A 1153433-nucleotide genomic window follows, 5' to 3' on the forward strand; every position below is an offset into this window, starting at 1 on the left:
AACATAACTAGAAATACCCCATGTGCCTGCTGTCTTTGAGTTCCAGTCAAACCACTGTTAAGCCTTTGCTCTATTCCCTCAAGAAAGAGCTGGACTAAGTTATCCTGTAGCTTGTTGTCTAGAAATGAAAACCATCTCAAAAGAATTAAAGAGATCATGAGGGAACTAGGATGACTAGAAGTGAAAGGGGAGGAAGCACGTTTGTCCTCGGTCATTGACTTCAGAATTATTTGACCTTTATCCAGTCCACTTGAGGCAGAAACCATTCTTCTTTGCAAGTGATATGAGGACCTCAATAGTTTCTGGTGTCGCATTGCCCCTCAATCTGGGCATTGTCACACCAGTTGCTAATGTAGTTCTCTGAGTACTGTGGTGATGGTGGAATGGGATTGTTGCTGAAGTAATGTTGTTGCATTTGGAATGAGTAAAGTCTGCAGCCTATGAGTGACAGGGAACTGTCCTTGCAAAGGGAAGTATTGGAATAGTTGAGTCCAGAGATGGGTTGCTTTATTGAAATTGGTTTCAGTTGACTGTTTGACTGGAGGAAATATAGAAGCAGTTTAGACTCAGGTAGGTTTCAGGCATGTTTGTACTTCATTTCACAAACAATCCAGAAGGTAAAAGCTGATAATTAAATAGGTCCAGCATCCATCAATTCTTAAGTAGAGGATCAAAGTTCAAAGTAAAATTTATTATCAGAGTGCATACATGTCAGCACATACAACCCTGAGATTCTTCTTCCAGCGGGGATACTTAGCAAATCTATAAAACCTTAACTGTAAACAGGATCAATGAACAACAGACTGTGCATATGCAAATATAAATAAATAGCAATAAATAACGAGAACTTGAAATAACAAGATAAAGAGTCCATAAGGTTGTGGGAGCACCAGAAATAGAATGAGTGTAGTTATCCCCTTTTGTTCAAGAGCTTGATGGTCAAGGGGTAGGAACTGTTCTTAACCTGGTGGTGCAAGTCCTGAGGCCCTTGCACCTTCTACCTGATGGCAGCAGCGAGAAAAGAACATGGCCTGGGTGGTGAGGATCTTTCATGATGGATGCTGCTTTTCATGTAGACTTGCTCAATGTATGCAGAAGAACTTGAAAGATTAGATTGTTTTCTGCATCCTCTCTCCATCTTGATCTGCTGGTCAGGATGGTGCTGAGCTGCAGTCTATGCTGAGGCTGCGGCTCAGGGTCAGTTGGTTTTTAGTTGTTTTATTTAATTCATAGGGATGGTTTTGGGGACAGAGTATGGATTCAGGGTTCGGATTAGGGTTTATCAACAGGGATGTGGGGGAAGCAGAGGGTAGGCCTCTGCTCCACAATCAAAGGACGGTGTTAGGCCTGCAGGCCAGTGAGCATGAGTGCTGGTGACCCCCACTCCCTGTCCCAGGTCTGCAAGTCTTCAGCAGGTTCCAAGATTGGAGTACCACGGAGGCAGGAGAAATGAGCGCCAGTGACCTCCTATGTACACAAATCAGCGAGGCAGGAGTTCGAGGCCTAGTGTTCAGGGTCCCAGTTACTGCAGTGTTCAGTATTCAAGGCCTAGTGTTTGAGGTTTCCTTCCAGGGTATACATTCATCATCATTGGTGAGTCCGGGGGTTGATACTAAAGATCAAAGCCCAAAAAAAAATTGGAATTCTGGGTCAAGGGCAGATAACCAAAACCCTGAGTCCACTGAGGAAGTCGATACTCAATATCTGCGAATCCATGAGTCCACTGGAGGCTGGCGGGTGGAGGATTGCGTTGTGTGTAAGTGAGTGGGTGGAATGGAGGAATGGGGTTTGTTTTGCTTTTGTTGTTTAGTCGCTAGTTTTGTCATGTTCCAGGTTGTTCTACCAAGTGTTGTGGGCATGCTGTGTTGGCATCAGAATGTTTGGCAAAAACGTGTGGGCTGCCTGAGCTCACCTTTCGATTGTGTTGATTGTTAATGCAAATGACACATTTCATTCTATGTTTCAATGTATCTGTGATAAATAAAATAAATCTGAACAATAACTAGATTCAGATTTAGATCTAGTTATTGTGTGGGGAAGGGATCTGGGTAGTTAGCTTCAATTGCCCTTGAGATGGCAAAGGTACTTCCCCAGCCGGTAGGCCAGAAGTTCCAGGATTTATTCCTCTTAATAACAAACAATGGCAAAACATTTCCAAGATAGGGTGGAATTTGATGAAGAGAGGCACATTCTCTAGAAGTCTAAGTGCAGTTGAAGATGGTGCACATTGCAGTTTCAGTGCACTGGCAGTGAAGAGAGTGAATGAATGTTTACTATGATGGGATGGGAGCTGGCAGTCACATATGATCATCACCACTGTAGGTTCCTATCCAAGCTGCAGTGTCTCAACTTACGTTGCCATCAATTCATTATCATGGATCTGAATTCCGAAGCAATGAGCACATTCAACAAGGGGATTGCACTAACTCACGAACAAGGCTCTTGCCACCTTCCTGAGGCGATGAACAATAACTCTGCCCACAGACCTGTAGCAAATGTGAAGAACAGACTCCTCTGTCATGGATGGTGTTCATGCTTGTTGAATGGTGTCGGAGCTGCGTTAAAGCGAGGAATTTTCCATTGCATTCCTGATTTGTGATTAACAGAAGGTGAAAGAGCTCTCGAGAGATAAGTCACTTTCTTTGGCCACCACTATATTTAGGTGGCTAGTCAATTTAGGAGCTTCAGGTCAATGATAATCCCTAGGGTTTTTTTATGGCAGGGAACTTGATAAAGTTAATTCAATTGACTGACAAGGGAAGATGGTTGGAATATTTCATACTGGTGACTGCCATTGTCTAGCACTGGGACTTGGAACTCTGAAACCACAGCTTCACATAGAACAAAGACATCATTATCCCATCATCATGCCTATCCCATTATCATTATGCGCTGTGCCATGTGACATGGGCAAACATGGTCTTGACCATTAACTATTCTTGGCAAATTTTTCTACAGAAGATTATGAAAGAAACAGGCCTAGCACCAGCGAATGCATAACCAGGGCTTGTGATATGTACCAGCTCCTCATAGGACCACCCACCACCTGCTCCCACAGCTTCACATAACCCTGACCAGGAGCTAAGCAGGTGCTACACCTTGCCTAAGGGTGACCTGCAGGCTAGTGGACTGAAGGACCTCCTTTAGATGCATCTCCACCCTGCCACTCAAGTGCCTATCTAAACAACTCTTAAAATTCCCTAATGTATCTGCCTCTACCAGCACCCCCAGTGGCGTATTCCAGGCACCCACTACTTTCTGAGTAAAACACCTGCCTCTCACTTCTCCTTTAAAATTACCCTGCCTCACCCTAAGTGCACGCCCTCTGATATTAGACATTCTACCCTGGGAAAAAGATGACTGTCTACTCTATCTATGCCTCTCATAATCTTATAAACCCCTTTCAGATTTCCCCTAAGCTTCTGACGCTCCAGAAAAAACAACTCAGGTTTGATCACTCTTTCATTGAAGCACATGCCCTTAATCCAGGCAGCATCCTGGTAAACTTCTTTCACCCACTCCCCAAAGCTTTGACATCCTTCCTATGATGCGGTAACTAGTACTGTTGCAATACTCCCGATGCAACCTAACCAGAGTTTTATAAAGCTTCAACATAACTTCCTGACTTGAAACCAATGGCTCGACTAATAAAGGCGAGCATTCCATAAGCCTTCTTAACCACACTATCAACCTGTGTAGCCACTTTAAGCGAGCTATAAACTTTGACCCTACGATTCCTCTGCTCATCAACACCATTAAGGTTCTTGCACTTAACAATACACTCTTTACATTTTACACTTCACATTTGGCCAGGCTAAACTCCATCTGCCATTTCTCTGCCCATCTCTGCAACTGAGCTATATCCCATTGTGTTCTTTACCAGTCATCTACGCTATACACAATTCTAGCAAGTTTCATATCATCTGCAAACTTACTAACCCACCCTTCTACATTTTCTTCCAGGTTATTTATATACATCACAAACAGGGGAGGTCCCAGTACAGACCCCTGGGGAACACCACTAATCACAGACCTCCAGCTAGAATAAGTCCCTTTGATCACCACCTTCTGTCTTCTATGGGCAAGCCAGTTCTGAATCCAATGCCCATTTCACCACTAATCCCCTGCATCTTAATCTCCTGGATGAGCCTCCCATGAGGGACCTTGTCTAATGCCTTATTAAAAACTATGTTGCCAATATCCATAGCTCTATTTTCATCCATCACCTTTGTCACTTTGTCAAAAAACTCAGTCAAAGTAGTAGGACACGATTTGCCCCACACAAAGCCAGGCTGACTCTCCCTAACTAAACCATGGTTTTCCAAATGCTCATAAATCCTATCCCTAAGAATTCTCTCCAGTAACTTCCCTAACACTGCTATGAGATGCAATAATGGGGGTGTAGGCAACTCTAGTTGCCCTGTAGTGAGGAAGGAAGCATAGGCTTAGAAAAGGGTATAGAAACAGCTCAGCACGATTCTGCCTGGAGCAGAGAGTATGAGCTACAAGGAGAGGTTGGACAAACCTGAGTTGTTTTACTTAGAGCATCAGAGATGGAGGAGAGATAGTTTATAAATCTATTAGAGGCATCAATAAGGTAGGCAGTATCTGTTTTCCGGGATAGAATTATGAAGTGGCAGAGGATATGCATTTATGGTGAGAGGGGAAAAATCATGGGTTAAGTACAGGACATTCTCTTTACACAGAGAATAGAAGCTGTCTGCTCTGGGCTGCCAGGATGATGGTGGAAGCAAAGACAATAATGGTGTTTACAAGGTTGTGATAGAGACACATGAATGTGCAGGGAATGAAGGGACAGGCAGAAGATATTTAATTTAAATCATCATTGAGCTGAGCGCAGGCATTGTGAACTGATGGTGTTATAGTCCAGTCCGGAGCCCGTATTCCAGTTCTTTATCCAGTCTGCGGACTCCAAACTCCGGGTCTTGCAGCCGTCCCTTGTTTTGCCCTTGAGCCCAATTAGTCACACCTGTAGATCATCGTGGCTTGTTGGGGCTCAAGGAGACGCACCTGATGCCCATCGGCTGGCGGTGTATTTAAGGGGCTATGGGACTGAGTGGAGTTGGGGGTTTGTTCTGGAGTATTTACTGTAAAGATGAGTTCTGTGAGTCACCCTGGACTGTGCTCCCTTCCTCTCCTTTGCCTCTGTTGGGTAAGTCAGGCTGGACTGCTGTTGCCTGGTGGAGGGATCTGTCCCTTTCTATTCCTTGCCTCTGATGGGTTGTGCCCTGTGACTTGCCCAGGCCCCTGTATTCCTGCCTGGGAGGTCTGGGCCCTGCCCAGAAAACTCTGGGATCCTCCTCTGAACTCCAAGACTCTCTCTCTGAACCCCAGAATCACCTTGAGTACTGTCCCTCATGCATGCTGTGGTCTCCACATCTTGTCTATTGTTTAGTAGTTCCTGTCCTGCCCCTAGTACTTCAGTGCCTGTGTCCTGCACTTGGGTCCAGTCTCATGTCCCCTTATGACAGATGGACCTATTCCTGTGCTGTACTGTTCTAGGTAACTGATAATGTCATTCTGCAATAGAGAACCTGGCCAGGAAATGCAACTGTGCAACTTTGTTTTGGTGCCACTCAACTGAATTTCATCAAAATCTCATCCCCAACCAGGATTGTGTCCTTAATACACCATTAGTGTGCCTGGTCCTCTGTGTGCACAATGCAAATTCACGTGAGGGGCTGTGAGTATATGCAGAGGAAGAGAAATAGTGTGTGGTGGGAGTGTTGAAGTCATGATCAAAATTTGTATGAGCACAAGTGGAGTAGTTCACTTGCATGAAGAAGGGCTCAATAAGGGGACTTTGGCCTTGGTCAGAGGGACTTAACTGTAGCTGTTTTGAATCTTGCAGTTGCATCCTACTCCAAGCAGTTTTTATGGCATTTCCCACTGGCTTCCACTGTTTTCTGTGGTCCTCTGTAGTCTCTTTCCATTCATTGCATCCATCTCTCACTGGTTACCCTTTGTTCTACTCCAGCCTGGGCTACCCTGCCTCTCCTGCATCCAACCCAATCATCTCTGGGCTTCTTGTGGAGAGATCTTTGTACTTCTGGAATGGACAAGCCCTTGAACCTCATGTGCAATACTTTAATGTTCCCTTGAATTTCTGAGCCTGCAAACAGTACATCAGCCTGAGTTTGGTATTTCTGCTGTTGTTCCAGAAACAATTGAAATGCTAAACCTAAATTAAGTCACAAAGCAAATTCTTTAGCAATTAGGGATCTGATTTTTCTTCTCCTGCCTGATATAATTTTATATCAATATTAATTGAATTTAAGTTCTGTAACTGGTAATGAAAGATAGTGAGGGATCACTCATAATTTGGAGAATAATTTAACAATTGTATGTCCATTTTCTTTTTTTAACAAGATGAAAGATCAACTCAATTAAGCATAGGCAAAACCTTTTCTTCAACCTGGACAATCAATATTCAATATTGAAAAATCTCAGCCACAATCACATCTTGAATTGACTGTCACAATGTAATTTATTAGCCCTAAGTGCAAGATGCTTCAATGAGGCTTCACTTGCAAGTGTGAGGAGAATGGAATGCAAAATGTCATGTAGATGATAAGATATATCCTGCAGGCACACTTCTTTAACCCTGGCCTCCCTTATTACACAGAGAGAGGAAGACTGACCTGCATTCCTATTGCACCATCCTCATTCAGGAAGGCACAAAATGCCCTACAGCCTTTGTGGAGCCTTTAGTGTGTAGTCACTATTGTAATGTATGAAGTGCACAACAAGGTTCCGAAAGCAACAAAGCGATAAGGGGAGTTGCAAATCCTGAAATCTTGAGCAACACAAAGTACTGGAAAAACTCAGGAGTCAGGCAGCATCTGTGGAGGGAAATGGAGAGTGGAAATTTAATATTTCCATCCTGGAAAATGACTATCAACCCTATCTATGTCTATCATAATTTTATAAACTTCTACCTGCTCACTCCTCAGTCCAATGGTCCAGAATGAACAAAATCCAGGCTTGTCCAAACTCTCCTGATAATGAATAATCTCTAATCCAGGCAACATCCTGAGTAACAACTTCTTCATCCTCTCCAAAACACCCAAATACCCCCTGTAATATAGTGACAAGAACTACACACAATATTCCATACTGTATGTGATTTAACCAAGGTTTTATGTAGCTGTAATGACTTGATGATTATTCTTGCTCGTTGCCCTGACCAATGAAGGCTACGTGCATTCCTTATCCACTTACCATTAGTATAGACCAGGTTTCCCTCTGTACAGCAATGCTCCTACAGGTCCTGCCATTTCCTGTAGACTTCCTTCCTGTACCTGATGGGTGGTGAGGAAGGCAAATAACATGATAGCATTCATTTTGGGAGGACTAGAATATACTGTAAGAGCAGGGATGTAAAGCTGAAGCTTTATAAAGCACTAGTGAGGCCTCACTCAGAGTATTGTGAGCAGTTTTGGGTCCCTTTTCTAAGAAAGGATGTGCTGACGTTGTGGAAAGTGTTCATAGGAGATTCAGAAAAATATTTCCGGGATGGAAAGGCTAATCAAATGAGGAACATCTGATAGCTTCTGGATTGCACTCACTGGATTTCAGAAGAATGAGGGGGTAAGCTATTATATGTTGACTCAACAGAGTGGATGTGGAGAGAATGTTCCCTATGGTGGAGGAGTCTAAAACCAGAGGACACAGCCTCAGATAGAGGAACGTGAACTTAGAACAGAGATGATGAGGAACTTCTTTCGCCAGAGAGCGGTAAATCTGTGGAATTCATTGTCACGGGTAGCAGTGGAACCTGTCATTGAGTATATTTAAGGTAGAGGATGATAGATTCTTGATTAGTCAGGGCATGAAGGGATATGGGGTGAAAGCAGGAGATTGGGGCTGAGAGGAATATGGATTGGCCATGATGAAACAGCAGAGCAGACTCAATGGGCCAAGGGACCTAATTTTGCTCCTTTAACTTACTGTCTTGTGATTTCCAAAGTGCAATAGGTTACTCTTGTCATTAAGCCCAATCTGCCATTTCTCCACTGATTTATATCCTACTGTAACCTTGACAATTACCTCAATATTCAGATTTCACTACTTTTTCACGTCAACTGCAAACTTAATAATGAGTCTATTTATATTTTTATCCAGGACATTTTCACTTGTCACATGCAGCAGAGGTTCTAGTGCTGGTCAGACTTCTCATCAGAACACTCCTCTTCATCCTCCTCTCTGTCGTTGATGGCCAAACAAGTCACCATGCCTCATCTTCTGAATCAGCTTAGCATGGAGGTCTTGTAAAATGCTTCCTAAACTCCATGTGTAAAACATCCACTGTGCTACCTCATCAGCCATCTTCCTCACCTCCTTACAAAGATCATTTGTTTGTAAATCATAGACCCCACACAAAGCCATGCCAACTACTCCTAATATGTCCATACTTTTCCGGATGTGAGTAAGTCCTATTCCTGAAATTTCCCTACAACTGATTTATGACTCACCAGCCTATAATTTGCTATTGGCCTTCTCAAACAAAGGTAAAATACCTGCCAATTTTCTAAACCCATGAGACCTTGCTTGTGGCTAAAGAGGATACAAAAATTTCTGTCAAAATCCCAGGAATCTTTTTTCTCACCTCTCTTAGAATAGAACCCATCAGACCCTGGGGACCAAGCGCTAAATTGGAGCAGTCTGGGAAGATTAATTAAGGGATTACGTGTGAGGTTAGAACTCTTGTTTGAAAGTGGTAGTAAAAGTTTTAGTTGTAAGTGCTTCTCAAAGCAGAAACTTATTTGCACTGTACTTTTCTTCCAAAATTCAGTTCCATTGACTTCAATCAAACCAGATTTCTGAAATGGTGTACATAAGATCATAAGGCTATAAGATACAGGAGCAGAATTAGGCCATTTGGCCCACTGACTCTGCTAGGCCATTCCTCCATCATGGCTAATTTTGTTTTGCAACCCTATTCTCCCACCTTCTTGCTGTAACCCTAACCTCCTTATCAATCAAGAACCAACCAAGCTCTGCCTTAAATACACCCAATGACTTGGCCCCCATAGCCCTCTGTGGCAAGTAATTCCACGGGTTCCCCACACTCTGACAGACGATATCCCTCCTCATCTCAGTTTTAATGGGACATTCTTTTATTCTAATGCTGTGCCCTTGGATCATAGGCTCTCCTTCTCAATGGGACATCCTCTCCATGTCTACTCTATTCAAGCTTTGGAGTATCCAGTTTCAATGAGATTTCCCTCATCCTTCTGATCTCCACTTAGTAAGGCTCGGAGTGTTGCAATGGGGAGGACTTGACTTGACTTGGACTCCAAACCAGGACTCAGATTGACTAGGAGCCTGGAACTGAGCCAGAGCTCAGAACTTGGACTTGGACTAGGAGCTGGGACTCGGAACTGGAACGCGGAGCCTGGAACTTGGATCACTGAGAAGACAACACAAAACAAAGACAGACGATTCGTATCTTGCTTGGAGGAGTGGCAAACGGCCAGCAATCCCCAGCTAGACACGACGAGACAGAATTCCCAACTCCGAGTAGTGACAAACGGCCGGACCTACTCAGCTGCGAATGAGACGACAAACCAAACAATGGCAGACAATTTGTATCGCGGCTCTGAGCAGCGACAAATGGCTAGCAGTACTCAGCTGATCACAAGATGACTAAAAACAAACAATGACAGTCCATTCGTATCTTGATTCTGGGTAGCACATGAAGCGGCAAGCTCTCGACTCGACCCAGGAACAGTGGACGACAGGCCCTCGACTCGACCCAGGAACAGTGGACGACAGGCTCTCGACTCGACCCAGGAACTGCGGACGTCAGGCCCTCGACTCGACCCAGGAACTGCGGACGTCAGGCCCTCGACTCGACCCAGGAACAGCGGACGACAGGCTCTCGACTCGACCCAGGAACTGCGGACGTCACGCCCTTGACTCGACCCAGAAACAGCGGACGTCAGGCTCTCGACTCGACCCAGGAACAGCGGACGACAGGCTCTCGACTCGACCCAGGAACAGCGGACGACAGGCTCTCGACTCGACCCAGAAACAGTGGACGACAAGCTCTCGACTCGACCCAGGAACAGCGGACGACAGGCCCTCGACTCGACCCAGGAACAGCAGACGTCAGGCTCTCGACTCGACCCAGGAACAGCGGACGTCAGGCCCTCGACTCGACCCAGGAACAGCGGACGAGAGGCCCTCGACTCGACCCAGGAACAGCGGACGACAGACGCTCGACTGGACCCAGGAACAGCGGATGTCAGGCTCTCGACTCGACCCAGGAACTGGGGACGACAGGCCCTCAACTCGACCCAGGAACAGCGGACGTCAGGCTCTCGACTCGACCCAGGAACAGTGGACGAGAGGCTCTCGACTTGACCCAGGAACAGCAGACGACAGGCCCTCGACTCGACCCAGGAACTGCGGACGTCAGGCTCTCGACTCGACCCAGGAACAGCGGACGACAGGCTCTTGACTCGACTCATTCTCGGAAGCCAAGAACGAGCATAGCCACACTGCCGAGGTGACGAGCCAGCAACGAGTAGAAGCAAGCTGGAGTTTTTAAACTACCGATTCAAATGAGGATCAGGTACCCTAATCAAGGAGCCCAGTGGGACATGGGGAAAAGGAAATTAATGGGAAATGAATGATCAACGGACTGCACCATGACACAGTCATCAAATGCTCCTTATAGCTAAGCCTATCATTGCTGGGATCATCTTTGTAAGCTCCTCTGGATCCTCTCCTGGGCCAGAACATTCTCCCTTAGATACGGGGCCCAGAAATGCTCACAATATCTTAAATTGGTCTGATCAATGCTTTATAATGCCATATAAAGGCAGTCACAACCATTTTATGCATTTAGCTGAGAGTGATGGTGAATTACTGTTTCCAGAAGTTTATAATAATGAAGTTATGCTTCCCTCACTGCTGTGTGGAAACAGACTCACAGCAAGCTAATATTTAATCAAGTATATTGGACACAGTGTTATCAATCACATTGAAGACTGTTTGAAATATAGCTAGCAAATAGCCAAACATGCAACATTAGATGGAGAACAACATGATAGAATCTCAATCATTGCTAAAATTACCAAACCTAGTAATGTAATATGTTCCACAAGAACTAAATGTTATCTGATAAGAATTATTAAGATAAACATTATCAGGTCCCACAGATTTAAGTCAAAGAAGGTCATACTTGCTCCATTAAGCCTCGCTAAAGTCACACTCTGGGGTAGGGTTTTGGTTGCAGTAAAACAGGTGATGTCAATGTTGAACAGGCTCCAAAGGAGAGAACTAAAAGGGATAACAAATGGCTATTTTAAACTGTAATAAAACACAAGCATCGTTTCCCTAGTGATAGCAACTGTTATGTTTGTTCTTTAACAAAGGCAAACTTTGTGTGGGTTTAAACTAACACATATTTATTCACTGGGCACTACAGTCATGACTTCTAGCTTCACACTTTAGCTCACATTCCTGGTTCATCAACACCACTTCCTGCATTGCACACTGGGAACTGAAGTTCTGTATCATGTACACACTTAATAAATTAGCAAATGCACTCCTGCCCCTTGACACTCTTGAACTTGCAGCATACTGCTGAGGCTCTTCTACAGTAAAGACTGACGCAAAATACCTACTCAGTTTGTCCGCCATTTTCTTGTCTCCCATTATTATCTCTCCAGTGTCATTTTCCTGTGGTCCAAATTCTACTCTTAGCATATCTGAAAAAACTTTTGCTGTCATTTTTGGTATTATTGTCTAGCTTACCTTCATATTTAATCCCCACCCCCATGGATTTTTTAGTTGTCTTCTTTTGGTTCTTAAAAGCTTCTCAATCCTCTAATTTCCCACTAATTTTTCTTGCCTTGTATGTCCTCTCCTTTACTTTTATGAAGGTTTTTCATTCCCTTGTCAGCCACGGTTACTTCATCCTGACTTTAGAATACTTCTTGTTTGGAATGTATCTATCTTGTGCATTCCAAATTCCTCCAAAAAAACCCGAACCATTGTTTTGCCATCATCACGTCTAGAGTCTCCTTCCAATCAACTTTGGCCTCCTCCTCTCTCATGCCTCTTTAATTCCCTTTACTCCAAAGCAATACTGATACATCTGACATTAACTTCTTCCTCCCAAACTGCAGTGTATATTCTATAATAGTATGATCACTGCCTCCTAAGGATACCTTTATCTTAAGCTCCCTAATTAAATCCAGTTCGTTACACAACACCCAATATAAAGTAGCCTTTCCCCTAGTGAGCTCAATCACAAACTGCTCTAAAAAGACAACTCTTAAGCATTCTACAAATTCTCTGTCTTGGGATCCAGCACCAACTTGATTTACATGTGTATTGAAATCCCTTATGACTATCATAACATTGCCCTTTTGACATTTTCTATCTCCCACTGTAATTTGTAGCCCACATCCTGGATACTGTTTGGAGGCCTAAATATAACTCCCATCAGGGTCCTTTCATCCTTTTCATCCTTTCATTAAGTTTCTTAATGCTACCCACAAGTATTCTACATCTTCTGATCCTATGTCACCTCTTTCTAATGATTTGATTTCAGTTTTTTTAGCATCAGAGCCATCCACCCCCACCTACCTGCCCGTACTTCGATACAATGTACACCCTTGGATGTTAAGACCATTGGAATTTGGATTTCAAATGAGCCACCTGATAGCATGGTGAAAATATATTCAACATTAGCTTTCAGAAGTAAATTGGATGAAGATTTGAGAGAGATTCCAAGGGTTTGGAAAGAGGCAGGAGGAGTAAAAAGAGCTGATGGCTGATTATACTTTTTTTCTTTTTCTCTCTCTCTCTCTCTTTTGTTTCTATAACTTTAAGGCAAAAGAGCAGAGGAGGATATGGGGATGTTTTCATGTTGTATGTCATTGTGATCCACAATCTGCTCCACAAGGTCAGTGCAAGCAGATTCAATTAGGATTTTCAAAAGGGAATTGGATGGAATCTCAAGGAGGAAAACACTGAAGGTTTAAAAGAAAGTAAAGCAAAGTGAAACTGAGATGATAAAAAGCCAGCACAAATTTGCTGATTTGTACAGGCAGATAATTATACTGATCTTCTCAGGGTCAAAACACCTATCAGAAGTAAATTAATCACTATTGACTAATTAAATCAAATTCAAGTTTAATTATCATTCAATTATAACTCAACCATACATGAATACAGCTGAATGAAACAACATTGCTCTGAGCCCAAGGAGCAGAACATGCACAGCACATTCAAAATAGTGAGCAAAAAACAACTTAGTCACGCAAAAAAAACACATATATAGCCAAGACCCTGAGTGACATGTCCTGCACATCGATGGCCCTCAAAAACAAGTATACCACTTTGGATACTTCTGTGGAGGATGACCTCCTAGGAAAATGCCACGGCAACCGAGTGATAGGCACTGAGCACGGGTCTGTGGTGCAGAAGGGAATGCGAGATTAGAAGGGAGTGGTAGTGATAGGGGACTTGATAGTGAGGGGAACAGACAGGAGATTCTGTGGATGTGAACGGGACACAGGGGCGTCTCAGATTACATCCACAACATTTTGTAGAGTGAGGGAAGCAGCCAGATGTCCTGGTACATATTGGTAGGAAGGAAAAGCAAAGAGGTCCTGAAAAGAGAAATTAAGTGAGCTAGGTAGAAAGTTGAGAAGCAGGACCTCCCGGAAAGTAATTTTTGGACTGTGGCCTGTGCCACGTGTCAGTGAAGGTAGAAACAAGATGTTTGGCAGATAAATGCATGGCTGAGAAGCTGGTGCAGGGGACAGGGCTTCAGGTTCTTGGATTATTGGGATCTCTTCTGGGGGAGGTATGACCTGTTCAAAAGTCACCTGTTGCACCTGAGCCCGAGGGGGACCTATATTCTCACAGGCAAGTTTGTTAGAGCTGTTGGGGAGGGTTTAAACTGACTTGGCATGGGGGTGGGAACCAGAGTGAAGGGACTCAGGAAAGGACGGATGGTAAAAAAGTAAAAATAGTGTGCAGTAGGACAAGTTTGCTGATTTGTACTGGAAGAGTGGGTAGGTGTTGGGACTTAGTTGCAGCCAACAGACTGAGTATCAAAACATTAGGGATGCAGAATCAGAAAGGATAGCAAATACGGTATTCAAGGTGTTATATCTAAAGGCGCGTAGTATAAAAAATAAGGTGGATGATCTTGTTACGCTATTACAGATTGCAGGTATGATGTTGTGGCCGTCACTGAATCATGGCTAAAGGATGGTTGTAGTTGGGAGCTGAATGTCCAAGGTTACACGTTATATCAGAGGGATAGAAAGATAGGCAGAGGGGGTGGTGTGGCTCTACTGGTAAAGAATGGCATCAAATCAGTAAAAAGCTGTGACATAGGATCGGAAGATGTTGAATTCTTGTGGGTTGAGATAAGAAACTGCAAGGGTAAAAGGACATTGATGGCAGTTAAATACAGGCCACCCAACAGTGGCTGGGAGGTGGAGCACAGTTTACAACAGGAAATATTGGGAATTGGGAAAATCACGTTAGTAATGGATCTCAAGAGAGTGAGTTTGTTGAATGCCTGAGAAATAGCTTTTTAGAGCAGTTTGTCATTGAGCCTACTAGGAGATCAGCTATACTGGATTGGGTGTTATGTGGTGAACCAAAGGCGATAAGGGAGCTTAAGGTGAAAAAAACCCTTAAGAACCAGTGATTGAGTTCAACTTGAAATATGATAGGGAGAGAGTAAAGTCTGATGTAGCAGTATTTCAGTGGAGTAAAGGAAATTACAGAGGTAACTCAGAATTCAGAAGGCCTTTGACAAGTTGCTACACATGAGGCTGCTTACCAAGTTGAGAGCCCATGGTATTACAGAAAAGTTACTAACATGGTTCGAGCATTGTCTGATTGGTAGGAGCCAGCGGGTGAGAATGAAAGATTGGCTGCCAGTGTCCAGTGGTGTTCCGCAGAGGTCGCTGTTGGGACCACTTCTTTTTATGCTGTATATAAATGATTCACTTGATGACTTTGGTGCCAAGTTTGCAGATGATACCAAGATTGGTGGAGGGGCAGGTAGTGTTGAGGAAACAGGTAAGATGCAGAAGGACTTGGACAGATTAGGAGAATGGGAGAAAGAATTAAATGAAATACCATGTTGGAAAATGCATGATCACGCACTGCGGTAGTAGAAATAAATGTTTCCCATGGAGGTGTCCTGGTAGACAAGAGGGCACAACCTCAGGATAGAGGGATGCCCTTTCAAAGCAGAGATGCAGAGAAATGTCTTTAGCCAAAGGGTGGTGAATTTTTTGAATTTGTTACCACATGCAGCTGTGGAAGCCAGGTTGTTGGGTGTATCTAAGGCAGAGATTGGTGAGTCCTTGATTGGACATGCCATCAAAGGTAATGGGAAGAAGGCCGGGAACTGGGGTTGAGGAGGAGAAAAAAAGATCAGCCATGAATGAAGATGGCCCAATTCTGCTCCTGTGTCATATGGTCTTATGGTGCAGTGCACAACCGCTGTGATCCAGCCTGTCATTACACCGATTGAACACTGGAGGGCAGCACTGACAAGTGGCCAGCCCACAAATGAGCATGGACACCACATTGCAATGCCTCCAATATCCCCTCTTTAGGATTGCAGCAGCGGCCGACTCCTCCAACACCCCGCCAGTTCCACGACACCCTGGCTGGCTCTGCCGGCACCCAGTCCAGCTACTCCAATCAACAAACTGATGGGGTAGACCTGCAGAATCCGAAGTTCTTGGAGTCCAGCATTGTCTTGCGATCACACAAAAAAAATTAACAAATAAAAATACACCTTTGGCTGGCCCCCGAGAGGCAACTGCATCACCACCTTACTGGAAAGTAATATAAGCCAGTTTGTGCTTTCTCCCCCATTTCAATTTTGGTGAATGTGTAACACATTGAACCATTTCCAATTTTCTGTGTATTTAAACCCCGTGGCATAAACAAGTAACTTTCTTTATCATCTTTAATAAAATCAAAATTGCAACAGAACCAGTGTGGCAAGATTACCAAGATATACCAGGGCCATGGAACACAAACAATACCCTACTGAAGTGCTGACAGGTGACGTCTGGCAATGAACATGGGGTCAGTGGGAGGTTAGAGGCAAGTGTAATGACACTGTAATGAGAAAATAATACCAAAAATACAATTTCACCCAGGCTTGCAAGAGTGGAAGCTCTTTCTGAGCACCATCTTTGATTAAAATTTTTGCATACGGTTTTATGTTTGTTTCCTCAAACATGGCTAGAAGACTTCCTTTAAGCTCAACAAAATCATATGTGAATTGTATGTATCAAAATATTTTGAAGATAAATTTGCATGTTGCTGCCAGGGCCAAACACAATGCACACCCAATTCTGTATACTAAAGAGTCACTTTCTCTCCCATCTGTGTGCTGTAGTTACAGTGTGTACCGGAAAAGAAATGCAGTGTGGTTACTTACCAAAGATTCATAGAAAGACTTCACAAAACTGTACACTCCATTGTGCAGAAGAGCAAAGGTTGCAGATGCAAAGAATACAACAGTTGGAAAATGTGTCTCTGTCACTGGGTCTAAGCCCCGGAAGAGTTGTTAGATCTTTGCCATAAAGACCACAACACTTGCACGGCTCTGCATTCAACTGAGGTGTGTGGACGGACTCTTATTCATGGACTTCTGTTCAGAATGCTATTTGCTTTCGTTTATTGTTTGCGTGATTTGTTATTTTTTGTCTGCACATTGGGAGCTTAATAGTCTTTTCTTTTAATGGGTTCTTTTGGGTTTCTTGGTTTTGTGGCTGCCTGTAAGGAGACGAATCTCAAGGTTTTATAATGTAAACATACTTCAGTTAAAAATGTACTTTGAACTGATGCAATAGAGAAGTGTGACTCAGCACCAGCTTCCCAGGAGCAACTAGGGCTAGGGCTTTGCCAGTGACATCACACTCTACAAGATAATAATAATGCTGAGCCAATAGTGTAGAGCCAATAAAGCACTTCTGAAGCATTCACAATCAGAAAATTAATAGTGATTCGGTAATATAGTTACATTAATCAGGATATAATCATTTACTCCATCACTTCTCCTTGTGGTCATAGAATTGTATCTATGATCACCATCAATAACTCACTCTGAGACGTAAGGCAAGATATCGGCTTTTATTGACTGGAAGAAGGAACAAGCTGTGAGTGACCACCATACTACATCCTGGAGACTGAGAGGCCGGGCTCAGGCCTTGATCGCCTTTATACCGGGGTGTGTGGGAGGAGCCACAGGAGCAGTCAGCAGGGGCATGTCCAGAGAGGTATATGTAGTTCACCACAATCTACCATCTGAGAGTATGAACAGAAGTTCAATTTAAAGACTCATGAGGAAGACAGCACACACAGCAGTGCTATATTCTCTCCACACTGCAAGAAAGGGGCAGATTAAAATTCTGTGCTCTAGTTTTTGAAGTAGAACTTAAGAAAGGACTGTCTAACTTAGAGAAATAGTACTGTCTATTCAACCACAGGTAATGAGCACAGTATAAACATGAGAAACAGAAAGAGAAATCGTTATTCATGCTATCAGATTGGAAGCTACCCAGACAGAATATAAGATCTTGCTCCTCCACCTCGAGAGTGGCCTCATTGTGGCACAAGAAGAGGCCATGGACCAACGTGATGGAATGGGAATAGGAATCAAAATTAAAATGCTTGGCCACCAGGAAGTTCTGCTTTTGACTGATGGAGCTAAATAATTAATGCTCGATTAGGTGATTCCCCAATTTACGACGGGTCAGAACAATGTAGAGGAGGCCATGTAATGAGCACTGGACACAATAGACAACCCCAGCAGATTCACAGGTGAAGTGTTGCCTCACCTGGAAGGACTGTTTGGAGCCCTGAATGGAGGAATGGAGGTGAGGGAGGAGGTGAATGGGCAAGTGTAGCACTTCGGCCATTTGCAGTGATCAGTGCGAGGAGGGATGAATGGACAAGTGAATCACGGAGGGAACGATCTCTGTGGAAAGTGGGAGGGGGAGGTAATAAGGTGTTTGGTGATAGGATTCCTTTGGAGATGGCAGAAGATGCAAAACTACACACACACACAAGATGCTGGTGGAAAGCAGCAGGCCAGGCAGCATCTATAGGGAGAAGCACTGTCAACGTTTCAGGTTGAGACCCTTTGTCAGGACTAACTGAAAGAACAGATAGTAAGAGATTTGAAAGTGGGAGGGGGAGGGGATAGGAGAAGCCAGGAGGGGGTGGGATGAAGCTAAGAGCTGGAAAGTTGATTGGCAAAAGGGATACAGAGCTGGAGAAGGGAAAGGATCATGGGACGGGAGGCCTAGGGAGAAAGAAAGGTTGAGGGGAGCACCAGAGGGAACTGGAGAACAGGCAAGGAGTGATGGTGAGAAGGGCAGACAGAGAAAAAAGAGAGGAAAAAAGGGAGTGGGGAGAGAGAATTATAAATAAATAAATAGATAGATAGAGTAAGAAGGGGAGAAGGAGCATTAACGAAAGCTATAGAAATCAACGTTCATGCCATCAAGTTGGAGGCTACCTAGACGGAATATCAGGTGCTGTTCCTCCAATCTGAGTGTGGTTTCATCTTGACAGTAGCGGAGGCCATGGATAGACATATCAGAATGGGAATGGGATGTGGAATTAAAATGTGTGGCCACTGGGAGATCTTTCTTTAAAAAAGGAAGACATCTCCTTCGTCCTGGAATGGAAAGCCTCATCCTGAGAGCAGATGTGGTGGAGATGGAGGAATTGTGAGAAGGGGATGGCACTTTTGCAAGAGACAGGGTGGGAAGAGGAATAGTCCAGGTAGCTGTGAGAATCCATAGGCTTATAGTAGATAACAGTAGATAAGCCGTCTCCAGAGATGGAGACAGAAAGATCAAGAAAGGGGAGGGAGGTGTCGGAAATGGACCAGGTAAATTTGAGGACAGGGTGAAAGTTGGAGGCAAAGTTAATGAAGTCAATGAGCTCAGCATGCGTGCAAGAGGCAGTGCCAATGCAGTTGTCAATGTAGCAAAGGAAAAGAGGGGGACGGATACCAGTATAGGCTTGGAACATGGACTGCTCCACAAAGCCAACAAAAAGGCTGGCATAACTGGGACCCATATGGGTGCCCAAGGCTACACCCTTGGTTTGGAGGAAGTGGGAGGAGCCAAAGGAGAAATTATTAAGAGTGAGGACTAATTCCGCTAGACGGAGGAGAGTGGTGGTAGAGAGGAAATAGTTAGGTCTGGAATCCAAAAAGAAGCGGAGAGCTTTGAGACCTTCCTGGTGGGAGATGGAGGTATATAAGGACTGGACATCCATAGTGAAAATAAGGCGGTGGGGGCCAGGGAACTTAAAATCATTGAAAAAATTCAAAGCGTGAGAAATGTCATGAACATAGGTGGGAAGGGATTGAACAAGGGGGGATAAAGCAGAGTTGAGGTATGTAGAAATGAGTTCAGTGGGGCAGGAGCAAGCTGAGACAATGGGTCTACCTGGACAGGCAGGTTTGTGGATGTTGGGTAGGAGGTAGAAACGGGAAGTTCAGGGTGTGGGAACTATGAGGTTGGTGGCAGTGGATGGGAGATCCCCAGAGCTGATAAGGTTGGTGATGGTGTGGGAGACAATGGCCTAGTGCCCCTTGGTAGGGTCATGATCAAGGGGTAAATAAGAGGAGGTATCAGCAAGTTGTCGCTGTGCCTCGGCCAGGTAGAGGTCAGTATGCCAGAGTACAACAGCGCCCCCCCCTTTTCAGTGGGTTTTATAGTAAGGTTTGGATTGGTGTGGAAGGAATGGAGAGCAGAGCATTCGGAAGGAGTGAGGTTGGAATTGAAACAAGGTGCAGAAGATGTGTTGGATGTGGAGACTGATGGGGTGGTAGATAAGGACAAGAGGAACTCTATCACTGTTAAGGCAACTGGAAGATGGGGTGAGCGCGGATGTATGAGAAATGAAGGAGATGCTGGTGATGGCAGCATCAATAGGACACATCTCTGATGTCCTGGAATGGAAAACCACATCCTGGGAATAGATGCAGAGGTGAAGAAACTGAGAAAGGGGAACAGCATTTTTACAGGAGATAAGGTGGGAAGAGGTACAGTCAAGATTACCGTGTGAATCAGTAGGTGTATAAACGATGTCATTTGACAGTCTGTGTCCAGAGATGGAGACAGAGAGATTGAGAAAGTGAAGAGAGGTGTCAGAAATGGACCAAGCCCAAGCAATGTGCATTTACAAAAGATTACAGATCTTAAGGAAGGCACAGAAAGCATTTTAAGTGAATCCCTTTACATAATATAGTTCCAAGGGAAATTAGGTCAGTAAAAGTTCTATGAATAAGAGTGTTGTTGAGATTTTTAAAAATTGATATATCATAAAGCAGGTGAATTTGGCACATTGCACTGTTGTTGATGGCATTTTGGAGAAATTTATACTGGAAAAAGTTTTCTCACACCAATGAAAATCCCACCAGAATTTTGGGAATTGGATCTTTCTTAGGCACTGGGTACAGAGCATTTGGTGCCAACTTGTTCTGCTCTATGTGAGCCAGTTTTCAGCTGCTCTACACCAAAGATTTGAGAAGAAATTCCTTGGTTTGTGATGCACCGTCAATAACTCTCAGAGACTGGAAGTGAACGATAGGCTTTTATTAGCGGCAAAAAGGGAGTACGACATCTCGGAGACTGAGGGAGGAGCAGTGCCCCAATCGCCTTTATACAGGGGTCTGTGGGAGGAGCCACAGGAGCAGTCAGCAGAGGGGCATGTCCAGACAGGTATACATAATTTACCACAGTTTGCTCTATATGTATATTGAACCTTTGAAGACAACTGCAAATACTCTCTGTCTCAGCATCTGTCTTTCTAACAACCAATGCCATCACATTCCACCTGATCCTTACATCCTATGCATATGTTTTGGGAATACTTAGATCTCTCGGCTAAAAAGTATTACAGACAGGGAGCACTACAGTGCACTGCGGTGTCCTGGCATTGATTGCCCTGTTGAGATCCGATTTAACAAATAGTATAGAGGAAACAGCAAAGGCTCGATGAAGGGCTCCAGACTTGAAACACTTGCACTGGGTTCTGGATAGGTTTGTCCAGGGGAAGTATGGGAAGTTGAAGGAACCATGGTTAACAAGAGATATGGATCATTTAGTCAAGAGGAAAATAAAAGTATACTTAAGGTTTAGGAAGCAAGGATCAGACAGGGCTCTAGAGTTACAAGGCAGATGGGAAGGAAGGGTTAGTAAGTCTAAAGATGCATGACAGTTGGTGTTATTCTGGAGGTTTAGAAGGTTGTTGTAAGTTACATTGGGACATTGATAGGATACGGAGCTGGGCTGAGAAGTGGAAGATGGAATACAGTCACGATCTGTGGGTTGATACACCTTGGAAGATTAAACTTGATGGCAGAGTTCAAAGCTAATGGTCAGATTCTTAGCAGTGTGGAGGTCCATGTCCATATATCCCTCACAGTTGCCATGCTGGTTGATAGCATGGTTAAGAAGGTATATAGTGCCTTCATTCGTTGGGGGATTGAATTCAAGAGGCGCAAGGTCATGATGCAGTTGTATAAAACTGTTCTGGTAACCTCATTATAGGAAGGAAGCAGAATCTTTAGAGAGGGTGCCTAGGAGCTAAACCAGGATGCTGCCTGGAGTAGAGAGCATATCTTATGAGGATAGGTTGAGTGAGCTATGGCTTTTCCCTTTGGAGTGAAGGAGGATGGGAACTGACTTGACAGAGCTCTATAAGATGATAAGAGGCATAGGTAGGTGGAATGGATGGCCAGAGACTTTTTCCCATGGTGGAAATGACTAACACAAGGGGGCATAATTATAAGGGGAAAGTTTAAGGGGGATGTCAGAGGCAGGTTTTCATACAGAGATTAGTTGGTGCATGGAATGCGTTGCCAGGGGTGGTTGTAGAGGTGGACATTAGGAACATTCAAGAAACTATTAGATTGTCACGCAGATGAAAGAAAAATGGTGGACTATGTGGGAAAAAAGGATTAGATTGATCTTAAAAAAGGTTAGAAGGCCAGCACAATATTGCAGGCTGAAGGGTCTATGCTGTACTGTTCATTGTTCTATGGTGTGTTAGTTGATTCCCAGTCCACAGATGCAGTCTGGCATGTTTCCAGTGTTTTGTGATTTTATTTCAGGATTCTTTCACCTACACTTTTGATTTCAAAGTAGAGTTGCCCTAATTATCAAATATATACATTTTAAAATTTTTTACACTGAGTATAGGTGAGGTACAATTCTAGCCTAGACATGATATTTTGCAGAAACTGCAGTACACAGAAGATCATTGAAATTAATGTTAAACTGCCCTCTTCACTTGATGAGTTTTTCCAGTTTTCATTTTAGTTGTTTTTGCTTCACACTCTAAGCATCCCAAACCCTATTCCGTGTCTGATGGCATTTGACTGAGTAAGTGATTCCAGTGACAGAGTGTAGCAACAAATGTAGCAGCATCTTTCACTTATTAAATTTTTCTGTGCAAATCTCACAAACATTCTGTCCTAGTCCAGTTACGCATCCATGCTTGCCTTCATTGGCTGTGGCATTGGGCACAAGGGTTTATTACAGTTGTGCAAAATGTTGGTTAGGTCGCTTTTGGAGTATTATGTGCAGTTCTCCACATTATCAGAAGGATGTAATTAAGCTGGAGGGGGTACTGAAAAATTTGTGAGATATGTTGCCAGGACTGGAGAGCTTAAGTTCTAAGGAGAAATTGGACACACTGGGTTAGTTTTCCCTGGAGCAAAGGAAGTTGAGAGGTAAAATGATAAATTATGAGAGGCAAAGGTAGTGAAGCAGACCCATGGTAGTGGTCTCTAAAACTAGAGGGGGTCTGAGGAGTAAGCATTTCTCACAAAGGGTAGGTGATATCTGGAATGAACTGCTGGAGAAAAGTGGTGGGGACAGGAGCAGTAACAACATTCAAGGGGCAGCTGGACAGGTATTTGAAGGTGCAGAGCATAGAGAGAGATAGAATTAATGCAGGCAAGTGATATTAGTATAGAAAAGGATAATGGTTGCCTAGGTGTGAAGAGCATATCAGTAATTTTTTTGAAAAAGCTGCTTGTCTACCTTGGCTTGATGGGTCCCACTCATCTCTGAGTCAGAAAATTATGAGCTTGATCCTCAGCAGAAATTCTTTCCATAAACCTGAGCTGCTAGTAGTGCTGAGAGAGAGCAATGCAGAAGTGACCCATGTCAAGTGGATTTAAGTGGAGTTACAGAGAGATACAACATGGAGGCAGGCTCTTCACCCTACATGAATCCCAGTTTTTTTTATTATTGTCTCCACAATCTCATCAACTCCCTCCAGATTCTGCCACTGTGAAGAGGTCGACCATTCACCTACCCACGTCACCAATTTTCAATGGCCGATTAATCTACCAAGCAATACGCCTCAGACAAATTGCAGCATCCAGAGGAAATCAATACTGTCTCGCACAGTGTGTAGGTGCTGACATAATGTGCAAACTGAACACAGACAGATTAAACCTGGGTCTCTGGCACTGTGAGACAGTGGCCCGACTCACTGCACCAGTTTGCCACCCTCTGGACAGTGAAATGTCAGAGCACTACTTGGAAGGCAAACAGGAGCACTCAAGTGCATCAATCATACAGCTGAAGGGTTTTTCACCCAAACCATTTACTGTTTCTCACCCCAAAGATGCTGACTGACCTGCTGAGTGTTTCCAACATTTTCTGTTTTCATTTCTGAACTGCAATTCTTGGATTTGACTTTATCATACTCAGCTTGTGGGATCTGGCTCTGCAGAACGTTTGACTGCCACCTTCCATCAGTAACTGTACTTCAACAACGTTTCATTACCCGTGAATTCCTTCCTTTCCTATTTCACAATGGCGCAAAAGTGGCTGTAGTCTTTGACTGCAAGGAAGGAATTCAGCTTCCAATACTTGGCACATGATGTGTCGCACTGAAAGTTAATTTATTTTGTTAAATAATAGCTTGTATAATCAAGTTTTGTTTTCCAGTCAGCAGTTTGTCACAAGAATTAAGTCAAAAAACTGTTTTAAAGATCACCAACAACTAATCTATAATGACCAAGTAACAAAATCAAAAGGATTTATGGGTATTTTTTTTTATAAGTCTCTTTGGCCACACAGACTTCAAGTAAACAACCAATTACATCTCATAGTGAGCTTTAATTGAGTAATCTAATTTTTCTGCACAAGCTGCTCTTTATTTTCCATGCTGAGATGTCGGTTTGATCAAGGAATAGTCCATGGCTTTCACAAGGCATTCCCGGGCCACATTAATAACATTTTGATGCTTGGCATTATCTTCCAGCTTGCCAATCACAGTCAGGATCTCCAGCAATTCACTCTCAATCATCTTTTTGGCAATCTCCTTGTCCGCTTCTATCAGATTTAGAGCGATGACCAGACCGCGATGCTGGATCTCCAAGTTGTCGTGGAGACAGAGTCGCTGCAAGATCTCTAGCCATTGGACCGTCTGTGTTCAGAGGGAGGGAAATAAATCTCATTGGATGGCTTTCAAAATTCCACTTTCCTCTGCAAACTTTATTGAGGCAATATGATTCTAGGATCTATGGAAGAATTCGGGAGAGACAAATTGGAAGCAAGGATTTAAATGGTGGTGGATGTTACAATGCCACTGATTAGTTGAGGAGAAGATTGGATCAATGATGATGTAGCTCCTGAGTGCAGCTAGGCTAGGATGAGGGGAAGGGGAAGAAATGAAGGGGGAAAAAGAAGAGAAGAAAGGGACGTAGCAGGGTGAAGGGAAGTGAAGGGAGTAGGTGAAGGAGAGAGATAATCAGAAGGAAGAGGAAAGCTATAGGAGAGGAGAGGAATGATGAAGGGAGATGGATCCAGTGAGGTGGAGATATTGGACATGTTAAGATCGCTGAAGGGTCAAGGATGATGGTGCAAGGGAGAGGGGAAAATGTTTGAAGAAAGGAGAGAGTGTAAATGTGTGTTTCAACAGCAGATACTCTGAGGTATAGCTGGAATCAAGTGAGATCATAGTCAAGGGAAAAGGTGATTTGTTTGATGACAGGATCATTTACCCCAAAGTTCATCTTTAGGGGAAATATTACATCAAGATTGGGTCAAAGTAGGTCAGTTTTAGAGTTTCCAGGGAGTAGAATGGAGTCAGTGGCCAGGACCCAGTGGTTGTGATGGAGTCTTAAAGGATTTAATTTTCTCAACATTTCTGCTCATCCAGTCCTGTATGTTAGACAGGATGTCTAACAATTGAGAGACAGTATAGATAGTGGTAAGATGGAGTTTGCATTCACCTGAGTCATAATAGAACTTGATGTTATGTTTCCTGGTGCAGGGGCTCGTACATAGATAAAAAAACAGAAGGAACAAGGGCAGAGTCACAGAGAGGGAAGCCACTGAGTAGACTATAATAACGACCTGAGCGATTCCCACCTGGATAACCAACAGGGAAGAAGCACAGGAGGAGGATGGCGTAGGGAGCAATGTCAGGACTGGCAGACAGTGCATGTTATTAAGAGTAGAGTTTGATGCCTTTCACTGGCACAGGTGACAGCACACATCATTCTCTAACGAATGACTGAATGATAACACATCCTACTTGCATTCATTTTAAGATGCTCCATGGATTTTTGGAAGTTGGGCATTATAAATTTAGAAACACACCATCTAATTTATGCAGAGAAAGCTCCCACAAACAGCAAGAGTGAATGGTCTACCATAATAATGATAGTCAAGGATAGCTAATGAGCTCAGGTCACAGAAGGGATTCCACCTCTGTATGTCTGCTATGTGCAAGAGCTTGTATGACTATCAGTGGAATAGACTAGTTGTCTTCACGCTTCGTGTTCCTTTACATTACAGCGGTGACTTGAGATGTACCCAGAGCCTCAGGAGCACATTGAGTGGTGGGAGGTGCTAGATAAAGACTCCTCATTCTCTCATGCACTCCAAGATTGGCAGACCATGCAAAGTTATGAGACATGTCAACTCACGACTGTTGTTAGCTTGTGGCAGAGTTCCTTGCGTTTGGCTGTGAGGGTGGCAAGGGCTCCACTGGCTGCTCGCTGGAGCTTCACATCGTCTTCACCACACAGTAGTATCATTAGCTTCAGTCTGTCATTCCCCTCGTCAATGAAACGCTCTTGGACCTTCGGAAATAAAACCAAGGTTCATTGCAGGAAGGATAAGACTGGAGAGTGTACAGAGAAGATGCACCAAAATATTTCCTGCTTTGAAGTACAGCCACTAAAAGGAGAGAATGGCTGACAGATGTATATAAAAATAAGCGTGCTATAGATCAGGCAGGCAGTAAGAACCTTTTACCCATGGTGGGAGCATCTAAAACGTGACACCATATGCTGAAGGGGAGAGTTAGGAAGTTTACAGAAGATCTAAGGGAGAATTTTTTCACATGGAGAGTTTTTGGGATCTGAAATGTGCTTGTGGTGAAGGAGGGTCTTCTCATAACATTTAAAAAAACATCAATGCAGGTACCTGAGTGATAAAAATTCCCCCCCCCCCCCCCCACATCTCAGCCGGTTAATGGCAGCACTTTAGCTTGAATCGCCAAATGCAGGTAAATTGGATTGATATAGGTAAGTACAATGGTCAGCCTGCACAAGGTGAGCTGAAGGACCTATCTCGGTGCTGACTCTATGTCTCCTTACGACTGCCACCTCCAGGAATGACAGATGTTGCTTCGCTCCCCTGACTCAACGGATTGGCATCATAAAAGACTTGGGCAAGTTTAAACGCCTCCCTCTCTTAAACCCAAAATGCTGCAGCCTGAACGAACTAATGACTTTTATATTTCCATCGGACAATACATTATCCCCTAGACAACGATAGAGTTACGCTTTATTGGTTATGATCATACCTGCGCTTTAGATTTAGTATTGACGACGTATATTATCTGTATGTTTGCATTAATCTTATTTTTGTGCCCCTTTATCAATAAATACTTTTAAAAATAGTACCATCAGACTTCAACGGACCTCTCTATCTTTGCTGGTAAGTGATCCAGTTACGGGAATTCGTAACACAGGAATGAGGGTTTCTTTCCTGAAGAAGCTAAAGAAATTCAGTATGCCCCCAACAGTTTTTACAGATGCATTCTATCTGGACGCATCATGGCTTGGTGTGACAACTACTCTGCTTGAGACCACAAGAAAGTCCAGAGAGTGTGAACACAGCTCTGCATATCACTAAAGCCAGCCTCTCCTCCATGGACTCTGTCTAAACTCCTCACAGCTTCTGTAAAGGACCCAACATAATCAAAGAACCCTCCCAAACCGGGCATTCACTTTTTAAACTCTTCCCATCAGGCAGAAGATGAAAAAGCCTAAGAAAATGTACCACCAGGCTCAAGGACAGCTTCTATCCTGCTGTTGAGGTATGAGTTATTGAAGGTACCCCATGTATAATAAAATGGACTCTTGACTTCACAATCCACTGCACCATCACCTTCCAGTTTATTGTCCACCTGCACTGCACTTTCTCTATAACTGTATCCTACTTCTGCATTCAGTTATTATTTTTCCTTTCTACTATCTCTGATTAGTAATTAGTATGTATGGCATGCAAAATAAAGTTTTCACTGTACATCCATAGAAAAATAATTTATAGTTTAAAGAGAAATTACAACTCTCTGTCACAGTCAAGATGGCGTCTGCGAACAGCACTCCTTTGGTCGATATCTTCTGGGTAGATCATGAAATCATTTTTTTCACTCCTTTTATGTCTTTTACATTTGCTGTTTGGAGATTGTTTGGATGTTTCATCCTCTGCCGTCTCCGAGCAGATTCCAGGAGGCAGAGACAGTGTGCAGGAACCTTGTAGATGGTGGGCTGCAGGATGGGGTGTAAGCCAAGGTTTGGCTCAATTTCATTGATTAAAGCTTACATTGTTTTCCAATTATAGCAAAGGGGGAGATTGAAGCATCAAAGTGAGGGCAGAAGGTGAGTGCTGGCTGCTTGTCTTTTGATTGGTTGCTCTGTACCAGAGCGGGGAGAGCCTGCTGCTACACCCAAAGAGAGCTGTTTAGGCTTTTGTCTGCATTTTGGATGTGGACTTAGCCTAGAGATTCTTTTATCAGTCTTATAGTTTTCATATTCTGTGCTTTTTCAGGAGCATTTGAGGGTCGGTGTGCCTGATCTATTTTCTCTGTTTTTTGTGTGGGAGGAAGGATTTGGGAGGTTGATGTGTCTGATCCATTTTTCTCAGTTTTTGTGCAAAAGGAAGGATTGGGGGTCAATCTGCCTGATCCATTTTGTTCGCTCTTTTAGGCGGGAGGAGGGATTTGGGGGTCAGTGTGCCTGATCCATTTTGCTCGGTTTTTGTGCGGAAGGGGGATTTTGGGGGTTGATGTGCCTGTTCCGTTTGTTTGTTTTTTTGTGTGGGAAGACGGGATTTGGGGGTTGATGATTATGTTGCCTCTCTTTTATTTCGTGCTTTCATGGCTGCCCAGATAATTGAAGAATTTCAGAGTTATATAATTGAACCTTTGAACTTTTGAATAGTTCTCAAGCCTAGAAAGTTGTAGCTCTTTGTTATTCAAGGCGGAGACTGATAGAGTTTTAGGCATTAATGGATTTAAGGGATGCCCAGAATAGGCAAGATGGTGGAGCTGAGGACAAGAATCAGCCAAAATCTTATAAATGTCAGTGCAGTCTTGATGCCTTGTGTGGCCTGTACTGTGCTGCTGCTCCTTCTCATGTTGCACATGACTCAACTATTCAATCAATAACACAACTAATCTGCGAACACTGTAAATCTGGAAGAAGACCCAGCTTAAAATCCTGGCTATGGTTATATTGGGATGGATGGCACTGACCTGTGGCTGAGCCAGAATCTGGAGAATGAAGGCAATATAAGGTTCATCTCCTTTCGTTTCAACAGCAAAATTAGTTAACAGATGGAATGAAGAGCATTCTCACAGTCCTGCAGATAACAAATGGTTAAACTATACCAAGTCACACTTACGTCTTTGCAAATAGCCATGTTGCACATACACTCAGCAGCTGCTCGTCGAATTTGATCATGTTCCTCATACATATAACACTCAATCTCAGGGAGGGCTTTCTCCTTGATTATCTTTTGCCTAAAAACAGAATGAAAGGCAGAATGTAAATAGTATTTTATGATCTCAGGACGTGCAAAGATCGACCACACTCAATGAAAACGGTGATGGTTGAAATGCTGGCACATGCTTAGTGTCAGCAAGCAGAAACAAGTTGTCCAGCTTTAGTTCTTTCTTTAGAGCTGAGTGCCTTTCTGCTTTTAATTTCAGATTTCCAGCTGAATTTCTCTTCCCTCAAATTGTACAAAGTCCAGTATATCTTCAAGTTGCTTTCAACAGGAATGGAATTCAAACTAATTCAACTCGAAACACTAAGGGTCTTTAAGTCTGTTACTGTTTCACCAGGTGCTGCCTGACCTGCTGAGTGATCCCAGTGTTGTTGTTATCTCAGAGTTCCAGCAGCTGCAGTTTTTTTTTATTTTCAGAGAATGAAAATGTCTTTCTGATGTCATCTTTCCCTTTTGGCTATCAGCAAGTGACCCAATGAAACCAAGCTGTATATCTCATATGAAGAACATTTGGTGGCTCTGGGTCTGAACTTGTTGGAATTTAGAAGAATGATGGGGGATCTCATTGAAACCTTCCTGATCTGATCATGGACTCATTTCCACTTGCCTGCCTTTTCCCATATCCTTTAATTTCCCCATCTATGCAAAAATCTATCCAACCTTGTCTTAAATATATTTACTGAGGTAGCCTCCACTGCTCTATTGGACAGAAAATTCCATGGATTCACTATTTTCTGGGAAAAGCAGTTCCTCCTCATCTTTGTCCTAAATCCTCTCCCCAAAGCTTAAGGCTATTCTCCTAGTTCTAGCAGGTGTGGAAAGGATGTTTCCCATGGTGGCAAACACGAGGATTCCCATGGTGGGGAGTCTAGGACAAGAGGGCACAGCCTCAGGATAGAGGGGTGTCCATTTAAAACTGAGAAGTGGAGAAATTTCTTTAGCCAGTGGGTGGTGAACTTGTGGAATCTATTTCCACAGGCAGCTGTGGAGCCCAAGTCATTGGGTGTATTTAAGGCAGAGCTTGACAGTTTAATGGTGGAGCAGACTCGATAGGGCAAATGGCTTAATTCTGCTCCTATATCTTGTGGTTTTATAATCTTATCCCTTGTGATAATATTGGAGTATAAAAGTTGAGATTGTTTGCTGTGTAACCAAAACTATGTAGTCAGCTTTGAAACTTGCTATTTGCTATGCATGTACCCAATTTAGTAGGAGAATGAAATCTTAAGAATGTAGAAGACAATGGTGTGTTAATGAGAGGTAGCTAAGAAAATGTAGAAAATAATGGTGTGTTAATGAGAGGTAGCTTAGAAAATGTAGAAAATAATGGTGTGTTAATGAGAGGTAGCTTAGAGATGTAGATCAGAACATGATTAAGTCAATGGGTAGAAACAATAGTGGCGGATGTATGTGCTATACACAACTATAGATCGATTGCATATGCTAATGCAACTAAACCAGGAGATTGCTATAAAATATGCTATGTCCAAGGATCAGTGGGCAATCAGTGACTAGCTCAATGACTGTCTCAGCTTTGATTTGCAAATTAAAGTTTAACCCTTCTTGAAGAATCTTCTGCGTCTCCTAATCATTTGTGGGGCACGAGAAACTACGACAATAAGAGGTCCTCCGTTGGTCGGGATCAACTACGGATGTCTATGTGATTGATACGCAAGCCAGGGCAATACAACATGGAGAGCAAGCTGTTGACCTAGTGATAAAATCATCTGGTATCTAGGAAGATGCTGTTCACCCGTCAAAACTCATGAACCATTCATTCATTAGTTAACCATAAGTTCTCTCAAATGCAGATAAACATTACTCTTAAAGCCATGTTATTCTTTTAGATTTTAAACAAGAATTTCATTTAAAGAATACCCTTTTGTGGTTTGTTTCATTAGTACATCGTTAGAAAAAGGTCTGATCTAGATTTGAAATCATGCTGAGTAGCAGTCTCACTGCTACACAAAAAAAGATGGAAATAATGAATACTTCACATTTCCAGCCACTTTGAAGCTGAATGGTTGTAACCTTCAGCAAGGTCTTCAAGGTCAGTACTCTAGAAAAGAGAAGACTGTGGGGTGAATTGAATAAAAGTTTTTAAAATTATGGAAGTCTTTAATGGAAAGACATTAACATTTCCATTTGATGCAGCAGCCAAAATTAGCTACTAATGCAAGATAATCACTGATAATTACAATAGTGAATTCAGTAAAACTTCCTTATTCAGACTTATGAAGTGCCTTAGCCTGAAACTTGGACTGTTTATTCATTTTCATTAGATGTTGCCTGACCTGCTGAGTTCCTCCAGCATTTTGTGTGCTTTGCTTTGGCTTTCCAGCATCTGTAGATTGTCTCATATTTGTTGTCCGGAGTATGATAGGAATATGACCCTCCCTCCCACAGCAAGTGGCTGTGATGAATAGATAAGGTGAATTAAAGGGGAAACTGGATAAATACACGATGGAAAAAGTCATAGCAGATCTGATGATGGACTGAGATGCAAAGGAACAGGAGAAGGCTTGTGTAACCGACCACATCACCAACATCAAATGTGGAAGACTAGGTTGGAAAAATGCGGCTGAACCTCTGCCTCTCCTTGAAGGGTTGTTGAGGTCCCAGGATAATAGTGAGGGAGAAGGTGAATAGACCCCGTGGCGTGGGGGAAGAGGGAGGGATGGGTGGGGTGGAATGAGTGGACAAGGCAGTGACAAAGAGAGTGGTCACCGTGCAAAGTGGAGAACAAGGGAAGACGGGACCAGCAAAGGTCCCTTTGGAACTCGCAGAAATGATGAAGGGTGATATGTTGGTTTGGGGACTGGGCAACTTTGCATCAGAAATTAATACATGTTTTGGTAATGTAGGGAGGCTGGGATTGTTCTCCTTAACAGCAGACAAGATTAATGGAAGATTCACTAGTATTGGTCTGAAATTATGATGGTTTTTGTCAGAGGAAATGAGGAAAAACATGACAGAAAAATCAATAGCTAGAGATCAAGAGCTGTTACTTAGCACAAGAAGCAACGGGAGACAAGGATACATATTTATCAGAGTTGCTTTTATCCTGCCTGCATTGCCTGAATAAAAAAGTGGAAACAGATTTATAGAAATTTGCATAATTATTTGAAATTCGGAAAGAAATTTCCAGAATTTGGAGTCAGATGAGAAGAAAGTAGGGGAATATTGGTGGTATCATTCAAAGGGGCAGTGCAGGTGTAACGAGGAACCCTCTAAGATGCATAATTCTAGTAGAACAACACAAGCAAACACCGACAGAAGCAGAGATTTGGCTTTGCAAAGGTAAGCAACTTGCCTCAGCTTCTCACTTTTTGCCGCAAGGTTTGTGAGTCCCAACAAAGCCTCATAGTTCTGCAGGCCGTCTCGGTCAGTGTTCAGGAGGCTGACCAGTGGCCGTACCACTTCATAGATCTGAAGGGGAAGCAGAGAAGAGATCAGGCTCTATTAAACAAGTTAGCAATGAAGATGACAAGAATACACATGACCAAATGACCATTTTTAAATGACCCATTTTCATAGGCAACTCTTTCAACGAATGAGCACAGACACGGAGTCACTGACTTCTGTGCTGTACTGTTTGTCAGGGAGAGAAACGTGCACAACGGAAAAGATTCCAAAGGCGCTAAAAATAAATGTGATTGGGCTACTGAAATAAATCAACATTTTGAGAAGGCTTTTGGAATAAAGTCACTTAATGCAAGAAGTTAGAGTTGTATAGCACAGAAACTCGTTTAATTTATCTTAAAACTCTGTTTTAAGATACCTCTAGCATGGGAGAAAAGATTCTATCTACTCAACTTATGAAGTCTCTCTGTGAAATGATGCTGTTCTGAAGCCCGGAGAGCAATGGAGAAAAACATAATCAACAACTGACTGATTTCCATCTTTAACCTCACATACATGAGCGGAATGTGCTGTCTAGTTCATACTGTGGCTATTGTGAGCCCAATAGCTTCACTGTTATCATTACTACTAAATTGTTTTAATGTTGCAAAATCACACCTGTATTCCAACATTGGAAGTGATCATGATCCAATGACCCACTTACCCACTGCCCTCAATGGACAGAACATTGTCAGTAATAAGTTATTAGAATGAGCCAAGTTTGGAAATCTTTACTTTGGCTCAAGATTGTTTTTTTTCTCTAAATTAAACAGAAAAAGCCATCTAACACTTTGGCGGGTGAAAGGAGAATACCACAAAATCAGTCAATTAATGGCAGTTATGACAGAGTCCATCGTGATTGCTCCAATCTACCTAGATTGAGTTATCGTCTATACGTTTGACCAACCATCAACTGGGATAATGCAGTTCATGAAACTTGCCTTGACCCTGAAGATCAAGAAGCCAAATAAGTTCTTTTTTTGTGTAGTTACAATTTCACGTCCAGTACAAACTGCAAAAAGAGAAGTTTCAGTCCCTTATTTCTGTTCTTCAAGTTTAGAAAACCAGCCCAACCATGGAGAGCAAATAGCAGGGGAAAGAAAGAGCAAGTGAAATAGAGAGATAGTGAGAGAGAACAAGAAAAAGAGAGGCAAGCAGAGAGAGTGAAAAAAACTGCAGCAGGGTAACATTTCCCAACATTTTTAATGCCATGGACCAATACCATTAAGCAAGTGGTCTGTGGACCCCAGGTCAGGAACTTCTACTGGATGACCTTATTGAGTCAGACAGAGGAATAGTTAACATCTTGGGTCAAGACACCTGCATCATGATGCAACAAGGGCTGCAAATCTAGAATCTGGTAAGTAAGGAAAGTGATGTGGAACAAGATAGGGGAACAATGATGGGCAGATGGAACAAGTGGCAGATGAAGAGACAGATGGATACATTGTAAGAATGAGACAGTCAAATAGACAGATGGGGATAGAGAGAATGAGAAAGAGGGAGAGAAAGGGACAGAGGGAGGGAGAAACAAAAGAGACACAAACTTGAAGCACTGTCATACTTCAATTAAATGAGCTCCCACAGTGACATTAGGAGAGAAAGTTGCAGGATATAGACCTAACTCCTTTCAGGTCAGGTCAGTGCCTGAATTGAAGGGAACATGCAGGCAGTGATTCTTTCACGCACCTTCCACCCATGTTTTTCTAGCTTTTAGAGATTAGGGGATTCCTGAAGGGCCTAGGTAAGTTTATCATGTGTCTGACATGTACTGCCACCATGGTTCACCAGAGGAAGTAGTTTCAGCCATGCTGCTGCATGGAACCTTAACTAGAAGCAAACATTTGCTTGAACTGTCCCAGGTTGTCAATCCCTTAAAGTGAAGGCAAGCAATGGAATTGGAAGGTCAACATTGCTCTAGATCGAATATGAGTCAGGTTGGTGCAGCCATTGGAGGGTGAATTTAGAAATCAAATGATATGGCATTGTAGTCCCTCTTCTTTAAACATATCTGAATATCTTGGCAGACTGCCTTTCAGAATATTCTATATTGAACTCATTCCAACTCTAGCCTGGCTTATTTATGAGGCTGGAAACTCGGCTTCTCAGAAATCTACAGCTTATTAAACATACTCTGAGGCTTTGAGTAAATTGCTCTGAATAATGGCAGATAAGTTCCAAATGATGAATGTTAAATTGTCTGTACTAGGCCTCTGACGAAGGGTCATTGGTGAAATATTAAGTGCATTTTCTTAGGCAATGGTATTCTATCTTGCCATATAAAAAGGATCTTACACTGCCTTTCATGGAGTCAGGATGTCCCAAAGTGCTTTGAAGTCGCTGTTCTAATGTTGGACAAACAGAAGCCCATTTACATTCAGCAATATTCTACAAACAGCAACATGATGTTAAGTGCAACATTAGCAGAATTAGTTGGTATGCCTTTAATAATTTTACCATTGAGTTCTATCACACTACTGAATCAGGGCAGAGTGTGCAGTATGTCAGAGGTCTGTCAGTCTGGGCAGAGAGACACAGAAAGAAGAACGTTGTCCCTCATTACAAGTGTTTATTTTAATAAAGTACCTTTGTTGTCATTTGATTGACTGACTAGTTTCTGGCATTTGGGAGAGACTTACTAAGATTACAAGCAGGAAAATGGATCATATTTGTGAGCGGCTGATTGGATACTCGGACCATCCTCTCCGCTTTCATTGAACATTATACATGAGTTATTTTACTTTGGAGGACCAAAAGAAGATTGGTTGGTCATCAGATAACAACACCCTTCTGAACTCAGCACCCTCTCACTGCTGCACTGAACAGTCAGCCTAGGACATGTAGTCAAGGCTCTGAGGTAGATCAGACCACAGCTTTCTGACAGAGGCATGGCTGGGTCCCTTTGATCCACTGTCGAGTGGATTCAGAGCTTTGAGTGATCTTGGGAAACATATTTTGATGATAAAGGCAATGACAAACAAATGGTCCTGAATAACACATACATAATGCTGGAGGAACTCAGCATTTCAAGCAGCATCTATGGAGGATAATAAACAGTCGACATGACTGGAAGTAAAGGAGGTGGATGCCAGAATAAGAAGTTGGGGGGGAGCAGAAGGAGTGCAAGCTGGCTAGTGATAAGTGAGACCAGTGAGGGTGAAGGTGGGGGAAAAGGAATGAAGTGAGAAGCTGGGAGGTAATAGATGGAAGAGGAAAAGGGCTGAAGAAGAGGGAATCTGATCAGGGAGGACAGTGGACCATGGAAGAGAGGGAAGGAGGAAGGGGGAGAAATGACTGGAAGTTGGAGAAATCAGTGTTCATGCCATCAATTTGGAGTCTACCCAGACTCAATATGAGGTGTTACTCCTTTGACTTGAATGTGGCCTCATTGTGGCAGTAAAGGAGGCCATGGACTGACATGTTGGAAAAAGAATGGGAGGTCGAATTGAAAGGGGTGGCTATCAGGAAATCCCACCTTTTGTGAAGGCTGGAGCAAAGGTGCTCAACCAAGTAGTCCTCTGATTTTCATCAGTTCTCACATGTAGAGAAGGGGGCATGAGGAATACCAGATACATTGCCACTCCATTTCCCCTTTCTCCCATGGTCCATGGTCCTTTCTCTCTTCTTAAGCTCTTCATCTCTTCCACCTCTCCCCATCCAGCTCCTTACTTCATTCCCTCTCCTCCACTCACCAATCTTGCCCCTCACCTGGTTTCACCTATCACCTACCAGCTTGTACCTCTTCCTCTCCTCTCACCCTTCTTATTTTGGCTTCTTCCCCCTTCCTTTCCAGTTCCAATGAGAGGTCTTGGCACAAAGCATTGACTCTTTATTCCCTTCCACAGATGCTGCACAACTTACTGAGTTCATCCAGTGTTTTGTGTGTGCTGCTCTGCAGAATCTCTTGTATTTATGAAAATAACTCTCAATATCATGCAATGATTGAACTTAACAGCACCGTGGGGAAAATGAGGACAAGTTTTGTAAAATTCTCTCAGGGAAACCAATCTGAACTGTAGTGTTCTATCAACCAAAATCATTAGTACATTACATGACTTTTTGAATTATCCACTTTATTTCCAACATGTCTGAAAGAGGATAACAATAACTTGCATTTGTATAATGTGTAGTAGAGGTAGCAAAACCTCCCAAGATGACTTAACAATATTCATGTACTGTATGTTTAGAAAAGTGATGAGATCTGTGATTCAAGTTCATATCCACGTTAGCTTTCAAGTTATGTTGAAAGAAAGGTGGATTTGCATTTATAAGGTATTGTTCATGACCTTCTCGGATGCTGCAAATGCATTTAATAGCCACTGGAGACATTGTTCATCCTGTAGGAAATGGGACAGATCATTTTTCTTCAATTAATTCTCATAAACAGTTATCTTATAATAACCAAAACCTGTTCTTTGAGGGTGATATATTGAGTAGGACTTTTTGAATTACACAGCCACTCTTCTTTGTAAAAGAATAATTGAATCCTTTACTCCAGTGAGGACTTGATTTAATATTTCATTTGAAAGACAGCATTTCTGACAGTACAGCACTGGATTATCAACCTAGAATTGTGTGACTCAGGTGAGATTCATAAGCTTGTAACTCGGACATACATGAAACGGATAGAGGCACAGCAGAGTTGGTTAGAAAGTAGCCACAATGCCTGTAAAGTGAGCCCCCATCTCTCTCCATTACCAAAACAACTCTTTTACTGAGTGTCTTTTTCCATTCAGGCATTTCCAGTTGCCTGATAGATTTTCACTCACCCTTTCACCGGGGAAGGCTATTTCTGGGTCGGAACTGGCAGTGATCTTAGCAAGAGCATGGGATGCCTTGATTTTGCCAACATCGGTACCATGGAGGGCAAGTGGTAACAATGACTGAAAATGAAGATAAAGAGGACAAAGAAGGCTTTATCAGAATGCAGACCTTAATATCTAAAATCGCAAGTTTCTGTGTCAGAGCTTGTTATCTGACTCTAAAACTCCTCCCTTTTATTGAAATATTCTACTCAACAAACTCAATATAACATGACAACTTTCTATTTGATTGATACCATCAGTATTTGCATACTTGTACAACTTGCTTTCCCTTAACATCAAAGACAATCATCACAGATCATTAATCAAACACAGCTCAACATGGAGGCACTGAGAGGGATATTAGGATTGGCAGGGCAAAAGACAAATCAGTGGGGTAAAGGTGTAGGGAAAGAACTCTCAGGCTTTGACCGCTGAAGGCATAGCTACCAAAGATGGAGCTATTAGGAATGGAGGTGGCTAAGAGACCAGAATTGGAAGAGTTCAGATAACTAGGAAAGTTATAGGTTAGAGGAGGTTCCAATGAGTTACAGTGTAGGAACTCACAACCGTAATTCCCTTCCCTGCTTCCTTACAACTCTCAGTCCACAAAAGAGACCCATATCAGAATCAGGGTTACCATCACTCAATTGCGTCATGAAATTTGTTTTTTTTTCGTGGCAGCAGTAGAGTACAGTGCAATACATAAAGTTACTACAGCATTGTGCAAATGTCCTAGGCACCCTTACTATATGTATATGGCTAAGGCTTTTGCACAGTAAGGCATAAAATCATACAGGACCTAGGCAATGTGAAGAACAAGGTCTTTTAACTAAAGTGACCAAAAGCCAGGATGGATGATAGTTGGGAGTTGGAGGGAGTCTGGAATCTGATGTTAAGAGTACTTAATAATCAAGAGCTTTATAATCCTCACTGTTCACATTTAAAAATAGCTTTGGTGTGCACTTGGTATGCTGTAACTATTAAACTGAGAAATGGCACTGGATCAAATAGTTCTTCAACAGCCACCATGGACAAATAAGGCCAGGATTATCTTCCTACTCCATGGATATTGACAATTATTTCCCAACTAAAATGTCAGAAAATGTTTATTATTTATTAATGCTCCCAGAATAAAAATATCTATTAAGTGAACAGTCAATAGAAGACTCTACTAAAAAGTATCAACATATATTCTAGTTATCACTGAATTGATTAGTAAAGAATACTTATTCAGTGTCATAGATATAATCCTTGAGCTTCTTCCCTTCCTCCACTCTCTGAGATGGTCACAAACATTCATTACGGACACCATTCATTATTGTTGATATCTTTTCTTCACGACTCCGGAGAATTATATCACAGCCATGCAATGCCATAATGTCACATCAGTAAATGCAAAATTAGCCAATGATACCAGATGAAGGGGATGTTATTAACAGGAGAGGATAAAAGCAGAGTAACATCTTCAACTTGACTGCTAAGGGTTTGTGTTTGAGAGATCAGGAAGATTGTGAAAGTGTTGTGGGAGAGATGCAGAGAAGCTGTTTCTGTTTGGGAAGGAGACAGAACTAGATCCCATCATTTTTGAAACAAACAACAATAAAACTGGAAATGCATTCAGGAGAAACATTTACACAAAGACCACAAGAATGTGGAACCCCGCTTCCACAGAGAGAGGCTGAAATAACTAGGAAAGATGCACTGAAGTGGAGGCCAGATGGAAAAAGAAGTGGGCAGACTAGGGTGATGTGAAGAGGAGGGGGAGGAAGCTTATGTTTAGCACAGACAATGGCACAAACCAGAATACAATTCTGCTGTGCTGCAAGCTCTGTGTTATTCTGTATAAATACCTTTCCACCACCTTGTGCCACAACTTTGCCACGATCTCTGACATCCTCAACCAGAGCAAGGAACACTCTAAATGTCAAGAGGAAAAGGGATTTAGTTGTATATTAAAAATATATGACACACACTTTCTAAGAACTAAAAATGCCGTTCACAAAGCACAGTTAGTTAAGCCATTGCGTCGCTGGACAAAAGGCCCAGTTTCAGTCCTGGTCTCAAGTGATCTCTATGTGGAGTTCGCACATTATCTGCATAGGTTTTCTTCCTGGTCCACCCAAAGCTGTTTGCTAGGTTAATTGTACTTAGTGAGAAGGTGGGTGGTAGAACCTCTGTGGAATTGACAAGGTTGAGGGGAGAATGAAAGATTGGATTAATGTCGGGCTGGTGTAAATAAGTGGTTGACGATCAGTTCAAACTCAGTGGGTTGAATGGCCTGTTCCTCTCTTTCATTCTATAAAGATGCCATTCCTTGCTAACGCTTACTTTGCAACAGCAGTGCTATTAATCACAGAATCCGGGTGGACAACACCAGGTGCACTGTGGGAGCTACCACCTAGAGATCTGATTTCAAATATATTCATTTTTCTGGGATTTGAACTTCACAGTCAAGTCTTATATTGACTATCCCTATTGGCCATTGATCTGGAATCACCTATAGACCAAACTGGCTTATGGTTACAGTATGTTAGTGAACTAGATTGGCTTTACAATATTCAAGTAATTTTGTGGTCTTTATTGATAATGACTTCTTATTCAATTTCACACTACGAGATTGAGACTTTGGTTGTAGGCATCTGTGTTACTGGACACTAATTCAGTCACAGTACCATCTCCCCCACTGAATTCAGATAGGCAAAGTAAAGACCACTTTGGTACTACTTAGAAACTATCCCCCTCCCCCCCCCCACCCTTACTCTGGCAAATATTTATCTCCTAACCAGTACTTTAGCATATCCTAATGTTGCAAAAGGAATTTAACAATTGGAAGACTTAGATAAGAGAATACTTTAGTCACTGTAGGGAATGCTATTTGAATTTTGTTGTGCTGTGTTAACAGCTTTTCTCAGTGGGTTGCATGTGCATCTCTAAATGTGTCACATGACCCACACACAACTCACTCTCTGTGTATTAAATGAACATAAATACCCTCAGACTGCATACAGCACATTGAGAACCAGTGTTTTATAGCTCTTCAGTGTTGCCGATAACGATCTATCTCTGTGTCAGAATGCTGTGCCTCAGCTACAGCTTTAGAGCACATTGTTTAACCTGACACCTACATGACCAGCTCTTCAATACATCCCGAGGGAGATTAAACTGAAGCCCACTTAGCCATGCCAGAGGTCATTCTGAATGCAGTTCTCCTTAAGCCAAACAGAAGATATATCTCACCGTGCCATGAGCTCTTTGGTCTGGTCTGTCAAGATTTCACTGTCTGCCTTCAGCATGACAGCAAGGGTGGAGACAACACCAGCTTTGATCAAACGCTTCACCCTCTGGATCACAAAATCTTTTTTATCCTGTGTGCAACAGCAAGAGTGGTAATGGTCAACAGCCATAATCATCTAATATTCTCAATTCAACACAACACACTGCTTCTTGCTTGTCTGATCCATGCCTCAAATTCACCCGACCCCTACATTCAATTCCATCTCTCTCTCTCTCATGCTCTTTTCAGGAAGTCAAGAGTCGTATTTCAGCCTAGAACTCAGCACTGTTAGCTTATGGGGGCTTTTAGCCGAGATGCTAAAGCAGGGTCTGTGTGTCTTCTCAGTTCAATCTAGCAGATCCCATGTCCACGAATTGAAGAGTTCTTCCACATATCCTGGCCTGTATTTAATCTTCAGCTAAATCACAAAAGCCAAACTGGCTTAGAATTTGATTCGTGGTCATTGACAAGAATGTGCTGAAAAATTAATAGATTTGGATTGTAGGTCATTGTCAAAACTTGTTCTATTAACTGCAAATGGGTAACCAAGCAGACGTTTCTCCTCCAGTATCTCATTACTGTCTGTGGAAATGCATTTGATTGCCAGTTAAAATTACCTACTTAACCACTCCCTCTATCAAGAATGGAACACCTCAATTTATATATTGTCATATTTATATATTACATATTGACCCCCCCCCCCGATTTTAATTGTTCCACCGCTAGTGATCCTGCCTTCATCTGTCAACACCTTAAATACTGCAATTCCTTTCCCAAACTTCCCTCTCTCTCCATCTTTTTTTTTACAGTCCTTAAAACCTGCTTGTCTGACCAAGCCTTTCATTTCCTGTGTTAATACTTATATATATAGCCTCTCTCAATTGATCACTCTCTCACAAAACACCTTGGAAAGCTTTCTGGTTCCAAAAATCCCCTATGAAGTAGTGTTTTAAAATGATTTGGATCAACTTGAAGACCTGAAAGGTGCAATGGAAATGCAAGAGAATATTTTTACCTTGGGATGATCTTCAGGCACATGTTGCTTTGACAACTTTGCCAATTCAACCAGCTCGGGTATCTTCTCTTTTACATCATAGCTGTTCGTGCAGTTTACTAGGACTGATCCCACAGCATAAAGGATCGTCTTGTCAGTGGACTAACAGGGAGGAGGAAATAATATTAGGAAAAGGTGCCATCTCACTTCAAGTCTCCATACTTACATGTGAAGAAGAACACAAAAACTGTTTAATTATGATGGAATTTCATTAACGATCGGAAGTGACAGCATCACCAACACTAATCAATCGTAACTAATTATATTAACTCAGACTACGAGGGGTGATTGATAAGTTCATGGCCTAAGGTAGAAAGAGTCAGTTTTAGAAAACCTAGCACATTTATTTTTCAACATAGTCCCCTCCTACATTTACATACATAGTCCAGCTGTCATGGAGCATACGGATCTTGAAGCTCCAGAAAGTGTCCACAGATGGGTGATTGATAAGTTTGTGGCCTAAGGTAGAAGGAGATGAGTTATGCAGCTCTTGTTACATGCAGGCCAACTCTTTGAGTGATTATGCAGAAAGTTTGAAGTTAATAACATCGCCTTCTACCTTAGGCCACAAAGTTATCAATCACCCCAATGAGTTATTAACTTCAAACTTTCTGCATAATCACTCAAAGTGTTGAACTGCATGTGCATGTAATGAGAGCTGTATAAATCATCTCCCTTTACCTTAGGCCACAAACTTATCAATCACCCATCTGTGGACACTTTCTGGAGGTCCAAGATCTGTATGCTCCACGACCGCTGGACTAAGTGTTCAAATGTAGGAGGGGATTATGTTGAAAAATAAATGTGCTAGGTTTTCTAAAATGGACTCCTTCTACCTTAGGCCACAAACTTATAAATCACCCCTCATATGTTTCTTATTTTTCTCTCTCTCAACTTGCGCTAGCACTAGTATGTTTATTTTGTTTAGTTGTCATCAAAGTATAATTTATGTTATTTTATCTTAATTTTTGTTTACAGTATCATGTTTGTAATATACAGTGCTGCTTCTGCTGTTGCAGGGTTAATTTTCCATGACATTCGTATCCTAGATATATGAACATGACAATAAATTTTAACTTGGACATGATGAACTAGTATGAAAAATTTAATTACTTACTCAGTTGCCATTTTTAACCAAACTCAAAGAATACTGAATTCCATGTAGACATGATAATTATTTGTCAGTTGGTCGTCAGATGACCATTGTCAGCAGTGAGTACACTCCCTGATCTTTACAGGGATAGGAGCTGATGGTATGAGAAAGTATTTGATGAATGTGTGGAGAGCATAGAGCAGACTAGTATGCTGGAGCACGTCAACGTTAAGAAAGCAGATGTGTAACTTCTGAAAAACATTAGGATAGATAAGCTCCCAAGGCCAAGTGCAATATGTAACAGGATACCATGGAAAGCGAGGAAGAGATTGCTTCACATTTGGCGATGATCCTTTTGTCCTCACTGGCCACAGATGTAGTTCCAAAACACTGGAGGGTGGCAAATGTTATTCCTTTGTTCAAGAAACGTAATAGGGATAATTTTGGGAATTATACGCCAGTCAGTCTTACATCAGCGGTGGGCAAATCATTGGAGAGGATTCTTATAGACAGGATTTTTGATCATTTGCTCTTTCAAATGTGATTCTGCTACTGTTGGAGCCTGTAATCTGCATTTTGGTGGCATGTTTTCAGGCTGATTGAGTGATCTGGTGCTTTGCTGTCTTTGAAACGGTTTTGTGAAGTTTCATGCTTTCACTTCTGTGTTCTTTGCTCATTTTTTTGCCATATGCACAATTTGTTTTTTTTTGTGTGGGGGGTGAGTTTGATGTTTTTCTTTGGATGGATTCCATTGTTTTCTTTGTATCATGGCTGTCTGCTGGAAGATTAATTCAAGGCTGGAAACTGCATACATACTTTGTTAATAAGTGCAATCTGAACTTTTGAACTTTGAAGCATAGTTTGATTAGGGATCACAAACACAAGAAAGTCTGCAGATGCTGAAAATCCAAAGCAACACACACAAAATGCTGGAGGAACTCAGCAGGTCAGGCAGCATCTATGGAAAGGAGTAAAAGGTTGACATCTCATGCCAAGACCATTTTGCATCAGGGATAGTCAGTATGGTTTTGTGAGGGACAGGCTATGCATCATGAGCCTGACCAATTTCTTTGAGGAAGTGACAAAAACTGAAGATAGAGCAGTGGATGTGGTGCATGTAGATCTTAGTAAAGTGTACAAGAAGGTTCCCATGGTAGGCTCATTCGAAAGTCTGGAGGAATGGGACCCAGGGATATTTGGTTGCTTGGATTCAGAATTGATTTGCCCACAGAAGGCAGAAGGTGGTAATAGATGAACAGTATTCAGCCTGCAGTCTGTGACCAGTAGTGATCAGAACAGGGACCCCTGCTCTCTGTGATTTCTATAAATAATTTGGATGAGGATGTGAAAGGATGAGTTAGTAAATTTGCAAAGGTTGATGGTATTGTGGATGGTTACAACAGGACATTGATAGAATGCAGAGTTGGGCTGTGAAGTGGCAGGTGGAGTTCAATCTGGAAAAGTGTGAAGTGGTAGTTACACTTAGATCAAATTTGAAGATGGAGTACTAGGTAATGGAGGATTCTGAGCCGTGTGAGAAATAGGGGTATCTTGGGGGCCAAGTCCGTAGATGCCTCAACGTTGCTATGCACATTGATAGGGTGGTCAAGAACGTTTATGGTGTGTTGGCCTTTATTAGTTGTGGGATTGAGTTCAAGAGCCACGACATAATGCTGCAGCTCTATAAATCTCTGGTTAGACCACACTTGGAGTACTGTGGCCAGGTCTGGCTGCGTCATTGTTGGAAGGATGTGGAAGCTTTAGAGAGGATGCAGAGGAGAGTCACCAGGATGCTGGATTAGAAAACATGTCTTATTTTATTTATTTTATTTTAATTAGTGATACAGCAAATTATATTTATTTAGCGGAGGGGATCCCTCCAGCCCTTCATGCCACCCCATGCCAGCAACCTTATGAGGAAAGGTTGAGCAAGCTATGGCTCTAAAGGAGGATGGGAGGTGACTTGATAGAGATGTACAAGGTGATAAGAAGCATAGATAGAATGGACAGCCAGCGCCTTTTTTTTTCCCAGGGCAGATACGGCTAATACAAGAGGGCATGATTGTAAGGTGATTGGAGGACAGTGCAGGTGGGATGTCACAGGTAAGAATTTTTAAACGAAGAGTGGTGAGTGTGTGGAACACACTGCTAGGGTTGGTGGTAGGGATAGATACATTTGGAACATTTAAGATTCTCTTCGATAGGCACACGAACGAAAGAAAAACTGAGGACTATGTGGGAGGAAAGGTTTAAATTTATTTTGGAGTAAGTTAAAAGATTGTCATATCATGGGTTAAAGGGACTGTACTGTACTATGTTCTAAAATCACTATGTTACAGATGCTGAAAATCTGAATTAAAAGCCAAAAATACTAAGAATAGGCTGGAAGTCAGTGAGTATCCATGGAGAAAGAAAAAAATAGAGTCAACATTTCAAATTTGTTAACTTTTGAGAATTTTAAAAAGTTGAAGATGAAAACAGATTATCCTGGAACAACAACTTTATTTCTTTCCTCATGGGTGCTGACTTCCTGCTGAGAATTCCTGTATTTTCTATTTTCATTTACTCATTGAAGAATGCATTTTATGCTCTTTGGAGGGAGTGTAGCTCTCTGTAATGCATGGAACTGGGGCCCATTGAGACCACGTACCTTTGATAAATCAAACATTGCCTGCATTGCTGGCTCATCCTGAACAAAGTCGTCTTTCACGTCAGCGTCTAGAGTCAGGTATGCCATGCCCTCAATTGCCCACTTTCTTGTGCGGGTGTCGATGTTCTGGTTGCATAACCACCTAAAAATGTGTTCAAGTTTGTTTACTTGGCTCAACATTGCATTGCATTCACAGTAATTCAGTGTATTTAGCTTGGCTTGTGAACAGATATCGAGACATCCAATCCAGTCAGGTAGCACAGTGGCACAGCCTCATGGTGCCATTACCCTGGGCCCAGTCCTGACCTCCAATGCTATCTGTGTGGAGTTTTCACATTCTCCCCTCACCAGTGCCCTGGACTCATCTCACATCTGAAAGAATGTGGGACTTTAACTTAGCCCTAGTGTGCAGACAGGAAGGCGGGGGGAAGTTGAGATAACGCTAAACAGCGACTCCTTTGTTTGCATCTTGGGAAACAGCTTTATTTCTATCTTGATTTCTCCTTTCTTTTCTTTTGAGGGTGTGGGGGTGTTCGTTTGAAGTCCCTGACCCAGAGTTACACTCTGACTTTGTGGGAATGGGACCCGCTCTCAGGGCCTCATGACAGGTCACTTTTTGATATCCCAAGCACGTGGCCTGGAAGATGAGCACACCTTCAGGGTTCCAGGAGTTCATGGCTCTGGAGATGTGCTGATTCTAGGCCAGTGCACCTGACTGAAGCGTCGCAAGAGAACACAGAACATCAGGAGCCATGGGTTAGCTGCCGGGGATTGTGTGTCTGGAGAGCTGCACCTCTTTGGTGTCGACTCTCCGGGCACAGAGCTTGGAAAAAGCGACACAATAGACTTTTAACATTATAAATCAGTGAGTTGTTTGTGAAACAGGGACACATCTATTTCCCTTATTGGAGAGAGTGAGAGCATGTGGTATGTCGAATTATTGGGTGTATAAGCAGTTTTAGGGGTACGGCAAGTCTGTGTCTTTATTGTTGCTTTGCTACAAGCTTGAGTGCTTGGTAGAGGGTGCTGTTGCTTTTTTGCTGATGGGGGGTCATTGCTGTGCTGATGCTTGTGTGTGGGAGGGGGAAGGGGAGTTGGGATGGAGGGGTTTGTTTAACTGTCATTCATCCTTTGGGGCACTCCTCTGTTTTTGTGGATGTTTGCGAAGAAAAATAATTTCAGGATACATATTGAGTTCATTTGTATACATTTCTCTGACATTAAATGCACCTACTGACCTATAGATAAAAGGAAGAATCTGGGAGCAGGAGAGGAAGAATAGAATGAGTTAGGAGAGAGGTAATGTAAAGATGGATGGTTGATGGCCAGTGCAGGCTCAGCGGGCTGAAAGGACCTGTTTCCATGCCATATCATTATGACAGTCAGTGGAAAATCAAACATTAATCTCCATGAAGGGAGTTACTGTCGTAGTTATCAAGTTTAGAGTCCTATGCTAAATATCAGAGTTATTCAGATTGCCTTACTCAGGACATCCCAAAAACATTTTACAAAGAACTAAGTGTGTTTACTGCTTTAGTAAAGGAAACGTGCACATAAGCTTCCACAACCTCAAAGAGATAATAACCAAATGATTTTTTGAGCGGATAGTGATTTTTTGGGCAGAAGACTGGGAACTGATGGGACCTCAGTGTAAAATTCCACCTGAAGGACAACACCTCTAACTCTGAGATAGATAGATAGATAGATAGATAGATAGATAGATAGATAGATAGATAGATAGATAGATAGATAGATAGATAGATAGATAGATAGATAGATAGATAGATAGATAGATAGATAGATAGATAGATAGATAGATAGATAGATAGATAGATAGATAGATAGATAGATAGATAGATAGATAGATAGATAGATAGATAGATAGATAGATAGATAGATAGATAGATAGATAGATAGATAGATAGATAGATAGATAGATAGATAGATAGATAGATAGATAGATAGATAGATAGATAGATAGATAGATAGATAGATAGATAGATAGATAGATAGATAGATAGATAGATAGATAGATAGATAGATAGATAGATAGATAGATAGATACTTTATTCATCCCCAAGGGGAAATTCAACATTTTTCCAGTGTCCTATACACTTATTGTAGCAAAACTAATTACATACAGTATTTAACTCAGTATAAATATGATATGCATCTAAAATCACCCTCCCAAAAAGCATTTAATAAATAGCTTTTAAAAAGTTCTTAAATAGTTTACTAAAGTGCATTCCTTCTTTGCTGCTGCACTGGTTAATAGCCAATCGGGAGCTTGACGAGCCCCCTCCCATCCACCCTCTCCAGCCTTCTGACACATGAATGAGGCTAACCTGGCTGAAGCACATTAAATTACTCTGAAGAACTGATATCTATTCAAACTTCATCCTGTACCTTATCAGAATTATATTAAGATATAGATATTAAACTAAAAAAACCTATTTTATCTTTACGTCCCTAATATATATGCTACTCATTTTTTTCTTCTGGTAAAATATTTGGACGATCATTGAAAAGGCAAAACCTTTGGTTGCAAGAAACTTAATATAAAAAATAAAGTGATATTTCAAAATCCCAAGACTATGTTTACAAAGTCCTCTTACCAATCTAAAATCTACAATTTTCACTTGTAAAACTACTATTCACTTGTCTCAGTTCCTCTGTCTCCACTGCATCTGTTCTCAGGATGAGGCTTTCTATTCTGGAACATCTGAAATGTCTTCCTTCTTCAAAGAATAGAGTTTCCCATCTGCTACCATCAATATTGCCCTTAACTCCATCTCCTCCACTTCCAGGACATTTGCCCTCACCCCATCATCCCTCCACCATAACAGGGATAGAGTTCTCTTTGTCCTTAACTACCACCCAATGAGCTTCCACACCCATCAGATCATTCTCTGTCATTTCCACCTTCTTCAACAGGATCCTACCATTAAACACATCTTTCCCTCCCCTCCACTCTCCACTTTTCACAGGGATCGTTCTCTATGTGACTCCCATCCCATGGATCCCTGCAAGCGGGACGAGTGTTACTGCTGCCTCTTCACTTCCTCACTCTCTGTCAGGACTCCAAACAGTTTTCCCACCTGCAAGTCTATCGGGGTCATCTATTGTATCTGGTCATTGTGGTGTGGCCTGCCGTGCATTGGTGAGACCTGACATAGATTGGGGGACCGCCTTGTTAAGCACCTTTGCTCCATCTGTCACAACAGGCAGGATTTACAATTTTCAATTTGTAAAAATGCTATTCTTTTTTTGGCACAGACTAGATGGGCCAAAGGACCTGTTTCTGTGTTGTAGCACTCTATGACTCCATGTTCTTGTGGCCACCCATTTCAATACTGTTTTCCATTCTCATTCTGACGTGTCAGTCCATGGCCTCTTCTGCTGCCACAACGAGGCCATGCTCAAGTTGGAGGAGTAACACCTCATATTCCATCTGGGTAGCCTCCAAACTGATGACACGAACATCGATTTCTCTAACTTATTGTAATCTCTCACCCACTCCCTTTTCTCTCTTTTCCCATTCCCCATATGGGCTCCCATCTTACCCCCTCCTCTTCTCCTCACCTACCCATCACCTCCCCCTGGTGCCTCTCCTGCTCCCCATTCTCCCATGGTCCACTCTCCTCTCCTATCAAACTCTTCCTTCTTCAGCCCTTTTCCGCTTATCACCTCAGCTTCTCACCTTGACCCCTCCCCAACCCAGCCAATTTCCACATCAACAGGCTTCACCTATCACCTGCCAGCTTTCTTTCTTTACCCTCTTCTTACTCTGGCTTCCCCCTTCCTTGCCAGCCATCTTTATTACAGTATTTATTGAGATATGGCACGGAATAGGCCTTTCCAGCCCTTCAAGCCCTATTGCCTAGCAAACCCCATTTTTAAACTTTGCCCAATCATGGGGTTCATCTTTGGACTGTGGGAGGAAACCCACGTGGTCACAGTGAGAACGTACAAACTCCTTGACGAAGGATCTTGGCTGAAACATTGACAGTTTATTCCCTTCCACAGATACTGCCTGCCCTGCTGAGTTCCTTCAGCATATCATGTATGTTGCTTTCCAGTCCTTACTGTTAATAAGTAAGTTGATATTTAGAGCCCAATATATTGTGAAATTCTGGAGTTAGTAGAAAAATAGCCTGGGAAGGTAAGATATGGAAATACTGTATATTTTCCTCACCCAGTTTTTGCAACACTGCAAAATTTAAGCTCTCATCCTTGCTTTCAAGACCTTCAGGTCTTCAACCCTTCCTCCTCAAACGCTTCTGTCCCTACTATCCTCCAACGACCCAGAACACCTCCAATTCTGCTCTCTAAATTATTCCTGAATTTAAGTGCTGCCCCTTGGTGGATGTGCCTACAGCGGCTCAGGCTCCTTCTACACTTCTTTCTTCTCATTGAAGCAGCTCCTGAACAAATTTCCCTCCTGGGCTGAATTTTTGGTTCATTACCATCATCTGAAGTTTCGTTTTCAGCTTCTGTTTGTAAGCAGCATCTGTAATTCGTTCTCGTTCTCGTGCTCAACATACCTACTTCTACATCACTTACACCTGTGGAGTGACTTGTCTTAACTATATATCTGTTATAGAGCTCAAAGTACTTACTTCCTACATTGTTTTGCAAGTTTTTCAGTGGATCCTTCAGAGAATTGCCTCAGTGCATAGTCCGTCCCTCCAGCTGATCCAAGCTTGCATAGGCCCTAGGGGAGTACAGACAGAAGTTTAAACAGTAGTTCTTTATAGTGGCCACTAAAATTTACGTTCCTTTGTTATATCAGCACCAGAAGATATAACAAACTACCATTGGTAACACTTGAAACATCAACCCTGCTTCTGTCACCATAGATTCTGCCTGACCCAACCTTCCTGGATTTTCTGCCTTTTATTTAGTTTAGATGCTTTGCAATGAGGTGGTCAATACTTTTAATTCTATTACAGAACAATCAAGGCAATCACTAAATTACTGTATCTTAACATTTTCAAAAAAGGCGTGTTAAAATGCTTTACCCCATCCTTCAAATGAGATCTGAAAATAAATCAGTTGCCGTAGGTCTCCTTTGATTTGCTTTGTAAGACATTTATGTTTACACAGCAGCTGGAATATTACAAATAAAGTGAAATTCGCCTTTTATCAATGAAGTTAGGAGATGAAAAGACTCATTGAAATATCTTTCTTGATAAATTGGAAATAATTATCCAAATTTGCTACTGAAAAAAATCATATCATAAAGAACCTTCTCTATGATGCCTGATATACAAAAGTATTCAAAAGCCTTTCAACCTTCAAATCAAGCCCAATAATTTTTTTGCTGGTGGTATTGCACCTTTAATGGGGATGTTGAACACATAAGAAATTCCAAATAAATGGAATTTTTTATCATTGGTCTCTTATCTTTTATTCACACATAAAAGGTTATTAGGACAGATTACACGAAGTTGGACTGAAGAGATCCTGTTCTCTGAAGAGTTCCTTAAAGAGGGAGAGAGAGGCTGATTTACTCAGGGTAGGATTTCCAGAGCTTAGGGCCTTGGAAGACAGGCATGCTGACCAAAGGTGAGGTGAAAAGTTAAAGGTGGAGAGCACAGAGTTCTTGAAATGTTGTTGGAATAGGCAAACTAGTCCAATTAGGACATAGTTTTGGTCATCCAAGATCAATAATGTGGGAAATGAGGCTTGTCTACGTACATTCTCAAGGTTTTAGTGTTAGGTGTTGATAGATTTTGTACCAAGAAAACCTGCTGTTGGTAAGATTATCTTCACTTGCTTTGATATTAATGGACTGGGCTTGCATGCTTTCAGATGAGTCAGCAATGCTCTTGTAGATTCATTGCAGTGGCACATCTTACCTTGCATGAGTGAGTGCCTTGGGGAAAGAAATTGCAATCAAGCCACAAAAAAAGGATTATTCCTTGGGAAGAACATGGGGCAGGATGAGGTCATATCTGTCTACGCTGCCATACAACTATACCTATTCTTTCTCCATAAGAAGTGCTCTTCTTTAAAAATGTGTCCAATTTGCTTTTTAAAGTTCCCGTTGGACCTATTTCTACCACGCTCCCAGGCAAGATGTTGCAGATCACAACTCGCTATGGAAAGACGTTCTCCTTATCTCAACTTGTTCTTTAGCTTCATCTGCAATCTGTGTCCCTCTGTCTATTGATCATCCTGTCCCTTACAGGAAAGGATGCTTATATAGATTATAAAGACGAGCATAAAACAGTTGTACCGACTGTCCTGTTTCTGAGATAAAAGCTGAAAATATTGGATACATTCAGGACTCAGGCAGCATCAGTGAAAAGAGAAACAGAGATCAGGTCAAAAAGTCTTTCTCAAAACTGGGAAAGAGCGAAAAGCTATTTTTTTAAGTTGCAGAAAGGTTGAGGAAGGGATGGATGGGACAAGCAAGGGATGGTCAAAATTGCAGTGACCAGGGATTAAAGGCAGAAGTTAAAGTATAAATAAAGACAAAATGACAATAAATTATTACAAAAAGCAAAGGTGTGGAATAAGCCCAGGAGGTCACGCTGTGCTAACAGACTGAGAAAATATGCTTCCCACCAATGGATTACCTACAGCAGAAACAGTCAGCTCTGTTTCAGATAGAGAAAGCATGTTACTGGGATGTTTCATTCAATATTGAATCCAGAAGGTTGGAACATGTGCAAACTGAGGTTAAAGTAGCGTTCCTTAAACATGCCTTGTTATAATGGTGCAAGAGGTCACAGACTGTGCATCAGAGGAGTGGAACGGTGAATTGAAGCAGCAGATGCTTAATGTTGGCTCTATAGATTGAACACATGTGTTCTGCAATGTAGTTATACAACTTACATTTGATTTGTTCAATATAGAAGTAATCATATTGTGAGTATCAAAAGCAGTAAGCTCAGCCGGAAGAAATGCAAGTGAGTTGCTGCTTTGCCTGGAGGGACTGTTTGGTTTTTGGGTCACCGGATGGTTGGAAGGGAAAAGGTGAAAGGGAGATATTACATCACGTGCAGTTATATTGGGAAGGGCCATAATAAGGCTGATTGGTGGTAGGGCCAGAAGGGTTCATCAAGGGGAATATTTCTTTGAAATGCTGAAAGGAGTGGGAGGAGTGTGGAATAATGTGCCTGATGATGGAATCTTGTTGTGACAGGGGGAAATGCAAATACAGAGGCTTGAGCAGTGGAAAATTTCTATTATAAGCCATTTTTTTATTTCTAAGGACCATTTCTTATCCCCATGTTTTATGCATTTTGAAGTGAGCTAAGTGAAACACAGCAGTGCTTTAAATGCTATATGAAGAAGCATGTTCTCCAGACAGCCATTGGAGAGGACGATGAGAATGGCAGGAGTTAGAAGGCTGGCCCTCAAAAGTCATTCAACGTGCCACTGGAATTGCAGTTTTGTGACTTTTTTTTTTAATGATTTTTCAATTATTACTAGAAAAGCTAAGCAGAATAAAAATGTCATGATTAACTTGCAGGCAACATCTTTTATTGCATCTGGGTTGCTGACGTTGTAAAAGAACATTAGTTTGGTCTGTCTCTTAGAGCTCAACAAGAAAAATATAGCCATCACATTCTTCAGTAAGAGGTAGCATCAATATTATTCTATTAATCCGTTGGCAATGGAGAGAATATTTTGGCAGTAGTTTTCATAATCTCTCTGCTGCTGGCAGCCATAACTACACTCCAAACTATCCTCCCCAAACCTCTCTGTTTCCTCACGCTCTTTTCTATTTTCAAAATATCTTAAAAACCATCTCTATTCCAATATCTGCTAATGTGACTTGATGTCAAATTTTGCTGTTAATAATCTTGTTTGATTTAAGACTCTGTGCAATAAAACACTGTTAAAACAAAGTTTGACCTTAAAATAAAACAAACAGCAAATCACTTCTCAACACAAAACAAAACTGGAGAAGAGTTTTCACCCAATTAGTAATCTGGCCCTAAAACACTTCACGTGTTGGTAAAGGTATCATTTATAAAAGGAAATACCATTAGATAATATTCCCTGATATCATTAGGAGGTGAATAGGTGCAACTTGATAAGTGAGCATGAAAATGAGGTTATCACAAAAAAAGTGGCAGTGTTCAATAATGGATCACTCCATGAATAACCCAGTTTTAGATTACTCAAATATGTATGGAACCATCTGTTAAGGAAATCAGATCTCAGTAGTTCATTAATGTAATCAATAGCCTTTAAAATTAACTATTTATGCCCTTGTAAACAAACATACCATAACTTCCTCAAAGTCTTGTATCCAAGTAGGCTAAGCAGAAACTGATTAAATGGATTGGATTCTAGAAGTAATTTTGTAACCGGAGCTGAAGTATAGTTCGATCTCCTAAACTATTGCATGGTACTGCATGAACCTGATTTACCCTGGATGTAACCAATGGTTATAATGTTATCATTTCTGTTATTGTTTGGGCCATTTTCAAACAAACAAGATGAAACGGAAGCTCTATCCAGTAACACTACAAAGAGGTGATTGATTCAGCATTCTGTTATTGTTTTCCCTTGTGCTGATTCAATGCACAGTTGCAATGAAATTATCTATATGATAGTATGCAAAACAAAGACTTTCTTTGAACCTCAGTATATGTGACAATAATAAAACAATTTACCGATTTATCCTATTGTATACATAGTTAGCAAAAACACCTGAAGAGAACTCACCACTAAGGCTCTGATCTTGATTTTCTCATTGGTTGACTTTTTATACATGTCCTTCAGTAAAGTGATTCCATTGGTGATGATGAAACTTGCTCTACTGGCCTTGCTTGCTGCATGGATGATGGCTTCCAATGCCACCAATTGGTCAATCTCTCTGTCCGAACCACATAGTGCGACCATCATCTCCATCACCCCTTGCAAAGCCAGAATGCTGTTACCAACATCAAACGGTCCCTGAAGGAGTGCGGACACGCACTGAATTGCATGCAGGTTTTTCTCCATGTTCTTGGGATCAAACTTGCTCCTGCAGCATGATGATGAAAATATATTTTAAAACATTAAGCATTATTTTCTTCCTTGTTACCACCCAGTAAACTCAAACTCATCCACAATGCTGCTTTTCAAGTTTGAATCCTCTCCAATTAAGCCAGCAGATGATTAATTCTAGAAGTCATACTGTACAGAGACAGTCCTTTCATCCAGTCAAGTCCAACATGACCATCAGGCACTTAGTTACGCAAATCCTAAATTAATCTCGTTTTATTCTTCCCTCCTTCAAATCAAATTCCACAACCCCGCCCCCCCCCCCCCCCCAGCCTCTAACATGAATCTATACACTACCAGCAATTTTATGGCAGTATGTCGACCTACATGTCAGAGCTCCCAGAGGAACGCCAAAAGGTCACAGGTAGAACATGGAATTCTTACACAGATAACACTGGAGGCCAGTATTAAACTGAGGTCATTTAAATTGTGCGGCAGTGGCTCAACACATTGTATTACTGAGCTGCCCAATATTCTCCTTATTTGACAGCTCTCTCCTACTCACAAACATATAGTCAGACAGTCTCATACCCAATTTGAATTTCAGTAACTCTACATTTGATGGATTCTGTAATTTCCTCTCAAAGCCTCTTACCTCCTTTCACTTGGGGCAGACTCATGTTCAGAGTGCCAAATGCTGTTTGTTAATTGCTCCTGCCACATTCTTCAGGAATATTTTAGCATTTGGCACTAAGTTTTTAATGCAAATTATTATTGTTTAGAGATGTTTTATGTAGTTCTTTCAATTGGTTTTAGTTTCCGAGTGTAAATTGAATGAGAGAAGTTAAAAGACAATTTAAATTCAGTTTCCAAGCAAGCCACACTTCCCTTTAAATATTCCATCAGTCGAGGTCTGACACAAATTAATTAGTTCCACTTGAATTTCATAAATGGCATAAATTTGAAAAATTTTGAACCAGAACTTCATAATTTTTTTTTAAATATTTTGCTTTTCACACTCTGGGATAAGAGATTTAGAGGGGATATGCAGAAGAACCAGTAAAGCTATCTGAGGTGCAGGCTACAATTTAGCTTTGCCATTAATAATTGATTTCCAGACGAGGTTTTCAAATGTGGCTCAGGGTCTCCGGATCATGTTTACAGGTCTACATCCACAGCCCAAGCTGAAACCTCGAGCACAAACCACATTAGCATGGCGCTGAGAGAGTGCCACACTGTCAGTGGTGTGGCCTTTTGAATGAGGCTCTAAACTCAAAGCCTGATAAGTTCCTTAACATTGTTTTTAAGTAAATCAAGGCAATTCTTCCTTGTATTAAAGCTAAGGCTTATCAATAATACAAAATCAGAACTTTTGGAACTGGTATCCACTGGATCTTGCTGTGTACTTGTATACTTGCTGTAAACAATTATTGTTCTTAAATTACAAGAATAACTACAGTTCAAAAGTACTCTGTTGCCTGTTTATGTCTTCAGGCTTGACGGAAGTTTATAAAATTATGAGAGGTGTAGACAGAATAGACAGCTGATATCTTTCTCCCAGAGTCGGGTTGTTTCTGGGAGAATTGCTTAATATTTGACATGCATTGAAGTTGAGAAGATCTGCAGGGCAGTTAGTTGTCTTACACAGAGAGTGGTGCATGCCCGCATTGCACTGCCAGGGCTGGTGGTGGAGGATTTTACCAAACTCATAGGCACAGAAAAATGTGGAGAATGAACAGACATGAACCATGTGCAGGCAGAAGTGATTGGTGCTATTAGCTTAATTAATTCGGCATAACACTGTTCTTATCTGTCCAGTTGATCTATGTTGTAAGTTAATTTTTATGTTTGCTAGGAGAGTGAAGGATTTGTTAGGACAAAGAACATGTCTCTGTCCTGTTTAGCATTCACTATAGCTCTACACACTGTAAATTTTAGCATTGTTTGTTTTTTAACAATCTCATATCACTGCTTTTACATGTTTTTAGGATGATTTTCCCTGATTGCCCTCATTAACCTATCAACTATTTTTATTCATCAACAATTTACCCCTTCACCAATCCCGAGCTCACCCTATATTCCCTTGCCCTAACCATCTTTCTATCACTTACACGGCAACTTAAAATTTGCCCTATCTATTCTTTCCTCATTCACGCTGCAGCTTAAAACAAGCTTGTTTGTCCCTTGAGGACAATCCAACCTTGGCCTCAGTGTCATTTATCTCTTCCCTCCCCATACACTTTGACATGACTGAAGCTCAATATCAGTCACTCTTCATCTTGAATATATCCAATGACTACCTTGCACAGGTCCCCAGGGCAGCAAATCCAAAGATTTGCAACCTTCTCAAATGGGCAATCACACAAAAAGTAAGGGATAAGAGATTTAGAGGGGATATGCAGAAGAACCAGTTCACTGAATGGTGGTTGGAATTCAAGTGCTCATCATGATACTTCTTAAACTTTGTAAGTATCTGCCTGTGTAGTCAGTTTAGTCAGGTACTCAAAACATTTAGGAAGTGTATTAATGAGCACATGAATCGCCAAGGCTTTGAAGGCTACAGACTGTTGGTATATGGGATTAGTCTAGACAGACACGTGGGAGTCAGTATAGGCATGCTGAGTTGCAAGGCTTTTTTGTGTGCTTTATCACTCCATGACACTAAGTCCCCAATCCTCATGAAGTACCGTACTTGAAAAACAACTTGGATTTCTATCAAATTTTGCACATCTCAGAGGTTTTTGCAGGCAATAAAGTACTCATCAAAAGTAATCATTATTGTTATGTAGGGAATCTTGCATACAGTAGCTTCCCACAATGGTAGTGTAATAGTGAACAGACAATTTGGTTAGTAATATTACATGAATGGTAAGTATTGACCAGAACACCAGGGAGAATTCCATTTGCTTTGCTTCACAAAAGTCCCTTAGCATCTCTTTAATCCACTGAAATTTAATTCAAACAGAGATACCTGCTTTAGTAAATCAGGTGACACGATAGTGTAGTGGCTTGCACAATGTTTTTTTTTGTAATTTTTTATATTGAAGTTTGTCATCAAACAAACATCTCCATAAGATGTATTTCAGACATAGTCTTTGTATAGTTGCAATGTTTTAAAGTACCAGCAAGCCAGGTTCAGTTCCTGCCGCTGTCTATAAGGAGTCTCTCTGTGACCACGTGGCTTTCCTTCGGGTGCTCCATTTCCCTCCCACAGTCCAAAGGCATACTGGTTGGTAGGTTAATTGGTCATTGTACATTGCCCTGGGATTAGGCTCGGATTAATCAGTGGTTGCTGAGCTCAAAGAGCCAGAAGGGCCTACTCCATGCTGTTTCTAAATAAATAATTAAGTTTGATTGCCAGATCAGCTCTGTGGATTGGAATGTTAACCTATATTTATCAGACTTGAAGATAAACCATCTTGCACAGAATGGAAGCATAAAGGTCAGAGAACTTCAGGGCTGATGTTGTTTGGAATAATGTAAGAACTCTCAATGCTCCCAAACTGGGGAAAGGACATTTGTCAGGCTGCCTGTGAATGCTGAGAACGGGATTGTGCAAGGTCAGTTGGTATGCTGATGTCCACTTGCTTTCTTAGATATATAACCAAACAGTATGACCATGACAGGAACCACATATCAGTCTTAAAACCAAGTGTTTAATCCATATACAAGTGATATAAGGAAAATAATGCTGCCGGGGCTGGCACAGTAGGATTGTGGTGAATGTATCACTTCACATCACCTGCAATCGTTAATCAGGGATCAATTCCCAGTGCTGTCTGTAAGGAGGTTGTACGTTCTCTCCGTGCCTGTATGTGTTTTCGCTGAATGGTCTGGCTTCCTCCCACATTCCAAAGCTGTATGGTTATGGTTAGTTGTGGGTATGCTATGTTGGCTCTGAAAGCGTCTTACACTTGCAGATGACTCATTTCACTGTATGATCGGATGCTTTGAAGTACATATGACAAATAAAGTTAATCTCTTTAAGATAATTACTTTAAATAACAACACATAAGCATATCTCTGCCACAGACAATACAACTAAATCATAAGGTAACAGATAGCTGATCCACTGACAATCAGGAGTAATTTCCACCCCAATATGCCACTTACGTTATATATCCCTCACAGATTTTTCGGAAATTTTCTCTTTCCTGGTCACATCGAAGATCACAGTAAAGGTTGTTGAGTAAGATAGAAGCGGTGAGGCAGGTGTTCTCAGTCAGGGGCAAGCAGTCTGGCAGTTCAGGGAACTGCCCTCCCACTTTCAAGATTTTCTTCAAACCTGAAGGTAAAATATCATTCTTGAATTAAATACAGAGAGAAAATGATTGGTTTATTGATTCCTCAAAGGTTTCTCCTATATAGTACTTCTAAAACCATGTAACTATGGTAAATGAAATTAAAGTATTTTGGAATATGTCAGAAAGCTCCAGTCCTCCATATCCACTCATATGAGTTTCCAGAATTTCCATTGACAGCTGTATTTTAGCTGCCAAGTCCTAAACTCTAAAATTCCCTCCTTAAATCTCTCTCTTCCATTGAAATGCTCTTTAAACCTGGCTATATTAGCAGGCTTTTGTACATTTACAAGGTACATCGATGTGGGTCGGAGACAATTTTTGTTTTGATAATCTGTCTTGTTTACTATCTTAGATAAGCTACGAAAATAAAAATCGCTTTCATAGTTGTTGACTTTTATCCATCCTCTTAAACGGCGCAGCAGGTAATTTGTTCATGGGCAAGTTGGGATAGACAAGCTTTGGCTCATCAGTAATGCCCCTATCTCATTAATATAAATAATAGAAAAAATTAGCTGCTGGAGGAACTCAGTGGGTCAGGCAGCATCCTACGGAGGGAAATAGACTGTAAATGTTTCAGGTCAAGACCCTTCATATGGACTGGGACTATCAGACCAAATTAAGGACCACAACCCAAAACATCAACTGTTTCTTCCACCCCCGCCCCTACACCCACACCCAACCAATGTTGCTCAAGCCAGTGAGATCATCCAGCAGTTTGTTTCTCTTGCTCCGGTGTGTATCTAAAAACAAAACCTTTATCTGGGCTATCGCAGGCAGAAAAGATACTAATCTCAGTACAAGCACAAGGAGAGGAATTTATTTCAGCAATGCTCCAGTGACCCCACATTCTAAGCAATATTACTTCATAATGTATAATTAAGAAGACAAATGATGAAGAGTTGACTAACCTAAATCGATGGTTTCCAAACTTCTGGTGTTGTCTTTAATGTTCAGATTCTTTCGAGGTACATTTCTAATCAGTAGGTTGAGAACCTGATCTCTCCCATGCCCTGTGACACGGGGGTGAACCAGCATTTCCAGGAGGTGTGTGATTATCACCTTCACAACTTTTGATGTATCTGCAGAAAATAAAACAAATTTAAAACCAAGAGGAGGAAGAACTCTTCTTATGTCAATTATGGCAAACCTGTGCAAAGATATAAGCGAACAGGAATCCACTGAAGTCAAGCCAATAAGCTGTATCATATAAAATCAACAGGAACCATCCTCATACATGTTTAACACCTGCAGCCATCTTCTCAGGGCCATAAAAAAACTCTCCAGGTCACCTGTACAATCAAAACTTCAAATATTTTATAGTAACAGATCCAGAGTTTCATTACAATGAAATAACAGGAGATGTTGTGATTATCAATAATGGATTTTGTGTAGCACATTGGACCCGGAGGTTGTCAGTTTAAATCCCACTACAGCTCCAAATCTGGACTGTTCTGTCAGAAATTAATGGCCTCAGAGCTACCTTCTCAAGGGCAATTGTTGATGGACAATAAGTACTGGCCTTGCCAGCAACGTCCATGTTCCATAAATTAAGAATCGTGAACAATGTTCAGAAAGCAGATGGATATGTAATGGAATGGGAAGGATTGGCAGAGTTTTGGTGGAAGTGAGGAGAGTGATTAATTGGTAGGTCATTCAAAGACCTCTAACTATATGATGGAGCCAAATATTGTTGCTTTGCTGCCTGATGATTTTATCTAACAATGGCTGTGTCACATATTAATTCAGCCAAAAAACAGTCTGATTTTTTTATTAAGTGGGCAAAATCAGCAAAATGAACAGAGCAATACAGATTGTGGGAAGAGAAGTATGATCTGGAAATATATTATTTATAGGAAGGAGGTATAACAAAGATACAAGTAGTAAGAAATGACAGTCAAACATAAACACTGTGGAAAACACTGGATAAATGTGGAATAGACAAAGTATTTGTGAGACTATTGAATGGATCTCTTGTATGATAAAGATCAACTCTTGAATGGAAAATCCTACAAAAAGTAATGGATATGGCCCAGTCCATCATGGTTAAAGCCCACCCCACCATTGGGCGCATCAACACGAAGCGTTGTTGACGGAAAGCTATCGGGAACACCCAGCCCCCCTGCCCAATCTAGGACATGCTCTCTTCTCATTGCTGCCATTAGGAAGAAAGTACAGGAGCCTCAGGACCCACACCACCAATTTCACAGTTATTACCCCTCAACCATTAGGCTCTTGAACCAAAAGGGATAACTTTAATCAGCTTCACTTACCCCATCACTTAGAGGTTCCCACAACATATGGATTCACTTTCAGGGACCCTTTTTCTCATGTTCTCAATATTTATTGCTTATTTATGCATTATTATTATTTCTTTCCTTTTGTATTTGCACAGTGGTTGAATGCCCAAGTTGGAGGGATCTATCATTGTTGTGGTGATGGTTATTATTCTATTAAGGATTTGTTGAGTATGCCTGCAAGGAAATGGATCTCAGAGTTGTATATGCTGCCATACATGTACTTGGATAATAAATTTACTTTGAACTTTGAACCCTGTTTCACAGTCCACTTCCACATGGCCCTTGTACCTTTCTGTCTGCCTGCACGTCATTTTCCCTGTAACGGTAATATTATATCCTCCATTCTGTTATTCATTTACCATTGTAGTACCCTGATGCACTTACATATATTTAGAAATTATCTGTCTGGAGAGCATGCAGAACAAAAATTTTCGCAACACAGTATCTCAGTACCTGTGACAATAATAAACTACTTATCAACTACAGGAGAAACAGCAATGAGAAAGGTTGCAAAATACACAAAGTTCACGGATCAGGGTGTATGCATCTGACGGGGGAGAATTACCCAAATGAGAGGGTCAAACAAAGTAAATGGTTAGAAGCACATAAGGAGACTGGAAGTTATTTATTTATATAGAGACACAGCACTGAATAAGACCTTCCCTTCCTGCCCTTCGAGCCACAGCACCGCGATTCACGGGACAATTTACAATGACCAATTAACCTACTAAGCAGTTGGTCTTTGGACTGAGGGAGGAAACTGGAAGACCCAGAGAAAACCCATGCGCTCTTCAGGAAGGACGCACAGATTCCTTGCAGGTGACATTGGAATTGAATTTAGCCCTTAGCTCTGAAAACGTCGCACTAACTACTATGCCAGGAATGACCTTCCAGTCATTTCTGAGGGAATGGAGGGCAATATTCAGCAGGTTAAGCTGCAACAATGCAAAAAGAAGCACAAGTTATTGCTTTGGGTAAACAAATGCTGAAAGGTCAATGAGTTGTTCTCTGTTTCTCCTCCCAAGGTCACTGCCTGATCTGCTGTCAGCATTCTCTCCTTTTAATTTCAGGTTTGCAGCATCTGCTGCATTTTATGCTTGTGGCCATGATTCGGACATTAACATTCCTGTCTGCAAGATCTGTAGGAAGAACAAATTGGCAGTGAAGAAACTGCCAGGGCTTATCTGCAAATCAGCCGCTGCCATTGTCACCAAATGGGATCCGAAACCTTGAAGACAAATGCCTTGGCGCTCAACAAATGTAACCAAATAGTAAATAATCTTTTGCCACATATTAGCATAATGCAAGTAACAACTAAATCATTATCTATTGTTATTATTGCATTTAAAATGATTGCTTAATACATTTTAAGGTAAGTTTTCTCTTTTAGTTAGATCTATAGGTAAATAGTTCTCCAAAAGTGACATTACTGGTAGACAGGATGGTAAAGAAAGCTTTTGGTATGCTGGTTTTCATCAGTCAGGATGCAGAGTCAAGAAGTTAGGATGTTATGTTGCAGGTTTACAAGATGTTGGTGAGGCTGCATTTGGAGCATTGTGTTCAGTGTTGGTCATGCTAGTATTAGAAAAATTCTGAGCAACACATACAAAATGCTGAAGGAACTCAGCAGGTCAGGCAGCATCCATGGGAATGAATGTTTCGGGCCAAAACCCTTCATCAGGACTGAAAAGAAGGAAGAAGATACCAGAATAAGAAGATGGAGGGAGGGGGAGGGGGATGAAGTAAGAAGCGGGGAAGTGATAAGTGGAAAAGGCAAAGGGCCGGACAGAAAGGAATCTGATAGGAGAGGAGAGTGGACCATGAGGGAAAGGGAAGGAGGAGGGGCACTGGGACAGGGGAGAAAAGGCAAGAGGACAGAGTGGAGAAACGAAGACTCTATGATTCTATGACTCTAATAAATTGACAATTCTGTTTGAATTATTTTTAATGTAAACCCAAGAACCACATACATACCAAGCACCAGAGCTTCATCTTTCCCACGATGTTCCTTACTATCTGTGCCTTCAAAGTTATCCATGATGGTCTGGAAGAGACTGGATGTTGCCAAAGTAATCTCTTCATCATATAAGCCCAAGAAACCGCAGATCCTATCCATTTCCACATAATGCAAAACAGCCAATGCCTACAAACATAAAATTGTCATCAGAATTAGTATCCAACCCTCCTAATAAAGAAGACACGCACGTACTGACAGAAGGTGAAATAGGAAGTGGTAATTCAACTCCTCAATCTTTTGCCACTCAACACAGTCATTGCTGATTTAAACATACTTACCTTGACTCTGTGTTCTTAACACATTGATTAGGGCGAAAGTAAAATAGGCTAAGTTGCTTTTAGATTTGTATCAGAATTAGCCAGTTCTACACTATGGTTATCCACCTATAACATGACAGCATTTTCAATCTCTCCATAGATGCTGACTGATCTGCTGGGCATTTCCTACATTCTACATTTGATTTCAGGTCTCAGCAATGCACCTACCTGCATTTCAGCTTTTACAAGTACCTTTATTTGTTTTCTCTTTATCTAACTGCCCTCATTAATAAATCATCCAGAAGGGTGCATTAGCAGTGTATCACCCTGGCAATTTTGACCCCACACTTCGAGAAACATATCCTTAATCTTACCACCTCTACCCCACCCTCTCTGCCAATGTTTTCTCTCTTTCCCAATGAACAATTTTTGATTTGTACTTCAGGGAGCGTGAAACGCAGAAACAAATATCACTGTGGTGATTGTACGCTCTAGTATCAATTGTTTGGTGACAATAAAGTAAAGTAAAACATTCCTCAACCTGAAATATTAACACTGTTTCTACATCCATAGATGTTGCTTGATCTACTGATTGTTTCCAGCATCCTTTTGACTTTTGAAATTTACTTTAAATTATTAATTGAGTGGGAATCTACAGCATTCTGGAGAGAGAATTCCATGCTTCTAGATTTTACAGGAATAGTTGATTTCTCTCCTGAGTAGCCTACCTGCTTTTGTCCTACATTGTCTTAGAACTATTTTGCCTCTGTGGTGAACTATGTGCCTGTCGGGACACGCCCCTGCTGACTGCTCCTGTGGCTCCTCCCACAGGCCCCTGTATAAAGGAGATCTGCGGCCTGACGCTCGGCCTCAGGCTCCAAGACCTTGTATGATAGACACTCACTCCTGGTTCCTTCTTCCAGTCAATAAAAGCCGATATCTCGCCTTACGTCTCAGTGTGAGTTATTGATGGTGCATCAGCCTCTGAGTGGTCTCAGTCAACCCACCACTTAATCTTTCATATTCCAGTGGTAACAGGCCTAATTTCTGTAATTTCTCTCTGTCAACCAGACGGGTGACATTTGGGGAAACTATGCTGCACTTTGTTCAAGGCCCATTCATCTTTCCTATGTTGTGAAGCACAACAGTATGCACAGTTCTCCAGGTGATATCTAACCAGGGCTTTGCGTAGTAAAGCCCCGATTAGATATCATCTGGATAATTTATTATGTTCTAGCCCTTTAATTATATATATAAAAAACATAACTCCGTAGATTTCTTGTTTGTGATTTTATTAAATGAAATTGAGTGGGAGATTTTTACCTAATATTAACACCAGCATGCCACTATTGTAAAAACACACTAGGGCTTTAGTTTGTGCTTTTTAATGATAGTAATCAAAAAAGCATGCCCAGAAATTCTTTTTTAAAAGGTCTGGGATGTTTTAGGCTATTGAAACGTTGTTGGCAACACATCTGAAAAATATTAACCATGTGTTTTGCTTTTAAAATATTACTTACCAAGATGGAGAATTTGACCACTGATCAATCGTATATGATGACGGATGCAAAACAGAACATGCTGGACAATAGTATATGTGTATAACTTGGGAGTTGGCAGTGGCCCAGAATATCAAAAATGCAAGCAGTAATGCATAGCCATAAGGATACAGGTATTTGTTATTATCATTGCCGATTTATTCTGAAAACTGAGAGTTAGTTCAAGATTTTTTTCTGACAGACGTTCTGTTAAATAATGATAAGTCACAGAGTTGTGCAGGAAAGAAACAGGCCCTTCAGCCCACCATCTCCATGCTGACATCTTTGCCCATCGAGACTAATCCCACTTTTCTGTATCAGGACCAACTCCTTGCCTATTTAAATGCCAGGTCTAAAACCCTCTTAAATATAATAATCTAAAATAAAACCCTGTAAAGAACCTTATATGAGAAGGATGTGGAGGCTTTGGAGAGAGTGCCAGAGTTTACCAGGATGGGTTTAAACATCGTGTGCAAAAAGCAAGTTTTCTGGAGCAGCAGAGGCTGAGAAAGACTTGGTAGAACTTTATAAAATTATGAAAATCATAAATAGGATAGATAGCTGTTATCTTTTTTCCCCAAGGTTAAAAAGTCTTAATACTAGAGGGCATGTGTTTAATGTGGAGTTTGGGGTGCCTGAAATATGCTGCCAGGGTGGTGGTGAAAGCAAGTTTGATAAAAGCATTTAAGAGGCTCATTGATGAGCACAGGGGCATACAAAAAATCAAAAGATAGGGACATTGTGTAGGCAAAATAAATTAGTTTATTTAGGTGTTTAATTACTAATTGATTCAGTGGAGTATAATGAACCAAAGGTCCTGTCCTTGTGCTGTTCTTTCTTATGCCAGATGACCTATGAACCAAAAAAAAAGAAAAAATTGAGCCCTCCGTATTCTATCAATTCTGTATGAGTTCATACTCACTCTTGACTTGTGGCGGCTGCACAAGCCCGAAAGTGTTCTGATTGCAGCCAGCATCATTTCTGGCTTCTTGGTTTCAATTAGCTGGATCAACAGACTAAGGCCGTTGTTTCCGAAGATCTTCTCAGCTCCTGCATCTTCCCTCGCAAGTACAATCAAGTTATTTGCAGCCTGGTAGAAGAAACCACATTTAGAGGAGGATTTAGGAGAGCATACAATAGATAGAGATGCAAAGTAAATGATTCATCAAGCACAAAAGGCTACCATGAACTGTTGAAAGCCTTTCTTCCATCTGTGATCTGGAAGGTGAAGAGCCCCCGCCACTTTGCACAAGAACACAGAAATTAGGAGCAGGGGTAGGCCAGGAGACCCTTCTCAACATCCCCGCCAGTTAATATGATCTTGGCAGATCTATGCTGGATCTAGTAAAAATCTCCTATTTTTAATCTCCAATTCCTTAGATAAAGGCCAAGATGACACTTGTCTTCTTAGCGACCTGTCTGCTGGCTTCTTGTGATTCGTGCTTTAGGACGTCTCATCAGAGCCAATGAGATTTCATCTGTGTACTGGAATATAGAACACACAGCTGCCATTGAGTTGCCGGCAAGCTTGCACAAACAGCAATGCATTCAAGTCTTAGCATCTGTGGTTGGGTGTAAATATTACGCTGCGAAATAGACATACTTCCCCCTCCTTCTGCAAAATGGGGGCTACTGGCTGCTCTGTGCAGGCACTACTTCCTCAGGAGGTCAAAAATTGTCACCATGTCCTCACGACTGTCACCAATTTTTATAGATGCTTCACTGAAAGCGCCCTACCCAGATGTGTCATGGCTTGGTGTGGTAACTGCTCGGCCCCAGACCACGTGAAACCGCGTTGTCATGGATGCCGATCAGCACATCACAAAAAACAGCCTCCCCTCTGTTGACTCTGTCTGTGCTTTTCACTACCTCAGTAAAGCAACCAACACAATCAAAGACCCCACCCATGCTGAACGTTCTCTCTCCTACCAAATCCCCACCTTCATTGGGCAGAAGATACAAAAATCTTAAAGCATGTATCACCAGCTCAGGGAGAGTTTTGATCCTACTGTTATTGAACAATCCCTTTGTACGATAAGATGGCCTTGACCTCACAGTCTATCCCATTAAGGCCTTGTACTATATAATCTATCTGCTCTACACTGCTATTGCTTTACTCTTGTACTTCCCCAGTGCACTGGTGTGAAGAAATATTCTGTATAGATCGCATGCAGAATAAAGTTCTTCATTGCACGTTGGCACATGTGGCAATACTAAACTAATTTAGATTTGGATTTTAGATTCAGAGATACAACACAGAATAGGGCCTTCCATCCATTTGAGCAGCATTGCCCACTACCCCGATTTAACCTTAACTTAGTCACAATTTACAATGAATAATTAACCTACCCGGTAAGTATTTGGACTGTGGGTGGAAACAGGAGGACCCAAAGAAAACCCAAGCTTTCCTCAGGGACAATGTACAGAGACTCCCTACAGAGGATACTGGGATTGAACTCTGAACTCCGACACCCCAACCTGTTATAGCATCGTGTGAACTGTGGCACTGATTTACCAGCTTAGCAATTTTTTTTACTATGAACTTTCTTGTACTCATTATTTAGACTATTAAGAGGCCTCTTAATAACCCAATGAATGAAAATCAAAAACTACAGATGGTGAAAGTCAGAACTGAATACAGTAAATGCTGAAAACAGTAAGTCAGGCAGCCTGTACAGAAAGATGTTTAATGTCTCATCTAAAAGACGACAGTATTCCCCACATTGCAGGACAGTGGGAAAAGGTTAACATGAATGACAATACCTTCTTAGAGTGAAAGTAAAATACTTGTATTTTTATATTTCATCTCATGGCCTGAGAAACTCACAATGTTTATAGGCCAGGAAGTCTTTCTGAAGTGTGGGAACGTAAGACCATAAGATGGATGAGTAGAATTCGGCTATTCGATCCACTGATCATGGTAAATTTATTTGCCCTCTCAGCCCCATTCTACTGCCTTCGCCCCATAACCTTTGACACCATTACTAATCACAAACCTATTAACTCCTGCTTTGAATATACCCAATGACTTGGCTTCCACAACCATCTTTGGCAGTGAATTCCAGAGATTCACTGCCCTCTGGCGAAAGAAATTCCTCTTCATTTGTGTTCTGAAGGAACGTCCTGAGGCTGTGCCTTGAATTTAAATAGAGCAAGCCTCCACTAGAAAGCAATGTGAGAGTGACCAAATAATCTAGTTTTTTATGTTCACAAAGAACCATTGAACATTACAGCACAGAAACAGGCTTTTTGTCCCTTCTTGCCTGTGCCAAGCCATTTTTCTGCCTAGTCCCACTGACCTGCACCTGGGCCATATCCCTCCAAACCTCTCTCATCCATATACCTGTCCAAGTTTTTCTTAAATGTCAAAAGTGAGCCCACATTTACCACTTCATCTGGCAGCTCATTCCACACTCCCACCACTCTCTGCGTGAAGAAGCCCCTCCTAATGTTCCCTTTAAAAATTTCCCCCTTCACCCTTAACCCATGACCTCTGGTTTTTTTCTCCCCTAGCCTCAGTGGAAAAAGCCTGCTTGCATTCACTCTATCTATACCCATCATAATTTTATACACCTCTATCAAATCACCCGTCATTCTCCTACGCTCCAGGGAATAAAGTCTTAACCTATTCAACCTTTCTCTGTAACTCAGTTTCTCAAGTCCCGGCAACATCCTTATAAACCTTCTCTGCACTCTTTCAACCTTATTAATATCCTTCCTGGAATTAGGTGACCAAAACTGCATACAATACTCCAAATTCAGTCTCACCAATGTTTTTTTATAACCTCACCATTTCATTCCAGCTCTTATACTCAATACTTTGATTTATAAAGGCCAATGTACCAAAAGCTCTCTTTATGACCCTATCTACTTGTGACACCACTTTTAGGGAATTATGTATCTGTTCTCCCAGATCCCTCTGTTCTACCACACTCCTCGGTGTCCTACCATTTACCTTGTATGTTCTACCTTGGTTTGACTTTCTGAAGTGCAATACCTCACACTTGTCCGCATTAATCTCCATCTGCCATTTTTCAGCCCATTCCTCCAACTGGTCCAAATCCCTCTGCAAGCTTTGAAAACCTTCCTCACTGTCCACTACACCTCCAATCTTTGTATCATCAGCAAATTTGCTGATCCAATTTGCCACATTATCATCCAGATCATTGATATAGATGACAAATAACAATGAACCCAGTGCTGATCCCTGTGGCACACCACTAGTCACGTGAGAGGGATTGGGTTTATTGTCTCCTTCCCCAGCAGATCAGCTTTTATATGACATCTGCAGTGGGCCTTGACCCAATATTCTTACTAAGAGGGGAATATATTTCCAAATTAGTCACAGGCTGATAACTCTGAATTTATTGGAAGTCAATGTGAAGCGACAGTCATAATCCATAGCAATTCAATACTACCAGACAAAGACAAATTTCTCCCCTTGTTTCCCATCTTCAGGTAAAGAAAATCAGTCCAAGATTTAGACAAACCTTTTCCTTCCTTTCTTTATCAATATTCTCATCCAGTAAAACTTCAAACATCCGTTCCACTCTCGAATCTGTGGAGAACTGAATTTTTAGCTGTTGAAAGGGAAAAATACACATTGTCACTTGAAAGAATGTGAATAAAGTAATTAATTTGCTGACTTAGTCAGGCTTCTTTTTACTTTCCCTGTGAGAATGAAAATTCTCCCACAATCTGAGACCATGGACACAGATACTTTTTGATATAGGTTCTCCCCAGGTGAGAACGAGGCATAACAGGAGTTCACAATCTCAGACTGAATCATTGTTGTATACATCAGTCTTACTCCCAACATTCAGTAGACTGATTCAGAGCTTGAGGAATGAAAGATTAATTTATTATTTGAAAAAAGTGCCTCTGTGCTGGTATTTACATTCCCTCTGAGATTTATTCATCCCACCTCATTACCAATCTCTTCTTCTCCATTTCGTACTCTCTGAAACACATCTGTTCTACAGACTGTCACTCAATATCCTCCACATTTCCAGTGCCCTCTGGGTGAGGAAATGTCTCCTGAATTTCCTTTTGGGTTTATTAGTAAGTGTGTATTATCTATGGTCCCATTTTGGGTACCTTTCTCAAAAGAAATTGTTTCATCCGTGTTTGTCCAAAGAACTTGTTTTTTAATGTTAAAAACTTCTCTCAAGACATCTCAATTTCCTCTTTTCTGGAGAAACAATCGCAGCCTTGTCAATCTTTTTGATGGTTATAACTTCTCAGTTCTGGTCTTATTCTTTCCCGGTCTGTCTCTAGGGGTTTGAAATCAAATATAGAGACCAAGCCAGTGCACAGAAGTCCACGTGTAGTGCAGTCAATATTTGATGCATAATTTCATAGCAGCCCTGCTCTTTAATCCTCTCTCTCTGGGAATGAACCCCGTGGTTAGTATTCTCTCAGTGTGAAAAATTATGGATGCTGTAACAATGTTGAAATAGTTACTTTGGTCATAAGCCAATTAGAGCTAATTCTAAGACATAGGACTAATTATATGCTTTCTTTATCTCTTTGCAAATTAAATAATGGTTGCCAACCATGAAACAAACAGAGCAACTTTCCAGCTACATTAAACTGTGACACTGTAAAATATTACATAAAATAAGACTCACATTTCTACTGACTCACATTTTGAGTCAATAACCCAAAGCACTTGACAAACAATTAAGTGTTTTTGAAATGTAGTCACATTGTAACAGAACATAGATCAGTACAGCACAGTAACTGGCCATTCAGCCCTCAATGTTGTGCTGAACCAGCCAAAAAGCAAATCAAAAACACCCACACACTAATAGCTCCGACTTACACAGCTGAAAATGTGGCAGTCAGTCACGTACAGCAAGCGATGTATTATAATAGAATAATGAGGAATGTTTGAAATCTTCACTATTATATTAACCCTCTGGTTTTCATTTTACTTGGAAAAGCAGAACCCATTTTGGTCTGGAGCTCAGGAAGCATGGCAACACTCGTGGCTGCTCCCAGCACTTCCTCGCAATTTGATTTTGTGCAAATGGCACATTTCACTGTAGGTTTTGATGTGCATGTGACAAATACAGTTAATCTTTATCTTTAAATCTTTATATACAAGTATGGTGAGGTACAGCTGCAATGAAAAACTTGCAGCAGCATCACAGGCATATAGGTCCAGACAACACACAGAATGTAAATTATACAAGAGAGTGACGAGAAAAAAGACTATGCCTAAAGAATGCAAAAAAAACCGCATTCAGAGGGAAGCCCATGACAGAGCAGGAGGTGGTTCTGTTGTTGAGGTAGGATTAGGGTTGTGAATTAAGTTGCTTGTTTTTCAGTGGACTTGGATGTGTCCTGGTCCAATATCACAGATTATTTTCACTGAGTTGCAGATGAACTCATTTTCTGATGGACACATTAAAAGCTATTCAACAACAAGTTAGATCGTATTTCATCTGGCACATCACCCATGCTTGTGTCCTGCACTTTTTGCACAGTGCACTTACTTTATGCAGTCCTTTGGGTCTGACTTAGTGTGATCCACCTCTTGCCATCTCACAAGGCCAATTGTGCCTCAGATGGTGGCCACAGGTCACCTTGTCACTCTGCTGCCATTAAAGGCCTTCAACTGCTTTTAAGTATTGATCCAGAGTTTAGAATGTTTAATTTATAAAAAATAAACTTCTAAGAATATGAAGTACATTTTCTAATACTCCACTTAAGTGGGAAAAGTTACTTCAAAACGGCAGTAGTATCTTTTGAGTCAAGGATGACAACCTTGTGCAAAAGAATGTGTTGCAATACAACCGTCAGAAATGCCTGCCATGGAGCTAAGTAGCTAGTTGTGAAGTGGAGAGTCCAACAGCAGAGCTGCAGATCAGATGCACCAACATCTGAGGTTCAGTTTGTTCCTTACATCCACCCTTGCTACTCGCAGGCAGGAAGGTCAAGAATAAGCTGACCCCTACACAGTTCCCAGCTGATGATTCCCTAAGGAGCAGCTCCCAAGGATGAGCACAATTAACACTGCTCTCACTCTCACTCTCACCTTCTCTTGAATATCATGATTCAGACGCCGCAAAGCTTCTTGAAATGTTTTGTTCTTCGGTTCCATTGTTGCACATCTCTGGATGTCTTTAAAAGCTTGGTCCAGTTTCCCCAACTTCTCCAATGCTTGACTACGCCTGAAGAGAGCTTTGATGTCTGATGCGTCCACATCAATAGCTGGTAATAGAAGTAAACTATTGTTTATTCAGGTAAATACCTCAATTTATCACTGAAACCACAATTCCTATTTACAACACAGAAAGCTAAGTAGCCCAAAGTGCTCGTTAGAGCAATCAACAGTAAAATTCAATGATCAGCCAAAAGGGCCGATGAGCAATGATGATCAAAGGCTTAGTATTAGCAATATTTAAGGACAGAGAGGCAAAGAGATTTAAGGAGGACATTCCAGAGTTTAGGGCCTTACCAGCTGAAGGCACAACTGCCAAAAACAATTTAAGTATATTTGAATGTAAGGAAAGGATCTGAATTGAAAAAACAGCAGATGACAATGTAGATGGGGATACAGTAGTACAGTATTTGAGAACTAGGCTGGAAGTTTTAAGAAATTAGATGACAAGAGATCATGAGACTTTACCTTTGGAAGCATCTGATGCAGCAGGCACATAGTTTTCCTTGAAAGAAGCAAAAAAAAAGTCTGGTTATGACCAGTGTTATTTAAATATGTGATGCAAATTGCAACGCATTTCACTCTATTAGACAAGAAGCATGAGCTTAATAAATATTACAGAGTTTTCTGAAAAAATGCCAATCCCATAAATACAAGAATTTGTACAGATGCTGGAAATGTTGAGCAACACACACAAAATGATAGAGGAGCTCAGTAAGTCAGAAGTATCTATGGAGGGAAATGGCCATGTGACATTTTTGACTGAAACCTTTTGTCTGCACTGAAGGACAAAAGGAAAGATAGCCGGTATGAAGAGGTTAGATAAAGGGTAGAAGAAGAGCTGTCGAGCAAATGGATCCAGGTGTGGAGGGCTGATAGATAGATGGAAGAGGGAAGAATAGAAATAGTGAGAGAGGCTGGGAGGTGATCTGCATAAGCAACAAAGCACTGCGGGTGGCCCCCTCTATCTGCCTATTCCACCTCCCTTATTTGGTTCCCTGCTCCACCGAAGTGAAGCAAGAATGCAATTCATCACTACCACCTTGAATGATGGGTGTTAGATGGAGAACCTGTCAGATGCCTCCAATATGATCTCCTATCTTCACAAGAATGAGGGTAATTATTTTAATTTCAATAAGTTTGATGTGGCATCTTTCTGTGTAAATTATTAGTGACCAAGTTTCCTACAGCACAACTGTGCTTCAACAGCATCAGGTGCTTTAAAAGGTTGGAGATGAAAGACAAATAATTTGCAATTCAGGCAGCATTGGTGTCTGTGTGGCTAAGTACAGCTCCAACACCATATACAAGTTTGCTGATGACACCAGTATTGTGCAAGGGTGGTGACGAATCAGCATACAGGAGGGAGGTCGAAAATTTGTCTGAGTGGTATAATAACAACAAATTCATTCAATGTCAATAAGACCAAGGATCTGATTGTTGATTTCAGGAGAAGGAAAGCAGAGGTCCATGAACCAGTAATCATTGGAGGATCAGCAGTGGAGAGAGGGTCAGTAACTTTAAATTCCTGGCTGTCACTAAATCTGAGGACCTGTTCTGGAACCAGTATGTAAATGCAATTGCAAAGAAAGCACAACAGCGCCTCTACTTCCTTGGAAGTCTGTGGAGATCTGGCATGTCATCGGAAACCTTGCCAAACTTCTATATACGTGTGGTGAAAAGTGTGACTGGCTGCATTACAGCCTGGTATGGGAGCACCAATGACTTTGAGTGGAAAATCCTAAAAATGGTAGGCCCAGTACATCAAGGGTAAAGCCCTCCCAACCATTGAGCATATATGAAATGTTGCCATAGAAAAGCAGCATCCATCATCAAAGATCCTCACCACCCAGGCCATGCTCTTTTCTCGCTATTGCCATCAGGTAGAAGGTAAAGGTGCCTCAGGACTCACACCACCAGGTTCAGGAACAGTTACTACCCCTCACCCATCAGGCTCCTGAACAAAAGGGATAACTACACTCATTCTATTTCTGTCATTCCCATAACCAATGGTCTCACTTTAAAGACTCTTTATCTTGTTATTTCATGCTCTCATTATTTATTTCTGTTTATTTATATTTGCATTTGCACAGTCTGTTGTTCACTGATCTGTTTACAGTTACAGTACTGTTCCATAGTTTTGTTAATTATGCCCGCAGGAAAAAGAAACTCAGGGTTGTATGTAGTGACATGTATGTACTCTGATCATAAATTTTACTTTGAACTTTGAACATTTTTATGAGCTATCTGGGCCTCAGTGAATGATGAGATAAGCATTTCCAATCCTTAAATGGGTTTGTGGATTGAGAAGGATACATACAAACACAGAAAAAATGGATAAGTTAGTGTCAAATAAAATATAGAAATCCAAAGAGAGCACAAACTTTAATTTAAATAACAGACTGAAAAGTAAGAAAGATTTTTTTTTGTATTTTAAATGTGTTCAGAATTTTTAAAGAGGGGTTTACTAATGTAAGAACAAGATTGAACAATTACCATTGTTTCTTTTCTCTGCCGAGGACATCATTTAATCCTTAGACTTAATTTCTACACTGAGTTCAAAGTTCAAAGTTTGAACTTTGACCTTGAAAACATTTTATCCCCAGACTTAATTTCAACATTGTTGAGCTGAATGAACAATTAATGACCAACTCTAGAATGTTGAGAATTACATCAGGGAGGATGAGGTTAAGAGGTCACTTAGGTGAAGCATGGTGGAGGATTACAAATACCTGGGGATACCAATGGACAATAAACTGGACTGGTCAAAGAACACTGAGGCTGTCTACAAGAAGGGTCAGAGCCGTCTCCATTTCCTGAGGAGACTAAGGTCCTTTAACATCTGCCGGACGATGCTGAGGATGTTCTACGAATCTGTGGTGGCCAGTGCTATCATGTTTGCTGTTGTGTGCTGGGGCAGCAGGCTGAGGGTAGCAGACACCAATAGAATTAACAAACTCATTTGTAAGGCCACTGAAGTTGTGGGGTGGAACTGGACTCTCTGACGGTGGTGTCTGAAAAGAGGATGCTGTCCAAGTTGCATGCCATCTTGGACAATGACTCCCATCCACTCCATAATGTACTGGTTAGGCACAGGAGTACATTCAGCCAGAGACTCATTCCACCAAGATGTAACACTGAGCATCATAGGAAGTCATTCCTGCCTGTGGCCATCAAACTTTACAACTCCTCCCTCAGGGTGTCAGACACACTGAGCCAATAGGCTGGTCCTGTACTAGATTCCACTGGGCATAACTTACTTATTATTATTTAATTATTTATGGTTTTTTAGTGCTATATTTCTACACTATTCTTGGTTGGTGCAACTGTAATGAAACCCAATTTCCCTCGGGATCAATAAAGTATGTCTGTCTGTCTATTGATGGAGCTGCGCAAGTCAACTGGTAAGTTCAGAGATTGTTAATTCTTTGATGCACCTCTTCAGTTTTACTCTGGTGTTCACTTTGGGGTAGTGAAAGCAAGATCAGTGCAAGAGTGGGAACCATTGAAAACAGCAAGTCTCCTCACATGTGAGTTTCACCTGGCCAATAAAAAGAAGTGAGGTTTTAACAGAGCAGTGATTGTCTGAATGAACAGAGTTAGAGTGGAGAACTGTGAATTTGGCTCAAGAGGCTTCAGCGAGAAGGGTTGGAGGTCAAAGTCCCAGAGACCATTTTGGTTTGCCAATGCATGAGTGGGCAGTGTAGTGGTCTGAGGTCTGAGGCTTTGACTCAAGAGGCTTCAGCAAGGAAGCACAGATGAGTAGCAGTAAGAACAGGTAAGGTCTTTTTTACAGTAGTTAACTAAAAAGGTAGCGAATTAAATAAATTAGGAATGCAGGATCAGGTGCTATGTTGTAGCTGCATGAAGGGGGATCTGGTGCACCCCATTGATTTTATTTGTAACGACATCTACAGCAAGAGTTGGTTGCTTGAAACACTGTGACGCATCAGGAAGAGGATGAATTACTTGGACACTGTCTTTCAGAAGACAGTCATACCCATTAAATCATACACTTCAAATTCTGGGTCGGTGACAAGAGGTTGTGACTGTGAGCGAGGCAGGTACGGGGATCCAAGTGGTGTGCTAGAAGAGTCTCAGCCCTTGAGCTAATTCAACTGGTCTGAAATTGCTGTGCCCTGTGAGGATGAGACAGGGAGCTGTAGGAAGGATGAGCAATTGAACTGTGGCATCCTAGTTCATAAAGCTATTTGGTGGCAGGGGGAGCGGAGACAGGAGAGAAGAGAAATAGATTGCGAAATTGGGGAATAGATGGGGGAATAGTATAGTCAGAGGAATAGAAACAATTTTCTGTTGTTGTGAACCACATGGGTCCCAACAACATAGTAAGAACAAAGAAAGAGATTTTGCTGAAGAACTTGAGTAGCTAGGAACTAAAGTAAAATGCAGGACCATAAAGGTAAAAAAACTCTGGATTCTTACCTGAGTCACAGCAAATTGATACAGGGTTAAAAAGATCAGGGAGCTAAATGCATGGCTCAGAGATTGGTATGGGAGAAATGGTTTTGAATTTGTCAGACATTAGCACCAATATTGGGAAGAAGGGAGCTGTTCTGATGGCCTGGGCTCAATCTGAATTATTTTGGGACTAGGGTCGAGGCAAATTGCGTAATTGTGAATTAGAGGTCTGGATAGGGCTTTAATGTAAATAGTAGGGGGCTGGATTCAGCAGTTTGAAAAAGCATGGTTAAAGTAAAAGGGAAGGTGTGGTGAACTACGTATACTTCTCTGGACACGTTCCCCCCCCCCCCCCCCGCTGACTGCTCCTGTGGCTCCTCCCACAGACCCCGGTATAAAGGCAATTGGAGGCACAGCCCCTTCCTCAGTCTCCAGGATATTGTGTGGTGGTCTCTTGCTGCTGACGGTGCTTTCTTCCAGCCAATAAAAGCCTACCCTAACTCACGTCTCCGAGAGTTATTGATGGTGCATCAGAAGGAGAGTGCAGAAGAGGTTACTGAAGTCTCCAGAATAAAGAATGAGACAAAAAGTTTAGAAAGGGATAAAAATTTAACTTCAGGTAACATGGAGACAAAATTGAGAAGGGTAATGAACACAGGACTGAAGATGTTATATTTGAATGCACACAGTATAGGAAATAATGCTCCTGCAGCACAGATAGAAATTGATGGGTATGATATTATGGGCAGTACTATCACAGAAAGAAGTTCACAGCTGGGAGCTTAAGATCCAAAGATACGCGTCATCTTAAAAGGGCAGACAAGTGAGCAGAGGGGTATGGGGTATCTTAGTTGATAAAGAATGAAATCAAATCCTTAGAAAGAAATGGCATGGGATCAGAAGATGTAGAATTCTTATGGATAGAGTTAAGAAATTGCAAAGTTAAAAAGTCCCTGATGGGAGTTACATACAGGTCTCCAAACAGCAGCCAGGATGTGGGGCACAAATTAGAATGGCAGATCAAAAAGGCATGCAAAAAGAGCAATGTTACGATGGTCACAGGGGATGCCAATACACATGTTGTTTGAGAAAAAGAGGTTGATGCTGGATTCTAACAGAAGGAATTTATGGAATGCCTGCCTACAAGATGGCTTTTTAAAGCAGCTTGTGAGAAAGCCCACAGGGGTAAAGGCAATTCTGGATTGATTGATTCTGAGATTCAGCACAGAGTAGGCCCTTCTTGTCCTTCAAGCCATGCTGCGCCAGCAACCCCCGACAACTCAATTAACCCTAACCTAATCATGGGTCAATTTACAATGACTAGTTAATCTACCCAGTGTGCCTTGGACAATAGGAGGAAACCAAAGGACCCAGAGAAACTCATGCATTTTATGGGAAGGATGCACAGACACTCCTTACAGGTGAACTTCAAACTCCAGAACACATTAGGTGTTGTGAAATGAACCAGATTTGATTAAAGTGCTTAAGATAAACCTTTGGAGGCAGTGATCATAATAGGATAGAAACTAGAGAAAGTCTGCAGATGCTGGAAATCCAAGCAACACACTCGAAATGCTGGAGGAACTCAGCAGGCCAGGCAGCATTCATGGAAAAGAGTATCATTAATGTTTTGGGCCGAGACCCTCCATCAGAACTGGGGTAAAAAAGATCAGGAGTCAGAGTTAGAAGGTGGGGGTAGAAGATATGATAGATAATATGATAAAATTCACTCTCCAGTTTGAGGTGGAGAAATTAAATCAAATGTATTAGTTTAGAGCGGAACTACAGAGGCATGAGAGGAGCTGGCCAAAGTTGCTAGCAGGGCTGACAGGAGAGCAGCAATGACTGGAGTTTCTGGGAATAATACAAAAGTTGCAGGATCAGTTCATTCAAAAGAAGAAGCATTTCAAAGGGAGATTGAGGCAACTGTGGATGACAAAGAAAGTCAAAGGTAGCATAAAAGCAAAAGATTGAGCTCAAAATACTGTGAAAATTTGTAGTAAGCTAGAGGATAGGGAACATAGAACATAGAAATCTACAGCACATTACAGGCCCTTCAGCCCGCAATGTTGTACCGACCATGTAATCTACTCTAGAAACTGCCTAGAGTTTCCCTAGTGCATAGCCCTCTATTTTTCTAAGCTCCAGGTACCTATCTAAGAGGCTCTTATAAGACCCTATTGTATCCGTTTCACTGCCACCAGCAATTTATTCCACACACCCAGGACTCTCTATGTGAAAAACTTAACTCTGACATCCCACTTGTACCTACTTCCAAGCACCTAAAAAAAATGCTCCCTAGTGTTAGCCATTTTGACCCCGGGAAAAAAGCCTCTGGCTATCCACACAATCAATGCCCCTCATGATTTTATACACCAAGGAGAAAAGGCCAAGTTCACTCAACCTATTCTCATAAGGCATGCTCCCCAATCCAGGCAACATCCTTGTAAACCTTTTCTGCACTCTCTCTATAGTATCCACATCCTTCCTGTAATGAAGTGACCAGAACTGAATACAGTATTCCAACTGGGGTCTGACCAAGGTCTTACATAGCTGTAACATTATCTCACAGCTCTTGAACTCAATCCTATGGTTGATGAATTCCAATACACCATTCGCCTTCTTAACAACACTGTCAACCTGCACAGCAGCTTTGAGTGCTCTATGGACATGGACCACAAGATCACTAAGATCCCCCACTCTGCCAAAAGTCATATCATTACTATTATATTCTGTCTTCAAACTTGACCTACCAAAATGAACCACTTCACACTTATCTGGGTTGAAGTCCATCTGCCACATTTCAGCCCAGTTCTACATCCTATTGATGTTCCACTGTAACCTTTGACAACCCTTTGGACTATCCACAACAACCCCAACCTTTGTGTCATCAGCAAAGTTATTAACCCATCCTTCCATTTCCTCATCCAGGTCATTTATAAAAATCACACAGAGGAGGGGTCCTGCAGAACACCACTGGTCACCAACCTCCATGTAGCTTTTAAAGCTTTTAATAACCAACAGAAGGCAGCTAAAAAAGCAATAATAAGAGAAAAGATGAAATATGAATGTAAGCTAGCCAATACTATTAAAGAGAATACCGAACATTGTTTCAGATATATCTAGAGAGTCACAGAGAGGCAAGGGTGGACTTTGAACTGCTGGAAAATGACACTGAGGTAGTAATAGGGAACAAAGAAATGATGGACAAACAGAAGATACCAGAGGCAAGAATGGACATCAGACTGCTGGTAAATGATGCTGGAGGGGATGTAATGGGGAAAAAGAAATAGCGGAGGAACTGAGTGAGTATCCTGTACCAGAATTCACTGTGGAAGACATCAGCAGTATGTCAGAAATTCAAGCCTGTCAGGGCATAGAACTGAGTTTTGTTGCTATACTAAGGTGAGGGTGCTTGTGGAAATTGAAAAGTCTAAGGTAGATAAAATGCCTGAAGAAGATGAACTATATGCCAGGGCTCTGAATGAGATAGGTGAAGAAATTGTGGAGGCATTGGAAGTGATCTTTCAAGAATCATAGATTCTGAAATGGTTTTTAGAAGATTGATTCCAGACTCCTGAAAATTGCAAATGTCGTTCCATTTTTTAAGAAGACAGGGGCACATGACAGGAAATTATAGGCCAGTTAGCTTGGCTTCAGTGGTTGCCAAAATGTCAGACTCCATTATTGATTATTGACTCCATTATAATTGGAGGCACATGATAAAATAGGCAGAAGTCAATATGGTTTCCTTAAAGTGGAAATCTTACCCCTGACAAATCTGTTAGAATTCTTTGAGAAAATAACAAGCAGGTTAGATAAATAAGTATCATTGGATATTGTTTACTGATATTGATTTTCAGAAGGCATTTGATAAGATGCTGCACAATAGACTGGTAAACAAGATAAAAGCCCTTGGTATTACAGGAATGGGCAGAAAACTGCTGGCACGCAGAAGACAAATGTGGATGCCTTTTATGGTTGGCAGCCAGTGACAAATAGTGTTCTGCAGGGGTCAGTGCTGGGTCTGTTACTTTTCATGTTATATGGATGACAGAATTAATGGCTTTGTGCCCAAGTTTGCAAATGATACAAAGACAGATGGATGAGTAGGCAGTGTTGAGAAAGCAGGGAATCTGCAGAATGACTTGGACAGATTAGAAGTATAGGCAAAGAACTGACAGATGAAATACAATATAGACAAGTGTATGGTGATGCACTTCAGTAGAAGGAATAAAGGCATAGACTATTTTCCAAAGGGGGAACAGATTCAAAAATCAGAGATGTAAGAGGTCTTGGGAATCCTTGTGCAGGATTCCCAAAAGATTAACTTGCAGGTTGATAAGGTAGTGAGGAAGGAAAATGCAGTGTTAGCATTCATTCCAAGAGGGCTAGAATACAAGAACAAGGATGTAATACTGAGGCTTTATAAGGCATTAGTTAGACCATATTTAGAATACTGTGAGAAGTTTTGGTACTCATATCTTAAAAATTATGTGCTGCCACTGGAAAGGCTCCAGAGAAGGTATATCAAAATGATCCCGGGAATTAAAGGGTTAACATATGAAGATCATTTGATGGCTCTGGGCCTGTTTCTTCTGGAGTTTAGAAGAATAAGGGGTATCTTATAGAAATCTACGGAATATTGAAAGACCAAGGTAGAGTGTATGTGGTGAGGATGTTTCCTATAGTGGTGGAGTAAAGGATCAGAGGGCACAGCCTCAGAATAAAAGGACATCCCTTTAGAACAGAGATGAGGAAGAATTTATTTAGCAAGAGGGAGGTGAATCTATGGAATCTGTGGCCAAGGCACTGGGTATATTCAAAGTGGAGATTAATGTGTCATTTTGGGGAAAGGATGGGAGAATGAGAGAGAAAATAAATTAGCCATGATCAATGGGCTGAATGGCCTTATTCTGTTCTATGTCTTATGGTGTTCTGGTCCAGTGATAATCATTTATACATTAATAATGATGGACATTTATAGTAGGGGTTTTAATTTCAACAAGATCTGGCCTGGTGTATGCATGAGGCAGACTAATTATCTCCTCAGACTCACTAAGAACAACATAAACTAAATTTATTCACAAGCTTTCATTCACCTCTTGGGAGGTGTTGCACCACTCATTTCTGAATGTCTTTCACCTTAGCCCTCAAAGCGTAGTAATATTCTCATAAGACAATAACCAACAGGTTATCAGGAATCTTTATTTTTAGTGCTTAGTGGGAGACAGATTCCATTAATTTCCACTTGGAATAAATTTGATTTAAATAATATTCCACTTAATCCATCCAGTTGATCGTCAAAATTAGAAATTTTAAACAAAAATACTCCCAGAATCTAGAGGGCGGAGCCCAAGCCTAATAGTAACAGACCAACCATCTCTTCCAAAGTGCAATCAGGTATCCTCTTACCTGATTTTACCTGCTGTACCTGCAGCTCTTTCCTTCAGAATCGGCCCTTTAACGGCTGTAAATGAATCTGTTTCCACCATCCTATCTGGCAAAGGGTTGCAAATCCCAAGGGTTCACTGCAAGTGTTTTCTGCAGCTGCTATATATCACAGATACTGTATACATAGATGCTCTAACCCAAATAAGAAGAAATTTTTGAATGGAAGAAGGACACTAACGTAGCTGACAAGTGAAGTCAGAGCCAAAGTAAAAGCAAACGAGAGGGCATACAAGGAAGCAAAAACTAGTGGGAAGATAGAAGGTTGGGGAACTTTTAAAAACTTGCAGAAGGAAACTAAGAAGGTCATTAGGAAGGAAAAGATGAATTATGAAAGGAAGCTGGTGACTAATATCAAAGAAGTTATGAAAAGTTTTTTTTAAGTATTTAAAGGGTAAAAAAGAGTTAAAGGCAGATTTAGGACCAATAGAAAATGACACTGGAGATATTGTGATGAGAGACACTGAGATGGCAGGGGAACTGAATGCATATTTTGCATTAGTCTTCACGGTGGAAGACATTTACAGTATTCTGGACAATCAGGACTGTCAGGGAAGTGAAGTATGCGCAGTGAAAATTACGACTGAGAAGGTGCTCAGGAAGCTTAATGGTCTGAGGGTGGATAAATCTCCTGGATCTGATGGAATGCACCGTCGGCTTCGAAAGGAAGTAACTGGAGAGATTGCGGAGGCGTTAACAATGATCTTTCAAGAATCGATAGGTTCTGGCATTGTACCAGATGAATGGAAAATTGTAAATGTTACTCTGCTATTTAAGAAGGGTGGTGGACAGAAGAAAGGAAACTATAGACCTGTTAGCCTGACATCAGTGGTAGGGAAGTTGTTGGAATCACTTTTTAGGGATGAGATTATGGAGTACAGTGAGGCACATGACAAGATAGGCCAAAGCCAGCATGGTTTCCTGAAAGGAAAATCATACCCGACTAACCTACTGCAATTTTTTTGAGTATATTACAAGCAGGATAGACAAAGGAGATGCAGTAGATGTGCTATCCTTGGATTTGCAAAAGGCCTTTGACAAGATGCTGAACATGAGGCTGCTTAGCAAGATAAGAGCCCATGGTATTACAAGGGAGTTACTAGCATGGGTGGAGCATTGGCTGATAGGCAGAAAACAGAAAGTGAGAATAAAGAGATCCTATTCTGGCTGGCTGCCGGTTACCAGTGGAGTTTCACAGGGGTCGGTGTTGGGACTGCTGCTTTTTATGATGTATGTCAATGACTTGGACTATGGGATTTATAGATTTGTGACTAAATTTGACAATGATACAAAGATAGGTGGAGGAACGGATAGTATTGAGGAAACAGAGAAACTGCAGAGAGACTTAGATAGTTTAGGGGAATGGGCAAGGAAGTGGCAAATGAAATATAATGTTGGAAAGTGTATGGTCATGCATTTTGGTGGAAGAAATAAACAGGCAGACTATTATTTAGATGGAGAGAGAATTCAAAATGCAGAGATGCAAAGGGACTTGGAAATCCTTGTGCAGGATACCCTAAAGTTTAACCTCCAGGTTGAGTCAGTTGTGAAGAAGGCGAATGCAATGTTGGCATTCATTTCTTGAGGTGTATAATATAGAAGAGCAGGGATGTGATGTTGAGGCTCTATAAGGCCCTTGTGAGACCTCACTTGGAGTATTGTGTGTAGTTTTGGGCTCATTTTAGAAAGGAGCCTCAACATCACATTAGAGAGGGTTCAGAGAAAATTCACGAGAATAACTCCAGGAATGAAAGGGTTACAATATGATGAACATCAGGCAGCTCTTGGGTTGTATTCCCTTGAGTTCAGGAGAATGAGGGGTGGAGTCAGTCCTTACCTTTTTCAAGTGACATGCTGCTCGGTTTCTATAAAGTGTAGCCAAAGCCTTCTTGTCTTTAATCAGTTGAATAGCTTTAGTATAGCAGTCAATGGCTTTGTCATAGTCTTTGTTCTGAAAAAATTCATTGCCATTCTCCTTTAGCTGAATTGGATCTTCCATCTGAAACCAGTGTACAATAAAGGCGAGTGAACCCACAGTGCAGGCTGACGTTCCTAGTGCCATATTGAGGGAGCTCTGTGCTATTGTAAGTGGTAACTTCCCAGATCTGAGCTCCATCTCTGCTTTCAGTTTGATGCAAATGACCCTATGGCCACCATTTTAAAGAAAGATAGAAGAGGTCTTTCTCATTTACCGGTCAATGCCATTTCAACTTGATACTGATATTAAAAATTATTTGCCTTATCATATAAATGTTCATGAAATCGCTTCTGTTTTTCTGAGGCATTGTCTCTGATGTAGTCTAAGAAGCACAGTGAGTAATTGGTGCAGGGCAAGTCTATGTAATCTCCTGCAATGATTTTGATTGTGCAATGATATTGACCCCCATGCAGTAGAGAGGACGTTCCCCCCCCATCCCACTGCCATAATTGTATTCAGCAGAGCAAACCACTGCTTAGCTTTAAAGAGATGTCCCTTAAAAAAGTGATGAGGAGTGTTATTTAGCTAGAGGATGGTGAATCTATGGAATTTGTTGCAGCAGAAGGCTGTGGAGGCTGTCATTGGATGTATACTAAAGGCAGAACCAATTTAGGTTCTTAATTGGTAAGGTGGAAGAATCAAATTTAAAATAGCTCCAATGATTAAATGGACCAAAAGGACTAATCCTGCTCATCTATCTTATAGTGTTTATCATCTCACCCATAGAAATCAACACCAAACCTCAATCTCTTTGGTTATTGCATCCTGCAACAAACGGGATGAGTCTTCCAAAAAAGGAATCATCATGCTCTTTTAATTCTAAAATTATACAGTAGATTGTTTTCATTTAAACAAAGCAAGGTTGCTAGATGTATGGGAATTCCATAGGTAGATGAGTAATCTAAATAAACGGACCTGAAAGCAAAGAACAGATGATTTGATATTGGGGTGAAATGGAGAAGAATGGAAAAAGGCACAAAAATACTAGAGAGATTGTAAAACACAGAACAGGTCCTTTGCCCCATGATGTCTGTGGCAAACATGATGCAATCCAAACTAATTCCACCTGCTGGCATATGGTCCATATCCCTCTGTTCCCTAGATGTTCATGCGCCTGTCCAAAAGCATTTTAAATATTGATATTGTATTTTCTACCACCTCTCCCGCCAGCATATTCCAGACACCTCCCATTCACTGTGTAAAAAATCTTGCCATGTAAATCTTTAAACTTTCCTCCTCTTACCTTAAAGATTATTCATTTCCACTCCAGGAAGAAGATTCTGACTATTTACCCTATATATGCCCTTTTATATATTTCAACCAATTCACCCTGCAGCCTCCACTCTTTGTACGATGGCCAGTTGAGTCTATGCTTCAGCAATACCTTCTGGGATGCAGTCCCTTTTCTCTTTGCTGAATGTAGGAAGTGCTTGCACACAGTCCTGCCATTGTTGTAACTAGAATTTAATATTAGTGTCATTTCTTCCGTAAACTTCAACAGCTGGTATTATGAGCTGATGATACCCTGTTTTCCTTCTTTAAGTTAATATCCTGTAACTCCCTTGGCATAGCACTGCTTCCATGAACACTTTGCTTGTCCACCACTGAAACCACATTGATTCTTCCCATAATAAAAAATTTCCATGTTGTGCGTCCCTATTTTACAAAGGTCAAAATCATCTATCATTTCTAACAGTGTACAAGGAGACTCAATAGATACAAGGTCACACAATATCTGTCCTGCAATTGCCTTCTCCCAATCACCCTCATCACAAGACACCCATCTCAGCCATTACTGATCTCATTCATCAGATTCTTTGTTACCTGATTGGCTGACTCAGTTGAACAACAGATGTCCCTTCTTCTGTATTGAAAATGAAAACAACATTGCAATCCATATTTTCAGTTGTGGTACTGTTCACGAGAGTTTCCAAAAGGATTGTTTGTGATCCCTGCTGACCTAACGCCAATTCTGCAGGGATACCCAACTGCAATATTACCTCACTAGAAATATTCTCCTTCCACCCCTCAAATTGAATAAAAACTGATGTTTTCAGATCACCCATCTAAACAAGTTTCCTAAACTTAAGGAAATTGGTGCCAACATGATTTTCTAACCTAAGTGAGATGATTGTTGGTTCAAGACCCACTCCACAGACTCAAGTATGAAGAACTAGGCCAAGGCTTTGCTGCTCAATTAGAAGAGGCCTGATTTGTTGGGAATGCAGTTTCTCAGAAGAGATATTAAACTGAGACACCACTCTGCCCCTCATAAACCAGTATCTTTTGGATGAAGATTGAAGTTTTCCTGAATGCCTCAAATGAATTATTCATATAATAAACCAAAATAAATCAACTAGTTACTTCAAGGATGTTTGTATAACTGCAAGATATCTTGAAACACCAAACCAATGAATTACTTCTGAAGAGTAGGGAATGCTTGAATTATAGCATCCAAAATGTGCAGAGCAAAATCCAGAGGCAGCAATGAAAAGTGTCCTGATAATTTATTTCAATAAGGCTAAAGATTGATTATGACAGTATGAAGACCTGCCCTGCCCTTGTTCAAAAGCTGCAGCAGGTTATGTTACTTCCACTTGAACAGAGAGGGCCTTAATTTAACTGCCTCATGCAGCGTAACGTTCCTTCGTTGTGGTACCCGGAGTGTTTAAACTGAACCCCATGCTCGCATCACGGGAGGGAAATTAGATGCTCGAGGCAATGGAGCATGGTACTCCAAAGAACACTGGCTTTCTGAAGGATTGTACTGAGCACTCCATCTGACAGATCTCATGTACTCCTACATTACTCTCTTAAACATTACTGGTAGCAGAAATGAGCACTTCTTGCACATTTCTCCTGAAGCTGAGAAAAAAAAGTAATTGTTTGTGGCAGAAGCATGAAACTGGGCTTTCAAAATAGAGAAATGTATCTACAAATCTGGTCAAATAGCTTTCATCTACCAAAGCACTATCTATTTGTACATCATTTTATGAGACCATAAGATATAGGCGCAGAATTAGGTCATTTGGCCCATCCAGTCTACTCCACCATTTTGTCGTGGTTGATCCATTTTGCCTCTCAGCCCTAAATCTCCCGCCTTCTCCCCATATCCCTTCATGCAGTGACCAGTCAAGAACCTATCAAACCTTGCCTTAAATATACATGAAGACTTGGCCTCCACAGCTGCCTGTGGCTAAGAAGTCCACAGATTCGATACTCTCTAGCTAAATAAATTCCTCCTCATCTATTCTGAGGCTGTGTCCTCTGGTCTTAGACTCTCCCACCATAGGAAACATCCTCTCCATATCCACTCCATCAAAGCCTTTCACCATTTGACAGATTTCAATAAGGTCACCACTCATTCTTCTGAGTTCTAGTGAATACAGCCCCAGAGCCATCAAACGCTCTTCATATGACAAGCCATTCAATCTTGGAATCATTTTCACAAACCTCCTTTGAACCTTCTCCAGTTTCAGCACAACCTTTCTAAGATAAGGGTACAAAACTGCTCACAATACTCCAAGTGAGGCTTCACTGGTGCTTTATAAAGTCTCAACATTACATCATTGCTTTTATATTCTAGTCCTCTTGAAATGAATGCCAACAATGTATTTGCCTTCCTCACCACAGACTCAAACTGCAAATTAACTTCTAGGGAATCCTGTACAATAACTCTCAAGTCCCTTTGCACCTCATGTTTTCTCTCCATTTAGAAAATAGTCAGACATTTCATTTCTTCTACCAAAGTGCATAACCATACACTTCCCAACACTATATTTCATCTACCATTTCTTTGCCCATTCTCCTAATCTAAGTACTTATGTAGCCTCTCTACTTCCTCAAAACTACCTGACCCTCCACTTACCTTCATATTGTCTGCAGACTTCGCCAGAAAGCCATCAATTTCATCATTCAAATCATTGACATACACCATAAAAAGAATCGGTCACAACACAAACCCCTGTGGAACCCCATTAATCATCAGCAGCCAACCAGGCTCCCTTTATTCCCATACTTTGCCTCCTGCCAATTGGCCACTGCTTTATCCATGCTAGAATCTTTCCTGTAATACCATGAGCTCATAGCTTGTTAAGCAGCCTCATGTGTGGCACCTTGTCAAAGGCCTTCTGAAAATCTAAGTGCACAACATCAACCAATTCTTCTTTGTCTTGTCTTGCTTGTTGTTTCTTCAAAGAAATCTAACAGATTTTTCAGGCAAGATTTTCCCTTCAGAAAACCATGCTGACTATGGCCTATTTTATCATGTGTCTCCAAGTACCCTGAGACCTCATCCTTAATAATCGACTCCAACATCTTCCCATCCACCAAGGTCAGACTAACTGGATTCTAGTTTCCTTTCTTCTGCCTCTCTCTCTTCTTGAGGAGTGGAGTGACATTTGTTATTTTCTAGTCTTCCTGAACCATTCCAGAATTTAGTGATTCATGAAAGATCATTACCAATATCTCAACAAACTCTTCAGCCACCTCTTTCACAACTCTAGAGTGTACCCCTCTGGTCCAGGTGACTTCTCTACCTTCAGACCTTTCAGTTTCCCAGGGACCTTCTGGCTAGTTATGGTAACTTCACACACTTCATGACTCCTGACACCTCTGGTCCGATATCCATACTTGCCTCTCTCTTATTCTTCATGAATCTGAAAAAACTTTTGGTATCCTCTTTAATATTATTGGCTCGCTTACTTTCATATTGCATCTTTACCTTCTTAATGACTTTTTTAGTTGCCTTCTGTTAGTTTTTAAAAGCTTCCCAATCATCTAACTTCCCACTAATTTTTGCTCTATTAGATGCCCTCCCCTTGACTTTTATGTTGGCTTTGATTTCTCTTGTTAGCTGCAACTGTGTCATCTTTCCTTTAGAATAATTTTTCCTCTTTAGGATGAATGTATCCTGTGCCTTCTGAGTTGCTTCCAGAAATTCTAGCCATTGCTGCTCTGCCATCATCCCTGGCTGTCTTTATTTGCAATCAATTCTGGCCAACTCCTCTCTCATGCCCCTGTGATTCCCTTTACTCCACTGTAATACTGATACATCTGACTTCAGCTTCTCTTCAAATTTCTGGGTGCATTTGATCATATTATAATCACTTCCCCTAATGGTTCTTTTACCTTAAGCTCTCTAATCAATTCATTGCACAACACCCAATCTGAAATAACTGATCCCCTAGTGGGCTCAACCATGAGCTGCTCTAAAAAGCCGTCTCATAGGCACTCAAGAAAGTCCCCCTCCTGGAATCCAGCACCAACCTGATTGTTCCAATCTACCTGCATATTGAAGTCCCACATGACTACCACAAAATTGCCCTTTTGGTGTCCATTTTCTATCTCCCATTGTAATTTGTAGGCCGCATCTTTACTACTGTAGGAAGGTGTGTATACAACTCCCATAAGGGCTTTTTACCTTTGCGGTCCCTTAGTTCTATCCACAATGAATCTTTGATGTTTATAAATTCAGATTTTTTTATAGTTACAGTTCAAGTAGGAAAAAATACTTATCTGCAAAAGATTGGTTGTTGTAACACCAAATTTGTTTCCCTTTTCACAGATGCAGCCTGACTATTTGTAGTATTTTCTGCTTTTATTATAAAAGATGTATCTATCCTTCCTGTCCTCAGATTCAATGGTATATAGCTTGCCAAATCCATCTTCATTTAGCCTTGTTGAGAGCCACCTATAGCAATGGATTTGTCTTCCCACCTTATTGAGTGAATTATAGATTCAAACTCACATGCATCAGCAAAAAGGCTTTGGATTTGTCACAGGACACCACTGCACTTTTCAATTTGCTGGCACCTTGATGAAATGCTTAAGTTCCATTCAACTCAGCAAAAATTATATTATAAATACTCTAGCATCATGGAGGAAACAGTGGGTGTCAAGTCCACTTCTTAACTTCTTCTGAAGTTAATTCATTTCTTAACTTTATCCCCAGGACGTTCATTTCAGGTCACTAGTCGCAAGCTGAGTACAGTGTAAAGTTGGTTATCTTGGAAAATACTTGGCTTCTTTAAAATAGCCCCATGACTATATCATCAGACAGACAGCCCAAGAACATTAAATATTCCTCTCTAGGCCAGATCCTTTTAAACCTATTATTTACATCTCAACAAGACTTTGATCTCGAAGATGGAAGAATAACATTTCCCAAATTGGCGTCATTGAAGGTCAGATAGCTGAGTTTTTCTTCACTACAGACAGAAACACTGCTTTTACAAAGGCTTTTGATTCCATCCCAGTCAGAACAAAATAACTTCAAGAAAGTAGGAGCATCCAACTCAAACCCAGCCAATATAAATACAACAAAAAAAAGCCAAACTAAAGTGGTTTGGAGAATTTCAATCACTGCCCAGATCAGGATCCTGAAGTGGTATCTCAGCTAAAGTTATATACGCCAAAGTTTTAAAAATTCCGTAAAACACATGAGTAATGCTATCTGGCCTGCTACCCTCCCTTATTTGGATAGCATTTACTGAGAACATGTCTTCCTTCTCTAACAGTTGCCCAGCTCATTAGCTTGGCAGTGTAGAATAAAAAGTTAAGCTTATTTTTGCAGCTACAGGTAAGTGGAAATAAAAATAGAACATCATTGAAACATACAAGACTACCGGAATGTAAGGAGTGAATAACATAGGCCACTGTTTCAAGAATAGTTCCAATATTGAACTGATTATGAATCTCTACCCTAATTAATAATATTTCTACCAAATGTGCTCCCACTGATTAAGCTAGTGGATGTTTGAACATTTTCTGTTTTATTTCTGACAAATTGGATTCGACCTCTAGCTTTCAAGACATTTAGTAAATTCTGATCAAGACAATTCAAGGGATTTCATTGCAAAAGTAAATTATTTACACATTATCACTTTGATTCTCTGGAGTTCACTGTGCACAATTTAGCTGCTTTGCCTTTTACTTTTAAGAAACTTTCTAAGTGCTTCACAGGTTATAAAGTACTTTATGTTGATCTAAGGCTGTAACAGATGCGAGAGAAATGCAAAACTTTTTCAAAGTGATTGGAGAATTCACAAAATAACTCAAACTGTTGCAAAAGGTTGCTTACGTACTCTGTTGAAGGTGGTGCACCAACTTGTTCCACGTATTGTGTGCTGTGTCACACTTCTTTGTACACGTTTTACTTGTGCTAACGTGACTTGTTCAGTCTATATATATATATATACATCTCAATGAAATACTCCAAGACAGTGTAATGGCTCTGGTGCTGGTAGGGATGTATTTTGCTCTTCTAAATTACTTACTAATTTAACAAATTCTTTGTGAATGCCATGAGAAGAGACATAGATTTAGGGGAAAAGCATCTTATGATTCTGACCACAGTGCCATTTGGATTAAATTCCCTATCAATGACTTCATTAATGTTTTTCAGACCCCCTCTCAAATCAAGTTAGAACTGTCCACATCTATTTAGAGAACAGAGAGACAGCTGAAGATTGGGAACAAGTGGTGTGATTGACATAACCAAGAGAGACAACTATCAGCAGCTGCTAAAGCCAGAGAGTTCCAGCAACTTCCAGCAGTTTTCTTATTCATTTGTTAAGTTTACCATGTGATATGCTGAATTGATTTTGGCACCTGTAGTGATATTTAAGTGAAACTGGATACAAAATTCTCTGGCCTGGAGAATTGTGGAGGCTGACACAATAGGGGTTGTTAAAGAGAAAGTAGACACATTTATTGAAGATCACAAAATTGAGAGCTAGGGAAAACTGGCAGAAAAGAGGTGATGAGGCCTGCGGCTCATCAACCACAATTGCATTAAATGGCCGGAGAGGCTTGAGGACTGAATGGATTATTCCTGTTCCAATTTTCTTGTTCTTACGTATTAAGTCCATGCTAGCACTCGCAATGCAACTTCTGAGAGCCAGCTACCTTCAAGGAAATTGTCTGCTCACTCTAATGAGATAAGCTACATATCCTGGCACTAATTAACCTAAAATATACAACAGAGAACAGCGCAGGACCTTCAGCCCACAACATCAGTACTGAACACAATGTCAAATTAAGCTATAGCGCTTCAGTCTGTTGATGATTCATATCTCTCCATTCCCTGCATATTCGCATGTCTAACAGCTCTTAAATTCCACTATCACATCTGTTTCCACCATTATCCCCATCAACTTATTTCAGGCATCTAACAATTGTTGTGTAAAACACTTGATCCACACATCTGAAAACTTACATCCTCTCACCTTAAAGACATACCCCCTAATATTTGAAATTTCTACCCTGGGTAATAATATGTTGACTGTCTTCTCAATCTATTCCTCTCACAATGTTTTAAACTTCTGTCTCAGATACCAGAGAAAACAATAAAGTTTGCCCACTATCTCACTACAGCTCATGGAGATGTTGGTGATGGCTCATACACCCTCTAATTCAGGCAACATCATAGTAAACATCTTCTGCGCCTTTTTGAAAGCTTTTCCTGTAACAAGCAACCAGAATTGCATACAATATTCCAGTGCAGCCTAACCAAATTTTATATATCAGTAACATCGCTTCCTTACTCTTATACTGAGTATTGTGACCAATAAGGGCAAGCACACTATACACATTCTTTATCATCCTATCTACTTGCACTAACACTGTAAGAGATCTGCAGACTTGGATCCTGAGATCCATTTGTACAACGAAGTCTTGCCATTAATTGTACACTTTCTCTTTATATTCCCCTCATGTTTGATTGTGTTAAACCCACTCTGGTATTTCTTCTCTCATATCTGTAACTGATGTGTCATTTGATAGCCATCTACACTGTCCATGGCTCTACCAAAATATGTGTTGTCTGAAAACATGCCCACCCATTTATGTTTTCAACCTATTTTATAGATATTTGTGTATATAAAATATATATAGTAAATATGTGAGAGAGAGAGAAATTTTAGCAACACACACAAAATGCTGGTGGAAGGCAGCATGCCAGGCAGCATCAATAGGAAGAAGTGCAGTCAACATCTCGGCCCGAATGTTGCTTGAATTTCCAGCCTCTGTAGATTTCCTTGTGTTTGAGAGAGAAATTTTTTGGGTATTTCAGGTTACAACTCATTGAGCATCAAATGAACTGACTGTCATCAGATTGGCGTTTGTGGGATCTCGTTGTGCTGAGATTGCTGTGCTTCCTTCAGTGGACTGCATTTTGAAAATACTTTTATTGCCAGAAAAGTAGTTTGTCCACCTGTTTCTATTTGGGAGAATCAGGTGCTGTAAAATTAACTAGCCTCATCCCCTGTCTTCAGTTGGCAATTGGTTTACAATTGTCACATATACAGAACTAAAATGAAAGTGGTTTTGAATGGGCCGAATGGCCTTTTCAGCACTGTCCTTCTCTATGGCTCATTAAAAGAGTTGTTTTGCATGTCACCCAGATGGATCATTCCTAAAACAGAGGCAGTACAAAAAGAAAAAGTAATAACAGAATGTATAATAACAGGCTCTGTTACAGAGAGAGTGTAGTGCAAGCTGGGCCATGATGAGATAGACTGAGAGACCACAACTTCGCCCATGTTGTGCAAGAGGTCCATTCACGAGCCTTATAACAGTGGTATAGAATCTGCACTTGAGTCAGGAGGTGCATGTTTTTAAGCTTTTGTATCTTTTGCCTAATGGAAGTGGGAAGAAAATTGATTAGGTGGAGGTGGGGAGAGAAATCTTTAATTATATTGCCTGCTTTTCCAAAGCAGCAGTAGACAGTCCATGGAAGGGAGATGGGTTTTTGAGATATGCTGAGCTTTGTACACAATTCTGTAATTTCTTGCAGTCTTGCCACACCAAGCTGTGATGCACCTGGGTAGGATGCTTTCTGTGGTATACCTGTGGAGATAGATATAGAAACAGCAAGCATCCCATTCTATCCTTTTGGAATGGTGGTCACGCAAGGTGGTCTGGGAATTCCTGGAAAGATTGTAAAAGATACTATTAAAAATGGAAGCCCTTTTGTCTAGTATGAAATGCAAATTTGATTCCCAAAATATCACAAGGGCTACATCTGGGTGATTTTGTTTCACTTAGGAAATACACAACAATCCCTTATCCAAATACGCCAGATAGATGCAAATCAGTGCTGCACAGTAAGGTTACTACAAGGTCAAAAGCTCTATTGTGACTAGGACGCAACAAGCTGCATGATTTATTTGTGTAAACTGAGTGACAAGCAACAAGTAAGCATTGGGAACTATTGATTCACCATGGTGCTTAGGAAGATGGGGGTACAAAAGTCAGCAGATGCTGGAATCTCGAGTTAAAAACAAACCACAGGAGGAAAGCAACAGTTCAAACAGCATCTGCAGAGGAAAGGAACTGACAATGTTCTGACTGAAATCCCTGCAGCCAGTCCCACCAATCAATGTGCTTGCCCTGGACTGGGTTAACTTCCTGAAGTGCATCACTTCCTCATGTCTGAGTTAAACTCTGTGGGTCAGTCCCCTGCTCTCCTTCCCAGTTGATCTACGCCCTGTTGTAACCTCACATCATCTTTCTCATTGTCCACTACACAGTCCATTTTGGTGTTATCCACAAACTTACTAACCAATCAATGAATTGATCTCTCAGTCCTTTTCTAGTATTGGATTCTGCCTGGTTGTCCTACCATGTACGGAGGTATCTATGTACTCAGTGGCCACTTTATTAGGTACACCAGTTCACCTGCTGAAACATTTTTTAAAAAACATCCAGTGGGTGTTTTTGTAGATGAAAACACCTTATTAACGAGAAAATTGGCCAGACTGATTCAAGCTAACAGGAAGGTAACAGTAGTTCAATTAACCACATGTTACAACAGTGGTATGCAGAAGAGCATCTCTGAAAGCACAACCCGTCAAACTTTGAAGTGGATGGGTTACAGCAGAAGGGAACCATCCAGGTGAGGAACACACACAAAATGCTGGTGGAATGCAGCAGGCCAGGCAACATCTATAGGGAGAAGCACTGTCAACGCTTCGGGTCGAGACCCTTCGTCAGGACTAACTGAAAGAAGAGATAGTAAGAGATTTGAAAGTGGGGGGGGGGGAGGGGAAATCCGAAATGATAGGAGAAGACAGGAGAGGGAGGATGAAGCTAAGAGCTGGAAAGTTGATTGGCAAAAGGGATACACAGCTGCAGAGGAAGTGGATCATGGGACGGGAGGCCTAGGGAGAAAGAAAGGGGGAGGGGAGCACCAGAGGAAGATGTTGAGCAAGCAAGGAGTGATTGTGAGAAGTACAGAGAGAGAGAGAAAAAAGGAATACATAAATAAATAAATACATACATACATACATAAAGGATGTGGGTAAGACGGGGAAGAGAGGCATTAACGGAAATTAGAGAAGTCAATGTTCATGCCATCAGGTTGCAGGCTACCCAGACGAAATATAAGGTGTTGTTCCTCCAACCTAAGTGTGGCTTCATTTTGACAATAGAGGAGGCCACGGATAGACATATCAGAATGGGAATGGGACGTGGAATTAGAATGTGTGGCCACTGGGAGATCCTGCTTTCTCTGGCAGACAGAGCGAAACGGTCTCCCAGTCTGCGTCGGGTCTCACAAATATATATAGAAGGCCACACCGGGAGCACCGGCCGCAGTATACCACACCAGCCGACTCACAGGTGAAGTGTTGCCTCACCTGGAAGGACTTTCTGGGGCCCTGAATGGTGGTGAGGGAGGAAGTGTAAGGGCAATGTGTAGCTCTTGTTCCATTTACAAGGATAAGTGCCTGGAGGGAGATCGGTGGGAAGGGATATTGGGGGGGGGGGAACAAATGGACAAGGGAGTCATGTAGGGAGTGATCTCTGCAGAAAGGGCGGGGAGGGAAAGATGTGCTTGGTGGTGGGATCCCGTAGAAGGTGGCGGAAGTTACGGAGAATTATATGTTGGACTTGGAGGCTGGTGGGGTGGTAGCTGAGGACAAGGTGAGCCCTATCCCTAGTAGCAGGAGGATGGGGTGAGGGCAGATGTGCGGGAAATGGGAGAGATGCGTTTGAGAGCAGAGTTGATGGTGGAAGAAGGGAAGCCCCTTTGTTTAAAAAAGGAAGACATCTCCTTCATCCTGGAATGAAAAGCCTCATCCTGGGAGCAGATGCAGCAGAGACGGAGGAATTATGAGAAGAGGATAGCATTTTTGTTAGAGACAGGGTGGAAGAGGAATAGTCTAGGTAGCTGTGAGAGTCCGTAGGCAACATTTCCAGGTGAGGCAAATCTGCCTGCAAATCTGCTGGGGTCATCTATTGTATCCACTGCTCCCAATGCAACCTCCTCAACATTGGTGAGACCCATCTTAAATCGTAAGACCGCCTCATCAAGCACCACTGTTCCATCCACCAAAAGCGGAAATTCCCAGCGGCCCAACAGTTTAATCCCATTCTGAAATGTTGGTCCATAGCCCCCTCTTGTACCACAGTGAGGCAAAGCTCAGGGTAGAGGATCAACAACTTATATTCTGTCTGGGTGGCCTCCAACCTCATGGCAGTAAAAAACTTTCCATCCTCCAGCGCTCTTCTTCTATTCCCTACTCTGGCCATTTACATCTTCTCACCTGCCTATCACCTCCCTCTGTGTCCCCTCATCCCTCCCTTTCTCCTATGGCGCACCCTCCTTTCTTATTAGATTCCTTCTTCTTCATCCCTTAACCTTTCTACCCACCTGGCTTCACCTATCACCTCCTTACCCTCCATCCACTTATTTATTCTGGCATCTTCCACCTTCCTTTCCAGTTCTGAAGAAGCATCTTGGCCTGAAATGTTGACTGTTTATTCATTTCCATGGGCGCTGCCAGACCTGCTGAGCTCCTCCAGCATTCTGTGTGTGTCGCTTTTAGAAATAGCAGAATAAACTTTCTCCAATGCTGTAATGTGTGCTCTGAATACAGAAGAACCTGCTTATTCTGATGAAGAATTGGACTATTTGGCCCATGGGTCCATTCTATCTCCTTGAGAAGCAATCTAATCTATTCTGCCTCCCCTCCTTGATTCCCCTGCAATCAATTCACTCTCATGTGCTAATCAACTTCCTTATTATTCTTTTACTGAAGATTGTTGTTGTTCACTCCCCAGAAGGCATTAATGTCACTGCTTGTTTACCTGGCTTCAGAGCACAGATAGGTTTATATAATAACTAAAATAGTGTTCTTAAGATCTAAAATCATAACCCAACAACAATAAAGATCAATAGAAAGACTGCAGTTGCCAGAAATCTGAAATAAAAACAGAAAATGCTGAAACAATCTGCAGGTCAAATGGCACTGGTCTTCAATCTGAAACATGAACTCTGTCTGTCAGAGGGTTGTTGGCTCAGCCAGTTCCTTCAATGGCCCAATCCTCCCTACCATCAAGAACAATTTTCAAAGGCAGTGCCTCAAGAAAGTGGCATCCATCATTAAGGACCCTCATCATCCAAGACATGCTCTCTTCTCATTACTGCCATCAGGGAGAAAATACAGGAGCTAAAACCCACACTCAGCATTTTAGAAACAATTTCCTAGTTTCTGCCATCAGACATCTGGACAGTCCATGAAATCATGAACACTATTTCACTATTCCCCTTTTGCACTATTCCTTTGTTTTTATTTTCACAACTTATATCAGTGACAATAAACCGGATTCTGATTCTGATTCTAATCCCAAAGATATTATCTGGCCTACTGTATGTTTCCAGCATTTTCTGTTTTTATTAATCAACCATGAATTTCTCACTTTATTTTTCATTGCAATTAGAGCTGGAGTTCTTTTAACTCTATTTTTTTATTTTGGTTTTGGTCCAAATCCAAGTGTGAGGAATGCCCTGATGTTTGGACGATGTAAATGCCGGGCCAGATCGATTGAAAAGGTAGGGTGTCAGGACATGAGGCAGGGGTCAGACAGGTTATGCTTGCTGCTCCATGACGTTTATTCGGCTCTGTGTTGAACTGAGGTTGAGGCTGTGGCCTGCTCCAGCTGCTCCAGGCTTTACATCTATGGACTCACTTTTGTTTTGAATGCTGTTTACATTCTTTTATTGAATGCACAATTTGTGTTTTCTCTCTCTCTCTCTCTCTCTCTCTTCACACTGGGTATTTGACCGTCTTCTTCTTTGTGGATTCTTTTAGAACTTAGATATCTGCAGCATGTTACAGGCCCTTCGGCCCACAATGCCGCGCCGACTATTTAACCTACTCTAGAAACTGCCTAGAATTTCCCTACCACATAGCCCTCTATTTTACTAAACACCATGTACCCGTCTATGAGTGTCTTAAAAGACCCTATTGTGTCCACCTCTAACACCTTCGCTGGCAGTGCATTCCACACACCCACCACTCTCTGTATGAAAAACTTAACTCTGACATATCTCTTGTACCTACTTCCAAGCACCTTAAAACTATGCCCCTTTGTGTTAGCCATTTCAGCCCTGGGAAAAAGCCTCTGACTATCCACACAATCAATGCCTCTCATCATCTTATGCACCTCTATCAGGTCATCTCTCATCCCCCATTGCTCCAAGGAGAAAAGGCCAGGTTCACTCAGTCTATTCTCATAATGCATGCTCTCCAATCCAGGCAACATCCTTGTACATCTCCTCTGCACTCTCTCTGTAGTATCCACATCCTTCCTGTAGTGAGGTGACCAGAACTGAACACAGTACTCAAGTGGTCTTACATAGCTTTAACATTGTCCCATGGCTCTTGAACTCAATCCCTGATTGATGAATGCCAACATACCATATGCCTTTTTAACAACACTGTCAACCTGCGCAGCAGCTTTGAATGTCCTATGGACATGGACCCCAAGATCTCTCAGATTCTCCACACTGCCCAGAGTCTTACCATTAATATTATATTCTATCTTCAGATTTGACCTACCAAAATGAACTACTTCACACTTATCTGGATTGAACTCCATCTGCCATTTCTCAGTATAGCTCTGCATCCTATCAATATCCTGCTGTAACCTCTGACAACTCTCCAGACTATCCACAACACTCACAACTTTTGTGTCATCAGCAAACTTACTAACCCACCCTTCTACTTCCTCATCCAGGTCATTTATAAAATTCACAAAAAGGAGGGGTCCCAGAACAGATCCCTGTGGAACACCACTGGTCACCATCCTCCATGCAGAGTACAAACTATCTACAACCACCCTTTGCTTTCTGTAGTCAAGCCAATTCTGGATCCACAAAGCAAGGTTTCCTTGGATTACTTTCATTACTTTCTGAATGAGACTTGTATGGGGAACCTTAGCTTTTGGGTTTCTTTGTTTTGTGGTGACCCGTAAAGAGGCAAATCTCAAGGTTCTATAATGTATACATACTTTGATAGTAAAAGTACTTTGAACTTTAGATTTTCAATGTGTGTAAAACCAGATATTTTAAATTTTGTCAAATGTAACAGCTTTCAATTTTTACAATAGATTGCAACTAAATTTGAGATGACAAGAAATTATAGTTACACATTCAAATTCATTGTATTTTCCTCCTGGGTTATGTACTCCTATCACTGACAAGTCTGTCCAATTTATTTGCAACATCTTGGAGAAACTGAAATCTGATATATTTGGCTGAAGTTGTTTTTAAATAATTGAAAATATCAGATTTTGCAAAACAACAATAATAGCGAAAGAGATCCCGTTCTCTTGAGAATCAATGTACAGAAGGACATTTATCTGCCACAGGAAGGAACAGTGCACAGCGCCTCAATTGTAACTTGGTCTTTGTTATAAGTGTCCTTGAGTCCATCACATAATGAACTACTTGGCTTAGACCTTCAGCTATCCTTGAACTACAAGAAATCAAAAGAGCCTTGCAGCAGACACTGTCCCTACTCATATTCTCAATCCGATCCTGAGGAACCACTGTTCCAGATTTAACATCAATCCTGCCCCCCTTTTCTGAGAAGAGGAGGGACTTGGCCACTATGGTGATGCCAAAATAGTGACCATCTTCAGAAGAGAAGACAAGTCTGATTCCGGTAAATATAGAGGAGTCTCCCTACTGTCTGCCATACTAGAGGACATGCACTTAACATGAAATGGGAAGAGTTCACAGGAGATGTGCAGGGCAAGTTGCTTTACACACAGAGTGCTGGATGCCTACATACACTGCTAGGGTTGATAGTGGAAGCAAGTCTGATAGAAGCATTTAAGAGGCTTTTGCATAGGTATACGGATGTGTAGAAAATGGTAAGATGGAAATTGTGTCAGCAGAAGAGATTAATTTAGTTAGACATCTAAATACTACTTTAATTAGTTCAGCACTACTTCATGGGCCGAAGGGCCTGTTCCTCTGCCGTACATTCTAGGTTGCTAATCCCACTTGCTGCACGTAGTCCATATCCCTCCATTCCCTGCCTGTTCACATGCCTGCCTAAATGTCCCTTGAATATCGTGTCTGTTTTCACTTCTTCCCCTTGCAGCATGTCCCAAGCACCGGCTACTCCCCGTGGAAAAAAATACCTATCTCATAAATCTCCTTTGAACTTTACCTCTCTCACCTTAAACTTTGCTCACTCATACACAACAATTCCGCACTGGGGAAAAGACTGAATTGCTACCCTATCTAAGCCCTATCTGTCGGAATTTTATAAACTTCTATAAGGTGGCGATTCAGCGAATACAGTCAAAGTTTGCCTAACCTCTCCTTATAGCTATTATCTCAAAAACCAGATGACATCTTGGTGAATCTCTTCTGCACCTTCTCCAAAACCTCCACATACTTCCCGTAATGGGATAACTGGAACTGCAGATGATATTCCAGGAGAGACTTAACCAAAGTTTTATACAGATGCAATGTGACTTGCCGGTTTGTTTACTCAGTACTCTGACAGATAAAGGTAAGCATGCCATTAGCCTTCTTTACCACCCTGTTGACTTGTGCTGCCACTTTCAGTGATTTGCACCTCAAGCTCTCTCTGTACATCAATGTTCCTAAAGGCCCTACCGTTTACTGTATACTTTCCTCTTACATTTGACCTCCAAAAGTTGCAGATTTGGTGGCTAAGCTCCATGTCACAACCATGCAGGCAAAAGGAGCTGGTGGAGGTCAACTGATCTTCAAGCTTGCTCCGATATTTATAACTTCATGAAATAAAATAAAAATAACAAAGTTATTTTCATTAAATAATTTAATAACTTCGTGGCTGATTTTGTACCTCAAGCAATATTTTTCTGCCCTATCTCCATGCACTTTGATTTCCTTATTATAGAATGAACTCCATGACTTCTGAGGTAGAGAATTCCCAAGATTTACCAGCTTGTGAACGAAGAAAACTCTCTTCACTTCAATCCTATATAGCCTATTGCTTAGTTTAAAACTATGTTCCCGAGTTCTTAACTCCTCAGATAAGGGAACTATACTTCTCACATCTTTCATAGAAACATAGAAACCCTACAGCACAATACAGGCCATTCAGCCCACAATGCTGTGCTAAACATGTACTCTCTTTACCTTAGGTTACACATAGTCCTCCATTTTTCTAAGTTCCATGTACCTATCCAGGAGTCTCTGAAACGACCCTATCGTATCCCCCTCCACCACTGTCACTGGCAGCCCATTCCATGCACTCACCACTCTCTGTGTAAAAAACTGACCCCTGACATCTCCTCTGTACCTCCTTCCAAGCACCTTAAAACTGCGCCCTTTCGCATTAGCCATTTCAGCCCTGGGAAAAAGCCTCTGACTATCCACAAGATCAATGCCCCTCATCATCTTATACACCTCTACCAGATCACCTCTCATCCTACATCACTTCAAGGAGAAAAGGCCGAGTTCACTCTACCTATTCTCATAGGGCATGTTCACCAATCCAGGCAACATCCTTGTAAATCTCCTCTGCACCCTTTCTATGGTTTCCACATCCTTCCTGTAGTGAGGTAACCAGAACTGAGCACAGTACTCAAAGTGTGGTCTGACCAGGGTCCTATATAGCTGTAACATTACCTCTTGGCTTTTGAACTCAATCCTACAGTTGATGAAAGCCAATACACTGTATGCCTTCTTAATCACACGATCTATCTGCGCAGCAGCTTTGAGTGTCCTATGGACTCAGACCCCAAAATCCCTCTGATCCTCCACACTGCCAAAGGTCCTACTATATTTTGCTATCTTATTTGACCTACCAGAATGAACCACCTCACACTTATCTGGGTTGAAATCCATCTGCCACTTCTTAGACTACTTTTGCATTCTATTGATGTCCCGCTGTAACCTTTGACAGCCCTCCACACTATCCACAACACCCCCAACCTTTGTATCATCAGCAAATTTACTAACCCATCCCTACACTTCCTCATCCAAGTTATTTATAAAAATCAGGAAGAGAAGGGGTTCCAGAACAGATCCCTGAAGCATACCACTGGTGACCGACCTCAATGCAGAATATAACCCATCTACAACCACTCGTTGCTTTCTGTGTGCAAGCTAATTCTGGATCCACAAAGCAATATCCCTTTGTATCCCGTGTCTCCTTTCTTTCTCAATAAGCCTTACATGGAGCACCTTATCAAATGCCTTGCTGAAATCCATATTCACTACATCTACTACTCTACCTTCATCAATGAGTTTAGTCACACCCTCAAAAAGTTCAATCAGGCTCGTAAGGCACAACCTGCCTTTGACAAAGCCATGCTGATTATTCCTAATCATATTATGCCTCTCCAAATGTTCATAAATCCTGCCTCTCAGGATCTTCTCCATCAACTTACCAACCACTGAAGTAAGACTCACTGGTCTATAATTTTCTGGCCTATCTCTACTCCCTTTCTTCAATAAGGGAACAACATTTGCAATCCTCCATTCCTCTGGAACCTCTCCTGTCCCCATTGATGATGAAAAGATCATCACCAGAGGCTCAGCAATCTCCTCCCTCACCTCCCACAATAGCCTGGGTTATATTTCATCCAGTCCCGGTGACTTATCCAACTTGATGCTTTCCAAAAGCTCCAGCACATCCTCTTTCTTAATAACTACATGCTCAAGCTTTCAGTTCACTGCAAGTCATCCTTACAATCGCCAATGTCCTTTTCCGTAGTGAGTACTGAAGCAAAGTATTCATTAAGAACCTCTCCTATCTCCTCCAGTTCCATACAAGCTTTTCCACTGTCACACTTCATTGGTCCTATTCTCTCATGTCTTATCGTCTTGCTCTGTGCATACTTGTAGAATGCCTTGGAATTTTCTTTAATCCTGCTCACCAAGTCCTTCTCATGGCCCCTTCTGGCTCTCCTAATTTCATTCTTAAGCTCCTTCCTGCTAGCCTTATAATCTTCTAGACCTCTATCATTACCTAGTTTTTTGAGCTTTTCGTAAGCTCTTCTTTTCTTCTTGATTAGATTTTTCAACTGCCTTTGTACACCACTGTTCCCGTACCTTACCATCCTTTCCCTGTCTCATTAGAATGTACAGTACCTTTGCAGAACTCCACGCAAATATCCCCTGAACATTTGCCACATTTCTGCCGTACATTTCCCTGAGAATATCTGTTCCCAATTTATGCTTCAAGTTCCTGCCTGATTTATTTCCCCTTACTCCAATTAAACACCTACCTAACTTGTCTGTTCCTATCTCTCTCCAATGCTATTGTAAAGGAGATAGAATTGTGATCACTATCTCCAAAATGGTCTCCCACTGAGAGATCTGACACCTGATTAGGTTCATTTCCCAAATCAAGCACAGTCTCTCCTCTTGTGGGCTTATCTACCTTTGTATCAGGAAACCTTCCTGAACACCCCTAACAAACTCCACCCCTTCTAATCCCCTCGCTCTAGGGAGATGCCAATCAATATAGGGGAAATTAAAATCCCACATCTCGACAACCCTGTTAATATTGCACTGTTCCAGAATTGGCTCCCTATCGATGTCCCTGTTATTATTGGGTGGTTTATAAAAGAACACCCAGTAGAGTTATTGACCCCTTCCTGTTTCTAACTTCCCCCCACAGAGATTCAGTAGACAATCCCTCCATGACTTCGTCCTTTTCTGTAGCTATAACACTATCTCTCATCAGCTGTGCCACACTCGCACCTCTTTTCCTCCCTCCCTTTCCTCTTGAATCCAACAAGAAGTTGGTACATCAATTACCTCTAGTTCTTCTAAATTCTAGACAGCAGAAGCCTAATCTATCCTCATACAACGGAGTCACCAGTCCAGAAACCAGTCTGATGATTCTTCGCTGCATTCCCGCTACAAGAAGCATTTTCTTTACTGGAACATTAGGGCATAATAGTGCATAATATTCCAATTACGATTTCATCAAGGCCCAATATTAAGATATCAGAATAAAATCTGGTTCATTATTATTACTGACATACCTAATGAAATTTGTTGTTTGTAGCAGCAGTAGAGTGCAATGCATAAAATATTACTACAAGTCATAATAATAAATAAATAAATAAATGATGCGAAACAGGAATAGCAAGTTATTTTCCATGGACCACTCAGAAATCTAAAGATAGATGGGTGGTCCTCAGGCTCCGGTACCTCCCTTCCAATTGAAGTAACAGGAAGGGGGCATGCCCTATATGATGGGAGACTTTAATGATCTTCTTGAAAATGTTCTCGATGATGGGGAAGCTTGTGCCTGAGATGGAGCTGGCTGAGTCTACAACACTCTGCAGTTACTTTTAATCCCGTGCATTAGAGCTTCCATACCAGATGGTGATGCAACTAATCAGAATGTTCTCCATGGTACATCTATAGAAATTTGCTAGAGTCTTTGGTGGCATACCACATCTCTTCAGACTCCTAATAAAGTATAGCCGCTGGCTGTCTCCTTTGTGATTGCATTAATGTATTGGGGCTAGGACAGATCTTTGAGATGTTGATGCTCAGGAACTTGAAACTGCTCACCCTTTCCACCACTGACATCTCAATGAGTATGGATATGTGCTTTTCAGACTCTCCTTGCTGAAATCCATAATCAATTCTTTGTTCTCATTGATGCCGAGTGCAAGGTTGTTGATGTGACACCACTTAACCAGCTGATCTATCTTGCTTCTGTATGCCTCTTCATTACCATCAGACTTTCCGCCAAAACTGTGGTGGCAGATGGCATATGAACTGTGCCTAGCCACACAGTTATGAGTGTAGAGACCAGAGCAGTGGGCTAAGCACTAAAAGAAATACTTATTTTTGTAACAAACAATAAAGGCTAACAAACCATTTTCCTTGGTGTTCCACTGACTTGATCTCACCAACTTGTGAGCAAGCAATACCCACATTTCTGAATCTCCATCTTTTAACGTCTGATTGAGATGCGTGGGAAATCCTTACTCACAAGTTATTTAATAAATTTTATAATTAATTTTCTATTCCTTCTCCTAAAGTGGATGACCTAATATTTCCCCCCTGCAGTGTCCCACATACACAGCTTCTCCATACTTCTTTTATACCTTCACAATCCACCATCCTAACCTTTTTTATGACATAGGCCCCTACCATTAACCTAGTTGTTCCTGAACCCCGGATCTAAACATATTACTCTAATAAAACTTGGAGCAATGATACTTGGTCCCCTTGTCAAAACCATTGATATAGTTTGGGCATATCTGGCTTCCAAGCATCAATCCCTGAGGCACCCCATTTACAGCCTTCCAACCTGAAAGGTATATAAGGTAATAGGCTTTACACTTAATGCCCATGGTACTAAAGTCCTCTACCAACCCAACCTGACCAAAAGGTAAAACATTGCCATTCAATGTCAATCCATGTCAAAAACCTAAAAATTGTGATCCATTTTCAATATCTTTTGAGATATCCATCAGCAAGGGCTGGCTCTATTGATGAAAATAGCCATTGCCTTCCGCAAGCAGCACCTCCTTCAGTTGTTGCTGAAGAAAACTGTGTTTGAAAAGGAAGACCTCAAAACTGGCACAAAGCTCTTTGTCTTGGCAGCAGTGACCATTATGCTGGTGAGACACAGAATACCTGTTACTTTCCAAGTATTGGACCGAGACCATCGATGACGTCTCTGTGGAATATTGCAAAACTTCTGCCAGGATCAGTGAATCAATATCAGCAGTCTCTTCCAGACCAACATCCTCAGCATTGAGGCTCTAATTGTGCTTTGCTGGCTTTGATAAGCAGGCCATGTTGTTTGGATGCCAACACAAGATTTCCAAACTCTGACAAAATCAAGATGGAGATAGGGGGAGGATGAAAAATTCCCTAGGCAAAAACTGGAAAGGAATGGTAAAAAGCTAACTGGTAAAATTAAGTGCCCCCAGTTGGTTCTGATTATGTATTGTAATAAAATATAAAGAATAAAAAGAAGTTAGGCAAGGCAGAACAGCCATTACTTGAGTGGACCGTGTTAGAGTGGGGAACTGAGACTTTGGATCAAGAGGTTTTGGCAAGAAGAGGCGACAGCTAAGGTAATGTTTTAAGGTCTATTTCTTTCTTTATTATTGTACAGGGAGAGCAGTAGGAGTGGAACTTAGGGTAGCGGTGTGCTCCGCTTTCACAATATGAGAAGTCAGAGACAATCCAGTGTCTCTGATGACCTCAGTTCCTTACAGACTGTGCTGGGTAAATGGAGCTGGATCTGGATAAATTGTGGATTATTCAGGAGAGTGAGGACTGAGGAGACAGGAGTTACAGGGAGGTAGACACACCTAAGTTGTAGGAGGCAGGTAGCTGGGTGACTGTCAGGAAAGGGAAAGGAATAGACAGTCAGTGCATGGGATCCCTGTGGCTATTCCCTTCAAAAGCAAGAATATAGCTTTGAACACTGTTCGGGGGGGGGGGGGGGGAGCATACCAAGGGAAATCTGCACAGTTTCAGAAGGGAAGTGGGGAGAAGAGTGTGGTAGTGACAAGGGAATCAATGATTAGAGTAACCAAAATGAGATTCTGTGGAGATAAAAGAGATTCCCAGATGGTATGCTGACTCCCAGGTACCAGGATCAGGGATACCACAGATTGGGTCCAAAGCATTCTTCAGGAGGAAGGTGAGCAGCCGGAATTCATGGTAGCTAGGAAAAGGGATGAGATCCTGAAGAGCCAATACAGGGAGAGTTTGGAAGTTAGGAGCTAGGAATATAGCTACTACAGTAAAACTTGGAGAAATGATACTTGCTCTTTTCATTAAAACCTTTCATATAGATTGGGAAGCCCTGAGGCATTCTATTCACAGCCTGACAACCTGCAAAGCATATGAGCCGATATATAAAATCTCTGTATTGCTGCCTACATGCCTTGTTCCAGAGAGGGTAGAAATAGTATGGTATGGCAGATGAATGTGTGGCTGAAGAGCTGGTGCAGGCGGCAAGGTTTCAGGTTTGTAGATCAGTGCGATCTGTTTTGGGAAAGATGGGGACCTGCCAGAGGACAGGGCAGCAGGTGTAAAGATACTCTGCCGTACTGTTCAAAGTGCTATGTTCAAAATTTGATGAAGTTCTTTCTCATTCTAAGACCTAAACAATGGTTTAGCATGCTCAAAAAATTCTTCTGCACATTAATATATAAGCAAAACCAAGTGAAAAATGTCATTAAGTAGCAAGTGAATTTTTCATCTCCTGAACATTAATTACCAGTTTACAATCTTATAGAGTATGTTTGCATAATTAGGTAGTCAGTTTACTTGGCAGGTCCAGCTGATTAATATCTCGGTTGCTTCAGATTATTTAAAGCATTGAGGAATGAGCATTATAACCTTTAGTGTATGTTGAGATTAGGTGATATAATGAACATAAAGATTAAGTTCATCTTTGTGTTCATCATACCATCTAACCTCAGTGTTCAGTGCCGCCATTAACAACAAGGCTTCATTAGAGATTTAACAGCTTCAACATGTGCAAAAGCTTTCCTAAACATCACAGCTTTTTAAGTAATCCTTTACTCTCAGCACCTAAAGGGTATGTGGTGAACAGGAATGCATCTCAGTAAGATCGGATAAAAAGATTGTGGTTTCTGAATACAAAAACTTGTTACCATCCTCCACAATTTTTCCTGTCTTTTTCTAATTAATTTGCTGTTTGTTTTTGGATTTGGCCAACACAGCCAGAGCTTGACTCTAACAACCCTTGAGGAGACCAGGGGTGAGCTGTTGTCATGAACAGCAGCATCTTTTTGGTGAAGGTTGTCCCATTGAGCTTTTGGGTATGGACTTTCAGGACATGATAATGAAGACCACATTTCCAAATCGGGATGGTGTATGACTTGCAACAGGCCTAGAGTAAAGGTGTTCCCAAGCACATGTCCTTCTTGGTGGATTAGGAAGATGGTGGGTTTGGGATGTGTATTCATTACAATCAGTAGGCATCAATGATGGACCTGCTCCTGTAACTACAGTATTTATGTGGCTGCACCACTTTAGTTCCAGGTCAGATGTGACTTAAGATATTGATCTAGCTTACCTCTTGATGTTGGTGTCAATGAATGTTAAGGGGAAGTGATAACCCTCTTTTTTTTTGTATGTCACCAAAGACTCTAGTAAATTTCTACAGATTACCATTGAGAGCAACACGTACAAACAAGCTGGATGAACTCAGCAGGTTGGGCAGCATCCGTTGAAACGAGCAGTCAACGTGACCATTTGTCTTGGCCCGAAACGTTGACTGCTCGTTTCAACGGATGCTGCCCAACCTGCCGAGTTCATCCAGCTTGTTTGTACCTGTTGATTTGACCACTGCATCTGCAGTGTACTTGGTGTTTACCATTGAGAGCATTCTGACGCATTGCACCATGGAGGAGCCAATGCATATATTCAGAAAAGGCTGCTAAGTGTTGTAGTTTCAGCCAGCTCCATTATGGGCACTAGCAGCCCCCCACCAGCCCCCACCCTTGAGGACATATTCAAAAGATAATGTCCCAGGAAAGAGGCATCCATCATGAAAGACCTTCACTGTTCAGGCAATGCCCTCTTCTCATTATGACCATCTCAGAAGAAATACAGGAGCCTGAAGATACACACTCGATGTCCTAGGAACATCTTCTCCTGCTCTGCCATCAGCTTTCTGAACAATCCATGAACCCATAAACACTACCTCACTATTTTGCTCATGTTTGCACTGTTTATTTATTTTTATATATTCTCATTGTAACTTATCATAATTTTTATGTATCGTACTGTACTCCAGCCTCAAAACAACAAATTTCACAATATACGGTGTATCAGTGATAATAAAGATGATTCTGATTCTCATTGGAAATCAAGAGCAGATTTCAGAATCAGAATCAGATATATTATCATTTATTTACATGACATGAAAATTGTTTTGCAGTTGCGTTTCAGTGCGAATTCATTAAATTACTTCAAATTACAAAAATACATAAACTATGCATAAAAAGGAATTACTAGGTAGAGTTCACAGACCATTCAGGAATCTGATGGTGCAGGAGAAGAAGCTATTTCTGAATTGTTGAGCCTAGGTCTCCATGCTGCTGTAAACTACTTTAGAAAAACAAGGCATAGAGCAGCTATTTGATAACAGTTCTTGAAGCTGGGACAGTGAAAAGCAGGCATGGGACTGCTCCCCAATCACTATCAGGTTTGGAATTCCATTTCTATGAACTACAGACAAGCTTATATCACTAACTAGGTGCCCTAATCCTCTGCAGTCTGAAATAGAGGAAGTCATTTAAACAAATAGATGCTTTTAGTGTTTTCCAACACAATTATCAGCTTAATGGAGATAAGCAATGGGGAGTAGAGTTTCCACTCTTCTCTACCTCTGATGTAAGCATAATGTGGGTGGGAGCATTAAAATCAATGCCAACAACTGTGGAAGGTTTAAGCATGAGTGAATTACAGCCAAATTCACTCAGACTCACTCATCTTGTTGTGTACCTCTGGCATCTCCCCCAGTGCAAAATCCTGCCAATTGCAAATCATGCATCATACAGATGATGCACCATCAATAACTCACACTGAGACGTAAGGCGAGATATCGGCTTTTAGTGACTGGAAGAAGGAACCAGGAGTGAGTGTCCATCATACTATGTCCTAGAGACTGAGGCCGAGCGTCAGGCCTCAGGTCTCCTTTATACAGGGGCCTGTGGGAGGAGCCACAGGAGCAGTCAGCAGGGGGCGTGTCCAGACAGGCACATATTTCACCACAACAGATACAATGGGTAAATGGCCACATGCTTTAGAATTTGTTTCACATCAATAAGAAGCTGATTTGCTAAGAAACTTACTAATGCAAACTGATTAACCATTTAAATGGTTCACTGTAATTTATACTCTAGAAAGCCATTTTCAGTTACCTTAAATTGTGTTACTTGCAGTTAAACAATTAGACACCACTGGAATAATTATTTTGTGCTAATACAGTAAACAAGTTTTTATTCCAATTTCTTTAGCAAGATCAATCAAGGTTTCCTTCGGAACCCAAATTCCTGTGTTTAAGCTGGTTGGTAAAAGAGTCAGGGGAACAGGACTTTCATGTAATGAGTGAGGGGCAAAGCTAGAACGTACTGCCTGAAATAGAGATATGAAAAAGTTTATTGGCAGGCTTCAGAATGGAATTGAATAATAGAAGAAATATTGCTGGAATTTGAGGAAAGAGCAGAGAGTAGCACTATCTGTAAACCATTTGTCTGAATGCACACAGCATGTTAGGGAAACACGCTTGCAAAATAGCCAAGGCTGTCAGTTAAATGTTCCGGGATATTCAGTTTTTAAAAGAGGTTATCAAAATGTAAGAGAAGAAGGGATGGCTGTAATAATAAACAATAAGGCAAAAGAGACAGAAATTTGTACCTTAACTATATCATAAATGTGTTTCTTATATGTAAGAAAGTCAAGAAGTTGAATCAGACTGGATTGAGCTAAGAAATGTAACAACTACCCTGCCAAGCTCCATCAGAAATTTTGTTCATTTTAATGAGACCAACTTAACTCAAATGGAATAAGCCTAGTTTGTTTAATCTCTTGTCACAAGTCTAGCGTAAATGCTGAGTTGAATGAAATTAGCATTATCAAAACAAAAACTGGAGAGATTAATGAGACTGGAATGTGATAAACCCCAGCACCCGATGACATACATACATCCCAAGGGCTTTACAAGGCTTTGGATAGAGGTGGTTATCAACTTCCAAAAATATTACGAATTATGCAGTGTTTCCCACATGTTGGAAGGTGGCAAGTGTGACTCCTAATTAAGAAAAGATGGAGAGAAAAACAAGTCTGAAAGCATTTATCACCAGGCTCAAGAACGGTGCCTATCCTGCTGCTGTAAGATGATTGAACGGTTACCTAGTTTAATAAGGTGAACTTTTGATCTCACAATATACCTTGTTATAGCCTTGCACGTTATTGTCTCCCTACATTGCACTTTCTCTGTAAGTGTAGCATTTACAAGTCTAAGTGTGAGGTGATGGATTTTGGAAGGACAAACCAGAAGGCTGAGTACAGGGTTAATGATCGGTTACTTAAGAGTGCAGATGAACAGACGGACCTTGGGGTTCAAATCCATACATCCCTCAAGGTCGCTGCACAGGTTGATAGGGTAGTTAAGAAGGCCTATGGGACGTTAGGCTTCATTAATAGGGGGATTGAGTTCAAGAGTAGAGAGGTCATGTTGCAACTCTACAAATCTCTGGTGAGACCACACTTGGAGTATTGTGTTCAGTTCTGGTCACCTCATTATAGCAAGGATGTGGAAGCTATGGAGAGGGTGCAGAGGAGATTTACCAGGATGTTGCCTGGATTGGAAAACAAGTCTTATGAGGCAAGGTTAGCAGAGCTGGGGCTTTTCTCTTTGGAGCGTAGAAGAATGAGAGGAGACTTGATAGAGGTCTACAAGATTATGAGAGGCATAGATAGAGTGGATAGCCAGTACCTGTTTCCCAGGACACGAATAGCCAACACCAAAGGGCATATATACAAAGTTAAGGGAGGGAAGTTTAGAGGAGACATCAGGGGTAAGTTTATTACACAGAGGGTTGTGAGTGCCTGGAATTGCTTGCCAGGGATGGTGGTGGAGGCTAAATCATTAGGGGTATTTAAGATCCTCTGGGACAGGCACATACATAGATGAAAGAAAAATAGAGGGTTACGGGGTAGTGTGGGTTTAGTACTGTTTTTAAGGAATATATGGGTTGGCACAACATTGAGGGCTGAGGGGCCTGAATTGTGCTGCAGTATTCTAGTGTTCTGGTGTTCTAATGCTCTTTATTTAAATTCTGTTATTGTTTTCTCTTGCAATGCCTCCGTAAGATATAGGAGCAGAATTAGGCCATTTGTCCCATCAAGTCTGCTCCACCACTTCATCATGGCTAATCCATTTCCCTCTCAACCCCAGTCTCCTGCGTTTTCCTCATATCCCTTCATGTCCTGACTAATCAAGAACCTAACAACCTCTGCCTTAAATATATTCAATGAATTGGCCTCCAATGCTGCTTCTGGCAACAAATTCCACAGATACACCACTTTCTGTCTAAAGAAATTCCTCCTCATCTCTGTTCTAAAAGGATGCCCCTCTATTCTGAGGCTGTGTCCTCTGGTCTTTGATTCCCCCACCACAGGAAACATCCAAGGTTCAAAGGTTCATTTATTACCAAAGTGTGTATGCAATATGCAACTCTGAGATTCATCTTCTCCAGGTAGCCACGAAACAAATAAAACCATAGCAACTGTTCACAAAAAACTTCAACCCCCACCCCTCCACACAGAAAAACTTACAACTTGTGCCAAAATTAAATCACTCAGACAGCAACAAGAAAAAAACAGGTGAAAACACGGAATATAAATAGAAAGGAGTTCAGTCCAATCCATAAACCGCAGAACTTCCCTCCAACAGCCTGGAGAGAGACACTTGAATGCAGAAGAGACAGGCTGTCACACACAGAATTCTTATCCGGCAGCACCGAGTGATAAGCCATCACCCACGACACCTTATCCAGTAACAATAAGTGATAGACACCTTATCCAGCTGCGGTGAGAGGCAGGTGGTCAGCGCTGAACACTCGCTCACCTTCCACTTTTGCCTCACTGTTCCAATCTTCCTCGAGGCTTTAATTAGTGATTAATGGACTCTTTAGTCAGTGAAATGGAGTTGAACATGGGCTCGCGCCCTATCTCTAAACTTTGCCGTGAGGGAGCCTGCGCTCACCTTGTGGAATGTTCTCAGAGAGAGCAGAGTACAAGATCACTCAATCGATCTCCACACTGTAAATTGCAGGTTCTAACAGTCCCAGAAACACACTTAAGATAAAAAGATTTACAAGAAGTAAAATGAACAGTTTTGTAGACGATCAGGAAGATGCTGCCTGGGGAATCATTGTTCAGTGGCATCATCTCCACATCCACTCTACTAAGGACTTTCAACCTTTCAAAATTCGGTAGGTTTCAATGAGGTCACCCCTCATTCTTTTGAATTCCAATGGGTACTGGCCCAAAGCCATCAAATGCTCATCGTATGAAAAGTTTTCAATCCCAAAATCATCTTCATGAACTGCCTTTGAACCTTCTCCAATGTCAGCACATCCTTTCTTAGATAAGGAACCCAAAACTGCTCACAGTACTCCAAATGAGGTCTCACCAGTGTTTTATAAGGCCTCAACATTACATCCTTACTTTTATATTCCAGTCCTCTTGAAATAAATACTAACATCGCATTTGCTTTCTGCACCTCTGACTCAACCTACAAATTAACCTTTAGGGAATCCTGCATGAGGACTCCCAAGTCCCTTTGCACTTTCATCTTTGATAATAAATTTACTTTGAACTTTGAATAAAGAAACTTATCAATTCCCAAATAGCAGAATGCTAAAATCTATAATTAAGGACATAGTATTAAGGCAGTTGGAAAATAATAGGAGGATCAGGCAATCAATGTGGATTTATGAAAATCATGTTTGATAAATCTATTAACATTTTTGAGATTTTAACTCACTATAGAATTGGATCTTCAGGTGACCTTCAATAAGTTACCATACAACTGGTTATTAAATAAAATTATAGTCCCAGGATTAGAGTAATACAGGATTGTGGAAGGTAGACTGATTAATAAACATGAAACAGAGATTTGCAATAAAAAGTTTTTTTTCTGATTGTAGGTTGGTGGCACAGAGGTTGGTTCTGAGGCCCCAGTGATTCACAATTTACGTCAATGATTTGGAAGAAGGGGAGTAAGTGCCATGTATACAAATTTTTCTGATGATAGATTGTAAACGAGGAGGATACAGAGAGGTTTTAAAAGGATGTTGAAAAGCTAAGTGAATGATGATAACCTTGCAGATGGAATGCAATATGGAAAAATGTGACATCATCCTCTTTGGTAGAAAAAATGAAAAAGATGGAGTATTGTTTTGCATGGTCACTGATTGAAATATGGTGTTCAGAGGACGTGATTGTCCCTTTGTATTAGTCATGGAAAGTTAACATATGGGTACAGTAATTGGGAAGGGAATCATTATGTTTACTTACATTACAAGAAAATTGGAGTTCAAGGGGGTGATGATACCTCCCTGAAGTTACGTACAGAGAGAATGCAGAATTTCCTAGTGAGAGTGCATCTAGTCTATTGTGCACAGATGGAGTTATACGGCATGAAAACAGACCCTTCAGCCCAGCTCAACATGCTGACCAAGCTGCCTTCCTGAACTAGTTCCATTTGTCTGCATCTGGCACATATCCTTGCAAACCTCCGGTCTCCATAATGCTGTACCTGTGACAGAGGGTGTGCAATAAAGGTTTACCAAATTAAAAGGGAAATAGGTCTTGTTATTTTTAGAGGACAATTGACTGGAAGTGTGTGGGGGAGGAGGAGGGATAAGAACTAGATGTTTATGTTGTTCAATGGTTCCAATTGGCACCTTCCAACGTTGTATAATCTGGTCGAGGTATTCTGCAGTTTGACTGCTTTTGCACTTCCACACCAGCCACCAGGGGGAGCACTGTTCAGCAGAACTGGGAACTTTCATTCCCGTACTGCGGCGGCGGGTCTTTATCTCTGTCTAGTTCACAGCTAAATGAAACTTACTTCTGGGGTAAGCTGTTCATGCGAATTCCTTTCCAGTTTAAAGTCAGGGTGCAAAGGCAAAGCAAAAATATTCCGGAGAAGTGAAGCGGGCCACATAGCAAGAAACGTGAGTTAAATGAATTGTGACCTATTTAAAATGCACGTTCTTTGAAGGAAATGGAGCTGTGAGTATGGTTGCATAGGCTGGTAATTTTATAATAGGTTTACTGATGCCAAACCTTACTCATTTTGTGGTTTATATACACGATATGATTAGTTGATCATTCAGAGTGTATAATGACGGTTAAAAGTGGATTAACTCATTGCTAAAATCAGGATGTGGTTCTGAGAGGAAGAAAAATGCACCCACAAATAGCTCTGGATTGATATTCGCACTCTTGTGTTAAGGAAGGAAAGGCTGGTGTCGCAGTCCGAAGGTGTATACGCTAGGGAACCTGTTCAGTGGTGTAATTAGTCCGTATTCCCGCGGGATCATAAATGGTAGACGTTATTAAATAAATGGAGCACCCGGCCGGCAGCTGGTGGAGGGTGCAGTACAGCCGTTGCGTTATCGGCGTAAAATGTGTTCATTTTCCACTTTATCAGCTGTGCAGCTGCCCAAGGGCTGGGTTCTTTCTGTGCACTGGCTGGCCGGAGGAAGCAAGTGGAGATTGGACCACACAACAATGGCTCTGCGTGTGTCTCTCTCGCTCGCTCCGCGCGCGTGCACGCGAGGGGCGGCGCGTGCTTGCGCGGGTTGCCGGCGGGTGCGAGCGCGCCGAGAGTGGACCCAGGCGGCGCTCACCTGGAGCACGGGGCAGCAGGTGGGGAGCGGATGCACCGGGCCACCTCGGGTCAAGGCGGAAGGGTAAGAGAAGGGGGCAAGGAGGGAGAGTGACTAGAGGGCAGGGGTGGGCAGTTAAAAGTTGCGGGGTTTGGTGCATGAGAGGGTAGGCGGTTGGAGGTTGCGTGTGTTGGAAGGGGGCTGGAGTGTGTATTTGGAGGAGTTTCGAGAGTGCTGAGGGGGATCGTGTGTAAAGAGACAGTATTGGGGGAGGAGGAGGTGGGGAAAAAAGAGTGGGTCAGGTGCTGTATCTCTCAATACACTTGCGTCCTATGGTTATGGAATGTGCTGCTTTGTAAAATCACAACTGTGCTTCCTCATACTGGAGTACAGAAAGCAATTGTTGGGAATGGTTCTGTAGTCCAACAGTTTTTGTAAAAACAAAATGAGTTCATTAATAAACACTGGAGACTGTGGTCTTGTAAACTTCACTTTCTGTCCAAGAGGATGTCTGACACCCCATCTCCTCCCCACCTTCTTATTTTGTCTTTTGCCCCTATCTTTCTAGCCCTGATAAAGGATCTTAACCCAAAATGTCAACTATGTATTCCCCCTCCATAGATGCTGACTGACTTGCTGAGTTCCTCCAACATTTTGTTCCTGTTGCTCATGATTTACAGCATCTGCAGAATCTCTAGTGTTTTTGTCTTTCTGTAGAAGAATGTTGGCTCGGTGGTGTGACAAGCGCTATAAAGCACTTAAGATTGAATGTATTCTGTTGTTAACTGGCTTTATCTTGTAGTTCAGCTCTCATAACCTGTTCTTGTGTTGGGAAATAACAAGAGTCATTTTGGCTAAGCGAGAAAGCTCCATAACATAAATTAAAATTTTAGTCCAAAGTTAAAGTTTGTATCAAATTCTGTTTGAGAACCTCAGAATTTACTTGACACAGATCAATGGCTCTGCGCACGTGCATGCGAGACTGGTTTGGTTTGAGTTCTCTGCAGTGAAGGTTGACAAGAACTTGGAAAGGGGAAGAAGGGTCATTGATTGAAGAGGGATGCAGGAACATTGTAGATGAGGTGTGGAAAGGGAGAAATAGATACATTTATTACATATAAATATACATGTTTACATATAAATAAAACATGTCAGTTTTCATCATAAACACAAGCTTCTCCAGATGCCAGAAGTCTTGAGGACACACACAAAATGCTGGAGGAGCTCTGAAGTTAGGCAGTATCTATGGAGGGGCATAAACTGTCGACATTTTGGGCTGAGGCCCATTATCAGTTTACATCTAATTTTTTTCAGTGTCATAGTATAAACTGAGTTTGCATATAATTCATTTCAGATTTTTAAAAAAATTTAACTTTTCTACTTTTGATCCTTGTTCCCTCTTGTAATAATAGCAATTTTAAGTTTGAGAAGCAGAGGTTCCCCTTTCTCCTGATTTGGTTTTCACTTAAAAAACAGTTCAGTATAAATTAGTCCTTTAACTTGTTGCAGTAAAGAATGGCAGGCATAATATGTGTGACTATATGGTGATGTCAATGTGCAATTTTCACACACGGATCATCATCTTTATTTAAGTGTGATTTTTGAAATGAAATCTCAGCGATATGACTGTTAGTGTTCAAAAGCTATTCTCCTCGAATCAAGTGGGCTGATCTTTATTTTGGCTGGGTATGTACAGATATCTTATCAATAAACTGGAGTTTGAAACAGAGGTGACTTACGAATAGTTATTTCACATGCCTGCTGGCCAAGTCACTATTAAAAGGCACATTATCATAAATTCCGCCCAGTTAAATAATAATAATTTGTTGCTATTTGACTATATCAATGACAGAGCAAATTAATATGTAAAATAGCCAGTTTGTCAAAGCTATGACCTCTACTATCTAGCAAGACAAGAACAGTAGATGAGAGGAATCGCCACCATGTATAACTTCCCTTCAAAATTCCTTTATCATCACAATTTCAAAATCCATTGGCTGCCCTCCCACTGACTAGAGGAAAGCCTTCACCACTCCATTGCTTTGAGGAGTTATGTCAAGGAACATTAAGAAGGTTGGAATACTAGCCTTGCTGATGATTTCTTCCTTCAGGGAAAATATTACAAAATGTTACACGGGAGTGCAAAATTTCAGCTATCAGGTTTTCAATATGAACTTTTTAAACTAGGTATCTACTTCAATGGAGAACTATCCTGCACCTTATCTGAATTATCATGTACGCTGACCTCAGAGCTAAATTGATATGCATTTTGACATGGGTTTTGTATAATTAAATTTAGTAAAACTGAATTACAAGACATGATTTCCTTTTTTATTGTCTGAGAAGTTTTAAGGTGGGTGCTGCAAAATATGGCAACTCTGATCTCCTCAAAGACTGCATTCATTGCATAGTACTTAAAAGTGTTCCAGGGGCATCGTAAGGCAAAATGTGGTGTTCACCTTTAAAGACATTTCAACATGTGATCAGAGGACTGGTAGCTTTTATTTCTAATTTTTATTTTTTTTATTTAGAGATACAATGTGGTAATGGGCCCTTTTAGCCCAACGAGCCTGTGCTGTCCAACTATACCCATGTGACCAATTAATCTACTAACCCGTACGTCTTTGAAATGTGGGAGGAAGCTAGAGAAACCTGGAGGAAACCTATGAGATCACCCACTCCTTATAGATAGTGGCGGGAATTGAACTTGGGTCACTGGTACTGTAATAGTGTTACACTAATTACTGTGTTACAGTACAGCCCTTTAGGAACATCTTCAAAGAAATGCATTTGTATAGCACACTTTGCTTTTCTTTGATGATATCCTGAAGTTCTTTTACAGCCAATTAATTTTTCAGAAAATGTAGTGGTCAAATTGCATAGAGTAAGAGGAGACGTGGGCGACTGCAGATGCTGGAATCTGGAGGAACTCACTGGGCTGAGCATCATCTACAGTGGATAGTTGATGTTTCAGGTCAAGCCTGTTCATCAGCACTGGAAAGAAAGCAGAGATAGCCAGAATAACATGGAGGGGGAAGGGGTGGAGCAAGAGTTGATAGGTGATTGGTAGATCTAGATAAGGGGGATGATAGAAATTCTTTGCCACTCAAACTTCATCTGTGGAGAGAGAAATGTTGTTAATATTTTGGGTTGGTCAAACTTCATTCATTACAACTGGGAAATGAAACCAGTTTAAAGACAGACAGACATACTTTATTGATCCCGAGGGAAATTGGGTTTTGTTACAGTTGCACCAACCAAGAATAGTGTAGAAATATAGCAATATAAAACCATAAATAATTAAATAATAATAAGTTAATCATGCCCAGTGGAATCTAGTACAGGACCAGCCTATTGGCTCAGGGTGTCTGACACTCTGAGGGAGGAGTTGTAAAGTTTGATGGCCACAGGCAGGAATGACTTCCTATGACGCTCAGTGTTGCATCTCGGTGGAATGAGTCTCTGGCTGAATGTACTCCTGTGCCTAACCAGTACATTATGGAGTGGATGGGAGACGTTGTCCAAGATGGCATGCAACTTCAACTTGGACAGCATCCTGAGTTGCAGAAAGTTGCAGAGAGAATGGGGAAGGGTGGAGAGAACAAATGATAAGTTTGTGGGAGGTGGAAATCAAGAGACATAGAATGACGTTTGTGGCCCTGACACCAGCTGAAATTGTGTGTGATGAAAATTAACAAAAGTTGTGTCTTAGAGTAGTTAAAATAGATGAGTGAGATCTAAGCTATCAGAAAAGGAAAGGGAGAGAAAAGGGGAAAATATACATTGGGAGCTATGAGAGCAAGAAACAATCTCTGGAACAGCTCACTAGGTCAAGCAGCATCTGAAGAGATTGGGAGGGGGAAATGGAAGGAATTGCTGATAACTTGGGTTGTAACCACGCACTGTAACAGTTTCTTTCCCACCTAGATGCTGCTTGACCTGCTGTGTTCCTCCAGCAGATTGTTTGCTGCTTCATATTCCAGCATCTGCAGTCTCTTGTGTCTCCAGGGCATACAAGAAATAGGTGTCCTGATACAGGTTCTCAACCTAAAACATTGACAAATTCTTTCCCGTGACAGATGCAACTTGACCTGCTGAGTTCCTCAGCAGATTTGGTTGCTCTGGATCCCAGCATCTGCAATCTCTTGTCTCCTAGAACAATATACAAGACTGGGAAGTTCAAAGAAACATTGAAAGGATGGATATCTGAATTTTGTGTGGAGTCCTGAAGGCTGTAGTGGGGAGATGAATGGCTTCCTTGATCTTGTGTTGGGCTTCCTTTCAATAGTGTAGCACAAGGGCCGGCAACCTGTGGCTCTTTGATCTCTGTGCTGCGGCTCCCCGTAGTTTGTTAGTTTTTGAAATGTAATTCGAAATTTGAAGATTATGGTGATCTTGTACAATCTAAAACGTTGTGGAGACCCCATTTCCTGGCACATCCGAACCGGCTCACAATTAGCCACCGTTCCGGCTAAGGGAGATAGCCTACGGGGGTTTGTGAGTACGTGTCTTTTGGAGCATCCGCGCCCACGGGGACGGGTTGAGGGAGGCTTTAAATCAAGGCTGTTTAGTTCAAATAAAGTTACCTTTGACTGCAGTGTCTTTATTTTAGCGCTGCGTGTAGCGCTACACCGCTACAACGTGTTTTTTATCGCTATTAATATACATCACCAATGCCAATGCCTAACACCCGCCAGTGTGCGCTTTCTTTTAATTCTTCGATCCAAGGTAGGCTACCTATGGAGTAACCTTCAACCCAACGTCTTTTTTTCGGAGTTCAAAATGTTTTTGTTGCATGCAGAAATGTAATTTCTTTTTCTCTGCAGGAGTTCATCAATTTCATAAATGCAACACATTATAGTTTGTTTATACATAGCATAAAGGCAAAAAAAAAACGTTGTATGCAGTGTTATTTCATTTTAAATGTCAAACGAGTTTTGTGGCTCCCAGTGTTTTCTTTTCTGTGGGAAATGGGTCCATATTGGCTCTTTCAGTGGTAAACATCGCCGACCCCTGGTGTAGCAGGTCAAAGTGAGGTTAGAATGAAGAAGTAAAACAACAGGCAATTGCGATTTTGGGGTCATTCTGGCAGATTGAATGAATACTTTTCAAAGAGTCACCTAAAGTTTCACAATGTCAAATTTCTCCCATGTAGAGGAGTCTGCACATTAACAATCCAATATATTGCTTCAATCGGGAGGACTGTTTAGGTCCCATCACAACAGGGTGGTTGCAAGGGAAGATGCAGGAAGAAGGGCCTAGGACCTGGTGGAGATGAAGGAGAGGGCTTGAGTTCTACAAAGGGGACATTCCTTCAGAATGCTGAAATGGTGGTGGGAGGGGGAGGTGAAGCAAAAGATTGTTTGGCAATGTAATCTTATTGGTGGTATTACAAATTACTCAGGATGATTTATTGAAGATAGAAGCTGGTGAAGTGGGTGGTGAGCACAGAGGCAAATTGGTTTATTATCGGTACGTGTATACAAAGGCAGTTTGAAGATTTGCATGCCATCTAGACAGGTAATTACATACACAAATACATCCAGGTAGCACAAAAGGTGTGTGCTGGAAGTAGAGAATATGTGGAATATACTGTTATGGTTACGGAGGAAGTGCACAAAAGAAGTGTTAAAGCCATGACGAGGGAGATTGTGAGATTAGGAGTCCATCTTTATTTTTTTAAGAGGTCGGTTCAGGAGGTCCAAATTGACAGTGGATAGAACCTGGACTCAAGCATGGTGGTTTGTGCTGAGAGTCTGGGGCATGTGTCAGTCAGAAGTGAGTGAGGTGCTTGTTTATTTTGTCTGATGGGAGGGGGGTAACGAGGTGGGAGAGGTCCTTAATGACATTGTCTGCTTTTCCCACATAAAGAGTCCACAGAGAGGACTCCCCATGTGGCCTCCTGTACATCAGTGAGATCCAACATAGATTAGGAGACCACTTTGCTGATCATCCACTCCAACTGCCAGAAGAAGCAGGATCCCCTAGTGACCACCATTTTTAATTCCACTTCCCATTCGCATTCTGAATTGTCAGTCCATGGCCTCCTCTATACTGTTGTGCTGAGACCACACTTGGGTTGGAGGAACAACATCTTATATTCCATCTGGGTAGCCTCCAAACTGATGGCATGAACATCGATTTCTTGAACTTCTGGTAATGGCCCCCCTCCCTCTCCTTCATTTCCCATCCCCTTTTCCCTCTCTCACCTTATCTCCTTGCCTGCCCATTGCCTCCCTCTGGTGCCCCTCTCCCCTTTCTTCCATGGACTTCTATCAGACTCCCCCCTTCTCCCGCCCTATATCTCTTTCACCAATCAACTTCCCAGTTCTTTACTTCATCCCTCCCCCTCTCCTATCACTTTGTTTCTCTGTCCCATCACCTACTTTTTCAATCTACTCTTTTTCTCCAGTCCTGCCGAGGAGTCTTGACCTGAAAAATGTGGACTGAACTTTTCTGCCTGGCCTGCTGAGTTCCTCCTGTATTTCGTGTGTGTTCGACAGAGGGGAAGTTGGTTTTCATGCATTGGGTGGGAGGAGAGGAAGTGAGAGCAGACATAGGGAATGAAGCAGATGTAGCTGAGAACCATCTCAACCATGGGTAAGGGGGGGGGGGGCTGTATAGCATGAGGACAAGTGTGTCATCAGAATAACCAAAACAGACTGAGAAACTGGGGAATGGAGTATAGTCGGTGCAAAAATCAGGGAGGGAGGAGGTATATTCAGGAGAGTTGTTTGAATTCATGTAGTGAAGGCTTAGTGATAAATGGAGAGAGAGTAGTGTAGAGTCAAAGATGGGTCAGGTGAAAGCATCTGCTAGTTTAAAACTGACAGAAAAGGTGCATATTTGGATTGAGTTGCCAGAAATAGTGATGAGGCAGGCACATTAGCAACATTTAAGACCCATTGAGTTATGTACATGAAAATGAGAGAATTAGAGGACTATGAGCCCAACACAGGTAGGTGAGACTAGCTTGCTGAGCAGCAGTTAGCATGGACTTGTTAGGCTGAATGGCCCATTTCCATGCTCTGATTCTGAGAGCTGAAAGATTTAATAGGGACCTGAGAGGTACTTTCTTTATGCAGAGGGAAGTGTGTGCATGGAACTAGCTGCCAGCAAAAGCAGCTGAGGCAGGTACAGTAACAGTTGGAAGACAGTGGGTAAGTACCTGGATAAATGGGATATGACCCGAATTTGGGCAAATACAAGTAGCCCGATGAGCACAGATTGGTATGGACAGGTTGGGTCGTAGGACCCGTTTCCGTGCTGTGTGACTCTGTTACTCTCTGCAGTGTTGCAGTTCCATATAAGAGAAGGAAGCAGCTCTGATACAGTCACCAGGGGATTGAAAAAGAGAGTAAGGGACGGGAGAATTTGTAGAACAGGTTTAGGGTGGGAATTTAAGAACTAGAATTTTTGCAATGAAGACATGACATGCTTGCCTTCATCAGTCAAAGCACTGAGTACGAGTCCAGAAGTCCTGTTGCAGCTGTATAAAACTTAGATTAGGCCACACTTGGAGTATCATGTGCAATTCTGACCATCCCATTACAGGAGGGATTATCAGGGTGCTGCCTGGTTTTGAGAGTATTTGTTGTAAGGGGATGTTGGGCAAACTTGGGTTGTTTTCTCAGGAGCTGAGGGGAGGCCTGATGGAGATTTTGAGAAGCATAGGATAGATGGTCAAAATCTTTTTGCCATGATAGAAATGTCAAGTACCAGAGCTTTAAGGAGAAAGGAAAGGTTAAAGATGTTTGGGGCAATGTGTTTATTACAGAGTGGTAGGTGGTTGGAAAGCTCTGCCAGGGTAGTGGTGGATATGAGAGTGGTGGTTAAGAGCCTGTTAGATAGGCACATGAATGTGCAGTGAATAGAGGGATATGGATCATGTGCAGAAACAAGTAGTCTAATTTTGCACCATGTCCGGAGCAGACTTTGTGGGCTGAAGGGCCTGTTTGTATGCTACACTGTTCTACGTTCTAAGACATGACTACCAGTGGTGGAGTATTTCAAAGCAGAGGATGGCCCCGAGGCCAAAACTAATACAGAAGAGGGGCACGGTTGAAAGAGGTTGCAGAGATAAAGTAGGGGTAAAGCCTTGGAATTTTGGAGAGACAAGTATTTTAAAATTTAGCCATTGACTTGGGAGAAGTGTTCAGTCAGACTGACAGCAAGCGCTTGGCAATGTTCCTGGGCCTCTTTTAGCCTCCTACTGGTTTATCTGCACCATTCTGAGATGATAATGGGAGCGAACTAGTTAAAGATGAATTTTACATATACAGAATAAACACTGCTTAAATGAGTATGTGCTTTAGTTACTGGTTAATCTCGGTTAATATTTACATGCTCTGCCAATTGTATCATGTGAAGGTGATAGGGTTATATCATGAAGTGTGTATTTTAAAAATCAGAAATAGGTTTTGGCCTTTCCAAGTTGAGTATCATTATGATCAGCTTTCCTTAGATGTTGGACTAATTTAACCATAAACAAACCTCGCCATCATACTGGGTATTTTTATTGTTTAAACTTGAACTGTGAAGAGCTCCTTATGATTTTTACAGTATTAATAATTTAAATTTATTAACTGATCTTAAATCCTCTAGGTGTAGAGGTTTAGTATCCACCTGGTTTTGTATCCATTTTGATTCCCAAGTGTTCACACACAGCCCACTGCATAGTTGTTTGTCTAAATTTGTCACTATGATTTGCATACACATTAGTCAGTTTTGAATTAATTTAAATAGAACCTTTAAAAGTCCAAAGCAATATATCTGGGACCACTTAACTCCATCAATGCCAAAATGGTAAACACTCCAGTTATTTAAAGCTCTCAAGTTCCATTTATTTTTAAATAAAAACCTTTGACTTCTGGGATCTATAATATAATTTCTTGAAAAGTGTACAATTAATGTAGCTAAATTTTCGAGGTTGGATTGGGGAATATTCTGCCAGAAAAAGAGGAATCCATGGTTAATATTCCATTTGCATTATGTTAGTTAAGACAGCTGGAAAATGTGAATTTGTCTTTGGTTTTTTAAGAGATATTTTCTAAATTTGATTTGATGATTAGAAGAGTTTACTTCTAAAACCAGAATTGCACTTTAATAGAAAAGTAAGGTACTGAAGGTTGTAGAAAATTTGAATTTGAAAATGTTGTAAGCAGTTAGGTCGGAGTGAATGTGGAGGGGAGGGCAAAATTAATATTTTAGAGCAATGACTGGATTAAAATGAGGATATTAGATAATGATTTATTCCAAGTTAGACCATAAGATATGGGGAAAAGAATTGGGCCATTTGCCCCATCAGGTCTGCTGTACATTCAATCATAGCCAATTATTTTTCCTAAACCACATTCTCTCATCTTTTCATAACCTTTAACCCCTCCCCCATGCCAATCAAAAACCTAACAATCTTTGCTTTAACTTGCACAATGACTTGGCCTGCATAACCTTTTATGACAACAACATTCCACAGATTTACCACCATCTGAAGAAATTCCTTCTCATCTCAAGATGTCCCTTTTGAGGCTGTGTACTCTTGGGCTAGACTCTCCTACCAATAGAAACATCCTTTCCAAGTCCACTCTGTCCTGAATGTGGACTCCCAAGTCCATTTCTGCCACTTGTTTCTGAATTCTTTCCCTATTTATAAGCTAGTAAATTGCCTTTGGTGCATGTGGATGGTAAAATCTGAAGGAAAATTAGTGACATGCCAAAGAGAAAGTCAATGAGGGAATAGAGGTGTTCTGCGAGCTGGCATAGTTTCATGTTCCACCATCTAATGAAAATGTGGAAAGTGATTGACAGTTGATTATAAACAGATTGGGAGAGTTGATAGATCTGAGATATGTCTGAAGATCTTCTTTCTGACTGTGATAAGACTGCTGAACAGATCCTGACCCGGATCTGGGCCGTACCTTCCAAATGTCTGGACCTAATTTGCACTACCCTACTTTCCCTTTTCTATTTTCTAATTATGATTTATAATTTAATTTTTATTATATTTACTTCGATTTGTACTTCCAGGAGCACGAAGCGCAGAATCAAATATCGCTGTGATGATTGTACGCTCTAGTATCAATTGTTTGGTGACAATAAAGTAAAGTATATATCCTGGAGCTGAGCTGGACTACATCCTGAGTTCATTCATAATTAATATTATGAGTATTTGTTGCACGCCACTATCCCCTGCAAACCAGGGAATTGGAAGATGAGTACAGAAGAATAAAGATTTTGTGCTTTTACTGAGATTTCACATATTGCTTTGAGTAACCTCTGAAGTTCAATCTTCAGGATAATGTTTGACTGTGTGTCTGCTGTGGCTTCATTAGTGATTTTATCTTCCCTCTGAATCAAAAGGTTGCAATCACACTCCAGAGACTTGAGGAAAGAAGTCAAGGCTACTGTTCCACTACAGTACTGAGAGCAAAGGAGAGGCTGGCTATCTGTTGAGTGGGACGATATATTGTGGCCTCACCTATTCTCTAGGGTGGATGCAAAGGATCCAAATGTAACATTTGTAGCACAAACATATCCTTTGTATCCTGATTAATATTTATCCCACAATCAATGTCTCTTGGAGAAACAATCTTGTCATTAATGCAGTTTCCCCACATTCCAAAGCCATGGGTTAGTAGGTTAATTAGCCACTGTAAGTGGCCTCTAGTGTGTCAGTGAGTGGTAGAATCTAGGGAGAGTTGATGAGAATAATTTAGTATTATCATAAATGAATGGTTGGTACGACTTGTTGGGCTGAAGGGCTTGTTTCCATACGGTGGTATTTTTCATAATGGGAGCTTGCTGTATGTAAATTGGCTGGAATCCTTTCTATATTACAACATTCTCATTTATCAACACCAAAGCACTCTATCTACCAGGAGTTGGTTTGAAAGCTGACTGGAGTATTAACATGGAAGGAGAGAAAGAGAGTTTTCTTTCTGGTGTACTATGAGGGAAGAGAAAGGTACCATTGGGATATAAATATGTCTTCATTCATACTGAAAATTCACAGCTGAACACATCAGGAAAATTCATGGCAGCGTACTTTTAATGGAGGCACCACTTCTGCAACAAATTTTCTTGACCATGAGAGAAGGGGATGAACAATGTGTTTGTTGTTACCATCAGATGAAACTGTATTTGGAACAGTTCACATGCCTTGTTTTCTTTGCCTGCAAGTTATCCAAAACTAAATTGAAACAAAATGTTATAAAGAAGTGGGGTTTTGTGTCATTAAAACCTCCTGAACTTTAAGGGGTTCCAGTTGGGTTGTGGGAAATGGTGTGAGGTGTGGATGGAGTAGAAGAATAAATCGTCTCGACAACAATTTGGATCTGTGAAGCATTTCTTTTAAAGGGAATATCCAGAAGACTGGGTTATTGATGCTGGCAAACAGATTGAAATTCCACACTGGCATCCAATAAAACTAAATTAAATACATTTGGAAAGCTGGTGTTGGTAATTTGAAAACTATCAGATCATCAGTCTTGCTCATTCATGCCTTCCACTAGGAAATCTCCTGCCCTTGCCTATCTGAGCAATGTGATTCCAGAACCACTCTCCCTCCCACCTGTACTCTGGTAAGGCACTCAGTTCAGGAAAGGGCAGTAAGTGCTGGCCAAGTCAGTAATGCCTTTCTGACATGCATCTTAAAGGAAAAAGGATAAATCCAAAGCCAGTTCAAATATCATAGTCATATGCTTGGAAGTGGGGCCCTTTGACCCAACTGGTCCATGCCAACAGAGATTCCCATGTCTGCTATTTCCATTTGCCCTGTATTCCTCCAAGCTGTACCTGTCCCAAGTCCTCCTTAAAAATATTATTGTAACTGCCTCAATCACTTCTGGCAGCTCATTCCATAAACTGCACTTTGTAGGTAGATAGAGGTGCTTCCAGGGTTCCTATTAAATCTTTCCCCTCTCACCTTTAACCTGTGCCCTCTCATTCATGACTCCCCAGCCTTGAGAAAAGACTACAAGTTGACCCCATTTATGCCCCTCATAATTTTATTTTACCTCTATAAGATTGCCCCTCGTTCTCCATGCTTCAGTGAATAAAGCACCAAACTCCTTAACCTTTCTCCATGCCTCAATCCATCGAGTCCCAGCAGCGTTCCCATAAATCTGCTCTGATCACCTTCCAGTTTAATGGCAATTCAATGGAATGTTTTGGAGAATAGGCCCAGAGGAGGGAGAGGAGCCCTATACCATTTTAACAACTGCCTTTTTGCATGCAGTGTTTTTAATCCTGTGGCACTGCTGTAAGAATATTTGACAGGTTAGACCCACAGCAGTCAGTCAAGTTGCCAGGCAACGGTATGTGCAACCTTTTGTTTTCTCCCTCATTAGTCATGATACCAGGTAACAGGGGTCAGGAGTGTTGGTTTCTGCAGCCTCGTGCAGTTTAATCACGGGATTTAGTGTTTTGTTTTTCTCAACTCTCCTACTGCAGAGGATATTTTTCTATCCTGTGTTAACCAGCATGAAACAATTGCGATCGATTTTAATACTGGGGATTGGGGGGGCGGGGGAGCAGATATGAGTTAACAATTCCTTACAGCAGTTCCAGCCCAAAGATGTGAAGCACAAAAAAATTTCCTCACCGTGAGTGGATTAGGAGGCCGAAAGGAATGCAAAATCTCAACATGTTGCGGGAGAAGGAATGAAAGGATTTGCATTTTCTCTGTGCCTTTCCCCTACCTGAGGGCATCCAAAAACATTCCAAGTCAATCTTTGGAATGTAAGACACAGGGCAGCTATCTTGCCAACAATCAGTTTCTGCACGCAACAAGCTGATAATGATCAAATAAACTGTCTTGATTGGTTGAATATTAAATTGGAGGTGGAATCCAGTGCCGCCTTCATAAACCTATGCAATGGGAAGTAGATGGGTTTGATCCGGAGTTTCTGGTGATTCCTTCAAGGCACCTGGTGTGAAACATTGGGCCACCTGAATCAAAGCCTCCTTTTCTTCCATAGACTTTGATCTTATAAAACTTCTGGGGAAACAACTGGGATGTTTCACATTGTTCTGCAGTTGTGTTCAAAGTAAATTTATTGTGGAAGTATATACTGTATATATCACCATGTGCTACCGTGAGATTCATTTTCTTGCAGAAATTCACAGTAGACAATAGGTGCAGAAGTAGACCATTCGGCCCCTCGAGTCTGCACCGTAGAATGAAGAAATAAAACAGAATCAGTGGAGAACTACACACAAAGGCTGACAAACAATCAATGGTCAAAAGGAGACAAATCTGTGCAAATACGAGAATATAAATAAGTAAATATATAATACTGAGGACATGAGTTAACATTCTTGAAAATGAATCCATAGGTTGTGGAATCAGTCCAGTGTTGAGTGAAGTTATCCATGCTGGTTCAGGAGCCTGATGGCTCAGAGTAATAACTGTTCCTGAATCTGGTGGTGTGGGACATAAGGCTCCTTTTCCTCCTCCCGAATGGTAGCAGCGCAAAGAGAGCATGGTGTGGACGGTGAGAGTCCTTGATGATGGATGTTGCTTTCTGTGGCAGTTCTCCTTGTTGATATGCTCAGTGGTGAGGAGGGCTATATCCACCACATTTAGTAGGTTTTTCTTCTCTTGCACATTAGTGTTTCCATACCAGACCATGATGCAGTCAGTTAGGATACTCTCCACTGTGCATCAATAGAAGTTTGTCAAGGTTTTAGATGACAAGCTGAATCTATGCAAACCTCTATGAAAGCAGAGATGCTGCCATGCTTTGTAATGCCACTCACATGCTGGACCCAGGATAGGTCCTCCAAAATGATAATGGCAAGTAATTTAAAGTTACTGACCCCCACCCCACACTCCTTGGTCCTTTCATGAGTACTGGCTTTATGGACCTCCAGTTTCCCCCTCCTGTATAATCAGCTATTCGGTTTTGCTGACACTGAGTGAGTAGTTGTTCTTATGGTGTCATTTGACAAGATCTTCAGTTTCCCTCCTATATGCCAGTTCGTCACCACCTTTGATATGGCTAATAAGGTGTTGTTGTTGTCGTGGTTTCTCGTGCCCCACAAACGACCAGGAGACGCAGAAGATTCTTGAAGAAGGGTTAAACTTTAACTTGTAAATCAAAGCTGAGACAGTCATTGAGCTAGTCGCTGATTGCCCACCGATCCTTGTACATAGCATTTTTTATAGCAATCTCCTGGTTTAGTTGTATTAGCATATCCAATCGGTTTGCAGTTGCGTATCACAAGTACATCCGCCACTATTGTTTCTACCCATTGACTTAATCCTGTTCTAATCTACATCTCATTAAAACACCATTGTCTTCTACATTCTTAAGATTTCATTCTGCTAAGTTGGATACATGCATAGCAAATAGCAAGTTCAAAGCTGACTACATAGTTTTGGTTACACTGCAAACAGTGCAAATTTTGGAGCAACTTTTATACTCCAATATTGTCAGCAAACTTAAATATGACGTTGAAGCTGTACTTGGCCCCACAGTCATTAATTTAAAGTATGAAGAGTAGGGCGATAGGCACACCTGTAACTTCAACATAATGTAACCTTACCTCAGCTCTTGAACTCAATCCCCCAAATAATAAGAGCCAACACTTTTATTACCACACCATACATTTTCTTAACCACCCTACCAACTTGCATGGCAACTTTGAAGGATCTATGGATGTAGACCTTAAATCCCTCTGTTTCTCCACAATAAGGATCTTGCCATTAATGTTGTACTCTGCTTTCAAGCTCAATCTTACGAAGTGTATTACTTCGCACTTCTCCAGGTTGAACTCTGTCTGCCAATTTTCAGCTCTACTTTGTATCAATGTCCAGCTGTAACCGGCAGTCATCTCCCAAAAGCATTGAAAGCCAAGTTACAGGCATGGTTTTTCAGTGCATATCCAATGGAGCGACAGATCCTGCTCTTTCTTGTGATCTGAGCTTCCTGTTCATTGTGGAAGTTAGTCAACCCAGATTAAGATGCAACAGAAAAGGTGAAATGACCAAGGCAACTCTTGCCCATGTGACTTGGGACAACTTCAAACAAAGAACAAACCAGTAACAGGGACTTCTACACCATGCAATTTAGCACAGTTTCTCTTTTTTTAAATTATAGAGGTGTTCTGCAGAATGTAATTTGACTCTATGAAATTAATTTGAGAAGGAAGTTACTTCTTGAATAAATTAGGAAAATTAAATAATAGAGTGACATCCATAAATCAAAAGGCATACTGTTACAGAGGAAGATGTTGTATAACAAATCTATTTGCAATATATATACTTTAATAAAGGCAAAATATCCAAGACTTTTCCAAGGAACATAGAGACAGAGGAGCAGCACAGAAAAGGCCCTTCAGCCCACCTAATCGATTCTAACCATCGGATACCCATTTAACTAATCCTGCATTAATCCCCATTGTGTTCTTTCCGCATTTTCAACTCCTCTCTCCAGATTCTGCCTCTCACTTACACACTTGGGGCAATTTACCGAGGACAATTAACCTACCAGCCTGCACTTCTTTGGGTTGTGCTAAAAAACTAGAGGACCCAGATGAAAGCTACACTGTCATGTGAGCTGCACATGAGATTAGGATTGAACACAGCTCTCTCGATTTGAGGTAATGACACTATTTGCTGTGCAATTGTGCTACATTATCAAAATAATTGACACCATATTACATGAGATTATAGGGTAATAGCTTGATAGCTGATTTTTCTGAACATTTTATGGGGAAAAAGACACGCACATTTGCGCACACACACACAGATTTCAGGAAAATGATTGGAACCTTAGCGTCTTAAGACGTAGCTGTGAACAATAGGGTGATTAAAGAGGCTAGAGGTAGAGGTACACGGATCTGGAAGGAGATTGGAAATAGGATAAGGTGGGACCAAGAGCCAATTAGGAATATGAATGCGAATCCTGTAATGCTGCTCAACACCTTGGTTGACCTCCAGAATTAATTTATTCATGTGTCAGGATCCATCCCTAACTGGAAATGATTACTGTGGTCTTACAATTGTGCTGTTGTGCAAGCACTTGGAGGATTTAGACCTGCAGTGATAAAGGTTCAACAATATATTTCTGAGTCAGTTTGGCATTCGATGTAGACTGGTTGAAGTTGAGAATTTTGGGAACTGATGTCGAAATAACGCAGTAAATAACTGTAGTCCATTTTTGTAGAAGATGCACACTGCAGCCGCTGAGTACTTGCTGGCGGTGGATGATGCGTCAGTTCAAGAGTGTTAATTGGTGAGAGTCAGAAAGTTGTTGGAGCTGCATTCATCCAAGGAAGTGGAGAATACACCATGACGCTTCTGACTTGTACCTCCTAGTAGATGGCAAGATGGCAGAAAGAATTTGATGTGTTGGGATATGAACCTTTGACCTTGTCTCTGCATCTATGTAGCTAGGTCTGTTGAATTTCTGTTAATGATAACCCCAAAATGTTGGTTGGGACTTGGTGAGTGTAATACCATGAGTTACACAGGCAAGTGATTAAACACTTGCTGGAGATGTTCATTTCCTGATATTTTTCTGCAGCATGAATATTATCTGCTTGTTCCTAGGACAGACCCAGATATCGTTTGGATCTTGCTGCATATGGGCAAGGATGCTTCTTTGACTGAGTCATTGATCAATTTTCTATTCCATTCACAATCTGCAAACTTCCCCAATTCGGCTCTTGTGGTAGAAGGAATGTCGTAGAAGTAGCTGGAAATAGTTTGGCCTGGGACACTTCCCTGCAGAACTCCTGCAGTGATGTGCTGGATTGAGGCGTTTAACCTCCAGCAACCACAACCTTCTTCCTTTATGCAAAGTACGATTTCAATCACTTCAGTACTTTTTTTCTCCTTTATTTTCTGTTTGACCAGGATTCCACAATTCCACAATCAGCCAAATGCATTCATGATATCAAGGAGAGTCACTCTCACTTTGCAAATGGGATTCTGGTGTTTAGTCTGAGGTGTGACCCAGTCTAGAGCCAAGTAGTGTTGGCAAAAGCCAAAAAATGCAACAGCAGTGGGATGACATTGACAGTTATATTTTATTTTGTTGATGGTTGGGAGTAGATGGACTGTATAAATATAGGGTAGAAGTCCTTTTTTCTTCTTTGAAATCGAGCCTTAGCACCTCTTGCATCCATCGTGGGGAAATTGACACTTTTGACAGTGCAGCACTAAAAAAAGGTACAGCACTTGCACTTCAAAATTTGTGCTTTATTCTCAGAAGTGGGTTTTGTATCCATAGCATCAAAGTTCGACATAGGAAAAGTACTTTGTGGTCAGTGCAGTGGGGAAGATTTACTGTATATGAACCTGGGTGAGTGTTGTTAGATAGTCTGGCAATTGCTAATGGCTACATCATGTTAGGCACAAGAACACAAATGACCACAGGCCCTCTGGGCTGCAAAGTTTCTTATTTGTGAGTCCTTCTCTATCACAGCAAATAGTCACACCAAATAGCATACAAAGCTGTGTGACCCCTTGAGGGAGGCAAAATTTCTGACCGGGAGGTGGACTACTCTTTCCCCTTCCCACCGCTGACAACATCTATAGGAGGCATTGCCTCAAGAAAACAACATCAATCATCAAAGATCTCCACCATAGGAGTCACGTCGTCTTTTCATTTCTATCATTGGGCAGGAGGTACAGGAGTCTGAAGTTCCCCATCACTAGTTTCAGAAACTGCTACTTTCCTGCAACAGGCTGGTTCTTGTATGAACCTCTACAACCCTAACCCTACCTCAGCAATGCAACTTCAGACTTCTTGCATTACCATGGACATGACTCAGATTTTCTTCTGTGATTTGTTTTGCATTTATTTCTTCTTTTGCACAGTATTTTTCTTCAACATCAGGTATCGGGGGTGGTGGGGGGGGGGGGGGAGAAGAGAGGGGAACCAGAATGGAGGAACAGATGTATGGGAGAAGGAAGAAAAAGAAGACAGTAAAGTTCTTTGTACTGTTAGAGATAAACAGAGAGGAGGAGGTGGAGAATTTCTTAAATGCATTTATTTTAATGTTAGGAGCATTGTAAGAAAGGTGGATGAGCTCAGCATGGATTGATACCTGGAAATACAATGTTGTAGCTATTAGTGAAACATGGTTGCAGGAGGGATGTAATTGGCAGTTAAATATTCCTGGATTTCATTGCTTCAGGTGTGATAGAATCGGAGGGTCAAGATGGGGAGGTGTTGTGTTGCTTGTCAGAGAAAATATTACAGCGGCGCTCTGGCAGGGTAGATTAGGGGGCTCGTCTAGGGAGGCTATTTGGGTGGAATTGAGGAATGGGAAAAGTGTAGTAACACTTATAGGGGTGTATTATAGACCATCTAATGGGGAGCAAGAATTGGAGGAGCAAATTTGCAAGGAGATAGCAGATATTTGTAGTAAGCACAAGGTTGTGATTGTGGGAGATTTTAATTTTCCACACATAGACTGGGAAGCCCATTCTGTAAAAGGGATGGATGGTTTGGAGTTTGTAGAATGTGTGCAGGATAGTTTTTTTTGCAGCAATACATAGAGGTACCAACTAGAGAAGGGGCAGTGTTGGATCTTCTGTTAGGGAATGAAATAGGTCAGGTGACAGAGGTATGTGTTGGGGAGCACTTCGGGTCCAGTGATCATAATACCATTAGTTTCAATATAATTATGGAGAAGGATTGGACTGGACCCAGGGTTGAGATTTTAGATTGGAGAAAGGCTAACTTTGAGGAGATGTGAAAGGATTTAGAAGGAGTGGATTGGGACAATTTGTTTTATGGGAAGGATGTAGTAGAGAAATGGAGGTCATTTAAAGGTGAAATTTTGATGGTACAGAATCTTTATGTTCCTGTTAGGTTGAAAGGAAAAGTTAAAAGTTTGAGAGATCCATGGTTTTCAAGGGATATTGGAAACTTGGTTAGGAAAAAGAGAGAGATCGGCAATAAATATAGGCAGCATGGAGTAAATGAGGTGCTCGAGGAATATAAAGAATGTAAGAAGAATCTTAAGAAAGGAATTAGAAAAGCTAAAAGATACGAGGTTGCTTTGGCAAATAAGGTGAAAATAAATCCAAAGGATTTCTACAGTTATATTAATAGCAAAAGGATAGAGAGGGATAAAATTGGTCCCTTAGAGAATCAGAGTGGACAGCTATGTGTGAAGCTGAAAGAGATGGGGGAGATTTTGAAGAATTTCTTTCCTTTGGTATTCACTAAGGAGAAGGATATTGAATTGTGTAAGGTAAGGGATACAAGTAGGGAAGTTATGGAAACTATGACGATTAAAGAGGAGGAAGTACTGGCGCTTTTAAGTAATATAAAAGTGAATAAACCTCCAGGTCCTGACAGGATATTCTCTAGGACCTTGAGGGAGGTTAGTGTAGAAATAGCAGGGGCTCTGACAGAAATATTTCAAATGTCATTAGAAACAGGGATGGTGCCGGAAGATTGGCGTATTGCTCGTGGTTCCATTGTTTAAAAAGGGTTCTAAGAGTAAACCTAGCAATTATAGGCCTGTCAGTTTGACGTCAGTGGTGGGTAAATTAATGGAAAGTATTCTTAGAGATGGTATATATAATTATCTGGATAGACAGGGTCTGATTAGGAACAGTCAGCATGGATTTGTGCGTGGAAGGTCATGTTTGACAAATCTTACTGAATTTTTTGAAGAGGTTACAAGGGAATTTGACGAGGGTAAAGCAGTGGATGTTGTCTATATGGACTTGCCTTTGACAAGGTTCCTCTCAGAAGGTTTAATCGTTAGGTATTAATATTGAAGTGGTAAAATGGATTCAACAGTGGCTGGATGGGAGATGCCAGACAGTAGTGGTGGATAACTGTTTGTCAGGTTGGAGGCCAGTGACTAGTGGTGTGCCTCAGGGATCTGTAATGTTGTTTGTCATATACATTAATGATCTGTCTGTTGGGGCGGTAAATTGGATTAGTAAGTATGCAGATGATACTAAGGTAGGTGGCGTTGTGGATAATGAAGTAGGTTATCAAAGCTTGCAGAGAGATTTAGGCCAGTTAGAAGAGTGGGCTGAACGATGGCAGATGGAGTTTAATGCTGATAAGTGTGAGGTGCTACATTTTGGTAGGAATAATCCAAGTAGGGCATACATCGTAAATGGTAGGGCATTGAAGAATGCAGTAAAACAGAGTGATCTAGGAATAATGGTGCATAGTTCCCTGAAGGTGGAATCTCATGTGGATAGGGTGGTGAAGAAAGCTTTTGGTATGCTGGCCTTTATAAATCAGAGCATTGAGTATAGAAGTTGGGATGTAATGTTAAAATTGTACAAGGCATTGGTAAGACTGAATTTGGAGTATTGTATACAGTTCTGGTCACTGAATTATAGGAAAGATATCAACAAAATAGCTAGAGTACAGAGAAGATTTAACAGAATGTTACCTGGGTTTCAGCACCTAAGTTGCAGGGTAAAGTTGAACAAGTAGGTCTTTACTCTTTGGAGCGTAGAAGGTTGAGGGGGGACTTGATAAAGGTATTTAAAATTATGAGAGGGATCGATAGAGTTGACATGGATAGGTTTTTTCCATTGAGGATAGGGAGATTCAAACAAGAGGACATGAGTTGAGAGTTAGGGGGCAAAAGTTTAAGGGTAACACGAGGGGGAATTTCTTTACTCAAAGTGATAGCTGTGTGGAACGAGCTTCCAGTAGACGTAGAGGCAGGTTCGGTATTGTCATTTAAAGTAAAACTGGATAGGTACATGAACAGGAAAGGATTGGAGGGTTATGGGCTGAGTGCGGGCCAGTGGAACTAGGTGAGATTAAGTGTTCGGCACGGACTGGAGGGGCCAAGATGGCCTGTTTCCATGCTGTAATTGTTATATGGTTATAATTTGTGTATATTTATATGCTGCATGTTGTCTGCCTGTGATGCTGCAGCAAGCAAGTTTTTCATTGTACCTGCACCTCACTGTGCTTGTACATATGGTAATAATAGTAGTTTGGAAATATGTGAGTTGGGCATCCGGGTGACATAATCTATCCATTGGAATTGGTATTGCTTTACCTTATTAGAGATGCTGTACATGTTGACCTTCTCCAGTACACTGGTGTTGGTGGTGTGCCTGTCCTTCCAGCTGATCCTCAAAATCTTTCATAAGAATCTTTGGTGGTACTGTTCCAGGGCCTGAAAGTACTGGCATATGACAATAATGTTGACTTGTATTAAACTATGCAGTCTGTTTTTAGGATAATTTTTTTCAGACATTCAGTTTTGATTTAACTTGTGATCTTTGGCTGTCATTTTCTCTTTGTTGCAGCAGCTCACCCAATGTTTCAGGAATGCTCTGGTCAGTCATTTAGAAGTGCAGTATTTTTAAAAGTTCCATTTTCTCCCCCCTGCTTACCCTGCATCTTGGGTACATCTGTGGTTTAATACACTGGCTCTTTCTCAGCTAGAAAATAGGAAGGCAGTGGTTCAGGTCTCGCTCCAGGAGCCTTAGCACCTCTTTTAACTTACCAACTGGTATGTCTTTGAACTGTGGGAGGAAACTGGAAACCCACGTGGTCACAGGGAGAACTAAATCCTGGAAATCCTTACTGGCAGTGGCAGGAATTGAACCCAGGTCACTGGTACTATAAAGAGTTGTGCTAACCACTGCACTACCATACTCCCATGTTTTCAGTTAATTATAGAAACTACATTGGATCTATAAAATGAACTGGGATATCCTGAGGCTGTGAAAGACACTGATGTGTTACAGCATCCCTGTATTTCTGGCTGGCTGTAGCAGGTACTGATTTCTATCCTTGGTGGAAATCCTAGCAGTAAATACTAGATTGTTGCTGAGCAGGGCATGCAACTTGATTAAGTCAAATATACAATTCTAAAAATCCAAGGTCACTAAGAGCCAAATTGAAGCTACTGAATCATTTGTAATTCCCTGTCTGCACACCAATGTGGTCTAAGGAAACAACTTCACAGCAATGTGAAAAACTGTCAAACCATTCTCATTAATGGACTCTAACTGAACCAGATACATCTATACCATGGCTATAACAACAACCATCTCTTTGGTACAAGTCAAAAGTAAAATTGCTGTCTCTGCCAGGAAGAGCACAGCTCCAACAACTCCCAAGAAACTTGCTGATTGGCCGCCTTCTCCACTTTGCCAAAACATTCTCTTATGCTGTCATGGTTCTGTGGTATGTAACATCTACAAAAGATGTTACAGTGTCTTACTAGGACTTTCTGCCTCCTCCTCCACTAGCATCTTGTGTGTGCTGTTCCAGATTTCCGTCATCTACAGTTTCTCTTGTGAGCCAAGTTTTCACTTGATTAAATGGCAAGTGGTGTTTAGTACCATAACAGTTAATCCAAATCAATTTTAATTAAATCTCCATTGATTTCAAAAATAACAGGAAGCACATAAATTTAATACCAGACTTCCTAAGTTAGGAATACCTGATTTACTGATATCCCTACATATGAACAAGCTCCCACAATATCCTTAAATTCTGAAGTCTGACCTACATGCATCTATCCCTTCCAATGAAGGGTAGAGCTAGTCTCCTCTCTCTCGTTCTTTTTATTAATTCTTCTTTATTAGTCTTGCATACTTTTGATGCCATTCATTACAGTACTGTAGAGGAATGGTTAACCATGTAGAGTATATTTTGAGTATTTTTGTGCATTTTCCAACTTATGAACAAAATTATATTTGCACAGTTTGTTCGTTCATCCTGTTTACAGTTACTGTTCTATAGATTTGCTAAGTATGCCGTCAGAAAAAAGAATGGTGACATGTATGTACTCTGGTAATAAATTTTACTTTGAAAATTATCCTACAGCATCCATAAAACAGAACTTATTCATTATCTTGGGTCGATCTGTAACAAGGAATTTAGTTTGTTTACATTTAACAAATAATAATTTGCACAGAATAGGCTGTGGCTCACAACCAGCTTCTTGAGGCCAGTTAGAGATGAGGAATAATCTCTATTGCTCTTCTAAGTTTTAAGTTCAAATTTAGTTATCATTCAACTATATATGAATATAGTCAAACGAAACAGCATTCCTCTAAAGCCAAGGTGCAAGCATATCACCAACACCAAACAACACATTGCACATAGCGCATAGCATAAATAGTACATATGGTTACAATTTCAGAAAACATCCAGTCAGAAAGAAAATAAATAAATAGCCCTAGTCCCTGAGTGCCCAGCTTGCTTTTGCACCGAACGGGCACCAGAGGCCAGCACCCAACTCATAAACAGATTCCTGCACACCCACAGAGCTTCAGATCTTCTCCCCTGGGTGACTGCAACAGCTGACCCCTTGGCCTAGGGCTAGTCCTCACCACAACCAAGGCAACTTAGCTCCCCTGCCATTGGTCTTGCCAAAGAACCAGTGAATAAGGCTGGCAGTGTTCTACATTACACACAAAAGGGTTCACAATAAAAAAAATCCAAGACAGTTACTCGCACCTATTTTTGGACTGCGCACCATTCAACGGTACATGACAAGTCCAGGCGACAGTACAACGTTAAGTCATAACAATGGTACATAATAAGTCCAGCTCCATCACCATCAAGCAACTCGCTGATAGGATAGTACTGCAGTACTTGATGTTCTTAGTATCCAGCAGCAACTTGTGACCGTACAAAGATGTACAAGATAAACAAATACAGTTTTGATGAGACCTGACGATGCCACTGCATACGAGCACACTGCCATCCTACTGGAAGTGGTCAGCAACACACCCATTCCTTTTAGTAAATAAAATGAACCTTAATACTTTCCTCTAACTTATTTTCAAAGTATAAACAAGCCAAATGCTGTTTTAATAAATAGGAAGCTTTCAATTACTAGTTTTTTTTTTCATTGAGATCAATTTAAAACTAGTACTTTTTAACTTGCAGTGATGCAAAGCCCCTAATTGTAACTTAATTTGGATGAAACTGTAGCTTGGGAAACTAGTTAAGACCAAAATAGTTGTTGTTATGTACTGATGAGTTCTTGTAATGTTCTTGTTTTGGGTCCGTGTTTTGGTAACAACTCACAACTTTTCTATGTTCCTTTGTTTTACATAAGAAGATGAGAGCAAAGGGAGGCTACTCGGTCCTTCAGGCCCATTCCACCATTGAATATGATGATGGCTGGCCTGCCTTAGAGCTTATTTTCCCTTCTGTGCTAGTTCCCATGGCCCTCATTTCTCTAAACTTTCAACAAATTGTCTACCTCATTAAATACCCCAGCAATTCTCATTCGTTATTTGCTCTATTTGCTTGATGGCTCTGTAAACAACATAATTACCTCAGTAACCCTGGCTTTGCCCCATCGATGAATCTCCTTTGCTCCATCTATGACCTAACCTCTCGACAACTTGGGTTTCAGTTTTCCCATTATGATGTAAGGTTTTTAGTCAGAAATGTAAACTCTGTTCACTTTCCATGTATGTTGTTTGAACTGCTCAGTTTTCCAGCATTGCTGGAAATGAATAAATCTTATTGGGATCTGGAAGGCTGATGAAAACCGATTCAGCCTCTGCAACAGAAGGTGAGTCCACCAGTTGTAGGATATCACAAGGTGAAGAATGAAGGTCTAAAAATGGAGGAGCACTGAAATTCTGGGCATCTGGGCTCTAGAATTTAGTGGGATAAAGAAAGGAGGCTCAATAGTGAGATAAATAACATAATGGGAACAAAAGAGGAGAGACAGTTGTGGTAATGATGACTACAGATGTTCTGTCCTTCCGAAGAATAATATTTAATTCATATTCATGTATTAGACACAAGTGTTCTGTGTTAGTGTGAAAAGCAATCATGATGTTTGAAAATTTGATTTTTCTTCTGAATCTAATTCATCTTGGTGTTCAGACCAAATGAATTGAATAACATAATCACCCCAAATGTTCCAAATGCAACATGTAATTATCTCCTGTGCCTCAGTCCATTTGCTATTCCCCTAGTATGGATGTAGACTGGCACTAATTTCCATCAGCAAATCATGATATTGCACAAATAATCTCTGCTCCAAATCATTAAGAAAAAAACAGTTTTCCTTTTCTTTAATTGAAACAACAGAACTTCAGTGGTATGGGCCAAATTGCCAACAGCTTTGAGTATAATTAATGCAAATAAGGTCACAAAATTCAAGCCACAGGGACAATATCTAACCAAAAATAATCACATAATCATTCATAAATGTTTGGCATTGCATTTCATAATTTATTATATGTAAATTTGCAATATATTTCATTTTCTTTTTCCACCTGAATTCAATGCATTTGTCATTGACATTGAATTGCAGGTTGAAGGCGTTAAGCATAGATGGTCCAGTAAACAAGCAGTCATCCTTGATCATTTGAAACTCATTACCTTTTGCAGTGTAACTTTTTTTCCCTTGGCGCCAGGCAATGAACATCAACAAAGGGGAGTACAAATATGTACCTTTGAAATACAGTACAGTGGCATTAATATAATCAATTCTCCAATTGTCAATGATCTGGGAGGCACCATTAATTTTTACTTTCTGCAAGGCAGAAGTCAGGAGTGAGATACAATACTCTCAATTTGCCTGAATAAATGTAGCCTCAACAAAATGAAGCTCATTTAGTAGTTCTCTTCATTGCCATTCCTTTCACCACCCTAAGCATTCTATTTCTCACAAATTCACAAGGCACTATTATAGTGGAATGCATTTGACTTAACCAGTACTTGAGCATCTCAACACCACCTAGGGCAGCAGCTCACTTTATTGCCACCTCAGTGGTCACAATAAATATTCTTGCTATCTCCATCACCTCATGGCTGTTATGTGTACTCACCACAAAGAGTACTGCTATTTACACTCAAGGCTGCTGCTACAACTTTTTGTAGATCTGTGATCACTACCAATTGGAAAAATAAAGGCAAACTTGGCAAAGACACCACACCAAGTTGTACATTATCCTGACTTGAGAATGCTTGTTGATTGTCACTAGATCTAAATTGTTCAACTCTTTACTCAACATGTTGGGAGTACATTTAACATAGAGAGTGCAGTGATTTAAGAAGACTGTCATTACTACTTTTCTGAGAGAGGCAGTAAATTATGGCCTTCTGGTGACACCATAATTCAAAAAAGAATTAAAGAATATTTCCTTTGTATAATGGTTATTCCCCCCCCCCCCTGCATTTCTCCTGCATTCTTCAAAACCAGCAAAACAAATGTGAATTTGAGTATAATATAACATTTTTGATTATCCCAGCATGTAATATTCAAGATATGACATAGGGAAATATATACATTAGGTTGAACATTGCTCTTCGTTGGGCCTCTCCCTAACCAATTCAAACAATATTTACACACAAGGACTGTGATCTTTTCTGGGGCCACTTGTAGCCATTTCTGAGTGTCTCAGTCTGATTTGGAGCTTAAGTACAATTTTAATTCAAAGTTCAAAGTAAATTTATTAACAAAGTACCTAAACTATTTGGCCCATCGAGTCTGCTCAGCCATTTAATCATGGCTGATCCTTTTTTTTCCCTCTTCCTCAACCCCAGTTCCCAGCCTTCTCCCCATAACCTTTGATGCCATGTCCAATCAAGAACCTATCAATCTCTGCCTTAAATACACCCAATGACCTGGCCTCCACAGCTGCACATGGCAACAAATTCCACAATTCACCACCCTCTGGCTAAAGAAATTATTCTGCATCTCTGTTTTGAATGGACACCCCTCTATCCTGAGGCTGTGCCTTCTTGTCCAGACTCTCCCACCATGGAAAACATCCTTTCTACATCTACTCTGTCTAGGCCTTATAACATTAGAAAGGTTTCAATGAGATTCCCCCGCCCCCCCCCCCCCCCCAATCCTTCCAAATTCCAGCAAGTACAGACCCAGAGTCATTAAATGTTCCTCGTATGATAACCCTTTCATTTCTGGAATCATCCTTGTGAACCTCCTCTGGACCCTCTCCAATACCAACACATCTCTTCTAAAATGCGGAGCCCAAAACTGTACACAATACTATTTATTACCCTGAAATTTATTTCTTGCAGGCATACACAGTAAATCAAAGAAACACAATAGAGTCAATGGAAAAACTACACACAAAGATGGACAAACAGTCAATGTGCAAAAGACTACGTATCATGCAAATACAAAAAGAAAATCAATAATAAATAATATTGAGGACATGGTTTGTAGAGTCCTTGAAAGTGAATCCATGTGTTGTGGAATCAGTTCAATGTTTAGGTGAGTGAAGTTATTAACTTTTATTCAGGAGCTTGTTGAGGAGGTAATAACTGTTCCTGAACCTGGTGAGTGTGGGATGCAAGGCATCTGTACTGTCTCCCTGATGGCAGCAGTGAGAAGAGAGCACGACCTGGATGGAAGTGGTACTTGATGATGGATACTGCTTTCCTCCATTAGCACTCCTTGTAGGTGTGCTCAGTGTAGGGAGGGCTTTACGTGTGATGGACTTGACTTCATTCACTACTTTTTGTCAGCTTTTCTGTTCAAGGGCATTGATGTTTCCATACCAGACCATGATGCAACCAGTCAGTATTCTCTCCACCATGCATCTTTACCAAAGAATCTCCTCAAACTCCTAATGGAATATAGCTGTTATCATGCCTTCTTTGTAATTGCATCAATATGTTGGGCCCAAGATAGATCTTCAGAGATGTTGACACCCTAGAAATTGAAACAGGTCACCCTTTACACTGCAGACTGCTCAATGGCATGTGTTCTCTTGACTTTCCGGTCCTGTTGTCCACAGCAAATTCCTTGTTTTTGCTGCCACTGAGTGCAAGGTTATTGTTGTGACACCACTCAACTAGCTGATCTATCTCAATCCTGTACGTTTCCTCATCACCATCTGAAACTCTGCCAGTTGTGTCATCCGCAAATTTATAAATGGCATTTGAGCTGTGCGTAGCCACATAGTCGTGAGTGTAGAGAGAGTAGAGCAGTGAACTTTCAATGCATCCTTGAGGTTCGCCGGTGATGATTGTCAAAGTTCAAAAAAAGGTAAAAATAAAATTTATTATCAGAGTACATCCTGTCCTTGAGGTTCATTTCCTGCAGGCATACTTCCCAAATCTATAGAACAGTAACTCTAAACAGGAGCAAACTGTGCAAATATAGATATAAATAACAAACATGAAATGAGTGTAAGTATCCTGCTTTGTTCAAGAGCCTTTTGTTGAAGGGTAGTAACTGTTCTTGAACCTGGTGGTGTGAGTCCTGAGGCACTTGTATCTTCTACATGATGGCAGTAACAAGAAAAGAGCAGGCCTGAGTGGTGAGGATCTTTGATGATGAATGCAATGTTTCATGTAGAGGTGCTCAGTAGCTGAGAGGGCTTTACCTGTGATGTACTCGGCCAAATCCACTACCTTTTGTAGGATTTTCCACTCAGTCATTGGTGTTCCAATACCAAGCCATAATGCAGCCAGTCAGCACACTCACAGCCTCTTCTATAGAAGTTTGCCAAGGTTCTTGATAATATGCTGAATCCTCGCAGACTCCTGATGAAGTAGAGGCGCAGCGAAGAGGGGTGTCATTTCCAATTAGCACTGACTGGTCTCCCGGTGAGAAAGTCAAGAATCTGGTTGCAGAGGGAGGTACCAAGGCCTAGAATTTAGAGCTTGTTAATTAGAACTGAGGGTATGACAGAACTCAATGCTGAGCTATAATGAATAGATAACTGCTTGATATAGGAAACTTGGAAACAGTCAGAGGAAACTTCCATTCAGCATTCAGGAAGAGGTAGTAAATTGGATTAGACAATGTCTTTGTGAGAGAAGTCAGAGAGTGGTAGTAGATGGTTGCTTCTCTGACTGGAGGTATGTGACTAGTGGTGTGCTGCAGGGATTGGTGCTAAGTCATTTTGTCCTTTTGTCATCTGTATTGATGATCTGGAAAATAATGTGGTTAACTGGATCAGTAAATTTGCGAATGGCATCAAGATTGGGGGTGTAGTGGACAGTGAGGAAGGCTACCATGGCTTGCAAAGGGATTTGTATGAGCTGGAAAAATGGCTGATGGAATTTACTGCAGACAAATGTGAGATTTTGCACTTTGGTGGGACTAACCAGGTTAGGTCTTGCACAGTCAACAGTAGGGCACTAAAGAGTGTGATAGAACATAGGAACCTGAAAATGCAGGTCCATAATTCGTTGAAAGTGGCACCACAGGTAGATGGGATCATAAAGAAATATTTTGGCACAATGACCTCCATAGAAAGTATTGAGTATCAATGTATATAAATGCGAGCTTGATTTCATTGTTTAGGAGAAGTTTGGATAAGTACATGGATAGTAAGGATATGGAAGGCTATGGTTCCAGTGTAGGCTGATGGAAGTAGGCAGTTTAACTGGTTTCAGCATGGACTGGGTGAGCCATACAGCCTGTTTCTGTGCTGTATTTCTCTAAACTCCAACTGCAACAGTGAGAAATTGAAAATGTCATTGAACACTCTTGCCAGTTGTTTTCAGTGCCCTACCAGGTACACCAGGGCCAGATGCCTTGCTGGGGTTCAATCTCTTGGAAAAATGTTCTGGCATTGGCTTCCAAGACAGTGATCGTAGGGTTACAAGGTGCTGCAGGGAAACTCCTCAAAGCTCCTCTGAGTGGTACCACTGAGGAAGTGCCTTCCTCTGGATGAGATTCTTTTCTGCAACAACCCTATCCCTACCTCATCTATGGCATAGTACGGACCACTCTTGCACTGACATGGACTTCTTCCCAAATGTCTTTTCTTGCACAGTCTTTATTTTATTTTCATGCTTTACAGTTATCATCTGTGTGTTGTTTTTATCCAACATGCTGGTAATGCTGCTGCTTGCAAGATATTCACAGTACCTGTATCTATCCATACATGTAAATATGACAAAGTCTGACTTGCTTTGAGACCTTATGACTCTGTCTTCACTCTTGATTTATGTAAAAGACTATTCAGCAATATTTTGAAGTTCTTTGGCATCTTGGTCCAACTGTTCAAACAAATTATGCATTATGTTTTCACTTTGTAACTTTTGGAACTTGCTATGTTACAAGGGGTGCTGTGTTTCTGACATGTCAGTCATGATTTCATTTTGCATGGTTGAACACAAATTGACAGGTCTTGAAATTGTGAAAGACTGCTTAGGAGTGCAAATATCTTGCCAGGTAACCTTAGCCATAGTAGGTGAATCAGAAGGATTATATATCACAAGTGAGTCTCAATCATTCTTAATGAGTTGTGTTCTGCATAATATATTTCCATGGCAGAAAGCTTTGTGTAGTTATGAATCTAGCAATCAAGTTACCAAACTTGTTTTGTGATTATGCTAGCTAATTAGTGTGGAAAGGATCAATTGTTCACTAATACAATAGCAGAATAAGTTCCTGTCAATTGAATTACCTACCTGTATTGAATGGAATTTCATCTAGTTTGTTTATGGTGTGTTTGTTACTGGTAATCCTTGTATCATTAGTAGTGACTTTCCATTTAAATTACAGTATGTTTTAAGCTTCAATGGATATCCTGATTTTTTTCCTTTCCCTTAACATGTCACTTTTTAAATTCTGTTTTTCAAATAGTTTTGTTATACTTCCCTCAATGCCTGTAGCTTCCTTATGTCCTAAAGTACTCAAGATCACTCAGTTCTATTTTGGGCCTTTTGATCATCTTCGGGGTTAATTGCTTCAACTTTGGCAGCCATGCTTTCAACTACAAGACCTTGGGCCCTGTAGCTTTCTCCCTGAAATTCTGTTCTCCTTTTAAGGGTGTCCTGAAAACATTTCTTTTCAGCTAAACATTTTGTTTTTGAGTTCCAGAACCAGCATGCACGCGCTCAACGTCAAATATGTGCAACAGCATTCCTGCAGTGTTTTGAGATCTCTTTGCCAGGTATAGAGGGAAAAAAAGGACTGTTGTTCTCAGTTGGTTGGCTCTTGTTACTGATATCTCTGGTCAATTTTATTATGGTTTCTGATGGTGAATGTGCTTTCAAAGAATCTCTCAAAGTTGGGCTTTTTAAAAAATTTGGATCTGGTTTCTGTTTCTACTAAATGCTGTCATCGTCATTGTCATCAGTGATCACTTGTAGTTGAGTATGATTTTTGTGGTTGATCTGTTCATTTGTGGATCTTGAGATGCCTGAAGAAGCCAATCCATGATCCACATGTCCTATTGCAGTGTTCGCAGGTGTAGGTAATTGAAGTAGTGGTGGACATAGCTGGTTTGGCCTTTCCTAATCTCTCCTTGCACTGAAGCCACTTAATCTTAGTGGCACAGTGGAGGTATTCTTCGAACTGTGAAGATCCCCCTCATAGATAGTCCTTCTGCAGCTTTTCCTATTCTGTGTTAATTTCTCCCATCCATTAAGGTTGATGTGGCACTTTGTCATGTGGGTCTTGAAATTGTCTTTGAAGCACTTTTTCTGCCCTCCAGGAGTGTACTTTGTATCCTTGAGTTGGCTGAACAGTGGTTGTTTTGGGAGGCAGGAGTCAGGCATACTACTAAATGTAAGGCATTTTCAAATGTACCCTAAATTCTTTAGGCATTTTAAAATGCAACATTTGGACAAAAATTGAATTTTTTTAGACCTTTTCCATAAATTTAAACATACTGTTTATAAATATCCTTGTATAAGATAAATTTATAAGAAAATTATGAATGCAGTATCTGAGTTTGACTAGTAATTAGTGAAGTGATCTCCATTTAATATCTAGATGAACATTTCATATTATGTGTGCCTGATATCTATGCATTAATTCTAGAGATTTGCGTAATTCCTGGATTCAAACAACCAAAGTAAATTCTGTTTTCAATGTGAAGGGAAGTACTGTTTATCTCAGTACATGAAACTTTGAAAATAGGAGTAGATGAAGAACATTGTATGATTTAAGGCTACTCTGCCCTTTAGTGTTGATCTTCTGTTTCAGAAACATACGTATTTCATCTCTCTTCCCATATACATTGATGCCTTTTGTATCTAGACATTGGCTTACCTGCTAAGTTTGACCATTGGTGGTAGGGAGTTCCACAGATTCACCATTTCCTATATGGGGAAAAAATCCTCATCTCAGTCCTATTGTCATAAAACATATATTGAAATTGACTCCTAATTCTAATCCTCATCCAGGAGAAATGTCCTCGCTGTCAAGACTTGTCAGATCCATTCTCATTCTTCTTAATGAATACAGGTATAGTTAGCTCAATTCCTCCTAATACAACAGGTCTTCTATTCGTAATTAGTTTGGTGAATCTTTGTTGTTCTCCCTCTGTGACAAGTGTATCCTGTGGTGAGGTGATCAACACAGCACATACTCTGCCCAGTGAGGAATCATCAAGCCCTTTTTATATTTTAACTGTACAATAAGTCCTTAGCCTATTTTCAAAGCCTCTTGCAATGAAGGTCAATGCACCTTTTCCTGTCTTAACTGTCAGCTATTTGTTTGCTTTCAGTCTTTCATTAAAGGACATCCATGTTCTTATATACATGCAATAGTTTTAAATCTTTCTCAATTTGAATAATATTATTTTCTACAGAAGTATATTATATTGCATCTGCCATGTATTTGCCCACTCATCTAAATCACTTTGAAGTCACTAAATCACTTAATCCCACCCAGGTTTGTGCCATTTAGAAATATTACTTTCAGTTCTGTCATCTAGATCATTGATGTATATTGTGAATAGTTGGACCCAAGCAAAGGTCTCCATGGTACCCTGCTAATCAGTGCTTGTCAAAGTTCCATTTAATCCATACCATTTTGTGTCTCAACAGATCTTCTTTTTGTTATCTTGTTTACCCTTAGTTCCACATGCTTTAATTTTGCATACTAACCTCTCTTGTGGGACATTATCAAAGAACTTTTGAAAAATCCACACACACAATATCTACTGTTTGTAGAGGTTGTGGAATAATTATAGAATAATTCACTGTGGGGGGGGGGGGAGAGATCCTTTGGGCCATTGAGTCTATGCCATCCAGCACCCAGTTGCACAAATTCTATTTTATTCATTACATTCACAACAGACTACTCTACACACAGCTATTTGCAATAACTTAATTAGTTTACTAATTCGCACATGTTCAGCACCTATGAATAAACTGAAGTACTGTATCCAGAGAAGGTGCAAATTATACATAGAACACCAGAGTTCAGGATCAGACGTATTGTAGGATGCCGAAAATGGACCAACAAAGGACTGTCACTAATCTACAAAGCAAGGTGGTCTTCCTCCAAATCCTAGACCAAGTTATTGGTCCAAACCATTACAACATGTACTATCTGGTCACTGTTGCATTTCCACTATGTAGGTGCTTGTGTGCACAAATTAGGATTTGCATTCCTTCCTTGTCATGAGATTCCCACATCAAAACCTTCTTACATAGTGGTACTCCAGCAAGTAAAGTCACCGCCTCTCAGCTCCAGTAACTCAGTCTGATCCCATCTATGGAGTTTGTACCTTATCACTGTGGCTACATGGGTTTCCACTGGGTCCTCTGATTTTCTCCCACATCCCACAAGAGTGCTGGTTGGAAGATTAATTAACCACAGTAAATTGCCCTTCATATAGGTGAATGGTGGAATGTGGGATGCACTAATGGGGAATTTATGTAGAATAAATGAGATCAGCACAAGGTTAGTGTGAATCAGTTAGCATCGACTTGACGGGCCAATAGGCCTGTCTCTGTGCTGATTGACTATGATTATATTTACTTGACTTAAATTCAATTTCTCTCTTAATGTAGTCCTGCAACTCTCAATTACCTATTACACATTTTAAATTCCACTGTAATTAGGAACAGGGTGATGAAGATAAACATATTGCAGAAATCACAACCGTTGTCAAATATCCTGAATAATAGATGGCAACCCAAAACATTTGAGCTACTTGAGGTCATGGCTTTAATGCTTGCTTTCTGTAGAAACTTTACAATAGCCTGCAGCATCCTGGCAAGTGGTAATTAATCTCTAAATCATTGTTTGCAGACAGGAGCAGAAGGCAGAGAGGAGAGGGTATGGTGCTGGGAACTCTTGGTTTTGTTACTCAATCAAAAGAGGAGAGGGTATGGTGCTGGGAACCCTTGGTGTTGTTACTCAATCAAAACCTTTCTTCAAAGCTGCTTGGGTTTTAACTACGGCATGACCACATTTGTTTGGAGTAGTATTGCTTTCTATGGTAACCGGTTACTTGATCCCTAATTTGCGTTCAGTCTCAACATACTATTTCAGTTTGCTAATTGGGAGGGGTATTGTTAGCATTTAACTTGCGTCATTTCAGATTGCAAAAATCTTATTTTAGAGCTTGAAAGCAGCCTTTTCCTTGCCCCTATTGAGTGTCCTGCTGAGTGACCTTAAACAATTTTGGCAAAATAGAATGTGCTGAATGTCTTAATCCCTAGAGTCTGTTCTGCCATTCAGTCAAGTCCCCACTGATCTTCATCTGGGCTCCATTTAACAGCTTGGTTTCCATGTCTAATTAACCTAGCCATACAAAATCCTAACAATCTATCTTAAAATTAGTTGTAATTTTACAACTAATGTGAAAACCTTTCATTCACTCCTAAGAAACAGTAATTACTGTTTTAGTTTCTCAATCATATAGGAGTTTGGGTTCTGCTGTTATTTTTTCTTTATGATGGTCTAATGACTTTATATTTGCACTTGTATTCTTTCTCACAATGTGTGTAAGCAACTGGCAGGATCACATGAGCTTGCATGTGAAAGACTGTTTCAGAAATTTTGAAGTGGTGGTTACGTGGAATCTGCAGTGCAAATAGGTCATTCTGCTCAACTGTCCGTGCCAGTGTTTATGTTCCACTTGAGTTGCACATCGTCTCATTCAATCAGCATATCCTTCTTTACCTCCTTCCCTTGTCTGTTGTACTTCATAAATCCTCTAAGAGGTTTCAGATGTTGGAAATCTACAATACAGCAAAATGCTGGGTGCACTGAGAAAACCAGACAAAATCTTCAGGAGAGAAACAAAGGCATTGTCTCAGCTTACTGATCTTTTACATCAATATTGTTTCTCTCTTCACAGGTGCTGCTTGGGTCACTGAGTTTTCCCACCATTTGTTGACTTACTCTGCTTAAATGCCTCTCCACTATTTACCCTAACTACTCCTCTGTGTGTGAGGGAATTCTATATTTCTACATGTGCCTGGGTGAAGCAATTCTTACTAAATGGTCTTTTATTAGTGACAGTCTTCTGGTTTTGAAGCCTCCTTCCACCAGTGTAACTCCTGCAAAAGTGAAATCGCCCCATCTTCACCTGGCCTGTCAACTGTTGTCTTTATCTTTAAATATCTGTTAGTTGATTTTTCTTGGGAGTCCCAGCTTCTGTAATCTTTCCCGATGATAAGATTCTCTCTGTTCTAGTCAAATCCTTGGGAACCTTTGGCGATAACATGGAGATATGCACTGTGTGCATTACTCCTGGGTAATAGTCTTAGTTTTTGTATACATCAACTTGTGCTGGATTTTGGTTAAACAGAAAGGTTCGAGAAGTTCTTTGGTAATGAGAAACGCATGTTCAGCAAGAGAGTCAACACGTTACTTTCAAGGAGATAAAGAAAACTGGAATGTGGAGAAGTGCACAATCACCCTCTAGTAGATTTCATCCATTTTCTCCTATCTTTGTCCATCTCCCTCTCCATCGATCACCTACATGCCACTATCTCCCAACTTCAACCCAACCTGACACAACCTGCCAATCAATTTGCACCCTTGTGAAGTTGGGATATCATGTTGCTGTAATACAAGATGTTGGTGAGGCCATTTTGAGTATTTTGTGCAATTTGGTTATCCTGTTATAGGAGGAAGCTATTAAGCTAGAGAAAGTTCAGAAAATGTTTACCAGAATGTTGCTGAATTTGGGGAATTAAGTTACAATGAGAAGTTGTGTAGAGTAGGACTTAATTCACTAGAACATAGGAGGTTGGGGGGGGGGGGGGGTGTGGGTGGTGACCTGTGAATGGTATACAAGATCATGAAGGGAATAGACACGGTGAAAATACAGTATATAATGTTTTTCTCAGGTGGGGTTGCTAAAATCCAGGAGTGCATAGATTTAAGATCAGAGATGAGAGATTGAAAAGGAACATCAGGGGCAGTTTCTTCACACAAAGGTACTGTGTTTTTGAAATAAGCTGGTAAAAAAAGTCACTGAGATGGGCACATAAGCAACATTTAATACCATTTCGATAAGTGCGTAGATGGAGAAGTTTAAAAGGCTGTAGGCCAAATGTAGGCAGGTGTGACTAGGTTGCTGAGAAACCCAATTAGACAAGTTAGGCTGAAGGGCTTGTTTTCATGCTGTATGTCTCCCCATTTCATCAATACTTATACTCTTCTCCTCCTTGTACTGAAGAATCTCTTCTCTCCACTGTCAGCCTTGATGCAGATTTTTGACCTGAAATATAGGCAGTTCCTTTCCTCCTGTTTAATCTGCTGCATTTCTCCAGCAGTTGTTTGCCCTTTTGTCTGGGAGCATGCTCCTCCCAAATTCTTTTCCCAAAACATTGAGTAACAGAGGAAGCATTATTCTGTCAGTGGTTAGGCATATTGATGGGGGTAATGAAGCCAGGGTTAAAGTGGGGAAGAAGATAAAAGGTTCAGTAATGGTATCCGATTGTCTACAGGGGATTGGGACTGCAGTGTTTTGAGGATTGGTGGTTGTAGGAGTGGGTGAGTGGGTCACAATAAGGGCTGAAGATGGGAAGCCACTGTGAGGGCTAACATTTTATTTCTGAAGGTATACATTATTTGTGAAATTTGCTTTTGTGTTATTCATATATGATCATTCATTGGACAGGGTGTAATATTCCACTTAGAAGATTTGCATTTTAATGATATTATTCTGATTTCTCTTTTGCATGCTTTCCATCAGCAATGAGTCAGATGTTTTCGTGCAGGTTCTCAACCTTTGTGCGCAATGGCGAGGATGACCCTTTGTTGTTGCCTTTTCCTGTTGAGCTTTTGCAGTGACTACACTGAATTTCAATGCATCCCACACCACTTAACACTGGACCTTGGAATTCTGCAGTGTGCAGCATTCAGTTATGGACATCTCCTGGTACTGGAACACCAGTAAGTTGCAGGCACACTGAGTTGAGGTGATGAAGCAGCAGCAGTCGCTGTGTGTTCCTGGGTACAGCTGTAGTGCACCGTTAGTTCCCCATGCTTAACTTTGTGTACCTAACTACAGTCACTTCCCAGCCCTAGATTCTATATGTTGAGGTTTGTTTATAAAAGTGCCTTTTAAGTTTTACCAAGTTGGGCACTGCATTTACAACATCTGCATAAGTGACCAGAGGCAATAAATGGCACCTTGATATGTGTTGCAAACTATTGGGAATTACTTGTGCTATGTAGTAAATTTTTTAAGCCAGCTTGTTTTGCGACGAGAAAATGTGGAGCACTTAGTACCAGTTTCCACATAGCCAGCTGTACTTCCCTTGGAATGTCATGTCATGAAGTTTTCCAAAAAAAGTAGGCTGACGTACAATGTATCAAAAGGATCAAACATCAGCGACGTAAACGTATAGAAAAGGAGCACAATAACCTCAATGATGTCTGTATAAGAAAGGAACATGACCTTGATTACAAAACCACTTTTCACGAGTCATTGCCTTAGTATTTGAAAATTAATGTAGGACATGGGTTGGTTTTATTTAATATTTTGGAAAGAAAATTGCAATTACCTTGTTCCTACATCTGCCTTGCGCTGCTCAGCAGCTACATGCTGTGAAATGTGTATTAAAGTAATTCTAAATATGATTGCAAAAGGCATAATTAAACTCATGGATTGAATACACATACAATTATAGGGATCTCCTCTCTTGGGTTCACTGTAGTAGGATTGTTTCTTCATGTATTCTGTTGATTTTTTAAAAAAATTGGATATGCTCTTGCTCCAGCATTTGTGTATGGAGTTGTTTTTTAAATGCTTTAACTGAATATTGAGTTTGAATTTAAAAATAAATGCCTGGAACAGAACTAGGGTGAGACCATCCAGCCACATAAACACATTATGCCCATTAGATGAGATCATGGCTGATGTATGACCCAAGCTCCACACTTAATCTTTGTTTACTTCTCCACCCCTACTCCTCGGCCACTGTGGAGCTACCACACTCTGGAACCACTAATCCCGTGAATACACTGGGACCACTGTGATGAGGTCAACTGTTATTTTCTATCATTGCTTAACTGGGTCTTTGCACTGAACTCTTCCTACATCTCCCATTAACTCTGACCTTTGGTCTAGGAAGTGTTTCTCAGATGTGAGTACAGTATTCAGCCTTGAATATAATGACCAGGTTTTCCACTAGTGCATTATCTTTCACTGGAGCTGCAATGAGGATCGTCATCCAATCCGCAATATTCTAGATCTTCATTAGAGCAATTTTTCATCATCAAAGACAACTTGATCAATGGCTCTGTTCTAGTCCTTCCCAAGGAATTTGGGAATTTCTTGCATGTATTTTGCTATTTTTCTTGGATTATTAATTTTTTTAACTAAAAGGCTCATATTTGAATATTTAAAAAAGGAAACCTAGCACGTCATTTCATATCTCCTGGCTGTGCATCAATTTGTTCCTATCTGACAATGTGAGCAGCTGCAATGTTGCACCAGACCTTGGTCCCTGTCTGTAAGAGGTTTGTGTGTCTCTCCTGTAACTGCGAGGCTTCTCCTGTTCCTACCTCATCCCAAAGTTTGTTGGGCTAATTAGCTACTAAAAATTGCCCTTATAATATGGAGGAGTGATAGAATCGGGGGGAGTTGATGGGAATGTGGGAAAAGTGAAATAGAATAAGGGTAGGATTAGTAGAAAAAGGGTGCTTGGTGGCCAGTATAGTCTCAATGACCTAAAGTCTGTTTGCATGCTGATTTGAGGCTAGTATTGTATATAGTGATGCTAGAATTAATATGAGTATGGTTTATGTTCACATCTGCTTCCACTCAGCACCAACCCAACAATATCTCAGTCTCTGCACATGTTCTAAACCCTCATTCAGACCTTAGTTCCCTTAAGTATTGAATATACCAGTGCTCTCAGTGTAGTACAGCATACCCTTTCGGTCATTATGTCAACTCTGGCCATCAAGAATCCTATTGTACAAATCAAGTACCCTACTATACAAATACCATTTCAGAATCATGTTTGATGTCACCAGCGTATGGTATGAAATTTGTTTTTGCCCGAGCAGTACAATGCAATACAATAATAGAGAAAAAAAGTAATATTTATATAAATTAAATGAGTAGTGCAAAAATAGAAATTTCTTAAAGTAGTGAGGAAGTGCTCATGGGTTCAATGTTCATTCAGAAATCATGTGGCAGAGGGGAACAAGCTATTCCTGAATCATTGAGTGTGTGCATTGATGCTTCTATATCTCCTTCCTGATGGTTGCAATGAGAACAAGGCATGACCTGGGTGATGGAAGACCTTAGTGATGGATGCTGCCGTTTTTGAGGCATCACTCCATGAAGGTATCTTGGATTCTACAGAGGCTAAGCTTACAACTCTCTGCAGTTTATTTTGATCCCTCCTCCCCAATGCCAGGCGATGATGCAGTCAGTTGGAGAGCTCTATAGCTCTAGAGCTCTATAGAAATTTACCAGCTCTTGATTCAGTCGTCTGTTCCTTGGTAATTTATCTCCTGGCTGTTTCTTTAGGTTCAGAACTTCATTGGATTTTCCACTTTTCTTTCCCATATGCAGTCACTCAGTTTTAAAATTCACAGGCTTGCTTCTAACTCCCTCTTTATATATCCCCCTCCATCCCAAAGAGATCTCTTCAGTTCTCCAAACCTGGCCTATTGCACATCTGATTTCTATCGGTCTGCCAGTATATTGACTGTCCTGTTGTACATACTATATTACAAATTGCTGTAAATTGCACATTTAGATGGAGATGTAACATAAAGATTTTCACAAATGTGCGTGAAGAATGTAAGTAATAAAGTCAATTTAATTCGATTCAACTACTTTGAATCCAGCTGCCAGGGCTCAGAAGACCCACCCTCCAATGTTTTAAAGATTCCACTTGCATCCCCTTTAACCCAACGACTCAAACTAACTTTTATTCACTTTGTCTTGATTTGGTTGTTGATGGCCCCCATGAATTGGTTTTGGACATTTTAATACATTAATTGATGTAATTGCAATTTGCTTAACATTTGCATTGTCATGCTAGTTTGGACATATAGTAGTAGAATTTTGTAGTAAACCTGTTTGCCTAAAATAATAGATGACATGAAAATTAGTTATAAAAGAAATGACTAAGCTATTATGGGAACTTTAAGTTTCAATTTTCTGCATACACTTATTTCAGTTGTTTTCAGTCAGCCTTGATTCTTTGTTTCCCTTTCTTGGCCATTCTATTCCATTTTAGCAAGTAAGCTATCCCCCAAACACATTGACCCCACTAACTCTCACCTTCTCACCTTCCATTTTCCCATTTTCTCTGTTTACTTCATAACTTTTCTGACAATGCTATTGTTTGTTACAGTATTGTACTTTCTGTAGACCCCACTATATTGTGGCCCTTGGAAGCAGGAAAAATGCAGTTGAAAGGACCAAAAACTCTGATCCATTTGCTGTACTTAATACTCAATTTCCCCACAGTACTCCTGAACTTTTCCTTGGAGCCTCACACCACAGTGGCAGCCCTATTTCTGCTTCCTTGGTTCTGTCTAGGGCTCTAAAAATGTTTTTCTATGTGAAATAGAGATTTGTTTTCTTCTAACCAGTGCAGTCACCCAAAACTTAACATTACGTGGAGTGAATTTAATTATCTGATGAGAGGTTTCTGTGATGGTGGGATTCTTAGTAGGAAGCTGGGCTAAATTGTTCAGTGAAAATGATTAAAATATTGCAGCCTCTGTAACGCAGTCTCTCCTGCTTTCCACTCTATCACAGGTATTTCCTACCATTTTCCCTTTCTCGGCATCTTAAAAAAATAACACTCATTTTCCCTCTTCTTTCTGATGGAAGTCACCTGCTTTTCTGTGTCCTGCTGTCTGTTTTCATATTTACCTGTAATGTTGGGTAATGGTTCATTGGTGTTTTGTAACACTCAAGCCCGAGTCTTCAGAAGGTTCTTGTGCTGTGGAAGACGTCCTGCCTCGTCCCTGTACCAAAGCCCCAGTGGCTCCAATGACTACAGACCGGTGGCATTGACCTCCCACATCATGAAGACCCTGGAGAGACTTGTTCTAGAGCAGCTCTGGCCCATGGTTAGGCCACACTTAGACCCCCTCCAGTTCACCTACCAGCCCCAACTAGGAGTTGAGCATGCCATCGTGTACCTGCTGAACCGTGTCTACGCCCACCTGGACAAGCCGGCGAGCACTGTGAGGGTCATTTTTTTTGACTTCTCCAGTGCGTTCAACACCATCCGCCCTGCTCTGCTGGGTGAGAAGCTGACAGTGATGCAGGTGGATGCTTCCCTGGTGTCATGGATTATTGATTACCTGACTGGCAGACCACAGTACGTGCGCTTGCAACACTATGTGTCAGACAGTGGTCAGCAGCACTGGGGCTCCACAAGGGACTGTCCTGTCTCCTTTTCTCTTCACCATCTACAACTCAGACTTCAACTACTGAACAGAGACTTGCCATCTTCAGAAGTTTTCTGATGACTCTGCCATAGTTGGATGCATCAGCAAGGGAGATGAGGTGGAGTACAGGGCGACAGTAGGAAACTTTGTCACATGGTTTGAGCAGAATCATCTGCAGCTTAATGTGAAAAAGACTAAGGAGCTGGTGGTGAACCTGAGGAGGGCTAAGGCCCCTGTTTCCATCCAAGGGGTCAGTGTGGACATGGTGAAGGATTACAAATACCTGGGGATATGAATTGACAGTAAACTGGACTGGTCAAAGAACACTGAGGCTGTCTACAAGAAGGGTCAGAGCTGTCTCTATTTCCTGAGGAGACTGAGGTCCTTTAACATCAGCCGGATGATGCTGAGGATGTTCTACGAGTCTGTGGTGGCCAGTGCTATCATGTTTGCTGTTGTGTGCTGGGGCAGCAGGCTGAGGGTAGCAGACACCAACAGAATCAACAAACTCATTTGTAAGGCCAGTGATGTTGTGGGGGTGGAACTGGACTCTCTGACGATGGTGTCTGAAAAGAGGATGCTGTCCAAGTTGCATGCCATCTTGGACACTGTCTCCCATCCACTCCATAATGTCCTGGTTAGGCACAGGAGTACATTCAGCCAGAGACTCATTCCACCGAGATGCAACACTGAGTGTCATAGGAAGTCATTTCTACCTGTGGCTTTCAAACATTACAACTCCTCCCTCGGAGTGTCAGACACCCTGAGCCAATAGGCTGGTCCTGGACTTATTTCCACTTGGCATAATTTACTTATTATTATTATTTAATTATTTATGGTTTTATATTGCTATATTTCTACACTATTCTCGGTGCAGCTGTAATGAAACCCAATTTCCCTTGGGATCAATAAAGCATGTCTGTCTGTCTGTAACTGTGATGTACATAAAAGGTTTTTAATATTTGATATCATCATAGAGACACATAACTAACTGGTTCTAACACCCCATCATCATATCCATGCTAACCTAGTTGACCATCATCACTGATCCTATTTGCCCACATTAGATCCATGTCCTTCTGTGCCTTGCCCAGTTGTTTGACTAAACGTTTCCTAAGCACAGATATTGTATCTGGTTCCACCCCCACCTCTGACAATGAGCTCCACATATGAATAGCTCACTTTCTAATATTTCTGCAACCTTAAAAGATTCCGTGTGCCTTCGGCAATTTTTTGTTTGAATTGAGTAACAGTGATAATGATCAATATTAGCAATTGGCCTGAAGTATAATGGTGTTTTCTGAAAATTGACTGCCAAATGTAACACAGGAACGTTTTGTGCTAGTGGTTAACTGTGAACATTGGCAGATTTTATAGAGAAGTGTGGTGTTTAGCATCCAGGCAAGAGGTAAATGCTCCTTAATGCTCAGACTCCAAGGTGAGCTGGCTAATTGGATCCAACATTGACTAGGTGACAAGGAAAAGGAAGGGAAGATGTTTTCTGATTGGAAATCTGACTAGGACTGTTGTGGCGATCTTTGCTGTTTGTGATTACATATGAATGACTTGGTTGTGAATGTGGAAGGCACAACTAATAAGTTTTGAAAATAACAGAAAAATTCATCCCAATAAATGCAAGTTGATCCATCTATTGTACGTAAAATAATTGCAGAATATACACCAAGTGGCCGTTTTATAAGGTACAGGAGTTTTATTTGTTTATTTCTATTATTTAGAGATACAGTGTGGAATAGGCCCTCCGCTACTGAGCTGTGCCGCCCAGCAGCCCTTTGATTTTAACCTTAGCCTAATCACAGGGCAATTTGAGATCACGGCCTCTGTCGGTCAGATTTTGACCATGGATATTGCATCTAGCTGTCTAGATGTGCAAGCCTGGGCAGTACAATATGGAAAGCAAGCTGTTGCCCATGTAGCAAGCTCCCCCTCTCCACACATCTGATGAATCTAAAGGAACTGCAGAGACTGATACAGACTGGTACCAGCAGCGTCGCAGGAATTGCCAGTCAGCATTGAACTCAACGTAGGACCACCTTATGGATCCCAGCTCTGGATTTTTCCCTCTGGGTTTAGTACCAAAGCCTTCCCCCGAGTCGCAAGGCAGTGGAGCTGTGAGATCAGAGTTTGTTTTCCCCTAGATGAGCAGCCGACCACAGGTGACAAGCCCCATCTGCCCGAAGCAACTGGTTTTAAAGTGCCAGTAACCCACCTTTTCCTCTTCTCCTGTGAGTAGAAACAGTTCCACCGGGCTTGGTAGCTAAGCCACACATGAAGGCCAGGAGTTAGATGGTTGTCATTGGCTATTTAAGGGACATGCCATTGGGAGCATTTAATAGGTAGTGGGAGCTTGTCCCAATTATCACCCACCAAATATATCAACCTTGAGGAACCACAGAACAATTTACAAAGACCAATTAACCTAATGTGGGTGAAAACCAGGGAACCTGGAGGAAACCCACCTGTACATGGCAAGGGATGTTGAAATTGACCTCTCAACTCTGCTTCGAGTTGTAACGATGTTGTGCTTATTAGGGTAGCAAAAATGGTAGCTACAGGAATGGAACCCAGTGTGGTCTTCAGTTGCTATGGCCCATCCACTTCAAGGTTCAGGGTGTTGTGCGTTCAAAGATGCTCTTCTGCACATCATTGTTGTAACGTGTGGTTATTTGAGTTCCTGTTGTCTTCCTGTAAACTTGAACCATTCTGGCGGTTCACCTCTGACCTCTCTAGTTAACAAGGTGTTTTTGCACACAGAACTGCTGCTCACTGAATATGTTTAGTATTTCACAACGTTCTATACTCAAACCACTATGTCTAGCACCAACAGTTATTCCACGGTCAAAATCACTTTCTTCCCCATTCTGATATTTGGTCTGATCAACAACTGAACTTCTTGACTGTGTCTGCATGCTTTTGTGCATTTGAGTTGCTGCCACGTGATTAGCTGATTAAATATTTGCATTAACGAGCAGGTGTACAGATGTACCCGATAAAGTGGCCACTGAGTGTATACAGTAAATGGTAGGGTGTTAAGGAAGCTTAATGAATAACAAGTCTGAGGCGTTCAAGTCCATAGTTCCACAAAAGTGACAATGCAGGTGGATAGGATGGTGAAAATGGCATATGACATGCTGGCCTTTATAGGCAGGGCAGAGAAAATGAGAATTGGATGTTGCAACTTTACAAAACATTGGTTCTGTTTTTTAAAATTTATTCATGGAATGTGGGTATGGCCATCTTAGCCAGCATTTATTGCTCAGTCTAGAGTACTGTGTGCAGTTCTCATACTACAGGAAGGATGTGATTGGTCTGTGAGGGCATAGAGGAAATTCTCCAAAATTTTGTCTGGATTGGAGGCTTTACTTACGGGGAGAGATTGCATAGGCTGGGCTTGCTTTTCCTGGAGTGAAGGAAGCTGATGGGTGACCTGATAGAAGTATATAAAATTGAGAGTAGTGGATGGTTAAAATCTGTTTCCCACTGTAAAAGTATCAAAAATGAGGACGTAAGCTTAAGGTGAGAGGAAAGAATTTTAAAGGAGATCTGAAAGGCAAGTTTTCCTTTAGACTGAGTGGTTGATATCTGGAAAGTGCTGGTGAGGAGCCGGTGATATTGAATGCAGTTACTGAGTTTAAAACTACTTAAAGACTGAGGTATAGAAGGAACACACAAAATGTTGGTGGAACACAGCAGGCATGGAAAAAAAGTACAGTCGACATTTCAGACCAAGACCCTTCAGCAGGACTGGTGAAAGGTCTCCGCCTGAAATGTCGACTGTAATTTTTTCCATTGATGCTGCCTGGCCTGCTGAGTTCCTCCAGCATTTTTTGTGCGTGTTGCTTGGATTTGCAACATCTGCAGATTTTCTCTTGTTTGAGGGATCGAAGGATACTTTTCTATTGTAGGCAAATGGGAGTAGTGCAGATGTGCAGACAAGCTTAGCATGGGTGTTGTGGCCCAGAAAGACCTATTTCTGTGCTGTATAATACTAATATATTCTTTCTGGGTTCCCAGGTATGTTAATAAATTTAAAACAGATTTGATGCAGCAAGAAGTTTGCATCCATCATTAGGGTCATTCACAATCTAGGACATGCCCTCTTACTAATCCTGACAGAGTTGGTAGAGGAGTCTTTAGACATACACACTAAACATTTTAGGAAACTTCTTTCTTTCAGCTGTCAGGTGTCTGAATGATCCATGAACACTGCCTCATTATTTTGCTAACTTTTTACATTGCTTATTTGCTTTTGAATTTCTGAACTTGTATTATAACCATAACTTGCACTAAATTTTTATGTATGTACTATTGCCGCAGAACAGCAAATTTCACGATGTGTGCCAGAGGTAATAAATTTGATTCTGATTATTACTCTACGCTAAATAAATCATTAGAAATAAATAAAAATCTAGTATTTATGTGGGAAGTGCTGTAATTCTCAACAGGTCAGACAGCACCTGTGAAGAGAGAGAGAATTAAAGTTTCAGATCAATGAGCTTTCATCAGAACTGTGGGGTGAAAAATGTGACGAACTTTGAGAGGTAGAGAAAAAGGAGGGAGAAGAGAGCAAATGGGGAGAGAAGATGATAAGGTAGAAGACAAGAAAGGTTAACTTAACACATTCATTTATGAAGATAAAAAGAGCAAGGGAATTCATCTTGATAACTAGATCAGTGGTAATGATTTTACTTGTCCTGTACATCTATGGTGTTTCCGTGGGATGGTCCCCACCGCTCCCCCCCCCCCCCCCCACGATAGTGCTGGAGTTCTGGTCTTGGGCAAGGTTTAATCAACACGCTCTGTGGATTGGATTCTATAGTTCACATGCTTGCATGTTTCCAGTCACTCCTTTTTTTTTGCTATTGAATAAGGGCGGCCTGCAGATAACAAACACTGAGATGAACTGAATATCTGAATATGCCTGGACTCTTTCAATATTGCGTTTATAGCCTGAATTTATTTGTGTCGGGGGGGGGGGGGTGGGGAACAAGTTTGATGTTTTTCTGTGAACAGGTTCCAGGTTTGTCTTTGTTTCATGGCTGTGGGGAAGCCTAATCTCATGTTGTATACTGCATACATACTTTGATAATAAATGTACTTTGAATCTTTGAAAAGGGTTTTGTGGCTTAATATTTTACCAGGGAAGTCCAATTAAAGATAGAAATGCATCATTTGAATTGAGTGTGCGTCATTAAGCTCCAGATCTGGGAATTGTCATTCTGGAGTTTTGATTTAGCAAGAGCAAGTAATATCAGTGGGAGCTGCGAGAGCCTGCTGAAATCTGGGGCAACAAGCAATGTGCTGGAGGCACTCAGCAGATTGTGGAACATCTGTGGGAGGGAAAGAAAATGTCAGCACTTTGGGTTGAAACCCAAAGTTATATCCTGCTGGTCAGGGTGGTGCCTGTGGTCGATGTCTTCTGGACAGAACACACATTTTTATATATCTTCATCTTCAATGTGATTCTGGAACTGATGGAGCCTGTGATCTGCAGTTTGGAGATTGTTTGGATATTCCAGCGCTTTGCAGTCTCCAAGGGGATTCCAGGAGGCAGAGGCAGCGTGCGCAAACCTAATGGTAGACAGGCTGTGAGTTGATGTTCAACTCCATTTTGCCAATTAGTGTTACAAGGGAGATTGAAACGTATGCTACCTGCCTTTTTTTTGCTGGAGGATCATTCTGCTTACAGAGAGGGGAGACTGCCCTTTTTTGTCACTGATGAGATTACTCTGCTACCGAGAGGGAGAGTTGCCCAGGTTTTCTTTGTTTTGGATGTGGACTTGGACTGTGGACTTTTTTTTTCCCAGTCCTATTGGGGATTTTTTGCTTGATCTTTCTTGTTTTTTTTGGGTGCGGGGATGGGGATTTGTGGGTCGATGAAAGTACTGCCTTTCTTGGTTTCATGGAGAAGGAGAATTTCAGAGTTGTATACTTTGACAATAAATGAAACTTTGAGCCCTGCATCAGGACAGGGTGGAGAGGTGAGATGGCCAGCATTAGGAGAAGTTGAGTGGTGAGAAACGATTCTGAGGTGACTGATGGACTGAGAAGAGGCGAGATATTAGGTCAATAGTGCCAGGTAGAGGAGGTGAGGAGCGGGTGGAGTTGGAAGACTGTGGCAGATGAGCGATGGTTGGAGGCTGATTAGAGAGGGAAATGTGAAGAATCAGAGCAAGGTGAGAGGAGTGGATTGTGAAGATGGGATGCAGCTGTTGGAGCGGTGTATAAAGAAGAGGGCAAAGAGGGGGTATCAGATCTGGCAGGTATGGTTAAGGAAAATCTGGAGAGCTTCCTATAGCTATATTAAAAGTGAGTGAGAGTAGGTTCCTTGAGATCAGCAGGGCCACCTGTATCTTGAGCCACAGAAGGTGGGTGGGATTTTAACAAGTATTTCTCCTCTGTTTATTGAGCAGAAGTCATGGTTGCTCAAGAGATAAGGGAAACAAATAGAGCTGTTTTGAAGAATGGTGATATTAATGTGGAGGAGGTATTTGCAGCCTTAAAGGGCATCAAGGTGGATAAATCCCATTCTTCCCCCCCCCCCCCACCCCCCAAAGACCTGACCAAGTGCATCCTCAGACTTTGAGAAAGCCTAGAGGAGAAAATAGCAGAGGTCCTTGTGATTATATTTGCTTCCGAAGACTGGAAGGTGCCTAAAGTTCTGTTGTTTAAAAAGGATAGCAAGGAAAATGCATGGAATCACAAATCAGTCAGCATGGGGAAGTTACTGGATGGAATTTTGAGGAACATGGCCTACCAGCATTTGAATAGACGAAGTCAGATTAGGAGAAGTCAGCAAGTCTTTGTGTATGGGAAATCATGCTTGAAAAACCTTTTTTTAGAGGTTTTTGAATAAGCTATCAAAAAGGATAGTAGATGTGTTTATTTGGACTTCAGGAAGTCCTTTGACAAGAACCTGTCTGTAGGCTGATCTGGAAGGCTATGCCCCATGGAATCTTGGGAGGACTAGTTAGGTGGATCCAAAACTGGCCAAGAAGTAGGAAGTAGAGGTTGGTGGATGAAGGTTGCTTCTCGGGATGGAAGCCAGTGACAAATGGTGTGGTGGAGCCTTTGTTATTTATTATTTATATAAATTATTTTAATGATAATACACAAGGCGTGATTGGTAAGTTTGTGGATGACACAAAATTCTGAAATGAGAGAACCAAAGAGAATGGCCACACTGGTTCAAGCTGACAGGAATACAGCAGTACTCAAATGACCATGTGCTACAACAGTGGTGTACAGAAGAGCATTACTGAATGGACAACATGTTGAACCTTGAAGTGGATGGGCTTATAGCATCAGAAGGCCACACTGGGTTCCACACCTGTACCTAATAAAGTGACAACTGAGTGTGTGTTGTTTTTGTATCTGTGAATCAATTTGTTTGGAGATCTGTAAAGGTGTGGCCCCTATACAGAAGAATGTTATATCAAGTGTGAGGAACTGCAGATTTAAAAAAAATAAGAAGAAGATTTGGGCTTCTTCCCCCTTTGTTTCCCACCCTGATGAAGGGTCTTGGTCTGAAACAACTGATTATTAGTTTCCATTGCTGCTGCCTGAGCTGATTTCCTCCAGCCGTTTGTGTGTTGCTCTGTTGAGCAGTGTATTTCAGAAGAGACAAAGCACTGAAGTGACCTGATAGGCCTCTGCCAGTGTTTATGCTGATACCGTCATGGTGGAATTGATGATCATATTTGCGCTCATTATCTTGGCCTGGTATCCTGAGAGCTTATTTGGTTCTTGACAGGTTATTTGTTTTTTGACAGCTTGTTTGTTTCTCGACTTATAGTACACACACAGCTTCCTATCAAAGATACTGTCTCAGAATGAGATTCTAAATCAAAACCTGTACAGTGGATGTTGACTATTTCACGGTGCTACTTGGAGAAGCAAGCAATTTCTCCTTGTTGTCCTTGGCAATGCTTATCTAATAAAAAGAAATGTTAGTGTTGCTTGTTAAAGACAAATTGTCTGCAGCATTCCTATAGCACAATAATATCCACCTCAGTGCCATTCACTAATTAAATACATCCAAATGCACTTAACACGGATGTTGTTAAACAAAAATTGGAAAAAAAATATGGGTAGTAAAAATGGCACTGACAAATGACACTGCTGCTGACATTGGAGAAATTATACTAGAATAGTGACCATACTTCAGAAGTACTTTATCGGCTCTAATGTAGTTTGGTAATTTATGAAAGTGTTATGCTTATGCATGTTAATTCTTCTCCCATAGCAGAAACCTGTTATATAAAGCTACCATACTCCGATATACAGGTCCTTCCTTGAGTACACGGCATGTGTACGAGCATGTGTTTGGGAATCCAGCAGGATGGCATCTACTGGGTAGGAGCTCTGTATGCAGCTATATTTCCAACTTGTGAACTGTTTGAGTTACCGCTATAACCTAGGGAGGATTAATAATGGAACTGGTTAATCCATTGCTGCTAAGGCCTTGCCTGCTATCTGCTGCAGAGTGGCATGCAGTGATTTTTGCTTCCTTTACAGATATAAATTGAAATCCATTAGCCAACTTTGAAAGTATTTTCTTCCATTCATATTGCAGTCTCCTTTGCACTTGATGAAGTGCTCCACATATACAGCAGGTATTTACACTTTTCTCAACATCCTGTTTTCGGTTTAAACTCACTGATTTGATGGTTTGAATGGGTCCATTTTCTATGTATGTAAGAGACCTGGGCTCTGTTCATGTTTGACTCCACAGGTTCCGTAAAGTTTATACTTTACCCAGGCTTGTGATCTCCCAAGGGTTTTTTTTGCCAGTTGTTTCTGCTTGAGATGTGAAATGTGCCTTCATGCTGACTGGCAAATGCACTTGTGCCCAATAGTTAATACGGAATTATATTTTCCATGTCAGCCTAGAAAGCAATCTTGTTAAATTAATTTCCAGAGTTAATAGAAATTTAGAGTCGACTATAAACTGTGTCTGCATTGGTCCTCTTCCTCATTGTGCAGTTTTGGACAGAAATGGACAATCACACCCTGTCTAGAGATTTTGAGCATCATAACAGTGCACTGATTATTTTAAATAGGTTTCATCACTGCAATCAATCAAAATGTTAACTCAACCAGGAGTTTGGCCACCACTGACAGGGATTGCCAATATTTCAGAATTGCTGTAAAGTCTCAGAATTAGTAATCAAACTCCAGGATTCTGTAGTAATCCAAAGAAGTAAAGTTTATATTATATGCTTTTACCTTTTGTCTTGCCTTAAGCATAAATTGAAGTAGGTGGATATCTATGTGACAGTCAGCTATGAGGTATTCTAATTGGTTTTGAGAAGCCTGCTCACTTTGCAGCAGAGTTGCAAAAGGCAGATCATCAGAAGGAGAATGTGTTGGGAAGCCAACAACGCTCTGGGTTGGGGTACTTGCAGACAAAGTCAAGTGTGCAATGGAAGCTGGCAACCTGTCTAGTGGATGGGGAAATTAACTTCTACAGTAAGGATTTCATTGATATTCATCTCATAACTGATCCTTTCTTCCCTTGAAGATGCCTCTAAAAGCCAGCATCAGAAAACTCCCAGCAAATCATGCAGTGTCTGTGGAGAGAGGAGCAGAGTTAATATTTCTGGTTGGTGATCTTTCACTAGAAGAGATGAATCAACCTGAAATGCTAACTTTGTTTCTCTCTTTTCAGATACTGCCTAGCCTGCTGCATATTTCCAGCAATTTTGGCTTCTGTTTCAGATTTTCAGCATTTCAGTTTTTAATATAGTCTTTTACTCCTTAAAACCTCCATCTTTCTGTGAGCCTCTTGCCATTTAACCTGTTATCTTCAATATAGTCCCTTGTCAGGTTTGTGTGACAATAACCCAGTGAAACACTGAGACACTGTAATATTTAAAAGATGCTGTAAATCTTCTATAAGATGAGTATCATCCAGTAGCACTTAAATCTACTGTGATGAAGTGTTTTGAGAGGTAGGTAATGAAACGTATCAATTTCTGCCTGAGAAACAGCTTGGATCCACTCCAATTTGTCTACTGTCACAATAGATCAACAGCCGATGTCATTTCATTGGCTCTTCACTCAATGCTGAAGCATCTGGACAGTGTAAATGCATATATCAGGATGTTGTACATTGACTGTAACTAATCAATAAGACCTAGGCCTTGATAACTCCTTGTGCAACTGTATCCTCAATTTCCACACTCGCAGATCCCAGTCAGTTTGGATTTGAACATCTCTTCTGCAATCTTCATCAACACCGGTGTACCACAAGGCTGTGTCTAGCCCCTGTTCTACTCACTTTATACTTATGATTGTGTGGCGAAGTATAGCTCCAGTACTATATTTAAGTTTGCTAATGACACCACTATCATTGGATTGAGGAGTAATAATTGTTCCTGACATGGTGGTGTGTTTCCTGAGGCTCCAGTACTTCCTTCCTGATGGCATCAGTGAGAACAGAGCATGGTTTGGATGGTGGGTGTCCTTGATGATGGAGTCTCCCTTCCTGCAACAGCACTTCATGTGGATGTGCTCAAAGGTGGGGGGGCTTTATCTGTGGTGCATTGGACTGTATCGACTATTTTTTGTAGGCTTTTCCATTCAAGAGCATTGGCATTTCCATACCAGGCCATGATGCAACTAGTCAATAACTCTTCACCTAATAACTATTAGAATCGTCAGGTTCTTGAACCCAAGGGGATAACTTAACTCACTCCGTCACCAAACTGTTCCCACAACGTGTAGACTTATTTTCAAGGACTCTTCATCTCATGTTCTCAATATTTATCATTTATTTATCATTATTTCTTCACTCTTTGTATTTGCACAGGTTAGCTTTTGCAGATTGAGTGTGTGTCCATCTTGTTGGGTATGGTCTTTCATTGATTCTATTGTGTTTATTGTATCTACTCCGAATGCTCACATGAAAATAAACTACTGTGTTGGCTACGATGGCATATATGTACTTAGATAATTAATTTATTTTGAACTTTGAAATAGGTTACGACTTTTTCATTTCCTATGCACTGTTTATTAACTAAAATTACAGACCCCAATATCCGTTTCAATAGTTATTTAATCTCTCTGCCAGGCACTGGTTGAGTGATACAATATGCATTCAGTCCTTAGAATTTGGGGTTGCAATGAGTGATAAGGCACACAACTGCAAAATGATATGCTTACATGTAACAACATACAGGGTTCCTTCCTTAATCGTACAATAACACTTGTAAATAAAGCTATAGCAACCATCACACACAAAATGCTGGTGGAACACAGCAGGTCAAGCAGCATCTATAAGGAGAAGCACTGTCGACGTTTCAGGCCGAGGTCCTTCGTCAAGACTTCCTCGTGTTTGCTATAGCAACCATGCTGTCTTTGTTTTGGTGTCAGATTAACAGGTATAGTATCGTCATACCGAGCTTGCTAAGCTTATGCTTCCATTACACTGTTACTTAAGATAATGCATCTGATGACACTTTATTTTCCTGTTCTGTATTGCAGTGTAAAATCATAACTCTGAAGTTCAAATTATCTTTGTGGTCTATATGGGCTCTTATTACAGATTTGCTTTAGGAGCTGGTGATCAGTTTCCATTGACAGCTTGTTTAAAAAGCTTAGAGAATCTTTCATATCCATATTCAGTCACCATCCCCTGATACCCCTCCTCCTTCCCTTTCTCCTATGGTCCACTCTCCTCTCCACACCTATCAGATTCAGATTCCTTCCTCTCCTGGTTTCACCTGTCACCTTCCAGTTATCCACCTTCCCCTCCCCCACTTTTTTATAATGGCATCATTCCCTTTCCTTTCCAGTCCAGAAGAAAGGCTTCAGCACAAAACATCGACTGTATATTCATTTCCAAGGATGCTGCCTAACCTGCTGAGTACCTCCAGTATTTTGTGTGTTTTATGATCGTTTGCTTTCTTGTTTTTCCAATACATGTTCTTCAAATGCAAGTAGTTCAAGCTCCCCATCTTGTACAAGAGCTGTTTGTCTTCAATGCTATTCACATCATTTTCCAATAGTTCTTTCAGGTTCATTGCATTTTCTGATGTATTTTAGAAATTTAGATACTAAAATCTAAGTTAACACAGAAGTGAATGATGAGGGACTACTCCACCAATAGAAGTGCTGCATTTCATGGAAACCCCCTGTGGCATGTTCTCCAGGTACACTGAGAAATGGGTTCCTTGTGCTTCCTCTGGTTAAATATTTAATGCTTGGTGTGTATAAATTGCCTGTCATGTTTCTGCAGTCATAACAGACTCTACAATTCAAGAGCATTTCCTTGGTTGCAGATACTTTAATAGAATGGACCAGTGCCTCCAGGACACTTAGTAAATTGACTTTGGTTTCCCCCATTTTTATCCTTAATCCTTCAATAGCGTGTGTATGTTAACCATAATAGTGGTACACTTGACCAATAAAGTGATGTGCTGATCAAGTGTCTACCACGTTGAACACTTCTGAGACACACAACAGAGAAAGTGAATATTAATTTTCAGTGAGTGTTGAATTGCATAGTATTTACAGAGTAGAAATGGACCATTCTGCCTAATCAGTCCCTATTGGTGTTTACACACAGGTCTCCTCCCATCCCTCTTCATCTCATCCTTTCAGCAAATGCTTCTATTTTTTGTGCTTTGTATATTTACCCCAACCCCACTGCCTGTCATTCCCTTGGCTGGTCTTGGATTGCCATTCTCAACAAGACGCTGTCTGGCATCAGAGAAATGGTTAATCATTTCAAATGAGTCCTGATATTGTGGTCCAATTGCTGGAACTTTGTGAAGTCAAACACATTGGAATCAGGTTTATTCTCACTAGCTTGTGTCGTGAAATTTGTTAACTTAGCAGCAGCAGTTCAACGTAAGTCTACCAAAGACTTACCAGTCTACCAAAGCAAGCACTGAAAACCAGAAGGAATAATAATATTGGTTTATTACTGTCACATGTACCCAGCTGCAATGAAAACATTTTACTTGCTATCCAAACCGATCGTTTCATCACATCAGTACCTTGAGGTAGTACAAAGGGGAAAACAATAACAGAATGCAGAAAATCATGTTACACCTGTACACCAAGTGTAGTGCAAGCAGTCAATAAGGTGCAAGGTCAAGAGAAGGTAGATTGTGAGGTAGGGAGTCCTTTTATTCATACAAGAGGCCCATTCACATCTCAAAAGAGTGGGGTAGAACCTAACCATGAGCCTGGTGATTACTTATTTTGGGTAAGATGGGGCAATCGGGCTCAGTGGCCACTCCAGATCCAATCAAAAGTTTATTTGTCTTGTACATCTTTTTTATGATTGCGTTACTGCTGGATACTAAGAACATCACATACTGCAGGACTATCCCATCAGCGAGTTGCTTGATGGTGATGGAGCTGGGTTTACTGCATACCATTGTTGTTCTGTTACCTGGAATTGTTGGGCGATGTGCAGTACGAGTGATTGCCTTGGGTGATTTTAATACAATCACAAGACCCTGTTGTACATTGGTAACACAGAATACTGCGATTGCTGTTCACTGGTTCATTGACGAGCCCGATGGTGAGGGAGCTGCATTGCTCCGTTTGCAGCCACGGGACGCCTATTGCAGTTGCCTAGGGGAGGAGAGCCCAGGCAGCGTGGAAAAAAGCTGAGGCTCTGGGGGATCCACACCGGTTTGTGGCTCGTCCCACCCACTGGTGCTGCTCTCCAGGGTTTGCTCGGTGGAAGAACAGGTGGGACCAGGATGATCTACAGTTATGTACTCAGGAACTTAGACTATATTACTCTTTTTTTCATTGTGATTGTATTTTTTTTCCCCTGAAATCATAACCCTATGTGCTATTTATGCCATCTGCTGTGTGCTGTTGCTAACGTGTTTTAAACCTTGACCCTGAAGGATTGCTGTTTTATTTGGCTATATTTGTATGTCGTTGAATGATAATTAAATTTGAACATGCTCTCAGGGTTTTGTATCTTCTGCCTGACAGCGGGTAGGGATGGGGTGGTATGAGAGAATGACATGTGGGAGTGATCTTTAATTATTTTAGCTGCTTTATTGAGGCAGCAGGAAGTGCAAAAAGAGGCCATGGCTGGTTTTCAAGATGGACTGGGCTGTGTCCACAACTGTCTGCAGTTTCTCATGGTCCTGGGTAGAGCAGTTGCCACAACAAGATGTGATGCATCCGAATAGGTAGTAAAGTGGGAATAGCATTGGTATAAAGGTAATTGTAAACCATAAAAAGCTAAATCTATCTTGGTGCTTTTCATGTCAACCCCTCCTTTTCACAGCTGCCAGAGGAAGAAAAGTTCAAAGATTCACAACTCTCCTGAATTAAGTAAATTCTTCTAATTGGCCCACCCTACTCTAAAGAAATGGCTTCATAGTTCCAGAGGCTCTAATCAGTAGAAGTGATCTCTCAGCTTCTATCCTGCAGGTTTCATCTAAGACTAGGTGAAATTGCTAGTTTAGTTACCTAAGTGAGGTTTAATTAGAACCAGGAAGCTGAAGGCTAGGTCTGAGAATGAAATAAGTTGCCCAGCAGTGTTAATGCATATAATTGAAACCAACTGCAGAGTTTTTTTTTAAGTTGCCACAAGACATTAAATTGAAATTTCAAATGGAGCAACAATATTTATTAACGTCTTTGCACCATGTCATGTGATAATGTGATCTGTGCCCATTCAGAGCTTTAATTTGCATTGGGTCAATAAGATGACTATGAATTGTATAAATAGCTACACGTGCAGGGCAATAACAATTATTCTGAATCTGTTGCCATTGTTCTACAGAATGAATCATATGGGGACATTTGCTGATTTAGGGAGGGCAATTTTAGCCTCTGTCTGCCCCCAAATCATCATCAGATTGAGTCCAATGCTGTGTTTTGCATCCCATTCATTTCTGCTCTCTTCTGAAACAAATGATGGCCTTGGTTGGGTTGCACTAGTACTGAGTTTGATAACAATTATCCTTGGGTGAGTGGGGACGATGAAAAGAAAGAATGAATTTCCACTTCCATAGCACTTTTGATAACATTGGAATCTCCAATTGCCATTGGAGCATTTTCTAGCAATGTCATTGCAAAAATGTCAGGACAACTTGACTCTATTTTGGTGTTGGGTATTGGGGTATAAGCATTGGACACAAAACCAGGGAAAACTCACTTGCTGTTAAGAACATAGACAACACAGCACAGAAACAAGCTCTTTGGCCCATAATGTTGCAGTGAATTAACTACACTCATTAATGATGTGATCTCACTGGCTGTCTGCTCAGAGTTAGATAATCTGGTCAACAGTAATATCTGCAGTCAGGCTGCAGTTATTAACAACAGCTTAGCATTCAACACAATCATACCTTCAGTTCTAATCAACAAGCTCCAAAACCTGAGCCTTTGTATCTCCCTCTGCAACTGGATCCTTGACTTCCTCACAGGAGACCACAATCTGCAGATTTGAAATAACATCACCACTTCAGTGACGATCAACACTGGTGCACCCCAAGGATCTCTGCTTAGTCCACTGCTCTACTCTCTAACCCATGATTGTGTGGCTATACACAGCTCAAATTGCATCTATAAATTTGCTGACAGCTATTGTTGACAGAATTTCAAATGGTGATGAGGTGTACAGGAACGAGATAGATTGGCTAGTTGGATGGTGTCATAGTAACAGCCTTGCATTCAATGTCAGTAAGACCAAGGAATTAATTGTGGACTTCAGGAAGGGGAAGTCAAGGCAACACAAACCAGTCCTGGCCAAGGGATCAGAAGTGGAAGGAGTGAGCAGTTTAAAGTTCCTGGGTGTCAGCATCTGAGGATCTATTCTAAGGACAACATATTGATGCAATTACAAAGACTCTTGGCAGTGTGGAGGATCAGAGGGATCTTGGGGGTCTAAGTCCATAGGACACTTAAAGCTGCTATGCAGGTTGACTCTGTGGTTAAGAAGGCATATGGTGCATTGGCCTTCCTCAATCACGCAGTTGAGTTTGAGCCGAGTGGTAATGTTGAAGCTATATAGGACCCTGGTCAGACCCCACTTGGAGTACTGTGCTCAGTTCTGGTCACTTCACTACAGGAAGGATGTGGAAGCCATAGAAAGGGTGCAGAGGAGATTTACAAGGATGTTGCCGGGATTGGGGGGCATGACTTATGAGGATAGGTTGAGTGAACTCGGCCTTTTTTCCTTGTAGTGATGGAGGATGCGAGGTGTATAAGATGATGAGAGGCATTGATCGTGTGGATAGTCAGAGGCTTTTTCCCCAGAGCTAAAATGGCTAGCATGAAAGGGCACAGTTTTAAGGTGCTTGGAAGTAGGTACAGAGGAGATGTCAGGGGTAAGTTTTTTACGCAGAGAGTGGTGAGTGATGGAATGGGCTGCTGGCGACGGTGGTGGAGGCGGATACGATAGTGTCTTTTAAGAGACACCTGGACAGGTACATAGACCTTAGAAAAATAGAGGGTTATGCTTAACCCTAGGTAATGTTCGGCACAGCACTGTGGGCCGAAGGGCCTGTATTGTGTTGTAGATTTTCCATGTTTCTAAGGAACAACAGAGACTATATTTCTAGGCGCTTACGGAGAATTGGTATGTCACTAAAGACACTTGCAGATTTCTACAAATGTACCATGAAAAACTTTTTAACTGGATGCATCACCGTTTGATGTGAAGAGGCCACTGCACCGGGTTGGAAACACCTGCAGAAAATTATAAACTCAATCAGCTTTTTCATGGGCACCAGCCTCCCCAGCATCAGGGACTCCCGCAAAATGCGGCATCCATCATTAAGGACTCCATTACCCAGGGCATGCCCTCTTCTTATTGCTACCTTCGAGGAAGGGTACAAGAACCTGAAGACACGCACTCAACATTTCAGGAACAGCTTCCCCTCTGCCATCACATTTCTGCATGGGCAATGAACCCATGAACAGTACCTCAGTAATTTTCTTTCTCTTTTTGCACTAATTTAATTTGATTATGTATGTGTATATTGTTTTATTATGTATTGCTGGCACAAAACAACATATCTCATGACTTATGTCAGTGATACTAAACCTGATCCTGATTCTAATTCTAATGACACCTAATTCCTTCTACTTGCACATCGTCCATTCCCCTCCATTCCCTGCATATTCATGTACCAATCAAAGAACCTCTCAGACTCTTCCAGTGTATCTAACTCCAACACAGCAATTTCCAGGCACCCAGCCCTCTGTGAGGTTACACATATAACATCTCCTTCAGACTTTCTTGCCTCATTTCGAATACATGTCATCTCTTTCTTTCTTTTTAAATCTTTTTATTAATTTTAAACAAACATAAATGAACCATGAATACAAAGTGTTTGAGAGTACATAATTAATAGTTTAAATAGACATTCATATAATAATAAAAATATATAACCTCCCAAACTCATAGCATTGATAAACAAAGAAATAAAAAGAGAAAAAAAAACCCAGAAAAAAAACACTAACCAACATGGGCCATTGAATAATGTTAAGTACATATACAGTAGTGCCAATAACCCCGAACCGCCATCCAAATAATTAAGGATAGTATAAGTAAGGTTTAGGAAAAGACAATTCAACTCATATGAAAATGTTGAATAAATGGTCTCCAAGTTTCTTCAAATTTAACTGTAGGGTCAAAAACAACACTTCTAATTTTTTCTAAGCTCAAACAAGAAATGGTTTGAGAAAACCACTGAAATATAGTTGGAGGATTAATTTCTTTCCAATTCAATAGAATAGATCTTCTAGCCATTAGTGTAACAAATGCAATCATTCGTCGAGATGAAGAGGATAGACAACTATTATCCACCATTGGTAAACCAAATATTGCAGTAAAAGGATGTGGTTGGATATTAATATTCAAAACTCTTGAAATAATACTGAAAATATCTTTCCAGTAATTTTGTAAACAAGGGCAAGACCAAAACATATGGGTTAATGAGGCAACATCAAAATGACATCTGTCACAGGTTGAATTAACATAAGAATAAAATCGAGCAAGTTTATCCTGAGACATATGAGCTCAATGTACAACCTTAAATTGTATTAGAGCATGTTTAGTACAAATGGAGGACGAATTAACTAATAGTAACATTTTTGCCCATTGCTCAGAGGATATAAGACAATGAAGTTCTTCTTCCCATTCCTTCTTAATTTTTTCTGATATCTGGCTGTATATTCATAATCATATTATAAATGACAGCTACTAAACCCTTTTGACAAGGATTCAGAGCTAAAATTCTTTCCGTAATGTCCAATGGATCTAGTTTCGGAAAAGACTGTAACTCGTTATACAAAAAATTTCTAACTTGCAAATATCTAAAAAAATGAGTTTTAGGTAAATTATATTTATTAGATAACTGTTCAAAGGACATAACACTATCATCTAAAAACAAATCACGAAAACATGTTATACCTTTTGTTTTCCATTATAAAAAAGAGTTTGATCCATAAAGGAAGGCCGAAAAAAATAGTTAGATACTATAGAGCATGATAGAATAAACTTATTCAAACCAAAAAATTTACGAAATTGAAACCAGATTCGCAATGTGTATTTGACTATAGGATTAGTTATTTGTTTATTCAATTTAGATAAAGAAAAAGGAAGTGAAGATGCTAAGATTGAAAACAACGAAAAGTCTTGTTCAGATTTACACTCCAAATTTACCCATTGTGGGCAGGCAGCTGTAGTCAATTCTTGTGTCCAAAATATTAAATATTGTATATTAACTGCCCAATAATAAAATCTCAAGTTTGGCAAAGCCAAACCACCTTCCTTCTTAGGCTTCTGTAAATATTTTTTGCCTAGCCTAGGATTTTTATTCTGCCAAAGATGATAAGATATTTTGGAGTCAATAATATCAAAAAAGATTTAGGAATAAAAATTGGTAATGCTTGAAATAAATATAAGAATTTGGGTAATACCATCACTTTAATAGCATTAATTCTACCAACCAATGACAAAGATAGAGACCACCTAGTAGCAAGTTGCTTAATCTGGTCAATTGAAGGTAAAAAGTTAGCTTTAAATAAATCTTTGTGTTTTTTTAGTAATTTTAATACCTAAATAAGTAAAATAATCTGTAACAACCTTAAATGGTAAACATTTATAAATTGAAACTTGCATATTTAATGGAAATAGTTCACTCTTGTTAAAATTCAATTTATAACCAGAAAAGTTACTAAACTGAGCAAACAAAGACAAAATAGCAGGAATAGATCTTTCAGGGTCAGATATGTATAATAACAAATCGTCAGCATATAATGATAACTTATACGTCCCCTCCCCACGAGTAATACCAAAAATATTAGGTGATTCACGAATAGCTATAGCCAAAGGTTCTAGAGCGATGTCAAATAGTAAAGGACTTAAAGGACAACCTTGCCTTGTACCACAGAATAACTGAAAAAAAGCAGATCTTTGATTATTGGTAAAAACCGAAGCCAAGGGTTTATGGTATATTAATTTAATCCATGATATAAATTTTGAACTGAAATTAAAATGCTGCATTGTATTAAATAAATATGGCCATTCAACTCTATCAAATGCTTTTTCAGCATCTAGAGAAATGACACATTCTGGTATTTTGGGTGAGGAAGTATAAATAATATTTATTAATTTCCTAATGTTAAAAGATGAATAACGATTTTTAATAAATCCAGTCTGATCTTCAGAAATGATTCGAGGTAATATATTTTCTAATCTAGTAGCCAAAATTTTACTAAAAATCTTAAAATCCGTGTTCAGCAAGGATATAGGCCGATAGGATGCACACTCAATAGGGTCTTTATCTTTTTTAAGAATTAAAGAAATAGAAGCTTCATAAAAAGATTGTGACAATTTGCCTATAATTAATGCAACTTTAAAAATTTTACAAATCCAGGGAGAAAGTATAGAGAAAAAAGATTTTAAAAATTCTGCAGAATAACCATCTGGACCAGAAGCTTTACCGGAATTCATTGAAAAAATAGCCTTTTTTATTTCAGTTTCCGTGATAGGTGCATCTAAAAATACATTATCCTCTACTGTTAATTTTGGAATATTCAATTTCCTTAAAAATTCATTTATTATAGAAGAATCCTCAGCAAATTCTGATTGATATAAGGAATTATAAAAATCTTGAAAGGCTTTATTTATCTCTTTATGGTCAATCGTTAGAGTACCATCTTGTTTACGAATCCTAGTAATCTGTCGTTTAGCCGAAGCAGTTTTCAATTGATTAGCCAATAATTTATCAGATTTATCTCCATACCCATAAAACTGAGTTCTAGATTTAAATAACTGATTTTCAATCGAAGAGGATAATAATAAAGTATGTTCCATTTGGAGTTCCACTCTTTCTTTATAGAGTTCTTTGCTAGGAGTCACTGAGTAAATCTTATCAATTGCTTTGATTTTATCAACCAATGTTAATATTTTAGAATTAGTTCGTTTCCTAACTCCAGCAAAGTTTGAAATAATCTGCCCACGAATAAAGGCTTTAAAAGTGTCCCATAAAATTCCACTAGAGATCTCTGCTGTAGAATTTGTTGAGAAAAACAAATCAGTTTGTTGTTTGATGAAATTGACAAAGTCTGAGTCCTTCAATAAAATAGAGTTAAACCTCCAAGATTTGACATTAGTAAATGAGTCCATTATCTTAATAGATAACTTCAAAGTTGCATGATCAGAAATGGTAATAGAGTCATATTTACAATCTAACATCTGTAAGCAAACGGTGATCAATGAAAAAGTAATCAATTCTTGAGTAATTGTGATAAACATGAGAAAAGTATGAAAACTCTTTGTCATTGGGGTGTAGAAAACGCCAAATTTCAAAAATTTGCTGAATCAGTCATAAAGGAGTTGATAAGGGAAGCCGATTTATTCAGAAGAACTTGGGTGGGCTTAGATCTATCCATCGAAGGTTACATGTCATCTCATAAGATGTCATAACATCAAAAGCCAGCACCTTTGATAATGCAGCATTTCATTAGTACTACGTATATTGTGAACCTGGATTTATTTGTACCCAACTGTCTGGAATGTGAGCTGTACCCATAAAGCATGTGACTTGGAGAAATCTCTTGGGCAGCCCTTTGGCATCAAAGACAATTAGCTTCCACAAAGTGTGGATGATAACTGTGCATGATGTATTTTAATAGGGGTTAGCCATTGTACATCAGATAATACATGTTCTTGACAGTGATGTCCTTCTTGGTCCAATGGCAAAGAGTACCAAAACAAATGGAAATCGGGCTCTGTTGAAGTGACTTTATTGCTTGCCTACTTGTGCATGTAGACATGCATATATAACATCCACACAGACTCTGATATACAGGATCACAAATACAGTTGCATAATCTTTTCCTTCACTCCCCTCCCTCGTCCCTCATGCCATCCCACTCTGAACTTCCTCATTCTCCCCACTTCTGACCCCTTTCCCCTAATAACTCTGTCAGTCTTCCCAATTCCTTGCTCCCCTTCCCTCTTAGCTGCCTCCCACATTATTCAATTGTTACCCAGAGAGCTCATTTCCCCTCCCTTGAAGCCTACCCTCCTTCTCTGCCACATCCACCCCCCCAACTTCTCCAGTTGCTCACTTTTTCTCAGATGGAGGCTGTGCCCCACCAGCTGTGGTTCGTCTTTCTCAGGGGGTGGGTCATTTTGCAATTTCCAGTTGTTCTCTCCCATCCCAGCCCATGCCCAGTACCAGCAGTCATGCCATCCAAGACTGACAAAGAGCCCCAGGACCTCTGCCAGAAGCTCTCAGGGGAATTGATTTTCCCTCTCGGTGCTACTCTGCGAGAGTAGACTGTGGCTTGCAGTGGACATTGTCGAATGGGGGTAGATTTATTCTGCTGGTGTGAGGTCATATCTCTCAACTGCCATTTCATCCTGCAAAAATGCTGATATCAAGCTCGGAATCTACTTACCACACTCCTTTGAAGCTCCCTGGGCCCTCTTTCACTACCCACTCCTCCAACACCACCCCCCCCCCCCCCCCCACAGCAAGCAAACTGAAGCTGCAGGGATATTGAGGGGAAGGCTGTGTCAGGAAGAGTGAATATTCTTCTACCAGCCAATAGAGACCACGTGTGTTCAGATTTCAGTGGTTGGCAGGGTACTGTATCAGGGTGGGAAGGGCAGTGAACCTTCCAACAATCCATATAACCAGCATTATCAATATTGGTTGTCTTTTAAGGGCCTAAATGCATTTCTGAGATGCAATATATACTGTTTCGTGTGTAAGTTTCACAGGTGCAAGGAGTTCATTGCATTCTGGTGTTATAATATGATAAACTAACCTGAATCTGATGTAATGTAATGTCCGGAAGAAGATGATATCAGTGAGCAACTCAACCAAGGGTGACGCCCTTCGGATGGTTCACGAAACTACTACTTTTACTTTTTCTTTCAAAATGTGGTTCTTCTACTGTTGGAGTCTGTGGTCTCTACTTTGGTGGTGTGTTTTTGGGCTGATTGATCTGCTGCTGTGCTGGCTCAGAGGGTGTTCCATGAGGCGTGCAACCTCGAGGCCAAGAAGTCTGGAGATGGGGCGCAAGACCATGATCGATTCCAACTCTCGTCGATTTAAAGCACCAAGGAAGATTGAAATAATTGAGGCAAGTGCAGAAGGTGAGGGGGCAAGAGTGTTGTTCAACGCTGTCTGCCAGCCTTTCGCTCACTGCCGCTGGATGAAGGTGCCTGTATATGGTGTCTCTCTTGTGCAGTACTTCTGAGTGCTGGGCAAGGGTTAATTGACACGGTTTGCAGATTGGACTCTAATTCGTATTATGTGCCTCTGGTTTCTGCTCTTTTTTTAAAATGCTATTTTGGGCAATTTTTGATCATAGCGGCCTGCAGATAATGAACACTGAGCTGTGTATGTATGGAGTCTTTGATTTCTGTGTTTTACATTTTTCGCTTTTTTATTGTTGTTAGTGCAATTTGTTTTTTGCACGTTGGGATGGGGTTAATGGCTTTTCTTTGAACAGGTTCCATGGTTTTCTTTGTTTCGTGGCTGTCTGTGGGGAAAATAAATCTTAGGGTTGTATACTGCAAACGTACTTTGATAATAAATGTAATTCTCAGCAAAATGCAGGCCAGGCAACATCTATGGAAAAGAGTACAGTCGGCCTTTCGGGCTGAGACCCTTCAGCGAGACTGGAGAAAGGAAGATGAACAGATTTAAAAGTTGGGGGGTGGGGAGGGGAGAGAGAAACAAAAGGTGATAGGTGAAACCAGGAGGGGGAGGGGTGAAGTAAGTAGCTGGGAAGCTGATTGTTGAAAGAGATGCAGGGCTGGAAAAGGGGGGAGTCTGATAGGAGAGGACAGAAGGCCATGGAAGAAAAAAAGTGGGAGGAGCACCAGAAGGAGGTGGTGGGCAGGCCAGGAGATGAGGTGGGAGACAGAAAAGGGGATCGGGAATGGTGGTGGGGGGGCATTACCGGAAGTTTGAGAAATTGATGTACATGCCATCGGGTTGAAGGCTATGCAGAAAGAATATAAGGTGTTGTTCCTCCAATCTGAGTGTGGCCTCATCACGTCAGTAGAGGAGACTAATGGACTGACATGTCAGAATGGGAATGGGAAGTGAAATTAAAATGGGCAGCCACTGGGAGATCCCGATTCTTCTAGCAGATGAAGCGTAGGTGCTTGGCGAATCTACATCCAATCTACATAAGATCTCACCGATATGCAGGAGACCACATCAGGAGCACTGAACGCAGTATATGACCCCAACAGACTCACAAGTGAAATGTCGCCTCATCTGGAAGGACTGTTTGGGGCCCTGAATGTCAGTGAGTGAGGAGGTGTAGGGACAGTGGTTGCACTTGTTCGCTTGCAAGGGTAAGTGCCAGTGGGAGATCAGTGAGGAGGAATGAATGGACAAGGGGGTCGCGTAGGAAGTGATTCCTGCAGAAAGTAGGGAGGGGGAGGGAAAGATGTGATTGGTGGTGGGATCCCATTGGAGATGGTGGGTGTTGTAGAGAATTACGTGCTAGATGCAGAGGCTGGTGGAGTGGTAATAAATGTACTTTGAATCTTTGAGTTTCTTGATTCAGAATCAGAATCCTTTATTATCGCCAAGTATGAGGACACATACAGGCAATTTGATGCCAGTTTCCCTGAGCGCTCTCTCTACAGAATTGAAAGCAAACAAAAACAATAGTGCAAATAGTCATAAACTATATACAATGAGGTCCACCTCATTGAACGTACAGGTGGACTTGATTTATAATAGACTAAAATTCAAGTGTTCATAAGACTGATGGCATACGGAAAGAAACTGTTCTTGTACCTATTTGTCCTGGCATACAGTGATCTAAAGCGCCTACCGGAAGGAAGGAGTTGGAACAGGTGATGTCCAGGGTGTGATGGGTCTACAATAATGCTGCTTGCTCCCTTCCTGACTCTAGATGCATCTAGGTCCTGGATCGAGGGCAGCTTCACACCAATGATGCTTTCCGCAGCCCTGACGGTTCTTTGGAGTCTATTCTTGTCTTGTTTGGTAGCTGATCCAAACCAGACAGTGATGGACGAACAGAGAACAGACTGGATTATTCCTGAATAGAATTGAATCAGCAGCTCCTGAGGCAGGTTGTACTTCCTTAGTTGATGTAGGAAAGGCTCTGCTGAGCCTTTTTGATAAGAGTGTCCGCATTGGGTGTCCACTTCACGTCCTGGGAGATTGTGACACCCAGAAATCTGAAGGTCTCCACAGCAGACACAATACTGTTGAGTATAGTGAGTGGGGTTTTCTACTGCTCAGTTTTTACTGATGTCATATAAAATTGCAATGTCCAGAAAATGATTTGCATTTTTAAAATAATTACAGGTACCGCTAGTGCTTAAATGCACTAGCCAGAGCATAGTAGACTAAGAACCTAATGTGGGTAAATGATATTCATATAGATTGCATGGATAGAGTGGCTTGCTTTTATGTTGTATGATTCTGTTCCTGATGGCTAGTGCTGAGCACAAAAGGAATGAGGAAGAAAAAATAATTTATAGGAAGTCTTGAATTGGGTGTGGAATTTGAATCGTGTAACTAACATACTATCGGGTCTGACTCATTTAGTTACACAGATTGTAAACAATACTGTTCTAGGATCAGGAATTAATGTGAATATTTCAGAGGAGTTGAAAGTATAGGGTTTTTTTTTATAGAATGTATATATCTACAATGCCAAATTTATTACCCAATTTTAACTGCCTTTGAGAAGGTGGTTGTGATCTATCTCCTTGAACTGCTGTCGTCTGATTTGAAGGTTCTTCTGCCTGTGCTGTAATGTAGGAAATTCGCAGGAGTAGCCGACATATTACCAAGTGGGATTAAACGTGAAAGGTAACTTACAAGGGCTGACATTCTATGTACCTGCTGACCTCGTACTTCCAGGAATGTAGGTGAAAGGTTTGGGAGGTTCAGTTGTAATTCACTGACGACAACTAGGGTGGTGATGTAATTCTCATAGTTTGGCTATCTATATTTTTTTATGCCACTTGTACGTTCCTTAAAGATGGTGTATTTTAGTCATCTTAGCTTGTAGCATAACATTACTGGATGTTCCCAGTGCTTGATGGTCTTCCGGCAAAGGAATTTGGGTGAGTTCACATTCATCGTACGGCAGTAATCCACTTCAGTTTGAACTGAAAAGGAATTTGGGTTAGTTCATGTTCACTGTATTACATTAATCCATTTCAGTTTGAACTCGGTTTGCTGGTCTAAATAGATGAGAAGAAATTTCTTCAGCCAGTGAGTGGTGAGTCCTTGGAATTCTTTACCAAAGGGGGGGAGGTGGGATTGACAAGAGTCAAGAGATATTGGGGTGAACCCAGAAAAGTGGCACAGTGCTAAAAGATCTACAGTGAAATGAGTGAAAGGCAGAGCTGGCAAGGAGGCTGAACAGTCCAATCCTGCTTCAGTTTTGTATGTTCTTAATTTAGTTTTGCATCAGAAAATGAGTAAACCAGAAATGATTACGTATATTAACATTGTGCAGTGTGATGAGGCACTTTTTCAAGCACGGATGGAGTCTTGGTGGTCTTTCAGCCTATTGTGCATGTACTGACTCTTCTGAAAGCAATAACATCACTCCCACTCCATTTCCTTTTATTCTGTAGCTCAGTAAATTTTCCCTTTTCAGGTGTTTATCTAATTTTCTTTTAAGAGCTGCTATTGAATGTATTTGCAGTACCTTTTTAACACAGTGTGTTCTAGCTTCTTGATTTTTAAAAAATATATGCTCGGGTGACACTTTGCTTTCCGCAGTCTGGAGGCGACTTTGACTTACACATAGTTAGGCACTGAGCAAGATCCAGTAAAAAGAAGTCGGGTTTAAGCAGAGTGGCCATACTGTAAGTGGGCCAGTGTTGGAGTGGGAAGTTGAGCTTTTGGCTCATCGAAGCATTGGCGAGGAAAGATGTAGGCTACAGGTAGATTTTTTTTGTCATTATTCTTTCTTTCTTTCTTATTCCACATTTGGAGCAGTGGGGATGCCAGACAGGATAGTTTAATGCGCCTCTTGCAGGATGTGGGAAGGTAGGGAGATCTCTAGTGTCCCTGAATGCAAGAAGTGCATCCAGCTGTAGCGTCTAACAGACCACATTAAGGAGTTGAAGCTGGAATTGGATGAACTCTGCTTCATTTGGAAGGCTGAAGGATTGATAGACAGGACATACAGGGAGGTAATTACACCTAACATGAAGAAGATGGGTAACTGGGTGACTGACAGAAGTGAGGTGGGGAGTACAGAGTACAGGGTTTGCATGGTCCTGTCAGCGTAAAAGGCAAGGGTAACAGGTTAGGAATCCTTAGCTTTTGAGATGTATTGAGGCCCTGGTTAAGAAACAGGAGGTGCATAATAGGTATTAGCAGGCAAGAATAAATGAGGTACTTCAGGAGTATAAGAAATAAGGTGCTTAAGAAGGAAATGTGAATTAAAAGACATGAGGTTGCTCTAGCAGATGAGGTGAAGGAAACTGCAAATATAAAAAGAAATAATAAATCAATAATTATTGAGAACATGAAAGATGAAGAGTCGTTGAAAGTGAGTTCATAAGTTGTGGGAACACTTCCATAATGAAACAAGTGAAGTTGAATGAAGTTAACCCCTTTCGTTGAAGAGCCTGATGGTTGTTCCTGAACCTGGTGGTGTGAGCCCTGAGGATCCTATAGCTTCCAGGATGGCAGCAGTGATAAGAGAGCATGACCTGGGTGGTGGGGGTCCCTGATGGTGCTTTGTTGCGACAATGCTCCACATAGGTGTGCTCAACAGTGGGAAGAGCTTTACCCATGATGGAATGGGCTGTAGCCACTACTTTTTGTAGGATTTTCCATCCAACGACATTGGCATTTCCATACCAGGCCGTGATGCAGCCAGTCAATATACTTTCCATCGTACGTCTATAGAAGTTTGTCAAAGTATTAGATGTCTGAATCTTCACAAACTCCAAAGGAAGTAGATGATCCGGTCTTTAACCTGATGTTTCTGGGAGTTTGCTGTGTGGCTGACTCAGGCAGTGCATTCCATGCACCAACCACTCTCTATGAAAAACCTTCCTCTAATATCCCCCTTGAACTTCCCTCCCCCTACCTTAAAGCCATGTCCTCTTGTACTGAGCAGTGGTGCCCTGGGGGAGAGGCGCTGACTGTCTACTCTGTCTATTCCTCTTAATATCTTGTACACCTCTGTCATGTCTCCTATCATCCTCCTTCTCTCCAAAGAGTAAAGCCCTAGCTCCCTTAATCTCTGATCATAATCCATACTCTCTAAACCAGGCAGCATCTTGGTAAATCTCCTCTGTACCCTTTCCAATGCTTCCATATCCTTCCTATAGTGAGGCAACCAGAACTGGACACAGTAACCCAAGTGTGGCCTAACTAGAGTTTTATAGAGCTGTGTCATTACATCGCGTCTCTTAAACTCTATCCCTCGACATATGAAAGCTAACACCCCATAAGCTTTCTTAACTACCCTATCTACCTGGAAAGTAACTTTCAAGGATCTGTGGACATGTTCCCCCAGATCCCTCTGCTCCTCCACACTACCAAGTATCCTGCCATTTACTTTGTACTCTGCCTTGGAGTAGAGGTCCCAGAACTGATCCTTGTAGGGCACCACTAGTCACAACCCTAAAATCTGAATGTACTTCCTCCACCATGACCCTCTGCCTTCTGCAGGCAAGCCAATTCTGAATCCACCTGGCCAAACTTCCCTGGATCCCATGCCTTCTGACCTTCTGAATAAGCCTACCTTGTCAAATACCTTACTAAAATCCATGTAGATCACATTCACTGCACTACCCTCATCTATATGCCTGGTCACCTCATGGTTACTTTCACTCTAAGCAATAAAGCCATGGCCTAACCAACCCTCTCCTTATATAACCCAACACCTTGAGTTCTGGCAATATCCATGTAAATCTTTTCTGCATTCTTGTCATCTTAATGGTATCTTTCTGATAGTAGGTGACCAAAATCGAACACGATATTCCCAATTGGCCCTCGCTAATGTCTTCTATAACTGCAGTCTAACATCCCTGCTTCTGTCAGTGCCCTGACTGATGAAGGCCAGTGTGCCAAATGCTTTCTTCACCACCCTGACTACATGTGATGCCACGTTCAGTAAACCAGGTGCTTGCACTCATTGAATCCTTTGTTTTGCAACACTACCCAGAGCCCTGCTGTTCATATTGGAAGTCCTACCCTGTTTGACCTCCAATATCTTGCACTATTCTGAATTAATCTACATTTTCCATTCCTTGGCTCATTTACCCAGCTGATCAAGATCCCGCTGTAATTTTTGATGCTCTTCGCTGTCTGTGATATTACCTATTTCAGATATTTTGATTTGGTGCCAGGTTTTCTATAAATGCAACCCTGTGGCGACCCATTTCCTGGCACATCTGAACCGACTCACAATTAGATAGCCTACGGGGGTTTGCGAGCACAGAGCTTTGGAGCCTCTGCGCCATGGGGGGCAGGTTGAGGGAGGCTTAAAAGTGAGGCTGAAGATTTCGAATAAAGTTTTTTCCTTCGACTGCAGTTACCGACTCCGTGTCGTAATTTTAGCGCTGCGTGTAGCACACCGCTACAATTGGTGACCCCGACAGTCCAAACGATTTTTGGACCAGAAATGACCAACGCCGCCTCTGTTCATGCAGTTTTGTTGAAACTGCCGGGTTTCTGGACACAGCGCCTGAACCTATGGTTCCAGCAAGCCAAAGCCCAATTCCACGTTCGCCAGATCACCTCAGAAGACTCCCGCTACTACTACGTGGTGAGCTCCCTCGACCAGGACACAGCGGCCCAGGTCGCGGAGTCGTACAGTCGCCCCCGGCAGACGGCAAGTATACAGAATTCAAAGCCCTGCTCCTCAGGACTTTCGGACTCTCACGGCGCGAGCGGGCTGCCCGTTTACTGCACCTGGATGGCTTGGGCGACAGACCTTCATCAGCTTTAATGAATGAGATGTTGTCTCTCGCCGACGAACACACACCCTGCCTCATGTTTGAGCAGGCATTCCTGGAGCAGCTGCCTGAGGACATACGCCTGCTGCTGTCCGACGTGGATTTCAGTGACCCCCGGAAGGTGGCAGCCCGGGCGGACTTGCTGTGGAACGCCAAAAAGGTGAGCGGGGCGTCCATCGCACAGATCTCCCAGCCACGCTCCCGGCAGCAAACCAGTCCAGGCCCGGCCGCAGAGCCCGCCAACCCCCGGCCCAATGAACACTGGTGCTTCTACCACCAGCGGTGGGGCGCAGAAGCCCGCCGTTGTCGCCCGCCCTGCAAGTTCCCGGGAAACGCCAGGGCCAGCCGCCGCTGATGGCTACGGCGGCTGGCCATCGGGATAGCCTCCTGTATGTGTGGGATAGAAGGTAGGGACGCCGGTTTTTGGTCGATACTGGGGCTGAGATCAGCGTTTTACCCCCGATGAGTTACGACACCCGCAGCAGGGCACCGGGTCCCCCTCTGAGGGCCATGAATGACAGCACAGTAAGGACCTATGGCACCCGTCAGGTGCAGCTACAGTTCGGCTCCAGCCAGTTCACGTGGGACTTCACACTGGCCGCCGTAGCCCAACCGCTTCTGGGTGCGGATTTTTTGCGGGCTCACAGCCTACTGGTCGACCTGCCCAGGAAGAGACTGGTCCACGCCGAGACCTTTCAGACGTTCTCCCTGGGTGCAGCCCAGTTGCCAGCCCCTCACCTCGGCTCCATCACACTGTCCGACAACGACTTCACCAGGGTCCTGGCGGATTTCCCATCGGTTCTGGCACCGCAGTTCACAGCGGCCATGCCCAGGCACGGCGTACAGCACCACATCCCGACCCAGGGACCACCCCTCCATGCCTGCGCTCGGCGGCTTCCCCCGGACAAGCTCCGACTGGCGAAGGAGGAGTTCCAGAGGATGGAGGAATTGGGGATCATCCGGCGGTCCGACAGCCCATGGGCCTCCCCCCTGCACATGGTGCCCAAAGCGACGGGGGGCTGGAGACCGTGCGGCGACTACCGCAGGCTGAACGAGGCTACCACACCGGACCGCTACCCTGTGCCGCACATTCAGGACTTTGCAGCAAACCTGCACGGCGCACGGATCTTCTCCAAGGTAGACCTCGTCCGAGGGTACCATCAAATCCCGATGCATCCTGACGACGTCCACAAAACGGCTCTCATCACCCCGTTTGGCCTTTTCGAGTTCCTCCGCATGCCGTTCGGCCTGAAGAATGCCGCACAGACGTTCCAGCGGTTAATGGACGCGGTGGGATGGGACCTGGACTTCGCGTTCATCTATTTGGATGACATCCTCATAGCCAGCAGCAGTCATCAGGAGCATCTGTCCCACCTCTGTCAACTCTGCGCCCGACTGAGTGAGTATGGTCTTACAATCAACCCCGCCAAATGCCAGTTCGGACTCGATACCATTGACTTCCTGGGCCACAGGATTACTAAAGACGGGGCAACCCCTCTGCCCGCTAAGGTAGATGCGGTCCGCCTCTTTCCCCGATCCACCACGATCAAAGGCCTTCAGGAATTTGTAGGTATGGTCAATTTCTACCGCCGCTTCCTCCCTTCAGCTGCCCGGATCATGCGCCCCCTGTTCGCCCTGATGTCGGGTCCGAGCAAGGACATTACCTGGGACGAGGAGTCCGCCGCCGCTTTCGTTCAAACGAAGGAAGCTTTGGCGAACACCGCGATGCTAGTACATCCCAGAATGGACGCCCCTACCGCCCTCACAGTGGACGCATCAAACACGGCAGTCGGTGGCGTGCTGGAGCAACTCATCGCAGGTCGCTGGCAACCCCTGGCGTTTTTCCGCAAACACCTGCGACCACCAGAGCTCAAATACAGTGCTTTCGACCGGGAACTGTTGGCGCTCTACCTGGCAATCCGGCATTTCAGGTACTTCCTAGAAGGTCGGCCCTTCACCGCGTTCACGGACCACAAACCGCTTACCTTTGCGTTTACGAAAGCGTCCGACCCCTGGTCGTCCCGCCAGCAACGCCACCTGTCCTACATCTCTGAATACATGACGGATGTCCGGCACGTCTCGGGTAAGGACAATGTCGTGGCGGATGCGCTCTCTCGCCCTACCATTCATGCCCTTTCCCAAGGGGTAGACTTTGAGGCACTGGCAGAGGCGCAGCAGGCGGATGAGGAGATTCCGAGTTACAGAACCGCAGTCTCCGGTTTGCAGCTCCAGGACCTCCCCGTGGGCCCGGGTGAGAGGACCCTACTCTGTGACGTCGCCACCGGCCAGCCCCGTCCCGTCGTCCCGACAGCCTGGAACGCCGCGTTTTCGACTCCATTCATAACTTGGTGCATCCCTCCATCCGGACAACTGTCCGGATGGTTTCCAGCAGGTTCGTTTGGCACGGACTCCGCAAACAGGTCAGTGAATGGGCCAAAACGTGTATGCACTGCCAGACAGCCAAGGTGCAGCGGCACACCAAAGCCCCACCGCAGCAGTTCCATCCCGCCCACCGGCGTTTCGACCACATTCATGTGGATATTGTGGGCCCCCTGCCAGTGTCGCGCGGAGCGCGGCACCTCCTGAATATTGTGGACCGGTTCACAAGATGGCCAGAGGCGGTCCCGCTCACCGACACCACCTCCGAATCTTGCACCCGAGCCCTGATCGCCACCTGGATATCTCGCTTTGGTGTACCAGCCCACATTACCTCCGACAGAGGGGCCCAGTTCACCTCCAGCCTGTGGTCAGCTATGGCCAGCCTTTTGGGGACTCAGCTGCACCACACCACTGCCTACCACCCACAGTCGAACGGGCTAGTGGAGCGTTTCCACCGTCACCTGAAGTCGGCCCTCATGGCCCGCCTGCGAGGAGCCAACTGGGCGGACGAGCTTCCCTGGGTCCTACTCGGCATCCGCACAGCGCCCAAGGACGACCTGCACGCCTCGTCGGCCGAGTTGGTATACGGCGCGCCCCTGGTCGTCCCCAGGGAGTTCCTACCAGCCCCAAGGGGGCAAGAGGAAGATCCCGCAGCAGTCCTGGGCAGATTACGCGAGAAGCTCGGTAACCTGGCCCCCATACCCACTTCACAGCACGGGCGGCACCCGACCTGCGTACCCAAAGACCTACAGAACTGTAAGTTTGTGTTTGTACGAAGGGGCAGGCATCGGCCACCGCTGCAGCGGCCATACGAGGGGCCGTTTATGGTGCTCCGGAACAACGGGTCCACGTTCGTGCTGGACGTTGGGGGGAAAGAGGAGGTTTTCACAGTGGACCGCCTCAAACCGGTCCATGTGGACCTGGCGCAACCGGCCGAGTTTCCGGCACCTCGGCGCAGAGGGCGACCTCCCAAGCAGGTTCTGGCCCAGACTGTGGACATTGGGGGGTGTATCGCCGGTTCTGGGGGGGGGTTATGTGGCGACCCATTTCCTGGCACATCCGAACCGACTCACAATTAGATAGCCTACGGGGGTTTGCGAGCACAGAGCTTTGGAGCCTCTGCGCCATGGGGGGCAGGTTGAGGGAGGCTTAAAAGTGAGGCTGAAGATTTCGAATAAAGTTTTTTCCTTCGACTGCAGTTACCGACTCCGTGTCGTAATTTTAGCGCTGCGTGTAGCACACCGCTACAACCCCATATTTAATGTAGCTGTATTTCAACAAACCTTCATTCCCTTATTTTAAAATAAAATGATTGAATTTAAAAACTACATATAGAAATGGTTTTCAACCAGCAGTAAGTTGAGAAACTCTGAAGATTTTGTTTTTAAATCTACTTATCAGTCTGTATCTGTAGTTTGACATTTTAAGGAAGTTAACCTTTGTACTTTGTAGCTTATCTTAGGATGAGTACACCATTTTATAATTGATATTTTATGCTGTGATCTTTCATGCTGCCAGTCCTTGTAATTTTCTTTGTGCTTGGATGTTTGTTTTAGCTGCTGTATCAGATGCTTGCCATAGCTGTCTCTCTGTTAGTAATCATTTGAATTATTTTAGAATGCCTTGACTATTGGTTAGGTACAGTAGAGCAGAGACGTTAATGGCCAATGCTGCAAGAGTATTTCAGTGTGTTTTAAAGCATGCTCACTGATGTAACTGCATCATAAGTGTACACACTGTGAAGGCTGGAAATTTATAATATAAATTACTCAGAATGCTTCTCAGTTCAGGAGTGATCTGCAGACAGGACAACAGTATTGGTGCTCTGGGTCTCTGACTGGCAGGGCTATAATTGTATGTGCTGTCAAACTGCAATTGCACTTTTAAATTGTTTAAAATTTTGAATTTTTAGGATGAACATTTTTAATAAGAGCTCTGAGCACCAGTGATCAGAGGTAGTAATGTAACATCAGTCTGATTTTGGGTGACCTTTCTGTCCATAACTTACCATCTCAAAGCGTGTATTAAGTTTGTAAATGCCTCATAGGAGCACAAGAAACAACATATGGCCCATTTTATCTTCTGTCCCATTCACGAACTTTTTCCTTGGTGATACTGTTCTGCAGTATCCTTTATGCCCCAAGATCACCTTAATATCCAAACATCTGTCAGTTGCTTAGTGACCAAGTGCCCATAACCTTCTGGAAAATTCCAATGATTCAAAACTCTCAAAGTAAACACATTCTCCCTACTTCTGTCCTGAATAGCCAACTCCTTACTTTGCGAAGTTGATTCCTTTTTTTTAAGGCAACTCAGCCAGAAAAATTTTGTTTCCTGAATCTGCCCTGTCAAGCTCAATGAGATCACTTCTGAACTCAAACAGGTTGGGACCACTTTAGTGGCTACCGTGTGTCCTTCTAGATCCTGAGATTGCAAAAGATGTGACAGGAATGTGCTGATTTTAAAACAAATACCAATGAATTGGAAGACTCTGTCCTCCAGTTTAAAAGAAAATGTAGTTTGGAAAGGAAATTGTTAAATGTTAGAAGCATGCAAAATCATTTAGAGTCTCATGGCATGCCAGTGAGACCCACCCACAGCAGGTGAATTGGTTTTTCCAACGCTGAAACTATTTGCATCATTGTTTGCCTGCCACATTCTATGTTGCACGCCAGGAAGCAACTGCAGGTTCCTCTTCACTGGTGCGTATGCTCGACAAAAACTGCTGGTGAAGAAATGATTATAAAATACATTCATGAATTTAAAGATTCAAAGGTGAGTGATGACGCAGCCTTTTAAATTTTGTATCGATAGTTTCTGTGTATTTGTATATCTGTTTTGTTCAGTATAGAAATTAGTGTCCAAATCACTGACTAATACACTTGTAATTGTAACCCAGCATGGTAACCAATACTATAATCCTGGTTATTTGTTGTGGCTACCACCAATCCAAAGAATTATTAAAAATATTCACCTGCTTCAGCTGCGTTTTAGGAGAAGGAATTCTGCTGCCTCTGGTGATCTGTGCGTGTGACACAGTGTAGCTGAGGCTGAACTCTCCTTTGAAAGTAAAGGCTGTTTACCTTGTTTGAGCCTGAGGGAACCTGTTTACATGGGCCAAATCTGGTTTAGGTTAAGTGTGTGCAATTAGGAACCACCCAGACTGGTCAGGCAGTAACAGGAGACAAAAGGTAGAGAGAGGTAGATTGAGTGTGTGTGTGTGTGTGTGTGTGTGTGTGAAAGGGGGAGAGTGGAAGGACTGGGGGTTGGGTAAGTAAAGCAGGCATGCGCATTTATTTTTGTCAAGAAAATAAATCAAAGGAGCTCAGGGCTCATTTATTCCTGCTGCACAAGGGTTAGGCCATTTTATATCAAAGCAGACCTATACCAGCGAGCTGATTTGCTGAAGGGGCAATTAGTGCTGGTTTTGCCAAAGATACCCACATCCAGTGAACTGGTGTGTGGTTCTGATCTGATTCCAGCGAGACTGGTATTTTCAAGGTACTGAGTTTAATCTTCACAATCGGTATTTTAACTATGCTCAGTGCATGGTATGCACACACAGCTGCTTTGAAAGGAGCACAGCCTCCTCTTAGACCAGTGTATCGATAGAACATATTGATTACAAGTATCATCACTTTTAAAATGGAATTTAAAATAAAGACTAGAACAGCACGGTAACAGGCTTTTCGCCCACAATGTCTATACAACCATGGTTCCAATCTGAACCAATCTCAGCTTTTTTCTTTTGCTTACCCCTCCCTGCAGGTCTGTTTCAACTGCAGGTCTCTTGTATTTCTTCAATTAATGGTCAAGGTGAACTAATCTTGTGAGGATTATATGTCCAACATATAATTCGCTGTAACTTCTGCCACCTCCAACAGGATCCTACCACCAAGAACATCTTTCCCTCCCCCCCCCTTCTGCTTTCCGCAGAGATCACTCCCTATGCGACTCCCTTGTCCATTCATTTCCCCCCCCCCCCCCCCCCATCCATTCCCACCAATCTCCCTCCCGGCACTTATCCTTGTAAGCGGAACAAGTGCTACACCAGCTCTTACACTTCCTCCCTCACCACCATTCAGGGCCCCAGACAGTCCTTCCAGGTGAGGTGACACTTCACCTGTGTGTCGGCTGGTGTGGTATACTGTGCCGGTGCAGCCTTCTATATATTGGTGAGACCCAACGCAGACTGGGAGACTGTTTCGCTGAACAGCTACACTCTGTCCACCAGAGAAAGCAGGATCTCCCAGTGGCCACACATTTTAACTCCACGTCCCATTCCCAATCTGATATGTCTATCCATGGCCTCCTCTACTGTCAAGATGAAGCCACACTCAGGTTGGAAGAACAACACCTGATATTCCGTCTGGGTAGCCTCCAACCTGATGGCATGAACATTGATTTCTCTAACTTCCGTTAATACCCTTCCTCCCTTTCTTACCCATCCCTTATTTTTTTTATCCCCTCCCCCCCCCCATTTTTTTCTCTTTTTTCTCTCCCTGCTCCTCTCACAATCACTCCTTGCCTGCTCTCCATCTCCCTCTGGTGCTCCCCTCCCCCTTTCTTTCTCCCTAGGCCTCCCGTCCATGATCCTTTCCCTTCTCCAGCTCTGTATCCCTTTTGCCAATCAATTTTCTAGCTCTTAGCTTTATCGCTCCCCCCGTCTTCTATCAATTTGGATCTCCCCCCTCACCAAGACTGATAAACACCTAATGTGCAAAAGAAGACAAACTGCAAATACAGTAAAAAAAAAAGTAAATAAAGTTGTAGAGTCTTTAAAATTGATCCATAGGTTGTGGAATCAGTTTGATGTTGATGCAAGTGAAGTTATCCACACTGATTCAGGAGTCTGATAGTTGAAGGGTAATAACTGTTCCTGAACCTGGTGTGTGGGACCCATAATAAAATGATAGCATGGCCTGGATGGTGCTGGGTCTTTGATGATGAGTGCTGCACTTTAGTGGCAGTGTGCCTGGTAGACATGCTCAATGGAGAGGAGGGCTTGTTCCTGTGATGGATTGGGCTAGATCCACTACCTTTTGTAGGCTTTTTCCATTTGGTTTCCGGTTTGGGAACCATCTCTGGCCAGATGGAGGAAGCCCAGCAGCTACGAACAAAAGTGGAAATTGAGTGCAGTAAAGTTGGACTTCACCTAAACGCTAAAAAGACAGAGTACGTGGCATTCAACTGCGACGAAGCTACTCTCCAGTCTTAGACTCCAGTAAAGTCTTAGACTTAAGTACCTCGGATCAAGAATGATGAGTTTGGAGAAGGACATAAAGATACGGAAAGCGCTGGCGTGGAGGGCTATGAACGACATGAAGGAAATCTGGAGGTCAAACCTGACCAGAGGGCTCAAAAAGAGGATCTTCATAGCAGTCATAGAGTCCATTCTCACGCATGGATGTGAGATGTGGACACTGACCAAGACCATGAACAAGTTACTAGATGGTTGCTATACACGAATGCTCTGGATGGCTCTTGACATGAGTTGGCAACAGCACATGACGAATGTCAAGCTCTATGACAACCTACCGATGCTCACCACTAAAATCGAGGCGAGAAGACTGCAACTAGCAGGGTACTGTCTACGCCACCCTGAGCTACCTGCCAGCCTAGTCATCACATGGGAGGATTGATGCACCATCAATAACTCTCCGAGACGTGAGGCGAGATATTGGCTTTTATTGACTGGAAGAAAGAACAAGCAGTAATTGACCACCATGCTACATCCTGGAGACTGAGGGCAGGGCTCAGGCCTCAATCGCCTTTATACCGTGGTCTGTGGGAGGAGCCACAGGAGCAGTCAGCGGGGGGGGGGGGGGGGGCGTGTCCAGACAGGTATATGTAGTTCACCACAAGGATGAGCCCTGTATGCCCTCCCAAGACTATGGTCAACACGTTCCTAGAAGATAGTGGCACAGCTAATGTAGATGAATTGAACACACTGATGAGGGAGAGGGAGGAGTGGAGAGTCCATCATCATGCCCAACGCTGGCCCCCTAGGCCTGAGTTGACATAGTACCAGTAGTAGTCTGGTTTGGGAATTTGAACCCACAACCTTCTGACTCCAAGGCAACAGTGCCATTTATTGCATCAGGACTGCCAGCTCCAGGTCACTCTGTCAATCCCTCTTAATTTTTTATGCAAGTGTAGTGTCTTCACCAAGTGGCTTACATGACTCAATGACAATAGTTTGCACTGCGCACTGTTACACATCAGCAACTACTTGATTTGACAAGATACTGATGTATTTTGTTTTGGCTACTAATGTAGTGTCTTGAGACATTTCTTGGTGTTAAAGAAGCTGTATGCAAGCAAAATGTTGTAACCATGAATAATAGGCTGCAGTGTGCCAAGTTATATAATTAAAAAAAAGATTGGGGTCATTTGGAATGTTTTCAAATATGACTGAAGCCTTTGTGTTTATCAGGGATGAGAATTAATTAGTCTAGAAAGTATTGTGGGAAGAGTAAGGTATTAATTGTCCCACACTTGATCAAATTACTTTTAATTTGAAGTATTTTGCAGATTAATTTTATGTAAAGCTGCTTAATGTAGTTTTCAATAAATATCCTTTAAAACTTGATGTTCTTAAGATATTATTTCAGATATGTTTTTAACAATGTAAGACGGCAATTTTTTCTCTCTAAAAACCAGATCTTGTAGAGGAATTTCCTTTGTACGACAGGGTTCAATGGATCAGGCTTAGGGGAAAATGTTTCCATTTCTGACCACTGAAGCATTTGTACAACATAGTCATTGATAATTCCAATCGTGAATTCATTAGAGATGAGTTTACCTGGACATTGGTGAGAATGTGGAAATCATTCCCATGGAACAGTGGCTGAGGTGAATAGCAGAAAAGCATTTAAGGGGAAGCTGGAGAAACACAGTACATTTCGAGTGATGCTGTGAGATGGAGGTTGAGTGGAGGTCCTTGTGGAGCTAAAACCTTTGTAAAGGCTTTTTCTCTGCTCTACATTTTAAGATGTGTTCCTTTCTCAAAGACTTTTGAGCGCAAATATAAATAGAATGTAGTTCTCCAAGTTGTGATGCTGCCAGGCCTGCTGAGTTCCTCCAGCATTTTGTGTGTATTGCTTTAGAACATGGGCCTTATTGATAAAACTGCATTATTTTTATTTTGAGTTAGGGATGAGATAGTATATTACTCACAGGAGATATCTTTTTTAACATCTCTTTATACATGGAGGAAATGGACACTACAGCAACCTTTCCCAATAGGAGGAGGTTAATTTCATTAATATGTGTAGAGGATATTGACGTGTAAATTCAATGCAAATAAATCTCATGGCCTACCTTATGGCATGTTGTCAGCAAGCTTGATTGATGGAGTTTTTATCTAAGGAAATGGGATTGGCACAGGAAAATAAAACTTGGAAACTTAGGTAACAGACTGAAAGGCATAGTCCTGCTTCTATGTTATGTTCTTATCTGAATTCTGATTGATAGTCATTATTACTGACTCAACCTAAAATATTCTCTGTTTCAAAGCAACACACACAAAATGCTGGAGGAACTCTGCAGGTCAGGCAGCATCTATGGAACTAAATGAACAGTTGACGTTGCAGGCTGAGGCACTCCTTCAAAGGAAAGGGTCTTGCCCTAAAACATTGACTCTTTTATTTCCATAGTTATTGCCTGGTCTGCTGAGTTCCTCCAGCATTTTGGGTGTGTGTTGCTTTGGATTTCCAGCATCTGCAGAATTTCTCATGTTTATTCTCTATCTTAAGATGTTCTTAACTTTAACTTTTGTATTCCACTAAAACCTTCAAATTGCATTTTATGATTTCAAAGGTCACCTGCTTCTTTTGAGGCAGGGATCAGATACTGTAAGCAAAATTGTATCTGAATTAAAGTTAAAGAAAATAAAATTTTCAAGCTCAGTTCAGTCAGAACTTCTAGCTGTAGAATATTGGGGTCCGGTAAGGAATGGATTGAGCACTGTATGGTTGTTATCAGTGTAGTTATCAAGTTAAAACATTAGGTGGAATAAAAAAATTGAGGGAACTCCAACATATACTTCCTTTCATCCATAACAATGTTATCTGTTCTCACCAGGTCACAATCTCCCATGGTAAGAATATATCAAATAATGACAAGATTAAACCATATGACTCCTCAATACTGCCCTACTGTTAAGTTATATTATTATTGATTCTTATATCTTGTTTTCCCACCTGATTTCCAGCTGCCTTAATTCATTTTATGCAGAAGAATTGGATTATGTCTTGAAGATATGCATCGAGTGAGCAATCTGGCATTGAGGCTTCTGAACACTGACAACCTGCAGGTTGTAGAAATTTTTCCTTGCCCCAACCTAAAAATGGCATCTAATCCTCAAGTTATTCTCCATCATTCTAGACTTGCCATTTGGCCCGTCGAATCTGCTCTGCGATTCCTTCATGGCTGATTTAAAGCGCTCTGAAACCTACTCTTCTGCCTTCTCCCCGTAACCTTTGATGCCCTTTTCTGGTCTGCAGGACCCATTCTGCCACTCACTTCTGTCCCCCGACACTCTCACATTTCTGGCATTCTGCTAATGTCTTCCAAGTTAAAGACTGACACAAAATACTTAATTTTCTCTGCTATTTCTTTGTCCCCCATTATTACCTCTGCAGTGTAATATTCCAGCAATCTGTGTCCAGCCTCGTCTCTTTTACTCCTTGTATATCTGAAAAACTTTTTACATCTCTTTTATATTATTGGCTAGCTTTCCTTCATATTTAATCTTTCCTCTGTTTGTGGCTTTTTTTTTAAAGTAGACTTCTGTTGGTTTTAAAAAGCTTCCCACTAATTTTTACAATATTATATGCCCTCTCTTTTGCTTTTGTGCTGTTTTGAATTCCTTTGCAGTTGTCTCATCCTTCCTTTGGTATACTACTTCATCTTTGAGATGCAATTTTCCAGAGGTTTTCAAATTTCCCATAGAAACAATAGCCATTGCTGTTTTGCCATCATCCCTGCTGGTGCCCCCTTCTGATCAACTTTGGTCAACTCCTCTCTCGTGCCTGTAATTCACATTTCTCCACTGTAATACTGATATGTCTGATTTTAGCTTCTCCTCTAAATGTAGGGTGAATTAAATTACCTAAGGATTCAATTACCTTAAGCTTCCTAATCAAATCTGGTTCATTACACAATACCCAATCCAGAACTGCCATTCCCCTAGTGGGCTCAACTGCAAGTTGTTCTAAAAAGCCATCTTATAGGCATTCTACAAATACCCTCTCTTGGCGTCCAGCACCAATCTGATTTTTCCAATCTACCTGCATTTTGAAATCCCTATGATTATCACAACATTGCACTTTCAACATGCCTTTTCTATCTCCCGTTGTAAATTATAGCCCATATCCTGGCTACTGTTCAGAGGCTATAATTCTCATCAGGTTCTTTTTACCCTTGCAGTTTCTTAACTCTATCCACAAGGATCCTACTTCTTCCGATCCTACATCACTATTTTCTAAGGATTTGATTTCATTTTTTTTTACCAGCACAGCCTCAGACTACCTGCCTGGCCTTCCCATGCAATGTGTATCCTTGCATGTTAAGTTCCCAGCTATATTCTTCCATCCATGATGCCCACAATGTCTTAAATGCCAGTCTCTTAACTTGCTACAAGTTTATCTACTTTATTCCATATACTGCGTGCATTCAAATATAATACCTTCAGTCCTGTATTCGTCACTCTTTTCGATTTTGTCCCCCTTTTGCATTGCACATCATCCCATTGACTGCAATTTTGTCCTATTGTCAACCTGTCCTTTCAATATATTGTGTATCCTTGGATGTTAAGTACCCAACTATGATCTTCTTTCAGCCACAACTCAGAGATACCCCCAACATCATACCTGCTAACCTCTAACTGCACTACAAGATGATCATCTACTTTATTCCATATACTGCGTGCATTCAAATATAACACCTTCAGTTCTGTATTCATCGCCCTTTTTGATTTTGGCCCTGTTACACTTTAACTCATCTTACTGACTGCAATTTTGCCCTGTCATCTATCTGTCTGTCTTTCCTCAGTCTCACTGCATCTATTTGTATGCCAACTGCCCCATCCTCAGCCCTATCACTTCAGTTTCCATTTCCCTGCCAAAATTAGTTTAACCCCTCCCCAAATGCTCTAGCAAACCTACCTGCAAGGGTATTGGTGCAGGATCTGGTGTAACAGGTCATACCTTCCCCAGAAGAGATCCCAGTGATCCAGAAATCTGAAACCCTGTCCCCTGCACCAATTCTTCAGCCACACATTCATCTGCCAATTTATTCTGGCATTCCTACCTTCACTGCCACATGCCACAAGCAGCAATCCAGCAATTACTACCCTAGAGGTCCTGCTTTTCAGCTTTCTGCCTAACTCCCTATATTCTCTCTTCAGGACATTCTCCCTTTTCCTATCTAAAGTGTTAGGACCAATATGTCCCATGACCTCTGCCTGTTCATCCTCTCCCTTTAAAATGCTGTGGAACTGATCTGAGATGTCCCTGACGCTGGCACCTGAGAGGCAAAATACCATCTGGGTATCAATTTCATGTCCACAGAATCTGCTTTTTGCTCCTCTAATTATGGAATCCCCTATCTCTACTGCCCTTCCCTTTTCCCGCTTCTCTTCTGAGGCACAGACACAGAGACCTGGTTGTTACGGCTACCCCCGGTAGGTCGTCCCTTCCAACTGTAACCGAAGATGTATACTTATTATTGAGGGGAGTGGTCACAGGAATACTCTGCACTGGCTGCCTGTTCCCTTTCTTTCTCCCGACAGTCACTCAGGCACCAGCCTCCTGCAATTTAGGGGTGACTACTTCCCTGTAGCTCTTATCAGTTACCTCCTCATTCTCCCCTATGGGCCGCATATAACACAGTTTCTAAGGAGCTGCAGCTCGATTCATTTTGTGTAAATGTAGTTGTTTGGGAGATAGGAGATCTCCCAAATTTCCCATATCTCTCACAAGGATCATTCCACTGCCACCAGATCTATTCTCAGCATACTAGATATGTACTGACAGGAAAAAAAAGAGAAACTTTCTTGCTTACTAACTTAGATCTCTGCCTGTGCTTGTCCAAGTCTGTTCCTGTCCAAGCCTGATGAGCCTAAGCCACGCAAATCCCTCTCATAACCAATGAATATATTTCAATTGAATCTTCAATCTTCAAAACGCCAGAAAGTTAATCCTACTTAATCTTTATATAACAAGCTTCTAAGCTCAGAAAGACTCCAGGGAGCATTGATTCTATTGATATAAGTGTAACATTAGATATGGACATCAAACAACATGGTTCTGTGAATGAAGTTACACCAAGGCCCAATATAATTGGATCGTGAGAAGAGATTCTGCAGATGTTGGAAATCCAAAATAACACACACAATGTGCTGGATGAACTCAGCAGGTCAGATAGCATCTACGAAAAGGCATACAGAATCAATGTTTTGGTCCAAGACTCTTCACCCACTTTCTGGCACTTAATATCAATTATATCTTCTTTCCTTTTCTTTGGTGATTGAGTCTTCATATCTCTATTAAATTATACTGCACAGAATCAAGCCCTTCATCCCAACTATTCCATGCCAACCAAGATACCAGTCTAAGCTAGTCCCATTTGTCTGCTGGGCCCACATCCCTCTAAATCTTCCTATTCATGTACAAGTTCAAATGTTTTTAACTGTTGTTAATGTACCTGCCTCAACCACTTCCTCCAGCAGTTCTCACTATATAGTGACCACTCTCTGTGCAGAAGTAGATCCTCCATTGGTTCCTATTACATCACTACCTTCTCACCATAGACCTGTGCCCTTTAATTATTTATTCTGGAACCATGGAAAAAAGAATGCATTCACCCTATCTAGGCTGCTCATGATTTTAGACACCTCCATAAAGTCACACCCCACCCCCATCCCGTCAGTCTCCTATGCTCCCATAATATAGATTCCTATCCTGCCCAACTTCTCCCTCAAGTCCTAGCAGCATATTTCATAATTTTTTGCATTATTTCCTGCTTAATAACCTTTTTCCAATAACAGGGTCGCCAAAACTGTACACAATATTCCTGGCACTGCCTCATCAACAACTTGTACAACTGGACAATAATGTCCAAGCTCCTGGACTAAATGTCTCTTCTTGAGGGTAGAAAATTCCATAGATTTACCTTCTGAGTAAATATTTTTTTTCTTCGTATCTCTGTCCCATCAGCCCAGTTCTCACTATTTTAAGGCAGTGAACCATTATTCAAAAGGGGGAAACAAAATTAGACAGAGCTACAAAATAAGTATGTGTTAAGGTAATGAAACTGAATCCAAGATTTGAGTTTTATGGAAAGTTTTGAAGGAGGTGTGTATTCTGGAAGTTGACTTCTGCTGAAGGAATGGATGACAAAGATGAAGTAATGAAATTTGGTAATTTTAAGATCCTAAAAATGGAGAAGACTGGATCTTGGAAGATTATAGGACCAGAGTCAGATAGAGACACAAGAAGTGGAGAGACCAGGACTAGTTTGCAAATGCAATAAGCGATTAGGGCAGTCTTGCCTCAACTTTCAGGGAGACTGCACCTGAGGTTGATTATACAATTTTGCTCTTTAAACAGGAATATGCTTCCATTATGGTCATTTCAAAGAAACTGCATTAGATTTATTGAATGAGTTGAGTAATTAGAAGAGATTGAGCAGGTTGGAAGTAGATTTATTGGAGGTGCAAAGGAAGAGATGTGATCTTATTAAAAGCTGTGATATTCTGATTGATCTTTACGGAGTAGATATTGAGAAGATGGTTCATTTCTTGGTGGGATCTACAACTGTAAGGGTAATTTCTGAATAATAAAAGACTATTTAAGTTAGAAATGAGAAGGAATTTCTTTCAGAGAAGTTGTGCTTCTTTAGAGTCCTCTACCACTGAGTGCTGTGGAGGCTGAATTATTGACCATATTTAGTCAAGATGGACAAATTTTTGCTTTGTTACGGAGTTGAGGGTTATCAACTATGAACTCATTGATTGATGGAACAAATTTAAGGTGTAGTATAGCTACGTACTGTTCCTGTTTCATGTGATCTTGTGTTCTTGGTGGTGCCACTGTGCAGTCTGGGACTTCCAACAGCCAACTGGTTCAGTAAAGGCCTACCTTCAAGTAAGAGAAATCATATTGTACCTTCTAGGTAAAAAATAGTTCTTCAGATTGAAAGTAGTGCACTGTGTGAGATGTCCAAGTCATAATGCTTTCAGGTTATTTACAGATCAGCAATGCCAGGCTCAGACTGACTTTTGCTGCCCTTTTTCATGCATTGCACCCTTGACTGCATCCTTAAAGCATTTCAGAGGGGTACTCCCTTTCCCATTACCCAAAAGCCTTTCCCACATCATTTTCCTGAGTAAACACAAGAGCGGGAGCACTGCCCTATTATCAGGTTATTTTTCCTATTGTCCAGTGCCCCACAGAGTCCTTCCAGGTGAACACAAACTTGCACATTCTTTCCACTGATGTACTCATTTGTAATTTAAGATGTAGTCTCCTAAGTTGGGAGGGAGGGAACCAAACAAACTGGGTGACCACTTTACAGACCAGCCAGCCTACAGCCATAATACTGAGCTTCCAATCACCTGTCTCTTTAATTCTTCATCCCATTTGCAGACCACCGTTGACCTTCAACACTCTTTCTCTGAACCTATGTCACAGTTCATCTTTCCATTTGGAGTTCTAAATCACCAGCACGCATTCAGCCAGTTATGTGGTGCAAGTACATGTACAGTACTCACACTGCCCACCTTAAGCAATGTTAGCAGTGGAGTTGAACAGCAAGTTTGCAGTAACCAGCTTAAGTTCGAGAGCTGGTTGTGCCCAAGTATCTTTTTTGAGATGTTTCCTGCTTTTGAAGTGTTTCTTTCCATTGCCCACTGCTCTGTTTAATCCTTTTGACATTGCCAGCTGAGCCTTCCACTGTCTGCAATTCCTCTGAGACATTCCATGAACCCTGACATTTTGACCAAGTTTTTAGCTCTCTGAATGCATATCTTCATGTGTCCAATTTTATGATTTTAAAAATTCCAGTGAAGCACATTGATAGCCTTGTTAACAGTGTTAAATAACTGGAAGCTGTTCTTTTATTGGACAGACCCACCTATCGTTACGGCGTTTGAAATCTCAAAGGTTGTTCCTGTGCTCTTCAAAACATGATGTACTAAAGCAATTAGCCTCATTTGCTCATGTCCATTCCTGTGAGATGCTTTGTCCTGATTTTTATTGAACAGAGAAAATATTTACAGATGGAAAAGGAAATTGAACTATTGAGAATTAAAGAGCTGAACAATTTGTTCTCAAGTTTACCTTCAAGATAGTTATTGATGCAATTTGTATCTTATAATGTCGCACTTTCTTGGGGTGCCTTCTTCAGAAGCTGGTTAATGATTCCATGAATATACAGAGGCACCTTTGTACCTTTTACAGCAAGTTGTTGGAGGGACTGCCATTTGAATCAGTAAATACGTTTCACATTACACAACCTCTGTAACAAACTTGCTCTTCAAGGCTGGACGATACAGACTCAAGTTGGACTGAATGTGCTTCAGTGGCGTGTGAGATAAACTGTATTCAGGGGAGTTGTTGATTTAGAACAATCCGCAGCTTGACTGAGTGTTTGAAAAAAAATCATCTGTTTCCAACAGTCTGAAACTGGATCACAGCTTCAGTATTTGCTGAACGACATTGGTAAGGTATTAGCTCATTATGGAGTGCACTCTCTGAAGTAGATTTTATTCTGTTACAATAACATCTTGGACAGTAAGTTGGAAACTTTAGCATTAATTTTGGTATTGAGTTCACAAATCAATGTTTCACATTGTATAACTTTGAAAAGTGTCTCTGAATGTTGCTGTTGTGTGAAATTGCTGAAGCATAGAATTAGATCTGTAATACTACACTTACACTGTACATACATAGGTGTCAGATTGGATCAGTTGATAGCACTTTCAGTTCTGAGTCATAAGGTTGTGAAAGTCACATTCTGAAACTTTGAACTAGAATCCAAGTGGGTGCTGCCTTTTAGTTGAGATGTAAAAGCAGTGTCCCACCTTCTCTTTTGGGTGGCTGCAAGAGATCTTGTGGCCAGTTTTGCAAAGATGAACTAGTTCTTCCTAAGGTTCCCTCCAATATTTTCCCTCAGCCGTTGTCACCAGAACAGATTGGTCATTATTGGATGCCTGCCGCATTTCCTACATTTCAACCTTGATAGCACTCGAAGTATATTGACTGTAATGAGCTGAAGGAGAGAATATGCTTATAGAAATCTGTTATGGGGTGTGGTTATTTGGGGGGCTTAATTTCCCAAAGGACTTCTGTAATTTAGCTTGTTTATAAACAATTCAAGATTTGAGCATTTTCATCCCTCAGGCCAGTTCCTTTTTAAATTTATAGTATTTTGATGGCTTCACCCTTTATAATGAAGAATTTATTTTCATACAGGCTTTCATTCCTTTTCGGTTTGGACTTTTAGTACCATTCACTAATCCTGTGTCACATCATTGCCCTTTGCTCCTGGACAATCAACCAGGAGTTGGTGAGCTCAATATCTAGTGAGAAACAGGCCATTCAGCCAAAGGTCCATGCTTGCCATCGAGTACTTAACTCAGTAATCCAAATTACCGGTGCTTGGCCCACAGACTTTTATGCATTGGCACATTGAACGCTTATCTAGATGCTGCTTAAATGTTATGAGTGTACCTGCTTCATCCACCCACTGAGTAAAAAAAATCTTAATCGGATCCCCTTTTGATCTCTTACCTGTATTTTGATAGCTCTGGTGTGGGGAAAAGTTTCCCACCGCCTTACAATCCTTTGCCCTAAAAGTAAAATAATCGACATTCCCATGAATCGCTTGAACTGCTGTTTCAGAAGGAAAAACAAACTTTCACATTTGTAATGAGCAAAAATGCGGGAAAAGAGTTGGGTTTCGATGAGCAGTGAGGGATCTAGAAAGCTAAGCAGTTTTTCAGAAGGTTTTCCTGGTGCTTGAACAACTAAAAGACACCCACCAGTACCAGAAAGGCTGCATTGAACATGGAAATGTGTAGCGCAAGAACAGGCAGTTCAACCCACAATGTTGCACTGAACTAATTAAACTAATAATTAAACACCTCACTAAACTGATTACTTCTGCTATACAAGCTCCATACCCTTCCATTCTTTACATATTCACGTGCCTATCTAAGAGCCTCTTAAAGGTCTCATTCAATTCTAAGTAATACCTTTATTTGTCATATGAACATTAATGCATATAGTGAAATACATCTGGGTAGTCTCCAGCCCCTTGACATGAACTTTGAATTCTCCAACTTACGGTAATTCCCTCCCCCTCCCTTCTCCCATCCCACTTTCACTTTGCCTCCTCCTCCAGCTGCTTAACACTTCCCTCATGATTCCACCTCCTTCTACTACCTATAGTGCTTTCCCCTTACATTCCTCTTCCACTATTCCTGCCTATCCCCTCCCTGCTTCCCCTCCCCCACCCCTTGATCCCTGGTTTTTCACCTGGCTCCACCAGCCTTCGCCTTCCCACCTTCTTTACAGGGCCCCTGTCCCCTCCCTCTTCAGTCCTGATGAAGAGTCTCCACCTGAAAGGTTGACTGTTCATTTCCACGGATTCTGCCCGACCTGCTGAGTTCCTCCGGTGTGTTGTACGTAGTGAAATACATTGTTTACATCAAATCGGGGGGAATTGGGCTGGTCAGTCTGCAAGTCTCGCCACACTTCCAATACTTACCATACCATGCCTATAATACTTACCTAACCCTAATCTATGGCTGGCTGGTGGCGCAGTGACATCAGCACCGGACTCCAGCATGGAGGTTCCTGGGTTCGAATCCAGTTGGGCTGTTCCCGAGTACGCTTTCCCTCTGTGCTGGGTTGAGTATTGAGCTCACAACTTAACCTCATGAAATAAAGAAAAATACTGCGAAATGTCTGTGTGAGGAGTGGCGCGCCACACAGTCTTTCGTTCCACGCCGTGTAAGGCATGAAAATGCCCAACGCTGGCCTGTCAGGCCTGAGTCAACATTGTTGTCATCATCGTCATCTAATCTATGTCTTTGGCAGTCCTGGAGAGAACGTACAAACTCCTTGCAGGCAGCAGCGGGAATTGAACCCTGATCATGCAGCTGGTGCTATAATAGCTTTACACTAACAATTATGTTACTGTGTGACCTCAATTAAAATTTGTGCCAGCACATTCTGGCACCCACCACTCGTGTGTGTGTGTGTGTGTGTGTGTGTGTTTGTGTTTAAGCTTGCCTAACATATCTCTTTTGAACTTTGGGGATCTCATCTTCTTTTTGGGTAGTCTCCAAACCGAAGGCATGAATGTTGATTCCTCTAAATTCTGGTATTTTCTCTTCCTCCCCCATTCTCTCTTGTCCCATTTCTCATTCTGGTTACCCACTTACTCCTCTTCTCCTCACCTGCCCATTACCTTCCTCTGGTTACCCTTCTGTTTCACTTTCTTCCATGGGCCATTGTCCTATTAGGTTCCCCCTCCTTCAGCCTTTTACCTCTTCCACATATCTCCTCCCAGCTTCTTGCCTCATCCCCTTCTCGCCCACCTTCCTCCTCAATAGTTTTCCCCACTACCTGCCAGCATGTACTCCATCCTCTCTCTCCACATTTTCCTCTAGCTTTTGTTCCTTCCTTTACAGTCCTGATGAAGGATCTCGGCCCAAAACAGCAACTGTCCACCGTAGATGATGCCTGGCTTGTTGAGTTTCTCCAGCATTTTGTGTGTGTTCCTTTGAACCTGAGCCCTGTCATCTTAAATGCACGCCCTCTGGTATTAGACACTTCTGCCTTGGGGGTGGGGGTGAGACACTTCTTGTCTCTCTATCTGTGCCTCTCATTATCTTATAAATTTAACTACTGTATCAGGTCTCCCCTTAGTCTCCACTGCTGAAGGAGAACAACCCAAGATTGTCCACGCTCTCTGTAGCTCATGCCCTTTAATCTAGGCAGCATCCTGGTTAACCTCTTCTGCACCTTCTCCAAAGGCTCCACATCTGTTTCATAAAGGGGGAATATTACTGGTCACCCCATTATGTGAAGGATGTAGCAATCCATATTTGGCCTAACCAGAGTTTTATAAAGCAGAAAAATGACTAAAAGGCCAGAAGCAGAGGAAGACAGATATCTCAGCTGCAGTGTCAAAGGTAATATCAGAAATGGGGACTGTTGAATCATGGATAAATTCAAGACAAGAAGAATTGAGTCTTGGAGATAACTAAAAAGTAGAAGGACTTCAATTTTGCAGGTTTTATCTCTTGGTGTTACTGATTCTGGCTTCCTCTCATAACATAAACCTTTGGGGGAGGTTTTCTACCATCTGCCCTATACCTTAATGTATGGTGTACACTGTTCAGTTTGAAAGATGTGCATCTATTGTTGGTTAGACCACAGATGATGGGTTTCCTACATACTGACCAAATACTGGACGGTGCTTGAAGTGCAGACATGAGCCCTGCATCTTTGATGGCTTGCAGAACAATGCAACCCCTCTTTATTACAGGAGCACACTTTCCACCCACTATGCCTGTGTGAGTTCTTTGTCAGAGCTCTCCATTCACTCCTACTTTTCTCTTTCCCCATTGTTCCACTGGAATGCATTTCCCTTCATTTGGTTTGACTCCCCTGTTGATGAATCTGTTCCTGCTCTTTTGGGTGACGTAGTCCTGATCGCTATAACACACTGGGTTTATTCTTTCTTGGCTTTGTGATTGAAGAAAAAAAGTATCTCCGACCAATTAAATGCCAATGATCATCAATAATATTTGTGTCAGCAGGAAGATTTTCACCTGTCAGTATATAAGCAAAGACAACCAGTAAGATATAGAAAATACATTTTAAGATTTAAGATACAAATCTCAACATCATTTATAAGATCATAAGGTACAGGAGCAGAAGTAAGCCATTTGGCCTGTCAAGTCTGTGCCACCATTCAATCATGGGCTGATCCAATTCTTCCAGTCATCTCCACTCCCCTGCTTTCACCCCATATCCTTTGATGCCCTGGCTAATCAGGAACCCATCTATCTCTTTAATGAAACCAACGACTTGGCCTCCACAGCTGCTTGTGGCAACAAATTCCATAGATTTACCATTCTCTGGCTAAAGTAATTTCTCTGCATCTCTGTTCTAAATGGATGTCCTTCAATCATAAAGTCATGTGCTCTTCTCCTAGAATTCCCCTACAATGGGAAATAACTTTGCCATATCTAATCTGTTCAGGCCTTTTAACATTCAGAATGTTTCTATGAGATCCCCCTTCATTCTCCTGATCTCCAGGGCTGCTCCAGGGATCCCAAGAGCTGCCAGACATTCCTCATATGGTAACCCTTCCATTCCTGGAATCATTCGCATGAATCTTCTCTGAACCCTCTCCAATGTCAATATATCCTTTCTAAAATAAAGAGCCCAAAACGGCACACAATACTCCAAGGGTGGTCTCACGAGTGCCTTATAGAGCCTCAACATCACATCCCTGCTCTTGTATTCTATACCTCTAGAAATGAATGCCAACATTGCATTCTCCTCCTTCACCATTGACTCAAACTGGAAGTTAACCTTTAGGGGATCCTGCATAAGGACTCCCAAGTCCCTTTGCATCTTTGTGTTTTGAATTCTCTCTCCACCTAAATAATAGTCTGCCCATTTACTACTTACACCAAAGTGCATGACCATACACTTTCCAACATTGTATTTCATCTGCCACTTCTTTGTCCATTCCTGCCATGGATGGTCCCAAGCCTGGCTATAAAAGGAGGTTTGGGCATGGAGCTAGCAGCCCCATCCTGTAAAAACTCAAAGCTACAGGAATGCCTACAGAAGCTCCAAAGATCTCATCCCTGGGAGAAGGAGGATACACCAAGAAGACGGGTGTCATCTGGGACAATTTGAAGGACTGGCCCAGCACCTAAATTTCTAATAAGCTGCTGTCGGCAACCTTTGACCCCATAGGGATGAAGGGCTTGAGAAGAAATATGTGGTGCAAACATTTGGACTTCTTTTATTCCTTTTATTAAGGGAGCTAGGGCTTTACTCTTTGGAGAGACGGAGGATGAGAGGAGACAAGATAGAGGTGTACAAGATATTAAGAGGAATAGACAGAGTAGACAGTCAGCGCCTCTCCCCCAGGGCACCACTGCTCAGTACAAGAGGACATGGCTTTAAGGTAAGGGGAGGGAAGTTCAATGGGGATATTAGAGGAAGGTTTTTCACTCAGAGGGTGGTTGGTGCGTGGAATGCACTGCCTGGGTCAGTGGTGGAGGCAGATACAGTAGTGAAGTTTAAGAGACTACTAGACAGGTATATGGAGGAATTTAAGGTGGGGGTTATATGGGAGGCAGGGTTTGAGGGTTGGCACAACATTGTGGGCAGAAGGGCCTGCAATGTGCTGTACTATTCTATGTTCTATGTTTGTTGACATCCACATACATTATATACTACTTGCGTGACAATTGCAGTAGATTAAACATCAAAGTCCCTGTAAATGCATTTGCTCTCCCTTGATTATGCCAATAATAAATGAATTTCCTCCTTACAAAGAAAGCCTCCATTGTTTAAAATCTAATGCGAAGGATAATATCGAAACCAGCATTATTGAGTCAATAACCAGTAATTAGTACTACTTGCCACCATTGGAATGTTATTTACAACTGTGTCCTTGAATTCTACTGTGGAAATTCTGGGACTCCTTTAGAGAGGCAGTGCACTGGCAGCCATACTCTTAGCAGCTGCTGCCATTTTGCTGGCTTTCAAGGTCACTTCAAATGTTGCAACGTCTGAGGATAAATGACAGTTTCAAATGTGACACGGATTCTTCACGAACTCTTACATTTTCACAGAAAAAGAATGTCAAGTAGGAGGACTAAATTATCAGGGATTGTTTAAACCTGAAAATATGCTCTGCATGGAACTTTTGTATGGTTTTGTTCATTACAGTTGATGCCTTTTTAAAATTTCTATTTTAAACTAATCCAATGTTCTCCTGGCCTGCATCCTATCATTGTCTTACACCAGCTTGTTCAACTGGAACCCAGTTGTTCACATCCTACTGCACATTTCTTTACGCATTGCCTGCATGATCAACCATATTAGTCCTTGACAACATCTCAGTTTTCCTGCATCTCCTCCTTCGTTTTGATTCCGTCCATGAGAGCCAGCTAACTCCCTCCGCCATCAACATTTCAGTTTCTATAACTCTTCTGCTTATTTAACCATCCAAGACACCTCAAATCCTCCAGTTTTGCTATCTTGTACATAGCCCACTTTGACTGTCACTTTATGCATAGCTGGCTCCTATTTACAGCAAGTTGGCTATTATGTTTCTTGCATTGACTACAGGTTATATTTAGAGGGGAAAAATAGTCTTTGTAAAATTTTATAGATCAGGTGCCAACCTGGAGTCCACAGACCATTTGATTAATGATAGAATTCCATGGCATAAAAAAAAGTTGGCAAACCCCTGTTCAAGATTGTACTGAAGGGAAGATGTTATCTTTTTTTTACCATTGTCAGCTATCCTACTGGGATCTAAGCTCTGGAATCCCCTCCCTAAACCACAATCTCTTGTTCTGTCTTCATTACCTTTATCCAAGTATTTAATATCTCCTTACAGGGCAATCTTAATTAGTAAAATGCTACATGAATTAGCCAATTGCAGAAGATCATGTGCCTGTTCTCACACATGTCTATGCTTGATCAACAGGTGCTAATCCTCTGTGTTGTATCAATGAAGAAGCTTGATGCCACGATAAGCTGCAGATGACTTGTAGCCTCATTGCCAAGGAAGGTAACTGACAGACCATGTTAATGTTGAGGTATCTGAATCTGAGAAAATACAACTTCATGATACATTACATATATTTGGTTGCACTTTCCAAACCATATTACTGCAAATCTTTTTATTGACTAAGTTCAAATAGAAATGCTATTTCTGTTTGCTAAAACAAACTGCTGGAGTAGCTCAGTTGGTCACCAGTATTTGCAAAGGGAAATGGATGCTTGGTTAGTGTTTTGAGTCAAGAGCTTCATCTGTATCTGAAACCTCAGCTGCCCACTTTGATCCACTATTCCTGCCTAAATCCACTGAGTTCCTCCAGCAATTTGTTCTTTGTTCTGTCATCTATGGTATCTTGTGTCTCTTGATATTTCTGTTTTCTATTTTGATTTCCTTTTGTTTATTTAATAATGATCCATAAATATCCAACAAGATAAGTAAAAAGACTAGTTTCAGTAATAGTACTTCACCACCCCCCTCCCCCAACTACTGTGTAGACACATCTTTCTGGCATATGTTATTGGATTATCTTCCTCACCAATACTCAATAAGGAAAGCAGTCATCTTAAATTTTGCGGAACTTCCAATGATATATAAAAAGTGAGAATAATATTATAAATATCCTTTATTTCTCCAAACATGAAGAAGAGTGAATTTTACTTTGTCTTAGTGTATGTTAATGGAAAACCAAGCGTACAGGAATAATGGCCTGAAATCTGCTTGCCTGGCAGTGTCCCAGATCCCTTAACTATCATTGTTTCCATTTACTTTTTCCAAATTTGTAAAACGTTTCATTGGTTTGCTTGATATATGTATGTTCCTTTTAAAAAATATATCTGAATGAAAAAGTAAATAAATTCTTAAATTTGTTTACCAGATGAGTTCCACTGCAGAAACCAGAAATACAACTGTTAGACAAAATGGGCACAGTGGTGAAAGTAACTTGCGGGAGAAGATCTACAAGAAGGTAAATGACCAGTAGTTTGGCAGGCTTCTTAACAAACCCGTTTGCATTACATTCATGGAATGCGTTGTTGAAAATAATTTTAATTGAGGACATCTTTCATTGTGCTGTGTGCATAATGCAATAGATTCTGAACAGATCTGGTCATCAGCAGCAGAGCTGTACTTCTCTGTAATTTATAACATATGGGACATCCCTCACTCTTATAAACAAGACAGCAGAGCAACTGTAGTTAATCAGGAAGGTAGACCACTAGGTTAGTAACGATACCTAATGTACCTGAAATGAGTTTCAAGTTGAGTGAGGTTAAAAGATATGCAAACTTCAAAGCAGCCGACTATCTACAGATGTAAGTGGTCCCACAATCATCAGCTCACATCAAAACTCAACAATCTTGTCATAATTTGTTGCAACCTGCTGGTGGACTATTAACAAACTAAAAGGACAAGGAATTTCCAAGGATATCCACAACCTCAGTAATTGCCTTTAGTCAGATACGTGGAAAATAGATGATCCAATCTAGTCTTCTGAACATCTTCAGATAGTTTGATAGTCCAGTAGCATTTGTGGGAGGTATGGAATTATTGATGAGTCGGGTCTAAACCCTGCATTAGGACAGGTTCTCAATCTGCAACATCGACAATTGCTTTGCTCCCACAGATGCTGCTTGGCCCAGTAGATTGTTTGATGAAACCAGACAATATCACATTTCATTACTTACTGAGCTTCTAGTCTATCTATTCCAATACAGCTACAACACTAGTCTGTAAAATACCTGTGACAAAGAAAAAAAACCCAAATTCAATCCAGGTATTAACTATATGGAAACAAAAATAAATGCATTACAAGTCCACAGGTCTGTTGATCATCAGTGAAGTGGCAGATGGTATTAGCAACAGTTTCAAGTGTACTTATTCAATAATGGACTGTTCACTGATGGTTTAATTTTGAGTTTTTCCAGGAACCCTCTGACTAAAGCTTCATTACAACATTAGTTCAACATGTGGATGGTAAGAGATGAGTTCCTGAGGTAAGGTTAGAATGGGAACCCTTGACATTAAGGCATCATTTCACTGAATGTGACAACAAGGAGTCGGAGGAAAGTGAAAATCCCTGGCTGCTGAGGAGAAAATTCTCCACTGGCTGAAGCTGTACCTCACACAAAGGAGGATAGTTGTGGCTTTGGAGGTCAAATTGGTTCCAGGACATTGCTGCAGGAATTTCTCAATATATTGTCCTAGGTCCATCCATAATTATCAGCTTTATCTGTGATCTTCCTTCATAAGGTGACAAATGGGGATGCTTGTTGATACTCTGCTCCATTCAAACTCATACAATGGAGCCATTCATGTCTGTATTAGCAAATCCTGGACAATTTTTGGGTTCGATTGATAAGACACAGTTTACTTTTGTATCAAACTAATATCAGTCTAATAGACATCTCTAACAAGAGGAAGAGTCTAACAATCAGCCTTTGCCAAGTTCCCTGAAGCATCAACATTGTGGGGATTATTGATAAGTGGATTGGATTTTGGTTACAAGACCTAGTCAGAAGAAGACGACTAGAAGGTTAGCTTCTTTTGTCCCGTACATCAAAACGTACAGTGAAATCTGTCTTTGCAATCAAATCAAATCAATGAGGATTGTGCTACTTCCATGCTTCCAGCACCAACATGGCATGCCAACAAATTTACTGAACCAAACTGTATATCTTTGTTATGTGGGAGGAAGCAAGAGCACCCAGAGGAAACTCACACATTGGTGAAGAGAACATGCAGACAACTTGGCCCTGAAAAGCATTTAAGCTAAGTGCTAGGCTACTGTGCTGCCACCTGATGTTTGATATTCTGTGGACTTCCAAAGCCTTTCCAGCATCTCAAAAAGCAGGAATATATGTGAATACCTTCCACTTGCCAGGAGGAAATCACTCCAGCAATTCTTGAAGTTCAAAACTACCCACCTGCTTGCAACCCCTTCATTGTCCCAGATATTCACTTACTCCACCAACAGCCGACCACAGTTGTTATGAGATCTACAAAGTGCATTGAAGCGGCTTGCCAAAGTTTGGGTGGCACAGCTGACCAAGCCCATTTGCTACCAAGTGCATACCATCCCAAGTTGGAAATGTACAAATGTACCACCGATTCTTCATAATTACTTGGTCTAAATCATGCAACTCCCTACCTAACAGCACCTGGGAGTGCTTTTATCAAATGGACAACCGGGTACAAGAAGCTCGTTCAACATTAGTGCTTCAGGCAGCTGTGATCAGGCAAAGAAACCCATTCTTTCCTACATGAAACAAAATGAAATCCCACGCATGCTGCAGTGAGGGATTGGAATCATTATGTTTTGCCACACTGAAATTGGTGTTCATCTTGGAAATAAATGTGATTGAATTTGCAAACCATAAATCAGGAGTTCAAATCCCAACCCAGTTTATAGAACAATTAAATAGTTTCAATAAATCTGGCCATACCGGTACTTTACAAGTAATGGTCATCCCATAGTGCAGAAACTGTGGCCACTTAACCTACCAATCTGCACACCTTGGGTATGTTGGGGGGCTGAATTTGAGGTTGGTGAATAGTTATATTGGAAAGTTAAAGATAGCGTGTCGTTGAAAAAGCCTGTGTACACTTGTAAATTTTTGTATGTACGTGTTTTCATGTGTCTGTTTATAAATACTTTTCTTCACAACTTCTGGGTAGATTTTGCTCTTTTTTTTCCACCTGGCACCAAATAAAACCCCTTGCACTAATGTGCTGTTTGGCTTACCATTTGTTTTTTTTAAAAACTGGTGACCCTCACTGGGCATGCTTACCCACACCTGATAACGAGATGTAACAGACTGTTCTGTAAATGTGGTCAATGAACATCAGGCTTGCAAGCAACACTGTGAGTGTAATTGATATTCACTCACAGTACAGATATGATACAGCAGAGTTGATTTTTCTTGTTTACAAGATGTTTAATCAGTTTGGGCAAAAATGTTCTGTAAAGCTTTTAAGCTTTTCTTTGTACATCTGCATTTTCATGAAGATTGAGGCATGGAAGGAGCATTTTGATTAGGGCATCCAAGTGTGGCATTTGGTCATGGTCAGAGCATTGTTGCTATGCCTGAGTACTCCCCTTTTATCACAACTATATGATCAGAACATTCTGTTTTGTTTTATTGTTGCTGAATAGACTTTGAAATTCTTCTGACTATAAGCAATTTTGTTTTATAAAGCTTTGTATTACACACGAAAACTACCAGTTTCTTTGTGACAGTTTTTAAAATGGCTCAAGACTTATAAAAGAGGTACTATTAAATCAAAAAAACTGCTATTCTGAACCACAGTTCAATGAATGTGGGTGATGAAGGTTGAAAAAGAAATGATTTTGTAGAAGATATCTTAAATGTGGAGAGGGTTAGAATGGAACTCCAATGAGTGGAGTCTTATACACAGAAATCTAAAACTGAAACAATGCAATATTTATATTTTGCTTTTGCTCCAGACTCCATCATCTGCGCTTCAAGCATCTATCCAACTGGGGATAGGTTATGCTGTTGGAAACCTTACCTCCAAACCAGAACGAGATGTGCTCATGCAAGATTTCTATGTTGTTGAAAGTGTCTTTCTACCAAGGTTGGATTTTAACTTTTCTTTTAAGAGACTTAGTTCTACTTTCAAAATAATTCCACTTTAACTCTGACATTCTGGTTAACTATTTTATGGTAGATTTAAAAGAAATTTTGTAAAGTTGTTATGAAATGAAACTACAAGTTATCCTCTGTAGAAAATTCATACATCACAATGAACAGCAATAACATCCATTTACATGACACTTGTAATGTAACAAATATACCCCTAACGAAATTGTAAGTCTTCCGTAGCCTTGAATTGTTCTTTTCAGTTTTCATATTAAACCCTGAGGATCAGAGAAATAGATCTTGCCAAGTTGCATGGACCTTGGCTAAAATCTGTTGGTAGTAAAGGGATCAGAAGGGAAGGATCTGTGAGTTTAATACTTAAATTTAATCCCATACCCCAACTCTTTAAATGATCTTTTAGTCATCATGCGTACATGTCTTTTCTTGCTTTGTCATTCACTTTGGGCTGATTATGCCTCCTAATCTAATATTGGCAATGGGTTAAACAGTCTGTATGTTGGAAGCACCACAAGCAACAATACAATGACCAGCAGATATTCTGTGTTAGCACCCCTTTCCTGTACTGTTGCTGTATCCCTTGATGTGCAGAATTCTGTCGATCTTTTTCTGGCGTATACTCAGCGATGCAAAGGCTTAAGAACGGATCATTCCAAAGATTCACTAGCCTCTGAATGAAGAATTGGCTGAGCCCTCACTTTGTCACTGTGGTGGTTCTAAACCAGGGCTTTCCAACCCCTCTCATGCCATGGACCAACACCATTATGCAATGGGTGCATGGATCCGAGGTTGGGATCTGCTGTTCTATACTTTCCATCTCTTCCTCTACTCTGACAATCCATGAAAGGATATTGTATGTTTCAAAGGGGCTACAGACTATCTAAACTCAGGAAAGCACAAGTCCACTCTCTGTCCTCTCTTGACAGGACAAACTCACTATCTCAGAAACAACCTTGTGTACTGCCTCTATTGTAAATCAATTGTTCCCTTGTAAGAGAGACCAGACTGGAGCAGAAGATTCTAATACAGAGGCCTAAATAAGTGCAGTAAAATGTTTTTATTCTTGTATGCAGATTCCCTTGCATAATTTGCTTTCCAGATAGTTTCATGGCAGCATGCTAATTATAAATAGCGTCACAGATAGACAGTGTGGTGAAGTTGGCCTTCAACAGTCAGGGATTTGAGTATAGAAGTTAGGAAGTTATGTTGTAGTTGTACAAGATGTTGCTGGGGCTACATTTAGAATAATCCCTCTTTTGTTTTAGCCATCTTACTATAGGAAAGATGTAATTAAGATGAAAAGAGTGCATGGAAGATTTGCAAAGATGCTGCCAGAAATCAAGGGACTGAGTTATTAAAATAGGTTAAATGGTTTGGGACTGTTATCACTGAAGCTTAGGAGAATGAGGGGTGATCTTGTGGAGGTGTATGAAATTATGAGGGGTATAGATAAGATCAGTGCACACAAACTTTCTCAATTGGGGAAATTGCACAGTTTGGGAATTGAACTCGTTCCTCTAGAGGGCATAAATTTAATGTGAGAATGGAGAGGTTTCATATGAAACTGGAGGGGCAACATTTTATTCCAAAGAGTGATCAACATTTACAACAAGCAGCCAGAGGAAGCGATTGAGACAGGTACACCAACAACATGTAAAAGTTACTTGGACTCGTACATGGAGAGGAAAATTTTACAGCAGGGATTCTTAATTTTTTATGAAGTGGACCCCTTTGACAGTCTGGTGAACCCTATGGACCCCTTCACAAGCTAATATATTAAATATATAAAAGACAGGAAGACTGCGATCATGTTCAATCTAGCATCTAATAACTACTGTAATTTCAAAGTAGTGATGAGTATGCCGTAAATAATATTTTGAGATGTGTGTAACATCTATAAAATGCTGTGAAAGAATTTGTGATTTCTTTTGGTGACAAAGTCACAGGTACTGCTGACACTACTGTGGTTTGTCGCCTACATTCATAATTGAAGGAAATGCTAAATTTCAGTTGGAGGTTAGTAAATATAAAGCTGTAATTTTTTTCACATTCAAATTCAAGGACCCCTTGGAATATATCCACAAACCCCCAGGGACAATGCTCACCCCAGTTAAGAACCCCTGCTGTAGAGGAATATGGCTCAGAAGTGGGGAAATCGGACCAGTGTAGATGGGAACTTTGGTCAGCATGGACATATTGGGCCAAAGGGCCCATTTCCATGTTATGACTCTGAATTTCTGATTCTGTATGAAGACACATTTCAGTCATTTAAAAAAAAATTCAATTTCTCATTATTTTTGCAATATACTGGATAATTTTGCACTTTTTTTACATTGTGTTTCATCTGCCATCTAATTGGCTGTTCACTTGGCTTGTTTACATCCTCTTGAAACTTCTGCATCCCCTTCATAACTTGTACTACGAACAGACTTTAAAAACAAGTTACACGTAATCCCCTCATACAAATCATTGATATAAATTGTAAACATCTGGAACCACAACATCAGTCCTTGGGAAGTATACAACACCTTAATTCTCACTGAATTTAAGAAGATAACCCATCACTGCCTCCTGATGGACAATTAACAACAAATTCCAACCACTCCAACAATATTGACATCTCATATAATGAATGTTATGTGTTTAAAAATTCCTGATATATGGTGTTTTTAATACACTCGTCAAATCAGTAGATCTATTCTCATTCCTTTTCAGTGAAGGAAGTAATCTTACACCTGCACATCGATACCCTGACTTTAGATTCAAGACGTATGCCCCGTTGGCTTTCCGTTATTTCCGGGAACTTTTCCATATAAAGCCTGATGATTATTTGGTAAGTTCCCTTTGTTGTCGTCTTTGGTCCAATATTCTTAAAGGATTCATGGAAAGGAAAGGGTGCTTAAATTCGTTGCTCTCCAAGGCACTGTGTAGGACATTTTTGCCATGAAGGGCTACATAGATGCAAAATAATGCCAACTATTTACCTTTATACAGTTCCATGAAATAGTAAAACACTCCCAATGTGCATTAATAATGCACCATGTAAAGAGATTGCAGCATAGGTAACTAAAGATTTAATATGAGGTAGACTTTGAAAAGCATCTTACATGAGAGGTAAAACTAGGTTTAGGAAACTAATTCCAGTGCTCAGGATCTCTGATAGCTGAAGGCACAGCAGCCAGTGTAGTGGAGACCAGAATGGGAGAGGGGTTCAAGAATAGAGCTTTAAAATAAGGCTGAGAATTTTAGAAAGCAACTATTTCTGGATTAAATCATGACATTCTTAAAGCATGATTTGAAGGTGATCTGGATGCAGTTAAGAATATTAATTGAATTGACATAATTGACCTGGATAAATTAATTGGGAAAAAGATGGGTTGAGATAGCAGCACATAAATTTCAAAATTACAACTTTAAAGGCCAGAAGAATATAGCATGTTCACTGAAAGGATAAGGCTTTGAAAGAGATGTGAGCAAAGTCAGTAAGTGTTTGTGTATTACTTTAATTTCTCTTTTCAAATAGATGGTAATTATGTAGCTTGTGAAGATTGACACCTGTAGTTATTTAACTTTCTCCCATGGAGTTGATCACACGTCATCTGACCCTGCTTATATTTTATGACTAGAAGCAAACAAGTAAATGCTTTATGTACGGTGTATCTAATGTGTAATCATGCATCAGCTTGGTGAGGATGAGGAACCTGCATTTTGTGCATCTTCACAAATCTCACACAATTAACCCTGCTCAGTTTTTCTACCCTCACATCTTCTACTCCTCCTCAACTACTTCATTAACTTTGAGAGCTTGCTGACCAAACAGAACAAAGTAATAGGACTAGTAATCAGTGACTGGGGCAATCTTTTAATTTGTTAATAAATGTTAATCTAATGCCAATCAACGCTCCCACCCAGCAAGTGAATTACAAAACCACAAAATCTCATTCCAACAAGTATCAAATTGTTGCTCCAGATGTTTCAATATTTTGAATCTTATCCTTCTGATCTTTTTCTATATTGTATAAATGATTTGATACTTCCTTATCTTTTGACTATCATGTTTTGATACTTACAGAAACATAGAAAACCTACAGCACAATACAGGCCCTTCGGCCCACAAAGCTGTGCTGAACATGTCCTTATCTTGGAACTACCTAAGCTTACCCATACCCCTTTATTTCTCTAAGCTCCATGTTCCTTTCCAGGAACCTCTTAAAAGACCCTATTGTTCCCGCCACCACTGCTGCCAGCAGCCCGTTCCACCCACAACTAAAGTGATAAGCTTTTGTCATTTGTTAGAGAATGGAAACAAAATGCTGATAATATTCAGCAGATCAGGAGACATCTGTAAAGTGAGAAACAGATTTAACTCTTCAGCTTGACTTTACAACATTGCTGTTGGACATGTTGATTACTTACATAATGTTATGCTTTTATTTCTGTTTTCTCAGAACTTCTCTATCCTTTCAAAGCAATAATGCTGCATGATTTACTGGCCAGGAAAATTCCATACCAGCTTAAACGCCTTTTTGATTTTGGGTCATTAGTTCATGGGATGGAATATTTAATCCATTGTTCTCATGCACTTGCCTTGTTTATCAGCTTATAGTGACAGCATGAGAAATCTGAGGTGAAGGATGCTGTGAGGTACCTCTGCTCTAGTTGAATGCAGATCTGTCAATCACTGTGTCAGCACCAAATGCCATGGCCATTTACTACACCACGAAGAAGGAACAGATTCAAAATTTATGATGATAGGGAAGCTACAACCTTGATCAGAGTTAATCAGTTTAAAACAATTTACTGTATGTTTCAAATATGCGGTGATCAGCTGCAATGTATTTGGTACAAATGTGGAAAGTGTACATAACTAATACAAATAGTTTCTAAGGCAAACATGAGGAAATCTGCAGATGCTGGAAATTCAAACAACACACATAAAATGTTGGTGGAACGCAGCAGGCCAGGTAGCATCTATAGGGAGAAGCACTGTCGATGTTTCGGGCCGAGACCCTTCATCAGGACTAACTGAAAGGAAAGATGGTAAGAGATTACTATCTCTTACTATCTTTCCTTTCAGTTAGTCCTGACGAAGGGTCTCAGCCTGAAACATCGACAGCGCTTCTCCCTATAGATGTAACCTGGCCTGCTGCCTTCCACCAGCATTTTGTGTGTGTTGCACAGTTTCTAACCAGACTGGAATCTTGTATGCATCCTAATGCCTATATTTTTAATATAAGTTATGCATTTGAATTTGCATAACAAATGTACTTAAAAAGTTGAATTTATCCATGCATTGGATGAAAAAAAAAGACGTGTTCAATATTATTGAATTAGTGACTTAATTTCACCTCGATGGTTGATTGGTTTGCATTAAAGAAATGTTACTACAAATTTTATCCTTTCCTTCCCTTTGGTGAATTAATAGGCTTGCTTCAGGCATTGATAACAAATGAACAAGAATCTTTGTAACTTTGAAAAAATTACAGCGTGAATGTTTTCCAAAATCCTAATATATTTATTCTCTTCCTCCTTGCCAGTATTCCTTATGCAATGAACCACTTATTGAGCTTTCCAATCCTGGTGCAAGCGGGTCCTTATTTTATGTCACAAGTGACGATGAATTCATCATCAAAACTGTGCAGCACAAGGAGGCAGAATTCTTGCAGAAACTGTTACCGGGGTACTATATGGTAAGACAGCAATAAACAAAGGCTTTCTAAGCCTTGTACTGGTATCCCCTTTCATTAATCATTGTATATAGTTGAGTATAGTGGAGAGTATGATCGTTTGATACTTTGGGTTTGAGAGGTGTATAGATTGGGAAAGGGGGAATGAGGCACAAGGTCGGTAGTTAGTAGCGGAGCGGACTTAAAGGGCATGTGACCTAATCCTGCAGTTTCTTACATTCTTTGTTCAATATTCTGTTAAAATGGTTGCATGTACTTTTAACAAGTCATGTAAAATATGATATTGGATTAAGAAATTGTACTCTGTGTGATATTTTATGTTTTTGTGTACACTTGTGGAACAGATTTAATAGTTTCAAAAGAGAAATGCTTAAAGAGATAATCAGATACTCGAAGGATGAGAGAGTTGGTTGTCAATCAGAGGGACAGGATTTCTCTTTGGAAGAGAGTGCTCAGAATGAAGGTTTCAGTAACTTTCTAAACTATTTTGTGGGCCTGTCGAGGTTAAACACAAAGAACTTGTAGCACATTTCTGTATTTTGGCTGATTTATTTCTCCTCGCAACCCCATTACCCTGCCTTCTCCCCATAACCTTTAACACCTTTACTAATTAAGTACCTCTCAACCACTGTTTTAAATATACCCAATAATTTGGCCTCCACAACCATCTGTGGCAATGTTTCACCTGATTCTCCTCCCCCCCCCCCCCATCGGCTAAACATATTCCTGGTCTCCTCTATCCTGATGCTGTGCCTTCTGGTCCTAGGCTCTCCCACTATTGGAAATGCCATCTCAACATCCGCTCTACCCAAGCTTTTAAATATTTTGTAGGTTTCAATGACAGAGACGTCATTCTTCCAAGCTCCAGTGAGTACGGGCCCAGCCATCAAACTTCTCATGGGTTAATCCTTTCATTCTCATAAGCCTCCTCTGGACCTTCTTCAATGCCAGCACACCTTAGATATGGGGCCCAAAACTCCTCACAATACTCCAAATGTGGTTTGAACATACCTTGTAAAACCACAGCAGTACCTCCTTGCATCTATATTCCAGTCCTCTTAAAATGAATGCTAACATTGCATTTGCCTTCCTTACCACCTACTCAACCTACCAGTTTGCCTTAACTCATCTAGCTCTTGTGTTCCTGAGTCCGTTTGTACTTCTGATTGCTAAATTTACATTCCATTTAGAAAATAGTCTATATCCTTATTCATGACCTTTCAGTTGACTTCCTGCTTCCTCAACACTACCTGCTCCTTCGCCTATCTTTGTGTCATCTGTAAACTTGGCCAAACTTCGACATACTTCAACATGACTGTACTTTTTCCCATAGATGCTGCCTGGCCTGCTGAGTTCCTCCAGCATTTTGCGTGTGCTGCAGGCAAATATCATAGCAGAACTGGCAAGTTTGATACAAAGAGAGCAAGTCCATTAAACCATAATACTGAGCGGAATTAGGCCATTTGGCCCATTGAGTCTGCTCAGCTATTTGATCATGGCTGATTTATTGCTGCCCTGGTCCCAATAGGTGATGTAGTCCAGGGTTTGAGGTCCTGTCAGAGTAGCAGGGACTCAGACATCTTCTCGTCCTTACCTTAGCATCTCTTTCAGCACTTTAATGACGCCTTTGCAAGCAATCACAGAGAAGGCAATATCTGTCCTCTCCTTCCCTTTGCTTCTCACCAGGGAGTCTTTCCAGATGAAACAATCATTCACCTGCACTTATTGCAAACTTGTGTGCTCGATTTTTGTGTTTGTGATTCAGCCTCCTATATATTGGTTAAATTAAATGACATTAAGCAATCACTTTAGTGTCAACAGAAGGGATAGGTGTAATTAGGCATCTTTAGTTTCATTGCTTTGGTATAAGATCATGGGCTTGAAGGGTGTGTTCCTGTGCTGTACTGTTCTATATTTATATGGAGTATCAGTGGTTCTGTCAAAGAGCTTCCTCTTGCCTACCCCTCTACTTCACTATTTTACTTCCACTCTGATCTCTCTGAATGTGGCTTATTTCATTGTTATAACAAGGCCCAGCATAAGTTGGAGGAGGAGCAGCTAGGCATGTTGCAGTCTTCCAATATTAATTTCTGGATCCTCTACTAACATTTTGTATCAGAACCGGCCATTTCTTCTGTAACTCTTCCCTTTGTGACATTGCCTCCTGTTGGCACAGCCTGACCTGCTGGCAGGTCCCATAGCTCTGTTCTCCAACAGTTTACATTCTTTTGTCTGTACTATCGCCATTAAACAATTGACCACTATTTATTGCTACAGCAACCCTGGCCTCACCCCTTTTGAGTATTCCTTTTACGGAATCTATCCCTTACTTCAAACCCCCTCCCCCCCTCCCCCCACACTTTCTCTGCCTCTCCTCTTTCCCAATTTTGATGAAGGTAGTTAATCTGAAACATTAACCCTATTTCTCTTTCCACAGATGCTATCTGTATTGAGAGTTTAATCGCTTTCACTTTCATTTCTGATTTCTGATTTGTTAAAGGTCATGAATGAATATATATAATGAAGGTATGTTGAATATATCACCTCGAGGCCAGGTCTACATTCTTCCTGCAGCCCAATAGAAGCCTTTTACTTTGCCACCCAACTTTTACTCGATACAGAATGCCCACAGTTGAAATTAATTATAATAATCGAAGCTGATGCAGTTTGGGAAGATTTCTCTGAAGCACATGCTCAGATTATAGATGCACTAATCTGCCTTTCTGGCTGTGTGACAGAGTGCTTGATTAATTCATGAAAGGAAACACAGTATCTTTGCGTAAACAGAAACAAGTATTTGGGAGGGGGTAGAAATTGGGGGCAGGGTTAGAAAGCTGAAGGTGGAAGTGTGATTGACAACAGCTTCAACCTACTGAGACAAATCCAATTTCACATAATTTTGTGAGAAAACATAAAAGGATTTTGTTGGAATGATAATGTCTTGCTAAATGTCATGATTAATGTATAAGCTGTATTGATTTAATAATGAGTTCAATATCCACTGTTGTCCTACAAGTAGGAATTTACCCAAAAATAGTCACCAAGGCAGATGGTTCAAACTAATGTTTCTTCCATTTCTTTATGATTACTCATAGTGTACAATGAATTTCATGTCAAATTTCCCATCCATAGTTTTGATCAAAATTGACTGCAGGATTCTCATTGATGGGCAGGTGTATGCCATATCTGCCTTTGACCATCATTGCATGGAATTGGGGGATTTAAGTATGGCCAGGCAGCACTTAGAAACTGATGTGCAACAAGTTTAATCTGAGATTTTTTTTTTCTCTTCCTTACAGAATTTAAACCAGAACCCAAGGACACTGTTGCCAAAGTTCTATGGATTATACTGCATGCAATCGGGAGGTACTAACATAAGAATTGTGGTTATGAACAATGTGCTGCCACGTTCTGTGCGGATGCATCAGAAGTATGATCTGAAAGGCTCAACGTATAAACGCAGAGCCTCAAGGAGAGAGAGGGAAAAAGATATACCCACATTCAAAGACTTGGACTTTATACAGGACATGCCAGATGGCCTCTTTTTTGATGCTGAAACCTACAATGCTTTGATAAAAACACTTCAGAGAGATTGCCGGGTAAGTGAAATGTTAATTTAATAATTGCTGTTGAACTTTTGAATAGATCGCAAAGGACATGGGTATACAGTGTTCTTAGCACAGATACTTGAAGCCTTGTTTAGACTTAATCGGATTACTGAGCTGTTCAGGGAAGGATGCATTGGAAACAATACAGCATTGTTACCTGAATCTCACTGGAATATTAAGACTTAAATATGAGGAGGAATCATAGAAATTAGCCTTGTGGACTGCAGAAAACTTCTCCCCATATTAGAGATAAGTCAAACTATAGGAAATAGATTTGGGGTAAAGGGAAAAAGATTTGACGGGGACATAAGGGAGTCCACCTTCACCCAGAGAGTGACGAGAACCCACAGTGTGCTCCCTGAGTGTAGTTGAAGCTGGGCTACTGACACAATTCAAGCAGTGTCCAGATGAGCATTTGCATTGACTAGGCATTGAAGGCAATGGAACAAATGTTGGCAGATGGGATTCACATAAAAAGGTCCTTGTTTGTTGGTGTGAACACGTTGGGCCAAATGGACTGTTTCCATGCTGTTTGATTTCTATCACTATACAATCCCCTGGAGATTTAAAGTCCAAGGAGTATTTTGGCCAAAAAGTGTGGTCTCTATCCTATGTCAGAGGTGGCCCTGTGCATTTGGCAAACTTATTCCTATTACACCAATTTATGAAACAAACCGCATCCCACCCATGCAAGATAAAAGCTCTACAATTTGATCGGAGTTTGGTTATGATATCAGTTTGAAAGATGTGATGGTGGCAAAGCACAGAAGAGGCTTAACATTTAAACACGTCTACAAAAAAGGTCCTTGAAATGCCACTTGTCCTATTGATAGTCTCTTTGAGTAGATACGGGTGTTTGGGTTAGTTTAAAAGGTAGGTGTATTACCATTACAGCATAGGATATGGCTTGCCAGCTCTGGGTGATTGTATTCCAGGAGGTTTCACCAGCCTACTTCTGCTCCTTCGTCTTGTGATCTTATGAGCTCTGGCTTCCATTTTAATAGTCACACTTCTGGCTGGCCATTACACTCATCTTCATGACACCTTGCCTTGCCTCCCTATCCAGTTGGAGATTGAATACTATTTGAATGATTCTCAACAGAGTTCATTTTTCTCTCTAACCCCCTTGCACGCACACACACACACACACACACACACACACACAAGTCTGGGTTATTCTGTTCTGAGATATCAGCATTGAGAGAAAACTAAGAGGGAAGTAAGTCACAAGTAGAAATTCCTGTTCATCATGGGTTCTTGTTTGTATTCCTTCTGTATGTTTGGTTTCATTAACTACGATGAGCAGAGATGAGGACAACAGCAGCAGCTGGAATCAGCATGCACAAATAGCCCTGTCAACCCAAGAGATAGCCCCACGTTATGTTTCAAATGAATTTAATTTACATTGATGCCCTGCAGATTAATCTATAAATTTTAGAGGATCAAAGATAGTTGAGGAAATGGCAGGCTACAGGAAGTAAATGGGGAACTAGGATTGATGGGATATTGCTATAAGCTAGTCTAAGTTCAATAGGGTGAATGATCTCCTGTGTTGTGAAGAGGTATAAAAATAATAATGACAATAATACTTACAGTTTTGATCCAACTTCTGTAATAAAGCAGAGAGGAGATAAAATCTGCTGCTTCAGTCTTTTAATTCAAGCAACTAATTTGTAATGTACACCATGTATCTGAACATTTGATTTGCTCTTATTATTTGCCAGCTTAATTGTGAACAGGTAGATTTTAGTATGTGTAGGATATAGTTTGTGAGCATTTGGAGTAATGGGTTTGACAAAGATAACTTCTATTGAACAACACAAAGGCTGAAATTGTCTAACACTGCAAATAATACGAGAAGGTCCGAGAGGTTCATGAGAATGATCACAGGAAAGAAAGGGTTAATGTTTGAGGAGCATTTGATAGCACTGGGCTTGGACTTGCTGGAGTTTAGAAGAATGAGGGGGTGGTGTCTCATTGAATATTGAAAGGGCCAGATAGAGTGAACATGGAGAGGATGTTTCCTATAGTAGAGAGTCTAGGACCAAAGGGCTAAGCTTTAGAATACAAGGACATCCCTTTAGAACAGATGAGAAGGAATTTCTTTAGCCATAGGGTGATGAATCTGTGGAATTCATTGCCTCAGACATCTGTGGAAGCAGTCATTGAGGATATTTACAGTGAGATTGTTATGTTCTTGCGTAGTTATGGAGAGAAGATAGAGAATGAGGTTGAGAGGGTAGTAAATCAGCCATAATGAAATCATGGAGAAGGCCTCTGGGTGGAATGGCCTAATTTTGCATTGTGTCTTATGGTCTAATAGAATGGTTCAGGTCTTGAATTTTGGGATTGGAGGTGGTGAAAGGGGAAAGCATAATATTTGCTGTCTGTTTTCAAGTAATTGCCTTGAAAAAAATAGCTCAATAATAATCAGGTTGATGGTAAAATGTTTGATCATGGCCTACAAATGGTGGCATACATTTTAAATGTTTAACCAGAACACAGCATGGCTAAAAATTAACCCTCTGTCATAAACAGGCATCGTTTGTGCTTGAACTCCTTATTGTGAAATTTTATTGACTTCATTGGATCTGAGTTTTGGAAACCAGTTTTAATGGAGGGCCATCACTATATTGTAAAGAATTTCTATCTCTTAAACTCCCTAAATAAGATTGTACAGCATTACTTTTGGGCAGCAGTCTCTGCTGAACCTTTAAATATTAAGAAACATGAAATGGAGGAGGAAGAATGGTGATAGGCTGCCCCTATATACAATAAAGATATATTTTTTAAAAATTTTAATTGGAGGTAAGTTTCAAATAAATGCCAAATAAAAATTGCCTATTGATTAGTTTCAACTGTTTGAAAAGATGGAGGAAGGTAAAGGTTTAAACTAGGATCAACAATGGGCTGTCCCCAGGTAAACAAATGGAGTTAGTTTTCTAAAGCCCTTAATTCAATTTTGATCATAAGTTGGTTAATACACAACAATGATTTAAAATGGTAACCACAGTACTGTAATGAATGACAGCAAAAGCACGAGGCTAATGAGAAAGAACAATTTAAAGAGAGAGAGAAAACTAGTTCTGCCACATGTAGAAATGAATTCATGCATGTACATAAGACTTATGAATTTAATAATATTATGGTTGCTTGCTTGTACTGTAGGGGTGTCCATAAGCTGGATATTTGTAACCTGATGCCAGTTTATATATTAAATGGTAGATGATTCTTGTGGAAGATAAGACTGATAACCTTGGGCATGCGTTTGATAAGTTATGAGTAATATTTATGCCTCGTAAGTTTGAGGAAAGTCGCTGACAGAACAAAATCAGGGTGATGTGGTAGCATAACAGTCAATGCAACTCCATTACAGTTCCAGCAACCCAGGTTCAATTCCCGCAGCTGTCTTTAAGGAGTTTATGCATCCTCCCTGTCTCCACATGGGTTTCCTCCAGGTGCTCTGTTTCCTCCCACATTCAAAAGACGTATGGATTAGTAGATTGATTGGTCAGGTGCATATAATTGAACAGTGTAGGCTTGTAGGGCTGGAAGGGTATGTTACTGTGCTGAATCTCAAAATAAAAATAAAAATCTAAACTTCCATTTAATAGTCAAAATAATAACCATTTAGTCTCCTATTATGAATATCCTGGGTGGCCACCCGTCTTTGAAATTTTTATGTTTTATTGTTTTACAACATCAAATCACAATGGAAAAGACTCTTTCATGTTAGTGAAAACTAATCTATACAAATTGGTCTATATTTATTACAATTATTAAACACAAAATAATTGATTGAATAATGACTCGCCCCCTTCAAGTCAGTATTTAGTAGATGTACCTTTGGCAGGAATTACAGCCTTGATCTGTGTGGATAGGTCTGTCTCAGCTTTGCACGTCTGGACACTGCAATTTTTCCTCAATCGTCTTTACAAAACTGCTCAAGCTCTGTCAGATTGCATGGGGATCGTGAGTGTACAGCTCTTTTCAAGTCCATTCACAAATTCTCAATTGGATTGAGGTCTCAATTCTGACTTGGCCACTCCAGGACCTGAACTTTATTGCTTTTAAGCCATTCTTGTTTGGCTTTATGCTTAGGGTCATTGTCTTGCTGGAAAACAAATCTCCCAAGTTGCAGTTCTCTTGCAGACTGCATCAAGTTTTCCTCCAGGATTTCCCTGTATTTTGCAGCATTCATTTTACCCTCAACCTTCACAAGCCTTCCACGATCTGCTGCAGTGAAGCATCCCCACAGCATGATGTAGCCACCACCATGCTTCACGGTAGGGATGCTGTGTTTTTGATGATGTGCAGTGTTTGGCTTACGCTAAACAATGTTTAGTCTCATGGCCAAAAAGCTCAATTTTGGTTTCATTGGACCGTAGAACCTGCTTCCAGTTGACTTCAGCGTCTCCTGCATGCTGTCTAGCAAACTCTAGCCAAAATTTCATGCAAGTTTTTTCCAACAGTGGCTTTTTCTTTGCCACTCTTCCATAAAGTTGTGACTGGTAAAACACCCAGACAACAGTTGGATGTGCAGTCTCTCCCATCTCAGTCACTGAAGCTTGTAACTCCTCCAGGGTTGTCATAGGTCACTTGGTGGCCTCCCTCACTAGTCCCTTTCTTGCACAGTCACCCAGCTCTTGAGAATGGCCTGCTCTAGGCAGATATATAGCTGTGCCATATTCTTCCCACTTCTTGATGATTGACTTAACTGTACCCCAAGCAATATTCAGTGTCTTGGAAATTTTCTTGTATCCATTTCCTGACGTGTTTTTCAATAACCTTTTCGCGGAGCTCTTTGGGTGTTCTTTTGTCTTCAGGGTGTAGTTTTTGCCAGGATACTGACTCAGCTGCAGTTGGACCTTCCAGATACAGGTGTATTTTTACTACAATCAATTGAAGCACCTTGACTGCACACGGTGATCTCCATTTAACTAATTATGTGACTTCTAAAACCAATTGGCTACACCAGTGATGATTTAGTCTGTCATATTAAAGGGAGTGAATACTTATGCAATCAATTATTTTGTGTTTTGTATTTGTAATTAATTTAGATCACTTTGTAGAGATACGTTTTCACTTTGACTTGAAAGAGTCTTTTTCTGTTGATCAATGTCAAAAATGCCAAATTTAATCCACTGTGATACAGTGCTGTAAAAAATAAATAAATAAAACTTGAAAACTTCCAAGGCAGGAAGAATACTTTGTATAGGCACTGTATATATTGTCAGAAGAACAGATCATAGGGCTTGGCGTCCAGGTAAGAGATTCCACAAAGCTCTCCATAGACTACAGTAGAGTCAAGGGTTTCAAAGTACATATGTCACCATGTAGTACCCTGAGATTTATTTTCTTGCAGGCATTCACAGTAGATGCAAAGAAACAGAATAGAATCAATTAAAAAATACACACAAAAGAAACAAATAACCCATCTGCAAAAAAACAACAAATTGTGCAAAAAAGAAAATGGTAAAACAAATAATAAATAATATCGAGAATATGAGTTGTATAGTCCTTGAAAATGAGTCCATAGGTTGTGGAATCAAGTTAGTATTGAGTAGAGTGAAGTTATCCACAGTGATTCAGGAGCCTGATGGTCGAGGGGTAATAACTGTTCCTGAACCTGGTGGTGCAGGTACATCCTTAACACTTAAACATTATTTCATGTAGCATTGCCCATAAATCCAAATAGACCACTCTTGACTCACTTTTGATTCTTTCTGGACTTCAGTATTGAAAATATCAGCACCTGTCCCCAGTGGGTTTAATGCTTAGTAAGCATGCAGGCAATTTCTTATAGTCTTAACTGTAGAAACATAGAAATCTACAGCACATTGCAGGCCCTTCAGCCCACAATGTTGTGCTGACCATGTAACCTATCTAGACCCTATTGTATCCACCTCTACCACCTTCGCTGACAATGCACTCCGCACACCGACCACTCTCTGCATGGAAAAACTTACCTCTGACATCCCCCTTGTACCTACTTCCAAGCACTTAAAAAAAACCCCTCATGTTAGCCATTTCGATCAATGCCTCTCATCAAGTCGTCTTTCATCCACCGTTGCTCCAAGGAGAAAAGGCCAAGTTCGCTCAACCTATTCTCATAAGGCATGTACTCCAATCCAGGTAAAATCCTTGTACATCTCCTCTGTACCCTCTCTATAGTATCCACAACTTTCCTGTAATGACGTGACCAGAACTGAACACATTACTCCCAAGTCGTTTCTAACTAAGATCTTATATAGTTGTAACATTACCTTACGGCTCTTGAACTCAATCCCAAGGTTGATGAAGGCCAACACACCATATGCCTTCTTAACACTGTCAACCTACACAGTAGCTTTGAATGTCCTATGGACAATAGACCCCAAGATCTCGCTGATCCTCCACACTGCCAAGAGTCTCGCTGTTAATATTCTGTTTTCAAATTTGACCTACCAAAATGAACCACTTCACACTAATGTTATTTCACATTTGTCTTATCTTAATTTTATCTTGCTTCACAACTATCTCTATGTCCCATCATTCTTTTATTATGGTTTTGTGCATTTGCTCTCTTGCTTGCTCTTCACCAATTCTGTTTTGAACATTATTGCTTCCTGTTCTCTTTAAAAAATTAAAACGACTGATGCTGGAATTCTGAAACAATGGGGGAATTCTGTAAATAGCACATCATTTGGCATGTATTAAGAGCGTGTAAAAACAAAACATTTTTAGTTCAATGAGTTAGCATTGGAGCTAGCTTGTTGTGATACAAACTGGGAAAACTGGTTATCAGAAATGATAGGACTTAGAGTGAAGTCTTGAGAGTTGCACAGTGAATGGTTGGCAGATAAAATGCTGTTCCTCAGGTTTATGTTAGAACAGTGAAGAAGGCCAAAGATGATATCAGAAAGGGATAGAATTACAGTGATAGGCATCAGAAAGTATCCTTGTGAACTGAACAAAGGTGCTTGGCAAAGTCAGTACCACATGTGTACTTGGTTTCAGTAACATAGTGGAGACCACATCATAAGCATCAAATGCCAGGTTAGAAAAGCTGCAAGTGAACTGCTGCTTCATCTAGAGGATGTTCAGATCCCTGGGTATATAAGATCCCTCTGACCTCCCTGTCTTTGACATCTCTTCCCATTCCACTAAAACCCAAAGTAAACTTGAGAAAGAGCTTCTCGTCCATTAACTTAAACACATAGTTCTTGGGATTCAACATTGAATTCAATAATTTAGATAACTGGTCCTTGCAGTTTCAAACAGGCATTGTTCAAATATAATGCAAGATCATTAACTTGTAATGTTAACTTTTTTTCCTTCCCTCTAGTTCTGTAGCCTACTGGTATTTCCAGTAATTCTAGTTTATTTCAGTTTTCCAGTAACTGCTGTGTTTTGTATGTCACATTCCTATAATTTTTCTCTTTTTGGTCTCTGTTCTCATTTAGTTCTTTCTATTTGTATCCCCTTTAGTCAGATGTGATATAATGAACAAGTCTTCAATGCACTGGGTCTGTCATCACCAATGACATCCTTAGTATTTTATTTCCCTTCAGCTCCACAGATCTTTATTTGTTCTGTTTGTTCCCCTTTTCTCAACATGTTTTGTAATGTTTCCAATCTTGATGAAAGGTCATCAACCTGAAACATCTGTACCTCTCCCATTGTCCTGTCTCTCCCCTAGGCCCTCATCTTTATCCACATGTTTGTTTCCTTATGAGCACTAATTTATTTCATCTTATTCTTGAGTGGAAGTAAACTTGCTCACTTTATGAGCTTATAAATTAGTGTTACTTCCACCTCAACATTGCTCATTTTATTCCCCTACCTGGGCTCCCCTGCTGATTCATTCTTTTGTTTCTCTAGACTCGACATGCTCTTCGCCACCACGCTTGTCCGTAACTTGAGCTAATCCAAAACTCTGTTGTCCGCACCTAACTTGCCCAAGTCGCACTAGTACATCACCCTTCAGATTCCCTTTCTGAAGTTTCCTGACTTCTTTCTCCTTTTATAATGTTTCCTAGAACTTGCCTCTTTGTCCAAATCTTTCATTCTTTGTTCTAATTTCCTGAACAGCTCAATCTTGAATCTTTGTAATCCTTCCGAGAGCTTCTTTTCTATGTTAAAGTAGTTGTTGAAGTTAAAATATTATGTTAGATACCACACTATATGACTGGCTCACCATTGCATCTTGGAGATTTAATGCTATTTTGTTTACAGTATAGGTGGGTTCAAACAAATGATGTCATTAGCTTGTGAGTGAAAATCAAACAAACTACAGATGCTGGAAATCTAAAGTAAAACAGAACTTGTTGGAAATACTCAGCAGGTCAGATGTATCAGTGTGAAAAGAAAGTTAATGTTTTAGGTTGATGGTCCTCTTCTGTTTTTATTTTAGATACCATTAACCTGGTGGTTTGGTATTGAGTGGCTAAATGCCAGTTAATGTGAAAACACTTTTGATTCCTAATATTTGGATGTTAACTGTTAACTTGTCATCAGGTTTTGGAAAGTTTCAAAATTATGGATTATAGCCTGTTGTTGGGAATCCATAACTTGGACATGGCTGACAAAGAGAAAGAAAACGAAGTGGAGAGCCTTCAGACTGCCCAAGATGGGAAGCGAGCAGTAGGACAGAAAGCATGGTATTCCACTGCCCTGGAATCCATACAGGGTGTTACAAAATCAGGAGAATCTGTTGGAACAGATGAAACGTAAGTCAAGTCAAAATTCTCTATTGTGGTTGGTCATTATTTGCTGAATTCAAATTAATTGCTGTGTTTTGAACTGATTTATAGGCTTGTGGTTGATTGTTTTGTTTTCCATTAGAATGCACAGTAATGAGTGCAGTCCTACGATTAATTCATTGGAATAGTAATCTAATAAAATAGCTCACAGCATTTAACAAGTTTCTAAACAAGCAGAATCAGATTTATTACGATTGTCTTGTATGATCTGAAAGCTGTTGTTTGCTGCAGTTGTCCAATACAAAGACATAAAATTGCTATAAATAGTGCAAATAGAATAAGGAGGTATTGTTCATGTGTTCATAGATGGTTCAGAATTCTTATGGTGGAGGGGGAAGCTGTTTTTGAATCACTTAGTGTGGTTCTTGGAGCTCCTTTACCAACTCCTTGATGATAGTAATGAGAAGGCAGGTCCCTGATTATGTGGGGCCTGATGCATTTTGCCACTTGAAGTTTCCTCAAATCACTGAAGTATAGAAGACTAAGGAGAAAGTGCTAGTAAAGATGCATACTTGGTCAGAATGGATGTGGTGGGCCAAAGAGTCTGTGCTTTCGATTGTAGTGTGTCGGAATGGGAGAGCCAATGGCCTTATGAATGATAGCTTTTGTGGAGGTGGACATTGGGTGAATGATGGGGAATGAGAGAGATGAATGCAAAGAAACACCAGTTAGTAACATTGATGCAACATCTTTAACATTCTGTGCTGCATTCCAAGAATGTTGTTAAAGCAAATTTGACAATCATTTACAAAGATGAGGATGAGGAGGGAACTGGAGTGATTGGGCTGAGGAAAGGGATGTTGGTTTACAAGCAGAAGTAGTCTATGGTGAAACTGTCAGGAAAGATGACCAGATGAGAGGGCAAAATTGCAGTCAGTGTGATGGGTTGCAGTGTAAAAGGGGGACAAAATGGTGATAAATACAGGACTGCAGCGGTTATTTGAATGTAAAAATGATGTAGGTGATCTTGTAGTGCAGTTGGAAATTGGCAGGTTTCACAGAGTCATGGCTGAATGACAATTGTAGTTGGGAGCTTATTATCCAAAGATACAAAATCTATCAAAAGGACAGGCAGGTAGGCAGAGGAGGAGGAGTGGCTCTGCTGGTTTAAAAAATGAACTCAAATCCTTAGAAAGAGGAGACATAAGATCAGAACATGTGGAATCCTTTTGAGAAGATTTAGGAAACTGCAAGGGTAAGAAGACACTGATGGGAGTTCTTTACAAGCCTCCAAACAGTATCTAGGATATGGTCTACAAATTACAGCAGGAAATAGAAAAAAATATGTCAAAAAGGTAATGTTACATTAGTCTTGGGAGATTTCAATATGCAGATAAATTAGGAAAATCAAGTTGATGTTGAATCCCAAGAGAGATAATTTGTGGAATGTTTCCGAGGTGGCATTTTGGATCAGCTTGTGGTTGAGCCCACTCAGGAATCAACATTTCTGGATTGGGTCTTGTGTAATTAAATTTGATTTAAGCAGCTAAGGGTAAAGGAACCCTTGAGCAACAGTGATCATAATATGATAGAATTCACCCTGCAATTTGAGAGGGAAAAGCTAAAGTCAGATGTATCAGTATTACAGTGGAGTAAAGGGAATTACGGAGACATGAGAGAGAAGCTGGCCAAAGTTGATTGGAAGGGGACACTAGCAGGGATGACAGCAGATTAGCAATGGCTGGAGTTTCTGGGAGCAATTCAGAAGATGCAGGATAGATATATCTTAAAGAAGAAATAGTATTCTAAAGGCAAGTTGACACAACTATGGTTGACAAGGGAACTCAAAGCCTACATAAAAGCAAAAAAGAGGGCATATAATAGAGCAAAAATTAGGGGGAAGTTAAATGATTGGGGAATTTTTAAAAACCAACAGGAAAGATACTAGCATGATTAGAGTAGTGGCTGATTGCAGAAGTCTAAAGTAGGAACAAAGGGATGTATTTTTGGATTCCCTGCCAATGACAAGTGGTGTTTCACAGGAGTCTGTGTTGGAATCAATTCTTCTTGCCTTGTATGTCAACGATTTAGATGATGAAATTGATGGCATTGTGGGCATGTTTGCAGATGATACGATGATAGGGGGAGGAGCAGGTAGTGCTGAGGAAGCAGAGAGTCTGTAGTAGGACTTAGACAGATTAGGAGAATGGGCAAAGAAATGGCAGATGGAATACAGTGTCAGGAACTGTATGGTCTTGCACTTTGGAAGGAATAAAAGCCTAGATTATTTTCTAAATGGGGAGAAAATTCCAAAATCCAAAGTGCAAAGGCACTTGAGAGTCCTCATGCAGGATTCCCCAAAGGTTAGTTTGCAGGTTGAATCAGTGATGAGGAAATTAAATGCAATATTAGCATTAGTTTCAGGAGGACAAGAATATAAATGCAAGATGCAATGCTGAGGTCTGTATTAGGCACTGGTGAGGCCTCAGTTGGAGTATTGTGATCAGTTTTGGGCCCCTATTTGTAAAAAGGATGTGCTGACGTTGGAGAGGGTTCAGAGGAGGTTCGTGAGGATGATTCCAGAAATGAAAGGGTTATTGTATGAGCAGCGATTGAAGGAGCTGGGCCTGTACTCACTGGAATTTAGTAGAATGAGGGGAGATCTCATTGAAACCTATTGAATGTTGGAAGGCCTAGAGAGAGGGGATATGAAGAGAATGTGTCCTTTGGGTGAGTCTAGGACCAGAGGACACAGGCTCAAAATAGAGGGACGTCCATTTTGAACAGAAATGAGGAGGATTTTCTTTAGCCAGAGTGTAGTGAATCTAGAATAACCACAGGGGGCTGTGAGGGCCAGTCACTGGTTGTATTTAAGGTGATGAGTGATAGGTCCTTGATTAGTCAGGGCATGAAAGGTTATGGGGAGAAAGCAGCAGAATGGGGTTAAGAGGGAAATGATCAGTCATGTTGAAATAGTGGAGAAGCCTAATCTTACTCCCACATATTATGGTCTTTTATTACCATAGGTACCTAAAAGTTTTGTCGTAGTTTGCAGTTTCACGGAACATCTCAAAGAACCAAAGAGAACAAAAGGCTTAGAGAGGGGACACAAACAGCTTGGAGTCCTGATGCAGCTACTGGCATGGCTTTTGTGATTGACCAAACAACACATTTTGCTGTATGTTTCCATGTATATGTAATAAATAAATCTGAATCTTAAAATGGAAAATTAGAATATCAACAGGACAGAAATGGAGGAGTGCTTAACATTTAGAGCATTATAAGACTGGAGCAGATTACTGAGGTAGCATAACCTAGTGTTCACATTTATCCAACCAGAGGAGTTGTATGACCAATACTGCACTAAACATTTACTGTGGAAGATAAAGCTGAGAGCATGGCAGACAATGAAAATGGACAGTATGCATTTGGTGTAATATGGGTATTTCATGACTTGGGGTCAGGCTAGGTCTGTGAGCAAAGTGGTGATGTATGGGTGGGAAATAGTGCAATCTAGCACATGATAAGAGGAGTTTTGAATGAGCTGAAAAGTATAGAGGATAGATCAAGGGAAGCTCTCTAGAATGGTATTATGTTGCCAAGTCTAATGTAAGCAAGAGTATGAATTAAATTATGGACGATCTGAGCATGAAGTAGAAGGAGACTGTGGGGAAGTTGGTGGGTCAAGATAATGAATATTAATTTGTAATGTTAGGATTTCTAAAAAATGTATTGTTGGAAGAAATTAGAATGTTTCTTACGCTGTGCAGTAATTTCTGGAATACTGTCTGTGTTTCGAACATCAATCATCTTCAGAAATAAACTTATCCATATGTTCTGGTATATGTACTGTGAGTCCAAGAATTGCTCAACTGAATTGCTAAGTATAAAATTTGAGTGTGAAAATTTAAATCTAGAATATTTAGTCAGGATTAATTGGGTTGGTCTAAGTGTGGGATTTAATTTCACGTCAGCCAAAGTTGAAAGATGGTGCCACTTTCTGCCAACTCCCCACCCAGCCCCACTTCACCTACAGTCAGTGGCCACTTTATTAGGTACACATAGACACCTGCTCTCATCAGCCAATCATGTGGCAGCAACACAATGCCTAATAGCATGATCAAGAGGTTCAGTTCTTGTTCAGACTAAACCTCAGAATGGGGAAGAAATATAATCTAAGTGACTTTGGCTATGGAATGATTATTGGTGCCAGACAGGGTGGTTTGAGTATCTCAAACTGCTGATCTCATGGGATTTTCATGCACATCAGTCTCTAGAGATTACAGAGAATGGGGTGAAAAACAAAGAACATCCAGTGAGCTGTAGTTCTCTGGGCATAAATGCCTTATTAATGAGAGGTCAGAGGGAAAGGCCAGACTGGTTGAAGCTGACAAGAGGGCATCAGAATCAAGTTTATTATCCCTAGCATGTGACATGAAATTTGCTAACTTAGCAGCAGCAATTCAATGCAATGTATCTACTATAGAAAGAAAAATAAATAACTCAATTACAGTAAGTGTGTGTGTGTGTGTATATATATATATATGCTTTACTTTTCAAACTCCTAATGAAATGTAGTCATTCTCTTGCTTCCTTTATAGCTGCCTTCATAGGTTGGAGCCAGGTTAGATCCTCAGAGATCTCGACACCTCGTAACTCAAATGATCACATATTGCAACAGTAGTTTGCAGAAGGGTATCTCTGAATGCACAGCTCATTGAATTTTGAAGTGGATGGGCTACAACAGCAGAAGATCACACCAAGTGATCCTGTACTTAATAAATTGACTACTGAGTGTACATTTTCTCCTTCCACACGTGAACATTTTTAGCCACTTTTATTTTCTTACATCGTTATTCTTCATTTCTCTTTCCAGAATAGGTGGCATACCCGCCAAGAATAGTAAAGGTGAGCGCGTCCTCCTTTACATGGCGATCATCGATATTCTACAATCTTACAGGTATTGACTGTTTGAGTAGAATTACCTTTAATTTGAGCAAGTGTTCCTTTTTCATACTGGCCCTTCACACTAACTAAAGATTCCAAATGGTGGCAACAGCACCTCTGCCATTGGAGGTTTAGTTTTGCTAGTGAATGCATCTTAAATATCATTCCTCTTTATCCACAATTAGCAGTAAAAATTTTGGACTGCCTTCGATTTTAAAATGTTTACATCCAAGTTCTTAAAATCACACATTGAAAAAGCGTTGGGATTGGGGAATGAAAAGTGCAACTGTGATGACAAAATAAATGGTTCTATTGAATTTACACCACTCACCCTATATTAATTTATTAATAACACCACAACTCAGCTAGTAGAGTTGGAGCCTGATAGAATCAGTCCTGATTTCCATTGCTGTAGGTGTGGAGTTCTCGTATTCTCTCTGTCACCACATGGGTTTCCTCCAAGTATTCCACTTTATTGTCACATCTGAAAGACACTGAGATCAGTGGGTCCGTTAGCTAGTGTACTTTGCTCCTAGTCTGAGTGAATGAATGAGTCTGGAGGGAATTTGATGGGGACATGAGCAGAACAAAATGGGTTTGTGTAAATGTTGCTTGATATTTGGCAAAGACTCAATGGGCTGAATGTCCAGCTTCCATGCTGGAGGACAACAGTTGATCCTGTGAGTATGGAATCAGAATCAGGTTTATTATCACCGGCATGTGACGTTAACTTAGCAGCAGCAATGCAATGCAATATATAATCTAGCAGAGAGAAAGAAATAATAATAATTTAAAAATAATAATAAACAAGTAAATCAATTACGGTATATGTAGATTGAAAAGATTTTCTAAAAGTGTAAAAACAGAAATACTGTATATTTAGAAAAAAGTGAGGTAGTATCCAAGGGTTCAATGTCCATTTAGGAATTTGTTGGCAGAGGGGAAGAAGCTGTTCCTAAATTGCTGAGTGTGTGCCTTCAGGCTTCTGTACCCCCTACCTGGTGGAGGGGTTAAGCAAATGTTTCTCCCTCCATTCAGAAGAACCTCATTGCCAAAGAAAGATGGTGGGATTCTATGTATTAGCTTTCACCAAAAACAAATTTGCTGTCAGTATTGGGGTGAGGTAGAAGATGATGGCGAAGTTGGGAGGATGGAATTGGTTAAGGCATGGGAACTAACAAAGCAGGCAAACTCCAATGTGTGAGCAAATAAAATGAGATTGGTATTGGTATAGGACAGCGATAGGTCAGCTGACAGATGTATGTGTTGGGGAGCAGTTCGGGTCCAGTGATCACAATAACATTAGCTTCAATATAATTATGAAGAAGGACAGGACTGGACCTAGAGTTGAGGTTTTTGATTGGAGAAAGGCTAACCTTGAGGAGATGCGAAGGGATTTAGAGAGAGTGGATTGGGTCAAGTTGTTTTATGGGAAGGATGTAATAGGGAAATGGAGGTCATTTAAGGGTGAAATTATGAGGGTACAGAATCTTTATGTTCCTGTTAGGTTGAAAGGAAAGGTTAAAGGTTTGAAAGCACCATGGTTTTCAAGGGATATTAGAAATTTGGTTCGGGAAAAGAGGGATGTCTACAATAAATATAGGCAACATGGAGTAAAGGAATTGCTCGAGGAATATAAAGAATGTAAAAGGAATCTTAAGAAAGAGATTAGAAAAGCTAAAAGAAGATACGAGGTTGGTTTGGCAAATAAGGTGAAAGTAAATCCGAAAGGTTTCTACAGTTATATTAAAAGCAAGAGGATAGTGAGGGATAAAATTGGCCCCTTAGAGAATCAGAGTGGTCAGCTATATGTGGAGCCGAGGGAGATGGGAGAGATTTTGAATGATTTCTTCTCTTCGGTATTCACTAAGGAGAAGGATATTGAATTGTGTAAGGTGTGGGAAACAAGTAAGGAAGTTATAGAACCTATGACAATTAAAGAGGTGGAAGTACTGGCGCTTTTAAGAAATTTAAAAGTGGATAAATCTCCGGGTCCTGATAGGATATTCCCCAGGACCTTGAGGGAAGTTTGTGTAGAAATAGCAGGAGCCCTGACGGAGATCTTTAAGATGTCATTAGAAACGGGGATTGTGCCGGAGGATTGGCGTATTGCTCATGTGGTTCCATTGTTTAAAAAGGGTTCTAGAAGTAAGCCTAGCAATTATAGACCTGTCAGTTTGACATCAGTGGTGGGTAAATTAATGGAAAGTATTCTTAGAGATAGTATTAATAATTATCCGGATAGACAGGATCTGATTAGGAGTAGCCAGCATGGATTTGTGCGTGGAAGGTCACGTTTGACAAACCTTATTGAATTTTTTGAAGAAGTTACGAGGAATGTTGACGAGGGTAAGGCAGTGGATGTAGTCTATATGGACTTCAGCAAGGCCTTTGACAAAGTTCCACATGGAAGGTTAGTTAAGAAGGTTCAGTCGTTAGGTACTAATGCTGGAGTAATAAAATGGATTCAACAGTGGCTAGATGGGAGATGCCAGAGAGTAGTGGTGGATAATTGTTTATCGGGATAGAGGCTGGTGACTAGCAGGGTGCCTTAGGAATCTGTTTTTGGGCCCAGTGTTGTTTGTAATATACATAAATGATCTGGATGATGGGGTGGTAAATTGGATTAGTAAGTATGCCGATGATACTAAGGTAGGAGGTGTGGATAATGAGGTCGGTTTTCAAAGCTTGCAGGGAGATTTATGCCAGTTAGAAGAATGGGCTGAACATTGGCAGATGGAGTTTAATGCTGAGAAGTGTGAGGTTCTACATTTTGGCAGGAATAATCCAAATAGAACATACAGGGTAAATGGTAGGGCATTGAGGAATGCAGTGGAACAGAGAGATCTAGGAATAACAGTGCATAGTTCCCTGAAGTGGTCTCATGTAGATAGGGTGGTGAAGAAGGCTTTTGGAACGCTGGCCTTTATAAGTCAAAGCATTGAGTACAGAAGTTGGGATGTAATGTTAAAATTGTACAAGGCATTGGTAAGGCCAAATTTGGAATATTGTGTACAGTTCTGGTCACCGAATTATAGGAAAGATATTAATAAATTAGAGTGCAGAGACGATTTACTAGGATGTTACCTGGGTTTCAGCACTTAAGTTACAGAGAAAGGTTGAACAAGTTAGGTTTCTATTCATTGGAGCGTAGAAGGTTGAGGGGGGATTTGATCAAGGTATTTAAAATTTTGAGAGGGATAGAGTTGACGTGAGTAGGCTGTTTCCATTGAGAGTAGGGGAGATTCAAACGAGAGGACATGATTTGAGAGTTAGGGGGCAGAAGTTTAAGGGAAACACGAGGGGGTATTTCTTTACTCAGAGTGATAGCTGTGTGGAATGAGCTTCCTGTAGAAGTAGTAGAGGCCAGTTCAGTTGAGTCATTTAACGTAAATTTGGATAGGTATATGGACAGGAAAGGAGTGGAGGGTTATGGGCTGGGTGCGGGTAGGTGGGACTAGGTGAGATTAAGAGTTCGGCACGGACTAGGAGGGCCGAGATGGCCTGTTTCCGTGCTGTGATTGTTATATGGTTATATATGGTTATAAAATGAGATTGGGGTGCATGGGGGGAGGGATTTAACATTCTATCAAGAGAGGCTTGAGTGAGACTCTATTACTTGGTAGTTTAGGAAAATGAGGAATGACTTTAATCAAGCATTAGGGTGATTGACAGTTTAGATATTTGAGGCATTTCCACCAATAGGAGAATCAGAAACCTGGAGGGATAGCTGCAAAATACAGGGCTGGTCATTTAAAACTGAGTTGTGCTGAATTTTCTTCTCTCAGCATGATGGATTTCTAGAATATTTGGAGGATGATAGTGACTAAATTATTAGAAATATTTCAGGTGGAGGTAGATAAATATTTGAGAGAAGCAGTGGCAGTCAGTGGAGAAATGGACAGCAGAAGTCAGCATAGATGAGCCATGATAGTGTTGATTGATGAGGCAGGCTAGAGACCCTGGTGGTCTACACTTTTTTTATTCTCCTGTGTTATGCTAGCATGGAATTAGAGGGCCAAAGGGCTATGTCTCAACTAAATTGCTGATTATGTGCAGGTTTGAAGTTCTAACTGGCATTTATCTCTCAGCAAAGTAAAATATGAAAAAATTCAAATCTAGATAAATCAGTCAATAGGGAACAGGAACAGCACTACAATGTTTTCAGTAATGTGGCAGGGACTGGTAGGAATCTGTACATCAACCAACCACCACTGCAGATTTAGTAGAAATGCTCCCTCATAGGCTGTTCAGTTAGATATTTTAGCTCTGAAGCTCTGTTGTAGCAAGACAGAGAACGTTCACATGGCTACAGTAGGGAGGGAGGCACTCCTGTGACCTTCAAGCACAGTGTTGACGGCCAAGAAAGGGAATCTTTACTGTAAAGATAGTAAAATGAACTGCTGGAGGAACTCAGCAGGTCAGGCAGCATCCACAGGAAGGAATAAACAGTCAACATTTCAGACTGAGAATCTTCGTCAGGACTAGAAGGGAAGGTGGGTGAAGCCAGAATATGGGATGAGGCCAGATGTCTGGGACAGGGAGGAGATGTGGGTAAGGGCAGACCCTTAACAGGGATCATCCTGTAATCTTAACAGGGATAGAGTTCTTCTCCTTACCTACCACCCATGAGGCTCCGCATCCGGCGCATCTCTGCAACTTCCACCATCTTCAATCGGATCCTACCACCAAACACATCTTTATCTCTTCCCCACCCGACCTCCTTCGCCATCTCAGTTTCCACAGGGATTCTCTCTTCTGTGATTCCCTTGTCCATGCACCTCTCCCAAGTAATTTCCCTCTTGGCACTTATCTCTGCAAGTGTGAAAAGTGCTACACCTGTCCATTCTCCTCCTCCTCCCTCACCTCCATTCAGAGCCCCAGTCCTTCTAGGTGAGGCAACACTTCACCCACAAACCTGATGGGATCATCTGTATCCGGTGCTCCCAATGCAGCTTCCTCTACATTGGTAAGATCTGATGTAGATTGAGAGTTTGTTTTGTAACTTTGCAAAACAACAGGATTTCCCTGTGTCCGTCCACTTTAATTCCAGTCCCATTCCCATTCCTTCGTGACAGCTTCTACTACCATGATGAGGCCACGCTCAGGTTGAATGAGTGACACCTCGTATTTCATCTGGGTAGCCTCCAACCTGATGGCACGAATATCCATTACTCTAACTTCTGGTAATTTTACCACCTCACCCTTCCCTCTTCTTCCATTCCCCATCCTGGCTTCCCACTTCCCTTCTTCGCCTCCTCCTCACCTGCCTATCACCTGGTGCCTCTCCTCCTCCCTTTTCTCCAATGCGTCCCTCTCCTTTCCTCCTTCAACCTTTTTCACCTATCACCTCCCAGCCTCTTGCTTCATTTTCACCCACCCACCTAGCTTCATCTTTCGACTTAGATTGTACTCCTTCCCCTCCCCTCACCTTCTAATCTTTCCTCTTCCTTTCTAGTCTTGGTCCAAAACATCAACTGTTTATTCCCCTCCATAGATACTGACTGATCTGCTGAGTTCCTCCAGCATTTTGTATGTGTTAATCTGGATTTCTAGCTTCTGCAGAATGCCTTGTTTTTATCTTTACTGTGTGGCTAGGTTTGCTGATCATGTCGCCAAGAGCTTTCTTCATGAACTTTGCTAACCTCTTGATCATGAGCACAATAACTATGCATTGCTCATACTAATACATTATACTGTTTCAAAGTTAAATCTTCCCTACAACGTACAACATTTTTCAATGTGCGTCTTCAAATCACAATTGCAGTGTGTTAGCATTTTCAAACACTGATATTTTCCTGCCCCAAAAGGTTCATCAAGAAACTGGAACACTCCTGGAAAGCCCTCGTCTACGATGGGGTAAGTATATATTTAATTTATCTTTGAAAGAATGTGATTACTAAATGTACTTGGAGTAGTGCATGGGAATTGAGAAAGTATCCCAAAATACACAAGTTTTCATTACTCTGTCAAGTTGTCAAGAGATGTAATTCCAAGCAATAGGCCTGCGTATAATTGCATTATGTATAACTTACGGTGCCTACAGGACTGACTGGATCTTCGTTGCCATGAACCTCCTTCCTTTATTACTCAAGGCACTTCACTATATGCTTAGAGTAGTTTCTTACTCTCGTGTGATCATGTGCCACAACCACTTCCTGTCGGAGCAAGTTCAACATTCTTGGAGTTCTTTGGCCGTATAAGTTCCTATTGCCAAAATCCTGTTGTCATTAGTATTTAATTTATCAAGAGCTTGTGTGAAACATTGTTTCAATTTGGTGGTAGTGATGAAGTTGTTCTGGGAAGTCGAGATGTTTAATTTCAAGGTGGGATTATAGTAGGCTTCTTTAAACACTTGTATGTTCTTGCCATTTTTAATTTGCTCTCTTCATGATAGTCACTTCTGAGGATAACAGTCTTGTTATCACTAGGCTATGGCATCCCTAACAAGCATAATAGCTTGTGAAGTTTATGATCAGTTCTTGCTATTTCCACAACCAGGTGGGCCAAGTGGAATAGTATTACATTCAGACGTTGTGTGTCAACTTTGCAAGCTTGAAAATTAGGTGGCCACTGGGAAATTGGACATGAATCTGGGTGCAGATAACTCAAGACCTGTTTATGAAAGATCTCCCAGACCATAATAGTCCCAGGTTTGAATTCTTTCTAGTTAAAACAGAAAAAAGTTATTGCTTATATAAAAAATACATTTGCTGAAGTCAGAGGGGATGGTAAATGAACTTGAGCAATCGGAATTTTCACGTGTTCCAATTTATGACTGGCCCTCTGGGTTGTTCACAATTTACACCACAGGCAATGTGGTCTTCATTGATATTTGGAGCTGATCATCTTGGGTATTATCAGGCGATAAATTGTAGCTAGCATTTTAATCCAACTTCATAACTCAAACAGGGCACATGGAGATCTGGGAATTAGCTCCCACCATCATGTTAAGAGGGAATACATCTTTCTTGGGCCTTGGGGGGGGGGGGGGGTAACAATGTGAAATTGTGCAGATTCTGATTGTCAGTGGGTCAGGCAGCACCTATGGAGAGAGAAACAGAACGAATACCCAATTATTACAATAGGCAATATTTAGATATTTGGGTTTTAAAGGTTATAAGCTGGAAGGGAGGGCAAAGGAAAACATTTGTCATAGGATCAAGAGCAGTGGCAATAAAATGATGCAAAGGGGTGATGGTGCAAACAAAAAGGGGGTGGTAATGGGACAAGGACAGGCGTAGGAGGTCATTCTGGAGGAGGTGTAAATGAAGCAGAATCATTATCTGAGATTGCCAAAATAAAAATTGGAAAAGTGCATTATTTGTAATTGTTATATTCAATATTGAGTTTGAGAGGCTGTTTGGTCAATGGCCAGCTGCTGTTCCTGGAGTATTATTTTGAACATACCTAAACAATGCTGGAGAAAGAGGATGTTGGGATAAAGGGAGCAGAGAATTCAAGTGACAAGCCCTAAGTCCTTTACGTCATTTTTACAATCACAAGACACTGCTGCATATTAAGAACATAAAGTACTGCTGGACTGTCCCATTAGTGAGCTGCTGAATAGTGGAGGGGCTGGACTTGTCATGTGCCACATTGTCACCTGCAACAGGAAGGCTTTGAAGTTGGTACCCGAAGGCAGTGCACAGACTAACAAACAGTGCAAGTGATTGTCTTGGACATTTCTTCTTGCGGCCACAAGACCCTGTTGAACATTGGTAATGTAGAGTACTGCAAGTCCAGTTCATGGCCTCGGTTATTGCGTGGATCAAGCCCTCATGCCATGGGGTCACCTAATGCAGCCGCCCAGGGAAGGAGACGCCAAAGGTGGTGTTGTACAGCTGGCATCCAAGCTGGATTGGGGCTGGCCCCTCCCATCATTGCTGCCCTCCAGAGTTCCCTCGAGGGAAGACCAGCTGGACTGCGTTCATCTGTGGCTGCACCAGTGCATGATGATCGGACTGTTGTGGGCTCGTTCTTGCTGACATCCCATGCACCATCAATCTACAGGGCATGACACTCAGGGACTTGAGCTGTTTTTTTATGTGATTGTATGTTTACTGCTATCGTAATTCTGTGTGCTTTTTGTGCCTTGTGCCGTATATAATTATTGGTACTGTGCTTGGAACCTTGGCCCTGGAAGAACACTGTTTTGTTTGGGTATTCATGTGTAATTGAATGATAATTAAACTTGAACCCACTATATATCATATGATAATGCAATTCATACAGTCGGACAACATATATGATATGATGGACTCTTAGCCTCACCGTCTACATTGTTAAGATCATACACTTTATCGTTTACCTGCACTGCATTTTTTCAGTAGCTTTTACACTTTATTCTGCATTGTTATTGTTTTACTTTATCCTACCTCAATGATTGGATGTGTATGAACAGCAAGCTAGACAAGTTTTTTTCATTGTTTCTTGGTACTTGTGACAATAAACCTCTACCAATACCAATTTATTGATGCAACATAAGGATGTCATTAAAACTATTCCTAGCATTATGTCTCACAAAACTCTTAAAAAATAGTTTTGGGAAATAGGATGGTCATTCAGATATGGACATTCATTGAAGAGGCAACATTTTAGCACAGAATAGTATTTTTTTTAAAAACCACAAAATAACATTTATGTCACACTGTCCAGTGTAGACCACAAGAAAAGGGCCATAAAATATCTCAATCTTGCTCTGCCATTCAGTGAAATCATGGTTGAATTTCCTTCATTTCCCCACAGATTAATTTTTTAATGATCACTTGGTGCCCCAGAATAATAACCTTAATCGTGTCCATCCAGAGCCATTCTGAGATAGCCATTGAAGATTTGCAACTATAAATATTTGAATTATAGGCCTCTACAGGATAGGAACAGGCCACTTAGCCCAATTTGTCCATGCCAACCCAGGTTTCTATCGGGGCTAATCCCAGCTCTTCTCATCTCATCTCATCAAGTGGCTAGCCCCTTGTCCTCTTGTTCTGCACTCTTCAGCCAGAGCAATCACTCTCTCGCCTTCTACCCTGACATCCTACCTGGAATCTTGTATATCTCAGTATGATCACTGATCGTTCCATCAAATTCCATTGTGTGTGAGTCGCTTGCTATCAGTTTCTCCTTGGAGGACAATGTCCTCATCACAGTAGTGAATCTACCCTGTCCTGCTTCAAAGGTACGCATTTTTTAATGTCAGAGAAATGTATACAAAATACATTCTGAAATGCTTTTTCTTCACAAACATCCACGAAAACAGAGAAGTGCCCCAAAGAATGAATTACAGTTAAATGTGAGAACCCCAAAGTCCCCCCTCCTCTCAGTTTTCATTAATAGTGTGACCTCACAAAGGTAAGAAAGCCTTCCACACTCCTGTACTCTAAGAGCTAAAATATTTGCTATCACAAATGATGTATATATGCAAACACAGGTCGTGGTGGGGATAAAAACACTGATAATGTCCCTATGGATTGTTTGTCTTGCACCTTTTGCATTTTTGATTCCTCCTGTAGCAAGGATGATCTGTGGTGTTGAATTTGACTGTAATTGTCATCATGCAAAGCGTTATTCAGCAAAGGATAAGCAAAAAAAGTGACATCAGGGACACTGAGGCTAAAGAAATTTCAGGAAGAGAAGGGGTAAATTACACATCTATTATCTTGTTGCACACTACGTTAACAAGGACAATGAAACTGAATGATAGATATTTGGATCCCTGTATAATTGGGCATGTCCTTTCTTGCAGTGACATTGCTCCTGGGCTTACTCCATCTCTGAGCTTTATGGTGGGACATGAGTTTGTGTTTTACCTTATTTATAGGTCTATTTTTTTTTTAAATCTTTCATTAGGATTCTGTGTCAGTCCATAGGCCGGGATTCTACGCTGATCGCTTTCTGAAGTTTATGAGCAGCAGGGTGTTTAAGAAGACCTTATGTGAGTATCAGGGAATGTTTAATGCTTCACCGTTGTCTGCCATTTTAGAACAACTGATAGAGGCTGACTGTATGGAAAAAGTATCCAAATACAATCGCTTAAACAGCCATTCAGCTCAATGTGTATGTGCTGGCTGTTTAAACGAGTGATCCAGTTGGTCCCATCTTTAGCCTGACCAATTTCATGTTGATATTTACTTTTAAATCTGCCTTCTCTCAGACAAACCACTGCTGATCACAACTTGGTCCAATTTTATCTTTGAAAATATTTCTTTTTGTTTCAATCTTTAAATATGACCACTGGTTACCAGTAGTGGAGATTCTAAAGCACACCATCATTTTCTAAGGAGGAGAATCCCAGTCCCCTACTTTCACTACACTTTTGGTTTTTCCACAATATTCTTCTTGTGCTATTTTGAAGGAAACTACCATTTGATGTTTTTGGCTTCCTGTCCATTGACAGGAGTACAAGTTATTGCAGTGGTGAAAGGTTGACTTTGCTTTGATTCCAAGTTAACTAGCTTTACGATTAGTATCTGTAATGTATAATCACTATCCAAAATTGGATCCCTTTAAAGGCTTCATTTACCCAAGGAAAAAACAAACCTTATCAAAACCCAGTAAATATGCCTTGCATCAGAAATTACTGTACATGTGGTATATTGGATATTGAAAGTTTCCATCATTTTACTATTAAAAAGTAACATAATGAAGCTGATGTAACTCTGAAATAATAGCAGGAGATGAACAGACAGGGAATGAAGGGATACAGACCACATGCAGGCAGATAGGATTACTTTAAATTGTCTTCATATTTGGAACAAACGTTGTGAGTTGAAGTGCTTGATCCTGTGCTGTACTGTTCTACGTAAGATGCTAGAAACATTCACAGGTCAGGCATTACAACTTTAAACTTTAACTCTTGTTACTCTTTCCATGTTAATGATACTGCCTGATCTGCTGAACATACTTTTCATTTCTCTTTCCATTTATTTTTCCTAAAGTTATTGATGCACTCCCACTCAAAGGGGCCATGGATAGTAAAAGGTGGTTCTTTTAGACTGAAGAGAAATGAGCAGTGAATTTTGTAATTGGTTTATTAATATACTGAGATACAGTGGAAAACTTTCTGACATCCAGACAGATCATTCCGTACATAAGTACATCAAGGTAGTATAAAAATAAAACAATAACAGAATGTGGAATATGATGTTACAGCTATAGAGGAAATGCAGTACAGATAGACAAAAAGGTAGAAATAAGTTTTCCAGGAGTCAGTATTAGGACAGTTGTTTTTCTTCTATATTAAATATTTGAACTGAGGCATACAGGATACCATTTCCAAATATGCAGAGTAATATGATCCGTGAAGAGAATAGTAAAATTCTTTAAATATATGATAGATTTGTGGGATAGACAATTAAATGGCAAATTAAATCTATGCTTAGAAATACTGATAAGAAGAAGCTATCTATCTGGGGTTAATAAAGGGGTTAAAGGGAGATCTGGTGTATGTATCATTGAAGTTGATAGGACAGATTCAGAAAATGGTTAAAAAGCATTTGGGTTTATAGGCCTTGTGAATAGAGGTATATATTACAAAATCAAGTCAAGATAAGCACTTACTAAACACTGGTTCTGCTCAGCTGGAGTATTGTATCCATTTCTGGGCACCACTCTTTAGGAAAGATGTAAGGCTTCGGCTAGGGTGCAGGTCAGTTTTCAAAATGTTTTTTTGGATGAATGACTTCAGTTAACTGGATGAAATGAAGAAACTACAATGGTTCTCCTTGAAGTAGGAATTGCAAGAAAATCCAGTAAAGGTATTTAAGAAAAAGATAAATATAGACAATAATTGGAGTTTATTCCATTCAGTGAATGTGGTCAAATTAAAGGGGACATAAGATAATAATGATTAGCAAAAGAATCAGAAGCGACATGAGGAACAATTTTTTTATATACACAGAGTACCTAGGACTTGGAAATCACTGCTGGGGGGGAAGTAGTCAAGGATATTTCAAATATAGCAGTCAGAAGAGAACTGAGTATGTGTTTTAAGTGAGGACTGCAGAGCTCAGAGGTCAGAACAAGTGCAGATCTGACACAGGAAATCTATCGTCATACTAAACACTGAATCAGCTTTGGTTGTATGGCCTTCTGTTTCTTGGGTTCTTATGTTTGTCTTTTGGTATTCTGCAAATGGATTTGGTATCATTGTCCATTTGTTCATTTTCACAGCCTTACGATCGTCTCCTTTGAAGAAATCTCGAAATTCCATTCCGGTTGTTAAATACATAGGGCAGGAAGTTTCAACCTCTGGACTCATACAGGACGTGACTGAGGGGAAGAGTGAGATGCTGTTGGGAACTAGGAGCTATTGTAGTCTTGATGAGGAAGGTACTGCATAGTATTTATGTTTGACTTGATTTAGACATTAACCTTGGATTAAGGCTCATGTGAACAATTAATGTCTTAGTGAGAGGTGCTGTCTGCTAATGCTCTTTGCCTCAATCAGATAGAATTTTGAGTTGAAGTTATTTCTGCTGTGGGTTTGCAGCTTTAGGTGAATAACCATTTGCAGTCATTGGAAATGGGCAATGATATGCAGGTGTCAGACCTGCAGTCCAAACTTAATTAGAACTGTCCCCTGCACAAGGATTTTGTCTACATTTCATTGCAGTGCAACATGATCAGCCAATTCCACATTTCACATATTTTGGAATTAAAGTAACAACTTTATCATTTAAAATCTAATCCATTTCAGAGTTCAATTCCATTAGTACTTGCCTCAAGTACATATGAGACTGATTCTTTGTCCAGTGACAGATTGTCAGCTTCTGAAGAGCAAAGAAGCAAAGCCATACGTCAATAATTCCACTCAAAGCTTAATCCCTGAATTAAGAAATAACGGACACCCTGAAATTAGCTCAAAATAAAGTTCATCAGGTCTTTGGAATTTCTATGCAGTTCCATTTCTTTGTTCCTTTCTGCCTTCAACTGTAAGCTTCTTCCTAGCTTTATCCAAGTCTCTGATACTTACTACTGGTTCATCTTCCATGGCCCTTCCAGGCACAACACTCCAGATCTCAACACTAGTGTTTTTGTTTTAAATTTGTCCTCAAGTTACCTGTGGTGTATTTTCCCATTAACTTATGTCTGTGCTCTTTGGTTAATGGCCCCTCTGTCACTTTAAGTAATTTATTTAAACTTTTCTGGTTTTGAACACTGCTGTTAACTTTTCCTTCAGCAGGGCAGCCTAGTTGTTCTCATCTTTCTATGTAGCATTCTTATAGCAAGCTGATGAATCTTCTCCAGACTCTCCATAAGACCACAATGACCACCCTGAACTCTGGGATCCAGAGTTAGTCACAAATACAAGTGCTGAGGTACAACTAGCATTTAGTAGCAAAACACAAAATGCTGGAAATACTCAACCAGTCAGGCTGCACCTATGGGAGGCAAAACAGAATTAATGTATCTGGTGGAAGCCCCTTTATCTGACACACTTTGTTATTTGAGATTTCCAACATCTCAAGTTTCTTCTTAATGTCCAATTACAGTATACCTATTTTTGTAACTAGGGCTCAGTTTACAATTTGTGCATCTTTTTTTATTTATTTAAAAAACGTGTCCAATATCTTTGCTACCTTCAAAGATTTAACAGCCCAAATCCCTCGATCCTTATTCTTCTATCCCTTTTAGGATTGCAGCATATGGTTTGTAGTGCTTGTAATTTTGTTATCAAAATGGATCATTTCAAATTTCTGTATTAAATATTATATACATCTTACCACTTAGTCTGCCTTCAATACTTCTCTATTGATTGCATGTTTGGTGTCTTCTGAAGAATTTGAAGTTATACACCGTACACACAAAAGAAGGTCTCTGCACTGACCCAGGGAAACACTTCTCTGTATTTCCTCTGAGAAAACAGTGTTCACCACTCTGCTTTCTGTTCCTCAGTCCACTACTTATGCAAGCTGCCACTGTTCCTTTAATCTCATGGTCTATTATGACACTTGGAACATAATATCTTTTAATAATCAAGTTCAAAGGCAGAAACTTAAGCAATGCACTACAACATTGTGAAAAGTGGTAATCATTTTAATTTAAAATATACAGTATCACCAAATTAATGGAAAGAACATTAACATTAGAGTGAGCTGGCAGCAGTTACCTTTCATTTTAAGGGCCAAAAGAGGGCTGAATAATTGACAGTGGGGGTGGGGGGGTGTTTATGGAAGATGCTTCCATCTGTGGGAGAGGCAAGAACTGGGATATTGCACAAGGGTAGGCATCGATAATCCCAGAAGGGATTCAGATTCTACCAAAAAGAAAACCTGCTGGAGAGAGTAGTTAAGGATCAGAGCAGGGATATGTTTAAAAGTAGGCTGGATAAATACCAGAAAAAGGAATGATGTGAAAAGATGTGAGAGTATGAATGATGGCCTGGACCAAATGGACAAAATGGTCTGTTTCTGTGGAATGTGCTCACTTGGAGATGTGCTTCAGTTGAAGCCATGGCTGTTTTGATGAAAAAGGCTATCATTTTTTTTTAAAGTAATCCTTGGGGGAGCTTGTTATTTCAATAAAGTATGAACTCAAATGCTGGGTGGTGGTTATACCTTTCACCCATCTTGCTTTGAGAAAGGTGAACTGAGTGAGGTGCTGATGAAGGACTAATCTGCTACTTGTTCACACCCTTAAACAGAGTTTGAAAACTTGATCCTGAGAATCCACAGGCATCTTGCATTGAATTAGCCCTATTATACAACATGCTATGCACTGTATCTTGTGGCTTTGAGACTAATTGAAAGACTTACACTTGAAAGGTTTAGCTTGCCATACATTTTTGGATCATGTGGAAAACTTTTTTTTTAAAAAAATGGAAATAATCAGCATGTCATTTGAAGAAAGAAACAATCAACACTTCAGGTCTATACCTTTCTTCAGAACTGGGAAGAGCTAGTGAGGGGGGTTTTGAAAGAAGGATGAGGGAGAAGAGAATAAAAGGGAAGGGCAGACATTATCAAATAAAAACAAGGTGGTGTGAAGTGAAAGAAAGGGGACCTGAGAGGGGTACGCAAACAGAAGGTCGGGCTGGTGCTGGATTGAATGTAGGAACTGTAATCATTTTGTGAAGATGGGTAATACAGACTTGAAGAAAAGAAAGCCAGGTTAATTTCACTTCTCACTAAAGAAGCTAATTTTAAGAGGTTTTTTTTTATTAATGAATGGAAATTTGCCAGTTGCCTTGGTGAGATTCGTATTCAAGTCCTCACAGAAAGAACATGTAACAGTAGCAGTAGGCCATGTGGTATGTATGCTCTCTCTCTCAGCGTAATAATGGCTGATTTCTTCCTTAGCACCATCACCATACCTCTTGATGTTCATAACATCGAGACATCCAGCCATCCTTTTGAATGAACACAATGACTGAGCTGCCATAGTCTCCCTGGTCAGAGAAATCCATGTTCACTACCCTCTGAATGTATTTTTTTCCTGAAACTCACCCCCCCCCCCTCCCTTGGGTCCCAAGTAAAGCAAAACTCTTTCCCACATCCAGAATGTCAGATAGTGTAAGAATTTTGTACATTTCAATAAGATTTCCTCCTGTTCTTCTACACTCCAGAGAATACAATCCCTGTCCACTCAATCTTTGCTTGTGTTGCAATCGCACCATCCCTGGAACTCGTTCAAATGATCCTCACTGAACATAGCACAATACAGGGACAAGCCTTTGACCCACAATGCCTGTGCCAAACATGATGTCAAATTAAACTAAATCTCTTCTGCTTGCCCATGAACTAAATCATTTTGTTTCCTGCATATCTCAAGGCCTCTTAGAAGCCGATACTTACAGCACAACCCTGGCAGCCTTTTCCAGACACCTACCACACCCTCTTTTTTTAAAAAAAGAACAAACTAGACCCACATATGTTAAACTTTTCCCCTTTTTGCCTTAAATACATGTCCTCTATTACTTGATATTTCTACCCTGGGAGAACAATTCTGAATAACCTATCCATGTTTCTCATAATTTCATAATTTCTATCAGGTTTCCCCACTCAGCCTCCATGCTCCAGAGAAAATAACCTGAATTTGTCCTGACATTCTCCTCCTTCAAACACCACTATAGATGCTGCCTCACCCACATCTCCTCCATTTCCCAGACATCGACACTCACCCCATCCCGCTGCTTTAACAGGGATAGAATTCCTCTTGTCTTCGCCTACCACCCCATGAGCCTCCGCATCGAACACATCATTCTCCACAACCTCTGCTATCTTCAAAGGGATCCTACCACCAAACACATCTTTACCTCACCCCCCCCCCCCCCCCACTCTCTGCTTTCCATAGGGATTGTACCCTCCATGTTTCCCTTATCCATTCATCCCTCCCCACTAATCTTCCACCTGGCACATAATCTTTCAAGCGACTGAATTGCTACACTTGCCCATTCACCTCCTCCCTTGCCTCCATTCAGGGCCTCACAATCCTTCCAGGTGAGGCAACAGCTGGCTTGCAAAGTGCGGCCAACTATGCGGCCTTCTACATTGGTGAGACCCATTGTAAATTGGGGGACCTCTTTGTTGGGCATCTTCGCTCTATCCACCAAAAGTGGAATTTGCTGGTGACCAATTTCAATTCCGATCCCTATTCCCTTTCAGATATGTCAGTTTATGGCCTTCTCTTTTGTCATGTTGAGCCCACTCTCAGGGTGGAGGATCAATACTTCATATTCCATCTAGGTAGCCTCCAACCTGATGGCATGAATATCGATTTCTCCCTCTGGTAAATTTTCCCCCTCTTCTCCACCCCCCCCCCCCCCCACTTCCCTCTTCTGTTCTCCACTTTGGCCTCTTACCTCCTCTCTTTACCTGCCTATTACCATCCCCTGGTGCCTTTCCCTTTCACCCATGGTCCACTCTCCTCTCCTATCAGTTTCTTTCTTCAGCAGCCATTTACCTTTCCCATCTATCTGACCACCTATCACCTGCAATCTAACCCCCCCCCCTCCCCTGCCCCCCCGCCTATTTATTCTGGTGTCTTCCTCTTCCTTTCCAGTCCTGAAGAAGGCTCTCAGTCCGAAATGTCAACTGTTTATTTGCTTTCATAGATGCTGCCTGACCTGCTGAGTTTCTGCAGCATTTTGTGTGTGTGTTGTTTATGGTTTGCACCCTTTATTTCAAGCACATCATGCTGTAGCTCTTCTGTACCCTGTCCAAAATCTCCGTGTCCTTCCTGTAAAGGGCGGCCAGAATTGTACACATTTGCAGACTGCATCTTCTCTATATGGCAAGTACTTGTACACAATATTCTAGGTGCAGTATCACAAAGCCCTGTATGATTGCAATAAAATTACCCTGCCTCCTAATCAAACTCTCCCACAGAAATGTCGGTATATAAAGTTAACTTTTATAGCGTCTCTAATTTGAGTTGTGCATACTTTGTGAATATAAAGTATATAAAGTGAGAGAGCCTCATCCTATCAGGAGAGGGAGTGAAAGTAGTGATCAGCCTGCCACACCAGTATGTTGAGCTTACACCAAGGCCCCATTGAACATTAACATTTCAAAACATTTGTTATTTAACAAATTCCCTGAGTTTCTGTTATGTTCACCTAAGTTGATGTCACATTTTTCCATATTGTGTTCCATCTGCCGTGCTCTTGCCCATAAGCATGGCTACCGAGAGTAGCTGGTTGTAATTTGCAAATGAAAACAGTTTGTTCCCACCCCATTACTGTGCCTCACAAGCATCTGCGATCCTGTCTGAGACCAGATAATGTGACAGAGCTGGGAACAATCCTGGAACTTTCGTGGTCAATTTTGCTTCATTGTGTATCAGTAATTTTTCAAAGTAGCATGGTGACTCTAGACTAGATACCCTGGGTCTTGAATTATCAAGTCAAATCCCATGACATCTGGCAAATTTCAATTCAATAAAACATCTGGAATGTAAACCTAGAATCAAACAAGGCTTTCAGATTGTAATAATACGTCTCTCCTTCATTAGATGCAAATCTGCCATAGTTAACCGCTCTGGTCGCGGGACACACGGCAATGCTGCTGACTCCTGACTGGAGTGGCTTAACAAGTTATTTTGATCAAACAACAGTTTGGAAAATAAATGGAAGAAATGTAAATTCAAAAGGTTGTTGGACCTATTGGTTGGTTACTTCAAAACAAAATTAAACTACTTTTTCCTTGCTTTGTAGCAATGGGATATCGTAGAGGCAGACCTGATATTTTACCCAGCACCACGTCTTTATTTGAAGCAACCTCCTTGGCAACAACACTTTCTTCCACTTCGTTATTCTTGAATGAACCAACACCATCTGAAGGAACAGCAAACTCTTCAAACAAGTATGAGTCTTTTTACGTTGTAGAGCACCTGGGCTTTTGAAGGTTGTATTTCATAGATTGCAAAGATGTAGAAAGGGTCAGAATTACCTCTTCATGTGCAATATTCAAGTGCTTGGGTATCTATGCAAATGGTTTAGTGTGAAGTCCATTGGTAATGCTGTCATAAATATCAAGAAGGATTCTGCATTGATTTTGTACCTGAATTGGTGTGAAATCCTGCAGCATATAACATTGAAACTGAGGTATTCTTCCTTGCTTGATCAGATTAGTACATTATTCCCTATTTCACTTCCACTACCTTTGCTTGAGATGGTGTTGAAATTGAGCATTGCCAGTGGCAGATAAATGTGAAGCAAGTTTTATTGTTTTGTCAGTGCCTTTGGGGATGTATTGGCTTGTTATTTGCTGTGACATTGTAAGAATTCGAAAATCAATAATGCCAGGTTAATTATTTCATAGAGCAGGAACTTGGCAATTGTGACTTTTCATGTTACTAATACTTTTTCCCCCATTCCCTTCCTTCCTCCCCACTCATGCATATAAAAGGTTCAGTTTGGCATTGGCTTGTATTCTGTGCCTTGAAACATTAAGACTTAATATTGACCAATAATTCTCCCATAAAATACTACATATGATGTTTTACTCTACACTGGAAGCAATGGAGTCCTCTAATCACTTGTATATAGAGCATATACTTTGTTTGCTTTGTCAAATGGTGTTTGTCTTTTTAAAAAGTGGGGGGTTGGGGGAAGCTCACAACTATCCACTATTTATGTTCTGCATCCTAGTAATCAGGTTAATTACGAATATAGCTATAAAAGAAAGTAGATCCTGATCTTTTTCAGTTGCTTTGTACCTCATTAAGCATCACAACACTGGGTGACGCATTTGCACTTTTCCATTCCAGATCTAATTTTGAATATTTACAAACACTGATCGCAGTAACATTTTTATATTCATGCCTGTCTAACCTCCCTAATGGGAATAAACATGAGAGCCTATTGATCGTTGATAGCAAACTTAACTGCCAGCAAGGACACTTCCTTATCTTAAGGGCTTGATATTTATCTCAAATGATAAGACTGAGTTTCTTATTGATAGTATTTAAGCAAAGATGGAAGAATGATCCCAGATTTTTTAGAATCTACTCCAATTAGGATTTTTGATCCTAATACCGGGCAGTAATGTGAACGTTTAATTGACATCTCATTTAAAGGTTGACACTGTGAGAATCCTCCAGGGAAACTTTAGATATTTTGTATTAAGACTTTACCTTGTCAGCTTCAGTCCATGCTGCATGTCCTCTTGAGGACAATTGGATAGTGCACCATGTGCACTGGAGCAATTTAATTGCATCATACTGCAGACTACTTTTTTAAATTTCATTTTGAAACTAATATATTTTGAATACCAATCAAAGCTGGAAGTTTTCTGTCATAGTAATTTGCTTCAATAATTTATTACCATAACCCTTACACTTCACCATTCATGTGAAGAAACTCACAGTGCATAACTAGCTAGTATTTATCAAACAAATTGCTTCAAAACCCACTCACAGCCAGATATTAAACAGTTTTTAAGAAAAATTCAAGTTTTGATTGGCTTGTTGTATACCAGCCAAGCCGATGAAAGTGCATGTGTACAGAATCATCTGTTCAAGAATTGGAGCAACACTTATTTTTCTAAATTTCTCCATAACTGTTTTCTGATTACTCAGTATTTTTATGTTCATTTGAATCTTTTGTTCATGTTGTTGTTTAAAATTTTATATTAAATGAGGCTTTTTTTTTACTAATGCCTGTGTTTTAGTGATTTAATAAAGTCCTTGCTATATTTGCTATCAGGATAATATCCTAGCATCAAAATATGTCTAAGTGGGTGCAAAAGGATTTAAGTAAGATTGATGTCAATAGAAACCAGGTTAAAACTCTTCACCAGGCATAGCTGCAACTCACATAAAAGGAATGTGTTGTTAAGAGACCAAAATGTCAACCCCAGGACATTGCAGCAGGAACTCCTTAATGTAGTGTTCAAGGACTATCATCTCCTGCTACATCATCAGTAACCTTTCTTTCATCATAAGGTCAGAGGTGGGGATTTCTGTTGCTCTTCTGTTCATGTCTGCCCAGACAATGAAGCAGTCCAGGTCTGGATGCTGCAAGACCTGGAAAATATTTAGACATGGGATTTGTGCTCCACAAGTGCCAGATAATGATCATATCCAACAGGATACAGTCAAACAACCTCCACTTAACATGCAGGGCTATTATTTTAAGAATCCCAGTCAATGACATTCTGGGAATTGCCATTGACCAGAAACCTAAGTCTGCATAAATACCATGGGTAAAAGAATAGGTCAAGTTATCTGACTCACCTCTCCACTATCCAAACCCTTTCTACCATTTACCAAGAACAAATCAGTGATTTGATTGCCTGGATGAATAAAGAAGCTCCTCACCAACCATTAGAAAATAGCTAACTTGAATAGCACTCCAGCTGTCAGATTAAACATTCATTGCTTCCAATAGGCATGTCATAGCTGCCTACAATGTACACACCAGCAGCACTCTTTTGGCCTCTTACCACCCTGTAAGTCACAACCAGCATGCTTAAGGGAACATCGCCATTAACAAGTTCTCCAAGTCATACAGCACCTTGTTTTGGAAATGCAGTTCCACTGAGTCTAAATCCTGGAGCTCACTGCATTACCTTCACCATATGCAAAGTATTGTCATCTTCTTAAGCACATTACTGGATGGAGAGCAGATGTTGGCCTTGCCAGAGATACTTACAACCTGTGTAGGAATGAACAAAAATCATATTGTTTCTGCATTAGTTTGGACAGTCATGAAGATGGATAATGGCTTGTACAAAGTCAACCCATTAATGGAATTTGGCAGGAAATATTGGCACAGACTTTGTAGCAACACTAGTGCAGAGACTGCAAAACACCACTAGAGAACTGTGTTCACTTCAACCTTGGTATGGAGTTTCAAAATCTTCCATATGACTGCATGGCTTTCCTCTGAGTGTTCCAGCTTCCTCCCACATCACACTGTGCAAACTGGTAGCATAACTGGCTACTATAAAACTGCTCCTGTTATGCAGGGTTGTGGTAGAACCCAGGATAATGGGGGGGATCTACCTCTAAACCAGGGGTTCCCAAACATGGACCCCATGCTTATTGGTGTTTGTCCATGGCATAAGAAAGATAGGGAGCCCCTGCTCTAAGCTTGAGAATAGAGCAATCAAAAGGCCCTTTTCCAGGCTGCTTGACTCTGACTTGTAGCTGTGAGTCCATCAACACTTAAAATTGAATGCATTTGACAGCAAATTCAAAAACTTACATGGGAATAATTGCATGTGGAAATCTAGAAGTTGATGTGCAAAATAGTCTTTTCCTTCTCGGATTTTTTTTTGTACAAAAGAATTGATTACACCTGAACCCAAGGGGGACTAGTATCCTTGCTGGCAGGTTTGCTCGAGCTATTGCGGAAGGTTTAAACCAGGAGATCCCAGCCTTTTAATGCCATTGACTAATACCATTTAAGCAAGGGCTCTGTGGATCCCAAGTTTGGAACCCCTGGTTTAAACTATGTTGGCGGGGGGGATAGAACCAAAGTGATAGGGCTGAGGATGATGCAGTTGGTATACATATCGTCACAGTGTGTACTAAGACTGAGATGAACAGGTGGATCACAGGGCAAAATTGCAGTCAGTGGGATGAGGTAAAGTGTAGCATGGGGCAAATCAAAAGGTGATGAATACAGGACTGAAGGTATTTGAATGCACTTAGTATACGGAGTAAGGCAGATGATCATGTAGTGCAGTTAGAGATTGGCAGATATAACATTGTGGGCATCACTGAGATTTGACTAAAAGAAGATAATAGTTCAGAGCTTAACATCCAAGGATTTGCCTTGCATTGAAAGGTCAGGCAGGTAGGCAGAGGGGGACTGGAAGTATCCTTGTGAGTAAAGTCAAGAAGTTGCAATGGGAGTTATATACAGGCCCCTGAACAATAACCATGATGTGGGATATAAATTTCAATGGGAACTAGAAAAGGCATGTAAAAATGGTAGTGTTACAATAGTCACGGGGATTTTCAATATGCAGATGGTTGGGAAAATCATATTGGTGCTGGATTCCCAAGAGTGGGAATTTGTAGAATTTCTACAAGATGGCTTTTTAGAGCAGCTTGTTGTTGACCCCATTAGAGAACAGGTAATTCTAGGTTGGGTGTTATGTAATGAACCAGATTGATTGGGGAGCGTAAGGTAATGGAATCTTTAGGAGGTAGCGATCATAATATGATAGAATTCACTCTGCAGTTTGAGAGTAAGAAGCTAAGTAAAGGAAATTACAGAGTCAGGAACAGCTGGCCAAAGATGATTGGAAGGAAACACTGGCAGGAATGATGGCAGAACAATGACTGGAGTTTCTGGGGCAATTCAGAAGGCGTAGGATAGATGCATCCCAAAGATGAAGAAGCGTTCCAGAGGGAGGATGAAACAATCATGAGTGGCGAGGGAAGTCAAAGGCAGCATAAAAGCAAAAAGAAGGCGTATATAATAAAGCAAAAATTTGTGGGAAGTTAAGAGGTTTGGAAAGCTTTTAAAAACCAACAGAAGGCAACTAAAAATAACATGAGGAAAGAAAGGATGAAATAGGAAGGTAAGCTTGCCAAAAATATCAGAGGATACCAAAAGTTTTTTCAGATATAGAAAGAGAATAAGGGAGGTGAAAGTGGATGTTGGAGTGCTGGTAATGGGGGAGGGGGAATAAAGAAATGGCAGATGAACTTAATAAGTATTTTGTTTCAGTCTTCACTATGGAAGGCAATAGCAGTATGCCAGAAATTCAAGAGTTTAGGAAACTGAAAGGTCTGAAGGTAGATAGGTCATCTGGACCACATGGACTGCACCCAAGGGTTTTGAAAGGGGTAGCTGAAGAGATTATGGAGGCATTAGTAATAATCTTTCAAGAATCACTAGATTCTGGCAGGGTTCAGGAGGACTGAAAAATTGCATAATGTCACTCCACTCTTTAAGAAAGGAGATTATAAGCCAGTAGGTCAAACTTCAGTGGTTGGGAAGATGTTGGAGTCTATTATTAAGGATGAGGTTTTGGGGTACTTGGAGGCACATAATAAAATAGGCCAGGGTCAGAATGGTTTCCTTAAGAGGAAATCTCGTCTGACAAATCTGTTGAAATTCTTTGAGGAAATAACAGGCCGGATAGTCAAGAGTCATTGGATGGTGTTTACTTGTATGTTCAGAAGGGCTTTGACAAGCTATCACACATGAGGCTGCTTAACAAGGTAAGAGCCCATGGTGTTACAGAAAAGATACTAGCATGGATAGAAGTTTGGCTAATTGGCAGGAGGCAAAGAGTCACTTTTCCTCCTCTTAAGAGTCTTTTGTTTTCTGCTGAGAGCCACCCAACATCAAGACGACAAAAGAAATGATAATTGACTTCAGGAAGATGAGGTCCAGAAAATTGCCCTACTATTCAGTAATGGTGAAGTAGTGGAAAGAGCTCCAGTTTCAAGCGTTTTGGGGATAAATATCACTGAGGGTCTCTCTTGGTCCGTCAACACAACCTTGATAGTATGGAAGTCACAACAGCAGCGTTAATACCTGAGGTGCTTAAGGAGAGCTAATTGGCCCCATAAATTACTGGCCAACTTTTAATCAATATTCAATAGAGAGCATACTGACATACAGAATAACAGAATGGTACTCTAGCTGCAGCAAGACAGGTCACAAAGCGCTTCAATGGGTGATTAGGATGACTCAGCACATCATTGGGACTCAACTACCAGACCTGGAGACAATCCTCAGTGCCTATGTTGTTAAAGACTTATCTCATTCTGGATACTGTCTGTTCCATCTTCTGCCATTTGGTAGAAGATATAGAAATACCTTAGCCAAGACAGTAAAAGTGAAAATCAGTTTCTACCTGAGGGCTGTTGTGCAACTGAATAATGCTACACCCTTGCTTGCCAATGGCCTTTGAGTGGTACGGACTATCAAAGTCATTTGTTCCATGTATATATGGGAATTTCTTTTTTAATTAAGCTGTACCACATGCATTGTACCTATTCGTTTTGCACAGACTGGAGTAGCACTGCAATCTCCTTGTCTTCAGCAATGGCAATGAGGTTCTATTCTATTCTTTTCAAAAGGGGGCCTACTCTGGTTGGCATGTGGACCACTTCTTTTCATGTTATATCTCATTACAACCTGTGGAATATTGAAAGGTCCAGACAGAGTGGATGTGGAGAACATGTTTCCTATAGTAGATGAGTGTAGGACCAGAGGGCACAGCCTCAGAATAGAGGTCATTTAGAACAGAGATGAGAAGGAATTTCTTTTGCTAGAGGGTGCTGAATCTGTGGAATTCATTGCCACAGATGGTTCTGGAGGCCAAGTCATTGAGTATATTGAAAGCAGGGGTTGATAGGTTCTTAGTTAGTCAGGGCATCCAAGATTACAGAGAGCAGGATCAATGGGCCAAGGGTTCAAATTCTGCTCCTATTTCTCATATATTTACACAAAAAAGCCTATTCCATCTGTATCAGTATAATTTTTTAAGTTGAACCATTTATCATAGAGGCCTACATGTATAGTTCTGTCTCGAAGTAAGATGTCATCAAGGGTGTGGAACTGTTCAATGGCTTTAGTGGAAGTAGTGGTAGGAAGAGGAGCAGTCTAACAAGCAGAGCCGTTGAAAGTTGCCGTTTGTTATCCCCTTGAAAGAGCAGGTGCAGTCAGAGGTTCTCATCTGCCATCCACCCCAAACACTGGGAAAAGACAAACTAAGTAGAAAGGCATAGAAACAGAATCTAAAATCTGTTACAAAGTAAAGAGAAATGAAAGAGGCAGGAGGCCAAGTTTTTTTTCAGTCACTGAAACCCAATATGCATTCGTCTATCCTTCAAATACACTCACACTTCAGTTTGCTGATTGTACTACAGAGCTGTTTTTAATACATTGTATTGAAACAACTAATGTAATGACCATCCTTAATAATTGTGTTCCCTCAATGGCCCTGTTAATTGTGTTAAAATAAGTGAGTTAATATGTGTTGCAGTATATCGTAGCATTTGTCTGATTGATTCTAACTCAGCATCCTGGCTTGGAAGTACGTTGGATTCCAGTTAATTGGTCCATTGGTTAATCAAGACAACCACTTATTTGGGACAATGCTTTAAGAATAAAATCCAATTGCAAAAATAGCTGGGATTCACTTTGTTTATTTAGAACATGATGCTGCTTGATTGGGGCAGGAGACAGTTGTCGTATAATTTCTAACTAGCCTCAGTCACATGAACTTGGTGTGGCCATTAGACACTACACGTGCTTAGAGCAAACAGTTTTTAAATAGCGTCAGTTGTGAGTGTGTTTGTGTTCAAAAAGCAGTGATTTTTGTCAGTTGTTGAGAAATGAGCAGTAAGACAATTTAGAACTGTTCACTGGGGTTTCAAGCATTCGGGCTTGATTGGAGATGCCAGGAATGACCGTGAGTGAAAATGAAATGATTTCATTACTTCAAGTTAGGAACTACGAAGTATTTGGAGATATTGACAATAATCTTCAATATTACAATGAAAATGAAGATTTGGAGGATGCAATCATTGAAAGCATTGTATGAAGGCAGTCCCTTATCTGCACTAGGTGCCTGCACTAATTTTGTTCATCGTATCCAGCGATGACAGTGAAACCTGTGCTGGAGAGTACTTAAAATGGGAAAGCATTGTACTGGGACAGTTTCAGTCTCTCAACCTTGGAAGACAGCTCTAATGGTACAAGTAGACACTGCAAACTGGGGTCTTCCTTGGTTGCAGCGGATAATCGACTACTTGTTGCAGAGTCACCTTCTTGGCTGTTGGATTTCACTGTTGATCTCATCTGCCCAGTCCTTTGGAGGTAATTTCACATACTAGGACAGGCATGTCTCTATTTCACCAGGTTATGAGGCTGGCTGGCAGCCCTCACCTGGTTTAGCCCACCTGTTGAAATGGTGTACCAGAAATGGCTGCTGTTACATACAAATAGTTACTTGTAGCTACAGATGTGAGCTGAGTGTATGGAGGGGGTGAAAAGTGAGTGAGCTACCCCAAAATGAACACAACAAGCCCCTTCACCAGAGGTGTGAACCTTCCCTGGGCACCCCATGCAGCATACACTGGATGAATACCTCCATTGATAATTATTAGGAACTAATGCTCAGTTTTATATTAGTGTCCTAATTAGTTCTGAATTTAATTTAAATAAATAATTTGTCACTCAGTCAAATGGTAGTTTACCTTTGTTATACCTTTATAACTATTTCCATGAAACTTCAGCTAATTGAGATAGCCACTTAGTTGGGCTTAAATGTATTGGCCCCAAAGGGGTCCAATTAACCGGAATCTGCGGCATATGGATTTTTCTTCATAATGATTTTGTTAGAATCCTGGAGCTGTCTGTATGACAGCAACATGGGAATACTTTCCCAAGGGATAGTAAATTATGAGTATGACAGCTGGGAAGTAGCACTATTCAAGAAGGTGGCTCATTGGCACCTTTTGAAAGGCATTGAGGATGGAAAATAAGTAATGGCTTTGCTGGTACCCTCAAGTGTGTATGGAGAAAAGAATATTGATTATGATGGGACTCATTCCTATTGGACATAATTGAGGACCAGTTGTAATATTTTGTTCCATTCTCATTTCGTGAGGTATAAAGTTTTCTGGAACCTTAAGATGATGTTTACAGCCCAGCTGCCTGAAGAATTGGTTTCTGAGAATTCAAAATGGTCTTCAGGAATCGGTCTTTCTCATGAACACCAGAATGATTCTTCACTTAATAAAACAGTCATTTTAAATTAACCAACAAGGGACTGTAATTGCTAAAATGGTGTAATATCCTGTTATTAACCTTTGTGCCAAAACTACTGCAGAATGTTTACATCTTTTAAAGTGGTTCATCTAATATTCCTACACCCAACACTAACTTTTTGAGAGATTTATTATCAGGTACATTTTTTAAAAATTTAATCCATATCCATGCACTTTCCCTCTCCTAATTTAGTTTTTGGATTAAAGTAATTCAGTTCCCGTTTTGCGGAGCTCGTTCCCTATCGTTCCGTTCACTCGTGACTTACGATTACACATCAAAGTTGGCATTGGTTTGGTGCTCTGATACCAAACAGAAATTCCTGATGCTCTGTTGCTGAAGGCAGCTGGTGCTATGATACAAAGAATCATCTGTTGGGCTTCTACTTAGAATAATTAAGTGTTGAGTTTGCAGACATGCCCATTCAACTATAAGATAAAGACGACCAGTCTAGAACAACGTCTTCTGTGCCACCTCATATGAAGAGCTATTCACAGTATTTCAGAACAAAAAAGGGCTTCCTGAAATGGGGAAAGTGATGTGGTTTTAGACTTGTGTGGGGTTTGAATTATTATGCAGATTGAAAGAAGAATTATGTATTGTGTTACCCATACAAGAGTAGAAGGAAGCATTCATTAAAATAGAAAAAAAAGTTGCCAGTCAGGTATGGTTATCTTAAAGCTTATGGACTCAGTGGTGAAGGGAATGCAGCAGCCGCTCGTGACACACCTTCTAAAACATAATCTTGTATCCAACATAGCCAATAATTGAAATGTGTGGAGCCAGAAATTTCTTTTTTTTAAATTAAATAACCTATCTAGTATACCCAAAGTCCATATATAATGATCAGAAATTCTCAGTTGACATTGTTGTGGCAAGATCAAAAGAGATCCGTAAGTCATTTCAGTCCCAGTAATTTGTTGGTTAGGATTATTTAGTTTGAAAGATTTGTTATTGATAAGCCACTGAAGTTTAAATTTTAAGGTATTTTTACACTGTTACATACACTATTAAATTCTACATACCCTACATACACTGTTAAATTCTAACAGAGAACATATGTTAAGGAATATATACTTTGATGGCAGTTCACTAATTGAGTTGCTTAATAGGCCTTTTAATGAACCTTCCTGGTGCACCTCATTCAGACACATCTGTAACTGTAGAAAACATTGGAAGTGCTCAAGATCAGGTCACATTTGTGCAAAGAGAAAAAGATTTTTAAGGTTGAAGATTCTCCAACAGTACTAGGAAAGTCAGGGAAAAGAATAAATTTGTTCTTAAGTTGCAAGAGAGTGAGGAATGAATGACAAGGACAAAGGGAATATCTCTAGTAGGGTGACCAAAGTTCCCTAACCTCAATCCTTGTCCTCATCTTGACATCTGTTTGGAGCTTAAATTCATCAGGGCTGATTCTGGATTTGGGCTGTGCTGTTTACAGAGATGCCAGGTTGTTAGATTAACTGGAGAGAGAAAACAGACAAAGGAATGTGTAAAATGTGTGAAATGTAGGTCAGAGCTATTACTGACACTTGGAGGAGGAAAAGAAAAATACTGGAGTTACAGACAAAATGCTGGAGGGGCTAAGCAGATCAGAAAGTGTCTATGGAGCTGATGTTTCAGGACAAAGCCCTTCATCAGGAAATAGCTAGCTAGCAGGTCTGGCAGAGTCGGTGAAGAGAGAAAAACTGAGTTACTACTATAATTGAATAACCTTTATGCAGGGCTGGCTAATTCTGATAAAAGCAAAAAGAAGAAGTCATGTGAAATTGTTCAATTTGGTGTTAAATGACAAAGGTCTTAAAGAAACAGGAAGGAAGACGAGATGTCGTTCTTCCAGCTTAAGCTTCTGGTTTAATATAATGCTGGTGAAACACAGCAACATCTTACTGACAGCAAACAGAACTATGAACTACTTTATTGAACACACTTTTTCTGTGAAACGATCAGTGCAATCAATAACCTGTAACTTCCCTTCGGTGTTGGACATTTGAACTGCCTGTACAAATGACCTGGCATTTTTGCGGTGGGAACAGAAGCCTTGAAGGTGCAGGGCAGTTGTGGCATGGTGTGTGTACAGGCCGGAAATGAGGTGGTGGGGCTGAGACCAAGCAGCAAGGAACGCGCCAGTGTTTGGCCGTTGCGGGAGTGGGCCCAAAGCCAATCTGAAGTGGCAGATCAGAGGCAAGGCAGAGTTGAGGTGGCAGGACCTGGGCCTGGAGTTGTGAGCGAAGAATAAGGCCGTATTTGACCAGTTTAAGCACTGGATCAGATTGGAAAGGTCAGGATGTCAGCCCCATGGTGAGGGACAGACCAGTGTTCTGCTCGCTGCTCGGAGGTTTATTCATTTCTGTGCTGACCTGAAGCTCTGGCTTGCAACTAACATGGTTGTGAACTCACTCACTTTTGTGAACTTTAGTTCTGAATGTTATTTGCTTGCTTCTGATTACTTGCACAATGTGCTTTTGTTTGCACATTGACAGTCTTTATTAATAGGTTCTTTTGAGTTTCTTTGTTTTAGTGACTACCTGTAAGGAGACTAATCTCAAGGTTATATATGGCATACATACTTTGTACTTTGAACTTTATGGTAGTCCTCACTGGAACAATGCAGGATGCTCCACGCAGGCAGGTCAGAAACTGGATAGGGTGGCGGGCAACTGGAAGTTCACCTATGCAGAGCACCTCAGCCAGTCCATAGGTGTCTTCCTGAGTTCTAGTTTACTGTCACTTTAAATCTCTCTCCTATCCGACGTTAGACTCCTGCAGTTTGTGTAGCTCAACACAAGCTTAAGGGAAAATACCTAGTCTTCCAACTGGATACATTGGAGCCTTCAGGACACAGTATTGAATTGAACAATTTTCTCTAAATGGCTTTTTCTGATTGATTAGTTCTGGTGCAAGGTTATCCATCTGTCACATTAAGTGAGTTTTTCGCTTTCCACAGACACTGCCTGATGTATTTGACGTTTTCACCATTCTTTTGGTTTTAGCAATGACCTGCATTTGACAGCTTGAACATGGCCCTCTTTCTACCTGACTTCATTAATCTGTCAACCAGAAAGCTCCGTAAACAATGTAGACCCTGCAACCACCCTCTTAGAGATATTTCCTTTCTCCTATCCCTCCCTCTCCTAGTCTCCTAGTCTACAACAAGCTTTCCCAGTTCTGGGAAAAAGTCTTTGACCTGAAACATTAACTTTTTTTTCCCATAGCTTGCATAGGGTCAGTGCTCCAGGTCAAAGACCCTTGGCTAACTTTTCTTTTCCTTCATGCAGCCTGACGTGCTATATGTTTCCAGTATTTTTATTTTATGTTTCTAGCATCTGCAGCCTTCAATCTTCAATATCTGAAACTAAGTTCATACATTCCAGGTATTAGCCCAATTTAGCTGTGTCTGGTATTGTAGTACACAGTCGCTTGTCCATCTTGATTTAATGCTTTTGAATTCTTAGATTGTTCTAATCACTGTAGTAATTTTCAATGCAGGAGGAACTGACTTTAGCAACCATGTCCATAAGTAATAACGTTATTGAGATCAACCTTGGTTCCATCCTTTGTAGGTTTTTACATGTTGTATGTTAATCTGGAAAATAATTTTAAAACAGTATGATTTTTTTTTACCTTCAGTACCCTATCAAGAGTGAAGTAGCCATTTGAGAAGTATTTTTTGTTCTTAGACACATCCAGTTCCGTAGGTGAATTCTTTTACATTTTCTTGTAATCACCCAACCTTCAAATCCATGTTCCATTTCAAAAGTTAAAGGAATAATTCCTTCCTACTCACTCCCACTTTATTTCACACACCTCAGCTAAATCCCCCTGCTCTGCCTTGTCTGTTCCAAAGAAAGCAATCTTAGCCTTTTCTAACCACTGCAGGGAGAAAATATTTAACCTCCTTAAAATGATGTCGGGTTAAATTAAACTTCCATCTTCCTCTGAAAAATCTTTGGAAGATGTTCAAAGACTTTGCAATTTCAGATACATTGTTTATTTCCACCTACCTACAAGCCCACATTGATGTTCACGCTATCCAAGGCTATTAAGCTGTGTAGCAACCTTGTTTGTAATATCGGATGCCAAACTTGCAGTCTCTCAAAGGGCAAACACGAGGAATTCTGCAGATGCTGGAAATTCAAACAACACACACAAAATGCTGGTGGAACAGTGATACAGAGCTGGTGAAGGGAAAGGATCATGGGACAGGAGGCCTTGGGAGAAAGAAAGGGGGAGGGGGGAAGCACCAGAGGGAGATGGAGAACAGGCAAACAACTAAATATGTCAGGGATATGGGGTAAGAAGGGGAGGAGGGGCATTAACGGAAGTTAGAGGTCAATGTTCATGCCATCAGGAGGCTACCCAGCCGGTATATAAGTCGGTTGGAGCCTTTCTTTCTCCCGAGGCCTCCCGTCCCATGATCCTTTCCCTTCTCCAGCTCTGTATCACTTTTGCCAATCACCTTTCCAGCTCTTAGCTTCATCCCTCCCCCTCCGGTCTTCTCCTATCATTTCGCATTTCCCCCTCCCCCCACTACTTTCAAATCTCTTGCTATCTTTCCTTTCGGTTAGTCCTGACGAAGGGTCTCAGTCCGAAACATCGACAGTGCTTCTCCTTATAGGTGCTGCCTGGCCTGCTGTGTTCCATCAGCATTTTGTGTGTGTTGTTTTAGTCTCTCAAAGGTCTTGACAAACCTCTATTTTTAATTTTAATGTAATTTCAGAGAAGGAAATCCAACTAGCTCCACTGTGACTTTGGAAGACAGTGCAATCTGCTTAACATTGGAGAAAAGTACACTTGAAATAGAAAATGATGACGATTCCGAATTTGACATTCGTTTGGTAAGTGCAAATGCATGGGAATAGACCGTTCCATAAGAGGACGTTTTTATTTTCTTTATTGTAGCACGTACGTTATTATAAGTGCAAGATTGAATCACAAATACCACATAGCCGCAATATCAATTATTAATGATTTTTCTTTTGTAGTTTAATACTGATAAATGTCTTGTTTATGCCTCCATTTCAATGAGTTTATCATGTGGTCAGATGACATTCAGGAATAAAATATCAATTTGGGTAAATGGCTTAAGGATAGATTTGAAGTTATTTTCTTTATTTTTATGGCTTTCTTAATTATGAAATGTGAACTGAAAGATTAATGGTTCAATTTGAGAAGTATTTTTTGTTCAGAGTGTTTTATTTCACTGACAATTTACCCATTTTGGATTTGTTCCAATGTGGGCACTTAGCAACACTTTCTGCTTCAATGCTTCCTGACCCAATTTACCAAGCAGGTGGTAAATTAGAATAAATGCTTTGAAAATACTGGAACACTAATGAATTGTTTGGCTTAATTAGACTCCTGTGAGCAAGTAGATTAAACAAGTTATATGTACAGTGACAAAATTATTATTAGGACCAGTGAGAGGTAAAAGAAAATTACTTACGATTAAGCACAATTCTAAGTTTTCAAACTTCTACAAACTATTCCTGAGTAAAAATAAAATTAGTTTATAATCAAAGTTGATTTTGAAGTTGTACAATTATCAGATTTCTGTTTTGAAGGCTCCTTAATTTAAAATGATTTCTAGTGTGCATTGCCATGTAAATGACAAGCAGCAACATAATTATAGCATGAAATATTGAGCATGCTGCACAAAATTACTACAAAGACTAGGCTGATAAAAGCTGCTTGTATTGCTACAAGAAAAGCGTGAAGAACATAAAGTCTAAGAACGGGAATGGACTATTCAGCCCTTCAAACATACTCCACCATTCAATGGTGATCTATCCAATTTCCTGACATACCTATCTCCCTGGTTTCCTTTAATATCATCTCTGTTTTGAACACAAAGCTTCTACAGCCCTCCTGAAGTAAAGAATTCTGAAGATTTATTACCCTTAAAGTGAAGAAATCTTTCCTCACCTTAAGGCTGCAGCTCCTAAGTCCACACTCCTTGGGCCAGGAAACTGTCCTTCTCGTATTTGCCCCAACGAGCCCCTAAGAATTTTATGTGAATGATTTAAATATGCAGTTTACCATCTCCTTTCTGCCTGTGAATTCTATAGTGTTCTCTTTGTTCGGAATGAATGGACAGGAGATGCTAAGGACGTTTTTAGTAACAGTACTTTGAGGTTCATCAAGACACACAGACAGGAAGGAAGCTTCTCTTAGTGGTTTACTATCCAGATAGCGAAAGGAGAACCAACTGAAAGAGTCCGTCGTTCTAATGTGGTGGGGGGGGGGGGGGAAGAACGAGCAGGGTACAGTGTGAACAGTCATCCCTCTGTAAAGTTGCACCATTGATATTGTCCCTATGGAGTCTCTTAATGCATGGCAAAAGCAGAGTGGCTTACATTCAATATTTTCAGTTTTGTTGTTTCCTAAAAAGGAAAACAACTTAAGTACTCACTAACCCTTTTCTTTTACACATGACAAATCTCTGCCATTGAGAGGATGAACAGTCAAAATATGTACATTGTTGCCTATTGCTTCCTTTGAAGTTTCAGGGGAAACAAACACATTAATGAGCTGGATCGCAGTCAACACAAACTGAACCTTGTGGCCACCCTTACACGCGCCCCATAGTCTCACCTCCTTTGCACAGCCAGTACCTGCTCAAGTAGCTAACTGGTGTGTAGTGGCATCTGCAGTGGACTTTGAGGCGAGTGACCCAGTGCTCGAGTCTGGACGGCTCCTTTCACGCTTTGCGTCCATGCTACGTTGAGTGTCAAGCTAGCAACTCGGCTCAATAAAAAAACAAAAGTAAAGAAGCGGCAAGGTTGCCACCCTTGCGTTACAAGCACAACAATATCTGCTCAAGTGGCTGCTTCAATTGTGGCGGCAAGATCCCACTGACAAAATGCCTTGACAATTTGCAATGTCAAAGGACGTTTCATAATTACAAAATTCCCTTTGTTTACCAAAGATATTCACTTTCAGTGAAAGAAAAACATTTTAAACAAGAATATTTTAAATTATTAATTTTAAAAGTCACCATTGATGTTTTAAACAGTCATTTAGCATTTTAAAAAAGGTTGTAAATTCCTTTCAAACGAATGGAATTAAATTGATGCTTCAGGCACAGTTGGTCCAATGCTGAGGGAGTGGAGACAAAGTACATCAGACACTCTCGGCTGAGTAATTGAGTCCCAGCAGACCAGATATCAGACATGCCAGGATCACAATTTGCTAGCTAGTATTATTCTAAAGACCTTCCATTTAGTCATTGGCCACCCCTGTATTTTGAGCATGAACTAATTATATACAGCATCTGTATGGGGCAAAAAAATCCAGTGCCTAAATTGCACTCTCTTGTAATTTTTTCCTCTCTATGGAGTTAAATTGGCTTTTAACTTGGGCAAGAATTCAACTAAGTATTCTATTTTTGTAACCTTCCAAACTCACAGCCATTATCCCTATGAAGGCACAATGACATGGAGTAGCTTTAATGTCTTCACCTGTAATTTCAAATGGATTACAAACCGAGATTTATGATTCTGAGACAAGGACAGAAGTTTTAAAAATTGTTCTCTTTTGAGCAAGTAGGGACACTTGAGACCTGAAATTTTGCCCACTGCAGTAAAATCACTAACGTATCCTTTGGTAATGCAATCATTACTTTTTTATCCATTACTTTTTACTCACATCTTATTCTTTTTATCCATGGTAAGACTATGTCATTGTCTCAATTTTTAAAAAAGACTTGATTGCTACAAGTGGTCTATCTGGGTAAGCCAGTAATTGATGAAAGAACTAAAGCCAAGTACTCACAATGACTGTATGTGCCCACAGGAATGAATGGTGTCTGATCAGGTATAGAAACTTTCCTGCTGTTTCTTTGGGGTGGTCTTGTAGCGCCTCATTTCCTAGCGTATCCGAACCGACTCACAATTAGATAGCCTACGGGGGTTTGCGAGCACAGAGCTTTGGAGCCTCTTCGCCATGGGGGGCCGGTTGACAGAGGCTTAAAAGTGAGGCTGAAGTTTTCGAATAAAGTTTTTCCTTCGACTGCAGTTACCGACTCCGTGTCGTAATTTTAGCGCTGCTTGTAGCATACCGCTACAATTGGTGACCCCGACGGTCCAAACGATTTTTGGACCAGAAATGACCGACGCCGCCTCTGTTCATGCGGTTTCGTTGAAACTGCCGGGTTTCTGGACACAGCGCCCGGACCTATGGTTCCAGCAAGCCGAAGCCCAATTCCACGTTCGCCGGATCACCTCAGAAGACACCCGCTACTACTACGTGGTGGGCTCCCTCGACCAGGACACAGCTGCCCAGGTCGCGGAGTTCGTACAGTCGCCCCCGGCAGACGGCAAGTACACGGAATTCAAAGCCCTGCTCCTCAGGACTTTCGGACTCTCACGGCGCGAGCGGGCTGCCCGTTTACTGCACCTGGACGGCTTGGGCGACAGACCTCCATCGGCTTTAATGAATGAGATGTTGTCTCTGGCCGAGGGACACACAGGCCTCATGTTTGAGCAGGCATTCCTGGAGCAGCTGCCCGAGGACATACGCCTGCTGCTGTCCGACGCGGATTTCAGTGACCCCCGGAAGGTGGCAGCCCGGGCGGACTTGCTGTGGAACGCCAAAAAGGTGAGCGGGGCGTCCATCGCACAGATCTCCCAGCCACGCTCCCGGCAGCAAACCAGTCCAGGCCCGGCCGCAGAGCCCACTAACCCCCGGCCCAATGACCACTGGTGCTTCTACCACCAGCGGTGGGGCGCAGAAGCCCGCCGTTGCCGCCCGCCCTGCAAGTTCCCGGGAAACGCCAGGGCCAGCCGCCGCTGATGGCTACGGCGGCTGGCCATCGGGATAGCCTCCTGTATGTGTGGGATAGAAGGTCGGGACGCCGGTTTTTGGTCGATACTGGGGCTGAGATCAGCGTTTTACCTCCGACGAGTTACGACACCCGCAGCAGGGCACCGGGTCCCCCCCTGAGGGCCGCGAATGGCAGCACAGTAAGGACCTATGGCACCCGTCAGGTGCAGCTACTGTTCGGCCCCAGCCAGTTCACGTGGGACTTCACACTGGCCGCCGTAGCCCAACCGCTTCTGGGTGCGGATTTTTTGCGAGCTCACAGCCTGCTGGTTGACCTGCCCAGGAAGAGACTGGTACACGCCGAGACCTTTCAGACGTTCTCCCTGGGCGCGGCCCAGTTGCCAGCCCCTCACCTCGGCTCCATCACGCTGTCCGACAACGACTTCACCAGGGTCCTGGCGGAGTTCCCATCAGTTCTGGCACCGCAGTTCACAGCAGCCATGCCCAGGCACGGCGTACAGCACCACATCCCGACACAGGGACCACCCCTCCATGCCCGTGCTCGGCGGCTTCCCCCGGACAAGCTCCGACTGGCGAAGGAGGAGTTCCAGAGAATGGAGGAATTGGGGATCATCCGGCGGTCCGACAGCCCCTGGGCTTCCCCCCTGCACATGGTGCCCAAAGCGACGGGGGGCTGGAGACCGTGCGGCGACTACCGCAGGCTGAACGAGGCTACCACACCGGACCGCTACCCTGTGCCGCACATTCAGGACTTTGCGGCAAACCTGCACGGCGCCCGGATCTTCTCCAAGGTCGACCTTGTCCGAGGGTACCATCAAATCCCGATGCATCCTGACGACGTCCCCAAAACGGCTCTCATCACCCCGTTTGGCCTCTTCGAGTTCCTCCGCATGCCGTTCGGCCTGAAGAATGCCGCACAGACGTTCCAGCGGTTAATGGACGCGGTGGGACGGGACCTGGACTTCGCGTTCATCTATTTGGATGACATCCTCATAGCCAGCGGCAGTCGTCAGGAGCATCTGTCCCACCTCCGTCAACTCTGCGCCCGACTGAGTGAGTACGGTCTTACAATTAACCCTGCCAAATGCCAGTTCGGACTTGATACCATTGACTTCCTGGGCCACAGGATTACTAAAGACGGGGCAGCCCCTCTGCCCGCTAAGGTAGATGCGGTCCGCCACTTCCCCCGACCCACCACGATCAAAGGCCTTCAGGAATTCGTAGGTATGGTCAATTTCTACCGCCGCTTCCTCCCTTCAGCTGCCCGGATCATGCGCCCCCTGTTCGCCCTGATGTCGGGTCCGAGCAAGGACATTACCTGGGATGAGGAGTCCGCCGCCGCTTTCGTTCAAACGAAGGAAGCTTTGGCTGACGCCGCAATGCTAGTACATCCCAGAATGGACACCCCTACCGCCCTCACAGTGGACGCATCAAACACGGCAGTCGGTGGGGTGCTGGAGCAGCTCATCGCAGGTCGCTGGCAACCCCTGGCGTTTTTCAGCAAACACCTGCGGCCACCCGAGCTCAAGTACAGTGCTTTTGACCGGGAACTGTTGGCGCTCTACCTGGCAATCCGGCATTTCAGGTACTTCCTAGAAGGTCGGCCCTTCACCGCGTTCACGGACCACAAACCGCTTACCTTTGCGTTTACGAAAGCATCCGACCCCTGGTCATCCCGCCAGCAACGCCACCTGTCCTACATCTCTGAATACACAACGGATGTCCGGCACGTCTCGGGTAAGGACAATGTCGTGGCGGATGCGCTCTCTCGCCCTACCGTTCATGCCCTTTCCCAAGGGGTAGACTTTGAGGCACTGGCAGAGGCACAGCAGGTAGATGAGGAGATTCCGAGTTACAGGACTGCAGTCTCTGGTTTGCAGCTCCAGGACCTCCCCGTGGGCCTAGGTGAGAGGACCCTACTCTGTGACGTCGCCACCGACCAGCCCCGTCCAGTCGTCCCCGCAGCCTGGCGGCGACGTGTTTTCGACTCCATTCATAACTTGGCGCATCCCTCCATCCGGACAACTGTCCGGCTGGTTTCCAGCAGGTTCGTTTGGCACGGTCTCCGCAAACAGGTCAGTGAATGGGCCAGAACGTGCATGCACTGCCAGACGGCCAAGGTTCAGCGGCACACCAAAGCCCCACCGCAGCAGTTCCATCCCGCCCACCGGCGTTTCGACCACATTCATGTGGATATCGTGGGCCCCCTGCCAGTGTCGCGCGGAGCGCGTTACCTCCTGACTATCGTGGACCGGTTCACAAGATGGCCAGAGGCGGTCCCGCTCACCGACACCACCTCCGAATCTTGCGCCCGAGCCCTGCTCGCCACCTGGATATCCCGCTTTGGTGTACCAGCCCACATTACCTCCGACAGAGGCGCCCAGTTCACCTCCAGCCTGTGGTCAGCTATGGCCAGCCTTTTGGGGACTCAGCTGCACCACACCACTGCCTACCACCCACAGTCGAACGGGCTAGTGGAGCGTTTCCACCGTCACCTGAAGTCGGCCCTCATGGCCCGCCTGCGAGGAGCCAACTGGGCGGACGAGCTTCCCTGGGTCCTTCTCGGCATCCGCACAGCGCCCAAGGACGACCTGCACGCCTCGTCGGCCGAGTTGGTATACGGCGCGCCCCTGGCCGTCCCCGGGGAGTTCCTACCAGCCCCGAGGGGGCAAGAGGAAGAACCCGCTGCAGTCCTGGGCAGACTTCGCGAGAAGCTCGGTAACCTGGCCCCCATACCCACTTCACAGCATGGGCGGCACCCGACCTGCGTACCCAAAGACCTACGGAACTGTAAGTTTGTGTTTGTACGAAGGGGCGGGCATCGGCCACCGCTGCAGCGGCCATACGAGGGGCCGTTTACGGTGCTCCGGAACAACGGGTCCACGTTCGTGCTGGACGTTGGGGGGAAGGAGGAGGTTTTCACGGTGGACCGCCTCAAGCCGGCCCATGTGGACCTGGCGCAACCGGCCGAGTTTCCGGCGCCTCGGCGCAGAGGCCGACCTCCCAAGCAGGTTCTGGCCCAGGCTGTGGACATTGGGGGGTGTATCGCCGGTTCTGGGGGGGGGTTATGTAGCGCCTCATTTCCTAGCGTATCCGAACCGACTCACAATTAGATAGCCTACGGGGGTTTGCGAGCACAGAGCTTTGGAGCCTCTTCGCCATGGGGGGCCGGTTGACAGAGGCTTAAAAGTGAGGCTGAAGTTTTCGAATAAAGTTTTTCCTTCGACTGCAGTTACCGACTCCGTGTCGAAATTTTAGCGCTGCTTGTAGCATACCGCTACAGTCTCTATACCATGGGGAAATGGGTAGGTCTTAATGAAAACAGTAGTTGTGACTTTTCATTTAACCATCTAAATGACTGTCCAAAATAATACAAATTGTGTCAAATGCTCACTAGGTTAGGTGTGATGATACCTCCATTTCGTTTTATATTGCCATTGCCTCCAAATTATAAAGTTATTCATTGGATGCAAAGCATTTTGAAACACAGACTGGGGAGAAAAGCAATAGGAATGCATATTATTTTATAAACATGAGAAAGTCTGCAGATGCTAGAAATCCAAAGCAACTTGCAAAATGCTAGAGGAACTCGGCAGGCATGGGAAGTCCTGAAGAAGGGTCTCTGCCTGAAACATCAACTGTTTATTCTTTTTCATAGATTCTGCCTGATCTACTGAGTTCTTCCAACATTTTGTATGTATTGCATATCATTTTATTAAATATAAGCTGTCCCCACTCAACAACCCCCATCTCTCCAATCAGATTCTGCAGAAATCTACTGGACATGTGAATGCAGAAACCAGCCTTCAGTGAGTGTGTAAACAATCAATTCCACATAAAGGTTAGCATTCAAATGTGCAAACTTGACACTGACTGCCCTCCCCATCTCAAACAGTTTTCCCCTAGCTAATAATGACCTTAAGATATGGTTTCATTTGGACGTTGTTTATGAAGGTAATTTGGAAGTTTACATGCAATGCCAAGGTCGTTTCCTTATCGAGTCTTTAGTATTTGTGTTTGTCCACGTGAACTGTCTGTAGAAAGATAAAAGGAACTGTAAATATTCAAGTTTTAAGTTACTCCCCTAAATAGTAATGTTTGAACACCTGCACTTAAGCACTTCTTCTAGAAGCATCCTACTCTTCTAGTTACTGTACTGGGAGCAAGAAAATAACTTGTACAGAAATTAAAAAAGAGTGCTGGAAATATTCCACAGAATGGACAGCACCTTTGGAGAGAGAAGCAGAACTGAAGTTTCCAGCCAGTGTCCTGTCCTCCAGTTTTGACCTAATAATCTGTTTTATGTGAACTTAGTTAAGGGATTAATATTACACAAGAAACATGAGGACAAATCCACTGTGCCATTTAAGCTAGAGCTATGGGACCTGAGGTCTTTCGGTGTCTGCCTGAGAAGACAGGCAGAGCCTCTGTTTAATATTTCACCTGAAAGATGGCACCAGTGACAATGCGGCACTCCCTCAATGTAGTAGTGGAATGACAGCCTAGGTTATCTGCACAAGTCTAAGCAGACCTCAAACCAACAATCTTTTGTTTTCCTCTTTACTATTTATTTGCTTTCTGACAGGGAGTGTGGGTGGGTGTTGATAAATCAAATTAGGTTTGTGATTTCATGGTGGGTGTTTAAAGAGAATGAAGCAGATCAAAATTACAGTCACAACAATGTCAGTATCATCAAAATGATCTTTGTGCAATTAACCTATTGTAAGAACATGAGATGCTCTGAAAAGCCACAAGCACCTGAAACGAACACTTCCTGTGAAAAGTTAAAACCAAACAAAGAATCACAATGGTGTGAGTATCCAAAGAGGAATTGTTAAATATTGCACCTTCCATTTAACAGCCCAACAAGTTAGAACATAGCACAATACAACACAGAGATACACCTTCCGGCCCACAATGTTTGACTGAATCAAATGCTCAAGTAAACTAATCTCTGCTCTACACAGTATCCATTCAAACTGCTTCCATTTCCTGCACATAACCTAAAATGGCTGACTCTTGCACAACTAGGACCACGTTATCCAATAAAATCAAGTTTATTGTCATAAGCATAAGTATTTATATACATAGTTGCGATGAGAAAATTTACTTAACAGCACCATCACAGGCCCGTGGCATCATACAAGCAGCATTTACAAGAAAAACATGCATTAAAATAAATTGAACACATTTTTTGCAAGAAGGAATACAAGTAGAACAAAAAATTGTCAATTTTAGTGTAAGTGATCGAAGTGTAAAGTGGTGTTAAACTGCAGTGATTAGGATTGTGATGATTGGTCAAGAACAGAATAGCTGAAGGGGAATAGCTTCTCTTGAACCTGGTGGTGTGGGACTCCAGTTTGAGTTGGTTTTTCATTCAAAGGTGTGAAAACAATACTGAAAAATATACCCAGACAGCCAGTGAACCTAATCTAAGTGTCTCCAGCACGTGCAATCCTATGCTACCAGTGTAAAGGAAATGCGACTTCTCTTCCAACTGTATCTTGCTGCACATTTTTTTTGGGTCAGCTCCAGGAGAGGACTGCCACCTGCTGGGAAAAGGGATATCGCAAAGTCATTGGATCATCAGATCAGTTTAGACAAAATATGCAAGCCTCCATAAAGATTGTGTTATGCATTCTGCACAGAGGGAAACTAAGCTTAAGAGCTTAAGACTAGGTAACCTTGTTTATGAGAAATTACCTTGTTAGAATTATTTGACCTAATGATTTGATATGGAACAGGAAAAACAGAAATTTGACTGCATACTCCAATCATGTGAATGCAAAACATTTGACCTACATCAGACTGCTGTTTATTGATTATAGCTCAGCGTTCAACATCATCACACCCTCAGTACTAATCAACAAGTTCCAAAACCTGGGCCACTGCAACTACCTTATCAGGAGACCACAGTCAGTGCAGGTCAGAAATAACATCTCCTCGTGACTGACAGTCAACACTGGCTCACCTCAAGGATACGTGCAGAGCCCATTGCTCTCCTCTTTCTCTCTACACCCATGGTTGTGTGATTAGGCACAGCTTAAACAGCAGCTATAAATTTGTTGACAGAGTTTCAGATGGTAACAAGGAGGCATGCAGGAGTGATATCGATCAGCTAGTTGAGTGGTGTCACAACCATAACTTTGCACTCACTGTCAGTAAGACCAAGAACTTGACTGAGGACTTCAAGAAGGGGAAATCAAGGGAATACACACCAGATCTCATTGAGGGATTATCAGTGGAAAGAGTGAGAGGTTTCAAGTTCATGGGTGTGAACATTTCTGAAAATCTGTTCTGGACCCAAAATGTTGATGTAATTTGATGCAGCTATTTTTCATTAGGAGTTTGAGGAGACTTGGGATGTCAGCAAAGACGCTTCCAAATTTCTTCAGCTGTACTGTAGAAAGCCTTCTAACTAGTTGCATCACTATCTGGTATGGAGGGGCCACAGCAAAGGATCAAAAAAAGCTACAGAAAGTGCTAAACTCAGCCAGCTTCAACATGGACACTAGCCTCCTTAGCATAGCACTTGTCATTAAGGACCGCACCCCCCTCCCCCCCCCCCCCCCCCCCCCCCCACAAACCAGGAAGGCTGTACAACAGGTAGTCAAAGCTACCCAATGCATCTCAGGCATCAGCCTGCCCGCCATCAAGAACACAGAGTATACTGTATACTGAAAGATGCCGGAAAAAGGCTAGTAACATCATGAAGGATCCCAGCCACCCTGCTCATGGACTGTCCCACTCCATCAGGATGGAGCATCCACACCAGGACCATCAGACTCAAGAACAGCTACTTTCCCCAAGCAGTAAAGCTGATCAACACCTCCATTCACTAACTCACCCTTTTACACCTCCAATCACCACTACCTTATCAATTCCCATCAGTCACCTTATGAACAGCCACTCCTGTGCCGAACATCACTTTATAGACAACAATCAATTTATGTATTTATATATAAATACACACAATATGTTAATGTTATTGTTATTGTGTACTTTATCTTATTGCATTTTGTTTTGTGCTGCATTGGATCCAGACTAATGATTTTTTCATTCTCCTTTACACTTTTTTTTTACTGAGAATGACATTAAACAATCTTGAAAATTTGATTTGAATTGAACCATAAAGGAAGGAGGAACAGGAGTCTGAAGTCACACACTCAATGCTTTAGGAACAGCTTCTTCTCCTCTGCCATCAGATTTCTGAATAGACAATGAACTCATGTACACTACCTCACTTTTTTTCTTTTGCCCTCTTTTTGCACTACTTATCTATTATGATTCTGACCAACCTTACTTCAGATTGATGTGCTCCAGAATGCACTGAAGGACAAGAAAGAATTTTACACAATAGGTGGTACAAAAAAAATCAATTTCCCTGTTGTTAAATACTCCAAATGAAATCAGTCACCTTTGAATTATTTTATTTAGCAGAAATATAAAATGATGACCAAAGTAAGAAAAGTTTGTCCTTGGGTCAGATTGTGAATTTTGGTTCAACTTCATTGTGACTGCAAAAAATTTGTTTAGGAACAAGTGACATGGAGGGGCAGGGGTAGGGGTTGCAAGCGTGACCCCACTATTTCAGAAATGAGAAAGGGGGGCTTATCAGTCTGTTAGCTTATCATCACGCTTGATGGTTAATGCAAACCTGGTGGGATGAACGTCTTGCTTTTGTGTTTTGTGGCTCTAGACGTGGAATATTTTTAAACATCTGGTGTATCAGATCTGAATTGACATTGTTTATTTTTGTCATGTACTGAGGTACAGTGAAAAGCTTGTCTTGCGTACTGTTCATACAGATCAATTCTTTACAGAGTTCATCAAGGTAGTAGAAGGTAAAACAATAACAGCATTCAGAATAAAGTCCAGCAGCTACAGAGAAAGTGCTGTCAGTTAGACAGTAAAGTGCAAGATCTTAGTAAGTTTGTGAGGTCACAAATCCATCACATTGTTCTTAAAAGAGCAAGGTAGAAGCTGTCCTTGAGCTTCTTGGGATATACTTTCATACTTCTGTATCTTCTGCCCAATGGAAGAGGGGAGAAGAGAGGATGTTCGAGGTGGGTAGGCTCTTTGATTATGCAGGCTGCTAACTGAAGCACCAAGAAGTAGGGGCAGAGTCCATGGAGGGAAAGCAGGCTTGTGTGATGGGCTGAGCTGTATCCACAGCTCTACTGTTATGGGCAGAACAGTTGGCGTTCCAAACAATGATGCATCCAGATGGGCTGCGTTCTATGGTGTCTGGGCTAAAAATTAATAAAGCTCAACAGGGAAATGCCAAGTTTCTTTTGCCTCGATGAAAATAGTAAATGATGTCTCCGTGGTTAGGTCAGGACAGGTCATTGGTCTCCTTGTCTAAGAAATGGCATATTTCCCATAGTGGGTGTCCAACAAAGGTTCACTAGACTGGTACAGGGTTAGTTCTGTGAGGAGAGACTGAATGGAGTAGGCCTGCATTCTCTAGAGTTCAATTTTAAGAATGTCATAGGCTGGATGCAAGGAGGATCTATTCACAGGCTGAGGAATCTAGAACCAAAAATTGGATTCTCTAAATAAAGGAAAGTTTGTTAAAGAAAACAAGTTAAAATTTCTTGCACAGAATGGTGAATCTTTGGAATTCTGTTTTCCAGATGATTGTAGAGGGTATTAGTTAAGCAAGCATTTATTTCCCATTCAAGTTTCCTCTAAACCAGGGGTCCCCAACCTGGGGTCCACAGACCCTTTGGTTAATGGTAGGAGTCCATGGTGTAAAATAAAAGGGTGGGGAACTCCTGCTCTATACTGAGGGCAATTGATTGGACCGATTATTGAGGTAAGGATGGCAGATTTCTGTCCCTACATGACAACTGAACCAGGTGGATTTTATGACAGTCTGGTAATTCTGCAGTAGCCATTTTTAATACTACTCGCCTTCCAGATTTACTTAATTGTTGCAGAAGGTTTTGAACTTGTTTCTCAAGAACATTGGATGAGGCTTTGAGATTGCCAGTCGAGTGATTTAATAACTGTACTAACATTTCATGTCAGATCACAATTATGGCTTCACACCAGAAATACCAGCTTCTGTTATTTTGTTTTCCATGAACAAGAGCTCCTAAGTGAGAATTGTCATAGCATAGTAATAGCATTATCTTTTAACTAAGATTATATTATCTCAAGTATTTTAAATAAAATGAAATGTTTGTTATACTTTTTTTAAAGTTGTAATATTACTGTTTGTATAAGCATAGTAAATTATTTCTTAACTATGGGGGTGGTGACTTTTAAAATTCTATTATGGTTAATATTCTATTATTTATTGAGTATGCCCACAAGAAAATGAATCTCAGGGTTGTATATGGTGACATATATGTACTTTGATAATAAATTTACTGTGAATTCTGGTTTCCTGCTGCAGTCCAAAGATGTGCAGTACCAGTCAGTAAGTTAATTGGGCTTTGTAAATTGTTCTGTGATTAGGCCAGGATTAAGTCAGAGTATTGCTGGGTAGCACAGCTCAAAGGGCTGGATGGGCCTATTCCCACTGCATCTCAATAAATAAACTTTGAACTGATCTGATTCACCCACAATATATGACTTATTGACTCTTAAATCCTCCTGAAGGTAAGGAAGCGAAACTGCAACCTGTGAGGTGTTGCCCTGTAGAAATCTTTGCTAAGATTATATAGGGCTCTGTTCATAACATATTTTATGCACTGTGAAGTTCTATTTTAACCCTGAGAGGCTGTTTCCTCTAGTTGGAGAGTCTAGAACTGGGGTACATAGCTTAGAAGAAGTGTCACTCATATTAGGACTTAGACAAAAAAGTCAAATAGATCAGATAGAAACAGAGTTGTTACTTTGGTTCAAAGAACCTTTAGTAGAAGAAGAAGAAATATTTCCCACAGATGCTGCCTGACTACCGAGTGTTTCCTGCAGTCTATTTTTATTAAAGATTTCTACCATCTCCTATTTATTTTTTAAATTTTCATTAGAAATGCTACATTAGGCTTCCCTTACACAACGTGTTATGTAAATACTGGGACTGAAGTATCAAACCCTGCAATACCCATTTGTCACTCATCTGCCACCTTGAAAAAGACCAATTTCTTCTCATGCCTTGCCTGTCAACCAGTTTTCAACCCATCCCGATATGTTGTCTGCAAAAGTTTGCATATTAACCTGTCATGTGAGACCTTATCAAAGGCTTTCTGAAAATCTAATCAAACAGAAACTCCAAGATTGTGAATTGAAATTCTCTGTCTTGGAGGTCTGTGGATACTGAATCATTGAAGATTTTTAAAATGAAATCTATGTTTGGGTACTCAGGGAAATGGAGGATATGGAAATGAGGCAAAAATAGGCAAAGTACGGAATCAGATATGATCTATTGCAATGGGAGAGTGGAGGAAGTGTCCTCAACCCAATTCCCTTTCCATGGTGTCTAAAAATTTTTTCAGTCTTAATCTGGAATATCCACATGTCACTGTGGTGCAGAACTATAAAAATATTCAAGACCTGAAGCAAAAATAATTCTCTTCATTTTTTTGAAATAGTCTGCCCTTATCAAGAGTACAACCCAAGTCATGAGGAACACTTGCCCCATTAATCTCCCAAGACACTTGAATTTCTATATCAAGCCTATATTCCACATATATTGCACTGTAATGTTGAGATTTCATGGTTCTAGGAAATTGAAATGAATTATTTTAAAATATTAATTTCTTTTTTAACTTATACAGAACTGCATCCCGTGAAGGTTATTGCAGCATTAGAAATCTTTAATGCAACTGCCTTCCCTAAGAAGATTTTTGTTTTTAACCTAGTAACTCGATGGGATGAATTTGTTGGATGGATGTCAGCACAGGCAGAGAATAAACCTAGCCTAAACATTCCTTCACTACCTGGAAAGGAAAGATACTCTCTACGCTCCGGCTAATTGAAGAATTAAAACAGAAGTCTCGTTTATTAAACAGAGGATTGTATAAACTCAGATACGTGCCATGGACCTTGTGAACTGACATTGAACAGGCCAGGATTCAAAAAAGAACATTTCACACTTCAGCACCATGTCTTTGTTGTCTGCTGTACAAATAGCTACTTTATTTTTTTCCTCATTTATGTGATCCCTCTTGATCATCTGGGGGGAAGAAAAAAAGTTCAGCATTTTTACTGGTTCTGAAATTCTACCAGATTTATATTTTGTTACTTTGCTGGTTTTGATTGCATACATTTCAGTATCTGGCAATTTTAGAAGTAAAAATTTTTCAGATGCCAAAAACACTTGTGCCTGAAGCGTGGGTGTTAACTTTTCTATTTTGTTAAATTTCCTAAGGAGCAATCTTTTAACCAGCCTATGGATAAAATTGTCTACTTTGTACTTGCATTGAATTGCAATGTTTGCACATGACTACATTAACAGATATTCTAGAAACTCTAGTTTCGCTTACCTGTCAGTTTAAACAAAAGTTTACAGAAATGTATACACATCATCTCAATGTATATTTTAAATATGACAAAGAGTCTATTTTAATGAACTCTTTCTGGGAGATCTTAAAGGTCTCTGTAAATAAATATCTATAAAATTGTAATAAGTTTGCTTGAGATGCTTCCTGCAATGTAACGTTCACTTAACAAAACTCGTGTACAGGAATAATCTGTCAAATTTATGTTCTTCTGAGTTGTATAATAATTGAATGGCCTGCTGAAATTTATGCTGCATTATGTCTGTAAATTGTATAGGACTTGAGTTTTGCTGCCATTCTGAATCACTGTAAATCTTTTTCCAAGCAATCATGTTCAGATTATTTAAATGTTACATTATTGTTGAGCATCTATTTATTGAAATTAGTCTTTCTGCAGCCATTTTTCTGGTAATCAGAGATTCTTGGCATCCCCTAGCAGATGTGGTTTAGCACTGCATAACCTGGAGTGCAAACTAAAGAGCGGTTTAATTGGCCAATGTTTTGAATCAAATAGAAAGCACTTAGAAAGAGACCACCAGCAGAGAATGAATAAAAAAAATGTTTAACTTGAAACTGAAGCATCACTTCGTTTTTTTAAATTTGCAAACTGCCTGGTATTGCTTTCTCTTAAGAGACTTGGGTGTCATTTGTGTGTCCTAAGTAATCTTCAGCATTTTACCTAGAAACTACACGTAACTGATCAGCAGGAAGGATTTCATTCTATCAACCTGGCCAAGGAATCTGTTTATTTTGAATGGCAATATTATTCTGAAATTGAAGCCCTGAATTTGCACTCCTTATTTATGGGTAAAGCATATCTTTGTACCATATTTGATAACTGTCCTAGTATATTGACTGAAGGGACTGAGACAAAACATAATGGATGTAATGCTTTCCAAGGTTTGGAACAACTTGCATCTTTAAAGAATCCATTGCTTTGTAGCATTAAAGTAAACCAGTACATGGAAGGAGGTCCAGAAGTGACCAGCTGTGTTTTAAAGCAAAACAGGGAAGAACCATTGAGTTGGACATGAAGGTAAGACTGTGTAAAATTTACTTTTGAGTGATAGTGATTAACTACTTATGCCACAGTTGTGTGGTGGTAATGTGCGTGTGAGATAAGTTGTTGATTATTTAGAGTCTGGTTGGGCTGAGGTCTGAAAGAGGATTTGTACCCCAGCCTGTCATGTGAACAATAGTTGGTGTTAAATGTATAGAGCATTCACCATATGCACAGCTTACCAGGTAAATGCTATTGATAACTCTGACTTGTATGTTTACACTTAGAATATGATTCTGCGTCATAGTGCAACATTCCATTCATTATATACACATTGCTTTCTTTTATAGCATAAAAATGGAACTGAAAACAAGCTGTTAAAATATTTGTTTTCTGCACTGCATGCTTATATTATCTAACTTTGTGTCTTCAAGTTCACTAAAGAGAAAAAGATTCTAGCCTAGCATTCTTGTCAACATAATCTGGACAGAATGAGTGGATCTTTTCTACCTGCAATGAAGGACCCTTGGGTACCCATTTTTGTGCCTATAAAACATACAGTAAGGCCAAATTGTTCTCTTGAAATTGTATACTAATGGACAAATTTTGTATTTATTTCTTTTAACTTTCATTCATTCCTTGTTTTGACTTGGTTCCACTTAAATGTTTTGCCCATACCAATTGGGGAAATAATAGGAATTATATACTGTACAGGGCTCTGAATGGTAGCAAAGAATTGAGCTACTAATTACAACAGGAGATGGAAAAGGCCTATCAAAAGGGCAATATTATAATATATAGGTAGATTGGGAAAATCAGTTTGGTACTGATCCTAAGAGGGAGAATTTGTAGAACGCCTACAAGATGACTTTTTAGAGCAGCTCGTGGTTGAGCCCAATAGGGGATCAGCTATTCTGGATTGGGTGTTGTGCAATGAACCAGAATTGATTAGAGACCTTAAGATAAAGGAACTATTGGGTAACAGTGATTATAATATAGAATTCACCCTGCAATTTGAGAGGGAGAAGGTAAAATCAGATGTATCAGTATTACAGTGGAGTAAAAGGAATTACAGAGGCATGAGAGAGGAGCTGGCCAAAGTTGATTGGAAGGGGACACTCGCAGGAATGTTAGCAGAACAGCAGTGGCTGGAATCTCTGAGAGCAATTTGAAAGGCACGGAATAGATACATCGCAAAGAAGGACTAGTATTCTATCCGCAAGATGATGCAACAGTGGCTGACAAGGAAGTCAAAGCCAAGATGAAAGCTAAGAAGAGGGCATGTAATGGAGCTAAAATTAATGAGAAGTTAGAGGATTGGAAAGCTTTTAAAAACCAACAGAAGGCAACAAATAAGTCATAAAGAAGGAAAAGATGAAATACAGAAGTAAGCTAGTGAATAATATTAAAGAGGATACTAAAAGTTCCTTCAGATACATAAAGAGTAAAAGAGAGGCAAGAGTAGATATTGGACCACTGGAGAGGTAGTAATGGGGGACAAAGAAATGGCAGACAAACTGAATAATTGTTTTGCTGTGGAAGACACTGGCCGCAAAAGTGTCAGGGAGCAGAAATGAGTGAAGTTGCCATTCCAAGGGAGCAGGTGCTTGGGAAACTGAAAGGTCTGAAAGGAGATAAATCACCTGGACCAGGTGGTCTACACCCCATGTTTCTGAAATAGATGTCTGAAGAGATTGTGGAGGCATTAATAATGATCTTTTAAGAATCAATAGATTCTAGCATGGTTCCAGAGCACTGGAAAATTGCAAATATTACTCCACTCTTTAAGAAGGGAGGGAGGCAGAAGAAAGGAAATTATAGACCAGATAGCCTGACCTCAGTGGTTGGGAAGATATTGGAGATAACTGTTAAGGATCCTGAAGAAGGGTTCTGGTGCAAAAAGTCATCTGTTTATTCATTTTCATACATGCTGCCTGGCATGCAAAGTTCTTCCAGCAGTTTGTGCGTGCTTTGGATTTATAGTATCTGCAGATTTCCCCATGTTTACAAATGCTAAAGAATGTGGTTTTGGAATACTTGAAGGCACATGATAAAGTGGGCTGAAGTCAGCATGGAATCTTGCCTAACTAATCTGTTGAAATTCTTTGAAGAAATAACAAGCAGGATAGACAAAGGAGAATTGGTGGATGTTGTGTATTTGGATTTTCAGGCCTTTGACATGATGTCACATGAGACTGCTTAAAAAGAGCCCATGGTGTTACAGGAAAGATACTCGCATGGAAAGAGCATTGGCTGATTGGCAGGCAAAGCATGGGAATAAAGGGAGCCTTCACAGTTCCACCATGATCTGTGCTGGGACCAACTCTTTTTATGTCAGTGATGTGGATGATAGAATTGATGGCTATGTGGTCAAGTTTGTGGATGATACAAAGATAGATGGAGTGGCAGATGGTGTTGAGGAAGCAGGGAGTCTGCAGAAGGACTTAGATTCAAAGAAGTGACAAATGGAATGCAGTTTCTAGAAATGGTTATGCACTTTGGAAGAAGAAATAAAAGTGTAGCCTATTTATGGAGGTGCAAAGGGACTTGAGAGTCCTTATGGAGGATTACCTAAATATTACTTTGCAGGTAGAGAAGGCAAAAGTAATATCAGCATTCCTTTCGAGAGGACTAGAAGATAAGATCAAGGATATAATGTTGCGGCTTTATAAGGAAGTGGAGAGGCCTCACTTTGTAGTATTGGGAGAAATTTTGGGTCCCTTATCAGGGAAAGGTTGTGCTGACTTCGGAGAGAGTTCAGAGAAGGTTCACAAGAGCTTTTCCAGGAATGAAAGGTTTACCATATGAGGACCGATCCATGGGTCTGGGCCTATACTCACTGGAATTCAGAAGAATGAAGGCAATCAAATGTGGAAAGGCCTCGACAGAGTGGATATGGAGAGGATGTTTCCTATGGTGGGGAAGTCTAAGACCACAGGGCACAACCTCCAAATAAAGAGACTTCCATTTAGAACAGCGAGGAGGAAATTCTTTAGCCAGAGAATGCTGAGTCTGTGGAATTCATTGCCACAGGTGGTGGTGAAGGCCAAGTCATTGGGTATATTTAAGGCAGAGTTTGATTAGCCAGGGAATGAAGGCAAGAGATTGAGGCTGAGAGTGAAATGGATCAGCCATGATAAAATGGTGGAACAGACGTGATGGGCCAATGGCCTGATTTTGCCCCTGTATCTTGTGTTTTTACATGATAGTTACTTGTCATTGTCATTAATGGTATAATGGGCATTAATTTGGAATTCCTGTTGCCCTCTGGAACCTGGAGGATTTCAAAGGGGTGGCATGAGTTCATGGATATTCGTATTATTTTATTACTATGTGCAAGATCTAGTACTAAAAATTCAATAATGTAATGTGTTCAGGGGTTACATCTAGATTTCCTGATACAACAGAATGGTTTATTAGGCCAGCACATTTGAGGGGCTTTAATGGTTGACCATTGTAATGGCCTGGAATCACCCATTAGTCAACTTGAACAAGGTCAGCAGTATTCCTTTTTTAGAATGAGCCAATGAGTTTTAATAACTAAATTGCTTTAAACTTACTTTTAACAAGGTCAGTCTTTTATTTCCTTTATCCAATCTAATTTCTGCTGAAATTTAAATTCTGAAAATGTTCTGATATTATCTGAAGCCATGTTCCCTGAATTACCATATCAGTAACACAATTGTTAATGGCAGGAAATTGTATTCTAGGAAATAACAGTAACACCATTTGTGCAGAATGACTAGAACATAGATTCAAAAGATACTCCACCTAGGTCAATCTTACTTTTCCACAACTCATTATCAGGCAGCACCAGATTAAGGGTGCCTACCCTGAGATGAAGAATGGTGGATACAAATGTTCACAGGCTTGCAGTTTGGGCTTAGATCACATTAAATAACCTGTCAACTTGTTGAGAAAGCAGAATTAAAGATGTGTTAGGGTCCTAAATAAATAATTTTAATCACATTAACTAAAACTGACAACGGTTGTGTCATTGGGTTGGGGGAAAAAAATTGGAGGACACAATTTCAATAGCTGGATATTTAAATTCAGTTTATTAAATCCAATCTAAGTTAAAAGCTAGCACTCATAATCAGTACCATTAAACTACCAAGCTGCCGTGAACTCAGTTCAATAAAGACTAGTAATAGAAGGAACACTGCCATCTTGGGAGAGCCCAGCTTACATGTGACTTTTGTTTCACAGAGATGTGGTCAGCTATTAAAATGTCCTCTGAAGTACTCAATCCAGTACTGGACTTGCCAGTGAAACCCAAACACCATGAAATAGTGATTAATACAAAGAATTGAGGCAATTCAAAGCAAAGCAGGATGTACAGCAAGATTTTTTTTAAATCAGATGAGCAAGGAATACAGGATGAGGAGTACAAAATAAGGCAGCAAAATGTAGTTTGGCTGAAAGTGATCTATAGTCAGGATCAATTACAAATTATGTAACTTCAATTTACTTTAAATGCAGAATTATTTAAATTTCTGAATGCGCACTGTAGAATAAATTATTTAATCACAATCGAGAGAATCTACTGATGCGGGAAATTTAAGCAACCCAACACACACAAAATTTTAGAGAAACTCAGCAGGCCAGGCAGCATCTATTGTGTTTTAGCACCATTATATTTCACAATTGTCAATTAATTATATTCACTTTTTTGTTTTAAATAAAAACATGGATTGCAAATGTGCAGCAGTTTAGGTGGCTACACTAGCATGTCAACAGGTGGCTAGATGGAAAAAATTTCAAATGTATCCTCCATTTAACCATCATTCCAGAAGATATACTTTGATGTTGATAACTTCAAGGGAGAGAGTGAAGAGCATAAAGTTCCTTGGTGTGCACACAGAATTAAATTTAACCTTGACCCACAACACCTCCTTAGTTAATAAGGCACAGTAGTGTCTACATTTTCTGAGGAGATTGAGGTGTGCAAGGCTCTCTGCCCCCATTCTAACAATTTATTACAAGAACACCATTAAGAGTATCCTGTCTGGCTGCATCACTGTGTAGCACAGAACTGCAAGGCATCGTACCATAAGACCCTGCTGAGGATTCAAAAAAAATGCGAAGAGGATTACTCAGGCCACCTCCCACCCACCCCCCCCCCCCAATTTGTGACATACACTGGGAGCTTTGTATACAAAGGGCCCTAAGCATTGTTGAAGATCCCTATTACCCATCCCACAATCTCTCTGACCCACTACCATCAGTAAGGAGAGGGAGGGAGAGCAGCCAGATGCATATTGGTAGCAATGACATAAGAAAGAAAAGTAAGGGGGTCCTGAAAAGAGAATTTAGAGAGCTGGGTAGAAAGCTGAGAAGCAGGAACCCCTGGGTAGTAATTCCTGGATTGCTGCCCTTGCCATGTGCCAGTGAGGGTAGAAACAGGATGATTTGGCAAATTAATGCATGGCTGAGAAGCAGGACAGGGCTTCAGGTTCTTGGACCATTGGGATCTCTTCTGAGGGAGGTATGACCTGTTCAAAAGTGATGGGTTGCACCTGAGCCCAAGGGGAACCAATATTCTCACAGGCAGGTTTGTAAGAGCTGTTGGGGAGGGTTTAAACTAATGTGGTAGGGGGTGGGATCTGGAGTGAAGGGACTCTGGGTAGTACGGGTGGTAGCAAAGCAAAGATGGCGTGCAGTCAGACTGTCAGGTAGGGTGGGCAGATGATAGGACAACATTGGAGCCAGCAGAGTGAGAATCAGTGCAATAGGGATGCAGAATCATAAAGGTCAGCAAGTACAGTACTCCAAGTGTTAAATTTCAATGCACAGAATATCAGAAATAAGGTGGATGATCTTGTTGCACTAATACAGATAGTCAGGTATGAAGTGGCCATCACTGAATCGTGGCTGAAGGATGGTTGCAATTGGGAGCTGAATGCCTAAGGTTACACGTTATATCGGAGGGACAGGAAAGTAGGCAGAGGGGCTGGCATGGCTCTACTGGTAAAGAATGGCATCAAATCAGTAGAAAGATGACGTAGGATCAGGAAATGTTGAATCTTTGTGGGTTGAGTGCAGAAAATGCAAAGGTAAAAAGACCCTGATGGCAGTTACAAAAAGTCCTCCCAACAGTAGCTTGGATGCACACCACAGATTACAATAGGAAATAGAAAAGGCATCTCAAAAATGTTATGATAATCATGAGAGATTTCAACATGCAGGTCAAATGGGAAAATCAGGTTGGAAATCCATCTCAGGAGAGTGAGGCTGGTGAGTGCCTATTGTTGAGCCTACTGGGGATCAGCTATACTGGATTGGGTGTTATGTAATGAACCAGAGGTGATTAGGGAGCTTAAGGTAAAAGAACCCTTAGGAGGCAGTGATCACAATATGATTGAGTTCAACTTGAAATTTGACAGAGAGAAAATAGTCTGACATAGCAGTATTTCAGTGGAGTAAAGGAAGTTACAATGTTAAAAGGGAGGAATTGGCCAACATAAATCGGAAGGAGATGCTGGCAGGGATGACAGCAAAGTAGCAATGGTGCAAGTTTCAGGGAAAAATGAGGAAGGTGCAGAATAGATGTATTACAAAAACAAAGAAATACTCAAATGTCAAAATAGTGCAACCTTGGCTGACAAGGGAAATCAAATCTAATGTAAAAGCAAAAGAGAGGGCATACTACAAAGCAAGAATTAATGAGAAGACAGAGGATTGGGAAGCTTTTAAAACCCTACAGAGAGCAACTGGAAGAATTGTTAAGCCTGGAGAAATAATAATGGAGGACAAGGAGATGGCAGATGAACTAAGTAAGTATTTTGCATCAGTTTTCACAGTGAAAGACTCTAGCAGTGTGCCAGGTGTTGAAGGCTGTGAGGGAAGAGAAGGGAATGCAGTTACTATTACAAAGGAGAAGGTGCTCAAAAAACTGAAAGATCTAATGGTACATAAGTGACCCAAACCAGATGAACTGCATCCTAGGGTTCTGAGATAGTGATAGAGATTATTGAGGCATTAGTGATGATCTTTCAAAAATCACTGCACTCTGGCATGGTGCCAGAAGACTGGAAAAATTGCTAATGTCACTCCACTCTTCTTTTGAAAAAAAGAGGACAGCAGTAAAAAGGAAATTATAGTCCTCTGGGTGGAAAGATGATGGGAGTCAATTATTAAGGATGAGGTTATGGAGTACTTGGAGACACAGGACACGATGGGACTAAATCAGCATGGTTTCCTTCAAGGAAAATCTTGCTTGATAAACCTTTTGAAATTCTTTTGAGATTACAAGTAGGATAGATAAAAGGGATGTAGACGTTGTATATCTAGACTTTCAGAAGGCCTTTAACAAGGTGCCACACATGAGACTGCTTACCAAGTTATGAGCCCATGGTATTACAGAAAAGTTACTGGCATAGTTAGAGCATTGGCTGATTGGTAGGAGACAGCAAGTGGGAATAAAAGGATCTTTGTTTGGCTGCCAGTGACTAGTGGTTCTGCAGGGGTCGGTGTTGGGACCGCTTCTTTTTATGCTGTATATCAATGATTTAGATGATAGAATAGATAGCTTTGTTGCCAAGTTTGCAGATGATACGAAGATTGGTGGAGGGGCATGTAGTGGTGAGGAAATAGGTAGGCTCCAGAAGGACTTAGACCGATTAGGAGAGTGGGCAAGAGAGTGGCAAATGAAATACAATGTTGAAAAATGCATGGTCATGCGCTTTGGTAGAAGAAATAATTGTGCAGACTATTTTCTACATGGGGACAAATTCCAAAAATCTGAGATGCAAAAGGACCTGGGAGTCCTTGTACAGAACAACCTAAAAGTTAACTTACAGATACAGACAGTGGTAAGGAAGGCAAATGTAAAGTTAACATTTATTTCAAGGGTCTAGAACACAAGATCAGGGATGTGATGCTGAGGCTTTATAAGGCACTGGTGAGGCCTCACCTTGAGTATTGTGAATAGTTTTGGGCTCCTCATCTAAGAAGTGTTGGCATTGGAGAGGGTTCAGAGGATCTTCAGAAGGACATTTCTGGGAATGAAAGGGTTATCACATGAGGAATGTTTGATAGCTCTGAGTCTGTACTCCCTGGAATTTATAAGTACGTTGGGGTGGGAGATCTCATTGAAAGGGTGATCATTCAAATGTTGAAAGGCTAGATTTGGAAAAGATGGTTCCCATGATGTGGAAGTCTGGGACAAGAGGGCACTCCCTCAGGATAGAGGGGTGTCCATTTAAAACAGAGATGCAGAGAAATTTCTTTAGCCATAAGGTGGTGAATTTGTGGAATTTATTACTGCAGGCAGCTGTGAAGGCCAGGTCATTGGACATATTTAAGGCAAAGTTTGATAGGACGTGACATCAAAGGTTATGAGGAAAAAGGCCAGGGAGTGGGGCTGAGGAGGGGAAGAAATGATTGAATGGCGGAACTGACTCGATGGGCCAAATGACCTAATTCTGCTCCTATGTTTTACAGTGTTGTCTTATGGTCTAGGAGGTGCAGGAGCGTCTAGCCTAAGACAGCCAGACTAGGTAGCAGCTGCTTCCCTCAGGCTGGCAGGCTGTTGAATACTCTGCCACCACCATGGTCTTGTCCCAAGACAGTGAGCTGTTTACCTGTACTGTGCACTTCATGCACTTCAACTCATAAATGAAATACAGCAGACTGCAGGTAAAACCTCAGAGCAGAATACATACCATTTGCCCCCACGGAACTCGGTCACAAGCCTGCAGATTTCCAGCTTTTTCAAACATACAAAATCATGATCAATTGGCACTGAAAGATCCTGCTGCTGACAAACTACAGTGGCTGTATAGCATCTTTATTTCTGGGCAGACACTGAACCATGTCTGATGTGGAGCTCCAACTTGTAGGAATATCTTGAAGGGGTTCTCATTTTGTCTATTTGCTGTTAGATATACTTCCAGGGATGTAGTGTGAGCTAGACTGTGTTTGAAATGGCCTGTCAATTTTCTACATTTTCAAAGCCACCATCTGAGACACCCAAGGTAATGAATCATTGCAGACTATGAGCAATAGCTGATGTGTTCAAAGGCAAACGGCTAGCTGCACCTTTCACATTTCGTGTACCTTTGATACTAATTATTGAGAAGAAGAATGCCCATAACTCCTGGCGGAAGAATCGGAGCACCAACATGACAAGCATTTTGCACCGATCTTTTTAGTGATTGCTCATCATGTGGCGTTTCAGTAGCAGTCTCCAGTTTATTTTTACGAGGTTGAGTTGCTAGCTCGACGCTCAACCCAGCACAGATGGAAAGTGTGCAAGGGAACCGGTTGGATTCAAACTTGGGACCATTCGCTCCGGAGTCCAGTGCTGGTGCCACTATGCCACCAGCCAGCCACTAATTATTACTTTTTATTTAATATTTCATCTTTTTGTAACATCCAAGAACTATAATGCACACTTTTTATTGATAAAATATATCATTACTTACCATTAAAGCAAATGATTGTCGAGTCTATTTCATCAATCAGGTGTGCTATGACTGCAAGAAAACTGATATTACCTGAGGATGTTCAATAAACTCCAGTCAAAGCAATGGCTACAATCTATACCAATTGTCATGAAATTTGTTGTTTTGTGACAGCAGTGCATTGCAATATATAGTTTTAAAAAAACCCTATAAATAAGTATATTTATATACAAAATTAAATTAAATAAGCAGGGCAAAAAGATGGGAAAAATACTCAGGCAGTGTTCATGTCCTTTTAAAAACTTGGTCAGGAGAAAAAGCTGTGTCTGAAATGTTGACTCCTGTGACACCTCCCTGATGATCGCAATGAAAAGAGGACATGTCCTTGGTGATGGGGGTCCTTAACGATGGATGCTGCCTTTTTGAGGCATTGCCCTTTGAAGCTGTCCTGGATGCTGGGAAGGCTAATGCCCATGATGGAGCCAGCTGAGTTTACACCTTTTTCATGTGCAGTGCAGTGGCCCCTCCATACCAGACAGTGATGCAACAGTTAGAATACTCTGCTTTGTGGCCAGGTTTGTGGATGATATGAAGATAGGTGGAGGGGCAAGTAGTGTTAAGGAAGCAGGGAGACAGCAGAAAGATATAGACAGATTTGGAGAATGGGCAAAGAAAGAATATAGTGTAGGGAAGTATATGATTGTGCACCTTGGTAGAAGGAATAAAGGCATATTCTTGTGCAAGCTTCCTTGAAGGTTAACTTTTAGGTAGGGAAGTCAAATGCAATTCTAATATTCATTTAGAGAGGACTAGAATATAAAACTAAGGATGTAATGGTGAGGCTTTATAATGCATTGGTCAGATCACACTTGGAATATTGTGAGCAGTTTTCGGCCACTTACCTAAGTAAAAATTTGCTAGCTTTGGAGAGGGTCGAAAGGACGTTCACGATAATGATACTGGGAATGAAATGGTTAATGTATGAGAAGTGTTAGATGTCTCTGAATCCTGACTCACTGGAGCTTAAAAGAATGAGGTGCGATTTCATTGAAATTCATCAAGCATTAAAAGGACTGGATAGAGAGGATGTTTCCTATAGTGGGTAAGTGAAGGACTAGGGGGCACAGTCTTTCGCTAGAGGGATGTCCATTTAGAACAGAAATAAGGAGGAATTTCTTGAATCAGATGGTAGTGAACCTGTGGAATTTGTTGCCACATGCATTGAATATATTTAAAGCAGAGGTTGATAAGTTTTCGATTAGTAAGCGATTCAAAGGCTACAGGGAGAAGACAGGAGAATGATGTTGAGAGCTAATATCTCAGATCTAATGGAAAAATGGAGCAGATCCGATGGGCCTCCTATGTCTTTCGGTCTTATGGTCTTTTCTTCTGACACCTGCCTCCAAGACAGAGTTTACAGGGTCACCATTTGCTGTATGGATTTGCAGAGGTGTAGTTATATTCTCCCCTCAAAGCATGCATGAAAGGTGTTCAGTTCATCTAGGAGTGAAGCATACAACCATTCATGATATTAGGTTTTATAAGAAGTAATAGCCTGCAAACCCTGCCGGAGCTGATGTGCATCTGATTCCATCTCAAACCTCAATCAGAATTGTTTCCTCACTCCTAAAACCATAAGTTGTATCTGGAGGTGTTGTATAATTCGAGGTAACTGGTCTTGAATGCCATAAATCTAGCCCCAGCAGAGTACAAAGCTCTTACTTTATCCAGGACATTTGGTTTGGATATGTCTGATATGTTCTTAAAGGCATTACTCATCCACACTGTGGCGTATTCAGACCCTGATGAATCCCTAAATATTGTCCAGTCTACCAACTCGTGTAAGTCTTGTAAGTGCTCCTTCATCTCCCTTGACCATACCTTCTTGGTCCTCACCACTGATGCTGCAGTCTTTAGTCTCTGCCGATATCCTGGAAATAGAAGTACAGCCAGATGATCGGACTTGCCAAAGTGTGGGTATAGGATGGCACGGTAACCATTCTTGATGGTGGCATTACAGTGGTCAAGTGTGTTAGCTCCTCTGGTTCCACAGGTGATACGTTGGTAGTAGTTGTTCAGATTACTGGTTGAAATCTCCCACAATGATAGCAAAGGCATCAGGATGTGCAGTTTTGTGCCTATTGATTATGTTTCTCAACTCCTCCAGTGTTGCCTGATGTTGGCTTAAAGTGGAAAGTACACTGCTACCAGGACGACAGCAAAAAACACCGAGAAGATAAAATGGATGGCATTTGACTTCTTGGTGTTTCAGTTCAGCTGAACAGGACTGGGACAGAACTGATGTGTTTGAACACCACGATGAGTTAATCATACAGCATACTCCACCACCTCTGCCCTTAAAAGACTCAGCTGTCCTGTCTTTGCGGAGAATCGTGAAGCCATTGGAGTAGTGTACTTTTCAGACAACAGCAACTGCATGTGGAGTGGCATGGTGTCAAGAAACAAACATTCTCTTGATGTCAGTAAATATGAGCTGGTCAATAACTTCAAGCAGGCAGAGCAAATACCTGTCTCCATCAATTGTAGAGATGATTGAGAGTTTCAAGTTCTGAGGTATAAGTACCACCAATAACTAGTCTAGCTTCAGCCACGTGGATGCTGTAGCCACAAAACAGTCACCAGCATCTCTACTTCCGAGGAAAGGATAAAGGCTAAGGAAATTTGGCATGTCCCCATGACTAAAAAGCTTTCATTTGATGTACCATAGAAAGGATCTTATTCAGGTACATCACAGATTGACATGGTAACTGCACTGCCAAACTGCTCCACAGACCACAAGAAATTCCAGAGTTGTATGCATAATAAAGTCCATTGCACATATCAGTCTTCTCTCTATTGACCCTGCCTACATTTTCTGCTACCTTGGAAAAACAGCCAACATCAAGACCCGCCCATTCCAGTCATTCTCTTTTCTCCCCTCCTACTGGACAGAAGATAAAAAGATCTTGAGAACAGATGCCACCATCTGGTGTGAAAAGAACTTTGAATATAAAGATTAAATCTTGATCTCTGTCTATCTTGTCATGGCCTTGTCGCTTTATTCATCCACCTGCACTGAACTTCCTTGATAAGTTACTTGTTATTTTTCTTATTTAAGTGTTAAAAGAGCAAAATTCACTGACAGTGACCATACAAAGTTGTGAAGAAGGCATTCTGCATAATGGCCTTCAGCAGTCAAGCCAACAAGCTTAGGAGTCAGGATACTATGGTGGAGTTATACAAGTTGTTATAAGGCTAACCTTGAGTATTATTTACGTAGTTTTGGTCACCTTGGAAAGCATCAAGTTGAATAAGTCGCTGGGACTGGATGAGATGCACCCCAGGCTACTGTGGGAGATGAGGCAGGAGATTGCTGAGCCTCTGGCAATGATCTTTGCATCATCAATGGGGATGGGAGAGGTTCTGGAGGATTGGAGGGTGCAGATGTTGTTCCTTTATTCAGGAAGGGGAGTTGAGATAGCCCAGGAAATTATAGATCAGTGTGTCTTACTTCAGTGGTTGGTAAGTTGGAGAAGATCCTGAGAGGCAGGATTTATAAACACTTGGAGAGATAATAAGATTAGGAATAGTCACCATGGCCTTGTCAAGGGCAGGTTGTGCCTTGCGAGCCTGATTGAATTTTTTGAGGATGTGACTAATCACATTGAAGGAAGAGCAGTACATGTAGAGTATATGGATTTAAGCAAGGCATTTGATGAGGTACCCCATGCAAGGAAGTATTGAGAAAGTAAGGAGGCATGGGATCCAAGGGGATATAATGCTTTGTGGATCCAGAACTGGCTTGCCCACAGAAGGCAAAGAGTGGTTGCAGACAGGTCATATTCTGCATGGAGGTCGGTCACCAGTGGAGTGCCTCAGGGATCTGATCAGGGACCCTTACTCTTCGTGATTTTTATAAATGACCTGGATGAGGAAGCAGAGGGATGGGTTAGTAAATTTGCTGACAAAGGTTGAGGATGTTGTGGATAGTGTGGAGGGCTGTCAGAGGTTACAGCGGGACATTGATGAGATGCAAAACTGGGCTAAGAAGTGGCAGATGGAGTTCAACCCAGCTAAGTGTGAAATGGTTCATTTTGGTAGGTCAAATATGATGGCAGAATATTATATTAATGGTAAGACTCTTGGCAGCGTGGAGGATCAGAGGGATCTTGGGGTCCGAGTCCATAGGACACTCAAAGCAGCTGCGCAGGTTGACCCTGTGGTTAAGAAGGCATAAGCTGTATTGGCCTTCATTAATCAGACTCCACTTGGAAGTAGTGTGCTCAGTTCTGGTAGCCTCGTTACCGGAAGGATGTGGAAACCATAAAGGGTGCAGAGGACATTTACAAGGATGCTGCCTGAGTTATAGGGAGAACTTGGCCACAATGGATCTTTATTTCTTGGCATTTAGGAGAATGAGGGATGACCTGATAGAAATTTATAAAATCCTGAGGGGTATGAATAAGGTGACCGTTCAGTCTTTTTCTGTAGGGAGTCCAAAGCTAGAAGGCACAATACAAAAGGGGAAAGGTGTAAGAAACATGAGAGGTAACTTCTTTACACAGAGGTACCTGAAATTACCTGCCTAAAGAAGTGGTTGAGATGGGTGCAACTGCAACGTCCGAGAGACAATTGGATAGGTGCTTGGAGGGATGTAGGCTGAACCTGGCAGGTGGGACCAGCGGTGTGATTAGCTTCGACCAAAGGGCTTGTTTTAAAGTTCAAAGTTAATTTTATTATCAAAGTACCTATATGTCACTATGCACAACCCTGGGGTCAATGGCTATGACTACATTCTGCATTCTATTTTTCTTTTACTTTAGTATGAGATGTTTATTCTATATAGAATGATCCAACACATGCTAAAGAATCTTTTCGCTGCATGTTGGTACATAGCGGCAATAATAAACCAATTACTTCAAATGCAGAGTGGCGGCAGTTTTCCGGAAGGTTCAGTAGTTTGGAAAGGAGAGCATTCTTGCTGCTCGAGGTAATTCTACTTTAGCGCTGGAAGACACAGCACGTATCGCTTTGTAAATCCGCTTCGGGAGGAACGCGTACACACCCACCGCCATGCCCAGTACAGCGCGCATGCGTACAACCCAGCTTTCACCTACGTATTGAAGTGATCCCGCCCCGTCCAAACGGTACGCATGCGCATTCCTGCCGCTGTCCCTTCCGGTCGGTTTCATGCCAGTCATACCCGAGCCGGGGCGCGACTACCGGACGTTGCATGACAGCGCTAGCCTGCCGGTGACAATGGCAGGCATTCTGAACCGGAGCCGCCTTTGCCTCTGCCCAGTGATCCAACAGTTTGCTCGCTACCCGAGGCCGACAAACATCAGGGGTCTGCGGCACGCAATTAGCCGCTTTCCCACGGTGAGTCCTTGTTCCAGCTCCTGATGTTTTATTATTGTCCTTTTACACCTCCATTCACGTGCTACTGGCTTTTCCGGCCGTTATTTTGCGCCCGCATTTCACCCCCTTGGCTTCAACCGACCGGATATCCCGCCCTCTTCCTGTTTTGCGATGTTATTGGTACACCTTTGCCCCGCGTGCCTTGAATCGTTGACGTCATGCTCGTCTATTTAAGCCAATCCGGAACGCTCTCGGTCAACTCAACACCCGACCTCTCTACCTAGGTCAGGGGTCAGCAACCTTTACCACTGAAAGAGCCACTTGGACCCGTTTCCCACAGAAAAGAAAACACTGGGAGCCGCAAAACCCGTTTGACATTTAAAATGAAATAATTAAATACTGACCAATTATTTCCCAAAGCAACAGACGGGTTGCCGACCCCCGACCTAGGGCAAAACTCAAAATGCTGGGCAAATTCAGCAAATCAGGTAGCATTTATGGAGGGAATTTCTATCTCAGGCTTGCTTATCATTTGTCCCTCCTTAATCAGTACTGTCACTTATCTAAAACACGCCTTCTCTACACTCCGATTTTTGCGGCTCTGTGACATAGCCCGAGGGCAATGGTTGATGGCTCATCAGTCAAATACAATTCGGCAAATGTGAAAGAAGACAAGGCAGAACCATCATCTGGGGAAGAAAACTGATACGAATAAATTTTACTTTCGGTTTATGTCATCACTGCTTTTGGCCATATAATTAGTGTGCCTACTTGCTTCAGAGGGAGTGGAAAGACAACTTACCAGATGGTTCAAGGCATTCAAGATTAAAGATGGTTGAAAATCATTACACACAAATTTTGAGGAGAACGAAATAGTGGTTACTCCGGATCCGAAGCAGCACAAAAGACACACGAGAAGAAAAAGAACACAATCGTTTAAAAAAAACACAATAAATATTAATACATAAGATGGTGGGTTTGTTGTATGCAATAAGCTTGAGACTGCATTTTTCAGTTTAATAGAATGGAGTTTTGGGTGAATCCAATAAAAACTTACATTCTAAAAGGGCTCAAGAAGTTTGGGCGGCACATTCTCCTACTCTTGGACTGGAGTATGGGGATACATTTAAGAATGAATAAGCTGCAAGTGACAGCCTTACTGAAACAGAAAATGAATGGCTAAATAGTGGACAAATGGAGACAATGTAAAGGAAATAGCAGTTCACACAGAAGAAATCAAAAATCCTTCATTAAATATAAAGTGATAACGACAGAACAAATTGAATGGATTATGGTTAGTAGTGGGCCAACAAGATTGCAACTACTGGCCTAGTGAGGTGTATGGGAAAGAGGATAATCATGTTATGGTAGAGTGGACACATAATAGGCAGATGGAATTTTAAACAGTAAAGTATGAAGATTTAAACATTAGCATTATTTGCCATATGTACATCAAAATATGCAGTAAAATGCCTCATTTACAACAATGGCCAACAATCAAGGGTTTGCTGGGGCTGCCTCAATTGTTGCTATACTTCTGGCACCAACATAGCAAGGCTATATCTTATTAGCCCTAACCTGTACACCTTTGAGATATGGGAGTAAACCAGAGCACCTGGAGGAATCACGTAGGGTCGCTGATAGAATGCACAATTTCCTTACAGTTAGTGGCAGGAATTAAACCCCAATCACCGGTGCTGTAAAGCACTGCGCTAATGTCTGCGCTATATGTTAGAAGTGATATTTTGGCAGGAAAAAAATGACATATAGATGAAATGATACACTTCTAAAGGGTATGTAGAAACAGAGGAACCTGAGTGTGGCTGAGCTTATTGAAAGAGAGGCTAGTAATGTATATGAGATGACAGGGATGGGAGCATCGAGTACGAAAGTGGTGAGGTTATGTTGCATGAAACAATGTTTGGGCCACATCTGAACAAATACATCCAATATTGGACGTTTAAGGATATTTAGATCCTGAAAAGGGTGTAGAAAAGATTTACTAATATAGTTCCAGGATGAGGGAATTCAGCCATAAGTTTCAAGTGGGGAAGCTGAGCTGTTCTTGGAGCAAAGAACACTGTGAAGTATAAGGTCATGACTAGTTTAGATAGAATAGCGATTCAAGAGTAAAGGAGTCCAAATTTTTATATAATTCTTTATTATTATAATTGATATTTTAGTGGCGTGCACCAACACACCACAGAAAATACCTAATACATGTATATAGCAATTAAAGTTGAACCTGATTCTTAATCCTCCTTGATCAAATCTGTGGAATGGACCTGAAATCACAGTCTTTTCATTCAAATGTGAGAGAGTTCAACAAATCCGTCTTGTCAATCAAATTTTATTCATTTCTTGATACTTCCTTTTTCATTGTTTCATTGACATTTTTATATGATTGGTTATATGAATTTTATCTGTGGAAAAGTGCCAATCTTAGAGTTATCATTAATTCCTCTTCATTAATCTTATGGTGATACACTTAACGTGTGATGATGTTCAAAGTGGAAACTGATTTTGACATTTTTCTGGCTGTCTTCTGCTGGCTCTTCCTGCTCTGACCCCTGCCTTGATTCTAATGTCAAAAATCAAACCCCATGGGGAGGAAATTTGGATAGGTAGATACTTTATTGAACCCAGAGGAAAGAAATTACAGTCCCATAGAAGCATTACAAGTGCACAGATATACAAATATTAGAAGACAAGTAAGAAAGAATAAAAAAATAAGCCACCTCAAGCAGTCTAACAGGAGAGTGTCATTGCTTACCCGGCTACAGGTTGACTCATTATAGAGCCTAATGGCCGAGGGTAGGAATGACTTCATGTAGTGGTCTTTGGAGCTGCACAGTTGTTACAAATATAATTTTAAACTTCTTAGGAAGATCAGGATACTCACAGCCACAGAGTCAACATAGTTTTGAGCAAGTAGTCAACATCATAAAATTATCACAGAAGGGACCCACTTGTAGCCCAGTTTCTTTTCACCACATAGTTAAACTAGTAATCTGGTTAGTTCCATTCCCATGTTACTTTTTACCTCTCCATTTAAGTTACTGTCCAATTTACTTCTGGAAGTTCTTACTGAATTTATTTCTGCATCCCTATCAGCCCACACATTATACATCATAAAAGCTTTGTAAAGAAAAATCTCATCTCCCTGTTTGATTCTTTTCTGGTTACCTTGTGTTCCCTTGTAACAATTTCTCCTTGTTCCACCAGATGGAGCGTCAGGCTGCATTACTGCATTCCACTACTAGAGGGTGTAAAACGTCACCAAATGTTTGTTACACACTGAAGAACTACAATCGTAATAAGTGCAGGGCTGTGTGAAATCCCTCCCATTGCAAAAGCAACATAACATCATGGAGAAATACAGTGGAAACAGTTTGACCTTCCACACTGAGTTGAAGTCTCCTTTGGAGTGGTGGCTCAGATTATGTTTTTTTAGGTTTGTAGGGATGGTTTTGGGGGCAGCTCAGGAAGATAGGGGACAGGTTAGGGTTTAGGGACAGCAATAAGGTCAGTTAGAGTCAGAGGCAGTAAATAACAATCCAGGACAGTCAGAGTTCAGTCAGAGCGCCCCATAGTAGAAGGCCAGTGATCCCTGTGGATAGATGTCAGGTCGGTTGTCCCCATGGACAAGGGTGGTTGACACCCAGAATGGTGAGTCCTGGGAGCAGAGGTCCATGTGGTCGAATACGGAAAGTTGAAGACCAAAGTAACTGAACCTGAAATGTGGAGGCCTGATGTCTGACAGGAAACAAAGAGTAGCGATTAACGGGTCCCTTTCGGAATGGCAGGCTGTGACCAGTGGGGTACCGCAAGGTTCGGTGCTGGTACTGCAGCTGTTTACAATATACATTAATGACTTAGATGAAGGGATTAAAAGTAACATTAGCAAATTTGCTGATGACACAAAGCTGAGTGGCGGTGTGAAATGTCAGGAGGATGTTATGAGAATGCAGAGTGACTTGGACAGATTGGGTGGGTGGGCAAATGTGTGGCAGATGCAGTTTAATGTGGATAAATGTGAGGTTATCCACTTTGGTGGCAAAAACAGGAAGGCAGATTACTATCTAAATGGAGTCAAGTTAGGAAAAGGGGAAGTACAATGAGATCTAGGTGTTCTTATACATCAGTCAATGAAAGCAAGCATGCAGGTACAGCAGGCAATGAAGAAAGCTAATGGCATGCTGGCCTTTATAACAAGAGGAATTGAGTATAGGAGTAAAGAGATCCTTCTGCAGCTGTACAGGGCCCTGGTGAGACCCCACCTGGAGTATTGTGTGCAGTTTTGGTCTCCAAATTTGAGGAAGGACATTCTTGCTATTGAGGGAGTGCAGCGTAGGTTCACAAGGTTAATTCCTGGAATGGCGGGACTGTCATATGTTGAAAGATTGGAGCGACTGGGCTTGTATACACTGGAATTTAGAAGAATGAGAGGGGATCTGATTGAAACATATAAGATTATTAAGGGATTGGACACGCTGGAGGCAGGAAGCATGTTCCTGCTGATGGGTGGGTCCAGAACTAGAGGCCACAGTTTAAGAATAAGGGATAGGCCATTTAGAACAGAGATGTGGAAAAACTTTTTTACCCAGAGAGTGGTGGATATGTGGAATGCTCTGCCCCGGAAGGCATTGGAGGCCAAGTCTCTGGATGCATTCAAGAGGGAGTTAGATAGAGCTCTTATAGATAGCGGGGTCAAGGGATATGGGGAGAGGGCAGGAACGTGGTACTGATTGTGTATGATCAGCCATGATCACAGTGAATGGCGGTGCTGGCTAGAAGGGCCGAATGGCCTACTCCTGCACATACTGTCTATTGTCTCTGAGTCTGGGCCAGAGATGGACCTCTGCCCCCTCCCCCCCCATCACCCAAGCTGGCAAGTACCAGGGTAAGAAGCTCATGCATTTCTGAGATGTGAGGCCAGGAATTCAAGCCCCATGGGTGGCGAGTCCTGGGTCACTGCCGAAGTTGAAAGCTGAAGACTGAAGTCAGCAAGTCCGAAAGTCAAGGCCCAATGGTCTGGAAGTTAGGACACTGGGAGTTGGAGACGCATCTGTGGGTGGGTGAGAGGGATGGGGAAAAGGGGCTTGTTTTGCCATTGTTGTTCTGCCCCAACATGTTGGCGCTGGAATAGGTAGGGAGACTTGCAGGCTGCCCCTAACACATTACTATAAATACAAACAACATATTTTGCTGTATGTTTTGGTGAATATGTGTTAACAGAATCGGAATCTGATACAGACCTTTCAGTCCAACCTGTTCATGCCCATGCAGCTAGTTTAAGATTCCTGTATTCACCCTACCTCGACATCCCTGTGAGTCCCACCCCTCCACGTACCTATCAGGTACTGTTTAAATAATACTATTATACCTGCTTTTAGCTACCAAGTATGGCTGTTGCACAGGTGTGAACTTCTTGCAGAGAGTGTGATATTACTGGTATGGACATGTGCACAGATCAAAAAATATGAGTGATTCAGTTTCAGATTAGGTCATACACACCGGAGTGGAATGGCGTTCCTTCTTCATGCAAAGCTCACAGAGCAAACCATATTCATGGTAATAATAAACACAAAATGTATACAGCCAGTGCAAAACAATGGAATGGTGCACACAAAATACACTGCGGATGCTGTGGTCAAATCAGCACATACAAACATGCTGGGTGAACTCAACAGGTCGGGCAGCATCCGTTGAAACGAGCAGTCAACGTTTCGGGCTGAGACCCTTCGTCCTGATGAAGGGTCTTGGCCTGAAACATTGACTGCTCGTTTCAGCGGATGCTGCTTGACTTGCTGAGTTCATCCAGCGTGTTTGTAATGGAATGGTGCAGAGTATAGCAGTGTTAACTGAAAGCATGCAAAAGGAAATGCTGCAGTGACAGGAACAGAGGGGGTAGGATTAAGGGGTTGAGAATGTGTCAGTACTACGGAGAAAGAGACGCGAAAGATACTGGTTCAGAAGTCTGATAGCAGTGGGGAAGAGGCTGTCCTAAGATGGGTTGTTCAAGCTTTCAAGCCCTTGTTTCTACTAAAAGATAAAAGAGAGCCAGGAAATGGCCAGGATGGCAGATATCTTTGACTATGCTGTTAGCTTTCCTGAATGCAATACCACGAAGATGGATGGGATGGAAGGAAGTGGGAGACCTGTGATAGACTGAGCAGTGCCTACCACTGTGGCTTCTGTGGGTCCAAAACTGAGCAGTTGTTACATCAGCTCGAGATACTCTCCATTGTATACTTTATACTGTGTGTCTTTAGGAGTTCAAATTTTCATGAACAAGTTGAATCTCATCAAACACCCAAGAAAGTATATACCCTAGTGTGCTTTCTTGATCACCACTTCATTGTGAAAGTTGCTGGTGACATGGATGCCTAGGAATTCGAAGCTATCAACTTTCTTTGCAGAATCTCCATTAGGGTTGTGTTCAAACCCTACAACCCCGCACCCCCCCCCCCCCCCCCCCCGGTCCCTGCTTCCTTAGTGTGACAACAAGCTCCTTCATCTTGCTAACATTTCTGTGCTTTTTTTTGGATAATTCTCACTGCTCTACATTGTATCGAGTTTTGATCTGTGACAATATTTACTGTTTGTGCCATCTGGGTTCTCATAATCCGTATGATAATTCAGAAACCCCAAAAGTTCAGACTGGGCTCACCAGATAATACTTCTGCACAGCATTGTGACTCACTAAGGCCCCAGTTCCATACATCTTTTAAAATTACCAGGTTCACTGAAGTATTCGTTTTCTTTTTTGTTAAGATGTTTAACACCTTTAAAACAAGGTGAATTGCTATTTTTGGAGTGTTAACAGGAAAAACATTGAATGACTTTGAAAATCTGCTCATCTGACACCACCAGAGTCGCAGATAAGATGGATAAACTGAATTTTTGCTAAACATGGAGAATGCATAACATGTAGTGTGCAGAGAACACAAAGAGCTTCAGGAGGTGTGCTTACTTTATTGAAGGTCTGGCACAAGTTATGTCATGCAGTCAAGCAGCAGTTGTGATGGGAGAAATCAATTAACGTTTTGGGTAGATGAGTCAACTGGTAGTACTTAATAAGCCTAGGCATTTGTTTATTTATTTATTGAGAAACAACGCGGAACAAGCCCTTCTGGCCCTTTGAGCTGCACTGCCCAGCAACCCTAGCCTAATCGCGGGACAGTTTACAATGACCTGTTTGCAAGCAGTTTGCCCAAGGCTTGTTCAAGAGGTAGTCCCTGTCTGAAGGGGATGAAAATTTTCTTTGTGCAGATGGTGGTGAATCTTTGGAACTCTGTACCCCAGAGGGCTTTGGAGACTCACTCCTCAAGTTCATTCAAAGTAGAGATTCCTTAGCCAGTCTCTTGAAATCAAGAGACAAATTCCATTTCATTCCTGGATATTCTTAGGAGATATGAAGGAAATCAAGACGTATGGGAATAGTGTTGAATGAGATTACTCATGATCTTGATCAATATTATACAAATTCAAAGGGCAAACTCAGACTTCTACTCCCAATTTTTAATTTTCATACCTTAAACTCCTTTTCAGCCTCATCCCTATTTATCATTATGCATCTCTGTAATATTCTCCAACTTGCTAATCACCAGCTCTCCATTCAAATGAAATTCCTTTAGCCAGAAAATGTGGAACGTACTTCCTTATGGAGTGGTTGAGGTGTACAGCACAAATGCATTTAGGTAAGGACGTGCAGGAATAAGGAATAGAGGATTATGTTGATAGTGACATTAGAAACAATGGGGGTATGTTGGAATGGAATATTAAACTCTACTTTGGGTATGTTTGTGAAATGAGCTGATAGTCAACTGTGTATTGTCTAATTCTGTGCATTTCCTGTCATAACTGCTAATTCATTAGTGAAGATTGAGCTTGCATTTTGGCTGGGGTTTGTGGTTTCTGTGATAGATATATCACAGAGCCTGCCCATTAAGCTTTTGACCATTAGCTGATTGTTCAAAGAACATTTATTATCAAATAATGTATAAGTTATACAGCTTTGAGATTTGTTTGCTCACAGGTAGCCACAAAGCAAGAAACCTGAAAGAGCCCAACTAAAGAAAAAAAGCCTACACCCGATGTGCAGGAGAAAGGAACAAAACACAAATCAAGCAAACAACAACATTCCAAACCAAATTGAGTCATCAGATCCGAACCTCAGAGTAGGCCCGAAGCCTTGCTTATCAGTTCATCATACTAGCAGGCACAGAGCACAGCAGCCGGGGCAGTCTTCATAGCCTCTGTGCCGTGGAGAGAGGAGTGACCATTATGGAGAGCAAGCAAAATCAGCTCTCGCCTTGGATCCTGACACCCTGTCTTTTCTTTCAGTCTGTCTGGGCCACAGTTAAATCTAACCAGACAACAGAAGAGTGAAAGGTTCAAGCGTCCTAGAGAGAGGAGAAAACATCGTGGAGAGTGGTTGAAGTTGTCTCTCGCCTCCGATCTGGACCAGCGATTAAATTGGCTAAACAGCGGATCACACCTTGCACTGGAACCTACTGTGAAGGGTTCCGGGCCTTGATGGCACCACCAGCAACTCACTCTAGGCCCAGCTTTCACCGCCCCACACAAAGCCACTCTCAAGCTCTTCAAATCAGCTTAGCGCCCAAAGCAATCCACCTTCACACCCGGGCTAGTTGTATGGGGATCAGAGCTCCTGATTTCTCTTCTCTGTGCCTAGAGCCATCCAAGCTCGCACCTGGGCCAGTTGTATTGGCGTCAGAGCCCCCGTGCCCCGGTCTTGATTTCTCCTCTTTGTGCCCAATTCAATGCAGCCTCACACACAGGCCAGGTGTATGGGCATTAAATCTCCTCTGCCCTGACTTCTCTCAATGCCCAGAGCGATCCAATCTCGCACCTAGGACAGCTGTATGGATATCAGAGCTCCTCTGCCCTGGTTCCGGACTTCTGCTCTCTGAAGTGCTCACTCCATCTGCATTGATTCTGCAACACACTATCTTGCCTCATCCCCCAAACTCGCCTTGCCATCGCTCGCCCCTTCACTGTTTGTGGTGGTAATTTAACATAATTTACCTCAGAAATGGTCTTTTTAGTGATGTTTTAGTCGGATTTCTTAATACGTGCAAACCTTTTCTTAGCTAAATGATCATTTGAAGGAATTTCACTAAACTAATCCTGTATCATGTTATCTTTTGCAGAATTTCCATTCAGAAAAATGCTTAATGCTCCAAAAAGAGATCCATTCCTCGATTCTAAGAAGAATGGAAAAAACAAGGTATCCTAGAATGACAAAAGGTTTTGTTCATTGGTCTGTGTGCACGGTATCTGTATGTAATATGTGCATGTAGTATGGGTTGTCAGTGCTCACTGCGTGTGTGTGTGTGTGTGTGTCTGTGTCTGTTGGTTGGCTGTGCAGGTGTACACTTGAGCATGCTGTACATGTAACGGCATGTCAGTATAGTCCACAGTATATGCGAAAATGCACGTGTGCATTCTTTACATATTGAATGTGTGTAGTTTCTAACTGCATATATTTTCTAGATGCTTGTAATGTCTCATTTGGTCACAGTTAGTAATTTGTCTTATAAATTAATTTGGGTTTGTGTTGACATATCCTATTACCAACACAACAAAAGCATAATGACGTAAAGACATTTGGAAGAGGAGAGTAACAGAACTTCAGTAATTTGAGGATTTACCATTCATTATGGTATTTCTGATTTGGGGTATCAAATAGAAAGGGTTTGTTCACCTTGACAACAAAAAGTTGTAACAGTTAATTTGTTGACCACAAAATCAACATTTCAATCTCTCTTCCATCTTGTCTCCAAGAATCCCCCTCCTACTGCCTGATTCCTGTAAACTGCTGACCACCTAAAGTTAAAGCCCAATCATCTTCTCCAACATATTTCCTCAATTATTCATTTGATTACTTGAGATTTAGATGTTCAAAAGTGCCATGTGGAGTAGAGAAAGTGGCAGCTAATCTATGCATTTCAAACTTACATGGGACAATGTAGTAATAACTAAACTGTCCAATTGTCGTAACTACAAAGAGGTTTCCCTGCTCTCAACCACATCACCAGGATCCTCCTCAACTGCCTTTGTCTAGTGGCTGTGTGACTTATAATGTAGATTCTGTCCACTAGAGTCACAGTAGATGTAAACTTCACCATGGAACAACTTCAACAGAAAAGCAAGGAACAGCATTAACATAAACAGGAGAGAACCTGCAGATGCTGGAAATCCAAGCAACACACACAGACACAATGCTGGAGGAACACAGCAGGCCAGGCAGCATCTATGGAAAAAAGTACAGTCGATGTTTCAGGCTGACACCCTTCGGCAGGACTAGAGAAAAAAAAAGGAGTAGATTTAAAAGGTGGGGAGGGCATTAACATGGCCTTTTTTGACTTCACTAAAGCATATGACTGCTTCAACTGGGAAGGACTATAGAAGTGTTATCTTACATTTGCATCATGATGATATGTAAGCCCTGATCCTCCTCGCAACAGAACCAATTTCGATGCAGGCCATTCCTGTGACTTGTTTCCAGTCTTACTACAATGCTTTATGTCACTTCCAACAAGCTTCCCATAGAGAGGAAGAAATCCATAGGATTCATAGGAAACAGAACTTGCAAAACTTGTATCATCCCCATTTTCAGAACTAAAGTAAACCTAAACTCCATAGTTAAGCTGCAAGACATAGATCACTCTTGTTCCAAGCCACTACTGATTTACAGACACATCTGAGAGAATTGGCCTAACATTCAACATCTGCAAAACAAAGGTCCTCTACTAAGATGCTCCCAATGTATGAGACTGTATTTAAATAATAACAATTTGTGGCATGATCCGGGAAACCAAGAACTAAATTACATTTTGATGGTGTGTTTCATTAATTTTTGGAAATGGAAAGAGAGTAAATAGTACATTTCTACAACACAAACCGCTAATTCTTTGTTAAGAGGAAGGTTTGTTGCAGTGTTTGGAAGTGGCAGAAAATGTTGAAGCAAGGAAGGACTGAAACTATTTTTCTTCTTTGTAGCTTGCTGGATGAAACCACCTATGAAAGAATTGCAGAGGAAACACTGGGTCTTTTATCTGATTTCTTTGAAGATCTTGCAGATCAGTCTTTTGTTCCAAAAGACTATGATGTAACATATGCGGTAAAATCTGCTTATCTGTATCTTATTGTCCAATTTCATACTTGTGGAACCGTTGTGTTTCCATGATACTATTTACCCTGTGGCCCTGTAAAAGGGACAAACTGCTGTCAATTGACTTACATGGGAAGAAATGCACGAGCATAGCTTGAGAGAAATTACCAAGTGATGATGTACACTTGACCATTGCACTTGCATAGGTCAATGAGTGGAGCCAAATGGCTGTACTAAATGGACGCCATTGTACACCATTTACCATTTCAGTTGTTACTCTCCACTTTGCTTGCTGTCCTCCAAGAGGTCGATAAGTCATCAGGCTAATGGGCTCTTACAATAAAATGGTACAGGTCAGAGCCGAGCAAGGCTTGGACAATCAAGGCAGGGGAAAGTGAAATGATGGTGGCAACAGGAAAAGGACTTGTTTAAAGACTGGAAATGTCTGGATAATGATTGTACAAGTGCTGGACCTGAGAAATGAGTGTCCAGGAATACCTAGATGATTGTGATGGTGGGAAACAACAAATCACCTATATTTATTTTGGTGCCAGGAGAGGGATAGGAAGCAGGAATCCAAAGATGTTCTGGTGGGAAGACAGTTGGAAATTGGGAGACCAGTAGCATAAACCAAAAGAATGCAAATGCTGGAATTTGGATGTAACAACACTAACTGTTGAGATATATTTGGTGGGTCAGGCAACATCTGTGGAAAGAGATACAATTACCATCTCAAGTCCTAGACCTAGTATTTATCAGAAACAACAATGCTAAATGCTAATAGTGAGGAGGAATCCTTTTAGCGTGGATTAGGAGTAACATGTCTTGGACTTAGTTGATGAAAGTGGGTGAGACCTGGCAGCTACCCAATCTAGCACCGCACTCACTTGGTGGACCAGTTCTGTCAAAGGGAGTACCTCAGGGTGATATGGTGTAATTCCAAGGGTCCCTGACACTTGAGGATGTCTTGTTCTGGAGTAAATTTCCAGTGTAGTGCAAAGTGTCCTGAAGATTGTTGTTATTATGTTCTTCAGATAATATTTTTTTCAAATGCATAACATAGAAAAGGAGTATATGTAACTGAATTTACAAACAAATATGTTACCATTATGTTCAGCCACAATTATAACATGGTGAATGGTAAGGCCCTGGGAGTGATGCAGAATAGAGAGACCTAGGGGTACAAGTACATAGTTCCTTAAAAGTATGTGATACAGTTAGATAGACTGGCAAAGAAGGTGAATGGCATTCTTTCTTCATCCAGAGTTGGGATGACACATTACAGTTGTACAAGATGTTGGTGAGACTGCATGGAGTATTGTGTGTAGTATTTGTCATCACACTATAGGAAAGATATGATTAAGCTAGAGGGTGTGAGAAAAGATTCACAAGGCTGTTGCCAGTATTGGAGGGCTTGAGATACAAGGACCAGAAGGCCATAAGACATAGGAGCAGAATGAGGCCATTCAGCCGATTGGGTCTTCACTGCCATTCCACCATGGCTGATTAATTATCCTGCCTTCTTCCAATATGATTTGATGCCCCGATTAATCAAGAACATATCAACCTCTGCCTTAAATATACCCAATGACTTTGCCTGCACAGCTGTTTGTCGCAGTGAATCCCACAGCGTCATCACCCTCTGGCTACAGAAATTTTTCCTCATCTCTGAGCTAAATGGACTTCTCTCAATTCTGAGGCTGTGCCCTCTGGTAGGAAACATCCTGTCTACATTCACTCTATCTAGGTTTTTCAACATTCATTAGGTTTCAATGAGATCCCACCCCCATTCTTCTAAATTCCAGTGAGTACAGGCCCAGATGCATCCAACACTCTTCATATGTTAACCTTTCCATTCCTGAGATCATTTTCGTGAACCTCCTCTGGACCCTCTGCAATGCCAACACATTTTTTTCATCAATAAGGGGCCCTAAACTGCTCACAACACTCCCTTTGCCCCTTTGATTTTTGAATTGACTCCCCATTTAGAAGATAGTCCACACTTTTATTCCTTCTGCCAAAGTGCATGACCATGCACTTCCCTACACTATATTCCATCTGCCACTTCTTTATCCATTCCCACAATCTGTCTTAAGTTTTTCTGCTGACACCCTGCTTTCTCAACGCTACTTGCCCCTCCACCTAACTTGGTTTCATCTGTAAACCTGGCCACAAAGCCAACAATTACTTACATCCAAATCATTGGCATATAACGTGAAAAGAAGCAGTCACAACATTGAGCCCTGCAGCACACCACTAGTCACTGGCAGCCAACCAGAATTGGCCCTTTTTATTCCCACTCTTTGTCTCCTGCCAGTTAGCCAATCTTCTAACCATCTAGTACCTTTTCTGTAATATCTTGGGCTCTTTGAAACAGCTTCATGTGCAGTACCTTGCCAAAGGCCTTCCGAAAATCCAAATTTGTCTATTCTGCTTGTTATTTCCTCACATAATTAGAACTGATCTGTCAGATAAAATTTCCCCTTTAGAACACTGCTGACTTTGGCCTATCCTATTATGTGCCTCCAAGTACTCTGAAAGCCCATCCTTAATAATAGACTCGAACATCTTTCCAACTAGTGAAGTTAGGCCAGCTGGCCTATAATTTCCTTTCTTCTTCCTCCCTTTCTTCTTAAAGAGTAGAGTAACTTGCAATTTTTCAGTCCTCCAGATTCTTGAAAGATCATTACAAATGTCTCCACAGTCTCTTCAGCTAACTCTTTCAGAGGCCTGTATATAACTCCTATCAGGGTCTTTTTACCCTTGCAGCAGTTTCTCAGCAATACTCAGAAGGATTCTATATCTTCCAATCCTATGTCATCTCTTTCTAAGTATTTAACTTCACATTTTACCAACTGAGCCACACCACCCCCTCCGCCTGCTGGCTTATTCTTTCAACACATTGTGTATCCTTGGATGTTAAGCTTCCAACTATGATCTTCTTTCAGCCACAATTCAGAGATACCCTCAACTTCTCACCTGCCGATCATTTAACTGCTCTGCAAGCTCATATACCTTTTTCCATATTCTACCTGCATTCAAATATAACACCTTCAGTCTTGTATTCATCACCCTTTTTCATTTTGCCTCCACATTACACTGCAATGCATCCCACAAACATTCCTCACAATCTTACTACACACTGCATCTAGTTATATAGGAACTGTCCAATCCTCAGCCCTATCACTCCAATTCCCATCCTCCTTTAAAGTCACCCCACAGTTCAAATAAACATGCCCGCAAGGATATGAGTCCACCTTGGGTTCAGGTGTAACTCTTCTTTTTTGTGCAGGGCATACCTTCCTCAGAGAGATCTCAATGATCCAGAAATCTGAAACTCTGCCCTCTGCACCAATTCTTCAGCCACACATCCATTTTCCAGATCATCCTATTCTTACCCTCACTGGCATACAGCCCAGGTAGGAATCCAGAGATTACTACCCTGGAGGTTCTCTTTCTCAGCCTTCTACCTAACTCACTATATTCTCCCTCTGGGTCCTCTTTCTTTTCTTTTCCTTGTCATTGGTATCGATAGGTACCACAACTTCTGGCTGCTCACCCTCCCCCTGTAAGGATGCTTTGGACCTGAACAGAGACATCCTTGACCCTGACTCTTAAGGGGCAATGTACCAATCTGCTTTCGGCTCCTAATAATGGAATTCCCTATCACTACTGCACTCCTTTTCTCCCCTTTCCATTCTGAGCCAGAGTAAGTGCCTGAGACCTGGTCATAGAAGCATAGAAAACCTACAGCACAATACAGGTCCGTCGGCCCACAAAGCTATGCTGAATGTGTCCTTACCTGAGAAATTACCTAGGGATACCCATAGCCCTCTGTTTTTCTGAGCTCCATATACCTGTCCAGGAGTCTCTTAAAAGACCCTATCGTTGTAGATTCCCCCGGTAGGTCCTGCCCCCACCCCAACACTATCCAAAGTGGTATGCCTGCTATTGAGGGGAATGGCACAGGGGTACTCTGCACTGTATTCCGTTTCCCTCTCCTAGCTTCAGCAACTTGGGGGACGACTACCTCCTTAGCGCTCCTATCTATTACCCCTTCATTTTCCTGTAAGAGCCGAAAGTCAACCAGCTGCAACTCCGACTCCTTAAGCTGCAAATCCACTTCTGCAGATATTGTTATCAGGGAGACTGGAGAGTTCCCACATCTCACACAAAGAAAATACATCTCCTCCAGACCCATTCTCAGCACACTAGTCAAGTACTACAGAAAATATCTTACTCAAAACTTACTTACCTTCTTAGAACCTGTACTCTTTTAAGTCAAAGCCAGACCACTCTAACACTGCCCCACTCCAACAATGGCTGTACCACTTACATCTCCCTTCCTTGTATTAGCCTGCACTGATTGGAGCCTGCCAAAAAGAGCCAAAAGCACTGGAGCTCCTTTTAAACCTCACCATGACACCAACAAGAGATGGACCATGGAGAGACTGGATTGCCTGGGACTGCTTTCCCTTGTGTGAAGGAGGCTAAGGGGTGAATTTACAGAGGTTTATAAGACCATCAAGAGCATGGATAAGTTTCCTTTCAGATTAGGGGATTCTAAAACTAGAGGGCATAGGTTTAAGTTAATGGGGGAAAGGTTTTAGGGACCTGTGGGTTTTTCCACACAAAGCGGTGGTTATACAGAACAAACTGCCAGAGAAAATGGAAGCAGTAGGTACAACTGCAATAGTTAAAAAACATTTGGACACTTGGTCTTCATGTACCGAGGTTGGCGACAGTGGATCATGTTCCCGTAAACAAGTTGAGAGTTTACATCCTGTCTGCCAACATATTTCTTGTTGCATTCTCCACTGGTGATCCTGTGCACCACATTGCTTTACTTGTTACTTGTATATGGAGACATGGTCCACTGTCGCTGATCTCAGTACATGAAGACCAAGAAGGACACCACTTTAACTGGGACGTTATGGAGGTTCTGGTGCATGCAAACACGAGACAGGCACGAGAATTCTTAGAAGTGTGATTCTCTACTGATAAGTCCATAAACAAACATTGAAATAGATGCCATCTACAATCCCCTCAGTCGTAGCTAATCAGGACTGAGGCAAGCGAATGGGGGCCTATATAAATGTGAGCACTCCCAGTGAGAAACATTAACAATTGTGCACGAAGGATGTCATCTTGACTGGTGAGTAAATGTTTGCAAGCTATTTGCCAAGCTCAGTGATCACTGGAATATCAAACAAAGCTATATAAGAAGATACTAGTATATTTAAATGGAATGGATAATGAAGTCATAGCTCGGTAATAGTTTATGCTGACTCTCTACCAGAATAAATCTCAATTTGCAGCCTTTCCCTTCATATTTTTTTCTTTCAAATACTGATCCAGTTCCCTTGTGAAAATTACTTTTGAACCTGCTTCCACAACTCCATCAGACTATGCCAGATTCTAGATACAATTTGCTCACTTCAGAAAAAAAAATATGATCTTGTTGCTCCTCCGTCTAGCGGAATTAGTTCTTACTCTCAATAATTTCTCCTTTGGCTCCTCCCACTTCCTCCAGACCAAGGGTGTAGCCTTGGGCACCCGTATGGGTCCCAGTTATGCCAGCCTTTTTTTTTGGCTTTGTGGAACAGTCCATGTTCCAAGCCTATACTGGTATCTGTCCCCCTCTTTTCCTTCACTACATCGACGACTGCATTGGCGCTGCCTCCTGCATGCATGCTGAGCTCGTTGATTTCATTGACTTTACCTCCAACTTTCACCCTACCCTCAAGTTTACCTGGTCCATTTCCGACACCTCCTTCCCCTTTCTTGATCTTTCTGTCTCCAGCTCTGGAGACGGCTTATCTACTGCTACCTACTATAAGCCTACAGATTCTCACAGCTACCTGGACTATTCCTCTTCCCACCCTGTCTCTTGCAAAAGTACTATCTCCTCACAATTCCTCCGTCTCCACCGCACCTGCTCTCAGGATGAGGCTTTTCATTCCAGGATGAAGGAGATGTCTTCCTTTTTTAAACAAAGGGGCTTCCCTTCTTCCACCATCAACTCTGCTCTCAAACGCATCTCTCCCATTTCCCGCACATCTGCCCTCACCCTATCCGCCCACCACCCCACTTGGGATAGTGTTCCCCTTGTCCTCACCTACCACCCCACCAGCCTCCAGGTCCAACATATAATTCTCCGTAACTTCCGCCACCTCCAACGGGATCCCACTACCCAGCACATCTTTCCCTCCCCCCCCCCCTTTCTGCTTTCCGCAGGGATCGCTCCCTACGTGACTCCCTTGACACTCGCCCCCCCCCCCCCCCCCCACCATCCCTTCCCACCGATATCCCTCCTGGCACTTATCCTTGTAACGGAACAAGTGCTACACCTGCCCTACCTGCCCTTACACCTCCTCCCTCACCACCATTCAGGGCCCTAGACAGTCCTTCCAGGTGAGGCGACACTTCACCTGTGAGTCGGCTGGTGTATACTGCGTCCGGTGCTCCCGGTGTGGCCTTTTATATATTGGTGAGACCCGACGCAGACTGGGAGACCGTTTCACTGAACACCTACGCTCGGTCCGCCAGAGAAAGCAGGATCTCCCAGTGGCCACACATTTTAATTCCACGTCCCATTCCCATTCTAATGTGTCTATCCATGGCCTCCTCTACTGTCAAAATGCATCCAAACTCAGGTTGGAGGAACAACACCTTATATACCGGCTGGGTAGCCTCCAACCTGATGGCATGAACATTGACTTCTCTAATTTCTGTTAATGCCCCTCCTCCCCTTCTTACCCCATCCCTGACATATTTGGTTATTTTTTTCTCTCTCTCTCTCTCTGCCCATCACTCTTGCCTATTCTCCATCTCCCTCTGGTGCTCCCCAACCCCTTTTCTTTCTCCCGAGGCCTCCTGTTCCATGATCCTTTCCCTTCTCCAGCTCTGTATCACTTTCGCCAATCACCTTTCCAGCTCTTAGCTTCATCCCACCCCCTCCAGTCTTCTCCTATCATTTCGCATTTCCCCCTCCCCCCACTACTTTCAAATCTCTTAGTATCTCTCCTTTCAGTTAGTCCTGACGAAGGGTCTCGTCCTGAAACGTCGACAGGGCTTCTCCTTATAGATGCTGCCTGGCCTGCTGTGTTCCACCAGCATTTTGTGTGTGTTGTTATAATCTTGTTGCTTTGGTTCATTTTCCAGTTACCTTTTTGTGTTATTAGGTTAGGTACTAAGAAGGTCTTAATTGTTAGGCCAATAACTTTCAAAAGAGATTTTAGACTACGTAAGACAAGGAGCATTAAGGAGTGGATAAAAAATTTCCCAATTTTAGACAGACCTTATTTAAAGAAGCAAGTCAAAATGAAAAACAAAGTATTAATAAAATAAAATGAAAGATGTTGCTTTAAATATTTTTGGAATTGACTAAGTATCCTTGCAGATGGATATTCAAAAGGAAGCACAATGAAAATAGCTCTATGCACCATATCAGTGACACAATTCCAACCAGCCAACAGCCTAAATAGGTTGAACAGGAAGGACCTATTTCCTTTATAACCAAGGGAGGCTGAAGATTAGAGAGGAACTGAGAGAAAAAAATCTTAACAAGGGACGGAGATCTAGAATTCACATCCTGAAAGGGAGATGAAAATAGAAACTTGCATCACATTTAAAAGGAACATGGTTGAGTGCTCGAAGAGCCAAAGATAACAAATAGCCTCCATTTTTGTTGTATATTTTAATGATGTGGGTGTTGTGTGTTTTTTAAAAAAAGTCACTTGGAATGTTTTATATGGATAAAATTCCCAATCTGATGTCAATTGCTTACTACTAAAGTAAGGTCATAAAGGAACTCACAATATTAACAGGCAATTTGTATGTATTGAGATTGAAATTACCTGGTAAGACCCCAGTTTTAAAACGTGCACAATTGTCTTTAAAGCACAGGAATGAATCTTGAGCTTGGGGTTTGAGATGTTTGGCATACCTATGTTGGAAATCTTCCTAGTAGTTAATGTTTTTGCTCTAACCAGATCTGCATTTCATTGTTAATAGTATATTGAGATTATGTTATAGCCAAGACTTTGGGAAGGTGCCAACAAGTTTCACTGAAACCAATATTCATCATATTGTTTTCTGCAACTAGCTTTAGATCAACACATGCATAATCGTTTAACTAGGTAATCAACCAACATTTAATTAATTTGAAGAAATATTGTATGTTTTTGTTATTTAGGAATAAATATTAAATAAATGTATAATTTTACTGAAACAAATATGAGGAAAAAATGTTTTTTAAAATATAGTCAGAGTTAAGTCTATGAGCTCTACCTGTCCAAACCCATAAGCCCAACTCTGGTCTCAAAACTCTAAATCCACAGCAGATAAAAGAATATTTGTAAAACTTTATTTTATTTTCAAGACTATTAATAAAATAAATATTCCAGTAGATTTATTTTTATCCTTTTTATAGACTGGTGTGCTGACAATAAAGTTGGGGGAACCTTTGGGAACTTACGTGATTAACAAACAGACTCCAAACCGACAGATCTGGCTCTCATCTCCAATCAGGTATGCATTGAAAAAAGAGCAAAGCTCCTTTCTTCTGACATAAGACAATGGTGCTTAACAAAAGAGTTTAAAGAGATTAATTTTTATATTTTCTTCACTTTTGCTGTACCCACAGCATCACTTTTCACAATCTTGAACTATGAACAGCATAACACAGTTGGAGGACACCTGGCCCATTATATCTTGTATGGCTCTTGCATCTAGTCTTATTTTGACCCATTCTCTTGTTCTTTTCCTAAATGCTTACAGTTCTTTCTCCTTTAAGTATTTATCCAATTCCTCCTCTGAAGGAGACGGTTAAGTTTGGTCCTTTTGGGCAATATATTCCAAACTGTAACCACATTGATAAAAAGTTTTTCTCTTACCATGTCTGGCTGTTTTGCCATTTACATTAATCTATGTTTTCTGGCTATCAACTCTTAATATGTTGGAAATTATTGAACCTACCAAGCCAGTTTGAGCATTAAATCTCCTATTATTCTTCCTTGGGGTGAACACCTCCCAGTTTCAGCCGTTATAACCCTTAACGTCTGGATTAATTCCAGTAAATCTCATCTGCACACTTTCCAAGACTTTCATATGTTTTCCAAAGTATAGTTTTCAGAGTTTGGCACAACATTTAATATATCTTCCTTACCTTTGTATACTCTTTACATTGATTCCATATGTTATTAATGGTTTTGAAATTTTTCTTGCCACCTTCAAAATCATGTGCACAAAAGCTCTGTCCTTGCTGTTCTTCTACTGATTTCTGGCACATTTAATATCCATGGTCTCTTGCTGTTCCTTTAAAAAAAAAGATCAGCCTAGAAGGTGGGACCTATACAGAAGAGACGGTTTGCACCTAAACTGGAAAGGGACTAATATCCAAGCAGTAACATTTGACGGTATTGCATGGGTAGAGGGTACCAGAGTGGTTGTGGAGACAAATGTTGTTAACACCTCAGACAAAGTCAGGAAGCAAAAGCATAGTGGGACTAATGTTTTGAGCTGTGTATATTTCAATGCAAGAAGTATTGTAGGAAAGGTAAATGAGCTTAGGGCATGGATAAACATGGGGCTATGACCGGTGGTGTAGTGGTATCAGCATTGGACTTAAAGGCAAATGGTCCTGAGTTCAAATACAGCCGGGTCCCAACCTGGGCAGCAGCAGCATCTGCGTGGAAGAAAGGCCTGGCAATCTACTTCCATAATCTTGCCATAGTACAGAGTTTGTATATTTCTGTCAGAATAAAAGGCAAAGATATCAGATTTGGGAACCTTTGTTTTAGAGAGATTGAGGCCCGGGTTAAGAAAAAAAATGAAAGTGTATAGCAGGTGCAAACAGGTAGGAACAAATGAGGTACTTGAGTATAATTCATATAATCAATCTATGTATATAAGCTTTCCAATGTATTTATAGTTATTGTGTTTTTTATTATTCTGTTCTTTGTTTTTTTTTAAGTGCTGCGTCATATCTAGAGTAACAATTATTTTGTCTCCTTTACACTTGTGTACTGGAAATGACATTAAACGATCTTGAACAGGAAATGCACGTAATATATATCAGGTCCCAATTATTATAAAGGCAATCTACATGTTAAGAGGTACAAGAAAAAATCTGCAGATGCTGGAAATCCTAGCCACGCACACAGAATGCTGGAGGAACTCAGCTGGCCAGGAAGTGTTACTCTTCCATAGATGCTGCCTGGCCTGCTGGTGTCAGCCCGAAACATCGACTGTACTCTTTTTCATAGATGCTGCCTGGCCTGCTGGTGTCAGCCCGAAACATCGACTGTACTCTTTTTCATAGATGCTGCCTGGCCTGCTGGTGTCAGCCTGAAACATCGACTGTACTCTTTTTCATAGATTCTGCCTGGCCTGCTGGTGTCAGCCTGAAACATCGACTGTACTCTTTTTCATAGATGCTGCCTTGTCTGCTGAGTTCCTTCAGCATTTTGTGTGTTGTGCCTCGTTATGAAGATGGGGTTACAATCCTAGAAAATGACACATACTGTGATTTTCTGTAAAACAAAGCCACATTATCTGTGCTTGTGTCTAGAAATGTGTTGGAGAAAAAATAATCTTTATGTTCATTTCTTTTATTCATGTAAATTATGTAAGCAAATTTAATTCTACATCTCAAAATTTTGAGTAGTGCTTTATAACTTTTGTAAGGACAAATTGTCATTGTCCAAGTGGTTGTAGTTGGAAGAATATGTTTTTTTTTTAAATTTATTTTCCTTTAAACCTCTTTAAAATAAGATGAAAATGAACAAAAGATCTGAAAAGGATTGTGAATCGTGGTCAAAAATGCAATTTTTTTCTCTTCCTTTACAATGTTCGGAAAATTAAAACCCATTCAGGCTCATTCATTACTGGGCTGTTTGATTAATTTTCTTCATGGGTATTTTTTTGCAAAATTATTGCATGGGTTGGGAATTAATTGGACTCAATGGAGAAAATGTAATGAAAATGCTGATATGTTAATGAAATTATGTTCCTATTTATCGATATTCTGGAGTTTCTTTAATCTTTATTGTAGTAGCTGTCGGTAGCCATTTCTCATTCAGAACTATTAAGGTTTTGCAACTTCTTTCTTCAAAGTTACTCAAGCTTGAATCTGAATTTATGCCATCTGGAAGGGTCTTTCTTTTGGCTCTTCCTTCCCTGATCCTTTATTTTAATGATGGCATCTTAAAACATAGACTAGATGGAGGCAGGCAAGTGATCTTGTTTGACACTTGAGGGCCCCAAGCATCATCAAGTTAGTGACAGGATATTAATTTCACAATGATGCTAAAGGGGTTGAGTGTGATGTATGGCAATCCTGTCCATCTGGAGCATGGAAATAAACTTGTGGTAACGTGTCATCATGAATTTGATAAGTTTGCTTCAATTTGAAAAGCTTATTAGAATTGGCTACCCTGCCTAGGCCTCTCCTTCCTTAATCATACTGCATCCTTTAAATCGCTTCCAAATGACACTGGTAGTGACCTATACTTTGCATCATTTACAGAGGCTCCTTGCAGTCGGATTCCTGCCTCTGCCCACCAGACAAGTCAAAAATCAAATGTCTTGGATCTTTCATCTAAAGGAAATTCTGCTGACAGGATGCCATGTTGTGAGGTTTAAACTGTTCTCATCAGTTTTTTTTCCCCTTCTCTACATTTTTCCTCAGTGGCCCTAAACGATATGATTGGACTGGAAAGAGTTGGATCTATTCCCACGATGGAGTTTGTTTACATAAACTGCTCACTAAAGAGTTTTCCACGATGTTCAAGACCAAAGTGGATGTACTAGCAATCGCTGATATGAGTTATGTGTGACCCTGCAAGAAACTATAAGAAATGATTTTGAAGAAATATTTTGCAGATATTATGTATGGAACCTTGTTCTTTTGATGGGAACTAGAACACTGTGAAGACTGGATTCAGCTTGTATATTCCTGATTAAATTACTGCACTTCTTTCCACTGGAGTCTTGCTCATCACTGAACGATGGGAAACTCTTCCAATATATTTTGTTGTTTTCTTAGTCTGGGTTTTTTTTTAAATTTCATGCATACTTTACATGCTAAATAGCTGATTTGTTTTCTAAATTTAGCTTATGTAATGTATTGGAAAATAATACTGGATTGTTGGCTCATCTGCTTTCTGTTAATTATGACAATTTTCTATAATTTTTTTTGCTGCAGCATGGAATTTGAGCATTAATACCAAACTATGTTTAACCTTGCTATCCTCGATCTTCAAGAAAATCTGTATTTTCTTAGTGGAAATATTATTATATTATCCATTAACAAATGGGTAAACATTCCTTTCTGGGTTCCTGCTGAGGAGCAGAATAGATATTCAAAGCTGCAGTCCTGTAGCCCTATTCATTGCTCAATTTTAGTTCGGGAAAGAGAATTGAGTGAAACTGAGAAAGCAAGAATTATGTAACTTTTTTTGCATTTGTTTTGAAGTGCTATTAACTAGATCATATCTGCCAATCACTGGTATATGTCAGGAAAGAAGATTATTCTTATTTCCGTAATTGCTGAATTTGCCCTTTTTGACCTGGTTGGTAAGGTGGAAGACAGTTCCAAGGTTGCTCATTGTTTGAATTGTAGGTTAATGTTTCAGTTACTTTTCACTCATCAAAAATAGCTTGTATCATCATTTAACAACAAAAGATTATAGTGATACAGGAGGTAACTGGATGAGGAAGCGTATATGTGTTGACACAAACAGATTGAAGGAGGAGGGAGAAACAAGACAGTATACAGAGGACAAACAAGAGAAAATCTGCAGATGCTGGAAATCCAAGCAACACACACAAAATGCTGGAGGAACTCAGCAGGCCAGGCAGCATCTATGAAAAAAAGTAGTTGATGTTTCGGGCCAAGACCCTTTGGTCCTACTCATCTTTATTTCTCCAGTCCTGCTGAAGGGCCTCTGCCCGAAATGTCGAGTATACAGTGGATTCTGATTAATTGCACCATTGTTTAATTGGGGAAGCCGCTTATCTAGAACAACTCTTAAAGAACAGAAACTAATTGAGAAAATAGCCAGGATTTCCATTGTTTCTTTGGGACACTATACTGCTTAATTGGGTCAGGAGGCAGTTGCCGAACAGTCTCTAACTAGAGTCAGACATCTGTACTTACATGGCTGTTAGACACTACACAGTGCTTAGAGTGAACAGTTTTTAAATAGGGTCAGCTCTGTGAGCTTGTATTCAAAAAGCAGTGATTTCTGTCACTGCTACTTAGCAAGAAATAAGCAGCAAGACAATTCAGAACTCACTGTGGTTTCAAGCATTCAGGCTTGGAAATGGCCGGGAATGAAAATGAAATGATTTCACTACTTCAACAAGTTAGGAACTACTGAGTATTTGAAGGTATCAACAAACATCTTGAATGTTACAGTGGAAATGAGGATTTGGAGGGTGCAGTTGTCGATAGCATTGTATAAAAGAAGTCCATTATTTACACTAGGTGTCTGCGCCTATCCTTAACATTTACAATCAAACAAAAGAACGCGGCAGCATACAGGTATACTGAATGAATTTCTCTGTCAGGAACAATTAGGTATTAATACACAATTTTATAGTACTGTAGCCTAGTATTGATAGTGTTCTAATATGTTCTGTATTTCATTTAAGTACCTAATTTGTTACTCAGTTAAATGGAAGTTAGTCCTTTTTACATCTTTATAACTTTCCATGAAACTTAAACAATTTGGGCCAAAGTGTACTAGTACCAATGTGGCCAAATTAACCAGAATCCATTGTATTTGCTTACCACTTCTGTCAACTGGAGTAGATATACAGACTGAAAACCAACCTTAATTACCAATTTTCTCAGTATGTACTCTGCGGTTGCTTTTTATATTTTTATTTCATATAGTTACAGTTAATTATGACAGAAAAGCAGCATTTTGATGTTGTATATTGAGATTTAACAGCCAATTGACAACCACCTGGGCTAAGTGGATTGCTTCAATTCCTCCATGATGTGCAAGGTTGGAATAGGAATTTAGAATATGACTCTTTAATTGTACTTCTCTGCAAAGAGTTTAAATCTATATTGTCACATTTTGGTAAATAATAAACCCACCTTGCATTTCCAAACAAATCTTGCTCAGTCCACTATTGTAGGTGAAATCTCATTAGCTCTCCAAATGCAGTGAATTTACAGAAAGGCGGATCTAAAAGGCTTGAAGATGGACAGAACAGTGTATCTCCTTCACCACTTGAAGCTGAATGAAATTCAACAAGCTTAAGTGAATAAATACTGTCTTTGGATAACCAAATTTCTTCTTCACGTCCTCAGATGATCAAGAATCAGGCAATTGGACTATCCGTGGTGAGTCTGAATAATGACTAGTGAGTCAACTTTAGAACTGAGCTGCAGGGCCATTTTTGACTCTTGTGAGTGGTTAGAAAGAAGTGTTGAGAAAGTAATAGAAGCAGGAGCAGGCAGAAAAGGCCAGCAAAATTAGTATTATTTATTTTTGATTATTTGATTACTGAATATATAAAATACAGGAAATGCAATAATCACTATTTGCTTCAATTGTATTAGAAAAGTAAATATCCTGTATAAATTGGAAGCAACAATTTGTAATTGCACCTTGTTTTCAGTGTAGCAAAGTATTTCTGACCAGAGCACATCAGCAACCAGGAGGAAGTTTAAAGATGCCCGTTAAGTAGGTCAACAAAATGTTCCAGAATGCCCTTGCAGACATAACAAGGAAAGCTGCAACTTCCCCTCTCCTATCATCATTAACCATTATCTCCCAGCTGTGAAAATGTATCTGTCAAAAGACTCAGAGAGCAGAAGATTGTTGAGACAATAAGAACTGAATGGAGCACCTCTTAGTACCCTGAAGCATCTCAAAGTGCTTTGTTGCCAGAATAATACTCTTGAAGCAAAAACCAAACTGTTGGAGAAACCTGGCATCTGTGGAGACAAAGGGATAATTAACATATTAGGTTGAGACCTGCATCACAACTTGGTCAATCATCTCATTGCCTCCATGGGCACTGCCTGACCCACCAAGTTCCTCTAGCAGTTTGCTTGTATTTTTGCAGCAGACCCTTTCATGCCCTTTTTTTTGTTCCACTGTGAAATCTCTTCAAAGTATGCCCATTTTAAATAATTTTTTCTCCAGTCCTGATGCAGGGTTGTAACTTAAAACATCAACTATCCCTTTGCCTTAACATTCAAGATTCAAAAAAAAATTCAAAAACTTTATAAAACTAAAACATACTGTCTGACCCACTGAATCCCTCTGGCAGTTTGTTTGTTCCAGTGCCCAGCACCCACAGTCTCTTATGTCTTCATTGAAATTTGCTCACTGGATAAGACATAGGAGCAGAATTAGACCATTTGACCCATTGGGTCTGCTCCGCCATTCCATCATGGCTGATTTGCCATCTTTCTCAACCAGATTCTTCTGTCCTCACTAATTAAAAATGTATCAACACCCACTTTAATATATACCCAGTGACTTAGTCTCTATAGCCATCTGTGGCAATGAATTCCAGAGATTCACCACCCTCTGGCTAAAGAAATCCTTCCTCACTTCCGCTTTACAGGGATGTCCTCCTGAGGTTGTGCCCTCTAGTCCTAGTCTAGCCCTCTGCAGAAAACATTCTCTCCACGTTTAATTTATCCAGGCCTGTCTAAATTGGATAGAATTTAATGAGTTCCCCCCACATTCTTCTAAGCTCCACTAAGTACAGGTCCAGAGTCATCAAATACTCCTCATACATTGACCCTATCACTCCAAGGGTAAGTACAGCAATGCCTTAGTGCTGCTTTTCCATGTTGATCTGCGTTCAGCTGCAGCAATCAGCAGATGAGATTGGACTCACGGCTGGCATTCTAGATGTGTTCAATCACTTCATTTATTATTTACAAAAGGCTTCTATTTAATAGTGCTTTCAATTTAGTAAAATATTTAAGAATTTTTTGTGTTGAGGGTTATTTAAAAAAGCCAAGTCATATAAAGACCCAATAGGGCAGATAAATAAATGTTAGGTCTAAGAAGAGGGAATACTTTAAAGGTAGAAACAGGTGAAGAGTTTTGGGAAGTCAGTTACTGAGCTTGGCAGCCAATGGATGAATTTTTAAATTCATGGATGCACAAGGCAGCAAAATTAGAGGAGGGCAAATTTCTTCTGGAAGGGAGATTGATGGTGATCAAAGAACCAGATTAAATTACAGAGAAAAAGAGGGTGAGAAGAAGTTGGTGTACATGAATAATTGTTTTAGTTGTGATGCTTCAGATTTCTGCAACACCCAACATCCAGGACAGTAAGGGAGTTGCACCTTTTGTACATCAGTGGTTTTGGCTAGGTTATTGGAGGAGAAGGACAAGCTGCTGGTGTAGTGGCGTTAGCACTGGACTTCAAGGCAGATGGTCCTGAGTTCAAACCCAGCCAGGTCCCAACCTGGGCAGCAGCAGTATCTGCACAGAAGAAAGGCCTGACAATCTACTTCCGTATCTTGCCATGAAAATCGAAGTCATGAAGAGTCAGACTCAACTCAATGACTGAACAACAACAAATTGGAGGAGATGAGACTGTGTGATTGGAAGTATAGGGGAGAAAATAGGTCATTGGAAGTGCATTGGGCCCTGTGTTAATTGTGGGGTTGCTGTGAAATCATGAATGGAATTGAGGAACTTGGGGCATTGGAGATGGTGGGGGGGGGGGAGAGTTTGGTAATGCAGAGTTGGGAGGGGGTGGGAGTAGCTCAAAAGATAGAAGTTAATTGTAGGTGTTGGTGCAGTCCCAGTTCATTACAGCATTTGGAAGACTTAGTTGTCCTAGGAGTTACCAATAACGGATTCTCCCAGACAGCTTGCTTTACAATGCCTTTCAGAAAGGATTTCAGAGGGTGTACATCAGATACACAAACTTAGTGGGTATTCTGCAATGCTGCAAAACAACCTAGAAATGGTCATTAAATGAGCCACTGGAGGAACTCAGCAGATCAGGCAGCATCGGAAGAGGAAAATAGTAGATGTTTCAGGTTGAGACCCTTCATTTCCACTGAAAAGAATAGAGGGTCCAAGTGAAGATTCTTGATCCAAAATGTTGACTATTTCTCTCTACAGTTGTTGCCTGACCTGTGGAGTTCCTACAGCAGTTCATTTTTGTTCTGAATTCCATCATTTCTCTTGGGTCTCTGTAGATAATCAATACAGCGTTTCACTCCATGGTTAGTATATTTTCAATTGAGAAACAGCACAAATTGAACTAATGTCTTGGGATTTTCAGTTTTCCAAGTGAATTGTCTTTGTTGTGCAATTAGTTGTTTGTTTTGTGCCTTATTCTACCCAACCTCCAACTCTTTGGCAATGTTAGTGATGTCAGTAAGTAATATTTTTAACAACTAATAATGATGGGCACAATTAGCACAGTGATATTTTCCATCAATAATTATTTTACTTTTAGATTTTAATGCACCAGGGAAAATAACCTTGATTAATTTACTGGTGTACCATTATCTTTAACCTCTCACTTTGGCAGTCTGAGATACCCATCTGCTTCAAGCAGGCTTTAATTATACCAGTGCCTAAGAAGAATGTAGTAACCTGTCTCAATGACTATCGTCCACCTGCTGGAGTGAACAGGTTTGAGAAGTTGGTGATAAAACATATCAACTCCTGCCTGAGAAGTGACTTGGATCTGCTCTAATTTGCCTACTGGTGCAACAGGATAACAGCAGATATCATTTCATTGGCTCTTTACTCAACACTGGAACACAGCAAAGTTGTATGCACCAGGATGCTCTTTATTAATTACAGCTCGACCTTCAATCCTATCATCCCCTCAAAACTAATAAGCTTCAAGACCTTGACCTCAATACCTCATTGTGCAATTTGATCCTCAATTTCCTCACTTACAGACTCCAGTCAGTTCAGATTGGCAACAACATCTCAACATTCTCCATCAGCACAAATACTCAGGGCTGTGCTCTACTTACTTTATACTTTTGATTATGAGGCTAAGCACAGCTCCAGTACTAAGTTTGCTGATGACACCACTGTCATTGGCTAAATCAAAAGTAGTGATGAATCAGCAAACAGGAGGGAGATTGAAAATCTGGTGGAATGGTGCCACAACAACCATACTCAATATCAACAAACCCAAAGAACTGATTATTGACTTCAGGAGGAGCATGAGCTGGCCCTCATCAGGGAAGTAGAGGTGAAGACTGTCAGCAATGTTAAATTCTTCATTGTACTATATTGGATGATATATCCTGGGTCCAGCATGTAGGTGCATTTACGAAGAAAGCATGGCAACACATGGCAAACTTCTTTAGAAGTTTACGTGGATTCAATGTACCATCTAAAACTTGGACAAACTTCTATAGATGTGTGATGGAGAGTATATTGACTGGTTGCATCATAGCCTGATACGGAAGCACCAATGTCCTTGAGCAGAACATCTCACAAAATGTATATAGCTCAGTCCATCACAGGTAAAGCCGTCCACATCATTGAGCACTGTCCCAGGAAAGCAGCATCCATCATCAGGGTCCTCCACTACCAGGTCTTGCTCTCTTCTCGCTGTTGCCATCAGGAAGAAGGTAGAGAAACTTCAGGGCCCACAACACCATGTTCAGTAACAGTTATCACCCCTCAACCATCAGGCTCTTGAACCAGTGGGGACAACTTAACTCGCCCCCATCACTGAACTGTTTCCACAACCTATAGACTCACTTCAAGAACTTTTCATCTTATGTTCTCAATATTTATTGGATTTTTTTTCTTTTCTACCATATTTGCACAGTTTATTGTCTTTTGCACGATGGTCGTTTGTCCTGTTTGCCCTGCCTGTTGATTGAGTTATGTTTTTTTGGATTTACTGATTATGCCTGCAAGAAAATGAATCTCAGGATTGTATACGGTGACATATATGTACTTTGATAATAAATTTAATGTGAACTTTGAACTTTCTGCATGTTACAGTAGAAAAACAAAGTTAATTTTTATATCTTTTCTTTTCAGCCTGATTTCCCGGTACTAAGCTAATGAGATTAAAGTCTGTCAGAAAGAAATAGTAAATCAAAAGGAATACATCGAATGCCAATCGGGAGGGCCACTATTTCACCTACAGTATTGGTAATGACTTAGCATAAAGGACTAAAGACTGCAGAGCAAATGAGAACGTATGCTGTTGCTACAGACTGACTCTTATTTACCTGTTGGCTGCATTATCTAATGCAACACCCACTAGTTATACAGAGAGGAAGTTGCAGTGAGTCACCTGTATGTCATTTCAGTTTCGATGCTAAACAGGAAGTTGACTATTTCTGCTTATTTGAGGGGCCCCACAACAGAACAACTATAGTGAAGTTAAAGCAGGATCCTGGTGAGAGCTGCTCCTCATGTTCAGTGAAGAGTAAGATTCTTTTTTGTGATTGTGAGCAACGTGTACTTGAGTGCGTGTGTGTGAGAGAAAGTTTCTGGGTAAGATGGGTGTGTTCAATTTCCAAATACAATACTGCTGCAAAAATAAAAAGTAATTGATTCCATTTCTCAATTTTATTTTCCAAATGTAGTTTGCAAGGAAAAAATATTTATGTCAATTAACAAAAAATTAAATTCCTGGTTCAAGCATTCATTGGCTGTGAAGGTGTAAAACAGATCTGTTTCAGTGCAGCTTACCTTGTAGACCTTTTACCTTGCATTCATTAAGTAAAAAATAATTTGAGCACTTTGAAACATGTAATCTGAGTCTATATTGAATGCTGAACTCATGTATAAATCAAGTGGTCTAACTACAACTCAAATGATCTCAAGTTGCTGTTGGGCACACCCATCAAGATCAGCATTATTCGAAGCAAAATTTAAATGAGGTATTTGTTGCTTTCCTTGTCGCCATGTAATGTATTTTAATTCCAATAACTGGGAAGTGATTATACCCATGTGAATTCTTCTTTGCTGTTTTTTGCTGTACTTTGTCTTTTTTTACCTGCCAGCCTTTCTTTGCTACAAGCTGATAAGGAGCAGGCAAATAGCAAAAGGAAAGGTTCAATATTATACAGTGGAGTGATTTTTTAAAAATATGCTATTGCAGATTCAGTGATCTGAACATACCAGGGTAGTTAAAATAGTTTTCTTTGGATGGCAACAGATACTTTACAATTTCGCAATTTTTATGAGTTGTACCCTTGACACCACTGTACATTTTGATTATATGTACACTTTACTGCGATTCCTGTGCTGCCGGTTGGTCAATGGGGTTCAAAGGTCAGATTTCTATTGCCTGCACTGAAACAGTGATTATGGTTGCTTCAACTTTAGAGCAGAGAGAATTTTTGTTCTGTTTTTCTCTTGATTCCCATACCATGTGCTATTAGAAATAGAGCAAGATCGCGTAATCTCTTCAAAGTCATCTTCCAGTGCTCTCTTGGAACCAACTCAGCATGTCTACAATGGCAATGTCCACTAATTGTGTTGCTTTTATATGGTAAAATGCCTACGTATATCAGGGCTACATTGATTTTCAGCTACAGTAGATATATACCCTCCTCAATCTTTCACATCCACAGACTTCACTGCTCCATCATTGGCAGCTGAGCTTTCATCTGCCTGCACCTTAATAGTGCAATTCCTTCTCTAAACCTTTAACTCTTTCCTCCCTTTCAGGATCTTTTAAAGCCTCCGTTTTTGGCCCGGTCATTATTCCTGGTACCCCCTTATGTTGTTCAGTGTTAAATTTTGAATGATTGCATTCCCCCAAAGTACCTGGGAATGCTTTACAACATTAAAGATGCAATATAAATGCAAGTGGTTGTATTTGATAACAAATATTAAACCAGATTTTAAAAAGGTAGTATCATTCATAGCCATTGCCTATACTTTACGGATACCCCAAATGTGAACAAATTATTATTGAATTATTATTAAATTCAATATTTTTATATATGTACATACTGTATTTTCATTCCTATTAACAGCAGAATGAGTTTCCCCTCTTTCCACTTTTAGTAATTGTTCATTCTAAACAGTCTTATGTGCTTTCTATGTTCTATGGACATGGTGTAAGGAGGAGGGATTAGTGTTTGATGTTTTTGATTTGCTTTTTAGCTAGTTCAGCACAACATTGTGGGCTGAAGGGCCTGTTCCTGTGCCGTACTGTTCTATGTTCTATGCATTTGATGCTACCACTACAGTCCCATAGAAGTATGGTTACCACATCAAGAGTTTATTGAGTATTTTCTGACTAATGGACAAAATCAGCATGAGTGTCTATAAAAATGACCTCTTCGTTACCTAGGGATGACCTGTACCAGCACCGTGTATCATGTTCCTTATTTGTTATATGTAGTCTTTGTTTAATTGTTCTGAATTTTGTGCATGACTTCAATTCCACTAGCAATGTTTGCACAAGAAGGTGTGTTAAAATGCTGATTGTACATTAACAGACAATGAGAACTCCATTACCTTCTATGGAAGCCCATCCTGTGGTATAATGAATAACAAGGCAGAACGTCAGCTTTGTATTCCAGCATGTAAATCTAAGATTGGATACTCTTGGATTAAACCTCCTGTTTAATTTCTTGTTTTAGTTCCACAGTTTCTGGCTCAGTTTCTTCCTCATCTTGTTTTTCTTCAATTTTGACATCAGACATTGGTGCCATGTAGTTCTTTTAAAGTCAAAAATAAAGATTTTTTTTTAAATTTCAGTTTTTGCACTGCTTACTTAAATTATTGAATATGCATGAAAGTCAACAGATGTTGGAAATCTGAAGTAACACACACAAAATGCCGGAGGAACTCAGCAGGTCAGTCAGCATCTATGGAAATGAATAAACAGTCAATGTTTCTGGCTGAGACCCTTCTTCAGGACTAGAAAGGAAGGGGGAAGACTCCAGAATTTTTCTTTATCCTGATATCTTGAAGATTTTTTCAGTTTCTACAAATGAAAATAAAAGAATTCATATCAAGAAATCAATTTAATTAGTATGTAAACAATATCAGATCAGGTTTAATATCACCAGCATATATCGTGAAATTTGTTAACTTTGCAGCAGCAGTACAATGCAATACGTGATAACATAGAAAAAACAATTACCATAAGTATATATATGTATATTCAATAGTTTAAATAAGTAGTGCAAAATCAGAAATAAAGAAGTATTGAGGTTGTGTTCATGAGTTCAATGTCCATTCAAAAATCTGATGGCAGGGGGAAGAAGCTGTTTCTGAATTTATACCTCCTTCCAGATGGTAACAATGGAAAGAGGGCATCTCCTGAGTGGTGGGGGTCCTTAATTGATGGACAATGTCTTTTTGAGGCACTGCTCCTTGAATACTAGTCTTGGATGTTACAGAGGCTAATTTCCATTATGTAACTGACTAACTTTACAACTCTCTGCAGCTTACTATGATCCTGTGCAGTACCCACCACCCACACACACACATACACCAGACAGTGACGCAACCAGTCAGTGCTCTCCACAGTACATCTGTAGAAATTTTCAAGTGTTTTAGGTGACATACCAAATCTCATCAAACTCTTAATGAACTATAGCTGCTGTCTTGTCTTCTCTATAGTTGCATAGATATGTTGGAACCAGGTCAGGTCCTCAGAGGTATTAACACCCAGGAACTCGAAATTGCTCACATCTCCACTTCAGGTCCCTCTTTGAGGATTGGTGTGTGTTCCTTCATCTTATCCTTTCTGAAGTCCACAATCAGCTCTTTGGTCTTACTGACATTGAGTGCTAGATTGTTGTTGTGACACCATTCAACTACCTGGTATATCTCACTCTATTTTTCCAGTTCTCCTACTAAGAAAGTTAATGCTGTAGGGAAAATAGCTGGAGTATTGCAATTCAGTCACTGTTTGTTCAGAGTTAGTTACTCTAAATTGGATGGTGTGTTATACTGCCAGTATGAGGAAAGAGGGAAACACCAGTTCAATCAGTTTACCAAAGGAAGGCTTGCATTCCTGTACCACTTTTAACAATGTAAGCCAATGATGTACCTCAGAAGTATAGTCACTGTCATAGTGTAGGAAGCACAGTAGGCAATTTGCACACAACTATGACCCACACACAGCCAAGACCATGGCCAGACGTTCAGTTATTTTATAATGTTGACTATGATAAACAGTTGCCCATGACATCAGAAAGACTCAGCTGTTCTTGGTAACACTGACATGCTTTCTGAGAGAGTGGAGCCTTGATTTGGCATTTGGGTTGAAAGGGGGCATTTCCGACAGTGTAGCAATCCTTCAGCACGAGTGGGACATGAACCTTCAGCCACATACCTCAAGCAGCACCGAGCTAGGATCCACACTTTCTAAGAACCTACTTAATTCATTTGCGTTAAAGGGATTCACTGTAGAAGTTTCACTCATAAAATAACATCAATTATCCTACATGGAAATGAAAACTCAACAGTTTGTGCACCAGTAGAGGGCAGCCATGTTAGCTACTCAGGATCAGAACTGTCTTTTCAGATAGATAGAAAAGATTCCACATCATTAAGTTAAAGCACACCAGGTGAGTTCAGTGTTCATCCTTCTGTAAACACTATCAGCACAGATTATCATAATCTTTAGGAGATTACTGTGAAAACTGGTTGCTGTATTTCATACAAAACAATGACTATACTTCAAAAACACTTTGTAAAATGCCAGGGTTTTTTTTAAACTGGTCCCTGACTCCTCAGGAATTTCCTCCCATCCTTTTCATATTCTACAAGTTCTTTGTCTCTTGTGTGTTTAGCAAGTTTCCATTTCAACATGCACTGTACAGAGAATGTTGTAATTTTCTTTACCTTTTCACCGCACAAAATAATTTCCATTTCTAATTACTAACTTGACATTTAATTTATCCTTACTTATACACCTGCACTATAGTAAATTGCTGATGATATTGTCTGAGACCTGTTGTAGCAAATGCTCAGCGTTGTGGATTCAAAATCATATGGAACCTTCATTTGGGCGAGTTGGATACAAACTAGAAAGAAATACAAGGCTAAGAGGAAATGCTATTGTCCAGCTAAGTAGAGTGCTTTCCTTGAAAATAAAAATGTAAGTTTGACGAACTGAATGACTCTCATGCATTATTGTACTGCCTTTATTGTTGTGTTCAGGTAATCTATTGAGTGGTCTTATAAATTTGAGTTGCAAGTCCTCATTCTACCTTTCTTACACTGGTGCTAAAATCCGCAAGTTCTCAATATTAAAACTTAATGTGTGTTTTTGAATTCCTTCATTGTTGCACACCCTCTCTATCTTCATGATGACTTCCACAGCTATAAACTTTCAAGGTTCCTTTGTTTATCCAGTTCTAATCTTTTAATCTTCTTGAATTTAATCATTAATCCATTGGCAGCCATGTCTTCATTTACAAAGGCCCTAATGTCTGGAACTCCCTTCCTAAATTTCTCTAAGATTTGGTAAAGCCCTACTTTATTGAACAAGCTTGTAGTCACCTACCCTAATACTTCCTTACATATGTAGCTCATTGTTACGTTTTGTTTTGTAACATTGCAGAAATGACTTGGGAAAGATTGCTATGTTCAATAACTTGAATACATATAGCATCTTTAAATTATTTTTACTCATATTAATACCATAGCAAAGTGATCAAACATTGTAACCTCTGTATAAATAACTCAATGGGTAGTTGGCCAAAAATGTGACAAGTCTAAATAACCATCGTAAACAAGTTGCAGCAACACACACAATGTGCTGGAGGAACTCAACAGGTCAGGCGGCATCTATGGAAATTAATAAACAGTCAACGTTTTGGGCTGAGACCCTTCATCAGGATTGAGAAAAAGGGGGGAAGACATCTGAATAAAAAAGTGGGGTGAGGGGAAGCAGGCTAGCTGGAAGGTGAGGGGTGAAGACAGGTGGGTGGGAAAAGTAATGGGCTGGAGAAGCAGGAATCTGATAGAGAGGAGGGTGGACCATAGGAGAAAGGGAAGGAGGAGGGGATTCAGGGGGAAGTGATGGGCAGATGAGAAGGCCAGAGTGGGGAAAAGTAGAAGAGGGGAGGGGGAGGAGAAGCATTTTATTACCGGAAGGTGAAAGGATATTCATAGGGAAAATAAGGTGCAGCTCCTCCTCCAACATGTAGCAGAACCAACATGTCAGAACAGGAATGGAAATCGGAATTAAAATACTTGACCACTGGGGAAATCCGAGGTGCACGGTGCAGCAGTTCTCCAATTTACGACGGGTCTCACCAACATAGATGGAGGCCACATCAGGACAACGGAACACAATAGATGACCCCAGCAGGTGAAGTGTTGCTCACCTGGAAGGACTGCCTGGGGTCTTGAATGGGGGTGAGGGGGAGATGTATGGACTGGTGTTGCACTTAGGTCGCTTGCAGTGATAAGTGCCGGGAGGGACAAATGGACAAGGGAATCACGGAGGGTGTGGGGGGCGGGGAAGGTAAAGATATGTTTAGTGGGAGGATCCCTTTGGAGTTGGCAGAAGTTGTGGAGGACAATATGTTAGATGTAGAGGTCGATAGGGTGGTAGGTAAGGACAAGAATAACTATCACGATTCAGGAAATGGAGGAGATGCAGGTGAGGGCAACATCAACGGTGGAATGAGGGAAACCCTGTTCTTTGAAGAAGGGGGCAATACCTATTGTCATTTCAACTATTTTGATATAATAAAATACATTTAAGAGTTGCACTTAACAGCATTCTAAGCACTTCGCAATTAAGGTCACCTCATAACTGGAAGGATGTGGGAGCCTCAGAGAGGAAGCAATGGAGATTTACCAGGATGCTGCCTGGATTAGACAACATGTCTTCTGAGGAGAGGTTGAGCAAGTTAGGGCTTTTCTCTTGGGAGCAAAAGAGGTTGAGATGCAACTTGATAGAGGTGTATAAGGGACATAGAGTGAAGAGCCAGCAGCTATTTCCCAGGACGGCAATAGCTAATATAGGAGGACCTACTTTTAAGGTCACTGGAGGAAAAATTAGGGGGGAATGTCAGGGGTAGGATTGCACTACTGTGGATGGTGGTAGAGACAGGTATATTAAGGTCGTTTAAGAAACTCTTAGATAGACACACGGATAAAAGAAAATGAAGGGATATTTTAGAAAAATGGGTTAGGTTAATCTTGGAGTAAGAAGGACAGTGGAACATCATGGGCCAAAGGGTCTGTACTGAGCTGTACTGTTCTAAGTTCTTCTGAAGTGTATTGTTATAATTTAGGAATTTTGACACATTAAGTTCCCTCGAAGGGCAGTGACCCAAGAGTTGGTCAGCTTTGCTGGTATTTCCATAAAGAAATGCGGATATTTCCTAGCATAATTACCGGCAGATTTCAGAATTCTGATGTCAATCCAAGTGCCAATATTCTTGGTTTGAATATCACTGGCAAGTTCCTGGTTCTGTTTCTCACATGGCATCCAATGACTAAGCAGGAACTTGCCAAGATTCCCAGGAATATCAATAGAATACAGTGTTACCTGCTTTTATTGCCCATTCCTGATTTTTTTTTAAATTAAGAGCAATCATGAACAATGGCCAGATCAGAAATGCTGTTCAAGTCACCTAATTCCCAAAGAGAACTCTGACAGGCCAATCAGATGGTTCACTGCTGCTCAGCGATAGAACACAAAAAAATTGTATGTACAATTAAGAAACATTAAAAAATAGTAGAAATGCAGGTGTCATGATGATCATGATGAAGTCTGCTGGAGAGGGACATTTATACACATACTGTCCTCCATAATTCAAAGAGGTTGAAGGATAAGGTTGCAGGGTAACAAAATGTGGCAGGAACACTTGTACACTAAAAACTAATCCCTACTGGGAGAAAACAGCACCTGATCTTTCCGCACTGTTCTCCAGCAGTTTAAGGACTAAGTCCAGCTGGAACATAACTCACGAGTGCTCTTGAAAGTCAGGTATTAACCCTACCTACCGACAACCAAGCATTGCCATTGTTGTCCCCTTCATGATAGCTTATGAAGAAGCATGTGACTTCCCTCCCAGAGATGATAGGTGTTTGTGCACTCAACTCTTGAAGGCTTGGACCCCATCGTCGCAGATGTTTCCACCCACAGCATCTGGAAGGCTGTTCCAAATTCTGTTAGCACAGTGAGGGAAGCTTCTATCCAGTGTGTGGGTTCTTGCATCAGGCATAGAATCAGCATGAGCAGGCATAGATAAACTTGATCACGTGGTGTGCCATCTCTCATAAGATGAAGGCAGCATGGTGCGAAGGTTTGCAGGGCTGTGGCGGGTGTGCACTTTGTATAGCAGGGTAGCTGCAGCAACCTGTCGTCTGGTGTAAGCTACTGATGGCTAGCTTCTCAGGAGCTGTGGCTTCATCTACACCTATAATCCTGAGAGCGTTTCTTTGAATGGAATCAAGCCTGCTGAGGACACTCTGTGAGACATTCATCCAGGATAAGCAGGCAAACTCCATGAGACTTCATACCTGGGCTTTGTAAACAGTAGCTCTGCCCTCTTTGTCTAGTTTGGATGCTATTTTCTGCAGAGCTCCACGCCTTTGTCCAGCCTTGTTTGAAATAATGGAAAAGTGTTTATCCCACACCAACTTACTGTCAATATTAACACTGAGAGTTACTAGCTCCTTCTTTAAATCTACCTTGCAGTTCCCAAACTACAGGTCAGGGTTAGATGGATTCCCCTTCCTAGACATCACCGTCGCCTTGCACTTAGTAGGCTCAAAGGTGACATTCCAGTCGTCTGCCCAGGCTTTCATCCTGTCATGATCCTACCTGAAATTTATTATCTCTGACAGTACTGCTCTCCTTCAATACCACATTGCACGATTAATGTAGATTACATGCTCAAGTTTCTGTTAAGAAACTTGAACCAACTAATATTAACTTAAACTCAAGGAAGCTACCCACTCAGTTGCTGTGATTCATACTATAGAAACTGTGATTCAGTCCCAGCTACAACCCTCTGTTTCGAATTAAATACATTGATTTGTCTGAAAGTCTGGCAGCTATTTGATAACACATTGTCTGGCAGTTATCTAGAATAGTAACCTTTAGGCTTTGCTGTATTTCGAAACCAATTTTCAGCTGACAGCGTCTTTCACCAGACCTGTTGCCTCACAACACCAAAGACTGGGTTCAATTCTGACTTTGGATACTGTGTTGTATTGAGTTTGTACATGAAATTCCACCATTCTCCTCCCACATTTCAAGATGCATGTGTTGGGAAATTAATTGACCATTATAATTACCCTTAGTTTGTAGGTAAGTAGATGAATATGGAAGGAGATCTGTGAATAATGTGGAGTTGTTTTTGAATTCATGTAAATTCAATGTTGATGATTCCAATATTTGTATTTATTCTAGATTTTCAGCATCTACAGTGTTTAGCTTTTGAATGAATAAACCTGTTCTTTGGATGTTTGACAATTAACAGTGGATGAAGTTTGATCCACAGTTCCCAGAGTTCCAGGTGCATGAAAGATTGTCTTTTTAGACATTAATCTGAGACTTGTTTTGCTCTTCTGAGGAAGAACAATGCCCTGGATATTTTCCCCCTGCTTTGTCATTTGGCATCATGCAAGGAGTACAGCCAGGAAATCACCACAATTAGTATTACTATCATCAGACTACGTCGTCACTTAGTCAAGTTTTGCAGGATCTTTCAAATTTTCAGCTGAGTTCACTACATGGTTTGAAAGATCTTTCACTATGACAGCTGTAGATCTTTCCTTAGTGATAGAGGTTGTGGGTTTGGGAGGTAGTGTTGAGTAATCTCTGCAACATTCATTGCAAGGGAAGTGTTGTGAATGGTTTTAGGTTCTTTCTGAAAGTCTGCAACCATGGAATGAAATCTGTACTTCCAGGAGTTTACCTCTTTTCCAGGGTTTTGACTGTTCTTCGAGTATTGTAGCAGCTTCACCAATGCTGGGTATTGTGGGGTAAGCATATGCAACACTTGCCCATGAAATTATATCTAGCAGTGACTTAAACACATTTATGCTTTAAATCTCAGGACTTCCATATGGAGTTCAGATGAATTAAATCAATTTCAATGAAATCTGAATACAAAGAGAACTTTGGAGCTTGATAGGGTGAAGGCCGAGTCCAGCTCTTGGGCTTATGGTGCATATAATGGATCAGCCATAGCAGACTACTGCATTGACAATAACACTGTATCTTTAAATCCCCCCAGGGTATGAAAGATAGGCTTCATAGATGCTTTGAGGGGTCCGAGATTTTTCTCCTCAGAGACAGTAAATATCCTGGACTGCTACTGCTCTCAGTTGTTTCTCTGCAATATACACGTTTAGGTCACTGAGATGGGGTTTGTAAATTGATACAGAATTTACAAGAGGCAATGTAAAAATGTAAAGAAAATTATTAAAGAAACAACGTAACTAACAACTGGTGAATTCTGACAATCATACACTTTCTCCTGCCCATAAAATTACAATCTTACTTCTGGCTGCTCTCTGGAACTTTGACAAATTGGTTCATACCATTAACAGCAGGAAATTGTAATGTTACTTGATGATAGAAAGTACAATATCTGGAATTCATCAGAAATCTTAGAATTATCTAGGCATGACCGATTATAATGTAGGATTTCCAATTAGGTCAGATTTGCCTCGAGTAACTGAAAAACTGTGTTGCACTCATTGAGTAGAACTTTAGCTCCTTTTAATAAAAGCTATCACAATGGAGCTGAATGCATATTTTTATGCAGTATTATTTCTCACAAATTGTTTAATGTGTCTATCTTGTTCAAAGGCTTAACTAAGTTTAATATTATTTAGCTGAATATATTGTCTCAAACTGCATTCATCAATTCTGGAAAGTAACTCTGATATAGGGTTTAGCTGATTTCATAACTGTGGATATTATTATTATTTGTGTAAACAAGTCTTATTCAGAGATATTTGACTTAGCCCACATATAACTTGGAAGTCAATTATCCCTGAAGCCCAGGCTCGTCTAGCTATGTTCATGTAAGTTCAGTCAACTATCCTTGGTCAAAGCACACTATTGGTACTGATATCATTGCTTTTGTGGGTTTTTTTTTAAAGTTAAATATCTTCAAGGTTTTGATTAGTCAGTTTCCCTTAAGCAATTATTACAAAGTTTCCCTGATGATGCAATTGCTTGCATTCTTAACTCTTTTTTTAGCTTATGATTCATGATTTATTTAACCATCATTGTCCATGAATTATCAAGTTTTAAAATTCCTTCACAGTGTGGTGTATGGGTTCCTATATTTCAAAGTACAGCTGTTTCTCACAGTCAGCTGGGAGCTAGTTATAGTAGGTTGTTTGTGGAATATATATTGGCCAAAACTCTCTTGTCCTTGATTTATTGACACAGAGCCTCATTTTAATATCTCATCATAAAGGCAATACACACTCCTTCAGTACCGCACTAGCAATGTCAACCTGAATGATTATACTTAGGTTTCTGAAGATAAGACTTCAATCATCAATTGAATATCAACACTAAAGCTTTCTATGTCTGTATCACATTATTAAATCTGGGAGCTCATCCAGATCTAAAGTGGAAGTCAGATGGTGTGTTTAGAAATGTCCGTTCTTCAAACCACTTTATTGACGGCATGACATTTCGTTTCTACCCCAAAAAGAGTACAGAATGTCCTTATGAGCCTTATCCCACCCTTCTGTGCAGTGTCAACAAATTCCTGTATTTCATTGGAGCAGGCTCAGTGGTTGAATGGCTTAATTCTGCTCCTGTATCTTCTAATCTTTCTCTCTCAGGATGATCCAACTGACCCTAAAACACACTTCCACTGTTTGTCTCAGTGCTACATATTCAGCACCCTGCAGCAAATACATTTATCCTAAATTTACTAGTGACTCTTATATTCATAACTCTTTAGCTCTGGACATAATGTCTTTTCAATTCACAGATGCTGACAAATCTATGTCATCACACCTTTTACTTTTTTTTAACCCTTTAACAAGGATTGTGTGCAAGTTTTCTATTGCAACTTCCACAAGCACACCACATCCTTTTTTTGGCATTTGCGGTTCCCATCAGCTTGCACTGACAACCAGCAGCCACTTCCTACTATCAAGCATAACTTTCCTTTTTTAAATGGGACTCTCCCATGCCCTGCCACACTATTTTATTGTGTTTGTCAAAGTAACATTGGATTTCATTTATATGGTATCTTAAGCAAAGCAAACTTGAGATTTTCCAAGCTGTAATTATTTGGCAGAATTTCTCATCAGACCTCTGAAGGAGATGTTAGGACAAGTGACCAGAAGGTTAGTCAAAGGCTGAGTGAAGTCAGAGCCTTGATAATGAAGATGCTGTCCAGGCTTGTCATTCCTCTCCTGTGTCTTGTGGTGCATGGCAACCTTGCCATTTCTTTAGCATTTGTCTGTTTTTTTACGAGTCCAAGTTGCTAGCTCGAGACTCAACTCAGAAGGATGGAAAGCATGCAAGGTGCTGGCCAGGACCGCTCACCTTAAAGTCCAGTGCAGATGCCACTACACCATCAGCCAGCAGTGCTTAGGTGTGGGAGTTGGTTAGGTTATCACGCAAATGGAGAGCTTTGTAGAGATAATACTTTCCCAATTCTTTGTGCCTAATGCAAGTTCTCCTTGTCTCTGAATCACACAACAGGATGGGTATTACTGCTGTTCAGTAGACTACAAATTGATGCAGTGTTTGAAGAACAAGATCACAAGCCCTTACCTCTCCAGTCAGCCAAAGGCCATGCTGGTGCAGTGATGTCACTTTCATTGAGTAGTGAGCTCCTGTGAGATCAAAAGAAAGGTCGTTTATATTGCTCCTTGAAATTAATGCATGGTGAAATTTAAGTCCATTACCTCTTAATTAATTCCAGATGCAATTTGTCAGCCAGTGTAAGGGGCTATTTGAGGAAAAGTTTTCCAATGATTTTCCTTACTCACAGAGCATTGAAACAGGCAGTACAGCCCAACTCATCTAAGCCAAGATATCCATCTAACTTCGTCCCATATCCTCCAAATCTGTTATATCCATATGCCTGTCTTTGTGACAGACTAGGGGAGAAACATCTTTATAATAATTCTGAAATCAAGCTGCCTTCTTTTTTGCAGCAGATCATCACAATGTCTGTGTGATTCCAGGGTATGCTGTTCTGTTCCCAAGCTAGGGAAATGAGGAAATAAATTCAGGGCATAAGTACTTCCTTACCATTGTTATGTGCTTAAAATGGAATTTTGTCCATTCCAGGGAACCTGTTGTTTTTCAGCTATTAGATGGTCTTCATCCGAGAAGCTAAACAAGGCCTCAATCTCATGTTTTACCTGAAGAACATTATCTTTCTCAGCAGTGCAGCAAGAGTCTCTCTGCATTTTTCAGAGTACTGACCACTGGGCAGCTGATGAGGCACAATTCTTTTTCTTGTAAGGTTTAATGGAGGTTTGCAGACCAAATAATGTGCATTACTGCCACCTTCTGAGTTGGAATGTGGAGCAAAATGACAGGAAGTAACCCCCCCCCCCACAACTCAAGTAATATCAAGCTGTCTAATACTTTTCAGAAAACTAACTACACACTTATATACATTACAATGGCAGTGATATCCTAACAAACTTTACAAGTCAAATTGTGCCTATCCCAAAGATCTCAATTTAGCAATTAGGTTTCACTTTGCACTTCATAGGAATTGTATTCAAACAATATAAGCTGCTCCATTTCTTGATGAGTGCACTCCCTACTAATGCCCAAATCACACCTATTAATTCAGAGAAAGGAATTATTTAACCTAGTATGTCCAATACATAAATGTGTAAGTATAACTTCTTTCCCCTTCCCCTTTATACCCATCTCCCACTATCCTTTGAATTTTAGATACTGTAAATGCTGTCCTTTTTTTCTTTATCTGAACTTTGTTGCCACAGTGATCGAATAGACTTTTTAATTATCAGAGATTAAGGGAGCTAGGACTTTACTCTTTGGAGGGAAGGAGGATGAGAGGAGACATGATAGAGGTGTACAAGATAGTAAGAGGAATAGATAGAGTGGACAGCCAGCATCTCTTCCCCAGGGCACCACTGCTCAGTACAAGAGGACATGGCTTTAAGGTAAGGGGAAGGAGGTTCAAGGGGGGTATTAGAGAAAGGTTTTTCACTCAGAGAGTGGTTGGTATGTGTAATGCACTGCCTGAGTCAGTGGTGGAGGCAGATACACTAGTGAAGTTTAAGAGACTACTAGACAGGTATATGGAGGAATTTAAGTTAGGGGGTTATATGGGAGGCAGGGCTGGAGGGTCAGCACAACATTGTGGGCTGAGGGGCCTGTAATGTGCTGTACTATTCTATGTTCTATTATGGCTTTCACCTCCCCTTTATCCAAAGGCACCACTACATTTATGTCCTTAATTTGATGTGATTGCTTGGCTTAAATCCCTGTCTCCTTGTTCCCTTCAACCCCAACAAGGTCAGGGACCCGACCCATAAGAAATATATGCACCAGCAACCTCAACAGATGTTGTCCAATCTCAAGACAAATGTCTGGCTTACAATTCGAAGTACCTGTTTTAGTAGATGTTAAAACAGAACAAATCAGAGCACCAAAATAAATAATCAAGGTGTACTTCTTCGACTCATCCCAGGCTAAAATGATTGCAACCATCTCAGACGTGAATACCGATACTTTGTTCATCTTTTCTTAGTAGTTGCCTGAAACTTTGAAGCATAAACAGAAACACCTGATCAGCGGATCTTTTGAACCATAGGTGTAGATATGTATGAAGTCTAAGAAGCCATAATCTGCCTTGCAAGTATTGTTAAACTATCTGTGCCATTGATACACAATCATTCTTCATCTTGATTTTTTTTTCCTTGAGGCTTGTTAACTACAGCCACTGTGGAAAACCATGGAGCAGCGACAGGAAAAGGTTCTGCAATAAACAACCCAAGATTTTGTGCCCATTCATTTCCCATCCACCCAAAACGTATGAATGCACTGCTCCCAACACTGTGCTAATGTTGCCAATATTGGAAAAGCTGCTTTATGTCCCCTTACATTAACCCAGTAAACCATTGCTAACTGTAACCTGCGTTAAAGCACAATTATGTCAAACTCCTTTAAAGTTTGGATTCTTTCATCCTTTTTGCAAAAAGCACTGAGGCGTTGGCCATATGTGGAGCATGCCATTTTGCACACAGAAGGGAGGCGGGGAAGGGAGTATCACCAATAGGCTATTTGTAAAACAGTCAAATGCAACACTCTGTGTACATCTCTTGATAAACTAATTTCAAGTATTGCAACTATAGATGCAGAGCCCTGCGCTCGAAGTAGCGTAATGTGAGTTCGTTCTTTCTTTGCCTTTCCCACCCGCCCCAAGTCGCAGTGTCCAATCCCGAAGGTTTAATAAGAATGTTGCAACCAGCATTGTTGCGAGTTTCGGGGAAACTCATTCAGTACTCGGAGGTGGTTAGCGTAACTTCACCCAGCTATCAGCTACCTTTTTGTTGTGAGGAAACTTGTTTCTGCAGACCCCAACTCGCATTGATGTGAACGGATATTTAGCCCACTATCGCTTCAACAGGAAAAATGCCCGTCAGAAGAGGAGAGGTGATTGTAATCGCATCTTGTTTTGTAACTGAATTTCTACCGATCTTTTGTTTCTCTGAACCCTTCTCCTCCCACGACAATCTTAACTGTTTTTTTAAACCCGCCCGCATTTTTCTTAAAGTTAAAATTCTAGCTGTAGTTTTAGTTGCGGTAAAAGTATTCTTAAGATAATGTAACTGAAATAGTAATGAAATTTGCGAATACGGTTACAATTTATGTACAGGGAACTGTCATGTAAACAAGACCGAACGAAACCAAAGTGATCATAGAACCGTTCAGCGTTGAAACATTCCCACCAGCCCACCATTTCCATGGTGACAACTGACGTATACTTGACAAAATAAATATGGAGCTCTATAAAGAGAGATTGGGATAACTTAGGTGTTTTTATTTGAGGGGCAAGACGATGTAATGGGCAGAAGGTCCTTTTCTGTAAGACTGGATTTACTAAATGATTGAGATACTGCAACGCGTGTAATGACATATATATGATGAAATATAATGCCTTAATAGTTCCCAAGCAGAGTTCTGGCTCTTAGATGGTAATTCCATCCAGTGTTTATTGATGTAAGTGTTTAAAGGGTTGTTGTGTATACTGTGCACATTTAATCTTTATATAAAAAAAATTTAAATGTGGGCAGATACGGAACTGATATGGAGTTTGAAACAGTTAATATTTTGCTGTCCGTGACCTTCCATCTATGTTTAAGGAAACCATTTAACAGTGGAAGTGCTCATGACACTATTGTTTGGCTTCTTTTAAAAAAGCAATGACTAATTCTACACAGAGAGGGTGGCTGACCCGATGGTGAGATCAGTTGGAAATGATTTACTCAATAATTGTATTACCCTGTTTCCCTAATCTAATATCATGATAATGGAAAACTTCTGCAGTTTACACGATAAAAAAGACTTTTCTTTGCATGTATAAATAGCAAACGTTCAGTTACAAATGCCACAAACGGAAAGACATCTGGCTATGCCACCAGGCATCCATGCTACAAAGGTGGTCAACACAATCTTTATTTTGTTTGGGAAATGAAATCATGAGTATTGAAGGTAAGTTTATATATTTTCATCTTAAATCCCAAAAAAGTTTTTGCCTGGATAGCCTCCAACTTGATGCCATGAATTTTAATTCCTCCAACTTATAGCATTTTTCTTCCCCTCCCCCTTTTCCATTGTCCATTCTGTTTACCCTCTTACCTTTTCATCTCCTCACCTGCCCATCAGCTCCCGCTGGTTGCCCTCCTCCTTCACTTTCTCCCATGATCCACTCTCCTCTCCTATTAGATTCTGTCCCCTTCAACCCTTTACTCCCACATATAAATAAATAACGTAATAACGTTACTAATAAAATAAGTAACCCATAAATAGATCAACAGAACGAAAGCCATCATAGATGACTTCCAAGTATCCTCTTCCAACTTCATTCCCGTCTCCTGGTGTCCTTTATCACCTGCCAGCTTGTACTCCTTCCCTTCCCCCCTTCTTGGTGGGCTCCCTCGCTTTCCAGTCCTGATAAAGGGCCTTGGCCCCTAATACATTGACTGTACATTTCCCATGCTGCCTGACTTGCTGAGTTCCTCCAGTTCCTCCTTGTGTGAGTTGCTTAACAATTCCAGCATTTACCAAAAATCTTGTGTTTAATGTGAGTGTGCACGTGCGCGCGCACCCTTAACTCCTGGTGGAGTCGTCGGGGCACCATCATGACAAGCTTTTTGCATTGATCACTTCATTGTTCGCCATGTTTCCAGGTTTTTTTTTACAAGCTAGCTCGACACTCACCCCAGGCATGGATGGAGAGCGGGCAAAGGAGCTGGCCGGATTCAAACTGGGGATCTCTCACCCTGAAGTCCAGCACTGATGCCACTATGCCACTAGCCGGCTGTTTATTAACCACTGGCTATTGGGATTGCATGTAAACCACTGCTACTCATACCAGTATCATGTTGAGGCAGCCATTTTGAGCCAAGCCAATATGGTTAAATTTACAAAAGAAATGTAGACTTTTTGTAAAATGTTGTTACACAAGGCCATTGCAGCAGATATTAGTTGTAATTAGCAGGAATAGAAGTATTTAATTCTGCAAGAGCTTTCCATAAAATTAAATATCTTATTAAAATACACACATGCAATTTTGACAGTTTTAATTTTGCCATCCAAGCATTTGTAGTTATGTACAGCAGAATTTTTTTAAAAATCACAACACATATATCTTGTCCTTGTGCATTTTGTGATGTGGAGGCCTTGCACTGTAAAGTCCTCTCCCTGCAACATCCCATTCCCATTTGGCATAGGTTTCCCCTCCCGTGAGTACACTGAATTTCACTGTCAAGAAGTATATGATATGTGCTGGTTGGCAGTCCCTACTGGTAGCATGTTGAAGCCAGTCAGATTGGTGGAGCAATACTTCATAGCCTTTTGGTAACCATTCCCTCCTTCTGTTTTTCCTTATCTCTGTTGCCCCACCACCCCTCCTCTTCTCCACCCTTGCTCTCACCATCTGTCTTCACCTTTCTTTTATTCCTGGGTCTATTCTGTCCTATCAGAATCCTCCCCCTTTTGTCCTTTGTCTCTCCCACCTATCAGCTCCCAGTTTATTGCATCATTCCCTTTCTTCACTCCCCCCCCCCCCCCCCCCCCAGGCCTGGATCAAATAATCTCTTGCCAGCTCAAGCCTCTGCCCCTCTCCCTACCCTTTTATTCTTCCTTTCTAGTCTTGATGAGTTGTCTTGGCTGGGAATGTTGCAAGCTTTTGGACCTGTTGAGTTCTTCTATCAGTGTGTGTGTGTGTGTGTATATATATACTGGAGAATAATTCCCATTCTGAAAGAACAGCAGCTTTCAGGCAGGTAGCAGGTCCTCTTGTGCTAAGTTGATGTACTCTGAGCTGCATTCAAATCCATCCGATGCACCTGGAAGCAGATTGTGAGCAGACTCCTCAAACCACTGCTGATGAACCTTATCCAATATTATATCGCTGCCCATATTTCTCATGCAGTGGGGCGTTTCAGCAAGGGAAGGCTGAGATTGTATCCTTGTAGCACCAGGGTTTTCAAGCTGTGGTCCACGGACCCCCTTGTTCAAAGGTATTGGTTCATGGCAAAAAAAAAGAGGTTGGGAACCCCTGCTGTGGCAGCTAGGGAACAGCTTGCTGTGGTGCAGAGGTTCTGGGTGTTTTGAAGAAACGCACAGAGTGAGATCTTTCATGCTATCATCCTGGTCACGTCATTGTACCTGTAAAACCAACCAAGAAAGTGATTGTTGAGTTTGAGCTACCCATTCAAAAGCTCTCTTTGGACTATTATGTACTGTTCTGACCAAGACGTTCTGGTAGTGAAATAGACTGTTTATTGGCATTCTTCAGTACTTGTGTGTAAAGCAGAAAAAAATCATTGTTATTGGGAATCCTATGCAGCCTAAAATGCACTAAGTATAAAGACAATCCTATAAAATACAATGTACATGTAGCTGTTGGTATCCAAGACCATTTGTATGTCATAAAGTGATATTAGGTGATGCGTATGTAATGGTGATAAGGAAGATAAAGAAACAGTAAAGATATATTTGAATTAGATTAAAACTTCCTTTGTAAGGAACCCAAAAATTGGAAGATTTGTAGACTGGTAAATCTTTAAAATATCTCTAATCATTGGTGAATACTAAGGAATAGTTTTCAATGGTCGATACAATGACTTGGATAAATATCAAGGGGTTTAAAAATGTTGAAATGAGGGTTTATTGAATAGGTGGAGAATGCTATACCACAACTGGAGGTGGATATACTGTATTAATATTTTGTAATATTGTGTGTGTTGCTCTTGAAATACTAGTAATCTAGTTTATAAACAAGCACTTGAAACAAGCGTGGAGAATGTTAACAAGATTTGGTTTCTAAGTTGAAAGTAATATGGTTTTATTTTCTCTGGTAAACCAATTACTTGATCAGCAGAATTTTGGGGGATGAAAAGCACCAAGATGTTTATTGAAATAGTCATCAAAATCATACAAGTGGAAATGATGTATGAAAGGAGAATTGTCTTAGATCTCAAGATTGTATGAAAGCAAAATATTAATTTAATGAGGAAACGGGCCCTTTGGGCTACCATCCACAGTAATCTTATGACAATCTCACTTTTATTTTCTCCCATGTATCATTCAACACCTTTCCCATATCTTTTCTCCAAGTTTCTACTTAGAAACAGATGAGTTTCAATTTATAGTGTCCAATTAACCTAACAATTTAAATGTGCGAGGAAATGGGAAGAAATCAACACCCAAGCAGGAAGAATCAATCTTGTTAATTACTTGGGCACAACAGCAGGCAATCAGTGGATAAAAGGTAATTACAATATAGAACATGTCTGTTAGGCTGTATTCTGGACTTAAGGGATATAACAAATATTAATTTCACCAGCAACCAATCTTCAAACATGATTGTGGATTATGGATTGGATTTAAAATGCAGCCTGAACAGTAGTTTTCCTGGAGCTGTGCACTGGAGTTGGTTGCAAACACAGGAACAGGCCCTTTGGCTCACAGTGTGGTGTTAAATTCCTAACCAAACTGGTCTCTTCTGCCTACATAGTATCCTCAATTACCAGAATGCTCGCTGGATTAGAGGGCATGTGCTGTAATGACGGACAAATTTGGATTGTTTTCTCTGGATTCACAGAGACTCTATGGAGACCTGAGAGAAATGTATGAAATTAATGGGCACATAGATAAAAGTAGACAGCCAGGGGTGGTAGTGGAGGTAAATGTGCACCTCCCCTCCACTCTCTGCACATTCGTATACCTATCTACACATCTATCCATGTGCCTCTTAACTACCTTCATCACCACCCCTGGCAGTGCATCTATCACTCTATGTATATGGATGAAAATTGCCCTGTCCATTTCCTTTGAACTTGCCCCGCTCACCTTAAATGCATGCCATTAGACATGTTAACCCTTGGGGAAGAAATACAGGTTTGCCCAACGGTAGAGCATTCCTATGAAATGGTTTGTAAGCCGGAATGATATAAAGCAAAGAAGCAATTTCCATTAATTTATATGGGAAAAATTTGAGCATTCCCAGACCTAAAAAAAATAACCTACCACATCATGCCAAATAACACATAAAACCTAAAATAACACTAACATCTAGTAAAAGCAGGAATGATACGATAAATACACAGTCTATAGAAAGTAGAAATACTTTTCTGCAATCATTGCAGCACTGTCAAGCGTAGCGAAAATCTCACGCAAGTGTTCTGGGTGGAAGCGCTCTCAGTGGAAGCACTCTCTCCAGTAACCTTTAAGCTTTGAAGCTGCCAAGTCATTACCAAATAACACGTAAAAATACACAGCCTATATAAAGTAGAAATAATGTATGTGCAGTGTAGTTTCACTTACCGGAATTGGGAAGACAGCAAGCACACTGATGATGGTGTGTTAGGCTGAGTCGGAGGTTTTTCCAATAAATTGCAGTTTCGTCACAGTTAAACACTTGCTTATACGAATAACCACCTTCTGTAATTATTTTCTTCAGTTCTGCTGGGAACTTTTCGGCAGCTTCAGTATCAGCCAAAGCACTCTCTCCAGTAAACGTTAAACTATGAAGATGCCAAAAAGTTCCCAGCAGACTAAAAGAGACCACTATGTAACAAGCAGAACCAATGGTAACATGGGCAGCTTTCAAGATTCTTGCTCTTTACGTCTAAATAGTGCGAATGGTGGACGCAGGCAAGTTCAATGCATGGATAATGTCCTTACTTTGTTAACCATGATCGAAACACTTAATTATGTCCAGTTTTACGCTAAGTGTAACACCCTTACGAACTCTCTTAGGCTTTTCCTATACCTTAGGACACATCTTGCTAATGGATGCACAAAATAAATCGAGACAAAGCACAGATACTCACTGGCACGTGTTCAAGCAATGGCGTCTAGAATGCAGTTCCGGGGGAGGAGCTTGGCTGCTCGGGGCGTGCGCTGCTGTAACATTGAAAACACCTTCTGTTAGTGAAAACAGGTAACTAATGTAGGTCCTTCATAACAGTGAGGTGTCATAAAGTGAACGTTTGGAAAATGGGCCACCTGTACCCTATCGATGCACCGCACAATTTTGTAAACTACTTTCAAGTCTCCCCAGACTCTCTGCTATCCAGGCAAAACAACCCAAATTTCTCCAACCTGTCATAATAGCATATGCCCTCTAATCCAGGCAGCATCCTGGTAAAACTCTTGTGCATCCTCTCCAAAGCCTCCACATTGTTATTCTGTAGGCTTCAGGCTGCGGTTGGTGGGTGAGACTGGGGATGCCATTTTAATCTGCGGTGGAAGGCAGTCTGTGAATTTAAAATTTGGTCTGAGGGGACCTCAGATGGAGCAATTAAACTGCACTGCAGCTTTTATTCTAATTTTCACTTTGCGTGATAAATTGGTAAATTAATATTGTAATGATTTTGATTTGTAAAGCAGAACCTATTATTAAACAGCTGAATGAACTCAGCAGGTTGGGCAGCATCCGTTGACTGCTCGTTTCAACGGATGCTGCCCGACCTGCTGAGTTCATTCAGCTGTTTTGTACATCTTGATTTGACCACAGCATCTGCAGTGTACTTTGTGTTACCTATTATTAAAGTCAGTGATGCATCAGTAAGTCAGACTATTAGTATATTGCAGAACTGATGAGTTGTAAAATTATTTCAACTAAATAGTAAAAGGACAAGCCTTAATTTCCTGGATTTTAAATGAAGAAAACATGCTTGGATGTTTTTCTTACTTAGGTGGTTTTTATGGTTGAGATGACTCAACCGAACAATTCTCTGGTAGTTAAAAAGATAAGAAATCTGACTAAATAATCACTAAAAATACCTTTTCTGAGGTAATGTGTGAAGTTAAACAGTGGAGGGATGAGCCGCGATGGTGTGTTGCAGAATCATCGCATATGGAGTTCTGGCAGCCGTACGACTGGCCCAGGTGCAAGGATGCATCACTCTGGGTGCCGAGAGGAGAATTTGGGGGCCTGTACCATTGGACCAGGTGTGAGGTTGGATCGCTCTGGGCGCTGAGAGAAGTTGGGGCCCAGGCAGAGGAGATTTGGTGCCCGTACAACTGGCTCTGGTGTGAGGTTGGATCGCTCTGGGCGCTGAGAGAAGTTGGGGCCCAGGCAGAGGAGATTTGGTGCCCGTACAACTGGCTCTGGTGTGAGGTTGGATCGCTCTGAGCACCAAGCAGATCTGAAGAGCTTGAGAGCGGCTTTGGGCTGGGCAGTGAAATCTGGATTTGGAGCGTCTCTGGGTGACATGGTCTAGACACCGGGCCCTTTGCGGTAGCCAGGTCCTAAATGAGATAAAATCCACTGTTATAGACAATTTAAGTGCTGGCCCAGATCAAAGGCGCGAGCCAATTTTGCTCTCCAGGATGTTCAGTCCTCTCTCCAGGGTGCTGGAGCCTTTTGCTGTCCATTGAATGATCAATTTAAAAGCTGGCCTAGATTGTGGACCACCATAGCCTATACCCCATCCTTTATACTCAATATTGTTGTAATGTGAGAGACACTGAAGCAAGGTGATATAAAGGTGGTTTGTTCAACAAAAACAAGCAGCAGGCATCATATTCAGACGCTCAGAGGAAGAGGCCTCCCAGTCCAATATTACATGACAATGTAAACACAAAGTACACTGCAGATGCTGTGGTCAAATCAACACATACAAACAAGCTGGATGGACTCAGCAGGTCAGGCAGCATCCGTTGAAATGAGAGTCAACGTTTTGGGCCGAGACCTGACGAAGAGTCTCAGCCTGAAACGTTGACTGCTCATTTCAACGGATGCTGCCCGACCTGCTGAGTTCATCCAGTGTGTTTACATGACATTTTTATCTGCTAAAGGTCAAAGGTAACAACGAATTCTACAGTTGCAATATATCTACAATGCTTCCTTTGAATTACAGTTAGTTTTCACATACTTTCTTCTTTACACCCACACTTCAGACACCCAAATGAATGTTAATCAGCATTATCAGGTTTGCAATCAACTGCAGTGCATAGCTCCACGAAAACTATTGTTCAGGCCACATTTTAAATCCAATCCAATCCACATTCATGTTTGAAGATTGGTTGCTGGTGAAATTAATATTTTGCATATCCCCTAACTCCAGAATACACCCTAACAGACATAAGGTATTAACACCAGGGTAAACTAATTGACCCAAAGGACCAGGTCCCATGTTGATAATTTATTATTTAGATTACCTGTGCTATCACTTCTCTCTTTGTACATTGGGAACAAAAACACAAATGGGTCCCCTCAGCCCTCTTTCCTTAAACAGCCAATTTGTAGTCTTCTCTAGTGGTTGTACACTCTCTCGACTCCTTTCTCATCCCTTTTTTTGCAGCTCTATATATTTCCTCCTGATTTTGCAGCTCTGGTTAATAGATGGTCGACCAATTCCTCATCCATATCTAGGCTTTTCCAGGATTGCACATCTGTATCAAAAACAGAAGCTGTTTTTATGCAAAAGGAAAGGCCTGTACTGTGCTGTGGTATTCTAGTGTCTAACTTTATCTAATTTTCTGGAGGTCTGTGATGTCATAAAGCATCTTATTGTGAACCTTCTGGTCAGGGAGGGGTCAAGGGTGACATGTAGATGTAATCTATCCTTTCCAAAACTGTAATGGCTGCAACTTGGTGGATAACTTTAGAACAGGTAATCTTGGTGTCTCCTGATGCTCAGTTTGATTACTTTTCAGATTTTCTCATGTGGATAATTGATCTTTTTGCTTCCTACTGTCTCTTGTCTTCCTATTGTCGCTTCTAAATTAGTTTAGGCTTGGTGTTATCTAACTTCATGATGTTTTATCAGCACTGTGTGGACATCGTCTCCACATCATCTTAGCCCCACACCACAAGATTCAGTTCATTTAATTTTTATTTAAGTTCTCTGCCTAATTGGATGTCACAAGTATGTCATTTGCTCAAAAAGCTTCCATTAGGTGGCAGTTTTGGCCTTTTATTCATCCAGTTCAATCACTCCACATTTGGCAGCAGTTCCTTAAGTTATCAAGGCCCTGTATTCTGTAATTCTTTTGCTGAACTATTCTACTTATACTTTTCCTGACTTATAGGATTCTCCTTCAAAACTTTCTCTTTGACACAGCTTTTATTCAGTCCCACTAAAATGATATGTTGTTAGGTATCAAATTTTGTGTGAAATATCTGTTGAGTTTTGAACTAAAGATGATGTATAAATGCCAGTTGTCAGTACATTTTGCCTTACTTTTGGGAAGTAAAGCTACAGTGCTTCTTGCTGTTTATTTCAGTCATGTTCAAAAACACATCCTCATGTTATGGAACACTGTTGAAGCTTTCTACTTTGAACTTGGGGTGGCTTTTATTGCCTATCCCAGAGAGATTTTTACAATAATCCGAGGAGTTTCATAGTCAGCAGTACTCAAACTGCATGATTCTTTTTGATTTGCTTCATTTCTTGATTTTGATCATTCTTACTGTCAGCGTCCAAGCTAGTGTCCAAGGTGAGGTTAAGAAAGAGATAGTGTTGTATTGGGATTGGCAAATCCCCAGGGCCTGATGGGATATAATTCAGATTGCTATGGGAAGTGAAAGAAAAGATTGCTGGGTTGTTGACAATAGTCTTTGTATCCTCTCTAGCCTCAGGGATAGTACTAGAAGATCGGACGATAGCAGATCTTGTTCCTTTGTTCAAGAAAGGTAATGGGGTTAACCCTGGGAATTGTAGATTAGTGATGCTTATGTCAGTGGTAGGCAAACTAATGGAGAGGATTCTTGGGGACAGGATGTATGAGCATTTGGAGAAACACAGCCTTAATAGGAATACTTGGCAAGGCTTTGTAAGGAGTAAGTCATGCCTCACAAGCCTGATTGAAGTTTTTGAGGAAGTGACAAAACAATTGAAGATAGGACACGGGCATTTTAGTAAGACTTTTGACAGTGTTTCCCTGTGTATGGCTCATCCTGGAAAATCATGGAGCATGGAATGCACAGAAACCAGGCATTGTGGACTTGGAATTGGCTGACTCACAGAAGGCTGAGGGCTGAGTAGCAGATGGAGTGTATTCTGCCTCGAGGTTCATGACCAGTGTTGTTCTGGAACCTCTACTCAGTGATTTTTATAATATGACAGGAATGGGGAAGTGGAAGGATTTGTTTGTAAGTTTGCAGATGTCATGAAGGTTGATGTCATGCACAGTATAGGAAGGGGTTTGTCATAGGTTACCATGGGATATAGACGGGATGCAGAGCTGGGCAAATGGAGTTCAGTCCAGAAATGTGTGAAGTGATACTTTGGAACAGAGCTTAAAGACAGAGTTAAAATTTAATGGTAGAATTCTTAGCAGTATGGGAAAACGGAGAAATCTTAAGGTTCAAGAACATTGATCCCTCAAAGCTGCTGCTCTAGGTGTTAGGGTGATTAAGGTGGTGCACAGTGTGTTGGCCTTCGTTAATGGGGGATTGAGTTCAGGAGCGAGTGGTACTGTTGCAGCTCTAGAAAACTCTGGTTAGAGTATTGTATTAATTTCCGGTTGCCTCATTTGTAGGAAGGATGTGGAAGTTTTGGAGAGGGTGCGGAGGGGATTTACCACGATGCTACCTGGATTAGAGTACATGTCTATGAGGAAAGGTTGAGTGAGCTAAGGTTTTTCTCTTTGGAGTGAAGGGGGATGAGAGGTAACTTGACTGATAGAGCTGCCTAATATTTCTAATATTTTGAGAGATATAGATAGAGTGGACAACAAGAACCTTTTTTCACCAGTGTGACAATGGGTGATACCAGGGAACATTCTTTTAAGCTGAGTGGGTGGGGGGGGGGGGGGTGGTAGAAAGAAGTTCAGGGAGGATGTGAAAGATAAGTTATTTTACAGTTGGAAGTTCCTTAAGTGCACTGTTGGGGTTGGTGGCAGAGGTAGCTGCAGTATATTAGGGACGTTTGAGACCCTTAGATAGGCACATGGATGAAAGAAAAATTGAGGGCTATGTGGGAGGGACAGGTTAGGTCATAGGTGTCAAACTCAAGGCCCGCGGGCCATATCCGGCCCGGCGTACAATTATACCCGGCCCGCGAGATGATGTTAGATAGATCTATTATTTTAATTATTAATGGCCCGGCGATATGAAGCCTATGATAAGTTAATACCAATCATAAAAATAATGCTTGCTCAGCAGTCTTCTTCATAAGAAACGGGATTTGTGAAATGAAACACTTTGTAGTTATAGTAGAGACTGAGACACATGAGAACAAGCTGAAAAAACGGAGGCAATGAAAGCTGCGTTCGCACGTGCCCGACTGATCCGGCCCGCATGAAGCTGCATTTTGCCCAATCCGGCCCGTGACCTAAAATGAGTTTGACGCCCCTGGGTTAGATCAATCATGGAGTAGGCACAACATTGTAGGGTGAAGTGTCTGTACTGTTCAGTGTTCTACTTTTGGAACATTTTGTACATTAATTGTACAATCTTCTCTCATTCTTGGGTAGTTATTATTTTTAAAAAAGCTGCATGCCTGTGCAGTGACTTGTTTTCCTCTCTTGAGTTCTACCACATCTAGTCATGTGTTGCTTTCTGTACAATGTTGCCAAAATTTCTGGATTTGCTGATTGTAGAGAAAGAAACTTCCTACACAGAAGGAGGCCACTTTTCAGTGTTGTCAACATAAATCTATACCTGTACCCTACATATATCATCCGGTGTAATTATCTATTGTCTGGCCTAATGCAGGTTGAGTACCCCTTATCTGAAATTCCAAAATCCGAAAAACTGCAAGATCCGAATTATTTTTGAGCGCCGATGTGACGTCACAAATGGAAAATTTCACAAGACGCTGGAAAGATTCCCAGGCAATGCACAGGCAGGTCTCTGTGCACCACAGACAGTTCTGAGGAGTGACCTGGTGTATGTAATGAACAGAAGTTAATGAAGAATAGAAGAACATTGCATAAAGTGAAAAATGAAGATCTCAAGTTGTGTATCGGCAGTGTTGTAGTGAAGATATGCTGCTTAACTCTATGCTGAACATGAAACAAGCAAAGGTCTGTTGCAATGAACTGAAAATTTAAGGTAATTCTGAATATATAGCAGGCTGGTTGCAGAAATTTAAGAAAAGGCACCTGCTGATCACAAAAGTTTAGTACCAGAACAACTCTACAATGCTGTTTTTTTTTTGCCTTACGTAAAACCTGAGAAAAGCAAAATACAAATAGTGTACTGTAACCTTTTAATCAAAACGTGGCTTTGTAAGTGGAGACTGAAAGCATGCCATAGCTTTTTGTTTAACAGCTGGTTCAGGTATTCTCCCAACACTGTTATCGTTACCGTGCACACATTATATTTTCATCATATTAATGATATGTAATCACTTTCACTGTTAAGTGCATGTGTATGCTGAACAAGTGTAAGACAAAGACTGCTTATCGATAGCACATAAATTCAGAGTTAGAAATTATGGCGATGCCAAGCTTTCTCATTATATATTCTAAAATCAGATTTTGGATTTTTTCTGAAACACTTCTGGCAACCCAAGCATTTCGGATAAGAGATTATCAGCCTGTACTAGCTCTAAAGAAACTAGATCAGCACTAATATGCAAGATTTACTCTGTCGCCTTGATGCACCATCAATAACTCACTCTGAGACGTGAAGGCGAGATATCGGCTTTTATTGACTGGAAGAAGGAACAAGCAGTGAGTGACCACCATACTACATCCTGGAGACTGAGAGGCCGGGCTCAGGCCTTGATCGCCTTTATACAGGGGTCTGTGGGAGGAGCCACAGGAGCAGTCAGCAGGGGGCGTGTCCAGACAGGTATATGTCGTTCACCACATTCACCCCCCCTTTGTTTTAAAAAGAATCCCCATGTGGCGAAGTTTCTTACAGGTTAAGTCTATCAGGTGGTCGAATCTGTCGCTGCGATCTACGTAGCACCAGCTGTGACTGCACAGGAGCCGGTGGTGGTGACTGCACAGGAGCCGGTGGTGGTGACTGCACAGGAGCCGGTGGTGGTGACTGCACAGGAGCCGGTGGTGGTGACTGCACAGGAGCCGGTGGTGGTGATTGCACAGGAGCCGGTGGTGGTGATTGCACAGGAGCCGGTGGTGGTGATTGCACAGGAGCCGGTGGTGGTGATTGCATAGGAGCCGGTGGTGCTTGCACCTGAGATGGAGGTTGTGCTGGTTCCGGGCTAACTGGAAGTGTCAGCCCACTAGGCGTCAGAGATCCCTCATGCTTGTGCGGGGCACCTGGTATATACGCGTACGAAACACCCGGTATATGAGTGTCTTGAGGAGTCTGTGTAGGGCCTGGTGTGCGCGGTGTCACCTCGGGTACAGGGCTCATAGTTACTGGAGAGTGTTCAGCGTAGTGGTCTGCTGCTCCTGCGGGCGCCAGGTCGCGGACAGAGATCGTGTCCTCCCGCCCATCAGGTAAGACCACGTAGGAATACTGGGGGTTCGCATGTAGAAGGTGAACCCTCTCGACCAGCGGGGAGTATTTGGTACTCCTCACATCTCCGGAGCAGCACTGGCCCTGGGGACGTCAACCAAACTGGTAGGGTGGTCCCAGTGACAGACTTCCTGGGAAAAGAGAATAGGCGTTCATGAGGGGTGGCATTGGTGGACGTACATAACAGGGAGTGGATAGAGTGGAGTGCCTCAGGGAGGACCTCCTGCCATCGAGAGACCAGCAACCCTTTTGACTTAAGGGCTAAAAGTGTGGCCTTCCACACTGTGGCATTCTCCCTCTCCACCTGTCCATTTCCTCGGGGATTATAACTCGTGGTCCGACTAGTAGCAATGCCCCTAGCCAGCAGGTACCGACGCAGCTCGTCACTCATAAAGGAGGACCCTCTATCACTGTGGATATAGCAGGGATACCCGAACAGAGTGAAGAGCTGGCGCAGGGCTTTTATGACGGACGTGGTAGTGGTGTCGGGGCAGGGGATGGCAAAGGGGAACCGTGAGTACTCGTCAATAACATTGAGAAAATAGACATTGCGGTCGGTGGAGGGAAGGGGGCCCTTAAAGTCAACACTCAGTCGCTCAAAAGGGCGGGTGGCCTTGACAAGTTACGCTGTTTCAGAACGGTAGAAGTGCGGTTTGCACTCAGCACAGACTTGGCAGTCCCTGGTCATCGTCCTGATGTCCTCCAGGGAGTACGGCAGGTTCCGGGCTTTCACGAAATGGTAAAATCGGGTGACCCCCGGGTGGCAAAGATGTGCATGAAGGGCGTATAGCTGGTCAAGCTGTACGCTAGCACACGTTCCCCGGGATAGGGCATCAGGGGGCTCATTGAGTCTGCTAGGCCGGTACAGGATATCATAGTTGTAGGTGGAGCGTTCTATTCTCCACCGCAAAATCTTATCATTTTTGATTTTGCCCCGCTGTTGGTTGTTGAACATGAACGCAACTGAGCGCTGGTCGGTCAGCAAGGTGAACCTTTTGCTGGCGAGATAGTGCCTCCAGTGCCTAATAGCTTCCACTATGGCCTGGGCTTCTTTCTCCACTGCGGAGTGCCGAAGTTCAGAGCCTTGAAAGGTACGAGAAAAGAATGCTATTGGCCTGCCTTCCTGATTAAGTGTAGCAGCCAGTGCGAAGTCAGAGGCATCACCCTCTACTTGGAAGGGAATGGTCTTATCCATTGGAAGGGACTGTACTTCCTCAGAAGGCTGGCGTCATTCAATGTTTGTAGTGAGATGCTGAAGATGTTCTATCGGTCAGTTGTGGAGAGCGCCCTTCTTTGTGGTGGCGTGCTGGGGAGGCAGCATTAAGAAGAGGGACGCCTCACGTCTTAATAAGCTGGTAAGGAAGGCGGGCTCTGTCGTGGGCACAGACCTGGAGAGTATGACATCGGTGGCAGAGCGGGGGGCGCTGAGTAGGCTACGGTCAATCATGGAAAACCCTGAACATCCTCTGCACAGCACCATCCAGAGACAGAGAAGCAGCTTCAGTGGCAGGTTGCTGTCAATGCAATGCTCCTCAGACAGGATGAAGAGATCATTACTCCCCAATGCCATTTGGCTCTACAATTCAACCACCAGGGGCAAGACATGTTAAAGTGCCGGGGTTAGGACTGAACTTAAGTTACCACTCAATGCACTTTAGTAAACTATTTAAGAACTTTTTAAAAGCTATTTATTAATGCTTTTTGGAAGGGTGATTTTAGATGCATGTCATATTTATACTGAGTTAAATACTGTATGTAATTAGTTTTGCGACACTGTATGGGACACTGGAAAAATGTTGAATATCCCCTTGGGGATGAATAAAGTATCTATCTATCTATCTATCTTATCCACCACATGTATCGTTGCTTTGGCAATGACCCCTTTAATGCAGCTGAAGGCCGCGCGGGCCTCAGCAGAGAGGGGAAAAGTGGTAGACTTGACCGGGGGCGTGCCTTGTCTGCGTAATGGGGGACTCATTGGGCATAATAGGAAAAAAAACCCAGGCACCGTCTGAGGGCTTTGAGAGTCGTGGGAAGAGGGAGTTCTAAAAGGGGGCGCATACGGTCGGGATCAGGGCCAATGACCCCATTTTCCACAACATACCCAAAGGATAGTGAGTCGGGTGGTTCTGAACACACACTTGTCCCTGTTATAAGTAAGGTTCAGAGCTGCGGCCACTTGGAGAAATCGTTGGAGGTTGGCGTCGTGATCTGGCCAGTCGTGACCACAGATGGTGATGTTATCCAGATAGGGAAATGTGGCCTGCAGTTGGTACTGGTCCACCATCCGGTCCATTTCCCTCTGGAAGACAGAGACACCATTCGTGACACCAAAGGGGACGCGCAGGAAGTGATAGAGCCTGCCACCCCCCTCGAAGGTGGTGCAGGGGTGGTCCTCTGGGTGGATGGGGAGCTGGTGATAAGCGGATTTCAGATCTATTGTCGAGTACACCTTGTACTGAGCTATCTGGTTGACCATATCCGCGATGCGGGGTAGGGGGTACGCGTCAAGCTGCGTGAACCTATTGATGGTTTGACTATAGTCCACGACCATCCTATCTTTCTGCCCAGTCCGAATAACAACCACCTGGGCCCTCCAAAGACTTGTGTTTGGCTCAATGATCCCCTCCCTGAGCAGCCGCTGCACCTCTGACTGAATGAAGGCCCTGTCCCCCGCGCTGTACCTCCTGCTTTTAGTTGCCACAGGTTTACAGTCGGGGGTCAGGTTGGCGAACAGCGATGGGGGAGGGACCTTGAGGGTGGAGAGACTGCAAGTGCTGTGGGTAGCGCAGCTGTCGGCATGGTGCTGGGTGGGAAGTGTGGTTCGGTGTGTGCGCGGTCAGTAGTGGGGTATATGGCGAAGTCCCACCAAACTGAGGATTCCTGACAGTGAGTGGTGGGAGGGGCCCGTCATATGCCATAGTCACACTTTCGAGGTGGCTCTGGAAGTCCAGCCCCAATAACACAGGCGCGCACAGTTGAGGCATGACCAGTAGCGCAAAGTTCCAATATTCTGTGCCCTGCACCACTAATGTTGCTACACAACCCACCCGGATGTCTGTGGAATGCGACCCAGAAGCCAAAGTGACCCTCTGACTTACCGGCCGTGTCACGAGTTCACAGCGTTGCACTGTGTCCGGGTCAATAAAACTCTCAGTGCTGACCGTGTCAAACAGGCAGCTAGTCCTGTGCCCCTCCACCAGGATGTCCATCATTGACCTTGCAAGCTGGTGTGGGGCACTTTGGTCAAGGGTTACGGTGGCCAGAGTTGAGCCGTCTTGGTGCCCAGTAAACACCGGCGGGTCGGGGGTGGGGCATGCTGACGCCGACAAAGATGGCCGCCCACATCCGGGCATGCAAGATGGCGGCCCCCATGTCTCACCCGCAGCGCTGCATGCCGCTCGTAGTTTAGACTTACAGACCTTGGTGAAATGGCCCCGCTTTCCGCAGCTGGAGCAAGTCGCTTCTCGCGCCGGGCAGCGTTTTCGGGGGTGCTTTACGACTCCGCAGAAATAACACAGCTCGGGCTTTTGACGGGCTGCCGCCGTGGTCGGGTTCGGGGAGTTCATGGAATCGCGACTGGGAGCGGCGTTGGCGAATTCATTCGCGGGAACCGGCGGGGAATCGCGCGACTGGACAGCGTCAGCATTGTGCAGAGCAGCTTCCAGCATGTCGGCTGTCTCGATCGCCGAGCGTAAGGTAAGATCGGCTTTTTCCAGCAACCTCTGACGCAAGTACACCGACCTCAGTCCTGTAACAAAGGCGTCTCTTACCAGGAGCTCTGCATGCTGTTCCACCGTGAGCGTTTTGCAGTCACAAGTTTGGACGAGTGTCTGTAGGGCTCAGAGAAACTCGGCGCTTGGCTCCCCAGGCCGCTGTCGTCGTGTAGCTAAGTGATGTCTTGTGTATACGGTGTTCACCGGCCGCAGATACTGTCTTTTGAGGGCGTCCAGTGCCCCTTCATAGGTCGGCAGGTCCCTGATAAAGGAATAAATTTTTGGGGTGACCCTCGAGAGGAGAATTCTGTGCATAACGGCGGGGTCAGATGCACGAACCTCCTCCAAGTATGATTGGAAGCATGCAAGCCAGAGTTCAAAGGCGAGAGCTGCTTCAGGGTCTTGGGGGTCCAAATCCAATCTTTCCGGACTTAAAACGGTTTCCATGTCTTAAAACTTCCAGTCAATAAAATTGATGCACCATCAATAACTCACTTTGAGACGTAAAGGCGAGATATCGGCTTTTACTGACTGGAAGAAGGAACAAGCAGTGAGTGACCACCATACTACATCCTGGAGACTGAGAGGCCGGGCTCAGGCCTTGATCGCCTTTATACAGGGGTCTGTGGGAGGAGCCACAGGAGCAGTCAGCAGAGGGACGTGTCCAGACAGGTATATGTCGTTCACCACAGGCCTTCCCTGTTTTTGCCGATACAGTTTATTTAAAACCTTTTCCTCTACCACCCTTTTCAGGCAATAAAGTTGCCAGATCACCTTTGCCCCTTTTGTGAGTTGGAGGGAAGAGAACATCCTCAGTTCTCCTCTAACATCCTGTTAGTTACCTTAAATCTGTCTCTCTATGTTAAACAAATTAGTTAATTTGTTTAATTTGATCAACTCTATTTGGGTCTTTCATGACTTTATGAATCTTAATTAAATCACCCTTCATCCTATTCTAGTTAAACCTGACTAAACTTCTCCAGTTCTGACCATCATGATTACCTTATAGACCCACTCATGTGTTATCATATTCTATGATTTCAACAGAGGAGGCTGCTATCCATCTTAATGAAACTGTACCAACTCTATGCAGGAACCGTCTATCTCATCCCAGTCCCCATAACTCTGCAATTTCTTTCTTTCTGTTACTTTGCAGCTCCCCTTGGAGTGGTAAATTTAAATTTGTCTCCAAAAGTTATGCACTGGGAGTGCCTTTTAATGCTAAGCATGTGCTAAGGCATTTTTTTTAGTTGCTTGGGTGAATCTACCATAGTTGGGCCAAATTAAATTAGCTGGCAGCAGCACTGATTCCCCCTCCCCCCCAAGGTAATTGAATAGCTTTTATGAAAAGTGTGTGCATATGAAGAGACAGAGTTTTTATTTCTGTCTCATCATTTTAGTGGCTCATGATATCTTGGTACACTGTAGCCAATACGGTATTTTTTTGAAGATGCATAGGAATTGAGAAGCTAATTTACCTGTATCAAGCCCACTACCTGGTTATTACTAGCTGTTAAAATTATAGTTTATCTTGAAGTTCTTCAGTTAACCTAGATATTTACAATTGCTGGAAAGCACAGAAGTGGAACTCTGGATTGGGATTTGAACCCCATTCTCTCTATCCAAGACAAGAGCCCACTAAGTTGACATCTCAATACATGAACATTACAAGAACTTGAGATAAGATAAATATATATTAGAAGAGATCTATAACTTTAAACCTTCACAACTAATACTATGAAGCTATAACTTAAACCAATGTGGTATATTTGCAGAAACAATCTATATAATTTGAAATATACAATCCAGGTCTTTGTGGTTGGTCCTTGGGATACACAAGTGGTAATGGCTTTCACATCTGGGTGAAATTGGAATCTTGGAAAAAGTTCAAAGGAAAGCTGTAGAACTGAGTTTTGGTCTAAAACAATGTTGTTGCCTATTTAGCTTTAAAAAGTTTGTTCTATCCGTAGTATGTCATCAGGAAGTTTCCACTGTTTCATCTCTGCCAAGAAATTCTGTGGTTTTCATTGGGGATTGAGAGTCTGAATTGCCAGGAGCTCAGTTGTCTCAGACAGGCTAGATTGTCTGGCAGGGCCAACATTTTCACATGCAGCTTATTTGATCAACAGGAAATTTCTCTGGAGCTGCAGTTATTAAAAAATGAAGATGTAATTCATTGCAGTTATTAAAAAAAACAAAGATGTTAATTAATTGCATCATCTTCAGTACTGAATCAGTGTAAATCTTTTATTCTAGGGTCTTGAAAAAGATTAGAAACCACATCTGTATAACTCCAATTTGAGAGTGAGCCACTGAGCCAAAGCTAAGTCATTATCTTGTGCCTCCTGCTTTGTTTAATGCAGTCAGCTAAAATGAAGTTCTAGTTCATGTATTGGAAATGAAAGGGAAGATGATTGGCAGGTTAGTTATTCCTTTAATATCATGACATTTTGTCCTCATTTACGCTGGGAAAACCTGGTAAAGATTTGCCAGAAAGCTTTCATAAAGCAGCCGCTGCCGTGCTACTGATGAAAATTATGAAAAACAGAGGAAAAACAAGCAGTGGGTTAACAAAACTTTTGTTCAGCCTCTACTGCAAGCTGATTTCGGTATGAAAATTATGTACGTTCACTGGGCCATCAGTTAATTGTGCCATTTATTTGGCATAATTCTTAAAGAGCAAAAAGTAAATAGAGAAAATAGCAGGGATTCCCTTTGTTTATTTGGGGCAATATTCCACTCATTTGGGACAGGTGACTGTTGCTGAACAGTTTCAATCTAGCATCAGTCGCATGCATTTGCATGGCTCTTAGACACGACATAGTGCTTAGAGCGATCAGCTTTTAAATAATGTCAGTTGTGTGTGTTTGTGTTGAAAAAGCAGTCATGTTTGTCGCTGATAGTCGGTGAGAAATATGCATTTAGACAATTCAAAACTGTTTTGCTCACTGTGGTTCCAAGCATTCAGGATCAGAGATGCCAGAAACAGCCAAGAGTCAAAATGAAATGATTTCTGTACTTCAAGAAGTTAGGAATTATGAAGCTATTGGCAACCATCTTGAATGTTACAATAAAAATGATTTAGAGGATGTAATCATGTGAACATTGTATGAAGGATATCCATTATCTGGATTAAGGTGCTGAGCTGATTTTGTTCATTGACAGTCAATTGAAAGTACACAGCAGATGAACTTCTCCGTTGGTAACTATTAGGAACTAATGCGCCGATTTATAGTACTGTAGTAGTGTTATAAATTTGTTCTGTGTTTCATTTAAATGCCTAAACAGTTAGTTAAATGGTAGTTCATCTTTTATAAACCTTTGAAATACTTCAATGTATCTTCAGCTGATTAGGGCGGCCACTTAATTGGGCCAAAATGTACTGGTCCTGATGTGGCCCAGTTAACCGGAATCGACTGTAGTAAACTGAAGGCACTGTAAATTGGAAATTCGGTTGGTTTATTGGGATTAGAAAGGTTTATACTTTGCCAGAGTTTTAATGGAACACTTTGTAATAGTATCGATCTGTACTTAGCTGGAGGACAGATTCACTTGTAAAAAGATGCATTTTTCCTTGAGTTTTACCTGTAAGTAACATACTAAGTAACTCCAGTTTGGCGAAAGAATAAAATTGGGGGTCATAAATGTAAGGCATTCCCTGTGGAGTTTATTAGTGACTTGGGGCAAAATGAATTGGAATGTGGGATTTATTCTTGGAGAAAAGGGTATATTTAAGGTAATGCTGGATGAATAGCACAAGGAGGGGATAGAAGTAAAGGTGGCAATACAGGCAAGTGGGGTTAGTGGAAATGAGTGTGGAATGCTCTGTCACAGACTGCGGTGGAGACCAAGTCCATGGGTATATTTAAGGCATAAGTTGATAGTTTCCTGATTGGTCAGGGCATCAAAGGATATGGCGAGAAGGCAGGTGTATGGGGTTGAGTGGGATCCAGGATCAGCCATGATGGAATGATGGAGCAGACTCAATGGGCTGAATGGCCTGTCTTATGTGATGGCAGAAGGGCCTTTTTCTATGGTCTATAACTATGAAATATTGATAGTATTGGGGAGGAGGCCTGATTGGAGCATAAGCAACGAGATCAATCTAAATACTATATATTTTGATTGTTCTGTATATTTACATTACTCTGGGAAACTGAGCTCTCAATTAGAAATCAGCATTCTGCGGTATAAAAATCTGTATGTGGTGAAAACAATGGCATTAGCAATGTAAAGGCACCTAATTTAATTAGGAGATTCCAAAGATGCTGATGATTCAGGTCAATGCACACGAAATGCTGGAAGAACTCATCAGGTGAGGCAGCAAATGGAAATGAATAAACAGTTGACATTTAGGGCTGAGACCTTTCAACAAGACTTTTAGAAAGTTTGTTTGGACACTTAATATGAGTGGAACATGCTAATTTTGAAATTCTATGCAGAGTTTTTTTTCACCATTCCAGCACAAGCCAAGTGATATTGTTTGCTACTTTCTTTTAAATACTGATTATCCAGCTTGTAGTCTTCTGTCTGTTCAACTGGTCTTGATACCTTCAAAGATTCTGTGTATGAATCCTCTCCGGTTTCTTTTTTGGGCTCCCTTCATAATTGTCCTGTTTACTACTGATTTCCTATCCAATTTCCTATGCTGCTCTCTGAATTTGATCAAAGCTTTACTGATGATATCTTAATTCATTCTGCTTGTTTAGCCAACACTCACTTGCCAACTACATAGATTTCTGGTCTTATTGTCGCTTTGTTTTCCCCCTAGTCCTTGTAAATTATTGCACCTTCTCTTCTCTGGAATTGTTCAAATTCTGGTGGGTTGAACATCTCCAATTGACTACAGCATTCGTGGTCCTGCCATCAGCTCCTGTTTTATAATGGAGCTTGAAGTCTATGGCTCCAAGCATAATGTATAAATATATAGCACTTAAAAGAAAATGCTGCTTCAGTGCAAATTGCTGCACTGAATTTCACCATTCTTCCTTCCAAACAATGATGTTTCTTGTGAATCCTTATTTGACCTTGTGATGGAGCATTGCCTTATTCTTTCACAATTGGCCTTGCCATAGCTTTTAGTAAAATTTAGTACAGAGAACAGTGAGTGTGCCATTATTAATTGTACAATATAATAACCCATGTATGATGCATCAGTTGCCAAGAACACAAATTATTCTTTGCATGTCAGTGAATGAGTCTATTCTTTGAAATCAGGATTTTAAAAAATCCTCATCATAGCCATTTGATTGGATTAAAATTTTTAATATTGGAATATGTTCTACTCCACTTTGAAAATTGCTTCATATGCACTTTTTAATGAATACCTTAAAGTTCAATGTAAATGTATTATCTTAAGTACATTTATGTCACCGTACACAACCTTGTGATTCATTTTCTTGTACAGTAAATAAAAGAAACACAATAGAATCAATAAAAGATCACTCCCAACAGGGTGGATTAACAACCAATGTGCAAAAGGTGACAAACTGTGCAAATGTAAAAAATGAAAAAAGTAATCAATAGGAATAAATATTGAGAACATGAGATGAAGAGTCGTTGAAAGTGTACCCTTGAGTTGTGGAGCATATCTGTGTTGGGGTAAATGTTTGTCCCTTCTGGTTGAAGGGTAATAATTATTCCTGAAACTGGTGGTGTGGGTTTTAAGGCTCCTGTAGCACCTCCCTGATGGCAGCAACAAGAAAAGAACATGACTTGAATGGTGGAGATCCTCTGAAGTGACAACACCAAAGACTTTAAAGTTGTCGCCTGTCTACACCTCTGAGGACTGACTCATGGACTTCAGATTTCCTCCTCCTGTGGTCAATAATCAGCTCCTTGCTCATGCTGACATTGAGTGAGAGGTTGTTGTGCCACCACCCTGCCAGATTTTCAGTTTCCTTCCTGTATGCTGATTCATCACCATGTTTGATTTGGCCAACGACAGTGGTGTTGTCAGCAAACTTAAATATGGCATTGGAGCTGTGCTTAGCCTCACAGTCATAAGAATAAGTGAGTAGAGCAGGGAGCTAAGCACACAGCCTTGTGTGCACCTGTGCTGGTGTTGATTGTGGAGGAGATGTTGTTGCCAATCCAAACCTACTGGGGTCTGCAAGCGAGGACTTTGAGGATCTAGTTGCACAAGGAGGCATTGAGGCCAAGGTCTTGAAGCTTATTGATTAGTTTCGAGGGGATGATAGTATGGAATGCTATAATTGATAAAGAGCATCCTGATGTATATGTCTTTGCTGCTGAGATGTTCCAGCACTGAGTGAAGAACCAATGAAATGGTATCTGCTGTGATCCTGTTGTGCCAGTAGGCAAATTGGAGTGGATCCAAGTTGCTTCTCAGGCAGGAGTTGATATGTTTCATCACCATTCTCTGAAAACACTTTATCACAGTGGATGCAAGGGCTACTGGACAATAGTTATTAAGACAAGTTATCATCTTTGGCACCAGTATAAAAGAACCCTGCTTAAAGCAGGTGGGCAAATCGGACGTCGAAGCAGAGGTTATAGATATCAGTGAACACTCCAGCCAGTCGATCTGTAGAGGGCTTTAGTATTTGGGCTTTGCCGTGGGTTCACCTCCTGAAGGATGCTTTGTCATTGGCCTCAGAGACTGAAATCACAGGGTCATTGGGAGCTGTCAGAGGTTTTGAAGGTGCCTCCATATTTTGAAGGACAAAGCAAGTATATAAGGCATTGAGCTCATCTGGGAGCGAAACCTTGTTATCACCTATGTCATCAGCTGGTTTCACTTTGTAGGAGTTGATGGCATTTAACCCTGCCACAGCTGCTGTGCATCCTTCAGTGACTCAAGTTTGTTCCAGAGCTGGCAGTACGCATGTGAGATGGCTTTCCTGCGGTCACCAGACCAGAACACCACTAACCTGACCCTCTGCAGATTGTGCATCTCATGGTTCATCAGCACTCCTGGTTGGGGAAGACTGAATTATCTTGTGGGGATACACTTGTTTATGGTTGTTTCTGTAAAATCTGTGACAACCACTGCATATTCATTCATTCAGATCCTCTGAGTCCTTGAACATGGGTCATTCAACCCACCTGAAGCAACCCTGCCTCTGCCTCCTGCGACCACCTCACTGATGTCCTTACCTCTGGAATCTTGCTCTTTAGCCTCTCCCTGTATGCTGGTAGGAAGAGGACAGCCAGGTGATCAGGATGAAATGGTAGGCATTCCTAGGTGGAGTATAGGGGTGGGCAAGTTGATGGCATCCCTGTGCTGCAGCTGATGTGTTGATAATAATTGGGCAGAGATTTCTTCAAACAAGCCTGACTGAAGTCGCTGGCAGTGATTTGAAAGGCATCAGAGTAGGATGTTTCCTTTTTGCTGCCCGCGGCACTCAGTACTCTGCCAGTGCAGTGTTCCCCTGTGGCTAGTCCCTCAATAATCAGTATACAACTTTGGATACTGTTTGGGAGGATTACCTACCAGGGGGAAGACACAGCGGGCAGGCGTATGACACTGAGTCTGGCTCTGTGGCTCAGAAGGGAAGCTGGGAGAAGGTGTGCAGTAGCAATAGGGGATTCCATAGTTAGGGGGCAGACAGGAGGTTTTATGGATGTGATAAAGACACTCAGATATTATTTTGCCTCCCAGGTGCCAGGGTCAGGAATGTCTCTAATTGGGTCCACAGCATTCTAAGGCAGGCTGGTGAGCAGCCAGAAGAAGTGATACAGATTGATACCAGCATCATAGGTAGTGAAAGGTGAAGGTCCTGAAGAAGGGAGTTAGGCAGAAAGCTAAAAAGCAGGCCCTCCAGGGTTGTAATCTCTGGATTGCTGCCTGTGCCACGTGCCAGAGACAGTAAGAATAGAATGATCTTCCAGATGAATGCATGACTTAGGAATTGGTGCGGGGGCTGGGTTTCAGATTTCTGGACAGTTGGAATCTCTTCTGCGGGAAGTATGACCCATGCAAAAAGGATGGGTTACCCTGAACCCGAGGGGTCCAATATCCTTGTGGGCAAGTTTGCTAGAGCTGCAGGGGAGAATTTAAGATAATTTAGTGGGGCGTTATGCACTGGAATGATAGGGCTGAGGATGGGGCAGTTCATATAAGACCACAAGATACAGGAGCAGAACCAGGCAATTTGGCCCATCAAATCTGTTTCGCCATTGCCTCATGGCCAATGCATTTCCTTCTCAGCCCCCGTCTCCTGCCTACTCCCTGTAACTCTCCATGCCCTGACTAATCAAAAATTTTCAGCTTCTGCCTTAAGTATACCCAATGATCTGGCCTTCACAGCTGCCGGTGGCAATGAATTCCGCAGATTCACAACTCTCTGGCTAAAGAAATTACACCTCATCTTTGTTCTAAATGAATGTTCCTCAATTCTGAGGCTGTGCCCTTTGGTCTTAAACTCCTCCACCATGGGAAACATCCTCTCCACATTCACTCTGTCGAGGCTTTTCAACATTCAATAGGTTTCAATTGGATCCCCCCCCCCCCCCGTCATATAGTCTTCTGAATAACATTGAATACAGACCCAGAGCCTTCAAACTCTCCTCATATGATCAGCCTTTCAATCCCAGAATCATTTTCATGAACCTCCTTTGAAACCTCTCTGTCAGCCCATCCTTTCATAGATAAGGGGCCTAAAACTGCTCTCAATACTCCAAGTGAGGTGTCACCAGTGCCTTATAAAGACTCGACGTTAGATTTATATTCTAGCTCTTTTGAAATGAATGCTAACATTGCATTTGCCTTCCTCACCACTGACTCAATCTGCAAATTAACCTTTAGGGAATTTTCTGTCCATTTAAAAAAAATAGACTACTCTTTTATTTCTTCTACCAATATACATGACCATACAATTCCTGACACTGTATTCCATCTGACACTTCTTAGTCCATTCACCTAAACTGTTTGTCCTTCCGCAGCCTCTCTGCTTCCTTAGCACTACCTGCTCTTCCACCTATCTTCTGCAAACTTGGGCTCAAAGCCATCAATTTAGTCATCCAAATCATTGACATATAACGAATAAAGAAGTGGTCCCAACAGAGACCCCTGTGGAACACCACTAGACATTGGCAGTGAACCAGAAGGTGCTGTCTTTATTCCCACTCTTTGCTTCTGCCAGTTGGCTCTATCCATGCTGGTATCTTTTCTGTAATACCATGGACTCTTGTCAATCAGCCTTGTATGTGGCACCTTGTCAAAAGCCACCTGAAAGTCCAAATACACAACATCCACCAATTTTCCTTTGTCTATTTTGCTTGTTATTTCTTCAAAAGAATTCCAATAGATTTGTCAGGCAAGATTTTCCCTTAAGGAAACCATACTGACTTCAGCCTATTTTATTTCGTACCTCCGAGTACCCTGAAGCCCATCCTTATCAATTGACTCCATAATCTTCCCAACAACTGAGGTCAGACTAACTGGCCTATAATTTCTTTTCTTCTGCTTCTCTCCCTTATTGAAGAGTGGAGAGTTATATTTGTAATTTTCTAGTCCTCCAGAATCTGTTGATTCTTGAAAGATAATTAATAATACCTCCACAATCTCAGCCACTTCTTTCAGAACCCTAGGGCATAGACCATCTGGTTCAGATGATTTATCTACCTTCAGACCTTTCAATTTCCAAAGTACTCCTTCATTACTAAATGGCAGCTTCACTCACTTCTGCCCTCTCAAACTTCTAGCTTACTGTTAGTATCTTACACAGTGAAGACTGATACAAAATGCCTATTCAGTGCATCTCCTACTTCCTTTACCCTATTACTACCCCTCCAGCATTATTTTCCAGTGGTCTGATATCTACTCTTGCCTCTCTTTTACTCTTTATATCTCTGGAGAAACTTTTGGTATCCACTTTAATGTTATTGGCTAGCTTACTTTTGTATTCCATTTGCTTCCTCTTTATGACATTTTTGTTACCTTCTGTTTTTTAATGCTTCCCAATTCTCTCACTTCCCATTAACTTTTGCTCTATTATATGCCCTCTCCTTGGCTTTATGTTGGCTTTGACTTCCCTTGTCAGCCATGTTTGCATCACCCTGCTTTTAGAATACTACCGCTTGAGGGTATTGTTAAGATACTGCAAGGGTAAAAAGACCCTGATGGGAGTTGTATACTGGCTTCCAAATAGTAGTCAGGATGTCGGATACAAGTTACAAGTGGAGGCAGAAAGGGCATGTAAAAGGGGCAATGTTAAGATAGTCATGGGGGATTTCAATATGCAAGTAGATTGGAAAAATCGGGTTAGTGCTAGGGATTTTGTAGAATGCCTAAAAGATGGCTTTTTGGAGTAGCTTGTGATTGAGCCCACTAATGGAAAGGCAATTCTGAATTAGGTGTTGTGAAATGAACCACGTTTGCTTAGGTAGTTTAAAGATAAAAGAGAGGCGAGAGTGGATATTTGACCGCAGGAAAATGATGCTGGAGAGGTAGTATTGAGGGGCCAAGAAATAGTGCATGAACTTAAGTATTTTGTGTCAGTCTTCACTGTGGAAGACACTAGCAGTACACCAAGATTTTGGGAGTGTGGGGGGGGGGGTGGGTTGTAGAAGTGAGTGTTATTCCTATTACCAAGGAGAAGGTGCTTGAGAAGCTGAAAGGTCTTAAGTTGGATAAGTCACCTGGATCAGATGGACTACACCCCAGGACTCTGAAAGAGGTAGTTGAAGAGATTGTGTAGACATTAAGTAAGATCTTTCAAGAATCTTTAGATTCTGAAATGGTTCTGGAGGACTGGAAAATTGCAAGTGTCACTCCACTCTTTAAGAAGGGAGGGAGGCAGAAGAAAGGAAATTATAAGCCAGTTAGCCTGGATTCAATGGTTGGGAAGATGTTGGAATCAATTATTAAGTATGAGGTTTTGGGATACTTGGAGGCACATGACAGAATAGGCCAAATTCAACACAGTTTCCTTAAGGTGAAAGTTTGCCTGAGAAACCTATTGGAATTATTTGAGGAAATAACAGGCAGGATAGACAAGGGAGTCGGTGGATGTTGTCAACTTGAACTTTCAGAAGGCCTTTGACAAGGTGCCACACAAGAGGCTGCTTAGCAAGACCAGAGCCCACAGTATTACAAGAAGTTAAGTAGCAGGGACAGAAGATTGGCTGTCTGGCAGGAGGGAAAGTGTGAGAGGAAAGGGGGCTTTTTCTGGTTGGCTGATGGTGACTAGTGGTGTTCTGCACATGTCTTTGATGGGACTGATTCTTTTCATGTTATGTGACAGTGACATGCCAGAATTGATGACTTTATGGTCGAGTTTGCAGACGATACAAAAATAGGCAGAGAGGCAAGTGGTGTTGAGGAAGTTGGGAATCAGCAGAAGGACTTGGGCAAATTGGGAGAATGGGTAAAGAAGTGGCAATTGGAATATAGCATATGGTCATACACTTTGGTAGAAGGAATAGATGTGTAGACTATTTTCTGAACAGAAATGATTCAAAATTCTGAGGTGTCAAGGGACTTGGAAGTCCTTGTGCAGGATTCCCTAAAGGTTAATTTGCAGATTCAGTTGGTGGTAAGGAAGGCAAATGCAATTTTAGCATTTATTTTGGGAGGACTAGAATATAAAAGCAAGAATGTAATGCTGAGGCTTTGTAATACATTGGTCAGGCTGCACTTAGGAGTACTGTGAGCAGTTTTGGGCCTCCTATCTAAGAAAAGATGTGCTAACATTGGAGAGGACCCAGAGGTGGGTCCTCAGCATGAATTGTTCAGTCTGATGGCCTGGTGGAAGAAGTTGTCCTGGAGCCTGTTGGTCATGGCTTTTATGCTGCGGTACCATTTCCCGGATGGTGGGTTTACAAAAATTATTCTGGGAACGAAAGGGTTAATATTAGGAGCATTTGGTGGGTTTGGTTCTGCATTCACTGGAATTTAAAAGAACGATGGGGGATCTCGTATCCTATCGAATATTGCAAGACTCATATAGAGCGGATGTGTAGAGGATGTTCCTTGCAGTGGGTGAGTCTAGGCCCAGAGGGTTCAGCCTCAGGCTTGGAGTGACATTTCTTTAGAACAGAGGTGAGGAAGAATTTCTTTAGCCAGAGGGTAGTGAATCTGTGGAATTCATTGCCACATATTGCTTATGGAGGCCAAGTCATTGAGAATATTTAAAGTGGAAGTTGATAGTTTCTCGGTTAGTCAGGATATTAAAGTTTGGAATTAAATTGAATTGACTTTATTACTTCTATCCTTCATATACATGAGGAGTAAAAATCTTTGTTATATCTCCGTCTAAATGTGCAATTTATAGTAATTTATAATAAATATTACGTATAACAGGATAGTCAATAGCATATAGAAATATAGTTGCGTCAGCAGGAACTATTCAGTCTGATGGCCTGGTGGGAGAAGCTGTCCTGGAGCCTGTTGGTCCTGGCTTTTATGCTGCAGTACCATTTCCCAGATGGTAGCAGCTGAGCAGTTTGTGGTTGGGGTGACTTGGGACCCCGATGATCCTTTGGGCCCTTTTTACACACCTGTCTTTGTGAATGTCCTGAATCATGGGAAATTCACAACTACAGATGCACTGGGCTGTCCGCACCACTCTCTGCAGAGTCCTACAATTGAGGAAAGTACAGTTCCCATACCAGCAGTGACTCAGCCAGTCAGTATGTTCTCAATTGTGCCCTGACAGAAAGTTCTTAGGATTTGGGGACCCATACCAAACTTCAACTGTCTGTGATGAAAGAGGTGCCGTTGTGCCTTTTTCACCACACAGCCAGTGTGTACAGTCCATGTAGGATCCTCGGTAATGCTTATGCCGAGAAGACGAGAATGGGGTTGGGGGGGGGGGGTAATAAATCAGCCATGATGAATGGCAGAGCAGACTCAATGGTCTAATTCTGCTCCTATGTAATTTGTCTTGTGCAGTGACAGGAAGACACACCCTTTCTCTAGATACACAGTGGCTGCACCGGGCTTCTGTCATTCCTCAGTATGGCATTCTGCACCTTGGAGTGTGCCACCAGGAGGCATTCTGATTCAGACAGGTCCTTGTATGGTTGACTAGTGCATTTGGGGAATATCCGAAAGGTTTCCATTGAGTTGATGGCCTTCCAGCAGCTGCCTGTGTTTATCTCTGTGTGTTTTCCATGGAAGACTCTGTGGAGCACAAAGCTGTGGGCTGTTCTGCAGTCTGGGCTGAACTTTAGCATCTATTCTGGACTGTGCATCCTGAGTATGTGCTCCAGGAGGAGGAGGATGACTACCTTACTTGCACCTGGACGATGTTGAGGACGAACTCTAGCCAATAATGAAGAGTCTTGTAGGGAAGTCATATCACCAGCAGCCAAGCATATGTTGCCATTTGAAATCTGTTGTGAGATGCCGATAAATGACTCCTTGAGAACATTAGACCACATCCACCATTTCCTGATTCTGTTGTGTCTGTCACCTGCAATGCAGATCACAGCCTGATTGGCTTGTTTTGCAGAAGCTTCTGCACGAAGGACAGGTGTGATTGAACTCTTGGAACTTCCTGGGGTAACAAGGTCAGGCCCATCCCTAACGCTGAAGAAGAATTCTCTGCCTGAAGCATCGACTGTTTACTCTTTACCATCGACGCTGCTTAGACTGTTGAATTCCTTCAGCATTTTGTGTATGTCGCCGAGATGTGAAACTCGGCCAAAGATTTTTTTTCAAGAATGTTCGAGAATATCGAAGTCAATATTTTCTCTTGTCATGTTTCTCCAATATGTAACATTAGCGTGACTTCAGTAGTCAGAGATATTTGATAAATTAGGGCAACACCAGTGTTTATTTTCCAAGGCTGGGTATCAGAAGCCAGGCATGGCCTATTTGTGGACTTCCCTGTAAACACTCCTTTAAAAATCCAGATTATCTGTTCAACCCTCTCTCCGGAGTCCTGGAGTTACAGTAGAATTTTCCCTTGTGCTGCACTGCAAGTTCAGAGCTGTTAAAACCCACCCTTCTGTGGATTTAAGTGCTCAAGACACTTTAAGAGCAGGGCAATTTTCCCTCAAAGTTGTGGGGCCAGTATTACCCCGTAACAGCATTAGATCAGATTATCTGGTGTTGGCTGGGTGGAATTGGCTGCTACATTTCTAATATTGTAACAGAGTTAGAAATGGGCAGTAAAGTGCGTTGGGATCTCTTTGGAAAGGAACGGCAAAGGCCCTTAAGAAGTGTTAATCTATCTTTTTACTCTCATTTTCAAATGAAGACTGGGAGAAAGGAAGGGGTGTGGTAACAAAGGAGATGAGAATTCCCACTGGCAGTGAAATACTTGTGAAATTAAATGACATGTTCAGTAAAGTTATAAAAGAAAAATTAAATACTTATTTTTTTAAAGTGCTACCAACATTACAGGTTTTTTTTTAAAAGAGTAAGTGTAAGAGCTCCAGACCCAGGTACTGGGAGGAGAACCAGGTGTCTCCTTCCTGGTTCTTGGGGGGGTGGGGAATGCTGCCTCTTTTTGTGAAACGAGGTTGTGTTGTTCTAACCTGTAGATCTGCAAAATGGCTGTGAGATTCCAGGGTCAGGCAAGTATTGGCTGCATAAAGTGTTTCTGCTAATCCTTGCGCGTCGTTTATTTTGAAGTCTCTGTTTCTTTCTCCGCTGAAACTCGCGCAGTAACGCCAGCTCGAGTTTAGCAGCCTTCAGCTCCCGTATTTTTGGAGCAGTTTGCAACCCGTGGCTCCCCCGCTGTTACAGGAAGCAGCCGGGGCGTGCTGGATGCTCACGTCCCGGTAGGGCTTGCGCTCCTGCTCCTACGGGGCGAATGTGCCTGGTCTTACATTTTCTTCCTTTATCCGTTAATCTTGTATAAATTGCACGATGGCTTAAACTTTACAACGTCCTTGGCGCTAGGTTACTTAATTCGTCGTCTTACGTGAATTTCAGTGCAGAACCAACTCTGTGCCAGATACTCTTGTTAGTCGCTAGTACGTTTATCGTATGTTTTTTTTTGGGGGGGGGGATTTCTTCATGGGAGAAGATTGTGTTTCAAATCTTACTCTGTTCATTAAGAGGCCATAGGGCCCATTGGACCTGAGCACTTTGAAAGAGATAATTCAATCCTCTGCTCTTGTCCCAGATATCCTTAACGTATTTTCAAAGCTTAACCTTCCCAGTGCGGTGCTGGGCTCAGTGCCTTCTTTATCCCGTGCCAACTATTTGAAGGAAAGATGTGTTCAGAAAAAGTGTTCAGGCTGATACTCGGATCTCAGACACAAGTGGGTACGTGAAGAGACAATACAATTGCAGTTTTGATTTTTTTTAAGTGGATAAATTTGGAATATTTGCAAACAAATGTTGATTGGTGGTGATTACTGAACAGGAAATTGTCTTCCAGCAACAATCTTTGTTGCTAATTCAATCAACTTGGTTAAAATTCAAATACTTGGCATGCAGGTACATTCTGTTTTCGGTTTAAAATCAACAAATGTCCTTTTAGAGAAGGTAACATTTAAATGATTTGGACCACAAGTAGAACAGTGATCAGAAGATTGTTAGCTAATTGGACATTGCAAAGTATCCATGGTGTAGGTGTTGTGAGAAGGGAGGTAGGAGAACTGGGATGAGGTGAGAGAGGTTACAGAGAGGGAATGGAGTTGCTCTGAGAGTCAACATATATCTGCTGGGTGAAATGGTTTCCTTCTTTGTAAGAAAAGAAGGTCTAATAGGCACAAAATTCAGGTCTTGGATGCTAAAACATGGTGATTTTTGAAAGGATTTTGTGTGGAGATATACCTTGCAAAAGCAGTGAAACTCGTTTAGTAAGAATTAAATAACATGGTGTAAAATCTATTGTAAGGAGCACTTTTTTGTCAGGGATGTATTTTTGAAGTCCAGAGGCTGTAAGAGAAGAATAGCAACCAGTTTGTGTGTACAACAATCACAAACGAGAAAATCTGCAGAACCTTCTTGGACAGCCTCCCCTGCGGGACCTTGTCAAAGGCCTTACTAAAGTCCATGTAGACATCATCCTCTGCCTTGCCTTCATCCACTTTCCTCAAAACTCTATGAAATTGGTTAGATGTGAGCTACCATGTACAAAGCCAATTGTGACTATCCTTAATCAGTCCATGTCTATCCAAATACTTGTATATCTGGTCTCTAGTAATACCTACCAATAACTTTCTCAACTGATGTCAGACTCATCAGCCTATAATTTCCTACTTTATGCTTGGAGCCTTTTTTTGAAACAGCGGAACAACAACATTGGAGGGAAGGATGTGCTTGCTGGTGGGGTCCTTTTGGAGATGGCAGAAATTGCAGAGTCTCCAAAGAAATCCCACCTGCTTGCAAGCAAAACAAGTGCTGTCCTGTCCTTAAACCTCTTCCCTCACTACTGTACAGGGCTTGCAGGTGAGGTGACACTTGTGAGTCTGTTGGGGTCATCTGCTCCCAGTGTGGCCTCCTGTATATCGGTGAGGCCCGACATAGATTGGGGGACAGCTTTGCCGAGCACCTATGCTCCGTCCAGCATTAAGAGCGGGATCTTCCAGTGGCCATCCATTTTAATTCCACTGCCCATTCCCTTTCTGACATGTCAGTCCATGGCATCGTGATGAGGCCACACACAGGTTGGAGGAGCAACACCTTGTATTCTGTATGGTTAGCCTCCAGCCTGATGGCATGAACAATGATTTCCCAAACTTCTGGTAATGTACCCTCCCCCCCTGCACCATTCCCATTTCCCTCTCTCACCTTATCTTCTTAACTGTCCATCACCTCCCTCTGATGCTCCTCCCCCTTTTCTTTCTACCACTGCCTCCTGTCCTCTCCTATCAGATCCCCCTTCTCCAGCACTATCAACAATCAACTCCCTAGTTTGTACTTCACTCCTTCCCCCTCCTGGTTTCGCATATCACCTTGTGTTTTTTCCTTCCCTCCCCCACCTTCTTATTCAGACTCCTAATCTTAATTCTCTCCAGACCTGAAGAAGGTCTTGGCCTGAAACATCGAATGTATTGTTTTCCATAGATGCTGCCTGGCTTGCTGAATTGCTCTGGCATTTTGTGTGTGTTGCTTGAATGTTTATAACAAGTCATTTCAGATTTTTTTAAAAGGCATTGATTGAGAGATGACTATCTGTTATATGAGCAGCTCTTTATGAAAAGAGAGGAAATTCTGTTTTTATTTTATGCTGCCTAAAGGGAAGTAGTCCCTCAGTACTACAGTGGATGAGTGCCAGCAGATTTCCAAAATGAGCTGTGAACCCAAATCTTCTGGCCATGAATTGTTTGGAAGGAAACAGTTTGAATTCGGGATCAGTTTATTGTCTCTTACTTTTGTCATGAAGTTTGTTTTTTTTTGTATGACAACAGGACAGTGCAATGCATAAAAAATTACTATGTTACAATAGGAAATATTTATTAAGGTAAAAGAGAGCAAAATAGTAATGTAGTGTACGTGAACTGTTCAGGAATCTGCAGGTGGAGGGAAAAAAGTTATCTCGAAGATATTAGGTGGTTCTTCCAGCTCCTGTACCTCCTCCCTGATGTAGTAATACAAAGAGGGCATGTTCAGGATGGTGAACGTCCTTAATGATAGATGCTGCCATCACCTTTTGAAGATGTCCTTAACGATGGGAATGCTGGTGTCCATGTTGGAGCTGGCTGAGTTTGCAGCCCTCTGCAGCTTTTTTTTATGGATCCTGTGCATTGGAGCTTCCTTACCAGGTGGTGATGCAACCAGTCAGAAAGCCCTCCATGTACTTGTGTGGAAATTTGCTAGACAAACTATACCAAATATGTTGGGCCAGGAAAGATCCCCTGAGATGTCGATGCCCAGGAGCTTGAAGCTGCCCACCCTTTCCACTGCTGATCCCTCATTGAGGACTGGTATGTGAACTCCTGACTTCATCCTGAAGTCCACAATCAGGCCCTTCATCTTCCTGACATTGAGTTCAAGGTTGTTGTGACACCACTTAACTAGCCAATCCATCTCATTCCTTCACATTTTCTTGTCATCACGTGAGTTTCTACTAACAAAAGTTGTATCCTTGGTGAACTAGTATATGGTGTGTCAGCTGTGGCCACAGTCCAGAGTGGAGAGAGAGTAGAACAGCGGGCTAAGCTTGTGTTCTTGAGGTGTGCCTTTGTCAATCGTCAGCAAGGAGGAGATGTTATTTCTGAACTTTTGGAGGGGGAGGAGAATAGCAGCGAGTGGTTGGCAAACAGCTGAAGCATGTCTGTTAAGGTAGGGTGAAGGAAGAGCTGGGCAGTGCATTGATTGACTTGGAGCATTTTGGGACACGATATCTCACTGTGTGTACCCATTAGTCTATATTGGAGCCTTGCCACTTCACCTTGATTTCAGTCTTTATTAGCTCTGTTAATGTGGCACAAAGGAATCAGGAGCCTGTCAACAAATAAGCTGTCATCTTTGAGCGTGAATGAACTGAGGCTTGATGGTGGAAGGAAATTGGTCAAATCCGATGGAGAATGGGTAGAGGTTTTAGAGTTGGAAATGGTTAGGGGTAAGTGGGAGAGGAGGACAGAGAGACTAAAGATGGGGAAGAATTCTTAAAATCAAACATCAAAAACAGCTACTACTTGCAGGAATATTGCCCAAATTTAAACTTCTCCCTTTTGGCAGCAGTAATTGTCTGACATGGCTGGATCAAAGAAGCTTACTTTAAAACAAATAACTATATGCGTCTAACATTCATTCCTGACCTGATATTAATTCAAGTGCAAATATCATAATGTGAATCTTTTAAGGGTGAGGTGCCATATATGTAGCTAACGGAGCAGTGGTGGAAAATTTGCCTTTTAATGCAGTGGTTGTCAATTTCCTTTATATCTTTCACTGTAAGATGTTTAGCATTCATTTAGAGAAACAGCATGGAATAGGCTATTCTGGCCCTTCCAGCTGTGCCACCAGCAACTCCAGATTTAACCCTAGCCTAATCACAGGATAATTTACAATGTCTTTGGAATTGTGGAGCACGCAGATTAAACTTGCACTATCATAGGGAAGATGTACAATCTGCATGCCGCCGGCTTTGGAATTGAACCCTGAACTCTGCCCCCAAGCTGAAATAGCGTTGTGCTAATTGACATATCAGATGAGTAAATAGATATACGTGTATCGTTTCACCTGGGAGTGGTGGAATGATACTCAGTTATCGGGGAGCATGTAATGTAGTGCGCACTTGTTCTGAGAGGAAGAAATGAATATCTAGTTTGAAACATAGAAAACCTACAGCACGATACAGGCCCTTCGGCCCACAATGCTGTGCCAAACATGTACTTACTTTAGAAATTACCTAGGGTTACCCATAGCCCTCTATTTTTCCAAGTTCAGTGACGAAGCATTACTCACCTTGAGGCACTGCCTTTTGAAGTTGTCTTCAATGGTGGGGAGGATTGTGCCAGTGTGAGTCCAACACTCTGCGGCCTCTTTTGATCCTGCACACTGGAGCCCCCACACCGCCCGCAGTGATACAGCTAGTGAGTATGCTCTTCACCATACATCTGTAGAAGTTTGTTTGAGTCTTTGGTGATGTACCAGTCTCAAACTCCTAATGACGCATAGTTACTTGTGTACCTTCTTTGTGATGCATCCATTTGTGCATGATTTTGACTTGTACATTTTTCACAATTTTAAAGTATTGGGATAATTTGTCTACTGAGTTTCAGCTACAAACCTGGTTATAATATTGTGAAATTTTGCATAGAGAGCAGAAATGTAATAGTTTAATGGATTCTGTCCTCCCAGTTTAGCGTCTGTTCTCCTGTTTTAGAAATCTGCCCCCCACCTCCGGATTTTTGATTGCCTTTCTGTGTTCTCCTTATTGTATTGGTAGTTACCTATGTTAACCTGGTGAAGTTTAACTGTGAGAGGTCAGAAGCTAAATAGTTGGAATTCCAAAGAGATGAGAGTTTTGCCTTTAATTGGACTGTCACATTCAGTTTGTTCCAAGCCTTTAATTCAATGCTCTCCTTGTATTCTCATTTACTGTTTAAGCCAAAGCCAAAATTGCCTGACAATCACCTTCTTTTCAAATTTCTATCTGCTGAAATCTGTTGTGGGCAGTTGCCTGCCAGGTTTCCAGTACCGAAGCACTTCAAAAGGGAAATATTTTATCGCAAGGCACTCAAGTGCACTGTATAAAGAGAGTCTGTTACTTGACATGGATACTGTCAAAACAGTTGCATTATTCATTAACAAACTCGGGGCCTTGTGTAATCTCACCTCGTTTTAGTAAAAATCATACTGCCTGTGACGTGAGCCACTAAATTTCCTTGAAGTAATCAGTTGAAAATGCAGCAATGAGATTTGTAGCTGTTTTTTTTTGGGAATACTTGAATATATTTTTCAGGCTGACAAGTTGCTCAAACTGCGTAACTTTATTTTCTTTAAAAACTGCGTCTGACAATGAAGTCAATGACCCCAAACAACTTTGGCTTGCTGCCTTGCATTCTGTGACAAAAATGTGAGTCTTCAGAAAGCCAAAGCAATTCAGCCTAGTGGTGATTCATTTGAAAAGCTTTGCTTGAGATCTGAAATGAATTTCTTCTGATGATTCTTTTGTATTTTGTTTTTTTTTGCTGCTTTTTTCCCTCAGGGGTACATGCAGTTTATCTGAAGCAGAATGGTGGGGTGAGGATATTTCCTAGTCTCTGCTGCTTATTGCAGAAATAGAACCAAACCCAGTAAAAAAAAAGAACAATCACAGGCTTGACTCTTTTAAAGTTGTTATTGTTTACCTTAAAGGCCCTGGGTAGATTCTGTTGGAATTCTTTCAACATGTTTCAAAGGACCATTTGTTGCATTTTTTTAAAAAAGGTTACCAAGGTTATTAGATAACACAGCTGACTTTCATCAGGGTTCTTCAGATATTAGAGATTGGTGCTGTTTTTGCACAATAAAATTTTCTGTCCTCCTAGAGTCCTAATTTGAAGTAGTCTCACTGATGGTTACGTGGCTCTTTGTTCCTGGCATGGTGCTTGAAGGGTAGTAACAAATTTGCAATTGTAACATCAAGATGTTTCACCCAAGAATTATCTTCTTGTGTTGCACCTAGTTTTCACTGGTATTAGGTCTAGCGCTCAGTGAAAGATGCAAGTTTTAAGAAGAGAGTGTTAATGAGGTACAGTGCTTTAGAAAGTGAATTTTGCTGAGAATTTTGCACTTTTGCTTCAGGTGCTACAAGCAGGATTTCCCAGCAACCAGCCATTTTAATTCCAGTTCCCATTCTGACGAGTCACAGTCCATGGCACTTTCTGCTGTTGTGATGAGACCATTCTCAGGACCCCATATGCTGTCTGAGTAGCCTCCAACCTGATGGCATGAAGTTTGACTCCCCTCTTACTCCTGTTTACCTGCCCATCACCTCCCTCTGGTGCTGGTCCCCCCCTTCCCTTTTCTCCCTTGGTGAACTGTCCTCTCCTATCAGTTTCCTCCTTCAGTCCTTTAACTTTCCACTTGCTTCTCAGGGAAGGGGAGCAGCGCCTTGCAGCTCTTCTGGTAGTTTTTGTATCTCCATCCCACGTGTCATTACTTGTGTAATAGACAATCATTTGATGATGTAACATTTTCTGTTTGTAAAGAAGGCAGCATTTTACTTGAGGTTAGCAATTGAGGTAGGACATGACATCATACTGGCAAACATCTTTTATCTGTTTCAGCACTGCACATTGCCTGGTGATTTTAATGTGTCAAATCTCATGATTAGTTCACAGGAATCTTTTGTGACCTTTGAAAATAGTGGATACTTTGTCAATAAAAATAATTTCCATAAATAGGTTTATTGATTCATTGTTAACAGAGGAAATGCATTACTGTTAGATGTGTTGCTTTTCGAATGAAGCTCTGAACTGGGTTGCTGACTGCTCCCACAAGATCTTGTACAGAGAGTAGTGTTCTCTGGTGTTCCAGCCATCGTTTGTCTTTAAGTCAGTATGTCTAGAACATTCCATTCTCACGTTTCTGTGTGGGAGCTTTGTGTTCTTATTGTGTCCTTTTTAATGTATTACAATGACAGAAGCAGGTGTCAGGGTGGAGATACACAGGCAGTGGCTTCAATCCCACAACCTGTACCACAGAGGGTAGCAAGGCATATGAAAATACGATCTGCAAACTCCTAAATCACAAACCATTGTGACATGGAAATATATTTGCTGGCCCTTCACCAGTTGCGACACCCTGCCTAACCATGCGACAGGAGGACCCTCAACAGAAGAAGTGCAGCAACTCATCACCACTTTAAGGGTACTTGGCTTGGCAATAAACATTGACCTCATTCATGATTCTGGAAAAATCAATAAATAACCTAGGAAACAAACAAGGCAATTGACGATGCAGGTCCCCAACTAGCCACTTCGGAGGCTGAATGGTCCACCTATTCAAACACAGGTGGCCCCCGTTTTTCAAACGTTCGCTTTACGACAGCTCGCTGTTAGGAAAGACCTACATTAGTACCTGTTTTCGCTAACCAAAGAGGATTTTCACTTTTACGAAAAAAAGACATCCGCTTTATACGTGTCTTTACCCCGAGAAAGACTACCATGACCGTGAAGCCTTGTGCGGGCAGTTGTGTGCACATGCATGTACGTGCATATGGATGTACGTGCGTAGGCTTATACGTACATATGTATGTACATGCGTAGGCGTGTACGTGCTGATTTTTTTCCTCCAAATCGATTTTAGCTCACTGTCTTCCCGAATTTTGATAAGTGAAACTACACCATACATACAACTTTTCTACTTTATATAGGCTGTGTATTTATCATATAATTCCTGCTTTTACTAAATGTTAGTGTTATTTTAGGTTTTACGTGTTATTTGGTATGATTTGGTAGGTTTTTTTTGGGTCTGGGAACGCTGAAAATATTTTCCCATATAAATTAATGGTAATTGCTTCTTCGCTTTATGACATTTCGGCTTACAATCAGTTTCATAGGAACGCTTTACCTTCAGATAGCGGGGGAAACCTGTATAGATTATAAAGCATAATTTAAAGAGCATACGCATGCCGGTCAGGACATTCAGCATAATGTGTTTTGTCCATCACCACAAGCCACCCTTGTATTTCTGCATAAATTACCTATTACCTGCACATGATGAACCAAAAGATGGACCAAAAATATGTAAAAGCACAAAATGCTGGAAGCATTCAGTTGGTCAGAAGCGACAATGGAAGGAGTAACAGTTAATATTTTAAGTCAAAAATTCTCACTGCACTGATACTGCCTGACCAAGTGTTTCCAGCATTTTGTTCTATTTAAATTTCTGGCAACTGCATTTTTAAAAAAAAAATTCACTCCAAAACCACTTCGTAATGAGTCTTGCCAGTTGTATGAAAGATGCAGCAGAACTGCGACAGATTATTCTACAAAATATTTGTTCTTTTTCCACTTTCTGACGGAGTTCTGCTATTGATCACTATCAAGTACAACCTTTCAGAACGGATCACTTGCCACTGTTAGTAATTGTTCACTTTCCAACTCCCTTTTAAATATTACTTAGGATGTTAAAATCTGATTTTTGTGTGTGTGTGTGCGCGTACTTTTACTTATAGATTGGTACTTTCTGCATGGTTTTCATGTTATTTTGATGACTACTGCAGCAGCTTTTAATCCTGGCGAGATTTGAGTTGTTGGGTACTGTGCTAAAACAGCAACCAAGGAAAATTGAAGCAACTTGAATAATTTAGCATGTGATGCAGCTTTTCCAACAGCCATAAGCTCCCTGGTTTGGTAAAAATCTATTTGAGCTGTGCACGTGTTTATTTTTAATTCTGGTTGCTCTTGGTTTTGGAAATGTCAGCCTGATGAGGCACAGCATTTTAATAGGTAACTTGTGCAGAAATACAAGGGTGGCTTGTGGTGATGGACGAAACACAATATGCTGAATACGCTGACTGGCATGCGTATGCTCTTTAAGTTACGCTTTATAATCTATATTTGAATAGGGGGACCATTCAGCCTCCTAAGTGGCTAGTTGGGGACCTGCATCATAACTTGCCTCATTTGTTTCTTAGGTTATTTATTGATTTTTCAGAATCATGAATGAGGTTGATGTTTATTGCATTGCCAAGTATCAATAAAGTGGTGATGAGTTACTGTTGGGAGTATTCCTGCAGCACGGTTAGGCAAGGTGTCGCAAGTGAAGGGCCAGTAAATATATTTCCATGTCACAATGGTTTGTGATTTAGGAGTTTGCAGATCGTGTTTTCATATGCCCTGATACCCTTGCCCTTGGTGGCAGTGGTTGTGGGATTGGAGGCGTTGCCCGTGTAGGCAGGTCTAATAATTGCAGTGCATTTTGCTGGTCATACACGCTGCAGCTTCCGTGGTGGGGGTGGTGTAAAAACGAAGCCAGCTATTTTGTCCCAGATGATGTTGAGTTTCTTGGCTGTGCTCGTCCAAGCATGTGAAATGGATTATGGTCCTGCTTGTGGTAACAGAGAGGTGTTAAAATGCCATGTGCTGATTCTCTCACCACAGGATAGCTAGCCACTTACCTGCTCTTAAAACTGTACTAATTGTGTAGTTGTTTCAGGTGAATTTCTGGTCAGTGATGGCCCTCAATGTTGCTTGTGGGGGTCTTGACAATGATATTGCAGTTGCCTATTGGTTAGGTTTCCTCATGTCAGAAATGGTCATCAGCTGACACTTTTGTGATGCAAATATTACCTGCCAATTAATCAGCCCAGACCTCAGTGTTGTTTTCATACTTGCAGACATGAACTAGTTTCTTTGCCGTGGAATTGCAAACATTTTTAATTGCCTACCTTCTGACTTTTAATGGAAGGGAAGGTCTTTAAAGGAACTAAAGGTGGTTTAGCTCTGGGACACTAATCTGAGGAATTCCAGCAATAATGTCCTGTGGCTGGGATGACTTGACTTCCAACTACAACTGCCTTCCTGTGTATGAGGTATGATTTCAACTTCTGAAGAGTTTTTGTTTGATAAACATTAACTTCATTTTCAGCCATTGTTCCTCAGTATCACTTTCAGCCCAATGCTGAATAGATCTCAAGGGCTGTTGCTCTTGCCTTGTATTCAAAACTAATTTGTTTGGTCCATGTTGATGTCACCACCATAACTACAGAGGAACAGTTTGGGTGGAATGCAGCTAGTTCTGGAGAGCAGGTCTTCATTACTTGGACTTTCTCTGGTGTTATCCATTTCTGGATATCTCCTGGAATGGAACAGTTAGAGATTGGAACATCATGAGAATCAGAAGCAGGCTGATCACCGGCATGTGTTGTGAAATTTGTTAACTTAGCAGTAGTGGTTCAAAGACACACATAATATAGAAGGAAAAATAGTAAGTAAAAAAATTACAGTATACATATATTGAATAGATTTAAAAATATGCAAAAACAAATAATGTATGTTAAAGAAGTGAGGTAGTGTCCAAGAGTTCAATGTCCATTTTGGAATCAGATGATAGAGGAGAAGCAGCTATTTCTGAATCACTTCAGGCTTTTGTACCTCCTACCCTGATGGTAATAATGAGAAAATGGAGAAAGGGGAATGCCCTGGATGCTGGAGGGCCTTAATAATGGACACTGCCTTTCTGAGACACCACTCCCTGAAGATGTCCTGGGTACTTTGTAGGCTAGTACCCAAGATGGAGCTGACTAGATTTACAACCCTCTGCAGCTTCTTTCAGTCCTATGCAGTAGCCCCCCCCCCCCCATCCCATACCAGACAGTGATGTAGCCTGTCAGAATGCTCTCGTATGGTACATGTATAGATGTTTTTGAGTGTATTTGTTGACATGCCACATCTCTTTAAACTCCTAATGAAGTACAGTCGCTGTCTTGCCTTCTTTATAACTGCATCGATATGTTGGGACCAGGTTAGATCCTCAGAGATCTTGACACCCAAGAACTTGAAAGGGGAACTGCTTCATCTATTTGACAGGTCTGGGTGGACATGGTTACATATGTGTCAGACTTTAGCTCTTGGCAGCTGGGTTTTGCCATCATTCTGGATGGGGTATCCTTTGTTTTATGATCTTGACTCCCTTTGGTATACTGAAAATAGTAGGTCAAGCTACACCTGTGGAGAAAGCAGCGACTGATCTTTAAAGTCAGTGATATCAAACCTCTGATTCTATAGATATTGTAAAGCACCCACTGGCTGAAAGTGAGAGTTCCAGCTTTCCATCACCTTCTTTGCATGAAATGCTTCACTGAACATCCTGTGCTGAGCGGCCTCCTGTTGTGTCCCGGTATGTCTTTAATTCTTTAATGAAGCCCCTGAGCTTCCTTGCCTGTAGACTTCAGCTTTGTAGTATTCCTTTGCTCTGAATTTACCCATCTGTTTTTACAGATCCTTTAAACATCTACGCTGAGGACATTGTCTAATCTTAGCGGTAACTTGAATTGATGTTTATATCTGTAGCCCTGTCTGTTTGGTGCTCAGTTTACCCGGGTATACTATGCATGCAAACACTGTGATTTGATCTTTTCATTTAAAGACTTTTTGTGGGAATTGATTCACACACTGGTGTGAAGGGAAAGTATTTTCTTGATTCTACGGATGTGATTTGCCCAAGTGGGCAGCAAATAGTTAACATAACTGGATCATTCCTTTAGTTCCCTCGTTTAATCCATCGTTGCAATAATGTTGAGGTTTAGCCTTTTATAAGTAGTAGATGAAAAAGCGAGTTTAGTTTTAAGTTGAACAACTAGTAGAATACACACCTACACTTTATTTTTTAAGCTTGGATGTGATTAGCTGTTTTATTTGCAGTGATCATGCACCATAGTCCCTATTTGGTGTGTATGGTGTTATAATGCACTGAATTTTAGCGTGGCAGCCAAGGTTCTGTAACTGACATGCATCCTGAATGGGCTGTTGTGCCTCTCCAGTACAATAGAACTGGCTGGATTTGTGGTGCATGTAGGGCAGCAGTGTATTAAGGTTATGTAATCCAGCTTGATAAATTCTGGAAATGGATGTATCCCAGCCGTGAGGCTGACCAGCTCTGGGTGATCGCTATAGTGCAGCATTGCACTTTGGTATGAAGTCCCTACAAGCGCTGCAAAGAAAATGGGCCCATCTGATGCATTCGTTCAGGCTTTACAGGAGATTTGTGAGTTGCTTGCCTCTTCTTTCTGCTTTCAAACTTTTTGTTTGTCTTAATTGGGCTTGTGTACTTTTTCCCTCTCTGTTATAAGGTGATCTGAAGTTTGTTTCTGGTCATTAAAACAGCCTGGTTCTCTACTTCAGTTTAAACAGGTATAATGCTGCCAGTTTTAAAGAGTTTTAATTGTGCTGGCAACAAATTACTTCAAACGTGAAATAGAATCAAACGAATGGTGACAAATATATCAATTAGCAGTAATTGTGTATGCAGCCTCTCTTAAATCATCTTGATTTGTACCTCATGAATTGTAGAATGATACATTGCATCTCTGCGGATTATTTAGAAAGATCATTTTGGTACCATTTGATCTCCTCTGCACTGCTAATGTGTTTTATCAATAGTCCTCCAAGTGTTTGTTTTGGTGAAGTATTTAGTTTGGTTCCCATATTGGAACGTGCACTTTGGGCAGAGCATTCCAGTAATGAAGTTGCTTCTACCTGTTGTCTATGGTGAGGTAAGTAAGTCTTTCCATTAAACCTGAACCTCACATTCTTTTGCATGTTTTGACCGTGGGCAGGCGAATGCGAAGTGGCTCTTTGTGCCTGTGGTATTAATAGGAGTGGTCAATGTTGATTTGGAACCTTTCATTCAATGGCACTCTGCCTCTCAGAGGATTTTGCAGAAAAGAGCCCCTTGACTACCAGTGGCTGGTATAGGAGATCCACGAGCCCTGTGAGAGAAGGAGACAGTGGGTCTGATGGATAGTTCCCATATTGACTATCAGTCATTTAGACAATTGTCCCTGCCTGGACACCGTAGCTTTCAAACGTGCTCAAAGGTTTTGCAAAGTTAGTGGCAAGTAGGACCTCCTTTTTCTCCCCTCCCCACACCCTTCCACCATCCATCAATTTCAAGTCTTTCAGTGACCCACAGCTGGCTATCATGCAGTTTACGGTGTAGTTGAGACAGATGACTATCCTCCAGGAAGATAAGTTTGCCAAGCAGATGCGGGATGGAATGCACTGGTCTTTGTCAGTGTCCCCCTTGCGCTGCGTAGGAAAGGACTCCTCTACAAACTGTTGCCAGGGATGCCCAGTCAGAACAAACATCAGCTGCTACCGGGAGTTTCATAACTTGGGTAGACTCCGGTGCATCACTTGCTAAAACTTCCCAGTCTTGGGATACCAGAAACTGCATAATACAGACAGGTACACACTGAAACACTGAAGACTCTGTGGGAGCAGCCACTATATAACTCATTCTGGTCACTTCAAGCTGAAGAACTAGACTCTACATCTCTTTTTTTTTAATATATAAAGAAGACCTCAGACTTGATGCTCGTGAAATATATACAGAAGTAAATTTAAGGTCATGCTGACATAATCAGCTAGAGTAATGTCTTTCACTATGAACTAACTTGCACTATCTTTCCATGCCTCGAGTGCATTTTGGTAAATCTGATCACTTGGCTATCTTCCTCCTACCTGCATACAGGTAGAGGCTGAAGAGCAAAGCTCCAGAGATGAGGAGATGGTTGAGAGAGTTAGAGGAGCGGCTATGGGATTGTTTTGAGTTGGTGAATTGATCTGTGTTCAAGGACTGATTAGAGGATCTGAGCCAATATTCCACGGTTGTCACGGACGTTACAAAACAGTCGTAGACAAATGTGTCCCCACAATATCATTCAGAGTCTTCCACAGCCAGAAAATCTGGATAAACCATGAGGTGTGCAATCTGCAGAGGATCAGAAAGTGGCGAAAAGGTAAAATACAAGGAGTCCAGGTGTGAGTTCTGGAAAGCCGCCTGACAAGCAAAGTGGGAATTCCCAACCAAACCTGAATCACTGAAGCATGCTTAACTACACTGGCACAACCTAACTGCTATCACCTCCTACCAAGCAATGTAGTTAACAACAGGGCTTCACTCCCAGCTGAGCTCAATGCCTTTTATGCTGGCTTTGACTTTCAAAGTATGGAGGCAATTTCTCGAATTCCCACATCCCCCAAGGACCCTGTGATTTCTGTCCCTGAGGCTGATGTGAGAGCATCCTTCATGAGAGTGAACCTGTGGAAAGCATCCAGCCTGGGTGGGGTACCTTGCAGGACACTAAACGCCTGTGTTGATCAACTGGCTGGAGTGTTCATTCATATCTTTAACTTCTCACTTCAGCAGTCTGAGGTACCCATCTGCTGCAAGCAGACACTTCAATTATACCAGAACGTCATAACCTGCTTCAATGACTATTGCCAGTAGCACTTACATCTACAGTGATGAAGTGTTTTCAGAGATTGGTGTTGAAACATGCCAACTCCTGTCTGAAAAGTGATGTGGATCAACTCCAATTTGCCCACTGGAGTAACAGGTCCACAGCAGATGCCATCTCCTTGGCTCTTCACTCAATCTTGAGATATCTGGACAGTGAAGATGCATGCATCAGGATGCTCTTCATTGGCTACAGCCCAATACTATCATCTGCTCAAAAACTAATCAATAAGCTTCAAGACCTTGGCGTTAATACCTCCTTGTGCAGCTGAATCCTTGATTTCTTCACTTACAGACCCCAGTCAGTTTGGATTGCAGCTGCAATCACCAGCAGCACAGATGCACCGTAAGGCTGTATGCTTAGCCCCCTGCTCTATTCCCTCTACACTTATGACTGTGAGGCTAAGCACAGCTCCAGCACCATATTTAAATGTGCTGTAGTTGGCTGAATCAAAGGTGGCGATGAATCAGTAAATAGAAACGAAATTGAAAACCTGTTGAGTGGTACCACAGCAGCCTCTCACTCAATGTCAGCAAGACCAAGGAGCTGTTTAATGACTGCAGGAGAAAACCAGACATCTGTGAGCCATTTCTCATTGGGGGATCAGAGATGCAGAGGGTTAAAACTTGAAATTCCTCGGTGTTAACATTGCAGAGGACTGGTCCTGGGTCTAGCACACAAGTACCATTATGAAGAGAGCACGGCAGTGCCTCTACTTTCTTAGAAGCTTGTGAAGATTCTGCACGACAACTAAAACTTTTGACAAGTTTAAGTAAAGAATGTTTTTTAATTCTTGGCTGTCCAAAAGATACTTCAATTCAGCACACTCAAGTAACTGTGCTGTGGTATAAGCTGAACCTTGCTGCAGGTACCACAGATTCCAGGGAAAGAGACCTAATTCAGGGCCTGGCTGCTATTGAGAAGGGACTGGAGCCTGCTTTTTTTAAAAAGAAAAAAACACTTCATGCTATTTGCTCTATGAATGTACATAAAGGAAGATTAAGGTCATGGTGATTAAAACTTGAACTAATATCAGGAGCATGAATTCCTGTGTTGTACCTTTGCAAATTCTATCAATAAGGGAATATTTTTGAAATTAAAACCAGATTATTTGGATTTTGCCTCATTGCTGTTGGAGCTTGTGTGCCAGTTGCCTGCTGTGTTGCTGTGTAGTTTATGAAGTCCTTGAAGGAATAGAGATTGAGCCTGAAAGGAATAGGCTTAACACCATGGCAAGATATTTTTACAAGTTGAAATTCTTGAAAATAAAGAAAAGCCATGAACTCTGAGGAACTCAAAGGAAAAGAACCAGCATTTATAGAAAAATCAAGTGGGGAGTTCAGGAGAACAAACTTAATTCCAATCTATCGAATTCAAATTACATTGGGAATACGCAAATGCATGCCAAAAAGGCAATGTTCTAATATTCATGGGGATTTCAATATGCAGGTAGATTGGGAAAATCAGATTGGTACCAGATTCCAAAAGGGGGAATTTGGGGAATGCCTATGAGCTGAGCTCACGAGGGAATCAGCTATTCTGGATTGGGTGTTGTGCAATGAACCAGAATTGATTTTTAAAAGATTAAGGTAAAAGACCCTCTAGGGTGAGTGATCATAACATGATCAAATTTCCCCTGAAATTTGAGAAGGAGAAGCTACAGTGAGATATATCAGTATTCCAGTGGAGTAAAGGGAATTACAGGGGCATGAAAGGAATTTGCCAGAATTGATTGGAAAAGAGCTCTGGCAGGAATATTGGTAGAGCAGCAATGGCTGGAATTTCTGGAAGCAATTTTGAAAGCACAGGACATACACATCCCAAAGAGGAAGAAGTATTCTAAAGGCAAAATGACGCAACAGTGGCTAACAAGAGAAGTCGAAGTCAACATAAAAGTCAAAGAGAGGGTATAAAACAGAGCAAAAATTAGTGGGAAGTTAGAGGTTAACTTAAAAAAAAATCATTAAAAAGGTACAGATGGAATATGAAAGTAAGCTAGCCGATAATATTAAAGAGGATATCAAACATTTCTTCAGATACATAAAGTGTAAAAGAGAGGCGAGAGTGGATATTGGACTGTTGGAAAATGATGCTGCACAGGTAGTAATGGGGGACAACACAATGGCGGATGAACTGGATAAGTATTTTGCATCGGTCTTCACTGTGGAAGACACTAGTAATCTGGTTGAAATTCCCGGTATCAGAGATCATGAAATGCGTGAAGTTACAACAACTAGAGAGAAGGTTCTTGGGAAACTGAAAGGTCTGAAAGTAGGTAAGTCACCTGGAGCAGATGGTGTGTATCCCAGGGTTCTGAAAGAAGTGGCTGAAGAGATTGTGGAGGCATTAGTAATGATCTTTCAAGAATCACTAGATTCTGGAATGATTCCGAAGGACTGGAAAATTGTAACTGTCATTCCACTCTTCAAGAAGACTATAAGCCTGTTTGTCTGGCCTCAGTGGTTGGGAAGATGTTGAGAGTCAATTATTAAATATCTGGTTTTGGGATACTTGGAGGCACATGATAAAATAGGCTGCAGTCAACATGGTTTCCTCAAGGGAAAATCTTGCCTGACAAATCAGTTGGAATTTTTTGAAGAAACAATGAACAGGATAGACAAAGGAGAATTAGTTTTTCAGAAGGCCTTTGACAAGGTGCCACACTTGAGGCTACTTAACAAACTATGAGTTCATGGTATTACAGGAAAGATTCTAGCATGGATAAAGCAGTGACTGATAGGCAGGAAGCAAAGAGTGGGAATAAAGGGAGCCTTTTCTGGTTGGCTGCCAGTGACTAGTGGTGTTCCACAGGGGTCTATGTTGGGACTTATTATTGTTATGTTTATGTCAATGATTTTGATGATGGAATTGATGGCTTTGTTGCAGAGTTTTCAGACGATATGAAGATGTGTAGAGGGAGGTAGTTTTGAGGAAGTAGAAGCTACAGAAAGATCTGGTGGAATGGGCATAGAAATGTCAGATGGAATAGTGTCGGGAAGTGTACAGTCATGCACATGGTAGAAGAAATGAAAGGGTTGACGGTTTTCTAGATGGAGTGAAAATACAAAATTCTGAGCTGCAAAGGGACTTGGAAATCCTTGTGCAGGATTCCCTAAAGGTTAATTTGCAGGTTGAATTTGTGGTGAAGAAGGCAAATGAGATGTTAGCATTCATCTCAAGAAGACTAGAATATAAAAGCAAGGATGTAATGTTGAGATTTTATAAAGCACTGGTGATACCTCACTTGGAGTATTGTAAGCGGTTTTGGACCCTTATTTTAAAAAACATGTGCTGAAACTGGGGAATGCTCAGAGGAGATTCACAAAAATTCTGCTCCTATATCTTATGGTCTTAATGTTCTTATAACCAATAGTGGTATGAATGCAGGCAACGTGCTTAAAGAAACACGCACAAAATGCTGGTGGAACGCAGCAGGCCAGATAGCATCTATAAGGAGAAGCACTGTCGACCACCAGCATTTTCTGTGTGTTGCTTGAATTTCCAGCATCTGCAGATTTCCTCGTGTTTGCTTTCAAACGTGCTTAAAGAGTTGCATTTTAGAGGAAGATGGGCAAGCGCATGAGGGAGGAATGGGTAAGGTGTACGGTGAGTACAAGTTCACATAAAGCATAAATACCAATTCTGGGAGTCTGCTGTACTCAGATATTACTCCCTAAATTTCCTGGAGTTACTGATGGGAGTGTGTGTTCTAACAACTACATTAATTTGCTGTCTTGGGAGTTAAATCAATTCAATTCACATTCCACCTTATCGCATTCTCCAAAAGACTACAATATTCCCATGGGTTTCAAACTGGTTGAAATAGTTGAATTATTGTTGCAGCGTGATAAATTTTGATAGATTTATTTATTTGTAAAGAAGAGCAGAATCTATATTTCTTTAAAACCTTTCATGGCCTCTCAGTTTTAAAAGCTAATCATCGACGCTCTTCTGTGACGTGAGAAATACTTGCAGGAAGCTCCCACAAACAACAATGTGATCTGGAAATCTGGTAGGGGCTTGTTGATTGAGTGTTAAATATTGGTCTGAAAAATTTGTGGACCACCCTTCAGGCAGTTGAAATGGGATTTCTTGCATCTTGATTTCCAGCTCCCTTTGGAATCTCAACCCTACATCTTGGCTACTATTTGGAGGCCTATATATGATTCCTGTATGTTTTGTTTTAAACCTTTGCAGTTTCTTTACTCCACCCACAAAGATTCACCACTCTCTGACCCAATATCACCTCTTTCTCTTCACCATCTACACCTCGGACTTCAACTACTGCACAGAGTCTTGCCATCTTCAGAAGTTTTCTGATGACTCTGCCATAGTAGGATGCATCAGCAAGGGAGATGAGGCTGAGTACAGGGCTACGGTGGGAAACTTTGTCACATGGTGCGAGCAGAATCATCTGCAGCTTAATGTGAAAAAGGCTAATGAGCTGGTGGTGGTCCTGAGGAGGGCTAAGGCACCGGTGACCCCTGTTTCCATCCAAGGGGTCAGTGTGGACATGGTGGAGGATTACAAATACCTGGGGATATGAATGGACAATAAACTGGACTGGTCAAAGAACACTGAGGCTGTCTACAAGAAGGGTCAGAGCCGTCTCTATTTCCTGAGGAGACTGAGGTCCTTTAACATCTGCCGGACGATGCTGAGGATGTTCTACGAGGCTGTGGTGGCCAGTGCTATAATGTTTGCTGTTGTGTGCTGGGGCAGTAGGCTGAGGGTAGCAGACACCAACAGAATCAACATACTCATTCATAAGGCCAGTGATGATGTGGGGGTGGAACTGGACTCTCTGACGGTGGTGTCTGAAAAGAGGATGCTGTCCAAGTTGCATGCCATCTTGGACAATGTCTCCCATCCAATCTATAATGTACTGGTTAGGCACAGGAGTATATTCAGCCAGAGACTCATTCCACCGAGATGTAACACTGAGTGTCATAGGCAGTCATTCCTGCCTGTGGCCATCAAACTTTACAACTCCTCCCTCAGAGTGTCAGACACCCTGAGCCAATAGGCTGGTCCTGGACTTATTTCGACTTGGCATGATTAACTTATTATTATTTAATTATTTATGGTGTTATATTGCTATATTTCTTCACTATTCTTGGTTGGTGCGACTGTAACAAAACCCAGTTTCTCTCAGGATCAATAAAGTATGTCTGTCTGTCTGTAAAAATGTAACTCCATCTCTTACCAACAGAATCACACCAGTGCCTATGCCATACTGCTTGTCCTTTCAATACAAAGTATATCCTTTGATGTAAAGCTCCCAACTATGGTCTTCTCTCAGCCACAACTCAGTGATACCCACAGCATCATACTGAACAATATCTAGTGCGCCACGAGTTCATCAACCTTATTCTGAATGCTGTGCACATTTAAATAGAGCATCTTCAGTCCTGCATTTTTTGTCCTTTTGAATTTTACCTCTGTGGTACAAATGGACTCTTTGTTCTGTCTGCATTTGTACCTAATCATTGGCTTGCCGTTCCTCACATGCATGTTACATCCATCATCTACTTGTAAACTTGCGGCCTCATCCTCAGCTCTATCATACTGGTTCCCATCTGCCTGCCACATTAGTTTAAACCACTCCCAATGACTCTAGTAAACCTACTCACAAGAATATTGGTTCCCCTCGGATTCAAGTGCAATCTATCCCTTTTGAACAGGTCACACCTGCCCTAGAAGAGGTTCCGATTATCCTGAAATCTGAATCTTTGTCCCCCTGCGCCAATCCTTCAGCCACACATTTATCTGCCTCCTCATTCTATTCCTATCCGCACTGTTGCATGGCATAGGCAGCAATCCTAAGATTGCTAGCCTTGAGGTCCTGCTTCTCAGCTTCCTTCCTAACTCCCTGTATTTTTTTTTCAGGGCCTCCTCCCTTTTCTACCTATGTCATTGGTATCAATATGTTCCGCGAGTCCTGGGTGCTCACCCTCCCTTTTCAGGATATCGTGGACACGTTCAGAAACATTGCAGACCCTGCCACCTGGGAGGCAAACTAACATCCGTGGTGTCTTTGTGCCGACAGAATCGCATATCTGTCCCTCTGCCTATAGAATCCTCTAGTACTCTTATTACTGTTCCCTACCCTTCAGAGCCACAGGGCCAGACTCAGTGCCAGAGGCATGGCCGCTGTTACTTACCCCAGGTAAGGTTGCTTCCCCCCCCCCCCCCCCCCCCTCAAAATGGATGATTTATTGTTGAGAGGGACAGCCACAGGGATGCTCCTCACTATCAGGCGTTCTCCCTTCCCTCCTGACAGTTACCCATTTATCTGCCTCTTGTAGCCTTGGGGTGACTACCTCCCTGTAGCTGCTGTCTACCACAGGAGAAGGACATAACAGAAGGGTTTGCTGATGTGGTGAAATAGGAAGGGCAGGTCGAGGCTTATCTAGAGCATAAGTAGGACAAATGTCTATTGTGTTGTAAGAACTGTCATGAGTATTACAAACAGTTGTTGTTTTCCCACAGGCCACAGTCATGGAAGAAGTGATATGGGAGCAGTTCACTGTGACTTTACAAAAAGTAAGTTTCTTTTGGGTAATTAAACACTATATAAATGGATGGTCATGCAAACTCCTGTGTGTGAATGTCTGTCTCATTCATCTATGACTTTTTTAAAAAAATTAACAATTTATATTCTTGGTGTGGCATTGTGTGTGTGTGTCCTCCGTTGATACCCGTGGGGCCCCTCCCCCTTACCCCATCCCTATCTATAATTTTAGTCTGGTTCTCTTTCTCTCTCCTTTCCCCCCTCACTATAATCTCCCCCCAGCCCTACCTTTCTTTCTCTTTTATTTCCCATAATTCTCCACCTTCCCCCTAGACCATTTCTCCCCAGCCTATCACTTCCCAGCTCTCTACTTCATCCCTCCCCCCACCTCTTATCCCCCCCTTGACCATCCCATGTTACTTCACTCCTGATGAAGGGTTTCAGCCTGAAAAGTCGTCACTACCTCCTCCCATAGATGCTGTCTGGCCTGCTGAGTTCTGCCAGCATTTTATGTTTTTTATTTATTTCCAGCATCTGCAGATTCACTCGTGTTGCCTTTTTAATTGGTTTAGTTCTGCAGTTGACAAATATTCTTTTGATAGTCAAAACATTTTCAAATGGTATGTCTGTCCACAGATATTTTGGATAAATCTTCATTTCACTGGATTGATAACATAGTACTTTGAAAGAAGTTTCTTCTAAAAAAAAAACAAAACCAGATGTGGATCAATTAACTTTAATATTGTTTTCTACTAATATGTAAGCCTGTGTTTGTCTTCATCAAATGGAATTGGATTTGTCCCATTCAATGTAGATGGTGTTATTAAACACCTATTCAATTTTCATATAAAGGAAGTTGAGTGATGTTGCTAAGTTTATCCAGACATGAAACTTTGGCCCAATCACGCTGGTCCATTTGAGATACTGCACTGCAGATGGGTTCCAATTCGAAATATCGGCTCTCCATTTCCCTCTGTAGATGCTGCCTGATCTGCTTAGTTCCTCCAGCACTTTGCATCATTTCTGTTCCAGCCACTGCAGTCTCTTGTGTCACTAGTAGTTATAGTGTTGGATATCCATAACAATTAGCATGTGGCTGCTCGGTGGATGAAGCAACTTAAAACAAATTTTTTTAAAATCTGTAAGATTTTTCTTTGAGAGCTGTTCTTGTATTAATTGTTAAAAATTCAATATGAATAAATATCTAACTAAATATGCAAACATTGTTCTTTCACTCTTTCACAGGACTCCAAGCGAGGATTAGGTATAGCAGTCTCAGGTGGAAAAGATAACCCCAACTTTGAGAACGGTGAAACTTCAATCATCATCTCTGATGTGTTGGAAGGGGGCCCAGCAGATGGGTTACTTCAGTGAGTAAAACTACCTGATCGTCAAGACTCTTTCTAGATGAAGTTTTTGCTCTGCAAAACTTTAACTCTCAATTTGACTTGCTCTGTTTGGTTTTAAACATCTTCTGACTCAGTGGGCAAGGTTTTCAGAAATTTGTGTGTTCAAGTTCCAATTCTGAAACAGAATCCCAAAGATCTCTCTTTTACTTGTGAGACATAATCAGATCAGGGAGGAGACACAAAAGCCTGAAACCATATACCACCAAGCTGAAGGCCAGCTGTTATTATCAGGCATCTTGTTCCACAAGGTGGGACTCTTGACTTTTCAAATTGCTGCTTCATGGCTTTGCACCTTATTGTCCGCTTGCACAGCACTTTGTGTGTAACTGTACTTCCTCAATGTACTGGTGATGATGCAATGTTCTGTATGGGTGGCATGCAAAACAAGGCTTCTGGCTCTACCTTGGTACCTGTGACAGTAAATGAGTTTATCTTTGAAATGTTATGCAATCTTAGGAATGAAAGAATCAATGGGATTGTTTGACGAGCAGCAGAGTCTCCCCAGTTTCCTTATAACTCATGTCCTCAAGACCCAGCACCATCCTTGTAAATAAGATTGAAAGAGTACAAAGAAAATTTACATCTTTCCTGTAGGTAGGTGACTAAAACTGCACATACTCCAAACTAGGTCTCACCAGCATCTTATACAACTTCAACATAACACCCCAACTCTTATACTCAGTACTTTGATCTATGAATGCCAATGTGACAAAAGCTTTCTTAATTTACCTGTGACGCCACTTTCAATGAATAATGGACCTGCATTCTACTACCATTATTCTACCACACTGCTTGGTGCTCTACCGCTCACTGTGTGATCTATCCTGATTGGTTCTTTCACAGAGCAATACCTCACACTTGGCTGCATTAAATTACATCAACTCATTTTTTTTCAAGCTTCGATTGTCTGTCTTGATCTTGGTGTCATCTGCAAATTTGCTGATCCAGTTAACCACATTATCATCCAGATTGTTCTTATAGATGACAAACAACAACAGACCCAGCACCGATCCCTGCTGCACTCCACTAATCCCAGGCTTCCAGTCAGAGGCAGCCATCTACTACCACTCTCTAGCTTCTCCCACAGAGCCAACGTATAATCTAATTTACTATCTCATCTTGATTGCCAAGCAGCTGAAGTCCATGTTCACAATATCCACTGCCTTCATCAACTTCCTTGGTAACATCCCCAAAAAACTCCTATCAGGTTGATTAGACACAATCTACCTTGCACAAAGCCATGCTGTCTATCCCTAATCAATCCCTCTCTATTCAAATACTTGTAAATCTGGTCTCTTAGAATACGTTCCAGTAACTTGGTACTACTGATGTCAGGCTCACTGGCCTATCATTCCCTGCCTTATTCTTAGAGCCTTACTTAACCAGTGGAACAACATTAGCTCATCTCCAATCCTCTGGTACCTCACCCTTCACAAAGGATGATTTAAGTATATCTGCTAGGGCCCCTGCAATTTCAGCACTTGCCTCCCACAGGATCCAAGAGGATGCCTTGTCAGGCCCTGGGGATTTATCCACCCTGATTTGTCTCAAGACAGCAAACACTTCCTCCTCCACAAACTCTATAAGGTCCATGAACTTGCTGCTGTATTTCCTCACATCTATAGACTCTGTCTGTCTCTCGGAGTAAATACAGATGCAAAAAAAAATCCTCTTAAGATCTCCACCATCTCTACTAGCTCCACAAATACATTACAGTTCTGATCATCCAGAGGACCAATTCTGTCCCTTGCTCTTGACATGCCTGTAAAAGCCCTTGGATTTCTCATTCAGCTTGATGGCAAGAGCAACCTCGTGCCTTCTCCTGATTTCTTAAGTGTTCTTCTGCATTTCTGTAGTCAAGTACCTTATTTGTTCCTACCTGCCTATACCTACTGTGAATGTCTTTTTTTCCCCTTAACCAGGGCCTTAATATCTCTGGAGAAACAAGGTTCCCCAAACCTGTTATCCATGCCTTTTATTCTGACAGTCACATAGAAAAAGCTTTGTACTCTCAAAATTGCATTTTTGATGGCCTCCCGTTTACCATGTACACCTTTGTCAGAAAAGAGCTTGTCCCAATCCACACTTGCCAGGTCATTTCTGATGCCATCTAAGTTGCCCCTTCTCCAATTTAGAATCTCAACCCAAGGACCAGACCTATCCTTTTCCATAATTACCTTGAAACAAATGGCAATAAGATTCTAAATCTTCTGATCCTCTGTTGCCCCTTTCTAAAGATCTGTTTTAATTTTTTATTAACAGAGCCAGCCCACTCCTTCTGCTCACCTGCCTGTCCTTTTGATACAATGTGTATCCTTGGATGTTAAGCTCCCAAATATGATATTCATTCAGCCACACCTCAGAGATGCCCAGAGCATCATACCTGCAAATTTCTAACTGCACTACAAGATCATCTAGCTTATTCCATATACTACATGCATTCAAATACAACACCTGTAAGCATCATCCTTTTTGATTTTTTTCCTCCCATGTTATTTTTCAGCTCACCCACTGATTGCAATTTTTCTTTATTATTTGTCTGTCCTTCGTCATAGTGTCTCTATACACTGCATCTGCTGGAACACCAGCTGCTCCAGCTATCATTCTGGTAGCCATCCTGCTGACAAATTAGTTTAAACCCTTCCTAACAGCTCTAGCAAACCTGCCAACAGTGATATTGGTCCTCCTCTGGTTCAGGTGTAACCTGTCCTTATTGGACTGGTCATGCCTTCCCCAAAAGAGATCCCAGTGATCCAAAAATCTGAAACCCTGTCCTCTGTACCAGTTCTTCAGCCATGCATTCATCTGCTGGATCATCCTATTTTTACCCTCACTGGTGTTTGGCACAGGTAGCAGTGCAAAGATTACTACCCAGAAGGTTCTGCTTTTCAGCTTTCTACCTAACTCCTGTCATTGGTATAAATATGTACCACAACTTCAGGCTGCTCACTTCTTCCCTCCCCCCCACCTTTTTTTTTTAGAATGCTGTGAACCCAATCCAAGACATTCCTGACCCTGCCACCTGGAAAGTGACATACCAAACGGATATCTCTTTTGCATCCACAGAATCTCCTATCACTACTGCTTCCCCCTTCCCTTCTGAGCCACAGAGCCAGATTTGGCACCAGAGACCTGAATGCTGTGGTTTTCCTCTGCCGGATCATCCTCCCTTCCCCAACAGTATTGAAAGTGGCATATCTAATGTTGTGGGGGAACAGCCACAGTGATGATCTGCACCAGCAGCCCTTCCCCACTTTCCCCCTCCTGTTGGTCACTTAATTACCTGTGTCCCGCACCTTTGGATTAAACTAACTCCCTGCATGTCCTGTCGATCGATCCTTCAGCCTCCGGAATGAATTTGTCCAGTTCCAGCTCCACTTTCTTAACACAGAATGAAAGAAGCTGTAGCTAGGTACACCTGCAAGTATAGTCATCAGAGACACTGGAACTCTCCCTCCCTTCCCACATCCTGCATTCCACTGTCCTGCTTGGCAACCCCACTGCTCTACTGTGCAATAAGAAAGCAAAAATAAGCAAAATAAAATCCCCCTGCAGTTTCAAAGGTACAATTTAATGTCGGAGAAATGTATACAACATACATCCTGAAATGCTTTTTCTTCGCAACCATCCACAAAAACAGAGTGCTCCAAAGAATGAATGACAGTCAGATGTTAGAACCCCAAAGATCCCCCCCCCACCAGCTACCCTCCTCCCGTGCGTAAGTGACAGCAAGCAACAATCCCCCACTGGCCAAAAAAGCATCAGCACCCGCCACCGAGCAGTCAAGCATCAACAAGGCAACAGCAAAGACACAGACTTGCAGTTACCCAAAGTGTGTGTGTGTCTCCCTCTCCCTCTAATAAGGGAGAAAGAGGTGTCTCCATTTTCACAACGAGCAGGGAAACAACAAGCAACTCGCTGGTTTACGATGTTAAAAGTCTGCCACCTCGCGTTTTTTCAAGCTCTGTGCCCAAACATCATGAGTCTGGGCACACAGCCGCAGATATTCCGACTCCCCCCGACAACACATGGGTCTCCTGTCGTGACACCGACTCTCGGTCCGCCCGACTCCGGAGGCCCAGGATCCTAGGCTTCCAAAGCCAAGCCGAATACTTAGGCTGAGTCCTTGGTGTGCCGAATAATGGCCAGTTATGAAACCCCACAAGTGGGTCCCATTCCCGCAAAGAACCGTAGTCAGCAACTTCAGGTCAGGGTCTTCAAAAGAACCCTGAAAGGGAAAAGTAAAGATATTAAAGATGGAAATAGAGCTGTTTCTGAAGATGCAAGTGAAGGAGTTGCCATTTAGCGCCATCATCACTCCAGTCCGCTGCCCTTGCCAAAGCCAAAGCGTCTATGAGCCAAAACCTGATCTCTGCACCCACTCACAATGGCTGCTCCCACAATGACTCAGGAATAATTGAGTTACTGTACTTGTGCTGAAAAAATGGTGAAATGCTTCCAGTGACTGGGATTGCTAAAACAATTTTTAGCCTAGGATTAATGGGCTTTTTTCAACTATTTTACATTTCCCGAAAAGTGTAATCACTTAAGTATTATGACAAATTGTAAGTTTCATTTGTTGCCTTATTATTTCTGAATTTTACTGCAGCCTTTATGACCAAATGCACTTTACAGCCAATGAAATGTAGTGCTGTTTCAATGTTGGAGTTGTGACAGCAATCTCCCGCAGCTGGTTGTCTCATAGTCTGTTTGGTGAAGTTGATCAACGGGTAAATGTTGACCAGGTAACTGAGCAGAAATCTCCCACTATTCAATGAGCATATAATAGTGACCATGAAATTTTATTTGTGTTAATTAGAGATGCATCCACTAGATTTATCATGTCATGAGAATACAATGTGGCACTTCCTCAGTGGTGTTGACCACTTTATTTTGTGCTTCAGCCTCTGAATGTGAATTGAAGTCTTCAGACAGCAGAGCTACCCACTGAGCCACAGCTGAAGCATTTAGTTCATTTAGAAACTAATATTTCTGGAGGCTGATATTGTGCAAACCAAAAGCTATCCAATATTTCAAGTACAGATCAACCGCAACTTAGATTTGTGAATGGTGTTTTAACTGTTCCAGGTGTTAAAGTTAAATCATTGAATATTTCTGAGTCTATTTCAGCTGGCTTTAACAGAACTTTTTTTTATTCCTTCAGTGAAAATGACCGGGTTGTCAGTGTTAACGGCTGTCCAATGGAAAATGTGCTTCATTCCTATGCTGTGCAGCAATTAAGAAAATGTGGGAAAGTAGCCCAAATAGTAAGTGTTGCTGATTCATACTTGCTGTAATTGATGATTCATTCATGTCACATGTGGCTATTGATTTGCAGGTCTAAATGACTGGTGTTGAAATCCCACCTCTGTACCTGTGGATATTTGAGGTCAAATAATTAAATAAAGCATAATGAAAATCTAGATTCTGAAATTAGCTCAAAGACATGGATTGTTTTTTTTAAAAAAAAACACATATGGCTCATTCCTGTCCTTCATTAATTTGAAAGTCCTTTGATGATATTAAACACGGGCTGAGTAACTTCTCATTCTGCAGGGCTTAAAGAATAATTTCTGCTTTTCCTGTCTGTTTTCATCATATTGTGGAAAATCTACCTTCTGTGAACACATAGAATTTCAAACTACATTAGCGCAGGTTTCTGATTGTGATTTTTTTTTAGTAACTGCCAGAATATCAGTTTTTAGTTAATAGTGGTAACGTGTATGGTTTGTTTCTTTGAGTGCTTTTCATCAGCCTGCTTTAAATTGTTCAGATTGACCTTGTGTTTGAGTATGGTAATCCTTTCTAAACAAGTTCTCTTCACTGATCTACTGGAGCATTCCACATAAAAATAATGATTTTATACATATATAAACAACACCATTTTAGTGACTATAATGCAATTATTAGCATTGATTTAGCATATGAGTTAACTGTCAGTAGCAAGTTTAAATTTAATAATGTTCAAAGAAGTAGCTTGTGAGACTACTTTTGTCACATTTCTCAGTGTATGATTATCCTGTGGGTCTGCGTTCCCTTCCCCCGGCATTCTTCATTACTTTATCTCTCCCTGCCACATCTTGTGCATTTCCTGTGTCGTCACAGGCTTGTTGCTGGAGGAAATCAGATGCTGGAAATCCGGTGAACCACAGTTAAGACTGTCCAGTCAGAATCTTGCCCCATTTTGCTTGTCAGTGAATGATGACTTATCGATCTTTCTTTGTAAAAGTCTGCTGGGAAAATGCAGTGGTTGATTGCTTTACATCCTCTTCCGATGCCTTCCTTGTTGTACTTGCTGAGAAATTTGCAGAGTAGGAAAATGCAGTTCTGCCCATTGTGCAATAATATTCCTCTTTCCCCTTGTCTTTTTCAAATAACTATCCTATTTACTATTTAAAGTCAAATAAGGTCAGAGACTGCGTGCTCCCAAATATCTAGTGTCAGCTTGATTAAAAATGTGCTTTGGTATTGAAACATTTTAATGAGTAGAATTAAATACAGTGGGTTCCAGTTAACTGGGTCATCGGTTAATTGGGGCAGTGTTTATTTGGGTCAACTATTGAGGAACAAAAATCTAAATCGAGAAAGGAGCTGGGATTCCCTTCATTTAATTAGAATGATATGCCACTTAGCAGTTTCTACCTAGCGTCAGTCACATGCATTTGCGTGGCTATTAAACACTATATGGTACTTAGAGCAATCGGATCTTAAATAGTGTCAGTTGCGTGTGTTTGTGTTCACAAAAACAGTGAATTTTGTCGCTGATAGTTGCCAAGAAATAAGCAGTAACACAATTCAGAACTGTTTTACTTGCTGTGGTTTCAAGCATTCAGGCTTGGAGATGCCAGGCATGACCATTGTAATTCTTAACGCCAAGTTATGGATTACAAAGGTATAACCAATCATCTTGAATGTCATAATGAAAGTGAAGATTTGGAGGATGAAGTAGTCAAAAGCATTCAATCATGGCAGTGCACTAAGTCTTTGCACTGATTTTGTTCATTGAAAGTCAATCAAAAGAACGTGGCTAATGAATTCTTTTGCCAATAAATATTAGGAACTAATACAGTCGGCCCTCCTTATCCATGGATTCCGCATGCGCGGATTCAACCAACCGTGGATCGGGAAAACCTGAAGTTCTCTCTCTAGCACTCGTTGTTTGAGCATGTACAGACTTTTTTCTTGTCATTATTCCCTAAACAATACAGTATAACAACTATTCACATAGCATTTACATTGTATTAGGTATTATATGTAATCTAGAAATGACTTAAAAGTACAGGCAGTCCCTGGGTTATGAATGAGTTCCATTCCTGAGTCTGTCTATAAGTCCTATTTGAAGTCAGAACAGGTACATCCGGTATTATTTAGCGTCAGTTAGTCAGATGTTTTTCTTAGTATATAGTACATATTTTATCTTTCTTTGCATATAAAACACTTAAACATACATATTTCAATAATTTAGCCACTGCATTGCTTAGTAATAATAGTAGCTTTCATCGGGGCAGGGCCTTTCACATTCTCCATTAAAATTGTTCCGATCGTTGACCAACTGTAGTCTAATGCTTTTCCAGTGACCGATGGCATTTCACCTCTTTCCAATCGCTTTATTACTTCCACCTTATTTTCAATCGCGATCATGATTATTTTCGTGAACAGAAACACTGCGGATTCAGAGCTGCACCGCCCGGTCCTAATGTCCACTGCACGGAGACATGTTAAATAAAGTCCGGGGTTCCTCTGGGTCCTAAACACCACCACACTGAGACAAGTTGAATAAGGGACTTGAGCATCCACGTTTTTTGGTATCTGCGAGGGTCTGGGAACCAATTTCCCCCGTGGATAAGGAGGGCCGACTGTACACAGTTTTACAGTACTGTAGAGGTATTGGTAGTATTCTACTTTGTTCTGTATTTTATTTAAATGCCTAAACTGTTACTCAGTTAAATGGTAGTCTGTTTTAACTATTTCCGTGTAACTTTGGCTAATTGAGACTGTTGCTTAATTGGGTTAAGATGTTCTGGTCGTGATGTGTCCCAGTTAACTGGAATCTAATGTATATTGAAATTGAATACTGCATAGTAGTTCCAGTCATTTAGAGAAAGCTGAATAATGATCATCTGTTTCCTTGCCCTCTGGTGAAATATGGCCATTAAGTGCCATTACTGAGATAGTCAGAAGCCACCTTTTACCATCTAAATGTGGTTCTCGTTAAAGGTTAGCTTAGTTTGTGTTCTTGACTGTTGAACTGGAGCAAGGATAAAATGCATTCTGTCCCCAACTGCAGTGTTCAGTCATCTGGTAAGTAACAATTGATAGGACAGTATTTGACAGCAAGCCAAGTTGGGAAATATTGTGAAATGTTCAGAGAATGATGTTTTGAAGAGGAGGAAAGAGTTAGGTTGGAATTGAAGGGAATGTGGTAACAATAGAATGCATGTGACTGGTAGATTGATAATCATATGGACTGAAGGGCCTGTTTCTGTGCAATATGACTAAAATATCCAAATGATGGAACATATAAAGCTGGGACAATGCCTGTGGAAGTCTTGAGAACCTAGAAAGAAGGATACTGGTCAATTCCTTGATTCTGTTTATTCAAATTATGTCTAATCTATGATTAAATCCATGTGATTAATTGAAAAATCTAGGGATATAAAGTTAGGATTAAAATTGATAAACTAGTAACTATTACAGTTTCTGGAAGAATTCCAAATTTCTGTTACCCTCTTGTTTCCTAACGTCACCCCTGATTACTTAGACTCTGATCTTTAAACTGTACGTTATAGCGGATGATTTTCCTGTCAGTGAAATATATGGTATGTTTTGGACTCCTGTTAGAACACACATTGAGCTTTTCAATGGCACTTGCCCCTTTGGTTTTTCTCCCTGCGGCATGATCTTTCCATTTCTTTAGTTTTTCTCCACTATTTTACAGCTGGTTTGGCAGAATGTTTTTTGTCACCCTAACGTGTTGCCACAAATTTAACCCTTTGCATGACATTTTATCTTTTAAAATAAAAACGCAAGTTAATTGCTGGATGAATTATTAAAACTGTTGTTTAATAGATTTGAAGCCGCTTTGTCATCCATAAATTTTCCATAGGACCACATGCCAGAAAGAAACCATTCAGTTCTTCCAGCCTGTTTTGCCAATCATTTTTCTTTTCCAGCCATGTCTTGGGCTGGTTTCATGTTCTATTTGGTCTCTCATGATGAAGGACCCTCTGTACCCTAGTATATAATGGATTGTAGCTGTGTAGGTGCAGTATAATCAAGATTACAGCACATCTTTTTGGAGGGGTATGTTCCTCACATGACTAATTCAGCATCTGGCTCAAGCTGTAGCTTGATGCTTATTGTAAAACCCTTTACTGATTTTCAATGTTTTTCCGAATGCTCCTTTGCCATTTTTTTTGCAAATATCTATTTTGAACATTACCATCAAGGTGAGCGTTTGTGGCCCATCCTAACTATTCTACTGGAGCAGTTATTCTGAATCAGTGATTACTTGATTCCTTTCCGAGTCTGAGGATTGGATGAAACCTGCGTGTGAGTTCCTTCTGCACACCATCTAACCCATGGACTTTATAGAGTGAGGTTTTGGTTCAGTTGCAAGGAGGTTCCAGACATTTGGGGACAAGGTGCACTCTGATCACGTACATATGGATAAGCATATCCCTGGCCTCCACTACCTCTCATCCCTTCTACTGTACCATCTTCTCTTTCGCTTGCAAGTGTAAGAACTAGGAGCAGGAATAAGTCATCTGGACCTTCACGCTTTCTCCTCCATTTAATAAAATAATGGCTGATGTGGCCATAAACTTAACTCCACTGTGGGCTATCTATCTCTGCTTGAGAATACTTAAAGACTATGCTCCCACCTTTCTTTGTAAGAAGGCTTTTCAAAAATGGACCTTCAGATCAAGAAGATTTGTTTCATTTGTACTTGTGTTCCTTGCTTCCTCAGGCTGTTGCTGTCTCCCCACCTCCTTCATCCCACTTTCAAGTCCCTTTCCTCTTCTTTTCCTTCTCTATTTTCCTCACTTTCTGCTTCTTACCCCCCCCCCCCCCACTGTCCCATTCTTCTCCAGGGTGTTTCTAAGAGCCGTTGAGAGTGGATCATGTTTCTGTGGGTCTCTAAGCTGCTGGGAACTAAAGTTAATGATAACAAACTAATTACTGAGGCCTGGTTTTATTTCAGATTCATTTAATTCACAATTTGCATTCATCAGCTGCTTTGGTGGGACGTCATCTTTTGCATCTGGATTATAAGTGTTAGTAACATTGTGACAACACAACTGTTCCTTTAATTTATCTGACATTGTGACTGACAGTTGTTCAGTTGTGGGGTGGTGCTTTTGATGACTGACTCAAATGGTGATGGCCTTTTTGTTCGTTGTTGTTTTAACAGACAGTGAAAAGGGTTCGGAGAGTCCCAGCTCGGCAGCCCGTGACTGAGCCTGAGAATCGGTCCTTCGATGCGGCTGATGACTACGATCGCAGAAGCGAGCACAGTATCCAGAGCGACAGGAGTGACGGTGGGCCCAGAGGATATGACTACAATCAAGACTATAGCCCAGACAGAAGCTACAGACGAGATAGGGAGCGCAGCAGGAGTTATGAGAGAGACCAGAATAGAGAGCATAGTCGCAGCAGGGATCACAGCAGGGGGAGGATATATGACGACGACAGAGGTCACGAGAGAAACTATGGGCGTGAAGGGCCTGGGCGGGCGAGATTATATGATGAAGACCAGGGACACAATAGAGCTTATGAACATGGTGACCGAATCCGGGGAAGGGCGTACGAAGAGGACCGGGATTATGATGACGCCTACGAGCGAGGTGACAGAGGTCGTAGAAGGAAATATGATGAGGATCGGGGTCGTAATAGAGCCCAAGAGATCCCAGCAAGAGCCTCGAGCCGTGATCGACTCAAATCCAGAAGCCCATCACCAGCATCTCTTTATTCTAATGATCGGGGGCTTCCAAAACCCTACAGAGTTATGCTGGTTAAGAGCAGAGAAAATGAAGGTGAGGAAAAAAGAATTTCCAATTGTTATCTGATATTAATTAGGGAAAAAAAGTGTCTAAAAATGTTCAGGGTGGAGAGTTGTTGAAGAGGGAAGGGTTGTTGAAGCACTGTGCTCTTTTAGAAATATCAGGCTCTTGTCACTGATTGCGATCTGTTAAATTTTAACAGATGCATTCTGAGAACTTTTAAAGTAATTAATAATTGTGGAATTGAAGTAGTTAGATCGGGTTGAGACACAGATCCAGATGCTGAAAAGCATTGCAATATTTTTATGCAGATATTTAATTTGTCATTTGAGTCAGCATTAATTGAACACTTGCCACATACTGTATTTTCTTAGCCCTTTCTAGTCAACTTCAGCAGTGATTTGCATGATGAAGATGGTACAGCTTAAAACTGAAATTCAAAGCCAAAAACTGAGTCAGCAATGCAGAAGTTTAAAACACATTTACTTTACATTTTGAATTAACCAATAAGTTTCCATCCACCCAGCATTTTTTACATACAATACAAGCCCCAAAGGGGCTTCACAGCTGAATTAGGAAATAAACTTTGACTGATATACATTGGCACAAATGTAATGTCCAAAGGTTTGGTCAAAAAGTTAGCATCATAAAACAGATGATTCATGGTGGAATTTTGGATATGAAGTCTGTGAAGGTGGAGCCACAGTAGCCAGTGAGGGACTAATTTATAAACTGAAGGTGGGACATTAAAATTGAGCATTTTGAAGTATACTACATGATGGTTAATTTGTTAGGAAATGATGTGCATGGAAGCCTGGGCTTGACTATTTTGAAGGCATAAAATTCTCTCAGTGTTCTATTGCTGGTGGGCTGTAGAGGCGAAGGTTATCTACTGAGATGGCGGAAATCTGAAAGAATTATGTGATATGGTTAAAAATGCAAAATGATTTCCTCTGGGAAAGTAGGAAAAAGGTTAATTGTAATGAAATGTTCTATCAATGTTGTAGAAATTGCCTCAATGAATCAGAATCAAGTTTATTGTCTGTCTTATATGATATAAAATTTATTTGTAAAGGTGTAAAGTTATTAATTACAAAATAATGGAATAAAAAGTGTAACAAGGCAGTGTTCTTGGACTATTCAGAAATGTGACGGCAGCAGAGGGAAGAAGTTCCAAAATTGTCAGTTGTGGGTCTTCAGGCTCCTATACCTCTTCATTCATGGCAAGAGTGCATGTCTCGGAATGCGAGGGTTGTTAATGATGCATGTTGCCTTTTAAAGATGTACTCAATGGTGGGGAGCTTTGTGACCATGATGGAGCTCTGATGCAACTCATCAGAGGGTTCTCCACCATATGCCTATAGAAATTTGCAGAAGAGTCTTTGTTGGCATAGCAAATCTCCTCAAACCCTTAACAAAGTAGAGATGGTGGTGTGCCATCTTCATGAATACATCAATGAGTTAAGCCCTGGATGGATCCATAGATGTTGACACCCAGGAACTTAAAAGTTTTCACGCTTTTCACTGCTGACCCCTCAATGAAGACTGGTGTGTGCTCCCAGCTTCCCCTTCCTGAACACGAGATTCTGTAGATGCCGGAAATCTTGAGCAACACACACAAATTGCTGGAGGATCTCAGCAGGTTAGGCAGCTTCTGTGGAAATGAATAAGCAGTCAATGTTTTGGGCCATGATCCTTCATAGGGACTGGAAAGGAAGGGCGAAGATGCCAGAATAAAAAGGTGAGGGAGGGGAAGGATGATAGCTTGAAGATTGTAGGTGAAGCCAGTTGGGTAGGAAAGGTAAAGGACTGGAGAGGAAGGAATTTGGTTGGCGAGGAGAATGAACCAGAGAAGAAAGGGAAGAAGGAAGGGACTTGGAGAGGTGATTGGCAGGTGAGAGAGGTAAGGGGCCAGAGTGGGGAATAGAAGAAGAGGAAAAGGGAGGAACATTTTTTTTTCTCTCCCCACACAGTGCTGGACAAGCTCAGCAGTTCAGGTTGCATTTAAGGAGAGAAATGAGCAAATGGCATTTTGGGCCAGAACCTGCCAACATTTTGCGTGTTCCCTTTGTAAAGTCCACAATTAAGCCAATGTCTGCACAACTCTTGGAGACCAAGAGAGGCAGGGTTAAGTAATATAAGAACAAAGTGAAATTGAATTGGTATGCTTTTAACCATTTTAAAGTCTTTGTACATCTTGTCTACTAGAATATGGCCTTCGATTAGGCAGCCAGATCTTCATCAAAGAAATGACTGGAATAGGGTTGGCCGCCAAGGATGGAAACTTACATGAAGGGGATATCGTTCTCAAGGTAAGTTGTTTTTAATTGCCTGTTCTAAAGACAAATGAGATCATAGTTTGCAGAATGTATGTTGGGTCAGAATACTGTAAAACTTTACAGAAGTAATAGATAGTTTGGTGCAACCTGCTTCCAAAGTTGTACTCCATAAACTTTGCTCAGGTGTTTTGGTCAGAGTGGCATCTCTTAAGAGTTCAGGGTTGAAGTTTCTTTATTCTCTCTGGATCTATCTGATACGGAGGAAAACAGTTGCTGAATAATGGAAAAAGTAGGAAATTTTAAAATATGGCATTTTCAAAATCAAGTATTTACTCTAAGCAAGAAGGAGATACACACTCGTTGGAGGTAGATTATATCTAGTTATCAGTGTTAAATATTCACTTTAACTCTCTGTGATGGGAATTAACAAGTACAGTTGACCCTCCTTATCTGTGGGGGATTGGTTCCAGGAGCCCCCCCCCCCCGTGGATACCAAAATTTGCGGATGCTCAAGTCCCTTACTTAACCTGTCTAGTGCGGTGGTGTTTAGGACCCAGTGGAACCCTGAACCTTATTTAACATGTCTTCTTGTGGTGGACATTAGTACCTGGCAGTGCAGCTCTGAATCCGCAGTGTTTCTGTTCACAAAAATAATCACGATCACGATTGAAAATAAGGTGGAAGTAATAAAGCCATCGGAAAGAGGTGAAATGCCATCGGTCACTGGAAAAGCATTAAGCTGCAGTTGGTCAATGATCGGAACAATTTTAGTGGAGAATGTGAAAGGCCCTGCCCCGATGAAAGCTACAATTATTACTAAGCAATGCAGTGGATAAATTATTGAAATACATATGTTTCTTAAGTGTTTTGTATGCATGGAAAGGTAAAATATGTACTATATACTAAGAAAAACGTTTGACTAACTGACGCTAAATAATACCGGATGTACCTGTTCCGACTTCAAATCCGACTTAAAGGCGGATTCAGGAATGGAACTCATTTGTAACCTGGGGACTGCCTGTACTTTTAAGTCATTTCTAGATTACTTATAATACCTAATACAATGTAAATGCTATGTAAATAGTCATTATACTATATTGTTTAGGGAATAATGACAAGAAGAAATAGTCTGTACATGCTCAAACAACGAGTGCTGGAGAGAGAACTTCCGGGTTTTCCCGATCCGCAGTTGGTTGAATCCGCGCATGCGGAATCCACGGATAAGGAGGGCCGACTGTAGTTAAGTACAAGCCTAGCAAGTCAAAGTTGAGTTTGTCATGTGCACAGGTGCAATGAAAAACTTACAGCAGAGTTACAGGCACATAACCTCATACAGGCAGCAGTCACACAAAAAAACTTAAATTTACTGAGAGCTGTACATAATATTTGAGAAATAACCCAATTAAAACAATTAACAGGGAGGCTGACAAAAGGAGAACAGTGTGTATTGACCAGCCTCTGGTGCCAGTTTACTTTGATCTCACTGATTGGTTAATCTGGATGCTTAGTAACTGCACGATAAACGGGTGTTATCGTTCTAGGATTTGGTTTTCGATTGTCAAATTCAACAGAGAATTATAACCTTGGCTTTATTCGCTGACTGTTACTGCCTCTACCCAAACAGATCAATGGGACAGTCACTGAAAACATGTCCCTGGCTGATGCCCGAAAATTAATTGAACGGTCACGAGGGAAGCTCCAGCTTGTTGTGCAAAGAGATGCGAAGCAAACACTGATCAGCATTCCGCCTATGGATGACAGTGAGTCTGATTCAGAAGGTGAGGCAATATAAGCTCTTTTGCTGCTGAACGTGCTAATCTTCGTTTCCAACATCAATAGATCGATTTTAAAGTTTCTGGAAATTTCTCCAGGTCCTTGTTGCCTTCTATCTCTGTAAACTTGTCCAGTTTTATAACATTTAACATTTTTGTACTTCTCCATTTTTGACCTCTTGCTTATTTACTTTTCTTCATTTACTTGAAAGGGAATCACTTCACTATTAGCAGTCTTGGTAATGGCTATTGAGTTCCTCCATCATTAGTTATCAAGTCATAGAAAAGTACAGTGCAGAAACAGGCCCTTCATCCCATCTACTCCATGCTGAAACCATTGAATCTGCCTACTGTTGTTAACCTGCACTGGGACCATACCCCTACTACCAATGTACCTATCCAGCAATTACTTTGCAAAATCTTTTTGTTAAATAATTGCTGCTTCAATGTGATTTGCTTTTTTTAAAAAAAAAATTCATGTAACTTTCAAATGTGTATTTACTCTCAAAGTGAAATGTTTCTGCCATTTACTATATCAAAACTAGTCAGAAGTTTGAACACACAGTTCCCATATCCTCTCTTAATGAATAAAGCTAGTGAGCCTATGATCTACACAACTTTTCTTTATTTTGTCTTTCATAAATCTTGATGTAAGCTCGGGAGGAATAAGAAAGTCTCCAACATCTCTGCTTTTTCTTGATCCACTATCTTGTACAGAAATTTTGGGTATTACACCACCAGATTGAGGAACAGTTACCACCCCTCAGCCAGCAGGCTGTAGAACCAAAGGGGGTAATTTCACTCAACTTCACTTTCCTCATCATTGAAATGTTCCATAACGTATGGACTCACTTTCAAGGCCTCTTCATCTCATGTTCTCAATATTTATTGTTTACTTGCTTTGTTGGGTGGTTTTTCATTGATTTTGTTATGGTTATTATTTTATAGATTTATTGAGTATACCCACAGGAAAATAAATCTCAGGGCTGAAAATGGTGACATGTGCTTGGATAATAAAATTTTCTTTGAACTTTTGTCATCTTCAACTTTTTAAATTTTGATTTGTTTTCTTAAATTATGAGTCACTTTTCCAAGTTTTGCTGTACCTATTTTCCCTCTGTCCTCTGGCTAATACTGTGACTATTAGATGGCAGTGGCAACAGATGCAGGGAAAGCCATTATTTGTATGTTCCCACCCCTTGGAACACTACACCAGCCTGATATAACTTTATCACTGTTGCTCCTTTCACAGTCTAAATTCTGGAACCCTCTGCCCAACAGCTTGGGAGCAGGTTCACCTCAACAACAGTAGTTCAAAAACCCAATTTATCACCAGCACCATTCTGCGAATAATTGGTAATAGACAACAAATGCCTGGGAATAACAAAATAAATTTAGAACTTTCATCTATCTTTGGCTGAAGAAAAAACTGCTTAATAAAGTTTGCCTGTTATGAATCATTCTTAATGTGACCCTGGAGCATTGAAGGGAACTGCTCAGTTTTCAGAATGAGTGTTAACATTTCCTTTAGTTATGAGCAGTGCTTTGATTGCCACCACCACCACACACCATCATCTCTGCAAAATTTAAAAGAAGAATTAAATTTGTTTAAAATTTTGTTTTAAAACTTTACATTTGTGACTTGACAAAGAAAATGTATTCAAGTTACACTTCTGAACTGAAACATGATTTGGGCTCTGGCTGGAGGACATGATCTATAAATATCTTTGTTTTATTTTTGATACTGCGTTCTTTTCTGCTGTATTTCTAATAACTTGTGTGCTTGTTCTAGAAGAGTTGTGTGAGGTCATTGAGTGTAAGCTAAAAATGTGTTCGCATCAATGGCCGACACAGTCTGAAGATGTGCTGGGCATTGCCTGTAAATGTCACTGTTTCCAGCGCCAGTGTAGCACATTCAGGCCTGTATTCTGAAAACGTATGTGGGAGGAAATTGGGGCATCTGGAGGAAACAGTCATAGGGAGAGTATAAAAACTCACGGAGAGTGACAGGAAGTGAACCTGGATTGTTGGCATTGTAATGTGTCGTGCTAATGTTATGCCACCATGCTGCCCTTAAAATATAAAAATGATTTTTTAAAAATTTGTAAAGTTTTTGACTAATAAAAGCCCACTAATCTACTAATAGCCTCCTCGAGTTCCTTGTTCCTTGCTCTCACCATTTTGAGTAAAAGAATTTCTGCTGAATTCTCTTTAAGGCGTATTAGTGGCTGTCTGTCTTGTATTTATGGCCCTGGTTGTGGTCTTGCCCCACAGAATGCTCGTGGAGAATATATCTCCACTTAGCAAAAAAAAATCGCAATAATAAAATAAAATTCTCAAAACAATAGAAAGGTATTCAGTCTAAGCTGTTCAGTCTCCCTGCATTGCCTAACTGATAGAAAAGAAAAATGCAGCTTCACTTCCTGGGTTAGGAGATAGAGTATGATGCTGTTTAAACTTATCTTTCCCACCCACCTGGCTTCACCTATCACCTTTCTAGTTATCCTCCTTCCTCTTCCTCCCCCCCCACACCTTTTTATCCTCGTGTCTTCCTCCTTTTACAGTCCTGAAGAAAGGTCTCTGCCCAAAACATGGGCTGTTTATTCATTTCAATGGATGCTACCTGACTTGCTGAGACCCCCAAGCATCTTGTGTGTGCTGCTCTTTAAAACATGTTGGTTGTTTTTTTATATATTGTTCCTCTATTTCTTTCTGCTCTCTGCTTGTTCTGTTAACCAATTGAGCTGGAGATGGAATGGTCCCAGTTCTCATGCAGCTTGCTGAAGAGGCTCCACTCTGCATTGATTCATTGGAAAATGGAGTGCTTTCACAATTAGTCTTGTTTCCATGGGTTTAGTGATGGCATTGGTAGCAGTTGTAATGACACTTTATAGGTTGTGTTGCGGAGACTTTTCAGCATGCATTTAATCAAGGCACTCGGGCAGAATGCAAAACAGCCAGTTATTTTAGGCGATTCTTGTTTCTCTCATCTCATCAAGTGCAGATTTGAACACTGGGGGAATTTGTTCTTGAAACAATATCTTATTTAATCCAGTACTATATACCAAAAGTTTCAGCCAAGTTCATTGGCATTTATTGTAACATTCACTATATAACACTTAGAGCACAAACATTTAACACTTCCACATGCAAGTGTTTATGCTCCAAGCAAAATTATTTTTTACCTCTGTTCATTGAGTATCAAATTGTTCAGAGTATAGGATTGTTAATAGCATTGTAAGAGGTCATTTCAGTCTGTAGAAGCTCTTGGTAGATAAATTCCATTGGTCCTATTCTCCAATCATTCTCCATAGGCCTACAGATTATTTTTCCTTGAATTCCTATCCAATTTCCTTTAGAATGTGCTGATTGACTATTTTCCTCACTTTCTTCATATCTCACTGGCATGTCCTTTCATTTGTGCACCCTCTGTATTTTCTGCAGCCGTTCCCTATAGAATCACGTCCCTGGTTCTCTGGAGGGAAAATTTCTCCTCAGTTCCCTGTGGATTTTTTTTCGTTGTCTCATGATTTTACATTTGTGCTCAATAGAAACTTCCTGTACAATGGAGGTATTACTTAAGTTCCTTGTTTAAGATCCATTACAGTATTTATGGAAAGTCAACCGTTGTATGAATTCACTTCCCTAGTAGGGAGAGTTCCAGGCAGTTGTACCTGAATAAAATGTTTCTTTGCTTTAGACATTTCCGAAATTGATTCAAACCGCTCGTATTCACCTCCTCCGGAAGAAAGGAAATCACCGCATTCCGATGCTTCTTCACATTCTTCTGGAAGAACTACTGCCAAGAAAAGGTATTTTTCCTCTCTGTCACCCGTCTTTTGTACACATCCTAACTCCACAATTACGATTGCCTTTTTCATTCCCATTTTCACGGAACTGCAGATGAGAAGCTTCATGTAAAAATGATTATAGGAGAGCACTGTCGAGGGAATATGAAGATTGACGTGAAGTGGTATTGGGTTCTGATTCCCAGCATTTTATCGATCAGCTGCCAGTATGGAATATACAGCTCACAATCAGGCTATTCAATCCAACTGGTGCTATTTAACTTCCCTGTGCAACACCTTTTATAGTGACTGATTGTTGCTCCTTAGTAAGACAAGTAACAGGTAAAGTTAGAGTAATGGCAGGGTCTGTTAAGACAATGTATCAAAAGTAATCCTGTCCCAAGTACAACCCTTGGGCATTGATACCGCTGTATTTTTAATCCATCCTCATTTTGCTGCATCTGCGTTTCTGGGCAGCTCGGTGGCACAGCTGGTGGAACTTCAATTGCAGCAACATGGGTTCAGTCCTGGCTCGTGCTGTCTGCATGGAGTTTGAGTGTTCCTCTGTAACCATGTAGGCTTCCTCCCATGTGCGGATTGGTCATTGTAAATTTCTTCCATGGTGTTTAAAGAGGCCATGCTCTTTTCATGCTACCGCCATCGGGTAGAAGGTACAAGAGCCCCAGGACTCACACCACCAAGTTCAAGAACAATTACTACCCCTCAACCATCAGGCTCTTGAACAAAAGAGGATGACTCCACTCATCTATTGAGATGTTCCCACAACCAATGATCTCACTTTAAGGACTCTATCTTGTTATTTCATGCTCTCGTTATTTATTTATATTTGCGTTTGCAGTTTGATGTCTTCTGTGCTCAACTTGATCTTTCATTGCTCCTGTTATAGTTACTATTCTGAGTATGCCCGCAAGAAAAAGAATCCCAGGCTTGTAAGTGGTGACATAAATGTACTTTGATATTAAAATTTTCTTTGAACTTTGAAGCAAGCAGCAGGAAGGATAAGAGATTAACATAGCAGTGCACAAAGGGAGCAAGCATCTCTGTTAAAATGCAGTGAGTTTCTTGCTCATGTGTGTTCACTCTTCAGGACCAAGAGTACTGTTATGAAACAACATTATGTGGGTTAGAGTTAACTGACCTGCCAGCATAATGCACTCTACAATTCACTCCAAACTCAGCACAGCCTGGCAAAAGGAGTTTTCCCTCAATTCTCCTTCAGAGTGGTAAGGTCTTTGAAATAAATCAATTATTTAGGCTGCAGATATCTGGATGATGTTCATTAAACCCTTTGGTTTGTCTGAGCCCTTACCCGTATCCGTATTTTTAAACCTGGATTTGAAGTGTTACTTCAATTGAGTTTTTATTTGTGGGTGACAGTTTTCAGTAACTTCTGCAGAACCTTGGGATGCAGCCTCTGTGTCCCAAGCACTTTACAGGCAGTAAGGTATCATTCAGATATTTTCCCTGGTGTATAAAGTGCATCAGGTAATTTATCCACAGCATGCTCTCGCAAAACAATGGGATAGGTTGCCAGTTTTAATCAATGGGGCAAGCAGTTGAGGAATTATCAGACAGATGCTCTGGATTCATGGAATATTATGATCTCAAATGGGGGGTAAAAAGACACTGGCTGTAACAGACCAATACATCTCACTCGGGCACTGTAGAATCAGCTTTTATGTGATGAAGACATGTGATGAAGTGGTTTGAGATGTTTCATTCCTCGATGAACAGTAGAAAATGTAAAGTATTAGTGACCATCTGCCTAATCCCATGAATTTCCTGGATCCATGCCCTAGTTAAGAGTTAAACAATTATGCCCAAGTTCAGAGGTTGTTCATACCAGTAGAATGCCAGTTTAACCATTACTGGTTACTTTCAATCAGTGCTTGCCACTGAAAATGAACCTGTGTGAACTTTTATTCCTTCTGCTTTTAGTTACTACAAATTGAAAATAATTTCAAGTGACTTCCTTTGAACCTTTTAGCTCCTTCCATCTTTATTGTTTGTTTCCTTCGCCCAGTGTAACTGGTAACACATCCTGGTTTGGACACTGTTTACTAGCTGCTCTGCATTCTTGGCAATGGAAGCATGTAACTATTTGTCCCGTTCACCGGCATTCCAGCTTTCCCAATGATGTCAATGAGATATTTGCATATTCCACTGATAAGTAATCTGGCATCAAAATCAGAGCAAGTTATTTGTGCAATTGTGCAGTGCTGTTTAAATGTCATCTGGCACAATCTGCTCTAGCCTCTATGGGCCCACCCTGTATGGTCATAATTAGTCCTTAGGAAAGCTGTGGACCACATTTTCTCCAGCATCCCATAGTGCCTCTTTGCCTCTGTAGTGCTGGCTACCTTCATTCCTGCTTCAGATCGTCTGTGCTGCAACCTTCACCCAAGCATTTGTTACCTCTAGATGAGACTGTTCTAATGCTCTACTGTGGCTAGCCTCCATCATTCTACTCTTAAACCAAAACTTGTGTCCAAACGCTCATGAAGACTTGTTCATCCTTCGATCCCATCTTGCCAACAGTTCAAGTTCAGAGTTCCCAGCCCTGTTAATATCTGGCCCCTCCATCTTTGCAGTGTGCTCTGACCTGATGACCTTTTTCCCATTCAGGCCTCTTTATTCCTGAATTTAATTACCCTGCCACTGGGTCCATGTCTCTGGCTATCAGAGCCCAAGGTCAGGAATTCTTTGTGATCTTTTCTCCATGATCGTTCTACCTCCCTCTCTTTCTAACACGTTCCATATGGCTTTGATTAGTCATCTATCCTCATATTTCCTTGTATAGTTCCAGATCTCTTCCTTTTGGTTTAATATTTGCTCCTGTAAAGTTTCCTTGATGTCTAGTTACATGTAAGAAGCTACACAGATTTTTGCTGGTGCCTCTGCCTTCTGAAAGTCTTTATTTTCTTGTTTTGTTTTCTGATCATCAATAATCTGAAGGATCTAATATATAAAACAACACACCAGAAAAAAGCTGCAGATATTGAAAAATTGAAATAAAATGGAAGTGCTTAAAGTACTCAGCAGGTTAGCTAGCTTCTGTGAAGCAAGACACAGTTAATGTTTCAGCCCAATGACATTTCATCACAACTGGGTAAAGTTAGAAATCAGATGTATTTTAAGCAGCAAGGAAAAGCAAAATAGGGTGAAGTGAACATCTCAATATATCTTTTAATCGTTCCTTTCCTTCTCTTCACCCATACCCTTTCTTCACAACTTTAAGTATGTCTTTTTTTCTAACCTTTTGTCAGTAACTATTTCTCTGTTCACAAATGCAACCTGACTTGGTGAACATTTCCAGCATTTTCTATTTTGACAACAAGTGCTAAGTGTGTTTTTTTAGCTTCACTGCCTCTCTGCTTTATGGTTTCTTGCTGCATGAAGCAAAGAGATGCTGAACTTTCTCTAGCGCTGCTGAGTAAACATTCTTTTGGCATAGTTGAGAATGAGCCCAAACCACAGCATTTTCTTCTTTTTCTAAAATCATAAGATTCTGTTTTTCTTATCTCTTTCATTCCCTCCTATTTTGTTTTCCTTTGTTTTGATATTTTCTTTCTTCTTGCCTTTCGATCCCGTCTCCCTTAATCATTCCTCCTTAACTTTCTACAGTATCTATTTTTCCTGTTCTATTGCTACACTGCCTGTTTGCTTAGCCATTGCTGATCATAAGTGGAAACTGTTAAGCTCCACTATGCAGGCTTCTGTTCTGCAAATTTCTTGGCTTTTTCTGCCATTCTGTTTAGAAGGATATCTGAAGCTCTTTTGTTGTACACATAATAAAAGCCAAAATCTTTTTCCTTCTTGCACAAACTAGGTTCGGTGGATAATGATGGATGACTTGAGACTCAGTACATTTCTAACAGCCAAGTATTTACCTCTTTTCATCCTTCTTTTCTGCTGGGCCTGCTGGCAATCCAGGGCTGAACTGGCAGCCTTTAACCACCAGGGTTGACAAGTTGTTTGTTTGCAGAAGTTCCAGTCTGCACAGGCTCACTGTTTAGTAGCACACGAAATTCCAGAGGAGCTCAGCAGAGGGAGTAGGTTGCTGGGGGAAGAATAAGACTATTTTGAATCAAGATGGTGTCATTCTGTGGACTATGTACAATACTTCTAAATATGCTTCTTGAATTACCCTCACTCCATTCTGTAGCATGTAATTTCCCTTTGAGAATGTACTTTTAAATCGACTTGATGAACTGCAGACTTCACAATCTCTGAAGGACTTGACTCTTAAGCATACAGCTAGGACACCATAAGTGGATGAGGGTTCATAGCCGTGGCCAGAAGGAAGACTCACATGGGGGGTGGGGTGGGGGGAAGGAATTGGACATCTCCAAGCCAGGCCGAAACACAGAGGAATGAGACCTCCTTTACCCAGCATCTTCGCAAATATACAGTCACTGGAGAACAAAATTGAGGATGTGAGGACAAGATTGCTGAATCAAAGGAAAATGAGAGATTGTTGCATTCTATGTTTGACCGAGACATGGCTTACTCCCAGTATGTCAGGTATGGTGATCAGACCCAAAGGCTTCTCGACTTACAGGATGGACCAAACTGCTGGTTTGAAAAAGGCAGGGATGTGTGATTCATGATAAACTTAGTGATGTTCAAATCTGGTGGTCTTGTTGAACTTGTGTTCACCCCACTTTGAACACCTAACAGTAAAATGCCGTCCATCGTCCATTCTATTTACCTAGGGAGTTCTCATTTATAATCTTCACCGGTGCTCTCAACTAGCATGATGCCACCTCCAAACAAGAATATGTCCATCCTGATGCGTTTCATATCATAGTCGGGGTCTTCAACCAGGCTCGTTTGAAGAAAAATCTGCCCAATTACCATCAGCATATGACATGCTGCTTCAGAGGTCCAGCACACTAAACCAGCCCTTACTAAGATGAGGAATGCCTACTGTTCGATGCCCAAACCACATTTCATATTCTGAATCGTTAGTTGTCTATCTACCTGCATACAGGCAGAGGCTAAAGAGTAAAGCTCCAAAGATTAGAACAACAAAGAGGTGGTCATAAAACAACGACAGGGTTGCTTCAAGTCAGTGGACTGGGTTCAAGGACTCATCTGTGGATCTGAATGAAAATACTGATTGTCAAAAACTTTATATAATAATATAATATAATATAGTATATAATATAGTAATATAATAATATAATATAATTATATATAATAATATAATAATAGTCATGGTCTTGTGAGACCATGGATTTGTGGCAGGAATGGTTTCCAGGGCACAGGCCTGGCCAAGGTTGTATGGAAGACTGGCAGTTACACAAGCTGCAAGTCTCCCCTCTCCACGTCACTGATGTTGTCCAGGGGAAGGGCACTAGGGCCAATACAGCTTGGCACCAGTGTCGTTGCAGAGCAATGTGTGGCTAAGTGCCTTGCTCAAAGACACAACACGCTGCCTCAGCTGAGGCTCGAACTTGCGACCTTCAGATCACTAGACCAAAGCCTTAACCACTTGGCCACATGCCAACACACTTTATAAGAACGGTGTGTCCTCACAAATTCATTTAGATTTTTCCTTAGCCAGAAGCCCTTGATGAACTATGAGATCTGCAAAGTTCTGATGAACAGATCAGAGGTATTTGAGTCTGAAGAAGTAGTAATCTAGTAGGAGAGGACAGTGGATCATTGAACAAAAGGAAGGAAGAGGGGAACCTGAGGGAGGTAATGGGCAGGTGAGTTGAAGAAGAGGGGTGAAATGGTAACCAGTATGGGGAATGGAAAAGTGAGAAGGAGGAAGTAATTATTGCAATTTAGGTGTATCGATGTTCACGCCATCAGATAGAGGGTATCCAGACAAAATATGCGGTGTTGCTCCCTCAACCTGAGTTAGGCCACATGGCAGTAGAGGTGGTAGACAGACATGTTGGTATGGGAATGAGAAGTTGAATTGAAATAGGTAACCAATGGGATATCCTGGCTTTTGTGGTGGACAGGGCGTAAGTGCTTAACTGATATGCCCCTCTTCCCATTTTGTTTGCCCTCTCATTCTCGCTGCCTGCCCCTGACACCCTTGTGGTTCCTCTCTTCTTTCCTTTTCTTTCATGTTCCTCTCTCTAATTAGATTCCCTTATTGTTCAGCCCTTTACCTCTTCAAACTACCCCTCCCATTTTCTTAATACATCCACTCGCCTGGTCTTGCCTATTTGCTGCCAGTTTTTACTCTTGCCCCTCCCCCTCAACTGCCCCCTTTCCAGACTTACAGAAGGTTTCGGCCCAAAGCGTCAATGGTTTATTCTCTTCCATAGATGTTGCCTGGCTTGTAGAGATACTTAAGCATTTTGTGTGTGTACTCAAGTTCCCAGCATCTGCAGAATCTCGTGTTTTAGCTCAGTATTTACACTGACAAATCTCTCTGAATCTCTCCTGTTGGACATTTCAAAGTGTTTAACCTGTTTATTTGAGTGCTGATAAAAGACAAGATGAAGTCTTTTGCAGATAAGCTGACTTGTTATCAGCTTCTTGGCAAATTTGTATAGATAACTTTTTGAGCTCGGGGCATTTGGAAATCTTGGAGGTGGGGGTGTGTGGGAGCTTGACAAATAACAAAGCTGTGGTGGGGTTTCCCATCACTGAAAAGTTTGAGGGTAGGGTTTGATACAGTGCAACACTGTGACCCAATCCGTTTTATTTGAGGTCTTTCGTGGCCTTGTGCTCAGTTCCAGGAACTGTTAAGATTGGCCTTGAGCTATAGTAGGTAAACTTGGATTGTGAGCTATCAGTTGGGCAATAGGCCTCATTTACTAGAATATTGAATCTATAGTGTCAGTTTAGGCCATACACCCTACCTGGTTAACACTATTGTTTATGCTCTGCAAGTCATCTTCCACATCCCCTTGTATGTTCTATTAGGCTGCAGATAAGCTATGAGTTTGTGGTGCAGAGCAATGGGCTTAGTGGTATGAATAGTAATCTCCTATTCCAATGTTCCTGGTTTTCTCAGCATTTCCTTCTGTTCCTTTTTGTGTTTCCAGTTTGCTCTTGAATGCATCTGTGCTATGGGAGTGAGTTTTCACATCCTCCCCACTCTCTGAATAAAGACATTTCTCCTGAATTTACCATTGAATGTATTTGTGATCCCATACATTGTTCTACCTCAGAAAGGAATGCCAATCTCCTACCCTAACAAACTCTTTTCTAATTATAGAGAGTCATATAACACTACACCATAGCAGCAGGCCCTTTGCCTCATCTAGTCCACATTGAACCATTGAACAATCAGTCTAGTCCCATAGACTACAACCAGACCATAGCTCTCACATCCATGTACCTCTTCAGATTTCTCTTGTGTTGAAATCGACCCCACATCCACCATTTGCCTGATCAGCTCTTTCCATGCTTGCACCACCCTCTAAGTGAAGAAGATTCCTCTCATGTTTTCCTTAAACATTTCACCTTTGACCCATGACCTCGAGTTGTAGTCTCATCCAACCTCAGTGGAAAAAGCCTGATTGCATTTACCCTATCTGTACCCTCAATATACCTCTATCAAAATTCCCCTCAGATTTCTACATTTTAGCAAATAAAGTCCTAAGCTACTCAGCCTTTCCCTATAACTGCTGTATAGTTGACCTAGTGAAATGGCTTTAAACCACCTTATTCCAGAGAATAACCCTGTTCTCTTGATTTGGGTGCTCTCAGTTCGCTCTTCTCATACCAATACTTTTTGTCTGTTGGACTTGATTACAAGCTAAGTGCTTCCAGCCTTTGCTAAGTTAATATTTGGAGACTTCTAATATCCATAGTTTTTGTTCCATAGTGCTTTAATTCACTTCCTTTTCCAGGAATTCTTTTCCAACTCAAATAGGATCTTTCCTCTGCCAAGAAAATGTCTTTGCTTCTTTTGTCTCCACTTTAATCTTGTTTTCTGTTATCTACTAATCAACATAATCATAGCAGCTGCGTGTAAAGTAAGTCTCTACCAGCCAAGATAAAGTGGCCATGTGATTGTCAGTCTACAGGCCACCCTTGTCATTCACTCCCTCCATCACCAGTGTACCATGGCATTGGTATGTACATCAGCAAAACACACTGTTCCTCTGAGGTGATCTGTGGTGTGCAACTTCTAAGGAAGCCAAGAGCAGCAAGTGCATGAGAACACCACCACTTGCAGGTTCCCCTTTAAAGCACACTCCATCTTCCTTTTATTCAGGGTCTAAAACCTAGAACTCCTTATCCAATGACACTGAGGAAGCACCTTCCCGAGAAGGACTTGCAGCACTTCTAGAAGACAGTTCACGAGCACTTCTTTGTCTGCATTGGTGCAGATATATTAAATTATTAATCTGCAGCATCCCATTGAAAGATTGAATTAAAACAAGATTGGGGAATAATCGGCTGTGAAGGAATGTTGGTTTGAGAGGTGTGAAGCAAATTCATTTGTTTCTTTCTTGCATGCTCCTACCAAATCTCTCATTTATAATTTAAGGTCGTAATTGGAAACTTTTTTTTTCCACAGTTCCAAACAGGAGCCCTCCAACAGACTGGTGAGAATGGGAGGCATGCCAACTCCATTTGCAACAAGGTCTGACCAACCCACTGTTGTTGACTATGAGAAGGAAGATAGGACAGAGGAGGATTACAGAGGTATATTGATTTCCCTTTTCTTGGAGAGAAACTAGTTGGAAATGCTGTCTGCAATGTTTCTTAAAATAGTTAATTCTTAAAATAATTAGTTTATATTGATTTTTTTTTTTTTGCTTCTTTACTCCAAAATACTGCTAGTGTTTACAAACTTTTGAATTTTCTTTTAAACAATGTAATTCTCTTAAGTGGGAAAGACCAGATAAGATTGAGATCATTCTCCTTGAGTGGGGAGGAATATAATAAGAATTGATCAAATTTAAGAAAACTATTGATAAAAGTCAATGGAAAACTGAGTTGGCAGGAAGTTCCAGCGAATTAAATTTAAGAGGATTAAGCTAAAGAATGTTGAAGAATTGAGAATTTTCAGTGTCTTTTGGATGGGTAGTGGAAGAAGATAAATAACTCTTCAAGAAGGGAATTGATTAAATGTCATCGAAAGGCAGCTTCAGAAGCCAGCACAGGCACTATGGGTTGAATGACATTTTGCATTTGTATTTTGAAAATGTGACAGAGTGATAAAAATGTCTTTTTCTGCATAATACCATGTAAAATGCAAAACAATAAAGATGTTTTCCTTGGATTTTACCTGTTTGCCAACTTTACCTGTCTATCCTGAAATCATAGAGTTATTTCTACCTTTTTTTTTGCTTGTGATGGAGAATCCTATTCACATGCTTTGGTATTTACTTCATTGAGTTTCAGTCTGTGGGTAGTACTCTTACCTTGAAGGCAAAAGATTTCTGATCCAAGTTCCCCTCCAGAGTTTAATCCCATAAAAATCTGGGGGGGGGGGTGTGGCGGGGTGTGTGTGTGTGTGTGTGTGTTTTCTCGATCTGCTTGGCTATAAGAGAATTTCAATTTGCAAAATATTTTTGCTGTATGCTGATATGTTTGCCCCATCTCTCCCTTGTCCATTCTATCCATTATCTTCAAATCCACCCTCCAATACCCACCCTGCACCTTGCTCCTTTTAACAACTTCTAACAAGCTAGATCTCAAAAAAAAGTTATTTCTTAAAGCATGTTGTGAGCTTGCAAGCATTTAAATAGTTTTCTAGTATTTATGTGATGTTAAGTAATGTCTTTAGCGTGTGCGAGCTCTACAACACAGATGATATAGCCTTCAGTCCAACTCAGCTTTGCCCATTTTTTCTCCCTTTTTTTTCTTTTCTACAGCTTCCAAAGTTGAAGAACCAGTAGTAATGGCTCCAAAGAAATTTCTTCAACCAAGTCCAGAAGATCAAGAGATCTTTGGGTAAGTCAGGATACCCAAAAGGGTCAATGTAGAGACGAGAACTGTTTGTTTTTGGCCAGGATAGCTTTAAGAAAAAATAGAGCAGGCATTTCGGTAGTGAATTTCTAACTTGGTTACAGGATGTTGGCATCAGTGGAAAGACAAGTGTTTATTGGTTAGGTTTGGATAATCTAACACCTTGACCTGTTATCGTCCATGTGGTGAAGTAATTTCCACAGGGCTACTGGGTAGAGGGTTCCAGTACTTGATCCAACAACAGTGATGCTGTTCCCATGTCTCATAAGGCTTTATGCATTTGGTGGTGTTCTGATTGCTTGCTATCCTTGTCTTTCTAAGTATTTGAGGTTGTGGCCTGAGAAGTACTATTTGAAGAAGCCAGTGCATCTTGTAAAGGATGCACATTGCAGCGACAGTTTGGAAAGTTAAGGCAAATTGCAGTTGGGTAAGCTAAATTGATAATTGTAATTCTGAGATAATGAGATTACTGTATAGCAAAGGCATACTGGGATTTGGGATTTTAAAAACAATGTATGTAGTTAGGTCACATCAGCTCTGATCTCACTCATTGAACAACAGAATGGGGTTAAAGGACTGAATGTTCTCTGAAGCTGTAATGAAAGGGATAACAACAATTCCCTTTTTAACCTTGACCTGGGTTGACTGATTTGTTGATATTGAACAGAAACTTCAGTTTAAATAGGAATAGAAAGTGTTCCATATCCATGGCTGTATTATTCCTTCAAGTTGAAGGATAACTTTGAGTTTGACAAACATTTGGACATGGAATGGCGGGGGTTATTTAAAATGTTTTTGTTAAATGACATTAGGATAAATATTGCCATACAGGCACATTCCTCAGCAACACCATTGGAAGTTGATTAGTTTAAAGAATCACTTTGAGCAACTGGAGAGTGAAGTGTCATGAAGTCATTCATCATGGAAACTGACCTTTTGGTCCATTGATGCTGTTCCAATTGTTAAGCACCCACTTAAATAAACTTACACTAGCCCCAGCTTATACTGTGTTTGAACACCAGAACCAAATATTACAGTGCAAGAGGCCATTGGGTCCATTCTGACTGCACCAACTCTTTGAAAGAGAGCAGTCTAGTTCAGACTAATGCTTTACCATTGATTCAGTTCCATGTGTATCAATGTAAATGGGGAATTTATGAATATAGATTCTGAAAAAAGCAAGTGTAGGTCATTCAGCCTGTTGAGTCTATTCCATTATTGAATTATGTTAATGCTTTGTCCACTTTATCTTACCGCCTTAGTTCTGGGACATACGTCAAATATTACTTGCAGAACAAAACTTCATTAATCCATTTGTTATTTTAGATAACCAGAGGGAATGATAATCTTTTTTTTCAAAATTCTGGTACAAAATGCATTAAAATTCACATTGCAGGAGCTGAACATTACTTTGATCCAAATATAATTATTCTAATTCCATTCACCGTTTCCCCCACCCCCCATCCCTGTCTGGCTATATTACACCCAGTATAGGATCCCCAATGCCTTTGAGCAGAAAATCCTATGAAAGGTAGTGGATTCAGCCCAGTATATCACAGGTAAAACCATTGAGCATATCTACATGAAATGTTGCCGTAGAAAGGCAGCAGTCATCATCAAAGATTCTCACCGCAAAGGCCTTGCTCTTTTCTCACTGCTTTCATCAGGCAGAAGGTACAACTGTCTCAGGAATTGCACCACCAGGTTCAAGAACAATTACTACCCTGCAACCATCAGGCTATTGAGCAAAAGGGGATAGCTATGCTCATTTAAGGACTCACTTAAGGACTTTGCAGTATTGATGGATGTTATATTGTTACTTCATGTTATTTATTGCTATATATTTATATCTGCATTTTCACAGCTTGTTTACAGTCACTGTTTTATAGATTTGCTAAGTATGCCTACAGAAAAGGAATCTCAGGGTTGTATGTGGTGACATGTATGTACTCGGATAATAAATTTTACTTTGAACTTTGGAAAGCGAGGCTGTTCAGAGTGGAATATGAAATATCTTAATGAATAATACATTCTGTTTTCTACAGCCCAGATACAAAAATGGTGCAGTTCAAGAAAGGTGATAGCGTTGGCCTCCGACTTGCTGGTGGCAACGATGTGGGGATCTTTGTGGCAGGAGTGCAGGAAGGTAGCCCAGCTGAGAATGAAGGGCTTGAGGAAGGAGATCAACTCCTTAAGGTAACTCCTCAAGGCAACTCGCTTATTGACTCGCCTCTGTACAAACTCTGTTTCAGATTTACAAGTGCAGGACTGAGATAGAACAGTTCAAAAAATCTTAAATATGGCATGCTTCCAATCAATATGATATCCTTTCCACATTATATCTACACTGTTTGCCCCATCCAACAAACACTGACTAGGAATTGTTTTGGGTATAGGAGGGAGCAGAGACTGAGTATTAACCTGAAGGTTTCTGTTGCCTTTGGTTTAGTTGAAGTGAAGTTGGATGTACTGACACATCAATGGTGAATGGGTGATTTGATTTGAGATTCACGTGTCACATTGTTTTCAAGTTATCCTTTCCATTTCCATGTAGAACCTGGAAAAGATTCTTCTCAGTATTATTTCATTTTATTCACTGTTCATGTTGTTGCAAGGTCCAGTATGTTATCAAGTTATCAACAGAGTTGAGGAAAAACTTTTTCACCCAGAGAGTTGTGAATCTATGGAATGCTCTGCCTCAGAAGGCAGTGGAGGCCAATTCTCTGGATGCTTTCAAGAAAGAGTTAGATAGAGCTCTTAAAGATAGCAGAGTTAAGGGAAATGGGGAGAAGGCAGGTACGGGGTACTGATTGTGGATGATCAGCCATAATCGCATTGAATGGCGGTGCTGGCTCAAAAGGCCAAATGGCCTACTCCTGCACCTATTGTCTGTTATCAAAGCCATTGACTAATGTCCATTTGTTTTCCCCACAAATAATGGAAGAGCTAATCAGATGTGGATCGAGAAGGACTTGTTTGACATGCCATATCAAACCTTGCTGCCCAGTAACCCCCGATTTAATCCTAGCCTAATCATGGGACAGTTTACAATGGCCAGTTACCCTACCACCTAGTATATCTTTGGACTGTGGAAGGAAACTGGAGAACCTGGAGAAAAGCTATGTAATCACAGGGAGAACATGCAAACTCCTTACAGACAGCGGCAGGAATTGAGACCAGGTCACCAGAACTGTAGAGCATTATGCTAACCACTATGCTACTGTGCATAAACTGTTAGATTACTACTCATTAAGTAGGTTAAATATTTATTTTTATTTTGGTATTTTCCCCCTTCCTTTCCAGTCCTGAAGAAGGATCTTGGCCCAAAACTTTGACTGTTTATTCATTTCCATAGATGCTACCTGACCTGCTGAGTTCCTCAGCATTTTGTGTGTGTTGCTTTGTGTTAAATACTGGTTTGATTTAACTTTGAAAATTGCTTAAGTGTTAGTGTGAGTTTTAAAATTAGAATTGTAGAAGTTGTCTTGGAACCAGCCTTTTGATGATGGTTTTGATTCCATCTTCACATCATAGGAAAGATGAAGCCCCTGAGATGAGGGGCCAGGATGAGTAGCGATTTAAGGAATTGCCTATAGGAGGAGTTGAGAGTGATGTTTCAAATTGTGATCTGGAAAGGTAGTGAAAGCAAGTCCAATAGGAACTTTTGAAAGAATTGGTTAAATACCTGAAAAGTAGATGCTTTTCAAGTTGACTATAAAGAGCAGAGAGATCTTGGAGAGTTTATAGTCTCGCACTTGGCAGAATGGTCTCTTCAGTGCTACTTAATTCCACGAACACCAGAGTGGAAGATGACTAAAGAGTTATTTCTAATTCTTGTTTGATGCAACTTATTTTCTTGAAGACAAATAAAAACGATGCTTCTCTGCAGTGTACTCATCTCTATTTTATGAATGGGTGATAACTAATTTGTTTGTATATCCCACCAGATAAACTACATGGATTTCCGTAGTATTGTGCGTGAAGAAGCTGTTCTATACCTTTTAGAAATTCCGAAGGGCGAAGATGTGACCATCCTTGCTCAGAGCAAGTATGACGGTATGTAATTTAAGCTAAGTCACTAAACACTAAACTGAGTTGATAAAGAAACACTTATTAGATGAATCCACAAGGATTGTGTATTCTACTACAAATGGTTTAGATTGAAGCCAAAAATTGCAATTGTTGCTCATTGTTCTAGGTCAATACCTGGAAATATTGACCGTTTCCCCTCCAGATTTGCTCTCTGACCTGAGTATTTCTGGCATTTTCTATTTTTGTTGGGTCTAGGCTGATTGGCCTCATTCTCTACCAGTCAAAAGGAGTTCAGTAATGAAATCCTTTGGTATGCCTTAAAGATGTGTAAAGTTATTACAAGATGCAACTTTAAGTTCTTCAGCCTAATCTCTCTGCTAATTTTGATTACTTGATAACTGACAACCTGTGACAAGCTGATGAATGACAGCACAGTTACCATAAATACAGATTCTATGAATGTTGCAAATTTTGAGCAACGCATACAAAGTGCTGGAGGAACTCAGCAGGTCAGGCAGCTTCTATGGAAGAGAATAAACAGTCGACGTTTCGGGCCAAGACCCTTCATTGGGGCTGGAAAGGAAGGGGGAAGATGCAAGAATAAAAATAACTATTTAACTTCATCAGAATGTGGCCTTTGCATGTATTAACCTTGTCAGTATTGTAAAATGATTAGAATAATGGTAGTAAATGGATGTACTTCCTCTGTCACTGGAGACTTTTTTCCAATGAAAAGTATGGGTCTTGTGGATATTGTTTCTGGTCCACTCTCCACTGTTTTGGTGTGCTTTTAGAACCAGATATAGTTCAGATTGGATTTATTGTGCGCACAAACTGAATTGCAATTTGGCACTTAATCTAAGAGTAGGGTAGATGTCTGTAAAATGACAGCAAATGCTCAGACTTGTATTCAGTCAGCCAGTCTCTGCATCAAGAGTGTTTCAATGTGATGAAACCGCAGGAGGGGTCACTGTAACTGAAACTCGGTGGGTTTCAGAATCTGATTTGCTGTTGGACATTAACGGGAGTCGTTGGGTTTTAGAATCTGATTTGCTGTTGGACATTAGCTGGAGCCGGTAGACCTTGAAGACCTGATGAAGGGGAGAGGACAGGATTGGCAGTGGGATGGGGTAAGAAGGGAAAGGCTGTTGTGGGTTGAGCTGTTAATGGGGATGGGTTGTGGGAAGTGTATGGTGGTTATAGCAGGGTGATAGGTTGATGGAAGAACTGATTGGGGTGTGGGTCTTGTAGAGAGGGTAAAGGGAGACAACCTTAAAAAAAAGTTTGGTACCTTGTCGATACTAAGCCTCATTAACAATAGAGCAAGAATTGAGCATTGATTCTCCAAAAACCTCCAGCCATCTATAAGGCATATGTTACAGTCTATCCTATTTGCCAGGGAAAGTGTAATTGAGCTAGGTGTAAGAAGTTTAACACTGTCCCAGGACAAAGCATATTATTTAATTAATACAGTGTCCACCGCCCTAACCTTCCTTCCTTTCAGCAACCTCACTTTAGCTGCAGCATGTGCTGTCTACAAAATGCATTGCAGTTAGTTGCCTAGGCTATGTGGCCAACGTACCTCAAACTTGAAACCTCAGCTACCAGTGACGAGGGCAGAAGGTGTGTGATGCAACAGCACCAAAGGTTCTCCTTGTTGGCAGCTCCATCATTCCAACAGAGCATTTTACAGTACTTTTACCTTGAATTCCCATAGGTTCTCTACTTAATGCAACCAGATTTGTCCTATTTATTAAAATTTTAATGTACCAGGTCTTTCAATGGCTTCTGTTCTTCTCAAAGTGGAAATGTATTGCTTGAAAGATGATCCCTAATTAAAATGGGTTTAGAGGGTTGTGTTGTGAAAAACTAGAGGAACTCAGTCTGTAGATGGACCTGGATTATTGATGACTGCCTGTCTGGCAGATAAGCTGGTTTGTACCCATCCTTCATGGAAAATAATGTCAGCTTCTTAGACATTGTGTTCAACTGCTTGTGGAATAGGATAAATAGCCAATAGGATAAGAGACTGTCTTTTGCTGGACCTGATTTTTCAGGAAGTTAAAAGTTGATTGGTAGATTTGTTTATTGTAGTTGCATAATACTGAGGTGAAGTGAAAAATTTAGTTTTGCATGCCATCTATACAGATTGTTTAATCAGATCAGTACATTGACTTAGTACGAGGGCAAATAACTGAATCCAAATAAATTGTTACAGAGAAAGTGCAGACTATAAGGTGCAAAACCCTGAAGCAGTAGATTAAGATCAAGAATCAATCTTAATCATACAGCAGTTATTATCTTGTAGGTAACAATAGTCTTATCACAGCAGGACACAACCTGTCCTTGGTCCTAGCATGTACTTACAACTTCCAGTATCTTCTGCCGATGAGAGGTGGGCTGGGGAGGTGGAGCAATGAGAATGGGGTGGACGGGGGCCTTGATTATGTAGGCTGATTCGAGGCAGTGAAGTTTAGACAGTGTTCATGGAGGGGAGGCTGTGGCATGATAGCATTTGTGTTTCCCAGAGTTTTAATTATAAAATTGAAGCCAGTGGAAATTCTAAAATTAACTCTGGCAGCAGATGAAGTAGAATTTCTGGAAGTATCACGTGTTATCCATATATAAATGTTGTTTAGTTCTCTGCACTCTTGTATTGCAACAGTATAAGTCGGTACTGAAAATTGATGGCCATTAACATTAGTCCCGTCCTAATGTTTTTTTTCCTTCTCTTCACTAGTGTACAAAGATATAATTAACTCTGGCCGTGGCGATTCATTCTTCATTAGGACTCACTTTGAATACGAAAAAGAGACTCCACAGAGTTTGAATTTTACCAGGGGTGAAGTCTTTAAAGTCTTGGACACACTATACAATGGAAAACTGGGAAACTGGTTAGCAGTGAGAATCGGCCCTGACAACATCAGACAACTGGAGAAAGGAATCATTCCAAATAAAAGCAGGTGAATTCTAAAATTCCACAAAGCATTCGTATAGGTAGAAGTAAACCTTAGGAAATGAGTAATCTAGTCCCTAGAATTTGCTTCACCATTTACTAAGGTCATATCCAATATTCTACATCAACAATACAGCACTGTATCTGTAGGGCAGCCAGAAATTTATCAATCTTTGTCTTAAACATTCTCAACTGAGCATTTATATTTCTCACGAGGAAAACATCTTCCCAATCCATGTGTAGGTGATGGAAATTATGGAATCTGGGAAGTGGAGACAGATTAGCTCTGCAATTAAGAATGCCAGCATATCCACATAAAGTACCATGATCCGCACGTCTTGGAGAAAGAGGGATTAAACTTGGATGGCGTTGCCTTAGCTCAAAGCAAGAAGTCCTATTTTCTTTATTCAATGGTTCTGATCATGAGGGTTGGAGGGCATCAGAAGCTGAAGAACAGGAGAGTATTTGTAAAGGGGGCAGAATTAATATACAGTACACACTTATTTGTACACCATAGGAAAAATCAGAATGGAGTCCACCTACAACTGTCAAATATAACCTTTTTGAGATCAAGATAAATTTGGTCAGTTTGAACAAAGGGTTAGTTACATAGTCTGAGTATTTATTTATAAATCTGTACTATAGTAAGCAACACACACAAAATGCTGTGTGTGTTGGTTGGATTTCCAGCATCTGCACATTTTCTCTTGTCTGTAGTAAGCAGCTGTACAAGGTGCTGACACTGATTGATCATCCAGCTTTTCTTGGAAACTAGTCATATAATGCAATTACATGTTCCTCCCTGCTTTCTGTCTGACTTTAATGCAGAGTCTGCAAAGTTTAATAATAGGTGGTTCACTTGGGTTTGGTAATTCAAAGCCCGAGGTGTAGATGACACATTCCATTTTGTGTCAATTTAACGCAGCAGGCGTTTGATGCACTTTGCAGATGCTCTTGTCTTTTTCAACGGCATTCAAATGTTTATGTTAGTTCATTTCCGCTTGTTGCTTGTATGAAATCTCCCTGTAACCTCATCCCTCTAACTCTGGAATCTCTACAGGGCTTGTAGCTGTCGACAGTCTGTGTTTTACCATTTCTGCTAGCTGGTCATACCCCTCCTGCACTGGTGGCTATCTCTTTTAGCTCCCTGAGCCTCTTGGTCTCACATCTTTTGAAGATTCTCCTTAAAACCTACCTAAGAGTCCAAGCTTTTGGTTTCCTCCCCTAATTATCATCTTTTTTCCCCTGGGATTTTTATTATGTTTCTCACAAGTCAGAATTTGACATTTGAACTGCATTGTGAATTACTGAGGCTTGTGAACAAACTTAAATAGAAGGATCAATAGTTCATCATTGGTCATAAGTTTTCTATCTAACCCCACCAGCACTAAAATTAGCCTAATTCTACTGCCCAGCACCAGGCCATGACCATGTATACGTCTAAGTCAGGGGTCAGCAACCTTTACCACTGAAAGAGCCACTTGGACCCGTTTCCCACAGAAAAGAAAACACTGGGAGCCGCAAAACCCGTTTGACATTTAAAATGAAATAACACTGCATACAACGTTTTTTTTGCCTTTATGCTATGTATAAACAAACTATAATGTGTTGCATTTATGAAATTGATGAACTCCTGCAGAGAAAACGAAATTACATTTCTGCATGCAACAAAAACATTTTGAACTCCGAAAAAAAGACGTTGGGTTGAAAGTTACTTTTAAGTAAAATACTCAATGTCTATTTGAGTCCTTCTTGTATTTATGAAAAACGCCGAACTTAAATTTTCCGCCAGCAGCAAACCAAAAATAACATCAGCCAGCTGTCAGCCTGAAAAATAAAAGGACTATTTCACTGAACAATGAAAAAATATGAATATACATAAAATAATAGGCAATTAAAATATTTATCATACTTGGTTAATGGGATTTCTGCTCCTGGACCTCAGCGCACAGCGTCTGCACATCAGGGCTGTATGACGTCACCTTCATCTTTACACAGGATCGCAAGCTGTCATCTGTGAGGCGTCCGCGATGTTTGTTTTTAATAAAGTTCATGTTGGAGAACACCTGCTCACATACATATGTGGATCCAAAGATCGACAGGACTCCAAGCGCATACTTTTTCATGTTTACATAAATGTCGGGCATAGCATTCCATGTTTCGAACACAAGTTTGTCCGGTTTTGGAAGGTTTTCAATATCACTCCATTTGTGATTCTGAGCAAGAACGGCCTTCTGACGGGCAACATCTTCAAGGTCTGCTGTCAAGCGTCTAAACTTGGACACCCATATGTCTTTGTCGGCTATGTCGGCCAGTTCCATCTCAAGATCAGGTTGACTCACACCTGCCAATGCAGTCGTATTCAGTAGGGAAGGATCAATGCTTAAGGGAGTGACCGGGAAGGATAATGTGTTTTTTTCCTCTCTGAACTCACAGAAGCGTTTCCCAAACGATGTTTGCATTGCGATGATTGCAGAATGTAAATACTCCGAAATTATCATGTCGTGACCTTGTTTGAACTCTCTCAAATTGGGGAAGTGAGACAATGTGCCTTTCTGTAAATCTCTGGCAAGCACTGTCAACTTGCGTTCAAATGCCAAAACATCCTCCAACATGTGCAGGGCTGTGCGTCCTTTCCCCTGAAGAGCTGTGTTCAGCGTGTTCAGGTGCGCTGTCATGTCTACCATGAAGTGTAGCTTTTCCAGCCACTCTGGCTGTTCCAGCTCAGGAAAGGTGAGCCCTTTGCTGCCCAGGAAAGTTTTCACTTCTTCCAGACACGCGACAAAGCGTTTCAGCACCTTCCGTCTGGACAGCCAGCGATAAAAACACGTTGTAGCGGTGTCAGTAAACTGCAGTCAAAGATAGCTTTATTCGAACTAAACAGCCTTGCTTTTAAGCCTCCCTCAACCCAGCCCCCATGGACGCAGATGCTGCAAAAGACGCGTACTCACAAACCCCCGTAGGCTATCTCCCTTAGCCGGAATGCTGGCTAATTGTGAGCCGTTTCGGATGTGTCGCCACACTTAGATTGTACAAGATCACCATAATCTTCAAATTTAGAATTACATTTCAAAAGCTAACAAACTAACATAAAATACATTTTAATTAAATACTGACCAATTATTTCCCAAAGCCACAGGGAGCCGCAGCACAGAGGTGAAAGAGCCACAAATGGCTCGGGAGCCGCAGGTTGCCGACCCCCGGTCTAAGTACTATTTAAATGAGGTGAGCATTTCTGCTTGCACCACAGTTAGTTCCAGAACCCCACCAAATGTTGATTCCTCAGAGGGAGGGAGACGCAACTTTTATTATGCAATGGACCCTTACCATTAACTGACAGATTTGTGGACCCCAGGCTGGGAACCCCTTCTGTTAGGGAAATGGATTCTTATTTATTCCATGTAGAACTGCTGCAATGTTATACACCTCTGTTAAGCCTTCTCTAAAGTAAACAACTATTTCCTCATGGTTACAGAACTGAAGAAGTGCTCAAAGATTAGTGTAAGTGTTCCTGTTATTGACGTTCTGATGAGCATTACTCAGTCACTGCACAGTGATACTCCCTCATTCATAATTTGTTCCCAAAGAAACTAGCCGATGTATACTGTTCTACCACAACTTCCCTGCTCTTCCATTCCATGTCATTAACTAATAATAGAGAGCATCCTGTTTATATTTTTAGCCACTTTTGATCCATCCTGCTTCCTACATTTCTCTAGGAACATGTACCTCAAGCTGACCCCGTTCCTCCTCACCTTCCTGGCCCCCTCTCATTGATTGCGTAATCCCATGCTTTGTTGATCCAAAGTGTGTTACCTCGCATTTCACTGGATTGAATTCCATTTGCTATTCTTCTGCCCAAAGATCAAGGGTTTGTTAATGAGTTGGTGACAGAAAGACAATTCCACAGAGTGCTCAGTTACATCTTGTGATGGAGTGAATCAAACCAAGGATATAAGACCATAAGACACAGGAGCAGAATTCGGCCATTTGGTCCATCGAGTCTGCTCCACTAATCAATGATGACTGATAATTTTTTCTCCTCCTCAGCCCCTCTCCCCAGCCTTCTCCCCTTAACCTTTGATGCCATGTCTAGTCGAGAACCTTATCAAGCTTTACCTTACATACAACTACACCCTACACCCAACTACCTGGCCTCCACAGCTGCCTGAGGTAATAAATTCCTCAAATTCACCAGCCTCTGGCTAAAGAAATTTCTTTGCATCTCTGTTTTAAATGGACACCCCTCTATCCTGAGCCTGTGCCCTCTCGTCCGCCAAGACACCACCATGGGAAACATCCTTTCAACATTCGAAAAGTTTCAGTGAGATCCTCCCCCCCCCCCCCCCCCCATCCTTCTAAGGTCCAGTGAGAACAGATCCAGAGCAATCCAAACATTCCTCACATATAACCCTTTCATTCCCAGAAGCATCCTTGTGACCTCCACTGCACCCTCTCTAATGCCAGCACATCTTTTCTTAAATGAAGAGCCCAAAACTGTCCACAATACTCAAGGTGAGGCCTCACTAGTGTCTTATTAAAGCCTCAGTATCATACCTCTCTTCTTGAATACTAACATTGCATTTGCCTTCCTCACCACCAACTCAACCTGCAAGTTAACCTTTAAGTTGTTCTGAACAAGGATGTCCAAGTTCCTTTGCAACTCAGATCTTTGGATTTTCTCCCTGTTTAAAAAATAGTCTGCACGTTCATTTCTACTACCAAAGTGCATGACCATGCATTTTCTAAATGTATGTAGGGGACCAGCACTGAAGGAGTGTAGAGATCACGAGTTATAGACAATAGACAATAGGTGCAGAAGTAGACCATTCGGCCCCTCGAGTCTGCACCACCATTCTGAGATCATGGCTGATCATTCACTAACAATACCCAGTCCCTGCCTTGTCCCCATATCCCTTGATTCCCCTATCCATCAGATATCTATCTAGCTCCTTCTTGAAAGCATCCAGAGAATTGGCCTCCACCGTCTTCCGAGGCAGTGCATTCCACACCTCCACAACTCTCTGGGAGAAGAAGCTCTTCCTCAACTCTGTTTTAAATAACTGACCTCTTATTCTCAATCCATGCCCTCTGGTACTGGACTCTCCCAACATCTGGAACATATTTCCTGCCTCAATCCTATCAAATCCTTTAATTATCTTAAACGTTTCAATCAGATCCCCTCTCAATCTCCTCAATTCCAGCGTGTACAAGCCCAATCTCTCCAATCTCTCTGCGTAAGACAGCCCTGCCATCCCAGGAATCAACCTAGTGAATCTACGCTGCACTTCCTCAACTGCCAGAATGTCCTTCCTTAAACCTGGAGACCAAAACTGTACACAATATTCCAGGTGTGGTCTCACCAGGGCCATATTTCAGCACTGGAAGAGGTTACAGATATGATTGCAAAAAAATAAATCTTTGATTTAAAATCTCTGATCCACTGCCTTGTGTTTAAATTGGAGGCTCGGAGGCTGCATTTTTGCATTGCCACAGAAATTAAATCTCACAGGAAAGGCAACACTTGTAATGAATGTCCAGGCTTTGCTCAATACTGACGGGTTAAGATCAATTCTTGGGTTTAGCATTTTGTGTGTATTGTTTGGTTAATTTTGTTGCCAGTTGAAGAGTGGGCAAATACCACTACTAAATTTACAGTGTTCTATAGCTAATGAATTAATAAATATTTTTCTAGAGCTGAGCAAATGGCCAATGTGCAAAATGTCCAGAAGGCAGCTTCAAGTGACCGAGGGGATTTTTGGAGGTCACGAGGTCAACGGGCAGCAATGAAAAAGAACCTTCGAAAGAGTCGCGAGGACCTCACAGCAGTGCCAGTTACCACCAAGTTCCCAGCGTACGAGAGGGTTGTTCTTCGGGAAGGCAAGAGTTATTTCTCAGATTACTCAGATGCCTTTGCATGTTAAATTCTTGTTGCTGACATATTTGGTTGACTGAATACTTACCCACCTCAACAATTACAGAAATGAGCTATAACAAAACATTTGCTGGAGAAAATCAACATTTAAACAACTTTTGAATTGGCAAAAGTAAAAGTACCTGCTGCTGAAAATGTATACATTGACAATAGACAGTAGGTGCGGGAGTAGGCCCTTCGGCCCTTCTAGCCAGCACCACCATTCACTGTGATCGTGGCTGATCATACACAATCAGTACCCGGTTCCTGCCCTCTCCCCATATCCCTTGACCCTGCTATCTATAAGAGCTCTAGCTAACTCTCTCTTGAATGCATCCAGAGACTTGGCCTCCACTGCCTTCTGGGGCAGAGCATTCCACATATCCACCACTCTCTGGGTGAAAAAGTTTTTCCGCATCTCTGTCTAAATGGCCTACCCCTTATTCTTAAACTGTGGCCTCTAGTTCTGGACTCGCCCATCAGCGGGAACATGCTTCCTGCCTCCAGTGTGTCCAATTCCTTAATAATCTTGTATGTTTCAATCAGATCCCCTCTCATCCTTCTAAATTCCAGTGTATACAAGCCCAGTTACTCCAGTCTTTCAACATATGACAGTCCCACCATTCCGGGAATTAACCTTGTGAACCTACACTGCACTCCCTCAATAGCAAGAATGTCCTTCCTCAAATTTGGAGACCAAACCTGCACACAATACTCAATACATTTTTAACAATGTAATTTAGTAACTTTGTTAGCACCTGAATCTCTTGAGCGACATCCCAAGACCTTTCATGCTGTTGGAGTGGTATTGAACTGCACTCTCTATTGTAATGCAAGGAGACATTTCAGCAGATTTGGGGACGGCAAACTCCAACAAATAACAATAACCAAATAATTTGCTTCTGTGATTTTAATCAAGGGGTAAATGTTGGCCAGGGTACTTTGGGGGGGGGGGGGACGACGACGACAGGGTGGACTAGTCAAGAACTCGTTTGAATAGGGTGCTTTCGGCTGTCTGGACCATAATATCTTGAGGCTTGTTTGGGATGTTCTCTGCTGTTGCAATCAGAAGTTCGTGGGCTCAAAACCAATTTCAGAGACTTGAGCACAAAATCTCAGCTGAGGCTCGAGCAGTACTCTAAATGCTACACAGTGAGTAGGAAGTTAAACAGTTACCCATCTGAAATTGCAGAGTATGCCCTGGACATTATTTTAAAATAGATAGGGAGGGCAAAAGGTGACTTCTTCTTGAATAATTAAAAATTGGGGACAACAAACATTACGAAAATAGATCATGTTATGTTGCTTGTGAGCACAATTTGGCCACCATATTTCTCTGGTTTCTGAATGTCCAAAGTTAATTTTTGTGAAAGCAGATATTTTTATTTTTTATTTAAATTTTCAGGGAAGAGTTTTCGAGCCACACCACCCAACAATCCCCTGATTTAATCTGAGCCTAATCTCGGGACAATTTACAATGACCAATTGACCTACGTCTTTGGTCTGTGAGAGGAAACCAGAGCACCCAGAGGCAACCCACACGGTCACAGGAAGAACATACAGACTTCTCGCAGGCAGTGGCAGGACTTGAACCCAGGTCGCTTGTACCTTAAAGGGTTGTGCTAACCATTACTGGTTCTGATATTTATTCAAAGGTGCTATGGAGATCTAAACCTCTCACTATCGAATTACTGTGGAAGAAATTTTAATTTAAAGCATATTTGTTGTCAGGGACCTTCTACTTTCATGTAGTTCTGCACACTCCAGTACCATACTTGATACTCATTTACCCCTCTTTGCTGTCTTTAGCTGGCTTTAGGCGGCCTGTGGTGCTGTTTGGGCCTATCGCTGATATAGCTACGGAGAAGCTGGCGACAGAGTTACCGGATGCCTACAAAGTTGCCAGTAAGTAAGCTGTGAAACAGAACTGTTCTAACAGAAGACCGTATGAATCTTCAAGTGCTTATGTTAGAAGCTAAAAGCACTCAGCAGTGTATAAATTGTTATTCCAGAAACGGAACCCAGAGATGCAGGCTCCGAAAGGGCATCTGGTGTGGTTCGATTGAACACAGTCAGACAGATCATTGAAGAGGTAAGAATAATTCGGGCAATGACTTAATTTTCAACAATCTGTCAACATTCCAAAATGTCCCAAGGTATTCATCAGGCTAATTGCGAAACAAGTAACAGACACAAAATGCTGGAAGAACTCAACAGGTCAGATAGCATCAATGGAAATGAATAAACAATTGATGTTTCAGGCCAAGACCCTTCTTTAGAACTGTAAATGAAGGAGGAAGGAAGACACCAGAATTAAAAGTGGCGGGGGGGGGGGGGGGAGGCAAGAAAGACAAACTAGAAGGTCACAGGTGAAGCCTGGTGGGTGGGAAAGGTAAAAGGGTTGGAGAAGAAGGAATCTGGGAGAGGAGAGTGGATCATGGGTGGAAGGGAAGAAAGAGGGGCATCAGGTGGAGGTGAGGTAAGAGGGAAGAGTGAAGGGAAAAATTACTGAAGTTGGAGAAATTGATGTTCATGCCATCATGTTGGCGGCTACCTGGGTGGAAAATGTGGCAGGCTCATGGTAAAAGAAGAGGACGTGGACTGACATGTTGGAAGGGGAATGGAGATAGGAATGATAATGGTTGGCCACCAGGGAGTTCCGCTTTTGCCAGATGAAGCAGAGGTGCTCAACAAAGCGATCCCTTTGGGTCTCACCAAAGTAGGCGCCAAACAGAAGTCCTTTAACCTGGCCAGGTAAGGAGGGGTAGAACAGGTGACCTACTGCACAGTCAGGTGTTTGGGTTTGAGGGGATAAAAAAAAGAATTCCAGATCTGCATGACATTGGCAACTGATACCAAGGCAACCAAAGTGGACCAAAGAAAATGGGCACAAATCACAAGGCTAGAGTTTGAGGAGCACAGATGAAAGCTGTATGGCTAGAGGTGGCTGCAGAGACTAGATATAATCTTGGAGGAGTTTGAAAACGAGGATAAGAATTTTAGAAAAAGCTCTTTACTATGCAAACAATTTTTTGTTAAATCATTTTTTGGGAGCACATCAAGACAACATTCAAGGAAATTAAATATTAAGTATCTCTTCTTTTGGGTTAAGAGGCCAGATGGGATCACTGCCTACTGAAGGCCTTGGAAAGGGGATTAATTCTGCTGTTGAGGGGAAGGAACTCTGGTCGTTTTCCAGCAACTCCAGGGGAGAATCTGACTTTTTGATTTTGTCATAGAAGTGAGAACAGGAACCCATAATAGGAGGAATAGGGAAAGGGGAATGATTTGGGCATTTGATTCTTCTGAATTGCGTTTGCCAGTTTCCCCTGAACATTAGATCCTGCTTTTGGGCCGATGTCATGATGTCTGTCCTTGGAATCACAAATTCACATGAGAAACTTCGATTTTAAATGCTCTTCCTGTGGATGGTGGATGCATTTTCAATGGAGAAGAATTGGATTAATGCCTGCAGATGGGGAGAAGGAGAATAAATTTAGATTTCTGTAGCTCATTTCATTCCAAAGGGCTTTACAGTCAATAGAGAATATTAGATGTATGATTTTCTTTTTTGTATGATGTTCTGCAACTAATTTGTACAAAAACAGCAGTGCAATAATCAAATTCTTGCGATGCTTCAGGGTGAATATTAACCAGGACTCGATGGGAATATGCTCCTGCTCTCAAAGGTAGTGTCTAGGTCTTGTGTAACCACTTGAGAGATTTGAGGCCTTAGTTTAGCTTCTGGAGAAGAGGGAAGTAGCTTCTCCACTGCAATTGCACCTCCTCAGTGGTGGACTACAACACTCACCCAGAATTTTGTATTCTTGTAACTGGACTGGGATGTGAGTCAACCACTCAGGACTCAAAAGGCAAGACTGCACCCGCTGAGTCGCATCTGAAATTAGAAATTGTTTTTCTAGCTTGGGGACAAAGAAGGGGGAGGACAATGATTAATTAGATTGTGCTGAGAGGCTGGCCTGTTCTGCAGCCCTGAAGGGGTCTTCAAGTTCTATGTAGTCCAGGGAGGGTTCAGGTCAATACTCTAGACTGATTTAGTGGAACAGTTGTCACCTTGTACTTGCTAGTTCAATTTCTGCTTTAGCTAATGAATAAAAGATATGGACCTAGCTCTAAATTGTAGATTTATGCTGAAAATTTTCACTAGGATACCACACCCACCAGTATAGGCAAGAATTTGCATCCTTTTGCTCCTTAGCATTATTATGTTTAGCACTAAAATAACTAGCTTCTTTGAAAATAATAATAAGAATTCCACAATCTGGACATTGTGCCTGAAGCGAGGTATCAATTGGGAATGTGAAAAACTGAAGTGGTTAACATTTTTGTTAGGCAAAAGATATTAAAGATTATCAAACCCAGGTAGGTAGCATGAGCTCAGATAGAGTGCCTTGAAAAAGTATTCCACCACCACAACTATTGTTACATTTTAGCACATCATTTTCTAAATTTTAGGGTTTTTTGAGCTAATCTACAAAACATCATGTTGAATCAAAAAAAATTCCAAAACCTGTCCACAATTTACTAGAAATTAAAAACCAAATTTATGAGGCTGAAAAAGTATTCATCCCCTTTGAAATTACAATGCTGACTTTCTTCAGGTGTAATATACTGTATAACCTTACCAACTCATCTAATTTGATATAGAAAATTGGAGGATCACCTGAATAAATACCCCCCCCCCCCCCCCATAACGTCCCACAGGTATGGTAGATTTTCAATAGAACAAATCAAAATGAAGACAAGAGGATTCGAGGCAGGTCAGGGAAATGATAATAGGGAAACACAAATCTGGGGAAGGGTACAAGACCAACTCAAAGGCACTAAGCATACTTTAGAGCTCAGTGCGGTCCATCGTGAAAAAAGTGGGGGAAAAAGTATGAAACCAATGCCACACTGCCGAGGTCAGGCTGTCCCTCTAAAGTTAGTCACCAGGGAAGAATAACACTTGTAAGAGAGGTTACTGTGATGCCAACAGACACTGTGAGTGAGCTGCAGAAGTCATTGGCTGCAACCGGAGATGAAGTTCAAGTCTCCACAATTCAGGCCTTGCACAAAATGAGTATTTATTGAAGAGTGGCAAAGAAGAAGCCCTGGCTAAAAAACATATTCTTCCTCATAAAGACTTTGCAAAGCATCACTTAGAAGATACTGTAAAGATGTGGAAGGTGTTGTGGTTGGATGAGACTAAAGTTGAACTTTTTGGCTGAGCACGAAGCGACACATGGCATAAATCTAATACTGCACAGCAGCAGGTAACACCATCCCTACTGTAAAGTATGGTGGAGGTAGCATCATGCTACAGGGATGCTTTTCAGCAGCAGGGACTGGATATCTGGTCAGGATTGATGAGAAGAGGTGTGTTGCTAAACACAGAGAGATCCTGGATAAAAAACTGCTAGCCTCTGTTAGAAAGCTTAGAAAGTTTGTCTTTCAGCAGGACAATGACCCAAAGCACACTGCCAGAGCAACCATGGAGTGGCTTCAAATGGGGAAAATCTGTGTCCTTGCGTGGCCCAGTCAGAGTCCAAACCTTCTTGTTTCTGGCAAGACCTTAAGATTGCTGTCCACCACCACTCCCCAACTAATCTGGCACAGCTTGAGCAATTCTGCAAGGAGGAGTGGGCACATCTTGCTCCATCACATTGTGCAAAGCTCACAGAGGTTTGTCCAGAGAGACTACTAGTTTAACTGTAGTCGTTGAGAGATAGTTCAACTAACTACTGAGCAATGGGAGATGAGTACTTTTGGACTGCTGACGTTCCAGTTTTTGAATTTTTAGTTTTTCATGCTTTACCATTTTCCCTGATTTTTGGCTCTACTGTTGGGGGGTGGGGGAGGGAAGAGCATGTGATTCTCAAATAAAAATTCTCTGTTAAATTGATCAAAATCTTCGTATACTATAAAACAGAGTCTGTTACAATGGTCACCTCTATCTATGTCTTTGGTAGGTCGTATTAATGTTGTTAAAATGTTTGTTCTCCCTAAACTTTTATATTTATTTCAATCAATCCCGATTTTTATTCCTAAATCTTTTTTTGATTCCTTAGACTCTATTATTTTGTCATATCTGTGGAAGAATAAGCGCTCCAGAATTAATAAAGTTTATCTCCAAAAATCTAAAAAAGAGGGTGGCATGGCTTTACCTAACTTTCGTTTATATTATTGGGCAGCTAATATACGTTATGCTACCTTTTGGTCTTTTTTCCATGGCCAACCCAAGTGCCCTAATTGGGAGGCAATGGAGTTGAGCTCCACTAAAGATTTATCTGTCTCTGCACTTCTTGGCTCTGTACTCCCTAGTAGTTTGTCCAGATTAATAGTTAATCCTCTTGTTAGACACACCTTGTGTATATGGGCTCAGTTTAGGAAATTTTATGGTTTCCATGGTTTTTCCTTTTCTAGCCCTATCTTACATAATCACCTTTTTTTACCTACTAGGTATGATTCAGCATTCCATGATTGGTATAGGAAGGGCATTAGACATTTTGTAGATCTTTTTATTGATAATCGCTTCGCTTCTTTTCAACAGCTTTCTGCTAAGTTCAATCTGCTCATTTTTTTTAGATATCTCCAAATTAGACACTTCATTAATCCTTTAATTCCTAACTTCCCTGAAATGCCTGAGAAAAATGTTATGGATTTCTTTCTTTCTATTAATCCACTAGGTAAAGGTTTAATATCATTTATTCGTGATAAATTAGCAGCCTTACGACATGTCCCTGTGGATAAAATTAAAATGGCATGGGAGCCTGATTTAAATACCTCCTTATCTGATGAGACTTGGGACTCGATTCTCAAATCGGTTAATTCAACCTCTCTTTGTGCTCGCCATTGCCTTTTACAGTTTAAGATTGTTCATATGTCTAAATCTAAATTGATCTCGATTTTACCCTAACATTAGTCCGCTTTGTGATAAATGCAAAAGGGACGAGGCCTCTCTCATTCATATGTACTGGTTTTGTCCTAGCTTGGAGAAATTTTGGAAAGATGTCTTCATAACGTTATCGTATATTCTGAATCACCACCTAGAACCTAACCCTTTAATTGCTTTGTTCGGTTTCTGGGGTGAGACAGATTTACGTCTGAGTTCGACTAAGTGTTGAATATTATCTTTTGCTTCTCTCCTGGCTAGACATTTAATCCTCCTTAGATGGAGAGATGTTGCCCCGCCCACGCATGCTCAATAGCTTAACGATATTATGGCCTGCTTAGACCTTGAAAAAATTCATTATTCGGTTCTTAATTCGGATATAAAGTTCCATAAGGTCTGGGGACCTTTTATTGAGTACTTTCATAACCTTCCTCTTAACTAAGGTTTTTTTCCTGGTCCCTTGCTTTCAGCTTTCTTTTGGTAGTAGGCATTAATATCTTCTGTTGCCAAGTGTATTTACAGTTTTGGGGGTTTGATTGTCCTGATTTATATTCTCTATATTGTGTTGTGGTTGGTCTGGAGTTCTCTTTTTTTGTGGCGGGGCTTGGGGAGGATACTAATTTTACATGTCTTCAATTTGGGTGCTTTCTCAATTATCTTTTTTTGTACCATATTATTATTGTATGCTTATTTTTGCACTTTATCAATGTTCTTCATTTTGATCTGGGTTTTTTTTCTGTAGTGATGTAGAAAATGTATAAAAAAAAAACTAATTTTTAAAAATTGATCAAAATCCCTGTTTGTAATACTCGTGTGTCCAAAGTGCCAGGGACTGAATACATTTACAAGGCAATTTATGGATTGGTGATTTAAATGGCAAAACTGACTCTGAGCTGAATGAGTTGCTTTTCTATATTCCTATTAAACTTCTATGTGAAAGAAATTGTTTCTTTGCTAGTTCATGTTAGTCAGTGAATTTTATTATTTCTATTTCTTTAAACAGGACAAGCATGCTTTACTGGATGTTACACCCAAGGCTGTGGATCTGCTGAATTACACTCAATGGTACCCGATCGTTATCTTTTTTAAGCCAGACAACAAGCATGGCGTTAAAACCATGAGGCAAAGACTGAATCCAACATCCACCAAGAGTTCCAAGAAGTTGTATGAACAAGCTGTCAAGCTAAGGAAGAGTTCTTCTCATCTTTTTACAGGTGAGAAGTAATATTATTTTGGTAATGGGTAGAGGAAATGATTACTCAGCCCATTATACCACTGCTGGCTGTTTGATGCCCAATTTGTCCTTTTCCTGTGCATTGTTATTTTTTTCAATGACTAGTTGAGGAATTGAATGAAATTATTACACTTTCTGCAGTGAATTAAATAATTAAACGGTTAAAGGTAACCTGTTAAACACAGGCTCAATGAAGAGAAGGAAAAACTCTCCCTGGTCCCTGGCCAACATTTATTCACATTGTGTCCAATAAACAAAACTGAGATCGTGCCATGTGCTAAATTGTAACAGAACTTAATAATGCGCTGTAGCATATCTTGTGGTTTCATGGAAACATTGAATTCTAAGAAATCGTAGCTTAGGAGTATTCTATGACCATAGTTCATAGAACCAGTCCTGATTGAAGGGTCTTGGCAAGAAATGTCCCCTGTTTATTCCCCTCCATAGATGCTGCCTGACCTGCTGAGTTCCTCCGGCGTTTTGTTTGTGTTGCTCAGAAACTCCAGAGCTTACGTCTTGGGTAGCTGAAGGTACTGTTGCCAGTTGTGAAGTGAAGATTACCAGAGACCAGAATTACTGGAGTGCAGAGAACTTGGAGGTGCATTGGCTATTAGAGAGACAGTTGAGGCAGGGAAAGATTTGAATGCTACAATGCAAATTCTACCTCTGCTCCATCCGCCACAACAGACAGGATCTCTCGGTTGCCACCCACTTCAACTCTGCTTCACATTCCCATTCGGCTATGTCCATACATGACCTCCTCTACTGCCATGATGAGGCCAAACTCAGGTTGGAAGAACAACACCTCATATACCGTCTGGGTAGTCTCCAGCCTGGTGGTATGAACATTGAATTCTCCAACTTCTGGTAATTCCCTCCCCCTCCCTTTCTCCATCCCAGTTTCATTCTGCCTCCTCTTCCAGCTGCCTATCACCTCTCTCATGATTCTGCCTCCTCCTACTACCCATAGTGCTTTCCCCTTACATTCCTTCTTCACCTTTCCTGCCTATCCCCTCCCCCACCCCTTGCTCTTTCTTCTGATTGGTTTTTCACCTGGCACCTACCAGCCTTCTTCCCACCCTCCCCCCCACCTTCTTTATAGGGCCCCTGCCCCTTCCCTCTTCAGTCCTGAGGAAGGGTCTCAGCCCGAAACATTGACTGCTCACTTCCACGGATGCTGTCCAACCTGCTGTGTTCCTCCAGCGTGTTTGTATGTGTTGAAATGCAAATTCTAATCCTGGGTATTTGCCAGCCAGTGTAAATATGAGGGGTGAAGCCAACAGTTAAATGCTAAAGTTACAAAACATCCTCCTAGTGTGGTGTCTGAACCTACAAACTTAATGCAACTAACTATGCCAAGGCGAGTAGCAAATGTCATTTGTTGCCAGATCCACCCAGTGAAAATATCACTGGTCCTGACTGCTGTCTGGGTGATCTGCTACAACTGTCATTGTAAAGAGTATGTATGTCTCTCTGGTTTTGCCTCTTCACAGTCTTCAATAATGATTCTGTGGACCTCTCAGCTTTAACCATGTTTTGCATGATATTACTAGTTTATTTAAGGCCATAATTGAGAATTTGGAGATTTTCTGTCTTTTTAAAGAAACAATTTATAGGAAGCCAGTGTTTTTAAATGAGCAACCATTTCATTCTTGTATTGGTCAGGTAGAGGGGTGCAGAAAGTTAGAAATTCAAAGGTTAAACCTTTAAGCATGCAAAAGGAGACTTCAGAGGTATAATCCTGATTTACCTTTGCAACGTGGGATGAAAAAGTATGGAAGGTGACTTGCCTTGAGCATAGATGTCAGCATAGACCATTTCAGCCAAATGGCCCATTACTATATAGTGAATTGTATGTGTGTTTTGGAAGCATTTAATACAATGCATTCTATAGTATACCTAGTATTGATGTATCACCAAGTTACTACAAGGGCTTTCAGCCATGCGGATAAGGGGCAGATTACTAACGTTTGACTTTAACCTTTAACCTTGCAGAGACGATTGATCTCAATTCCTCTCACGATGGCTGGTACGGATTGGTAAAGGATCTGATTCGAGATCATCAGGCTTCTGCAGTCTGGGTTTCGGAAGGCAAGGTATATATCGGGCAAGTTGACAGTTTCTTGTGCAACACTTCTATGAGGCTAATTTTAAGATGAGTCTGACTTTAAAACAGTATCTGATATTAACACATTATTAATTGATCCTAGTACACACATCGAGGGACTCGCAAGAAAGGCTCACGCCGAGTGTTTTTGTAATGATTTGAAATCATGGGCATCAACTGCAGTTCCAACAGATGGAGTCTTTAGTTAAAGGACTAAATTAGCTATTGAGTCAAAATGCATCTCCATCACACTTGTCAAAGAACTTAAGCTGTGCTAGTCAGTACCTAACACGTTTGTGTTGGAAAAGAATGGCAGCCCTTGAGAAGATATACAGCCTGCTCCTCTTAAGAGAAAATGGGATGAGAGTAAGTTTTGTGCTTGAGTACTTGTTTTTCTGTTCCCAACCCCTCCAACCATTCATTCATCTCCGTCCTTGTAGATGAATTGGGTGCAATTTTCTTGACATTCTGATGCATCCACTGACCCTAGCTGATCTAGCTTTTTTTTTGTCTAGTTAGTCCCATTAACTAGCCATAGTCATGTATTTTGAATAACCCCACCATTACCCAGATACATTAATTTGTGTTTTTTGAAGTAATTATTTCTTTGGTTAGGATTTTCCCAATGGATTATCCAAGTTGGCTGTTGTTTAACCACACCACAATGTAGAGATTACTCAGTTAATAGTTGTTAGTATGATATTGAAATTGGTGGACTTCAGTGCCCATATGTAGATGCTTTAAGCTTGTACATTTTTGGCCTGCAGTTTCTGTTTCAGATTTCAAAGATTTACTTGCAGCTATTTGCAACTGCCTATAGTGCTAGAAATTGGAATTTCTATTGTACAGTGGAGAAATCGATCTTTGAATCTTCGCCTGTTGTTATGGTACATTGATTGGGTTTCCAAATACCATGGCATTAGTACATCAGCAAATCTAGTTACTATTTATTTTGGGATGGGCAATAAATACTGGCCTTAGCAATGAGACCTCGCGTCCTACAAGTGAACTCTGCAAAAATGTAGAAATCAAATTTTGGCAAAGGTTTAGAATGTGTTGGGAAAATCCTGCTTGCTCTTAAGAGGAAATAATAATGCATTAACCTTTTCCCACCCAGAGTGTGGCCATGATGGGTCAGTTTGGCTGTTCTCCAGATGGGACTGGTTCACGAATTGTAACTGGGAAATTGGAGATTTAAGTGATCTCAAATATTCCATCCTTTCCACTTGGGCAGCCATTAGCTGTTGATCTATTCCTGCAAAGATTAGATTTTGAGCTATCTGGGTGGGAAACTGTTTCCTTTGGTGAACACTGGCAATCAGTTTAGTATCCCCCAGCTTGCTCTGTTTCTAATGTAGGCTGATGGACTTGGAGATGAAGATCTTGAGATGCCTGACGATCGCATGTCCTATCTGTCAGCGATGGGAGCTGACTACCTCAGCTGTGACAGCCGATTGATGAGCGACTATGATGACACAGACACCGAGGGTGGTGCCTATACAGACAACGAGCTGGATGAGCCAATAAATGAGCCTCGAGTATCTTCTGTTGCCAGATCATCAGAACCTGTGCATTTTGATGAGGTTTGTGTGCCACATTCAGGCATTTTCTTCATCCATTGACCTTGCATGTGACCATCAAGGAATATGGCCCACCTATATTAAAATCGTCAGTAGTTACACACAGGATTTGTTAGTCATTTATTCTGGTGTCTATGTTCACATGCATCCATTCCCATGGCTCTTTTTCTTGGTCTCTCATTCTATCCATTTCTTTCTCCCTTGAGTGTACCCAGTTCCTTCTTCAGTTTTCCTCTTCATCACTACCACTCCCTGCGGTACTGTTCTTTACATCCAGACTACACTCCACGAAGAAATGTCTTTTGCACAATCTGAAGGATTATCTGTGATGGTCTTCTATCAATGACCTTGTTCTGGTTTACCTGATGTGGAAACATCCCATTGAATTTAGTCAACATTTTTTATTATCAAACATACACATTTTTTAAGAAGTATTAAATAGTGTGTCCATGTCTCCACACAAGGGTGATTATTCAGTTGGATGATAAAAGACAATCTGTTCTTGTAATAGATTTGTGAATTTGTCCATTTTAAAGGTTCAGTTATCAAAGTATACAACTCTGAAATTCTTCTGCAGATAGCCACAAAACCAAGAAAAAAGAACGGGAACACGGTCATCACCTCTTCTCCCCACCCCCCCACCCCCCCCACAAAATCTCCCCACCCCTGCACAAAAAATGAACTAAAACAGTACAGGAACATCAGCCTCCAAATTCACACCCCCCCCCCCCCCTCCCGCACACAGACTAAAGAGAAAGATCAGGCAAAAAAAAAATATTAAAAGAACTACAAAGCTGGGAAAGAAAGTCTTAGTATTGTCTGTATAGTACTGTCGAGTAAAGTGTTTGTCAATGACCCACCTTTATTTTCAGCGGAAGCCAAGTCCAGAACCACCTGTAGCTCGAGGACAGATGAGGAGAGCAGGCAGCAGGGAAGTCCTGAGAGATCCCAGCCCTCCTCCTGACTTCAGACCTGAGCCACCAAAGGTAATGTTTGTCATCAATCGCTTGATGCTATTGCAAGATCTGCTCTTCTTCTTGTTGATGCATTTTATTTCTAACTATTGAAAACACTCTATCCAGATACACACAGCTTGGTATGGCCAGGCTCAAGGACAGCTTGTCATTTATAAGACTCTTTCTTCCTTTTTAAATCTTTTTATTAATTTTAAACAAACATAAATGAAACATGAATACAGAGAGTTTGAAAGTACCTAATTAATAGGTTAAATATACATTCATATAGATGATAATCCATATATAATTTCCCAAACTCATAGAAATTATGAAAAAAGGGAGTAAATAATAAGAAAAAAAATCCCCAAAAAAGAAAGAAAAAGCCTGACCAACATGGGCCATTGCATTATGTCAAATATACACAGTAGCGTCAATAACTCTGCACCTCCATCCAAATAATTAAGGATAATAGAAGCAGGGTTTAGGAAAAGTCAGTTTAACTGATATGAAAATGTTGGATAAATGGTCTCCAAGTTTCTTCAAATTTAACTGAAGAATCATATACAACACTTCTAATTTTTTCTAAGCTCAAACAAGAGATAGTTTGAGAAAACCACTGAAATATAGTTGGAGGATTAATTTCTTTCCAGTTCAATAGGATAGATATATAAGACTCTTGAACAGGCCTCTTGTATGACAAAGATGAACCTGTGAAACAAGCCCTGCGGCCCAATTGGTTCATGCCAACCAAGATTCCCATATAAGCTAGTCCCAAGTCTTCCTTTTAGCCCATATCGCTTTATCATTTTCTAACCACGTACCTAAGTATCTTTTAAATATTATTAATGTACTGTGTCTGCCTCAACCTCTTCCTCTGGCTGCTCATTCATATTTCAGTCACTCTCTGGGTGAAAAATAGCTCCCCTCCATCTCAGATCTTTTAATGTACCTCGTTGTGGCCTTTGTAATTTTTTTCTACCTGCACTGCACTTTCTCTGTAATTGTAACACTATATTGTGACATCCTTTCAAATGATAGGGTAAGAAGAGGTGTTGTTTTAAGTAGCTGTGTGAATCCTTTGGCTAATAGTGAATGTCAGTGGATAGAGCTTGTCAGTTTCATCAACATTGTTTCCAACTTCCAATCTGCCCTCAAATTTACTCGGTCCATCTCTGACATCACTCTCCCCTTTCTCAATCTCTGTCTCCTTCTGGAGACATTGTATCTACTAACATCATTTACAGATCTACTGATACTCACTGTATCTCCCCCAAACCTCTTCCCATATTGTCACTTGTAAAAATGCTATTCTGTTCCCTCTGCTCCTCCATCTCTGCCTCTTCTATGAGACTTTCCATTGTAGAACATGTGAGATGTTCTCTTTTTTTCAATGGACAGGGTTTCCCTTCCACGTTGATGCTTCTGTCACCTAGAATTTCTTCACTTCCCACACATCTTCCCTCAACCGTCCTCCCACTTTCGTAACAGGGAGATGGTTTCCTTGTCCTTGCCTACTGCTCCATGAGCCTCTGTATCCAGCTCTTCATCCTCTATGCCTTCTGTTGATTCCAACAGCATCCTACCACTAAGCTCATCTTTCCCTCCCCTCACAACCCACGTGTTCACTATACGTAAGGATCACTGTTTCCGTGACTCCGTTGTTCATGCATCCTTCCCCACTGATCTCCCTTCAAGTGTAACAACAAGTGCCACACCTGCTCCTATACCACCTCCCTCATCACCATTAAGGGCCTCAAACAATCCTTCCAATCGAGGCAATGCTTCACCTGAGAGCCTGTCATCTGCGGTAAGCAGTGCTTCTGATGTGGTGAGACCAGACCGGGGGACTTGCTTCACTATGTTTGCCTCAAGAGGCACAGTCTCGTGGTGGCCATCCATTTCATTTTGGCTTTCCATTCCTCTTCTGTCCATGGCCTTCTCTGCTACCATGAAGCCAAATTCGGGTTAGAGGAGCAACATTTCAAATTTTGTTTGAGTAGCTCCAAACCTGATTACATTAACATCAGTTTTTTTGTTCTAAAACTTCCATGAATTACTCCCCCTTCTCTTTTTCCACTGCCTGTTCCCATTACTCTCTTACCCCTCTTGTTTCCACACTTGTCCATCACCTCCCTCTGGTGATGAACAGTCTTTGCCTTTCTTCCATGGTCCATTGTCCTCTCCTATTAGATTTCTTCTTTCTAAGCCTTTTGCCTGTAACTTCTACCCCCTACCAGCTTCTTACTTCATCCACCCTTGCCTACCACCTGCCAACTCATAATCCTCCTCCCCCACCTTCTTGTTCTGCCTTCTGCCCCTGACCTTTCCTAATGATGAGACTCAGCCCAAACAGTCAGCTGCACATCAACTTCATAGATGCTGCTTGTCTTAATGAGTTCAACCAGCATTTTATGTGTGTTGCTCAAGATTTTCAGCATCTGCAGAATCTCTTGTGTTTATTATTTCCAGCTCTTTGTATTCTTGCTTATCCCTCTCCCTGCCTCCTGTCTTCACACTCGTTCCCCCCACCTATTGCTTTCCCTCTCTCCATTCACCTGCCACAGTCTTCCAACTGCACCCCACTCAAATCCACTTCCTGCTTGAAACCTCGCACCCCTCTTCAGTTCACCTCTTCTGTAACTCTATCTCACCACTCCAGTTACTCATTACTGGGCATCTCGCCTCTCTGCTCTGGGTCCTGATGCAGGATTTCAACCTGAAATGTTGATAGTTTCGTTCATCCAACGGTTCTGCTGAGTTCCTCCAGGAGATTGTTTGTTGCTTGCATTGGATTGGGTGATGTCAGTTCTGTGTAATTGTACCAAAGTTAATTCTGTGGGATGTGGTAGGGTTGAGAACCTGCAAATAATTGGAAAGGAATGGATAGCACAGGAAGCATTTAAAACATCTGTGTATAGAGTTACCTGCCCTTGGCCAATGGGATCCAATTATGTCTGGGGTATCAGATAAATTTTAAGTGCAAAGGTTAGGTTCAGACTGGCCATGTTTGAGGTGGTTTTAATGTTATGTGTTGCAGGTGACACAATGAGTGCAGCACTGAACGAAATGCTGAAATACCAGAAATATTGTTGGTTGGATTAACCTTAAATTAGAGCCCTCAAGTGTATGCGATATTCTGGGGGTGAGGGAGTGGAAAGGGGGAAGAAGTGGGTGTTCTGGTCAAAGGCTATTGGCCAGAACACCCATCAACATCACTTAAAAAACAGATTTCCCTCTGATTATCACATTGCCCAGGGAGTCTCGTGCCCAAATTTTAAAGTGAAATAACAACTGAGATGTTCTAGCGTTATTACAATCCATTGTATCTGATTTTATTCTCGTACAGGCCAAAGCTGAAATGCATGCACACACGAAAGAGCCCCCGAAGCCACACTACGATTCTCGTTACAGTAGCTCGAGTCCTGGGAGTAGCGAGCACCCCCGCAGTCAGGAGGCCACGATCCCTTCCAAGCCACAGCCCCCTCCGGTGGCTTTGAAACCCTCGTTTGGGGCTAGAACGGCAGTCAAGCCACTGGCTGCAGCCACTATGCCCCCAGGTGAAGAGGGTGAGCAGTACATCGATGAAGAGTTGGGAGATGGGGACCAGCATAAGTCAGTGTTGGGCAAAGTGAAAATATTTGAAAAACTGGATCACAAAGCTCGAGCTCAGAGACTGCAAGAACTACAAGAAGCACAAATGGCAAGAGTAAGTTGCAACACAGTTTTGATAATCAATGTGTTTTCTGGTTTAAATTTACACTTCATCTTCAGCAACAGCAGAATTTTAGCAGTAATATCCTGTTTTTGCTTTCGTAGAAATGTAGATACATACAACAGAGGAAGAGACCACTTAGTCCATGGTGTCAAAAGTCAAGCTGCTTGGCCTATTCCCAGACTCATCTCCCGCTCTGAGGTCCTATTAGTTTTGACATTATTAAGTGCTCATGCAATACACTTAAAATACCTGGAGTGTTTCTGCAGTGACTCCGTCTCGAGTGAATTCCAGACAGCCCCTGCCTGGCTGAAAAGTTTTATCTTCACCTTCCCTCCAATCATCTTTCTTATTACTTGGAATCTTCTGCTAAAGTTCTTGTTGACGAAGCTCTAAGCTCTCAGTTTCTGAAATAAGTTCACTATGGGTCAACGTCTGTCAATGAGTGGCCTGTCATTTCAGAGTGAGATGAGAGAATTTTCCAGCCTGCTTCAACACCCATGGGGCTGTTTGTCCTTCCGTCCCTCCCAGCAAACCACAATTTAACCCTGGCCTAATCCTAATCACAGGACAGTTTACAATGACTAATTAACTTACCAAACTGATATGTGTTTGGAATGTGGGAGGAAACCAGAGCACCCGGAGGAAACCCACGTGGTCATGGGGAGAACGTCCAAACTCCTTACAGGCAACAGCAGGAATTGAATCCCTGTTGCTGATACTGTAAAGTGTTGTGCTAACCACTAAACTACCAATATCAGCTGTAGTCCTAACTCTTAAATTCCTGTTCTCATCCCCCTTCTTAATTCCCCAACTGTCAAAAGAAAACATTTGGATTCTCAAAGAACTTAACAACTAAGCACTTGGGGCCCTTAGAAGATTTCTGATCATTCATAATGTCATTGAGTGTGTTTAAGTCAGAGATCTAAAGATTTTTGGACAGTTAAGAGATTTACATTGGGAGTTGAGGGTGTTAAGGAGCTGTTGAGCTAAATTAGCTGTGAACTTGCGAATGGTGGAGCAAGTTAAAGGTTGTACATCCCTTGCAAGCTTCTGTCCTTAAATTCTCAGGCTCAGCTGCCTTGCCCTGATATTGCCATATAGGAACAACCATACTTAAATTCTTATTGAATCTTTCTCCTTCCTTATCTCTATAAATGAGCTCGAGCCCTGTAACCCTCAGATCTTTGCTCCAGGTTTGTATTCTCAGATACCTGACTCATTTCTCAAGCCTCCGACTTTGACTTGTACCTTTAACTCCCTCTTTCAAACTTTGCTATACCTCCCCCTAAACTCCTCTTGTGCTAAAAGCTACCTCATTAATCACTTTTGCAGTCAAGCTTACAACCTATCCCAGTGTTAAATAAGGTACCCAATCAGTATGTCTTTAATTCAGTCAAATCTAAATGGTGTTGAACAAAAAATCTGCAAAATTGCAGCCATGTGAAAGCTAGCGGAGGTCGTGAAATGCAAGCTCTTAATATTGATGAAGAATTTTTTTATTATAGCATATTTGATTAAATTTACCTCATCAGTGGTTAAGACCCTAATTATTTATTGGCAAAATACTTCACTTTGATTCTCTAATGACATTTGCTAGTTAGCAGTATTATTATCCTTCTCTAACTTTGTCTGTTCTTATTTGGAACATTGACTGTGTGATGAATCATTGCCCTAATCATCTCAGTTGGAGGAAAGCATCCACTGGAAAACCAGAGGAGGTTAATTGGATATTTTTCATGAGGAATCATCTTGACAATGTTTAGGAATACAGAATGGGTTGACCTAGGTTTGACATTCATCACTGAGCACTTGATAACTTGTTAGAGTAGATTTTGTGGCAATTTGGTCAATAGTGTGTTTCAAAGATTATCATACAGGGAGACCTTACAACTATCTCTTCTTTAGGTCATCTGTTGTTCATTTGCGCATTCATAAAAGTATTAGGATACTACTATCAAGGTTGAAATTTCTGTTTAAAGTGAACATGGGATGTTAGGAATTACCATAAAGCTTCCAACTGAGGAAGTTTGTGATAAAGCCTTTACAAAATACCTAGGGAAGTATGTGAGAGCATGCAATGAATGAAAAATGAAATTGAATTTCCTCGGGTCAAGATGGTACCAACAAGCAATGATTCCTTGGTCAACATCTTCCAGATGGCAGATCTTTCCAATTATTTCACCTTTCCGTCTTTTGTCTTGTTGGAAACTGTTGGAGCCTATGACATACAGTTTGGAACTCGATCGAAGGATCCAGTGTGATGCCGTGTCTGGAGAGCTGCCTCATGGAGATCAGAGCCGGGGAGCTGAAAAGGACTGAGAGCACGAGTTGACTTGTGGAAAAGACCAGAGACGGGGTCATGAACAACTCCATCTTGAAGCTGCGAGAAAGATTAAGCTTCGAGGTGAACATGGAGGGGGTCAGATTGGCGCTTGGACCCGGGTCGATGGTCACTCTTTATGGCAGGACTGAGCTCATGCAGCTGCTCTTCTGGCATGCGATGAAAAGTTTCTGATATTCTGAGATTTATGTGATTATTGGACTGTACTTTATATTGGGTTCCTTCAGTTTTTTTGTGTTTTTCTTGTGGATTATTGGCAGGTGGGTGATCTATTAATTTTTTGTATTTAAGGGAGAGGTTGGGGGTTTGGTGCTACTGTCACTGTCTTTTTCTCCAAGTGATGGTCAGGTTATTGTCGCTGGTTTTTTCCTGCAAGAAATGGTGTCTGGGACTGTTACTGTCAATTATTTTGCTGCGGGGAGGGGGGATTTTTGGGGTCTGCGAGTTTTGTTTCTTTTCTTTGCGTGCTGGGGGGTGGAGTTGATGTCTTTCGTCAACATCATGGTTTTTGGGTATTCAATAGCTATCTGGAGAAGACAAATATTAGAGTTGTATTGTACTCTTGACAATAAAATGAACTTTGAAAAGAATAACAGGATTGTGAAGAGTCAACATGGATTTATGAAATAAATTCTGTTTGATCAATATACTGGAGTTGTTGGAGGATATGATCAGTAAAATAGATAATGGGAAGCAAAGCAAATGTAGTGCATTTGGATTTTCTGAAGTGTAGAATGTGGTAGTTGGTTAGCAAGCTAAGAGTGAGAGTAACATACTGATGTGGATTTGAGGGTGGCTCGTTAGTTTCCACTGTTAATCCAATGGATCTATCTTGGGTTGGTGGGCTCTGACTAACCAATGATCCGCACTTGGGCTCCAGCAGTTCATGACCAACATTTCAAAGTTTGCCGACGATACAAAACTAAGAGAGATTGAGAGCAGTGAGGAGGATGAGAAGAGGGGATGTTTTAAGCTGAGTGAATGGCAGATGCAGTATAATCCATTTTGTTGCACAGAGTATTCTTAAATGGTGAGGCAGTGGGCAGTGTTGATCTTCGAAGTGACTTGGGTGACCCTGCACATGCATCACTCACTGAACACCTTTGTGGAGATGACATAAGTGCTTAGCAACGCAAAGAGTGTGCTACCCTTTACTATGAGACAGGAGAAAAGATGTCAATGTTGGGACTTGTAGTGCCTTAAGACCTTATCTAGAGTAGTGTGTACAATTTTGATCTCACCTGAAAGGGATAATAATACAAAAGGAGTGTCTCCGAGAATCATTAGACTCGGCAAGCTTGCCGCCTGGGAAGATATTGAATACACCAGACTTGTATTCTCTAGAATTTAGAAAAACCAAAGGAGATTGAAATTAACAAGATTTTGAGGCCCTCCTTTGGTCGGGGTTGACCATGGGTGCTGTGTCCCAGCTGTCTATGTCATATGCAAGCCAGGGATGTACAATTTGGAGAGCAAGCTGTTGCCCACGTAGCAGGCTCCCCCTCTCCGTGCAGCTGATGAATCCAAAGGAATGGCAGAGACCGATACAGTTTGGCACCAGCAGCATCTCGGGGATTGCCAGTGTTTGTTGAACAATGTAGGACTGCCTTTGGGACTCCAGCTCTGGAGTTTTCCGTGGGGGTTTACTCCCAATCCTTCCCCGTGAGTGGGTGCAGCCACAAGGCAGCGGAGGTTTGAAATCAAAGGTTTCCTTCCAGATGAACTGCCAGCCAAGACTGATGAGGCCTTCTGACCAAAGTGACGAGTTTTAAGGCGCCAGTAACCCACCTTTGCTTCTTCTGTCAGTAGAAACAGTTCCATTGGGCTTAGTAGCTAAGCCACGCATGAAGGTCCGAGCAGGACTTGGTTGTCAGAGGCTACTTGAGACACACACCATTGGTATCATTTAATAAATAGTGGGAGCTTATCCCCACTACCATACTCAGCTATAACAACCTTGTGGAACCTTAACAAGATTACTACAGGCTTAACAGGCTGGATACAGAGATGATATTTTCCTCAGTTGATGATTCTATACATGGGGATCGGAATAAAGGGTAGGCCGTTTAGGACTGGGAAGAGGAGGCATTTCTTTGTGCATCGTGCACTCAGAAAGTGGAACTTTGGTTATGTGAGCAGTTTTTCGCGTGAATGCTTGCAAGGTGTTCAAATTCTTGATGTTTCCATTGAAATATTCAGCTTGGAGGGACACTTGCAGAGTGCCTATGTTTCAGATAACTGGAAAAATGTCACAGGAGGACAGACGGAGGCAGGGCTGTGGGGAAGGAATAAAGAAATGATGGGCGCTGTGGCCAGTAGGTCAGCACTTTCAAGAGTTAGCATAATCGCACTGAACTGAATCTCATAAAATTAAAAAGGGCAACACATTATTCAGTCCTGGCAAATATGTGTTAGAGATTTGTTTGATCTTAGTGCTGTCTTTTGTTAGATATATTTGCATTGTTGATTTAGTAGGAGGTGTGCACATATTTTGATTTTTGTTCGCTGAAATTTACACTGTTCTTTTTAATCTGGGTTTAATGCTGTCTGTTCTTTTTGCAGCTGGAAATTGCACAAAAGAACCCAGATATCTACGCTGTCCCTATGAAACCACCTAAAGTGGAACAACCACAGTCACACAGGTAGGGCAGGTCCCTATCAGAGATTCACTCTCCGAATGTATTGGTATAGGTTTATTTTTGTCAAATGTACCAAGATACAGTGAAAATACTGCATATTGTTCATCCAAATCAAATCATTTCATATGAGCTAGAATAAGGTAGATCAATAACAATACAGAAGAAAGTGTCAAAGATAGTGGAAAAAGTGCAGTGCAGGTAATCAATAAAGTACAAGATCATAACTAGGTGGATTGTGAGGCCGAGTCCACCTTATCATTCAGGAGTCTGATAGCAGTAGGGTAGAAGTTTCCCTTGATATTGGTCGTGTGTGCTTTCAAGCTTTAGTATCCACTGCTCGATGGGAGAGAGGAGAAGAAAGAATATCCGGGGTGAGTAGGGACTTTGGTTATTCCGTCTGTTTTTCTGAGGCAGCAAGAAATAGAACAACAGATTCCATAGAGGGGAGGTTGGTTCCTGTGATGTGCTGAGATGTGTCCACAACTCTCTGCAGTTTCTTGTGGTAACGTGCAGAGCAGTTGCCATACCAAGCTCCAGACAATGCTTTCTATGGAGAATTGATTTTAAGGGTCAATGGGAATGTGCCAAATTTCTTTAACCTCCTGAGAAGTAGAGGCATTGGTGAGGTTTCTTGGCCATAACATCAACATAGTTGGACCAGGGTAGGCTATTGGTAGACTGCCATTTCGTCCTTTGAATCTGTGTGTCATTCAGTCAGATCATGATAGCTCTGTAACATAACTCTGTTGCCCTGCCCATGGCTCTTACCACCTCTTGCCCATCCTCTTCCAGTCTTGGTTTTGCAGTTTTCAATTGAGCTTTGTAACCCTCTTCCCCAAAGAGTATCAAGACCTAAATTATACTCCCTTTAGTGTGAAGATTTACTTCCTAATCTCATGCTTGAATGGCCTGGCTTAACATTTTCAGGTAATGTCATGATGCCCACCCTTCTTCTCCTGCTCAACCATAGGAAATTGATCCTGTCCATCTGTTCTGCCATTGTCTTGAGGTTGAATATGTCATGGTCCCTAATTCCCTTAATTCCCTATCTTGCTCCTAATTTTCTTTGATTATGTGTTAATTTCCCTAATTGCTTCCAATTCTCTTTAATGATGGCACACCTGGTTTCCATCAAAGACTCTGTATAAGAAACTCTATGTCACAACCACTAGTCGCCAGTTCATTGGCCTTCTTTTTTCCTGTGAGTAAACTACATTTCCTGACTGGTTAAAACCGTTTGGTCTAAGTTTAGCTCCAGTCTCAAGGGTTACCTATGAGACTCCGTTTCTCTGAGTCAAGGCTCTGTGTCAAGATCTCTCCTGCTTGCTGTTTGATGTTTATGCCCATGTAAAACATCCAAACTCAATCTCAATACCTGTGTTCATTTCAGTCGCTCATTGCAACAAAATATGCATTTATTTTAAAATAAATTTTTAGGGTAATAAAGGAATTGTTCCCTTTGACAGAAAGTTTATAATATGTTGGCCTTCAGTGCAAGAAGTTTTGATATACAAGGAAGGAAGCCTTGTTATAGTTGTACTGGGCATTGGTGAGTTGGGTGTGGTTTTGGTCTCCTTAATGGAGGACGTACCTGGAAATTAGGACTACAGCAAAGGTTCACCAGACATTCATTGGATGGGAAGAAATTGAGCTGAATAAGTCTCATTTTATCAGAGTTTTGAAGAATGAGAGATCTCATTGAAACATGCAATATTTTCCTTAAGACTGCTGGATGTGGGCAGGATGTTTTCCCGAGATAAAGTATCTAGAACAAGGTTGTCATAGTTTCGGGATAATATGATAAGGCACTAAGGACTGGAAGGAGAATTTTCTTCACTCAAGTTACAGATTTTTAGGAATTCTTTACCACAGAAGGCTGCAGGTGTCAAGCTGCTGAATATATGTTGAGGTCAAGAGAATTGCAGAATCAGAGGTATGGGAGAGAGCAGGAACACAGTACTGAAGTAAGGAATCAGACATGGTTGGACTGACTGCAGGAGCAGGCTTGAAGGCCTAACAGTCAGCATCTGTCTGCTGTTTCTCTGGAAATTCCCTAACTAAGGCAAAGTCAATGATATTTTTTATCCACACGTGCAGGGATTTTCTTCCCTCTTCAGCAGAATATATTAGGCAGTGGTCAGTAGACTATTGTTAGACAGGGTATCTGTGAATGTGACTCACAGGTGGGTAATTGAGTTAGTGGGTAAATGAGTTATGGAGTGGTAGAAGGCCAGGATCTGCTCCTGCCATCTTAACAACAGAAGCATGCGGTGTGACCAGAGATTTGATTGTGACTTCCCCTAACTTGTTCCTCTTTTGGTGAGAAGCCAAAATAAGTTTTTAAGTCCTATCACTTTTTGATCAGTTATCACCTCAGCTGGAAGGTCACAGGTCTTTCCCTGCCTTCTGTTTACTGCAGCAGGCTGTTGTGTCGACATCTACCTTTCTCTTTACATTTTGCTTTCTTTCATGTGCTTTCCCACTGTCTTTGGAGGGCACCATCTAGTGGCCCAGTTGAAAGCCACTGAATCCAGGTTGAATGAGCTTGGTTAAAATCTTCCCTGAAGCTCTCATTAAGATTTTGTACTCTTGTACAGCTGAATTCTTTTTATATTCTACTTTATTTTGAATGTATAGCAGGTGATTGGGCCCAACTGAGTCTGTGGTGATGCATCAGAGGAGCTACCTCTCTGTTCTCCTTTTCCCATTAGTGCCTCTATTCTTCTCATAGGTCAGAAGAAATGGAAACAAGATCTTCAGCCCAGACTTGTTTATGCTGACTAATGTGTCCATTGGAGCTTGTCTGCATTTGTCCTACATCGTTTCTAAATTGTTTCCATCATTGTACTTTTAAACATTATAGTTGTACCCATCTCTACTATCCTCCAGCAGCCCGAAGCTTCTACATTTGTAGCCATCTCGTACAGAACACAATAGGGAGGGTAGGTTGAGACAAGCTGATCATGATGTTTTCATTTTCTATAACCTTCTCTAGCCACCACCACTTTCTACTGGTCCTTCTGAGAGTCCACATCCATTTCACTTTAAGCACCTGAACAGAGATGCAAGAACCTAATGTCAGAGTTTATCAGTAGAATGATTGCTTTCAAAAGCCAGATCTGAGAAGATACCCTGGGAAACAGCAGGAGTTCCACACTGCCAGAGATGACTTCTTTCAGATGGCTCTTTCTGCCCTTTCATAGGACAGAAAAATCAAATAGAAGAAGAAGAAACTGCATGGAGGTTGTCCCTGATCTCCCGATTAGTATTTCTCCTACAGTTGGAGGTCTACAACTTGGGCTTCCATATTGCTAGCTCATGCAATTTTACCAGGCAGGAATATATTGGAATATTCACCATCTGTTGACAAGACCAGCAGAAACTGTCCATCTAAATGTTCCCCAGTACTTCGTTTTTGTTACAGAATGTGTACTATTTATTTTGCATGTTTTGTAAGCCAGAGTGTTGCAGTTTAGCCATATTATCTTCTATAACAGATCCCATTATATTCACAGGTCTCTGAAATTCTTCAGCTGTTCTAAGATCTGTACATATTTTTATGAAGAGCTGTTGTTTTAAATAAATTCCATTTGGGTAAACTATTTGAACCTTTTCTCGCTTGGACAAGTGAATCGTGCTACAATAATTGTTCCCCTGTTAAGCATCCTGGCCTCCATCCAAACTTTCTTCCTCTGGAAATATGTGATTTAGTTAGTTGTCCAGGGCAACTTGAAAGCATTGCTGACTGATGCATCATTGGGGCTGATCTTCCAATGTCCCACTGGCAGTTGGAGGATCTGCACCATAGTTGGAGGTCTCAACCTTCCATTGTGCTGGAGGACAATAATATGTACCTCAGCCATGACACTGAGCTCCCATGAAGTTCAGCATAGCTCTGCCATCTCCTACTATTTAGTCTGGTCCCACCCCAGATTCCAGGCAGGACCAACCTTTGTAAGTAGGCTGGAGAGCAGAAATAACATTGAGACAACATAGAAGTGACAATTAAATTATTTTTTTGAATGCAGTGACTGGATTTTTAGTTCAAACTTAGCTTAGTACCAACCAAATTACTCGGTCATTCTCCTGTCTCTATATTTTATTGCCGGTCACTGGTAGGTTGGAACTTTCTGATCCACACGGAGAACAGGCAGGAATATTTCTCAGTGATGTGAACTAAGAATAGCAATATTTAAATTTCTGTGATATCAATACTCACATTATTAACAAATGAGATCCACCAGGGTTTATTAATTGAAACTATTCAGATTTACTGGGAGATCTATGAGTACAGGAAATCTATGAACTCTTCACAGTTCTAACAATTGGTACTTTTGCAAATGGAGTGATTTGACACTGTATGAAAGAGTGCTTTCTTCATATCAAACCCTGGAATGGTTTGTTTTACACTGGTATGTCTGAAACAGCTTAAATATTGTGAACTACAGGACGTAAGATCAGGTGAGGGATATTTATGAGGGACTGGAGAAGGCCACAATGACCAGAGTGAAGACAATGGAGAATAACCTGAACTTGATGGCAAAACAGTATTTCCTTGTTGTCCAGTGGTCAGATTTACAGTCTGACTGGTGGATGGATATGGACCATGGTAGCAAGCTGCAGCCAGCACCCTTGATGTCAAGCCTGAGAGCCCTCTTCCCCAGGCTTCAACCCTCTTTCCCCCTCCCCTCTGAAGATTTATCGAACTGGGCATACAAAATCATTTTCACAATAAAATTGCTGTGAATATATAAAGCCAGAAAAATGATGCGCGAATCTGCATGTCAAATGATCCTTGCGATCCTCTTCTTTTTACTTTGGGTCTGGGACACAGCTTCAATCTTCATATATAACTCCCTGCAGGGAAGTAAAATTTTATCTTTATGTTGCTAGAGCCAATTCATTATTGATCTCGACTGCCTTGGAGCATATTTGATGACCTACTTGTGCTTCTTACCACAAAACTTGCCCAAAGGCAATGGAAAATATAATATGAAAAGTTTTTTGAGGTGACTTTCATTGTTTACGCAGATGTTAACATTTGAGCTAATAAAAACACAAAATGCTGGCAGAACTCAGCAGACCAGGCAGCATCTGTGGGAGGAGGTAGTGACGACGTTTCGGGCCGAAACCCTTCATCAGGAGTGAAGTAACATGGATGGTCGTGGGGGGAGGGATAAAGTAGAGAGCTAGGAAGTGATAGGCTGGAGGGAAATGGGCTGGGGGGGGAAGGTGGAGAATTATGGGAAACAAAAGAGAAAGAAAGGTAGAGCTGGGGGCAGATTATAGTGAGGGGGGGAAAGGAGAGAGAAAGAGAACCAGACTAAAATAATAGATAAGGATGGGGGTAGGCAAAGGTATCAACGGAGGTCTGTGAGTTGAATGTTCATGCCGGCAAGTAGGAGGCTACCTAGGTGGGAGATAAGGTGTTGCTCCATCGACCTGCGTGTGGCCTCATCTTGACAGTAGAGGAGGCCATGGACAGACATGTCGGAGTGGGAGTGGTCTGTGGAATTAAAGTGTGTGGCCACAGGGAGATCCCACCACTGCTGGAGGATCGAGCGTTGGTGTTCGGCGAAACGGTCTCCCAGTCTGCGGCGGGTCTCCCCAATGTATAAATGGCCACATCAGGAGCACCGGATACAGTATATCACCCCAGTTGACTCACAGGTGAAGTGATGCCTCACCTGAAAGGACTGTCTGGGGCCTGGGATGGTGGTGAGGGAAGAAGTGTGGGGGCAGGTGTAGCACTTCTTCCGTTTGCAGGGATGAGTGCCTGGGGGGAGGGATGGAGGGGATGAATAGACAAGGGAGTCGAGTAGGAGCGATCCCTGCGGAAAGCTGAGAGTGGGGGGGGGGGAGGGGAAGATGTGGCTGGTGGTGGGTTCACGTAAGAGGTGGTGGAAGTTACGGAGGATTATACATTGGATCTGTAGGCTGGTAGGGTGATAGGTGAGGACCGGGGGGCTGGGGTGAGGGCAGAGGTGCGTGAAATATGGGAGACACGGGGTGATATACTGTATCCGGTACCCCAGACAGTCCTTTCAGGTGAGGCACCACTTCACCTGCGAGTCAACTGGGGTGATATACTGTATCCGGTGCTCCCGATGTGGCCGTTTATACATTGGGGAGACCCGCCGCAGACTGGGAGACCGTTTCGCCGAACACCGGCGCTCGGTCCTCCAGCAGTGGCAGGATCTCCCTGTAGCCACACACTTCTATTCCACAGACCACTCCCACTCCGACATGTCTGTCCATGGCCTCCTCTACTGTCAAGATGAGGCCACACGCAGGTCGATGGAGCAATACCTTATCCCCTGCCTAGGTAGCCTCCTTCCTGCCAGCATGAACATTCAACTCACAGACCTCCGTTGATACCCCTGCCCCCCACCCTTACCCCCATCCCTATTATTTTAGTCTGGTTCTCTTTCTCCCCCCCCCTCACTATAATCTCCCCCCAGCCCTACCTTTCTTTCTCTTTTATTTCTCATAATTCTCCACTTTCCCCCCCCAGCCCATTTCCCTCCAGCCTATCATTTCCCAGCTCTCTACTTCATCCCTCCCCCCACTTCTTATCCCCCCCCCCCCCCCGACCATCAAATGTTACTTCACTCCTGATGAAGGGTTTCGGCCCAAAATGTCGTCACTACCTCCAGACACTACTAAATGGTGTCTGGCCTGCTGAGTTCTGCCAGCATTTTGTGTTTTTATTTATTTCCAGCATCTGCAGATTCACTCGTGTTGCCTTAACATTTGAGCTGTTTGATTTTGTGTTTGTTATCACCACCAGCAATGTGGGTCAAACTTCAAATGTGTTAAGACAATTAACAGACTCCTAGAATAACCCCCTCCAAGTGGGTATGGCAGAGGTGTCTTTAAGACTGGCATTGGTACTCCCAAGCTTGGTCATGTAGTCTTCAGCGCATGCAAGTGATGTGTGTACCATACTGTGAACCCATTTTAGATCACTGCTGAACTTCTTTGGGAGTCATATCAATGAGGAGTGAGGGTAATTCTGCATATTACAACTGTAAGTACTGTAATTATAGCTGGTAGCAACCTGTTGAAAGATCTAGCCCATTAAGTTTTCCCTAGAACATCAATTGTTCCCACAGGACACAGGGCTGATGTCTGACATGTTCTGGCTAGTCTTTTCCTGCCAGAGTATCAATGTCTTTTTAACACATGTGATAACTAGAGAGGATGTAACTTGAGTTTTAAGAGAAATTTCATGCCATTTTTGAACATTTAGCCTAAAAAAAAGAGGATTTTGACTGAAATATGGTCACTCAAAGCACATAAATAAGAAGGGAGGGACAAGATTATTGTTGAAAAATTAGTCACAGAAATAAATGGCAGAGATATGTTTCATGTGTAGAAAACACTTTTAGTATTCTTAACTGTGTTTAACAATTCTGTACTTTATAACACCTAATTTTCTCTTGGTATTTTAATAACATTAGCTCTTTTATCCCCCTAACTTCAGACCTCCTGAGCCCCAGAAGCCCGCACCACAATCCTACCTGGACCCCAGCGGATTTGGCTACAGAGTGGAAGATGAGGATGATGAGGAGGAGCAGTATCGCAGACAACTTGCAGACCATTCAAAGAGAGGTTATTACGGTCAGCACGGACCTCATACCACCAAATACAGGGATACTGAACTTTAGAAAAGGGATACTTTATAACCATGGTTTTAATAAAATGAAAAACAAAACAAAAAACAGATGTGCTGGAAATGATCTGCTGGCCCATAAGCTCCTGGACCGTCAGTGACTGGTTAACTTGCAGTTGCTCCCAGCAATAGTAACTTTATTTCAATGGGACTTGTATACTTCGCGAATGCTGTTCTATCTGCCTTTTACTATAGTTTTCACATTAAGCTTTTTTTTACATAATTTCCAATTCACGGACAAATTAAGGTTTTAAAAAGTGGGCAGACATTTGTAACAGAGTTCTGCACAGGAACACAAAAGTGCCTCGTGTTTATTTTTCTTGAACAAAAAGCTTGCTTTTGGAGAAAATGTTATTGGTGAAGGTAATGACACTGGACTTGGTATGAATTTGAGTTATATTTTTTAAATGATAAGCCATTGTGGTGTAAAGATCATTTGGGACCAGAGGAAAGAGTCCTAATTTTGTACTGCATTTGCCATTGACATGTGCAAGAATGTATCTTGCACCCAGAGTGCATTTTTTCTAACTTGTAATGATGGTATTGATTTTAAATTGATCAAATAAAACATTATGTATTTAAGTGCCATTACTTTTTAGCTTGGATATCAAAATGCAGATAAAGTTTTGGTTTTGGGGATTTTTGAAGAACTACTTAATCTTTTAGTGCTTTTTAAATTGTGAATAACAAAAACTTTATATTGTAGAACATTCTCAAGTTATCAGAACCTCTCAATGTGTTATAACCACTGAAATACTTTCAAAAGTTTAATCACTTGAAGGAAATGCCAATTTTCACAATCTTTCAAATGATTCAATGGAATCAGAAATATTAAAATGTTAGAGGTATTTTTGACTTGTTTAGTTCTACAAGGTAAAATGCCACTGGCAGGTTTGGCCTCTGGAAAGCTTGGGAGATGCTGCTTTTAAACTCCAGTCCATGGCTGAAAGTGCTCCCAAGGTTCTGTTAGTAAGGAGCTCCTGGATTTGAACCCAGTGTTGATGAATGAAGAGTTAATGATTTGCAATCAGAAGAGTATATGATGTGGAACAAACTCTGTACTCTTGTGTTCTCACAGATGCACCTTGCCTTTCTAGGTTGTAGCTCTAGGACCAGATGTTTGATGCCTATAACGGACAATCGTGAACTGTGTGAGTGAATCTGAGGCTGAGATCAATGTTGATGTCTGCTTTTACCCCCAAAAGATTGGTTAACTAACGTACAGTAAATTTTAAATAGTCCTCAAATGAACTGTTTCTGGCACTTGTGTAATATATTTTTCCCGAGCCTCAGTCCACTTGTTTATCAATTCCTGGTTCAAAATGAAGTTCAGATGAACGCCAGTCTTATTCATAATTAAATTGACAGCCTGTGTAAATTTATCTCCCCCTGTACCTCATTGTGCCTGACTTAGAAATGGTGATCATAAAGTCACTTTTAATTTTGTATATTTCAACAACTTTTATTTAAACATTTTCAACATCTAGGCATTGCAGCTAAGGCCAACAATTAATTGTCCATGTCTGATTGTTTGATATAAAGATTTTATTGGGCCATTTCAGCAGATATTTGAGTCAACCAGATTACTGCGAGTCTGGGGATGCATATAAATGAGACAGTAAAATGACAGATTTTGTTTCCTGAATGACAATATTGGATTGCTGCAGATGTAATTATCTTATGGTCATATTTGTAATTTAATTTTTTTTTATTGCCTGAATAGTCCTCCAATGTAGGGAAATTTGAACTTTATCACTGAAGCATTCATCCAGGCTCCAGATAACTGGCAACACACAGAAAATGCTGGAGGAACTCAGCAGCCGCTGTGGAAAAGAGTAAATAGTTGACATTTTTGGGCCGAGATCCTTCAGGACCGAGAGGGAAAGAGGGAGATGCTTGAATTAAAAGATAGGGGAAGGGAAAGGGGCTGGCTGGAAGGTGATCGGTGAAGCCAGATGGGTGGGAAAGGGCAGGAATGGAGAAGAAAGAATCTGATAGGAGAGGGTATAATAGGAGAGAGGGAAGGAGGAGGGGACCCAGGTAATAGGCAGGTGAGAAGAAGTAAAATGTCAGAGTGGGGAAGAGAGGAAGTGGGGGGGATGAATTTTGTTCACCGGAAGAAGAAATCCATATTTATACTATCAGGTTGGAGGGTACCCACAGAATATAAGGTGATCCTCTTCCACCCTGCGGGTGGCCTCTTCTTGGTACAAAAGAGGTGGCCATGGATCAACATGTCGGAATGGTAATGGGAATTGAAATTAGAGTGGTTGGCCATTGATAATAGGTCCGGTGAATGCAAGACGGCCCAAGAATCTCGCAGAACTAGAAGCATTTTGCAAAGAAGAATGGGCGAAAATCCCCCAAGCAAGAATTGAAAGACTCTTAGCTGGCTACAGAAAGCATTTACAAGCTGTGATACTTGCCAAAGGGGGTGTTACTAAGTACATACTGACCATGCAGGGTGCCCAAACTTTTGCTTTGGGCCCTTTTCCTTTTTTGTTATTTAGAAACTGTAAAAGAAGTAAATAAAAAAAAAAGTAATCCTGCTTAATATATTACTGTAAAGAAATGTGTCATCTTTAACTTTATGCCTTTTGGAAATCGGGTCATCTTTTACTCGCTTTGCTATTCACAGTAACAGAAATTTTGACCAGGGGTGCCCAAACTTTTGCAAGCCACTGTACACTCTGCCTCCAGATGTATGGAATCTACATTGATTTTAGAAACAGCTCTTCAAATTCTAGGATGAATCTGTTCAAAGAAATCCAGTCAGTGATCTCCCAGTAAAATGAGGGCAGTGAGATTCCTCTAAAGTTACCACAGGTTTCCTTGTCCCCTTTCTTGCAGATGTTCAAGATTCCAACTCCCAGAAGTCTGGTATGGGCCTCCCTCTTCTCAAATTTGGGAGATGAGATTGTGGATTTGTGACTGACCCTCAGCAGCTAAGCTGCAGTATACAGGGGTTTATTGCCCTTGCAGTTCATTCAGAGGTGAAGCTCCAAGCCAGCTTGTTTGCCAAAGCATGCTGCAGCATGGCCATCTCTGCTACCTGGTCTTGCTGTACAACACGGCCTCACAAAATACACAGTGAGGTGCTGGGGAAACAGACCACTTTTCATCCCTTAGAAGCCATTACGTGATGAAATTAACCTTCACTTTTAATGTGCCAGTACAGCCTTTGGTTGATTGAAAAAACAAATACTTTAAGATCAAGGCCTTGGATCTGGCACAGAGACCATGGTTTAGTTGTTCTTCCACACTAGGCAAAATACTTAAGGCCTTGCCATAAGATCCATTGCTCTTTCAGTATATAGCTTGTACTTGGTTTGTTTGTTCATTATTGACATGGCCATGATTGTTCTTGCCTTTTAAGCAGTTTCTCTAAAGACGGTGACCCCAGCCATTACTAATACTCTTCAGAGGTTACCTGACACAGTGGTCGCATAACCAGGTCTTATGATATGCACCAGCTGCTCATATGAACATCCACCGCCTGCTCCATGGCTTCATGTGACCCTGATTGGGGAGGGGAAGATGCTAAGCAGTTGCTGCACCTTGCCCAAGAGTGACCTGCAGGCTAGTGGAGGGAAGGAGCATCTTAAACCATCTTTGGTAGAGATGTACCTCCAGCCTGCCAACCAGGGTTCTATCAGAGTTCAGAATGACAAGCCTGGTGAAATGAATGTGCAGGGGGGAGGGGGAGGTAATAACTCATTAAAAGGTATATTTTTCTTAAATAGTTGAACACATAACTCATCTCTCTCATTAGTTGTCTCCATTGTACCCTCTGTCATGAAAAGTGCACAATTTTTTGAAGATAGGATAATTTTGTAAGGTGGATAGAAATCTGGCTTTAATAGGGAAGCAGTAAGGAAGTTCTGCTAACCTTCATAAACAATTGGATCCCAGCTGGAGTTTTCTGTTTGGTTCTGAGCATTGAACTTTCCATTGGAATTCAAATATGAGGATTGATGTGTTCTACTGGAATGGTTCCAGTGATGAGGGAGTTCAAGAATGTGGGGACACTGGAGAAATTGGGGCTGTTCTTTGAACAGAGAAGATGAAGAACGTGTTAGAAGAGGATTCAAATCACAGTTGGGTTTCACTAAATGAGTAATGTAATCAAGTAATGAAATCAAAAAACAGATTGAAAGTGATTAGCAAGAGAAACAGTAAGAGGAAATTTATTTTTACGTGATTGTGACAGATTATGGTGACAAACCAGGTGCCATCAGAAAGGAATTGGATAGATATTTCAAAAGGAATAGCTGGCAAGGTTATAGGGAAGGGGAAGTGGGTCTTATTGAGCGGCTCTTTCAGTGGTGTGATACTGGCAAAATTGGTGAATATCCACTAGTATTCTATCATCCTCTTATTCTCAGAACAAATGCCTGGCATTCACTGTGGATAGTAACCAGCTGGACAGTACTCATTCATCATCGTTCCAAGTTTCAAATGAGCTATTAAACCAAGATCCCACTCGGCCTGTCAGGTGACGGTAAATGGTCACATGCCATTTTATGAACAAGAACTCCGTATCCAATGTTTGTCCCTCAACACCGCCACGACAGGTCACTGAACTGCAACCTCATAGAGCTTACTCCACACAGACTTCCACAGTAATGCCAATGACCACTGGAACTGCCATTGTCTAATCAAGGGTGAATGGCCGTTCCACAGCTTTGTGCAAAAAGCTGTGGGTATTCCCAAATCACTGTCAAAGGGAGAGATGAAGTAGGAAAAAAAAGTACAGTCGACGTACACATCTTCTATTTTTTTCTCTAGCCCTGCCGAGGGGTGAGACCGTTCGGCAGGGCTAGAGAAAAAAAACTATATGTCTACTTTTTCCACAGATGCCGTCCAGCCTGCTGAGTTCCTCCAGCGTTTTGTGTGTGTTGCTTGGATTTCCAACATCTGCAGATGTATTGTTTGTTGTAAACTATAGTGTTGCCTGTTTGGTATCTCTACCGCTCCTGACTACTCTTCTTCCTTTGCTTCAATTTACAGACGCAAAAAGGGAACAGTTCGTCGACCTGCCAACCGTTTGCCTGCGTTTGGCTCATATCCCTCAAAACCCCTCCTATCCATGAATTTAAACGAAGGTTTTTAACATGTCATTGTACTCGTCCATTGCTGAAACCCTCTTCGATGGCCTAGTCACCTTTGAACGTAACCATCCATCGCATCCCAAGCTGGCCACCCGCCATTACCCTTGGTTTCACACGGAAGCCTCCTGGTGGTATCCTAACGCAGAGTTATGCCTCTCCCACCTTGTGCTCAGAGACCTACACTTAGGTCTGACAATACCTCGATTTTCAACTGGTTATTCTCCATGTTCATTCAGTCTTCTGCAGCCTACTCGCCATTTCTGCAAACATGTAACCGTCTAACCCTCCACCTGCTTATGATTCCGACCACTGATTCCAACACCCCCGCTGCCTGGTTCCTGAGATCCTGAAACTCCTTCGCTTACAGCTTTAACCATATAACTTTATACATTATACAGTAATGATCGATCGACCCAGAACTTTGAAACATATGACTGCATCAGAGGTACCAAATAATTGCATGTTATATGTACTAACCAACGAACAATTTTCCCTCACCAAAGAATGGGGCTGGGACTGGATTATTTTATTTAAACTCCATTCTCAATCACAATGAAAAGTTAATTTGTGTGCTACGTGCGGCAGTTTTATCCCCGTCTGCAGTTTTTTTTGCCGTTAACAAGAGTGTAAGGAGTAAAGATTCGGAGCATCCCACTGAATCATGGATTTGAAGTGAACTGAACCTTACATTTTAGAAGGCACGGAAGACTGTAGATGCTGGGATCTGCAAAACAAAAACAAACTGCTGGAGGAATTCAGCCGGTCAAGCAGCGACTGTGGAGGGAAGTGGGCATGTGCAGGATGGGTTGCATCCGTTACATTTCTGTAGCGCATTTCTTATCCTTTTCAGGACATCCTAAAGATCTTTGCACCAATAGAGTGCGAGCTGTTGGTAGTCAGACTAGTGATGTAGAAAGCACGACAGTCGTTCTGAACACACAAAATCTATCAAGTAGATGACTTAAACGTTTTGTTAAATCTGAGTTTAATCACAGAGTTATACAGCACGAAACAACCTTCGTCCCAAATCGTCCCTGCCGAACCAAACTCTATCCAGGTATCCTGGTTTCGCCCATACCCCACGAAACCTTTCCTACACGTTAATATAAAATAAGGAGCCCTCAAAGGTTAGATAGAGGCGGCGCGGGTCTCGATAAAACTGCAGCATTGCCTGTTTCACAGTTCTGTCACTCATTAAAATTTTTTGTGTGGAAGGAGTTCAGCACCTCTAGAACATTTACGGACTTGTTGGATTTTTCTCCAGAACGCAATTGATTTGAGTGCCCCTGCCAGAACTGGTAACGCAATCCCTATCTCGCCTGCAGTTATTTTAAAACTCCTATACTGAGTCACTTCAGGGACGTGTGGAAGGGAGAGTTTTAGGAAAGGTTTTGATCCCACCCCCTTCCTCCTCCTGCTCCTGGAAGCGTGTAGGGTGGAGAGGGAGGGCGGCGAGTTTTCAACACGGCGTTCTGAAAGAACTTTTAGACTAGCACTGTGCTGGGGTTGTGTGAGTCTTGGGACCTCTCTCCCTCTCCTTGCTGCCTGTCCTTGCTGCTGGATGTCACTGCCGGTAGTCTTGCCCAGTTCTTGCCCCGTGGTTGCCGGTGCAGCCGGCGGAGATCCCTCACTGCGCTGCCGAGGTCGTTGGGCTCCGGGAGCGCTGCCCCAGAATCCTGGGAGCAACCCCGGGCGCCAGGCGGTATCCAGCCCGCTCTACGGCCGCTCCCTCTTCGCCCTGGGACTGCTGCAGATCGCCTTGGGCTTTTCCGTCGTCTCGCTCAGCTTCGGGGCGCTGTCCCTCACCGAATCCCCCAATGTCAGGAACTCGTGTCCTTTCTGGGCAGGCTCTTCGGTGAGTTGACAAACTTTTAAAAGTTTAATTGATGCATCAAGTCTTATGTTGTGCCTTAGTTCTCGATTATGCTCGGCAATTTAACTGTGTAGTGAGACTGCTCTATTTAAGAAGGGTCGTGAATTCTTACACACACTCGTTTGTGAGTGAATTCTTACTAATTACTTTCTTCTAACCCTCTCGTCCTTTTTTTAAGTAACCAGGCTACTGTTTTTTTTTTGAAAACTGTATAAAGTGCAACCACGACAATAACAACATCTTGCATTGGTATGTCTCTTTTAATGTAGGAACACGGTCCAAAGCGTTTCAAGAGAGTAAATTTGTGAGCCGGATTGGCAGCAAGAGCAGATGTGACTTTAGAAAGTTTAGGCAGCATTTTAATTGGGGGGGGGGGGGATTTAAGGAGCAATGTCATTGTTTAATTGGGGGGGGGAAGGGATATAAGGAGCGATGTCATTGTTTAATTGGGGGGGATTTAAGGAGCAATGTCGTTGTTTAATTGGGGGGAGATTTAAGGAGCAATGCCATTGTTTAAGCCACAGGCAGTTGGAGTCACATCATGGAAAATGAGAGCAAGGTTGAGACTACAACAGGAAAAGGATGTTGGCAGGGTTAGTTGCCAAGTTGGGGTCTTCAGAGGTGTTTAAGAACAATTTTCAGATCGATGTGTTGCTGAACAGTGAATCAGTGTAGATGAGGGTGAGTGGGATTTGTTGAGTTAGGGCATAAAGTTTAATCAGGGTGGAAGAGGGAGACTACAAATGTCAAGTATTAACAAAGATGTGAGTGAGTTACAGGAAGGAATGGAGATTTTGGAAAGAGGAAGTTTCCTAGGATGCTGCCTAGATTAGAGAGTATGTGCTATAAGGGAAGCTTGCACAGATTTGTGATGTTTTCTTTCGAGTGTCAGAGGCTGCGGGGAGATTTGAAAGAAGTTTACAAGTTTCTGAGAGGAACAGATTGGGGAGACGGTCATAATATTTTCCCCAGGGTAGGAATGTCAAATATCAGAAGACTTTTAAGGTGAGAAGGGAGAAGTTTAAAGGAGATGTGCAGGAGGTTTTTTTTTACACCGTGGTCTGTGCCTTGGAAGAGGCTGCCAAGGGTAGTGCTGGAAGCAGATACCATGGCGGTGTTTAAAAAGCATTTAGATAATTGAAGGGATATAGATCAAATGCAGGCAGCAATGATTTAATTTGGTCTAGTGTTCAGCTTGATGCCATGACAGGAAGGGCCTATTCCCGTGCCATACTATTCTGTGTTCTAAGATTTTAACAGCAGGTCATCTGAGGTGGGAAAGAAGCCACTTGGCTCAATAGGCATCAGAAGATTTCTCCCAAGGAATCTCTGATCTATTTGTCCCACTTCCTCTTTCATATTACAAATATGTTTTTGGACATCACTGTTCTATTGCTTGAATTCCCTAGCTTCCATGATCACCTCTGTTATAAATGGACTAGAAATATACATTTATGGCCTTGCACATTTCCAATGGCTCCACAAATAGGCAACCACACTGATCCTTAAGAGGATCAATTTTCTTGTAATTGACTCTTTTGTCTTTATATACTTGTAGAGCCTGTTCGGATTCTCTATCTTACCTATTAAGAGTATCTCATATTCCCTTTTTGTCTCCTGATGTCCTTTTTAAGTATACAACTACATCCCCTTCAGAGAACTTACTTGATCTAACTGGTCGTATCTGACATATGCTTCATCCTTTTTCCTGACCACATCCTCAATATACCTTATCAGCCAGGGTTCCCTAATTACTCCACCCTCACCCTTCAATCTAAAGGAAACATGTTGGTTTTGAACATGTTTGTCAAATATGTTCAGGAAAGTTTCTTTAAACAATATACAGAGGTCCCAACTAGAGAGTGCAATATTGAATCTCCTGTTAGAGAACGTGACAGGGCAGGTGAAGAAGTGTGAGGAGGAGAACACTCACAGAAGTGGGAACACTTTGGATCTAGTGGTCATAACTCCATTAGTTTCAAGATAATTATAGAGAAAGGATATGACTGGTTCTCGGGTTGGGATTCTAAATTGGATAGCATCAGAAAGCATCTGGCCAGGATGGACCAGAAAAGGTGTGATTGGTAAGTGGGTGGCCTTCAGAAGAGAAATTTTGTGAGTGTAGAATTTGTTTGTTCCTGTTAGAATAAAAGACAAGGCTACCAGGTTTAAGGAACTTTGGTCTTTGAGGCATATTAAAGCCCTGGTTAAGAAAAAGAAGGAAGTGCAGAGGCGGGCAGGAACAAATGAGGTGCTTAGGAGTAAATGTAAGAGAGAAAGCAGGAGGACTAAGAGAAGGCATGAGGTTGCTCTGGCAGTTGAGCTGAAGGAGAATCCCAAGGACTTCTACAACTATATTAAGAGCAAAAAGAAAGCAAGGAACAAAATTGGTCCACTTGAAGATCAGCATGGTCACTTACACATAGAGCTGAAAAAGATGGGGGAGATCTTAATGTTTTGCATTTGTATTTACTTGGGAGATGGACGCAGAGTCTTTAGAACTGAAGGGAAACAGCAGAGAGGTTATGGAGCATATAAGGATTACAGAGGAAGAGGTATTTGCTGTACTGAGGCAAATTACAATGGAAATGTCCCCTGAGCCTTACAAGGTGACCCCTCAGGCCTGGTGTGAGGCTAGTGCAGAAATTGCAGGTGCCCTGGCAGAGGTATTTAAAATATCCTTAGCCACGGGTAGGGTACTGGAAGACTGGAGGATAGCTAATGTTGGTCCATTGTTCAAGAAGGGCTCTAAGAATAAGTCAGGAAATTATAGGCCAGTGAGTTTGTCATCAGTAGTGGGTAAATTACTGGATGGTATTGTATGTGACAGAATATAGAAGTATTTGGATACATAGGACCTAATTGGGGATAATCGACATTGTTTTGTGTATAGAAGGTCATGTCTAACAAATCTTGAGTTTTTTGAGGAAGTTACCAGGAAAGGTGATGAAGGAAAGTCAGTGGACATTGTCTGTAAGAACTTTACCAAGGTCTTTGACAAAGTTGCACATGGGAGGCTAGTCAAGAAGATCCAGTTGATTAACATTCTTTGTGAGCTAGTAAATTGGATTAAACATTCACAGGAGAGACCAGAAAATGGTAGTAGATGGTTGCCTCTCTGACTGGAGGCTTATAACTAGAGATGTGCTGCAGGGATTGGTGCTGGTTCCATTGTTGTATGACATTTATATTAATGATCTGGATGATAATGTGGTAAGCTGGATCAGCAAATCTGTGGATGAAATCAGGATTGGGGGTGTAGTGGACAGTAAGGAAGGCTATCAAAGTTTGCAGCATGATCTGAATCAACTGAAGAACTGGGCTGAAAAATGGCAGATGGAATTTAACACAGAGAAATAAGAGGTTCTGTACTTCGGAAGGCCAAACCATGCTAGGTCTTGCACCATTAATGGTAGGGCACTGAGAAGTGTGGTAGAACATATAGAGATATGGGAATACAGGTCCATTATTCCTTGAAAGTGGTGTCACAGACGGTAGGGTTATAAAGAGAGCTTTTGGCATATTGACCTTCATAAATCGGAGTATAGTGTACAAGAGTTGGGATGTCATGTTGAAGTTGTATTAGACATTGGTGAGATTAAATTTGGTATGTTATCTGCAGTTCTGGCCACCTTTCTTCAGGAACTATATCAATAAGATTGAAAGCGTACAGAGAAAGTTTACAAGGATGTTGCAGGGACATGAAGACCTGAAAAGGTTGAATAGACTAGGATTCTATTCCCTAAAGTGTAGGAGAATGAGGGGAGATTTGATAGAGGCATACAAAGTCATAGAGGGTATAAATAAGGTTAACACAAGCATGCTTTTTCCACTGAGTTTGAGTTAGACTAGAACTAGAGGTCATGGGTTAAGGGTGAAAGGTGACATATTTAAGGAGAAACTATTGAGAAACTCAGAGCGTTCTATGAGCGTGGAATAAGTGGTGGATGCAGATTTGATTTCAATGTTCAGGAGATGTCTGGGTAAATAAATGAATGGGAGGGGTATTGAAGGCTATGGTCTAGTTGTGAGTTGATGGATGTAGGCAGAGTAACAGTTTGGCACGGACTAGATTAGCTGAAGAGTCGGTTTCTATGCTGTAGTGATCTATGACTCTAAAGAGCTTTCACTGTCTCAGTTTTAAAAGCCTCCCACTTACCAGACATCCCTTTACCTGCCAACAGCCTCTGCCAATCAACCTTTGCAAGTTTCTGTCCAATGCTACAATTTATAAATTTAACTTATGGACTAGTTCCAACTTTTTCCAAGCTATTTTACATTTTTTGAAGTATGGTCACTGGCTCCAAAGTGCTCCCAGGCTAACACATCAGTCACCTACCCAGCCTAATTTCATCGAAGGAGGTCAACCATTACCTTCACTCTAGTACAGCCATCTATTTACTGCTTGAGAAAGCAATACTGAATGCACTTAACAAATTTTCCCCCAGCTAAACCTTTAGGACTATGACATTCCAGGTCAATATTACGGAAGTTAAAATCAACTGCTATTACAATCCTATCCACATCAATATGAGATGTTCACAATATATCTGTTCCTTTAATCCAAACTGTTTATTGGGGAGGCAGCTATTGTACAATTCTATCAAATTTATCACACCCTTCTATCTCCTCTACATTCTCCCCATATAACCTAGGAGTGTCACCATGATACTAATGTTAATTCACATTGCAACACCCCCACCCCCTCTCTTATCGCCACTTCTATTACAATAGTAGCATCTCTACCCTGGTATATTAAGCTGCTGGTCTTGCCCACCTCTGAATCATGTTTTTGAAATAGCTATAATCACAATATCATGTATCTATCCATGCCCTTGGTTCATCTGCCTTACCTGTCAGGCTACTAGCATTAAACTAAATTAACTTTACCCTATCAGACCTACCCCATTCCAAGTCCTGTTCCTGCCTGTACTACCCACTAGACTTGCAGGCTTTAACTTCTATTTGTGCTTCAACTTTCCTATCTGGTACACCACTATTTTGGATCTCACTTCCCTACCAGGTTAGTTTAACCCTCCTGAGTAGATACAGGAAATCCAGGATTTTGATCCCCTTCATCTTCAGGTGCAATCCATCTCTTTTTTCAAATCATCGCTGCCTCAAAAAGATCCCAATGGACCAAGAACCTGAATCTTTCCCTCCTGCACCAGCTCTTTAGCCATGCATTCATCTGCTCATGTTCCTATTCTCAGTAGTTCATGGCACCAGGAGGAATGCAGAGGTTACCTCCCTGCTGTTTAACTTCTACCTAACTCCCTACACTCACTCTGCAGGACTTCTTTCCTCCTTCTATCTATGATTCCAAGTTATACAACAGCCTTTGACTCCTCACTCACCCCATTGAGAATATTCTGCAACTGCTGAGACCTCCTTGACCCTGGCACCCAGGAGAAAACACACCACTTTGAAGCCTCGCTCGCAGACACCTGATCCCTTGTATATTCCCCTGACTATCAGGTCTCCCTTTGTTGCAACTTTCTCTGACTCCTCCCTCCCTGTGCTGTGCATCAGAGCCAGTCACTGTGCCCCAAACCTGGCTGCTGCAGTACTCCTCTAAAATGCTATTGGCCCTCACCAACCAGATGCTATACCGGTTACTAAGGTGAATGGCCATGGGGAAATTCTCACTCCCTATCTACCCCATCTGCCTTTCCTGGTGATCACCCACCTACCTGCTGCCTGAGCCTTTGGCATAACCACCTCACTAAAGCTCCTCATAAAGATGCTTCCAGCATCATGAGTGAGTCCGAATGCCCGGCCACTTGATATGGTCAGTCATGAGCTGCGGTGGAACATACTTCACACGTGTGTAGTCACCAGGGACACTGGAATCTTCCCCAATCTCCTGCGTTCTGCAAGAGGAGCATGTAGCTACCCTTACTAAAGAGGAAATTAAAGATCTTGCCTTATCTTACTTTACCACGAGTCAGCGTCCAAAATGAAGCCTGTTGAATTAAAAACCTCATCTAAGACGTTCCAAAATGCTCATGCCAGTGTTCATAGATAGAATTTGACCCAGAGTCACATAAAAACATATTAGGATTGGAAAAATCTGGTGACCAATCTGTCTTAGAGGCCAATGTCAGAACATCAAGGGGGTGAACCCCTGCAAGGCATCAGGCCCTGATGGTGTACCTGGTAAGACTCTGAAAACCTGTGCCAACCAATTGGTGGGAATGTTCAAGGACATCTTCAATCTCTCACTGCTACAGTCAGAGGTTCGCACCTGCTTCAAAAGGGCATCAATCATCCCAGTGCGCAACAGAGCAGGGTGAGCTACCTCAATATCTGGCGCCCAATTGCACTCATGTCTACAGTGATGAAGTGCTTTGAGAGGTTGGTCGTGGCTAGAATCAACTCCTTCCTAAGCAAGGACTTTGACCTGCTGCAATTTGCCTATCCCCATAGTAAGTCTACAGTTGATACAATCTCACCGGCTCTCCACATGGCCTTGGACCATGTGGACAACAGTGATAGGCTGTTCATTGATTATAGCTCAGCGTTCAGCACCATCATACCCTCAGTACTAATCAGGAAGCTCCAAAACCTGAGCCTCTGTACTTCCCTCTGCAACAGGATCCTCGACTTCCTCATCAGGAGTCCACAGTCAGTGTGGATAGGAAGTGATACCTCCTCCTCACGAATAATCCCCACCAGCGGACGTCAAGAATATGTGCTTAGCCCTCTCCGCCTATGACTGTGTGGCTCGGCACAGCGCAAATACCACCTATAAATATGCTAATGATACCACTTGGCAGAATCTCAGATGATGACAAGGAGACATACAGGAGTGAAGCAGATCAGCTGGTTGAGTGGTGGAGAGACAACTACCTTGCACTTAAAGTCGGTAGACAAAGGAATTGATTGTGGACTGCAAGAAGGGAAGTCCAGGGAACACACACCAGTACACATTGAGGGATCAGAAGTGGAAAGGGTGAGCAGTTTCAAGTTGATGGGTGCCAACATCTGTGAAGATCTACCCTGGACCCAACATATTGATGCAATTACATATGTCAGTGGTTATAGTGAATTTCTGCTGTGGAGAGCATTCTAACCTGTTCCATCACAGTCTGGTATGAAGAGCAATTGCACAGGATTGGAAAAAGCTACAGAAAGTACAAACTCAGCTTGTTCCATCATGGGCTCTAGACTCCCAGCATCAAGAACATCTCCAAAAGGTAATGATGACATCATCATTAAGGACCTCATTACCCTCTTCTCATTGCTACCATCAGGGAAGAGGTACAGGAGCTGAGGACACACACTCAACATTTCAGGAACAGCTTCTTGCCATCAAATTTCTGAATGGTCAATGAACCCATGATCACTGCCTCAGTATTTTTATTGCTCTCAGTTTGCACTACTTATTTAATATATGTACAATTGTAATTTATAGTTTTATAATAAATTTCATGACATATGCCAGTGATATTAAATCTGCTTCTGATTCTGAATTTACAGATGGGATAAAGAGGGAGAAATCCTGATTGCAGCATAAAACCAGTCCAGACCTTGTGGACTGTATGGCCTGTTCCTGTTCTAAGTTAATTAATTTTTGACTTGTAAGCCAATTAAGTATAGTCCTTAAATGACAAATATTCCAAAGGAAATCCAGAGCAGTGCAGCGATTAGCGCGGCATTGTTGCAGCCTGAGGTGTCACAGTTCAATTCCAGTGCCGTCAGTAAGGGAGGTGTTTGCCCTCCCTGTGGAATGTGTGGGTTTTCACCGGGCCCTGCGGTTTCCTCCTACAGTCCAAGTACATACTGAGTCATTGTAAATTGTCCCCGATGAGGTTATGGTTAATCAGAGTTGCTGGGGCCTGCAGGGGCAGTGTGTCTCAAAAGACCATCAGGGTCTACTCCATGCTCTATCACTAACTAAATAAATAAGCAAGTCTACGTGGATGTTGGTTTGAGATTGGTTCATTAAGTCCATTTTACATATTTGGCTGAAAGTTTTAGTCCTCCTGTCTAAGCAGTTCCTGACACATTCTAAAGTTTAGAGCTCTCTGTCCTTAATTAGAAGCCAGGTGTATGGTTACATCATAAGGCGCAGACTCTTGCATCTGTACACATGCAGGTTGCCTTGTTTGTATTGCAACTGTCTCTCCAAATTAGAAGCCAAAATATAAATGGTTTGGTCAGGAGTGATGGTTACGTGGGGGTGACATTGTAAATAATTGGTGCATTAACTTTTACCATTGTTGTGCCTTTTACATGAAACCACAGGCAGAAGAGGTAAAACTGAAATGTATTGCAGCTCAGGGTTTGGGATATTGCCAGTACATAGCACAGAAAGCTGCTGGGGTAAGAGGGTGGGAGGGTTAGGGTTGTTGAAAAGGTTGGTGGTTTTTGTAGAATGGGAGTGGGGAGAGTCGCAGCATTACCCATCCCGAGAAAGAGCTGACTTTGTGACAGTGAAGAATTCTGTCTGGCACGCAGTGTTAGTGCCCCATGCACTTTCGAAGATTATGGGAGTGCTATCCAATGATTGCTTGAATCACACAGTTAACCTTTTTTTCAGTAAAGTCTATGAGGATACTGTGTGAGTTTCTGAAAGTTGCTTTGGGCAAAGAAGCTGCTAATTCCATTTAAGGTGTGGGAAGCTTGGCAGATTCAAACTGTGTACAGAATATTCAATTGACAACCACACCAACAATCTGGGAAGCAAAAAAACAATTGTGTCTGGCTCTGTTTCACCAATAAATCCAGTACAAGACTGAAGTTTGCTGACACGTCCATTTTAAAGAACACTGGAAGCCTCAACCATGTCTTCCTACTGTTGCTTTCAAATAAATTACACCAAGTTGCATGTCTCTTCTTTCAGTGAGTTGCATATTGTCCTTAATGTCATAAATCTCCCAAGATGCTCCACAGAAATTATATGATAAACATGTAACCAACTAAGGACAAGTGATCAATGTTGTTGTTCAGTCGTTAAGTTGAGTCTGACTCTTTGTGCCCGCATGGACCATAAGGTTTACATGGCAAGATACAGAAGTATTGTCTTGTTTATTATTTATTGTAATGCCTGCACAGTTCTGTGTACTTTATGCAGTCCTGGGTAGATCTGTAGTCTAGTGGAGTTTTTGTGTTGGTTTACGTAGTTCAGTGTAGTTTTTGTATTGTTCATGTAGCACCATGGTCCTGAAAAACGTCTCGTTTTTTCTGTGTACTCTACCAGCAGTTATGGTTGGAATGACAATAAAAAGTGACTTGACTTGACTTGACGTAGATTGCCAGATCTTTCTTCTGCGCAGATATTGCTCCTGCCTAGGTTGGGACCCGGCTGGGTTTGAACTCAAGACCAACTGCCTTGAAGTCCAGTGCTGATACCACTAGACCACCAGCCAGCCCCAAGTGATCATAAGTTTTGTCAAAGAAGTGAATTTTGGGGAGAGCATCTTAAAGGAAAGGATTGGGGAGTTACAGAATCCCAGGGGTAGCACCTCCAATGGTGGAGTGACAGAAATTGAGGAGGGCCAAAACAACATGGGCCCAGGGGGAGTTCTGAGGGACGAGGGATGGGGGTGGAGGAGATATTTTTAAGAGGGATTGCATGTGGGAGCTTCTTTCAGATATATTCTCATGAGCCCCCTTGGGATTATTCATGACATTTTGACGGTGCTGTCTAATTGCCAGATGTTGCTATAACTCCATTACCCGGGGCTGAAGTGTATCAGAGGAAGCGTGGCATTGGAATTGGTGGGGAGGTCAAGGAATGGAATCAGCAATACAAAATAAAAGTTCCAAGCAACAGTCAAAGTTAACGGAACTGGCACAACAGAGAAAATGATACCTTGAAAACTCTGAATCCAGTATGAAAGAATCTCTGCTAAATTCTGGGAACAGTTTATACTGTGCTACTGCACTAATGGATGGATTATTAATTCAATTCCAGACAGTTGTGAACACAGACCAGTCAATCATGGAAACCAGCCTGTCCTCCATCAATTCCATCTACACTACCTGTGGCCTTGGGAAGAATAATTAAAGACCCCTCCCACCCTTGTCATTCCCTCTCCCCACACCCACCCACTTCCATCATAATATAAGATACAGAAGCTTGAGGACAACCTAAAGTCAGTGTTTGGCCACTGTTGAATAGTGGCCAAACTCTGAATAATTCTTGAATAGCCCTCTTGAACACTAATAATGATTTTTTTTAATCTCTCAGTCTACCTCGTGCACCTTATTTGTTTGCCTGCACTGTGTTTTGTCTGCAAACATAACGCTGTATTCTGCTTTTTGTTTTTGTACAACCTTGATGTACTTCTAAAGCAACACACCCCAAAATGCTGGAGAAACTCAGCAAGTCAGGCAGCATCTATGGAAATGTATAAACAGTCAACGCTTTGGTCTGAGACCCTTCATCAGGGCTGGAAAGGAAAGGGGAAGGTGCCAGAATGAAAAGGTGGGTGGAATGGAAGAAGGATAGCTAGAAGTTGATAAGTGAAGCCAGCTGAGTAGGAAAGATAAAGGGCTGGAGAGGCAGGAGTATAACAGGAGAGGAGAGTGGATTATAGGAGAAAGGGAAGGAGGAGGGGAACCAGAGGAAATGATACACGGGTGAGAAAATTTAAGAGGCCAGAAGAAGAAGGGTGGGGGGAGAGAAAAACTTTTACCAAAAGGAGAAATCGATATTCATGCCATCGGGTTGGAGGCTACCCAGACGGAATATAAGGTGTTTCTCCTTCACCCTGAGGATGATCTCATTTTTGCCACAAGAGAAGTCTGTGGACCAACATGTCAGAATCTCCGTTTCATCAGTTTCCTTCATCTCCGGAGTGAATCCAGAAATGAAAGTCATCCAGTGCTGGACCAAGGAAACAACGGAGCGTCTACGTGATTGCTTTGAGTCTGTAAACTGGTCTGCATTCAGAGACTTGGCTGCCGGCCTTCATCAGCAAGTGTATTGAGTACTTTGTACTGAAGAGGACAATCCAGGTGTTTCCAAACCAGAAACAGTGGATGAACTGGGAGATCCACTTCCCACTGAAATCTAGGTCTGCAACATTCTAATCAAATGACCCTGACCTTTATAAGAAATCAAGATATGACCTCTGTAAAGCAATCAGAGATGCTACGAGATAGTACCAAAATCAAGTCTGAGTCCAGCCAACAGCTGTGGCAGGGCTTACATGCTATAGTGGGTTAGAAACAAAGAAAGACAGCATCACCAGCATTGCACATCCATTCCTGATTACCTTAGCGTATCATATATTTGTTTTAAACCGAAAGGACCAGACATGTCACCACCCACCCTGGAAGTCTCCGGTGCACCTGAATTGTCACGGACATAAGACCAGCCTTCTGAAGGGTGAACCCGCGGAAAGCATCAGACCCGGTTGATGGTTGTGGCTGTTTTCTTGGATCCTTCATGGATCATCTGGTAGTTAATTGCAGACTTTTTTTAACCTCTCTCCAAAGTTGTGGTTCTCTCCTGCTTTAAAAAGACCACTATCATCCCGGCACTCAAGAAAGCAAGAGAGTGTATTTTAATGACTGCCATCCAGTGACTCTAACACCTGGCATCACAAGAGTACTTTGCAAGGCTGGTCACGGCACACATCAGCTCCTGCTTTCTAGATGGCAGCAACCCACTGCAACTTGCCTTCACTAAAACTGGTCTGTGGTGGACACCTGTCTCCCTGGCCCCCGCTCATCTCTGGAGCATCTGGACCTGAGTCACCTTCATTAGACAATTCTTTGTTGAGTACATCTTTATGAGTTATTATTCCAAACAAACTCATCACCAAACTCTGGATGCTGGGACTTAGTGCCTCCCTCTGCAACTAGATCCTTGACTTTCTGACCAACAAACTCAGTTTGATGAGCAGCACCACCTCTGCCATGATTATTCTAAACTTCGGTGCTCCACAGTTTGTGCCCTCAGCCTTCTACTCTACATGTGATTGTGTGGCCAGATCCTGCTCAAGCTCCATCTACAGTTCTGAAGTTGATACCACTGTAGTGGGTTGCATCTCCAATAATGATGAATTGGAGTACAGGAAGGAGATAGAACTCTTGCTGAAATAATGCAATGACAACAATCTTTCTCTTAACGTCAACAAAAGAGCTAGTTATTGACTTCAGAAAGGGGGACAGTGCAAATGCTCTTGTCTGCATTGACAGTGTTGATGTGGCAGTTGAGAGCTTCCTGTTGCTAGATGTAAATATGACCAAAAGCCTGTCCTTGTCTCACTATGTTGATGTGATGGCCAAGAAAGCTTACGAACACCTCTACTTCCTCAGGAGGCTAAAGAAATTTGGCTTGTCTCTATCAACTCTTTTCCAATTGTTATCAATGCAACATAGAAAGCTTTTTGTCTAATGTATAACAGCTTGGTATGGTAACTGCTCTGCATGTGACTACAAGGAACTGCGGAGAATTGTGAACACATTGCTCAGTACATCACAGGAACCTGTCTCCCCTCTAAGGGTTCTGTCTATACTACTTTCTGCCTCAGTAAAGCCTCAGTATAATCAAATACCCCACCAACTCTGGTTAATTTTTCTTCTTCCCTCTCCTATCAGCCAAAAGATACAAAAGCCTGAAAGCATGTACCAAATGGCTTAAAGACAACTTTTATCTCACTGCTATCAGATGTTTGAAGGGACTTATTGTATATTAAGATAGACTCTTGGCCTCACAATCTACTTTGTTATGATCTTGCACTTTATGATCCTGTTCCACGTTTTTGGTAGCTTTTACAATTTGTAATGAGAAAATATTACAGCGGTGCTCTGGCAGGGTAGATTAGAGGGCCCGTCTAGGGAGGCAATTTGGGTGGAATTGAAGAATGGGAAAGGTGTTGTAACACTTACAGGGGTGTATTATAGACCACCTAGTGGGGAGCGAGAACTGGAGGAGCAAATTTGTAAGGAGATAGCAGATATTTGTAGTAAGCACAAGGTTGTGATTGTGGGAGATTTTAATATTCCACACATAGATTGGGAAGCCCATTCTGTAACAGGGCTTGATGGCTTGGAGTTTGTAAAATGCGTGCAGGATAATTTTTTGCAGCAATACAAAGAGGTACCAACTAGAGAAGGGGCAGTGTTGGATCTCCTGTTAGGGAATGACAGAGGTATGTGTTGGGGAGCACTTTGGGTCCAATGATCACAATGCCATCCATTTCAATATAATTATGGAGAAGGATAGGACTGGACCCAGGGTTGAGATTTTTGATGGGAGAAAGGCTAACTTTGAGGAGATGCGAAAGGATTTAGAAGGAGTGGATTGGGACAATTTGTTTTATGGGAAGGATGTAGTAGAGAAATGGAGGTCATTTAAAGGTGAAATGTTGGGGGTATTGAATCTCTATGTTCCTGTTAGGTTGAAAGGAAAGGTTAAAAGTTTGAGAGAGCCATGGTTTTCAAGGGATATTGGAAACTTGGTTCGGAAAAAGAGATATCTACAATAATTATAGGCAGCATGGAGTAAATGAGGTGCTTCAGGAATAGAAAGAATGTAAAAAGAATCTTAAGAAAGAAATTAGAAAAGCTAAAAGAAAAAATATATACCCTTACCCCCTCCCCTTAGCCCCTCCCCCCTAACATCCCTATAGAAAAAAAGAAAGAAAGAATGCCTGGATATCGGAAGATCCTCACATGCTTCACGGAATTCGTAATAACTTTAGTATATATATTTATTTCTTTCCCCAAATAACCAATTATTTTATCTTCGGAGCACATATATATTTAATCCTGTCTTTTGTAAATAAGGGTGCCAAATTTTCAAAAATGTTTCATATTTATCTCTTAAATTATAAGTAATTTTTTCAAGCAGAATACAGCTGGAAATTTCATTCTTCCAACGATCTATACTTAAGTATGTATCCGATTTCCAAGTAACTGCAATAGCCTTTTTGGCTACTGCCAGTGCAATTTTTATGAATTCTTTCTGATATTTATTCAATTTGGGTTTCGATTTTATCCCTTCAATATTGCCTAATAAAAATAATGTTGGGTTATGTGGAAGTTGTGTTCCAATAAAACTCTTAAATTTGTCCAAAAAAGTTGAATTTTAGAACAAGACCAAGTAGAGTGTAAAAAAGTACCGATTTCTTGTTTACATCGGAAACACTGATCAGATAAATTTAGATTTAATTTATTTATTTTTTGTGGTGTAATATATAATTGATGTAAAAAATTATATTGCACTAATCTTAACTGGACATTTATTGTATTTGTCATACTCTCAAGACATTGTCTTGACCATTTTGTTTCTTCAGTTTTAATATTCAAGTCACTTTCCCATTTTTGTCTTGACTTATGGACTCCTTGTTTAATTGCTTGTTTTTAAATCAAGCTATACATAAAAGAAATAAATTTTTTAGTTTTTCCTTTTTGAATTAAAGTTTCTATTTCATTAGATTTCGGCAATAACATTGTTTGACCTCATTTTTCTCTTAAATAAGCCCTTAATTGGAAGTAACAAAAAAAGAGTGTTGTTTGATACTTTATATTTATTCTTTAATTGATCAAATGACGTTAATATACCTCCTTCCAAACAATCTCCTATATATCTAATCCCTTTTTGAAACCAATTATATAAAAGTTGTAAAAGGAATAAGTCTATTTTGAATTAAAGATCTCTTTGCTAATAAAGATTTCTTTGTCTCATCATCAACATTTATCTTATTCCATAAGTCAATCAAATGTTTTAATATAGGAGATTCTTTTCCCGTATCCATTTAGAATCCCATTTATATATAAAATCTTATGGTGTATTTTCTCCTATTTTATCTAGATCTATTCTAATCCATGCCGGTCTATCTTTCTCAAAAAAAGATGCAATAAATCTTTTTTTTTCTTTCTGTAATTATTTGAAAACTCAATAAAAAAAGTTTTTAAAAAAAAGAAAAGTTAAAAGAAAATATGAGGTTGCTTTGGCAAGTAAGGTGAAAATAAATCCAAAGGGTTTCTACAGTTATATTAATAGCAAAAGGATAGTGAGGGATAAAATTGGTCCCTTAGAGAATCAGAGTGGACAACTATGTGTGGAGCCAAAAGAGATGGGGGAGATTTTGGACAATTTCTTTTCTTTGGTATTCACTAAGGAGAAGGATATTGAATTGTGTAAGGTAAGGGAAACAAGTAGGATAGTTATGGAAACTATGATGATTAAAGAAGAGGGAGTACTGGCGCTTTTAAAGAATATAAAAGTGGATAGGTCTCCAGGTCCTGACAGGATATTCCCTAGGACCTTGAGGGAAGTTAGTATAGAAATAGCAGGGGCTCTGACAGAAATATTTCAAATGTCATTAGAAACGGGGATGGTGCCAGAGGATTGGCGTATTGATCATTGTTTAAAAAGGGTTCTAAGAGTAAACCTGTCAAATATTGGCCTGTAAGTTTGACGTCAGTGGTGGGTAAATTAATGGAAAGTATTCTTAGAGATGGTTTATATAATTATCTGGATAGATGGTCTGATTAGGAACAGTCAACATGGATTTGTGCATAGAAGGTCATGTTTGACAAATCTTAGTGAATTTTTTGAAGAGGTTACTAGGAAAGTTGACGAGGATAAAGCAGTGGATGTTGTCTATATGGACTTCAGTAAGGCCTTTGACAAGGTTCCGCATGGAAAGTTAGTTAGGAAGGTTCAATCGTTAGGTATTAATATTGAAGTAGTAAAATGGATTCAACAGTGGCTGGATGGGAGATGCCAGAGAATAGTGGTGGATAACTGTTTGTCAGGTTGGAGGCTGGTGACTAGTGGTGTGCCTCAGGGATCTGTACTGGGTCCAATGTTGTTTATCATATACATTAATGATCTGGATGATGGGGTGGTAAGTTGGATTGGTAAGTATGCAGATGATACTAAAATAGGTGGTGTTGAGAGATTTAGGCCAGTTAGAAGAGTGGGCTGAATGATGGCAGATGGAGTTTAATGCTGTTAAGTATGAGGTGCTACATTTTGGTAGGACTAATCAAAATAGGACATACATGGTAAATGGTAGGGCATTGAGGAATGCAGTAAAACAGAGTGATATAGGAATAATGGTGCATAGTTCCCTGAAGGTGGAATCTCATGTGGATAGGGTGGTGAAGAGAGCTTTTGGTATGCTGGCCTTTTAAATCAGAGCATTGAGTATAGGAGTTAGGATGTAATGTTAAAATTGTACAAGGCATTGGTGAGGCCAAATTTGGAGTATTGTGTACAGTTCTGTTCACCAAATTATAGGAAGGATGTCAACAAAATAGAGTACAGAGGAGGTTTACTAGAATGTTACCTGGGTTTCAGCACCTAAGTTATAGAGAAAGGTTGAACAAGTTAGGTCTTTATTCTTTGGAGCGTAGAAGGTTGAGGGAGGACTTGATAGACGTATTTAAAATTATGAGTGGGACAGATAGAGTTGATGTGGATAGGCTTTTTCCATTGAGAGTAGGGGAGATGCAAACAAGAGGACATGAATTGAGAGTTGGGGGGCAAAAGGGGTAACACAAGGGGGAACTTCTTTACTCAGAGAGTGGTAGCTGTGTGGAATGAGCTTCCAGTAGAAGTGGTAGAGGCAGGTTCGGTATTGTCATTAAAAAAAAAATTGGATTGGTATATGGACAGGAAAGGAATGGAGGGTTATGGGCTGAGTGCGGGCCAGTGGGACTATGTGAATGTAAGCGTCAGCACGGACTAGAAGGGCCGAGATGGCCTGTTTCCGTGCTGTAATAGTTATATGGTTATTCTGCATTGTTAATGCTTTACCTTAGCTCAATGCACTGTGTAATGATTCGATCTGTGTAACAGTATGCAAGACAAGTATTTCACTCTATCTTAGTACATTTGACAAAAATAAACCAATATCAATACCAAGTCTGCAGAGGAGATTTATGGGACTTGAGGGACAGAGTCATGGAGAGGGTATGAGTAAGTTAAGACTTCTTCATTTAGAGAGTAGGAGAATGAGGGATGATATTATAGAGGTGCATAAAATCATGAGGGGTATGGAGAGGGTGAAAGCATGCAGAATATTTTCCCAGGGTTGTGTAATCAAGAGCTGGAGACATAGGTTTAAAGTGAGAGAGGAGAGATCCCTGATGAGCAACTTTTTCCACATAGAGGGTGGTCATTCATGGAATGAGCTGCCAAAGGAAGTGCTTGAAGCAGGAACATTAGTGACATTTAAAAGATTCTTGGACAGGTGCATGAATAGAAAATGTTGACAAGGGCAATATGCATGCAAATGAGACTACTTTAGCTGGAAATCTTGGCATGGGCCAGCTGGGCAGAAGGAGTTGCTAGTGCTGTATGACTCTAAGAGCAGGAGCTGGCCATAGGACTGAACTGCAGTGATAAGACTTTCTGATCAACTCTGCATTCTTTCTTACCCATCTTGTCCATCTTGCCCTGTGGCAGGAAAACCAACAATAGCCCACTGGACTTCAGACTTCCAGACTCTAAATACACATTGAGAAGTTTCCCTGCATCTTGGTCCAAACATGTGAAGTTTCCCTGCTCCAAACTAGCCACTCCCTTTCAAGCAGAATTTATTATCAGATCTAAGGTTTTTAGGATTATGTGCACAATACCTACCTAGTTGCATGCACATCAAGACATGCATGTGGGTGAGATGATGTGTCCTGATCAACCTTCTGGATAGCGAGAAAATGCAGATTATGGGACACTTTGTATCTGAGTCTTAAAGCGCCACTTTGCAGATTTTTCCTGGAAAACTAAAATCTGTAATAATCTTCAGAATCAAGATGCTCGCTGGATAATTTGGTCAAATGGTGGAATTCAATTGTGTTCCATTGTTAGAACAGATCTATTAGAGCAAGCTGAAGTAATACAAATGTTGTTTAAGGGAAAGCAAGTTTATTCGTACAGCACTTTTCAAATACAAGGCAGTTCAAAGTGCTTTACATAGAACAAGATATAAAAATGAAGCATCCATTTTTGGACAATATAATGAGAATAAAATAACACATAAAAATAAAAATTACAGTGCAGGACATTCTATTTAAAAGCTACAGCGAAAAGTACAGTTTCAGGCCTTGATTTAAAAGAGCTTAAAGTTGAGGCGGACGGAAGATAATCTAGAAGGTTATGGTAACTAGAAACTGCTTCAGCAGGTTTAGTTTTGACCCTGGGGACAGTAAGCAAACTCACCCCAGATGACCAGAGAGCTCGGCAAGGTCCCTAATGCAGCAAGAGATTGGAAATGTATTTTGGTCCCAGACCATTTAGCGCTTTATAAATCAGTAGTAATATTTTAAAGTTAATCCTTGGATGGACAGGAAGCCAGTGTGGAGTGATGTATTTGGCTTTCTTGGTCTTAGTGAGGACTCGAGCAGCAGTCTGAAAGGCACAGTGTTGGTTATTGCAAATTCAAGGACAGTGCATATAGTTTTGGTCTTGATTTACTTTCTTACTGTGATGAGGGGGTTGTTGAGTAATGAAATGCAGGGTCCTTCTCTGAATTCTCATTAGCTATTGTGGGGTCATGTGAGAAGGATGTCCACTCTGTTGGGGAAGTTTTTGAGTAAGGGAAAGTCCATCTGGCTGTGATCAGAAGGGATTACTTCCAAAGATTTTTGAATCTCCTGTATTTTCTGCCCTAGAAGCCTGTGAATGCCTAGTTGCTTTTGGGCTACTGGGGAAACGGAAGTTGAGGGGATCAGACAGGAAAATGTAGCTGAGATCAAAGATCTGATTTGGTATGACCTTAATGAATAACAAAGGATATTTGAGGGAACATGTGGCCTACTTACCCTTGCGTTCTTATTACCACTTCTGTTTTATATAAATGGCAAAGTTGCCAGATGTGACAGGTGGTGGGGGAGGGGGCGACAATGCAATTCAGCAAAGCAGATCAAAAATTAAAATACATTTTAAAATCACCGATGTTGATTACAGAGGATCTTTAGTGTTTTTATTGTTAAAATACTTAGGAAATAAGAGTAAAATATAAGCTTTAGTGCAAGGGATTTGGCTGTAACCAGAAAGAGGAAAAAAATAGCTCTAGGTTTCTTTTTTACAGTCAAAATCCAAACAAAAAGCCCAAAGTATGTACAGCCAATGTAGTATTCCATCTACACATAGTCTATACTTGATATTGCTTTGGTAAAGTAGCCAGAGTAATCAAAGCCCCCCTCCCATCTCAGTCATTCTCCCTTTTTTCCCTTCCCAACAGGCAGAAGATACAAAAGCCTTAAAGCACCTACCCCCAGGCTCAAGAACAGCGTCTGCTCCATTGTTGCAAGACTGTAGAACGGTTGCCTAGTACAATAACATGGACTGTTGGCCCACAATCTATCTCGTTATAGATTTGCACATTATTATCTCCTTTCATTGCACTTTCTCTATAATTGTAACACTTTATTCTGTAGTCTGTTATTGTTTTAACTTGTACTATCTCAATGCACTGCTGTAATGAAATTATCTATATGGATGGCATGCAAAACAAAGATTTTCATTGTACTTTGGTACGTGTGACAATTTACTGGTTATACAGGAGACCTTGTGGCATATTGTGCCTGCATCGGCACTTTGATATGTGTGGGGTGGAGTGAGGGATGCTCTCTGATTACTTTCACTTCTCCTCGTCTTTCACCATGACCCTAGAACTATTTCAAATAGTTATCTATTCCCCCATTGTAAGTTCCTATTGCAACTTTTTCCATTGCCCGGTCAGGCTGTGGATCATAACTTGCATGTAAGAAATAAGAATCTCCTGATTTCTTCTCTGCTGCTTCTGCCCTTCACCTTTCATCTGTATCTCTTAGTTACAAACTCTTGCATATCCTGCAATTTCCTCAATTACAGCCGTTTGGGAATTTGAACACCTATTAACCTTCTCAAGCTCTAACTAACCAGTTAAAATGCAAGTTATAACATTTTAATCCCCATTTACATTACTTGTCCATCTGAACATGAGGACAACTTCACTGACTTGGAGTTTGTTTTTCATTTACAGGTAATTCTTTCAGGCATCCTGGGATTAACTACATGGAAAAGGCCAATGCTGCTTTTGGTAGGCAAGATTTGATTTTCCCTATCTCCCTCAAACCAGTTTGGTACGGTTGAGCTTACAACTGAAGCACAGAAAGAGTTTCTTCAGCCCATTAAGATTGTTTTGGATCTTTATAACATGGATCTATTAATAACCTTTTCCATTTCTCCATCATAAAATTTGCTTGAACTCTTATTTTATCACAAGCATCAGGCCCACTACCTCTGCAAAATCCTCCTTTGAAAGATTTATCTAATTGCCTTTTGAAAATTACTGTTAAGTCTGCTTCCACTGCCTGATCCAGATCACAAATCATCAAGTTAAAAATGTTTGCCTGCTCTTGCCTCACAAGACTATAAGTTTTCTTATCCAATAAATAACGTTACACTGCCTTTCTCTATTCGCATCTGCAATTTCATATCAGAAAAAGCTTTAGTCCCAGAGATTTGAATTCAGTGTCATCTATTATTTGCTACATAATAGAAGGGTTTTGAAGCTTAGTGTACAGAATTTAAATCAAGGATCCATCAATAACCTTTTCCATTTCTCCATCATAAAACTTGTTTGACTGCTCTAAGTATCTGGCATAAAGGCTCCTGTCCTGCACAAAATTGGAGGTGGGCCAGCAGGGTGGACAGATAAATCTTTGCCCAAGGACTACTTCATCCAGCAATGTAGCACAATTCTGAATCATTTCCATGAGGAGTGTAATCAGCAAACAATTTTGTTAATTTGTTTTGGCCTGGCTTGTAAGGCCTCTGCTGCAATTTGTTGTTGCATGTTTTCACCTGCCTGCCCCCAAAGTTCTTGAATTGCCTCCCCAAACTACTCCTCTTCTTGCCTTCAGAAGATACCTGAGAATTTACCTATAGCCAAACTAATAACTACCTGCCATAAAATCAGAAAATACTGAAATGCTCTGGGCAGCACCCACAGAGAAAGAAACAGAGTTGATGTTTCAGCACCTGCCCGTGGATATTACCTGGCTTAGGTTTTCTGCTTGTATTTCAGGTTTCCAGCATCCATAGAGTTTTTGTTTCAAACTGCTGCCCCAACTCTAACATGGCACACCCTTCAGCTATGCAATGTCTGGGAATGTGTTTCCATTACGTTAGGGCAGTGGCTCTTATCGTGGCCCGTATGGCCCTCCAGTGGGTCATGCCAGATTTCACTGGGGCCACAAGTTAAAGAAATGAGAAACTCAGGGCCACAGGAGTTTCTGAATGGACCATGATAAGTTTACTGTTTTAATGAGATATTACTGAAATATATAAGTAAAAAAGAAATGAATATATTTAACTTATTTGGAACCCTGAATGAAATGAATGGGAAAATGTGCTGGATGAAGCAAATGAGGTGCAAAACAGCTTAGTCTGTGTGTGGAAAGGGGGGGGGGGGGCAGGGAGAATGCCGCATCAATTGTTATCTCTGCTCCTGCTTGACCATGCACAGATCACCGTTCACACCAGCAGAGCGGCCCACAGAGTCTCACTTCACTTCCACCCCCAAATCACAATCGGGCTGTCTGCAGCAAGGCCAGTCCTGCTGGAGGCTGCTTCTGTTGGCACTCCACTGACTGGTAGTCGTAAAATATGACAAGAAGGCTACAGTTACTGCAGTGCGCTCATTTGCCAGAAACAGCTAAACTGCAGAGAGGTGAGAATACGTGAAGTCCGCCACTGCATCACTATCTACCACTGCTTCTTCCATTAAATCCCTGATACTTACCGTGTGTTGAAAGGAAGTTCAATTTGCTCTTCTTGGAGAGTACGTGCCCTTTATTACATATTTTGCCCAGTGAGGAAATGCTATTTTCCTGCGAGTTTAAGACAGATACCAAAGTTTCAACAAGTTTAAAGAAGTCAAGAGCTATTTCTTGGAACACAGTATTCTGGTGGAAAATATAATGGTTTCTGCAACTGATGGTGCTGCTTCGATGGTAGGAGATGCAGAGGATTCTTTGCTTGTTTAAAAAATACTGTGCCTGATGTTTTTTGAATGTACTGTGCCATCCACTGTCAGCACTTGGTTGCAAGAACATTGGGGGAACATTTGCACCTCTACTGCTGTAATAATAGCCGTCAACTTCATCAAATCAAATGTACTTCACGATCGTCTTTACTGACAACTTTTGTCAAGAAAACGAAGGACATTTTGAACAGTATGCAGTGGTCCGATGGCTATCAAAAGGTAATTGGACGCCGTTTTCTTGCACTTCAGGATAGTATTGTAGCATTTTAAATGATGAGCACCTTGGAAACAAATTGTCGCTGTTAAGTCTGACATATTTACCTGTTAGATATATTTTAAAAAACTGAATTTAATATGCAAAGAGTTGCAAGGGAAAAACTGCAATCTCATATCCTGCAAGGAGGCTATTACCGAATGTGAATGATGTTGGCCCCATGTTGCAAGAACGTCGGTTTGAGCTGCTGTGATACAACAGCTCATGCAAAGTACAAATGCAGCAAGCAGAATTCCTGGACCAGGAGTGATATTCAAAATAAGTTCCCACAGCTCTGGGAGAAAGCAAAGTTATAGTTAATTGGACTTCCGACCTCTTATCTAGTTGAACGTGGTTTTGGTCAGGCTTTTCATCAGCTATCAAAAACTCGTAACCATCTTGATGTTGTGAAAAGAGGTGACCTTTGATTATCTTCAACTGAGTTGCAACCAAATATTCAAAAAACTTACTAGTTTACATCAGCCACAAGGATCTCATTAAATACCCAAAGTAACAATATTATGCACTTTTCTTGATGGAGCAATGTTATATTGTATATATTATAAATAAAGTATCATTTTCAGAACTTTGAAATAGTTTTATTTTTCATGCACATCATATACCTATAACCTATTAAAACATAAATATTGACTATACACTAGAATAATGAGTACAGTTGACAAAAAAAACTTCAGCGACTAGTAGAGACTATGGAGGGTGGGGGCCACGAAGGAAAGTGAAAGTCACAAGTGGGTCAAAAGCAGGAAAAGGGTGTGGACCGCTGTGGGTGTGTGTGTGTGTGAGGGGGTGCATAAACACTAGCAGTACACAGCTGTGTGATGTTAAAGACTGGAGAAAATTATTGATGAATTGAATGCAATGTATGAAATGAAATAGGATTGTATACCACACAGCAAAAGGTCTCTTTGCTTCCCCCATCCACAACAATTTCCTTAAACAAGTGCATCGAACGTTAGTTAATCCCTGCTTCATCTGAAGATCCTGGAGAATACTTACAGTCCAGGAGATCCTGCAGAGTGACAATAGGACAGTGCTGGCGAAGGTGAAGCTGCAGTGCTGAGGGTTAGTGTTGGCTTCACTTCATGAGAAGTTGTTGCTGTGATCTGCAGATCCCAGTTCCTAAGCAGTGAAAGGCTTGTATTTCTCTGCTGCCTTTTCACAGTCTCTGGGCATTGAGCCCACTTCACAACCATTCACATGTTTTCACTGTTACCTACACAATATTAGTGATTTCTTCTCCTGGACAATAATACTACTGTTGGTTACCTAACTGAAAGGCTTCGGTCACTTTACATGCAAATAAAGTAGGAACCATATACTAAGTTATTTTGGCGATCAAAGTAATTCTTGCAGTCATTTTGACACTCTAATACATGCAAGAAATGTGAGGAAGTATAATTATTGTGAAAGGCAGATTTAGATTACACAATGTTACTAAATTGGAAGACATTGAGGGCAGGGGAATGATAGTAATTTCTGTTGAATACTGTAATGTAACGTTAGTTCCTTACTAGCTTGTACTTGAATTATCCATCTCTACCAGTGATCACATCTGCAAGAACCCGCAGGCATTAGTTTTTACCTCTACTTTACCAGCTTTCGGGATGTTTTGTCTCATAACTTCCTTACTCCAGTTGCCTCTTCCTGGTCAAACAACATTTACATTTTCCCTCAAAATTAGCAGCAGGAGTATTTAAAGAAAATGAAGATTTATATAAAGAAAGTGTTTTGTTGATCTTAATAGGTAACTGTTTAATTCCTGATGATTTAGGATAATTCTGACGTGTTGGGAATGCGACTGTCAATACGCTTTCCTTTGACATTTGGTAACAGCTATGTTTTGGTGGTTAGTGTGCTCACTTCCTTCTGACGAAGGTTATGAGTTCGAGTCCCACTTCAGCAGGGGTTTATTTCAATTTTTTAATGGCAGCATTGGATTTACAACTTATAAAAAGTGATTCTATGTTCTTAATAGATATTGAAGCTTAAAAAAAACTTAAGTTGCGGGGAATCTGAAATAAAAAGAGAAAATGCTAGGAGTTTCAACAGAGCAACATAATGTTGGAGGAGCTCAGCAGGTCATGTGGCATTTATGAAAATTGGGCCAAGAACCTCCTTCAAGACTGGAAATGAAGGGGGAAGACACCAAAATAAAGTGAATAGAGGGGAACATGGACTAGCTAGAAGGTGATAGGTGAAGCTAGTGGGTGGGAAAGGTAAAGGCTGGAGAAGAAGGAATCCGATGGGAGAGATGAGGAAGAGGGGGCACCAGGCAGAGGTGATGTACAGGTCAGGCAGTATCTGTGGAAAGAGAAACAGGTAACAAATTCTTTCAGTGCAATTAAAATGTTCTCCTTGTTATTTCTTTCACAAGTATTGCTAGTATTTCTGTTTTCATTTTGTATGTAGAGAGGATTTAAATGTGATTCCTTCAGATCTCAGGAAGAATGAAATAGCTCTGTGCTACAATTAGGAGGAACATTGTTAATTCTGAAATAGTTTATAATTTCCCTCATGAACTAGACCAATATTTATTACCCATCTCTAATTGCCCTTGAACTGAATGACTTATTCTAGAGGGTAGGTCTACTTGTCCCCTGTAGTAGAAATTGTGGATTCTTTCATTGGCAGTGAGAAAGACAATGTGAGAGAGAAGCTGATGGCCAGCGGGTTCCCACATGGATCAGACTGAGTAAAGGCAACAGGTTTATATCCATAATCAACATTAGTGAATCAGATGAGGTTTTGCATCAAATCCATAATTCTTTTAACTTCTATTTTATTTCAGAATTTATCTAAGTAACAGGACTTAAGTTCCCTGGCTGCAGTGGGAACTTGTATCTCCAGCTCATTTTTCAGTTCTCTGGATTGTAAGTCTAGTGTACATCCCACACTGATGGATGTCAGACTTTTATTTTGGTAGACTCAGTGACCTCGTTATGCTGCCATATTTTTGTTGATATCCACCCTGAGTGACTTTGCTTTGATATATAAGAAGGCGGGATGACTGCAGGCCGAGATGGGTTGAATACCTGAAATGGCATCACATCCAACAGCCACCCCTCCTATTGTCTGCTATTTCGCAGCCTGCCTTCTCCCTTTCATTTAAGTTGTGCTGAACTCTGCATCAGAACTACTGGGCGCAGTTGTGGTTGCCGTGCTCTCGGAAGGATAGAGAGCTGCTGAGGGTTTGTTACTTTGAAGGTGTAAATCCAAGCTGTTTGGGCAAGTTGTCCAAATTTGGAAAACAGTTTGCTTCATAATATAGAACAGTACAGTACAGGAACAACCCCTTTAGTCCATAACATTACACCAAACTAAATAAGATAGTTCTAAATGTCTATATACAATAATCCCATCTCCCTGTATAATAGCATGTCCCTCGATTCTCTACACATCCACTCGTCTTTCTAAGAGCCCTTTAAGTGCCTTTATCATATTTGCCTTCACTATCATCCCACCACTCTCTATAAAAACAATCCTTTGAGCTTTCAATCGCAGTTAAAGGATACTGGCTGTCTGCTCTGTGTTCCACTATCAGCTCTCCCCTCAGCCTCAGCCACTCCAGAGAAAACAACCTGAATTTCTCCAACCTCCTTTTATGGCATGTGCCCTCTAATCTAGATAAACCTCTTCTGCACCTTCTCCAGAGTCTCCACGTCCTGGAGCAACCAGAGTTGTACGCAATACTCCAGGCGAGGCCGAGGCAAAGTCTTATCAAGCTGCAACATAACTTCCAGACTCCTGAACTCAGTGCTTGAAATAATACAGGTAAGTATACTGTAGGCCACCTTTAACACCCCTTCAGCCTGTGCTGCCACATTCACGGACTTGGACCTTGTGCGTCAGAGGAATAGTTAGCAGGAGATAGAGAGGCTTGAGCAGAGGATTTCAGTGCTTGCAGCTTTGGTAATTTAGAAGGCAGATATTACAGACCAAACTCTGACCTATAACCTATCCTTGAGAGAACTGACTGTTTGGAAGCTGGTCACCATTAAATGAAACCCCTGACTTATGGAGTTGCAGAAGATTTGGAAATTATATAATGCCTTATTGATATTTCAAAGCTCTTTACAGCCAAGGAGATACTTTTAAAGCGTTAATGTTACAATGCAGAAAATAGTGTGGCAAATTTGTCCAGAGTAGGCTCTCAAAAACAGGTAATTAATTTTATCATATTCCAATAAGATGCTAACAGCAAAAAGCCATCATTTGTAGTATTCTGTACAGTTTTGGTCACCCTATCTTCTCGTATTTCTCAGCATGCCTTCTCCCTTTCATTTGAGTTGTACTGAAAGAGCACAAAGAGCATTTATGTAATGTTGCCCAGGTTATAGTTTTAGGGCTTGGACTTTATTCCTTGTACTGTGGGAGACAAGGATGACCTTATAAAAGACCCACATGCAGGATTCCCAATAGGTTAACTTGCAGATTGAGTCAGTGATAAGGAAGGCAAATGAAATGTTAGCACCAACCCTTTCCTGCACTTTCTCATCCAGGTCATTTATAAAACTCATGAATAGAAGGGGGTCCCACAACAGATCCCTGAGGCACACCACTGGTCACCAACCTCCCCGCAGGATATGACTTGTCTACAACCACTCTTTTCCTTCTTTAAGCAAACAAATTCTGGATCCACAGAGCAATATCCCCTTGGATCCCATGCCTCCTTACTTTCTCAATAAGATTTGAATGGGGTATCTTATCAAATGCCTTGCTGAAATCCATATACACAACATCTACGGCTCTACCTCCATCAATATGTTTAGTCACAACCTCAAAAAATTCAAATAGGCTCGTGAGGCATGACTTGCCTTTGACAAAGCCATGCTGACTATTCCTAATCATATTATGCCTCTCCAAAGGTTCATAAATCCTGCCTCTCAAGATCTTCTCCATCAACTTACCAACCACTGAAGTAAGACTCACTGGTCTATAATTTCCAGGACTATCTCTACTCCCTTTCTTGAATAAGGGAACAACATCCGCAACCCTCCAATCCTCCAGAACCTCTCCCGTCCCCATTTATGATGTAAAAATCATTGCCAGAGAATCAGCAACCTCCTCCCTCACCTCCCACAGTAGTCTGGGGTATATCTTGTCTGGTCCTGGTGACTTATCATATACCGGCACAGCTTCAGAAAAAGGAGGATGTCTCATTACAATGGAGATAGACAAGTTTCTTCAGCAGAGGGTGGCAAGTCTGTGGACTACAAATATGACCATAAGGCCATAAGATATAGGAGCAAAATTAGGCCATTTGGCCCATCGAGTCTGCTCCACCATTTCATCATGGCTGATCTAATGTTCCTCTCATCCACAATCTCCTCCCTTCATGCCCTGACCAATCAGGAATCTATCAACCTCTGCCTTAAATATACATAAAGACTTGGCATCCACCCAGCTGCCCATGGTGAAGAATTCCACAGATTCACCATTCTTCCTCATCCCCATTCTAAAAGAACATCCCTCTTCTCTGAGGCTGTGTCCTCTGCTCTTAGCCTCTCCCACCATAGGAAGCCTCCTTTCCACATTCAGTCTATCAAGGCCTGTCACCATTCAACAGGTTTCATTGAGGTCATCCCTCATTCTTCTGAATTCTGATGAATATAGCCTAGAGCCATCAACTGCTCTTCATATGACAAGCCACTCAATCCTGGAATCATTTTCGTGAATCTCCTTTGAGCAGTCTCCAACTTCAGCACATCTTTTCTAACATAAGGGACTAAAAACTGCTAACAATACTCCAAGTGAGGCCTCACCTTGCTTTTATATTCTAGTCCTCTTGAAATGAATGCTAACATCACATTTGCCTTCCTTACTCCAAACTCAACATACAAATTAACTTCTAGGGAATCCTGCACAAGGAAGCCCAAATCCCTTTACCCCTCAGATTTTTGTATTTGCTCTCCATTTAGAAATTAGTGAACCCTTTCATTTCCTCTACCAAACTGCATGACCATATACTTCCTGACACTGTAATCTATCTGCCATTTATTTACCCATTCTCCTAATCTATTTAAATCCTTCTGTAGCCTCTCTGCTTCCTCAAAGCTACCTGCCCCTCCACCTATCTTCATATCATCTGCAAACTTTGCAACAAAGCCACCAATTCCTTCATCCAAATCATTGGCATAGCGTAAAAAGAATTGGTTGCAACACACACCCCTGTGGAACACCACCAGTTACCAAAAGCCAACCAGAAAAGGCTCCCTTTATTCCCATTCTCTGCATCCTGCCAAACAGCCACTGCTTTATCCATGCTAGAATCTTTCCTGTAATAACTTGGGTTCATATCTTGATAAGCAGCTTCATGTATGGCACATTGTCAAAGGCCATCTGAAAATTCAAGTACACAACATCAACCGATTCTCCTTTGCCTATCCTGCATGTTTTTTCAAAGAATTCCAACAGATTTGTCAGGCAAGATTTTCTCTTTTACTCTTTATGGTAATAATATTCCTGGCTGTTTGGTTTGCCAAACAAAGATTACTCTAAAATCTCCAGAACTGGAAATTAATCAAGACGCAGGAGACTGCAGATGCTGTTATCATCAGCAGCAGACAATGTGCTGGAGGAACTCAGCTGGCCAGACAGCATTGGTGGAGAGAATTTGACAGTTGATGTTTTGGGTTTGAAACCCTTAATCTGGACTGAAAAATAGAGAATAATAGTCATTAAAATAACCAATAAAGGTGAGGTGAAAGGGCAAGGGAAGAGCTAGTAAGTGAAAGACCATAAGACATAGGAGCAGAATTAGGCTATTCGGCCCATCAAGTGCTCACTGCCATTCCGTAGTGCCTGATTTATTATTCCTTTCAACTCCATTTTCCTGCCTTCTCCTCATAACGTCTGATACCCTTACTGATCAAGAAACTATCGACTTCTGCTTCAAATATACCCAACGTCTTGTCCTTCATAGCATCTGTGACAATGGATTCCACAGATTCACCGCCCTCTGACTAAAGAAGTTCCTCCTCATCTCTGTTCAAAGGGACACCCTTCTATTCTCAGTCAGTGCCCTCTGGTCTTAGACTCACCTACAACAGGAAACACCCTCTCTACTTCCACTCTGTCCAGGGTTTTCAATATTCAGTAACTCTCCGTGAAATCCGGCATTCTTCTAAACTCCAGTGCCATCAAATGCTCAGAGTCCTCAAGCACTTCTCATACATTAACCCTTTCATTCCCACTATCATTCTCGAGAATCTTCTCTGGACCCTCTCCAGCGCCAGCACATTGTTTAGAGAATAAGGGCCCAAAACTGCTCACAGGACACCAAGTGCAGTCTGACCAATGCCTTATGAAGCTTTACATGATTGCTTTTATATTCTAGTTCTCTTGAAACTAATGCTAACATCATATTTGCCTTCCTTACTGCCAACTCAACCCGCAAGTTATCCTTCAGGGAATCCTGCCCAAGGACTCCCAAGTCCCTTCGGATGTTGTTATTTCATTTTGAGTAGTATTTTTAGTTTTAGTAATAATGGGGAGCATAGGATTAGGAGTCATTCTATTGGGTACGGAAACAGAGTTTGATCAGGGAGATTGATTGGTTAGGCAGCTAATAATAGAAGATTGATAGAAGTGACTGATTGGAGGATGGAGGTCATGTGACAAAATCTCCAGGACAATGTCACCAGTTGTGGAGCTAGAGAACATCATCAAAGTTCAAAGTGGATTTATTACAACAGTATACATATGTCACCATTTACAATGGTGAGATTCATTTTCTTGCAGGCATACTCAATAAATGCATAACAGAATAATAGCCATAACAGAATCAATGAAAGACCCCACCAACTGGGCGTGCAATCAGTGTGCAAAAGCAACAAACTGCAAATACAGTTTTCTAAAGGAATAATAATAAATAAATAAGCAATAAATATCAAGAACATGAGATAAAATATCCTTAAGTCCATAGGTTGTGGGAACACTTCAGTGATGAGGCAAGTGACGTTGAGTGCAGTTATCCCCTTTGGTTCACAAGGCTGAGGGGTAACAACTGTCCCTGAACCTGCTGGCAGGACTCCTGAGATCCCTGTACCTTATGATGATACCAATAAGAAGATAGCATACCCTGGGTCCTGGGGGTCCCTAACATTTACTGTTTGGGAACATTTTGGCAGTATACATTTTGGAAATAAAAACGGTTGAATAGATATTCAGAGAGTCTGAATAGATTTACACCCAATGTTTTCAGAACTGTGGTCCCTGTTGTAATGCCAGTGGTCGATTTCTCCATACGAAAATCCCACAAAAAGTTTTGTGATAATGGCCAATAATTAGCCCCCAATTATGCTGAATATTGGATAAAGTTTGGCCAGGACACCTGTGAACTGTTCTTTGAAACTGTTGGTATGGGATCTTTAACATGCCGATGAGGCTGCAGTCTAATGTCTCATCTGAATGCAGCTCTTGTAGGGTAATATATCCAGTCCACAGGTTAGAAGACCTGAGCAGGAGCAAGGCCATCTTTGTAGGATCTAGTTGGTGTCAACTGGGAGACGTTATTTAAAGACAAAGGATCCTCAGGAAAGTGTAAGCATTTTAAAAGGATCATATCAGTCTCGGGGCAGCACGTTCAGACAACCCTGGATGACGAGATGTTGAGGCTGTGGTCAAGTGAAAGAAGAATGCTTGCATTGTGTCTAGGCAGCTCGATAACCATGCTTAATGGATATAAGAAGTTTAAGATCAGGCTTAAGGGGAAAATCTGGATGGGAGAAATAGGGTATAAGATGACAGTTTTAGCAAGCAGAGTAAAAGATGTTCTTCAGTTATATTAACGGTAAGGGAGTGACTAGGGAGAGACATTGACGGACAATGATTGTTTATTAACTTTAGTTCTGCTTTCAATACAATCATTCCCTCAGAAGCTGGTGGGAAAACTGTCCATGTTGGGTCTCAACACTTGCCTCTGTAACAGGATTTTGGGCTTTCTGATGAAGAGAACACAGAGTGTCTGTATAGGCAGCTACATCTCTGGCTCCATCACACTCAGCAGCAGCACCCCTAAGGGCTTCGAGGTCAGCCTACTGCTGTTCACACTGCCAATGCCAAATCCAGTTCTAACCACATCATAAATACAAGAAATTCTGCAGATGCTGGAAATCCAAAGCAACAAACACAAAATGCTGGAGAAACTCAGCAGGTCAGGCAGCATCTTTAGAAATGAACAGTCAACATTTCAGGCTGAGACCTGTCGTCAGGACTGAAAAAGAAGTGGGAAGATGCCAGAATAAAAAGTTGGGGTAGGGAGAGAAGGATAGCTGGAAAGTGTTACGTGAAGCCAGAGTGGTGGGAAAAATACAGGGCTGCAGCTGAAGAAGAGTGGACCAAAAGAGAAAGAGAAGGATGAGGGGCATCGGGGCAGTGATTGGCAGATAGAGAAGAGGTAAGAGGCCAGAGTTGGGAATAGAAAAAGAGGGGAACATGTGGGATTTTTTTTTTACCTGGGGGAGAAATTGATATTCCTGCCACCAGGTTGGAGGCTATTCAGGTGGAATGTAAGGTTTTGCTCCTCCAACATGGCACAAGAGGAGGCCATGGAGTGACATATTGGAACGGGAATGGGAATCGGAGTTAAAATGTTGCATCATCGGCAAGTTATGCTTTTGGCAAATGGAACAGAGGTACTCAAAGAAGTGGTCCCCCGATCTATGACGGGTCTTATCAGTGTAGAGGTGGCCGCATCAGGAACACCGGGTAGAATAGAAGGCCCAGCAGGTTCACAGATGGCATATTGCCTCAGCTGGAAGGATTGTTTGGGATGCTGAATGGAGGTGAGGGAGGTGGTGAATAGACAGGTGTAGTGCTTTGGCCAAATGCAGGGATAAGTGCCGGGAGGGAGATTAATGGGGAAGGACGAATGGACAAGGGAATCATAGAGGGAGAAATCCCTGTGGAAAGCAGAGAGTGGGGGGAGGGGTGGAGGTATAGGTGTGTTTGGTGTTAGGATGCCCTTGAAGCTGGTGGAAGTTAAAGATAATGATGTGTTGGATATGGAGGCTCATTGAGCTAACCACATCATTGGGTTCACTGACAACGCAATGGTGGTTAGTCTCATCTCCAACGAAGATGAAACAGCATTTGCAGAGAGGTAGAGCAGCTTGCAGACTCGTGTAAACACAACAACCCGTGTCTCAATATGTACAAGACTAAAGAGATGATTGTGGACTTCAGGGAGTTGCAGGCCAGCCACTACCTACTGCACATCAATGGCTTCTCCATGGAGAGGGTCAGGATCACCATGTTTATGGGCATGCACGTTACTGATGAACTCACCTTGTCTCTCAACACTATCCTTTTAGCCAAGAGAGCACACTTTCTGGAAACAATCATTCTCATTATATTCTTCAGCAGCACCTTCATGAGTTCCTGACCGGCTGCATCAGCGTCTGCTAGGGGAATTGCAAGTTGCGACGCGTCAGATCACAAGAGCTTGCAACGGATGGTGACGACTCCTGAAAACATGATCTCCCACATTCAGGACATACTGTATATCAGAAGTGCTGCTTATGCATCGTCAAAAATCCACCAATCCTTCCCACAATCGCTTTGACGTCCTGCCGTCACACAGCAGGTATCGCGGCATACGGACCAGAATTGTCAGACTGAGTAACAGCCTTTTTCCCCAGGCTGTTCGATTTCTTAACACCATTGCCCCACCCCTCTGTCTGAATGCCCTGCTGCCTCCTCTTCCCCTCACTCCCCAACTCACAGACACACTCTCGCTCTGCACTGGGCACTTTTTATCTTTCATTGCTGCTGTATCACATTCTTATGTGACTGCTTGTTTTATTATAATAGTGCCAGTGACACTTATACTGCCTTACATAATAATGCAGCTCACTTCTTATGTGAACCTGTCAATCTTCAGGCCATGCCCCTCAGGGACATGTGCTAATATTATATTGTGACTATACTGCTGGATTGTAACTACGTGTGCTGTGTGTGACTGTACTGTACTGCACGTGCTGAGATTTGCACTTTGCTCCCGCAGGAACAATATTTTGTTTACCTGTGTACTTTTGTATGGGTGAATGACAATAAATGTGAACTTGAACTAGGTCCCCTAAAGACCATCAGAGCTACCTATGTCTGGAGTCATAGGAAATGTCTGTGATTTTTAAATGTCAGTTTCTGCTCATGTTTACTTAGGAGAATATGATAGATGGCAAGAAAAATGAGGGTAATAAATAGTAATTGAGCTTATTACGAGGAAGGAGGTAGTAGCAGCCTCGAAGCCCATTAAAGTGTGTGAACCCCTAGGGTTTGATCAAGTGCACTCCTAGACCTCATAGGAGGCCAGGGAAGAGATTGCTGAGGTCCGTGTAGTGATATTTGCTTTGTCATTAGTCACTGGTGAAGTCTCAGAAGACTGGAGAGTGACTGATGTAGTTCCAAGGTTCAAGAAAGGCTTCAAGGACAGGCCTGAGAACTACAGGGCAGTGAGTGTGACTTCAGCTACGGAAAAGTTACGGGCGAGAATTCTGAGGGACAAGTTCCACCATCTCTTGGTAATCAAGGCCTAATCAGGAATTGTCAGCATCGTTTTGTGTCTGATGAATCTTTTGGAGGTTTTTGAAGATATAATCAGGGGCTAGGTAAGGGTAGGGCAGTGGATGTTGTCTAGAGGGACTTTTGCCTAATTTTGTGTGGAATTGGGGGGGCGGGGGGTGTTGTTGGGGTAGATTCAGAATTAGCTCAATAATAGGAAGCAGAGGATGACAGTTGAAGGTTGATTGTCCTGCTGGAGGCCTGTGAGTTGTGGGGTGCCTCAGAGCGCAGTGCTGGGACCCCTGTTTTTCATTATATATGTAGATGAGTTGGATATGAATGTTAATGGTACAATTGGCAAACTTGTTGATACAAAATTAGATCAGTGATAGTGAAGCAGGTTACAATGATTTACAACAAGATCTTGATGTTAGAGAAATGGGCTGCAGAATGGTAAAAGAGTTTCAGCTTAGCTATATGTGAAGTGAGGCATTTTGGGTATTTGAACCAGGGTAGTGAATGGGACGTACTGACGAGTGTTGTGAAGCAGAGGGATCTTGGAATTCAGTTTGCACAGATCACTGAAAGTAGACAGGTGGTGAAGAAGACATTTAGCACGCTGGCATTCAGTCAGGGCATTCAGTTTAGGAGCAGGGACACTATGGTGGACACACTGTTAGAAGAAAGACACTGTCAAGCTGGAGAGGGTGCAGAAAAGATTTACAAGGACGTGACCGAGACCAAAGTGTCTGAGGTAGAGAGAGGTTGGTCACACTGGATTTGTACAGTGATAATAAGAACTTAGAGAATTTTTTGTACAGGTGATGTAGCTCAAAGTGTTTCACAATGAGAAAAAGTGTAAACATGCAAATAAAAGACAAAAACATGTTTGTTAAAAGCATGGTTAAGTAAATAGGTTTTGAGCTGGTATTTAAAAGTGTCAACTGCGTCTGTATCCCTGATAGTCTTGGGTTCAAATTCCGCAGTTTAGGGGCACAGTTCAAAAAAGCTGACCTGTTGTTTACGTTTTGCAGGAGATTGTTTAAATTTAAGAGACCTGCGGTAGATGACCTGGGAGCTCAAGCAGGATTATAAAACAAAAGTGATTCTGTGATGTACTTCAGTCCCAGACCATTGAGAACTTTAAAAATAAGTAAGAGAACATTAGAATTAATTCTAAAAGATACAGATAGCCAAGACGGAGTAGTTTAGCAAAGGCGTTCTTATTGAGTAGAACTTTGTCAATAGATTGCTTTGAAATCAAAAGGGGGGGGGGAGTCTATTTCAGCTAAACTGAAGAGATTGTCTGAGCATTATCAGTTTGGTAATGGGCTTAATGATACACTCGAGGTTGTTTAGTTTGTGGAACCTTACAAGTAAGCTTTCAAAAATGGCTCCTAACTGAAACACTTTACATTTAAAAGAACAGTTGAAATAGCTGTATCAATGGAAATACCAGACAGATGCAATTGAGTTGCAGTCAGGAATGGAAGTGAGCATGAACAGAATTCAAAGTACATGGAGCTTAGAAAAATAAAGGGCTACAGGTAACCCTAGGTAATTTCTAAGGTAAGGACATGTTCAACACAGCTTTGCAGGCTGAAGGGCCTGTATTGTGCTGTAGGTTTTCTATGTTTGTAAAATTACGATGTTTGTCAGAAGCCAACTTGTCAAACAAATTGTGTTACCATTGTGACAGGGGCTCACATACACTAGACCAATGCAAGTTTAAAGGCAAAACTTGCAGAAAATACAACAAAGAGCACGTTGAGCAGGCAAAAATAGATGAACTGTGCAGGGAAAAGAAAAAGATAACAAGTCAAATTGCAATTTCAAAAAGAGCACAAATCTGCATGCTGTTAATAAAAAATCTGATAATGTTGAGAGTGACACAGTACTGGGTAGCCTTGAGATTTAGAATGTGAAAACTAACAAGAGACAAGCAATATGGCTTACACAAGTAGTGAATGGCAAATTAATTCAAATGGAGTTGAAGACTAGTTGCTTCAGAAAAAGAAGAAAGCCCTTAGCTCCCAGTGCAGTCATCAGGATGCTGTCATGATGGTGTGTTTTTAGCAGGCTTTCTTATTTTTACAAGGCCAAGTTGCTAGCTTGACGCTCAACCCAGCACAGATGAAAAGCATGCAAGGGAGCCGGCTGGATTCAAACTCGGGAGCCTTCACTCCAAAGTCCGGTGCTGATGCCACTACACCACCAGCCAGCTCAGCTGTTTCAGTCATTCCACAAAATGAGTTTGAACAGCATTTCAAAAATACGAAACTGAAGCCTGCAGATACGCAGCTAAGAACTTGTACTGGAGAAAAGATCGTTCTTGCAGGAAAAACATTCATAGCACTGAAATACAATGACCAACAAGCCACGTTGGGTGTGTATGTGGTAAAAACAGGAGGGCTAGCATTGTGGTGGTGTGGTTGACTGAAACAACTACAACTTGATTGGAGGTCCATCCCCTATTTGCATGCCATATCCCCTGCAATGGAGTCAGTTGAAAGTGAATTAAGAAAGGTACTGGATGTTGGTTCTAACCTCTGCCTCTGATTGGAAAGCATACTGGACCAAAGGAGTTGTTGCTCAGAAGTATCATGAACGTGATGAAAGCAGTGATCAGATTACAACAGTTTTGTTGGCAACTTATCTGAGAACGCTTCTGATATGTTAATCAGGCACTTGTGAAATGTGGTTTGGTTTTAAGCTGGTTCAAAGAGCTTCACGAAGGTTGCAAGCGTTCGGTTTTTGTGAGAATAAAGAAACAGAATCTACTCTGTGTGCATTAAGGTTACTGCATGAACTTCAAGTGGGAGACAAAAAAGCTGCTTGTAAAAGTAGATACAAAGAAGAAAGCCCAGATGGATGAACGGAAGGCCAAAAAGAAAGGAGGCCTTGGGGAGATAAAAACAAAGGATTCGACACATGATGATGTGAATGAGCACCAAGAGGAGAAGTCTGATCGTAAAGGGAGCAATAGAAGGATTAATAAGAGAATACTCCAGTGAACTGAATGCACCTTCTCGAAATTGAGATGCACATCCTAGAAGAAAAGGCAGAGAGAGATGGCAGGATAAAGAGAGAGAAAGAAAGAAGCTGGGACCAGGAGAGAAGCAAGTAGATTCAGAGAGAAAAGTTAAGGGAGGAGACAAAATGTGTTTAGAGCCATCAGAACCACTTCCTTCGATCTCAGAGTCAACTCCTACAACCACTATGGAGATTGTTTCACAGCCACAAGTCTCTCCTGTCAACAGAATGATTACGGTTGTCAGGAAAGACGTTATTCCGTAAGAGTAAGAAATCCTCTACAACAATTAAATCTTTAGGCCTGAATAGAACAACTTAAAATTTACTATGTTGTAGATGTCTGTACAGTGGTTGCATTATATAGTAGCTTGTGTTTATAGATGAGATGCAGTTGGAGTTTATAGCTAAGCAGGGAGGAGTGTTGTGTATGCAATATTTCAGTAATATATGAGTAATATTGTAAATATATTGTTTGAGTAAGCATTCTTATTCATTTCAATAATTCACTACAGGTTATATGTAAAAGTACATGAATTGCGTACGTCAAGTCACCACCAGGTGATATGTGTGCACCTCACTTAAAGTAAAACCTGAAGTTACACCCACATTCCCAACTCTCTTGTTTTCTTTTGAATTAGTGTAATGCTTTGGAGTTACAAACATACTAGGTACATTTAGTAATTTCTAATGAATCAGAGTTTAGTCACAACCCTGCCGATGGTACTTTCACAGATGGAGGACACTAATGTTGGCTTATTTACCCCTACCATGACCTGTCTCATTGGCTGTTAAGGTGCTCACCAGGCCATAGAGTCGATTCCATCTACCCGGAGGCACAGTAGACACGAAGTCCGCACTCAGATTCTATATTGCCACCTTTTATCAACTCTTGGATTCTCTTCTTTTGCATTCTATAATGCTCCTAATATTCAGACTGGCAGCTATTTGCAGCAACTTAATAATCCTTATCAGTTGATTTTATACCATTTTTAATTTCTCTGGTCAGTATCACTTTCTTCTTTTGCCATGAAGGATTTTTTTCTTGCAACTTGTGGGTTATTTCTTGTACTGCTGACCATTGGCTCCTCATTGTCATACCTTTTAAACTGTTCTACCAGTTATCCACATCAATTCACCTCGGTTTCCTGTGTTTGGACTTAAGATGCTGGTGGAACCACAGCAGGTCAGGCAGCATCTATAGGGAGAAGCACTGTCGACTTTTCGGACCGAGACCCTTCGTGAGGACCCTTCGTGAATCCTCACGAAGGGTCTCGGCCCAAAACGTCGACAGTGCTTCTCCCTATAGATGCTGTCTGGCCTGCTGCATTCCACCAGCATTTTGTGTGTGTTGCTTGAATTTCCAGCATCTGCAGATTTCCTTGTATTTGCTTTGGACTTAAGACCCTACTTCTGCGCTGCACCATCAAATCCAGTACAAATTCCCTATTGGTTACTCTATTCAAGTCATTTGTCCTCCCCACCTCATTGAACAAAATTTAAAGAAGGATTTTAAAGTCTTGAAAGCAGTTCAGTGGTACTGACTAGTACCGAGATTGAGCTGGTTAGGCTTGTATCAACTGAGGTTCAGAAGTGCAAGAGGGGATTTGATTAAAGTATAGGATAATGAGGGATTGTGCCAGGATGGATGTGGAGACTATATTGCCTCTTGTGCAAGAGCCTAGGATGAAGTATCATGGCTTTAATAAAAAGAGTTGCACATTTACAACAGATATTTTGTCTCTTTGTGCATTGTGGTTCTTTGGAACTTTCCACCTCAAAACTTAGTGGAAGGAAACTTTTTGAAAGTTGTTAAGGGTGAGGCAGATGGTCACTAGCTTTGTTAGGAGGCAAAAGATAACTGGTGGTAGGCTTGTGCACGGCGGAGGCCATAATCAGATCAGCCCAGAATTTTATTGAAGGCTGATGCTGCTCCTATTTTGTACATCTTGGGGGAGGGACTGCAGAGAACCTTTGTTAGACTTGGCTCCCTGCATGAATTTGTCTCAATCTTACGTTTATTTCAGAATGGCACAGTGGCACAGCTAGTGGAGTTACTGCCTGGCTGAGACCTTGGCTGCTGCTGATGTGGAGTCTGCAAATTCTCCCTGTGGATGCATTGGATCCTCCCACATCCCAAAGGCAGCTGCTTGTTAATTGGCCACTGTAAACTGCAGAGGAGTGGTGACATTTGAAGAATTTAAGAAATAGGATTAATGCACGATATGAATAAAAGGGTGTTTGAGGGTCAGCGCAGATTTGTTTCTATGCAGTGTGTCTTCATGTCTCGCTCTGATCCTGAGACACACTTCAAAGCAGTAAAAGAGCTTTGTGCAGTGTTGTGCTATCTGTGTTAACATTAAAAAATATCCTGCCCTTGCATTAACTGGCTAAACATTTCACTATCTGTAGAAGCTGAGGCGGTAAAAGAAATGGTTTAAAAGCAAGTTCCATTCTTTCTTTGTCTGAAAGATAAACCAACCGTAACTGAACGAACAGTGACCTGGGTTTCCTCCAGTCTCAGCACAAACACGTGTTGCCATGGTTAATCACTGGATCTTTTATTCTCAAAGGAGTTGAAAGGGAAAGAACTCTGCCTCGTGCTGACCTTTACACGCATGCTTTGTTTTTGTTGGACATGGCGTCCCCAAAATACCATAAGCAATCAGCCATTTAAATCTGCTTTTAAAATTAATCAGATTGCCATGACTTTCAATCTCCAAGTCAATATATTCTACAGAAAATATGATACATTTTTTTATATTCCAGTGTATTCTCTAGAAAATATGAACAACTCTTTGAGGTCTCTGTGTTCCTTCGATTCCAGTTTCTTTTCCAAATTATTCCACCATTGGCGGCCATGCTGTCAGTAGCCCAGGTCCTCAGTTCTGGAATTCGCTCCACAAATCTCTTTGTCCTCTTCCCTATTTTTAAGTGCTCCCTAAAACCCACTTCAGCTGCCCACACTGCTGTTTGCTGTTAAACCTTTGGTCATTTTTCAAGGAGTCAGACAATATCAGATCTAACCAAGTCAGTATGGGAGACGGAGGATGCATCTATACTTGTGTGCCTTTGTGTGAGGTGAGGAGGTGAATGTGTGCAGGTGGGAAGAAAGGGGAGTATGTGCTTGAGTAGGGCAGCAGGGTAGATTGGGTGGGATATATGGGAAGAGGGGGTGGGGTGGCCCTGTTGGTGAGGAATGAGATTCAGTCCTTAGCAAGGGGTGACTTAGGAACAGGGGAGGTAGAGTCTGTGTGGATTGAGCTGAGGAACAGTAAGGGTAAAAAGACCCTAATGGGTGTTGTGTACAGGCCCCCAAACAGTAGCGTGGATATTGGGTACAAGTTGATTAGCGAGTTAACATTGGCATGTGCTAAAGGTAATGCAGTCGTTATGGGAGATTTCAACATGCAGGTGAACTGGGAGAATCAGGTAGGTGCTGGACCCCAGGATAGGGAGTTTGTGGAGTGTCTAAGGGATGTATTTTTGGAACAGCTTGTGCTTGAGCCAACCAGGAACGAGGCTATTTTGGACTTGGTGATGTGTAATGAACAGGAATTGATAAGTGATCTTGAAGTAAAGGAGCCATTAGGAAGTAGTGATCATAACATGATAAGTTTTTATCTACAATTTGAGAGGGATAAGGGCAGATCAGAGGTGTCAGTGTTGCAATTAAATAAAGGAGATTACGGAGCCATGAGGGAAGAGCTGGTCAAAGTTAAATGGGCGGATGCCCTGGCAGGAAAGACAGTGGATCAGCAGTGGCAGATATTCTTGGGGATAATACAAAAGATGCAAAAGCAGTTTATTCCAATGAGAAGGAAGGATTCAAAGAGGGGGAAGGGGCCACAGTGGTTGACAAAGGAAGTCAGAGATTGTATAGCATTAAAGAAAAAGAAGTATGACAGGGCTAAGATGAGTGGGAATACAGGTGATTGGGAAAGTTTTAAGGAACAGCAGATCTTAACTAAAAAAGCAATACGGAGAGAAAAAATCAGGTATGAGCTCAGTCTAGCCAGGAATATAAAAGGGGATAGCAAAAGCTTTTTTTAGCTATGTGAAGAGAAAGAAGATAGTTAAGAACAATGTTGGCCCCTTGAAGAATGAATTGGGAGAAATTGTTATGGGAAACAGGGAAATGGCAACAGAATTTAATGTGTACTTTAGATCTGTCTTCACCAGGGAGGACACAAGCAATCTCCCAGATGTATGGATGGGCCAGGGTCATAAGATATCAGAGGAATTGAGACAGATTGACATTAGGAAAGAAACTGTGATGAGTAGACTGGTAGGACTGAAAGCTAAAAAATCCCTGGGTCCAGATGGTCTGCATCCAAGGGTTCTAAAAGAGGTGGCTCAGAAAATTACGGATGCATTGGTAATCATTTTCCAATGTTCCTTAGATTCAGGATTAGTTCCTGAAGATTGGAGAGTGGCTAATGTTATCCCACTTTTCAAGAAGGGAGGGAAGGAGAAAACGGAGAACTATCGCCCTGTTAGCCTAATGTCAGTCGTGGGGAAGATGCTTGAGTCCATTATTAAGGACGAAATAGTGGCACATCTTGATGGCAGAAATAGGATTAGGCCGAGCCAGCATGGATTTACCAAGGGCAAATCATGCTTGACTAATCTGTTGCAGTTTTTTGAGGGTGTAACAAGGACGTTAGACGAGGATAAGCCAGTGGATGTTGTGTACCTAGATTTTCAGAAGGCATTTGATAAGGTGCCACATAGGAGATTGGTGAGTAAAATCAGAGCTCATGGCATTGGGGGCAGGGTTTCAACATGGATAGAAAACTGGTTGGCAGATAGAAAGCAAAGGGTAGCAGTGAATGGGTGTTTCTCGGACTGGCTGGAGGTGACTAGTGGGGTACCACAGGGCTCTGTATTGGGACCACAGCTCTTTACGATTTATGTCAATGATTTAGATGAGGGCATTTAAAACTATATCAGCAAGTTTGCTGATGATACTAAACTGGGTGGCAGTGTGACATGCGAAGAGGACGTTAGGAGAATACAGGGAGACTTGGATAGGCTGGGTGAGTGGGCAGGTACTTGGCAGATGTCATTCAATGTGAATAAATGTGAAGTTATCCACTTTGGAAGTAGGAACAAGAGGGCAGAGTATTGTCTGAACGGTGTAGAGTTCGGTAAGGGAGAAATGCAAAGAGACCTAGGAGTCCTAGTTCATCAGTCAATGAAGGTGAATGAGCAAGTGCAACAGGCAGTGAAGAGGGCAAATGGAATGTTGGCCTTTATTACAAGGGGAATTGAGTACAAGAGCAAGGATGTCCTTTTGCATTTGTACAGGGCCCTGGTGAGACCACACCTGGAATATTGTGTACAGTTTTGGTCTCCAGGTTTAAGGAAGGACATTCTGGCAATTGAGGAAGTGCAGCATAGATTCACTAGGTTGATTCCTGGGATGGCAGGGCTGTCTTACGCAGAGAGATTGGAGAGATCGGGCTTGTACACACTGGAATTGAGGAGATTGAGAGGGGATCTGATTGAAACGTTTAAGATAATTAAAGGATTTGATAGGATTGAGGCAGGAAATATGTTCCAGATGTTGGGAGAGTCCAGTACCAGAGGGCATGGATTGAGAATAAGAGGTCAGTTATTTAAAACAGAGTTGAGGAAGAACTTCTTCTCCCAGAGAGTTGTGGAGGTGTGGAATGCACTGCCTCGGAAGACGGTGGAGGCCAATTCTCTGGATGCTTTCAAGAAGGAGCTAGATAGATATCTGATGGATAGGGGAATCAAGGGATATGGGGACAAGGCAGGGACTGGGTATTGATAGTGAATGATCAGCCATGATCTCAGAATGGCGGTGCAGACTCAAGGGGCCGAGTGGTCTACTTCTGCACCTATTGTCTATTGTCTATTGTCTATATGGGATATGAGTGGGGGAGGGAATGTGTGTGTAGGGTGGGATCAACAGTCCAATTAAGTATTGTCTGTGAGCACTGATGTCTTTACAGCTCTCCCAATGAATAAATGGCCATACTGCAAAAAAAAGTGACCCTTCGGTCCACTGAATCCATACTAACCAATAAGAACCTGCTTACCATAATCCTACATTAATCCTATTTCATTTCCCCCAATCCATCACTCCACAAATCTCTTTGTCCTCTTCCCTATTTTTAAGTGCTCCCTAAACCCCACTTCAGCTGCCCACTCTGCAGGTTGCAGGGGAAAATTAACTTGCCAACCAAGATGATTCTTTGGAATGTGTGAAGAATCTGGAGAGCCCAGGAAAACACACACGGTCTCAGAGAATGTTCAAACTCCACACGGTCAGCATCAGAATTCAGGATTGAGCCTGTGTTGCTGGATTTATGAGACTCCAGGCTACAGGCTGCAATAAGGTGGTGGCTGGACGGCATTTGGGGTTAGAGGGTTCAGTCCATTCACAGAGCTCCACCTCCATCTGCTCTTAAATGGCTGGAGAGGGAAGACGATGGCCTATTAAGTGAAATGTTTTTTGTGAATTTTTTATTATTATGAATCCTGATATACCACTGGGGTTTAGGGCAGCAATGAAGGTCCTCCATCTCTGGTGCTGTCCAGGGCTTCCTTCATTGTGTCAGTAGCTTCCTCTTGGTTTTCACGACCGTCAGTCACACAAATCCCAGGTGGAGACTCAGGAATACTGTTGCACTCAGCTGTAGAAGGATTTTTCATTGTTGCTTCCATAACAATTTTATTTTACCAGTCAGGGTTGTTAGCCCTGAAATGAATCCCCAAACCTGGAGGACTGGTGGACCACTCTTAGTCTGCCCTCTACCCTTTGACCTACCATGGGCATGGGTGACCCTACCAGGAGTCAGAACATAAGGCCCTGACTCCAGCCAATATAGCTCTCTGGGTCATTGGGGCACATAAGCCTCCAAACCCTAAGACAAGGTTGTGGTCGTCTTGAAGGATTTTGTGAAACGTCTTCTGCTTAATGAGTGTATTCTGCTCGAAGCCTTTGGAATTTTTAGTTTGAAAATCAATGAACAATGCTGATAATTACACTGACTCCATAGCGTGACTTTCCTGACCAGGGATTGACATTGCACATTTGTTTTAATAATTAAAGTTTAATTGAATTTGCAGAGCAGTGGCTAATTTAAAAATATAGTCGCACAGCAGGCCAGGCAGCATCTGTTGAAAAGTATAAAGGTCAACTGTTTGCTCTTTTCCATAGATGCTGTCTGGCCTGCTTTCTTTTGTTTGTGAGTGTGTGTGTGTGTTTTTTTGCATTTCCAGCATCTACACATTTCCTCATATTTGAAAAGTATATGATGTTGCATTTGAGTGTTGACCCGTTCTGTTTACTCACGAGCACTGGCAAGCTTAAAGAGAATTTCAAGCAAAGTGGGTGATCAAATGACACTTATTACAATATCATTCGTTTTGAACCATTGGCTTATGGATTTTGTGCCGTGATGGGTGTCTTCTGAGTGCTCTGGTTTCCTCCTGCATTTCAAAGACGTATGGGTTAGTCAGTTGTGGGCATGATGCTTGTGGGCTGGCCCCAGCACATCCTTGGACTGTGCTGAACATCGGGGAAAACAATGCATTGCATTGTATGTTTCACTGTCTCGATGTACACGTGACAGATAAAGCTAATCTTTATGTTTATCAAAGCAGATACCAGGCTGTTGATGTACTCTAGCATTTGTGTCTTCATTTACAAAGCTAAATATATCCTTGTTGGGCTATTGATGGCTAAATTAAGATGTTCACACAAGTGACTCTTGGATGTGGTTTGCAATGGTGCTCTGCCCCAGCCTATTAAAATACCTGTACACCGTGCCTTGGCCCAAAAGATCTGTATATTGCTGCAACAAACATCTGTATGCTTCATCCCCAAAACCCTTGTTCACCATTACCCTCACAAGTACAAATGTTCTTTGCCCAAAATGTCTACACATTACTGTGTGCCAGACATCTGTGAACTGCTGCCCTTTCCAATATTCCTGTGCATTATTGAACCCATAGTATCTGTGTTGCCCTCAAACATTTGCTTTCCATTACTCACCGCACTGTGTCCAACTGTCTTTCACTCAGAATGACTGCATTGCTGCTCACCAGTAAAACATCCACCTATTACTTCCCCTTTGTGATCTCTGACCATTTTAAGGACCTTATACTCATTTGACTTTGAACCAGGGTGAAATGGGACCCCAGCCCTGTCAGACTTCAGCATCATCTCTTTTGAGTAGCTCTGGATTTTGCAGGTGGTAGCCATGGTTACACTATGCTTAGCCTGTGGAGAAGTGAAGCCTTTGCTGATGGCTGTCCTCTTTTGCTTAGGTCAACCTGTTCATCCTGCTGTCTGTCGTCTGCGTTCTGCTGAACTTGGCCGGATTCGTGCTCGCGTGCCAGAGCGCACAGTTTGTGTCTGGTATTGTGGACTGTAAGCTGGTGAGTGTGTGCGGTATCTTCCTCACTGATTATTTCAATGAATGTGAAGAGGATCTATGGGGAAAAATAGCAAGGAATGAAGAAGGGCGCCATTCATAAGTCTGTGGTTCGTTGGTGGTGCCATAATGCTACAGTATATTTTTATTTGATTATATAAATAGATCATAATCAAAGCGTCTGTATCTAGTAATAGTATCATAAACAGAACTTAACAGTATCTAAGCTTCAGGCCTGGATATTTTATGAAACCAGCAATGTGCAAGTAGTTATTGTGTCCTCTACAAAAAATGTTAATGTTAAGGCCATCGTTCCTATACTAGCTCTTTGAAAAAGCTCACCAATTAGACCCAGTCTTCCTTTTCTTTTGCCACAGCACAACAAAATGTTTTCCTGTCAAAATCTTATTCAATTCTTGTGTGAAACTTAGCAGGTCACAGCTGAGTAAATTTGTATATGTTATTTATCTTCTCTTTTTTTTAAACAAATTATTTTAAATCTCTGGATTGGTCTCTCTTATCCCTGATTTTGAGCAATTTTATTAATAATTTCTCCTTAAAGAGCACAGCACAATTAGAAGCAGCAATTCCCTCATGCCTGAAATGTCACCTTTCATCTCATTCCCTGCACTAACCCTATATCCCTTAATTCCATAATATCTAACAACCTATTACTCTTTGTCTTGAGCACACTTAACAACTGCGTCTGTACTGCCTTCTTGGGTGGAAAATTCCAACGATTCACTAGTCTCTGGATGAAGGAATTTCAGTGCTGAATGGTTGACCCCTCATTTTGAGACTGAGGAATGGCAAATGGAGTTCAGTTCAGATGAGTGCAAAGCATTGCATTTTGGGAAGTCAAAACAGGGCAGGACTTTCCCAGTGGAAGGCATTTCCTGGGGAGTGCTGTAGGACATCAGGACCCGGGGGTACAAAGACACAGTTCCCTAAAAGTGTGTCATAGATAGACAGAGTGACAAAGAAGGCTTTTGGTATGCTGGTCTTCTCCAGTCCTACATCCAGTATCGGAGTTAGGAAGTTGTTCAAGATGTTGATTCAGCTGCACTTAGAGTACTGTGTTTAGTTTTGGTTACCCGGCTATAGAAAAGGCACTATTAAGATGGAAAGAATCCAGGAAATATTTTCAAAGATGCTGCCAGAACTTGAGGGACTGGGTGAAAGGGAGAGGTTGGGCAGGCTAGGGCTTTGTCACGGAGTGTAGGGGACTGAGGGGTATAAATCAGTGAATGCACACACTCTTTTTTCCCATGGAAAGGGAATCAAAAGCCAGCAGGCATAGGTTTAAGGTGAGAGGAGAAAGCTTTAAACAAGCCTGAGGGGAAACTTTTTCACACAGAGGGTGGGACTTGTATGGAATGAGCTGCCAGAGAAAGTGGTTGAGCCAGGTAAAATGAAATAATTACAAATATATTTGGACAGGTGCATAAATAACAAGAAATTCCCTCCCCATCGTTGATAATAACTCCAGAAGGTGATGTCTCAAGAAGGCAGTATCTTTCCTCAAAGATCCCCACCATCTTCTTGCGGCCAGGGCAGAAGTCCCACACCATAGCTGCTTCCCTTCAACTACTTGGTTCTTGAGAACCAAGTTACCGGAGTGGAACACCTTGTAAAGCTGCTGCCTCACAACTCCTGTGACCCAGGTTGAATCCTGACCTGTTGTGCTGTTGGTGTGGAGTTTGCATGTCCACCCTATGGCCTTCCACATCCCAAGACATACAAGTTGATAGGTTATTTAGCTCCTAGTCGGTGGATATCATGGAGTTGAAGTGCAGGTTTGACGTGTATTCACTGCTGTATGTTAGACACACAAAGGCACAGCTAGATCTCATAAACACCAATGCATTATTGCCAAAGATTCAAAGGACATTTATTATCAAAGTATGTATGCAGTATACAATTCGGAGATTAGTCTTCCCCACAGACAGTCACGAAACAAAGAAAACCATGGAACCAACCTGTTCAAAGGAAAGCATCAAACCCATCCCTCTGCCACCACAGGCAAACAGTAACACATGAATTAGTGAGTGGTGGGATTTGGCGGGGGTGATGGGAAGGTGGGGAGGTGTGGTAAACTATGTGTATACCTGTCTGGACATGCCCCTCTGCTGAATGCTCCTGTGGCTCCTCCCACAGACCCCTGTATAAAGGCGATTGGAGGCACTGCTCCTCCCTCAGTCTCCAGGATGTTGTGGTCACGTTTGCAGCTAATAAAAGCCTATCTTTTGCCTCCCGTCTCCGAGAGTTATTGATATTGCATCAAGAGGATAAAATGGGATGAGTGTAAATGGGTGCCTGACAGCTTGCATGGACTAGATGCACTAAAAGGCCTGTTTTCATGCTGTATGACTCTATGACACATTGGTGTTTGTGGGACCTTGACGCCCTGCACAATTTTCTAAGTAACAGTGCAAGTTACACTTCAAATGCGTACTTCACTGTGAAAATGGCTTTGAGATGGCTTGAGAGGAAATTGAAATGTTCTGTAGAAACACAAGCCATTCCTTAGTCCTATTGGCAAGGCTTGTGATGGGTCAGAGAATAATTGCAATAGGATAGAGTTCCCTATTCTGAAAAGCGAGTACTTTGTAGGTATCATTACCACGGTCCTTCTCCATAAGGCACATTTTAAAAAGTTGACAGGTGTGGTGTGCCTGCTATCCCTCCACTGTTTGTCCTGCAGGTGTGTTGATGCACTTTAGTTTGAGCCCAGTGCATTCTCAGCCACCTGGCGGACAGTCTCTGTATTAACTGGGAGTCACCAGAAACTGTACACCAATCTTCAGAGTTGCTCAAGGGAAGAAAGCCAAAAGAGCAGTAAGAATGTAGAGTTTTAATTTGATTCTCCTTGAAGTTTAAAATATTGCAGATGGGATAGAAGGTGGAACTACAGGAAGTAAGAAGTGTGGTTTGCTTGCCAATGAAAATGGACAGAACGGGTGACCAAGGATGGGAGTGCAGGAGCAAAGTGGTTATAGCCAGGAATTGTGTTGTAAACCTTCCAATAATGTGTCTAACCAGGTTTGGAAACAATATTATCCATAGGATGGGATGAAGGTCAGGGGAAGGGTTTAAGGTTTATTATCTGGTACCTAATGTTAGAGGCTTTGATTTAGAAATTACACAGGAGTCAAATGGCTTAGGTGAGACTAAATTTGACCAGCAACAGATCGAAATATGAGCTGGACTTCTGACTCTGGATTTTCAGGCCTCCTACAGATGTAGACATTGGGGCATAATGCCTTGCTCATGAGGGGCCTGCTTCCTCTTTTAGGGCACATATGAGTCTGCTACTAAGGAGCTGGGACACATCTTAGTAAACGGGCATACATAGTACAATTAAAAGATCTACAGATATCATTCTTTATGATGTGGAGCCAGAAGAGGTGGGGATGTGGTTCCCCACTATCATCCCCATCTTTCAGTGCATAAAGTAATAAAGCATGAAAAAGGCTTTTTGACCCAACTCATCTGAGCCAATCATAGTGTGCATCCCGAATAAGCTCACATTTGGTCAAATCCCTCTAAACCCCTCCTATCATGTATTTATCCAAATATCTTTTTAAAACATGCTAGGTGCCATTACTAACAAATGAGTGGAGGCCAAAATTTGACCCTGTTGTTGGATGATTTTATGGTAGCGAGGCAACAGCCATTGTTTGTCCTACCATCACAATCTCCTCTACACCTGCATCTCTGTCCATGCATGTTCCTATTAATGTCATTTTCCCCTACCAAGTTCCTCTTGTACTCAGCCCAGCCCCCCCATCACCCATTCATTCCCCACCTCCTCCCACTCCACCTGCCTGTCACCCACACATTCCTCCCTGTGGGTTCCCTCCCCCTACTCTTCCCATCTGTCCACCTCACCTCCCTCACTTGGTTCCATGCTCTACCCTCCTCTCCTATGAGATTCCACCATTGTCACCTCCACCTACCACCTCCCAGCTTCTGTTGCCAATTCCACGCTCCACTCCGTTCCTAAATCTAGTTATTGCTTGCCAGCTCCTGCTTCCCCCTTCCCCCACTTCATTTATAGTGGCTGTCTCCCCTCAACTCCTGCAGTCCAGGTGAAGGACTGTTCACTTTCCTCCACAGATGCTGCCTGACCTGCTGAGTTCATCCAGCATTTTGCTTGTCATGTTGCAGTCCCATTTGCCAATCAGCACCATGCTCAATGACCTGCGCGGACTGACAGCTAAATAACACCTGAACGATTTAATCTTTGCTTTGAACTCCTGCACAGCTTTCCAACTCTCCTACACTTGTCAAAAGGTCATTATCAAATTACGTAAATGTCACCAAAATCTGCGCTGTGGTTCATTTCCTTGCAGCATTCACAGTAGAAGAAAGAGTTACAATAGAATCAATGAAAAACTACTCACAAAGACTGAAAAACTGTGCTCATACAATAAATAAATAAATAATTGTTCCGCTGAAGTAAGTGGGAGAGTGAAGAGGGAGGGGTTAATGCTTTGTTGCTGCTGGTGCATGGGAGGGGGAGGGGGCTTTGGGGTTCTAATGTTTTACCGTCATTCATTCTTTGGGGGTACTCTTCTGCTTTTCATGGATGCCTTTGAAGAGCAAGAATTTCAGGCTGTATACTGTACACATTAAATGGGACCATTGAAATAAGTAAATAAACAATACCAAGAGCATGAGTTGTAAAGTCCTTGGAAGTGAGTCTACAGATTCTTCCCCTGCTCTGCTTATTGCCCAGCTTCTTCTAACTCTGACCTCTAGACCACCTTGGATATTAATTGATCCACCATTGATATCGACACCATCAGGTGTCTAGGCCCAAAGATCCTCCTCTGAACCCTTGGTTCTCCATACTTAACTCTCTCTCTTACAGAGCTCCTTAAAATCTACTTCTTTAGCTACTGTGCCCTCTGCAGCAGCATGCCTGAGCTTACCCTGGGCCTCCTCACAGTGAAGACACTACACAAATTCAGATTGTGAGAGCAGGCTCCGCTGGGAAACCACAGCTGTAGGATCACCTGTCGTTCTAAAGCGGTTGAGATTGAGAAGATCTTTGGATGAGTCATCTGTTCCATTAGTAAAAGCCGTGAGCTGCCACAGAGCACTCTCTCTGACCAGGCACTTTTAGATTTATGAAGTAATGCGATTTCCAGGGGGTGGGGTTATGACATCTAGTAAATCTAAAAATACATCCAGTTTTTAGCCCTTAGAATAAACAGCACTGGATTGCAGCCTACCTAGAGGCATGAAGAGATTTTAGAGATTTGATGAACAATACCTACAGTTTGCATTGGTATAGCACACATCTAACATCATTTAAAAAAAGATAAATTGCATCCAAGGAGCACTATGCAACCAGAATTTGACACTGTCTGTTACCAAGGTTGGATTTAAGCCAAAGGAGAGAAAAGAGGAGAGGAGGATTAAGGAGGGAATTGCAAAGCTCAGGATCTTGGCAGCTGAAGGAACTGGCTGCCAGTGGGGAAGGGGCAATGGGAAAGGTGCCAAGAAACTGAGGACCACAACAATCTCAGAGATGTGCAGGAACAAGGACAAAGAGTGATTAATAAACAAGGAAAAGTTTAAAATCAAGTCTCAATTCTTAGCTATTTTAAATTGATGATAGATGTGATTTGCTCTTCACTAATGAGCTTTGCAACTTGAACATTCTGGGAAAGCTTGTAATGAAACAGAACGGGAGATACTTAGGGAAATGTTATCCCTTGGGCCCCAGGAACAGGATTGGAGGCTCCCCAGTGAGAGCTGCCATGAAGTGTGTGTGCATTTTGCCGCCGTGGCCAGCCATGCTTTTGCCCGGAGAATGGCCCCGTTACCCTGCTGGGGTTTCGCCCGGCGTCCTGTGCAACCCAATACCCTGCATCGCCACCAGACCACGAAAGTATCATGTTCGTGGACTGCAGCCAGTGAGCAGCTGTCCTCCTGAGTCTCTCAGCCTGCCAGACAAACTCGCCGACAGCAACTGCCCCACAGGAAAACAACAAGAGCAAACTGGGGTAGAAGCCCACAGAGGATGTAAGTCATTGAGTGAGCAGCACTGTGCTTCAGGCTGAAGAAGTTACCTTTCTACCCCTCCTCGGGTTATCCCAAGGACTTACAAACATTGAAGCCTTGTCTCCATTTTAGTGTGGAAAGTTCAAAGGCAACAATCTGGTAATTGAACAGACCACATGTTTTGTGACACTAATTGACAGGGAAATGCTATCCAGGATATCAATGTAACTTCCTTGCTCCTTTTTCAAAATTGGAATCTTTGACATGCACCATTAATTTAATAACAATAAGCCTGGTAGCTGTTTAATATTAGATATTTGCCTGGGTATATTCAAGAACTCCAATCTGGGCAACTTTGGATGCAACGTGTTCATTCAAGACAGATTGGTGGATCTCAGGGCTGGCAAACCAGCCATGATTTTAATGAACAGTGCAGTGGGCACAAAGAACCAAATGGCCTCCTCCTGCCACGATACACTATCAGCCTAACTGTTGAGTGGAATGTGCAATAAGAATCTCGATTGAATATGTCAAAATAAACACAGAATGTTGTAAATATGTTTGGAAGTGAATCCGCATAGGTATGGCTCAGAGAAAGGCTTTTCAGCCCACTCTCTCCACATTGACAATCAGCTGGCCAAAGTATATGTGATGAACTACATATACCTGTCTGGACACGCCTCCCTGCTGACTACTTCTGTGGCTCCTCCCACAGACCCCGGTATAAAGGCGATTGGAGCCACAGACCCTTCCTCAGTCTCCAGGATCTTGTGTGATGGTCACTTGCTGCTTGTGCTTTCTTCCAGCCAATAAAAGCCTACCTTAACCCACATCTCAGAGTTATTGATGGTGCATCAGTATATTAACCCAACTGACAACTTATAACTTGCTTGTAACTACTACCAATATAATGTTGGGGTGCTGGAGACTAATAGAGCTGGCAGAGATCAGAGGTATGATCTCTGCCAGCTCCATTAGCCTCCAGCACCCCAACATTAGATTCTCTCCACAATGTTTCTAAAAGAGAATAGGATAAGCATGTGAAGAATCTGCAGGACTGTGGAGAAAGAGTGGGGAGTGGGGTTGAATAGGAGGCTTTCCAAGGCATTGGAGCTGAATGGCCATGCTCAATGCTGAAGAAGAATATCTGAAGCACATTGGTCCAATTGCCTGCGTGAAAGACCCGTCCATAAATGCCAATTCCTACTGTTCATCCAGTGTAACTGGTGCTGATGCAGGCTTCCACTTTACTGATGGATCAGGTTCTGTGTAATCCTCTTCCCTCTCCTTCCTTTTCCCTTGGACCATTTTGTTTATTTATTTGTTCGTTTATTTGTGTTTTTTTGTTGAGAAACAGGCAGAATAAGCCCTTCCAGCCATTCAATCTGTGCCACCTAGCAATACCCCAATTTAATCCTATTTACAAGGACCAATTAATCCACCAACTGGTGTGTCTTTGGACTGTGGGAGGAAACCGGAGCACCTGGAGGAAACCCACGCAGTCACGGGGAGAACATACAAACTTCCTACAGGTGGCAATGGGAATTGAACCAGGTTGCTGGTACTGTGAGGCGTTGTGCTAACCACTACGCTACCGTGCTGCCCTTTATGCATCATGAAACAGTATTCTCACCCCATGATCTCCTGTCCATAAAATTTAGCGGATGGAAATGTGGGGGCGTGAGTGAGCTGTGCGGAAAATTTTGCCCCTTTTGTTTTTGGAAACTGACCTGCATACAGTTTGGCTTTTTTTTTGCATTCCAGGCAGTAACTTACATCCCCATGGAAAACAACTGAGAGAAGTAAGCCACATACAGCACCATTTTGTCAAGTCATAGAGTTATGGAGCACAGAAACAGGTTCTTTGGCTCAATTTGCCCACATCCAATCAAAGTGCCTTCCTGATCTAGGCATATTCACCAGCATTTGGCCCGTGTCTCTTCAAACATGTCTGTGAACCTCAAATGATATAGTTGTACCTGCCTGTACCACTTCCTTTAGCAGCTCGTTCTATGTACCCTCCATGTGGAAAAGCTTTCTCCTCAAGTCCCATTTAAGTCTTTCTCTTCTCATCTTAAGCCTATGCCCTCTGGTTCCATTCCCCTTCTGCAGGGAAAAGACTGTGACCATCTTATCTGTGTCTCTCATGATTTTGTAAACCTCTATAAGCTCACTGTTCATCCTCCTTTACTCCAGAGCTGATAAAGTCCCAGTCTATCCAGTCTCTTCTTATGAATCGACCCCTTGTCAAAGGCCTTGTTGGAAATGTGTCTTGCAAGCAACAATGTGATGATCCCTTTTAATGTTATTGATAGAGGGAAAGATCTCAGGCAGTGAACACTGAGAGCCCTGCCCTTTGGTGAACTAAATGCCCAGAGACTTTAAATGAAAATCAGGAAAACTACAGGTGCAGAAACTCCTGGAAGAAAATGCTGGAAACACTCGGCAGGTCGGGCAGCGTTTGACAAAGGAAATATCTGTAATAAGATGTGCTGGGTCAGATGGATGAATTGTGACGATGGTAGCTGCACCTGTTTTTGTGTGTTGTGTAGATTACAGTGGAACTGGTCATGGTATATGCCCAACTGGTCAGATTACAGTAAAGGAGAGAGTAAAACTGGTCCATTATGACTTGTAGCAGAAGTGGCCAGTTATGATGTATATGGAGAAAGTGATTTGGCTAAAATTGGAGAACCCAATATGAGTTCCAGAAGGCTACAACATGCCCAGGCAGAAGATGGGGTGCTGTTTTCTTATGATTGTGCTGTGACAGTACAGGTTGGAGAGGGATAGAGAATTAAAGTGGCAGATAGGACGCTTTGTGCTCACCTTTAGCCTTAGTTGGTTTCCTAATCCGAAAGTTGGCTCCTGTTTTGCTGCAGCTCACACTCGTTACTGCACAAGAGCATCAGCTGTGATTTTTGTGCTTGGTCTCAGGAACTCAGAGGAAGTTGTGCTACCCACACTGGACTTGGCTAATGCCTAATCACTGCCAATCACAAAGAGAATTTCTAAACTTAGTTCAGGGGGACAGTTGGAACTGGACAGGGAATGGAGTTCTCATCAAATTGGAAATGTTCAAATAAGCAAAAGTGAGATGTAATTTATAATAGTGGTTTTATTGATCATTGTCATTGCCAATAATTCTGGCCCACTTGAACTTGGCATTCAAAGTTATTCAACTAATTAATGTAATTGTAACCATTGTAATGATGGTTCATTTAATAGTGATTTGTAATTTAATCACTGAATGTTTGAAGAAACTGAGAGTAAGCAAATGCCAGAAATTAATTCATAGAAAGATGTAGCACAGTGAAGCTTTTCAACCCATCTTGCTGATGTTGGCTCCTTAAAAGCTCTTGCTCTGTAGTACTGCGTTATTTTTACTTCAAGCATCTATTTAAATCCTTCATGCATTGACTATTAACTTAACTCTTCCTGCCTTTCCAGGGACGGAACGCTAGATCACATGAATGACCTTAATCGGACAGGCAAACTGTTCCTTGGCACATTGTGTTGGTGGGAGCTTTCTGTGTACAGAAGATTGGATTGGATTTGTTTATTACTGTCACGTGTGCTGAGGTGCTGTGAAAAGCTTTAGTTTGCAAGACATCTCTGCAGATCACGTCATAGTTAAATACATTGAATAGCAGAATGCAGAATGGAGTGGTGCAGTGCAGGTAGATGAATGGAGTGCAAAGGTCACAATGAGGTAGGTTGGGAGATGAAGATTTCATCTTTAGTGAATGAGAGGTCCCTTCAGGAGTCTGATAACAAAGGGACAGAAACTGTTCTTGAGCCTGCTGGTACATGCTCTTCTGCCCATTTGAAGGAGGGAGAAGAGAGAATGACTGGGGCGAGAGGAAGCCTTGATCATGTTGGCCACATTCCTGAGACCATGGGAAGCATAGATGGAGTCAGCAGCCGGGAGGTTGGTCTGCCTGATGGACTGGATTGCACTTAAACTCTCTGCAATTTCTTACAGTTTTAGACAGAGCAATCACCATACCAAGCCTGGATGCATCCGAATATGATGCTTTCTGTGAAGCATCTGTAAAGGTTGGTGAGAGTCATTGGGGACATGCCAAATTTCCTTTACCTTCTGATGTTGTTGTGCTTTCTTGACCATAGTGTTAACCTGACTGGAAAGGATACTTTGTTTAGCAACTACAATTCAGCAATAAGCCTGTTTTAAAAAGCTTCATGCTGAGGTCCTGTGCAGAATCAATAATTTCTGAACTCCTTAATTGCTTTAAGTTTCTGTGTGTTAACATACTGGATGACATATTCCAGGCATAGCACATAGATACAATCTTCAGGAGGGCACGTCAGCACCTTTACCAAGTTAAAGAGGTTTGGTGTGTCATTGAACTCTCTAACAAATTTCTACAGATGCACCATTGAAAGTATTCTGACTGATTGATTCATGGCCTGGTTCAGCAATCCAAATGTACAGAAACATAACTAGATGCAAAGGGTAGTGAACCTTGACCCAATCCAACACAGGCACCATCAGGAATATCTAATGAGGCCTTGCCTCAAGAACTTAGCATCCATCATTAAAGACCCATAGCATGAGCCCATACAATCTTCTAGCAGTTACTGTCAGGCAGGGGGTACAGAAGCTTAAAATCCATCCCATCAAGTTCAGGAACAGCTGCTTCCCTTCAGCCAACCTGCGTAAATCAGAGGAGCTAAACTATGGCCACTTTGCACAGAAATGGACTATATTTTGTTCTAGTTGTGTTATTATTTGTATATATTATTTGTTTGAGTTACAATGTCTTGAAAAGGCATTCAGTCCCCACAACTATTTTCACATTTTACTGTCATGATTTCTATATTAAAATACATTAAAGTAGGATTTTTTTGAGCTTAACTACAAAATGTGCAACATGTCAAATCAAAAGAAAAATTCCAAAACTTGTCAACAATTTAGTAAAAACTAAAGTTGAGAGGTTGTAATTTCTGTGCTGATTTTTCTCAAATGCAATATTGTTTATGACCTAACCGACTCATCTAATCTGTTAATGTGGAAAATTGGTTTAGCTGTTTTTTATGAATTCATAAGAATGAAAACCTCTCTCTCTGTAAGGTCCAACAGTATGGTAGATTTTCAAAGTGAAGACAAAAGAGCATTCAGGACAAGTCAGGGAAATGATAGTGGAGATGCACAGATCTGGGGAAGGGGTAAAGACTATCTCAAAGGCACTGAACTTACCTCAGAGTTCAGTGCAGTTCATCTTGAAAAAGTGGAAAAATATGAAACTGTAGTCACAATGCCTAGATCAGGCTCCCCTTCTAAACTTAGTCACCAGAGAAGAATAACACTTGTAAGAGAGGCTACTGTGATGCCAACAGTCACTCTGAGTGAACTGCAGAAGTCAGTGGCTGCAACTGGAGAGAAGTTCATGGCTCCACGATCTCTAAGACTCTTCACAAAAAGTGTATTTATAGAAGAGTGACAAGCCCTGGCTTTAAAAAAAATCCTTCAAGACTTTGCATAACATCACTTAAAAGATACTGTAAAGATGTGGAAGAAGGTCTTGTGGTCAGATGAGACTAAAGTGGAATTTTTTGTCCTCAACACTAAGCAGTACATGTGGCGTAAATCTGATACTGCACATCAGGCAGGTAAGACTAGCCCTACTGTAAAGTATGGTGGAGTTAGCATCATGTTAATATGATGCTTTTCAGCAGCAGGGACTGAAAATCTGGATAGGATTGATGGCAAGATTAATGCAGCTAAGTAGAGAGAGAGATCTTGGATAAAAACCTGCTAGCCTCTGCCAGAAAGCTTAAGCTGGGGAGGAAGTTTGTCTTTCAACAGGACAACAAACCAAAACACATTGCCAGAGCAGCCAAGGAATGGCTTCAAATGGAGAAGATTTCTATCCTTGAGTGGACCTGTATGAGTCCTCACCTTAACGTGATCAAACATCCTTGACAAGACCTCAAGTTTGCTGTCCACCGCCACTTTGCAACTAACTTGGCTTAGCTTGAGCGATTTTGCAAAGAGGAATAGGCAAAGCTAATAGAGATTTATCTCAAAAAAACTACTGGTTCTAAAAGCTGTGAGAGGTGGTTCAACTAAGTACTGAGCAAAGGGGATGAATACTTTTGAACTGCTGACACTTCAGTTTTTGAATTTTTAGTCTTCCACGCTTTACAATGTCCCCATTTTTTTTTAGCTCTTACTATATAAAAAAGAACATGCGATTCACAAACAAAATTCTCAGTTGAATTGATCAAATTCCCTGGTTTTATCCAGGATCTCTCTCTACTTAGCTCATTTATGTGAACAAAGAGTTGAGGCCTGAATATGTTTGCAAGGCACTGTATGCTTTTGTGATTATTGTGTCTCTAATGCTATGTACCTGTGAGACTATTGCTGCAACTAAGTTTTCCAATGCAGCAAATGACAATAAACTTGACTTGCAGTGCAAATCACTGTAAGCAAGTGCTGTCTTATCTGGAAGTAGGTACAGGTTCTGTGATCACTGTGGAAGGTTGGGACCCATGTGATTTTAACTCGTGTTCCCAGAATAATGCCTGTTGCATTGAATTAGTACAAAACCACGTACTGCTGACATGCTCATTTTCTCACTCTTTTTAACATTCCCTGTCACGTGCACACCCTCCTGACAGCTGGCGTTTTAATTGTGTCAGATCTGTCGAGTCTGCACTCCCTCTGTGCCCGAGTAATCCCCACTGGGCTGAGGGCCCTGTATAAAAGGGGTGGCCAAGTGACTGCTGATCACCACTCCATCTTCGCAGAGCAGACATGTCAGAGATGGCGAGTCAGAGCTCCCCAGTATCCGAGAGGAAGAGCCAACAGCCCAAGAAAGTTGAGGGGTGGATGGGCTCCTACAGGCTGTTCGTCTACGAGCGGGAGAACTTCCAGGGCCGGTGCCAGGAGTTTACTGGCGGGTGCACGAACCTGTGCGACGCCGGGTTTGACCGGGTGGGATCTATCCGTGTCGAGTCCGGGCCCTGGGTGGCCTACGAGCTGTCCAACTTCTGCGGGGAGATGTTCGTCCTGGAGAAGGGGGAGTACCCTCGCTGGGACTCCTGGTCCAACAGCCACCGGAACTATTACATCATGTCCTTCAGGCCTGTGTCCATGGAGTCCGAGCAGCACAAGATCTGCCTGTACGAGATGGCCGAATACAAGGGGCGCAAGATGGAGATCGTGGACAACGACCTTCCCAGCCTCTTCACCTACGGCTTCACGGATCGCGTGGGCAGTGCCACTGTGACCTGCGGCACCTGGGTGGGCTACCAGTACCCGGGCTACCGCGGCTACCAGTACCTGCTGGAGAGGAATGAATACAGGCACTGGAACCAGTGGGGTGGCCGGCAGCCACAGATTCAGTCCATCCGCCGCGTCCGTGATGGACAGTGGCACAAGGCCGGCTGTTTCAACTAGAGTGTCCTTGGCGAAGACCAGAGCCAGCGGGCCCGACCACACGCACAATGAGTGGGCGCAAGGTCTTGTGGTGCAGGGCAGTGAAAGACGGAGCATTTCTTCATGATCAACGCTCACCAGAGAGTTAAAATGTAAGAGACTTATTCAGTGGCAGGATTTGCTCCAGTGTTGAAAGCGCCTTTGTGATCAAAAATAAATTCACTTTAATAGCACTAAAAGAAGTTTCATCTATGTTTTTTGAGTTGTCTTTGTTACTTTCATGTGTAACTGTTCTAATGTACTTTGGACTTTCTCTCTCTCTCTCTCTCTCTCTCTCCTCCCCCCCCCTCTCTCTCTCCTCCCCCCCCCCTCTCTCTCTCTCCTCCCCCTCTCTCTCTCTCTCTCTCTCTCCTCCCCCCCTCTCTCTCTCTCTCCTCCCCCTCTCTCTCTCTCTCCTCCCCCACCCTCTCTCTCCTCTGGGAAACTGGAGCAATCTGAAAGACCCACACCCCTGCACTACCTACGATCTTACTCCAATCCCACTCTCCCTTTGCTCCCTGACCTACACCAGCTCCTGATAAAGTAGGACCTCTTTTTCTTACTCTTTTTCTTACTACATTTTCTTACTCCTGATTTAAAACCCCCTTTCTACCCGAAACACTTTCTCTAGAAATCTCTGAAATCCCTGAAATCTCTGTGTTCCTCCTAATCAAGCCCAAGTTTAAACCAGCTGTAAACTGTCTTCTTTTTTTTCTGACATTCTCCACCTTCAAAATGCTTATCAAAGCTCTCTCTGCTTGACCAAAGTTTTGATTACTGTCCTAACTAGCATGGATAGAGCTTTGGCTGATTAGCAGAAGGCAAAGAGTAGGAATAAAGGTAGATTTTTCTGGTTGACTGACGGTGACTACTGGTGTTGCACAAGGGCCTGTGATGCAACCACTTCTTTTTATGATATATGTCAATGGATGATGGAATTGAGGGCTTTGTGGCCAAGTTTGCAGATGATGCAAAGATAGGTGGAGGGGCAGGTAGTTTTGAGAAAGTATAGAGGGTACAGAAGGAGGTACAGGTTAGGAGAATGGGCAAAGAACTGGTAGATGGAATACAGTGTTGGGAAGCGTATGGTCATGCACTTATGTAGAGGAAATGAAAGTGCAGACAATTTTTTAAATTGAGAGAAAATTCAAAAATCTGAGATGCAAAAGGATTTGGGACTCCTCACGCAGGATTCCCTAAAGGTTAATTTGCAGGGTGAAGGCGTCAAATGCAATGTTAGCATTCATTTCCAAGAGGGCTAGTATATAAAGGCAAGGGTATAATGTTGAGGCTTTATCACTGATGAGGCCTCACATGGAGTATCAAATGCAGTTTTGGGCCCCTCATCTAAAAAAGGATGTGCTGACATTGGAGAGGGTTCAAGGGAGTTTCATGAAAATGATTTGGGATTGAAAGGATTGTCATATGAGGAGCATGTGATGGCTCTGGGCCTGTGCTCAGATAGTTCAATTAATATCAGAGAATGTAGACAGTATACAACCTGAAATTCTTACTCTTCACAGAAATCCACAAAACAGGAAAGCCCAAATCCCATCGCCCCTCCCATTGCACAAGCTGGAATTCAGAAGAATGAGTTGGTGGGGGGGGGGGGTTTCTCATTGAAATCTATCGAATGTTGAAAGGCCTCGATAGAGTGGATGTGAAGATATTTCCTATGGTGGGGGACTCTATGATCAGAGGATACGGCCTCAGAATAGAGGGACATACATTTAGAATGGAGATGAGGTGAAAATTCTTTCGCCAGAGAGTGGTGAATCTGTGGAATTTGTTGCCACAGACAACTGTGGAGGTCAAGTCATCAGGTATATTAAAGACAGGGGTTGATAGATTCTTGATTAGTCCGGGCATGAAAGGATACAGGGAGAAGGCAGAAGATTGGGGTTGAGAGGGAGATGACGGAACATACTCGATGGACTTCTAGGTCTTATGGTCTAATACCTGCTCTGTGCCTTTGTGCTATCTTCTGTTTAGTGACGCCCTGATGAAGGTGCCTTAGAACATTTTCCTACACAAGAGTTGCTAAAGAAATAGGGCTTGTTTTCTCTCCATCACTGTTCTGGATGTTTATAATTTTGCATTATTTAAATAATGATAACATTGTGGTAAAACAGCCCACAGACATAACACGAGGAAATCTGCAGATGCTGGAAATTCAAACAACAACACACACAAAATGCTGCTGGAACACAGCAGGCCAGGCAACATTTTGTGTGTGTTATTGTCCACAGACATAACACTTTGTTAAAGGCACACAAGACCCACTATTGCTTCTAGGTTAGAGCTTTGCTCAAGATGACAGATGAACTTAGTCTTGAATGTTAAAGCTCATTTCTCACTGAGCACTCCTGTGCATGGAATAATAGTTCAAGAAAGACTGGATAGGAGAGACGTGTTTCAATCAGCAGAGAGGGTGTGTATTTGGAACAGTAGAAACATTGGAAGGAGTTGAGGAGAATGCTGTCCTCACACCCAGAGTTGCTGGCAGTCTGGAACTTGCTGCATTAAGTTTTGTGTAGATTGAAACCCTCAGTATATTGAATGAACTCCAGGGTTATGGGCCAAGTGCTGGGAATTAGGACTAGCTTCAAATAGTTCTTATTTTGGTGATATCAATTTGATGTGCTGAATAGCATTCTGTGACTAAGTCCCGTGACAGAGCTTGTAATTCCGGTGGTGGTTTTGACAACCTCAGGCTGAAGTGCTTTACAGCCAATGAAATGATCTCTGTTGTAATAAGGGAACTACAGCACCTATCTGCACACAGGAAGATCCAAAATGCTGACATGATAATGGGCCAATCACCTCTTTTATTAATGTTGATTTCAAGGCTGAGAGTATGAAAGGATAATAAATAATTATCCTGTTCTTCCAAGTAGGGATCTTTTATATCAACCTGACGGCTCTCTGTGTCTGCTTTCACAAGGCATCCAAAAAACAGCAGCTCCAGTCTCTCAGAACTGCGCTGAAAGTGTCAACCTAGAGTTTCATACTCAGATTTGCGTAGAGAGATGAAGCCATTGTCTTTTGACTTGGAGGTAAAATGGTGACTGATTGAGCTACAGATGGTAGAATGAAACTCCTCAGCCACACTTATAAGATGTTGGTTAACAGTTTGAATTTGCCCATTAGAATTAAACCTGAAAACAAAATTAGCCATTTTTACTCTTTGAGAGTGGGGCACACTAAAGCATGTGACTTGCATGACTTGCACTAAAGCATGTGATGCAGGTGACTTAAAAGTACAAACTCTGTGAATGTCAACTGTATTTGAGAATGATTTACTGAAAAAACAGTAACTTGGTCCTTTTCCTAAGACCCATCCATTCATCACAAATTCTGTGAAAATTATTAGCCAAACATATTGGAGAATTCATTTATATGCATGCTTGAAAATGACTTGTAGACATATATGAGAATAGACAGGTTGATATAGCATCTCATCCAATGAGTACCACTTCCAACAGTGTGGCTCTCCCACAGTACTGCATTGCATTGTGGGTCAAGACTTTTGGCCTTACGTTTTGGATTTGAGACTTGAGTTCAGAATCATGTGTTGCAGTGACAAGAATGCCACCTGTCAGGGGAAACTCCCTTGGTCTTCCCAAAATAGAACCCTTTGAATCCTTTATATCGCCTCTGAAGGATCAGCATCAGGAAATGTTGATGCTGTAAGTGAACAACAGACTGAAGTTGGATATGTGTCAAATATTTAGCTGCAAACAGAAATTCTTATTGTCCGATGCATTCATTATTTGTTGAGGCTTGGTATTCAGTGAAGCTAGAACTTCGAACTGATGTATTTTTCTTTTTCTACTTGCAGGTCAAGATTATTGAGGGTAGTAGTTGCTTCTGCTGTGAAGACAGCCAGGCAACGAAATGCAACAGTAAGAAGGAAATATTGATATTATATCCAGTTCTCTCCGTGACATGTGACACTGTTCGCCTTGTGCTTAAGGTATGGTTCACGCATCATCTGCTTGTAAAACTATGGCACGTGGTTGGAAAATCCTTCACTGAGCTCCAGTTTGACCAATTAACAAGTCCCAATCTTCCAGAGCAACTGAATCCAGAAACTGAAAAGCTAAAACACCTGATTGTAGGCATTTCAACCAGGATGACATGGGATGTGATTGACACCTCCCTTGTGGCCTAGACAAGATTGTAAATCTATGGAGGAACTGTGACCCCAGAAACCTCTCAGATGAGTAAAGGACTTGAGTAGCTGGACAAAGAGAATAAAGAGACAAGGCTGGTTTCTTACTTGTCTGATCCAATGACCATAAGCGCAGACCCACCCAGGGCTGTGTTCTTTAACACTGCCTGTTTTCACCTGTACCTCCACAGACAAATTCATTCAAATCCTAATGTTCACAGATGAAATGACTGGTTGGTTTTGTTGTAACTGTGAACTAAGTCAGCAGAGAGACACAGCTGGTAGATATAAAATTATTTATTTGAGACACACACAAGCTGACAGCCTTTGGGGTCACGAAGGAAAGAGAACATTACAGAACATTTTTATATATTAACGAACAAAGGCAACAGGACAGTTTCTATAGTTACAATGCTCTCATAATGCTTCTTTTGACAACTCTGTCTTCCCACCAATGCACACAAAATGAGTGTTAATTACTATAGTCTCTGAGTTGTATTCATGCAATGGAGTGTTGACTGCATTCATGTATCAGTCAATTGGGTATTTTCTGATCTGCAATTTACTGTTCTGAGCTGTATTTAAATTCATTCTACAATCCATATTCAGGTTTGGACATGAAGGTTCGTTGCTGTTGAGGTTAATACTTGATATATACCCTAATTCCAGAATATGTTCCAAAAGTCTCATTTCTAATAATAATGTTATCCTTCTATCAAAGAGAGCGAGACTGCTTGGCAGCATGGTGTGCTCCTAACACAACGGTGTTATAAGGACAGTAGAAATGAAGATTGATTTCTGCCGACGAGCCCCCTACCAGCCCCTCCCCCCCCAGAAATTAATGGTCAGGCTGTGTCTGTGATCAAGTCATTCAAATTCCTAGGGACCACCGTGACTAAGACACTGAACTGGGACAAGCATGTTACGCTCATCTCTAGGAGAGCCCAGCAGAGATTGTTCCTCCTACACCAGCATAGAAAACTTAGCATCTCAGGGTGTATCCTGGTGAGTTTTTACTCAGCCATCATCGTGACCGCTTATAACACTGTTTAGTTTCCTGCCACCTCCTTCCTCTCCAAGTCCAGGTTGTAGCGAGTGGTGAACACAGCAGAGAAAATGATTGGCTGTCTGCTACTGACATTAAAAGAGCTGTCCATTGCCAGAGCAATGAAAAGAGCTGGAAAAATTACTGCTAACTCCTCCCACCCTAGCAGACACCTGTTCACCAAATTGTCATCAGGGAGACTCTACAAGTCCATCACCAGGACTACACGTCATTCCAAAGCTCCTTTCCTGTAGCTATCCAGCTGTTCAACAAAACTCACACAGGTGTCATACCATAACTGTCCCTACAAAACATCCATCAAATGATGTTTCCTGGTCTCCTTGTTCTGTTGATAATTATTGAGTCTGTTCATATGTTCACATTTATTGAAGTTTGATTATTGGCATTTACACATGACCATACTACCAATCGTTGATTGCTCATGGATGTTTATGCTAACGTCTTGTAAATTCTTGTCGTTATTGTGTAGTCTGTTATGGTATTGTCCTGCATTCTATGCTTGGCACCAAATCACAATCCATTCTAGTATGTTTCGTATACTGGCAATGAAGTGATTCTGATTCTGTAACCATGCCATCTGTTGACTGGATGAGGGGATGTGTCAGAATTAGGGCCATGCCATTCAGAAGCAATGTAGGCAAGCATTTTGTAACCCTAAGTAGAGTGGATATCTGGTGCACACTCCTCTAAATAGCTTCTTGAAGCTGGATTGTATGCCCCATGAGGGACAGATTTTCATTTAAATGGAAGCCTGTTATTTATTTTCACAAATCTCATAGAACTGTGCATCTGCAAACTTATTAACTCATGCTTCCATTTCCTAATCTAACTAATTTATAGAAATCACAAAGAGCAGGGGTCCCTGAGAAACACCACAAGGACTTCCAGGCAGAACATACTCCACTTCTACCACTCTCTGCCTTCTGTGGGCAAGCCAATTCTGAATCCAAGCTGCCAAGTTTCTCTGGACCCTTTCTGAAGGGTCTCAACTTTCTGAGTGAGTCTACAAATCCATATGGGCTAGCCAGTTTTGTAATGGCATCAGTACTGGACTTTAACGTGGGTGCTCCTGAGTTTGAATCTGGCCAGATCCTAATCTGGGCAGAGCGGTATCTGTGCAAAAGAAAGGCCTGGCAATCTACTTCCATATCTTACCACGAAAACCTGATAGACAGTTGTCTGCCTTCATCCATTTTTGCCACTTTCTCGAAAAATGTCAATCAGTCTCTTGAGTAATGACAATCTCCTCACAAAGCCATGTTGATTATGCCTAATCAGACCAGGCTTCTCCAAATGCTCATAAATCCTGTCTCTAAGAATCCTCTCCAATAGCTTGCCCACTGCTGATATAGGTCTCATTGGTCTATAATTCCTAGGATTAATCCTATTATCTTCCTTGAACAATGGAAGTAACATTTCCCGTTATACAGTCTTCTAGTATTGCTCTTGTGGCCAATGAGGATGCAAAGATCATTACCAAAGGTGCAGTAATTTCTCTCGCTTCCCATAGTAACCTGGAGTATATCCTAGCAACACACACAAAACGCTGGAGGAACTTAGCAGGCCAGGCAGCACCTATGGAAAAGAGTAAACAGTTGACATTTCAGGCCAAGGCCCGTCAGCAGTACTGATGAAGGGTTTCAGCCCGAAACGTAGACTGTTCACTCTTTTCCACAGATGCTGTCTAGTCTGCTGAGTTCCTTCAGCATTTTGTGTGTGTTGCTTGGATTTTCAGCATCTGCAGATTTTCTCTTGTTTGTGACTGGAGTATATCCTGTCCAGCCCTGGGGTCTTGCCTACCCTAACGTTCTTCAATTCTTTTCAATTCAAGTTTAATTGTCAATCAACCAAACAGGGATACTTATGAAGACAGCCAAATGAGACCGTGTTCCTAAGGTGCTAAAACACGTCACCAACAGTTACACACAAGAACACATTTATGGAATAAAAGAATCACAACCCCGCACACAACACCGCGGCTTAACACCCAGTCCTCACACATACAAGTCAACAAACCCGTATAGAATATCAGTAAGGTACAACAACAGAATATGCATGCATGTAGTCCAGAGCCCCTAGCCTACCAGACCCGATGCCTTACATGTAGAATATTAGTAAAAACACATCGCACAATATGTATGTATATGTAGTCCAGACCTCCCAGCCCACCGAAATTGTCTCTCAACCAGCCCCGGTGCCTGCTGGCGATACCACGGCTTTGAGGCCCATTCCTCGCATATACAGGCACATATAGAATATTAGTAAAAACACAACCAGACAAATATATATGTATGTAGTTCAGACCACTCAGTCCAAATGAAAGCTTCAGTCAAACACAACTGAACTGTGTCACCCCCGGTGGAGCGTGATGGCTCGGACGCCTCTGCCCTGGCAGCTAAACAGCAAGTGACCCGTAGCTTGAGGCCTGAGTCCATCAAGTGCCGCTACAAAATCTGCAGTCGACCACAAAAGAGCTCGTCAACTGCTGAGTGAGACCCTGGGAAGGCAGCGTCAACTCTGTTCTGGACACTGCGCCACATTGCCCCCAGGGGAGTGCCACAGCTTGGTCTCCTCACCACGACAGCTGCAAGCAGGCGACACTATGGTTTCAGGCCTAGTCCTCAGTCTGACTGAGGCTGGGAGGACTCCGCCATCTTCTTCTGCTCTCATCCTATAAATCAGCAAATTGAACTTGCGGCGTGCCAGATTAACAATGCCCAAAGGGGTCTTGTGATCGCAAGATAAGTGACCATGACGGCCACTTGCGATGCCTCCATTGACTCAGGCAGCAACACGTTGCACAGCTCCTTTATTAACTCCACCAGTGAGCAACTTGTGGATGGTGTAGACCTGCAGTACTTTAAGCTTTTAATGAACGCAGGATCTTGCGAATGTTAGAAGTATGTTGAAGTACAATGATAGCACCTTTTGTTGGCTGCATAGAAGGCGCTGTGACCAGTCATGCCACCATCTCACCATCAAAGGTTCTATAAGACCATAAGGTACAGGAGCAGAGTTAGGCCATTTGGCCCATCAAGTTGCTCCGCCATTTCATCCTGGCTGATCCAATGTTCCTCTCAGCCCCAATCTCCTGCATTCTCCCTGTAATCTTTTATGCCCTGACCAATCAAGAATCTATCAAACTCCGTCTTAAATATACATAAAGACTCAGCCTCCACTGCTGCCTGTGGCAAAGAATTCCACAAATTCACCGTTCTTTGGCTAAACAAACTACTTCTCATCTCCGCTCTAAAAGAACATCCCTTTATTTTGAGGCTGTGTCCTCTGGTCTTCGACCCCCCACCATAGGAAACATCTCTGCACATCCACTCTATCAAGGTCTTTCACCATTCGATAGATTTCAATGAGTTCACCCCTCATTCTTCTGAATTCTAGTGAATACAGCCCAGAGCCAACAAATGCTCTTCATATGACAAGCCGTTCAGTCCTGGAATAATTTTCGTGAATCTCCTTGAATTCTCTCCAGTTCAGCACATAGTTTCTTTCTTAACCTCAACATGTTCCAGCACATCAGCCTGTTCTACACTGACCTCAGATTCGTCAAGGTTCCTCACTTTGTTTGTGTTAAATATTCCACTGTTGCTAGTTGTGCCCCATGAAATTCTAGGCTTTAGAATTCGCTCCTGGACCTCTCCATCTCTCTGTGTGCACAGTATTTTCTAATTTCAGATATTTATTGAAATCTTACAATTGTGATGAAACATAAGGTGACTCACTTTAATTCTTCTTTGGAGGTTTGGTTTCAGTCTCTCTTTGGGTTTGTTGTACCTGTATGATATCCTTATTCTATCCTCCTTCCACGTAACAGTCCAGTGGGGGGAGCTGCCTCAAAAGTGAGAGACCCAGCCAGGTTCAATCCTGACCTTGGGTATTGCCTGAGTAGAGTTTTCACATCCTCTCTTCCGGACATTCCACTTCCCTTCCACATGCCAAAAATGTGCAGATTGGCAGACTAACTGGCTGCTGTACATTGTCCCCGGTGTGTGGGTGAGTTATAGACTCTGAGGGAGTCTATGAGAATGAGTAATGGAATTAATGTGAGATTAGAATAAATGGTCAACATGAACTTGATGGGCCAATAGGACCCTTTGTGTGAGGACCCTGGTGAGGTGCATAAAGTGCTGAACTTTAGTCAGAGTAAGCGAGAAGAGCTATGTCCTTAGCAGGAAAGTCAATAACAAGAAGACAAAAAATGTCAAGTTATTCCTGGATTGATTAGAGGATGTTGAGGAAGAAGTTATTGCCCAAAGAACGGGAGGATCTAGAACTCCCTGTCTGAAAGGGTGGAGGAGGTGGAAACTCTCAGTGCACCTAGATGTGTCCTAACCTATGGGGCTATGGACTGTGAGTTCGAATGCACCAGGAAGCTGTCTGGATCAGAGGGGATGAACTATTATGAGAGGTGGGACACACTTGGATTGTTGTCTCTGGCGTAATGGAGGCTGAGGGGAGGCCTTATAAAAGTTTGTAACATTTTGAGAGACATAGACAGGGTAGGAAAAATCTTTTTTACGTCCATTCAGAAATGTCAAAGATGGTTAAGGTGAGAGGAATGATGTTTAAAGGAGATGTGCAGGCAAGTCTTTGACACTGAGAGTGCTGGGTGCTGAGCCATGCTGCCAGGACAAGTGGTGGAAGCAGATACGACAGCAGTGTTTAAGACACTGTAAGATAGGCACATGAATTATGCAGAGATGAAGCGATATGGATCACATGCTGGCAGTTTAACTTGGCATTGTGTTTGGCACAGCCATTGTGAGTCAGTCATACAGCCCATTGCTGTGTTGTACCTTTCTGTGTTCAGAATAGGCTGAAGAGATTATTTATTTGCCCAGTGCAATGCTGTAGGCTCAATGGTCACTTCCTATGCTGTGGAATACCATGTATTATATGATTACACATTCTCATCAGTCCCATTCTGGGAAATGACATTTCTTCTGAAATCCAGGATATATCTCATTGTCAAGGCCACGCAGGAAGAGGCTGATTTATGCCAGGAAGGACTAAATGGGGCGTTTATATAGTAGGAGGCCTGGGTAAAATAGATAAGAAGGGCAGAGTAGAGTACTTAAATCATTTAAGCTGGTAGAGCTTTTAGAAGGGATCTGGGGAGAAATCTTTTCTTCCAAAGTTTCCTTGGGGCCTGAAGATAACTGCCTGAAAAATTTAATGGTGGTAGCCTCATGCTTACATTTACAAAGTGCTTGCATTTGTTGTCATTTACTCAGCCGTGTACAAAGATCCAGGAAATGGGAAGAGGCTGATGTTGATACTGTGGCCCAAAGATCCAGGAAATGGGAAGAGGCTGATGTTGATACTGTGGCCCAAAGATCCAGGAAATGGGAAGAGGCTGATGTTGATACTGTGGCCCAAAGATCCAGGAAATGGGAAGAGGCTGATGTTGATACTGTGGCCCAAGTGGTCCTCCTCAGTGCCTTGAATGTGGAAGATTCTTTCACATCATGTTAACTCTCGGTTGCTGCATTAGAATAGCGGGATAAGCAGACTCACCGCCCTAACAATGTTAGAAACAACTCAGCAGATCGAGCAGCATCCATGGAGGGGAAAAGCAGAATTATCGTTTCAGGGTGGTGACCTTGCACCAATTGTTAACCTGTTTCTCCCTCCACCGATGAGGTGCTGGTTATTCTCAGTAGCTTCTCTTTGGATTTCCAGCATCTGCGGTGTTCTGCCTGGGCTCCCATTAATTATTTCTCCCTTTTTTCTCCCCCCAGGACCTCCTCTTTGCCATTTGTGTGCTCAATGCATTGACCACCACAGTATGTGTTGTAGCTGCAGCTTTACAGTATCTCCAGATCTTCGCAGGCAGGCGACCTCAGGCGGTGAGCTTTACAAAACTTTTGTTTATTTTCAAAATGGCCACTCATCCAAACCTTTTGATGTTGTGCCAGATCAGTGGCACTCTCGTATCTGATTTAGAAGGTTGTGTGCTTTGAGTTCTTTTGCAGAGATGTGAGCGGCCAATCCTCACTGAAACTACCAGTGTGGTACTGAGGGAGTATCCTAATGCAGGAGGAGTCACCTTCCCTGTGGGATGTGCTTTTGGGTGGATTTCAGAGATTGTGAGTGGCTGTAAAGACGATATAGCCTCATTTGCCAGGAAAGCAGGGAGGCTTTTTCCGGTTGCATTGCCAATATTTATCCACCTTTAAAACAAATAGTTGGATTACAACTATCATTGCTTGAGAATACTTGAGAAGTATGTAACTGGGAACTGTTGTGAAAAGCACAATATAAGTAGAGGTCCTTTTCAGTGTGTAGTGTGCGTTAGTCTCCATGGACCATGGATTTGTGCCTTGGAAAGCTTCCAGGGTGCAAGCCTGAGCAATGCTGTATGGAAGACTGGCAGTTACCCATGCTACAAATCTCCCCTCTCCATGCCACCGATGTTTTGATTCATTTCGTCACCAAAGGAAGGGCATTAGGACCCAGATGACTTGGCACCAGTGTCATCGCAGAGCAATGTGTGGTTAAGTGCCTTGCTCAAGGACACACACGCAGCCTCAGCCAAGGCTCGAACTAGTGAACGCCTTAACTACTTGGCCACACACCAACACCCTTTTCAGTACTGCCCCAAGAAATGATGCAATTCTTTGCATGCCCTGCCACTTGTAGGGTATTGACAGGCAATATCTTGCAGCAAGGGATGTTTTAATTTTCTACTCAGTTGTGCTCGTTGTGGGTGAAGGCAGCACTGATTACCCATCCTAACCTCCTTTGAGAAGGTGGCGCTGAACTAGTTACCCCATTTTCACCACACAGTCAGTGTGGTGAAAATTCTCACTGATATGTTGGGATGTAGGTCCAGTGATCATAAAGAAACAGGGACATTTGGTATTTGTCAGACAGACAGACAGACAGACATACTTTATTGATCCTGAGGGGAAATTGGGTTTTGTTACAGCTGCACCAACCAAGAATAGTGTAGAAATATAGCAATATAAAACCACAAATAATTAAATAATAAGTTAATCATGCCAAGTGGAACTAAGTCCAGGACCAGCCTATTGGCTCAGGGTGTCTGACACTCCGAGGGAGGAGTTGTAAAGTTTGATGGCCACAGGTAGAAATGACTTCCTATGACGCTCAGTGTTACATCTCGGTGAAATGAGTCTCTGGCTGAATGTACTCCTGTGCCTAACCAGTACATTATGGAGCAGATGGGAGACATTGTCCAAGATGGCATGCAACTTGGACAGCATCCTCTTTTCAGACACCGCTGTCAGAGAGTCCAGTTCCACCCCCACAACATCACTGGCCTTACGAATGAGTTTGTTGATTCTGTTGGTGTCTGCTACCCTCAGCCTGCTGCCCCAGCACACAACAGCAAACATGATAGCACTGGCCACCACAGCCTCATAGAACATCCTCAGCATCATCCGGCTGATGTTAAAGGACCTCAGTCTCCTCAGGAAATAGAGATGGCTCTGACCCTTCTTGTAGACAGCCTCAGTGTTCTTTGACCAGTCCAGTTAATTGTCAATTCCAAGCAAGGATGGTGTGTACCTTAGAGGGGAGCCCACAGAAGGTGGTGTTCTTTTGTAAGTAAAGGGGATCTGTGTCTCAGTCTCTCTGAGTTGTATGCATATCACATTGTTCTTTTTGTTCAATGTGTTTTGTCAGATTGAAGCCCCAGTACCCCAAGAAGAGTCGGAGGGTACACCCCAGATTCCGGATCTGGATGAATTTGTTCCTCCCATCCCGCCTCCTCCATACTTTTCCACTTTCTGCTCCTACAGTCCCAGGATTAATCCACGGTAAGGAGGGTTGTCCCTTTCCGTCTTTTTAATCCACAGCACTCGGAATGCAACATGTACCAAACAAAACAGTGAAATGCTGAAATCCATGGCGTTCCAGATATTTCTAAAGTGTGATCGTCACAGCTGGTAAAAAAACACAATCGAAAAGGCAAGTATGTTTTGAGACATGCGAAACTGCAGATGCTAAGAATGGTATATCTGGAGCAACAATCTGTTGGAGGAGCTCTTTGGGTTGAGCAGAGTCTATGGGAGGAAAGGAATTGTGAACATTTCAAGTCAAAACCCTGATCGGGACAAATGGAGCAGATGTTTGTTGCTCCAGGAAAGCATGTTATCTTTTATAATTAGAAAGCTCCAAGATCAAAGAGGAGGAGGAGGTCTTGTTACAGATGCATAAACTCCTAGGCTATATCCAGGGTACCGTGTACTGCTTCAGATGACATACTCTAATGAGGATATAAAATCTTATAGATTAATTAGAGCACGATGAGGGGTCTGAGAGATAGATGTTGAGGAATGATGACCAAATCTGGGGCATTGGTCTCTGGATTGTAGGTAGTTAGTTTCTTTATCTTTATATGAGTGACTTGGATTGAAAGACAGAGTGTAACCCATCCAGCTTTGATGATGGTAAATGCCAGGTGAGGAAGAGTTATAAAGGTTGAGCAAAAAGACAAGAATAGAGAACTGTTCGATGAAGAATTAGAAATGTTTGTTTCCAGATATATGAGCTCCAGTAAGAGCACATTTAGAATATCCTTCCTGGGTCTGCTCTTCCATATATCTGCCATGTGGGATTATAGTGACCATGTATCAGATTGATTCCTGGGCTGATGGGTTCGATGCATGGGGAGTATAGGCAATGAGGCTGCCTATTTTCTAGCATTGTAAGAACGAGAAGTGATATCAATGAAATGTATGCAGATTTGCAGGGTGGATGTTGGACCGAGATCACAGTCTCAATAAAAACTGCTGAGAGGAGAAGATATTTCTTCACCTGGACTGTGGTGAATCTTTGTAATTTTTATCCACAAAGGCTGTGGAAGTTCAGTCAGAGTATATCGAAGAGAGAGGTTGGCAGATTTTTCTATACTAAGGAATGAAAGAAGAGTCTGTGTTCAGGAAAGTGCTGAGGCCTCTGCTGGTCAGAGTGGACCATGGATGTTGCATCTTAGCCGTCTAGATACGCAAGCCTGGGCCGTACAATATGAAGAGCAAGATGTTGCTCATGTAGCAAACTGCCCCCTCTCCATGCATCTGATGAACCCAACCGATCGGCAGAGACCAATACAGTTTGGTACCAGCAGCATCGCAGGAGTTGCCAGTCAGCATTCAACTCAACTTAGGACTGCCTTAGGGACTCCAGCTCCAGAGTTTTCCATTGGCGTTTACTCCCTAAGCCTTGCTCATCGAGTGGGTATAGCCGCAAGACAGCAGAGATTGAGATCAAAGTTTTCCTTCTCCTCGAAGAGCTGCCAACCACGGCTGACGAGCCTCCTCTGCCTGAATTTGGGAATGTAGAGTTAAAGAAGCATAGATAGAGTGAATAGCCAGTTCCATTTTCCCAGAGTGGCAATGGCTAAAACAAGAGGGGGTAATTTTCAGATGAGTGGAGGAAAGTGCTGGGTGTATGTCAGAGGTAGGATTTTACACAGAGAGTGGCGCATGTGTGTAACGCACTGCTAGGAGTGGTGGTAGAGGTGGTAGGGAAATTTAAGAGACTCTTGGATAGGCATATGGATGAAAGAAAAATGGAGGACTATGTAGAGGGAAGGGTTAGATCTTTGGAGTAGGTTAAAAGGTCAGCACAACTTTGTGGGCTGAAGGGCTTGTACTGTACTGTGGTGTTCAATGTTTGATCACCAGACTACAGCAAAGTAACAATAATGGCATTCATTCACTGCCATTCACTTGGTTTTAATAAGAGATTGAAATCTAATGGTCAAATCTGTTATCCGGCTGAGTAATGCATAAAGACTGTCTGTTCTATTCTTGTTCCAGGATTCTTAGCAATGATGTAATTCCTTTGACGCATATCTATGCCTCCAGGATGAAAGGGATTGAAGTGTTTTGTCCTGTGGAACCCCCTCCCCCTTATGAAGCAGTTGTGAGGGACCAAAATAGTGAGCAGGTATGTTGGAGAAACAAAATGTGTTGGAAAATACTCAAGGCAAGGATGCATATCCGGGAGTAGAGAGTCATTGTGCAGGTTGAAAAGGCCAGAACAAATACGAGCCAAGCATCTGACTTGCTGAATGTTTCCAGCACATTTTTTTTTATTGGATTAAAAACAGAGAATTTTCTGTTGAACTTTGATTAAACCAAGCAGGTGTAGTTCTGGCTGCCACGACCTGAACCACAGGATCCTTGTATTGTTTATATGAGGCACAAGGCCATTCAACCATGTCATTTTACTACGGCAATCCAGTCGCTCTCCCTCTCCTCTGTTTGTAGCACTATATTCACAGTGCAGTGCCTATCTGATTCCCTATGGAGTCCCTAGTTGACTCTGTTTACAAACTGCTTTCAGAAGGAGGCCAGTCAGCTGACTGGGTACATGCTGGCTTCCAGCAGACCAATGTCATCAGTCCTGTTTCCCCACTAGCTGTTTCCTGCAGCTTGTGCTCTTTCACATGTCCCTCGGCACCACAGTATCTACAGCCTACAGTGAACATACCCGCACACTTTTGGGATGTGCGAAGGAACTGGAGCACCCACAGAAACTTGTGCAGTTGCAGGGGAAGGGTGTAATCCCTTCATGTGTTCTGGATTGAACCTGATTTCCATGGAATGGTGGGATACCCCCACTTGACAGGTAGAGCTGCAGGTGGAAACCACCATGTATATAAAGGTTTATCCTGGACTCCTACTGCCACTCCTTGAACCTTTAGCCATTTCTCCAAATCTTTGTTGTCTTATCCTTAAACCATCTGCTAATAGAAGCACTTTTTCAGTTACCCAAATACTTATCGTTAGGTTTAGGGTCAGTGAGTTGTGGGCATGCTACGCTATGTTGGTGCCAGAAGTGTGGCCAACAGTTGTCCAAGATAACACTCTTTGAAAAGCAGGATGAGAATTACAATCTGTTGAGGAAATGCTCTGCATAAATCCTAATCTTTCCTCAACCATAACTGAGCACAGCTTCAGAATATTTTGCACCTTCCACAGGGGCAGCAGAGTGGCTCATCTGTGAAAGCTGCTACCTCATAGTTCCAGTGACCCGAGTTCAATCCTGATCTCGGGTGCTCTCTGTAAGGAGCTTGCGTGTTCTGCACGTGACTCTGCAGCTTTCCTCCACGTGATCCAGATTCCTCCCGCATCCCACAGACGTGCAGGTTGATCAGTTGTTTGGCCACTGTGAATTACACTTGGAGGTGGCCACACCAGCAGATGGGGTGGCAAAGAGGATGCACAGCATGCTTGCTTTCGTTGCTTGGGGCATTGAGTATAAAAATAAGGAAATCATGTTGCGGTTGTATAGAATTTTGGTTAGGCCACAGCTGGATTATTGTGGTTGTCCTATTGCAGGGAGAATGTGGAGGCTTTGGAAAAAGTGCAGAAGAGGTTTACCAGTATGCTGTGTGGATTAGAGAGTATGAGCTATAAGGAGTGCTTGGACAAACCTGGGTTACTTTCTATGGAGCATCAGACCCTGAGGACAGACCTGATAGAAATTTATAAGATTATGAGAGGCATAGAGTAGAAATGTCAACCACTAGAGGATATGCACTGAAGGTGGACGGAGATGTTGCAGGTACCTGGACAGGCTGTTAGGGCAGTGGTGCAAGTAGATAGAATAGAGGCGTTCAAGAGGCTGGTAGATTGGTGTGTGGATATGGATATGCAGGAATATGGATTTTGTGCAGGCAAAAGAGATTTACTTTAATATGCCATCCTATTCTGCGCAGCCATTCTGGGTCAGAGGGCCTGGTTGTGTGTTGCACTGTTCTTTGTTCTTTGTAGGTGAATGATTGAATTTGGTGAAAGGGTTGATGGGAACGCAGGGAAAACATTGCGACTCTTGTTTCCGCTTCTGTATCCAGTACTGGGTGGAACATACCCAATGCAGCCGATCAAACAAAAAAGAACAGTATGAAATTCCGTTGCTATTTTATCCTAACAAGGAAAAAGTATTCAATCAAGTACTTTGTGAAATGTTGTAATCAAGGAAACATGTCTGTTAATTTCCATACTTCCTACTCCCATAATCAGCAGGCTTTATAAATACTGACTGATTTTGCACGTTTGTCCAAAACACTGGGAAAAATGTAGTTTCTTTGGAACTTTACATCTGGCTGGAACACTGACAGGGCCTCAGTCTAAGGTCCCATCTGTAAGTTGCCTCCTCCTGCAGTGGAGCACTCCATTAGTACTGCACAGACTGGATGGTTGCCCAACCCTGTTTAATGGCTAGATAGATTAATGCTTTTGCCTTGGTTAAATTTACTTTGTCATAGGAAGTGGGTGTTGTTGTTAATACTGGCCTTTATTGTCTATCCCTAAATGCCCCCAAAATGGGAAGGAGTTAGAAGTCAATCATATTAGAGTCATAAATGGGTCAGACCGTGTAAGGGCAGTAGGTATGTTCCTCTAAATAAGGCATCAGTAAACTTGATTTGCTACAACGATCTGGCGTCCTGATCACTGAGATTCATTTTTTTTAAAATGTTCCTGATTGTTTTAATTACATGAATTTAATCTCCCCAGCTGTCATGGAGGGACTCAAACTGTCTCATTGCATCAGATATTTAGACTGCATCAAATCCCTACAATGAATAGAATTAATTTTGGTTTATTATTGTCACATGCCCTGAAATGCCAGTTGGTGGTATAGTGGCATTCACACCGGAACTTCGAGGTGAGAGGTCCTTGGTTCGAATCTAGCCAGCTCCTTGTATGCTTTCCATCCATTCTGGGTTCAGTGTTGAGCTAGCAGCTTGATGTCAGACAAAAACAAATGCTAAAGAAATGGTAGGGTGGCCTCCCAATGTGCCACAAGGCGCAGAGAGGAACAACAACAATACACCAAAATACAATGGAAGACTTCTGTCTGTGTGCTACTCAGGCAGATCATTCCATGCATAAGTGCATAAGTATTAAAAAGAAAAACAGAATGCAAAATCTATAAGGCGTTTGTATGTCCTCCCCATGACCATGTGGATTTCCTCCAGGAGGTCCGGTTTCCTCCCACAGTAAATTGTCCCGTGATTAAGGATAAGGTTGGGGGATTACTGGGCTGTGCAGCTAGAAGGGTCAGAGGGACCCGTGCCACGTTATATCCCAGTAATTAAAAGTAAGTAATGGTGTAGTTACAGAAAAAGTGCAGGGCACGGAGACAAACAAAGTGCAAGGGCCATTATGAGGTAGATTGGGAGATCAAGGGTTTCATCTTTCAGGTTATGACGGTCTGTTCAAGAGCCTACTAACAGTGAGGTAGAAGCTTTCTTTGAGTCTGTTGGTGCATGTTCTCCAGCTTTCGAATCTTGTTTTTGTATTTTGTTTTCTCTGTCCATTGGGAGAGGGGAGAAGCAAGAATGATCACAATAAAGAAGTCCTTGATTGTATTGGCTGCTTTCCTGAAGTAGCAGGAAGCATAGGCAGAATTCATGGGGGGGGAGGGGGAGTGGGAGGGGCTAGCATCTCTGACAGACTGGGCTACATTAACAACTCTGCAGCAGTTTGCAGTCTTTGGTGGAGCAGTTGCCATTACCATGTTGTAATATATCAGTTAGGAAAACCACCTTTCACATGTTCCTGGATGGAGAGAGGCATCCTAGAAGTTCAGTATCTTTCCTCCTCTCAATCTGTTTCTATTTAGATATTTATCCAGTTTATTGTGCGTAATTTGTGTTTATATTAAGAAATGTGAGAGGAAGTTTTCAACAACATAATTTTAAAGATCTGTAAGTAAATTTGAGTATGACAGCAAGTTTTGATCTTTGAATCTGCCTAGCTTTAGAAGGCAAATAAGGGTCTTCTTTAGTCCAGACATTGAGTGCAATGTCATGTTGCTCAGACCAAGTTTGGGATATTGTTCAGGTGGACCAGCGATTGCAAGGATGTCATTAAGCAAGAAAGAGTATCTACAAGATTCAGAAGGATGGTACAAGGACTGGAGGACCTGATTTATATGGAGAGGCTGAATAGGCTTGGACTTTTCCTCTGTAGTATGGAAGGCTGAGGAGAGACTGTATGGAGATATATACAATGATAAGGGGCATAGTTGCATCGAATGGTCAGTTTTTATTCAGGGTTGTTATTCTACCTGGGACCACGCGACTTGAAGTCCTGGAGCACCAGCCAGCATTTTCCTAGAAGTGAGCTTAAAACTAGAGAGCATAGGTTTAAGGCCAAAGGAAAAATTTAAAAGGGGCAACTTTTCACACAGTGGCTGGTGGATACATGGAATTACTGCCAGAGGGAAAGGGAGAGGCAGGTACAATTATGAAGTGCAAAGGTTGTTGAGGAAGGTACATGGATAGGAAAGGTTTAAAGAGATGGAAATAGAACATAGACCAGTACAGCACAGTACAGGCCGTTTGCCCCTCGATGTTGTGGCAACCTTTTAAACTACTCTGACGTCAATCTAACGCTTCCCTCCTACATAACCTTCCATTTTTCTATCATCCATGCGCCTATCCAAGAGTTTCTACCACCAGTGCCATGCACCCACCCCTCACTGCATAAAGAACTTACCTCAGACATCTCCCTATACTATCTTCCAATCACCTTCAAATTATGTTCCCTTGTATTAGCCAATTCTCCCTGGGCAAAAGGTCTCTAGCTATCCACTCCATCAATGCCTCTTATCATCTTCGACAGATCTATCAAGTCATCTCTCATCCTCCTTCGCTCCAAAGAAAGAAACCCTAGCTCACTCAGTCTTTCTTCATAAAACATGCCCTCTAATCTGCCACTTCTCTACCCAGCTCCACAACCTACAACAACCCTCCACAATTTAATCAACCTTTAACGTGGGTCAAATGCAGACAAACGGTGCAGTTTCCATTAAGCAACTTGGTCAGCCTGGACAAGCTGGGCTGTAAGGCCTGTTTCCAAGCTGTGTAACTATGACTCTCAACCGTCCTGTTTATTTTGGAATCGAGATGATATTTGTAGCTGTCACATGGCCGTGACACTGACACTCAGCCTTGTGTTTAGTCTGGTTGCCACAGCTTCAGGCTCAATAGTCACATCACATTGCCTCAGCGAAACAGGCCAGAAGCGAGACTCAGTCCAGAGCACTTCCCTTTCACAAGCTGTTAATCTTTTCTCTTTCTGCTCTAATGCGTTTGTCACTGACGAGCTGGTGAGCAGCCTGTAAATGGGATGGCTTTGATCTTGGAAAGAGGTGCTGGAGGGGGATGGGCTGTCTGTACTGCCCCAGTTTTACAATTGCATCCCGACAATGCGCCATCTCGGCATTTCATGGGATCCGTAGTCAGTGACAGTAGAAAAAGGAAGTCTGTAAACATAAGCAAGGCTGAGAGGCAGCGGTCTCTCCATTCCCTGCAGATTGATGCTTTTGTCTAAAATTGCTTCTTTATTGCTGAAACTTGTTGGCTCCCTGTCTGGCACACCCTTTTAAAGATTTAAAAAATCAGTCTTGTCTTCAGGTCCCTCCGCGATCTCACCATCCTCCTCGCATTGCTATAAAGTATTTAAGTCTTTACATCCTTGGAGCTTCCTGAGCCTCTTCACTTCCAGTTACTTGTACAGCCCTGATCTCAATGGTCCCTACATTGGCGACTCTGCCTTCCCCTATTGATGCACCATCAATAACTCACACTGAGACGTAGGCGAGATATCGGCTTTTATTGACTGGAAGAAGGAACCAGGAGTGAGTGTCTATCATACAAGGTCCTGGAGACTGAGGCCGATCTTCAGGCCGCAGGTCTCCTTTATACAGGGGCCTGTGGGAGGAGCCACAGGAGCAGTCAGCAGGGGCGTGTCCCGACAGGCACATAGTTCACCACATTCACCCCCCCTTCGTTTGAAAAAGTCCTCATGTAGCGAAGGTTCTTACAAGTCAAGCCGATCAGGCGGTCGAATCTGTCGCTGCGATCTACGTAGCACCGGCTGTGACCGCATAGGTGCCGGCAACATTGGCGATTGCACAGGGGACGGGGGTTGCGCGTGTTCTTGCCCACTAGGCGCCGGTGATCCCTCATGCATGTGCGAGGCGCCTGGTATAAATGCGTACGAAACGCCCGGTATACAAGTGTCGTGAGGAGTCTGTGTAGGGCCTGGTGAGTACGGTGTCACCTCTGGTGCAGGGTTCACAGTTACCGGAGAGCCTTCAGGGTAGTGGTCTGCTGCACCTGCGGGTGCCAGGTCGCGGATGGAGACCGTGTCCTCCCGCCCATCAGGTAAGACCACGTAAGCATACTGGGGGTTCGCATGGAGAAGGTGAACCCTCTCCACCAGCGGGGAGTATTTATTGCTCCTCACATGTTTCCGGAGCAGCACTGGCCCCGGGGACCCCTAGCCAAACTGGTAGGGTGGTCCCAGTGACAGACTTCCTGGGAAAAGAGAATAGGCGTTCGTGAGGGGTGGCATTGGTGGACGTACATAACAGAGAGCGGATAGAGTGCAGTGCCTCAGGGAGGACCTCCTGCCATCGAGAGACCGGCAACCCTTTGGACTTAAGGGCTAAAAGTGTGGCCTTCCACACTGTGGCATTCTCCCGCTCTACCTGGCCATTACCCCGGGGATTATAACTCGTGGTCCGACTGGTAGCAATGCCCCTAGCTAGCAAGTACTGGCGCAGCTCCTCACTCATAAAGGAGGACCCTCTATCACTGTGGATATAGCAGGGATACCCGAACAGAGTGAAGAGCTGGCGCAGGGCTTTTATGACGGACGTGGCAGTGGTGTCGGGGCAGGGGATGGCAAAGGGGAACCGTGAGAACTCGTCAATAACACTGAGAAAATAGACATTGCGGTCAGTGGAGGGAAGGGGGCCCTTAAAGTCAACACTCAGGCGTTCAAAAGGGCGGGTGGCCTTGACAAGTTGTGCCGTGTCAGGACAGTAGAAGTGCGGTTTGCACTCGGCACAAATTTGGCAGTCCCTGGTCATCGTCCTGATGTCCTCCAGGGAGTACGGCAGGTTCCGAGCTTTCACAAAATGGTAAAATCGGGTGACCCCCGGATGGCAAAGTTGTGCATGAAGGGCGTACAGCTGGTCGAGCTGTGTGCTAGCACATGTTCCCCGGGATAGGGCATCAGGGGGCTCATTGAGTCTGCCAGGCCGGTACAGGATATCATAGGTGTAGGTGGAGAGTTCTATCCTCCACCGCAAAATCTTATCATTTTTGATCTTGCCCCGCTGTTGGTTGCCGAACAGGAACGCAACCGAGCGCTGGTCGGTCAGCACAGTGAATCTTTTGCCAGCAAGATAGTGCCTCCAGTGCCTAACAGCCTCCACTATGGCCTGGGCTTCTTTCTCCACCGCGGAGTGCCGAATTTCAGAGCCTTGGAGGGTGCGAGAAAAGAATGCTACTGGTCTGCCTTCCTGATTAAGGGTAGCAGCCAGAGCGAAATCGGAGGCATCACACTCCACTTGGAAGGGAGCGGTCTCGTCCACTGCATGCATCGTAGCTTTGGCAATGTCCGCTTTAATGCAGTTGAAGGCCGCGCAGGCCTCAGCAGAGAGGGGAAACGAGGTAGACTTGACCAGGGGGCGAGCCTTGTCTGCATAATGGGGGACCCATTGGGCGTAATAGGAAAAAAACCCCAGGCACCGTCTGAGGGCCTTGAGAGTGGTGGGAAGAGGGAGCTCTAACAGGGGGCGCATACGTTCGGGATCAGGCCCAATAACCCCGTTTTCCACGACATACCCAAGTATAGCAAGGCGGGTGGTACCAAAAACACACTTGTCCCTGTTATAAGTAAGGTTCAGAGCTGCGTCCACTTGGAGAAACCGTTGGAGGTTGGCGTCGTGATCTGGCCTGTCATGACCACAGATGGTGATGTTATCCAGATAGGGAAATGTGGCCTGCAGTTGGTACTGGTCCACCATCCGGTCCATTTCCCTCTGGAAGACAGAGACACCATTCGTGACACCGAAAGGGACGCGCAGGAAGTGATAGAGCCGGCCGCCCGCCTCGAAGGCGGTGTAAGGGCGGTCCTCTGGGCAGATGGGGAGCTGGTGATAAGCGGATTTCAGATCTATTGTCGAGTACACCTTATACTGAGCAATCTGGTTGACCATATCCGCGATGCGGGGTAGGGGGTATGCGTCAAGCTGCATAAACCTATTGATGGTTTGACTATAGTCCACCACCATCCTATCTTTCTGCCCAGTCCGAACAACAACCACCTGGGCCCTCCAAGGGCTTGTGCTCGGCTCAATGATCCCCTCCCTGAGCAGCCGCTGCACCTCCGACTGAATGAAGGCCCGGTCCCCCGCGCTGTACCTCCTGCTTTTGGTTGCCACAGGTTTACAGTCGGGGGTCAGGTTGGCGAACAGCGGTGGGGGAGGGATCTTGAGAGTGGAGAGGCTGCAAGTGTCGGTAGCGCAGCTGTTGGCCTGGTTCTGGATGGGATGTGTGTGTCCGTGGTCAGTAGCGGGGTACGTGAAGAAGTCCCACAAAACTGAGGATTCTTGACAGTGAGTGGTGGGAGGGGCCCGTCGTATACCATAGTCACACTTTCGAGATGGCTCTGGAAGTCCAGCCCCAATAGCACAGGTGCACACAGATTAGGCATGACCAGCAGTTCAAAGTCCCGATATTCTGTGCCTTGCACCACCAAAGTCGCTACACAACCCGCCCGGATGTCTGCGGACTGCGACCCAGAGGCCAAATGGAACCTCCGACTGACCGGCCGCATTGCAAGTCCGCAGCGTTGCACTGTGTCCGGGTGAATAAAACTCCCAGTGCTGCCCGTGTCAAACAGGCATCCAGTCCAATGCCCCTCCACCTGGATGTCCATCATGGATCTTGCAAGCTGGTGTGGGGCGCTTTGGTCGAGAGTCACAGTGGCCAGAGTTGGATCGCCGTCGGGGTACCCGGTCAGCATCGGAGGGTCGGGGGCGGGGCATGCTGACGCCGACAAAGATGGCCGCTCACATCCGGGGTACCCGGTCAGCATCCGAGGATCGGGGGCGGGGCGTGCTGACGTCGACAAAGATGGCCGCCCACATCCCGGCATGCAAGATGGCGGCCCCCACGTTTCACCCGCAGCGCTGCACTCCGCTCGAGGTTGAGACTTACAGACCTTGGCGAAATGGCCCCGCTTTCCGCAGCTGGAGCAGGTCGCTTCTCGCGCTGGACAGCGTTGTCGAGGATGTTTCTTTTGGCCACAGAAATAACAAAGCACGAGTTTCTTACGGGCCATAGCCGTGGTCTGGGTCGGGGAGCTCGTGGAATGGCGACTGGCGGCGGCGTTGGCGAATTCGCTCCCGGGAGCCGGCGGTGGCGGGGTCTGAGGCGTCCACGAAACCGGCGGGGAATCGTGCGACTGGACAGCATCGGCGTTATGCAAAGCAGCTTCTAGAGCGTTGGCCTTCTCTATCGCCGAGCTTAAGGTAAGATCCGAGTTCTCCAGCAGTCGCTGGCGCATGTACACTGACCTCAGTCCCGTCACAAAGGCGTCTCGCACCAGCAGCTCCGCATGCTGTTCTGCCGTGAGCGTCTTGCAGTCACAAGCTCGGACGAGTGTCTGTAGTGCTCGGAGAAACTCAGCGCACGATTCGCCAGGCCGCTGTTGCCGGGTAGCTAAGCGATGTCTTGCGTAGACGGTGTTCACCGGCCGCAGGTACTGTCGTTTGAGGGCGTCCAGTGCCCCTTCGTAGGTCGGCAGGTCCCGGATAAAGGAGTAAACTTTGGAGGAGACCCTCGAGAGTAGGATTCTGTGCATAACGGCGGGTTCAGTCGCACGAAGCTCCGCCAAGTACGATTGGAAGCATGCAAGCCAGTGTTCAAAAGCGAGAGCCACGTCAGGGTCTTGAGGGTCCAAATCCAACCGGTCCGGACGCAAAACGGGTTCCATGTTTTAAAACTTCCAGTCAATAAAATTGATGCACCATCAATAACTCACACTGAGACGTAGGCGAGATATCAGCTTTTATTGACTGGAAGAAGGAACCAGGAGTGAGTGTCTATCATACAAGGTCCTGGAGACTGAGGCCGATCTTCAGGCCGCAGGTCTCCTTTATACAGGGGCCTGTGGGAGGAGCCACAGGAGCAGTCAGCAGGGGCGTGTCCCGACAGGCACATAGTTCACCACACCTACCAAGGTCTTCAGTGTTCCTAAACCTCCCTGACTGTCCTGCTTTTCAAGTCAACTCAAGTCACTTTTTATTGTTATTTTGACCATAAACTGCTGGTACAGTACACAGTAACAATGAGACAACATTCCTCCAGGACCCTGGTGCTACATGAGACAACACAAAACTACATTAGACTATGTGACACAACTCAAGGCTACACTAGACTATATGACACAACTCAAGGCTACACTAGACTATGTAAAACAACTCAAGGCTACACTAGACTATGTAAAACAACACTAAAACTACACTAGACTACAGACCTACACAGGACTACATAAAGTGCACAAAACAGTGCAGGGCAGTAAAATAATTAATAAATACATAAATAATAAACAAGACAACAGACACAGTAGAGGACAACTTTCAATATAATAATAAATTATGTAGATGTCAGTGTCGACTCTGGGTATTAAGGAGTCTGATGGCTTGGGGGAAGAAACTGTTGCGCAGTCTGGTCGTGAGAGCCCGAATGCTTCGGTACTTTTTGCCGGATGACAGGAGGGAGAAGAGATTGTATGAGGGGTGCATGGGGTCCTTCACAATGCTGTTAGGTTTGTGGGTGCAGCGTGTGGTCTAGATGTCTGTATTGGCGTGAAGAGAGACCCCGATGATCTTCTCAGCTCTGACCTCACTATCCACTGCAGGTCTTGCGATCCGAGATGGTGTAATTCTTGAACCAGGCAGTGATGCAGCTGCTCAGGATGCTCTCAATACAACCCCTGTAGAATGTGATGAGGATGGTGGTGGGAGATAGACTTTCCTCAGCCTTCGCAGAAAGTAAAGATGGTGCTGGGCTTTCTTGGCTATGGAGGTGGTGTTGGGGGAATAGGTGAGATTCTCTGCCTGGTGAACACTAAGAAATTTAGTGCTCTTAATGATCTCAACGAAGGAGCCGCCAATGTTCAGCGGAGAGTGGTCACTCCGTGCTCTCCTGAAGTCAACTGCCATCTCTTTTGTTTTGTTCACATTCAGAGACATTCCACATTCGGGGGTGGGGGGGGGGCATGCTCAGTGTGATGGTGCTGGAGATGCTGCTTCGGACTGACCGAGGCCTCCCAGTCAGGAAGTCTAGTATCCAGTTGCAGAGGGAGGTGTTCCGGCCCAGTGGGCTCAGCTTTCCAATCAGTTTCTGAGGGATGGTTGTGTTTAATGCTGAACTGAAGTCTATGAACAGCATTTGAACGTACGTGTCTTTTTTGTCCAGGTGGCGGGTGATAGCAATGGCATCAACTGTTGAGCGGTTGGGACGGTACACGAACTGTAGGGGGTCCAGTGGGGATGGGGTAGCAGGGTCTAGGTATGCCTCATGACGATCCTCTCGAAACACTTCATGATGATGGATGTGAGAGCAACGGGATGGTAGTCGTTGAGACGACACTGAAGACTTCCTCGGCACGGGAACGATGGTGGCGGCCTTGAAGCATGTTGGAATGACGGTGTTGCTCAGGGAGATGTTGAAGATGTCAGTGAGAACATCTGCCAGCTGGTCTGCACACCCTCTGAGCACTCTGCCAGGAATATTGTCTGGTCCAGCAGCCTTCCACGAGCTGACTCTGCATAGAGTTTTCCTCACATCGGCCACGGTAAGACACATCACCTGGTCATTGGGAGGAGGAGTGGTCTTCTTCACCACCACATCATTTCACTGAGGCGTCCCATGAAGCCCAGCTCTGTGACTCAGCATTAACCAATCTGTCCTGAAACCTTTTTGGGTGTGGTGGCGATTTCTTTTGATGACACTGCTGTGACATGTGCGATGTTTCGCAGTAATAATGGTGCTGAATGAATGCAAGGTGGTGTTGCCTGCACTTTATATTTCAACTCTTAAGTCATCAGGGTGACATTTAGTTTTGACACAGGTGTGATCTGCCCTCAGCTTTTGCCACTCCCATTTCTGTGATATACTAACCGTGAGCATGAATCAGCTAATCAAAGATTAATAATAACAATATTTAACTAATGGTCAGATAGTTATTTCTCATATCCACACCTTCAGTGAAAGAATGCAGAAGGCATTTTGGCTCCATGAATGTCAGCGAGCGTTGACTCCAGACAATGTATCAGGAAAGCCAGATGTCTGGACTTGTTGTCTCTGCACGGACAGGCACCTACTTCCTCCCCAGAGGTTTTAAAAGCAGCATGTTGTCTCATTAAGCAAAAATGTTTTTAGAAAAGTTTTGAATCTGTATAATGCATCTTGCAATCTCTGTAGTGTTTGTAAGTGTTTGGGCAGCCAGTTAAAGGTTTCAAAGGTACATTTAATGTCAGAGAAATATATACACTGTACATCCTGAAAAGCTTTTTTTTCGCAAACAGAGGAGTGCCTCAAAGAATGAATGACAGTAAATGTTAGAACTCCAAAGCCCACCCACACTTGCCCCTCCCATATGTAAACAGCAGCAAAGACATGATACCCCCTCCCCACCAGCTAAAAAAAGCATTAGCGCTCTCCACGGAGCACTCAAGAGTGCAGCAAAACATCAATAAAGACACAGACTTGCAGTACCCCAAAGACTGCTCGTTCACCCGGTAATTCGACATACCACTGGCTCTCTCTCTCTCCCTAATAAGGGAAAAAGAGTTGTCTCCATTTCACAGCGAGAGGGGAGACATAACAAACAACTTCCTGACTTACAATGTTAAAAGTCCGTTGTGTCACTTTTTGTGAGCTCTGTTCCCAAAGAATTCAGGTCTCTGGGCACACAGCCAGGGATCTTTCATCTCCCACGGCACAGCGATTTCCTGCAGAAGTACCAGCCTTGAGTCCACCCACATCCAAAGCCACAAAGCCCCGAAAGGTCACCTTCAGTGAGCTAATCTTCTAGGCCGGATCCTCAGTATATCAAATAACAGCCAGTCCTGAGACCCCAAGAGCAAAGAACTGAAGTCAGCGTGTAACTCCATGTCAGGGTCGTCAAAAGAACCCTGAAAGGGAGAAATAGAGATATTAAAGATAGAAATAGAGCTGTTTCCGAAGATGCAAGCAAAGGAAACTCCATTAGTTGCCATTGTCTCCTAAGCTCCTTCAAGTGTTGGTGATGTAGGAAATGCAGCAACAAACTGTGCACAGCAAGTTTCAACAAACAGCAACAAAGACAAATTCACATGCTTTTCAGGAAGTTGGCTGGGAATATAATTGCCAATGCTGTAGAGTTGCCCCAGAATCTCTATGAAGTGAACTAATTTTTAGGGAAGTCCCTAACAGGGGAAGTTCACAAGGTGTATTTTAAAAAGAAACTTATTTCTACTCAACAATTTTACAAATGTACGAGAATGAAAATAGCTGTTTAAGGCAAGATTCAGGAATCATCTGGTTGGTCTTTTGGTTTCCTGATTGTGGGAGGACAGGACTGATGCACCATCAATAACTCTTATTGGCGAATGATAGGCTTTTATTAGCTGCAAGAGACCACGATTAGCAGCAAGAGACCATCATACTACATCCTGGAGACTGAGGGCCGGGCTCAGGCCTCAATCGCCTTTATACCGGGGTCTGTGGGAGGAGCCACAGGAGCAGTCAGCAGAGGGGCGTGTCCAGACAGGTATATGTAGTTCACCACGTGGACAATGAAGATTGACATTTTGGTTAGCCAATAGTAGAATAATAGGATAAAGCGGGTCACGTGATGAAAGGACTATATCCTGCCAGAGATGTTAAACATAACAGAAGCAGGAATAAACCGTCAGATCCCTCAAACCTAGTCCAACATTTAATATGCTCATATCTGCTCTGCCTCACGCCTGAACTCGTCTTTGAGCTAGTTCCCCATAGCCCTCAATTCCCTGATTCAAAAACCTTCCACTCCTATCATTCAGCCTCCATGGTCCTCTTGGGTAGAGAAATCCAGAGCTCCACCAACCTCTGTGAGAAACTGTTTCTACACATCCTAGTTTTAAGTGACTGCTTCTTCATCTTGTAACCATGTTCTCTTGTTCAAGATTCTCCCACTAGTGCAAACATCTCAACACTTGCCTATCAGGCTCCCTAAGAATTCTTCTAAACTCCAAAGAGTATAGGTCTACAAAGAACTTGAAAGCTTTTAATAGATGGCAGTGACAGCCAGTTTAGCACAGTTCATGTTGAATAGGTTGGCCCGTCTTCCAGGTGTAAAGCATGATTGTATCATCAGAAGTCAAGACCATAGTTTCTGCCACACTTACAGAGAAGTTTAAGCAGGACAGTGGTCAGAGTAAGCTCTGAGGAAAGTCCATTGTGAGCTTTAAAGCTGTAATTTAAAGTTGTTGAAACAATTATGTGGATATGACTGATGATCCTTGAGTTAGAGAGCTAAAAATAAAAAATTGCTCCAGTCAGTAACAATAGGCCCAGGGCTGTGCTCCTGCTAAATTAAAACATACAGATGCTACTCTTCCTTTACAGCAAGTCCTCTGAGGACAGGGCCAGATGACAAAATCCACAGGGAACATGGAGCACTGTACAGCAGGGCTTAGTGTGATGTTGGTGGGTAGCATTATTACCTCCTACTCAGAAGGCTGTACCCACCTCTCACTGGGTTCAAGACCAGTCCAATAACTTGATCTTAGAAGGTTTAAGATGACATTCCGAGAGGTACAATGAGATTGACCAATGGTGAGATTATTGGAAATGGGCGAAATAGGAGAGGGGAGATAATTTGAAAGGGCTTTTATCAATCCACTTATTAAATACAGTGAGGAAGTTGGGTATTGATGGACTAGGAATCTCTACTTGCTACTTGTTGAAGGTAAATTTATTATCAAATATGTATACACTCAGTGACTATTTTATTGGGTACACCAGTACACCTACTTGTTAAAATAATTTAATCATCAGCTCGATGCATAAAAGCATGCCGATATGGTCAATAGGTTTAGTTGTTGTTCAGATCAAACATCAGATTAGAGAAGAATTATGATAGATCAAACATCAGATTAGAGAAGAATTATGATCTAAGTGACTTTGATCATGGAATGATTGTCGGTGTCAGACAGTGTGGTTTGAATACCTCAGAAACTGCTGATCTCTTGGGGTTTTCACAGAGTTTACAGAAAATAATGTGAAAAACAAAAGCATTCAGTGAGCGGCAGTTCCATGGGCAAAAACACCTCGTGAATGAGAAAGTTCAGAGGAAAGTGGCCAGACTGGTTCAAGCTGATAGGAAGGAAACAGTAACTCAAATAACCATGCATTATAATAGTGGTGTACAGAAGAACATCTCTGAATACACAAAATGTCAGAACTTGAAGTGGATGGGCTACAGCAGCAGAAGACATGAAGGTACAGTCAGTGGCCACAAGGCACCTACAGGAGGAACCTGATTGGCCGTTGAGCACATGTTACCATATACTACAACCTAGAGATTCATTTGCTTGTTGACAATTACAGGAAAAAGAAGAAATACAATAGAATTTATGAAAAACTGTGCATAAGCAGACAAAAACTAACAATCAACGTGCAAAATAAGACAAACTGCAAACAAAAATAATGCTGAGGACATGAATCATACAGAGTCCTTTACATCGAGCCAGTAAGTCGTTGAATCAGCTTGGAGCAGTGGTGATTGAAGTTATTCGTGCTGGTTCAGAAGCCTGACGGGTTGTAGGGTAATAACTGCTTCTGAACCTGGTGTTTTGTAGACCTAAGGCTCCTGTACCTTATTCCCATTGGTAGTAGTGGGTAAAAAGCTTGGCCTGGATGATGGGGTGAATGCTGCTGTCCTGTAGCAGCACTCCATATAAATGCATTCAGTGGTGGGAGGGCATTGTCTGTGATGGACTTGGCTGTATCCATCATTTCCTGTAGCCATTTCCATTTTTGGGCATTGTATTTCCATACCAGGCCATCAGTCAGACTGCAACTAATCAGGATACTCTCAGTGTGCATCTATAGAAGTTTGTTCAAATGTTTGTGGCATGCCAAGTCTATGCCAACTTGGGCCTTCTTACATGCTGGACCCAGCACAGATCCTCTGGTACGTTAATGCCAAGTAATTTCAAACTAACTGGTGTTAGTATTCTCACGCAAACACTGATCCCTTTGAGGTTGCTAACATCAAAAGTGAGGTTTCCGGAACTGTGTGGTCGGGTCTTCTTGCGTGGTGTTGCGTTGTGTCGGTTTCCATGAACCACTGCGTTGATCGAGTGTAAAATCTCATAGCTGCCATAACTCAGCCTAGCACCTGAGACCTTGGGAGCCTGCCCTCAAAGGGAAATACGTATAATACCAGCAGCACCCTCCAGGTTCCTGTAAAATGATGCTGCTTTGGGAATGGATGTTGCACTGATCAGAGATGAGAGAGTGCCCCAGAGATTTAAGGAATGTGGAGACTTTGAGGAGGGTGCAGAAGAGCTTTACCAGGATGCTGCCTGGATAGAGGGCACGTGGTGTAAAGAGAGATTGGACAACCCTGTAGAGGCAGAGGCTGAGGGGAGACCAGATAAAAGCGTATAAGAACAGCATAATACAAACCTATTTGCCTACAATAAAGCTGACCTTTTCAAGATCAAGTTTATTGTCATCTGACTGTACATATATACAACTAAACGAAACCAAGGTCCTCCAGACCACAGTGCACCCACAAAACATGTATCACACACAGAACATAAACCAAAATAATGTACCATAAATAAATTAATAAAATATAAATAAATTAATAAAATATAGCTCAAATGCATTCAGTGCACAGCACAGGTAAACGGTAAACAGCTTGCAGTCCCAGTGACGAGATCATGGTGGTGGAGGGTATTCATTAGTCTCACAGCCTGAGGGAAGAAGCTGTTGCCCAGTCTGACAGTCTTTGTCCTAATGCCTGTGTACCTCCATACTGAGAGAGATTGTGGGATGGGTGGTAGGGATCCTCAAAAATGCTTTGGACCCTTCGACTGTAATACTCCCAGTAAATAAACCACAAATAGGAGGGAGGGAGACCCCAGTGATATTCCAGAGATTTTTACTCTCCTCTGTGGGGTATTGCAGTCTGATGCTTTGCAGTTTCCATACCACAGAATGATGCAGCCATACAAGGCACACTCAATGGTGCTCCAGTAGGAAGTTGTTGGAATAGGGGCGGGGAGCCCTACACTTCACTGTCTCCTCAGAAAATATAGACACTGTTGTGCTCTCTTGACTAAAGAGGAGGTGTTGTCGGTCCAAATTAGCTCACACATTATGTGCACACCAAGAAACGTGCTCTTCACTCTCTTCATGATAGAGCCATTGATGTGCAATGGAGAGTGGTTGACCTCAAGTTCACAATCATCTTTTTTGTCTTGTCCATGTTGAGACTCATGGACTCGGCCTCCTTGCCTCCTCTCTATTCCAATTCATCAGTCTTGTTGATGAGGCCAACAACTGTTGTATCATCAGAGAACTTGATGATACGGTTTGAGCTGGGTCTGGCAGTGCAGTCGTGAGTCAGCAGTGGGCTGAGCACACAGTGCTGGAGGGCACCAGTGCTCAGATCATTGGAGTTTTTGCTGCTAACTCAGACTTTCTGTCAAAAAGTCCTAGATCCAGTTACAGAGAGGGGTGTTGAGTTCCAATAAGGACGGTTTACCCACCAGCCTCTGAGGGGATGATTGTGTTCAACGCCAATGACCAACATTCTGGTGTATAGTGTATTTTCTAGGTGGGACTGGACAGAGTAGAGAGCCAAGGCTATGACATCATCAGTGGGCCAATTGGGCAGCAGGTGAACTGGAAAGGGTCCGATGTAGCTGGAAAGTGAGATTTTATACGATACTTTATATCGACGACTGCATCGGTGCTGCTTCCTGCACACATGCTGAGCTGGTCGACTTCATTAACTTCACCTCCAACTTTCACCTCACCCTCAAATTCACCTGGTCTATTTCCGACACCTCCCTCCCCTTTCTAGATCTTTCTGTTTCTATCTCTGGAGACACCCTATCCATCGATGTCTGCTACAAACCTACATACTGTCGTCACTACCTCCTCCCATAGATGCTGTCTGGCCTGCTGAGTTCTGCCAGCATTTTGTGATTTTATTTATTTCCAGCATCTGCAGATTCACTCGTGTTGCTTTTATACGATCCAGTGGCTCAAAGCATTTCACGATTGTTGAAGTCAGTGCTATGGAACGGTAATTGTTTAGGCCAGCTATCATCTTGTCCTTGGGCAGTAGAATGATGATGGCTGCCTTGAAACCTGCAGGGTCAGTGGACTGTTGCAAAGAGATGTTGAAGGTGTCCATTAAGATCTCTATTAGCTGGGCTGTACAATCCTTCTGCATCTGGCTAGGTATGGTCTTGGCCCCACAGCTTTGCATTAGTTTACTCTAGCTAGGGAAGATCATACCCAGACTGCAGCCAAAGAGATTGCCTGTTCCTCAGGGGGTGTGGGCCTTTCCTCGATGTCCCACCATTCATTGTGTCAAATTGTGCATACAAGGCATTCAGTCTGATAGAAAGAGAGGTGCTGCTGTCGTTGACATACAGGGTGGACATGTAACTTGGATAATAATTCAGCTATGATGGAATGGGAGAGGAGATTTGATGAGCCAAATGGCCTAGTTCTGCTCCTATGTCTTATGTACTTATGATCTTATTTAAAAAAAACCTCTATCTGCAGTGAGCAGTGGGCTCGTACTACTGCGGTGTTCTTATTGATACAAACACATGAACTTCCTCCGCAGGTCTTACCGGAGGTCTTGGCATTTTTGTCTGCCTCAAAGGCTTTCTAGCTGGTTGCTCGAGTCTGGAGTGTGTCCTGGAGTATGTCCGGATGAGTGTGCAGCAGTCTCTCATCTCCTGCTGGCCCAGAAACAGACACAGGATATCCAGTTTATTTTTTAGTGATTGGACAAAAGGAAGTAGAATTGTCAGGAGTGGGTCTTGCAAGGATTTGGCATGCTTATTACATTTCTGTGTCCTTGCATTCCACTCACTTTTAATGCTGGCTTTTCTGAGTAGCTATGGTAGGCTGCAGTGCAGTGTGAGGTCCCACTCCACATAAACAGGATGAGAAATTTCACCACTGATTGGAACTGGAGTGGCTGCTACAACCGTACCCGTCGCCATCTTATGATGACATAGTGATAAGAGGTCAGGATGGACCCTCATACTGTGAGGCAGTAGCTTCACGGGTTCTCCCTCTGTGCTGTGTGTCTTCTTTGAATCAATAGCCATCTGAGCTTTTCCATCCACTTGAGAGTACATTAGCTGGTTCTGTATAAGATCCCGTGTTAAGTCAATAACTTATACGATGCAGCCCTCCCTCATTACGGCACTGAACCATCAACAAATACTCAAGCTGCTGGAGTGGAATTTGAGTTTACAACCGTTTGACTCAGAGATGAGAGTAATTTAGAGGACAGTGTCCAACACCAATTGTTTCCTGCACTTTCAGTGTGAGAAGGTGCGGTAGAATTTTGAATATCATCTTGAAATTGCATTGGATCTTAAGGACATTTGACTTTAACTTGACAAATATGTGTTTCCAGGTTCCAAGCTTGGTGAATTCGAGGACAACAGGGACAGAACTGGAGAGAACATCATGTGCAGCTTCTGACGGTAAAACAAGAGTACCTACCCTTGTTGGCTGTGTTTGTGGAAGTTTCCTCATATGACCTCCTCTCATACCCATCGACCATTAGTTGGTCAACACATCCATCTTTGTGATGCTCTGCCTATCCGTGGCCAATGTATTCCCTTCATTACTCCCTGACTCCCTGACTGTCCATTGAAGGTTCCTTTCCTTCCACTTCATGACTGGCATTTCTACAATTCTTAAGCAAACTAGTTCAAAAAAGCTTTTTGTCCCCAGCTTTCTTCCTTGGTTTTTAATTTATTTATTATTTAAATTTAATCCTTTTCGCTCCTTATGGAGCATAGGGCCTCAACAAAAGTCCTCCACTTCCTGCGATCTCTAGCAGATGTTTTTGCAGTCTCCCAAGTTTGGCCAGTGGCCTTCAGTTCATCCAAAAGCCTACGCCTCCAGGTTTGCTTTGGTCGACCTCTTCTTCTCTTCCCTTGTGGATTCCATTCGAGTGATTGTCGAGTGACATTCGACTGGCTCTTCCTCAAGGTGTGGCCGACCCATCTCCACTTCCTCCTCCTTATCTGGAATACAATGGGCTCTTGGTTTGTTCTCTTCCACAGGTCTAGGTTTGTCACTCTGTTGTACCACTTGAGGCGAGGATCTGCCAGAGGCATTTGTTGAGAAAGGTCTGGATCTTGTTGCAGTTGGTGTTAGTGATTCTTCATGTTTGGATCCATATAGCAGGATGGCTTTCACATTGGAGCTGAATACACGGAGCTTAGTTTTGACAGAGATGGCCATAGATCTCCAAACAGGTCGCAGGGTTGTGAAGGCATGTTGGGCTTTTCCGATCCTTGCTCTGATGTCCTCATCTGTACCTCCTGATTTACTGATTTTGCTTCCGAGGTAGGTGAATTTGTCTACATCTTCAACTATTTGTCCTTCAATCCGTAATGGCTCCTTTTGTTTGTTATTAATGTGTAGAACTTTGGTCTTCTCCTGACTGATCTTAAGGCCTACTCGCTGTGAGGTCTTTCCCAAGGAATCTACTTTCTTCTGCATATCTTGAAGCCGGTGTGAGAGAAGAGCGAGATCATCTGCAAATGCCAGGTCTTCCAATTTCCCTGTTAACGTCCACTGGATGCCTCTCTCTGAGCCAGCATAGGCTGTTCTTGTAGCCCAGTCGAGTACTACAAGAAAAAGTAGAGGCGACAGCAGGCATCCCTGTCTGACTCCAGTAGTGACCAGGAACTCTTCGGACAGTCTCCCATCATGGATGACCCTGTATGAGAAGCCACCATAAAGCTGCTTGATGATATTCACCATCTCTTCCAGTACACCATAGTGTCGTAAGATGCTCCACATTGACTTTCTGTCCAGGCTGTCAAATGCCTTCTCAAGATCAATAAAACACACATATAGTGGAGTTTGCCATTCTATTGTCTGCTCCACAATGACTCTAAGTGTCACTATCTGGTCAATGCATGATCTCTCTTTCCTGAACCCTGCCTGCTCATCTCTAAGTCTCTGGTTAATGGCGTCTTTCATCCGCTCCAAGATGACCCTGGTGTGAACTTTGCTTGGAATGGACAACAAGGTGATCCCCCTCCACTTGCCACACAGTGAAAGATCTCCAGATTTTGGCAGCTTCACAAGGAGGCCCTTCTTCCAATCTGATGGGATCTCTCCTGTTCTCCATATCAAATTCAGCAGTATATGTAAATGGTCCACCATAAACTCTCCACCCTCTTTCAATGCTTCTGTAGGAATGTTGTCTTCTCCAGCAGCCTTGCTGTTCTTCAGGCTTTTCAGGGCTTTTCTAATTTCTTGCTTGGTGATTTCACCTATATTGATGTTGAGTGGGTCTCCATGCTCCAGGTCAGGTAGGTTCTGTGGTGGTGGTCTATTCAATACTTCCTGGAAGTGTTCCTTCCATCTTGCCAGCTGATCTTCAACCGAAGTGAGCAGATGGCCTGTCTTGTCTCTAACAGCTCTGTTGAATTTGTTTTTCTTCCCTCTCAAAAGTTTAGTTGTCGTGTAGAGTGCCTTGAGGTCCCCTTTACTGGCTGCTGTTTCTGCTTGCTCTGCCATTTCATTGAAGTATGACCTCTTGTCCTTTGAGCTGTTTCTTCACCACTTTGGCCATCACGCTGTACCAGTTGGCGGCGATTTGTTTATGTTGCCGGGTTCTGGCCTGATTCAACACCTGTTTGAGCTTTTTCCTCTCCTCCACCTTCTGCCATGTGTCATCCCTGATCCAAGGTTTACTGTTGACTGGTGGTCTTCCCAGTACTTCTTCATAGGCTCCTACAGTGGCCTGCTTGAAGGTAATCCAGGCATGTTCTGCTGTTCTATCATCTTGTTCCTCTATTTGAAGAGCCCCAAAGCGGTTTTGCAAGGCGATGTGGAAATCTTTTTTGTTCTCTTCCGTCTGTAGTTTTCTAACATCAAACTTTATTCACGTGTTTTCTTGCTTCTTCTTGGCTGACAGCTTCATCTTCAGCTTTGCAACAACCAAATGGTGGTCAGATCCAATATCTGTTCTTCTTTTGGCTCTCACATCTTGTAATGAACTTCTCCAGCACTGGCAGACTATGACGTGATCAATCTGGTTCTCTGTTTGATGGTCAGGCGAGACCCAGGTTATCTTGTAGCATCGTCGGTGGGGAAAGAGGGTACCTCCAATGGTCAGTTAATTGAAGGCACAGAAATCGGTAAGGAGTTCTCCATTTTCATTCATATTCCCCAAACCATTCTGGCCCATCTCTCTTTCCCTGCCAGTGTTATCGCTGCGTACTTTGGCATTCAGATCTCCCATGATGATCAACATATCTTGCTTAGGTACCTTTCCAACTACTGCTTGAAGCTGGGTGTAGAAGAGATCTTTTTCTTCTTCCTCTGCATTGTTAGTTTGGGCGTAGCACAGGGTAATGGATACCTTCTGGAATCTGGACTCGAACCTGGCTGTGATGATACAGTTGGACACTGGTTCCCATTCTATCAAACTTCTGGCTGCTTCTTTGGACAACATCAGGGCCACACCAGCCTCATGTGGGTCTTTCTCTTTTTCTTTGCTGGAATAGAGCAGAGTTTCTCCCGTCTGCAGTTTGGTCTCACCAAAAGTATTCCACCTTGCTTCGCACATGCCCAGGAGTGTGAGGTGGTATCGGTTCATTTCCTTCACTGCTTGTGCGCACCTACCTGTCTCCCAAAACGGTCTCACATTCCATGTTCCGATTAGGGTAGATTTCTTCTGTGAGAGCAGCTTTGGAACCTCCATTATGGTTTTCCTCGGGTGATGGAGGGTTGTCAGCCCTGTAGCTTCCTGACGGGTTTGGTTGCAGCGTGTCATCAGCCTCCTGAATGGGGCCCTGCTTTTCCCGAGATCTGGGTTAGTGGTTGACAATCTGTTGATGGTTTCTGTAACAATTGCTTGTTTTACGTGAACGGGTTGTTAGCCCATTGCACAACCCCCAACCTGGAGGACCAGGGGTTTTCTGTCGGGGTCACCTTCCCCTAGGCGATGGCATTTCCATGCTAACGAGCTCCACCTGCCCGGGTTTGAAATCAGAGTTTACCCTCTCCTAGATAGGCTGCCATCCAAGGCTAATGAGTCCTATCTACCCGGGTTTGGAATCGGAGTTCCTTCTCCTAGACTTCCTTGGTTTAGCTGTTGCTAATGTTACGGAGACCAGACTTACCAACTTTTGAAAGACAGGATCTCTTCAGCATTTGGCTTCACAAATCTACTTGTGCAAAGGTGATGGCCAAGCCTATGGTTTTTGCCTGTATTGCTAAATCTCTACATTCTCCTCAACACCCCACCCCCCAGGGCCTATTTAATAAAAGGTGTGAGATATTGATCAGCTGTAACTTCTCAGATCTTCAAACATCTTTATTTAAATATGCTTGCAGGATATTATTGTATATGAATCTGTAGATGATGTTTCCAAATACACTACCCTCTACATTTATTCTCCACCGCCCCCCCTCACCAATAACCCTACTGCATCACCACCAAGGCCAGTCTTAATACAGGTCCTCTGGTATAAGAATACCTTGAGTTGAAGCCTTTGATGTAGCTGTACGTGGTTGAGAAAGACTTCCCTCTTTCTTAATGACCTCCCCATTTCTTTAAGCTTAACCATAGTTTGATCTCCTAGAACCTCCCCAGTGCTCTGGTGTTGGGAGTTATCTGAAGGCTACTCTAGTTATTTTGCTCCCCAGTTCTCCATTTTGCCATCACCCCTAGTGTGATTTACCCAAACCCCAAATGCCAATGATGCAATTTACTACTTGTGATACCTTTTGTGATGGTTCTTTTCAAGATGTTGGGATGTTCTTAGTGCTTCACTGCTAGTGAGGTGTCGACAGTGTAGGAGAGTAGCAGCCCATTTAACAAGACAATTCCACAAACAGTGTTGCTGATAATCAATATGATAATGAGCATGATGTAGATTGGGGCAATGCTTTGTAGCAGCACAGTAGAGATGCTGCTCCACAACTCTTATGACCCCCAGTTCTGGAATTAGAATTGGTTATTATTGTCACGTACTGAGATACAATGAAAATCTCGTATTGCGTACTGTTTATACAGATCAAATCATTGCATAGTGCATTGAGTTAGAACAAAGTAAAGCTATCACAGAATGCAAAATCAAGTGTAACAGCTACAGAGAAAGTGTAGAGCAGGTAAGCAGTAAGGAGCGAGATCATATCAAAGTCATTTCTGACCTTGGGCATTCCTGTGTGGAGTCTGTATATTCTCATGTTTGGACTCATCAGAAAATCTGAAGGAATGCATCATGGTTGTCACAGATGTTATAGAAGCTGTTGTAGACCAGTGTGTGCCCACAAAATTGTTCAGCATCTCACCCAACCAGAAGCCCAGATAAACCATCAGGTCCGCAACCTGCTGAGGGTTGATCTGTAGGATTCTGGTCTAGTGACCAAGTGAAATACAAGATGTCCAGGTATGACCTCCAGAAAGTCATCTCGTGTGGAATGGCAATTCTGGACAAAACCTGAATCACTGAATAAGGATTGACAGCTGTAGCAGGGCTTGAATGCCATCATCTCCTACAAAGTGAAAGCAAATGACATCAGTAACGAAAGGCTTCACTCCCAGATGAGCTCAGTGCCTTTTATGTTTTTGACTTTGGCAGTCAAAGCATGGAGGAACCTTCATGAACACCCACAGCCCTCAATTTCAGTCTCTAAGGCTGATGTGAGAGCATTCTTCAGGAGGGTTAACCCACAGAATGCATCTGGCCCAGACAGGGTACCTGGCTGAGTGCTAAAGACTTGTGCTGATTAACTGGCTGAAGTATTCACCAATATCTTTAACTTCTTGCTTCAGCAGTCTGAGGTACCCACCTGCTTCAAGAAGGCTTTGATTATACCGGTGCCTAAGAAGAATTGGCAGCCTGCCTTGATGACTATCATCTAGTTGCACTTGCATCCACTGTGATGAAGTGTTTTGAGAGGTTGGTGATGAAGCATATCAACTCCTGCCTGAAAAGCAACTTGGATCCAGCCCATTTTGCCTACCATCACAACAGGTCAACAGCAGATGCCATATCGTTGGCTCTTCACTCAACTGTGGAACATCTAGGCAGCAAAGATGCATACATCAGCATGCTCTTTATTGACTACAGCTCAGCATTCAATACTATTATCCCCTCAAAGCTAATCAATAAGCTGCAAGGCCTGGCCTCAATACCCCCTTGTGCAATTGGCTCCTCAATTTCCTCACTTGCAGACCCCAGTCAGTTCGGATTGGCAACAACATCTCCCCCTCAATCTCCATTAGCGAAGGTGCACACAGGGCTGTGTGCTTAACCCCCGGCTCTACTCTCTTTATCCTTATGACTGAGAGACTAAGCACTGCTCCAATGCCATTTGAGTTTGCTCTCTGTCGTTGATGGAATCAAAGGTAGTGATGAATCAGCAGGTAGGAGGGAGATAGACAATCTGGCTGAGTGGTGCCACAACATCCTCTTGCTCAATGTCATCAAGTCCAAAGAGCTGATAATTAATTTCAGGAGGAGGAAACTGGAGGTCCTCATCAGGGGATCAGAGGTGGAGAGGGTGAGCAGCTTTAAATTCCTCGGTGTTATTATTTCGGAGGATCTGTCCTGGGTCCAGCATGTAAGAGCCGTTACAAAGAAAGCACAGCAGTGCCTCTTCTTTCTGAGAAGATTGCGAAGATTTGGCTTGCCATCCAAAACTCTGACAAACATCTATAGATGTGTGGTGGAGAGTATATTGACTGGATGCATCACGGCCTGGTATGAAAACACCAATATCCTTGAATGGAAAAACCCACAAAAAGCTGTGGATATGACCCAGTCCATTGTGGGTAAAGCCCTCCCCACCACTGAGCACATCTACATGGTGCGCTGTCACAGGAAAGCAGCATCCATCATCTAGGACTCCCACCATCCAGGCCATCAGGAAGGTGGTACAGGAGCCTCAGGCCCCACTCCACCAGGTTCAGGAACAGTTATTACCATCAGGCTCTTGAACCGAGGGGAGGGGGAGGGGTAACTTCACTCTCCTCATCACTGAACTGTCCCTACAACCTATGGACTCTTCACCTCATGTTCTCTATTTATTAATTAATTAATATTTTTTTCTTTCTCTTTGTATTTGCACAACTTGCTGTCTTTTGCACATTGGTTGGTTGTCCATCCTGCTGGGTGTGGTCATTCATTGATTCTATCATGTTTCTTACATTTACTGTGTACGCTTGCAAGAAAATGGATCTCTGGTGACATACAGGTACTTTGATAATAAATCTACTTTGAATTCTGCCTGTGACATTGTGAATTTCCTCCGGGGATATCTGACTTTGTCTTGCATCACAAGGATGCGCAAGGTGGTAGGTTTTTAGCCACTGAAAGTTACCCCTTATATGTAGGTGAGTGATAGAAGTGTAAGGGGGGAGTTGACGGGAATGTGGAGAAAATGAAATAAGATGAGTTAAAATGGCAAATTGATGATCAGTGGGGAATCAGAGCATAGAGCACAGAACAATGCAGCACAGGAACTGGTGCCAAACTCATTATGTTAATGACACCCAATCCCTTCTGCCTGCACACAGTCTATATCCCTCCATTCTCAGCACATTCATATGCCTGTCTAAGACTCTTAAACATCTATTTCATATCTGCCTCTGCTCTTGGCAGCACATTCCAGGCATCCACCACTCTGTGTAAAATCATTTTGCCTTGTACATCGTCTCTGAGCTTTCCCCATCTCACCTCCAATACGTGCCCTCTAGCAGTAGACCTTTCAAACACAGGAGAACGATTTCTAACGATGCCTCTTGTAATATTATAAACTTCTTTTAAGCCTCTCTTTTATTGTTTCTGTGCTCTTTCATTTAACCTGGGAAAGACTACAACTGCTCCTCAAGGTAATGGCCAATGGGATATTTTATATCCAACTGAGAGGGCCTTCATTTAATATCTCCTCCAACAGTGCAGTGTTCCCTCATTCCGGGGATTTTAGTGCTCAAGGCTCTTGGAGCAGTACTTGAACCCATAACCCACTAATTCAGAGGTGAGTGAATCACAGTGGATGAGGATAAGGTGGCCGTGTGTCTGGCACTGTTGTTTAAGTATCAGCTGAGAATTCCTTGCATTGTCTTGCAGACAGCAATGGTCCAAGTTGCTCCCTCAGCGACCCCCTACAGCTGTGCATCGTGCACCCAGCCCGCAGCAGGAATTCTGAAGCAGGATGCAGGAAGTCAAGCAGGTCTGGCATGAGGAGATCAAACAGTGACCCAGTGCTCCAGGAACTAGTAATAGAAGGTAACAAATGTTGTGATGCACCATCAATAACTCACACTGAGACGTAAGGCGAGATATCGGCTTTTATTGACTGGAAGAAGGAACCAGGAGTGAGTGTCCATCATACTATGTCCTGGAGACTGAGGCCGAGCGTCAGGCCTCAGATCTCCTTTATACAGGGGCCTGTGGGAGGAGCCACAGTAGCAGTCAGCAGGGGGCGTGTCCAGACAGGCACATAGTTCACCACATGTTGTGGAGAAGAACAAAACTTTTTAGAGCATTGCTGGATCATACTTTGCTTCTCATCTATTATAAATAGTAAATGGGACACAGGGGAGTTTTCTAACCGTTCTACTGAAATGACATCAGCGTTTACAGCATGTAATTACCAGGGGGCCCTGAGCAAACTAGGACTCCTTTCTTTAAAACTAAAAAGATTATAAGGGGTGATCTGATAAATATTTTTAAATTGGTAATTTATAAAGCTATTTATTTTATTTTTTAAATTTCAAGTTACAGTATTGTGCACAAGTCTCAGGCACATGTAAAAAAAATTCTGTAAAGTGAAGATGCTTTCAAAAATAATGAAATGAAAAGTTTCTAAATATCAAAAAACACTCTAAAGATCAGTAAACAGAAAGAACAAAACCAAAATCAAATCAATATTTGGTGTGACCACCCTTTGCCTTTAAAACAGAACAATTCTCTTAGGTCCACTGTCATGCAGTTTTATAAGAAAATCGGCTGGTAGGTTGTTCCAAGCATCTTGGAGAACTTGCCACAGTTCTACAGACTTTGGCTGCTCACTTGCTTCTGTGTCTGCTGGTAATCCCAGACAGTCTCGATGGTACTGAGTTTGCGGCTTTGTGGAGCCATATCATCTGAAACCATATATGAAAAAAACACAGGGGTGCCCGAGAGCTCTGCACAGGACTGCATCATCTCTTTATAAGGAAGTCTTTTGATTGGTTTGTTCATCTAACCGCAGAGTGTGGAAACATGGAGATTAAGTAATTTAACCAATCATCAGAGTTCTGGACCATTGATCTTAAATACAAGTTTGAAAAATTTTAAATTCGAGGAAGCACTTAGATTTGTGATTTTAAAAAAGGTGATGCTAATAATATCCATGTAAGGTATCAAATTGTCTTAGAATTCCACTTTTTGACTGTTGCTCCTGGGGAATATGTGCTCCTTATTATGTAATTCAGTGCAACTGCTTCCTCAGCTCAGGGTCAGGGTTAGACAATAAACACTCGCACCTTTGATACCATCCATATCTTTCCGATATGTAGCTTGAGTCAACATTTTGTGCGATGATGCTTTTTGGAATGTATTAAATGTTGAAAGTATTAGATGAAGACATTGAATTGACTGATTGCAAATCCTGTGCATTTATTTAACTGGGAAGATAGCTCTCTCCTCATCTGCTATTGTTCTTTACACTTATTTGTCTATTTATTGAGATGCAGCCACACTGCCCAGGAAGCCGCCAGTTTAATCCCAGCCGAATCACAGGATGATTTACAGTGACCAATGACCAAATGGTACATCTTTGAACTGTGGGAGGGAACCAATGACTGAGATATGAGTAGTGATGAGCACTTTCCTGCTCCAATGGGGGTGGGGGAGAGGGAAGCAGTCCAGTGTGCCTTAATGCCTTAAGCCCCTTCATACATAAAGGATTGTAATTTTATTTCCCCACCCACTACCTAGTTGTTTTGCATTCAAGAACAGCTTCTTCCCTTCGACCATTCAGTTCCTAAACTTACTGCCAACAAACCTAATCACTATCTCAGCTTAGCTCAACATGGACTTTCTTTGTGAATGTTGTGTCTCTACTGCTATGTGTCTGTGATTCAAGTAAGATTTCATTGAAAAAATTTACTTGCATGTATATATTTTCCTGTGCATACATGTACTTGTGTATACAGTATATTTGACACTAAACCCCTCCTGGATTCATTGACTTTGCCACTTCTGAGATCTGTAAACACCCACGCTAGAACCCATACCAGTCCACAGCAAATGTGTCTAGATGCCAGGTGTTGTCTAGTTATCACCACAGATGCTGCCTAATCCACTTATTTGCTCTAGTAGTTTTCTTTTTCAGTCCAACTTCCAGCATCTGGTGTCTCAGCCAATGTGTGTCTGTGCTGGTCTGAAGGGTGCCATTAACACCCTGCAACAGGCTGTAGTGATTATCTTATCGCTGTTAGTGGTTGGTGTGATGCTACGGAAGCACCAGCGATCTGCTTTCAGACCTGCCGCTGTCTGTGAGGATGTGTGTTCTCCTAGTTACCTCATGGGTTTTCCTCAGTTTCTCCCCATCTTCCGGTTGGCAGGCTGATCGGTGGCATGGGTCTGTTACCATGCATCATCTCTAAATATAAGTTACAAAAACTACAGGCAACCCAGCGAGCTACTGTAAAGCTGCCTGTAGACAGAAGGGTCTTGAGACCTGACATCTCTTACTTAAGGCTTGCCAACTCTGGTAGAACCTACTCCCGGAGGTTTTCTAGCAGGGCTGCTAGCCCCAAATCCACCCTTCATCTGAAACTGTCTTCATGATGCTCACCTCTCCAGATCCCTAGGGATTGGGAATGCGCATCAACTGTTCATTATACAATTGGATGACTCTTTTTGATGCTGTTGTAGTTTTATCCCCAAGATTGATCCTTCAGTTTTATAAAATCCAGTGCTCTTCATATCTCTCCCCTCCTACAAAATCTAGTTTGTGATGCCGATCTCATGGGATTTTTCCATATTCCGCATTGTCATGAGTTAAGTATGCCTCCTATTGTTTCCCAGCATCTCACAAACATCGCTTATTGTATCTCTCAGAACTGGTCGTGAGCTGTGAGGCCTCAACACAAACCGACGAGAGGGCCGAGGTTCAGCTTGTGACCTTGCGCAGAGGCCACAGGTTGAGAAGCCCCAGGTCAAGGCCAAGGTCACTGGTGGATTACACCAGCTACAGAGACACCAAGTTGTTGGTGGCCAGCTTCTTAAAGCATTCATCATGCAGCATGACTCCTGAGGTGCAGGAACTGGTGGACAGTATTAGGTCAGTGTTACAGTCAGATGAGGAACACATGGAAGAGGCTGTGGCGAGTGCCAATATTCTTGACCAGGTAAGGAGCACTTCTTGTAACTTTGCTTCTCTCTGTGCAGTATTACTATAATCCTCCTTCACCGTGCCATAGACTAACTCAGCACAGGGGTCATTTAGCCACAGCTTCACTTTATTGAACTGGGATGTGACGGCACTAAAAGTAGTTTGATGGAGTGGGAGGGAACTCGTGGAGACAGAGCAGCAGCTCAGACTGTTTGACTCTCCTGCATTTGCATCAACTGCTTCTGAGTGGATCACATCCTAGCTTAGATCAACAAGTTGTGGGTTCAAATCATAGTGCAATTCAGGGAGAATATTCTGGTAACTTGATTTATTATGTACCAAGGTGCAGTGGAAAAAGTTACCTTGCATATAGTTCATACTGATCAATTCATTATGCTGTATATTGAGTTGACAAGGTTAGAACATAGAACAGTATAGACCCTAAAACCCACCACAATCAAGATCATTCTAGCGCTTCTCTCCCACATAGTCATCCGTTTGTCACAAAAATTCAGAATAAAGTGTGACAATTACAGAGAAAGTGCAGTGTTGATAGACAAAGGGTGCAAGGTCAAAACAAGTTAGATTGTGAGGTCAAGAGTCCAGCTTATCATATGACATAGGAGCAGGGTTTAGGCTATTTGGCCTGTTAGTTCTGCTCTGCCAATTGACCATTTGATCATGGCTGACTTAATTTCCTTCTCAACCCCATTCTCCTGCCTTCTTTCTGTAATCTTTTATGCTCTTACTAATCAAGAAGCTATAAATATACCTCAGGACTCGGTCTCCAACTGCTGTCTGTGGCAATGAATTCCACCGATTCACTGCCCCCTGGCTGAAGAAACTTCTCATCCCTGTTCAACAGGGACACTCTTCCATTCTAAGGCTTTGTCTTCAGGTCTTGGATTCTCCATTATTTGAAATGTCCTTTCCACATCCACCCTATCTAGGCCTTTCAATATTCAGTAAGTTTCAATTTATCCACCCCTCATTCCTCTGAATTCCAGCAATTACAGGCCCAGAGTCACCAAGTGTTTCTTGTACATTAATTCTTTTATTCCCGAGATCAGCTGCAGAAAGTTATCAACTCAGTCAGCTCCATCATGGGCACTAGTCTCCCCAGAATCTTGCCTCAAAAATATAGTATCCACCATCGAGGAACTTCATCACCCAGGACATGCCCTCTTCTCAATGTTACAATCAGGGAAGAAATACAGGAGCCTGAAGACACACACTCAATGTTTCAGGAACAGCTTCTTCCCCTCTGCTATCAGATTCCTGAACGGACAATGAATCCATGAAAACTACCTCACTATTCTTCTCCTTTCTTTATGCACTTGTTCATTTTTTAAAAATATATACTTATTGTAACTTATGTTTTTATTACTATGCATTGCAAGGTTTGTAAAAACACAAATTTCACAACAGAGGCCAGAGATATTAAACCTGAATCTGATCCTGAAACTTGGCCACAAAGCCATCAATTCCATCATCCAAATCATTGACAGATAATGTGAATCAACACCAGCAGAACACCACGTCACTGGCAGCCAACCAGAAAATGCCTTTTATTCCCACTCTGTCTTCTGCTAGTCAGCCAATCTTCTATCCATGCTAGATTCTTTTCTGTAATCCCATGTTACCCCATTTGGTTAAGCACCCTTATGTCTGGCACCTTGTAAAGGCCATCTGAAAATCCAAGTAAACAACATCTGCTGACTCGTTTGTCTATCCTGCCTGTTATTTTCTAATATAGACTTGTAACAGTAAGATAGAAGCTGTTTTTGGGCTGAGTGGTACATACATTCAAGGCTTTTATATCTTCCGCTCAAAGGGTAGGGGAGGAGAGATTGTTTGGGAGGTGTGTGATCTTTGCTGGCTACTTTACCAAGTAGTGAGAAGTATAGAGAGTCCATGGAAGGGAGGCTTGATCCCACGATACCCTGAGTTGTATCCACAACTCTCTGTAGTTTCTTGTGCAGAGCAGTTGCCATAACAAGTCATGATGCATCCAGAGGATATTTTCTGTGTTGCATTGATGATTGGTGTAGGTCGAAGGAAACACAAAATTTCTTTCGGCTCCTGAGGAAGAAGTAGAGGCATTCATGAGCTTTTGTTCCTGTGGTTCAACCAGCAAAGAAGATTGGTGATATCACTCCTAGGAACCTGAACCTCTCAACCTCATTGCAAACAGGATCATGTGGCCTACCCTCCTTCCTCAAGTCAATGACCAGCTCTTGGATGAATTGGAAAACCCCATTTCTTCATGGGGTAGGTTCCCAATGTTGTAATTTGAAGATCAGGGGAGTTCCATCACAAAGTTTAGGGGGGGGGGAGAGAGAGAGAGAGGAGTGAAGAGAGAAGAGGAAGAGGAGGGAGAGGAGAGGGAGAAGAGGAAGAGAGAACAAAGAGGGAGAGAAGATGGAGGGAAGAGAAAACGGAGGAGAGGAAGAGAGAGAAGATAGAGGGAGAGGGAGATGAGAAAGAGAGAGAGAAGAGTGAGGAGAGAGGGAAGAGAGAACAGAGAGAAAATGAGAGGAGAGAGAGAGAGAGACCAGGAAGAGAGAAGAAAGAGAGGAGAGGAGGAGGATGAAGAGAGCGAGTGAAAGAGAGGAGAGGAGAGGAGGATGAAGAGAGCGAGTGAAAGAGGAGAGGGAGAGGGAGGGAGGAGAGGGTGAGAGAGAGAAGGTGATGAGAGGGAGAGGAATGAGGAGAGAGTAAAAGAGGAGAGAGAGGGAGAGAGACAGGAGTGAAGAGAGGAGGAGGGAAGAGACAAGAAATGAGGGGGAAGGAGGAAAGTGGGAGAGAGAGATGGAGAGGTGAGAGGGAAGAGAGAACAGAGAGAGATGGAGAAGAGAGAGGAGAGGGAAGGAGGAGAGAGAGAGAAGAGGATGATGTGAGGAGAGAACAGAGAAAAGGAGGAGAGAGGGAGAGGGAAGGAGAGAGGAAGGAGAAGAGAGAAAAAAGGGAGGAGGAGAGGGAGAGAGTTCAGGTGTAACCCATTATTCTTGTATAAGTCATACCTCCTCCAAAATAGATCCCAGTGATCCAAGAATTTGAAGCCCTGCCCCCGCACCAGTTACTTAGCCACACATTCATCTGCTTAATTCTGCTATTCTTACCTTCATTAGCGCATGGCTCAGGCAGTAATCCTGAGATTATTACTCTGGAGGTCCGGCTTTTCAATTTTCTTCCTAGCTCCCAGTAATCTTCCTTCAGGACCTCTTCTCTTTTTCTGTCTATGTCATTGGTACCAACATCTACCAAGACTTCTGGTTGCTCGCCCTCTCTCCTCAGAATACTCTGGACCCCATCTGAGACATCCCGTACCCTGGCACCAGGAGGACAACACCATCTGGGTATCCTTGTCTGGCTCACAGAATCTCTTGTCTGTTCCCCTCTCTATGGAATCCCCTGTAACGACTGCATTTCTCCTTGCTTTATTGATCACGGCACTGGGCAGAGTGTCAGAGTCCCGTTCGCTGTGGTCTTCCTCTGTCAGGTCAACCTCTCCAACAGTGTAGAAAATAATATATTGATTTCTAAAGGGGACTGTCACAGAGGTGCTGTCCACTATCTCCCTACAGGTATTATCAATCATCTCCTCACTTTCCCTAATTAGCTGAAGGTCATCAAGTTGCAGCTCCAGGTCTCTAACACAGTCCTTAAGGATCCTCATCTCAATGCATTTGGTGCAGATGTAATCCTTGGGGAGGCTGGGAGTCTCTCAGGGTCCTCACGTCTGGCTCTCCAAGCACACTAATCCCAGATGCATACCTCTAATGCTACTGTTATTACTAAATAAATAAACCTGTAACTTACCCCTTTACTATAAGACTGCACCCTCTCACTCCGCTGCCCGCTGGATATAGCAGTTTTTTTTTAAGCCTTCCACGCTCTGAGGTAACGCGCCTGAGCAGTTGTGCCTCTTTTATCCCAAGTAGTTAAAAAAAATCTAAATTTTCCCCGTAAAAACGGTGACTTACTCCACTGCCTACTTGCTGTGAATCGAAAAGTAGTCTCCCTTGTTCAAGCATAATACACTAGTTTTCGATCTATTTCATCCTTCATCTGTATGCGAAATTCAATCACACTACGATCACTCTTTCCAAGAGATGCATCACTAGTGGTTTTACTTTGTTCCTTCCCACCACCTGAGGATCAAAACTACCTTCCATTTTCATTTCCTCCAACCTGGTGTACTACATATGGTGCTCACAAGGTGATCCTCTCCACAGAACTGGGTACCAATGTGTGGAGCATTGTTGTTTAAATCCCCATCGATTGCTGAGAACTTCCGGTCACCTGTCACATTAGTTCTCTATCCCACTCTGAACCATGACTCTGGCCAGCCACATGACCAACATAAAGTCAAGCAACATTAAGTCGTCAGCTATGCAGTCTATGTAGCATTTTTGTTTTGTTTTTATTACAACAAATAAACTGACATTTTACTGCATTAATGAAATTCTGGATTTTGTTACTCCAGGATTTTCTTTAAAGATGAAGAAGTTAAAAAGAAAGAAAGATGCAAATACATTTAAGGGTTTAAAAGTTCTCATGTGCATGAATGCATCAAGACTGGATATGATGGGTGTTTCACTTAGAAGGGGATGTGGAGGGGTTTACCAGTGATCTAGGGCTGAGGGACTTCAATTACACAGAGAGGCTGCAGTTTGAAAAACGTGAAAGGTGTTGACAGTGTAAACCAAGGAAAGGTTTCCACTGGTAGGAGAACGTGGACTTACAGTAAACCACATTAAATGTTGCACAGAAATAATTTTCATGCAGCACATCATAAACACAAAAGATCCTGCAGCTGCTGGAAATCTTCAGTAACTCACACAAAACGCTGCATCTACAGACGGAATAAACAGTTGATGTTTTGGGGCAATACCCTTCACCAGAATGGGAAAGGAAAGGGGAAGAAGCTAGAATAATGTAGTGGGGGAAGGGGACAAGCTAGTAGGTAATAGGTGACTCTAGGTTGGGGGAGGTGGGAAATTGATTGCAATAGAGATGAAATTTGAATTTGTATGGATGCAGGAATGTCTTAGCAATATGAAAAGTGCTATACCAGTAGAAACTACTGCTCTCCCATCCACACTACCATTCTCAGCTGCAGTACTTTGCTTTCATGGGCCTATTCTCCAAGTAGGCTTGACACAGTGAATATGGAGAAAATGTATTCTCTTCTGGAAGAATCTAGAGCTAGATTCTGGAAGTAGAGGATCCTGTTGGAAAAAATATATGGGCCACAGGTCATCTGCCAGAGGAACTCAGTGGGATGGGCTGCATCCGTGGGAGGAAAGAAACTATCAAGATTTCTGGTTGCAACTGCCGCAGGACAGTTTTCAGTCCAAAGTGTTGACAATCCCTTTTCTTCCATTGATGCCCTTTGACTCTGTGAGATCCTCCAGCAGATTTTTTTTGCTTCAGATTCCTGCAGTCATTTGTGTCTCTGAAAATAAGGGGTCACCTACTTAACTCAAGAGATGAGGTGAAATATCTTTGAGAATTGTGCCTTTGGGATGTGCTTTCACTACCCTCAAGATAGAGAGATTCTTGATAAGCAAAGATTAGTAGGCACTGATGGAAGTTAAGCAATGATCTTATTGAATGACTGAACCAGCTTGAGGGGCTGAATTTGTATGCACCTGGTAACCTTAAGAATTTTTTTTGGGATAGGCGATCACAGGCAGCTTGCAACACACCGTAATGCGCAGGGAGATGGCCCAGACACAAGGGCGCACACGGCTACTCCATCTACAAAGCTGTGGAGATCTGAGCACGTGTGCTGTTGGCGAGCAGCGGCCGGTAACCCAAGGAAGGGTGGTCAAAGGTCAGCAGGAAAGGCCCCACAGTCTCGCCGGTGTGATACAAGAGACAGTGCTGTAAGCATGCCAAACATTTCTGAGTGCGATTTGAGCCAAAACTCTGTCTGAAAGCTGAAGCAACAAATGCCAGGATGGCTATAACTTCAAGATGATAGTGCAATACGAAGAGGAGAAGCTTAATTAGAGCCATACCTAACATACTGGAAATCAACATGTGACTATAATAAGGTGCAGCACAAACTCCAAGTGCCCTTAACTCAAATGACGAATTAATAAAATTTGCCGTTTATGATGTTGAAATGTTTAGTTGTTCAGATTCCTCAGCTCTTATTGTCATTAAGTTAAATCTCTTGACACTTACTGCCCAGTTTCTATAGAGAAATTGCAGTGACCTACCCTGTTCCTTGCGTCTTGATTTAAAACAGAAATTGAGGAGTTACCCTCCGGAACAGGTAAAAACTGAAATAACTCTGATGATTTCTGTTACTTCTACTGCACTGAATTATCAAAGTACCTCGTTGTCTTCAAAATGGGGTTCTTCTCTGCAGACGCAGAGTGCCGACCACAACAGAAGCAAATAAATTTGACATACAAATGTTGCATTTTATAAACTCTCCAAATGTGTTTTGCTGCTGTTTACACATTTCAGATGCAACAGTTATACCTTCAGCCTTATTCATCTCTTTCTGATTGAAAACTAATTAATGAAATCCTATGAGCTGCTTAGGACAGAAAAGACCCAGTGGTACATTTGTGTGACAAAATCACCTCTGTTGCACTTTACAGCAATTTATAATTTAAAGTTTAGTAAATGTGTGTATGTATATATACACATACGCACACATATATACACGCAAACTGTATAATCATCTTGCTGCATGTTAGGCTACCCACACACTGAGAAATATGTATGAAGAAAATTTACATTTCACTGTTTGGTCTCTACCCAAAACTGGAGACAGGTGTCCTCTGCCACTGTTAACAATATACTACTGTAGAACAGTGGCTCCCCTATGTCAAACTCTTGTCCTGTGTAAACAGATGGAATTGCATTCTGAAGAGGGACTGAGAAACTTCACCTGCCATATTTTGGCTGAAAGTATTGGTTACCACATTTCCTACAACTGCTGCGTTTACCTGTATTCCAGCATCCACGTGACTTCTATCTTGAGAGATTTGTTCCAGCTTGATACTCTCACACCAGAAAAGTCAACAAAGAATAGTTACAGTAAATTTACTTCCATCATTGTAAAAGTCACCATCTTAAATAACTTACAGTAATCTTTTGTTACAAAAGTCAGCAAAAGGTTCTTTGTCAACAGGAAATTAAGATGGTGCACAGTCGTTTCTGATAAGTTTTATTGGTCAAGAATTGTGAGACACATGCCCTGTGCTAACAGTGCCTAAACACTGTAACAGAGGTAAATACATGCAACACACAGCACAGCAGCTACAGAGAGGCAATATGTGGAAACGTCAGTCACAGGACAGACGTGTAGTAAACTGAAACAGGAAGGTCAGCAAGAATCTCGGGGGTATTTGCACGCCCTCCTCCACAGGTACAATCCAATCACACTGTTCGAACATCAGCTCAGGTGAAATCAGTCACGTGCTGCTAGTTTTGTGTTTCAAACTTAGTAAAAAGTAGCAAAGTTACTAACAGGCCCTTTCTCAAGGCACTTTCAGACAAACCAAACCGTACCTCAGATATTATTACACAGTGGCTTAATATATCAAAGGGATGAGTAAATGTACTGAAAATGGACAAGTACTAATGGCAGAAAACCAAAATAAAAAGAGATACTGGAGAATACCTCAGTCAGCTCCTGGGGTGGGTCATCACCCCATGACTTCAGCTGTTTTTCTGTCCCTCTCCTACAGAAGCTGCCTGACCCAGTGTATTTTTCCACTCTGTACATTTCCAGAATGTAGGCCTCCCATTTCCCCACCTATCTGCCCTGAAGATCGGGTGGCCAACAAAGGCTTTATATTAATCCACTAGTATATTGTATGCCATTACCAATGCCAGATTTTTTCACTTAATTAACAAGAGACTGGGATTTCGATTAACATCTCCAATTAATCTCACTTTTTTCTTTAAAAATCACAGAAGGCTATCTGTCTGAAGAGTCCATGCTGGTTCTCAGTTTACATTCATTAGATCCGTTAACCCACACCTCCCTGCAACCTCTCTCTCTCACATGCCCCTCGAGTCCCATCAAGTCTTCTGTCCCTCACCTACTCTAGGGGCAATTTACAGAGTTAGTGAACCTACCAACATGCACATCTTTGGGATGTGGGAGGAAATCCATGGATTCACTAAGAAAACATCGTTACTCCACAAAGAGAGCAGCTAAGGATAGGATGAAACCTGGGCCCCTGTAGCTGGGAGAAAACATTAATTATCTGTGGCACCATTCAGTCACAATGGGCTTGCTAATTACTAATCCAGTCTTAACATTAAGATGGTCAAAGTGTTTTCCAGATGTTTTTATGGATCAGAGTGCCTTTACTCACTGTGGTGTTGCTAACATTTTACTGTGGTTTCTTGTTAGGAAGAGTCACTATCTCACAACACACTTTCAAAATACAAAAGGACCAGGAGGGAATGGATTTCAATTAATCAGTTTCTAATCCCACTTCTATCATTTTTTTCACTATCACACACTAAAATGATGCAATGCCCATAGCATACACTTTCATAACATGCCTTAACACATGGTTTGGATTTCCCTGGATAATGATTTAGGGTTTCACTTAGCACATCCGTCAAACAGTTCTACTCAAACCACTCCAGGCTCCTTATAGCCTGCCAGAATTGGCTTCCTAACAGTTTGTGAGATTGGGAACTGTCTGAACTGTTCTTAGAGGGTTTCACCACAAGGGTTCCTACCCACCTTTTAATCCCACCCAGCGTGATCATCACCTCTTTCTAATTTGATAGCCAATACTATTCAAAGTAAGATTTGTATGGCAGGGGGAGGGAGAGGGGAATTAATTCTTCCCACCACCATCCCCTGGAAGATTTCTTTGTAGGATTTTTGCACAGTGCTGTCCTAGCGGAAGAGGGTCCAGGTAAAGCAGGCCTTTCAAGAAAGCAGCCAAGAAACTATTTAAAAGCAGAAGGTGATAAAAGCCTGGCACACTTCTGCCAATGGCCATTGATGCCAAAACCAATTAGATTTCTGCTAAACAAAGGTACTGAGATACCCAAGATGAGCAGCTACATGGAGTTAATCTCTATACCTGTAGTCCCATGGCACTAAAAGGCCACTTCCTGTTCCTGTAACCTTGGGAGACCCCAGACCTAGCCTTAGAGGACTGAAAGACTTTCAGAAGATCTGAACGCTAGCCAGCCCGTCTAGTTCAGGGAAAAGGTGGCTTTTGATAGGCATGCCAGTGTATGCTGGCTTTCACCAAAGAATGACTGGCAAAAGCAGGGAGATCACATGAAGGTTGCCGCCTTCTTCAGGCATGTGAGAACTGCTGAGGGACAGGATACCCTATGCTATCATCCAGCTCCCTACCCCACCAGCTCAAGCCCTATCTGTCCAACTGGGCAGTTTCATCCAAAGTAGACAAACAGACAAACCCCTCACCCAAGATGAAGGGGGCAAAGGTCCCCTTTGGAGACCCCCAACCTCGGATCAATGATCACTAAGAGGTAAACTCCACCCACCATCTGTCATATGAAAAGTGCACAGTGAACATTGATTTTTTTTGGGGGGTTCTTTTTTGTCTTTGCAGTTCAGCATTTTGAAGAATTAACAAAAGAGATATCTGCTTTTGGCTCCCAGTGCTAAATCTGTGCGAGAATATTGGCCGCCAGATGCAAACACTTCTCCACACCACCACAACTAAGCCCTCATTTACATTCACTCTCTGCGCCACTGACATGCCATGGTCACAATGCGTAACATGAACAAAATGCACTCCAGCTACTCACAAAATCTTTCCTAGCAACACCTCGCAAACACACAGCCTTCACTACCAAGGGCAGAAGGTGAAATGGGAATAACTCCAGCTGAAAATTCCCCTACAATGTGTCAGAATCCTGACTGTAAACTCTAGAAATCTATTCCTAACAACACCGGGGGAGTTCCTTCACCAGAAGAACTGCAGCATGTACGGAACGGCTAGAAATGTTGGCCTCACCAGGAACACCATATCACTTGAAAACAATTTGGTCCTCTTGACTTCAATGCATACAGAAGTGTTTACAGTTGCTGGCTGATACTCTTGCATGGGTTCAGTAGCAGAAACCATGGGTGAAATTCTTTCAGAAACATTAAATTTTTTTTGCAGACTCAACATATTTGAATACTATTTTCCCTCTTTGCAATTGAGAGAAAAAATGTTAAGGAGTACAAATCATTAAATGCATCACTTGCTTTTCCCCTTCCCCGAAAAATAAACCCTTAACAGTAACATAAATAAATAAACATTGTCGCTGTATTACAAACACAAAAGATAATCCTCAAAAAATACTGGATTATGAACTACATTCATAAATGCATTAATCTGATAATTAATAGCTGACACACTTCAAACAACATTACAAAGTGGAACATTATGTTGCTGTGTTATAATCTCCTGATATCTTATATTCTATTGCACCAAAAGACAAAAAAGTATATTCTAGTACTGCATAAAATATTTACATTAAGTTCACATCGGCATGTGTAAGTATTGATTATAGATATTAACAAATGTGTCACAGAATGAAACCCATTAGGTTGTGCCATGTCATTTTAATAACTTCAAGTAATGATGTGACAGAGCTGTGCAGGTTAACACTTTAATCTTGTGTGTAAACATAGGAATTGAGTATTCACCTGGACTAGAGAGAAACTCTGTCATTTTCAGTATATTCACCCTCAAATTACTCTGGTCATCATTAATTTAGCCTTGTGCCTGGAAACAGGAATGCCTCTGATGTTCTAATAAAATTCTGGGAATCTCCTGTTGCTGGAATGTGTAAGGACATTCTGTTCTAACAGTTTAATCATATGGAAGTTAATCCATAAGGTGCGATGATCATAAGTGGAGACTCACTGGCTGGATGAGCAGGGCAGAGCTGAGAAATGGAATTAGGTGTTTCATACCCATCTGTGACAGAAGGTGAAACAACCATCTTCAATGATCACTGCTCACCTAAATACTAACCTCAATGAATCAAGCTCCTGGAAGAGGCATAGTGTCACTACAGTGCAGAATAGTGCTATCACTTGCTCCACATTACATCCTTATTACTTATGGTGGTTAAGGTTCTGCCCTATTAAATGCTCATTCCCAACAGTGACATACAACTGGCTACTATTGACATAACAATCTATTAAGTGGAGACGTGTGTAGAAACATCAAATGGTTTCAAGCTATACAACATAGAACTCAAGCTGATACACTGGCTCAGTATTTGTGTATCTCTGTTGATAGGAGATATAGAGGAACAAGGTGTGCATGTTAAATATCCCAGCACTGAATCAGATTCTGTCTATAATGAAGACTAGGGTCTCAGATCATGTTTAGAAGTATAAAACTTGGCAGGACTCAGCAAATTTGATGCTAACATTTTACTTAATGTAGTTTAAGATCACCTATTGAAACTGTTTTTAACTCATTTCTACCTCAATGCTAGGTCTCTGCATTTAATTTCCAAAACAGAACATTAGTTCAACCAAGAGTTTGTTAATGATTAGTTTTCATGTGACAGATGTTTTCAAGAATGGAACTGCAAAGCACTCCATGCTTTTAACCTTTGCTTTTTACCAACTTGAATTAGAAATTCACAGCCCATAACTTCTTTTTAAAATTGAAAATTGGTGACACAGAAATTATATTAGATCTGCCCTTAACTCAGAGAATGGCTTCAAACTCCGACTTGGATAGGATTGTCAAAATAAATTCTTTACAAACACTCCAGTGCATGTTGGAACATCTCAATGAGGTAAAAGAATAACAGATTAAGAGAATTCTTCAGGAATATTTTAAAATATAATTAGGAAAGATTTAGGAATTTCCAAATCAGACATACTTTTAGATACTTTGTAAATGCTTATCAGTTATTTAAATGTTTTAAATACATTTCCCAATGTCATAATCACTCACCTGCATTGATCTAGTTCTGCATAAGAACCCTCTCTTAAATAACATCAAGCTATATAAGTGCCCAGTTACTAATTCTGTGTTAACTTGGTGAGAATTAATCTGCGAGAATATATTTACATTTATTTCTATATAAACCGCACAAAGTTGCATGTCTGAAAGGCAAAGATTTGATTCTTTTTTTACAGATTTTTTTTTGTCAAACAAAAAATGTTTAAAAAAAAAATTATAGTTTCTGCAGCTGCAGAAATGCAGCAATGGTGAACACAATCAAACCACACAGACACTTCCACTTTGCACACCGGGGCAGGGTTTGTCGTCCGTTCAGATGTAAACAGGCTGTTCTTGAGCCGTCAGCAGTCTATACATGGCTGCAGGCATGGTCTTCATGTGAATCTAAGGGAGAAGGGAGGAAGACTAGGTTGAATTTCAAATCACCGGTGCTGGGGAGAGTAAGTACCTTGTTCAGCATGGCTTTTCATCAGCACCGCGGCAACGTCAAAACAGTTCAAAGTTTAAAGTAAAGATGAGCTAGCATTTGAAAGTGACTACCTTTAAATTGGTCTTAATGCCTTTAATAATACCATTATTAAGCAGGATTAAAGGGCAACAACAAAAGCTCCATCAGAAAAGTTGGCTTTAGGGAGCATCTTAAAAAGAGAACACCATTGTCTGTGGGGATGCACAAGAGGTTAGAATAGCACAGTGGTGTGGTAGTTAGCTTCACACTTTACAGTAAAGGTGACTCGGGTTCAATTACCACTGCTGCCTGTAAAGGATTTGGAGATTTTCCCCATGACTGCATGGGCTTCCTCTGGGTGCTCTGGTTTTCTCCCACAGTCCAAAGGCATACTGGCTGGTATGTTAATTAGTCAATGTCAATTGACCCATAAATAGGCTAGGATTAAACTGGAGGAATGCTGGGTGGTGCAGTTTGAAGGGCCAGAAGGGCCTATTCTGCACTGTATCTCAATCAGTCAATAATCAGGGAGAGGCCACAATCTCAATGGATGCAGCACAGCAGAAGACTACAAAGGTAATGAAGTGTGAAGTTACAAGGGAAATAAAAATAATGAGAATTTTAAAATTGAAGTTCCGCTAGCTGCGAGCCAATTCCAAATACTATTCACACAGGAGCATTAATTATATATATCCCCTATTTACTGTATATACATTTTCCCATCGGTAGAAGAGGGAGAGACCACATGATGGAGGGCAGTCAAATTATGAAGAGATTCATAGACATATATTCTCCCCGTGCATGCACGGGTTCCCTGCCAGTGCTCCAGTTTCCTTACAAAGTCTAAAGACATACCAGTTGATAGGTTCGTTGGTCATTGTAAACTGTCCTGTGATCAGGCTTGGGTTAACTCGAGGGTTGCTGGCCAGCACAGCTCTAAGTGCTGCAAAGGCCTATTTTGTGCCATATTTCAATAAATAAAAATACATACAACATGGAAAACAGCCTTTCCACCCAGTCCTCACTGACCATCCGCCACTCATCCCACATTAATCCTTTTTCTCCCCCCATTATCATCAACCTCCCCCAATTCCACCATTCACTTAGACACATTCAGTACTGCCGCCAAGTTTCCCCATGAACCACACATCTTTGGGATGAGGTTGGACACCCACAGGGCGAACATGCAAACTCGTAAACAAACAGCACCTTTGAACCCAGATCTCCGGCACTGAGAAACAGTGACCCTGCTAACTGCACCACTGGACTAGCCACGATTCAATAAGGTAGTTGCAGAGAAAACACTTAGACAAGGTGATGACCAAAGCAGGACGCTAATTGGAAATGGGCAGAGGCTATAAGAAGAATGAGATGATAATGAAATTGGACTTTGGAATGTGAAACTCACTCTTTCACGGAGTGCTTGGGAGGAAGAGCTGAGACGGAATTATGAGGAAGTTGAAATAAACGCGAGGGAGAAGGGATATGGATATGGTGATGAAGAGAGATGCTGGTATCACATGAATACTAGCAGTGACTGGTTGGGCTAAATGACCTATTCTGACTTTTCTATGCCATTTCTATGCACATTTTCATCCTCTAACATCACATTGCCATTAAGAATACCAACAGTATGGAGAAAATGTAGACCAGTCACAAACAAGAGAAAATCTGCAGATGCTGGAAATCCAAGCAACACTCACAAAATGCTGGAGGAACGCAACAGGCCGGGCAGCATCTATGGAAAAGAGTATTCAGTTGACGTTTCAGGCCGAGACCCTTCATCAGGCCCGAAATACAGACCGGAGAGAACGTAAGTGACCAGTTACACATTGTCAATACAAGAAGCTGATTTTTATTTTAACAGTAAAATTGAATCCTGCTTTCTTATGCAAGTGTAAAGTGAAGATAGCAATAATTATCATTTCAGTTTCAGAGGGGGTGAGTGCCAATAGCATTTTCTGCCCATCTCTATTGACCTTGAACAGAATAAAGCATTTCATTAGGCGGGTAAGGGCCAAGAACATTGCTGCAGATTTGGGATATATGCAGCCAAGAGTGGGCAAGGATATATTTGTTTCCCCAAATATCAGAGCAGGGGTGTTCTTGCCACTATTCCTGTTATTTCTCGATCATCAACAACATAAACTTCCCATTCAAGGTTGAATTAAATTCCGCAGTTGTGAAGGAGGATTTAAGCTCATGTGCCCGCAATGCAGTTCAGGCCTCTGGACTGCTAGCACTCACTGTGTGCCCTTGTTTACAGGTCCGGGAACAGCTGAAAATAGACCAGTTCACTGCCATAAGCAGATATTACAGTTCAGCGAGGTGTCAACTTCATTCACGAAGGGACAAAGTGTTTACTGATATTGTAAGTATCAGATGGACAAATCTTTCAAAGCGGTAACGTTGTTAAAAATTAGAGCTTGCAGTACACCTTTATAAATAGATGCACAGAACAAATGTTAAATCTTTATGGCCCCTGCGGCTACTTCTGGGCACCACACTTTAGGAAGAAGGTAAAGGCCTTGGAGATGGTGCATGGTAGATGTTTTGGCGTACTCTCTGGATTGAGAGAGGTGTTTTTTTTTCTCTCCTTCAAGAAGGATTTGATAGAAAAGCTCAAAGTTGCAAGGGCTTTCAAGACCCATTTCTGCTGGCAGAAATATGCCAGAGACATATTTGTAACAGTGCAAATAATGAGAATATTTTTACTAAACCTGTGTAATCTGGATTGTGTAGCTGGTGGAAAAAGATTAAAAGAGAACTTTTGAAGGGCAGTTGAGTAAGTTCATGGAAAGGAAAAATCAGTGGGCCTTTGGGTAAAGGATCTGATCCCACTGTTCTTTTCTGGAGCCAGGACAGGTATGATCAACTGAGCTGCCTCCTCCAGTGCTGTTCAATGCCATGTCTCCTTGGTATCTGCAGACTTAGAAGACATCCAAACATGCATTTATTTGCAGATTTAAAATGCAAGTATACCATTTCAAAAATAAGATCAAAAAAGAAAAATGGCAAAAACATGACGATGCATTTATGATTTTGATATTTTTAAAAGATTGCTCAGAGCAGAACACCACAGTTGATTACCAGCACAAAATCAGCAGCAGGATACTGACAGTGGACCAGTCACTCCTCCACACTCAGATTGATTTTATGTCAATGGAGCCAGTTGCTGAGGAGATAATGGGCGGCTGTCTTACTTGGTGTCAATGACCACAGTATCCTGGCACGTTTACTTCAGAGGTAAACATCACAGGAACAACAGGGACCAGTTTCAATCTCTGTGAGCATGCAAAGCTTAACATTTGGACCGATTACTGTGGAAGAATCTAACAAAAAGGGATTGCAAAATCTGCAGATTGACTGACACACAGAGATTTGATTTCTTCCCAGGACACAAGTTGAAAACTACTTCAGTCTTCTGGAGCTTATTCTTTACACCAAGGTAATTTCAAGGACACACTAGTGTAACTGAATAAACTGATCATAACATTTGCTAAGAACATGCCAGGGACCTGTGCCAAACTAGTCTGAAATATACTCCATAATGTCACACTATTCAGCTCCAGGTTGAATCCACTGGTGACAAAAACAACTTGGGAAAGGAACCAGATCAGAGCGCATACAATTGGATGCCAAAATCGCCAAGTGAGAGGGACAAGGTTCTAGTATGTCATCTGACATGAACGATGGTAACTCCAACAACACAACACTGCCATCACAGCTTGGGTTTTTAAGGCGCAGGTTTATACAGACTCAAGCTCAGGGGTGAGAATGTTTCACACTGATTTACAAGCCGGCAGGGAACGGAAGTCTCGGCAGTCTGGAACCTCTACCTCCCTTCCAAGTGACAACTTCCCTTTTCTGGAGGTTGGAAACACTGACTGGGTGTTTGCAATCTCTCACCATTTAGATAAAATGCATTCTCTTCCTCTGCCAAAATGGGCTATTTTATTTTTCCACATTATTTGCCAGATTCATTTGACTCACTCATGATGCAGTCCCCTCAGAAACACATATATCCCTTTGGACCCTGTTGCACTGGGGGGGGGGGGGCAGGGGTGGCAGTAGATGACCTACCAGTGCCCAGCAGCAACAGCCAGGTCAGTAACACTGTGGCCGGCTCTGAGGCTCAGCAGGAAAGGGTAAAGTCAAGCACTGCAGTAGGTAGGGACAGACAGGAGGTTTTGTGGCCACGTTGCCTCCCAGGTGGCAGGGTCAAGGATGACCAAGAGCGTCTGCAGAACATTCCCAACTGAGAGGGTGAGTCATGGTACAGATTAGCATCAGAGAAGACGGAAGCAGTGATGTGTAGAGAGTAGAGGGAGTTACGAAAGGAACTGAAAAGCAGAAACTTGAAGGTAGTAATTTCTGAATTACTCCCAGTGCCAGGTACTGGTCAGGGCAGAAATAGATAGAGCAGATGAATGAGTGGTCGAGAAACTAATTCAGGAGGCAGGGTTTCAAGGTTCTTGTTTCATTGGCGCCTTTTCTGGGGCAGGGGTGACCTGTACAAGACAGATAGGTTGCACCTTCACCGGGAGGGAACTGGGAATCTGACCAGGTTTACTGATGGGGGGGAGGGGGTTAAACTAATTTGGCAGGGGAATCCAGTGCACCAGGTCAGAAAATGGAGGATTGAGTCATTATGACTAGTAAGAACAGGCAGCAGCAAAGTAACACACAACTTGCAGTGTCTGTGTTTTAATGCTTTGAGTATTATCAGTAAGGATAATAGAGCATTGATCAGTTCGTGGATGGTGGAGAGCGTGGGGGGAGCGAGAGGGTGGCAGGGGAGTTGCACTATCAGGAACAATACCACAGCTGTACTCAGGGTGACATGAGGGAGGGTTCATCACAACTTACCTACCTGCCTCTGCATCATAAACAGATTTAGCAAACCTACTTTTGGTACGTGATCCAAATCATTAACACAAATAAAAAGTTTAAACCATGGACTGATCCTATTGCAAACAAGAGAAAACCTGTAAATGCCAGAAATCCACACAACACCCAAAATGCTGGAGGAACGTCCAGAAGGCATTTATAAGAACATAAGAGATAGGAGCAGGAGTAGGCCAATTGGCCCCTCAAGCCTGCTCCGCCATTCAACAAGATCATGGCTGATCCAATTTTAACTCTAGTTATCACCGAATCCCACAAGGCAACAGTGCCAATCAACAGGGCACCATGCCGCCCATTTTATTTTATTATTCATCCCGCCCAAACCCATGTGATCACCCGGGGAAAAAAAAACAATTTGCCAATTGAGGAGAAAAAATCTGGAAAATTCCACTCCGACCCATCCCGGCTATCGAAAACTGGCCCAGGAGATCACATGGCTGATCTAAACCTAGCCTCATGTCCACTTACCTGCTCGCTCACCGTATCCCCTAATGCCATTTTTATCCAGGAAAATGTCTATCTCCGTTTTGAATTTATTGAGTGTAGTAGCTTCCACAGCTCTCTGGGGCAGTAAATTCCACAGCCCCACTACCCTCTGAGTGAAGAAATTTCTCCTCATCTCAGTCCTGGAATGGCATCCCCTTATTTTAAGATTATGCCCCCTAGTCCTAGTTTCACCCATCATTGGGAACATTCTCCCCGCATCCACCCGATCAAGCCCCTTCACAATCTTATATGTTTCAATAAGATCGCATCTCATTCTTCGGAACTCCAATGAGTAGAGTCCCAATCTACTCAACCTCTCATCATACATCAACCCACCCATCCCCGGAATTAACCTAGTGAACCTTCTCTGCACTGCCTCGAGAGCCAGTATGTCCTTTCTTAAATATGGACACCAGAACTGCACGCAGTACTCCAGGTGTCGTCTCACCAATACCCGGTACAACTGCAGTAAGACCTCCTTGTTCTTATACTCCATCCCCCTAGCAATAAAAGCCAGCATTCCATTGGCCTTCTTGACCACCTGCTGCACTTGCATACTAACTTTTTGTGTTTCCTGCACCAGGACCCCCAGATCCCTTTGCACAGAAGCACTTTCCAGTTTCTCTCCATTTAGATAATAACTTGCTCTATTATTTTTCCTGCCAAAGTGCAAGACCTCACACTTGTCAGTATTATATTTCATCTGCCAAATGTCTGCCCAATCACTCAGCCTATCTATGCCCCCCTGCAGGGTTTCAATGTCCTCCGCACTCATTACACTCCCTCCCATCTTTGTGTCATCAGCAAACTTCGATACGTTGCACTTAGTCCCTTTCTCCAAATTATTAATATAGATTGTAGAGTTGGGGTCCCAACACCAAACCCTGCGGAACACCACTAGTCACCAACTGCCAGTCTGAGAATAAACCATTTATCCCAACTCTCTGTTTTCTGTTAGAAAGCCAATCCTCCACCCATGCCAGAATATTACCCCCAATCCCATGATTTTTTACTTTAAGTAATAATCTTTGGTGTGGCACCTTGTCAAATGCCTTTTGGAAGTCCAAATACACCACATCCACTGGTTCCCCTTTATCTACCCTATATGTTATGTCCTCAAAGAACTCCAACAAATTTGTCAAACAAATTTGACAAGATCTCTCTTTAAAGATTACTGTTCATGGTGTCAGATGTAACATATTGATGTGGACAGAAGATTTCCAGGACAATGAGAAACAGTAGACATAAGGGGGTTGGCAAGATGTAGCAAAGTGGTATGCAATAGGGTCACACACAAAACGCTGGAGGGACTCAGCAGGCCGGGCAGCTTCTATGGAAAGGAATACAGCCAACTTTTCAGGTCAAGACCCTTCCTCAGGACTGGGAAAAAGAGATGAGAAGCCAGAGTAAGAAGGTGGGGGAACGGGAGGAAGAAGTACTAGATGATAGGTGGAACTGGAAGAGGGGGAGAGATAAAGTAAAGAGTTGGGAAGTTGATAGATAAAAGATAAAGAGCTGATCTTTTATCTAAAAGATCTAAAAGATAAAGGGTGATCTGATAGGAGAGGACAGAAGGCCATGGAAGAAAGGGAAGAGGGAGGAGTAGGTAAGAAGACAAGGTGAAAGAGGGAAATAGGACTGGGGAATGGTGAAGGAGAGGGGAGGGTTATTTACCAGAACTTTGAGAAATCGATGTTCATGTCATCAGGTTGGAGGCTACCCAGACAGAATATCAGGTTTTGCTCCTCTAACTTGAGTGTAGTCTCATGGCAGCAGTGGAGCAGGCCGTGAGCTGGCTTGTCAAAATGGGAATGGGAAGTAAAACTGAAATGGGTGGTAACCAGGTGATCCCACTTTTTCTCACAGAGCAAAGGTGCTCGCGACACAGTCTCCAAATCTACATCCAGTCTCACTGATATAAAGGAAGTCACACTGAGAGCACCAGATAGAGTTGATGACCCCAATAGACTTGCAGGTGATATGTCACCTCACCTGGAAAGACCGGGGCCCTGAATGGTAGTGAGGGAGGAGATGTAGGGGCAGGTGTAGCACCTGTTCTGTTTGCAGGGATAAATAAGTACCAGGAGGGAGATCAGTGAGGAGGGACGAGTGGACAAGGGAGTCGCGTAGGGAGCAATCCCTGTGGAACACAGCAAGTTGTGGGGGGGGGGGGGATGTGGGGGAAATGTGTTTGGTGGTGGGATCCCTTTGGAGATGGTAGAAGTTACAGAGAACTGTGTGTTGGATGCGGAGGCTAGTGGGGTAGTAGGTGAGACCAAGAGGAACCCTATCCCTGGTGTGGCGGCAGGAGGATGGGGTGAGGGCAGATGTGCATGAAATGCAATCTTCCCCTCCTCCTCTTCACCATTGCACATTTCTGTTCCCCTCACCTCATCTCTTACTTGCCCACCACCTCCCTCTGGGGCTCCTCTCGCTTCCTTTTCTACTCTGTCCTCTCTGTCCTACTCTGTGCTCTGTCCTCTCCTATCAGATCTCTCCTTCTTCAGCCCTTTATTGCTTTCACCAATCAACTTCCCAGCTCTTTACTTCAACTCTCCCCCCTCCTGATTCCACCTATCACTTGCCACCTTTTACTTCTTCCTCACCTCCCCCACCCTCTTACTCTGACCTCTCATCTTCTCAGCCTGAAATGTTGACTGTACTCTTTTGCATAGATGCTGCCTGGCATGCTGAGTTCCTCCAGCATTTGTGTGTGTTGCTTTGGCCTGTAATTTCCTGCTTTTTGACTCCCACACTTTTTGAATCAAGCTACATTTGCTACTGTCCAGTCTAAATCTAACCATCCAACATTTCCCAAATCTCGGGAATTTTGTAAGTTAAAACTAATGTATCTACAACCTCATCAGCTACCTCCTGTCAGCCGGAAGCTCCAACAATTTGCTCACGAGCACTTCCATGGTGATTATAATTTCCCAAGTTCCTTCCTCCCTCCAACTTCCCTGTTTACAGCCGTTTCTAGAGATGCAATATACCTATTTAAATCATCTTGTTTTCCTCTGGTAATCCCCCAGACAGACCTTCTATAGAATCTGTGCTCACATTGTTATCCCATTCTTTAAATATCTATAGAAACTGTTTTTATGCTTCTGGCTAGCATTGTCTTCTATTAAAACACTTCCCATCTTAAGCATTTATTCATTTGATTTTTATATTCTGTCCAATGTGCCAACCTATGATTGTAAGCCTGATGTTACTTTAATATTTTTAAAGCTAGAATGGTTGTTACCTGAAGGAATTTTGTCATTGGAACGTATCTGAAAGTAGCTATTAAATGTCTGCTCCTGCATTCACCAATCAATCCTTTAACCTAATATGCCAGCACACTGTAGGTATTCTTGCTTTCACGATCAGTTTTATTTTAAAATACTACTCTTGGACCAATTCCCTCCCGCAAACCAAACATAAAATTCAGTTATCGTTACTGCTACCTATGGCTATCTTTACAATGAGATCAGTAATTAATTCGGTCTTATTGAGCACTGGCAGGACCTGATGTGGGCCCTTCTCCAGTTGGCTCCAGAAACAATGCTAAAAATATGGTGAAAGCTTTATCCAGGCTACCTTTGCCATTTGTTTATACACAAAAACAAATCCCCCATGATTAAAGCCAGATCTTTCTCACAAGCTCCCAGTATTTCTTCCTTTACATTCTGTCTCACTGTGGGGTTACTGTACACCACTCCCACAAGTGAAGTGTCTGGTCTTTATTACTTCTCATCCCCACCCAAACCACTTGTACTGACTGATTTCCTGAACGTGGGCCATCGTCTCGATTATACAATGACCATCATTAATTAGCAGAGCACTCCCTACCTTTTCCAATTTCCCGTCTTTCCCAAGTATCACGTAGCCTTCAAAACTCAGCTCCCAAACTATGTTGCTCTGCTGGAATGGCTATTCAGATCACTCAGTGTTATTTCTATGGAAGTCCTGAGTTCATTAATTTTATTTTGAAATTTAAATGCAGTCAGATATTGAACATTTTAATCCTTAATCTTACCTATTGATACACTCTTAGGTTTCTATTCTTTTCCAGTAATCTATCACTTCCCTGATAAATATCTTTCCCGTTTGACCCTACACCTTGATATATCACACCTTTTTTGATCTTGATCTTCTGTCCCCACATTAATTTAACATTCTCTCTACCTCCTTGGCACACTGGCCCCATCATGGTTCAAGTGTGAGCCAATGGTGCAGTCCACTTTCTCCATGCATGGTGCTAATGTCCCATGAGCTGAAATCTCATCTCCACTGAATGACCCCATTTGCTGCCTTTTTTATTACACTGCTCTCACTTTCACTCCACCAATTCTTCTTGGTTTTCTGCCTCCATCACAATCCGTAGGTAAATGTTCATTGCCAGCTCGTTGGCATTCCTCCTCCCTGTCTGCATGTTGCCTCTGAAATGTTTACCATAAAGGACAGCGCTCTTGCTTGACCACATCTCATCTCTCACATCCTCTCTCTCATCCTGGGGGAGAAGGTGCAAGAGCTGAGGATGGATTACCCCTTGGAATTTCTGCCAGCTCCAATATAATTTCATCACCAGGCACGCAACCTCTTCCCCTTTCAGCATTGTGAACTGATCGCTCCCTCATCCATTAGCGTTGTGGTTAGCACAACACTTTACAGTACAGCTGACCCAGACTCAAATCCTGCCGGTGCCTGTAAGGTGTTCGTACATTTTCACCGTGACCGCGTGGGTTTCCTGCATGTGATCCAGTTTCCTCCCACAGTCAGTTAATTCGTCATTGTAAATTTTCCTGTGATTTGGATAGGGTTGCAGGGTGACATGGCTCAAAGGGCTGGAAAGGCCAATTCTGTGCTGTATCTCAATCAATCAATAAATTGAGTGATACGTGACTAAGATGGCAGCGCGACGCAGTTTGCTGCGGCCACTCTGGAGCTGATATCTGTTATTTGTTAAGCAGGGTGCCGTGCACAATCCTAATCTGATGAAAAACAGACGTGGGAGCATGGAGGAACATCTGGAAATCATCAGGAAGGCCTTCTTCGTTGCTGCTGCTGAGAAGAACAGGCCCCCAGTACTCGGGGTTGCGTTGCCGGTGGCCGTTGGGGGGGGGGGGGGGGGGGGGCGTCGTAGCGTGCTCGGCAGAGGATGGTGCTCAGAGAGGCTGAGCCGGAGGGGATGGTCGGAGGCTCGGAGGTTCGACGGACTCAGAGTCCGCTGTGGTTGGCGCTTTCACTGTGTGTTACGTTTGCGAGGCTGAGTCCGGCGCCATGGAAGTCCATAGCAGGGGGATTCCCTTCTGCCGCCTGCATGGGATGACGAGTCTATCGGGACCCTGAGGACTTGTGGAAACTGTGTGGTGGTTTCTTTCGAACTTATAGTCTTTTAACATCTTTGTGCCCGTGGTCTTTTTTTTAATCAATTATGGTACTGTCTGCACTGTTGTAACTATATGTAACTATGTAGTTTTGTGTAGGTCTTGTAGCTTTAGTTTTTGGTTTGTTGGGTGTTAGAGTTGGTCTCTTGACTTGGTGTGTCTGGGTAGTCTTGTTTTGTCTGGCAGATTTGGAGCTCCTTTCCGGGGAATGCGCTAAGATGGTAGCACAATATTAATATGCAGCAGCCTCTCCGGACTTTGGATTTGGGGATTACCAAGCATTATGTGGATTTTCTGATGTAGTCTGTTTTGTCGTGTGCTTTTGTGCTATCATTCCAGAGAACGTTGACTCATTTTTTAACTGCATTGCATCTGTGGTTTCTAAATGACAATAAACTGAAACTGAACTGAAATTAATAATCTTTGACCCCACCTATCTCCATGTACACACAAGAGATGCACATCTGTCCATTCACCTCTTCTGTTTTCATCATCCAGAGACCCGAACAGTCTTTCTAGGTGAATCAGTGATTTACTTGTGTTTTTCCCCGAATCCAATGCGCTGTATTCAGGTTCACAATGTATTCTCCTTTGCAACGGAGAGCCCAAACACAGACCGAGTAATCGCTTTGCTCAATCTGCAGGAGCAACGTCAACTTGAGTTGTTGCTGCTCTGATTCTCCAACACACTCCTCTCTCACATTAATGAAAATCTCAAGGAAAAGCATCTCATCTGGGCATGATGCAGTCTACTGGACAAAATCCATAACTTTGGCTAACTTGCTTTCTTTCTCTATCACTACTGGCCATTTTTTCCCATCATCACTTTGGCTCAGGTTTTTCCTTTTTATTACCCCTGTCTGGCCTGTGGAGTTCGACCCACAGCCCTGCCACTGGGAAGCACAATTGGCTTCCAAATGTTATCCTCACTCATAGTGCTTCACTCTTTCAGAGACAGACACTTTGTCTAACCCATCCCTCCCTCATCTTCTCTGCAGAAAAGGTGAAATCTAACTTGTTTTCTTTCTTGGTTCTGAAAAAGGGTCTAAGATCTGAAACATGAAATGATTCCCTATCCACAGATGCTGCCTGACAGATGAACATTTCCAGCATTTTCTCTTTTTATTCTAACATGTACCAGTTGGGATGAATATCATGTTTCAATGCTCTCAGTAATCAGAACCAGTTTCTTTTTACTGGGAAAAAAACCTTTTCCAGTGAGAGGCGGACAGACAAGCTACACAGATCATTGAATAATGAATAAACTCTTCTAATTCTTCAGTGACGTACTTAGAGACGGGATGAATGATAGCACTTACTTCACCAACTGCATTGGACAAAACGTGGACTATCTTCTCGTGAGGTGTAGCAACAACACTTTGCCCATTGATTTCTATAATGCGATGGCCAACTCTCACTCCTCCACGCTCTGCAATCCCTCCGCGCATAAGGCTGCAGATCTGAAATGGAATATGAACCGGTCATTGGTTAGTCATCTCAGGTAGAGTTTTCAAGCATAAAATGAACTTTCACTTTGCTCAAAAAGTACAGCCATTGCCCAACTCCTATCATCCCAATGAAAGAGGGATAACTGCATAATTTCTCAAAGAATCCACGTCTATCAATGCCAATAATAAATATATTCAAAACCACTGCACTGGGAATGCAAGGAACACCAAGAATCCTCAGCTATTTTGGATGAAGAATTATCTCTTCATCTCAGTGTGCCAGCACCAATGTGTGCATTATTTCAGAAACGGCAGAAAAAAAGGGAGAATGATGAGTTGACTGTAGATACAATGTGAGAAAGGGGAGAGAGAAAGAGAGTGAGTATAAGATGGGGCATTAGCAAAGGCAAAGGAGGTAGCGAGGGAACAAAAATGAGGGTTGATATAGAAAAAGAAGAAAAAACTGCAGGAAAATGAGAGAGACGCAAGTAAGGTACCGTAAATTCCGGACTACAGAGCGCACCTGATTAAAAGCCGCACGCTCTAATTTTAGAAAGAAAATCAATTTTGTACTTGTACAAGCCGCACCGGATTTTAAGCCGCAGGTGTCCCACGTTGTAATAAGAGATATTTACACAGAAAGATATTACACGTGAGGATTTTTTAACTTTTAAGTAAATCCGTATGGTAACATAAACAAATACATATTGCAAATGCTTTTTTTCGAACAGTGCCTGTAACACAGCTACTTTTAAATATACATATGTATCGGTAACACACAAATTATGTTGCGTATACTTCTTTACTGAACAGTGCACGAACAACATTCCAATATCTCCTAATGACTGGTAAAAAAAATATATACTGCAGCCTATCAGGAAAAGTTATTGATCGCCTTTAACTTAAAAGCTGCATCATATGCTTTTCTTCGAGTGTTTTCCATGTTGATGAGGGTGAGTACAAATGACTGATTTACAATAATTTAATTGTGAAAGTGCGCTTGATTTATCGTACAATTTCATTGGACCTCTGTGAACTACTCATCAATTTTATTGGTCTTGCTATGATCCCAGCCCCCTCCTTTGTGAGAATCGCAAGAGCACCCGTCGAAGGGGGGGGGGGGGTCAGTAGACCCAGTAGGAGAGAGAGAGAGAGAGAAATGTGCCGAATTGCACGTTCCACCCGGGATGCAGAATAAGACGACAGCGACTATTGTCTCATGGAGACCACGTGAAAAGCCCTCGGGCAAGGTGGGCTGGTTGAGAGAGAGATTGCATCATCCCAACCTGATTGACTCCTGCGACCCCGTGAGGAAGTATAAAGGAGAGTCTCAGGGGGACAGCCCCCTCAGACGCACCAAGAAGACACGAGCGAGTGATCCCGCAGCAGCGGGAAGCCATTCTGAAGGAAGCCACGTGCGTTAGATTCCGGGATTGGAATTTGTGGCTGGAATCACAGAAAACCGCTTTTAATTAACATCGGGGAGAGGAAACCAATGCTCCCCCGATTTCACGGAAGATTCATCAAGACTCGGCAAGTTCTTTCTCTTCTCCCCCAATCTCTCTCTCTCGGTCGCCCCACGTGAAACCCAGTGATTTTCAAAGGGCTGAGGCCTGCAGACTTTCTGAGTGACTTTTATATTTCCAACAGACAATCTATTACCCCCTAGACACCAGCAGAGCTCACTTCTTAATGATGATCATTACTATACCCGCGCTTTAGACTGAGTGTTGACGATGTGCACTATCTGAATGTATGTATTAACCCTACTTTTGTGTCCCTTTATAAATAAAACGTTTGAAAATAGTGACATCAGACTTCAATGGACTTCTCTATCTTTGCTGGTAAGTTCTCCAGTTACGGGATTCATAACAGTCTACTGTTACGAGGCAAAATGTTTTTGGCGGCATGAAAAAAAAACATGCATTAGCCGCACCGTAGTATAGGCCGCAGTGTTGCTGCAGTGTTCAAAGCGTGGGAAAAAAGTAGCGGCTTATAGTCCGGAATTTACGGTAGGTAAAGTTACTGAATGTGAGTGAAAGTAGAGATTGAATGAGAAGGACACACACAAAATGCTGGAGGAACTCAGCAGGTCAGGCAGCATTTATGGAAATGAATAAACAGTGGGCATTTCAGGCCAGGTCCTGGCTCATAATGTCGACTGTTTATTCTTTTTCATAGATGCTGCCTGACTGGCTGAGTTCCTCCAGCATTTTGTGTGTGTTGCTCTGGATTTCCAGTGTGTCCATGGGATGAGAGAGAAAGCAGAGGAAAAGGAGAGAGTGGAGGGAGAAGCGAGAGCAAGAGGAGGAGACAGACACAGAGCAACAGTGCAACTGAGAGACAGAAGGCATACAAGTAGATAAAGAATGAGAACAGAATGAGATAAAAGATAAACAGATTTCATACGTCAATGTCTGTAGCCCTGAAGCAACCCAAAGTAATTTATGGTTAATGAAGCATCTTATTTTATACAGGAACACAATAAGCAGCCTGAATATCTCCGGAAGTTGGAATGTCTTTGTACAAGCGCTGGCCGTGTTCACGGTTTGTCACGTGACAAAGTAGTAGTATAAGGAAGCATTAGTTACTTGATTTGGGGGCAAAGGACTCAGGAAGAAGCCACATAACCTCTTGAGATTGCTCCACCATTCAATTAGATCATGGTCTGTTTAACTCCATTCATCAAACTTAATTCTATACCTCTTGATACTCTCACCTTAAAACCAAAATTAATACGCCGTTGAAATTAATAATTTCTTGTTTAATAATTAATAAGTTCTCCCCAAGATCCTAACCAACATTTAATCTTCTATTAATGTTGAAACAAACAAGTGTAAATTTAAAAAAACTACTGAAATAAAAACAAAAAATGCTGTAAAATACACAACAGTTCAAACAGCAGCCGTGGACAGTGAAAACAGCTTCTGTTTCAGGTTGGCCTTTCATATGAACATGGAAAAGTTAGAGATCAAACAGGTTTTAAATTTCAGAAAAGAAGAAGGGCTGCTGAGAATCATGGGAATGTTTATGATGGAGTGGAGACCAAGAGAGACTGAATGATAGAGGTGGAGGTAGTGATGGCTGAGAGAGGGTTGTAAACAGTTGCTCATCACAGCTGATCCGTCCAAAACTGATATAAATAGAAGTGGAAGGAGAACAAACAAATGATGAAACTGAGAGATACTGATCAAACATTTGCTGGAAACTGCAAATAAAAGAGAATGCTGGAATACCCAGAAGAGAACGCTCTGCTTTCAGATCATCTTGCATTATCTCAGAACAAACAACAAAGGAAGAAGCTATTGGGCCCATACTACTATCTTACTCCCTGATCATTCTTTATTGGAAGAGAATCAATTTCTCTTTTGAAAGCTTGTGATAAAAATCACTTGACAACCCTTTCAAGGAGTGCATTTCAACTGATAAGAATTTGCTACAGATTTTCTCCCCAAGTCATCCTCCGGTCTCTTGCCAATAACTTAAGACCTATGCCTTGTGGTTACCAACCCTCCTACGACTGATGCAACCTGCTCAAATGTTTTGAACTAATGTAACCTTCCTTGTATATTACATTATTTATAGTCTCCTCTGCACCAAGGCAAAATCTCTAGTTTACAGGAATATGCTATGTGCAAACTGAAGGCTCACTTACTTCATTACAACTGTAGCCACAGCATATGGCAAAAATATCTTGGCTGATTCTCCAGGGTTGCACTATTATACACATTGCCTTTTGGGTGCCCTCTGTCTACATTAAGGGTGTTGAAATTGACAGGGTTCAGAGCTTCACGTTCCTTGCCCAACCACTCTGAGGTCATGGAAAGCTCACCAATACCTCTACTTGCTCAGGTCCCGGTCAACCCTTACCAATGTTTATCGATGCACCACAGATAACAATTCTATCTGCATGCATAATTGCTTGGTGTGGCAACTGGCCTGTATATGACTGCGAGAAATTGCGGAGTTATCAAGTCAGCTCATGTCAAGAGAAACCTGCCTCCCCTCTACTCTTTGCTGCCTTGATAAAGCAGTCAACATAATCCAGTGCATCACATACCTCAGACATTCTCTCTTCTCCCTCTCTCCCATCAGGCACAGAAGATACAAAAGCCTGAAAGCGCATATACCACCAGGCTCAAGGACAGCTTCTATCCTGCAGCTGTAAGATCAACGAATAGTCCCCCAGCACAATAAGATGGAGTCTAGACCTCATAGCCAACATCATCATGTGAGGGGTTGACTTATTTGCCGGTCAAAAGCCACTTCCACCGTGTCGGTTGCTGCTTGGCCCGTTCATCGGATGCAGCAGCTCTTTCCCATCGGTTTCGTTGTGTGTCACGGCACTGGATTCCAGTTCCAGACCTCTCGGGTACAAGAATAGCAAGTGTGAGAGACTTGCTCTTTCCTTTATCTCCAGGACATGCTTCAGGCTGAAGTCGTGACCAGCACTGAAGGACCACAGGGAAAGAGCATTGCAGACATAAATGGACCCCTACTGTTTACTTGAGTAAGTACTCATTCATAGCCTGCTTAACTCTGTAGTTTTATAACTTAGGGGTATCTAAAGGAATACCCTTTGAGTTGAAAGGTTACTGAATGTTTAGTATTGTGTAGCTTAGGGTAGCTTAGATGAGGACTTGTTTAGCTAGATGCCTAGTTTAGTGTTTCACTGATCAGTTATAAATAAATAATTAATGTGCTCACTTGCAAACTGTGTCTTCTGTTCCACTTACTCAAATCTATTTACACATTACAGGTCTTGCACCTTACTGTCTACCTAGAAGACCCTAACCTGGACTTACACATTGGCTTCAGCTCTTTGCGGGAATGGGACCTGTTCTCGGGGTTTCAAGACTGGCTGTTGTTCTGCACGCCAAGGGTTCGGCCTGAGAGTGCAAGCCTAAGGTCTCAGGGCTCCGGAGATGGGCGGATCGAGGGTTGGTGTCACAGCAGGAGACCAGTGTGTCGTCGGGGAGTCGGGACATCTGCTGTGGGCCCAAAGACTCGGGATGTTTGCAACCTTCAGGCACAGAACTCGGAAAAAAAAGCGACGTAACGGACTTTTAACATCGTAAACCAGCGAGTTGTTTGTCATGTCTCCATTTTCCCAGCGAGCGGGGAGACACCTTTCTCTCCCTTATTAGCGAGAGAATCTGTGGTATGTCGAATGCTGGGTGTAACACAAAGTCTTTGGGTAACTGCAAGTCTTGTGTCTTTGCTGTTGCTTTGTTCATGCTTGAGTGCTCGGTGGGGGGTACAAATGCTTTTTTTGCCCATAGGGGGAGGGGGGATTGTTGCTTGCTGCTGCTTACGCGCAGGGGAGGGATCTTTGGGGTTTTTAACGTTTATCTGTCATTCATTCTTTGGGGCACTCCTCTGTTTTCGTGCATGGTTGTGAAGAAAAAGCATTTCAGGATCTATGTTTTATACATTTCTCTGACGTTAAATTGGAACTTTGGACCTTTGAAACTAAACTGCATTTTCTCTGTAGCTGTTGCATTCTGTCATCACTTTTCAATTGTACTACCTCAATGTGATGACATTATCTGTTAGGATGCTACACAAAAGTTTTTTTTTACTGTACCCCTGTGCAGGTCAAATAATAAACCAAATTTTCAATCCATCATATCAAAAAATGCATTTCCTGCAAAAAGTCAAAACTAACTTCTTGGTTTTAAATGCCTGGGATGTTGGAAGAGAGAAGTGAATAGGAAAAGAGTGAAGATCTGGTATCCTTTCACTTACAATGCCATTCTGTACACTGAAGCCCAGTTGATAGCGCAGATCTGGCCTCCGAATCAACACCGTGGTGACAGGAGGGCACCGCACAATGTTCAGCTTGACTCGAGACTGGTTCTTTAAACCCTGGATTCAAAACATAATATAAAATGAGTTACTTATCAGGAAGCAGACTGAGAGCTGGATTTGTTGCAGAATTAACAACTTACTTCTTGTGTGAGATTCCATGTTTTCTCTTTTTTTGACTAAATTCATAACCATTCTTCAGTGACTTCCTGTTATGAGCCACCACTTGAAAAGTTCAAGTTTCTCCAGTTACTCCCAGCTATCTGGGACATTTCACATGGGCAAGGAACCCAATACTGCAGGAACATGATAGGTCAGAGAGGTATGACCACAAAGCATGTTAGAGGGCTTCCAAAGGTTAGGAGACAGACTGTTCTAGGGACTATATCAGGGGAGGACGTGAAAATAACGAGTGAAGCAAATATTAGTCTCATGTGGACACTGCTACCATTTTTTTTTGCAAAAATTGACCTTATCAATTTTAAAATGTTAGCTCCTGGCTTTTAAAACAGTGAACTGTGGCAAAGTGGTTCAGATACTGCTCTAGTAATGCAGAGTCTTGGCATGATGAGCCAAGTCTTTTTGGTTCCTTTCCCTTGGGTGGCTATGCCAGCATTTATTATCTATTTCCAATTGCTTTTGCAGAGGTGGCGATGAGCCAATCGGTTACGTGGGACCTGAGTTATGGAATGCCCTCCCTTAACCTTTCTGCTTCTGACTCCTCATCGTCTTTGACCCAGTGACGGTGGAGGAGGACAGAGATCTTGTAGAACATTTCGAAGTTACAGAAACATTGGGGATATTGTTGGGTGGGGTGGGGGGTATCTGCTTGGGGCAGGGGGGGGAGATGTCTGGGAGTAGGAGAGATCGACTTGAAAATAAGGAGAAAGATATTGAGTTGTAGGACAGCAGGCACAGGGGCTATGAGTGTAAAGATTGCATAATTTGTTGACCACAAAGGAAACACACTGATGCAGATAGTAAAACCTCTGGAACAGGGGTTCCTAACCTTTCATTATACCAGTGAGCCTCACCATAATCTAAGAGCCTCTGCTCTAGAGATATCTCCTAAGTGAAACCATGAGACATTTAGAGCATTTACATTGGCCATGCTCAAGGAACAAACATACCAAATACTGACTACACTCATTCCCCTTAAATACATCAACTGCACGTTCTGATGGAGTACCTTTATGATGCTCTGACAGGTGGATAATGGAAGTCCCACCAGACTGGTGCCATTGATGGACATAATCTGGTCTCCAATGTTCAGTTTTCCAGATTTCTCTGCAGGCCCTGCATGCATTATGTTTGCGATGATCACTGTTGGAAGTATGGAGCCCCAGCCTGATTCAACGATCACCAAACCCAGTATTTCACCTTTCTGCTTCTCAACGTGAACCTGATGAGGAATAAAAACAAACTCGTTTACTATTTAAACAGAATTTAAGTCACAGACCCAGCAACAAGGCCTCTGATCCCTTCTAGCAGAATCCACCATTCAATCAGGGTGCATCGAAACCATGGGAGCACCAGGACGGGTCACAGGAGTAAATGACCGGATTCAATGAATGAATCCACTGCATGGGGTGTCCAGGGAGGGGTAGCACCTCTGGTGAAAGGACTTGTTATGTCCATTCTGGGGCAGCTCACTCACCTTTGATCCCCACTGGACACTCAGCTCTCACCTGTCGCTCCGAGTAGCTGTGTGCATGTGACAGCAGCCACAGCTGGGTACACAGTTTCGACAGGTGGGCTAAAGAGGGTAGCTCATATATGGTGAAATAGGTAAGCGCCTGTCCTAGCACGTGACGTCAGCTCTGGCACCCTGGGCAGATGAGATCTACAGTGAGAATTGATAGCCAGGAAGGCCGCTCTGCAGCGATTTGTGGAGAGGGAGAGAAATGGCACACAAGAAGTCAAGGCTATCCACCGCTATCGAGGAAGACCCCAGTTTGTGATGACTTCTCCCACCACTGGACCCGGACTTCCTAGACTGAGAGAGTGGACCTATCCGAGGGCAACAGCTTTTCCACTTTAAAAACTCTTCCACACAGCTTTCATTGCCATCATCAGATACGACAGACAACTAACACTAACACGCTGCTGTGTTCCTTTGACTGACAGTAAATGAGCAAAATTAGCTTCGACACCTAGTGTAGATAACTGACTGCTTTCAACGATTGCATCCTCCAGATCTTCATTTTCATCGTAATATTCAAAAGGATTGTTGACACCTTCAGATTCTTCATAGTTCCTAAATTGGTGAAGTAGTGAAATCGTTTCATTTTCACTCCTGGCTGTTTCTGACATCTCCAAGCCTGAATACTCGAAACAGCAGTGAGCAAAACAGTTCCAAATTGTCTTACTGCTCATTTCTCGCCAACTGTCAGCAACAAAAATCACTTTTTGAACACAAAAACATAGAAATAATGCTAATTAAAAACTGTTCACTCTAAGAACAGTGTGGCCACAACTGACTGATGCTATTTAGAAACTGTTCGGCAACAGTCTCTGCCCCAATTAAACAGCATAAAGTCCCAAATAACATATGAATCCTAGCTATTTTCTCAATTAGCTTTTGTTCTTTAAGAGGTGTCCCAAATAAGTGGCTGCCCTGTATCTGATGGACCAATTAACCAGAATCCACTGTACTTGATATTGTACAGTGTTTCAAATGAGAAGATGGTTTCCTTCCTTTCACCTTCTGCACATGGCTCTTAAGACTTTTGATTGAGAAAACTCTTCTCCGGTTCAGATTTAATCAATAACTGACTCAGCAGCCATTGCTACTCACTCCTAAGAACACAGCAGATCCACAGCACTAAACGTCCATGTGCGTGGCTTCCCACATCCTTCTGAACAGCCAGAAAAGGTGGGAGAACCCAAAGGCAGGTTCCATCATCACACAATAAATGCAGAAACGAGCTTCGAAGTAGTTCTTGAACCCAGATGGTGGTGAGAAAGTGGAATTTGCTCCTGCAGGGAACAGTTGAGGCAAGGTGAAGATAGATTTAGGGTGAAGCATGATAAACAAGAGGAAGAAAGGAGTGGAAGAAAATGCTGATGGAGGTGAAGAGGGTCAAGAACAGCAAACTAGCTTGTCATTTAAAAGACACAAGATTCTGCACAGAGTATCTGCTTACAGCCAAGTCATTTACATCTATTAGACTACTCCGGTGTTTATATTCCATACAAACCTTCCCCCATCTTTTAATTAACTTATTTAAATTAGCAGCTTTAAATTCCTGGGCATTAACGTATCAGATGACCTGCCCCAGGTACAACACCTAAATGCAATTACAAGGAAAACAAGCCAGCGGCTTTACTTTTTGTGGAGGTTAAGGAGGTTTGGTTTGTCACTGAACACGAACAAGCTTCTAAAGATGCACTGTTGAATGAAGTCGTATCATAGTCTGGTCCAGCAATTCGAATGTGCAGTAATGTAAGACATTGAAGAGAGAAGTGCAGAGAGATACTGGCACATCCCACCCCACTATCAGTGGTATCTTTAGTCTATATCAGACTAGTCTATATCAAAAATCAGACGTGCAAAGGGACTTGGGAATCTTTGTGCAGGATTCCCTAAAGATAACTTGCAGGGTGAGTTGTTGGTAAGGAAGGCAAATGCAACGTTAGCATTAATTTCAAGAGGACTGGAATACAAGACCAAGGATATGATGCTGAGGCTTTATAAGGCATTAGTCAGACCACACTTTGGAGTATAGTGAGCAGTTTTAGGCCCATTATCTAAGAAAGGATTTGCTGACAAAGGAGGTTAATGAGAATGATTGCAGACATGAAAGGGTTAAGGTATGAACTATCGAATAGAGACATAGTGGATGTGGAAAGGATGTTTCCTGCAGTGGGTGAGCCTAGGACAAAAGGGCAGAGCTCAGAATTGTGGGACATCCATTTAGAACAGAGAAGAGAAGGAATTTCTTTAACCAGAGGGTGGTAATACAAGTCATTGAGTAAATTTAAAGCACAGGCTGATAGAGTCTTGGTTAGTCAGGACATTCAAAACTTACGGGGAGAACGCAGAAGAATGGGGATGAGAGGGACAGTGAATCTGCCATGATGGAAAGGCTGAACAGACTTAATGGGCCGAGTGGCCTAATTCTGCTCGTACATTTTATAATCTAAAATTAGATTAGATTCAACTTTATTGTCATTATGCCAAGTACAGTTACAAAGCCAATGAAAGGCAGTTAGCATCTAACCAGAAACTCAAAGAATAGTGTTATTTACAAAATAACTGCAAATAAAAAGTAAGTGCTACCGCACACAAATATAAAAGTACTGAGTCAGTACAATATGGGTGCAATACTGTTTAGCACTGTGATGTGAGGTTCAGCAGGGTCACAGCCTCAGGGAAGAAGCTCTTCCTGTGCCTGCTGGTGCGGGAGCGGAGGCTCCTGAAGCGCCTACCGGATGGGAGGAGAGTAAAAAGTCCATGGTTAGGGTGAGATGCATCCTTGATAATGCTTTTCACCCTGTCCAGGCAGCATTATTGGTAGATGTTCTCAATGGTGGGCAATTGGGTGCTGATAATCTGCGGGCATGTGTGTTTTCACCACTTGCTGGAGTGTTTTGCGGTCCGATACGGGACAATTGCCATACCACATTGTGATGCAGTTGGTGAGTAGGCTCTCAATCGTACAGCGGTAAAAGTCCATCAGTATCCTGGGACAGGTGAGCTTTCTTGATGCTCTGCAGGAAATAAAGGTGCTGTTGCGCCTTTTTGATCAGGATGGCGGAATTCAGGGACCAGGTGCGATCCTCGGAAACGTATAATTTATGCTTCTGTTCTTTGTGTGAATGCAGTGCACATGATGCTAGTTGCCTGTGATGCTACTGCAAGTATGTTTTTCATTACACCTGTGCCTACATGTACTTGTGCAGATGACAATAAACTCATCCTATTTACTAGCTGCCATGTAGGAAATGGACACTAACTCAGATAGACATCTCGGTTGGCATGGATGAACAGCCATGTTGCATAACTCCATGTTTTCAATACATTCATCGATGTTTGAAATAGCAGGACGTGGGGTGAAAGACAGACTCTTACTTGGACGAATTCCTCTCCCTCATTTATCCATTTGTTAAATAAATGCACTCAAGGGTGCCATCGCAATCGTTCTCTGTCAAATAAACCCAAGTTCATCCCATCCACTGTCAATTGGAGTCTGAGGGGAGTGTGATTGCATCCAGCAGATTTGCATTGACTGCAGAAAGGTGGTGTAAAGGTATCCTAGTTTGAGCCATGGATAAAAGATGTTGACTTTATTGACTCACCCTAACATGTTGCCATGGTTAGGAATTTCAATGTTTAACCAGCTCTGAGCTCCATTGTCAGGACACAAGTCAGAGCCTAGGACAGGATATGGAAGAGTCTTGTGGGAATGGTGTCGGAAGTGATGGAACAGCAATGGCAAGAAGCTACAGTTATTCTCCTTGGATCAGAGACAGGAGGGTGAGCTTTGATGGCTGGGTTCAGAATCATGAAGTATTTCCATTGGCAAAAGAACAGATTCAGATTTAAGTTAGCTGGCAATCAAAGCACTGGTGACATAAGAGGTAAAGATTTAATACAAGTCAGATGTTGTGAAAAGGAGGTAAAAGCAGATTCAATTGTGACTTTCAATGTGATTTGGATAAATTTTTAAAAAGGCAAATTTCAGGACACTGAGGAAAGACCAGTGGGAGTGGGATTAATCAGAGAGGCCTTTCAGCACTGGAATGATTGACCCTGTTTTTGCATTGCTTATTCAACGTACTGAAACAGCGGAAAAGCTAACAGGAAGGTATCCGTGGTTTCTTCACCCAGCACGACATCCAAGTTACTTTATCTATCTTTAAAAAAAATCTTCAAAAAGAGAGATGTGAATAATTGTGATACCTGCGTACCACATCACACAAACAAGAGAAAAATCTGCAGTTGCTAGAAATCCAAGTACCACAATACACATGCATTTACTGATCCATATTATATTCACCTTGAATTCATCTGTCATGAACTATGACCCTTCCACAAAATTAATGCACCACCACCAAGGTTTAATATTAGATTATTAGATCAAATCAGCAGCCTGATACTCCACATAACTTCCCTTTAAGCATTGAGTTCTTGAACCAACTGACACAACACTCATCACTACGTCAGTGTAGCAACACTATGCCCAGTTTGCACTACAGTGGACTTCTTGGTTCTAATTGAGGTTTGTAATGCATGAGCTTGTATAATTTATGTTCACCTTATAAATGCTGTGTTTCTAGTGATGTGTGCCTGTGGTGCTGTTGTGTGGTTTTCTTTGCACTTGTGCATATGACACTATATTTGACTTTGACTTTTGAGATTATGTGTAACCACACTGAGGCCTGGTTCTGCTTTTACAATTTTTGGATGAGAAGGCCACAGATCAGAAGACTTTTCAATTCAGCAATGCTGGTGGTCACTGAACTCTAACGGTGGTATAGTCATCCCAAGACCCTGCCCCTTTAACCTGAACCCATCAATGTCACACCTACTTCTTTGCAGTTTTCTGATTTGGAGAAGTGAATCAAATCATCATTGTACATGTCCTGAGTGTTGAGGAGGTCACTATATTCCTTCTGGCTCAGGTCCTCTGGATTAATCCCATTTGCCCTCAAGAACTCCTGGTAGGCGACACTGAATGCTTGGCCAATGGACTGGGCTATCAACTGAGCCTGCAGAAAAAGATGTAAGAGATTACACAACTAGGAGAATCAAGGCAACCTCCTTGGTACAATTAGGGTTGGAATGAAGTTAACAGAAAACTGAGATCACCACCATGCTTTCTAGTCAATTAGAACATTGCCAGAGTAATTGTTCCCTATTTTTTTTTAATATGGCATGAGGTTGTTCAGCCTACTGTGTCTGTGCCTGCTCTCAGCAGATTCCTATCAAGCCCTTTCCAGGTCTCAGCCCCAAACGTCAACTGTTTACTCTTTTCCACAATGCTGCCTGACCCGCTGAGTTCCTCAAGCATTGTTTGTGTGTGTGTGTGTTTCCCCTCACTGACTTTTCTTTTAATCTATTCTTTCACTCCTGCCTGTTAGCACCTCCCTCATTTTTCCCCACACCAAGGGCAGCACACTGCGGCCCAATTAATCCGACTGTAAATCGGCCCAGTGCAATGGACAAAGAAAGAGGAACAGCACAAGGAAATGCATGTGGCCAGAGGGAGAACGTGCAAACTCTGCCCAAACGGCAGCCCAGGTCAGGATTCAACCTGGCTCACTGGAGTGATGAAACAACTGCGTCAGCTGTGGTGCCACAGAATTAAGATTCTCAAGAAGCCTCTCAAATTGCCAATAACCTCAGCTCCCCCTCGGCCCATGATGTCAGTGCTGTGTGACAAAAGAGAGCTTTTTTTAAACACTTACCTTGAATAATTTCACGTGCCAACTGAGCCCTTTGATTATAATTAGGCTTATGGTTGATTCGAGTGGCTAGATACAGGGTGGGAGTCAGCAAGAGCAGAGCAAAGAAACATGGCAAAAGGACAGAACTATTTAGAGAGGGGAAAAGACAAGTCTGATGCATAGGGATCTTTGCCACCTGACGCACGATGCCACGGTGTTCAGCACCAGTAAGAAATGCTGCACTGGGAACCCAACTGACCCTGAGAGGGTGGGGATTACTCACAGTGGGAGATAAGGGAGGAAGGTAGAGGATGGGGGAGTCTAGGACCAGAGAGCACAGCCTCAGGATACAGGGGCGTCCTTTTCGAATGAAAATGAGGAGTCAGACTAGAGGTGAGTCTGTGTAAATCACTGCCTAGTCATTGGGTATATTGAAGGCAGAGATTAATAGGTTTTTGATTAGTCAGGGTATGAATGAATACGGGGAGACGGCAAGAGATTGGGGCTGAGCAGGAAAATGGATCAGCCATGATGAAATGGCGGAGCAGGCTCGAGGCACCAAATGGCTTAATTCTGCTCCTATATCTTATGGTCTTGCAGTTTAAGAAAATCATCCTACTGGTTAAACTTCAGACAGGGAGAGTTTGGGAGACTAGACAATAGGTTTACTGAAATTAATTCCTGTGTGCATGTTAATGAATGCACTGTGACTTTCAACCAAATGGCAAGGAAAGGTTCTAAGGTATGGGTGATATGGGGCTCAGCTAGTGGAACTACCACCCCACAGCACCAGAGACTTGAGTCCAATCCCAACTTGAGGTACTGTCTGTGTGGAGTTTGCAGATTCTTCCGTGATCATCCGGTTTTCCCCAAACATCCCAAACTAGTTCTGGTTGGTATGTTAAATAGCGACTATCAATTGTCCCTAGAGTGAAGGTGAATAGTAAAATCTGGTGGTGGGGGGAGGGGGAGTAGGGACAAGAGAATGAGCAGACGGTAAACAATTGCCGGCATGGACTCAGTGGGCAAAGGGTCTGGCTCAGTGCTGTGCCTGTGATTCTACGTACCACAAGAGCAATTGCCAAGCCAGAATTGACGCTGAGTCACATATTAGGACTAAAAATTTAGGAAACGTTGTAGGCTTTAATAAGCATTTTAAATTAGAAGTGGGGACGAAAAGGTTTGGGCAAGAATTCCAGAGCTGGAAGAGCTCAGAGATGATGGAGGGTAGGTAATAGAGCTGGTAGAGGTTCACAGAGATATCTAACCCATATTAATGATAGGAACATTGGGCAGTCTTTTTTCCTTGAGCTGTATTTATCCAATTCCCTTTTGTAGGCTTCTACTGAATCTACTTTTGTAGCTTCTAGGCAGTAGGCTCCAAGTTTAAATCACTTGCTGCATAAAAAATATCTCTCTGTAGCTTCTGGTTCCTCTGACAGTCAGGTTCTTGGAGATGATCAGCCTTCATTCACAGGAAGCGCACTTCTTCCTGGTTGCTTCATCTGAAACCACAAATCCTAACACTTTTATCAAACCTCCTCATGACTGAGCTGAAACCTGCAACACAGTAATCCAAAAGCAGGAAATGGGATTAGATCGATGAGACAGGCAGAATGGGCCAAACTGCCTCCTCCTGAGCCTCAAGTATTCTACTTCAACTTGTCTCAGGGAGAATGACCTACAAAATGGGAACAGAAATTGCTCCTATGATCTCTCCATCCTTTTCTGCTCCGAGTCAGATCACAGCTTTCCTAACTGTTGGCCACCTCCCTATTTGATCCTGCAATCTCTTGTAACCTGAAAACCTATCCCCCAGACAGCAGGTGCAAAGATTCACAATCCTCACAGAATTGCTCACCTTAGGTTACATTTTATTCTGAAACTGACCCTCCCACAATCCTCTTTTTGATTTCCAGCAGGATTATGTATTCAATGTCCATCCTGTCATACCCTCTCAGAATGGTGGCATGTCAAGATCTCCTTTAATTCTTCCAGGTCTCAGACCTAATTAATCATTCCTTACTTCTAGGAATCAATTAAACTCCTGTGTATTTCCTCCATGTGAGACATATCCTTCCCTAAATGCCAGAACCGTACACTGTAGAACAAAGTGTGTCAGAATTGCAGAGAGTATTCCATTATTCTGTACGACATCCTCTCTGCAAGGCCAGAATCCTTCTGCTTCCTGCTTACTTAAAAATCAGGGATTTTTTTGGACCTTTCCCATACCCGCAGAATTCCCACTGCACCCTTCCACAAGACCAAAGTACTACGTACGTCTTCAGACTCAAAGACATGGCAGATCATCTTGTACTGCCTCTTCCCGTCCTGCGAAGGGTGAGACGCTTCCACGCTGTCCTGGGAATTAGATCGGGGCATGCGGCGACGCGCCATCAGCACCACGATGTTTCCGATATCCGCAATGTACGAAATGGTCCTCAAGGGATGGTCCATCATAGTTTCCTAAGAAAGAGCAGTGAGAGGGTACAAATATCTTACAGTAGCCGCAAGGTTTAAGAAAAGCTATTCGATATAATCTGAGTCTGAACAGAGGATGCTGTCTGAGTTGCATGCCATCTTGGACAATGTCTCCCATCCACTCCATAATGTACTGGTTAGGCACAGGAGTACGTTCAGCCAGAGACTCATTCCACCAAGATGTAGCACTGAGCGTCATAGGAAGTCATTCCTACCTGTGGCCATCAAACTTTACAACTCCTCCCTCGGAGTGTCAGACACCCTGAGCCAATAGGCTGGTCCTGGACTTATTTCCACTTGAAATAATTTACTTATTATTATTTAATAATTTATGGTTTTATATTGCTATATTTCTACACTATTCTTGATTGGTGTGACTGTAACGAAACCCAATTTCCCTCGGGATCAATAAAGTATGTCTGTCTGTCTGTAAAGAATTTTTGCAGCAATGGGTTATTTTTCTGCTCATTTCCAGCTTGTGGCACTTCTCTACATTTATGCAGACAACAAAATGGATTTCTACTATCCAAATCAGGATCACATCTCTAAACTCTAAACGTGCAATCACATGCCATCATGAAACACATGAAGACATGCCTCAACACATTTCATGCCAACCTGTGCAAATACTTGGATATACCTAAAATACATTTACATGAAGACTCCTGACATAAAATACTCCATTGCACAGAAAGACACCCTAAAGCAGTCCAACATCAACTACATGTGCACTAACAATTTCCAGCACCAAAAGCAAATGCACATATTTACCTTAAGACCAACTTCATAGGTTTGTGCATATTCATACTCTCCCAGACACTCTGCTGACAACTACACAGACATAAACACAGCCCAAAGCCAACTTCAGACACTCAAACACCCCCTCATGCTAACCAAATTCTCACTATGAAACAGACACACAGCAGTCCACCCATCAACAGCCACATCCACCAAAACACCAACTCACACACACCACAAAACAGTACAGCTGAAATAAAGACACAATATCCCTACAGTTACTGACAGAAGCCTCACCTCACCCTGGTCCGTAATGCTTCTCGTGCTCACCAGAGAGCGAAAAGCCGCCACGGACTGCAGCGCAGCCACGATTGTACAGGATGAAGACCGCTAGCTAACATCAAGATGCCACATCCTGTCAATCAATAAGCTCATTCAGTGCACTGGCTCATCTGTCAAACAGCAGAGAGCCAATTAGCCGTCACTCGGCACAGCTATAAATCCCTGCCAGCAGTTCGACGCTGGGCAGTCCAAACAACGAGTTAAGGCTGCATCCTGTCAGATCCATCCAGCACCCCTTAAATGCGAGTAGCAGAACAATCAGCACAACATAAACATCGCTTCCAATTTCAGAACTGCTTGAAGCAGGGACACATTGGCAGTCTCCCCTTAACCCAGCCCTGCTGGTCTTCGTCTGAGTGAAGATCTTCTGCTGAATGTTTACCAGAGATTGAGACAGCCCACCTCTGGAGTAATTTTTCAATGTTTCTCACAACTTTGCAAATATCCCCCTCCAGTTACAAATCTCTTTCCACAGTTGCAAATAAATTTCTTCCATGGGGCAGGAAGTATGGAAACTAACAGGAGAGGGAGTGTTTTTAATAAACAGAGATTTTATTAAAATCACCAGATTTTCAAGCTAACAGTCAGATGGTAAAACAATTACTCTTCCATCCCTTACCTGTGAGTCAGCATTGAGCACTTTAATCCTCTGGGTTGAAATGAAGAGGTCCACTTCCGTCATAGGCTGGGGCTCTCCCTCAGGGGCCTGTGCAAAGAAACAGCAACATGGAAGAGGCCACCACTGTAAACGCACACATAATTAACACTGCCGAAGCAAAACTAGTGAGCTTTCATTTTGTAAAGGGTATCTTGTACTTCATTTTGATCTCCAAAACAGCGAACAACCCAATGTTTCACTCTTCAAGCAGGTCACAGGAGATGTGTAAAGGTGGGTGGGTGGGGGGAAGGAAGGCTTGCGAATCAGTGCAGACTCACTGGGCTCGAAAGCCTGCTTCCATGTTTAATGGCTCTCACTCTAGATGAGCAGGATGGGTCTTCAGTGGCAGGATGCTCGAGAGAAAGCCAGAGAGCTGCTGCCTCACGTGAATCAGGGTCAACCCTAAACTCAGGTGATGTCTGGGTGGAGTTCACATGTCCTCGGTGACTGTATGGGTTCCCTCGGCTGCTCCTTTTTTCCTCCTACCTCTCAAAGGCATCTTTTAATTTGTTTCAGAACTGGCCATTGCCAAGTTGGTGTCCCAGGTAACTGGCAGAACCTTGGAGAGGGATGATGGGAACGTGGGGAGAAAATAAATGAAAACAACACATGCAGATGCTGGAGGGTCAGCAGGTCAGACATTTCTACGGAGGGTCGGCGGCTCAGACATTTCTACGGAGGGTCGGCGGCTCAGACATTTCTACGGAGGGTCGGCGGCTCAGACATTTCAACGGAGGGTCGGCGGCTCAGACATTTCAACGGAGGGTCGGCGGGTCAGACATTTCAACGGAGGGTCGGCGGGTCAGACATTTCAACGGAGGGTCGGCGGCTCAGACATTTCTACGGAGGGTCGGCGGCTCAGACATTTCTACGGAGGGTCGGCGGCTCAGACATTTCTACGGAGGGTCGGCGGCTCAGACATTTCTACGGAGGGTCGGCGGCTCAGACATTTCTACGGAGGGTCGGCGGCTCAGACATTTCTACGGAGGGTCGGCGGCTCAGACATTTCTACGGAGGGTCGGCGGCTCAGACATTTCTACGGAGGGTCGGCGGCTCAGACATTTCAACGGAGGGTCGGCGGCTCAGACATTTCTACGGAGGGTCGGCGGGTCAGACATTTCTACGGAGGGTCGGCGGCTCAGACATTTCAACGGAGGGTCAGTGGGTCGGGCATTTCGATGGAGGGTCAGTGGGTCGGGCATTTCGATGGGCGGTCTACATCTCTACGGAGGAACACAGACTGCCCACATCTCTACGGAGGGTCACGGACAGCCCACATCTCTCTGAACGGCTGTGGACATTTCAGGTTGAGGCCCTTTATCAGAAATCCAGTGAATGTTTTCAATCTGAAGCACTGAATGTTCATTTCCCTCCTAAGATGCTGCCGAGTTCCTTCAGCACCTACAGGCTTTGCTCCACATTTCCAGCATCTGCAGTCTGGGACCTCCAGAATTACATGGGTGAGTGTAAGTAGATGCTCAATGGTTGGTATGGACTTTGCTGTTTCTGGACTGTGAATTAACAGTGCATACGGACAACAATTTGATGGCTTTCTTGCTCTAGATCTGTGCCGTTGCTTGGATAGCACCAACCTTCAGTTGGCATGGCAATTTCTTACTGGTATCCAGTGTCCATACAGAATAGTGAGTGAACAAATTTAACAAGGTTTGCAGGGATAACTTAAATGGACAGTTTGTATTGCTTACACTTCATCATCGAATACAGATTACCGAAAATATATATATATACCCTAGCTGACTCTCTGTCCTCAGCAGGTTTTTGTTGGATCACAGAGATAGAATAGTGATAGGCCTCCAGATTCCCATTTGTCCTTCTGACTCCATCAAGATCTATTTTTAATGTCACACACCCTCGTTCTGGACAGTATCTGTAGCAATTTTACTGCATGGAACCACGACAGCATTCCTAGACTGGCAGTTTGCACTTTCTACAAAATAGCTGCTCTGCAAACTTGGCAGAAATCAACCCTTCATCTGCATAGAGAGAGGGAGATTGAAATCAGTCTGCAATCCAATAAATAGCTTGTGCATTTCAAGCCTGATAATGCCGAATTAATGCACAAAACTTAGAAAACAGAATGCCAGATTCTTAATTTATTTCTAGGAATAAAGAGGAGCGCAGGTAGCTTAAGATGTTGCATATACATGACAATATCTAGGTGCCTTGGTTAGCTTGTAGTACTAGGGGTGTGTGATGTATCCACTGACAGATGGAAGAACTCAGTAAATGAACAACCTTGCAGATTACACAGGGGAGGAGGCTGTGCAGCACAACAATCCACTCCAACAATCAATGAAATTATGGCTAATTTGTGACCTAAATCCATCTACATGCTTGGGTTCATTACAACAAACTTGGCCTGCAACAGTCTATTGGGTATCCTTAAAGATACTAATCATCTACTGCTTTTTATGGGGAAGAGGTCTCTACTTCTCACATGCTTCATAGAAAGTTTTTCCAAACTGCTCCCCTGATTATTCTAATTCTAACTTTAGGGGTTTAATCACTTCTCTGGATTCCTGCACCAGAAGAGAAAATTTCACTGTCCATCTACCTTACTGAACTCCCCCCTAAATCCCAATATCCACGACTAAATTGGTCTGTAACTACCTCAGTTCTAGGAAATGCAAATTTAATGTACATAATTATGCCTTGCTGTTTAACCCATTTGTATTCACTGTGCAGAGGCAAATTTTCTCTCCAGATTTTCTACCAGATGACAATGGGCTGAAGAATAAAACATACACACTGGAGAAGATGCAAAGTAACATTCATTGCGATGAAGGTGCAAGAGACTACAGATGCTGAAATCTGGAGCAACAAACAAGATGCGGGAGGAACTCTGCAGGTCGAGCAGCATCCGTGGAAGGAAAGGAATTGTTGCGCTTTGGGTTGAATCCTGACACTGAATTCCTCCAGCACATTGCTTGTTAATTATGATGATGCTGATGAGATAAATATAATGCTCATGTGGAAGCTGCAGCTGAGGTTTTGCTCCAGAGAGAAAAAAAAAAACGATCCCATCATCTCTTCCCGGCTACAAATCCTTCTTTTCATCCTTTGGACTCAGGACAACCCTGTTGAGGAAGGATGGGTTGGCATCCTTTGGGATTTAGGGAAATGAGTTGTAATCTTACTGTAACACAGAGGATTCTAAGGGGGCATGACATGGGAGGTGTGAGATGTTTTCACTGGTAGGCGAGACTCAAGCAAGGGGCACACAGTTTCAAAGGGCTGGTCGGTAAAACTGAAGCAAGTGAAATATCTTCTCATAGGGTAGCGAACTGAGAAAGAGTTGAGGAGGTTAGTTCATTAGAAGTAGCTGAAGTGGACTTATATCAATATTTGAAAGATCTAGAAACTGACACAGCACAGATCATATTGAATGGTGGGGTCAGCTTGAGGGGCCTGTTGATAAACTACGGCTCCTAATTTTTTGCTTTTCTCGTGTTCCTTCCTCAATCTTATCGATCTTTTGCTTATATAAAGCCTCACTAAATGACACCTGGAGCACTGAATGCTCATCACAGGATAAATTTGTCGGCCTTGGAGGATGTGGACTGTGGATTTACTAGGATGATACCTGGACCCCGAAGGTTACAGATTCAAGATCTAACAAAGCAGTGTGGGCATAAGTTTATGAAGTTTTCAAGATTTTAAGACTGAGTGACAAGGCAGTTACAAACTCTAACCGGAGGAGCAACACACGCAAAATGCAGGTGGAACACAGCAGGCCAGGCAGCATCTATAGGAAGAACCATTGTTGACGTTTCCGGCCGAGATCCTTCGTCATGCTGCCTGGTCTGCTGTGTTCCACCAGCATTTTGTGTGTGTCGCTTGAATTTCTGGCATCTGCAGATTTCCTCATGTTTGCTTTCTAACTGGGGGAGTCTAGGATGAGGGGGTAGAGTCTAAAATTTGAGCCAGGCCTTTCTGAACTAAAGTCTGGAAGCAGTTCTGCACTGAGGTGGTGATGGGGGAGTCAAACTCTCTTCTGCAAGTGAAGCAGGGTCAACCTTAAACCTGGGAGATAGACGTTTGGTTAACCAAAGGCATGAAGGAATAGGGGCTAAGATACACTTGTGAAGATACCGTAGGTCACAAAAGGAATACAGCCTTCTGTTCCTACAGTTCTTTTGAATTATGTATGCTTTTTGCTCAGACCAATCCTGATCATTTCTCACTGCAATACATCGCCACTGCCTTAGGCAGATGTGATGTTATTTTAAAACATTGCATTACAAAAATATTATGTCCATCAAACATGCAGTTTTAATCAAAATTCCATGCCAGATTAGTGTGAAAAACAGACAGTACTATGTTAATTGATAAACCCAACACAAAGCTTTCAATTTTACTGGGGGTTGTGCTGAGAAAATGGGGCAAAGTCAAATAGTTCAGCAATTCATCTCACATGTAGCTGGAAGCTGCCAAGAACAAAAGCAGGAGGGTAATGATTACTTTGCCAAAGCATTAACAAACTCCAAATTAAACTAACTTGCAGCAAAAATACAGCAGAGCTCTGAAAATAAAGGACAAATTTTACATTCTAGAAAGCAACACATAGATTTTCTGCATCCAGCATCCAGCATGTAGAAGAGAAAGCGCCCAAGTTGGGTGGTAAGGGCAAAGTCAATGATCTATGAGCAGATATTGCTTTAAAAAATAGTATGCTTGGCCGAAATGTTGCATCAACTCTAGATGGAACTAATTCCAGTCAGGACACTGTAGTCATCTAAATGGTACCATGCTCCCATCAAAAGTGAAACAGAAATGGTTGGATGTAGGAAAGGAGCATGGGTCTGAACCACTTCATTCCAATCCGACTTGAGAAAGAGCAGTAGCTGATTGTAGGCCTTGCAAGAGAATGCAAAGTCCTAGGATACTTCCTCCAAGGGTTGTACCCAGTAGGCAAACTGAATAGTGGTTGAACAATCACTGGTGGACCTCACCTGATCAGAAGAACTGCGAGAAAAGTCAGGGACAGGGAGGGGATGACCAAGGCCAAGAGGGACTAGACACAGCGGGACTTACTGGATGTAGAAAATCAGACACAAAGAAGTTAGCTGGCAAAGTCTAGTAAGTTAAAAGAAAATGCAACTCGCGAGAAACAGATGAAAGAGGCGCAAAACGTGGGCTACTGCACCTTCTTCCGGTTTTTGGCCATTTTCTGGGCCATCTGTGTGCCATGGAATAGACAAAAGATAGGAGAATAGTTAGCACAAAACTGCAAGAGGCAAATGTTGGAAATAATTCACAAAATACAGCAGTTTGCTTAGCGCACAAGTTGGATGGGACCTGTGAACAAGATCAGTAACAGAAACGCTAGCAAATCATTTGGTAACTCTTCTGGGATAACTGACAGAAGAGAATGATGTTGTTTCCTTTACAGGCATTTTAAAAAATGGGGATATCGACAGGATCAACAGAGAGATAAAAAAAACTTTGATTTATGAAGAAGAAGCCAATCACATGTCACATTTACTGCAACATCAAAAATAATCCCCAAAATTATCTGACATTATATAAGATTACATCTGTCTCAATACGTTGCACTATCAAGAAAAAAGCCATGGAAGAAAATCTGAGTGTATGGAGCATTGTCACAGTGACGGTAAGTGCAATTTACAGAAATAAATCCGCCTTCCAGCCCCAATTCCCCCAGTGTTAATGCTGCACACAAAACTACTCCTACGTCTCATCGCCTTGTTCATCTATTCATTTCTCATGTTTATTCAGCTTCCCCTTAAAAGCATCTCTGCAATCTGTCTCAACCACTCCTTGTGAGACAAGAGTTTCAGATTTGCATGCACCACTCTCTGGAGCAAAGAACTTCTCCTGAATCCCTACTTGATCTTTTGGTGAAAATCTATATTAACAGCTTCTTAAAACTTAATCCCACAGTAAAGTATTTGGTGGGAAAGATATCTATCAGCCTAAACTTTAGCTAAAGAGGAGTGACCTAACTTGTTCAGCCCATTTTGATTAATAAACTTCATATTTCAGAATCAGCCTTGGAAATCATTTTCACTCTGATCCATTCTCTCTGTACATCCTTTTAATAATACCAGAACTGCTCACAGCCCTTTACACATTGTCACAACTGTGGATGTGATGATGAGAGGCTGGAGCAAGGTTGTGTGCACAATCGTCACCAATAAGGAACTGCCCTCACAATGTCAGAAGGTTAAGAATGCTATGGAAAATAGATCAGTCTGTGGTTAAAATAATTCAAATGCAGAAGGAACAATTTCAAGATTGAACATAAAACTCGTCCACATAAAATGGGATCAAATATTGGTTGGAAAAGCTGCAGTTCGGGGCTTTAACAAAGGGATAGACAATAGGTGCAGAAGTAGACCATTCGGCCCCTCGAGTCTGCACCGCCATTCTGAGATCATGGCTGATCATTCACTAACAATACCCAGTCCCTGCCTTGTCTCCATATCCCTTGATTCCCCTATCCATCAGATATCTATCTAGTTTCTTCTTGAAAGCATCCAGAGAATTGGCCTCCACCGTCTTCTGAGGCAGTGCATTCCACACCTCCACAACTCTCTGGGAGAAGAAGCTCTTCCTCAACACTGTTTTAAATAACTGACCTCTTATTCTCAATCCACGCCCTCTGGTACTGGACTCTCCCAACATCTGGAACATATTTCCTGCCTCAATCCTATCAAATCCTTTAATTATCTTAAATGTTTCAATCAGATCCCCTCTCAATCTCCTCAATTCCAGCGTGTACAAGCCCAATCTCTCCAATCTCTCTGCGTAAGACAGCCCTGCCATCCCAGGAATCAACCTAGTGAATCTACGCTGCACTTCCTCAATTGCCAGAATGTCCTTCCTTAAACCTGGAGACCAAAACTGTACACAATATTCCAGGTGTGGTCTCACCAGGGCCCTGTACAAATGCAAAAGGACATCCTTGCTCTTGTACTCAATTACCCTTGTAACAAAGGCCAACATTCCATTTGCCCTCTTCACTGCCTGTTGCACTTGCTCATTCACCTTCATTGACTAGTGAACTAGGACTCCTAGGTCTCTTTGCATTTCTCCCTTACCTAACTCTACACCGTTCAGACAATACTCTGCCCTCTTGTTCCTACTTCCAAAGTGGATAACTTCACATTTATTCACATTGAATGACATCTGCCAAGTACCTGCCCACTCACCCAGCCTATCCAAGTCTCCCTGTATTCTCCTAACGTCCTCTTCGCATGTCACACTGCCACCCCAGTTTAGTATCATCAGCAAACTTGCTGATATAGTTTTAAATGCCCTCATCTAAATCGTTGACATAAATCGTAAAGAGCTGTGGTCCCAATACAGAGCCCTGTGGTACCCCACTAGTCACCTCCAGCCAGTCCGAGAAACACCCATTCACTGCTACCCTTTGCTTTCTATCTGCCAACCAGTTTTCTATCCATGTTGAAACCCTGCCCCCAATGCCATGAGCTCTGATTTTACTCAACAATCGCCTATGTGGCACCTTATCGAATGCCTTCTGAAAATCTAGGTACACAACATCCACTGGCTTACCCTCGTCTAACGTCCTTGTTACACCCTCAAAAAACTGCAACAGATTAGTCAAGCATGATTTGCCCTTGGTAAATCCATGCTGGCTCGACCTAATCCTATTTCTGCCATTAAGATGTGCCACTATTTCGTCCTTAATAATGGACTCAAGCATCTTCCCCACGACTAACGTTAGGCTAACAGGGCGATAGTTCTCCGTTTTCTCCTTCCCTCCCTTCTTGAAAAGTGAGATAACATTAGCCACTCTCCAATCTTCAGGAACTGATCCTGAATCTAAGGAACATTGGAAAATGATTACCAATGCATCCGCAATTTCCTGAGCCACCTCTTTTAGAACCCTCGGATGCAGACCATCTGGACCCGGGGATTTATTAGCCTTCAGTCCTACCAGTCTACTCATCACAGTTTCTTTCCTAATGTTAATCTGTCTCAATTCCTCTGATATCTTATGACCCTGGCCCATCCATACATCTGGGAGATTGCTTGTGTCCTCCCTGGTGAAGACAGATCTAAAGTACGCATTAAATTCTGTTGCCATTTCCCTGTTTCCCATAACAATTTCTCCCAATTCATTCTTCAAGGGACCAACATTGTTCTTAACTATCTTCTTTCTCTTCACATAGCTAAAAAAGCTTTTGCTATCCCCTTTTATATTCCTGGCTAGACTGAGCTCATACCTGATTTTTTCTCTCCGTATTGCTTTTTTAGTTAAGATCTGCTGTTCCTTAAAACTTTCCCAATCATCTGTATTCCCACTCATCTTAGCTCTGTCATACTTCTTTTTCTTTAATGCTATACAATCTCTGACTTCCTTTGTCAACCACTGTGGCCCCTTCCCCCTCATTGAATCCTTCCTTCTCATTGGAATGAACTGCTTTTACATCTTTTGTATTATGCCCAAGAATATCTGCCACTGCTGATCCACTGTCTTTCCTGCCAGGGCATCCGCCCATTTAACTTTGGCCAGCTCTTCCCTCATGGCTCCGTAGTCTCCTTTATTTAATTGCAACACTGACACCTCTGATCTGCCCTTATCCCTCTCAAATTGTAGATAAAAACTTATCATGTTATGATCACTACTTCCTAATGGCTCCTTTACTTCAAGATCACTTATCAATTCCTGTTCATTACACATCACCAAGTCCAAAATAGCCTCGTTCCTGGTTGGCTCAAGCACAAGCTGTTCCAAAAATACATCCCTTAGACACTCCACAAACTCCCTATCCTGGGGTCCAGCACCTACCTGATTCTCCCAGTTCACCTGCATGTTGAAATCTCCCATAACAACTGCATTACCTTTAGCACATGCCAATGTTAACTCCCTAATCAACTTGTACCCAATATCCACGCTACTGTTTGGGGGCCTGTACACAACACCCATTAGGGTCTTTTTACCCTTACTGTTCCTCAGCTCAATCCACACAGACTCTACTTCCCCTGTTCCCAAGTCACCTCTTGCTAAGGACTGAATCTCATTCCTCACCAACAGGGCCACCCCACCCCACCCCCTCTTCCCATATTTCTGTCTCTACGATAGCACGTATACCCTGGTACACTCAATTCCCAGGCCTGATCCCCTTGCAGCCATGTCTCCGTTATCCCAACAATATCGTAGCTCCCCATTTGCATCTGAGCTTCAAGCTCATCTGTCTTATTTCTGACACTACGCACATTCAAGTATAGAATTCTTAGCCCATTCCTCCTCTCTTTGCTTAAAACACTGTCTACTGTACCTAACCCAGCTCCTTGAACTTCCATCGGACTAATTGCACCCTGAATTTTGATGACCTTCTCAAGATCACCCAAACCTTCTACACATTTAACCCCATGCTCCTTCTGACCAACCCTCTGGATCTGGATCCCTGCCCCCTGCACATCTAGTTTAAAACCCCCGAGCAGCACTGGCAAACACTCCTGCAAGAATGTTAGTACCCCTCCCGTTCAGATGTAGACCGTCCCTTCGAAATAGATCCCAATGTCCCTGGAACAAAGACCAATTATCCAAAAACCTGAACCCTTCCTTCCTGCACCATGCTCTCAGCCTCGTATTAATGTGCATAATCATTCTATTCTTCGCCTCACTCGCACGTGGCACAGGTAGAAATCCCGAGATTGTCACCCTGGAGGTCCTGCCTTTCAGCTTCACTCCTAACTCCCTGAACTCTCTAAGCAGGACCCCCTCACTCACCTTACCTACATCGTTGGTCCCTACATGGACCACTACATCTGGGTTCATGCCCTCGTTCTCAAGAATAGCCTGCACCCGATCTGAGATGTCCCGGACCCTGGCACCAGGGAGGCAACATACCATCCGAGACTCCCGACCTGCCCCACAAAATCTCCTATCTGCCCCCCTAACTATAGAATCCCCTAAAACTATCGCTCTCTTCTCTTCCCTCCTCCCCTTTCTAGTTGAGGGTTCAACCTCTGTGCCAGAGGCAGGACCACTACAACTCATTCCTGGTAGGTCATCCCCATCAACAGTATCCAGTACGGTATACTTATTGTTAATGGGAATGGCCGCAGGGGTGCTCTGCTCTCTCTGCCTGCTCCCCCTGCCTCTCTGGACCGTCACCCATCTGCCTACTTATTGGTTTTTTGGTGTGACTACCTCCTGATAACTCCTATCTATCTCTGCCTCTGCCTCCCGAATGATCCGTAGTTCATCCAGCTCCAGCTCCAACTCCCTAACTCGGAAGACTATACAAGGGAAGAATCTGAACAGGACAACCAGACACTTTTAAGGGGATAAACATACCGGAGTGAACAGTACACTGAGAGGCCTGTAGGAAGTGGATGGCTCTACAGGGGCAAAAGGTAGGGCAACTAAATTCAAACAGAGATCAAAGCAAAGCAGGATAAGATGTCAGTAAATGTGAAAACTAGGTAATAGTAGGAAGTTCAGAGGGGAGGAAGAACAGGGAATAAAAGGTAAAGAATATGAGAGGAGATTGGCAGTAAACCAAGGGTCTCTGCTTATGTAGACAGACTGGAGAAAATGGCATGGTTCTCACTGGAAAAGAGGAATCTATTTAAACCCATGTAAAAGTAAAAGGAGGAAGCTATTCCCATTGCTAGAGGGATCAATAACCAGGGACTTAGAAAGAAAGCGACTGGCAAAAAGACCAAAAGCAACTTTTAAAAAATAACTTCTTTAAAAAAACCCAGTGAGTGATTCGGGTCTGGATGGCATTGCAGGAAGTGCTGGAGGCAGATTCAATTGAGATATTGGCAAGGAAATTTAAAAGTTATTGAAAGAAGGAAAAAGTGCAAGTCTCGTGGAAGTGTGCAAAGGAATGGGACTAACTGGAGTGCTTCTGTGTACATCCTGCTCTCTTCCACAGGAAGTACTATAAGCTGTGATTCTGGAGACAGATTTAACAAAACAGAGAAATGCATCATAGCTTATTTTTTATTTTAAGATTTTATTAATCCCTTCAGTTATTTTCAGTAATATGTGGTACCTGAACTCCAAACTCCATTCATTTTTCCATCTTAGACTCTGGTTGTCCAAAGAGAGTGTCTCACACTGACCTAGACCAGAACCCATTTGAGAAAGCTTGGTCATGGGTCCTATCAGGCAAGCAAGCTCCTCAAAACACTTGTCTGCATTACGCACTTTGACCAATGCCTGTGTGAAAATGCCTTTCACATCTATCACCCAGCCCAGAGGTTTCTCCTGAATTCTCTATTAAATTGACTGACAACCATCATATGCTCATGTATATAGGCATGCCTATTAAAAAGCTTTCTTTCAAAACTGGCCGAGACACTTTAAGTTTGTATAAGGTAAAAATAATTTGAGGAATACTTATTAGTTTGGGATTTAAAACGTGAAAATAATTAGGAAATTAAAAAAATCTGTTGGGGAAGACTAACAAAGGATGATTTTGTGACAGCAATCTTAATTGATGAAATTCCATACTGCAAGACAGCAAATCTGAGATGACAATTTAAGGCAGAATACAAGACATATTCACTACTACCTTGTACATTTGATGTAGATAAGCATGGATGGATTTTTGCTTTCTGAAATCTCAGGACTATCAGCATTAAATTGAGATTTTAAAGCATCTTAATGTTTCCAATTTCTGCCATTTTATTTCTTCCTGTATCTTAATCCAATCTTTTTTTCCTATTTCTTTTTCAGTCTGTTCTGATTAATTCACTCACTTTCCCTCTCAGTCTCCAATCGGTTTGCTTCTCAATCCTTGGTTAGGAAACAAAGCCAATACTACAAGCCTCCTTTCCTACATACAGTACATTAAGACAGGCTTCTGCTCCTAGCTCAATACAGGGGAAACACGTATTGACTTGATCAGCTGGGGGGGGGGGGGGTAGAATTAACAATCAGGCAGACGGAGCTGATGCATTTTCCAAAAGCCCAAGTGAAAGATTTGATTGGATACAATGGGCTTGAACATTGTTACACTGAATTATTTAGTCTAATCCTATTGATACAAGCATGCATAACTTACTACAGGTTATCCCTGGGTAATGAAACATTCTGTTCTTGTCCAGAAATCAATTTTGGGCACGAATTGGAAAATACACAAAAATCAGTCACTATACCTTCACAGCATGAACAGCATCAAAAGCATACAAGAGTTTATGAAAAAAGTGGAGAGGGAGAGAATAAATAAGTTCTGCCATTTGCAGGAAGTAATGACATAAATATATTGGATTCTTCCATTCAATATTGTTATGGGAGTTTGTTCGAATGTAGGGGTGTCCACTTATCCAAGGCTTTCATAAGCCAGGGTTGGCCAGTATTGATTCATGGCCTGAAAATTACAAAGGATTTTGAAAGGGGAGACAGAAAGATGAAGAGAAGGATGTTCAACTTGCTGACAAGACAGAAGGATATTCAGCCTTGTCATTCAGTTTCCAGTCACTGAGGAAAAAGTGTGACAGATGGAAAGCACGCCCCATACAGCAGAGCTTGAATCTTTAAAACACCTCAGGGAGAAATGCTGACATTTTAATAAATCCTCATTGAGGTTAAAACCCAAGTTAAACACATACTTGACTTCCCCGTAATTAATGACTTTGGGGATTTAATCTTTCAAGTTTCTGTGAAATATTTGCCAAAACCTGAACCAGATCTCCCTGCATGCTAATGTAAAGTATTTATAGAGAACTTGACTGTGTAGGAGTAATGAGATCTCCCGGGCTATCAACCAGGGAAACAAGGGAGAATTATTTAAAGATTCAGCGACCAAGTAGAGTTATTCTCCAAAGATTATATGACTGGATTTTCAGCAGTTGAATTGGCATGAAATTGCTCACTTACCTCAAACCTGAATGTAAACTTCCTAGAACATCAAAGTCAAAGCATCTAATCACTAGGTGGCATGTATTTGAAGTTAATTGTAAAAAAAAGCATATACCCTTCTGGACAGAGGTGTGTTCCAAATTAAAGTAACTTGTTTTAATTCTCAAGATGAAGACAGAATGCAACAGAGACAATGAATGTGTCCGGGACACTGGATACAACTGAACACAATCTAAGAGAAAGAGAAAGATAGAGAGTGCCCAGGCAAGAGAGCAGAGGGAATGAGAAAGGTCGGGGTGATAGTTTTCAATCAGCCATCCCCACCAGTGGTGAAACAGTCTTGTGAAGGGCAGTGAACGATATCCAGTGGGACCCCAAATGGGATGAGGTCATCACCTTGATTCTGCTGACTGCTTCCTGCGCCTGCATCATCCGTACATTTTTGGACGGGGTTTTGTCAGACAGCAACTGGGTGGAGCCCAGGTAGTTGGCCGCAAAGATGATGCCATCGATTAGATCCTCTGGGTCACAGGGTCCAGGGACTACAGGAGAGAAAACAAACATGTCTGGAGTCTCCGGTAAAAACTGTCACAGGCAAGGAAGTTGACAGGTATCTCAACGATGGGTAGTGGGTTTGCTGTTTTCTGCCATATTCTGGGAACTATCATCAGTATCTCTGCATTGTTTTCAGAGCTTTTCTGACCTATGCTCTATCCCACCCCCCAATTTTATTTTTAATACAACTAGTGAACTGAAGTGCTGTAAGAAATATACATTTGAATTTTAGTTCAGTGCTTCTAATGAAATGCCCATGTCATAGCTGGAAACCATGTGCCTGGAAGTGGCCGGGAGCCGGAAGGCAGCACGGTAGCAAAATGGTTGGTGCTTCCCTTTACAGGTTCGATTCCCACCCTATCTCTAAGGATTTTGCATGTTCTCCCCTAGGACTGTGTGGGTTTCCTTCAGGTGCCTGAGAGTCCTGATGAAGGGTCTCGGCGCAAAACGTTGACTTTACACTCTTTTCCAAGATGCTGCCAAGTTCATCCAGCATTTTGTATGTGTTCCTTCGCATGCTCCAGTTTCCTCTCATGTTCCAAAAACATATGGGTTAATAGGTTAACTACTCACACGGGTTTAAATTTAGTAGCTCGGGCCCATTGGGCTAGAAGGGCTTATGACCATGCTATATCTCTAGAAAAAAAATCTCTGTAACCACTGGCTCATACTTACTCCGCTTCTTCTTCAAGGAATAAAATAAAGCAGGAACAGTTCACTAAAAGCCTCCAATCACCAAAAAAAACACTGCCCACTGGATGACTTGCACAACCAACACTTTTCTTATCTGCTTCCAAGATTCAGCTGTAGTGTCCCTTGTAAATAAATGGCATCAATTCAGCAACACCTTACATTCCGTCTAATGATGACATGAACATTGATTTCTCAAATTTCTACTAACTGCCCCTTCCTCACCATCGACCCTCCCAATTCCTGTTTCCCTCTCACATCTTCTCTTCTGACCTGTCCATCACCTCCCTCTGGTGCACCTCCCCCTTCCATGGCCACCTACCCTCTCCTATCAGATCTCCCATTCTCCAGCCCTTTGTCTCTTTCACTGATCAACTTCTCAGCTCTTTACTTCACCTTTCCCCCTTTTCCAGCTTCACCTATCACCTGCCAACTTGGACTTCTTCCTCCCCTCCCTCCATCTTCTTAGATTTCTCATCATTCATTCCCCCTTGAAGGGTCTCGGCCCAAAACATCGAATGTTTACTCTTTTTCATAGATGCAGCTTAGCCTGCCGAGTTCCTCCAGCATTTTGAGCGTATTGCATCCATTTAGAAGTCTGATAGGGCTTCCCACAGGTAATTTGCCTCTGAAAGTTCCAGAAATGTTGATCTCTAGCACAAAGGAAAAACACTTCTTGTTCTGATTGACGTCTGTGTGTTGTCCAACTGGGAAAGCACAAGCCACAATGATAATCACAACTTGCTTTATACACCTCAATGTTTTCCTGTATAACTCCGACAGCTTCAAGAACAAACAGTTTACGCAGGTCCATTAAATGAAGTGAAATGTTTTTAGGAGATTTGCAGATGCAACTACCCAAATCTGACAACTAGATTTAGGGTGGGTGATCAAATGCTTGATAAACGAGAGAAATTGCAAAGACAGTCTGAAAAGAAGCCAGGCACAGATATGATTTACCTCTGGAGCTGTGCGTGTTACCCGTGCACTGACTGCCTAGCAAACAAAGAGGCCATTCAGCCCTCCTGACCTGTGCTATTATTTATGCACCACACAAGCCCCTCCACCTCCCCCCACCCAACCCCACCCTCAGCTTCTTCTGTTTGTCTCTTCCTTATGCTTATCTAGATTCTTCTTAATCATACTGGAGAGCAGAGATGGTGGTGTTATTCAATAAACCCATCTTGGTCAAAATCAGTCATCTATCAATTTTTGAAAGATGCATTGAAGTGAATTGAATCCAGAGATTATGTGGAAGATGCATAATGACAGCTCTAACAATCAGGTAGTAATAAGCAAGGTTCCAAACCTCTGGGCTGGCAGTTACACCAATGTACAACACACAGGCCAAAACCGGACATTCAGTTTCACCACTGGTGTTCATGCCCCACAAGGCCTCTGCTACCCTATTTCACCCCTTCCCCATATTCTTTCCCTATTTAGTGTTCCTCCAGTTGCTGGTAAATTGCTTGTAATTACTGGAGTGTGATTCTCTCCTAGTTTGACAGACTGATATGTCTGATCTGATCTAGTCACTCAGTCTATGACACACGATTGTTTAGTTTTGTTCCTGTGGTTCTCCCATACACTTTAAAACAAATGCATTCTGGAAATGATGACTGTTGTGGAAAATCTACATGCTTCTTAATGATAGCAACCTTTCCTGAAGTATAATTTCCAACACCTCGCACCAAAACCCAACATTATTTGGACATGGAAGGCAAATTATTTCCAAGGCAACCTCAGAACAGCATGAAACCCCGTCTGTTGTGTTGCTGTGGCCACACAACCGCAAGCTGTGAGTTCATGTGGCACTCCGGTCTGAAACACAGAGGTCCAAGCCAGCAATCCCCTGCACTGCTTTAAAGTGTTGCCCTTTCTGTTCTCTCAGGTAGACCTTTTCAAAGGATATCAAGGATGTCCTCTCCAAAGAGCTGGCTAGTATATTCATCCTTCAATGAATATGTAGACTTTTGCACACTGGTGCTTGTGGGGACTTGCTATATCCCCAGGTGATGTCATTGATCTCCGGGCACACTGAGAGAGGTACAAAGGGCACCACAGAAATGTACATATTACTTCTTTCATTGCAGTGAAAGTAGCGCTTTTGAAGTATGAAATGCAAATCTCAGCAGACAATCTTTGCCCTACAAATAGTTATGTGATGGCTACAAACTAATCTGCTCTTTTCCTTCCAAAACAGTGGCTAGGAAAGCTTTTGTCCATAGCAACTCATTCAAAGCATGGTACCTCCAATGGTGTATTGCACCTTCTGTACTGCAGGAATGAGCTCAATACTTGCATCTCGGGAGTGAGAATCCAACTGCCTTTCAAGATGGAAGGCACTTTTAGACCTCTGCTCAACTCAATCTTCAAGGAGAAAAAGCATCAGAGGTTTGTGAGAGTCATGCTGGGGAAGGGCTGGGGAAAACAATTACAAAGTACATATATTTTGACATTTTGCATTGGACCAGTTAGTTGGATCAACATAGTTCAGAGGACACTCAGCAAAACACTTGCCTGAATCTGCTTGAATAAACCAAGTAATGAATAAACTTAAAAACTATAATTCATTAAATACAGTTACATATGCCACAAAATACAGTTAACAATTTCAATATACTTAAGAATAACAAAATTTCAATTACAATTTCAACAATTTTTCAACTACAAAATAAATGCATTGCTAAAATATAAATGCAGAGAAGACCTTGCTTTGCCGATAAGTAAAACATTACAATTTCAGAACTTGGTTTAAAATGGTTAGAGAGCACCTTACCTTCAACATAAGTGGGAAAGGAGGCCAAAGCTTTTCTTGACTGAAATTAAGACAGACACTGCTTCAGACACCACACAACATGCTCTAGCCTGCCCACCATGTTATTTAACCCGAAGCATTTTAAATCAGACATGCTGACAAGACTTGACATGCAGTATAACAAATCCAATGTTTTTTTTTATTAACTCAAAACTGACAGAATGAGAGGCATCTTGAGAGTCGCACCACCCTGACAACCTGCTTGCAGCTCTCGGGCATTTTTACCCTGCAAATTAATGGGTCAGGGATAATCATGTGGCCTGCAGGTTTATTTCCCCTCTTTAAATATTTATCCAATTCCTCTTTTGAAAGCCGCTAACAAGCCAGTTTCCACCACATACTCGGGCAGCATCCCCTAAATCACAAACAAACCCGTCAGATTTTTAGCCCAGTATCAAAGTTTCGTGTGCTTGTGATCTTTCAAGATGCAAATTCATTGGATCAATGACAGATTTAGGACAGGGTTGAAAAAAAACATGAAAAGAATAACGCTGAACATGGAAATAGCTGCTGTTTAAAAACACAGTTAAAATCATTAACTTTCAAGATGCTTGACAGAAGATTTGGACTCAACAGAGGGACCATTTTCTTTTAACTGATTTTTTGCGATCCGGCAGACATTGCTCGGAGTGGTAGAAGCAGATTCATTAGCAGCTTTCAAAGAGGAATTAAGACAAATACTTGAAGAGGAACATATGCAGGGCTCTTAGGCGGCAGGGGGAAATGGGACTAACTGGAGAGATCTCTCAAAGAGCCAGCACGGATATAACAGGCCAAATCAGTTCCTACTGCATTACACAAATCTCTGATCAGTCAGAAGACTCGCTGAAATAGAAATGTCCCACGTGCCTCTCATGGTGCCAGACAGACCCTTTGAGAGAACCCACCATCAGTTAAACTGGCAAACATTTGTAAGACTTTGAGACAATATCACAATGGTCAGCATCCACAAAAATTCATTTCATAAACTGTAATTATGTTATAAATTAGAAACATATATCAATTCTTAAAATGTTAGATCCTGTTAAGATAAGCAAGATTCAAGCATTTTTGAAATATTTTTGAAACATACTGCAGCATATTAACACCACAATGAAACATGGTTGAATTCCTACTACCAGGACTTAAGACTCCAGAAACAGACTGTCAACACAAAATCAAGTACCTTCAAATTATCCAGTAAGAATACCCCTTTAAAGGTCTAGATATTGAACTGAAACCAACTCAACTCTAACTCAAAGATCTTTGTGAACAGAGTATGTATCCTGCTGACAAGAGCATGTTGGAATTCACACATTGAATAACAGAACATAAAAAGGAAGTAACAGCACTTTGGGAATCTTAGACTACAAGATCTGAGTCTCCTAAATGGTGTGTCTATGACTTAGTTAGCAGCTGAAACATAGAATAGTATTAGTTTGAATGCAGGATCACCAACCTACAACATTGAACTTTGTTTCACACTCCACGGATGCTGTCTGACGTGCTGAGCATTTCTTCTGTTCTTATTTCAGTGTCACCACATGTGGTATTTTGCATCTGAAGATTCTGATAATCTATTCTTTAATATTGTACCTAGTTTTGGCTAAATACTCAGCTATGAAGTAAACTGCTTTCAACCCTCATCTGTTCACAGGGTTTAAACAACCACTGTTCCTCATCCAGGCCTGCCCACCTGGAAAAAGTCCTTAGTAAAAGTACACACATTCAGGATTATGGAAGAAGGGTCTCGGCCCAAAATGTTGACTGTTTATTCATTTCCGTAGATGCTGCCTGACCTGCTGAGCTTCTCCAGTATCTTGTGTTTTGATCAGGATTATTTTTAAGGTTGTGCTCAGCACAGGTAGCATTTTAATATGTTTGTCAACGATTCCATGACTCTGAGCGTGGTGAGAGTGTGGAATGAGTGGCCAGAAGTGCGAGATGCAGACTCAATTTCAACATTTATCAGAATCAGATTTAATATCACCAGCATGTATCATGTAATTTGTTAACTTTGCAGTAGTATAATGAAATACATTATAAAACAGAAAAAACCCTCTGAATTACTGTGTGTATATAAAATAATTCAATTAAATAAGTAGTGCAAAAAATGAAATCAAAATTTATTTTTTTTTAAAGTAGTAAGGTAGTGTTCATGGGTTCAATGTCCATTCAGAAATCTGATAGCAGAGGGGAAGAAGCTGTTCCTGAATCACTGAGTGTGTGCCTTCATGTTCCTGTACCTACTTGCTGATGGTAACAATGCGAAGAGGGCATGTCCTGGGTGAAGAGAAATGTGGATAGGTACATGAGTGGGAAGGGTATGGGCCCAGTTGCACGTCGATGGCACTAGGCAGAATAATAGTTTGGCACAAACTAGATGGGCTAAAGGGCCTGTTTCTGTGCTATAATGTTCTATGACTCTATAACTCAATCACTTTAAAGGGCCAACTTACAATGTCAGAGTTTCTGGTTTGTTCGAAGGTCCCATCATTTCATTATGGAATTCCTCCATCCATTTCTTCTCTACAAGCAATAGAGATGCTTTATCTAGTTTCCCTGAAATACATCTTGGCTATTCATCTCAACCACTCTCCATGGGTGGGAGATTCACATTCTCATCACACTCTAGAAATAAGATTTCTCTTCAATTCCCTATTGAACTTTAGTGACTACCTGATGGTAGAACATTACAGCACCGTACCAACATTAATGGATAGCCTTTACTTCCAGTCTCCCTTGGTGCAACAAATTTCAAGAGGTTTTGCCTCTTACTTATTGACACTGAAATCAACAATGAATAAGGCAACACACTTTGACCTTTTACCATGTTCTTTAAAAAAAGTTACATCTCTAAAACTATTCCAGCTCTGATGAAGTTAACTGACTGAAAATAGTAACTCCGTTTCCCTCACTCCACACAGAGTCTGAGCCCCGAATGGCTCCAACATCACCCTTGGGGAAGTGACTGAAAGAATGGGCTGAGAGGGGAGAAGGGCTGATGATCAGTGGCCGGTAAAAAGGACAGGTCAGCTCTGTTGCAGCAATCTGCTCTTTCTGACAGTTCTCTAACCAGCTTGAATACCATCTCTGCAAATCTTCCACACCAACGTGATATTGTGCTTACATAAAATTATGCACTTGTACAACAACAGGCTATTCAACCCAACCAGTCATGCTACACTTGAATGTCCTCCTGTCTTTCCTCATCTGTCTCTGTGAGTGTAACACCATTCCCTTCGCCCTCATCAGTTTGTTTAACCTCCTCTTAAATGCATCCATAGTAATCATAGCTACCAACTCCTGTAGTAGCAAGTTGCTTATTCTCATTACTGAGTGGACAGGGAAATGTTTTCTTATTCCTGACTGAATTTCCTAGTGACCAACTTGCATGGATAGCTTCTAGTGTTGGTCTTCCACACATTCTTGCTGTATTCCATTCAATCAAAATCTTTTAGTAGAGTTATACAGCAGAGAAATAAGCCCTTTAGCCCAGTTCATCAATTTAAGTATCACCTACCGGCCTCCTTTCCTTCAGAGAAATGAGACCCCATTTGGTTAGTACTGCATTGTATTATACATCTCTGGTCACCTTCATTGTAGATAGTTTCTTCACGTTCTCCAGTACCTCTATATTTTCATCAAGTCTGGTCTAACGGAGGCTCGATACTGGATTAGCACAATTTACCCATTTTTCAATTCACGCCCTTGGTTATAAGCCCTGCTGCTTGGTTAGCCATGTTTATGGCCTTACTAACCTGCACTGCAACCTCTATTGACAGCACTGGAGGAGCTCAGCAGGTCAGGCAGTATCTGTGGAGGGAAATAGACAGTTGAGATGGTTTGAGCCGAGACCCTTCATCTGGTCTGATAGGCACTATAAAGAGGGTGCAGCAAGGGCTGCTGGGTGATAGGCATATCCACGCAAGGAGGTGAGGCTATGGGAAAAAGGCAGGTTAGCGGAGAGGAGTCCATGGCCATATCAGCCATGATCTTATTGAACAGCGGACCATGGGCCAGATGGCCTACTCCTGCTCCTATTTCTTATGTTCTTATGGAATAGGCAAATAGGGGAGGGGAAGGTGTAATTAGCACTGCAAACTAGGAGACAATAGACAGGACTGACAAAAGTAGACAACTTTGTTTTAAATTTAGAGATGCAGTGTGGAACAGGACCTGCGGCCTTTCGATCTGCTCCACCCAGCAATCGCAGATTTAATCCTCCTCACACGAGACACTACAATGAGCAATTAACCTACCAACTGGTACACCTTTGGACTGTGGGAAGGAGTTGGAGGGCCCAGAGAAAACCCATGCATTCCATGGGAAGGACGTACAGACTTCTTACAGGTGACCCCAGAAATGAACCTTGATGCCTTGAGCTGTAATAGTGTTGCACTAAGTGCTACGCTATCGTGGCACCCACGATTCCATCACTCCAAGGGGATAAAAGGAGGGTGCAATGTGGAACAAAGGCAGCAAGGTGGGAAGGCAGAGGGGAGTGCTGGGAAGGGCAACCAGTGGGAGGAATGTGTGCGTGAGAAGGGGGTGCCTTGACCTAAAACACTGACTGTCCGTTTCCCTCCACAGATGCTGCCTGACCCATTGAGCCTGTCCAGATTCCAGCGTCTGTCGTCTCTTGTCTGGAATTTCCATTGGTTGGTGTATTTGTACTCAGATGAGCTGGTTTAATCCTAAACTCGGGAGCGGTCAGTGTATCGTGCATGTCCTGTTTCCTCTCATCTCTCAACGATGTGTCAGTAGATTAATAAACTACTTTGGTGTAGTTAAATGATTAAAGAATTGGAGGAGCTGTAAAACATGCAAGAGTGAATGTGTTGTAAGGATATAGCAAAATAAGATGGGGTAGAGGAAGGGTTCAAAGTACATTTATTATCAAAGTATGTATACAGATACAACTCTGAGATTTGTCTCATCTTCTCCAGACTGCCACAAAACAATAAAAACCATGGAAGCCATTCAAAGAAAAACATCAAACCCACCCATGCACAAAAAAACAAACTGTGCAAATAGCAACAAGAACATCGCCCCTCCACGTGCAATAAACAAATCGCGCAAATAGCCACAAGAAAGACCACGTGAAAAGACAGAATAAAAACACAAGTTGGAAAGAGTCCATTTGAACTACAGTTCCAATCCATAAACCACAGATAAAGAACTTCTGGACCATCGCTGATGATCGGGTGGGGGGAGGGGGAGTGAGAGAGAGAGAGAGAGAGAGAGAGAGAGAGAGAGAGACCATTCGAATGCAGGGACCTTCCCTTGGCAGCAGTGAGTGAGAGGGAGAGAAAGACTGTCACATGGAGACACCTTCTAGCAGCAGCAAGCAAGAGGCTGGAAGTCAGTGCTGAACACTCGCTTGCCTTCCTCAATGCCTTAATCAGTGAGAAATGGAGTCCAATCAAGGATTTCTAAGCTTTTTGCCCTTGAGGCCTCTTGCCTCCTGCTTCCTGAAACTTTCTCAGGGTCAGCAGAGCCAGATCACTCAATTGGCATGAGAACACACCATCAAATTGTAGATCACAGGCTCCAACAGCACCGGAACCACAGTAAAAAGAAAAATAATAGGTGAGAGAAGTGGAAGAAACAGTTTTGTGAGCCATATGAAAGATGTCACCTGAGGTAGTGTTGCTCACTGGCACTGTCTAGACTGGATGAGACTCATGGCGCCAGCAATTGGGACTGATAGCCTCAATGGCATCCTGTTTTGTGATTTATTACTGCCTTGTTTTAGCCTTACCAGTCATCTGCCCATTCTGCCAATGTGTGGCATCAGCTCTCCTCACTAACCAGCTTATGGTAACATTTCCAGTGAGATGGCGGTACACTCATGCAGCTGCTTCTACAGGGTCAAAAGTTACTGTCTTAAATGTATTTTTTTTACAATCACAAGGCCCTGTGGGGCATTAAGAACTTAAAGTACTGAAGGTCTCCCCCGTCAGCAAGTTGCTCATTGGCAGAGAAACTGAAGGAACTGGACGATGCAGATCAGGCTGCTGCCTGCACCAGAGAAGCATGGGAGGAGTTGGTGCACGAAAGCGGTGTGCAGTCTAATAGCGAGTGATCACTTTAGTCACTTCTATTGTGATTGCAAGACACTATTGGACATTGTCAACATGGAATGCTGCAAGTCCGCTTTGCTGGTTTATTAGCAAATGGGGAGTTGTGCAGCCTCGATCGTAGTGAGGACTGCACCTCAAGTCCTGTCTACAGCCGCCCAGGAGAGACGCGGTAAACCGGAGCGCCGGAGGTGTAGTGCAGCGTCCCAGAGTCAGTTCTGCCCCCCACTGTTCACTTGGCAGAAGACAAAGCTGTATTTGTTCCACTGCAGACTGCTGCAACATTCACACACTCAGGGACTTGGACTATTCTTTTTTTGGGCGACTGTATTCTACTGCTACCTCATATGTGCTACACGTGCCTTGTGTCGTGTATGACTGTTGTGACGGCACCTTGGCCTTGGAGTAGAGCTGTTTCGTTTGGCTATATTGATGGATATTTGTGTATAGTTGAATGACAATTAAACTTGAACTTGAATTTAGCCAGAGCATGGTGACTCTCTGCAAACTGCTCTCTCCAGATCCACTCATTACTTCTATTAATTTGATATGATCAGCATTTTTGGGTTACCTTCCCCCAATGAAGATCACTCAATCAAGGTAACTTTGTTTATTATATATACATATACTGAAATACAGTGCAAAACGGTTTTGCCTGCCACCCAGACAGATCCCTTCATCACATCAGCACACTTGTGCATATGAGAATAAACTCAACTTTGACTTTGAGGCAGTACTGTACAGACGGCTGAATAGAGTTATAGTTACAGAAAAAGTGCAGTGCAGACAGACAATGAGGTTCAAGGTCATGACAAGGTAGATTGTGAGGTCTCGTTTTCAATTTATTGTATGAGGGAACTTTCAATAGTCTTGTGACAGCAAATGAGATAAAGCGCTGTTTGAAAGGTGTGAAAGGAGGGTAAAAAAAGAGCTCAGTACAGCATATTCATTACACCGAGCAAGAAGGATCTGCTGGGATTACTGTGGATAAATAAAAAAAAAAGAGGCTGACGGTAATGGCCCTATTTTACCTCAGACCTGAACCCAATATTGTTACAGGCCCTTGGTAGGACTGAGTTTGGCCCAATTCGTGCTCTGAGATGCTGTGAAAAGTCTATGTTTGTATGCCACTTTGCAGACACATCTTTCTAGAGAAAAATACATCAAGGTAGGTCAAACAGGAAAGAGAAACAAAATGCTGAATAATGTGTTTACGGTTACAGAGGAAGTTAGAGCACTGCCGGAAGACAATGAAGTGTAAGGGCCATGAGAACGTAGACTGAGGGATAGACTGTTCCACCATTTGAGGGGGCGGGGTTAGGGAGAATAGAATAGCAAATTGACCTGCGAATGAAGGCCTTACACAGAGTCAGGAGGAGGAGGGAATCAGCAGTCTCACCCAGAATGCCAGCACAATCCACCCAAAGATCAAGCAGCGTTTATCTGGAAATCAGAAACTGAGAGAAAAAAAACCTCTCAGTACACTGAAACCTACAGCTAGACACTAGAATACTACAGCACAGTACAGGCCCTTCAGCCACTGATGTTGTGCTGACCCATATAATCCTTAAAAAAAAAGTACTAAACCCACACTACTCCGTAACATCCACGTGCCTGTCCAAGAGGCTCTTAAATACCCCTAATGTTTTAGCCTCCACCACCATCCCTGGCAAGTCATTCCAGGCACCCACAACCCTGCATAAAAAACTTATCCCTGATGTCTCCCCTAAACTTCCCTCCCTTAATTTTGTACATATGCCCTCTGGTGTTTGCTATTCATGCCTTGGGAAACAGGTACAGGCTATCTACCCTATCTATGCCTCTCATAACCTTGTAGACCTCTATCAATCCCCTATCATCCTTCTACGCTCCAAAGAGAAAAGTCCCAGCTCTGCTAAACTTGCCTCATAAGACTTGTTTTCCAATCCAGGCAACATCCTGGTAAATCTCCTCTGCACCCTCTCCATAGCTTCCACATCCTTCCTATAATGAGGTGACCAGAACTGAACACAATACTCTAAGTGTGTTCTCACCAGAGATTTGTAGAGTTGCAACATGACCTCTCTACACTTGAACTCAATCCCCCTATTAATGAAGCCTAGCATCCCATAGGCCTTCTTAACTACCCTATCAACCTGTGCAGTGACCTTGAGGGATGTATGGATTTGAACCCCAAGGTCCCTCTGTTCATCCACACTCTTAAGTAACCGATCATTAACCCTGTACTCAGCCTTCTGGTTTGTCCTTCCAAAATCCATCACCTCACAATTATCCGGATTGAACTCCAATGGGAGCTGTAAGGGATCTTAATGAAACTATTCCCTTGCTTAGTACGGACAAGATGGGCTAAATGGTCTCCTCCTATACTATAAATTTCTAAGACAGATATGTGTATGCCAAAGATAGGAAAGAAGAGAAAGCAGTTATAAGCAAGTGCATTACTTTGGCAGTAACAAACCCCTGAGGAACAACAGTAGACAAAGGTTTTCTCCAGCTATATTTACTCTACCTTACTCCCAGCACAGATGTAGCTGGCGTGTGTCCATGCACAGAGTCGGTACTGCTGACACGCAGAGCTCCTCATTTCACACAGACAAACTGTTCCTATGACTCAACCACATTGAATAATGGAGTATTACACTCCACCAGCAGGACTGCATCAGATTGCCGACTGTGCTGGGGATCAGTAAGCTGGCCCCTGTTCAGAAGGCCATACAACCATTTCTGATCTGCCACGCACCACATTTCTCAAGAACAAACACAACTGGACTATCCACTCTGGAAAATTATTACACCAACTCATTTCTATTTGAAATTTTAAAAATCTTGATTTCCTTATTGAGATTAATTTGTCCATGATCTATTGCAAGCATATAATTTAGATCTATTAGTAACTGTTAATAGTAGTCTCTTTAAGAGTCACTTAGATAGGCACGTAAACATGCATAGAATGGAGGGCTATGAACCACGTGCAGTCAGAAGGAATTAAGCATCATTAATTTAATTCGGTCAGCACCAACATACTACATGTGTACCATTCTTTTCATCAAAATCTGCCCGAGTGTAGATTCATTTTCAGCAATATGGGCATTGCTGGCAAAGTTGGAATTTCTTACCCAGTCCCATATGATGGGAGTTGTTCTGAAGATAGTGAGTTGCATCAGGAGTGGAAATGAATGTGGCAGCTGAGGGAAGGGAAGTTGATAGAATAAAATGAGATTAGTGTAAATGGATACTATAGCGTTGGGGGATGGAAGGGTCTGCTTCTCTAATGTGGGTTACTTTCAATTTCCAACAACTGTTTTGGACCTGTTTCTGATCTCTGTGACTCGACAACACCCTAGTGCAGGGGTCGGCAACGTTTACCACTGAAAGAGCCAATATGGACCCATTTCCCACAGAAAAGAAAACACTGGGAGCCACAAAATGAAATAACACTGCATACAACGGGTTTTTTTTTGCCTTTATGCTATGTATAAACAAACTATAATGTGTTGCATTTATGAAATTGATGAACTCCTGCAGAGAAAACGAAATTACATTTCTGCATGCAACAAAAACATTTTGAACTCCCGAAAAAAAGACGTTGGGTTGAAGGTTACTCCGTAGGTAGCCTACCTTGGATCGAAGAATTAAAAGAAATCGCGCACTGGCGGCTGTTAGGCATTGGCAGTGGTGATGTATATTAATAGCGATAAAAAAACACGTTGTAGCGGTGTGCTACACGCAGCGCTAAAATAAAGACTGCAGTCAAAGGTAACTTTATTCGAACTAAACAGCCTTGCTTTAAAGCCTCCCTCAACCCGTCCCCGTGGGCGCGGATGCTCCAAAAGACACGTACTCACAAACCCCCGTAGGCTATCTCCCTTAGCCGGAACAGTGGCTAATTGTGAGCCGGTTCGGATGTGCTAGGAAACGGTGTCTCCGCAAAGTTTTCAGATTGTACAAGATCACCATAATCTTCAAATTTCGAATTACATTTCAAAAGCTAACAAACCACGGGGAGCCGCATCACAGAGATCAAAGAGCCGCACGTGGCTCCGGAGCCGCAGGTTGCCGACCTCTGCCCTAGTGTGAGACTAGAGCCACATAAAAAAGACCTAGAAGGCAAGAATACCTCAACTTGTGGGACAACCACAAAGGCTAGACAGGATAATGTTAATTTTAACTAATGTGAAATTAATGTTTATAGGTTCTATTTTCATTATTTTAAGATTTTAACTAGAGCAATGAAGTTTTATGACACTAGTCACAAACCAAAAAATCCTTCATTATTTAATTTCACAGGAAACAAAAACATAAGCGTCAAGTTGTCATGGAGATCCTGGACAAGTGATTTTGCTCAATGGATAAACTGAACTCATGATTGATGGAGGAGAGGCCGACGAGTTTGGGGAGACTGGGGGGGGGGGGGTGCAAGCCAGAGCCACTGAAGATATTGCTACGAATAATGTGTGCTTAAATCTGGACATTGTACAAAGATCAGGATCGGAGATTGATAGGGATCTCAGAGTTGTAGGAGGAGGCTGTAGTTGGGGTGGGGAGGGAGAAGCAAAGAGAGATGAACACAACGATCAAACCAAATTCAAATTAAAGATTCATCTCAGATTCTGGTCAGAATACCCTTGCAAAATACTAAATGTTCAAAAAAAGTTGAAAAATCAACTCAAGGGCCCTTTACAATTACATGAGAAATACTTACTTGGACCTTTAATAGAGAAGGCAATGATTAAAAAAAAAGAAAAAAATACATTAGACTGATGCCATGCTGAAAGAGCAAAGAGCTTCAGGGCAAATACAACCACCGTCTGTCCTACGGCCTTTGTAATAAGGAACATACATCAAGACACACAGTGGTACATTTCCAATCACTTGATTTTCTCACAGAACAAGCAAGCATGCAAGCTATGAAGAAACCAAATTATTAAACTACTGAACTCAAACTCAACAGTAATCTGAACCCACCACCAAACCACTGCAGGCTAGCAACTCACTTGAAGCAAAAATAAATCCCTTTGCTTTTGGACAACACACACTTAAGAGCACCAACACCAAAAACCGCAGACTCTGATATATCATTTCTACATATAACCCAGGCATTGAGTATAAATAAGTGTCTTCAACTAGCTTGTGTGATCATAGCTGGCTTTGAGTAGGATTTTTCCTTTGTTGTGTTTTAACGGTACTGGGAAAAAAAGGGGGAAAAGAAGGGAAGGAATTCCATAGACCATTGTGTGTTTACGGATAGACTTAATGAACTGGCTGGTGTTTCCTAGACACTTAATTTTCTTTGTTCCCTTGCACCATGGGAGGTCTTGGCAATGTTTTAATCATATATTTACTCAAGTGTACTGGTGATATTTGATGGTAATGGTTAGAACCAGTGTCAATGAGTAAATTGACTTTAATAATACAAAGCCAGGGGCAAATACAATGGCTGTGCACTGTTCCCAACTTGAAGCAACTGGGATCAGAAGGATCCCATCTTCATGCTTTTGTGTCCTTCACCAGCTGATTTGAGTAGAGGCTACAAGCACAGGCTGGAAATATTCAAAGAGTACTTGCTTCAGAGAATTGCCCAAGGGCCTCATCTAACTAGAAGAGGGAGAGAGGGAGAGAGGGAGAGAGGGAGAGAGGGAGAGAGGGAGAGAGGGAGAGAGGGAGAGAGGGAGAGAGGGAGAGAGGGAGAGAGGGAGAGAGGGAGAGAGGGAGAGAGGGAGAGAGGGAGAGAGGGAGAGGGAGAGAGGGAGAGGGAGAGGGAGAGGGAGAGGGAGAGAGAGGGAGAGAGAGGGAGAGAGAGAGAGAGAGGGAGAGGGGGAGAGGGGGAGAGGGGGAGAGGGGGAGAGGGAGAGAGGGAGAGTGTGTGTGTGTGTGAGTGTGAGTGTGAGTGTGAGTGTGAGTGTGAGTGTGTGTGAGTGTGAGTGTGAGTGTGAGTGTGTGTGTGTGTGTGTGTGTGTGTGTGTGTGTGTGTGTGTGTGTGTGTGTGTGTGTGTGTGTGTATACACATCTAATGTAATGACCAGGCACTTGACAGCCACTTCTAGAGAATTACTTGCCGTGAAAGTTGACTCCAATAAGGGAGACAGTTCCTTCAGAAGAGGAGCATGGGCAAGTGGATGTAACGAGGAAAACAATCAATTAGTAGAAGTTACTGTCTGTCACCAGTTGTAAATGCTCTGGTAGATAACCTTGCACCAATGCTTTGGCAAATAAAGACCAACTTAAGTACTTCTTAGATTAAATACAATTAAACACAAATATCGATGCACAAGAAAGTAAAACATTTTCATGTGTTTTTCTAAGGGCATCAAGTATTGAAAAAGGTTAACATACATAAACTTTTGAAGTTTATGGGTATGAAATCTTCACAGGATGTATCAGGTTAGCTTGGGAAGAGCAGGACTAGGGGAGGCAGTGAAAGAAGTTATATGCTGCCAGATTCGGGGTGTACCTCTCGATTCGTTGCTGTCTCTGCTGCGTCATGAATGTCTGTTCGATGCTGTGTCATGGATGACTCTGCACCTCGGGGAGATGACGACCCTGGTGAGGATGACTGCTAAAGGCAGGGAGATGGGAGAGAAAGAAACATGTTTTCAAAAGTTTGGTCACAATGCAAACTACTTCTGGAGAAGACAAGAGCCTAAAACAACCGAGGAAGCTACTTTCTCTCTCTTGAAACCCAAAGTGATTTCACTCTTTTATAATCTCCACAGGAGTTAAACCCAAAGGACATAGTTATAACATGCCACACAACAATCTGACAAAATGTATCCAACATGCCCAAAAAAACAAGAAGCTCAATATTATTTGCCTCCTTAATTCTTGAGAAAACTTGTTCCCTTATAGTCTTAATAAGAAGGAATAAACAATTTGATTAGCAGGGAAAAGTAAATGCCGAGTAAACAACTTCTAAAACATACAGTGCTTTTAAGTCAGTGTATTAATTACGACACGAACCTCTTCATCCTGATAATTTACTGGATACATCCAGAAGTTTTCCATTATGATGATTCCAGTTGAAGAGCCTCGCTTCCTACCGTCTTTCACAATCCTGCCTCCTGATATCTCTGCCTTACATTCAGTCAACGTGTGCAGAGCACCAGGGTCGGTACAGAGTTATCCAGCATCACCGAGTGCATAGTGAAGCTCGTAACAAGATATCCTGAACCTATCAGCTTTCATTGGCTTTAACGCCGTGGCAACCTCTCATGCTAACTGATGGAGGCAAAGTGATTCAGAAAAGCAACAACATGCCTCCGTGAGATTTGGAAATTAAAACGGCAAACGCTAGAAACACAGCGTGTAACTGTGGGGAGAGAAACAGAGTGAAATCAGCTACAAGGGCCATTCATCATGAAACTCTGTACCTCTAGCAATGGTTGCTAACTAACCAGTTTAAAACAAGTTGCTTAGACCTCACTTCTTCAGGTCATCCTCAAGGTCCCTTTCAGCAGGCACATTTCTCTTCGCGAAAGAAACCAATTAGCACAAAGCAAGCTCCAATAAACAATAACGGGATCAAAGGATAAAACTAAAACTGACTGAGCAGAATGCCCCTCTTCTCTCCAAGAGGGAGATAGGATTCCTTCCACATCTCACTGCAAGAGAAGACAAGGCCCATGTCTAACAACTCATCAGAACAGCAGTTCAGCAGACACCTTCCAATACTGTGTGTTGTGTCTGGCTGCAGTGAGATGTACAGGCAAGTGTGCTATCCACTGCACATCATTGTAACGCAGTGTAACACAGAGGGGAACACAGTGTTATGCTTCCTTTGACAAATAATACTCCATTGGTTGTAAAGTGCTTCAAGACATTGAGAGGTTGTTGAAGGCACTATAGATATACAAGGTTACTTTTCCCCATAGCCTCCCTTGCTCATTAAGGTTTTCACCCTGTCGTTAAAATACAATCATTTTTGCTGTGACTTTCTTGTAAAAATTGTGTACAACTTAGGTTTAATTTATATTTTTCTTATGAATGCTGTGTGTCTAGGACACTTCAGCAAGTAAGCTCTATAAATGTACTTGCGCATATGACAATAAACTCAAGTTTGACTTTCAGTTTGAAATTCTATTTAATGACACTGCAGTAAATGATTGTGGGAGGCTGTAAGTCTTTAAGAGATGTGGGGGCGGGGGTTGGTATTGCAACTTTAAACAGAGCTGTGCTACATGTAAAGCAGCACACACAGAATGCTGGACGAACTCAGCAGGTCAGACAGCATCTACGGAGAAGAGTCAACAGTGCACATTTCAGGTCCGGATGAGTGGTTTTAGCCCAAAATGTCGACTGTTTTCTCTTTTCAATAGGTCCTGCTTATTTCCTCCAGCATTCTGTGTGTGTTGCTCTGGATTTCCAGCATCTGCAGACCTCCTCTTGTTTGTGATACATGTAAGCCAGCAGATCTAAAAGCTATTCATATCCAGGTGGGTGAAGAGGGACCAACCTTCAAACATAAAGTCAAAGTCTTTGTATGATTATAATTAGCTTCCATATTTACCAAGGCAAGCACAGCACACACAAATGTTTAATTAATAATGTATAGAGGATTGAGCTTGAAAAGCCAGTGTCACTTTCAGAATTTGCCACTCAACTGATCTGAGCACTGCCCACATCATGCCTCATTTTCTCAAACACAATTTAGATATCAAAACACCACAATTCCAACCCACTGGACTGAATTTTTGGTTTCAACAAAGCATTAAAGTTATTCTTTTGCTTCTGTTGCTGGCTTCTCAATTCAATCCCATTCTACCACAACCCATAAACACTTCCTCAATTATTTAAAGTGCAGCTCAGTTGACAGCATCATGAATAAAGGATAGATTGGAAAAAGTGCCGAACAAAGATGACAAACAAATCAGCAATCACTTTAATCATCTGATAAATGCAAATTGTCAAATGTCAAACTCCACTTAATTTCTGAAATGGAACAGTTAGAGCAATGTGTGTCCCTGGGAAAAAAACATTTCTAGAGCTGAGTTTGTTCTTGAAATTGCACTTGGAAGAATCCCCTATCACTAGTTCTCCGGCTGCATTTAATAAAAAGCAAATTTATTCAACCAACAAGGTCCAACCTAGAAGCAAGAATTAATCTTCAAGCATTCTAAGGAGCAGCTTTGAAAGCTACCCAGATTCCAAAGAAGGTGAAGAAACAGCATAAACCGTTAGTTATTACTGCACTCTAAAGGTAAAGATTTTTTTGAGTATTCGGTTTATTTGTCATAAATACATCAAAACATTGAAACGTACAGTGAAGTATGTCGTTTGCATCAAATCAAAGCAGTGAGGATTGTGCTGGGAATGCTTCCGGCTCTAACATAGCATAAACAACTTTTTAATCCAAACCTACGTGTCTTTGGAAAGCGGAGCAGCCGAGGAAAAACCCACTCAATTATGGGGAGAACGTGCAAACTCCTTGCAAGCAGTGGCGGGAATAGAACCCTGATCGCTGATGCTGTGATAGCATTATGCTATCACTACACCACTCCACTGTGCTGCCCTGTGATAGGTCAGTCCCACTGTAGTAGTTACGAAGAATTCTTTAGGAAAAGCTCAGTTGATCAGGGGTTAACAGGAAACGGACTGACAAAATGCACAGAGCACTCACAGGAGAGTTGGTGAGAGCTCTGCCCGAAGGTTCCAAATCACAAAGTTACAAAGTTCCACTCCCACTGTGGGAATCATTATGCGCTGACACCTCGGGCAGTCAAGTGGGAGAAGTGACCAGGCAACACATCGCGTTAGGCCCTGCCAGCTCAGGTGCGAATATCCCAGAGCATAAAAGGGCTGGTTTCTTGGCCATGCTTATTCCTCAGCTAACATCAATGAACAAAATTATCCAGTCAATAGTCTCTTTTTTGAGAGTACTGCTGTACACAAATTAGCTGCCACATTCCCTCATTACACCAAAAATATTTCACTTGGTTGGAACCCACTCTGGAATAGCCTGAGATGCCGAAGGTGTGAATGAGTACTTCACAACTGAGATCGATATCCTTTGGTTCTTCAGGAAAGTCAAAAGATTTGGGGAAGGGCGGGAAAGCAGAGGCGAGACACAAGATCAGCAATGAATGCCGCTGCCTGTTTCTATTCACTGGAGTGCCTCAGTAGACCAGTGTGTTTTGTAGCAGGAAATGAGACCATCCAGCCAAATGCTTGAGTGTCAGTGCTTTGAAAGATATTCAGGAAATCCCACTCCCCCTGTACTAACATCTATGTACCTGTCATGCTGTACTGGACAATTTGAGAACATAAGAAACAGAAACCAGTGGATGAAATCAACCCCTTATGCCTGGCTGATCGTCTACATGGGAACCACCTCCTGCACTAATCCCATGTCCCATAGTATTCAAAAATACATTGAATTGTCCTCAAAATAACCAGCCACTGAGTATCTAAGGCACTCTTAGAAAGGCAATTCCATAGATTCACTAACTTCTAGGTGAAGATATGCATCTCCTAAATTTTCTAAAGGTGTTTTTAGAGGCTCTTAGATAGACATATGGATGTGCAGAGAATGGAAGGATAAGGACCAAGTAAAGAGAGAACAGACTAGGTGTCATTAGCTTCAGTAGTTCGACACAACACTGTGGGCCAAAGAGCCTGTTCCGGTGCTATACTACCCTATGTTCTAAATATTCCTCTCTGGGGCAATACCAATGTACCCTTTAACAAGACATAGGAGCAAAATTAGGCCATTTGGCCCATTGCACCTGCTCCGCCATTTCATCATGGCTTATTTATTATCCCTCTCAGCCCTATTCTCCTGCCTTCTCCCCATAACTTTTGACACCTTGACAAATCAAGAACCTTTATCAAGCCCTGCTTTAAATATGCTCAATGACTCGCCCTCCATAGTCATGCGTGGCAATGAATTCCACAGATTCACCACTCTCTGGCTAAAGAAATTCCTCATCTCTGTTCTAAATGAATGTCCATCTATTCTGAGGCTGGGCCCTCTGGTGCTACACTCAGCCACTATAGGAAACATCTCCTCATGTTCACTCTTGGAGAAACTTGGGTTGTTTTCTCAGGAGTGGCATAGGTTGAGGGGAGACCTGAAAGAGGTTTATAAAATTATGGCGGGCATAGATAGGGCAGACAGTCCTCTCCGCCCCACCTCTGCAGAGTATATATGTGAAATAGTAGAGCAAAAAATTTCAAGGTGAGAAGGGAAAAGTTTAAAGGGGGTATCTAAAGCAAGTTTCTTCAGACAGAGTGCTGGGTGTTTGGAAAGGTTGCCAGATGTGGAAGTCGATGAAGTGTCATTTAAAAAGCTTGTAGACAGACAAATTGACATGTGGGGAACGGAGGGAGATGGATTACAGTTGGCCCTCCTTATCTGTGAGGGATTGGTTCTGGGACCCCTCACGGATACCAAAAAACACGGATGCTCAAGTCCCTTATTCAACCTGTCTCAATGTGGTGGACCTTAGGACCCAGCAGAACCCCAGACCTTATTTAACCTGTCTCAGTGCAGTAAACATTAGGACCTGGCATCAAGAGCTCTGAACCCACAGTGTTTCTGTTCATGAAAATAATCACGATCACTATTGAAAATAAAGTGGAAATAATAAAGCAATTAGAAAGAGGTGAAATGCCATCGGTCATTGTAAAATCATTAGGCGACGTCAGTCAACAATCGGAACAATTTTAAAGGATAAATTGAGAAAGGCCCTGCCCCGATGAAAGCTAAAATTATTACTAAGCAACGCAGTGGTTTAATTATTGGGTTTTGGGGTTTTGAGTCTTTGATTCTCCACATCAACCCAGCACGGTTGAGAGAGCACTCGATAGCGGTCTGTCACCGGATCGAACTCTCGAGCCCCGCGCTGAAACATACGTTCTTAACTGTTTTATATGCATAGAAAGGTAAAATATATACTATATACTAAGACAAACGTTTGACTAACTGACGCTAAATAATACTGGATGCACCTGGTCCGACTTACTTAGTGAGAGAACTTCCGATTTTCTTTGATCCCAATCCATGATAACCCATGTACATCCTCCCGTATACTTTAAATAATCTCTAGATTGTTTATAATACCTAATACAATGTAAATGCTATGTAAAATAGTTGTTATACTGCATTGTTTAGGGAATAATGACAAGAAAAAAAAGTCTGTACATGCTCGAACAACAAGTGCTGGAAGAGCACTTGTTTTCACGACTCACAGTTGGTTGAATTCGCAGATGTGGAGCTCACGGTTAAGGACAGCCAACCATATATGCAGGCAGGAGGGATTTACTTTAATGTGGCGTCATGTTCAGCATAGAATTGAAGGGCCTGTCCTTGTACTGTATTTTTGTTTTCTACGAGTACAAGAGGGAGGGATGAGGACTGGCCAAATAAAGAGGAGAAAAAAACCCAGGTAAATCCTTGAGATTCAGACTTGACCAGGCAGAGTTCATCTGAGTACAGGCAGCCTTATGAGTAACACAGATGGACTTTAAGCGTTGATCACTCATGGCTGAAAGAAGGGCAACTCAAGGAGCTTCAAACAGGAAGCCTCACATTTAGACTGGATGGGTCAGGACTGTTTTCCCCAAAGTGGCAGAGATGCGGGGAGGTTGGACCAGATAGTGGCTTTAGAAGATCATGAGGGGCTTAGATTTAAGGAGGTCGGAGAGGGTCATAGGTGGGGACTCATAGTTCAAAGTACATTTTAGAAAGTATATACTGACATTGGAGAGGATTCAGAGAAAATTCACGAGAATGATTCCAGAAATGAAAGGGTTACTGTATGAGGAACATCTGGCAGCTCTTGGGCTGTATTCCCTGGAGTTCAGCGGAATGAGGGGGGATCTCATAGAAACATTCCGAATGTTAAAAGGCCTGAACAGATTAGATATGGCAGTTATTTCCCATGGTAGGGGAACCCAGGACATGGGGACATGACTTCAGGATTGAAAGACGTCCTTTTAGAACTGAGATGCGGAAAAATTACTTCAGTCAGAGGGTGGTAAATCTGTGGAATTTGTTGCCACAAGCAGCTGTGGAGGCCAAGTCATTGGATGCTTTTAAGGCAGAGATAGATAAGTTCATGATTAGCCAGAGCATCAAAGGGTATGGGGAGAAGGCAGGGGAGTGGGGATAACTGGAGAATTGGATCAGCCCATGATTGAATGGTGGAACAGACTCGATGGGCCAAATGGCCTACTTCTGCTCCTATACCTTAAGGTGTTACATCTTTTATCAAAGTATGTATACAGATTATAACTCTGACCAATGTAACAGGACCACTCTTTGTCAACTCACCCCAGTCCGCATCGACTGCCCCGATGAAACTGCTCAAAAACTGTAACCAGAATCCAGGAACACATGCAACATGAACCTCAAAAATCATCCAAGATGACTCCACTGCCACCAGCCTCACTGATCAATCCTTGCAGTATGAATCCCAGGAGAGGTATGAGGTGTAGCAGGGATCAGAGAGGAGGGTTGCACCTTCAATTGTACCTCCTGAGGGTGTGATGGGGTCAGACACTCCCATAGTGTTACAGAACTATCAGGACCAACGCTGGTTAGTCAGCGTTGTATTGGGATTAGAGAAACTGGAGACAGGACAGGTACCACTGAAATGACGGGCCATCGAGCCTGTTTCCATGTATTAAGACTCCACGCGCTGTCCCATGTGGGTGAAGTGGGCTCCACTTCCGAGTCTAATAATAATCAACGACCGAGGGTCATGGGTTTCACAATGCAAGGGCAGGCCCTTCGTCCCATTGGGCCCATTTCAGACTAGTGTACTTGTGTTTGTTGGGCAGCTTTCCCTTTCTCTTCATTCTGCTACCTCCAGGTTCCCACACAGGGATGCAATGCGTTCCATAGGAGTGGGTGCTGGAACGAAGGGCTGAGGGAATCCCTCAGCTGACCAGGACTGTCCAGTCCCTAGCTTGGGGCAGATGAGGCACTGCTCCATGGCATGAATCTGCCACCCTCGCAGGAGGGGCAGGGCCAAATCAGCTGACCGTTCTCATCGGTCAGTGTGTGTGGGGTGGGGGGGGGGACTGACATCAACACGTCTCAGCTGGCCTGAGATCAGGGAGATTCCCCTCCTGCAGTGAAGAGCCTCTCCCCAGGGTGGAAGGCCAGGTGCTGCAGCAGAACAGCAGAGCAGGCGAAGCTTTGCCACCCTCAGAGCAGGTTAAGGATTTCACCCTGCCAAGGATGGCCTGCTGCTCCAGCAAGCTGGCTGACCAGGTCACTAAGAGTGTTTCTCCTTCACTTGGTCAGCCTGGTGCTCCAGAAGGCTGGAGGAGGGGCTGAATCTTACTCACTCTCAATGCAGACGAGGGGACTTTTCTTGCCCTCCGCGGGGTGGTGAGCCAGCAAGCGAAACCCTTTCCGCAATAAGGGAAGGTGAAAGGCCACTTACCAGTGTGGACAGAGTGGTGGGCCAGGAGGGTGTTGGAGTGGCTGAAACCTTTCCCGCAAGCAGAACAGGAAGGGTTTCAACCGCTCCCCATTTGAATTTTCTCTCCAATTAGAAAACAGTCAACCCTTTCATTTTTTTCTACCAAAGTGCACTACCATACACTTCCTGACAATGTATTCCATCTACCATTTCTTTGCCCATTCTGTAGACATTCTTCTTCCCCAAAACTACCTGCCCCTCCACCTATTTTTGTACCATCCACAAACTTGGCCACAAAGCCATCAATTCTGTCATCCAAATTAGACATATGATGTGGTCTCAACACAGCCTGTGGAACATCACCAGTACCTGGCAGCCAACCAGAAAAGGCTCCTTTTATTCTCACTTTTTGCCTCTTGCCAATCAAACAATGCTCTATCCATGTTAGCATCTCCCTATAATATCATGGGCTCTTATTGTTAAACACTCTTATGTGCAGCACCTTGTCAAAGGACTTCTGAAAGCACAAGTAAACAACATCCACTGACTCTCTGTTGTCTATCGTGCTAGTTATTTCTTCAAGGAATTCCAACAGATTTGTCAGGCAAGTTTTTCCCTTAAGGAAACCATTTTATCATGTGCCTTCAAGTACCCCAAATCCACATCCTTAAAAATCGACTCCAACATCTTCCCAACCACTGAGGTCAGGCTAAATGGCATGTAACTTCCTTTCTTCTGCTTTTCTCTCTTCTTGAACAAGGGAGTGGCATTTGCAATCTTCTAGTCCTCCAGAACCATGCAAGACTCCATTGATTCCTGAAAGATCATTACTAATGTCTCCACACTACAGCCACATTTTTCAGAACCTTGGGGCATACACTATCTGGTCCAGGTGACTTAGCGACCTTCAGACCTTTCAGTTTCCCAAGAAGCTTCTCTCTAGCAATGGTACCTTCACACACTTCATGCTCCTGACACCTGGAACATCCACCATACTGCTCATGTCTTCCACAGTGAATACTGATGCAAAATACTTATTCAGTTTAGCTACCATTTTCTTTTCCCCAATTACTACCTCTTCAGCATCATTTTCCAGCAGTCTGATATCCACTCTTGTCCCACTTTAACAATTTAGATATCCGAAGAAACTTTTCATATCCTCTTTAATATTACTGGCTGGCTTACATTCATTTTCTATCGTCCTTCTTCATGATTTTTTGTTGCCTTCTGTTGGTTTTTAAAAGCTCCTAATCCTCCAACTTCCCACTAATATTATATGCCTCCTCTTTAGCTTTTATGTTAGCTTTGACTTGGTTTGTTAGCCATTGTTGCATCTGCCTCTAGAATGCTACTACCTCTTTGAGATGTATCTATACTGTGCCTTCCAAATTGCTCCTAGAAATTCAAGGCATTGCTGCTCTGCCTACATCCTTGCTAGTGTTCCCTTCTAATCAATTTTGGCCAGTTTCTCTCTCATGCCTCTCTCTCATTCCCTTCACTCCACTCTATCACTATTACAGATCAAATGACTTTAGCTTCTCCTTCTCAAAATGCAAGATGAATTTCCCCCAAGGTTTCCTTTATCTTAAACTCTCTAATAAAGTCTGAATCATTGCATAACACCCTATGCAAAATAGCTGATCCCTTAATGGGATTGCTGATCAAAAGCGCTATAATTTTTCACTCGACCACCCTGTCTGACCTTTGCCCGGTCCAAATGAAACACAAAATGTACTGGGTCTCAAATACTATGCAGGAGGGGTGTGGCAGCTCTTGAGCCTGTTCAGGTATTCAGCGAAGTTCAGAGCCTTCAAGCTCACTGTGCTGTCCACCCGAGGCAGAAGCATGCCATCCTAAAACCCACAGAGACACTCCAGCAAAGGCCTTGCAAATAAGGCCGCGCAGATTGCTCTCTTAGCTGACTGTAGATAGGCCAGCAGCCACTCGCAGGAAGGGGGGGGGGGGGGGAGTTCTCCACACTGCTCTGGGCTAATGGTCATCTCTCAATCCACATGATCTGGCTACTCTTTACACCTCTCTTTGTGAGAGGATGCCAAGCACACGTTGGCTGCCACCTGCAGAAAGTGCCCACATTTAACATGCCTTGAAGTACTTTAGGGTGCCCCAAAGTTGTGAAAAGAGTTCTAAAAATTCACTGCACATAAAACAGCTCAGACTCACTCTATATTATATCACACCCAATTCAAAACTCATCAAACAGAACTTCCTTCCTCCCTTTTTTTCCATCTTACATTCATTTAAAGCCACTAACTGGCATCCTAATATCACTTGATTTCTTGTGCCTCCTGGGTTATATAACCACCACCATTACATTACAGTACTCCCCACTAAATTTGACCCCAAGCTATACAAGGAGATATCAGGTCAGATAACTAAGGTAGATCTTTAAAAAGGAGAAAGGCAGAGGGTTTTAGGGCGGGAATTCCAGTGGTTAGTGTCATGGTGCCAGTGGGGGAGTGAAAGATACATAAGTGTAAAAGAGGCTTGAATTAGAGAATCTCAGGAGTGTAGAAGGGCTAGAGAGACAGGAATAGAGGTGGCCTTGTAGGACGAGAATATGAAATCTCATACTTAGTGAGCCAGAATCCTCTCAGCATGGATCTGGGTGATGGATGAAAGGGACTGCATGACAAGTTCAGAAATGGGTGGAGGAAATTTGGACATGTACAAAGATTTGCAGACTGCAAGGTTCAAAATTTGTCAAAAGAGCATGGGAGATAACCCTGTAAACCCCTCCACTAGAAATAATTACCTAGCCTCCCCAATCTTAAAAAAAGTTGGGATTTCATCAAAAACATTCCTGCTGTCCATTTCTTCCCAAGGTGCCATCTCTTTCTGAAATATATTCACAAGCCCTGGGCACATAAGCATTGATCTCATGAGATTAGATGCAATCCATTTTATTCTGTGGTGGAAATACAATTATGACATATCTCACGCAATCCAGACTGGAGAATTTCAACCTCCCTATGACCTGCTCAAAAGAAGCCAAGGATCATTGGGACTAGAACTAGAGGTCAAAGGTAAAGGGTGAAAGTTGAAATATTTATGGGGATCCTGAGGAGGAATGTCGGAGGGTGCTGGGATAAGTACATAGATGGGAGGGATATGGAGGGCTATGGTCCAGGTGCAGGTCAATGGGACCAGGCAGAATAACAGTTCAGCATGGATTAGATGGGCCAAAGGGCCTGGTCCTGTGCTAAAGTAATCTACGATTATGACTGTTATTAATTCAGCATAACTTGGCTGGATTTAAAACCAAACAACACCCTGACTAAAGTTATCACCAGAGCGGAGCCCTGCTTGTTTTAATAGCAAAGAAAATGACACCTTAAGCAAATGCTCAAAATGATTGTGCACGGGGTCAAGCCCTCCCTGCACAAAGATCCAAACCTGGAATCTACGCGGACACTCTCAGTATAGTCAGACGCATCTTTGTTCAGCTGATAACTATACCAAATTCCCGTGTGATCTCTCAGATGGTGGTACAACATTGCCAAAGCACTATGCCTTTCAGGAGCAGGGGAATCATAAGCCAATATTTATCTCTCAACCAGTGAAAGCTGATAATCATGTGGCTTTTTGCGGGAGGACACACTGCACAAATCTCATTTTGTATATTAATGATGACACAAAAGTATTTCAGTGCATGCAAAAATGATTTTGAGCATGAAGAGAGACGGAGAAACAACATGCTCTTGTTCTTTCAATATCTTCCATTTCTGGTACCGCAGTCCGTGATGTCTGCTTAGTATCTCCTCTCCCAGCTTCAGTAGAGACTGACAGCACTGCTGCATCAATGAGGGCAAAAGCAGCAACAGGCACACAGGAAGGTGGCAGTCTCCAAGTTCCCCTCACATCACACAACAACCTGATAAGGAAGTGGACAACTTCACATATATTTCTCCATTTAACCCCAGAAATGTTGGCAATTTAACTGTGTACTGTAAGCGACCAATGACACTTGTCATTGTTTTTTAACCCTTTTATCCAGGACAATATACCGATCGGGAGACATGCAGTAGTGAGATAGGGCTTCTGTCAAACATAAAACACTAGAAGAGGCCAGTGACACCTAATAGCCAGTTTCTGCAGGAAACAAATATAACTGCAGATGCTGGGATCTGAAACAAAACTGATATATTGGAAGAACTCAGCCAGTCAGGCAGCATCTGAGGAAGGAGAAATCAGTGAATGTTTCGGGTCACTGACTGTTACTCAGAACTGGGGGGGGGGGGGGGAGGCGTGTCACATTTAAAAAAATATTTCTTGCGGAAGGAGTGAGTCATTGTACTCACCCTTCATCCCACACACCCCTCCCCTCACCAGCCCTGTTTTGAAAACTATACCCTCTCTGCTCTTGCCCCCCCAGTTCCAAAAACAGCCCCTGCCCTGAAATGCTGATTAGTTTTTCCTTCTCCAACTGCTTCATGACTGGCTGCATTCATCCAGCATGCTGCGTTTTTTTTTTGCAGCCAGTTTCTGTGCTGGAAAGTTGTGGGCAATTCTCTGCAAAAAGTTATCAGGTGGTGATGCGATGCTGTATTACTGTACTGCCTCCAGCAGCCAATTTCATATCACAACAGCGGGTGAAAGGAGAGACTGCAGTTCCTTTGAGGAACAGCTCATATATTATTAATACTAGCAGATGCCCAGGAGCACGTTAAAATTAGTCATTGAATATCAGCATGCAGGTGACAGCTGGCCAGGACCAAGGTTCACTATGAATGTCTGGAGCAGAATACCTTGAACTCAGAATCATTCTCAAATGACTATTAAAAACTGAACAGGGTGCAGAATGCAACAGTTAGATTGCCAAGTTGCTGAACTGGTACCCCAGAAACCAAAGCTAGTGACCTGGAGACACAAGTTGTTGATTAAAATTTAATTTAATGTATCTTTAGTGCACTCTCCAAATGAATAAATTCTACCTCAGGTTCCCCTTAAACATTTCACCTTTCACCCTAAACTGATAATAATCTAGTTCTAGTCTCAACCAATCTCAGTGGGGAAAAATGCCCGCTTGCACTTACTCTATCTATACCCTTCATAATTTTGTACACCTCTATCAAATTTCCCCTCATTCTCCCATGCTCCAGGGAATAAAATACTAATCTATTCAACCTTTCCTTATAACTCAGATCCCCAAATCCCAGCAACACCTTTGTACTCGTTCAATCTTATTGATATCTTTCCTGTAGGTAGGTGACCAGAACTACACAAATCCTTCAAATTAGGCCTCACCAACATCTTACACAACTTCAAAACCTCCCAACTCCCGTACTTGATACTCTGATAGGTATATGAAGGCCCATGAGCCAAAAGCTCTCTTTACAACCCTATCTACCTCAAACATCAGTCTGGTTTAACATATTACAAAAGAGGGCAAACTGCTCAGGCCTAGTGGTGACATTTCAGCAGCTTCCTGAAATGGTCAGGCGACCCCTAAGTTCCAGGATAATTAGGGGTACTGGATCTAATTATCAAATACCTGCATGCCTCATCATACTAGGAGTCGTAAACTTCTAGGATGATTGGACTAACTTTCTGTTCACTCTGATACCCTCCACAGTCCCTGTGCTCCTCTTGTTCTGGCCTCATGTGCATCCTCAAATTCTAACGCTCAATCTTTAGCTTCCGAGTCCCAAAACTCTAGAAACTCCTCTGTCAACCTCGGCCTTGCTTTCCCCTTAAAAGTTAGTCTTTAAAACCGATCTTCTCAGGCATTCTACCATCACCTATCCTAAAATTATCTTACACACCCGACAACTGCTTTCCTTTAATAGTGATACACCCAAGTTGTTTAGCAAGGTCAGAGGAGCTACACAAATGCCAGTTGTCATTAGGTTGGTAATTACTGATTGACCTGCCTCGCCTATCTTGCCCTCTTGTTTTATACATTTGCCCTTCAAGCACAGCACTCAGAGGAATAGGGGCAAGAATCAGTCACCTGGATACACAGTTCCAGCCATCAGGCATTCACCTGTGTACACGCAACACACAGTAATACACAAAAAATTCAATTACCTGGCCACAATCACTGCATTTGATCACACCAACTTTTAAATCCCTGGTCTTTATCGCCTCATTGCCACCATGGATGTCCCGTCCCTATACACTTCTATCTCCCATCAAGGTGGCCATGAAACTCTCCACCTCTTTCTCAACAACAAACCTGACCAGTTCCCCTCCAGCATCACCCTCCACCGTCTGGTGGAACTGGCCCTCACACTCAGCAATTTCTCAATTTCTCCTCCATACTCAAGAGTGTAGCCCCGAGCACCCGCACTGGCCCCAGCTTGCCCTGCCTTTTCGTTGGCTACGTGGAACAGTCCATGTCCCATGCCTTCCTTGGAAATGCTCCCAACTCTCTTTGTGTCACACTGAACACTGCATTGGTGTTGTTTCATACAGTCATGCTGAGCTTCTCAATTTCATCAACTTCGTCTTCAATTTCTACCCTATACTTCAATTCACAGTCCATTTCTGAGTCCCCTCTCCTCTTTCTCAACCTCTGTCTCCATCTCTAGTGACAAACTGTCTACTGATATCTTCAATAAACCTACCGACTCCTGTGGCTATTTTGACTTTACCTCTTCCCACCATCTCTATAAAATTCCACTCCATTTTCTCAGTTCCTTTGTCTCTGCCGCACCTCTTTCCAAGATGCCGCTTTCCTTTCCAGTCTTCTCCTTCAAAGGTTTCCCATCCCCCACCATTTATGCTGCCCTCATCCGCATCTTCTCCATTTTCCTGACATCTGCACTCACCCCATCTTCCTGCCAGTTTAACAGGGATAGAGTTCCTCTTGACCTCACCTACCACCCCATGAGCCTCTGCATCCAATACATCAATTCCCCTTAAACTCCGAGATCTTTGACAGGACCCTACTACCAAACACATCTTTACCTCCCCCACCCTCACTCTCTGCTTTCCACAGGGATCGCTCCTTCCATGATTCCCTGTCAATTCGTCCCTCCCCCACTAATCTCTGGCCCAGCACTTATTCCTGCAAGCGAAAGGAGTGCTACACTTGTTTATTCAATTCCTCCCTTGCCTGCATTCAGGGCCCAAGCAGTCCTTCCAGGTGAGGCAACACTTCAGCTGAGAATCCGCTGGTGTCATCTACCGTACCCGATGTACCCTCCTTTATGTTAGTGAAACACTAGGTAGATTAGGGGATAGCATTATTGAGCGCCTTCACTCCATCTGCAAAAATACAGGATCTCCCAGTGTCCAACCATTTTAATTGCAAACCCCGTTCCAACATGTTAGTCCATGGTCTCCTCTTTTGCCACATTGACGCCACTCTCAGGTTGGAGGAGCGAAACCTCATATTCCGTCTGGGTAGCCTCCAACCTGACGGTACAAACATTGTTTTCTCCAACTTCTGGTAATTTTTCCCCTACCCCTTCCCTCTTCTTCAATTCTCCCCACTCTGGCCCCCCACTTATCTCTCCTCTTCACCTGCCAATCACCTCCTTTCCTTTCTCCCATGGTCCACTCTCCTTTCCCATCAGTTTCTTGATTCTCCAGGTCTTTAACTTTTCCACCAATCATCTCCATCTTCTTATTTCCTCCCCCCCCCCCCTCCACCTGGCTTCATCTTTTACCCTCTAGTTTCTACTCCTTCCCCTCCTCCCCCCAACCTTCTTATTCCAGCTTGTTCCTCCTTCCCTTCTAGTCCCGAAGAAGGGTCTCAGTCCAAGACGTCGACTGTTTATTCATTTCCACAGATGCTGCCTGACCGGATGAGTTCCTCTAGTGTTTTGTGCTCGTTGTTCAGGACTTCAGTATCTACAGAATCTCGTGTTTTTCATTTACTGTACCATACTGCCATCTTCAGGCAACATCCCCTGACTTGCACAGAAACTTTCATCCACAGCTCCAGGAGCAGACCACTACTGCATCCAGAGGTGCACTGTCAAATGTGAAAGCTCAGGTTTGCTTCCCTCATTTCACAGTGGCACAGCTGTCTCATGGTTTTGGAGACCTGTAATCTGTCCTGACCTCCGATACGTGTGAAATGTTTGTACATCTTCATGTTACTGTGTACATACCCCCAGGTGCTCCGTTTTCCTCACATATCCCCAAGACATACAGATTGGTCGGTTAATTGGCCACTATATATTGCCTCATGTGTAGATGAGTGGTAGAACCTGTAGCGATTAATTAATGAACATGGCTACTTGATGGTTGGCACTGACTTGATGGGCTGAAGGGTCTGTATTGGCACTTTACGATGCAAAGAATTTAGGAACTGTAAGGTACCATGAACTCAACTCAATACCTTGTCTCATACGATACAAGAAAAGAATCTAGCCATTCAGGCCAAATGAGTTTGCTCATTCAATCATTTTTCCCTTCATTCCTATTCTGTTGCACTCTCCCTGTAACCTTTAACCCTCTTACCAATCACAAACTCATCAATTTCTGCCTTAAATAACTCAATGATTTGGTCTCCACAGCTCGCTGTGGCAACAAATTCTACTCACCACCCTCTGGCTGCAGAAATTCTTCCTCATCTCAATTCTACAGGGACGTAGGTTTCAATGAGACTCCCTCCACACCTCTCCAAACTCCATTGAGTACAGGCTCAAAGACATCAAATACTCAGGCTCAAAGTCATGTAATACAAGAGCAGGGATGTGATGCTGAGGCTTTATAAGGCACTGGTGAGGCCTCACCTTGAGTGTTGTGAACAGTTTTGGGCTCCTCATCTTAGAAGAGATGTGCTGGCACTGGAAAGGGTCCAGAGGAGGCTCACAGGGATGATTCCAGGAATGAAAGGGTTATGATACGAGGAACGTTTAATAGCTCTGGGTCTGTACTCACTGGAATTGAGAAGGATGGGGGGGGGGGGATCTCATTGAAAGCTTTCGAATGTTGAAAGGACTAGGCAGAGTAAATGGGAAAAGGATGTTTCCCAAGGTGGGAGAGTCTAGGACAAGAGGGCACAGCCTCAGGTGGCATCAAAGGTTACGGGGCAAAGGCAGGGAAATGAGGTTGAAGAGGGGAAAAACAGATCAGCCATGATGAAATGGCGGAGCAGACCCAAAGAGCCAAATGGCCTAATTCTGCTCCTATGTCTTATGGTCTAAATACTCTTCATTCAATAGGTCGTTTATTCCCAGGATCATTCTCATGAACCTCCTCTGGATGCTCTCCAGGGCCAGTCTATCCTTCCATGGGTACGAAGCTCAGAACTGCGTAGAGTTCCAAATGATGTCTGACCAGCAGCCTATAAAAGATTTAGTAGTACACCTTGTTTTTACATTGAACAATCCGATTCATGCATGAAATCCTCAAATCAGCAGTTCAAGAACAATCAAGAGATATATTCTAATGATGTTGATTGGGGATAAATACAGGCTGCAGGTCTACTCTCTGCAGGGAGGAAGACTCCATAGGGTCTTTCACACCCCAAAGAACGTCCAAATTCAGTTATTCTGACAATGCTGCATTCCATCAGTATTGCACTTCTGCATGAGGCCAGAATTTCATGGTGGGACTTAGCCAGTAAACCAAGAGAAAAATCAACAACTGTTGGAAGAACTCTGAGGAACAAGCAACATTTGTGGAGGCAAAGGGATTTTGCTCTAGTCTCTAGCATCTGCAGCCTCTTGTGTCTCCAAAGCATGAGGGAGTGCTGTAGAGTGAATCACTTGTATCAATACATCTAGTCTTAACACAGACCTTGAAGAGTGACATTCCACTGAGAGACATTCAACAGACATGCTACAAATGCAGAAAATGTCCTTTACGAAGGAGAGAAGATTTCACTTCCACCATCTATAATCATAAGCAGCTAGCTGTAAATGAGGATAGAACCAACAGGCTTGAAGTGGCAGCCCCATCACATCCAAGTTGAACTGGATTAGATTGGGAAATGTAAAAAGTACTGCCAGGCAAAAATTAATACTGGGTTGCACAGGTACGTAACTATAAAACTTTCCAATAGCAAAACACTGGAAACTAAAACAAATACAGGCACCATCTGAGAGACAAGAACATCACTGCAGCTCCCTGAGCTTTCTGATTCTGTACAAACTCCATTACTTACTGTCTGAGATAAATTCTGTTCTCTATGATGCTTTGGTCAATATTTATCCTGACTCAGTATCATTTAAAGAGATCACTATCACATTGCCATTTGTGGGGTGTTGCTGTGTAAAAATAGGGTGCGAGAAACAATGAATAACAGTTCATACTAAACTGGCCAAAAAGATCATTAGGACACATCATCTTTCACAACATGATGATAAAAATATTCATCCTTTAAATTTTACTTGCAAGAGTAAGGAGAACTGAACTGAATATGCCTGGACTCTCACTTTTGCATTTTGTATTCTGTGCTTTTCGCTCTTTTTTTGTTGCCAATTGCACAATTTTTTTTCCTTTTTTTGCGCATGGGGGAGGGTTGGTGTTTCCCTTTGAAAGGTTTCCATGGAGTCTCTTTGTTCTGTGGCTGTCTGTGGGGAAGATGAATCTCAGGGTTTTATACTGCATACATTTTTTGATAATAAATGTACTGTGAGCCTTTGAATATTGATTCTACTCATGAGCCATTTCCAGAGGTTCCTCGAGAAGCAATGTAATCGTAAGTCGTATTCAGGTTTAGTACTGTAGGCTGAGGTAAATGTTGGTCAGGATGCTAGGACGACTTCTGCTGTTCTTCAGAAGACTGTGGGATCTTTTACATCCATTTGAGGAAACAAATGGGACCTTGGTTTAATTTTTCATTCTAAAACGATGGCCCCTTCGATAGTGATGTCCTGGGGTTCTGCTGAAGTCTCTAGAATAGGACTTAACCTCAATCTTCTGACCCAGAGGTGAGTGCACTGCTCACTGCAGCAGGGTGGAGTGACACCGAGACTCAAGCCTTCATGAGCAAATAAGATGGCTTAGGCATGCTGAATGGGGCTATTCCTTTGTTTTCCAAAAAAAATACTTTTCCCTGTTTAGTTAGCTTCAAAAACAAATAGAGGCAAATTTAATTAAGAAAAGGGATCCTGAAATAACACTACATACTCTAGCAAAATATCAGGAATAAGAATGTAAGCAGAAACAGGAATCGACCATCCAAGATTTCATGCCTGCTCCAGCTTTCAAGAAGATTATGACAGATCTTTTATACCACTTCTCTGCACTAAGCCTATATCCCTTGAAATGTTTAACATCCCCATCTTTTTCTGTCCTAAGTACTTTCAACCACTGAGACTCCACTGTCACCTTGGGTAATCAGTTCCAAAGATTCACTACTAATGAAGAAATTATTTTAGTGAAGAAACTTCTCATCTTCATCCTGAACGGATCTCTTTTCTGTGAGACTGTGGCCCCTGGTTCTAGACAACCCAGTCACGGGTAACATTAACTCTAACCCCGTTATATCTATACAATTCAATTAAATCACCACTCACTCTTCTAAACTCAAGACAGTATTGCCCTAGCCTGCTTTACTTCTCCTTACAGGACAAACTCACTCACCCAAGAATCAATCTAGTGAACCTTCATGGCACTCCTGCTGCCAGAAGTATATCCTCTCTTACAATAGCCAGACCCGACCTGTGTACAGTATCTTAGGTACAATCTTACCAGAGCCCTCTATAATCGGGACAAAAATTCTCATTCTTGGCCCCGAATATTTTTGCAGCATATTATTTGCCTTCTTAGTTGCTTTCTGTCCTTGCATTCTAACCTTGTAACTCTCATAAAAGTCCCTCTGAACACTGACATCTTTGAACACATCACTTAAGAAGTAACTTCTTAAATACCCAGTTTTTACCTTTTTCTCCAGGGTATGTGTCTTTGTGTTTGCCACTTTATGTTCTGTTGCATCAATTTTCATTCACTTATTCTGCCTACATCTCATCAAAAGCTTCTCCACATCCTTCTAACAGTCCACAAGGGCACCTAGCTCAGTATCACCAGCAAACTTGGACATATTACACACAAAGTACACTGCAGATGCTGTGGTTAAGTCAACACATACAAAAGCTGGATGAACTCAGCAGTTCAGGCAGCATCCGTTTGACTGCTCATTTCAACAGATGCTGCCTGATCTGTTGAGTTCATCCAGCTTTTGTACGTGTTGATTGGACATATTACATATTACCCTCATTGAAACCATTGTGAAAATCTGGGTCCTCAGTGCCAATCCCTGGCGGTCACACTCTACCAATCTGACACTCTTGCTCCTTGCCACTTACAATCTCAAGAACTTCCAAAGATTTTGTGTACTTACATCTCCATCCATTACCATCTGGATCTCACAATCTGCCGTTGGACTAACATCTTGGCGCATCACCCAGATCGGTTCTGCAGGCTCGTCTGGAGTGTACGGCGATCGAATGGTTCGAGTCTTCACCTCTTCGATTGCTTCCTTAATGTCCTTAATTGCTAACGATATGGCATCCCTTTGTTCTCTGGTGTGCCTCACTACTTCACCTAGACCTGTGGAAGATGCAGAGTGCGAGTTCAGAGCCAAGGTGGGGTCACCGTTCTCTGAGTTCTGTTCGGCCTCAGGCATGTCCTCGGAGACCTGGCCCAGGCTTTGGGAACTCATGCTTTCCTTCACCTCAGCGACAATCTGGTCGATGTCTTCTTCCTGCTCGTAGCTGTCCATGCGTGGGTAGGGCGCAAACTCGGCTTCCTTCTCCGGGCTGTCTGACTCGTTGTCCGAGCGCTCATCGTAATGGTGCAGTCTGGCACCCAGGGCTTCCTTGCGGTAGTTCTCGGCCTCCTCCCTCTCCTGCTGGTACAGCTGCAGGTTCCCTCGTCCATCCGGCTCGGGAGCCTCTGCGATCTCCTCGTAAACGTGCTCCTGGGCCGAGTAGTCATCGTAAGGCTCGGCGTACTGCTCCTCGTCGCTATGGTGGAAGGCCTGGTGGGTGTAGACGTAGCCTGCGTAGGCTGAGCTCACTAGGCCCTCGGGGTCTACCACGCCAAATCGCAGAGCACCTGGGAGGGTGCGGGAGGCAGCCGCCTCTGCATGCTCTGACTCAGCTTGCTCCGTATACTCCTCCGCTTCTGGTCGGCAGTGGACGGCATAGGACCTCTCGTCCTCCTCACTCTCGGCCAGTCTCTCCCGGGAGCCGAAGGGCTCGGCCTGGGCGCAGAGCACATCTCCCTCCGCCCTGTCTGTGTGGTTATGGAAGCCGCTCTCGGTGCTGGCCGACCTGGCCAGTGGAGCCTCCTCATCACCCGCGAGGGCTCCCCGCTTGCCAGCGACACAGCGGTACGGCCTGGCCCCTTCCTCTGCCTCCTCTTCCAGGTGCTGAAGGTCAGCCTCCACTGCCTCATTCAGCTCCCCACTCCCAGGCTCCTCGTCCACCACGTCCCGTGGCTTATCCATCTCTGAACCCCAAAGTGCCGTCCGCCTATGTGAACAACATCCTGTTGGCCGAGGCTGGAACAGAAACACACAAAAAAAGAATGCATCAGTGACAGTTGGCATAAACACAGCTTTTTCACAGAGGAAGCACAAGCACACCCCACCCCCACTTCCCATCATGCAGAGGATGCCAAAGAATGAGAATGTGGACCTCCAGACTGAAGGCAGCCTCTTGCTGACTGTTATCAGACATACCTCTCAGACACTAAACTCCATCTCCAATCTACCTTGTCGTGGCTTTTGTCGAGCACCTCCGCACCATCTGCCCTCCCAGTGGCCAAGCAGTTTAATTCCCATTCCCACTCCTGTTCTGACATGTCGATCTTTGGCCTTCTCTTGTGCCAAGAAGAGGCCACCATCAGAGTGGAGGAGCAACACTTTATATTCCATCTGAGTACCCTCCAACCTGATGGTACAGATATTGATTTCTCCTTCATATGAACAAATCTCCTCCTCTCCCCCACTCTATTTCCCACTGTGACTTTTCACTTAGTCTCACCGGACCATTACGTTCCTCGGGGTCCCCTGCCCCCCTTTTCTCCTATTCTCCACTCTCTTCTCCTTTCAGACTCTTTCCTCTCCAAACCATGACCTTTCTCACACACCTGGCTTCACCTATCACCTTCCAGCCAGCATCTTTCCCCTCCCCCCACATTTTCATTCTGGCGTCCTCCCCCTTCCTTCTCAGCCTGAAGATGGGCCTCGACCCGAAATGCTGACTGTTTATTCATTTCCATGACCCGCTGAATTCCTCCAGCATTTGTATGCGCTGTTGTGGTGTTTGCACTTTTATTTGTCTACCTGAACTGCACTTTCTCTTTTACCGCTATTTCTGCAGTCTTTTTCTTTTTACTCCCCAAGGTAACTACGTAAAATTATGAAGGGGGTAGAGGGTGGAAGTAAGAACCTTGTTCCCTTGGTGAAGATCTCTAAAACAAATGGGTATAAGCATAATGTGAGTGATAGATGGTTCAGAGGGGATTTGAGGGGGAATTTTTACCACCTATGGGGTGGAGGTAGCATCCAGACGAACGTGTGACTTGCCAAGGGAAAGAAGACAACAAATCAAATGTGGGTAAAGGGGCTTGGTACAAACAAGTATAATGGTCTGCATGGACAAGATGGGCCAAATGGCCTGATGCTATAGAACAACTCTGTCATTTCATCCAAAACCAACAATTGGCACCCATAAAATTCTTTTCACCATTTTGGAATGTTTCAAAGTTCAAAATTCCAAGTACATTTATTATCAAAGTATGTATACTTTATACAAATGAAACCACCCTGGTTTCCTTGGCAGCACAAATCTAGAGAAGACAACCTCCGGTCCCTCCAAACTCATGAGGCATACTCGATCTCCACCCCCCCCCCCAAAACCTCCATTTATGTGGATGCTGTCTCAGTTGCTACCCTGTTGCAAATTAATGCCACGAAATAACAAACAGTACACTGCATACGATTAAAAGAAATTATATTTATGAAACTTAACCAAAGGGTTAGTAAAGAGTAACAAAGAAAAGGTCCCATTCTAATTCAAAAATCAAATGTGCACAAGTTGCAGCTCATCTTGAACTTCTCTGTCACTCATGCTCTGCGCCCTTGGTCAACGTGAAAGCACACACCACCTTCCAAATGTTGCTCACAATCCACCTTGAGTAAAACCGGTCTCCCACTGATCATATGCTACGACCGGTTCTCCCCAGCATCTTCCCTCTTCATCTCCTCTTGAACAAAATCTCCAAGCCCAGCCATAGTGTCCCTCATCAGAAAAACCTCCTGTTAATCTGACCATCCTGAGTGGATGGCACACATTTCTCCTTATCTCCTATCTTCAACAGTAACCCAAACAAGCAGCTCTCACAGAACAGCACAAAATTAAATACATATAGCATCATGGTAAAAATATGAACCAGGGCATTACACCACCTTGAGATTCGACTCCTTACAGGCAGCCATGAAACAAAGAAACCCAAAAGAACCCATTAAAAGAAGGCCGTCAAACACCCAATGTGCAGAGAGAAAAAAAGCAAATCATGTAAACTATAAGCACAAGCAAATAACATTCTGAATTGAAGTCCACAAAGGCAGCCCATCCACAAACCCTCGGCTCTGCACAGAGCCAAGTGAACCTCGTGGAGCAAGAAATTGAACAGGCCCATTCCTCTCCTCAGGTCCTGACACCCGGTGCTTAAATCATTGTTCAAACATCAAGATCAGCTGCTTTGATATGCTCTGGGGCCTGGATCCTGATGCCTTTATTCGGCTTGTCCCTGCACTTACCAAATCAGCTCGGAACTTAAATCAATTCAACTCGTGTCTTCCTTGCTCTCAGCAATGGGTCTGCTGCCTCCCCTCGGTTCTGCTGCATCGAATCGCCTCCAAGTGCAAAGGGAAGTTACAGGCCATTGTTTGCAATGATCGTTTACCAGAAAAAGAACAATTTTTTTTTTTGGTTTCACTGGCCACCTGCCAGAAGTCGCTGAGATTCACCAGCGCCATCTTAAATATCAAAGCAAAGCAAGTTTAGAAGCATAATCATTCCTCTATTCTTGGGAATGCTGCAGCTAATTTGCCTAAAGCTAGTTCCTGGGATTAGATGATTAGATGGGATAATCCCCACCCACAATAGAGACTAAGATTTTATAAGAATTAGGGGTAATCTTTTCCGAAATACACAAGATCAATAGACATGACAGGGTAGATGATCAGATGTTTACACTAGATATAAAATCTCAAGCAGTACGACAAAGTTACAGTCATTCAAAATCAAAGTGTGTAGGAACTCCTATCTTTATTTAGAGATACAGCGCGAAACAGGGCCTGCCTGCCCAACAAACTGCACCAGCCAGCAAAACATTTATTTAACCCTAGCCTAATCACAGGACAATTTCCAATGACCAATTAACCCAGCAACAGGTATGTTGTCCAAGGTCTTGGTGAGACTGCACCTAGAATATTGTGTGCAGTTTTGGTCCCCTAATCTGAGGAAAGACACTCTTGCCATAGAGGGAGTACAGAGAAGGTTCACCAGATTGATTCCTGGGATGGCAGGACTTTAATATGAAGAAAGACTGCATCGTCTAGGCTTATACTCACTGGAATTTAGAAGATTGAGGGGAGATCTTATTGAAACGTATAAAATTCTACAGGGATTGGACAGGCTAGATGCAGGAAGATTGTTTCCGATGTTGGGGAAGTCCAGAACGAGGGGTCACAGTTTAAGGATAAAGGGGAAGCCTTTTAGGACTAAGATGAGGAAAAACTTCTTCACACAGAGAGTGGTGAATCTGTGGAATTCTCTGCCACAGGAAACAGTTGAGGCCGGTTCATTGGCTATATTTAAGAGGAAGTTAGATATGGCCCTTGTGGCTAAAGGGATCGGGGGGGTATGGAGAGAAAGCAGGTACAGGGTTCTGAGTTAGATGATCAACCATGATGATACTGAATGGCGGTGCAGGCTCAAAGGGCCAAATGGCCTACTCCTGCACCTATTTTCTATGTTTCTATGTCTTTGGAATGCAGGCAGAAACTGGAGCACCTAGAGGAAAACCACATGCTCACGGGAAGGACATACAAACTTCTTCCAGAGGGTGCCGGATTTGAATTCTGATGCCCCGAGGTGTAAAAGCTTCGTGCTAACCACAATGCCACCGCAGGATCCCAATTATATGCAGTGATGATGAACAGAATAGAATTCTCTACCCTTGAGGCTTGTAGAGGCCAGATCACTGAGGAGCTTTAAACGGGACTTAGATACAGTTTTGAAGGATCAGGGAATTGAGGGCCATAGAGAATTGGCATGGAGGAAATGAGGCTAGGTGCAGATCATCCATGACTACACTGAATGAGGGACAGAGGGGTTTACTCTGGCTCCTGTCATGTTCTGATAAAGCAAGATTCCACAAGACATGTTTGTATGTCCTCAGAAAAACAAGAAGTTTGTATGTCCTCAGATGCTAGACTCTGGAGCAACAAACAAACAATTACTGGAGACACTCAGCAGCTGAGGGAGAATGTCCTGATGCAGCATTTCAATCTTAAACATCCACACTTTCTTCCCTCCCAAATGTGCCGCTTGATCCATTGCATTCTTCCTGCAGACTATCTGTTGCTCTCACCCACTGGAAATTTGACCAGATCACCCATTTTCATGGCACTAATTTGTTTATTTTGGATATGATTTGGAATGTGCTGGGCGGACGTGCAATGGAATTTGGTATAAAGAATCAAACAATCTTTACTTCAGTAAACTGTGCAATAAAAACTTGGGAGAACTCCCTTACTTCCCGTCTTTAAAGAAGGTGATAGCAAGGTGAATATGTTACTGAAAGTCAAAGAGTTTTCACACAGGTACAAAGATTCAAAACTGTTGTCACATCCCAAAATTGTATGAGAAGCTAATATCTGTTATTCCAACCATGCCATTATCCAATGGTAAAAATGAATACCTAACACAGGCCATCTTACCAGCTCTGACCTTCACATGACTCCTGTGCATTAATATGGTTACCTAACGACTAGCAAATTCTCTGGGGCTGTCAGCTTGCTTTCTGGGGATTTGAGAGGTGGGTGCAGAGATAAGGGTGCATTGGCTCTGATCAATAGTGGGTCCAGAGATCCCTGGATTACAGAAGGGTCTTGGGGAGGGAAAACAAGGAATAGACCAAATAGACTAACATCAGTGAAGTGTTGGTGTCCATTATAAATGAGAGTGGTAACAGAATACTGCTAATTACATTATGATTATATTATTATTTTAAGCAGAGTTAACACGAAAGGAAAACAAGATCTAACAAAATGACCAGAATTTGGAGATAAAATAACAATCTATTTCTTTTCATTGGAGGGTTTATTCAACGGTATTAATTTTGAGGTCTGAACCAAGAGTGCATTTGTAAATTTCTCTAAAACTCCAGACTGATACATTGAATGAAACCAATTTCCATCACAGTGGTCTAAAAATACACAGCAAGATATTTTTGCATGCCATCTAATAATATTTTATTGAAAGGCCGACACATTATTACATTGAGGGGTGGTGGGGGGCTAAATATGGACAAAATGTTTCTGGGTCATCTGTGTTCGGCGAATGTCCAGGCATGTGCAGTTACCTCTGATCACCTGTTAACATGGTTTGCCTGAAAATCTTTTGTGCAAGTGTGTCCTGTGTAGAAGACATTCATACACAGGTAGGTTTTAAAGTGATCAACTTGCTTCTAAACAACTTGAAGGAAGCTGCTTGGCAGATTCTAAATTGTGTGTCTTGATGCAGAGTTTCAACCCTATACATCAACAATCCCTCACTCAACTCACAGACACTGCTCACCCGAGTTCCTTCAGCAGATTGTTTCATCATCTGTAGTCTCCTGTGGACTCACAAGCCTGGTCCACCTACACAAGGTTCCCTTAGAGTGCTTTAGTTACCTCTTAGTCCCACACATCCTGCCTCTCCGCTGGTCTCAATCTGGCTTCCCATTATAGGCCAGATAATAACCCCTCCCCCAAAGTTGTTTAGGATGGTGGTGAACAGTGGTAGTTAAAGTTGAGGCATTTGATAGCGTGGTGTTCAAGTTAATTGGACACCACTTTGACTGGGACACTGTGGAGGTTCTGGCGCAGCCAAACACAAAGCAGGCATGAAAATTTCTATAAACTTGTTCTCTTCTGATAAATCAATTAACAAACATATCAAAATAGACACCATCTACGAACCTCTATGACCAAAGAAATGTGAGTGAATAGAATTCAAAGGTTAACTGAAGGGGTGGCAATGAGGACTGAGGCAAGTGAATGGGGGGGGGGGGGGAGAGTCCTTATATAAAAATGCAAGCACTCCCAGAAAGAAGCACTAAACAACTATAATGGTGCTGATTTCCATCATCCTGAACACCTTGATGGGTACCTTCCAAAGGTAGCTGCTGCTCTTGGATAAATTTGAATGTGTTTAACTATCACAAGTCTTTCTGTAGTTTCAGCCATCGGTTGTACCATATGGGCACTCCAACTGACCTGTTAATGCAGAAGTAATCTGGATTGGCAAGAATCTTGTTTGACCTCTTGGGTGATGAATGTAGCATATCGGCCATTTTGGATTCTGTCAGCAGCAGAACCACTCATTTGTGATTTAGGACCTTGCTCTGATTCAGAGACATGGTGAGGTGTTGGAAACGGATTAAGTGCAGTTGAAGGCTCAGCTGTACTGCTGGAGATTCCACAGATTACGAAAAGGAACGATGACACAAAGGCATCTGTGTGGACATCGGAGCAGATACAATGGAGACTGAGGAACTGGAAGAATGAAAAGGAGGAAGAATGGGAGGATAAGAAGAAGTACAATCAAGGTAGCTGTGAGAATCTGGGTTTGAAATGGATATTGCTGGTGAGCATATCCTCTGAGATGAAAATTAATTGATTCAGAAAAGGTAATGTCAGAGAGAGATGGAAGTGGTAGATGCAGGCTTAACTGTAACATTTAAGAGAAGTTTGGATAGGTACACGGACACAATAAGGGTGGTGGGATGTGGTCCAGGATCTGGTAGACGGGACTAGGCATATCAGGTTAGCATGGCCTAGATGGGCAAAAGGGCCTGTTTCTGTGTTGCAGTACTCCATAACCCTCTATAAGTAACTCAAGTACTAGACCTACTCCAACTAGGCCTCTTTCTAACAGCACATACCGACACAAAATCAACACATCACTGGTCTCCTAGCACACAACTGCTGGTAGGCTGCAATGTGATACGAAAGAGTCCCTGCAACCTCGAAGCTAACGAGGCAAAGTAAATCATCTGGTAGCAGTCTTTTTCAGGTGTCTGAATTCTGCAAAGTTTTGCCTCATATACAGCTCACACTCCTTCATCCATGAAGGTTGATTTATGGCAAGTCTCAAAGGATCTCCCAGCAGTGAGCGATGATCACATCATTGAAAAAGTCACCTTGCCATTTATACTCACGTGCAACTTCAAACTTCTCACCTTAATTGCAGCACCACTGCTACTCCAGTCTGTGCATGGGTTACAGCTGCATGTTGAATTGACAAATCTCCATTGATAAACTAAATGTCTGCATTTGTAAACGTCTTTATACAAAGCAGGCCTAAGCATAGGCATGCATTGATGCCCCTGTCTGTGCATGAGCGCATAAGTTCATGTGCACACACGTGCAGAAGCAAAAACATGAAGCAGCAGTGCACCCTTGTGCGAAGGTGTGGAAGTAGAGGTTAAAGTAAGGATAGCCTGTGGTAGTTGTAGTCAAGGGAGACCGTCAGAAACTCCTCTCTTTACTGCAGACAAGATAGGCTAGATTAACTGCAGCGCTGTGTACTCAAACCAGACGAGTGAGGCCTCTGTAGTGAGACTTACCCAGAAAGGTCTTCCTGAAACATAGCATCCCTTTACACAATAAAGTGCTGGAGACAGACAAGATATCAAAAGGATAACTAAGGTTCTATTGTTTTTATTAACTTCAAAATATCGTTGGTTGTCTGCTTGAAGTTTCAATACACTTTCATTTGAATATGGTGATTGAACTTGTAAGGAATTCAAATGTATACAATTCATAATGATCAATATTCATAACTGATAAAATAGCTGTTGTTTGTTGAGGCTTCGCAACAGTGTGGGTGACAGGGGCCCATGCTGTCTTCTTGTGTACAAGAAAATAAAAGGAATGCTTGAATAGTAAGAGTGCGCGTGTTCTGGGCCGTTATCAGCGATGAGAGTTACTTCCACAATGGAAACGCTAAAAACACCCTGAACCAAACTTCACCTTCCAACTTTAGAAGTTTGCTGTCACAAACCCCCACCTCCATGGTGCCGTCTGCCTTCAACCATCTATTACTGACAACTTCATTCAAAGTTGAAAGCAAATTTATTATCAAAATACACATACTTCACCATTTACAACCCTGAGTTTCATGTTCCTGTAGGCATACTCAATAAATCTAACAAATAACGACAGAATTTAAAAAACACTTAACTTAAGAGTACAACTAAACTGCTAAAGATGACAAACTGCAAATACAAAAAGGAAGAAATAATAATAGAAACATAGAAAACCTACAGCACAATACAGGCCCTTCAACCTACAAAGCTGTGCCGAACATGTCCTTACCTGAGAGATTGTCCAGGGTTACCCATAGCCCTCTATTTTTCTGAGCTCCATATACTTGTCCAGGAATCTCTTAAGGATCCCTATCGTATCCGCCTCCACCACTGTTGCCGGCAGCTCATCCCACGCACTCACCACTCTCTGCATAAAAACTTAACCTTGACATCTCCTCTGTACATCTTGACATGCCCTCTTGTACTAGCCATTTCAGACCTGGGAAAAAGCCTCTGACTAGCCACATGATCAATGCCTCTCATCATCTTATACACCTCTATCAGGACACCTCTAATCCTCCGTCGCTTCAAGGAGAAAAGGCTGAGTTCACTCAACCTATTCTCATAAGGCATGCTTCCCAACCCAGACAAAATCCTTGTAAATCTCCTCTGCACCCTTTCTATGGTTTCCGCATCCTTCCTGTAGTGAGGTGACCAGAACTGAGCACAGTACTCCAAATGGGGTCTGACCAGGGTCCTATATAGCTGCAACATTACCTCTCAGCTCTTAAACTCAATCCCACGATTGATGAAGGCCAAATGTACCGTACGCCTTCTTAATCACAGAGTCAACCAGCGTAGCAGCTTTGAGTGTCCTATGGACTCGGACCACAAGATCCCTCTGATCCTCCATACTGCCAAGAATCTTACCATTAATACTATATTCTGCCATCATATTTGACCTACCAAAATGAGCCACTTCACATTTATCTGGGTTGAACTCCATCTGCCACTTCTCAGCCCAGTTTTGCATCCTATCAATGTCCCGCTGTGACCTCTGACAGCTCTCTACACTATCCACAACACCCCAACCTTTGTGTCATCAGCAAATTTACTAACCCATCCCTCCACATCCTCATCCAGGTCATTTATAAAAATCACAAAGAGTAAAGGTCCCAGAACAGATCCCTGAGGCACTCCACTGGTGACCATCCTCCATGCAGAATATGACCCGTCTACAACCACTCTTTGCCTTCTGTGGGCAAGCCAGTTCTGGGTCCACAAAGCAATGTCCTCTTGGATCCCATGCCTCCTTACTTTCTCAATAAGTCTTGTATGGGGTAGCTTATCAAATGCCTTGCTGAAATCCATTTACACTACATCTACTGCTCTTCTGTCATCAATGTGCTTAGTCACAAGCTCAAAAAATAAACAAATAAGTAATAACTATCGAGAAACCAAGATGAAGTGTCCTTGAAAGCAAGTCCACTGGTTGAGGGAACAGCCTAATGATGGAGTCCCCTTTGGTCCAAGAGCCTGATGGTTGAGGGGCAATAACTGCTCCTGGACCTGGTGGTGCGCATCCTGAGGCTTCTGTACCTTCTTGCTGATGGCAGCAGCAAGAAGAGAGCATGCCCTGAGTGGTGAGTCCCTGATGATGGATGCTGCTTTCCTACAACAGCATTTCATGTGCAGTAGATTTGCTCAATAATGGGGAGGGCTTTACCCATTATCGATTAGGGAGCATCCACTACATTTTTTAGGATTTTCCCATCAAAGGCATTGGTGTTTCCATACCAGGCGGTGATGCAGCCAGTCAATATACTCTCCACCACACATTCACAGAGGTTTGCCAGAATTTTAGATGTCATGCTGAAAATCTGCAAACTCTCAAGGAAATACAGGTGCTGCCATACTTTCTTTGTAATTGCACTTGTATGCAGGGCCCAGGGCAGGTCCTCTGAAATAATAACACCAAGGAATTTAAAGTTACTAACGCTCTGCACCCCTGATCCTTCAGTGCTGATTCCTCAATACCACTGATTCAGCCCATAACAATACTGTCGTCAGCAAACTGGAATATGGCATTGTAGCCGTGCTTAACCACACAGTTATCAGTGTAAAGCACAGGGCTAAGCACATAGCCTTTTGGTGCACCCGTACTGATGGAGATTACAGAGGAGGTGCTGCCAATTTGAATTGACTGGTTTCCGTAAGTGATCCAATTGCACAAGGAGGTATTAAGGCCAAGATCTAGGAACTTATTGATTAGTTTTGAGGGAATTATAGCATTGAATGCTGAGCAGCAGTTGATAAAGTGCATTCTGATGTGTGCATCTTTGCTGTCTAGATGTTCCAAGTTGAGCAAAGAGCCAATGAGATGGCACCTGCTGTGGCCCTGGTGCTCCTGTAGGCAAATTGGAGTGGATCCAAGTCACTTCTCAGGCAGGAGTTGATATGTTTCATCATCAGCCTCTCAAAGCATTTCATCACTGCGGATGCAAGTGCAGCTTGGTGATAGTCAATGAGGCAGGTCACCACACTCTTCTTGGGCACTGGTATAATTGAAACCTGCTTGAAGCAGGGTGAGTACCTCACACTGCCCTTAACCACTCCAACTCTCTCGCTGGATTCCATCTGCTTCAGCTCATTTATAAAACCATCCACAGCCCTGCCCCTCCTGACCTCCACAAGCTCCTCAATAGATCTCCGTGCCCTGAAATTGGCTGCCTGCCCATCTCTTCTTTACAATGCAGAGCCTTGCCCTCAGCTGCTGAGTCTCTGGAATTGCCTGTCTGAACCTTTCTAACTCTGCATCCTTCTCTCTCCACTTTAAAACACTTCTTAAACCAAGCACTGGTCATTTATCTTACTATCACCTCCTGAGGCTCAGAGTCAAATTAGAAAGAGAATATCTTGATGGCATTTGGGATATTGGCACTGTTGATACACGACATGCTGCAAGGGAACAAATGCTCCTGTCCTATTAATCAAGTCAGGCCTACTTTCTATAATTGAGTTAGCAGGAGTGGAGATGAAAATAAGAACAGATGGAGCTATATATGAAAATGTGACTGACCTGTTGACTCCAGAATGGGCAGCCTGTGGAATTGCTATAGGGCACAAGTGATAAGTGAACACAGACATTGTTCCAAAGCAATTAACTTCTGCAAAAATGTGGGAAGAGGTGATAGGTTTGTGAACATAAATGGACAGGAGAGGAAATGTAGAGTACAAAGGACCTTGGTGGGGCGGGGATGCAGAGTGGAGGACGAGACACTGATTGAGTGGTTAGATGGAAGGAGAGTTTAGTAATAACTGGATATCGACCAAAGCCAGGCGTCTCATTCCAGTTTGGTCCAGAAGTAACAGTTAAATGCTTGTAAACCAGTCAAGAGGTGCTGATGAAATATAAGAAGCTTTAGACTATATATCTGGTGAATTCTCTGGACATGCTTGAAGAAATACAGACACACACACACAAAGGGACCTCAGATCAAACTGATTATTGCTGAGTGAGGAGAGTGCCTGAATACCCGCAACATTCAGTGTCAACTGCTGAAGCAAGCGAGTGAGAGAGCAACGTCTTGCAGGGCGGTAGCCATTTGAAAACTGAAAGTCTCGATGGGATTCAGTCACTGTTTGAGCCAATAAAATGAAAGAGGAGTATGAGGAAGAGCCACTGTTCGAGCGGTACAGGGTTAGAGTGATCCAGTTTTGGTTCAGCAGGCTTGGTCAGGCACAGATACAGACTCTAAGAAACGTTCCAGTAAGTTATTTTCCTGTTAGTACACTGCTATTGCGCTGAGAATGGGTCCAAGTTAGTGGCGTGTTCCTTGTGTGAGATGTGGGAACTTGGGTGACCTCCAGTCTCCCTGATAACTACATCTGCATGAGGTACACTGTGCTGCAGCTCCTTGGGGACTGTGCTAAGGAACTGGAGGCCTACAGCTCAATGACCTTTGGCTCATATGGGAGATTGGGGTGATATATAGGAGCTACAAGGAGGGATGCACCACAGGCAATTTGACTGTCAAAGGAAAGACCTTGGGGGGGGGGGGGTGGCAACGTACCAGGAGGAAGCCACAGTGAGCAGGTCTCTGACACTGACTCTGGAAAGGCAAGCTGTGGTGATAGATTCATTACTTAAGAGAATGGAGGTTCATTGGACAAGAACGCTATTCCCCACGTGGCTTGTCACTTCCTGGATGCCATGGTCAGAGATATCTTGGATTGAGTCCACAGCACTCTTGAGCGGGAGGGCGTGGTCCACATTGGAAATAATAACTTGGGTAGGATGGGTGAGGAGGTTCAGGGAGTTAGGTGTTTTAGTTAGGACAGTGATCCCAGTTTCTATCTGTGCCACATGCTAGTGAGGCCAGAAATAGGAAGATCATACAGCCATGTGTTCAACTAAGAAGTCTGTGCGGGGGGGGGGGGGGGGGAGGGTTCAGATTTTTGGATCATTGGGCTCTCTTCCAGCGAAGGTGAGACTGGAGAGAAGGGAGAGTTTGCACCTGAACTTGGGGGTGGGAGGGGACTAATATCATAGCAGGAAGATTTATTAGTGCTACACAAGGAAAGGTTCAAAGTTCAAATTAGTTTATTATCAAAGTCAATACATGTCACCATATGCAATTTGAGATTCATTTTCTTGTGGGCATACTCAATAAATCATAATAGAATAATAACCACCCACTTGGGTGTTCAACCAATGAGCACAAGACAACAAACTGTACAAATATAAGTAATAATAAATAAATGAGCTATAAGAATTGAGAACATGAGATGAAGAGTCCTTGAAAGTGAGTCCCTAGGTCGTGGGAACATTTCAGTAATGGGGCAAATGAAGTTGAGGCTAGTTATTCCTAGTTCAAGAGCCTGATGGTTGAGGGATATTAACTGTTCCTGAGCTGGTGGTGTGAGTACCTTCTTCCCAATGGCAGTAGCAAGAAGAGGGCACGACCAGGGTGGTGGATGCTGCTTTCCTATGAAAATGCTTCATGTAAATGTGCTCATTAGAGGGGACGGGATTCACCCATAATGGACTGGGTCTTTTTGTAGGATTTTCTGTTCGATGGCACTGGAGTCTCCATAGCAGGCTGTGATGTAACCACAATATATTCTCCATACATATCTATAGAAATTTGTCACAGTTATAGATGTCTTGCTGAATCTTTGCAGACTCCTGAGGAAGTAGAGGTGCTGCCGTTCTTCGCAATTTCCCTTAAGTGCTGGGTGCAGAACAAGACCACTGTAATGGTAACAGGAGGAATTTAATATTGCTGACCCTCTCCACCTCTGATTCTCCAATGAAGACTGGCTCATGGAATGTTGGCTTCCTCTTCCTTAAGTCAATATTCGGCTCCTTGTCCTGCTGACACTGAGTGAGAGGTTGTTGTTATCACACCACTCGGCCAGATTTTCAATCTCCCTCCTAAATACTGATTCGTCAGCACCTTTGATTCAGCCAAAAGCCGTAGCATCATTACCAAATGCGGTTATGGCACTGAAGCTGTACATAGCCACACAGTCATAAATGTAAAGCAAACCTTGTAGAGCACAATCCTGCAGTGCACCTGTGCTGATGGAGATTGTGGAGATGTTGCTGCCAATCTGAACTGACTGGGGTTTGTAAGTAAGGAAATCGAGGATCCAATTACACAAGGAAGGATTGAGACCAAGGTCTTAAAGCATCGATTAGTTTTGAGGGGATGATGGTATTGAATGCCAAGCTGTAGTTGATAAAGAGCACCCTGATGCATGCATCTTTGCTGGTTTAACTCCAGGTATAAACTAGAGTTGCAGGGGAATGGGAACCACAGCACCTGAACAAATAGTGGAGTGGTGGTGGAGAAAGAAGTTGTTAAAGCTACAAGGTCAGCAATCAAAAGGTCAAGCATGATGGGACTAATGTTCAGTTCTGTGTATATTCCAATGCAAGGAGTATTGTAGGAAAGGCAGATGAGCTCAGGGATCACCACGTGGAGTTATCACACTGTAACCATTAGTGAGACTTGGCTGCATGCAGGAGGGTCAGGAATGGCAGCTCAGTATCCTGAGGTTCCATTGTTTTAGACTTGACAGAGTGGGAGGTATTAGAGGAGGGTAGCATTATTAGTCAGGGAAAATGTCATGGCAATGCTCAGTCAGGGCAGACAGGAGAACTCATCTACTGAGGTGGATAAGTAGAAGTAAGGAATGAGAAAGGCTAACCAACAGTCCATGGGATTTAGAGCAGCAAAGTTTTAGAGATCGCAGACTGTTACAAGAAACCCAAGGTTGTGGCAGTAGTTGATTTTAACTTTCCACACACCGACCGGGACTCCCATACTATAAAGGGATGAGATGGGATAGAGTTTGTCAAATGTGTTCAGGAAAGTTTCCTTCATCAGTACATAGAAGTCCCAACAAGAGAGTGTGCGATACTTTATCTGCAATTAGGGAATGAGACAGGGCAGGTGACAGAAGTTAGTCTAGTGATAATGATGATTTTAGCTTCAAGGTATTTATGGAAAAGAATAGGTCTGGTCCTCAGGTTGCGACTCTAAATTGGAGAAAGGCCAATTTTGATAGCATCAGAAAGGATCTTTCAAGGATGTGTAGGGATAGATTGTTCTTTGGCAAAGGCCTTTAAAAGAGAAGTTTTTGAGAGTACAGAGCTTATGTATTCCTCTCAGAAGAAAAGACAAGGATAACAGATTTATGCAACCTTGGTTTTTAAGAGATATTGAGGTTCTGGTTAAAAAAAAAAGAGCTGCATACAGGTGTTATCAGGCAGGGACAAAGGAGGTACTTGAGTATAAGAAATGCTAGAGAACATTTGGGGAAATCAGAAGATTGTTCTGGCAGACAAGATGAAGAATAATCCTAAGGGCTTTAACAGATATATTAAGAGCAAAAGGATAGCAAGGGACAAAATTCCCTCTGAAAGATCAGAGTGATAATCTGTGCATGGAGCCAAAAGAGGCAGAGGAGATCTCAGATGGGTATTGTGCATCTTTATTTACTCAGGAGACAGACACAGATTCTAGAGGTGAGGAAATGCAGCAGTGAGATCATAGATTGTAGATAGATTTCAGAGGATGAGGTATTTGCTGTCTTCAGTCAAAATAGGGTGGATAAGTCCCCAGGGCCTGACAAGATGTTGCCTTGGACCCTGTGGAAGGTTAGTGTAGAAATTGTAGGGGGCCATGCAGAGATATTTAAAATGTCCTTAGCCATAGCTGAGATGCTGGAGAATTGGAGGATAGCTAATGCTGTTTAAGAACGGCTCTAAGAACAAGCCAGGAAATTATAGGTCAGTGAAAACATTATTGGGAGGTCTTCTAAGGGAGCAGATATACAAGTGTTTGGATAGACAGGGATTGATTGATTGGGGATAGTCAACATGGCTTATGGATGGCAAGTCGTGTTTAACCAAAGTTAAGAGCTTTTTGAAGAAGTTACCAGGGAAGTTGATGAAGGCAAAGCACTAGATGCTGTCTACATGGACTTTAGCAAGACCTTTGACAAGGTCCCACATGGGAGGTTGGTTAAGAAGATGCAATCACTTGGCATTAAACTGGATTAGATATTGGCTTTGTGGGAAAAGCCAGAGAGTGGTAGTAGGTGCTTGACTCTCTGACTGGAAGCCTGGGACTAGTGGCGTGCCGCAGGGATCAATGCTGGGTCTGTTGTTGTTTGTCATCTGTCAACAATCTGCATGATAATGTGGTTAACTGGATCAACAAATTTGCAGATGACACCAAGATTGCAGATGTTCTGGATAGCAAGAAAGACTATCAAAGCTTGCAACAGGATTTGGACCAGTTGGAAAAATGAGCTAAAAAGCAGCAGATGGAATTTAATACAGGCAAGTGTGAGTGTTGCAGTTTGGGAGGGCCAACTAAGGTAGGTCTTGCACAGTAAGTGGTAGGGCACCAAGGAGTGCAGTAGAACAGAGGGATCTGGGACTACAGATCCATAATTCCTTAGAAGTGGTATTGTAGATAGATAGGATCGTAAAGAAAACTTTTGGCACACTGGCCTTCATAAATCAATGTATTGAGTAGTAGAGTTGGGATGCTACGTTGAAATTGTATATCAGTGAGGCCTAATTTGGAGTACTGTGTCCAGCTTTTGTCACCTTCCTACAGGAAATATGTAAACAAGATTGAAAGAGTGCAGAGAAAATTTACAAGGAAATTGCAGGGACGTGAGGACCTGAGCTATAGGGGAAGGTTGAATAGGCTAAGATTTCATTCCTTAGAAAGTTGAAGATTCAGGTATGCAAAATTGTGAGGCATATAGATGGGGTAAATACGAACAAGCTTGTTCTACTTTGGTTGGGTGGGACTACAACTACAATTCATCAGTTAAGGATGAAAGATGAAATATTTAAGGGGAGCGTATGGAAAACTTCTTCACTCAGAGGGTGGTGAGAGCGTGGAATGAACTGCTGGTGCAAGTGGTGGACGTGGACCGATTTCAACAGTCGAGAAATTTCGATAGGTACATGGATGAGAGGGCTATGGTTTTGATGCTGGTTGATGAGACTAGGCAGATGATCTGAAGAGCCTGTTTCTGTGCTGGAGGGTTTTATGACTAACTTATTTTGACAGGTAATGCTTCTTGTGAAGCACCTCATGGTTTTCCTACTCTGATGCACATTGCTGTGCTCAGACTTTCTGTTCCACAGCAAGTCATGCCCACCATAACCCCATAACTATCATAATCTATTCTTGTTGTTCAACTCTCTGGCTTCCAACATCTCAGTCCTGGTGTTTAATCTATTGATGGCATTGGCTTTTACTAGTAGTACAAACCCTTTCAGCCATGCAGTGACCCTCTGCCCACTGAGGAGCTCCCAGTAATGACCATTGCTTCTTGGTGAATGGCAGGTAGCTGATATCATTAGCCACTTCGGCATTATCACTACCCCCCCCCCAACCCCACCCTGACCCCAATCACAAAACTGCATTCAGGAAACCCTCTCCAAACTCTCCTCCTTCCATGCTCCTCCTCAAAACTCATCTTCTTTTAAATCATGCTTTCAGAACAACAGGAGGCCAGTCAGTCTAGAGATTGTCCAACCATCAACAAGATTCTAGAGAGAGCAGAGGGGAGCACGTGGACAATAAATGATCTTCAATTAATGTATGTGGGTGTTGGATGGTCTCCATTGAACTAACAGGCCAAAAAACCCATTTCTGTACTGAATGATGATGTTTCTATGATCAAGACCCATTTTGGCTCCATTTTCCTTCTTGATTCCAATAACACTTCCCTAAAGATGAGACTTCTGTCCATCTCAGCCTCCAGAGCCTTCAGAGGTAGAATTCCAAACTTTATTCTCCAAACCCTGTTCTCCTTTTCTTCATCTTCAACATAGCGGAGCTAGAGGCTGAGAGTGAAGGGGTAAGAAATCTCGGAGAGAAACCATTCTTTTTTCACTGCTTGGGGAAAAGAGGCTGGACTGCGCAGGCGCGTGACATCAGCTAGTAGAGCACAAAGGTTTAAAAAGGCGACCACCATATCCAGCGGGCAGTGGAGTGAGAGGGAGCAGGGAGCTGAGTGGGACAGCTTTGGTTCAACAAGCTTCGGCATGAAACAGCAGAGGCGAGGGTAGGTTCCGGTAACCAAATAACAATATAACAATTACAGCACGGAAACAGGCCACCTCAGACCTTCTAGTCCGTGCCGAACGCTTACTCTCACCTAGTCCCACCTACCTGCACTCAGCCCATAACCCTCCATTCCTTTCCTGTCCATATACCTATCCAATTTTTTAAATGACAAAATCGAACCCACCTCTACCACTTCTACTGAAAGCTCATTCCACACAGCTACTACTCTCTAAGTTCCCCCTTGTGTTACCCCTAAACTTTTGCCCCTTAACTCTCAACTCATGTCCTCGTTTGAATCTCCCCTACTCTCAATGGAAAAAGCCTATCCACGTCAACTCTATCTATCCCCCTCATTATTTTAAATACCTCTATCAAGTCCCCCCTCAACCTTCTATGCTCCAAAGAATAAAGACCTAACTTGTTCAATCTTTCCCTGTAACTTAGGTGCTGAAATCCAGGTAACATTCTAGTAAATCTCCTCTGTACTCTTCTCTATTTTGTTGACATCTTTCCTATAATTCGGTGACTAGAACTGTACACAATACTCCAAATTTGGCCTTACCAATGCCTTTACATCACAACCCAACTCCTATACTCAATGCCCTGATTTATAAAGGCCAGCATATCAAAAGCTTTCTTCACCACCCTATCCACATGAGATTCCACTTTCAGGGAACTATGCACCATTATTCCTATATCACTCTGTTTTACTGCATTCTTCAATGCCCTACCATTTACCATGTATGTCCTATTTTGATTATTTCTACCAAGATGTAGCACCTCACGCTTATCAGCATTAAACTCCATCTGCCATCTTTCAGCCCACTCTTCTAACTGGCCAAAATCTCTCCGCAAGCTTTGAAAACCTACTTCATTATCCACAACGCCACCTATCTTAGTATCATCTGCATACTTACTAATCCAATTTACCACCCCATCATTCAGATCATTAATGTAAATGACAAACAACACTGGACCTATTACAGATCCCCAAGGCACACCACTAGTCACCAGCCTCCAACCTGACAAACAGTTATCCACCACTATTCTCTGGCATCTCCCATCCAGCCACTGTTGAATCCATTTTACTACTTCAATATTAATACCTAACGATTGAACCTTCCTAACTAACCTCCTGTGTGGTAAGTTTTGTTTTATTTGTTTAGAGCAGAGAGAATGCCAGGCAGGATGTTGGAATGCTCCTGCCAGGCAGGATGTGGGAAGTCAGGGAGACCTCTAGTGTCCCTGACAACAACACCTGCAAGAAGTGCATCCAGCTGCAGCACCTAACAAACCACGTTAGGGAACTGGATGACCTCTGGATCATTTGGGAGAATGAGTAATTTATAGATAGTAGCTTCAGGGAGGTAGTTACACCAAAGGAGCAGTGCACAGGTAATTGGGTTACCATCAGGTGAGGAAAGGGGAAAGGGCAGGCAGAGCATTGTGGCCATTGCTCTCAACCACAAGTATAAAGATTTGGATACTATTGGGGAGGGTGGGGAATGACTTACTTGGGACAAGCTGCAGCAGCTGGATCTCTGGCGCTGAGTCTGGTTCTGCAGTGCAGAAGGGAGGGTGGAAGAAGAGGAGAGCGTTAGTGATAGGTGATTCAATAGTTACACATACACAGGAGGTTCTGTGGTCGTGACAGAGACACCCAGATGGTTTGTTGCCTCCCAGGTGCCAGGGTCAGGGATACTTCTGATCACGTGCACAGCATTCTGAAATGGGAGGGAGATCAGCCGGTACCAATGACGTAGGAAGAAAGAGTGAGGAGGTCCTGAAGAGTGAGTGTAGAGAGCTAGGAAGTTAAAAAGCAGCACCTCGAGGGTGGTAATCTCAGGATTGCTACCTGTGCCACGTGCCAGTGAGGGTAAGAGTAGGATGCTCTGGAGGATGAACATGTGGCTGAGGAATTGGTGTAGGGGGCAGGGTTCCAGATTTCAGGATTATTGGGATCTCTTCTGGGGCAGGTGGGGCCTGTACAAGAGAGACAGGTTACACCTGAACTACAAGGGGACCAATATACTTTCAGGGAGGTTTGCTAGTGTTATGGGGGGGGGGGGGGCTTTAAACTAGATTTGCAGGGGGATGGGAACCAGAGTGCCAGAGTAGATAGTGGAACGGGGGTAAAAATAAATGATGTTAAAAGTTCATACAAAGTCATAAATAGAAGGTTTGTGTGTGGTGGTAATAATCTTCTGAGGTGTGTCTACTTCAATGTGAGAAGTATTGTGGGGAAGGCAGATGAACTGAGGGCGTGGATTGACACATGGAATTATGACATTGCAGACATTAGTGAGACTTGGCTACAGGAGGGGCAGGACGGGCAGCTTAATTTTCCAGGGTTCCGATGTTTCAGACGTGATAGAGGCAGAGGGATGAAAGGTGGGAGGGGTGGCATTGCTAGTCAGGGAAAATGTTACAGCAGTGCTCAGGCAGGACAGATTAGAGGGCTTGTCTACCGAGACCATATGGGTGGAACTGAGAAACAGGAAAGGTATGACCACATTAATGTGGTTTTATTATAGACCATCCAACAGTCAGCGAGAATTGGAGGAGCAAATCTGCAGAGAGATAGCAGACAACTGCAGGAAACATCATGTTGTGATAGTCATGACCCCTGCAATTTCAACACTAGTCTCCTTCAAGGTCCGAGAGAATACCTTGTCAGGTCCTGGGGATTCATCTACTCTGATTTAATATAATACTACAGCACATTACAGGAAAGTGGATGAAGGGAAGGCAGTGGATGTTGTATACATGGACTTCAGTAAGGCCTTTGACAAGGTCCTGCATGGGAAGTTAGTTAGGAAGATTCAGTCGCTAGGTATACATGGAGAGGTAGTAAATTGAATTAGACGTTGGCTCTATGGAAGAAGCCAGAGAGTGGTAGTGAAGGATTGCTACTCTGAGTGGAGGCCTGTGACTAGTGGTGTGCCACAGGGATCAGTGCTGGGTCTATTGTTATTTGTCATCTATATCAATGATCTGGATGATAATATGGCAAATTGGATCAGCAAATTTGCTGATGATACAAAGATTGGAGGTGTAGTGGACAGTGAGGAAGATTTTTAAAGCTCGCAGAGGGATCTGGACCAGTTGGAAAAATGGGCTGACAAATGTCAGATGGAGTTTAATGCAGACAAGTGTGAGGTATTGCACTTTGGAAGGACAAACCAAGGTAGAACATAGAAGGTAAATGGTAGGACACTGAGGAGTGCAGTAGAACAGAGGGATCTGAGAGTACAGATACATAATTCCCTAAAAGTGGCATCACAAGCAGATAGGGTTGTAAAGAGAGCTTTTGGTACACTGGCCTTTATAAATCGAAGTATTGAGTATAAGATTTGGAATGTAATGGTGAGGTTGTATAAGACATTGATGAGGCCAAATTTGGAGTACTGTGAGCAGTTTTGGTCACCTAATTACAGGAAGGATATTAATAAGGTAGAAAGAATGCAGAGAAGGTTTACAAGGATGTTGCCGGGACTTGAGAAACTGAGTTACAGAAAAGGTTGAATAGGTTAGGACTTTATTCCCCGGAGCGTAGGAGAATGAGGGGTGATTTGATAGAGGTGTATAAAATTATGATGGGTACTGATAAAGTGAATGCAAGCAGGCTTTTTCCACAGAGGCCAGGGGAGAAAAATACCAGAGGTCATGGGTTAAGGGTAAAGGGGGAAAAGTTTAAAGGGAAAATTGGGGTGGTGGGGGCTTCTTCACACAGTGAGTGGTGGGAGTGTGGAATGAGCTGCCAGATGAAGTGGTAAATGCGGGCTCACTTTTAACATTTAAGAAAAACTTGGACAGGTACATGGATGAGAGGTGTATGGAGGGATATGGTCCAGGTGTAGGTCAGTGGGACTAGGCAGAAAAATGGTTTGGCACAGCCAAGAAGGGCTGAAGGGCCTGTTTCTGTGCTGTAACGTTCGATGGTTCTATGGCATCTATTTCTCTGAGACTTCAAGGAAGTAAATTAAAGACAATGTCTTTAATGTTGGAAAGGCTTCACCACAGAAAATCTGACTGACAATTTGTTTACTTGAATAGTTGACCAGAGAAAGAGCTGGTTTTGGAGCTTCATTGAGGACACAGTGGTAGAGATTTAGAGAGGGAATTCCCACTATTAACCCAGACACCCCTGTCAAATACAAAATGGTTCAATTGAGAAGTATTCAAAAGATCAGAATTGGAGTGTTTGAAAAACAAGGAGGTTTACAATATCTGGAGAAACCCAAAACCATGGAGGAGAATTATAAAATTAATGCCAAATAAAATGTGTCATTGTTGAACAGTAACTGGGTACAAAAACCATGTCAAACAAGAGAAAATCTGCAGATGCTGGAAATCCAAAGCAACACACACAAAATGCAGGAGGAACTCAGCAGACCAGGCAGCATTTATAGAAAAGAGTATAGTCGACATTCTAGGCCGAGACCCTTCATCAGGACTGAAAAAAAACATGAGGAGCCAGAGTTAGAAGGTGGGGAGAGGGAAGGGGAGAAAGAAACACAAGGTTATAGATGAAACAGATAAGTGATGGGGGGGGAGGGTTGAAGTAAAGAGCTGGGAAGTGAATTGGTGAAAGAGATACAGGGCTGGAGAAGGGGAGAATCTGATCTCTAATAGGAGAAGACAGAAGGCCATGGAAAAGGAGGAGCACCAGAGGGAAGTGAAAAGGAGATAAGGAATGATGAATGGTGAAGAGGGGGGCATTACCAGAAGTTAGAGAAAGCAATGTTCATGTCATCAGGTTGGAGGCTACCCAGACGGAATATAAGGTGTTGTTCCTCCAACCTGAGTGCGGTCCCATCGTGAAAATAGAGGTGGCCATGGAATGACATATCAGAATGGGAATGGGAAGTGAAATTAAAATGGGTGGCCACTGGGAGATCCCGCTTTTCTGGTGGATGGAGCTTGCTTGGCAAAGCGATTGTGTCTCACCAATATAAAGGAAGCTACACTAGCAGAACCAGATACAGTAGATGACCCCAACAGACTCACACGTGAAGTATCACCTCCCCTGGTAGGACTGTTTGGGGCCCTGAATGTAGTGAGGGAGGTGGTGTAGGGACACGTGTGCCACTTGTACTGCTTGCAAGGATAAGTGCCAGCAGAGAGATCAGTGGGGAAGTGGGGAGGGACAAATGGACAAGGGAGTCATATAGGCAGCGATCCCTGCGGAAAGCAGGAAGTGGGATGGGGGGGCAAGATGTGCTTGGTACTGGGATCCCATTGGAGAAGGAGAAGTTACAGAGAATTATGTGCTAGATGTGGAGGTTGGAGGGGTGGTAGGTGATGACAAGAGGAACTCTATCCTTGGTGGGGCGGTGGGAGGATGAGGTGAGGGAAGACGTGCACAAAACAGAAGAGATGCAGTTGAGGGCAGCGTTGATGGTGAAGGAAGGAAAGCCCCTTTCTTTGAAGGAGGAGGACATCTCCTTTGTTCTAGAATGAAAAGCCTCATCCTGAGGGCAGCTGTGAAGGAGAGAAGGAGGGGGGAAGGCATTTTAACAAGTAAAAGGGTGGGAAGAAGCATAGTCTCACCCATCAATGTCTTTTCTCCCATTATGGGGGCATCTGTAGAAAACAAACGAAACATTTCTTCAGCATATAACATAAATTTCTGTAGTGCCTTCAGCCAGTCTAAAATGTCAGAACCCATTAGAGACAGACAGCCATAGCTGGAGGAACTCAGCAAGTAAGGCAGCATCTCTGGAATGAGCCAAGACCCACCTTCAAGACTGGAAAGGAAGATGGAAGAAGCCAGAGTAAGGTGGTGGGAGTGGGGAGAAGTACCACCAACAAGATGATAGGAGAAGCCAGGTGGGTGGGGGGGGGGGGGGAGATAAAGTATGAAGTTGGGAGATGATAGGTGGAAAAGGAAAAGGGCTGGACAAATCTTTACTTCCCCCCACACACACACCCCTCTTCACTTTCTGCAGGGATTGCTCCCTCAGTGATTCCCTTGTTCATTCGTCCCTCCCCACTAACCTCCTCCCACTACTTATCCCTGCAAGTGGAAAAAGTGCTACACCTACCCATTCACCTCCCCCCTCAACTCCATTCAGGGCCCCAAACAGTTCTAGGTGAGGCAACACTTCACCTGCTAATCTGTTGGGATCATCCATTGTATCTGGTACTCTCTACATCGATGAGACCAATTGTAGATTGAGAGACCACTTTGTCGAGCATCTTCGCTCCAACTGCAAAATGCAGGATTTCATTGCGGTCAACCATTTTTAACTCCAAACCCTATTCCCATTCCGCTAAGTCAGTCCATGGCCTCCACTGTTCTCTGTTGCCACGACGAGGCCCCTCTCATATTTCGTCTGGCTGGCCTCCTATCTGATGGCATGAACATGGATTTCTCTAACTTCCTTTTATTTTCTCCCCTTCCCCTCTCCCTCTTCAATTCCCCACTCTGGCTCCCTCATTTCTTCTCCTCGCCTGTTTATCACCTCTCGCTGGTGGATCTCCTCCTTCCCTTTCTCCCATGGTCCATAGTCCTATCAGATTCCTTCTCAGCCAGCCTTTAACCTTTTCCAACTATTACCACACAACTTATTTCATCCCCCCCCCCCCCACCCACCTGCGATCACCCATTATTTCTAGCTTGTACTCCTTCACTTCCCCTACCTTTACATTCTGGCATCTTCCCCCTTCCTTTCCAGTCCTGAAGAAGGGCCTCAGTTCAAAACGTCAACTGTTTATTCATTTACACAGATCTGCCTGACCTGCTGAGTTCCTCCAGCATTTTGTGTGTTGCTCTGGATTCCCAGCATTGGCAGAATCGCATGTTTATGAAATACATTCAGTCCTCAGGTTACAGAAGGGTCTGTTCCTGGGAACTGTCCATGTGCCAATATCTCCGTCAGAAACAGTTTTTTTTTTAATTAGCTACCTACATTATATTCTGTATACAGTTGCTATAATTCTTTCATTTCTTGAATAATATCATAAGACATAGGAGCAGAATTAGGCCATCTGGCCCATCGAGTCTGCTCCACCATTCAGTCATGGCTGATCCTTTTTTGTTCCACTCTCCTCTCAATGCCAGTTCCCAGACTTCTCGCCGTAACCTTTGGTGCCATGTCTTATCAAGAACCTAACAATCTCTGCCTTAAATACACCCAACAACCTGGCCTCCACAGCTGCATGTGGCAGCAAATTCCACAAATTCACCACCCTCTGGCTAAAGAAATTTCTCTGCATCTGTTTTGAAAGGGTGCCCCTCTAGCCAGAGGCTGTGCCCACTTGTCCTAGGCTCCCCCACCATGGAAAACATCCTTTCCACATCTACTCTGTCTAGTGAAAAGTTTCAATGAGATTCCCCCCCACCATCTTTCTGAACAGTGAGTACAGACCCAGAACCATCAAATGTTCCTCATATGACAACCCGTTCATTCCCAGAATCATCCCTGTGAACCTCCTCTGGACTGTCTCCAATGCCCTCACAACTTTTCTAAGATGAGGGGCCAAAAACTGTTCACAATACTCAAGGTGAGGCATCACCAGTGCCTTATAAAGCCTCATCATCAAAACCTTGCTCTTGTATTCTGGACCTCTTGAGATGAATGCTAACATGGCATTCATTTCCATAATCACCATAACAATACTCATAATTAAATTAATGGAATATACACTACACCCAATCTTTAATAAATACAACTTTGTTGAATTACTTGAAAAAAATGATTTAACAACATACATGTAAAGGGGGTTTCTTTTTTTTCTTTGTTACTGTTGGGAAAGGGTTTCCTTTTGTTAACTAGCAGGAATGCTAATTTACTGATAACGAGAATGGTATTCCTTTGTAAACCAAATGGGGATTAATGTTCTTTCTTCTGAGTCTGTAAGCTTTTGTTGACGGGCTTTTGGGGAGATCGGCGCGAGGGGGTCGAGAGAGAGGAAACAATGCTCTAAGCTGGGCGAGGATCGGACCCCAAAGGGGGGTCCGAGGCCGGGAGATTCTCTGAGGGGGGGGGGGGGAAATGAAGCTAGATGTGCTTGGTTGACCACTCGGAGGGTCCTGAGCTGTTTGGAGAGTCGAGGAGTTCGGAGGGTCCTGAGCTGCGAGTTGAGGAATTCGGAGGGGATCGAATGGTGGCCAGAAGACTTCAGAAATTGAGCTCCAACGGCTGTGCACGAAGTGGTTTGGACTTTGATAAGTTTGGCGCCTTTTCTTTAATTTTCTCTTCATATATACTGTATCGTTATTAATCACTTAGTTATAGTAACCTTTATAAATTGTACTCATTTAATCGCATATGGTGTACTGTCTGTTTTTGGGCGAGGCGGGGACATCACACAGCATCCACACCAGCTGATTACCCAATTTGGCGGGGCTGAAGGCTGCTCCCCCTAGACAAGAATGAGCTGAGCGAGCCTGAGGCGACCCAGGGAGTTACATATAGATAATTTGAGTAAAGTCAGATTTCCATAAGTCAGGTGTACTGAGAAACCTCTATTTTTGAAAGGTAATCCTAAGCTGTTATACAAGTAAAGCATTTTGAGAATTACAAACTTCAACAAATGAAATGATAACATGTTTACCATTATTTTGGGAGGGGGCACCTGACTTGGTGGTATGGGGTGAGTAGGGCGAGAGAGAAAGAAGATGAAGGATTGATGGGAGAACTCCCATTGTCTTCTACTGGGATTTCAGGTTTCTGTTTTGTATCCATCAGATACAGGGCAGACAGGGTCCAGATAATATCTCATAGAAAACAGTGCATTTTTCAACAAGGAGCAGAAGTATGACAGAAATCGACTCTGATGTTTAGAAAGCTGTTCAAAGAGATGGATGTCTCTGAGAGTTTAAGATGAGGAAATGGCTGGAGAGTAATTCAGAAGAGAATTCTAAAGAATTTATGTTAACCATAAAACTTCTTGATCTCAATTTCAAAGATAGTAGGAGATACATTCAAGGGGAAGTTGAATTAACATATACAAGAAAAAAGGAATAAACTTTGATGAGGAACTGAAGAGGGATAACAGGAGCCTTCTATGGTTGTTAAACACGACTATCAAAGATGCAGACACGAGAGACTGCAGATAATGGAATCTGGGGCAAAAGACAAGAGCCAAGAGAAATGCAGTGGGTCAGATAGAAAAATGGACAGTTGCTATTTCAGATCAAGACCTTTCATGTGGATGGACTTCAGCTCTGTCAATGACTGAAGGTGAAGCCACAAGGAGAAGGGAGAGGCAGTGGGTAGAAGAGGGGCAGCATGGTAGTGTAGTGGTTAGTACAACACTTTGTAGTACAAGCGACCGATGTTCAGTTCCTGCCACTGTTTGGAAAGAGTTTGCATATTCTCCTCATAGGTTTCCTCCAACAAGCCAAAGACGCAACAGTTGTTAGGTTAACTGGATACTGTAAATTGTCTTGTGATTAGGCTAGGGTTAAATCAGGTGACTACTGGGTGGCGCAGTTTAAAGGGCCAGAAGGACCTACTCTGCACTACCGTATATAAATAGTTAATATTCAGGTCACCTAAGAGGCAAGAATCACGGGAACCTTGCTTTGGGGCTTGAAGCAAGAACATGACAGGGCTCTTTAACAGCACGTGGTCCCAACTACATAGCTCACTGGATGTGAGGATTTAATTTTTCAAAAGGTAGGCTCAGGAGATTAAATTTAAATAAAGGTTGTAAATTGATTTTAATTAATGTTATTTACAAGAAAATTTATTGATAATGTTGAATAGTAAAGTTACTAAAAACCATAAGCCAAAGCAATATGAATAAAAATATAAGCTAAGCCACATTTTTATACTCCACTTTGAAAATATATTGTCTAAGTGATACAATCAGGCTCAATACAGCCCTCGCACGTGAAACCTCAGCTTGCTTTCTGCTGCACAAGTACTCAAACTTGAGATAAGCATACATGGATTTCATCTTCAACTGAAATGAGAAGAATTCTATCCTTGCTCTTGTTGCATATTAAACAAGGAAAAGCTTGCTCACATACGTAAGAAGTTGAAAACTGCAGCAAAATGTTCATTGCTTTCCTATGAATGGCAGGATACTCTTCTTTCACAGAAATCCAGAACTTGTCCAGGAGCAGGTCAGTAAATCTCAAGTGCACAATCAGAAAGCAGCTCACTATGTTCTTCCTTTTCTCTCAAAGTCAAGTTCTCAGGCTGAGCAGAAGATTCAGAGAAAGGGTCCCTCACCCAGTCATACACTTGTGTTGAAAGAGAGGAAAAATACTGTTTAATTTCCCTCCAATTTTATACTATACCAGTAGAGTAAGGGAAAGTTGGGGGAGGTAATTTGGGAGGGAGAGGTTGATGTCATGGCCCCAAGTAGGGCGAGTCGATTTAATTCTCAGAAAACGCACTTCATGCTCATCAGCCTATGTCCCCCCCTCCGTGCAATACAGCGCTCACCAATTATCAAAAGCCTCCCCTATCTCGTATCAAAAACTGAGAATGAACTCAACCAAAGAAACATGGTCCTACTGTGCACTGCCATACTGGGCTGAGAGACCACTAACAAAATTGCTAATGGGGCTGCTTGGTCACTGCCTACCACTGCAAGCGCAAGCATCGCATGTTGCACCAAGTTCAAAATAAACAATCTTTTTTTTTATAATTACGATTTTTTGCTGAACAGCTAGCAATCTCTAAAAGAACCCTGGTTGAGAAACCCTGGGAGAGACAGTCAAAATCTCCCCCCCACTCCCCAGGTAGAAATGTCCAGTAGTTGAGGATATGCATTTAAAGTGTGAGGGAGAAAGTTTATAAAGAAGTGGGGAAGTTTTTTTTTGTTAAGTATAAATGCCTGGAATGGATTGTTGGGATGGGATGGTGTTGGGGGAGTGCTAGAACCAAGATAGCCACATTTGAGAGGCTGTTAGGCAGAAGAACATGCAGGGATACAGATAATGTACATGCAGAAAGGAATTAGACATTGTGGGATGAAGAGCCTGTTCTTGAACCATACTGTTATTCATTCCATACCGCTGCCCACTCTGTCATTGTCTCCTTGTCCTCCTGAGCCCACCTCCCGCTGGGGAAAGCTCCACTGAGGACAGGATACAATTATTTCTCTGCCCCAGTAAGAAGAGGGAGGTTTATAACCTGGCCTGGCATCAAATAAAACTAAAATGAACCTTATAATAATCAATGTTTTCAAGACACCTATGGTGTGAAGAGATGAAGTATATTCAGACAGTAATAGAAAACTATTTTTAAATTTTATTTTCTCAGTTCACTTAATTGCAAATTCACAAGATTCTTAATAGCAACTTCCATCAGAGTGGTGTCACATTCAAAGGGAAAAGCACATTGCTGCTCTTGAAGGTTATTTTTAGTTTCTTCGAGGTTGCTTAAAGCCTTTCATTTGCCCCGAACAGTTCACTTTATCCTCTGTCAAGATTTCTCTGCTTCTCAAATTCTTACCAAATTCCAGCCTCCACTGTGTTCCCCAATTCAACTAATCAATCACCGATGGAGATACCTTCAGCTGTCAGAGCCCCGAGCCCTGGAATTCCCTCCCCAAATCTCTCAAAACCCCTCCCTAAATCATGGCCTGACGTGACAATTTGGATGCCCAGGAATGAAGAAGCTCCAGAGGATAGAGCAATCAATTCAATACATTATGGGCACAACCCTCCCCACCATCAGTATGAGGTGCTGTCTCAAGAAAGCATTAGCTATCGTCAAAACCATGACATTTTCTCACAACTTCCATCAGGCCAGAGCTAGAAGTCTGAAGTCCCACATTACCAGGTTCAAGAACACTTACAATGTGCTGGAAGAGCTCAGGCAGCATCTATGGATGGGAATAAACAGTCAATGTTTCAGGCCAGGACTATTCTCAGCCTGAAACTTTGATGGCTTATTCCCATCCATAGATGCTGCCTGACTTGCTGAGCTTCTCCAGCACATTGTGTGTATTGTTCCAGATTTCCATCAGCTGCAGAACCTCTTGTGTCAAAGAACACTTACTTCCCTTCAACCATTCAATTCTGCAAAACCCTAATCACTACTTCAGGACAGTAACACTACACCACTTTGTACTGAAATGGACTGTGTTCTTATGAAAAAGTGTTTAACTTGTGCTCTGTGCCTGCAATGGTGCTGCAAGCAAGTTTTCATTGCACCTCTGCAGACATGTACTTATCCATATGACAATAAACTTGACTTTGACTGCTCTGGATCTTCTTCAAGAGCTCCCTCTCCATCTGTACCTGGGCCATCCTGCAACAAGTTCTAGGGCACCCACCATCAGCAAGTGGGTGCTGTTAGACCATGGCACGGCAATTATGCATGACCACCGCTTGGCTTATCAGCTTAGCAACTAGTGAAATTCAAATTCCACAACTGGTAGAGAAAAAAAAGATCAGGAGCAAAAGCAACCTTCCATTCGAGCAGCATCCACATGGGACTTGTTCTCACTGACAGAACAACACGATGCTCAGAAACATGGTGGATTCCAGTTCATTGGAACCAGAACATTTTGGCCCAATTAAGCTGCTGGCCCAATTAGCTGAAGTTTCATGGAAATAGTTAAAAAGATTTAAAAAGACAAACTACCAATTAACTGAGTAAAAAAATTATACCTTTAAATGAAAAGACAGAACAAATTAGAACACTACCAATACTACTACAGTACTATAAGCATGCGTATTAGTTCCTAATAGATAATGACAAAGGAATTCAATAACAGTAGCATAGCAGTTTGTGCAACACCATTAAAGCTCAGGGCGTTAACCAGTTCAGAGTTCAATTCCAGCATCAACTGTAGGGAGTCTGTACATCCTCCGTGTGGAATGCCTGGGTTTTCTCAGGATGTTCTGATTTTCTCCCACAGTTCAAAGACGTACCAGGTAGGTTAATGGGTCATTTTACATTATCCTGTGATTAGGTTAGGATTGTTGGGGGTTGCTGGGATAGCGCAGCTCAAAGGACCAGAAAAAATAAATTCATCCGGTCTATGCTGCCACGTTCGTTTGGGTTTGGGTATTTGATCCTCCACAATATTCCACGTGGGAATTTAAACTGGAGGTGGCAGTGATTTTTTTTTTTACGAGGTCGAGGACGAGGATGGATGGAGAGTGCTTTCGGGAGCGGTCTGTCACTGGATCGAACTTGGGAACCTCCATTCTCGAGCCTGGCGCTGATCTCACTGCGCCACCAGCTGACCATTTGATTAATTGTAAATGAACAAAATCTGTACAGACAGTGAACTGCCTTTATAAAATATTTCCAACAATTACATTCTCCAAATCTTCATTTTCATTGTAACATTCAATACGATTGTCCATACCTTCAAATTCTTGAAGTAATGTAATAGTTTCATTTTCACTCCTGTCCATTTCTGGCATCTCCAAGCTTGAACGTTGACACCACAGTGAGCAAAACAGTTCTGAATTGTCTTGCTGCTTATTTCTTGCCAACTATCAGTGACAAAAATCACTGCTTTTTGAACATGAACACATGCAACCGATGCTATGTACTTAAAAGCTCTTCGCTGCAAGCACGATGTAGAGTCACATGTGCACGCGACTAACAATAGTTCGAACTGTTCGGCAACAGTCTCCTGTGCCAACTAAGCTGCATTGTGTCCCAAATACACAAAGGAAATACCTGCTATTTTCTTGATTAGTTTTTGTCCTTTAAGAATCCCAAATGAACAGCTGTTCTGATTAACCAATGGCTCAATTAACCAGAATCCACTATCATATAAAATCGAAACTTTGTAGACCTCCATTTCGAAAGCACCTTTCAGTGTCACAGGAAATGAGGATAATTATGTTGGAAACTGGCAGCAACTAAACATCACACTGGGGAAAGAAAGAAGCATCTTTGGCAATACAACGTTCTATCTGAAGAGGAAGTTATTGATCTGAATATTTCGCCATTCAAATATAGCTGGCTGGATGAGACCAAAAAAAATGAGAAAACAGTAGTTCCTTTAACTCTCAATTACATCAGAAGCCTCAAACACCAGGTAACAAAACAATGCAATAACTTTTGGTGCAGCAGACTGCATCAGAACATAGTTTAAAAATAAATTCTACTCTACAGAAATGCACACACACACACACACACACACACACACACACACGGTGCACGGCAGCATAACAAAAGACCCCATCAATGTAAATCCTTGGGATCTAATACACAGGCATTCAGTTTATTATGCCTGTGCCAGCATTTTGATGGAACTCTCCCACTCCCCTTCTCTTTTCCCCCTTAGTTCTGCAATTTTTAAACACATATTAGAGCAATTTCCCTTTTAAAGTATTTGCATTCATTATCCTGTACTGGCAAAGCATTACAGATCTGTTTGCAGGGGGGAGGGGGGGGGGGAAGAACCTCATCTAGCACATGGTTCTTCTGCCAGTTCACTTCAGATTACTCTCAAGGGGTCAGTAACAAAAATTATATTTATATAGCATTTTAAATGAAGGAAAGCATATCACATACCCCACAGGGACATTTGCAAAGAGAAGTTCTTTCTAAGAGATACTTAGCCTGAAGACCAAACACTTCAACGGTCTTGGGGGAAGGAAACAAAATGAGGGATAGGGCCTTAGAAAGCAACTGATTAAATTTGGAGATGATCATGAGGAGACAGAGTTTAAGGAGAGCAGAGATCTAGTAAGATGCTCAGATATAATCAGGCATCACAACTAACATATCAGCTGCCTCACATTGCCAGATACCCAAAGCGGAGTCCTGAATTTTGGTTCTGCGGGGAGTTTGCTCGTTCTCTTTGGGACCGTGTGTGTTTTCTGCCTCATCCCCAGGACCACTGTAAATGGACTCTACAGTACAGTTATGTGCTAGAAACTGCAGGGATTTGATGGTAGCGTGGGTAGCAAAACAACAGCCATGCAAATGGTTCGCCACTGGCTAGCATGTACTCAGCAGACAGAAAGGCCTATTTCCATGGGTCGTGTAACTCTGTATCACTCTGACTTGAGAAATGGAAAATTCTTACGACACGGATCACATACGGCAGAGGGTCACAATCTAAATCACATTCACTGGACAGCACAAGGCCACTAGTAATTAGTTGAAGGACTTATTGCACTTAGGGCAGCAATGAAGATCCTCTATCTCTGTCTGACCTTGGCCATCTTCTCATCATGCCCCAGGTGTGGTTCTGGGTCCTCAGTTGCAGAAAGATATAGAAGTATTCTTCATTACCATTTACTTAACAATTTTTTTGACCAGTCAGTGTTGTTAGCCCTGAGCTGAACCCCTGAACCTGGAGAACAGTGCACCATTCAGTCTGACCTCTAGCCTTTGACCTGTTTGGCATGGGACACTCTACTAAGAGCCACAGAACAAGGCCCTGACTTCAGCCAACATAGCTCTCCAGGTCATTGAGGCATGGAAGCCTCCAAACACCACAAGGTTGAAGGAATTAGTTGGAGATCCGCTCAAAAAAGTTCTCACCTGTGGTCAGTTTTTGGTATTGTCTTCGCGCCAACTTCCTCCACCCATCACCATCTTTGCTTGCCCGATACTCACCAACTGACCAAGCAGAATTTTCTCAGCTCCTTAAGCGCAAATTCCATGCCTTCACCAACTCCATCCTATTCCCTGGCAATTGCCACAGAATCAACCAGACCAGCCTTACAATCTTATTCAGCCCCATTTGCTTGAGATCTGCTACTTCAACCACAGGAGCATCCCCCTACTCTGCTCCAGTTTAAATGCTGCTGAAACCACCAGTCTTACTTCTACTGCTCCAGTTGATCAATTCAATTCACTCCTGACCATTCTTACTCTACAAGCATCTTGCACCTCCTTGATTCCTTCACTCCAGCACAGCCAACCATCCCTTCAGCTGCCAAAACCACAAGCTCTGGAATTCTCCACCAATTCTCCCTTTCCACCCTTTTCTCCTCAAGATCCCACTTTGAGCAATTTCTTATCATCTGCCCTGATACCACCCCCGAAACTTAATGTCACATTCTGTTTGACAACACTGTTCTGAAGTACCATATTATATTATGTTTCATTAAAAATTACATTTCAGCTGTAAGTTACAAAATGGGTCAATCTACACATGACCAAAAGTTAATCCGAAGTTGACACAGTGGCGCAGCTGATATGAGCTGCCGTCTCCCAGGGCCAGAGACGCTGGTTCAGTCCTGATGCTGGGTGCTGACTCTGTGAGGTTTTCATATTCTCCCTGTGATCATCTGGATTTCCTCTGGGTGCTTTGCCTTCCTCCCACATCCTAAAAAGGTAAAGTTACCGTTGTATATTGTCCCTCGTGTATAGGCGAGTGATAGAATCTGAAAGGAGTTAATGACAATGTGGAGAGAATAAAGGTGGAATTGGTGTAAAAACTGTGCAGATTCAGTGGGCCCAGTTTCATGCTATGTCTCTCTATGGATAATCCAAATAAATTCCACTGGTTCTATAATGTTGAGGCAGTAATCCGGCCTTCTGCCTTTGACTGGCAACTTCATTCCCATCACCAATTCAGAGAAGTATCTAAACTGCTAATAACAGGGTTCCTGTAAGCACATTGACAGGCAACAGGAAACAAGTAGATTACTCAGAAATGAAAAAACCATCTATATTACAAACAGGATAGCAAGGCCCCAAATTCTCAGTCACCACTACAGCACAGCCTCATTTCTTTTGCACATAATAACACCGAGTTCAGTAACCCCTCAGCATCAGTGAATCACTGTGTAGCACCATCATCGTTGAATTTCAGCAGCCAATTTACACACAGAAAGCCTCTACACAGCAATATAATCATTATCTTGGTAAATAGAATGCTGTTAGGGAATAGCAGTGAAAACTCTTCTGAGCAGTATAAAGTGCCAGAGTTTTCTGTTGTGCATTGTTCTCTCAGACCTGATGCAGGGTTTAAACTATAAATGTTGACAATCTTTCCCCTTTTGCCCCTCCCCCACCATTGCTGCTGTTTGACCTGCCGAGTTCATACAGCAGATTGTTGCTTCAGATAGTGTTGATGTTGATTCAGACAGTGTCTGCTGTCTGAGTCCCTCCAGCATGTCTCATCACCACTGACACTCCAACCCTTCTCTGATCAACATCACCCTATAAAGATCCATCCACCTCAGCCACGGTAACTGGAATTAAGTCACGTCCGTTCTGAGGCACTCTGATCAGAATTTAAAACCAGCTCCACACTTCAGATATCAGCAACAAGGAAGAATGCTTGAATGAAGGCCTTAAAAGTTGAGGGGGCCGAACATTTCTCAAAAGGGGTGGACAATTGGGTTTGTGCACCCCTTCCCACCACACATGCCTTTGACGTACAACAGAGCCGAATTTAAAAGCATTCACTCTGCAGCTCTGTGCCAAGTCACTGAATTACACATGTAGTGGGTGTTAAGCACCAGGGTGCTGAGAGCTCCTTTAATATATTTAAATTTTATGCTACTTAATTGCATAGACTGAATGCCAGTTAACACGCTCAACCTGCATTACAGTTCAAGATTTCACAAAGCAGCTGGTAAACATGGAAAGGCGTTTGAGGAATAAAGTCACTGGATCAGCCAAACCTCAACTTTCTTCTGCAATTTGTTTTTAACTTTACCATCAAAATGAAACTTTCATCACTTGTACAAAATCCCTTCACCCTACTTCCAAGATCTCTGCTCTCTTGCTCATCCTGAATAAATTGATGCAGGAAGTTATAACTACCTGTGGGGAGAGAAAAGGCAGCTGTCTACAAAACTTAGTATTAAGTGTCAAAGAACATAATGTACCCAGGTGGATGAGATCTGTTCCTCAAAATTACACCGGGCATCAATGGAACAATACAGGGGGAATTGAAGACTGCAGAGGTTCTGTATTCGAGTGTTCAAGACAAACCCAGGGGCTCAATATTGTATTTAACAATTTTGGGCAACTATTTTTATGACCTCTCTCTCTCTCTCTCCCCACAGCTGTGGCTGTAGCTTTTTCTAATTTGATTTCACCCCCACTTTTCTTTTGTCCCCAACTGTCAAAGCAATTGTTACCGTGATAACAAAGGTTACAAATAGTCCTGTGTTCTCTCCACCTTCCCTTCACAACAACTCAAAACACATTTGTCTTTTTACTGGAAATACAAGAGTCTGCAGATGCTGGAACCTACAGCAACATACCAGAGACGCTGTCAGTGGGGCAGGCAGATTCATGGTGTGAAATGAAAAGTCAACATTTTGGGTTGAGATCCTTCACCTGCACTAGACTTCTGGACTCCACTCAACATCTTTACACTGTTCCTAGTCTGAAGAAAGACTTCTGACTGAAACAACAACTCAGTTTCTTTCCTCAGATGCTGCCTCATCTGCTGAGCACTTCTATCACTCCTGTTTTTGTTTCCAGCATCCAGTTTTTTTTTTGCTACAGGAACACGGTAAGAACGGATGCTGCATTCTGAGAGTTGCAGATGCACTGAGTACAATTCACCTATTCAAGTTTTGGTTTTACTCTGTAAAAAGACATAAAACCTGTCAATCAAAGCTGGCATTCAATCATCCTCAGGTATGTGCACTCACTGGGTTGTGGATGAAATGACTTGCAGAAATCCAATTTCAGGGAAGTTCTTCCATGTCAAAGATAAGCTGCCCTTTGGGGGAAAAAAAGAATCATTGCAATCTGAAGACAGCAGCACATTTTCTTCTCCCTACCTAGAAACTGAGTGATTTCTTTTCATATCAATAACCCACAATATCCGCATGCATAGGGATGCTGGAAATGCTGTTAGCTCCACACTACCATGGGAATACTACAATCCTACTAGAAAGTAATTTGATACTTCGACACATCAAGCAACAAGCAAAAACATTCCCACAGGAGTTCTTTAGATCTACTGGAATCAGTAATACAGTCGGCCCTCCTTATCTGCGGGGGATTGGTTCCGAGACCCCCCGCGGATACCAAAAAACATGGATGCTCAAGTCCCTTATTTAACCTGAAATAGTGCAGTGCTCTTTAGGACCCAGCTGAACCTCAGACTTTATTTAACATGTACAGTGTGGTGGACATTAAGACTCGGCGTAGCTCTGAATTTGCAGTGTTTCTGTTCACGAAAATAATCACAATCGCGATTGAAAATAAAGTGGAAATAATAAAGTGATCTCAAAGAGGTGAAACACCATCGGTCATTGGAAAAGTGTTAGGCTACAGTCGGTCAACAATCAGAACAATTTTAATGGAGCATTTGAAAGGCCCTGCCCCGATGAAAGCTACAATTATTACTAAGCAACACAGTGGTTTAATTATTGAAATACGTATGTTTCTTAAGAGTTTTATATGCATAGAAAGGTAAAATATATATGATACACTAAGACAAACGTCTGACTTACTGACGCTAAATAATACTGGATGTACCTGTTCCGACTTCAAATCCGACTTAAAGATGGACTCAGAAATGGAACTCATTCATAACCCGGGGACTGCCTGTACTTTTAAGTCATTTCTAGATTACTTATAATACTTAATACAATGCTATGTAAATAGTTGTTATACTGTAATGTTTAGGGAATAATGACAAGAAAAAATAGTCTGTACATGCTCAAACAACGAGTGCTGGAGAGAGAACTTCTGGGTTTTCCCAATCCACAGTTGGTTGAATCCGCACATGCGGAATCCGCGGATAAGGAGGGCCAACTGTAGTTAATAGTCTAAACTCAGCAATACAATTAGAGAAGATGTTTGACAGAAGATGAATGACAGGCTCCTTATTTTGCAGCTACGTCACCTTGTTCATGGCTCGTTCCCTTGATGGCAACATCTCAACATCCATCCTGTTAAACAACCTTTAGGATCATCCAATGTTTGAATAAGGTAGCCCCTCAAATCTTTTAAACTCCAGGGAACACAAAGCCAATTGTCCAGCCTCTCTTGAAGGACAAAGAACAGGGCCAAGTTGGGCTGAAGGGCCAGTCTCCATATTGTGTAAATCCACAAGAAACACAATAGTAAAACAGTGGAGATAGTGATAGAGACGGAAACCCAAACACATTCTGATACACACCAAAACAAACAGGCACACGCACAAAAACAGAGTTGGATACAGTCTTACAAACTCAGCCCAACAGAAACATTATGAAACTGTTAACTTACTTGAGATGGAAGCTTCTAACACAAACTACAAATTCTATGTTGTGACCACTGAGGAAATGCACAACTGACTTCTAATTCCACAGATCAGCGATCTTGCCTCTCTGAAAGATGATCTCAGTCAAAATGTACACATGGATTAACACTTCACTGATCAGCAACCGTATCGTTCTTCCTTAAATAGACAGTCCCAAGAATGCATTAGACTCGTGTACAGTGCTGAAAAAAACAGGAAAAAGTACAGGGGACAAACCCTCAGCAAATTTAGAAACATTCTTGCCACAAAAATAGATTGCCCAGTTATGTCCACCATGCAATTCAATTTCAATAATAAGTCACACAGAAAAGGGAATGAGAGCCACACGCTCACTGTTGGTTTCTCATTGGACACATGCTCAGCTAAAATGGCCCGCAGGTGGCGCTGGCCAATCACAGCCTTCAAAGAAGTCGAGACCCATCATGTCATTAGGGATGGGGTCATTCCTACCTCCAGTGAGTCCATATCAAGTAACACACCGACACCACTCGCTCATAGCATCTCACATACACCAGCCCTGCACGCCATTCACCAATCTACCAATTGCCCCAACAGACCACCACAGCCTTGGGAAAGCAGACAGCATAATCTAAGGCCCCTCCAACTTCAGTGCTTCTTCTCTTCTCCCTCCCATCTGGCAGAAGATAAAGGCTTAAAAATGCATACCAGCAGCCTCTAGGACAGCTTCAATCCCACTGGTCTGAACCTCCTGAACCTACCTCTCACAGGATAAAGGAGAACTCTTGTTCTGTCAGCAACGCGCACAACTCAGCAGGCCAGGCAGCATCTATGGAAAAGAGTAAACAGTTGATGTTTCGGGCAGAGACCCTTCAGCAGGACTGTATCAGAATGTATTCAGATTTATTGTACCTGTGTATATATGACAATAGTAAACCAATTACTGGTTCCTTACACACCAGGGATACCAGCTGCCACTACCTATTAAATGCTCCCAATGGAGTGTGCCTCAGACAGCCTCTGAAAGCCGAGTCCAGCTCCTGGCCTTCACGTGAGGCTTAGTCACTAGTTGAGCTCAATGCTGACCAGCAACACCCACAACACTGGCAGCATCAAACTGTATCAGTCTCTGATATTCCTTTGGGTTCATCAGATGCATGACGGGAAGGTGCTTGTTGCATGGGCAACAGCTTGCTGTTCATACCGCACTGCCTAGGCTCGTGTATCTAAACAGCTAGTATGCAACATCCTGGCTGACGGAGACTTCACAACCTAATACTCACACTATGGGCCTTTTTGCCAACCCTCCATCCATCCCTCAAACGTTATCACCTACCACCTTGTACTTCTTCCTGCCCTCCACCCCTTCTCGCTCTAATTTCTCAGCTTTTTTCCCCCACCTTGATGAAGGGCCTCACCCAGAAACATCAACTGTTTACTCTTTTCCATAGATGCTGCCTGGCCTGCTGCGTTCCTCCAGCATTTTGTGTGTGTAAGATCACTTGGGCCGAGCTTTGGAGACTGGAGCCTTCCCACATTTCTTTCCTTCTGCGGCCCCTACACCATCACAACTGCACATATGGGGGCTGAGAGAGGACCCTAACTGCAAGCTTTCTGGTCAGTGCGGCTCACTGGCACACAGGATGCAAAACAGCTTTAATACAGGTTGGTATAGGTGGCACCACGACAAGGCCCTGCTGTCCCTTGCTGATATACTGGAGCAGGAGAGGTGAAAAAAAGAGACCAGCTGGCAGAGAAGCAAACAGGGCAGTCATTTTCATCGAGAGGGCCATACCAGTCATATCAAAAAGGCCTAAATCTAATCTGCAAACTGCCAAATCATGGGAGGTGAGGGTCAATGTGGGGATGAAGCTGCAGATCCCGGAGGTGGTGCAAACCACACTTTGACCAGGCATTGTGGAACACCGAAGACGAGAAAATCATCCTGGTGGAGCTCACAGTACCATGGGAGGAATGGTGCGAGAAGGATCACGAGAGGAAGGCCCTGCAGTGCCAGTCCTTAGTCCAGGAATACAGGGACAAAGGATGGCAGACATGGCTATTCCCCGTGGAGATTAGCTGCAGAGGGTTCCCGGCAAGGTCAGCATGGAGGTCGCTGACTGCGCTGGTCCTTGATGAAAAGAGCAAAAACCAAGCAGCTCGCAGGATGGGGAAGGAAGCAGAAGGAGCCTCTTACTGGATATGGAGCAGGCGAGAGGAGTTGAGCTGGAAGTCAGCAGCAGATGTGCAGTGACTTGGCCCCCAATGCTGACCCACCAGCTGGAGTGTCTGGTGGTTAAGGGTCAAAACACTCCATGAAGTTTGGGCACCAAATGATGACATCTGCCCTGGCTAAGGGCTACATTTTCCTCATCAGGTAACTAAAGAGAGTACCCTGGTGTATGATGCCACAAGTGTGTTACTTGGATTTCCAGCATCAGTGGATTTTCTTGTTTCTTGATCTCTCAGTCTCCCTTTGTTCTGGCCTTTAGACTTCGTCTCCACTCTTTCCCTGTAACACTACATTCTGCACTCTGTTTTTGCTTTTCCATTTATACTGCCTGGAATGCTGGAAAGACAGCTTGCAAGAGAGAGCGGTCAATAGCTAGACTGAGGAAGAGACAAATGTCAAAACAGAAATAACAGTGGTTTATTTACATACAATGGTTTTCACGATGGATTGTGTCTACTACGTGCCTCTTGTCCAGCGGCAGCCTGTGTCAACAAGGGTTGTAAGGAGGTGGGCTCAGGATGTTAATGAGGCACCGCAGGAATGCTTTGAGAGGACGGACTGGGACGTGTTACATGAGCCACACAGGGAGGACGTTAACAAAATGACTGATTGTATCACAGACTATGTCTAATTCTGTGAGAACACCATCGTGCCAGCCAGGACTGTACGCTGCTTCCCCAACAACAAGCCCTGGATCACCAGTGACCTGAAAGAACTTGTGAATATGAAGAAGAATGCCTTCAGATCCGGAGATAGAAAAGTACTGAGGTAAAGCAGACTCCTACACCAGGAAGCTGGAGTACAAACTCCTGCAGAATAGGATAAGGGAGGTGCGGTTGGGCATGAAGCAGATCACTGGCTTCAAGGTTAAGGAAAGGAAGATCGAGGGCTGCCTGGATAGGGCCAACAAATTGAACTTGTTTTTCAACAGGTTCAGCACGGGAACTCCTGCTGTGCACTCCCCCACTTACCCAAACCACACAGCCTCCCTGCCCCTGAAGCCTTCTCCCTCCCCTCTGGTGAGTGCTTGTGTTCCAAAAACCCCTCAACTTTGGAGTATCCTGTCTCCATGGGGATGACCACCCTCCCCCACCTCACTGTGACTGCAGGTCAGGTTAAGAGACAGCTGGAGAGACTACATCAAGGCAAGGCTGCTGGACCAGATGGTATCAGCCCCAGGGTACTGAAGGCCTATGCGAGCCAGCTGTCTGATATTTTGCAGCACCTTGACATTCTGAGTCTGAGTCGGGGAAAGATACCGGTGCTATGGAAGACTTCCTGCTTGGTTCCTGCTTGGTTCCTGAACCCAAGAAGGCGACTGCATCTGAACTTAGTGACTACAGACCAATTGCCCTCACACCTCATGATGAAGGTGCTGCAGAGGCAGGTCCTGACTTACCTTGCACCGCAGTTGAGATATTCATTGGACCCTCTACAGTTTGCCTACCGACCTCATGTGGGAGTGGACGATGGCATCATCTACCTGTTGCAGAGAGCTCACTCCCACCTGGCTGGTGCTGGTGGCATTCTGAGAATCACGTTTTTACTTCTCTAGCCACTTCAATACAATCCAGCCACTTCTTCTGAGCAAGAAACTGCAGAGGATGGGCACAGACAAATCCACTATCTCCTGGATTGCTGACTACCAGACAGATAGCCCCCTCTGAAATGGCACTGGAGTACAAGGCATTGTCCCGTCTCCCTTTCTGTACACACTATACACCTCAGACTTTCAGTACAACTCTGAATCTTGCCACTTACAGAAGTTCTCTGATGACTCTGCGGTAGCTGGGTGTATCAGAGATGGGCAGGATTCAGAGTAAAGAGGAGTGGTGGTCAGATTTGTGGAGTGAGGAATCACCTGCTCCTGAATGTGGCCAAAACAGGGAGAAGGTGATTGATTTTGGGAGGAAGAGAGTTCTGGGAGAAGTTGCAGTGGTGGAGGAGCACAAATACTTGGGTGTTCACCTCAACATGTTCCTAAGGTGGTAGTGAAGATAATCTCCCACCACCTATAAAGTGCTCCAAATGGAGTGCATCTCTAACAACCAAGTCAAACTCTTGGCCTTCGCATGTGGCTTAGCTACTAGGCCCAGCAGGACTGCATCTACTGACAAGGGGCAAAGGCAGACCACTGGCTCCTCAAAACCAGCTGCTTCGGGCAGGTGGGGCTCATCAGCCTTGGACAGCAGCCCGCCTAGGAGAAGGAAAGCACTGATTTTAAACATCTGCTGCCTTGTGGCCATGGGAAAGGTTTTGGGAGTAAACCCCAGGGAAGAAATCCGGAGCCAGGGTCCCTAAGACAGTTTGATGTTGTTTACAGCTTCACTCTGGCAACCTCTGCAAAGACACTGGTGCCAAGCTGCATCGACGCTTGCCCTTCCCTTGGGCTACATCAGTGAAGTGGAGAGGGAGAGCCCGTTAAATGGGCAATAGCCGGTTCTTCAAACCTTCCTGCCCAGGCTTTCACCCTGGAGAAGCCACAGACCACCAGAGGTGCAAACCCATGATCCCCTGAGATCGACAGCTGTCTACTACACCTCAACAACAAATTTGACTGGAAAACCAATACCAAAGCCATCTACAAGGAGGAGATGAGCAGACTCCATTTTCTAAGGAAGTTGAGATACTTTAATGTGTGTAGGAGGTTTTTATCAGTCTGTTGTAGCAAGAGCAGTTTTCTTTGCTGCTTTATGTTAGGGGAGCACAGCATTGTACTGGTGGTGCAAAAAGACTAAACAAATTCATCAAAAAGGTTGGATTCGTCCTTGGCTCCAACCTGGGCTCTTTTGAGGTAGTGGAGGAGAGGAGGTCGCTAAACAAACTGTTATCTATTATGGACAATCAGGCACATCCTCTCCATGACCCACTGAATAAGCAGAGAAACACTTTTTCAAACAGACTTATTCAGCTCCGCTGTCACAAGGATCATTACAAAATATCTTTCCTAGCAAATGCAATAAGCATATACAAGAGTTCATCTGTGCGACAGGAGAACACACTTCATTGTACAATAGTCTCTGCTTTATTATTTCATACATTTTGCACATTGGTAAATTATTATTCTGTACTTTATTACTAGTTAAGTCTACACACTGTTAAGTGCGTTTTTAAATGCTGATGTAACAAAAGAATTTCCCATTCAGGATCAATAAAGTACTTAATATTTTTAATATTATTACAACTGAGTAGTTGAGATACTGAATATGTAGGAAGACAGAAACGTCTACTGTTAGGCCTCTGCCTTAACTTTGGCCCTTCCAAAAATAAAGCAGTCGTGGGAGACCACTTCAAGCCCAAATATGACACAGAGTCTATACTCACAATTTCACCCTTCTGGGGACAGAACCAATCAGATATCCTGGGAAAGAGAATGAAAAGCAAATCAAAAACCCAAGAGGCTCCAAAACTTGGCTACAGCACAGCTGCCAATGTCGGCTGAAATTTACTCTTGTAATCTGGGTTTGTTAACCTGTAGCAGCTGCAACAACATCTTGCATTTATATAGAGCTTCAGACATAGCAAATCACATGAAGATGTTCCACAAATAAAACAGCTCCTTCTTCTTCGGTTGTCCATCGAAATCCAATGACAACATCCACTCCTTTAACGGTGAGATCTTTGATGACTATACAGTCCTATCCTGGACCAACAAGCTCTATTCCAGGTGGGACATGTATATGTGGTAGTGGTGGCAACCATGGCTGCATTTCTCCTGGCTCTCTTCTGCTGTCTTCTGGTTGTTCTTTCCTTCTCCAGAATATGAACCCCGTCCCTACACAGCTGTTGCCAAGTGATACAGTCAGCAGCAACATCCTCCAGGTCCGTGGGTCTGATCTTGCACTTCCTTAAAGCATTCTTCATCTGATCCTTATAGCGTTTCTTCTACCCTCCAGCTGACCGTCGACCATGATGCAGCTGGCCGTATAACACTCTGCGGGGCAGCCGACATGGGGGCATCCTCATCTAGCAAGGACAAAAGTCTGGTCAGGTGGCAAATGCTAAGGGATGGAGAGAATGGAGAGCTTCTCTCATATTGCACCGTCACCAAAAGCCCTGTGTCATGAAGCAGACTCATGCTGAAGGCATTGGTTTTTGAAGCAATCTCCCAGGACCACTTCATTTCTGAAAGAGCCAGAGTTAAGACAGAGGCTTAACAGAAGACTTCTTCCACTTACTGAAAATTCAACAAGCACAGAGGATGCATTCTAGGGCTTCATTTCTTGGCAGCTCAAGATACTCGATACCTCCCTGTACAAATGGATTCTTGATTTCTTTATTTGCAGATCCCAGTCAGTTCAGATTGGCAACTACATCTCCTCCACAATTAACATCAACACAGGTGCATCACAAGGCTATGTACTTAGCCCCCCAGCTCTACTCCCTTTATTTTGCTGATGGCAATACTGTTGTTGGCCAAATTAAAGGTGGTAACACATTAGTATATAAGAGGGAGATTGAAAATCCGACTGAATGCTGTCACAACAATAAACTCTCACTCAACATCAGCAGAACCAGAGAGCTGATTATTCACTACAGGAGGAAGAGTCTGGAGGTCTGTGAGCTGGTCCTCATCAGGGGGACAGAGGTGGAGAGGGTCAGTAGCTTTAAATTCCTTGCCATTACCATTATCGGAAGATTAGCCCTAGGATCAGATTACAAGTACTATCACAAAGAAGGCACAGTGGAGACTATCCTGACTGCTTGCATCACAAACTGGTATGGAACCACTAATGCCCAGGAATGGAAAAGTCTGCAAAAAGGACCCCCATCACTCAGGACATGCTCTTTTCTCACTGCTACCATCAAAGTGGTGGTACAGGAGCATTAAGTTTTTTCCCTTCCAACACATTTCTGAATAGTCAAATGAACCCATGTATATTACGTCAGTACTCTTCCCCTCTGTTTGCACACACACACACAGTGACTGTATTATGCTTTGTGACAGCAGTACAGTGCAATTCAAATTTCACAGCCTATGCCAGTGATATTAAATGTGATTCTGCTTTTGAACTGATAGGTACATCACAGGCAAAGCCTCCCACACCACCGAGCACATCTACAAGGAGCACTGACACAAGAAAGCAGCATCCATCATTAAGGACCCATGCTCCAGGCCACACTCTCATCTCATTACCATCATCCGGAAGGCGGGGAAAGCCTTAGATCCCATACCACTTGCATTTCTAACTTTGATGGCTAGAAGATCTATATTGTTGAATTGGAAAGAAATTGATCCTCCCACTGTATTTAATTGGTTCTCTCAAACTATGTTATGTTTAAATTTAGAAAAAATTAGAAGTGGTACTTTTGAGACTTCTATTAAATTTGAAAAGTTATGGAGACCATTTATTCAACATTTTCATATGATGTAATATGACCCTGTGCCAAGTACATTTGATTTCCCAGCTTTTAGCTTATGTATTTTGAGAGGACCGGAAGTGACGGCATTGATGAATACTTATTTTTGTGAGATATTATAAACAGCCCACTTTTTTTTTCCTTCTCTTTTGTTTGTTTTTTTTTCTTTTATATTACTTATTAGCTATAGTTATTAGATTAGATTAGTTAGTTTTGCATTATATAAATTTTTTTTTGTTTTGTTTTCTTTCTTTTTTCTGTTTTTTTTATATTATACATTATGAAATATTTAGATTTACTATGTCCATACATATATCTTATGGCTTATGTCTTGGTAAACTCATTTATATTGTAACTATTATGTATGGTTTTTTTTCATATGTAATAGAATGTGTATGTTGGTAATTTCTTTATCAATATATCATCTGTATTCTGTCCATATTATTATTAATAAAAAGATTTAGAAAGAAAAAAGAAAAAGATCCCATACCACGAGGTTCAGGAACCAGTTATTACCTTTCAAACCATCAGGCTCCTGAACCAGTGTGGATAACGTCTCACCTCAATGCTGAGCTGACTTCACAACCTATAGACTTGCTTTCAAGTCAAGTTCTCAGTATTATTTACAACAACTGATGTTCTCAGAATTATTTATTTCCTTATTGTCACGATTTGTCTACCTTTGCACATTGTCAGTCATTATATATAGCTTATCATAAATTCTAGTGTACTTCATTATTTTCCTTTAAATGCCTGCAAGAAAATGAATCTCAAGGTAATATATGGTGCCATATATGTACTTTGATGACAACTTTACCTTGACTTTGTTCTTGGCTGACACTTTGTGGTAATGCAGCACCCTTTGGATTTTAGTAATGTTGAATGAGATTTTATGGACTACTGGAATACTGGATACATTAATGCCCAATCACATAATTATTTCACTTTTTTTAAAAAACATGTTGCACAGTATAGCAAATTTTCAAAGAAACACAGACCTTTCAGTTAATGGTAAGGGTCCATGGCATCAAAAATGTCGTAAACCCCTGGTTTAAAGGAGGAGGAAATATACAAGCACCCCAGACACTGGTTCTGGCTGCAAACTGACCCACTTTACTGATCCAGGTGGGCTGGGTTCCATTGCGTGGATCCCAGCCCTGACGAAACTCCCAACACCCTGGATCTGGCTTGTACTCTGGACTCCTGGCTCACGTCACAGACTGAGGAGTGGGAACAAATGTCGTAAAATTGGTCGCTAGATTACTGGAACTTTATCGCACTTCGATGTGCTGGGTTGCTTCAGGAGAGTTGCTAAAATGAAACCCTGTCTTTCGCGAGGTATATCAATGCATCTCACAGCCAATATTTTGAAGAACAGGTGTCCTGGACTAATACGCAGCCGTCAAATCACTAAAAAGAACAAATTCTCTTACCTCCTCACAATCCTGGTTTTGGGAGCTTGCTGTGATGCAAGCAATCAAGGCAGCCAATGAGCTTACTGCAAAGTACTTCACGGTACTGGCACGCAATGCACACTTAATACTCATTCACCTTACCTTCGACACACTGGCCAAAGCTTGGAGATGAAGCAGCAAGAATAATTACAAGTCTTCTAACCTTAGTCACGCTAACTAGGAAAATGACAGCGTATTTTTTTTTTCAGTTTCTTTTCCCATATGCCCCCTCTCCCTTGGGAGGGTTACATGTTTACAACTCAGTTCTGTGGTGTGCATACTGGGAGCCTGTGTTCTATGTCAACATGTTGGCTGTGCTCTAGCTCTCTTATTAACACGGCAACAGCATCCTGCACTTATTGGGCCTTTAACATAACGTCACACCAGAACAATCAGTCAAAATTTCACCAAGGAGATATCATACAGGCAACCAAAGTTTTAATCAATGAGGATATTCAGCAGTAACTTGAAGAGAGGAGTGTGGTCCAGGAAGGTTTGGAAAGAAATCTAGTGCCTGAGGCGTTGACAACTAAAGTACACCTAACATTAACGGAGAGGTTATATTCAGTGATGGCCAAGAGGCCAAAAATAGCAAAGTGGAGGAATATGTAGCTTGTAGACCTGGCAGAGGTTACAAAAGAAAGCAGAGAGAGAAGAGCAAGATTTTTTTTAAAAACCCTAATTGTTTCATTATCTGCAGCCAGGCAACTGTTAACATTGAAAATTATAAATGCTGCCTAGCTCTGTTAAAACCATGAACAACCGTAAAGATGTGATGACTGAAATTCTTCTACTTTGGGGAAGAATGTATTGACGGCAGGGCCGTCATTTATTAAACAAACATGCCAGATCTAATGCAAACTGTCAGGTCAGATGACCAAAAGCAGGGCCAGTCATACAGCGATTAAAATTAGGGATTGGAAGAGTCCAGTGTTCTCAGAGACTGTAGACATTTCAAAAGGTTTTAAAGATTGAGGAGTTCGGGTGAAACAACGTAGGGCATTAGAAAAATTACGCAAATAAATAGGCATTAATTCGAGTGAAAACCTGTCTTCAGTTCCAATTTAAATTATTAGTAACAATTTTGAAATTTAAGGGTACATCAGATTATTATTGTCACGTGTATCAAAGTACAGGCGGCCCTCCTTATCCACGGGGGATTGGTTCCGAGACCCTCCGCGGATACCAAAAATCACGGATGCTCAAGTCCCTTATTTAACCTGTCTCAGTGCGGTGGACATTAGGACCCGGCGGTGAAGCTCTGAATCCGCAGTGTTTCTATTCACGAAAATAATCACAATCGCGATTGAAAATAAGGTGGAAGAAATAAAGCAATTGGAAAGAGGTGAGATGCCATCGGTCACTGGAAAAGTGTTAGGCTATGTCAGTCAACGATCGGAACAATTTTAATGGAGCATGTGAAAGGCCCTGCCCTGATGAAAGCTACAATTATTACTAAGCAACGCAGAGGTTTAATGATTGAAATAAGTATGTTTCTTAAGTGTTTTAAATGCATAGAAAGGTAAAATATGTACTATATACTAAGAAAAATGTTTGACTAACTGACTCCAAATAATACCAGATGTACCTGTTCCGACTTAAAGACGGACTCATGAATGGAACTCATTCATGACCCGGGGACTGCCTGTACTTTTAAGTCATTTCTAAATTACTTATACCTAATACAATGTAAATGCTATGTAAATAGTTGTTATACTGTATTGTTTAGGGAATAATGGCAAGAAAAAATAGTCTGTACACGCTCAAACAACGAGTGCTGGAGAGAGAACTTCCGGGTTTTCCCGATCTGCGATTGGTTGAATCCACGCATGCGGAATCTGCGGATAAGGAGGGCCGACTGTACTGCAAAAATAACTCGTTGCCTACCACTCATGCAAATCAACTCATTACAGCGTATTAAGGCAGGACAATAGCAGGGTGCAGATTCAAGTGCTACAGTTAAAGAGAAAGAGCAGTGCAGGCATAATGAGGGGCAATATCATAATGAGGCAAAGAGTAGGGTCAAAAGTCCAACTTACTGCACTAGGGAACAGTTCAATAGTTTTATAACAGAGGGATTGAAGTCTGGTGACACATGCTTTCAGGCTTTTGCATCTTCTAGAGAGGGGAGAGGGGAGAGAGAGGATCTCTAGGACGGGTGAGGTCCTTGACTATGCTGGCTGCTATACTGAACCAGTGAGAGGTACAGGCAGAGTCCATGGATGGAAGATGGTTTCTGTGATGTGCTGAGTGTGTCCACAACTCTGCAGTTTAGTGCCGTCATGGACACAACAGTTGCCATGATGCATCTCGATAAGATGCTTTCTATAGTGCATCAATGAAAATTGGTCAGGGACAAAGGGACATGCCAAATTTCTTTGGCCTCAAGAAGAAGTGCTGGTGAGCTTTCTCAGCCGTAATATCAAACCGATTGGACCAGGGCTGGCTTCTGGCGATGTTCACTCCTGGAAAGCTCTCGAAAGGTCAGCTTGGTAACAGACAGTTCTGTCTACAGGTCACTGGGCCACAGCAGAAGGCCGAATGTTTAAGAGATATCATTTGCCAACTGTTAAGAGCACAAGACATCCTTGTGCATCAGGCAAGTGAAACGAAATGAAGTAGGTTAATCGGCCTATATCAAACCAAGCAACAGACACCAGCTAAGTCACTTTACACCATTGTGTCTGATTTCAAGGAAGTCCCCACTTCTATTTTCACTTAGCACATCAAACATGGGCGCAGGCATATTTATATCTGCTCCATCAATTCAGAAGAACAAGGGGTGACTTCATTGAAAACTACTAAATGTTGAAAGGCCTTGATAGAGTGGATATGGAGAGGATGCTTCCTGTGGTGGGGGAGTCTAAAACCAGATGACACAGCCTCAGAATGAAGATGAGGAGAAATTTCTTTAGCCAGAGTGGTTAATCTGGGAAATTTGGTGCCAATTTAGGTATACTTAAGGCAGAGGCTGATGAGCAGACTCAATGAGCCAAATGGCCTAATTCCGCTCCTATATCTTACGGTCTTCAGAATGAAGGGGATCAGCCCTTGGGTGTCTGGGTTCTCTGTCCTCTGAAGATAAGAGCTGTTTGAACATTCAGAACATTTGCCTTATTCTGTTACACTGTATTCTTACCGGAAATACACAACTCATTGGAACCATTTGCCAGGCACAAAATTTGCATTGAGTCACCTGATGGCATCTTGGTCCGTAACAGTTTAAAAACTTGCTGTATTTTGAATTCAACAGCATCTCCTTAAAATGTCGAACGCCTGCTTGGCGTGATGGATAAAGACCTTTTATACCTATCAGGTTCAGTGTCATCAATCCTCACACTGAGATTTAAGGACAAGGGTGATGTCTTAAAAGGATAATGAGAGTGAGAACTCGTGCAGATTAGTGATCATGGGCTGATCGGTGAGAAATAGAAAAAAAAATTGGGATTTGAGCAGAATTCTGAACGGTAACATGCTTACACGTGAAGCAAGGAAAAGCAGCAGACCACAGAAGAGGATAGTACAGCTGCCCACAAAACCAGAAACAGAATCACTGTTCTATAGCCGAGAACTTCCACCCGATCCCACACACGAATCTCCATGCTCCCTCCCTCTCCCCTTATGGGCTTAACGGCAATGGGAGAAGGAAGAAACAACAGCCCACCCCTGAATGTCAACAGTACTTTTCACATGATCAGACACTCCACACAAGTGCAATCACAGATAAAACCTGATACCAGCTGATTGATTTGAGAGCAGGACTAGAGACTAAATCTTCAACTGAGTATAGTTTAAACTCCCCTGTGCCCCCCCCCACTCAAAACAGTAAATATATGAAATAACTGCCACAGGAAGTGGTAGAGGTAGGTACATTTAAAAGTCATTTGGAAAAGTATATGGGTATGAAACATTTAGAGGGCCTAGCTGAGCTAAGGCACCTTAATCAGCATGGAGGAGTTGGAATGAAAGGCCTGTAGCGGTGTGCTACATGCAGCGCTAAAATTACGACACGGAGTCGGTAACTGCAGTCGAAGGAAAAAACTTTATTCGAAATCTTCAGCCTCACTTTTAAGCCTCTCTCAACCTGCCCCCCGCGGCGCAGAGGCTCCAAAGCTCTGTGCTCGCAAACCCCCGTAGGCTATCTAATTGTGAGTCGGTTCGGATGCGCCAGGAAATGGGTCGCCACAGGCCTATTTTCTAGGCCCTTTAAGTATGGCTCAAGATTAGGGAGCAATTTTCAGAGTTTTCAACCTTGGCCTTTGAAGGTATCCCGCCCATAGCAACCACAGAAAATGGGGTGCTCCGGGGCCAAAATTGGAGGAAGGTGGATACATTAAGAGGATGATGTAGCTGGCTCAAAGGTTAATTTATTATCAAAGCATGTATCTATATACAACTCTGAAATCTGTAATTCTCCGGACAGCCATGAAGCAAAGAACATGAAAGTCACTCAGAGAGTAAGTCTGGTGGAGGTGACAGATACTGGAAGGACATTATCTGATTCCACCCACTAGCCGACCTCTTGGAATCCTTTGGGCCAGTCTGACATCAAAATGCAATGCCATCTCGGCCTGGAATTGCCCTGTAGGGAACAACAGCTCAGCCGTGTGGATTATAACAGGCCCTTTCAGATACTCATAACAGACAAAGCAGCCTCCTCAAAACCCACCCACCCAGCTCAAAATAAAGTGAACGTTGAGAAGTCTGCCTGGGTAAAAAGAAAATAATCATCAAATACAGAGCACAGTGGCATTTCCTCTTGTGGAAGTGACAATTTAGCAGAATTTATGCACGGGCTAATCAAAGCAGAGTGAGCTCCTGAAAGAGCATCACAGCGTCCAGAACAGAGACCAGTAATTATCCTTTCTGGGCTTTGTTCCAACTGGCCTCCTTCAGTAGTGCAAGCGCCTCTTGGAAGAGCTGGAGTTCAGAGATGAAGACAAGCTCTTGGTGTGAGAGAACTCAGAAGAGGAAGGAGGAGTTGCTTGCGAGGAAGAATAGCATCTGAGACGCAAGGAAACTAACTGCTTCTACTTCTGAGGACTCCATACTGAGGTTCCTTGGAAGCAAACTCATTGTTCTCGGTCACTGAGGTTCAAATTCATTGAGAGCTGTGACAGCCGGCAGACCCAAGGAAGGTCGTCACCAGATGTCACTGCCCTCAAGACTGCAGCCTACCAGCTAAAGATTGGTGCGGGGGAGGGGGGGGGGGGAGTGCAACACTCTGTGGATCAGCTGGGAGTCTGCTCCACTTTGTAGAACTGTCCCTGGAATACTCTGCAGGGAACAGGATGGTGTGAGAGCAGGTAATGGAGTTTTGGGTCAGCAGAGAAACATGCCCTTTGGTCCATCTGGACCATGGCGAGCCATTTAAATGGCCTTCTCCCACTGACCTCCACCAGGACCATAGCCTTCCATATCAACATCATCCATGAACCGATACCAACTTCTCAAACAATGAAATCAGCTTTCATTACCCTGGCTGATCCTTCCAAAGTGCAACCCCTCTTAACTTGTCTACATTAAATTCCACCTGCCATTTTTCCAGCTGGTCCAGATCCTGGAGCAAGCCACGAAGGTTTTCCTCACTATCCACTACACCCCCAATATTGGTGTCATCCATAAATTTGCTGATCCAGTTAACCAAACAACAACAGAATCAGCACCGATCTCCATGGCACACTTGCCTATACCTGCAATGGTCTTCCTTTTATTTCTTAACCAGGCCTTCAACATTTCTTAAAAACAGCGGTTCCCTACATGTAAACAGGAGGAAATCTGCAGATGCTGGAAATTCAAGCAACACACGCAAAATGCTGGTGAAGCACAGCAGGCCAGGCAGCATCTATAGGGAGAAGCACTGTCCACGTGTGTTCCCTACGTGTTTTCTTTACCTTTTGGCTCCACAGATGGATTACCATTCTGAGCTTCCAGAAAAATTTTTGTCTCTTGCAATCCTTTTGCTCTTTACATATCTGTAGAATCCCTTAGGATCCTTCTTCACTTTGTCTGCTAAGGGAACATCATGCCTTATTTAGCCCTTCTGATTTCTTTAGTGTTCTCTTGCGTTTCTATAACTCCATTAGCACCTCATTTGTTCTTATCTGCCTATATCTACAATGGCCTTTTTTTAAAATTTAACCAGGGCCTCAATATTTCTTAAAAACCAAGGTTCGCTATTCCTGTTTACTTTACCTTTTGTTTTGACAGGCGGACGCAAGCTCTGTTCTCACAAAATTTGAAGGTCTCCCACCTGCCAAGTACACCTTTGCCAGAAAACAGCCTGTCCCAATCCACACTTGCCAGATCCTTTCTGGTAACATTAAAATTGGCCTTTCTTCAAGTTAGAATCTCAACCCGAGGGCCAGACGTACTTTTTGCATATTTACTTTGAATCTAGTGATCACAATGGCATTAGTTTCAAAGTCTTCACTGCACAAACTTCCATCACCTACCCTGTCTCATTCCCTAGTAGCAGAACAAGTATCATGTACGGGAGTTCTATGTACTGATAAAGGAAAGTTTCTTTTACACATGACAAAATCTATCCCATCTCATCCTTTTACTATATAGGAGTTCCAGTCAATGTGGAAAGTTAAAATTACCTACTTTATAATAACCTTCTGTTTCTTGCAACAGCCTGCAATCTGTTTGTAACTCTGTTCCTCTAAATCCTGAGGATTGTTGGGTGGTCTGAAATATCACCTCATTAAACCCAGACCTTTCCTATTACTCAGTTCCACCCATAATGCCTCACTAGATGAGTTCTCCAGTCTGTCCTGACTGAGTACTGCCGTGACATTTGACTTGACTTGTAATGCCACCCCTCCTCCTACAGTCCCTTCCACACGGTCACATCTAAAGCAACAGAATCCCAGAATAATGAGCTGCCAGTTGCAGTCCCTCCTGCAACCAAGTGTCACTAATGGCTATGATATCCTAATTCCAGGTGTTGATCAATGCCCTGAGCTCGTCTGCCTTTTCTATGATACTTCTTGCATTGAAGTACATGCAGCACAGGACACTAGAGACAGTCTGCTCAATCATTTGATTCCTGACTTTGTCTGAGGTCTTAACTACATCTGTCTCCACAACCTCTCCACGGTGTGTCGTAGCACTCTAGTTCCCATCCCCCTGCAACTCTAAGCTCCCATCCAACCTTGTGCAAACTGCCCAATACTGGGTTGAGAAAACAGACAAACCACAAATACTTATGTAGGAAGCAAGTGATAGTCTATGCTGGAATAGAGATATTGGGCCATTGCTGTGGGGTGGGTAAAGAGTAGAGACAGAGCACTATCAACAGATGGACAACACAAGGCAACCTTGGACTGGCAGAGTGAAGAGATGGGGGAGCAGCAGTACTAAGGGAACATCATACTATTGGACAGGCAGTGTTCAGGAAGCACTGCACTGTCAAAGGAGTAATACTGAGGGGACACAACAGAGTGCCTGACAGATAATAATGTAGAAATCACAAAAGGGAAGCTGCTGCCACAGGTTCGTCGCTCCCACAGGCCAGTCCAGCACAAGTTTGTCTGAAGCCCTGAGGGTTTCCGCCGATGCCCCAGTTCCGTCCTACTTCCCAAGTTTATGCAAATTGCTAGGTTCACTGATCACTAAAAATTACACCTCTACCCACTCCCCCATGTGTATGGGTTGGGGGTAGTTGATGGGAATAGGGAGAGTGTTCGAAAAGTTGAATTTGTGTTAACATGTTGATGGTCAGCATCAAGCTGATGGGCTGAAGAGCCTGATTCCCTGCTCTAAATATCTAACTCCAAGTCTTGATTCCTGCACACGCCATCACCAAAAATAGGAAAGTAAAAAATTCTCAAAGTATATAAAGAGCTATAGAAAAATTCTCACCAGGATCCAACAGTCACTTTGAAGGACCTGATCTTCCTTTAGCTAACTTCACCGAACAAGATAAGAGCTTCACCACTGGGTGTTAAGGGCTGAAGATCCCGCTCACCACCGGCTCTGAGTTCTTCTCACTCACATCAGATGGTTAATAGGAAATCAGGAACAGTGAGACAAAGTGGAAAGGAGAGGGGCTGAGTGTCAAGACAGATTTGAAAGAGCTGTTTAAAAAATATCATGCAAGATGTCACACTCTATAAATAGAGTTGGAAATTATGTAGGACCTCAACAGAACCATGGGTTAGGTCTCAGCTTGTGTATTAAGACCAGTGAACAGTTATCAAGGACTTGGAAAGGATGTGGAGGAGACTTGCCAAACTACTCCCTGTCACAACTAACAGCAAGTGACCAATTACTGAGACTGCTAAATTTGCTGATGACACAAAGGCAAGAGAAGAAAAAGTTGTGAAGAGGAAACAAGGAGGCAAGAGAGGAATACATTTATGTGTGTGTGTTATGCGAGTAGATCAAGATTAATGAAATGGAGAAGATGTGGGGAAATGTAAAACTGTCCATTTTAAATTGAAGCAGCGTGCATCATCAGAACAGTGAGAGATTGCACAGCTTTCAGACACCGAGGGATTAGAGTCTAATTTGTGAAAAGTAAGTAGACAGGTAGACAAAATAAATAGCCAAACAGGTCATAAGGAGTATTGAATACAAAACCAGGGAGGCCATGTCACAATCATATGGGATAATGATGAGGCCACATCTGCAGTACTCTGTACAATATTGATCCCCATTAATTAAGGACAAGGTTATTACATTGGATGCAATTCACAGAAGGGTCATTTAGCTGGTGCCTAGAAAAGACAGGCTGGCTTATTAGGAAAGAAACAAGCTAAGGATGTGTGAGAGGAGACTTGACTGAAGCATAGGTGGTTAGAGCGAGGATGTTCTCTCTGAGGGGGGGAATCTAGAACTAGAGGTTATTGCTTAAAAAATTAAGCTGAACAATAGTAATGAGGTAAAAATTCCCTCAGAACAAGTATTTGAAATTCTTCTCAATAAGGGCAAACTTTAGATTAGGCTCAAGGGGCTGAAAGGCCTATCCCCAGTTCATGATGTCTAGTGGATAACAACATATTGCAGTCATATTGCAAGCAAGAGGCACACACAAGATGCTGGAGGAACTCAGCTGGCCAGGCAGCATCTATGGAAAAAAGTAAAGTCGATGTTTTGGGCCAAGACTCTTCAGCTGGACTGGAGATAAAAAAAAGATGAGTAGATTTAAAAGATGGTGGGGGGGGGGAGCGAAATACAAGGTAATAGGTGAAACTGGGAGGGGATGGATGAAGTAAAAGCTGTTAAGGGCTGAAGGAGGAGGATAGAAGGCCATGGAAGAAAGATGGGGAGGAGGGGAGAAGCAACAGAGGGAGGCAATAGGCAAGCAAGGAGATAAGATGAAAGAGGAATAAGGGGATGGGGGAATGATGAAGGGGGGGGCATTACTGGAAGTTTGAGAAATCAATGTTCATGCCATCAGGTTGGAGGCTACCCAGATGGAATACAAGGTGTTGCTCCTCTAACTGGAATGTGACTTCATTGCAGCAATAGAGGCAGCCGTGGACTGATATATAGGAATGGAAACGGAAAGTGGAATTAAAATGGGTGGCCACTGGGAGATCCCATTTCTTCTGGCGGACAGAGCAATATTGCAATGCTGAAACAACTAGAGCCATCTTCTTTAGGTGCTGAAAGATTTAACAGGAGAAACCAGGAATGGTTTTCAACAAGTCAAAAGCTGTTTCCTCTGACAGAGGAGCCCGTGACCAATGGTCAGACATTTAAGGGTTTTGAGGAAGGAAGCAGAGTGGAGACAAGGACAAATCATTCGTACACAGCGAGATGTGATCAAGAACAAAGTACCTCAAAAGGACAACAGAAACAGATTTAACTACAATTTTAAAAATGGAGCTGGATAAACAAACAAATGTTAAAATACTTACATGGCAAGCAGTAAAACGCAGGAGGAAATGGGACTACTAGAAATTCTTATGAAAAGTCAGAGCACAATGCACCAAGTGGCCTCCTGAATGCCATCACTTTTCAGACCTGCTCCTTCACTCTCCTGGATAGTGTGGTAACTTTCCTTTTGTAGATCATGAACATCAATCCTATCACATTCTAAGTTGTGCCGAGCTTCCTTCTGCAGATCTGCTGAAAACCCCAGTTATAAACATAAGTCGAGGAAGCGAAACTGCAGCCAACTTAACATGAGCAAAAAAAAAATTGCCTTTTTTTCTGAATTTACAGAACATGTACAACAGTAAAACCAGCTCATTACTTAAACCATGCTACAGCTCAGAGGTGATGCCCTTACAAAACAACAGTCCTTCTATCTGATCCCAGTCATGTTTATTCTCCACGTCACCTCCTCCTACCTTTCTTCACCTTCCCCTGTGATTTTCTTACTTTCCTTTATCCCCCATCTGTTTACCTAGCTTCATGCTTAAAACACCTCCACCTCAACTATATTCTACCGGACTGAGTCCCACACTGTCTGGGTAATGTTTCCTGTGAATTTTTTACTATCATGGATCCTACTTTAAAAATCACGTTCATTTTGGTAGGTCAAATATGGTGGCAGAATATAGTATTAATGGTAACACTCATGGCAGTGTGAAGGATCAGAAGGATCTTGGGGTCTAAGTCAATAAGATGCTCAAAGCTGCAGCACAGGTTGATGCTGTGGTTAAGAAAACATACAGTGCATTGGCCTTCATCAATCGTGGGAGTGAGTTTAGGAGCTGAGAGCTAATGTTGCAGCTATATAGGAACCTGGTCAGAACCCACATGGAGTACTGTGCTCAGTTCCGGTCACCTCACTATAGGAAGGGCGTGGAAACCATAGAAAGGGTGCAGAGGAGATTTACAAGGATGTTGCCTGGATTGGTAAGCATGCCTTATGAGAATAAGTTGAGTGAACTCGGCCTTTTCTCCTTGGAGTGACGGAGGACGAGAGGTGACCTGATAGAGGTGTACAAAATGATGAGAGGCATTGATAATGTGAATAGTCAGAGGCTTTTTCCCCAGGGCTGAAATCACTAGCATGAAAGGGCACAATTTTAAGGAGCTTAGAAGGAGGTACAGAGAAGATGTCAGGGGTAAAAAAAATTTTAATGTAGAGAGTGGTGAGTGCATGAAATAGGCTGCTGGCGACAGTGGTGGAAGCGGATACAATAGGGTCTTTTTAAGAGACCCCTGGACAGGTACATGGAGATTAGGAAAATAGAGGGCTATGGGTAACTCTAGGTAATTTCTCAGGTAAGAACATGTTTGGCACAGCTTTGTGGGCCGAAGGGCCTGTATTGTGCTATATGTGAAAGGGCATTCAGAAAATCATCAGGACAACATCATCTGACTGTGCGGATATTGAGGTCAGCCTAGAAGATCATCAGGGTCTCTCTTCCAGCCATTACGGACATTCACACTACATGCTGCATCTGCACAATAACAGCATTATGAAGGACCCCATGCACCCCTCATACAAACTCTTTTCCCTCCTGCCATCTGGGAAAAGGCTCCAAAGCATTCGGGCTCTCACGACCAGACTGTGTAACAGTTTCTTCCCCCAAGCTATCAGACTCCTCAATACCCAGAGACTGGACTGACACCAACTTACTGCCCTCTAGTCTTGTTTTTTTATTTATTGTAATGCCTGCACTGTTTTGTGCACTTTATGCAGTCCTGGGTAGGTCTGTAGTCTAGGGCAGTATTTTTCTGTGTTGTTTTCACGTAGTTCAGTGTAGTTTTTGTACTGTTTCACATAGCACCATGGTTCTGAAAAAAGTTGTCTCGTTTTTACTGTGTACTGTAACAGCAGTTATGGTCGAAATGACAACAAGAAGTGACTTGACTTGACAATGTTTCCAATAGACATCACAAAGCATTGTACCAATAAGAAAAGTCACTGAGCAAACATACAGGCCCTTTGGCTGACAAAGTTATGCTGAACACGTCCCTACCATAGAAATTACTAGGTTTACCTATAGCCCTCTATTTTACTAAGCTCCATGTACCTATCTAATAGTCTCTTAAAAGACCCTATCGTATCTGCCTCCACCACTGTTGCCGGCAGCCCATTCCACGCACTCACCACTCTGAGTATAATACTTACCCCTGACATCTCCTCTGTACCTACTCCCCTGCACCTTAAACCTGTGTCCTCTTGTGGCAACCATTTCAGCCATGGGAAAAAGTCTCTGACTATCCACACAATCAATGCCTCTCATCATCTTGTACACCTCTAACAGGTCACCTCTCATCCTCCTTTGCTCCAAGGAGAAAAGGCCGAGTTCACTCAGCCTATTCTCATAAGGCATGCTCCCCAATCCAGACAACATCCTCGTAAATCTCCTCTGCACCCTTTCTATGGTTTCCACATCCTTCCTATAGTGAGGCGACCAGAACTGAGCACAGTACTCCAAGTGGGTCCTATATAGCTGCAACATTACCTCTCAGCTCCTAAATTCAATTCCATGACTGATGAAGGCCAATACACCGTACGCCTTCTTAACCACAGAATCAACCTGCACAGCTGCTTTGAGCATCCTACAGACTCAGACCCCAAGATCCCTCTGATCCTCCACACTGCCAAAAGTCTTACCATTAACACTATATTCTGCCATTATATTTGACCTACCAAAATAAACCACTTCACACTTATCTGGTTTGAACTCCATCTGCCACTTCTCAGCCCAGTTTTGCATCCTATCAATGTCCCGCTGTAACTTCTGACAGCCCTCCACACTATCCACAACACCTCCAACCTTTGTGTCATCAGCAAATTTACTAACCAATCTCTCCACTTCCTCATCCCGGTCACTTATGCTGACTACTCCTAATCATTTTACATCTCTCCAAATGTTCATAAATCCCGCCTCCCAGGATCTTCTCCATCAACTTACCAACCACTGAGGTAAGACTCACTGGTCTATAATTTCCTGGGCTATCTCTACTCTCTTTCTTGAATAAGGGAACAACATCCACAACCCTCCAATCCTTCGGAACCTCTCCCGTCCCCATTGATGATGCAAAGATCACTGCCAGAGGCTCAGCAATTTCCTCCCTCGCCTCCCACAGTAGCCTGGGGTACATCTCATCCGGTCCCGGCAACTTATCCAATTTGATGCTTTCCAAAAGCTCCAACACATCCTCTTTCTTAACATCTACATGCTCAAGCTTTTCAGACTGCTGCAAGCCATCACTACAATCACTGAGATCATTTTCCATAGTGAATACTGAAGTAAAGTATTCATTAAGTACCTCTGCTATTTCCTCTGGTTCCATACACACTTTCCCACTGTCACACTTGATAGGTTCTATTCTTTCACATCTTATCCTCTTGTTCTTCACATACTTGTAGAATGCCTTGGGGTTTTCCTTAATTCTGCCAGCCCAGGCCTTTTCATGGCCCCTTCTGGCTCTAATTTCCTTCTTAAGCTCCTTCCGAGTAGCCTTATAATTTTCTAGATCTCTAACATTACCTAGCTCTCATTACCACTGTGACATCAAGATTGGAAACAGTGAACTCCCATAAAAATCACTGTGGAAAACAGCGTATCACCTGATTTTAGAGACTTTGAAAGATTGAACAAGTCGGATCTCCACAAGTAAGATGCAACCTTTCAAAATGTATATCACCTCATATGGGGAGAGGGGGAGGGACGTAGGGGGTTTGAAGAACACATCAAACTGGTAAACTACAGTCATACATCAATTGGCTTTTTACTGCTTGAAACTGCCATCTTGGCACTGTTTGAGAGGAGCACAATTAAAGCAAACTATTGCCCTCCCTTTTGCTAAACTGATCCAGCAGTCAGAGCTGAGTGAGCTCAACAGTGTTTTTTTTTAAAACACAGGAATGCTTTTCAGCACTTGTGCTGAGCTGGCCAGTTTGCATTTCCAGGATCCGCAGTACAATAAAGGATGGGATTGATATTCATATCACATAAACACATGCTCGCCTATGCTCTGGTATCAAGCAGTCATCACACATTTCTGTAAAAAGCAAGGTCATTACATGGCACCAGCAGCCTGCTCCTTCCCAGGGCTGTCAGGAAAAAGAGGCCTGCATTTCTATCGAGTATCTGATCACTATAGGTACTCCAGAGGGTGGTCACTGCTCTTACTTAGAGATCATGATCGGTGCACAGCAAGCTCCCACAAATAATGTGATCAGATCAGATCTTCCATCGTTAAGAGGCAGAATGAGGAGTAAATACAGCCTGGGACATTGGGCATAACTCTCTCATACTTTGTCACAAGACGTTCAAAATTGAGCATGTCCACCCAAGAGAGAAACAGCCCCAGTTTAATGCTTTAGTGGATGCTGCAGCCTTCCCACTGTAACCAGGCTCAGGTGGGCACGTTTTATGGATTGTACTCCGTAGCTCACATTATCGTGTGTTTCTGCTTGCTCCTTTTTTGCAATGATATTTTATAGTTTTGATTGGGGTGACTTGCAAATAACGAACAACACAGCACTTGAATGAAATGAACTGAATGTGCCTGGACTACTTCAATGACCTTCTTGCTTGGTGTTCTACACTTTCTTTTTGCCATTTGTGCAGTTTGTTCTCTTTTTCTTCTGTGTGTTGGGGGTTGACGTTTTTCTTTCACCGGATTCCATGGAGTTTCTTTGTTCTGTGGCTGTCTGTGGGAAGATGAATCTCTGGGTTGTATACTGCATATACACTTGAGTAATAAAATTACTCTTAGTTATTCCCAAAAATCAGCTCCAAGGAGAGGTTGGACAAACTTGGATTGCTTTCTCTGGAGCATCAGAAGCTGAGGGAGATTGATCGAGGTTTATAAGATTATGAGGCACGGACAGGGTAGATGATCTTTTTACCAGGTTAGACACGTCAAATGCCAGAGGGCATAGCTTTAAGATAGCAGGGGAAATGTACAAGGACTTGTTTTATCTACACATAATACTGGGTGCCAAGGGTGGTGTGGAAGCAGACATGCCAGTGTTGTCCAAGTGGCATATGAACATGCAGAGGATGGAGGGATAAAGATTAAGTGCAGTTAGATAGGTTTAGTTTAATGTGGCATCCTGTTTGACTGAGTTATCCCTTTATGTTAAAAGATCCCCTTTAAATCCCTTCTCTTTTTGATTCTCCTACCATTTGGAGAAAAGAATCTGACCATCTTATATCCTACTGTCAGATCATCTCTCAACCTCCTTTGCTCGAGGGAGAATTATCTCTGCTTATCCAATCTTTCCCTATACCTAATGCCCTCCAATCCAGGCATGTCTCCGGTGAAACTTCTCTGTGCACTCTCCAGAAAGGCATACGATACCCTGGATCACAGATAATTAGCTAAGAGCAGAGGCCGGGCAAATTTAGATCGTTTTCTCAGGTGTAGCGAAGGCTGCGGGGACACCTGACACAAGTGCAGGCAAGCCCCATGGGGGGGGGGGGGGGGGTGTTTGAGGAGGAAAGAGTTGCATTCCCACAAAACAGGCACTACCATGATTTTCCATAAAGCAAATCTGTATCATCTGCATATCTGTCTACAAACGAGAGCTGGAAACAGCTCTTACGTGGGGACTGCCTGTATCAACAGAGCGGATGGAATGAATTATGTTGCACTTGTGATTACAGGTTTAACAAACGATCGTTCTGTACCATATCACATGACATGGCGAACATCGTAGTCTTACCATGACCAGGACTGTTCTTGGTTCTTGGCAGATTTTATACAAAAGTGATTTGCCATTGCCTTCTCAAGACAGGTGACCCCAGCCATTATCAATACTCTTCAGAGATTGTCTGCTTGGCATCAGTGGTCATGTAATCAGTACTTATGATATACACCAGCTGTTCACCAACTAACCCCATGGCTTTACGTGACTCTGATCGGTGGGGGGGGGGGGGCGATAAGCAGGTGCTACACCTTGTCCAAGTGTGACCTACAGGCTAGCGGAGAGAAGGAGTGCCTTACACCTTCTTTGGTTGAGACACATTTCCACCATGCCATCAAAAGATTTAAGGAGAGGGAGATCATTTAAAAGAAATATGTAAGGCAAGTTTATTTTGAAACTCAGTGGTAGATGCCGTCAGGGGATGTAATGGATGCATGAAATATAGAAACATTTAAGAGCCTTTTAGATAGGCACATGAATGGAGAGGGAATGGAGGAATTATAAACCTCGAGCAGGCAGATGGGATTAGTTTAATCTGCCATCTTGATCAGCAGAAACATGCGGACCAAAGCGCTCCTTCCTGTGCTAGTCTGTTCTACGTTCCAATACTGAATTAAACCATGTGCCTTAACAGCATCTCCCAACAACTAACCAGCCCGGTTAACTCCTCAGTCCCTCGAAACCAAAACTATCCTCAATATTATCAAATTGAAACCACTGCAGCACTGCTGGTCACAGAATGCCTCTTACAATGGGTAGCAAAACTGTGCAACGAACATAGACAGTCCTTGTTAGGCACAACTGTACCCTGAGTCCTGAGCAACTTCTAGGATAGTCAGTGGAATTTTCCAAACTTTACAATACATATGCAATCAAAGAACAGCCTTGTGACTGAAGTGAACAGCACTTTTTCCGATGCTTGTGACATAATAATATAACAACCCTTACAAACTTGAATGATTATAGAGCAGTCCTTGAGATGCTCACGTGATCATGAAGCAGCCTTCATCAAGTTTGGCCTGTTTCATGGATGGTTTTTTCTTGTGCCAAAGTTTAAGTAAAGATCTAATGAAAATATACAATGCAAGAAACACTGGAATTACTTAAAATGTCAAAGATAGCTTTGATATTTGGCGAATCTGTAAGAAAGCATCACAGAGGCAGTTACTGGTTTAAGGGGAAGTTGGTAAATTCTTCAGGTGGCATAATGGTCCAGAAGGCAGTGCTGCTACCACACAATACCAGTTTAAATCTTGATCCTGAGTGCTGTCTGTGCGGAGTCTGCACGTATACTCCAAGAGTTCAACAAGTTTTGAGGGTATGCCACCTTCGAGCTGGAATGTGTGGCGACACTTGTGGGCAGCCCCCAGCATACCCTCGGGTGTGTTGGTCGTTAATGCAAACGACAAATTCCGCTGCATTCCTTGCACACCTGACAAATAAACTCCAATCTTGAATCTGAGTATGTTGATTCCACAGGTGTGTTCCGGTTTCCTCCCACCTTGACAGGACTGCAGGTGGATTAATTGGCTGTTCTTTTATCCCCGGTCAGAGCAGAACGAGAATTAGTGGGGAAATGAGGGACACGAGAGGGGGCACGGGTTTGCAAGGAAGTAAGTGGGGGAATGACACTGAACGGGAATCCTCCTCTTCAGCTGAAAGAAAATATAAAGTTAACAGAATAGGAAAATCTTTAATGATGTGACATTCAGTCAGGGACAGCATTATTAACAAAGATATTGAATAAAGTAAAAATAAAAGTAAAGACTGGCTGCATTTCGGCCTGGTGCGGGAACACCAGTGCAAAAATCCTACAGAAGGTAGTGGATTTGGCCCAATAAACCAGAGGTAAAACCCTCCCAACTATTGAGCACATCTACATGAAATGCCGTAGTAGAAAAGCAACATCCATCATCAAAGATCCTCACCACCCAGGCCTGGCTCTTTTCTCGCTGCTGACATCAGGTAGCAGGTACAGGAGCCTCAGGACGCACACCACCAGGTTCAAGAACAGTCACTACCCCTCAACCATCAGGCTCTTGAACACAAGCGGGCAATTACACTCATCTGTTGAGACAGTCCCACAACCAATGATCTGCCTTTAGGGAATCTTTATCTTGCTATGTCATGCTCTCATTACTTATTGGTACTTATTTATATTTGTATTTGCATAGTTTGTCGCCTTCTATGCTCTTGCTCTTTCATTGATCCAGTTTAGTTACTGCTCTATAGGTTTGCTGAGTATGCCCACAGGAAAAAGAATCCCAGGGTCACACGTGGTGACATGTACTGTCTGTATTCTGATAATAAATTTTACTTTGAACCCTTAAAAAGAATGTACAACTGAGTAGTACATTACATGGGGAAGTACCATCCACACCCCTCCGCCCACCATAGGAATATTATCTACATGAGGTGCTGCCGAAAGAAGGGAACATCCATCAAAGATTCCCATCATCCTGTTCCTGGTATCTTGTTGTGACATTACAAAAGCCTGCAGACCCACACCATCAGGTTCAAGAACAGCTATTTCCCTTCAACCATTCAGCTCTTGAACCAACTAGCAAAAACCTCATTTCCCAGCATCTAGACCAGGGGTGGGCAAACTTTTTGACTTGTGGGCCACAAAGGGTTCTAAAATTTGACAGGGGGGCCGGACCAGGAGCAGATGGACGGAGTGTTTTGGTAATACACCTCATAAGAGAAAATAAAATATCATGGGATATGTAGAAAACATGTGCTTTAATTTCAATTGAAAATGAACAAATGCATTACAACAAAATATCTGTCTTTGAAGTCCCATGGTATTTAGCTATTTATTGAAATGACTTTTGAAACACTGAAAATTAAATGAATAAAATACAGCTTTTTTAATAGTAACAGTTATTATTTTAAAGCACTGAAAATTCTGTTATCCTTCAAGATATTATCATCATCACTCTCCTCCTGACTGTCTTTATTTCAAAAACGGTAGGAGATGCAGGACTACTTGTCCTGCTCCTTCTTATTCAATTGTCCCCTGTGCCAAAACTCAACAACGACCAGCACAAGGACAGAACAGTGAAAGCGCGCCAGTATGCAGAGCGCGTTATTTGATCTGGAGCGCATTTTTTATTTTGAGAACGTACGTGCACCTGCGCACTACTCATGTCCATCACTTAACAGAAATGACATGTAACATGGAAGGCTTATTGAAAAAAATATTTTCAAATGCATTTTTTACATAACACAACGAAGAAACTTATTTTTAATTTCAGTGGGAACAGTGTTGTTGGTCTCCCTTTTTAGCCAGCGCATCAAAGTCTGGATTTAGTTTTGTTGTGGTGATTCTCAGGATGGATCTGAGGTGTTGGTCAGTTAACTTGGATCTGTGGCTGGCTTTGTTGATGTTCATGACGCTGAACGCCTGTTCACACAAATAGGTCGAGCCGAACAAAGAGTAAAGCGCAAATGTGGAGTAATACGCTGCACCTCAACAAAGGTCAATGTATATAGAGTGCGTCATCTATTGGGAAAACGCCAGAATTGCGGGGAAAAAACGTTAAAAAGGTTTATTAATATAATTTCATCAAGTTCTGCGGGCCGGATTAAAAAGCTTAACGGGCCGCATATGGCCCCCGGGCTGTAGTTTGCCCATGCCTGGTCTAGACTGACACCAACATACTGTCCTCTGCTGTGCCTACTGTCTTTTTTGTACTGCCTAGTACTTATTGTATTGCCTGTACTGTTTTGTGTATTTTATGCAGTCCTGTGTAGGTCTGCAGTCTAGTGTAGTTTGCGGTGTTTTACTTAGTTTCAGTATAGTTTTTGTATTGCTTCATGTAGCACCATGGTCCTGAAAAACGCTGTCTCGTTTTTACTGTGTACTGTAACAGCAGTTATGGTCGAAATGACAGTAAAAAGTGACTTGACTAATTACCACCACCGTTTAGCAGTACAGTACTATGACTACTCTGAATATTTTGCATTAAAATTGACTTTGTTCTAATTGTGTTCTTGAAAAAACTGTGCACAATTTGCCCATATTTTTCTTGCATCCTTGCAAGAGATAAGGTGAGGACATCTCTTCTTACACTATCCCTTCTCTCATTTCCATCATCTCCTTCTCATCCACTCTCATGATACGCCTTTCCATTGCAGGACATCCAAGATATCCTCTTTACAACAGGGTTTCCCCTCTACTGCTATCAATGCAAGCCCCACTAGCATCTACTCCATTTCTCACACATCCACCTTCACACTATCTCCCTTTCCCCAGTGTAACTGGGATAGGGTTAACGTATCAGCGAAATGGTTTCAGCTACCACCCCACAAGCATTCATATCCAGTGTATCATTCTCTGCTACTTCCATCATCTCCAATGGGATCCCACGAACAGCGCACATCTTCCCTTCTCCTCTCCACTTTGCACAGGAAGAATTTTCCCTGTGACTCTCTTGTCTGTTTGGACCTCCTCAATCACTCTCTAAGCATTTATCCCTGCAAATATGCTGTGTTATACCTGTCCCATGTCTCCTACCTCACCATCATTCAGGGTCCTAAACAGCCTTTGCAGGTAACCTCAATCCACTGGGATTTTTATTATATCCAATGCTTCTGTTGCGGCCTCCTCTATATACAATAGCTGATAGCTGACGCAGACTGGGGGACCATCTTCATTCTGTCAGCTGTAACAACCAGGATGTCCAGGTGCTCAGCCATTTTAATTCCACTTCCCATTCCCATACTGACATTTGTCCATGGGGTTCCTTGACAATGAATACTGTTCTCCTGCCACAGTCCTTGATACAGATGTGCTCAATGGTGGGGAGGGCTTTGCCTGTGATGGACTGGGATGTATTCACTACTTTTTGTAGGCTTTTCCACTCAAGGGCATTGGTGTTTCCATAGCAGGCCATGATGCAAGCATTCATAATACTCTCCACCACACAACTATGCAAGTCTGTCAAAGTTCTAGATGACATGCTGAATCTTCCCAAAAAGGTGCTGCTATGACTTATTTGTAACATGCTGGACCAAGACAAATCCTCTGAAATAATGCCAAAGAATTTAAAGTTTCTGGCCCTCTCCACTTCTGACTTCCTGATGAGGACTGGCTGAATCAATCTCAGGTTTCCTTCTCCTGAAGTCAATAACCTGCTCCTTAGTCTTGCTGACACTGAGTGAGAGGTTATCACTGTGACACCAATCAGCAACATTTTCTATCTCCCGCTATATGCTGATTAGTCACCACCTTTGATTCGGCCAACAACAGTTGCGTCATCAGCAAACTTAAATATGATATTGGAGCTGTACCTAGCCTCACAGTCATAAGTATAAAGCAAGTCGAATCTTGTGGTGCAGCTGTGGTGATTGTAGAGGAGATGTTCTTGCCAATCAGAACTGACTAGGAGACGCAAGTGAAGAAATCAAGGATCCAGGTGTACAGAGATTATCAAGGCCAAAGTCTATGCTAATGTGGAACTTGAATTCAACCTTTGACAGAGATCAAATGTGATGCAGTGGACACTGAGATTTTGTCCTTACCAAAAGGCTCAAAGAACAGAAGTCCAGGATTGTAGGTTAAATCACAAATATCTTGCTCTATGTCAAATGTGCTTGAATTTTAAATAAAACTTACCATTTTATTCCCAGCACGTTGTTTATGAATTCCCTCCACAGACTTGTATCTCTCTTCATCTGACACAAATGAAGACACAGTTGTCTTCACTGCTCCCTCCAATAGACAGAAGCTCTTTAGACATTCCTCTTGGCAAAAAGCTTCCTCAGATGGTTACGGTAAAAGTACCAAGCAGAACCTCCAACTCTATCTCCTCTTCTTGGGATTTCCCTTGGGGATACAAATGGTTTGTTCACAGTTTCTAAGCTTACCTTTATGAACAGAAACATCCATCTCTACATTTCTGAAAGATGTGCTGATCCACAGCAGTTGCCTTTGGGTTTAACCAACCTGTTTGTACTTAGCCTCACAAAAGTGTACAGTGAGTAGAGTGGGGGCTAAGTGTACAGACGTGTGGTGCACCTGGGAAGATGAACGTGGAGGTTATTGTTGCCAATCCAAACTGACTGAGGTCTGTAAATGAGTAAATCCAGGATCCAGTTGCACAAGGAGGCACTGAAGCCAAGTCTTGAAGATTATTGATTGGTTTTGAGGGGATGATGGTATAGAATACTGTACTGTAGTCAATGAAGGCTATCCTGATGTATACATCTTCACTGTCCAGATCATAACACCAGAAAATATAGGAGCAGATGTAGGCCAGTTGGCCCATTGAGTCTGCTCCACCAATCATGGGCTGATCCAGTCCTTCCAGTCATCCCCACTCCCCTGCCTTCCCTCCATACCCTTTGATGCCCTGGCTAATCAAGAACCTATCTCTGCCTTCAATACACCCAATGACTTGGCCTCCACAGCCGCTCGTGGCAACAAATTCCACAGATTTACCACCATCTGACAAAAATAATTTCTCCGCCTCTCTGTTCAAAATGGACTTCCTTCAATCCTGAAGTTGTGTCCTCTTGTCCTAGACTCGCATACCATGGGAAGTAACATTGCCATATCTAATCTGTACAGGCCTTTTAACATTTGGAATGTTTCTATGAAATCCCCCCTCATTCTCCTGAACTCCAGGGAATACAGCCCAACAATTGCCAGATGTTCTTCATACAGTAACCCTTTCATTCCTGGAATCATTCTCCTCAATCTTCTCTGAACCCTCTCTAATGTCAATATATCCTTTCTAAAATAAAGAGCCCAAAACGGCACACAATACTCCAAGGGTGGTCTCATGAGTGCCTTATAGAGTCTCATCATCATATCCCTGCTCTTATATTCTATACCTTTAGAAATGAATGCCAACATTGCATTCGCCTTCTTCACCACTGATTCAACCTTTAGGGTATCCTGCACAAGGACACCCAAGTTCTTTTACATCTCTGCATTTTGAATTCTCTCCCCATCTAAATAGTACTCTTCCCATTTACCTCTACCACCAAAGTGTATGACCACACACTTTACAACATTGTATTTCATTTGCCACTTCTTTGCCCATTCCCTTAAACTATCTAAGTCTCTCTGCAGGCTCTCACTTTCCTCAACAGAACCTTTTCCTCCACCTATCTTTGTATCATCAGCAAATTTAGCCACAAATCCATTAATCCCATAGTCCAAATCACTGACATATATCTTAAAAAGCAACGGCCCCAACACCGACCCCTGTGGAACTCCACTGGTAACCAGCAGCCAGTCAGAATAGGATAACTTCCCTGTAATTTTATGGGCTCTTATCTTGTTAAGCAGCCTCATGTGCGGCACCTTGTCAAAGGCCTTCTGAAAATCCAAGTACACACGTCTACAGCATCTCCTTTGTCTACCCTGCTTGTAATTTCCTCAAAAAAATGGCAGCAGGTTTTCCTTTCAAGATTTTCCTTTCAAGAAACCATGTTGACTTTGGCCCATCTTGTCATGTGCTTCCAGGTATTCCGTAATCTCATCCCTAACAAGTGATTCCAACAACTTCCCAACCGCTGATGTCAGGCTAACAGGTCTATAGTTTCTATTCTGCTGCCTCCCACCCTTCTTCAATTGTGGAGTAACATTTGCAATTTTCCAGTCAGCCAAAACAATGCCAGAATCATTCGACTCTTGAAAGATCATAATGAGTCCACAATCTCTCCAGCTACTTCCTTTAGCAGCCGAGGGTGCATTCCGTCAGGTCCAAGAGATTTATCCACCCTCAGACCATTAAGCTTCCTGAGCACCTTCTCAGCTGTAATTTTCACTGCACATACTTCACTTCCCTGACACGCCTGAATGTCCGGTACACTGCAGATGTCTTCTACTGTAAAGACTAATACAAAATACGCATTCAGTTCCTGTCATCTCTGTGTCTCTTATTACAATATCTCCAGTGTCATTTTCTATTGGTCCTATATAGTGGGGGAGCAAAGGACCAGAGGACACAGTATCAGAACAGAGGGGCATCCTTTTGGAATAGAGGTAAGGAAGAATTTCTTAAGGAGAGGGAGATGAATCTGTGGAACTCATTGCCACAGACGACTTTGGATGCCAAGTCACTCAGTGTATTTAAACCGGAGATTGATAGGTTCTTCATTAGTAAGGGAGTCAAAGGTTATGGGGAGAAGATGGGAGGATGGGGTTGAGAGGGATAATAGATCAGCTGTAATGGATTGGCAGAGCAGACTCAATAGGCTGAATGGCCTAATTCCAATGTTTTATGGTCTTATATCTCCCCTTGACTCTCTTTTACCCTTTATATACTTAAAAAAAAGCTTTTAGTATCTTCTTTGATATTAGTCACCAGCTTTTTTTCATAATTCATCTTTTCCTTCCTAATGACCTTCTTAATTCCCTTCTGCAAGTTTTTAAAAGCTTCACAATCCTCTATCTTTCCACTAGCTTTGGCTTCCTTGTATGTCTTCTCTTTGGCTTTTACTTTAGCTCTGACTTCACTTGTCAGCCATGGTAGTGTCCTTCCATTACAATATTTCTTAGTTGAAATACCTGTCTTGCACTTCCCTAATTTTTCACAGAAACTCCAGCCATTGCTGCTCTGCTGCCCTTCCTGCTAGTGTCCCTTTCCAGTCAACCTTGGCCAGATCCCCTCTCATGCCATTGTAATTTCCTCAAATAACTGAAATAACAACATACTGGAATTTATTTTTCCTTCTCAAATTTCAAAGTGAACTCGATCATGTTGCGATCACTGTTCCATAAGGGTTCCTTAAGCTGAAGCTCTCTTATCACATCTGGATCATTACAAAACACCCGATCCAGCACAGCCGATCCCCTAGTAAGCTCAACAAAAAGCTGTTCTAAAAAGTCATCCCTTAGACATTCTACAAATTCTCTCTCGAGGTCCAGTACAGGCTTGGTTTTCCCAATCCACTTTCATGTTAAAATCCCCAACGATTATCATGACATCGCGCTTCTGACATGCCTTTTCTATCTCTTGCTGTGATTGGTAATCCACATCCCGGTGAGAATGTGAAGAGGGTAAGGGGTAGGTGTAGAAGGGGGGACGAGGGGTAAGTGTAGCAAAATATGTAGACAGGACCAGGGAGAGGATACGTCATTGGAGAAGTGTAGGAGGACAGGGAACAGGTAACTAAAATAGAATGCCAAGACAGGATATTGCAACCACAAGGAAAGGAGAACCTTGCCACCACAAGACAATGTGTTTGGCAAAGTATCTGAGCTATACACATATTTCGAGTGTTTTGCTTGCGTCTATACTTATTCCAAGTACTTTGCTTCTGTCTATGCTCATTCCGAGTATTTCACGTGCTTAACTATGCGATAGCCAATCAATTGATGAATTTGAATCGGTAACCATATTTGCGAATGTAGTGCCCCGTTTTTGGGTATAAGTATGACCTCTGTGAACCAACAAATTGGGAGTTGGCTACCTTACGCCCGAAGTGCGTCGGGCTGCGAACTCCTCTCTGAATAAAAACCGTTTCAGAGGTAATTTCGTGTCTCTGGTGTTCTTTCCTCAACTGAGCAGGTTAATAATTTCAGATGAACACCGGCTGCTGTTTAGAGGCCTGTATACAACTACCATTAGGGTCCTTTTACCCTTGCCATTTCTTAAACTCAATGCATAGAGACTCTGCGCCTTCCAATCCTGTGTCATCCCTTTCTAATGATTTATTATTTCTTATACACAGGGCCACACCACCCCCTCTGCCTACTAACCTATCTTTCCGATACACTGTATACCCTTGGACATTTAACTCCCAAAGGCAGCCATCCTTTAGCCAAGTTTCAGAAATGGCCACAACGTCATACTAATTTCAAGATCATCCATTTCACTTCTTATGCTGCGTTAATTCAAATACAACCTGTATCCTGGATTTATCCCATGCCCTTCACCTCTTCAATAACTTCCAATTCCCCGGCCCCAACCGCTTCATTTTTACCATGGATGTTCAATCCTTATACACCTCCATCCCCCATCAAGAAGGCCTCAAAGCCCTCCGCTACTTTTTGGATAACAGACCCCACCAGTTTCCCAGCACCACCACACTCCTCCGGTTGGCGGAGCTTGTTCTAACTCTCAGTAACTTCTCCTTTGGTTCTTCCCACTTTCTCCAGATCAAGGGCGTAGCCAAGGGCTCCAGCTATGCCTGCCTCTTTGTGGGTTATGTGGAACAGTCTATGCTCCAAATCTATACTGGCAGCACTCCCCAACTTTTCCTCTGCTACATTGATGACTACATAGGTGCTGCTTCCTGCTGAGCTCGTCAATTTCATCAACTTTGCCTCTAACTTTCACCCACCCTTTAAATTCACTTGGTCCATCTCGGACACTTCTCTCCCCGTGATCTCTCGGTCTCCATCTCTGGAGACAGACTATCCACTGACATCTTCTACAAACCCACTGACTCCCAGAACAATCTTGACTATACCTCTTCCCACCCTGCCCAATGCAAAACTGCTATTCCCTATTCCCAGTTCCTCCGTCTCTGCCGCATCTGCTCCCAGGATGAGGCTTTCCATTCCAGGACTTCTCAAATGTCCTCTTTCTTTCAGGATCATGGTTTCCCTTCTGGCCTCATCAAAGATGCCCTCACCCGCATCTCCTCCACTTCACACAGTTCAGCCCTTAACCCCGTCACAACAGGGACAGGGTTCCCCTTGTCCTCACCTACCGGCCTCCAGATCCAACACATTATTCTCTGCAATTTCCACCACCTTCAACAGGACCCCACCACCAAGCACATCTTTCCCTCCCTACCCCTCTCAGCTTTTCGCAGGGATCGTTCCCTCCGCGACTACCTGGTCCACACGTCCCTCCCCACAGAACTCCCACCTGGCACTTATCCCTGCAAGCGCAAATGCTACACCTGTCCCCACACCTCCCCCCTTACCACCATTCCGGGCCCCAGACAGTCCTTCCAGGTGAGGTAACACTTCACCTGTGAGTCTGCTGGAGCATCTATTGCATCCGGTGCTCCCGGTGTGACCTCCACTACATTGGCGAGACCCGACGCAGATTGGGGGACCGCTTCGTCGAGCACCTACGCTCCATCCGTCACAATAGACAGGACCTCCCGGTTGCCACCCACTTCAAGTCTGCCTCTCATTCCCATCTAGATATGTCCATACATGGCCTCCTCTACTGCCATGATGAGGCCAAACTCAGGTTGGAGGAGCAACACCTCATATACCGTCTGGGTAGCCTTCAGCCTGGTGGTATGAACATTGAATTCTCCAATTTCTGGTAATTCCCTCCCCCTCCCCCTATCCCAGGTCCCTCTCTGCCTCTCTCCCTTTTCAACTTTCTGCTTCTTTATCTCTACAGTTCTTTCATGCTTATCCCCTCCCCCCTTTATCTTTCCTCTGATTGGTTTTCCACCTGGCGCCTCTAGGCCCTACCCCTCCCCTATCTCTATTACTGGGCTCCGGCCCTCTTTCCCCCCCCCCCCCCATTCCTGATGAAGGGTCTCAGCCCAAAACATTGGCTACTCTTTTCTCACGGATGCTGCCTGACCTGCTGAGTTCTTCCAGCAATGTGTACGTATTCTTTCACATCTTATCCTCTTGCTCTTCACATACTTGTAGAATGCCTTGGGGTTTTCCTTAACCCTGCCTGCCAAGGCCTTCTCATGGCTCCTTCTGGCTCTCCTAATTTCCTCCTTCCTGTTAGCCTTATAATCTTCTAGAATCTCTAACATTACCTAGCGCTCTGAACCTTTCGTAAGCTTTTCTTGACTAGATTAACTACAGCCTTTGCACACCACAGTTCCTGTACCCTACCATAACTTCCCTGTCTCATTAGAACATACCTATGCAGAACTCCACACAAATATCCACTGAACATTTGCCACATTTCTTCCATACCTTTCTCTGAGAACATTTGTTCCCAATTTAAGCTTCCAAGTTCCTGCCTGAGAGCCTTATAATTCCCCTTATTCCAATTAAACACTTGTCTAACTTGTCTGTTCCTATCTTTCTCTCTAACGCTATAGTAAAGGAGAAATAATTATGATCACTATCTCCAAAATGCTCTCCCACTGAGAGATCTGACACCTGACCAGGTTCATTTCCCAATATAGTTACGAAACAGGAACAATGGAGGTTATATTTCCTTAGGAGTTTGACGAGATTCGATATGTCACCAAAGGTCTAACAAATTTCTATAGATGTACAATGGAGAGCACTCAAACTGGGTACAACACCCTCTGGTATGAAGGAGCCACTGCACAAAATCAGGAAAAGCTGCAGAGGGTTGCAAACTCAGCGAGCTCCATCATGGGCACTAGGCTCCCTAGCATCGAATACGTCTTCAAAAAGGGAATGCCTCAAAATGGCGATGTCCATCATTAAGGACGCCCCTCACCCAGGGTATGCTCTCTTCTTATTATGCAGTTAGAGAAGAGGTAGAGAAGCCTGAAGACACACACTCAACATTTTAGAAACAGCTTCTCCCCTCTGCCATCAATTTTCTGAACATTGAATTATGAACATTACTTCACTATTTTTGCAGTATAACACACACTGTACATAAACTATAAATTATAAGTATTGCACTATACTTTTGCTGCACAACATGTCACTGATATTAAACCCAATTCCGATTCTGCACCATTGCTACTATTTTCCTGTAGCACTGTCAGCCTTGTAGCAATAAGCCAAATTTAATCTGTTATTAGATGGGAGTTAAGAGCTCATTTCTTTCCTAAATGCCAATGATGATGCAGGACTTGCTAGAATGGCACTCTCCATAAAACTCAGCAACCTTCAGATATCATCAGTGATTCCTTCTAATTATTAATCAATGGCTTGTGAAGGCCACGGGAGCTGGCAGAACAGTTGAGCACAGCAGAGAAGGCCAGCCAAGTGTACCACCTGGGAATGCATTCTCAGCCCCAGAACCTAAAATCTTACACAGAGTCCTACTCGGAGTCAAACCTCTCAAGGCTTTAGCAACCTCTGAATTCCAATCAAACAGAAAGTTAAAAGACTAATGACTGTATAAGCCTTGAGGCAAAACAACAAAGCCAATAAATAAAAAATGGCAAACAAATAGAGTTATTTACACAGCACTTTTCACCAGCTCAAGAAATCTAAATCCACTTTATAGCTAATTAGGCTTCATTTGAAGTGCAGTCACTGTTGTAATGAAAGAATTTTAACAGCCAAGTTATGCACAGCAAGCTCCCATAAACATTAATGTGATCCTAATCAATTATAAACACAAGAAGCTCTGCAGGTGCTGGAAATTCAGAGTAACACATACAAAATGCTGGAGGAACTCAGCAGGTCAGGCAACATCTACAGTTGAGGTTTTGGGCTGAGATCCTTCTTCAGGACTGGAAAGGAAGGGGAAAAACGCCCAAACAAAAGATTGCCAGGGGGAGGGGGAAAGGGGGAGGCAAGAAGAACAAGCTTTAGGGTAGTAAGGTAGCATAGTGGATAACACAACGCCTTACAGTACAAATGACTGGGGTTCAATTCCTGTGACCCTGTGGGTTTCCTCCAGATGCTCCAGTTTCCTCCCACAGTCCAAAGACGTACCGATTAGTAGGTTAATTGGTCTTGTAAATTATCCCTTGATTAGCCTAGGATCAAATGGGATGGCTGAGGGGGAGGGTCAATTCCACACTGTATCTCAATATGAAATAAATAGATGATAGGCAAAGCCAGGTGGTTGGGAAAGGTAAAGGGTCAGAGAGGAGTGTGGATCATGGGAGAAGGGGAAGGAGGAGGAACCCAGGATGGAGGAGATAGGTAGGTGAGAAGAGGCAAGAGGCATCTCTCAAGGGGGAAGGTGAGGGAATTTTTTTTTTTGTTAAACCAGAAGGAAAATCGATGCTCATGCCATCAGGATGGAGGCCAACCACACAGAATGAGGTGTTGCCCCTGCACACTGAGGGTGACCTCATCATGGCACAAGAGGAGGCCATGGACCGACACATTGGAATGGGAATGGGCAGAGAAATTAAATGTTTGGTCACTGGGAAATTCTGCTTTTGGCAAAAGGAGCAAAGGTGCTCCATAAAGTGGTCCCCCAGTTTACGATGGGGGTCAGCAATGTAGAGAAGGCCGTAGCAGGAGCACCAGCTACAATGACTATAAAAAGTATTCACCGCTCCCAACCCCCGGAAGCTTTCATGCTTTATACAAACAATCTGGAGGAACTCAGCAGGACAGGCAGCATCCGTGGAAACGAATAGTCAACGTTTCAGGCCAAGACCCTTCATCAGGACTGAAGGAGGGGGCAGGGGCCCTATAGAGAAGGTGGAGGGAGAGTGGGAAGGAAAAGGCTAGTAGGTGCCAGGTGAAAAACCAGTAGGAGGAAAGATCAAGGAGTGGGGGAGGGGAAGCAGGGAGGGGATAGGTAGGAGAGGTGAGAAGGGATGTAAGGGGAAAGCACTATGGGTAGTAGAAGGAGGCAGAATCATGAGAGAGGTGATAGGTAGCTGGAAGAGGAGGCAGAGTGAAGGTGGGATGGGGGAAGGGAGAGGGAGGGAATTACCGGAAGTTGGAGAATTCGATGTTCATGCCAAGGGGCTGGAGACTATCCAGTCGGTATACGAGGTGTTGCTCCTCCAACCTGAGTTTGGCCTCATCGTGGCAGTAGAGGAGGTCATGTATGGACATATCCGAATGGGAATGTGACAGAGTTGAAGTGGGTGGCAACCGGGAGGTACTGTCTGTTGTGATGGACGGAGCGGAGGTGCTCGACAAAGCGGTCCTCAATCTGCATCGGGTCTCACCGATGTAGAGGAAGACGCACCGGGAGCACCGGATGCAATAGATGACCCCAACAGAATCACAAGTCAAGTGTTGCCTCACCTGGAAGGACTGTCTGGGGCCCTGAATGGTGGACCTGCTGAGTTCCTCCAGCTTGTTTGTATATGTTGATTCTCCTTTCCAACCTCCCCCCCCCCCTCATCTTCTTTACAGGGCCCCTGCCCCCTCCTTCAGTCCTGACAAAGGGTCTCGGCCCGAAACGCTGACTGCTCGTTTCCACGGATGCTGCCTGACCTGCTGAGTTCATTCAGCTTGTTTGTACGTGTTGATTCTCCTTCCCACCCTCCCCTCACCTTCTTTATGGGGCCCCTGACCCCTCCTTCAGTCCTGATGAAGGGTCTCAGCCCGAAACATTGACTGCTCGTTTCCACAGATGCTGCCCGACCTGCTGAGTTCCTCCAGCTTGTTTGTACGTGTTGGCTGACCACAGCATCTGCAGTGTACTTTATGTTTTCATGCTTTATTGTTTTACAACATTGAATCACAGTGAATTTAATTTGTTTTTTTTTACACTGATCAACAGAAAAGACCCTTTCATGTCAAAATGAAAACAAATTTCTACAAATTGGTCTAAATTTATTAGAATTATTAAACACAAAATAATCGATTGCATAATTTTTCACCCCCTTCAAATCAGTATTTAGTAGATCTATCTTTGGCAGCAATTACAGCCTTGAGTCTGTGAGGATAGCTCTATTAGATTTGCACACCTGGACACTGCAATTTTTCCCCATTCTTCGTTATAAAACTGTTCAAGCTCTGTCAGATTGCATGGGAATTGTGAGTGTACAGCTCTTTTCACATCCAGCCACAAAGTCTCAATTAGATTGTGGTCTGGACTCTGACTTGGCCACTTCAGGACATGAGCTTTCCTGTTTTTAAGCCATTCCCCTGTAGCTTTGGCTTTATGCTCGGGGACATTGTCTTGCTGGAAAACAAGTCACAGTTCTCTGGCAGAATGCATCAGGTTTTCGTCCGGGATTTCCCTGTATTTTGCTGCATTCATTCAGAAGCAAACATACTTAGTTTTCTCATCAGGGCTTCATAGGATGAGCTTCCCTCACACAAAAAAAACCCTTCACCAGTGGTTCAGTGAGGATCCAACTTGTGCCCTGTGCCCGATTCCAGGAACCCTCAGGCATATCCTGGCAAGCTGCTAAACCAGCCTCACACAAGGCAGGTACACGTGGCGTTACAACCAGGTCCTGAAGAGTCTGGCCGCAGCAATTGAGACCAAGAGGATAGCAACCAACTCCTTTTCCCCTAGAATGATTAACTCTCTGACACCAGCAGCATTCGTCTAGGAGGCAGGGAAAAGACCAACTTATCTCCCTCCTAAGCCAGAAACAGGACAGATGAACACAGCCCATGACTGGATAATGCCTGTGAATGTCAATAAGCAACTCACCTTTCCACTAGAAACTGCTGTCACCAACCTTAGGCCAGACTTGGTTCTCTGGTCCAATTCATTACAGATCAACTGCCTTCTGGAACTCATAGCCCCATGGGAGGATTCAGTGGCTGAAGCCGAGGAACACAAGACTATGCAGACCTAGCAGCTGAAGCCCAGTGACGCGGCTGGAAAACCAGTTTGTCCTGCGGAAGTGGGATGCAGGGGATTTATAGCCACATCCAGCATCAGATCGCTGAAGGAACTAGGTCAGACTCTACGGCAGAAAGAAGCAGTCGCTGGCTTTGGATCAAGCGAAAAGACCTCTCCTGGGCTCCAAGAGTGGGAAGACACAACGGAGGGTGACTTGGAGGTGCCAGAGTCATCGTTGAGCCCTCCGGAGATGTTGTGTGCTAATTGATGAAACATCGAGGAAGGAGGGTGCCCACTTGAAAACCCCTGTGCCACTCCCAACATCAAGGTCGTTCTCCAGCAAGTGCTCATGGCCCACAGGCACGAGGGATATTAACATCTTATTCTGGATTTTGATTTTTATTTTAACCCTCTACCTTCACAAGCCTTCCAGAGTCTGCTGCGGTGAAGCAGTCCCACAGCATGGTGCAGTCACTACCATGCTTCATGGTAGGAATATGGAGGTGTTTAGGGTGGAGGGGTATATGGGAGGCAGAGTTCAAGGGTCAGCACAACATTGTGGGCCAAATGGCCTGTACTGTGCTGTATTGTTCTTTGTTTGAATGGTTATGCCAAAGCATTTACTCCGATGGCCAAAAAGCTCAATTTTGGTTTAATCAGACCACAAAAGCTTCTTCCAGCTGACTTCAATGTCTCCCATATGCCTCCTGACAAACCCTAGCCGAGATTTCATGTGTTTTTTCCCCCCAACAGTGGCTTTCTCTTTGCCACTCTCCCGTAAAGCTGCCACTGATGCTGGATGCACATCTCCTCCATCTCAGCCACTGAAGCTTGTAACTCCTCCAGAGTTGTCGTAGGTGTCTTGGTGGCCTCTCTCTCTAGCCCCCTTCTTGCACGGTCACTTTGTGAGGACGGCCTGCTCCAGGTAGATTTACAGCTGAGCCATATTCTTTCCATTTCTTGATGATTGACTTAAACTGTACTTCAAAGGATATTCAGTGACTTGGGAATGTTCTTGTATCCATCTCCTGACTTGTGCTTTTCAACAACCTTTTTGTGGGTTGCTTGGAGTGTTCCTTTGTCTTTGTGGTGTAGTTTTTGCCAGGATACTGACTCACCAGCAGCTGGACCTTCCAGACACAATGTATTCTTACTACAATCAACTGAAACACCGTGACTGCACACAGGTGATCTCCATTTAACTAATTACATGACTTCTAAAACCAATTGGCTTCACCAGTTATGATTTGGTTTGTCATAGTAAAAGGGCTGAACACTTGAGCAATCAATTATTCGGTGTTTTGTATTTGTAATTAATTTAGATCACTTTGTAGAGATCTGTTTTCATTTTGATATGAAAGAATCTTTTTCTGTTTTAAAAAAAAGTCAAATTAAATCCACTGTGTTTTAATGTTGGAAAACAATAAAACATGAAAACTTCCAAGTGGGGAGAATATTTTCTATAGGCACTGCACAATAAACAACCCCAACAGATTTGCAGATGAAATGCTGCTGCACCTGGACAGACTTTTTGGAGGTCCTGAATGGAGGTGAGGGAGGAGGTGAATGGGCAGGGATTAGTGCCAGGAGGGAGACGACTGGTGAGAGATGAATATAGACAAGGGAATCATGTGGAGAGCGATCCGTGTGGAAAGAAGAGAGTGGAGGGGGGAGGAGGAGGTAAAGATGTGTTTGGTGGTAGGATCTGTTTGGAGATGGCAGAAGATTCAGAGAATGATACATCGGATGCAGAGGCTCAGGGCTGGTAAATTAGGACAAGAGGAACTCTAGCCCTGTTGAGGTGTCAGGAAGATAGGGTGAGCATAGATATCCAGGAGATGGAGGGGATGTGGATGAATTCAGCATCAGTGGTGAGATGACAGAACTGAAAAAAGGGAATAGTATTTTTACAAGAGACTGAGTGGGAAGAAAACCAATGGATTCAGTGTGAAAGACGTTGGTAGACAGTTTGTCTCCAGAGAAAGAAAAAGAGGAGGAAATTGTCAGAAATGGAGCAAGTGAATTTAAGGGCAAAGTGGAAGCTGAAGGCAAAGTTGACGAAATTGACAAGGGTGCATGAATCAGTACCAATGCTGTTGCCAATGTAGCGGATGAAGAACTGGGGAGCATTACCAAGGAAGGTTTGAAATGTAGACTGTTTTACGTAGCCAATGAAAAGCAGGTAAAGTTGAGGCCCATGCAGGTGTCCATGGCTACCTCGAATCTGGAGAGTGGAGGAGCCGAAAGGGGTAAAAAAAATCAAATTGGTGAGGTCAAGGAACACACTCACAAAATGCTGGAGGAACTCAGCAGGCCAGGCAGCATCTATAGAGAAGAGTACAGTTGATGTTTTGGGCCAAAACCCTTCAGTGGGACTGGAGAAAAACAGATGAGTAAATTTTAAAAGGTGGGGAGAGGGGAAGAAGAAACACAAGGTGATAGGTGCATTTGGGAGAAGGAAGGGTGAAGTAAAGAGCTGGGAATTGATTGATGGAAGATACAAGGCTGGAAGAGAAGAGGACAGAAGGCTGTGGAAGAAACAAAAGGGGGATGAGCACCAGCTGAAGACGATGGGCAGGCAAAGGACGATGGTAAGGGGGATGGGGGGGGGGGGGGGAGATTACTGGAAGTTTGAGAAATCAACATTCATGCCACCAGGTTGGAGGCTACCCAGACGGAATACAAGATGTTGTTCCCCCAACTTCAGTGCGGCCTCAAACACAACAGTAGAGGAGGCCATGGATTGACATATCGGAATGGGAATTGCAAGTGAAATTAAAATGGGTAGCCACTGGGAGATCACGGTTCTGATGAGGGCAAGAAGCAGTTCTGTCAAATGGAGGAGGCTAGTTGGTTGTTTTGTTGAGAAAGTAGAGAGCTTCAAGACCTTCTTGAGGGCGATAGAAATGTATAGGGACTGGACTCCATGATGAAAATGAGGTGGTCATGGCCTGTGAGTTGATTTCAATAGTTTTTGAGAGCATGCTGAGTGTTGCAGATGTAGGTAGGAAGGGACTGAACCAAGGGGGATAGAATGGAGTTGAGATACGAGGACATGAGTTCAGTAAGGCAGAAACAGGCAGAGACAATAGGCCTACTCAGACAGTCAGGTTTCTAGATTTTAGGTAGGAGGTAGGAAGCAGCAGCGCAGGACAAGTGAATTATGGGCTTGACGGCAGTGGATGGGAGTTCTCCAGAGTTGATGAGGTCAGCAATGCTGTCAGAGATCTCTCACTATTTAAATAACATGCTTTTTTACTTTGTCTGCCAATTTCACATTTTCTCACAATATACTCCATTTGCCCGGTCCTTGCCACTCGCTTAAGTTATCTATATCCTTGTATATATTCATTGCAATTTCCTTTTCCGTTCTTCCTTTGTGTCATTAGCAAATTGAGCTTTTACATGTTTGGTGCTTTTATCCAAGATAAATAAATAAATATAAATAAATATAAATAGATAGATAGATAGATATCCATTTAAATAAATTGGGGGGAAAAAAAAGACCCTGGAAACTGCTCCTTGTTAGATGCCCAAACATCCATTCCGATGTTATCATCACATCAGAAACAACAGCCTTCCCTCCACAGACTTGGTCCATATTTCTCACTGCCTCAGTAAAGCAGCCAACATAATCAAAGACCCTCCAACCCCAGTCATTCTCTCTTCTCTTTCCCATCAGGCAGAAGATACAGAAGCTTGAAAGCATGTTCACCAGGCTCAAGGACAATTTCTATCCCGCTGTTATAAGCCTACTGAACAGACGTTTTGTACAAGATGGCCACTTGACCTCAATCTATCTAGTTCTGGTCTTGCACTTTATCGACTACTTGCACTGCACTTTCTCTGTCACTGCAACACCATATTCTGCATATCATTATTGATTTTTCATGTGAATCACATCCCCGGTGACATTCCTCCTCCTCTTTCCCCTACGGTCCACTCCCATCTCTTGTCAGATTCCTCCATCTCCAGCCCTTTACCTTTCTCTCCCAAATGGCTTCACTAATCACCTTCTAGCTCTCCTCCTTCCCCTCCTCTACCATTATACTCTGGCATCTTTCCCCTTCCTTTTGTGCCCTGAAAAGGAATCTCTGCCCAAAATGTTGACTGTTTGTTCATTTCCATGGACACTGCCTAACTTGCTGAGTTCCTCCAGCACTTTGTGTGTGTTTTGAAATGATCTGTCTGGATTGCATGGAAAATATAAAGATTTTCCCTGTACATGTAACAATAATAAACCAATTTTCCTTTTATACCACGAGGTTTAATTTTTCCACAAAGGCCTTGAGTGAGTCACCTTGTCCAATGAAAAGCCAGGAGCAGCACACATTATCAGCAAATATCTTCAAAAAAGTACAATCAATCAAACGTGTCCCATTTTGATTTTGCCTGCTTAGTTTGAATCATTCAAAGTTCTCTGCTATAACACGTTTAATACCTTCCAATATTTTCCCAGTGTGGAGTATGATCTATCTTTCCTGAATGAAGGAGCTGCTTTCACTATTTTCCAATCTAACTGAACTTTCCCCGAATCTAGTGAATTTTGGAAAATTAAAGCAAAGCCATCACACTAGCTACTTGTGTAAAACCTCAGGATATAGCTTGCTAGTATCTGGAGACTTGTCAGCCAAGCTCAACCAATTGACTTGTAATTTCCCTTGACTTGTAAGTTCTTCCTTTCCAACTTCAAGCTTGTTCTGTCAGTTCAAGACTGAAGACTCATAAAAAAAATATCTGTTTAATAAATCTACCATCTCATCTTCCATTAGTAATTCCCCAAACCCATTCAAGGCCTGACATTCAATACCTTACATTCTCTCGCAGGATCTAAAGAGACTTCTAATATCTGTAAAATTGTGCAAAGGCTTGACAAGGTAGACAGAGAAGAAGTCCAAATATCAGCACATGATGGTCATTAATAAATCCAAACAGGAATTCAGAAAGAAAATCATAGGAGTGAGTTTCACACTCTGACCACTATTTTGGGAGTGATTGAGGTGAATGCACTTAAGCAGAAAGATGGAATACTGAAGAGAAAAAGGGTCAAATGAAATGTTTCCTTGGGCTGCACTTCCCCAAAACCATTGGAATTGAGTGCCCTGGTGACCACTTCAGAAGACAAAGTCATACAGATTGGAAACAGGCCTCTTAGCCCATTAGAATCAGTAGAATCTATTCTTCCTGGATTCCATCCCTATTCTCACCTAAACACAGTTGGTAATTTACAATGGGCAATCAACCTTTCTACCCATAAGGCTTTGGTACCTGCAAGGAAAACTAAAGAGCTGATGGCTGACTTCAGGAATGGGTAGGAGTCAACATGTACCAGTGTAATTGGGGGAACAGTGACGGAGAGCCAGCAGCTTTAAATTCCTTAATATTAACACATCAAATGAACTGCCCTGGGCTGTGTCAAAAGAAAATGCCCAATATCTTTACTTTCTTTGCCAGTCAAGGAGGTCTGGCTTGTCAGTGAAAACTCCATCACAAAATTTTACAGATGTACTGTTGAAAGTATTATGACTGTTTGCATTATTCTGGTACTGCAATTCAAATGCACAGGAACACAAGAAGCTGTAGAGACTAATGGATTCAATTCATCACAGGCATATCCTTCCCCATCATCGATAGTAACTACAGTAAGTACTGCCTAAACGATTCAACAGCCAAACATCCCCAGCACTGGAATTGGAATATTATTGTCAAGTTTATTGTCATTTAACTATATACTGTCAAACGAGACAACTTTTCTCTGGACCAGGGTATAAAGCACCTGAATACATATAACACACACTAATTTAGGAAAGTAAGAATTAAATCCACCAATGAATTAGGCATAAACAAAGTAAGGTAGATAAATTAAATATTGTAAAGTACAGAACGAATTATCCTGTGATACTTTGAAAACAATGAGACGGAGTTCTGAAGCCCAGTGGCCTGAGGGAAGAAGCTGTTTCCTCCCGCCGACCATTCTTGACTTATTGCATCAGAGTCTCCCTCCTGATGGTAGCAAATCAAAGAGAATGCTGCATGGATGGGTGGAATGCTTAATACAGTACTACTAAGCACCCTGCGTATGTAACACTCCTGACAAATGTCCGATGGATCCTCTTGGCCATTCTCACAGTCCGCTGTAGGGACTTCTGGTCCGATGCTCTGGTACCCATACCAGATATGGAAATACAGCTTGTCAACATTCTCAATGGTCATAGTACTGAGATACAGTGAAAAACTTAACTTGCACACTGTTCATACAGATCAATTCATTATGCTGTGCATTAAGGTAGTACCAAGTAAAATAACAGGGTGCAGAATGGAGTGTAATAGCCACAGGGAAAGTGCAGTGCAAGCAGACAATAAGGTGCAAGAAGAGAACAAAAGATTGAGAGATCAAGCCCATCTCATCGTTCGAGGGAACTGCCTTAGAACAGCAGGTAGAAGCTTGTCCTTGAACCTGATGGCATGTGTTTTCAGTCTTGTGTATCTTCTGTCCACTGGGAGAGGGGAAAAGAATGTCCAGGGTGGGTGATGTCTTTGACTCTGTTGTGTACTTTACTGAGGCAGTGAGAAGTATAGATAGAGTTCATGGAGGGGAGACTAGTTTCTGTGATGTGCTGAACTGTTTCTTGCAGTCACAGGCAGAGCTGTTGCCAAACCAAATCTTGGTGCATCCAGGTAAGAAACTTCAACAGTGCAAAAATTAGCAAGGGTCAACGGGTTTGTGCCAACGTTCCCTAGCTTAGAGACACTGGTGAGCCTTTTTAGCCATGACATCAATGTGGTTGGACCATCTGGCCAAGCCATCTTTCTGCAGCTACCACAGAGCAGGTCGTCCTGTAACCTGAAGCCCCATGCCATTAAGTTCAAGAGTAGTTACTTCCCTTCACCCATTCAGTTCCTGAACCAACCAGTGACATCCTAATCACAGCAATTTTAGAAACACTATGACCACTTTCATTACCTTACATTAAAATGGATTTTCTTTGCTCTGGTTCTGCTTTCCTTCTTGTAAAAACATTAAGTTTATATTTAATTTTATGTTTTTCTTGTGAATGCCACTTATACGAATCTACGTGTCTATTTTTCATTGAATCTGTGCATTCACATACTTGTGCATATGACAATAAAACTCGAATGACACTGGAGCACTTGGTGAAAACCCACCACATGCAAACTCCACACAGACAGCATCCAAGATCAGGATTGCTCAAATGTGAGGCAGCAAATCAGGTTTATTATTACCAGCATGTACTGTGAAATTTATTAACTCTGCGGCAGCAGTACAATAATGACAAAAACTGAATTACAATAAGATATACATATATATTAAATAGTTCAATAATTAGTGCAAAAACAGAAGTAAAAAGGTGAGGTAGTGTTCATGGGTTCAATGCTCATTCAGAAATTGGATGGCAGAGGGGAAGAAGCAGTTCCTGAATCATTCAGTGTCTCTCTTCAGGCTTCTGTACCTCCTTCCTAATGCTAACAATGAGAGCATGTCATGGGTGGTGGGGGTCATTAATGAAGGCACCACTCCTTGAAAGTATCTGGATACTACAGAGGCTAGTGTCCATGATAGAGCTGACTAATTTTACAAGTTGCTGCAGCTTACTTCAATCCTATGCAGTAACCACCACCCCCTTCTCCCCCCCCCCCCAATCAGTTAGTGATGCAGCCAGTCAGAACGTTCTCTATGGTAAATCTGTAGAAATTTGCGAGTGCTTTATGTGACAAACCAAACCTCCTCAAACTCCTAATGAAATATAGCTGCTGTCTTGCCTTCTTTATAGCCACACTGATATGCTTGGACAAGGTTAGGTTTCAGAGATACTGACACCAAGGAACTTGAAATTGCTCACTCTCTCCACTTTTGATCCCTCTATAAAGACTGTTGTGTGTTCCTTGTCATATGCTTTAAGTCCAGAATCAAAATTCCAGTAGTTTAATGTTCATTGTGACAGAGATCAACTATTCCAAATTTATTTTATCAGCTGAATTTAAATTTCCCAGCTCCCATAGTGATAGGACTTAAACCTATGTTTTCAGATCAATAGTCCAGGCTTCTAGATTCCTGCTGCTATCATTAATGCCCTCATACCCCTTTGCATAAGCAGATGAAGTATTGGGGGGGGGGGAAGCTAATGAAAGGACCCCGGAGAAAGTCACTCTTTGCAAAGAAGACTGGGATGTACAAGCTATCCATTCCAGCCAGCAGGACAGCATGATTAATATCTTCACAAGTCAGGATATCCAGAATAAGCAGAAAGGTGAGAAGCTTGCAAGAGTTTGTTATTTTCATTGCATGTTTACAACCAAAAAATGTACAATGTGGTATCAGCAACTATTAGTCAGCTGGGTGACAGAGACAGGAGAGAGGGAGCTTTGGGAATGTTTGATCTAGTGTTTACTTGAAGGGAACCAGTCAGATCACTGACGTGTGCCATGAAATCTGTTGTTTTGTGGCAGCAGTAAAGTGCAATACATAAAAAAAATGCTACAAGTTACAACAATAAATATAAAAAATAAATAAGTAGTGCAAACAGGGAGCGAAATAATGAGGGAGCATTCGTGGATTGTTCAAAAACCTGACAGCGAAAGGGAAGCAGCTGTTCCTAAAATGTTGAGAATGCACCTTCACGGTCCCGTACCTCCTCCCTGAAGGCAAACAAGGCAGTGGCGAGTGTCTTTAACGAATGCTGCCTTCTTGAGGTGGTGCTTTCTGACGATGTCCCTGATGATGGGGAGGCTGTGCCCATGATGGACCTGCTTGAACCTTTTTGATCCTGTCCACTGGAGTCTTTGTACCAGGCCATGACTTATCAGTCAGAATGCTTTCCTTAGTACATTTGTAGAAATTTACTGGAGTCTTTGCTAGAGGTGAAAGGCCCAGGTGGTGGAATACATTTCCTTTCTCACTTACAAACATGGTTGCCTAATTCCCAGAACCACTTTTCCAGCTCTTGGCCACATTCCTACTTTCCACCTTCCCCCAACCTGTACGTTTTAGGCCTACATTTTCCCCACGGCAAAGACAAGCAACCCAGTCCTCGATCTCACAACTACCCAACCTAACTTGTGAAACATCAAGTTTGCCTTTAGAAAAAGATAGCCGCTTTCAAAAAAAAAGGCTGAAGTTGTACATTAGTATTTGTACTATCATCTATTTCCTTCCCCAATTCCACTGATCTGCTGAGATCCTCATCAGTTCTGGATTCTTGCCGTTCACTGCTCAGCTTCCAAAAACCTTAGCTCACCCAACCATTTTACTTAAGAGCTCCTTCAGCGATCACCTCGCATTTTTAAACACCCTCTGCCTTGTGTTCAAATTTCAAGCTCTTCACCTTTGAATGTTCTTCCTGACATATAGCTCTCCACTCCTCCTCAAAGGGAAGTGTGCAAGTGGAGGCCTGCCTGCTGAGCTCCTCCCGCAGTTTATGTACGTGGAGGCTTCTCTAAAGGTGACGTCATTATGATGGACTGTGGAGTTGAGAAAATACACCAAGGAAACACGAGTCAAGATTAGTTGGATGACAACAACTGATTAAAAAATGAAGAGCAGGAGATCCAAGAGTCTACAGAAACACCAAAAAGAAAAGCACATGAAGATATGTCCTCTTCACTGTAAAACAATTTGCAAATGTACAGCTCATTTAACTAAGTAAAAATTCTCTCTTTCTCCAGAAGATCAACAAGAAAAAAAAATCAACCCACATTGATACCAAGGGATACAAAGAGAATTTAGGGCAAAGAGTTAAAGTTTAGAGGAGGAGAGAGCTGGGGAAGACAACGGGAGAGGTATTGAGACCTGAGACCTTGGCAGCTGAAGGCACGGATACTAAAAGGTCGAGGAATGGGCAATAGGCCCGATTTGGAGAAGTACAGAGATTTTAAGAGTTGAAATGTTGAACAACTTTTTGGAAGATGAACTGAAGGAAAGATTAAAACTAAAGCAATAAATGGACTGCTGGAGGAACTCAGCGAGTCAAGCTGTGGGAACAAAGGAAAGAGGAATTGTTGATGTTTCAGGTTCTGATGCATGGTTTCAACCAAAAATGTTGACAATTCCTAAACAGCCAGAGCAGCCCCATAGCCTTGGCCTCAGCTCATCACACAGTGGGGCAAATCACTGCAAAGCTCGCAGACACGAAGTGTGTAGCAGCTGGAACAGTCTCATTGCCTCAGCACCATGGCGAGAGGTGTAAACATCACGGAAGAGCAAGCAAAATCAGCGTGACCCTCACCTCCGGTCCCGACACCAAGCTTTTTTTTAAGTCTACCTGGGCCAGTGTTTAAATCGTCCAAACAACAGGTTGTCCCCCACACCTGGATCCAGAATACTGACTCCAGATTGTGGCACCTACAATCTCTTGTAACTGAATTAAAACAAGTTCTACCTGAAATGCAGGATGACCTCAGTAAAGGAGGGCAACTACAAATAAACAGGGCTTTTGACCCATGCCAACCATCATGCTCCTACTTGTACATCATATTCTTGTTTCATTTAATTCTCCCCACATTCTCATCAAATTCCCCTTCCCCCCCCCCCCCCCCCAGGGTTCCACCACTACTCACCTACATAGTAGGGGAAGTTTACAAAGGACAATTAGCCCCCTGACCCACAGATCTTTGGAAACTAGAGCACACAGAGGGAACTCACAGGAACAATGTGCAAACTCTAGGTGGACACCACCCAAGATCAGGACTGAATACAAGGCTCTGGTGCTGGGAGGCAGTAGTTCTACTAAATTACACTGTCCTCCAATCTCAAAAGCATTGTAGCTGATGCACAGAGAAGATAGACAAAGATCAAAGAAATCTGCAAACTTCAATGTATTCAACTACACTGTGGGTGTGTGAAAAGGGACATAATTTAAATGAGATTAATACTTCTTAAACGGTTTAGCAGGTACAAAAGGTTTTACCGTCACTGCATTTTCAGATGCCCCTGTTGAGAAGTTGCTGGTGAACTTCACCAGGTTTCAGCCAACACTTCCAGTGATCACCAGAGCAGAACAGCCAGCATTCAGGTCGAGGGGGAGGTTGCACAAGGAGCGGTTGTACAAGACAGTATACTGCACCAACAGCCCAGAAGCGATGTGTGAAAGTCAAAAAAAGTGGCCGAGGGTTTTAGCAGTGTGGTGAACTATGTGCCTGTCTGGACACGCCCCCTGCTGACTGCTCCTGTGGCTCCACCCACAGGCCCCTGTATAAAGGCGATCTGAGGCCTGACGCTCGGCCTCAGTCTCCAGGACATAGTATGATGGACACTCACTCCTGGTTCCTTCTTCCAGTCAATAAAAGCCGATATCTCGCCTTACGTCTCAGTGTGAGTTATTGATGGTGCATCAAGCAGAAGTTAGAATGAACCAGGAACGGAAGCTGCAGAGTTGCAGGGCCTCGTGATGGAGCAGATCTGTCGTAGGAAGTGCAGAATGGGCTCAAACCCTGCTGCTGGCGCAAGACATTTACATGGGAAATTCCTGGGATTGACGCTACCAATCTTAGGGCTTTGCCTGGTCGGTGTCACAGGTTGAACCAGAGCCATCAAGTTCCAATTCCGGCTGTCGTCAAACACCCTCTTATGGAAATGGCAGCCCACCAGGGACTGGAAAAGTCCAACAGCACAAAGGGAGTGCAGGGGGTTAAGAGAGGTAGTCTGGGTCACATAGATGACCTCCTGTCTACGGTATCTAGGAAGAAACTGTTTTTGGTGATCGCTCATTCACTGCATCTATGAAATTCTCATAAGTGCACGTTGCCTATTTAAATTCTCCTTTTCTGATGTGTCTGCTGCGGCTCAATGGATGCACTCTCTCCTCACAGCCACACTGTTGTGAGTTCAAGCCCCACTCCAGTACAAAAACTTTGGCTGACCTCCAATGTGGTATTGCTGGTGTCAGAGCTGCCATCTTTTGGAGATGTCTGCTCAGGGGAACACAAATCCCATGCCACAGGAAAATACGAGAGATTTTCCCGGGTGCCTTGGCTAATATTCACCTCTCAATCAGCAGAACTAATAGAGTTTATTCAGTCAATGCTATTTGTGGGAGCTTGCTGTGCACAAAACGACAATCATAATTCCGACATTACAACAGCAAATGCTCTTAAGGAACATTTAACTCTGAAGCACATTTAGCCTTGACAATGCCAAAGGGATTGTCCTTCTTTGGAATCAAATGCAATCACGTCATTCTTGGAATTAAATGCAATGGTTAACTTGTACTGAAATATGAGGGGGAAAAAAATAAACGCCTCTTAACACTATGCTGGTCATTACATTTTGTAAAAACATCTTCAATTGCCTCTCAGATTATTGCTTTATTCACTGCTGTTGAAGTAGTAGTGCAATTGAGCCAGTTATATTTGGTTTATAAATCATTTTAGCACACTTGCCCATTAAATCAAACGAATTTCTACACCCAGTACATAATGCGGATTGACGGACAGGTTACAGGTTGACGTGGACTAGACCGTGGGTAAAACGTTGCCGATGTTCCACGGTTTCTTCACCCTCTAGGTTGAAGGTTTTATTTCTCCGGGACGTACTTCTACAGACAGAAAAATTACGCACACTCACAGACAAACTGATGATTTTAAGAAGCTTCACCCTTGCAGCCGTAGGCCTGACAATTTAACCTCAGGATTCCACATCAACCTAACAAAGCATTACTGCAGCACTATCTTCAATAAACTGATTCGCCACAATAAGATAAAGCACATTCTGGATGTCCTAATCATTGCACAATTCATAAGAAGCAGTAAACCAGACTGGACGTGCATAAATAATCTTGTCTAACAAGGAGATAAAAACGTAAAGACTGGGCTTTTACAATTTCTTCCAATGCAATGTCAATGTAACAGGATTTTTTGCTTTGCTATAAATGTTTTTGGGAGCAATACAGATTCCAACCCCACATCACCTTTCAGCATCTGTCGCAAACCTATTCTGCAAATGAAAAAAATTAAAGGGCGTTCTGCGAAGATGTGTTAACACAATCTTATCTGCACCTACCTGTGATATCTAAAGCCCCACAAGCTCTGGATTCGATTGCATTGCGTGCAATTTGCACCTTTGCTTGCAATGCTTCAAACCCCGATTCTCCGCCTTATACACAGACACGCACAGATTTTGCACAGTGAATGACGTTCCTTCTCCAGCAGGAAGTCGTCCCGGTGCAGGCAGCCGGCTGGCGAGGAAAGATGCGCGTGCGCTGTGCAGGCGACGGCTGAATTGGATACACGCACGCGCGCTGTGACAACTGCCGGCGGTAAGGTGAGCGACGGCATTGAAGCTAACGCGCAATCGCGACCAGGTTCCAGGCGAGACCTCTGTCCCATGTCAAGGATCAGCCTAGCCCGTGACCCATGTCCAAGTCTTCCCTCCCGTTCCATGGTCAATTCAAACCTAGACCAACCCGAGTTAAAGAAACTCCGTTAATCAATTTAACAGCTTCAGATGGTTAATCAATTTATTGACCCTCTGAGGACAAGAGCTGGAGAGGAAGGAGTCTGATAGGAGTGGAGTGTGGATCATAGTAGAAAGGGAAGGACAAGGAGACCCAGGAACATGACAGACAGGTGAGAAGAGCTAAGAGGCCGGGGCGGGAAATAGAAGAAGTGGGGAATTTTTTTTTAACCTATAGGAGAAACTGATATTCATGCCATCATGTTGGAGGCTACCCATAAGGAATATAAGGTGTTGCTCCTCCACCTTGGTGGTGGCCTCATCTTGGCACAAGAGAGGTGATGGACCAACATAACGGAACAGGAATGGGAACTGGAATTGGAATTAAAATGTTTGGCCACCTGGAAGATCCGCTTCTGGTGGATGGAGCAGAGGTGCTTGACAGAAGTGATCCCCCAATTTACGACAGCTCTCACCAATGCAGAGGGGGCTGCTTCAGGAACACCAGACGCAACAGATGACCCCACCAGCTTCACAGGTGAAGTGTTGCCTCACCTGGAAGAACTGTTTGGGGCCCTGAATGGAGGTAAGGGAGGAGGTGAGTGGGCAGGTGTCACACTTTGGGTGCTTATAGGGATGTGCTGGGAGGGAGATTAGTGGAAAGGGACAAATGGACAAGGGAATCATGGAGGAAAACAGAGAGTGGGAGAGAAAGTGAACATGTGGTAGGGTCCCTTTGGAGGTAGTGGATGTTGTGGAGAATGATGTGTTGGTTACAGAAGCTCATGGGCTGGTAGGTTGGAATTCTATCCCTGTTAAGGTGTCAGGGAGATGGGGTGAGCACATATATTCAGGAAATGGGGGAGATGTGGGTGAGGGCAGCATCAATGGTGGAGGAAGGGAAACCCCGGCCTTTGAAGGACAACTCTAATGACCTGGAGAGGAAAACCGCATTCTGGAAACAGATGCAGTGGAAACAAAGGAACTGAGAAAAGGCAATGGTATTTTTACAGGAGACAGGGTGAAAAGAGGTACAGTCAAGATAACCGTGGGGCAGTAAGTTTACAAAAGATGTTGATCAGCAGTTTGTCTCCAGAGATGGAAACTGTGAGATTGAGAAAGGGGAGGGAGGTGTCAGAAATGGACCAGGAGAACCTAAGGGCAGCATTGAAGTTAGAGGCAAAGTTGATGAAATTGACAAGCTCTGCATTGGTGCATGAAGCAGGACCAATGCGATCATCAATGTGGTGGAGGAAGTGTTAGGGAGCATTACTGCAGAAGGCTTAGAACATGGACTGTTCTACATAGCCAACAACAAGGCAGGAATAGCTGGAGCCCACGCAGGTGCCCAACATTATCCCTTGAGTCAGGAGAATGTGCAAGGAGCTGAAGGAAAAATTGTTGAGGGTGAGGACCAATTCTATCAGTTGGAGAAATGTGGTGGTGGAAGGGAACTGGTTGGTTCTTTTATTGAGAAAGAAGCAGAGAGCTTTAAGGCCTCCTTGATGGGGGTAGAGGTGTATAAGGACTGGACATCCATGGTGAAAATGGGGTTGTCAGGGCAAGGAAACTGAAAGTTACTGAGAAGATTGAGAGTGTGTGAAGTATCATGCATGTAGGTGAGACTGAACCAAGGGGGATAGAATAGAGTCAAGGAATGAGGACACAACACAAGTTAAGTGGGGCAGGAGCAAGCAGAGACAATGGGCCTAACCAGACAGTCAAGCTTGTGGGAAGAGAAATGGTGGAGTTGAGAGAAGGGTTGGGTGTTCAGAGAAGGTGGGGTAGGAGGAAGATGGAGGCTCCGAAGACCCAAGCATGGAGTCTGAGGGACCAGGGGATGGAGAGTGATAGTGGGGGAAGGGGAGCCCAGGAACCCAGCAGCAACAAGGGAAGACTGGCCTAGAAGTGTTGGTGATGGAGGAACAGGCTGAGCTGGAGCTAGAGGTCGTGCAATTTGCAGTCGGAAAACATCCAGGATCATAGGAACCAGTGTTGATGGCAGTGGAATGTGGAGTATGGATCCTCTCAGGGATGTTGGAAACAGGATTGGTCACAATTGTGTCACTGGTCTAGAGACATCCAGTCAGCAGGAACAGAGTTGGAGCTGGCGGGATCCGCAGTCTGGAGATGGGTGATTTTCCAATCCCTTACTGGACACGAGAAAGGTGAAGAACTGCTGGTTGAAGGCATGGATCTAGTGGAGCATGAAATGTCGAAGAGATCCATAACAGGCAGAGGAGAGAGAGGCCTGGAGCTGTGGCAGAGACTGGGACAGGGCCCCCAGGTATAGCGGAGAGGGGGGCACGTGGAATTTGGAGGGAGAAGTGGTCAATTGAACTTCAGTACCTGGAATCCTCAGTGGGTCCAAACTGAAAATGGATCTGGAAGCCATGTGGAACAAGATGGTGGTGAAGACGTTCCCAGGAAGGATACTGAGTAGTAAGTCTGGGTGAGTTCATGGTTGAAGAGTCGGAGGATAGCACAGATCACAGACAGAGAGCAATGAGAGAGGTTTCACTGAACTCCCGTTAAGGAGAAGATTTAAACTCCTTCAGGGTAGGCATCCCTCGAAGAGTGGAGCAGCAAATCATAAACACGAGAAATTCGGCAGATGTTGGAAATCCAACGCAATAGATGCAAAATGAGGGAGGAACTTGGTAACCACTGATGCATCATTAAGGAGTTTATGCTCTTCCTGGACATTCCCAAAAATTAAACTACCCCTAAATCCTAGAGGCCATACAGAGCTAGCAATGCGTCCAATTTGATTCTCGTAGGTGCCAAACGTCTGATCCCACCTAGAAGTAGGTCCATCCAAGACCCTATTCCAGATGAAGATCAATTCCTACAATAGCCAATTCAACTTGATACTTGGGGATCAATCCAAAACCTAATGAAGAGCTTCTCCATTCCCAGTTCCAGGGATCAATTAAAGCACCTTAGGAATCAATACAACATGATCTCCAAAGCCTCAGTACAGATCCTCACTCTAAGGCAAACCCTGAATTAAAGTGGGTTTATCTATCTCTCACCTGCAGAAACTCCTAAGATCACCCTTAGATCAATCAAACACTAATCCAAGATTCTCTGAACAGTTTACCACACCTCTCTGATCTCACTGGATTTAGTCCGGGTTTGCTCTGGAATTAAACTGAGGTCAATCCCAGTGCACTGGATATTCCCACCTCTGAATACATGTTATTAAAATTAATCAAGGGCAGTGCACTGGAGATCAATCCCCTGATGACGTCCCTACGTAGTTTCAACCCCATAGTGATATTATTGGACTCAATACTTAGTAGGTAGCGTAACAAACTATCAGCTGGACAAGTTGATTAGCATCTGTGGAAAGAAAATAATTCTTGACGTTTTGAGTCCTGAGGCAGGATGTCAGGTTGTAACACGGACAATTCCTTTCCTCCCCTGGATGCTGTTTGGCCAACTGAGTTCCTTTGGCTGATTGCTTGTTGCTCCAGGTTCCAGCGTCCGCAGTTTCTTGTGTCTCCAGTCAGTAGCAAATTTGTCTCGAACTCAGAAGGATGAGAATTCAAGTCCAATTCCAAGGTCTGACTTCAAACATCCAATGTAATACTTAAGGGTCTACCGCACTTTTCAGGATGACAGCTTTTGAATGAACTGTTAAACTAATGTCAAAATGATGTACGAGTATTAATGGAAAATCTAGAATACTGGAGAAGAGTGAGGGAGATTTCACTGGGGTCCTGGTATTGTCCTCATCACATATATGTGTGGGAGTCTGCTGTGAGCAAACTGCTGAATTCTGTGGTAAAATGGTGACTATGTTTCATTGGCAAAAAGAAAGACATATGATTCATTTTTCCCCTATGTCCTCAGGATCCTAATCCATTTCAACAATTGGCAACCCATACCTAATTGAGCTTCGCATGACAGTCTGAACCCAGTCATCAACACTGGGAGACAAACAGCAGGCTACCTTACCTCTCTATAATCAACTTAAAGGCACAGAACTAGGATGACTGTTGATTCTTAACCTACAGTGAAATAACAATTTCCTGCACAAGAAACATTTAACAGCAGAGCATGTGAAAACAATGCTCCCTTGTGTGTGCCCCATTGGTCACATCCATCAATATCATAACAGATGGTGACACACAGTGTCCAGCAGGTAGCTGCCTCAAACCTTTAGTAACCAGTACCCAACCCTGACCCCTGGTGCTGCCTGTGTGGAATCTGCAATTTCTCCCCTTGTCTGTGAGGGTCTAACCTGGATATATATACTTTTCCTCTGTTCCTGAGATGTGGTTAGTAAATTACTGTGAATTATGCCAGTGTAGATGGGTGTGGTAGAATGGTGGGGGGGGGGGGGGGGTTCTAAAGTTGATTGGTTTGTGAGAGAGGATATATTACAAGAGAGTAAGAGAGGAAGTCTTCATTGTCAACAGCCATTTCTACTTGTATAGCAGCTTTAATGAAGTTTAATTACACACAATCTGATGCTGGAAGCCAATGTTAATGCTAAAGAAGATGACAGAGATAAAGAGACCCAGGAGGGACTGAAAAACAAGGATAGGAATGCTGAAACGGTTGTACTGCTGCATGGGGGGGGGGGGTGGCGAGGGTGAATGGAGGGGAGGTTTCAGCAAGAGAAGGGGTGATGAGTAAATGGGACCTGGTGCAATGCTGTAGTTTAAATAAATTCACTTATGGTTACAGTTCACATAAGGATATCTAAGCCTTTTACTTTGTGCTGATTAATACTGATTCCTCAAGACCCTTCCTGAATCAATTTTCAACTCCTCAGTATCCCTGATGCTAAGATTGTAACTTTGACAACTGCGTTACTGGAGAGTATTACAATGAGGGACACTTTATGACCGCAGTGAGATATGTGCTTTCATTAAATCTACAAAGATGCTTCTGTCTCTGTCCTCCCCTTCTCAGTTTAGTGGGGAGAGCAAGTTCTAAGGTCACTGAGATATTTCCTCTGGGATAACGCAGAGCCGTCTGTAGATTTGAGAAATCCTATGGGATGCAAGGTTATAGTGAGGGGGGGAGCACAAGAAAAAGATTTTGTTTCTATGGAACAAGGGAGGCCACAGCTGATCACAAAGGAAAGAAAAAAAAGACTTCTGCTTTATTGCACCATCCATGGTTTGAGTGATTTTACAACCACTGAAATCACTCTGCGTGTGAAGGAGATTGGGCATAAAGATCTTAAATGACAGAGTGAATATTTATCATCTGGACAATGTGTATCAAATTTACCACCTCAGTTATAGTGCCCTCAGGTTTTGTTCAGTGAGTAATGTTGCCTACCCTAATAAATCATTTATTTTACACTAATGGACTGCCGTGCTTTGGTTTGCAGTATTATTTTCTTTCGTGCAAAGAATTTCAAATACATTCGGTTTAGCGGTCTGTGGCGGAGGGAACAAGCATCCTCCCACTCCCTTCATTTCCCATATCTTGGTCCCTTACATATTTATCTAACTTCCCTGAAAATATGTTCATGTGGTATTGCATTCCATATTCTGAATTGGGAGGCAAAATGGAGGGGGGGTGTGGTTGGGAATGTTTGTTACAGTACAGTCATGTTATCAGTAATAACTCTGTATAGGTGCACACTGCAATGTGTCTTCATTTCTCCATGCTGCTCCTGTTCAGTAATTCAGTCACTCGATTGCATTTGGGGAACTGCTTTCCATCAGCCCAGTTAGTGTCTGTTTACACCAAGCAACAACTCGGTCATCTGCAACAGCTGCAGCTTCCTCACCTCTGAGCACTACAGCCTGGCCTGACGTCAGGGGCCGAGAGGAGAAAGCACTTCATGGGTCCCAGAGGAATTACTGCTACCCAGTGCCATCAAATAGATGTCAGTTGGTCAGGTTACTGCAATATGTTAATTTTAACCTTTACTGTATTAGAATTGCTTTGCAGCTTGTGATGTGTGCCTTTCAAAAAAAGTGCAATGCTTAAAATGTATTTCCAGCTAAAATTTACTGTGCCAGTATTTTCTGAGACACAAGTCTTCAACTCTCTTGCTTGCTGTCTTACTGTTTGTACCTTAATTTTAATATTTTATTATGATCTTAAAGAAAGCTAGCTCATGCAAATAAAAAATGCATGCATACATCATGTAAATAGGGCAAAGGTACAGTGGCTCAGCTTGTAGAGCCACTGCCTCACAGCTCCCAAGATCATGGGCTCAACAATGATCTTCAGTGCTGGAGTTTACCCCTTTTCTATCTGAATATGTGGGTTTCTCCCGGAAGTCCCAGTCTCTCCCCTCGTCTCAGAGACGTGTTGGTTAGTAGGTCAATTTGCTTCTTGTAAATTGTTCCCAGTGTGTAGGTGATCGAAATTTGAGCAAGTTGTGAATTTGGAGAAGAATGAAACAGCATTAGTGTAGGCACATTTGAAGGCCATTGTGGAGGCTCTGGGCTAAAGGGCGTGTCCATGGTACATGGCACTGGTGAGGGGACATGGTTCTTGCTTTTACAATGACATACTTTCTTTCTTTACCTGGTGGTTATGCCTTCAGTGTTAGGGCTCTGACGTACACCCTCACCTTAAAAACTGTCCTTTCTATCTATTCTCCTTATATTCAACCTACATATTCAACCATGTTTTTGACCAAATATACTAATATCTCTTAATACAAATGAATGCCAAATTTTAACTGTTTAAAATTTTTAACATAAAAAATTACTGTACAAAAGATACATAATATAAATACGAACTTGTAACAAAAACACATTATTCCTAAAACGTGTAAATAAACTCTTGCCAAAACAGTCCACAGGGGTACTATCAACTGCTACCAATTAGTTTTGCAAACGATGACTGCGTTAATAAAGCATTTGGTTAATCTGCAGATGGACATCAAAGTTTAGATTTCAAACTGTGGCAGGCTGCCATTGTATTAATGGGGATTGAGATAGTAAGAAGCAAGCTTCATAGCAAAATCATGCAAACAGATTGAGCTAAAGAATTTATATGGCTTAATCTATAAATCCAAATTCATCTGATCATCTGGCTACTTTACACACAGCAGAATCCTAAGCGATGCCCAATAAATCAGTGTCAAAAATCTCAGTTAATCTGTTACAAATCTGTCCTGCAAATTATAAACTGTATTACAGTCAGGATTCTCCTGATAAATCAAAGAATCACAAATATAATTCAGTCATTAATAAAAGTCAATAGAAATACTTCATCCAGGGAATGGTGAGAATGTGGTAGTCACTCCATCTAGGAGTGGTTAAAGACAGGAGAGATAGGTTTAAAGGGAAGCTGGATAAAAACAGAGGTAGGAATGTAAATTGATCATATTATGGTGAGAGGAAAGGAACACTCGATTAGTAGCACCTGCACAGTACACATTGGAATAAATAGTGTATTTCTGTGCAGTAAATCTTACATAAACACGTTGTGTCAAAATGTCTTTAGTTTTTTGCTTATATAGAGACTTTATGTTTGGAAATATGGTGGTGGCTCAGTTGTTAAAGTACTGAATTAAGAATCCAGTGACCAGAGTTCGAATCCACCACAATACTTCAGGTTTAAATTACAGTACTGTTAATCCGGAATTTAAGAAATAGCTTCTAATCTCAGTAGTGATAACCATGAAACTTGGATTATTTTAACTGCCGGTTTACTGGTGCTATTTAGGTGGGAAATATGCTATCCTCGCCTACCTATGAAACAGCCCAGTGAACGACTATGTTCAAGGGACAAGGAATGTTGGCCTTGCCTCAATGCCCACCTCTCTATTTCCCACAACCCTCCAAGAAATGAATCCCAGTAGAGATTTTCACTGGACTGACTTCAAAGTTCAAAATTCAAAGTAAATTTTATTATCGAAGTACATATATATTGCCAGATACAACCCTGAGATTTATCTTCTTGTGGGCATACTCTGCAAATCTATAAAATAGTAACTATAACAGGATCAGTGAAAGATCAATCAAAGTGCAGAACACAACAAACTGCAAATATAAATAGCAATAAATATTGACAACATGAGATACTGAGATAAAGACTCACTGAAAGTGAGATCTTTGGCTGTGGGAATATTTCAATGATGGGGCAAGTGAAGCTGAGTGTTGTTATCCCCTGTTATTCAAAAGCCTGATGGTTGAGGGGTAGTAACAGTTTTTGAACCTGGTGGTGCAAGTCTTGAGGCTTTTCTACCTTCTTCCTGATGGCAGCAGCAAGAAGAGAGCATGACCTGGGTGGTGGGGATCTCTGATGACAGATGCTGCTTTCCTACAACAGTGTTTCATGTAGATGTGCTCAATAGTTGTGAGGGCTTTGCCAATGATGTACTGGGTTGAATCCACTACTTTTAGGAGGGTTTTCATTCAAAGGCATTGGTGTTTCCATACCAGGCTGTGATTCAGCCTGACAAAATACTCTCCACTGCACATCTACAGAAATTTGTCAGCTTTAGATGTGCTGAACCTCTGCAAACTCCTGAGGAAGTAGAGGCGCAGCTTGAATTCTTCACAATTGCACTTACATGCTGGGTCCAGGACAGATCCTCCGAAGTAGTAACACCCTCTACTGACCCTCTCCACCTCTGAAGAAGATTGGGTCATGGATCTCTTTTCCCTTTCCTGTCATCTTTATTCATTTCCTTGGTCTTGCTAACATTGAGTGAGAGGTTGTTGTTAGGACACCAATCAGCTAGATTTCCAATCTCCCTCCTATATGCCGATTCATCACCACCTTTGATGCGGGCCATGACAGTGGTGTCATCAGCAAACTTGACTATGGCATCAGAGCAGTCCTAAGCCACACAGTCAAAGGGTGTAAAGCGAGTAGAGCGGGGGTGAAGCACACAGCCTAGTGGCACACCTGTACCGATGGAGATTGTGGTGATGTTGTTGCCAATCCACACTGACTGGGGTCTGTAAGTGAGGAAATTCAAGATCTAATTGCACAAGGAGGTATTGAGGTCGAGATCTTAGAGCTTATTGATTAATTTTGAGGGACGATGGTATTGACTGCTGAGCTGTAATCAGTAAAGAGCATCCTGATGTAGTTAGAGTCATAGAAAATTACAGCACAGAAACAGGCCCTTTGGCCCATCTTGTCCATGCCAAACCATTTAAACTGCCTAGTCCTGTTGACCTGCAATGGGACCATAACTCTCCATATCCCTACCATCCATGTACCTATCCAAACTTCCCTTAAACATTGAAATCAAGCTCACACACACCTCTTGTGCTGGCAGCTCTTTCCATGCTCTCACGGCCCCCTGAGTGAAGAAGTTCCCCCCTCATGTTCCCCTTAAACCTTTCACCTTTCACCCTTAAATCCATGACCTGTAGTTGTCATCCCACTCAACTTCAGTGGAAAAAGCCTGCTTGTATTTACCCTATCTATACCCCTCATAATTGTGTATACTGCTATCAGATCTTCTCTCAATCCTCTTATGTTCCAAGTAATAAAGTCCTAACCTATTCAATCTTTCTCTATAACCCAAGTTCTCCACACTTGGCAATAACATCCTTATAAATTTTCTCTGTAGATCTTTCCTGGGTAGGTGACCAAAATGGCCCACAATACTACAAATTAGGCCTCACTTAAGTCTTGCACAACTTTGCATGCATCTTTGCTTTCCGGATGTTCCAGGATTGAGTGAAGAGCCAATTAGGTGACATCTGCTGTGGACTTCTTGTGCTGGTAGACAAATTGGTGTAGATCCAATTCACCTCTCAAGCTGATATGTTTCACCAACCTCTCAAGACACTTCACCTTGAGAGCGTCTTGAGAGGTTGGTGAAACATATCAGCAACAGGGCTTTCCCAGGAATAATTAGCTATCCTGACAGTTATTGGGTTCATCTTTATTTGATAATTGCACAGGCAAAATTGGCCTCACAATCTCAATTTCTGGTACGGTGCTAGGGTCATCCACAGTGAAGGCTGATGCAAAATACTTATTCAGTTCATCCACTATTTCTTTGCTCTTGTGCTAAGTCACAGGTGTAAAGTGATTAGAGCAGGGGCTAACTGCACATCCTGTGGTGTACTTGTGCTGATGGAAATCTTGGAGGAGATGTTTTGCCAGTCAGACTGGGTTCTGCAAGTGAGGAAATAGAGGATCTAATTGCACAAGGAGGCATTGAGGTTTAGAAGCTTATTGATTTTCAGGGGATATAATTTCCTGTATTTTGCCTCCTTCCCTTTTTAAAGAGTGGAATGATATTTGCAATTTTTTCTGTCTTGAGAACCATTCCAGAATCTAGTGATTCTTGAAAGATCACTACTAAAGCCTCTACAATCTCTTCAGAACACTAGGACTAACACAGGTGACTGATCTTCAAGCCTTTTAACTCACTAGTACCTCCTCCTTAGTAAATAGCAACTAAACTCACTTAAGCCTCCCCACAATCTCGATTTCTGATACGGTGCTAGGGTCATCCACAGTGAAGGCTGATGCAAAATACTTATTCAGTTCATCCACTATTTCTTTGCTCCCCATTACTACCTCTCCAGTTTCATTTTTCAGTGGTACAATGCCTACTCTTGCCTCTTTTACTCTAATTATCTGGAAAAAAAATTGGTGTCCTTGTAGTATTGGCTAGCTTACATTCATACTTAAATCTTTTCTCTCACTATTGCATCTTCTAACGTCTCACTAATTTTTGCTGAATTTTAAGCCCTGTTTACTTTTATACTGTCTTTGATTTCCTTTGTCAGCCACAGTTGCCGCATCCTCCCCTTGGTGCACTGCCTCTTCCCTGGGATGAACTGATCCTGCATTCTTCTGAGTTACTCCCAGAAAGTTCAGCTATTGCTGCTCTACCATCATCTCTGCTGGTGTCCTCTTCCAATTACCTTTGACCAGCTCCTCTTTCATGCTTCACTCAACTGTGATGGCAACATGTTCAATTTTAACTTCTCCCTCTCAAACCAGAGGATGTACTCTATCATATTATGATCACTCTCTTAAGAGCCCCTTTACCTTAGGTTCCCTAATCAAATACAATTCATTGCACAACAGCCAATTGAAAATTGACTTTTCTCTTGTGTGCGTAAGCACAAGTCTCTCATAGGCATTCTCCAAATTCCTTCTCTTAGAATCCAGCACCAGACTGATTATTCCCAGTCTACTTGCGTATTGAAACTCCCCTAATAATTGTAACATGGTCCTTTTTACATGCCTTTTTTTATCTTTTGTTGTAATTTATATCCCGCATTCTGGCTACTACTCAGAAGCCTGCATCAGGGTCTTTTTACCCTTGCAGTTTCTCAGCTCTACCCAGGTTTCTGATCCTATATCACCTCTCTTTAAGGAAATGATTTCACTTCTTTACCCACAAAGCTACTCCACCTCCTCTATGCACCTGCCTGTTTTCACGATATGATCTGAATCCCTGGATGTTCAGCTCCCCGCTGTGATCTTTCAGCCATGACTCAGTGATGCCCATGTCGTACCTGACAATTTCTAACTGCGTGACAAAATAATCCATCTTATATCCTATAGCATGTGAATTCAAATATAACACCTTTAGTCCTGTATTCTCCAACCTCCTTCTCAATTTTGCCTCCACGTTGCCTGAAGCTGAATTTTTATCTTTAATAAATTTTGTTTTATCCTTTATACTGGAGATTTCAGTAATTTCTCCTGCACCCGCCTTCCCTTTTACTTTATCCATATAGTATGTTGAACCCACACCCGCACTATTTAGCTTACAGCCCTGTCTATAGCTCCAGCATGTTCTAGGTGCAGCCCTCTCATTGGAACAGCTCCCTTCTTCCCCAATAATGGCGCCAATGCCCCACAAATTCAAAGCCACTTCTCCCACACCAAACTTTGAGCAACACATTTAACTCTGATCTTACTAACCTTATGTCAATTTGCAAATGGCCCATGTAACAATCCAGAGATTACCACCTTTTTGGTTCTGCATTTCAGTCTGTCCCCAGATGCTCGAATTTCCTTGGCAGAACCTTTCCTTGTTCTTCCTACATTATTGGTACTCACATGGACCACGACAACTGATCTTTCCCCCTCACTCCAATTTCCTCTGTAGGTCAGATGAGATGTACCTAACCCAGGCAATATAGCCTTTGGGACACTCAGTCCTTGCATTCACTGTGATTTGTGTCTATTCCTCTGACTGTACATTCTCCAGTAATGATAACATGTATTTTTCTTCCCCTTTTCTTGTGGTTGTCAAGAACTGCAAGGGGGTTCACCAACTCCTACATCACGCACCCACATCACCTGATCTGGCAGCCCCATTTCATGCAATTATCTGTAATTTGGTGTGCTTTTTTGAAAATTTAAGTATTTAAAAATAAACCATACTTGTTCTTACCTGCTTCTCACCTAGCCAAAGGGTCTCAAGCTAATATCTCTCATTTCTACACTGCCTCACTCGCACACTGGCCGCTCCAAAATGGCTGCTCTGCTTCACCATACCTTATTCCTATTGGCCGAGTTACCCCCCCACCCCACACACACACAAAAGCTCTTCCCCTCCGCTCCTCTGACTGCTGCATGGAGAAAAACAACTCGAGAATAGACAAGTATCTTGTTTCTATTGTGCAAATCTTGCATAGTACTGAGGAATACGTAGCCCTCATCAAAACTTTAACCCCCTGTTGTAGAGTGAACATCTATTACCCATTCACACAAAAATAGACATCAAAAGGGATGTTAATGTAATTTTAAATATGATTTGCCTGAATATTTCAGCAGGATTTTAACCAATCAGCAAGAGGAGAGATCCCACTTGCTCTCCACCAATGTACTCATTCATCTGCCTTAACTTGTTCGCACATTGAACAACCGAACAAAAAGGTGGCTCAGTAGCCTAGCATAACATATTACTGCACCAATGACCCGGGTTCGATTCCCGCCACTGTCTGTAAGGGGTTTGTATGTTTTCCCCATGTGCTCTAGTTTCCTCCCACATTCCAAGACATATGGATTAGTAGGTCAATTGGTCACATGGGATGTAAATGGGCAGCACAGACTGGTTGGGCCCAAGGGCCAGCTACTGTGCTGTATCTCTAAATAAATAAAACATTAAAAAAACTACTTTAACTCCACTTTCTTCAGATCAAAGACGTAGTGTTGCAAGGACCCAAGGGTCACCTGCCTTTTCCTTGGATGCTGTTTCATTGTAGAAGAGTGCTTTCAGTTCACATATGGGCCCTGCCCTTCTCTTTCATCAGTTCATGGATAACTGTATTGGTGTTGCCTCATTCATTCACAGAGAACTCAAATTTCATTACTTTTCCTGCCAAATTTCACCATCCCCTTCCTTTCACATGGCTTACAATAACTCTTCCCTTCCTGGATGTTCATCTCAATCCTGAGAGTTATTCAGCAACTGATATCCTTTACATGTCCACAGCCATCCTGCATATGTGTCTTCCCCTCTGCCTCTAGTAACAATGCCAATTCATTTCCCCAATTCCTGTCTCCATCATATCCGAGTTATTAATACACCTTTCCATCTTCCTGCATCATAGGTTCACTCCACCATATTTGACATAACTATTGACACCATTTATTTCCTGTAACTATGCTCATACCTTCTCTGCTGGAGAGAGCAAAAAGAGATGCCCAGTCCTACTTTCTATTCTGCATTTTACAAGTTATGCTTTGCATATTCTGCCACCTTCAAAATTGTTTTCCCCATTCAGCATTGCAAAGGCATGACTTCCTGAGCAACTCCTTGGCTAGCTCTTGCAGCCCCATCAATTACTTGCCCTCTTACAGCACTGTCTTATGCCACTGCAGGACCTGAAGTACCTATCTCAATTCATACCGGGACCCAAAGATTCCTTCCAGGTGAAGCAGCAGTTCATTTGCTGACGTTGGAGGGCCCAGAAGAGGTTCACAAGAGTAATTCCAGAAAGAAAAGGTTTAATGTACAAGGGTTTGATGTCTCTGGGCTTATACTGTACAGCTCAGTAAAATAAGGGATCTCATAGAAACCCACCAAATACTGAAAAGCCCGGACAGAATGGGTATGGAGATGTTTACATTAGGAGACTCGAGGAGCTGAGCCTCGGAAAAAAGGAATTATAAACTTTATAACTGAGGTGGAAGTTCTTCGGCACCTCACCTTCAAGACCCTATCAAATTCTACATCTTCAGGTAACTCATCATGCCTGTATCAGAACTGGTCGATTCTTGCTCCAGATTTTCCTCCATTAACAAAGGCTGACCTGCTTGCCATACACCTCAGCATTTTGCAATTTTTATGTTTGTGCTCACTTGATAGCTGCCCTCATGTCATTATATTTGTGTTTCTTTGTTCAAGATCTTTCCCCTCATGACTGATGAGTCAATCTACTGTTCATCCCAATGAAAACCCTCACCTTATCCATTAAATAATTCCCCCTTTTGTTTATAAATCAATGTCTTCCACAACAAAATATTGTAAGCTCGCTTGGAGACACAAGAGTCGACAGATACTGGAACCTGCAGCATCGAACAATTTCAGAATTTGATTTAATAGCACCAGCATATGTTGTGAAATTCATTCTTTACTGTAGCAGTACACAATAGGGGAAAAAACATGAATTACAGTAAACATATTACAAAGTCAAAATAAGTAATGCAAAAATAAAAAATTTAAAAGTGATGAGGTAGTGTCCATTCAGAAATCGGGTGGCAGAGGGGAAGAAGCTGTTCTTGAGTCATTGAATGTGGTCCTCCTTCCTAATGGTAGCAATGAGAACAGGGCAGGTGATGGGTATGCTTAATAATGGATGCCACCTTTTTAAGGCATTGGTCCTTGAAGATGTCTTTGAAACTACAGAGGCTGGTGCCATGATGGAGCTGACTCAGTTTACAACTCTCTGCAGCTTATTTTGATCTGGTGCAGTAGCGCCCCCCCCCCCCCAAACCCCCAACCCCCATACCAGACAGTGATGCATCCAGTTGGAATGCTCTCCCTGGTACAATCGGAACTTAGTGGGTTGAAGCATCAATGGGGGGAGGTGTTGGGGCAGAGAGTAAATTTATTGTCAATGTTGAGTTGAAACTCTGAGGATCCAAAACATCAACAATTCCTTTCCTCCCATAGAAGCAGCTCAACCCCGAGTTACGCCAGCAGATTTACTGCTGTTAAAAACTTGCTTCCTTGCTTGCCCTGTTTTGGCATGGGGTTTTGAATCTGATGTTAACTGTTTCCCTTTCCACAGACACCTCCTGAGCTGCTGAATTTCCAACATTTTCTGTTTCTAACTCTCATGTTTATTTCCATTAGAAATCCACACATTTAGTCATAGTTTTACATTGGATGGAGTCCATGAGTGGATGAAAATTAAAAAACTGATACAGTCAAAGTTCAAAAGTACATTATCAAAGTATGCATACTTTACACAACCCGAGATTCGTCTCCTTACAGGCAGCCATGAAACAAAGACGCACCAAAAGAACCCATTCAGGAAAAAACCATCAAACACCCAATGTGTAGAGAGAAAAAAATATAATCGCATGAACAATAAAAGTAAGTACATAGCATTTGAAACTAAAGCTTTATGAAAGACACCAATCAGGCATCACTGCAGCTACAACAGGCCACAGCTTCAGTTCAGCGCAGAGCTGATTAAGCGTTATGGACCAGTGAGCAGTGTGCAGAACCAGCCCATCCCTCATCTCTGGTCCTGACACCCTGACATTTTCAATCTGGCCAGGAGTTTCAATTGTCCAAATATCAGGTCAATCCTCCCCCTCGGCCTAGACCCCGCCACTATGATTCGGCCCATCCTGACCTGTCTGATCCTGCCCGGCCCTTAAATTGATCAGACATTGGGCCTTGTCTTGCTCCCCGTCTCACCTCTGCACACATTTCCATTTTTAGCTGTGATTATTAATATAATAAGGTGTTTAGTAGTTTTCTTTGTTTTGTATTTTGCCGCAGATAAATAGTCGCTGGTAATCACCAGCGTCATCTTTACGCCATGATCATAAAGTACAGAAACAGGCCCTTCTTTCTAACTCATCCATGCCAACTGAGTGCCCTCCTTAGCTTGAACCATTTGCTTGCATATAGTAATAATAAGTACATTATTGATCCTGAGTGGAAAATTTTGTCACAGTAGCAACATTTAAAACCACTTAGCAATAATAAATACAGTTGGCCCTCCTTATCAGCGGGCAATTGGTTCTGGGACCCCCCGCAGATACCAAAAAACATGGATGCTCAAGTCCCTTATTTAACCTGTCTCAGTGCGGTGGTCTTTAGGACCCAGCAGAACCCTGGATCTTATTTAACCGGTCTCAGTCCGGTGGACATTAGGACCTGGCGCAGCTCTGAATCCGCAGTGTTTCTGTTCACAAAAATAATCACGATCATGATTCAAAATAAAGTGCAAGTAATAAATTGATCGGAAAGAGGTGAAACTCCATCAGTCATTGGAAAAGCGTTAGGCTACAGTTGGTCAACGATCAGAACAATTTTAATGGAGCACGTGAAAGGTTCTGCCCAGATGAAAGTTACAATTATTACTAAGCAATGCAGTGGTTTAATTACTGAAATACGTACATTTCTTCAGTGTTTTATTTGCATAGAAAGGTAAAATATATACTGTATACAAAGACAAACGTTTGACTAACTGACGCTAAATAATACTGGATGTACCTGTCCGACTTCAAATCCGACTTAAGGACAGACTCAGGAATGGTACTCATTCATAACTCAAGGACTGCCTGTACTTCTAAATCATCTCTAGATTACTTATAATACCTAATACAATGTAAATGCTATGTAAATAGTTGTTATACTGTATTGTTTAGGGAATAATAACAAGAAAAAGTAGTCTGTACATGCTCAAACAACGAGTGCTGGAAAGAGACTTCTGGGTTTTCCCGATCCACTCTTGGTTGAATCCGTGCATGCAGAATCCACAGATAAGGAGGGCAGACTGTATAATATTAACTAAAGCACAGAATATTAATATACACAATAATAATTTACCAATGTGCAAAACTGTGCTTTAATAATGTACAAAATAATAAAACAGAGACCAGTGTACTATGATGTGTGTTCTCCTGTTGCACGGAGATGAACTGTTGCATATGCTTGTTGCATTTGGTAGGAAAGAGTTTCTGTATCAAACCTTGAAACAGCAGAGCTGAAAGACTCTGTTCGAAAGGGTGCCCCACTGCTTATTCAGTCAGTCATCAAGAGGATATGCCCGATTGTCCATAATGGATAACAGTTTGTTTAGTGACCTCCTCTCCACCAACTCAAAAGAACCCAGGTTGTAGCCAAGGACACAACCAGCTTTTTTTGATGAGCTTATTTAGTCTCTAGCATCACCAGCACTGATTCTGCTACCCTAACAAACTTGTCCACCAGTCCTCTGTACTCCGATTCCTGCCCATCTCCAACACACCCAGCCACTGCAGCGTCAGAGAACTTATGCAAGTGAGAAGTCTCAGAGTTGTACTGAAAGTCCAAGATGTACAGTGTGAACAGAAAGGGAGACAGGACAGTCTCCAGTGCCACTCATCACCATCTCAGAGGGGGCTATCTGTCTGGTAGTCAGCAATCCAGGAGATAGTGGATTTGTCTGTGCCCATCCTCTGCAGTTTCTTGCTCAGAAGAAGTGGCTGGATTGTATTGAAGTGGCTAGAGAAGTAAAAATGTGATTCTCAGAATGCCACCAGCACCAGCCAGGTGGGAGTGAGCTCTCTGCAACAGGTAGATGATGGCATCGTCCACTCCCACATGAGGTCGGTAGGCAAACTGTAGAGAGTCCAATGAATATCTCAAGGTAAGTCAGGACCTGCCTCTGCAGCACCTTCATCATGAGGTGTGAGGGCAATTGGTCTGTAGTCACTAAGTTCAGATGCAGTCGCCTTCTTGGGTTCAGGAACCAAGCAGGAACCAAGCAGGAAGTCTTCCATAGCACCGGTATCTTCCCCTGACTCAGACTCAGAATGTCAAGGTGCTGCAAAATATCAGACAGCTGGCTCGCATAGGCCTTCAGTACCCTGGGGCTGATACCATCTGGTCCAGCAGCCTTGCCTTGATGTAGTCTCTCCAGCTGTCTCTTAACCTGACCTGCAGTCACAGTGAGGTGGGGGAGGGTGGTCATCCCCATGGAGACAGGATACTCCAAAGTTGAGGGGTTTTTGGAACACAAGCACTCAGAGGGGAGGGAGAAGGCTTCGGGGCAGGGAGGCTGTGTGGTTTGGGTAAGTGGGGATGGGGACAGTAGGAGGTCCTAAGCTGAACCTGTTGAAAAACAAGTTCAATTAGTTCCACGTCCCTTTAAATTTATCATCTGTGCATGAGCTCGTCCCATTTGCTTGCATCTACCCCATGTCTCTTTATACTTTTCCTATATGTGTATCTGTTCAAATGCCTTTTAGGGATTTTAATTGTGCTCACCTCTGGCAAACTGTTGCAAGTGACAGCTTGTGGTGGTACTTGCAACATCATTTGCAGCTGCCCTGTTGTAGAGCAATTTCTGAATTTCAGGCCTTCAGGGAAATGCCTGTCCTGTCTTGGGAGTGCAACGTGGGCAAGTCCTGTACTCGGATCCAAGCTTAGAGGAGGGGCTGTAATAAATTGGCAGGTTGTTGATAAAGCAGGCAGCCAAGGGTTGAAATATGAAATGATTACACATCACAAGCAGTTTTATGGTTTTAGCATGACCAACAAAATGTAATTACACCTGCTACAAGCAGGATCAATAATCTATTAATGCAGCAGGCTACAGTTCTACAATAGGCAGATACAATGAGGTTAGGGAAAACCATCTCCAAAGCTTTTAGTGAAATACATATTAAAGCACTCCCATCATTGCAATAAAGCCACTACTTACAAGGCAATAAATTGCAGAGTGAATGTTTTTATTAAAAGAATCTCCACTACAGAATAAATAGAAAGTTAATTTACAATCCAGCTTAATAACTACTACAAATTCTAAATGTGGTTCTTAAATCTGTGTATAGGTATAAAACAAGTCTAACAATAAATAACCGATGCCACTATTATATAACAATACCAGTTTGGACAGAGCAGCACTATAGCATTTTGTGCCACTCAATGGCACTGACAAAGATAACTGCAAGGAACTCTCTTGCATAGGATCCCAGTGTTAGAGGCTTCTCGCCAGAATTTCCTACCTTTCCGGTACTGGTACATGGCTACACACAATATTCAAACAGAGGGAGACTGGTTACATTCACAACGAGCATCTTGCTGGCAACTGTAATAAGGAAATATTCCTGGAACCCTGTTCTCTAACAACAGCTGACTTATTTGCTGAACAATTATACTAATTTGTGGTTCAAGAAAATGAAAAACTATCAAAAATTCTTGTTAATTGGAACAGCCTGTGGGGTAAACAGAAGCTACACGGAGCAAACTCTTACAGCCCTGCAGGTGAGTGGGGAACCCTCATTTTGGTTCCCCAAATGACATTATTCACAATCTTTCCAGGACTGAACTAGCTGCACCCCCAACAGGCACTTAATTTCAAAACTCAGATTCATTGTGACTCCAAACTATATTAAAGAGCCTTTCACATTGACAAAAGACGTACAAGTGGACAAGTTCAAACCATGTCCTTTATACTCGTCCCAAATTTCTAGGCCGTGGTCTTTACCACATTGTTGTGAAATGGCCATTACATTAAGACACTATACACTAAGTTAGGCACCTTTCACGCTTCCTAGTTCAACATGACAATCACAGGGACCTCTTACAAATCCCCATTACAGAAGGGTTACAGCACCAAAGTGGGTCATTTCATCTGGAGAGTTTGTACTGACTCCATGCAAAACTGATTCTGCTCGTACCTTGCCCACAGTCCATTACTTTGTAAATTATTTCAGTTCTCCCTTGCACTTCAGTTGAACTACCTCCACATCAACTCCAGCAGTGCTTTCCAAATCCTACCCTACTCACAGCATAAAAATTTCCCTTGGCAAAAGCAGCAAAAGTGGACAACTATGTCTCCTAGTTCTTGACCGTTTGACCATTGGAAAGCTTCTCTCACTACTTTTGCAACTGCCATTTCTGCTTCATCTATTAAGCTTTACATCTCTTCCTTACCCATAACCACCCACATCTGCCTTCATATAAACCTCTCAGAGCTTGGCAAATGCAACCCAATAATCAACGGCAGACCTTTTCTACGAACCCTTTAGCCTGCACTACATTTCACAAATACTCATCCTGATTAAGGTTCTGTTCCTTACCATGGATACTGGTGGATGTGCTGAGCATTTCCATCTCAGTGTCAGATAAAGGCCATCAGCTCCAGCAGCCCAAGGCATTTATTTTCTCCTGCTTCATGCACAGAAGAACCCAGACCTAGGCTCAGTTGTTTCTCTCCTTTGGGCAGCACAGAGTGAAGCAGGCTGTGCAGATGAATATTCACACACTTCCACCAAGCCTTTTCTAAACAGGAGCTGCAATCCTGTGGGTTATTGCATTCACCAAAATGTTAACAGCCAGCTCGAACTAGAATACATAAAACTAAACTTACGCAATGATGCACACCTTGATTAGACTCATAAAACAAGGGGGAAGAAAATAAACAGCTTGGCTTTTTAGTGCCTGGTCTACTATCTAGATGCAAGAGAACATCTACTTTACACATTTGGTTTTAATGAAGTCCATGAAATTTAATACCAGGCCACCTGACCAACATAGACCCCTGACGCAACTAGTACCAGCAACCAAAGATCAACTTCTCCTTCCAAGCAAGTTTTAAGTTGATTCTTTCAATCTAATTAACACTACAGGAAGGAAATAAAAAACACAAGCTCAGTAAAATAAATCTCTTTGGAATTGGTTCTACTATCTTTCTAGCAGTCAATGCAACTGGCTCACCTCTCTCCATCAATAATGCTCACTGTTGATGCGTTATGCATGGCATGCTGTCACAGCTGCCAATAATTCATTTCCTGTTCCTTCACAGTTCTAGTGAGGTTTCACTCAATATCACTTTAAGAACTGCACAAATAAATCTCAATGTGTTGGGAAATTTTACAGAGAATTGCAGCCATTTTCACAGAAGTTTGCAGTCATGTGGAAATTTGATTTTAAAGTTAACACAAGTATTCCTGTGGATCACAAGAGCATTTACACTCGCAAGAGAAGCCCCATGTTGAATTCTGTAGACCCAGTGATTACAGAGATGAGTTCAATTGCCATCAGAGCAGCAGGAGAATTTAAATTCAGCTGAACACATCAATGGAAAGCCCGTAGAAGTAATGGAGCCTACACAAGTACCAGATCCTTGTTTAAAGATACAAGTTCACTGGTGCTCATTAGGGAAGGAAATCTTCCATCATCCTCACCTAGTCTGGACTTTGTAGGGCTGCTCAGTTGCACCTGCTTGTCAAGACTATTTCAGAAGCTTGCTTCTATTGCCTTTAATGGAATCAAACTTCAGATTGGGAGATCAACAGGGAGCTGCCATCACATTCCATGTTCAGCTCAGGATGCCGCACCCACAGGAATGGGGTCAAATTCAAAATGCCCAAGATGGTTTAAGCAAAGCATTTGATATCATTAAAACATATCACCCGCCGTTAACAGGGGCTCTAGAAATTAACTTCTCGTAAGGGGGAATTAGAGACAACGCTCACAGTCAGTTTGCTACATACAAAGCTGTCTCAATTTGCAATTACCTTAAATTAATGGCAACACAATAAATGTAGTTTAAGTACACTTTACAACAGAAATTAGAATTTTTCCATTTATGAATGGTTATTTACATACTGGCATGGGCATGAATCTGCTATTTTGCCTGTACATTCTTCAAGAACAGTGCCACCTCAAACCTGCTGAAACCCCACTTCAGACTCAAGCGACTGTATGCTGGAATCTGGAGCAACAGGAACAGGAATCTGCAGGAACTAGGGGAGTCAAGCTGCATCCGTGCAGGGAACAGGACAGTCACTGTTTCAGGTCAAGACCCTTCATCTGGACCGAACAGACAAAATCCTGATGAAAGGTGCCCACCCAGAACACTGACAACCCACTTCCCTCCATAGATGCTGCCTGACCCAGAGTTCATTCAGCTTTTTGCAAGCTGCTCCCCACCTAAATTAGTCTGCTCTCCTGATGAAGAACACATTTACAACAGACGGAGCAAAACAAAGGTTTACCAGATCAAATAGTGGGATAAGGTTTTATCTTACGAGGAGATATCATGCAAACTGGGCCTATACACACTACAGAATTTGGAAAGAATGAAAGAATATCTCTTGATTCCTGGGAGGGGTGGGGTGGGGTTCTGAGGAGATTAGGTAACGTGGACCCATGTTTATGAGAGTCTGGAAGAATGAAACATGATCGCACCGTGAAGGGGACCAACTGCAGATAATCCTGACTGGACTAACTTTGACAAAGGGGCATAACCACACAATGAAAGGTGGGATGAAAAATCAGATAAGGAGAAATTTCTTAATGTAGAGGGTAGCAAGTCCACTGCACAGAGAGCACTGGATGTTTAGCCACTGGGTACATACAAGGCTGAGCTCCATTTTTCAAGAACACAGGAACTGGGTGGGTAAGTAGGCAATGGAGAGGACTTGTTTGGGAGGTCACAACACAAACTCCTGCTTCTGATTCTGCATTTTTGGACTGTCCAAATTTACCCAACACATTTTACTCTTCAACCCAGAGGAGAACCCTTTAGCTGCAGCATAGGAATTAGTGTTTTATAAACCAAATTCTGCTTTTCTCTAGATGACGGTATTACAACGCACAGTCAGGTAAACCCAGCTGGAAGCTGTTGGGTAAACGTCACAACAGCCTGAGAAACTTGTTAGCTCCAACTGAATTTACCTCATCAGCACGAGAGAGAGCGAGCGGTACAACTTCAGTTATTTACTGCTGCCTCAGTTACTTGGGTTCCATCCCGACTTTGGGTGCTGCATTTGAGAAGTTTGAACATTCTCTCGGTTTCCCCAATGTGCTTCAGTCTCCTCCAAAACACATGCTGAATAAGTTTATTTGACAATACAAATATTAATTCTTTAGTGTAGTTAAATGGCAAACAGAATCAAAGGGGGTTTAAGGATGTGTGGGAATTAGAGGGAATGAAACCAAAGGCATTGTTCTCCTATCAGCTGGCACAACACAGGAGGCCATTCAGTCCAACAAGTCATAACGAGATGCTATGTTGTTTGATAAACCATAACAGGACAATTCTTTTTACTCCTGTCTTATAGACAAGAAGTCAGCAACAGCTCGCCCTCTGAATACAACAGTACCTGTATAGATTGGCGTAAACTAATACTGATACAAAATTAAAAACTACACCTTTTCAAGGTATCAAAAATTCAAGTTCTTTTTTTAAGCTCTCTTCAGAATAAGTTCCCCCCCTTACTTAAACTTACATTAAACAAAACGCTTTACTGAATTCACCAACTAGTACAACATCCTAGACAGCAATGAGCTCATTCTGGATTAACTGTGCAAATATTACTGCTCAAATTGCACCAAAAAAGAGCTGGGGTGATGGGGGGTGGGGGAGGGGAGAAAGAGATGCAGCAAATTTATCCTTTCTTTAAAAAGGTACTCCAGTTGGTGCTACCTGGAAGGGTTCTGAAAGCATACTCATATCTAAATTTTCTCAAAAGCCCCAGAGTCTCTTGCACCAATTGGTTCAGGCAGAATAGACCCAACGAGCTCGAGCTGTGCTGCATCCTTTCTGAGTCATGTATTAAGATTTTATTTGGGGATTGGACAGGGTTCTGGTTAAAAGGATCAGATGGCACCATTCCCTGTTATTTATCTGAAGAAGAGTGTGGAATAACAACAGGGGTAATTTAGTTTATAGTGACGAGAGAACAAAGTCTTACTAGGCTTAGTCCTCCTAGCAAGCAGAGGAGGAAAAATGGGAAGTTCATCCCATTATAAATGTATTTACAAAACAAAAACCTATTCGTGGATAACTCGCTCAAGGAAACAAAAAAATAGATAATGTACGAGTGTACATTTTTCATTTGCAAACTTGTATACCTCTAACACTGAAGTTTAAAAACCAGCTAGAGTTTGTATTATTAGTTTACAAATCTCATCTCTACATAAAGCCTCCACGAACATTGTTTTTATTTTAGGGTCAGTTTCAGTTCAGCCCCATTTTAAAATGGGGCTGGCACAGTACTGAAAATTAACTTTACAAAAAAAGCGCCATGCAACATCGGTGGTCAAAACAGAACTGTGTTGGGAGCTGGATTTAAGACTAACCGCAATATGGCTGAGTATTCTCCAGCTGCTACTGACAAAATACTGTGTCTAACCATTTCCTGTAAGCAGAGGCAAACCTGGCCTGCTCCGAGTTAGTACAGCCTAAAAGGATTGTGTCAACAAAGCGATGCTCGTCCACGAGGCTGTGCAAGTCCAGCGAGGGGCCGCGTTTCAAGCGCTTGGTCTCCTGGGTGTAGCTTTGCTTGGACGAGCCAGCCGCCCCGTCAATGTCCATGCAGTGAGGGGGGTAACTGGAGGCAGCAGCCAGCTGGAAGCTGTTCGCCGTCGCCTCGCTCCTGCTGCAGGGGTCGGCCAAGACCCGAAGGTGATCTCTGTTCCAGCAGTGCCAAAGGTAAAACACCGACCTCCTGCAAGAGAGAAAATAGGAGCAGGGCTGAGTTCCCAGCTGGCTGGGGGTCGGAGCTGGAACGCATGACTGGTCACACTGCTATAGTTCTGAGGCAAAGAGGGTAGTAAAGATTTGAGGTCGTGTGGAACTAAAGTTAATGGGGTTGAGCAGGGTTGGAGTTTTTCACTGGAACATAGAAGAATAAGGGGTGATTGTATACAGGTGTTAAAAAATTATGTGGGTCATAGATAGTCTTCAAAAGGGTGGGGAGTAGGTAAATTGGTTTGTTATCGCCATGTGTATTGAGATACAGTGAATAGGCAATGCAACCAGACAATATGGTCCAAGGCCACCAGGTAGATTAAGAGATCAATTATTGTACTGAGAGTTTTAAGATAGAGGGATTGAAGCTGTTCTTGAGCCTGGTGGTACATGCTTTTAAGTTTTTATATATTTCTCTGTTGGGAGTGAGGGCAGAAAAGAGAAGGCCCAGGGTGAGAGGGGTCTTTGGTTATATCAACTGCTTTACTGAAGCAATGAGAAATGTAGACAGAGTCCCTGGAGGGGAGGCTGAATTCTCAGATGGGCTGGGCTGTGTCCACAGCTCTCTGCGGTTTCTTGTCGCTTTAGGCAGAGCAACTACCGTGCTTATATTTAAGGTCTAAAGGGAGAGATTTAACAGGAACCCGAGGAACAAATACTTCAACCAGAGTGAAAACAAATAGAGCTGCCAGAGAAAGCGGTTTAGGAAGGTACATTTTCAATATTTGAAAAGACACTTGGACAAGTGCAGACTTCAGAGGGAAATGGGCCTTCAGAGGGATATGGGCCAAACACAGGAAATACTTATACCCTGGTCAGCACAGATAGTTGGTCACAGGACCTGTTCACTTGCTCCTTGACATCACAGCAGTAACTAAGGTAGATAAGGTAGCATACAGGAACATAAGTGAAATGGCTATTGGACTAGGAACCAAAAGCCTAGACAAAGGAATTTGTATCTCACAGCAACAAGACAAATTTATATTCAACAATTACAGAGTTTTGGAATGGCATCAGTGATATAAATAGTGAATGGCTAGTGCTATAGTTTCAGTAACTTTCTTCCAGGGGAAGGAAATCAACAATGCACACCTACAACTGCAGGTCAAAGCAACATTTCACTGCACTCTGAAGTGGCTGATCAAAGTAATCCACTTCAGGCACATCTGCAGCTGAACAACATTCTGTGGATAACTTCAGCGCCAGCACAGAATACAAGAGCAGTGAGCTCATGCTAGAATGGGGTGAAGTAATGGTTAGGTTCAAGCTGGAAGACTGTATAGAACACAGGAGGGATGCGATGGCAACAGAGATGATACCAGCACTGGAGAATTGTAATGAAGCTGGCATTCATTTCATTGGAGAGCAGGATGCCAAGAGAAGAGTTATTACAAAAGGCAGGACAGGGTGATCATGAAGAACTTGCTTTAAATGGTAAAAACTAGGGACGGGCCTTAAAAGGTGATTGGTAGAGGAGTGAAGGGGTGAAGGGGAAAGCTGAAGGCACAGATGGACAAGATGAAAACAGCAAATGGGGATACTTGCTCTTATTAACAGAGGCATAGAATACAAGAGACAGGAGGTCTCGTCCATGATGGAATGCATAAACAGGCCTGATGGGCCGAATGGACTTATTTGCTCCTAGGCCTTGTGGTATAACACCAGAGAACATTAGCCAGGCCACATCTGAATACTGTGTGCATTGGTGATTCTCGACAACACTTGCTTGAGACTCAGAATAGACTGGGTTTGTTTCCCTTGAAACAGAGAAAAGAATCCAAATTTATTAGGGGCACACAGATGAAAGGTAGCAAGGAACTCTCCCTCTAGTGTAGACATCTTTAACGGGTTGGGCGGGTGAATAGGAGAGAAAAGTTTTAGGGCAAGGGGCCAAGGAGTAGGAGATTTAAGGGTTTTTTTTAAATCAAGGGTAGTTGAAATCTGGGCCACACTGCCTGAAGGGTTAGGAGGTAGGTACTCTATTGCTGAAAAACAGGATTAATACTGGTAGAAAAAGGCCAGCATGGGAAAAATGGGCCAATGGGCCCATTGATAAATAATTCTACCGCAGGCTGAAGATAACTGGTGATACTACGTCGCCATCTGGTGGCATTAGACAATACTACATCTGACTGGCTTGTGAAACCTCCCAGTAGTTGAATTTGCATTTTTATTGCACCATTCGTGGCCTCGGCAACTAATGTTGCAACTCTGTATTGTGGTCACTGCTGTCATTACCAGATATGCAACAGCCAATTTCCACACAAACTCCCATAAACAATAACACTGAATTCACAATGATGTTATCAAGACTGGAGTGCTTGAGTAAGGAGGAGAGACTCGTTAGGCTGGGACACATCTCCGGAGCACGAAGGTTGAGGAAGATTTATCAAATCCAGAGGGAGTTGATAAGGTGGATGGTCATAGTCCCGCTCAGGCAGGGGAATCCAAAGCTACAGGACATACATTTAAGGTGAGAGGGGGGAAAAATTTAAAAGGGACCTGGGGAAACTTCTTTACACAAATGGTGGGGGGTAACCGGACAAGCTGCCAGAGGAAGCTGTAGAAATGGGTACAATTACAATGTGTAAAAGAAATTTAAACAGGTACATTGATAGGAAAGATGGCCCTCAGAGCAATCTCACCGGAATTTGCCTGTAACCAGCACTCTCACTTTCATCAGTCCTCAGTTATTCATCGTTGTCATTACACTCAGGGTAATTTACTGGAACCAATTAACCTGCCAGCCAACACTGACATGGTCAATCTCCACACAGGCAGCCTGGAGGGTAGGGTTGATTCTGCACTGCTGGAACTCAGAGGTAGCCACACTACCTGCTGCATTTTGGTGCTGCAGCAGGTAAATGAACGTTTGTGATGCCAAGTGAGTGAGAGGCTTCCAGTCAGGACACCAAACAAACTCACTCATACTCTTCCTGAGAAAAGGAGCACTTGTATGCAGTTTATAGGTTCACCCTGTGACAAGATGCTCCAGTTTACCTCCCGGTGTTTAAGTGGCAGATGAATGCGCAGAGGACAGAGGGATATGGACCGTGTGCAGGCAGAGGGAATTAGATGACATTAGCTTGATTAGTTTGGCACAACATCGTGGGCCGTAGGGCCTGTCCTTGTGCCTCTCTGTGTTTTGAATCCCAGAACAGTTGGCTGGTTAACTGGCCACTGCAGGTTTTAGTTGGGTTGCAGGCTCAAATCCCAATAGAGTTTCTGGAATTCAAGCCACACAACCGATATCCTGACTGAAAAGGTCAATCCAAACCAGAATCAACATGGGCACCATGCATTCCCGCCAGCATTTCCACAATCCCCCAGAGAGTAGATATTTTCCATCAGTTTACCTGTGACACCACAGCGCCTCGTGTCCTGGATAAGACTCGATGAGATCGGAGCAAAGCTCCATTTCCTCTTCAATTATGAGGGGCACATCAGCAGTGTACTCTCCCCCAGGTGTGCCCTCCTCCCCTCTGTGTGTGGAAAGGTCAGCGTGGGGGTTTTTGTGCACAGATGTCCTCCCGAGACCCCCAGTGCTTGGAACCACTGTTTTCCTGGAATTGCCCACCACAGATTTCAGCAGGAACTGACGGTAATGAAAGCCACTGTGGTCAGACACATGGGAGGATACCCAGTACTTGGTGTTGGACAACTCATCAAGGAGAATCTGGGAAAGACACAGAGAAAATAATAAACCACTAGAAACTGAGTGAACAGCGTCAGTCAATATCACAGCTTGATACAGCTACTGTCCTGTCCAAGACCTTAACAAACTGCAGAGGGTTGTGGACACAGCTCAGCACTTCATGAAAATCAAACTCTCCTCCATGGACCGTCTCCCACTGCCTTGGAAAAACAGCTAACATGATTAAAGATATCTCCCACCTCCGACATTCCCTTTTCTGTCCCCCTTCAATGGGCAGAGGTTACAAAAAGCTGGAATAAAGCACACCACCAGTTTCTGTTCAATTGGATTGCTAATCTGTGAAGTCTCTTGCAGGGATGCAAGTCCTGACGAAAGATTTCAGCCCAAAACGCCGACTGTACCTGGCCTGCTGAGTTGTTCCAGCAGTTTGTGTGTGTTCACCAGTTTCAAGGACAGCTTCTGTTATATAATGACCAAACGGACCCCTTTTACCATAAGGTGATTCTTAACATCAACCTACCGTCAAGCCCTGTGCCTCATCTTCCACCATCACTGCACTTTCTCTGTATCACTTTATTCTGCATTGTCATAGCTTCTCCTTTGCACACCTCTATGTATTGATGTGGTGAAACTATCAGTATAGGCGGCATGCAAAGATTTTCACTGTACCTTGACACATGTGACATAATAAACCAAGACCTTTGATCCAGCCAAGACCTTGAGGCAAACTGATAAGAGAGCTTCAAAGGGCTTTGATAGGGGAGAAGATAAAACATTCTGCAAGGAGAGTGGGCACACACTAGAAGAGACTGCGAATACAAACTAATGAGCAGGCTCCTGAAGTTGGGCTGAATAGCTTGTGCTCATCACAAATGGGGAAAACAAGATTTAAGGGTCATACCTTGAGATTGCACTTTGCCACATGCTGCAGGATCCAGATCCGGTGGGACCAGGCATTATAATTACTCGGGTACCTCCCAGCAGCTGCAGAGCACACGGCCATCTCATCCTGGATTATTCGATGCATTTGTTCTATTGAGATGACTCCTGAGTTATTCCTTGAATTTGGAAGGCAGAGCTCCTGAATGAACTTCTGAAATACCCAGCGCCTTTTGGGAAATAAAGCAGCAGTTGGGGGGGTCAGGTTGCAGAGGCAGCTTATTAACTTTATGAAAGCCCCGTCCTACAGCCAAGTAGCTACTCGCATTCTCCACTGTAATCATGAGGCGTTACACATTGTTAGGATGAATGAGAGGACAGTTTGGGAACAGAGAGCCTGGGGAAACCAGTGTATAAATCTGTGCACAAAGGTTACATTACATTACAGAAAGCAGCATGCAGAAGAGATTCAGAAAAACGTTACAGGGCTGCAAAAGCTTAGTCAAGTTCTATGGTGGGAATGGTTCCCTAAGAAGTGAGGGTGAATTAACTGAGGTGCATTTAGAATACCAACAGGTGCAAACTGGCCAGACTTAACAGAGCCTGGGAGCATAGAGTGGAATTTCCTTCTTGTTACGCATCCTGAGATGCAACGATAACTTCTGTTTATGTGCCATTCAGTCAGTTCATGCCGTCAGTACAATGAGGTGGTAAAAAGAAACAGAATGCAGGATATAGGGTAGTAATTATGGAGAAGCTGCAGTACAAGTAAACAAATACAGTGAAAGGGTCACAACAGGTAGATAGTGAGATTAAGAATTTATCTTTAGCATACGAGAGGGGACAGGCTTAAGGTGAGAGGGGAAAAATTTAAAGGGGACCCAAAGGTCATCTTCTTCACACAGAGGGTGGAGGATACGTGGAACAAGCTGCCAGAAGTAGTGGAGGCAGATACAATGGAAACATTCAAAAGACATTTGAATGAGCTGACCGGTGTATGAATTGGAAAGACTTGGGAGATACAGTATGAGCTAATGGACTAGCTCAAACAGCACCTTTTTGACATGGACAAGATGGGGCTGTAGAGCCTGACTTGGTTCCTGTAACCATGAAATCTGCAAGAATTGACACTGACAAATTTACTGCTGTCACTATTTACATAAAACACTACACTGTACAGGCCCTTTGACCCAGAAAGTTCTGCTGAGTCTTTAACCTTCTCCATGATTCATCAAATCCTTCCCTCCCACGTAGTCACCCCCCCATTTCTCTTTCATCCTCTTAAATATCTCTAATACATCTCCATCTATCATCACCCTGGCAACACATTCCACATAGCCAACACTCTGTAAAACAAAACTTAACTCTGACATTCTCCTATCACTTTCCTGCAATCACTTTAAAATTACACCCCTTCATATTAGCCGTTTCCACTCTTGGAAAAAAAAAATGTGCTGTCCACTGTATCGAGGCATCTCATCAAGTCACCTCTTATCCTCTTTTACAAAGAGAAAAGCTCCTGTCCATCCTCATAAGACATGTTTTCCAATCCAGGCAGCATCCTGGTAAATCTCCTCCACACCTTCTCCAACCTTCCTATAACAGGACAACCAGAACTGAACACATTATTTCAAGTGCGGTCGGACTATAGCTTTGTAGATCTGCAATATTATCTCATGGCTCTTGAACTTAATCCTTTAATTAATAAAGGCCAATTCACCATATGCCTTGTTAACCATCCTATCAAACTGTACTACAACTCTGAGGGATCTATGAATGTGAACCCCAAGATCCCCTTGTTCCCCCATACTTACTCTGCCTTCAATTCGACCTTCCAAAGTGAATTACTTTACACTTCTCTGGTTTGAACGTCATCTGCAACTTCACCCTTTGTGCTATCTGCAAATTTGCTAACACACCTTTCCACTTTCTCATCCAAATCGTTTGTAACAAATTACAAAGATCAGAGGTCTTGTGAACAGATCGTCATGGAACACCACTGGTCACTGAACTCCAAGCTCCACACCATCTACTGCCACTTCCTGTCTTCCATGGACAAGCCAATTCACTGAATCTCACGCCTCCCGACTTTCTACCGTGGGGAAACTTGTCAAACACCTTACTAAAATCCATGCCCACTGATCTGTGTTCTGCCACTTCTTCAGGCACAACCCATCCTTCACAAAGCCATTTTGACTATTCCTAACCAGGCTACATTTCTCCAAATACTCATAAATAACTCTAAGGATCCTCTCCATAGTTTGCCCACCACTGATGCAAGACTCATTGGTCCATAATTCCCATGGTTAACCTTATTTCTTGAACAAAGGAACAACATTTGCCACCCTCCAATCACTGTGGTCAATGAGGATACAAAGATACAACTACCTCAAAGTTCAAAGTAAAGTCTATTATCCAAGTACATTCATGTCACCACATACAACCGAGATCTTTTCTCCCGCGGGCATACTCAGCAAATCTATAGAATAGCAACTGTAAACAGGATCAATGAAAGAACAAGAGCGTAGAAGACAACAAACTGCAAAAGCAAACAAATAACAAGAGCATGAAATAGCAAGATAAAGAGTCTTTAGAGTGAGATAACTGGTTGTGGGAACATCTCAATAGATGAGTGTCGTCATCCTCTTTTGTTCAGGAGCCTGATGGTTGAGGGGTAGTAACTATTCTTCAACTGGTGGCAAGAGCCTTCTACCTGATGACAGCTGTGAGGAAAGGGCAAGGGCTGGGTGGTGAGGATCTTTGATAATGGATGCTGCTTTCCTATGACAGTGCTTCATGTAGACGTGCTCAATAGTTTGGAGGGCTTTATCCATGATGTACTGGGTCGAGTCCACTACCCTTTTTAGGATATTCTGCTCAAAGGCATTGGGGTTCCCATACCAGGCCGTAACACAGCCAGCCAGCACACTATCCACTATAGAAGTTAGTCAAAGTATTTTGAGATCATGCCAAATTTCCACAGACCCCTAAGGAAGTAGAGGTACTGTTGTGTTTTCTTTGCAATTACATTTATATGATGGGTCCAGGACAAGTCCTCTGGGATAGTGACACTCAGAAATTTAAAGTTACTAACTGTCTCCACCTCAGATCCCTTGATGAGGATTGGCTCATTGACCTCTAGTCTTTCTCTCCTGAAGTCTACTATCAGTCCCTTGGTCATGATGACATTGAGAGAGAGGTTGTTGTTATGACACCACTCAGCCAAATTTGCAGTCTCCTTCCTGCATGTTGAGTCATCACCTTTGATATGGCCCACCATGATGTGGTGTCATCATCAACCCTGAATGTGGTGTTGGAGCTGTGTTTAGACACACAGTCATAGGTGTAAAGCGAGTAGAGCTGGGGACTAAAGACAGCCCTGAGGTGCACATGTGCTGACAGAGATTGTGGAGGAGATGTTTTTGCTAATTGGAACTGGCTGGGGAATACAAGTGAGGAAATCCAGGATCTAATTGCCACATTTGCAGTTGTAGCGTGGGATATATACCATTCAGCCCTAGGGACTATTCTATCCTAGTATTTTTCAAAGGTTCCAGCAAACAGTCTTTCTTAATGTCAAATTTCTATCGACAGCACACCAAGAATAAATGGGAAATGGAAACTAGGCAGGTGAATTACACCAGTCTCTTGTTATTTTACGGAACAACTTCAAGGGTGAAAATGCTTTCCTCATGCTTTACCCAGGGTAGCAGTCATCTTTTTTCCTGGATAAAGAAGGTCTCTACTTATCAAATTGTCTTGGTACATGATATGTCTCATTAGTAATCATTAAAACCATCTCAGTAACTCATCAAAACATTAAGGAAAACTTTGGTGACACGGTCCAAGCAGATTCTGAAAATAGGTTGTACGAAGAGATAATTTACACACCTGTGGATCCAAGTCTCTGGGCTTTTAGGGAACTTTGTTAAGGCCAGTTTTCCAAGGTACAAGTCTTTAATGGGATCCAAGGCTCCAAGCTGTACAAGTTCTTTTCTGGAAATAATATCAGAATCATTCTCTTGATGCAGATTTCAGTTATTAATCAGGCAAAGCAAAGCAGGGACTTTTTTTTTTAAAGATAAATTAAAGAACTCAAATACTAATTAAGCATATGCAAAACAATTTTAATCATAGTCATTATTAATCGTCTCAGCAGGCAGCCTTTCCTGCCACAGCCATAGTTTTAGCTATAAGAGAATCTAGAGAACAAAACTAAATATCTTAAGGTTTGGAGTTTAAATTTCCCCACGGCAACTTGAGAACAAATAGTCTGGAAGAAGAGACCCAGAGGTAACTGGGACTATTGCTAAACCCCAGCTGCTCTTGGGGAAGGAAATTTCCATTGTAGCCTAATCAGCATTCATGATGATACAGGCTAGTAACATGGCAGGGGACTAAACTACTGACTATTTCTTGACTTCCACCATGGGTGCTGAGGAATTTAAATTCCAGTAACTGAATTAAGCCTGGTATAAAAATCTGGGGGTTTGTTATTATCACAAGCAAACATACCCAGGATATAAATGCCATGAAAAATAAGCTATTTCTAGCAACAGAACAGCAGATTACGAACATGACAAACATAAATTACATAACCTTAAATTATCGTAAATTATACACAACTTACATGACACAATCAATAAAAATAACTTAACAACGTTGGTGCAAGTTGAGGGAAACCGTCCAAGGTGGAATTAGGTTCTTTCAACTCAGCTGAAAAACCTGATGGCAGTAGAGGAGTGGCTATAGTTGAACCCTGAGGAGTAGGTTTTTAGACTGCTGTACCTCCCGCCCGATGACAACGATGAGGAAAGGACATGGTTTGGATGACAGTGAACACAAAGCCACAGAAGTTGTGAAACTCTCCTGACTCCACCCACTCCCCCCCCCCAAAAAAATGATATATCCTTAACAGGTCTGACGCCAGCTACTAAATTAGGATGGCATAACTGTGCAATAAATGGAGCTCTGTTCCACAGACCCAGATTTAATCCCAACCCCTGGAGCCAGCTGTGTGGAGTTTGCACGATTCACCATTGGATCCAACTGTTTAATGGTCATTTTCTTTGCAGTTCACCAATCAATTATTTGCTTGTATTTTAAGTAGCCTTTGAATTCACAACAGTTTAATATGCCTCTGGTGGCTTTACAAAGTAATTCTAAAACTCTTGTTGTTTCATTAAGTGGTTACTATTTTCTCATTGGTTGATTTTACAGCAGTATTATTTCCTATCTGTATGGATTCTCTTATCTTTTGGGCATAAAAGTAGCTGTTTTATGTGATCCTCTCTTCTTCAAGCAGTAAGACCCCCTGTTACTCCTCTGTTCCTGTTCCCTTTGTTCTATCAACTGTGCAACAAGAAGTTTTATGCCCTGTTCTTGGCTTCTAAAAGAACCTTGAATTTAAATACCAAGATCTAACTATTTTGATGTAGTCAGAAACAGGATATTCCTGCATTTAAAATTTGTTACAGATGCAGACAAAAGAGGGAATTTTAAGCACGTAATAAAAGGGGCAACATCCTCTGTTCCTCTTGCCTGAGAAAAAAAGTTCTGCCTTTGAACATGGGATGGAATTCAGGATTGCAAAGTGCTGCGATGCTATTTTAAAAGAGAATCCCCCGTGCAAGTATTGGTTGCAACCTATTCTCATTGTACAGCGATCTATTTGGGTACCTGGTGAAAACAGAGGTTGTACGATCTATTTGGCCCTGATTTATTTGCTTTGTTGGATTGACCTTAGTGGTTGCGATCCAATTGTTTGCTGAGATAATCTATTTGCTATTTGGTTACAATCTATTAATATTTTGAGATCTTGGTCAAAGTGATAAATGTATGTACGAATTAAGATCAAATCAAAGCAATGGCCAAAGTCGCAAAACTCAAGAACTCTGATCTGAATAAAACATCAGTTGGATAAAATAAAAATATCAATATTGTTTATTAAAATAAGAGGGAATGAACTAAAATCCAGAATATGGCTGCTACTGATTTAGAGACAAGACTGAGCAGTCAGATTGAAAGCGTTAATTGGGCGAGTCAAGTTTTTCTTACTCATCAAAAGAAATGTGAAATTTGCAATAAACTACAAAAACAGTACAATATATAGCAAGAAGTCTAAAGAGCAAAGCTTTGCATTAACTGAATGTGCAAAAGAATGCAGTCAATCAATGTGCATTGTACGAAGTTTCGAAGTGAACTGAAACAAAGCAATAAAGTGTGGCCGCAACTTCAGGTGGGCGGTCCTACCAATGACACTACTGCTGGTACTCCACCATGGGAAGCACCTGCACCTTTAACGCTCCACCCAAGGGATTACAAATCACATCAATGTCTCCCCGTACAGCACCACCATCTGAACTCCAAAGAACAAGATAACAGAGGGTTATCAAACAGCCCTCTGAGACAGTGTCACCATCTGAGCTCTGAAGAATTACCGGATGGACATGACAGGGAGTCTACAACAGTCCCTAGTGACTCAAGTGAGGATGACAGCGATGAAACAGTAAGACTGACAGCTATGTCACAGCTTGCTCCAATAAAGAATAGAGAGGAAAGACACAGAGGACTGAAGATGAAACTATTGTTAATTAATGTATTGACAAGCTAGTAGCTGATCCATCAACTACTGCTCAACCACTCAACAACCTGCTGAAGGACTGTATGTGGTTTGATGACCCTGTGACTCTTAATGAGGAACTAAAAGCGTTTCATACAAAATATGCAACGTTATGAATTCCTGATGCAGGTAAACCATTTATCCCGTACGTCAACAAGAAACACTATAGCAATTTTAATTCAAGAACAAAGAGTCCGACAGCATCCTGTTGGTCAAAACCCTGCCAAAGATCTGACTCTATACACTGATGTCCCTCAATTACAGAGGGATTCAAGTGGCTGTTTCTGAAATTGAAATGCTGGCATTAGGAAAAATGGCTCCTGGTAACCTATGCAACAGGCAGAACTAAAAGCTTTACATGAAACCAGCAAGCTGGTAGGGGGAAATCACCTAATACCTCCACTGATTCTCAATGCTTTTGGGGTTGTTCATACTTTGGAAACTTGGAGACAAAGAGGATTTCTTATGACTGTAGGAGCTCCAATCAAGAATGGCCAACTCATACAAGGATATATGGATGTCATATGACTGCTGTCAAAAGTTGCTGTATAGTGAAAAAGCCACTCCAAAATGACCACAATGGTAAGTTGTAGAAATGCATTTGAGGATAACATTGCAAAGAGGGCAGCACAGGAAGGAATAAAGGAAATAGAGGTCCCAAGAACATGCAGTGAATCTGACACATGAAGTCATGGAAACAAAGTTGAACTATGAATCACAGACGAAGATATTTGAGAAATCAAGTTGAGAAAAGGGGTTCTGGATGGAGAATGGTGGGAAATGATACAGTGATGGGAAATGGAGATATGGCACAAGTCAGAGTCTAGTAGCCCCAATTATGTTGCTTCCTTATTTAGCACAGCAAATACACTCCCTAGGACACAATGGACTGCAAAAGATGATCAAAAGATCTCCCCAGTGGTGGTCGAAACCAAAGTTCAGGGCACAAGCTTGACTAACATTTGAAAGATACATGACATGCCAAAAATAAATCCTGGAGCAGTGGAAAAGCTACCATAATTAGATGCTCCTGTCTCACCTGGTCCATTTTTACACTTACAAGCAGGCAACATTTCTTTGCCAAAGTGCCAAGGATACTCCAATCTACTCCTAATAGAGGATAAGTTGTCAAGATGGGTGAAAGCTATTCCAGCAAGGAAAGCCACTGCTACACACACAGCAAAAACTCTGATCAAAGGCTGACTATATTCCTAGATTGAGATGGCCATGTCAGATCAACTCTGACCAAGGACCACATTTCACTGGGAGCATTTGCCAGGAATAAAGGCAACTGATGAACACTGAATGGTCTTTTTGTTGTCTATACCACCCAGAGTTATCAGGACTGGTTGAACAAATGAATGGAATTATTAAACAATGATTAGGTATCATGTGGAAGGCATACCATGGCTTCTTGATCAACCCCAAATGATCAAACTGTCCATCTGAGGTGGTAACCAGGTATCCTAGGTCACTGCTAGGACCTCTCGATCTCAGAGAGACTGATATACACGTTATGGCAGACAGTTTAGTTGACTATTGTGTGAAATTAACTCCAGCTGTCCAGTCTGCTTCTTAACAGGTTTCTGCCGCCTGGCAATATCCAACAGGAGGACATACCCTGATCCCTCACGTGGGAGGGCCACTCGCAGCTGGATAGGAAGGTCCTTATCAAGCACTATTATTGACAAACCAAGTAGAAGATAAAGTAAATGGATACTTGCCAGCCACTGCAAGCAAGCTAAACTGGTATCTGACAAGGACAATCAGCAATGTGGTTAATTTTTATTAGTGCTATCTCACATTAGTGTGCATACTAATCTGCCCAATCACAACATAATCTTATGAATACTTTGACGTATTCAACCCTTTGATATTTTATAAAATAATCAAAAGAACTACTTAGGTTATATGTAAAGTAGATACAATTTTTTTCTGCCCCTGAATTTTCAGATGTAATGATTCTAAATGTGTGATTTAGAATCAAGGTAGGGAGGGAAATTGTTGGATTGGCTGTTTAATTTTAATTGTCATTTATTTTGCAGTTTAACAATTAAATATCTGCTTGTATTTTGAGTAGCCTTTATATACATAAGAGTCTAATATGCTTCTAGTGGCTAGACAAAGTACAATTCTAAAAGGCTTCTTGGTTCTTTCATTAAGTGGCTAGTATTCTCTCATTGGTTGACTTTACAGCATATTGAATAAGTATTTTATAACTGTGTTAGTGGTATATATGGAATTTTCTTATCTTTTGGGTAAAAAAGTAGCTGTTTCATGCTAGGCACCATCTTTAGATCCTTTCTTCAAGAAGACCCCCATCACTTCTGTTCTTATCTCTGTTCTATCAACTCTTATTAAATAATCATGAAGCAATTATTTATGCCGCATTCCTGACTTAAATACCACGATCCAACGCCTCTTAACCATGCAGGTTTCCTCTGGGTTCTCTAGTTTCCTCCCACATCAGAAAGAATGTGAGTAGATAGGTCAACTGGCCATCATAGTGACCCTTAGTCTGTAGGTGAAAAAAAAATGGGAATGTGAGAATAAAATGGCTTGGGGTAGGATTAGCATTGAAATAGGTGCTTGATGGTCAATGTAGGCCAGCTGGTTGAAGGACCTGTTTCTGTGCAATTTAACACCAATCCACTCAGTTCAGGGACAATCAGCAATGAACAAAGAACCTTACTTTACCAGCATTGCCCACATTCCTTGAGCAAGCCCCTTATAAAACAAATCTCTCAGCAACATCCATACATCATGCCCAATAAGGTAGCCTCTGAGCTCGTCTGGAGAATTACTCCTTCATGCAAATACATAACTGATTAAACAGTTTTAAAATATCGAACTACTGTGTTGTACTATAGGTGCTAACTCATGCACCATGTGAAGTTTCTGCCACTGAAATAGTGCAGCACTGCAGTACAGCTGACAGAACTGTTACTTCACGGCAAGAGCAACCCCCATTCAATCCTGAGCTTGGATTTATGGTTAGGAGGAGTCTCCAACTTCTCTGTGACCACGTGGGCTTTCCTCCCACATCTGATAAACAGGCGGGTTGATAGGTGCACTGAGCACAGCAAATTGTCCCTACTACGTAGGTGAGCCTAAGGCAGGGGTCCCCAATCTGAGGTCCATGGCCCCTCGGTTAATAGTAGGGGTCCATGGCATAAAAAAGGTTGGAAACTTCTGGTCTAGGGAGAAGCTGATGGGAATATAGGAGGAATAAAATGAAATGAGTGTAAATAGGAACTCAGTGGACAGAAGGGCTTACTGGATTAAAGGGCCTGATTCCAGGCTGTTTGACAAAAATTAAGCCACTTTAATTGAAGATGGCCCATTGGATTTCTTGTAAACTCTCGTGTGCATCTATAGAAATAGTCAGGGCCCAAATGATCGCTAATTTCACTCTTCAAGATTAATCATCAGCTTTACAGAATGGATTGTAACTGGGTAAGTAGTTCAATGCTCTTCATTAGGAAGACTATTTCATCCATTTCATTGATTCAAGAATCACCTGTGGTACCAATGAATAGAAAAGTAGATCGAAGCAGCTTAGAGCAGGCCACTCAACCCATCATACCTGTTCAAGCAGAGCTGTTATTTTAGGATTGTGACAGCCAATTTGAGCATGGCTCCCTCAAACAGTGTGAAAATGTCAAGATTTTCTTCTTGCAAGTATGAGGTTAAAGAGATACGAACATTGGCCAAAAAAAAGCAAAGAGAATGTGATGTCACTCTTCAACAAAGCTCAATCATGTTGTGGAAATCTTTTACCCAAGTGAGCAGACAATACCTGGTATTAACATCTCATTCAAAACACCAATAAGCAAATGTTTATAGGGGGGCAAAAACACTGACAATCCAATTCGGAATGCCAACACCAATCCAAGGTGGGGTTGGCACATCTGAACGGCAAGTTTGGACAGGAACAATTTCCTTCAGTTTATTTGGATTCAGATGGGCCCTAGGAACGAACACACAAACAGTTCTTCCAATTGGCATTGCGACAGAATACAGATTCTGCTACTGGTAGCTATTCTTGCTCATTTGTCATCTATAATTTAAAGAATTTATGAACTTTAATAAAGGGACTTTCTTGCATAATGTTTAGTAAAACACACAGGCATGCATGAAGATAGACTGAAACACAAAGCTATTGAACACACAGAGTCATACAGCATGGGGTATGGAATCTTTTCAATCTAAGTGAGTCTACTACAATCACCATCCTCTCATGGACATTAACCCTTAATCCCTCACCCCCACCATTGTTGTCATCTCAAATTCATTGTCAATCCAACTACACAAATGTACTTCACCAAACAAAACAACGTTCCTCTGGGCCAAGGTGCACAATACTGCATATGACTCACACTGAAAGTGACATCACCACAAATAAATTAACAAATAACAAGGTGCATCACAAATTAAAGTAAACAGTATAACACCACTGGTACTTCTTATGTGAAGAGACCTGGCTGGTGGCAGTGCGTTCAGTAGCTTCACGGCCTGGGGAAAGAAGCTGTTTCCCATTCTAACGGTTCTTGTCCTAATGCTACGTACCTCACACCTGATGTTAAGGGGTCAAAGAGGTTGTTGGATAGATGGGAGGGATTATTAACAAAGCTAAGGACCCTGCATATACAGTGCTCCTGGTAAGTATCTTGGATGGGTGGAAGATCCCCTCAGCAATCCTCAATCTTGTGTAGGATTTTGCAGTCAGATGGCTTGCAATTGCCATACCAGAAATGATGCAGCTGCTCAGAACACTCAGAAGTGCTCCTGTAAAGCAGATTGGAGTGGTGGATGGGAGTGTTGGGTGGGTGGGATGGGAGTGCTCACTCGCCTCAGTCTCCTCAAGAAGTAGAGGCACTGCTGTGCTTTCTTAACTAAAGAATGGTGTTGGGCGACCAGGTGATAGCGACCATTATGAGCACTCCAGAAACTTGATGCTCCTAGCTTTCACAGAATAACCGTGTACGTGCAGTGAGGAGCGGTCAGCCTGCACCTTTCGGAAGTCCTCAATCTCTTTAGTCTTACCCACAAAGACTTAAGTTGCTGTGCTCGCACCATTGTCCCAGCTGCCCCATCTCCTCTCTGTACACGGTTTCATCATCACTGATGAGGTCAACAACTTGATTCTGTTAGAACTGGATCTAGCAGCATGATCATGTGTCATCTCCTCCAGATTCTACCACTCACCTGCTCACTGGAGGTAATTATTAAGTGGCCAATTAACCTACCAATCTACATGTTTCAGGAACGTGGGAGGAAACCAGAGTATACCGAGGAAAACACCATCAGAGGGAGAAAGTGCAAATTCTGCACAGAAATCACACAAGGTCAGGACTGAACCTGGCTCTGTAGAGCTGTGAAACAGTTCAGCTCACTGACCAATTGTGCCATCCTAATTAAGTGGTCAGGTTCTTTCAGGATCCTGGGCTTTCCTCCGGGACTAGAAGGGATTTTCGCAATTTGCTGTAGCTTTGTATTTATCACAAGGTCAGGAAAGTATCCAGGTTTCTGGTGCTGTGGAATTTGGATTTAACCTCAAACTGCTGTCCTTGTCACATATCCCACTTTTCGAGTTCTGATCCTCTCCAGGCACACAACCCTCATTAAACCCAGTAACTCTTCAAATCTCCCTTGCTCATACTAGACAATAGCTTCATCACTAGCAGACTCTCCTCCAGAATCTCATAGCTCTCAAGGCCATTCTGCCCATGGAGTTGATGGTACCAAAGTCAAATAGATATGCTGCATTCTATTCTCTCACATGCTCAGCATCAACTCCCCAAACCCCCCACCATCCACCATCCACCAACACCTACAGTAACCAATTACTCTACCAACCTGATTGTTGTAATATTCTTCATTAATATTCTCTATCCAACTCTCCTGTCTTGTTCTAAAATTTAGTTTTTGTTCCTGTTATACTGTGCCAAAGAAACAACATAAATGCAAGTAGTTGCAGTGATTCACATCATTTCCCCCACCCCCACCCCACAGACCATTTTCACCATCTTCTATCTAGTTATTATTGATTGGATCTTTCAAGTGCTCTTGCATTGTCAAAATGAAAAATAAAATCCTTAATATATTGCCAGCAATCAATATCTTCCCATCATCCATTAACAGGGAGAAAAGCAACACAATCTTATTGCAGGTCAATGCACGGGACTGAAAGTCATTTTGTGGCTGAAGACAGTATTCAGCTCCCAACTCTTTTCACACGACTGAGTATTACAACCAGGGATTTTTAATCAAATTAACTGAGAAAGAATTTTTATTTGTGAATTGCATGCTCCTTTTCTCTCCCTGCCCCCTCCCACAGCAGAGCCCAAAAAAGCAGGGAAAATTGTAAAGCATGAAAAACAAAATTAAAAATCTGAAATCTCAGCAGTTCAAAAGTATTCATCCCCCTTTGCTCAGTACTTAGTTGAACCACCTGTCCCAGCTATTACAGTATTATTGGATAAGTCTCTAATAGCTGCAGCAGTGGACAGCAACCCTGAGGGCTTGCCAGAGAAGTTCGATCTGGTTAAGGTCAGGACTCTGACTGGGCCACTCAATGACATCGATTTTCTTCATTTGAAGTCACTGCATGGTTGCCCTGGCAGTGTGCTTTGGGTCATTGTCCTGCTGAAAACCAAACACCCTCTCCGGTAGGAATCCTGGCAGAAGCTAGCAGGTTTTCTTCAAGAATCTCTCTGGATTTAGCAGCATTATTCTTCCCATCAATCCTGACCAGATTTTCAGTCCCTGATGCTGAAAAACACCCCCATAGCCTGATGTTACCTCCACCATACTTCACAGTAGGGATGGTGTCACCTGGCTGATGTTCAATATTGCAGCTGAGGAAAGTTAGCATAGTATTTACAAAGGGAATGAGTACTTTTTCAGCCTCACAATTTTGGCTTTTAATTTTTTGTAAACTGTTGATAGAGTTTGGAATATTTCTTTAGATTTGACAAGTAAATTAGCTCAAAAAATCCTACTTCAACCTACTGTAAATTTAGAAAATGAGACAGTAAAGTGTAAAAATAGTTGTGGTGGCTGAATACTTTTATAAGGCACTGTAGATGTGTGGTGGAAAGTGTGCTGACTGGCTGCATCATAGCCTGATATGAGAACACCAATGCCTTTGAGTGGAAAACCCCACACAAGGTAGTAGATTTGGCACAGTACATTATGGGTAAAACCCTCCCAACCATTGATCACATCTACATGAAACGTTGCCGTAGAAAAGCAGCATCCAAAGATCCTCACCACCCAGGCCATACTCTTTTTTCACTACTGCCATCAGGTGGAAGATACAGGTACCTCAGGATTCGCATCACTAGATTCAAGAGCAGTGTAGTTATTTTCTTTAGTTGGAGTCTGATGGCCACTACCACTCAACCATCAGACTCTTAAAACTAAAGAAGATAACTACACTCATTTAAGGACTCTACCTTATTTCATGCCCTTTATTGCTATTTATTATTTATTTATTATGTGCATTTGCACAGTTCGTTTACAGTTACTGTTCTACAGATTTGTTAAGTATGCCCAGAGGATAAAAGTAGAATCTCAGGGTTGTATGTGCATACTCTACATACTCTGATAATAAATTTTACTTTGAACTTTGTAGCAGCAAGCAGCACTTTTGTCCAAGTCTGAAGTGCGATTCTGAGCCACTCTGGAAATTCAAGCAGAATAACTAGATTGATACTCCAGGGAAAGAATCCATTCTTGGAGATCCAGCACTGCCCAGGATTTTGCTTACTCCCCAGTTTCTGGACTGTTTAATGTTACTGTTAGTACACTAACAGCTTACTTAATTCAGTTTTAGATGTTTCATTATAGAGGACATTTCCACGTGCACAAGCAGGGTGAGATAAAGGGAAAGCAAACATCTTGCTTGCAGCCACATCACAGACTACACACCACATGTAAACTATACAAGATAATGATAAGAGATTAAAATAAAAACTGTGTAAGTGGAATACCTTAGTGCAACAAAAAAAGACAAAGATAAGTCAGTGGTGGTCTGCAGAGGGAGGGTTAGGGTTATGCATATAGAAACAACAGGCAGCTCATGTTATTACATTTCCTACATTATAATGCCTACACTTTAAACATGCTAATTTGGCTGCAAAGCTCTATGGGACCCAAAGATGATTTTAAAAAATGCTACATGACTGGAACATCCCCCAACATTCAACAGGTAATTGCAGCCATCTGCAATACGAGTAACAAGTAACTGGCTCTTAAGCCCAAGGTGGGCGAGGTAGTGAACCACCTGGATAATGATGTTTGCTCACTGTAACGTACCTGACATTCCAAGCTGTAGTGAAGTCTGGATTTAGCAGCAGTAGAGTACAAGTGAGATCAGTCAGTGCTGAAGGGGAGAGGAGGAATCAAATATTTTAAATTGTCTAGATTAACACCAAATTACATCATTTAAAAGCCACAGAGGAGAAATTCATCCTTGGTTGCATATGTGAGAGTTGGCTGCCACACCAGCATCAGCAGAATCTAGTAGTGTCTGTTCTTATTTAAACTGATTAGACTAGGTGGCCTTGAGGAAGTTTTCACAGGGCTGGATCATGTTTGATCTTCTACTTCAAGTCTACTAGGAATGTGGGGAAGATTTCCCCATTTTCTGATAATCTAGTTTAGATTTAAATGTTTTCACCGACTCAACAGCCTACTGTGGGAAGTCCAAAGATTCAAAACCCTTAAGAATTTATTCCTCACCTTAGTACTACATAGCAGATTCCTTTCCTGGTACTTAGTTTGAACCCACTGCCCAGGGGTAACAACCTTTGTTGCCGGTCTTCTGTCCCATTCAGAATTGTGCGTATTCTTTCAAATTGTAGAGAAATTACATTGTTCCTCAAAAGACAACCCTGTCATCTTCCCTTAGCCCACAGAATGGTTCTACTAAAACTAATGAAGCCAAACATGCAGGAAACAAGTAGAGCTGCTCAATAATGTTCTCACACATTTGGTGCCACTGACAAATTTCTACCCCAATCATCTTTCCAGAAATCAAATGCTTTTACAAAATCCACAGGAACTGCATAATAAACCGGCACAATATTAATTCACAAAAATTCCGGTTTAAAAATCCTTACCGATTCTCTACAATTGTATTAAGACCAGGATGTGTTAAGTCACAAGTACAAAAACAGATTCAGAGTGAGTTACAGCACAAAAATACATTTACATACTCGTAGGATCATTTAGTTATACAGCACAGAAACAGGCTCTTTGGATCAACAATACTAACCAAGGCAGCTCCATTTACCTTTAAACCTTTCCTGACCATTACTCATTTTTAATGCTGTAATTATACCCCCGCTCTACCACTTTGAATAAACTGACAGCTTATTCAAAAAACTCACCATCCTGTGTGAACAACCAATCCCTCAGTCCCCTGTAAAACCTTCCCTCTTACCTTAAACCTATGACACCTTATCTTAGACTCCCATGCCCCAGGAGAAAGACTAACCATTTACTTTATCCAGGCCTCTCAATTTTTTTGTAGACTAAAAGATCACCCCTTAGCTGCTAATGCTCCAGGCAACACAGCTCTTCTTATAATACTCAAGTTCTCTCGTCTCCACATCTTGATGAAACATTTCTGAACCCTTTCCAGCTTAACGACATTCTTCATACAGCTGGCTGGCAGGAACTACACACGTGTGGTCTAAACACTGGTACAGCTGTTACATGACATCCTAAACACCCTCTACACTGATATGTTTATCACTTCAAGGGAACTACGTACTTCCACTTCAAGATCTATTTCTGAACCTGGCCATTTGCAGCACAAGTCCTGCCCTGCTTTAACTACAGATGAATAAGTGAAGGTAGGGTGATCTGTATACCTTGTCTTAACATTGTGCTACCATTCTCAATATAGCTCAGCATTCAAAACAAAGCACCAGTCAACTGAACAAATTGGATATTGAACTACATCACTAAAATGACACCAGCGCACGTCTGGCTGAACTGTCCAGCCCCCAAATTCTGCCAATTTTAGGGAGTCCAAGTGCTGTCCAACTGACTTATGTAGCATCCTGGTTAGGTAATGGTCGAGTTTTAAAATACTCTCCCTTGTGTTGAAATCCATCCAGGATCTTACATTTTAACTCTCCAACTTACTCCAGCCTCCAATAACAAAATCTTTGAATACTTCCCATTCTGGGTCTTTCAGAGGTTTCCTTCATCCAACTCGGACAAACATTCCTTTGGAGATCCAAACTCTGGGATTCTCTCTTCACTTCCATCTCCAACCTTTGTTCAAGCTCTTTACTTTTACTTCTGACCAGGACTCGGTTCATACTGCCCAAATAACCTTGAGGTGATATGGCTCAGAAGAACATATATGGGATACATTACTGGGTTAGCATACGCTGTATAATTATCAGGGGAACAAGAGGGAAAGTTGAAACAAGCTTTAAATCCTTTTGATCATAGAAAAGTACAGCAGAGAAACATCCCTTTGACCTATCATGTTTGCTCCAAACACACCTTAACTAAATTTAACTAATCCCACCTGGCTGCAATTGTTCTGTACATTATTTTCTACCTGTTCATGTGTCCGTCAAAATATCCTGACTATTGCTATTCTATCTGCTTCTACCACCTCACTGGCAGCATGCTTGAGGCCACTGTAAAAATATCTCCTTTATATCTGCCCCCCCCCCCCCCCCACCACACCTTAAATCCAAGCCCTCTGGTATTTGATATTCCCACCCTGGGAAAGAGAAACTATTTCCCTTCCTGAGCCTCTCAATTTTATATACTTCAAGTTGTCCTTTAGCTTCCAGTGATCCAGGGTAAAAAAAATCCAATCTCTCTTTATAGACAATACACTTCAATTCAGACAGCATCCTGAAACAAAAACCTTTTCTGCACCCTCTCCAAAGCCGCCACATTTTTTGTGTAATGAAGAGACAAGAACTGAACACAATACTCCGAAACACAGCAGGAAGCTGCAACACAAATTCCTCATTTTTATACTCAATGCCTGATAGATGACAGCAAGCATGCTGCAGGCCTTCTTTCATGGATTTGCACCCCAAAATTCCTGCCTGTTAATACTCCTAAGGGTCTTGTCATTTTAATGTAATCTCCCCTCTTACACATGGCATTTCACAATGCCTAGATTAGACTCCACCTGCTGTATCTCTGACCCAATTTCCAATCAAAACGGAGGAAAACACAAAGAAATGCTTCTGGTACATCATATGCTCAGACCTCAGTTATTTCCCCATTTAGACATCAAAAGGGTCAATAATCTCCAGAGGGAGGAAGGAATAAAATAACAAATTGAAGCCATCTATAAAACGAAGAGAACTAGGATTATGTGCCTTGAAGATTCAAACACGTTAAGATGATACAGAAGACGACATCTCAGGAGCACTACCTCAATATTAAATTGCATGCATTGTAAGTAACCAAAAAAACAGAGCATACTGTGAGATAATAGACTTCTAGAGAAAAGTACTGAAATTGAGGAACAAATGCTATTATTTATTTTAAATTGGACACAGGAAAAACATTTATTGTCCACCCTTAAATGAGACCAAAATGTGAGGCTTGCTGGAGCATTTCAGACAACAGCTACGAGTTGACACCAATACTGTGGGGTGGGAATTATAGTACATACAGACACAAAGAGTGAGGAAGCTGGAGTCTATCTTCTAAAAGACCGCATGATGATAACCCAGTTGTTCCAATGGTTACTATTATTGAGGCTAGCTAACTTGCCTGGTCTGTTCAGGTTATTTTGGTAATCATGAAGCTTGCATTTATCTTCATGTAATGAGGTTTCTTAACACACAAATTAAATAAAATATAACTTGAATATATTTATCCCATGAATATCATTAGTGTTAATACTATAGCATTTCCTAATAACAAAACTGAAAAATCAGTATGTGGACAAAAAGTACATTTAACATAACAGGTATGTACCTATGCACAATGTACAAATTTACTTGGTATTAAGACTGAAGTGCTTCACGAGACTATATTTCTTTCTTTTGATTCTGGTTTTGAAGTGTATAGATTATCTCCAACTATGGAGCAGCCAATATATAGATGACCATGGAAATTGCAGTAATTTGCAGTAATCCAATTAACTTTTAGGGGCTTTCAAAAGTTTATCAGATAGGATAGCTGGTAACCATGCAAATTTTTTTTCTCCTTAAGGGAATTACCAGTAGCCTCAGTTATATGTGGCAGTAACTTCTGAATTAATACTCTTGCACTGTTGCTTAATATTAGTGAATCCAAATTGTCGAGTAGCATGATTGGAACTCCTTTTAGTTTAAGGTAGTGATAGAGTTTAAAAATTCAATGGAAAACATACAGCTTCACCAATGCCTGTTAATAGAATTATATTGTTTGGGTTGATTGGGAAGCTTCTAAAGGTCATTAATCATGATCACGTGGTTGTTTTTTGGTGCTAAAAGAGGCCTAGTACTGAATCATTGGTAATTCAAATAATATTGAGTGACATTGAGGGGGAAGCTTTTATTAGAACGTGAAGTGATGTAACAATTCAGTCCAAGTTTTTCCAATTTAATCATTCCTGTTCAACTTCCATGTTTAACTGTTCCATTTCAGAATTTGAGTATGTTGTAAGCAGATGGATTGTCTGGATTATGTGCTTGCTTATTGGTTTTCAAGTGTAATCATCCAACATTTTCCCAGAGAGATGAAGGCTTTCATCTGCACGAGTACCTCCAGGAGTTACTATAGCCTTTGACAAAAATTTTCAGCTTGCTTTAACGTCTTACAATTTTTGACATCTTTGAGCCAGCCATTCTACTTTCTTCCTAGATAATGTTTATAGTATTTCAATTTTTTCCCTTTACATTTCTACAACAAAAGTGGTATGTTGGAAGTCTCTACAATTGCCAAATTTAAAGGCTGTTTAAAAGCCAAATGTACAGTATTCCCTAATCACGTACTGAAGCAACGTCTGATGGTATCACAGCCAGAGCAATCATATTCTAGGCCAAAGCAGATTAATAAGCATCCAAAAATATGATTCCTTGGTCGTCGTAGACATCCTCTGCAATTGTATCCAAGGTGTTTCCTTGATATCTTACCAAGCTTAGTTCTTTCTCTGTAATGTATTTGTCTATCTAGTTTAAACCATATCAGAAAATATACACACACACAAAGTTTCAGTTTCTTTATGGTCCCAGTGGACCAAAAGTACCTAGGTCAGATCCACACAAATATTTAATATCTCATAGATAGATCTGAAAAAAATCAATTTTCAGGATTGTTTAATATCATCTCCAGTACACAAGTGTAAATGAGACAAAATTGTTTCTCCAGATCTGAAGCAGCACAAAAATAAAGATAAAAACACAATAATAATTTTAAAACCTCAATAAATGTAGGTACATAAGAACATAAATAAAAGGTGTTGATCAGCCTTACTGCTTGGGGAAAGTAACTGTTTGAGAGTCTAGCGCCGTAGACAGCATCCTAACATCTTAGAGTGACGCGAGTAGAGATTTGTATAGTCCAACTCTCTTCAGCCTCCTCATAAAGTAGAGGCTGAGCTTTCCTAATTGTGTAGACTGTGTTCTGGGGCCATGAGAGGTTGTGTGAGATGTGCACTTCCAGGAGTTTGAACCTGCTCACGGTTTCCACTGCTGTATCACTGATGTAAAGAGTGGTGAGAGTTTTCCTGAAGTCAACAACCAACTGCTTTATCATGTTGACCTTGAGGAAGATGTTATTTGCCTGGCAACAGATAAAATTAAAATCCCTTAGGGCTACAGAGGGCTTCCTAGGGGGAATTTCAAAAAAAAGTAAATCCTAATGTTAAGTGTAAGTTACATGCAAAATTCAGATTTGCATGTTGTTACATTTATAACCTACACAGGACACTCTGCAACATCCTTTTTCAAAAAAAGGTAATGGAAGATATAATGTTTAACCAATGCAAATTTACCCGTTTTCAAAGCAACCTATGCAAAAGAGTATCACAGCGATGTAACCCAAATATATATCTGAAAATCTCAGTAACACACACAAAATGCTGGAGGAACTCAGCAGGCCAAGCAGCATCTGTGGAAAAAAAAGAGTACAGTTGATATTTTGGGCCAAGACCCTTCCGCAGGATTGGAGAAAAAAAGCCGAAGAGTGAATTTAAAAGGTGGAGGGAGGGCAGAGAGAAACACAGGTGACAAGTGAAACTGGAAGGGAGGAAGAAATGAAGTAAAGGGCTGGGAATTTGATTGGTGAAAGAGACAGAAGGCCATGGAAGAAAAAAGGAGGGAAGAGCACCAGAGGGAGGCGATTGGTGGGCAAAGACATAAGGTGAGAGAGAGAGAGAAAAAAAATGGGAAATGCTGAAGGAGAGGGGGTATGGGGGGCATTACCAGAAGTTTGAGAAATCAATGTTCATGCCATCAGGTTGGAGGCTAGCCAAATGGAATACAAGGTGTCATTCCTCTAACCTACCAGGGATATGGTTCCTCTTGCCCTCATCTACCACCCTACCAGCCTCAGCATCCAGCACACAATTCTCCAAAACGTCCGTCACCTCCAATGGATCCCACCACCGAGCACATCTTCCCCCATACCCCCCACATTCTGCTTTCCGCAGGGATTGCTCTTTATGCAACTCCCTTGTCCATTCGTCCCTCCCCACTGATTTCCCTCCTGGCACTTATCCTTGCAAGTGAAACAAGTGCTACACCTCCTCCCTCACTACCATTCAGGGCCCTAAACAGTCCTTTTGGGTGAGGTGACACTTCACCTTTGAGTCTGTTGGGGTCACATACTGTCTGGTACTCCTGGTGTGGCCTCCTGTATATAAGTGAGACCTGACGAAGATCGGGAGATTGCTTCGCCGAGCAACTACGCTCCATCCACCAGAACAAATGGTATCTCCCAGTGGACACCCATTTTAATTCCACTTCCCCTTCCAATATGTCTATCCATTGCCTCCACCACTGTTGTGCTGAGGCCACAGTTAGGTTGGAGGATCAACACCTTATATTCCATTTGGGATTTAAACCCCCTGCCCACCCTTCTCTCCTCCTCCCATCTTTTAAATCTACTCAGCTTTTTTTCTCCAGTCCCACTGAAGGATTTCGGCCTGAAATGTCTACTGTACTTTTCCACAGATGCTGCCTGGCCTGCTGAGTTCCTCCAGCATTTTGAGCGTGTTGTTTGGATTTCCATCATCTGCAGATTTTCTCTTGAAAGTGATCTGAAAATCTCAGTATTCAACAGAGAAAATCAAAATTAGGCTGCCTTTGAACCATGCAGTGTCTTCTACAGGGGTTCCAGAAAAAGTAAAGGTCATGTCCATTCTAATGCTAGGTTGTGTCACTACCGAGCTATGCACTACACACACGACCATTCCATTATCAGTAGAGTACTTTAATGACCAAATGTATATTCTTGACTATTACAGTGCAATTCACACTTATTTCTACATGTCAAAAATACCACTAACCAACATCCACAACACGCTGGAGGAACTCAGCAGGTCGAGCAGCATCCATGGAAACAAACAGTCAATGTTTCGGGCCGAGACCCTTCCTCAGGACTCAGCCCAAAATGTTGACTGTTCATTTCCACGGATGCTGCCCAACTTGCTGAGTTCCTCCAGCGTGTTGCTTTGACCCCAGCATCTGCTGAGTATTTTGTGTTCACTGACCAACATTTTATTTTACTTGATTAATTATCTGGCAAAGACAGCATCTGCTGCCCTTGAAGAAGCCTTCTTGAACTACCGCAATCTGATTGAGTACGGTGATAATGGTAGAACTAGATTGCTTAATCAGCCACAATCAGAGAGCAACAAGACTTAACCGCATGGGGATGGGGTAGTCTGTAGTCACACACAGACCAGATTTCCATCCCTGAAGGACATCTGTGAAAATGACTACATTTTAAATGACAATCTAGTCATTAATGAGGTCCATTCTTTTTTAAAAATCTATCACAAAGTGGAATTTACCACTGTAACCATGGTGGGATTTGAACTCCATAGATTATTAGCCCACAAGTCTGGTAATTTGATTGCAACACCACTGCTGTCCATTGAGACATAGTGCAAAGGTCAGGAAAGAATTTAAACTCACAATTAGAGGTGCAAATTTCTTCCAGATTTTTTTGATCTTAAAGATTTGAATCTGGATAAAACCGTGAATGGTCAATATTACAGTGAAGATTTAATATTACTGGCCTTAAGGCACTCGCCATCACTCCATGGAGAATGGTTTTGCCAACTTATTCAGTTTTTGGTATGGTATTTCTAATGATATCATATGAAAAACTCAATGGAGATGCTATATTCATCCAGATCATTCTTTGTGTAAAGTGCATCAGCTATTATAGTGAAGTAAATAGTGGATTGTACACAGGACAAAGTGCTGTGCTGGCACAGCAGGAATCCTAACGCTTGGATAATTAATGTTTCAGTATACATCAATGTTTGGGAGGAAGAGGAAATTACCCAGCACGGTGACAGTGAAGTTAAGAGAAAACCACTTTCCGCTCATTTGTGAGTTGCCTAGACCAGAGGAGGATCCGTCTGAAAAGAAAATTAGTGCAGATGGACTTTTAAGAGTGTGGTGGCTTCGTGGCCACTCTACTGAGATTCTATTCTTTTAAAAAAAATTAGACATACTTAATTGAGCACTAGAGCAGAGTTATCCGAAGTACAAAATGCAGCATCAAAAGGGAAGATTGTGCTTTTCACAAAAAATGAACTAGAAATGACAATCATGTAACAGTGAAAATGCTGTAACTGATCAGCACATCTGCTTTTTATTACAGTGAGCTTTTTATTTCTAAACTAAACTGTAGGATTAATCTTTTAAAAATTGGAAGAAAGCTCAGACATTGATTAACAATGTTGTTGGTTCTGGTACATTCATCCAAGAAAAGGGACAAAGTCCTGCAGAATGAGTATAGGGAGTTTGGTAAGAAGTTAACAAGTATGTTCAAGGCTAGTAATCACTGGATTACTCCCAGTGCCAGATATAGTTGAGGCAAAGGAGATGGCGCAGGGGCAGGAATCAGTTTCTGGGGTAGTGGCCACCTATCTGAGGGGGACGGGTTACATTTAAACCAGAAGGACTAGTATCCTTGCAGGAAAATCTGGTAATGCTGCACAGGTTTTCAACTAGATTGGCAGGTGGGGGGTATTCTGAGCAGGAGCAAGTCGTGGGACAAAGTGGTAAGCAGCAAGAGCAAGTTTAGCAATCAGGATAGCCAGGGGCACAGCAAAGGGAGAGGAGGGAAGACCTGTTAAATTGCATTTATTTCAATGCTCAGGGTTTAATAGGCAAGGCCAAACTCAAAGCCCAGGTTGGCTCTGAGGACTTGAATGCGACAGCCATAACAGGAACATATCTGAGGGAAGGGCAGGTCTGACGGCTCAGTATTCCAGGATACAGATGCCATAGGTGTGGCAGAGGTGCAGGGGCACTGAAGGGCTTGGCTTTTTGATGAGAGGATAACATCAGTACTTTGAAATGATAATTCTGGGCAGAGCACCTAGTATGGGTAAAAAATGAGAAACAGGGGAAGGATACGCTAGTGGGTTATGAAAATTCGAAGGTTTTGTATAGCTACATTAAAAGTAAAGGACGGCTAGGGAGAGGACAACTCCCTTTAGAAAGTTGCCTACGTCTCAAGCTGAAGGAGATGGGTGGGATTTTTAAATGAATATTTCATCTTAGTGTTACAGAGGAGAAAATTACAACTGCTCAAGAGGTCATGGAAACAAATAGTAATGTTTGTAAGACATTCATATTACCGGGAGGAGGGTTTTACAGCCTTAAAGGCATTAAGATGGACAAATTCCCAGGGACTGACCAAGAGCAAACTAGGAATTTGTGGAAGATGAGAGAAATAATTGCAGTGGCCCTTGTGGAGATATTTACTCCATCGTTATCCACTGACGTTCCCAAAGACTGGAAAGTGGTTCATGGTGTATAATTATTTAAAAAGGACAGTAAAGACAAACCAGGAACTACAGGGCGGTCAGCCTGATATTACAGTGAGGAAGTTACTGGAGGAAGTCCTGAAGAACAGGGTTTGACAGCAATTAGATACAGAGTCCGATTAGGGGTGAGTCAGCGTGGTCTTAGGCTTGATGACCCTTTTAAAGTGTTTTGAAGAGCTAGCCAAAATGGTAGGTGAGGGTAGGGTGTTGGATGTTGACTAGTTAGAAGGCCTTTGACAAAGTCCTGCATGAACTTGATGTCAAAGGTAGACAGCATGGTGAAAAAACTACCTAGAACATTGCCTCATTAGTCAGGGCACTAAGTACAGGAGTTAGGAATGTAGTTGCAATTGTATCAGTCGTTCGTGTGGACACACTGAGTACTGTGGACAGTTTTGATCACTGTCATAGGAAAGACATACTTAAACTAGAAAAAATGCAGAAACACAATTGAGGTTTTTGGCAGGACTAGATGGACTGAGTTAGAGAGGCTGGCCAGCCAGGCATGTCTTTGTAGGGTATGAGAATGAAGTGACTTTATAGCAATGCTTAAAATTATGAGAGCCATAAAGCTATAGTCTTTGGGGTAACCGCAACGTCTGTGCCTTTGCTATCGCTTAGCTGACGCTTGTGCTCAGTAACAGGCGTGTTTTTTTTTGCTGGGTTGAGGGGGTATCGTTACCTTGCTGCTGCTTACACGCGGGAAGGGGGAGCTGGGGGGGCTTTGGGGCGCTCACATTTAACTTTCATTCTTTGGGGTACTTCTTTGTTTTTGTGAATGTTTTGCAAAGAAAAAGCATTTCAGGATATATTTTGTATACATTTCTCTGACATTAAATTGGACCTTTGAATAGGAACAGTCTTTTCCCCAGGGTAAGGAAGTACAAGATAGAATACAGGTGAACAGGGAAATATTTAAAAGGGACATGGGAATTTTTTTTCCATGGAGAGGGTAGGGAGTAAATGGAATGAGCTGCCAGAAGAAGTGGTTGAGGGAGGCGGATGACTGGAAAATTGCAAATGCTACTCCGCTATTTAAGAAAGGTGGGAGGCAGTAGAAAGAAAACTATAGATCTGTTAGCCCGACAGTGGTTGGGAAGTTGTTGGAATCGATTGTTAGGAATAAGATTACAGAATACCTGAAGCACATGACAAGACAGGCCAAAGCCATCATGGTTTCCTGAAAAGAAAATCCTGCCTGACTAACCTACTACAATTTTTTGAGGAAAATACAAGCAGAGTAGACAAAGGAGATGCAGTAGATGTGGTAGTACTTGGATTTTCAGAAGGCCTTTGACAAAGTGCCACACATGAAGCTACTTAACAAGATCAGAGCCCATGGAATTACAGGAGAGTTACTAGCATGGGTGGAGCATTGGCTGTTCAGTAGAAGACAGAGTGGGAATCAAGGGATCCTATTCTGGCCGGCGGCCGGTTACCAGTGGAGTTCCACAGGGGTCGGTCAATGTTTTGGACTATGGGATTAATGGATTTGTGGCTAAATTTGCTGATTATACAAAGATAGGTGGAGGAGTGGGTAATGTTGAGGAAACAAAGAGCCTGCAGAGAGACTTAGATAGTTTAGGGGAATGGGGAAAGAGGTGGCAAATGAAATACAATGTTGGAAAGTGTATGGTCATGCACTTTGGTGGAAAAAATAAACGGACAGACTATTATTTAGATGGGGAGAGAATTCAAACAGCAGAGGTGTAAAGGGATTTGGGAGTCCTTGTGCAAGATGCCCTAAAGGTCAACTTCCAGGTTGAGTCAGTGGTAAAGCTGGTGAATGCAATGTTGGCATTCATTTCTAGAGGTATAGAATACAAGAGCAGGGATGTGATGTTGAGGCTCTGTAAGGCACTCACGAGACCACGAGCTTAGGGTATTGTGTGCAGTTTTGGACTCCTTATTTTAGAAAGGATATACCAACATTGAAGAGGGTTCAAAAGGTTCACAAGAATGATTCCAGGAATGAAAGGGTTACTGTATGAGGAACATCTGGCAGCTCTTGGGCTGTATTCCCTGGAGATCAGGAGAATGATTGGGGGGGGGGGGGGGGAGGAAATCTCATAGAAATATTCTGAATGATAAAAGGCCTGAACAGATTAGATATGGTAAAGTTATTTCCCATTTTAGGGGAGTCTAGGACAAGAGGGCATGACTTCAGGACTGAAGAAGGTTCACTTAGAACTGAGGTGCGGAGACATTACATCAGTCAGAGGGTGATAAATCTGTGGATTTTGTTGCCATGAGTGGCTGTGGAGGCCAAGTCATTGGGTGTATTTAAGGCACAGAGAGAGAGGTTCTTGATTAGCTAGGGCATCAAAAGGTATGGGGAGAAGGCAAGGGAGTGGGGAGGACTGGAAGAATTGGATCAGGCCATGATTGAATGGGAAAGCAGACTCAATGGGCCAAATGGCCTACCTCTGCTCCTATATCTTATGGTCTTATGGATAGGTGCATGGCTTAGAGGGATATTGGCTGAATGCAAGAAATTGGGACTAGCCAGATAGGTAATGAAGAAGTGTTTCAGCCTGAAATGTCGACTTGTTTACTCTTTTCCATGATGCTGCTTGACCTGCTGAGCTCCTCCAGCATTCTGCGTGTTCCTTTGGATGAGTATCATAGTTGGCATAGACTCATTAGGCTAAAGGGTTGTGTGACCCTGACTCCAAAACATTAATCTCATCCCTAAGCACCTTTGGTGGTGCAGCACATCCTCAATACTGTGCTGTATTGCTGCAGTGACTGATGGAGTGGGTGATGGTTTTGGAAATCGAATGAGAAGGAATCACTAAGTAGAGGATTTAGGATTTGAACACAATTTGCAGCTCAGACGTGAGAATATTAATCATTTATGGTGGGAGCGTTTCAAAGCAGGTAGTTCTGCTGCCTCATAGTTCCAGTGATTTAGCTTTAACTGCACTGTGTGTAGAACTTGTACTTCTCATGTGGGCTTTGCCATGCCCTCCCACATTTCAAAGAAACATTGGTTGGTAAGTTAATTGGGTACTGTGAATTATCTAGTGTAGCTGTTTGGCTGATATTGATGTGCTTGAGAAAGACAAAATAGATCACAGGGAAATAAATAGAATGCCTTCAAGATCTGGTGTAGATGCAAATGGGTTGAATTCAGTAAGAGAGTATCGAGAAACACAAGGCATATGTTAATTTATTGCAGGAGGAGGAGGTGAAGTAGAAATTGGTGCAATACTAGGGAGGCGTTTTAATTTAAAAAACACAAACAGGCAGGAGCCATCAGACCACACAATATTCTAGACAATTGCTTGTTCCTTAAAGTCAAGATATTAACTAGAATAAAGAAGCCACCAACAGTATAGCCTCTATCAAATGTTAAGCCAGGAACAAGTCTCACTTATTTAAATGACTCCTGATGACGTCAGAGGCACAAGTGAACATAATTAACACTGGAATCTCTGGCAACTAGACACCTCACAAACAGTAGCTCCTTTCATGATCTTCAGAGAAACGAAAGCTCATTCCATTCAATAAAACTTAATTGTCCTCAAAAGAATTTTGTAAAATTGCTGCTTAATAAACCAGAATAGAAAGTACTTGATATCATCTAACAACGTTTCACAAGAGGCTCCATAAAATTAACTCTTTCCCTTTACAATTGGAGGGATTTGCTAATTTGATAATATAGATAGATATACATACAAACAAAAATATTGTATAAAATACAAATGGGAACATGACTGGCTAAAAGAAATCACTTAAGCAATGACTCAATGGCTTGCCCTCTCACCTACTGAATTTGAAGGTTATAGGTTCAAGTTTCACTCGAGGCTAACATTTCATTGCAATATCAAGGGAGAGAGCACTGCCCGAGGTCCTATCTTTCAGGTGAACCTTTGAGCAGGTTGGTGTTTAATCAGATGAATTAAACTCTTTCAAAAAAAAAACTTATTTTGAAAGAGTCCAAAAGATTATGTAGTATCCTGACCAACATTATTCCTCAATGGTCATTACTAAAACAAATAATCTGCTCATTACCTTGCCACTTTGTGGGAACTTTCTCTGTGTGAACTGGCTACCACGTTCCTACATTATAACCAGCACATTACAAAGAAACGACAGTCCACCTTTTCATTAGGTTTCCCCAAGGTCTTAATACCAACACGTTCAGAAGTACTACTGTTACCACAAATGCTGAACAAACCACTATTTTCCTCAAGAGAAACAGAAAATCTGAAGGGTGATTTTGCCCACATGAAAAACCATGAATCTCATGGGTTTGGAACAGTAGTCCCAACCTGGGGTCCATGGACCCCCCCCCCCCCCTTGCTTAACTGTATTGGTCCAAGGCATGAAAAATGTAAGGAACTCCTTCTCTGGAATGACAGTGATGATTATATGAAACTTGATGAAAAGGAAAGCACAATAACAGTCAGGAAAAAGAATGAGGGTAAAGAGTCACTGTAGATTATCCAAAAGCTTGGAAAACGTAATAAAACTGACCTATTCAAGTATAGACAGTAGAACTAACAGCCCAAGATAAATGATAGCGACACACACCATCTATTGCTGGGCAGTCAATCACCTCTATGCTAACCTGTGCTCCCAGACCTGGAGAGAATGCTGACCCAGGAATATCAGGGAAAATTTCAATCTTTTCTCCTCTCTCTGTAACTGCCCATAAAATTAGAAATCTTTGCTGTTCCAATTATGGTCACCTCAGCACAAGTTTTCATAACTAAAACAGCAGAGGCATTTGAAGTTTAAGTGAAACTCTAACAGCGCCTTTACTGTCAGCCAAACGCAGGGCACAAGGTATGGTTAAAAACTTTCCATCATCGTGTCAGACCAGCCTCAAAGTAAACCCCAACTCAATGTCCGTGGTTGCGAATATTTCCGCCCATTCATTGTTGAAAATCACAATACTCTTTGTTCATTCCAGGACTTGTCAGCTGTTTCATCTTTGGGAGGTATCAACCTTAGATAGCCAAAATCTCATTCTTAGGGGGTGTGTATTTAAGCATTTAAGGTGAAGCCACTGCATTTTAAAAAGAGGACCCGAGGAGCAGAATATCAGATTTTATTTTTAAAAACAGTCATTTATTTCTGGTACACAACGCCCAAAGGGGTGGAGGCAAACAATTATTATTTTGAAGCATTGAGAGACACACAAATAGGCATAGAAAGATGCACTCCTAATGTAGGCAAATAGATTAGTATACATGGGCAAAAGGTCAGCGTAGACACAATGAGCCAAAGGATTCGTTTCTGTGCTGTACAACACTATGACATCACTAATTCCCCCCCTAACTTTTGGAATTCCTTCCAAAAATCCCTCCTCTCACCCCTCCCTTACGCCTTCCATATCAACTGCACTTTGCCATCTATCCTCTGGTTATACATTTTGTTTGACAGTGCACTTGTGAATGATCTTGCCCAGTTATACTATATTAAAAGGGATCATACTACCTCAAACAGTTGCTATCCTACACTACACAAATTAAATTACGTAGTTCAAAAAAAATGTTTTACTCTTTGATGGTCACATCTAGTTCAACACTTAGTACAAAATATTGGACACTTACCATCCCTGTCCAACCACAGTTTTCTCTGTCGGTAGAGAACAAGTTTACTATGAATGAAGGGCAAGAGTAGTTTAACGCACCAGCTTTCTAGACCAAGTTTATTTTCCACCAGCACTACTGGACTCCGGTTGCACCTGGCTTCAAGACATGGAATCAATCCGATCTCATCACTGAAAAAGAAAACACAGGAGAAAGCAAGTTACACCACCTTCACACTGGAACCAATCTTTTGCATGCATTTCCCCATTGGAGATTTTGGTCTTTTGCAAGTATTTACACGCACTGTAAATTAAGATACCACAGTATCAGTAATGAATCAAAACGCCAACAGAAGTAAATATCAGCAGTAGGCCAACCAGCACACACAACATACATCTGTAACCTCCAATTTGCAGGAATGCAGCCGCTATAATGATAGCTTAAATCTCAACTGCAGCAAAGCCGCAGAATTCCTCAACATAAATGAAATGAGACGGACACCAGTATAACAAGAGATCATTGTCTCATATCCATGGCCTCACAAGCAAGCCGGTTCGTACACGGACGAGCTGCGACCGTCTTTAAACCGATAATTAAATACAATTTTTGAAATCCCTCCCCCCCCCCCAACCCCGCGCTCGGTATTAACAGATTAAATTCTTTCAAACTGCCCAACTTCTCAATTTCTTCTCCTAAATGCATGCTCCGCCCTTATCCTCTTTAGATTAACCTCCAACTCTTCCTTCCAACAACAGTCTCTACCACCCCCCCCCCCCCCTAAATTCCCATCCTTTAATTTGCGGCGCTGAATCGGCCGGTTCTGGGCGGTGCCTGGCCTGGCCTGGTCGGGTATGCGGGAATAGGCTGTGGCTACCTCTGCTGTTCCTTACATGTTGGGGTTCCTCCTAAAAGCGTTGGCAATGTCTTTGACAACCCTTTGAACCAAAAACTTCACCTCCTCTTCCGACTCTGCCATCTTCCTCACTCCCCTCGCCGACTGCACTACTTCCGGGGCAAGCCAGGGAGGGGAAAATACACGTTACTTTCTAAAAGGACACCCGCCCGGGGGCCGGGAGCAGGCGGGGGAAAGCACGGGGCAGCGGGGGCAACAGCGAGGCGGCCCCCTCAAACGCGCCCAATCTAGTCTGTCCAAAACGTGCAGCACTTTTAAAAAGCTCTTTTGCTTATCAGCTCCCTACGCTCCGCAACACTATTCCTGAAAAAGGGTGCACAATATTAGCTGCCTGATTATTTATGCGCGCGTGCAATACCACAGCCACTTTAAAAAAAAGAGAGGGTAAGGATTTTATTAGTGCTCTTCAGCCTATCTAGCGGTACCTTTTGCCAAAAGCTGTTTGTAATTTCACTGGAAGGGGGTAGATATGCAACTAATTAGATTGATTCCCTCCCCACCCCGAAACTAGAGGTGTATTTATTATCTGCTTCATTTACGGTAGTGTGGATGATAACAAATCTAGAGTCATTTGGAAGGGGCCCTTAATCATCTTTATTATAAAGTCCACTCCCCAGAATACAAGAAATAGAGCAATTATAGGTCATTCAGCTCCCTGCCCTTTCTATGGAATTTATGGCAGATCTGTTACCTCCTGCACTGTCCTCATATCCAATTATTCCATATTTAGACATCTATTGATCACAAATTTTGATATGGGTAGTGACTGAATCCCTCCACAGCCCTCTTGGACGAAAAACTCAGGTGTTACTTTTACTTTTATTGTTACCAAACAATTGATACTAGAGCGTACAATCATCACAGCGATATCTGATTATGCGCTTCGAGCTCCCTGAAGTACAAATCGAAGTAGATATAATAAAAATTTAAATTATAAATCATAATTAGAAAATAGAAAAGGGAAAGTGCAAGTCAGGTCCAGATATTTGAAGATACGGCCCAGATCTGGGTCAAGATCTGTTCAGCAGTCTTATCACAGTTGGAAAGAAGCTGTTCCCAAATCTGGCCGTACAAGTTTTCAAGCTCTTGAACCTTCTCCCAGAGGGAAGAGGGACAAAAAGTCTGTTGGCTGGTGGGGGTCGTGTCCTTGATTATCCTGGCAGCACTGCTCCGACAGCGTGCGGTGTAAAGTGAGTCCAAGGATGGAAGATTGGTTTGTGTGATGTGCTGGGCTATGTCCACGATCTTCTGCAGCTTCTTTCGTATGGACAGGACAACTTCCATACCAGGTTGTGATGCACCCTAGAAGAATGCTTTCTACGGTGCACCTATAAAAATTAGTGAGGGTTTTAGGGGACAGGCCAAATTTCTTCAGCTTTCTCAGGAAGTAAAGGCGCTGGTGGGCCTTCTTGGCAGTGGACGCTGCTTGGTTAGACCAAGTCAGGTCATTCGTGATATACACCCTGAGGAACTTAAAGCTTTTGACCTGTCCGCCTGCGCACCACCGATGTAGATCGGGTCGTGCGGTCCGCTACTCCTTCTGCAGTCAACAACCAATTCCTTTGTCTTGCTGACGTTGAGGGATAGGTTACTGTCTTTGCACCATGCCACCAGGTTCTTAATTTCCTCTCTGTACTCAGACTCATCTTTACCCAAGATACTGCCTACAATGGTGGTGTCATCAGCAAACTAGAGTGTGGGAATGCATCAAATTCAATTTTATCCATTTCAATGAGCTCAACTCTTATTCTTCTAAATTAAGAGGGTACCCAGCTAGTCTGTTTAATCATTCCTCAAACAACCAATTCACCATCCCAGGAATTAATCTCATAAACTGTCATTGCAGTCCTCTAGTGAACGTAGACTTTTGTACATGGGAGACTAGCATTATGTATACTATTGCAGATAAGGCATCGCCAACTTTCTAAATCATTGGAGAAAGAGATATTTACTCTTATACTGAAACTCTCTTGCAATAAAAATCAACATGCCATTTGTCTTAATTGCTCACTGAACCTCCTTGCAGTGACTGATGCAAAAGTTGAACTCATAGTATTCACAACACATGAACAGACCCTTCAGCCTACAATATCAGTGCTGATCATCCATTCTCTTCATGTTTATGTGTCTGTCAAATTCCTCTTAAAGGCCACTATAGTGTTTGCTCCTACCACCACCAGTGGTTTTGAGGCTGTGGTGAACTACATATACCTGTCTGGACACGCCCCCCCCCCCCCCCCCCCCCCGCTGACTGCTCCTGTGGCTCCTCCCACAGACCCCGGTATAAAGACGATTGGCACCTGAGCCCTGCCCTCAGCCTCCAGGATGTAGTATGGTGGTCAGTTGCTGCTTGTTCTTTCTTCCAGTCAATAAAAGCCTATATCTCACCTCACGTCTTGGAGAGTTATTGATGGTGCATCAGAGGCACCCACCACTCTCTGTGGAAAAAGGGTGCCCTGCACATTTCCCTTCAGATTTGCACCTCTCATCTTTAAGTTATACTCTCTTGATTCTGACATTGCTACCCTGGGAAAGGGAGTGATTATCTGCCCTTGCTGTGCCTATATTGTTATAAACATCTATTAGATCCCTCCAAAGTTTAATATAAACGCCTTTCATGTTCTCAACTATATAAAAGATGCACTCCTTTTTCTAATTCTCCTAACAAAATAGATGGCGTCACATTTTTTCCACATTATATTCCATCTGCCTTGTGTTCACCTGTTCACTAAACCTGTCTATACCCTGTGAAGCCTGTAACAGTCCATAATGCCACTTGGTATTGTATTGTCCTCAAAGGTGTACGTATATGTTGCACTTGGCATGATTATATGGATTTAGAATATGAACAGTTAGCCCCCGGAACCTGGGTACAGTGGGGACACAAGAGACTACAGATGCTGGAATACGGTGCAAACAACAGACTACTGCATGAACTCAGCAGATCAGACAGCATGCTCTTTGAATCTTTAAATGTATAGAGTTGATGTTTCAAGTCAAGATCCTTGACCTGCACTGGTCACTCCAAAACCAATCCACCATGCATTCCCAACCTGTACAGAACACTTTTATTCCTACTCTCTGTTTTCTATCAGCCACAATCTGCATGAGTATTTTACCCCCAATATCATGCACTTCAGACTTGTTTAATAATCTCCTGGTCCTTTATCAAAAGCCCCTCTGAAAGACTAAGTTTACCCAGACAGTTCTGCTAGTTACCATTTCAAATATTCAGACCGATTTGTGAAATTCCCTTTTACATTTACTTTCTTCATTACAATAAAATTGACCGTTCAGCCCAAAGGAGCTTTCCTATCAGTCCCATTCCCAAAACAGCAAATCCATTGGTGCCATGCCCTCACTCCCATTTCCCTAAGGTCTGCTACTTACTCTTCCTCACATGTCAATCAAACATCCTTTGGCCCTTTTGCCACTTATCTACAAAAAATGATAACTTACAGCACACAATTAGTCCACCAGCAAAAATTCAGGATGTGGGATGTGGGATGTGTGGAGCATCCAGTGGAACTCCACATTGCCATGGAGACAATATGCAATCTCCACATAGATAGCACTGATGATGAATGTTATTCGAACCTACTGTCATTTTCCAAATGTCTTATATAATTCTTTTAACCAAGAGCTCCGGCATCTTAATTACTATTGATGTCAGACTTACTGGTTTGTAGTGCTTATGTTGTACATAGAAACACAGAAACATAGTAAACCTACAGCATAATATAGGCCCTTCGCCCCACAATCCTGTGCCAAACATGTACTTACTTTAGAAATTACCTAGGATTACCCATAGCCCTTTATTTTTCTAAGCTCTATGTATGTATCCAGGAGTCTCTTAAAAGACCCTGTCGTATTTACCTCCACCACCATTGCTGGCAGCCCATTCCACACACTCACCACTCTCTGCGTAAAAAAACTTACCCTGACATTTCCTCTTGTACCTACTTCCAAGCACCTTAAAACTGTGCCTTCTCATGTTAGCCATTACAGCACTGGGAAAAAGCCTCTGACTATCCACGTGATCAATGCCTCTCATCATCTTATACACCTCTATCAGGTCACCTCTCATCCTCCGATGCTCCAACGAGAAAAGTCCAAGTTCACTCAATCTAGTCTCATAAGGTGAGAGCCCATTGATGATGCAAAGATCATTGCCAAAGCATCATTGATGCTTGCCAAAGGTAGCTATCCTGTGTAATTGCAATTATGAAGAAAGCACGGCTGTGCTTCTACTTCCTTAGATGTTGATAAAGATTCAGCACGTCAACCTAAATGTTGATAAACTTCTATAGATGTGTGGTGGGAAGTATATTGACTGGCTGCATCACAGCCTAGTTTGGAAATACCAATGTTCTTGAACAGAAAATCCCACAAAAAGTAGTGAATGTGGCCCCCTCCACCATTGAGCACATCTACACAGAGCACTGTTACAGGAAAGCAGCAACAATCAACAAAGACCCCCACCACCCAGGCCATGCTTCTCACTGTCCATTAGGAAGCAGGTACAGGAGCTTTAGGACTCACACTGTGATGCACCATCAATAACTCTCTGAGACGTGAGGCGAGATATCAGCTTTTATTGACTGGAAGAAAGAACAAGCAGCAATTGACCACCATGCTACGTCCTGGAGACCGAGAGGCAGGGCTCAGGCCCCAATCGCCTTTATACAGGGGTCTGTGGGAGGAGCCACAGGAGCAGTCAGCGGGGGGGGGGGGGGGCGTGTCCAGACAGGTATATATAGTTCACCACACACCGCCGGGTTCAGGAACAGTTATTAGCTCTCAACTATCAGGTTCTTGAACTAAAGGAGCTAACTTCACCCAATTTCATTTGCCCCATCACTGAATGGTTCCCCACAGCCTATAGATGCACTTTCAAGGACTCTTCATCTCATGTTGTCAATATTTATTATTATTTTTTTCTCTTTAGTATTTGCATGGTTTGTTGTTTGAAGTATTGTGGAATATCGGTAGCTCAGGTTAGCTATTTGGAAATTTGGTTGATTGCTGAGCTTGGCAAAATGTTGGCAGATGTTTTGGCTCCAAACGGGAAGCCACCATCATTGTGTAGATGCAGGATTCTCTCTTCAGAATGCCAGCTTATATACTTCTCTGGGGTCCCAATGGATATTGATTAGATGTTGTGATCTGGTTGGCTGGTTCAAAACACTGTGAACAGTTTAGCTGTGGAAGATTCTGATTGACTGGCTTCACGGGAGGTTCATTGGAAGTATTTGGTTCACTGTCCAGATCTTGAAGTTACTGGTGATTCGTTGATTGTTGACATCATTGTTTCTCTTTTCTCCATAAGGATTTATATACTGGATCTATGTTGATGTGTTTGTTGATGGATTCTCCTGTACAGAACCACGCTTCGAGAAATTCTCATTCTTTTCTTGTTCTTGTTTGAGTCAAGACTTTTGCTGTCATCCATTGAAATGGTGTCCTTCTTTGTCTTCATGAATTGATACAAATACATCAACATAGAACAGTGAAGTTACATAAGGACTTTGTAAAACAGAGGGAAGGTTAATAATTAATGAGAAAAGAATAATAATCAAAAATCCAAATTATATTTGAAGTAGTCTCTAAGGAGTGGGCATTGATACATACAAACACACTCAGAGGTTTCATTTCCTGGAATTACTGAATGATAAAGCATAGAAGGTGGGCATTCATCCACTGTATTTGCACTTGTACTTCGAAAGAGCAAATACAGTGGAAGAATGCCCACCTTCTATGATTTGCCCTTACTGGCCTGTATTCTGCCCCTCATGAAGAAAGTGTTGAACGTTCCCAGTTCTTACAGAGTCAAATGGAAATTAAGATACATTTGTATTTTATCTTTATCATAGATTTTATACTTTTTTCAGTTCGCCCCAGAATGCTTTACATCCGATGATTTTTCTGTTGTGTCTTCACCATGTAATATCTGAATTACAGCAATTACTTTGCACATAGCATGCTCCGACAATTAAGAGCTAATAACCAATCAGAACTTAAAATAGAACCAAATTCACCTCCCTCTAGTGCTCGTCCCCCCTTTTTTAATTCCATGGCTTTCTGTAATCTCCTATTAGATTCCTCCTTCTCCTACCCTGTATCTCTCTCAGTAATCAATTTCCTAGCTCTTTACTTCACCCCTCCCACACCCGGTTAAACCTTCTGTTTCTCCCTGCCCTCCCTCCACCTTTTAACTCTACTCCTCATCCAGTCCTGATTAAGAGTCTCAGCCCAAAACGTTGTCTGTACACTTTTCTATAGATGCTGCCTGGCCAACCGAGTTCCACCAGCATTTTGTGTGTTCTATACTTTTACTTTACTCCAGCATCAGTAGATTTTCTCTTGTTTGTAATAACCAAATAGATGTTGATTGAGGGATAATTATTGGCTGGGTCTACTTTTCCTCGAATTGGGTCCCATGGGATCTCTAATGTTTGTATGAAGAAGCAGAGGGAGCGTTAGAGAAGCAGTGTTATTTCCAAATCACGCATTCCCTCAGTATAACACTGGAGTGTCAGGCTATCTTCTGGACTGCAACTTGAAGGAATCTTCACATTTGCAGTTTGGTGGGGGGGGGGCGGATGTGCAAAATTTAAAATTTGATTACTTTTTCTCTGCAGCTTTGCTATTTTTTTGGAGGAAGAAGGTGGGTGAAAGAAGCAAAAAAAAAGACAGAAATCAAATAGTGCTTTCGAGTGCAAAATCCACAGACCCAGTATAACACACTGAAGGCTGGTCTTCCAAAAACTACCTAATTCCATGAAGGGAATAGATGGGTGAATTAAACCGGCTGCAGGAATTTTCCTCTGTGATATCAGTCCACCCTGGGTTAACAAACAGTTCTGCATTTGACCTCTACAGAAAAACAATGTGAGGGTGTCAAGGGCGCCAGAGGTGCGGCAACATTTGCAGGCTACCCCCAGCGCACTCTCAGACCATGTTGGTCATTGACGCAACAACAACACATTTCGCTGTATTTTTGATGTACATGTGATAAGTAACGGTCACCTTTAAAATAATAAATTTCTGGAATTTAATTTTCAGAATTCTGGAAAGGTTTTATAAAATCCAAGCAGCTCCTTGCGGAGTAACATTAATCATTTCAGGTGTCCTTTCGTTCCTGGCAATAGTAATGGAAGGAAATTGATTTATCTACCCTTAGTTTTAAGTAGATGTGGCACATTTAGTCAATGAGTCAATGCATTTAATTACACAGAAGCTGAATGCACAAGCAGGCTACTTAACACAGCCGGTGTTTAGCCTCTTCTCCCATTGTTCTAATACAACCCAAGTGCATAACCTACTCTTTCTCTCCCTTAGTTACACCTCTGATGAAACCTCCTGCCCAGCCTTCTTGTTTATAGAGTGGGAGTGGTAACTGTGAAATTCAGTCCAGACCCTGGGCATGATGCAGAGAAAAGGGAGGAGGATGAATAGCAGGTCTCTTTGATTTCTCTGTGTTTGGGAACACAACACATTAAGTGAGGAGAAATTGGAGAGCTATAATTTTTCAGATCATGAGAATGACCTAACTGTGGGTATGCACTCTTGCAAGAGGAGCTGAGGAGGGTATGATTGAAGATTGTGTTGATTCACTGTGCCACCTCACTTTGGGAGACCTATTAATTGTTCAATGGTTACATTACTCATAATGTTAAATTCTTTATCACAATCACAAGAAAGTCTGCAGATGCTGGAAACCAAAGCAACACACTTGAGGAGTTCAGCAGGTCGGGCAGCATCTATAGAAATGAGTAAAACAGTTGTTTTGACTGAGACCCTTCATCAGGATTGAGAAGAATGGGGAAGATACCAGAATAAAAAGATGGGAGGGGGGAGACGTTAGCTAGAAGGTGATAGGTGAAGCCAGGTGCATGGGAAAGGTCAAGACAAGATAATTGTTAGGAGAGGACCTTCACACCATCCACCACGAGTGGGATTTCCTGGTGGCCAAACATTTTAACTCCCATTCCCATTTCCATTCCTATAAGGTGTTGTTGGAGGACCAACATTTGGGTCTAGGTACCCTCCAACCTGATGGCATGTACTTTGATTTCTCTAATTTCCAGTGAACAAATTCCACCCTCTCCCCCTCCCACTTCCTCTATTCCACACTCTGACCTCACACTGCTTTTGACCTGCCCATTACTTTCCCCTGGGTCACTTCCTTCTTCCCTTTCTCCTATCGTCCACTCTCCTCTCCTCTCAGATTCCTTCTTCTCCAGCCCTTGACTTATCCCACCCATGGGAATTGGTAGGTTTATAAAAGATTTCAGATGACAGTTTGTCTCTAGAGATGGAGACAGAAAGGGGGGAGGTGTGGACCAAGTGAATTTTAGTGCAAGGTGGAAGTTAGAGGCAAAGTTGATGAAATTGACACATTGACTCCTGCCTGAGGAGTAATTTGGATCCACTCTATTTGCCTACCGGCCCTTCACTCAATTGTGGAACATCTGGACAATGAAGATGCATACGCCAGGATCCCCTTCATCGACCACAGCCCAGCATTAAACTCTATCATCCCCTCAAAACTCATCACTAAACTCCAAGACTTGGGACTTGATACCTTCCTGTAGAACTGGATCCTCAATTTCCTCACTTGCAGACCCCAGTCAGTTTGGATTTTCAATAACATCTCCTCCACAACCACCACCAGAACAGGTGCACCACTAGGCTGTGTGCTGAGTCCCCTGCTCTATTTGCTTTATACCTATGACTGTGAGGCTAAGCATCACTCCAAGGCCATACTTAAATTTGCTGACAACACCACGGCTCTTGGACCGTGGATCAAAGACCGTGGGCTCTTGGATCAAAGGTGGTGATGTATCAGCATATAGGAAGATAATTGAAAATCTGGTCGAATGACAACAACAATTCAACGTTGCCAGAGCTCCATGAGCTCACTGATCACTCGTTGTTGCTCCTGATTCCAGCATTTGCAGTCTTTTGTCTCTTCATATTATGCATTTGAAATAAGTGAGCAGTCCGTTCCACCAATTATCAACATTGCTCTTCCTTTATTTTCAATCACAGGGCAGGGCATGTCCTAGTAGGGACTTGATTTTTTAAATTAAACTTCTGTAGAGGTGTCCCAGAGCCACTTTCTTAAACCATTGCAGTCAGCTTCGGGATGTATTCATTACATTATATAGCTTTGAGGTGCATTGTTAATATGGGCTATTTTTAACGGGGAGAACATTATCTTTCTGCAAACCATAAAAATGTTACATTATATACATACCAATTGGAAAATATCATTTAAGGGTAGTTGGTCATTGGTTGAACACTAACATATTTATTATTACTGTATTTAACATATTTGAATATATTTGGTATGATTCAACATTTATTGTGGGAACATTACTTTTCGAGGCAGTAACAAAATTGATAGAATTTTCAACTGGATGATACTGTTCATTGTCAGTATTAGCTATTGGATGTAAATATTTATTGTGGGAAAACATTGTTTTTCTGGATGTATCAAAAACCCAATGTTAAGTAATTTTAATTTGAAAAGGTCACTTTAGGAAGATACTGGAATAAAATGATTTGCTGTTAATATATTACAGTTAAATATATTTGATTAAATAAGACGATGAACATTAAGTTTAATATTTATCTGTACAGAGAAAAGTCTGAGTTTTGGTTTTATATACTATCTGGAGCGTTAAGCTCGCAGCTAACTTCCTTTGGGAAAATAGGCCGACTGCTAGTTTGCGGAAGGATTCCGGGAACGCATCACACCCGCGCCCCTAGCAACGGGTTTAAAAGTTAAAGGCAATTAGCACAGGGTTTTGCTTTATGGACGCAGCTTGAGCCTTTGTTTCGTGACGTTTTCTCCTTGTGATAAAACTCTCTCCTCGCGCTGTCGTCACTATGACGGAAAAAGGTGAGAGTAAACTTCGGGGATACAGGAGTCCGCTGTTGTGGGGTGAACTGAGGGAGACGGAGATAGGGAGAACGAACTAGGAGTGAGGGAGAAGATAATAGTCACAAAAATTAACTGGGAGTGAAGGAGATAGAGAAAAGAGGCATCCGAGAGATAAGGGAGGTTTAAGGAGCAACTGAGACATAAAAATTATCTGGGCGAGGCGCAAAGGAACTAAGAAATAAGAAGGAGCCGAGAGAAATAAGAAATAAGACTACTGAGAGAATTGGGAGTGAGACAAAATTGAGAGTGGACTGAAAGAGGAATAAGTAAGAAAATTGAGCGTGAGAAAGCAGAAGGATCTGAGAGGCAACCAATAACGAGGGAGAAGGGAACAGAGAAATAAGAGGGACAGAAAGAGAAGCGGTCTATTGGGAGAATTAAGATTGAGACAGAAAAGGGGTAATAGTAAGATCAGAGTAAAAGGTAAAACTTCTATAAAGATAGAAGAGAAAGGTGAGAGAGAATAAAGCTCACAATTCATAGAGACTCAATATTTGACTCAGCTGAGTAAAGTAGAAAACTGAACGTCAGTGAGGAGAGAAAGGACAACTACACTAGAATACAAGAAAACTGAGATAGGAGATAAGTGAGAAATAAGAAAGAGGAAGTTTTAACTGGGGAGATAGGTGATACCTCAGGATAAGACCAGAAATCTAAGAAAAGTGACAGAGCTGAAAGCTAATTGAGTGAAATAAAAAAAAAGCTGAGACAAGAAAGAAGTGGGAGAGAAAGGAGGCACCCAGGGGAGCTAGAAACTGGTGAGAGACATAGGAGACAACTGTGAGAAAGCTAGGGATAAAAGGGAAAGGAAACAGAGAGGAGAGGCAACAGACACAAGGAAACACTGAGATAAAGGAGAACTGAGAGACAAGAGGAGACTGAGAAACAGAAGTCCGAGAAATAATTATGTAACCTGAGACAGAAATAGAGAAGTGAGAACTAAAAGACACACATCATATTGAGGGATAGGGAGGAGAAAACTGAGTGGGAGAGCTTTGGAAGCAAGATAGAAATGAACAAAGAGAGAGGTAGTTGAGGTTAGAGAAAACGAAGAGAGAATAGGAAACAATTGAGATACAACAGAGTATAAATAGAAAAGAAAGACTACTGAGAGAATTATGAAGATAATTGGATTGAATATCAGAGACAGAGAACTAACTGAGCACGAGATAGGAAAAGGAGGCAACTGAGAAAACAAGTACCAAAAATCGACAGAAGTGAATAGATACATCTGTGAAATATTGAGATAATTCAAAAAAAGAGCACAACAGAAAGTAATATCAAACAGATGTGAACTGAGGTTCAAAATGAAAATAAGTGAAAATTGAGAGAAATAGAAGTATTTGTTGAGAACGGGCAGGGAACAAATTACAGACACAGACAGCAAGATATAGCTAAGGCTTTGTGCTAGAGAAAGTATCGAACAACCAGAAACAGCACGAGGAGTGAAAAGAAATGTAGTGGGAAAGAAGCTTTGAGAGGAATCAGAAGCTGGGAAAGGGGGAAGGATTACGTGAGATAGACAAGAGTATACTGTGAGGAGCAGATTGATCAAGTACACTAAGAGACTGATCAAGTGCTAGTGGTATTTGAGTGTGAGCACACTGGGTGGATAAAAGGGAGAAGAATCAAAAGGGAGGAGACAGGAAAATGAATTTTGGAAACAAATTTGAGGATCGTAAAGGATCTCTTGCTCTCCGCTCAACTCAAAAGACATATGCCAGACCTGTGTTGGTCTGCAACTGGTATGTAATTAAATCTGAAGAAAATCTTATTAAGCCTTGAATGTGTTCAAATGTAAAGCTGCTAAGAATTAATCAATTGTTCTACTAAATCAACTTTGAATGATGTAGAATATGATGGTTCTGGCCTGCTGGGGCTGAAGGGGCTGACGTGGAGGGCGAGGGGGGGAGAGTAGGGGAGGGAGACATATTAGTTGCCTATAGTTAAACTATAAAACAAAATGTAGAAGATGTGTTAGAGAGATATATCAACTAGAGTGAGAGAAAAAATAAGAGTTAATGATGTTTATCTATAAATAGGATTTTCACTGTTAGCCAATAACAAGGATGATGCTAATGATGCTTGTGTGTACATGGTCCAGTGAAGCTGTCAAGGATTTATATGAATAGTTAATAGAACATTCAAAGATGACAGTTTGAGATACACATCCATTATCTTTACAGAGGTACCATCTTGCTAATTGCAAGATTGATATATTTGTGCAGAGGATATTAAACCACAGAAAGTTATCCACTCTAGTCTAAGTACTCTTTTTAAAAATTAGCAATGCTCACCCTCTCTGGCATTGACATTAACTCTTAATTTTTAAAAATGTTCAATTTAAAATAAAAGCATTTTACTTCTCACTTTGGTGCCATCTCCATTTCTGAGAGAAGGAACTCCTCACATTAGTCTTGTGATATCAGCTCATAATTCTGAAACTACTTTCCCTAGTTTTGGGAAACATGGGGAGACATAATATCTGAGTTAAGTCTTCCTCATTTACATGGGCTTCCATGTGCCTCCAGTCCAACACCATTAAGACTGACTTGTAAATGCAATATTATGATTGACATTCATAAACCAAGCTCATCACCTGCTTCACATTAATTCATCGAAGGCAATAAATACTAACTTTGCAATCAACACTCACATTTTGAAAATAAATATACAAGAGGGTTATTTGTTATTGGTCTGTATCCTCTATTCCAGGCCATGATGCACTGCATCAAAACAATCTGGATATTGTCACTTACGACATCATAAGAGATTCCCAAGGCTCTTTCTTAGAACCTTTTGTGATTGTCCACTTTGTTACCACTTATAAATTTACCTCAGAAGAAGCGGACAGGGAACCATGTTTGACATTTCTAAAACATCCGCTCCCAGTGTCATGCTCAACTTGCAACTCCACCTCTGGGATTGCAGGAGCACTGCATGTATAAAAATGATGAAGGAATTCAGAGGGAGAGTTGATGAACATTCCTTTGGTGCTTCTGATGTAGTTCAGCTGATTCCTGCACTGCAGAGGAAGCTGCCTGCACAAGCGAGGTCTTAAGACAAACCATGAAGCACCTCTTTACAAAATGTGCATTGTGGTATTTAAGAAAGTTATAACAGGAGTGTGCATCAATCATTCGGCTTCTAGAGACTGCTCTAGGCATTAATAAGATTAATTCTGGTCCTCAACGTCTTTGTGGCACATTTCTAGCCATCATCACCTCCCTTACCCCATCCTGGACTATGTGTCCGGAGGGTTGACTATTCTGTGGAAGGAAGGCATTTGGATGTCACTGATGTAGAACGTGTCATGAAACTTGCACATAGCAAGATTCCACACAGAATAGTCTTAAATGAGGAGATGGCCTGTCTCTGGAAAGGTTGGACGAGGAGCTAATGTTGGCCCAGGCACTTGGGCAGAATCTCCTGCTCCTCAAAATAGAACAGAAACTGCCCTAATGACTATCTTAATATCTTTTTTTGTGTAGGTACCAGTACAGGGAAGGGGAGCCTAAAGATTATGATATAGATGCAGTACCACGGGGAGAGAAGAAAAACTTGTTCCGCTCAGCGTATAAACGCCTTTCAAACCTTGGTGATGAAGTAAGTAATCAAGCAGAAGTAACAAATCAGCAAGTGGACCCATGTTTGAATTTATACTTGTGCTAGAATGTCCAAGAGCCAAGACATGAATTCAGTTGCATTTATTTGATGCTTTAGGCAAAAGCTTCAATTGTGTTTTAAATGCCTGCAGCAAATATCTGGGTATAACTCTGCATATATAAGCTGATTGTTAATGATTTCTCTTGTTTGTGATGGTAAATGATTTTCCTTTTTAAGAAGCTTTCAAGCTATAATGAATCTCATTGTTGTGTTTTGATTAGTAGTAAGGAAACAGTTGAAATGGAAATGGTGATCGCTGCTTTTCATACTGATGGATCAACAGATAGGTTTGTGGGTTCACACCCTATTCCACTACTTCCCTTCACCATCCAAAGCACACCCCTCATCATTGCCTCTGTAGCAACTGTGACTAATTTGCACTGCAGCAGAGTTTTTTATTCGAATTGTGTTCTTTACTGTATAATTTGTGCATAATTTATGTTTTTTTTCTTGTGAATTTGTCTATTTGGTGCTGCTGCAGCTAAGTTTTTCATTGAATGTGCATTTACACGTCCCTGTGCGTATGACAATAAACTCTGACTTTGACTGAAGGTTTTGCTGTGTTGTTGTATGTGCCATCTAAATTTGTAAAGTGGTTTACTATTGTCACACGTACCGAGATACAGTGAACAACTTGTCCTGAATATAGATCAGTTCATTCCAACAGTGCATTGATGTAATTAGTACAAGGTAAAACAGTAGCAGAATAAAATGAGAGGGGTGAAAAGAGAATGTCTCTGGTGGGTGGGATATTTGATTATGTTGTCTGCTTTACCTAGTGCAGACTGAGCCCATGACGGGAGGCTGGTTTCCGTGATGTGCTGAGCTCCCTGCAGACCAGCTACCTTACCAGGGCACGGTGTATCTAGATAGGGTGCTTTCTATTGTACGTCAGTTAACAATTGGTAAGCCTTCTGAAGAAGTGGGAGCTGCTGAGTTTTCTTGACTGTAGCTTCAAAGTAGTTGCACTAGGACAGGCTTTTGGCAAGATTCACTCCAAGGAGCTTGAAACTCTCAACCCTTTCAACTTCAGCACCATTGATATGAACAGGACACATGCACAGTCCCCTTTCCTGAAGTCAATGACCAGTTTTGTTTTGCTGACTCTTTGAGGTGTCTCCCTTCCTCTCAGGAGGATGCAGGGTAGAGATCTCTAATAATCAGAATAGCAAGAGCCCATTTAGTACTTGGAACCTGTTTTCTCCAATCAGTAAATGTGACTGATCTGTAGGTTAACCAAAAGAGTCTTCATGCACAATGGTGCAGCAAGTAGAGCTGCTAACTCACAGCTTCAGAACCCAGGGTCATTCCAGACATTGGGTGCTGCTTAAGTGTGGAGTTTGCATGTCCCCTCTGTGACTTGTTGGGTTTCCTCTGGGTGTTCCAATTTCTGACCATATCAGTCAGTTTGACTGGCCATTGCAAATTGTCCTGACAAGGGTCTGAACTAGTGGGTGAGGCCCATTTTGTGTCGCTGTTTGCTAGTTGTCGCGACTACTTCCTCATAACAGGCAGCCCATGGGCATGGGGGTGTAACCTGTTCTCACTTCATGAGAGGTTGGCGAAAGTTGGACAAACGTGGGTTGTTTTCTCTTGAGTGGATGAAGTTGAGGAGAGATCTGACTGAGGTTTTTAAGATTGAGAGGCGTAGATAGAGTCGACAGACAATATCATTCTCCCAGGGTTGAAGGGTCTAATATCAGCGGGCATGCATTTAAGGTGAGAGGGGGTAATTTCAAAAGAGATGTGCAGGGGGACTTTTTTACACAGGGCATGGTGGGTGCTTGGAGTATGGTGCCTTTGGTGGCAGAGGCAGATAAATTAGAGACTTTTAAGAGATGTTGGATAGACACATGAGTGTGAGGAAAATGGAAGGATATGGATATTGTGTAGGAAAAGGGGATTACTTAGGTTGCCCATTTGATTACTAATTTAATTGGGTCAGCACAACATTGTGGGCTGAAGGGCCTGTTCCTATGCTGTACTGTTCTATGCCCTAAGGGCAGGGGTGGTGAGCTGATGGGAATGTGAGGAGAATTAAATAGTTTAGGGTAGGTACAGTATAAAAATTACTACTTGATGGTCTGCTTGGACTCGAGCAGCTGCAGGACCTGTTTCCATGCAGTATCTCTCTGAGTCCAGGACTCTGTGACATATCCTTCAGTCAACAAAAAATATCAGCCTCAGATTTAATTTATGTGATTGGCTTGGCAGTGTTTGTCACTGGGGTTAAATCTGATCTGATATTGCCTATGAAGCTGCTTCTCAGTGCTACTGAAATGCAGTTGTTGTTCATGTACTGTACGGAATTACCGTGGTCAGGTCCTTTGTAATTCATTCATTCTGCTGTGAGTCAGGAAGCAATGAGTTCAAAACGTTTATGAGGCTAAATCACAAAAATATCTCTGTTGTCCCTCCATAACTGAGGGTATATTACAGTGCTAGAGGAGAAGGCTTTCAGGATTTCAGGAGTTTCAGAACCAACGTGGAATGATAAAAGTAAGGTCCATTTCAGCCATTATCAAATTAGCCTGAGGCTGTCCTTATCATCTAAGAGATGGAAGCTTCCTTTTCCTACAATTTTGCCATCAGGAGTATCATTGCTGTTTCTTTTCAGCACATTTACTGACAAAGCGAGATTAGGTTTCTTGTCTCAGGAACATCAAGGTATACAGTGAAACACGTCATTCGGACCAAAACAAATCTCTGCGTATTGTGCTGGGTGCAGCCCACAAGTGTTGCCAAATTTCCGGCATCAATATAGCACTCTCACAACTCCCTAATCCCAGTCAGGTGTTTTTGGAATGTGGGAGGAAACCAGAGAACCTGGAGGAAATACACAAAGGCACGGGGAGAGCATGTAATGGTAGGAATTGAATCCTGATCTTCCAGCTGGCGCTGTAATATGCTAACTGCTATGCTACTACTTTCCTACCTGACTGCCACCTCATAAATGCAGTTGTGAAGAGAGCATGGCAGCACACCTACTTCCTGAGGGGTCTGCAGAGATTTGACATGACATCAAAAATTTTGGCAAACTTCTATATTTGTGTAGTGGAGTTGACTGGCTGCATCACAGCCTGGTATGGAAACACCAATGCCTTTGAAAGGAAAATTCCACAAAAGGAAATGGATTCAGCTCATACATCACGGGTATTACCCTCCCAACCATTGAGCACGTCCACATGAAACGCTGTCATAGGAAAGCAGCATGCATCATCAGAGATCTTCACCGCCCAGGTGATGCTCCTTTCTCACTGCTGCCTTCAGGTAGAAAGTACAAGTGCCTCAGGACTTGCAGCACCAGGTCCAAGAACAGTTACTGTCCCTCGATCATCAGGGATAACTGCACTCGCTCGCCATTGGGTTGTTCCCACAAACAATTACCTCACCTTAAGGACTCTTTATCCTGTTATGTTCTCAGTATTTATTGTTATTTATTCACATTTGCATTTGCACAGTTTGTTGTCTTCTACGCTCTATTTGACCTTCCATTAATCCTTCTATAGTTACTATTCTATAGATTTGTTGAGTATGCCTGCAGGAAAATGTATATGTGGCATGTACGTACTCTGATAATAATGTTTACTTTGACTTTGATGCAGAATTCAGCTATTCATTGTCAGATTGAACATCCACATCCTTTGAATGAGGGTCGTCCAGAGATACACAACCCTTTGAGGGGGAAAAAACATTCTTTTCAGCTTTTTCAGAATGGCTGAAACCTTATCCAGGGACTGTGTTCCTTTGGCAGTATGCCTTCCAGCCTGAGATAACAATTTCTCAACAATCTCCTGGTCAGCCCCTCTCAAAATCTGTTTTAATGAGACCACTTTTCATTCTTTTAAACCCCACTCTGTAGTAGTCAATCTTTCTCATTCTCTCCTCATGATTGACATTCTTGATAGAGTAAATTCACATTGTTCCAGCTCTAAAATGCAGATTGTAATTAACTGAAATTAAAGGGATTAATAGAATTATGTTGATACCCCAGTATTAAGAGGCGTCACTAACAGGTTCTCATTTTGTGTTAAAGGATTGGACTACCACTACAGAGTTGTTTATGTCACAAATTAATTTAAAGGATGATTATCGACTGAGGGAAAGAAAGTCATTAATGGACATGAAGGATACCATGACGGAGTTTTTTGGGAGGTGCGTTTTGAAAGGAGTTAAAAAAAAATTCACTTTTAGTAAATGTAATTCTTGAGTATTTTGATTGTGAACAATGGCTCAATGGCTAATTGGTTTATTATTGTGACATGTACCAAGATAAAGTGTAGCAAGACCATTTCATACATAAGTACATCAAGATAGAACAAAAGGGCAAATAACAAAATCTAATGTGCCTTTAAACTATCTCAATTTTTTCTCCTATTAAAAAAGTAATATATAAATAATAGGTCTTATTGTGTACAGAGAAACGTATTGATTTGCTTACTCTTGAATTCCACTGCTAAATCAATTTCCCCATCTCTCCCCCCCTCCCCCCCTCCCCATTGTTCTTGAGGTTGTTTTGATTACAAAGAGTTTGCAGGCTGTGATTTCTGTTATTGTGATCAAGTGTTAAATTGTGTTTGGTCCTGCTCCTGAGGATCACCTTAAGATGTCTGGTGACTTCATTGTCTTCATTGCTCAATGGGCTCTTGCCTCTGAGTCACTATAAGATCAAGGTCCACTCTAATGGTAAACACTAAAATCCAAGTTCATCCTCAAATGATAAAGTTCTAGGAAAGTATTCGGAAAGCTCCTTTGGAGTTTGGGTCTGATCTTTTAGATTATTGTAAAGGACCCTATTTTAAGAAAAGAGTAGGAAATTACCCCAGTCTCTTTGCCAGTATTTATCTTTCCAATTGCAAAGGTTTTTTTTTGGTCATTGTCACACTGCTTTTAGTGGGAGCTTGCTGTGCACTTTAGGCTTGCTATGTTTCAAAAAGAACATTCTCAGCAAAGAAGGAATTTTGGGATGTACCCATACAGTGGTTCTACATACTGTAAATTTGTGCCTTTCTTCTATTCTTCCAATCATGTCTGTAGGTGGTGCTGTAGTTAGGAATTTCGATTCTTGTTCAAACATTGGCTCAGCTTGCTACAGGCAGGCATTGAAATAGTAATTAATTCTCTTAACATAGTGTTCATACACCACCTTCAGGCTTTGTGGTAGAAACTGAAAGCCTGCTCCTTTCCATTGGTAGGAGGCCACATTCTGCATCTCACTTACTTAAATATGGCTGCGATACTTTACTTCTGGGGAAAAAAGGTAAAATTGCCTTTCAGCTATGATTTCGTGAATTGCCCGTAACTGTCTCAGTAATAAAAATAACTCTTCTAGTTTTGCTGTGGTTATATTGTAATGTACACACACATCTGTGCAATGAACCGTCCAATTATAATTACTTTATACCCCAAGGAACTTTATTAGATCATAACAGAACATTTTGTTATCCTTTAAATTGAACCTCTAGTTTTTTGTTAAAGTAGGCAATTCCATGAAACTCATTTAAGGGGAACTTCCAAACCCATGATATTTTTTCCCAGCTGGGAGGGTAGTAGACCCATGGGAATGTCATCATCTGCAAGTTCTCCTCCAAAACACATACCATGTTGAATGCATCATTGTCCTTAATGACTTCTGGGTCTAAATCCAGGCATGGCCGACCTTACAGCATTGTGGGGTATCTTCATGAGAACTGCTGCTGTGTTGTGATTATGTCACCTAGAAAGGAAACCTCCCTCAGTATGAACATCAGTTTCACACTACTAGAAGCCCTCAGCATAGAAAGTATTTGCATAAAGAGAAGCAGTTAAAAGAGAAACGGGTCAAAAAGACCCCTTATTGAAAACTGAGATTTTCTGCTTTCCTGTGAAGTTGTGATCAGAAAGGAGGAGGAAGTATTTGGCATCAAGTGAGTTACTTGAAGTTTATAGGAGATACAGGAGAGAGCGAAATAGAAGTTGGGAGCACAAAGAGGACATGGACTGATCTTGGAGATCTGGATGAAGGAGAATCTCAACAACTTTTCTAAGTGCATAGCTTGGGGAAAAAAAGCAAGTCCCTTTGGGGACCATGAGAGATATCTATGTGCTGAGCCAGGGGATTATGAGCTGGATTCTAAACATATACTTCTTTTCAGTAGAAGGATGTGGAGGATGGAGAGTTAGGAGAGTAGTATGCTGATGTTCCCAAGAAGTGTTAGAGATAATGACATATTAAGGTGAAATTAAGGTGAAACCAGCCTGATGAAATCCATCCCAAGATACAATGAGGGAAAAAGGGAGGAGATTTCTAGGACTGTGGAGATTTAAAAGTTTTTATTAGCCATGGTACTCAAAGACTGGTGAATAACTGATGTTATTCCTTAATTCACAAAGAGCATAAACATTAAGCCAAGAAGCTACAGGTCATTGAGTTTTACATCAATGAAATTATTGAGGAAAGGAAATCTAAGGAGCAGGATTTATGTTCACTTGGAAAGGCATTGCTGATTAGGAGTCAAAGTGGTTTTTTGCAGGAGAAATCTGACAGTCTTGCATTTTTTTTAAAGTAAGTCAAAAAACTGACAAAGTCAAGTCCATAGATGAGGTTTACATGAACTTTAAGCAACCGTTTATCAATGTCTTGCATGGTAGGCTGGTCAAGAAAGTTAGACCACTTGTGATTCAGTGTACATTGGCAAACCACATCCAAAATTTCCTTGCTGATAGGAGGCAGAAGGTAGTGGGCAAGGGGTGTTTGACTGATTGGAAATCTGAAACCAGTGGTGTACTGCAAGGGTTGCTGCTGGGATAATTGTTGATAATTGATGAGAATATTGATGGACTGATTATTTCTGATGACACAAAAATTGATGCAATTATTAGATATTGAATAAATAGATGTAAAGTTGGACAGGGCAGTGGGAAACCAAATTTAATCCAAAAAAATGTGAGGTTATGAATTCCTGGTCATCAACTACTAAGAGAAGCAAATGGCAGAGACATTGGGGCGTAAATTTAAAGTTCATAGGTGGATAGGGATAATAAGGTATTTAGAACTCTTGCCTTCATAGGCTGAAGGATTGAGTAGAAGAATTTTGATAATCCACTTGGAGTGTTGTGTATAGTTCCAGTTGTCACACTACGGGAAGGACTTTGTAGCCATAGAGAGAATACAGATGGTTCACCAAGGTATTGCCTGGGAAGGAGGGCTGTGATTGTAAGAAGAGTTGGGGAGGCTGTTTTTCCCCTCTGGAGTCTGAGTGGTGACCTTATAGAGGTTTATAAAATTGAGGGATATAAATAGGGTAGATGATAGAATCTTTTACTTCGAGTGAGAAGTCTAAAGCTAGAAGGAATAGGTAGAAAGTAAGATGAGGGAAATTTAAAGGAGATCTAAAGGACAACTATACAGAAGGAGTTGTTAGAGGAAGTAGTGGAATCAGTTACAATTTTAATGTTTCAAAGTCATTTGGAGGTGTACTTAGACAGGAAGAGAATAGAGGGATATAGACCTAAGGCTTGCAAATGAGATTAGTATAGATAGACATCAAGGTCAGTATGAATCAGTTGGGCTGAAGGACACATTCTGGTGTTGTAAAACTGTAACTCTATTCCAGATTTCCAGAATCTGTAATGCTTTAAAAAAAATTAGTTCCTGCAGATGGCACTTCGTGTTTCTTTTTACAAAGTTCATTAAAGTTCCTACCTTTCTGTAATGACCTATCTCTGCCTCTGCAGCAGCTGGTTCTTTCCCAAAGAAAGACTACCATCTGTTTTGGTCCTTTTGTCAACAAGTACATCAAGAGTCCAACTCAGTCTTTGTGACACTTTTTGGGTGAAGTGCTGGTGCTAAAAGCATGCTTGGACATAATATCTCCCCAAAGATGTGTGGAAAGTCACTGGAAAGAAACACCTAGTGTGGAACTTTACCTGTTAAGGTTTAGTCTCGATATTGAGCGCACTGAGGATTCTTATTCGGAGTTTCTTCACTTACCTGAACCGGATAATGACTCCTTTTCAGTACCTTATTCAGATTATATGGATCCAAAAGCACCCTTAGCTTATTCGGTTTTATCACACAGTCCTCGTCTCCATTGAAGGGGGATGAAACCTGATTCGTGTTTTTTTTTGTTATGGCTGTCATAGCCATAGAGTCACAGAGCTCGAAATAGGCTTTTCAGCCCATTTACCTTTCTACCAATTACCCTGAATCTTTGTACCCCAATTATTGATCCCTCTAATGATGGGAATAGATCTTCCTGTTCATTTTATATAAGCCTTTGAACTCTACACCTCAATGAAACCTCCACTTAACCTCTTCTATTCCAAAGGAGGTCTCCTGTCTTAACACCGTCCCCATAATTCCTACCTTTTCACTAACATGGTGACACATTTGAACATACAAGTGTCCAATACAATTAAATGTAATGACTCTATCCTTGCATACACCATGTTGGCCAATAAAAACCTTAGACTTCCTGCTTTCTTAATGATGCACCATCAATAACTCTCGGAGACGTGAGGTGAGAGATAGGCTTTTATTAGCTGGAAGAGAGAGCACTATCAGCAGCAAGAGACCACCACACAACATCCTGGAGACTGAGGGAGGAGCAGTGCCTCCAATCGCCTTTATACAGGGGTCTGTGGGAGGAGCCACAGGAGCAGTCAGCGGGGGGGGGGGGGGGGGCGTGTCCAGACAGGTATATGTAGTTCACCACACTTAACCACCTATCTTACCACTTAACCACCTTAACCATCTATCTGTCTTCACACACACGCCAAGATCCCTGTTCTGCCCTCGCTCAATTGTTTTCCCTGTTTTCTTAAGTGAGACAGATAGATAACTCCAGGTCAGGTGGTTTCATCATTCACCAAGGTGTCACAGTGCGCAAGGAACTAGTGCAAAAGGACTATATTTTTGGTGTTATAATGAAGAGCAGATTTAAATATTGCTTGAGATTCCTTCAACTTCTAGCAAGCGCTTCTAACGAATGAATATACAAGCGATTATATAATAGCTGACCTGATGGCAAAAGCTAATTGCTGAACAACAAAAGCTAATTGCTGATAAATAAGTAATCAACAATAGCTGTGAACTTACAAGTAGTGAGATCTCGTAATTAGAGATAAACAAACCAAATCAGGAAAGACAAAACAACCCCAATGTTCCTCTGCAGTTCTCAGTATCCTACTGTTTATTACAGATTCCCTTAGCTGCCTTTGTCCTCCCAAAGTTAATATTCCACAACCCACCAGAGCAATTTCCAGTCATCATTTTTCTTCCCACTTCCCCTTCCTGCAGTTCACTGTTTTCCTTATCACGATCAATCAGATTGCTATTTTTGTATTGCTTGCAAACATTTTCATAACATCGCCTATGCTTAAATTCACATCATTGATAAATACCATGCTATAATATCATTGAATCAACTCCTTACTGCATAACAATATTGGTTCAGAATTAGTTTGTGTGGATTACCAATAGTAAGAAGCCTGGTTAACAATTTAGCAATGGGGCAGATTGTTTCTGGAAATGATGTCAGACTTGGTGAGTAAGCCACACAACCTTGAGGCCTTGAAACAGCTGTGAATATTTGACAACTGATTGTTGTATGGCAATGGTGTGAATAATGATTTGGGTGAGTTTTGTTTTTAAGGTTCTTTAAAAAATTTCAAATTTCCTTTTCTAATTTTAGAACTTCTGGCTGCCCTGAGGCAAACCATTGCAATGCTCTACCAAGACATCATCCAGACCACTTCAAGATGTGAGTACCTTTATTCCAGCTCATTACTCGTGCAAATCACTTGGCAAAGGGAATGATCGGTCACAACAATTTAAGGTGCAAAATTCAAAGAAAGTTTGTCATCAATGTACATATATAACGCTGAGGTTCATGTTCTTGCGGGCATTCACAGTAAATACAAAGAAACACATTAGAATCAATGAAAAACCACATGCAACAAGATGGACAAACAAGCAATGTGCAAAAGGTAACAGACTGTGCAAATACAAAAACAAACAAACAAACAATAATAAACAAAACGTAACAAATGTTGAGGATATGAGATGAAAAGTCTTTGAAAGTGATCCATAAGTTGTGGGAATAGTTCAACGTTGGGGTGAAAGAAGCTATCTCCACTGGTTCAAGTTATAACTGTTCCTGGATGTGGTGATGTGGGTTCTCAGGCTACTGTACTACCTCCCTGATAATGGCTGCGGTGAGAGGAGAACATGGCCTGGATGGTAGGGTTCCCTGGATGATATGCCCAATGGTGGTGAGAATTTTACCTGTGACGGACTGGGCTGACCTATTACCTTTTGTAGCCTCTGTTTAAGGGCATTGCTGTTTTCATACAAGGCCATGATGTAACTAGTCGGAATTCTCTCCACTGCACACCTTTTGAAATTTGTCTAACTTTAGATAAGATGCCGAATCTTTGTAAACTTCTAAGAAAGTAGGAGTGCTGCTGTGCTTTCTTTGTAAAGGCATTTACATGCTGGACCCAAGACATATCCTCTGCAATGATACTAAAGAATTTAACAGAAAAGGTATCTTTTAATTTCAAAGGTAAATGGATATTAAGCCTTCTACGGATGTGGTAGTTAAGGAATAGGTATCTTAATTTCCTTTTGTATATAGGTATCTTAACATCTCAATGTGATGTGAAATACTACATTGCAGATAAGGAGAGTAGAAATACAAGGTCCAACCTGAATTAAATATAGAAAGGAGCAAGCCTGATAAGTAGGCTACTAGAAATCTGTAAAAGTTTGGAGCAATGCAGTGACTTGGTTATTGAGAAGCTGTTTCCACTTTTGAGCCATATGTACACAACAACCAGTAAATGTTCAAAAGGGTGATGAGAAGAGGAAAGGGGGAAGTAATGGCTCATGTGGAAAATAAGTACTAGAAGAATTGTTTCTGCACAATAAATCGTAGGAATGTTCATTGATGCAAAATAACAGCAAAATATCACTTCACTGCATTGACCAATACATGAACATAGGACATGGAATATACAGCACAGTACAGACCATTTGGCCCATAGTGTTATGCCAACCTTTTAATCTGCTCCAATATCAATCTAACCCTTTCTCCCATACAGCCCTATATTTTTTAACCCATATAACTATCTCAGGGCCTCTCAAATGTCCCTAATGTATCTGCCTTTTCTACCACCCCTAGCAGCAGGCTACTCGCACACATCACCCTCTCTGTGGGGGGGGGGGGGTGATCTATCACTTAATTTCCCCCCTATAATTCCTTCCAATCACCTTATGCCCTCTCATATTTGTCATTTCCACCCTTGGAAAATGGTGTTGGCTGTCCACTGTCATTTCCTCTTAGCTTATTTGCCTCTGTCAAGTCACATTTCATCATCTTTTGCTCCAAATAGGAGAAACCCTAGGTCGTTTAACCTTTCCCCATTAGACATGCTCCTTAATTCAGGCAGCATCCCGGTAAATCTCCTCTGCACCCTTTCTGAAGCTGTTTCATTATCCTTCCTATAATGAGAGGACCAGAACTGAATACAGTACTCCAAGAGTGGCCTAACCAGAGTTTCATAGTACTGCAATATTGAATTTAATCCCCCTACAAATGAAGACCAACATATATGTACATTCTTAACCACCCTATCAACTTTAAGGGATCTGTGGGTGCGGACTGCAAGATACTTCTGTTCCTCCACACTGTTCAAGAATCCTTCCATTCACCTGTTACTCTGCCTTCAAGTTTGGCCTTCCAAAGTGTACCACTTCACACTTTTCTGGATTAAACTCTATCTGCCTCTTCTCAGTCCAGTTCCGCATCCTATCAATGTCCCATTGTAACCTACAACAACCTTCCACAACACTACCATCTGCAGACTTACTAACTCATCCTTTCACTTCATCCAAGTCATTTATAAAGAGTAGGGGTCCCAGAACAGATCTTGGTCACTGGCCTCCAGTTCGGAATTCTACATAGCCAAGTTTCCTTGGATCCCATACCTCCCAACTTTCTGGATAAGTCTACCATGCGGTAGATATATTTAAAAATGAATCTCAGGGTTGTATATGGTGACATAAATGTACTTTTTACTTTTGAACTTCTTGAACTTGTTTTGGGGAACCTTGTCGAATGCCTTACTAAAATACATTGACACCACCTGCACTGCTATATTTTCATTAATATATTTTGTCACATCATCAAATAATTCATTCAGGCATGAGAGGCACAACCTGCCCCTCATAAAGCCGTACTGACTATCCCTATTCAGACCATGTAAGACCATAAGATAAGATATAGGAGCAAAAGTAGGCCATCCAGCCCATTGAGTCTGCTCCACCATTCAATCATGGGCTGGTCCAATTCTTCTTTTATCCCCACTCCCCTGCCTTCTCCCCATACCCTTTTATGCCCTGGCTAATCATGAAGCCATCTATCTCTGCCTTAAATACACCCAATGACGGCCTTCACAGCTGCTTGTGGCAACAAATTCCACAGATTTACCACCCTCTGACTAAAGTAATTTCTCTACAAATGTTCTAAGTGGATGTCCTTCAAGCCTGAAGTCATGCCCTCTTGTCCCAGCCTCCCCTACCATGGGAAATAATGGTAAGAATTCTCTCCAATATCTTGCCTACCACTGATATTAGACTAATTGGTCTATAATTACCTGAGTTAATCCTATTACCTTTCTTGAACAAAGGAATAACATTTTCTGATATTACTTCTGTGGCCAGTAAGGACAGAGAGATCATCACCAAAGGCACAGTAATCTCTTCCTTTACCTCCTGCAGTAACCTGGGGTATATCTCATCTGGCCCTGAGGTCTTATCTATCCTAATCTGAAAATGGCAGTGCAGGCTTGAAGGGCCAAATGATCTACTTCTGCACCTATTGCCTATTGTTTTCTCAAAGTCCCAGCATATCTTCTGTAGAACAGTCCCTTCAGCCCACATGTTGTGCTGAACCAGTTAAAATAATAATCAAATGGCTAACTAAACTAATCTCTTCTACCTACGCAATTTTACCTACATATACTTTCATTTTCCTCACATTATGTGCTTATGTAAATGTCTCTCAAAAGTCTTGAATGTTTCTGCCTCTACCACCATCCCAGGCTGTGAATTCCAGGCACCCACCACCCTTTGTGTGTAAACAAACAAACAAACTTGCCCCTTAGAAATTAGACCCTATCACCTTAACTGTATTAGACAGGTATTAGGCATTTCAGCTCTGGGAAAAAGGTACTGCCCATCTGCTCTATCGATGCCTCTCATAATCTTAAGTCTTTATCAGATCACCCCTCAGCCTCCGCTATTCCAGAGAAAACAACCTATGTTTGTCCAACCTCTTGTTATAGCACATACCCTCTAATCCAGGCAGCATCCTGGTAAACCTCTTCTGCAGCCTCTTCAAAGCCTTGACATTCTTCCTTTAGTGGGGCAACCAGAACTGTATGCTATACTCTAGATGCAGCGTAACTCAAGTTTTATAAAGCTGCAATATAACTTGCTGACTTTGGAACTCAATGCCTGGACTAGTAAAGCCAAGCATACAATATGCCTTCTTAACTACCCTATTGACCTGTGTAGCCACTTTTATGGAGTTATGAATGTTACCCTCAAGATCCCTCTGCTTGTCAACACTATTAAGAGTCTTAAATGAGAGATCTATCACCTGACAGGTTCATTGCAAGTACTAGATCCAGTTTGGCCTCTTCTGTCGTCGGTCTGTCCATGTATTGTGTCAAGAATCCTTCCTAGATGCACCCATCTAACTCTTTTGCACTAAGGATGTGCTAATCAGTATTGGGGAAGTTGAAGATACCCATGACAACAACCCTTTTATTTTTGTACCTGTTGTGTCTGTTGCTATTGGGGTGGGGTCTACAGAATACTCCCAACAGAGTGATTGTCCTTCCCGGTTTCTGACTACCACCTACGCTGACTCAATAGACCATCCCTCCACACTGTCTTCCCTGTAAATCTGTAAGTGCCAGGACAGATTAAACCAAAACCATGTGTGAAAATCATAAAATTAGATATTGATTTAAGATTAATATTACACTTCAATACTACAACTCGTAAAGTATTGATCTTTGGGTTTAATTTGTAATTTCTTTTTGATGCTTCTCTGGTTTTTTGAGATGGTGAGCAGATGGTCTCTCTTCAGCTCCTGGCTCAAGTGCTGTATTTAATTTCCTCTGACCCTTTTTAAATCCATTTCTGTTATTTCCTTCTGACAGAGAATTATATTGACATTTTTAGTGCATTTAACTAAAATTGGTTCTACTAAGCTATTTGTACTCCACACAATCTTCTTCTCACCCTCCTTCATCTTTGACAGTGTGGAGGATGACAGGTTATTCAGAATGATAAAGTGGTACCTTCAGCATCTTTTAAACCATTCTTTGTGGCCTTGTTATGCACCCAGCCTCATTGAGATGAAGGCCGTGAGACCCACTAGGAATCGAGTGAGCTTGGTAATTAAATGTAGCTTCGCAAATTCTTCTGTCATTGTTGCTTAAAACCAGTGGGTTGAGAGGGGGAAATGTTGACTGGTAAATCAACAAGTTTTTTCCCTCAGCAACCCTGTCTATAAAGCACAGCGGTCACTGTGAGTACAATGTTATCTGTTGCTGTTGTGTGGAGAGAGCCACACAGCATGCAGATAATGGCCTGGATTTGACACAAAATACCTGTAAAATCATCAGTGTTCATTAACATTACATAGTGGCGTCAAACTAACTTTATGGGTTCTCTGCATATTGGAAAAAAAATTTCAAAAATAAACCTCATACTTGCAAGAGATACAAAGGCACTACAGGGCTTTCTGTACATTCGTAGTGTCGTGAGGTGCATATGTCATTAAGCTAATACATTCTCTGTGCCAAGCATGTGGCCTCTTTAGACAATGCACACCTGAAGAATTTGTGGGAGTAGTACACAGTGTCCACTCCCTCAATGTCATCAGGCAGCAGGACCTCAGGTTGCAATCCTTCCCAACAAGCACTTTGTGTTGACTACACCAAACTTCTGTGTGTCCCTCAGAACATGCCAGATAGCAGTTTTCCCTTAAACATCTCATTATACAGAAAGACTAATAAGTTTTGGGCAGACCAAAGGGAACTTTTCAGCAAGTTAGTGCATAAAGTTGTCCCACAGTTGCCATTGGCTGCTGGTATTTCTTGTCGCAGTTGCTTTCTGAGAATGAAGTCTGATGTTATAGCAATCCCTAACGTTTAGTGGAGAATCTGCACTGACAAACAGCACTCGCATATATCTCCATCCATGAACTGCGTTTCCACTGGTTTCAATAGAGAGAAACACTGGTCAGATAAGTAATAGTTCATTTAAACGTTTTAATTTTTTAAAAATACTGAAATAATTTGGGTTATAGCAGTTGGAATGTATTTTCCTGGTCTTTAATATCAGCATAATGGTGAAGCAGGTAGTGCTGATAACTCACAGCTCCTTGATTCTGATTTAGTCCTAAATCTCCGGTGCTAATATAGGGAATTTGTGCATTCTCCAAGATTGCTTGAGTTCTTCCCAGGTGCTCCATTTTCCTCCCTCATCCCAAAGGTAGGCTGGTCGGTGGGTTAATTGGCCACTATAAAGTACCCCTGGTGGAGATGGGTGGTAGGAGAATCAGAAGGGAGAAAGAAAAGGCATCTGGATGAGAATAGGTTTGCAGTGGACTGGGATTGCTATGAGTGCTGTTATTGACCCATTGGGCTGAATAGCCTCTTTATATATTGTAAGGAATTATGAAAAATAGATTCACCATAATGCAAACTCTGGCATGGATTGCCTACAGAAATGTTGAGAAATTGGCTACAAGTAGATTTAAAAGGCATGCTACTTATACACAGAATTGTGCATGAAAATGTGTGTATCCAGTTGGGAACTGGATGAAGGACTCACCACGTGCCTTGTGTTTGCTGTGATGGAACTCTACTCATGCCAGCAGTAGCCCGGCTGCATATAATACTGCTACTGGGGTGAGATAGGCGGGAGGGGAGGGTGCATAGTGATCTTGTGTGTGTGGAAAGGACTCTCTCCTTTTAAGCTCCAACTGATGTGCGTGACTTCATGCCACGCTGATTTGCTGGAGATCAGAACCTACACTTTCATATAGTGTATATTAAAAGGCTGCTAGCAGTGGCAAAGCAACCAGCAAGGATATTTATATAATCCTGAGCTTTCTACATTTTCAGAATTTATCTTGGCTGCACCTCCGGGGAGATGGTTTTCCACTATAAAGTACCCCTGGGCACAGCTGCTTCTACAGGGCCAACCAAAGGTGTTGTTGTTTTTTCACATGTATTTGTTGTGATTGCAAGACCCTGCCGGACATTAAGGACTTGAAGTACCACAGGTTGACCCCATCAGTGAGTTGCTGATTGGTGGAGAAACTGAAGAAGGTGGATGGGTGCAGATCATGCTGCTGCCTGCTGCGGGGAGATGTCAGTGCACAGAGGCGGTGTGAGGTCTAACAGCGAGTGATCATCTTAATTGCTTTTCTTGTGATTGCAAGTTCCTGTTGCACTTTGGTAATGTGGAATGCTGCAAGCCTGATTCATTGGTGAATAGCAGGGGAGCTGCATAGCCTCAGTCATAGTGAGGGCCAGGCCTCTACCGTGGTGTCACCTGTTTACTGCTGCCCAGTTAGTGCTGGAGGTGGTGTGGTGCGACATCCATACGGGAATTGGTGCTGCTCTCCAGTGTTGGCTCGGCAGAAGACAAGATGTATTGTGTTCGACGGCAGCAGCTGCAACATTTATGGACTCAGAGACTTGAACTACATTCTTTTATTGTGACTGTGTGTGTGCTGTGTGCTTTGTGCTGTGAATGACTGTTGGTACTGTGTTTTGCACCTTGGCCCCAGAGTAACATTGTTTCATTTGCCTGTATTCATGTATGGTTGAATGACAATTAAAGTTGAACATGAACTTATTTCCCAATCCGAATTGCCTTTGAGAGCATGATGACGTGGTCCTTCTATTGAAGGTATATGTACTGTGTTGTTGGGTAGTGAGCTCTAAGAAGCAAACCTAGTGACAATGAAGGACTGGAGATGTCCAAACCAGCATGGTAAACCTGCAAATGCTGGTATCCATGTTGGATTAGCCTAGGCAGGGAACTGTATTGTATTTTGCAGATTATACATGTGGCGGCCACTGTGGGTCGTGGTGCAGGGAATTGGTGTTTAAACTAGCAAATACAGTGCCATCTATGTGGGACAGTTTGTCGTGGATGCCGCTGAAGGTCTTGAGAGTTGTTGGAACTGCACTCATCCGGCCAAATAGTGAGTATTACATTATACTCTCAACTTGTATTGAGCATGTTGGCATGTTCAGATAGCCACTGTATTAATGCATCAAGACTAGTTTCAATGTACTGATGGTTACTTTAGGATATTGCTGCTGGTATTACCTCCATTGTGTTGGTCTACTGCCCTGGCAGTGCGACTGTTCAAATCTAGGCAGGGAGTTAAACACCTTCTCAAAACTCAGATGAGTCAGAAACATCCTTCAAGGTTTAAATGAAATTTTACTTGTGAAAAGATACTGCTATTTCAAGGGCAAATAAAGAGGGGATGAAGATGGATATCTTTCTACCATGTGATTCAAGTTGAATCTGATTTAATCCACATATGAGATGATATAAAAAACTGTTTACATACAAAATGATCTGTGCCTTTTGCAGCCTGACCACTCCTGCCTGGCATCCATAGGTTGTCAGCTTAACTACTGAAACTAAAAGCCAAATGATCATTTTATTAAGTTTTGGCAAAAGGACAGCTTCAGAGTCTGGTCTTGAAAACAGTCTTACTACACAGTTTTTACCCATTCTCTTTTCGAAAATGTCAGTCTTGATGACACACTTGCTGATGGTGATGAGAAGCAGAGTGGTGGCACAGTACTCACCCAGAACGACAATTGGGTGAGGAACTGTATCTCTGAAGTGAGTTGTGCCCTCTTAATATCTCCCCCAACTTGCAGTAGTTCCTCAGAGTCAAGGAAGGAACAGAATTCAATAAGGTAACTTTGGATTGGGAGAGGTTCCTGTTTTGTGAGACACGTACCTGCACGTACCTGGCTTTGAACAGCAAGAAGGATTCTAACGTTTACCCAATTCAGTTGCTCTGCACTGAGGGGTCGCTTATAAATGTGCCAATCACTGCAAAAGTCTCCTACAATTTTCTCTTCATACAGATATTGTCTCACAGGGTCTGAAATGGTTTGGGTGCCCATTCTCCAGCACTGCTGAGGCAGATTTCATCCACTATGACCCAACTGTGGTCCAGTCATTGGGCATAAGGTGCATCGTGCTGACTCTGTGCTGGTCATGTGCTTTATTTGTATGGATGGTGTCTCTGACAAGCAGTAGGAGAATCCCAGCAAAAGAATCTTGTCAGCTGTGTCCTCAATGATGTGAATGACAGTGTGCAGCTTCAGGGGTTGAGATTTTATCCCTGTTGTTGGGAACATGGCTGCACTCAGTGAGAGTTAGTGAGGGTAAGCAGATCTCCTCTCCCATTGACTCCACAACAAATCCACTGATACTTCCAGTAACTTCTGATGTTCCACAACATGTCTTTAGAGCAGGGTTTCCTAACCTGGGGGTCCATGGACCCCTCAGTTAATAGTGGGGGCTCCATGGAATTAAAAAAAGTTTGGGGAACCATGCTTTAGTGTCTGGGGAAGTAGTCTCATCAGATGGATGCTCTGCTGGGAGTGTGCTAGAATCGGTAGTAGCCCAAGGTGCTGGCCCTGAATTTACAGTTCTATCTGGGTCCTATTCTTCTGAAGAGTCAATAGATTCTTGGCTCAGTTTCCTGGAGACCATTGGTCTATCTGTGTTCTGCAATGTGTTGTTACTGCTTCTCCAGTTCTCCTTGCTACCCTCCCCAGATTCTCCACTACTGTCCATATTGACCATATTGTCCACATTCGGACTGACTCTGCCCCAGGGCTTCTCTGGCCAGTCACAGCATCTCAAATGATTGTCCAGTGGTGCAGTGAGTGAGGGCTGTGCAGTTGGTTCTGTGATAACTTCAGTTCAAAGGTGAGCCACTGATGCACTTGGTGCACTGTTGAGCCCTTATCTGCTCTTATTAAGTGGAAAAACACTCATGAGTTTAAGTTGTGTGACCTTGGGCACATTCTCACTTTCTACCTCAAATGAGGATTCACCTTCTTTGGGTTTGAATCTGAAGCAAAGGATACAAATTCTGGAGGACTGGATGAAAATTTGGTTTGAAGCAAAATGGGAAGCTGCCTGTTGCCTTGATTTCATCCTCTGTTGAGTAGCTGTGTCGTATTAGAGGGCTGGTGCCAGTGATCACCTTCCCAGAGAGACAAGCATCACTGTCTAAGTCAGATTCCGCTTCATACAACTTTACTTCTGTTAAGGCAGTCTCATCTTCACGGTCCTCCTGGAGCACAGTCATTGTGGCCTCTACGAGCTGTCTCACTGCGCATTTCGCGTTTACACTTAGCATACGTTGCTCTCATTCCTGTCGCTGCAGTTCTGGTGCAGGCCCGTGCTGTAGCGATGCTAATTGTGGTTTTGCTTGAGCGTTGTGAAAGTGCAAAAGATGCAACATGTTTGATCTGGCTTTCAGGTCTCAGTGGTTGATATTGCTTGAATTGGAAGCTGACATTGTAGCAAATGACACATCTCCAGCCCATGGGTGATAACTTTGAAGACAAGTTACCTTCTCACTCTACTGCCCTTGCAGTGCAATGTTTACAGAGCTAGGTATGGAGTTAAACACCTTCTCAAAAATCAGCCAAGCAGGAAGCTTTTCTCTGGGTTATGATGCGATCTTACTTGTGAAAGACTGTTTTAAGTGGATGGGAATGGATGTCTTTCCACACTGTGTGCTTCAAGTTGAAATCCAAATTAATCTGCACAGGAAATGGTATAAGAACCTGCTTACGTACAGGAAGTGATGTTCATACAAAACGGACTGCATACAAAATGAACAGAGGCCAGAACAGTAGAAGTTATAAATGGAATTGTGCCATTATCAGTGAACATCCATACTCTTTACCTGATGACCGAAGAAGACCATAGATAAAGCAACCCAATTGGTAAATTGGTTTATTATTGTCACATGATATTTCAGCTTAGGATGTTAATCTGGAGAATACCTGGGGCTGGAATGTTCCCCTAACCATCTCAACAAGCATCAACTCTCCAACCAGAGGAATGACCTTTGACCTGAGTTTTACCGGAGCTCCATGAGGCTACGCTCAGGCAAATGCTGCCTTCATGTCAAGGGCAGTCACTCTCAGCTAACCTTGAGAATTCAAGTTCTTGATCCATGCCGGCACAAAGGCAAAAATGAGGTTGGAACAGACTGGACCTGGTGCAATGCAACGAGTGCTTCAGTAAGTTGGTTATTGGTGAGTAAGTGCTTCTAGATGGTACTGTCAATAACTCCTTTGACTTTAGCATTGATTAAGAGTAGACTGACTGGGTGGTGAATAGCTTGGTTGAATTTGTCCTGTGTTTTTATGAAGAGGATGTACCTAGGCACCTTTCTATATTGTTTGTGGCTAGATGCATGGCTAATTTTGGAGCCCAAGTTTTCAGTACTATGGGGATGTATGGGATGTCCAGGAAGGGGCTTGTTGTGTTCATCCTTGGACAACTCTCTTACCTTTTGTCCTCACTGGACATTCAGCTCCCACCTGTGGCTCTGTGTAACTATTTGCATGTGACAGTGGCCAGTGGTGGTACACTGCTTCGACAGGGCGAGCTCATCAGCTGAGGGTAGTCAGCAGGCTTCGTGCAACGGTTTTTTTTTCGGACATGCCTGATCGAGCCTGCGAAGTCAGCTCTGGAGGAATGGACAGATGATTTCAGCAGTGAGATCCAGCGGCATGGAATGCGGTTCGTGGAGAGCGAAGGGCATGACCAGGCACAGACGTCATGGCTATCCACTGCAAACAAGGAAGACCCCAGTTGTGACGACTACTTATAGTGCTGGACCTAGACTTCCATGGTTGAGAAAGTGGAACTGTCCCAGCGGCTTTTCTACTTTAAAGCTCTCCCATACAGGTTTTCTGATGCAGTTCACGTCATCTAAATGCACAACAGAAGAATTGCTCAAATCCAAGTCTCATTATCAGATATGATGGACAACCATCTACGACTGGGCTATTTTCTAACTCCATACCCTATATGTTTATCGTTGTACTCAGCTGTATCTTTGAGTGTATCAAATTCATTGAAGATTTGTTTCTATGATGGTGGGGATCTCTGTAGGAAACTGAGGCCAAACGATTGCCACTTCTGACGGGGTATGGCTGCAGCTGGTTCGGACTTGTCTCCAGCCTTCGCATTTTGGACCTTACTGTTGTTGAAGCTGGGGACAGTCTTGGAGCAGTCTTCTCCGTGGGCTGCTCAATTATCTGCCACCACAAAGGGCTAGATGCAATAGGACTGTAGAGCTTCAATCTGATACGTGGGTCGTGCATGCTGCCTAGCAAGCAGCTGCACCATATTTAGTTTTGCCTGGCGCTGGAACCAGCATGCCCATCTGCTTTGTTGATCCCTTGGCTAATAATAGTGGAACAGTGAATGATATACCAGACTGTGAGTGACGGATACTGGTGCTGTACATTTCTGCTGCTGATTAGATGAGATTAGTTTATTTTCATATACACCAGGGGGCAATGAAATTCCTTTCATGCATGAAACTCACAGTGTGAACCATGAACATAGTAATAAAAAATCACAACAAGAATAGGGCAGGAGAATCGTGCAAGGGTCGCTGTGCAATCTGAAGTAGTGCTTAAAGAAATGTGAATGCGATTACAACAGAATAACAGAGAGGTACATAGAAGTGAGTCTGAGAACATGGCAGCACCACAGAGAAGGGGGGAACGGTTCACAACACTGACAGAAGTGTGGGCGAAGCTGTTCTTGAATGATCAATGGTACCTTACGGATACTCAGTGCTCCATTGCTAGTTGCCCAGAAATAATGGCTGCCATAATCCAATCCCAGGTGAAATTGTCTTTATGCATGATTTGTGATCCGAATTGATCCTTTCTTCTGGCATTCAATATTGTCATAGTTTGGACTTCTGGCTAAATATGGGTTCATTGTAATGCTGGAGCCATAAAACTTTGCCATCCTTCAATTGTGTTTTGCGGTGCCTCATGTCAGGCTGATGCCTCTACGCCTCAAAACGTCTCGACCTCCTGTAGTGCCTTGGTATGACTGACGAAGCTGGCTCTGGATTTCAGGTTTGTGATCAAGGAACCTTGAATGTAAGGACCAAGGTCTCCAGAGATGAGCAGTGAATGCAGTGTCCCTGCCATTGACTACTAGTTCTGGCTCCAAAGTGAATATGATTGAAATACTCATCAAGTACAGAACCTGCACTGCATTTGTAAAATTATGTTTTACAGCAGCAGCACAGTGCAGTGCAATAAATTTCATGATACACATCAGTAATGTTAATCCTGATTCTGTGCAGGCTCATCATGGTTTGAGATTGTCCTGCAACATAGTGACAATCAGTCACCCTGCTATCAGTAAACCCTTCTGTTCAGGCCACTCTCGTGTGCTTTGATTTCAATACTTCTCTGTTATTCAAAAGTTCATTTTATTAGCAAAGTATGTGTGCAGAATACAACCCTGAGATTTGTCTTCTCCAGATAGTCATGAAATACAGAAAAACCATGGCAGTTGTTGAAAGAAAAGGCATCAACACCAACTCCACATGAAAAAGAAAAAGAAGCAAAGCTTGCAAACCCCAACCCCTCCTATGCACTAAAACTAACAGATCACACACCTGGAAAATGGCAAAAAAACAGTGACAATAACATCAAACTCCAAACCCCCATCTCATAAAAAACAGTGAGAATAACATCAAACCCCAAACCCCCATCTCATAAAAAACAGTGACAATAACATCAAACCCCAAACCCCCATCTCATAAAAAACAGTGACAATAACATCAAACCCCAAACCCCCGTCTCATAAAAAACAGTGACAATAACATCAAACCCCAAACCCCCGTCTCATAAAAAACAGTGACAATAACATCAAACCCCAAACCCCCATCTCATAAAAAACAGTGACAATAACATCAAACCCCAAACCCCCATCTCATAAAAAACAGTGACAATAACATCAAATCCCAAACCCCCATCTCATAAAAAACAGTGACAATAACATCAAACCCCAAATCCCCATCTCATAAAAAACAGTGACAATAACATCAAATCCCAAACCCCCATCTCATAAAAAACAGTGACAATAACATCAAACCCCAAATCCCCATCTCATAAAAAACAGTGACAATAACATCAAACCCCAAACCCCCATCTCATAAAAAACAGTGACAATAACATCAAACCCCAAACCCCCATCTCATAAAAAACAGTGAGAATAACATCAAACCCCAAACCCCCATCTCATAAAAAACAGTGACAATAACATCAAACCCCAAACCCCCATCTCATAAAAAACAGTGACAATAACATCAAACCCCAAACCCCCATCTCATAAAAAACAGTGACAATAACATCAAACCCCAAACCCCCATCTCATAAAAAACAGTGACAATAACATCAAACCCCAAACCCCCATCTCATAAAAAACAGTGACAATAACATCAAACCCCAAACCCCCATCTCATAAAAAACAGTGACAATAACATCAAACCCCAAACCCCCATCTCATAAAAAAACAGTGACAATAACATCAAACCCCAAACCCCCATCTCATAAAAAACAGTGACAATAACATCAAACCCCAAACCCCCATCTCATAAAAAAACAGTGAGAATAGCATCAAACCCCAAACCCCCATCTCATAAAAAAACAGTGAGAATAACATCAAACCCCAAACCCCCATCTCATAAAAAAACAGTGAGAATAACATCAAACCCCAAACCCCCATCTCATAAAAAAACAGTGAGAATAACATCAAACCCCAAACCCCCATCTCATAAAAAAACAGTGAGAATAACATCAAACCCCAAACCCCCATCTCATAAAAAAACAGTGAGAATAACATCAAACCCCAAACCCCCATCTCATAAAAAACAGTGACAATAACATCAAACCCCAAACCCCCATCTCATAAAAAAACAGTGAGAATAACATCAAACCCCAAACCCCCATCTCATAAAAAACAGTGAGAATAACATCAAACCCCAAACCCCCATCTCATAAAAAAATAGTGACAATAACATCAAACCCCAAACCCCCATCTCATAAAAAAACAGTGAGAATAACATCAAACCCCAAACCCCCATCTCATAAAAAAACAGTGAGAATAACATCAAACCCCAAACCCCCTATCTCATAAAAAACAGTGACAATAACTTCAAACCTCAACCACCCCCCCACACAAAAAGCTAACATATCGCCCACATGGAAAACAGCAACAAGGAAGAAAGCACAGAAAACTGAAAGAGACCATATAAACTACAGTCCACACCAATAATCATATAAGTCTCAGAATTTTGAAAACATTCTGCTTCGGCATTGCGGAGAGCAATAGCTCAAACTCAGACCTTCTGTGGGAGTGACCACTGGCTCATGGCCTCCCGACCGCAGAACTGATGAGCATGGAGAGTGCCACAGACCTGACCTCCACATTTGCCTCAATGTTTCAATCTTCCTCGATGCTTTGAATGACGAGAAATGGAGTTGATCAGGGCCCCGCACCCCATCTACGGTCTTTTGTTTGAGGCAAGTCATGCTCGCAATCCACTCCTGAAATTTTCTTGGGGACAGTAGAGTGCTAGATCACTTGATTGAACTTCAAACTGCAAGCCACAGGGTCCAACACAACTAAAATAAAGAGACTAAGTGGAAGGTACAGAAAAAGTGAAATAATTTGCATAATTAACTATCCAGAAGATGTTGCTTGAGGAATTCCCTTCCTCAGGAACAAGTTCTTACTTGTACCATTCTCTTAGAAGTTTTGTCTGGAATTCCATTCCAGAGTTAATTTGTATTGTGTCCTTTGGATTTGGATTTGCCCACAAAAGTTGTAGAGAATTTATGACATACTTTATTTGTCTTGAAGTGGGCTCAGCATAGGAGGGTTGGTTCATGACTTCAGACTTGTATTGTAAAGACCATTCTTGTATTGCATGAGAATTGGGGATTAGCAGATGATTAAAGAGTTCTGATGCAGCATTGCTGGGGTGGGAGGGTTAATGGCGATTAAAGGGATGGAAATTTAATGTTAGGACTACACTGTCCAAAGGGAAATAATGGGAAGCTGTTCCTCATGTGGGGGTGAAGTGGAAATCTGGCATTCTTGCTAGCAAAGTGTTGAGCCCAAGGTCAACTAAAACTTTCAGAGCTCGATTTGATTGATTTATATATTGTTAGATGAAGGTGAGTCCAAATTAAGCAGACTGAAGTCAAAATGCAATGAGCTGTGTTCTATGTGGTTGAAGGAACTGGCCTCAATGACTGAATAAGACTCCTTAACCTTTTTGAGTACTGAATGTTATTTTGGAACTTGTAGATTTTTTAACTGCCAAAATTATTTTCATTTCTGTAATTTGGAGTCCAGGGAACATGATGAGAATGTCTTAATTGGCATCAAAGCCTCTAGTTAATCATGGGAAAAATTAACCAGTATTCCAATTCTGATTATTCTTTCACTATTTTCTGTTAAAATCGTCATCAAGCACACAATTTGACTTGGTCAATGTGTCTCTCCCTGTGGTGCTGAATAGATGTCAGTTTTCCTTTTCAGTGTACGCATGTTTTTCATTGCGCGTTACGTTACCAGAATTCATGGAACATGAATACATGAATCACTGCCTTTGGAATAGGAGATGAGAGGCCTGGAGCAGGAAAGATGTCAGCTTACAGTTATATTACCAATGTTCTTACTTTTTCAAATTAATCTAAGCTGTTAGTGATGTAACCTAAAATGAGGAACACATGTCTGTGATTACACTTCTGCCTCATAATCATGATGAATAATAGATCTGAGTGCCTATTCACTCGGTGTGGGCTGGCATTGGCATATTCACCAGATGGAAGGGCAGTCACAGTGACTGGGCTAAGTTCCCAAACTTTTGACTCGGTAGTGTGTTGCAACAGTCCACAGCACAAGAATTTCATTGGTTCTACATGGCATCTCACCTCCATCTTCCCAACAGAACCAAAGAACTGAAAACAAACCAATACAAGAAAGGACATCCGCCCTTGTTTGACAGATGCAAGTTTATACCTGGCTGGAATTTCTACCAGTATTGTGAGACTGTCTTTCCAGAACCATAGTGGTTCAAATAGGGGGCTCAACAGCAGTTAAGAGAGGGTAATAAATATTGTCCTTGCCAGTGATGCCTGATCCCAAACTATCAATAAATAATTAAAAAAACAATCAGACAACCTGATTCAGGTTGGATGAGTTAGAGCTGCCCCATTTGTAAATTTTGACTGGGGGATAGATGCATAGGTTGGGTGACAGTAAGGATGGAGGCCGTGGAAAGAAGGAAAAGATGCCTATGACAGAACCGGAGGCATTGACCTGATCATCTGTGGTGTGGTCATGGTCTAGAAAATGGCATGAGAATGTCTTTGAGAGGGGAGATTTGGTTTCTGCAAAATAGAGGCGTTTGCTGAACCACTGTGCTACCAGCATTTTTGGTAGGTCAGATATTAAGAACTGTAAGATATAAAAGGGGTTAACATAGAGTGAGTAATGAGAATTGGAAAATAACAGTGGTCAGTGTCCCATCAGCAGTTAGAAATGAATAGGTTTAGAGAGGGTAAGAGGCTGCAGACAGATGGATTGGGAATTTCGGAGAATAATCGAAAGCCTGGATTGAAGAATTGTGGCTAAAGTAATGGTCATGGAAGTGGAGGCAACAGAAGAACAGTTCAGCATCAGAATGCAAGAAAATGAGGATGTAAGTGTGTAAAGGTGAGGCTTCTGAGAACTGTTTGTCAAGGATCTGGAAGGGGAAGATCAGAAGAGTTAATGAAAATAAGACAGGCAGTGGGACTTCAGAAGTGATGGGTTTGAGAGTAAAGTTAAAGAGGGGAAAGATCAGGAATTCATGAGTTTATGATCTTTGATGTCTGAAAGGAAGGAAAAGGTAATCTGATACAGCATTAAATAAAGGTAGGAATAAAGTGGAAGTGCAGACCACCAAAGCTCTGAGATGGAGTAAGTTCAAAGTAAGTTTATTATTGAAGTACATATATGTCACAATATACAACCTCGAGATTCATTTTCATGTGGGTGTATGCAATAAATCCATGATAGAATAATAACCATAATAAATCAGTGAAAGACTGCACCAACCTAGGCATTCAACCAGTGTGTAAAATACAACAACAAACTGCAAATAGAAAAATAACTAAATATTAAAAAATAAATAAGCAATAAATATTGAGAATATAAGATGAAAAGTGAATCCATAGGTGTGGGAGCATTTCAGTGATGGGGCAAATGAAATCAAGTGAAGTTCTCCCCTGTGTTTCAAGAGCTTGATGGGTGGTGGGTAATAACTGTTCCTGAACCTGGTAGAGTGAGTTCTGAGGCTCCTGTATCTCCTGAAGGCAGCGACAAGAAGAGAGCATGTCATGGGTGGTGGTGGTCCCTGATGATGCATGCTGCTTTGCTACAACGGTGCTTCATGTAGATGTGCTCAATGGAGAGGAGGACTTTACCTGTGATGGACTAGTCTGTATCCACTACTTTTTGTAAGATTTTCCATTCAAGGGCATTTGTGTTTCCATAACCAGGCTATGATTCTGCCAGTCAATGTACTCTCCACTACACATCTATAGATGTTTGTCAAAGTTTTAGATGTCATGCCAATTCTTTGCAAACTCCTAAGAAAGTAGAGGTGCTGCTTTGCTTTCTTCATTATTGCACTTGTGTGCTAGGCCCAGAACATGTCTTCTAACACAGACTTGCTGACTTTCTCCACCTCTGATCCTCTGATGAGGACTAGCTCATGGGCTTTTGGTTTCTTCTCCTGAAGTCAATAGTCAGTTTCTTGGTCTTGCTGACATTGAGTAAGAGGTTGTTGTGGCACCATTCAGCCAGATTTTCAATCTCCCTCCTATATGCTGATTCATCACCACCTTTGATTCAGCCTATGACAGTAGAGCCATCAGCAAACATAAATATGGCATTGGAGTTGTGCTTGCCACACAGTCATAAGTTAAAACAAGTTGAACAGGGAGTTGAGCAGAGAGCCTTGTGGCGCTCTTGTACTGATGGGGATCATGGAGGAGATGTTGTTGCCAATCCAAACTGACTGGGGTCTTCAAGTGAGGAAATTGAGGATCCAATTGCTAAAGGTGGCATTGAGGCCAAGGTCTTGAAGCTTATTGATTAGTTTTGAGGGAATGATGTTGTTGAGTGATGAGCTGTAGTCAATAAAGAGCATCCTGATGTATGCACCTTTGCTCTCCAGATGTAAACTGGTTTTGCAGAGAGAGCTCAGGAGCAAGCCTGTGTTGGTGTTTGGCTTGAAGTCTGAACATCTGGATGCAATGAGAATGGTGCATATAGCATATGAACATACTTGTCATCCTTGGTAGCTCTAAATTGTGAGTGAGGAAGTGTGGCTGTGAAATCAAATTTTAGTTTATACTTTATTGAAGACCAGAAGGGAAACACAAAAATCCCCCACAGAAAATGAAGAAAAGGTAAAAGAGCCAGATGGAAGTCTCTTTTAGAGAGAGGATCAGAACTCCTTTAAGTTTTTTGTTTCTGGCAAAGGAGAATCAGAAGAAAAGCAGAAAATTCTGGAAATGAGATGACAAGGAGATGATGAAGCCATCAGGTAGCAAGTTCAAGATCAAATTAACTTACTGTATAATTTACCTTTTCACCTCCCTGATTCTTTTGTCAGTCACTTTAAATCTGTGTCCTGTGGTCACAGATCCAACTGTGTATTTACTTTATAAACCTATTAACTTCCTCTATGACATCTTCTGCTCTAGGGAGACAGCCCAAGTCTCTACTCACATCTGAAATCTTTCATCTCTTTTATCATTGTAGTGAATGAGCACTTTCTCTAGGGACTCATTGTTTGTAATGAGTACAGTCTTAGTGTTTTCTTCTGGAGTATAGCTAGTGTCAAATGTTAGAATACTGAAACAGATCCTACAGCTCCATATGAGCTCCTCCCACCCTCTTCATTTCTCTATCTTTCTGTTTTCCTTGTGTGATATGGTTATAGGGTCACACAGCATGGGACCAGACCATTCACCACACTTTAGGAAGGTCTGTTTGGAGTAAGCACAGTGTCAGTTCAAGGTGGTACCAGCACATGAGGCATTAAGTTACAAAGTAAGACTACAAACACCAGGTGTCCAGGAAGCTGAAGGCGATTTGATCAAAGCTTACAAGAAGGTCTCTGTTTTTGATGACATATTTAATTGTGTTAATGCTGGAATCATTAGGGAAATCAGAGAATTATGTTGCAGAAAAACACCATAATAACGTGATTAATTGTAAAATAGTATAACAGAGGTGTATATATATTTTGGCTATCAGAGTTACAATTGAATTTGAGGAGGCGTTAAGTTATATTTTATTATAGCCTGGGTACTACCAGCCTTGAACAGATAATACACCCACAGCCTCATTACAGCTTTCTCCATATCCTTCACCTCTTATTCAAGTAATTTTTCACAAGTTACATTCTTGACAAAATTGATGATGTTCTGGTTCAACATCTCTTCTTGATTCAGTGGTCGCATTTGACAGTATAAAATAAAGTCTACAGGTTCTTTCCTGCAAGAACCTGTACTATATAATCTCTAGCAGAAAACAGAAAATGCAGAGGAAAGGTCTCTCTCCACCTGATCTGCCCATGATTTGCATACCCTGCAGTATTCTTTTTTCAAAATTTGATTCCAGCCTTCTACAGTCAGGAGAAAGCCACTTCCTTTGCCTGGTGGTTAGAAAGGAGTTATTCCTTTTCATGAGGAAGTCCAGAACAAACAAGAACCAGCCTTTGAATAAGCGATGTTAGCTTACTAATTGGGGGAACAGCCCACACTGATCTCCTCCTGTCCACGTGTTACTCTATTCCTTTTTCTCACCATCCCCAATGAAGGAGTGGCTTTTCCCTGAATTCACCCATTGAGAGCACAGTAGATTATAGTAATACATCGTGTGGAGCTAATTGGCTTTGGGGAGTACATTGGGGTACAGATTGCACAACAACATTTGAAGTTGGGATCCTGAGCAAAACACTGGAGAAACTCAGCTGATCAGGCAGTGCCTATCGAGGAAAACAGCATTTTATATTTGTTACTCAAGATTTCTAGCATCTGTAGAACTTCTTGTGTCTCAAACTTGAGATATTTGTTAGATGCAGAATTACATCAGTATGGTATGATATCTTACCAGTTATCCAGAAACATGAACAACTTGTGGTGGTTGTGAATTTTAACTTGGTTAGACAAATGAAAACGCAAGAAAAGTCCAGTGAAACTATGATCTATGCATCAATTGTTTTAAAAATCTCATCTGGTCCTTTAATGCCCATCAAGGAAGGAATGTTGATATCAGTACCCCAATCTAAATTATACATGGCTCCAGATCTTCAGTTAACTCCTAACTAAAGAGCTTGACTCACAAGTAATGAATGCCAGATTTTCCTGTGATACTCACTCACAGAACATACAACCAGAAAATGGAATCATGGGGGGAGGGAACATTTTATTTTCTTGTTGGTTTAATTCTGTTGAGAAAGAGAGGAAAAAAATACTATCAGCATTTCTTCAAAAATTTCTGTGGTCTCAAAGGTCTTTTGAAATACAGGATGGAAAATAGCATATTCATACAAACAGATGTCAGCCACACATACCTTTTACAACATTTCATAAAGTTTGTTATGTTAATTTTTTCTTTATCTATCCTAGGTTTCTGGAAACAACATACACTTACGACTTCCCTCCGCCTTACCATTATACTCCAAGTTCTGTAAGTTTGAGACATTTTCTGCAAAGTTTGTTCTTTAAATTAATAAACTTTTTATGAAATTTTGTGAGCTGGGTTTGCTCAATATACAAATTTATTTTTCCGTATGTCACCCTGTTGGTTATCTTGGCATCTGCTTGAACTACCGAGCTTAATAGAACCTAACCACCATCATCTGTCAGACCACTATGACACAAGTGATTAGACACCTTCGTAAGCTTTTCCATCTCAACATTGCCAAATGGAAATTTTTATGCTTAAAAACAAAAAAAAGGAAACTACTGTACTGAACCACTATATTCTTTTGAATCTAGTTAATCTTACAATGCCAGTACTGCTTTGAATAGACAGGCCTTTTCTTAATCCACATAAAATTACAGTTCCACCCAAGTCTGTTTCTACTTATAAATGTAAAGCCTCTTAGGTAACGTGATTATTAACTATCTCATGACAATCAATGTCAGTACACTTGTTGGATAATTAATTAATCAATTAACTGAATTGTTGGATATTGAGAGCATCCTGAGCAGCTGAATCCCTGCCTGGTTTGGAAATTGCACCACCTCGGATCGCAAGACCCTGCAGCGGATAGTGAGGTCAGCTGAGAAGATCATCGGGGTCTCTCTTTCCGCCATCACGGACATTTACACTACACGCTACATCCGCAAAGGAAACAGCATTATGAAGGACCCCATGCACCCCTCATACAATCACTTCTCCCTCCTGCCGTCCCGGAAAAGGCTACGAAGCATTTGGGCTCTCACGACCAGACTATGTAACAGTTTCTTCCCCCAAGCTATCAGATTTCTCAATACCCAGAGCCTGGACTGACAGCTTGCCCTATTGTCCTGTTTATTATTTATTGTAATGCCTGCACTGTTTTTGTGCACTTTATGCAGTCCTTTGTAGGTCTGTAGTCTGGTGTAGCTTTCTCTGTGTTGTTTTTTTTTTAAGTAGTTCAGTCTAGTTTTTGTACTGTGTCATGTAACACCATGGTCCTGAAAAACGTTGGCTCATTTTTAGTATGTACTGTACCAGCAGTTATGTTCGAAATGACAATAAAAGTGACTTGACAGTTGGGACTTGATAGGAAGCACCTTCGTCTTGGAATCTGAAAGCTTGTGAGTTCAAGACCCCTTCTAGCACTTTACAAACCCGGGGAAGGCTCCTGTTACAGCTGGGAGCAAGGGCTGAGTGATGTCAGGAGTCACAATTGCAGGCAAAGAGTTATGGAAACTTGGATTACTTGTTCCAGATGGCTGCTGAGATTATCAGTCAGAAAATGGGTATTAGGAATTGTAGAACTAAGACAGGTGTGAGCCATGATCTGACAGTATGTTGGAACAATTTTGGGTTGGGTGGGAAGATGCAAAATAGCCTCTTCCTATTACTGTACCAACTTTTAATCAAGTGATATTCTGGCATTGTGATATTTGCAAAACTATTTTTTCCCTTTGAGGCATCTGAAAGGGAGGAATGAGTGGAGGGCAATTTGAGGAGACTGAGAGAAAGGAGTGAGCAAAAGAGATCTGAGGCAAAGAGGAATGAGGCTTGTTAATTTGGTGTGAGTTTGAATGGGGTTGGTGTTCAGAGGCAACTGGGTGCCCTTATTCACAAGTCACTGCATGTGAACATTTTGGTACAATAAGTAGTTAGAAAGGCCATGTTGTAAGAGGCTTTTGTTGCAAGAGGATTTGAGTACAAGATTGGGGACATTTTTCTCCAATTATACACAGTACTGGTAGGACCATATCTGGAAATACTGAGCACAGATCTGGTCATTGTAGTTAAGGAAGGATGTATCAGTGATAGAGAGAGTACAGAAAATATTCTTTATCTTGATTCCCAGGAAGAGATTCAGCAGATGTCTAATCCTGAGAGCGTACAAAAATGAGACATGATCTCATTGAATGTTTTAAGGGGCTTGTTAGGGTGGATGCAGGGTTGGTATTGCCCCTGGCAATGGATTCTGATAATACTGCACTTTTAACATTAAGAGAGGGGTTACTGATAACACGAGAGAGGTCAAAAGAATTTCAGATATTAAGAGAATCAAGAACAAAAGAGACTGCAGAAAGTGGTGTAGAGGTAAAAGATCAGCCATGTTTTTATTCAATAATGAAGCAGGTGTTATGAGCTGAATGGCTTAATTATTGCATCAATACCCTATATTTATTTATATTTTTATTACAATATTATGAGGCCATTCAGCTCATTGAGTCCTTGCTGGCTTTCAGAGCATTCCTATCAGTCCCAATCTTCCATTTACTTTACTGTAACCTATTCTTCCTCATTCACCTGTCAACTCCTCCTGACCCTGCCCCCACATTCTGTGGCTACTAACCTACACAAAGGCGCAATTAACTGACCAACTAGAATGCCTGAAGAACATTTGGAGCACCCAGGGGAAACCAACAAATAAACTCCACCCTGAAGTCAGGATTGAACCGGGCTGCTGGAGGTGTTCTGCAGCATTAATATTATTATGCTCTTCTTACATTCTTCCTTTAATTTAGAATGTGTATATATGAGTAAGTGTTCTTTTTTTAAATTCTCTTTCCATCCCATTTCCCTTGTCTCTGCAGAAAGAGGTGCCAAAGAGAACAGTCGACTTTAGGAAGTGCCATTCCCAGTTTGTGGATAGGGATGATTATCGTCACTGTGGCTGGAATACCTGGCTGGATGAGAGTGGCATCTACCCCAACTCTGAACTCAAGAGAATCCTCTTACCACCATTCAATCCAATACCTTCTCGCCTGAACTAAACCCAGTGTTTTTGCAAAGACTACTCAACAAGAAGCTTTTACTCTGCACACAGGGGAATGTCTTTTAGTTTGTTCACTTTAATACTTTTCTAATAACTTTGACATGTATTGAAATTTTTGCTGACTAAATAATGAAAATATAAATTACCCTTCTCTCATAGTTAAGAAAATACTCCTATCCTTAGAATTCATATAATCCATTTGATTTTGTGGCTTTCCACCCTGTCCTTCAACCTCCCATACCTCCTACTAATCTTCATTTTATGACTTGGAATGATCCATTTTGTGGAATTGCTGGCCAATAACATTTCTTCAGTAGAGTTTATGAAGAATCAAGTTTAAATTCTGTTTGAACATGCTAAATAGTTTATAACAATACTTGCCTTGTGTGTCACTGGTAAATAAATTAGGGTTTGGGTGCCAGAGATTTATAGCATCCACTAAGAATGTCATCCTTACAATTAGCAAATCCTAAGCTTTTTTGCTCTGTTACATTACTGTCTACCCTGAATTCCTTCTGAGTCATCTTACTGAACTTCTAATGCTCATGTAAAGGTCTTTGCATGCTGGCAAGTATTGATTCAGGAGATTTGCCCTTCTGTGATCATGTCATGCCAGTATGATATGGAGCAAAATTTGAGATGGTCTTCCATTATGCTTGAGGGTGTGTGTGTGTGTGTGTGTGTGTAAACCCTGTATATGTGTGGAGCATTATTTATATTTGTGTCTGTATGTGCTTGTGCATTATTAATGGTTGGTGTGCAGTAGGTGCTATTTATGCTTGTGTATGTAATTGGTTTGAATGTGTGATTAGTGGGTGTAGTGTTTGAGTGTGATGTGAACGGGCCTTGCTATCATGTGAACCCAATCATCCCATAACTGATGGGGGATTTAATTAGGATCTATCAGGGGTCTATACAAGATGGCTATTTTCCTTAGCACAGACATCAGTAAATTGGGGCCATATATTGAGAATAATTGACAGAAGGATTCAAAGGACTTGATAGATTTCTTTACCCAAAGGGAGTCTGAAACTTGCTGTCTAATGGTATAAAGAATGCAAAAAAAAAATAGAAAATTTTCAAAAAGTATGTTAATGAGCATTTGATGTTCTGGGACCTATAGGAAAATGGATCTCGAGCTGGACAAATTTCTTCTCATCCAGCAGGGATATAATGGGCTGAAAATAATCCATTTTTACCATATTGCAGATGCTAGAAATCTTGAGCAACACATACAAAATGCTGGAGGATCTCCCAGGTCAGGCAACATCTAAGGATAGATATAAACAGGCAATGTTTCAGGCCGATACCCTTCATCAGGATTGGAAAACAAGGGCACCAAAGCCCAAAAAAATAGAGGAGGGGGAGGAATATAAGCTGGGTGATAGGTGAGACCAGTTAAGGGAGAAGTAGGGTGGGTGGGGGATGGGGAATGAAGTGAGAAGCTTGGTGGTGATGGGTAGAAGACTAAGAGTCTGAAGAAGAAGGAATCTAATAGGAGAAGACAGTGGTCTTTGGAGTATAGGGAAGGAACGGAACTAGAAAGAGGTGATCAGCAAGTCAAGAGGACATAAAGGAGAAGAGAAGGGCTGAGAAGGCCATCAGAATAGAAAGTAGATGGGGAAAAAAGAAAGGGAGTGGTGGGAAACAGGAGAATGGTTACTGGATGTTAGAAAAATAGATGTTCATGCAATCAGATTGGAGATTACAGAATATGAGTTGTTGTTCCTCCAACATGAGTTTGGCTTCATTGTGGCAGACAGAGTATGAGATTATAAGTCAAATTGAAATGGTTGGCCATTGGGAGTAACTGCTTGTGGTAGACAGTGAAGGCACTTCACAAAGCAATCCCTCAATCTGCATCAGATCTCACTAATGTAGCAGAGGCCACATTGGGAGCACAGGAAAACCCATCCAGATGACCTCGACAGACTCGGAGAGATCCAAGTGGACAAGAAAGTCATGTAGAGAGCAATCTCTGCAGAAGGGAGAGGGTTGGGGGTGAAGAAGGACAAGATATGACAGGTGATAGGAACCTGTTGAAGATAGCAGAAGTTGTGGAGAATGCTGTGCTGCATACGTAGTCCCATGAGCTGGTACGTAAGGACAAAGGGGAGTTTATCCGTATTTTGTCAGGGGGTGAAGGGATGAGAACAGATGTGCAGGAAATAGAGGTGAAGATGAGGGCTGCATCAACAGTGGTAGAAAGGAAATCCAGTTTTATGGAAAAAGAAAACATTTCAGATGTTTTAGCATGGAAAGCTTCATCCTGAGGATAGATGTGTTGGACATGGGGGAACTGAGAGGAGGAAACAGCATTTTAATGTAACAGAGTGGGAAGAAGTATAGTTAAGATAACAATGAGAGCCAGTGAGTCTGTAAAAAAAAATATCAATAGTCTTCGTTGATGGAGACAGATTAAGAAAGGCAAGAGAGCTGTTAGAGATGGACCAAGTAAATTTGAGAGCAGAGTGGAAATTGGAGGCAAATTCGATTAAAAATTAATGAGCACAGCATGGGTGCAGGAAGCACTGCCAATGTAGATTGCAATGCATAATAATACAAATCTATAACTTACACAAGACGCATAAAAAATTAATTAAAAAGTAATTAGTGCAAAAAGAGAGCAAAATAATATAGAGAGGCAGTGTTCTTGGGTTCATTGTCCATTCAGAAATCTGATGGCAGAGGGGAAGAAGCTGTTCCTGAAATTTTGAGTGTGTATCTTCAGGTTCTTGTACCTCCACCTTGATGGTAGCAATGAGAAGAGGGCATGTCCTGGCTGATGAAGGTCCCTGTTGACGAACGCTTCTTTCTGAAGGTGTTGTGGGTGCTGCGGAGGCTAGTGCCCATGATGGAGCTGGCTGAGTTTACTGCAGCTCTTTCTGATCCTGAGCAGTAGCTCCTCCATACCAGACAATTTTGCAATCCCCAAATGGAATTCTCTCCATCACATATCTGTAGAATTGGCAAGAGTTTTTGGTGACAGACTAAGTCTCCTCAAACTGCTTATGAAATATAGCCGCCATTGTGCTGCCTTTGTGAGGCCCTCCTTTGGTCAGGGTGAACCATAGATGTTGCATCCCATTTGTCTACCTGATAGGCAAGCCAGGGCAGTACAATATGGAGAGCATGCAGAGGCTGCCCCTCTCTACGCAGGTGAAGAATCCCAAGGTACAGCAATGTTGCAGGCGTTGCCAGTCAACACTGAACTCAATGCGGGAATGACTGCCTTGGTGTCTCCAGCTCTGCATTTTCCCCTTGGGGGTTACTCCTAAAGCCTTTCCCAATGAGTGGCTATACCTGCAAGGCAGTAGAGGTTTGAGATCAGAGTTTTCCTTTTAGATGAGTTGCCAACCGTGGCTGGTGAGCCCCATCTGTCTGAAGTGACTGGTTCTAAGACACCAGTAATCCACCTTTGCCCTTCTTCTGTCAGTAGAAACAGTTCCACTCGCCTTAGTAACTACGCCACATGTAAAAGCCAGGAGCCAGACTTGGTTGTCGGAGGCTATTTGAGATGCATGTCATTGGGAGCACCCTGCCCGGACTTCGAAGTGAGTGGTCCTGGGTTTGAATCCAGCTGGCTCCTTGCTCGCTTCCCATCTGTACTGAGTTGAGGTTGAGTGTCAAGTTAGCAGCTCGGCCTTGTAAAAAGACACAGCAAGGTTGCCACCTGATGGCCACAAGGCATGGAAAGGAACAACAATAACAGGCTGGATACAGACAGGATATTTTCCTTGGCTGAAGTTTTCAGACAAGGAGATCAGAATAAGGGGTAGGCCATTTAGGACTGGGAAGAGGAGGCATTCCTTTGTGCAGTATGGACCCAGAATGAAGGACTTTGGTTATGTGAAACTGCTTTTTGTGTGAACATTTACATCAATACATTGGACCCAGGATAGATCTACAGAGATAATGACACCCAGGAACTTGAACCTACTCCCTACTGATCCCTCAACGAGGAGAAAATGGGAAGAGCTGAAAGAAAAATTGTTGAAGATGAGAACGAGTTCCACCAGATGGAGGAAGATGTGGTGGAGGGGATCTGGTTAGGTCTGGTGTATTGAAAGAAGTGGAATACCTTAAGGTTTTCCTGATAGGGGATGGTATTGATATTGGTTTATTATTGTCACATGTATCAAGCTACAGTGAAAAGCTTATCTTGCACACTGTTTATGCAGATCAAATCATCACACAGTGCATTAAACTAGAATAAGGTATTACAATAACAATGTAGAATAAATTGTAAAAACTACTGAAAAATGCTTTGCAGATAAATGATGAAGTGTGAGGTCATATGAGGTAGATTGAGACCAAGAATCCATCTTATATAAGAGATTCTTTCGTGTCTGATAACTCGGCTAGATGCTATCTTTGAGCCTGGTGCTACATACTTTAGTATCTTCTGCCTAATGGGAGAGGGGAGGAAATGGGATGTGAGGGGTAAGTAGGGTCCTTGATTGTGCTAGCTGCTTTACTGAGGCAATGAAAAGTACTGAGAGTGCCTTTTGAGTGGAGGCTGGTTCCTTCAGTTGCTAAGCAGTGTCCACAACTCCCTGGTGTTCCCTGTGGTCATGTTTCAAGCAGTTGCTTTACCAAACATCCAGACAGAATGATTCCTGCATCAATAAAAATAGGTAAGAGTTGACAGGGATATGTCCTGGGAAATTAAAGGTACTGGTGGTCCAGCATGGCTGGACGAGGATGTGCTATTGGTCAACCTGAAGTTCTCACCCCTCTCTCAACTTCAACTCCATTGACGTAGACAGGACCATGTGCACTGCCCCCTTTTCTGAAGTCAATGATGATATTTTTTGTTGAAATGTAGAGAAAGATAAATGTTATGACAAAATGTCACTGAACTATCTTTGTCCTGTACTCTGACTCATTACTATTTGAGATGCCTCCCACTATGTTGGTATCATCTTCAAACTTGTAGATGGAGTTGGAGCAGAATCTGGCAACAGTAACGAGTGTACAGGGGGTAGAATAGGGGGCTGAGGCACCAGTGTTTAAAATAGTCATAGAGGAGGTGTTGCTGCCTATCCTTAATGGTTAGTAAGTCAAGGATCCAGTTGTAGAGGGAAGGGTTAACTACCAGGGTTCAGAGTTTGGTGATGAGCTTTCTTGAAATAATAAACAGTTCCTCTCTTTTATTACTACAAACAATTGGTATCCTATAATTGATTCAGCTGTTGCTCATAATCCAGAGGTACATCACATAATCTGCCATGCCCATGTCTTCAGTCTTGCAAAGCAAAGCAAGAAAAAAATTCCTCAGTGGAAAACTTTTTTTTGATAGCCACTTTAATAAGAAAAAGTTCAAGGTTCAAATTTACTTTATTTTACTTAGCTTAACAGTGGAATTCTTGTGACAAGTCCACCTGAAATTTTCTTTTTTTTTCACTTTTTAGCTTGGTTTTTCATGATGTTCAGCCACAAATTTCTCCAACTGTTACCTTTAATAGTGCCCAGATTTCCATCCCTCAAGTACTGTTTGGGCCTTATCCATCAGATTTCTATCACTGAATCTCCTTTCAGAAGACAGTTTAGATCCAATTGTCCATCTCTCCTGTTGTGATGGATATTCACTATCCAAGGCCATAGGGCTTTTTTTGCCAAGTTCAACTCTCTAACATAGCAGCTGAAGCTTCTAGAAATCAAAGAGCTGTTGTTGAATAAATTAATCTTCCAACTGATATTCTTTGTTCAGCTTCTTGCCCTGAACTGGTCTCCAGTTTGTAATATAAATGGCAAACAATTAGAAGTGTCTCAAGTTAAAAGGACAACTTTGCAAACAAACATGCTGGTTATATAACTACAGGATGCTGGCCCACTGCATTGGGAATGACTTCTCAAGAGGTGCAGTGTAAGACAATAGGGTAATTTAATTGGGCCTGTTTCAAACCAGACAACAGAGTGGATTGGTAGTATTATTTAGCACATGAAATAGCTGATCTGTTATCAGTTGTAAGGTTTGTGTGCTCAGAGAGTCAAACTCACAGCATTAATTGTGAGTAACTGGGAACTCTGTCTCCAGACGCTTTTAGACCATATGTGTTAAAAGGTATCGTTTAAAAAAATCATGTGTGAAGACACCAAAGTGGTAGAAAAAAAACAGTATAGATTCAGAGAGCAGTAAGACTTAATAGGAATGGTCAAGAAACAGCAAGAATGACTGATAGATGGGGTGAATTAGAATCCAGTCCTCTAACTTCTATTACTGTGATGGACGATTCATTCATCTGCACTTCGTTTGTATGCCTTTTTAAATCTTAGGAATTGTATCCTAAGAATCCTTTGTGTTTTGGAAATCATTTGTAATTTGGAATTTTTTTTTAAAGATAGAAAACCTCTGAATTTTAAATGTGTTTTAAGAACTTTGTGTGAATTTAAGTGTGTATCACTAAAATTAAATGAGCTGTGTTTAAACTACTTAGTTAACTGGAAACATCTCCTTCATAGGGAGGGTGGACCCACTGCTTGAACAGTGGGGATTGGCAGCAAACTTATCCAGTTGGATAAACGGGGAAATGAACTATTCTTTGAAGAGGAAGTAGCTCTAGTATAATCTCCCTTTAGTGAAGCTACCCACTTTGGTACACACATGTAGCTAGGGTTTTGTACAGTACTGTAGTAGTTTTATGTATTGCTCTGTACTGCTGCTGCTGCAAAAACAAATTTCAAGACATGTGAGTGATGATAAAACCCTGACTCTGATTTGGGTCTCTATTTTAGACTGAGAGTGGGAAGGGGGTGGGAATCCTAGTTGGGAAAAGGGAAGGGGATAGGAGAGGGAGGGGGAAGTACCAGAGAGACATTCTGTAAAGGTCAGTAAAGCAAATTGTTTGGAATCAAATGACCTTGCCTGGTGTCTCAGGGCTGGATCTGTCTCTCGGCACTCCTTCTCTGCCACCTGTCCCACACCACAGCCTCCCCCTCCACCCTCACCATTCCTAACATCCTTTGCCCCATTGACAAATATAGTACTGTGCAAAATCTTGGGCTTCGCTTTCAGCAAACCCAATGCCATCACACTTGTGCCCAATGTGATCAAGTTATGCCAGAAGTATTATTTTAGAAGTAATTATTATTTAGCAATAGCCCAACTCAGAAAGCTCTTAACAAATGGCAGGGCACCCCATCTAGTACTGTATGGTGGTAGACATTCTGGTTTCCGGCAGTTGCACAGGCAAATACTGGTCAATATTATGAATGTGTTAATTATAGAGCAGAAATATGGGATAATACCCCAAATGCTTCTCGAATGGAACAAGATGAGTATTTTATACTTGAATTCAGACACTAGAAGGAGGAAGGGATAGAACACAGAGTCGGCTGCAGATTAGGCAGATCAAACCCCACCTGCTGGACTCAGACCATCACAATTGGTACCGGATCCCAACAATGTAACAATAATTCATGCTTGGAGGCAACAAGTTGGCCCCTTTTTAGATTGAATCCAAGGATCAGGGTGGGAACCACATGATTATATGTTAGAACCTGATGACCCATATCTCAATCTCAATAATACATGGGGATAACATGCATTCCTTCCACCCACACCAGTAAACCATAGAAACACTACTGAAGACTGGAGACCAGATGCTTAGGAAACATGCACTAGAATTACTAAAAAGTTTAACTACAGTCAGTAAAAGAAGAACAGAGGGAGCTGTTGTGGCTTCCCCAGTACAAACTCCCCAATAAGTTTTTGACAATACAGACACCCTTGTCCCCACCAGCTGATGCTGAAGGAATTCTGAAGTAGCTACTTCAGAACGCCAAGAGGTTACACGCCTTCCGAGGCAGTCATACTCCCCAACATATTCAGCAAATCTTATTTTCCATAGCTTTGATACCACTTCCACATGAGTGTGGAAATCCATATCAAATCTATGTGTGGACTTACAAACAAATAACTGGCAGAGATGTCTGGGGTGACATTGTACTGTATTGAGTAAAATAGTCAAAAGCCAGGCCCTACTGACAAGTTGTAAGATTGGAGAACAAATGGCAAGGGCAGACTGGGACCTAGTTCACTCTATAATGTTACCCCTTTACTATAGTGAAAACCTCCGCACCGCATGTGGAATATCCTTAATCACCACGCAATACATGAATGATTTCGGGTTATTGAAGGGATTGTACGCACCCACATGGTGGTAGCAAGATTACCTGTTCCTGACAAATAAGATACAGACATACCTAGTCTTGGTTTACCATTTGTCAAGTCTTTTATTTATGCCAAAATTCAACAGTACCATTTTGATGCAGGTGCAGATGTTTCAATGCTAAATTCTGATATAATTCAAGGTGACAAACTAGGGGAGCCAACAGGGAAGATTATAGTTGTAAGCATACATGGACATATGGTACAGTCCCCAACTTATAAAGTTCCCATTCAGATATATAGGATTAAATTCACAATAGAAATAGCTGTAAAGCCTTTACAACAGCTTGTCCCAGATTGCACTAAACTAGCACTTCTAACAGGGATAAAGATGCTTCCTGTTGGATTCATACTGCAATTAAATCAACAGCCAATACATCTCCCCATTTGAATGAGTCAAATATATTTAGAAACAGCTCGACTATTGTTAGGATAAAACGATCAGAGCAGGATTGAAACATATTTTGTACAGATATTATTACCACCTACTACAACATTCTAACCATTGTAGGATGGTTGATATGCAAGGCTGAGTCAGGCGGCGCTGTGAAAGTCCATAGCGGGGGTATTCCCTTCTGCCACCGGCGTGGTATGATGAGTCAAATCGGGACCCTGAGGACTTGTGGAAACTGTGCGGTGGTTTCTTTCGAACTTATAGTCTTTTAACATCTTTGGACTATTTTTACTGTGCCCACGGTCTGTTTTTTTTTTATCAATTATGCTATTGTTTGCACTGTTGTAACTACATGTTATAACTATGTGGTTTTGTACAGGTCTTGTAGCTTTAGTTTTTGGTCTTGTTTTGTCTGGTGGATTTGGAGCTCCTTTCCGGGGAACGTGCTAAGATGGTAGCGTGATATTAATATGCAGCAGCCTCTCCGGACTCTGGATTGGGGATTGCCAAACGTTATGTGGATTTTCTGGTGGTGTCTGTTTTGTCATGTGCTTTTGTGATATCATTCTGGAGGAACATTGTCTCATTTTTTAACAGCATTGCATTTGTGGTTTCTAAATGACAATAAACTGAATCTGAATCTGATATTGAACTGAATAAATTAGGATGGACCAGGGATTTGGTAGTACCTAAGCAACAAATAAAAAATAAACAAGAAAACACATGAAAAATACTGGAGGAACTCAGATAATAACCAGCATGATGTTTTAAGAATTCACATAGATACTGTGTTGAAAAAACTTCTTACTACTTACAATGATGTTCACATACACTAAGTACCTTGTGTGCACACTCACTAGGTATCTCTGACTCTGCTGGATAGTCAAAGAATAGCAAAGGTATTACCCAGGCAAGGGAGTCTACACTGGCCAGGCGTTCCTCGTTGCCCCAATTCACTCGCCACATGTTTCACACAGGGTTGCTCACGCTTGAATCTGCGATGGTTATTCTACAAAGTTACTGCTGCTAGCACACACAAAGCATCAACTTTTATATCCATTCCTTATCAATTCAAATATCACATTCCAGTGTCATTGGCCACAGTCATGTGTCTGTCCTTTAACACCTTCTTACTGGCTCTGCTTCAAGCCAGCATTCATTTATTGCCCTCTTCCCATCAAGTGGCAGTTGATAATTTATGGCTCTTTGCTTTCAATCAGCAATGAGCTTGAATCACGTCAGGCAGGCATCAACCCCAACATTCACACACTTGCATGTTAGAGCCAACCAAAGAACATCTCACAAATAACTTCTTATTTGGAAATGATCACCAGTCCAGCAGATTACCTGAAGAATTATTGTGTCTTCTTTAAAACATTGATCAAGCCCAATACGTCAAGCTCACAAAATGGAGAATAGAGTGTCTGCACAAAATAGAAGCCTCCATCCCCAAGCATGCGGCAAGAACAAAGGCAATTAGTCTGTCTGTTTCCACTGTCCTTGATTCATTTAAATTCACTGATTTGTAGATTGTTATTCTTTCTGGCCAACAACTGCTAAACCCAATTCCAAAGGATTTCCAACACAGTACAGGTATGAAGCTGTTAGTGAAGGAAAGGTTTGGGTTTGCTACCCTAAAAATAAGATAAGAAGCAAATATCTCCTGCCCACAAGCAGGAAGAATTGATTCAAGAAGCCCACCAGGAATTCTGATACAATCATGGTGGCAGATAAACCATTTGTGGAATTAGACAGCGACTATATTTCATTTGGAGTTTGAAGAGATTTGGTATGTGAACAAGTACACTCAAAAACTTCTATGGATGTATCGTGGAGAGCATTCTGACAGGCTGCATCATTGTCTGGTATGGAGGGGCTACTGCACAGAACCAAAAGAAGCTGCAGAAGGTTGTCAGCTCCACCGTGGGTATTTTTCTACAAAGTACCCGGGACATCTTTAAGGAGCAGTGTCTCAGAAAGGCAGCATCCATTATTAAGAACCTCCAGCACCCAAGGAATGTCCTTTTCTCATTGTTACCATCAGGTAGGAGATAGAGAAGTCTGAAGGCACACACTTAGTGATTCATGAACAGCTTATATTATTTTATTGTTATTCTCTTTTCTTCCTCTGTAATATATTGCATCGAACTGCTGCTAAGTTAACAAATTTCGCGACATACTGACAATAATAAACCTGATTCTGATACTAATAGCTTTACGTGTTTATTTCTTGTTTACTGATATACAGCACAGAGTAGACCTTCCAGTCACCTAGTGATCCACCTATTTAATCCCAGCCTAATCCCAGGACTATGGTAATTGAGACAAGCAGAGGAATCAGTGCTCTAAATCAAACTCTCTCCATTGATAACATCAAACCTGCCCCAGCAGGAATTATTTCACCAGAATGAGTGGAACCCTTATATTATAACAGAACCCATACACCCTGACGGGAAGTGTGTGTGTGTGTGTGGGGGGGGGGGGGGAGAGGGAGGGTTGAGATGTATTGAAAAGATAAAACACAAGTTCAGATCTGAATATTAATTTTCACCTGGGGAAGATCTTATAGATACACTGCCCAGGGATAATACACCCAAAATACGTGGTTGTTTGCAGAGTAAGAAATACTCGAACTCCAGGAAGAAATGTTGCTCTTGCTATACTTTAGTTTTAGTATTTGTGCTTGTAACAATATTATTCAGCATTGCCTTACTTACCATTCGCTTTTTAGTAGACAAAGACACATTTACTACAGAAACTGTCTGATCAGGCTCGGACACCCTTGAAGTTAATATCTCAGAGAATATCAGATTAAGATCTATGAGCAATGATGATGCTAATAAAAATATCACTAACTGGCCCTTACTCCTTGGTCATATGCAAACTAACACACTGAAACGTTAATACATGCTTCCGGCAAAGGGATTGTTCTTGTCCACTTAACTCTGACTGCATTGCAGATGAAATGAACAAAGATATATGGGAAGGCAAAAGATCTCTTGTAAAAATGATTAACAACACCCAAACAAAACTGAAAAATTCTGGCCAGATATTAAAGGTAAACTAACAGAGGAATCCCTTGCGATGGATCTCTTTACACTTAAGGAGAGTATAGACGCTCTTATGTCATTGAATAATCCCACTCATGGTTTATACTTCAAGTAGATTTAAAAGTTTCTGAGAAGCCTTTTTTGCATAGGAAGATAAGATGGAAAGATGCACTTCCCAAATAGCCAAGGTTACATGCACAGACAAGCCTTTAACCATTGCTATGTCTTCGGTTGCCTGGTGTTATTATAAACAGGCAAAAAGAATGTGGCCCTTAATTTTCATGATATTTTCAAAAATATTAGAATAAAATCACGTGTACAGCCATGCCTTGACAGTTTCATCTCGGCATGAAATGTCGACTGCTTCTTCCTATAGATGCTGCCTGGCCTGCTGCGTTCCACCAGCATTTTGTGTGTGTTGCTTGAATTTCCAGCATCTGCAGATTTCCTCGTGTCATCATAGTACTGATGTGATCCTTCAGTTCACTCAGAGGTGGAAATTTCTGATGACAAGTTATTCAGACATACTGTGGTTAGATTGGGTCCAAACAAGAGAATAGTTCTCAATAGAGTAACTGAACTGACACAATCAGATGAGTGAGGCACCTTCTTTCACAAATTTCCTTTGCAGCCAATACCAAGCCCTTACCTGGCTTAGCACTCCAGCTGAAGCAATAGCTAAGATCTTTCCAGCTTTTACACATTTACTTTCTGCAGCAACGAATACAGCTCCTGGGTGGATTGGCTCTAGGTTGGGTTACAGATGTTCTTTTCTCAGTTTTCCAATGGACAATTCCCCTCGCCATTAGAATTATTATTTTTATAGCACTTCTTCTGTTGAATATTGAAGCATGCAAGCACTGTAGTTTGGCGACTTCTACCTTTTGTGTAATGGCTCCACTCCCAAGAATCCACTGACTCTAATACCTGATCTGCACTGTGATGGATTATCTCTTTTATATCTGCTTCATTATACATTGTCTCGTACTTGCCCTTTACCTATTCCTTTGGTTTGTTCTCGACCCTGGAAGAGTGAAGAGCCGAGAGTGCCCTAATCATATTATCCCAGCTCCTTTCCTTTTCCTTGTCCCGATCACTAATGGGTATGCATGATTCTTGAGCAGGGCCGGATCAAGATGTGCCTGTCACAAACAATCAGTATAATAATACAACCCCACAGAAAGGTGACGGACATTTTTCACTCACCTATTTGGGTACTACGTATTTACTTTCTAACATGGAGCATATTTTATATAATACAGTGCTTAAGACTTGATATAATGTACTTTGTAAATATGTTGTTTGCTGTTAATGATGGCATGACACTATAATGGTTTACACCATTGACTTTTAGATTCAAACCATCTGTCTTACTCTATCCTGTGTGTTACGTTATACAATGGGAAAAACATTTGTATTATATTTAATCAATTTAAGGTAATATTCAGTGTAATAAATCATAGAAAGTTAACACAATCTTTTCATCGTTACTTATGTAAGTGCGTTTCGGCATATGCTTCCAAAAAAGCCCAGTCTCGTCTGCATTAAACACCTGCTTTGGTGTGATGCCTAACTCCGCTATCATAGCCCCAAACTGCAACGTTCAGCAACGTTCAGCAGCTTCGTGGTCAGCACTAGCTTGCTCACCACGCACAGCTAAGTTGTGAAGCCTGTGATGATTAACAAACTTAGAAAAACATCCCCTACTTGCATTAAAGCTAAGAATATCACTCGACACTTCCTCACTAGCCTCTGAACAGAGGTGACTATAAATTTCCAAAGCTTTCACACGAAGATTATCAGAACTGAGTGTTGTTTTTTTCTTTGTTTCATACTCAATGTACAAACTCAACATTTTCTCCATTTTTGTCATAATCGGGTGACGCACTTTGGTAACAATCTTTGAAGACACTTGCGATGAATCAATCACTCCACTTTTTATTTTTTCAGCATTTTCCTTTATGTTTCTGATCGTGGACTCACCCAAGCCGAGGTAGTGTCCCAGAGCTGTGTTACCTTCACCTGATGCGGCCCTGTTTCTAATTCCCAATTTTTTTTCAAGTGTTAAAGTGGTTCTCTGCCGCTTGGCTGATGGCCTCGGACTTGACATAAGATGCTTAGGAGGCATAGTTAAATATTTCAAGCACAAAATCAGTGCACCATAGGTAATAACAGCAGAAGTTTAAGAGCGCAAGATTGCACATCTACACTCTGCCAAAACCAATGCGAGAATGGCGGGAGTGAGACTTTGAGGCATGCGCACGGGACTTGTATTGGCCGGAAAATGGTGCTTCTCGTCCCAACAGCCTTGCATAACTGTGAGTTTTGGACGCATATTAGGAGAAGTTGGTAGAAATAGGTTCGACGCGTAACTGTGAATCCATATTGTCAGAAGACGCATATAACGAGGATAGGGTGTATTGTGAAACCATGTAACTGATGAATACAATTTTCCATAACCAAAATGTGAGATTACTAATCCTTGGGAAAAAGAAGACGCTAATACACAATCAGTAACTTGTTTACAAGATACGTTTTCAGAAAACCTGAATAATATTGTGCATTGCATCAAAAGCAATGTGGATAGCCCTGTGAAAGAAATGAACTATCTTCAGCTCAGTAAAAGACATGATGACCTGACAACTAACAATGACAAAGACAGTGATCAAACTTGCATCAAGGAAATGGAAATAACTGTTTGTGAATAAGAAAAGCTTAAAGATGGACTAATCTGGACGTTGATGTGTCGTCTCCCATTTTGGAAAAATTGTAATGGTAACAGTCCTTAGAGGTTTCAGTAATATGTGCAACTGCGATTAAGCAAGTGAATACTCTTAACAAAAAAATCACACAGAAACCCATACATTTGGAAGTACTCAATGAGTTCTTTGAGATTGGATCAAGGAGAGCTCTTATAACACTGGTAAACTACAGGAATAGTTGGTGGAATGGAAGTCTGCTACCAAAAGGAAGTTTGTCAGGAATCTGATCTTGAAACTGATTTACAGAGGAAAAACTGGGTCAGAAATCTTTGCTTAGGAAGGGGGAGGGGTGGGATGGCTGTGTGATGGATATTCAGTATCCAGGGCCACGGGGCCTTTTTGCCAAGCTCAGTTTTCTAATATAGCTGCTGAAAATCTCAGAAATCAAAGAGCTGTTTTTGAATAAGTTAAATTTCCAACTGGTATCCTTTGTTCAGTTTCTTGTCATAACTGGAGCCAGTCTTCAGTTCTTAATGTAAATGGCAAACAATAATCAGCCTCAAGTTAAAAGGGTTGCTGCATGTTCAGAGACTCAGCTTCCAAGTAGTAATGGTGAGTAACTGGTAACTCTTTCTCCAGAAATGTTTAGATATCTGAAAAAAAAAATCATACTGTACATGCATGAAGTCACCCAAGTGGCAGAAAAACAGTATAAATGTAGAGAACATTCAGGCTTATTAGGAATGATCAAGAAACAACAAGAAGAATGACAGATAGACAGGGTGAATTAGAATCGATTCCTCTGCCTTCAATTTCTATGATGGACAATTTGTTCGTCTGAAACTTGTTAGATTGTCTTTTTAGCTTATAGGAATTGTACCTGTTTTTTTAAAAAATCCTTCATGTTTTAGAAATCATTTGTCATTTGGAAATCTTTTTAAAGATAGAAAACCTCTGTGTGTTTTAAATGTGTTTTAATAATTTTATCTAGATTTAAACCTGCATCATTAAAAGTAAATGAACTGTGTTAAAACTACAGTGGATTCCAGTTAATTGGAGCACATCTGGACCAGTACACTTTGGCCCAATGAGCCAGTTTCATGGAAATAGTTTGTCTTTTTTATATCTTTTAACTATCATTTAACTGAATAACAACTTATGTATTTAAATTAAATACAGAACAAGTTGGTATATTACCTATATCTCTCCAGTGCTATAAAACTGTGTATTAGTTCCTAATAGTTATTGATGGAGGAATTCATCTACTGCCTTCTTTTGATTGACTGTAAACAACCAAAATCATTGCAGACACCTTGTGCAGATAATAGATTGCCTTCATGCAATGCTTTAGAGATGATCACATCCTCCAAGTCTTCACTTTCATTGTAACGTTGTGGATACCTTCAAATTCATCATAGCTCCTAACTTGTTGAAGTAGTGAAATAGTTTCATTTTCACTCCCAGCTGTTTGGGTATCTCCAAGCCTGAATGCTTGGAACTGCAGTGAGCAAAACAATTCCAAATTGTCTAACTGCTTATTTCTCACCAACTATCGGGGACAAAAATTACTGCTTTTTGACCACAAACACATGCAACTGATGCTATTTAAAAACTGTCCACTCTAAGCATGGTGTAGTGTCTTTTGGCCATGCAATTGCACATGATTGAAGCTAGTTAGAAACTGTTCAGCACAACTTCCTTTCTCAATTAAGTGGTATAGTGTCCCAAATAAACAAAGGGAATCCCAGCTATTTACTCAATTTAGTTCTTGTTCTTTAAGCATTGTCCTAAATAAACAGCTGCCCTAATTAACCGAAGGCCCAATTAATTGGAATCCAATGTACTTTGTTAGCTGGAAGTATCTTCTCCTTTGCAGGGAGGGGGGATCCACTGCTCCAATAGTGAGTATTGGCAGCTAAGCTTGCCATGGAGGATAAACAGGGAAGTGAACTAGTCTCTGAAGAGTAGGTAGCTACATTATAATCTCCCTTTAGTGAGGGTATCCATAGCTACATACTTATATTGGATGGAATTTAAGGTCTTCGTTTGAGTTTAGAACTTCATGGTCAGCAAACCCAAACCCATTGTTGAAGAAAACACTTAGTGACAGGACAAATATAAATATAATATAAAAATAAATATAAATACAAGTTCTTTTCTATGGTAATTTAAGCCATTGAAACCAGAAAAGAATGTTAATATCATTTGCTCCTTGCTGTGGGTGCTTTTTGGTTCCTTGGCCAAAAGGTTGACGGATGAGTAATAGAACAACTATGGCAAGTTGCCCACAACTTGGGCTGAGCTTCACAGAACGTTCTTCAGTTTGCCTTGCATATTCATTCAAATTAGTGTGACTGCCTTAGGGAAGAAGGTATCCTGAAATTTTCTGGAAAGGCCCATTGTTACTCAGACAATTTTCCATCACTTCTCAGAATACAATGTTTTGGTCTGTAACTTACTTGGAATGTAAGCTGAGTATGGCCACATAACAGTGGATGACGTTTTATCCCTAAACTATTGAGATTTAAGGATCGGGGATAAAAGAAGTGTTAGAGAAAGGGAATGAATTAGAATCACATCAGGTGCAGGAAGAGAAATAAGGAGAAAGGTAGCATTAAAGAAAGGACGAGGGAATTCAAAATAAAATCAATCTAGTATTTTTAAAATTTACTTTAGATTTACTTTTTGTGGGAGTGCATTTACCCTGTCTGGTTTTCTTTCTTAGTATGTAACATTAAGTGATTTGGTAGGAGCATAAATCAAACCTTTAAAAATTGAGAAACACACATGCTGCAAAGTGGGAGCAATAAACAAAATACTGGAGGGACTCAGTGGCTCAGACAGCATCTATGGAGGGAAAAAGGCAGTCTTTCTTTTAAATGGAGTAAAATGTTTGAGGTTGACACCCCTCTTCTGGAGGTGCCCATTATAAGGATGAGATAGAGAAGAGTGTAACAAGAGTTGGAAAGAAGAAGGCGAGAACTGGTGGTTAGAGGAGGGCAGGGGAGGATACAGAGGCTGCCGGACCTGCAAATTCCTCCAGTATTTTGTTCTTCATCCTAAAAAACTTAACTGCACTGCTAATTAACAGCCTGAGCTGAATTGAATTGGCAGCAAATGTGCAAACCTAGCAACATTATGAATCTCGTGGTGAGATTTATTTGGCTTCATATAAGAATTGTCAGCAGAAAGGAAATGCCTGGATTTCTCTCAGTCCTTCTCACTTACCGTAGTTGAGAAAACAGTTGATTGGATTGCTTGGTGGACATGTGTACCACTAACTGCATTTTGTTAGTTCAGTCTTGAAAACACCCTCTTCATACCAACTGGATATGCAAGGATGCAAAAGAAGCAGGTTGCAGCAATTTCCACTGTATATAGAGGTGACGCACACAGATGTGAGATAGAATTTTGACATCTCTCCTCATATAGTTAAAATTTGAAACTGGTGGAAAGAAACCTAACATGTCTGAAACACCTTCTGGTTCATCCATTTCTTTCTTTGATGATGTTCAGATAGAGGAATATTTCTAACAGCTTCCTATCTCTGAATTTCACCTTTGGTTCATTGACATCTATGGAGTTTGTAAGTGCAAGTCCCATTCGAGCAACATGAGGGCATAATCTAGGGAGGTGACCTCTATTGAATGAGACTGTCCATCCATTGAGATAATGCAAAAGAAGATCTGATAGCTATCAAATGTTCTAGCTAATATTTTTCCCTCAACCAGCAGCATAGATGGCAGGTTTTTTGGTCATTATCTATTTGCTGGTGGCGAGGAATGTTTAATGCAAATTAACTTGCATAATTTCTTACTTATGCCAATGAATGCACTTCATTAAGTCTTTCACTGGCCGCAGTGCTCTTGATAATGTTTAGGTCATGGAAATGCATTCTGTAGATGCTATCAATGGTGCAGAGGGCTGTGCCTGTGATAGACTGGGCTGTATCCACAATTCTTCGCAGCTCTTGTATTCCAGCTTATGAGCATGAATGAAAATACAAGAATACAATAAATGAAAGTGGCTAGTTCTATCCATTTTTAAAAGGTATGTAAATCTTGACACATATGTCTAGCTGTCAAGGGAAGGCCAGCATTCATTGCCCATCTCCTTGTGTCCTTAAGAAGATGCTTTCTTGAAACACTATGCACTGCTGTTGCCAGTCAAGTTCTATGGATTTAATACATCAACAATGAAGGTACTGCCAACATGTTTCCACATCTGGAGGGGGTGGTAGTAAAGTAGTTAATTTATTGGACTAGCAATTCAGAGACCTGGACTGATGACCCCAACTTAAATTCAGCTAATTGAATTCAAAAATAGTATTTGAAAACCTGGTATCAGTCAAGTGGCAATGAAACTAGAAATGGAAAATTCACCTGATTCACTACAGCCTCGAGGGAAAGAAATTGTAGTGAACCATACAAGGCCCTACAACCTTTAGCTAAAATAGAGTGTAAAGGAAAGCTTATGCCCTGAGTTATGAAGGCTGACAGAAACACATAGATTTGAACAAGCTCCCATAATCTAATTAAGTTTAAATGTCTTTTGGGTATACGTATAATACATCTGTTGCTACGAATGGCAGAAATAGTTTCCACTTTCTCTCCACTTTTAGTGAATAGCCTCTCATAGAATCAGAATCAGGTTTATTGTCAATGACATATGTCATTTAAGTGTGCTGTTCGTGCCAGCAGTACAATGCAAGATATAAAAATTACCCCAGGTTACATAAAATAAATAATGCAAACGAGGAATAGAGAGGTAGTGTTCATGGGTTTATGGACCGTTCATAAATCTAATGGTGGTGGGGAAGAAGCTGTTCCTAAAGCCCTGTATGTGGGTCTTCAGGCTCCTTTATCTCTTCCCCAGTGGTAGTAAAGAGACGAGGGCAGGTGTCAGATGGTGAGGATCCTTAATAATGGATGCTGCCTACTTGAATCACTGCCTTTTGAAGGTGTTCTCAATGGTAGGGAGTGTTGTGCCTATGATAGAGTCTTACATACTTTTGACGCCATTCATTACAATACTGTGGAGGTACAATTACCACAATGAATGATATTTGAGTAGTTTCTGACATATGGACAACATCAACTAACAGAAATAGTCTGGAAAAACGGAATCTGTTTATTAGTTGGGTACAGCCTATACCTGTGTGAGAAATGAGACAAATTCTAATTTGGGCTGAATTATTGTCAGCGAGTCTTGGTTTCTGAAGGAGCATCATGATAATGCTCCCTGGAAAGCGAGAAAAATGGATCTTCCTGTTTTTAAAATACTTAAGTGGTTAATAGCTAATTAATTATACTTTGATTCAGTTTGATGAGGAGTATCCACTTAATCAAAAGAATAAGTGCTTGAAGGTCTTTCACACTAGGATCCTTAACCAGAGAAGGATTTGTAATGTTATCAATAGTTAACCAAGACATATCATGAAGTGTATCAACAGGCTTCCAATAATGTCCATGAAATTTGAGTTGCTTTCATTATGAGATGTCTACTAAAAGTTAGTCAGGGTTAGTCTTTAATCCTTTAAGCTATAGGAATATTTATCGAAGCCCTGGTTGAAGTCACAGATGGCAAAGAATTGCAAAGTGTGATTGCAATCAGGAATACCATTTTCAACTCAGTAATGAAATGTAATTAAAATGTGCTAGTTGAATTCAAAATAGCAAGCACCATTTTGGAATATGATAATTATATTCTTAACGTATTGCCAGTGAGTGCAGTTCTTCTTTCTCCTCATTGACAATAGAATGAGAAATTTATTGATCATTCTTTTGTAGCTATTCTGGCTGTTTCACAGAGCTGTCACCGATGCATATGCTACTGGAAGTAATTTCTAATTTATCATGATAAAGTATCAGTATAATAGATTCCTCTCAAGCCTTCACTGCTTTGCTATAGAAAAAGAATTAAAGTTTTTCCAGTCTGTCTAGTGTTATAATTCTTTCAGCTAGTACTGTCCTGATGTATATGTACTACATTCTGTCCAAGAAGTTGATAAACTTCTTAAAGTGTCATGTTTAGATCTAGTTATATGATTCTTAGCAACAATATACATACATTCAGCAAATGGTCATACTCTTTGCTTCTGTTTGGAAAGGCAAGTGTCACATGTCTTTTTAATGAATTGTACAAAAATATGCATTTGGCAGCTTTGGGTCTGTGCTCATTGGCGAGGGGATCTCATTGAAACCTACCAAATGATGAAAGGACTAGATAGGGTGGATGTGGAGAGGATGTTTCTTATGGTGGGGGTAAGGAGGAAATTTTTTTAGCCAGAGAGTAGTGAATCTGTGGAATGCTCTGCCACAGACTGCGGTGGAGGCCCAGTCCATGAGTATATTTAAGACAGCAGTTAATCGTTTCCTGATCGGTCAGAGCATCAAGAGATATGGCGAGAAGGCAGGTATACGGGGTTGAGTGGGATCCAGGATCTGCCTTGATGGAATTGTAGAGCAGGCTCGTTGTGTTGAATGGCCTCCTTCTGCTCCTATGTCTTATGGTTTTATGATCTTATTTCAATAAATCTTGATAATGGGGTGAGAAAGTGGAAGGTGAAGATAATTTGTTCACTCTGTACATTTTGGATAAATGTCGTACGGTGGCACGGTAGCGTAGAGGTTAGCACAACACTTTACCGTACCAGTGACATGGGTTCAATTCCCGCCACTGCCTGGAAGGAGTTTGTACATTCTCACCGTGATGGCATGGATTTCCTCCGGGTAGTCTGGGTTCTTCTCACAGTCCGAAGACATGCTAGTTGGTAGGTTAATTGGTCATTGTAAATTGTTGTATGAATTGGCTAGGATTAAGTTGGAAGATTGCTGGGCAGTGTGGCTGAAAGGGATGGAAAGGCCTATTCCCCCTGTATCTCAATAAAATAAATAAATAAATGTCAACAGGGCACTGGGAGAACTTCAGCCTGGGTTGTTTCTCCATATCATTTCATGGGATATCTCACCTTCATCTGTGGGTGCACAAACAAGCCTAAGAAAAATTCTGGGCTCCACTGTCATCTTGGAAACCATCATTTCATTTGGAGCTGACATCTGAAAATGGGTTAGCTGCAGAAATGAATGGAGTTGAGAATTCCCCATATTATCTGAATCAGTTCATGTAGCACTCCTGGCACTCTTTATTATTCAACTCTTGGCTCTCTCTCCTAAACAGATGCAATAACACCACTGAGGGTTGCTTAGGGGAGGAATTCAGGATATGAGACATTGTCTGATTGGCAAAACCACAGCTGCAAGGGCTTTTTCTCATTTTGTGGACGTCGTTGGTCTTGCATTTGCTGAGACATATGTTTTGCATGAGGCTCTTCTGGGACAGAGAGTACAGATTGCTTTTCCCTTCTGAACATCTGCCTTTGATTGCACTGCAACTGAGTGTGCAATGCCTGACCAGAGTGAGGATTACCGGTTGCACATATGGATCTCTTTATGCAATTCGAAAGGTTGAAAAACAAATAATTATAAGCTTACCACGGCTAAGGAAGCACATTCGTTGATCTTTGCATGACTTAGCTGCTGCAATATTTTGTAAGAATTCATACAATACAATCCACCAGTTATTATGAATGGTTACTGCAATAAAATGTCACTCCAATAACTTGCAGTAAAATTGGACCAGGTTTAAAAAGTCTATGAACTTAGACCAATTCTGACGATTTTTGGACTCAGTACATCATTTTCTGCCCAAGATTTCCCCTCTGCCAAGACTGATACATCTGGTGTTCAGGATTATTATGAATATATAAAGCCACTGCCCATATGCGATTGTTTAAGCAATGTTTAGGTAGCTGAAGTTAAGTGCCCTGTTGTTGCAATGCTTTTGTCAAGTCATTGCATTTCATCCACAGCAATCTATTGCAATTGGAATGTTCTGCCTCTGATTTGTGGTTCTGCACTGGAGGCTTCTGTGTCCAATCACCAGTTCAACAAACAATCAGCTGCAAGAGCTCAGCAGCTTGATCAGTGTCTGATGGAGGAAGGAAATTGACGATGTCTTAGGTAGACCCCCTTCTCCCAGATGTTATCGGGAAGTGGGTTTGGTAAGTGGGATGGAAGACATTGGTTGTGAGTAAGCACATTAACTATTTACAAGACAAACTGAAACATTTGACCAAACATCTAAGCTAAGTAAATACTTAACTAAGCCTCTAAGTTACAAAACATTCAATAACTCTTCAAGCCAAACTCAATTACAGGTACCTATCTAAATTGAGTGCCCAAAGTGCAGAACAAACATTACACTCAGACTTAGGTTAGTGTAGGCCCCGGGATGCCCCACAACTCAACTCACAACACATAACACAATATTACCCAGAGTTATCAACCCACTAGTTACTATCCAGTGTAGTACACCAGGCTCCCAAAGCCCCAAGAAGTCACCAGCTTCCCCCTGGAGTCTAATAACTATTGAACTGGTCCAACAATTTGTTAATCTTATCCACTGACTGTCAGATGTAATCAGCCAGGTGAGTGATGTTCCCAGGCTAGCCAGGGATGTAGGTGCAGCACAGGTGCCACCTTTCTATCCGATCCATCCATTTGGGTGTGGGGCTGGCATTACTAGTCAGGGAAAATGTCATGGAGAGCTCATCTAGTGAGGCTTTATGGGTAGAAATGACAAACAAGAAAGGAGTTATGTTATAGACCACCTAACAGTCCATGGGAATTAGAGGAGCAAATTTGTAGAGAGATTGCAGAGTGTTGCAAGAAAAATAAGGTTGTGATAAGCAGGGGATTTTAACTTTCCACATATTGAGTGAGACTCCCATACTGTAAAGGGGCTGATGGGAAAGTATTTGTCAAATGTGTTCAGGAAAGTTTCATTAATCAATGCATAGTTGTCCCTCTAGAGAGTGCAATAATAGATCTCCCATTTGGGGGTGAGACAGGCTGTTTGCAGAAGTTTGTGTAGGGAGACACTTTGCATCTAGTGATAATAATGCCATCATTTCAAGATAATTATGGAAAAGGATAGGTCTGGTCCTTGGTTTGAGATTCTAAATTAGAGAAAGGCCAACTTTAATGGTATCAGAAAGGATCTGGCAAGTGTGGATTGGGTCTGGTTGTTTTCTGGCAAAGGTGTACTTGGTAAGTGGGAGGCCTTCAAAAGTGAAATTCTGAAAGTACAGAGTTTGTATGTTCCTGTCAGAATAAAAGGCAAGGATAACAGGTTTAAGGACACTTGGTGTTTAAGACATATTGAAGCCCTGGTTAAGAAATAGAAGGAGGCGCATAGCGAGTCTAGACAGGCAGAAACGTATGAGGTACTCGAGGAGTTAAGAAATGTAAAAGAATTCTGAAGAAGAAAAATCAGGAGGACCAAAAGAAGACACGAGGTTGTTCTAACAGACAAGGTGAAGGAGAAACCTAAGAGCTGCCACTGATAGATTAAGAGCAAAAGGTTAGTAAGGGACACAATTGGTCCTCTGGAAGATCCGAATGGTAACCTTTACAAGACACTGAAAGAGATGGGGGAAATCTCAAATGGATTTTTTTTGCACCTGTATTTACTTGGGAGATGGACACAGAGCCTGCAGAAATGAGGCAGTGAGGTCATGGATCTGAGACAGATGTTTTCTGTCTTGAGGCAAGTTAGGGTGGATAAGTCCGCTGTGCCTGACAATGTGTTCCCTCAGACCCCGGGGGAGTCCAGTGAGGAAATTGCAGAGGGCCTAGCAGAGATACTTACCATAGCAGGAGGCCTTAGCCATGGGTGAGATGCCAGAGCATTGAAGGACAGCTAATGTTGTTCCTTTGTTTAAGAAAGGCTCTAAGAATAAGCCAGGAAATTGTAGGCCAGTGAGCCTGACATCAGTATTGGGAAAGTCATTGGAAGGTTATTGGAAGTTAAGTGACTGTATGTATAAGTATTTGGATAGACAGGGACTGATTAGGGATAGTCAACATGACTTTGTGTGTGGTAAGTCATGTCTAATTAATCTGACAGAGTTTTTCGAGGAAGTTACCAGGAAAGTCGATGAAGGCAAGACAGTGGATGTTGTCTACAAGGACTTTAGCAAGGCCTTTAATGAGGTCCCACGTGGCAGGTTGGTCAAGAAGTTCAGCCGCTTGGCATTCAAGGTGAGGTAGTAAATTGGATTAAACATTAGCTAAGTGGAAGAAGACAGAGAGTGATAGTAGATGGTTTCCTCTGTGTCAGGAGGCCTGTGACTAGGGATCGGTGCTGGGTCCATTGTTTTTTGTCATCTATATCAATGATTGATTAATATTGTGGTAAATTGGATCAGCAAATTTGTGGATGACAGCAAAATTGGGGGTGTAGTTGAAAGCAAGGAAGACTATTAAAAGCTTGCAGTGGGATCTGGACCAGCTGGAATAATAGACTGAAAAATGGGAGATGGAAATTAGTGCAGACAGGATTGTGAGGTGTTGCACTTTGGGAGGACCAGCCAAGCATGATGAGTGATAGGGTACTAAGGACTGCGGTAAAACTGAGAGACCCAGGAATACAGGTCCATAATTCCTTGAAAGTGGCGTCACAGGTAGGTAAAGTAGTAAAAGAAACCTTTGACATATTGCTCTTCGTAAATTAATGTACTGAGTACAGGAGTTGGGATGTTATGTTGAAATTGTATAAGATGTTGGTGAGGCCAAATTTAGATTATTGTGTGCAGTTTTGGTCGCCCACCTACAGTGAAGATGAGAATAAGATTGAAAGAGTGCGGCAACTTCCACCATCTCCAAAGGGCCCCAAATAGTCATTCCAGATGAGGCAACACTCCACCTGTGAATCTGCTGGGGCTGCTTATTGTGTCCAGTGTTCCCGATGCAGGCTCCTCTGCATTGGTGAGACCCGTTGTAAGTAAGCCGACTGCTTTGTTGAATACCTCTGCTCCATCCATCGAAAGCAAAACACCCTGGTGGCCAAACATTTTAATTACGATTACCATTCCCATTCCTATGTGTTGGTCGATGGCCTCTTCTTGTGCCAAGATGAGGCCATCCTCAGAGTGGAGGAGCAACAATTTGTATTCTGTTTGGATAGCCTCCATCCTGATGGCATGAATATCGACTTCTCCTTCTGGTAAAAAAAATATTCTCCCCTTCCCCACTCTGGCCCCTCATCTCTTTTCACCTGCCGAAAGCCTTCCCTTGGAAATTCCTCCTTCCCGTTCTCCTTTGGTTCACTCTCCTCTTCTATCAAATTCTTTCCTCTCCAGCCCTTGGCACTTCCCACCCACTTGGCTTCACCTATCACATTCAGGCTAGCTTCCTTCCCCTCTTCCCACCTCAGGAATCCATCAGTGGGTCTGTGCTGTATGGACTCCAAAGGATCTCTTGTGATATACCACAAAGGAGGGACCTGTCTCATTACCTTCCCTGTAACAGAGTTACACAGCGTGGAAACAGACCTTCAGCCTCCCAAATCCATGCTGACCACCAAGCACGCATTTACATCAACCTCCAGTTTAGTGAGTAGATCCGACTTTAAACAAAAAAGGTAGCAAACAAGTAAGCTGCAAATCAGCCAATTCAAGAAGATGAAAGGAAATTGAAGAGGAGCTTACTCTTGAGACCATCTGTTGTACTCACAATGCATCTCATTCCCACTACACCTCTCTGGAGAGTTCACACTATGATGGAGTTATTCCTATTTCTTCAGCAATGCATTTCATGGCTTTGTGCTCTGTCCCTAGATTACGATATCTTCCAATTCTTTTCATTTCAAACAATGACTAATGACTAGCGGTGTACTGCAAGGCTAGGAATTAGGACTGCTTCAGCTTACGCTGCATGTCAATGATTTGGGTGACAGAATTGATGGCTTTGTGGCTGGTTTGCGGATGATATGAAGATAGGTGGAAGGGCTGGTCGTGTTGAGCAAGCAGGGAGGCTGCAGAAGGTCTTGTGCAGATTAGCAGAATAGGCAAAGAAGTGGCATATGGAATATAGCGTTAGGAAGTGTATGATCATGCACTTTGATAGAAGGAATAAAAGCACAGACTATTTTCTAAATGGGGAGAAAATTCAAAAAACCAAGGTGGAAATGGAATTGGGAGCCCTGGTGCAGAATTCCCTAAAGGTTCATTGGTGGTGAGGAAAGTGAATGCAATGTTGACATTCATTTTAAGAGGACTAGAATATAAAAGCAAGGATGTAATGCTGAGGCTTTAGAAAGCCCTGGTGAGGCCTCACTTGAAGTATTGTGAGCAGTTTTGGATCCCTTATTTAAGAAAGGGTGTGCTGACATTGGAGTGGGTCCAGAGGAGGTACAATTCCTTATTGTATGAGGAACATTTGATTGCTCTGGGCCTTTACTCACTGGAATTTACTCTTAGAAACCTAATGAATGTTGAAAGGTCCTGATTGAGTGAATGTGGAGAGGCTGTTTACTATGATGGGGAAGTCTAGGACCAGAGGGCACAACCTTAGAGTAAAGGGACATCCATTTAGAAAGGAGATGAGGAGGAATTTCTTCAGCAGGACAATGGTGAATCTATGGAATTCATTGCCACAGGCACCTGTGGAGGTCAGGTCGTTGGGTATACTTAATGTACATAATAGGCTCTTAATTAGTCAGTGCATGAAAGGTTATGGGGTTAAGGCAGGAGAATGGGATTGAGAGCAAAATAGATAAGCCATTATGAAATGGCAAACCAGATTCGATGGGGCGATGGCCTAATTCTGCTCCTATATCTTTTAGAACATAGAAAACCTACAGCACAATACAGGCCCCTCAGCCCACAAAGCTGTGCCGAACATGTCCTTACCTTAGAAATTACCTAAGGTTGCCCATAGTCCTTCATTTTTCTAAGCTCCATGTACCTATCCAGGAGTCTCTTAAAAGACCCTTTCGTATCTGCCTCCGCCACTGCTACTGGCAGCCCATTCCACGCACTCTCCACTCTCTGCGTAAAAAAAACTCTGACATCTCCTCTGTACCTCCTTTCAAGCACCTTAAAATTGTGCCCTCTTGTGCTAGCCATTTTAGCCCTGGGAAAAAGCCTCTGACTACCCACACAATCAATGCCTCTCATCATCTTGTATACCTCTCTCATCATCTTGTATACCTCTATCAGGCATCTGACCATCCACACTTGTGTTTGGTGTCATGGGCGATAAGGTTTGGAGGGGTGGGATCACCAGGAGTTAACATAAGGAAGGTGAATTTTGAATTGAAGTGTCACTGGACTGGCAGCCAGTGCAGACAATGAAACAAAGGGCAATGTTTGAACAGCACTTGGTTTAATGTAGGACATGGGCAAAAGAACGCTGTATGAAATAATGCTTACAGAGGCTGGAGATGGGAGACCGACGCTGAGGAAATTGCAATCATTGAGCTATCAAAGGCTTGCAATGAAGCTTTGGCAGCAGGTAAAAACTCAGAGGAAACCTTTCATCTTTCCAGTCCACTGCTCCACGTAGTTCTCTTGTACATCTCAAAAATGTCTGTATCCATTTGCTGGCAATGACACATCAACTGTGGCAAGCTTTCTTTTTCACATTAGTGAGATCCTGGGCAGATTGCTGATCCTGAAATAGAGTATGAAAGTGAAAGTGACTTGCTTTCACAGACTCTACAACTTGTGTTCTCAACGTTATTAGTTTATTTATTATAGTTTTCCCCTTTATTTATTTGACAATTTGTTGCATTTTTACATCAGTTGTTTGTCCATATTTGTTGTGTACAGCTTTCCATTGATTCTATTGTGTTTCTTTGTAGTTACTGTGAATGCCCACAAGTAAATGAATTTCTGAGTAGTAGTCGGTGGAATATATGCACTTTAATCATAAATTTAATTTGAACTTTGAACCTTAAATGATGGCCTCACAATGATGCCCGTATTCAACAGATAGAAAGACAAATACTGACAGAGACAAAACCTCATATGAAATTACAATTATAATTGTGAATAAACGGTCTGCTGGAGGAAATCTGTGTATTGAGTAGCATCGATGGGAGTAAAGGGATTGTCAACATTTCAAGCTGAAGCCAAGCATCAGGAAATTGCAATTGTTTTACAACATGTGTACATATTACTTGGACAAGTGATTATCCATGGTTTAGTGAGTAGCACTCTCTAAGCTCAGACAAAGGAAACTCCAAGCACTATTATAGAAACCTCAGCTCAAAGTTCAGCCCATCACTCTCAGAGTAATGCTGCTGTGCAGCTGAGGTCAGCGTCTCATCTCCGGCCTCCGGTATTGTGATTGATCCAACGAACAAAAGCCAAGGAGTTCCCGTCAGTATCCTGCTCAATGTTTATCCCTTGGCATCATTTCCAAATGCAGCTTATTGGGGCATTATTTCATAGCTGTCTGTGGGAATCTGTCACTGAGTTCGGATATGGCCCAAGTGCGGAGTGAGAGACACTGAAGTTGGTTGATAGTTCACAGATTTTAATGCGAATAATGTTAAAGGGAAAAGAAAACAATAAACACTAGTCAAACAGGGCCATTGACTAAATCTCTCAAATGGAAAATGAAGCCTACACTGCAGCTGTAAAGAGCAACTAAGAATAAAATGAATACGGCTGGTCGTCAGAGTCAGTGACTCGACAGTCCAATTTCTCAGGCAAGGCGGAATGCAGGCAGGCAGCGAAGCGTTGCTGTGTCCAAGTCTCGACAAATACTATAACAGAATGAATGGAGTTAAATATTATCACAATGAAATAATAATTAGCCAACATGTGCATATTTACAATTGCTGTATCTGCTGTGCTGCCAAATCCGTGGTTGTGACAGGGCCCCCGTCTCATCTCTAGGCATAGCCCCTAAGCGCCACAGACCTGTGTCCGCTGGACGTCCCGAATGAGGGACTTGTCCAAGATGTCCTTCAGTGATGCTGGTAGATACATGCCATGGTTTGCACTGCCAATATCGGAGCCAAAGACTTCCATGTAGGGACAGAAACAAGAGCTCAACCAAGTGACACTATGAGATGGATCATTCTCAAAATGAGGGCCCTCCAATTGGAGCTAATCAGGCATCTGCTTCAACAATAAAACTAGCACAGAATCCCTGAGCCTATCAGAATAAACTTAACAAACTTAAGCAGAAAGCACCAGGAACTACATTACAAACAGCAAATCGCTCGAGAAAAACACAAGGAGCTCTTAAATTATTAATAACTGTTGTTAAGCAACAATTTATCAACTCAGGCACTCTGAAATCCTCAGAGCCCAATGCTCTGGTGACCTGCACAGGCCTGAAGAAGTCACTACAGCCCCCCCTCCTGATAGCTGGTGCCAGGCGGCCCAGGAAGATCTGAAAACTCGAGATCCAGGGATGACTCAAGAGACCTGGGGAACTTGAGAAGAAGATTTGGAGAACTCAAGAGGCGGTGAGACATGAGGAACCAGAGACACTTAGAGACCGGGGAACCCCAGCAGACTGAGATCAAGAAACCTCCGATGGGGCTGAGAGGAAGACTTGGGAGCCCTCGAGATGGGGAAGACATTGAATAAGCCTTGGAAATGATTGGAAAAATAAAAACCTTGGGAACATAGAGAAAAAGTCCTTGGGAAACCTTGAAAACATGAAACTTGAAACCTAGAGTCAAGTCTTGTTCAGTGTTTTATATGCAACACAAGTGAATCTGCAGATGCTGGAAATAAATAAAAACACAAAATACTGGCAGAACTCAGCAGGCCAGACAGCATCTATGGGAGGAGGTAGTGACGACGTTTCAGGCCGAAACCCTTCATCAGGAGTGAAGTAACGTGGGATGGTCGAGGGGGGATAAGAAGTGGGGGGAGGGATGAAGTAGAGAGCTGGGAAGTGATTGGCTGAAGGGAAATGGACTAGGGGGAAGGTGGAGAATTATGGGAAATAAAAGAGAAAGAAAGGTAGGGCTGGGGGGAGATTATAGTGAGGGGGGAAAAGAGAGAGAAAGAGAACCAGACTAAAATTATAGATACGGATGGGCAGGGGTATCAACGGAGGTCTGTGAGTTGAATGTTCATGCCGGCAGGTAGGAGGCTACCTAGGCGGGAGATAAGGTATTGCTCCACATCGGGAGCACCGGATACAGTATATCAGCCCGGTTGACTCGCAGGTGAAGTGGTGCCTCACCTGAAAGGACTGTCTGGGGCCTGGGATGGTAGTGAGGAAAGAAGTGTGGGGGCAGGTGTAGCACTTCTTCTGTTTGTAGGGATAAGTGCCTGAAGGGAGGGATTGGGGGGATGAATGGACAAGGGAGCCGCATAGGGTGCGATTCCTGTGGAAAGCCGAGAGTGGTGGGGGGAGGGGAAGATGTGGCTGGTGGTGGGAACCCGTAGGAGGTGGCGGAAGTTACGGAGGATTATACGTTGGATCTGTAGGCTGGTTGGGTGATAGGTGAGGACCAGGGGGACTCTATCCCTGGTGGGCTGGTGGGGGGATGGGGTGAGGGCAGAGGTGCGTGAAATACGGGAGATGTGATGGAGGGCAGAATTGATAGTGTTTTATATGATTACAGATCACAACAGCATTGACAGGTTTTTTTCATTGCAAAACTAGCTGGTTCTCTGTAGATCTGTTTAATTTGCTACATGAAGGTTCAATTTTAACAGTCTGTACCATGGCTTTCATCAAGGGTTAAAAATACTCTTGATAGGGTTACTTCACTTGTGTATTTGCACACTCCAGCCAGGGATCAGCTTTTGGAGTAGGGCTCTTCCAGAATTTACATTATTGACTTGAATGATGATTTGTTGAATCAGTTGATAAGTTTGCTTGAAGCGCTCATTTGTTATGCAGACCTGAGTCATGGGACCACAAAGCTGGGAACCTGGGTACTTGTGACTTGAAAAGCTTGGAATGGATACCGGAGAAACTCAATGTAGACTAGAGAAGCTCAGAATGTAGACTCGGGATTCTCGGAATGTAGAATGCACTTGGAATAAAGGCACCCTCTCCTCAAGCCACCAATGTCAAAACGTCATTGTTCAAACTTCACTGGGTTCATTACTTGGCAAGATCCTTCTGTCACGATGGAGACAGAAACAAGAGTTCATACATAGGAATTCCAGTGGAACATTGTTGCCTTGACGAATCACTCTGACCAATGAATCTCATGGCCAAGGTTAGCTGTTCTCTCTCCGCTGGGTCCATCTTTGTGTGGTCGAGACTTGCTGTCACCTGATTCAGATATGGCCCAAGTGTGGAGTGAGAGACACTGAAGCAGTTCGATAGTTCACAGGCTTTAATGCCAACAATCTTAAAGGGAAAAGAAAACAATAAACACTAGGCCAAATAGGGCCGTTAACTAAAACTCTCAAATGGAAAATGAAGCCCACGCTGCGGCTGAAAAGATCAATGAGAATAAAACGAATACTGCTAGTCTTCAGAGTCAGTGACTCGACAGTCCAATTTCTCAGGCAAGGTGGAATGCAGGCAGCGAAGCGTTGCTGTGTCCAAGCTACGACCAATATTACGACGGAATGGAGTTAGATACTGTCACAATGAAATAATAATTAGCTTACATGTGCATATTCACAAGTGCAATTGGTGAATCCGTGGTTGTGACAGAATCTGATTGTGCCTAAGGTGGCGGAGTAGTGACTGAACTTCAGATTTATTCAATTGACTGTAGTGCATTTGAGATGTCCTGAAGTTATCAAAATGCGACATATATGCAAATTCTTTCAGAAATACATGACCACAGGCAAAAAAATGTCCTTCAGAACGGAACTGGATTTATAACAGTGGCCTCACAACTGGGAGATTACTTGATCATGTTAAGACTGGATAAGATAGGATGTGGTCCTTTAGAAAAAGGAAGATGGAGAGATCTTAGATGTCTTCAACATTGGGAATTAGCTGGGCAGGATTGGTGTGGACAGAATATTTCCATCGATGTGATATTCCAATATTAAGAAATATAATTCTAGGCCTGTAATAAAATAAATTAAACAAATAAAGAAACAAGCAGCAATTTCTTTATTTATGAACTGGTTAGATTAAGAAACTACAGATCACAGGCAAATAGCATAGGTACTTTGAGGAAAAAGCAGAGGAGTGGACCAACTGCAGGGAAATGGGATAGATAAGTCAATGATCAGCATGGACGAGCTGGGCTGAAGGGCCTTCTCCGATGCAGGACAATGCTACAAGTACATGAGATGAGAAAGAAATGTTGGAAGGCTGAGCGGAGGCAGATGGAACAGGAGGAAGCAATATTGAACCTGTTTATATTCTCCATAATTCAGTGTTATGGGGATGGTCGGGGACATCTTTTCAGAGCCCTAAATTCGCTTGGTAGAACGGTTTCCTGCTGGGCTGTCAGGCATGGAGTTCTACACCCTCATTCTGTTTCATGTGATGCTTCTGTTATTTTCGGCCAATGTCAAAACAGAGAGGGGGAGAGAGCTCATGCTATAATGTACACATCTGCCGAGTGATAAACAGGTCTGCTTTGCTCTAAACTCTCCCTTGCCAGCAGAACACATCCAGTAGCAATATGGTTTTTTCACTTTGCACATAACATTTTCCAGCTCGCGTTTCCATTCTGGGACGTGGTGTGAGGTTCCTGAACAGTGCTTTTCTATCCTCACTTCTAACTGTACACAGTTCGTTACCATTTTCAATACAATGTCCCTTTATTTTTAAAGCTGGAGACTACTTTACAAATGACTTCCAACAACATTAAAGTTTTACTTGCTTTGGCCAAGATAAAAGCTCTTATGCTAACACCGGTGTCAGTAATTTATTGGAGGAGTGGTGAGGTTGACTGGGACAATGCCAGCAATGATATTGGTGTACTGAAATGGCTTGCTGCCACTGGTATTGCTCCTTTACAGGCAGATCAGCTACTGAATGGTGCCGCTGAATTCTACTGTATCTGTCTTTCCTATTTCCTTAAACGGCTTCCAACTGGCTCCCGAGTTCAAATGAGGAAAAAGATCTCTTACACTTACATCTCAACAAGCTGCACTACAATAGCCCATAGACAGCATATTGGTGAGTCTGTGAGAGTAGATTTCTTCAGGTGCTTTGATTGTAGCGATGGCAGTGAAAATGTAAGCTGGCAGAAATAATTATTACAAGTTGGTGTGCACATTATAGAGAATCAGGAGGCCATGGTCCAAAGGGAGATTATCTGCTTTTCAGGTCCATACCAACTGCAAAAAGCCACCCAGCCTAATTCCACTTTGTTATTCTGAACTTGTAGCCTAACTACATTGAAGAAGGCCATTCAGCCCATTGCCTGTTCACAGTGTGATCCCATTCTACATTCCTTTTCCGTATAATCTATTTTCCTTGGGTTCGCATCAACTCCACCAACTCCACCAACTGACTCTATCACAAGGAGCATCCTACATTGGCGGCTGACCCACTGACCCACGTTGCCTTTGGGATGTGCGAGGAAGCCAGAGTGCCTAGAAGAAAACCGATGTGGTCATAGAAACCGTGCCAACTCCACACAGGCAGCACCTGGGGTCATGACTGAACTCATGTTACTGGGACAATGAGGCAGTGGCTCCACAACGGCACCACTGTGGCCTTGTAGGCTACAGCATGTTGGAGCATCAGGCTATGCTGGTGACTTTGTAATTTGGGGGAAAATATACAGTACTGACTTCCAAGAGGGTTGTAGGGTTTGGAGGTTTGTGTGCCACAATGACTCAGAGAGCTATGTTGGCTGGTGTCAGGGCTTTATCCTTTGACTCTTGGTGGGATCATCCATGCCAAACAGGTCAAAGGGCAGAGGTCAGACTAAAAGTGGTCCACTGACCCTCCAGATTCAGGGTGGGGGGTTCATCTCAAGGCTAACAACCCTGAATGGTAAAAATCAAAGGTGACAGAAACAGCAATAGAGATTTTCATCAACGCGGCCAGAGACAAACAGAGGTGAAGGAACTTCATTGCTGCCCTAAACGGGCAGCGGTGTGATGGGCAATGAATAATAATAATAATATACAGTAGTGAATGTGTTAAAACAATCACGGTGCAGTTAAAAGTGAGGAGATATCAGGACCATTCATGAGTCTCATGCCAAGTGTCTTGCTAATTAGAAGCAGAACTCACAGTTCCAGGGTTCAGTTTCAATCCTGACCTTGGGAGCTATCTGTGTGGAATTATACTGTAGGTTGTCCCTGTGACTTTGTAGGCTTCTGCAACTTACTCCAGTTTCAGTAACTATCTTCAGTACATTAAACTGGCACTGGGTAGGTGGAAAAGAACCGAAATGGAATTAATGGGCACGTGAACGAGGGAATAGGTTGCATGGCCAAGTGAAAAGAAAGAAGATAAAAGGAAATGATAGATTTGCCCTGTCAGGAGCCAAGCATAAATCAAATGTGCTGAATGGTATTTTCTGTGTTGTAATAGATGATCTCATCCAGCCACTATCTGAATGGGATGTGAGTCTGTGTCTGCTCCATCTTTTCTGACTGTGAGCTCCAGAATTCCATCATTCTCTGAGTCAAGACACTTCTCAAATCCATAAATCTATGGCTTGTGAGAAATAGTATCCTTATTCAGGATAGACTACTTTAATTTACTCGCAAACCATTTTCCAGCAAATGGGTTACTTTAAAATTTTAGCTGTAGCAGTGTAGAAAGCATGATAGCATTTTGTAGACAATAAGGTCCCAACATCCACAGCATGGAGATGACCAAGTAGTCTGTTTTTCATGATGTTGAGATATTGGCCCCGTGCACAGGTTGATGTTCTCTGTTGCTCTTCTTCAAAACGATACATGGGATCCTTTATTTTTGACTCAGAGAATAGACTCATCCTCCGTTTGATATTATCTGAGAAAATATTAGCCCTTGCTCTCTGCTGCTCTGTGTTTTATGCCCAAGCTATTGATATGGGACTTGAATCATTTGATTCAGCTAAGAGAGTTCCCTCTATCCTATGGATGAGGAAAATTCTTTACAGCCATTCCACCCATGTCTCTTCCTATCTTCAAATAAATATCCTCCAGTCCTGACGAAGGGTCTCGGCCCAAAACGTCAACATCACTTCCCCCTATAGATGCTGCCTGGCCTGCTGTGCTCCACCAGCATTTTGTGTGTGTTGTTGTTTGAATTTCCAGCATCTGCAGATTTCCTCGTGTATCCTCCAGTGTTCTCTATTCCAACATTTCCGGATTGAAGATTCAAGATTGCTTAATGTCATTTCCAGTACACTAGTGAGAAAGAGAACAAAATAATTGTGACTCTGGATCCGATGCCGCACAAAAAGTACAATGAGATAAAGAACACAATAAATATAAATACACAAGATAGCTTATATAAACAAAGTGATCACGTGTAAATAAAGTGATGCTAGGCATGGTGGTGTCTGTACATAAGCTGACTCTGACAGGAAATGATAAAGTAGTGGTGCTGGGTTTGTGAAGGGGTGGTTTAGTGGGTGGAGGTGTTGAAGAGCCTTACTGCTTGGGGGAAAGTAACTGTTTTTGAGTCTGGTGGTTCTGGTGTGGATGGGATGTATCCTCCTCTCTGATAGGAGTGGGATAAACAGTCCATGAGCAGGGTCTAGGGACCTTCATGTTATTGCTGGCCTTTTTCCAGCACCTTTCTATATATGTGTCCTTGATTGGCAGGTAGGCTGGTGGTAGCGATGCGTTGGGTGTTTTGATGGCCCGTTATCCAGCCTTCCCACCTACCGCAGAGGAGTTTCAATTCCATAACACGATGCAGCATATTAGGATGCTCTCCACTGCACATCTGTGGAAGGACGTGAATATTGTAGTGCATAGCTCAGTTCTCTTAAGCCTCCTTAGAAAGCAGAGGCATTGGCGAGCTTCCTTGATTGTGTAGGATGTAGATACTGAAGAAACCCTCACCTCTGCCAATGCTGGCTTTCTGACCAGCTTTTCCAAAGCTGCCTTGGTGTTTCACTCACCTTTTTATTCAGACAAGAGGAGTATGTATTGGTGTCTTTATCTCATTGTGCTTTTTGTGCGGCATCGGATCCGGAGTCACAATTATTTTGTTCTCTTTCTCACTAGTGTACTGGAAATGACACCCTCTACTGAAGTCAGGAGAGGATAAAAGGAGGATATTTGGGTGAGGACGTTCTTTTTGGAATGTGCAAGCACAATAAATGTTGGCATCAGAGCCTAAACTCAGCTGCAAATAAAAGAAGGCAGGCTCAAGTGGAGCGGCCATTGTTGGAGTGTTCCAGTGATAGAGTGTGAAAGCTTTGGCTCAACAGGCTTTGACGTGAACAGGCGGAGGCATCGTTAAGAAGAGGCAAGCCTTTTCCTTTTTTGGTATACAGTAGTCGGGATGGAATGCTCCTCCTGACTTCTGTTTTCGGGATACCTGACAATTTCCCTGATGACTACATCTGCAGGAAGTGCACCCAGCTTCAGCGCCTGACTGGCTAAGTGAAGGAGTGGGATGTACCCATGATCATCCAGGAGTCTGAAAGTATTAGAGATGAGACTTTTGAAGAGGGGGGTCACACCCAATGTACAGGCTTCAGATAGTAGATGGTGACCACCAGGAGAGGTAAGGGCATTAAAAAGTCAGGGCAGGGTTCCCCTGAGGCTATCCCCTGAGCAACATGTATACCCTTGTTGCTGATTGGGGTGGATGGGGCATCAGGCCATGGCAGCAGCAACCAGGCTGGTGGCCCTGTGACCAGCTCTGAGGCTCGACAAGGAAGGGTAAAATCAGGCAGTGCAATAGTTATAGGGGGCTCGATAGTTAGAGGGACAGAAAGGAGATTCTGTGGCCGCAAAAGAGACACTAGGATGGTGTAACACACACCAGGTGCTAGGGGAACACAGCAGGCCAGGCAGCATCTATAGAAAAAAGTACAGTCGATGTTTTAGGTCAAGACCTCAGGCACCTCCTGTTATTTGCCCCCTTGAACAGGATCCCACTAAGGAGCACCAGGCCATTGTAGCCCACACCATCGCTAACCTTATTAGCTCTGGGGATCTCCAATCCACTGCCACCATCCTCATAGTTCCCTCACCCCACACCTCCCATCCCTACCTCCTACCCAAGATCCACATGCCCACTTGTCCAGGTAGACCCATTGGTTCAGCTTGTTCCTGCCTCACTGATCTCATATCTGCATACCTCGACTCTGTTTTATTCCCCTGATTCATTCCCTTCCTACCTACGTCTGTGACACTTCACACACTGTGGACCTTTTCAATGATTTCAAGTTCCCCGGCCTCCATAATTTTCACTATGGATACTCAGTCCCTATACACCTTCACCACCCACCAAGAAGGCATCAAAGCTCTCTGTTTCTTTCTGGATACCAGACCCAACCAGTTCCCCTCCACCACCACTCCCCCTCGTCCGGCGGAACTTGTCCTACATTTCAATAATTGCTCCTTTGTCTCCTACCACTTCCTTCAAATAGAAAGTGTAGCCATGGGTACTCGCATGGGTCCCAATTATACCTGCCTTCTTGTCGGCTATATGGAACAGTCTATGTCCCAAGCCTATACTGGCATCACTCCCCCACTGTTCCAATGCTACATTGATGACTGCATTGATGCTGCTTCCCGTACCCATGCTGAGCTCGTTGGTTTCCATCAACTTTGCCTCTAACTTCCACCTTACCCTCCAACTTACCTGGTCCATTTCCAAAATCTCCCTCACCTTACTCGATCTCATTGTCTCTATCTCTGGAGACATCTTATCCACTGATGTCTATTACAAGTTCACCTACTCTCACAGCTACCTGGACTATACCTCTTCCCACTCTGAACTTGTAAAAATGCCAATCCCTTCTTTCAATTTCTCTGTCTCCCCCACATCTGCTCTCAGGAGGAGGCTTATCATTCCAGAACAAAGGAGATATCCTCTTTCTAAGAAAGAAACTTCCCTTCCTCCACCATCAACACTGCCCTCCACCACATCTCTTCCATTTCATGCACATATGCCCTCAACCCATCCTCCCACCACCCTATCAGGGACAGGGTTCCTCTTGTCCTCTCCTACCACCCCACCAGCCTCCATGACCAGCACATAATTTTCTGAAGATTCTGCCATCTCCAACAGGATCCCACTACCAAGCATATCTTTCCCTCCCCCCCCCCCCCCCAACTTTCTACTTTCTGCAGGGATCACTCCCTATGCAACTCTTTTGTCTATTCATCCCTCCCCACTGATCTCCCTCCTGGCACTTACTCTTGCAAGCAGAACAAGAGCTGCACCTACCCTTACACCTTCTCCCTTACTACCTTTCAAGGCCACAAACAGTCCTTCCAGGTGAGGTGACACTTCATCTGTGAGTCTGTTGTGGTCATATGCCGTGTCTGGTGCTCCTGGTGTGGCCTCCTGTACATCAGTCAATCCACGGCCTCCTCTACTGTCATGATGAGGCCACATTCAGGTTGGAGGAACAACACCTCATATTCAGTTTGTGTAGCCTCCAACCTGATGGCATGAACATTGATTTCTCAAACTTCTGGTAATGCCCGCACCCCCTCACCATTCCCCATCCCCTTTATCGTCTCTCAATGTATCTCCTCAGTTGGCCGTTGCCTCCCTCTGGTCCTCCTCCCTCCTTTTCTTTCTTCCATGGCCTTCTGTTCTCTCCTATTGGACTCATCCCTTCTCCAGCTCTGTACCTTTCACCAATCAACTTCACAGCTCTTTACTTCATCCCTTCCCCTCCCAGATTCACCTATTACCTTGTGTTTCTCTCTCCTTTCCCCCACCTTTTAAATCTACTTCTCATCTTTTTTTCTCCAGTCCTGTTGAAGGGTATTGGCCCAAAAAGTCTACTGTACTTTATTCCATAGATGCTGCCTGGCCTGCTGAGTTCCTCCAGCATTTAGTGTTGTTGCTTGGATTTCCAGCATCTGCAGATTTTCTCTTGTTTGTAACTAGGTTGGTGCATTGCCTCTCGGGTGCTAGGGTCCGTGACACATCAGAGCGGCTACAGGATATTCTCAAGGGGGCAAGGAAACAGCCAAAGGTTGTGGTACATATTGGCATCAATGACATAGGCAGAAAATGGGAATAAGTCCTATGCAGTGAATATATAGAATTAGGAAAGAGGCTGAAGAGAAGGACCTCCAAGGTTGTAATCTCCAGAATATTCCCTGTGCCATGAGATAGTGCAGGTAGGAATGGGGTGATAGCAGGGATGAATAAGTGGCTGAGGAGATGGTGCAGGGGACAGGGTTTCAAGTTCTTGGATCATTGGAACCTTTTCTGGGGAAGGGGGTGACCTGTACAAGGTGGGCAGGTTGTACCTGAACTGGAGGAAAACCAAAATCCTGGCCACAAGGTTTGCTGATGCTACTCAGGAGAGTTTAAACTAGTTTTGCAGGGGGCTGGGAACTGGAGCCCCAGGTCAGTAAGGGAAGGTTCATACCAGAAGGTAGTTGTCAGGAAAAGAATTGAAAGGCAAAATCATAATACCAGGTATGATGGGTCAGATCTCTTAAAGTGTGAATATTTTAATGCCAGGAGTATTAAGGGTAAGGGTGATGAATTTAGAGCATAGATCAGTACATGGAACTAGGATGTTGTAGCCATTACTGAAGCTTGGTTCAGAGAGAGAGCAGGAATGGATGATTAATGTACCAGGTTTTCAAAGTTTTAGAAACAATGGAGAAAGAGTTAAAAGATGGGATGAATTGCTCAACTAATCAGGGACAATATCATAGAGGAGGCAAAATGGAGGGTCAGACACTGAGTCCATTTGGGTGGAACTCAGGAATAGGAAGGATGCAATCACACTGATAGGATTGTTCTGCAGACCCTCTAATAGCCACTGGGACATTGAGGAATGGATATATTTTTAGATTAAGGAAATGTGGAAAAATAGCAGGGTTGTTGTCGTGGGGGACTTCAACTTTCCTAATATGAACTGCGCCTTCTTAGTGTAAGGAGGTTAGCTGGGGCTGAATATGTTAAGTGAATCCAGGAAGGGTTCTGAAATTAGAATTTCAACAGTCCAACAAGAGGAGGAGCCATACTGGACCTGGTGTGGCTAATAAACCTGGCCAGGTGACTGACCTTTCAGTGGATGAACAGTTAAGGTACAGTGACCGCAGCTTCTTATCATTCAGGTTAGCTATAGATAAGGATAGGTATAGTCCTTGTGGGAGAGTTTTAAATCTAGTACAGTAAATTGCAAGGGCCTTAGACAAGAACTAAGAAGCATTTATTAGGAATACCTAATATGGTGCAACTATGGCAAGTCCACATCAGACATGGGGAGGGTGTTTAAAGATCAATTGCACAGAGTACAGGAAAGGAATTTTCCTGTTAGAAGGGAGGACGGAGATTGAAAGATAAGAGAACCTTGGATGTCTGGCAAGGTGATGAATTTAGACAAAAAGAAAAAGAAAAAGTATGTAAAGTTTTGGAAGTTAGGATCAAATGAAGCACATCAGGAGTATAAATAAGCCAGAAAAGAACTGAAGAAGGGAATTAAGAAAGCCAGGAGAAGCAATGAAAAGTCCTTGGCAACTAGCATTAAGGTAAATCCCAAGGCACTCTAGATATACATCAAGAGCAAGAGGATAACTGGGAAGGGTAGGGCCACTCAACGATAAAGAGGGGAGCATTTGCCTTTGCAGGGAATGTGAATGAGGTACTTAATGAGTACTTTGTTTCAGTATTTACCAAGGAAAAGGATGTGGAGGACCAGGAGATCAGTGCTGATTGCATAAATATTTTAGGGCCTTTAGCGGTCAAGGAAGAGAATGTGTTGGGCCTCCTAAGGAGTATTAAGGTGCTTAAATCCCCAGGGCCTGATGGGATTTACCCCAAGTTATTGAAGGAGGCAAGCAACAAGACTGCTGGGGCCTTTACCAGTATCTTTGTGTCCTCTCTAGCCACAGCAGGGGTCCCGGAGGACTGGCGAGTGGCTAATGTTATACCTCTATTCAAGAAGGGAACAAGGGAAACTCCTGGGAACAATAGACTGCTGAGTCTCACGTCAGTTGTAGGGTGATTACTGGTGAAAATTCTTAGGGAAAGGATCTATGAGCATTTGGAAATCCCTGACCTAATTAGGGAGAGCCAGCATGGCTTTGTGTGGGGCAGGTCTTTCCTTACCAACTTGATTGAGTATTTTGACAAGGCAATGAGAGGGATTGATGAGAGTTGTCAACATGGATTTTAGTAAGGTGTTTGACAAAGTACCCCATGGGAGGCTAATCCAGAAGATTAAGATACATGGGATCTGTGATGAATTATCTGTTTGGATTCAGAACTGGCTTGCGCATAGAAGAGGGTAGTGGTTGAAGGGACTTATTCAAGCTGGAGGTTTGTAATTAGTAGAGTTCCGCTCCAGGATCCATGTTGGGACTTCTGCTGCTTATAATGTAAATAAATGGTCTGGATGAAAATTTATATGTGTGGGTTAGTAAATTTGCAGATTGATAGAGTTGTAGATGGTGTGGAATACTGACAAGGAATACAGCACAATATAGAGCAGCTGCAGATAGGGCTAAGAAATGGCAGATGGAGTTTAACCTGGATAAATGTGAGGTGTTGCACCTCGGAAGGTCCTTAACAATGTTGTTGAGCAGAGAGTTCTTGGGATCCAAGTTCATAGCTCCATGAAAGTGGCCACACAGGTTGGTAAGGTGGTTAAGAAGGCCAATGGAATGCTTGCTTTTATTAGTTGAGGCACAAAGTTCAAATGTCAAGAGGTTATGTTGCAACTTTATAAAACTGGTTCCGACACATCTGGAGTATTGCCCCACTATAGGAATGATGTTGAGGCTTTGGAGAGGGTGCAAAACAGGTTTTGCCTGGTTTAGAGGGTATGAGCTATCATGAGAGGTTGGATAAACTTGGGTTGTTTTCTCTGGAGTCTCAGAGGCTGAAGGGAGTTCTGATCAATGTTTACAAGATTGTGAGAGGCATAGACTAAGTGGAAGGAGAGTATCTGTTACCCAGAGTTGAAATGTTTAATACCAGAGGGCATGCATCTAGGCTCAAGGGGTATATGAGGGGTAAGGATGCCTGGAATGCGCTGCCTGGTACTGTATGCTGGTAGAGCCAAATTCATTAGGGACTTTTAAGAGATGTTTGGACAGGCATATGGTTGTAAGGAAGGTGGAGGGATATTGACATGGTATAGGTAGGAGTGATTAGTGCTTGAGTGCTTTTGATTTGCTTTTAACTGGTCTGGCACAACATTGTGGGCTGAAAGGCCCATTCCTGTGCTGTACTCTTCTATGTTCTCACATACTTCATAAACTGAAACCAATCCAAATCTCTGCTCTCCATCGCCCATTACCCTTACACTCATTCACCTCATGGCTCCCTGTTGTACAGTGGAAGGCATTCAGTCCGATTGCATCATGGCCTGGTATGGGAACTCCAGCACACAGAAATGCAAGAGGCTGCTGAGAGTGGTGGACTTGGCCGATTCCATCATGGATACAGCTCTCCCCACTGTCTACGACAACTACTAGAAGTAATACAGCATCTATCATCAGGGATCACCACATCTGGACCATGCCTTCTTCTCAGTACTAGCATCAGGCAGGAGGTATAGGAGCCTGAAGGCCCAGACTTCTAGAGCTAATAGCAGCTTCGTCCTCACTGCCAGCAAGTTCTTGAACCAAACTGAAAATCCCTGACACTGTCCCAGACTATATATTTTTTTCTCTCATCTGGCATTATCCCAGATACTGACACTATCCCAGACTATGTATTTTTTTCTCTCAACATGATAAAAGCAGGCCCAATACAGACCCCTGTGGAGCACCATGAGTCACCAGCAGCTAACCAGAAAGGGCCCCATTTATTCCGATCTTTGCTTCCTGCCAGTTTGCCAATCTTTTACCCAAACTAGAATCTTTCCTGTAATTCCTGTTGAGCAGCTTCATGTGTGGCAGCTTGTCAAAGGCTTTCTGAAAATCCAAGTAAACAAAATCCACTGACTCTCTTTTGTCTATCCTACCTGTTATTTCCTCAGAGTTCCAACAGATTTGTCAGGCAATATTTCCCCTTAAGGAAACTATGCTTTGGTCTATTTTATCAAGTGCCTCCAAGTACCCCAAAACCGCATCCTTGATGATGGACCCCAACATCTTCCCTACCGCTGAAGTCAGACTAACTGATCTATAATTTCCTTTCTCCTGCCTTCCTCCCTTCCTAAATACTGAAGCGATATTTGCAATTTTCCATTCTTCCAGAACCATTCCAGAATTCTTGAAAGATAATTCCTAATGCCTCCACAATTTTAGCCACCTCTTTATGAATGGTGGTTTGCAGTCTACCTGATCCAGTCGACTTGCCTACCTTCAGACCTTGCAGTTTCCTTAGCACCTTCTCCTTAATAGTAGCAACTACACTCGAAGTTCGCCACACAACCAGTGATGAGATTTCATCCCCACAACACAACTGAGTTTCCAAAATGATGACCAATCAACTGATTGATAAGTATAAAGGTCAAGCATTCAAGGACACATCACAATTAACAGTGCACTCATGATGTCTCCTCATACAGTGATGAAATGTTTGCTAGTAAATTGTCAAGATCAGAGAACAATTCAACCAATCAATATTGCTAGAGTCTACCAAGTGAAGACTGAAGCAAAACACTTATTAAGTTCATCCATCATTTCTTTGTTCCCCCTTACTACCTCTCCAGCATCATTTTCCATTGGTCTAATATCCACTCTAACCTCTCTTTTACTCTTAATATATCTGGAAAACATTCTGGAAAAAATTACTCTTTTATATTATTGGCTAGCTTTTCTTCAAATTTCATCTTTTCTCTCCTTTTGGCTTTTTCGTTGCGTTTTATTGGTTTAAAAGCTTCCCAATCCTGTAACCTCCCACTAATTTTTGCAATATTATATGCCATCTCCTTTCTTTTTATGCTGTCTTTGATTCCCCTTGTCATGCACAGTTTTGCCATCCCCCCCTTTAGTATACTTCTTTATCTTTCATTCTCTTTGGATCCAGCACTGACCTGGTTTTCCTAATCTATCTGTTAAATTAAATCCCCATGATTATCATCACAGTGTCCTTTTTCCATGCATTTTATATCTCCTGATGTAATTTGTATCCCAAATTCTGACTACTTTTCGGAGGCCTGTATGTAACTTTCATCAGGGTCTATTTACACTTGCAGTTTCTTAACTCTACCCACAAGGATTCTACATATTCCGAACCTAAGTCACCTCTTTCTAAGGATCTGATTTGATTTTTTTACCGATAGAACCACAGCACCCCTGCATTCCGCTGACCTGCCTGACCTTTTGATGCAATGTTTGACTTTGGATGTTGTGCAGTTGGGTCCTGGATTTCCTCATGATGCACCATCAATAACTCTTGGAGACGTGAGTCGAGATAGGATTTTATTAGCTGGAAGAAAGCACCGTCAGCAGCAAGAGACCATCACACAGCATCCTGGAGACTGAGGGAGGAGCAGTGCCTCCAGTTGCCTTTATACAGGGGTCTGTGGGAGGAGCCACAGGAGCAGTCAGCAGAGGGGCATGTCCAGACAGGTATATGTAGTTCACCACATTCATCCCCCATTTTATTTTAAAAGAGAGTCCACATGGGGCGAAGTTTCTTGCAAGTATATTTACAGGTTAAGTCTGTCAGGTGGTCGAATCTGTCACTGCGATCTACGTAGCACTGGCGGTGATTGCACCGGAGACGGTGGTTGTGCTGGTTCCGGCCTGACTTGAGGTGTCAGCCCATTAGGCGTCAGTGATCCCTCATGCGCGTGCGTGGCGCCCGGTATATGCGTGTGCGAAGCGCCCGGTATGGGAGAGTCATGAGGAGTCTGTGTAGGGCTTGGTGTGCGCAGTGTCAGGTGGGTATACACCTCGGTGGGTACAGGGTTCATAGTTACTGTGCAGTATTTGGGGTAGTGGTCTGCTGCTCCTGCAGGCGCCAGGTCGCGGACGGAGACAGTGTCCTCCCGTCCATCAGGTAAGACCACGTAGGCATACTGGGGGTTCGAAGGTAGTAGGTGAACGCTTTCAACCAGCAGGGAGTATTTATTGCTCCGCGCATGTTTCTGGAGCAGCACTGGCCGTGGGGATGTCAGCCAAGCCGGTAGGGTGGTCCCAGTGGCAGACTTCCTGGGAATAGAAAAGAGGCGTTCGTGAGGGGTGGCATTGGTGGACGTACATAACAGGGAGTGGATAGAGTGGAGTGCCTCGGGGAGGACCTCCTGCCATCAAGAGACCAGCAACCCTTTTGACTTAAGGGCTAAAAGTGTGGCTTTCCACACAGTGGCATTCTCCCTCTCCACCTGTCCATTTCCCCAGGGATTATAGCTCGTGGTCCGACTAGTAGCAATGCCCCTAGCTAGCAGGTACTGGTGCAGCTCGTCACTCATAAAGGAGGACACTCTATCACTGGGGATATAGCAGGGATATCTGAACAGAGTGGAGCTGACGCAGGGCTTTTATGACGGACGTGGCAGTGGTGTTGGGGCAAGGGATGGCAAAGGGGAACCGTGAGTACTTGTCGATAATGTTGAGAAAGTAGACATTGTGGTCAGTGGAGGGAAGGGGGCCCTTAAAGTCAACACTCAGTCGCTCAAAAGGGCGGGTGGCCTTGACAAGTTGTGCCTTTTTAGGACGGTAGAAGTGCGGTTTGCACTCAGCGTAGACTTGGCAGTCCCTGGTCATCGTCCTGATGTCCTCAAGGGAGTAAGGCAGGTTCCGGGCTTTCAGGAAATGGTAAAATTGGGTGACCCCCAGGTGGCAAAGATGTGCATGGAGGGCGTATAGCTGGTCAAGCTGTGCACTGGCACACACTCCCCGGGATAGGGTATCAGGGGGCTCATTGAGTCTGCCAAGCTGGTACAAGATATCATAGTTGTAGGTGGAGAGTTCTATTCTCCACCTCAAAATTTTATCATTTTTGATTTTGCCCCGCTGTTGGTTGCAGAACATGAACGCAACTGAGCGCTGGTCAGTCAGCAAGGTGAACCTTTTGCTGGCGAGATAGTGCCTCCAGTGCCTAATCGCTTCCACTATGGCCTGGGCTTCTTTCTCCAACACGGAGTGCTGAATTTCAGGGCCTTGAAGGGTACGAGAGAAGAATGCTACCGGCCTTCCTGTCTGATTGGGGGTAGCAGCCAGTGCGAAATCAGAGGCGTCACTCTCTACTTGGAAGGGAATGGTCTCGTCCACTGCATGCATCGTTGCTTTGGCAATGTCCCCTTTAATGCGGCTGAAGGCCGCGCGGGCCTCGGCAGAGAGGGGAAATGTGGTAGACTTGACCAGGGGGCGGGCCTTGTCTGTGTAGTGAGGGACCCATTGGGCGTAATAGGAAAAGAAGCCCAGGCACCGTCTGAGGGCTCTGAGGGTGGTGGGAAGAGGGAGTTCTAACAGGGGGCACATACGGTCGGGATCAGGGCCAATGACCCCGTTCTCCACGACATACCCAAGTCGGGTGGTTCTGAACACACACTTGTCCCTGTTATAATTAAGGTTCAGAGCTTTGGCTACTTGGAGAAATTGTTGGAGGTTGGCGTCGTGATCTGGCCAGTCGTGACCACAGATGGTGATGTTATCCAGATAGGGAAATGTGGCCTGCAGTTGGTACTGGTCCACCATCCTGTCCATTCGCCTCTGGAAGACAGAGACACCATTCGTGACACCGAAGGGGACGCGCAGGAAGTGATAGAGCCTGCCGCCCGCCTCGAAGGCAGTGTAGGGGTGGCCCTCCGGGCGGATGGGGAGCTGGTGGTAAGCGGATTTCAGATCTATGGTCGAGTACACCTTGTACTGAGCTATCTGGTTGATCTTACCCGCGATGCGGGGTAGAGGGTATGCGTCAAGCTGCGTGAACCTATTGATGGTCTGGCTATAGTCCACGACCATCCTATTTTTCTGCCCAGTCCGAACAACAACCAGCTGGGCCCTCCAAGGACTTGTGCTTGGCTCAATGATTCCCTCCCTGAGCAGTTGCTGCACCTCTGACTGAATGAAGGCCCTGTCCCCCGTGCTGTACCTCCTGCTTTTAGTTGCCACAGGTTTACAGTCGGGGGTCAGGTTGGCAATCAGCGGTGGAGGAGGGATCTTGAGGGTGGAGAGGCTGCAAGTGGTGTCAGTAGCGTAGCTGTTGGCATGGTGCTGGGTGGGATGCGCGGGTTGGTGTGTGTGTGTGGTCAGTAGCGGGGTATATGACCAAGTCCCACAAAACTGAGGGTTCCTGACAGTGTGGTGGGAGGGGCCCGTCATATGCCATAGTTACACTTTTTAGGTGGCTCTGGAAGTTCAGCCCCAATAGCAAAGGGGCACACAGTTGAGGGATGACCAGTAGCACAAAGTTCCGATATTCTGTGCCCTGCACCACCAATGTTGTTACACAACCCACCCGGATGTCTGTGGAATGTGACCCAGAAGCCATGTTGACCCTCTGACTTACTGGCTGTGTCATGAGTCTGCAGCGTTGCACCGTGTCCAGGTGAATAAAACTCTCAGTGCTGCCTGTGTCAAACAGGCAGCTAGTCCTGTGCCCCTCCACCAGGATGTCCATCATTGACCTTGCAAGCTGGTGTGGGGCGCTTTGGTCGAGGGTTACAGAGGCCAGAGTTGAATCACTGTCTTGGTGCCCAGTAAGCACCCGTGGGTTGGAGGCGGGGCGAGGTGGCGCCGACAAAGATGGCCGCCCCATGCCTCGCATGAGGCGGGCAGGCAAGATGGCGGCAACCAAGATGGCGACCCCCATGCCTTGCACGCGGCGCTGCTCGACCCTGCTCGTGGTTTAGACTTACAGACCTTGGCGAAATGGCCCTTCTTTCTGCAGCTGGAGCAGGTAGCTTCTTGGGCCGGGCAGTGTTTTTGGGGGTGCTTTTTGAGTCCGCAGAAGTAACACTGTGCAGACTTGCGACTGGCAGCAGCTGTGGTCGCTTCGCCGGAGGGTTTCGGGGAGTTTGTGGACTCGCGAGTGGCAGCAGCTGAGGTTGATTGGTTGGGTAGCGGGGTCTGCGGTGTCCACGGGGCCGGCGGGAGATCGCGCAGCTGGACAGCGACAGCGTTGTGCAGAGCAGCCTCCAGTGTGTTGGCCAGCTCGATCGCCAAGTGTAAGGTAAGATCGGCATTTTCCAGCAGCTGCTGGTGCATGTACACTGACCTGATCCCCGTAATGAAGGCGTCTCGTACCAGGAGCTCCACATGCTGTTCCACCATCAGTCCCCTGCAGTCGCAGGCCTGCATGAGTGTCTGTAGGGCCCGGACAAACTCAGCGCTCGACTCTCCAGCCCGCTGCCACCGCGTCGCTAAGCGATGTCTTGCGTAGACGGTGTTCACCGGCCAGAGGTACTGTCTTTTGAGTGCGTCCAGTGCCCCTTGGTAGGTCGGCAGGTCCCGGATAAGGGAGTATACCTTCGGACTGACTCTGGAGAGGAGGATTTTATGCATGATAGCAGGCTCAGTCACGGGAATCTCTTCCAAGTACGATTGGAAGCATGCTAGCCAGAGTTCAAAGGCAATAGCTGCTTCTGGGGCTTGAGGATCAATGTCTAATTTTTCCAGATGTAAAATACTTTCCATGTTTTAAAATTCCAGCTAATAAAATTGATGCACCATCAATAACTCTCTGAGATGTGAGTCGAGATTGGCTTTTATTCGCTGGAAGAAAGCACTGTCAGCAGCAAGAGACCATCATACAACATCCTGGAGACTGAGGGAGGAGCAATGCCTCCAATCGCCTTTATACAGGGGTCTGTGGGAGGAGCCACAGGAGCAGTCAGCGGGGGGGGGGGGTGTGGGGGCATGTCCAGACAGGTATATGTAGTTCACCACACCTCACCTGTAGACCCCGGTCAGTTTTGATTGGCAAAGACACCTCCACAATCTCCACCTGCACAGGAGCACCACAGGGATGTGTGGCTAGCCCCCTGCGCTACTTACTTTACACCTGTGACTGTGAGGCTAAGTACAGCTTGAACTCCATATACAAGTTTGCTGATGACACTACTGTTGTGGGCTGTATCAAAGGGGGTGATGAAAACTTACTTGAGTGGTGTAATAACAGCAACCACTCACTCAATGGCAATAAACCCAAGGGACCGATTGTAGACTTTAGGTGGGGGTAAGCCAGTAATTATCGGAGGATGGTTCCTTAATAATCATTTCCTCCCCTCCTTCGCAGAATTCAAAGGGGTATATACTTGTTGCTGAGGGGAGTGTCCACAGGGGAACTCTGCACTAACTACCTACTGCCTTTACACCATGGTCACCCTTCTACTATGTGAAGCCTGAACTCTGGGTTTGACCGTGGTCCCGAGTACATGCAGCTCAGCTCCAGTTCTTTGACCTTGTCAGTCAGGGGCTTCATCAGGGAGGCCATTAGGTACCCTGCAATCCCACATTTTACAGGAGGAACTGCCTTAACTCCCTCCCTGCCTACCCTTCAATCAAATTCAATTCAAGTTTAATTGTCACCCAGCCATTCATGTATACAGCCAAATGAAACAATGTTACTCTGGTGCTAAGGAAAAAAACACAGTGCCAGTAGTCACACTCAGTGTGTACAAGATAATAAGCACATATTGTATCACAATCATGCAACAGAAGAGTTCAAACTCAAGCCATCAATCTGTAACTGACCACAATAGAGCTTGTTTTCTGCTAAGCGAATGCTGGGGGGAGGGCGGGGGGGGGGGGCAACAGCGACTCTAGCCTGGACACCACAACACACCACCTCCAGCACTTGTTATACCTTTGGCTCTCACTTTTTCAGATCTCCTACAAGCAACTAAATGATTCCAAACAACTCAGCACCCTTAGCCTCCCCTGTTCTCACCAAAGCCTATCTACTCTAACATTGGCCCACTCCCACAATGGCCACTCCTCTTGCATCTCACTTAGCCCTTGCTGAGTTACTAATAGCCTAAGCAATCTTCCACTCGGCAGACAAATCCTGTCAGGCCCTGGTCACTTTTTAAACCTGGTGTGTAAAGTACAGTATCTGGAAATATCTCTCTAAATCCCTCTGCTTGGCTATTTTCCTTCCTTTCTTTGAGTTCCCATTACAGCCCATTTTTTTATTGTTCAGTCCTAATATATGGTTCAGCATCAAATTTTAGTAGTGTTCCTCAAAATATTTTACCATGATGCAGATGCAATTAAATATATGTATAGTATAGTAGCCGCTGATCTAAACCCATTTTGGGATTCTTCCTATGAATGTGATAGTCTCTTCTCAATGCACTTGACAATGAAAAAAAAGGGCTGGCTGCACTTTTCAAGACAAGTGGAACATAGATCAAATTAGTAATGCTAATTCCTCTGCAAGATCCCCAAATACTTACAGTAGCAGAAAGACAGATGGCATATACTAGGTATCAGTACTCCCAAAGCCTTTTAATCCCTGTTGCAAACATTATTCAGTGCTGACCCTTTCACAGTGCAGTTCCCACAGGCATGGCACAATTTTTAAATCAAGTTTACAGCACAGAAACAGCTCTCTGCCTATGTTTATATTCCACATGAACTTCTTCCCATATTCCTTCATCTCATCTAATCTCATCAGCAAACTCTGTTTATCTCAGTCATCCCCTAGTGGAGAAAATTCATATTCTCACCACTTTCAAGGTAAAGAAATTGCTCCAGAATTTCTTATCAGTGGGCATTTTATTTTGTGGCCTCCAGATTTGATCTCCTTGAAGTTTATGGACATGCCATCTGGCAGTGCCACCTATTTGGCATTTTTTGTGCTCTGACCTTCCTCCCATTTTCACTACCCCAAGTTTACATAATGGTTTACCTGTTTCAAAGAGAGAAAAAAGGAGAAATCAATGTTCATGTCATCAGGTTGGAAGCTACCTAGACAGAATATGAGGTGTTGCTCCTCCGCCCTGAGAGTGGCCTCATTGTGGCAGAAGAGGAGGCCATGGACTGAAATGCTGGGTCAGGAATGGGGATAGGAATCAAAATAGGTTGTCACCGGGAAATTGTGCTTTTGTCAGATGGAGCAGAACTGTTTGACAAAGTGGTCCCCAAATTTATGTTGGGTCTCACCAATGTAGAGGAGGTTGCTTGGGGAGCACAGGGTGGAGTAAATGACCCGAAGAGATTTGCAGATAAAGTGTTGCCTCACCCCGAAGGACTATTTGGGGCCCTGAATGGAGGTGAAGGAGGAGGTCAAAGGGAAAGTGTAGTATTTCCCTCGCTTCCAGGAGCATATGCTAGAAGGGAGATTAGTGGGGAGGGGTAAACGGATAATAGAATCATTGAGGGAGTGAACACTGTGAAAAGTGGAGAGTCGGTGGGGGGGACGGTAAAAATGTGTTTCTTGGTAGGATAAAGATAAGGGAAATTGTGGAGAACGATGTGTTGGATGTGGAGGCTCATGAGGTGGTAGTGAGTACAAAAGGAGCTATCCCTGTTAAGGTGGTGGGAAGATGAGGTAAGCATGCTTGTCCAGGAAATGGAAGAGATGCAGATGAGGGCAGCTTCAATGGTGGAGGAAGGTAAACCCCGTTGTTTGTAGAAGTAGGACATCTCTGAAGTCCTGGAAAGGAAAGCTTCATCCTAGGAACAGATGTAGTCGAGACAAAGGAACTGAGAAAAAGGAATAGCATTTTTACAGGAGTCAGGGTGTGAAGAGGCATAAGATATAAGATATAGGTGTAGAATTAGACCATTTAGCCTTTAGAGTCTGCTCTGCCATTTCATCAAGGCTGATCCAATTTATATTGGATTACTATAGGAAACTATAGTTTCCCTTCTTCTGCCTCTCTCCCTTTTTGAAGAGTGGGGTGACATTTTCAATTTTCTAGTCTTCCGGAACCTTTCTAGAATCTAGACCTGGATTCTAGCCTCCATGATCTCTTCAGCCACCTCTTTCAGACCTCTGGGGTGTACACCATCTGGTCCAAGTGACTTAACTACCTTTGCACCTTTCAGTTTCCCAAGAGCCTTCTCTCTATTTATGGTAATTTCACACACTTTATGTCCCCTGACACCTGGAACTTACACCATACTGCTAATGCCTTCCACAGTGAAAACTGATGCAAAATACTTATTTCAGTTCATCCACCATTTTGTTGTTCCCCATTACTAGCTGTCCAGCATCATTTTCCAGCGGTCTAATATCCACTCTCGCCTCTCTTTTATACTTCATGTAACTAAAGAAACTTTTGGTATCCTCTTTAGTATTATAAGCTAGCTTAATTTCATATTCCATTTTTACCTTCTTAATGACATTTTTAGTTGCCTTCAGTTTGTTCTTATAAGCTTCCCAATCCTTTAACTTTCCATTAATTTTTGCTCAACTATATGCCTTCTCTTTGGTTTTTATGTTGGCTTTGACTTCTCTTGTTTGCCACAATTATGTCTTTTTGTCTTTAGAATGGTACTTTCCAACTGTTTTTAGCCCAACTTAAAGCAACTTCATACTTGCCAACAGCCCTCTTAGTCACAATATGCTTTCTGGTGCCCCCATAGTGTAAACACATGTCTACCATGCGCTAATATGAGAAAAATGATTATAGACAATAGGTGCAGAAGTAGACCATTTGGCCCTTCGAGCCTGCTCCGCCATTCTGAGATCATGGCTGATCATCTACTATCAATACCCGGTTCCTGCCTTGTCCCCATATCCCTTGATTCCCCTATCCATAAGATACCTATCTAGCTCCTTCTTGAAAGCATCCAGAGAATTGGCCTCCACTGCCTTCCGAGGCAGTGCATTCCAGATCCCCACAACTCTCTGAGAGAAGAAGTTTTTCCTTAACTCTGTTCTAAATGACCTACCCCTTATTCTCAAACCATGCCCTCTAGTACTGGACTCTCCCAGCATCTGGAACATATTTCCTGCCTCTATCTTGTCCAATCCCTTAATAATCTTATATGTTGCAATCAGATCCCCTCTCAATCTCCTTAATTCCAGTCTCTCTAACATCTCTGCATAAGAGAGTCCGGACATCCCAGTAATTAACCTCGTGAATCTACGCTGCACTTTCTGTACAGCCAGGATGTCCTTCCTTAACCCTGGAGACCAAAACTGTACACAATACTCCAGGTGTGGTCTCACCAGGGCCCTGTACAAATGCAAAAGGATTTCCTTGCTCTTGTACTCAATTCCCTTTGTAATAAAGGCCAACATTCCATTAGCCTTCTTCACTGCCTGCTGCATTTGCTCATTCACCTTCAGTGACTGATGAACAAGGACTCCTAGATCTCTTTATATTTCTCCCTTACCTAACCCTACACCGTTCAGATAATAATCTGCCTTCCTGTTCTTACTCCCAAAGTGGTTAACCTCACACTTATTCACATTAAACTTCATCTGCCAAGTATCTGCCCACTCACCCAGCCTATCCAAGTCACCCTGAATTCTCCCAACATCCTCATCACATGTCACACTGCCACCCAGCTTAGTATCATCAGCAAACTTGCTGATGTTATTCTCAATCCCTTCATCTAAATCGTTGATGTAAATCGTAAACAGCTGTGGTCCCAATACCGAGCCCTGTGGCCCCCCACTAGTCACCACCTGCCATTCTGAGAAACACCCATTCACCGCTACCCTTTGCTTTCTATCTGCCAACCAGTTTTCTATCCATGACAATATCTTCCCCCCCCCACCCCCAATGCCATGAGCTCTGATTTTACCCACCAATCTCCTATGTGGGACCTTATCAAATGCCTTCTGAAAATTGAGGTACACTACATCCACTGGATCTCCCTTGTCTAACTTCCTGGTTACATCCTCGAAAAACTCCAATAGATTAGTCAAGCATGATTTGCCCTTGGTAAATCCATGCTGGCTCGGCCCAATCCTATCACTGCTATCTAGATATGCCACTATTTCATCTTTAATGATGGACTCTAGCATCTTCCCCACTACTGATGTTAGGCTGACAGGTCGATAGTTCTCTGTTTTCTCCCTCCCTCCTTTCTTAAAAAGTGGGATAACATTAGCCATTCTCCAATCCTCAGGAACTGATCCTGAATCTAAGGAACATTGGAAAATGATTACCAATGCATCTGCAATTTCCATAACCACCTCCTTTAGTACCCTAGGATGCAGACCATCTGGACCTGGGGATTTGTCAGCCTTCAGTCCCATCAGTCTACTCATCACCATTTCCTTCCTAATGTCAATCTGTTTCATTTCCTCTTTTACCCTATGTCCTTGGCCCATCCATACATCTGGGAGATTGCTTGTGTCTTCCCTAGTGAAGACAGAGCTAAAGTACTTATTAAATTCTTCTGCCATTTCTCTGTTTCCCATAACAATTTCACCCAATTCATTCTTCAAGGGGCCAACATTGTTCTTAACTATCTTCTTTCTCTTCACATACCTAAAAAAGCTTTTGCTATCCTCCTTTATATTCCTGGCTAGCTTGCGTTTGTACCTAATTTTTTTCTCCCCATATTGCCTTTTTAGTTAAGTTCTGTTGTTCCTTAAAAATTTCCCAATCATCTGTCCTCCCACTCACCTTAGCTCTGTCATACTTCCTTTTTTAAATACTATGCAATCTCTGACTTCCTTTGTCAACCACTGTGGCCCCTTTCCCCCCTTTGAATCCTTCCTTCTCCGGGGGATAACTAATTTTACACCTTGTGCATTATTCCCAAGAATACCTGCCATTGCTGTTCTACTATCTTTTCTGCTAGGATATCCATCCAGTTAACTTTGGCCAGCTCCTCCCTCATGGCTCCATAGTCTCCTTTGTTTAACTGCAACACTGACACTTCCGATCTGCCCTTATCCTTCTCAAATTGCAGATAAAAACTTATCATATTATGGTCACTACCTCCTAATGGCTCCTTTACTTCAAGATCGCTTATCAAATCCTGTCCATTACACAACACTAAATCCAGAATAGTCTTGTCACTGGTCGGCTCTCATACATGCTGTTCCAAGAATGCATCCCGAAGGCACTCTATAAACTCCCTATCCTGGGGTCCAGCACCAACCTGATTCTCCCAGTTCGCCTGCATGTTGAAATCCCCCATAACTACTGCGACATTACCTTTGCCACATGCCAATGTTAACTCCCTATTCAACTTGCACCCAATATCCATGCTACTGTTTAGTGGCCTGTAGACCACACCCATTAGGGTCTTTTTGCCCTTACTGTTCCTCAGTTCTATCCACACAGACTCTACTTCTCCTGATCCTATGTCCCCCCCTTGCAAAGGATTGAATCTCATTCCTCACCAGCAGGGCCACCCCACCCCCTCTGCCCACATTTCTGTCCCTACGATAGCACGTATACCCTTGTACATTCATTTCCCAGGTCTGATCTCCCTGCAGCCATGTCTCCGTTATCCCAACAACATCATAGTTACCCATTCGCACCTGAGCTTCAAGCTCATCCGCCTTATTTCTGACACTTCATGCATTTAGATATAGAATTCTTAGCCTATTTCTCCTCTCTCTGTTTAAATCACTGCCTATTGTGCTTAACACAGCTCCCCAAATTCCCATTGGGCTATATGCCCCTTGAATTTTATTGTCCTTCCTAAATTTACTTACTCTTTTTGCACATTTGACTCCATGTTCCGTCAGACCATCCCTCTGTACATGCGTCCTCCTTATCACTTGTTCCGCCTCACCTTTCTCTGCTACACACTTAATATTCCGGAACCATGTAGTCCCCACCTGTCCTTTATTCTTCATCTCGCTATCCTCTCTTGCATTCTGGATCCCTGCCCCCTGCAAATTTAGTTTAAACCCCTCCCCCCCGAGAAGCACTAGCAAATTTCCCTGCAAGAATGTTAGTACTGCTCCAATTCTGCTTAAAATTTTTATATGTCCTTAACCTAGCTTGCACAACATCTGTGCACTGCACAGCAGCTTCAATATCAATGTGATCCATGAGCCTGAAGGTTTTTAGCAAGATTTGAAATACCTGCTTCCAGTTGTTGCAGCAAAAGCCAAGTCCCCATATATAACAATGACCAAGAGGTTTCTGTTTTTTGTGACTATGTGGTTCACTGCACTGAAGCCTCTTTCAACAGGATAGGAGGATGAAAATGCAATAAAGAGCAGTTTGACTCTTCTCCAAGGTCCAGGACAATTTGTATGATAGTGTCACCACATACCATAAAAGCTGATATTTTTGAAAAGCATTTTTGCTTCTCCATCATTTTGAATTTTGTCTCTTGTTGACTTTGACCAAAAATTCAACCACAGTGTCAAAAAGATCAAGAAACATATTAAACAGCAGCCTTTTGTCAGCAAATGCACTTCTGTGTGAAGCAAATGTATTGAAACTCTTCATCATTATCTTGCATAACTGGTGAAATATTTATTGGATGAGCTTTAATTTTGTTTATCGCAGATTTTACAAGAGTTATGCTTGAAAAAATTCTCTGGCTGAGGTTTTTGGCTGCGAGATGTTGATGATGAATTACACAATGGATTGCAAACAGACTTGGAATTTCTTTTTTCATAAATGTCACTAAATCAGCATGGCTTTTATATATGGTGCTCCATCTGTTGCACAAGAAATTATGTTCCTAATTGAAATACTCAATATATATTTTGAGCTCATCGTAGGTTGATTTTCTTATTGATATTCATTTTTAACTTTTTACAAAAGAGAATCTCTTCAAAAACGTTTCCATTTTTGATAAAATGTATATATGCCATTAGCAATGCCTTATTGATTCGTACACTTGACTTCTGCTTTTTTGGAGATCTGTGTATAGTTGATATTCAATGTCTTCACTCATTTCATCAATACAAGGAGCTACAGAGTTATTACTCAGAGGAATTGATTTTAAAATACTGCTATCCATTTTGAGAACAGTGCTGACTACTTCTGATACAGCAGGCATTATTCATCTTTCAACAATTTTGTGAGAGTTTCCACATTTTGCTATCATTTTAGAAATGTTAGAAGAGGCAATGAGACCATTATCAAGGTCATTTTAGCTTTCTTGACAAATGGCTCAACAGTGCAACGCTTTTCAAATGCTTCTTTCATCTCTGGAACTGATTAATACCTTAAGTAGCCTTTTCAGGGTGACTTTTACAGAAGTTTTCCTGCAATCTTGATAGTTTCATGTCTTCATTAGACAATACCGTACTACAAATAAGTCACGTGGGGTATCTGATGATCTGCCAGGAACAGAATAAAACCATACTCCATGCATGTAACTTTGCATTGACAGGATTAGAATTCAAGGCTTTACTGCCTTCAGACTCAGAGAGATCATGCCAAACGTATTTATCCATCAACAACAGGGCTAAATTAAAATTGCCTGTTGGATGTTGATGTCAGCAATGAGCTGACACAGAGGAAACAATGGTAGCAGCATGCACAGGAACATGAGGTGAAGATGAAGACAATCACAACAGTGAGAATTACATTGACAAGGATTCAGACTGGAATTTGAATGTCAGTAGGGGATAGAGTTGGTGTTCAGCAAGCTACTTTTTACTATTCCAGTTAGTGTGGTTGACCAATCACGTAAGGTCTCATAATACCTAAAGATAGTTCTTGACCATGTATATGAAGCCAAGGTCACTTTGAAAAGCTTAAGACACATTGTGATGACGAGTGCTCACTGCTTGCAGAGCTATGGTTCTTCCATAGCTTAATAATAAGATTATTAAGGGATTGGACAGGCTGGAGGCAGGAAGCATGTTCCCGCTGATGGGTGAGTCCAGAAATAGAGGCCACAGTTTAAGAATAAGGGGTAGGCCATTTAGAACAGAGATGCAGAAAAACTTTTTCACCCAGAGAGTGGTGGATATGTGGAATGCTCTGCCCCAGAAGGCAGTGGAGGCCAAGTCTCTAGATGCATTCAAGAGAGAGTTAGATAGAGCTCTTATAGATAGCGGGGTCAAGGGATATGGGGAGAGGGCAGGAACGGGGTACTGATTGTGTATGATCAGCCATGATCACAGTGAATGGCGGTGCTGGCTAGAAGGACTGAATGGCCTACTCCTTCACCTATTGTCTATTGTCCTGTGTCTCATCTGTGCCTCATCCTTCTTTCTGGGAAGTGCCCACTCTACTAATGGTCAGTCAGGTTTCCTGCCTCAAGTTAACGTGCTGCTTACTGTACCCACCACCCTTCCTCCAAGGACTCCTGTTTCTCCTACTACCCCCTAGGACATCACCTCCTGTTGGGAATTTCTACTTTAGAATACTTCTTCCTCCTGTGTCTTCCAAAGTGTTTCCAGAAATTCCAGCCATTGCTGTCTGCTAGTATTCTTTCTGGCCAAAGATTGGGAAAATATGCATCAATATCTATTGAAACAGCCATGGAAATCTGATGCCTCTGTAATTCCCTTTACTCCACTGTAATACTGATACATCTGCCTTTAGCTTCTCCTTCCCAAATTTTAGGGTGGACTTGATCGTATTATGATCACTTGCCACAAGGGTTCTTTTACCTTAAGGTCTCTAATCAATTCTAGTTCATTGCACAACACCCAATCCAGAGTAGCTGATCCTCTAGTGGGCTCAACTAGGAGCTGTTTTAAAAAGCCATTTTGTAGGCACTGAAGAAATTCCCACTCCTGTAGTCCAGCTCCAACCTGAATTTCCCAATCTATCTGCATATTGAAGTAGATTGGGAAAATATGCTTCAATAGCTATTGAAACAGCCATGGAAATCGATTGGTTTTTGAAAGATGTAGGTAGTCAGTGTGTCTCCAGAGATAGAGACAGAGAGATCGAGAAAGGGGAGAGAGGTGTCAGAAAAGGACCAAGTGAAGTTAAGGGCATGATAGAAGTTTTATGCAAAGTGAAGGAGCCCCAGTGTAGTCATGAATTTAGTGCAGAAGCAGTGGGGGAGAATTATCAGGGAAGGCTTTGAGCATGGACTGTCCCACATGTCCAACAAAAAGGCAGGCATAGCTGGGGCCCATTCAGGTACCCACGGCCACCCCTTGAGCTTGGAGGAAGTGGGAGGAACTGAAGAAGTAATTGTTGAGTGTAAGTACCAGATCTGCCAGATGGAGGAGGGTGGTGGTGGAAGGGAAATGGTTGCTTCTTTTGTTGTGAAGGAAGTGAAGAGCTTTAAAACCTTCTTGATGGAGGATAGAAGTGTATGGGGACTGGATATCTATTGGAGAAAATGAGGTGACCAGGTCCAGGGATTTGAAAGTTATTGAGGAGCAAGAGAATGTGAAGTGTCTTGGATGTTGGTGGGAAGGGACTGAACCAAAGGGGATAGAATAGAGTTAAGGTATGCAGACACGTTTGGTGGCACAGGAGCAAGCAGAAACAACAGGTCTACTTGGGGAGTTAGGGTTGTGTATCTTGGGTAGGAGGTAGAAGTGAGCAGTGCAGGTTAAGGGAACTATGAGTTTGGTGGCAGTGGATGGGCGATTTCCAGACTTGATAAAGTTAGTGATCAGAATCAGAATCAGAATCAGGTTTATCATCACCGGCATGTGATGTGAAATTTGTTAACTTAGCAGCACATAGTTCAATGCAATACATAATCTAGCAGAGAAAAATAATAATAAATAAACAAATCAATTACATATATTGAATAGATTTTAAAAAGTACAAGAACAGAAATACTGTATATTTAAAAAAAGTGAGGTAGTGTCCAAAGATTCAATGTCCATTTAGGAATCAGATGGCAGAGGGGAAAAAGCTGTTCCTGAATCACTGAATGTGTGCATTCAGGCTTCTGATGGTAACAGTGAGAAAAGGACATGCCCTGGGTGCTGGAGGTCCTTAATAATGCACGCTGCCTTTCTGAGACACTGCTCCTTAAAGATATCCTGGGTACTTTGTAGGCTAATACCCAAGGTGGAGCTGACAACCTTCTGCAGTTTCTTTTGGTCCTGTAGCCCCTCCATACCAGACAGTGATGCAGCCTGTCAGAATGCTCTCCATGGTACAACTATAGAAGTTTTTGAATGTATTTGTTGACATGCCAAAGCTCTTGAAACTCCTATTAAAGTATAGCCGCTGTCTTGGCTTCTTTATAACTACATCGATATGTTGAGACCAGGTTGGATCCTCAGAGATCTTGACACTCAGGAACTTGAAGCTGCTCACTCTCTCCACTTCTGATCCCTCTATGAGGATTGGTATGTGTTCCTTTGTCTTACCCTTCCTGAAGTCCACAATCAGCTCTTTCGTATTACTGATGTTGATTGCCAGGTTGTTGCTGCAGGACAATTCCACTAGTTGGCATATTTCACTCCTGTATGTCCTCTTGTCACCACCTGAGATTCTCCCAACAATGGTTGTGTCATCAGCAAATTTATAGATGGTATTTGAGCTATGCCTAGCTACCCAGTCATGTGTATATAGTGAGTAGAGCACGCACCCCTGTGCTTAGGTGCGTCAGTGTTGATCGTCAGCGAGGAGGATATGTTATCACCAATCCGTATAGATCATGGTCTTCTGGTTAGGAAGTCGAGGATCCAATTGCAGAGGGAGGTAGAGAATCCCAGGTTCTGCAAGTTCTCAATCAGAATTGTGGGAATGATGGTATTAAATGCTGAGCTATAGTTGATGAACAGCATCCTGATGTAGGTGTTTGTGTTGTCCAGGTGGTCTAAAATCGAGTGGAAAGCCAATGAGATTGTGTCTGCCGTTGACTTATTGTGGCAATAGGCAAATTGCAATGGGTCAAGGTCCTTGCTGAGGAATGAGTTCAGTCTCATCATGACCAAACTCTCAAAGCATTTCATCACTGTTGACGTGAGTGCTACCGGGCGATAGTGCTTAAGCCAGCCCACATTATTCTTCTTAGGCACTGGTATAATTGTTGCCTTTTTAAAGCAAGTGGGAACTTCTGCCCATAGCAGTGAGAGGTTGAAAATGTCCTTGAATAGTTGGTTGGCACAGGTTTTCAGAGCCTTACCAGGTACTCCATTGGGTCCTACCGCCTTGCGAGGGTTCACTCTCTTTAAAGACAGCTTAACATCGGTCTCTGAGACGGAGGTCAGGGGGTCAGCAGGTGCAGCAGGGTGCAGGAAATATTGGGCTGATGGTCTAGAGTGAGGTTCTCTTCAAGGGGTAGGAATGAGGTGGTGTCTGGCCTCAGCATGGTAGAGGTCGGTCTGCTACATGAAAACAGCACTCCCTTTGTCAGTGGGTTTGATGGTAAAGATGGGATTGGTGCAGGGAGAGTGGAGGGTAGTGTATTCAGAGGGGGTAAGTTTTGAGGAGGAGAGACGAATGCTGATATCAAGTCAGTTGACGTCTCCAGCCTCTTCCTCTTCTGGGACACCCCACTCCGGTTCTCTGCCTGCAATTTAAGATGAAAAGATTCAGACAAGGCAGGAGGGCTGGAGACAGAAGGGGTCATTGGTTGAGGTGGGGAAAGCTTGGCGAAGAAGCCGGCTCAGAGAGAGAGGCAGTAGAAGACCTCAGTGTTGTAGCAGGCGTGGGACTCACTGTGGGCGAAAGGTGACAAAGGTAAGAGCAGGCGTGAGGGTTGGGGTATTCAGGGAAGGTGGGGGCAGATAGAAGACAGAGGTTTTGAGAACCCAAGAGGTGATGGTGGACCCAGGGTTGGAGAATGGTGATGGGGAAGGGGAGCTTGGGATTCTGGTGGCAGCGAAGAACATCTCAACTTGGAGGAAGTGGCAGCTGAGGTTGGGGCTGGAGCTGATCCAGGGTCCTTGTAATTTGTGTCTGAAGGTGTCTTGGGTCGTTGGTACTGGAGTTGGGTATGGTGGGATCCACGGTCTGGAGATGCCCAGGGCCATTGGAGCTGGAGTTGGCAACAGTTGCATTCACAGTCTGGATTTGGATCAAACATCACAAGAGAAAGAAATGTGATCTAAGTGACTTTGACCATGGAATGATAGTTGGTGCCAGACAGGGTAGTCTGACTGTCTCAGAAACTACTAATCACCTGGGATTTTCACACACAACAGTCTCTAGAGTTTATACAGAGTGGATGTTCTGTGGGTGAAAATACTTTGTTACTGAGAAAGGTGAGGGAATTATGGCCAGACTAGTTCAAGTTGACAGTAACTCAAAAAACCGCGTGTTACAACAGTGATATACAGAAGAGCATGTCTGAATGCACAATATGTTGAACCTTGAAGTGGATGGGCTACAGCAGCAGAAGACCATGAAGATACATACATTCAGTGGCTGCTATTAGTTACAGGAGGTACTTAATAAAGTAGCCGTTGAGTGTATTTCTCTCTTCATAGATGCTACCTAACCAAACTGAAAGCTTCCAGCATTTTCTGTTTCTATCAGCATTTAACTATCTCCCTATTTCTCACTCTATCTCCATATTCATTTCTAGCCCCTGTTGGTATCTCCACTTAACTACCTACTGTCTACATCCCAATTTCCATCTCCACTCAATCAGCAATTATTTGGAACAATTAACATTTAATATATCAGTCCATTTTCTCTGCATAGAATATCCACTCAAATTAGGATGTGAGGATTAAATAAGAAAGACAGATCACCCATTTATCTCGTGTCATGGAAACCTAGTTTTATCAGAATTGGCAATCTTTGTGTCCCCTTTGCTTTTAACCATGACTATTTGTTTCTGCTTAGATCTTAATCTAACTATTTTTAAACAGAAGTATCGACTTGTTCAACTGTAAGTGCATGAGAGGAAGATATTAAGAGTATTGCAACAAGGCATCTGGGAGATATTAATAAATTCCGATGAAATAAAAAGATTCACATGCACAAACATGTGCATGTGGGCACACACATACACACACATACACGTGCACACCCACACACATGCATATACAGTATAAAGAAGCGTGCAGGTATCAATGCAGGTAGGAAGCACACATGACCCTCGATAGATGCAGTCGTTCTGAAGACTGATAGAGCAAATAAAAGATTATTCCACACACTGGATCTATTTGCCTTACCCCGACATATCAGACGCTTCATTGTACAACATTGTTCCATTCTGCCAAATCTTTTTGGAACTGCTCCAACAATGATCATTCTGCATTGCAATCAGGCTATTCTTGTTCTGGCTTTTTTTTTGGGATGTTTACAGTTTTGCTGAAAACCAAAGGAAGACTCTACTTTTCCTCTCTCTGGAATGTATAAATTAAGTTGAAGATAAGTACATTTGGTTTATCTGTCCATTGAAAGAATATCCATCACACAGAAAAACATTAATCAGCCTATCTTAGTCCAGACCATTTTCTGTGCTCAGTGTAAGTCTCCCTCCACCCTCTCATCTCATTCTATCACCTTATTCATGCCATTTCTTTTGCCTTCATGTATTTATTACCATTCCATATAAATGCTGGTCCACCCACGTGTTTTAACCACCCCCTGTGTGAGTTAACTCAACATTCTCATCACTCTCTACATAAAGAATTTTTTTTTAATTCCCTGATGAATTCATTAACTGTTGTCTTATATCAATGTTGGATCAGGTAGTGCTGTTTCTTCACTGCTTCTGTGACCTGTGCTGGAACCAATTACAAACTATGCATGGCTTACACCTTCTCTTTGTGACTGTGTGGGTTTATCCTAGCAAAGGTGTTGGTAGATTAGTTGGCTGGCGTAGGAGGGTGTGAGAATCGTGACAGGAAGCGATTTATGTAGAAATGAAGGGGGAAATGGGATTGTTGGAATTCCTCAGATCCTTGGAGAGCTGTCACAGACTAACCGGGTTTATGGCTTCCTTCTACATCGTAAGGAACTATGATACCAATGGTCCCTGATCTTAGAATCATTTTCTTTTATGTTGACCCTGTCACACCCTTCCATAATTTGGAAGGTCTGTTGGATTAGCGCAGGCCAATGATCTGCATTTTTGTCAGTTTTTCTTGCAAAGTATAACCTCTCATTTCATTGTGGTAAGATTTTAAACCTCCAGTGCCTTCATCATAACTGTGTTTTACACTCATCACTTGAGTGGAATGAGTTGGAGATTGCAAGTATTGAAATAAGCACGGAGATCTGATATGTCCCATTCTGATATGTCTATCCATGGCCTCCTCTACTGTCAAGATGAAGCCACACTCAGGTTGGAGGAACAACACCTTATATACCGGCTGGATAGCCTCCAACCTGATTTCATGAACATTGACCTCTCTAACGTCTGTTAATGCCCCTTCTCCCCTTCTTACCCCATCCCTGACATATTAAGTTGTTCGTTTTTTTTCTCTCTCTCTGCTCAACACTCTGCCTGTTCTCCATCTCCCTCTGGTGCTCCCCTCCCCCTTTCTTTCTCCCTAGGCTCCCGTCCCATGATCCTTACCCTTCTCCAGCTCTGTATCACTTTCGCCAATCACCTTTTCGGCTCTTAGCTTCATCCACCCCCTCCGGTCTTCTCCTATCATTATCCTTCCTCTCCCCACTACTTTAAAATCTCTTAGTATCTTTCCTTTCAGTTAGTCCTGATGAAGGGTCTCGGCCCGAAACATCGACAGCACTTCTCCCTATAGATGCTGCCTGGCCTGCTGCGTTCCACCAGCATTTTTTGTGTGTTGTACAGAGATCTGGAACTTGCCGTCCAAGATATGCTGCTGCTTTTGAGATTGAGTGCCCACCACATATCAAAGCAACAGCGTGAATGTGGGACACCAGCTAGTTGCCAGGTAGTTCAATTGGTAGCACCCACAAACTGTGTCATTTGGAGCTACTTATCCTGAAAAAAGACCCATCAGCTTAACTAGTCCATGCTGAATAAGGTGACCATCCAAGCTGGTATCAGTTGCCTGTGTTATGCCCGCACTCCTCTCAAATTTGAACAAATCCTGTATCTGTCCAACCATCTTTTAAAAGTTATTCTTATAAAAATTATTATTTTAAGTGGTCTCAAGCACTTCCTCTGCACTGTCCTATGTATGGCGACGAAACATTTGCAAGTAAATTGCAACAATCGGAGAGCAACTCAGTCCAACCATTGACTGCCCTAGCTTCACATTTTCAGAATTATTTCCAACCACTCTATGGGTAAAAATTTGCCACTCAAGTTATTCTTAAATCCTTCCCCCCTCATCTGAAACCTGTGCCTTCTCATTGTTGGCTCCTCAACCCTGGGGAAATGACTGAGTGCACAACTTCAAAGGGACACCACCTCCAAAAATATCTTTACCTTCTTCAAACTCTCCGCTTTCTGCAGTGATCGTGACTCTCTTGTCCATTCTTCCCTCCCCACCAATCTCCCTCCTGGCACTTAACCCTGCAAGCAGCCAAAGTGCGACACCTGCCCCTTCACCCCCTCCCTCACCTCCATTCAGGGCCCCAAACAGTCCTTCCAGGTGAGGCAACACTTTACCTGCGAATCTGTTGAGGTCATCTACTGTATCCAGTGCTCCCAATGTGCCTTCTGCTGTATTGGTGAGACCCAATATAGACTGGGGAAACGCTTTGTTGAACATATCAGCTCCATCCACAAAATACATAACATCCCAGTGGCCAATGATTTCAATTCCTATACCCATTCCCATCCAACATGTCATTCAATGGCCTTTTCTTCTGCTATAATAGGATCACTTTCAGGCAAGTTTTAGGAGCAATACCCCATATTCCATCTAGGTAGCCTCCAAACTGATGGTAAAAACATCGATCTCTCCCACTTCCAGTAATTTGCACCCCATCCCTTCTGTCTTTTTTCATTTCCCCACTCTGCCCTCTTATCTCATCTCCTCAGATGCCTATCACCTCCTCCTGATGCCCCTTCTCCTTCCCTATCTCCCATAATCCACTCTCCTCTTCTATCAGATTCCTTCTGCAATCCTTTGCCTTTTCCACTTGTCACCTCCAAGTTTCTTACTTCCCCACCCAGCTGTCTTCATCTATCACTCTCTAGCTTGTCCTCCTTCCCCAACCCCCATGTTCTTATTCTGGAACCTTCCCCATTTCTTTCCAGTCCTGATGAAGGGCCTCAGCACAAAATACCAACTGTATACTCATTTCCATAGATGCTGCCCGACCTGCTGAGTTCCTCCTCCGTTTTGTGTGTAGTGCTCTGACTCTGTAGCTTCAAAGACTTGAGTACAAAACATTGGTCTGACATCATTGTGCAATTCTACATTGACAGACCTTTCAGTCCAAGGAGACTATGCCAACTATCAAGCATTCATTCACACTAATTCTCCACTGATCCCATTTAGTTGTCTCTACATTCCCATCAATCCTCCTAGAATCTGCCACTCATCACAGAATCTACACATTAAGGACAGTTTACAATGATGAGTAGATCTATGAACCCAGGCAACCAAGACCAGATTAATTTTCTGTGGTGTTCTAGATAGTTCTTATTCTTCAATCGCATCATAGAAGAACCAATGGTCTAATCATTACCACATTGTCATTTGTGGGAACCTATCGAGTGTAAGGTTGCATCACTATCTGGTGTAACAATCACTTCGGCTAGCGGCTTAATATAGGGGGTAATAGCCCAGCCAAACTTTAGAAATCTCGTTTGGGTGGATGCTGAGCAATGTGTCCCCGTTACAAATCAGTACCACAAAATAACAAACAGTACACAATACTGTACGTGATTAAACGATTGAACTTAATAATTCTTACTTTGACAATATGGTAAGTAAAGAAAACAAAAAAGAAAAAGGGCCCATTCTCATGAAACAAGTCTATTGTGCAAGGTTGGAGCTCACTGATAAGGCCATTCGTCCACCATCAACCTCCTCTTCCTCTGAAGCTCCCAATTGATCCACCACTCGCTCCTGCCCCTCCTTCCCCTCTGCCTTCATAGTGATGGCAAACTGACACATGGCCTTCACCCCTGGGACAGGAACGCTGTCCCACTCCTTGTCCCTGACCAGTCTCTCATGCGCTCTTTGGGACAAGGCATCAGCATCAATGTTCCTGCTTCCTGGCCAGGCTGAAATCACAGGCAGACAGTGCTGTCAACAACCGGTAGCCTGTGGCATCCAGTTTCGCCGAGGTCAGAATATAAGTTAGGGGGTTGTTGTCCATTCTTACCTCAAACTTGGCCCCATAGAGGTAGTCACTCAGTTATCTGCCACAGCCCATTTCAATGCCAGGAAATCCAACTTGTGCATGGAATAGTTTTTCTTGGAGGGCAACAGACTCTGGCTGACAGACACAAAAGGCCTTAACCTGGTGTCCTGATCCTGATACAGGACACCCCCAAACTCTCTCGGCTGGCATCCGTGTACAGTACATATGGCAAGTGGGGATCTGCAAAAGCCAGCACCGGTGCCTGAGTCAGTAGTTTCTTCAGCGACTGAAAGGCCTCCTCACATTTTACATCCCACCTCGGTCCAAAGGGCTCTGGTGGGCTAAGATACTCTCACCCCTCCTGTCCTTTCCTCCCCCTCCCCTTCTTCCCCAAGGGAGGGTAACCACCCAGAAGCTGATTCAACGGGTGACTCACCTTCATGTAGCTCTTCACGAACCTCTGATAGTAACCACGGAATCCGAGGAACGAGCGCAGAGCGCTCACAATCTGGGGTCTTGGCCAAGTGATCACTGCTTCTATCTTAGCTGGATTGTTAGCTACCCCATCCCATGAGACTATGTGCCCAACCTAGCCAACAGACGTCTGGCAGAACTGGCACTTGTCCAGGGAAGGTTTTAACCCTTCAGCTTTCAGGTGGCCCAGCACCTTCAGCAGCCTCGCTTCATGTTCTTCCAAGGAGGATCCAAACACTCTGAGGTCATCCAGATACACCAATACCTCAAACAAGTTCATATCCCCCATTGTCTTCTCCATGACCCGATAGAAGCAAGTTCATATCCCCCATCGTCTTCTCCATGACCCGATAGAAGCAAGTTCATATCTCCCATCATCTTCACCATGACCCGCTAGAAGCAAGTTCATATCCCACATCGTCTTCTCCATGACCCACTAGAAGCAAGTTCATATCCCCCATCGTCTTCTCCATGACCCGCTAGTAGCAAGTTCATATCCCCCATCGTCTTCTCCATGACCCGCTAGTAGCAAGTTCATATCTCCCATCATCTTCACCATGACCCGCTAGAAGCAAGTTCATATCTCCCATCATCTTCACCATGACCCGCTAGAAGCAAGTTCATATCTCCCATCATTTTCACCATGACCCGCTAGAAGCAAGTTCATATCCCACATCGTCTTCTCCATGACCCGCTGGAAGCAAGTTCATATCCCCCATCGTCTTCTCCATGACCCGCTAGAAGCAAGTTCATATCCCCCATCGTCTTCACCATGACCTGCTAGAAGCAAGTTCATATCCCACATCGTCTTCTCCATGACCCGCTAGAAGCAAGTTCATATCCCGCATCGTCTTTTCCATGACCTGCTAGAAGCAAGTTCATATCCCGCATCGTCTTCTCCATGACCCGCTAGAAGCAAGTTCATATCCCCCATCGTCTTCTCCATGACCCGCTAGAAGCAAGTTCATATCCCACATCGTCTTCTCCATGACCCGCTAGAAGCAAGTTCATATCCCGCATCGTCTTCTCCATGTCCCGCTAGAAGCAAGTTCATATCCCGCATTGTCTTTTCCATGACCTGCTAGAAGCAAGTTCATATCCCGCATCGTCTTCTCCATGACCCGCTAGAAGCAAGTTCATATCCCGCATCGTCTTCTCCATGACCCGCTAGAAGCAAGTTCATATCCCGCATCGTCTTCTCCATGACCCGCTAGAAGCAAGTTCATATCCCACATCGTCTTCTCCATGACCCGCTAGAAGCAAGTTCATATCCCGCATCGTCTTCTCCATGACCCGCTAGAAGCAAGTTCATATCCCGCATCGTCTTCTCCATGACCCGCTAGAAGCAAGTTCATATTCCCCATCGTCTTCTCCATGACCCGCTAGAAGCAAGTTCATATCTCACATTGTCTTCTCCATGACCCGCTAGAAGCAAGTTCATATCCCGCATCGTCTTTTCCATGACCTGCTAGAAGCAAGTTCATATCCCGCATCGTCTTCTCCATGACCTGCTAGAAGCAAGTTCATATCCCCCATCGTCTTCTCCATGACCCGCTGGAAGCAAGTTCATATCCCCCATCGTCTTCTCCATGACCCGCTGGAAGGTTGCAGGAGCTCCTGCGATGCTCTGGGCATCCTTTCAAACTGGAAAAACCCCAGAGGACATATAAATGCCATTTTCTCTCTGTCGTCTTTGCCGTCTTCAACCTACATTGAACTCGTCAGTGGAAAAGACACCTTTCAGCTTCAACATCTTCTCTACCAGCCTCTTCTTCCAACCTGCAGGAACCAGGGAGTCTCTGAAGTTGATTGACTCAGCGGTCAACTTTCCCCCTTTTCCAATAGTTTCTCCCTGGCTTATCTCACAGGGACATTTCCATCACCAGGAACAGATGTGCCAGGGGCATCCCCCGCTTGAAGGTGACTTCCCTCTTCGTAGTGTTCCTGATAATCACTGCCATCCTGCTTGCTTCGAGGGCTTCTGCAATTCGGGCCTCACCAGTACCCCAGCAGGAAATCCCTACTCCCCCTCGTGGTCTTCCAGAGTGTCCACTAAGAGGGCCCTGCCCTCAGGCACTCTGGGAAATTTGGGTGTCTCCATCACTCTCGCTACTTCCCTGGGCCGTACTACGATTGGCTTCGACTGGGTGAACCACAGGGTCCCTCGTCTAAATTTGTTATCCAGCCTAATGAAGCTATGCACTTCCTCAAAGCAGCTTGGAACACTGTGTGCAGGGACAATGTTCCCAGAAAGCTCTTGCCAGCCTTCTCTTTGCAGGCCCCCATGAGCCGCCTCACAAGAGGGGTGTCGTCCCCTCCAGGATTGAAACGCTGCCTTTCTCCACAAGGTCCAGACAAACCAGCACTAATGTATCAAGGATCTCAGACACTCCCACATCGGCCTCTGAGAACTCCAACTTCACTGATAAATAACCGTCGTACAGATAATCCCCAGCACTAAGCCCCCAGATCCCCAGAGCACTGAATGGGGTCAATGGTAAATACTTCAGATACCGGTTGTAAAACAACGTGACCTGCGACCCGGTGTCGAGTATGGCTTTAGCATAAATACCCTCTATCTGTCGCGACACACTGGAGCATGGCCCCACTAAGCCTTCAGGAATTGGGCCTTTCCCTTTGGGGGTTCCTTTGCTGGGAATGTGCTCCCCAAGAGACACCAGGCTGTTCCCTCACTGCATCTCCTCTAAGTTTTCCCAACAACTCTCCCTGCTGAGGTACCTGGGGGCTCACTCTCCTTCTGGTGTGCCGCCTGCTGCCAGCAGCCCTCCGCATTGTTCATTCCCTTGGGGGATCTGCCTCCCCATCAGCTCCATCATATGGGTGGGTGGGGTCACACCCGCTGATAACAGCCGACATATCTCTGTTCTCAACTCTGCCACTATCTCCTCTAGCACTCCCTGGGGTAGGCTATCTGTGGTCACTTCACCGCAGGGGACCACTACCAAGGCCTGTACCCTGCTGACGGAGTCCTCCCGCGCCTCTAATGCATTCTCCTCTTCCCATACCTCTCTGATCAGCTCAACAAAAGATGGGTGGGGGGGGGGGAAGCGTCTTACAAGACTGTTGGAGACCCCAAGCAATCCGGTCGTGGGACTGGGCGCCCCTGGCTATCTGGTCCATTCTTAACTGATGCAGCTCAGCCGCCTGAATGACCCCTCCGCGCTGCAAGCAATTTAGCTACCTCTATAGGCAAAAAATAAAAGCAGAAAGCTTCTCCCCCTTCTCCTGACACATGTTCTGAAACCCCACCATGAGCTCCATCGGGCTTCCTGTTGGGCTAAAAGAGCTTTCTAGGGCTCGCAGGTAATCGCTCACGGTTGCTAAGGGACACTTCAACCCAATGGCTCTCACAATGTCAGCGGTCCGCCCATTCAAACTTTCAACCAATCTCTGTCACTTTACGTTATCAGAGCACTGCCACTCATCTAACAACTGAGAGGCCTGCTTCGCCCAAGTCTCATACTCCTCCTCCACTTTAGGGGTGGGCGTTATTCCAGAGAATAAGTGGAGCCCACCATAGCAGGGACTTTGAAACTAATTTTTCCATTTATTTGCCAGAGAGGTAAGGGCAGACACTAACTCAGAATTCTCACTCTTCACTGGAGGATGAGGACATTCCAAATCTGACCACTCCTTCCCCTCTCACCTCAGAAACGATTAAACCCTGTCTTTGAAATCTCTGACCCCAGCTATCACTACGTCAGCACTGGTCTGCATTAAAACGAGAGCTGCACCCGCCATTTTATCAAACCTCTGCTCACAATCACAACTTTAACAGTACATAACAGGCGAATTAACAATTCATCCAGAGTGTGAATATCTACCCTACTCAGGGTAATCACACAGCATCCAACAGAGTCAATCCCGAACATGGCCCCAGCAATTGTAACTCTCGCTTTGGTTGGCGGCTTAATATAGAAGATGATGGCCCCTGGCCTGGCCAAACATTAGAAATTTAGTTTGGGTGGATGTTGCGTGATGTGTCCCCTGTTACAAATCAATGTCACGGAATAACAAACAGTATACAATATGCGATTAAACGATTGAGCTTTATAATTCTTAATCTGACCATATGATTAGTAAAGAAAACAAAAAAGAAAAATAGCCCGTTCTCATGAAACAGTCTATTGCACAAGGTTGGAGCTCACAGATAAGGCCGTTCGTCCACCATCGACCTCCTCTGATTGCCGCTGACCTTCGGACCCTCGCTCCAAGTCCACTCCATCCGGCAGTCTACCAACTCTCTCCATTCGCATCTTCTCCCCTCCTCTCTTCCTGGTATAAAACCCCCGAATTCCCGGCTCCCAGACACACAAGAAAGAACAACATCCTGCTCATTGGCTAGCGTGCCCCGTTATCTCTAGTCACAACCCAAACATTGCTGCTACAGAGAAACCATTACCTCAGCAGTAGACCATTCCAGAGAAGCCATTACATTAGCAGTGAAACCTTACAGCGTGTAACACTGGTGTGGGTGGGTGGGTGGGGGGTCTGCTGCACAGGATCAAAAGAAGCTAAAGAAAATTGTAAGATAGTCAGCTCCATCGTGGGTCCTAGCCTCTGTATTATGCAGGACATCTTCAAGGAGCGGTGCCTCAGAAAGGAGGTGTCCATTAAGGACTCCCATCACCCAAAGACATGCCATCTTATTGTTACCATCAGGGAGGAGGTACAGAACTCTGAATGCACAGAATCAGTGATTCAGAAACAGCTTCTTCCCCTCTGCTATCCAATTTCTGAATTGACATTGAACCCTTAAGCACTACCTCACTTTTTTAAAAAAAAAATTCTGTTTTTGTACTATGTTTAATTTGTCTGCCTAATATGTCTATATATGCTTACAGTAGTCCATTTATTTATATTTTCTCTATTTGTCATGTATTTCATTGTAATGCTGCTGCTAAGTTAACAAATTACACGACATATGCTAGTGATATTAAACCTGAGTTTGGATTCAGATTCTGATTCTGATAAATAAAATGAAATATGAGGTTTTTCCCTATATTTCAAAATCGATTATATTTCAAAAGTACTAAGTATTTGAGGTATTGTGACATTGTGAAAGGTGGCTGAATACAAGACCCAGTGAGTGTGTGTCTTCAGGCTTCTGTACCTCCTTCCTGACAGCAATCCATGGACCTAGCTTTGGACTTCTGAGGGTAGTTATTTCACGTTTCTCATGTCTCTCTGATTGCTGACCATAAAATCTATGACTGCATAAAGTAAACACAGAGATTGCTGGAAACACAGCCACTGTGGAAACAGAATATTTCAGCTTAATTGGTTTTTACCAGAACAGGGAGACAGATTTGTTCAAAAATGGATGAAATGAATATGGAGACAGGAGGAAAAAGCCAAAGAGAATGCTTGCAACAGGATGAAAAGCTGCAGGTATTAAATAGCAAAAGAGATAATTGTACAAATGTTGATTCTTGCTTCTTGAACAAGATTTCAAAATTTGACAGCAGCATTTTAAAATTATTTTTACAGCTTGTAATTGGCAGAACCAACATTTATTGTCCACCTCAATTTGTCCTTGAAAAGGTGATGATGAGCAAGCGCAAATGCTACACCTGTCCCCACACCTCCCCCCTTACCACCATTCCGGGCCCCAGACAGTCCTTCCAGGTGAGGCAACACTTCACCTGTGAGTCTGCTGGAGCATCTATTGCATCTGGTGCTCCCGGTGCGGCCTCCTCTACATCGGTGAGACCCGATGCAGATTGGGGGACCGCTTCGTCGAGCACCTACGCTCCGTCCGTCACAATAGACAGGACCTCCCGGTTGCCACCCACTTCAACTCTGCTTCACATTCCCATCTAGATATGTCCATACATGGCCTCCTCCACTGCCATGATGAGGCCAAACTCAGGTTGGAGGAGCAACACCTCATCTACCATCTGGGTAGCCTCCAGCCTGGTGGTATGAACATTGAATTCTCCAATTTCCGGTAATTCCCTCCCCCTTCCCCTTCCCCTATCCCAGGTCCCTCTCTGCCTCGCTCCCCTTTCAACTTTCTGCTTCTTTATCTCTACAGTTCTTTCATGCTTATCCCCTCCCCCTCCCCCCTTTATCTTTCCTCTGATTGGTTCTCCACCTGGCGCCTCTTGCACTTCCCCCTCCCCTATCTCTATTACTGGGCTTCGGCCCTCTCTTCCCCTCCCCCCCATTCCTGATGAAGGGTCTCGGCCCGAAACATTGGCTACTCTTTTCTCACAGATGCTGCCTGACCTGCTGAGTTCTTCCAGCGTCGTGTACGTATTCTTTGATCCACAGCATCTGCAGTTGCATTTTTGTGTGATGATGAGCAGCTTTCTGGAACTGTGACAGATGCTCCCATTGTGCACCTAGAGAGGTGGTTTCCAAGATTTAGCCCAATAACTAGAAACTATAAAGGGTGGTTTACTTCCAAGTGGGGATGTTGTTCATTTGGAGACGTGATGCTCCAGTGTGGTTCCTCTAAGTGGTCGAGTCACAATATGGGAAAAGAGGGCAGAGGGAATGTTTCACGGGAAGACTGGGTACACCTATTTGTTAATGCAAATATCAAATCAACTAATCATGTGGCAGCAACTCAATGCCAACATGATCATGAATTTCAAACACGAGGAAATCTGCAGATGCTGAAAATTCAAGCAACACACACAAAATGCTGGTGGAACACAGCAGGGCAGGGAGCATCTATAGGGAGAAGCGCTGTCGACATTTCAGTCCTGACGAAGTCCGAAACATCGACAGCACTTATCCCTATAGACGCTGCCTAGCCTGTTGTGTTCTACCAGCATTTTGTGTGTGATGATCATGAATTTCAGTTGTTGTTCAGACCAACCATCAGAATGGGGAAGAAATGTGATCTAAGTGACTTTGACTCTGGAATAAGTGTTGGTTTGAATATCTTAGAAACTGCTGATCTCCTGAGATTTTCACACACGGCAGTCTCTAGAGTTTACAGAGAATAGTTTGAAAAATAAAAAAATCCAGTGAGCAGCAGTTCTGTGGGCGAAAACAACTTGTTGATAAGAAAGTTCCGAGGAGAATGACCAGACTAGTTCAAGCTGACAGGAAGACTCAAATAACTACGCATCACAAGAGTGGTGCATGGAAGAGCAGCCCTGCATACAGGACATGTGAAACCTTGAAGTAGATGTGCTATAGCAGCAGAAGACCACAAACATACCTTAGTTTGACACAGGAGGTGCATAATAAAGTGGCCACTGAGTGTACATTGTTCTGGTGTCTGTTAAAATTCAAAAGTTGGCTATGGGATAATATTTTATTGGAATTATATTAAGGTTAAATTATCAACATCAAAGATTAATTTGATTCACCTTACATTCACTGAGCTGCAGAATTCCCCTTATTTCACAGTAGGAACTGAAATAATCACACAGCATATCCCCATGCCGCATGGTGAATTACTGACTTGAGGCTGGGAAGATTTATTAGCTGAGCTAAGACTACATTTTAGTCATCAAGATGAGCTGTCAATTAAGAACAGGTATTTGCATTCCTAGATTTCAGTTTGCTATCACCAATGTGTTTTTTCACTAATTTTGGCCTCTAGTGCAGTGCCTATAAAAAGTATTCACCCCCCCCCCCACCCAGATGTTTTGATGTTTTATTGTTTTACAGCATTGAATCACAGTGGATCTAATTTGGCTTTTTTTGAAACTGATCAGCAGAAGGAGATTCTTTCGGGTCAAAGTGAAAACAGATCTCTACAGAGTGATCTAATTTAATTACAAGTATAAAACACAAAATAATTGGTTGCATAAGTATTCACCCCCCCCCCGCCCTTTAATATGACACACCAAATCAACACTGGTACATCCAATTGGATTTAGAAGTCACGTAATTAGTTAAATGGAGATCACCTGTGTGCAGTCAAGGTGTTTCAATTGATTGCCGTAAAAATGCACCTGTATCTGGAAGGTCTGGCTGCTGGTGAGTCAATATGTGGGCAAAAACTACAGTATGAAGGCAAAAGAAACTCTGCAACAATATTATTAAAAAACTCATCAAGAGATGGATACAAGAAAATTTCCAAGTCACTGAATATCCCTTGGAGTACAATTAAGTCAATCATCAAGACATGGAAAGAATATGGCACAGCTGTAAATCTGCCTAGAACAGGCCGTCCTCAAAAACTGAGTGACTATGCAAGACCATGCGTGAAGGAAGCCACTAAGAGACCTATGGCAACTCTGGAGGAGATACAAGCTTCAGTGGCTGAGACGGGAAATACTGTGTACACAACAATTGTTGTCCATGTGCTTCCCCAGTCAGAGCTTTATGGGAAGGTGGCAAAAGGAAAGCCACTGTTGCAAAAATTCACATGAAATCTCAGCTAGAGTTTGTCAGAAGGCATGTGGGAAACTTGAGGTCAGTTGGAAGAAGATTCTATGGTCTAATGAAACCAAAGTTGAGGTTTTGGCCATCAGACTAAATGTTATGTTTGGCGTAAGCCAAACTATGCACACCATCCCTACCGTGAAGCATGGTGGTGGCTGCGTCGTTCTGTGGGGACGTTTCACTGCAGCAGGCCCTGGAAGGCTTGTCATAGTAGAGGGCAGGAAGTCCTGGAGGAAAACCTGATGCAGTCTGCAAGAGAACTGCAACTTGGGAGAAGATTTGTTTTCCAGCAAGACACTCACCCCAAGCATAAAGCCAAAGCTACAGAGGAATGGCTGAAAAACAACAAAGTTAATCTGCTGGAGTGACCAAGTTAGAGTCCAGCCCTCAATCCAATTGAGAACTTGTGACTGGACTTGAAAATAACTGTTCACTCATGATCCCCATGTCGTCTGACAGAGCTTGAGCAGTTTTGTAAAGACGAATGGGGAGAAACTGCAGTGTCCAGGTGAGCAAAGCTGATAGAGACCTATCCACACAGACTCAAGGCTGTAATTGCTGTCAAAGGTGCATCTACTAAATATTGACTTGAAGGGGGTGAATACTTATGCAATCAATTATTTTGTGTTTTATATTTGCGTAATGCCCTGGGTAAGGTTTCACTGCTAATGTAATGGTTTCTCTGTAGCATCAGTGTTTGGGTTATGACTGGAGATAACAGGGGCTTTGGAATATGCGCCGTCCAATGAGGAGAGTGGTTTCCCTCTCTTGTGTGCCCAAGAGCGAGGTATTTGGGGACTTTTGTTCAGTGGAAGATGGAGAGAGAAGACACCTGAACAGAGAGGTCGTAGGGTGCAGGATGGAGTGGACTTGGAGTGGGGCCGTGAGTCGATGCCGCTGGGGAGAAATCGATGGAGGACTAATGGACAGGAAACCGTGAGCTGCAACGTGTGCATTAGACTGTTGCATTACAATGGGCCCACTTTGTTTTGTTATCTTTACTAACCCGCTAGTCAAATTAAGAATTATAAAGCTAAATCATTTAATTGCATATGGTGTATTGTTTGCTATTTCTTGGTACTGATTTGTTACAGGTGTTACGTATCCCGTAAATGGATAACTTACCAGCAAAGATAGAGAAGTCCGTTGAAGTCTGATGTCACTATTTTTAAACGTTTTTATTTATAAAGGGACACAAAAGTAAGGTTAATACAAACATTCAGATAATACACGTCGTCAATACTCAATCTAAAGCGTGGGTATAGTAATAATCATCATTAAGAAGTGAGCTCTACTGTTGTCTAGGGGTTAATAGATTGTCCGTTGGAAATATAAAAGTCACTCAGAAAGTCTGCAGGCCTCAGCCTTTTGAGAATCGCTGGGTTTCACGTGGGGCAACAGAGAGAGAGAGAGATTGGGGAGAAGAGAAAGAACTTGCCGAGTCTTGATGAAGCTTCCGTGAAATCGGGGGAGCGTTGGTTCCCTCTCCCCGATGTTAGTTAAAAGCGGTTTTCTGTGATTCCAGCCACAAATTCCAATCCCGGAATCTAACGCACGTGGCTTCCTTCAGAATGGCTTCCTGCTGCTGCGGGATCACTCTCTCGTGTCTTCTTGGTGCGTCTGAAGGGGCTGTCCCCCTGAGACTCTCCTTTATACTTCCTCACGGGGTCGCAGGAGTCAATCAGGTTGGGATGAAGCAATCTCTCTCTCAACCAGCCCACCTTGCCCGAGGGCTTTTCACGTGGTCTCCATGAGACAATAGTCGCTGTCGTCTTATTCTGCATCCCGGGTGGAACGTGCAATTCGGCACATTTCTCTCTCTCTCTCTCCTACTGGGTCTACTGACCCCCCCTCCCCTCGATGGGTGCTCTTGCGATTCTCACAAAGGAGGGGGCTGGGATCATAACACAAGTAACACATCACACAGCATCCACACAGACAGGAGGTTTCACATGTTTGGTGGGGTCAGAGAACGTCTTCACTAGAATAACGCCGCTGGCCGTACTCGAAGGTTACATTTGTAATTAATTTAGATCAGTTTGTAGAAATCTGGTTTCACTTTGACATGAACCAGTCTTTTTATGTTGATCAGTGTCAAAAAAGCCAAATTAAACCCACTGTGATTCAATGTTGGATAGCAATAAGACATGAAAACTTCCAAGGTCTGGGAGTGAATACTTTATATAGGCACTGTATGTAACTCCAGATCCACAACAATACGTTTCCCCAATAACCCCTTCTAAATGGTCCAGAAAACCACTTGTTCAAGAGCAATTAGGAATGAGAATATAAGACCAAAGACCAGAAGATATAACAGAATTAGGCCATTTTGTCCATTGAATCTGCTCTGCCATTTCATCCAGGCTGATCCATTTCCCTCTTGGCCCCGATATCTGCCTTCTGCCCATATCTCTTCATACCCTGACTATCCAACAATCTATCAATCTCTGCCTTGAATATACCCAATGCCTTGGCCTCCACAGCTGCCTGTAGCAAAAAATTCCATAGATGCGTCATATAATGTTGATTTTCTTGTTAATGACCATAAACCATGAATAAAAAACAAAAAAAAGTCTGCAGATTCTGGAAATCCAAAACAAAACAAAATACTGGAGGAGCTCAGCAGATCAGGCAGCGTCAATGAAAAGGAATAAAAAGTTGATACTTTGGGCTGAGACCATTCTTCAGGACTCCAAAGAAAAAAGGGATGATGCCAGAGTAAGAAGGTGATAGATGAAGCCAGGAGAGTGGGGAAGGTCAAGGGCTGGAGAAGAAAGAATCTGATAGGAGAGGAGAGTGGACCAGAGGAGAAAGGGAAGGAGGAAAGGACACACAGGGAAATTATAGGCAGATGAGAAGTAAAAGGTCAGAGTGGGAAATAGAAGAAGAGAGGTGGGGGGAATTTGTTTACCAGAAGGAGAAAGCAATATTCTCACCATTAGGTTGGAGGGTATCCAGACAGAGTGTAAGATGTTACTCCTCCATCCTGAGGGTGACCTCACCTTGGCATAAGAAGAGGCCATGGATCAACCCGTTGAAATGGGAAGTGGAATCAGAATTAACATGTCTTTCCACCAGGAAATCCCACTTATGGCAGATTGTGCAGAGGTACTCAACAAAGCGGTCTCTCAATTTATGACAGGTAATTTAGAGGAGGCTGCTTTGGGAGCAGCGGACACAATAGGTAACCCCAGCAGATTCACAGGTGAAGGGTTGCCTCACCTGGAAGGACTGTTTAGGGCACTGAATGGAGGTGAGGGAGAAGGTGAATGGGCAGGTGTAATATCTAGCCTGCTTGCAGTGATAAGTGCCAGGAGGGAGTTTAGTGGGGAGGGATGAATGTACAAGGGAATCATGGAGAGAGTGATCCCTGTGGAAAGCGGAGAGAGTGGGAGAGGTAAAGGGATGTTTAGTGATAGGATCCCTTTGGAAATGGTGGAAGTTATGGAGAATAATGTGTTGGATTCATGATGATTTCCTTGGGAGTTTTGAAAAATTGCTGACATTGTTATGTATGTATTAGGCTTGTTTTGCAAGCACACAGACTTCTGAGAATTAGAATACTCCATCATCCTTCTTTGCGCCATTATCGAAATATAACATTGAAAGTGACCAACTAATAGCACAAATTTCAGTTCAGGAAGGAACAGATCCTTCTAGTTCTTTAAAGCTTTAAAACTTTCAAATGTTACAGAAACTTCAGCTCCAAGGATTTCATCTTGGTTATTCTGCACTTACTTAAATTCATTGAATACTAGCATTAGGGAAAGGTCTACATGATTGCTCTGGAACCCATGAAGCTTGCTGGGCCAAGGTGGGTGTTGCTGTGAGTTAGGAGTGATTTATAGGCCAGACTAAGGAAGGATGGAAGATTGCATCCACTGGAGCAGGTGATCTTATAAAGCAAGCCCATAGTTTCATGAGCAAACACGAAGAAACCTGCAGATGCTGGAAATTCAAACAACACATACAAAATGCTGGTGGAACACAGCAGGCCAGGCAGCATCTACAGGAAAAAGCACTGTCGACGTTTCGGGTCAAGACCCTTCGTCAGGACTAACTGAAAGGAAAGATACTAAGAGATTTGAATGTAGTGGGGGGAGGGGGAAATGCGAAATGATAGGAGAAGACCGGAGGGGGTGGGATGAAGCTAAGAGCTGGAAAGGTGATTGGCGAAAGTGATACAGAGCTGGAGAAGGGAAAGGATCATGGAACAGGAGGCCTCGGGAGAAAGAAAGGGGGAGGGGGGAGCACCAGAGGGAGATGGAGAACAGGCAGAGTGATGGGCAGAGAGAGAGAGAAAAAAAACAAACAACCAGATATTGTCAGGGATGGGGTAAGAAGGGGAGGAGGGGCATTAACGGAAGTTAGAGAAGTCAATGTTCAAAGTTTCATGTTCACTATTACTGTGGCAAGCGTTCTATGTTCAGTTTATCAAATTACCTGAATTCATGTCTCCAAGTCCGTAAGTCCATAAGAATAGAAGCAGAATTAGGCTATTTGGCCCATCGAGTCTGCTGCACCATTCAATCGTGGCTGATCTGTTTTTCCCATCCTCAACTCCATCCCCCAGACTTCTCCCCATAACCTTTGATGCCATGTCCAATCAAGAACCTATCAACCTCTGCCTTAATAAACCTAAAGATTTGGCCTCCACAGCTGCCTGAGGTAAGAAATTCCATAAATTCACCACCCTCAAAGTCACCAGTTCAGGTTACTGGTTTCTGAGTTTCAATACTTATTACGGTACTAAACTGTACTATTCAGCCCATTGAGTCAATTTTAACACCTAGCAGAGAAATCTCATCCCTCCCATTTCTGCTCTCACTTTCCTGTTCTTCTTGTAACTTACTTTCACTCTTATTCTCTCTTTCCTTCTCTTGACATTTACCTACAGTAAGGAATAATTTAAAACTACTTAACCTCCTTTGTTTGGATATTGGTGGAAATTGGAACACCTGTGGGAAACTGACATGGTCACAGGGAGAACATGGAAAATCTACATGAAGTTCCCAAGGATGGAATCAATCCAGTGTCCTGGAGGCCAGTAGTGAATATCTTGTCATTATGCTGTCCTGGTAAGAATGGGTATCAAAGCAGCAAATACCTTCTCCACAGCTGATTGTTTTACCTAAAGAAAATGTTGAGAGGCGTCTGCAATAAACTGACATTTACATGCAGTGACATTTAATACAAAATGGAGGGATCAAAAATATTCATGATGAAGTAGAGCTGGGTTTAGCAGCCTGCATGCAGATTGTAGTTGATGTTGTGAGAAGCAGTTTCTGATTGGTGGAGGGAAAGGTGGTAGGGTTGGATCTTAGGAACTGTCCAACACAAGAGGTGCTGGTGGAACTCAATGGGTCGGGCAGCATCTGCAGAGGGAAATGAGCATTTGGGTTGAGATCCTTTGTCTTCCGGCTAGTTAAGGGTGAATTAAGTGAGAGCAATTGGGCTCGACTGGGTAATGATTTGGAGGTATTAAGAAATTTATTGCGATTAACCATGTAGAAAGCTACTGCAGGCCAAGAATCATGAGCACAGTTGACATCACCATCTCAGAGGGTCAATCTGATTGGAAGAATAAACCATGGTGTCCTGGCAAGGGGAAACATATGTTAAAAGGGGTTAGAAATATTGGAGAAGAAAGCCAGCCGAATTAAAAAATGATGGTTTTTGAGTCAGTGTGATTGTAGCAGGTAGTGACATCAATGACAAAGTAATCCTAAAGGAACAGGGTAAGTATAAAGCTAACAAAACATTGGCCTAACCGATCAGGCCCAGCTGTGTGCTGAAAATTTCTGTGGAATTGGTGAACATGATCATTTGGAAGAAGTCCACAAGTTTTCCTCATTGTTTTGAATTCCTTGATTGGTGAAAACAAGCTCATACATTATAAGGGTTTTCAGAGCAACTGCAACAGCTAATGCCTTTGGATACTTGGTTTATTTTTTCAACATCTGTATTTTCAATGTGTTTTTAAGGCTCCAGATACACCAATAAATCTCTAATGCATAAATGCATATGAATATTTATTGACTGGTGTAAAATCAGTTTATTCCTTGTAGCACTGCCTCGCAGCCATTTGCAACTGGAACGCAGGCCCATCTGATAAGGATTTAAACAGTTTTCCTTAATGCAGCCACACAAACTGACAACTGGTAGAAGTATAGGGAGAAGAAAACATTTTACAATGGGCTTAAAAGCGTTAACATCAAAAGATATTCCTCCACATATTTCCTAGACATTACAACTTCCAGCAGTGTTATGTCATCTAGAAGAAAGACAAAGAAGAAACACCAATATAGTTTGGAAAAGAACTTCAAACCTGGCTTGCGTTGCATTAGGATGACAATATTGAGTTCATATTGTCCGGTACAACCTGACCTCAAATACCTTGCTCTATATTGGGTAATGTTTCCCAATCAGTAACTTTACTCCCCCCTTATAATGTGAGATTGCACAAAAAATATCAGCTGCAGTCTTTTTAAAATTTTTCTTTAGGTGTGTATATTATATATTCAACAATTAGTACCATCCCCAAATATCCTTTAGACTCTGACACTGAGCTATCTTTTGACCTACTGCTGTCCTTCTGATGAAAGACCTCCCTTAACATGGTTTGGGGGTGAAGTTCCAGGATTTAACATAGAAACATAGAAAACCTACAGCACAATACAGGCCCTTCAGCCCACAATGCTGTGCTGAACATACTTACTTTAGAAATTACCTAGGGTTAGCCATAGCCCTCTATTTTTCTAAGCTCCAATACAGGGTGGTAGCATGCTGCAGATGTAGTCCATGATCAGCCTCTCAAAGCATCATTATTGAGGCGAGTGTGACAGGACACCAGTCATTCAGACATGTTACCTTGGTCTTTTTAGGTACAGGAACAATGGTGGATGTTTTGAAGCAGGAGGGCACTTTACACTGGGAGAGGGAGAGATTATAAACGGCTGTAAACACACCTGCCAGTTGTGCCATGCACACTCTGAGTACCTGCCCTGGAATTCATTCTGGTCCTGCAGCCTTGCTAGTGTCCATTCATTGGAAATATCTCAGAGACGACCGAGCTGCAGGTCACATCAGCAGCTCTCCTCAGGGGCTCAGTGTTGGCAGCATCGAATTGAGCGTAAATAAGATATAGCTCATCTGTGAGAGAGGCCGCGATGTTGACAGCACCACTGTGCTTGGCTTTGAAGTCCGGATGGTGTGCAGACCCTGCCGTAAGCTGCAAGTGTTGTTGTTATTTGATAAAGAAAAACGCTGGAAATCTGAAATTAAAACAAAAATCGCTGGAAACACTCAGCAGCTCGGGTAGCGTCTGTGAAAGAGAATTAGCTCAATTTTAAGTTTGAAGACCCTTCATCAGTTCTGATGAAGTGCCTTTGACCTGAAATGTTAACTCTGATTTTCTTTCCATAGATCAGCTGAATTCTTCCAGCATCTTCTGTATTTGTTACCTGGTAAAATGTTAGCATACTTCCTGCTATTTTTTGTTTTGGCAAGGCAGGAACTGTCTGTTGAAAAATTGAGGAAGATTTTATGTTGGACAGGCAGCGCTTCATTGAATCAAGGGCCTCAAGCTTCCATTGTCATTGTACTGACCTTGAACCTCTTGCCAGTCACTGCTCAGGTTTCCATTTGCTCCCCACTTACTGCATGTCTCCTCACTTCTACTGCTCTCCATTTCAGCAAAGCCTATTTCTTTTTACCTGCCTTCCTGAACGTTTCAGCAGATAGTTCAATGAAGTTCAAAGTCAAAATTTATTATCAGAGTACATACATGTCACTATATACAACCACAGGAATTTTTTTCCTGTGGGCACACTTCGCAAATCTATGGATCAGTTCCTGTAAGCGGGATCAATAACAACAAACTTTGCAAATACAAACATAAATAAATAGCAGTAAATAACGAGAGCATGAAATCACAAGATAGAGAGTCCTTAAAGTGAGGCCATCAGTTGTGGGAACTCTAGAGATAGAATGAGTGTATTTATTCCTTTTTGTTCAAGAGCTTGATGGTTGAGGGGTAGTAAATGTTCTTGAACCTTGTTCAATGAGATGCGGAAAGTCAGGATAACTGAAGGGTAAAGATATTTACTTCTCCAGCATAGTTTATAACCCTCTGGGTTGTGCCAGTCTGCTTTACAAGTAAACCTCAGAGGTTCAATCACCATTGTAATGTATGGAACATGGCAGGCATAATGCATTGAGTAAGCTCCTGCTAGCGCCAAAGGCAATAATGACCAGCATGGAGGGATAAATACAAATGCAGACTGCTGGGATAACCCATCTACTCTTCTTCCAAATTGTGCTAATAGATTTCATGACCAAGGAGAGAGCAATAGACAATAGACAATAAGTGCAGAAGTTGACCATTCGGCCCCTCGAGCCTGCACCGCCATTTTGAGATCATGACTGATCAATTACTATCAATACCCTGTTCCTGCCTTGTCCCCATGTCCCTTGATTCCCCTATCCATAAGATACCTATCTAGCTCCTTCTTGAAAGCATCCAGAGAATTGGCCTCCACTACCTTCCGAGGCAGTGCATTCCAGACCCCCACAACTCTCTGGGAGAAGAAGTTTTTCCTTAAATCTGTCCTAAATGACCTACCCCTTATTCTCAAACCATGCCCTCTGGTACTGGACTCTCCCAGCATCTGGAACATATTTCCTGCCTCTATCTTGTTCAATCCCTTAATAATCTTATATGTTTCAATCAGATCCCCTCTCAATTTCCTTAATTCCAGCGAGTACAAGCCCAGTCTCTCTAACCTTTCTGCGTAAGACAGTCCAGACCTCTCAGGAATTAACCTCGTGAATTTACGTTGCACTTCCTCTACAGCCAGGATGTCCTTCCTTAACCCTGGAGACCAAAATTGTACACAATACTCCAGGTGTGGTCTCACCAGGGCTCTGTACAAATGCAAGAGGATTTCCTTGCTCTTGTACTCAATTCCCTTTGTAATAAAGGCCAACATTCTATTAGCCTTCTTCACTGCCTGCTGCACTTGCTCATTCACCTTCAGTGACTGATGAACAAGGACTCTGAGATCCCTTTGTATTTCTCCCTTACCCAACTCTACACCGTTCAGATAATAATCTGCCTTCCTGTTCTTAATCCCAAAGTGGATAACCTCACACTTATTCACATTAATCGCCATCTGCCAAGTATCTGCCCACTCACCCAGCCTATCCAAGTCACCCTGAATTCTCCTAACATCCTCATCACATGTCACACTGCCACCCAGCTTAGTATCATCAGCAAATTTGCTGATGTTATTTTTTATGCCTTCATCCAAATCGTTAACGTAAATGGTAAACAGCTGTGGTCCCAATACCAAGCCCTGTGGGACCCCACTAGTCACCACCTGCCATTCCGAGAAACACCCATTCACCGCTACCCTTTGCTTTCTATCTGCCAACCAGTTTTCTATCCATGTCAATGCCTTCCCCCCGATGCCTTGAGCTTTGATTTTAGCCACCAATCTTCTATGTGGGGCCTTATCAAATGCCTTCTGAAAATCGAGGTACACTACATCCACTGGATCTCCCCCGTCTAACTTCCTGGTTACATCCTCGAAAAACTCCAACAGATTAGTCAAGCATGATTTACCCTTGGTAAATCCATGCTGGCTCAGCCCAATCCTATCACTGCTATCTAGATATGCCACTATTTCATCCTTAATAATGGATAGCATCTTTCCCACCACCGATGTCAGGCTGACAGGTTGATAGTTCTCTGTTTTCTCCCTCTCTCCTTTTTTAAAAACTGGGATAACATTAGCCATTCTCCAATCCTCAGGAACTGATCCTGAATCTAAGGAACATTGGAAAATGATTACCAATGCATCCACAATTTCCAGGGCCACCTCCTTTAGTACCCTAGGGTACAGACCATCTGGACTTGGGGATTTGTCAGGCTTCAGTCCCATCAGTCTTCTCATCACCGTTTCCTTCCGAATGTCAATCTGTTTCATTTCCTCTTTTACCCTATGTCCTTGGCCCATCCATACATCTGGGAGATTGCTTGTGTCTTCCTTAGTGAAAACAGATCTAAAGTACTCATTAAATTCTTCTGCCATTTCTCTGTTTCCCATAATAATTTCACCCAATTCATTCTTCAAGGGTCCAACATTGTTCTTAACTATCTTCTTTCTCTTCACATACCTAAAAAAGCTTTTGCTATCTTCCTTTATATTCCTGGCTAGCTTGCGTTCGTACCTCATTTTTTCTCCCCGTATTGTCTTTTTAGTTAAGTTCTGTTGTTTCTTAAAAACTCCCCAATCATCTGTCCTCCCACTCACCTTAGCTCTATCATATTTACTTTTTTTTTTAATGCTATGCAATCTCTGACTTCCTTTGTCAACCACTGTGGCCCCTTTCCCCCCTTTGAATCCTTCCTTCTCTGGGGGATGAACTGATTATGCACCTTGCGCATTATTCCCAAGAATACCTGCCATTGCTGTTCCACTGTCTTTTCTGCAGACAGGGTCTTGGTTAGATGTTTCAGACAGGAGGTCCTAAGGAGCAGTCCTCTCTTGAATTGGGATGGAGAACTTGATGATTCTTTTTCTTTTGCTCAAGTTTTTGAGCAGGAATCAAACCCAGATCTTTCTCTTGAAGGAAGCAAGCTCAGTTGGTTTGGAGTTGTAGTTGGGACAGGTTACAGATGATTAGCTGCACCAACTTGACAGAGGGATTTTGCAAATGCTGGAAATCTTAAGCAACACACACAAAGCTGGAGTCAGTCAGCAAGTTAGGAAGCATCTATGGAGTGGAATAAACAGTCAATGTCTTTGGCTGAGGCCACCAGGACCGGAGGGGAAAGGGACTGAAGCTTCCTTTGGTTTCTGGCCCCTTCATTTACTGATGGACATTGGCCTGAAACAGCCACTGTGTCTTCCCTTCTATTGTTGCTGCTTGACTTGCTAAGTTCCTTCAACATTTTGTGTCTGTTGCTCACTTATATAGGGGTGGGTGAAAAGCAAAAGATAGGAATTATAGCATATGGGTCTCCCAAAACTGAACTTTCAACTTACAGATGTCTGATATTGGTTCAAAGTGCTCCTTCTTTTGAAGATATTTACTCCCTGGATTGGGTTTCCTTTAGCGCTGTGCTATCCTTGATCAAAGTAAAGGACATAACAATCAGGATACTTAGCAGTAATGAAAGAAGAGCAGTAAACAGTATCCTCATCAGTCTTGGTCTCCCTCCTGGGTCATCAGACGACCTTCACATGGCACATCCAGCTATGGAGTTTTTTTTAGTGTGGCATCAATGGCATCAGCACCGGACTCTGGAGCGAAGGCTCCCGAGTTCAACCCCAAGTCGAGCCACCCCCGAGCACGTCCATCCATGCCAGGTTGAACGTTGAGCTAGCGACTCGGCCTTGTAAAAAATACAAGGGTCGAGTCAGGAACGTTCATACCGTGACCCAGTTAATCTGAAAGATCAATCCTGACACCACGCACCAGACAAGAATGACTGACTGTTTGGTGAGACATGAAAAAAAAAAGCAGCTATGGAGTAAAAATGTGCCAGAAATGCTGTATTATTGGAAAAATGATCCCTTGGGTATTAGGCTCATTGGATTGAGAACATCTTGTTACAGTTATGCAAGGGAGAGCTTTTCATGCAGGAGTCACTCACAGTGGCAGTTCTTGCACATAACTTCAGCTCAAAGGCTACTTGATCACAATCAGATATAGCAAATAATTATATATAATGGTAAAACTTAATAGGCATTCACCGTTTAATTTTGCCACAAACAATTTTGATGGCGTAAAGCGAATATCCCAATTGCCTTTATTGTCATGTTTTCACAGAATCCGAATGCTGCCGTTTGATTACATAAATGCTGATTTCATATTTATGCTGGACCTTCCCATCCTGCCTTACAGTTACCATGGCAGTCTAACTGCAGTGGTTCTCTCATCTGTTGTGTTCTTTCCTTAAATTATTCAAACTCAGAGTTACATTAATTGTAGGATTATTGCATAATTCCACCATACTGTGAGTACTTTGAATGATCCTCTGACCTCATAAGTTGTCACCTAATGCTGAGTTGTACCATCAAACACCTAGATCTACAGGGCATTCAGTTGATCTTAACAGGGTGTGGCTTACACTGGTACAGTTGCCTGTTGAGTGGTTAGCACAATGCCTTACAGTACAGGCTACCTAGGTTCAATTCCTGACACTGCCTGTTAGGAGTTTGTATGTTCTCCCCATGACTGTGTGGGTTTCCTCTGGGTTACTGTAGATATCCCTCGTGCATAGGTGAGTGGAGGAATCTGGAGGGAATTGCTGCAAGGATAAAATGGGATTATTGTGATCGTCAGTGCTTGGGGTGGACAATGGACTGTTTCTAAGCTTATGGATTTTAACGTGCAACCCTGAGTATAAATGCTGCCCGTAACTAACCAGAACCAAGATTGTGCAAGTCCACTCTCCCACTCCAACCACACATATAAACAGAAAAATATGGTATAATCTTTTGACCTGTAAAAGCTACAGAAAAACATTGGGGTTTTGTTGGTTAGAGATTTCCTCTTTGACATGGTAGACTCCTTAAATTTTTAATAGCTTTTCAAATTGTTGGTTAGCAACTAATGAAAAATGATCTTGGTTGTTCTGATATCAAAACCAAATGTAAATACATCCTAAGAACGTTGGTCAAATGCAAATTGTTGAGGCCGTGAGGATGGGATATGCTTACCTTGCAGTCAATTAAACATCTTTAAATGACCCCATCACTCCTCAAATTAAAGATGCAGCTGAAATTCTATACTACATCTTTTCATGATAAACTGTCCCTTGGATAGCTTTTGACAAGTACAATTGTGAAGTGATAGGTTACAATATTCAAGGCATTAGTGCTGAAATATGAAGACTATGCAGCTTACATCCCTATTGTATAGTAAATTCAGTAAATAATGAATATGGGTTGTAAAGTTCAGGTGAACATGTGGAACGTATTTGTTATCCCAATGTTAAACCAATGTGTTTTCTATTTACCGGGCATTCATGGTACAGTAAAAATATTTTAAATCATCAGTTACATGTTCATTGGAATGAATTTCTTTTGGCAGGATGTATGGCCAAGTGTAACTTTACTCACTACTGAGGATTCAGGATGGAAAAAGTGACACGTGAGTTTTGGGGAATGATTATCACCCTGAAAGGTGAAATTTATATTCATCGCCACAGTTGCCGTTTGACCTGCTGAGTGTTTCCAACGTCTCTGGCTTTAATTTGACTGAGGTTTTCTTTTTTTCCTAGGATAGTTCAAATTACAGCAAATTAAATATTTTTTGCAATGCAGTCATTGTTATAATGTAGGAAACAGTAGTCAAGTTGCACAGCCATTACAACATTGTCAGCTAACATGTGTTGAGGAAGTTGAATGAAGAATAAAGACTATAAGACATAGGAGCAGAATAAGGCCATTTGACCTATCAAGTCTGCTTCACTATTCCATCATGGCTTATTTATTAATCCTCTCAAACTCCTGCCTTTTCCCTGAAACTTTAACGCTCTTACTAATCAAGAACCTATCAACCTCTGCTTTAAATATAGACAATGACTTGCCTCCTTAGCCATCTGTCGCAATAAAATGCACAGATTCATCGGCCTCTGGAGAAAGAAATTGCTCCTCATTTCTGTTCTAAACGAGTGTCCATATATTCTGAGGCTATGTGCTCTAGTCCTAGACTTCCCCATTATAGGAAACATACTCTCCATGTCCAGTCTATCTAGGCCTTTCAATAGTCAATAAGTTTCAATGAGAACCTCCCCCCCCCCCCCCCCAACATTCTTCTAAATTCCAGTGAGTACAGGCCAAGAGCCAGCAAATGCTCCTCATATTACCTTCGGTTCTTTTTTAGAATAGTTCTAGGGAATTGTTTACATCCTAAGGAAACATTGGGCATGTGTGCTGGAGTTAGATAAAGAGGTGGGTAGAACAACACAGGTATTGGAGGGCAATATTGCACACCAGAACAGATACACAGACAAAGAGGGCAATTAACATTAGGAGCCTATTTGTGCTCTTGGTGGGCTTCCCAGTACTATAGCTATAGGGAGTAAAGCCCATTCAGTTCCCACCTCCCCATGCCCTTCTTCCAAAACTTTAATTATGACCTGAAAAAGAACAGTGAAGCAAAGGTACCTGATAGGGTGTTCCTATTGAAGTTAAAGCTGGAGAAAGGATCTTTAAAGGCCTACCTTGAATTGAATGCATAATGCATTGGTCTTACTCATTCAATGTTGCACTAATGTTCTCGCATGTTCTCCAGCTCATTGCGAGTTTGGAACTGTGACTGAGTCGTTATGGGAATGATGGCAAGAGGCAGTGCAATAAAGGCAAAGGTCAAAGCACCTCTCACTTCTCCCATGTTACTCTTTTCAAGCTAATCCTTTCAGTTCAGAACTCACCGACAGCTTCATGTCTCCACATGTTGGAAGGAAAAAAATCATTAGTGAGGTCTCATGAGTTTGAAATCTCAGGTGGTGTTGGCCACCACAGAAGGGCTGTGAGCAGCATGACCCTTGCAGGTTTGAAGGCACGGGGACTGTATTGTGTACCTGTCGGGATGATTTGCTGTTGCCAAGGAGCCTGTACAAGGTAGTGTTTTACAAAGTTAGCTGAATGTCCCACCACTTCCTACTTCATCTATGTCAAAGCTATTTCTTTCCCTTGCTCTCCTGGGTGATCCATGTTCATTTGTTGGTTGCCTTTTCGCTTCCACCAAGAACTAAGATATGAGTGGGAGACCATGAAAAGCCAGGCTTGGCAGCATGCGGGGCTGCTTTGTTTTGGGGGAGCCTGCAAGGTGGGAAGTTAATGTTGCATGTGGTTGTCAAATAGTTGATGGGTAGAAGAGAACCTTGCATTAACCAATGCTGATGCGTCATCTTCATTGAAATAGTCTCTACAATCTGTCTTGTTCCTTTGACAGGTCCAAATCTCACTCTTGTCCAGGATCGTGTGAGGCACATCACATCATGACCAGCCTGGGACCCTAGCTTGTGTACCTCCAGATCTGATCATCAGAGGAATGCCAACATGTTGATGGTGCCTCAATGCCTGTCACCTGGTTTTTGCTGTTGTGTTTCTGGATGATTGGTTGGGATCCTTAAGATGTCATCAACCATGTTTTAAGTGGGTATCCCATGCCTTAAAGCATCCAGCCAGCACAGGTCCTCCCCAGGTTATGGCAGTGCTCTGTTCTGTGAACTGATTATAACCCGGACAGTTCACAAGTCGAAAAGGTGTCCACAAGCTGAGTTCTCACATGGCAGAAGATGCCTATGGTAACTCCATGTGGTTGGTCTCCCAAATGCTCCGTCATGTGTATTGACTGCACATAAGTCGGACGTTCATAACCTGGGGAAGACCTGTATGTCTAGATCAGGGCCAAAGTCACCACAGCAACTTCCCTGAAAGTTTTGGCATTCCTCCATGAATTTCTTACTTTGGTGCAGGACAGATGCTCAATTACAGAAGCTTTAGAAAAAAAAATAGTGTTGCTTATCATCCCTGAATAAGCTGGCAATTTTAGAATGTGGTCAGAAGTCAAACATCTGATTGCCAAACTGGTATTGTCCACTATTTCCTTCCATGATATTTCTGGTGAACTAGTAAACCTTAAATGATAACAGTGGCTGTCATTTATAAATTTAGCTTTTATTTTCAGATTTATTTCATTATATGAACTTATACTTCCCAGTTCCTATGATGGTGTCTCCCATTCATTAATTCTGCTCTCCAGACACCAATTCAGTAAATTAACCACAATCCTATGGTTTACCAGTCTATTCTTCAGTTTTCAAGCACTCATACTTATCATAGTTGCTATATGGGAACACTTGCTGGTTCCCTGCTGGAAGCTATTCACAGCCGAACTTTACAGGGTGTTGATGCAATTGTCCCTTAAACTAGCCACCTTTTCTTGGTCTTCAACGTTTAGATGACACCAAGTGTGAGATCTGGTAAAAATCTTTAGCACAGCTCTAGAAGGGTGCAGGAACAATAAAAAAAGAGAGTCGTGGTGATTTTGACATCCCAGCAGAAGATGGGCATCAGGAATTCTTGTTGATATGCTTCACACACTTTCCAGCTTAATGATGTCCTTTCTATGATAGGGCAACCAGAACTCTACACAATACTCCAGGTGCAGCCTCGGCAATATCTTGTACAGTTTGGAAGATTCTGTTGGATTAGCCCAGGTAAGTGATTGAAGTTCATTGTGTAGGTGGTCCACAGTAAGGAGTGAACGTTTCAGTCAGGTGAACTAACAAGTCCTGGATGGTGATGACTATCTTGAGTGTTGTTGGATGTGCACAGAGAAGTGGAGAGTATTCTATCGTGCTCCGCACTGTGAGAAAGAAATGTGTGCAAAAGGCTGCAGTAAAAATAAATCTCCCGGTTACCATGACACTTCCAACTTGGGCTGTGAACTTAGAGATTGTGAATTTTGTATGAAAAGTAGGAATGGTATGGCGGAAATTAGCTGCAGCTTTTTTTTATATAGCTTTGAGTTGTGGCTATTTTGTGTTAGGACAACAGTCCTAATTTTAACATGGAAAAGGTGACGATGAGTCTGCAGATGTCTGCAGGCTAAACCTTCTCTACAATGGCAGAGGGCATTATGTGTATGATTCAGTGGTGTCAAGGTCACTATTACTGATGCTGACTGTTGTTTTTATAATCTGGAATTGTTTATAAAACTGTACTTAAATTCTCCATTTGACTTGAAGTGATCTGAACTCACAGCTGTGTATCATTAGCCCTGGAATGTAGCTAATACAAAGCTCAGATATTAATATAGAATCGTCAGGAATAATTTTAATTAAAGATCACTGTTTCTCCTCTCACTACCTTGGGTGGGACAGAGTGTTTTGCAATGTCAGAAACCTTGGCTCAGCCCTGACCTCTGGTGTTGTCCTTGTGAGAAGTTGAATAGTAGAATCTGGGGTGAAGGGAGAATAAGGTGGATTAATGTAGGCTAGGCATAAATGGCTTAATGGTCAGTCACTAACATGGTGAGCCACAAGACCCATTTCTTCCTGTTTGACTTTATGACTATTTTGGGATGAAGTCTCCCCAAAATCCAAACCTGTGCTCCCAATGTGCTTCTGAGTCAATACTGCATTTTCAGACGAAGGGCTAAACTGAGACTTGTTTGATTTCTTTGGTGGATGTGGGAGATCTCACGGCATTATTTTGAAGGAATACTTCTAAGCAGCCTCTCCAAGTTTTATTAAAACAAACAATGCAATCACCTTGGAAGCTTGCTTTGTATAACAATGAGTCAGATGCATTTGCAGCTATCTTTAACCAGATGCCTTGAATGGCTAATATATCGTGGCTCCATCTGTTCAAAGGTCAGCTTTTGACCAAGCCATTTAATGATAAGATGCGAAGTAACAAACTCTTTTCACCATCTATGGAATGTAAGTCAGAAGCTGACGGAATAATTGTCTGGATAAGACCTGCTCAAATACACGTGAAACTCCACATAATTCTGAACAAGAGTGGCTCACACAAAATGCTGCAGCAACTCAGCAGGTCCAACAACAGCTATGGAAATGAATAAACAGCCGATGTTTTGGGCTAAGACCCTTCTTCAGGACTGGAAAGGAAAGGAGGAGGATACCAGAATAAAAGGGTGGGGGAAGGGGAAGGAGAACTACTATAAGGCGTTAGGTGAAGCCAGGTGGGTGGGAAAGGAAAGGGTCTTGAGAAGAAGGAACCTGATAGCTGAGGAAAGTGGACCATAGAAGAAAAGGAAGAAAGAGGTGCACCAAGAGGAGGCGATAGGCAGGTGAAAAGAGGTAAGAGGCCAGAGTGGGGAATAGAAGAATGGGGAAAGGGGAGGGGAAAATATTACTGGAACAAGAAATCTATGTTCATGCCAACAGGTTGGAAGCTACCTAGACAGAATGTGAGGTGTTGCTCTTCCACCCTGAGAGTGGCCTCATCATAGCAAAAGAGGAGGCCATGGATTGACATGTTGGAATGGGAATGGGGATAGAAATTAAAATGGTTTACCATTGAGAAATTATGCTTCTGGCAGATGGAGCGGAGGTGTTTGACAACGTGGTTACCCAATTTACATTGGGTCTTACCAGTGCTGAGGATGCCACATCAGGAACAAAGAATATAATGGATGACTCCAACAGATTCACAGGTGAAGTGTTGCCTCGCCTGGAAGGACAGCTTGGTGCCCTGAGCTGAGGTATGGGAGGAGTTGAATGAGCTAGTGTAGCATTTCTGTCATTTGCAGGGTTATGAGCCAGGAGGGGGATTAGTCAGGAAGAATGAATGGACAGGCAGTCACGGAGGGAGAGATCTCCATGGAAAGCAGAGAGTGGTGGGGGGAGGGAGGTAAAGTTGTGTTTGGTGGTTGGATACCATTGAAATGGCAGAAGTTACAGGGAATGGTGTTTGATGCAGAGGCTCATGGGGTGGTAGGTGAGGACAAGAGGAACTCTTATCACTGTTAAGGCGATGGGGTGAGTGCAGACATCTGGGAAATGGAGGAGATGTGACTGAGGGCAGCATCAATGGCGAAGGAAGAGAATCCCCATTCCTTGAAGAAAGGGCATCTTTGATATCCTAGAAAGGAAACCGCAATATTGGGAACAGATGCAGTGGAGACAAAGGAACCGAGAAGAAAGAATCGTATCTTAAATGAAACAGGATGGGAAGAGGTATGGTCACAATAGATGTGGGAATCAGTAGGCTTATAAAAGATTTTGTAGACACTGTAGTGATCGAACAAGGGGAGGGAGGTGTCTGAAATGGTCTATGTGAATTTAAGGGCAGGGTGGAAATTGGAGATAACATTGATGAAATTGATGAGCTCGATTCTGTACAAAGTAGCCTGTTTGATTGACATCTAATCAGTCCTTTGTTCCACCTTTGCTTCAATGGATGCTGTCCACTGAATATATTGGAGAGGCTCATCAGCTAAAATTGACAACTCCTCTGGTACCAAAAAGAACCAAAGAACAAGGAGAAAGCCTGCAGGTTTAACTCCAACAGAGTCTTCCTGACCTGAAGTACTATTTTTTTCATCATCGTTAAATCCTTGAACTTCCTACCTATGAATACTTTATCAGAAGGACACTGCTAACTTGAGAGGCCACCATCCTCTCAATGGAAAGAACAATAACTGCTGACCTTGCATATCCAAGAAATGGATTTAAGAAAAATTATGTTCTCTTTGTTAAAACAAGAATAATTCCAAATGCAACACTCCTTTGGAACAGGACTGGATTTTAATACTTAAGTCTCTGGAGTTAGCGAGTCATAGGTGTCTGGTTCTTATTGCTGATGAATTGCTTTGTGGTTGCAGACTCACTGAAACCTGCTCTTTATCCCTAATCCTCAGTGAACAGCTTGACGATAAGCCAAGGCTGAGAAAAAGGATTCATGCTCCTTTCAAATGGACTGAATTGCAATTCCCCGCCAGAGCAAACAAGTGATCTGTATCTTAGTGGGATCATCAGCAAGTTGTATTTACCATTCACATCTTCTTGTAAATCTGTTCTTGGCAGATTGGCACATGGGTGGCACATTGGCAAGGCTAGAATTAGGCCTCATACTTGGCTTCCGATTGCACAGAAAACTGAAGTGACACAGATGAGAAAACAAAAACAGACAAAAGCATTTCAAAAGTGTGGGCACACAACACCCACGTTAAAGCCACGTTCATTGTGGTGTAGAGTGACTTCCTATCCAGCTTGTTATTGGCCAACTTACTTTTGAGTGTGTCTGGGACTTCCAAAAAGTGTACGTTGGATACAAGTCTCTTCTGCTGACTTGCAGTTTCTATTAAAAAATACAAAACCATAATAAACCCACTAGTATGGCCTTTATTGGAGTACTGTAGCCACTTCTGGGCACTGTCCTTTAAGAAGGATGTTGAGGTTTTGGCAAGGATACAGAGGAGATTTGCTCAAGACGGGCCAGAGATGAGAGAACAATGGTTACTTGGAAGAAAGTAGAGAGGCTGGGATCCTTCACTTGAAGGGAGATTACTAAGGGGTGATTTAATTGAGGCTAAAATCATGAGGAGTTTGATAAATGAGAACCTCTCTTAGATAGCAGATGAGTCCCTGAGCAAACATTTTGGTTTAAGATGAACAACAAAAGAACTACAGGCAATATGGGGAAATCAAAGCAACTGAGCAGTTGTGATAGGGAATGAGTTTTCTGGAATGCCTACTAGAAGCAGTTTGCAAAAAAAAAAACTTTCAAGAAGGAATTGGATAATTCTTTGAAGGACCAATTCTGCAAGGCAAAGGGTGAAGGAATAGACAAGAGCTGCAGTAAACTATTGGTAAAGACATGAGAATAACACAATTGCCTAAAAGGTTCATGTATCTGATGAAATTCATGTTTTATTAAACTTGACATTTCTCATTAAACCTTTTGCTGTAAATCAGTGATGGAAGCTGTATAGCATCCTCAGCAGAGCAATTGAGAACCAAGTGAACTTGGAACTAGTCATTTTGTTTGTTACAGAAATGCATTGAGCAATGTGAGTACAATGGACACTCAATGGCCAATCACAGTATGGCGCTGCCCCTACTACTACTTGTTAAGTGGTTTGTACATTGATAATAGTGATCAGTACTCACACATTGGCCCATAATTTGGTGATGATATAGCAATATTGAAGTGTGAGTTGTAGGGAGTAGATGTTTTAATATGACTATCATCATCAATCTCCATTTTGCTTACTGTGGTGAACTACATATACCTGTCTGGACATGCCCCCCCCCCACCCCTGCTGACTGCTCCTGTGGCTCCTCCCACACACCCCGGTATAAAGGCGATAAGGCGATTGGAGGCACTGCTCCTTCCTCAGTCTCCAGGATGTTGTGTGATGGTCACTTGCTGCTTGTGCTTTCTTCCAGCCAATAAAAGCCTACCTTAACTCACGTCTCTGAGAGTTATTGATGGTGCATCACTTACATTCTGAAATCCATGCAATCAACCTTTAGTTCAGTGTTAAACACTCTTTTTGTCTCTCCTTTTTACCTCTTCATATTTTTAGTATACGTTTATAAAAAGGAGATCAGATTATTAAGACTTAAATAGCAGCCTGTCATTTTAATATACATGAAAAATTTTCAATTCCAGGAAATGCTTCCAAATTCAATTTCTTATGTCTTTTTTTAATAGCACAACTGTATTATGTCAGCACACAACCTTTTTTCCTCTCTAGAAATGATATCTCACCAAAATAGGTTTGTTTCAATTAAAGTCCAGAGGTTCCATGAGAATTGCAGAAGAGCATTCCGTGCATTAACTTGAAGTTTTCATGGTTTTACTTTGGCTGAGTTTCAATATAACTCAGAATTTGTCCCTAAGTATTACTTTCTTGTGCTGCGAAAGTTAACTCTCTGGTGCCAGCAGAAGCTATGAACAGGACTGTTTTTCTCTGACAAACAGAATGAATATTTAAAACAGTTTCCAAAATGAGGACATTTCGGAGATATGATATCCATGATATATCTTCCATGATATCAGGCTGTCCCACTATTCTCCACAGGGGACTTACTTTGAAGCACAATCCTTGTAATATATAAAATATGGCAGTTTAATTAAGTTTGGCCCTCACAAACTGGAATGTGATAAAGACAACTCTGCTATTTTAAATGTATTTTTTCATGGGATGTGGTATTACTTCCTATCCAACTATAACTGTGTCCAAGGGACTTTTGACACTCAAAAGTATAATTGTTGTCTGAAGACAGAAATAGGCCAGACAGGTTTAGCAATGTGGAATTTCTTCTTTGAAGAATGTTGGTGAACCAATGTGATGTAGCTTTAGCGGAGACTGACCAGGTCATATGCCCAGCTTTTGCTGGAGTATTCCAGGAGATGCTGGTTCTTCTTCCATTGTCAAATATTGCTTAGCTGCAGAGATGGCTGAAGATGAGCTCTGATGCCAGCACATCTAATCTCCTTGCCCATCAGCTTAATGCTGGTATAAGTGCTATAGCTCCATTCATTTGACTGAAGCCATCCATCTTGGAAAGGTCAGTGCAGTGAAGTGTTTTTAAAATTTATATAATTTCAGTAATATTTTCCAGAACTTGAGTGTTTTTAATCCTATTTATTACCTTTAAATGCTTTTATTTCATTAAAAATATTATTGAAATCTTTTTGAACTTTCCGCTGTCATTACAGACATTAAAACCTGCCCACTTTACATAAGGTCTCCATTACAGTTGGACCCACATGGCACCAAAAAGGCATTGTATTTGCAGGAATAGCATGATCACCAAGTATACAGGTAGCTGCGTGGTGTGACCGCAGTCAAGCCTGTAGACATTTTATTCAGGTAGTCAGTCATCTGAAAGATGGTGTCTTTGATAGTTAAGCATTCTTTCATTACTGAGATAAAGAAACACTAGATTTCCTATCCTAAATGGGTTCTGTACCACACAGACCTGAAAGACATTATATTTAACCCACACCCGGTTATCATTTTACATATTATCTTGGAAATGAGAGGTTTTATAATTGGTTTCACCTTTATAAGGCAAAAGGAAAAACTGCCAGGACAGTTCAAAGTAAATTTATTATCAAACTACATATATGTCACCATATATGACCCTGAGTTTCATTTTCGTGTGGGCATTCACAGTGAATACAAATAAACACAAAAGAATCAATGAAAACTGCACACGACAAACAACCAATGTGCAAAAAATAAACTGCAAATACAAAAAGAGAAAATAAATAAATAAGCAATAAATATCAATAACATGAGGTGAAGAGTCTTTGAAAGTGAGTCCATAGCTTATGGGAACAGTTCAGTTTTGGGTGAGTGAAGTTGACTGAAATTATTCCCTTTGGTTCAAGAGCCTAATGGTTAAGACCATAAGATGACAAGAAATAGGAGCAGAAGTAGGCCATTCAGCCCATCGAATCTGCTCCGTCATTCAATCATGGGCTGATTCAATTCTTCCAGTTCTTCCCCTACCTTCTCCCCATACCCTTTGATGCCCTGGCTAATCAAGAACTTATCTATGTCTGCCTTAAATGCACCCAATGACTTGGCCTCCACAGGCGCTCGTGGCAACAAATTCCACAGATTTATTACCCTCTGATTAAAGTAATTTCTCTGCATCTCTGTTCTAAATGGACACCCTTCAATCCTGATGTTGTGCCCTCTTGTCCTAGAATTCCCTACCATGGGAAATAACTTTGCCATAACTAATCTGTTCAGGCCTTTTAATATTCAGAATGTTTCTATGAGATTCTGCCTCATTCTCCTGATCTCCAGGGAATACAGCCCAGACATTCTTCATACGGTAACCCTTTCATTCCCGGAATCATTCTCATGAATTTTCTCTGAACCCTCTCTAACCTCAGTATTTTCTAAAATAAGGAGCCCAAAACTGCACACAATACTCCAAGTGTGGTCTCATGAGTGCCTTATAGAGCCTCAACATCACATCCCTGTTCTTATATTCTATATCTCTAGAAATGAATGCCAATATTGCATTCGCCTTCTTCAGCATCGTCTCAACCTGGAGGTTAACCTTTAGGGTATCCTGCACAAGGACTCCCAAGTCACTTTGCACCACTGCATTTTGAATTCTCTCCCCATCTAAATAATAGTCTGCCCATTTATTTCTTCCACCAAAGCGCTTGAAAAATGGTGCAAGGTGGAGGAATTCAAATTTCTGGGGCATTGGAACCAGTTCTGGGGGAGGTGGGACTGGTATAAACAGGACGGTCTGCACCTGGGCTGGACTGGAACCAAAGTCCTACGGGGAGCGTTTGCTACTGCTGTTCAGGAGGCTTTAAACTAATGTGGCAGGGGGATGGGAACGTGTAGAGAGACAGAGGGGTGTAAAATGAGGGCAGAAGCAAAAAGTAGTAAGGTGAAAAGTAAAAATGGCAGGCAGGCAAATCCAGGGCAAAACGCAAAAAGAGCCACTTTTCAACATAATTGTATAAGGGCTAAGAGTGTTGTAAAAACAAGCCTGAAGGCTTTGCGTGTCAATGCGAGGAGCATGCGTAACAAGGTGGATGAATTGAATGTGCAGATAGTTATTAATGAATATGATATAGTTGGGATCACAGAGACATGGCTCCAGGGTGACCAAGGATGGGAGCTCAATATCCAGGGATATTCAATATTCAGGAGGGATAGAAAGGAAAGAAAAGGAGGTGGAGTAGCATTGCTGGTTATAGAGGAGATTAATGCAATAGAAAGGAAGGACATTAGCCTGGAGGATGTGGAATCGATATGGGTAGAGCTGCATAACAGTAAGGGGCAGAAAACGCTGGTGGGAGTTGTGTACAGACCACCTAACAGTAGTAGTGAGGTTGGGGATGGCATTAAACAGGAAATTAGAAATGCGTGCAATAAAGGAACAGCAGTTATAATGGGTGACTTCAATCTACATATAGATTGGGTGAACCAAATTGGTAAGGGTGCTGAGGAAGATGATTTCTTGGAATGTATGCGAGATGGTTTTCTGAACTAACATGTTGAGGAACCAACTAGAGAGCAGGCCATTCTAGATTGGGTATTGAGCAATGAGGAAGGGTTAGTTAGCAATCTTGTCATGCGAGGCCCCTTGGGTAAGAGTGACCATAATATGGTGGAATTCTCCATTAAGATGGAGAGTGACATAGTTAATTCAGAAACAAAGGTTCTGAACTTAAAGAAGGGTAACTTTGAAGGTATGAGACGTGAATTAGCTAAGATAGACTGGCAAATGATACTTAAAGGGTTGACAGTGGATTTGCAATGGCAAGCATTTAAAGACCGCATGGATGAACTACAACAATTGTTCATCCCAGTTTGGCAAAAGAATAAACCAGGGAAGGTAGTGCACCTGTGGCTGACAAGGGAAATTAGGGATAGTATCAAGTCCAAAGAAGAAACATATAAATTAGCAAAAAAAGCGGCACACCTGAGGACTGGGAGAAATTTAGAGACCAGCAGAGGAGGACAAAGGGCTTACTTAGGAACGGGAAAAAAGATAATGAGAGAAAGCTGGCAGGGAACATAAAAACTGACTGTAAAAGCTTTTATAGATATGTGAAAAGAAAAAGATTGGTCAAGATAAATGCAGGTCCTTTACAGTCAGAAACAGATGAATTGATCATAGGGAACAAAGACATGGCAGATTAATTGAATAACTACTTTGGTTCTGTCTTCACTGAGGAGGACATAAATAATCTTCCGGAAATAGTAAGGGACCGAGGGTCTAGTGAGATGGAGGAACGGAGGGAAATACATGTTAGTAGGGAAGTGGTGTTAGGTATATTGAAGGGATTAAAGGCAGATAAATCCCCAGGGGTGGATGGTCTGCATCCCAGAGTGCTTAAGGAATTAGCCCAAGAAATAGTGGATGCATTAGTGATAATTTTTCAAAACTCCTTAGATTCTGGATTAGTTCCTGAGGATTGGAGGGTGGCTAATGTAACCCCACTTTTTTAAAAAAGGAGGGAGAGAGAAACTGGGGAATTATAGACCAGTTAGTCTGACATCGGTGGTGGGGAAAATGCTAGACTCAGTTATCAATGATGTGATAACAGCACATTTGGAAAGAAGTGAAATCATCCGACAAAGTCATCATGGATTTGTGAAAGGAAAATCATGTCTGACGAATCTTATAGAAGTTTTTGAAGATGTAACTAGTAGAGTGGATAGGGGAGAGCCAGTGGATGTGGTATATTTGGATTTTCAAAAGGTTTTTGACAAGGTCCCACACAGGAGATTATTGTGCAAACTTAAAGCACACGGTATTGGGGTTATGGTATTGATGTGGATATAGAATTGGTTGGCAAAGAGTGGGAGTAAACGGGACCTTTTCAGAATGGCAGGCAGAGACTAGTGGGGTACCACAAAGCTCAGTGCTGGGACCCCAGTTATTTACAATATATATTAATGATTTAGACGAGGGAATTAAATGCAGCATCTCCAAGTTTGCAGATGACACAAAGCTGGGTGGTGGTGTTAGCTGTGAGGAGGATGCTAAGAGGATGCAGGGTGACTTGGATAGGTTAGGTGAGTGGGCAAATTCATGGCAGATGCAATTTAATGTGGATAAATGTGAGGTTATCCACTTTGGTTGCAAGAACAGGAAAACAGTTTATTATCTGAACGGTGGCTGATTAGGAAAAGGGGAGATGCAATGAGACCTGGGTGTCATTGCACACCAGTCATTGAAGGTGGGTATGCAGGTACAGCAGGTGGTGAAAAAGGCAAATGGTATGTTGGCATTCATAGCAAAAGGATTTGAGTACAGGAGCAAGGAGGTTCTACTGCAGTTGTACAAGGCCTTGGTGAGACCGCACCTAGAATTTTGTGTGCAGTTTTGGTCCCCTAATCTGTGGAAAGACATTCTTGCCATAGAGGGAGTACAGAGAAGGTTCACCAGATTGATTCCTGGGATGGCAGGACTTTCATATGAAGAAAGACTGGATCGACTAGGCTTATACTCATTGGAATTAAGAAGATTGAGGGGTGATCTTATTGAAACGTATAAAATTCTAAAAGGATTGGACAGGCTAGATGCAGGTAGATTGTTCCTGATGTTGGGGAAGTCCAGAACGAGGGGTCACAGTTTAAGGATAAAGGGGAAGCCTTTTAGGACCGAGATGAGGAAAAACTTCTTCACACAGAGAGTGGTGAATCTCTGCCACAGGAAACAGTTGAGGCCGGTTCATTGGCTATATTTAAGAGGAAGTTAGATATGGCCCTTGTGGCTAAAGGAATCAGGGGGTATGGAGAGAAAGCAGTTACAGGGTTCTGAGTTGGATGATCATCCATGATCATACTGAATGGCGGTGCAGGCTCGAAGGGCTGAATGGCCTACTCCTGCACCTATTTTCTATGTTTTCTATGTTTCTATGACCATACACTTTCCAACATTGTATTTCATTTGCCACTTCTTTGCCCATTCCCCTCAACTATCTAAGTCTCTCTGCAGACTGTTTCTTCAATACTACCTGTTCCTCCACCTATTTTTGTGTCATCAGCAAATTTATCCACAAATCCTTTAATCCCACAGTCCAAATCATTGACATACATTGTAAAAAGCAGTGGTCCCAACATTGACCCCTATGGAACTCCACTGCTAACCAGCAGCCTGCCAGAATAGGATCCCTTTATTCCCACTCTCTGTTTTCTGCCGATCAGACAATACTCCACCCATGTTTGTAACTTCCCTGTAATTCCATGGGCTCTTATCTTGCTAAGCAGTCTCACATGTGGCACCTTGTCAAAGGTCTTCTGAAAATCCAAGTACAGCACATCTACCGCATCTCCTTTGTCTACTATGCTTGTAATTTCCTCAAAAAAATTGCAGTAGGTTTGTCAGGCAGGGTTTTCCTTTCAGGAAATCATGCTGGCTTTGGCCTATCTTGTCATGTGCCTCCAGGTACTCTGTAATCTCATCCCTAACATCGATTCCAACAACTTCCCAACCACTGATGTCAGGCTAACAGGTCTATAGTTTCTTTTCTGCTGCCTCCCAGCTTTCTTAAATAGCGGAGTAACATTTGCAATTTTCCAGTCAACCGGTACAATGCTAGAATCTATCAATTCTCGAAAAATCATTGTTAATGCCTCCACAATCTACTTCCTTCAGAATTCAAGGATGCATTCCAACAGGTCCAGGAGATTATCCACCCTCAGACCATTAAGCTTCCTAAGTACCTTCTCAGTTGTAATTTTCATTGCACATACTTCACTTCCCTGACACTCTTGAGTGTCCAGTATACTGCAGATGTCTTCCATTGTGAAGACTGATGCAAAATATGCATTCATTTCCTCTGTCATCTCTACACTTCTCATTACAATATCTCCAGCATCATTTCTATTGGTTCTATATCTACCCTCAACTCTCCTTTATATATTTAAAAAAGCTTTTAGTATCTTATTTGATATTAGTCACCAGCTTCCTTTCATAATTCACCTTTTCCTTCCTATTGACCCTCTTAGTTTCCTTCTGCAAGTTATTGAAGCTCCCCAAATCTCTATCTTCCCACCAGTTTTGGCTTCCTTGTATGCTGTTTTGCTGTTACTCTTTTGCTGTTACTTTGGCTCTGACTTCACTTGTCAGCCATGGTAGTGTCCTTCATCCATTCAAAAAATTCTTCTTATTTGGAATATATCTGTCTTGCACTTCTCTCATTTTTTTACAGAAACTCCAGCCATTGATGTTGTGCTGTCCTTCCTGTTAGTGTCCCTTTCCAGTCAACTTTGGCCAGTTCCCCTCTCATGTAATTTCCCCTCTCTTTGTTATTTCCTTTATTCCACTGAAATACCGACACATTGGAATTTAGTTTCTCCTTCTTAAATTTTAAAGTGAATTTGATCATATTGTGATCACTGTTCCCTAAGGGTTCCTTAACTTTAAGCTCTCTTATCACCTCCGAATCATAGCACAACACTCAATCCAGCACAGCTGATCCCATAGTCGGCTCAATGACAAGCTGTTCTAAAAAGCCATCCCATAGATATTCTACAAATTCTCTCTCTTGAGGTCCAGTACTGACCTGGTTCTCCCAATCCACTTTCATGTTACAATCCCCAATGATTATCATGAGGTTGCCCTTCTGTCAGCCCTTTTCTATATCCTGCTGTAATTTGTAATCCACATCCCAGCTGCTGTTTGGAGGCCTGTATAAACTGCCATTAGGGTCCTTTTACCCCTGTGATTTCTTAACTCAACCCATAGACACTCTATACCTTCCCATTCTATGTCATCCCTTTCTAATGATTTAATGTTATTTCTTATACAGAGAGCCACACCACCTCCTCTGCCTACTAACCTATCTTTCTGATACACCATATATCCTTGGATGTTCAGCTCCCAATGGCAGCCATCCTTTAGCCAAGTTTCAGAGATGGCCACATCATACTTGCCAATCTGCAGCTGAATTTCAAGATCAACCATAGTTATTAAGGGATAATAACTTCCTGAACCTGGTGATATGAGTCCTGAGGCTCTTGTACCACCTTCTTGATGGCAACAGTGAGAAGAGAGCCTGGTTTTGGATGGTGGGGGTCCTTGATGATGGACGCTGCTTTCCTGCAACATCACTCCTTGTAGACGTGCTCAATAGTGGCTGATCACATTCAAAAACCACAGCACTTAGCTTGGACCTGATGCCAGGAAGAAAATGAAGGAAAGCAGGAGGAAAGGAAAGAGTGAAGAAAAGAAAGAGGAAGGGAAATAAAGCAGGAAAGAAAGACTTGTATTTCTATAGATAGTTTCACAACCTCAAGATGTCAGCAGCTGAATAATTTTTAAAAAGTATTCACTTTATTTTTAATGTAGAAAACACAGCAGTCAATATGTATTTGACAGAATATCAAAAGGATTAATGACCTGACAGTTTGTTTTGAACAGTTGTTGGTTAAACGTAAAAGACAAAATAATTGTAGTACATTACTTTCAATTCTGACATAGGATGACTGGTGCATGGCTACAAAAAGGTAGAAATAATTTTGCACTGATGATCAGTAGATGAACTGGATGTCTTGGTAAACTGGCAGAAATAGAAAACAGAGCACCTCTTCAATAAGCTTTGCAATTACAAATAGAGATAGAACTTGATAGGCTAAATATATGTTAGTTGTAGCCAGGGGTTGCAGTCTTAGGATCTGAAGTAAGACATTCAGAACTGAGTAATAGAATTATACCCCACAATGAAACAAGCCCTTCAGCACAACTCATCTAAGCATACCAAGTAGCCTATCTGAACTATTCCACTTGCCTGCTCTAAACCTTTCCCATCCAGGTGTATACCCAGCTCTACCACCTCCTCTCACAGCTCGTTTCACATCCCCACCACCTTCTGGGTAACAAACCTCCCCCTCAGGCCCCCTTTCTCTCCTCCCACCTTAAACTCGTGCTCTTATCTGTGAAGGAGAACTGTAAACACCACCCTGACTATATCCTAGATGGGAAAAAATTCTTCACTGCAGGGCAGTGAACCTATGGGATTCTCTACCACAAGGCTGTGGAGACCATGCAGCTGAATATATTTAATAAGTAAACAGAGAAAATTTAGAGACATGGGGAGAGAGCAAAAACATGGTACTGAAGTATGAATGACAATGTTTGTTCAAAGGGCCAAATAGTCTATATCTTTCTGCTCCTAAATTCCTACATTTCCTATGGAGCTAGTGGATTTTTTTCATAAATATAGAAGAAAAGCTAAAGTCCATTATCTTCGTAGGATGAGCCTTCTCTCTCACCCAGATTCCCAAAATTCACCCTCTGTGGGTGTGATGCAATCTGAAGTTCTGTTACCAATATCCTGATTCAGACACAATCCCGTAAGACATAGGAGCAGAATTAGGCCATTCAGCCCATCAAGTCTTCTCCACCATTCCATCATGGCTGATTTATTATCCCTATCATCACTATTGTCTTGCCTTCTCCTTGGAACCTTTGACGCCCTGACTAATCAAGAACCTATCAACGTCTGCTTTAAAAATACCCAATGTTCTGGCCTGCACCACCATCTGTGGCAACAGATTCCACAGATTCACCATCCTCTTAAATCCCTCCTTTTTTTAATAAAGAGACACCCCTCTTTTCTGAGATTGTGCCCTCTGGTCCTAGACTCCCCTGTTATAAGAAACATCCTCTTCATGTCCAATATTCCATAAGTTGCAATGAGATCCCTCCTCATTCTTCTAAACTCCAACAATTACAGCCCCAGAGTCATCAAACTCTCCTCATACATTAACCTTTTAATTCCCAGGAACATGCTTATAAACCTCCCCTGGAGCTCTCTAATGCCTGCACATCTTCTCTTAGATAAGGGACCCAAAACTGCTCACAATATTCCAAATATGGTCTGAACAATCCCTTATTCAGTATTTTATATTCTAGTCCTCTTGAAATGAATGCTAACATTGTATTTTGACCACTAACTTAACTTGCAAGTTAATCTTTAGGGAATTCCACACAAAGACCCCAAGTCCCTTTGCAGCTCTGATTTTCAAATTTGCTCCTCATTTAAAAAATAGTCTGCACCTTTATCCCTTCTACCAAAGCACATGACCATACAGTTCCCTACTCTATATCCACCTCCCACTCCTTTGCCCATTCTCCTAATATGTCCTTCTGCAGACTCCCTGCTTCTTAACATTACCTTTGTATCATCCACAAACTTAGCCACAAAGCTGCCAATTCTGTCATCCAAATCAATGATGCACAGTATAACATGGGGAAAAAAAGCAGATGCAACAATGAACCTTCCAGAACAGCAATAGTCACCGGCAGCTAATGAGAAAATCTCCCTTTCTTCCCTCTCTTTGCCTCCTGGTGGTCAGCAACCTTCTATCCATGCTGGTATCTCTTCTGTAATACTTGCTCAGCAGCTTCACGAGTGGCACTTTGCCAAAGGCCTTCTGAAAATCTAAGTAATGAACATTTACCTACTCTCTTTAGCCTATCTTGCTTGTTAATTTCTCAAAGATTTCCCACAGATTTGTCAGGCAAGGTTTCCTCTGAAGGAAACCATGCTGACTTTGGCTTATTTTATCATGAACCCTCATCTTTGCTAATGGACTCCAACATCTTACCAACCACTGAAGTCAGGTTAATTGGCCTATAATTTCTTGTCTTTTACCTTCCTCCCTTGTTAAAGAGTGTAGTGATGTTTGCAATTTTCCAGTCCTCTGGAACCATTCCAGAATGTAGTGTTTCTTGAAAAAATCCCGTTCAACCATAACCTGCGTGCTTGCTGAAACAGGTTGCTTTCTAGTCCAGCGAGAACTCAAAATTAAAATTGCCATCTTTTAATTTAATCTTTTACATAGACTCTCCCTAGATCTGCAATGTTTTTATTAGTTGTAAAGTGCCTAAGACTTATGTCCTAAGACTCGACAGAGAATGCAAGTATTCCTTCTTTTCAGATATTAGGGGAGTCCACCGACAATGAGATTGGAGCCGTTATTCTCTGAGTATGAATCAGCTCCTCTCCAGCTCTTTTGGATCAGCAAACTAAGGAGCCTGTGCCAGATAAGAATCACCTCTGACTTGGGAAACATTGCTCCTTCAAGTCTACAGTCTCTTCCATGATGATGAACTTTGGGAGGATTTGGGACTTTCTATTGATGTCTTTGCATAATTTACCCTCATTTAGAAAGCATGCATACATACTGTTTGTGTGAAGAGATATTATACCTGCAGCCAAGAGCGAATTAACAGACAACAGTACGTAGATTGAGGTCACACCATGAATGTCCCTGCAAGATCTCTGAATAAGATGACATATTTAAGCAGATAGTTGGCTTTAATTTGTGAAATGGCTATTCCATATTATTATCATTGTGATTTATAAGATTGTTTAAAATATGTTGTCTTATTGTGTTAAAAGATTTGGAAGGGGTTCAGTTGCCTACTGTAAGCCATCTCTATTCTTCCGATTCTGCCCAGGTATTCAACCTCAGCTTCCAAGGTGCTGAACTCTGCCTTTCCTCCTATAAGTTTTTTTTTAAATTTCCACATCTTTGATCATGGCTTTTGTCCCAATATCTCTATAATGGCATGGTGTCTGATTCTATTTAGAGTTACAGAGCTGTACAGCATAGCAACGGGCCTTCCAGTCCAAGGTAACCACACCATCCTCCCTCCTCGTCCCAGTTGCCCACCTTTGGCCAAACCTGGAAGCCCCTCCCTTCAATATAACTACCCAAATATCTCTGACATTTTATAGTTCTACCCACCCCAACCATTTCCATTGGCAGCTCATCTCAAATACTCACTATGCTCTGTGTAAGGAAATTACCTCTTAGATCTCTTTATAATCTCTTCCACTCTAATGTTGCATCTGATCATCTAACTTTATACTCCCCAACCATGGGGAAAAGACATGACCATTCACCTTATCTGTTCCCATCATGATTTTACAAGCTTCTCTGAGGTCACTCCTCATTCTCCTTTGCGAATGACGAGGCCTGGGCTGAAGTGCAAGTTTTTGTTGAGGAAGGGCACGAAGACTAGGCAAATTAAGTAGTTCAGTCAATGCTTTTGTTTGAAGAAATTGTTTTCTATAAGAAGTATTTGTGGTGACATGCCAAGAATTAGTGGGTCATTCAGTGAAGGCAGCTGAAATCCTTTCAATTCCTCTCCTACAGTAGGTCAACACATTATAAACAATCTTAGAATTCATGATGAAAATGATATGAAATGGCCAAATAAAAGCTATGTTATCTGTTTAAATGTGTGATCTCATTCAGAGGGATCTTGCAAGAACACTTCCTTATGAGGTGACAGTGGCAATGAGCTAACTCCATCTATGTTCTGATGCCTATTAAGATCCAATAAACATCCAATAAATGTGGATGTGTACTTTTTGATTAACTGAAGATTGAAACATAGAAATCCTACAGCACATACAGGCCCTTCAGCCCACAAAGTTGTGGTGAACATCTCCCTACCTTAGAAATTACTAGGCTTACCTATAGCACTCTATTTTACTAAGCTTCCATGTACCTGTCCAGGAGTCTCTTAAAAGACCCTACCATATCCGCTTCCACCACCGTTGCTAGCAGCCCATTCCACGCACTCACCACTCTTTGAGTAAAAAACTTACCCCTGACATTTCCTCTGTACTTACTCCATAGCACCTTAAACCTGTGTCCTCTTGCAGCAACCACTTCAGCCCTGGGAAAAAGCCTCTGACCTCAAGCCTGAAGGCTTTGTGTGTCAATGCGAGGAGCATTCGTAACAAGGTGGATGAATTGAATGTGCAGATAGTTATTAATGAATATGATATAGTTGGGATCACAGAGACATGGCTCCAGGGTGACCAAGGATGGGAGCTCAACATCCAGGGATATTCAATATTCAGGAGGGATAGAAAGGAAAGAAAAGGAGGTGGGGTAGCATTGCTGGTTAGAGAGGAGATTAACGCAATAGAAAGGAAGGACATTAGCCTGGAGGATGTGAGATCGATATGGGTAGAGCTGCATAACAGTAAGGGGCAGAAAACGCTGGTGGGAGTTGTGTACAGGCCACCTAACAGTAGTAGTGAGGTTGGGGATGGCATTAAACAGGAAATTAGAAATGCGTGCAATAAAGGAACAGCAGTTATAATGGGTGACTTCAATCTACATATAGATTGGGTGAACCAAATTGGTAAGGGTGTTGAGGAAGAGGATTTCTTGGAATGTATGCGAGATGGTTTTCTGAACCAACATGTTGAGGAACCAACTAGAGAGCAGGCCATTCTAGATTGGGTATTGAGCAATGAGGAAGGGTTAGTTAGCAATCTTGTCATGCGAGGCCCCTTGGGTAAGAGTGACCATAATATGATGGAATTCTTCATTAAGATGGAGAGTGACATAGTTAATTCAGAAACAAAGGTTCTGAACTCAAAGAAGGGTAACTTTGAAGGTATGAGACGTGAATTAGCTAAGATAGACTGGCAAATGATACTTAAAGGGTTGACGGTGGATATGCAATGGCAAGCATTTAAAGATCGCATGGATGAACTACAACAATTGTTCATCCCAGTTTGGCAAAAGAATAAACCAGGGAAGGTAGTGCACCTGTGGCTGACAAGGGAAATTAGGGATAGTATCAAGTCCAAAGAAGAAACATATAAATTAGCAAAAAAAAAGCGGCACACCTGAGGACTGGGAGAAATTCAAAGACCAGCAGAGGAGGACAAAGGGCTTAATTAGGAAAGGGAAAAAAGATAATGAGAGAAGGCTGGCAACGAACATAAAAACTGACTGTAAAAGCTTTTATAGATATGTGAAAAGAAAAAGATTGGTCTGTTACGTACTCGTGACACATGACAGTGGTGCCCTTGTCATGTGACTGGGGTTGAAGCTGTACTGGACTTGAGGTGATGGTCTTGTGATGGTGGAATGACGTCATTTTCCCGCCAGTAGAGATCATGTGACGGGTTTTTTTTACAGGTTATAAAAGGTAGACCCCACCCTGTGAGGAGGGGCAGTTCGTGGCTGGATTTGCCAGGTTGACTTCATGCCGCTGCATGTGTTAAGTGATGACGCAGTTTAGTTGAAGGATGAAGTTTTTATTTAATGCCTAAAGTTTAAAAGGTCATTGCCAGCAGGTTCTTTATGATTCTGCTAGTTCTATACAGTAGAGAGTGAAGATTGGAAGTTCGGAAGTTAAAGATCGAGGAGAATCGCTTTCTACGGTGAAACGGGGGCGACCTTTGTTTGATCCTTATTTGGAAGGATTTCATCGACTATCTTCGTGTTAATCCCTAGGTTTAACTAGAAAGGATTGAAGGTAGTGGAGAAGGAAAGGTCTGTGCCTTTAAGCCGTTCTGTTTCGTGACTTCTTCGTGGGAAGTTCGACGTCGGGGATCGAAGCCAAGCGACATGAAAGAGAATTCAAATTGTCTTGTAAAGTCTCTCCTTTTAAATGGACCGTGAGCATATCGAACTTTTGGCAATACCACTTTAAAGAACTGTTTTTACAATATCACTTTAAGAACTGTTTGGGCTGCCGCTCAGCAGCTGTTTCCGTTTACGGTAGTGTTTGCTTACTTTTGGGGGGTTTGTTTTCTGTGTTTAATAAACGTGTTGTTTGTGATAAGAAATCCTTGCCGAACTCATATATTTATTGTTGCCTGAATACGTAACAGGTCAAGACAAATGTAGGTCCTTTACAGTCAGAAACAGGTGAATTGATCATGGGGAACAAAGACATGGCAGACCAATTGAATAACTACTTTGGTTCTGTCTTCACTGAGGAGGACATAAATAATCTTCAGGAAATAGTCAGGGACCGAGGGTCCAGTGAGATGGAGGAACTGAGGGAAATACATGTTAGTAGGGAAGTGATGTTAGGTAAATTGAAGGGATTAAAGGCAGATAAATCCCCAGGGCCAGATGGACTGCATCCCAGAGTGCTTAAGGAATTAGCCCAAGAAATAGTGGATGTGATAATTTTTCAAAACTCCTTAGGTTCCGGATTAGTTCCTGAGGATTGAAGGGTGGCTAATGCAACCCCACTTTTTAAAAAAGGAGGGAGAGAGAAACCGGGGAATTATAAACCAGTTAATCTGACATCGGTGGTGGGGAAAATGCTGGAGTCGGTTATCAAAGATGTGAAACAGCACATTTGGAAAGAGGTGAAATCATCCGACAAAGTCAGCATGGATTTGTGAAAGGAAAATCATGTCTGACAAATCTTATAGAATTTTTTGAAGATGTAACTAGTAGAGTGGATAGGGGAGAGTCAGTGGATGTGGTATATTTGGATTTTCAAAAGGTTTTTGACAAGGTCCCACACAGGAGATTATTGTGCAAACTTAAAGCACATGGTATTGGAGGTATGGTATTGATGTGGATAGAGAATTGGTTGGCAGACAGGAAGCAAAGAGTGGGAGTAAACAGGACCTTTTCGGAATGGCAGGCAGTGACTTGTGGGGTACAGCAAGGCTCAGTGCTGGGACCCCAGTTGTTTACAATATATATTAATGATTTAGATGAGGGAATTAAATGCAGCATCTCCAAGTTTGCAGATGACACGAAGCTGGGTGGTGGTGTTAGCTGTGAGGAGGATGCTAAGAAGATGCAGGGTGACTTGGATAGGTTAGGTGAGTGGGCAAATTCATGGCAGATGCAATTTAATGTGGATAAATGTGAGGTTATCCACTTTGGTTGCAAGAACAGGAAAACAGATTATTATCTGAACAGTGGCCGATTAGGAAAGGGGAGGTGCAACAAGACCTGGGTGTCATTGTACACGAGTCATTGAAGGTGGGCATGCAGGTACAGCAGGCGGTGAAAAAGGCAAATGGTATGTTGGCATTCATAGCAAGAGGATTTGAGTACAGGAGCAAGGAGGTTTTACTGCAGTTGTACAAGGCCTTGGTCAGACCGCACCTAGAGTATTGTGTATAGATTTGGTCCCCTAATCTGAGGAAAGACATTCTTGCCATAGAGGGAGTACAGAGAAGGTTCACCAGATTGATCCCTGGGATGGCAGGACTTTCATATGAAGAAAGATTGGATCGACTAGGCTTATACTCACTGGAATTTAGAAGATTGAGGGGGGGATCTTATTGAAACGCATAAAATTCTAAAGGGATTGGACAGGCTAGATGCAGGAAGATTGTTTCCAATGTTGGGGAAGTCGAGAACGAGGGATCACAGTTTAAGGATAAAGTGGAAGCCTTTTAGGACCAAGATGAGGAAAAACTTCTTCACACAGAGAGTGGTGAATCTGTGGAATTCTCTGCCACAGGAAACAATTGAGGTCGGTTCATTGGCTATATTTAAGAGGAAGTAAGATATGGCCTTTGTGGCTAAAGGAATCAGGGGGTATGGAGAGAAAGCAGATACAGGGTTCTGAGTTGGATGATCAGCCATGATCATACTGAATGGTGGTGCAGGCTCGAAGGGCTGAATGGCCTACTCCTGCACCTATTTTCTATGTTTCTATGTTCACATGATCAATGTCTCTCATCATCTTATACACCTCTATCGGGTCACCTCTCATCCTCCATCGCTCCAAAGAGAAAAGGCCGAGTTCACTCAACCTATTCTCATAAGGCACACTCCTCAATCCAGGCAATATCCTTGTAAATCTCCTCTGCACCCTTTCTATGGCTTCCACATCCTTCCTGTAGTGAAGCGACCAGAATTGAGCACAGTACTCCAAGTGGGGTCTGACCAGGGTCCTATATAGCTGCAACATTACTTCTTGGCTCCTAAATTCAATTCCACGATTGATGAAGGACAATACACCATACGCCTTCTTAACCACAAAGTCAACCTGCGCAGCAGCTTTGAGTGTCCTATGGACTCGGACCCCAAGATCCCTCTGATCCTCCACGCTGCCAAGAGTCTTACCATGAATACTATATTCTGCCATCATATCTGACCTACCAAAATGAACCACTTTACACTTATCTGGGTTGAACTCCATCTGCCACTTCTCAGCCCAGTTTTGCATCCTATCAATGTCCCGCTGTAACCTCTGACAGCCCTCCACACTATCCACAACATCTCCAACCTTTGTGTCATCAGCAAACTTACTAACCCATCCCTCCACTTCCTTATCCAGGTCATTTATAAAAATCACGAAGAGTAAGGGTCCCAGAACAGATTACTGAGGCACCCCACTGGTGACCGACCTCCATGCAGAATATGACCCATCTACAACCATTCTTTGCCTTCTGTGGGCAAGCCAGTTCTGGATCTACAAAGCAATGTACCCCTGGGTCCCATGCCTCCTTACTTTCTCAATAAGCCTTGCATGGGATACCTTATCAAATGCCTTGCTGAAATCCATATACACCACATCTACTGCTCTTCCTTCAGCAATGTGTTTAGTTACATCATCAAAAAATTCAATCAGGCTTGTAAGGCATGACCTGCCCTTGACAAAGCCATGCTGACTATTCCTAATCATATTATACCTCTCCAAATGTTCATAAATCCTGCCTTTCAGGATCTTCTCCATCAACTTACGAACCACTGAGGTAAGACTCACTGGTCTATAATTTCTTGGGCTATCTCTACTCCATTTCTTAAATAAAGGAACAACATCCGCAACCCTCAAATCCTCCGGAACCTCTCTTGTCCCCATTGATGTTCCAAAGATCATCACCAGAGGCTCAGCAGTCTCCTTCCTCACCTCCCACAGTAGCCTGGGGTACATCTCATCCACTCCCAGCGACTTATCCAACTTGATGCTTTCCAAAAGCTCCAGCACATTCTCTTTCTTAATATCTACATACTCGAGCTTTTCTGTCTGCTGCAAGTCATCACTACAATCACCAAGATCCATTTCCATAGTGAATACTGAAGTAAAGTATTCATTAAGTACCTCAGCTATTTCCTCCGGTTCCACACACACTTTCCCACTGTCACACTTGATAGTTCCTATTCTTTCATGTCTTATTCTTTTGCTCTTCACGTACTTGTAGAATGCCTTGGGGTTTTCCTTAATCCTGCTCGCCAACGCCTTCTCATGGCCCCTTCTGGCTCTCCTAATTTCCTTCTTAAGCTCCTTCCTATTAGCTTATAATCTTCTAGATCTCTAACATTACCTAGCTCTCTGAACCTTTTGTAAGATTTTTTTTCTTCTTGACTAGATTTATTACAGCCTTTGTACACTATGGTTCCTGAACCCACCATAACTTCCCTGTCTCATTGGAACATATCTATACAGAACTCCACACAAATATCTCCTGAATATTTGCCACATTTCTTCTGTACTTTTCCCTGAGAACACCTGTTTTCAATTTAAGCCAACAATTTCCCGCCTGATAGCCTCATAATTCCCCTTACTGCAATTAAACACTTTTCTAACTTGTCTGTTCTATCTCTCTCCAACGCTATTGTAAAGGAGACAGAATTATGATCACTATCTCCAAAATGCACTCCCACTGAGAGATCTGACACCTGACCAGGTTCATTTCCCAATACCAAGATAAAATAAGGAAAGAAATCCAATAGACGGGCCATGATCCTCCAAAGTTAATATTCCTAAAAAATATAGTGGATCTATAAAATTCCTGACTATGGGATAATTCTTACACTTTACTCTCTTTGATTCTATTAGACATAAGTGAGAGAAGAGCTCCAGGTACAGCAGGTTAGTATCTGGGATACTTCTAACATCTGAAAATAGCAATTTATTTACATTTAAACAATCCACGGCAATCCCAGGAATTCTGTAGCATTTTACAGGCAATAAGGTACCTTTTAACTATGATCATTGTGGTAATATTGGAAACATGGCGGTCTCTTCACGTACAGCATTATCCTGCTAAAACACCAATATTACGACTAGATAATCTTCTTGGCTACAGAGTACATTGATGTGTACAGAGATTATATAAAGTATTACATAAGTGCAGGCTTATCCCTTTTGCTTCTGGTTGTGCCAACTGGGGAATACATAAGATATTGTCATGGTATCATTTCCATCATATAAGATGCCAGTTCAATGCTTTGCCCAAATATTTGCACCTGTCGAAAGTGAAGCTGTCCCACACTGCAGCATCAGCCTAGATTTTGTGCTTAGGTCTCGGTGAACCTTGAATCCACGATCATGTGAACCTGAGGCAAAGACACAACTCAAATGCGGCATGGACTGAGTGGTTGAGTTACCTTAATAATCCACCTGGTCCCATGAGCTAAGCAATTAACCCTTCATCCCACCTTGGTTCTCTTTGCACCGCTGTTCCAACTAATACATATACTGAGCAGCTTGATGATCAGAATCCGAGAAGGGCACAATCAAGGATTCTTCAACTCAGTTGTTTCCCACTGTCCCTTCTCCAAGTTAGTAACTGTTCTAGTTCTACTCAGCTTTTGAGAACAAACTGGTTCTCCTATGTGATCCCAGGGGGAGTGCTACCGGCCCAAAGGTCCCATCTTCTCTCTTTGGTGGGTGGAAAACATCTTAATAATCACTATTCATAGAAAATTCTCTGAATTATTATTCATTACATTGACATTGGGTAACTCATCCTTCTTCTGGTAATAGAGCAGCAAAGGATATTGTACAGGAAGAACAAGGTAGTATGCTCACAGCATTGTAACGTCACACTTGTTAACATGCAACCAAAGTGATATCACAATTACAATGTTTGGCAGATTTGGGATGTTAACAGAAAATGTTGTTGATACTCGGTAAATCAGTATCTGTGAAAAGAGGAACAGAATAAATGTGTTGGGTCAATGACACTTCATTACACCCCTGGTACCTTGCTGTGTGCAAATTGTGTGTTGCATTTCTTACATTTCATACGGCACTTTATTGGTTGTAAAGTAGATTGGGATGTTCTTAGTTTATGAAAAATGCTTTGGACATCGAAGCCTTTCCTACTTTTTCCTATTCAGAAATATTGGCAACCAACTAACAGATTGAGCTCTCCATGGTCCATTTAGCAAGTTGTTTTCTTTCCCTCTTTTTCCTGGCATTACTCAAGTATTCACATATTTCATTTTGGATTAGCTCAGGTCACACAGCTGTACTTCCATGTCTGCTTCATTACTCTGTTGATACATCTTTCTTTCTTGTCTGTCTAAGATATGTGAACATATTCCATACACCTCAATGCCCTAGCACCCTTTAAAATTATAACCTAAATTGTCAGATTTCTGATGATAGCTGGAATAAAATTCTTGAATGGGTTAATAAATTATCCTTCTGTGCTCATCATTCTCTTCTACAATTTAAAGTGGTTCATAGAGCTTACATTTCTAAATGGAAGCTGTCCAGTTTTTATCTGAATGTTTCTCCACTTTGTAATAAATGTAACTCTGCTGATGCCTCTTTAATTCATATGTTTTGGTTTTGCCCTAAAATTGAAAAGTTTTGACGGGAAGTATTCCATACCTTCTCACAACTTTTTAGGGTCCAATTTGACCCAAATCCCCTTACTGCCTTGTTTGGTATTATTGCAGATGAAGGTATAACTTTAAATACTTCTAACCTACAGGTTTTAGTTTTTACCTCTCTTTTAGCAAGGAGAGCAATCTTGCTTAAATGGAAGGAGTCTACCCCCTCCTACACATCTTCAATGGCTACGTGATATTATGTCTTATTTAAATTTAGAAAAGATCCGCTGCTCAGTCTTAAATTCAAAACAATCTTTTTATGATATCTGCGAACCTTTCCTAAATTACTTTTCCAATTTATAAAGTTTAACAGTGCACAGACTTTTATGTATATTTTTATCTTCTCTTCTTAAGCGAATATGTTTTCTTTTCTAATTTATCCATTATCATCCATCAGCTTTTTTCTTTGGTAGTTGGTAGGGGGTTGACTTTTTTATATAATTTTTTTTATGATGTATGACCTATCTTTAAATTTTTGATTACAGAGTGGTATACCTTTATGTGTTATGCTATAACATTTTGATCAATTTTATCACAATATATGAATGTACATGAGTTATGTTGAGATGTATCTATGTGTTGCACTCTGTAAATCTTGTTTTTTTTCTTCTGAATAAAAATATTAAAAAAAAACTATACTCACATCATTCATAGTTATAGTGCAATACAACATGGACACCAGCCCTTCATCTCAGCTAGTCTATGCTAACTATGTTGTCTTCTGAGCTTGTCCCAAATTCCTGTGTTCCACCTGTACCCCTCCATCTACCTATCCAAAGTGCTTCTCTATGTGATACTTTTGCATCTGCCTCAACCACATCTTCTAGAAACACATTCTATATACTCACCATTCTCCATGGAAAAAGTTGCATCTCAGCTTCCTTTTAAACCTTACTCTTCTCACCTAAATCTATGCCCCCTAGTTTTGCCTTTTCCAAGACCTTTACTGCCACCTTATTTATGTCTCTCATAATCTTAATACTTCTATAACTTTTCCCATCCCACTCTCCTACATTCTAAGGAATAAAGACCTAGCCTGACCAGCCTCTCCCTATAACTCAGGCCCTCTCATCTAGCAACATCCTCATAAGTCTTTCCTGCACTATATGCATCTTTCCTATAATAGGTGAGCAAAACTGTATACAGTACTCTAAGCATGGCCTCACCAACAACTTATACAACTGTAACATAATGTTCCAACTCTTATACTCAATGCCCTGATTGATGGAGGCCAGCTTTCTAAATACCTTTTTCTCCAACCTATTTACTGTGATGCTGCTTGCAACAAATGACGCACTTGTACTGCTAGGTCCCTCTGTTCCTCCAACTGAAGATCCCAATTAGTTCTCTCCACTGAACGAATTATCATCTGCTAAATGTTTGCCTATTTCACACTCAGTACATATCCTTACATAGACTGCTAAAAACCTCCTGAAATCCACTGTTGAAAGTTTTGTGACAACTACAACCTCAAATTAGGAAATAATAATGGAAATATTCATCAGCTCAGGCAACATCAGTGAAGAGAGAAACTTGGTTAATGTTCCAGGTTGAAGACTCTTTATCAGTGCTAGAAACAGTCAGAAAACCAATAAGTGTTAAACTACAAAGAAGAGGGAATGGTGATGCTGAGATATATCCTAGGATGCACTGGGACACACAATCAGTGATGTAACTTGGGGTTATCGGATGTTCTGGGTCTTTCAGCTTCTCACACTCTCATCCAGGTGACCCAGCCAGGGATGATCAAGCCCTGGCTAGTGTCCCAAGAACATTGGTTTATAGGTCACACCTCTTGATCTAGTCATCTGGAGGCTCACTCATCAGCTTTTGTGATGGTCCTGGCGGCAGTTTTCTTTGTAGCCCCCATAATGCCAAGGAGAGAGTAGGTTCTGCACAGTGAACAGTCAGAAAAACCTCTACAGCACACCTCAATAAGTTCACATTGTTCCCTCCACCGCTGCTGTAACAACTGCTGGTATTTGGGTATCTTATGTTCAAATACCTCCTCAATCCGATCTTCCCAAGGAACTGTCGGTCCTATCATGACCACCTGCTTCAAGGTTTCTGACAGAATGACCATGCCAGGCCTCAGGGATGATGATGCAATGAAGTCAGAGAGAACAAGGGGAATGTCTATGTTAGGACTGGGATAAACTGAGACTGTCTAGAGTAGATGTAAATAGAAAGAGATGAATGAGAACAGATGAGAGAAAAAGAGGAAGAAAAATAGAATCTCATGGATAGGGTGGTGAAGAAAGCTTTTGGTATGCTGGCCTTTATAAATCAGAGCATTGAGTATAGGAGTTGGGATGTAATGTTAAAATTGTACAAGGCATTGGTAAGGCCGAATTTGGAGTATTGTGCACAGTTCTGATCACTGAATTATAGGAAAGATGTCAACAAAATAGAGAGAGTACAGAGAAGATTTACTAGAATGTTACCTGGGTTTCAGCACCTAAGTTACAGGGAAAGGTTGAACAAGTTAGGTCTTTATTCTTTGGAGCGTGGAATGTTGAGGGGGGACTTGATAGAGGTATTTAAAATTATGAGGGGTATAGATGGAGTTGATGTGGATAGGCTTTTTCCATTGAGAGTAGGGGAGATTCAAACAAGAGGACATGATTTGAGTCAGGGGGCAAAAGTTTAAGGGTAACACAAGGGGGTATTTCTTTACTCAGAGAGTGGTAGCTGTGTGGAACAAGCTTCCAGTAGAAGTGGTAGAGGCAGGTTCAGTATTGTCATTTAAAGTAAAATTGGATAGGTATATGGACAGGAAAGGAATGGAGGGTTATGGGCTGAGTGCGGGTCAGTGGGACTCGGTGAGAGTAAGCGTTCGGCATGGACTAGAAGGGCCAAGATGGCCTGTTTCCATGCTGTAATTGTTATATGGTTAAGAAAGCAGTAATGATAATAAATCTTACTACTTGTAACAATTCCATTTTATTCTACCAGTTTTTAAACACCATCTAGTCTGACAATGACACTTTCCACATAATGCTTCTGAGATTCTTTCTTTATCCTTATCTATAGGTTTTCCAACTATATCTGTTCCATTCGTTACCTTCATTACCTTCCTCTTACCCTCATTTCTCTCGGCATCCAGGGACCCAAACAATTCGGCCAGGTGAAGTTGTGCTTCTTTCAATGTATTACACTGTATTTGATAATAACAATATAATCTTATTTACAGTTTGGGTAAACGGTTTTTGGAATAACTTTGTTCTGTGTACACTTCCAGTTCCATCACTTTTATTCTCCATTTTGCTTCAGATGATCTCTTTGTCTTTTACCTCGCACCCTGTTCCAGCGATGCCTTGAGGAACCACTTCTGATCTTCTGTTTAGATTCGACACCGAAGCTACATCCACACTAGACCGGATAAATCCATAACCGAAGCTTTTTCTCTTTGTTTTGACCCTCCGTCCACACTGAAATGGCATTTTCCTTCCCCGAAAATGGAGCTTTTCTAGAACGCCCTCCAGAGTGTGTAAATTTGAAAACGCCGATCGGGCAGAGTAGTGTGAACAGGGTAACCGGAGATTTCTAAAAACGCTGTCATGATGTGCCGGAACAGATGGTGGTGGCAGTGTGGCATTTCATTGTTTTCTTGAACGCAACCCCCACCACACAACCTAACAATTTCTGAACAGACAGCAACGAGACTGAAGCCAGAAGAGTTAGAAATGTACTCACCAAATACTTTGACCTATAACTTACTGAATAAATAAACATACTCACTTTGCCCTGTTTTCTGTCCTTGCTCGTATGAAGGTGGTTTAACTTCTTATGCAAGTACTTCTCTGACAATAGAAGTGTAACAGCCTAATATAACATTGTATGGAAATACAAGATAACACTGATGCAGACATGTTTTATACATTTAACAAGGTGCTTTATTAGTGCAACAGAGTTGGTCAGTTTTTCAATGTTCATCGTCAGCCGGGTCATACTGTCCATGAACTCCCTGTCAATTGCCTCCATACGCTCCAGTATTTGTTCTTTTGAGTTTTAATTCCTCCTACATGAGAGCCAACAGCTGTCTGTCATTTGGCAATTTCCTTTTAAGTTTTTCTAGTCTGTAACTGCACAAAAGCGCACTTTCACAGCGAGATTCAACACCAAACATGTTGCTTGTTTTCTGTAGATGTGTCCTGCACATGTCCAGTAGGAGGAGATTCCCGCAAATACCCATTTTAATGTGGACAGAGGTATTTTCAAAAACGCTTGGTGTGGGTGCCTATCATTTTTACATGAAACTGGCACTTGCAAAATTATCCGGACTAGTGTGGACATCACCTGAATTCAACAATTACAAGTAATCTGCTTTATCAATCTGTGTAGAAGTAGCCCATTCTGATAATGGGTTAAGATCAAGATTCAAATTTATTTACATCAAATGTACATCAAACATACAGTGAAATATTTTATTTGCATTAATAACCAAGACACTCATGGATGTGCTGGGGACTGCATGAAAGTGTTGCCACACATTCGGGCACCAACATAGCTTGCCCACAATATTTGGCAGAACAACACAGAACACAGCAAGCTACAAAACAGCCATAGCAAAACGAGCCCATTCCTCCCTCCCACTCATCCACCCTTGTTCATATGCGGTCCTGCAACCCCAGAGCAGGATGTCTCCAGCAGGCTTGCGACTCTGGCCAATGGGCTATGGCTTCCAGACTTCCTATTGACACTTGGGCTTTGGCATCGAACCCAGGACCTGCCAATCAGTGAAAACTAGGCCTTGACCTCTGGTCTCGCCACTGACAGGACCCTGAACTCTAGCCTGCAAACTCTGCACTCATTGCTGATGGGATCCTGAACACTAGGCCTCAAACTCTGTTCATTAATTTATTTTATCTCTCTGCACAAATGCGGTCTAACTTGCTGAGTACTTCCTGACTTCTCCTCTGGGCTCTGCTTTCTAATAGATACAGAGTTCTGTATCTCACTGTTCCAGCACTGTTTTTTTTTAAATCTCACTCCTTTTCTCACTCACCTTCTATTTACATCTCCTTCAGATTGACCAACTACAATGAACAAGCCTTCACCAGCCTCTGTCAGCCACTGGCACCAGCACTTGCATCATTCAGCCTTTCTCAGGCTTCCCCCTTTTTCAGAATTCCAGTTGTTTTCTCCACTCCTTCCCCTCCTCTCCAACTTAATGTGTCTTTGATTCTAGCTTTCCTCAGTTGCGATGAAAAGGTATTAACCTCACATGCAAATTCTGTTTCTCTTTCTTCAGATTCTACTTAAATTGCTCAGTAATTTGCACTTACTTCAAATTCATCATATGCATTTTTTTGCTGTTTGAATTCTGGAATTATATGCTGTACACATAAGTTCGTCTCAGGGTTACAAACACTTGACATGTATATAAAAACAGCTCCTGTAATATCATTCAGTTCCAAAGTGTGATACACATACATGTTTGTTCTTACCAACAGAACTAGATTTCTCTCTCTTTCCATTTACAGCAATTGATACAAATCAGTCCTATGTCCTTTTGATTCCAGTCATTACAATACTGTGGTGGCATGATTACCATATCAAAGGATTTGTGTATATTCTATGACTTATTGACAGTCTAGACCAAAGGACATCTGTAAAATGGAATCCAGTTTTTCTCTGTCAATGGTTGCATTTGCAATCTAAGACACAACCATTCACCATTATATTCTGCTTCCTGTCTCCCAGTGTCATGGTTCAGTCCATTGACTACTCATTTCAGTTAATTTCCTTTTTCCCATGTTCCACTGGGCTCCTCGATTAGGGCACCTGATCTTCATCCAAACCAGCAGGTTAAAAACCCCGGCTTACAGCTACTCGGGGTTGGTACGTCACCATAACCCAGGTGGTGATGAATATTCCGAGCCGCCAAGAATAAGGGACCGTCTTCCTAGGCTTCTCTGTGTCAGGCTGTGTGTTGTCAGTTGTTGGTTTTTTGTCATCTCATGTCCAGCTGAGTGCTGCCAGCCATTTTGCCACTGCTCCGAGCTGGGATGCGAGTGATCTGTTGTTGTTTTGTTTTGTGGGCTCCAAGCCCCAGTCCAGGTCAAGTCCCAGTCCATCTTCATGTCCAGGTCAAGGCTCCTAGTCCAAGTCCAGGTCAAGTCCCAGTCCTGGCTCCAAGTCCAGGTCAAGTCCTAGTCCATCTCTGTGTCCAGGTCATGTCCAAGCCCATCTCCGTGTCAAGTCTCCATGCCTGTGTCCTGCACTTGGGGTCTGCTTCCTCAGCCGCCCATTGCAACACCCAGTCCATTTCATACATTGCTCCTTTAACCCCATGGTCTCAATTTTGCTAGCAAGCCTTATTATGTGGAAACTTATTAAATGCCTTTTGAAAATCGATGTACACAAATTTGAAGTATTTCCAGTTTTTTAGCATCTTCTTCATTGGAACTCTGTATTACTTCATCAGGGACTCAATCAGGTTAATCAAAAATGATCTGGCTCTAATAAATCGATGATGCCTTTAATTTATTTATCTATGTCTTTCCAAGTGCCAATTAATTATGTTCCATGATAATATATTTCTCTGGCACTAATGTTGAATTGAATAGCTTGCAATTGCCAAGATAATTTCTCATCACATTTACGGTTTCTTGGCCCCCTTCACCTTGTACACAGCTGAAGAACATTGGAAGACTGCGAGTAATGTTACTCCAGGAACTTAAAATGGATCTCATATGGACCTATTATTGAGACACACAGTAGAACCAGGGCCTCCGAGTCCATGCTAACACAAACCATGGGTCGACATGGTAGTGTAGCAGTTAGAACATCGCTTTACAGTGACCAGGGTTCAATTTGTGCTGCTGTCAGTAAGGAATTTGTATGCCCTCCCTGTGACTGTGTTGGTTTCTCTGGGTGCTCTTGATTCCTCCCACATCCAAAAATGTACTGGTTAGTAGGTTAATTGGTCATTGTAAATTGTACCGTGATTAGGTTAGTGTAAAATACAATAAGTGGGTTGTTGGGCAGAGTGGCTCATTGAGCTGATGGGCCATTTCCATGCTGTATATCTAAATAAAATAAAATAACACACAAGAAAATATGAGTTTTGTGCCACCAGGTTCTCTAGCCTGCCCCATCATAATAACACCAAAGAATTTAAAGTTGCCGACCCTCTCCACCTCCGATTTCTCCAGATGAGAAATGGCTCATGGATCCTCATTTCCTTCTCCTGAAGTCAATAATCAGCTCCTTGGTTTTGTAGACATTGAATGAGAAGTTGTTGTGGCACCTCTCAGCCAGATTTTTAATCTCCCTGCTATATGCTGATTTGTGATTTGTCACCACCTTTGGTTTGGCCAGTGGTGTTGCTAGCAAATTTTCAAACATGGCATTGGAGCTGTGCTTAGCCTCAGCTTGATCTTCCAAACATTCATTTACCTCTACCTTAAATATTTCTAACTATTTAGTCCATACCACCCTCTGGGATTCCAAAAAACCACCACCCTCTGAGAGAAGAAGTTTCCGCACACCTGTTTTAAATGACGCGTTTTCTCTCCCCCCACCTTTAGATTACAACAATACTCCCATGTTCCTGACACTCCCATTCGTGAAGACACCTCACACAACTACAGGCGCTCTTTTATGTTTGAATAAGACCACCTTTCATCTTTCTGAACCCCAAGGAATACGGAACACACTGCCAAACCTCTCTTGATAGGGCATCACCACCCCGCCAACCCTCCCCCTCATTTACACCATCTCACTTTATTCTCTCCACATGTTGAACATTTTTGGCTCCCGTGCTTTAACTCATTTTATCCTCCCCTACTTGTCGATGACCTTCTGTTCACCCTGACACTGACAGCAAACCTGCCTGTGGTGAAGTTTGAAGCAAAGCACCGCACCCCCGCCATCAGTCTGTGACAACGACGTCGGCTCTTGCAGCTCTGCCCCAGGTTGACGGGACCGACCACTGTCCGGCCCATTCTGGACCACTGCAGTGAAGGTGAAGTTGTGACGTAGCGAGTTGTGGCAGCCAATGGGCTCGCACGCATTTAGCGCCAGCAATCCAAATCGCTTTCCTCCCCAATTCCTGCCTTTGCGGTTACTTCACCATGTTGGCCTCAGTCGGGACGAATCCCCCTGTTGCTGCCCTGACAGGGTCTCACAGCCTGATACGGGTTTGAAGCAGCAGCTCCCAGAGACTTGGCGAGCACACATCAACATCTGTCCTTGACAGTACTGTAGCGTGAACCTGAACTCCTTCTTTGCTGGCTTAGTAAAAGGCTGATAAATGATTCTTAAACTATTAAACACTTGCAGGCTTTACATTTTTATCCGGGTAACTCCTTAGAAAAAGCAGGACTTGCTCGGAAAACTAACACTGGCAGACTTAGTCCATATTTGACCCTGCCCCCATTCCCACTCTCTCCTCTGACAACAGCAATAACTGTTCTGAGTCTTGCTGAATCGAGCAACCGAATTTCAAGAAACTTATATATCTTTGCGAACATGGCGAGCTAAAATGACTTCACAAGAGTGGTGGGCAAGGATGGCGAGGGATGCAAACTTTGTGTGAAAGAGATGAGCATTGTCATTTTTCCCCAAAGCACAGCATTCGCTCTGCCTCCGCACTCACGAATAGCTTCATATAGCAGCCTTTCTTGGTAGGTGTATCCCTGTGAATCTGAAATTCGTTATACTCCCCCCAATCCGCCCCCCTTAGCTCTTTTTCTCCTCCCCCTGGAATACCAACACTGCTGAATCTGCAACAAAACGTCTCGCCGCTCTACACACGCTATATTATCTGAGGACATTGCTGGGTGACCCACAGTTTAAAGAAAGTTGAAGAACTCATTCCGTGCACAATCTTCACAGTGGAACTTAACTCTGCGCCATGACGTTTTATGTCTTCTTAATGCTACACGGTAAATACTAATGCATTTAAACGTCCAGATAAGGTGCACCTGTTCAAGAAAGCTAAAGCAAAAATATTTTCATCCTCAGGTAAGAAGAAAGCACTTATTTTGATGTATTTTGAATTTACGCTCTCTTTTTATCTATTTACATGCACGAAGTCCTGCAGTTTGCAACCGTCGTCCAGGGGAGTAGCGGGTCATGCGATTTCGAGAAAGATTTGTGTGGCTATGAACCAGAGCCCCTCTTTGGACCCTGGATGGTGAACTTACAAGGTATATACTGCGCGAAAGCAAATGCTGATTGTTTAATTTCCATGCAAGTACTGTGCAAAAAAAAAGGAGTGATGGAGTAACTCAGCTGGTCGAGCAGCTTCTGGAGGTGGAGGTTGATGGGGTTGCGGGAGAATTGTCGACGTTTTGGGTGGCGACTGTGCACCAGCTCGCCACATTCCATATAATCCTATTACGGAATTTTAAACTTCAGAAATAAATAAAGCGTGAGGTTAAGAGGGCAGATATGCGTTAGAGACCAGAGCACGCTCGGATCATAAATTGCTACAACAATGAAGAGTATTGAGAATTGTTGTTACCCTGAAGAGTTAAACTTTTCGAAGCTCAGTCTGCCCAATCTGGTGCTATTCTGAGATACTGTACCATTTTGTAAAAAGTACATGTTAGCCACGGGTGGTTCTGGAGTGTTTGGCGTGCCAAATTCTGCGCAGTAGCACAGTACGAACATCCTGTGAAAGAGACATTGACAAAACAGCTTCAGGTACAGATTTTGCAGGTATAACTGAGCGCCTCCTGTACACACCACACCCGTGAACTTCTGTATTTATAGACACAGGCGAGGAATCGCTTTGGAGTGCGCCCGCTACCATGGTAACTGTATTTTTGGAACGTTGATGGACTCTGCAAATTCTCAACCTTATTTTCAATCCCATATGATCTCCTACCAATGCTAACTCCTCCATCCTTAAAACTCCCCACGATCTCCAGTTCTGGCATTCAATTATCCCGATTTTCGTTACCCAGTGCTGATAGCTACGCCTTCAACTGTCAAAGCCCTCAAGCCTTTGGAACTGTCCACCTCCACCTCTCCTGCCTCTTCACTCCTCTCCTTCATCTTTCTTGAATCTTTTGAGCGTCTAGTCTGATATTCCATGGCATGGTGTAAGATTGCATTTGATAATTGTCCCCGAGACGCACCTAACGAGGTTTTGCCGCATTAAAGTACTTTTTCAGTAGAAGAATATTTCCTGCGAGGTTCTAGTCGCTGTTGCTAGGTATGCGTTATTGGAAAGCAGTTTCGTGAAGACGAGAAATGTCACCACTAGTGTTCGGTCTGATGTTTGAAAATCCAAAGAACTGCAGATGTTGAAAATGTGAAACAAGAGAAGAAAAATCTGGAAATACTCAGCAGGTCAGGCAGCATCCACCAGAAAGCTTAGGCTGAAGACCTTTCCCCCTTAACCAGTTCAGATGAAGGGTCTTTAAAGTGAAACAATTACTTCTGTTTCTGTTTTTTCACAGACACTGCTTGTCCTGTTGAGTGGTTCCAGCATTTTCTGTTTCTATTTTACATATCCAAGTGCATTGCCAACTTCTTGGAGTGAGACAGACATTTCAAAGATTGCTACAAATCCAGCCTTCTTTACACAGACAGTTGTATAATCCGGATACTTCCACCTTGTCTCATGTCTGTGTTTTCAACCGATGTATTGCACCTTAACTAAAAAAAAATTAAAAATAACGTTTTTTAAAAATTGCAGACCTCTGGAGTTAGCACAGAAAAATGCCTCAGCTGGATTTATTCATAAGATTGCCCGCTCCTAAAATCATCCCCCTGCCCCTCACCCTAGGAGTCGACTCATTTACCTGGCTATTTCAGTGGATACTTTAGGGTCAACTACATTGCTATAGACATGGAGTTGTACTAAGGCCAGATCAGAAATAGCTATTTAGGAATTTCTCCCCATTAAGCACATCAGCGAACTAGATAAACTTTTATAATAGTTTAGTGGTTTATGGTTACCATTGCTAATCCTGGCATTTTATTCTTGAATTGAATCATTATTACAAATTCCACAGCTGTCATTGTGGGATTTGAAGTCATGGTTCTGGCTCATTTGCTCACAGTAATGTGATCATTTTGTGTCATACCTCCAGCCACTTCAGAAACAATTGTGAAATGTTGTTTGTCTCAGTCATGGACTGATCTAACATAGCAGGAGGCCATTTGACCCATTGTACCTATACCATTTCTTTGTAAGAGCTTTCTATGGTTCCACCTTGTTCATCTTACTTGCTCCTAATTTTTTTCCAGGTCTTTTTTGAAAGCTATTGAATCTGAATTGGTTGCCCTATAAGGCAGGTTCAGACTTGTTACTTTGGAAAAGCTATCAATACAAGAGACTGTTCTTACCCATACTAACCAAAAATGGATTTGACTAATCCCACTTGCCATTCCTTGATTCATGTTTGTAAACAATGACTCTTTAAGGATCATCTGATTGCTTTTAAAATATTTTTCAAATGTTTAAATTATGTGTTTAATGTTCTCCTGTTCTTTGCCCCATTACTTTTAATTTATGTCAACTTAATCAACTTTCTCCAATTTCTTCTTTTATTGAAACCCCCATGACAACTTTGAACCATATTGCTAAATCTCTGCTTAGTCTTTCTTGCCCTGTGGCACAATAAGTGAAACTTCAGAACTTTGAAACAACTTGACAACAGGTTTTGTGACTTCCATGAACTATATTTGTTAGATTTGACAATGTTTGCTTGAAGTGATGGATGAAAAACACATACTGGAGCTGAAAACTCTTTGAAGCATGTATAGGCTGAAGCATTTGTCCCTGAGTACAATGACTTACATGAAAATCCAATTAGACACCAAGGAAACATCAAAGACAGAGCAAACTGATAATGTAAAAGAGTAGATTGTGACAATACTGGGTAATATTTAAAGAATGTCGGTATGTTTTACAAACTTAAGATCCCTGAAGCATTTCAAAGCTAATGAGGAATTATTTTTGAAGGCAGCCTCTATTAAGACACAGGGGTTTGTGCAGAGCAAGATTCCACTAGCAACATTGATTCAATTGAGTAGACAATGTGCTTTGCAATGAGACATTAATACCCACCAGGAGACCAGAGAGTACAGAATGTCTCCTGCTTGTCAGACAGAGTTTGAGCGATCTTTCATATTCACAAGAGAGGCAGATGAGTTTTCAGTGCAACAGTAGATGCAAGTGTGTCTCCACACACACATGAAGGACAAAGAAAGTGGTTATTGCTGAGAGACTCGATAAAGGTGGAAAGAAATTTTCAAAAATATTGAAGGGGAGATTTTTCTCTGGTCTGTGACTGGAAAAAGTCACTGATTTCTATAGAGAAACTAGAGAAAAGGAAGCTAATTGTACTGTATTTTGGGCCAGCCTGCGTTGTCCAGATCCAAGGATTGTGTGAAACTTCTCTTCTAAGTCTTTCTTTACTGGTGTCCATAGTAAGTGTGGGGTCCACATTCATGTGTAACTGAAACATTCCTCAAAGATCAAACCATCTCAATTCAATGCCACATTGAAATGTTGGAACTTCAAACAGCTGGCCTATCACAGGGAGTGCCAGTGCAGAGTGGTGCCTGGCCCCTGACTTAATCATTGAACACTTTAAAGACATTATGCATGTATGTGTTTATTATGTGTCTTTGGTGTGCCCCTACTGAATCAGATGTTTAAACTCTTGAGGATAACCCTCTTTGATGACGTAGAACCTTCTCAATACTAAAGTTTGACATAAATTTATTATTAAAGTATGTAATGTCTCCATATAAGACCTCGAGATTCATTTTCTGGCAGGTATTTACAGGAAATTAAAGAACAAAAATGTACCGGTTGGTAAGCTATTTGGACATTGTAAATTGTCCTGTGGTTAGGCTAGGATTAGATCCAGGGATCCCTGGGCAGTGCAGCTCAAAGGGCCGGAAGATGCTATTCTGTGATGTATTTCAATAAAAATTTAAAAAAATACACTAAATTTATGAAAAACTATGCATAAACAAAGACAGACAACAATGTTCAGAAGAATGCAAATTGTGTAAGTAATAAATAAAAGAAAGTAAGTAAATAATACTGAGAACATGTGTAATAGAGTCCTTGAAAGTGAGTCTATAGGTTATGGAGATAGATCACTGTTGAGGTGAGAGAAGTTATCCACGCTGGTTCAGGAGCTTGATGGCAGAGGGCTATTAACAGTTTGTGAACCTGTAAGTGCGGTACATCCTGCCCAATAGTAGGAATGAGATGAGAACCTGGCCTGGATGATGGGGAGGCGGTGGGGGGTGCAGTTGGTCTTTGATGAAGGATGATACTTTCTCATGGTAGCACTTCTTTTAAATGTGCTCAGTGATGGGGTAGGCATTTCCTGTGATCGACTGGATGTATCCACAAATTTTGTAGACTTTTCCAAACTTGGCATCGGTATTTCCATACCAGGTCATAATGTAACCAGTTAGGAAACTCTCCACTGTGCATCTCTAGAAGTTTGTCAAAGTTTTAGATGACATTCCGAATCTAGGCAAACTTCTAAGGAAGTAGAGGCAGTGTCTTACTTTCTTTGTTATGGCAGTTATGTGCTGGACCCTTGACAGTTCCTCTGATGTGGTAACACCAAAGAATTTCAAGTTACTGAACCTTTCCACCTCCGAACCCCTAATGAGGACTTAAATATGGCATTAGAGTTGTACTTAGTCACACAATCATAGGTATAGAGTAAGGGCTAAGCACACAGCCTTGTGGTGCACCTGTGCTGATGGTGATCGTGGAGGAGATGTTGCCATCTGTACAGACTAAGGTCTGCAAGTGAGGAGATCAAGAGTCCAATTGAACAGATAGGTATCGAGGCCTAGGTCTTGGAGCTTAGTGATTAGTTTCAAGGGGATGAAAGTGTTGAATGCTGAGCTATAGTCAATGAAGCGCATCCTCATGTGCACTGGGAATGTTGGCCTAGACCGCACATTGGAGTCTATAGAAAAGGGCATTTCAAAAACGAGCTAAGGTTGACTCATTTTTGGTGTGTCAATCACTTTATGTTTACATGAGCTGAAGTCTTTCATGAATAATGACATTTATTATTTGACCTGCTGAGGCAAGTAGCCTTATAACTTAATAATATCCTCTGCTCTGCTGGGATATTAGTCACCCACAAGTGCGCATAGTGTTGAGACAGTCTGCAAACAACAATGGGGGTGTAGAGACATCTGTATGCTTTGCAAGATCTTGTAAAAGGAATGAGATGAGATGTCCGTATGTGTGCAGAAGGTCTGACACTACACTACTTCCAATGCCAAACACTATGAGATAGATTCCTCAGAAAGGCCCTGCACTCCTACAACCCATTGTTGGATCAGGATGTGACAATGGAGACCTGTTTTTATTGGCCTCACTGATTTTCTCAACACAAAAAGGCAATTTAACTGCATCCTGTGAATCTCATCTTCTAGCCCTGAGATGCTGGCATGGCAGTGTGAGTAGGAACATCAGAGCAGAAGGAAATCCAGGAGATCAGCAGTTCCTGAGATACTCAAACAACACAGTCTATCACCAACAATCAGTCACCTACATCACATTTCCCTCCCATCCTGATGTTTAGCCTGAGCAACAACTGGACTTCTTGACCATGCCTGCATGTTGCCACATGATTGGCTGATTCGATATTTGCATTAATAAGCAGGTGTACCTAATGAAGTGGCCTCTGAGTGAATCTAAAGCATGAAGGCCTCTTGTCTGCAGTTCATTAGCTCCTGGATCTCCCAGTCACAGATCAGTGCAGGTTCCTTCTGGTAGAGAAGCCAGAAGTCTCTTTGTAGTTGCCAATTCCGTTGGACTTCAGGGCAGTCCAGGTGAAGTGAACATTATGCAGCTTCTGTTGGTTACCACTGGTCAGTCTGACTTTGAGAGGATGCTTTCCAGGATTCTTCACCACTGAATCTTTTGTGTTTCTGTGGGCACTGTAAACTGGAGAAGCAGGATGTTAGTTATGGCAAGGGTGTGTTCCAAGGATTTTGCCAAGCATACCAATGGAGTTACATCAGCATTGGCAGTCACAGCTTTCCATAGGCTTGCATCTTTCCTAACCCGGGAATGTAGTTATTCTGGAGGATTGGATTGTCCTCTTGTAGTTTGTGGGACTGTTTTCCTTTAGCTCTGAGTGGGAGTCTTAGGGTTGGCCCATGAGTTCTAATGACTGCCGCTCACTGTTCCATATTAAAGTGCATCTTTATCTTGTTAGCAATATAGTGCACCAAACAGGAGGAAGAGTCCAAATTATGTAAAAGAAAAAAAATCCACTTACAAGTTGCTTTGGAGGTTCACTGAAAGCGCTGATTATGCACAGGAGTAACCAAATCCCTACATCTGAGCCATAAGTGTTTAACCACATCCCTCCTTCTTTTGATGACTTCCATCTTGCTGAACAAAGCCAGGCCTCCACTTACCATATCCTTTCCCGTTGCAATCAGCATACTGCTGAAGTGAATAGTGGTGTACAGATCGCCCTGACAACTCTTGTGAGCACGTGAAATATCTGTCTGTGTTGCCACATTGTGCAGTGATGCTCACTCCTTCTGTAGCCTCCTCCTGCCAGGCTCTTCCTATGGTGTGCCTCCTGGCTTCTGGCCCAGCCAACCTTACTCATGGCTTGTATCTTACTGAGTGGGATTTGTGTGCCCTCTGTGGTAATAGGACTCTGCCAGACACCGTTCACTCTAAGCTGCAAGGGTGCACGGCTGCGCAGTAACTGAAATGCTCTCCCGCAACTGGGTCTTTCTTTAATATCGTGTTTTATTAAAGTGCCGCAGCTTTCAGACAGTGTAAAAAAATACCTGCTCAATGGTTGGTCTGTGCGGCTTAAAAGAAGATAGAGGGAACACTGATGCCATCCTGTTCAGCTCAGGTATGTGTCTGTATTGGCTCACTGCCATCTGGAACATGTCTCAGAGCTGTAATGGAGAGTGGTAGCATCTGGGGGGACAGTTGATGAGAATAAAGTGAGAATAATGAGAAAAAAAATGGGACTAATATTGGATTAGTTTAAGTGGGTGGTTGATGAAGGCCCTTAGTTCTTTATTGAATTAATTTGTAATCATCATTTATTCACATGATTTTACTGGAGGTGGCTATGAAAAGACAAATGGCTGAATTGCTACTCTATTGGGTGTATTCATTAGATCTCCCCCCCCCCCGCAACAGAGGTGCGGATCAGGAGGCATTTTTTGGAACAGTACAAAAAAAACAAGGTTGTTTTCATGAGTGACTATAGCTTCCCTAATATTGCTTGGCACCTCCTTAATGCAAAATAACGAGATGAAAGGGGGACAGTGACTCACGATGTCCTGACCTTTAGCCTTGCTCTGGACAAGGAAAGGAACAGATGGCATGAGAAAGTATTTAATTGGGGGAGAGTGAATTATGATGCTATTAGGCAGGAACTTGGAAGCATAAACTGGGAATAGAGTATTGTGTTTGATTCTGGTCACCTCATTATAGGAAGTATGTGAAAGCTTTAGAGAGTGTGTAGAGAAGATTCAACAGGATGATGCCTGTATCTTATGAGAATAGGTTGATTGAGCTGGGGATTTTTGCTTCGTAGCAAAGAAGAATGAGAGGTGAGTTGGTTGAGGTGTATAAGGTGATAAGAGGCATAGATAGAGCAGACAGAGAGTCTTTTTCCCAAGGCAGAAATGGCTAATACTAGTGAGGCATAGTTTTAAAAATACCTGCTGCCTGGTGTGGTGGTGGAGGCATATACATTAGGGACATTTAAGATATGCTTAGATAGGTACAGTTTGATGGAAAAATAGAGTGCTATGTGGGAGGGAAGTGCTTGATTTATCTTAGAGTAGGTTGAAAGGTGGGCACAACATTGTGAACTGAAGGGCCTGTACTGTGCTGTACAGTGCATTGAGGGTGCTACATTACACTATGCACATATGGAAATCCCAAAGTTGCTGTTAGTTTCAGGGAATTGTATCAACACATCCTTTCTCTATATAAGTAATTGTTGAAGTCTGGCCCATTATTTTTGTGTACTACTTTAATGGGTTTATTGCTTATTGTTAGAAAAATCAAAGCTCTGGAGTTTAATTCAAAAAAAGGAATGTAAGCAATTACTTTCATTTAAGCAAACAGCTAGAGGACTCAGAAAGCGCTTCTCCTAATTTGATTTGGCATGGGATAGCAGTCCTGATCCCTCCCATGAATGGCCAGGGAATACGTGAAGGAAAATTCAGCAGATCTTTTGACTTGGTTAAAACTTTGATATTTTTGCAATGAACTGGACTCAAAAAAATAACTCGTCATGTAACTTATTGGGAAAGTCAATTTAGAAAAGTGAAAATTATTTTCTTTTAATGTATTAAGTCTATGCTGATCTTTTCTTTGCTAACCATTACAATCCATATTAAATTGAAGTAAATGACACAAGCATCTGTTGGGGGGAAGGTGGGGGGTAGGCAGTGGGGTTAATAGATGCGTGAAATTTGAAAAAACAAAACCAGGATTCAACTACACTGGAAGCATTTTTGCATGGCCCAGTGGTTAAGGCTTTGGGCTGGCGATCTGAAGGTCGTTAGTTCAAGCCTCAAACGAGGCAGTGTGTGTGTCCTTGAGCAAGACTTTTATCCACACAATACTCCTACACATTTATAGCCCAGTGGTGGCGGTTGGTGCAGTATGGACAAGACAATCCATGCTGTTATAGTGAAATCAATCCAGGGAAAATGCTCTGGGAAAAGTGGTGAGAAAAGGAAACTGACTCTCACGAGTGAAGAACTACGATGTACTTAAAGGGGGAGGTAGATAAAAAGCAAGAAAGAATTCTGGTCTGGTTGCATTTTTCACATTGTCCTGAACCATTTTGCATTTGTGAAGTCCAGTCACTGTTTACCCAAGGAAACCCAGCTGCTAATTTGTGCATAGCAAGTTTCCCCCAGCAACAACGCAATAATTTACACAGGAAAAGATTTGGCCAGAGCACTGGCAAGGACTCCCCTCCGCTTCTCTTGGACCAGATCCAGTGGGATCTCTCGCAATTACATGACAGAGCAGACATGGCCTCTTGTTTTAATATTAAGTGTGGAAGATGACTGCTGCAATAGCACACAGGACTCTCTCAGTGCTAACGATTCACAAATGAACCTTGAACTAGCTATAGGAGTGTTACTGAATGAGCTAAAGCTTCCACAAAATATACACAAATGGCACAAAGGAGTACAAGTCTATGGAAATAAGGAGTGGGAGGCCGGGACTTACAGAGCAACATAGGCCAGCTAGGCTGAATGGATATTTCCCTGTAGTATATGTACTGGTTTATGTTTCACAGATGGGACCATAGTAATGAGAGAAAGTAAAAGGAGAAGTAAAGGTAGGCATAACTAAGTAACATACCTAACTGCAAGGCACTCACGTCCCCTGTTGATTTATTTTTCCGAAGGCATATCAGTTTTTAAAATTAAATGTTTATGTCTGGAATTGGCTTGCTTCAGTTGGTGAAGTGGGGAAGCTGAGCCAAGGCGGGGGAGGGACGGGATTACCCATAAAGCAACAGCTGCTCCTAACATTGGCACCAGCCTTCATTTCCTCTGAGACCACACCGGATCTGCAAGTTTTTTTATTTTCCGACTCTGCTGTGCAGCATCAAGTTTAAAGGAAGCAGGCTGTCCATCGTACTCCTGGCCTCTCTCCCCCCCAGGAGTGTAGAGTGATAGACTGTGCACTAGCCCACCACCAGCTTCTTAGTGATGATTAGGAAATGACTGAATTTTATCATTAAATAGTAAGTCATTTTCATGGCCATCAGCAATTAAGGTAAGAAGCAAGTGGCCGGTCAGTGTTCTTAATTGCCTCAGGAAGCTGATGGTCCACACCATAGCGTTGCACCCTTCAGTAAAACTCACAGTACTGAGGAGTAATATCAGCCTCAGCCCTTTGTTCTCCAGTGTCCGGAGCAGGAAAACCCACAACCTTCAGACATGGAGGAGACAGAGAGTAAGTGGCAATGGGGGTGCACCTGCTTTGTTGTCAGGGAGAAAACGCCTGAGGATTCCAAGCCAAGTCAAAACAAAGTCAATGATTAGGGGGTTAGGGTGCTGCTGAAGAAATCTTTCACGAGGAAATCTGCAAATGCTGGAAATTCAAGCAACACACACAAAATGCTGGTGGAACGCAGCAGGCCAGGCAGCATCTCTAGGAAGAAGCACTGGTGATGTTTCGGGAGTCCTGACGAAGGGTCTCGGCCCGAAACGTCAATTGTACTTCTTCCTATAGATGCTGCCTGGCCTGCTGTGTTCCACCAGCATTTTGTGTGTGTTGAAGAAATCTTTGTTGATTTTGTTTATTGAGTAGATGGCATGCACTGTAGACAGGGTGCACCAGTTTTGCAGAGAATGGTAGGAAGGAATTCAAGTCAAGAGGTGTTCTTTGCTCTGGGTGGTGCTGATGTTCTTACTTGTGAGATAGATGCCTGGTGTTATGTTATCCGCCTACATCATCCAACTCTGTCCCAAGCCCGGCTGTGAAAGGAGTAGGATTGGACATGGGACTAGCAACTCCGTCCCATAAAAACCCAGAGTTACAGAAGTTCCAAAGACCTCATCCCTTGGAGAGGAAGAATAAGTTGTGTGGTGAAAGCCGACACCAAGAAGATGGGCTACACCTAGGGACAGCTTGAAAGTCTGGCTCAGGACAGAGGATTCTGGTGAGTTGCTGTCAGCAGCCTGTGCTCCATTGTAGGTGATGAGCTTAAGATATATACATTGTCCATAGTTTGAGAAAAAGCATCATGCAGGACTACATGGTTGTCTTGCCCATGGAAGTGCCGGGTGCTTTATGAATGGTATATTTGCAATGTATTTGCCTTGTGCTTGTGAAGCACTCCACTGTTCACTGATTGTCAGATACAATTGATACAACTGATTGACAGACAAAGGCCAATGTAGTTCTTGCCTTGGTTGGTGACCTGCTGTTATGTTTTTGTGTTGTGTCGTTTTATATGTACTTCCATTTGGGCATAATCAAAATGATGGAAAATTTGTGGTACATTTAAAAGGAATGTTTCTTAATGGTATAACTCATATCCTTTATACCTTACAATCTACTCTCAGATTTAATTGCTTTGCATCATGGCCATTTATTTATAATTTAATTTTTAATAGGCCATTTGAGGTTTGGCACTCTAATGATTTTTCTGAGATCATGTGCAGATCCTAGGGGAAAATTTGAAGTGTTTCTCTACTATAACAGGCTATAAAAGCAAGAACAGAATGACAAGATCGATCATGATAAACACTGTGTCCATTTCTTTTTTGCTGCTTCACTGTTATTGGAATTTTTTCTGTTATGTGCTATTGTAGGGTATAAATTTGTTGCTCCATTGGTGGGAGCTGTGATACACATTTCTCAATGTTTTATTAACATTTAAATCTAACGTTTTGGAAAAACAATTGTAACGGCTTGTCAAAATCACAGTTTAATACAATGGCTGGGTTTTACAATACTACTGTCGACTTTTTGGGCTGAGACCTCTACCAGTACTGCTGAAGGGTCTTGGCCTGAGATGTCAACTGTACATTTCCCTCCATGGACGTTGAGTTCTACCAGCATTTTGTGTGTGTTGCTCCAGATTTCCAGTATTTCCAGCACTTCCAGTCTCTTGTGTCTTTGCTTACAAAACTACCGATGGTGAAATTGTAAATGTTTGCCATTGGTATTGTGTGCAACTGAGATTTCTGGGTATATGTGCCTAAACACGTATATTTTGAAATCACTGTTAGTGATTCACCCTCCTGCTTTGCTTTTGTTTTTCATAATCTTATCCACTGGAATTGAAGGGAAACAGTAAATTGACAAAAATGTTAACACCGTCTCCCTGTTAAAGTGCTCTGCAAATCTGTACTTTGCATGACGTCAAAGTGAGTTTTTAGTGACCCATTTAACTTAGCAAATTTTGTGATACCGCTTAAAATATTTTCAGGCATAACACTTGGTCATTCCTTATTCTGATCAATTTTTAATACAGGATTCATTTTCATCGTTTACTTTGACTTGGATGTCTGTTTCAACTTTTATTTTATGTTAGTTAAAAATGTCCAAAATTTTGGCTCAAAGTAAACCCGTTTCTTCCTGGCTGGGAGAATTCCTTAATATGATTGGCTGTTGAGCCAGCTTGATGACATCACTGTTACTGACTGCAGTGGATCTCCTAGAACTGATGACAGAACAGTGGAAATGCTGCTCAGATTTGATAACTCTGTGGATAGATCCCTTCAGGTCAGCAGAAATCATTGCTCTTGCTGATGACTGCAAATTCCAGGTCCTTATTCTGTGATTTCTGAGCAGAAGTTGGTGATGTGGTTTCTTTCAAGTTATCCCAGGGATAAGCTGCCTTCAGATGTCCAATGGCCCTTGTACCTAAACTCCAAACAAAATGAAAAGTAAAAGAAAACCCAAAGATAGTGGAAATCTGAAATAGAAAATAAACACAGAAAATACTGGAAGTACTCAATAGATCAGGCAGCATCTGTGGTAAGAGAAACAAAGTTAATATTTTAGAAAAGAGATTTTAAAAAAAAGATTACTTAAAGTTTCAGGGAAGTTGGGGAGAAAAGTGGATAGAAGCAAGATAGAGTCATGGTCTTAGCCAGCCAGAGACATTCCCTTTGTCTTACTCATTTCTTTTTCCATGTCATCTGAAATTTAGAATGGCTGTTTGTGTCTCCCTTCTTGATCTTCGACAACAGTCTCTAACCTGAAATGTTAGTCCTTTTTTTCCCCTGCTGACTATTTTTAGCTTCATCTCCTTTACTCCCACCTCAAAAGTCATTCATCCTTTGTGTAACTTATTCCTTCAGTGTTTGGAGTCTCACCCCAGCTATGGAAATGGCACCTACTAATTAATTAATATCTTGCTTTCCAAATGATATGGAATAGTCAGCTTTTTCTGAAACATTACAGCTCAACCTTTCAATGAGTCATAGATATATAGATACAACATGGCACTATAATAACAAAATAGGTTTTATCTGTTCTTGTTTTTTTGTAGTTTTTCTTGAATTCGCAAATGCTAGGTCTTAGAACTCAAGTGACTAGTTATAAAGGATGAGCTGGCTAGGACTTATCATGGAAGGCATGCTGGGCTACAGGTATGAATGAAACACAATGGCCTTAAATCTGCTGGTAATGTACCATCTCTGGAAAATAAATTGAAGAGTTCACCCAAGATTGCGGTTCCAGAGGGAAATAAGGGACTGCTGTGTACTTTGCTTCATGGAAACGTGGTCCACAATATGATTTTTTTTAAGGTAGAGGATTTGGTGTATGCTTTATGATTAACTCATTGTGGTGCACAGCTGTGGTAGTTATGTCTCAGTCAATAGACAATAGACAATAGACAGTAGGAGCAGAAGTAGACCATTCAGCCCTTTGAGCCTGCACCGCCATTTTGAGGTCATGGCTGAGCATCTACTATCAATACCCGGTTCCTGCCTTGTCCCCATATCCCTTGATTCTCCTATCCATAAGATACCTATCTAGCCCCTTCTTGAAAGCATCCAGAGAATTGGCCTCCACTACCTTCCGAGGCAGTGCATTCCAGACCCCCACAACTCTCTGGGAGAAGAAGTTTTTCCTTAACTTTGTCCTAAATGACCTACCCTTATTCTCAAACCATGCCCTCTGGTACTGGACTCTCCCAGCATCTGGAACATATTTCCTGCCTCTATCTTGTCCAATCCCTTAATAATCTTATATGTTTCAATCAGATCCCCTCTCAATCTCCTTAATTACAGCATGTACAAGCCCAGTCTCTCTAACCTCTCTGCGTAAGACAGTCCAGACATCCCAGGAATTAACCTCGTGAATCTACGCTGCACTTCCTCTACAGCCAGGATGTCCTTCTTTAACCCTGGAGACCAAAACTGTACACAATACTCCAGGTGTGGTCTCACCAGGGCTCTGTACAAATGCAAGAGGATTTCCTTGCTCTTGTACTCAATAATGTTTCAGTCCTGCTCACCTGACCTGAAACATCTTGCAGTTAAGTGTCATCCATTTTATCTGCCGAGGGAGTTTTCCACCATCATCCTGGTAGCGGTGTACGTTTCACCTCAGGCCAGCATCAGCCAGTCACTGGAGGAACTGAGCACCATGATCTGCAGTCACGAAACATTTCACCCTGGTGCCTTCCCATTCATTGCAGGGGATTTCAACTTGAAGAAGTCTCTGAACAACAATCACCAACATATCACCTGTGGAACAGAGGAGTCACCACTGTTATACCACCAACAAGAACACTTACCATGCCATCCCATCTCCCCGCTTTGGAAGGTCCGATCACCTGGCTGTACTTCTACTCCCAGTATACAGGCAAAGACTAAAGACTGCAGCACTGGTAATGAGGTCCAAGAAGGTATGGTCAAGGAAGGCGAAAGAGTGCTCACAGGACTGCTTTGAGTCAGTGGACTGGACAACATTCAGGGGTTTATCTTCGAATCTGAATGAATATGCTAGGTTGTCAGCAACTTCATCAACACGTGGATGAGGGTGTGCCTTTTGAGAACACACTGGGCATACCCAAATCAAAAGCTGTGAATGAACCAGGAGATTCGTAGTCAGCTGAGGGCTAGATTGGTGGCATTCAAACTGGTGATCCAGTACTATACAAGAAATCCAGGTATGACCTACAGAAGGCCATTTTAAGGGCAAGAAAACCAATCTGATTGAAGTTAGAGATGAAATGAGATGCATGCCTGGCAGGGTTTGTAGGCAGTTACTTCCTACAAGGTGAACATCATAAATGGCTGTGATGCCTCACTCCCAGATGAGCTCCACACCTTTTATGCATGCTTTGAAAGGCTGAGTAAAACTACACCTGTGAGAATTCATACAGCATTTGGTGACTCTGGGATTCCTGTCTTGGAGGCCAATGCCAGAACTTATTTTGAGAGGGTGAAACCATGCAAGGCATCAGGTCCTGATGGTGTAGCTGGGTAGGCATTGAAAACCTGTGCCAACCAATTGGTGCAATGGTATTAGGCTTGCTGACTGCAAAGTTGAAAACTCAAACAAAGGCTTCTTACATTATCAGATATATTGTAAATAGCCATGAGTATTTGCGCTGATGGGAAATTATCTGAAACTACCCAACTTTCAAAGACTAGTGTGCTTCCCTGTTTATTCTCTACAATGTTTACCTGCCAATACCCACTATTTGAGCAGTATTGTCTCTTCTTCCTACCAAGGAGAAGATACTTCCAACCAACAATGTAGTTTGAAATGCAGGTTTTTTATCTACAGTGATAAACATTTAAATCCACACAATACACTTAAAACACAGTTAAAACCCACAGAGGATTTCTATCTTAAACAGTTCCCAATTTACAAATTATTTCTAAAACACAAATAATTTCCATGAAACACAAAGCATTTCTGAAAAAAAAGGATTAAGGATTTCTAAACAAAGATAAAATTCCGATAAACTACCAAAGATGCAGACAAACAAGTTGTCCATCACTGAAACCAAAGCTAGAGGAATGGATTCTAGTTCTTCCATGTTTTTTGATGTTTTTTACCCTATCCCTAATAAACCTGAAGTGCTCTCTATGTTTAAACCCTTTCCAGCCATTGAGTGACTTCACAGCATGTGATATTTCCTCAGACCCTTTCGACATAAATGGTCTGAAACTATTTTTGGAGACGTAGATTCTAGATTATGATTAATGCTATAAAGCTAACCTCTGCATGCATAAAACTCTCCAACTATAAGCACGTCAGTTATTGATATGCTAAATCATATTATATATCTGGTTCTGCAAGCTACCTTGAACTAAACAATTTAAGAGTCAGCTTGTCTGTTAAAAACAATTCAAATTAAACAACCTATTGTCTTATCTTGAGCAAAAATAGAACAGGTCCAGTGACTCTTTTGAGACAGGGTATCTTCAAAATACAGAGCCTATCTGCAAAGCTCTTCTATAAGAGTGCTTTTTAACCTCAAGCTGCTTTCTATTTACATGTTAAGTACTGAAGACTGACTTCATTTATGACCTGAATTTAAACAAAGCAATATAGATGAAAGTTTATTTACAACTGTTTGTGACCTTTCAAATTACAGCTGCTATTATAATAAGTAAGTTTAGCAAACATGAGAATGAAGTAAATATCTATCACACTGGCAGGAGTGTTCAAGGATACATTCAACTTCTCAATGCTGAGGGCAGAGGTTTCAAAATGCTGACAATCATATCAAAACCCAAGGAGAGCAGAGTGAGCTGTCTCAATGACTATTGCCCAGTTGCACTCCCATCTCTGTAATGAAGTGCTCTGAGAGATTGGTTATGGCCAGAATCAACTCATGCCTCAGCAAAGACCTAGACCTGCTGCAATTTGCCTATCACCACAATAGGTCTACAGTGGATGCAATCTAACTGGCTCTCTGCTCAGCCTTGGATCACCTGGTTAATAACAATACTTATGTCAGGCTGTTGTTTATTGACAGCTCAGCATTCAACACCATCATACAAATCAACAAGCTTCAAAACCTGGACCACTGTACCTCCCTCTGCACCTGTATCCTTGACATTCTCACCAGGAGATCACAATCAGTACGGCTTGGAAAATCCCCTCCTTGCTGCCAGTCAACACTGGCGCACTTCAAGGATGTGTGTTTAGCTCACTGCTCTACTCTTTCTATACCCATGGCTGTGGGGCTTTACAAATCTATAAATTTACTGATGACATAACTATTGTTGGCAGAATTTCATATGGTGATAAGGAGGCATACAAGAGTGAGATAGATCCGCTGGTTGATTGGTGACGTAATAACAACCTTGCACTCAGTGTCCGTAACAGCAAGAAATTGATTGTGGACATCACGAAAGTGAAGTCGAGGGAACACAACCAGTCCTCTTTGAGGGATCAGTTGTGCAAAGTGTAAGCAGTTCCTGGGTGTCAACATCTCTGAAGCTCTAACCTGGGCCCCAAAATATTGATGCAATTGCAAAGAAGGCAAACAGTGACTAGGAGTTTGGGAAGACTTGATATGACATGAAAGATCCTTTCAAATTTCTATCAATGTACTGTGGACAGCCCTCTAACTTGTTGTATCACCACCTGGTATGGAGGGGCTACTCCACAGGATTGGAAAAAGCTGCAGGAAGTTGCAAACTCAGCCTGTTGCGAACGGGCATGAGCCTCTCCTTTCTCCAGGACACCTTCAAAAGGAGATACTTCCAAAAGGCGACATCAATCATTAAGGACTCCCATCATCCAGGGCGTGCCTTCCATCCCTCCTTCTTGATCGTAACAATGAGAAGGAGTCTGAAGATACACTCAATGTGTCAGCTTCTTCCACTCCACCATCAGATTCCTGAATGGACAATTGTTACGTATTCAGGCAACAATAAATATATGAGTTCGGCAAGGGTTTTTTTATAACAAACAACATGTTTATTAAACACAGAAAACAAACCCCCCCAAAAGTAAACAAACACTACCGTAACCGGAAACAGCTGCGGTGCGGCAGCCCAAACAGTTCTTAAAGCGATATTGCAAAAACAGTTCTTTAAAGTGGTATTGCCAAAAGTTCGATATGCTCACAGTCCATTTAAAAGGGAGAGACTTTATAAGATGATTTAAATTCTCTTTCATGTCGCTTGCTTCGATCCCCAACGTCGAACTTCCCACGAAGAATTCACGAAACAGAACGGCTTAAAGGCACTGACCTTTCCTTCTCCACTATCTTCAATCCTTTCTGGTTAAACCCAGGGATTAACACGAAGATAGTCAACAAAATCCTTCCAAATAAGGATCAAACAAAGGTTGAAACCCGTTTCACCGTAGAAAGCGATTCTCCTCGATCTTTAACTTCCGAACTTCGATCTTCACTCTCCACTAATTTCCTCGAACTAGCAGAATCGTAAAGAACCTGCTGGCAATGACCTCTTAAACTTTAGGCATTAAATAAAACTTCATCTTTCAACTAAACTGCGTCATCACTTAAAACATGCAGTGGCATGAAGTCAACCTGGCAAATCCAGCCACGAACTGCCCCTCCTCACAAGGTGGGGTCTACCTTTTATAACCTGTAAAAAAAACCTGTCACATGATCTCTACTGGCGGGAAAATGATGTCATTCCACCATCACAAGACCATCACCTCAAGTCCAGTATAGCTTCAACCCCAGTCACATGACATTGGCACCACTGTCATGTGTCACGAGTACGTAACACAATGAACACTACCTCAGTATTTTATTCCCTCTCTGTTTGCATTACTTATTGAATTTAATGTTTTAAAATATATTTCTTATTGTAATTTATCATTCTTTTTAGTTTTATGTATAACAATGTAGGTGCTACCACAAAACATATTTCACAATATATGCCAGTAATATTAAACCTGATTCTCATTACAGGGGCATATAAAGTCAAGTCATTGTCATTTAACTATATACATCTACATAAGGTATATAATCATATAATATATATAGAAATGAGGCAAATGTTCTTTGAACCGGAGTGTAAAGCACAGTAGTACACATAATACGCATAGCACAGAACAACTTATGAAGGTAAGGATAAAATCTACAGATGAATCACTCATAACCAACGAACTGAAGTGCATTAGTACTAAATACTGTAAGGTATGGAATAGGTTAACCAGTGACACTTTGAATACAATGTGATAGGGAGCTCAGGCCTAATGGCCTGGGGGAAAAGCTGGTTCTTATTCTAACCATTCTTGTTTTAGTGCATTGTAGTCTCCTGCCTGATGGCGGAAAGTCTAAGATAATGCTGGGTGGATGGGTGGAATCCTAAATAATACTAAGGGTCCTGCGTATGCAGCAGTCAAGGCAAATGTCCCTGATGGACCCGTACGATCTTCTCAGCTGTTCTCACACTCCTTTGTAGGGACTTCTGGTCCAATGTTCGACAGCTCCCATACCAGATGGAGATGCAACTTGTCATGATGCTTTTCTTGTTCTTCTCACACCAATCTACCAGCCTTTCCACTTCCTCTCTAGACGCCATCTCACCATCGTCCTTAATAAGGACTTACACTGTGATGTCATCCACAAATTCTGTGACCAAGTCACCCATCAGCAGTGTGAACAGCAGCAGGCTGAATGCACAGCCTGAGTGCCAGTGCTCAGTGTAACAGGACTAGAGACATTGTTGCTCACACTGACTGACTGTTCTCTCATTGTTAAGAAGTCCAGTATCCAATTGCAGAGGGAGGTGCCGAGACCCAGCGAGGACAGTTTCCCCACTAGCTTCTGGGGTATGATGGTGTTAAATGCTGAACTGCAGTCTATAAACAGCTATCTGGCATATGAAGCCCCATTGTCCAGCTGGGACAAGACAGAGTGGAAGGCAGAGGCTATTGTATTATCAATAGATTGATTTAAGTTATAAGCAAACTGGAAAGGGTCCAATATATCTGGGAGAAAGGCTTTAATGTGCTCCATGATGAGCAGCTCAAAGCATTTCATCGTGGCTGATGTTAATGCCACCGGATAATAGTTGTTTCAGCAGGTTACTGTCGCCTTCTCTGGCAATGGAATGATGGTTGCCGAGGGGACAATGGATTGTTCCAGAGAGATGTTGAATATATCTGCCAGCACCTCCATCAGCTGGGCATAGATAGGGTGAATCCAAGTGGTCTTTTTCAGGGTTTGGAAATCAAGAGCGAGAGGGCCTAGGTTTAAGGTGAGAGTGGAGAGATTTAATTGGAACATGAGGGGCAACTTTTCAAGAGCTTGGCCTGTATATGGAATAAGCTCCTATGAAGAAGTGGTTGAGGCAGGTACATTAATGAAAGCTAAAAGACACTTGGAACAGCTGCATGGATATTTTCTCATTGAAACCTATCAAATGTTGAAAGGTCTTGATAGAGTGGATCTGGAGAGGATGTTTCCTGTGGTTGGGAGTCCAAGATCAAAGGACATAGGCTCTAAATAGTGGGATGTCCATTTAGAATGGAGATGAGGAGGAACTTCTTTAGCCAGAGAGTAGTGAATTTGAGGAATGTGTTACCACAGGTGCCTGTGGAGGCCAAGTTACTGGGTATATTTAAGGCAAAGGCTGATGGATTCTCAATTAGTCAGAGCATGAAGGGATACAGGAAGAAGGCAAGAAACTGGGGCTGAGAGGGAAATGGATCAGCTATGATGAAATGGTAGAGCAGACTTGATGGGCCAAATGGCCTAATTCTGCTCCTTATGGTCTTATAAAGAGGGATTAGAGGGATATGGGCCAAATACGAGCAAATAGGGCTGGCTTAATTGGGCATTGTGTCCTGTATAAATTGGTTTGGTTGAAACGCCTGTTTCCATGTCGTATGAGTAGATTAAAGGCAGTTGCTCTCTGTTTCCATGTCGTATGAGTAGATTAAAGGCAGTTGCTCTCTGTTTCCAAGGCTCTGATGTAATCACCTTCTATCAACAATTGGTAGGTGTCCTTGGTACATTGCTGATGTCATTCTCCATCCAGCCTGCCATAAGGGCTTGTCTTTCTGGTAGGAACTTGCGGCAGGTTAGTTACAGCAGGATAACGATACGGTATACTGTAACTTGCCCTGCCTAGCTGATGCCAATTACACAGATAATTCCCAGCAAGTATTAACTGCAATAGGAATGTTGATAGGAGAGTTACCAAGGTGGTAATGGAGAGCAATTGTATCTGACATAAAGAGATATGGAACTGATTCAAAGACGCATCGTTCAGTTCACTAGGTTAAAACTGCTTTGTTAGTTTAATATTTATTTATTTTGAGATGCGTTATGTCGATGTGAAGTGGCAATTGCTGAGTACTTGGAAGGTGATGAATTGTTCCCTTATTTTAATTGGTGGATTTGGCTTCCCTTGATCAACAAAAAAAATGAAAAGGGATGTTGAGTGAGGTTCCAATATTTGTAGAAAGGTCGTATGTCAGGATTCTATAGTGTGCTCTTAAAGAGATGAAACAATTCTGGTAACTGTTTCCTTTGGAATATGTGAAAGATTATTTCCTGATTTGGAATTGCCCTTGTGGCCAAATAACAATCTGCTTGTGCTCCTCTGGTTCTGCTCCCTTGATCTTAATCAGTCCACCACAGTTGGTTGTGTTGTCTGCTACCAAGATCTAGAGTCCTAATATAGTCCTGTGCATCTGGATATCTAATTGTGTCTGGTAATGTCAACGTGAATTGCCTTGATATGTTTCACAATATGATAAGATACTACTTCAGCAATTCTTCATTGCCTGTGTTGCAATTAATTATCAATTTTCTGCCCCATTACACATCCAGAAACTAGAAAGCATTTACTTAAGATGAGAGGGGGAAAGTTTAAGGGAGTTGTATGTTGAGTTTTACACAGGCAGGTAGGTGTCACAATGTGCACTGGCAATTTTGGAATACAAGAACGAAGAGACAGACTCTGATATAGAGACAGCGATGAAAGTTTATTCATAGGGTGACCAGAGGACACAGCCTCAGAACAGAGGGGTGTCCTTTTAGAAAGGAGATGAGGAGGAATTTCTTTAGCCAGTAAGTGGTGAATCTTTGGAATTCATTGCTACAGGCTGCTGTGGAGGCCGTCTTTACACATATTTAAGGCAGGAGTGTGGACAGGAAGCAGGAGACTGGGGCTGAGAGGAATAATAGATCAGCCATGATGAAATGGTGGAGCAGACTCAATGGGCCAAATGGCCTAATTCTGTTCCTATAACTTATGGTCTTGTGGTCTTATAACAATCTCAAAAGAACATCAGTGGCTCAGCCAAGCAACACCACAAGAAGTAACGATCTCAAAACTAGAACCCTGTGATCAGTGCTAATCAGGCATCCACTTAAAAACACAGAATCCCCAAGCCTATCAAAATAAGCTTCACAATTTAAACAGAAGGCACCAGGAGACCACATTACAAAGAATGAGATGCTTGAGAAAAACACAAGGGATTCTAAAATGATCAATGATTGTCATTAAACAACAATTAACCATTTCAGGTGCTCTAAAAACCTTGGAGCCCAACACTCTCTGGCACATGCCCAAAGAACTCATTACAAGTAGGTGTCTGAAATGCTGTGGCAGGGCAGGTACCGGAAGCAGGTATGACAGCAATATTTATAGGCATTTAAATGATCACATGAGCAGGCAAATGTGCCATTTTAATTAGCATCATAGTCAGCACAGACATTATGGGCCAAAAGGGCCTGTTCCTGTACTGTTCTATGTTCTGCACAAAAGCTTTTCAACCTTGCTATATATAAACTCAGGCTGTTGGTATGATGAGGATGAATCTTTGTTTAGTTTGCATCTGTAAAAGTTATTTTGATTGTTGCACCTCTTAATTTTATTACTGTAACAGTATTACAGTATTTTACTGTAACAGTATCATTACAGTACGTTATTGCTGAGCCACAGAACAGGAATGGATGTTTGCCAGTCACCAGGATCACTAAATCCCTGCAATTTGCCCTGTATGGCCTCATTGGGACTCCAGTGAATAAAATTAATTCCAATTCATTTCCTTTCAGGAGCAACCATTCAACACACCCCACTGCCAAAACTCGTCATCCCCTGAGATACTGGATGGCAATGCTGTGCCTTTCAGCAGACATCAAAGTTTCCAAGATTTTTTTTCCCTTGTTTGTTCACAGAAGATGGTTTTGCTAGCAGCTATTGCCTGTGGTGTATGCTAATGCAGTTAGCACGAGCTTCTTCAGAGAAGATGACTTTTCTGTTCACTTTGAGTCACACATAGTTAGGGTAAGAATGTCAAATTCCATACCTAAAGGATGCTCGTGAACCTGAGGGGGATTTTATGGCAGTCTTGTAGTGTTGTGATTATCATGACTAGTTCTATGTCTCTTAACGTTCCAGACGTATTCCCCAGCTGATGTAATGGGGTTAAATATGCAGATATTTACTGACAGAGGATACAAAGATATCTTTGTATTCTCTTCACCACAAGCCTGAAGAATAGCCAATATTGTTCTCTTGTTTAAGAATGGCAATAGGTCAGACAAGGAAATTATAGGGCATGGAGCCATATATCAGTGGTAGGGAAATTGGAGAAGATTCTTGGGGATAGAATTTACTAACATCTGGAAAATTGTGGACTTTTTAGGAATAGTCAGTGTGGGGAAGTCATGTTTTATAAACTTGATTCAGTTTTTTGAGAAGGTAATGAAGATTGATGGCAGTAGGGCAGTGGATATTGTCCAAATAGATTTAAGTAAAAGGTTCTTCATATGCTAATCCAGAAGATATCCACAGAAACCTGGTAAATTGGATTAAAACACACAAAATGCAGGAGGAGCTCAGCAAGTCAGGCAGCATTGATGGAGGGGAATAAATAATCACTGTTTCAGACTGAGAACATTCATCAGGTCTGGAAAGGAAGGGGGCAGAAGCCAGAATAAGAAGTTTGGGTGAGGGAAATGAGTACAAATTAGCAGGTGATAGGTGAGAGCAGGTAAGGGGGAAGGTGGGATGAAGTTAGAAGTTGGGAGATGATAGGTAGAAGAGGACTCTAACAGGAGAGGACAGTGGACCATGGAATAAAGGGAAGGAAGAGGGGTACCAGAGGATGGTAATGGTTCAGAAAGAAGAAGGAAAGGGATAAGAAGGTATCCAAAATGGGGAATAGAAAATTAAGGGAGGGAGGAATAATTATTAGAAGTTAGAGAAATCAATGTTCGTGCTATCAGGCTGGAGGCTGAAATATGAGGTTATACAGTTTCAACCTATATTTGGATTCATCAGGCCACGAGCGGAGGCTTCGGACAGACATGTTGGTTTTGGAATGGGAAGTCAAATTAAAATGGTTAGCCAGTGGGAGATCCTGTGGCAGACAGAGTGAAGGTACTTGATGAAGTGGTCCCACAACCTGTATTGAGGCTTACTGGTATATAGGAATCAGAATCAGGCACCTGTTGTGAAATTTATGAAATTAGTGGCAGCAGTGCCATGCAATACATGACAAAATAGACAAATAAATAAATAAATAATGGCCTGCCGTTAGTGTGTGTGTATATATAAATAAAATAGTTAAATTAAAAATAGTGCAAAAACAGAAATAATAATAAAGTGAGATTGTGTTCATGGGTTCAATGTGCATTTGGATATTGGATGGTAGAGGGGAAGAAGCTATCCAGAATTGCTGAGTGTGTGCCTTCAGGCTTCTGCACCTCCTTTCTGATGCTAACAATGAGAAGGGGGCACGTCCTGGGTTAATAATGGACGCTGCCTTTCTGAGCCGTTACTCCTTGAAGATGTCTTGGATACTATGAAGACTGCATCAGGAGCACCGGATACAATAGATGACCCTAATAGACTCACTGGTGGTGAGAATCTTTTTTCCAGTGTAGAAATGTACTGGAGAGCTTAGATTTAAAGAGATAATGGGACAATTTAAAGGAGATTTGTGAGGGAATTTTTTAATTTACAAAGATTGATACGTGCCAGAAAGGTAGTAGAAGCAGATAGTAACATTTAAGAGCCATTTGGATGGACAGATGAACAGGTAGGTGATACAGCAATTACATATATAGCTCATGCAGGCTGATAGGATGAGTTTAAATTCGCTTGTGTTTAGCACAGACATTGTGGGCTGAAGTGCCAGTTCCTGTGCTGTACTGTTCTATGCATCAAACACCACCTTATCAACCATACTATAATGTCCTTGGTGGAGAGGAAGACAGCATTAATTAGAAATCAGAAATAGACTCTCTGCCATGTTGTTGTAGACGGTAGGAATGACATCCAAATAACAACCTTGCAGATCATCCTTGAGACAATGTCTCTAAAGTCAAATTTGCCCAAGAATATAAAGAGGATGAAACACTACACGAAGATTAATCAAAAACAGCCATGAGACCCTTTCTTCAAGCGGGAGCTGAATTCATAGAGTCCTAGTACATTAAACAGGCCCTTAGACCTCTGTGTCCATGACAATTGTTTTGCCTGTTCACAGTAATCTCATTTGTCTGCATTAAATCTATATCCTTCTCTATCTGGATATCTTGAGGCAATTTATTGCAAAGTGCTAGTTTGTCAATTTCTTTTTGTTTGTTTATCTTTGTCATTGTCAATCCTTTCTTTTATTTCTCTTTGTTCTTTTTGTCTCACTTTCTTTCCCCTAATGTTCAAAAAGCAGTTGTGTGCAGACCACAACTACCAATCATTCAATGTTTGTTTAATCCCTTCACTGATAGTTGATCCCAAATGATTCCAATTGAAAAAGGGTGATGGGGAGTTGATAATTATAACCTGGTCAAATACAATTGCATTCTTCAGTCACTTCCTCTTAACCTCTAGTTGAAGATTGTGTGTTTTGACACTTCATATTCTCAGTGCCAACGGTCAACACCTTTCTCCTCTCATTCCCATTTATGCCTCTGAGCAATGCTTAAGTTGTGTTAACTGCCAAGAGTTCAACAAATTTATATGGACATTACTTTGTGATTTTGGATGCATTTAGTCTGTTAGCTTCAGTACTAGAATGACAATTGTAAATTTTAAACTGAATAAGGATCGATCACACTGCACAATACAGTGTAAAGCAGTCCAGCGATCCACAACTCTCCATGTAAGGAAACCCCTTCTCATGATTGATACTCCTTATCCTGAGGCTGTACCCCTCAGCATCGATCTGGCTAATCCCTCTTTGTACCAAATGTACCAAGGCATGTAGGCAAGTATAATGAAGTGCTAAATCAGTGTTCAGTCAAGATCTCTTGGAATGGTAGAGCAGGATTGAGGGGCTGACTTATTTCCTCCTCCTAAATTCTTGGTGAGGTAATAGTGCAAAAGGAATATTATGAGTGTACAATGCAACTTGAAATTTTACCTTGTGAACAATTAAAAGGACAAAATGGAACTAAAACATTAACTGAACTGATTGCTTATTTTATTGCTTCATATGGGAGTGAGTTATCGGATTAAGTAGTTGAACTAGTCTATTACCTTACACCTATTCCATCAGCCCATCACCCACACATTCCTCCCCACTGGCTTCCCTCCTCACATCTCTCGCTTGATTCCATGTTCCACCTTCCTCTCCTATCAGATTTCTTTCATCTTCTGCCTTTTGTCACTTCCACCTGTTACCTCACAGCTTCTGGCATTATTCTCACACCTCTCCTCCATTAACCTATCGCTCCTCTTCCGTGGCTCCTCTGATCACTTGCCAGCTCCTGACCATCCCTTCTCCTCACTTCTTTATATTGGGTAGACCCCCTCTTCAGTTCAGGTGAATAATCTCAACCCACTATGTCGGCTGTCCATTTGCCTCTATCGATGTTGCCTGATCCACTGGGTTCCTCCAGCATCTTGTGTATTGCCCCAGAATGCAACATTTACAGTCTCTGCTGTTTTGCTGTAGGTTTGATAATGTTATATCATTGTGGACATCTGCAGGGAGCCAATTCTTCAAATCACTCTCCCTCCCCTCCTCACGTGACCAGGCCTAACATTTAGAACTTGTAAAACTCGTAAGAACTTGTAAAAATGACTCGTATGAAACAATTTGGAGATATTTTGCCATGGAACCAACTAGCAAAATCTTTTGTCAGTCACTGGTTTGTTGCTGGTATGTTTTGCCTTTGAACTGGAATGTTTTGTGTTCAAGATGTATTGTGGAGCTTTGGGCTGACAGTCTCCATGGTGCGGTCTTGATGGGGTTGCTGCATTGCTGGTGATGCTGTCTTAGGTGTGGCATGTTAATATTAGATCTTGTCTAATCTTTAAACTGACATAAATGATTTGCTGACCCTCTTTCAAATAAGAGTGAGGCATTTCGGTCCAGTCCATTGGCTAAGACATAGCATCTCACCCAGCAATTAATGCATTGGTGTTTGCTGGATCCTACTGCGTGGGATTGGCTGCTACATTTACATCTGTGCTCCGCTTCAATGATAGTGAAGCACATTGGAAATGTCCTGAAAGATGACATTTAAGATTTGATTAGCTTTATTTGTCAAATGTACATCAAAACATACACAGAAAAGTGTATGTTTTCCCAATCTCAGTAATTGGGAAAGTGTTGGAGTCCATTATTAAGGATGAGTTTTTGGGGTACTTGACTAATGATAAAATAAGTCAAAGTCAGCATGGTTTCTGTCAAGGGTAGTCTTGCCTGACAAATCTGTTCGAGTTCTTTGAGGAAGTAACAAGTAGGGTGGACAAAGGAGAGGTAGTGGATGTCGTTTACTTGGAATTTTAAAATGCATTTGATAATTGGCTAAAAGGCAATAAAGTGATAAGGTGCAACACATGAGGCTGCTTAACAAGATAAAATCCTCTGGTGTTACAGGAAAGATACTGGCATGGATAGAGGAATGGCTGACAGGTGGGAGGCAGTGAATGGGAATAAAGGGGGCCTTTTAGCCAGTGACTAGTGGTGTTCCTCAGGGGTCAGTATTGGAACCGCTGCTTTTCACATTGTTTACCAATGATTCAGATAATGGAGTTGATGGCTTTGTGGCAAAGTTTATGGATGATACAAAGGTAAGTGAAAGGGTAGGAAATGTTACGTTTGCAGCAGGACTTAGACAAATTGGAAGAATGGGCAAAAAAGTGGCAGATGAAATACAGTGTTGGGAAATGTATGATAATGCATTTTGGTAAAAGGAACAATAGTGCAGACTATTATCTAAAGAGGAAGAAAATTCAATTATCAGAGGTGCAGAAGGACTAAGGAGACCTCGTGCAAGACTCCCAGAAGGTTAATTTACAGGTTGAATTTGTGGTAAAAAGGCGAAGTTGGCATTTATTTAAAGGGGAATAGAATATACAAGCAATGAGATAATGCTGAGCCTTTATAAAACACTGGTCAGGGCACACTTGGAGTATTGTCAACAGTTTTGAATCCCATATCTAAGAAAGGATGTGTTATCGTTGGAGAGAGTCCAGAGGAGATTCACAAGGATGATTTGGGAATGAAGGGGTTAGTGTATGAGGAGCGTTTGGCAGCTTTGGGTTTGTACTCACTGGAATGCATGGGAATCTCTTTGAAAGATACTGAATGTTGGAAGCACTAGATAGGCTGGATGTGGAGAGGGTGTTTCCAGTGGTCAGGGTATCCAGAACTAGAGGGCACAGACTCAAAATTGAGGTGCAACCGTTTAGAACAGAGGTAAGGAGGAATATTTTGAGCCAGAGAGTAGCGAATCTGGAATAATCTGCCACACACTGCAGCGGAGGCCAAGTCCATGGGTATATTTAAAGCAGAAGTCAATTGTTTACTGATTGACGAGAAGGCAGATGTATGGGGTTGAATGCGAGTCAGGATCAGCCATGATGGAGTAGACTTGATGGACTGAATGGCCTAATTTTGCTCCAGTGTCTCATGGTCTTAAAGCATCTTTTGGTGTCAAATCAAATTAGTGAGGAGTATACTGTGCAACCCTCAAGTATCGCCACTGTTCCAGCACCTACATAGAATCTGCACCTCATTAATCCCAACTATACATCTTTGGAATGTTGAAGGAAACTGGAGAACCCAGAGGAAACCCATGTGGTCAGGGAGAGAAGACACAAACTCCTTACAGATGGCGATGGGAATCAAACCTGATCCTACAGCTGGAGTTCTGATAATGCTACACTAACCACAAGTCTCTATAAGTCTCTATTTAATATAAATACAAGTTGGCTTGATCTTCATTCTCAAACTTTCAAATCCCTTCCAACTTCAGTAGCTTTTTGTAGCAGTACGTTTTTATTCCTCTTCAACAGTGTAGACGAGCAAAATCAGAAAACACGTAAACCAGGCCAAATGATCCTAAATACTTAATAATATGTTGAAAGTTTGGCAACATTGACTGCAGTTTATTGATTACAGCTCAGCATTCAACACCATCATCCCTACAGTATTAATTATCAAGCTTCAAAACTTGGGCCACTGTACCTCCCTCTGTAACTGGATCCTCGACTTCCTTATAGAGAGACCCCAGACAGTACAAATAAATAATACTGTTGTGCATTGTATCAAAGGTGGAGATGAATCAGTGTACAGGAGGGAGATTGAAAATTTGGCTGAGTGGTATCTTAACAACAACCTCTTACTCAATAAGACCAAGGAACTGATAGATTTCAGGAGAGGGAAACCAGAGGTCAATGAGCTGGTAATCATTGGTGGATCAGAGGTGGAGAGGGTCAGTAACTTTAAATTCCCGGGTGTCGCTATCTCAGAGATCTGTCCTAGGCACATCATAAAAATATAATTGCAATGAAAGCACAACAACACCTCCTCTCAACACTTCCTCAGGAGATTGCAAAGATTTGGTATGTCATCAAAAACGTTGGAAAACTTCTATAGATATCTGGTGGGAAGTATGCTGATTGGCGGCATTACACCCTGGTATGGAATACCCAACACCCTTGAGCAGAAAATCTTACAAAAGGTAGTGGATTCTGCCTGGTACATCATGGGTCAAGCCCTCCCAACCATCTACATGAAACATTGCTGTAGAAAAGCAGCATCCATCACCAAAGATCCTCACCACCCAGGCCTGGCTCTTTTCTCACTGCTGCCATTGGGTAGAAGGTGCCTCAGGACTCACCACCAGGTTCTATAACAGTTACCATCAAGCTCTTGTACAAGACAGACAGACACACTTTATTGATCCTGGGGGAAATTGGGTTTCGTTACAGTCGCACCAACCAAGAATAGTGTAGAAATATAGCAATATAAAACACATAAATAATTAAATAATAATAAGTTAATCATGCCCAGTGGAAATAAGTCCAGGACCAGCCTATTGGCTCAGGGTGTCTGACACTCCGAGGGAGGAGTTGTAAAGTTTGATGGTCACAGGCAGGAATGACTGACTATGACGCTCAGTGTTACATCTCGGTGGAATAAGTCTCCGGCTGAATGTACTCCTGTGCCTAACCAGTACATTATGGAGTGGATGGGAGTCATTGTCCAAGGTGGCATGCAACTTGGACAGCATCCTCTTTTCAGACACCGCTGTCAGAGAGTCCAGTTCCACCCCCACAACATCACTGGCCTTACGAATGAGTTTGTTGATTCTGTAGGTGTCTGCTACCCAAGGAGATGGTTACACTCATTTAAGGACTTTTTTACCTTGTTATTTTGTACTTGTTATTTATTTATTATCTGCACTTGTACAACTTGTTTACTATTTATAATTCCTGATGTTACAGTTTACAGATCCCATTTATAGTTACCCTTCTATAGATTTGCTAAGTATGCCCACACAAAAAGAATCTCAGGATTGTATGTGGTGACATGTATGTACTCTGAAAATAAGTTTTACTTTTAACTTAATAACATCTCCTCACTGATAATTGTCACAGGTACCCTTCAGGAATATGTGCTTAGCCCACTGCTCTACTCCCTCTATACTCACAACTGTGGCTAAGCATAGTTGAAATACCATTTATAAATTCACAGGTCTGTTGTTGGTAAGATCTCAGATGGTAATGAGGAGGCCTACGGGAGTGACATAGGATAGCTGGCTGAGTGGTGTCACAATATCGACCTCACGCTCAGTGTCAGAAAGACAAAGGAATTAACCTTGGACTTCAGGGAGGGGAAGTCAGGAGAACACACCTACACACCAGTCCTCATTGAGTGGTCAGTGATGGGAAGAGTGAGGAGTTTGAAGTTCCAAGGCATCAACATCTTGGGGGATTTATCCTGGGTCCAAAACACTGATGCAATCAGTAGGTTTCCAGTGGCAATTTTTTGTTTGCAGTTTAAGGAGACTTGGTATGTCACTAAAGACTAGCAAATTAAGTTTACGCTTGAGGTCATTCAGAGTTACACATACATAATGCTGTAGGAACACAGCAGGTGTGTTTATGTGGAGAACATTCTGATTGGTTGCATCATAGATATGTATGGAGGCTTTAATGCACAGGCACGGAAGACACTGCAGATGGTTGGAGGCAGAGGCATCTGTATCATGGGCAGAACACTCCCCATCATTGTTGACATTTTTAAGAGGTGATGCCCCAAAAAAGTTACATCCATTGCTAAGGACTCTCACTGTCTGGGACATGGTCTCTTCTCATTGCTGTCATCAGAGTTGAGGTATAGGAATGTGAATCCCCACACTCATTGATTTAAGCACAACTTCTTCCCCACAGCTGTCAGATTTGTGAACAGTCTATAAACACTACCTCATTATTCCTTTATATTTTACTTTATAATTATTATATATTATATATATTCCTTTATAATAACAAATATTTAGTTATTTGTAATTTGTATTAATTTTATGCCTTTGCATTGTACTGCTGCAAAAAAATAAATTTCACCTTATACAGTACAAGTCAGTAATAATAAATATGATTCAGATTCTGTACAGAGCTAGATCTAAATGGAGTTATTATCCCTGTGCACCTTGTGTCTTGTTGCATTCAGATGGCAATTTGCTCTGGCTTCCAATGTTCTGTTGTCGACCCCTAGGCAGTTGGCTGTGGTGTGGTTTGTAGGGGGAATTCACTGAAACAAAGGTGCATCAGTGGTGGGACAAGTAGATGTTGATGATCTCAGATGGAGTACCAGCATAGCTTGTTGGTAATTGTGTTATTAGTGGGAATACAGAGATCACCCTTCTGAATCCTATTGGCATTCTAATACATCCTGCATTAGCTCTGGTTTTGATTTTGTATGTCCATTTTCAGAATCAAATTTAATAGCACTGGCATATCTTGTGAAATTTGTTAACTTTGTGGCAGCAGTACAAATGGAATGCATGATAATAAAGAGAAAAAGGAAGCTGTGAATTACAGTAATTGTATGTATGTGTCTATTTAATAGTTAAATAAGTAGTGCAATAAAGAAGAATTTTTAAAAAAATAGTGAATTAGTGTTCATGGGTTCAAACATCTGCATAATGGTGTGCATTACATCCATTGTAAGCCTGGACTGTTCTACAAATATTTAGACCATACAGCTTTACTGTCTGGGTCCGTCCTTGATATATATAATGATAACCTTATATAGTCAGCAGAATGGCTGATGTATTACCAAAATGTAAGGATTTTAAAATTGCTGTGTCTGTCCACCATTGATAAGCAGTTCAGATTTAAATTACTGTAAATGGTCTTTGAGAAATATATAGAAACATTTGTTGGATAGGATGGGGTACAGTTGTCAGTGTGCCAGCAAGCTAAAGAAAGATATATCGGTGATTTTCAAAGCACACCAAATAGTCCTGGAATGGATCAAGGTCATTAGAGCTTCTTTGTCATTTGGTGGAAACTCACCACTATGATTGATTTGGTATGTGGTCACAGAAAAGCTGACTTTTTTAATGCGAGGCACTAGATCAGGGGAAATCTCACTTGATTTTTTTTGACATTGATATGCTTACACTCATTAGAAGAGAATTGAACTGCAGAACATGAGCAAGTGAGCAGATGGTTTATTTAAGGAATTTTAAGCGTCTACTGGGCCCTTGCCATGACATTGTGGGAACTCTCATGATCTCTATGGTGCCTTCCCTCTTTTCTTGGGAAGAAGGTGTGAAGTGAAGAGAAATTCTCGTCCACGTGAATGTTTTTGCCCTCTGCTGCTGCTTTGATCTTTGCTAATCACTACTGTAATCCTTGTATTGCAGGCCGCTATGTCCATATTGAAGGTTCTTTCGGCAGCACTAAAAAAGTGGGTACCCTCACCAGTCCTGAGCTCCATGCTCTGGGAGAGAGCTGCGTGAGGCTTGTGTATCAGATCACAGGCACAGATCCTGGAAGGCTTAATATGTACTTCCGACCAGAAGGGAACAGCTTTGACTTTCTGCTTTGGACTGCCAGAGAGCCATCTGACAGCTGGAAGATTGCCAGCATAGGCGTGAGGAATATAGCAGAGAAATCCAAGGTAAATCTGGCATTTCTAATCACTTAACCACCTTATTATAGAATTATTCATGAATTTCACATGGATCTCAGTTCATCTGATCTGCTTTCCATTACTCATGATTTTGTTACCTCTGGTATTCCAACAGACCCCAGGCATTCTCCCTGCTTTTAGTCTTCTCAAACATCACCTTATCCAAAGCTCTACCTCACTGTCCTGATTGAAATCGATGGGCTGATGGTATTTTATAAGAAGTTTGCCTCAGAGATTAGGAAGAAGCTGCATCTAAGTGATCAACTTGGGATGGTGTGTGACTGGGATGCACCTGTTGCTCTTGCTTATGTAGGCGATGGAGCTCAAAGTTTGACAATAGCACAGATATAATACTACAGTATTGACCCCATGATGAAGGGTGAATGTTTAAAGTTTAAACAGTTTACTTGACGATTGGGACAAAGGTTCTGTACTAAAAGAAGTAAGGTGCTGGTGTGATTAGGAGGCACTTCAATTGCAATTAGAATAAAAGTTATTTGCCAGTCTGGCAGTCTCTGGGAAGAAGAGTGGGATTAAGGGTTAAGGCAGTAGCACTGAGGAAAGAGGGATAGCTTCATTTTACAGGCTCTGTCATTGTCTGTGTAATCTCCTTCAACTCTACAGACCTCTGAATTCTTCAGGATTCTCTGATTACAGCCTCTTGTGGATCCCCGAAATTTATCAATCCATCCCTGACTGCCAGTGTTGTAAGTCCCAGGACTTCCTGTCTAACTTCTTTGCCTCCCTGTTTCCCATTCCTCCACTAAACATGTCTTAAAACCCAACATCTTAACCAAGCTACACACACAAAATGCTGGTGGAACACAGCAGGCCAGGCAACATCCTTTGCTACATTGATGACTGCATTGGCGCTGCTTCCTGCATGCATGCTGAGCTCATTGACTTCATTAACTTACCTGGTCCATTTCTGACACCTCCCTAACCTTTCTTGACCTTTCTGTCTCCATCTCTGGAGACGACTTATCTACTGATATCTACTATAAGCCCACTGACTCTCATAGCTACCTGGACTATTCCTCTTCCCACCCTGTCTCTTGCAAAAATGCCATCCCCTTTTCGCAATTCCTCCGTCTCTGCCGCATCTGCTCTCAGGATGAGGCTTTTCATTCCAGGATGAAGGAGATGTCTTCCTTTTTTTTAAACAATGAGGCTTCCCTTCTTCCACCATCAACTCTTCTCTCAAACGCATCTCTCCCATTTCCCGCATGTCTGCCCTCAACCCATCCACCCACCTCCCCATTTGGGATAGGGTTCCCCTTGTCCTCACCTACCACCCCACCAGCCTCCGGGTTCAATGTATAATTCTCCGTAACTTCCGCCACCTTCAACGGGATCCCACTTCCAAGCACATCTTTCCCTACCCCCACCTTCTGCTTTCCGCAGGGATTGCTCCCTACGCGACTCTCTTGTCCATTTTTACCCCCCATCCCTTCCCACAGATTTCCCTCCTGGCACTTGTCCTTGTAAGTGGAACAAGTGCTACACCTGCCCTTGCACCTCCTCCCTCACCACCATTCAGGGCCCCAGACAGTCCTTCCAGGTGAGGCGACACTTCACCTGTGAGTCTGCTGGTGTGGTATACTGTGTCTGGTGCTCCCGGTGCGGCCTTTTATACATTGGTGAGACACAATGCAAATTGGGAGACAGTTTTGCTGAACACCTATGCTCTGTCCGCCAGAGAAAGCAGGATCTCCCAGTGGCCACACATTTTAATTCCAAGTCCCATTCCCATTCAGATATGTCTATCCATGGCCTCCTCTACTGTCAAGATGAAGCCACACTCAGGTTGGAGGAACAACACCTTATATACCGGCTGGGTAGCCTCCAACCTGATGGCATTAAAATTGACTTCTGTTAATGCCCCTCCTCCCCTCCTCCCCTTCTTACCCCATCCCTGATTTATTTATTTCCCCCCCCTCACCCTTTTTGTTCTCTCTCAGCCCATCACTCTGCCTGTTCTCCATCTCCCTCTGGTGCTCCCCTCCCCCTTTCTCTCTAGGCCTCCCGTCCCATGATCCTTTCCCTTCTCCAGCTCTGTATCACTTTTGCCAATCACCTTTCCAGCTCTTAGCTTCATCCCACCCCCTCCGCTCTTCTCCTATCATTTCGCATTTCCCCCTCCCCCTCCTACTTCTTAGTATCTCTCCTTTCAGTTAGTCCTGATGAAGGGTCTCGGCCCGAAACGTCGACAGTGCTTCTCCTTATAGATGCTGCCTGGCCTGCTGTGTTCCACCAGCACTGTGTGCGTGTTGTTTGAATTTCTAGCATCTGCAGATTTGCTCATGTTTGCGTTTTAACCAAGCTGTTTTAATCATCTATTCAGATAAACTCTTTTGTAAGTTGACACTTACAAGGTCCAAAACAAGTAGAAGGAAGAAAATCTCACCTTTCCCACACAATATTGAATTCTCCAACTTTACATAGCTCACTCTTTCCTTCTGTCAGTTCAGGAAGGGCCACTTCTCCCTAGCATCATGTTAGCTCAGTTTACCTTGTTCTATTCATGCAGTTTAGCTTGCTGGACGTGTCCCACAATTTACCAGTAACTGCCCCATTAATCCACCTAGTCTCATCCTATCAGAGATATTCCCTTTGTTCCAACCATCCCTCCTTCACGTTCTCCCAATTAATTATTTTTCTCCATTTTCCAGTTCTTATTAGGGATGCCAGATTCAAAATATTAACCATTTCACAGGTTAATACACCTGTAGAGTATTTACTGTTTAATATGATTCCTGCAAAGCTGTTTGGAAATTTTGGCTATGTGAAGAGTGTTGTGTATTTGCATGTACTGTTGAGATCACAAACAGGAACAAATTTAAACACTGGTGCAACATATTACATACCAGTCTAACTGTCAGTTAGTGGGACTGATACTTTGAGAATGGGACTTCCAGAGGCTGGAAAGTGGTTGAAATTAGATGGGCGGCCAACAATAGTTGACCCACTGTGAAAGGAGCGTTTTTAGGAAAAGAAAGGATGAATAAAATAACTCCAATAAATTTTGGGATTTCAGTATCACCTTTCACTTCCATTTCATGAGTTCCAGCTCGCTCTCCAGCCAGTGGAGTGTGGTCACTCCAATGACATAGGAGATAGCAGTCATTTTTTTCACTCAGCAGGCTCACACAAACATTAACCTGGAAACAATGAGATCATTTGTCTTTAGTATGTTAGTTAGGTGATAGGTATTGGGCCTCAGACACTGGGCAGACCATGCCCCTCTACTCTTCTTCAAAATGGTGCTATGGGAGCTTTTCTCTCTACTTTTGAGTACTGTTGGGTGGGGGTGGCAGCCTACATGGGGGAAGCAACAGTAGCCGTGCCTCTGGCACAGAGTCTGGCCCTATGGCTCAGAAGGGTAGGGAAAGGAAGAGGATGGCAGTAGTGATAGGGGACTGTGTGTAGTCAGGGGATCAGACAGGCGATTCTGTGGATGCAGGAAAGAAATTCGGATGGTAGTTTGCCTCCCAGGTGCCAGGGTTCAGGATGTTTCTGATCGTGTCCATGATATCCTGCTGTGGGAGGGAGAACAGCCAGAGGTCGTGGTACATATTGGTACCAATGACAAAGGTAGGAAAAGGGAAGAGGTCCTGAAAGAAGACTACAGGGAGTTAGGAAGGAAGTTGAAAAGCAGGACCTCAAAGGTGGTAATCTCGGGATTACTGCCTGTGCCACGTGACATTGAGAATAGGAATAGAATGAAGTGGAGGATAAATGTGTGGCTGAGGTATTGGAACAGGGGGCAGGGATTCTGATTTCTGGATCATAGGGACCTCTTTTGGGGCGGGTGTGACCTGTACAAAAAGGACAGGTTGCACTGGAATGCCAGGGGTCCGATATCCTGGTGGGCAGGTTTGATAGAGCTGTTGGGAAGGGTTTAAACTAGTTTGGCAGGGGGCTGGGAATCAGAATGTGAGTGCAGGGATTAAGGTAGAAGGACAAGGGCATGATGCTAAGAGTTCTGAGTTGATGAGGAAGGACAGGCAGGGGACAGAACATAATTGTAGCCAGTTAAAGAGGTTGAAATGTGTCTATTTCAATGCTAGGAGTATTAGGAACAAGGAGGATGAACTTAGAGCATGGAATAGTACATGGAACTACAATGTTGTGGCCATTACTGAAACTTGGTTGGAGGAAGGGCAGGATTGGATGATGCAGGTCCAGGGGTTCAGGTGTTTTAAAAGGAATAGGATGGGAGGTAGAAAAGAAGGGGGAGTGGCATTGCTGGTCAGGGATAGTATCACAGCTATAGAAAGGGAGGGTGCTGCAGAAGGAATGTCCTCGGAGTCAGTCTGGGTGGAAGTCAGAAATAGGAAGGGATCAATCACTGTGCTGGGAGTAGTCTATAGGCCCCCAAATAGCCCTCGGGACACCGAGGAGCAGATAAGCAGGCAGATTTTAGAATGGTGCAGAAATACAGGGTAGTTGTTATGGGTGATTTCAATTTCCGTCATATTGACTGGCACCTCCTGAGTGCAAGGGGGATAGATGGGGCTGAATTTGTCAGGTGTGTTCAAGAAGGATTCCTGACACAGTATGTGGACTGGCCAACGAGAGGAGAGGCTATACTGGATCTAGTTCTGGGTAATGAACCTGGTCAGGTGACAGACCTCTTGGTGGGGGGGCATTTTGGCGAGAGTGACACAACTCCATTAGTTTCAGCATAGCTATGGAAAGGGATAAAATCAGATGAAATGGTAAAGTGCTTAACGGGAAGGGCTAATTCTGAAGGGATGAGGCAGGAACTAGCGAGAGTAAATTGGAAACAGATTTTCAAAGGGGAAAGCACAGAAGTAATGTGGGAGAAGTTTAGGGACCACTTGAGCTGGGTTCAGGATAGGTTTGTCCCACTGAGGCAAGGAAAAAGATAGTAGGAAAAGGGAACCGTGGCTGATGAAACATGTGAGGCAACTCGTCAAGAGGAAAAAGGAAGCTTGTATTAGATATAAGAAGTAGGAAGGGCTTATGAGAAATATAGGGTAGCCAGGAAGGAGCTAAAGAGAGGACTTAGGAGAGCTCAAAGAGGGCATGAGAAGGCCTTGGCATGTAGGATTAAGGAGAACCCCAAGGTGTTCTATGCATATATGAAGAATAGGAGGATGATGAGAAAGGAAGTGGGACACTAAAGGATAAAGAGGGCAACATGTGCCTGGAAGTGGTAGAAGTTGGGGAGGTCCTAAATGAATATTTTGCTTCAGTATTCACAAGTGAAAAGGATCTTGATCAGGATGAGGTCAAAGTAGAGTGGGCCTGTGTGCTGGACAATGTGCAGATTGAGGAAGAAGTAGTGCTGGATCTTCTCAAAAACATTAAGATTGATAAATCCCCAGGGCCGGATATGATACACCCCAGGTTATTGTGGGAATTGTGAGAAGAGATCGCAGGAGCATTAGCTATGATCTTTGAATCCTCTTTGGCTGCAGGGGAAGTGCCGGAGGACTGCAGAATGGCAAATGTAGTTCCCTTGTTTAAGAAAGGTAATAGTGAGAAGCCTGGGAACTATAGACTGGTGAGCTTTACGTCGGTGGTATGCAAGCTACTGGAAAGGATTCTTAAGGATAGGATCTACGAGCATTTAAAGAAGTACAGTCTACACATGGATAGGCAACAATGGCTTTGTGAAGGGAAGATCGTGCCTCATGAGCCTGATTGAGTTTTTTGAAGAGGTAACAAAAGAAATTGATGAGGGTAGGGCAGTGGATGTGGTCTACATGGACTTTAGCAAAGCATTTGACAAGGCCCCTCATGAGAGACTCATCCAGATAGTCATGAGGCATGGGATAAGTGGAACCTTGGCTGTTTGGATAAAAAATTGGCTTGAAGGAAGAAAGCAGAGGGTAGTTGTGGAAGGAAAATATTCTGCCTGGAGGTTGGTGACTAGTGGAGTGCCACAGGGATCTGTCCTGGGACCCCTGCTATTTGTGATTTTTATAAATGACCTGGATGTAGAGGCGTAAGGATGGGTGAGTAAGTTTGCGGAGACATGAAGATTGGAGTAGTTGTGGATGGAGCTGTAGGTTGTTGAAGGTTACAAGAGGATATAGACGGGCTGCAAAATTGGGCAGAAAAATGGCAGATGGAGTTCAATCCAGACAAGTGTGAGGTGATGCATTTTGGAAGGACAAACCAGAAGACTGAGTACAGGATTAATGGTCAACTACTTAAGAGTGTGGATGAACAAAGGGAACTTGGGGTTCAAATCCATACATCCCTCAAGGTCACTGCACAGGTTGATAGGATAGTTAAGAAGGCCTATGGGATGCTAGGCTTCATTAATAAGGGGATTGAGTTCAAGTGTAGAGAGGTCATGTTGCAACTCTACAAATCTCTGGTGAGACCACACTTAGAGTATTGTGTTCAATTCTGGTCACCTCATTATAGGAAGGATGTGGAAGCTATGGAGAAGGTGCAGAGGAGATTTACCAGGATGTTGCCTGGTTTGGAGAACAAGTCATATGAAGCAAGGTTAGCAGAGCTGGGACTTTTCTCTTTGGAGTGTAGAAGAATGATAAAGGACTTGATAGAGGTTTGCAAGATTATGAGAGGCATAGATCGGGTGGATAGTCAGTACCCGTTTTCCAGGGCACCAATAGCAAACACCAGAGGGAACAAGTACAAAATTAAGGGAGGGAAGTTTAGGGGAGACATCAGGGGTAAGTTTTTTTACACAGAGGGTTGTGAGTGCCTGGAATGACTTGCAAGGGCTGGTGGTGGAGGCTAAAACATTAGGGGTATTTAAGAACCTCTTGGACAGGCATGTGGATGAAAGAAAAATGGAGGGTTATGAGGTAGAGTGGGTTTAGTACTTTTTTTTAAGGATTATATGGGTCGGCACAACATGGAGGGCTGAAGGGCCTGTACTGTGCTGTAGTGTTCTATGGTTCTATGGTACTTGGAGGACATTAGCCTAACGGGTTATCAGAAATATTGCACTGGTGACACTGTTACATTTTTCAGTCCCTGAACTGGGACTTAAACCCACAGACCTTTATTTTGTAATTCAAATTTTTATTATTATATATTCTTATTTTACAAAGCAGCACAGTATATAGAATAGATAGAGTACAGCATACTTATACAGACATCCCATGACAGGAAAACATATAAAACTAAGAAATAAAAAAAATTTCTAATTTAAGTTTAAATTAACATACAACCAAAATTGATCCCACGTGTCTTGCACTTTTCCCTCACTGTTAATTCTTCCCAACGTGTGTTCATATGATCTTAAATCTTAACCATTTCCTCAGTCCATTCCCTCATCTGGGTTTTTTCCAGTTTTGCAATATAATTCTTGCAGCTGTGATAAGACCCACCTTTAAGATAGTAAATGTATCATTGTTTACATTAGGTGTCATTGTCCTATCACCCTGGAGACAAAGCCGTGGGCACAAGGACCCGACCAATTCCCCAACAAGTTAAGAACTTTATTCCAAAATGGACAAACCATGGAACACTCCCAAATTATATGAAAATATGTGCCCACCTCATTTTTACATTTCTGGCATAAATGATTATCAACAATCCCCATTTTGTAGAGTCTAGTTGGTGTCCATTAATATCCGTGTACTATCTTATACTGTATAAATTTCCCTCTTGCCTCCCTAATATGTCCTTAAAGAGCAAACATGAGGAAATCTGCAGATGCTGGAAATTCAAACAACAACACACACAAAATGCTGGTGGAACATAGCAGGCGAGGCAGCATCTATAGGAGAAACACTTTCGACGTTTCGGGCTGAGACGTCAACAGCGCTTCTCCTATAGATGTTGACTGGCCTGCTGTGTTCCACCAGCATTTTGTGTGTGTTGTTCTCTAATATGTCTACCCACATTTGATTAAAATATTTGACCACTCATTATCTTCAATATCGCTTCCAAGATCCTTCTGCTATACTGCTTTGAGAAGGTGATCTCTATGAGAATAGGATTTTTATGTCATATGTGGATTTGCAGAGGAAATAGAACTTTGTAGATAAAGGGAATTTCTGGAAGTATTTGCAAATAAGACATTGCGTTAGTGGTATATTCAAGAATGGTGGCCCACAAAGTAACCCTTTAACAGAATACTTTACACTACCACAGGAAGTTCATAAAGCATCAGTGTTTTATAAAATGTTCAAGCACTCTGTGGGTGAACCGTGTAACCTACAGACCTTTGATCTGAGATGCAGAAAGCTACAGCTGGGATTTTTGGTATAAGTCTGCCTAAAATGAGTAACATCAACTGCCTTATTTGACCATAAGACCATAAGATATAGGAGCAGAGACAGGCCATTTGGCCCATCGAGTCTGCTCTGCCATTCAGTCGTGGGCTGATCCAATATTTCCAGTCATCTCCACTCCCCTGCCTTCTCCCCATATCCTTCGATGCCCAGGCTAATCAAGAACCTATCTCTTTCTGCCTTAAATACACCAAATGACTTGGCCTCCACAGCCGCCTGTGGTAACAAATTCCACAGGCTTACCACCTTCTGACTAAAGTAATTTCTCCATATCTCTATTCTAAATGATATCTTTCAATCCTAAAGTCATGCCCTCTTGTCCTAGACTCCCCTATCATGGGAAATAACTTTGCCAAATCTAATCTGTTTAGGCCTTTTAACATTTGGAATGTTTCTGTGAGATCCCCCCTCATTCTCCTGAACTCCAGGGAATACAGCCCAAGAGCTGCCAGATGTTCCTCATACAGTAACCTTTTCATTCTTGGATCATTCTTGTGAATCTTCTCTGAATCCTCTCCAATGTCAGTATTTCCTTTCTAAAATAAGGAGCCCAAAACTGCACACAATACTCTAAGTGTGGTCTCATGAGTGCCTTATAGAGCCTCAACATCACATCCCTGCTCTTATATTCTATATCTCTAGAAATGAATGCCAATGTTGCATTCGCCTTCTTCAGCAGTGACTCAACCTGGAGGTTAACCTTTAGGGTATCTTGCACAAGGACTCCCAGTTTGAATTCTCTTCCCATCTAAGTAACAGTCTGCCCATTTATTTCTTCCACCAAAGTGCATGACCATACACTTTACAACATTGTATTTCATTTACTACGTCTTTGCCGTGCCCCTAAACTATCTAAGACTCTCAGTAGGCTCTTTGTTTCCTCAACACTTCCCGCTCCTCCACCCATCTTTGTATCATCGGCAAATTTAGCCACAAATCCATTAATCCCATAGTTCAAATCATTGACATAGATTGTAAAAAGCAACAGTCCCAACACTGACCCCTGTGGAACTCCACTGGTAACAGGCAGCCAGCCAGAATAGAATCCCTTTATTCCCACTCTCTGTTTTCTGCTGATCAGCCAATGCTCCACCCATGCCAGTAACTCCCCTGTAATTCCATGGACTCTCATCTTGCTAAGCAGCCTCATGCATGGCAACTTGTCAAAGGCCTTCTGAAAATCCAAGTTTACCACATCTACTGCATCTATTTTGTCTATCCTGCTTGTAATTACCTCAAAAAATTGCAGTAGGTTAGTCAGGCAGGGTTTTCCTTTCAGGAAATCATGCTGGCTTTGGCCTATCTTCTCATGTGCATCCAGGTACTCTGTAATCTCATCCCTAACATCGATTCCAACAACTTCCTGTGTGTGTGTGTGTGTGTGTGTGTGAACTTTTAGTATCTTCTTTGATATTAGTCGCCAGCTTCCTTTCATAATTAATCTTTTCCTTCCCAGTGACCTTCTTAGTTTCCTTCGGAAAGTTTTTAAAATCTTCCCAGTCCTCTATCTTCCCACTAGCTTTGGCTTCCTTGTATGTCCTCTTTTGCTGTTACTTTGGCTCTGACTTCACTTGTCAGCCATGGTAGTGTCCTCTTCCATTCGAAAAATTCTTCTTATTTGGAATATATTTGTCTTCCACTTCCTTTGTTTTTCACAGAAATGCCAGCCATTGTTGCTTTGCTGCTCTCCCTGCTAGTGTCCTTTTCCAGTCAACTTTGGCCAGTTCCTTTCTCATGCCATTGTAATTTCCTTTATTCAACTGAAATACCAAACATTGGAATTTAGTTTATCCTTCTCAAATTTTAAAATGAACTCAATCATATTGTGATCACTGTTCCGTAAGGGTTCCTTAACCTTAAGCTCTCTTATCACCTCTGGTTCATTACACGATACCCAATCCAGCACAGCTGATCCCCTAGTGGGCTCAACAACAAGCTGTTCTAAAAAGCCATCCCTTTTAGACATTCTACAAATTCTCTCTCTCTCAGTACTGATCTGGTTTTCCATATCCAATTTCATGCTAAAATCCCCAAAGATTATCATGACATTGCCTTTCTAACACACCTTTTCTATCTCCTGCTGTAATTTGTAATCCACAACTTAACTGCTGTTTGGATTCCTGTATATAACTGCCATTAAGGTCCTTTTACCCTTGCGATTTCGTAACTCAACCTATAGAGACTCAACAGCTTCTAATCCTATGTCGTCTCTTTCCAACAATTTAATATTATTTCTTACACAGGACCACACCACCCCATCTGCCTACAAACCTACCTTTCCATTACACCATATATCCTTGGACATTCAACTCCCAATGGCAGCCATCCTTTAGCCAAGTTTCAGAGATGGCCACGACATCATACTTACCAATCTGTAGCTGAATTTCAAGAGTGTCCATTTTATTTTTTATGCTGCGTACATTCAAGTACAACACTTTCAGTCCAGCATTAGTTGCTTTCTGTTTTAACTGCACCACGCCTCTATTGCCCTGTAACTTATCCCACTGGCTGTGATTATGCCTCATCTTCTGCCTGTTCTTTCTATCACTTATCATTTGCACGTATCTTTTAAAAAATGTTATTGCTAGTTATTGAAAATTTCCAACAAGACCTTTCCAATTCAGCAGCAACTTGGAAGCGATTCATGTGATATGGAAAAATACATTCTGTGGCAGGTCTGCCCAGTGAGAGGCACTTTAATGAAAGATTTGAATGGTAAATTTTACACAAAATAAAACTAAACTGCTACTTCTGTATCCAGAAAAGAAAAAAAAGTCACCACAAAGAATTTAAATGATATTAACTACTTCTTGTCACATGGCAAATCCATATGGAATCCATAGTCTGAATAGGAACCACCTGGCCACTCGGTAAATTAGTCAACATAATAGAAATAGGTCATTTGTATTATTCTGAATTCCATCTATAGTTTCCTTTTTATTGCTGCTACCTTAATTACAAAATATAATTCAGCATTCAAAGGACATAATTTACGCAGTCTGTGAATTCTATGCCAAGAGCCCCATTGCATATTCTGCTGTGGTTATTTAAAATTGCTGGAGCTTCTCTGACCCTCTATTGTAGGCTATTTTGAGCTTTTCCTGCTCCAGATTCAAGACCACATGGAAACGTTGACTGCTGTACTACATAAGGAGGATATCTAGCCAGCATGCCTGTAATATGCCAGCTGTCTAGTTCAAGCATGCTCCCCATTTCCCCTTCTTTTCCTATAGCCTTTAAATGTATGTACTCACCATGTTCCTATCCACTTTGAATATTCCTATTTAATCTGTTTACACACCATTTTCGACAATGCTTGACAAATCACAACTCAGTACATATAAAAAAAATCACCCATCTCAGCTTCTTCCATCTATGAATTGCAATTAAAAATCCTACTGTCTAAATAAAATCAAAACACTTTCTCCTTTGTTACTTTATCAAAAATCTTCATGGTTTTTGAACCAATTAAATTTCTTCTTCGACTTCTTCACACTATTTAACTGAAGTCCCACATGATTGGAACAATTCCAATAAAAGAGAAGCAAAACAAAACACAGGGAAAGGAAAATTGAAGTATGAACAGAGATTCTAGAAACACAAGGCAGATTAGGCAATGCCATTAGAGAGAGAGAAACAGTTAGTTTCCCTTCACCAAGCTCACAGCAGAACCACTGACCCTAATGCTCCCACTTAGAATCCTCTATCTTTGAATGAAATAGTCATCCATTCCTGGCCTTTTGGCCTACTAAGCACCCAGTTACACTCATTCTACCATTATCCTGGAACTCCTTCTTTGATAGCTTTGTGTGTGGACCCACCCCTCCAGGACGCCAATGATTTAAGAAGACAGCTCACCACCACCTTCTAAGGGCACCTAGGATGGGCAATTATAACAGGCTCAGCCAGTGAAGCCCACATCCCTTGAATGATTGTGTAAATGAAAATTCCATTTTATTCTCCCCACATTCCTTTCAATGTCCCCCTCCCAGATTCTAGCACTCACTTGCAATAGGGGCAATTTAAAATTAACATAAGCGCCTGCACTTCTCTCCTCCAAGAGAACCACAACCTTGTCATAGGGTTTGGAGGCTTGTGTCCCTCAATGACCTGGAGAGCTATGTTGGCTAGAGTCAGGGCTTTCTGCTTTGGCTCTTAGTAGGGTCACCCATACCAAACAGGTCAAAGGACAGAGGCCAGATTAAGAGTGGTCTGGTCTTCCAGGTTTAGGGGTTCACCTCAGGGCTAACAACCCTGACTGGTAAAACAAAATTGTTATGGAAACAGCAATGAAGAATCTTTCTACATCCATGTGCAATGGTATTCCTGAGTCTCCAGCTGGGACTTGCATGACTGACAATAGTGAAAACTGAGAGGAAGCTTCTGACATGATGAAGAAAGCTCTGAACACCATCAGAGATAGAGGACCTTCATTGCTGCTTTAAACACCAGCAGTGAAACGGGGAGAAAGTAAGACTGCACTTCACTGAGATGTAGAAGGAAACCAGAACACCCAAAGGAAACCCACTGAGTCATGGGGAGAATGTGCAAACTCCACACAGATGTTCATTAAGCTCTTCAACCAGAGTGGATAACTTCACTCACTTCAGCTCAGAATTGATTCCGCAACCTACAAGCGCACTTTCAAGAACTCCAAAGCTCATGTTCTCAGTATTGTTTGACTATCTATTTCCACAGACTGTCTTCTTTTGCATGTTGGTTGTTTGTTTGTCAGCCTTTGTGTGTAATTTTTCATTGATTATATTGTATGTCTTTGTTCAACTGTGAATGCCCGCAAGAAAATGAACCTCAAGGAAGTATATAGTGACATACATGTACTTTGATAATAAATTTATTTTGAACTTTGAACATAAATGCACCTGACGTCAGGATTGAACCTGCATCACTGTGGCATCTCTACTAGCTATACCCCAGGGCTGCCTAGTCTGCCTCCATCTCACTCACAGGCAATGCAGTCTAGATCACACCAGGTCACTGTGCAGAATCCATTTTTCTCACGTTCTTTTATCAATTACCTTAATTGTATCAGTCCTGCTGCCACTGGAAGCCACTTCTGTTAAACCTTCAGTTTCTCTACCTTTGAATGATACCTCCAGCTTCTACTGTGAGTCTCTCCACAGAATGAATCATATGAACATATAGCACAGAAGCAGGTCCTTTGGCCCAAAGAGTCATTGACTACCTATTAATGCAAATCTAACACTGTACTCACTGTTTGCTCACCCCATATTCCTATCATCTTCCCCCGGATTCACCACTCCCTGTTGACTAAGAGCAATGTGCAGCAGCCATTTAACCCATTAACCCACATGCCTTTGGGATATAGGAGAAAACTGGAACACCCAAAGGAAACCCAGATAGTCACAGAGAACGTGCTCACGGATAACACCCAAGGCCAGGATCAAACTCTGGTCTCTTGCACTCTGAGGCAGTGGGTTAATTAGCTGCACCACTGTGCTGCCTATGAAAGCCTCAGCCATGGTATTTATCTAATAAGATTTCACTACCCCATCATCTTCCTGCCCTAAGGCCCAGCCTTCCAATATTAAGAAGGTCAGTGGCCTCAATTAACTCCAGCAGGAACAGAATAGAGGTTAATATTTCCATCTTTCCCTTTTAATTTTGTGTACTACTTTTACAGATCATTTTCGAGGCTATTGTCAACCCAGACCCAAGGGCCAGTATTGCAGTTTTTGAGATCAATGTCACTCCTGGCTATTGTATTGGTGAGTATCCGGTTATTATGTACAGGTACTGCAATATTGTTAACTGGAATATGTGGAGCCATTTTTGAATGTAGTCATCCAATACCTTATGTCCACGAATTGCACACACCCCACTGCAGCAGTACCTCCCCTGGGTTCTCCACTGTTAGATTATTGGTCTGACTGAGAGCACTGGATAAGCCAAAGATAGTCTTCTGTCTGCTGCACAGGCCCCATTCCCCAGATTCTGATCTCTGTCTCTCTGTCTATCTCCAGTTTGTACCTTAGTGTCATTAATAAGACTGCTATTTGCACCCCTTGAAATCTTCCAGTCATGGCAAGATAAAGCAATGGAAACAGGCTCATAAACACAAGAAAGTGCACAGATGCTGGAAATTGAAAGCAACACACACAAAATCCTGCAGGGACTCAGCAGGTCAGGCAGCATCTATGGAAATGAATAAATAGTTGACATTTCAGATTGAGACCCTTCAGGACTGAGAAGGAAGGAGGAAGATACTAAGTAAAAATGTGGGGGAGGTGAAGGAGGACAACTGTAAGGTGATAGATGAAGCCACCTGTCTATCTCTTCCCACCTGGGTCCCCTCCTCCTTCCTTTCCTCCTGTGGTCCACTCTCTTCTTCTATCAGATTTCTTCTTCTCCAGCCTTTGACCTTTCCCACCCTCCTGGGTTCCCTATCACCTAGCCTAGACTCCTTCCCTTGCCCCAACCTTTTTATTCTGGGTTCTTTTCCCTTCTGTTTCAGTCCCTAAGAAGGGTCTCAGCCCAAATTGTCAACTGTTTATTAATTTCCATAGATGCAGCCTGACCTGCTGAGTTGCTCCAGCACTTTGTGTGTGTTGCTTTGGAAGCTGGCTCTTTGTTTCAGTGTATTGGCCATTGAGCTCCCATTCACAGTATCTGATATTAATTGTGATTTCTACTCTCCCTACATTTCCATCAGCTCTCACGGATTCTACTGCTCACCTAAACATGGGGCAATTTACAGTGGCCAATTAACCTACTGACCCACACATCTTTGGAATGTGGGAGGAAGTTAAGATATCCATAAGGAATCTATGCACTCAGAGGGCATATGGAATCAACACAAACATAGCGCTCAGGGTCAGAATGGAACCTGCGTTGCTGGAGATATGAAGCTATGTATCTGTTAGCCATGCCACTGTGCTGCCTAAACCCCACCCACCCCATGACGTTGTCCAGCTGTGCCCCTGCCTCCACTCTCCAGAAATTCCCAATTATAGTGTTTACTTTAGGACTATTTCAGAGCATTCCTCAACTGCCTCTCTTTTCTGGCCCCCTTGATCTGAGTTCACTCCCCTTGCTGCTCATGCCCTGTCTCATGTTATCTATAGTTTGCTCATCAGTTCTGGGCTGAGTAGTGGATAAGTAAGCCCTCTATATTAAAATTCGTCCTTCAAGGTCTTCTCCCTATCAAAGTAATTCACTCTAACATCTTGTATACTTCCCAAATTCTGGTCATTCCCGAATTTATTGTTCTAGTCATAAAACTCTTCAGGATCTTTGCCTTCCTTCAAATCTAGCTTCCACAGCATCCCTCTTTTCCGTCTCTCCTGCCATTAGCTGCCTGGGCCACAAAAGCCACTGAGAAGGAAGGAGGGAGATACTAGAATAAAAAGGTGGGGACAGGTGAAGGATACATTGTTCCTAAACAATGATTTGGGTCTAGGCCCAAAACATCAACTGTTTATTCCCCTCCATGGATGCTGCCTGACTTGATGGAATTCCTCCAGCATTTTGTATGTGGTGTTCAAAACTTCCAGCATCTGCAGGATCTCTTGTGTTTATCCCATCCTGAAGCTTCTCATTCTTGCTTTTATTGTCCTCCTTTAAAACAGGATTTCAAAGAGCTTTTGGTCACTTCACCTAATGTTGTCCAGTTTACTGTGCTATCATATTTTGTCCAATAACAACTCCTGTGTTGTACCATGGAAGGATTTACTGTAGTTAGAATTCCAGCATTTATTGTAGATTGGATTATTCTAAGCATTGAACTTCATCCAATCTCTTTTTCACCTTTGTAGAGTGCACCTTTGAAGAAAATCATCTCTGTGGCTATAACAACAGATGGAACCCAAACCTGAACTGGCTCGTTGGTGGAGGATCGGTCCGAGATTCACCATTGCATCTGCCCACTGATCACACGTTGGACAATGAGCAAGGTATGTTTCCCTTGACCCAGACATCCTAGATGAGTTCAGAAAGAAATATCCATTTTAATAGCAAAGCATGCTGATGAAATACAAATGTAGAATGGAACTTGTAACACTGAAGGACACTACTTGGCCCATAGTGCTCTTCAAATGGTCTCACTCCCTAGACAGTGGAGAATTTGAGGACTACAGTGCAGAGTCCAAGAACTAGTCCAGGACTTTCAGGAGTGAAGTTAGAAAATGTTTCTGCTTGTCCTGGAGGTAGAATTGCTTGCTATAAACTGGGACACCAGCTTTGTATCTACTGGAGAAGGCATTATAGTCATGTCAGGACTCTCATGGAAGGTTGGGCAATTCAAGTTCAAGTCACCTTTTATTGTCATTTCGACCATAACTACTGGCACAGTATACAGTAAAACTAGACAGTGTTTTTCAGGACCATGGTAGTACATGAAACAATACAAAAACTACACTGAACTATGTAAAACAACACAAAAAAACTACACTAGACTACAGACCTACCCAGGATTGCATAAAGTGCACTAAACAGTGCAGGCATTACAATAAATAATAAACAATTTGGCTTGGGAGGCCAGGAACATGTCCCTCAGTAAAAAATCTCACTCCCAATCTTTGGAAACAGCACACGTACCTAGGCCACTTGGATAAAGAACATTTGTATTTACATGCTGGCATTTTCCAAATCTATAATCATGGAGGATGGGAGATCTGCAGAGTGAAATTCATACCTGCTCTGAGATTAAGGTCACCTTGATTCATAACATCATGGCTTTGGATCCTTTCAGTCAGGAGATCTCTACTGTTTCTCCAAATTCGTTTCTCACTACTACATCAGAAAGGTCATCTGAGCACTGTACAGGAAGAGTAATGATGTCATGCACTGATATCAGTCAGGAGGAAGTGGCAGTTGAATGGCGATGAGATTTGCCGGCATTGTTGGCTCCCCAAGACCATTGAAACCCACTGACTGTCCATTAGGGATCCCTGAATAACCTGGGGCTTCACGAGAACAGAAAAGGGATTCCACCCGTTTGATGTGCTGATGGTTGTGAATGAGAATTTTACAGTGGAGAGTGCAGCGTTTCTGGGAAGCACATAAGATGCCTTCATCCTAATGGACTCTGCATCACAGCTCCTCAGGAAGGGGCCTTCCCTCTCATGACTGCATTCAGTTGCTGTGATTGGAAGGCTCCATCTAACTCCCAGGGTCCTGCAACCCAATGCAGCCATATTGAGTATGTGCAAGTTCCTGGACAGGATTGGAAAATGCTCAGGGTCTCTTGAATGTGGAATTTCCTTCCCTGAATCAGTCCAATCTTCCCTGAGGTATGTACCAACCAGACGCAGAGCCGCCTTTTTTAATCTGTTCCATGTTGCACAATCCGGCAAATCTCAAACTGGAAGAGAGGGACCAGGCGGTCTGAGGCAGAGCTTGAAGAACACCAGGAACAAGAGGACCAGCAAAAGAAGAGTATTCAGGGGATATTTCTGCTCAACACCCACAACTTCATCTCCTAGCATGAGATGAAGAGGCACTGATGGAGAGACATTTCTATAAAGGAGCTTGTGAAAGCCTAACACCTCCCCCCCCCCCCCCCCACCCAGTGCAGCCTAGTAACAATCTCCAGCTCATAATTATTGCAATCAATTTAATACAGCTGTAATCAGGCAGGGGGCAGGTCATGGGTAAGCATTCCCCACCCCACATACCTGCTCTAATAATAATGCATAAATAATCATTGCTCTACTTAAATGGTTAGTTACAACTAAACTGTCTTTTGGACTAGTAAAGAACTGAGACATCCATTCAGTCTGCATATAGTGAGGATTGCTAATCTGCGGGTGTGATATCAGCAAGCGAATTGTCATGTTATAACTTTTGGAGATTTTGATATTTGCTTTCCTGGTGCTCCCTTGTGTGGGGATTCTGACAGATGGAGGAGATGTCTGTAGACTCCTTTGGCCAGTCTCTCCTTCTGAGGGTTCTGACAGGCATTCTGTCCCCCTGCCCATGCACCCAATCTTCTTCCTACCATTATCTCATTGGCCAGGACTTCCAGTCTATTTATGTTAACCTGGGGAGACCATTTCTCCTCCTCCTCCTTCAAAGATGGGTATTTTGGTTGTTGCTGCCATGGAAACTGCCGCTCTCAGAGCGGATGCCCTTCTCCCATGGCAGTGGTGAAGTATTGACCCCTGCATGGACAGAGCGAGCTCCTGCCAGGAGTTGGGCAGGTCACACTCTGAGGCCTCTTTCAGAATCGGGTTTATTGTCACTGACTCAAGTTGTGAAATTCATTGTTTTTTGTCAACAGTACCGTGCAGGCAGGACAAATTAATTAAAGTTATAAACATAAGAGAGTCTGCAGAGTCTGGAAATCTTGAGTAGCACACAAAATGCTGGAGGAACTCAGCAAGTCTGCAACTATAAATTAGAGAAGTAAATAAATAATGCAAAAGAGCAATAGTGAGCGAGGTTGTGTTCAAGAGTTCATGCACTGTTCAGAGGTCTGATGGCAGAGGGGAAGAAGCTGTTCCTAAAACACTCAGTTTGTGTCTGCAGGCTCCTGTACCTCCTCCCTGATTGTAATAATGAGAAGAGGGTACGTCCCAGGTGGTGAGCATCCGTAATGATGGATGCTGCCACCTTAAGTCATTACCTTTCAAGGACGGTGGGGAGATTAGTGCCTGTGATGGAGCTCACTGAGTCTACAACCCTCTGAAGCCATCTTGAATTCTGTGCATTAATGCATCCATACTGGAGAGTGACACAACCAGTCAGAATTCTCTCCATGGTTCATCTGTATAAATTTGCCAGAGTCCTTTGTGGCATACCAAATCTCCTCTAATTCCTAATGAAGTATAGCCACTGGCATACCTTCATTGTGATTGCATCAATTTTGTGTGCTCAGGGTAGATCCTATAAGATGTCGATGTCCTGGAACTTGAAGCTCCTCACCCCTCCCACTGCTGACCCTTCAATGAAGATTGATGTATGTTCTTCAGCCTTCCCCTTTCTGGAGTCCTCAGTCAATTCTCTGGCCTTGCTAACACTGAGTTCAAAGTTGCTTCGACACCACTTGACCCGCTGATCTATTTTGCTCATGTATACCTCCTCATCACCATCTGAGATTCTGCCGATACAGTGGTGTCATCAGTGAATTTATAGATGATGTTTGAGTTGTGCCTAGCCACACAGTTATGAGTGTAGAGAGAGTAGAGTAGTGGGCTAAGCGTGCACCCTTGAGGTTATCAAAACAGGCTTGTTTTTGGTTAATTTTTGATGTCTCGCAGGAGAATTTGATTTGACGTTAACGCTGTGTGAATTATTGTTTTAATACTGCAAAAGATTCCTAAACACAAATGTTCAAGTCTGGTATGAAGATGAAGCTTGACTGAGATTACGTCCAAAGCAAATTGGAATGTCTAGCAAAGTGCCTGCTGGCTCAACATTGCTTAAACATGTAAATCACATCAGTTCTCCATGAACGCATGCTGGACAAAGTAATAATAACTTTCTATCTTTGTTTAAAGGTGAACACTTTGAATTCTGTTATTGAGTGCAGCAAATGGCAGTAGACCAACTCAGTGGGAGATGAAAGGAATGAAACATTAAAGGACACACATCATTCATACAACAGCAGAGATATCAAAGTTCAAAGTAAATTCATTATCGAAGTACCTGTGGTATATGTCACCATATACAACCCTGAGATTCATATTCTTGCAGACATACTTAGTAAATCCAATAACCATAATGGAATTGATGAGTCCCCACTCAACAGGGCGAACAACCAGAGTGCAAAGGACAACAATGCATATAGAAAATAAGTAAATAAATCAGCGGTATCAAGAATATGAGACGGAGAGTCATTGAAAGTGAGTCCATACGATGTGGGAACAGTTCAGGAATGGGGCAAGTGAAATTCTTCTGTCCGGTTCAAGAGCCTAATAGTTGAGGGGTAATAACTGTTCCTTAATCTGGAAGTGTGAATGCTGAAGCTGCTGTTCCTTCCTCCTCAAGGCAGCAGCGAGAAGCAAGCACGGCCTGGATGGTGGGGTCCTTGATGATGGATGCTGCTTTCCTGCAACAGCAGTCCACGTAGATGTGCTCAATGGTTGAGAGGGCTTTACCTGTGATGGATGGGCCATATCTACTACATTTTGTAGCATTTTCTGTTCAAGGGCCTTGGTGTTTCTGTACCAGGCTGTGATGCAGTCAGTCAGTATACTCTCCACCACACATATATAGAAGTTTGTCAAAGTTTTAGATGTAGTGCCGAATCTTTGCAAACATCTAATGAAGTAGGGGCACTGCCATGAAGGAAATGATTAACCTGTGTAACTGAGAACTAAGATAAATTATTTCTTATGACATGCCTAGTCATAACAAAATCACCAAGTAGGGTTATAAACCACCACGTATATCCTAATTTATGATGGTTACGAGGCTTTATATAAGTTTAAAACTTCATGACATTTTATGGGGAGAGAAACCAGGGTTTTATTGTTCTTTGGGACAGCATTATAACATGGGAATGGCTCCTTTGATCCAACTTGTCAATGTCCACCAAGATGCCTAAAGCTAGAGCCATTTGTTTGTATTTGACTGTCTGAAATCTTTCCTAACCATATACCTGTCCAAATCTATTTTAAATGTTGCTATTGTAACTGACCCAATCACTTTCTTAATCAGCTTATTCCAAGTAACTTCCACCAACTGCATTAAGTTGTCTCTCAGATCCCTTTTAAATTTTTCCTGTTCACCGTAAGCTTAAGCCCTTTAGTCTTTGATACCCTTTCTGAGGGGATAAAGACCGTGCAAATTCACTCTAAGGTCTTAGTGTCTTAAAGTGGTAGATAGGGAGGAAACGTTTCCTCTGGCTTAACTAGGTTTAACTAGGCAAAACGGATTTAAAAAAATGTCCTGTTGGCCGATGAGATGAGAACTTTATTGCACGTTGAGTTGCTACAAACAGGACTGTTCTGCTTGAAAGGACCATGGAAGCTGGCCAAGTATACAAAAGGGGAAGCTTACAGAGTACAAGGAAAGAACATGGAAATGGGACTACTGTGAGTTCATTGAAATAGCAGCATACCACTGCAGGCACGTTTGCTCTTTTTTTGCTATATTTTACCCTATGATCAATGGTGCTAATATATCTTAGAGGATCACTATATCCTTTGATATAGTCATGCTGTTTAAAGCTTTAGAGAGGCAAAGAAAGCAGGCAAACATTGGATAATACTATTTTTGTTTTGATTTATGGCAAGATATTAAGAGCAAGATGCAAATTTGCACAGGATCTAAACTTATCTGTCATAACCCAAGAGGAAATAGGAGTAAGTGTAAACCATCTGGCCCCTTGTGTCTGTTCCTTTCAAAAAGATCATGCACCAGTTTCCTGCACTAACCACACATCCATAGATCCCTCACTGTCTAAAAATCAAATACTTATTGATCTAGCTTTCAAAGCTGAAGGTGAAGGGTTCCAAGATCTACTACTATCTGAGTGAAGAAATGTTTTCTCATCACTTTCTTGATTGTGATCCCAGCTTCCAAATATCCTAGGAAGGACGAACAGTAACTCTATTTACCCTATCAAACCTGTAAGAATTTTAGTATATTTCAGTGAGATTGTCTGATCTTCTGAATGCTCCAGAAAGAAAGAATCGCTCCAGTCAGCTTAATCCCCCACATAACAAACACTGAAGTGAGTCAAGGAACAAATGGTAGGTTTGCATACACAGGGAAATCACTGACACATGCTTGTGAAAGCTTGGATAGTGGTCAGTGTAGAAATAATAATGCATCCCAAGACTGTTCGCAGAAGTAGTGAACGTCTTAATTAGTCCAGTCAAGGCAACTCTCGAGCGACTGATCTACCACATCCTGCTTTGTTTCAAATGGAATGCGCATTTCTGGTGCCTGCAAGATAAGAACTATTTCATGACTATTATTGAATTACAGTGAAGCTCATGACATATGACTTTGTTCTGCAAATTGTCAGACAGAGCACTGTGGTTTATTACTGCCTCCCCCACCACCCCCAATACAGCTGCCAGGGATTCAAGGGTGTGTTTATGCTGTTATAGTGTAAACTAAGCCTGCAACAGCCAATATAGTGTGAGCCTCACAAGGGAGCCTTGTTCCATCTGATTTAATTGTCTGTCCCAGCTTTCACAACATAACATACATGTGGACACTAGCCAGATGCTTATGATCAGGCCAGTGCTTATGCCTGTTTCTGTGATGTGAAGTGACTGAGAGTACGAGATTCCACCCTGGATAGGACGCCAGTCTACTGCAAGGTTAACCCCCAGCATTTTGCCGGTCCCCATTTTCAGCTGGGTGGACTGGAGCAGTGTGTGGTTAAGTGCCCTGCTCAAGGACACAACACACTGCCTCAGCTGGGGTTCAAACTCACGACCTTCAGATCACTAGTCTAACGCCTTAACCACTTGGTCACGTGCCACACCAGCCAGAGTGGAGCTGATGGGTTATTACTCCACATCCACATTTGTATAAGTGACTCGGATTGATTTTGCACACCTCACTTGTATTTTATAACCCTCCACTGGCATAATCTTTTTAATGAAAGGGTGTGGGTATAGCTTCAGCCATGGCCTAGATGCTTTTTTTAAAAAAAAGACTGTTGTTTGCTGTGAGCCCCATCTACTCGCCACCACTCTTCCCAGTCCCCACTTGCCTTCCTCTTCAGTCTCCAGCTCAATAGATGCTCCTGTGAGACACTTTGTAGCTGTAACACAAATGCCTTAATGCATCGTTCATACTGACTGAACTTGTAATTGCGTCAGTTGCAAGGTGTATTCCTAATGTTCATGTTATAATTCGTAATTAATATTGGGATTAATTTAGGATTTCATCACTCTGCATATTAAGTTTGTGGAAATTCTGGAGCAGCTGATACTCTGTGCCCTCTACGCATCACAAATTCCACAGAACCCAGCGCTAGAGTGTCATCGTCATGAGCCTTCCCAGCATACCCTCTTTTCATCTCATTACTGCATCAATAACTCATAGTCTTCATCCACAATTACAATCCAATCTGGAGCGTGTAATAACAAGGCAGAGCTCCCATCTGCATCACACTATTAAAGTCTGGAGGAAGTTGTCTCATTTGGTATAGCTTTCTACAAGGCGATATGAGGATGAATTTTCATTCTGCTCACAGAGTTGCATTGAATCTACAGAACAGGAAGTTGCAATTTAGTTTACAGGTCCAAACTGGTGTTTATGCATCACTCATACTAGATTGTTCCCACCCAAACACCAACTTCATCATCACACCCTTTCCTGGGCACCTGCCCAGGTATACAACTTAATACAAATGAATCACCAAATGGAAACCACTTGAGTTACATCATCAATCAATAATCTAAAAATGATCCTCATATTTCTCTGTAAATAGGCTTGAAAGAATATTGTTTTCTTTAAATATTCCTCTAAAATAAAAAAAATCTGAAAGGATGAATTGGTAGAGGTCGTTGAGATGACAACAGAATCTGACACAATAGATATAGAGGTGTTTCTTTTTGTCAAAATTTGGGTCTACCTAGAAGTCTAGTAGGGAATTCCAGGAAATTTTCATTATCCAGACCAAGGGTTCCTAACCTTTTTTAAGCTATGAACCCTTACCATTAACTGAAGGGCCATGGACGTATGTCAGGAATCCCTGATCTAGAGTGTGGTGGCAAAATCAAACTCATTCCTTTTGAGAATGGTTGAGAGGTGATATGGATCAGAAGAAACTGGATAAAGGTACAAAGGAGACGGGAGTCAGACAGCATTGAATCGGGTCTCTCAGCATACTGAATAAGCAAGCACTCTTGATGACATTAGTTGCTTTTTATTTTCTCGACACACCCCCACCTTGGATTTTACCACTCACCTATAGATGGGGGCTACTTGCAGTGACTAATTAGCCTACCAACCTGTAGATCTTTGGTTTGCGGAAGGAACTTGGAGGAAACTGACATGGTTACAGGAGGACCTGCAGGCTCCACACAGCCAGTATCAGAGGGTAGGACTGAGCACACGTCACTGGTGCTGTAAGGCCGTGATTGTCCTAGTGCTGGAATGCATGGATATGCTGATGGGTCAGGGCAAGATGAAGAGGGGTGGGAGAAGGTCCCTGTGGGGTTGAAAGCTGGTCAGTTGGGCTGAATAAATAGCTCAGTGGATTTATTGGCAACTGATACATTTATTTCCTCAACTTTTGATCTCCTACAGAAGTGAAAACATCTCAAAGCCAGTCATATTGAACCTCTTCCTACTTTTAATGGCATCAAGCTTCTCTCGAGTAAAGAATTGTCACAACTGATCACAGATGCTGAATGTATGCAAAATTATTAGCCATTATCTGTACTCAATTCTGCACATCCATCTGGGAGGCAAGTGGAAATATTGGCCAATATTCTGTTACATGTTGAGCACTGGTGACCTGATGCAAATCTCCACCCATTCACTAATACTGTGAAGAGTCAAAGTGGATGGTATCATTAATTCACCCAGTTCTAAAACTGAGAACATGTAAGAGCAGTTTACATTCCCGTCGTTCCTTTACAAAGAAATGATTCCTGTTAACCTTACCATTAAAGGACAGTGGGATTTCTGTTTATGTGAAAGCATGATTCTTTACCTTGACCCAGGCCATTCAGACCAGCTGGTATCTGCTGATATTTATGCATACTCTTCTCCTTCTTCATCCCACTCCATCACATAACCTTCCATTCCTTTCTCCTGCATTTATTTATCCAGCTTTTCTTTGAAAGCATCTCTGCTATTTGTCTCCTGGTTAGGAGTGAGTTACATATTCTATTCATTCTTTAGTAAAGATATTTATCCTGAATGCCCTATCAGATTTATTAGTGACTATCCCCACAATTGGAAAACTTTTCTCAGTCAAATCTTCTCACAGTTGTAACATCTCAGACATTACTGTATCTTTATAGAGGGTGAACTTGATTCCTAGGCACTTATTTATTTTATTTACCTTAATATATCTTCGGAAGTATTTGTGACAAATCTTGAAAAAGATAATAGAAAACTGGAAATACTCCAATAAACTTCCAAGTGATAAATGCATCCTTGTTTGCTAATGATAAATGAGCAATGTATTTGCAATTGCCGGCTTTAATTCCTGAATTTAGGTTCACCTAAGTTAGTGAAGCTGATGTTGAGAAGTGAATTATAATGCCTGGCTGTTACTCGATTACACATTTAGTGCCTGAGTCAGAGAGAAGTACAGCACAAAAACAGGCCCATCTATTGCACTCTGAAACAATTTAAACTCCTCAGTACCCTGCTGTTCACTGTTTAAGACCTTCCCTATCCGCATCAACCTGCACCTGGACCATAGCCCTCCATACTCCTACTAAGTAACTATCCAGATTTCTCTTAAATGTAGAAATAGAGCTCACATATACCACGTGTGCGAGCAGCTTATTCCACACTCTCACGACCTTCTAAGTGAAGATGTTTCCCTTCATTTTCCCCTTAAACTTCTTATCTTTCACTCTTAAATTATGATCTTTGGTTGTAGTCCCATCCAACCACAGTGGAAAAAGATTGCTTGCATTTACCCTATCTATACCACTTGTAATTTTGTATACCTCTATCAAATCTAAATTGTCTACATTCTAAAGAATACAGTCCTAACCAATTCAATCTTTCCTTATAATTTGATCTGGCAACGTCCTTATAAATTTTCTCTGTACTCTTTCAACCTTATTTGCATCTTCCCTGTAGGTAGGGGACCAAAACTGCACACAATACTCCAAATTAGATCTCACCAACATCTTGTACAACATCAGCAAAACATCCCACCACCTCTACTCAGTATAGTGATTTATGAAGGTCAATGTGCTATAAGTTTTCTTTACAACCCTAGTTACCTATGATGTCACTTTCAAATTATGTACCTGTTTTCCCAGATCCCTTTGTTCTACCACACTTCTCAGTGTCTGGCCGTTCACTGTGTAAGACCTACCCTGGTTGGTCCTACTGAAGGGCAAAACCATGTATTCTTCTGTATTAAATTCCATCTGCCAGAATTTTTTCCAGCTAATGCAGATCCCTCTGCAAGCCATGATAACAATAGACCCAGCACCGATCCCTGCGGAACTCCACTAGTCACAGGCTTTCAGTCAGAGAGGCAACCCTCCACTACCATTCTCTGGCTTCTCCCACAAAGCTAATGTCTAATCCAATTTACTACCTCATCCTGAATGTCGAGCCACTGTACCTTCCTGACCAGCCTCCCAAGTAGGACCCTTACTAAAGTCAATTTAGACAACAACCACTGCCTTGCCTTCATCCTCTTTCCTGGTATCTTCCTTGAAAAACCCTATAAGATTGGTTAGACATGACCTATCACACATGAAGCCATGCAGACTATCCTTAATCAGTCAGTGTCTATCCAAATACTCATATGCCTGTTCCCTTAGAATACCTTCCAATGTTTCCCACAACTGATGTTAGTCTATAATTTCCTTGTTTATATTTAGAGCCTTTTTAAAACAGTGGAACAACATTGGCTATTCTCCAATCCTCTGGTAACTCCCTTGAGTAAAGGAGGTTTTTAGTTTCAAAACTGGCATTGATTGATTTTTGTTAATCGATTGACATTAATGGATACTGGACCAAGCCAAAAACTGCCTTAAAGGATGGCAGAAACAGATTCAATAATAACTTTAGAAAAGGAATAACATAGCATAAACAATGAAGATGCAATGGAGAGAAGAAACCTTAAATATACGTCAGAAACACGAGAATGCAGATGCTTGGAATCCAAAGCACCACGCACAAAATGCAGAGAAACTCATCTGGTCAGGTAACATCTAAGGAAGTGAATAAACAATCAAATTTCAGGCCAGGACTGCAAAGGAAAGGGGAGGATGCCAGAATAAAAAGATTGGGGGAAGGGGAAGTAGGCTAGCACAAAGGTTATATGTGAAGACAGGTGGGTGGGAAAGGTAAAGGGCTGGAGAAGAAGGAATCTGATAGGAGGGGAGAGTGGACCTAGGAAAAATGGAAGGAGGAGAGGGTCTAGGGTGAGGTGATAGGAAGGTGAGACAAGGTAAAAAGCCAGAATGGGGAATAGAAGAAGAGGAGAGGGGGAGGGTAGTTTTTTTTTAAACCAGAAGGAGAAATCAATATTCATGCCATCAGGTAAGGAATTTAATTCTGATTCCTATACCCATTCTGACATGTTGGTCAATGGCTTCCTCTAATGTAAAGACAAAGCTACCCTCAAGATGGGGGAGCAACACCTTATATTCTGTCTGGGTAGCCTTCAATCTGAATTAGTGCAACCTGCTAAGCCTAGTCATGAGCCTTAAGTGGACATAGTTAAAGTCTTAAAGAACTACTGTTCACCTAAACCTTTGATTATAGCTGAGAGTTTAGATTTCCTAAAAGGAACCAAGAGCACGGCGAGCCTATTTCTTCAGTTGTGGCAGTGCTGAAGCAATTGTCTGAACGCTATGATTTTGGGCAGTCGTTCAACGTCAGTTATGCAATAAGCTTGCTTTTGGTCTGTGTAGTGAGGCAACTCAGAAAAGTTCATAACATTTCTACTGATATTACCGTTGGGGCAAAACTAGGTATTCAGCAAAAGATTGCTAATATAAGGATATAGATTGCTGAAGCTATGGCAAAAAAAGGACTTATTGAACACGCCTGTCAGCCAAAAACACTGCAATAAAGAAAAATGAGTTTTGGAAAAAACAAAAAGGAACAAGTGATGGAGCATACTGAAGACGAACTGAGTGACTCTCATTCTGTGGTTGAATAGCTTTGCATGTTTCATCTATTTCCCAGCACAAAGATGGCTATTATGTGATCCTGTGGTTGGATGGGATGCAGGTGGACATGGATGCTGCAGTATGACTGGGATCAGCAGATCATTTACAAGAAGAAGTTGTAGCATCTCGCCCCAGATGGGGTAGGGTTGATTTTAAAGACTTACACTGCTGAGGTTGTTCCAGTGAGGGGAGTGGTACATGTTAAAGTGGAAATTAACAAACAGAAGATGTATCTTCCACTGCACGTTGCTAAAGATGGTTATCCAGTGTTTCAGGGCCACTTATGGTTGGAGCAGCTTGAACTGAACTGGCAGAAAATGCACTTGATTTGCAGGAGCTCTGGTCTATAAGAGGTATTGAAGAAAATCAACAGAGAACTGGGCAGTATGGAAGGAACTACTGTTAAGCCTGGCTGTTATGCCCAACACAACACCCAAATGCCTGAAGGCATGGCCTGTTCTATACACCCTCAAACCAACAGCAGAGGCGGAATTGAAAAGACTGATCCAGAGTAAGGTATTGGAACCAGTGTGTGTAAGCAAATGGGCAAGTCCAGTGCTTCCTGCCCTAAAAATGGGTGGGTCTTTAAGGCTTACTGGAGATTTTAAGGTGACCATTAACCTGGTTCTTACAACTGAACAATACCCTCTTCCCCTCATTGGTGATCTTTTTGCAGGATTGGCTAGAGGACAAGCATTTAGCAAGATTGACTTGTGTCAAACATACCTGCAGATACATATGGAACCAGAGTCACTGGAACTGTGGACCATAGTGACTCACAAAGGAATATTCAGGTACCAAAGGCTTTCATTTGGCATCACCTCGGCTCCTGCACTCTTTCAGCGAGTAATGAACCAGATCCTGAGTGGGTTGACAGGGGTGCAATGCTATTTGAATGAACTACTCACCACTGGGAAAACTGAGTGTGAGCATTTACAAAACTTGGATGTTACACTACACAGACCCAAGGAATATGGGCCAAGGGGCCTGATGGACAAGTGTGAGTTCTTTCAAGCTTTGATTGAATAGTTAGGCCATGTGATCAACAACTAAGGCTTTCACTAGGCACCATCAGAGGTGAGGGTAATCGTGGAGGCTCCATCATCACAGAGTGTAAGTCAATTGAGATCTTTCTTAGGACCACTAACATTCTAAGCAAAGTTTGTTGCTAACCTAGGTAGCAATTTGAAACCACTTCATGAGCTTTTAAATAAATCAACACACTGGCAGTGGACAGATCACTGGGAAGAGGCTTTTTTAAAAGGTCAGAACAGCTTTGTCACGGTCTGAAGCATTGACCCACTTCAACCTGTCATTGACCATGCAGTTGGCCTTCTACACATCACCCTATGGCATGGAGGCAGTTAACTCACACATCATTCCATCGGGTGAAGAGCATCCAATCCATTTCAATTCAAGGATATTAAGCAAGTCAGAATGCCACTGTGTCCAAGTTGATAGTGAAAGACTCACCATTGTCTATGGAGTTAAGAAATTCCATCAATCCCTCACTGGTTGATGATTTACACTGTTGGCTGATCCTTGCCCATTTGTTGTCAGTTTTTGGTCCACATGTGGGTGTTCCTTCTCTGGATGCTAGTTGAATGCCATGTTGGGCTCTGTTACGATCTGCACATTAGTATGATATAAAGTACAGGAAATCTCAGCACCATGCAAGTGTTGATGGACTATCCAGACTTTCCTTAGCTATTACAGCTCCAGGATTCTTTACTGATCTTTTACTTCAAGGAAGCTCTGATAACTGTGGCACAAATCCAGGAGGGTGTATGTACTGACCCTGTTCTATCTAAAGGTAGTGGGCATAGTAAATCTCAGCTGGATAGGAGAGCCAACCATAGAATTGAAACCAAGTCCAATGGAAGGAGTTCAGTCGTGGCAGGATGTTGACGATGTGGTGACCGCATTGTCATTCCTCCACCTTTAAGGAAGCAAGTACTTGACGAGCTACATATAGACTCTGTGGCATAGTGCACATGAAAGAAAACACATGCAGCTACATCTGGTGGCTAGAACTGGATGTAACCATTGATGAGAATGCCAAAACACATCTGAATTGTCAAAAGTGAGAAATGTTCCTCCTCTTGCTCCCCTGCAGCCATGGAAATGGCCTGAATAACCATGGCAGAAGAGTCACATCGATTTTGCAGGACGTGTAGAGGGCTAGATGCACTTGGCCGAGGTGGACACACAGCAAATGGTCCGAAGCTTCCATCTTGAAGAACACTACATTTGAAAATGGACTGAGGAGCTATGTTCCATCTTTAGACATTTTGGAACAGCTTGTAAGTACTCAACAGCTTACAAGTCCTGTCTGAAAAGTCCAAGGCATTCATGGAAACAAGCAGTATTCAGCACATCCTGCCACTTATGGCCTTGCTGAATAATTTTTACAAGCAATGAACTTCAGTGGGAAGTGAATCCCTCAACCAGTTCTTAGCATTTTCTTGCTGACATTCCGTAACACACCTTACGCCACCACCAAAATTTCTCCAGGCACTACGTTGATGAAAGGAAAGCTTCACACCTGGCTTGACCTGCTTAGACTCCCAAATACAAGACAGATTGTGGTAAATGAACAGAAAACCCAAGCAGAGAGACATGCCAAAACGCAGTACAGAAGTTTCACAGCGAGAGAGAGTAGTTGCTTGGAGCTACATCTCTGGAATAAAGTGGATACCTGCGACAGAGGTGGCACAAGTTGCTGTACACAGTTAAAACTAGAGACCACAACATCTGGAGAAGGCATATCGATCATATCCTGTTGCCCACTTCTGAGGCTAGTGAAAGCCAACACAAAATGACAAATCCAGATCCATTTGTAGAAATGGAGCAGGATTCTGAGAAAATGACTGCAGAACCTCATGTAAGATCAAATGACACAGCCAGTGCTCCTCCATCACCTGTGCTTTGAGGTGCTCTTCCTGACAATACAGTACCAAAGCCAAGATCTATACATACACCACCAGGAGATAAAATCTCTTTGGTGTTATCCCCAGGTCAATGGGACCTTCACAGGAATGGGCAACCTCCAGACAGATTGAATCTATAGTTTAGTGACTAAACCTTAGCACATGGAGCAGAATAATCTCTAGGGTTCTGTCTGGGAATAGAGAAGGCCTACCCTCTTTCTCTTGTTTAGAAAAAACTATTTTTTTGTTGTGAGTTGAATTTGATGATTATTGAATGCTAATGATTCAGCTGCTGGTCTGCATATGGGAAGGGGGAGAAACCTTTAAAATAAAGTGGAAGGGATATGTATGGCACATATTCATGTATATATGAATATTTATTCATGTATAGTTCGACCCTAATGGGTTGCTATCTAGTTTACTTGTGTGTTGTGTAGTGATTGTAATGTGACAGTATATTCAGTGTAGATGACTTACCAGCAAAATAAACAGCCACGTGTCTGTTCCTCACCTCTCTGTTTTTCATGTGTGTTACTCATGGCCACCCAGCTTCCCAGTACCATAAACATAACAAACGTTTAGATTTGAATTAAACTACTGTGCCGCACATATACTTCTGCAGACTGCTGTATGACTTATTAATATTTTGTAATCCTCTTTACAATTGCATTGTTCATGCAGGTCACTACATGTACGTTGACTCGATTTATGCTACACATTTGCACGAAGTAGCTCAGCTGATGTCACCACTGACAATTTCCGCCCTATCTGGATGCCTGTCTTTCTTTTACCAACTTCGTCGGAAGCATAGTACCTTCTTTGTGGTTTACACCAAGGACAGAATCGGTCATTATGAAGAGGTGTGGCGGGCAAATCATTCGACGCACAACTGGAATTTGGTCAAGGTGAATATTAAAGCTTCGCATCCATTTCAGGTGAGTCTTTTTATTACAGTGTTCCGCGTTTGACGTAGTAAAGCATGCTAAGGTTCTCATTGGAGCATTAACAAAGGAAATTTGAAGTAGCCACATGAAGATATATTGGGATATTCTGGTCAGGATAGCAAGTAAGTTTTAAGGAATGATGAGGTGGAGAGGAAGAGAAATTCAGGCAAAGAAGTCTGGAGTTCATAGTCCTGCCAGCTGAGGCAGGGATATCAATGGCAGAGCAACGTGGTTTACTGTTAACTGGGGTAAAATGTTTTAGTTGTATCATCTGTCCTATATTAAAAGAAAGTGGTTTAAGCAAGTTGGATTACTTTGCATTGACTTAAGAACTGAATTTGAATGTGGTAAATTTATTGCCAGCTCAGTCTACCTGTGAAGGCCTCCTCACAAATGTCTGATACTGGTGTATAAATTTACTGCCATCTCAGTCTATAACCTGGTATTGTTGTCCTTGTAGAATCATAGGTAGAGACAATGCACCTGATTCCTCCATCACATTCCTTGGATGTGCTGTCCACTGGCAGGACAAACCCATCAGCGATTTTCAGCAGTGGCTCTGCACTCCATGGAGTAATGAAGTTTCCTGATGATCATCTCCTGTCCTCCCTGTGCTGATGAATCAGTGCCTTTCCATGATGAAAAAATGGGAGTAGCAAAGACACAGCTTGTCTCTGGATGGGAGGATTCATTGCCCATCTCAAAGACAGGCTTGGTAGCACCACCATAGGTCACGCTGGCAGATTCTTGAAGGACGTAATGTCCAAACTGAATTTGCATTTGATAATGAACAAAATAACACAAAGGACAAACCTGCTTGACCTCATCCTTGTTAATCTATCTGTGGCAAGTGTGACTCTGCAGAACAGAATTGCCCATCTCACTTTACTTGAGGTGCCAAATTCCCATCTTCATACTGCTGACACCTTCCACTGTGTTGTGTTGGCAATAGTGGAAATGTGCATCCTCACAAGCTTTAACTTCATGTCCTAGCATGTCCTTCAGTCTGTCATAATTATCATGACAGGGGGAAATCCCTTGTTTAATCAGCAATGCAGAGAGCATGCTGGGAGCAGTGCCATACATGTCAAAAAATGAGCAGACTAGTGAAACTGCAACACTGCATAAATAGCTTGAAGTAGTTAGCGTTAAGTAATCCTATACCAAAAGAGCAAAACAAAGCTAAATATTCCTACTGCATCTAGTTATGAATGGCGGTAGACAATTAAACAACTAATTCAAGAATATTCCTGTTCTCAGTGATGGAACCTAACATATGAAGGAAAAGATTAAGGCTAAAGCACATGAAACTGTGTTCATCTAGAATTCCCAAATGAATGATCCATTTTGGAATGCTGATGAAATGGAACCCATAGATTTTACAGCACAGAAATAGCCCTTTTGGCCCAATTCATCATGGCCAACCTGTTGCCTTCCTGTACTAGTCAGTAAGCGTAAAGGAGAAAACACTTCAGTGGTTGGAAAAATGTCTCATAGAAAGGAAGATGGTTGGGTTTCTTGAATGCTGATTATTACTGTGGGAATTCTTCAGGGCACTGGTCTGAGCCCAACCATCTTGACTGCTTCATCAATGACCAGAAGTGGGGATGCTTGTGCATGGAACATTCAATTGCATTCACGTCTCCTCAGAAATGAAGCAGCCCAATCCTGAATGTGGGGAAAAACCATACAACGTTCACAGATAGGTTAAGTGGCCTATGACCACCAACGACTAAAGGTTGCAGCTGATACCATCAAAAAAATCCCTTGAGTACATGCAGCAAGTTCACATCTACACGAAGGAGAAGGGCTTTGGGTGCATAGATACATTAACACCTGCAACATTCTGTCAATGTTGCACTCCATTGAGACTTGGAACTAAATCATTGCTCTTTCATGGTCACTAAGTCTAAATTCTGGAATTCCCTATGCACGGCATTGTGGAAATATCTTTATCAGAGGGGTTACAATAATTCAAGAAGGTGGTTGACCATCACCTGCTTTACATAGGCACAAAGTTCTGGCCTAGTTAAAAAGGCTGTGAGTGGGGAATACAGTAGAGTCCTGAATTAGAGAAGAACAGAGATCTTCAAGGGTTGTAGAAAAATCTTAATAATAAGATTAATCAACAAGTCAGTTCTAATCTCATTTATATTTCTTGTACCATATAAACATTTCAAAGACTTTACAGGTTAGATGGTATATTTTTAAAGAAATATTTACCTGCTGCAAGTTAGAATATATACAACAGGCATCACAGAGTTATTTGTCTAAGTGGGCTGTAGTCTCTGGCAGTTGACTTCAACATATGAATCCACATTTTGTTTGGTGACTTGGGATTTATCCAAAACCTTTCTTTGATTTGGACAGTTTTGTCATGAATTTACTGTAGACAGTCAGGGCATCATCTGCCGTAAAATGATTTAGAGGTTTGGTAATGTTAAAGGTCGACTTGTAGTATTTAGTCTGTTAGGTATTTCATATACTCCCGAGAATATTCAACCCTTGCATTTGAAAGGAGGAAGGTGCCTGTCAAAACTCAAAGGACATCATTGTAAGCAAGGCATGAAGAATTGTCATTTGGTTCATTATGCCTATCTTTGCTAAAAATGGCAGTGGGTTAAGCCCACTTCCTAACTCTTAGCTCACAACCTTGTGTTCATCAAGCAGTTACCTAGGTTTTTGCCTTCATTACACTTCCAGGCAGTGAATTCTGTATCCCCACCAGTTGTTAATTGAAATAACTTACTTCTCGGTTCCCTCTGCCAATTCCTGTGGTTGTTGGTTCACTGCTAAAGGGGATTGGAGCTCTACATTTACCCCTTCACTATCTCTCATAATGTTAAGAATCTTAATTAAACCTCCTCTCAGTCTCCTTCAGTTCAGTGAAATAAGACATCCTTTCTTATAGCTACACTTCTCCAGACCTGCCAGCATCCTCGTAAATCTCCTTCACATCCTCTCAATGCTGTTACATTCTTCCTGTAACGTGGTGATTGGAACTGTACACAGTATTCCAAGTGCTGAATTAACATATTCTTCCATGCCCACCTGCCAAAATCATAGATCATTTCTTTGAATGAATACAGTACAAAGCTTGTGAAATGGCTTCTACTGGAACCCACCATGTCTACAAAAGTTAGTTAAAACTACCTATCGCATCACTGGCAGCAGCCTAGCCGGCTTCAAGGATGTAGATACAGAAGTATGCCAGAAAATAGCCAGCAATATCATGAAGGATCCCACCCACCCTGCTTATGGACTGTTTGTCCCACTCCCATCAGGGAAGAGGCTGCACACGAACGCCAGACTTAAAAACAGTTACTTCCCCTGAGTTATCAGGCTGACTACCACCTCCATCCATTAACCCCCACCACCACTGCATCCACATCAGCCATTCCTCTCCCTGCCCCCCAATCACCTTTCATCTCCCCATGCACTGCACTTCTTACCTACACTCCACACCACATACCTACACTGACACAGTTGGTGCACCTGACGAAGGGTTTCGGCCAGAAACGTCATCACTACCTCCTCCCATAGATGCTGTCTGGCCTGCTGAGTTCTGCCAGCACTTTGTGTTTCAGTTGTTATCCTACTTGTATTTTCATGTGCCCTGCCGCTACCAAGAGGAGATCAAACGCTTCATCCCCCTTTACACACATGTACTGAAGAATGACAATAAGTGACCTGGAGTCTTGAATCTTGAAACTGTGCGGGCTGAATTAAAGCATAGTCAGACTTTCATTGCAATTGCAGGACTCGGGGTTGTGGTCTGACCACATTTTGTGGTGCTGACTCCCAGTCAGCCAATGTGTCGATGGAGTTAGTTTAAGGAGCCACAATGGACATGTCCATGTTGTGACACTGTTGTCTTTTTAATGACTGATTTTGCCATTAGTTTCTGGTGAAAAATGCAATTAATTCAATCAAATAACTAGGAAAGCTGTTAAATAAAAATTACATTTTGTTCAGCTCTCCTTGTCATTTTCCTTTCCTTTTGTGTCTCCCTCTATCAGTTTTTCCCTCTATTCCTTTCTCCATGTTGAGCATCCATATATCTGCTTTTCTGCAAGTGCTCTCCCCACATCATCGGTATGAATGAGATCCAAACTTTCACCATTTGTAGGGTAAAGGCGGCCTTAATTCTGTAATGGATTCACTAGAATCCATCTTACATTGTTGGCCCCAAGTTATGGTCTTCCCTCTCACATGGAAACATATTCACAACAGATTTCAACATACAAAAGCCACCTTTTTTTCTAGAGGAAGGGACTGTAGACTGTTAAACTGTATATGCTGTCAGATTTGGCAACATTGTTTAAATAATCTAATACTAAACTCCAGTAAGTACAAGCCCAGAGCAATCAAACACTCCTTATATGTAACCCTTTCATTCCTGGGATTATTCATGTAATCCTCCTCTGGACCCTCTTCAATGCCAGTACAACCTTTTTAAGACATGGGGCCCAAAACTGCTCACACTATTCCAAATGCGGACTGACCAATGCCCTATAAAGTCTCAGTATTCCCACCCAGGGAGAATATGCAAGGGCAGAAATGAATTTGGGTCTCTGATAGTGTGACACAGTGCTCTACTAGCAGGACCACTGTTGTCACCCGCTTTATATAATGGAAATGCACATTTAACTCATCCGGCCTAAACAATAATCAATCTGCTGTTATGCGATGCACCATCATAGCATTTTATACTTCTATTTCAGATTTTAGTCCTTTTGATTTATTGGAGATGTGCGTGCTTTCAAGTGTATTTTAATATCTGAAATAGCACTTAAGACACAACATTCTCTGATTCCAAATGCTGATCTATCTAAGCCTGATTACTTTTTCCCCTCTCTGGAATGCATTGAGATGTCTGCAGGGCTAGTGCCTGAGAGAACCCATCTGGTGTCCCAGTCAGCTTCTCGTTGCAGTAATATATATTCACATGTCAGGTTTCTCGACATGAAAAAATAATATTGCCATGGGAGATTAGTGGATTGTGAAATAAGAGTTTCCAGAGCGAAGGGGCAGAACTTGGACCAACTGTGTGAGATGATTAAAATGGAACAGTCCTGAAGAGAATTCTTTCCAGAAATGATTATCCCTTCAAAAGGCTTTCCCATTCAAGTGAGTGTTCAGGGTGTTGGAAATGGCGCTCTGGGTACATGGAAGAATGTGAAGGCAGAGACTTCTATTTAGATTTAATTTGAGATTACTTGCGATTGGAAGGTTTTTTAGAATTTGTCAATTCAGACACTTTAAATAAACTGACGTGGACACATTTATTTATTTTGGTAACCATTAATGTATTACAGGATTAAAGTTCTGAACTTATAAGGAATAGTTTTGCAAGGAAATGTGTAACTTTTAGCATAGAAACATCCCTGAAGGAGCTGCAATTTCCACCAACTCTGTTTTCTCATAACCTCATAAACAATTTACCTACTCATAAAAGTCAATTCTTCTTTCAGAGCATTCGATGTCTTAACAATCCCTTATGTAAGAATGTGCTCAACACTGAAAACTTGTTGCAAAGAATAACCTTTCCTGGCTTTAAACCTTCATAGAGTTTAGAACATCTACCTCACTTTAGGAGATATATTTTCATTCAAAGCATTACGTGGTGTAGAAACCACTACCAGAAAGGATGATGGAGGCAGAGGCCCTCAGATATTTAAGTATCTGATCTTCCTCCCCAAGTCTTATACCCGACAGGAACTAGGAAGTGGTTGCAACCCTTGGTTGAACAGCCTGCAATGCTGTAATATTCTTAGATTCCATGATCTCCTGTAATCTTTTCCGGAAGATTTTGAAATGAGCCCAGTTTCTTGAATATTGCAATCAACAGGGAAATTTCCTCCTTTCTGAATTTTTTACCTGCACTTTCTCACTGTGTCCTGACATACCCCCATCAATGGAGCTTGATACAATAAGTGACTGGGATTCATTTTAAACACATAGTTAGAACTAAACTCAAAAACAGTTCCAGTGACTGCTGTGTTCTCTCTTTCAAAGACCCAGCATTGTGGTTTCTTCCCTCTAAGCTCCATTCTCACTCATCTCCCCTCCATTTATATCTCCTTCAGAAAGATTAGCTGTGATTAACAAGCCTTCATCACCCCCACTCCCTCAGTCAGTACCAACACAATCTGTATATTTATGGTCTCATTCTATCACAGACTCACCCTCGTCACCACTCCATCTTCTCTGCATCTGAAGACAGTTTTATTCCTGGTTCCGGTGAGAGGTCATTATCCTGCATTGTTAACTCATTTCCCCTCTGTACACTGACCTGCTGAGAATTTCCAACATTTTCTCATTTCTTAGCTGAGCTCTTGCCGTTATTTGGCCCTTAGCTCCGCGGGCTGTAATGTCATCGCTGACTGACAAGATTGTGTTTAAATTCTCATTCATGAGAGTTGGGTACTGCAGGTTTGGCTGATTTTCCCAATCCAGTAGACTTTTCTCCTGACCCTATTAGCCCGCATCACCCTATCTCTTTCCCCTACTAATAAATAAGTAATAGATATCAAGGACATGAGTTGTAAAGTCCTTGAGAGTGAGTCCATAGGTTATGGAATCAGTTCAGTGTTGGGGTGAGTGATGTTATTCCCTCTGGTTCAAGAAACTGATGGTTGAGGTGCAATAACTGTTCCTGAACCTGGTGGTGCAGGTCTTAAATCTCCTGTACATCCTTCCAGATGGCAGCAGCAAGAAGAGAGCATGCATGCCCTGGATAGTGGGGGTCCTTGAGGATGGATGCTTGCTTTTCTATAACGATGTTCCATATATACGTGCCCAGTGGTGGGTGGGAGGGCTTTACCTGTGATAGACTGAGTTATATCACAACTTTTTGTTTGTTTTTCCTTTTACGGGCATTGGTGTTTCCATACCAGGCCGTGTTGCAACCAGACAATATACATTCCACTGTGCATCCGTGAAGTTTGTCAAAGTTTTCGATGGCATGCTGAATTTGCTCAGACTTCTAAGAAAGTAGAGGCACTGCCATGCTGCCTTTGTTAGGGCCGTCATATGCTGGACTGATGCTCTTAAATAATACCACAGAGGAATTTAAAGTTACTGGCCCTCTCTCCCTCTGTTTCCCTGCTCAGGCCTGGCTCATGGTCTTCCAGTTTCCTCCTCCTGTAGTTAATAATCAGATGTTTGTTTTTTCTGACATTGAGTGAAGTTATTATTGTGGCACCATTCAGCCAGATTTTCAATCTCCCTCCTGTATGCTGATTCGTCACTATCTTTGATTTGACCAACAACAGTGGCGTTGTCAACAAACTTACTATAAATATGGCATTTGAGCTATACTTGTCCTCACAGTCCTAAGTAATAAACCAAGTAGAGCGGGGGGGGGGGGGGGGGGTGTGCTGAGCACAATGCCTCGTGTGCACCTGTGCTGATGGTGATTGTGAAGATGTTGTTGCCAATCTGAATTGACTAGAGTTCACAAGTGAGGAAATCAAGGATCCAGTTGCATAAGGAGGTATTGAGGCCTTGGTCTTGGAGCTTATTGATTAGTTTTGAGGGGAAGATAGTGTTCATTGCAAAGCTGCAGTTAATGAAGAACATCCTGATATATGGAATTTTGCTGCCCAAGTCTTCCAGGGTTTAGTGAAGAGCCTATGACCATTTGTGATGGTAGGCAAATTGGAGCAGACCCAAGTCACTTCTTAGGCAGGAATTAATGTGATCCATCACCAATATCTCAAAAGATTTCATCACAGTGGATGTAAGTCAATGAGGCAGGTTACCACATTCTTCTTGGGCACCATTATAATTGAAGCTTGTTTGAAGTAGGTAGGCACCTCAGGCTGCTAAAGATATCAGGAGCCAGTCCAGCCTGTTGAGTAGTACTTGCTTTTCAGTACTTGGTCAGGTACTTTGTCTGGGTCAGTTACTCCATAGGTTCACCCCCCTGAAGGATGGTCTCACTGCCCTCAGACTCTGAAATCACAGAGTCATTGGGTTCATTGAAGCTGCCTTATGTTTTGGTGGTCAAACTGAGTACAAAAGGCATTGAGCTCATCTGGGAACAAAACCTTGTTGTCATCACATGTGTCACTTGGTTTCGATTTGTAAGAGGTGATAACATTCAAGTCCTACCATATCTGTTGAGGATTCTTCTTTGGTCAAAGCTTGGTCCAGAATTGCCACTTCTCATGTGAGGTGGCTTTCCGTACATTGTAACTGAACCTCTTGCGTTTTACTTGGCTGCCAGATCTGAACACTACTAATCTGGTCCTCAGCTGGTTGTAGATCTCTTGGTTCAGCCAGGGCTTTTGGTTGGGGAAGGATTTGAATGAGTTTGTGAGGGGTGGGGACACACTTCTATGACAATTCTCTAAAGTCCATGATAACTGTGGCAATTTTATTCAGATTCTCTGATGAATCCTTGAACATGGCCCTCTGCCTCCTGCGATCACTTCTTATCTCTGGGGCTTTGCTCTTCAGCCTCTGCCTGTGTACAGGTAGGAGAAAGACAGCCAGATAATCAAACTTCTCAAAATGCAGTCTAGGGAACAAATGGTGGGCATTTCTAATTGTAGTGTTACAATGGTCAAGTGTGTTGGGGCCCTGGAGCTGCAGGTGATATTTTTATTATTATCAGGCAGAGATTTCTTCAAACAAGCCTCGTGGAATTCCCAGCTGATGTTTTGAAAGGCATCGGGGTAGGCTGTTTCTGGTTTGCTAATTGCTGTACTCAATACCTCAAGTGCTTGCTTAACATCGGCCTTTGTCGGTGTGTAAGCTACAGTCAGGGTCATGGAAGAGAACTCTCTTGGTAAGTGGAATGCACAGAATTTAATCATTAGGTGTTCCAAACTGGGAGAACAAGAATGCGTCAAGTTCACTACGTCTGAGCACCATGAAGAGTTAATCATGAATCACAAAACCCCCAATTATTGCCTTCACTAAATTTACTGCAGGTCAATGCATTAGATGAAGAATCCGCTCAGGCTTGATCACAGCCTTGAGTGAACCATCTCAGTAAAACAGAGAACACTGCAATCTCTCATTTCCCTCTGAAGTAGCAATCCTGTTCTTAGGACCTTTATCTTGTTCTCCAGTAACTGTACATTTGCTATCAAGATACGGGGTAGAAGGAACTTTACACCCTGCCATTTTAGTCTGGCCTGGAGTCCTCCCTTCCAGCCATGGTGATGTAAAAATGTACACTTGAAGATGCCTTACCTGCATTACTAAGAGTTGAGTCCACTGAGCCATCATCAGAAGATCATAACATTTTAGCTGTTTTTCAGTCACGAGGAGAAGTTACTGTAGAATATTCCCACTAGTCTTTAAGTAGTCTTTCCTGATTGAATTAATGTTGTTTGTGGTATAGGAGTCTGTTTGCTCGTGTTTCAGCAGACATAGAGTCAGAAATAAATATGCTTAGACCAGTTAATTTTTGTCTCCTGCTCTTCAATTACTTACCCAATTTCCCTTTGAAAGCTCCAGTTGGAGTTGCTTCCAATGGGTCAGTGCATTCTCGATCACAACAAGGTGCACCAGCACAGTGGGGCAGCTCCAGTAACCTGGCTCAATCCTGACATCCACTGTGCATTCTTCCGGTGATTGTGTGGGTTTCTTCAGGGTGTTCCAGTTTCCTCCTGCCTCCCAAAAATGTGTAGTTGATAGGATGACTGGTACATTTTGCTGGTGTGCTGGGGTAAGTTGATGGAAGTATGGGGATGGGTTAGGCTATGGGTAGTGTAAAAGTAGGTGGTTAATAGTGTGTACTTGGTGGGCTGAGCAGCAACAGTATCAGAGAAGGTGGACACAGGCTTCTTCTATCAGTCTATAACATTTCCACTCACTCTATTAAAAAATTGTTTCTTTAGCTTTGGCTCTTTCGTCGATCACCCGAAATATATGCCCTTTTTTCTGTGCCTTTTATCATTTATTTAGTCTATCAAAGCCTTTTATGATTTTTGAAGACCTTCATCCAATCTCTGCTTAAAGGAAGTTCTTGGCATCATAACACTCTGCACACTTTCCCCAATTTGTTAATACTTCTCAGGAGAAAAATTCAAATGTGGTGACTGCGTTAAGAGGATATTAAGAGGAGTAGATTACTGGGAGTGATTTGTTGGACGGAATGCTTCCTGTCATTTTCTAGAGTTTCTTTTAATTTTATTTGATCTCGTTCCCTTTATTATTTAGTGCTTATTTTCTCTGTTTCTTTGATTATTCCCTTTTCTGCTTTTCAATTTAATTTAGCCTTTTTGTATTGTCAGTTTCCTCAGTGACAATTTAGTCTCATGATTAGATCTGGGACTATTGCACTTAAACAGCACTTTGAATGAGTGAAATATTGCAGAGCTCTTCATCGGAGCATTCTCAACACTCTAGGCACTAAGTCACATGAGGACCTGTTAGGACTGGCAGTTAAATGTTTGAACAAATGAATGAGTTTAAGGAACACCGCAGAGGAGAGAGAGTCAGAGAATTTCCCAGGACAAATTCCAGAGCTAATCTTGGTTGGCGAGGGGACAGCCACTAGTGATGGACCGATTAGAATGGGGAATGTGTGAGAGTTTACAAGTAAAGGAATGTAATGATTTCAGAGGGATGCTGGGCTAATGAAGTTGATGAGAAGAGTATAGGCTGATTTATACTTGTACATATGGGCTACGCCGTAACCCTGATTTTCACTTCTGTGTAGCTCTACACTGTAGCAAGCATGCATTGGTGTGCGCTAAAATGCTAGTTGGCGGTGGGGTTTCTATGCCACTGTGTTGAGTTTCTTTGTGAGAGACACGGGCGAAGAAATGCATTTCAAACATTTTCGCATGTCGGCAGGTAGATTTGATGATTTGGTTCATCTATTTCGCATCGGTGAACAGAAATGGCGGAGAAGAAGCAACCGGAAATGCATAGGAGGAAATGAGATGCTACCAAGCGGACCAATCAGTTGTTGTGGTCTGCATCGCCGCGACAGTGAGTTACTTTTCTGGGGAGGTGCACATCACCCTACAGCATAGGTGTGGCTTGAGGTACGCGGTACCTACGGCATAGGTGTGGCTTGAGGTACGCGGTACCTACGGCATAGGTGTGGCTTGAGGTACGCGGTACCTACGGCATAGGTGTGGCTTGAGGTACGCGGTACCTACGGCATAGGTGTGGCTTGAGGTACGCGGTACCTACGGCATAGGTGCAACACACAAGTATGAATCAGCCTTAAGAGTGAGGCAATGGAAATGTTCACCTTGAAGGACTAGAATTATACTAAGGACATCCTGGGTACTGTTCAGAAACCCGTACCTTGCCCATTTGGATTATTCTTAATCTGTGTGTACCTTCAGGCCTTCAGGAAAACCTATAATCATGCCTTACATCTCAATTTTTCTGCCATTTATCTATTTCACAATCATTGGATATAGACACAAGCCCTTCAGCACATTATGCCCATGATGATAGCCAAATACCTCTCTATACTAATCCTTCCCCATGTAAAATATAAGTATGCTGTGATTTGTGTAGCATTTATTCCTTCTCCAGGCCATCAGCACATAATCTCAGCTGTCATTTTGACTCCTATCTATTTCATTTATTAACATTTGGAAGAGGTGATAATACATTTGTTTCAATTTTGCCTCCTGTCTTCAAAAGTAACTTAAAACACATGAAGTCTTCTGGAACATCCCAAGGATGTGGAAGGCATTTAAAAAATCTTTCTTTCTTCCATCTTTATTATTGACTTCCTGATATTATATTTTAATTCCAACCAAACAAGTTATGTTTTAAGCTATTTCCACAGTTCAAATCTAGAGTGAAATCTTTGATAAATATTTTCATTCTTTCTGCTCGTTTTCTCCTTGATTTTTCATGATTATTGTAAATCAAATATGCTAGTCTCTCAAAAAAAAACAACAAAACTCTCAGTAGATCGGGCAGCATCTGCAGGAGAATCATTGGCCATTTTGTATCCAGGATCCTTCATCAAAATACATTCATGCTCTATACCATAGGGAGAGTTTTATTTTGGCAACCAATGATGAGTGAAATTGAGAATATTAGTTGCTGGTTGTCCTCATTGGATTTCATACTTTTTCAGTATTCAACTGCTTCCTTTTTTGCAAGAAGGTCAAAACAGCTAAGGACTGCTGTATGAGGAGAGACTAGATCAACTACAATTGATTTCTCAAGCATTTAAAACAAGATGGTAGTAATATTTGGGCAGGGCTCTGTAGACAGGATGGGGTCGAGGGCACTTCCCCATGTGAGGTCTGCATTGAGGGGTCAGTCTTGGGTTTCAAAACAAGGGATTAACAATGGAGAAAGAAGAAACTGCACAGAAGGATGTGAATCTCTGGAATTACCACCAGAGGGCACCATGAAAGTCCAGTCTATGAACATAGGTGAAAGAAGGTGAAAAATGTGATGCATTGGAAATGATTTTCCAGAACTTTCTCCATTTCAGCAAAGTTCCTTTGAATTAAAAGATAGCAAATGTAATCCCTTTTCTCAGGAAAGTTGAACAAGGTAAGGCAGTTAACAAAATAAAATCATTAAAACTGCCAATGCTAGAAATCTGAAATAAACACTCAACAAATCAGGTGGCATCTGTGGAGAGAAAAACTGAATTAACAGTTCAGGACAGATAGCCTTTGTTGAAACAGTGAAAGAGAGAAAATATTAAACACGAGGAAATCTGCAGATGGTGGAAATTCAAACAACACACACAAAATGCTGGTGGAACACAGCAGGCCAGGCAGCATCAATAAGGAGAAGCACTGTCGACGTTTCGGGCCGAGACCCTTCGTCAGGACTAACTGAAAGGAGAGATACTAAGAGATTTAAAAGTAGTGGGGGGAGGGGGATATGCGAAATGATAGGAGAAGATCAGAGGGGGTGGGATGAAGCTAAGAGCTGGAAAGGTGATTGGCGAAAGTGATACAGAACTGGAGAAGGGAAAGGATCATGGGATGGGAGGCCTCGGGAGAAAGAAAGGGGGAGGGGGGAGCACCAGAGGGAGATGGAGAACAGGCAGGGTGATGGGCAGAGAGAGAGAGAAAAAAAACAAACAACTAAATATGTCAGGGATGGGGTAAGAAGGGGAGGAGGGGCATTAACGGAAGTTAGAGAAGTCAATGTTCATGCCATCAGGTTGGAGGCTTCCCAGCTTGTATATAAGGTGTTATTCTTCCAACCTGAGTGTGGATTCATCTTGACAGTAGAAGAGGGCATGATAGACATATCAGAATGGGAATGGGACGTGGAATTAAAATGTGTGGCAACTGGGAGATCCTGCTTTCTCTGACAGACCGAGCATAGGTGTTCAGCGAAACGGTCTCCCAGTCTGCGTTGGGTCTCACCAATATATAAAAGGCCACATCGGGAGCACCGGACGCAGTATACCACACCAGCTGACTCACAGGTGAAGTGTCGCCTCACCTGGAAGGACTGTCTAGGGCCCTGAATGGTGGTGAGGGAGGAAGTGTAAGGACAGGTGTAGCACCTGTTCTGCTTATAAGTGCCAGAAGGGAAATCAGTGGGAAGGGATGGGGGGGACGAGTGGACAAGGGAGTCGTGTAGGGAGTGATCCCAGCGGAAAGCAGAAAGAGGGGTGAGGGTAAGATGTGCTTGCTAATGGGATCCCATTGGAGATGGCAGAAGTTACGGAGAATTATACGTTGGACCTGGAGGTTGGTGGGGTGGTAGGTGAGGACAAGGGGAACCCTATCCCAAATGGGGAGGTGGGCAGATGGGGTGAGGACAGATGTGTGGGAAATGGGAGAGATGCGTTTGAGAGCAGAGTTGATGGTGGAAGAAGGGAAGCCCCTTTGTTTAAAAAAGGAAGACATCTCCTTTGTCCTGGAATGAAAAGCCTCATCCTGAGAGCAGATGTGGTGGTGACGGAGGAATTGTGAGAAGGGGATAGCATTTTTTGCAAGAGACAGGGTGGGAAGAGGAATAGTCCAGGTAGCTGTGAGAGTCTGTAGGCTTATAGTAGATATCAGTAGATAAGCCGTCTCCAGAGATGGAGACAGAAGATCAAGAAAGGGGAGGGAGGTGTCAGAAATGGACCAGGTAAATTTGAGGGCAGGTTGAAAGTTTGACGCAAAGTTAATGAAGTGGACGAGCTCAGCATGCGTGCAGGAGGCAGCGCCAATGCAGTCGTCGATGTAGTGAAGGAAAAGAGGGGGTCAGATACCCGTATAGACTTGGAACATGGACTGTTCCACAAAGCCAACAAAAAGGCAGGCATAATTGGGACCCATGCAGGTACCCATGGCTACACCCTTGGTTTGGAGGAAGTGGGAGGAGCCAAAGGAGAAATTATTGAGAGTAAGAACTAATTCCGCTAGATGGAGAAGAGTGGTGGTAGAGGGGAATTGGTTAGGTATGGAATCCAAAACATTGACTTCTCTAACTTCTGTTAATGCCCCTTCTCCCCTTCTTACCCCATCCCTGACATATTTAGTTGTTTTTTTTCTCTCTCTCTCTGCCCATCACTCTGCCTGTTCTCCATCTCCCTCTGGTGCTCTCCCCTCCCCCTTTCTTTCTTCCGAGGCCTCCCGTCCCATGATCCTCTCCCTTCTCCAAGAGAGAAAATATATTGGTTTTCAGTAGTAGAGAAGGTAGGTAAGGAATGGGCACAAGAAAAAGAATATCTCTGAGACTAAATTACTTAATCTGGCAGCTAGAAGTACATTTTGTTGTTTCTGTTGCTAATAGCAGGGCTGTCTCTGCTAATGGAGACAGGCTAGTTGATTGGAAGGTAAGACAAGGGAATACTATTTTTATTCTGTTGAGGAGAGGGGGTGAGAGTAGAGATTTGGAAATGAGACTCAGCTGTGGTGTTGGAAAATCTGTCCATAGTTAAAGGGAAAAGAAGAAGACAATTCAAAGGCATCTGTGTGGAGTATTTTGTCATCAGAGTAGATAGAGGAACTAGAAGAATGGATGAGGTGTAATCAGGGCTCTGTCCACAATGATAAGGAGAAACCATAGTTCAGGAGGAAGGAAGGCACTTTAAAAATGAACGCCTGTGCAGGAAGTCTCATTATCAGAGCAAATATGACAGAAGAGCTGAAAAGTAATTAGCCCAGCGTCAATTGATAGGATTCTATTAGAATAATTAATGAAGTGATTGAGGTAGGATATAACAAGCTCGTCATTGTGAGAAATCACAAAAAGGAACTTATGTTCCACAATTCTAGGATGTGGTTAGTAGTGTAAATAAGTGATGTAATGGGTTTGGATTTTCAGAATCCATTAGAAAAGGGGCCTCACATATATTTTCCTAAGTGAAGTTAGGATCCATGGAATTGGGAATGATGCAATGGCATAGATTAAGAATTGGTTAACGATGGAGAACAGTATGGAAAAAAATAGCTTGTTTGCAGCTTGGCAGACTGATGGAGTGTTTCAAGGGTCATTGGTTGGCATTCAGCTTTTTACAATTCATATGGAACAGGGATTACATATCCAGCCGCTGGGAACATGATCTATTAGGAGGGTGCAAAGAGTTTGCTTGGGAATTCTAATGGGCTTTATGATTTGGCAAGAATGAGGCATGTGTATGAAAGTATCCACTTTGTCATGAAGAATGACAGCTCGGGAAAACATAAACTATTAGCAAATATCATTATCTAGACCAGGGTTTCCCAACCTCTTTTATGCCATGGACCCGTTCCAAGGACCACAGGTTGGGAATCCCTGATCTAGACAAAATCAGGACTTTATTGATCAATGGCCTTGGCCTGAAATGTTGAATCTGTTCATTTCCAAAGCTGCTGCCTGACCTGCTGAGTACCTGCAGCATTTTGTGTATGTTGCTCTGGATTTCCAGCATTTGTATAATCTCTTAATGTTTATCATTGTCCAGATATCACTACGAGGGATCTGTGCTCACATACCACAGAAAATCCATGATGCTGGTGCAGTCAGTAAAACAAATGGCACATGCTTTGTGGTGAGGGGTTTGGCCATTAGTTGAAAATATGTGAAAAACCCTGCTGATATACTTTGAGTTGGGCTGTTTGCTTGAAGAAGGATGGCAACATGAGGGAGAGCAGTGTACATTCAGCAGAGGTTTTTCTGGGATGAACAAATAACATAATAAAGTTGGATACAGCATTATGAGCCTATATCCTCTTAAGCCAAGAAATGAAAGTGATCTTATTGAAGTGTATAAATGTTCTTGGCACGCAGCTCTGAGAGAGTTTTCCTTGGCTAACAATCTAGAAGCAAAAGATATTTCTTCCCATCTCATTCAGCATAGAGATGAGGAGAAATTTCTTACAATAAAATGTTGTGAATATTCTGTGCAATTTCCTTCTCTAGAGGGATGAGTATGCTTGGGTAATAGTTTCAAGAATTCGACTGACAGGTTATGGTTACTAAGGAAATTAAAAGATGAAGGGTTTGAATTGGAGAGTGGAGACATGAGGGAACTTAGATGCGGTAATCTGATTCAAAATGCAAAGTGCAGAGGAACTTCACAGGTCAGGCAGCATTTGGGGAGCCAACAGGATGGTTGATGTTTCAGGTTGAGACCCTGTATCAGTCTTTATATAATAATTGGCTATAATCTTTCTGGACGATGGATCAGGCTTGAAAGACCAAATGGCCTGCTCCTGCTCCTTTTTCTAGTACACTTATATCATTTTGTTCAAGGTTGCATAATAGAACATATTTTTCTTTCTCAGATGGTGTTTGAAGTCGCCTTCAGCAGCATGACTGACGGCTATGTTGCACTGGATGATATTTCGTTCTCTCCACATTTCTGCAACAATGAAACAGGTAAGATATCCTTCTTCTTAATGGTAGGTTGCAAATGAGATGGTAGTTTGCATATCCCACAGAGACGTTTTGCATGGACAGCTACCTTCAACAATGGAAAGAAATTGCAAACAGCATCAACAGTTCACATTGCTCAACATAGACAAGAGGAACTTTTAGAACAACAATAGACTCTCAATATTGTGTCCAATAAATGGGTAGCTGTACCTTGATTAGCAGAGTCTTCTTTCCTTCTTTAATTAATGATTTTTCCCCAGTGTAATCCTGAGACACAAAGAATTCTAAAAGTCCAGAACTTGGTTCCTAGTCACAAAATTGAAGATAGCAATATGTGGAGTGGAAGTGGTGGATGTAGTGGAGTGGATTGATTGGGAAGTTGGTGAAACCAGCCTGAATCCATTCCAGTTCTATGACCACATCCTGTCACTGCTAATGTCAGTTATTGGACCTGCGATATAACTAAATATTCTGGAAGTAACCCAGCTGCTCAGCCAGCGTTCATGGAGGGGGGAGCAGAGTTAATATTTTATACTAAAATGTAAGAAATAGTAGGCCATTTGTCCCCATTAACATTGGAACACTTTAACCCCTTACCCTTTGATCACCAAGAATCTGCTAATTAGTCCTAAAAGTACACAGTGACTAACCTTCCACAACACACTTGGAAGATTCAGGATTCACTTCTCTCTGAGTGAAGAAATTTATTCTCATTTCTTCCCTGAACTGAACTGAATTGGCTTTATTCAATTCAACTCCATGTTAAGATGATGAACACTGCGTATTGATCTTTTCCCTCTACCACAGGAAGGATATAATTGCAAAAGTGACAAAGGTTCACCAACGTGATTCTTGGGGGCAAAGTTTGTTATATGAGAGGAAATTAACCAGCCTTTAACAATACTGTCTACAGTTTAGAATTATTATAGATTATCTTATTTGTTACTGGATGTGACAGGGTAAAGGCTAAGATGATGTTTCCCTGACAGGGCCTGAAGACCGATGGTTTGAGATGTGTCTATTTTAATGCAAGGAACATTGTTAACAAAGCAGATGAGCTTAGACCGTGGATCAGTACTTGGAGCTATGATGTGGTGGCCATTACAGAGACTTGGATGGCTCAGGGACAGGAATGGTTACTTCGTGTGCTGGCTTTTAGACATTTCAGAAAGGACAGCAAGGGAGGCAAAAGAGGTGGGGGTGTGGCACTGTCAATCAGAGATAGTATCACGGCTGCAGAAAAGGTGGACGTCATGGAGGGATTGTCTATGGAGTCTGTGGGTGGAGGTTAGGTACAGGAAGGGGTCAATAAGTCTACTTGGTGTTTTTTATAGGCCACCCAATAGTAACAGGGATATCGAGGAGCAGTTAGGGAAACAGATCCTGGGAAGGTTTAATAGTAACAGATTTGGTGGAAGATTTTAATTTCCAAAATATCGATTGGCACCTCCCTGGAACAAGGGGTTTAGATGGGGTGAAGTTTGTTGGGTGTGTTCAGGAAGGTTTCTTGACACAATATGTAGATAAGCCTACAAGAGGAGATTCTGTACTTGATTTGATATTGGGAAATGAACCTGGTCAGGTATCAGATCTCTCAGTGGGAGAGCATTTTAGAGATAGTGATCATAATTCTATCTCCTTTACAATAGCGTTGGAGAGGGATAGGAACAGACAAGTTAGAAAAGTGGTTAATTGGAGTAAGGGGAATTATGAGGCTATCAGGCATGAACTTGGAAGCTTAAATTGGGAACACATGTTCTCCGGGAAAGGTACGGAAGAAACGTGGCAAATGTTCAGGGGATATTTGTGTGGAGTTCTGCATAGGTACGTTCCAATGAGACAGGGAAGTTATGGTAGGGTACAGGAACCGTGGTGTACAAGATGTGCAGTAAATCTAGTCAAGTAGAAAAGAAAAGCTTATGAAAGGTTCAGAGAGCTAGGTAATGTTAGAGATCTAGAAGATTATAAGGCTAACAGGAAGGAGCTTAAGAAGAAAATTAGGAGAGCCAGAAGGAGCCATGAGAAGGCCTTGGCAGACAGGATTAAGGAAAACCCCAAGGCATTCTATAAGTATGTGAAGAGAAAGAGGATAAGATGTGTAAAAATTGGACCTATCAAGTGTGACAGAGGAAAAGTGTGTATGGAACCAGAGGAAATAGCAGAGGTACGTAATGAATACTTAAGTATTCACTATGGAAAAGGATCTTGGTGATTGTAGTGATGACTTGCAGCAGATTGAACAGCTTGAGCATGTAGATATTAAGAAAGAGGATGTACTTGAGCTTTTGGAAAGCATTAAGTTGGATAAGTTTCCGGGACCAGATGAGATGTAACCCAGGCTACTGTGGGAGGTGAGGGAGGAGATTGCTGAGCTTCTGGCGATAACCTTTGCATCATCAATGGTGATAGGAGAGGTTCTGGAGGATTGGAAGGTTGCAGATGTTGTTCCCTTATTCAAGAAAGGGAGTAGAGATAGCCCAGGAAGTCATAGACCAGTGAGTCTTACTTTAGTGGATGGTAAGTTGATGGAGAAGATCCTGAGAGGCAGGATTTAAGAAAAATTGGAGAGGTATAATATGATTAGGAATAGTCAGCATGGCTTTGTCAAAGGCAGGTTGTGCCTTACGAGACTGATTGAATTTTTTGAGGTTGTGTCTTAACACGTTGATGAAGGAAGAGCAGTAGTGTATATGGATTTCAGCAAGGCAATTAATAAGGTACCCCGTGCAAGACTTATTGAGAAAGTAAGGAGACATGGGATCCAAAGGGACATTGCTTTGTGGATCTAGAAATGGCTTGCCCACAGAAGGCAAAGAGTGGTTGCAGACAGGTTATATTCTGCATGGAGGTCAGTGACCAGTGGTGTACCTCAGGGATCTGTTCTGGGACCCTTTCTCTTTGTGATTTTTATAAGTGACCTGCATGAGGAAGTGGAGGGTTGGGTTAGCAAGTTTGCTGATGACGCAAAGGTTGGAGGTGTTGTGGATAGTGTGGAGGGCTGTCAGAGGTTACAGCAGGACATTGATAGGATGCTTGTGTTGAGAAGTAGCAGATGGAGTTCAACCTAGATAAGTGTGATGGCAGAATATAGTATTAACGTTAAGACTCTTGGCAGTGTGGAGGATCAGAGGGATCTTGGGGTCCGAGTCCATAGAACGCTCAAAGTAGATGTGCAGTTTGACTCTGTGTTTAAGAAGGTGTACGGTGTATTGGCCTTCATCATTCATCGAATTGAATTTAGGAGCCAAGAGGTAATGTTGCAGTTATATGGGACCCTGATCAGACTCCACTTGGAGTACTGTGCTCAGTTCTGGTCGCCTCACTACAGGAAGGATGTGGAAGCCATAGAAAGGGTGCAGAGGAGATTTACAAGGATGTTGCCTGGATTGGGGAGCATGCCTTATGAGAATAGGTTGAGTGAACTGGGCCTTTTCTCCTTGGAGTGACAGAGGATGAGAGGAGACCTGATAGAGGTGTATAAGATGATGAGGGACATTGATTGCATGGATAGTCAAAGGCTTTTTCCCAGAGCTGAAATGGCTGCCACAAGATTGCACAGGTTTGGGAGTAGATACAGAGGAGATGTCAGGGGTAAGTTTTTTTATGCAGAGTGTGGTGAGTACGTGGAATGGGCTGCCGGCAATGGTAGTGGAGGCGGATACGATAGGGTCTTTTAAGAGACTTTTAGATAGGTACATGGAGCTTAGTAAAATAGAGGACTGTAGGTAAGCCTAGTAATTTCTAAGGTAAGGACATGTTCAGCATAACTTTGTGGGCCGAAGGGCCTGTATTGTGCTGTAAATTTTCTATATTTCTATGTTTCTAAAGAGGTTCTTGCATATGCACACCCTTTTTTCTCCTTATTTTGTTGGCTATATCCATATCTGAGTAGGCCTGTACTCTTCGGAATCCACTTCACTGGACAAGCTTTTCATCCCATACTGAATATTTCCTTCTTTGGATAATCACAAGTTCTTTTCGACCGTGGAATGAAAGCTGATGCACTTTATTATCAATTTGTGCTTATACCCACAAATTACCTCACCAGAAATGGAATTATTATTATGTACAAAAGGCACAAGATGTTCTTACTATTTTTAATCTGCTATTGTTTTCCATTCAATAAACTCAACCAAACTGATAACCTTTGCCACAATGAGAACCCACTTAGATTAATTCAGCAAAGATAAGCCCATTCACCCCAGTTGTGCTAGACGACTTGGCGACAAATGAAGAACGAATTTTCTTGTTAATCTATCCTTTTTTTTATAAACAACTTGCTAGGCGTTGTTTTACCATCAGATTTGATCCATTCTGTCCTTCTACTACACAGAGTACACGATGTCTTTCTCTTGTTGTTGATCCATAGGTTATCTGTTCACTCATGCTTCAGCACTTCATTAGGTTTGAAAACCTCAAGTTATTCTGCAATTACAGGAGAATGTTTTCTAGAAGCAAAAGAGATGTTCAAAAGTCAGTTAACCAACATCTCTTCAAGAGTAGTTAAGTATCGACAAGTCCAGCATTTATTGTCTATTCTTAATTATTCTTGAGAACATGATGGCGAACTATTTTCTTGAACATCTAAAATCTTTGGGTAACCATATGATATAAGACCAGTATTAGGCCACTTGGCCCATTGAGTTTGCGCTGTTTGATCATGGCTGATCCATTTCCCTCTCAACCCCATTCACTTGCTTTCTCCCCATAACTTTCATGCCCTGACTCATCATCCTCCACCTTTAATATATCCAATGACCTGGCTTCTTCAGCTGCCTGTGGCAATGAATTTGACAAATTGATCACTCTCTGGCTAAAGAAATTCCTCACCATCTGAATTTTAAATGGATGTCCCTCTATTCTAAGATTGTGCCCTCTGGTCCTAGATTTCCCTGCTACAGGAAATATCCTCTCCACACTCACTCCCTCTGGTCCTTTCAACATTCAATAGGTTTCAATGAGAAAGCACTTGCTTTCCTCACCTGCCAGTTAACCTTTAGGGAATCCTGCATGAGGAATCCTAGGTCTCTTTGCATCTTGGATTATTTTTATTTTCTCCCTGTTTAGAAAATACTCTACACTTTTATTCCTTTTACTGAAGTGTATAACTATAAATTTCCTGACACTGTTATCCATCTGCCATTTCTTTGTCCATTCTCATCATCTGTCTAAGTCCTTCTGCAGCCATCCTGCTTCCTCAACACTATCTGGCCCTCCACCTAGCCTCAAACTCGGTGACAAAGCCATCAATTCTGTCATCCAAATCATTGACGTACAATGTAAAAAGAAGCCATCCCACCGCTGACTCCTGTGGAACACCATTAGTCACCAGCAGCCAGTTAGAAAAGGCTTCATTTATTCCCATTCTTTGCCTCCTGCCAACCACCCAATATCTTAACTGTAATATCATGAACTCTTATTTTGCTGAGCAGCCTCATGTGCAGGACCTTTTCCAAGGCCTTCAGAAAGTCCAAGTATGACATCCACTGATTGCCCTTTGTCTATCCTGCTTGTTCTTTCCTCAAAGAATTCCAACAGGTTGGTCAGTAATGAGTTTCCCTTCAGGAAAACATACTGACTTTGGCCTATATTACCATGTGCCTCTCAGTATCCTGGAATCTCATCCTTGACAATTGATTCCAACATCTTCCCAACCACTGAGGTCAGTCTATAATTTCTTCTGTCTCTCTCCCTTCTTGAAGAGTGGAATGATATTTGTAATTTTCCAGTCTTCTAGAACCATTCCAGAATCTAGTGATTCTTGAAAGACCATTACTAATGCCTCCATAATCTCTTCAGCCACCTCTTTCAGAACCGTGTGGTGTAGTCCAACTGGGCCGGGTGACTTGTGTACCTTCAGATTTTAGATTCCAAAGCACCTTCTCCCTAGTAATAGCAACTGCTCTTACTTCAGTCCGCTGACACAATCGAACTTCTGGCAAACTGCTAGTGCCTTCTGCAGTGAAGACTGATGCAAAATACTTATTCAGTTTGTCTACCATTTCCTTGTCTCCCATTACTCCCTCTTCAGTGTCATTTTCTAGTGGTCGGATATCTACTCTTTATATAAACATCTGAAACAAAATTTGGTATCCTATTTAATGTTTTTGGCTAACTTACCATCATATTTTATCTTTTTGCTCCTTGTGGCTTTTTTAGTTGCCTTCTGGTTTTTAAAAGCTTCCTAATTGTCTAACTTCCCACTAATTTTTGCTCTATTATATGCCTTCTCATTTGCTTTTATGTTGTCTTTGACTTGCTTTGTCAGCTACAGTTTTGTCATCCTGCCTTTAGAATACTTCATTGGGATGTACCCACCCTGCGCCTTCCAAACTGCATCCCGAAACTCCAGCCATTCCTTCTCTGCTGTCACTGCTGCCAGTGTGTCCTTTCAATCAACTTTAGCCAGCTCTTCTCTCATGCCTCTGTAATTCCCTTCATTCCATTGTAATACTGATACATTTGACTTTAGGTCTGTCTCTCACATTCCAGTGTGAATTCCATTATATTGTAATCACTGATCCCTAATGGTTCCTTTACCTTAAGCTCTCTAGCAAAATCAGGTTCATTCCACAATAACTTATCCCCTAGTGGGTTCAACCATAAATTGCTCTAAAAAGTCATCTCGTGGGCATTCTGCAAATACTCTCCCTTGGGATCCAAAATCAGCACCAATCTGATTTTCCCAGCTTACCTATTTATTGAAATCCCCCATGACTATCATAACATTGTCCTTTTGACATCCATTTTCTATATTCCACTGTAATTTGTATTCCAAGACCTGGCTGTTGTTCAGAGGCCCGCATATAACTCCAATGAGAGTCTTTTTTTTAACTCTTGCAGATCCATACCTCTAACCACAATGATTCTCAAGTCGTCAAGTCACTTTTATTGTCATTTTGACCATAACTGGCCTTTTCCCAGATGGCAAGGAGGGAGAAGAGTTTGTATGAGGGATGCATGGGGTCCTTCATAATGCTGTTTGCTTTGTGGATGCAGCGTGTAGTGTAAATGTCCGTAATGGTAGGAAGAGAGACCCCGATGATCTTCTCAGCTGATTCTACCTCTTACGATCCTATGTCACCTCTTTCTAAGGATTTGATTTCTTTTTTAACCAACAGAGCCATGTCACCCCTGACTACCTCCTCTCCTTCTACTGCAATGTGTATCCTTGGATGTTAAGCTTCCAACTATAATCTTCTTTTAACCACGACTCAGTGTTGCCTATAATGTTATACCTGCCAATCTCAAACTTCGCTACAAGATCACCGAACCTACACTGCATGCATTCAAATTTCACACCTTCAGTCCTTCATTTTGTCACCCTTTTCAAATTTGTCCCCCTTTTACACTGCAACTCATCCCACTGACTTCAATTGCACCCTATCATCTGCCTATTCTCCCTCACGGTCTCTCTACACACTGCCTCTGCTTATATACCACTTGCCCCATCCTCAGTCCTATCACTCCGGTTCCCAACCCCCTGCCGAATTTGTTTAAACAATGCCCAGCAAATCTGTCCACAAGGATATTGGCTATATCAGGTGTAACACGTCCCTCTTGCAAAAGGTCATACCTTGCCCAGAAAAGGTACCCAGTAATCCAGAAATCTGAAACTCTGCTCTCTGCACCAGATCATCTGCCAAATCATCCCGTTCTTACCCTCAGTGGTGCATGGAACAGACAGCAATCCAGAACTTACTACCTGAAGGTCCTAATTTTCAGCTTTCTACCTAGCTCTCTAAATTCTTCTTCTGGACCTTCTCCCTGACCTTCGCCATTGGTGCCAATATATACCAAGACTTCTGGCTCCCACTTTCGAATGCTGTGGGCCCAATCCAAGATATCCTTGATGATGACACCTGGGAGGCAACGGAATCTCATGTCTACTCCTCTAATTATGGAATTCCCTATCACTACTGCAGTCCTCTTCTCCCTCCTTTCCTTCTGAGCCATGTGGCTGAACTCAGTGCCAGAGACACATTCACTGTGGCTTCCCTCTGGTAGGTCATCCACCCCCAGCAGTATCTAAAGTGCTATACATATTACTGAGGGGAACAGCCACAGGGGTACTTGGCACTGGCTGCCCATTTCTCTTCCCTCTCCTGACAGTCACACCAGGTACCTGCCTCCTGCAACTTAGAGATGACTACCTCCCTGAGTCTCCTATCTATCACGTCATCAGTTTCCCATATGAGCCAAAGGTCATTGAGCCACAGCTCCAGTTCCTTAGCATGGTCTTCGAGGAGCTACAGCTTGGTACATCTGGTGCAGATGTGGTTATCTGAGAGGCTGCAGGTCTCCCAGAATTCCTACATCCCATAAAGAACACAACACAGCCCCTGGAGCCATTTTTGCTGTCCCTTGCTAATGAATCTCTAGTTGATTGGGCCGCCAGAAAATGCCAGAAGCACATGAACACTCCATATTAAGATCTCAACCATGGACCTGTGAGTTGCCTCTCTCTGGGTCCCAGTTCAACTGGGCTGCCAGAAATGTATCTTGCAGCAATTCTCCTGCATCAGCAATTGCAGGATCTAGAACCAGTGACAAGAATGTTTCTGAAGTAGAGTGAAGTGCACCTTGATGGAGCAGCATTTCTGTGTACCTGTTGTCTTCAGCCAAGCCTATACATATGAACATTCCCATTTTAACCCTTTTCTGAGAAGCAAAGTAGAGGATAATATTGTTCCTGAAGCTCCACAAACTCCAGGCAACTGGGCGACTACTCTAATGCTGAAGCTGAATAAAATCTTACTCCACAAGCAGTGCAAATGTTTGTCTCAAACATTTTTCTTATGATTGTAAGATCCTGTTAGACATTGGTAAGACAAAATACTGCAAGTCCTGTTCACTGGTGAGACTGTCAACGGGGAGATGTGTGACCTCGGTTGTTGTGTGTACTGGACCCTCGTGCCCCAACACCACCTGTTACAGCCACCCAGCGGAGGAGGTGCTAGAAATGATCAGAGGTGCGATGGCCGCCCTTGCTTTTGTGCTGGGTTAGGGACAGGCCCCTGCAGGCTGGCTCTCTCATCGTACTACTCTCCAGCGTTGGTTCCCTGGAAGCCAGGTGTGAGACAAGTTGGATGCCTTCGTCTGCGGCTGACCCAGTGTGAGATGAGGAACTGCTGCGCGTTTGTTCTTGCAGAAGTGTAGCTCCAGGAAAAACAGCTCATGCACCATCAATCATCAGGCCATGCCACTCAGGGACGTGCTAATTATTTTGCAACTTATCATAACAATTTGTGCGGTGTGACTGTACGTACTGTGTCTTGCACCTTGGCTCCAGAGAACTGGTGTTTTGTTCAGCTGTTGACATGCATATGGCTGAATGACAATTAAACATGAATTTGAACGAGTTCAGATTATTCTTCCAGATTGTTTCTAGCTAAAACTGTTCTTGGGCAGTTATAAGTTTGGCACAATTACCTTGGTGGAGATGCAGACAGCAGAATACTATTGGATTGGTACATGTTTTGGTTGAGTAATTTGGAATTACTCTTTTACGTGAATGTAGTAGACTGAATGATCAGTTTCTGAGCTCTGCATTCTGGGAGATACTGACTGGTACTTTCTTCTTCTGTTGAATCAAGCTCTGTTCTTTGATCCCTCTGTGGCAAATTGCAACTTTGATCAAGATCTCTGCAATTATACCCAAAACCACCTGGATGGCAAAAAATGGACCAGACAGATTCGAAAACCAAATCCATTCCGATTTGGCGATCACACGAGTGGAATGGGTAAGATACGTTACATTTGTGTGGTGTATTTTGCTTGCTGTTCAGGGAAGGGGGTATTATTATTAAATGAAATCAGCAGTAAATATGACACATGAGGTTCAAATGAAACGTAATGATAAAATAAGCTTGATTACTGATTGATAACATATGTTAAAGAAAAATTAAATATTGTATGTGTGGATTGTAATTCCCTTACATAAACATCTTAAAACTGATGTGTGGGATCATGCTTGATGTGACTCATTGCTCTCAATAGTACTGAGGCAGAGTGGTAACCTGGCTTCTTCTCCACCGTAACCACCCCACCCAATAAGACAGCTTCCTTTTCTTTAAATGTCACTTTCAATGGCATTTGATATAGGTTTAAGTAACTAAAAACATTAAAATGATTGCATAATAATAAAAAAAATACAATGCAAAATACAAATGTAAATCAATTACAAACTTATACAAATTGCCCAAACTTAACTTTTTATTGAAAGTTAGTCATTCCCATTTAAATGAATAAGGCCATTGTCTGTATATCTGAGAGAAATCACCTCTGTACTCATTTGTCGTGTGTAGACATGGCCATTGAAGGCATGGTAAACTTCATTGGGTGGCCAGGTAGTAATTCCCTAAGGAATAATTGCCACATCAGAACTTCATTCAACCCCACAGAATTTTTAAAATAATAAGAAAAAGCTCTTTAAGTTATGAAAATTTTTATTCATAATATTTCCGCTATCATCTTATGTGTATGCTTCAGTGTTTATTTCACATTCTATGCAACATTCGCGGTGGTGGCGAAAGGTCATGCTTTCTAACTCGATGGCCAGCTCTGCAAGGGAATGCTTCCATTCATTCAGATTGTTGATTTCCCTATGTGGACACCAGTGATCCCTAGGACATGATATCTGATGGCCAAAAGTATTAAGAAAGTAAATCCCACACCACAGAATTCGATTAAAATTGCATCCATTCTCTTTTGTTAAATACCTTAATTTTTATTCAATATTCATGGCATCAATGAAAAGTCTGGAAATTGCAGTGAGCTGTTTTACTGTGTGTCAGCATAAAGTTAATCTCCCAACAACTGTGTTCTTCAACAACCCTGGCTGAATCAGACAGCTGGACAGGATCCAGACCAGGAACTATAAATATTAGCAAATCCAGTAGGGGATTCAATAACCTCTTCACAAGAAATTGTGGAAAACTGTGGCACTTATTCCCATGCAAAGTGATTGAGGCTACTGAGATATGTTTATGATAATAGGTTAAAGATATTTCAACCCACAACCCCCCCCCCCCCACCTTTGGAGTCACAATTTTGCTCTGGGTGCATTCCTTCCCTCAAATAGATATGCAAAAGTGGGCATACTGTTGTCAGAGAAGTATGTGAGGCCTTAACTGGTACATAGCTTTAAATTATCTGCAACTTAAGTTCTCGAATCTCATGGCCTGATACCCTAATGTAAAAACTGTGTCAATTTTGGTCATTCAACTTATGACATAAAAAATTTTGAAATCAGTTCTGAGGTTGTCTTTACACCTATTTGTAAAAGGTGAAAGGAAAAGCAGGTAGAGGCCAGAGGGAAATCTGCTGCTTTGGTGTCTTGATGCTCAAGGATACAGCTATTGTTGGTTGAAGGTATAAATTTCAAAATCTGGGGGCGGGCACATGTCCTGAATCTGAGGAGTGCAAAGATTAGGGGACTGGAGAAACTGTAGAATTGAATTTAGATTTAGATAAAATAAAGTTGAAAGTTTCAAAATTTACATGCTTAGTGACCTGGAGTTGTGGATTGTTGGGAGAAGGCGCAGTTGAAAAGAACCTGGTGTAATTTGGGGTCAGGTGAACTCAAGCCTATGTCCAATCTGGGAAAGTCTCTGCACAATTAAGTTGTAGAGTGCTCCTATTGGTCTTACTGGAACTCTTAAGGTTATGGGTGGTCTTGACTGGTTTTCCTAAAAACACAAATGGAAAACCGTTAGCTAAGGAGAAATAAATTTGCAGCAGCATTTGATGGAGCAGACTCTCGGTATTTTATATGAACTATTCTCTAAGTCTCTTGAGTATCTGTAGGGGTTGTGTTTCTTTGGATTTATTGTGCTGGTTCACCAGCAGATGCTCTCTGACTTTTCATAGGTGGCTTTCTTATTTCCAATACAAGATTTGGATATCATCAGGAGTACGTGGCCCACCTAATAGGCCCACTTTTACTAGCCAACCTCCAGTACTGCTTGCAATTTTTCTATGCGCTGAATCATTTTATATCGGAAGATGCCCTTGCTGTCTATATTTATGATGAAATGGACCGTGTCCAGGAAAAGATTTGGACAATTCCCAAATCACCAACAGGAATGTGGATTCAAGCAGAAGTCAATTTCCAAAGGCTGGAGCCCACTAAGGTAAAATAGCACTCTGTTCTCCATGTCCACCAGTCCCATTCGCCGCCTGACCAACACCAGGCAGTATATGGATCTTAAAGTTCTTTGCTTTTCTTTCAAAGTATACTTGGTGTTGCCTCTCTTCAGCTATGTAACCTGCTCCTCCTCCACGGAACAAAACAAAATCTCTGTACTTACTCAATTTTGCTCTTTACAATGCCTCAGAATTTAGTGAATCAACCATTAGCTCGTCGGTTGCCAGCTGCAAAGGTAGTAAGATCTGAATTCCCTCCTTAAATCTCTCCATCCTTCAATCTCTTCACTATTTTGGAGCAAATACTCAGCCTTCTAAAATTCCAAGACTTAATGGTGCACTTTTGCAACACAAAAGCACGTAGATAGAATTCCTTTGTAGTGCACTGTAATGCATATAACATTGAAGCAACTCTGGTTCCGTTGCATTTGAGCTGGCCTTCACTTAAAAAGCATTTCACATTCTTAAATACTTATTTTGAACACGCACACAAAATGCTAGAGGAACTCAGCAGGTCAGGCAGCATCTGTGGAGGGAAATGAATAGTCAACATTTTCGGCCAACTGTCATTAAAACTGGAAGGAAGGGGCGAATCCGGAATAAAAAGGGGGGGAACACAAGCTGGCAGATGGTCGGCGAGTCCAGGTGAAGAAGAATGTAAGTGTATGGGGGAAGGGTAAGTGCAGTTACGAAGAAAGCATGACAGCATCTCCACTTCCTTAGGAGTTTGTGAAGATTTGGCTGCATTGCAGCCTGGTATGGAAACACCAGTACCCTCCTTTGGAAAATCCTACAAAAAATAGTGGGTATGGCCCAGTCCATCACAGGTAAAGCCCTCCCCACCACAGGACCACATCTCCATGGAGCATTGTCACAGCAAAGCAGCATCCATCATCAGGGACCCCCACCATCTAGGCCATGCTCTCTTCTCACTGCTGCAATCAGGAAGGTGATACAGCAGCCTCAGGACTCACACCACCAGCTTCAGGAACAGTTACTATCCTTCAGCCATCAGGCTCCTGAACAAAAGGAGATAACTTCACTCGCCCTGTCACTGACCTGTTCCCACAACCTATGCATTCACTTCCAAGGACTCTATCTCACGTTCTCAATATTTATTGCTTATTTTTTATCCATTATTTCTTTTTTTCTTTCTTTTTGTATTTGCAGTTTATTGTCTTTTGTACACTGGTTGTGCAGTCTGTTTTTGTCTTTCATTGATTCTATTATGGTTTTTGGAGTTATTGAGTATGCCTGGAAGAAAATGAACCTTTGTATATAGTGGCACATATTGATAAAAATATTACTTTAAGGGGTAATAAAAGGGAATGATGTGAGAAGCTAGGAGATGATGTATGGAAAAGGTAAAGAGTTGGAGAAGAAGAAATATAATAGAGGACAGTAGAGTAGGAAGAAGGAAAAAGGAAGAAGATGAGAAATCAGAGGTCTTGAGAGCAAGGGTGGTGGAGAGAAGGGGCAAGAGGGCCACTAGAATAAGGAAGAACGGGGGGAGGGTACAACACAGGTAAGTGATTACCAGAAGTTCCAGAAATTGATACTCTTGTCGTCAAGTTGGAGACTACCAAGATAGAACATGAGATGTTGTTCCTCCAGCCTGTATCTGGTCTCAATGTGGCAGCAGAGGAGGTTGTGGACAGATATGTTGGAGGCAGTAGAGAAAGCCGTGGATATGTTGAACCAAAAATTTAATTACTTTCAACAGTTCTTATGTTTCTAATCTTTTAATGCTATCAGATTTTCTCTTATTTAGGCATATCAAGATTGCTTCCAGCAACCCAAAGCCAAAGATAACAATTCAACTTATGCCAGAAGTTGAATTGAACACAAGAGCTTTTCTGATGCTGGATATCCAGAGTAACAGACACACACACAATGCTGGAGGAACTCAACAAGTCAGGGGCTGAAGAAAGAGTTTGATAGGTGTGGTGAACTATGTGCCTGTCGGGACACGCCCCTGCTGACTGCTCCTGTGGCTCCTCCCACAGGCCCCTGTATAAAGGAGACCTGCGGCCTGACGCTCGGCCTCAGTCTCCAAGACCTTGTATGATAGACACTCACTCCTGGTTCCTTCTTCCAGTCAATAAAAGCCGATATCTCGCCTACGTCTCAGTGTGAGTTATTGATGGTGCATCAATTTTATTGACTGGAAGTTTTAAACCATGGAACCCGTTTTGCGTCCGGACCGTTGGATTTGGACCCTCAAGACCCTGATGCAGCTCTCGCTTTTGAACACTGGCTTGCATGCTTCCAATCGTACTTGGCGGAGCTTCGTGCGACTGAACCCGCCGTTATGCACAGAATCCTACTCTCGAGGGTCACCCCAAAAGTTTACGCCATTATCCGGGACCTGCCGACCTATGATGGGGCACTGGACGCCCTCAAACGACAGTACCTGCGGCCGGTGAACACTGTCTACGCAAGACATCGTTTAGCTACCCGGCCACAGCGGCCTGGCGAATCGTGCGCTGAGTTTCTCCGAGCACTACAGACACTCGTCCGAGCTTGTGACTGCAAGACGCTCACGGCAGAACAGCATGCGGAGCTGCTAATGAGAGACGCCTTTGTGACGGGACTGAGGTCAGTGTACATGCGCCAGCGGCTGCTGGAGAACTCAGATCTTACCTTACGCTCGGCGATCGAGACGGCCAACGCTCTAGAAGCTGCTTTGCATAATGCTGACGCTGTCCAGTCACGCGATTCCCCGCCGGTTCCGTGGACTCCTCAGACCCCGCCACCGCCGGCTCCCGGGAGCGAATTCGCCAACGCTGCCGCCAGTCGCGATTCCACGAGCTCCCCGATCCTGACCACGGCTGTGGCCCGTCAGAAACTCGTGCTTTGTTATTTCTGTGGCCAAAAGAAACATCCTCGACAACGCTGTCCAGCGCGAGAAGCGACCTGCTCCAGCTGCGGAAAGCAGGGCCACTTCGCCAAGGTCTGTAAGTCTCAACCTCGAGCGGAGTGCAGCGCTGCGGGTGAAACGTGGGGGCCGCCATCTTGCATGCCGGGATGTGGGCGGCCATCTTTGTCGATGTCAGTACGCCCCGCCCCCGATCCTCGGATGCTGACCGGGTACCGCGGATGTGAGCGGCCATCTTTGTCGACGTCAGTACGCCCCGCCCCCGGCCCTCCGATGCTTACTGGGTCTCTGGCCACTGTAACTCTCGACCAAAGCGCCCCACACCAGCTTGCAAGGTCCATGATGGACATCCAGGTGGAGGGACACTGGACTGGATGCCTGTTTGACACGGGCAGCACTGGGAGTTTTATTCACCTGGACACAGTGCAACGCTGCGGACTCGCAACGCGACCGGTAAGTCGGAGGTTCCATTTGGCCTCTGGGTCGCAGTCTGCAGACATCCGGGCGGATTGTGTAGCGACATTGGTGGTGCAGGGCACAGAATATCGGGACTTTGAGCTGCTGGTCATGCCTAATCTGTGCGCACCTGTGCTATTGGGGCTGGACTTCCAGAGCCATCTCGAAAGTGTGACCATGGTATACGACGGGCCCCTCCCACCACTCACTGTCAAGAATCCTCAGTTTTGTGGGACTTCTTCTCATACCCCGCTACTGACCACACACACACCCGCACACACACATCCCATCCAGAACCAGGCCGACAGCTGCGCTACCGACACTTGCAGCCTCTCCACTCTCAAGGTCCCTCCCCCACTGCTGTTCGCCAACCTGACCCCTGACTGTAAACCTGTGGCAACCAAAAGCAGGAGGTACAGCGCGGGGGACCGGGCCTTCATTCAGTCGGAGGTGCAGCGGCTGCTCAGGGAGGGGATCATTGAGCCAAGCTCAAGCCCTTGGAGGGCCCAGGTAGTTGTTGTTCGGACTGGGCAGAAAGATAGGATGGTGGTGGACTATAGTCAAACCATCAATAGGTTTACGCAGCTTGACGCCTACCCCCTACCCCGCATCGCGGATATGGTCAACCAGATTGCTCAGTATAAGGTGTACTCGACAATAGATCTGAAATCCGCTTATCACCAGCTCCCCATCTGCCCAGAGGACCGCCCCTACACCGCCTTCGAGGCGGGCGGCAGGCTCTATCACTTCCTGCGCGTCCCTTTCGGTGTCACGAATGGTGTCTCTGTCTTCCAGAGGGAAATGGACCGGATGGTGGACCAGTACCAACTGCAGGCCACATTTCCCTATCTGGATAACATCACCATCTGTGGTCACAACAGGCCAGATCACGACGCCAACCTCCAACGATTTCTCCAAGTGGCCGCAGCTCTGAACCTTACTTATAACGGGGACAAGTGTGTTTTTGGTACCACCCGCCTTGCTATACTTGGGTATGTCGTGGAAAACGGGGTTATTGGGCCTGATCCCGAACGTATGCGCCCCCTGTTAGAGCTCCCTCTTCCCACCACTCTCAAGGCCCTCAGACGGTGCCTGGGTTTTTTTTCCTATTACGCCCAATGGGTCCCCCATTACGCAGACAAGGCCCGCCCCCTGGTCAAGTCTACCTCGTTTCCCCTCTCTGCTGAGGCCTGCGCGGCCTTCAACTGCATTAAAGCGGACATTGCCAAAGCTACGATGCATGCAGTGGACGAGACCGCTCCCTTCCAAGTGGAGTGTGATGCCTCCGATTTCGCTCTGGCTGCTACCCTTAATCAGGAAGGCAGACCAGTAGCATTCTTTTCTCGCACCCTCCAAGGCTCCGAAATTCGGCACTCCGCGGTGGAGAAAGAAGCCCAGGCCATAGTGGAGGCTGTTAGGCACTGGAGGCACTATCTTGCTGGCAAAAGATTCACAGTGCTGACCGACCAGCGCTCGGTTGCGTTCCTGTTCAGCAACCAACAGCGGGGCAAGATCAAAAATGATAAGATTTTGCGGTGGAGGATAGAACTCTCCACCTACACCTATGATATCCTGTACCGGCCTGGCAGACTCAATGAGCCCCCTGATGCCCTATCCCGGGGAACGTGCTAGCACACAGCTCGACCAGCTGTACGCCCTTCATGCACAACTTTGCCATCCGGGGGTCACCCGATTTTACCATTTTGTGAAAGCTCGGAACCTGCCGTACTCCCTGGAGGACATCAGGATGATGACCAGGGACTGCCAAATTTGCGCCGAGTGCAAACCGCACTTCTACTGTCCTGACATGGCACAACTTGTCAAGGCCACCCGCCCTTTTGAACGCCTGAGTGTTGACTTTAAGGGCCCCCTTCCCTCCACTGACCGCAATGTCTATTTTCTCAGTGTTATTGACGAGTTCTCACGGTTCCCCTTTGCCATCCCCTGCCCCGACACCACTGCCACGTCCGTCATAAATGCCCTGCGCCAGCTCTTCACTCTGTTCGGGTATCCCTGCTATATCCACAGTGATAGAGGGTCCTCCTTTATGAGTGAGGAGCTGCGCCAGTACTTGCTAGCTAGGGGCATTGCTACCAGTCGGACCACGAGTTATAATCCCCGGGGTAATGGCCAGGTGGAGCGGGAGAATGCCACAGTGTGGAAGGCCACACTTTTAGCCCTTAAGTCAAAAGGGTTGCCGGTCTCTCGATGGCAGGAGGTCCTCCCTGAGGCACTGCACTCTATCCGCTCTCTGTTATGTACGTCCACCAATGCCACCTCTCACGAACGCCTATTCTCTTTTCCCAGGAAGTCTGTCACTGGGACCACCCTACCAGTTTGGCTGACGTCCCTGGGGCCAGTGCTGCTCCGGAAACATGTGAGGAGCAATAAATACTCCCCGCTGGTGGAGAGGGTTCACCTTCTACATGCGAACCCCCAGTATGCTTAAGTGGTCTTACCTGATGGGCGGGAGGACACGGTCTCCATCCGTGACCTGGCACCCGCAGGTGCAGCAGACCACTACCCTGAAGGCTCTCCGGTGACTGTGAACCCTGCACCAGAGTTGACACCGTGCTCACCAGGCCCTACACAGACTCCTCACGACACTTGTATACCGGGCGTTTCGTACACATTTATACCAGGCGCCTCGCACATGCATGAGGGATCACCGGCGCCTAGTGGGCAAGAACACGCGCAACCCCCGTCCCCTGTGCAATCACCAATGTTGCCGGCATCTATGCGGTCACAGCCGGTGCTACGTAGATCGCAGCGACAGATTCGACCACCTGATAGGCTTGACTTGTAAGAACCTTCGCCACATGAGGACTTTTTCAAACGAAGGGGGGGTGAATGTGGTGAACTATGTGCCTGTCGGGACACGCCCCTGCTGACTGCTCCTGTGGCTCCTCCCACAGGCCCCTGTATAAAGGAGACCTGCGGCCTGACGCTCGGCCTCAGTCTCCAAGACCTTGTATGATAGACACTCACTCCTGGTTCCTTCTTCCAGTCAATAAAAGCCGATATCTCGCCTACGTCTCAGTGTGAGTTATTGATGGTGCATCAATAGGAGAGGAGAGTGGACCATGGGAGAAAGGGCAGTTATTTTTCTGACCTCCCCTTCCCCTTTCCATTCCCCATCCTGATTCTCCTCTTACCTATTCTCTTCTCCTCACCTTTCATTTCCTCCTGGTCTCCTTCTTTCTTGCCTTTCTCCCATGGTCCTCGTTCGTTACCTATCATATTATTTCACCTTCAGCCCTTTACGTTTTCCAGCTATCTCCTCCTAGCTTCTCTCTTCGTCCCATCTCTCCTTCCCACCTACCTTTTTCCTAACCTGACTTCACCTGTCAACTTCCAACTTGCGCTCCTTCCCCTCTCCCAACCTTATTCTGGTTTCTTCACCATTCTTTTCTAGACGTGATGAAGGGTCTTGGCCTGAAATATCGCTTGTTTATTCATTTCCACAGATGCTGCCTGACCTGCTGAGTTCCCTCAGCATTTTGTATGTGTTATTGTAGTTTATAATATGACATTGATCGGATGAAGAGCTGAGCAGTTGCACTACGTGTGTTGAATGATTGACAGCTGTAAAAGGAAAAAAACTTTTTTATATTAATTCATGTTTTTCTTGGACTCAAACACTCACATTACCTACTAATTATATTTACTGTATATATTGATCCCATTCAGAGTCTGAAGTAGGGCACAATTTCATTAACTTCAACATTTTTCTTTTCTGCTTTTATTGACTTCTGGAATTTTAAAAATTCACCCCTTAGGACTAATGACACAATCGTTATTAACTGAAATAATAATTTTGCAGAATTTTTCTTGTGGGATGTTGATGTGCTGCCATGGCTGGCAATCACACCGAATCAGTACTATCTTCAGGCCACTGCTAACTGTATGTTAAAGGTAATGCCACAATGCTGTTATGTAGGGAGTTCCAGAGGATGAGGAAGGAGTGGCAGTGTATTTTCAGATCAGGGCGATGGTGGGTTTTGGAGGTAAGCTGAAGGTGGTGATGTTTCTGTGCACCTACCCCACACATCCTCTAGCTGGTGGAGGACAAATAAATGGGAGGGTCAGTGGAAGCAGTTCCTTTTTCTTTAATAAGACTATAAGATTTTGAAAGGTACAAAAGGTACCCTTTCTCTTCAACTCTAGATGTATAGAAGATTAAAGGGTAAGTTATATTCAGGTTTTGAGGTGGCAACAGGTCAGATAGAGAGAAGCTACTTCTTCTAAGTTGGAGAGACAAAAACAAAGGGGCAACAAAATTGTTTGAATTTCTTTACACAAAAAATAATTGATACTGTTTCCTCTGAAAAAAACTGTGGAGACTGGGGATAAATTGAAAATCTAAAGACTGAGAATATTAGTTTTTTGTTCATAAAAGGTAATTAAAGAGGTTCAAATACTGGAAATGCAAAATGGAGTTCAGATACAAATGAGGCAGGTGTATTTGAATGCCAGGTAAGGTAATGATGGGCTGAATGGCCTTTTCCTGATTGATTTCTATTTATTGTCATTTAGAAGGTAATCCACCCTAATTTTTAAAGATTAATGTAAAATTCTTTCATTTATGTCCAGCTGTACTGATAGCCAAGTTCTGTTGTGTTACTTACTATTTACTAACCTGAATTCCAATTGCTTTTATACAGACAAGAAGTGTAATGTGGATTGCTTAGTGGAAGAGGATTTTGTCATTTAAATTTTGTCATAAAAATGCTTGTGACAGAGCTGAATTTTGTTGAAGTAATGGTTGTCCTTTCTTTTCTAGATAGTATTTGTCAGCGTTTGTAAGAGTTTCTGGAACTGTGGGAAGGTTGCACTAGATGACATCGTTGTAAGCCAAGGAGATTGTCAGATTCCTGGAGGTATTGATTGCACCAAAATACTAATCAAAATATTTATCTGTCTTTATAGTGATGTAGATCTAGACAGGAGATTCCATTAACAGATAGAATAACCATTTTGGCAAAGGTGCTGTGATCAGAAATTAATAGTAATTTTTAAGCTCAATTTGCATATCTGAGGTACCCTTTGAATCTAGTTGAAGAAACTTGAGCAGTGGTCACTAGGCTTTTTGGGAGTGAAGATAGCACAAGCAGAAATCTGGAATTCTCTAAAAATAGCAGTAGATTGTGAGTCAGTTGTTAACTTAAAATTTGAGATAATCGGACTCCTGATAGTTAATGATATTAAGGGCCATGCATGGAGGTGGGTTCTTGAATAACACATTTCTTCACTCAGTGGTGAGGCTGTCTATGGTAACTAGGAGATCATCTCTGGTTCCATCGGTTCTGTATTCCCAGGTGCTGACAGACAATTTCTCATGAGCCCTAGATTTTTCTTCTTCCTCTTACGCATCGAATGATATAACAAAACATGGCTTTCACAATTGTAGCTCACAAACAACATTGTTTTTGTTAAAGTCACTATTTATGAGCATCACTGGAAAGGCCTTCTTTATTACCCCTAAGGAGGTGATAGGAAACACACAATACTTCTTCCCAAGTTAACCCAGCCATTCCACTCATATTACACACTGTAGGGTGGAGGCTTCCCATCTGACTTTGAACCTGGACCTAAAAAGCTCAATTTCTGACCTGGGCAGAGGGCTTAACTCTGACTCCTCCCTAGTGCTGCCATAGATATACCACATTCACACTGAATGCAAAAACAGGCTCAAAGTCTCCTGCTGCAGACTCCTTTGCTCCTACAGTTCTATATGAGGAAATATTTGTTGACTGCAACATTAAAATAAGATAGGAAATGTTTACAGCTTTAGGGGGCTCCTTCTGTCTCTGCAGGGTCCTGGCTGGCTGTTCCAGGGAAGTGCAATTTTGACACGGATAACTGTGGATTTATTCAGGACCACAATGATAGAGGCAATTGGTACAGAAGAACAGGTGCTACCCCAACATCCTTCACAGGTCCAAAAGGAGATCGCACCACAGGGGTAGGTGAGTTGTATGTCAACAAACATTCTCAAATTAATCATAGCGCTAATTTTTACCTTGGTATGACAAGAGGCTGTGTCGGCTGGGTTTGTATTCTTTGAAGCAGAGGAGGCTGAGTTTGGATTCGATAGATCTATTCAAAGTTATTAAATGAATATATAAGGTAGGTAGAAGGAAACTTATCCTGATGGTAGAAATGTCTAATTTTAGAGGGCAGATATTTAAGGTAAAAAGTAAGAAACTTCAGGAGGATCAGAGTAAGGAACTTTTCACCCAGATAGTGGCTGGAATCTGAATGGACTAATTTAGAGGGCAGTGGAGACCAAGACTCTTGCAGCATTTAACAATATCTAGACGAGTGTTTGAAGTTGCCAGGACATAGAAGGCTGTGCATCAAGTGCTGACGATGGGTGCTTGATAGTTAGCATGGACATGTACTGTATGACTTTCATGTAAGAAATGGTATCAGGAGTAGGCTATTAAACCCTTTGCCTGTTCATTCAACATAAAAATTCAATAAGAATACCATTCAATAAGAAAATGACGAATCATTTACCCGACCCTCAGTTTCCTGCGTTAACTGCACATATTGATTAATATCCGACAAAATGTTTCTCTGCCTAGAAAGTAATTCAGGAACTGAGCCATCTCCTGGGTAGTGTATTTAAATGATTAACTGTCAACTGGGTGAAGAAATTTCTTTATACCTCAGTGCTAAATGAACCCATGACTAGTTCTGGAGAGCACAGCCAAGGAAAACGTGATTCGCCTGCCAATCCTGTTAAAGCTCACAGGAATTCTACACTTTTCAATGAGATCATTTTCTCATTCTCCGAAACTCAAGGGAGTACAGGCCCGATCTACTTAATTTCTCCTCATATGGCTAAGTTGATGGCCCAGTAATGAACTGAGAGCTATGAAAAGTCACAGAGACCTATGGTGAGCTTTGAACTATGAGAATTCTGAGTCACAGGATTACATTTTATGAAGTGTTAGAAGATATAGCACACAATGAAACAACAGCATCTGTCACAGATATAGTGCCTATAACTTAGCAAAATGTGCTAAGATGCTTCACAGATCAATAACAGTTATATGAGCTATTGGGGTAGATGATCACAGAGCAGAGTCTTGTAGCATGGTCTGGAGATATGCCAGGGGTGTGGATTTTTGCAGCAAATGCACTAAAGCAGATTTGAGTGATATCACAAAAATGGAAGGTTGCCTTGGTGATGATGTTCAAAGTTGAAAGTAAATTTATTAACATATAAGTTACACATGTCACCATATACTACCCTGAGATTTGTTTTCTTGTGGGCATTCACAGTAAGTAAAAGGAAACACAGTAGATTCAATGAAAATCTACACACAGAAAAGACATACAACCACTGTGCAGAAGACAACAAATTGTGCAAATACGAAAAAAGAAACAAAAAATATTAGGCAATAAATATTGGGAATGAGTTGTAGAGTCCTTGAAAATGAGTCCATATGTTTTGGAATCAGCTTAGTGTTGGGATGAGTGAATATCCACTCTGGTTCAAGAGCCTAATGGTTGAGAGGTTATAACTACTCCTGAATCTGATGGGGTGGGACCTAAGGCTGCTGTATTGCCTTCCTGATGGCAGCAGCGAGAAGAGAGCATTGCCTGGGATGGTGGAGATCCTTGATGACAGATGCTGCTCTCCTGTGACAGCAATCCCTGTGGATGTGCTCAGTGATGGTGAGGGCTTTAGGAGTGATGGACTGGGCAGTATCCATTACTTTATGCAGATTTTGCTGTTCAAGGCCATTGGTGTTTCCCTATCAGGTCATGATGCAACCAGTCAGTAGACTCTCCACCGTAAATCTATATAAGTTTGTCAAGAGTTTTAGATGACATGCCAAATCTTCACAAACTTATAAGGAAGTAGAGGCACTGCCATGCCTTCTTTGTAATGGTTCCAAGGTTTATTTTCTTATCAAAGTATGTATGGAGTATACAACTAAGAATCAATCAGATTTATTATCAATGGCTTGCATCGTGAAATTTATTAGCTTAGCAGCAGCAATTCAATACAATACATAATATAGAAGAAATAATAATAATAAATAAATAAATGAGTAACCCAATTACAGTATATGTATATTGAATAGATTAAAAATCTTGCAAAAAAACAGAAATAATGTATATTAAAACATGAGGTGGTGTTCAAGGGTTCAATGTCCATTTAGGAATCGGATGGCAGAGGGGAAGAAGCTGTCCCTGAATCACTGAGTGTGTGCCTTCAGGCTTCTGTACCTCCTACCTGATGGTAACAGTGAGAAAAGGGCATGTCCTGGGTGCTGGAGGTCCTTAATAATGGACACTGCCTTTCTGAGACACCACTTCTGGGTACTTTGTAGGCTAGTACCCAAGATGGAGTTGACTGGATTTACAACCCTCTGCAGCTTCTTTTGGTCCTGTGCAGCAGCCCCCCATCCCCCCACCCACCCTTACCAGATAATGATGCAGCCTGTCAGAATGCAGGCTGCATCATAGAAGTACATCTATAGAAGTTTTTGAGTGTATTTGTTGACATACCAAATCTCTCCAAATTCCTAATGAAGTATAGTCACTATCTTGCCTTCTTTATAACTGCATCGTTAAGTTAGGACCAGGTTAGATCCTCAGAGATATTGACACACAGGAACTTGAAACTGCTCACTCTCTCCACTTATGATCCCTCTATGAGGATTGGTATGTGTTCCTTCATCTTACCTTTCCTAAAGTCCACAATCAGCAGTTTTGTCTTACTGATGTTGACTGCCAAGTTGTTACTGTGACACCACTCCCCTAGATGGCATATCTCATCCTATACGCCCTCCTGATCACCATCTGAGATTCAACCAACAATGGTTCTATCATCAGTGAATTTATAGATGGTATTTGAGCTATGCGAAGCCACACAGTCATGTGTATATACAGAGTAGAGCAGTGAGCTAAACACACACGCCTGAGGTACACCAGTGTTGATCGTCAGCAAGGATGAGGTGGTATCACCAATCTGCACAGATTGTGGTCTTCTGGTTAGGAAGTTGAGGATCCAGTTGCTGAGGGAGGTACAGAGGCCCAGGTTCTGTAACTTCTCAATCAGGATAGCATCTGCTGTTCACCTGTTGTGATGATAGATAAAATAGAGAGGATCCCATTTGCTCCTCAGGCAGGATTTGACATAATTTCGCACTAACCTATCAAAGCACTTCATCACAATGGATGTAAATGCTACTAGCTGACAGTTGTTGATGCAAGTTACCATGTTCTTGGAAACTAGTATTATTGAAACCAGCTTTAAGCAGGTAGGTACCCCAGGCTGCAGAAGCAGGAGGTTAAAAATTTCAGTGAATACTCCAGCCAGTTGATTAGCACAGTCTTGGTCAGAATTGTCTGTGGGTTCACCCTCCAGTAGGATGTTCTCACATTGGTCTCAGAGAGTGAAATCTCAAAAACAACATCTTATCCTCACTATAATCAACATCAGTGCACTTTAAGGATGCACCCTTAGCTCTCTGCTCTGTTCTCTCTACACCCATGATTGTATGGCTAGGCATATTTCAAATGCCATCAATGAATTTTCCCATAACACAACTGGTAGAAACACAGATTGTGACGAGGAGACGTACAAGAATGCGAGAGATTGTCTGCTTGAGTGGCTTTGCAACAACAACCTTGCACTCAATGTCAGTAAGACCAAAGAATTGATTGTGGACTTCATGTAGGGAAAGTTGAGAGAACACACCCCAGTCTTCATTGAGGGAAAGGGTGAGCAGGTTCATGTTCCTGTGTGTCAACATTTCTGAAGATCTGACCTGGGCCCAACATATTGATGCAATTTCAAAAAAGACACGCCATGGCTATGTTTCATTAGGAGTTTGAGGAGATCCGGTATATCACCAAAGATTCTAGCAAGTTTCTATGGATGTACCATGGAGAGCATTCTAACTCGTTACATTACTGTCTGGTATGGAGAGGCCGCTGCACAGGATCGGAAAAAGCAGCAGAAAGGTTTGCAAAGTCAACCAGTTGTATCATGGGCATTAGCCTCCCCAGCATTGAGGACATCTTCAAAAAGTGATGCCTCAAAAAGGTGGCATCCATTACTAAGGACCCCATCAGAAAGGCTATGCCCTCTTCTCATTGCTACAATCAGGGAGGAGGTACAGGTGCCTGAAGACACATTTCTAACATTTTATGAACAGCTTATTTATTTAATTTATTTAGAGATACAGCACAGAATAAGTCCTTCTGTTCCTTTGAGCCATGCCAACAGCAACCCCCGATTTAACCGTAGCTTAATCGCAGGATAATTACAATGACCAATTAAACCTTTCCAGAACTAATGAGATGTCCTCCTTCTTCAAAGAAAGGGGCTTTCCTGCCTCCACCATCAATGCTGGCCTCACCCGCATCTCTTCCAGTTCGCATACATCTGCCCTCACTCCATCCTCCCACCACCCCACCAGGGATAGGGTTCCTCTTGTCCTCACCTATCACCCTACTAATCTCCATGCCTAGCACATAATTCTCCATAACTTCTGCCATCTCCAACGGGATCCCACCATAAGCACATCTTTCCCTCTTCCCCCCCACCCCCACTTTCCGCTTTCTGCAGGGATCACTCCCTACGCTATTCCCTTGTCCTTTTGTCCCTCCCCACTGATCTCCTTCCTGGAACTTATCCTTACAAGTGGAACAAGTACCACACCTGCCCTACACCTCCTCCCTCACTACTATTCAAGGCCCCAAACAGTCCTTCCAGGTAAAACGCACTTCACCTGTGAGTCTATTAAGGTCACCTACTGCATCCGGTGCTCCCAGTGTGGCCTCCAGTATATCAGTGACACCTGATGCAGATTGCTTCACCAAGCAACTATGCTCCATCTGCCAGGGTTTCCATGTGGCCACCTATTTCAATTCTACTTCCCATTCTCATTGTGACATGTCAGTCTATGGCCCCCTCTGCTGCCGCAATGAGGCCACATTTAAGTTGGAGGGGCAATACCTTATATTCCGTCTCAGTAGCCTCCAACCTGATTGCATGAAACATTGATTTCTCAAACTTCCGGTAATTGCCCCCCTCCATCCCCGCTTTTACCATTCCCGAATTCCCATTTATCTTTCTCATCTTATCTCTTTACCTGCCCATCACCTCTCTCTGGTGTTCCTCTCCTTCCCTGTCTTCTACCCTCTCCTATCAGATTCCCCCTTCTCCAGCCTATCAACTTTTCACGACTCCCCCTCACCTGGTTTCATCTATCACCTACCGCCTTGTGCTACTTCTTCCCCTCCCCCCACTTTCTTGCTCTAACTTCTCATCTTTATTTTCAGTCCTGATGAAGGGTCTCGGCCCAAAACATTGACTGCTTATTCTTTTCCATAGATAATGCCTGGACTTGAGGTTCCCTCCAGCATTTTCTGTGTGTTGCTTGGATTTCCAGCATCTGCAGATTTTCTGAACTTTAACGTGTACTTTTTTGAACTGTGGGAGGACACTGGCACACCCGGGGAAAACCCACAAATTCCCGAGGGAGGACTTACAAACTCTTCACAGAGGACGCCAGAATTGAACTCTGAACACCAGTGCCCCAAGCTGTAAGCTTTGCGCTAACTGCTACTCTACCATGGCACGCACCATGGGAAGCTTCTTCCCCTCTGCCGTCAGATTTCTGAACAGACAATGAATCAACCCATAAACATTACCCCACCACTTCTTTAATTATGTATATTTCTTCTTATATTTCTGGTTTGTTTTTATGATGTGCACTGTACTCCTGCAGCAAAGCAACAAATTTCAGGACATCTGTCAGTGGTATTATGCATGGCACTAATGTCCACTTGCAAACAACATCCAGGGTCAGGGAATTGGTCAGTGCAGGCAGACCCAAGGACAATGGCTGCGATAACATTTCTGCTCTTTCATTGCTGGATGTCAGACACGGGCTGGAGAATGTACTGGTCCTGGTGTGATCAGAGGGGATGGCAATGAGGTTTTGTCAGTGTTTGTAAAGGATCTAGACTCCTTTTTATCCCATATTCTGTTGCTGAGGAGAAGAGTTCTGACACAGAGTACTAAAGGCAAAAGCACAGGTAAAGGAGGAATAGTCAGACTGATCTGCCATCTAATCATTTATTAATCTTGATGGTTCAGCATCCAGTTTACTCATCTGTGTGCCTTGGACCAGGGTCTGGACTGTGGGCAAGTTGTGTAGCTGGAGGTGGGACTGAGCTTCAGGCCAGTAGGAATAGTTTTACAGACAGGGCCAAGGTCAGGAATATTTCTGTATTTCCACACACTTTGAATTCATCAGGCTTGCTGAAAACCTATTATACTACATGTTTTAAAAAAAATGGAATCTGCATTTAATAGAAGCAGCATCCAACAGTCTGGAAAGTCTGCTGGTCCAGCACCACCGAACTTCCAAGGATGCCAGCTTACTGTACTATTGCAGAGAGAAATGGAACCAGGTGCACTCAGCTGTGATACTTATTGACTTCTCAGTTCAGCGCGATGCTCTTTTTCTTGTAATAGTTTGTTTTGAGTCAAAGACTTCTGAGGAGGAATCTGTGGAGGAATTTATTGGGTTGAGCAACACCTGTGATGCGGGAAAATTGTTAATATTTTGGGTTGAAGTTTTGTTGTTTACCAATCAATTTAGTTCTGCCAGCCACCCGATTTATCAGCAATGGCCATGCCAGTGTCTCTCCAGAAGCTTTTATGTTTCCATCCGTTTAAATGCCAAGGCCTTTTGGCTACTCCTTATTGTGTATAATTAGCTTTACCATATGATAAGAGGACTGCTTATCACCTTTCAGTGGAAGTGGTAGAAGATCACTTGCAAAATGAAAGTTAAATAAAGTCATTTAAACATACGTGCTTTCTAGGTACTTAACCTTAAATTGTAAGATCTCCTGAGCAGTGCAAATCTAACATCTCAGCTCCAAGCAGATATTCTTGCTGGTGCACTCTCTTTCTGCAGGAGAATATGAGATCAGCTGTTTGGCCATACATTCCCCAAGCAGTAGGCTATCACACATAGAAACATGGAAAACCTACAGCACAATACAGGCCCTTCAGCCCACAATGCTGTGCCAAACATGTACTTACTTTAGAAATTACCTCGGGGTTACCCATAGCCCTCTGTTTTTCTAAGCTCCGTGTACCTATCCAGGAGTCTCTTAAAAGACCCTATTGTATCCACCTCCACCACTGTCGCTGGCAGCCCATTCCATGCACTCACCACCCTCTGGGTAAAAAACTTACCCCTGACATGTCCTGTGTACATACTTCTAAGCACCTTGAAACTGTGTCCTCGTGTTAGCCATTTCAGCCCGGGGAATACAAGACACATCTTTCAGCTTTCCAACCAAGTGAATTCTTTCAACTGAGATTGACCCTACGTCTCAACCAATGGCTGCCTGTGGTTAAGTGATTACAAATTAATAACATGTAATGGGTCCAAAATACGGAGCTCTCATGAGGTTATAGACCTCATGAAGGTTACAGGAATAGTCCTCCATGACCTGAGTCAACATGCTGACGTCATGTGCAGGCTTGCATGCATCAAGGACTCCATCGGATGAAGCCAATTCAGGGCCACTCATGGAATGGCTGTGGGCAAGATGCCAGACAATGATTGATCCAACCCTGGCTCCTGAACAGATAGACTTACGATCGCACTTCCCGGGACACACTTCGGCATAAATCAAGCCAACCAATTAGAAGTGTGAAGAGGAAAACACCTGCCAAACAAAACAACAAAAATGGATATTGAAGTGTAAGGCCATGTTGCTTTTACAGCTATCACTCTTTTAGAATGGGAGCAGGCCTAAGAGATCTGACCCCTTAAGTCTACCCAACCAATCAATGTGATATTGGTTGATCTACCCTAGGCCCCATTTCTGTGTCAGATCCCCATATCCCTCAATCATTCAAAAATGTATCTACCTCCATTTTAAACACTTATTGTGATATCACCTGCTTGATCCTCTCAGATAAAGAATTCCAGAGATTCATGATCTTTTGTTATCCCATGATTAACTAAAAGGAAGTAGGAAAAAATTATAAATTAAAGCGGACAATATTGGTAAATCCCAGCAGGTCTGGTAGATCTGTGAAAAGTGAAACTGTTAATGATTTTGTTCCCACAGAGTCAGCTGTCTTTCTAAGTTTTCTAGAGTATTCTATTGTTTTATTTCAGATTTCTAGTGCCTGTAGCTGTCTTGATTTTCATTTACTTTGGTAGAGTTATGTTTCCCAGAACAACACACACAAAATGCTGGAGGAACTCAGCAGGTCTGATGAAGGGTCTCAGCCCGAAATATCGACAACACTCTTTTTCCACAGATGCTGCCTTGGCTCCTCCAGTTTTTTGTTTGTTTGTGATTTCACCAGAACAATGTTTTTATTTCAGTGCGGAATGCCTGTAATCTAATCTGTTGCAACCTCTCCTTCAGGCCACTATATGTATATCGAGGCCTCCCATATGAGGCGTGGATACAATGCACGACTCTTGTCATGGCAACTGAGAGGATTCAAAGGCAAACAGTGTCTAGTGTTCTTTTACCACATGTATGGGATTGGAACAGGATTGCTAAACGTTTACTTGAAGAAAGAGAATTCTCCAGAAATCCTTATGTGGAAAAGAAGAGGAGAACAAAGCATATCTTGGATGAAGGCCTCGATAGAGTACAAATGTGAGCAAAGCCATCAGGTTAGTTGGCAAATTTCCAACCAACTGTGACCTGTGTTAGCTAACGTATGGCCAAAATCTTTATTAAGTTTGGATTTAGCTAAATTTGTTCCTGCCTGACCAACCTTCATTCTACCCGTAAGTTTCATTTTATGTGAAACTACTGCTTGTGCCCCAACTTGCACCATCCCACTCACCCACTGTCCATGTGTTTGCTCCTGTTTGTGCACTATCTGTTCATTCATTTTTCAAATCCCTATATGATCTACTCCTACTCTGTAATCCCCCTCAGATCTGTAACCCTGCAAATTACCAGCACTCCTCTAATCCTGGCCCCTTGATCATTCCCAGATTTAAGCACTAACTATTTTGGTGGCCACATGTACAGCGTCAAGATCCTAAGTTCTCGAATTCCATCGATAAAACTTTCCCTTCTTCATCTTCCTTCCCTCTTTCTAACATAAATGTTTCATATTTGACAAAGTTTTTATTCACCAATCCTAATATGTCAGGTTCAGTTTGGCTTTCTGATGCTGTGAAATATCTTGAGATGTTTGCTATGTTAAGATGTCATACAAATGCAAGTTGATATTGTCTACTTTAAACATTCACCACATGAGCCAATGGAATTAAGAGCAGGAGTGGATAACTCAGCCCATCGAGCCTACTCCACCTTTTAATAAGTTCATGACTGAACTGATTGTCACCTCAGCTCCTTTCATTGTTGCTCAGCAATAATTTATCCTTCTTAGCCTTAAAAATATTCAAATGCTTTACTTCCATTAACCCTTAAGAAAGAGAATTCCAAAGACTCACGACTTTCTGCAAGGGGATAAAGTGCCTCAATTCAATTTTAGATAACTACCCCACATTTTTAAACAGAGACCCCTAGTTTGAGACTCTCACACAATATGAATCATTCTATCAACATTAATATGATTGAAAGACCGATTAGAAAATGATATTTCAGTCATCTCTCACTTTTTACCAGCAGATACAAGCCAGCCTGTCTAATAATTTTTCGTAAGACAATACTCCATTAGTCCTGCAGCCAAATACACACACGCACATTATATATATATATAATTTTTAAAAAAATATATATATAATTTTTTAAAATATATATTTATATATATAATGTGTGTGTGCTTGCTTTAATAAGCAGTACTCCAAATGTTCTGTATAAATGAAGCACAACCTCACTATTTTCTTGTTACTTTTCCTCACAATAAATGAAAACTTTCTGCTAGTTTTCCTAATTATTTGTTACATCTGTACGACAGCCATTTGTGAATTACACATTACTGGTTCATGATGACTGGAGTTTCCCTCATGCTGTAGAACAATCCAACACAAATACATTAGCATTTCTACATCGGACCTGATCATCTGAGGAAAAGTCTGTCTACCACCTGCCAGTGAGTTGCAGCTGCAATATCTATTACTTGGCCTGCCAGACTTCTGTCTGAGTTTAGTCTCTGAGGCCCATTCATTGGTGCCTGGGGAAGGTGGGGGTCTCATGACCTCATATGTGCTGATGTTGCTCGTGTGAAAGCCACCTCCACCCCCCACCCCCAAACCACTCATGAAGCCCACTTTTCAACTTTCTGGACAGGACTTTGAATTTCCATTTTCAAAGCCATGCAGGAGGGTTTGCGAAGATCAATGAGGACTAGGGCTTATTTAAGTCAATTAAACTCGGGGAAATAAAGGGAAAACATCAAATGCACAAAATACTTAACAAATACATGTACCCTAGAGTTGTAGTAAAAGGGAAACCTTTGCTCCTTATGATCTTAAATGGAACAAACCTATTTTATCTTCCTTTAAGCCCTTAAGATGTTTTTAATTCTTGTGCAGTATCCCGACTTGAGCATTATGACATAAGTGCAGTACCAGTGCAGCTGAAAAGGAACTTTGCCATTTGCACTATAAAATGAATTTAAATACTCCATGTTTTGTGATAAAAGAAACTATGCTAAATTAATTACTTCACTGCTTTCCAATCTAATAAGAGGTGACTCTTCACCCATGTTTATGCCTGTGATTTCAAGCTGCCAAGCTCCCATGAAATATGGTAGGATTAAGTTAGTATTGGAGTCATACAGTCAACCTCTGCTTATGGCCATTTGGGCTGCATGAATTTGACCTTACAGAATTTATAAAATCACCTCCTGAAAAATTTGAAATATAAAATAAAATTCACAGTCAAGGAATTTGTTTAGTGGAGAAAAAGTAAATAAACACAAAAATGATATTTTTCTGCTTGCATTTCTTGATGCAATACAATGCACAGGAAGAGGTAATGTTTTCCAGGACTTGACTTCACTCCACTCTTCACTCCAAAGAGCAAAGCCATAGTTCACTCAACTATTCTCAGAAGACAAGCTTTCTAATCCAGGCATCTTGGTATATCTCTTCAGCATGCTCTCCAACGTTCCCTCATCCTTCCTATAATGAGGCAAACAGAACTGAACAACATGTTTCACTTTATTTGTCAATGACAAATACAGCAAAGGTAACTTCTTCATCTTATCCTGATCTTCCACATCTCTTGTCAACCATGGGTCTTTCACTCGACAACCTCTCCCTGCCTCAATGAGACAAACCTATCCAGAAACTCATGTGAGATCTCCCTAAATAACCTCCACACTTTTGTGCATTTCCCTGAGTACATTATTTCCCAGTTTACCTTATTGCATCATAATTTGCCCTCCCCAAATTAAATACTTACCCATGCCATGTGCACTTAGCCCTCCTAGGGCTGTGGTAAAGGGAATTGTGGTCATTGTCTCTGAAATGCTTACCCACCAAGAGATCTGTCACCTGCCCAGGTTCATTGTCTAGTGAGAGAGACCTGACTGCTGTGGTTTTCCTCTGCTCAGTCACCCTCTCCCCAATGACATCCAAAGTGTTATATTTATTATTGAGGGGAACAGTCACTGGGTACCCTGCTTTGGCTGCTTATCCTCTTTCCTTCCCCTGACAGTTACTCAGCTACCTGTGTTCTGCACCTTAGATATAACTACCTTCCTATATCTCGTGTCAAACAATCCTTCAGTCTCCTAATTGATCCAGAGCTCCAGAGCCATTCCCTAATGCAGTCCACAAGAAACTACAGGTAGATGTGCTTCCTGCAGCAGGTGTGACCATCAGGGATACTGGAAGTCTCCCTATCTTCCATATTCTTCAAGAGGAACATTCCACTGATTAGACCATATTAGACCATTATTCTCACTGCTCTAACATCAGAAACTCTTCCTCTCCTTGCCCAAGCTGCTTGAGCCAATGTCTCTAGGCCTCCAATCTTTGTCTCTATCTAGTCTCTAGATCTCCAATCTGGTCTCTAGGCCCACTCCAACAATGGCCGCTCCACTTAAACCCAACTTATTTTTATTGGCTCTTGCCAAACGTCTAATGGTCTCAGTCCTGCTGAAATATCCCGACAGGCCATATTCACTTTTTAAATCTCGGGCTCACTCACCACAGGCAACAACACAAATGTAATTTAAAGTTTTAGCCAACCTACAGTATAATGGTTGAATAATGGAGTAGAGGGATATACCACAGAAAATATTCTTTCCATCAATATCTGCTGCTCAGTTCAAGAGTACAAGAGCTTATGATGTTCTGGCTTATATACAGTACTAAAACTATACAGTATCAAAACTATTATTTCAATTGCCATCCCCACACAGAATTCTCCAGAGGCTTAAATCAAAGGCTGACAAGGCAACCTTGAGACCCAGTTCTCAAACAAAGTATTTTATATACAGATAGAATGCTATCACAGTACACTTTCTCTGGAGTTGCTTTACTTCATACATTTTTGTTCATAATGATTAAATATTACAGTTGTGAAAAGCGTAATCTTGTTTTATATTATTTCAATAAATTGGTACAAACAAAGGCATTGTAAATTAGATCTATCCATAACATTAATAAAGCCACTTTCCATTAATGGCTTAATGACTTGACTGAGGTTAATAACCCCACAGCAGAAACGTAAATTTGCAAGCTATGACTGGGCATTGTAATCTACTTTGCTGTGCACCCATCCCCCCAAACAGTTGTGAACAATGATCTCAGCACAAAATACTAAGTGGTTTCAGAATCATGGCTAATCTGTTTGTATCTTTAACCCCGTATCCCTGTCTATCTCCAGTAACCATTCAACTCCCTGCTTTGCAGCGATGAGCAAATCCCATGGAGATCTGTCAAATCCTATAACATTTCCATTGTTGTGAGCAGAATGTCTGCCTTGGAACTTGCTTTTGAACCCAAAATTTTTTAACCTATTTCTGTTGGTCAGATGCCCTTGCTAGGATAACTTTATTCCCAATTTAGGAGTACATTGTCTCATTTACAGAGACACACTTTCTGTGCTAAATGAGAAAAATACCCCACTGACAAATTACAGAATCATTAAGGTTAACTACACAGCAATTGGCTTGTGTTCAGGGTAGGGGAAGGCCAAATTCTACAGGTTATTCTCCTGATACGTAGCTGATAGGTGTTCTGTGTTTATTCAGGTCCTTTCTAAAGATAGTAGGGATTTCTACATTCTCCACTCCTTGGGCAATGAGTTTCAGACATTATCAGTCTTTACCTTTTAAAAAGTTCCTCTTTATTTCCTCTCGAATCCTTCTGTCAATTACCTGAAATATATGTCTCCAGATCTCTTCTGAGGGAAATACCTTTTTCCTGTTCAATTTCTCTAGTCTTCTACAGTTTTATACTCTTCAATTAAACCTCTCCTTGGCCTACTGTGTTCCAAGGAAAACAATCCCAGCCCAGACAATTTCTCATTTATCAGTAGCCCTTCAGCTCTGATACCATCCTCATGAATCTCCTGCTCCCTCTAGTGCCATCACACCTTATCTACAAACTGGTGATCAGCACTGAGCACAGTAATCAAACTGCGGCCTATCTACATGCCCAGCGAGGCCCTTCTACTCTTGCATTCACTTGTCCTTGCCTGGCTGACCACCTGATCTATTTTTCACCAAAGCTAGATGTTAAGTTACATTATTAGAGTGAAGCACACCTAGATTTTGTACTACACTTGTCTCTGTATCAGGTGGCTGGGTTCTGGGTTCCAGAAGCTAAAGCACAGGAACAAAGGGGGACTCCCTCAATGCATTACTGAAGTGATAATAACTGTGGAGGAAATACAGCCCATGAATGAGATACTAAAGCAAGGCTCTGTTCACCTCCTTGGGAGGGTGTGAACTATACCACAACATAATTTATCCTTGATGCACCACAATAACTCTGAGATGTGGGTTAAGGTAGGCTTTCATTGGCTGGAAGAAAGCACAAGCAGCAAGTGACCGTCACACAAGATCCTGGAGACTGAGGAAGGGTCTGTGGCTCCAATCGCCTTTATACCGGGGTCTGTGGGAGGAGCCACAGGAGTAGTCAGCAGGGGGGCATGTCCAGACAGGTTTATGTAGTTCACCACAATCCTTGAATGCCTTGTTAAATGTTTACCTCCTAAGAGGCCTTGATTATCTGGTCACAATCTCATTAGGCTTCTGAGAGCTTGCTGTGTATCGTCTGGCGATCTTTAACATTACGGCTGTGACGGTTTTTCAAAACTTGAAGTGGTACAGAAAGGTACCACTTTCTGTGTTGATCTGGTACTTTGCTGTCTTGAGAGTGTTCTGTGAGACTTCGAGCAGCCTCAATGCCAAGCAGCATAGAGATGGAGTGCGAGACCATGATCAGAAAGGCAATTCTTTTATTTCTGCTTGCCATCTAACTGTGATGTGGCTAAACAGGGGAGTGCTTATCCAATTCCAGAAAAATCCACACTTAAATCCAATATATCAACAATTTTTAATTCTATTATTGATTCTCTGAATTCCTTCATCTTTTCAGTACACGAGCAGAATATTAAACTGCAACATGTTTCATTGCTGCAAACCACACAGCTGTAAGAAACAGGCCAGGCCTCTGGACTCTAATTGAAAAGAGACTAAGTAGATCCCTTTCCTCCTGTATTTTTCAATGCATTTATACAATCTGGCAAATAAATCACCTCAGCTATGAACATCAACCTGTTTTTTTTTGCTGTTTTCTGTGCTGAGGCAGCAGTAAACTACACAAGCTGTCTGAGGCACAGTTCCCCTCAAATCTTTTGAGTTAGGTATTTCATCCATGAAACAAAAAGGTCTTGTGCTCTTTTGTTCATTCCTCACCAGCTAAATAAAGATAACTAGAGTGCTAAAAATGGAAATTGCTGGAAAAATTCAACGTGATCAAAGGCGATTCCTTTCAGGCGGTTCACGAAACTACTTCTTTCACTTCTTTTACATCTTCTTTTCATGTGATTCTGCTACTGTTGGTGCCTGTGACCCACAGTTTGGTGGTGTGTTGATCTGGTACTTTGCTGTCTTGAGAGTGTTCTGTGAGGCTTCGAGCAGCCTCGATGCCAAGCAGCTTGGAGATGGAGTGCAAGACCATGATCGACTCCATTTATCACTGATGTAGCTGACTAAAGCACCAAGGGAGATTGAAATCATTGAGGAGAGTGCAGAGGGCGAGCAGGCCTTCAATGCTGTCTACCTGCCTCTCACTCACTGCTGCCAGAGGAAGGTATCTGTATGTGACGGTGGTTTTTTTCTCTCCCTGTCACTTGTTGCTCCTGAAGAAAGGTCTCTGCATTCATATGGAATCTCTCCCTCGATGCTGTTGGAGGATGGTGCCGAAGTTCTGGGTCTGCAGGTTGTGGATTGGACTCTGTAGTTCATGTTATGTGTTTCTGGTTTCTGGACACTCTTTCTTTAGTTAATTTGTGGTGATTTGATTGGGGTGGCCTGTACCAAACACTGACCTGAACTGAATATGGACTCTTTTGATTTTGTGTTTCATATTCTGTGATTTTCACTCTTTTTCTTGTTGTCGTTTGCGTGTTTATTTTTGCACGTGAACAGAAGTTTTGGTATCACACACAAAATGCTGGTGTAACGCAGCAGGCCAGGCAGCACCTATATGGAGAAGTAGAGTCGACGTTTCGGGCTGAGACCCTTTGTCAGGTTTGGTATCTTTTCTTTGAACAGGTTCTGTGTTTTTCTTTGTTTTCTGGCTTTCCCAGGGTTGTATACTGCATACGTACTTCGATAATAAACGGACTTTGAACCTTTAAATTTTCGTATCTTTGAATGTCTGTGGAAAGAGAAACAGAGTTAATGCTTCTGGCTAAAGACTCTTCATCAGAACGTGGGCTATCTGTAATAGGGTGTGATTCCTTTTGTTGCTTCCAGCTTCTCTGCTACCTAGACTAGCTTGCTTTCTCTTTCCCATTCCTGATGAATGGTCCGTAACATGAAACATTAATTCCGTTTCTCCTTCCACAGATGCTGCATTACCGGCTGAATGCTTTCTCCACCTTATACTGTTTTTATTTCAGATTTCCAGCACTGCAGTTTTTCTTTTTGATTTTCATACTGTTTTCAAAATATAGATGGAAGCAGGCTATTCAGTACATGGCGCCTGTATTAGCTCTTTAAAAGATATCCACATTTAATTCAACTGCACCATGTCCCTACAAATATCTCCCCTTTAAGTTTTATTTCCATTTGTATTCACTAATGAGACTTTCAGTGAGTCAGTGCAGATCACAAGAGTCCTGAATAATGGTTTTTAACCCAAAACGTTGGGTGTTCACTTTTTTCCATCGATGCTGCCTGACCTTCTGCGTTCCTATGGCACTTTGTGCGTGTTGCTTTGGACTTCCAGCGGCTGCAGACTTTCTTGTGTCTTGTGTCACAGTCATTTAACTAATGGGCTTAAATCTCTTTCCAAAGCTTACTGATCCTGCAACTGCTGGAGACAGTTTCCTACCGTGCCCTCCCCCATTCTTTTTGGCAATGCATTCCAAATCATAATCACTAACAAATAAATATTTTGCATTTCAGATTGTGTTTGAAGCAATCCGCGGCCCCTCAATAAACAGTGACATCGCAATCGATGACATTTTATTCCAAAGTGGACCATGTCAAGGTATCTCTTTAAATTAATGCTAAATCTACACTTGAAAATGTATTTAGTCCTTGGATGAACTAGGCTTAAGTTTTCTTGCCTGAGGTTTAACCTCCTAATCATTACTGAAAGACTGTTAAATAGTATTTGACTGCTGATGAAAACAACAGTATGCAAAAGGAAAACACTTAACAGGTCCATGAGGACAGATCAAGGAAGAGAGGATGACTATTTTCAAAGAGGTAATTTTGCCATAGCAAGTTTTATCTGTTATCAAGCCTGATTAACCCCCTCTGGGTATCATCAGACTGCTGGACAACTCTCTGTTGCTGTGTCTAATGCAGAGCTACAGCAGCTGATTGAGGATGTGTGATGAAAGAGTGCTGTGGAATATACATGACGTTTGACTTATTGTTCTGCAACCTTTGATAAAAACAACTGTATTTATAATTTGCCTCCTTTCTTTCTCTGTGAGCTCTTTCAGCTCTCTGCTCTTATCAGTAACCTGCATAGCACCATCTCTAAGTATTTAGCCGGGTTATTCACCAACTGTTGCAGCACATTCAGCTATCGCTGAAAGGAGCAGGTTGTTGGGGGGTGGGGGGGGGGGGGGTGGCGGAGAAGGCCAAGCAGTTAATTTGCTGTTTCAACAGCCGGTTCAGACACTCGATCAGCCCTTCCATCTGTGGGCAGTAGCAGATGTGGCGCATCCACAGAATGCCAGACTCCACAGCCCACCCTGTGGAATGTGAGTCATTGTCCGAGTGGGGCAAGAAGGCACCACCCACTGCCCGACACCTGCTGTTGTTAAAGATCCACCAGTGTCTTTTACAGAGCCTCCATCAAGGTATACAGGGAACCCTGAGAGGAACGTGAGGAATCCTACAGAGAGCAGAACAAGCCCTCATCGGGAGAAGACTTGGAGAATGACCCTTCTCCCTAAACAGCCTCCTGACCTCCTTCCCCTGGCATAGGAGGTAGGAGTAGGAACCCCATCTACCTACTCCTTTGGGGTCCTGGATCTGAGCAACATTTCCTTACAGGTCACCCCTGGGTGCTCATCCAATTTGCATACCCAACTAAGGGGACTTTCCTTCTGCCGTGTCAGCCAGTCAGCCTCTGACTGTTGTACCTTTACAATAGAATCTACGGTACTCCCTATCATTGCTCCCAGTCAGGGTAGTACCACTCTCTTGAAACCAGGAGGAACTGCTTTAACTAATACTCCACCATGGTCAAGGTTAACCTATGATTCTCCGGTGGGTTGTTGCTATCATGATAGATCCCTTTGATCAGAACCCACTCGCGAAGGACACTGTCCCTTCCTCAGCTGTGCTCCACTCTTCCCTGAGTTGCAAATCCCACTCGAAGAGTGAGGGATACCTTAACCTCATTGCTGCTATCACTCTCCCCATAGAGATTTCTCACCCGCGTGGGAAGTGGGTAAGAGTCTCAGGGCATTGTTAATCACATGGTGAGATGACAACCATGCCCAGGACACCCATTTCCCTGTTGGATAAATTCATTGCAGCATTCCCCAGCATCCCAGGTTGTCAGCAACCATGTGGGCAAATTCTCCCCTGGCTTCTGCTTATCTCCCAGCTCCACCATCTTCTTAGAGGAGAACTCCCTGATGGTAGTTGTCTAGTGAGACCCACTGAATTATCCTGTCCAGGTCTTTCTCCCCCAGCCTACTGCTGTTCCTCACCCTCTTCTACGGAGGCTGGAGGTATTGTGAGCCAATTCCCCCTTGGCAGGTCTGGGTCCACAGGGCTACCAATCTGGCCTGTACTGATGAGGCTGAATAGTGGGAAAATTGCTCACTGAGAGGGGAAATCCCATCCTCACTACCTAACCCGACGCCCCCTCCCGACATTATAGCTCGGAATTTAACGAGGTTCAATTGCCAGTTAGCCCTGCAGGCAGACTCTGACTGCGGTGCATTGTGAGCCAACAGACCATTTCTGTGCTCTTCTATCTCTCTCGTCTGAGTCTGCACTGATCAGGCAACCTCCATCTCTGGTTTAGCACTTCCTCTTTGTTTCACACACCAACTATCTCTTTCTCCTTTTGGGAGATTATCTCGTACTTGTTGCTTTACTGTGGCTGCCGGCGGCTGGAAAGCATCCTTCTGTCGCCCTTCCTCTTGGAGAACCCGACCTCAATAAGTACAAACACAATGTGGCAGCCCTGTTGTCACCCCACTAGTGTCTTGTCTGATGGGTGTCCAGTAGTCTGCAGGCAGATTGGGTCTTGGACAGACCAATGCCCAGAAACAGAAAAGTCTACAGCAAGTGGTGGATACAACCCAGTCCATCACAGGCAGAGGCCTTCCCACCACTGAGCACAAGAAAGTAGCATCTGTCATTAAGGACCCCCGCCATCTAGGCCATGTTCTCTCCTTGCTGCTGCCATTGCAAAGGAGGTACGTAATCCTTAGATTCCACACCCTCAGCTTCAGGAACAGTTATCACATTTCAACCATCAGGTTCCTGAACCAGCATAGATAACTTCACTCACCTCAACTCTGAATGGATTCCACAACCTATGGACTTGCTTTCAAGGCCTCTACAACTTATGTTCTCATTATTATTTATTTACTTATGTATTTTCATATACACAGTTAGTCTTTTTAACAAAGATTTTTGTCAGTCTTTGTTTCTGTGTAGTTTTTCATTGATCACATTACATTTCTCTAACTACTGTGAATGCCTGCAAGAAAATGAATCTCAAAATAGTATCAAGTCAACTTTTATTGTCATTTTGACCATAACTGCTGATACAGTACATAGTAAAAATGAGACAACGTTTTTCAGGACCATGGTGTTACATGACACAGTACAAAAAACTAGACTGAACTACGTAATAAAAAAAACACAGAGAAAGGTCCTTCATAATGCTGTTTCCTTTGCGGATATATGATGTATATATATATGGTGAAACATAAGTACGTTGATATTAAATTTACTTCGAACTTTGATAAGTATCTGAAAAATACTATCTGAGAGAGTGGTGGATGCAGTCACTAATAGCATTTAAGAAGCAAATAGAAGAGCACTTGAAATCCCTAGACAGTGAGGGTATAGGCCACATGCTGGAAAATGGAATTAGTGTAGGTGGCTGCCCGCTAATCAGTGTGGGATAAACAGCCAGTTTCCATGCTATATGTCTCGAAGATCATGCAATGATTTTCCATACCTGTGCCATTGTTCTGCTTGAATGTGCTTTGGCTGCAGGCAGATGTCTTGCATCACTATATTGTCAGTTTTAAGACTCCTCAAAACTGTGAAATGTGGAAACCAATGCAAGAAGATTAAGTTCTATCATAGATTACTGATGTAGTTGGGGTCTGTTGCAGTAAGTGTCTAAGTTACCTGCTCATCAAAAGCCACACTCCCGTGTGGAGCTGAGAACTGTTTCATTAAGGAGCGTTGCAGCCTCTACCATACGCTGCTGTTCAGCTGGTGTCACTGTGGTTGTAGAGTTTAAACCTAGTGTGCAGAAACTGCCCACTCTTTTTGCTCTCTGGGTCACCATGGGCTAATTGACGGTGCCGTGGAAATGGTAAACTGTGGAGGTGTGAAACAATAAAGAAGGCCTGGGCTAACACTTTAAATAGGTACTTGCCACTGTGTACATGTTTTGTGTTTGTCTTGTCCCAATACTTTAGGTGCTCAGCTTAGATAAGTATTTGTTACCTTGGGTAAATTGAAGGGTTTACTGAATGCTTAGTGTCTCTCTTATCCTGCAAATGAATGGTTAACCTACTTACAGTAGTGAGTGTCATTCTCCAAGCTGACGAACCTGATCTCATACAATTGGCTCTGCAGGCAGGGCTCGGTGGTTGATTCTTTACGAAAGCGGAGTTGAAGCACGGGACCAGCTATAACTGTAGAGAATGCAGCAGAGGGTCCAAAGGAGCCACAGGCTTGTCTGTTGCTGATGTTTCAGCCTTAACCCCTGACAGGTGGAAATTGGCTACTGTATATAATTTACAGTGGACAGCGAAGAAGACTAACATGACTTACAGCAGGATCTGGACCAGCTGGAAAAATAGCTGATGGAATTTATATGTGCTAGGTCTTACCCAGTGACCGGTAGGGCATTGAGGAGTGTAATAGAACAGAGGGATCTGGGAATACAAATCCATCATTTGTTGTAAGTGGCATCACAGGTGGATGGGGTTGTAAAGAAAGCTTTTGGCACATTGGCCTTCATAAATCAAAGTATTGAGGACAAGAAATGGGATGTTATGTTGTAGTTGTACAAGACATTGCTGAGGCCTAATGAAATATATAGCGTGTATTGTGTGCAGGTTTGGTCACCTACCTACAGGAAAGATGTAAATAAGGTTGAAAGAATAGAGCAGAAGTTTATAAGGACGTTGCTGGATCTGGAGGACCTAAATTATATAGAGAGATTGAATAGCTTAGAGCTTTATTCCTTGGAACATAGAAGGTTGAGAGGAGACTTGATAGCAATATACAAAATTATGAGCGGTATAGATAAGGTAAATGCAAGCAGGTTTTTTCCACTAAGTGGTTGAGTGGAACTACATCTAGAGGTCATTGGTCATGGGTTATGGGTGAAAAGTTTAAGGTGAACATGAGGGGAAACTTCTTCACCAGGTCATGAGTGTATGGAATGAGCTGCCATTGATTGTGGTGCAGTGAGCTCGATTTCAATGTTTAAGAGAGGCTTGGATAGATACTGTACATGGATGGTAGGCATATGAAAGTCTATGGTCTTGGTGCAGGTCAATGGGAGTCGGCAGTTTAAATACCTTGGCAGCGACTAGATGATCTGAGAGGCCCGTTTCTGTACTGTACACTCCTATGACTTCATGACTATATCCAACAGTGAAACTGCAAAATTTTTACAGTACATTTTTTACAACAATATCATGAAAGTGCCAAGGCGTTATGGAACTGCAAGACTTATTTTCTGAATATTGCTGTATCTTGACAAACAAAAGCTGGTTGATGCATCTTAATTTACTTAGGTTTCCTGAGCTGTGAGGCAAGGTTGGGGTTATTTTTGGGAAGAACAGTGAAATGTATATGAAAATAAAGTTTGTGTATATTGCTACAACTGGAATCTAGCAGATATTAGAACTGGGATACATCTCAGCGCCCATGGATACATGAAATTGTTTCTCATCTGACCAATGCTTAGCCACATCATAGTTCCTTCCAAACTGTGTTACCTCCCACAACAGGTATCTCATCATAGGAGCACTAGGATAGGAAGTAATTCAGACAGTATCACCTATTCACGAGATCCTGGCTGATGTGTGATGAGCTTCTTTTATCCCCTCGACTCCATCACCAAGGCCTAACAATCATTTCCAATATCGGTCCTAAGTTTTTAATTGGAGTCCCCCATGTGCTTCCTGATGTAATCCCTGACCTACTTGACTGTCTGATTGAAGTGTGCTTTCCTGTATGCTGGAAGGTGTCCTTTCAAGTTACCCCATTCTACCCCTGCTTTGGATAATTATTAGGATCAAGCAAGGTCTGGCAAAAAGAAATAAAGTCACTGAAGAGATAAATTTAACAACAGTATAGCTTGTGTTGGAAAATATCGATAAAATTGCTGATTTGCAATGAGGTATTGGGACTGTTGATTTGTTTTTTGCTGGAGCCTGTGTACCATATGTGAACTTTCTGGTGGGTTGGCAGCAGTACTCCGTAGAAGAATGAATGGAAACTCCAACCCTTCTTAGTCTGTTGTTGCTATTATGTTTGGAATTTCTCCAGTGGGAGGGTCTGTGATCAGTCACAGTAAGTTCATTAAGAATGCCTTTCTGAAAGTGCTGCTGATTTAAAATAAAATTGCATTTCCATCCTGTTTTTCTACTCATCCCAGTGTGCTTTATGCAGTCAGCGATCTGCAGACAGCACTGCACCAGCACCACGACTCACAAATGGGGCTCAGTGGTCTGGAGTTTTGACTGGATAATTACAGGCTAATCAGCTCCACTCAGGCTTACTGTACCTGCAGTGATCCAATGCTGCCCTCTAGCCTTGCCTACTGAGGTCCCCTTGTTGGTCTTCCTGATGTATGCTGTAATGTCAAACCTAATGCAATGTCCTGATCCACTGCAACTTCTTTGACCTTTAGCATCATAACAGCAGTCTCGCTTTGGTGCATAATTCTCTGAAGTGGAACATAACCTTCTGACTTAGTCAATAGAATCCTCCATTGAACATGGGGCATACTTCCAAAAAACAATTTAGGCCTGGCTAAGCTCCAGTGGTCAGTAACATGAAATATGTAGTGCGTATAGGAACCCCCACATCCCTCATTTATACTGTTAAGCCTGCCAGAAATCCATCTTTGTGATGCGTAGTTAAGCTGTACAATGCTACACAGCTGAATCGGAGAAGTTGCATTTACATTTCACTTTTCATTCAGTAGAACATCTGCAGTTTATGAGAGAGAAAAATCAAATTAAAATTGAAGGAGAACAACACAAGGAAATGTTAGAATTAGCTTGTTGCAAGATTTAAGTTTTTAGATTGGCCACCAATAGTAAGCAGTTAACCCTGGGGATGTGAAAGTCTTGGAGTATTGGCACTCAGAATGAAGTACAGCTTTCACTGAGTGGAAAATATGTTCCAATTTTACTGACATCCTTAATTTTGTCTGTAAGTCAAAAGATGCAGAAAAATTACTCAATGGCAACCACACCCCCGTAGTCTGGTAATGAACATTATTTAAAAATAAAGACTTAATAAAGAACAAATACTAAATGAGGGAGAGAGGAAACTAGTTCTTCAATTTCTTGGAATGACCATATACACTTTGATGACTTGGTTAGTTACCTCCTGTACCTAATAAAGTGGCTACAGAGTGTATGTTCATAGTCTTCTGCTGCTGTAGCCCATCCTTTCAAGGTTCAATGTGTGTACACCACTATTTTAACACATGGTTTTTGTTAGTCAGCTTCCAGTCAACTTGAACCGGTCTATTCTCCTCTGACCTCTTTCATTAACAAGGCATTTTGGCCCACTGAACTGCCACCCACTGTACTTTGTACTATTCTCTGTATGTGGTCATTAGCAGTATGTTCAAACTGCAGATCAGGATGGATCCTAGGTCACTGCAGCAGTGGGAAAGCAGCTCTGTTAGTTACACAAGAGTGCCACTCCCATGATGGAGCAACAAAATTTATAGATTCTTTAGGTCAGATTTTAAGGGACATTAAGTTCTTAGAGACATAGAGCACTACAGCACAGAAATGGGTTATTCAGCCTATCTAGTCATGCTGAACTATTATTCTGCCTAGTCCCATTAACCTGCACCCCTCCATAATACCCCCACCCTTGTACTTATCCAAACTTCTCTTAAATGTTGAAATCAAACTCGATTCACCACTTCTGCTGGCAGTTTGTTTGCGATGCTTTACAGTACCAGCGACTAGGGTTCAAATCCCGCCGCTGTCTATAAGGAGTTTGTATGTTCTCCCTGTGTATATGGGTGTTTCCTCCAGGTGGTCCAGTGTCCTCCCACGTTTCAAAGATGTACTGTTTGGTAGGTTAATTGGCCATCATAAATTGTCCCACGATTAGGCTAGGGTGACCTAGCCTAGAGTGATTAGGCTGTGTGGCTCAAAGGCCTGGAAGGGCCTGTTCTGCACTGTATCTCTATAAATAAATAATTCACTTTGGAATAAAACACCCCTCAAATGATGGAGGGATGAAACTTCATTCAAATGCCTACAATGTGCACTGTTTCTTATTATCTCGCCTACTCTTAGATCTGCTTGAAGAAAAGATTACATCAGGTTGACAGTAAGGTTTACATTTGATTTTATAAATATCTTCTCCTCTGACATCATTACCTCCCTATTTCTATAGGCCCGCCCGAAGTTATAAATGCCTGACTTTCGAACACCTCTCCTTACAAAAGAGCTCCTGTGATATTCTTAAATTCAAGAGTCTGATGTATGTACACACTAATTGGCCACTTTATTAGATACAACTATTCATTTATGCAACAATCAGCCAACTTTGTGGCAGTAACGCAATGCATAAAAGCACGTAGACATGGTCAAGAAGTTCAGTTGTTGGTCAGATCAAACATCAGAATGGGGAAGAAATGACTAAGTGACTTTGATGGTGGAGTGATTGCTGCTGCTAGTCAGGATAGTTTGAATACATCAGAAACTGCTGATCTGGGATTTTCACAAACTCTATAGAGTTTACAGAGAATGGTATGAAAAGCAAAAAAAAACACAATGGGTGGCAGTTCTGTGGGCAAAAATGCCTTGTTAATAAGGGAGGTCAGAGGAGAATGGCCAGACTGGTTCAAGTTGACCAGAAGCCAACAGTAACAAATAACAATGTGTTGAAACAACAGCGTACAGAAGAGCATCACATCAAACCTCCAAAAAGCATAGTTTCAAAGATTACTTGGCCACAGTAAGTTGCCTCCAGTGTGTAGATGAGTGGTGTAGACTTGCTGGGTTAAAATGGCCTCTTCCTGTACTGGAAAGAAATATGGTATTGATCTCTGAACCTCCCTCAGGATGAAGGAACTGTAATCTGGAAGAAAAGGACTGAGCACAAAATCATTTCTGTGGCATTTGTGCAGTTAAAGATACCTTTACAATCATTTATCATCTTGTACAAAAAAGGTGCTTTAGAATGACCCTACCGCCCAGTTGCCAACTGACTCTTATAAGTAACACCAAACAACATTTACACATAATATTTGAAGTTGAAACTTACACTAAGATGCCTCTCAGTTATGTTATCAAACATAAAATGAACACCAATCCATATACTCAAGGAGAGAGGTTTTGAGAAGCAGCATAATGAGGACAGGGGCAGGGAGGTTCAGTGAGGGAATTCCAAGGCTGAGAGCCCAGAAGGCACAGACACCACTAGTAGATAGATTATGTCTGAGGACAATTAAGAAACTAGAACAGGAGGAATGCAGAGATATTGAAGGAGTGACAGAGCTGAGGTCAGGTGAGGTCACAGAAACATTTAAAAACAGGGGAATGAGAATCTTATAACTGAGCCACTGCCAGTCTAGCAGCCAGTATAGGTGAGTGACCTTCATATGAAACCTGGCAACAGAGTTGTGGTGAACTTCCATTTGCAGATGGTGCACATTGGGAAGTTGGACAAAAGCATGTTGCAAATGCAGAACACAGAAACTACAATAAACTGTGGAAATCCTGGCATAATTTGAAAACCTTCATGTATTATTGGTCAATTCTGTGGCATTCTCTCTACTTTGCCAACATTTTGAACTGTTGCAAATGCAATCTAAATGTGTGTGTTCCACAATTATACAAATATACAAGCTATTTAAGAGTGACTCCTCTAATAGAAAGTGTCTGTGAAGGAGCGGACAACTTCTCAGCAGAGGAAGGTCACTTGGCTCTCCAGTTTTGAAGCGTTCTTTTCACTCGTTTCACAGACCATCTCACTGCTTTACTGCCTTAACTCACTTCAGTAGAATTAGTTAATAATTTAAAAAACTTATTTATGTAAACACACACAAAACGCTGGAGGAACTCAGCAGTATCCAATGACTGAGACCCTTCTTCAGGACTAGAAAGGAAGTGGGAAATTCCTGAATAAAATGGTGGAGGGGCAGCAGAGTGGTAGAGGGATAACTAGAAGATGATAGGTAAAGTCATGTGGTGGGAAAGGTAAAGGGCTGGGGAAGAAGGAATCTATAAGGAAAGAAGAGTGGACCACAGGAATAAGAGAAGGAAGAGGAGACCCAGCAGGAGGTGAGAGGTAGGTGAGAAGAGGTAAGAGGCCAGAGAGGAAGATTGATTTTCCTGCCTTCAGGTTGGAGGCTACCCAGATAGAATATAAGGTGTTGCTCCTCCACGCTGAGGATGGCTTCATCGTGGCACAAGAGGAGGTCACGGATTGACATGTCAGAACAGGAATGCAAATCTGAATTAAAATATTGGGCACACCCGGATGTTCCGCTTTTGGCAGATAGAGTGGAGGTGCTTGATGAAGCAGCCCCCGCCCCCAGTCATGATGGGGAAGACCAAGGTAGAGGGGGCTGCTTCGGGAGCACTGTATGCAATAGACAGTCCCTGTAGATTTGCAGGTGAAGTGTTTGCCTCACCTGGAAGGATTGTTTGGGACACTGAATGCAGGTGAGGGAGGAGATAAATGGGCAGGTGTAACACTTTGGCCACTTGCAAAGTTGTGCCGGGAGGGAGATTAGTGGGGAGGGATGAATGGACAAGGGAATCATGGGGAGAGTTATCTCTGTGGAAGGCAGAGAGTTGGTGGGGGGGGGCAGATGGAAAGAAGAAAAGATGTGTTTAGTCATAGAATCCCTTTAGAGATGGCGGAGGTTGCAGAGAATGATGTGTTGGATCTAGGGGCTCATGGGGTGGTAGGTGAGGACAAGAGTTAAGGAGGCAGGAAGATGGGGTGAGCATGGATGTTCAGCATGGTTGGTGTCAGGAAACCACTGCTAGGAGTGTTGGTGAAAGCAGATGCAATAGTGTCTTTTAGATAGGCACATGATCCATACCCCTTCATTCCCTGTAGACCACGTTCTGGAAGAAGCAATTAGTTTAACTTGGTATCATGCTCGGCATTATAGGCAAAGGGGCCTCTTCCAGAGTTGTACTGTGCTATATAATATGCAATCCACTCAATCAACTGAATCACATTCTTGTCCCTGGATCTTGGTATACTGGCCATCTCCACCACAGAACCCCAAAATGTATTGCAGCACCTCTCATGTTAAAAGCATGTTCATAAGGTTAGTGACAAGTTTGGCACCTAACATTAGGGAAATGTCAAAAAGGTAAGTTTCAATGCAAACCAGATAAGGTGGGTTAAAGTTGAATATTTTTTTCCTGAACATAAGCGTTTGTTACCTGTGTTGCTCTTTCTCATTTAGATTCGGAGAGTCCTTTGACATTTGACCCAGAATCTCCAAATGAACCTGACTGGTACAGCATTTATATCTGAATAGAGGTCCCCGACGCAAGCCACACTGAGAACGTTTGAGTCATAGGAGCTTGATGTGGATCTTGCAGAAGTTGTAAATATTTTTTCCTCCTCACAGGACAGAAGATTTCATTTGATTTGAATGTCTTCTTGCTCAGAAACCTTTAGCTCAGAAAAGTGTTATGTTTGTTTTGTACGAAAACGTAGTGGCCACAGGGCTCCTTAGTTTCTAGTTAGCAATATCCAGTAATCGTAATTACTGAAGAACTGTAAATATTAAACATTTCAGACTGGTAAAAGGTGATGTTTATGAGTAATGTTTCAGTTTAATGTTTGTATTCAAAGACCATTAGAAGCATAGCTAGCTATTGCTTCTTGGCTATGTCTTACAAAATCCAAATGTCAATTGTGTTCTATATTTATCCAGAAGAAAAATAAAATATATAAACTAAATCTTAATTGCAATTTATCTCTTTCTGAACTGGAGGTTCGATCAGTTTGCTCTTTAAGTAGAGAACCACATATGTCGATCAAAACGTGACCCTGGGTAATAAAATGCAGTGTTAAAGTAGATGACCGAAAAGCTTGATCAAAGGACTAGATTTAAAGGAACTTTTCAGATGGAGGTGGAGATATTTACTGCATGTTTTTATGCTGTATGACTCTATAAGTGCATGAACCAGTTAAATGAGGTATGCTCCAACTGAAGTACTGTCACTGCTTGTAAGAAACAATGCCAAAATCTTAAGTGAGGTGTTATAGAGGTTTAGAGAGATACAGTACAGAAATGGGTCTTTTGGCCCAACTGATCCATGCTGATCAAGTGGCCTATTTAAGCTAGTCCCATTTGCCTGTGTTTAGCCCATATCCCTCTAAACCAGGAGTTCCCAACCTTTTTTATGCCATGGACCCCTACCATTGATCGAGGGGTCTATGGACCCCAGGTTGGGAACCCCTGCTCTAAACCTTACCCATGTGTGTATTTGTCTAAGTCTGTCTTTTAGATGTTCATGTGCCAGCCTCAATAACTTCTCACATCTTCTTCCATATACTGACCACTCTTTATGTGAAAACACTGTCCCATGGTTCAATTTTAAATCTTCCCCTCCCACCCCTCTCTAACCCCATGCGTTCTAGTTTTTGATTCTTTTTCCCTGGGTAAAAAACTGTGTGCATTCGCCCTTTCTATGCCCCTACCAGTTTTACACATCTCTGTAATACCACCCCTCAGTCACTTATGCCCCAAAGAATAAAGCCTTAGCCTGCCCAACATTTCCCTCTAACTCTTGCTTAAGACTCCCAGTTTGACAGGTTCTAGGATCAGAGTTCCATGTGGGTAAGAGGAACAAGGGCAGGTAACCCCTAGGTATGCAAGTCAGTGAGACCAGAGTTAGAGACCTGGACTTTGCCAGCATCTTCACTCATTGTCATCGGCATGTTCTGAGGTGGATGCCGAAGATCAAAGCTAAAGGTCAATAGGAAGTTGGCTCTGATGGCCGAAGTCCTGGGTCTGTGAGTCCACTGGGGTTAGAAGACTTGTCTGTATGGGTTCTTCAAAGTCTTCTTTGCATTCTTTCCGGCTTAAACATTTTCATAAATTTTCCGCATTCTTTCCAGCTTACTAGAATGGCACTGAATGATAAAGAGACTGGAGAAGTTGCATAGTTCTCTAATATCAGAAAGGGTTAAGAGGGGATTGGAATGAAGAGTTGAACATCAGGATTGTTAACCAGTAATGACAAAGCAACCAAATGAGGAAATTTATTTTATTCCTTTGTGACAGGAAATGATCAAGGAATGAATCAAGCAGCTTCGGTGGTGTCTCTAAAATGGGGGAATTGATTAAGTGGGAATAGAATCATACATTCCATAAGATTTTCAAAAGGTATTGATAGGTTAGGTGTTAAGAGAGTGATTCCCCTGGCAGTGCAGTATAGGATTTGAAGACAGTCTCCGGGAATGGGTTGGATAAAGGAAAATGAGGAAAAAATGCTTTCTCTCAAAGAATTGTGGATCTTTGGAATTCTGTACCTCACGGCATGTGGATACTGAATGAGCAGATTCAATGTCTTTTAAGATGGAGTTGTTGGGGGATGCTGAGATTCCTGTTGAAGATTGATCACCAGGGATTATATTGAATTTACCTATTTTACATAACTCACTTCTAATGAAATAAATAAGCACTTAGACGTTAAAGGAATTATAGAATATGGATATCACATGGGAGAGTGGAGACGAAGTCTTACTGATTGGTAGATTAGTCTTGGACCACTAATCTTTCCTATACTTTTAACTACCTGGTGTATAATTTAGAAAACTAAAAGGGAAGGAAGAACAAGTATTTAATTAGACCTTAAAGAGCCAACAATGGTTGTATGGGTTGAATGGCCGTTCTGCTCTGTCTCATTTTGACTCCGTGAATGTTTATGTCCCACTCACTGCCCTGAGTTGGGGAACACTGAACTCCTGATCCTGAATTAGGGAATGCCAAACTCACTGTCCTGAATTAGGGAATGCTGAGCTTGCCGTCCTGAATTAGGTAATACAAGATTCATCCAGTTCTTAATTTATTATCTGCAAATGGAGTGTGAGGGGGCAGAGAGCTGGAACAATCTTGTACACTGTAGTTTTCCTAGGATGATGCGAACCCCAGTCAGGAAACACAATGGAAGGAGGAAAGTATTTCAGAAGTCAGAGACAGGTGTTACAGCTGAAACTCTGCTGAACCAGAAATCTCGAAGTGCAGATATGAATTAATCTGGCTGAAAGCAGTAGATGCAGAAATTGTTATTTAAAACTTCTTAACCTCAGCTAAACAAGCAAGACAATGTTTGTGGATGGAACTAAAGCACCCTTTATAGCAGAGGCTCACTGTGATTAGATGGATTATCCTTCAATCCACATCAGTGTGCACTAGGAACTGTGATATTAAACAAGGCTTTGGCAAAAGGAAGCACTTGCCTCTGACAAGTTCCGGTCATCTCCTGTAATAACACAAATAGCAAAAGTATGAATATTTGTTTGATTTGCGTTGTTACAGGACAGATATCAACACATATCGTTCGTTTTAAATCTTTTTTCTAGAATGGCTATCTTTTAGAATGTCTTTCATTCACTAACCTTCACAATGAAAAGTTAAAAAAGACATCTAGACACCAGGAATCTGAAATAAAAAAAAAACAAAGTAAGTGTTTCATGTTGGAGACACAAGCGATTCTGCAGATGCTAGAAATCTTGAGCAGCACAGGAAGTTAGTAGCATCAACAGAGGAAAATAAGCAGTTGATGTTTTGGACCAAGACCCTGTGAAGGAAGGCTGAAGCCAGAATAAAGTGGTGGTGGGGAGGGGAAAGAGCACAAGCTGGCAGGTGATAGGTGAGACCAGGTGAGGTAGGAGGTGGGTGGGTGGGTAGGTGGGGGAGGGGCTGATATGAAAAGCTGGGAAGTGATAGGCTGAAGAAGAAGATACCCAGTAGGAGAGAATAGTAGACCATGGAATAAAGAGAAAGCAGTGGTGAACTATAGGGAGGTGATGAGCAGGTCCTGAAGGTGGAGAAGAGACCCAACAGAACAGGGCAAAACAAAAAATGGTATGGAACAGAGGGGAGTGATTACCAAAAGAGAAATTGATGATGTTCATGACATTGTGGTGAGGTGGAGGTGGAGGAACTGGGAGAAGCATTAGCATTTTTACAAGTGACAGGGTGGGAAAAGGTATAGTCAAGAGTGCTGTGAGAGTCAGTGGGTTTTTAAAAGATGTCAGCAGATAATTTGTCTCCAAATATGGATTCAGTGAGATCAAGAACGAGGAGATTGTTATCAGAAATGGACCACGTAAATTTGAGAACAGGTATGAAGTTGGAGATAAAGTTGAAGAAACTGGTGAGCATAGATACTCTTCAACAGAACTGGAAGAGAGATAGCCAGTTAGTTGTAAATGCAGAGGGGCGTACTGAATAGAGCAAAGGGAACACCTTTGATAGGCTGAGGCTTGGATTTTCCAGTTTACAGAATTGTTTGGTATATGAAGGCATGTTAATGCTGTGAGATGCAGGTCAGAGCCATTTCTAGGACACCAGACAGAGAAAATAATGATGGAAACATCCAGGGGAAAGGTGGTACACGGAGAATGAGAAGAACAGTTGGATAACCTGCAGTATAATAAGCCAATTCTGATTTACTGGAAAAGCAAGTCATTTAGAATTGCTGAATTCAATATTAAGTCTTTAGAGGCCTCAGCCTCATCCCCCAATGACCTTCTTAATGAATTTCAAGCCCCATGTGAGACTTGACTCCTACTACATTTATCTCTATGCTACTTTGTTGCCAGAAATCCTGAACTACCTGGGCTCTTCTGTCTGACCTTCAACTCTCTCATAACTAAAGACATTAACTGCCTTCATTTTCCCATTCTGCTTACTCAATCCTACCTATCCCATCTGAACCCATAGCTAATCCCTTCAGCAGAGAACCAACCCTTCATCCAAACTGCTGATTTGGAGAGCTGATGCTATCTTTAAAAGGACAGATATTAGCACTCAGACACCTTTCATACATCCCTCTGGAGCATAACCCGAAACTTGGGCCGTTATCCAGATACAATCACGGATCTCCTTCAGAGACCACCTTCTCCAACCTCATAGCCCTCTAACCCTACTGAACCCACTTCTACCTTCTGCCCAACATCCACAAGCAGAACTCAGCTTGTTCATCCCCACTAAACACTTCTTATCACTATTAACTCTTTCCTTTCTCCTGCTCTCAGTTATATCCTTGACATCTATGATGCCCTCACACTTAGAAAGTTTTCTGGTGCCAACCTGTTCATCTGGCCTCCAATCATACAAGGATGGCCCAAGAGCCCTCTGATCAGAGACCAGACCATTTCTTTTCCATCATCAAATATTTTCACCTGACTGAAACCCTCTGCACATTTAATAACTTATTCAACTCCACCTACCCTACTTTCTCCAGATCAAAGATATAGCCAAGCGCACTCATACTTGTCCTTTAGTGGGATTATCGACTAGTCCTCATTTCAGTCCAACTTGGGTCATTTCACTCAGTCTTTTTTCCTGATAAATTGACAACAATATTGCTTCCTTCTCTCATACAGAACTATTTTTTTTTACAATTTTTGCTAGATGTAGCAGTTACTTGAAAACAAACCAAAATCACTTAGAGTCTAAGCATGGTGGGGGGAAGGGGGGTGATATGATATAATGTGCTATTGTACAATAACAAAGTTCCAAAGTTGAAGAACACATTCAATCCATTATTTAGAAACAATTAAAAATTTTGAAATAAAAACTAATGAAATTAAAACCAGTGATATAATGAAATAAACAGTTTTAGCATATTAAACACACGTAAACCAAGCACTCTTAATGTATTCAAGAGGTCAACAAAAAGATATCATCCCCAACCCATTCCCTAGCTCTACCCAAATTAGACTGAACTAAAGACAAAACATGAATACATAACTAAACTCTTTGCTTCTACCACATGACTTGCCACCCAAGCGAAATAATAAAAGCGCAGCACAAAATACAATGCAGATTAAAAAGAAGATACACGGTTCCTACACCACCCATTTCCATCCTGCTCTCACTGTCACATGGTCACTGAGTCATTGAGTACTACAGCACAGAAAAAGGCCCTTTAGCCCATGCCAGCCTGATCTTCTGCCTAGTCCCATCTACCAGCAGCTGGATCTTATCCCTCCAAATCTCCCTCATCCATGTACCTACTTAAACTTCTCTTATTAAATATTACAATTGAAGCTGCATCTACCACTTCCATCCATCTCTGACTTTATCCTTTCTGGATTGTTCCATTTACATCTCAGTGAATACGCTAACCACCAATATCCATCTCAAACTTAAGAGTCCCACTACTACTTCGATTGTACTTCCTCCCACTCTGTCACTGCCATTCCCCCAGATTTTTCAGTCTTCATTGTATCTGCTCTGATGGCAAGACGTTCCACATCTTTCCTCCTCCTCACTAAGGATTCTCCACCATCACAGCTGAGCCTTAGACAAAGCAAGGTCCTAAACACAGTGTCCAAAATCCACAGGTGAGTGCACCAGTGCTGATAAAATCTGCTTGTAAATTTTCTTGACACTAAGTGGCTTATTCATCAAACAAGATTCCTCCAGATCAGATAACTTCTACATTAACAGATAACTGGAGTGCCAGTACGTTACAAAACTCTGAGAAGACTTGTGATAGTTAAACAGATTCAAACTCATCCAAGAGCAAGAACGTCTGAAAGATATCCTAAAAAGAAAATAAATCAGAAAAATGATATTTGAAAACACCAGAAAACTGCATGGGTTCTCAACATTGCTTTGGAATGGATCCATAAAATGTTTACTGTCAGGTTTTCCTCAGAAGACATTTCAAACAGAACTTGGGGAACAGCATCAAAATCCCTTCCCACTTCAAAGTTTCCTGTAACCAGCTCCATGCTGTGAACCATCAGTCTGTGCAAAATAGACAGTACTGGTTGCTTGCAAAACTATCCTCTTTAACTTCAGACTGATTACTGCTTGCAATTTACATTACATTAAGTTTAATTTACTGAAAAACAACGCTTTTGATCTCTAGAAGCTCACTGCTGCTATGTTAGAAAGCTGACCACTCGGAAAAAAAGAAGGGCTCTCTGGCCCAAGAGAATGAACATCCATCACAAGTGCATTACCAACAATATCAAGCTCATTTAAGAGGAGCAATAGAGTGATATGTTGAGAGGGTGAGATGAAGACTGATGGATATTTGGAGCTTAATAACCTACATGCAGATGTTTGACCAAGTGAATAGCATCTGTCCTGTAACATCAGGTCTAGACCTAGTTTCTTAACCTCTACTGCCACCAAGCATTGGAAGTCTGAATACTTCCTTATATGAAAGCTTCTCATAACCTGGAAAGTTTAAACTCAGAATATTGGAGATATTAATGGCTCTCCATACAGCATCAAGTACTGAAGGCAAGTAACCACCTGAAATGTCTCAGAGTTTTGTATCATTTCAGCATTGCACATAAGCAAACATACCCAAAAGCCAAAACACAATCAGGAGTTTATAGAACTATATTCCTCACACGCCTGACCTGACCCAGGTGATTACAGGAGGCATTATTCTCTTTCTTCCCTTCTTTTCCACTTAGACTTAGTTTGTCAGCTCAACTATTTCTGAAGGTTTCATTACTTGACTTCCCTGTCCAGGTGTCCACCCCTGACTTTTGCCATTGGTTACCTGACACAATGATCTCACTTTCTCATGCCCAATCTTTGTTGGAGCATGACTGGAAACATTTTTGTCAGTGAGGTAAATTTCTTTATTCACCCTCCCCCCAACAATCACAGTGACTATGGCAAATGATTTTAGAGCAAAAATCCAAAGGTGCTTTGATAATAAATTTACTTTCAACTTTGAGGTGTTGTAAAGGATGTGGCCTGAACACTGGGTCGAAGGGCCTTTGCTGATAGCTCTGGACCACAACAGCCTTTAATTTCTGCCTTCTTTCACCTGGCCACATGGGTTTTGGCTCAGCCCCCGTCCTTACCTGCTTGTCTCCGCACTTGCACCCACCTGTTTCTAATTTTCAGTCATTACCCTGTCCATTTAAACCCTGCCTTGACTCACATTCTCTGCTGGGTGGGCTGATGATTGCTGACCAGCAAGGGAGTTGGGGCATGTGTGAAAGTGGTTTGGAACTTGTTGAGGTAAAGAGAGTGGGAATTGCTGGGAGGGGGTTGCCTGGGTCTAGTAATGGCAGACAAGGTGAGAGGAGGGACTGAGGGAAAGAGAGTGGAGAAGGAGCAGGATAGGGATTTGGGATCAGAGGTAAGCAGCTGGGGAGAAATGAATTATTGTGAAGGGAGAAATAAAGGGAATAAGGAGATAGTGAGGGGATGGATGGATGAATGAAAACTGAGACAAAGGGAATAAAAGAATAAGAAATGACAATGGAGAGAATTCTGAAAGTGAGGAAGATGAACAAGTTCAGAGAGGAGGTGTTGTCATAATTAGGTTTAATGAGAAGGTGCAAGGGCTCGTGAAGAAAATTAACCTGTTTGTGCTAACAACAACTCTGGCAAATAAGATAGGGGAAATAGTATTTGCAAAAGTCCTTAATGATGGCAATCTATTGGTAAGATGTGTGAATGAGGAACAACTTGAGAAAGCACTCAAGCTAAAAGAGATAGGAAAATGCAAGGTGGAATATACAGGGAGGGTGGGAGCATGAAATGGTGGTTGTAAAGGAGTGATCATGGGTGTACCAATGAGTATAAACATAGAGGAGTTGAAGAGGAATATCAAAGGGGGGAAAGTAATTAATGTTCTAAGACTGAAAACAACAAAGGAGGGAATGAAAAAGGAAAGTGAAACAGTATTGATTGAATTTGAAGAAGAAAGAGTTCCAAGGAAAGTGTTCCTGGGTTTCATGAGTTACCCAGTAAGGGTATATGTGCCAAAGCCATTGAGGTGCTATAATTGTCAAAGGTTTGGACACATAGCTAAAAACTGTAAAAGGCAGAGGAGATGTGCTAGATGTGGGGATGCTCATGAATATGGAAAGTGCGGAACAGGAGTGCAACCAAAATGCTGTAATTGTGGAGGAGCTCATAATGTGGCATATAGTGGGTGTGGGGTTAGGAGATGGGAGAATAAAATTCAAGAAATAAGAGTGAAAAGAAAAATCACTTATGCAGAAGCTGTAAGAATGTCAAGAGAACAGAATAATGCTCCTAATGACCAGAGAGCAATAGGGATGCAAGAGATGCAGCGAAGAGTAAATGACAGGATTTATGTGGAAAAAAAGCTCTAGTAACATTCATTGCAGGAGTAATTAATAGTACGGCAGAGATAAAGTCAAAAACTGACAAAATTCAGCTGGTGGTCAAAGCAGCAGTAAACCATTTAGGGTTAGTAGGACTGACATGGGAAGGAGAACCTCCCTAATCAGTCAAGCCAGGAAGTGTCATAGGTTGGTTAATACTCATTATGGTGATTCTTTTGCAATGGAATGCAAGGAGTTTACTGGCCAATGGCCAGGAATTTAAGGACTTTATTAAGGAAATGGTTGTAAAACTGGATGTAGTGTGTATTCAGGAAACTTGGTTGAAACCAGCTTTAGACTTTGTGGTACATGGGTATACAATGATAAGGAAAGATAGAAATCTAGGGGGAGGAGGAGGTTGTGCTATGTTAATCAAGCAAGGTATACCGTATAGAGTATTGGAAAAAGGAGATGATCAGGAATACATAGTGGTGGAAATATGGGAGAGAGGGGAGGGGTGGTTATAATTAACTACTACAATCCATGTAAAAGGTTGGATTTGGACAGCCTACTAAGGATACAAGGACAAAATAGACAAAGTGTGGTGTGCAGATCTCAATGCTCACCACACAATATGGGGGGAGGGATCCAATTAGATTCAAATGGAAAGGCAATTGAAGATTTGATGGAAGAAAGGGATTTGGTGTGTATGAATGATGGTAGAGGAACAAGGATAAACATAACAACAGGAACTGAGCCAGTATTAGATATTACGTTAGTGTCTAATGTCTTGGCTGGCATCAGTAACTGGGGAGTTTGGACTGCTTCAACAGTAGGCAGTGATCACTACCCAGTTTTATGTTCAGTGGGTGAAAGAGTTGAAATAAGACCAGGTGGGGGAGTCCCAAAGTGGGTGTTTGGAAAAGTGGATTGGGGTAAGTTCCAGAAGTTAAGTGAAGAAGCATTGACAAAGATTGACATTTTTGGAGATATAGATGAATTGAACAGTCAGGTGACTTCAGCAATTATTATGGCAGCAGAAGCATCTATACCCAGGAGTTAAAATAGGATGAATAGAAAAATAGTGCCATGGTGGACAGAGGAATGTTGTCAGGTTGTAAAAAAAAACCAGAAATAGAGCATTCAGGCTAGTTAAAAGAACCCATAATATGCAGCATTTGATTCAATATAAGAAGGCACAGGCAGTGGTGAGAAGAACTATACGTCAAGCTAAACGGGCAAGTTGGAGGAGTTTTTGCAACAAAATAGAAAGAATAACACCTGTGGGAGAGGTGTGGGGAATGATTAAGAGGATGGGGGGAGATGGAAGGGATTGGGAGTATCCAGTAATGTCTGAGGAGGAAACAGCAGTCTCCAGCAGAGATAAGGCTGAGATCATGGCCAAGTCATTTGTCAAGATACATAGTTCAGAAAATTCTTCTGAAGAAGGGAAAGAACAATGAGTCAATACCCAGGTGTGTTAAACAGGAGGAAAGAAACAGATGATATAATTGATGATCCATTTACTTTGGCAGAAATGGTGAGAGCAATAAAGAGATCGAGACCAACCTCCCCAGGGAAAGATCTACTATGCTATGTTATGCTAAAAAATCTAGGAGAAGGAGTGCTCTTGAAGTTACTGCATTTTTACAACAGAGTGTGGGAGGAGGGAAGATTACCAAGGGCATGGAAAGAAGCAGTAGTAATTCCAATAAGGAAACCTGGCAAGGATCCGTCAAAACCCACTAGCTACAGGCCAATAGCACTAACATCAAATATATGTAAGGTAATGGAAAGGATGATAACTGAAAGGTTATCATATGATCTTGAGAAGAGAAGAATGCTGGCAAGTTATCAGTAGTCTTAGGAAGGGAAGGAATTCCATGGACTCAGTGATAAGGTTAGAGACTGAAATAAGAAAGGTACAGGCAAATAAAGAATCAGTAGCTGCAGTGTTTTTTGACATTGAAAAAGCCTATGATATGTGGAAGGAAGGATTATTAATTAAACTGCACAAGATGGGGGTTGGGGGGAGAGTTTTTAATTGGATTAAAGATTTTGTTTGGTAGAAAAATTTAAGTTCAGATTGGATCAGAATTATCAAAACAGTACATAGTGGGAAATGGGACACCTCAGGGTAGTGTGATTAGCCTGTTACTTTTCATCATTATGATCAATGATGTCTTCACAAAGGTACCAGTGGATATAGGTAGGTCACTGTTTGTGAATGATGGGGCCTTGTGGAAAAGAGGCAGGAACATGGAGCATATAATCAGGAAACTACAAGGAGCAATTGATGAAGTGGTAGAGTGGGGTTATGATTAGGGATGTAGATTTTCAGTGGAAAAAAAACTCAAACTGTATTTTTCACTAGGAAAAGAATTGAAGTAGGGAAGAAGTTAAGGATGTATGGGATAGAATTAGAAAGGGTTGGATCATTTAAATTTCTGGGAGTTATATTTGATTCACGATTAACATGGGCAGACCATATCAGGAAAGTTGAGGAGAAATGTAAAAAAGTAATAAACGTGATGAGATGTTTGGCTGGTAGGGAATGGGGAGCAAGATGTTCAGCATTAAAGAGAATGTATGTGGTTTTAGTAAGATCTGTGTTGGATTATGGAAGTGTAGCATATGGATCAGCAGCTAGGTCTCTTATAAGGAAACTGGATGTGATTCAGGCTCAGGTTTTGAGAGTGTGCAGTGGGGCTTTTAAAACATCACCAGTATCAGCCCTGCAGGTAGAAATGGGAATAATGCCTTTGGAATTAAGAAGAATGCAGTTGATGGCAAACTACTGGGTTAATTTGCAGGGACACAATGATTCTCACCCTGCTAAAGGAGTGTTGCAGGAGTCCTGGGAAAATGGGAGGTTTCAGAGGGAAAACTTTAGTCGGGTAGGGAATGATATTGCTAGATCATGTGGAATGTTTGATCAAAGGATAAGTCCTTCAGTAGTTTATCTGGTTGTAGCTCCATGGAAGCTGGTATGGCCTGACGTAGACTGGCATTTGTTAGAGGTAAAAAAGAAAGGAAAGTATAAAAATGATTTGGTAAGTGCATTTAACTGCTATGTGATGGAAAAGTATAGTGATTATACTCGGGTCTATACAGATGGTGCTAAGGAACCTGAGACAGGAGTGACAGGGTTTGGGGTGGCTATACCAGCAAAAGCAATTGCAATCAGCAGAAGAACATCTGATAAGTTAGTGGTGTATACAGTGGAGATGGTGGCTGTGTTGGTTGCGTTGCGTTGGGTGGAGAAAACTAAACTAGTCAAAGCGTTGATATGCTCAGATTCATCTTCAGTACTGGCAAGTTTAAGGTCTTCTCACTCAAACAGCCAGCAAGATGTACTTCATGAAGTCCTTCAGTCAGTCACAAGAGTTGCAAATCAGGGAGGTCAGGTTAAATTTCTATGGGTTCCAGCTCATGTAGGGGTGAAGGGCAATGAAAGGGTAGATGAGTTGCCAAAGAGGGCAATAAGGAAAGAAAATACAGAAATGCACATTAGTATCAGTAAAGCAGAGCTTAAGTGTGTAATCTGCAAAAAAATTAACCAAATGTGGCAAGAAAGATGGGACAGGGAGGCATTTATATCAAATACAAAAAAGTGTTGCAGGTACTAGGGTAGGAAGTAGATACAGAAGAGAGGAAATTGTGTGGACTAGGTTAAGGCTGGGGCACTGTGCATTAAACCAAACACTGAAATTGATAGGGAAACACCAGACAGGATTGTGTGTGGAATGTCAGGAAGAGGAGTCAGTAGAACATGTAGTTCTAAGTTGCAGGAAGTATGGGAGACAGAGAGAGATGATGAGAATTAATCTAAGGGAATTGGGGGTGCAGGAATTCACATTAAAAGGGTTGCTGGGCATGGGTGAGAGAACACAGGTCAGGGTATTTTTAGCTTTCTAAGGGGTACAGGGGTTTTATAGGATATGATGGATAAACAGAAATCGGGTACTAGGATGGGGAGGATAAAGTGTAGGTTAGGGTATGTGTATGTGTTCGATTGGGTGAAGGGATTTAGAATGTGAATCCATCGCACACTCCGGAGCAGGAGGCGGTAAGGCACCATTAAGCTGGGTGCCAACCATGAGAGTGAGAGAGAGTGAGAGAGAGTGAGAGAGAGTGAGAGAGACCGACCGACTGACCGACCCCTGTCATTGTGATTGCTGCCAACTGATTTTGCCTGATTCTGTGTTTTTGGATTTTGCTCTGGATCGTCTGCCCTCTCCGGACTGCCTTTCCTGGGTAAGACCTCTGCCTGCCATTTTGAATTCGTGCCTGCCTCCTGTTTTGAAAGACTGTTGCCTTTGTGCTCCCTAATAAATCCTGGTAAAGGAACATTTATTGGTCTGCACTTGAGTCCCACTGTAACCTAACAGGTGTTCAAGGAAAATTATAAAAGATAAACATTTTTGTTTAAAGAGACTCTCAGAGCAATGATTTGGAAATTAATTTTCATTATGTGGACAGTCAAAGCAGTTCCAGCACCCCAAGTTCAACTCCATCCAGAACAATGAAACCTAATTGATTGGCATCTCAATCACCACTGCACCATTGCAGTAGAGAATGCCATTTATAAAATTCATTTCAGTTATCAGCCAAGGTTTCTTCAACAGCACTGCCTGGAATCAAAGAGACAAGAATCTGCAAATGCTGGAATCTGGACCAACAATAAGCTGGAAGAACTCAACAAATTGAGCAGCGCATCTGTATGGGGATGGGTGGGGTAGGAATGATTGACATCAACAATTCATTCTCTCTGACAGATGCTGCTCAGTGTGCTGAGTTCCTCCAGCAGGTGTTGTTCCACATGGGACCGAGGTCTCTACAAGAAAGAAAGAAAGGAGTGCAGTGGGTATAGCAACGTCATGGAAGTGTTAGTGATACTGAAAATCAGCCCTACCTCTAGCCAAGCTATTTCAATATACTTACAACATAGCACCTATCAAAAAATATGGGAAATTGTCCAGGCTTGGGCAATTTCAAAATGAAAAGCAGGGGAAACTTGTATTGGCTAATTAACACCCAGCCATCAGCAAAGTGCTAACAAACAGCACTTACTCACGCACAAACTGTATGGTTCCACTCAGTTCCATGGCTCATCACTGATGTGATCTAAACATAGAATGTCGAACAGAGTCTGTCCATGGTCCAGAGCTGAGATGGGAGAGTGGGAATCATCAGTAACATTTGAACAAGACTAGCATCCTGAAACTGTGGCAAAGATTACTGCCTCATCTGGAAGGACCATTTCATCCCCTGGATGATGGGAAGGAAAGAGATGAGGGGAAAGGTTACTTCATCTCTGGCTATTGCAAGGAGAGGTGTCTTAAGAAGGGGAGTAGTTATTAGTTGTAACGGAAGATGGAACCAGGGTGTTGTGGAGTGAACAGCGTGAAGATTGTGAGAAACCACAGCCTCATAGTTCATGGTTTCCAAGACTGAGAGGGGCCCTGTGGAACACTGCATCTACAGCAGCTGTGTATTTCACAGGTGCACTCAGAGCATAGAAACATCCTTCAGCCTACTGTGTCCATCCCAGTGTAAAGAGGGTTTCTTCTTTTCTTTGTTACTGTTGGGAAAGGGTTTCTTTGTTTGTTAAAAGCAGGAATGTTTCTTTGTTGCGAGAGAGTGCTGGAAGCTTGTTTGTTAAAATTTACTGATAACGAGAATGGTATGCCTTTGTAAACCAAATGGGGATTAATGTTCTTTCTTCTGAGTCTGTAAGCTTTTGTTGACGGGTTTATGGGAGATCGGCGTGAGGGGGTCGAGAGAGAGGACGCAATGCTGTAAGCTGGGCGAGGAACGGACCCCAAGCGGCGGTCCGAGGCCGGGAGATTCTCCGAGGAGGGAGGATGAAGCTAGATGTGCTTGGTTGACCACTTGGAGGGTCCTGAGCTGCAAGTCGAGGAGTTCGGAGGGGAGCGAATGGTGGCCAGAAGACTTCAGAAATTGAGCTCCAACGGTTGTGCACGAAGTGGTTTGGACTTTGATAAGTTTGGCGCCTTTTCTTTACTTTTCTCTTCATATATACTGTATCGTTATTACTCACTTAGTTATAGTAACCTTTATAAATTGTACTCATTTAATCGCATATGGTGTACTGTCTGTTTTTGGGCGAGGCGGGGACATCACACAGCATCCACACCAGCTGATTACCCAGTTTGGCGGGGCTGAAGGCTGCTCCCCCACAAAACAAGCTGAGGGAGCCTGAGGCGACCCAGGGGGTTACACCGGAATTCAGGCTCCTTTTACACCAATCCCACGTTATTCCTATTACCTCTCCTCTGATCACCTCACTCATCTACAACCCTGGGGCAACTACAATAGGCAATTAACAAATACAAACTGAATGTGCTCGAAACATTGAGCAGGTCAGAGTGCATCTGTGGAAAGAAAACCAAAGATCCTTTGTCTCAACTGGAAAAATGAAGACTAATTTAGTCTGAATTTCTGAACTGCATGTTTCCTTAAGTAAGGAACCAACACTCCAAATATAGTGTCTACACTGCCCTATATAAATTAGGCATAACCTCTCTACTTCCATATTCAATAAATGGACACATGCTATTAGCTGCCCAATTTATTGATTCTACCTACATTATAGCCATTTGTAATTGCACAGTATACTGACATCCCTCTGCCTCTCAGAAATCTTCAACCTCCTACCATTCAAACAATATGCTTGCTTCTTCTATTATTTTCCTGCCAAAAGTCAATTCCACATGTCCCAATGGCAAGCTCCATTTGCCGGATCTCTGCTCACTCACTACTCATTTATACAGCTAATTCCCAGCTTGCATCAGGGTTCTGTCTCGTGAACTGTCTGTAGCCAGGATAATTTGCAAGACGGAAAAATGGCCATAATCCAAGTTTGCTGCCAGCAAAAGATACCTGCAACCCCGCAGCAGCTGGTAAATCCATCTTGCTGGTTTCATATGCACACGCTGTATATATCAGGGTGTTCCTAACCTGGGGTCTTCTTCCTTACCTATCTTTGCATCATTAGTGAGTAGTCATGACCACTCAGCAGGTTTCAAAAAAGTATTCAGAGAACCACAGATTTTCAGAGCACTTTTTTTTAACATAATAGTTCAGTATAAAGACTGTGTAATAAGAAATGACCTTATCAGTTCGAAAACCATGAGTGTGGTAAATGTCAGAATAATGCTTAAATACACCAACTTTTTTAAAAAAACGAGGTCCATTCTAGCATGTGATTCACTAACGGCTCTGTGTTTATAAATGGAAAGTCATTTTATTTTCAAGTTCTTTGAGCCCAGAACCATTCATCATCTGCTAGGGTTCCTGACCCCAAGTACGGGGACAGAATCCTCTCCTTGCGAACCCCGCCCTGCTTCAATACAGCATGCAAACTCTCTCTGCTGCGAGCAAGGACATTACATCTGCAACAGACTGAAAGATTTTCACTTTCCCTGCCAAGCCTAATTTGCATGTTGTTAGTGCTTGTGACTAATCCCAACTGCTTCAATAGATCCGAGGTGCACAACGTGTGTTATGATGGCCCTGACCAAAGAGTACTGAAAAGACAGAACACACAACAAATCATTTATACATGACGAAACTAACACATTGAAACTCAGCATCCCTTTCTTCAAAATATTGTATTTAATCAACAATTACAACTGCTGGAAACACTCAGCAAGCCAGGAAACACCTGCAGAGGGTGCGACAAGAGTTAATATTGAAATGAAAGGCTTTGGAAGCACTGAATACAGGGATTGTAGAAAATTAGTTGTGCAGAATCATTATCTGAAATTGTTGAAATTACTGTTGAGGGTTTAAGCCTAAAAACTGAGCAGTCAACACTGTGATGCTGTTCTTTGAAGTTACTTTGTACAATGCCAAGGATTTGAACGTCAGCATGGGATTAAGTATTCAAGAGACAGGCAATCTCAAATTTGGGTTTACACTTGCAGACTAATTGAAATGTGCAATAAAGAACTAGCCCAATCTGTGCTTTGCCCCCCTTGTCTCCAAGCATCAACTCTCTATTTACATATTATACTAAATCTCACTGAATACTTATGGGAACTGAGCCAGGGAACAGATTAATAAATAGTAATACAAATTCAAATATACACTAATCCATGCTCATGATACAGTTCCCTTAAGTAATCAGCAAATTCTATCACTTTAAAACAGCTACTTCTAACAAGGGTGCTGGCACTGTGACAGCTCCAGCCACAGAATGACACTCCCCCACCCCCATTTTAACCAGTTTTTACAGGAGCACGATCAAGTGTCCTGACCAGCTGCATCTCCGTCTGGTATGGGAATTGCACCCGACCGCAACTCCCTACAAAGGATTACAAGGATTGCTCAAAGGATCATCAGAGCCTCTCTTCTGCCCCCCCCCCCCCCATTAAAGATATTTGTCAGGGGTGCTCCAGATGCAGGGCCATCTGGCTAACAATCGCTTTGACCCATACCATCAAGCAGGGTGTACCATAGCATTAGGATAAGAACTGTTAAGACGGGTAACAGCTCTTTCCCCAGGCCGTTAAGACTAATGGACACCACGCAGGTCTCATCACCAGTATCAGTATACTGTTTACTTTTCAACTGGTATTGTACATGCACCTTCTTATTTGTTAACTTGTTTGTGGTAATATTTTCTGTTATGTGTGTGAGTTACTGTACATGTACTGTGTTGTGCACCATGGTCCGAAGGAATGCTGTCTCATTTGGCGGTTTACATGTGTACGGTTGAATGACAATAAACGTGAACAAGTGATCCTGGCCCATCACCACTGTGTTTCTCCTCACAGCATCATTCCTTTTATTTTTCAATCTCTTCTGCCTTTTACCCACCACGGTTCTCCTCTTTACATTCTTGCCTTCCTTTCTGCCTTTCTATCCTCTGCACATTAAAAAAAATCATCTCTACCTTGTAAGCTCTGCCAGTAGCTCATTAACTCCATGTCTTTCTACAGAAATCTCCTAATGTGTTTATTACAGACCTGCAACTCTTAGTATTCCATAAAATTAAAATGTATAATGACTTGTTTATTATGTTTAGATTAAACGTCTTTACCTTCTGCTTGCTCAGTTCAGCAATGAATCTGTGAACACTGAAATTTTAATCAGCATTAAATGTTGTTTTGTCTTATACAAGATATGCATTGAACATACTGCTCCATTAGATTAAAGGTTTCTCAGGCAGCTGTTAGGTATCTAATAGATTGCATAACTAATGGAAATAATTTCCCCTCTTCCCATCACTCAAATATCTTTAGTGTTCCTCTGCATCTGGAGTCACAAGAGACTGCAGATGTTGGAATTTGGAGCAAGAAATAATCTCCTGGAAAAACTCAGCAGATCATCTATGCGAGGAAAGGAGTTTTTAGTGTTTCAGGACACCCTGTATTTGCTTCTGTCTTCACTTATAAATCCCATTAGTTAAGGCGATAATGTCAGTCTCATTTACTGAGATCAGTGTGCACTTTCAGCAGATTATGGCCCAAAGACGTTTCAAACTAAGGGGAAAAAAAATCAAACTAATGACCCACCTTCCAGAAACATACCACTTCAAAGCAAGATTCTGTCCTGACCACAAGGTCAAGGGGCATACAAGCTAGGATCATCTCTGAAGGGTTTCCCATCTTGACATTAGAAATAAAAACAACAAGACACTGCATGAAACTTGTAGTGCTTGACAAGCCATTGGAACTGAGAAACAGTTCCTTACCTTTCTGCCTCCTTCATAGATTTACATGTTGTTTGTTTGTACTCGGCAAAAAGATCATTAATGTCCATTCAAATCTTACCACAAAAGCTCACTGGCCAAATCCATCTGCACCAAAGAAAAGTACACATTTAAAGCTAAGAGATTAATAAACAGGGTGTATTGATTTAAGGTAACTCTCACAAAATGCGGATTAGGCAGCATCTATGGAGACAAATAAACAGTTGACGTTTCAGGCTGAGATCCTTCTTCAGGACCGGAAAGGAAAGTGGTGAAAGATGCCAGAATAAAAAGGTGGGGGGAGGGGAAGGAGGACTGTATAAAAGGTGATATGAGAAGCCAGGTGGGAAGGATAGGACTGGAGAAGAAGGAATCTAACAGTAGAGGAGATATGACCATGGGAGAAAGGGAAGAGGGAGGGGCACCAGGAGGAGGTGATAGGCAAGTGAGAAGGGGTAAGATGTCCAAATGAAAAATAGAAGAGGGAACAGAAAAAAATGCCAGAAGTAGAAATCAATGTTCATACCATTAGACTGTAGGCTACCTAGACGGAAATGAGGTGTTGCATCCCAGCCCTGAGAATGGCCTCAATGTGGCAAAAGAGCAGGGCCATAGACTGATATGTCAGAATGGGAATGGAGATAGAAATGACGATGGTTGGCCATTGGGAAATCCCGTTTTTGTCAGATGGAGCAGAGGTGCTCATCAAAGCAGTCCACCATTTTATGTCTGGTCTCACTAATGCAGAGGAGGCCACATCAGGAGCACTAGATACAATAAATGACTCCAGCAGACCTGTAGGTGAATTGTTGCCTCACCCGGAAGGACAGCTTGAGGCCTTGAATTGAGGCAAGGGAGGAAGTGAATGGCAGGTGTAGCACTTCTGTTGTTTGCAGGGATATGTGCCAGGAGGAGGGCTGGTCAGGAAGGATGAATCGGCAGGCAATCATGGAGGGAGCAATCTCTTTGGAAAGCAGAGAGTTGGGGGGGGGGGGGGGGAAGAGAGGCAAAGTTGTTTTTGGTGGTTGGATCCCATTAAAATGGCAGTTATGGGGAATAAATTGTTTAATATAGAGGCTCATGGGGTGGTGGGTGAGGACAAGAGGACCTGTCACTGTTAACATTGTGGGAAGATCTGGTGAGCAAAGATGTCCAGAAAATGGAGGGGTGCAAGTGAGGGCAGCATCATGAATGGAGAAGGGAAACCCTGTTCTTTGAAGAAGGAAGACATCTTTGATATCCTGGAAAGGAAAGTCTCATCCTGGGAACAGGTGCAGTCAGTGTTGGAAGAGGTACATGTAATCTTGATAGGCGTACATTTACAAAAGATGCTGGTAGGCAGTTTGTCTCCAGAAATGGAGACAGAGAGATTGAGAAAAGGGAGGGAGGTGTCAGAAATGGACCAACTGAAATTAAGGGCATGGTGGAAGTTGGAGGCAAAGTTGACAAAATTGATGAGCTCAACATGGGTGCATGAAGCAGCACAAACGCGGTCATCAATGTAGTGGAGGAAGAGTTAGGGAGCATTACCAGGGAAGGCTTGGAACATGGACTGTTCTATGTAGCCAATGAAAAGGCAGGCAAAGCTGAGGCTCATGGCTACCCCTTGAGCTTGAAGAAAGTGGGAGGGGCTGAAGGAGAAATTGTTGAGTGTGAGGACCAGTTCTGCCAAATGAAGGAAGCTGGTGGTGGAGGGAAACTGGTTGGGTCTTTTGTTAAGAAAGAAGTGAAGAGCTCTGTGGCCATCTTGATGGGGGTTAGTAGTTTATAGTGACTGGACATCCATGGTGAAAATGAGGCAGTCAATGTCAGGGAATAGAAAGTTGTTGAGGAGATTGAGAATGTGCAGTGTTGTGGATGTAAGTGGGAAGGACTTGAACCAAGGGGGATAGAATGTAGTGAAGCTATGCAGACACTAGTTCAGTGGGGCAGGAGCAGGTAGAGACAATGGGCTTTCCTGCACAGTCAGGTTTGTGAATCTTGTGTAGGAGGCATAAATGAGCAATGGTAAGGGGTAAATTTAAAGTAATTGGTAAAAGAAATAGAAAGGAATTAAGAAGAATGTTTTCCACACAGCCAGTGCTGGGGACTTGGAACTCACTCCATGAAAAGGTGGCAAAAGTACAAAGCCCCAACATATTGAGATACATCTGGATGACCTTTGTGAAATGAAGACCAAGAAGTACTGCAAGAATTAGCTCATATTGTTCTTTTCTTGGCTGACACTTACAACATGGGCCTCCTGTTGTCCCGCTAACTTCTCTAACTCTATCTTTGTTTTGTAACAGGTCAAGCTGCAGGCAATTACTTTGATTATGGAAATAAAACATTTGAAGGAACAGCTGTACAGTGAGAAACTCAGTCATCATTTCAATGTGGATTACCTTCATTTACAACCAGTTTTGATGAAAGATCATCAGCCCAAAACACTACCTAATTTTTTTCCCCTGAAAGTACTTCCTGCTTAATATTTA

General features: G+C 42.3%; 10 protein-coding genes and 1 long non-coding RNA gene across 37 annotated transcripts; 8 read left to right on the top strand and 3 right to left on the bottom strand.

The window, feature by feature from the left end:
• Positions 1 to 23360: 23360 nt before the first annotated feature.
• Positions 23361 to 127511, bottom strand: unc45b (unc-45 myosin chaperone B). The gene is made up of 20 exons (XM_059974724.1): positions 127441 to 127511; positions 83618 to 83779; positions 72379 to 72415; positions 71785 to 71960; positions 69233 to 69322; positions 65665 to 65832; positions 62905 to 63073; positions 59542 to 59712; positions 58443 to 58614; positions 54069 to 54369; positions 50000 to 50094; positions 45381 to 45522; positions 41599 to 41739; positions 40547 to 40674; positions 39160 to 39226; positions 37274 to 37387; positions 32416 to 32531; positions 28998 to 29115; positions 26009 to 26164; positions 23361 to 24501 (listed from the first exon to the last, which is right to left on the bottom strand). The coding sequence occupies exons 2-20, from the start codon at positions 83777 to 83779 to the stop codon at positions 24229 to 24231; spliced, it is 2796 nt and encodes a 931-aa protein (XP_059830707.1). The 5' UTR covers positions 127441 to 127511; the 3' UTR covers positions 23361 to 24228.
• Positions 114633 to 286138, top strand: pip5k1ba (phosphatidylinositol-4-phosphate 5-kinase, type I, beta a). 10 transcript variants are annotated; one of them, XM_059974730.1, is made up of 16 exons: positions 191215 to 191543; positions 196984 to 197085; positions 210531 to 210614; positions 211480 to 211569; positions 215068 to 215198; positions 217937 to 218054; positions 220759 to 220911; positions 224208 to 224507; positions 233016 to 233227; positions 238077 to 238160; positions 243958 to 244006; positions 247997 to 248081; positions 250319 to 250477; positions 256302 to 256449; positions 270052 to 270169; positions 284843 to 286138. In XM_059974730.1, the coding sequence occupies exons 4-16, from the start codon at positions 211480 to 211482 to the stop codon at positions 284855 to 284857; spliced, it is 1662 nt and encodes a 553-aa protein (XP_059830713.1). In that variant the 5' UTR covers positions 191215 to 191543; positions 196984 to 197085; positions 210531 to 210614; the 3' UTR covers positions 284858 to 286138. The 10 variants fall into 10 exon arrangements, 8 of the variants coding, with proteins under 8 accessions (XP_059830710.1, XP_059830714.1, XP_059830716.1 ...); XM_059974727.1 differs by lacking the exons at positions 191215 to 191543; positions 196984 to 197085 and adding an exon at positions 114633 to 114769; XM_059974731.1 differs by lacking the exons at positions 191215 to 191543; positions 196984 to 197085 and adding an exon at positions 114645 to 114670.
• A 14744-nt stretch (positions 286139 to 300882) lies between these two features.
• Positions 300883 to 334067, top strand: fxn (frataxin). 2 transcript variants are annotated; one of them, XM_059974734.1, is made up of 6 exons: positions 300903 to 301351; positions 310510 to 310586; positions 312362 to 312482; positions 320908 to 321005; positions 324166 to 326835; positions 331499 to 334067. In XM_059974734.1, exons 1-5 carry the CDS (start codon positions 301163 to 301165, stop codon positions 324311 to 324313), a joined length of 633 nt encoding a protein of 210 aa, XP_059830717.1. In that variant the 5' UTR covers positions 300903 to 301162; the 3' UTR covers positions 324314 to 326835; positions 331499 to 334067. The 2 variants fall into 2 exon arrangements, with proteins under 2 accessions (XP_059830718.1, XP_059830717.1); XM_059974735.1 differs by lacking the exons at positions 324166 to 326835; positions 331499 to 334067 and adding an exon at positions 324004 to 324142 and having other exon boundaries at positions 300883 to 301351.
• tjp2a (tight junction protein 2a (zona occludens 2)) lies at positions 331772 to 474776 on the top strand. Of its 5 annotated transcripts, none has more exons than XM_059974721.1 (23): positions 331772 to 331892; positions 399986 to 400039; positions 401253 to 401377; positions 406581 to 406683; positions 411831 to 412452; positions 414628 to 414731; positions 416323 to 416476; positions 420171 to 420282; positions 428780 to 428907; positions 430083 to 430161; positions 432222 to 432372; positions 434124 to 434232; positions 436949 to 437171; positions 442860 to 443044; positions 444888 to 444983; positions 445091 to 445170; positions 450977 to 451187; positions 453203 to 453303; positions 454673 to 454897; positions 455767 to 455880; positions 459197 to 459556; positions 464469 to 464548; positions 472032 to 474776. In XM_059974721.1, the coding sequence occupies exons 2-23, from the start codon at positions 399995 to 399997 to the stop codon at positions 472213 to 472215; spliced, it is 3591 nt and encodes a 1196-aa protein (XP_059830704.1). In that variant the 5' UTR covers positions 331772 to 331892; positions 399986 to 399994; the 3' UTR covers positions 472216 to 474776. The 5 variants fall into 5 exon arrangements, with proteins under 5 accessions (XP_059830704.1, XP_059830702.1, XP_059830701.1 ...); XM_059974719.1 differs by lacking the exon at positions 331772 to 331892 and adding an exon at positions 346862 to 347039; XM_059974718.1 differs by lacking the exon at positions 331772 to 331892 and adding an exon at positions 378610 to 378710.
• A 3956-nt stretch (positions 474777 to 478732) lies between these two features.
• fam189a2 (family with sequence similarity 189 member A2) lies at positions 478733 to 591178 on the top strand. 4 transcript variants are annotated; one of them, XM_059974746.1, is made up of 11 exons: positions 478733 to 479186; positions 499148 to 499204; positions 524265 to 524375; positions 541675 to 541809; positions 548830 to 548937; positions 550739 to 550872; positions 552877 to 553006; positions 572593 to 572662; positions 580289 to 580447; positions 583271 to 583560; positions 589233 to 591178. In XM_059974746.1, exons 1-11 carry the CDS (start codon positions 478893 to 478895, stop codon positions 589440 to 589442), a joined length of 1698 nt encoding a protein of 565 aa, XP_059830729.1. In that variant the 5' UTR covers positions 478733 to 478892; the 3' UTR covers positions 589443 to 591178. The 4 variants fall into 4 exon arrangements, with proteins under 4 accessions (XP_059830729.1, XP_059830730.1, XP_059830731.1 ...); XM_059974747.1 differs by having other exon boundaries at positions 552925 to 553006; XM_059974750.1 differs by lacking the exon at positions 499148 to 499204 and adding an exon at positions 505079 to 505199 and having other exon boundaries at positions 479011 to 479186.
• On the top strand, positions 537055 to 537900 carry LOC132396803 (beta-crystallin B1-like). Its single transcript, XM_059974753.1, has one exon. It carries the CDS (start codon positions 537171 to 537173, stop codon positions 537813 to 537815), a length of 645 nt encoding a protein of 214 aa, XP_059830736.1. The 5' UTR covers positions 537055 to 537170; the 3' UTR covers positions 537816 to 537900.
• A 143-nt stretch (positions 591179 to 591321) lies between the features above and the next one.
• On the bottom strand, positions 591322 to 790247 carry LOC132396800 (amyloid-beta A4 precursor protein-binding family A member 1-like). Of its 9 annotated transcripts, XM_059974741.1 has the most exons (15): positions 767792 to 767918; positions 714585 to 714652; positions 713832 to 714047; positions 675171 to 676334; positions 654991 to 655095; positions 642439 to 642478; positions 638811 to 638956; positions 630747 to 630779; positions 625541 to 625627; positions 623641 to 623826; positions 620503 to 620682; positions 615158 to 615370; positions 613909 to 614028; positions 608032 to 608172; positions 591322 to 595882 (listed from the first exon to the last, which is right to left on the bottom strand). In XM_059974741.1, exons 4-15 carry the CDS (start codon positions 676278 to 676280, stop codon positions 595811 to 595813), a joined length of 2433 nt encoding a protein of 810 aa, XP_059830724.1. In that variant the 5' UTR covers positions 676281 to 676334; positions 713832 to 714047; positions 714585 to 714652; positions 767792 to 767918; the 3' UTR covers positions 591322 to 595810. The 9 variants fall into 9 exon arrangements, with proteins under 9 accessions (XP_059830724.1, XP_059830723.1, XP_059830726.1 ...); XM_059974740.1 differs by lacking the exon at positions 713832 to 714047; XM_059974743.1 differs by lacking the exons at positions 713832 to 714047; positions 767792 to 767918 and adding an exon at positions 765702 to 765797.
• Positions 596849 to 613786, top strand: LOC132396804 (uncharacterized). Its single transcript, XR_009513133.1, has 4 exons — positions 596849 to 597759; positions 598213 to 598317; positions 612256 to 612670; positions 612920 to 613786. It is a non-coding gene; the product is annotated as an uncharacterized LOC132396804 (long non-coding RNA).
• Positions 790248 to 790392: 145 nt separating the features above from the next.
• Positions 790393 to 828509, bottom strand: ptar1 (protein prenyltransferase alpha subunit repeat containing 1). Of its 2 annotated transcripts, none has more exons than XM_059974751.1 (7): positions 828353 to 828509; positions 827484 to 827653; positions 812244 to 812310; positions 801191 to 801295; positions 797322 to 797529; positions 796122 to 796441; positions 790393 to 792742 (listed from the first exon to the last, which is right to left on the bottom strand). In XM_059974751.1, the coding sequence occupies exons 1-7, from the start codon at positions 828436 to 828438 to the stop codon at positions 792403 to 792405; spliced, it is 1296 nt and encodes a 431-aa protein (XP_059830734.1). In that variant the 5' UTR covers positions 828439 to 828509; the 3' UTR covers positions 790393 to 792402. The 2 variants fall into 2 exon arrangements, with proteins under 2 accessions (XP_059830734.1, XP_059830735.1); XM_059974752.1 differs by lacking the exon at positions 828353 to 828509 and adding an exon at positions 828139 to 828203.
• A 9782-nt stretch (positions 828510 to 838291) lies between these two features.
• Positions 838292 to 877088, top strand: LOC132396805 (cilia- and flagella-associated protein 95-like). The gene is made up of 6 exons (XM_059974754.1): positions 838292 to 840072; positions 841819 to 841933; positions 846030 to 846148; positions 851668 to 851736; positions 872867 to 872927; positions 875510 to 877088. The coding sequence occupies exons 1-6, from the start codon at positions 839978 to 839980 to the stop codon at positions 875687 to 875689; spliced, it is 639 nt and encodes a 212-aa protein (XP_059830737.1). The 5' UTR covers positions 838292 to 839977; the 3' UTR covers positions 875690 to 877088.
• Positions 877089 to 1001685: 124597 nt separating this feature from the next.
• On the top strand, positions 1001686 to 1132883 carry mamdc2a (MAM domain containing 2a). The gene is made up of 14 exons (XM_059973850.1): positions 1001686 to 1001804; positions 1001955 to 1002068; positions 1034433 to 1034689; positions 1048613 to 1048697; positions 1050744 to 1050881; positions 1066334 to 1066587; positions 1083270 to 1083363; positions 1092957 to 1093103; positions 1095232 to 1095494; positions 1103625 to 1103721; positions 1104658 to 1104810; positions 1113281 to 1113537; positions 1121439 to 1121523; positions 1132402 to 1132883. Exons 1-14 carry the CDS (start codon positions 1001774 to 1001776, stop codon positions 1132470 to 1132472), a joined length of 2046 nt encoding a protein of 681 aa, XP_059829833.1. The 5' UTR covers positions 1001686 to 1001773; the 3' UTR covers positions 1132473 to 1132883.
• The last annotated feature ends 20550 nt before the right edge of the window (positions 1132884 to 1153433 follow it).

The sequence above is a fragment of the Hypanus sabinus genome, chromosome 7 (assembly GCF_030144855.1).
Source record: "Hypanus sabinus isolate sHypSab1 chromosome 7, sHypSab1.hap1, whole genome shotgun sequence".
Lineage (NCBI taxonomy): Eukaryota > Metazoa > Chordata > Chondrichthyes > Myliobatiformes > Dasyatidae > Hypanus > Hypanus sabinus.

Excerpts from the sequence above, each read along its gene's own strand:
- ptar1 (XM_059974751.1), bottom strand. The coding sequence starts at position 828,438 with ATGGCAGAGTCGGAAGAGGAGGTGAAGTTTTTGGTTCAAAGGGTTGTC. Across the intron at positions 812,311-827,483 it reads ACTGTGGTTGGACAGGGATG|CACTGACTGATCTCACTTGT; the intron begins GTAAGTGTCCAA and ends TCTCCCCTTCAG. Across the intron at positions 796,442-797,321 it reads TGGCAAAGTGCAATCTCAAG|ATTCTCCTTGATGAGTTGTC; the intron begins GTATGACCCTTA and ends TGTCTTTCCCAG.
- LOC132396800 (XM_059974736.1), bottom strand. The coding sequence starts at position 786,599 with ATGATGTTGCAAGTACCACCACAAGCTGTCACTTGCAACAGTTTGCCA. Across the intron at positions 676,335-786,548 it reads CTTGCAACAGTTTGCCAGAG|CCTCGGCCAACAGGATGTTG; the intron begins GTGAGCACAATT and ends TTTCTGTTCCAG. Across the intron at positions 595,883-608,031 it reads TGTCCAATGCAGTTGGTGAA|ATTCACATGAAGACCATGCC; the intron begins GTAAGTGCTATC and ends CTTCTCCCTTAG.
- pip5k1ba (XM_059974727.1), top strand. The coding sequence starts at position 211,480 with ATGAGTTCCACTGCAGAAACCAGAAATACAACTGTTAGACAAAATGGG. Across the intron at positions 220,912-224,207 it reads TGTTACCGGGGTACTATATG|AATTTAAACCAGAACCCAAG; the intron begins GTAAGACAGCAA and ends TCTTCCTTACAG. Across the intron at positions 224,508-233,015 it reads CACTTCAGAGAGATTGCCGG|GTTTTGGAAAGTTTCAAAAT; the intron begins GTAAGTGAAATG and ends ACTTGTCATCAG.
- tjp2a (XM_059974718.1), top strand. The coding sequence starts at position 378,687 with ATGGCTGTGAGATTCCAGGGTCAG. Across the intron at positions 414,732-416,322 it reads AAGGGGATATCGTTCTCAAG|ATCAATGGGACAGTCACTGA; the intron begins GTAAGTTGTTTT and ends CTACCCAAACAG. Across the intron at positions 428,908-430,082 it reads GACAGAGGAGGATTACAGAG|CTTCCAAAGTTGAAGAACCA; the intron begins GTATATTGATTT and ends TCTTTTCTACAG.
- LOC132396803 (XM_059974753.1), top strand. The coding sequence starts at position 537,171 with ATGTCAGAGATGGCGAGTCAGAGCTCCCCAGTATCCGAGAGGAAGAGC.
- LOC132396805 (XM_059974754.1), top strand. The coding sequence starts at position 839,978 with ATGAATTTTGGAAACAAATTTGAGGATCGTAAAGGATCTCTTGCTCTC. Across the intron at positions 851,737-872,866 it reads CATCCAGACCACTTCAAGAT|GTTTCTGGAAACAACATACA; the intron begins GTGAGTACCTTT and ends TATCTATCCTAG. Across the intron at positions 872,928-875,509 it reads ACCATTATACTCCAAGTTCT|AAAGAGGTGCCAAAGAGAAC; the intron begins GTAAGTTTGAGA and ends TTGTCTCTGCAG.
- unc45b (XM_059974724.1), bottom strand. The coding sequence starts at position 83,779 with ATGGAAGATCCAATTCAGCTAAAGGAGAATGGCAATGAATTTTTTCAG. Across the intron at positions 63,074-65,664 it reads GCAGCCGCCACAAGTCAAGA|GCATTGGCTGTTTTGCATTA; the intron begins GTGAGTATGAAC and ends TTATGTTTGTAG. Across the intron at positions 32,532-37,273 it reads TAGCCTTCCCCGGTGAAAGG|ATCTATGAAGTGGTACGGCC; the intron begins GTGAGTGAAAAT and ends CTTCCCCTTCAG.
- fam189a2 (XM_059974746.1), top strand. The coding sequence starts at position 478,893 with ATGTCACTGCCGGTAGTCTTGCCCAGTTCTTGCCCCGTGGTTGCCGGT. Across the intron at positions 499,205-524,264 it reads AAAGGCCAATGCTGCTTTTG|GTCAACCTGTTCATCCTGCT; the intron begins GTAGGCAAGATT and ends TCTTTTGCTTAG. Across the intron at positions 548,938-550,738 it reads CAGGCAGGCGACCTCAGGCG|ATTGAAGCCCCAGTACCCCA; the intron begins GTGAGCTTTACA and ends GTGTTTTGTCAG.
- fxn (XM_059974734.1), top strand. The coding sequence starts at position 301,163 with ATGCCAGTCATACCCGAGCCGGGGCGCGACTACCGGACGTTGCATGAC. Across the intron at positions 312,483-320,907 it reads ACTATGATGTAACATATGCG|ACTGGTGTGCTGACAATAAA; the intron begins GTAAAATCTGCT and ends TCCTTTTTATAG. Across the intron at positions 321,006-324,165 it reads TGGCTCTCATCTCCAATCAG|TGGCCCTAAACGATATGATT; the intron begins GTATGCATTGAA and ends ATTTTTCCTCAG.
- mamdc2a (XM_059973850.1), top strand. The coding sequence starts at position 1,001,774 with ATGACGTTTTATGTCTTCTTAATGCTACACG. Across the intron at positions 1,034,690-1,048,612 it reads ATATAGCAGAGAAATCCAAG|ATCATTTTCGAGGCTATTGT; the intron begins GTAAATCTGGCA and ends CTACTTTTACAG. Across the intron at positions 1,093,104-1,095,231 it reads CGATCACACGAGTGGAATGG|GTGGCTTTCTTATTTCCAAT; the intron begins GTAAGATACGTT and ends GACTTTTCATAG.